Genomic DNA, 1,153,433 nt, shown 5'->3' on the forward strand with positions numbered 1-1,153,433 from the left:
GCGTACCCTGGGAGATTCTTACAAATATGTAATAAGGGTGTTTCAGCCCCCATCTCTGTGCCCTCCTAGTGCTGGTGTGTCTCAGTGTGTTTGCAACTACAATGTAAATGTAGTATCAATATTATTTTTCGTATTCTACTTCACATCCAATATTGGGCTCCTTTGGGCTCCCCCCCCCCCCTGACTGCACAATACAAAACTGGCTGTACACAGTGTTTACTCTGTTCTCTTTGGGGGGCACATACAAGAGCAACCCATCATTTATTTTGACAATATCAACCCGGAAACCAAAAGGTACCCACTCACTTTACTGTATCAACGTTGTCTTCAAAAAAAGTTTTATCCAGTCACACTTACCATGACCATTTAACTATTATACATTTATAACCGTTTTACACATTCACGACATCAAATTGTCTTCTGACACATACGAGGTGCACACACCTCTTGGTACCACTCAATTCACCACTCAAGCTGCCCTCCCTTTCCTCCCTAGCCGGCTGTCCCTGTCCGTCTTATTTGAATATATGGATGCGCATATATATATATATATATATTAGCCTGCTCTCCCCCCTTCTAGTAGGACTCTTTTTCTCTTACTTTCCCCCTAAGTTTGTGCTAATCTCACTTTTTATTCTCCCCCTACCCCTAAAGAAAAGAAAAGAAAGAAGTAATAGCGGTCACTAATATATTCTCAGTGCCCCCTTTTGCTGAACACTTTTATTTTATATTCCACTTCTTCATATATTCCCAGTACTAGTCAAGATAGCACTATGCGGCGCCGCCTTCCACCCCCTTTCGGAGCTAGGTTCCCGTCACTTTTATCTCTTATTCACCTCTTAATCCTAATGGCCATATGCAAAGAAAAAGCAAGGAAAATGTACGATGATCCTTAGTAGATCTGCGTACCCCCTCTTCGTTCCCTGTCCTACACCTCTTCCCCCACTCCCTTTACAATCGCTCGCACTCAGTACTCACGTGCCCGTCTTGAACCGATAGTCTCCGAAACTGGGTCCGTCCAGGCAGTGTTGCCGTCAGCTCAACAGTCAGCCCCGGCTCCGGCGAGCGGTACTCAAAGGGGATTTTTCAACCGGGATCCCGTACCCTCTCTCTATTGAGTGCGCACTTCTTAGTGTACCGGTCGCCGTTGGTGGGTAGCCTCCCGGAGCCGGCTCACCGTGCGTATCCCTTTTCGACCGGAGATTCTCGTGCCAAAAAGGGACGGTAATGTTAGGTCGGGAAAAAATAATAATAATAATGATCACGCTTTCGGGGTCACCACTGAAGGCAAGCGTCCCCAACCAGCACGATCCTCCCCTCAATGAGAGACAATAAAGGACTCTCCCAAATTGGGAATCAAGCCAAGACAGAGTGCGGGTGAGATTAAATGGGAGTTTATCAATCAGAATAGGGCATGCAAAGAACTCTGCAAAACTCCAAGAGCGCTCTGTCTGACAATAGCAAAGACAGGCGTATATATTTACAGAAAACGTCATGAGAACCTACACACTATAGGGGGCACAAGTTCAGTGGGATTGGATGGCGACGACTAACTATAGGTGCTGCTGCGATGTGCTTGGCTTTGGCTGGAAGACGTCACTGGTCAGCCTCGCGGGTTGGGCTGGGCCTGGCAGGTTGGCTGGGTTCATCCGGGCGGTGTTGTTGTGCCATCGTGGCCAGTTTCAGAGATGAATGTCCTTTCCTGACTTATTTGCCCTGGGCCATGCACACCGCAGTCATTCAGTCATTGCAATATTATCTCCTTTAGTAAATCTTCCAATACTTTATTCTACAGGTTAATGCAACACAGGAGGAATGTACCTTGTGAGGGGTCTGGAGGTAATACGTCAGGACATGGTTACCAGTGTCCTGTTGACCGGGCCTATAGGTCGAGGGGCTAAGCTTCAGGGCCTGGGACGGGCGGTACAAGTTTTTCTGCCTTGTTAGAAGTTGTTATGGATGTTCCGCTGTGTGTTGTCAAAGTGTTGGGTGTCCTGATTGCACAGGGCCATAAGTCTAAGATGATCCGGTGGGCTGTGGGGTTTACGAGGGGGCGCCGTTAGAAGTGTGTGTTCAGGCAGAGGTTTACTGCTGTGCTGTAAATAGTGCAGGTGGCGGGCCGTGGCCTTGGGTGCTGCAAAGGGGGCTACAAATCTTTGAAGCGGCTCAAGTCTGGTTGGGGGAGGCGGAGTAGCGCAGCGCGGGTCTCTGCTCTCATGTCTTGGCAGCCTTCGCAGGGTGGGAGGGGGAACGGCCTTGCATGCAGTTCACAAAGGTATCTCCCTCGTGTGTTGCCGATTTTAGGTAAAAACATCACAAACAGTTGAACACTCTATAATACTTAGTCAAATCATTTTGAAACATGCATTTAAACTTCGCTGGATGTGTTTCGATTATACCCAGTCCGAGCACCTTATTCATACACTATGTCTTAACAACTACAGTATTTAGTTATATGCATATACAGTTGCAGTGAGTGAGGTAGTTTTAGGGTTGGTGGAGTACATAGAAAGTAACCCGCCACTGTACGTGGCGGCGATGGCACATGAGGGGCCTAGACATACACGTGTGACGAGTGCATTCTCGCACACTCTTCACATGTGTCATGGGTATGGTTACATTCGTTTTCTTGTGTACTCTAGCAGCATCAGTTCAGTTGTGGTGTGGGACCGCGGGCCGTGGGGCTTTCAGTGGTACTTATGAAGAATAATCCCCCGGAAATGCTTTTAACATTTGTACACCCCTGCAGGGCTGTGGGTCCTTCACGGCTGGTGTCATGTACGATAATTACACTATTTCACAGATTTCTTTAGTAAGAGTGGTTGTATGGAGAGGATACATGTGTTAAAAGTGGCTTCTTACATTCATACTTGGGTACCTGTCCGCTTTCAGCAGATGACCATTCTACAGATTTTCCCATCGCCCAGGCCTTGCTGACCGGGTCATTGTGGAAGCAGTGATACACTGCGGAAGGTGAACTGTTACAATGTTAATGTATTACGCTAGATCATGCACGTCTTGTTCGTGGGAACGTGCTTGCAGCGGATCTACCATGGTGCTGCGGAGACAGGGAGGACTGGAACTCTCTGAAGGTGGGGGCCGCGCTGCAGCGCGCTGGGCTCACACCATCTTTAGCAGACAGAAAATGGTTTCTGAGGCCTAGCTAGATTTAATACGTGCGGGCAATGTCTTCAGCAGGTGAGCCATCCACCACTTGGGCCCTGGTGGTAGGAGGGAACGCCCGATGAGCCATGGCCCTCACCCGGGGTGGAGATGTAGGCAAGGGGGGGTCTTTTGGACCACTCCTCCCCTACATGGGTCTGCTTCCAAGGGAGTCGGGCAAGTCCTGATCTTTTGGAAGCAGAGATCATGACAGTAGGTTCACGCATGCCGACAAACAGAGAGTAAGCCTTAGTTTCTAACTTCTACTATAAGTAGTGCAGGTCAGGATGAACGTAACAATACTGCATCTAAAGAGAGGAATTATGTAGGCAGTCAGAGTGTTGTTATTGAATATACGAGATTCCAGCGACATTACGCATGATTACAATTAAGTTCTCAGCCCCTAAGCACCCGATTACTCTGCTGTTGTTAATGAGACAGAGTAAAAGGGTGTTTGCTTTCACATATATCACAGTTAGTATGAGCGGCTAATGTTACATTCATGGTAGGTCTTAACTACTCCTACTGCTATTTTAAGTGCTGAAACTGGTAATAATTTAGCATGTTGGATATAGTGTTGAGAAAATAAGGAAAACTCCTTTATGTTTGGATTGGAACTAGAACGACATGGTTGTTCCTGATTGGTGTTTTTATGTCTACAGATCATAAATCTACAGTGAAGACGAGTCTACTTATCTGTCGAAGGTGTTAGCAATAAACGCCATCACGGTGAGCCATCAGTAGGAGATTTCTTGCTCCCGATTTTTGAAACTTTACTTAATAGTGAACAGCGTCATTAATTGCTGTTATTTTATGTTGTCCCCCCTAAGGTTTATGAAGAACACCAAAGAGAAGAGTATTTTTAAGAGCATGAAGACCTGTTATTGATAAATTGCTTTTTTTTCCCCTGAAGAAGTTCTTATATTTTTGTAACTGTTGATAAAGAACAAAACATGTCGGGTATTTTAGGGTGTTGTACAGTTGCCAACATGTCTCGATGAAGTATCGAGTTAAATTGAACCACATGATTGTACACATGAGGATTAGTTTATTAAGGAGATTAGATGTTTTAAGAGAGTAACCTGCAGGATATGGACCGTCTTTTGTACTTGATAGAAGTGTTTATCACTATACGGGTCGTTGGTAGTCTTAGATAGTAAGTGGGTGAGTGTAATTGTTCATCAAAAGGTTCTTAGAATTTTATTTCTAACAGATAGTAATTTAGAATCTCATTTTATAGATTTAATTGCACATCGTGGGATAAAAAGAAAAAGAGGAAAAAAATCTCGTTTAATGGCAGAAAAGTATTCTGCACTTTGTTTTAAATTGTATGAATTTTGTATTTTTTTGATATAATAAAGTGTTACAATTAATTGTTATAGTGTATGGTAAAATTGTTTTTAAGTGTCACAATTGCCCAAAGGGTGGTGTTTTTCATTCCAAAAGGGGTAACAACATAGAGGCAACGAGGTTCTCTAGTTTAGAAGCTGTCACAAGCCTAGCGTTGGGGATGAATCTCTGGGCCATTTAAATTCCTCCCAGAGTCTTTCTTTTGTTATTTGGTGACACTGCACTAACACCTGAACAAGGGGAAGGAAGGACTGAGAAACTGCATGAACACCTAAAGAGGGACAAGGAAGTCTGAAACTGCACTAACACCTAACAAGGGGAAGAAAGGAGTGAAAAACTGCATGAACACTTAAAGAGGGATTTAACTGCACTTTCCACTGAACAAGGGGAAGGGAGGAGTGAGAAGCTACATGGACACCTAAACGGGAAGATGAAGTATGAAACTGAACTAACACCTGAACAAGGGGAAGGAAGGAGTGAGAAACTGCACAGACACCTAAAGAGCGAAGAAGAAGTCTGAAACTGCACTAACACTTGAACAAGGGGGAAGAAGGAATGAGAAACTGCACAAATACCTAAAGAGGGAAGAAGTCTGATACTGTACTAACACCTGAACAAGGAGAAGAAAGGAGTTTGAAACTGCACAAACACCTGAACAAGGAGAAGGAAGTGGTGAGAAACTGCACAAACACCTAAAAAAGAGGGATGAAACTGCACTTACCACTGAACACAGGGAAGGGAGGAGTGAGAAACTGCACACACACCTAAAAAGAGAGAAAAAGAAGTCTGAAACTGCACTAACACCTGAGCAACGGAAATGAAGGAGTGAGAAACTGCACGAACACCTTAAGGGGGAAGAAGAAGGCTGAAACTGCTCTAACACCTGAACAAGGGAAAGAAAGGAGTGAGAAACTGCACAAATGCCTAAAGAGGGAAGGAAAAGTCTGAAACTGCACTAACACTTGAACAAGGGAAAGGAAGGAGTGAAAAACTGCTGAACAACCTAAAGAGCGAAAGCGTCTGAAACTGCACTAGCAACTGAACAAGGGGAAGGAAAGAGTGGGAAACTGCACAAACACTTAAAGAGGGAAGAAGTGTGAACCTGCACTAACACCTGAACATGGGGAAGGAAGGAGTGAGAAACTTCACAAACACCTAAAGGAGGAAGAATAAGTCTGAAACTGCACTAACACCCGAACAAGGGGAAGGAAGAGGTGAGAAACTGCACGAACATTTAAAGAGGGATGTAACTGCACTTACCACTGAACAAGTGGAAGGGAGGAGTGAGAAACTGCACAAACACAAAAGAGGGAAGAATAAGTCTGAAACTGCACTAACATCTGAACAAGGGGAAGGAAGGAGTAAAAAACTGCACGAACACCTAAAGAGGGATGAAACTGCACTTGCCACTGAACAAGGGAAAGGGAGTAGTGAGAAACTGCACGAATACCTTAAGGGGGAGATAAAGTATGAAACTGCACTAACACCTGAACAAGAGGAAGGAGTGAGAAACTGCATGAACACCTAAAGAGTGAAAGAGCCTGAAACTGCACTAGCAACTGAACAAGGGAAAGGGAGAAGTGAGAAACTGCATGAACACATAAAGAGGGAAAAAGTCTGAAAGTGCACTAACACTTGAACAAGGGGGAGGAAGGAATGAGAAACTGCACAAATACCTAAAGAGGGAAGAAGTCTGATACTGTATTAACACCTGAACAAGGGGAAGGAAGGAGTGAGAAACTGCACAAACACCTGAAAAAATGGAGGGAAGGGGTGAGAAACTGCACGGACACCTAAAGAGGGATGAAACTGCACTTACCACTGAACAAGAGGAAGGGAGTAGTGGGAAACAGCACAAACACCTACAAAGAGGGAAGAAGAAGTCTGAAACTTCACTAACACCTGAACAAGGGAAAGGAAGGAGTGAGAACTGCACGAACACCTAAAGAGAGAAGAAGAAGTCTGAAACTGCACTAACACCTGAACAAGGGAAAGGAAGGAGTGAGAAACTGCACGAACACCTAAAGAGGGAAGGAAATGTCTGAAACTGCACTAACACCTGAACAAGGGAAAGGAAGGAGTGAGAAACTGCACAAACACCTAAAGAGGGAAGGAAAAGTCTGGCACTGCACTAACACATGAACAAGGGAAAGGAAGGGGCAAAAAACTGCACAACAACCTAAAGAGTGAAAGAGTCTGAAACTGCACAAGCAATTGAACAAGGGAAAGGAAGAAGGGAGAAACTCCATGAACACCTAAAGAGGGTAGAAGTCTGAAACTGCACTAACACCTGAACATGGTGAAGGAAGGGGTGAGAAACTGCACGAACACCTAAAGAGGGATGAAACTGCACTTACCAGTGAACAAGGGAAAGGGAGGAGTGAGAAACTGCACGAACATCTAAAGAGGGAAGAATAAGTCTGAAACTGCACTAACATCTGAACAAGGGGAAGTAAGGGTGAGAAACTGCAAGAAACCTAAAGAGGGATGAAACTACACTTACCACTGAACGAGGGGAAGGGAGGGGTGAGAAACTGCACGTACACCTAAAGGGGGAAGAAGGAGTATGAAACTGCACTAAAACATGAACAAGGGGAAGGAAGGAGTGAGAAAAATTTCACTAACACCTGAACAAGGGAAAGGAAGAAGTGAGAAACTGCACGAACACCTAAAGAGGGATGAAACTTCACTTACCATTGAAGAAGGGGAAGGGAGGAGTGAGAAACTGCAGGAACACCTAAAGAGGAAAGAAGTCTGACACTGCACTAACACCTGAACATGGGGAAGGAAGGAGTGAGAAACTACATGAACACCTAAAGAGGGACGAGGAAGTCTGAAACTGCACTAACACCTGAACAAGGGGAAGGAAGGAGTGAGAAACTGCACAAACACCTGAAAAGCGAAAGAGTATGAAACTGCACTAGCTACTGAACAAGGGGAAGGAAGGAGTGAGAAACTGCACCAACACCTAAAGAGGGAAGAAGAAGTCTGAAACTGGACTAAAAATTGCACAAACACCTAAAGAGGGATACAATTGCACTTACCACTGAAGAAGGGGAAGGGGGGAGTGAGACACTGCAAGAACACCTAAAGAGGAAAGCAGTCTGACACTGCACTAACACCTGAACAAGGGAAAGGAAGGAGTGAGAAACTGCACAAACACCTGAAAAGCGAAAGAGTATGAAACTGCACTAGCTACTGAACAAGGGGAAGGAAGGAGTGAGAAACTGCACCAACACCTAAAGAGGGAAGAAGAAGTCTGAAACTGGACTAACACCTGAACAAGGGGAAGGAAGGAGTGAAAAACTGCACGAACACCTAAAGAGGGATGAAACTGCACTTGCCACTGAACAAGGGGAAGGGAGTAGTGAGAAACTGCATGAACACCTAAAGGGGGAAGATGAAGTATGAAACTGCACTAACACCTGAACAAGGGGAAGGAGTGAGAAACTGCATGAACACCTAAAGAGGGACGAGGAAGTCCGAAACGGCCCTAACACCTGAACAAGGGGAAGGAAGGAGTGAAAAACTGCACAAACACCTAAAGAGGGATGAAACTGCGCTTGCCACTGAACAAGGAGAATGGAGGAGTGAGAAGCTGCACGAACACCTAAAGGGGGAAGATGAAGAATGACACTGCACTTACACCTGAACAAAGGGAAGGAAGGAGTGAGAAACTGCATGAACACCTAAAGAGGGAAGCAGAGTGAGATACTAGTGTGACGTGTCTGGAGCAGGAGGGTAGCTAGGGCAATAACGTGCTTTGCCTGTTTCCTCACTAGTGGGGCATGTCTGGAGCGGGAGGGTAGCTAGAGCAGTAACATGCTTTGCCTGTTTCCTCACTAGTGTGGCATGTCTGGAGCAGGAGGGTAGCTATGTCTGCACCCTAGCTTCCCACCCGGTATCCGGTTAAATTGTCGAAAATATATTTTCAAAATGCCATTTTGTCGAAAACAAAATGGCGGAAAAAAAAAAAATTAAAAATGTTTTTATAGGTTTTATTTTTGTTTCGTTAGTAAAAAAAAGTGTCAATAAAAAAAACGGGTGGTTGGGGGGAACCCCCCATTTAAAAAATGTAATTTAAAAAAAAAGCATTTGAAAAAAAAATTCATCAATTTTGTGTCGACAAAATGCCATTTAGAAAATATGGCATTTGAAAAAGTCACTATAAACCTTCCGACCCCATCTCATCTGCTAGCCCTGCACCCTAGCTTCCCATCCCAGCTCCTCTGCTAGCCCTGCACCCTAGCTTCCCATCCCAGCCCTGCACCCTAGCTTCCCATCCCAGCTCCTCTGCTAGCCCTGCACCCTAGCTTCTCATCCCAGCTCCTCTGCTAGCCCTGCACCCCCACACCAGCTCCTCTGCTAGCCCTACACCCTAGCTTCCCATCCCAGCTCCTCTGCTAGCCCTGCACCCTAGCTTCCCATCCCAGCTCCTCTGCTAGCCCTGCACCCTAGCTTCCCATCCCAGCTCCTCTGATAGCCCTGCACCCTAGCTTCCCATCCCAGCTCCTCTGCTAGCCCAGCACCCTAGCTTCCCATCCCAACTTCTCTGCTAGCCCTGTGCCCTAGCTTCCCATCCCAGCTCCTCTGCTAGCCCTGCGCCCTAGCTTCCCATCAAAGCTTCTCTGCTAGCCATGTGCCCTAGCTTCCCATCCCAGCTCCTCTACTAGCCCTGTTCCATAGCTACCCATCCCAGCTCTCTGCTAGCCTGCACCCTAGCTTCCCCTCCCAGCTCCTCTGCTAGTTCTGCACCCTAGCTTCCCATCCCAGCTGTTCTGCTAGCCCTGTGCCCTGGCTTCCCATCCCAGCTCCTCTGCTAGCCCTGGGCCCTGGCTTCCCCTCCCAGCTCCTCTGCTAGCCTTGCACCCTAGCTTCCCATCCCAGCACCTCTGCTAGCCCTGCACCCTAGCTTCCCCTCCAAGCACCTCTGCTAGTTCTGAACCCTACCTTCCCCTCCAAGCTCCCCTGCTAGTTCTGAACCCTAGCTTCCCATCCCAGCTCATCTGCTAGTCCTGCGCCCTAGGTTCCCCTCCCAGCTCCTCTGCTAGTTCTGCACTCTAGCTTCCCATCTCAGCTCCTCTGCTGGCCCTACACCCTAGCTTCCCATCCCAGCTCCTCTGCTAGCAATGCGCCCTAGCCTCCCATCCCAGCTACTCTGATAGCCTTGCACCCTAGCTTCCCATCCCAGCTCCTCTGCTAGCCCTGCAACCTAGCTTCCCATCCCAACTCCTATGCTAGCCCTGCGCCCTAGCTTCCCTTCCCAGCTTCTCTGCTATCCTTGCACTCTAGCTTCCCATCCCAGCCTCTCGCTAGCCCTGCACCCTAGCTTCCCATCCCAACTCCTCTGCTAGCCATGTGCCCTAGCTTCCCATCCCAGCTTCTCTGCTAGGCATGCACCCTAGCTTCCCATCCCAGCTCCTCTGCTAGCCCTGTGCCCTAGCTTCCCCTCCCAGCTCTTCTGCTATTTCTGCGCCCTAGCTTCCCATCCCAGCTCTTCTGCTAGGCCTGCGCCCTAGCTTCCCATCCCAGCTTCTCTGCTAGCTTTGCACCCTAGTTTCCCATCCCAGCTCTTCTGCTAGCCCTGCACCCTAGCTTCCCCTCCAAACTCCTCTGCTAGCCCTGTGCCCTAGCTTCCCCTCCAAGCTCCTCTGCTATTTCTGCGCCCTAGCTTCCCATCCCAGCTCTTCTGCTAGCCCTGCGCCCTAGCTTCCCTTCCCAGCTTCTCTGCTATCCTTCCACTCTAGCTTCCCATCCCAGCCTCTCGCTAGCCCTGCAACCTAGCTTCCCATCCCTACTCCTCTGCTAGCCATGTGCCGTAGCTTCCCATACCAGCTTCTCTGCTAGCCATGCACCCTAGCTTCCCATCCCAGCTCCTCTGCTAGCCCTGTGCCCTAGCTTCCCCTCCCAGCTCCTCTGCTATTTCTGCGCCCTAGCTTCCCATCCCAGATCTTCTGCTAGCCCTGCACCCTAGCTTCAGATCCCAGCTTCTCTGCTAGCTTTGCACCCTAGTTTCCCATCCCAGCTCCTCTGCTAGCCCTGCACCCTAGCTTCCCCTCCCAGCTCCTCTGCTAGTTCTGCACCTTAGCTTCCCATCTCAGCTCCTCTGCTATCCCTGCACCCTAGCTTCCCATCCCAGTTTCTCTGCTAGACTTGCAACCTAGCTTCCCATCCCATCTCCTCTGCTAGCAATGCGCCCTAGCCTCCCATCCCAGATACTCTGCTCGCTTTGCACCCTAGCTTCCCATCACAGCTCCTCTGCTAGCCCTGCACCCTAGCTTCCCATCCCAACTCCTATGCTAGCCCTGCACCCTAGCTTCCCTTCCCAGCTTCTCTGCTAGCCTTGCACTCTAGCTTCCCATCGCAGTCTCTCATTAGCCCTGCACCCTAGCTTCCCATCCCAGCTCCTCTGCTAGCCCTGCGCCCTAGCTTCCCATCCCAGCTTCTCTGCTAGCCATGCACCCTAGCTTCCCATCCCAGCTCCTCTGCTAGCCCTGCGCCCTAGCTTCCCCTCCCAGCTCCTCTGCTAGTTCTGCACCCTAGCTTCCCATCCCAGCTCCTCTGCTAGCCCTGCGCCCTAGCTTCCCTTCCCAGCTCCTCTGCTAGCCTTGCACTCTAGCTTCCCATCCCAGCTTCTCGCTAGCCCTGCACCCTAGCTTCCCATCCCAGCTCCTCTGCTAGCCCTGCGCCCTAGCTTCCCATCCCAGCTTCTCTGCTAGCCATGCACCCTAGCTTCCCATCCCAGCTCCTCTGCTAGCCCTGCGCCCTAGCTTCCCCTCCCAGCTCCTCTGCTATTTCTGCGCCCTAGCTTCCCATCCCAGCTCCTCTGCTAGCCCTGCGCCCTAGCTTCCCATTCCAGCTTCTCTGCTAGCCTTGCACCATAGCTTCCCATCCCAGCTCCTCTGCTAGCCCTGCGCCCTAGCTTCCCATCCCAGCTCCTCTGCTAGCTCTGCACCCTAGCTTCCCATCCCAGCTCCTCTGCTAGCCCTGCACCCTAGATTCCCCTCCCAGCTCTTCTGCTAGTTCTGCACCCTACCTTCCCAACCCAGTTCCTAGCTTCCCATCCCAGCTCCTCTGCTTGTTCTGCACCCTAGCTTCCCATCCCAGCACCCAAGCTTCCCATCTCAGCTCCTCTGCTAGCCCTGCACCCTAGCTTCCCACCCAGCTCCTCTGCTAGCCCTGTACCCTAGCTTCCCATGCCAGCTCCTCTGCTAGCCCTGTGCCCAGCTCCCCTGCTAGCCCTGCACCCTGGCTTCCCATCCCTGCTCCCCTGCTAGCCCTGCACCCTAGCTTCCCATCCCAGCTCCTCTGCTAGCCCTGCACCCAGCTCCTATGCTAGCCCTGCACCCTAGCTTCCCACCCCAGCACCTCTGCTAGCACTGCACCCATGTTTCCCATCCAAGCTCCTCTGCTAGCCCTACGCCCTCGCTTCCGACACAAGCTCCTTTGCTAGCCCTGTGCCCTATCTTACCACACCAGCTCCTCTGCTAGCCCTGCACCCTAGATTCCCATCCCAGCTCCTTTATTAGCCCTGCAGCCTAACTTCACATCCCAGCTCCTCTGCTAGCCCTGCACCCTAGCTTCCCATCCCAGCTCATCTGCTAGCCCGGCACCCAGTTCGACTGCTAGCTCTGCACCCTAGCTTCCCATCCCAGCTTCTCTGCTAGCCCTGCACCCAGCTTCCCATCCCAGCTCATCTGCTAGTTCTGCTATGCACCCTACCTTCCCATCCCAGCTCCTCTGCTAGCTCTGAACCCAGCTCCTCTGCAAGCCCTGCACCCTGGCTTCCCATCCCAGCTGCTCTGCTAGCCCTGAACCCAGCTCCTCTGCAAGCCCTGCCCCCTGGCTTCCCATCCCAGCTCCTCTGCTAGCCCTGCACCCTAGCTTCCCATCCCAGCTCCTCTGCTAGCCCTGCACCCAGCTCCTCTGTTAGCCCTGCAATTTAGCTTCCCATCCCAGCTCCTCTGCTAGCCCTGCACCCTAGCTTCCCATCCCAGCTCCTCTACTAGCCCTGCGCCCAGCTCCTCTGCTAGCCCTGCACGCTGGCTTCCCATCCCAGCTCCGGTGCTAGCCCTACACCCAGCTCCTCTGCTAGCCGTGCACCCTAGCTTCCCACTCCAGCTCCTCTGCTAGCCGTGCACCCTAGCGTCCTATCCCAGCTCCTCTGCTAGCCCTGCACCCCACTCCTGTGCTAGCCCTGCACCCTAGCTTCCCATCCCAGCTCCTCTGCTACCCCTGCACCTTAGCTTCCCATCCCAGCGCCTCTGCTAGCCCTGTACCCTAGCTTCCCATCCAAGCTCCTCTGCTAGCCCTGCACCCTAGCTTCCCATCCCAGCTCCTCTGCTAGCCCTGCACCCAGCTCCTCTGCTAGCCCTGCACCCTGGCTTCCCATCCCAGCTCCACTGCTAGCCCTGCACCCTAGCTTCCTATCTCATCTCCTCTGCTAGCCCTGCATCCAGCTATACTGCTAGCCCTGCACCCAGGCTTCCCATCCCAGCTTCTTTGCTAGCCATGAGCCCTAGCTTGCCCTCCCAGCTTCTCTGCTAGCTTTGCACCCTAGTTTCCCATCCCAGCTCTTCTGCTAGCCCTGCACCCTAGCTTCCCCTCCAAGCTCCTCTGCTAGCCCTGTGCCCTAGCTTCCCCTCCAAGCTCCTCTGCTATTTCTGCGCCCTAGCTTCCCATCCCAGCTCTTCTGCTAGCCCTGCGCCCTAGCTTCCCTTCCCAGCTTCTCTGCTATCCTTCCACTCTAGCTTCCCATCCCAGCCTCTCGCTAGCCCTGCAACCTAGCTTCCCATCCCTACTCCTCTGCTAGCCATGTGCCGTAGCTTCCCATACCAGCTTCTCTGCTAGCCATGCACCCTAGCTTCCCATCCCAGCTCCTCTGCTAGCCCTGTGCCCTAGCTTCCCCTCCCAGCTCCTCTGCTATTTCTGCGCCCTAGCTTCCCATCCCAGATCTTCTGCTAGCCCTGCACCCTAGCTTCAGATCCCAGCTTCTCTGCTAGCTTTGCACCCTAGTTTCCCATCCCAGCTCCTCTGCTAGCCCTGCACCCTAGCTTCCCCTCCCAGCTCCTCTGCTAGTTCTGCACCTTAGCTTCCCATCTCAGCTCCTCTGCTATCCCTGCACCCTAGCTTCCCATCCCAGTTTCTCTGCTAGACTTGCAACCTAGCTTCCCATCCCATCTCCTCTGCTAGCAATGCGCCCTAGCCTCCCATCCCAGATACTCTGCTAGCTTTGCACCCTAGCTTCCCATCACAGCTCCTCTGCTAGCCCTGCACCCTAGCTTCCCATCCCAACTCCTATGCTAGCCCTGCACCCTAGCTTCCCTTCCCAGCTTCTCTGCTAGCCTTGCACTCTAGCTTCCCATCGCAGTCTCTCATTAGCCCTGCACCCTAGCTTCCCATCCCAGCTCCTCTGCTAGCCCTGCGCCCTAGCTTCCCATCCCAGCTTCTCTGCTAGCCATGCACCCTAGCTTCCCATCCCAGCTCCTCTGCTAGCCCTGCGCCCTAGCTTCCCCTCCCAGCTCCTCTGCTAGTTCTGCACCCTAGCTTCCCATCCCAGCTCCTCTGCTAGCCCTGCGCCCTAGCTTCCCTTCCCAGCTCCTCTGCTAGCCTTGCACTCTAGCTTCCCATCCCAGCTTCTCGCTAGCCCTGCACCCTAGCTTCCCATCCCAGCTCCTCTGCTAGCCCTGCGCCCTAGCTTCCCATCCCAGCTTCTCTGCTAGCCATGCACCCTAGCTTCCCATCCCAGCTCCTCTGCTAGCCCTGCGCCCTAGCTTCCCCTCCCAGCTCCTCTGCTATTTCTGCGCCCTAGCTTCCCATCCCAGCTCCTCTGCTAGCCCTGCGCCCTAGCTTCCCATTCCAGCTTCTCTGCTAGCCTTGCACCATAGCTTCCCATCCCAGCTCCTCTGCTAGCCCTGCGCCCTAGCTTCCCATCCCAGCTCCTCTGCTAGCTCTGCACCCTAGCTTCCCATCCCAGCTCCTCTGCTAGCCCTGCACCCTAGATTCCCCTCCCAGCTCTTCTGCTAGTTCTGCACCCTACCTTCCCAACCCAGTTCCTAGCTTCCCATCCCAGCTCCTCTGCTTGTTCTGCACCCTAGCTTCCCATCCCAGCACCCAAGCTTCCCATCTCAGCTCCTCTGCTAGCCCTGCACCCTAGCTTCCCACCCAGCTCCTCTGCTAGCCCTGTACCCTAGCTTCCCATGCCAGCTCCTCTGCTAGCCCTGTGCCCAGCTCCCCTGCTAGCCCTGCACCCTGGCTTCCCATCCCTGCTCCCCTGCTAGCCCTGCACCCTAGCTTCCCATCCCAGCTCCTCTGCTAGCCCTGCACCCAGCTCCTATGCTAGCCCTGCACCCTAGCTTCCCACCCCAGCACCTCTGCTAGCACTGCACCCATGTTTCCCATCCAAGCTCCTCTGCTAGCCCTACGCCCTCGCTTCCGACACAAGCTCCTTTGCTAGCCCTGTGCCCTATCTTACCACACCAGCTCCTCTGCTAGCCCTGCACCCTAGATTCCCATCCCAGCTCCTTTATTAGCCCTGCAGCCTAACTTCACATCCCAGCTCCTCTGCTAGCCCTGCACCCTAGCTTCCCATCCCAGCTCATCTGCTAGCCCGGCACCCAGTTCGACTGCTAGCTCTGCACCCTAGCTTCCCATCCCAGCTTCTCTGCTAGCCCTGCACCCAGCTTCCCATCCCAGCTCATCTGCTAGTTCTGCTATGCACCCTACCTTCCCATCCCAGCTCCTCTGCTAGCTCTGAACCCAGCTCCTCTGCAAGCCCTGCACCCTGGCTTCCCATCCCAGCTGCTCTGCTAGCCCTGAACCCAGCTCCTCTGCAAGCCCTGCCCCCTGGCTTCCCATCCCAGCTCCTCTGCTAGCCCTGCACCCTAGCTTCCCATCCCAGCTCCTCTGCTAGCCCTGCACCCAGCTCCTCTGTTAGCCCTGCAATTTAGCTTCCCATCCCAGCTCCTCTGCTAGCCCTGCACCCTAGCTTCCCATCCCAGCTCCTCTACTAGCCCTGCGCCCAGCTCCTCTGCTAGCCCTGCACGCTGGCTTCCCATCCCAGCTCCGGTGCTAGCCCTACACCCAGCTCCTCTGCTAGCCGTGCACCCTAGCTTCCCACTCCAGCTCCTCTGCTAGCCGTGCACCCTAGCGTCCTATCCCAGCTCCTCTGCTAGCCCTGCACCCCACTCCTGTGCTAGCCCTGCACCCTAGCTTCCCATCCCAGCTCCTCTGCTACCCCTGCACCTTAGCTTCCCATCCCAGCGCCTCTGCTAGCCCTGTACCCTAGCTTCCCATCCAAGCTCCTCTGCTAGCCCTGCACCCTAGCTTCCCATCCCAGCTCCTCTGCTAGCCCTGCACCCAGCTCCTCTGCTAGCCCTGCACCCTGGCTTCCCATCCCAGCTCCACTGCTAGCCCTGCACCCTAGCTTCCTATCTCATCTCCTCTGCTAGCCCTGCATCCAGCTATACTGCTAGCCCTGCACCCAGGCTTCCCATCCCAGCTTCTTTGCTAGCCATGAGCCCTAGCTTGCCCTCCCAGCTCCTCTGCTAGCCCTGCACCCTAGATTCCCACACCAGCTCCTCTGCTAGCCCTGCACCCTAGCTTCACATCGCAGCTCCTCTGCTAGCCCTGCACCCTAGCTTCCCATCCCAGCTTCTCTGCTAACCCTGCACCCTAGCTTCCCATCCCAGCTCCTCTGCTAGCCATGCACCCAGTTCTATTGCTAGCCCTGCACCCTAGCTTCCCTTCTCAGCTACTCTGCTAGCTCTGTACCCTAGCTTCCCATCCCAGCACCTCTGCTAGCCCTGTGCCCTAGTTTCCCATCCCAGCTTCTCTGCTAGCTCTGCACCCTAGCTTCCATCCCAGCTCCTCTGCTAGCCCTGTGCCCTAGCTTCCCATCCCAGCTCCTCTGCTAGCCCTGCACCCAGTTCCACTGCTAGCCCTGCACCCTAGCTTCCCCTCTCAGCTACTCTGCTAGCTCTGCACCAAAAGCTTCCCATACCAGCACCTCTGCTAGCCCTGCACCCTACCTTCCGATCCCAGCTCCTCTGCTAGCCCTGGCTTCTCATCCCAGCTCCTCTACTAGCCCTGCACCCTAGCTTCCAATCCCAGCTACTCTGCTAGCCCTGCACCCTAGCTTCCCATCCCAGCTCCTCTGCTAGCCCTGCAACCTAGCTTCCCATCCCAGCTTCTCTGCTAGCCCCGCACCTTAGCTTCCTATCCAAGCACCTCTTCTAGCCCTGCGCCCTAGCTTCCCATCTCAGCTCCTCTCCTAGCTCTGCACCCTAGCTTCCCATTCCAGCTTCTCTGCTATTCCAGCACTCATAGCTTCCCCTCCCAGCTCCTCTGCTAGCCCTGCGCCCTAGCTTCCCATCCCAGCTCCTCTACTAGCTCTGCACCCTAGCTTCCACTCCCAGCTGCTCTGCTAGCCGTGCACCCTGGCTTCCCATTCCAGCTCCTCTGCTAGCCCTACACCCTAGCTTTCCTCCCTAGCTCCTCTGCTAGCCCTACACCCTAGATTCCCCTCTCAGCTCTGCTGCTAGCCCTGCACCCTAGCTTCCCCTAACAGCTCCTCTGCTAGCCCTGGCTTCCCACTCCAGCTCCTCTGCTAGCCCTACACCCTAGCTTCCCATCCCAGCTCCTCTGCTAGCCCTGCACCCTAGCTTCCCATCCCAGGTCCTCTGCTAGCCCTGCGCCCTAGCTTCCCATCCCAGGTCCTCTGCTAGCCCTGCGCCCTAGCTTCCCCTCCTACTCCTCTGCTACTTCTGCACCTTAGCTTCCCATCCCAGCTCCTCTGCTAGCCCTGCACCCTAACGTCCCATCCCAGCTCCTCTGCTAGCCCTGCACCTGTCATGATTCTTGCTCCTCATGTCCCCAGTCCTCCAAGATGTCAGTCTGGAGCCAGTCCACAATCACCTACATGGCCCTCAAGGGCCTCTCCATCCCTCCAAAGACCCACTTGGAGTCAGACTTGGCGCTTGTGGCACCAGACTCACTCACTCCCATAGGATAACTTTGGGGATTGGACTTGTAGTGCATTGATGGGGACAAGATGGATGCCCCCACATATTTCGGTTCCCAGAACTGCATATGCAGTCTAGTCTTTTGGGTGTGGTTCAGCCCAGAGACACCTGGGATACCCAGAGACTATTGAAGCCATGCCAAAGCTGAGAAACATGCTTTGCGTTTTCTGCACCTGCAGCGTGACACTCACCGTGTTCGGATCGGTCTCCAGTAGGCCTGCATCTTTCTTCTGCGCTCAGCTCCTGAAAGAACAAGAACACCATTAGGAACAGCCTTACCTTGCGGCGCTTCTGCTCATCATTCATCGCTCCTTCTGTTCTGTGGGCATCTTCGGCAGTGTCATTCCCATCCCCGCACGCCGCTTCCTAAGGAAAAGGGAAAAGAACAGAAAAAAGGCATTAGTAAGCATTCAGCAAATGTTTGCTTATTTTTAAAGACTGTTCGAGCTTCAAACGCTTACCTGAATCCCAGCCGCTCTGGGGGAGCTCTGTCTCCAGAACTTCTCATCCATCTGCAAGAGGGAAAAGACACTCCAGGTTAGCGTGGAAACATCTAGAGACGCCGCATACCGCGCTTACTCACAGCATTTCTTCTTCATAACTGGCATCCATGCTGAAAATGTCACGGCACCTAAAAGACAGAGAAAAAGAACTCAGTTCAATACAAATACGAAAGGGTCGCATCGCGCATCGTGCTCTCACTCACCTTCAGCACTACTCATCTCAGCAGCACGTCGCCATCCCCAGACGCCGGCCATCATCTAAGGAAGGAAAGGAATGAAGTTAGAGAACTGTTCAAAAGACTCATTATACTTACCTGTCGGACTCTTGGCAGTGAAGTAACTAGGCAGCAACAAGCCTGCATCAATCAACGTGCCCTTGCGCTGAAAGCAGGACGGAGAGCACACTTTCCAAGAAAACAAGGTGAGCTGTGGATCAAAGGGAAGGGTTGGACCCCGAGGAAGAAGGGGCTCAAGCACACAGAGACAATAGGGAGTTAAACTCTACCAATCCTGTGTTTCAGGCCCAGTCTCCAGTCGAGTAGACTCCAGGGAAGTGTTCGAGGTCGTAAGAGGTCAGAACAGGCTGAGTGACGTCCCCGTGGATACCAGGTAAGCGTTACAGCACCCTAGCTTACCATCCCAGCTCCTCTAGTAGACCTGCACCCTAGCTTCCCACACCAGCTCCTCTGCTAGACCTGCACCCTACCTTCCCATTCCAGCTCCTCTGCTAGTCCTGCACCCTAGCTTCCCATCCTAGCTCCTCTGCTAGCCCTGCAACCTAGCTTCCCACACCAGCTCCTCTGCTAGCCCTGCACCTGAGCATTCCCATCCCAGCTCCTCTGCTATCCCTGCACCCTAGCTTCCCATCCCAGCTCCTCTGCTAGCCCAGCACCAGGCTTCCCATGCCAGCTCCTCTGCTAGCCCTGCGCCATAGCTTACCTTCCAGCTCCTCTGCTAGCCCTGTGCCCTAGCTTCCCATCCCAGCTCCTATGCTAGCCCTGCGTCCTAGCTTCCCATCCCAGCTCCTCTGCTAGCCCTGTATCCTAGCTTCCCACCCCAGCTCCTCTGCTAGCCCTTCACCCTAGCTTCCCACCCCAGCTCCTCTGCTAGCCCTGCACCCTAGCTTCCCATCCCAGCTCCTCTGCTAGCCCTGCACCCTGCATCCCATTCTAGCTCCTCTGCTAGCCCTGCGCACTAGCTTCCCATCCCAGCTCCTCTGCTAGCCCTGCACCCTAGCTTCCCATCCCAGATCCTCTGCTAGCCCTGCGCTCTTGCTTCCCATCCCAGCTCCTCTGCTAGCCCTGCACCCTAGCTTCCCCTCCCAGCTCCTCTGCTAGTTATGCACCCTAGCTTCCCATCCCAGCTCCTCTGCTAGCCCTGGACCCTAGCTTCACATCCCAGCTTCTCTGCTAGCCCTATGCCCTAGCTTCCCATCCCAGCTCCTCTGCTAGCCCTGCACCCTAGCTTCCTTTCCCAGCTTCTCTGCTAGCCCTGTGCCCTAGCTTCCCATCCCAGCTCCTCCACTAGCCCTGCTATATAGCTTCCCATCCCAGCTCCTCTGCTAGCCCTGCGCCCTGGCTTCCCCTCCCAGCTCCTCTGCTAGTTCTGTGCCCTAGCTTCCCATCCCAGCTTCTCTGCTAGCCCTGTGCCCTAGCTTCCCATCCCAGCTCCTCCACTAGCCCTGCGCTACAGCTTCCTATCCCAGCTCCTCTGCTTGACCTGTGCCCTAGCTTCCCCTCCCAGCTCCTCTGCTAGTTCTGTGCCCTAGCTTCCCATCCCAGCTCATCTGCTAGCCCTGCGTCCTGGATTCCCATCCCAGCTCCTCTGCTAGCCCCGCGGCCTGGATGCCCCTCCCAGCTCCTCTGCTAGTTCTGCACCCTAGCTTCCCATCCCAGCTCCTCTCTTAGCCCTGCGCCCTAGCTTCCCATCACAGCTTTTCTGCTAGCCCTGTGCCCTAGCTTCCCATCCCAGCTCCTCCACTAGCCCTGCGCTATAGCTTCCCATCCCAGCTCCTCTGCTAGCCCTGTGCCCTAGCTTCCCCTCCTAGCTCCTCTGCTAGTCCTGTGCCCTAGCTTCCCATCCCAGCTCCTCTGCTAGCCCTGCGTCCTGGATTCCCATCCCAGCTCCTCTGATAGTTCTGCACCCTAGCTTCCCATCCAAGCTCCTCTCTTAGCCCTGTGCCCTAGCTTCCCATCACAGGTTCTCTGCTAGCCTTGCACCCTAGCTTCCTATCCCAGCTCCACTGTTAGCACTGCGCCCTAGTTTCCCCTCCCAGCTCCTCTGCTAGCCCTGTGCCCTAGCTTCCCCTCCCAGCTCCTCTGCTAGTTCTACACCCTAGCTTCCCATAACAGCTCCTGTGCTAGCCTGCGCCCTAGCTTTCCATCCCAGCTCCTCTGCTAGCCCTGGCTTCCATCCCAGCTCCTCTGCTAGCCCTGCACCCTAGCTTATGATCCCAGCTCCTCTGCTAGCCCTGCACCCTAGCTTCCCATCCCAGCTCCTCTGCTAGCCCTGCTCTCTAGCTTCCCATCCCAGCTCCTCTGCTAGCCCGGCACCTTAGCTTCCCATCCCAGAGACCCTGCTAGCCTTGCACCCTAGCTTCCCATCCCAGCTCCTCTGCTAGCCCGGCACCCTAGCTTCCCACACCAGCTTCTCTGCTAGCTCTGCACCCTAGCTTCTCCTCCCAGCTACTCTGATAGCTCTGCACCCTAGCTTTCTATCCCAGATCCTCTGCTAACTCTGCACCCAGGCTTCCCATCCCAGCTCCTCTGCTAGCCCTGCACCCTAGCTTCCCATCCCAGCTCCTCTCTTAGCCCTGTCCCCTAGCTTCCCATCCCAGCTTCGCTGCTAGCCTTGCACCCTAGCTTCCCACTCCAGCTCCTCTGCTAGCCCTGCACCCTGGCTTCCCATCCCAACTCCTCTGCTAGCCCTGCACCCTAGCTAGCCCTGCGCCCTGCTTCCCCTCCCAGCTCCTCTGCTAGCCCGGCACCCTAGGTTCCCATCACAGCACCTCAGCTAGCCCTGCGCCCTAGCTTCCCATCCCAGCTCCTCTCCTAGCTCTGAACCCTAGCTACCCATCACAGATCCTCTGCTAGCCATGCACCCTAGCTTCACCTCACAGCATCTCTGCTAGCCCTGCGCCCTAGCTTCCCATCTCAGCTCCTCTGCTAGCTCTGCACCGTAGCTTCCCATCCCATCTCCTCTGCTACCCCTGCACCTTGGCTTCCCACCCCAGCTCCTCTGCTAGCCCTGCGTCCTAGCTTCCTCTCTCAGCTCCTCTGCTAGCCCTGGGTTCCCACCCCAGCTCCTCTGCTAGCCCGGCACCCTAGCTTCCCATCCCAGCTCATCTGCTAGCCCTCCACCCTAGCTTCCCATCCCAGGTCCTCTGCTAGCCCTGCACCCTAGCTTCACCTCCCAACTCCTCTGCTAGCCCTGCACCCTAGCTTCCCATCCCAGCTCCTCTGCTAGCCCTGTACCCTAGCTTCCCATCTCAACTCCTCTGCTAGCCCTGCACCCTAGCTTCACATCCCAGCTCCTCTGCTAGCCCTGTACCCTAGCTTCCCCACCCAGCTCCTCTGCTAGCCCTACACCCTAGCTTCCCCTCCCAGCTCCTCTGCTAGCCCGGCACCCTAGCTTCCCCTCCCAGCTCCACTGCTAGATCTGCACCCTAGCTTCCCATCCCAGCTCCTATGCTAGCCCTGCACCCTAGTTTCCCATCTCAGCTCCTCTGCTAGCCCTGTACCCTAGCTTCCCATCCCAGCTCCTCTGCTAGCCCTGCACCCTAGCTTCCCATCCCAGCTCCTCTGCTAGCCCTGTACCCTAGCTTCCCATCCCAGCTCCTCTGCTAGCCCTGCACCCTAGCTTCCCATCCCAGCTCCTCTGCTAGCGCTGCACCCTAGCTTCCCATCTGAGCTCCTCTGCTAGCCCGGCACCCTAGCTTCCCTTCCCAGCTCATCTGCTAGCCCTGCACCCTAGCTTCCCATCCCAGCTCCTCTGCTAGCCCGGCACCCTATCTTCCCATCCCAGCTCCTCTGCTAGCTCTGCACCCTATCTTCCCATCCCAGCTCCTCTGCTAGCCCCGCACCCTAGCTTACCATCCCAGCTCCTCTAGTAGCCCTGCACCCTAGCTTCCCACACCAGCTCCTCTGCTAGCCCTGCGCCCTACCTTCCCATTCCAGCTCCTCTGCTAGCCCTGCATCCTAGCTTCCCATCCTAGCTCCTCTGCTAGCCCTGCACCCTAGCTTCCCACACCAGCTCCTCTGCTAGCCCTGCACCCTAGCTTCACATCCCAGCTCCTCTGCTAGCCCTACACCCTAGCTTCCCATCCCAGCTCCTCTGCTAGCGTGGCACCAGCCTTCCCATTCCAGCTCCTCTCCTAGCCCTGCACCATAGCTTGCCTTCCAGCTCCTCTGCTAGCCCTGTGCCCTAGCTTCCCATCCCAGCTCCTATGCTAGCCCTGCACCCTAGCTTCCCATCCCAGCTCCTCTGCTAGCCCTGCATCCTAGCTTCCCATCCTAGCTCCTCTGCTAGCCCTGCACCCTAGCTTCCCACAACAGCTCCTCTGCTAGCCCTGCACCTTAGCTTCCCATCCCAGCTCCTCTGCTAGCCCTGTACCCTAGCTTCCCATCCCAGCTCCTTTGCTAGCCCTGAACCCTAGCTTCCCATCCCAGCTCCTCTACTAGCCCTGCACCCTGGCTTCTCTTCCCAGCTCCTCTGCTAGCCCTGCAGCCTAGCTTTCCATCCCAGCTCCTCTGCTAGCCCTGCGCCCAGCTCCACTGCTAGCCCTGCACGCAGGCTTCCCATCCCAGCCCCCCTGTTAGCCCTGCACCCTACCTTGCCCTCCCAGCTCCTCTGCTAGCCCTGTGTCCTAGCTTCCCACACCAGCTTCTCTGCTAGCCCTGCACCCTAGCTTTCCATCCCAGCTCCTCTGCTAGCCCTGCGCCCTAGCGTCCCTTCTCAGCTACTCTGCTAACTCTGCACCCAAGCTTCCCATCCCAGCACGTCTGCTAGCCCTGCACCCTAGCTTCCCATCCCAGCTCATCTGCCAGCCCTGCAGCCTAGCTTCCCCTCTCAACTACTCTGCTAGCTCTGCACCCAAGCTTAGCTTCCCATCCCAGCACCTCTGGTAGCCCTGCACCCTAGCTTCCCATCCCAGCTCCTTTGCTAGCCCTGGCTTCCCATCCCAGCTCCTCTGCTAGCCCTGCAGCCTAGCTTCCTATCCCAGCTCCTCTCCTAGCCCTGCACCCTAGCTTCCCATCCCATCACCTCTGCTAGCCCTGCACCCTAGCTTCCCATCCCAGCTCCTCTGCTAGCCCTGCTCCCTAGCTTCCCATCCCAGCTCCTCTGCTAGCCTGGCACCTTAGCTTCCCATCCCAGAGACCCTGCTAGCCTTGCACCCTAGCTTCCCATCCCAGCTCCTCTGCTAGCCCGGCACCCTAGCTTCCCACCCCAGCTCCTCTGCTAGCTCTGCACCCTAGATTCTCCTCCCAGCTACTCTGATAGCTCTGCACCCTAGCTTTCCATCCCAGATCCTCTGCTAACTCTGCACCCAGGCTTCCCATCCCAGCTCCTCTGCTAGCCCTGCACCCTAGCTTCCCATCCCAGCTCCTCTCTTAGCCCTGTCCCCTAGCTTCCCATCCCAGCTTCGCTGCTAGCCTTGCACCCTAGCTTCCCACTCCAGCTCTTCTGCTAGCCCTGCACCCTGGCTTCCCATCCCAACTCCTCTGCTAGCCCTGCACCCTAGCTAGCCCTGCGCCCTGCTTCCCCTCCCAGCTCCTCTGCTATCCCGGCACCCTAGCTTCCCATCACAGCACCTCAGCTAGCCTTGCACCCTAGCTTCCTATCCCAGCTCCACTGTTAGCACTGCACCCTAGTTTCCCCTCCCAGCTCCTCTGCTAGCCCTGTGCCCTAGCTTCCCCTCCCAGCTCCTCTGCTAGTTCTACACCCTAGCTTCCCATAACAGTTCATGTGCTAGCCCTGCACCCTAGCTTTCCATCCCAGCTCCTCAGCTAGCCCTGGCTTCCCATCCCAGCTCCTCTGCTAGCCCTGCACCCTAGCTTATGATGCCAGCTCCTCTGCTAGCCCTGCACCCTAGCTTCCCATCCCAGCTCCTCTGCTAGCCCTGCTCTCTAGCTTCCCATCCCAGCTCCTCTGCTAGCCCGGCACCTTAGCTTCCCATCCCAGAGACCCTGCTAGCCTTGCACCCTAGCTTCCCATCCCAGCTCCTCTGCTAGCCCGGCACCCTAGCTTCCCACACCAGCTTCTCTGCTAGCTCTGCACCCTTGCTTCTCCTCCCAGCTACTCTGATAGCTCTGCACCCTAGCTTTCCATCCCAGATCCTCTGCTAACTCTGCGCCCAGGCTTCCCATCCCAGCTCCTCTGCTAGCCCTGCACCCTAGCTTTCCATCCCAGCTCCTCTCTTAGCCCTGTCCCCTAGCTTCCCATCCCAGCTTTGCTGCTAGCCTTGCACCCTATCTTCCCACTCCAGCTCCTCTGCTAGCCCTGCACCCTGGCTTCCCATCCCAACTCCTCTGCTAGCCCTGCACCCTAGCTAGCCCTGCGCCCTGCTTCCCCTCCCAGCTCCTCTGCTAGCCCGGCACCCTAGGTTCCCATCACAGCACCTCAGCTAGCCCTGCGCCCTAGCTTCCCATCCCAGCTCCTCCCCTAGCTCTGCACCCTAGCTACCCATCACAGATCCTCTGCTAGCCATGCACCCTAGCTTCCCCTCACAGCATCTCTGCTAGCCCTGCGCCCTAGCTTCCCATCTCAGCTCCTCTGCTAGCTCTGCACCGTAGCTTCCCATCCCATCTCCTCTGCTACCCCTGCACCTTGGCTTCCCACCCCAGCTCCTCTGCTAGCCCTGCGTCCTAGCTTCCTCTCTCAGCTTCTCTGCTAGCCCTGCACCCTAGCTTCCCATCCCAGCTCATCTGCTAGCCCTCCACCCTAGCTTCCCATCCCAGGTCCTCTGCTAGCCCTGCACCCTAGCTTCACCTCCCAACTCCTCTGCTAGCCCTGCACCCTAGCTTCCCATCCCAGCTCCTCTGCTAGCCCTGTACCCTAGCTTCCCATCTCAACTCCTCTGCTAGCCCTGCACCCTAGCTTCACATCCCAGCTCCTCTGATAGCCCTGTACCCTAGCTTCCCCACCCAGCTCCTCTGCTAGCCCTACACCCTAGCTTCCCCTCCCAGCTCCTCTGCTAGCCCGGCACCTTAGCTTCCCCTCCCAGCTCCACTGCTAGACCTGCACCCTAGCTTCCCATCCCAGCTCCTATGCTAGCCCTGCACCCTAGCTTCCCATCTCAGCTCCTCTGCTAGCCCTGTACCCTAGCTTCCCATCCCAGCTCCTCTGCTAGCCCTGCACCCTCGCTTCCCATCCCAGCTCCTCTGCTAGCCCTGTACCCTAGCTTCCCATCCCAGCTCCTATGCTAGCCCTGCACCCTAGCTTCCCATCCCAGCTCCTCTGCTAGCGCTGCACCCTAGCTTCCCATCTGAGCTCCTCTGCTAGCCCGGCACCCTAGCTTCCCTTCCCAGCTCCTCTGCTAGCCCTGCACCCTAGCTTCCCATCCCAGCTCCTCTGCTAGCCCGGCACCCTATCTTCCCATCCCAGCTCCTCTGCTAGCTCTGCACCCTATCTTCCCATCCCAGCTCCTCTGCTAGCCCCGCACCCTAGCTTACCATCCCAGCTCCTCTAGTAGCCCTGCACCCTAGCTTCCCACACCAGCTCCTCTGCTAGCCCTGCGCCCTACCTTCCCATTCCAGCTCCTCTGCTAGCCCTGCATCCTAGCTTCCCATCCTAGCTCCTCTGCTAGCCCTGCACCCTAGCTTCCCACACCAGCTCCTCTGCTAGCCCTGGACCCTAGCTTCACATCCCAGCTCCTCTGCTAGCCCTACACCCTAGCTTCCCATCCCAGCTCCTCTGCTAGCATGGCACCAGGCTTCCCATTCCAGCTCCTCTCCTAGCCCTGCACCATAGCTTGCCTTCCAGCTCCTCTGCTAGCCCTGTGCCCTAGCTTCCCATCCCAGCTCCTATGCTAGCCCTGCACCCTAGCTTCCCATCCCAGCTCCTCTGCTAGCCCTGCATCCTAGCTTCCCATCTTAGCTCCTCTGCTAGCCCTGCACCCTAGCTTCCCACAACAGCTCCTCTGCTAGCCCTGCACCTTAGCTTCCCATCCCAGCTCCTCTGCTAGCCCTGTACCCTAGCTTCCCATCCCAGCTACTTTGCTAGCCCTGAACCCTAGCTTCCCATCCCAGCTCCTCTACTAGCCCTCCACCCTGGCTTCTCTTCCCAGCTCCTCTGCTAGCCCTGCAGACTAGCTTCCCATCCCAGCTCCTCTGCTAGCCCTGCGCCCAGCTCCACTGCTAGCCCTGCACGCAGGCTTCCCATCCCAGCCCCCCTGTTAGCCCTGCACCCTACCTTGCCCTCCCAGCTCCTCTGCTAGCCCTGTGTCCTAGCTTCCCACACCAGCTTCTCTGCTAGCCCTGCACCCTAGCTTTCCATCCCAGCTCCTCTGCTAGCCCTGCGCTCTAGCGTCCCTTCTCAGCTACTCTGCTAACTCTGCACCCTAGCTTCCCATCCCAGCACGTCTGCTAGCCCTGCACCCTAGCTTCCCATCCCAGCTCATCTGCCAGCCCTGCAGCCTAGCTTCCCCTCTCAACTACTCTGCTAGCTCTGCACCCAAGCTTAGCTTCCCATCCCAGCACCTCTGGTAGCCCTGCACCCTAGCTTCCCATCCCAGCTCCTTTGCTAGCCCTGGCTTCCCATCCCAGCTCCTCTGCTAGCCCTGCATTCAAGCTTCCTATCCCAGCTCCTCTCCTAGCCCTGCACCCTAGCTTCCCATCCCATCACCTCTGCTAGCCCTGCACCCTAGCTTCCCATCCCAGCTCCTCTGCTAGCCCTGGCTTCCCATCCCAGCTCCTCTGCTAGCCCTGCACCCTAGCTTATGATCCCAGCTCCTCTGCTAGCCCTGCACCCTAGCTTCCCATCCCAGCTCCTCTGCTAGCCCTGCTCCCTAGCTTCCCATCCCAGCTCCTCTGCTAGCCTGGCACCTTAGCTTCCCATCCCAGAGACCCTGCTAGCCTTGCACCCTAGCTTCCCATCCCAGCTCCTCTGCTAGCCCGGCACCCTAGCTTCCCACCCCAGCTCCTCTGCTAGCTCTGCACCCTAGCTTCTCCTCCCAGCTACTCTGATAGCTCTGCACCCTAGCTTTCCATCCCAGATCCTCTGCTAACTCTGCACCCAGGCTTCCCATCCCAGCTCCTCTGCTAGCCCTGCACCCTAGCTTCCCATCCCAGCTCCTCTCTTAGCCCTGTCCCCTAGCTTCCCATCCCAGCTTCGCTGCTAGCCTTGCACCCTAGCTTCCCACTCCAGCTCTTCTGCTAGCCCTGCACCCTGGCTTCCCATCCCAACTCCTCTGCTAGCCCTGCACCCTAGCTAGCCCTGCGCCCTGCTTCCCCTCCCAGCTCCTCTGCTATCCCGGCACCCTAGCTTCCCATCACAGCACCTCAGCTAGCCCTGCGCCCTAGCTTCCCATCCCAGCTCCTATGCTAGCCCTGCACCCTAGCTTCCCATCCCAGCTCCTCTGCTAGCCCTGCATCCTAGCTCCCCATCCTAGCTCCTCTGCTAGCCCTGCACCCTAGCTTCCCACACCAGCTCCTCTGCTAGCCCTGCACCCTAGCTTCCCATCCCAGCTCCTCTGCTAGCCCTGTACCCTAGCTTCCCATCCCAGCTCCTCTGCTAGCCCTGAACCCTAGCTTCCCATCCCAGCTCCTCTGCTAGCCCTGCACCCTGGCTTCTCTTCCCAGCTCCTCTGCTAGCCCTGCAGCCTAGCTTCCCATCCCAGCCCCCCTGTTAGCCCTGCACCCTACCTTGCCCTCACAGCTCCTCTGCTAGCCCTGTGTCCTAGCTTCCCACACCAGCTTCTCTGCTAGCCCTGCACCCTAGCTTTCCATCCCAGCTCCTCTGCTAGCCCTGCGCCCTAGCGTCCCTTCTCAGCTACTCTGCTAGCTCTGCACCCTAGCTTCCCATCCCAGCACGTCTGCTAGCCCTGCACCCTAGCTTCCCATCCCAGCTCATCTGCCAGCACTGCAGCCTAGCTTCCCCTCTCAACTACTCTGCTAGCTCTGCACCCAAGCTTAGCTTTCCATCCCAGCACCTCTGGTAGCCCTGCACCCTAGCTTCCCATCCCAGCTCCTTTGCTAGCCCTGGCTTCCCATCCCAGCTCCTCTGCTAGCCCTGCAGCCTAGCTTCCCATCCCAGCTCCTCTCCTAGCCCTGCACCCTAGCTTCCCATCCCATCTCCTCTGCTAGCCCTGCACCCTAGCTTCCCATCCCAGCTCGTCTGCTAGCCCTGGCTTCCCATCCAAGCTCCTCTGCTAGCCCTGCACCCTAGCTTACGATCCCAGCTCCTCTACTAGCCCTGCACCCTAGCTTCCCATCCCAGCTCCTCTGCTAGCCCTGCTCCCTAGCTTCCCATCCCAGCTCCTCTGCTAGCCCGGCACCTTAGCTTCCCATCCCAGAGACCCTGCTAGCCTTGCACCCTAGCTTCCCATCCCAGCTCCTCTGCTAGCCCGGCACCCTAGCTTCCCACCCCAGCTCCTCTGCTAGCTCTGCACCCTAGCTTCTCCTCCCAGCTACTCTGATAGCTCTGCACCCTAGCTTTCCATCCCAGATCCTCTGCTAACTCTGCACCCAGGCTTCCCATCCCAGCTCCTCTGCTAGCCCTGCACCCTAGCTTCCCATCCCAGCTCCTCTCTTAGCCCTGTCCCCTAGCTTCCCATCCCAGCTTCGCTGCTAGCCTTGCACCTAGCTTCCCACTCCAGCTCCTCTGCTAGCCCTGCACCCTGGCTTCCCATCTCAACTCCTCTGCTAGCCCTGCACCCTAGCTAGCCCTGCGCCCTGCTTCCGCTCCCAGCTCCTCTGCTATCCCGGCACCATAGCTTCCCATCACAGCACCTCAGCTAGCTCTGCACCCTAGCTACCCATCACAGATCCTCTGCCAGCCACGCACCCTAGCTTCCCCTCACAGCATCTCTGCTAGCCCTGCGCCCTAGCTTCCCATCTCAGCTCCTCTGCTAGCTCTGCACCATAGCTTCCCATCCCATCTCCTCTGCTACCCCTGCACCCTAGCTTCCCATCCCAGCTCCTCTACTAGCCCTGCATCCTAGCTTCCCACCCCAGCTCCTCTGCTAGCCCTGCACCCTAGCTTCCCATCCCAGCTCATCTGATAGCCCTGCACCCTAGCTTCCCATCCCAGGTCCTCTGCTAGCCCTGCACCCTAGCTTCACCTCCCAACTCCTCTGCTAGCCCTGCACCCTAGCTTCCCATCCCAGCTCCTCTGGTAGCCCTGTACCCTAGCTTCCCATCTCAACTCCTATGCTAGCCCTGCACCCTAGCTTCCCATCCCAGCTCCTCTGCTAGCCCGGCACCCTAACTTCCCCTCCCAGCTCCACTGCTATGTCTGCACTCTAGCTTCCCATCCCAGCTCCTCTGTTAGCCCTGCACCCTAGCCTCCCATCCCAGCTCCTCTGCTAGCTCTGTACCCTAGCTTCCCATCCCAGCTCCTCTGCTAGCCCTGTGCTCTAGCTTCCCATCCCAGCTCCTCTGCTAGCTCTGCACCCTAGCTACCCATCCCAGCTCCTCTGCTAGCCCTGCACACTAGCTTCCCCTCCCAGCACCTCTGCTAGCCCTGCACCTAGCTTCCCCACCCAGCTCCTCTGCTAGCCCTGCACACTAGCTTCCCATCCCAGCTCCTCTGGTAGCCCTGTACCCTAGCTTCCCCACCCAGCTCCTCTGCTAGCCCTACACCCTAGCTTCCCCTCCCAGCTCCTCTGCTAGCTCTGCACCCTAGCTTCCCCTCCCAGCTCCACTGCTAGACCTGCACCCCAGCTTCCCATCCCAGCTCCTATGCTAGCCCTGCACCCTAGCTTCCCATCCCAGCTCCTCTGCTAGCCCTGCACCCTAGCTTCCCATCCCAGCTCCTCTGCTAGCCCTGCTCCCTAGCTTCCCATCCCAGCTCCTCTGCTAGCCCGGCACCTTAGCTTCCCATCCCAGAGACCCTGCTATCCTTGCACCCTAGCTTCCCATCCCAGCTCCTCTGCTATCCCGGCACCCTAGCTTCCCACCCCAGCTCCTCTGCTAGCTCGGCACCCTAGCTTCTCCTCCCAGCTACTCTGATAGCTCTGCACCCTAGCTTTCCATCCCAGATCCTCTGCTAACTCTGCACCCAGGCTTCCCATCCCAGCTCCTCTGCTAGCCCTGCACCCTAGCTTCCCATCCCAGCTCCTCTCTTAGCCCTGTCCCCTAGCTTCCCATCGCTGCTTCGCTGCTAGCCTTGCACCTAGCTTCCCACTCCAGCTCCTCTGCTAGCCCTGCACCCTGGCTTCCCATCCCAACTCCTCTGCTAGCCCTGCACCCTAGCTAGCCCTGCGCCCTGCTTCTGCTCCCAGCTCCTCTGCTATCCCGGCACCATAGCTTCCCATCACAGCACCTCAGCTAGCTCTGCACCCTAGCTACCCATCACAGATCCTCTGCCAGCCACGCACCCTAGCTTCCCCTCACAGCATCTCTGCTAGCCCTGCGCCCTAGCTTCCCATCTCAGCTCCTCTGCTAGCTCTGCACCGTAGCTTCCCATCCCATCTCCTCTGCTACCCCTGCACCCTAGCTTCCCATCCCAGCTCCTCTACTAGCCCTGCATCCTAGCTTCCCACCCCAGCTCCTCTGCTAGCCCTGCACCCTAGCTTCCCATCCCAGCTCATCTGATAGCCCTGCACCCTAGCTTCCCATCCCAGGTCCTCTGCTAGCCCTGCACCCTAGCTTCACCTCCCAACTCCTCTGCTAGCCCTGCACCCTAGCTTCCCATCCCAGCTCCTCTGCTAGCCCTGTACCCTAGCTTCCCATCTCAACTCCTCTGCTAGCCCTGCACCCTAGCTTCCCATCCCAGCTCCTCTGCTAGCCCGGCACCCTAACTTCCCCTCCCAGCTCCACTGCTATGTCTGCACTCTAGCTTCCCATCCCAGCTCCTCTGTTAGCCCTGCACCCTAGCCTCCCATCCCAGCTCCTCTGCTAGCTCTGTACCCTAGCTTCCCATCCCAGCTCCTCTGCTAGCCCTGTGCTCTAGCTTCCCATCCCAGCTCCTCTGCTAGCCCTGCACCCTAGCTTCCCATCCCAGCTCCTCTGCTAGCGCTGCACCCTAGCTTCCCATCTGAGCTCCTCTGCTAGCCCGGCACCCTAGCTTCCCTTCCCAGCTCCTCTGCTAGCCCTGCACCCTAGCTTCCCATCCCAGCTCCTCTGCTAGCCCGGCACCCTATCTTCCCATCCCAGCTCCTCTGCTAGCTCTGCACCCTATATTCCCATCCCAGCTCCTCTGCTAGCCCCGCACCCTAGCTTACCATCCCAGCTCCTCTAGTAGCCCTGCACCCTAGCTTCCCACATCAGCTCCTCTGCTAGCCCTGCACCCTACCTTCCCATTCCAGCTCCTCTGCTAGCCCTGCATCCTAGCTTCCCATCCTAGCTCCTCTGCTAGCCCTGCACCCTAGCTTCCCACACCAGCTCCTCTGCTAGCCCTGCACCCTAGCTTCACATCCCAGCTCCTCTGCTAGCCCTACACCCTAGCTTCCCATCCCAGCTCCTCTGCTAGTGTGGCACCAGGCTTCCCATTCCAGCTCCCCTCCTAGCCCTGCACCATAGCTTGCCTTCCAGCTCCTCTGCTAGCCCTGTGCCCTAGCTTCCCATCCCAGCTCCTATGCTAGCCCTGCACCCTAGCTTCCCATCCCAGCTCCTCTGCTAGCCCTGCATCCTAGCTTCCCATCCTAGCTCCTCTGCTAGCCCTGCACCCTAGCTTCCCACACCAGCTCCTCTGCTAGCCCTGCACCTTAGCTTCCCATCCCAGCTCCTCTGCTAGCCCTGTACCCTAGCTTCCCATCCCAGCTCCTTTGCTAGCCCTGAACCCTAGCTTCCCATCCCAGCTCCTCTACTAGCCCTGCACCCTGGCTTCTCTTCCCAGCTCCTCTGCTAGCCCTGCAGCCTAGCTTCCCATCCCAGCTCCTCTGCTAGCCCTGCGCCCAGCTCCACGGCTAGCCCTGCACGCAGGCTTCCCATCCCAGCCCCCCTGTTTGCCCTGCACCCTAGCTTGCCCTCCCAGCTCCTCTGCTAGCCCTGTGTCCTACCTTCCCACACCAGCTTCTCTGCTAGCCCTGCACGCTAGCTTTCCATCCCAGCTCCTCTGCTAGCCCTGCACCCTAGCGTCCCTTCTCAGCTACTCTGCTAACTCTGCACCCTAGCTTCCCATCCCAGCACGTCTGCTAGCCCTGCACCCTAGCTTCCCATCCCAGCTCATCTGCCAGCCCTGCAGCCTAGCTTCCCCTCTCAACTACTCTGCTAGCTCTGCACCCAAGCTTAGCTTCCCATCCCAGCACCTCTGGTAGCCCTGCACCCTAGCTTCCCATCCCAGCTCCTTTGCTAGCCCTGGCTTCCCATCCCAGCTCCTCTGCTAGCCCTGCAGCCTAGCTTCCTATCCCAGCTCCTCTCCTAGCCCTGCGCCCTAGCTTCCCATCCCAGTTCCTATGCTAGCCCTGCACCCTAGCTTCCCATCCCAGCTCCTCTGCTAGCCCTGCATCCTAGCTTCCCATCCTAGCTCCTCTGCTAGCCCTGCACCCTAGCTTCCCACACCAGCTCCTCTGCTAGCCCTGCACCCTAACTTCCCATCCCAGCTCCTCTGCTAGCCCTTTACCCTAGCTTCCCATCCCAGCTCCTCTGCTAGCCCTGAACCCTAGCTTCTCTTCCCAGCTCCTCTGCTAGCCCTGCAGCCTAGCTTCCCATCCCAGCCCCCCTGTTAGCCCTGCACCCTACCTTGCCCTCCCAGCTCCTCTGCTAGCCCTGTGTCCTAGCTTCCCACACCAGCTTCTCTGCTAGCCCTGCACCCTAGCTTTCCATCCCAGCTCCTCTGCTAGCCCTGCGCCCTAGCGTCCCTTCTCAGCTACTCTGCTAGCTCTGCACCCTAGCTTCCCATCCCAGCACGTCTGCTAGCCCTGCACCCTAGCTTCCAATCCCAGCTCATCTGCCAGCCCTGCAGCCTAGCTTCCCCTCTCAACTACTCTGCTAGCTCTGCACCCAAGCTTAGCTTTCCATCCCAGCACCTCTGGTAGCCCTGCACCCTAGCTTCCCATCCCAGCTCCTTTGCTAGCCCTGGCTTCCCATCCCAGCTCCTCTGCTAGCCCTGCAGCCTAGCTTCCCATCCCAGCTCCTCTCCTAGCCCTGCACCCTAGCTTCCCATCACATCACCTCTGCTAGCCCTGCACCCTAGCTTCCCATCCCAGCTCCTATGCTAGCCCTGGCTTCCCATCCCAGCTCCTCTGCTAGCCCTGCACCCTAGCTTACGATCCCAGCTCCTCTACTAGCCCTGCACCCTAGCTTCCCATCCCAGCTCCTCTGCTAGCCCTGCTCCCTAGCTTCCCATCCCAGCTCCTCTGCTAGCCCGGCACCTTAGCTTCCCATCCCAGAGACCCTGCTAGCCTTGCACCCTAGCTTCCCATCCCAGCTCCTCTGCTAGCCCGGCACCCTAGCTTCCCACCCCAGCTCCTCTGCTAGCTCTGCACCCTAGCTTCTCCTCCCAGCTACTCTGGTAGCTCTGCACCCTAGCTTTCCATCCCAGATCCTCTGCTAACTCTGCACCCAGGCTTCCCATCCCAGCTCCTCTGCTAGCCCTGCACCCTGGCTTCCCATCCCAACTCCTCTGCTAGCCCTGCACCCTAGCTAGCCCTGCGCCCTGCTTCCGCTCCCAGCTCCTCTGCTATCCCGTCACCATAGCTTCCCATCACAGCACCTCAGCTAGCTCTGCACCCTAGCTACCCATCACAGATCCTCTGCCAGCCACGCACCCTAGCTTCCCCTCACAGCATCTCTGCTAGCCCTGCGCCCTAGCTTCCCATCTCAGCTCCTCTGCTAGCTCTGCACTGTAGCTTCCCATCCCATCTCCTCTGCTACCCCTGCACCCTAGCTTCCCATCCCAGCTCATCTGATAGCCCTGCACCCTAGCTTCCCATCCCAGGTCCTCTGCTAGCCCTGCGCCCTAGCTTCCCATCTCAGCTCCTCTGCTAGCTCTGCACTGTAGCTTCCCATCCCATCTCCTCTGCTACCCCTGCACCCTAGCTTCCCATCCCAGCTCCTCTACTAGCCCTGCATCCTAGCTTCCCACCCCAGCTCCTCTGCTAGCCCTGCACCCTAGCTTCCCATCCCAGCTCATCTGATAGCCCTGCACCCTAGCTTCCCATCCCAGGTCCTCTGCTAGCCCTGCACCCTAGCTTCACCTCCCAACTCCTCTGCTAGCCCTGCACCCTAGCTTCCCATCCCAGCTCCTCTGCTAGCCCTGTACCCTAGCTTCCCATCTCAACTCCTCTGCTAGCCCTGCACCCTAGCTTCCCATCCCAGCTCCTCTGCTAGCCCGGCACCCTAACTTCCCCTCCCAGCTCCACTGCTATGTCTGCACTCTAGCTTCCCATCCCAGCTCCTCTGTTAGCCCTGCACCCTAGCCTCCCATCCCAGCTCCTCTGCTAGCTCTGTACCCTAGCTTCCCATCCCAGCCCCTCTGCTAGCCCTGTGCTCTAGCTTCCCATCCCATCTCCTCTGCTAGCTCTGCACCCTTGCTACCGATCCCAGCTCCTCTGCTAGCCCTGCACACTAGCTTCCCGTCCCAGCACCTCTGCTAGCCCTGCACCTAGCTTCCCCACCCAGCTCCTCTGCTAGCCCTGCACACTAGCTTCCCACCCCAGCTCCTCTGGTAGCCCTGTACCCTAGCTTCCCCACCCAGCTCCTCTGCTAGCCCTACACCCTAGCTTCCCCTCCCAGCTCCTCTGCTAGCCCGGCACCCTAGCTTCCCCTCCCAGCTCCACTGCTAGATCTGCACCCTAGCTTCCCATCCCAGCTCCTATGCTAGCCCTGCACCCTAGCTTCCCATCCCAGCTCCTCTGCTAGCCCTGTACCCTAGCTTCCCATCCCAGCTCCTCTGCTAGCCCTGCACCCTAGCTTTCCATCCCAGCTCCTCTGCTAGCCCTGTACCCTAGCTTCCCATCCCAGCTCCTCTGCTAGCCCTGCACCCTAGCTTCCCATCCCAGCTCCTCTACTAGCGCTGCACCCTAGCTTCCCATCTGAGCTCCTCTGCTAGCCCGGCACCCTAGCTTCCCTTCCCAGCTCCTCTTCTAGCCCTGCACCCTAGCTTCCCATCCCAGCTCCTCTGCTAGCCCGGCACCCTATCTTCCCATCCCAGCTCCTCTGCTAGCTCTGCACCCTATCTTCCCATCCCAGCTCCTCTGCTAGCCCCGCACCCTAGCTTACCATCCCAGCTCCTCTAGTAGCCCTGCACCCTAGCTTCCCACACCAGCTCCTCTGCTAGCCCTGCGCCCTACCTTCCCATTCCAGCTCCTCTGCTAGCCCTGCATCCTAGCTTCCCATCCTAGCCCCTCTGCTAGCACTGCACCCTAGCTTCCCACACCAGCTCCTCTGCTAGCCCTGCACCTAGCTTCACATCCCAGCTCCTCTGCTAGCCCTACACCCTAGCTTCCCATCCCAGCTCCTCTGCTAGCGTGGCACCAGGCTTCCCATTCCAGCTCCTCTCCTAGCCCTGCACCATAGCTTGCCTTCCTGCTCCTCTACTAGCCCTGTGCCCTAGCTTCCCATCCCAGCTCCTATGCTAGCCCTGCACCCTAGCTTCCCGTCCCAGCTCCTCTGCTAGCCCTGCACCCTAGCTTCCCATCCAAGCTCCTCTGCTAGCGCTGCACCCTAGCTTCCCATCTCAGCTCCTCTGCTAGCCCGGCACCCTAGCTTCCCATCCCAGCTCCTCTGCTAGCCCTGCACCCTAGCTTCCCATCCCAGCTCCTCTGCTAGCCTGGCACCCTATCTTCCCATCCCAGCTCCTCTGTAGCTCTGCACCCTATCTTCCCATCCCAGCTCCTCTGCTAGCCCCGCACCCTATCTTACTATCCCAGCTCCTCTAGTAGCCCTGCACCCTAGCTTCCCACACCAGCTCCTCTGCTAGCCCTGCACCCTAGCTTCCCATCCCAGCTCCTCTGCTAGCCCTACACCCTAGCTTCCCATCCCAGCTCCTCTGCTAGCGCGGCACCAGGCTTCCCATCCCAGCTCCTTTCCTAGCCCTGCACCATAGCTTGCCTTCCAGCTCCTCTGCTAGCCCTGTTCCCTAGCTTCCCATCCCAGCTCCTATGCTAGCCCTGCACCCTAGCTTCCCATCCCAGGTCCTCTGCTAGCCATGCATCGTCGCTTCCCACCCCAGCTCCTCTGCTAGGCCTGCACCCTAGCTTCCCACCCCAGCTCCTCTTCTAGCCCTGCACCCTAGCATCCCATCCCAGCTCCTCTGCTAGCCCGGCACCCTAGCTTCCCATCCCAGCTCCCCTTTTAGCCCAGCACCCTAGCTTCCCATCCCAGCTCCTCTGCTATCCCTGCACCCTAGCTTCCCCTACAAGCTCCTCTGCTAGCTCTGCACCCTAGCTTCCCGTCCCAGCTCCTCTGCTAGCCCCACACCCTAACTTACCATACCATCTCCTCTAGTAGCCCCGCACCCTAGCTTACCATACCATCTCCTCTAGTAGCCCTGCACACTAGCTTCCCACATCAGCTCCTCTGCTAGCCCTGCACCCTACCTTCCCATACCATCTCCTCTAGTAGCCCTGCACCCGAGCTTCCCACACCAGCTCCTCTGCTAGCCCTGCACCCTACCTTCCCATACCATCTCCTCTAGTAGCCCTGCACCCCAGCTTCCCACACCAGCTCCTCTGATAGCCCTGCACCCTACCTTCCCATCCCAGCTCCTCTGCTAGCCCTGCGCCCTAGCTTCCCATCCTAGCTCCTCTGCTTACACTGCACCCTAGCTTCTCACACCAGCTCCTCTGCTAGCCCTGCACTCTAGCTTCCCACACCAGCTCCTCTGCTAGCCCTGCACCCTACCTTCCCATTCCAGCTCCTCTGCTAGCCATGCACCCTAGCTTCCCATCCCAGCTCCTCTGCTAGACCTGCACCCTAGCTTCCCATCCTAGCTCCTCTGCTTGCCCTGCACCCTAGCTTCTCACACCAGCTCCTCTGCTAGCCCGGCACTCTAGCTTCCCATACCAGCTCCTCTGCTAGCCCTGCGCCCTAGCTTCCCATCCCAGCTCCTCTGCTAGCCCTGCACCCTAGCTTCTCATCCTAGCTCTTCTGCTTGCCCTGCACCCTAGCTTCTGACACCAGCTCCTCTGCTAGCCCTGCACCCTAGCTTCCCATCCCAGGTCCTCTGCTAGCCCTGCACCCTAGCTTCCCATCCCATCTCCTGTGCTACCCTGTGCCCTAGCTTCCCATCCCAGCTTCGCTGCTAGCCTTGCACCCTAGCTTCCCACTCCAGCTCCTCTGCTAGCCCTGCACCCTGGCTTCCCATCCCAACTCCTCTGATAGCCCTGCACCCTAGCTAGCCCTGCGCCCTGCTTCCCCTCCCAGCTCCTCTGCTAGCCCGGCACCCTAGCTTCCCATCACAGCACCTCAGCCAGCCCTGTGCCCTAGCTTCCCATCCCAGCTCCTCTGCTAGCTCTGCACCCTAGCTAACGATCACAGCTCCTCTGCTAGCCACGCGCCCTAGCTTCTCCTCACAGCATCTCTGCTAGCCCTGCGCCCTAGCTTCCCATCTCAGCTCCTCTGCTAGCTCTGCACCGTAGCTTCCCATCCCATCTCCTCTGCTACCCCTGCACCCTGGCTTCCCATCCCAGCTCCTCTACTAGCCCTGCATCCTAGCTTCCCACCCCAGCTCCTCTGCTAGCCCTGCGTCCTAGCTTCCCCTCTCAGCTCCTCTGCTAGCCCTGGCTTCCCACCCCAGCTCCTCTGCTAGCCCTGCACCCTAGCTTCCCATCCCAGCTCATCTGCTAGCCCTGCACCCTAGTTTCCCATCCCAGGTCCTCTGCTAGCCCTGCACCCTAGCTTCACCTCCCAACTCCTCTGCTAGCCCTGCACCCTAGCTTCCGATCCCAGCTCCTCTGCTAGCCCTCTACCCTAGCTTCCCATCTCAACTCCTCTGCTAGCCCTGCACCCTAGCTTCCCATCCCAGCTCCTCTGCTAGCCCGGCACCCTAACTTCCCCTCCCAGCTCCACTGCTAGGTCTGCACCCTATCTTCCCATCCCAGCTCCTCTGCTAGCCCCGCACCCTAGCTTACTATCCCAGCTCCTCTGCTAGCTATGTACCCTAGCTTCCCATCCCAGCTCCTCTGCTAGCCCTGCACCCTAGCTTCCCATCCCAGCTCCTCTGCTAGCTCTGCACCCTAGCTACCCATCCCAGCTCCTCTGCTAGCCCTGCACACTAGCTTCCCCTCCCAGCACCTCTGCTAGCCCTGCACCCTAGCTTCCCCACCCAGCTCCTCTGCTAGCCCTGCACACTAGCTTCCCATCCCAGCTCCTCTGCTAGCCCTGTACCCTAGCTTCCCCACCCAGCTCCTCTGCTAGCCCTACACCCTAGCTTCCCCGCCCAGCTCCTCTGCTAGCCCAGCACCCTAGCTTCCCCTCCCAGCTCCACTGCTAGATCTGCACCCTAGCTTCCCATCCCAGCTCCTATGCTAGCCCTGCACCCTAGCTTCCCATCCCAGCTCCTCTGCTAGCCTTGCACCCTAGCTTCCCATCCCAGCTCCTCTGCTAGCCCTGCACCCTAGCTTCCCATCCCAGCTCCTCTGCTAGCCCTGTACCCTAGCTTCCCATCCCAGCTCCTCTGCTAGCCCTGCACCCTAGATTCCCATCCCAGCTCCTCTTCTAGCGCTGCACCCTAGCTTCCCATCTGAGCTCCTCTACTAGCCCGGCACCCTAGCTTTCCTTCCCAGCTCCTCTGCTAGCCCTGCACCCTAGCTTCCCATCCCAGCTCCTCTGCTAGCCCGGAACCCTAACTTCCCATCCCAGCTCCTCTGCTAGCCCGGCACCTTAGCTTCCCATCCCAGAGACCCTGCTAGCCTTGCACCCTAGCTTCCCATCCCAGCTCCTCTGCTAGCCCGGCACCCTAGCTTCCCACCCCAGCTCCTCTGCTAGCTCTGCACCCTAGCTTCTCCTCCCAGCTACTCTGGTAGCTCTGCACCCTAGCTTTCCATCCCAGATCCTCTGCTAACTCTGCACCCAGGCTTCCCATCCCAGCTCCTCTGCTAGCCCTGCACCCTAGCTTCCCATCCCAGCTCCTCTCTTAGCCCTGTCCCCTAGCTTCCCATCCCAGCTTCGCTGCTAGCCTTGCACCTAGATTCCCACTCCAGCTCCTCTGCTAGCCCTGCACCCTGGCTTTCCATCCCAACTCCTCTGCTAGCCCTGCACCCTAGCTAGCCCTGCGCACTGCTTCCGCTCCCAGCTCCTCTGCTATCCCGGCACCATAGCTTCCCATCACAGCATCTCAGCTAGCTCTGCACCCTAGCTACCCATCACAGATCCTCTGCCAGCCACGCACCCTAGCTTCCCCTCACAGCATCTCTGCTAGCCCTGCGCCCTAGCTTCCCATCTCAGCTCCTCTGCTAGCTCTGCACCGTAGCTTCCCATCCCATCTCCTCTGCTACCCCTGCACCCTAGCTTCCCATCCCAGCTCCTCTACTAGCCCTGCATCCTAGCTTCCCACCCCAGCTCCTCTGCTAGCCCTGCACCCTAGCTTCCCATCCCAGCTCATCTGATAGCCCTGCACCCTAGCTTCCCATCCCAGGTCCTCTGCTAGCCCTGCACCCTAGCTTCCCATCCCAGCTCATCTGATAGCCCTGCACCCTAGCTTCCCATCCCAGGTCCTCTGCTAGCCCTGCACCCTAGCTTCACCTCCCAACTCCTCTGCTAGCCCTGCACCCTAGCTTCCCATCCCAGCTCCTCTGCTAGCCCTGTACCCTAGCTTCCCATCTCAACTCCTCTGCTAGCCCTGCACCCTAGCTTCCCATCCCAGCTCCTCTGCTAGCCCGGCACCCTAACTTCCCCTCCCAGCTCCACTGCTATGTCTGCACTCTAGCTTCCCATCCCAGCTCCTCTGTTAGCCCTGCACCCTAGCCTCCCATCCCAGCTCCTCTGCTAGCTCTGTACCCTAGCTTCCCATCCCAGCCCCTCTGCTAGCCCTGTGCTCTAGCTTCCCATCCCATCTCCTCTGCTAGCTCTGCACCCTTGCTACCGATCCCAGCTCCTCTGCTAGCCCTGCACACTAGCTTCCCGTCCCAGCACCTCTGCTAGCCCTGCACCTAGCTTCCCCACCCAGCTCCTCTGCTAGCCCTGCACACTAGCTTCCCACCCCAGCTCCTCTGGTAGCCCTGTACCCTAGCTTCCCCACCCAGCTCCTCTGCTAGCCCTACACCCTAGCTTCCCCTCCCAGCTCCTCTGCTAGCCCGGCACCCTAGCTTCCCCTCCCAGCTCCACTGCTAGATCTGCACCCTAGCTTCCCATCCCAGCTCCTATGCTAGCCCTGCACCCTAGCTTCCCATCCCAGCTCCTCTGCTAGCCCTGTACCCTAGCTTCCCATCCCAGCTCCTCTGCTAGCCCTGCACCCTAGCTTTCCATCCCAGCTCCTCTGCTAGCCCTGTACCCTAGCTTCCCATCCCAGCTCCTCTGCTAGCCCTGCACCCTAGCTTCCCATCCCAGCTCCTCTACTAGCGCTGCACCCTAGCTTCCCATCTGAGCTCCTCTGCTAGCCCGGCACCCTAGCTTCCCTTCCCAGCTCCTCTTCTAGCCCTGCACCCTAGCTTCCCATCCCAGCTCCTCTGCTAGCCCGGCACCCTATCTTCCCATCCCAGCTCCTCTGCTAGCTCTGCACCCTATCTTCCCATCCCAGCTCCTCTGCTAGCCCCGCACCCTAGCTTACCATCCCAGCTCCTCTAGTAGCCCTGCACCCTAGCTTCCCACACCAGCTCCTCTGCTAGCCCTGCGCCCTACCTTCCCATTCCAGCTCCTCTGCTAGCCCTGCATCCTAGCTTCCTATCCTAGCCCCTCTGCTAGCACTGCACCCTAGCTTCCCACACCAGCTCCTCTGCTAGCCCTGCACCTAGCTTCACATCCCAGCTCCTCTGCTAGCCCTACACCCTAGCTTCCCATCCCAGCTCCTCTGCTAGCGTGGCACCAGGCTTCCCATTCCAGCTCCTCTCCTAGCCCTGCACCATAGCTTGCCTTCCTGCTCCTCTACTAGCCCTGTGCCCTAGCTTCCCATCCCAGCTCCTATGCTAGCCCTGCACCCTAGCTTCCCGTCCCAGCTCCTCTGCTAGCCCTGCACCCTAGCTTCCCATCCAAGCTCCTCTGCTAGCGCTGCACCCTAGCTTCCCATCTCAGCTCCTCTGCTAGCCCGGCACCCTAGCTTCCCATCCCAGCTCCTCTGCTAGCCCTGCACCCTAGCTTCCCATCCCAGCTCCTCTGCTAGCCTGGCACCCTATCTTCCCATCCCAGCTCCTCTGTAGCTCTGCACCCTATCTTCCCATCCCAGCTCCTCTGCTAGCCCCGCACCCTATCTTACTATCCCAGCTCCTCTAGTAGCCCTGCACCCTAGCTTCCCACACCAGCTCCTCTGCTAGCCCTGCACCCTAGCTTCCCATCCCAGCTCCTCTGCTAGCCCTACACCCTAGCTTCCCATCCCAGCTCCTCTGCTAGCGCGGCACCAGGCTTCCCATCCCAGCTCCTTTCCTAGCCCTGCACCATAGCTTGCCTTCCAGCTCCTCTGCTAGCCCTGTTCCCTAGCTTCCCATCCCAGCTCCTATGCTAGCCCTGCACCCTAGCTTCCCATCCCAGGTCCTCTGCTAGCCATGCATCGTCGCTTCCCACCCCAGCTCCTCTGCTAGGCCTGCACCCTAGCTTCCCACCCCAGCTCCTCTTCTAGCCCTGCACCCTAGCATCCCATCCCAGCTCCTCTGCTAGCCCGGCACCCTAGCTTCCCATCCCAGCTCCCCTTTTAGCCCAGCACCCTAGCTTCCCATCCCAGCTCCTCTGCTATCCCTGCACCCTAGCTTCCCCTACAAGCTCCTCTGCTAGCTCTGCACCCTAGCTTCCCGTCCCAGCTCCTCTGCTAGCCCCACACCCTAACTTACCATACCATCTCCTCTAGTAGCCCCGCACCCTAGCTTACCATACCATCTCCTCTAGTAGCCCTGCACACTAGCTTCCCACATCAGCTCCTCTGCTAGCCCTGCACCCTACCTTCCCATACCATCTCCTCTAGTAGCCCTGCACCCGAGCTTCCCACACCAGCTCCTCTGCTAGCCCTGCACCCTACCTTCCCATACCATCTCCTCTAGTAGCCCTGCACCCCAGCTTCCCACACCAGCTCCTCTGATAGCCCTGCACCCTACCTTCCCATCCCAGCTCCTCTGCTAGCCCTGCGCCCTAGCTTCCCATCCTAGCTCCTCTGCTTACACTGCACCCTAGCTTCTCACACCAGCTCCTCTGCTAGCCCTGCACTCTAGCTTCCCACACCAGCTCCTCTGCTAGCCCTGCACCCTACCTTCCCATTCCAGCTCCTCTGCTAGCCATGCACCCTAGCTTCCCATCCCAGCTCCTCTGCTAGACCTGCACCCTAGCTTCCCATCCTAGCTCCTCTGCTTGCCCTGCACCCTAGCTTCTCACACCAGCTCCTCTGCTAGCCCGGCACTCTAGCTTCCCATACCAGCTCCTCTGCTAGCCCTGCGCCCTAGCTTCCCATCCCAGCTCCTCTGCTAGCCCTGCACCCTAGCTTCTCATCCTAGCTCTTCTGCTTGCCCTGCACCCTAGCTTCTGACACCAGCTCCTCTGCTAGCCCTGCACCCTAGCTTCCCATCCCAGGTCCTCTGCTAGCCCTGCACCCTAGCTTCCCATCCCATCTCCTGTGCTACCCTGTGCCCTAGCTTCCCATCCCAGCTTCGCTGCTAGCCTTGCACCCTAGCTTCCCACTCCAGCTCCTCTGCTAGCCCTGCACCCTGGCTTCCCATCCCAACTCCTCTGATAGCCCTGCACCCTAGCTAGCCCTGCGCCCTGCTTCCCCTCCCAGCTCCTCTGCTAGCCCGGCACCCTAGCTTCCCATCACAGCACCTCAGCCAGCCCTGTGCCCTAGCTTCCCATCCCAGCTCCTCTGCTAGCTCTGCACCCTAGCTAACCATCACAGCTCCTCTGCTAGCCACGCGCCCTAGCTTCTCCTCACAGCATCTCTGCTAGCCCTGCGCCCTAGCTTCCCATCTCAGCTCCTCTGCTAGCTCTGCACCGTAGCTTCCCATCCCATCTCCTCTGCTACCCCTGCACCCTGGCTTCCCATCCCAGCTCCTCTACTAGCCCTGCATCCTAGCTTCCCACCCCAGCTCCTCTGCTAGCCCTGCGTCCTAGCTTCCCCTCTCAGCTCCTCTGCTAGCCCTGGCTTCCCACCCCAGCTCCTCTGCTAGCCCTGCACCCTAGCTTCCCATCCCAGCTCATCTGCTAGCCCTGCACCCTAGTTTCCCATCCCAGGTCCTCTGCTAGCCCTGCACCCTAGCTTCACCTCCCAACTCCTCTGCTAGCCCTGCACCCTAGCTTCCGATCCCAGCTCCTCTGCTAGCCCTCTACCCTAGCTTCCCATCTCAACTCCTCTGCTAGCCCTGCACCCTAGCTTCCCATCCCAGCTCCTCTGCTAGCCCGGCACCCTAACTTCCCCTCCCAGCTCCACTGCTAGGTCTGCACCCTATCTTCCCATCCCAGCTCCTCTGCTAGCCCCGCACCCTAGCTTACTATCCCAGCTCCTCTGCTAGCTATGTACCCTAGCTTCCCATCCCAGCTCCTCTGCTAGCCCTGCACCCTAGCTTCCCATCCCAGCTCCTCTGCTAGCTCTGCACCCTAGCTACCCATCCCAGCTCCTCTGCTAGCCCTGCACACTAGCTTCCCCTCCCAGCACCTCTGCTAGCCCTGCACCCTAGCTTCCCCACCCAGCTCCTCTGCTAGCCCTGCACACTAGCTTCCCATCCCAGCTCCTCTGCTAGCCCTGTACCCTAGCTTCCCCACCCAGCTCCTCTGCTAGCCCTACACCCTAGCTTCCCCGCCCAGCTCCTCTGCTAGCCCAGCACCCTAGCTTCCCCTCCCAGCTCCACTGCTAGATCTGCACCCTAGCTTCCCATCCCAGCTCCTATGCTAGCCCTGCACCCTAGCTTCCCATCCCAGCTCCTCTGCTAGCCTTGCACCCTAGCTTCCCATCCCAGCTCCTCTGCTAGCCCTGCACCCTAGCTTCCCATCCCAGCTCCTCTGCTAGCCCTGTACCCTAGCTTCCCATCCCAGCTCCTCTGCTAGCCCTGCACCCTAGATTCCCATCCCAGCTCCTCTTCTAGCGCTGCACCCTAGCTTCCCATCTGAGCTCCTCTGCTAGCCCGGCACCCTAGCTTTCCTTCCCAGCTCCTCTGCTAGCCCTGCACCCTAGCTTCCCATCCCAGCTCCTCTGCTAGCCCGGAACCCTAACTTCCCATCCCAGCTCCTCTGCTAGCCCGGCACCTTAGCTTCCCATCCCAGAGACCCTGCTAGCCTTGCACCCTAGCTTCCCATCCCAGCTCCTCTGCTAGCCCGGCACCCTAGCTTCCCACCCCAGCTCCTCTGCTAGCTCTGCACCCTAGCTTCTCCTCCCAGCTACTCTGGTAGCTCTGCACCCTAGCTTTCCATCCCAGATCCTCTGCTAACTCTGCACCCAGGCTTCCCATCCCAGCTCCTCTGCTAGCCCTGCACCCTAGCTTCCCATCCCAGCTCCTCTCTTAGCCCTGTCCCCTAGCTTCCCATCCCAGCTTCGCTGCTAGCCTTGCACCTAGATTCCCACTCCAGCTCCTCTGCTAGCCCTGCACCCTGGCTTTCCATCCCAACTCCTCTGCTAGCCCTGCACCCTAGCTAGCCCTGCGCACTGCTTCCGCTCCCAGCTCCTCTGCTATCCCGGCACCATAGCTTCCCATCACAGCATCTCAGCTAGCTCTGCACCCTAGCTACCCATCACAGATCCTCTGCCAGCCACGCACCCTAGCTTCCCCTCACAGCATCTCTGCTAGCCCTGCGCCCTAGCTTCCCATCTCAGCTCCTCTGCTAGCTCTGCACCGTAGCTTCCCATCCCATCTCCTCTGCTACCCCTGCACCCTAGCTTCCCATCCCAGCTCCTCTACTAGCCCTGCATCCTAGCTTCCCACCCCAGCTCCTCTGCTAGCCCTGCACCCTAGCTTCCCATCCCAGCTCATCTGATAGCCCTGCACCCTAGCTTCCCATCCCAGGTCCTCTGCTAGCCCTGCACCCTAGCTTCACCTCCCAACTCCTCTGCTAGCCCTGCACCCTAGCTTCCCATCCCAGCTCCTCTGCTAGCCCTGTACCCTAGCTTCCCATCTCAACTCCTCTGCTAGCCCTAGCTTCCCATCCCAGCTCCTCTGCTAGCCCGGCACCCTAACTTCCCCTCCCAGCTCCACTGCTATGTCTGCACTCTAGCTTCCCATCCCAGCTCCTCTGTTAGCCCTGCACCCTAGCCTCCCATCCCAGCTCCTCTGCTAGCTCTGTACCCTAGCTTCCCATCCCAGCTCCTCTGCTAGCCCTGTGCTCTAGCTTCCCATCCCAGCTCCTCTGCTAGCTCTGCACCCTAGCTACCCATCCCATCTCCTCTGCTAGCCCTGCACACTATCTTCCCCTCCCAGCACCTCTGCTAGCCCTGCACCTAGCTTCCCCACCCAGCTCCTCTGCTAGCCCTGCACACTAGCTTCCCATCCCAGCTCCTCTGGTAGCCCTGTACCCTAGCTTCCCCAGCCAGCTCCTCTGCTAGCCCTACACCCTAGCTTCCCCTCCCAGCTCCTCTGCTAGCCCGGCACCCTAGCTTCCCCTCCCAGCTCCACTGCTAGATCTGCACCCTAGCTTCCCATCCCAGCTCCTATGCTAGCCCTGCACCCTAGCTTCCAATCCCAGCTCCTCTGCTAGCCCTGTACCCTAGCTTCCCATCCCAGCTCCTCTGCTAGCCCTGCACCCTAGCTTTCCATCCCAGCTCCTCTGCTAGCCCTGTACCCTAGCTTCCCATCCCAGCTCCTCTGCTAGCCCTGCACCCTAGCTTCCCATCCCAGCTCCTCTACTAGCGCTGCACCCTAGCTTCCCATCTGAGCTCCTCTGCTAGCCCGGCACCCTAGCTTCCCTTCCCAGCTCCTCTGCTAGCCCTGCACCCTAGCTTCCCATCCCAGCTCCTCTGCTAGCCCGGCACCCTATCTTCCCATCCCAGCTCCTCTGCTAGCTCTGCACCCTATCTTCCCATCCCAGCTCCTCTGCTAGCCCCGCACCCTAGCTTACCATCCCAGCTCCTCTAGTAGCCCTGCACCCTAGCTTCCCACACCAGCTCCTCTGCAAGCCCTGCGCCCTACCTTCCCATTCCAGCTCCTCTGCTAGCCCTGCATCCTAGCTTCCCATCCTAGCCCCTCTGCTAGCACTGCACCCTAGCTTCCCACACCAGCTCCTCTGCTAGCCCTGCACCCTAGCTTCACATCCCAGCTCCTCTGCTAGCCCTACACCCTAGCTTCCCATCCCAGCTCCTCTGCTAGCGTGGCACCAGGCTTCCCATTCCAGCTCCTCTCCTAGCCCTGCACCATAGCTTGCCTTCCTGCTCCTCTACTAGCCCTGTGCCCTCGCTTCCCATCCCAGCTCCTATGCTAGCCCTGCACCCTAGCTTCCCATCCCAGCTCCTCTGCTAGCCCTGCACCCTAGCTTCCCATCCGAGCTCCACTGCTAGCGCTGCACCCTAGCTTCCCATCTCAGCTCCTCTGCTAGCCCGGCACCCTAGCTTCCCATCCCAGCTCCTCTGCTAGCCCTGCACCCTAGCTTCCCATCCCAGCTCCTCTGCTAGCCTGGCACCCTATCTTCCCATCCCAGCTCCTCTGTAGCTCTGCACCCTATCTTCCCATCCCAGCTCCTCTGCTAGCCCCGCACCCTAGCTTACTATCCCAGCTCCTCTAGTAGCCCTGCACCCTAGCTTCCCACACCAGCTCCTCTGCTAGCCCTGCACCCTAGCTTCCCATCCCAGCTCCTCTGCTAGCCCTACACCCTAGCTTCCCATCCCAGCTCCTCTGCTAGCGCGGCACCAGGCTTCCTATCCCAGCTCCTTTCCTAGCCCTGCACCATATCTTGCCTTCCAGCTCCTCTGCTAGCCCTGTTCCCTAGCTTCCCATCCCAGCTCCTATGCTAGCCCTGCACCCTAGCTTCCCATCCCAGCTCCTCTGCTAGCCATGCATCGTCGCTTCCCACCCCAGCTCCTCTGCTAGGCCTGCACCCTAGCTTCCCACCCCAGCTCCTCTTCTAGCCCTGCACCCTAGCATCCCATCCCAGTTCCTCTGCTAGCCCGGCACCCTAGCTTCCCATCCCAGCTCCCCTTTTAGCCCGGCACCCTAGCTTCCCATCCCAGCTCCTCTGCTATCCCTGCACCCTAGCTTCCCCTACAAGCTCCTCTGCTAGCTCTGCACCCTAGCTTCCCGTCCCAGCTCCTCTGCTAGCCCCAAACCCTAACTTACCATACCATCTCCTCAAGTAGCCCCGCACCCTAGTTTACCACACCATCTCCTCTAGTAGCCCTGCACACTAGCTTCCCACATCAGCTCCTCTGCTAGCCCTGCACCCTACCTTCCCATACCATCTCCTCTAGTAGCCCTGCACCCGAGCTTCCCACACCAGCTCCTCTGCTAGCCCTGCACCCTACCTTCCCATACCATCTCCTCTAGTAGCCCTGCACCCCAGCTTCCCACACCAGCTCCTCTGATAGCCCTGCACCCTACCTTCCCATCCCAGCTCCTCTGCTAGCCCTGCGCCCTAGCTTCCCATCCTAGCTCCTCTGCTTACACTGCACCCTAGCTTCTCACACCAGCTCCTCTGCTAGCCCTGCACTCTAGCTTCCCACACCAGCTCCTCTGCTAGCCCTGCACCCTACCTTCCCATTCCAGCTCCTCTGCTAGCCATGCACCCTAGCTTCCCATCCCAGCTCCTCTGCTAGACCTGCACCCTAGCTTCCCATCCTAGCTCCTCTGCTTGCCCTGCACCCTAGCTTCTCACACCAGCTCCTCTGCTAGCCCTGCACTCTAGCTTCCCATACCAGCTCCTCTGCTAGCCATGCGCCCTAGCTTCCCATCCCAGCTCCTCTGCTAGCCCTGCACCCTAGCTTCCCATCCTAGCTCTTCTGCTTGCCCTGCACCCTAGCTTCTCACACCAGCTCCTCTGCTAGCCCTGCACCCTAGCTTCCCATCCCAGGTCCTCTGCTAGCCCTGCACCCTAGCTTCCCATCCCATCTCCTGTGCTACCCTGTGCCCTAGCTTCCCATCCCAGCTTCGCTGCTAGCCTTGCACCCTAGCTTCCCACTCCAGCTCCTCTGCTAGCCCTGCACCCTGGCTTCCCATCCCAACTCCTCTGCTAGCCCTGCACCCTAGCTAGCCCTGCGCCCTGCTCCCCTCCCAGCTCCTCTGCTAGCCCGGCACCCTAGCTTCCCATCACAGCACCTCAGCCAGCCCTGCGCCCTAGCTTCCCATCCCAGCTCCTCTGCTAGCTCTGCACCCTAGCTACCCATCACAGCTCCTCTGCTAGCCACGTGCCCTAGCTTCCCCTCACAGCATCTCTGCTAGCCCTGCGCCCTAGCTTCCCATCTCAGCTCCTCTGCTAGCTCTGCACCGTAGCTTCCCATCCCATCTCCTCTGCTACCCCTGCACCCTGGCTTCCCATCCCAGCTCCTCTACTAGCCCTGCATCCTAGCTTCCCACCCCAGCTCCTCTGCTAGCCCTGCGTCCTAGCTTCCCCTCTCAGCTCCTCTGCTAGCCCTGGCTTCCCACCCCAGCTCCTCTGCTAGCCCTGCACCCTAGCTTCCCATCCCAGCTCATCTGCTAGCCCTGCACCCTAGCTTCCCATCCCAGGTCCTCTGCTAGCCCTGCACCCTAGCTTCACCTCCCAACTCCTCTGCTAGCCCTGCACCCCAGCTTCCGATCCCAGCTCCTCTGCTAGCCCTCTACCCTAGCTTCCCATCTCAACTCCTCTGCTAGCCCTGCACCCTAGCTTCCCATCCCAGCTCCTCTGCTAGCCCGGCACCCTAACTTCCCCTCCCAGCTCCACTGCTAGGTCTGCACTCTAGCTTCCCACCCCAGCTCCTCTGTTAGCCCTGCACCCTAGCTTCCCATCCCAGCTCCTCTGCTAGCTATGTACCCTAGCTTCCCATCCCAGCTCCTCTGCTAGCCCTGCGCTCTAGCTTCCCATCCCAGCTCCTCTGCTAGCTCTGCACCCTAGCTACCCATCCCAGCTCCTCTGCTAGCCCTGCACACTAGCTTCCCCTCCCAGCACCTCTGCTAGCCCTGCACCCTAGCTTCCCCACCCAGCTCCTCTGCTAGCCCTGCACACTAGCTTCCCATCCCAGCTCCTCTGCTAGCCCTGTACCCTAGCTTCCCCACCCAGCTCCTCTGCTAGCCCTACACCCTAGCTTCCCCGCCCAGCTCCTCTGCTAGCCCGGCACCCTAGCTTCCCCTCCCAGCTCCACTGCTAGATCTGCACCCTAGCTTCCCATCCTAGCTCCTATGCTAGCCCTGCACCCTAGCTTCCCATCCCAGCTCCTCTGCTAGCCTTGCACCCTAGCTTCCCATCCCAGCTCCTCTGCTAGCCCTGCACCCTAGCTTCCCATCCCAGCTCCTCTGCTAGCGCTGCACCCTAGCTTCCCATCTGAGCTCCTCTGCTAGCCCGGCACCCTAGCTTCCCTTCCCAGCTCCTCTGCTAGCCCTGCACCCTAGCTTCCCATCCCAGCTCCTCTGCTAGCCCGGCACCCTATATTGCCATCCCAGCTCCTCTGCTAGCTCTGCACCCTATCTTCCCATCCCAGCTCCTCTAGTAGCCCTGCACCCTAGCTTCCCACACCAGCTCCTCTGCTAGCCCTGCGCCCTACCTTCCTATTCCAGCTCCTCTGCTAGCCCTGCATCCTAGCTTCCCATCCTAGCTCCTCTGCTAGCCCTGCACCCTAGCTTCTCACACCAGCTCCTCTGCTAGCCCAGCACCCTAGCTTCACATCCCAGCTCCTCTGCTAGCCCTACACCCTAGCTTCCCATCCCAACTCCTCTGCTAGCGTGGCACCAGGCTTCCCATTCCAGCTCCTCTCCTAGCCCTGCACCATAGCTTGCCTTCCAGCTCCTCTGCTAGCCCTGTGCCCTAGCTTCCCATCCCAGCTCCTATGCTAGCCCTGCACCCTAGCTTCCCATCCCAGCTCCTCTGCTAGCCCTGCATCCTAGCTTCCCATCCTAGCTCCTCTGCTAGCCCTGCACCCTAGCTTCCCACACCAGCTCCTCTGCTAGCCCTGCACCCTAGCTTCCCATCCCAGCTCCTCTCCTAGCCCTACACCCTAGCTTCCCATCCCAGCTCCTCTGCTAGCGCGGCACCAGGCTTCCCATCCCAGCTCCTCTCCTAGCCCTGCACCATAGCTTGCCTTCCAGCTCCTCTGCTAGCCCTGTGCCCTAGCTTCCCATCCCAGCTCCGATGCTAGCCCTGCACCCTAGCTTCCCATCCCAGCTCCTCTGCTAGCCATGCATCGTCGCTTCCCACCCCAGCTCCTCTGCTAGGCCTGCACCCTAGCTTCCCACCCCAGCTCCTCTGCTAGCCCTGCACCCTAGCATCCCATCCCAGCTCCGCTACTAGCCCGGCACCCTAGCTTCCCATCCCAGCTCCCCTGTTAGCCCGGCACCCTATCTTCCCATCCCAGCTCCTCTGCTATCCCTGCACCCTAGCTTCCCCTACGAGCTCCTCTGCTAGCTCTGCACCCTAGCTTCCCATCCCAACTCCTCTGCTAGCCCTGCACCCTACCTTCCCATACCATCTCCTCTAGTAGCCCTGCACCCCAGCTTCCCACACCATCTCCTCTGATAGCCCTGCACCCTACCTTCCCATCCCAGCTCCTCTACTAGCCCTGCACCCTAGCTTCCAATCCCAGCTCCTCTGCTAGCCCTGCGCCCTAGCTTCCCATCCTAGCTCCTCTGCTTGCCCTCCACCCTAGCATCCCACACCAGCTCCTCTGCTAGCCCTGCACCCTACCTTCCCATTCCAGCTCCTCTGCTAGCCATGCACCCTAGCTTCCCATCCCAGCTCCTCTGCTAGACCTGCACCCTAGCTTCCCATCCTAGCTCCTCTGCTTGCCCTGCACCCTAGCTTCTCACACCAGCTTCTCTGCTAGCCCTGCACTCTAGCTTCCCATCCCAGCTCCTCTGCTAGCCCTGCGCCCTAGCGTCCCATCCAAGCTCCTCTGCTAGCCCTGCACCCTAGCTTCCCATCCTAGCTCTTCTGCTAGCCCTGCACCCTATCTTCCCATCCCAGCTCCTCTGCTAGCCCTGCACCCTAGCTTCCCATCCCAGCTCCTCTGCTAGCCCTGCACCCTATCTTCCCATCCCAGCTCCTGTGCTAGCCCTGTGCCCTAGCTTCCCATCCCAGCTCCTCTGCTAGCCCTGCACCCTAGCTTCCCATCCCCGCTCCTCTGCTAGCCCTGCACCCTACCTTCCCATCCCAGCTCCTCTGCTAGCCCTGTACCCAGGCTTCCCATCCCAGCTCCTCTGCTAGCCCTGCACCCTAGCTTCCCATCCCAGCTCCTCTCTTAGCCCTGTCCCCTAGCTTCCCATCCCAGCTTCGCTGCTAGCCTTGCACCCTAGCTTCCCACTCCAGCTCCTCTGCTAGCCCTGCACCCTGGCTTCCCATCCCAACTCCTCTGCTAGCCCTGCACCCTAGCTAGCCCTGCGCCCTGCTTCCCCTCCCAGCTCCTCTGCTATCCCGGCACCCTAGCTTCCCATCACAGCACCTCAGCTAGCCCTGCGCCCTAGTTTCCCATCCCAGCTCCTCTGCTAGCTCTGCACCCTAGCTTCCCATCCCAGCTCCGATGCTTGCCCTGCACCCTAGCTTCCCACACCAGCTCCTCTGCTAGCCCTGCACCCTACCTTCCCATTCCAGCTCCTCTGCTAGCCATGCACCCTAGCTTCCCATCCCAGCTCCTCTGCTAGACCTGCACCCTAGCTTCCCATCCTAGCTCCTCTGCTTGACCTGCACCCTAGCTTCTCACACCAGCTTCTCTGCTAGCCCTGCGCCCTAGCGTCCCATCCAAGCTCCTCTGCTAGCCCTGCACCCTAGCTTCCCATCCTAGCTCTTCTGCTAGCCCTGCACCCTATCTTCCCATCCCAGCTCCTCTGCTAGCCCTGCACCCTAGCTTCCCATCCCAGCTCCTCTGCTAGCCCTGCACCCTATCTTCCCATCCCAGCTCCTGTGCTAGCCCTGTGCCCTAGCTTCCCATCCCAGCTCCTCTGCTAGCCCTGCACCCTAGCTTCCCATCCCCGCTCCTCTGCTAGCCCTGCACCCTACCTTCCCATCCCAGCTCCTCTGCTAGCCCTGCACCCAGGCTTTCCATCCCAGCTCCTCTGCTAGCCCTGCACCCTAGCTTCCCATCCCAGCTCCTCTCTTAGCCCTGTCCCCTAGCTTCCCATCCCAGCTTCGCTGCTAGCCTTGCACCCTAGCTACCCATCCCAGCTCCTCTGCTAGCCCTGCACACTAGCTTCCCCTCCCAGCACCTCTGCTAGCCCTGCACCCTAGCTTCCCCACCCAGCTCCTCTGCTAGCCCTGCACACTAGCTTCCCATCCCAGCTACTCTGCTAGCCCTGTACCCTAGCTTCCCCACCCAGCTCCTCTGCTAGCCCTACACCCTAGCTTCCCCGCCCAGCTCCTCTGCTAGCCCGGCACTCTAGCTTCCCCTCCCAGCTCCACTGCTAGATCTGCACCCTAGCTTCCCATCCCAGCTCCTATGCTAGCCCTGCACCCTAGCTTCCCATCCCAGCTCCTCTGCTAGCCTTGCACCCTAGCTTCCCATCCCAGCTCCTCTGCTAGCCCTGCACCCTAGCTTCCCATCCCAGCTCCTCTGCTAGCCCTGTACCCTAGCTTCCCATCCCAGCTCCTCTGCTAGCCCTGCACCCTAGATTCCCATCCCAGCTCCTCTGCTAGCCCGGCACCCTATATTGCCATCCCAGCTCCTCTGCTAGCTCTGCACCCTATCTTCCCATCCCAGCTCCTCTAGTAGCCCTGCACCCTAGCTTCCCACACCAGCTCCTCTGCTAGCCCTGCGCCCTACCTTCCTATTCCAGCTCCTCTGCTAGCCCTGCATCCTAGCTTCCCATCCTAGCTCCTCTGCTAGCCCTGCACCCTAGCTTCTCACACCAGCTCCTCTGCTAGCCCTGCACCCTAGCTTCACATCCCAGCTCCTCTGCTAGCCCTACACCCTAGCTTCCCATCCCAACTCCTCTGCTAGCGTGGCACCAGGCTTCCCATTCCAGCTCCTCTCCTAGCCCTGCACCATAGCTTGCCTTCCAGCTCCTCTGCTAGCCCTGTGCCCTAGCTTCCCATCCCAGCTCCTATGCTAGCCCTGCACCCTAGCTTCCCATCCCAGCTCCTCTGCTAGCCCTGCATCCTAGCTTCCCATCCTAGCTCCTCTGCTAGCCCTGCACCCTAGCTTCCCACACCAGCTCTGCTGCTAGCCCTGCACCCTAGCTTCCCATCCCAGCTCCTCTCCTAGCCCTACACCCTAGCTTCCCATCCCAGCTCCTCTGCTAGCGCGGCACCAGGCTTCCCATCCCAGCTCCTCTCCTAGCCCTGCACCATAGCTTGCCTTCCAGCTCCTCTGCTAGCCCTGTGCCCTAGCTTCCCATCCCAGCTCCGATGCTAGCCCTGCACCCTAGCTTCCCATCCCAGCTCCTCTGCTAGCCATGCATCGTCGCTTCCCACCCCAGCTCCTCTGCTAGGCCTGCACCCTAGCTTCCCACCCCAGCTCCTCTGCTAGCCCTGCACCCTAGCATCCCATCCCAGCTCCTCTACTAGCCCGGCACCCTAGCTTCCCATCCCAGCTCCCCTGTTAGCCCGGCACCCTAGCTTCCCATCCCAGCTCCTCTGCTATCCCTGCACCCTAGCTTCCCCTACGAGCTCCTCTGCTAGCTCTGCACCCTAGCTTCCCATCCCAGCTCCTCTGCTAGCCCTGCACCCTACCTTCCCATACCATCTCCTCTAGTAGCCCTGCACCCCAGCTTCCCACACCATCTCCTCTGATAGCCCTGCACCCTACCTTCCCATCCCAGCTCCTCTACTAGCCCTGCACCCTAGCTTCCAATCCCAGCTCCTCTGCTAGCCCTGCGCCCTAGCTTCCCATCCTAGCTCCTCTGCTTGCCCTGCACCCTAGCATCCCACACCAGCTCCTCTGCTAGCCCTGCACCCTACCTTCCCATTCCAGCTCCTCTGCTAGCCATGCACCCTAGCTTCCCATCCCAGCTCCTCTGCTAGACCTGCACCCTAGCTTCCCATCCTAGCTCCTCTGCTTGCCCTGCACCCTAGCTTCTCACACCAGCTTCTCTGCTAGCCCTGCACTCTAGCTTCCCATCCCAGCTCCTCTGCTAGCCCTGCGCCCTAGCGTCCCATCCAAGCTCCTCTGCTAGCCCTGCACCCTAGCTTCCCATCCTAGCTCTTCTGCTAGCCCTGCACCCTATCTTCCCATCCCAGCTCCTCTGCTAGCCCTGCACCCTAGCTTCCCATCCCAGCTCCTCTGCTAGCCCTGCACCCTATCTTCCCATCCCAGCTCCTGTGCTAGCCCTGTGCCCTAGCTTCCCATCCCAGCTCCTCTGCTAGCCCTGCACCCTAGCTTCCCATCCCCGCTCCTCTGCTAGCCCTGCACCCTACCTTCCCATCCCAGCTCCTCTGCTAGACCTGCACCCAGGCTTCCCATCCCAGCTCCTCTGCTAGCCCTGCACCCTAGCTTCCCATCCCAGCTCCTCTCTTAGCCCTGTCCCCTAGCTTCCCATCCCAGCTTCGCTGCTAGCCTTGCACCCTAGCTTCCCACTCCAGCTCCTCTGCTAGCCCTGCACCCTGGCTTCCCATCCCAACTCCTCTGCTAGCCCTGCACCCTAGCTAGCCCTGCGCCCTGCTTCCCCTCCCAGCTCCTCTGCTATCCCGGCACCCTAGCTTCCCATCACAGCACCTCAGCTAGCCCTGCGCCCTAGTTTCCCATCCCAGCTCCTCTGCTAGCTCTGCACCCTAGCTTCCCATCCCAGCTCCGATGCTTGCCCTGCACCCTAGCTTCCCACACCAGCTCCTCTGCTAGCCCTGCACCCAGGCTTCCCATCCCAGCTCCTCTGCTAGCCCTGCGCCCTAGTTTCCCATTCCAGCTCCTCTGCTAGCCATGCACCCTAGCTTCCCATCCCAGCTCCTCTGCTAGACCTGCACCCTAGCTTCCCATCCTAGCTCCTCTGCTTGCCCTGCACCCTAGCTTCTCACACCAGCTTCTCTGCTAGCCCTGCGCCCTAGCGTCCCATCCAAGCTCCTCTGCTAGCCCTGCACCCTAGCTTCCCATCCTAGCTCTTCTGCTAGCCCTGCACCCTATCTTCCCATCCCAGCTCCTCTGCTAGCCCTGCACCCTAGCTTCCCATCCCAGCTCCTCTGCTAGCCCTGCCCTAGCTTCCCATCCCAGCTCCTCTGCTAGCCCTGCACCCTAGCTTCCCATCCCCGCTCCTCTGCTAGCCCTGCACCCTACCTTCCCATCCCAGCTCCTCTGCTAGCCCTGCACCCAGGCTTTCCATCCCAGCTCCTCTGCTAGCCCTGCACCCTAGCTTCCCATCCCAGCTCCTCTCTTAGCCCTGTCCCCTAGCTTCCCATCCCAGCTTCGCTGCTAGCCTTGCACCCTAGCTTCCCACTCCAGCTCCTCTGCTAGCCCTGCACCCTGGCTTCCCATCCCAACTCCTCTGCTAGCCCTGCACCCTAGCTAGCCCTGCGCCCTGCTTCCCCTCCCAGCTCCTCTGCTATCCCGGCACCCTAGCTTCCCATCACAGCACCTCAGCTAGCCCTGTGCCCTAGTTTCCCATCCCAGCTCCTCTGCTAGCTCTGCACCCTAGCTGCCCATCACAGATCCTCTGCCAGCCACTCACCCTAGCTTCCCCTCACAGCATCTCTGCTAGCCCTGCGCCCTAGCTTCCCATCTCAGCTCCTCTGCTAGCTCTGCACCGTAGCTTCCCATCCCATCTCCTCTGCTACCCCTGTACCCTGGCTTCCCATCCCAGCTCCTCTACTAGCCCTGCATCCTAGCTTCCCACCCGAGCTTCTCTGCTAGCCCTGCACCGTAGCTTCCCGTCCCAGCTCATCTGATAGCCCTGCACCCTAGCTTCCCATCCCAGGTCCTCTGCTAGCCCTGCACCCTAGCTTCACCTCCCAACTCCTCTGCTAGCCCTGCACCCTAGCTTCCCATCCCAGCTCCTCTGCTAGCCCTGTACCCTAGCTTCCCATCTCAACTCCTCTGCTAGCCCTGCACCCTAGCTTCCCATCCCAGCTCCTCTGCTAGCCCGGCACCCTAACTTCCCCTCCCAGCTCCACTGCTATGCCTGCACTCTAGCTTCCCATCCCAGCTCCTCTGTTAGCCCTGCACCCTAGCCTCCCATCCCAGCTCCTCTGCTAGCTCTGTACCCTAGCTTCCCATCCCAGCTCCTCTGCTAGCCCTGTGCTCTAGCTTCCCATCCCAGCTCCTCTGCTAGCTCTGCACCCTAGCTACCCATCCCAGCTCCTCTGCTAGCCCTGCACACTAGCTTCCCCTCCCAGCACCTCTGCTAGCCCTGCACCTAGCTTCCCCACCCAGCTCCTCTGCTAGCCCTGCACACTAGCTTCCCATCCCAGCTCCTCTGCTAGCCCTGTACCCTAGCTTCCCCACCCAGCTCCTCTGCTAGCCCTACACCCTAGCCTCCCCTCCCAGCTCCTCTGCTAGCCCGGCACCCTAGCTTCCCCTCCCAGCTCCACTGCTAGATCTGCACCCTAGCTTCCCATCCCAGCTCCTATGCTAGCCCTGCACCCTAGCTTCCCATCCCAGCTCCTCTGCTAGCCCTGTACCCTAGCTTCCCATCCCAGCTCCTCTGCTAGCCCTGCACCCTAGCTTCCCATCCCAGCTCCTCTGCTAGCCCTGTACCCTAGCTTCCCATCCCAGCTCCTCTGCTAGCCCTGCACCCTAGCTTCCCATCCCAGCTCCTCTACTAGCGCTGCACCCTAGCTTCCCATCTGAGCTCCTCTGCTAGCCCGGCACCCTAGCTTCCCTTCCCAGCTCCTCTGCTAGCACTGCACCCTAGCTTCCCATCCCAGCTCCTCTGCTAGCCCTGTACCCTAGCTTCCCATCCCAGCTCCTCTGCTAGCCATGCACCCTAGCTTCCCATCCCAGCTCCTCTGCTAGCCCTGTACCCTAGCTTCCCATCCCAGCTCCTCTGCTAGCCCTGCACCCTAGCTTCCCATCCCAGCTCCTCTACTAGCGCTGCACCCTAGCTTCCCATCTGAGCTCCTCTGCTAGCCCTGCGCCCTACCTTCCCATTCCAGCTCCTCTGCTAGCCCTGCATCCTAGCTTCCCATCCTAGCCCCTCTGCTAGCACTGCACCCTAGCTTCCCACACCAGCTCCTCTGCTAGCCCTGCACCCTAGCTTCACGTCCCAGCTCCTCTGCTAGCCCTACACCCTAGCTTCACATCCCAGCTCCTCTGCTAGCATGGCACCAGGCTTCCCATTGCAGCTCCTCTCCTAGCCCTGCACCATAGCTTGCCTTCCTGCTCCTCTGCTAGCCCTGTGCCCTAGCTTCCCATCCCAGCTCCTATGCTAGCCCTGCACCCTAGCTTCCCATCCCAGCTCCTCTGCTAGCCCTGCACCCTAGCTTCCCATCCCAGCTTCTCTGCTAGCGCTGCACCCTAGCTTCCCATCTCAGCTCCTCTGCTAGCCCGGCACCCTAGCTTCCCATCCCAGCTCCTCTGCTAGCCCTGCACCTTAGCTTCCCATCCCAGCTCCTCTGCTAGCCTGGCACCCTATCTTCCCATCCCAGCTCCTCTGTAGCTCTGCACCCTATCTTCCCATCCCAGCTCCTCTACTAGACCCGCACCCTAGTTTACCATCCCAGCTCCTCTAGTAGCCCTGCACCCTAGCTTCCCACACCAGCTCCTCTGCTAGCCCTGCACCCTAGCTTCCCATCCCAGCTCCTCTGCTAGCCCTACACCCTAGCTTCCCATCGCAGCTCCTCTGCTAGCGCGGCACCAGGCTTCCCATCCCAGCTCCTTTCCTAGCCCTGCACCATAGCTTGCCTTCCAGCTCCTCTGCTAGCCCTGTGCCCTAGCTTCCCATCCCAGCTCCTCTGCTAGGCCTGCACCCTATCTTCCCACCCCAGCTCCTCTTCTAGCCCTGCACCCTAGCATCCCATCCCAGCTCCTCTGCTAGCCCGGCACCCTAGCTTCCCATCCCAGCTCCCCTTTTAGCCCGGCACCCTAGCTTCCCATCCCAGCTCCTCTGCTATCCCTGCACCCTAGCTTCCCCTCCCAGCTCCTCTGCTAGCTCTGCACCCTAGCTTCCCATCCCAGCTCCTCTGCTAGCCCCACACCCTAACTTACCAAACCATCTCCTCTAGTAGCCCCGCACCCTAGCTTACCATACCATCTCCTCTAGTAGCCCTGCACACTAGCTTCCCACATCAGCTCCTCTGCTAGCCCTGCACCCTACCTTCCCATACCATTTCCTCTAGTAGCCCTGCACCCGAGCTTCCCACACCAGCTCCTCTGCTAGCCCTGCACCCTACCTTCCCATACCATCTCCTCTAGTAGCCCTGCACCCCAGCTTCCCACACCAGCTCCTCTGATAGCCCTGCACCCTACCTTCCCATCCCAGCTCCTCTGCTAGCCCTGCGCCCTAGCTTCCCATCCTAGCTCCTCTGCTTACCCTGCACCCTAGCTTCTCACACCAGCTCCTCTGCTAGCCCTGCACTCTAGCTTCCCACACCAGCTCCTCTGCTAGCCCTGCACCCTACCTTCCCATTCCAGCTCCTCTGCTAGCCATGCACCCTAGCTTCCCATCCCAGCTCCTCTGCTAGACCTGCACCCTAGCTTCCCATCCTAGCTCCTCTGCTTGCCCTGCACTCTAGCTTCTCACACCAGCTCCTCTGCTAGCCCTGCACTCTAGCTTCCCATACCAGCTCCTCTGCTAGCCCTGCGCCCTAGCTTCCCATCCCAGCTCCTCTGCTAGCCCTGCACCCTAGCTTCGCATCCTAGCTCTTCTGCTTGCCCTGCACCCTAGCTTCTCACACCAGCTCCTCTGCTAGCCCTGCACCCTAGCTTCCCATCCCAGGTCCTCTGCTAGCCCTGCACCCTAGCTTCGATCCCATCTCCTGTGCTACCCTGTGCCCTAGCTTCCCATCCCAGCTTCGCTGCTAGCTTTGCACCCTAGCTTCCCACTCCAGCTCCTCTGCTAGCCCTGCACCCTGGCTTCCCATCCCAACTCCTCTGCTAGCCCTGCACCCTAGCTAGCCCTGCGCCCTGCTTCCCCTCCCAGCTCCTCTGCTAGCCCGGCACCCTAGCTTCCCATCACAGCACCTCAGCCAGCCCTGCACCCTAGCTTCCCATCCCAGCTCCTCTGCTAACTATGCACCCTAGCTACCCATCACAGCTCCTCTGCTAGCCACGCACCCTAGCTTCCCCTCACAGCATCTCTGCTAGCCCTGCGCCCTAGCTTCCCATCTCAGCTCCTCTGCTAGCTCTGCACCGTAGCTTCCCATCCCATCTCCTGTGCTACCCCTGCACCCTGGCTTCCCATCCCAGCTCCTCTACTAGCCCTGCATCCTAGCTTCAGACCCCAGCTCCTCTGCTAGCCCTGCGTCCTAGCTTCCACTCTCAGCTCCTCTGCTAGCCCTGGCTTCCCACCCCAGCTCCTCTGCTAGCCCTGCACCCTAGCTTCCCATCCCAGCTCATCTGCTAGCCCTGCACCCTAGCTTCCCATCCCAGGTCCTCTGCTAGCCCTGCACTCTAGCTTCACCTCCCAACTCCTCTGCTAGCCCTGCACCCTAGCTTCCGATCCCAGCTCCTCTGCTAGCCCTCTACCCTAGCTTCCCATCTCAACTCCTCTGCTAGCCCTGCACCCTAGATTCCCATCCCAGCTCCTCTGCTAGCCCGGCACCCTAACTTCCCCTCCCAGCTCCACTGCTAGGTCTGCACTCTAGCTTCCCATCCCAGATCCTCTGTTAGCCCTGCACCCTAGCTTCCCATCCCAGCTCCTCTGCTAGCTCTGTACCCTAGCTTCCCATCCCAGCTCCTCTGCTAGCCCTGCGCTCCAGCTTCCCATCCCAGCTCCTCTGCTAGCTCTGCACCCTAGCTACCCATCCCAGCTCCTCTGCTAGCCCTGCACACTAGCTTCCGCTCCCAGCACCTCTGCTAGCCCTGCACCCTAGCTTCCCCACCCAGCTCCTCTGCTAGCCCTGCACACTAGCTTCCCATCCCAGCTCCTCTGCTAGCCCTGTACCCTAGCTTCCCCACCCAGCTCCTCTGCTAGCCCTACACCCTAGCTTCCCCGCCCAGCTCCTCTGCTAGCCCGGCACCCTAGCTTCCCCTCCCAGCTCCACAGCTAGATCTGCATCCTAGCTTCCCATCCCAGCTCCTATGCTAGCCCTGCACCCTAGCTTCCCATCCCAGCTCCTCTGCTAGCCTTGCACCCTAGCTTCCCATCCCAGCTCCTCTGCTAGCCCTGCACCCTAGCTTCCCATCCCAGCTCCTCTGCTAGCCCTGTACCCTAGCTTCCCATCCCAGCTCCTCTGTTAGCCCTGCACCCTAGATTCCCATCCCAGCTCCTCTGCTAGTGCTGCACCCTAGCTTCCCATCTGAGCTCCTCTGCTACCCCGGCACCCTAGATTCCCTTCCCAGCTCCTCTGCTAGCCCTGCACCCTAGCTTCCCATCCCAGCTCCTCTGCTAGCCCGGCACCCTATCTTCCCATCCCAGCTCCTCTGCTAGCTCTGCACCCTATCTTCCCATCCCAGCTCCTCTAGTAGCCCTGCACGCTAGCTTCCCACACCAGCTCCTCTGCTAGCCCTGCGCCCTACCTTCCCATTCCAGCTCCTCGGCTAGCCCTGCATCCTAGCTTCCCATCCTAGCTCCTCTGCTAGCCCTGCATCCTAGCTTCTCACACCAGCTCCTCTGCTAGCCCTGCACCCTAGCTTCACATCCCAGCTCCTCTGCTAGCCCTACACCCTAGCTTCCCATCCCAGCTCCTCTGCTAGCGTGGCACCAGGCTTCCCATTCCAGCTCCTCTCCTAGCCCTGCACCATAGCTTGCCTTCCAGCTCCCCTGCTAGCCCTGTGCCCTAGCTTCCCATCCCAGCTCCTATGCTAGCCCTGCACCCTAGCTTCCCATCCCAGCTCCTCTGCTAGCCCTGCATCCTAGCTTCCCATCCTAGCTCCTCTGCTAGCCCTGCACCCTAGCTTCCCACACCAGCTCCTCTGCTAGCCCTGCACCCTAGCTTCCCATCCCAGCTCCTCTGCTAGCCCTACACCCTAGCTTCCCATCCCAGCTCCTCTGCTAGCGCGACACCAGGCTTCCCATCCCAGCTCCTCTCCTAGCCCTGCACCATAGCTTGCCTTCCAGCTCCTCTGCTAGCCCTGTGCCCTAGCTTCCCATCCCAGCTCCGATGCTAGCCCTGCACCCTAGCTTCCCATCCCAGCTCCTCTGCTAGCCATGCATCGTCGCTTCCCACCACAGCTCCTCTGCTAGGCCTGCACCCTAGCTTCCCACCCCAGCTCCTCTGCTAGCCCTGCACCCTAGCATCCCATCCCAGCTCCTCTGCTAGCCCGGCACCCTAGCTTCCCATCCCAGCTCCCCTGTTAGCCCGGCACCCTAGCTTCCCATCCCAGCTCCTCTGCTATCCCTGCACCCTAGCTTCCCCTACGAGCTCCTCTGCTAGCTCTGCACCCTAGCTTCCCATCCCAGCTCCTCTGCTAGCCCTGCACCCTACCTTCCCATACCATCTCCTCTAGTAGCCCTGCACCCCAGCTTCCCACACCAGCTCCTCTGATAGCCCTGCACCCTACCTTCCCATCCCAGCTCCTCTACTAGCCCTCCACCCTAGCTTCCAATCCCAGCTCCTCTGCTAGCCTTGCGCCCTAGCTTCCCATCCTAGCTCCTCTGCTTGCCCTGCACCCTAGCTTCCCACACCAGCTCCTCTGCTAGCCCTGCACCCTACCTTCCCATTCCAGCTCCTCTGCTAGCCATGCACCCTAGCTTCCCATCCCAGCTCCTCTGCTAGACCTGCACCCTAGCTTCCCATCCTAGCTCCTCTGCTTGCCCTGCACCCTAGCTTCTCACAACAGCTTCTCTGCTAGCCCTGCACTCTAGCTTCCCATCCCAGCTCCTCTGCTAGCCCTGCGCCCTAGCGTCCCATCCAAGCTCCTCTGCTAGCCCTGCACCCTAGCTTCCCATCCTAGCTCTTCTGCTTGCCCTGCACCCTAGCTTCTCACACCAGCTCCTCTGCTAGCCCTGCACCCTAGCTTCCCATCCCAGCTCCTCTGTTAGCCCTGCACCCTATCTTCCCATCCCAGCTCCTCTGCTAGCCCTGCACCCTAGCTTCCCATCCCAGCTCCTCTGCTAGCCCTGCACCCTATCTTCCCATCCCAGCTCCTGTGCTAGCCCTGTGCCCTAGCTTCCCATCCCAGCTCCTCTGCTAGCCCTGCGCTCTAGCTTCCCATCCCAGCTCCTCTGCTAGCCCTGCGCCCTAGCTTCCCATCCCAGCTCCTCTGCTAGCCCTGCACCCTAGCTTCCCATCCCCGCTCCTCTGCTAGCCCTGCACCCTACCTTCCCATCCCAGCTCCTCTGCTAGACCTGCACCCTAGCTTCCCATCCTAGCTCCTCTGCTTGCCCTGCACCCTAGCTTCTCACACCAGCTCCTCTGCTAGCCCTGCACTCTAGCTTCCCAGCACAGGTCCTCTGCTAGCCCTGCGCCCTAATTTCCCATCCCAGCTCCTCTGCTAGCCCTGCACCCTAGCTTCCCATCCTAGCTCTTCTGCTTGCTCTGCACCATAGCTTCTCACACCAGCTCCTCCGCTAGCCCTGCACCCTAGCTTCCCATCCCAGCTCCTCTGCTAGCCCTGCACCCTAGCTTCCCATCCCAGCTCCTGTGCTAGCCCTGCACCCTAGCTTCCCATCCCGCCTCCTCTACTAGCCCTGCACCCTAGCTTCCCATCCCAGCTCATCTGCTAGCCCTGCACCCTAGCTTCCCATCCCAGCTCCTCTGCTAGCCCTGCACCCTAGCTTCCCATCCCCGCTCCTCTGCTAGCCCTGCACCCTACCTTCCCATCCCAGCTCCTCTGCTAGCCCTGCACCCTAGCTTCCCATCCCAGCTCATCTGCTAGCCCTGTACCCTAGCTTCCCATCCAAGCTCATCTGCTAGCCCTGAACCCTAGCTTCCCATCCCAGCTCCTCTGCTAGCCCTGCACCCTGGCTTCTCTTCCCAGCTCCTCTGCTAGCCCTGCACCCTACCTTGCCCTCCCAGCTCCTCTGCTAGCCCTGTGTCCTAGCTTCCCACACCAGCTTCTCTGCTAGCCCTGCACCCTAGCTTTCCATCCCAGCTCCTCTGCTAGCCCTGCGCCCTAGCGTCCCTTCTCAGCTACTCTGCTAGCTCTGCACCCTAGCTTTCCATCCCAGCACCTCTGCTAGCCCTGCACCCTAGCTTCCCATCCAAGCTCATGTGCTAGCTCTGCACTCTAGCTTCCCATCCCAGCTTATCTGCTAGCCCTGCACCCTAGCTTCCCATCCCAGCTCATCTGCCAGCCCTGCACCCTAGCTTCCCCTCTCAGCTACTCTGCTAGCTCTGCACCCAAGCTTAGCTTCCCATCCCAGCACCTCTGCTAGCCCTGCACCCTAGCTTCCCACCCCAGCTCCTCTGCTAGCCCTGGCTTCCCATCCCAGCTCCTCTGCTAGCCCTGCAGCCTAGTTTCCCATCCCAGCTCCACTCCTAGCCCTGCACCCTAGCTTCCCATCCCATCAACTCTGCTAGCCCTGGACCCTAGCTTCCCATCCCAGCTCCTCTGCTAGCCCTGGCTTCCCATCCCAGCTCCTCTGCAAACCCTGCACCCTAGCTTATGATCCCAGCTCCTCTGCTAGCACTGCACCCTAGCTTCCCATCCCAGCTCCTCTGCTAGCCCTGCACCCTAGCTTCCCATCCCAGCTCCTCTGCTAACCCGGCACCTTAGCTTCCCATCCCAGAGACCCTGTTAGCCTTGCACCCTAGCTTCCCATCCCAGCTCCTCTGCTAGCCCGGCACCCTAGCTTCCCACCCCAGCTCCTCTGCTAGCTCTGCACCCTAGCTTCCCCTCCCAGCTACTCTGATAGCTCTGCACCCTAGCTTTCCATCCCAGATCCTCTGCTAGCTCTGCACCCAGGCTTCCCATCCCAGCTCCTCTGCTAGCCCTGCACCCTAGCTTCCCATCCCAGCTCCTCTCTTAGCCCTGTGCCCTAGCTTCCCATCCCAGCTTCGCTGCTAGCCTTGCACCCTAGCTTCCCACTCCAGATCCTCTGCTAGCCCTGCGCCCTAGCTTCCCATCCCAGCTCCTCTGCTAGCTCTGCACCCTAGCTTCCCCTCACAGCACCTCTGCTAGCCCTGCGCCCTAGCTTCCCATCTCAGCTCCTCTGCTACCCCTGCACCCTGGCTTCCCATCCCAGCTCCTCTGTTAGCCCTGCACCCTAGCTTCCCACCCCAGCTCCTCTGCTAGCCCTGCGCCCTAGCTTCCCCTCTCAGCTCCTCTGCTAGCCCCTGCTTCCCACCCCAGCTCCTCTGCTAGCCCTGCACCCTAGCTTCCCATCCCAGCTCATCTGCTAGTCCTGCCCCCTAGCTTCCCATCCCAGGTCCTCTGCTAGCCCTGCACCCTAGCTTCCCCTCCCAGCTCCTCTGCTAGACCTGCACCCTAGCTTCTCATCCCAGCTCCTCTGCTAGCCCTGTACCCTAGCTTCCCATCTCAACTCCTCTGCTAGCCTTGCACCCTAGCTTCCCATTACCAGCTCCTCTGCTAGCCCGGCACCGTAACTTCCCCTCCCAGCTCCACTGCTAGGTCTGCACTCTAGCTTCCCATCCCAGCTCCTCTGTTAGCCCTGCACCCTAGCTTCCAATCCCAGCTCCTCTGCTAGCTCTGTACCCTAGCTTCCCATCCTAGCTCCTCTGCTAGCCCTGCACCCTAGCTTCCTATCCCAGCTCCTCTGCTAGCCCTGTACCCTAGCTTCCCATCCCAGCTCCTCTGCTAGCCCTGCACCCTAGCTTCCCATCCCAGCTCCTCTGCTAGCTCTGCACCCTAGCTACCCATCCCAGCTCCTCTGCTAGCCCTGCACCCTAGCTTCCCATCCCAGGTCCTCTGCTAGCCCTGTACCCTAGCTTCCCCACCCAGCTCCTCTGCTAGCCCTACACCCTAGCTTCCCATCCTAGCTCCTCTGCTAGCCCTGTACCCTAGCTTCCCATCCCAGCTCCTCTGCTAGCCCTACACCCTAGCTACCCATCCCAGCTCCTCTGCTAGCCCGGCACCCTAGCTTCCCATACCAGCTCCTCTGCTAGCCCTGCGCCCTAGCGTCCCTTCTCAGCTACTCTGCTAGCTCTGCACCCTAGCTTCCCATCCCAGCACCTCTGCTAGCCCTGCACCCTAGCTTCCCATCCAAGCTCATGTGCTAGCTCTGCACTCTAGCTTCCCATCCCAGCTCCTCTGCTAGCCCTGCACCCTAGCTTCCCATCCCAGCTCATCTGCCAGCCCTGCACCCTAGCTTCCCCTCTCGGCTACTCTGCTAGCTCTGCACCCAAGCTTAGCTTCCCATCCCAGCACCTCTGGTAGCCCTGCACCCTAGCTTCCCATCCCAGCTCCTCTGCTAGCCCTGGCTTCCCATCCCAGCTCCTCTGCTAGCCCTGCAGCCTAGCTTCCCATCCTAGCTCCTCTCCTAGCCCTGCACCCTAGCTTCCCATCCCATCACCTCTGCTAGCCCTGGACCCTAGCTTCCCATCCCAGCTCCTCTGCTAGCCCTGGCTGCCCATCCCAGCTCCTCTGCAAGCCCTGCACCCTAGCTTATGATCCCAGCTCCTCTGCTAGCCCTGCACCCTAGCTTCCCATCTCAGCTCCTCTGCTAGCCCTGCACCCTAGCTTTCCATCCCAGATCCTCTACTAGCTCTGCACCCAGGCTTCCCACCCCAGCTCCTCTGCTAGCCCTGCACCCTAGCTTCCCATCCCAGTTCCTCTCTTAGCCCTGTGCCCTAGCTTCCCATCCCAGCTTCGCTGCGAGCCTTGCACCCTAGCTTCCCACTCCAGCTCCTCTGCTAGCCCTGCACCCTGGCTTCCCATCCCAACTCCTCTGCTAGCCCTGCACCCTAGCTAGCCCTGCGCCCTGCTTCCCCTCCCAGCTCCTCTGCTAGCCGGGCACCCTAGCTTCCCATCACAGCTCCACTGCTAGGTCTGCACTCTAACTTCCCATCCCAGCTCCTCTGTTAGCCCTGCACCCTCGCTTCCAATCCCAGCTCCTCTGCTAGCTCTGCACCCTAGCTTCCCATCCCAGCTCCTCTGTTAGCCCGGCACCCTAACTTCCCCTCCCAGCTCCATTGCTAGGTCTGCACTCTTCCCATCCCAGCTCCTCTGTTAGCCCTGCACCCTAGCTTCCCATCTCAACTCCTCTGCTAGCCCTGCACCCTAGCTTCCCATCCCAGCTCCTCTGCTAGCCCGGCACCCTAACTTCCCCTCCCAGCTCCACTGCTAGGTCTACACTCTAGCTTCCCATCCCAGCACCTCTGTTAGCCCTGCACCCTAGCTTCCAATCCCAGCTCCTCTGCTAGCTCTGTACCCTAGCTTCCCATCCTAGCTCCTCTGCTAGCCCTGCACCCTAGCTTCCCATCCCAGCTCCTCTGCTAGCCCTGTACCCTAGCTTCCCATCCCAGCTCCTCTGCTAGCCCTGCCCCCTAGCTTCCCATCCCAGCTCCTCTGCTAGCTCTGCACCCTAGCTACACATCCCAGCTCCTCTGCTAGCGCTGCACCCTAGCTTCCCCTCCCAGCACCTCTGCTAGCCCTGCACCCTAGCTTCCCATCCCAGCTCCTCTGCTAGCCCTGTACCCTAGCTTCCCCACCCAGCTCCTCTGCTAGCCCTACACCCTAGCTTCCCATACCAGCTCCTCTGCTAGCCCTGTACCCTAGCTTCCCATCCCAGCTCCTCTGCTAGCCCAACACCCTAGCTTCCCATCCCAGCTCCTCTGCTAGCCCGGCACCCTAACTTCCCATCCCAGCTCCACTGCTAGGTCTGCACCCTAGCTTCCCAGCCCAGCTCCTATGCTAGCCCTGCACCCTAGCTTCCCATCCCAGTTCCTCTGCTAGCCCTGTACCCTAGCTTCCATGCCTAGCTCCTCTGCTAGCCCTGCACCCTAGCTTCGCATCCCAGCTCCTCTGCTAGCGCTGCACCCTAGCTTCCCATCTCAGCTCCTCTGCTAGCCCGGCACCCTAGCTTCCCATCCCAGCTCCTCTGCTAGCCCTGCACCCTAGCTTCCCATCCCAGCTCCTCTGCTAGCCTGGCACCCTATCTTCCCATCCCAGCTCCTCTGCTAGCTCTGCACGCTATCTTCCCATCCCAGCTCCTCTGCTAGCTCCACACCCTAGCTTACCATCCCAGCTCCTCTAGTAGCCCTGCACCCTAGCTTCCCACACCACCTCCTCTGCTAGCCCTGCGCCCTACCTTCCCATTCCAGCTCCTCTGCTAGCCCTGCATCCTAGCTTCCCATCCTTGCTCCACTGCCACCCCTGCACCCTAGCTTCCCACACCAGCTCCTCTGCTAGCCCTGCACCCTAGCTTCCCATCCCAGCTCCTCTGCTAGCGCGGCACCAGGCTTCCCATCCCAGCTCCTCTCCTAGCCCTGCACCATAGCTTGCCTTCCAGCTCCTCTGCTAGCCCTGTGCCCTAGCTTCCCATTCCAGCTCCTTTGCTAGCCCTGCACCCTAGCTTCCCATCCCAGCTCCTCTGCTAGCCATGCATCGTAGCTTCCCACCCCAGCTCCTCTGCTAGCCCTGCACCCTAGCTTCCCACCCCAGCTCCTCTGCTAGCCCTGTACCCTAGCTTCCCATCCCAGCTCCTCTGCTAGCCCGGCACCCTAGCTTCCCATCCCAGCTCCCCTGTTAGCCCGGCACCCTAGCTTCCCATCCCAGCTCCTCTGCTATCCCTGCACCCTAGCTTCCCCTATGAGCTCCTCTGCTAGCTCTGCACCCTAGCTTCCCATCCCAGCTCCTCTGCTAGCCCCGCACCCTAGCTTACCATACCATCTCCTCTAGTAGCCCTGCACCCTAGCTTACCATACCATCTCCTCTAGTAGCCCTGCACCCTAGCTTCCCACATCAGCTCCTCTGCTAGCCCTGCACCCTACTTTCCCATACCATCTCCTCTAGTAGCCCTGCACCCTAGCTTCCCACTCCAGCTCCTCTGCTAGCCCTGCACCCTACCTTCCCATACCATCTCCTGTAGTAGCCCTGCACCCTAGCTTCCCACACCAGCTCCTCTGATAGCCCTGCACCCTACCTTCCCATCCCAGCTCCTCTGCTAGCCCTGCACCCTAGCTTCCCATCCCAGCTCCTCTGTTAGCCCTGCGCCCTAGCTTCCCATCCTAGCTCCTCTGCTTGCCCTGCACCCTAGCTTCCCACACCAGCTCCTCTGCTAGCCCTGCACCCTCCCTTCCCTTTCCAACTCCTCTGCTTGCCCTGCATTCTAGCTTCTCACACCAGCTCCTCTGCTAGCCCTGCACAGAAGCTTCCCATCCCAGCTCCTCTGCTAGCCCTGCACCCTAGCTTCCCATCCCAGCTCCTCTGCTAGCCCGGCACCCTAGCTTCCCATCCCAACTCCTCTGCTAGCCCGGCACCCTAGCTTCCCATCCCAGATCCTCTGCTAGCCCTGCACCCTCGCTTCCAATCCCAGCTCCTCTGCTAGCCCTGCACCTTAGCTTCCCATCCCAGCTCCTCTGCTAGCCCTGCACCCTAGCTTCCCATCCCAGCTCGTCTGCTAGCCCTGCACCCTAGCTTCCCACACCAGCTCCCCTGCTAGCCCTGCACCCTACCTTCCCATACCATCTCCTCTAGTAGCCCTGCACCCTAGCTTCCCACACCAGCTCCTCTGCTAGCCCTGCGCCCTACCTTCCCATCCCAGCTCCTCTGCTAGCCCTGCACCCTATCTTCCCATCCCAGCTCCTCTGCTAGCCCGGCACCCTAGCTTCCCATCCTAGCTCCTCTGCTTGCCCTGCACCCTAGCTTCCCACACCAGCTCCTCTGCTAGCCCTGCACCCTACCTTCCCATTCCAGCTCCTCTGCTAGCCATGCACCCTGGCTTCCCACCCCAGCTCCTCTGCTAGCCATGCACCCTAGCTTCCCATCCCAGCTTCTCTGCTAGCCCTGCACCCTAGCTTCCCATCCTAGCTCCTCTGCTTGCCCTGCATCCTATCTTCTCACACCAGCTCCTCTGCTAGCCCTGCACCCTAGCTTCCCATCCCAGCTCCTCTGCTTGCCCTGCATCCTAGCTTCTCACACCAGCTCCTCTTCTAGCCCTGCACCCTAGCTTCCCATCCCAGCTCCTCTGCTTGCCCTGAGCCCTAGCTTCCCATCCCAGCTCCTCTGCTAGGCCTGCACCCTAGCTTCCCATCCTAGCTCCTCTGCTTGCCCTGCACCCTAGCTTCCCATCCCAGCTCCTGTGCTAGCCCTGCACCCTAGCTTCCCATCCCCGCTCCTCTGCTAGCCCTGCGCCCTAGCTTCCCATCCCAGCTCCTCTGCTAGCCCTGCACCCTAGCTTCCCATCCCAGCTCCTCTGCTAGCCCTGCACCCTAGCTTCCCATCCCAGCTCCTCTGCTAGCCCTGCACCCTAGCTTCCCATCCCAGCTCATCCTCTAGCCTGCACCCTAGCTTCCCATCCCAGCTCCTCTGCTAGCCCTGCACCCTAGCTTCCCATCCTAGCTCCTCTGCTAGCCCGGCACCCTAGCTTCCCACCCCAGCTCCTCTGCTAGCCCTGCACCCTAGATTCCCATCCCAGCTCCTCTGCTAGCCCGGCACCCTAGCTTCCCATCCCAGCTCCTCTGCTAGCCTGGCACCCTAGCTTCCCATCCCAGCTCCTCTGCTAGCCCTGCACCCTAGCTTCCCATCCCAGCTCCTCTGCTAGCCCTGCACCCTAGCTTCCCATCCCAGCTCCTCTGCTAGCCTTGCACTCTAGCTTCCCATCCCAGCTCCTCTGCTAGCCCGGCACCCTAGCTTCCCATCCAAGCTCCTCTGCTAGCCCTGCACCCTAGCTTCCCATTCCAGCACCTCTGCTAGCCCTGCACCCTAGCTTTCCATCCCATCTCCTCTGCTAGCCCTGCACCCTAGCTTCCCATTCCAGCTCCTCTGCTAGCCCTGCACCCTAGCTTCCCATCCCAGCTCCTCTGCTAGCCCTGCACCCTAGCTTCCCATTCCAGCTCCTCTGCTAGCCCTGCACCCTAGCTTCCCATTCCAGCTCCTCTGCTAGCCCTGCACCCTAGCTTCCCATCCCAGCTCCTCTGCTAGCCCTGCACCCTAACTTCCCATTCCAGCGCCTCTGCTAGCCCTGCACCCTAGCTTCCCATCCCAGCTCCTCTGCTAGCCATGCACCCTACCTTCCCATTCCAGCTCCTCTGCTAGACCTGCACCCTAGCTTCCCATCCCAGCTCCTCTGCTAGCCATGCACCCTAGCTTCCCATCCCAGCTCCTCTGCTAGACCTGCACCCTAGCTTCCCATCCTAGCTCCTCTGCTTGCCCTGCAACCTATCTTCTCACACCAGCTCCTCTGCTAGCCCTGCACCCTAGCTTCCCATCCCAGCTCCTCTGCTAGCCCTGAGCCCTAGCTTCCCATCCCAGCTCCTCTGCTAGCCCTGCACCCTAGCTTCCCATCCCAGCTCCTCTGCTAGCCCTGCACCCTAGCTTCCCATCCCAGCTCCTCTGCTAGCCCGGCACCCTAGCTTCCCATCCCAGCTCCTCTGCTAGCCCTGCACCCTAGCTTCCCATCCCAGCTCCTCTGCTAGCCCTGCACCCTAGCTTCCCATCCCAGCTCCTCTGCTAGCCCTGCACCCTAGCTTCCCATCCCAGCTCCTCTGCTAGCCCGGCACCCTTCCTTCCCATCCCAGCTCCTCTGCTTGCCCTGCACCCTAGCTTCCCATCCCAGCTCCTCTGCTAGCCCTGAACCCTAGCTTCCCATTCCAGCACCTCTGCTAGCCCTGCACCCTAGCTTCCCATCCCAGCTCCTCTGCTAGCCCTGCACCCTAGCTTCCCATTCCAGCTCCTCTGCTAGCCCTGCACCCTAGCTTCCCATCCCAGCTCCTCTGCTAGCCCTGCACCCTAGCTTCCCATCCCAGCTCCTCTGCTAGCCCTGCACCCTACCTTCCCATCCCAGCTCTACTGCTAGCCCTGCACCCTAGCTTACCATCCTAGCTCCTCTGTTTGCCCTGCACCCTAGCTTCTCACACCAGCTCCTCTGCTAGCCCTGCACCCTAGCTTCCCATCCCAGCTCCTCTGCTAGCCCTGCACCCTAGCTTCCCATCCCAGCTCCTCTGCTAGCCCTGCACCCTAGCTTCCCATCCCAGCTCCTCTGCTAGCCCTGCTCCCTAGCTTCTCACACCAGCTCCTCTGCTAGCCCTATGCCCTAGCTTCTCACACTAGCTCCTCTGCTAGCCCTGCACCCTAGTTTTTCACACCAGCTCCTCTGCTAGCCCTGCACCCTAGCTTCCCATCCCAGCTCCTTTGCTAGCCCTGCACACTAGCTTCCCACTCCAGCTCCTCTGCTAGCCCTGCACCCTAGCTTCCGATCTCAGGTCCTCTGCTAGCCCTGCACCCAGCTCTACTGCTAGCCCTGCACCCAGGCTTTCCATCCCAGCTCCTCTGCTAGCTCTGCACCCTAGCTTCCCATCCCAGCTCCTCTGCTAGCCCGGCACCCTAGCTTCCCATCCCAGCTCCTCTGCTAGCCCTGCACCCTAGCTTCCAATCCCAGCTCCTCTGCTAGCCCTGCACCCTAGCTTCCCATTCCAGCTCCTCTTCTAGCCCTGCACCCTTGCTTCCCATCCCCGCTCCTCTGCTAGCCCGGCACCCTAGCTTCCCATCCCAGCTCCTCTGCTAGCCCTGCACCCTAGCTTCCCATTCCAGCTCCACTGCTAGCCCTGCACCCTAGCTTCCCTTCCCAGCTCCTCTGCTAGCCCTGCACCCTAGCTTCCCATTCCAGCTCCTCTGCTAGCCTTGCACATTAGCTTCCCATCCCAGCTCCTCTGCTAGCCCTGCACCCTAGCTTCCCATTCCAGCTCCTCTGCTCGCCCTGCACCCTAGCTTCCCATCCCAGCTCTACTGCTAGCCGTGCACCCTAGCTTCCCATCCTAGCTCCTCTGCTTGCCCTGCACCCTAGATTCTCACACCAGCTCCTCTGCTAGCCCTGCACCCTAACTTCCCATCCCAGCTCCTCTGCTTGCCCTGCACCCTAGCTTCCCATCCCAGCTACTCTGCTAGCCCTGCACCCTAGCTTCCCATTCCAGCGCCTCTGCTAGCCCTGCACCCTAGCTACCCATCCCAGCTCCTCTGCTAACCCTGCACCCTAGCTTCCCATCCCAGCTCCTCTGTTAGCCCTGCACCCTAACTTCCCATCCAGCTCCTCTGCTCGCCCTGCACCCTAACTTCCCATCCCAGCTCCTCTGCTAGCCCTGCACCCAGGCTTCCCATCCCAGCTCCTCTGCTAGCCCTGCACCCTAGCTTCCCATCCCAGCTCTACTGCTAGCCCTGCACCCTAGCTTCCCATCCTAGCTCCTCTGCTTGCCCTGCACCCTAGCTTCCCATCCCAGCTCCTCTGCTAGCCCTGCGCCCTAGCTTCCCATCCCAGCTCCTCTGCTAGCCCTATACCCTAGCTTCCCATCCCAGCTCCCCTTCTAGCCCTGCACCCTAGCTTCCTATCCCAGCTCCTCTACTAGCCTTGCGCCGTAGCTTCCCATCCCAGCTTCTAGCTAGCCATGCACCCTAGCTTCCCATCCCAGCTCCTCTTCTAGCCCTGCACTCTAGCTTCCCATTCCAGTTCCTCTGCTAGCCCTGCACCCTAGCTTCCCATCCCAGCTCCTCTGCTAGCCCTGCACCCAGGCTTCCCATCCCAGCTCCTCTTCTAGCCCTGCACCCTACCTTCCCATCCCAGCTTCTATGCTAGCCCTGCACCCAGGCTTCCCATCCCAGCTCCTCTGCTAGCTCTGCACCCAGCTCTACTGCTAGTCCTGCACCCTAGCTTCCCATCCCAGCTCCTCTGCTAGCCCTGCACCCTAGCTTCCCATCCCAGCTCCTCTGTTAGCCCTGCACCCAGCTCTACTGCTAGCCCTGCACCCAGGCTTCCCATCCCAGCTCCTCTGCTAGCCCTGCACCCAGCTCCAATGCTAGCCCTGCACCCAGGCTTCCCATCCCAGCTCCTCTGCTAGCTCTGCACCCAGCTCTACTGCTTGCCCTGCACCATAGGTTCCCATCCCAGCTCTACTGCTAGCCCTGCACCCAGGCTTCCCATCCCAGCTCCTCTGCTAGCCCTGCACCCAGCTCTACTGCTTGCCCTGCACCCTAGCTTCCCATCCCAGCTCCTCTGCTAGCCCTGCACCCTAGCTTCCCAAGCCAGCTCCTCTGCTAGCCCTGTTCCCTAGCTTCCCATCCCAGCTCCTCTGCTAGTCCTGCTCCCTAGCTTCCCATCCCAGCTCCTCTGCTAGCCCTGCACCCTAGCTTCCCATCCCAGCTCCTCTGCTAGCCCTGCACCCTACCTTCCCATCCCAGCTTCTATGCTAGCCCTGCACCCAGGCTTCCCATCCCAGCTCCTCTGCTAGCCCTGCACCCTAGCTTCCCAAGCCAGCTCCTCTGCTAGCCCTGCGCCCTAGCTGTCGCGCACTGGGTGCCCCCTCTTTGCACAGCCTTCTGGGCGGCTCGGTCATGTGCCTGCAGGAAGTGGCTCCTAGTGAAGTGACCTGTTGGGAGAGCTCCTCGGTGACTGAAAGGAGTAGTGAAAAGGTAGGACTTCATATGGCGTCAACGCAAAGTCCGAAGTGTGGCCGTCCTCGGACGAGCGGGCTAATAAGCCTGTCCCCGCGCCTGCGCTCCAGGACTCTGACACTGGGAACAGTTCTGCAACAGCGCAGTGCATTATTCAACTGCTTCAGACATGACTCTGTATAGCAATGGACAGATACACCTGCCAGGGCTGAAACGAAATGTATGCAGGGCTAGAAACGAAATGATTTACTGCTGGGTCCCACGAGTGGCGAGGGGGTGGGGGTGCTCAGGAGATTTTTCTCTGCCACTCTCCCCACCCCATAAATAAACACTTGACCCTTGCCTTCCAGCAGGCACATGTAGGAGATTAATCATTAACACCCAAATAACCCAAGAGATGATAATGGGAGCATTTCCTGTAATGTTGTAAGCGATGTATAAAAGGTGCACACCTTTTAAACATGAAAAGCTGTACTCCACTATTTTCTGTGGTTTACAATCCTAGCAAGCAATGTTACAGGCTCTGGACCAGACGTTCAAGCTTTTGGGGAGTTGACCTTGGCCCCCAGCAACGTGCAAAGCATATCAAAAACACTAGAAGCGCGCAGGAGGATTTCCTGGAGGTTGTTATGCCTGCCACCGTGATCACACGGTCCCGCCAGATCACTGTCGTGCTCACACACAATCATCAGACACAGAGCCGTGAGCACACGGCATTACCCAAAGTTTGAGATGGAGATGGGTTCTGCTGCTTCTGCAGCCATGCAGCCACCGCCGTACTACCGCACGCGCCAAGCCCCGTCAATCTCAAGAAAGCCCTCCCTGACTAGCCCCGGCAGGCGGTGTAGCCGATGCGCTGCACAGTTACACGGGCTGCCTGCGGGTGTCAGAACTCCCATGGTACTGACGTCTGCAGACAGCCAGTGTAACCATGGCCTCGGCTACACGTCTGCCACGGGACTCTAGACACCTAAACAGGAGGAGGGCTGGAGGACACAGTCTCTACTCTTGTCTCGAGTCATCGCGCAGCCTGAAGTCATTTAAACGAGGCTTCATGGTGCGTGATAACTCTTTACTCGGAAACAAAAGGAGAAACTGGGACCTCCAGCCATCCTCCTGTTTCAGAGTACAGAGTCATCACGCAACAGGCAGCCCTTTCATACAAGGAGCCCCTGGTTTACAGCCACGCTGCGCCTTGAGTGACAGGGCTGCCTGCTGCGTGTGGGAGCTGGGGCACACTGGTGGCCGGAGGGATCAAGGGTAATGATGCCAGGGCCCCAGCTACCCTGCTTTCACCAGTCCGCCGGAGTTAGGGGGCATGGCCTATGCGCACACATACGTAAGCCACGCCCCCTAATGAGAGTCACCCCCCAATTTCGCATCCCACTGACTTCATGACATGGTTGTTAGATCCTATTTCCCTGCCGATGCGTCAGCAGCTAACAGGAGATGAGGGCCTCGGGCTGCAAGGCCCCGCTGTGCAGCTCCAGCGGGAGCAGTGAAGACACCGACACGCCTGTGTTGCTGTCCCCTCCCCGGAACTGCCCACGTGGAGCGGGGGCGGGGCTTTTCTTAGTGACGCCTTACCGTCCACCCCTGGGTGCTATCCCCTGGCTCCCATTGGGTTGCTCAACTTCATAGTTCGGCTCACCCAACTCTGGTTCACTCGGCGGTTCTTCCACCATGCTGTCCATGGTCATTTCGTATTTCTTGTGACTTGTCTTTGTCCCCTCCTTGCTGTGATCATAGTCCCGTGTCTTTGTGTTATGGTCACGGTGTCGTACTGGGTGTCTAGTTTTTACTTGGATGGCTTCTTTCTCATCATTACCACCTGGTCACCGACTCTGTGACGGGGCCTCTTGGCGTTCCTCTTGCTGCTCATGTGTTCGTTTGCCACGGTCCTTCTTAGTTCAGTGCGTGCCCTGTCATACGTGTCCGTACTACTGCTCCGGTGATGTTGAATGGATGAGTTGTGAGTTGATGATGGTTCCGTACATTATGTCCGCCGGCGGTATCCCCATTGTTCTGTGGGCTGTTACTCTGTAATTCCTCAGGAATCTGTATAAGTCCACTCTCCAGGGGCTTGAGTTGATGCGCGACAGGTGCAAAACTTTGTTGATTGTTCGCATGAATCGTTCGACGTCGCCGTTGGCCTGCGGCCATCCAGGCATTATGTGATGTAGCGAATGTTGAGTTCGTTGAGGTACTTCTTGAATTCCTCTCCTTGGAATGGTGGACCATTGTCACTCCGAATCCGCCTTGGAAGGCCGTGAGTGGCAAACATTTTGTCCATCGCGGGTATGACCACCTCTGCTGCTGTGGAGGTTACGATTTCAACCTCAGGGTACCTGGAGTGGTCGTCGATCGCCACCAATAGATACGTGCCCTCCTGTATCTTGCAGAAGTCTACACTGATGGTGTCCCATCTAGAGGACCCTCACTCAGCTGATAGTATGGGCTCGGGATTGGGCGGTGGGAGGCATGTTGTGATGAGCTGCTCCACTTTTTCATCGATGTGTGGGAACCAGACACGGTGTCTGATCCAGGCCTTGGTTCTTACCATTCCCTGGTGACCTTCGTGCTCCAACGCCACGACTCTGTCCTGCATGCTTGCGGGGATGACGATTTGGGGTCCCTGTTAGGATGAGCACTTCCTCTGTGATTGATAGGTCTTGTCTTACTGTGAAGATGTCAGCGAGGAACTCTTTTGCTTCAGCCGTTCGATTGTGGATATTCCGTAGGAAAGTTTTCCATTCACCAGAGATGATTGTGTCTTTTACTAAATCACAGCATGGGTCAGCTTGCGTGGCCTCTACAATGTCTTCAATGCCGATGGCTCTTGGTTTCATTGTGTGGACCATCTGGCAAATGTGTTCCTCCGTTTCTTCCGCCACCGTGTGGCCGCTCTTGGGTGTCTGGACAGGAAATCTACTGGGTTTCCACTGCCTGGCTGGTACGCCTGCTCAAAGTCATATTGTTGTAGGTGTAGTAGCCACTTTCTGATCCTGGCTGGGGGGTGTGATGAAGAGCCAGTGAAGATGGGGAGTAGTGGTTTATGGTCCGTGTAGGCCTTGAACTTTTGGCCATACAGATATAGGTGAAAATGGCGGCAGCCCCACAGCACTGCGATCGCTTCCTTTTCAATATGGGAGTACCGTTGCTCCGTCGGTGTCAGAGCGCGGAAGGCATATGCGATAGGCATTGACTCTCCTGTGTTGGCCACTTGTATGAGGATGGCTCCTAGACCCACTGGGCTGGCGTCAACATACAGTTCGGTTGATAATGTGGGATTGTAATATGCCATGGTGGTGTCTACCGAGAGTGATGCCTTGATTTGATTGAACGCTTCTTGGCAGGTGGGGCCCCAAACCCATTTTGGGCTGGCCTACGTGAGTTCTCTTAGTGGTTCCAATAGTGTGGCCAGGTTGGGTATGAACCTTATGCAGTAGGTTGACATTCCTAGAAAACTGCATACCTCCGTTGGTGTGGTAGGGGGTGAGGCTGCCTGGATGTCCGCTATCTTTTGGGGATCTGCCGAGATGCCTGCGCTGTTGAAGATGTATCCAAAAAATGAAATCTCTTCCTTTAGGAACTCACACTTGTCCTTGTGGATTGTTAGACCTGCACTCTCTAGCCTGCTGAGTAGCATGTGGAGCTGTCGTACGTGCTCTTCCCTGCTTTCTACGGGGATGAGAATGTCATCACTGACGTTAAGTACCCCCAGGATGCCAAGTATCACCTCCTGGATAGTTTGCTGAAATACTTCGGCCGCAGAGGAGATTCCGAAGCTAAGCCGCTTGTATCTGCGTAGCTCTATGTGAGTGGAGAACGTTGTGATGTACCTGGAATCCCGGTGGAGTTTCAGCTGGTGATATCTGGCTTTGAGGTCGACTTTGGAGAAGATTTTGGATCCTGTAAGGTCTGCTACTATTTCATCAAGGGTTGGTGTGATGTTTCGCTCCCATTGTATCGCCACGTTGGGGAGGCGCATGTCAATGCATATTCTCACTTTTCCAGGTTGTTTGGATTTCTTGGTGATGACCATGGGTGACACCCACGGTGTTGGTCCGGTCACTTCTTCAATGATGCCTGCTTTTTCAAGTGCCCGGAGCTCTTTCTCTACCTGGTTTCGTATGTAGAACAGCGTTATTCGGTGTCGGACTGCTCGTGGTTGGACAAACTCATCGATATGAAGCTTGATGGACTTTCCTTTGAGGCATCCAATCCCCTTGAGGAGGTTTGGGTACTTCCCGAGAATGCTGTCGATGTCTTGTGACTCGATCACCTCACATATGAAGCTTATGAGTCCCAGATCCTCTGCCGCGTCTCCACTCAGTAGACATTCAATTCGTGCGTTCACAATGTAGATTTTGGACTGCAGTGATTTATCACCCTGGCTGAGTCTGGTCCGGAATCTTCCTACTATGGGCAGTGGAGTTTTGTACCCATACGCAAACAATAGTGTGTCTGTTGTTTTCAGGACTGGTTGGGGCTGTAGTCTTCTGAATGCGGTAAGCGGCATGACGTTAACGGACGCCCCAGTGTCTATGGCAGGGGTGCACAACTGATTTTGACAGAGGCCCAAAAGTACCTTACATGAGGGCTATAGTGGGCCGAAAAGTAAATGTGGGTGGGGCGGTAGGCGGGGCGTGGCAGGAGGCTTTTTAAACCCCCAATTTGTACTAAACACATGGATAAAGAATGTTTTTGAGGCGTAACGATTTTTATTTGCATTTCAAACTTACTTTTTGTACTACACATTTTCCATTGTTATAATTTATTTCTATTTAGTTATTGTATCTCACCTGTTTAATTAACTTATATATATTTTATTGACCCTAGATTGGACATGCCGTTATTTTGGACTGCTACAGTTTGCTATTTGGGTTGCCCAAGAGGAGTATGGCCTTCATTGAGTCAGGTTTCCTCAAAAAGCCAAAGATGAACATCTCCTAACTGTGCCTGTTTTAGCTTTATTATTGGGTTCACTCTTGGAGTGCAACACTATGCCCCATGGCCCCCTCACCCCCAACCAAACACTATGCCCCATGTCCCTCACCCCCAACCAAACACTATGCCCCATGGCCCCCTTACACCCAACCAAACACAATGCCCTATGGCCCCCTCACCCCCAACCAAACACTATGCCCCATGGTCCCCTCACCCCCAACCAAACACTATGCCCCATGTCCCTCACCCCCAACCAAACACAATGCCCCATGGCCCCCTCATCCCCAACCAAACACTGCCCCATGGCCCCCTCACCCCCAACCAAACACTATGCCCCATGTCCCTCACCCCAACCAAACACTATGCCCCATGGCCCCCTTACACCCAACCAAACATTATGCCCCATGGCACCCTCACCCCCAACCAAACACTATGCCCCATGGCCCCCTCACCCCCAACCAAACACTATGCCCCATGGCACCCTCACCCCAACCAAACACTATGTCCCAGGGCCCCCTTACCCCCAACCAAACCATATGCCCCATGGCCCCCTCACCCCCAACCAAACACTATGCCCCATGGCACCCTCACAAACACTATGTCCCAGGGCCCCCTTACCCCCAACCAAACCATATGCCCCATGGCCCCCTCACCCCCAACCAAACACTGTGCCCCATGGCTCCCTCACCCCCAGCCAAACATTATGCCCCATGGCCCCCTCACCCCCAACCAAACACTATGCCCCATGGCCCCCTCACACCCAACCAAACACTATGACCCATGGCCCCCTCACCCCCAACCAAACACAATGCCCTATGGCCACCTCACCCCCAACCAAACACTATGCCCTATGGCCCCCTCAACCCCAACCAAACACTATGCCCCATGTCCCTCACCCCCAACCAAACACAATGCCCCATGGCCCCCTCACCCCCAACCAAACACTATGCCCCATGGCCCCCTCACACCCAACCAAACACTATGCCCCATGGCACCCTCACCCCCAACCAAACACTATGCCCCATGGCCTCCTCACCCCCAACCAAACCCCCCCACCCCATGGCCCCCTCACCCCCAACCAAACCCCCCACCCCCCAAATCAGCACACACAAACCAGCACCAAAACAGCCCGAACCCCCACATTCCAACTCAGCACACACACAAACATGCACCCATAAAGATCCGAACCCCCCACGCCCCCCAACTCCAAACCCCCCATCCCCCAACTCAGCACACACACTCTCAAACATGCATCCATACAGACCCGAACCCCCCACCCCCCAACTCAGCACACACACAAACATGCACCCAAACAGACCGGAACCCCCCACACCCCCAAATCAGCACACTCTCAAACAAGCACCCATACAGACCCGAACCCCCACCCCCCAACTCCAAACCCCCATCCCCCAACTCAGCACACACACTCTCAAGCATGCACCCATACAGACCCGAACCCCCCACCCCCCACCTCAGCACACACACAAACATGCACCCATACAGACCCGAACCCCCCACCCCCCTAAATCAGCACGCACACACACAAACATGCACCCATAAAGACCCGAACTCCCCACCCCCCAACTCAGCACACACACTCTCAAGCATGCACCCATACAGACCCGAACCCCCCACCCCCCAACTCAGCACACAAAAAACATTCAAATCAAAACATTCATACACATCCGACAACCCCCCACCCCCGCATCTCAACATACACACAAAAAACATTAAAATCCAAACATTCATACACATCCGACACCCTCCCACCACATCTCAACATACACACAAAAAAACATTCAAATCCAAACATTCATACACATCCGACACCCCCCCGCATCATCTCAACATACACACAAAATACATTCAAATCCAAACATTCATACACATCCGACACACACCCCCACCCCCACCCCCGCATCTCAACATACGCACAAAATACATTCAAATCCAAACATTCATACACATCCGACACCCACCCCCGCATCTCAACATACATACAAAATACATTCAAATCCAAACATTCATACACATCCGACACAACCCCCCACCCCCGCATCCCCACAAAATACATTCAAATCCAAACATTCATACACATCCGACACACCCCCACATCTCAACATACACACAAAATACATTCAAATCCAAACATTCATACACATCTGACACACCCCCAACCCCCGCATTTCAACATACACACAAAATACATTCAAATCCAAACATTCATACACATCCGACACACCCCCCCACCCCCGCATCTCAACATACACACAAAATACATTCAAATCCAAACATTCATACACATCCGACACATCCCCCCACCCCCCCATCGCAACATACACACACAAACATAAAGCAAAACAAACCCGACACACAAACACAAACAGACCACTTACTGGAGACGTGCTGGAAGGCAGGTAAGGGCAGGTAAGCTGGAACGCTGGAATCGTACTACGGCTGGCGTGGTCCAAGGCTGAAATGCCTTCCGGCATCAAGCCTTATGGACCACGCCAGCCGTAGTGCTGGCCCTCCATTGGTGCAGCAACACGCATTATGTGGCTCGTAGGAGCGACGTGGTGCGTGTGTGTGCTGAGCCAATGAGGGCCAATGTTTTGTCCGGCCCGGAAGACAACAAAGACTTTTCTAATGGAGGGCGGCCGCGGGCCGCCCTCCATTAGGAAAGTCTTTGTGCCTCGCGGGCCGGACAAAAGAGCATGGCGGGCCGCAACTGGCCCGCGGGCCGTATGTTGTGCACCCATGGTCTATGGTCATTTGCGTATTTTGTCCTTGGATGGCTACTTGGCATTTCCGTCTTCTCAGTTTCCTTTTGGGTGTCGTGTCTTCGTAGTTTAGTGCTGAAACCAGGTACACTTTCTTTCCTTTTTTCCATTGGTCGTTTGCAGCTTCTTGCTGGGTGTGTGTCACATCATCCCCTTCCTCCTCGGTCGACGAATTGGCGGTCTTGACTCGGTGGGCACTGGCTTGTTTCTTCTTCTTTCCAGAGGTTTTGTCTTGGGGTGTTTGGGGTTGTTGCGGCAGCCCCGACGACCTGCATACCTTCGCGTAATGTTTTTTTTCTGCCACATGCACCTTGGGCCGGGCAGTTGCGTCTTCAGTGGTGAGGTCCTCCGCACCACCCACATTCCTTGGGTCCCGGGATTCTTTGTTGCCATCTGGGGTGTGTGCTGTTCCCGCTGGCTTCGTCGCTCGTGTATTGGCGGTTCGTGACTTGGGCCACGGTTGCCGGTTGGAGTTTCTGCAGGGTCGTGCCCATGTGCGCTGCTCTGGCATGTGCCAACTCCCTCTGGCGGCCAAGTTCCAGGATCCTGGTGAGAGATTTCGCTTAGTACCATTCTCCTTAGCTTCTCTGAGTGTATCCCATTGATAATCTGGTGTCGGATCTCCTTTTCAATGTCGGTGAATTCACATGAGATTGCGTGTTTCCGGAGCCTGGTGTGATAGGCATCCAGTGTCTCATCCTCCAGCTGGATGGTGGTACAGAAGATGAACGTTTCATAGTCTGGATTAAGCTGGGGCATGAAATGGGCTGTGAGGGTGTCCTTGGTTTGTTGGTAGACATCGAGGCCATCTGGTATTGCCAGTGAGTTGAATATGCGTAGCACCTCATCCCCGACATTCAGCAGGAGGTGCGACCTCATTTTCCTTGACGTGGTAATGTCTTTGCAATCCATGGCCATCTCACATTTTTGTATCCACAGCTGCCATCGTGGGCCAACCGAGGAGGGGTCGGTGTATGGGTCGAAAGGGCAGAGTGCAATGGTTGTCCCTCCTTGCGTGTGTTGCTGCGTGGCCTCTACAATGTCTTCAATGCGGATGGCTCTTGGTTTCATTGTGTGGAACATCTGGCAAATGTGTTCCTCCGTTTCTTCCACAACGTGTATCTCCCCCGGTGTGGCCGCTCTTGGGTGCCTGGACAGGAAATCTGCTGGGTTTTCACTGCCTGGCTGGTACTCCTACTCAAAGTCATATTGTTGTAGGTGTAGTAGCCACTTTCCGATCCTGGCTGGGGGGTGTGATGAAGAGCCAGTGAAGATGGGGAGTAGTGATTTATGGTCCGTGTAGGCCTTGAACTTTCGGCCATACAGATATAGGTGAAAATGGCAGCAGCCCCACAGCACTGCGATCACTTCCTTTTCAATATGCGAGTACCGTTGCTCCGTCGGTGTCAGGGCGCGGGAGGCATATGCGATCGGCATTTACTCTCCTGTGTTGGCCACTTGTATGAGGATGGCTCCTAGACCCACTGGGCTGGCGTCAACATACAGTTTGTTGATAATGTGGGATCGTAATATGCCATGGTGGTGTCTACCGAGAGTGATGCCTTGATTTGATCGAACGCTTCTGGGCAGGTGGGGCCCCAAATCCATTTCGAGCTGGCCTTCGTGAGTTCTTTTAGTGGTTCCAATAGTGTGGCCAGGTTCGGTATGAACCTTATGCAGTAGGTTGCCATTCCTAGAAAACTGCATATCTATGTTGGTGTGGTAGGGGGCGAGGCTGCCTGGATGTCCGCTACCTTTTGGGGATCTGCCGAGATGCCTGCGCTGTTGAAGATGTATCCAAAAAATGAAATCTCTTCCTTTAGGAACTCACACTTGTCCTTGTGGATTGTTAGACCTGCACTCTCTAGCCTGCTGAGTAGCATGTGGAGCCGTCGTACGTGCTCTTCCTTGCTTTCTGCGTGGATGAGAATGTCATCACTGACGTTAAGTACCCCCGGGATGCCAAGTATCACCCCTTGGATGGTTTGCTGAAATACTTCGGCCGCAGAGGAGATTCCAAAGCTAAGCCGCTTGTATCTGCGTAGGCCTATGTGAGTGGAGAACATTGTGATGTACCTGGAATCCCAGTGGAGTTTCAGCTGGTGATATCCGGCTTTGAGGTTGACTTTGGAGAAGATTTTGGATCCTGTAAGGTCTGCTACTATTTCATCAAGGGTTGGTGTGATGTTTCGCTCCCGTTTATCGCCACGTTGGGGAGGCACATGTCAATGCATATTCTCACTTTTCCAGGTTGTTTGGGTTTCCTGGTGATGACAATGGGTGACACCCACAGTGTTGGTCCGGTCACTTCTTCAATGATGCCCGCTTTTTCAAGTGTCCGGAACTCTTTCTCCTCCAGGTTTCGTATGTGGAACGGTGTTCTTCGGTGTCGCACTGCTCGTGGTTGGACAGACTCATTGATATGAAGCTTGATGGTCTTTCCTTTGAGGCATCCAATCCCCTTGAGGAGGTTTGGGTGCTTCCCGAGAATGCTGTTGATGTCTTGTGACTCGGTCACCTCACATATGAAGCTTATGAGTCCCAGATCCTCTGCCGCGTCTCCACTCAGTAGCCACTCAATTCCTGCGTTCACGACGTAGATTTTGGACTGCAGTGATTTATCACCCTTGCTGAGTGTGGTCCGGAATCTTCCTACTATGGGCAGTGGAGTTTTGCAACCATACGCAAACAATAGTGTGTCCGTTGTTTTCAGGACTGGTTGGGGCTGTAGTCTTCTGAATGCGGTAAGTGGCATGACGTTAACGGACGCCCCAGTGTCTATGGTCATTTGCGTATTTTGTCCTTGGATAGCTACTTGGCATTTCCGCCTTCTCAGTTTCCTTTTGGGTGTCGTGTCTCTGTAGTTTAGTGCTGAAACCAGGTACACTTTCTTTCCTTTTTTCCATTGGTCGTTTGCAGCTTTTTGCTGGGTGTGTGTCACATCGTCCCCTTCCTCCTTGGTCGACGAATTGGCGGTCTCGACTCGGCGAGCACTGGCTTGTTTCTTCTTCTTTCCAGAGGTTTTGTCGTGGGGTGTTTGGGGTTGTTGCGGCAGCCCCAACGACCTGCATACCTTTGCGTAATGGTTTTTTCTGCCACATGCACCGCATGTGGTACCTTGGGCCGGGCAGTTGCGTCTTCAGTGGCGAGGTCCTCCGCACCACCCACATTCCGTAGGTCCCGGGATTCTTTGTTGCCATCTGGGGTGTGTGCTGTTCCCGCTGGCTTCGTCCCTCGTGTATTGGGGGTCCGTGACTTGGGCCACGGTTGCCATCGTGCGTGCCGGCTGGAGTTTCTGCAGGGTTCTGCCCATGTGCGCTGCTCTGGCATGTGCCAACTCCCTCTGTTGGCCAAGTTCCAGGATCCAGGATATGCCTTTTTTGCTTGGTACCATTCTCCTTAGCTTCTCTTTTTTTTTTAAAACAACTTTATATATATTGCACACAGTTTATGCACGTACATTTTATACCATTCGATTAATCAAGCATAAATACATATACAGGTCAATTCTCTTCAGTGTTCAGGTTTTCGAGGTCTGCCAGTTCTGCCAGATATTGTTTATATAGGGACCATATGTTTCTCGGTATACAGGGGGCCATAACTGAGTCTATGTAGAGTTCTTCAGTATCATTAACCCACACCATATCTCTGTTCCAGTCTTCTAATGTGGGTGATTGCGCATTCTTCCATCTCATTAAAATGACCCTTTTCGCTATTAGCAGGCCTAGATTCAATAGTTTCCGCCACGTCGGGTTCATTTTCCCTTATGCCTCCAACATGCAGATCTGTGGTGTCCATTTCACTGGTTGGTCTGCCATCTAATCCAGTGCTCCACAAACCTCTGACCGGTATTGTCTCAATTTAGCACAGTCCCATAGCATGTGACATATGTTCGCATTCTCAGAGTTACATCTCGGACAGGTACCAGCCGAGATGGGATTTATTTGCTTGAGTCTGGACGGTGTGTAATGTGTCATATGGACTATTTTATAATGAATCAGCTTGAATCGTGCATTACAGGATATCCATTTGGTCATTGCACAGATCCAGGACCATTCCTGGTCTTCTATCGACTGCCCCAGGTCGTGTTCCCACTTGCCCTTAGCTGTGTGAGTCACCGCAGGGCGTGTTTGCAGTATGGTTTTGTAAAGAGCGGAGGCAGTTATTTTCTGGGTCCCTCCCGTGAATATATAACCTAATGCCATATTTATCTCAGGTTCCTTCGGGAATGTTGGGGACATATGTTGTGCGAAGGCTGCCACCCCATGGTATTGTTACTTACGTGTATTTGTGTTTCCTACTACATCTTTAATGTCCTCCCATTGGAGACAGCTATGATCTGGGAACAACTGTCCCCACTGGGTGATGCCTCTAGCACTCCAATGCATTACCATTTCACACTCGATAGCGAAGGGTGTGTGTGGATTCCCCCTTATTGGTATACTCGGATGGTATAGCTTACTGGTTCTGTATAAGTCAACAATTCTGGACCATACCGTGATAGTAACCCTGGATGGGTTTGTCGTGTTGTACTGTTTAGGGGTGGGCTTTGTTATCCCATGCAGAGCCAGTATCGCCTCGCGCTCTTTCAGTGTGGTGGGTGGGGGGGCGGGGTTGAGAAAGCATGTGGACCACCCAGCCGCATGGTGCGCCCACGCTGCTAGGTAATACAGTTCCATATCTGGTGCCATCAATCCACCTCTGGAGTGTGTGTCTGTTAATACCCTCCAACTCAGTCTGGGATGCCCTCCCCATACAAATGTTATGCAGTCGCTATTAATTCTAGCGAACAGGGCGCGGCCTGGCCATACTGGCACCGTGCTAAAAAGGTAAAAAAGTTTCGGCAATATTACCATTTTTATCAAGGCTATTCTCCCGGCCAGTGATATGGGTAACACATTCCAGCGGTTCATCTTGGCACACAGTGCATCAGCGAGTGTCGTGTATTTCAGTGCACAGGACAGTTGGGGAGTTCGGGCTATATGAGCTCCTAAATAAACAATATGTACCAGGTTCCATAAAAGACCATGTAGGTTTTGGGGTTGTGAGGTGTTGTCTGTGAGCGGGAATATCTCTGACTTATTGGGATTAAGGCGCAGCCCTGAGTATTCACCGAACTTTCCCACTTCCGCCAGCACCCTGCCAAGTGTGCGCTCCGGATTCTTAAGATATAGTAGAATGTCGTCCGCATATAGCGTTATAATTTGGAGCTTGCCCTCAAGCATTAGCCCAAACGTACTGTAACGTGACCTAAGTATGTCCGCTAGAGGTTCTATCACCAGCGTGAAGAGTAATGGGGAGAGTGGGCAACCCTGTCTGGTGCCACCCAACAATTCTAGTATGTCTGTGAGGGATCCATTGATTCTAATGCTAGCGTATGGTCTTGTTTATAGTATCTGGATCCATTTTATGAATTTTGGTCCGAACCCATAGTCCCGTAACACTCCAAAGAGAAAGGGCCAGGAGACTGTGTCAAAAGCCTTCCTCATGTCAAGGGAGACAGCTATTCCCTGAGTGGCAGGGGGTATCGTGGCTATTATTTGGTGACATCTTCTTATATTTGTTGCTGTGGATCTACCCAGTACAAAACCGGCATGGTCCTCATGAACCATATATGGCATCAATAGTGTGAGTCTGGTCGCTAGTATTTTTGCTAGGATTTTGGCGTCAGTATTTATTAAGGACAGTGGTCGGTACAACCCACATTCTACAGGGGGTTTCCCGGATTTAAGTAAAAGTGTGATTATTGCTTCTCTAGTAGATTCTGGGAGTTCCCCCTTATCTACTGCTTCCGTCCAGACAGCATGCAGCCTGGGAGCTTGTAGCTGACTGAATTCTTTGTAGAACTCAGTTCCCAGCCCATCAGAGCCCGGGGCTTTCCCGTTGGGGAGAGCTTTTATTGCTGTACCTAATTCAGCCACTGTTATAGGTTCCTCCAGCGATTCCCTAGTCGCATCCGCTATAAGCGCTGACGGTATCTGAGAGAGGTATTGTTCTATCTCAGCCTCTGTGACAGAACACTGGGGGGAGTATAATTCTTTATAAAACGTGTAGAATGTTTCTTTCAGTTTCTCCTGATCTGTGGACATCGTGCCATCTGTTAATTGAATACAAGGTATGTTCGTGGGGCCTCTCTCTCCGCGCACCATTCTGGCTAATAGTTTCCCCGGGCGTTCCCCTTCTCCATATCTACGCGCCGCCATGGGTCTGTCAAAGTATCTGATCTCTTGGTCTGCTGCTTCTCGAAACTCATCTAGCTTAGTCTTTATTTCTGTACCCAGATGAGGGGAAGAGGACAGAGCATATTGGGTCTGCAGTGATGTTAGTTGTGCTTCCAACCTAGCCAGTCTAGCCCGAATGTCTTTGAGAATTCCCCCCTCTATGGATATCGACTGATCTCTTAAGCATACCTTAAATGCCTGCCATAGTGTAGCCTGACTTGATACCGAGTGTTCATTGATCTTGAAATATTCCTGTATGTATTGCGCCATAGAGTCTTTATATACTAGATCCCTTAAGGCCGCCGGTTTGAATCTCCAAGGTGGTCGGTCCCTGATCTTGTCCGGGATTTGCAATGTCAATTGTATCGGAGAATGATCTGAGTAGGTCCTAGGGTGTATATGTGTATCTGTTACCCATGCCATGCTGTCTGTGCCTATCAGCCATAGGTCAATTCTGGAGTGTGTGTTGTGGACGGTGGAGTAGTACGTGTATGCTTTCCTGCTGAGGTTTAGTGTTCTTCGGACGTCCTTTAACTGTAGATCTGCCATGTGTGTAAGTATTGTCTGTGCTGCCCTGGTTAGTGTTCTATTTTGTGTTGATGAGCGATCTAATTGTACATCCAGAATTGTGTTGATGTCTCGCCCGCATAGCACCCGGGCCGTAGGGTATCTCGCTAGCTTTTCAAATACTGAGGAGTAGAAGTCTGGATGGTCAATATTTGGCCCATATATATTGAGAAATACTATTTCCCTGTCATAGAGTTTACCGTGCAGCAAAACGAACCTCCCATCTGGGTCACATTTGGCCTTGATACAGACGAACAGCAGTGCTTTATGTATTAGTATTGCAGCCGCTCTCGCTCTGCTAGAGTAAGTTGTGAAATATTGATGAGTCCCCCAATTTGGTATCAGCTGATCGCCCTGTCTGGGTCCTGTGTGGGTCTCCTGGAGGAAGATTATCTTAGCGGCCTGTCTATTAAAATAGGCCATGATCTTCCTTTTCTTGATCTTGGAGCCCAGCCCCTTTACATTCCAGCTCAGCATATTAATACCACCCTTGTCCGGTTTAGCCATTATCTATGGGGAGCTTGTATGTACCTTTACACCAATGTAGCTCTCCTTTATGCTTAAGTTTTTCCGTGCCTAGAACCTGTGTGCTTTTTGTGTTACCAACCTTCTTCTCATAACAAAAACCCAACTTCCCCATATCAGTCCCGCCCCCCACCCTCACAGTCTCCCAACCCCAAACTTCAACTGTGCCTTTGAGTCCCCCCCCACCCCTCCCAACAACATGAGCACCTGCTACAGGGGGGGCGGCAGCGTCTCCAGTGCCCAAAATATGCGTACCACCTCATCCCTGACATTCAGCAGGAGGTGCGACCTCATTTTCCTTGACGTGGTAATGTCTTTGCAATCCATGGCCATCTCAACACAGCTGCCATCGTGGGCCAACCGAGGAGGGGTCGGTGTATGGGTCGAAAGGTCAGAGTGCGATGGTTGTCCCTCCTTGTGGGCGTGCGTGCGGCGTGGATGGTGACAGGTTGGCGGCCATTCTAGAGGGCGTGCCGGGCCTGGGAGTGGATGTGCCTGTCGCCATAGTGCGTGGATCTGGTGTCTGTCAGAGCGCACTTGTGGCAATGTCCCCTCACCTTGGTATGCTGTGGGCGACTCTGCTTGGCTTCCACGCCGTGTGTGCAAGTGTTGGGCACAAAGCATCTGCTTATCTCCCTTTTCCACTGGCTGTTGGGCCCCAAGATGTCTGCCCGTTGGTGTTGGGCCTCCCAGTGCTGAATTTGTGGCAGTTGTGGGAATGTCTGTGGTAATCCAGCTTTTGGTTGCTGGGTTATTTTGAATAAATGAACAGAAGAAAAAAAGTTTTTTTTTTTTCAGGTTGGGGTTGGGCCCCCCCCAACGTGATTCCAAAAATGTCGCCCTTGCCGAGGGCTTTATTTGCTATGCGGCGGCGTCGCGTGTGCCGTTCTGATCGCTTCCCTTGTCGCCAGTGTTAGATCCCATTTCTCTGCCGATGCTTCTGCGGGAAACAGGAGATGAGGGCCTCGGGCTGCAAGGCCCCGCTGCGCAGCTCCAGTGGGAGCAGTGAAGACACGGACACACGTGTGTTGCTGTCCTGCCCCGGAACTGCCCCCGCAGAGCGGGGGCAAGGCTTTTATTAGTGACGCCTTAGGTCACCACGTAGCGGGACGTAAGGCGGATATAACAATGGTCATCACTCGCAGCCTTAAAGGGGACATCACCGCAGATGTGAGGAGCCGGGGACATACCACAGTGGATCACGTGTTCGGACCTTCTCGCAAGATCTCCGAAGGCCTAGATTTATTTTGGCTGCCTGCTGATTTTCCCGGGACTGTCCAAATATCTTTTGCTTGATCCAAAAATCAACCCCCCCTCAGAGCTTTAAATTGTCCGGTCCTACAACGCCCTTGGTACCTGCCCTTCTTATGTTTCTGCACTTGAGTACCTGCAGTTCTCACCACCTGAAAGAGAGTACAAGTACTCAACGATGTTTCAAAGTGAAAATGAAAGCTTTTCATTTCACTTCATCTGATCTCAACTTAAAGGACTGAGCTCCTGCAGCCTTTGCTGGGGAAAGCAGCGCCCTCTCCTTTCCCCTCCCCCTCCCCTCAAGCCCCTCGTCAGGCCCCACCCTCTAGAACACAAGGAGAGTCAGACATGCTAAGTGGGCGTCACATGTGACCATTGGTGTCCTTGGATGGAGCAGGGATGCCTTCGGGAAGTATTAGAAGACGTCGCCTTGTTATTAGCAGCGCCCATTCTAACGTGTACATGTTTAAGTAATTGGAGCTGTGATGAAAACTCTCAAACAGCTCCAGTTACCCACCCAAGTTCTGATTAGGCAATGCAAGCGAGCAATAATAAAACTCACTTTACAGCTGTGATATCTGCTAGTATGAAACACAAAAAAGAAAGTCTAATTTAATATAGTTAGTCAAACTTTCTTAACACAAAGTATAAACTGGAAGTGTGTGTGACCAGATCTCAGATACACTGCTTTACCAAAGTGTGTGCTCCTTGGCACATCATGTAATCTCACTGGGCATTAGGGTGTGCCTAAAAGGGACCAGTGCCCAAGGTGGGCGCCTAAAGCGCTGCGGTAGGGTGGGTTTGGTGAGTAAAGCACGGTCTCCCTCGGAACCGTAAAGCCGTGTATGGCGCCAACATGCAAGTACAGCACGAGCGTGTGCCCCGCCCTCCCCCCTACTCTCAAATGTGTAGCCTCCTGGGAAATTAGCCCATCCTGTTCAATTGATATTTCCAGTAATGACGTTATTATAGTGGTGTTCATTTCTGGGACCTTTATTTTTCGGTCATGTACTTTTCAGCCTGCATTTCGGAAAAGAACCTCTATTATTACAGCGCCTAGAAGCAAGATGAATCCTGCATGCGGCGCTATTTCAGAACGTGATGATGGTATCACATAGTATTTTTTTGGAATTCATCCAAACAACAATTGATAACGAAGAAACAGAGGGTGAAAGGGGGGTCCACCTACTGGTACCAGCAGGGCCCGAAGAAGCCGGGCTGCGAGGCCTCGCACTGGCATCCTTGGCACCTGTAAGCACAGGGAGGGTGTGGTAGCAGGGGGAGGGGCTTGGGATGGCAGTAATGAGCGTGTAATCTCATCTTCCCGGCAAGTCCCGGTCCAAAGGTTGGGAACGCCGGCTTCACTGGGTGTGTGCGGTGGGTAAAGTTCGGTGAAACCGAAAGAGCCCCCCAGCAGCGAGGGAAGGATTCGCGGACCCGTGCTGCTCCCCGCTCCCGACATGGAGGTTGGGGGCGCCCTCCTTTTTCTCCTCTTCAGCTCTGCCTGTGAGTAGGGGACCCCGCATCTGTCCTGCATGGGGTTTCTCAGTGTACCCTCTTTGGAGGCTGAGGGATCGAGGTGAAAAGGGGGGCGAGTGCTGGGGAGGGGGAGAACCAGCCAGAAAGCCTGGGCTGGGCATGGCGGGTGGTAGGAGCGGCCGATTTAAGAAAAAGTGCACCGGGTCGGGGAGCGCGGTGGTGGGTAGGGGTGGGCCTTTGCTTGGGAAAAGTGTGGGGAGTCTTGAGTGCGTTTTAGGGGTAACCGTTGCAATCGCTTTGTTGTTCTAAGGCTTTTAAGCGGAAACTATGGCATTGGGGCGCAGGTAGGGAGGAGGGACACAGAGTCTGTAGGTGTTGCTTGGTTGGTAATGTGCCCACCCACTGACTGCCCATGGCCATGCTAATCCCCAGGGCCATTCCTGCCTCTGCCCGCCCTAGGGGGGCCAACTTTACAGAATGGCTTCACGAGGCACTTTAGACGCGGTAGCCACCAGAAGCGTCTGCAGTGCACATCGTGTCATGCCCTCTCCACCCCCATCCACTTTGTGGGTACATTTGTGGTAGATGGCATTTTTTACACATAATGCGAGGACACTCAAGGCGCTGCAAGAAGCGTCTCCAGCCTTTGATACTTAGAAGGCGCCACGGGAAAGGACTTTAGAAGAAGGTGCCATGAGCAAGCCAAGTGGATTTGCATTTATTTGTATTTATTTATTTGTTAAGCGCTGCCAAGCCCTGAGGCATCTGGGCGCTAATCCTGCAAGTTGCACAGGCAAGTAAATACAGGAGTAGCATATAGTCACGATACATCATGATAAAGCATGAAATGCCAAAAGCATCGAAAACAAGCATCAAATGCATTTTTTTCAAAGGTAAAGGATTTATTTTAATTATAATGGGTCTTAAGGGGTAAAAAAAACAGGGGTTGGGGACCCCCCATTAAAAAAAGAGAAATAAATGCATTCCATGCTTTTTTTCGTTGCTTTTTTTAGATGCTAAGGCCTTCAATGCAATCACTATAAACCATAAAATCAAATATTTGCAAAATATTGCCGATCAACAGGAGTCACAAGGCAGAAGTAACAAATCTACAGCAGGAAATGATACTAACATAGCGACTGAGTCTAGTGAATGTCATTGTGACTGAGGTAACGGAGCGGGCGGGCTGGGCTCCTGCTCGGGGAGCCAATCTTTAGTCTTAGTGCGAAATAGGGAGAAGGATGGCTCCTCTCTTATCGATACAGGGAGTGCATTCCATTTCTTTGCAGCAAGGATTATGAAGCTGACCCCGTCTCCCCCCCCCAGCATGTTGTTGGTTAAAGTGTGGGATGGAGACCCAGTGCGACTGAGCAGATCTGGTGGGTCGTGCTGCGGAGTGACGTGAGAAGGTGTTGGGCAAGTAGATCGGCGCTTGGTTGTAGAGGCACCTGTGCGTGAGTGAGAGTGATTTCAGATCTCTTCTTTGCTTGATATCGAGGCATTTTATAGTTTGTCTAGTTGCAGTGATATGCTGTTTTCTAAGAATGTTGCATGCAGCTCTAATAGCGTTATTTTGCATTTTGTTGAGAGGTGCCCTGGCAAAGCGCATTGCAATAATCAAGCTTCGATAAGACTAATGCTCTTGCTACTGAAAGGCAATTACTTGTCGTCTAGAAAGGGCGGCCGGCCGTAATAAGCTTGCAGGTATGTGGACGAAGCCAAGGCCTTAGTTTGTCTCATTAGACTGAGAGCGGAGTCAATATAGATTCCTAAGGTTTTCACATCGTTGGCTACTTTAATAATATTGCCGTCGATGTTGAATGAGGTGAATCGGCTGCCTAATTTATTCATTCTGGCTGTTTACCCAAGGAGGAGCAGTTCGGTCTTATCGTCGTTCAGACATAGCCCATGCTTTGCCATCCAAGTGTGTATAGTGCTGTAGACGTTGTTAAGAGTCTTACTGTCTACAATGTGCACCAGTAATTGGGATGAGTATCTGGGTATCATCCGCATAGTTAGTATGCGTGACTCCCAGATAATCAAGTGTATCAAAGAGAGGCTTGGTGAACAAATTGTAGAGAGTCGGGGAAACACATGGGGCCTCATTACAAGCATGGTGGTCCGGGAACTACGGTACCGGTAAGCATGCCGGTACTGTAGTTCCTGGACCGCCATACTACGTGCTCTGCTTGCGGGTGCCGTTTTACCCGCCAGGTTTTTCCTGGTGGGTGTAACGGCACCCGTGAGCAGAGCACGTCGGATGCACCGGCACAACTCTGCATGTGCCGTTGCAGCCGACCTCCCCATCCCCATTCAGCCCTCTGGGGCAGAATAGGGATCGGGAGGCCCTTGATTCCGGCACCCGCAAATGGGCAATTACCGGGTCCGCCGAGCTCGACATGACCTGGTTCTTGCCCATTTGCGGGTACCGGAAAAAATGCAACTCCAGCGGCACTTGTGCCCTTAATAAGGGCACGGCCACCGCCAGAGTTGTAATGAGGCCCATAATCCTTCTGGAACCGCGCAAGTCACTGGCGTCGGTAGAGCTGAAGCTAAAAGAGCAAATACCCTCATGGATCTGTTACGAAGGAATGATTCTATCCAAGTGTTTGCTTGGTCATAGAAGTGTGAGGCACATGACAGGTGTTTGCATAAGATTTTATGGTTTACCATGTCAAATCCCGCTGATAGGTCGAGTAGTAGGAGTAAGGCTGATTTACCCTTGTCTTTTAGGATCTGAATTTGTGTCTTTAAGTCAATGAGCGCTGTCTCTGTCCCTGGTCTAAAACCTGATTGTCTCAATCCTAGCAAATTGTTAGATTCCAGGTAATGCTGTATCTGAAGATAGGCTGTAAAAATGGAACTGTTGTGATAGGTATGCAACCAGACGTCCTTAGTGGGACCCGCGAGCAGACATCGTAATGAGGCGATAGAGGGTTAACGGTGCCGGCAGCTCTACCGGCGCCGTTAACCCTCTACCGCCTTCCTCTTAATGAGGCCCAGTGCCATTGAATGATGTGCCGAGGATCACACACTTTAGTTAGGGGTAAAAACAGGATGTGGGCCATTTAAGCAGTTGAACGCATATCTTCCATGTTTAGTTCATATATTTATTAAGGGGTTGTTGAAAGAAATGACTTACATATATAAATTGCCAAGGAAGCATGTTGAAGAAAGAGTAGGACTTAAGCTTTATTTTCCCCCATCCTGCAGGAAAGGTCACATACCGCCCCTCGCCATCCTCCAGGAGAGTTCACAGACCCCCATTCTGCAGGAAAGGTCACAGACCCCCCATCCTGTAGGAAGGTCACAGACCCTCCCACTCCTGCAGGATAGGCCAAAGACCCCCGTCCTGCAGGAAAGATCACTGACTCACCATCCTGCTGGAAAGGTCACATACCCCCCATCCTGCAGGAAAGGTCACAGACCCCCATCCTGCAGAGAAGGTCACAGACCCACGTCCTGCAGGAAGGTCACAGACCCACGTCCTGCAGGTAGGTCACAGACCCCCCATCCTGCAGGAAAGGTCACAGTCCGGAGTACCAGTCTTATTTCACACAGCCTGCTGCATTATGCCCCCTGCCCATTTCTCATCACCCCCTTTCACATTTCTTAAGGGCCAGAGTCCCTGCTAATGGTCCCACCTCCCTCCAACCAGGGTCCAATTGTTCCCATCATGATACTCTATTGACACAGAGCAACGTTTCAGGATGCTTTGCAGCCACCCCCCCATCCCCCAAAGGTCATGGGAACCTAGTGACCACGTCCATGCCCCTCGGTTGGTGAAAAGATTCCATCGGAACTTCCCAGACAAACCAGGGCCCAGGGGAAGAACAACTTTAGGAGGGGCCTTGGGTGGGGAGTGCTGTCATGATGCCTACCCCCACGCATCCGGACCAAGCCCATCAGCCCCAGGAGCAGGCATCTAGACATTTAGTAAAACCTCAGTTGCCCCGGCTAGGGGCTATCTGGGTTCAGTCCTGGCACCTTAGGCGCCAGGCTCATAGTAGGAATCAGTCCTGGTGCCTAAGGCGCCAGGCTCATAGTCATTACTTACCTCAGGCAGACCATGCTGCAAATGACTCTAATCCAACATGAAGCCTGAAAGGGACTATTTTTCTACAGGGACTATTTTTTACTCGGGTGTGGTTCGAGGGACTTCGTACCTGGGAGTACTTTTGAGGCTATTTAAACCACGCCCGACCAGCAACACACGCTTTGCGTTATTCTGCATCCAGCAGCGTAACACTCACCATGCCTGCAGCCTGCATCCAGTCTTCTGCCACGCCCGCCTCGAATCCGGAGCTCCTAAAACAAAGAGGAAAGAAAGGGACAAGGTTAGAAAACTAACTTATTTCTATTCCACACCTGATTCTGGATCCATCTTGTCTCCAACCTGTAAAGAACATCATTTCTGCATGCGCCGCACCTCCAGCTGCAGCGCCGCGCCATACTCACCAGTCTTCACAGCATCCTTCGGGTCGGCGCTGCCTCCATCATTTCTTCGCTGAACTTCGGCACCTAGGAGACAAAAGAAAACTACAAGGTGAGCCCAGGGAACCAACAAATATAATACTTACCACCATAGACTTACCTGATTTACCACCGGAGGCATCCTTTTGTGACTCTCCATATTTTCACGTGCCACATCTGTAAAGAGAGACAAAACAACACGTTTTCCTCGTGCAACATTTACCGGACAGCGCCGGGTAATACAGACTCTTACCTGAGCGCCACCAGCTGCCCCAAGAGCATCTTTTCACGAGCCAGCTGCAAGACAAGAAAGGAAGGGGGGAACAAGAGTGAACATCGGACATATTGAACTCTATGAACTTAATACTTACTGGTCCTCACCAGGAACCTCAGAGTCAATACTCTCCGGAACTCTCCCGAGCCTTCAAACCAGTGAAGTAACTGGAATCGACGCGCCCCTGCAAATCCACGCAGGATGGAGAGCTCATCTTTCAAGAATATAAGGTGATATTGCTGTGAGGGCATTTCGGAGGTGATTAGTTGGGGAGGACTGTGGGGGTGCCATCACTTGAATCCACAAGTGGCTAAATCCATCTCTCCACTTGCAGGAGAATATTTCTACGGGTTAAGCAGCCAAGATTAGGAGGGCAGGTCCAGTCTGTCATCGCTGCACTACGCATCACGTGGGTGGAGACCGTCGCTGTCCGGGTCCGACCGACGCCCCTGTGGGAGCCAGGTGAGCGTAACACATGCTGAGCACCCACTTTCACACGCAAGTGTGAGGAGAGCTGGAAAGGCTTTCATCAGGCCAGGGCGTGAAACAAATTCTGGCCTTTTGGCATCCCGCAGGGGTGGGGGGTCTACGCAGCGCGGAACACTGTTTGGCTCCCTAGTTTAAAACATCTCCTTATGAGAACTCTGTGCTCGCTTTAATCAAGCCTTACCATCAGGCTTTGCATTCAAAGTGCCTGCCAGTGTTTGTTCAAAGCAGTCTTCTGAGAGTTAATGGCTCTCATTATAAGTCTGGTACCGCCAGACAGTAATACCGTTCCCGGCACTTGGTCTGCCGGTATTACCGGCAGATTACAAGTCGCGGGAAGGGAGGTTAATCCCCATTCCATGGAGTCCCATAAATGGGGACTGCTGGTATTACCGGCACTGGTAATGCTGGTTCCGGTATTACTGGCACTGGTAATACTGGTGCTGGTAATTCTGGCTGTTTTTTGCCAGTGGATGCCTGACTTACCTCCAGATCTGAGCTGGAGGTAAATCAAGCTCACCCACTGGCAAACACGGAGAATGCCGGTGCGGAAACGTGGCAGTAGACAAAATGACCGGCACATTAATTCCACACCAGCATACTTGTAATGAGGCCCATTAATGACTTAATTGGATTTGTAAACATGCTAATGCTGTAATAAAAATGTCTTAGCACGCCTGCCTACAGCCACTTGATGTATTGTCCTGTTAAAAACAAGCCGGTCAAGTGGCACAGCGAGTAGAGCGCTCGTTTTGACATCCGTGCAGAGCTTTCCAATGCAGGTTCGAATCCCGGCAGGGCCAAACTTAGCCTTTCATTCTTCTGAGGTCAATAAATGAGCACCACGCACCGTGGGCAATAATAGGCAGCACTCAGATACCTGGATATAAATGCAAAATTATTATTAAGCATTTGCAAAGCCACTGAAGTCCTGTTTAAAACAAGCATTGGCAAAGCCTGTGTTTTTGGCCTGTCCATTCATTTTAAGCTTTTGCCAGGCACTGTTTTGCACCAGCTACCAACAATGGGTAGTGACTACCACTACGGCTTTGCCTGGCAAGTGCCTTTGCCATGCCTATGCAAAACCCCAAACAGTTGCCCTTGCCAGTGCTTGTTTTAAATTATAGGTAGAATGAAATGACTGCCCCTTGGGTTTATAGAACTTTGGTGCCGATTGGTGGCCATCTTAACTCTTTGATGCTGGCCTTACGCTCTGTGGTACCGTCCTTCTCGCAGGACATTAACCGGACCATAGCACAGGAAAACCAACTGACCTCCCCTGACTTCTATGTACAATTGAAAAGTAAAGCACTAGATTGGACAAGATTCATAACCTGGACCCTCTATGTACTAAGGAACGCTGTGCACTTTGTACCACTCAAGGATTAATTACAGGGAAACCCTGTGAACATTTATTGAAACCGCAGAGAAACAAAAAGGGGGATAACAACAAGCTACCTTTCGATATCCTCACAAAACTGGATCTCACACCATGTCCATGTATTCACAAACCATCAATCTTTTAGCAAATATAAAGAGATGGAAGGCTCAATTTTAACAAAAATATCTCATATATTTCTTATATTCTGTAATAAAACAGACCATTTGGTCACATTTGCAAAGCTCATCAAACATACAAATAAAAGTAAAAGAGACAATTGATCGACAATTTAGATGTTTGCGTTCATTCACATAATACTTTGTAAGAAAAAAGTGATGTTAGTAGCACATGGGTGACTTTGAATTAGCCTATTCGTGTTATGCTAAACAGTCCCCATTTTTCTTGTGTCGCTCATTAACGTGCTCATTGTTTTTTTATAAATATTTACTGAAACCTTGTCATTATAATTTTAAACAATTTATTATATTGCTTCGTTTTAACATTTTCACCTGTAATGACTATGTTGGGGCCTGGTTGGCTATACCATATGATGATAGAAAGTGCCGCTTCTGTAACAGTGACATTGAAACAGCTGGGCACATGCTTACTGCATGCCCTTGCCTGTCATACTCTTATTATAGGGGTTGTAAGAGTCTGGTTAGTCAGAAAGCCATGGCTGTCTCCGATCAATTTTGGGCTGCTGCCGATTCTCTTGCTACTGTCGGTGCTGCATACTCTATTTGGAAAAGAGTTCTTAATGATGTGCTGTAATTGGGCGTTAATGTGAACATTTATTGTCGTGTCTGTCTGCTGATAATTTTGTAATCTGTTCTTTTATCGTGCTGTAAGGCTCTTAGCTTATTTATTGACAATTGGTCTATGAACTCTGCATTGTATAATTTTTTATATGTTTGTATCGTGCATACGGTTTTAATTAACCATGATCACGTAAATAAAGAAAATAAAAAAATAAGAATAATTTGTAAGTGCCTGAGATTACCCCCTCTACCGTGCAGTTACTTTTCCCATCTCGATTTAATCTTCAAATCCATCCTAGTTTGATTGGCAGGAACACCACCTTTTCCCTGCATGTTGTGCGGGTGTCAGTCAAGTGCATTGAACGTTTTTCTCCTCTGATTACACAACAACAAGGGCTAAGAGATGCAAGGAAGCGAACGATTACTGTGAGGAACCCAAGGGTGTTCTCACGTCTTTTCCCCCTGTATGCTCCTCTCGGGTGGCCAGGGAAAGGCCATCGCTCTTGGATCCTGAACCTGGGGGTGGATATGCGAGAGAGGATCACCTGGGTGGAGGAGACCTGGGGAGTGGGGAGAGGACGTCATTAGGTGAGACATGGTATTCCCCATTTAAATTTTCATAACAAACCCTCATTCCCCAGGACTTTATAAGCTATTCGTCAGCCCTTTCCCTATTCTTTCCTTAAAACATTCCCCAAGAAACACCAGTTCAGCACTGGGAAGAGGAAGAGACCAACTCGAGAGACACATCGGGCCTTGTTACACGGAAGGCGGTAACCATGCCGCTATTTGCTGCATTGCTACCCCCATTCCGGATACCGGGTCCGGGATCCCTGAATGGAGAAATACCGGGCCATTCCGACCTTGAAGGGCCCGGTATTTCCCCATTCAGGGAACCCGGACCCTGTGCATCCCCATTCCCATTCGTGCCCCCATAGGGCTCAATGGGAATGGGGAGCATGCTAACAACGGGCCCGTTAATGATGGGCCCGTTGTTAGCATGCTGGTCCGCTCGCGGGACCCGCTAAGGATGCATGGTTTTACCAGGCATCCTTAGCAGGTCCCGCGAGCGGACCTCGTAATGAGGCGGTAGGGGGTTAACGGCGCCGGCAGCTCTACCAGCGCCGTTAACCCCCTACCGCCAGGGTTGTAATGAACCCCATACTCATTTTATTAACACACACACACATACCGGCCTCAGCCGTGTACTCAGATGAGGAGAAGGACAGCAAGTGTAAGGCAGGACTACTGTTTCAACAGTGAGCAGTCTAGTCCTTTTTGGAACAATCATGGTGGCGGAAACTTTAAAAGCCGGAATCATTGTGGAAATGGAGTCAGCTGTGGAAGCAGGGCTACGGATTGCTTGGTGCAAGCAGACCTCACCAGAGCAGCGGTGTGGCAAGCGGAGCGTTCAATACCCTTTAAAAGATGCAGAATTTATGCAGCGGGATCCTAAACTGAAGGGCGACGCAGGCTGGTGACAGACTGCGAGAGGGAGACCGGCGTGACCAACCGAAGCAGTCGTGTGAGTCCCGAGCTGCAGGACGAGCATCACTGGGTGAGCGAAGCCACAGAGAGCCACTTGGAGAATACACAAGGTGCCGCACAGGAAGGAGAGAACTCGTGGCAGCAGAGGACCTCACAGTAAAGCTGAAACAAGTAATGAACATTGATTAAAACAGAAGCACGCACTTCTATGAATACCGATTTGAGTGAAAGCAAATATAAGTATTTTTGAATACCGATCAGAGTGAAAGCAAGTTTGGGGACTTTTAAGTATTGATCGGAGTGAAAGAAAGTTTCAAATCTGCCTGATACAAAGAACTGTATTATAAGAGAAACAAGCATTGGCAAAAGCCAAGAGAATTCAAAAAGCCAAGAGAATTCAAGGAACTGTATGTTATGAGAAAACACGCAATGGCAAGAGTCAGGAGAATACAAGAAAGTGCATGATATGAGAAAACAGGCAATGGCAAGAGCCAGGAGAATACAAGGATGTGCATGATATGAGAAGACACGCAATGGCAAGAGCCAGCAAAATACAAGAAGTGCATGATATGAGAAGACACGCAATGGCAAGAGCCAGGAGAATACAAGGAAGTGCATGATATGAGAAAACAGGCAATGGCAAGAGCCAGGAGAATACAAGAAAGTGCATGATATGAGAAAACAGGCAATGGCAAGAGCCAGGAGAATACAAGGAAGTGCATGATATGAGAAAACAGGCAATGGCAAGAGCCAGGAGAATACAAGAAAGTGCATGATATGAGAAAACAGGCAATGGCAAGAGCCAGGAGAATACAAGGATGTGCATGATATGAGAAGACACGCAATGGCAAGAGCCAGCAAAATACAAGAAGTGCATGATATGAGAAGACACGCAATGGCAAGAGCCAGGAGAATACAAGGAAGTGCATGATATGAGAAAACAGGCAATGGCAAGAGCCAGGAGAATACAAGAAAGTGCATGATATGAGAAAACAGGCAATGGCAAGAGCCAGGAGAATACAAGGAAGTGCATGATATGAGAAGACACGCAATGGGAAGAGCCAGGAGAATACAAGGAAGTGCATGATATGAGAAGACACGCAATGGCAAGATCCAGCAGAATACAAGGAAGTGCATGATATGAGAAGACACGCAATGGCAAGAGCCAGGAGAATACAAGGAAGTGCATGATATGAGAAGACACACAATGGCAAGAGCCAGCAAAATACAAGGAAGTGCATGATATGAAAAGACACGCAATGGCAAGAGCCAGCAGAATACAAGGAAGTGTAACCAGTGCATTGTGGCCAAGTAAGCCATGATGCAGTGTAAGCAGAGTGTGACACAGGTGAATAAATCAAGCACCACTGTCAAGTTAAAGCAGTGGCTTAGTGTTAATGGAAAAGCAGCAAAGAGGGGGTACGGATTGCGTGACCTGTAATGGGTGGACCGTGTGGTTCAATAACTGTGCCTAGACCGAGTACACCCCTATATGGAAAAACCACTGAAAGCACCCATAAAGAAGCAGGTGTTTAAACTACAGCAACTCTCATGTGATTTTGAAGACAAGAAACTGAACTACCTATGTGAAAAGTAACAATATCATAGGAGCTAGGAAATATCCCAAGAAATTGTGTTGTTTTGAAAATCTGGGTGATTTGAACTCTTGGGGAAGAGAACCCTGTGCCTTATGAACTATTTTGAACTTGGGGAAGGGAAATCTGATAAGAAGCCAAGAGCTAGAAGAAACTCTGAACTTTGTTTTGAACACTACTTATTTTGATGTTGACATCCCAACACATTGTATACATTTAGACGTGAGGGCAAGTATAGGTTTTGGACACAGACAGACATTTGCTTTGGACCTCTTGACACAGGGAAATCCCACCTTAGCATGGGGCAAGTTAGGCCTTCAACCATCCTGCATTTTAAGTTAATAAAAGTTTGTGTACCAAACTTGAGTCTGTTGTCTTTGTCTTTCTGAAGACTGTTCATAAGTTCCTTGTAAAGTTCAATTTATCTTCCTTCAAAACACCAAACTAGAAAAACAGTTCTGTGGCCCTTCCCAAAGTTCAACCCAGCTCCAGGACAACACAGTACCAAGACACCAAAACTTCAGGTTCCCTTCCCCAAGTTCAGTGTCACCTTGTAAATAAAGCACCTTAATTACAACTCCGGAAATACAGTTTAAAGTTATCTAAGCTTAGCGTTCCCTTGCCCAAGTTCAGTGTCACCTTGTAAATAAAGCACCTTAATTACAACTCCGGGAAATACAGTTTAAAGTTATCTAAGCTTAGGGTTCCCTTCCCCAAGTTCAGTGTCACCTTGTAAATAAAGCACCTTAATTACAAATCCAGGAAATACAGTTTAAAGTTACCTAAGCTTAGGGTTCCGTTCCCCAAAGTAAGTTCTTCAGACAGAAGAATATCTTGCAACTTTGATCTTTTCACTGAGCCTCTCACCAGTCTGGACTCCTTTTCTCAAGTCCGGTGGCATTTCAGTTGTCTGCTTCCACCACAATGAGTTTCCTGATTTGTATTACAAAGTTCTCTGACCCGGGCGCAGTTTCAGACCAGAGGTCCGCCCATTACAGGTCACACAGCCAGGAACTTAGCCTTTGTTTTTCCTTTGCTTCTTGATAACAGCTCCTTGGTCAAGGGGTAATTTCAGACCCGAGGCCCACCCATTACAGGTCACGCAACCAAGAGTTTACAGGCTTTCTTCAAAGTTCTCACTTAGGTCTTTTTGGTTTCTCAATGCAGATTTGAACAAGGATGACTTTTGTCTTTCTACTTTCTAAATGCAGAGTTTAATAAGGATAGCTTCTGTCTTTTCCACATATATAAGTCACCGGCTCTAAGAGTTCAATAAGGATGGATTCTTTCTTGTAAATCAATATTCAATGTTCCTTAGGCAACCTTATTTTATTGAGATAAAGGGCGCAATCAGTTCCAGTGAATTAGTTTAGTTTCGTTCAGTTTATTCCATTGGCAATAGCCTTTTCCCAAGGGTTTTTACATTTCAGGATATTGCTCCCATATAGAAGCATTTCACAATGAACTATAATGTACGCGTTCACCTGGAGACTAAGCATCACTCATTTTTAGACTGATAGAGGTTTATAGTTTTAACAAGCGTGTCTTTCTTCTTTATGCGTGTACTTGGATACTTTGTATTCGCTCATGGGAAAACACACACCGGGGTGCTGTTTGTTTTCACTCACCGGTTGTGTTTTCTTGGCTTCCCAATGATCGGCTGCTTCTTCTGAGGTCAGGGTGTCACCACTTGCCCCTCAGACAGCCATGGGCTGGCACTTCCAGTCAGGGTAACGAGCAGTCTTGAGCCATGTTAAAGGAACCAACTTGACATGGCCTTCTTCGGATTCTTTCACCGGCTCCCTGGAGACACTGGTCACTCGCCAAGAGATTACAGTTGGGTTCCTTCTGCAAACATCCAACCTTTTGGTGCTCCGCTCTCCCTGGGACACTCATGGATCAAACTGGCCTCTCTGCTGGTGCCTCCTCTCCTGCGTCTCTCCAAATACTCCATGGGCTTCACCGTTTATACACCTGGGCTCCCTTAAAGAGGTTTCAGAGGTGCTCCACTTGCCTGGTCTGCCTGACCCCACTTAAGCCAATTATTGGGACATGCCTGACCTTTAGGCCTCTTCTTCGTGAATGATCAGGAGACAACATTCTGGGCAGTCTCAGGCAACTGCCTCTCTACGTACCAGGGCGGGAGTCGCACAAATACAACAACTATGCACCACTACTTAGTAGTGCAGAGTCTTTGGCATACGCCCCATAACAAGTGGGCACTGCGGACCAGACCGCAGTAAGATAACTAGTCTGATAGATATAGGAGCATATATACAGTGCTCTGCCTTTTATTTGCTTTGAGTTTCAGTTCTATTTTTTATATTTCTTTTAGTTTTAGTATTTGTACTACTTTTGTTGTTAGCAATATCAGGATGAGTATCAGGGGCTGAATACCTTTTTAGTACTCTTTGTTTACTGTTTAACTGTCCTTACCACTTGTACCTTCTTTGTCAACTATCATGCATGACTATTTCAGCCGCCTGTTATGTCTTTTTATGATCTGTTATTATTATTATTATTATTATTATTATTATTACGGTATTTATTGAGCGCGGACCTAGTGTATAGAAGCAACAGAGCACTTTACAGAGGTGTACAACAGATATGCAGTGGAGGATGGATACAAAGAGGAGGGGTACAGCTGTACCGGGTGGCGGGGAGGAGAGAGGCGCGCGTCGTCGAGCGAGTCAAGTGGCACAGATGGCGACATGATGGCCTAGGTGTTTAGGAGGAGAGACTCCTTCGAGAGGTGGGTCCTGAGTTCTTTTCAGAATTGTAGGCGCGTGGGGGCGAGTCTGATGCTGACAGGGAGGAGGTGCCATAGTCTTGGCGCTTAGGCAGAAAAGGCTTGTTTTCTGGTCCTTTCCTTTTTGTTGCCTTGTGTTGCCTGAAATACAATGTTGAAATTACAAAAAAGTAATAGTAGTTAATATTACCTATGACCCATCTCAATTCACCTCCCAGCTTGTAAATAGGGTGTTACTTATTACCACAATGCACCTTTCCTGAGAACACTGGGTTTTAAGTGGCACAACTTCCTGGAAGGGGTCACAGCCACGAAACGCAGTCTGGCTCAACTCTGTCCGCACTGTCGATGCTGATCCATGAACATATACAAAATACTTTTATTTATTCAAAAACACATACACTGCTCATATTGTCCAGTGAGTACAGTCCCACTTAAATTTACATTACTATAAACAAGATTTGCCAGTGCTTGGTTTTGTGGATGCCATTTGGAGTTTGAGAGCCCAACACATGTATCCAGGGGATTCTTTTCTGAGTAAGTGCATTTCATGTTTGCGTTTCCTAGGACAAGGGGTGACAACCTCCCTTCCTAGTCATTGCATCGAATGCCAAACCATCGAATGCCATACCATCGAAAGAAATGCATCGAATTTTTTTTTGCCCGAATGCATTAAAAAAAAGGGTTTCCTCCAACCCCACTTTTTTAACCTTTAAAAGCCCTTATATTTAAACTAAACCCTTCACCATTTAAAAAAATGGCATTCAATGCTTTTTCGATAGATTTTTTTCTATGGTATGGCATTCAACAGTTTGGCATTGGATGCAATTACCAGATACCGACAACCTCCAGTACATGTACTCTCATTTGAGATACTGAGTGAACCTGTTCCAAAATGTGTTTTTGCTGCACTCGATTTAGAATTAAAAGTTCATATATCACTTTTGTACAGTTTTCCCAAGGTCATTTAAACAAATATATTTCCAACACTCCAAAGCTGGTAGAAAAATCATGTAGCTTATCAAATATTTGATAGGTTCTGTCTTTTAAAAGCCAACCTGAAATAACTTTATGACAGAGCTTGGCAGACTGGTTCGATGTCAAAAGATTACAATGCTTCCTTATGCATTTTTGAATCAATTGGCAGCTAGGTTCAAAAGTCAATATGCAATATCTTTTATTGGTTTCCCTTTGTACTTCATGTGCAGACGGCGCTTCAGTGGTGGTACTGTTTGCGCTTTGTTCATGGCCGTTCCAAGAACTGTAATTTAAAAAAATCGACTTGCAGTTGGTCGTGCTGATTTCAATTCCTCTTGTGTACTTATTATCTGTTTTATTCTCAACAGTGGAGAGTGTGGTGTAAGGAAGGCATGGTATCAAAGGCAGCATGCTCACTGTCATTTATGGCAGGGCTGTTTTCATTAACTCCAGCCGCCCATGCCACTCCTGATGCAAGTCCTAACACATCAGGCGCACTTCTGCTGACACGACTTTCTTCGCTGCATTACTACCCAGAAGGCCACCGCATCATATTTTCTGGAGGGGGCCACTGTTAGCAGCGCTATGTTAATTTCAGACACAGTTCCATTGGCAGTATGACTCCAGCATACGGCCCTTCTTTTCCATTCTGCATATTAATGGCTACTTATACAGGTTTCTCGCCTTGTATCTCCTGATGAAGACGTTGTCCATTACACATTCTACGTCGAAACCGGTTGAGCTTACTCCTTAGGGATGTGATCTACATAACATTCTTCTTCTCAGATCCACCCTTGTGATAGATTGTTTTTAATGAGTTCTATTGCTGTTTGTTAAATACATTTTAAACATTAAAATAATCAAATGGGATGTGATGAATGTTTGTCCCATCCCCAACTGGCAAGCAATGTTAATTAATTCAGTCATTTTTAGCCATTGTTGGTTGGTTGAATGTCACTATGTATGATGTATGGTTTGGATGCTGCACTGTGAATGTTTGTTGAGATGGATGTATTTTAGCCACGTATTTTGTTCACCTATGCTGTCGTGTTATGTGATTAATTGATGTTTAACAAAGTAATATGTCATTAATTGGACTTTTTCGAATTTTTTGTATCATGGTAAATAAAAACATTTTGATACTTTTGTAAGCAACACCGTTTTGCTCTCTGGACATTTCTTCAGTTTCTCGCTTCATGATAATACTCTGGTCCAGGGGATAGAGTTTTCCTGCGTCTTTCTGCTCTTGTATGGTATCAAAGTAAGGCACACACAAGTGACCACAGTTCAAGGGTGTTTATTGAACGCTTATCAGGGGTGTGAAAAATGCCTATCTAACCCTAAATCTACGATGGGCGCAAGCTACGACCATCAAATATTAAGAATACAGTCTAATCAAAATAAAAAGGGCCTATACTAAAAATAAACTATTGCCAATCCTTCCCACTATGCTACAAAATAATAGTGTAGGATAATGTTCACAATAAGAAAGAAGTGTTCATAAAATGATAAGTTAGGATGTGAAGGCTGTTGGCCTTCCTTCTCGTCGTTTATAGCACGAGACAAGGTGGGTTACTCGAGCACAGTACTCTCCTGGTCTTCTGCACAAGGTCACAGTTTCCTTCAATATCAGGGCCTTCTGCACTCATGTCTCTTTGTGCAAACTCTCTTGCCTCAGAGGACCTGATGTACCCTAAACAATAAACAAAAGTTCCCTTTCCAAATAGTCAAACCCGACAATTTACTCTTCGCCCTGGATCACCCTCAGCCGGGCTCAGATCCTTCTTTCAAAATTAGTCCCCTTCAGCCGGTCTCAGACCAATTTAAACAACAATAACTTCTTGGGTTAGTTTTACTGTTCATCCTGGGATCCTCCTCTACCAGGTTCAGACCTCATTTTTGCAATTAGTCCCCCTCTGCCGGGCTCAGACCAATTTCCACAGGTAGGCGATCAAAGACTTTCAAATGTGTATGGGATTCCACTCAACCCGTTGCAGGACCACTTCGATTCACCTTTTTGTATTCTTTTTACACGCTCTGGGGTACCAAGACAGAGAGCTTTGAGTGAGCACCTACGTGGCGGGGACCACTCTGTTTCTGATACCGTTCTTAGTTTCTTAAAGTTCAATCGTACACAAGTTCTTTGTTCATACAATGTTGCCACTTGCAACTTTGAGCATCACACAGCCTGGCTCGCTATCAGCTTCTCCCGACTCACCGGGTGTGCTGAGATTGTTGTCGTTGCTTTGTTGTCGAAGTCAAGGCGGAACCACTGGGGCATGATCTTCTCCCTACCTTGGCCATCAACGCGGGAGGAACCTGTGTATCTTTGAAAAATGCTGCATTGTTCGTCAGTTGGTATTCCTGGTCTTCTGTTTCTTTTCCTTGAGGCTTCCTGAAAGTCACAATCCTTTGTCCTTTCTGGTTTTGCTGTCTTTCTCCTCGATTTAAACTGCCGTCCTGGAATAGTTTCTTCCTCGTGCGTTTGTCCTCGCACCAAGTTTGCTTTCGTGCTCCGCCTTTTATCCATGTGGGGAAGTGTGATGGAAGTCAGGTGTGTGTAATTAGCAGTATTTGCATGACTCTGCCTGACCCTTGTGTTGGGACATGTCAGGTATACGGCTCTAATCTTAGTCCATTGTTGCTCATGATTAACTGCCCGTGAGAAAGTGTTTGTGTTGCAAAAGGGGAGAGGTGGGTTCAGTTTCTAGATATCCTACCTGGTAGGATGGGGAAAGGGTGTTATAAGGAAGGATATACTGCATCTCGCCCTTCTGTGTCCCACTGCCACTCCCTGAAGACCGCCCCTCCAGGTGATCCTCCCGCACTGGCCCACTCCCAGGAACTGGATCCAATAGTGATTGTTGTGTCCGGGCCACCTGGATGACAGATCCCCGGGGACTAGCGGGTGAGACGCCTTCAGGTTTCTCACATACCCTTCCTCCATGCGATGTAGCCGCATCTGCTTCACTGGGGAACCAGGAAAGGAGATCTACATTCCCTTGGTCTTTGCCCTTTCGGTGTTCCACAGTGAAGCAGTAGGGCTGGAGGTCTAAGAACCATTGCATGACACAAGAGCTGGAGGCTTTTCATTGGCTAATCCAAACTAGTGAAGAATGGTCCGTAACAAGTGTGAACTTTCTTCCTAAATGTTAGTATCTAAGGTGGACAATGGCCCACTTGATAGCAAGGGCCTCTAATACCAGCAAAGAGTCATTTCTTTCACGTGGGAATAGTTTGCGAATCGTAAACAAGATCGGATGTTCTAATCCATTGCAGACTTGTGATAGTACTGCTCTTAACCCTGTAAGGGAGGCTTCTGTTTGCAATATGAATTTTTTTGAGAAATCTGCTACCTGTAGGATTGGGTTCTGGCACAGGGTTTGTTTTAAGTTGTTATAACATATATCATCCTCGTCAGTCCAATAAAGTTTTTGGGGTTCAGCGTTCATATGTTTATCTGTCAGCCTAGCTGTTCTGTCCAAAAAGTTTGGGATTAACCTACGGTAATACCCGATTAACCCTAGAAAAGCTCTGAGATCTCTTTTAGTTTTAGGTGTAGGGGTATCCAAGACGGCTTTCACTTTCTCATGTTGAGGTTGTACATTACCATTCCCTACAAAGAAGCCGAGGTATTTCACGGCTGACTGGGCCAGTCTGCATTTGGATGGATTGGCAGTTAGACCAACCTCTCTTTGAGGACTCTCATAATAGTACAAAGATGGAAAAGATGGTCCTCCCACGTTTTACTATACATGACGATATTGTCAACATGAGCTCCACAGAAATCGGAGTATGGGTGTAATATTTTGTCCATGAGGCGTTGGAAAGGGGCTGAAGTGCTGTTTAGCACAAAAGGGAGGACTTTGAGTTGAAATAGTCCTATGGGCATTGATAAAGTTGTCTTTTCCTTCTCAGGCCCATATACTGAGGGAGGGAGAGCTGATACCAAGCTTTCTGAATTTTCTTAGCAATGTGTGTCTTGAAGGAGAGGTGTTTGTCAATGTGCAATCCGAGGGACTTGACACAGGAGGTGAGCTTGGGTATGAATCCCTCAGGGTTGATGATTGATAGCCAGGTCTGTATGTCTGGTTGTTCGGTGTTGTTGGTGGGGAGTAGGAATTCGGGCTTGGAGGGGTTGAGCTTCAAGTATGCACTGGACATCCAAGACTAGATCAGCGAGAGACAGGTTTTGACCCTGTGGATGTCCTTGATGGAGTCGTTCTTGAGGTATAGCTGTGTGCCTTCCCCCCATGATTGATTTCAGAAATCCATCTTAACACTTACCAAGAACACCTGGCACTTGGGGTGCAGGCTGATCATAGAAAGATCTATTTAAGTGGGCACTCGAGAGCCATGCCAAGATGGCAGCTGTGAACTGAGTTCCGGATAAGCCTGTGACTATCCGGCAAATATCCTGCAGACTGATATCCTCCTCACAGAGCAGACTGCGACCGCCCATAATGCCTAGTGAGCTGAAAGCCGGGGTCCTGTGGTCCTGAATGCCAGCGAGAGACAAATGAGACTGGTGTGACTGACACAAGGCCTGGTATCGTGGCGGCTGCAGGGCTGACCCAAGCTTCTGCATAACGGAGCAGTAAAGGGGGCGGGGTCATGGGCTCACGCTGTGAAGCCCCACTGCTATATTCCAGCAAGAAGGGGCAGTCGATCACTTGTGTTCACTGCCGAGATCAATTGGTGAGGTGGTGGGTTGCGGGACCGCCAATGTTTGCTGGAACCCTGTTGCTGGAAGAGGACATCTGCGCTCGGCCTGGCACCCAGTAATGAGAATCATTCAGTAGTGGATCCGGAGTCGGCCCTGAGGGGTTACTAGTGGCCCTGAGACCTGCTGCAGCAGCGCCGGGTGTATGTTACGTCCTGGGCCGGGAGCGCTTACTTGGAGGCGGGTGGCCCGGAGACCCTGGAGGACAATGGAGGACCTGATGTGAGGCTTTCGGTGGAGTGCCGAGAAAAGGGACCCGGTCTGCATTGCTTGTAGCGCTGCTGGGGCATGTGCAGAGGAGGCTCCCAATGAAAGCTGGTGTTGTGGAGGACTTGGGTAAGCAGCCTGGGCTCTGAATTGGAGCATTGGTGGATGGCTGCTCTCTCAGGCTGCCTGAGCATAGGTGAAGAGGAGGTGAGCCCTGGCGGCCGCTGACTGTTTTTGGTATCATGTAATTTTATCCCCACCAAAAATATCGCCGTTTATATGGTCGTCGGGAACGGCCATAGGCAATATTTTTAGTGGGGATAATATTAGGTTTTTTTGGGAATGGGGGTTGCGGGGATGTCTACCACTCCTTTTAAAATAATACGGGGGTTGCAAGGTTGTCCTCTGCAGGTTCCATGGCTTAATATCGCCGCCGAAATATGGCGATATTTTTGTATGGCAATATGTTTGCGGGGATATTAACACATGGAACCCTGTTTTTTTCTCCCTGCACCCTGGCCCAGCCAAAACAGTGAACAGTCCTGAAACTGCAGAAACTACTGCCTGGTAAGCAGGGGCTGGCTGGAGCAGGGCAGGGGAGAGATCCGGTGGAGTTGTGGTGCAGGATGCAGCGTGGGGGCTCTGGCCTCCAGGTGGTGTGAGATCTGTTGGGGTAACCCGGCTTCCTTTCAAAATGGCTGGGGAGCACTGCATACTGAGGGGCCTGGATAACATCACTGTAGGTGGAGCAACTGCACGACCAACCCCATGACCAACTCTGAATTTGGGCTTGCCTTTGCTTATAAAGAAGGCTGGGGTTGGAGCGGGGCCGCTGGGCCTCAGTTGCCCCCGGGGGCTAGGGCTCCTGCTCACTGCAAAACCAATTAAGGCAGGCCGGACCAGAACAGTCGGGATTGTGTTGTATTCAGTGTTCTCAGTGAATAATGGGCAGGGGGTGTGCCTGCGGCGGCAGGGAGGAGTCTTATCATTGGGTAATCCAGGGCAGAAACGTGCAGCTCTACTGCCCCACAAGCTTCGGCATCAACAAGTCGTAAAATGGGAGAGCACGACAAGACTCAAACCAGGCTCCCGTATGCGACCCCCTCCCAGTCGAAGCACAGAGCTAAGGAACATCAAGACGCGGATGAACACCCAGAGTTGGGAAACACTGCAAGACATAAAAGGAATGGTGGCACAACTGCAGACTGGTATTAACTCACCGGACAGTAATCTGTACACAATCACCTGCAAGGTTGACCATATGCAGGTCCGGCTGCACAAACACGGTGACCGACTGGATGAAGTGGAACTGCGCCTGTCCTCGGTGAAGGATGAGTCCGCAGTAACATCACTGCAGGTGGTCCAGCTAAAGAAAGTAGTCAAAGAGCTCCTAGATAAGCAGGATGACTTAGAATCCAGGTCCCGCCGTAATAACCTCAGGATAGTTGGGGTCCTGGAAGCAGCAGACAAAGGCACCATGGAGCAAATGGTGGAGGCAGTGTTACGAGAGGTGCTGGGCGACAATGGGATCTCACAGCGTTCATGGTGGAAAGAGCTCACTGCATCCCCGGTGGACGTTCCCATGTGCCGGGTGCGCCGTCCAGACCCATCAATGCTAGGCTTCTTAACTACTGACACAGTGGCCCTCATTACGACCCTGGCGGAATTCGGAAAACGATGGCGGAAATGCAATACCGCCATCGAATAGCGCTCGGTGCGACTATGACCCGTCACCGCAAAGTACGAAGCCATTAGCGACACCGTAGTGAACGCCAACGCTAACTGCACCAAGCACGCGCGCGCGCGCCATGCCAAACCGTAAACACCACCATGGCGCAAGGGTACGCTAATTCCGACCCTAGCGGACATGTACCTAACGCCATCAAGCATGGCGGAATGAACCATTCCGCCATGGTGAGAAGTACGGCATCGCGAATCAACCGTAAACGGCCCCACTGAGTGCCTGTACACCGCTCCCTGCCCACAAAGTACAACTCCCCGTAGGTGCAATGAAGTCACAATGCAACCATTGAAATGTACAAGTCACCCATGCATGCCAACGAACAAATGAAACACAAGAGGGGCCAATGGGAGCTGCAGGGCACAGATGGCACGAATACAGAAGCCATCCCAATGGACATGACCACAGTCCCCCACCAAGAAACGCACGCAAACACAGGCACCTGTGACCAGCAATATTCCGAAAATCACATCATTCCACCAGTCCACCTGGCTGACCGGCATCTGTTACACAAAACCCAATCCCCCGCCCCTGAGCATGACAACATTCAAACAGTCATATTGGCAGCCCCCATCCCTGACCTCACGGGCTTCGTAGGCAAACGCGTCGAGTACAGTACCACGCAACTAAACTCCGAAGCTGGAACCCAATGCAGATCTCCTCACAATACATCGCTCCCCAAATAGGAATATGCCACATCACTTGCAAAGAAGAACGCTACACGGGCCAAATCAGAATAGAAATTTAATGCACAACAAAATCACCAAGCCCATACAGCCATCAGGCCATGAACTCCAAAACACATTTCACCATTGTGGGCTGCATCCGCAAGAAATGACCAGCCACTACTTGTGTGACGCCCTGTTCCATCATGGTACACAGAGCCACATTCACGTACGAAAAGGCAACATGGAAGCGCACAGAACCACAGGGCCGTCCCAATGGGGAGGCACTAGTCCAGCTGAAAGGCCGAAATGTTGCTCCGAGCCACCAGTACTGCGTAAGGGCATGTGGCCCATTGGCGATCGTCCCATAAGATCGTAATGCTGCTCCACTGATTAACACGAAGCAGCAGGTGTCGGGAGTAAAACCCATCTGCAGGAGTGGCATACAGATGGCAGTGGCAAAAGGGGAGGAGATACCTGTCAACCAAAAGAAAAGAAAAAGAACAGAATGGCCATCAGAACTACATTCGAACAACTCACTTCAATGATCACACTAAATCCACAGCCATATGCATGCTAGCCCACTCCAAAGGTTCATCACCACCCAAAAACCACTTGCGACTCATAACTATCTATATCGAGGTGTAAACACCATCACAAACGAGTGTACCTGTGCATGCGTCTGTCAAAACAGAATCCATCAGATGGGATTGGTAACGTGCATGGACACAAGTGTCTGAGGGCGCGTCGAGACAGGGAGGGCTCAACAAGGCCAGATAGACGATGGTCCCACTATGGCAGCCCTGCATCACATAGCGTAGGGGAGGCGGATAGATTCCAAGAAGCCCTGTACATGGCAAACTCTGTATCAAATCACCTGCCCATGCATCCATTCATCATTCCCTCATCCCGGGATTAAAACGCCTGAATATTTACTCACATAACATTAGAAATATCCATTGAGTCTGTGCGTTATGCAGCCTGCAAAATCCACAGTGCCCCAGCCCGTAATGCCAGTGTTGTGAAGTAACATGTATTTGGGAACGTCCGGCCTCATCGCCCACGTCGCTATTGCGCATCCCAAACCATTCATATCAATCATTGCATCCTCGCCATGGCCCCTGTCCCAAGGACATTGAACAATAGTACGTTATATTTGCAGTCAGACCTGTGGGCATTTCCCCGCCGCTAGCTGAAAACCGAAAGCGCCGCCCTTCGAATTCCTCATTTGCAACATCACGTCGAAGAAGCATCTGTGGCCGTTTGAAATCACTAATTAATCCATCTAGTGCGGCTGTGTGTGAAAATGGCAACTGCCTTCACCCACAAATGGGACGCCCCGCCCGTCGTTGCAACTCGGTACAGTGATGCATGAGGGCCCACCGTTACTCGAGTACTACGTACCACTGACCCTTCACAAGTCTGTTCGCGACTGCACAGATAGTATGTGAAACAATGGGACCATAGCAGAATGAACATATCAACCAATGTTACACGGCCATCGGGTACAAATACATGATTGCAATAGCAAGATGCCATTCCCCGAATTGCAGCGTTGTGTGCGGGACGTGCTCGGCCAAAGGGGAGAGCAGTTTGCACAGGTGGAATGAATCACCACAGGTGGAGGCCATACAGCCTGAAAACACATAAATTGCACAGCCAGTCTCCTCCCACAACCACTCCGAAATGCTACCGGCAGGACTCGCGATGTTGGCCCTGGGGGACCTGATAGCACTGCAAGTACTCCAACTCCAGGAAGAAGACGAACACCAACTACAACCGGCCGCACGGAGGAGACGCAGGAGGAGGAGGAGGGCAAGGCAGGGCCAGCAAGGGCCGCCAGCACAGCCACTACCACCACGCAGGCAGCCCGCAATCCCACGCCTCCGAGCACATCCGTTCAACCTCACTGATGAGCAGATCCACACCCTCTACCGTCTGGACCGGGACACCATAGCCGCCATTGTGGACATGACACAGGCTGACCTTGTCAGCATGATAGACAGCCCAACCGCCATCCCACCCCTACTGAAGGTGGTGTCTGTACTCCACTTCCTGGCCACAGGCACCTACCAGCACACAGTCGGACAGTTGCATGGCATTTCTCAGCCACTGTTCTCACGGACACTATTGCAAGTGCTCGATGCCCTCCTGCAGCACGCAGACGACTACATCTCCCTACCACGCTCGGAGCAGGAAATTACCAACACAAAAGTGGGATTCCATGCACTTGCCGGCATACCGGGTTGCATTGGTGCCATCGACTGCACCCATGTGGAATTGGTCGTCCCACATGCCATGGAGGCCCAGTACCGCAACCGAAAACAATTTCATTCTCTGAATGTACAAATGGTGTGTGACTCCAACAGGATCATTACACATTGTTGTGCCCGATTCCCTGGATCAACCCATGATTCTATGGTCTTGAGGAACTCTACAATACCACGCTACATGGCGCGACACGCAGGGAACAGATCCTGGCTACTCGGTGAGTCTCATTACATGCATGATAATGTGGGGTATGTGATTCGGCAATGACCTGGCAGGAAGGGGGGGGGGGTGTGCGTACGTAGCAATGGCATTCCACATCATACGTTTCTCGTCCACATACAGGTGATGCTGGATATCCACTGAAGAGATGGCTCCTCACACCAGTCCGGAACCCACGGGACCAGCATGAGGAGGACTACAACCATGCCCACTCACGTACCCGTGTAGTCATAGAACAGGCATTCGGCCTACTGAAGGGTCGTTTCCGCTGCCTCAGCAGGTCTGGCGGGGCACTCCTGTACCGCCATGAGAAGGTTGCAAAGATGGTGATGGCATGTGTCATGCTCCACAACATGTGCGTACGTAGAAATGTGCCCATGCCCCCTGACGCAGAACTGCAAGCACCTGATGATGGTCATGATGAGGGCGGGGATGTGGCAGCACCTCAAGGAGTCTGCGAGGCACCGGAGGGCCGTGACATTCGTCAGCATCTCATTGATGTATGCTTCTAGCACTCACGCCTGGTGGCTGATACATGGACACGGGACTCGTGGCACTGTGTGTGTCTGGGACATGCACAATATGGACTGTACGCCTATGATGGCCTAGTACACAAAGATCAATGTCCACACATCTCATTGGTTGATCGTGCACTGTTTATGGCATATGTGATATCATGTTGAACACCCTATCGACCCGCCACCCAAGTGAGCCCAACACACCCCCTCCACCCTCCTACCTCCCCCCCGAACACCAGTGTCCAAAGATGCTCATTGTCAGTGGGCAGTCGCTATTGCAAGCCCCCTCTGCGGGTATCAGGGGCACCCCTGCCTGTGGAGCGCAGGTTCCTCCCAGATCTACGTTGGGGGCTGCCCTGGACGGAACTTGCAACGGATGATGTCTCTGCCTGCTCACGTCCATGCATGTCCCTAAGGGTTTGCGAGAGCTCAGTGAGCACACGGCGCACTGCGGCAAGTTCGGCACATACGTCCTTGGACGTCGCATGCAGTTCCCCCCTCAGGCTCTCGGTGCTTCTCTCCATTTGGACTCCCAGGCTCTCGGTGCTACTCTCCATTTGTGCCCTTAGTGTCTCTGTACCTCTCTCCATTTCTGCCCTAAGTGTCTCAGTTGATGTTTCTATGTCTGCCTTAGTGCCCCCACATTCATCGGCATGGTCCTTGAGGAGCGTGGCCAGTTGCTGCTGTTGCACGATTAACTGGTCGAGGGACTGTTGCCTCTGCTGGGCCATGGCCATTTGCGGGGGTGTCACAGAGGGGCTGTTGACCTCATGTTGCCTTGCCACAGGGCTTGTGGGGGATGGCCAGTCGTCGTCTTGTGGGTGCCCCTGCGTGGTATCCTCATGTTGTACGGGATGGGACAGACAGGGGGATTGGGACAGGTCATGGATGGATCTGACTTCGACATCCCCGTCTTCTGTGTCGGAGCATGCTGCCATCAATGGGGTGTCACCTATGGTGCTGCTGCCACCAGAGGCAGTGCCTTCTGTGGCATCCGTTGGGGGGACCTGTGGTGGTGGTGTTGTGGGCATGCTGGCTGCTGGGGTGCCTGTTGATGTTCCCTCCTCTGTGCTGCCACCTGATTTGTGCTGCTGCCGTGTCTTGATGCGTGCAGCTGAGGTGGAGGGTCTTTGGCCGTTGGTCTTGGCCCTCTTTGCAGGTGTGCTGGTAGGGGTGTCCTGAAGCTCGTCGTTTGGATCGGACCCTGTGGTGGAGTAAAGGAGGGCGAGGGTTATTGATGGGTCTGTGGGAATTGGAATGGCATTGTATCACATGCATTGGGGTGGTACCTGAGGGTGATTTGGGTCGGGGCCTTGGAGGTGCTTTCATTTGTGTGTGGAGTGAGGGTGCAGTTGTTTGGCAGCCTGCAGTTAGGGTGTGCCTGCTGCACGTGTAGTGGGTGTTTTAGGGGTTTTTAATTATTTATGTATTTATTGTGGGTTTTAACGTGCGCTATCAGGCCGATGTGTGTGGACGTTCTCCTGGACATGTGTTTCTGTTGCACTATGTGGACACATGGTACTTCACATGGTTGGACTTTGTGGATTTGGCATTGTTTTATCTGGCCCACCTACCTGAATCTTCGGATGTCTGCACTCCTTTCTCCATCCCTCCGACTCCCTCTATGCTCTCCATTCCGATGGTGGAGGCACAGATTTCTTCCCAGGGGGTCAACTTGATGGGTGATTCAGGACCTCCCCCGGTGGCTGTGGCAATGTTGCGGTTGGCAGAGAGTATGCTGCGGACGCGTATCCGCAGGTCGTCCCATCGCTTTCGGCATTGCTGTGGGGTGCGGGGTGCGGTCCCCACCGCACTTACCCGCTGTGCCACCAGAGCCCATATGGCCTTCTTGTTTGCAAGTGCCGTCCTGGTCATTTGTGTGCAGAAGACGACGGCAGCATTCTCCTGGAGGGTCTCTGTTAGCACGGTGAGTTCCTCACGGGAGAAGTGGACCTGCCGCTTGCGGTCGCACGCTTTCTTCGCTACTTTTCCCATTTTTCTTGGTTTCGCTAGGGTGGATGACGGGTTGGGGTGTGTCTCAGGGTAGTGTTTTTAGTGGTTGTGTGGTTTTAGTGGTTTTATAGGTGTACGCGGGATGTTTCCCGTTCCGGGCCCATGTTTTAACTTCCGTTTCCGTATATTTCCGGTCACCGTACTTTCCGGTAGGCGCACACTGCGGTGTCCGCTGTGATGGGTGGCGGTATTGCACCTAGGGCGCCGTACGGCGGCGGTGTGGGCCGTTTTGGGGTCTTTTCCGCCATCGCGAACTTTGCACTTCCGCCATGCCGTGGTGCTCGTGCCCGATGGGTCGGAATGGGCCGCACTTTGCTCCTTCGTACAATGGCGGAAACGCTATTTACGCTGTGGCGGTCCGGTCAGTCACTTTCCGCCAGGGTCGTAATGAGGACTTTGCACTACGGCGATCGCGGGTGCTGGGCGCCCTCTCATGTAATGGCGTTCAGATCCGGCTCTTCCCAGATATTTCTAATGATGTGCAGGCATCGAGGAAAATCTTCATAGAGGTGAAGAAGAGGCTCAAGTTGAAGAGACTAAATTACTCCATGCTGTTCCCTGCGCATCTGCGTGTAGAGCACAATGCCAAAGCCCTATTCTTTCAATACCTGAAGCGGCCAGTGACCTCTTAGGCAACGTGAACAACGGAGCAGGGGCACCAAAGAACAAGCCCGGTCAGGGGAAATATATTGACCTGACACCTGGGTTAGAGCTCCAGAGGAGCCACGTTACACTTTAATTTGTTGGTTCTGATCCATGTCGGAGGGGCATATAATTGATGCCAATGATGGTTTTAGTTGTGGGCAGGGGTGGCTAAGCCTCGAGAAGCTCCCATGCTTAGGCCTCTCGTTTACATGTTTTTGGAGGGGGAGTTAAACTGGCAGGTTTGTGTTGCCGGTGAGGAGTGGGAGGTAGGGATGGGACAGTCCGAGTTATGCATCAGGTCGATGTTAGGTTGTTCTTGACGGCATGCATGGCTCCGTCTCCAGTGTTTGTTGGGGGAGACTGAAATTGTGATGGGTGGGTTGGTAGAAGAGGACAATGGATGACATTCACTCAGAATCTGATTAAGGATCTGATTGGTACTGCAGGGGATATAGGTGGGGGGCCTATATGCTGGACACCAGCCAACATGAGGACCCCTTAAGGAATGGACCAGGCAACTTGATTAGGCCACGGAGGCTGGGTGTTGAGATAGCAGTGAGGTGGTTTTCGCTCCCGGAGAGGGTTGATTCACAGCATGCAATGGTGCACAAGGTATTCGTCTTTGCACACGTATGGCTAATGTGGGTTTTACTTGCATGACCTGCAATCTGTATGGCCTCTAAAGCCAGGAAGGCTCTATTATATTGCATAGACATCAGGTGGACATCGCTTTCCTGCTGGAAACGCACCTCACGCTCTCATGGGAGCCTGCGTTCGCCAAATCATGGGGATGCCACAGATATTTCTCCTCTTGCTCTAATCACTTGTGAGGTGTCTGCATTACAATAAGAGGTACACTGGGGTTTAGATGTCAGGAGGTGGCGCGGGATACCGATGGGAGGGCCCTGATCCTCACTGGGCTGATACAAGGGCAGCTATTTACATTTGTGAATTATTATGGCCCCAATATAGACTCTCTTGAGACATTGGAGTTTATTGAGGAGCAGTTCAGGAGACATCCTGCCAGTGTCGTGGGGTGGGTGGGAGATTTCAATGCGGTTATGAATGCCACATTGGACAGGTCAGGGGGATTTCTCCAGAGGGGCAGCGATGGCTTCATATAAAATAAAGCAGATCTGCAACAACGAGGGGCTTGTCGATGTGTGAAGGGACCGCCACAGGCAGGATAATGGGTCACATTCAGGTCATCTGTGCATGGCTCGGCATCTAGGCTGGATCACATTTTGGTATCCACGTGGGGGTCAGGCTTGTTCACAGATTGTAATATCCTTGCTCACACACTTTCCAACCATACCCCAGTGGTCACGATTTTCACCATTCCTGGGAAGTCGCAAGGGGGTAGGAGCTGTTTTTAAAAGAAATGAAAGCCTGTGGGACCTGGTATTCCATGGGGCGGTTCGGGAAGGTATTCACTTTTTTCAGGAAAATGAAGGCTCAGTGTTGTCTCACTTGGTCTTCCGGGAAGCCTTCAAGTGCGTGATCCGGGGGTTATGAATCAACAAGGAAGCAGGGATTCTTAAAGGTATACGAGCTGAGCTGGCAGACAGTGAAGCCCGTCTGATCGGCTTGGAGGAGGGTACGGGATTCCTCAGACTTTCGTGAGGAGCTGGGGAAGATTTGAGAAACCGCTGAGAGGTGAAATTCCTCAATCGACGTGCGGCAGTGAGCAGGTACGGTGAAGGGCAGCGTGCAGAGGGTTGGTGGCACGGATGATGAAATCCAAAACTACAAGATCATACATTACTGAACTTGAACCCTCAGCTAAGGAGCTTTTACAAACGGATGAAGAGATCATGAAAGCAAGGGTCCGTTATTATCAGGTGTTAGACTCCTGCAAGACCACTGTGAGCCAGTCCACATTGGAGGGATACCTTGATCAAGTAGGGCTGTATTGGGTAGCGCAGAAGGAAAGAGAGAGGCTGAATAGGCCACTGACTGATCAAAAGATTAATGAAGACATTAAAGCACTCCTTGTAGGGAAGGTGGCAGGCCCGGACGGGCCTTAGCTAACTTTTATAAAGCATACGTAGCAGTTTTGGTTCCCCACATGTTACGCATGCATCTATGAGTGAAGTGGTAGTTACCCTGTTATTGAAGTGCAGGAAGAGTGCTGAGAGCTGCTGGTCCTACAGACCGATCTCTCTGATAAATTTCTCCAATAAAATTTTAACAGCTCTGTTAATGTCCAAATGTGTCCTGGCGGACCAGGCAAGATTTGTCCCAGGGAGATCCACATTTTATGGGCTCTTCAGTGTATTTGGTCTTCTTTCAGTTTTCGGGCAACAGTTCCACCGATCTTGATGTCGAGAAGGCATTAGATTTGATTGAGTGGCCCTTTCTCTTTTCTGTCTTGAGACACATGAGGTTGGGGGAGGGATTTATACATTTGGTAACTCTACTATATGAAGGTCCGGTGGTGAGGTTAAGGGTGAATGGTTGGTAATTGGACCCCATGTAAATGGGTAGTGGCACAGGACAGAGGTGCCCGTTCTCCCCCCCCCTCCTGTTTGCGCTGGCGGTGGAGCCCCTGGCAGAGCTGGTTCGTTCCAAGCATATTCATAGAGGGGTGCAATTGTTCACACACAAATTGGTAATCTCACTTTACGCCAACAATCTGATTCTGTCCATAAGTGATACGGAAAAAAGAACTTGTCCCCGGTCATGACCAACATCTTGGATTTCGGTCGTTACTCAGGGCTTAATATCAATCCTTCCAAATCTATTTTGTTCGCATCAACTGACAGGGTCAGTAGGTTGCAGGATGGGTTCAGCTTCCAGTGGTAAACTGAATATACACGGGATCTCGGAGTGCACTTAGATCATCTCTGGTGACCGTGCTATCGTGAAAACTATGGGGTAAAAGCAGAGGAGGCATTTGGCAGAAGAATTAACCTGCCACTATCTCTATAATGTAGGATTGTGCTAACCAAAATGGTCATCCTGCCCAGATTCTTGTATACATTTCTCAATCTACCCATAGTGGTCCCCGCAGCTTTCTTTAAATCGCTGAAGGCCCTCATAACAAGGTTTGTTGGGCAATGGAAGCAGTCGTGGGTTCACTGGAGTAAATTGGTGGCCCATTGGATAAGGGGGGCCTTTCGCTGCCTGTTCATGAAACCTACTGGCTAGCAGCACAGGCCCCAATTTTGGTGTACTGGTTCCATCAGGCCCCCGACAGGGCGCATGCACAGATTGAGAGGGCGATAGTGGCCCCATTGCTGCTAAGGGCTGCATTTCTGACCTCGCCCCAGTGGGTGGCGAGGGCCTGCAATGTGGTTGAGCTGACTTGTGGGTCGTGGTGACGCATCGAGTGGAAGACACTACACAATGTTTTATACTCCCCAATCCTTCCTATTAAATTTGTCCCTGGGCTCCCGCTGACTGGAGAAAAGGCTTTCACACAATGTATGGACAATTTGGGACTCTCGTGTTGGCACAAACTGTTCCCTGTGGGGCAGTTCCTGACGCTCAAAGATCTCAAAGCGAGAGGCGAGGTGTCAGCACTCGATATATTTGTGTACTTTAGGTTGCACACTGGGCTGAAAGACAAATTTGCCGGCTTTCCTAGAGAGCCACCTGTTGGTCCGATCCTGCTTGGGGTGATAAGCTTGGGAGATAGTGCTAGACTGGTGTCCAGGCATTATGCCAACATCATGGATACATCGGTGGAGTGGGCAGGGGATTCCTGAAGGAAGTGGGAGGATACCCGTGGTGCCCCTATTCCGGTTGCTTTAAGCTGATGCAATTCATATTTCTTCACCAGTGGTACCTGACCCCAGTGGACATTCACAGGTTCTTCCCCGAAACCCCAGACACATGTATGAGATGTGGGGACTCGCCAGCTACCTTTCTGCACCTAGCATGGTCCTGTCCCCGCATACAGTCGTTCTGGTCGCTATCTGGGGATAGCCGGAGAGAGGTTGGTACCATCTCCCATGGTAGCTCTGTTGGGCTATGCGCATGATCTGCCTAAGTATGCCATGTGGCTGCTGGGACTGCTGCGGCTGCTGGTGAAGAGGAGGATAGCCATGGTATGGGGGAGGGGACACCCCCCTGATTATGAGCAATGAAAAGCTGACATGTTATACTTTCATGATATAGAGGCGGAATATGGAACTGCGGTGCACCCGGCGTCAAGACCGAAGAACATTTGGAAACCCCATAGAAACCAGAGCTCAATCTGTTGCATAAGTGTGCATGCTGATGTGTCCCTTACCGCTGCTGGTGATCAGTGTTATTGTATTGCGGGAATTGGGGAATGTGTTGCTGTCGGTGGGATTGGGGAATGTGTTGCTGTCTGTAGACGTGTTCAAGTTTGTGTTGTGCTTTCTTTTTAGTCCATTGAATGGGTGCTGTTTGCGAAATGACAATAAAAAGCGTTTATAAAAAAATATCCATTTAAAGCTGATGCCATGTGTGAAGGCTGAGGCTCTGCTCTTCAGAAGCAGCTTCACAGTGACTCTTGTAATGATACAATGATCATCTAGATGCACAAATGTAATGACCCATGGGATTATATCATGAGATCTTGTCCATCTGGGAAAGAGTGGGATCACGAGGACCAGCTTTTTCATTGTGTAACACAGGGTGATTGGGGACAATGCCACTGTGAGGCTTGGCTCTGCAGAAGATGGATGCTGATACCAATTCTTCTTCAGTTGTTCTCCCAAATATGTCCACGCATGGAAAGAGAACAACAATAATAATAGTAATGCTACATGCATAATTCTTTAAGTGTGTCTCTCCAAGGTGTCTGGGAATGTGCACGCGCAGGCATTCTTAAACTGTGAGCCAGACCCTCTCTTCTAAAACCCTACAAGGCTTCCAGGAAATGAGAAGCAGACCCACCATCAAACCCCAATAAAGTGACAGATGTCACTGTCCTTTTATCCTCACATTCAAATCTTTAGACTGTCTGAATGATTATATATTGTTCCTGGTTACAAAGACTTTAATGCTAGGGTGAGCATTGTGAAAGATTAAATGGGCACCATGCCCAGTGCACATTAAGTACTTAGTGATTCAAGCATATGATATGATATGATATGGCATTTGTAACGCGCCTATACACAAGTGTTTCAAGGCGCGACGAGGCGGGGGAGGTCACACGGGGAGACAGACAACGATCCTACTAGGCACATTCAGACCGCGCAAGTGCAAGGGTAGAGGGGACTGGGAAAGTGCAGGGGGAAGGGGAGAAGGGGAAAGTGCTGTACATGGTTAGTAGAATACAAGATAAATAATAGGGCCAGCTGGTGGCAAGTGCAAGGAAAGTGCAGTAAAGGTTAGTAGAATACAAGATAAATAATAGGGCCAGCTGGTGGCAAGTGCAAGGTAAGTGCCGGGAGAAGGGGCTGTGGGATACAGAGACAGTCCTGTGGTGCAGGTAGGCAGTGCAAGGGAAGAGTGGCTGGGCCAAGGACGGAGATCGGTGAGTGGTCCAGTAGCAGATTCGGTGCAGGTTCAGTGGTTTTAGCAGGGGAGAGAGGGAGAGAAAGCGGAGGCAAAGAGGAAGGTTTTGAGGTGCTTCCAGAACCGGAGATGGTTCTCCTCAACTTTCAGGGAGGCAGGAAGACTGTTCCAGAGGGAGGCCCCTGCTGCGGAGAGAGATCTACCCCCAGCTCGTTGCTTGGAGAAGCGGCTTATCCTGAGGTAGTTGGAGGCGGATGAGCGAAGAGCTCGAGAAGGAAGATATTTAGGAAGAGAGAGTTGAAGGTATTTTGGCCCAAGGCCCCAGAAGGCCTTGTGGACAATACAGAGGGTTTTGAACTTAATCCTCGCAGCCACTGGGAGCCAGTGCAGTGATTTCAGTCCTGGAGAGATACGGTCCTTGGGCTTGAGGCCAAGGACAAGTCTTGCAGTCCTGTTCTGGATGAGTTGCAAAGGGCGAAGAGTAGAGGCAGGAAGATTTAGATAGAGGCTGTTGCAGTAGTCCAGCCTAGAGAGAACCAGAGCTCTGGAGACCGTGAGCCTCTGGGGGAAGGAGAGGAAAGGAAGGATCCCTCTGAGGAGGTGTAGCTGGTAGTGTGACTTCTTAGAGACGTCAGATATGTGTGGAGAGAAAGAGAGTGTGGAGTCAAAGATGACCCCAAGGTTTTTTGCCTTGCAGGTAGGCACAGGAAGAGGGCCAAGGGAGGCCGGCCATAGAGCTGCAGGGAAGGAGGGAGTGGGTGTGCCGATAAGTAGAATCTCAGTCTTACTGGCATTAAGGCAAAGGTCGTTAGCGGCACACCATTCCTGGATAGCAGAGAGACAGTCAGAGATGAGGGAAGGGGAAGAGGAGGCCGAGGGTAGCCTGAAAATGAGCTGCGTATCATCCGCATAGCACTGAAAGTAGGGACAGAGAGCGGCTATGCGGTGAGCAAGAAGTGCCAGATATTGGTTGAACAGCCAGGGGGAGAGGTTAGAACCCTGGGGGACACCACAGGTAGAGAAAAAGATGTCAGAGAGGAAGGAACCCAGTTGGACCTGGGAGGGTCGATTGGAGAGGAAGGAGGTCAGCCACGCCAGTGCCTGACCAGTGATACCCAGGTTATCACAGAGACGGTTGAGCAGGATGGTGTGGTTGACAGTGTCAAAGGCAGAAGAGAGGTCGAGCAAAATGAGAACACAAGGGGTGTTAGAGTCAAGGTTAGAGAGCAGGTCCTCACGGATGTTCAGGAGAGCAGTTTCCGTGCTTCTGGCAGCTCTGAAACCAGACTGGTGGTCATGAAGACTACCAACAGATTTAGCATGGAGATTAAGTTGGGAGATGGCCAGTTTCTCAAGGAGCTTGCCCAGGAAGGGAGTGATAGAGATTGGGCGATAGTTAGCTGGGCAGGAGGGGTCGGAGGAGGGTTTCTTAAGAAGGGGGTGCACAAGGGAGTGCTTGAGGGGGGAAGGGAAGACTCCTGAGTTGAAGGAGTGATTTCAGAAGTCAGCCAGGGCAGGAGCCAGGGAGTCGATGTGGTCCTTGATAGTTTTGGAGGAACAGGGCTGGACCTGTTTTGACGAGACTTTCATAGATCGGACTTGTCTCGAAACCTCGTCAGCAGAAAAGAGGGGAAAGGCAGAGAAGGAGGGAGGAGGGGTGGCTGCAGAAGGGCCAGAGGAAGAGCAGGGAAGAGAGGGGGGGAGGTGATAGGAGGAGAGTGAGGACAGGATGTCCTGAGTTTTAGAGATGAAGTGGGAGGCCAGTGCAGTGCAGAGGGCCTGAGAGGGGACAGGAGAGGTGGAGACTGCAGCAGGGTTGGCCAGCTCTTTGCAGATTTTAAAAAGTTCAGCCGAATTGTTAGATGCCGCAGAGATGCGAGCTTGGATAAGGGCTCTCTTCTTAGTGAGAACGGAGAGCCGGTATTGCCTTTGGAGCAGGCGACAGGCCAGTTTGTCAGAGGATGAACACGAAGCACGCCATTTCCTCTCTGCCACCCTGCACTTGCGTTTAAGGGTGACGAGATCCGAGTCATACCAGGAGTTACATTTGGCTTTGGGCTTCAGGCGGATCCTCATGACAGGGGCAAGGATATCAAGGGTATCAGATATAGCAGAGTGGAGAGTGGAGAGGGCTGTGTCAGGGTGGGAGTCAGCCGAAGGGGGAGGAGGGGGCGAAAAGGTGGTAGCGAAAGCCTCAACTGACACGCGCTTCATGGGTCGGATGACCGCGAAGGTGGGTGGCAGTGATGAGGGTGGCTTTGCCTGTGGGGAAGGGAAGGTGAGGTGGGAGGATAGGAGAAAGTGATCACTCCAGGAGAGAGGAGTGGAGAGAGGGACAGACAGGGGAAGGTCAGAAGAGATCAGAGCATCGAGAGTGTGCCCTGCAGAATGGGTCGGCCCAGACGGGAGAATAGAGAGTGAGAGAGAGTCGCAGAGGTCGCGAAAGAGTCCAGAGGGAGGACAGGAGGCATCAAGATGGATATTGAAGTCTCCAAGAAAGAGGAGTTGAGTGGTTGAGGACAGGAGTGAGGAGGAGAGGTCAGCCCACTCAGAGAGGAAGGCGGAAATTTGAGCAGGTGGCCGATAGATAGTAGCCACGGTAAGGGAATGGCTAGGAGAGAGAGAGAGTCGGCAGACAAGGCATTCAAAGGAGGAGTAGGTCTGCGTAGGAGTGACAGTGGCAGGAATCCACTCAGGGAAGATAAGGGCCACCCCCCCCCCCCGAACAGTTGGGCCTGGGCAGGGAGAGGATCTTGTAGCCGTCAGGTAGGAGTGTGTCAAAGCTGGTGACAGAGCTGGCCGTGAACCATGTCTCAGTGAGACCGAGGATGTCAAGGTCCAGTTCCTCAAGAAGGTGACAGATATCAGAGGAATGTTTGAGCGAGAGTTGAGAGTGGCAATGTGGAGAAGGTTGCCATCTTTGAAGGACTTCCGGGGAGGGGTACAGATCAGAGGTACGCCCTGTGGAGGTGAAGAAGAAGGAGCCAGAGAGAGGGCAGGAGGCAAGGTAGCCGAGGACAGGGAAGAGGAGACAGCAGGAGAGGAGAGGAAGTTGATGAGGCGCGGGAAGCGTCTATCAAAGAGGTGGAGGTTGGCCTGAGGGCCTTGGACCAAGACGGTCCCATTAGCGTAGACATTAATGATGACCTTAGAGGAGCGGAAAGGGGCCAAGAGGACATCCCAACGGGTGCCACCATTAATGGGAGAAGAGGAGAAGGGAGAGAGCACAGAGACCATATGAAGGGTCCATTGGTCAGGGGAAGGCACGAAAAAGAGGATGGCAGTAAGAGTTTCCTTGGAGGAGGCACTGGTGCAGGTGTCAGCGATAGGGAGGCCTGGGTTGGAGACCAGGATATCCTTTTTAAACTTTTTCCTACCAGATTTAGTGAGGAGAGCAGGAAAGTCAATTGAAAAGCAGTTAGAGAAGATAGGAGAGATAGAGAGCACCATGGAATAAGGAGGGAGGGGGGGAGACAGACAAAGCAAGCAGACAGGAATGAAGAGGGAAGCCCTAGTTTACCACAATTACAGAGCCACAGTAACAGTAAGTACGAGTTAGGTACCCAGTGTAGGGGCCACCTAAGTTTGAGAGTCCTGTGAGGGGAGAAAAAGCTCTAGTTTACCACAATTACAGAGCAACAGTAACATCATACGACACTTTTCTGTGGGAATTATTGTGCCTGTAGAAAATGCTCTTTGGTTTATTCAGAGCAGCCAGGAATCCTCATTTATCCTAGCTCTACTTATTTATTCCATATATATGTGTGTGTGTATCTGTGTGTGATCATTAGAAATACGCACTGTAAAATGTTAGTCAGTTTACAATGTTTACACTTAATGCCCAATTGTATCTTTTGTCTATCAAGATAACCTTCTTTCTTGGAAAAGGTCACACTTGGGTTAAAGCTAATGACCGGTTTCTTCTGTGGGCACCATGAAAATGCATAATTGTGCAGGACTCTGATTGGTTGGTAGTGCTGCTGAAACTGCACATTTGTTACATTAGGAGCATATACTTAAAAGTAACAAAAAATAGAAAATAGCAAATGCAATTGTAGTTCCTACAGCCTGGTGCTGTGACCCCTTACAATGTCTGTAAGAACCTTAGCATCCTTTGCAGGGCCTAGCCATATCCCCCTTATACCAACCCAATACCCTAGCCATATCCCCCTTATACCAACCCAATACCTTAGTCATATCCCCCTTATACCAACCCAATACCCTAGTCATATCCCCCTCATACCAACCCAATTCAGAGCATGTACCCTCAGTGTGACGGACATGTTCCTCTGCGAGAAACACAATGACAATATATGTCCCCAGATGCCTAATTTGGGGGATGCTTTCAGAAATAATAATGTTTCATTTGAAGACCATTTTCTCAGTGAAAGAACACATGATGCAGACTCATGCAATTGTTATTATATACAAAATTCCACAAGACATGATATCATAACTATACATACTGAATAATTGCTTGGAAAATATTCAAAAACATAATAATGCATCATGTTCCATGGATGTATCCACAATTTCACAGAAAATAAAGTCATCAAATTTCCCCAAGGTACTAGGGTGAAAACACTGTCACATGTTTGCAAAAGCATAGAAAAGAGATGTACGCCTGTTGGCATACATGACTGATGTAGCTTGAATAGTATAATCCTGACATTAAACTCTCCATCAGTATAATGTTTAAGTGTATAGTCCGACTGTTGTTTACAGAAAATATCACATGGGCTAGGGCTATATAATAATTACAGATGCCAATCTAATGCAGAGGAGGCAGCACATACATTTGTCTCCGGTCACAAAAAAGGACACAGATATACAATATGCGAAACCGTTCCTACATAGACATTGGGCCTCATTATGACCCTGGTGGTAGCCGTGCCGGTAAACACCGGCACGGCGGCCGCCAGAGTTGTTTTTTTTCTGGCGCCCCACAATGGGGATTTACCGGGGCATTACAGCCCCGACGGTCCCTGTAAATTGTCCATTGCCAGGCACCGGCAAAAATTACTCCCCGTTCCCATTGAAGTCCCATAGGACTCAATGGGACTAGGGAGGACGGTAGCACCGGCACCATTCAGAATGGTGCCGTTCCACTCACCAGAAAAGACCTGGCGGGCGGAACGGCACCCGCACGCAGAACTCGGGAGTGTGCCAGTCCGGTAGCAACGGTGCCAGTAGCTTACCGGCACCGTTGTTACCAGACCGGCACACTCCTAATGAGGCCCATTGACAGTTATGGCGTTCGAGTGTATCCCAATTTTCTTGTGTTGTATTTGTTCAGCATATTGTTATATATGACACTGTGCAATATTGCGTAGCACTGTGTTATATTTAACACCACTCAGTCCTCTCAGGCAATGCGGTTATATATGAATTGTGACCAGGCATGCACGATATTGTTGATATAAGTCTAAAGTTCCCCCGTCTGAAATAGGTGTCCTCTCTCATAACACAAGATGGTAGTCGCTGCAGCCATCTTCTGCCCAGGGTGGGAAGCATAATGTTTAGGAGCAGTTAAGTCTGAAATGCGTGGACATTCTCTCTTAATTATAATATTATATTTTCCTCATTCAGGTGACGCGCTCCAGCTCTTCGTGAACTCTCCACAAGCGGCTACTCTGGGAGCGGACACACTCCTGCAATGCCACTTTGTGGTGGAGAACCCTCCAGTGGATATGAGTTATTTGTCGATCACTTGGAGCTTTAAAGGAAAGACTCTCCTGAAGGTTGGCGATATGGTGCAAGCCTTTGAGCCACGGGCTCGCATTGATGAGCCGGATATTCTGAATGGAAACGCGTCTCTAATACTGTCCAACCTGACTATAAATGATGGAGGAACATACAGCTGTTCAGTCCTTTACAGCCCATTTAGTAAAGAAGAGACTGTCACGCTAAAGATCCAAGGTAAAGACATGAAGATGTGTAATCGTCTCTCCCTGCCCTCTTTGTGCTCACCTTCTTTGGCTCCCTCTCTTCCCCAGTCTGTCTTCCTCAGTCTGTCTTCCTCTTCTATCATTCAGTAACACCCTATTCTGTAGATAGAGTTGCTGACTTGGAGAATAATTTTCTCCACAGAAAACAAAAACAAAACATAAAAGTGTTTAATGTAAGTGGAAGGTAGATAATTTAAGCCCTGTTATACATACAATCATTACATACAATCATGAAAGAGTCCTTCTTATTTGGTTTCATATGTTAATGACAATCTGCTTTCATGACAATGTTTTTGATAGGTTTTGTTTAGTTTCAGTTTAATACATTTTGTTTTCATTTTTATGATTTTTTTTGGAATTCTACTCATCAAACATACATCCTTTTCCACTTTTTTAAATCTTTTTTCTTGTTTTGTTTTTTAAGTTTGTGGGGAGTAATGTTCTGTGTTCTTCCCCTTCCATCAATGTTCCCCTGCCTACACCCCTCCTTTCCCGTGCCTTTCAAATCACCCCATGTTTTCTTCTATATTTTATGTATGTCCTTCCTTCCTTTTTAATTTTCTTAACTTCCCTTTTCCCCTTGAAATTCGTCTTCAAGACGTATTGTCATGATTTACATTTGTTTGATTTTTCTTGGCAAGGATAAAAAAGATATCTTGTATCAAAGACCCTGCAGCATTAATTGCTTGAAATTAACAATTGCAAAAAGGGACTATCACTGAACAGTATCCATAATTTGGGCAATGATATTGTCTATTTATTGAACCAGTATCATGTATAGGTCCATTTTGCACTCTACTTTATGATTTAGTCACTTTAGTGTAAAGAAATGAATTTAAACCCAATGTTCTTTGTGTTTCTTTGTTTTTATTTTGTGAATATAATTGTGTCAAAACACTTATGTACACTGTAATCTCTCTCTAAAAAAAACGTTGTCTTTTCAATGTACCATGTGGATGTACTTATATTTTGTTCTACCCTTGGTTGAGATTATAACCTTGTTGACTTCCGATTATGTGTTCCGGTTTTCTTTAAATATATGATTTTTATGTCCTTGGAAGTAGAAAGTGATTGTCTTGTATTCTTCCAATAATATATTAGTTACCCTTCATTTATTTTTCAAACACTGGAAGCATCACCGTAATATTGTCCCTTGAAACACAGAGCTATTTCACTATTCGGATGGATATATAAGAATAGCGGCTGTTCATACTTTAGGATTTCCACAATCCGGAAACCTTTCAAAAACAATAATTTATTATTTTTAAAGAAGAAAAAATATGAAAATAAATAGCAGCAAGGGTACATTCTTCTGTTTAGATGATTTTTCTTTTCATCATATCAAATTCTTCTTTACAATAAACTGTGTGAACCACAGTGACAGTAATAATGTAATAGTTTATACTGCATTATATACAGAATAGAGGAAAGGAAACTCATTTTGAAATAAAGTAAAGGGGATTATATTGACAACAGCTTATTGGAGGAAGTGACTTGGCAGTGTGTTTCGTTGAGGCATAATGACATTCTGATCTTATGATCAAAGACATATTATGAATTATTAGAATCCAAAGAAGACCATTATAGATATGCTTGAATGTAAGTGCATTGGCATATTTAGATAGATGGGTAGCCAATGTGAGCCTAATCTCAAAGGGGCATTTGAGTGTCCGTAAAGACAGCGGTTCGGGCGCTTGCTGCTTTTCTCTTGCACATGTGGCTTGGAAATTTAGAGAAGAAAGGAGCAGCTTTCTTGACTTGATAAGAGGGACCGCGACTGTTGTGTGAGATCTGGGTCTGGAAGAAACAGCAGTTGATATAATACAGGATTTGTGTACTGAAACCTAGGACAAAGTTAGAATGAGCAATGTGAGTTATTGCCAAGATGAGTCTGTGACACAACGGCCTATCCCAGGGATGTATACCGGCCCTATTCTCTTAAACTATTTTATTGTCAACCTAGCCAACTTTCAGTGAGAAAATCAGTACACTAGCCAGCCCACCAGGACACTGAAAGGAGAGCATCGAAGGAGCTGACCAGATCTGACCATTTAATGGAATAACAACAGGCAAGAACAGGAAACTGAGACACAGCATACTTGCACGAGCAGGTTTGCCACCAGTATACTAGCCTTGATAAAGACACGGAGGGGTTGAAACACGTGTCAGCTGACAAACAAAATCAATAATGATATGAAAACACAACTAACCAATATAAAAGGGAATATCAAGTGTCATCACTGCCCTCAAAGCACCTGGTATCCGGACCAAAACAAAGTCACACTATCCAAATACACTCTCCTTGTGAGCAAATGGATAAAGCTAAGTTAAACATAAAATGTATTATTATTTAAATAAACTTGGACTGAACTAACTGGCTCATATCAACTGAGCCTTGGAGATACATACCAGACTTATACCTAGTCGGAAATAAACAAATTAAATCTGAACTAAACAGTGAGGCTTTTCTCCAATTACAAAATGTGTATACTTAAAGAGACTAACACAAATAGACACATCTGTATAATTCATACATACGCCCATCGCCTATTAAAAATACAGCATAATCATAAAGGACAGACATACAAAAACATTATAGTACATATAAAGATATTCAATTCACGTAGTATGTTGATCACTCCTAGGTACATTGACTATTTCCTAAAGTTCACTTGTTCTAAACATATGTGAAAAACAGTCTCTCTGATGAAGACCAACTAGTTGGCATCCCTGAATCAATAATAGGTTAACTAGCTAACATGACTAACTAAATGACAGGCCCATCAACATCAGAAAGGACATACATTCAAGATTTCAACACCATGCATAAACATGGTACATATAATACATAGTTATACAGAAATATTCAATTCATGTAGTCCATTGATTAATCCTAAGTACATTGGCAGCTAATTTTTTAAAGTGCATTTGTGCTAAACATATGTGCAAAAACGTCTCTCTAATAAAGACCAACTAGTTGACATGCCTGAATAAATGAAAGGCCAACTAGTATACAGTCAATTCCACACATGCTTTCTATGAACGCCGAGCAGCTGCTAAATATTAAATAATGATGCAGCTAAATACTCTGACTTGATGGCATACTAGTTTCGACAAACAGCATGAAGCCTCACCTTCATCAGGACAAACAATACACTGGTCATTCTAATAAAAGGGGAACAACAAAGAAAAATGAAGTAATCCAACCTTCTACTGTACGTACTCCTTATTAGTTATGGTAAAATCGTACCTACACTTAATTACCTGATAACCCCATGGAACATTTCTTAGGAGTAATCAGTCTTCAGTTACTCAGTAACTTTTTATGCTGCAAAATACTGGGCAATATTAAGTTTTAGTTGAGAGAACCAGGGCATTCTCACCACATATGGCCTTGAGAAACACGCAAGGATATTGCATACAATGTTGTATGCAATTTAACCCTCACTGGGCTGCATCATAAACATGCACATTAAGCATCTGTGGGTTAGAGATATATTGGTCTCTGCACTGTTTGACATTTATGTTAATGGAAGTGACAAAAAAGTGTCCTTCTCGTAAGGAACATGAGTAGTTGTAGGGGGCCCCTTTTTTCCAATGTCAAATTTTGACAGGTGGAAATTCCCCCTGGTTATCCTTATTCATGCCCCATTTTGATATGGGTTTGATTTTTTTTTGATATCACATTTTATATCGATTTGGTATCCGTTTTTATATAAGCGGCTATATAAAGTGTGTTTGTGTACTTTGATACGCTTTGATATAAAGTTTATATCAAAATGATATAAAGTGCATATCAAAATGTTTTTAATATGGGAGAGCGCGTGTGCGCTGTTGCTTGGTCAAGGGTAAAATGAGTTATGAGGAGATAGACGGCGAGTGTTAGGGCTTGGTGACACGGCGATGACGCGGGAGTGGGTGGTCCTGAGTGTCTGAGAGTTTGATAGAGATGGAATATAAAGCTAAGCAGATTGAGTGACATCACGCAGTGCTAAGAGTTTTATAAAGATAAATCTAAGCGCGCTAAATGACGTCACGACTTTATAGGGTTTTTAGAGGGTTTGAATATAATTCTAGGGTAATCACCAACATGATTTTATATGGATTTGATATAATTTTACAACACTAATAGGCAATGTTTTTTTGATATCGGATATTTTTCGGATATCCTTTTTGATATCAAATTATTATCGGTCATTTTTATATCACGATACATTTTTTGATATAAAATTGTCTCGATCAAAATAATACCTTTTATATAAACTTTATATAATGTTAATATAACATTTGATTGAAAGGGCCGGCTTACGACGCAATGGTGACATGGGAATAGGCCGGACAACCTGCATATATACCGATCTTCAATGGCTGGAAACCACAGCACTTTTCCGGATGCAGCTATTATGAACAGCTATAGCTATGGCGAGGAGCGAACACCCACAGGAAGTTCCGTGGATATGCTGGTGTACGACGGGATGGAGGATGCTCAGGATCTAATGGCTGGCTACGAAACCGAAGAGTCTTGGAACAATGACAAGGCTGTTTTGGAGCAAATCTTTGCGGTCGATGAAAACCCTGAAGATGAGAACTGCAAAGCAACGTGGATGTCGGCAGATGCGGCGATGAGGACGGAGATCATACAAGTTTGCCGGTCCAGTAACAACGGTACTGGTAAGCACTCCGGTACTGTTGTTACCAGACCGGCAAAGTTCGAGGTCTGTAAGCGGGTGCCTTTCAGCCCGCCAGGTCTGACCTGGCAGGCGGAACGGCAACCGCTCGCAGACCTTGACGGATGCACTAGCACCATTCATTAATGTTGCCGGTGCATCCGTCCTCCCCATTCCCATTGAGTCCAATGGGAATGGGGAGTAATATTTACTGGTGCCCGGGAATGGGCAATTACCGCATCCACCGGGGCTGTAAGGCCCAGTAATTGCCCATTCCCGGGCACCAGTAAATTCATGACTCAGGCGGTAGCTGCGCCTGTATTTACCAGCACGGCTACCGCAAGGGTCATAATGAGGCCCTATTAATATTTATTGCGCTTGCTGTTCCAGCCGGTTTGAAACCCCAGGGTATTTTGAAAGTAGCCTGCGTAAGGCCTGTCTTTCACTGCTGGAGGCCGACAGCCTTAAAGACAATGCCACTATGCAATGCGTTTGTTTCTTCGTGCTGATATTAGTGCCACCCAGGGGATTACAGCCATCGTAACGGGGGCGTGTTTAAAACAACACTTTTACAGGTGGTGCTACGGACATAAAATTAATGATCCACAGCAGGATGCTCACAAGTGTTTGGAAAAACATACATGGGAATTCGCTACATAAAATATGTTTTGTGTTGAGCCCAAAACGCATTATAGACTTGTTGCGACTGACACAACCGCTGACACAGATAAGGATTGGAGCGGGAACTGAACGATGCGTATCTAAAACATTATGGGCTATAGAATCGACGAATAACCCGCTTTTTAAAATGAAGCAGTTTAGTTTAGTCGCATGTGTCCGATGGGCGCTAGAAACATCATTGAAAAAACAGTTCCCAACTGGGCGGGGATAAAATATATATAAATTGAGTGTAACATGAGTGCTTAATGAAGCGGGCGCATACAATGTGGTTGTGCGGTATTCGAACTGTGTTATTTTAATGTGAATGTTTTAATGTGAACACATTTTGAATAAAATTTCGTTTTTAAATGCGAATAAAAACCGTTGTTTATAAAAACATACTTTATGTTGATCTGTTACTGGAGACATGTCTCACCTGAAGCTGTCAAAATATATTATGATTATGGAGGTGTCAACAGTTATGGTGGGGTTGACAGCCTATATCGTAAACTGCGAGTCGATGGTGAGAAGGTGTCATGGGGGGCTGTTAAGATGTGGCTTTCAGGGGAAGAGGCCTATGCGTTGCATAAGCCGCCCCAGAAACATTTTAAATGACGAATGACAGTGGATTGTGATGTCAATCAACAACGGCAGGCAGATATTATGGATTTGAGCCAGTTCCGTGAAGACAACAATGGTTTCTGCTATATTCTAGCCGTCATCAACGTTCTATCAAAATACACCTATGTTGAGGCTTTGAAGAACAAGACGGCGCACAGCGTAGCAGCAACCTTTAAGCACATATTTAACAACTGCAAAGTCTCCGCTAAATTACAGATGGATGCCGGTAAAGAGTTTTTAAATAAACCGCTGCAAAACCTGCTGAAGCAGCATGGTGTACACCACTTTATAACACACTCTGTTGTATATACGCACCTTTAAAACACGGCTCTGGTGATTTTATACAGCTAAAAACACCCGCAGATATATGGAGGTGCTACCTGCATTCATAAATGTGTATAACAACACGCATCATAGATCTAATAAAACCATGCGGGCGGGTGTAACATCGTAGAATTTCCTGGCTGTCTGGAAAAAAACTGTATGGTGAAACACTTTAAGAAGACAAAAGATATACCCCTTAAAAAGTGCAGATCTCGTAACACAAGAGCATCTTCACAAAGGGGTATGAGCAGAACTACAGCACCAAGATCTTTATTATAGATGGCGTTGTTTAAAAGGAGGGTGTTAATATGTATAGATTAAATGATCATTCAGGGGAGGGTGTTCAAGGATGAGATCCAGAAAGTCAGTAAAAACCAGCAGTGCATTTATAGAATCGAAAAAACCATAAAAAGTAAAGGTCGTGGAGCCAAAAACAATATTTACTTAAATGGCTGGGATGGCCTGACAAATTTAACAGTTGGGTACCCGCTGGATCCCTAGATACCACGTGCATGTAGCTGCGGTCAAAATGGAGTCTGCATATTTTTGTATCATGCTTCCCAGCAACGCTTCAAACGAGACATTTTCAGGGAACAAAATATCCAACTTTACTGTGAAGCTGGCCAAACCCGTACATCTGGAGGGTCAATGGACATTTGCGCTCACTGAAGTTCAGTTTGTTTGATCGTGGGACACATTAGCCCCGGGGGAAGCTATGTTTATCATAAAACAAACAAACCCTCTGAGGATTTGGCCGAGCAGATTTCCCGAGAGACATTATCCAAATATACAGGAACTTGTCAGAGTCATCAACAAGGCCGCAGCAAGCATAGCCGAGTATGAGGACACAACGCTACATCTAGACCTGCACAAGCGGAACGCTTTTCTACAGGGCCCAGACCCATCTGTTAGGTTTTCAACAATTGGAAGACTGCGCAGCATATTGGGAACTGTACAGCACATTGGAAGTAAAGAACCGTGGGACAAAACCTGCACCTATGTTAACTGGGTTTTTTATAGTTTATTGCTTTATAGCAACATCATGGAGTATCAAAGGGTGGGTGACAGCTACACCCGCTGCTTAGGACCGTGGAGATTAAAGGAAACAACAACGATATTGTGAACATTCAAAACAGAAAACCTGAGTATGTCCCCATATGTAAAAACCACTTTAACACCATCAACATACAGATAAGAGACGATCAGGGGCAGTTTGTATCATTTAAATACAGAGAAATCTGACTGTGGGTGCACTTCAGACCGATCCGGCTAAAAGACTAATAAAAGCAGTGCTATAATGCCGGTGGTGAAGAACTATGGAGAACCAAGGGCTTACTGGAATATTACATGAACAAAGCCAGGTACGGCGATCAACTGTATTTTAGTGGAGCCCCCATCAATTATGGGGTGGGGCTCAGCGGTATCTTTAAGAGTCTTTTCAGACGCACATTACCCTTTCTACGGCACGGCTTTGAATGAGTTAAACCGCACGTGAAAACGGCAGCCGGCAATATTGCAAAAGACGTTGTGGGAAGCCTGACAATGGCGGTTGCTGAGCGGCTAGCCAGACAGAAAAAGGAGGCCCGCGGGACAAGGGCGCAGGGTGTTGGGTCCCGCTCCTGCAACACTTGCTGTTGTGTTTTGGCCCAGGAGGGCCTCCTTACCTGCCACAGACTTTGGCCACGCCCCTTTGGCCTTCTTCAGCTCCTGCTGCAGCCCGCAGGGTGAAGCCTGCGGGACAAAGGCGCGGGGTGTTGGCGTCCCACGGGGGTGTTCGTGGACTTGTGGGGGTGGTCCTGCACCTTGGAGTGTGACCCGGACATTGAGGTGAGGCTGAGGCAACTATTGTGGGGAGGGCAAAAAGCCTAAAGCGTTCAGCGTGGGGCTGGTCCTCAACCAATCTCCTCCATGTGCTCAAGGTACAGCGCAGCAGCCCAACAGCCCATCAGTTCCACCTTTGAGTGTTGAGACGTTTTTTCCCTACCTAGAACTGATCTGTAAGACGCTAAGCCTTCACTCTAGCCTCTCTCTTCTCAGGCTGCATCATGGTTGGCCCTCTCCGGGATGTTGCTATTGGAGCCACGGAAAGAAGAGCCATCTCCTCCCCCTTCTCCCCCCTCTACGTTTCCAAATCCTGCCTCCAGCCCCAGTGGTATACCGGAAGCCTATTATGGGCCGAAGGCTGAGGGGAGGCAGATCGACTTAAGCACTGGGAGCCACACAGGGGGACAGAGTTTGTACTGGGAGCTTTTGCGGGAATGGAGCACCTGTGCAATCATCCTTGGCCACTGCATGTGCTAAAGTGGGGGACCCAGGGGAGTTTTCACCCAAGCTACCCTGCTCCCCAAGCCCGCAGATGGGACCCCCACCATGGCCTTATGGGAGCTCCCGTGGTCCTGTTTCACTTCCTCTCCCCACGACCGGCTCTGCAAGCACCTTTCTGGAGGAACCTGGGACCCCTGTCAACCTGCTAACCCCTGTAGGGGGTCTTGACTGCGTCAATGGGCATTTCGAAACTGACGGGAGGGCATGTGTCGTTGGCCCCTTTTTTGGCTCCACCTCTGTCTCCGTTTTTGCCGCTGGACCCTATCCATCCATCTTCTGGTCTAAACCATGACGTCACAGCCCCACTGCCGCCACAGGCTCTCCCTGAAGTTGAAGTCCACTCCCCTGCTCCTCCGGTGCCCATGTCTTTGGTTTCTGAGGCTATGGGACTGGATGGCTTTCGTGGGGGAGAGAAGTCCAGCCCCTCGTCTAGAACCGGAAGTGAGCCCGCGTCTGATGTTCCTTCGGGGTCTAGTTCTTTCCTTCATCCTAGCCCTCTTTGGGTTTCTAAGCCACCCCCTAAAGGAGATCACTGTCTACCAGCCCCACCTCCCCCAGTTTTTTCCAATTCTGCTAAGCTGCCCCTGTCATCTTTTGTTATCAGAGATGGCCGAGATTAAAAACCTCTTACTAGTCTTGATTAAGGGGATGCGGGGCGACAGGGAGGAGGAAGACACGGGTAGGGAAAGAGAGAGTTTAGCAGGGGTTGGCATAGGGGGGACAAATCTTGCCTTTGACAAAGGGATTCATCCCCCGATCCCCTGCCTGTCCCCGGCTCCCATGGTCAAGACTCTCCCATCCTTGAGGAGTAGACCAGAGGTAGGTCTCCCATCATTGCTACCCTTACGGAGGGAGACCACCGACCAACTCTCAAGGGCTAAGCCCCCACCTTTGCAGAACTCCGTAGGGAGAGCCCATGGAAACATGCGCCCCGTGGGCTGGCGGGCTGGTGCCCTAACACGTGGTCAGGGGAGGCCTTGGTCGGGGCATCACACTTCTGAAGGCTGTAGTAGTTCTACGGTCCTTCTCCATGGTGTCCCAAAACTTTCGTCTGGTACAAGAGAACCAAGGGACGCCCTGCGGAATAAATGTCGACATTGGGTGTGGGCGGTGGGGGGCTGTGGGTTTGTGTCCAGGGGTTCTCTGTTGGAGTGCTCTAGACTGTCCAGTTTTTAAGCCAAATTGGATATTGTCAAACTGGTTTTTGCAGATGCCCATTTGGCAAGGGACGTTTTGGACAAATGCAACGGCCACCCGCGGGCAGGGAAAAGTGGCATCACAGTCGTGTGAAAGGATACGTGTGGCCCAGAGGCTGGGCGAGGGACTTCTTCTTAAATAAAAGAAGAACTGTTGATTCCTAATCTGCCCCTGTGTGCCCTGCAGGAGTCCCCTCTGGTTCTAGTCCCCTTTCAGGGGCAAATTTGACTGCCCCTGGCCCAAGGCGCTACTGGAGCTACCAGAGGGAAGCGGAGGATGGTTCCTGATCATTGGCCAAAAGATCTGTTCGGGCGCACTCAAGCAGGGCCCGGTTTCCTGCATAGTCTTGTTGCTTTTTTTGTATGTGTCTTTTTGTAATCATGTATTAGAACTGTTTTTTAGGATGCACTTTGATGGCCTTTCAGGCCGAATAAAGTTGTTTGATGAGAAAAAAGAGGGTCAGGACAGGTCGGGGCTCATTTATAAATCACGTAGAAGCGTTAAGAGGAACAGGTCGGTATCCGTGTTGCGCGGTCCACCCAGACCCAACTGGAAAAACAAACCAAAGCCCCGCTGTGCACCAACGCATGGGGAGAAGAAACGTGTTATTCCTAAAAGACACAAGGGCGGTGATATTTTCTAAAGAGCAATGGCCTTCCTACACGGAGCATTGGGAGAGTGTGTAAAATTGGAGCTCTCTTCATCGTGCCTCTGACCCAAATCAGCATCGAGAACAGTTTCTATATTGAGGTCTTGCCACTGATGGCTCTATCACCGCTAGCCCCCATAGAATATTTTTGTATCGGGTTCGATCAATTTCTATCTGGATTTGATCGATACGCCGCTACATCTAACCTGTAAAATAACAAAGGCTGATGGAACCGACACTGCTGCTACAGCGCGAGTGAGCATGATCGCTTACCCGATAGCCAGCATGTTCAATCAGGTGGACGTGACACTCGGCAATCGACTGATAACGCAGAATGATAATAAGCCTGGTAAATTATAACAGTGATGTCCTGGACAAACAGTTGCGGCCGGTTTCTTTGATCGTGATAACGCGGGGCATTTTGACAGCACCGCTTTGGACAGTGATAACAAGGGATTCGTGAAAAGAGCCTATCATGCCAGGACCACCAGAGTATTCGATTTACTACGCTGCCTATATGCCGACCTATTCTTTCAGGATAAACTATTGATTAACGGTGTTGATATTAAAGTGAAACTATCCCTAAACACGGATGCTTTCTGCATTATGAGCGGCGATGCCGAGCAATACAAATTAGTCATCTGGAATGAATTGAAGGAACAGGTGGGAGATCTGTCTCTGGGGAGCTCCGCTGTGGCCAAGCATCACAGCAAGAAGAGAACAATTGGCTGATGTCATAAAGGTGTTGGATGGGTTTGACTGACACTTATTTAGTCTAATAGAATGAGAGGAGGGAGATGCAGGTTTATTTCTCTAATATACCGGCTGTTTTTTTTTTAATAGGAGCTGCCGACTGAAGATGAAGTGCAAAGCTACGAGTGGGCTTATTAGTGAATAACGTTGTTATGTATGTTTCAAGAGTGGCGAGTTGCACCCGTTGTGCCTGAGTTGTGCTGGAGAAGTCAGCCCGTTGGCTGTGATACGTTTTCTGAGAATAAGCCCGATCTGTTACGGAGGAGGCAGTGATGTATGGAGCTGGGGAGTACCCGTCTGATAGAGAGTCAAGTGAGAAGCCGCTCCTCCTCCTGGCCCCCACTGTCGTGAGGGAGGAGTTCTCTGTCCGAGAGCCGAGCCAGAGGGGCCAGCGGGGAAGACCTGAAAATATGCGTCGTTACGCGCAAGCGATCAGCTGTGGTGGGCCGGCCACCGAGGAAACTGACAGGGGAGGCGGAGACCGAGTCGAGGGCTACAGGCGAGTCCTGTGACGAAGGAGGCGGAGTCAAGACTTCGGGTGACGCGTGCTGCAGCGAAAGGAGACACAGCTGATCTCTAACGAAAGCCAGACTGTGAGTGAACATCGGAGAGAGCGTGTGAAAGGATACGTGTGGCCCAGAGGCTGGGCGAGGGACTTCTTCTTAAATAAAAGAAGGACTGTTGATTCCTAAGTTTCAGTATACGACAGTCTGAATCGCATGTGTCTAACACATGAGGGGAATGATCGTAATCTCCCTTGATAAAAAAAATACAGAAGTTTGAGCCCGTCGAGGAGAGGGACGGAGCCTATGAGCCCAAGGAACCGGCCTACAATTGACTGTAATAACTTTAGCAGACAATAAGAACAGAGAAACTCTAATAGGAGAATAAGAGGGTCTAACCAATCGTGAGAGGTCCTTTATGTGAAAGAGGGGTACCATATTGGGCCCGCCCACACTACTGGAAGAGCGTCAGAGTATCCAGCTGAGGGGAATACCAACTTCCTTCTGTACTACGCACCTACATAATTTTATTCTCCGTGAAAACGTGAAAAGTTTTGTTAAAAGTAAAGAAATAAACCCTTTTGAACTCAATACTGTCTTTCTTGTGGTTTGTCCCACCCGCTAGGTGATAGCATCATCGTATCGGCCAGTTTATTTGTTAAGCGTGTAAGCGCCTCACAGACTGTTAGACTGGTGCATGCATCCAGATATCTAACGTGAAATACCCTGTGGAGAGAGTCGCTCTAAAAGTCTTCAGCATTCCTACCAGTAATGATAATGATAATGAAGTGTTATTTATATTGCACCTTAATCCTTTACAAAGCACATATTTACATACAATATCACCCAACCGCAATTGGTACTAATGTACCAGTCAACACAACCTGTTTCTAGGGCAGCTCCCTATAACAATCATCATGGGGATTGTTGAAACAACAGCCCTCAATGGGGCATACGATAAAAACCCATTCAAGTTCAAACAACGTAACATGAACTATGCAGCGCTGCACAAGGACGATGTTTTGATCCCTGCCAAAGCATATACCCCCAACTTTGGACTTCCGAACATAATCAGAGTATACCTGGGGGTGGTGGCTGTCATGGGGAAACACATGCGCGATGTGCCGGTTTCATTTACATGCAACGAATATGATCTTGGCTATACCCTACTGGCCTTTGATCTTAGACCCGATAATGCATCAGTGGGGCATTTCAACCTTGCGAGGACCGGAAACCTACGCGCTGAGATTAAATTTGAAAGAAACCTAACCACCACACATTTGCTGCTAGTGTGGAGTGTTTTCGATAGCGTTCTTGAGATCAATGCACAGAGAAACATACCTTTTGATATTTAATGGATGCTCTACAGATAAGAGGATTTCTGCGCAAGCATAGACACGCACAAAAAACATTTTATGGAGTGTGTGCCAGCGATACATGTCCCAGCCGTCTACTCAGAAATCGCCCTGTAAGCCTGGTGGTGAACACTAACTCGCAGGACCGGGGTGAAACACACTGGATAGCTCTGTGGCTGGAGGGGGGTGGCTTAAACTGTTTGACAGTTTGGTGCGCTTCCCGCACCATCCCATATACGCCAGAGTTTTAACAGACTATGTAAGAAGCATTGCAAAGTATTTATGCTATATTACTGTACCAGTTCAAGACTCTAAAGCCATGACCTGCGGTCAACACTGTATATTCTTCATCACTCAAATGTCAGAATGGAGAGCGCTGTCGGATGTCTTGAAAATGTATTCGAGCAACCCCATGCAATACGATCAAATAGTGACAGGATTTGTTAAGAAGACGCTACACAACGTGCATAGATCTCGAATTCTTTTTACAGTGTGTCAAAAATGTAAATGTGTATCATCTATACACTGATACATGTATCAATAAAAGAGCTTTTTTTTTAAAACATGCAGAGCGTGTAATTATACATACTAGATAATATAACATAATAAATAACCAGTCATGTTTATGACGGGAAAACATTTATTAATAAAAAGACATATTTAATACTGAAGGAAAAATGTTATAGCAGAATATCACAGAGAAGAATCATACACATTCAACAAGGGGAGCCCTGCATTACTCTGATAACCATATAGGCCTGTCACGGCTATGTCAGGATCTAGACCTTCCAGAGTCACGCATGCCGGAGGCGGCTAAAGAATCCATAAAAGCCAACTGGTAGTCCACCTCGTTTCGGGGCTGTGTGACCGAGGGCTGCTTATGAGTGTGCTTAATGGGGTGTGTTGTTGGCGAGGAGTTGCAGGAGCCCCGGCTTTTAGCCGCTCCAGAAGGCGGCGTTGGGCGACATTACCCACGACCAAAGTCAGTATATTTAAATCAGCCACCGCCTGCCATCATTCCATCCGATGGGGGCATTTATTGTAGAAGTGGGGTGTCGGTTTGTAGCACTTCGTACTAGATTGTGCAAGTTCGAACCCCTTAAAACCTTGCCTTTACAAACAAACTCTCCCCTATCGATCCACACGGCTACATCCTTTGCAAGTTTCATCTTATGTAGCAATAGTTCAGCATTAGGTTTAGAGTGTTGGCTAAGCATGTTTAACACATCAGCCACAACCGAATCCGTCTCCGTCCATTCACTCGCACCACTAGATTCTTCGGGTGGCATGTATAAAGTTAGTTTGTTTTTCTCTGCATCATTGTGTTAGTTATGGTTTAAGTATTTCTGCAGAATATTCGAATACACAATGCACCGATAAATCAGATCTGTTCAAAACATCCTTCATTTCCGACTTCAGATCATGCTAGCAACTTTTTGTATATCCCAATCTGGCAGAGCTGTGGGAGTCGTCAGGTTTTCTAACTGACGCTTGTCCACAAGATACATTTTATGCGTGTGTTTCATTATGGGCCCCCGAGCAAGCTGGTGCTTAACGGTAGGCCTATGCCCATGAGAGATCCTATGAACCCACTGGCCTGTGAGACCACTTTTCTTTTAGCCCTTATCGATATTTGCTTATTGCACAGTTTCTTGATGACCGTCTTTTTCTTTTTCAACACACTTATTTTACGGTGTGTCTCTTTAAAGTGTTCTAAGCAATCTCTGCAATAGCAGCCACCAAATCGTCGGAGGCAGCAGCTAGAATGGCTTTAAGTTTTTGAAGGGTGGCATATACAAGCATTTTCCAATGGCAAAGCCTAGGGTCACGTACCTCTTTGTATGCGTCTCGACATAGTGAAAGCGCGACAGGGTACTGACGCGATATTACGCTTAATATTTTTTAGATGTCTTTCTTGGGGTATAAACAGTGGGTAATCCTGGCAGAAATAGATGGATGCGCAATCTATAATCCTCTAAAGTGGTTGATTTTAAATCAACCAGGAGATATCTGTAGGGCTTACTGGTCACGTCTTGAAAAGCTTCAATGAAAAAATGCATTTTGGTTGTATACATCTAGCGGGCTATCACGGCTAGTTGCTGTTTATCCCGTGAGGTTTTAAATAACCCTATATAGCTAGCGTTTAGTGTTATCGATCTGTTACACTTCCCCTTGTTAAATAAGTTTTGCATGATATAGCATATGCTCAGATTGCAGTGATGGGAATATTGAGTAAAGGCTTTTTCTAGTTCGGCATTCTGACCTCCCACCCCCCCTCGGTCATCAAATAAATCCACAATAAATCATATTCACCACTCTCGAGCATACCTTCTACAAACTGAAGGTGTTTAAACTGCTGTTGCAAGGTGTTGTAAAGAGGTTGCCAGCAGCTGTAAAACTAAATAATATTTTCGGGGGCATGTGTTATCACGGTGTGGGCATTTTCTAATCGTCTTTTGACAAAATAACTCTTGCCGCAGCAAGTAGGGCCTGCCAGCACACACGCAAAGGGGTATTGAAGCCTGGTATCCATAATGACAAATACTTGCGCATTAGTGAAGCATGCGCAGATATCCAAGTATGAGCCTCTCAGTGAGTTTAAATCACATTGAATGGAGAGCCTTTCAAGCTTCTAAAAGTTGATAAAACACTTGCCGCCAGGGGGGGCACAGATGAGCTCCACTACCGTGTGAGCTCCCAGATCGACGGTCCCAACAGTGGTCTGAGCCCCCACTGGACGACCACCCCACCGCATAATTAGAAACAGTGAGTGAAGATAAAGGGGACCTCTCTCTCCTGGGAAAAGTGATCCCAAGCCAAACTAAGTTGTGGGCAGAACGGGATCCCGTTGAAGAGGACCCTGCCGAGAAAAGGACAGAAAGGGCAGACCTGGCCCCTGGGCGACCCCTATGCCTTGAGAACACCCCTCATGCAACTCGCAGAGAGTGCAGGCCCCCCCACCCATCCGCAGAAGGGACAGAACAGCAGAGGCAACGTTGCGCTAGCCCAACGAAGTACCAGAGGCTGCATCACGCCCGCACAGCCTCCTAGGAAAGAGTGAGGGTGAGACGGACAAGACCCTCTACCCCCAGGGGTACCGTACTCCAGCTGGCCCCCCAGCCCCTCTGGAGATCCCCCGAACCCCTGCAGGAGGAGGCACGAGGCGGGGGGTGCCCGCTAAGAACACAGCATATTCTGCCAGAATCAACCGCACACCAGGGTGTGAGGCAGTGCTCACGACCTGGGCCGTTGCGTACCGCAGAGCAGAACTGGACCCTGCTCCGGGGACGAAGCAGGCCACACAAGAAAAGATCACTTCACACAGCCTATAGAGGGCCGCTCCACTTGGCACCCTCCACGAATGTGTATAGCCTCGCCCTCTTATCTATTACGTTGCTGAAGGACGGACCCTCCAGGGAGACACGTAAAACCTGCTCCACTCCCTAAGGGCATGCTCCATATGCTGTGCCATACCTGCCCTTAAGGCAGTGTGACAGTACAGGTGAACAGGGAGCAGAGGGGCCGCCGACCTACTAGAAGAATAGACATTGCAGGAGACTGATCTCCTGGAATCATTCTGAAGGCCCCTGGATCCGGGGCCAATGGGCCCAATTTAGCATCCTTTGCATTATTGTGCCCAGTGAGATACCGCTATAGAGGCCCCCAGAGATACCCTCACAGTCTAGTGGGGATAACACTTACAACTAGTGTGATCTCGAGGTAACACACCCCCCCCCCGGCATTTTGGGAAGGCCACTGCACCCACCAAAATAAAGTCGGAGTGGGAAAAGGCTACAGGCTACAGGAGAGTAATTAAACCCACATACCCCACGCAACGACCCAGCACACTCAAGAAATATCACCCGTTGCTTAGACTCGCAACCTAAAGAACTACCAGATGGTTGGGCCCCCGACACTGGGGCGTGTGACCTCCTCTCTGTACCAGTGGCACACGCATCAGGAGGTGACGACCCTCCGCAGTCTCCCAACAAGTCTACAAATCTGTGCCCCAGAACTACATTTAATGAACCGCAAGTAAACCCTGACGAAAGCCAACCGGAGTATCCCCTCTCCTCCACAAGTCTTCTCTAATGCTGGTGCCAATATTAGGTGAAGCAGACTCTCATAGACAACTGAGAAGGTTGGGCCCCCTACTAAGGGGCGTGTGCCCTCCTCAACAGTCAACACAACCCAGAACGGCGGCCCCATCGCCGGACGGAGCAACTACAAAGAAACTGAACCAAACCAGGCCGCTCCGACCGAGGAGGTGACTTAGACCTAGCGGAACACAAGAGGTGACATACTCTGTACAAAACATTGCCCCCTACCAACAAGGGTCCTGCTTATAGATCTATGGACATTAAACAGAAACTTGCAACTTATCAATTCGACACAAAGAGCGATGTAGCGGCCTTGCTGACCGAAATCAAGAGTGTAATGGTCGACATTGGAAGTAAAGTGGACAGGAAAACCCAAAGGATCGACAAGATGGAAGAAAGACTGGACTAGGTTGAACATAACCAAACCTCCCTAAGCACATTCGAGTCCCAGATAAACATGAGGATCGCAGAGATAGAAGCTAGGGACGAAGAATTTCGATTAAAGATGGACGATTTAGAAAATCTAGAGAGAAGGAACAACCTATGCATCTTCGGGATCCCGGACAAAGAGGGCGAGACGGAACACGACTTGAAGATGACCCTACACACAATAATGAAAACACTGTTTGAGGATGAGTCCATTGATGAGCCTAAAATCGACCGCACACACAGGGCCGGAGGAACAGTAGGAGGTCCAAAGACAATTTTGGCAGAATCCACAATTATGCGGATAAAGCTAGGGTCCTTGGGAAAGCCGTCCGCACCCCACAATTTCAACTGGACACAGTGAGGGTATTGGTCTTCCAGGACCTGTCGCAATTGATCCTCGCAATGAGGAGGATGTGTATGCCACTCACCAAATGGCTAAAAGAGAAAGGGGTCCGCTACCATTGGGGCTACCCATTCTCGCTCACGTTTGAGTGGGAGGGAACCACGATAAGGCTCCGTACAAAGAAAGACATCCAAACCTGCATAACTGAGCTTCTGAGAGGTCGAGAGGACGACGCTACTGAAGGAGAGAGACGAAAAAAATGACAGGCAGTGGCGAATCCACGGCCCGAGGAGCGGGCGAATACGTGGATCCAGAAAAGTTAGGAGGATGAATGATTCACGAAAAGTGGATCATTGAAAGCACTGGGGGAGCTGACCGAACATCATGGCAATACCTAGATCACTCTTGCACTTGCTCAAGCCCTTTGCAGTAATCGGCAGAGACCTATGAGATGACAAACGGGGGTTGCACGAGCGGAGCAAAGAGGACAGGGAACGCCCAATCTATGGCTCGAAGACTAAAGGTACCTGTATAGGGTCCCAAGTGATCAAACTAATTTGCAGAAAATTGACAACTTGGGGGACCTGGAAGGAAAAGGGTGGGAGGATAGCAGAGGGGGGCTCAATGTTTAGTTGAAAGTTCTACGATGGGACCGGGACAGCTCCAGTTCCCACTGGTGGTCCGACTCCAGCTGGGAGAGGTTAACCAAGCGGGTTCGGATGCCACAAAGTAATAAGAGGTAGGTGAGGGGTAAAGGGAGGGGGGAGGGCAGTTGTAAAGTGTTACATAAACATGTAAAATGTGAAACATTGGGTCACAGGAAGAAACCAGATTTGTTAAGGTCCATCACGCACACACAACAGAACCCAGAGGGGTAATGGCAGTAATACCCAATGCATCAAAAGGTGCGCTCTCTAGAATCTGCACGCTTAATGTCAAGGGACTTAACTCCCCCACTAAGAGATCATTGGTCGGCAGGGAATTTCGCAGGTCCAGGATTGATGTTTTGTTTCTGCAGGAAACTAAGTATGCCTGAGGAGAGGAGCGAAGTATCATTTAGCCAAGGTTGGGGACGGATTACTGGGGATCGGGCCCTCTCAGAAAGGCGGGTGTGTGGATACTGGTTAGAAAGGGGTTGAATTTAAAGGTCTCAAAGGTATGGATGGATGTGGAGGGGAGGGATCAGATGGTGGTAGGTTCGATGAGTGGTTTAACAGTTACACTAGCAACAGTGTACGCACCTAACGCAGGGCAAGCTAGTTTCTTATACCGCACAATATCAAAATAATGCTGGAAGCCACAGGCCATGTGATATTGGGAGGGGACTTCAACCTATGGGCAGATGCCAAATCGGACAGACGCACGATTGCCCCGGACCTGCCTGAACCGTCGACGCTGGCCAGACGGCGGTAGCGGCAATGATGCAAACATACGGATTGCGAGGTATATGACGAGAACTACATCAAGACACAGTGGGTTACACCTTTTATTCCGCACCCCATGGCACATACACGAGAATAGACTATATGTACATTGCAAAGGAACTAGCGGAAGTGACGACACTCTCGGAAATAGAGCCTATCGCCTGGTCAGACCACAATATGGTTTCCGTGGAACTAGATCTAGGTGCACTTCCACGTAAGGGGAACAAGTGGCGCTGTAATGAGACCCTGTGGAAAGACCCCGTCTTTCACACAGAGATGGTAATAGAGATAGAAGAATATTTTAAGGCCAATAATACTGGTGAAGTACCAAAGAGAACGGTGTGGGATGCAGGGAAAGCGACCTGGAGAGGGATATTGATTAGAGAAGGTGCCAACAAGAAAAAAGAGAGGGCTCTGATGGAGAATAAACTCAGGAAAGAAATAACGCACTTAGACTCTGCAGCACAAACCGCCACTGAGGGCAGGGCAGAGAAGAGAGCTCTGGCCAGGCAGAAACGGGACAAACTTCGCCTCCTAGAGGAAGCACAGACAGTCCGAAAACTCCAATTCCTCAAACAGAAGCATTATCAGAAGGGTGACAAGGCAGATGCCCTATTGGCAGCCAGGTTGAGGGGCAAAAGAGAAGACAGGTGGGTGGCAACCATAGACGAAGGGGATGGGAAAACCCAATACTCACAGGGTAGAAACATCCCTGAAGCATTTGTGCGATTCTACAAACACTTATATGAATCTGATGCGAACCTAGATGGTGAAGAGATAAACAGATATTTAGAAGATGTAGACATGCTGGGCCTCACTAATGAGGAGACGGATGTAATCAACGCCCCGATCACGGCTGAGGAAGTAGAAAATGCAGTTAAGAGGTTACCACTGGGAAAGGACCCTGATAACGATCGCAATACGGCAGGGTTCTATAAAATCTTCTGCCCCCCCTTCTCCCCTTCCTGGTTGAACTCTTTAACGACATATTCGAGACAGGCGTAGCCCCGCAGTCCTTCTCGGAGGCATTGATCTCCGTGATACTGAAAGACGGGAGAGACCCCAAATACTGTGCATCATACCACCCAATCTCTCTGCTAAACATCGATGTGAAGATATACACAAGAATCCTAGCAGCGCGGTTAGATATACATATGCCCCGACTCATACATTCAGACCAGGTGGGATTTATCTTGGGGTGGCAGGGATCGGACACGATGCGCAAAACATTACACCTGATACACGAATCAAAGACCATGGGGGGGAACCTGCTCTCATGTCTGTCGATGCGGAGAAGGTGTTTGACAGAGTGGAATGGGGATTTCTTGAGGCAGTGTTAAGAAAGGTGCGGTTAGGGGAGAGGTTTAGGAGAGGGGTGAAAGCGGTCTACACATCCCCCCAGGCCTCTGTGGCGGTTAACTCTGAATATTCACGATGGTTCACCCTCGGAAGAGGTACTACACAGGGTTTCCCTTTATCGGCAATACTATTCGCTCTATCGCTCGAACCTCTCGCTCAAGAAATCAGAGCTGATAACTTGGGTGAAGGGATAAGGGTCCAAGAGAGAGAATATAAAATAGCGCTATATGCGGATGACCTACTATTACACGTCACAAACCCACTGACATCCATACCCAGGGCAGAACAATTGATTGAATGTTACGGTCACCTCTCTGGTTTCAAAATTAATAAGAGCAAATCCATCCTCTTCCCCCTCAACAAACCCACCCAACAAGACATGGAGAGGTACGTGACCCTAGGCTTTGCCATTGGAGCAACTACGTTACGGTACCTAGGGATAAACCTGGTGAGACACCTAGACACCCTGTATGAGGCCAACTCCTCCCCACCCCCACTAGACAAATTGAAAGCTGACCTAACTAAGTGACAGAAACTCACCATTTCATGGATGGGGAGGTTAAACGCAATCAAAATGGTGTGTCTCCTAAGGTTTCTAACCCTATTCCAGATGCTCCCGATTATAATGCCAAAATCATTCTTTAGCAAAGTGAAGAAGGCCATTCTGGGATTCCTATGGCAGGGTAAGAAACCAAGGATTGCATATGACGTGCTAACACTGCCCAAAGACAAAGGGGGGGGGTGGGCTTACCAGATCTCGAGAAGTATTACGTAATGACGCAACTGAGGACCCTAATACCACACTTAAGAAACCAATTACATCTGTAATGCGTAAACCTTGACAATTATAGCTTTGCCCCGGTCACCCTATCTGAATGGCTCTGGGTGCCAAGGGACAATTTGACCTGCAGAATCTGTGAACACTCCATCCTCGGAACTGTCTGGGAAATTTGGAGAGAGGGCGCAGATATGCAGGGTATCACAACGTGTCCATCCCCTTTGAGCCACATCTGGGTACCAGGAATTCGGGAAGAAATTCCGGACCATGGCAAGGTTCGAGGCGGGACTGGCGAGGGTTGGCCAGCTCTGATGGGAGGGCAACTTCATTACGATCACAGACCTTGATGGTGCACTGGGCATAGGAACACTATCAGTCTTCCATTTCCTTCAATTTAAGGGCACATTACCGAGGGAACCATGGAAGGAGAAAATACAAAGAGACCCCTTTGAGTCACTCCTCGATACCCTCAGTGAAAACAAGGGGCTGATCTCAGTGATGTACAAAACCTTAGTAGAAGCTGGGAAGGGTTCCATGTCTAAACTCAAGAACAAATGGGAGGCGGATATGAACCTAGAGATTGACTCAGAATTATGGTCAAAGATGTGTAGGGGAACCTCTGTGGTGTCAGTTGACGCCCAGTATAAGCTACATGCTACTAAACGTCTCCACAGATGGCAATATGACCCACAGAGGCTCTCTAGGATGTTTCAATCCGTGAGCCCTCTATGCTGGCGCCAATGTGAAAGCAGAGTGGACTATTGGTTCATGTGGTGGGGATGCCCTCGGATAAGAATGTACTGGGATGAAGTCCTAGGGTGAATTAGGGACATAGATAGGCTCCAACATGAGTGTACATCTCTTCTTGTATTATTTGGGTTGGAGAAAAATGAAGAGGAGTATGTGATAGCGAAAGGCTTTATTGGCCCCCTACTACTGGTGGCATGGGCATGTATACTGATTAAATGGAAAACAGTCGCAGCCCTAAGCAAAAATGAATGGGTAAACGTCTCTACCAGCATTTGCCTAATGGAGAGGATAACCGCAGCTCTACAGGGGAGATACGCCCAATATGAAACACTATGGTTTGACTTCATCAACAAATACGTAACTTGTCCACAACATAATATGTGAAACGGAACTCTGCCATGAGCACATTACAATACATACAAACCAGAAATGGGAAGTACAGCACGATACAACGAAGGGCATCCCTGGCATCGAAAAGAAAGCACCCGGGAGAGCATTTATGACTGTCAAGCATTAACTCTTGTGTGAATAAGTGACCCAAATCCGGTCAAGATAGATCATTTAATGATGAAGACCTAACGGTGGACTCAGCTTCAATGTAACACTGTTCCTGGGAGGGTGGTGGGAGGGAGAAGGGATAACTGACTGTAAGTAAAGGTATTACAGTATGCAGAAGGGAGGGGCATGATGGCCCTCCTCCCTAGGTAGTGAGAACATATAGTTGAAGTTGCCTATATGCTGTTTAACCGGTTATGTTTAAAATGTAATAAAACAAAATAAACATTTTTTTTTTGGGATAAAACAAATATTACTATGTCTGCGCGCTTCTACCCGGTGTTTAAGCGTTATGTTGAAACTTACACCGAATTGAAAATAAAAAGCTGTAAACATGATGCATTATACATCTTGAAAACTGTATAAAACACATACAATATATATCGCACACAACATAGCTTTAGAAGTTATAATGAATCTTTCAGCATTTAGCGCCCCTGTAAAAAACACTGGGCCTCATTACGAGTATGCGGCAGACAGATAACGGGGCCGGTAGAGATGCCAGCCCTATTATCCCTCTACCACCCCATTACGAGGTCTCCTCGTGGGACCCGCTAAGGACGCCTGGTTTCACCAGGCGTCCTTAGCGGGTCCCGCGAGCAGACCAGGATGCAAACAACGGGCCCGTCATTAACGGGCCCATTGTTTGCATCCTCCCCATTCCCATTGAGCCCTATGGGGGCTCGAATGAGAATGGGGATGTACCGGGTCCGGGTTCCCGGGAAGGGGAATTACCGGGCCCTGCAAGGTCAGAATGGCCCGGTACTTTCTCATTCTGGGAATCCGGACCCGGTACCCGGTATGGTGGTAGCCATGCCTCTAATTGCGGCATGGCTACCTCCATACTTGTAATGAGGCCCACTGTGTTAGCATTTTCCAGCCATTCCACAGCACCGGTTTTCAGAAATAAGAGAAGAATTCGGGGCGTTGGAGCCACAGGCTCCTTTGGATGAAACAAAAGAACTCCATGTTACGGGCCCCCACACACTCCTCGGGACCCAATGGGCAAACCAGAAACAACTTTGATCCTAGGGCCCCCCCAATCATTCCTTGCCCCCCACTCCTCGGGATTAAAGAAAAACAGTGCTTCACACTCTGTGGTGTCGGTTGTCAAAACTCTGTGATCGATGTCTTGGTAGCAGCAGCTTCTCTGGCATAAAATTCTTGGTGATGACGAAGCAATGGGGGCCATGCAGATCCAAGTGGGCCCGGTGTTGAATTTATAAAAGAACTCTGCAGTGCCTGCCCCACAGACACTCCATCGGGCGTAGCAAATATGCCAGACCCAAGCGTGCCTAGTGTTGAATTTACAAAAACCTCTGTGGCGTTGTGCTCCCCAAATCCCCCGTCCCTTGCTGTTGCTCTAACAAAAGAGGGTACCCCATTCTGGTGTCGTTGAAACATTCGAAATGTGTTGATCTGTGCAGGACAGACCACGTCCCAGCGCCCTCAAAAGCTCCAGTAGAAACAGGTTGCATCATTCCATTCAGCTTGGGACATCCATGATTTGTTGTACCGGCTGACAAAAACACCACCCCGGCTCCAGTCTGCCATCCATAATTTGCTGAACCAGTCGCTCTACAATTCACATCCAGAGATTGTGACGCCTATGCCATCCGGTTGTTGTAGGCCATAAATATAATTAAATATATTCTATAAAAACAGAGAAATATAGAATCAGCGGCTATAAGATCCTGAATCTCGGCGGATTAAATATTTCAACCGCTTGTGTGATTTCTGACACATTTACAAACCGGACATTCTTTTAGAAAAGGCGCTGATATATTTTTAAATCATTACACAGAGTTAAGAAAGCAAAACAATAGCGAGTATGTAACCATCAGACACATCAGACACAGTGCAGAAATACAGCGGCTGTCCCAAACGGCCGCCATGTCCCTAACGGTCCAAATGACCACACTGTCCCTAATGATCCAAATGGTCGCACTGTCACTGATGGTCAACTGTGGTCTCCAGCAAATTTGAAAGAGCTCCCGTGTTTAAAATAAATATTTAAGACACAATATTACGTATCTAATGCACATTTGTGTCTTAAAAATGGACACACACACGTGCACACATGCACGCACGTGCATGCACACACACACACATACACACTTTGCTGTAATATGTGATTGTAATAATACACATGAACACAACTTTCTGCAGTATGTGCTTAACACGCTGAGCTATCTTCTGAACGATCACTGCACCTGCATCAAAATAGAGGTAGATAAAATGTAGGTTGATTGAATAATAGAGATAGGGTAATTAAAATGTGCCCCCATCTTGCATCAAATTCAAGGACATTTTAAGCAGTTTAAGGGGAGGGTCTCAAAAGGACCGCTCATCAGCCTCAAAATAGAGGTAGATAAAATGTAGGTTGATGGAATAATAGAGATAGGGTAATTAAAATGTGCCATATCTCTAGGCATCATTACAAACGTTGTCTTATTTGGAGGCTTGTCTTCACTATAGACTTGAAATTGTAAATGGGTTTTATACATATTCTCTAGGAATACACAAAATATTATAATACTACACAGAATTTTTTCTGCCCAACAGGCAGGCTTTAAAGAATTGAACTACAGTTCCTTAGGAGTGCATCTGAGCTTACTGCTTAGTAATAAGCTGTTCTGGTTTTTGTGCATTTATTGTGTCTCAAGTGGTCTTGTGACGCCAGCCCATTTGCACCTGAAATAATTATAATACCTCTGGTTCGAGGCAGTTATTAATTGACGTTTCTGTTACTACATTTGAAACTACCTTCTTTTAAAAAAAGCTGTGCACTCTCGTCCCCAATTCTCTGCATTATCATGAATGCCCCGTCATTTTTTTAAATGTGTGATATTATCTCTTTAGATTGTGTGAGGCCGCGATACTCAGCCCTGTGTCTCCTGACAGTGTCATTTCATCACACCTAATCAAAATACTTGGTCAAACCCCCCAAGGCATAACAGGAGCCCCGATCCATGGGCTGTCCCCTGTCGTCTAAGCTCAAACTTTGGGGTGGGAGCAGTGCGCTGTCTTTCAGCTTTGCACAAATGCATTTAATTAAGCCTTTAACAAAACACTAGGAGCTTTGTTTTTTTAAATGAGGGAAATGCATTGTCCGCAGCTGCACATAGGCCTTTGATTTCAGCTGTGTTCAAGAAATGGGGAAATATTATATATTTGTATTTTCTTAATAGTTTTAAATCTCCTGAGAGGTGTGTGTATGTGTAACCCCTGCCAGATACACGACTTTATTGCTTGCGAGTGTAGCAAAAAATAATTCAGAGCAGGCTATTCTCATGTATTGAATTTGTTTAGACTGCTGCATGCTTTATAGAAGGATATCAATCACACACACACACACAGAGTCTTATTTCGAATATAAACCCATTTCGTTCTAAAAAACAAACATCCCATTTTTAAAACAGCACACAAGTTTTACAGGCCCATTTAACAATAGCAAGTGCTCAATAAGGTTGTAATAATCATTTTTTAAAATAACAAAAGCGCTCAATTGTGCCCGCACTGTCCACACATTCACATTTCCCATTGGCGCTGGAACATTACACTTGTTTTGACAGCTTCTATTTTCAATGGTTCCATGGTCCTTACAAGCATACATGTCTGGCATGTCTTCCCCCGCCACACCCCCAACAATGGTGTGCCTAAGAACCCTCCTTTTTATATTGAATCCATATAAAATCATATCGGCGATCCCCCTAGAATTATATTCAAACTCTCTAAAACCCCTATCAAGTCGTGACATCATTTAGCATGCCTAGATTTATGTTAATAAAACTCTTAGCACCACGTGGCATCACCCAATCAGCCTAGCTTTATATTCCATCTCCATCAAACTCACACACGCAGCACCACCCACTGTCGCGTCATGGCTGCCTCACCAAACCCTAACACTTGCCGTCTAACTCCTCACAACTCACTTTGCCCTCGACCAAGCAATAGCGCACACGCGCTCTCTCATATTTTTATTTAAAACATTTTGATATACACTTTATATCATTTTGAAATAAACTTTATATCAAACCGTATCAAAGTACACAAACACACTTTATATAGCCGTTTATATCAAACGGATATCAAATCGATATACAATTTGATATCGAAACATTTTGATAAAAAACATTAATTGATATCAAATTCCATATTAAAAGAAATCAAACCCATATCAAAATGGGGTGGGAATAAGGACGACCAGGGGCGGTCCGACTTGTCAAAAAGTTTACATTGGAATAAAGGAGCCCTCTGTAACTACTAATATACATGTTTAAAGTTAATGGTTTGATCATTGTGAACCTGTACATGGTTATGTACACTTGCAGCCAAAGCAACAGTGCGTCACCATCCTCAGTCATGCCTTGTGCACCCATGGCAATGATCCGCAAACCCTCAGGCACACTCCTAACACCCTTAGTGGTATTTCGCAACTTGGAGGCTGGAACTGTTTCTTGATTACCACTCAAGTCTGAAGTTGAAAAGCATACTTACCAAGTTTCGTTTAGGAATCCTGCCACTTGCCCAATGTACTGCCAAACGGGACAAGAACTCTTTATCTTCACCTTTCCCACCAAGATTGAGGGTGAAGTTCACTTCATTTTCCACTGCCCAACGTATTTATCGATGAGAGATCCAAATGCCTCAGACCAATGTGGATCCGGCTCAATGTAAGAGCCACCCGTGCTGCTCTGGACGCGATGAAACAATGCCCCTCTCACAAAGTCTTTGAGGCAGTTGTGACTTTTTTTAGACTTGCTCTTAAAAAAAGAGGACCTCTGTTGAATCTGTAATGTTATTTACATGCTGTCTCTTGGTGTGATGTATAGAACATGTGGCGCTATTGCGCATTTATTTTCTTTTGTAATTTCCTTCTGTGTTTTTATGACTTTTTTGCTGAAATAAAGTATATTTGTTGTTGTTGTATTTCGAATACTGCCAGTCATTGCTTTCTTACCTTCAACCACTCTGCACATCCTCAGCTTGACCCTACTCTCTCAAACACACGCACAGACAAACGCACACACACGCACACATGCACACAGTCACACTCTATAACCCCACAGCCACACAACCTTCTCTGCAAACTCTCCGCTGGATCCTGAATGGAGTCAGCGCTGACCACTTTTATGTCGGTGGGGTGGTGGGAGAGAAACTGTACACAAACCTCAAGTCTCCGGGAGGGGAGAAAGAGCTTGAGAGGGAGGAAAAGCATTCTGGGAAAAACTCTAGCCCCTACCGGTTTTGATCATTTTCGGAGGTCAGCTAGAATTCAGAGCTTTGTGTTTGCAATTGGTATTTTGCTTTTGCGCCAACTGTAATTAATAATTGCTCCAGAGTGAGTTGGATTGTTTCATAGGTTTCTTTAATTCCTTCAGAATTATATCCATTTTTTAAGTGGATATCACAACTTAATTGTACTTCACATTTTTCATCTCTCATATTACAGCATGAATATTCTTACACCTTTTTCATCTCTCTTGTGTTTGCACATTTTTCATCTCCAGTCTCAACACGTGTTTCACCACTATTCTATAGTGAGTCATCAGGAGAGAGTCTACAACAATAATGAAACAAGAATAATAATTCAAAAACACTAAATCTTCAGTGCACATATATGTTCTACTTGTCTTACTTATTGGTGCTTTCTTCACACAAAAAAGGAATTACACACTCAACCTCCAATTAGTATATGGTACCTCCAAGGTATTTCAAAATACTTTTCCTCGCATAAAGAATTGGCGTTTCATTTTACACCAGAGCGGTTTAACGCTCCCAGAAAATCCAAAGCACATGGCCAAGGCAGAGACAGATGCACAATGGCTGGTGTCTGGTGCAGAAGCTCTCCCCTGAGCTTAATCACTCAGTTCCCTCAGTTTTCAACTGCAGAATATAACAAGCATTGGCAAAGCCAGCTGTTTTGACTTTTCTCTAGGTATGCAATAGGAATGAGCTGGGCTCTGTGATAGTGGTATTAGCTGGGTTGGGTGACCAGACATCCCCGTTTTGCCTGGACAGTCCCAGAATTGGTCCATCCGTCCTAAGAGTTTCTTTAAATTTTAAATCCCATCTAAGCTTTGGGCAAAGGGTAGATATGATATGATATGATATTTTATTTCTATCACGCTCGTACACAAGTGTTTCAGAGCGCGACAAGGCAATGGGGGGGAACAGGGGAGAACAAAACAGCGATCTTACTAGGCCCAGTGACATTGAGAACGCGCAAGTGCATGGGAGAGGGGGAAGGGAAAAGTGCATGGAAGGGGGGAGAAGTGGAAAGTGCGAAACAGAGGAGAAACAGATAAATTACAATTAATAAATAATAAAGGCAACAAACAAATTTTCAGTGCAGCCAGCAATTTGCAAGTGCTAGGTTTAAGGCAGCAGACAGGGTAGGTCTGATAAGTGCAGGAAGAAAAAGGGGCTGTATGGGTACAGATACAGAACACAGAGCAAGGGGTGGCTCGGAGGCAGTGCGGAAGGGTGGCAGGGTGAGCAGGTACCTGGTCCCGGAGGACAGAGAGAACAGATCAGCAGGGAAGAAGGGGAGCGAAGGCAGAAGATAAGAGGAAGGTCTTGAGGTGCTTCCGGAACCAGAGATGGTTCTCTGCATGTTTTAGAGTGGCAGGGAGGCTGTTCCATAGGGAGGCCCCAGCCAAAGACAGAGATCTACCCCCAGCTCGTTTCTTTGAAAAATAACTGACCCTGAGGGAGTTGGAGATAGAGGAGTGAAGAGCTCGAGAGGGGAGGTATTTGCGGAGGGATAGCTGAAGGTATTTTGGACCGAGGCCCCAGAAAGCCTTGTGGACAATGCAGAGGGTTTTGAATTTAATCCTTGCATTCACTTGGAACCATTGGAGAGATTTCAGAGCTGGAGAGATACGATCCCAGGGCTTCAGGCCAAGGACAAGTCCCGCAGTCCTGTTCTGGATTAGTTGCAGAGGGCGGAGAGTAGAGGCAGGTAGGTTTAGAAAGAGGCTGTTACAATAGTCCAAGCTAGAGAGAACCAGAGCTTGGGCTACCATGAGCTTCTGGGGGAAGGAGAGGAAAGGCAGAGTACCTCTGAGGAGGTGCAGTCAGAAATTTGACTTTTTAGAGACCTCAGAGATGTGGGGGGAGAAGGAAAGGGTGGAGTCAAAGATGACCCTGAGGTTCTTAGCCTCGCAGGTGGGGAGGGGAGGAGGGCCGAGGGAGGCTGGCCCGAGAGTGAGGGGAAAGGATGGTGAAGGTGTGCCGATGAGGAGGACCTCTGTCTTGCTGGCATTCAGACAAAGATCATTGGCGGCACACCAATCTTGAATGGCAGTTAGGCAATCAGAGATGAGAGAGGGAGAGGAGGTAAAAGAGGCAGCCTGAAAATGAGTGAGTGTCGTCAGCGTAGCACTGGAAATTTGAGCAGAAAGTGGCAAGGCAGTGGGCGAGAGTTGCCAGGTATTGGTTGAAAAGCCAGGGCGAGAGGTTAGACCCCTGGGGAACACCACAGGTAGAGAGGAAGACAGATGAAAGGAAGGACCCAAGTTGGACCTGGGAGGGTCGATCTGAGAGGAAAGAGGTTAGCCAGGCCAGAGCCTGATCAGTGATACCCAGGTTTTCACAGAGACGGTTGAGCAGGATGGTATGGTTGACCATGTCGAAGGCAGAAGAGAGATTGAGGACGATGAGGACAGTGGGAATGTTAGAGTCAAGGTTGGAGAGCAGATCTTCACAGATGTTCAAGAGAGCAGTTTCTGTGCTTCTTGCAGCTCTGAAGCCAGACTGGTGGTCATGGAGACAGCCAACAGAATTAGAATGAAGGTTAAGCTGAGAGATGGCCAACTTTTCCAGGAGTTTGCCAAGAAAGGGAGTAATGGAAATTGGGAGATAGTTAGCTGGACAAGAAGGATCAGCTGTGGGTTTCTTGAGAAGAGGATGCACAAAGGAGTGCTTCATAGGGGAGGGGAAGGATCCTGAGGCAAAGGAGTGGTTGCAAAAATCAGCAAGGGCCGGAGCGAGGGTGTCAATGTGGTCCTTGATTGTTTTAGAGGAACAGGGATGAACCTGTTTTGATGAGGCTTTCATAGATCGGACTTGTCTAGAGACCTTGTCAGGGGAGAAAAGAGGAAAGGATGAGTAGGATGGTGGGGGGGTGGCTAAAGGAGGGTCAGCAAGCACAGATGGGGAGGAGAAAGGAGGCGTGTGGGTGAAGAGGGTGGACAGGATGTCCTGGGTTTTTGAAAGGTAGGTGACAACAATTATAAACTTAATCAATATCCCAACACTTTCAGAATTTTGACATCGTAGGATGGGCTCAAACTCCCAACCTTTTAGGTGTGGGCCACACTATTAACTGATTGTGCCACAGAGACTGACTTGGAAATGATGGAACAGAAAGCCCTGTAATATCAATCAGAGCAAAAGCTTGTTTTTAATTAACGTGCTACGATTCACAGCCAAAACTGCACAATTTATTTTATAGATTAATTATATAGGAGCAGTTCCAGAACTAGTGTTGGATGGTGGTTGTGGGACATGCTGGGGGCAAGAGGGTTGATGGGTGGGTTCTAATAGGGTAGTCCTTTTTGTTGTTGGCCGTCCCGGTTTTTCGTCTTGGAAATCTGGTCACCCTAACCTGGGCATAAGATTGCAACAACTTGAAAATGGAGAGATTATCTGGACATATGATGGCAGTACCTTGCACATGCCTATCTAATACCGAAGGCCAAAACTGTTGGCTGTGTCCATGCTTGTTTTTAACAGGACTTCAGTACATGGAAGAGATATAAATCAAGTGGCTAAAGACGCACTTGTTTAGGACATTGTTATTACACCAGCAGCCATTTACAGCTACAATTAAGCCATTAACTCTCAGCAGACTGCTTTGGAATAGCACCTTTAGGCTAAAATTTGATGTTACTTCATGATATAGCTAGTTCAAAGATATCCCAGGTAGGGGTAGGGGGTGGGGTTGGGGCAGGAATTGGGTGGGAATGGCCATAGGGATTAGCATGGTTATTGGCATTCAATCGGTGGGTAAATAACCAAACAACACTCACAATTTTGAGTGTCCCCCCTCACATGTGATCTCCCTCCCACCTGTACGCCAATGAAATAGTTATGGCTTATAGGTGGCCCTCAAGCGTGAAACAGTTTGATCACAGCTGCCCACATGATGAAGCACCAGGAGTTTGGGGTTAGGACCCTGAGTTTGTTGCCAACGTTTTTGAGTAATGGATTGGAGAGTGTTACTGGGATGGTGAGCGGCAAAGGGCGGAATTAAAAGTATTCTTCACTTGATCTGGTTTAGTAATTTCACTTGAGCTATGACTACCTTTGTGTGAAATGTAAGAAAGGCAAATGCGCATTGACGTGGCTTACCTTATTTGATATTGGTGACAGTGCCCCCTGTTCTTTATAATTCATTGAGGAATTGATCCACTTTTTCATGAGGACGGTGGGCATCCGTTGTGGGTCCATGAGGAGTCTTCTTGAGGTGTTCTTAGTAAGGGGGTCATAATCTATTAGGCAGTAGAGGTAAAACAGGCCGTATTTGTAAGACTGCATGTTTATGCCCACCGGCAGTTCAATGATGTAATGCTCTTGATTTACAGAGGAGGCAAAGATCCTGTTAACCAATTCCATGAATCATTCAGTAGCTTTTACCACTGCATCAGGGTGACTATGGAATGTTCTATGATGCTAATACACTTCCTGGATACCACTAATTCTGTTAGAAAGAACGGGCACCTGGAAAACAGCTCTATACAAGAAACCTACAGACAGGAACACATGACTACATGAGATCATTTCCATCCAAACCCCACCAGGTTATCTGCGGTCCACACCCAGTTCATTGTGGGCAAACCCCAGCATTTGCCTTCCTCTCCCATGCCAGCCACATCTCTGCCGTCCAGTGGTCGAAGTGTACGAAAAGAAGTAGAGTAACTATGCTCCCTACTGGCCGGCATCGCTCCCCACACACACCATCACCACGTCCCCTCCCAAGCACAATACAAACCCCAAAACACATGTGCCTGCTATTTAGGGGAACGTTCAGTGCAGTGCACTGAAAGTGCAAGTTTCAACTTCTTCCTAGATTTTTATTTTAAAATGAAACCATTCCGGAAGGGTTTCTTTTTCAAATAAAAGCATAGGAACAGTAAAACTTAATTAAAAGAAGTAAAGGAGCGCAGGTCAGAAAGCATAGGCAATTGTGGTTAAAGCATTATACGTCCATGTCAATACATAGAGTGGCTTTAGCATGTAACATATGCTTATCTTTGTCTTGGTGTTATATTTTGCACAGTAGTGCAAAGTGACCTTCTTGAGCCTCCCTGGGCATTGAACTATCTGCCAAAAATGTATGGGCTAAGCTGCCAGGAAGATGTAGACAAATGTTTCATCTTGAAATATAGACATTTCAATATCAGGAATTGACTTGTAGGCATAACTTTAAACCCGTTGTAATCCTATATGTATAATTAATGTCAAATAATACCTGCTGCTTCCAAATTGTGTGTTTTAAATCTAACATTTGGAGATGGCTCTACAGTTCTCATGCTTTTGCAAACCTTTTGGGTCCCACTTAGTGTGTTGCTGTTATACTATATCATCTAATATAACATGATCTTGTGTAGTGCATACTTGCCATTTTGGCGGCCTCTGGGAGCATGGTTGCAGAAGAAAGCGGTGAGGTTGGGAGGGTTTTGAAGGGGTAGAGGGAGATGCAGGTGTAAAACCCGAGCTGTTGAAGAGATGAGGCTGGAAGTGGCCAAGTCCTGTTCAATGGAATGATTCTAAGAGGTTTCTGGGGGTGGCCCTTGAGTGTACGCTTTATCTTTAGGGATAAACCACAAATCTCTCGGCAGCCAGTGCTGGAACACCAAGGAGAAGCTGCTTTGAGGGGGTTCTCGGTGGCTATGCAGTGGTTTCATGTGTTGCGGTGGTGCTGGTAGGCTACAAGAGCATCTGTGTGTGCACTGCAGGTGTGTACTGTAGAGGTGGAAATTGAAAGGTGAGTAGATTAGTTAGGGAGAGAGCATGAGTTAGGTGGACTTTTGAGGAGTCCTGTTTGGAGTTTACATTCTGAACAGACTTGGTGGGATATACCAGTCTGCCATCGGCTAAAGACAAAGGTGCTCTAGTGTTGGTAGTGTCATAATGAAGGGTTTTGCTGTTCCAAGTTCTATTTTGTGATGATCGTGGGTGATGGGAGTCCTGGAGGGTCATGAGTACTCCAGTCTCGGTGGTGGGTGGGCTTTTTGCTGTGTTGCTTTTATCCTATTGGTCACAGTTTTGGTCCTTGCGTAATCGGGTGGCAGTGTTGTTCTGTGTCTGATGGGGAAAGTTGGAGAGCCTACCTGACTGAGTCCGATCTCCAGTGCATTCTGACTGGTTTAAAGAGATTTTCTGTAGAGCAGGAAGCCTTCCTCAGTGCAGAATCACTTGGGAATAGAGTTTCTTAGATTGGTTGACAGGAATGAGAACAAGGCTCCTCCGTGATGAAGAGTGGGGATGTTACTAGGGCCCTGTTCCTGGATCAAAGTGTGCTGATACATGTAGTGGATGAGTTTCGTAGTGGATTCGGTGCCCCTGCTGTGAAGGGTGTAGTGAGCGATAGGGTGTTTTGAATTGGATTGAGTGGATTGTTTGAAAGGTGGGTTGATGTTTCTTATCTTTTCAATCTTTGGTGGAGTCTGCCTGCTGTGTTTTGAACTCTTTTTGGGTGGTTTCTTAAGTAGGGCTGGGTGAAATTGTTAAATTCTATTCCCCAGCCGCAGAGTATCGAAATCTGTCCGATTGAATTCTGTATCACCCCAAACCAATGTTCCACCAGCCCTGAGTATCGGAAAAAGGGCAGTACGAAGTTTCAGGTGAAGGTGCACGGTCCGAAAAGAGCAGTGCAAAATTTCTCATGCCATTGCGCAAACCCTGCACGAATCGAAAAGAGACGCCAATTGTTTTACGTGCCTATTTGCGAAACCTAGCATGAATCAAAAAGAGCGGTACGTTTTTTGATGCCGCTCCACAACCGTAGTGCGGATTAAAAAAAAACTGCACAAAGGTCCTTGTATCGCTGCGCAAATCAAGCACAGATAGAAAATCCTGTGTGAAGTTTGCCCACCCCTATTAGTAAGGAGGCCTTGTTAGAGGCTATTGGCGTAGGACAGTAGTAGGGTTTTCAAGGTTCAATGTGGGCATATCTTCTACATAAACAAATCTGCTTATGGGAGTGTGTTTTTTTACAGAATAATAATAGGTCCTAACACTATTTTTTACAAATGTATCTCATTTCTAGATAGATTTGTTTTCTTTACAAAAATGTTATTTCTTTTTTATAATACTAAAAACCTTCCAAGTGACAAAAAATTCCAGTAATTTCATAAACCTCACTGGATCAACAGATTATTCAACTGACCAGCCCCCCTTTAGGCTAATGTTACCTTTGTCAGGGTTTTTTGTACTGGGTATAGGGGCCACTTTTTATACACTCATACACTGGGTCACCACTTGTTCTGGTCTTTATGATATTTTAGAGGCACCCTTCCGGGGAATGCCTCGGCCATCTGTAGATGTATTTTTGTAAGTCATTTCTGATCGTAATTGGCATCCCTGTTCCTTAAATAAATACAAATACATCTGCAACATGTTTTGTTTGTTTTTTACAATCCTTATTGCAGTAATACCCTTTTTGTTTTACAGCAGCAATATCAGTGTTCACAGCATATACAAATATACAGCTCTTTTTAAAGCTCAGCAAGTTTCCTTTTCTGTTTTCTACTATTGATCAAAACCTCTGAATTCTTAATTGCAGGGGAATTGTTCTCAAAGGGCAAAGAGCGGGGACTCTGAAGGAATTGCAGCGCTTTCATTTTTTCCAACAATACTAGTGTACTGGGCCACCTTATCTGTGCAACCTTATTCAAACTTGATGAAATGGCGTTAACTAGACATTTTCACCGGACTCGTGATGTCTATTTAGAGATGAGACAGCCTTCTAACATATTAGTCTATATTATGGGTTTCAATCCCCCTCCACGGATGCTTATTGATAAGATATGATTTGGCATTTATAACGCGCCTTTACACACGTGTTTCTAGGCGCCACAGGACAAGTAGTAGAGAATGAGGGGTGACAAGACAAGCGATCCTACTAGGTCTTGTGACATTCAGATCATGCAAGTGCAACGAGAAAGTTCAGGAGAGGGAATGAGGGGAGAGTGCAGGGTAGGGGTATTGGGAAGTGCAGTAAGGGCAGCAGTGCTCTGAGTAAGTGCAAGGGCAACAAAGGACTAGACGGATCAGGGTGACTGGTGAAGGGGGGCGTGACACCCTGTGTGAATCTGAGGGCAACCACGCCACCAGTCAGGACGAGGAGAAAGGTAGATTAGCAGAGAAGGGAGAAGAGAAGAGGAAGGTCTTCAGCAGCTTCCGGAACGTCAGGTGATCCAGCTCAAATCTGAGAGGGGCAAGGAGGCATTCCAGAGGGAGGCACCTGCAGAGGAGAGAAATCGACCCCCACTCTCTGTTTGGAGAAGCATTTGACTCGCAAAGAGTTTGAGGTAGCTGAGCGGAGGGCTCTAGAAGGAAGGTATTTAGGAAGAGAGTGTTGGATATAGAGAGGACCAAGGCCCCAGGATGCCTTGTGGATGATGCAGAGGGTATTATATTTAATTACTGGAAATCATTGTAGTTTGAATCTCATGTGGAGAATGCTATCAACCACATGAATACAGATTTTCTCCTCTCTAAATTGCAATAAGAATTGTAAAAACCAAAAAAAACATTTTTGTTAACATCCAGCATGCAGATCTGATGTAACGTTACCATTGGTATAGTCTCCAGGCGCTCTCGTGGTTCTGTAAGTAAGTAAGTAAAACGATTGGGCAGGTTAGTGGAATGAGATGGAGTAGGATACAAATTATGCTTTTCTGTTGATGCTTGTGGAAGCAGGAGGAACTGGTGCCTAGTGCGGGATAGGTTTCTAGGTGTTTTTGGAATGTGTTCACTGGGGCAATTGTGTCTGTGTGGGTAGCGTCCAGTGATTGGGTGTTTGTTTGCGGCATGTTAATTTCATGGTGCATGCTTGTTGTGTGTTTCTGTGGAGACTAGGCTGATCCGGAGGACTGTGTGTTGTACGTTTGAGGTATACTGGAGAGGAATTGGAAGTGGGGGTTTAGTGGTTGGTGGTTTTTTTTACGGTCCCTGTTGGTGTCTTTTGGAATGTCAATTTTTGTGCTCTTGAACAGACACGTTTTCAGTCGATTTCTGAAGCTGAGCTGGCCTTCTATTGTCCTGATTTCCTTTGGCATGCATAGATTGGCAATTAGGCATGATAATGTAGTTCCTACAAATGTGCTTTCTTCGTATTGCTTCGTTTCGATTTGCAGGTCGTCACTGGATCCTAATTCTGTACCTGGTTAGTAGTGGTTGATTTTTGTCTGGAGTAATTCGGCTCCTTGTCCGTGTAATGATTTGTTGGCAATGCAGAGGGCTTTGAATTTGCATCATTGGGAGCCAGTGCAGGTTTCTTAGCACTGGTGTGATGTGGACTCTTGTGTTTAGTCTCAGGAGGATCCTTGTGGCAGTGTTTTGGATGCTCTGTAGTTTTTTGGAGAGCCTTTCTGGCATTCCAAGGGAAAAGCTGTTTGCATTGTTGATTCTTGATAAAACTAGGGAGATAATTGCGAGGATTCTGTGGGAAGGAGAGATAAGGCAGCATGCCTCTGATTAATCTCAGGAGGTAGAAGCATTTCTTTGTAATAGAGTTGACTTGTGGGAGCCGTTGTCCATTAGTATTTCCAGGTTCTTTACCACATTTGATGTCTACGGTTGGGTACCCATGCCAGGTGGCCAGCTCAGCCGTGAGTTGGTTGTGGTGCTCTCTGGCGGAGAGATCAATATTTCTGTTTTGGCCGGGTTTAATTTGAGATTGCTGGTTGTCATCCAGCTGTATATGTCTGTGAGGAATGTTTTGAGGCGGTCGCTTGCATCTTGAGCTGTGGCTATCTCTACGATCAGGTGTGTGCCGTCTGCGTAGTTGTAGGCGGTCAGTCTGTGTTTCTGAATGATTTTCATGAAGGGGGACATGTAAAGGTTGAAAAGGGGAGGGATTGTCTGGAACCTTGAGGCACTCCACAAGGGATTTTTTGGTGCTTGAATTAAAGGGTGGTAGGTAGGTTCGTTCAGTTCGGTTTGTGAGGATAGATTTTAGCCACTTTGAGGCGGTGTCCTTTACACAGTATTCCTCTAGTCTTTCAATTAGCTTTGTGTATCTAAGTGTGTCAAACGCTGCTGATATGTCTAGTAGTATAAGGGCAGATTGTGTATTGTTGACAGCATTTATTTCTAAGTCATCCTATATTCATACGAGTGCTCATTCTGTTCCTCTCCTGGGTTTGAATCCGACTTACGATTGGTTGAGTAATCATTTTGTTTCTACGTAGTTGAGTTGCTGGGGTCTTCTGCACTTTCCGTTTTGTTTTTAATCAGAGGTTTGATATATGCTGAGTTTAATGATTTCAGTTCCTTTCCTGTTTTCAGTAATAGGTTCATCATAAGTCAGACGTGTGATGCCGGGGTGTTGTGTTTGAGGATTTCTTTGTTGATGTTTGGGGGCAAGGGCCGCATGGAAATCCTGCAAAGTTGGTTTCTTCTATTAGTGCTGAGAAGACTTCTTTGTCTATTGGTTCGAATCGGGTGAGTCTTGCTGTGGTTGGTGGGTTGCTTGTTGGTAGTGGTTCTGTGGCTGTATTTATACTTGCATGGCTTGCTTCAATGGTTTGTTCAATTGTTTACATTTTTGTTCGAAGTAGTTGGTGATGTCACATAGTACTTGTAATGGGGTGACCCCTTTGTTGCAGGAGGTGCGGTTTTTAATTCCTTTCATGATTCTGAAGAGCTCCTTTTGTGGGATAGTTGCAGATAGGATCATTGTGGCATAGCATTTCTTTTCTGCTTTGAGGACTGCCAATTTGTATATTCTGAGTTGTCGTGGGTATTTTGTTTTGTCCGATGGTAATGGTTTCTCCATATTTTTTCCAGTTCGCGTTTGGTTTCTGGTATCCTCTCAGCTCTTCAGTGAGTCATCGTGCTGCCATCTTTTTTCTGTCGCTTTAAAGGGTTTTGCGGGTGCTAGATGGTCCAAGGTCTGATGATCAAGCTGCTGAGTATTTTTTCCGCTGAGTGCGTGGTCCGTCTGGTCAGTTTATCAGTGTTCAGTTGAGTCAATTCTAGCAGTTCTGTTAGGGATTCCAGATCAAGGTTTATCCAGTTTCTTTTCCTTGTGGTGTGTAGTATTGTCTTTGCAGGCAGTAAGCAGGTTTGAAGTTTGGCGGAGAAAGGTATAATTAGTTATCACACCTTACCATTGGTATTGGTGGGGCAGATGCACAGAGGAAAGTCCTTCTCTGCAGAAGATTGCATCTAAGGTGTGTCATTATGGGTAGACCCATTTACTATTTGCTTAAAGTGTACTGTTTCCAGGAGGGCACATAACGAATTGGTTGTGGTTTAACTCTCTCTTTCAAACCAGATGTTGAAATCTCCCAGGTTGATTAGGTTGTCATGGTAGGCGGAAAGGTTGGCAATGGAGTCGTGGGTTGCATTGCATAGTTTGGGTGGTAGGATGGCAATCTGTACATCAGGAGGAACACTGGGTTGGCTTGGTCATTGAGTTTTATCTTGACGAGGAGGGATTTGCAGTCTTCTATGTCAGTTGAGGGGAGTGGTGTGGCGCAGATGTGCTCTTGGTGCGCAATTGCGATTCTGCCTCCTGTTTTTTTTTTCTCTGCTGGCGTGTATTCATTTGAAGTGTCTGTTATGGCTATGTGTGCTATAGTCGTGTAGTTGTCTGCTAGCTATGTCTCTGCAAGGAATAGTGCATCCATGCCTCCCTCACTTAGGAGATCATATATATCTGTTTTGTATTTAACCACGGGTCTTAAATTGAGTAGGCTGCAGTGTAATTCGTTAATTTTTCCTAGTGATTTGTTGTCTGATTTTGCGTGTGTCCCAGCTGGTGTGGTATTTGTCACATTTCCATTACTAGGGATTCTCTCTTAGGTGGGGTTGTTTGGTGCAGTTGTTCTTCTGTGTTCTGTCTCTTCATCGAATAGTCCCGTTCGGTTGATAGCGGGGCTTGTTTATTTTTGGCTCATGCCGGTTGGTTGTGTGTGCTTGCTTAGTTCCAGTCTTTGGTGATGTAGGGTGTATTAATGGCTGTGCATTCAAGTTTGCCTCTGATTCTTATTCTTATTGGGGGGTTTTCCAAGTTGTTATCTGAGTTTCTGTGATTTGTCTTTTGGTGTATTTGGCGTGGTGTCCAGGCAGGATCTAGGTTTATTTGGGTTCTTGCTTGTCAGTTGCCAGTTGTCTGTTATCCACTGAGTTAGAATCATGGGTGGAGAGGTAAAGGCAGACGTATTCCATGCTTGTTCTTTTTTTTTGGCCTGTATCCTTATTTCTTTTAGTGGCGTACCCACCAAATTCCTCAGCCGTTTGGTAGATTTTGTATTGTACATGTCCCTGGGGTGGGTGTCCTCTTGGATTGGGCTTTCTTGGTTCCTAGCTGGGTTTCCGCGCTTTCCTTTTGAGTTTGTGATGTTATCCAGGAGTGTGTGTCCTCTTGGATAGTTAATTTCCTCATTTCCAGTGGTGTTTCTTTGGTTAGCTCATTTGCTTGGGCTGCAGACTTCCTAGTTTTCTGTCAGGTTTCCTTGTTTTTGTGGTTTTCTTTGAGTTTGTGGTGTGTGTTTGTTTATTTGTTTGTAGTTTTTCTAGGGACACGTGCCGCTTGGATAGTTTAGTTTCTTATCTCCTGGGGGTTTCTTAGGTTTCCCTGTTTCCTTGGGATGGATCTTCTTTTGTGTTGATCCGTTGCATTGTTGTAGTAGTTGGGTCGGGTTGACAGTTGCGAAAGCCTTTCTGTGGTGCCCTTAGGTTTTGTTTTCTATTGTGGGACCCTGTGTCGCCCTTCGGTTTGATCTTCACTTGTATGGACTTGTAGTTCTTTCTTTTTTTATATTTATTTTTAATAATTATAAAACAAGTCATAATGAACAATTCAAGCATTAGACATTAATCAGGAATGGTCACATTACAGGATACAGTGCATTATGTTATTGAAGCGATAAGGAATGGCGGAAGGGGGGCATGTGGGTGTCCAAAGGAATAGGCAGCAGGCCACAGGGGGCAGGGTAATGAAGGAGGGGGTGCCTATGGTTATGACTTAACTCTACTGGGCTCCATGTTACCCCGAACATGCATGCCCTCCGGTCTGTGTGGTTATATGTTCTCGGGCCATCTCCCCAGACTTTCAAATGTTTCCCAGGACAACCCTTGGCATTGTATATCCGCTTCTCCAGTGATGCACATTGGTCCATCTCATTAACCCATCGGTTTAGGCAAGTCTGATGAAGTGTATTACTCCTTAATACACCGACATTCTTAGGGAATAGGTCCATGGGGCATTATGGGTTAGATGGTAAAGGTCAACAGGTGGTAGCATGCTGGTTTGGTATGTTTGTAGGGAGTGGAGTTAGGTGGAGCTCGACGCCCTCATCTAACTTTGGAAGGTGCAATGCATGAAAGTGCAGCGAGTGGGCAAAGAGTCTATTGAACTTTGCACTAGCCATAGGACTGGTCACTATGCTGACATATGGAGAAACGCAGTCATGTGTTAGATTCTGATTGGGGTTTTCTCAATATACATGTTTAGCAGAATTCTTTCTGTGACTGGCTAGCTTTGAAGACAATGACAGGTGTGAACCATGATTTGCCCAAGGTTACACAGTTAAGTGGTGAAGCCTCGATTTCACCCCAGGCTACAAGTCGTGTACAGTAATGCATGATGTGGCTTTAAGACACTTCTCAACTCTACTAGGTAAAAAAACAAAAACCTAACGATCAACGGTGGCATGGAGCCTGACATTTTATAGGGTACCGAAAGGTAAAATAGTTGAAGTAGAGGGTAGCTGTTAATGGCAAATCTTGATACAAGCAATCTAAAATGGAGCATGTTTTGACAACAAAATGCTCAGCAGAACTATGCTGTGGTGCATTAAGTATGATCCCATTGATGCAGTATTCCGGGCTTGTAGGTGTGGCATTAATGACTCTGAAGAACACAGTGAACACGATTGGCTCGCAATATCATATGATGGAACTATGTTTGGCTTGCAGCAGGAACATCCTGAACGCCTCTGACTCGCAATTGTTGTGTGGGACTCCCAGGTATGCCAGAGTATGGATTGGGGGCCTGCCTGACTTTGAGGGCCCAACACCCTCCCCAGAATAAACGGAGGACTCAGCCAACAGCAAGTAACACTGCGGTTTATTGCAAATAAAACGAACAGGGACCAATACAAGAAAATTGGAATTCTCCAGTGCATCTCAGCTCTCCAAGGTGTGCGGCATAGTTTTACATGAGTATGTCGTCATCACCAGGGCCCTTCCCCAAAAAACCTATCATCACAAAGGATTGGGTATCGAGAGTACTATTACGTATAGGAGAACCCCATAGAGGTAATTCTACTGGTCCTTGTATGTCAGGTGGCTGGCCTATCCCGTCCCCAAGAAACTATCTATTACATTGTTGCAGAGTAATGGGCTTACCATTGATTCATACCCTTTGCCATCCACCCCTGGCTGTCTAAGCTGTGATTGGTTAGAGCTGATCTCCCCAGGCCTGGGACTCGAAGTTCTCAGCCCTCTGTGCACCTCTTCAAGGTGATGTGAATGATTGTATTGTAACTTGTGTGTACCACCTTTGCCTATGAGAAGGCGCTGCTCACGTTGAAACACTAGTTGCTGTCTCCATCCGACTTGCTGGGATCGGCTCGGTTTTCCTACCACGGGTGACTGTCTATTGTCTTGTTTGGCTGTACCACGTGCTTAGGGACCACAAATTTGAGCTCTGCACTCGCATTTATGAGGATTTATTCAGTTTCTCTGCATCTGGTCCCTTTGTCGTCTGGAGATTGGAATGTGTCTGTGTATCTCTGAGCTTGGCTGTGAGCCTGCTTTGTGCTCTGTGCCGCCTGAATCCACTCTGTCTCTGCTTCGTGGATTTTGGGCCTTCTGTAATTTTCTGTAGACATATAATATACATTCTACTTGTTCTTGTTATTCTAAGTACTCTATATGTTAGTCACACTTGGTCCTGTCAAGTTCCATATATATCCCTGTAGTCCCATAGGGTTGTTCGCGTTAAGCATCTGCAAGCTTGCTCAGGATCTCTTGTGCTTTGCGGTTCTGCGTTATTGCATTTGGCTAATGAAAAAATAATAAAAGCATTGACAGTAAGTATATGTATCTGTCCTCTAACTATAGAATTGTGTAAGCATGTCCTTCGAGTATGTAAATCTGTGTTTGTGTGATGCAGTGCAGGACTGCGAGTGAGCTTCATGTCTAACGCTGCTACATTGTGGTGTCACTAATGAAGTCATCACCGTGGCTTTTTGGTGCTTAGTCGAGACTGTCCATATAGGTGTCTCTGCCCACGATCTCTGGTTCTTCTACTATACCTGTGAAGACTTGCTTTGTATTCGGTCTGTATGGATGACTGAGAAGATATCTTTCGGTGTATTTGTCAATCATAGGTGCACTTGGGTTTCATCCGACATAAGATGGGTGGGTGCAAGCATTTCTGGCCCTTCGTCTCAACATGAATCTGGGGGTGATGAGGGGCATCTTCGGGACCCTCTCTTCAAAATGTCATATGATGGAACTATGTTTTGCTTTCAGCAGGGGCCCCCTAAAAGCTTCTGGCTCGCAATGTCATATGATGGGACTATGTTTGGCTTGCAGCATGGACACCCTGAACGCTTTTGTCTCACAATGTCATATGATGGCACTATGTTTGGCTTGCAGCATGGACACCCTGAACGCTTTTGTCTCACAATGTCATATGATGATACTATGTTTGGCTTGCAGCATGGACACCCTGAACGCTTTTGTCTCACAATGTCATATGATGGAACTATGTTTGGCTTGCAGCATGGACACCCTGAACGCTTTTGTCTCACAATGTCATATGATGGCACTATGTTTGGCTTGCAGCATGGACACCCTGAACGCTTTTGTCTCACAATGTCATATGATGATACTATGTTTGGCTTGCCGCAGGAACTAGGCAGGAAGGGCATGAAAAAGCAAATGATCCAGGCAAGAGTCTACTCAAAGTATGAACAAGAGGGGAAATGACCATGGTCTTTGGCTGTCATAGTAGTGATGGGTACCAGGTAAGATATTCACATTAGTGCATAGTATACCACTGCACACTTGTATTTGGTTTGGGGAAGTGCAAGAGAGTATAAAAGTGCAGATTTTATGCCACACCTAGTGGTAAATTGTTTAGGGAAAACTAAGCAGGAGGGGGTTAACCTACACAACGTAGAAGGGCTCTTTTAATACGCCACTGAAAAGCTGTAGTTGGCTAAGGTGTCAATGCAAGTAAAGGGATAAGGGTCTCAACCCTCTCTCCCGAACCATAGAAGCCGAATAGATTCGACCCTCCCACCTTGGTTAGCACGGGCGCTTGAACTAGTCACACAAGGAGCCACGTGGCAGCCAATGGGGGGAAGAAGGAGTTAGGGAAAGGGGGTGGAATGACAAAGGGAAAAAGGGGAAACACAACATACAACACTATAATAAATCCTGCACCTGACCTGTCCTGCAAACTGTATATTCATATTCATATTATCTTTCCAAGCAAGAACACATAACCTGACGTTTGAACACACGTAAGTGAGTTTAGAAACTCAAACGTAATGAACACAACATAAAGGAACATTTTGCGCAACACGGACTTAGCACATAAAGCATGTAACATACATTGGAATGAAGCACATTGTACTCATGGCCCCAATTAGCACAATGAAAGAACGAACAAATGGTGCACAGAAAACTACATTGCAACAAACAAACACAATGTCCTTATGTCATATGTTTGTACATAAATTCCTGAGTTTGAATGAAACACTTGAGCGATCTGAGATAAGTAATTCGGCCCGCTTTGTAGCAACGTGGTCGTGTGTTTCCTTACACGCACACATAACTAATGACTTCAAGAGTTTCGTAACCATTAAACAGAACACCATGGAAAATGCACTTAGCTGATGCCCCGGGCGCCTCACGAGGACACCCGAGCCCTGAAGATCGTTACTTCCAAAACACGTCCAAGCCGCTTGTAAATCACCACTGTGGCCCGGAATGCATGCTTATCTTGATCTGGAATTCGTGCTGACGCCCAACAGTCCTTCGGCGTCCGAGACAATAACCTGGTTCACCAACTCTCCAACCTGCCGCCCGTGCACATAATCATTAATTATCTGCACCGAGTCACGGGCGGTTGGAGATTTATTCCTTCCTTAATTACCAGCTGCTGCATCGCGCGAAAAACCCGGACTACTGAATTCCCTAGACATGCTGGGAAACGTAGTTTAATCCCAGAACAGCCTATTTTCTAGCTGTAACGCGCTGTTTCTTGCCCCAAACAAATGTTTTTCTGACAGTACCTCCTCTCTCAGGGCCCCTTCCAAGTCTTGCTTTCTCCGGATGACGCAGATGAAATTGACGCACCAAACGGGGTGCGTGAACCTCAGAAGCTGGTTCATATGAACAATCCTCAGGTCCATATCCCACCCATTGGACAAGATACCATAATTTCTTCTGTCTGCGTCTGGAGTCCAGTATCTTCTGCACCTCGTATTCCGATTGCCCATCCTTGATGATTGCTGGGGGTTTCTTTACTCGTGTTCCCGGAGCTGCGGGTTTAAGCAAAGACACATGGAATACGGGATGGATCTTCAATGATTGTGGCAATTGTAGTTGAACCGCCACCTTAGATATACATTTAATCACCTCCTATGGTCCAATAAACTTAGGTGCAAATTTTCGAGGTCCTCTTAACAGCAGATTGTGAGTAGACAACCATACTCTATCCCCCACCTTGTATTGAGGAGCCTCTCTCCTTTTCTTGTCTGCATGTTTTTTATACTGTTCCTTAGCCTGTTCTAAATTGGCTTTTGCTGTCTGTCTGATGTTCAGAAGTAACTGTTTTCTTTCCTGTAGCATGGGAATATTCTCAACATCAGGTAAATATTCAGGTATCATGTTTTGCACTTGGCCATACAAACATTCATTCGGCGCCATACCCAATGATGTGTGTTCGGTATTATTATACGTGAATTCCGCCAACCATAATGATTGTACCCAAGAATCACGACCATCATGTAAATAACAGCGCAGATATTGCTCCAGCGTCTGATTGACCCTCTCAGTTTGTCCATCCGTCTGTGGGTGATAGCTGGTGGACAAAGCACAATCAATTCCTAGCATCAGACAGAATGCACGCCAAAATTTAGAAGTAAATTGAGGACCTCGGTCCGATACGATCTTCTGAGGTAACCCATGTAATCGAACCACATGCTGCAAGAACAATTCAGCCAATCTTCCTGCTCCTGGGATACCTTTACAAGGCACAAAATGAGCTTGTTTTGATAAATAGTCCACCACCACCCATATGGTATCATACCCATCCTCTGGAGGTAAATCAGTGATAAAATCCATGGATATATGTGTCCACACTTTCTCAGGTGTTTGTAAAGGTTGGAGCAGCCCTGCTTTTTTTGTATGGTCTGCTTTACTACGTACACAGGTTTCACACCCTTGGATGTATTTCATAGTGTCCTGTCTCAAACCTGGCCACCAAAAGTACTTTTCCAGCATACTCTGTGTCTTTTTATTTCCTGAATGCCCTGCCAAAGGCGAATCATGACACCAATGCAACGCTTTCTTTTGTAAATTGAGTGTGGGTAAATACAATCTACCAGCATAATACGGAAGACCATGGCGAAAAGTTTCTAGAGGATTCTCCTTTCCCCATTGCACTTTTTCGGGTTTCCGCATTTCCTGTCTCACTTGTCTCAATAACTGTGTCATAACCGCTCCCACCACTCTTTCCACTGGAATAATGGTTTTAGTTTCACTTATAGTATTTTCTAGATTTTGCTGCCTAGACAAAGCATCCGCTTTCCCATTCTTTGTTCCTGGTCTAAAAGTTACCAAGAAGTCAAATTCATTAAAGTATTGTGACCACCGTAATTGCCTGGGACTCAGCGTATTGGCAGTCTTGAAATACTGTAGGTTCTTATGGTCAGTGACAACCACCACCTGATGTTTGGCCCCCATCAAGTAATGTCGCCACTCCAAAAAGGCTGCTCGAATGGCCAATAGTTCTTTATCGGTAATAGAATAGTTTTGTTCACAGTTAGTAAGCTTGCGAGAATAGAAAGCTACTGGATGCCACACCCCTGCTTCATCCCGTTGTGACAAAACTGCCCCAACTGCAAGATTAGATGCATCTGTCTCCACCTGAAAAGGATTCTCCGGATTCGGATGTCTTAGCACCGGAGCTGTTGTAAACGCCTTCTTCAGTTCTTGAAAGGCTATTTCTGCCTCAGAATTCCAACAAAACCTAGTGGCCTTCTTTAACAATTTCGTGATGGGTGTAACAATTTGTGAAAAATTAGAAATAAATCTTCTGTAAAAGTTAGCAAAACCCAAAAAAGACTGAATGTCTTTGATACATTGAGGTGCTGGCCATTCAGTCACTGCTTGAACTTTTTTCTTGTCCATCACTATACCAGAAAGGGTCAAAATGAACCCAAGGAATTCTACTTGAGTAGTATGAAAGGCACATTTCTCTAGTTTGACATACAACTGATAATCTTGTAACCGTTCCAGCACTGCTCTAACATGACCAATGTGTAACTCTTCAGTAGTTGAGTAAATTAGAATGTCATCTATATATACAATGACAAACACATCCAGGAACTCACTCAACACCTCCTGCATGAAGTACTGAAACGCTGCAGGGGCATTACACAGGCCGAAGGGCATGACAAGGTACTCAAACAAACCAAACTTAGTTCTGAAAGCCGTCTTCCACTCATCTCCCTCCTTTACCCGGATCAAATGGTAAGCTCCTCTCAAGTCTAGTTTAGTGTATACCACTGCTGTTTTTACCTGATCTAACAACACAGAAATCAAAGGTAAAGGGTATCTGTTCTTAACTGTTACCTTATTCAATGCTCGGTAATCAATACATGTCCTTAGAGTTCCTTCTTTCTTGGGGACAAAGAATAAAGGAGACGAAACAGGTGAAGTAGAGTGTCTAATAAACCCCTTCTTTAACATTTCATCCAAATATTCCCTTAAATATTGATTTTCTGTTTCCGTCAAAGCATAGACTCTGCTGCAAGGTAACTTGGCCCCTGGCTCCAATTCAATTACACAATCATATGATCTATGGGGTGGTAACCTGTCTGCTCCCCCTTTATCAAATACTTTAGACAAATCTAGGTACTGTGCTGGAATATTTTTTACCACCGCTCCCACCTTGTGTGGTTCAGCCACTTGTTCCGCCAGCAACAATGCGGGGCCCATCTTCTCCTCCATGTGACTCACACACCCTGAATCTTCAAAATTCACCTCGTGTTTAACCCAATCAATCCTAGGATTGTGTTTCATTAACCAAGGCATGCCCAAAATGAGTCCAAACTGAGGTGCCGCTATCAAATCAAACACAATTGTTTCAGAATGCCCCGACCCACACTTCATGATAATAGGTTGAGTCTGCTGACAAATAGGCCCAGAAATCAAGGGTGACCCATCCACCGATTGTACCCCCTCCGCCTGTGACTTTTCTCTTAAGGGTAAACGTAATCTCTTGGCCAGCCCAATATCAATGAAATTACCCGTGGCGCCTGAGTCAACCATGGCCGATACAATCTGTTTGTTACAGGCAAAAAATAAAGTCACTAGAATATACACATGAGACTTCCTGTTTCCTGTCGTGTTAGCTATCCAATTGGGGAACCTAGTCTCCTTCGGGCCTGTCACCTTAGTTCCCCCTAAGGTCGGCCCAATCCTTTTCCCGATTCCCCTTTATTTTGTTCACCACTTACTCCTTTCTTGGGAGTATTCGGGCATGTCCTAATATAGTGTCCTGGTTGCCCACAATACAAACACAAGTTGTTCACTTTGCGTTGTTCCTTTTCTGCAGTTGACAAGGGCCCTCTCACTCCACCAATCTGCATGGGTTCTTCTATACTCCTATTGCCTCTTCCCCGATCCAGTCGGGCGAAGGGTGTTACTTCGGGTTTTTTCTTGTCTCCTTTGCGCTCATTAATACGATGATCTAGTCTTAAAGCTAAATCAATCATGGCCGTACAAGTAGTCGGTTGAGGTTCCACTTGCGCAATAGCATCCTTCAATTCTTCCTTTAACCCTTGATAAAATAACACAGTCTGCTTATTCTCGGGCCAATCTGTTTCAATAACTAATCTGTTAAATTGGGTAACATATGACACTAAATCACGCGTTCCCTGTCTTAAAGCCAACAACTCTTTATCTTGTGCCAGGGAAACTTCTCGGGGGTCAAACAACCTTCCAAATTCTCCCAAGAAACCATCCCAATTGTATAATAACGGATCATCCTTCTGTACTAGAGGCATTGCCCACGCGGCCGCATCTCCCGTCAGATATGAGATGACGAATGCTGTTCTAGCCTGTATGGTCTCAAAGGCTGTGGTTTTACATAAAAAATGTAAGCGGCACTGGGTTAAAAAGGTCATATATTTCCTGGGGTCCCCTGTGAATCTTTCGGGTGCCGCTAAAGGCACACTACTGGGTGGTTGCACTATCACCGTGGTAGGAACTCTATTTGTAGGCGCACTTGTAGATGGTCCTGTCCCATCCAACGGGACATTTTGCGCGACCAAACCCTGTACTTGAACTTTTAATGTGTTGGATTCTTGTCTGGCTTGTACTAACTCCACTTGAATATCTTGTAGTGCTTTTAGCACATCGGCTAACGAAGGAGGGTTCGTCTCCATTTGGCCTGGGTGGTTCTATTATCCCGAATTCGGGGGCAGATAATTCTGTCAATGCAAGTAAAGGGATAAGGGTCTCAACCCTCTCTCCCGAACCACAGAAGCCGAATAGATTCGACCCTCCCACCTTGGTTAGCACGGGCGCTTGAACTAGTCACACAAGGAGCCACGTGGCAGCCAATGGGGGGAAGAAGGAGTTAGGGAAAGGGGGTGGATTGACAAAGGGAAAAAGGGGAAACACAACATACAACACTATAATAAATCCTGCACCTGACCTGTCCTGCAAACTGTATATTCATATTCATATTATCTTTCCAAGCAAGAACACCTAACCTGACGTTTGAACACACGTAAGTGAGTTTAGAAACTCAAACGTAATGAACACAACATAAAGGAACATTTTGCGCAACACGGACTTAGCACATAAAGCATGTAACATACATTGGAATGAAGCACATTGTACTCATGGCCCCAATTAGCACAATGAAAGAACGAACAAATGGTGCACAGAAAACTACATTGCAACAAACAAACACAATGTCCTTATGTCATATGTTTGTACATAAATTCCTGAGTTTGAATGAAACACTTGAGCGATCTGAGATAAGTAATTCGGCCCGCTTTGTATCAACGTGGTCGTGTGTTTCCTTACACGCACACATAACTAATGACTTCAAGAGTTTCGTAACCATTAAACAGAACACCATGGAAAATGCACTTAGCTGATGGCCCGGGCGCCTCACGAGGACACCCGAGCCCTGAAGATCGTTACTTCCAAAACACGTCCAAGCCGCTTGTAAATCACCACTGTGGCCCGGAATGCATGCTTATCTTGATCTGGAATTCGTGCTGACGCCCAACAGTCCTTCGGCGTCCGAGACAATAACCTGGTTCACCAACTCTCCAACCTGCCGCCCGTGCACATAATCATTAATTATCTGCACCGAGTCACGGGCGGTTGGAGATTTATTCCTTCCTTAATTACCAGCTGCTGCATCGCGCGAAAAACCCGGACTACTGAATTCCCTAGACATGCTGGGAAACGTAGTTTAATCCCAGAACAGCCTATTTTCTAGCTGTAACGCGCTGTTTCTTGCCCCAAACAAATGTTTTTCTGACAAAGGTGCAGACTCAGAACATGTACAGATGCATCATACACACAGATCTAGGATGCAGGGATCACTAGGGGTAAAAACACAAATAAGAGACAAATGGGCACAAGCGGAATCCTATGACAAGAGACCAATAGGGAGGGAAAGACTTCAATACGCCGTCACCCCTGGGTGAAAGGCTGGGTATATCAGGAAGGACAATAATGTTCACAATGACAACAACCCTACAGGCCGCGGTGATGTGGAAGTAAGGGCGATGAGAAGGAAGATGTGATTTGCAGGGAGATAGGGAAGTTGGATGTGGGGGTTAAGAAAATGTGATAACCTAATGGGTAAGTGTGCAGAGATGTTGGGCATTCTATTTTCAGTGAATAAATAAAAAATACTTTATTGTGGAGCTAGAACCTGCACTACTGGAGACACAGCCTTGGCTGCAATTCACGGACTCGGCTGGATCCCTTAATACACAATACGTTTGACCCTAAAGGAGATCGGTGCTCTGATCAGGGTAGCAAAAGGGGCTCCTAACCATCAAAAAACACACCAGGGAGGCTGGCAATGCTGTTTGGTCCGGGGCACAAACTAACGCATAAGGGGGAGGGCTCTGGACTGGGTTGGTGAAAAGGGGGAAATTATACACCAATGGCATTCCAAAGTGAAAGGCAGGCAAGTTCGAAGCCTAAGTAAGATAGAAATAAGAACAGACACATGACCACAGGAGATGAAAGAAAAGGTGCACAGACCCAATATGACCATATGAGTGGGATCTAAGTGGCAAGATATGTCTCACACAAATAAAGGCAAGAACAGAATTATATAGTTGTCAATATATAAAATTAACAATGAGGAGAACAAAGGAGGAAGTTGGGGAACTTGGCAGCAGCAATAGCCACCATGAGGTCTTGCCAGTTTCCTGGTCTGTCCAGGTGGAAATGTCATGGCCTAACAGTTCCGGCAGTCATGCGGGGGAGTGGGGTTATGTGTGCAGCACTCTGGGGTGCAAGGCATTGGGGAAGGCTGGGCTAGAGGAATCAAAGAGGAACAGCAAAGCGGGAACAGGAAAAGGAAAGACTTGCTGTTGAAAGCAAATGTGACTTACTTTTGCAAAAAATCATAAGAAAATTGAAGGGAAAATATTGCTGTTTAGTTTAGTTTCATTTATTGAGCTTTTGCTAGGCTCTTTATACAACAGAATTGTGTTTCAAAGAGCCACAAGGCTGAATGGGATGGGAATAGAGGCAATAAACAACAATGACACAAAGCAGTGAAATACAGACATGAGGTGCAAGTGCTGTGAAGAGAAGTACAGGAGATAGCGAAGAGCGAGGGAGGGGAGCAGAGGAGTGGGCAAGGGCTGGAGGAGGGCCATGGACGGAAGTGGGCAGTGCTAAGTGGAGCCAAGGAGGAGAACCTCAGGCTAAGTGCTAGTGCAGGCGGCTCCCAGGAAGGGGTGCAGAGCTGCCGAGCAGGGGCCTGCAAGGGCATTGCAGTGGGGGGAGGGTGCTAGTATCGACTGGGAAGAAGCGCCTGGAATCCTGTGAAATTCATGAGGATCAGGCCCCCAGTCACAGCGGGGTGATTTACAGGGAAAGGAAAGAGGTCGTTTTGAGCAGTTTCCGGCACGTAAGGAGGTCCGGCTCAAATCTGACTGGGTCAGGGAGTCTGTTCCAAAGGGAGGCACCAACCAATGAGAGACCTGCCCCCCACTCTTTGCTTGGAGAAGCATTTGACAGTCAAATATTTGGAGTTAGAGGAGCGTAGGGCTCTAGAAGGGGAGAATTTAGGGAGGGCAAGTTATAGATAGCGTGGTCCAAGTCCCCAGATGGCCTTGTGGAATAGCAAGAAGGGAAAAGCTGAAATGATTAAGAAACTGATATTTATTTGCTTCTTGGACACCATTCCCATTGGGCCACAGTCTGCCACCAGCTCAGTGTGCCTCTGGTGGCTGGCTAGTCAAAAGTGTAAGCTAGTAGCCCGTAAAGAGAAGACTCGTAAGCAGTCCCTCTCTTGTCACGCCCCGACCATCAGGAACTCAACCACACCAGAGGCTCAAAATGCCCTCAACCATCCTCCAGTTCTACAAAAAATTAAAAACGTGGCTCTTTCAACAATACCTGCCAGACAAATACAAATCACGGCCTCACTCTACCAACAGCCCTGTACTACTGCATAAAACCCATGCCCGAGGCTGGCACCCTCACGTTGTATAAATGCCTGATGCACCTGCATTACCTCTTGCCAATAAAGCAACTGCGGAACCCGTTGGCATACTAAAGGGGGTTGTATGTCAATAATTGTGTAGTTACTGGCGGTGGGCAGGGAAGGTTCTCTGAAGGTGGGGCAGACAGCAGGGACAGGGTACCTAAAATGTTCAGAGTGGCTGTGTGTGGGTTGTCACCACTATGTCAGTTTGTCGCTGCCTGGGAAGCTTCACAACTCGAGCTGCAGCTTCCACCCACTCGAGGCATATGCAGTTTTTTGTAAGTGTTTAATAATTAGCCCTCTGCTTTTATGTTATGTTTGATTTGTCGATTTATTAAAGCTTTGTAACCTCAGGGTAGCAGCATTTCCTTTTGGCCCGCTGTTAGCGTTTATGGCAGGGCCATGTCTACCGCCATTTTGCAGATTCCACCTTCCTGTTCTGCTTTGTGCAGTTCAAAATTCCTTGCATAGATATTACATTAATTGTATTTATTTATAAACTTATTTATTTTCTATCATGGTCATGCGACCACGTGTTTGGAATTAGTTTAGCATTTCCTTAAGGTGAAGTTTGTTTTGTTTTTTGGTGCACCACTTGTTGCTGTGTTGGGCTTTGCATACATGCATACATGCCCAGGCACGCCAACACTTCAGTTTTTATGATTGTGCCTGCTTCATGCATTTTAATATGTTGTTCCAGCCAGGCTGGAGACAACGCTAAAAGGTTTAAGTGTTTGCTTCGATGCCAGGAATGTCTAACAATGGGGCCTGAAGCTTATCTAGTTGGGCCCACCACAGTGACATTAACATCTGTAAATGTCCACACTGTGCTGTTGAGTGGTATTTACAGATTTTTGGTGGGCATTGCCCTCTCATGCCCACCCCTGTCTTCGCCTCTGTGTGTGTTTTACTTTATGTGCACAGATGGGGCTGTGCACGAGATATTTATTTATTTATTTGGATTTATAAAGACCCTCATAGCTCGGCCCTCCAAGAAGGAGGTGATCCAAGCTGTGGCTTCTGGGGAGAAGTGAGCTGTTTCGGTGAGGTGTTTACACAAGCTCTTATGGTTAATCAAGTCGAAGGCCACCGAGAGATCCAAGAGTAGGAGTAGTGAGGATTTGCCTTTGTCCATGGCTTCGAGTAATTGGTTCTTGAGGTCCAGTAGGGCTGATTTTGTACCGTGGCGCGGGCGGAAGCCCAATTGTCTTTTGCCTAGGATGTTGTGAGTTTCCAGTTATGCCTGAATCTGTAAGTAGGCAGCTTTGTCAAGAATTTTAGCAGGAATGGCACAGTGGTAATTGGACGGTAGTTGTTAGGGGAGTCAGGGTCAAGGGTAGGTTTCTTTAATAGTGGCCGTACTCAGGCTTCCTTGAGGGCGAGTGGGACGGTACTGTTAATGAAGGAGGCATTTATAAAGGTAGTGATAAATGGGGCTAGAGCCGGCGCACAGTCTTTGATTAGATTGGCTGGGCATATGTCCCCTTTATATAAAAAAGGTTTGATACGCTTCATGATATGTAGGACTTTGGGGATTGTAACTTCCCTTAAGGCAAATGGAGTAGGTTTGTTAGTGCCATGTGGAGTGTTTCCCCTTTTTGAGGTGGCAGAGGGCTTAGATGCTGGTGGTGTGTCTTTAGGCAGTTTGTCAAATTGAGTCTTAATTTTAGTTTATTTAACATGGCGTGTTGGATGTTATTACACCAGGTTTCGTCTTTCTCAGTAGGTTGTGTAGGAGTTGGGGGAATTGTAAGCTCATTGTAAATGGCGAATAACTTTTTGGCTTGGGAGTTCGCTTTCTCAATTCTGGAGTTGTAAGTGGCAGCTTTAGCTTTAGAGATGGCTTGCTTGTATTATTTGGCAACTTTAAGGTAGGTGTCTCTAGTGGTGGAGGGCTTTTCTTTTGCCAAGCGGTTAGTGCTGCTCTTTTGGTGGTCCTGGCATCCAGGAGTTCTTGTGTGAACCATGAGTGCGCATGAAGTATCTGCTTGCCTTTTTTTCTTTTATAGTGGGGCAATAGTGTCTAATACCTCTTTTAGAGTGGTGTTGTAGATCTTTACAAGTACTGTGGGATTGTTGGATGTGGGATGGGCAAGCGCTGAGGCTTCGAGAAGACGGAGGATTCTTTCTACAGTGAGTAACTTCTTTGATCTGGGTACAAAAAAGTAGGAAGTGTCCACGGTCTGTGGAACACTCGCGTCCCCTGCACACTCAAGTGATTGTACAATGACAAACAACAAGTAAATAGTGTTCCTATATAGAAGTAATTAATATTTTAAGGATTAAATATTTATGAACTCTAGTTTGAAAAAGATAGTAGTTACAGAAGAAAATCAATTATGTAAATCAATTATGTAATGACTTTTTTCACATGACAAAACCTTTTGTCAATAAATTCAGTTAAACATCGATATAGATTCAGAATATACTTTTAATGCAATTCAGCAAAAAGGAGCAAAAATAAAACTAAACTAAACAATCAAATTAATAATAAAAGGTTACAATATTGGGCTCATATTGATGTCCTGTATTTCGGGTTAATTGTTGCTAAAAACTCAACGCGTTTCGGAAATAAAATTCCTTCATCAGGAGTGTTTATCTGTAGATAAATTCATTAAATTCTCTGATCCAGAGTTCAGATATCTGTAGATTCAAGAAAAAGTAATAATCCTATTAAAATACATGTCTAAGTTTGATGCATTAGTTGATTACTAATTAGCTAAAATAGCTTCAAGTGACCATACCTGGCATGGGTGCCCCACTCTAGTTCTGTCTGAAGATCACAGTATACTAGCTTTATACTGATGGATCACCTATAGAAATCCCAGAAGTTTGTGGGTATACAGAATCAAGATTTAGTGGAACGAGAAACATCATCTGAGGGCAAACATCATACCTCTAAATCTGTTGTGATTTAATTCAAAGAAGATTCTCAGTCAGATTAGGATAATCCTAGTTAAGGACATCATTGGACTTGGTATCCTGGGGCAGGTATCCTAGTGCTCAGAATTTGAGCTGAAATAAAGAAGTCAAAAGATCGACTTAAGTGTCAACTTATTATAGCCTCCATCACTTAGTAAAATGACCTGGTAAAGACTTATTGCTTACCTCCCAAAATGGGGGGCGTACGTCCCAGAGTCTCATGTGTACTGTGTCTGGTAATTAGTGATACTCTTCTAAAGAACGTGTTATCGTCCCCACGGAGGGTTCTACTTCAGAAGCTGCTAGATGTCTGTCTGAAAAGTATATAAATTGAAGAATATGGTGATTCGATCTAATAATCTCAAAAAAATTGAAAATGGCAAAATGCCTATGTTGTTAGTAACAAGCCTTCACCAGAAAGTGAGTTTGTGTTCTATTTAACGTTCAAAGTAAGAAAAGGTTCCCTCGAACGTCCGTGCTCATTTCCATTTATTCTATTATATTTCAAAAGTAAATGCGGTTACCTTGTATTAGGTTTCAAAGAATGATAAGAGCACCATTGTCCGTGCAGCTAAGTTCAAAAACCCATACTATTCGTTAATATCTGCCGGACTAACTTATGAAGAATGCCGTTCAAAATATAGTGCCAAGTGTAGCATGCTCGAAGTCATTCGGGTGGTGAATGCGGAAAGATTCTTTACCTTATTATTCAAGAGAAAGTAAACGGTCTCAGTCCACAAAAGTATCTAACTTACACGCGTTAGCAGGTAGAACTCATCAGCTCGGGCATAGTACTGCATAGGCTCGGGCATAGTGCTGCGTACGTAAGAGTGAAAAAAACATTCTGTACGCATCACGTTATTTAACTATGTGACGTACGTGATAGCGGAAGCTTGATGACGCTGGATGTAAACATCTGGCGTCACTGCGTATCACGTCACTGCATTTGATCCATTTTGCTCGTAAATGGCTCATTATCCATTATTAGTAGAATGTTCGCCTACATATAAACCCAAAAGGTGAATGAACAATTTATTCACTAGAGCGATGTTTCTATGGACAGGTAAAACGGTAGCAGGTAAATAAAACGAAGTGCCAGAAATATCCAGTTACAGAAGTCACTGACTAGTGGGACACCCATGCTCACAATCTTGGAGTGGAGTATACCTATTCACATACTAATAATTCTATACTTGAATGATTTGTCTACAATAAATATACATGATGTAAAAGTAAGAGACATTCCTTTTAAAGATAATCCGCATATCACAATGACATCAGGAAACATCAAAGCAAACTTATTAAAGAATTGGCGGATGACACAACCTTAACATTGAAACCTGCTGATAAGGGAGGCGCTATCGTAATAATGGACACCACCTTCTATAATGAACAATCTATGTCGCTATTGGAGGACAGAAATACCTACATACCTATTGATGAGGACCCGACACAGAGAACTCTAACTTTGATTGATTCAGTACTCTTAGAAGCCACAGAAAATGGTTGGATCACAGAAAGAACAAGGAGATTCCTGTATAAGACCAATCCGATCATACCCGTTTTTTTACAGCTTGCCTAAGATCAACAAACAACTTCCTAGACCACCATTAAGACCAATTGTGGCTGGTACAGACAGCGTATTCCATCCTCTAGCCATTTATGTTGATCGTGTTTTACAGCCTATAGTCCAACACACCAGTACCTATCTACGGGACACGACTCATTTCATCAACATCATACAGAGTCTAAAGAATTTGGACAGCATTGATCTACTTGTCACACTAGATGTCCAAAGCTTGTATACTTTTATTCCGCATGACAAAGGCACGGAAGCCCTGGAATGGGCATTACTACAAGAACCAAACTGCATTGATGCTAAGACCTTCATTCTACAACTAACCAACATTATTTTGCATAACAATTATTTTAGATTCAACAACCAATTTTACTTACAAGCTTCCGGTACGTCAACTGGCTCAGCTTTGGCTCCTGCTTATGCTAATCTGTTTATGTACCATCTGGAGAGTGAACACATTATTACGAACATAAGTTGGAAAACAAAACTTGTTTGTTGGATAAGAGATACATTGACGATGTATTTATGATTTGGAGAGGCAACAAAGAATTACTACAAAATGTCCTAACCTTCATTAACTCATTTAATGAAAGGATAAAATTTACATGGAAATCGGAAATCGCAAAATTCACTTTCTGGATGTGGAATTAGAAATCCAAGGGGACACAATTGTCACCAACTTATTCTCAAAACCTACTGACGTAAATAACACTTTACATTACCTAAGTTACCATCCCAGGCACCTACGCAATAATCTACCATACAGCCAATTTCTTCGAGCTAAAAGAATCACATCCATCGAGTCTACATTAGCATTGGAGATGGATAAACTGTCTGAAAAATACATCGAACAGGGTTACCCAGAAGACATTGTGACCACCGCCAGAGACAGAGAAACACTGAAAACACAAACTGAATTGCTAAATAAATTACCAGAATCCAAGGAAATACCATTTGTATATACCCTTAAATAGTCAAGTCAAAGCCATCATATAACCAGACTAATACGGAAGAATTGGAGAATCATTCGAATGGACCCTCAACTGCTCAAACTTTTCCCAGAACCTCCTTTAATTGCATATAAGAGGGGACGCAGCTTTAGAGACCGACTTGTAAAAGCTGAACGTATTCAAGATCCTCGCCAGACTACTTTATCCACTAAGAAGATGGGAACTTTTGCTTGCCTTCACTGTTCTAACTGCAATAACATCACAAAGGGTGACTATGTGAGACACCCACGTACAGGAGCTAAGATCAAATTAAAGTTCTACACCACCTGCGACACAAAATCGGTCATTTATGCCCTCGGCTGCCCGTGTGGTATTTATTATGTGGGCCAAACACAAAGGAAAATGAAGGAAAGACTTAATGAACATAAAAGTAACATCAGAACTCACAATTTACGTTCCCCAGTAGCAAGACACTTTTAAGATAAGAAATATACAATTGCCCAACTTTGCCTCCAAATCTTGGAGGTAGTGAAACGAGCACCCAGGGGTGGTAACCACGCTAAAAGAATGGATCAATGAGAACTTTACTGGATCGATAGGTTGGAAAGCATGAAACCCCATGGAATGAATGAAGATTTTCATTTAGGGGCCTTTCGCTAGATTTATCTCACTATCACACCAGGAACTCATTGGCCCTCATGGAGAATAAGATGACACATAGTATTTATACCAACAGCGACAAGTACAACAATAGTTGTGACCTAGCCTACTAATATGAGGCAGGTCAGGACAACAGGAGTCACTTGACGAGGATACTCAAGGCTGATTCTATACACATTAGAAAACAAATCAATGAAATACTCCAAGAAGCGATTTTATACTTATACACAAAAACACAGGAGTTTAATACAACCAATAGGTGAGACCTGATATTCTTGATTCTTGATACTCTTGATGCCTGTATATAACTTCTCGAAATCTATTGATAAGTACTAATTAATTTATCAAGCTATTGAGATAAAAAGATTTTCTTTGAATGAATGTCTCTTGTTGTTGTATTAGATACATTTATTGCAGACAATTTTATTAACAACTTTATTTACTTTATTCAATTATCTGCCTGTAATGAGTTATTCTTCACCCTAAGACTGTGAGCATTGATATTCCACTAAGAGATCATTCTTTATAACTGAATAATTTTCAATGGGTCATTGTGATATGTGGATCATCTTTAAAAGGAATGTCTCTTACTTTTGCATCATGTATATTTACTGTAGACAAATCATTCAAGTATAGAATTATTGCTATGTGAATAGGTATACTCCACTCCAAAATTGTGAGCATGGGTGTCCCACTAGTCACTGACTTATGTAACTGGTTATTTCTGGCACTTCTTTTTATTTACCTGCTACCGTTTTACCTGTCCATAGAAACATCACTCTAGTGAATAAATTGTTAATTCACCTTTTGGGTTTATATGTAGGCGAACATTCTACTAATAATGGATAACGAGCCATTTACGAGCAAAACGGATCGAATGCAGTGACGCGATACGCAGTGATGCCAGATGTTTACATCCGACGTCATCACGCTTCTGCTATCACGTACATCACATAGTTAAATAACGTGACGCGTACAGAATGTTTTTTTCACTCTTATGTACGCAGCACTACGGCCGAGCTTATGCAGTAGTACGCCCGAGCTGATGAGTTCTACCTGCTAACGCGTGTAAGTTAGATACTTTTGTGCACTGAGACTGTTTACTTTCTCTTGAATAATAAGGTTTAGAATCTTTCTGCATTCACCACCCGAATGACTTTGTGCACGCTACACTTGGCACTATATTTTGAATGGCATTCTTCATAAGTTAGTCTGGCGGATATTAACGAATAATATGGGTTTTTGAACTTAGCTGCACAGACAATGGTGCTCTTATCATTCTTTGAAACCTAATACTGGGTTACCGCATTTACTTTTGCAATATAATAGATTAAATAGAAATGAGCACGAACGTTCGAGGGACCCTTTTCTTACTTTGAACGTTAAATAGAACACATATTCACTTTCTGGTGAAGGCTTGTTACTAACAACATAGGCACTTTGCCATTTTCCATTTTTATGAGATTATTAGATCGAATCACCATATTCTTCAATTTATCTACTTTTCAGACAGACATCTAGCAGCTTCTGAAGTAGAAACCTCCGTGGGGCCGATAACACGTTCTTTAGAAGAGTATCAGTAATTACCAGACACAGTACACATGAGACTCTGGGACGTACGCCCCTCATTTTGGGAGATAAGCAATAAGTCTTTACCAGGTCATTTTACTAAGTGATGGAGGCTATAATAAGTTGACACTTAAGTCGATCTTTTGACTTCTTTATTTCAGCTCAAATTCTGAGCACAAGGATACCTGCCCCAGGATACCAAGTCCAATGATGTCCTTAACTAGGATTATCCTAATCTGACTGAGAATCTTCTTTGAATTAAATCACTACAGATTTAGAGGTATGATGTTTGCCCTCAGATGATGTTTCTCGTTCCACTAAATCTTGATTCCATATACTTACAAACTTCTGGGATTTTTATAGGTGATCCATCAGTATAAAGCTAGTATACTGTGATCTTCAGACAGAAATAGAGTGGGGCACCCATGACAGGTATGGTCACTTGAAGCTATTTTAGCTAATTAGTAATCAACTAATGCATCAAACTTAGACATGTATTTTAATAGGTTTATTACTTTTTCTTGAATCTGCAGATATCTGAACTCTGGATCAGAGAATTTAATGAATTTATCTACAGATAAACACTCCTGATGAAGGAATTTTATTTCTGAAACGCCTTGAGTTTTTAGCAACAATTAACCCGAAATACAGGACATCAATATGAACCCAATATTGTAACCTTTTATTATTAATTTGATTGTTTAGTTTAGTTTTATTTTTGCTCCTTTTTGCTGAATTGCATTAAAAGTATATTCTGATTCTATATCGATGTTTAACTGAATTTATTGACAAAAGGTTTTGTCATGTGAAAAAAGTCATTACATAATTGATTTTCTTCTGTAACTACTATCTTTTTCAAACTAGAGTTCATAAATATTTAATCCTTAAAATATTAATTACTTCTATATAGGAACACTATTTACTTGTTGTTTCTCATTGCACAATCTCTTGAGTGTGCAGGGGATGCGAGTGTTCCACAGACCGTGGACACTTCCTTCTTTTTTGTACTTTGTTCACCACAGGACAGTGCCAGTGCAGTGTTACTCTCCCCTGCACCTCACTAATCTGGTTACTTACATTACCTTTATATACCCTGGTATGCACCTGCTACCCTTTGTTTTTGTTCTATAACTTCTTTGACCTGGCCACGGTGGCTGGCGCAAGGGGGGTGTGGGTTCTCTCCTGTTGTTAGGGGTATGAAGAAGTGCAGTAGATGGTGGTCAGTCCATGGGTGTGGTGTGTTGGAGCTAATGTCGGCCACACAGTTGTGATCTGCGATCCAGTCTAATACATGACCTTTGGAGTGGGTCGGGGCATTGACAAGTTGGGTGAAACCTAAGTCTTGGATCGCTTTTGCGAGCGCTTTGCCTTTTTTGTCTTTGGGGTCTTTGAAACCTAAGTTGAGGATGCCTAGGAGAATGGCTCTTGTGTTCGTTTTGAGGTTATCCCCTAAGATGTGGGGGAGGTTAGATTGGAAGTCGAGGGTTTGGGCTCGGATGCGTGCTCGGACAGTCACCCCGGCTAGTGGAAACTTGGGAGGCACGCGCAGAGTGCAATATCTGGGGAAATAATGATATAGTAGGAGAGTTTACCTTGGCAGAGTTGGTGGTTGCAGAAGAGGGTCCTGGCCAGGAAGCAGCCAAGTCAGGGGCTTGGTGGGCAGATGTTCTGGCTAACGGCGTGTACGGCTGTAGACAGGCTTGGGCCAGGAGGCAGCCTTGATTCCCTGGGCTTTGGAGACGTGTGCTGGCATACGCCTGCCGGCACGGGATAGGTGGAAAAAAGGAATACGGTAGCCAATCAGTGCCTAGCACCACAGCCTGGGCCTCGTTAGGCAGGGGGTGCTAAGGTAGTATGCTGGGCGGCCATCTTGGAAGGTGATGCCTTCCTCGTGATGCACAATGGAGGGTGGGAGTTACAGGTGACTGTAATATCTGACAAAAACACGGATTCCTGATTGCTGGTGGCAGGGATGCTATTTACCGTAGCGAACTTCAGGGAATGCAATCCAACGATTTTTCGTGCAGTAGACTGTAGATTTCATTATTCAGGTGCAATTAGCTGAGCACTTACCGCATCGTGCTGACAATGTAGCAGTCTTCTCCTGGGCTGGTCACTGCTCCTGCAGTGGTCGGATGGAGCTCCTGCTCCTCAGAGGGTGCTGGACAAATGATAGCAGAATATAGGTCACACCAAGTTGTTGTTGAAAAAACAAGGTCTTCAGTTTTTTCACAACTGGAGGAGACTTGGTGTAGTCTGAATTGCCTCCAGGGTGGAGTTCCAGGGGGGCGGAGCATAGCATGGGAAGGATTGTTTCCTAGTTTTCTCCTTGCAAGCCTGTCAGGTTTTCAGGCTGGTAATGGTCTTACTGAGAGATGCCATGCGCCACCCACAATCCTTAGTCTGGCCATCAGGTACGCCGGGTTATCGGTGGTGGGTGCCTTGTAGCCGAGGTACGCAGTGTGGTGAGCCAGAAGAACGACTCAGACTCGAGGACACATTTTCAAAGGCTTTATTCAACTTAAAAGAAATATACCTATCTAACCCTATCGCTAAGAGGGTTTCCCGCCTCCTATCAACCAAACTAAAGTTGTTAGTCTACAGTCAAAAACAAACGTAGTCCTCAGTCCAAAAACTATTAGCTAACTGGATCAACCACTTTAAGAAACCGCCCCCCAAAACAAGCCAGGGCAGTATTCCCTCTACTTGTAATCCAGTCTCACTCATGGTTCTCAGGGTTTCTTCCTGATTCTGTATCACACTCCCAAATGTATGTTGGCCGTTTATTGAAATAAATTACCTTAGGCTCCTCAAGAAGAAGTGAAGTCTTTAAAGAAATAAAAGGTCTCAATTTCCTTAAGTGGAGGGTTGCTTCCCTAATCCATCTCCACCAGTTGGATCGCTCTCTTTCTACTAATTTTATAGAATAAGATGTCTCCAGGTTGCCCTTGCCTCTGCTCTTGGTTTAATTGATCAGACCCTCCAAGTACCCTCTGGTTGATAGGTTGCAAAGTTTCCGCCATCCCAATAGGACTCTTCAGACCCCTCAGTCCTGTGCCTACTTTCGAAATGAGGGCTGTCACGTTTGCGTCTGCCAATTTATAATACTCAGGTTTCTGGAGCTCCCATGACCCGCCTGACCCGTGTGTGGCTTTAGACCATTTGCTTCTGTTTCCCATTTTGTGCTCTCCTCATTGGTTTGGTGGATTTGACCCTCCAGGTCGCCTATGATTGATAGGTTGCAAAGTTTCACTCACCTCGATAGGGTTCTCCAGACCCTCCTTGCCCTGTGGCTTTCCTAGTCCCAGGAGCTGTCTCTGGTGTTTGCCAATGTAAAATATTTGGGTTTTTAGGGCTCCCGTAACTTTCTTGATATTTTCTGTCCCAGATGAACTGATCCATATATGATTTTATGCCACTTGCTTCTCTTTCCCCTTTTGTTCTTTTATTGGTTCGCCTTCCTCCACTCTGGGCAACCCTGCTACCTCTGGTGCATTCAAGTTGCTCCAGTAGGCTAGTGTCTCGTAGGGAGTGTGGCCGTTCTTCATTCTCTTTAGCGTCTCTTTTCGCCAAACCTTCATCTTCATTATTCTGCCTGTTTTGGCACCATAATCTCTGCAGTTCTCGGTTTGAGAATGGAAGGCTCGCTCCTCCATTGCTCTTTGGTCCCGGCATTTGTTTGCCGGCCCTGGGCCCACCACGTCTGCAGCTTGGTCACACCACCAGATAAGATTGTCTTCCTGCCATCTTCGCCTCTATTGTGCTTCACTTCTTCATGCCAGTCTCTTCCACATCTCAGTCTCCCATGTCACCGTTAGATCCACTGTGTAGCACGGCTCCGCCCCTCCAGAATATTCTCACATCAGAGGCACGCTTCTGCGTATGATTTCTCATTCACCATTCATGGTTTGCTGTCTTTTTTATTCTCGCCACCGTACCTCCAAGGGGCGTGTTATTACCCATCAGCTGCTGGGTTCATGGGAATTCCAGCATTACCTTGAGCCAAAAATACAGAAGCAATGTCAGTATGTTTTGGATTCCGATCACCGGATATATCAATAGTCTCTTTTACTTCCATATAAGCAGACACAGTATTTGTTACAAGGAGTTCCTGATAGGAATGGAAGTCCTGCTCCCATTGAGGGTAGTCACGCCGAGTGAGGTACCTCTTTCCCAAGTCCCTAGGGAGGGATTTGCTGAGCAGGCTCACCTCCCTATGATATGATATGGCATTGATAACGCGCCTATATACAAGTTTTTCAAGGCCCGATGAGGGAAGGGAGGGCAAACAGAGGGAAGACAGACAACGATCCTACTAGGCCAGGTGAGGGAGATGGGACAGTGCAGTACATGGGATAAAAGAATAAATAACAATAAGTAAAAGTACGGCCAGCAGGTGGCAAGTGCAAGGGTAAGTGCAGACATCAGGTGTCAAGTGCTGGTAGAGGAACTGTAGGGATACAGAAAACAGTCCCCAAATGCGGGGGTTGCCAGGAAGGCAGTGCAGGTGTGTGTGACTGGCGGGGGAGGGTCCTGGACCCGAGATCAGAGGGTGGCCAGGTAACCAGTGCAATTTCAGTTTCAGCCAGGAGGTCAGCAGGGGAGAGGAAGAGAAAAAGCAGAAGTAAAGAGAAAGGTTTTGAGGTGCACTCGGAACCGGAGATGATTCTCCTCAAGTTTCAGGGAGGCAGGGAGGCTGTTCCAGAGGGAGGCCCCAGACTAAGAAAGAGATCTACCTCCAACTTGTTGCTTGGAGAAGCGACTGACCCTGAGGGAGTTGGAGGCGGATGAGCGAAGAGCTCGAGAAGGAAGATATTTAGGAAGAGAGAGTTGAAGGTATTGAGGCCCCGGCTCCAGCAGGCCTTGTGGACAATGCAAAGGGTTTTGAACTTAATCCTTTCAGCCACTGGGTGCCAGTGCAGAGATTTCAGTCCTGGAGAGATATGACCCCTGGGCTTGATGCCAAGGACAAGTCTTACAGTCCTGTTCTGGGTGAGTTGCAGAGGGCGAAGAGTAGAAGCAGGCAGATTTAGAAAGAGGCTGTTGCAATATTCCAGCCTAGAGAGAACCAGAGTTCTGGAGACAGTGAGCTTCTGGGGGAAGGAGAGGAAAGGATGAATACCTCTGAGGAGGTGCAGCTGGTAGTGTGACTTCTTAGAGACGTCAGAGATGTGAGGAGAGAAGGAGAGTGTGGAGTCAAAGATGACCCTGAGGTTATCCTCAAAGAGGGTGGCTCCCTCCAGGGAAGAAGGAACAAATTCACTAGATTCCGCACAACAGTTTTGAACCAGATCCTAGCAGGGATATCGAGCGAGTAGAATTTGTGCCAGGTGATGGTTATGCTGTCAAATTTCATAGAGACAGGCACTAAGGCGACCCAAGGCATGGTGGGCTGCTTTGATGATGGCGAGGCGAGCACAAGGAGCCCTGGGAGGAGGGTGCTATATCTTAGATATGCAAGATCACTAGGGCCTGCAGCAACATTTCAGAGTCCTGGGTTGAGAGGAAGGGGATGATCTTGAAGAGTGATGATCTGTAAAGAGAGTACAGATGGCAGGGTTTTGTAAGTGTTTGCAAGTGGGTTACATGCATGTGCTTGGCTGGGGAGAAGGACATCACTGATAAAGTGATTGATTTTTAGTGGTGATGTTAGCATACGCTTAAGAGATTTATTGTGGGAATGAGGACACGTATTGTGGGTGCACCTTTATAAAAGGCATATATTGTGGATGCAACATCATGAAAGTGATTTATATTTAAAATGCTATGATATGATATGTCATTTATAATGCGCCTGTACACAAGTGTTTCTAGTTACGACAAGACACGCGAGGGACGACAGAGGGAAGACGAGACAAATGATCTTACTAGGCCTTGTGTCATTCAGATTGTGCAAGTGCAATAACGCAACGTGCAGGGGGAAGGGAGAGGGGGAAGTGCAGCCAGGGCAGCGCGACTCTGGGTATGTGCAAGGAGGAAGGGGACTGGAGGGTTTCAGTTTTACCCCGTAAGTGCACGGTAGGCCTGGAGGCAGCACAGGGGAGCCTTGTCATGGAGAAGCCTTGTACCCAGGGAGACTTTGAGGGTAGGCAAGCATCGAGTCAGGGCAGCAGACAGGTAGTTCTGCAGGGAAGAGAGAGAGACAGAAAGCAGAGGAGAAAAGGAAGGCCTTGAGCTGCTTCCAGAACTTCAGGTGGTCCGGCTCAAGTTTGAGAGGGGCAGGGAGGCACCTGCAGGGGAGAGAGATATGCCCCCCATTCTCTGCCTGGAGAAGCATCTGACCATCAGAGAGTTTGAGGAAGCTGAGTGAAGGGCGCGAGACGGAAGGTCTTTAGGAAGAGAGAGTTGGATGTAGTGAGGGCCCTGGCCCCAGAAAGCCTTGTGGACGATGCAGAGGGTGTTGAACTTGATCCTTGCAGCCACCGGGGGCCAGTGGAGAGATTTCAGGGCTGGAGAGATATGGCCCCTGGGCTTGAGGCCAAGAACAAGTTTTGCAATTCTGTTCTGAATTAGTTGCAGAGATCAGAGAGTAAAATAAGGTAGATTGAGAAAGAGGCTGTTGCAGTAGTCCAGCCTGGAGAGACCCAGGGCCCTTGAAACAGTGAGCTTCTGGGGGAAAGTGAGAAAAGGAAGAGTACCTCTGAGGAGGAGGTGCATCTGGTAGTGGGCCTTCTTGGCAAGGTCCGTGATGTGAGGAAAGAAGGAAAGAGTGGAGACGAAAATGACACCAAGGTTATTTTGTCTCACAGGAAATCGAGGGAAGAGGGCCCACAGAGGGTGACCAGAGTGAGAGAGGGAAAGCGGGAGCAGGAGTCCCAATGAGAAGGATCTCTGTCTTACATGCATTAAGGCAGAGATCGTTGGAGGCGCACTAATCCTGAATCGCGGATAGACAGTCAGGAATGAACGAGAGAGAAGAGGACTCTGAGGGGAGCCTGATAGAGAGCTGAGTGTCATCCGCATAACACTGAAAGTTAGAGGAAAATATATTTAGAGATCAGGTGGGCCAAAGGTGCCAAGTAGTCATTGAAGAGCCAGGGTGAGAGGTTAGAGCCCTGAGGAACACCACATGTGGTGAGGAGAAAGGACCCATGTTGGACCTGGGAAGGTTGGTCCAGGAGGAAGGAGGTCAAACACTCCAGGGTCTCTTATGATGCCCAGGTTCTCACAGAGTCGATTCATCAGGATGGCATGATTGGCAGTGTCAAAGGCAGAGGAAAGATGAAAGAGGATGAGGACAGAATGAAGGCTGGAGTCAAGATTAGCGAGCAGATCTTCATGGGTGTTCAGGAGAGCATTTCTGTGCCTCTGGCTGCTCTACAGCCAGACTGAATGGTCATGGATACAACCAACAGAATCAGTGTTGAGAGTAAGCTGGGAGATGGCAAGCTTTTCCAGGAGTTTGCCTAGGAAAGCAGTGATGGAGATCCGGCGATAGGTTGCCAGACAGGTAGGATCGGCAGAAGGCTTTTTTTGGAGGGGGTGCACAAGGGAGTGGTTGAGGAGAGAGGGGAAAGATCCAGTGGTGAAAGAGTGATTGGAGAAATCGGCCAAAGCTGGAGCGAGGGTGGCAATGTGGTCTTTGATGTTTCTGGAGGAGCAGGAGAGCACCTGTTTCGACGAAACCTTCATAGATCGGATTAGTCTAGAAACAACATCATGTGTTTTAATGGTAATTAGTGGGCTGGTTCAAGATCTGTCACATGCTAATACCTTAGATGATGGATCATTATAGCTTAGCCTCCCGGCTCCCTCGGATTGTTTTACCAAAACCATCTATGATGCTGGCCTTAAAATATTACTTTTAAATACCAGGTCACTTTTAAAGCATGCGTTGGATGTTGCCACCTATATTACAGCTCAGATGTAGACATGGGGGGTCATTACAAGTTTGCCGGTCCGGGAACAACGGTACCGGTAAGCTTGCCAGTACCGTAGTTTCGGGACCAGCAAACCACGAGTTCTGTGGGTGGGCGCACTCCAGCCCGCCAGGTCTGACCTGGCGGGCGGACTGGCACCCGCCCACAGACATAGACGGTAGCACCGGCAACATTGTGAATGGTGCCGGTGCTACCATGCTCCCCATTCCCATTGAGCCCTATGCGCCTCAAATGTGAATGAGGAGCATTTAATTCCGGCGCTCGCGAAAGGGCAATTACTGGCTCTGGCAAGGCCGTAATGACCCGGTAATTGGGCATTCGCGGGTGGTGGAAAAAAATGCAAGTTTGGCGGCAGCCTGCCGATTTTAACGTCAAGACTACTGCTAAACTTGTAATGAGGCCCATGGTGTCATGCGGCTGCAGGTCCAATGCTATCTTTAGTTATTCTGCATAGTTTTAACATTTTGCTTCAGGACGGGCCGGAGGGTAGAGGGGGGTGTGTTACCTTTCTTTTTAAAGCGAAATTTGATGCCTGGGAAGTTACGGTACCCGCTATTGAGGGGAGTGAAATTCTGTAGTGCATCTTTAATCTGGTGTTGGCCTACAGATACCCCATTTCTATGCCTAACTGTCTGGCTTCTCTGCCCAATATTCTATTACCCAGCTTCAAATCTAATACTAAGACCATTGTTTTTTGTGATTTTAACTTTTGGCTGGGCAGTAGCTGCTCATATGGCAAGTAATCTGGAAGAGGCATTTGACAATATGGTCTTTGAGCAACTAATTAAGGTTCCCACTCACATTCTGGGTAATACCCTGGTTTGGGTAGTCACACATAACGTCCACACAACAGGCCTGGTAGTCGCGCCCTGTCCATGGTCTGACCACTTCTTTATTGATTTTACGATCATCTGTGATAAGGCTATCATGACCAAAGCTATTAAAAAGATCACTGTTACAGCCACAAACCTGAAAAACTCATGCTGATTGCCATGTAACCTTGGCTGGGGCCCATGCTCAAGAAGATTTATGGGTTGGAAATGGCTGATGATAATATCAACTAGTATACACAGTTTATACATGAAGCCATTAATAATCTTGCTCCACTTAATACTAAATGTGTTGTGGACAGAAAAGGGAATGAATGGTTCTCCTCAGACCATCAAAAACTTAAAGTAAAAAAAAACGAAATACTTTAATGTTTTGAGATGATAAGGTGCTTTACATGGAGGCTGCTCAAGAGTACAAGATGGCTATTATAGCAGCAAAAAAAAGAAATAGGTGTGATACAGGATGAAGAATGCTTGCACCGACTCAAAAGAGCTCTTTAAAATATGAAGGGAACTTGAAAATCCCTGTGCTGATAAAGCTGCTCTCCTGGTGAAAGATGCAGCCTGGTGTAATAGGATTCAGGAAGCTATGCGAGGGAAGCTTGACAAGATAAGAGACCATTGATAATGCCAAGAAAACCTTGGGACTGCCTGTGAATATCACAAATCAGAGGGACTGCATGCCGCAAGCTCAGCAGTTCGATTTTAAGCCTGTGCTGGAGTCAGAACTATCTGTAAATGTGATATATGCCCGGCAAGATCATTAGGCCTGTACTCCCCTGTTGATAGTGGCTCTCTGTACATTTATAAATGCCTCATTTATGGGAGATCACGTTCAAGATGTTCTGAAGAATGCCTGGACAACCCCCCTTTTGAAAAAGCCTGGCCTATCTTCTGACATATCTACAAATTATAGGCTGATCATCAATGCACCATTTATTTTTAAAATGTTAGATCGAATACGCATCTGATTGTAAATAAATGGCAATCAGGTTTTAGGCAGGGGCATGGCACAGAGTCTGTACTTCTTGATCTAAAGTTTAGACTGTTAAAGACAATGGATAAAGGTCAATCGGCGTTACTCATGCGGCTGGACTTATCCGCAGCCTTTGATCTGCTCGACCATTCCCTGCTGATCGCCAGACTACAAGAAGTAGCCCATTTCTCAGACAATGCTGCATTGTGGATTGGTTCCTTCCTAAGTAATCGACCATGTAGGGTGTGTAGTAAGGAGGCCAAAGCTCAACCCTCTTGACTCGAATTTGGTTTAGCTCAAGATGCTTGTTTGTCTCCTTAATTATTTAATATTTTCACTGTTCCATTTTTTGATCTTCTGGAAGCAAATCATGTTGCTTTTACCAACTACGCAGATGACACACAATGTGTTGTCACATTGTCTGCCAATCATACTGAAGATGAACATACGGTAAATAAAACCTATGAACTCATTCAAACTTGGATGGTGACCAATGGCATGGCACTTAAAGAAAAAACAGAATTGATGATTGTAGGCACTGAATATAAATGACGGAATTTGAGTGTGTAATACAAGTACTTCGATGTAGCAGGTTGTAGTATTAAAGCTTGTATATCTGGATCATAAATTGAATATGAAAGCCCAGGTCAGTAGCTTGGTCTCCACGGCGTACTATATTATATTTCTGGCGCAGATTCACCCTTATATATCGTGTGTAAACTGTGAGACTTTAGGTAGGGCTATTGTGGGCTCAAAACTGCAGTAGCCTCTTGGTGGGCAACGCAAATTCTGAGTGTGCAAGATTACAATCTATACAAAATAATGTAGTCAGGGTGATCACTGGCTTAAAAAGACGAGATCATGTCTCTGATGCAAGGCGCAGTCTGCACTGGCTTCTCATTAAAGCAGACTACACTTTCGCTTACTAGTCATGAGCCAGAAATGTTTGACTGGTGTGAGCCCTTTATACCTGAGGGAATTAATGATCCACAAATCATGTGCAAGATCTCTGATGTCCAATCATACTAATCAGCTGGTAATACCAGCTCACAAGTTCACAGAGGCCATGAAAGGAGCTTTTTATCTTGCTGCTCCTAAGGAATTGAATGCTCTACCCCAGATATTAGAATAGTGACATTGACTGAGCAACTGAGACAGAAACCGTAGACCCTACTGTTTAGATCATTTTTGGCTGATTTTGCTATGTGGAATTCCTCTGCCTCCTATTGGAATTCGACTTCCACTTTTCATGTCTTCTTCTGTACTATCTTGTCTGTTTTCTTGTTATTTGTCTGGGCCCTTAAGCCTCCGGGTCACGTGGTGTGCAATTAAAGTAAAGTTAAAAAAGTAAAGGGTTGCCGGAGAGAAAGAGGAGAAGGGAGGAGGAAAGGGAGAGGTTGTCACAGGGGGGCTGGGAGAGGTAGAGGAAGAGGAAGAGGAGAGAGAGGACAGGATGTCCTGAGGTTTAGTGGTGAAGTGAGAAGCCAGAGCCGTACAGAGGGCCTGGGAGGGAACAGGAGCGGTGGAGACTGCAGTAGGATTGGCCAGCTCCTTGAAGATTTGAAAGAGTTTGATCGTGTTGCTAGAGGCTGCAGAGACCCATGCTTGGAGGTGGGCTCTCTTCTTGGATAGGACAGAGAGCCTGTATTGCCTTTGGAACAGTTTCAAGGCAGCAAGATCAGAGTCATACCAAGAGTTGCACTTGAAGGTAGGCTTCAGATGGATTTTCATGACAGGGGCAAGGACGTCCAGAGTGTTGGAGATAAAAAGATGCATATTAGAAAGGGCTGTGTCAGAGTGTGAGTCAGCCACAGGCATAAGAGGAGCAGAGGAAGTAGCGGCAAAGGCCGCCACTGACACACGCTTCAGGCGCTGAATGACCGAGAAGGTAGGTGGTAGTGCTGGGGTAGGCTTAGCCTAAGGAATTGATTTTTTCCGGTGAGAGGAGAGCAGAAAGTGATCAGTCCAGGAGAGTGGAGTAGTGAGAGGGTTAGAGAGGGGGATGTTTGAGGAGATGAGAACATCCAAGGTGTGTCCGGCAGAGTGTGTCGGGCTAGGGGCTAGAATGGAAAGAGAGAGAGTGTTGCAGAGTCTGCAGAAGAGCCCAGAGGAGGGATTAGAAGCATCCAGGTGGATGTTGAGGTCTCTGAGGAGGAGAAGCTGAAAGGTAGAGGCAAGGAGAGAAGAGGAGAGTTCAGCCCACTCTGAGAGGAAGAGGGCGACCTGGCCAGGTGGCCTGTAGATGGTGGCCACAGTCAGAGAGAGGCCAGGAGAGATAGAGAGCCTGTAGACCAGGCATTGAAAGGAGGAGCAGGCCTGTGTAGGAATGACAGAGGAAGGGACCCACTCTGGAAAGATCAGAGCTACTCCACCTCCAGGTCGGTTGGTTCTGGATTCAGAAAGGATCTTGTAGCCATCAGGGAGGTCAGTGCCAAAACTTGGGACAGAGCTGGCCGTGAACCATGTCTCGGTGAGAGCTAGGACATCCAAGTTCTTCGAGTTGGTAGCAGATGTCAGAGGAGAGTTTGACAGCAGAGCAACAGTTGAGAGTGGCGACGTGGTGCAGGTTGCCACATTTGAAAGACTTCCAGGTGAGGTACAGGCAAGAGGTACGCCCAGCGGAGGTCGGAGAGGGGCCAGAGAATGGGCTGAGATGGCAGCAGGAGGTTGCATAGTAGCCAGGGCGGAGGAGGAAAGTGCCAGAGAGGGGGTGGAAGAAGGAGGTGGCAGAGGAGCCAGAGAGGTGCTAGAAGGGGTAGCAGAAGAAAAGAAATTGATAAGACGAGGGAGAAGCCTATCAAAAAGGAGGAGATTGTGCTGAGGGCCATGTACCAAGACAATGCCATTCAGATAAACATTAATGATGATCTTGGAAGAGTGGAAGAAGGACAGGAGGGCCTCCCATCGAGTGCTACCATTAATGGGAAAGGAGGAGAAAGGAGAGAAAGCCAAGACCAAATGAGGGGTCCATAGGTCTGGTGAGGTAACGGCAAAGAGGATGTCGGTGCAAGTCTGTCTAGAGGAAGCACAGATGTAGGTGTCAGTGATTGGGAGGCCTGGGTTGGAGACCAGGATGTCCCTCTTGAGGTTTTTCCTTCTGGACATAGTGAGAGGGATAGGGTAGGATATAGAGAAGCAGTTTAAGAAGATGGGGAAGACAGAAAGCACCATAGAGGGTGTGAGGAGGAAGTAGTAAGAGGAAGGAGCGGAGAGAGAGAGGATGGATGCAAGCCAATCACCGCTCATCGCAGGGTGTGAAGCAGTGAGGGGAGGGGGTCACACAGTAACAAGCACGCAGAAGAAGCAGACAGGTATACTCAGCAGTACAAGGTACTCCCACAGGGTAAGGACCTAGAGAGGGGTAGAGAGCCTAATGAGATACAGTTAACAGTACCACAGTTACCAAATGCAAAACCAGATTTTACTTTCACAAGTGTAGGGAAAAGGACTAGTTTTTAAACACAGCAGCAGTGCCAAACACCCAGATTCAACTTTCCCAGAAGAGGGGAAAAGGCCTAGTTTTTAAACATAGCAGCAATGCCGAACACCCAGATATAACTTTCCTAGAAGAGGGGAAAAGGGCCTCGTTTTTAAATATAGCACCAATGCAAAACACTCAGATTCAACTTTCCTAGAAGAGGGGAAAAAGGACTCGTTTTTAAACACAGCAGCAATGCAAAACACCCAGATTCAACTTTCCTAGAAGAGGGGGAAAAGGCCTAATTTTTAAACACAGGAGCAATGCCAAACACCCAGATTCAACTTTCCTAGAAGAGGGGAAACAGGCCTAGTTTTTTAACACGTCAGCAATGCAAGACACCCAGGTTCAACTTTCCTAGAAGAGGGAAAAAGCCCTAGTTTTAAATCACAGCAGCAATGCAAAACACCCAGATTCAACTTTCCTAGAAGAGGGAAAAAGCCCTAGTTTTAAATCACAGCAGCAATGCAAAACACCCAGATTCAACTTTCCTAGAAGAGGGGAAAAAGGCTGAGTTTTTAAACACAGCAGCAATGCCAAACACCCAGATTCAACTTTCCTAGAAGAGGGGAAACAGGCCTCGTTTTTAACACAGCAGCAATGCAAAACACCCAGATTCAACTTTCCCAGAAGAGGGGAAAAGTTCCTAGTTTTTAACACAGCAGCCATGCAAAACACCCAGATTCCACTTTCCTGACCAGTCGCAGCAGGTTGACGCTGCTGCTATAATTAACATTGTTAATTACACATGATATTTCACCATCCTCATGTATCTACTAGTACGCCTGCCTCTCCAAGGAGCCAAGCAGATTTGTCCCTACAAGTTGATGGATCTGGCCTTTATGTCCCCAGTCAATGTCTCCTCTTGCGTCCCATTATCCACCTGTATATGGCTGGCCTTTGCTCCTTACACTTCTGTCAGCTGGCTCTTCACCTCCAGCCTGTCCTCCCTGATACAGGGTGGGCATTTTATTAAGCGCCCTCTAGTGGGAAGCCTGCATATTTCAAAGGTCACTCGAGGACACACAGTGGCTCTATCTGTTTCCTTTTGGCAATTTTCTGGAACACTTCCATGACCAATTAGGTTCAAACACTCAGAACAGGGCTTAATTGCCTCTCTTCTGATCAGGACTTTGTCTGATCAGCCTACATGGCTAATCATGCACTCATACATGCACAATCAAGCCCCCCCCTTTCCCACATTCCCATTATATGTTACCATCTGTGTGGGGGGTTTTCCTCCTCTGTCTTTCCTCATCTCCCTGCTCCACAAATCGGGATCTGGTTAATCCCTGGAGGGGGCACGGTATACCACATCTGCAGACATGCTTTGGAACCCTAAGACCGCGGCGGCGCTGACGGGAGCAATATATACTCAGTAACATAACATGTATATGCCTATTTTTACCATTACCGTAATTATGGATGCATGGGTTATTTAGCTGAAGGTGTACTCCAGGAATGCCAGATGCGGTCATCACTACACGATTGAGTTTAAATTCTGCACTGGAATGCCACAAATGATCACCCCCCCCCCCACTCAGATAGAATGATGAACATTTGGTCCCCCCTCCACAACGGTAGAAACTTTTTGTCCTTTAAGTGAAGGGGTGCGCTAACATATCCCTTAAACCTAAGAGGAAAAAAGTTGCTGTGAAGCCCTAGGGAGTTATTACACGAGAATCAGAGAAGCTCACCCACATTACTGCAAGGCACCCAGAAGGGACAGTAAGGATCGCTCTGCGAATCTATCTTCATGGAACAGTAGTAGTGAGAGGGGCTCCTGTACCAAATGCCTCTTCAGCCAACAGTGATGTGAATGTATATTTGTAAAGTTTTCAAAGCATGACATGCAGTGCTTCAGAAAACTGCAAGCAGTATTTCTGAAATGCCCCATCTTTCTTACTGTAAACTCATAAATCTTCGGAAAGCCAGCACCCCATGCAGAAATCCAAGGCAGAACACGAGAAAACTCATACTGAGGTCCAAGTGTGTGTGTTAGCTATATGTTGGTTGGTGGGTTGTTGTTGGTTCATGGTGTCCAAGACTCTGATTAGGTAATTGACAGGTGAATCAAGAATGGGCAGAATTGGACTATGGAATTGACTGCACGCTTCCAGCGGGTAGGTCCAAGTAGAATAAACTGTAGGTAGAGCTCAGGAAGGATTTTTATTAATCATAATGTCTGGCAATGCTCTTGACAACCCTGCAGACAATTGTTTTTCAGCCTGCAATGCCATTACAGAATGGGCAAGGCCGTATGCAAATTTGGCTTGGTCCCATCTCAAAATGGACAGTCCAGCCCAAACCGCTATGGCACAATTCCCTTGTGCAGGAGATCACAAACAACCTGAGACATGTTTCAGCCTCATTGGGCTTTGTCAGGGAGGTGTGGCTTGGGGCTGTAGGCACAGCAGGTTCGAAACCCACATCTGGGCATACCTATCCATGCAGGGTGACATTAGCAGAACTGAGTAGAGTCCTTACAGAACGTCTAAGGTTTAGAAATATTGCAGAACGTCTGTGAACATCTTTTGGGAAATCCCCCTCCCCTTGTCAAGCATATTGTACTGATTAATAGGTCTTTACCTATCAATTACTTTATTACAATAATGTGTTATAGCACTTTAATAGTGCCAGGCATTTAGCACTTTATAAATAAAAATAATAAAAATAAATGTGTGAGGTTTATGGTCCTCACAGCATGCAGAGTAGGTGGATCACAGAGTGCCTGGCACATGCAGGACCGCCATGGCTTGATATTGTCCATTGTCAGATGTGTGTAGGGATCAACATACTAAGGTAGGAGAAAGTGGAAGGACCCAGAAGAAATCCTCTTTTTCGAGTCACGGCTGCAGGCAAGTAGTTTGATTGCACTTTTAAAAATGGTTTGACGTCCCGTTTCCATGTAATTATAGTTGCACAAGTGTTTCTAATTGTACAAATTGTATCCAACAACTTGGTGTCATTGGTTTATTGATGAATTGGAATTGGTTATTTATAACACGCTTAATACCCGGAGATCGAACCTGTGTTGCTACACGTCCTCTTGCTTCCAAGGCGAGCGCGTTGCCCCTGAGCTATCCTCCCGAGACTGAAGAAAGAATCTGCCTTTCCTGGTCATGGTGCTGAGGGAAATTGAACAAGACAAACCTGATTGCCTCTGCAAAGACACTTGAGGACCCTTGTTGTTCATTGACACTGAGCCCTTAGTCTTGGCCCTTATTGGATCCATCTTAATAGATTGGAGTATTGTAGACTTTTCGGGAGGAAGCTAACAGGTTTTTGATATTTTGGTTCACTGCTTTGGTGTTATTTCCTGGGCTAACGGACTGTTCTTTCTGAAGTTCTTGGCAGTCCTCAGGCTGGAGCCAACTTTACTTCAAAGCGGTGAAGAGCTGAAGGGTCACAGTAAGATCCTCTGTGAGTGGTGGTTTTGAGTGCCACTTGTAGTGTGTGGGTTTGGTTAGCCATTTGTTAGACTGTAGTACAGTCAGTGGTCTCTGCCTTATGATTAGATGGCTTTGCTGGTGGGGTCCTCATTACCTGCGTAGGGAGAAGATAGCCATCACCAACCTTTATAACTTGTAAGGTAGCATTTGCAACCTCCCGATTGTTTACAATGAAACCATATTCCCATCTGTGCCTGCCACTGCATTCCTAGCTGTTCCTGCACACCTTGCAATAGGGTTGCGTGTGCTGCTGTTCCCTACACAATCATACCTCATATCAGCCACCCTCTCTGCAGGTCTCTCAATCCTGCATCGTTATTGCATGCCATGTCTGATCCTGTGACCCAACATGTGCCTTCCTCGCATCTCTTATGCACAGACATGTACTTTTCTATGCAGGGTTCCCACACAATCCCCTGTGTACCCCCTCAATAAACTTGACCGTCTGCCGTCAAGGGGCTTGATTTACATATCTGACATGTAACCCTGTGTTTCTTCGATCTTGCAGCCAAACCCAAGGTTATCATCCCTGAGCAGGTGCCCTTCAGAGGGAAGGAGACCCTGCTAAAATGCTATGTATTCGGCTTCTATCCGATGGAAATCGCTGTCTCCTGGCTGAAGAATGGTCAAATCCTGCCAGGGTCCAGCACAAGCAAACCACTGAGGGATGAAGATGGCACCTTCAATGTTACCAGCACTGTGACCGTTCTCTCTGGAGACAGCGATGCCAGCCTCAACCTCTCCTGCCACGTCCAGCACCCATCTCTTCCAGGGCCCCTTCAGAAGGATGTGGAGCTGCTGCTTACAGGTAAAGGCAAGATTTGCAAGAGTGGCAAGCCTAGGAGTCTGTGACTACCCAGAACATTTGAATCCTAATCCTTTTCCCAAGTATCACTTATTTTCTTCCTCACCTTCCAGGAAACATATTGGAAACATAATTCAAAAATTACAAAAATGCTTGCAATCATGGTACTTATTTCTGCTCCTCTATTTGTGTCTTAGAGCTGCAGCCACCTGTATTCTGCCTAGTGGATGTCGTGGGCTGGCCTCCCTTTTCGAGATGGTTTCTAACCTGCCTTCCCATTATCATAATAAGCCTGGAGAGTAGGGGCTCAGCTCTGTTCCTTAAGTCTGTATTGATGCTCCCCCCTCACACTCTCACTCCCTGAGCAGGGAAACACCTTGAGCATTGCCACATTATCTGCCTTGCTCAATGCTTGTTAGTACAGATGCAGATACTGCCATGGGTCTACTCCTTCATGGGGCATGTCTAGTATCTCTCTGGGCACTTGCAGCTCTCTCCCAAAATACTGCCCAATGTCACGCCCTCTCTATGAGTCGGGGATTTATTTTGTTGGCAGGGTTGCTAACATTTTACCAGGACACTTGGGAAAGTCAATGTGACTGCTGTCACCAGAACACTGATGATACACATCGTCAGTGGATTTTCATGAATTGTGGGCTGTATTTCTGGTCCTGTCAGTTTCCCATTACTACTACCAGAAACAAGGTAATAATGAACTGCCTGTAACTATTCGGTGGCGGAGGGAATACTGGGAGGATTATGCAAAAGTGGAAATCTCCAAGTGTAGGCACAAGAGAGGGTGGAAGCAGACTAGAAAGGAAGACAGGCACCCATTCTGCAAAGCCTTCAACCCATCAGTAAAGGTGAGGGCCGAAGAGGTCCGGTTGAGGAGGGAGGGGGATGTCTTGAACAGCAGAAGATATAGCAATATCTGTATTTCTACCACTGTTAATCAGGACTCCAGAATAATTGTTTAAACTGATTAACTGTTTAAACTGATCTGGAAACCAGCTGAGTCAAGTGCCAAGGGCGAGGTATCTCGTTCTTGGGATTACCTCCCTGTTGCCAAGGACGAGACGCCCTCCGGATTCTTTACCATCAGAACTGTAGGTGCACATCTGGAGAATGATAGGGGTTGAATACTAAATGGCTACTTGAAGCATTACGTTTTTATTGATTGTTTATGATCCAGTCAGTGATAGACAATGGTTACATGTCTTTATAATGACTAATTTTATAACGAATGCACATATAACGAAAATGTTATAACGACAAAACACTGTGTACCATGTATTGGAAAATGCTGGCTAGGAAGGGTCCTGCCTGGGCCTTAGAGATGAGTTCAATCCACATAATTATAAAAAGTCATGTTCTATGCATTAGAGGGATCGTATGTATTGCAAGGAAGGGGAGGGGCAATAACACAGACTTATGAGGGTCTGCCATATATTGAATATACGCAGAGCATGAATGGCTTACACCCCTAGTAAAAGCGTGGTACTCTTAGATTAAAAGTCATGCGTCTAAATGCCGCCACCACTCTGGAGTGCGACCTACAGCTTATGGCTTCCCCTCCCAGTGTGTTTGCAATTAATGACCTGGTGTTCACTTCATCGCGGTTTGTACTAAAGCAGCATTTTATTGTTAAACACATTTTGTTCTTTCACAGCTGAAACCATGCTCCATTTGCAGTAGGATTGAGTCACAATGAGTAATGTTTACTTTTCAGAAACTACAAAACAAACTGACTAAGAACAACTGTCTGAATACACTGTATGTTATAGCGTTGCATAAGGCGACTGAGTGATCTCTTGTAGGCAGTTACAAGGGACCATATCCTTGAGATAATGTTTACATCAGTAGAAAGCAGAATGACTCCTTCTCCAGAGAATCGTTGTCCATTGTAAAGTATATCAGATGACACAAATCAACCTGTCACAGGGGTCACAGTAGATCTAAACTTTGAATATGGGAGAAGATCTAAACGTTGTACCATAAGTCATAACACAATACACTATGAACCATGATCCATGGCTCATGACACAAGACACTATGATCCATGGCTCATGACACAAGACACTATGAACCATGGCTCATGACACAAGACACAATGATCCATGACTCATGACACAAGACACTATGAACCATAGCTCATGACACAAGACACGATGATCCATGGCTCATGACACAAGACACTAAGAACCATCGCTCATGAGACAAGGCACTATGAACCATGGCTCATGACTCAAGGCACTATGAACCATGGCTCATGACTCAAGGCACTGTGAACCATGGCTCATGACACAAAACACTGTGAACCATGGCTCATAACACAAGACACTATGAACCATAGCTCATGACACAAGGCACGATGATCCATGGCTCATGACACAAGACACTAAGAACCATCGCTCATGAGACAAGGCACTATGAACCATGGCTCATGACTCAAGGCACTATGAACCATGGCTCATGACACAAGGCACTGTGAACCATGGCTCATGACACAAGGCACTATGAACCATGGCTCATGACACAAGCCACTGTGAACTGCATTATAACTGTGACAGTGCTAAAAAAGAAAGCCAGCATTGGTTGTCAGTTAGCATGTGGTTAACAAAAGGCCTGATTACATCCTATATAGATATATACAAAAGGGGATTGGTGATGCAAACTATGAACTCCTGGTGAGACAGGATCAACTGCATTGATGGCCAGGGCTGATGGGACTGGCCCATCAGCCTTCAACTCAGGCCCAGAAAAATAAGTAGTGTTTTTTAATGTTTTAGGACACCCCCGTTCATTTGAACCCCACTTTGTTTGTGAAAAATATTGAGGGTGTATTGTTTCAGAGAGCATCGTGTGATGCTTGCACCCTCCAAATGATTTTGTTGGCGATAAATGGAAAATCCTAAAAACATACTGGCCCAAAGGCTAATGTGATTCTGAGCAAAAAAACTAAGTCTGGTGAAAAAAACATTTTTCATGGAAAATAAGTTTGAAGTAAATTCATGCATTTGATGATTTTTACTAAAAAGTTCTTGTTTAAAAGCACTAGACCCATCTCAGTGGTGCCAGGATAGTCACCGGAAGGCCTTCTTAAAGGGCATTTCAACCCTCAAAAGTGGGAGAAGGCTTGGATCGCAGATCTGAAATTGTTTTCTGTCATGAAGGGCTTGATTTGTGGTAGGAGATAAAGTTGGTATCAAGCTGTTTGTGTCTTCCTTGCTATGTGCTATCTCAAGGAGAGGTGTCTGTTGATGTCAAACGCAAGGAACATAGCACAGGTGGCTAGCTGCGGCGACGCATTCGAGGTGCATAGCAGAGCGCCAGGTCTTGGTGTCAGGGTGTTCGGTGTTGTTGGTCAGGAGGAGGAATTCAGTCTTGAGCTTCAGATAATCACTGGAGATCCATGACTGAAAATGAGAGGCAGGCCCTAAGGGTGTGCATGTCTTCGATGGAGGATATCTTGAGGTAGGGCTGTATGTCAACTCTGTATTGGTGAAGGTGGGTTTTGCATGGAGCGAGGAGGGTTCCAAGTGGTTCCAAGTGGTTCCATGTAAAGATTTAAAAACATGGGAGAGAGGAGGGTTCCTTGCGGGACTCCTCATGTGGTGGGTAGAGTTTGTGATCTGGAGGAATCCAATTGTACAATCTGGTGGCGATTAGCAAGGCACAATTTGAACCAGTGAAGGACAATCTCACTGATCCCAACACAGCGATGTAGATTATCGTCGAGTGTCTGGTGGTCTACTGTGCCAAATGTTGTGAGAGGTCAAGGAGAACCAGGTAGAAAGGATGGCTATCATCGAGGATTTTAAGGGCATTGTCGAGCACCATGATGTTAGCTGTTTCTGTGCTGTATCAAGGTCTGAATCAAGGACTGAAAGAGGTTGTTGGCTTCTATGTGTTGGATGAGTTGCGTGGCTAATACTTTCTCAAGGATTTTAACTAAGAAGGGAAGATGGGTGATGTAGGGGCAGCTGGCAAGGTCGTCATGTGATTCATTGTTGGTTTTCTTGAAAAGTGGGAGGATGTGTCCAGTCTTGAGGGTCGAGGAGATGTTTGAGCAAGAGTGAAAACTGAGCAAAACAGCACAGTGTAAACCAAGCAGAAATGGCACTCTAACAATTTCTTCAGAGGGAGGAAAGGTCAAGTTATACAGGGTTAGACTCCTAAACACACCAGCAACGATTCCCAATTGAATTGTGAACAAGTTAGGCAAGGAAGTACTTTGGCATAAGCAATACTGAGGTGAAAACCGAGCAAAATGGCACTTCAACAATAAATAAAGGGGAAGAAAAAGGTGTTTATAAGCGTTTAGGTGCACCAACACATTTCTTGATGAAAAGCAATCTAGAGAAGGCAGTTGTAACAGATTTAGCCAGAGTCAATAGGCCTATGCGAGAGTCAGTGGTACAAGACCAAGTGCCTAGGTTCAAATGGTTCTAGTAGCTGCAGTCAAGTCTTTGTTTAACAATGGAAATGGAGGGTGCAGAAGGTAGAAAGACAATGTTAGACGATAGGGACGGCCAGCCCAGGAGGTACGTAAAGGATTTAAAACACCTTTAGCATACCCAGCGAAACGGGAGGCCTGGCGGAACAATGTACCTTGAAAGTGGAAGAGGCTCCTGCGGTGGCGGTAGTTCCTGGGAGTTCCTGCAGTTCGGGAGATCCAGCAGAGGAAGAGAGGCTGTCGTCGTGGAGGAAGGTTCGAGTTACTGCACTGCCCAGGGATGAAACCAGCCGCGGTGCTGCCAAAATGAAATAAAAGGTACGTTTCTTTAAATTGCAGTCGTGGTGGACGGGTGCCTGGCTATCCAGTCTCCTAGTGCTTGGCCCTGGCGATTTGACCAAAGTAGGTCCTGGAAGGCGATTAGTGAACTGGTTGGTCCCACCAGCTCAAGGGAAGAAGGCTCTTGCAGGTGAAGATCTTCTCTTGTCGTTGGAGAAAAGTGGTGAGGATTTGCAGCAGGGCTTCACTGGTGGTTCAGTCATTGCAGATGTCTTTGACTTCTCTCCCCTTCGGATTTCTTAGGTCCAGTGGCGACTTCTGTCTTCTAGTCTGCAGGTCCCTGCTTTTATGCTGAAAGACCCCCACTCATACAGCCTAGCTGTCACGTACACAGTGGGGTGGCTATCCTGGTGGGATAACCCCCCAGCCTATCAGGGCAGAGTGCCTGTTCCCCCTCCCACACATCCTGTCTATCCCAGACTCAGTGGCGCCGAAAGGAGGGCTTCTGTGCAGAAGCCAGCCAAAAGGACGAACAAAGGATCCCCATCCTGGGTTAGGATTTCAGAGAAAGACACGAGAAAGACATAGTATTAAAGATCTGGCAATAAAACCCCACCGGAGTAAAGTTAATATTAAAATAATCCGGCGGTACGTTAGAGGCTGTCAGTAAAAGTGGTAGCCTCGAACAATGGAAAAATCCCATAGGAAAATATTTGCGGTCGAATATTTATGGTAGTAACCACTGCCACCAGCCAGAAACTTTGGAGAGAGGGACTGGACAGTACCCTCTCGACAATGAACACCAGGGAAAAACTATTAACCCTTCCCAGTATCTCCATAGTAAGATGGGTTGTACTGGTTTTGTTCATAACCATTGACTAGCAAAGTCAATGGTAACCTTGCATGCCTTGGGAGACAGTAGTCTATGGAGTCTATGTTTGGAGGTCCCTATGACACCCCTGTGTTACTGCACTGAGGGTTCTGTGTAACACACATGTAAAAAGATGATTCCCATGGAGTGAGAAAAACTCCATAGCCCATAAGCACAAAAATAGCCTGAAACACACATCATACATATGCCTAAGAGTGGGAAAGAGTGTCTCACTCTTAGCAGGAGTAAAAAATAAACCCTTGAAATCAAGCAAAGCAGCTGCTGGGGGACTCTATAGGTAAGGGAAATTAGCTTTATTAAGAGAATTCTCCCTAACAGGCAGTGAGGTCTTCCATAGTGAGTTGAAAGTTGTCCAAGTTGTCCAAGTAGTTGTGGTTTTTGCGAGATGGGATGTGCAGTGTGCTATCAGTTGTAACATTGGTGTCTGTGTTACTAACATTGCTAATTTGCTGTGACAAAATGCCATTTGCAGTCCTTAGCTTTTTTCACTTTTGCTGGTTTTCTCTCAGAAATTGAGCCCGGCTAAACAGATCTCGCTTTCCAATGCTCCATGTTAAAATGTATAGCATATTCGTGTGTTTTGCTGGGCCATGTCAATCGACACACTAGCACCTGCAGTATGGTTTAGCAACCTGGCAGTAACATCGGCATTCCTTAAACAGCCTGATGGAATCAAATTAATTCCAACAGCCACTGGTGCCTTTAAGAGAGAGCACACATTTTTTAACCTTTACTTAAATGTACATCCTCGTAGCCTTCTAATATAGTTTTGATGTAGTGGCATTTGAGTAAAAACAATTAAAACTGTGAAAATCCAATCTGTCATTTTTAGGTTTTGGCTATTACCTGAAACTATTGCAATTAAGTACTGCTAGGGGGAAGATGGGATGTCAGGAGGGATGGGAAGCTTGTAGGTATTGTTTGGTTATTTACCCACACGTTGACTGCCCATGGCCATTCTCAGGCACTTCCTGGCTCTCTCTGTCCAAAACACATCCTTATCTCGTTGAGTTAGCATTATCAAGCAACAACATCAAATGTTGTCTGCAAAATGCCTGTGAGTGTTATTTCAAAGCAGTATTCTGAGAGTTAAGGTTATGCTATGTTATCTAATATTTATACCAACCCCGTCAGCATGGTAGTGGTCTTACGGTATCTGCTCTGGTCCGAGAGATGGAGTATTGGGACTTTGCCAGGGTATCGCCAGACCTTGGTCTGTGGGTAGAAAAGAAGAGGGTTGGGGACAATGGGAAAGTAAAATGGGGATTAGACAATGGACGCAACACTTGAGTGGGGGAAAATACTTAGGGTAAGGGTAAGGATAAGTGGTTGTGGTAGGATAGATGCATACTTTTAACTGGAAATGGATATCAGTCAGCATTAGAGAAAATGTCCATAATATACGGCTAAGTTAAAGCAGGTCTTCATTGTGACACTGCTAGGTGCTAGATGTAGCTAGTGTGTGATTTTGTGGTGGACTTAAGATGTGCTCACGTGGGCCCTAATATTGTGGAGAATTTCCCCTAGATTCGTTTGTTAGAACGATTTCCTGGATCAGGCCCAGAACTGGGTTTTATTGTATTGTGTTGTACTTGTCATTTATATAGCACCTTTTACCATTATTATAGTTTCAATGTGCTGTTAGTGGAAACGCCCTCGGTGGACCAAAGTTCAGAGTGTTGGAGGTCATGGGGTATGTTTAGGATGCATGTGCATTTTGCCAAGAAAGGCATAACAGGGCTGGCCAAGCTCTGGTGAGAAGCAACCCATGCGGGCAGGTATGTGGATGGGTGATAGGAGGAGTTGGGATGGCATCAGTGCTAGAGACTCGCTCTGTGTTCAGCGTGCCTGAAATTACATAGGTCTGTGCTGCATTCTGCTGTCAGAGGTGTTGAGGTGTAGTCTGGTGTAAGTAGGCAGAGAATTATGTGAACAGCACAACCTAATTTTGTCATAGTCCTTGCTGTATACTAATGTGTGTAGAACCATGCCTGCGGCCAATGATGTTTTATACGTACCTTGTTGAAACCAAAGGTGCTTTGTTATTTGGCTACACGCTCCAACCTGAAGACTTTGCACCTGCATTTGTTGCTGATCGGAGAAGTGTTCGAACCTGCAACCCCTAGGCATCTAGGACCGACAAAGTCAGCTGACAGAACGGTCAGCAGTTAAAAGTTGGGCATGTATAAATATGTACATGGGAAAGACATGGGAAAACATGAAGTAAGTGACAGAGGAAGGGAAGAGGAGACCTAATTTGCTTGACTCCAACTAACATATGTTCTGGAGACTATAAATTACTTAGTGAATGCGCTAGAGCGATTCCTACTCCTTTTCTGTTTTTTTCTGTTAGATTGTAATAGTTTCTAATTGTCGGATATGGCTTCATGAGCGATTACTTTGTAGTTGTCTGAGAGCCATGTTTCTGTGAAAAATAGTGCGTCCGTACCTCATTCCCTTCGGAGTTCGTACATTTCTGTTTTGTGCTTTGCCATAGATCGCACTTTGGGAATACTGCAGTGTAGTGAGTGTGGTTTGGCTTGTTCTTTGTTAGGAGTTATTTCAGGTGTTTCGTTGGGAGTGGTGTTCATCGGTACTTTGACTCTCTGTTGTGCTGGGGTCTTCTCTAGTGTTCCCTTGGCTCTTTGTTGTGGGCAGTTTGATTGCTGGTGTGGTTGGACGGTGGGTGGAGAGGTATCAGGAGATATATGATGTCTTCGTCCTGATCTTTAGTTCGCTTAGGGCACGTTTGTGGCGATTTAGAGGTGTTATGAATTCTGGTGGGTTGTTCCTGTTTTGGGTGGGGGTGGGGTTTCTTTTGTATTTTTTGTTCTGTTTTACATCCTTGTTCATTTGTCCTTGTATTGGTGTGAGTAATTCGACCATCCGCACAGGGAGGGAGCGCTTGCCTGGGCGTTTTTTTTTTTGTATGAAAATGATGGGATACCAACTTCAAGAATTTAGTGTGGCCATTCCGCACCCTTTTCCTCTGCTTCCTGCACTAAACACATAGTCACCTGTACTCTGGGAACCACAGCCTACAGGCGTCGTCTTCCACTGTCATTTTCACATGGAATGTGACAGCCATGGGTCCAATAAAGCATTCCAAGAAGGGGGAAGGCACAACTTCCTCCAGCCATGAGCAGCCTATTTAAAATAGCAAAGGCCCCATGGATCTGCATTCCTCTGTTCTCTGGCTGGTGGCAGTGCATACTAATGAGAGATAATTAAGGCAGGCCTGCTGAGTGGGCTTGGTTGCCGGAGAGACAACAGGTAGGCGGGACAAACACCCCTTTGGTGTGCAATGTGCCAGCTTGAAGCTAGTTCTCACCCCTCTGTATGAAAAGCAGTGAAATGCATGTCTGGGTCCACTATTTACCGTAGGCAAACCCCTGCAGAGCTGACCCCTTTCAGAGGGGAACATTATGTGGTTTGGGGGAGACAGGAAGTCTGCTCCCAGCACATACTTCAAGGGAAAACCAGTTCTTTAATCAAGAGTCACAGAGGGCTCAGTTAACCAGAGAGACACTTTGATCTACAACAGACAGGAAGATGCGTGGGACTTAGGTATATTTTGTCACCCCCTTGTCTGTCCTGTTGCAGAGCACTCTGGTCCTGACCTCATGCATAACAGAAGAGTGTTGGTGGGGACCCAGGATTGGTTCGTTAAGGTGGGCTTAGCCTACACCAATCGCTGGGGCCCATTTGGCTTTAAAAGTGGTCTGAACCCCTCAATTAGCAGATCACCTGAAGACTTTGCAAGGAGTAAGAAGAAGGACTAATTTGGACCCAGGCTGAAGATACAGTCTACCTTGCATCTTCTGCCAGTGAAGGAAGGCCAGGAGTTCCAAGAGGGAAGCAAGATCCCTCCCCTAAACATCTCCCAGGGAACAGAGGGAGATACCGGACTCAAAGGACCCGTCCAGCAGCTCCAGAACCGGTACCCAGCCAGCACACAGCATGCCCTGCTAAATTCTGACAGCAAGCTTCCTAGGTGGGAAGTGCTGGAGAGTCTCTGTACAAACAACAAGACCTCTGTCTGCTATCACCCTCCTGAGCTTTGGGTTGTCCGCCTTGAAAAGACAGTAACCCTGCAAAGAAGTTAAGAGGAGTGCCACACAAGCATCATCCAGCGTCTATCTTTTTAAGGACAATTTCGAGACAGTGGAGTCCGCGAACCGCATCCGGCTGGACCGCTGACTGTTGTCACGCCGCATTCACAAGAGCCAACCGAGACGCCTCGACCAGCATTCCAGATCCACTAACCAGCGCAGAGACAACGATTCTTGGCCGGAGCTGCCGCACCGGACAGCCTGCAGACGTCTGCCAAACCTTGCTTGCCGAACTGCCTGCCGCCTGGTACCCGCAGCTGTCTCCCGTCACTAACTCTGTCTCAAGGGCTGCAAAGCACCCTGGAACTGCCTCGATGCTGTAGAGCACCAAGAACTTCTTCAGCACCAGGTACATTGTGGTTCTGCCGCCTCTGGTCCTTCTTCGAAGGCCCCTAGAGACAGTTACGTTCCTTTGCCCCTTTGGTGTTGAAACCAAATAACCTTGATCAGTAAGACTGATTGCTTTACCAACTACCCTCCTGTCAGTACCCAGAGTGCATCCCTTTCCTTTGTGAAACTGTCTGTCCTCTATGTTCCTTTACAGTGTGGGTTGTAATTGTAGTGTGCTCGAACTGTCTGTTGTATTAATAGTAAAGTAGATATTATTATACAACCTTGACTGGACTTGGTAAGTTGCTGTGTTGCAACTAACCAATGATCCACCAACTTGCGGAGATAAGCCTGCAGTTCCGTCCTCGTTACCAAAATTGGACAAGGAGGTCTTATAATTCACTTGTATTCCAATGTGTTTGGATCCCATCTGCTCTACTTGAGGTGTGGGGTTGATTGATGGTTTGGAAACCGGTATTCATCCCTGGACCACAGGAGCACCGGAAGTTGATTCATCACAATCAGGGCATCTTTGTAACTGTGGATGTTTCGTCAGTGTTGTGGGCCGGTGGTCTATTGATGTTGTGGTTGTGCATCAAGCTGTTTCAGTGGTAGGTATCCTGGTTGTGGGGGTCTGCTGATGTTGATAGGTCCTATTAGTTCTAATTTGATTTTATTTTATTTGATTTGAGTATTTATAAGGCGCATATGTGAATAACTGATTCAATAGATACTGCACCAGACTAGCTCATAGGCCCATCAGAGCGATTGGGAACATTTACAGGAAGAGATAGGTTTTTAACTGTTTCCTAAAACAGTCAGTGAATTGATCCCTCGAAGATCCAATGGAAGAGAGTTCCAGGACCGAGGGCCAAAAGAGGAGAACCGCCTATCGCCCCAAGTAGTTGTTCTAACTAATGGGGCTTGCAAAAGGTGCTAGCCCTTTGAATGAAGATGTCATTGTGGACAGTACACCTGGATATTTGTAGTCAAATAAGGTGGTGCCAACCCATGAATGCATTTGAAACCAAACAGAATTATTTGCTGAACTGGGAGCCAGTGGAGAGTCCTCCGGTGTTGCGAAATAGCTGTCTTTCTAGGTAACACAAAGATTAACCTAATGGCAGAGTTCTGGGCAACCTGTAATCTTTTGATTTCACATTTCTATGCTCCCATAAGAAGGGCATTACAGCAGTCTAACCTGGCATTGGTAAGTATTACTTAAATATAATTACGCCGGTTATGCTGTGTTGTTGAGTATATACAAAATCGAGTCGACCACATTTGTTGGCTTAACATAGTGAGGGGTGCCTCACTGTGCTTATAGGGTGGGGGAGGCCCATGTTTGTCAGAGCCCCTTACGCTCCTTGGTAAGAGGGGTGAACGCCCTCTTGTGGTGAGTTGGTTCTTGGTATTTGGAGTTTTCTGAGATTCGGAGTCATGAGCTTTGGAAGCAGTTGGAGTTGTAGTGGGTAAGGTTGGGTTTCCAGGGGCAGAGGTCCAAGGCACACAGTCCAAGGTATTTAGGTTCAATGTGCCTAAATTCAGTGGTCGTAAAGACTCAAAAGGTGACTGAATTCAAGGTCATAGAGATTAGCATGGCTAAGTTTGAGGAGATATAATTCTGGGTGTCTAAGTTCAGAGGAGGGAGGGTTCAAAGTGGCTAAAGCCAGTGGTGGCGTTGTTAGGATTGGTAAGGTTCATGGGAATTAATGTAATAGGGCTTGGAAGAAGTAGATTCTGAGGATTGAAGCACAGGGATTTCTTTGCGAAAAGCAGGGAAATTCAGAGAGGTAAAGAGTCTGAATCTAGTTCACAAAGGTGAGGCCTGAAAGGCAGTGAGTTCAAATGACGGGATTTGAGTTGGTGAGGTTCAGATTGTCAAGGTTTAGGATGGCTTCATTCAAAAACCAAGGTGCAGAGGGGCAGAATTCTAGTCAGCAAGGTTTTTGGGCGGAAAGTCTAAGGAGTCAAAATGACCGATTGTTAAATTTCAAATCAGCAAAGAGACTCAGGATTCAGCATTAGCAAAATTCAGGAGCAGCAAAGGTTTAAATTGGTTACGTTCAGAAGGCGGCAGAGTTCAGGATGCCTAAATTCAAAGCAGAAGAAATTCAAACTGGTATAATTCCATGTGGCTAGGTTCAAATCAGTAGTAATCAAATCAGTATAGTTTAAAGAGGCGAGGTCCGAAGGCAGTGGAGTCCAAACCAGTACAGCTCCAAAGTGGCCAAATTCAGTAGAGGCCAAGATTACGCCAGTACAGCCCAAAAAGAGGTTACATTCAAAGTAGCAGAAATCAGACCAAAAACAACAACAAAAAAACAGCCAGTGAACAACAATTACACATTTCAAGTTTCATGTACAGTTTTCTGATATGTCCACCGCCTCCCCATTATCCCCCCCTCTCCCGAGCCTACCCTACATCACCGCCGTCCACCATTCTACATGAGGACATCTCTCCCTCCGCTCTTTCTAAGGGAGCAGACCCAGACATTGTAGCTACAAGGTGCCTCCAGGCCATCAATGTCTCTGCTTCATCCTCTCCCCCTCTATTAGTTGCTTCGCTCCACACCACCGTCCCTGCACCTGCCCATTTCTGTAGGTCATGCCACCAAACTTCTACTTTCGGTTATTACTTGCTTTCCAGCTCATGGCAATTCTACGCTTGGCAAGTATATAAGCCAGGTCTTTGGGTTTACTCACATGTTTCAGCTTACGCGGCCTGGGGAACCCCCGCCCCATATTCAACCTCCAGACTAATCTCCTTCTTGATCAACAGGTGTGCTAACTCCCTCCAGAACCTCCTTATTTCCGGGCACGCCTGTATTGCTCTCCTCTGAAAAGTGCACTGAACTACCATAAATCACCAGTGCAATTATAGAGCAAATACTTCAACCCAAAAACAGACACAATAATTCACAGCCACGCACACTTTAGAAGATAATCAGCTCTTTACGGCTATTTATTCAAAGCTTACAGGTACATAGAAATAACTCATACAACTAACATGGACATAGATCACAGAACACATAAGGAAGTCAAAGAAAGAATACATCACCGTGGGCGTAACTTAATGAAACTTCATCTCGCCAGAAGCGGCTGAAAGACCCCGATAACAGCCAGGCCGAGAGCACAACAACCCACAGGAGTGTCTGACCGAAGCGTCCCCCCTCCGACTGAGGCCTTTGTGCTTATCCCGTCTGACCGTTGAGGGCTTCCGCATATATGCCCTCCTCAACAAGGGGTGGCAACTTCCCGAACATTCTGGCAATGCGCTTGCGCATTGATGGGTGACCGTTGGTTGCCAGCTGGGTCAACCGACAGTAACCTCAAGGAGCAAAGCGCTTCCCTCTCCTAAACGCCCCGGGAAACAATTCCATAACTCATCTCAAAACCTTGGCGCAGGCATAGCAAACCAAAACAAACTTCGCTATCAGGTACCAGCCGGCACCTGCGGATCTTAGCTTTCCCAGTGCCGTGTCCTTGGCTGAGAAGGCCTGCATTCCAAGCCCATCAGCGAATAACGTTGAAAACATGTTGTTTCGCAAAGCAAGTGCAGCTTTCCACTGAGGCATGGATAAATATCCATTATGGCTCTGAGTTCCCCCAGAATCCACTGCGCACCAGCGCCATGTTTTAGCTCAACCATCACAATCCACCCTTGGATATTTACTTTCCATAGCCCAGTGGCAAAGGAGGCGGTCTTTGAAACCGACGAAATATTAGAACCAAGTTAGGAATACATTGAATACAACAGCAATAAGCTATTATGATAGCTAATATAATACAAATGCATGCAAAAGCATAACGCAGTGTACCTCCAATATCGGGAACCCATGAAAATCACCAATCCCACCAATTCCCAGTGTGCTCTTAGGACACTTGAGAAATGAGATCCCTCAAACCTCGAATATGACTTTCAATGGATCGTGAATGGTCACTTAGATTGAAACAACACATCCCTTCAACTGCGTTACAACCTAAATTATGCTTCAGCAATAGATAATCAACAGCAGCTCTGTTCTGCATTAAAACTCTTAACCACTAAACACGCTAATTTCATCAAAGATTTGTAACCCCACATCAGCTAAACCCCAAACACCTACTAATGAAAGGGTTAATGCTAAAACCTCAGCTTCTGATAGCAAATGTACATGTGAATCACAGTCAGGAGATAATCCTATAGATGCAAAGGTTGACCTTTTACCTCGAGTTGTCACTGAGTGTAAAGGAAACATCATTAGTCCTAATCGAGTCAAAGCACATGTTACCACATGGAAAGAGCCATCCTGTTTCAAATGTTACCATCTCTAATTAGAGCTCACACACTTGGCAGCATTACTACAAATCAAAGGCCTTAACATACGCACAGCTAACTGTGGTGTGCGCATTCTTTGTATCTCAAATATATTATGCTCCTGCTCGCCCAACCCTGCTGCCCCAACAATTCATGAATCATTTTCCTGGCTACATGCAATGTAGTAATTTTGGAAAAGGCAAAACATAAACATCTCTGGTTAAGGCAATTCAGTTGGAAGGGCAAAACATTTCGTTTTTTTTTTTCACAGATTAATCTCAAAATGCATTTAAGAATCAGGTTTCAACATGTTGGCATTCAAGTGCTGTTTCACACAGCTGTTTGCGGTGCATGATGTCACAGTCCACAACTCATTGTCCACAGTTCTTTAGGCAAGAAAGGCAAAACATAACAATAAGGTCATTACAACCGTCGACTGAATCATTTGAATGTGCAGCATCAAATATTTGCCAATATTCCAAGTCCGCACCGTGACAGTTCAGCAAAAGTTATTACTTTGTTGGACACTTCTCGCAGGTTGCAGAACAAATGTCCTCATACGTCACGCACGTTAGCAGCATTGAGTGCGGTGCAGGACAGGTTCAAAGTTCACATATCATCTCGCAGTGACTCGCTTTCTCTGAGAATGCGTCTGCTTGACTGATCAGTGTCACCCGGCAATTGCACACGTCTAACCCCCAATCATGGCACGCTACTCTTGTGGTTATTTGCCTAGGCAAAATACAAACAGAAAGGTTAAGATTTCATCAAAAGGTACACTATCAGTGTTATCCACATTACGATGTCATCAAAACTTCAATATTAGCGTTGTCCACCCCTTCCCTTAACACCACCCCCCTGCATGTTACTGGGGGCTTATTTGCACTCAACCATACAGGGTGTAACCGCCTAGTCACAAACTCATTTGTGCAATGCGATCATAGTTGGTCAATGGTACCTCAGACTGATCTGTGATTTTACAAAAGCCATATAATAAGTACCCAGGTCGCACTTCTCAATGGATCAATGCTTTTCTTTGTCACCAAAGCGATCACGAATGCCAGGCGTCGGCGCCAACTTGCTTCCAGTGTTTCATGATCTTGATTTAGATTGCCCTGCTGGCATCACTCCATTTTTTCATAGGTAAAGTTCTTTAGTCCAATACCGCCTGCAGTTGCACAAGCAGCCCTGTTTATCTTCTCTCCAGATCTCCATACAGGCAGTGTCTTTAAAGCTTCTGGTTTTTCACTTGTCATTTTCCCAAAGGGTGTCTGCTGATTTCTTGGGCCACCCTTTTGAGAGCGATAGTCTTAGTCAGTTCCTTTATTTGCTTCAACAAATCATTCATTCTTGCACTAAGCCGTGAGGCTTCTGGATCATGGCTAATGTGCAGTGTTCATGTTATACTCCAAAGCCCCGCTCTGCATGTTGTCTCTTGCAAAACGGCTACCTTTGTCCGTTTTTTTTTTCATCTATAACACCATAATGTCTTTGTCAGTTACTCCAGCCCTGGCAATGTAGCTTGCATTTTTGCCAGCTGTGTATTTTCACTTCTCAAAGCACCTAGAGGTTTCTTCTCCAGGGCACAGCGCTTTACTTCAGTTCACATCACATGTCGCATGGGGATGCAGCTTGCACGGCAATGTCTCTTGGAATAGGCAGCTGTCTTTTGTTAGCCCATTCACATATGCACAGTTTCCCCAAATGTTCAGATGCGATGCGCGAGTCTGCCATTTGATACTGGGCAAATTCCTTGCTTCTGATCAGCTCTGTTATTGCATGCCAGTGTCGGAAAGCATGAGTAAGGTAGATTGCGCTCTTTTTCATCTTCTCACTCACAGCAATTATTGCCTTCAGTTATGTTTCAGCATTCTGGCTTTGCACCCCCCTCCTCAGTTTTTGATCACACTGACGGTGTCTCTCACAGGGGATGGAATGCAGGAATGTCATTGTTTATCTTTCCTGGCAGCAAGCTTGCCTCTTTGCTCTTAGGCCTATAACTCTTAAACTGGGGCGGCTTCAATGGAAGGCACTCGTTTCAGACAGTTCATCCATATTAACTGTTTCCTGCACTGCTTCAGCAACTCAGAAAAGCTCCCATATCTGCCAGCTTCTGTAAACACCATTTCACCGAACAGGAGCGCAGCATTTTTCTTTTCTGCCTTCCTTCTAACAGTTTTTTTTTCCGCGCACCTGGCCCAAGACAGTGCAAGTTATCTTCAAGGCACAAGCTCTGCACAGCAAGACTCTTATTTTCAAAAGAGACACTTTTTCTTGTCATCAGATTCAACTCCATGTAATTTTGCAAAATGTCTTTTAGCCTGTTTAAACTGATGTCCCATTTAAAGGCATACATCTTTCTTTTTCCTCATAACCTTGTAGTTTGGCTCCACAAACTCACTCCAATGTAATGTGCGATCTTTAAAAAGCCCACTAAATCTTTGTGCCGTCTTATCACACACAGATTTTCCATTCTGTTGTACCATTGCCAGAATATAACCACTTATGTCAGTGCATTCAAAACATGTCATGTGCAGTGTAGCTCCCTGCACGTTGTCTGCAAAAGCAAGCCACACTCTATATTGCTTGTGGGCCGCTGACATTAACTGTTTCCTGCACTGCTTCAGCAACTCAGAAAAGCTCCCATATCTGCCATATCACTATACATCACAATCAACTTGTCCTTGTTTCGTATAAAACATACATCCCTTAATAACAACAGTACTTTTGCCTTTAGCAGCAATTCCATGGTATAGCGTGCGAACAGTCAAAATACTCTAGGGGCAATTTAGAAAATACAAATTGTCTTTTCCCCCCAAACAATTGCAAACTGGTTTGCAATTCCAAATCAACACACAAAAATCGAAAATTCAAATGCCATTCACTCACTTTTTTTTTAATCAAGTGAGTCTCTCACCCCTTGCAAGCATAGCACAGCTAAAATGCAATGCAGGCAATTTTAGTGTGTTCCTTAAACAGAATGCACCACCAGCACATGAAATTTAGTTGCCAAAAACAAACCCTTTAAGCTTTCAACACTGATGTTACTCTTTCTCCTAAACACGGCTCATTCCCACGTTATCTTCAGGAATGTGAACACTTCAAAAGCATACATTATAAGAAAGGGGCACCTTCGCCTCCTTATATTACAGCCCCCACTCGCTAGCACACTGGGGCTGAATCTCAAGGTTTAAACACTAGTCACAATTTGCCTGTCAAATACTTACAATTTTTTCTTTCTCTGCTCTCATGCCAAAATAGAGCAAGCTTTCACTTTGCAACTTTGTCAAGGGAAACCCCATAAAAAAAAAAACTTTCCTAATTGAACATAAATCTTTTTTCACCATCGGAGCACTGTGAACATAGACATTTTTCCGCTTTGCTCACTGCTTTTCGGCTCCTTGGTTTCATTTCCAAGCACTGATTTACTGAAGGGGAAAGATCTCAACCACACATGCTATCGGCTGCGGCAGGCCAACACAAAAGGTGCTGTCTATTGGCTGTCTCAGAGCTGCAGTGAGACGACCAAGGAAAGGCGACAGCCTGCTCTGCATTCTCTCACACAATTGTCATTTCACAGCAAGGGAAAAGTAAAAAAAACAACTTAACACAGTTCAACATTCACTGCCGAATGAAAACAACCTTTCGCTCGTTCAAACAGATTATTTGGAACACTTCATCACAAATAACTCTGCTTTCAGCGCCTATCTGCGTTCAAACAGATTCTTTAATATTTGGAGCAATTCATCACAAATATCCCATCCTCGTCGCCAAAAATGTATTGCTCTCCTCTGAAAAGTGCACGGAACTACCATAAATCACCAGTGCAATTATAGAGCAAATACTTCAACCCAAAAACAGACACAATAATTCACAGCCACGCACACTTTAGAAGATAATCAGCTCTTTACGGCTATTTATTCAAAGCTTACAGGTACATAGAAATAACTCATACAACTAACATAGACATAGATCACAGAACACATATGGAAGTCAAAGAAAGAATACATCACCGTGGGCGTAACTTAATGAAACTTCATCTCGCCAGAAGCGGCTGAAAGACCCCGATAACAGCCAGGCCGAGAGCACAACAACCCACAGGAGTGTCTGACCGAAGCGTCCCCCCTCCGACTGAGGTCTTTGTGCTTATCCCGTCTGACCGTTGAGGGTTTCCGCATATATGCCCTCCTCAACAAGGGGTGGCAACTTCTCGAACCTTCTGGCAATGCGCTTGCGCATTGATGGGTGACCGTTGGTTGCCAGCTGGGTCAACCGACAGTAACCTCAAGGAGCAAAGCGCTTCCCTCTCCTAAACGCCCCGGGAAACAATTCCATAACTCATCTCAAAACCTTGGCGCAGGCATAGCAAACCAAAACAAACTTTGCTATCAGGTACCAGCCGGCACCTGCGGATCTTAGCTTTCCCAGTGCCGTGTCCTTGGCTGAGAAGGCCTGCATTCCAAGCCCATCAGCAAATAACGTTGAAAACATGTTGTTTCGCAAAGCAAGTGCAGCTTTCCACTGAGGCATGGATAAATATCCATTATGGCTCTGAGTTCCCCCAGAATGCACTGCGCACCTGCGCCATGTTTTAGCTCAACCATCACAACGCCCAGAACATATGTACCATTCCTGCATTCTCTTCCCCACACTTAGGACATGTTTGTATACCTGGATTTTTAAACCTTGCTATCTTCTGAGGGGTCATATACGCTCTATGGATGATGTATAGCTGGATTTGTTGCAGTCTCGCGTTCCTGGACACTTTGTTGTGGTATCCCTGTACTCGCACCCACAACCCATCATTCATAGGTTCCCAGGCTTCTTCTCAGTCCTGTCTCAGCTGAATCACCTCTTTCCACACCTTCGATATCAGCAGTTCATAGATTCGGGAGACCTTGTGGCCTCCATCCGACACATCATAAAATGTTTCTATGACCGTCTTGGGCTGACTTTCCAGCACTATTTCCGACCACATGTCTTTAATCTTCCGCACTAGCCTGGTGTACGTAATGTACTGTCCCCGGTGTAATCCGGTATCTGCCATTAGTATGTCAAACTCCACCTCCTTGTTACTCCGTCACTTACCTGGGGCGGGGGGCGCGCCTGTCGGACCTGGCGCCCCACGTCCTGGCGCTTATATCCCCGATTCCGGCTAGGAGGACCGCAGCCTTTTGCGGCACTCACCGCTTCCGGGTCTACTGGGTAGCAGGATTTGCGCATGCGCGGAGGGCCGTGTTTCTCCCTCCGCGCATGCGCTGTCCACAGAGTGTTTGGGAAGCCGTAGCTTGCTTCCCAAGCCTCGGTCTGGGCACGGCGGCACCCAGGAACCGCACGGCTTGCGTTCCAAGCCTCCCGGGTGCTGTCGGCCCTATTTAAGGGCCAACTTCCTGGAATTTCAACGCGTCTCAACGCGGTTGTTTTGGATCGCACCTTCGCCCCTCGTTGCTCCTGCAGCCTCACCTAGCCTGCCTTCCTTCTCCTGGCCCTCTTTGGCCTTTTGTCCTGTTTCCAGTGGGAGGGGTTCTCCTTCTCCCTCCTTCCTTGTTAGTTCTCCCTGGGTTCCCCTCCCTTCCTACTGGGTTCCCTTTTTTGCAGCTTGGGTTTCCTTCTTGCCCAGTTCTCTCAGCCTGTGCTTCTGCCCCTGTGCTGCCTCTGCCTTCTGCCATTCCTGGAGTCTACCCTGCAACCTGCTCAGCACCTTCTACAAGGAATTTGCTCACTGCCTGCTGCCATTCCTGGAACTGTAACTACATTCTCCTCAAGACATCCAGCCCTTGTCTCAGCCTTTTGTCTGCTACTGTTTCCAAGAGTCATTGCAGTTCTTCATTGTGGACAACCTCCTCAAGCTTCTGCCTTCCTCCAGTTTCCGTTTCTGGAAGTCTTTGCAGTAATATCTAGTTGTGGACAGTCATCTTTGTATCCAGACCCACCTTCCCTGACAGTCCTTAAACTGTTCCTACGACACGAAAATCTGGGAAGCGCGCTCCCGTGGCGTTGGGAGCCGGACCACATCTGACCCTGTCTATTCCAGGGTGAGGTTTGTGCTGGTTCCTCGCGTCACACTCTCAGCATTCTTCATTCAGACAGCCTGGCGACCTCACCACGATCAACATCCGGAAGTTCAGGTATTCAGCGCCCTCGAGACGCTTCCCTTAACACTCCTTCCCATCCCGCCATATATCCCCCAACGTTGCTATACCAATCGGTTACCAATGTTTTTGGACTATTTTCCGCAATTGCTCATCGACTCCGTATAGTGCCACTAGCGGCATTTGTGGGGAACACGGGAGCGGGTTCTCCAAGGTCCTACAAGCCCGTTGCCATATCTTCCATCCCAGGTCTAACAATCTTGTCCCCCGTCTAGCTGTGATTTTGGTAACCATATCCATTCTTTCAGGAAAATCGGGACACATTCCGCTCCCAACAGTCTGGACTCTGATGTGGAGTCTTCCGATAACCACCTCACCACATATTGTAGTTGGCTGGCCAGATAATAAATCTCGAAGTTGGGCAATGTAATGCCCCTTTGGTCGTATGTGTTCTGCAGGTTCCATAATGCTATCCTTTTCCTAGTATTGTACCAAATCAACCCCCTACATATGCTCTGGATTTTGAAAAAAAAAAACCTTGGGTATCATATATGGTATATTCACGAAGTAGTGTAACAGCCTAGGCAGCACCACCATCTTTAACATCGCCACTCTCCCCATCATGGTCAAAGGTAGTTTGGCCCAGAACTTCATGCTGTTTTCAATGTTAGCCACAGCCTTCTTTGTGTTCTGTCTATGTTCGCCCTCTACACTGTGATGTACATCAATCCCCAGCTATCTAAAAGGTCCTGGTCTCCCATTGTATTTGTAATATCAGCAATTTCTCTCGTGATATTTCTATATATCTACCCTGGGGAAATATTCATGATTTCTTGGGGTTCACTGTGATGCCGGATAGCGCCGCATATCGCTTCATTACCTCCAGAATATATTGCAGGTTTTCTTCGGGATATCTCAAATACAACAGCATATCATCAGCCTACATTGATATCAGATGCTGCCCTCCCTTTGTGCTGATCCCCACCTCCCCATATTGTTGCGTCCAATATATCGCAGGGGGTTCCAGCGCTAAAATAAACAACATCAGAGACCACAGGCATCCCTGTCTAGTGCCCCTGTTTAGTTTACATCGATCTGAGATGGTCGCTCCTGTCCTAACTCGAGCCATTGGTTTACTGCACAGCAATTGGACCCATCTCAAGTACGTGGGCCCGATCCCGTATTCCTTCAAGGCCGCCATCAACCAAGGCCACTTAACAGAATTGAAGGCCTTCACTGCATCTAACGAAATTATTGCAACTTCCTGGGGGTCCCTTTCCGTTTGTTCTATAACATGATGGAGCCTTCTAAGATTGTCGGATATGCTTCTGCGTTGAACATATCTGGTCTGGTCAGGATGTATGAGTTTATTGATAACCGGTTGCAGCCTATTTGCTAGCACTGCTGTAAGTATCTTGCTATCCTGATTAAGCATGGATAGCGGTCTGTAAAACCCGCAGTCCATGCATGGTTTATTAGGCTTGTGAAGCGGGATGATTATTGCTTCAATCAGAGTTTCTGGCAGCATCCCTCTATCAAACGCCTCATTGAGCATTTCCAGTAGTGGAGGCAGCATCTCCGCCTTATACGTCTTGTAGAACTCGCTAGGGAGTCCATCTGCCCATGGAGCTTTACTAGTGGGTAGAAGCTTGATCACTGCTCTAACGTGATTGGGGTGTTACGCTCACCTAGTATCCACGGGGACGCCACCCAGCCCTGGTTGGATGATTTGCACTCTCGAACCATCTCCCGGTCCGTTGGTAAGGCCTCTGGTTAAAGATGGATCTGCAATATAGGAGAGCTGGATTCAATACCAGATTGTCTTTATGTTTTCTCACCTCCCTTGGCCTCAACTCAATCCTCCCCCTTGGGCCCTCTCCTCACCTTAATATTGTAGAAGGTGGATTCTCCATCCTGCTCCTCGTGGCAGGGGCGCGTAGATGTGGGGGGCGAGCAGCGACCAACTTACTTCACTGGTGCAAGCCCCCCCTGTGGGAATCCAGGCCTGCTGCGACTCTGTAGGTTTGCTGCCTTACAGACTTTATATGCAGTTCTTATGTTCCTCTTAATTCGAATAATAATGTCTTGCTTCTTTCCTTTTAGGTCTGGAAAGGTATTTTGGAGTTGTCATGCAGTTTGAAGATAAGCATGGGCCGGTATGCGAAAGCGCAGTGTGCACGATGATGTCCGGTGAGTAATGCGCGATGCGCAGCGCTGTTTCGCCTTTTATATTGCTAACCTGTGTCTTTTCTCTCCTTGCAGGTTGCGATGTTCCTCGCCGAGCGCCGTAATGTTCCAGCAATGATACTGACCAGGAGATGACTACCAAGGTAAGAATTGTGTGGCTTTCTTCATTCGGAAGGAAACGTGAGTAAACGCTTATAAATGCTGTCTTTCTTTCTCCTCTTTCCAGGTTATGGTATTCCAGGATGCATGCAGTGCCGGATGATGGAGTTCGTACCTTCAGGTGAGTGGAACTGAAGTCAGCGATAGATTGAAGACAGGATACTGTTCCAGGTAGGTTTCGTAGTATTCTTTCTCTCTCTGCAGGTCCTTGGTTTCAGGTAAGCTGGCATCAAAGAACTGGACACAGTGAGCATTACGCTGCCCACAGCAGAATAACGCAAAGCATGTTCTGCTGTTTGGGTGTGGTTTAAATAGTTTCAGGTAAAGTAGTCCAGGTAAAATAGTCCCAGGCCTGCCACACCCAAAGTAGTCCAGGTAAAGTAGTCCCAGGGCTGCCACACCCAAAAGACTAGACCGCATAGCTCAGTTCCTTGTAACTGAGCTATGTGTGTGCCTCCATGTTGCCTGAACCGCCCCAAGTTAAATAGTCCCAAGTAAATAGTCCCATTCTAATGTTGGTCTTCATGATGGTTATGAGCCTGGTGCCAAAGGTGCCACGACTGACTCCAAGAGAGTATTGGATGAGGTTTTAAGGCCTTTGACCTGGCCCTAACTGGAAGGCTGACTTGCCAGTGAGGGCCAGGGGCAAGGGTCATGACATGGGGCCTCTAGGCTCTCCCTCTCCGCCACATCCAGTTTAGGAAGGCTGATGTCCTTCAATGTTTCTATCACATCAATTTCCTCTCCCTCATCAACCTCCCTATATAGTCGCTGGTAGAACTCTAGGAAGCCTTTGTTCACTCCCTCTTGGGCATCTAGTATTTTTCCATTCATCCCCTGTATTGCTCTGATCGTTTGTCTGGGCGTCTCACTTTTATACAACCAGGCTAACAACCTGCCCGGCTTATCTCCCTCCGCATGTTGCCTTTCAACATACTTTTTGTAGTTCAGGTTTCATAACCTCTCCCAGTACTCCCTGCAATCCTGTTGTAATTGTTGTGTGGTTCCAACCTCCTCTGGGGAATGTCCGCTCTTGTGCATTATTATCTCTCATTTCTTTTCTGCTTCATGCAGCTCGTGCGTTATTCCACCTTGTAGGCCTTTGGATTTTGATATTGTCACCCCCCTCACCACCACCTTAAACGCCTCCCACAGTGTACCAGCCGATCCCACGCTCCCTGTGTTGTGATCAAAGTATTCTACTATTTCTTTCCTCAAGTCCTCCTTGAACACTGTGTCTTTAAAAGCTTTGGCCCTAAGTCTCCAGGTCGGGATCCGTGCTCTGGGTGGCAAGTACTGCCAAGTTATAACCAATGGCGAGTGATCTGAAAGGATTCTCGCTTTATATTCTGACTGCGCTAATTCCCCCGCCAACTCCGATGTAGCGAATATGTAGTCTAGCCGCGTGTGCAGGTTCTATGGGGCCGTATAGTGGGAATATTATCTATCCTGTGGGTGGTGCACCATCCATACATCCACCAGTCGAAAATCACTCAACAGGGTCTTCAGGGCTCTAGCTACTGGGGTAGGCTTTTCCACCTTCTCATCTGATCTATCAACCCTAGGATCTAGCGTGCAATTAAAGTCCCCTCCCCATATGACTGCCCCCCCAATATACGGACTGATCTTGTTGTACAGAGTTCTGAAATAACCGGTAGCATCTTGGTTCGGGGCATACGTGTTGGTAATGCTCAGCTCTCTGTTTTCAACTAGTCCCCTTATTAGCACCATCCTCCCATCTGGCTCTATGGTGGACTGTAACAGCTTAAAAGGGACATGCAGCGCTATGCACATAATCACCCCATTGGCATACACCGAGTACGTTGCTCCTATGGTGGTCCCTCCCCATGTCCTCCCCAGCACTTCCTGCTTTTCTTTTGTCAGGTGAGTTTCTTGTAAGAAAGCAATATCAATTCTCTGTCTCCTCAGATACATCATTACCTTATTCCTCTTCAGATAATTATTGAGCCCCTGGACATTCCAGGTCACTATCTTGAGGTCCCCCATCTCATCCATACCCTGTTCCGCCCCTGTCTTCCCTTGTCTTCCGATCCATGCGCAGTGATGTATTGGTATATGCTTGCCCCCTCACTTTTCTCAGCATCTCTTCGAACTCCCCAACACCCTTCCCACCATACCCATCCCCAACTGATGCCTTCCCCTCCCCCAAGCTGTTGCCCAGCTCCATCCCTGGTTCTCAGGCTACCCCGCATCTAGCCCCTTTCTCGGTATCAGTGATACTCAGGACTCAGCAGGGGGATACTGCTCTACCAGTATCCCAACTAAACTACTGTCGGGAGGGGGGGATGGTAGTGTGTCTCTTGGTGCCGCTAGTTGTGGCAGCACCCACGTCTCCTGCATTAAGCCAACAGCAATACAAGTGCCCGTGAGCCCCTGCGCAGCTCTTCCAGTACAATCTCCGTACATTTGTCATTATATTCTAGTCCCAAAGTCAATATTTACATGCTGTACTTATGTCTCACAGTATCTACTTGTCCAACAATACGGCCCTGGAAAAAACCAGAATGGGTCACTTCTATGTTCCGCCCTCCGTCTGGCTTCTCTTCCCGATGGACAGTTACTCGCATCCAGCCATGCAGTCACATCCTCTGGTGAATCGAAAAAGAGGGCCTTCTTTTTATGGAACACTTTCATCTTTGCCAGATAAACCAGCATGTATTTAAAGCCCGCCTCGCGTAATTTCCTCTTGACGCCACATAATTCAGGCGCTGTTTTTGCACCAAGAAGGTATAGTCTGGAAACACGGTGATGGACGCCGATGCCCTGCTTACCGTCCCTCCATTACGGAAATGCTCCAGAACCTTCTCCCTGTCCTTATAGTTCAATATCTTGGCGATGATTGGCCTTGAGGGGGCCCCCGGTGGTGGTTTCCTGATCAGGGCTCTATGCGCTCTCTCCACCGCAAATCTGTGACTGAGTGATCTGCCTGTTAACACTTGTAACAACATATTTTCGACGTAGTTCGTCGGGTCCGATCCTTCTTCGCCTTCCGGAAGCCCCACAATGCGTATGTTATTTCTGCGTGCACACCCTTCTGCTTCTTCAGCTCTGTTCTCTAAATTGCCCACCCATTGTAGCAGTGTGTGGATCTCCTTTGTATTAGCCACGCAAGAGCTTGTGTTAGCTCCCACCTCCTTTTCCAGGCTTCTGTGTGCTCGGCTAGCGCCCGGACGTCTTGTCTCAATAGATTTACAATATACGCTTACTGCGTCAATTTTGAATTCAAGCAAGGTCCTCAATTCTGAGATAGCCGTGTCAATTTTGTGCTCCCAGGATACTTTTAGTTTGGCTATGGCATCCAGTATCTGTTTGTCGTTACGACCTGTGGCTCCTGCATCCTGTATGCACTGTCCCTTCGTTTTGGCCCCTTCCATTGTTGGTAATGATTTAGCGAATTCCTCTATGGATGACTGTTTTCCTCTAATCTTGGGCAGCTTGGATGCCATTCTCATGTGCGTGGGCCAGTCTTGTCAGGCACCACTAAAAGGTGGGACCGCACACCTATGTTGGGGTCTAATCACTTCAATGCAGGGAGGTTCTGCGTTCCTTTTATCCAATGAGTTGTGGTGAACTCTTGAATTTTGTAGTAGCTCTCCCGAGCCCTTGAGCCGTGGGGGTCCCAGGTCGCAATCAGAGTGCACAAGGATGAGTTTTTCTCTATTTCCTTCTACTATTGTTTTGCAACGGGCACCATCTTGATTCTGCGTCTCGTGGTCCTCATATGATCAGTATATTAGCCGTGAGAACAACGTTTCATAGTGCTATGTCCTTACATGGATTTGGCCGGTGTGACGTTCTTTGGTATGTCCCCATTAGCTCTCAAGTTGCCTTTGGATCCTACAGACTGCATTGGCAACAAGTATTTCATGTGGGCCTCCAATATCTTTTTCGCATGCCTGAATCCTTATGTAGTGGTCATCCTGCACTTAATGTGCATTTGTTTACTCCGAGGTTATGTTGGAGTACCTTGTTTCACCATGAATGTCAGTTTCTCTGGCCCGTACTGCTGGGCACGCTCCCCAGCAGTCGAGCCTGGATACAATGTACCCAAACCTCTTGCCAGGTTCACCGCCTTCCCGAGCATCTGACGGACTTTGTTCCACAATCTCTTGTCAGCAGTGCTCCTCTTCTGTTTTAGTGAGACATGACCTCACCTTTTCGGTTAAACACGTTCATTAATGTGGGGTTGCTTCGTGTTCCGCGTATATCTTATCAGGCGGCCCCAAGACCCAGAACGCCCATCCAGCTTCATTCCGCGCAGGGGAGTTATTTTTCATCCGTTCGTCACTCCGGCACCCTGATCTGGTCTCTGTGACACTAGACCGCCGCCGCGTTGCATGGCCCCAGCCGACCTTCCCCGCAGTCGATGCTTTATTTCGTTTTCATCACCGTGTGTGCAGCCGCGGGCATTGTAGTTTCTCACCGAATCCGTCTTTCAGCCTCCTGACGGGTGGTCGCACTGCAGCAGTGCTTCGGCTGGTTACATTGTTGTGGCGCAGCCATCCACTGGCTATTACCTTTGTTCTAATGCCGCCATCTTGTGCGTCCGCCAGCCGCCACACACAAACTTCTCCTCCTCCTATTTTTTTTCCGTGTAACGAATTTCACCGGGCATATGAGCGGTGCATCTTCCGTCCATTCATGCTTCTGTAGGTTCGATTTTGATGCTGCACAGCAGGCTCACGATACCCTTTTTTCAAGGATCTACACGGATCAGCAGGAGCTCTCAGAGAACACAGCCTATCCTATGGCCATGTAGCCACGCCGCCCAACATCAGAAAGCAAGTTAGTGCTGTTTTAGAGTGGCTAAATCATGGTGCAGCAGGGGCTAAATCAATACAGCCCTAAAGTGGCCCTTTTCAAAAGCAGAAAAAACCAAATCAGTATTGAATTAATATGGCCAAATTCCAAAGCAGCACAGGGGACTTCAGCACAGCTATAGTGTGGTTAAAATCAAAATCAGCAGGGTTTAATCCAGAACCGTTTCAGTGTGGCCAAATTGAAAAGCAGTAGAGATGAACCAGTGCATGTTTTGGTTTGGCTAAATTTGAAGGCAGCACAAACCAAATCAGTACAGTTCTAGTATGGCTAAATGCAGAGGCAGTGGGAAACCAGATTAGTATAGTTCTACTGTGGCTAAATTCAAAAGCAATGTGAAACTAATCAGTACAGTTCTAGCGTGGCTAAATTCAAAAGCAGAAGGTGCCTGATCAGTACAGTTCTAGAGCGGCTAAGTTCAAAAACAGAAGGTGTCTGATCAGTACAGTTCTAGTATGGCTAACTTCAAAAGCAGCGCAATCCTAATCAGTACAGTTCTATCGTGGCTACGTTCAAAAGCAGAAGGTGCCTGATCAGTGCAGTTCTAGTGTGGCTAACTTCAAAAGCAGCGCGTTCCAAATCAGTACAGTTCTGGTGCAGCAAAATTCAAAAGCGCGTGAACCAAATCAGTACAGTTCTAGCGTGACTAAATTCAAAAGCAGGGGCAACCAAATCTGTGAGAATTGTATTGCGATGTCCCTTATTCTCCTTTCTGTAGTTCTCTGGATAGGGGAGGGAGGCTGCAGTACAGGACTCCAAGTGAACAGACCAACAGGAATTGGCCTCATCCATGCCCGGGCAAGGCTGCCCCGGCAAGGTCCAGTAGGAGTGCTGTTTGGGTCACGTGACCCCCAGCATCACCCAACAGGGTTTGAGGGAGGTCTGTGGGATCTAGCGTTAGGAACGGGGAAGTGGGAGGGGAGGTGGTCTTTTTTTAATTAAATTAATTAAAAATTAAGGGGAAGTTTCAGGGTAAAATTCATTAATACTAAGGGGAAGAGGTCGGGTTACAATTAATTAAGAATTAAGGAGAAGGGGTTGGGTTAATGTTAAATAATGGGGAAGGGGCTTTGGGAGATGGGACTTAGCTTTTTGTCGCTGGCCGAGGGTCTTCCGAACGAGGCGGCAGGAAGCAAATGGGCTTCTCTCCCAGTGTTTTATTTGTTTTGGTGCTGCTGTTTGGGTCACATGACCGCCAGCAGCACCAATCAAGGACTGGGGAGTGCTTTGAGGGAGGGTCTCAGGTTGGGAACGGGGAAGCAACTGTGTTTTTATTTCTTTAAACAAAACAAAATTACTTAAAATTAAGGGGAAGGGTTGGGTTAAAATCAATTTAAACTAAAGGGAGGGAGGTCAAGTTAAAATGTATTAAAATAGGGGGTAGAGGAGGACACTATGACGCAAAGAGTAAGCAAACCACCCTGGGCTGAATCCAAAGCAGATACCCTAAAAGGCGTAACCGAAAGCCTACATGAAACAGAAATATACCTTGCTCAAGATGGAAACTTTAACCCAAGATGTCTGAGCCCACTCCGGGTTACACACCGCAGACACACACTGTGGGCAGAAACCTGTAAGCAATTACATGAAGCAGAAGCAATCGGTCCCCATAGAACGACCAACAAATGCAGCCTGTATGATACCTGAAACCCAATCACCCTGATAAGTTATACCAGAAACAGCACAAGGAAAGTTGAAAGAGTTACAAGATCACGTTTGCCAATTGAAAGACGAACTATCAGAATTGAGCCACGCGTTGTGGAAGAAGCAGGAGTTAATCCTTTGTGCTCTTGTTACATACAATGACTTGGTGACTTAATGGAACTATACAAGAAAGCCAAAGCCTAGTGGGCTAAGATGAACATTCTTTTCTTTAAAATGTTGTGAAACATGTCAGGAACACACTATTTATGTTTCACCTGTATCCAAAGCCATGATTCTGAGAGAGACTTTGCAAGAGACACTTTGGGGAGGGGGAGGGGTCAGGCACCAACAAGCAGGAGCCAAGAAAGGGGAAAGGAAACCACTTATTTAGGCCAAGTTTTGTCTTTCTGTGATTTAGTGGTAGGGCCAGTGAGATAAGGATCGGTTTGGAGAAAGCATTTATTGTGATTGTCTGACATCCTGTTGTTTTGTAGACTAGGGAACCTCCACCATAGCGATAGGCTCAGGTGAAAATTTTCATTGAGTTTAATAAAATCTGGCATCGAACCAAAAATCTACAGATGTCCGCCTCCTATCTCTGACATACCACAGTATATATGGGTGAGTGTGTGTATCAATGTGTGAATGATAATGCAGTGTATGTGAATGTTCTGGGTGGGTGCACGTGTGGAAAATGTAGTGTGAATGTTCTGGATGCGCGTGTGAGTGAATGTTAGCAACGATGTATGCATGAGAGACTGGTGGGTGAATGGGTATAAATGTGATTATGTGTATGTGAGGCGCTGGGGGGCCAGGTTGCACTAAAGCATTGTTAACATGGCATGTTTTACTGCCATTTCTGGACAAAGCCAACTTGATGAGGGTTATTACGTGGATGTACTAGTATTTTGGAGCAGCCAGTCTAGCTGTTTCTTACTGTGTCATGAAATTTTGTACTGGGCATCTATGATATAGCAAGCAAGCGTGATAAGTGTTAATAAGTAACTAGACTGGCATGTTTGTGCATCCAGCTTAGCCATTTCTTACTGTGGCATGATATTTGTTTACTGCCCATCTACGATACAGTAAGCATGATACGTGTTATTGTGTGGCCAGACTGGCATTTTGGTACAGCCAGTCTAGCCATTTCTTACTATTGCATCACATTTTTTACTGGGCATTAATGATAAATCAGAAATTGTAAGTATTATCATATGACTAGACTGGCATTTTGGTGCATTCAGTCTAGCCATTGCTCACTGTGGCATGGTATATTTTACTGGGCATTTATGATAAAGCGAACATAAAGAGTATTACTATGCGCCTAAACTGCCCTGCATTGGAGCCAGTTTGGATCTGTTTTCTGATTGTGGCATAGAATTATTAATAGCAAAGCCAACAGGAGTATGTTCGTACATGGGGTACTAGCACCGCCCCTTCTTTCTCCACTAGGTGAAAGACTTATACTTACATCTTTCACATAGCGCAATGTATACATGCCCTTGCAGGAGCGTGATCACCAGGGGCATCTCCCATGTGTGGTGGTTAAGGGTGGCCCGGGGGGGGGGGGGTGCGCAACCCATGCTTTTCTTTGGAGTTCGGCAGGCCTCCTCAGTATGGCTCACAGTGTGGCCTCCAACTTTTGCGTTACACTACTGGTATCTTGCTGGTGTCCAGTGCACGGCACTCATCACTAGCTTGCTTATGAAATCTGCGATTAGAGTTTCATTAAAATGCTATTTACGGGCCTAAAGATAGTTTGGCTTAACACGGCTTAATTACTTAAAGATGCCGATAGATCCAATATGTGCATCTTCCCAAGATCACGCCTTTCTATACTCTGGCAAGAACCCAGCATGCAAGTGGAAATCTGTGCCGCAAGCTCTACTTTTCCCTCTGGAATCCATTCCCACCCAATCAGTGAAAGCAATTATGCAGCGTCTGGGAGAATTAAGCAGATGGAAGCAGATGGCAGAAGCTGCTTCATTAAAGTATCAGGCAAGATTTGGACAACCAAATGAGTAAGAGTTATCAGGTTTCTTTCAACCCTCAAAGCAAGTTTCTGCAGGAATTTCCAGCCCTATCTGCATACCTCGACCTTTAGGGAGCGCATTACCCCCAAATACCTCTTCGTCACCCCAGTCCTTACTCTATGAAGGCCATCAGTCTTCAGACACAATCCATATTGTTTTTGTTAACTTTAACCCCTATCCCCATAAAGGAGGCTGCTTACCTCAACCCTTCCTGTTGTCTTTTCTGCCCAAAAGGATGCTTACCAGAAGTCCTGCTGGGCTGGTCTTCTCAATAGAGGAAGGATCTCCTAAAATCTAGGATTGTGGCGGAAGTGGAGTTCATGGACCTGGCCCAGGTGAGTGGGTTTCCCCTTGGCCTACCGCACTGGGCTGGGAGGTCCCAAAGGTGAGAGCTCATTGTTTCCTTTTGTGCCTGTCCTCTATAGCGACACTGCAGCCTCTGGTCGGCTGGCAGTCATTCCTCGCAGAAGTGGCGACAGACCCTCTCTCCTATGGGGAAGCAGACTCCGGGAGGAACAGGTGAGGCAAGGTTAGGCTGAAGAGGGAGATGGCGGACCTGCAACGCTGTGCTTCAAAGCAGAATCATAATTTTGCAGACTGTACTGTGTCCTCACATGTGGGAGTAAAGGAAAGAATCAAACACTGCTCCCCCTCTGGGGGATTAGCAGAGCTACCTGGCCACCGTGACCATTCCAGTCCTTGGTTAGAGTGGAGGGGTGGATAGGAGCGTAAGGGAGTATACATGAGGTTTGGGCCCGCATGGTCCCTTCCAGCTCTGTGGATCCTGGGCTACATGGCCTATTTAAATAGACCCTGTAGTGTCTACACACTGCTTGTTGTCTTGACAAATGGCATTCCACGACATAGTAATCGGCAAGGCAGAGGAAAAGTCAAACATATTTGGCCTTCCTCAACCCCCTCAGAATCATCTGAGTCTCCTTGGGGAAGCAAAATACAGAGAGAGGGAAAAAGAGCAGTTCAGCTCAAAATCTTGACTAGGAAACCCTCAGCGGAACGGTCGGCCAGGAGACAGTCAAAAAGAAAGTAGAATGATCTCATTTCATCCTCGTCCTCCCCCTCGTCCTCCTCTTCATCACCGGAGTTAGATGAACCATCTAAACCCATGGGGAAGATGCTTGAACGCAATGTAGTGTCAAACATCCTGTCACATGTAGCAGCCTGCGGATCTGTGTTGTTTGGTCGTGGCAGAATTGTTAACGGTGGAATTGACCGTAGTCAATTTTGCTGCAAATACAATTGAACTGTGGCCAAACTCACCCAATCTTTGTCCACTCAGCCCCCGAATACATCCCCCAGGCCCCAACATACCTTTTCCACGTCTGCTGCCTCTCCAGACCCTCCAGCGTCAGTTCCGGCTCACATCTGGCCATGAGGCCTTGCACTTACGCCTCCTCATTCCCTCCTCTAGGATTTCCAGCATTCATACGATTCAATGGAGAGTGGGGAAGATTGCTCAAGGTTGGTTGAAGATACACTTGAGCCAGGATCTTTGTCGAATCCTACATTTGATGGGGCTCGGGTAGTAGCCGTCACTATGGGATCCTACATAATGGCCCAAAGGCAGCTCCACATACTTTATTGGAAGATGGACAGTGCTCAGAGGTCAGTGGCCTTGCATCTACCTTTCTGGGAGCCAAACCTTTCAGTGATGATCTTGAAGACAGAGCGGACAAATTCCACAAACAGGATAAACATGCAGATACACTATGATGTAAATCACGCTAACATCTCAGAAGTACCAGCCGGACCAGAGTAACAGGCCCCTCTACCATACCTCAGTTAGACGAGGCCACCCCATCTTGAAAGGGAGGCTCAGACCTCCGCCTCACCAAACCAAGACCATCTCAGCCCCTTCAAAACCTTAGCAATCCTGTCCGGAGCTGCTGCCCACAGGTTAGGGCAAGATTGACTCAGTTCCCCCACCAATGAGTAGCAGATATCTCAGAACCCTTGCTCTGTTGATTGTCCAAGACGACTGCTAGATAAGTATCAGAGATCATTCAGGAAACTGGTCCTCTGATCACCCTTATTCCCTGAAATGTGGTAAAATGTTCTGCGCTGCTGGGGGAACTGAAGGTCCTTTGCCTGAAGGGGGCCATTCAAGATGTTTTGGCACCATAAACTAAGGGGTGTTTCAGATTGGGGATCGACCTAAAGAGAGTCAATGACTTTGTGAAGCAGATCCCTTTGAAGACGAAGACTTTACAATGGATCAGCCCCCTGATATCCAAGGAGACTGGTTTATGTCCGCAGACATAATTGATGCCTGTCTGCACAGCCCAACACCTGCGGCTTAGCATTGCTTCCTACAGTTGTAGACCTGAAGCATCTCTAGATTGTGAGCCTTCACTTTGGCTTAAGATCAGCTTCACCAAGTGTTCACCAAGAACTTGGCCTTCTTAGTGTGTCTGTTACACAAGGCAGGGGTAAGTCTATATCCATACCTAGATGACCGGTTGATTCAGCGGTCCTTCCTGTTCCGAGTGGAAGCATCAATCACCCGTGGGCTCACCTTCATCGTCGTCCTCTGATGTCCCATCGGCACAGCACCTGGCAACCTTGCTCCCAGAATTTCAAGGCACAGATTCCAATGTCAGACAATCTCATGTCTCTGCTTCAGTGTTTGCTTACCCTTGAATCCCCCATCCCAACAGTTCTAACTAGAGATGCCAGTGTGACATGATGGGGGGGCTGGTAGAGTCCAGATTGTGCCAGGGCCACTAGTCTCTGACAGAGAAAAGGATGTGCTCCAGTTGCAGGGAAATGGAGGCCATCTTCAGGACTCTGTTTGTCTTCTAGCAGAATCACCAGGTTCCTGATCTGCATGGGCAGTTCCTTAGCAGTTGCTTATGTGAACACGATGGGAGCACCACCAGTTCCAGGCACTTGTAAGCTTTTGCTTGGAAGTTGGGCCAAGTTTCTATCCCTCAGGGCAACGCATCTGAGGGGAGTGGGCAATTGGCTGCCAGACAATCTGAGCTGATCTTTTTCATCATTAGTGAAAAGAAGACTGTCTACCCAGTCCTTCTCCATAGTGTTAAAGACCTGGGGTCTTCCAGGATAGACATATTCATGTCCAGGGAGAACTCCCTTGCCTCTATTTTGCCTCTATTCTGCTCCTGGACCAAGGAGGAATGGTCATGAGGGGTGGATGCACTGTCACTTCTTTGACCGGGGGATTTTCTTTCTGGCGTTACCCCCAGACCCTATGATTTCTGAGAGGATCCAGTTGATATGTTACAGCACTGCTTGGTGGCCACGACAAACCTAGTTCTACTATCTGAAAGTTAAGCCATTAGAACTTGCACTGATCTTTCCATTCGTTCCTTATACTTTCCTCTCACCTGAAGGCTCACTGCTGAATGGGAAAGACTTAGGCAACAAGGGTTTAGCAGGGAGGTTACCTTATTCTTGCATACATCCTGTAAGGGCATGCACTCCTACGAGCTGGAGGTACTTTGTTTCTTGGTGCAGGGCTCATGATGTTCTTCACCAGGACTGTGAGTGTCTAGAACTTTCTCAGTTCCTACAGGATGGGTAACATTAGGGCCTGGCCCCTCCTTCCCTTCTTGCTCTATGGGGATTAAGGAAGGCCTTCAGTGAGCCTTGGGGAAGGATTGAAGAGGCATATGCCATCATGGTCAGGCTTTTGAAAGGTTTTCCTGGTCCATCCAAGGGTTAGATACTTTCTGTGAGTTGCCAAAGGTGTTGAGGGCTCCACAGAACCTGCCTCCAGCCCCCCTTTCGTACCTTAGAGTACGTTGACTTAAAACATCTCTGCTTAAAGGCAGCCTTCTTAGTGTCCATCTCCTCGGTGAGATGACTAAATGCAGTTGGGGCTCTCCTATGCTCCCCTCCCCATTTGGTAATATCTTAGGAGGCTATTAAGCTCTGTTGTGACCCAACCTTTAGATCAAAGGTTCTCTCATCTTTTCAATTATCCTGGGAGATTGTCATCCCCTTTCTGCCAGGAGACCTTCCTGCTAATTAGGTTGTCACATTGGCTGATTTAGATGTAAGGGAAATGATGTTGGGTTGCCTGGATATAACTGCATCCTTTTGGAGATCCAAGAGTTTGTTTGTCACCTTTGGGATCTGGAGGAAGGGGAGAAAGGCTTCCTTGTTGAGCATCAGTCATTAGATAAGAGTCACTATCTCCCTGGCTTAATCCGTGAATGGTCTTTCACCTCCTTCAGAGGTACAGGACAGCTCTACAAGAGGGATAGTGACCTCCAAGACTGAGGCAAGGAGCGCCTCCAACTTAGAAGTCTGTCGGGTGGCAAATTGACTTTAACTTTCACTTATTGTTTACATTAAGCCTGCCAGAGGGAGAGTTTATCCATGCTGCTTTAAGGTCTGTGTCTGTTTAATGTTCCATGTTTGACATTAAAATTCACTGAGTGTGCAACAAGTTTGCTTCTTCTTGTATACTCCTTCTTGGTTATACTTCATAGAGTAAGGACTGGAATGAGGAAGAGGGACTTCGGGGGTTTACAAACCAGTAATCTTCATTACAGTCTACAGACCTTTACAATCCAGTAATCTTCATTACACCTAGTCCTACTCTTCCTTATCCCAGTACTTCGGCCCACCCAACATCACCAAGCTGGAGGCATTGCTTCAACATGTTGGTATGTCAGGTAGAGTTGAGGTAAGTGGTCTCGTTTATAGGAGGGAGGGTTTAAATCAAAACATTTAAATGGATTTTGGTGGGTAGGCAGGCGGCCTTCATAGGGTAAGTACTGCGACGAGGAAGAGTAGGACTATGTGTAATGAAGATTATTGGTAAGTAATCTCCAAGGCGAAAACATGCCATAAATGAAGACAAGGGTAGCAATTCACCTATCAACCCCATCAGGTAAAAAGGGGCACAAGGCACGAACAGCAAAACCAAGGTGATAGAGTTTGTTGCTCTCTTATTTCACCAAGTGAGGTGATGTGTAGCCTGGAATATGTGCTGGCAGGGAAAGAGAAAATGGATCCTCAGGCATCTTATATTTATTGGTCACACTGGCAACAGTAACAACGTGGTGAGACATCTGGGGAATGGTTATCACAGACTGTGCATGCATAGCTGCCAAGGTTCCCTGTTCCACACAGAATATTTGAGCCAGTCCTGTTTTGTTTCCGCATTGCATGCTGGGACTTTGAGGCCCCCCCTTGCAATGAGAAAAACAAAACTACAAGTTCCAGCATGCAATTGCTCACTCGAGGTGTCACACATGGAACTGGGAAACTTGGAGGGGAGGGACTCGGGGGGGTGCTCGTGCCCACATCGGCTGGTGGGCACCCATGGCTGAGGGAAAGGGTTGCCTCAGATGGGTGCCTCCGGGCTCTAGCTTTGAGGCATTAGAGCTTAGCCCTTGGTAGAAGTATGGGGCTACTCTGCTGCCCCTGGGAATCCTGCCAAACCCCAGCTCCTGCATGGGCTTGAACGCCGGCCTTGCCCTACGCTCAGGCCAATGGGCCTACACTAGGGCACCATGGCCACCTCGGAGTGGACGTCCTGATGAACACTTGGCTGCCACAAGACAGTTATCCCTGTGCTAACTTTTCTGACACCTCCTGTTTGAAATCCCAAAACTCAGAAGGATTGTGAGATTTTGCCCTTCTGCTTCACAGGAGGTTTTTGTCCTCCCTGAGCTCACCCTAGGACAACTGTGCTATCTTTTGACAGCTTTACTGCCCCAGTCAAACTCCACACCTGCCCCTTTCCCCGGAGCGGGTCTGAGTCAGAAGCGAAAGCCCCACAGGACTTGCCCTCCACCCCGCCTCACGGCGTAAGTGAAAAAATGATAAGAGTAGTGGTATTTCACTGGCATCCTGAGGGCCTCCTACTTACCCTACACCTCTTATGTCTTTTCACAGTGCCAAACTAGAGGCAGGCTCAACTCAGTCTTCATTCCCCGCTGATTCCACCAAGCATGTTCTCTTGGCTGTGGATTCGTTAGATAGTAGGTAGGAACAGTGGGAATCTCATTCATCCATTCATGCACATCACTAATTAGGTATGGCTATTTTTCTACCACCGGAGTGGCTCATTCTGTGTTAATGGCTGCCGTCAGCTGACATTTATTGTTTTTTTTTACAAGCTGAAGGCATAATCATATACAACACCAAAGCATATGATAGGCATACCTGGTGCAGTACATACAACAGATGAACATATATATATAACTATATAACAACAAATCCCTTGAGATACCTCTTGACAATAATATCTATCAATATATACACATTTATAACATTTACAAAGTCTATAATATTGGAGGGCAGGTGCCCATTGGAATCACGATCCAACACAACCATCGGGATGAAAGTTCAGAGTCTGATTCTGGTTCCCTCAACAGAATCAATTTAGGAGTTGGTTAAGAGAGAGTATGGTATACGGGTATTGTTATCCCTCCATGGCTATGACCTTCAATAACCATCTGGACTCTGGAGCTTGTCACCCCCCCGCCCCCAGGCATCCTGAAGTGCTCTTTCTGATTCATGAATGTTGGCAGTCTTTTGTCAATTCCTAGTCCATGGGCCTCATTACGAGAGGGGCGGTAAGGGGTTAACGGCGTCGGTATTGGAGCCGGAGCCGTTAACCCTGTACCGCCCCATTACGCGGTTCCCTCGCGGGATCCGCTCTGGACATCTGGTTTCACCAGACGTCCTTAGCGGGTCCTGCGAGGGGACCAGCATGCTAACAACGGGCCTGTCATTAACGGGCCCATTGTTAGCATGCTCCCCATTCCCATTGAGCCCCATGGGGGCTCGAATGGGAATGGGGATGTACCGGGTCCGGCGTCCCTGGATGGGGAAATACCGGGCCCTCCAAGGTTGGAATGGCCCGGTATTTCCCCATTCAGGGAACCCGGACCCGAGTTTGGAGGCAGCCATGCCCTTATTAAGGGCATGGCTGCCTCCAAACTCGTAATGAGGCCCCATGTATTGGTATTCCTCCATCATAAGGAACTCCATCGATCTCTTTGTGCCCTAATGCTGAGATCTTGACGCCTTGCAGATCACCAATTTGACTGGGTGGTTGAGCGTGTCTTGCAAGCGGTTTACAATACCCATCTGCGTCTATCTTCTCTCTAGGCTCAATCTTTAACTGTCAAAACCAGTGCGGGTTTGGTTTTGTGAAAGGAAGCAGCCCCAACTTCCTAACAAGGTTTTGTTGATCCAGGAAATACCTCATCTGAAATTGGTTGATTTTGATTCAACATTTCTCTTGGCACACCTAGCTACCAGGCCATGGTCAGCATAGGTGGGGATGTCATACCCTTTTTTGCCTATCCCCTAAAAATTTCCTCCTTTGGACCGATCACTTTATTGTTCCTCTTTTTATCTTTTCCCACTTCCCTTAGCATTGGCTGTTTTGCCTCGTACAACTAAACGTAATTAGCATTCCATTGATTCAACCAAGGTTGTGGATTCTATCACCACCTCTTGGGGAATTGTGATTTCGTTCAGCTCCCATTATCTTTTAACACCACAGCTGACCGATTAGTCCCTTTAAAGCCTGCTAAACTTCAGGCCCTTCCGTCACAGACCTGGTTTTCCTCTGGTCTTGCTGCTTTACGGCTGTGCCGTCGGCAAGTTGAGAGGAAATGGCGCCTGAACTACTGCTCCATGGCTAAAGCCCTTTTCCGTGATGCTACCCGTACTTACCATCGGGCCATCTTTGAGGCCAAGCGCTGCTACTTTACTAACCAGATTCAGGCTGCTTTAACCCAGCCGAAGGAACTTTTTCAAATTGCCCAGTCTCATTCTTCATGCACTACTATTTCCAACTCAGTCTTGGCCTCTCAGACGCAATGTGATTCGCTATCGGCTTTTTACGGTAACAAAATTGATCTTATCCGGCATAGTATTTCTACTTTGAATCGTCTGTTCCTTCTCACTTGTGGACTTCTTTCCCTTTGTTTAATCTTAATTACATAATTCAAGACACAAATACGTTAAAGTAAACTTCTCCTTTGGATCCTATTCCTCTGTCCATCATCAATTCTATTATGCCGGGAATTGCCTCTTTGGTTACTGATGCAGTGAATCACTTGTTTGCTGCAAGTTTTCTCCTGCTCTTAAACATGCCCTTGTTATTCTGTTATTAAAAAAATCTTCACTCCTGACCTTACTATCTGACAACTATCAACCCATCTACCATCTTCCTTTCTGTATGATATTGCTCGAAACTCTCGTCTCTCGTCTTTTATACTCGTACTTGGAGAACTCTGGATTTCTGGACCCCTTCCAATCCGGTTTTCGTCCTGGATGGAGTACAGAGTCGGTTTTAGTCTCAGTGGTTGACGACCTAGTCCGGCTTTCTGACCAGGATGGCATTTGTGCGCTGATCCTTCTTGATCCATCAGCTATGTTCGATACCATCGACCATGCATCCTGGTTGACAGATTAGCCAGGACTGGGATCTCAGGCTTGGTATTGGCCTGGTTCTGTTCATTCTTAGCCAACTGCTCTCAGTCCCTCTCGTTACCTCCTTTTCCATTCTTCCTCCCTTTGTGTCACTTAGAGAGTCCCTCAGGGCTCAGCTTTCTCGCCTATTCTGTTTGACACATATGTGCAACCATTAGACAGGCTCATCCAGTCCTACGACTTTCGGTGTTGAGGTCGCTTCCAGGCTTAAGACCTGTCTGATGGCTGTCAGAGACTGGATGAGTCAAAACTGGCTTAAAATGAACGGTGAGAAAACCGAGGTTTTAGTGATTGGCCCCACCATCGGCTGCCTCTTGTTGGACACCTGACTTCAGGCATCTTACCCTTTGACCCCTTCACCAGCCTGTCTCCGGTATTAACGAGCTAGGCGTTAAAATTTCTGCCTCTCTCTCTAAGCAAAAACAAATCAGTTTGTTCTGTCAAACAGGCCACTTTAAAATCAAAGTGCTGTGGAAGGCTCTCCCCTTCCTGCCAGCACATATTTGAGCCGGAGTGGTAGCGACCTCTGTATTTGGTATGCTAGTTTTCTGTAATGCTCTTTTCCTGGCCCAATTTGCTTACCTCCGTAATCGTCTGCAGGTGCTTCAAAATTCTGCCATGAGGGCGGTCTCTGGGCTCTCTTCATTTGGGCACATCTCGCCTGTTCTTCGCCAGGCCTTCATTGGTGGCCCGTTAACCAAGGAGTAAAGTTTAAATCTTTATTCATTGTGCACTGCGGCTTCTCTGGCCTTAGAGCAGAGTATTTACAGACTACTTTCTGTGGCTACATTCCTAACAGTCCTCTACGATCTATTTCCAGTTTCTCGATCTAGGGTCCTAGAGTTCATTGCTCCAGAACTGGCAGTCGTGCCTTTTCGGTGGCAGCTGCCTTACTCTAGAATAAACTACCCCTTAACCTCTGAGTAATTAAAGACCACTTGATTTTCCGCCTTCATCTGAAAACTTTACTGTTTGCACTCCTTGGTTCTTTGCCTGCTTTTCGGCGTTGCCTGGTCTGGTTTAGCACCATGATGCCTGCTGGCATACGCTGCACTGTACAAATTCAAATAACATGACATAACAAGAACGGCAATGCACCACCACCCTCAGAACTGAGAAAGGGCTATCAATCTGAACATCCTTTCCGTTGTCCGGGCTAGGGCAGGTTTCCTGTGTGGATTCAAATTAAGCCATAGGCTCCACTTCTGGTGGTGCCCTTCCATCATTTGCTTTAAGTTTCAGCTTTGCAATCAAACTCCCCCGGAACATAAAGACTTTGGTTCCCCAGAAGCTGCTCAGCGGGTCATGGGAATAATGCTGTAGGATTGCTAGTCAGCATCCTTTATGGCCAGAACTACAACAGTAGCTGATCACCTTGGAACCTCCTACTTTTGTTCTTGATGAATGAAAACATTCTCGGCAAATGGTTTCACTTTGGTTCGTCGTGATCCGGTTCAAGAATGTCACATATAACGGCACAATACGAATGCCCCCGGCCGTCCCTCTTAATCATGGCCCCAGTTCAGAAAACAAAAAATATATAACTTGGGTCCTATTCCATTATTCCTACCTGAAGTATTCAGGTGACCGACCTACTTTGAAAACTCAACTTTTTTTCAAAGTAAACGCTTCTGAACCCCAGGACACTCAGTCAATAGCATCAAGGGGGCGTCAAGAGGCAGGGGCTGGCACAAGCGGTGGCTCGCCTCGTGGAAGAACGCCAGCTTGATCCCAAGATCCAACTACAAGCTTTGTCACTGCAGCAACTTTAATATATGCTATTGAAGCTGGAATTACTGCAGTTGCTGGCAACAGACTTGTCTTTTAATGGATCCTCCTTAAAGGATTTAAAATGTACTAATTCCAATTACAAGGCCTCTGAAGAGTCCTGTATTGTTATTTTTTGTCACTACCTCCCTGAACCAGGAGTGGGTAATCTGGCAACTGCTGCATTCCTTGTACATGGTAGCCAGTTCTCAGACTCCCTCTCCAGAATTGAATACCTGATTCCCTTTTTCCCATGGTAACCATGGTAGGCACAGAAAGTACCATCGGAAGTGGATAGGACAGACATCCGAATGTATCATCGCTGTCACAGGGATGTGCAATCAGTCCGAGGTTATTTGGAGTCAGCAAAGCAGCTGAGCGAGCCTGGATTGGTCTTGGTCTGATAAATGAATCCATTCCCAGGAGGTCTGCGCTCATCGGTAAGTATTAGCTCTACAATTACCACAGTTATCCAAGTAACAGATGGAGTGATCAAAGGAACCAAAGCTGATTTAATGAGCCATTCACAGTTTCACTTCATGGGGGTGTGTCCTTACATGTTCATGGCTTAAGCTTTGATACAAGCATATGCTACTGGCAGGATCAACTAGGTAGCTGCACCTGCTGGAGTGTGGCAAAGGGGGAGCTGCAACCCTGTATCAGGCCAGCCTTCACACCCTTGGTTGTCTGTGTGACCCAAGTATTAGAGCGTGCCCCAATACTTGGGGGGTCGGTGGACAGGACATCCACATGGGCACCGGTGGCCCAGTTTGCTGCACCACATCGGTGGGCTGGAAGGGGAGAGGCTGGGCCCAGGCACAACTTAAAGTGGGAGGGGTTTTGACACACGCCACCACCAGTGTGGTGGCACGGGGGTCAGAACCCCACGGAACGGTTGTTACAAACTGCTGGAGAACTGTGCTCTGTGGAGAAAGGGCAAGAGTATGGCTTACAGGGCCCACACCACCATGTGGCGGCTGGTGCTGTCCCACCCGACCCCGTCCACTCTGATCTGACCACTAGGGAGATACCAGGCTCCTCTGCCTTTGCTCTGCTAAGAGAGAAAGCCACCCAAATAAGAGGGCCCTCTCAGAGGGCACCAAATCTTCGAGTTGCCACTGTCCCAAGGCGGGTGGAAGCTAATTGCTTGAAACTTCGATTTCAGAGTGTTTTTTGCTGTGGAACTGTCATGGCCACTTAGCAAGAACCACAGACTCCACGACATGGAGGGTCCAGTTGGACCCAGTCCTGGCACCTTTGGCCTTTGGCGCCAGGCTCATGAGTAAGTGTGCAATGCACACTTTTATTTTTGTGCAAGTGCTTGTTTTCCCAATGCAGGGCCTCCACATGCATCCAGGTCGGGCGTGGCCTTAGGAGGGAGCTGGGCTACACGTGCAGCATCCTCTAGGAGTGGCAGTGTGGGGCCATGAGTCAGAACTAATGGGCGTGGCTGGAGCCAGGCTATTTAAGGCTGCCCCGTCCGCATGCAAGCGCTTCGTGTTAATCTGCTTATGGCAGCGTAACGCTCGCTGCCGCCTGAAGCGCATCCTTACCTGATTCCAGCAGCAACCTCAGTCACAGCGCATCCTTACCCAATTGCAGCTACCAGCCACAACACTTACCTGGGAGTCCGCTTACGGCCCAGCATCATCGCAAATCCAGGCATCCTTCATTCGCCAGCAGACCTCCGGATAGCAGCACTCCAGTCCGACGTCGACAGGCAGAGCCTGCAAGAGAAAAAGACAAAACAAGTTTAGAAAATCGCTAAAGACATTACGCTAAGGTCGCGCTTAGACAAATCCTTGCGGTTGACCTTAAAACCAATACTTACCATCTAGTGGAACGTCATAGACTCCATTCCTTTCCATTGGGGCCCGCTTCTTGCACCACAACTACCGCTGGGCCACATATCACCTATTGGGAAAAAGCAAAGGAAAGACATTACAAAAGGATACAGACAATTATCAAGGAAAGACATTATTAAAAGGATATTTACCTTTGGAGTGGTTCAGCCACAGCCGGTCTGGGCTGCCATGCACATGGACCAGTGAAGGAACTCGGTCCATCAAAAATGCCCCTGCAGTGAGAAGCAGGATGGAGAGCTCTCCATCACCATTACACAGGTGAGACTATATGGGTCGGCGCATGCTCACCACATTCTGGGAAGAAGGGTTTGAGGGACACAGAAGTTATATCGCAGCATTCTCACAACCTCTCAGATCCTCGCAGGGCCAGTGCCAACAACCAGCGCAGTCCACAGCACACGAGCAGGGGAAGAAGCGTGACAAAGGGAAGCCATTTCCACGGAGGGCTGCAACCGTGCCCCAACATCCCCGCAGAGACCAGGGGTCTCATTACGACCCAGGCGCTAACGGGTTAACGGCACCGTAAAAGGCTGCGGCGCAGTTAACCTATTAGCGCCTAATTACGAGGTCCCTTTGCGGGACCCGAACTTAACGGCTGGTGTAGACCAGCCGTTAAAGTAGGGACACGCAAAGGGACCTTGGTGCTAATTACATTGCCGCAATTAGCGGGACTGCACTTAGCACCTTCCCCATTCCCATTGAGCCCTATGGGGCAAAAATGGGAATGTGGAAGGGCCATGGAGGAAGGGGGAATTACCGCCCCACCAACCTTGTAGTGGGGTGGTAATTCCCCCTTTCTACATGGCGGAGTCGGTAACTTACCGGCATGGACCATGGTGCTAAAAGCACCATGGTCTTCCGCCAGGGTCGTAATGAGGCCCCAGGTGAGTAACAGGAACAATTTATTATGCACAGCAACCTATTTTGTTGCTTCTCTGTCTTGTGTGTCGCGTTGGTGTGAAAGATTGTCGGAGGAACCAAGGATACCCCTACCTCAGTGGATACATAAAGTTTGTTTTCACACAAAGTAACTGCGCCACAACATTTTTTTTTCTAATATTTGTATTGGTCATTTTGAAACATATCTTTGTTGCCCTTTTCATATTTACACGTGTTTCGGCTTCACCAGAGCCTTTTTCAAAATAATAGGGCATTTGTTCTAATCACATATCTCAAAATACATAAACATAATTCACAACATATTTGTATAAGCATTCATTGTCAATGACATACATCAAGACCGAAAAATAGGGAAGGGGGAGGGTTGGATCAGATGGGAATGAAATAAATTAAGAGAAATAATAAATCAGAGAAAGAAAAAATCTCTGTGATAACCATGAACAGCTTAATAATTCAACATTATCACAGCTCAAGTCCTTAGTTGTTTAGATTCAAAAATATTCAAAGGCTATCCGAGTTTGATATCCCCTGGATAGTCAAATGTAATGTTTTTGTAAGCTTACCCAGTCTCCGAAATGCTATCATCTGGCTATAATCCAGCTCAGAATACTGCAAAGTGGAAATCCGCAAAATCTCGGGTTACAATCCCTCCTAAAATATATTGATTACGTATTACTGGCTTTATCACTATGCCGTCCTAGTTTTGTGAATAAGTAAATTCTTTACTATATACCGTCACTTTTTGCATGGAATCCCGTATGCATATAAATATATAAGGTTGCCCACAAGATGAAGTACCGGTTAAATCACTCCAGCACGTGGTGTTTAAAATCGTGATGTTTATGTCTCACTGTTTAGTGTTGACGTTGCTCGGGCAATGCGAGCATTTGGTTTAAATCAATTAGCATATTCTCCGTACAAAATATATATGAATAACAGCCCTCCTAGTTATTCAGTGGACAGGGTCTTAAAAGTGTCTCCCATGATATTCTGTCCACCTAGTGGTCTCAAAGTGTCCCCCGGTCAGTCCGCGAACGAGTTTGCCACTGAAGACATATCGTCGCTTTCACCCATAAAAGCCAAGTGGAACCTTCGAACCGTGGGGATTCAAACATTGCCTCTTCTCCCAAGCTTCAAGTCAAGCTTTTGACGCTTGTTAAATTGTGCTGCATTGCTGAATCCCATGGAACCTGCTGAACCAGGTCAAACTTTATTTGACACAGTGGAAACCGCTAATAAACCCGGGTCAACACTGTTGAGCGACTGAAAGAAGGCAATAGGATATCTAACAGTGGTTTGCTCCTGCTGGCCTTGAACTTTGGGTTTCAGTGACATTTAAGACCCCACATCTACCTTAAAGACATATCCTTGAACTTGTTTGACTTTTCTGCAAGACCTGCATAGCCCGGTTCTTCAATACCCAGCGTGCCTCTTCCTCCCCAAGTCTGTATTCACTGAGGGTTTGCTTACAGGGCTGTGTTGCCAGTCCTTTTAGTCTAATTAAAATCTTATTTGTATAGCCCCTTGATTGGAGATTTCCTTTATGTTGGTAGATACTATCGTTGTTTTGGGTGCGTTCATGCTGGCTCGCACACCCTTGAAGAGCGTAGCCTGCCCCGGACCATCCTATCTTAAGAGCCGAAGGAGAGATACCATTCATGTTGTACCTCTTTAACCTTTATGATTGAGGTCACCGCTGGCTTAGTAGCAGGCTGGGGTTGAGTAGAAGTTTAGAAACCGATACTAATCACTTTTCTGCAGAGCAGTGGTGATTTTGTCACAATGTTTGTTTTTAAGTTTTTAAGTTTTACAATGTTCATTTCCAAAGATCACTTCCAGTATATACCCATATGAGGAAGGGAAAAGGACATATAGCTCCAATGGGGGTTCCTGGCCCCTTTGCATGACATCAGAGAGCATTTTGAGACCATAAATTTGACGAACAAGGCTGTGATGAAAGGGTTGTATGTTTGAATCAATAAGTACACAATGTAACATGGGCATTGTGGTCATTTACATTTTTCACAACACTTGTCCTAACATTAAAGTGTGCAACCTGTAACCCTACATACTCATGTGGACAGCTTCAGGGTTTAGAAGTGAAGATACAATGGCTGTGACATATGCTACTCCTTTGGGGTGTGAGTGTATTCTCCCCGTCCGAGTTGCTAAGCAACTTTCCTCTGAACTGTCCCCGTTTATGACTAAATTAGTAAACTTGTCATTAACTCCGGGGGTAGTCCCGGACTCTTTGAAATTATCTGTTGTCTCCCCTCTACTTAAAAAGGCCAGCCTTGATTCAGAGGATTATAATAACTATCACCCAATTGCGGTTCTCACTTGGCCAGGAAAAGTCCTGGAGAATGTGATCACTAGACACTTGCAGAATTACATTGAATACAGTGGTTTTCTTCACCCCTTAGTCAGGGTTTTGCCCCAAGCATGGGACGGAGACGGCTCTGTTGGCGGTATGGGACCAGCTGCTTCAGGCACGGGATGCTGGAAAACTATCCCTGCTTGTGATGCTCGACTTGTCCGTCGCATTTGATACGGTGGATCATGGTATTCTTCTAGCGGTTTGAACATCTTGTGAAGGTAGATTCTTGTGCTCTTGATTGGTTTACCTCGTTCTTAACTGGGCCTAAACAGTGTGTGTAGATGGGTGGCTTCCTATCTGAAATTCTTCTTCAGTGTTGCGGAGTCCCTCAGGGATCAGCACTTTCCCCACTTCTATTCAATATATATCTTCACGCTCTAATGCATATCCTGGAGAAATACCATCTCCAATTCCATTCTCATGTTGATGATACTCAGCTATACATTAGACTCAATGATATGGAAGATGCCATTGTTGTGGTGAGAAAGTGCTTCGAAGAAATAGGAGTGTGGATGGAAAATAATTGTTTACAACTAAACCCCAAAAAAACGTAAGTGATTTTATTTGGCCCTAAACACTTGCTGGAGGGAAGAAGTTGGCCCCCGCCGCCTCATTTTTTGGGGACCAGCCTTAAGTATACTACCAAGGTAAAAAATCTTGGCTGCATTTGGCAGCATGATCTGGGTTGTAGTGGCCAGGTCTCAGCCAAAATACAGTCAATCTTTCATAATATCTGCCTCCTCAGCCAGGCATTACCTTATGTACCTGACACCGACCGTGCGATGGCCGTGGGAGCCCTGGTTAATTCTAAACTAGAATATGGTAACAGACTTTTGGCCAATGCCGCGGCCAAACAGATTCACCATCTGCAAAAAGCTCAAAATGCTTGCGTAAGACTGGTCTTAGGTGTTGCCAAGAATATGCCAGCTTCATGCCTACATCGATCCTTCCACTGGCTAGTGGTGGAAGACCGCATAAAATTCTAAATTGGATGCCTGGTGTATAAAATGTTTGAATGGGTTGGCACCAGTCTACCTAATAAACAAATTGAAACATTATCGCCTGACCAGGGCGCTAAGTTCGGAAGGTCAATGTTTACTTATGATCCCTAGGTCCAAGTGTGCTTCTGGATGAGACTGTAGTTTTTCAGTTGCCGGACCGAGACTTTGGAACAGTCTCCCACTTACTTAAAAAAGGGCAGATTCTCTGCAAATCTTCAGAACGGGATTAAAAAAGTACCTGTTTAAGTAGGTTTTGGTTATGCCACGGCTCTCCTTGCTCTTTTTTGGTAGCAATAGATAATCATACTGTTGTTTCTGCTTCTCAGTTTTGGATTTCAACTGCGCCAGGATACGATTTAGGTTGTTGTGTGCTCGTTATAAATATCTCAAAATCAAATCAAAATCAAAGCACTCCGTTATGCATCTGTTCTGTTGTTATCTCAGTAAAGCACTCTGTTATGCATCTCTTATGTTGTAAACCTCTGTAAAGCGCTCTGTTATGCATCTGTTCTGTTGTTACCTCTGTAAAGCGCTTCATTATGCATCTGTACTGTTGTACACCTCTTTAAAGCGCTCCGTTATGCATCTGTTCTGTTGTTACCTCTGTAAAGCGCTGCGTTATGCATCTGTACTGTTGTACACCTCTGTAAAGTGCTCCGTTATGCATCTCTTCTGTTGTACACCTCTGTAAAGCACTCCATTATGCATCTGTTCTGTTGTTACCTCTGTAAAGCACTCCATTATGCTTCTGTACTGTTGTACACCTCTTTAAAGCTCTCCGTTATGCATCTGTTCTGTTGTTACCTCTGTAAAGCACTCCGTTATGCATCTGTTCTGTTGTTACCTCGGTAAAGCGCTCCGTTATGCATCTCTTATGTTGTACACCTCTGTAAAGCGCTCTGTTATGCATCTGTTCTGTTGTTACCTCTGTAAAACACTCCGTTATGCATCTGTAATGTTGTACAACTCTGTAAAGTGCTCCGTTATGCATCTATTCTGTTGTACACCTCTGTAAAGTGCTCCGTTATGCATCTGTACTGTTGTACACCTCTTTAAAGCGCTCCTTTATGCATCTGTTCTGTTGTTACCTCTGTAAAGCACTCTGTTATGCATCTGTTCTGTTGTACACCTCTGTAAAGCGCTCCGTTATGTATCTGTACTCAGGGATGTAGACTGTTGCTATTCCGGGAACCGGTTGAGGCGTGGGGTGGGGGACGGCGGCAACAGCAAAAAAAGCCCCATTGTAAAATATATGGACATTCACGTAATTGGTCTTTCCCAACACTCGCGTACTCGGCAACCCCTGTCTGTATTGCTGTATAACTTTTTGTTAGTTTGATTTGTTTTTTATAACATGCTTAATACCTGAGTTCGGTTTCTAAGCGCCGCTCCAGGATTTGAACCTCTGTTGCTCTGCCTGGTTTTGCTTCCAAGACCAGCACGTTGTCCATGTATCCTCTGTTCAAAGCAAGTCAAAGCCAGGACTGCGCTCAATAAATACCATAATAATAATTATGGTTCAGGCACTGTATCCCTCTAATAGCCGTCCTGGTGACCTTTTGACCTAGGAAACGACTACTAGTCAATGTGGGTGAAAATTTGCAACTGTTGACTCACAACGTTTTTTTAAATGGCAGCAGAAACGTTGAGATATTGCGAAAGATAAGGCGGCCTGGGGAAGTGGCTGGAGTCCTTGCATGGATCGTATCTCTCCAGGACTGAAATCTCTGCATTGGCTCCCAGTGGCGGCGAGGATTAAGTTAAAAATCCTCTGCATTGTCCACAAGGCCGTCTGGGGACTGGAGCCTCAATACCTTCAACTCTCTCTTCCTAAATATCATCCTGCTCGAGCTCTTCGCTCATCCGCCTCCAAATCCCTCAGGGTCAGTCGCTTCTCCAAGCAACAAGTTAGTGGTAGATCCATTTGTCCTGCTGGGGCCTCCCTCTGGAACAGCCTCCCTGCCTCTCTGAAACTTGAGGAGACCCATCTCCAGTTCCGGAAGCACCTGAAGACCTCCCTCTTTGCTTCTGCTTTCTCTCCTCTGCTCCCATGCTGATTTCCTGGTTGAAACATAAACTGCACTGGTTTACCTGGCTACCCTCTGATCTCGGGCCCAGGTCCCCTCCCCGCCAGTTGCACACCTGCAGTGCCTCCCTGACAACCCTTGCACTTGGGGACTGTTTCTGTATCCCTAAAGCTCCCTTCCTGCACTTGACACCTGATGTCTGCCCTTACCCTTGCGCTTGCCACTAGCTGGCTGCACTTTTTATTTATTGTCTTTATTTATTTCATTAATTAATTTATCTTCCCCTGCACTTGCGCATTCTCAATGTCACCTGGCCTAGTAAGATCTCTGTATCTGTCTTCCCTCTGTTCCTCCTCCCTTGCCTCGTCGCGCCTTGATACACTTGTGTATAGGCGCGTTATAAATGCCATATCATCATATATCATGTAGCCCTTTCCATGTGTGTGGCCACAAGGATTCAAATGAAACTAATAAGACACTATTGGCCTCCACTACTAAATGTTCTAAAAAGTGTACATTGCGGAATCCGCCTGCTTTTTCCTGGTGCTAAAATCATGCAAATTCCATACGAATCCAATGACCAGTTGTGGTTAATACACATTGTTTGCCATATGGAGGCGTAAGGGGCAAGCAGAAATGGACATTATATTCCAGGCCCCTCCTCTACCTGCTCAAATATTGAAAATGCCCTAAAGTGTAAAATCATACAACATCCCTGGCAGAAACCTTTTACACCTGTTTTTGCACCTGTTTTGCGCTCCAGGGACTTGCAAAATGAGGCCCTACGTGTGAATCCTACAAACTGCGCTGATCAGTGGGTTTCATTATGACCCCTCCCCCCTATCACTCCACCCAAGGTTACCTGACCCAATATACCCTCAGGTGCCGCGAGGAACCGAAGGCCTATACACAGTATTGTTCCTCCATGGGTGGCACTTGCTGGGCAGTGAGGGCGGCTATCATGGATTAAACCTCTTCGCCCCCTGTCAGTAGCTGCCTTAGTGTCACAGTCACACACTAGATGCAATATGTTGCAGCCCTGGACTTGCTTTTGATTCACAGAGAAGTGTACACTCCAGTGAGAAGTGCTGGTGATATGCACCACCTACGGTTTGCTCAAGAACTCTTCTTTCTGCTTTTCTTTCCACAGAGGAGGAGAAAGGAGTCAGCGTTGCGGCGCTTGTCGTGTCCATGGTTGTGATCTTGGTCTTCACCGCAGTTGGATTGTTGCTGTTCAGAAAATACGCGAGTATGATTTTTTTTTCTAACGTGAAAAATGGAACAAAGAGCAACATCTCCCAGATTATTAAAAAAAAATGAATTCCGAAATCCAATACCGAGAGCGCGCCAAACAAACATGATGAATGCGGGAAAGGTTTAATGAGAAGAGGGGGTGAGTGTGGAGGTTGGCGAAGACATTGGGGGTCCCCTCCCATAAATCGAAAGAGGGGATTCTATGAGTTGGAAAAACTGATGTTTGTAACAAGCAGAATTAAAACAAATCGGTGTTCTAAAATGCAGTAAGAACCCCGCTACTAGCATATTATCTTCCGTGCAATCCTTATACAGACGCATAGCACTCTTTGGTAAGTTATTCCCAGGGGAGGGGCAGCCTACAGGCGCTCCAGGGGTGGGACTCCCATCTGCAGAGCGCCGGCCCCTCCCTCCCTCTTCTTCTCTCTTTCACTCCCCTGTGGTCTCTGCAGTTGGGAAGGGATGCCATCTGCGCTGGTGGCCAGCGCATGCTGCTCATGTCTTCTCCTTCCTCTTACTTTGCACTCATTGGGCGGTCAGACTCCCTCTACTCGCTCTGACTCTAGGGTGGCCAACTTTTTGATATCCTTTTGCGGGACACTTGCCCACAAGGCGGTGATGAAGTCACAGCGTCATTCACGTTTGGCCGACCCCATTTGTAATTTAAATTTGTTAATGGCTCTTAACACCTGGCTTATTTGCAATGCAATTGGTTTGTCCTTGGGAGGTGATGGTCACATTTTTTAACTGCAAACATGACCATCATGACCTTAGGAACAAAGCATTAGCATTGGACTGAAGACAGGTGTCAGAGCGTTAGCTGCTCGATCTGCAGGTTCAGAAGGAGCCGGGTCCGCGGAGCCACCTAGAGAAAGATAGCAGCAGGTGGCAGCGCCGTGGTTTGTAGACGGCCACCTCAGTTTGCAGAGTGGCCGTGCTGGACGCAGGTTGTCCCGACTTGCTGTCTCCTGAGAGTCACACTCCAGGGAACAAAGCAAGTCGGGACAACCTGCGTCCTGCACAGCCACTCTGCAAACTGTGGGACAGAGGCCCAATTACAGGACAATACCGCAAAATACGGGATAGTTGGCCACCCTATCTGACTCGCCCTTACATGGGTTGGGTGAAGTTAATCCTGTATAGCGACCCTTTATGGCAAGAAAGAGGCCAAGGAATTCATCGAATATAAACCGGAGATAAAACAGAGGGACCTCTGGGACCTTTCAGGTTATACTGGGGAGGATGTACAGGATACAGTCCTCTAGGGCTCCCGGCCCCATGGCCTTGCAAACATGCTCATCACTTCACTTTTACCTTCTTTATTAATTTCCATCAAAGAGTAAAACATAAAAAAAACTTTGTTGAGGGGACGTTATGGTTAAGTTGCCCTAACAAAAACCTGCATTCTTCACTAAAAAAAAAACTTTCCACCTCCCCTTTATGCTTCAAATTAAAACCGAAAAACCCCTGAAATTCGACAGTTATGGTAAACTAAGCCCACAACCCTGCCATCACCCCTGTGCACTGCTAACACTAACACCCAGACCATGAAAAATGTCATCTCAAATGTCAATGATGACAGCAATGACGACATCACTTGTTTAGCCCCTTTCTTTTCCTTCCCTGTGATACATATATATGTACATTCAGCAAAAAAATGTCACTAAAGCAATGTGATACTTCACAGTGCAACGAAACACCACTGCACATTCCCCCATTATAGTAAGCTAAGCAACCATAACTCGCACCATCTACGTGCATAGCTAACACTAACACCCAGGACATCAAAGATGACATCACAAATATCATTGATGACATCACTCATGACATCACATGTGTGGCTCAACTATTTTGGTGCATTCAAAAATGTAGGCTGGATGGTTTTATTATCTGACCAGCACAATATGAACATTGAAAAGTGCAGTGTAGCAAAACGTTACCCTTGTCGTGTCTTCGTAAAGTACTTTCCTTAGGGTCCGGTGTCAGCTCATGATGCACATGCATGGGGCAATAGCAGGCCTCAAACACACAATTAATTCGTATACAGGACGATAAACTGTGGGGTGCTGCTAGTTGTTTCTACCCTACTTCAGTGTCCCTGTATGTGCCGCTCAGTTATATGCATTGCATCGTCATATCTATTGTTTGTTGTAGCACAACTGTGTATTAAGTCTAGATTTGTGAGGTACGTATTACATGTGTAACATTACACAATCACCCCTGACATCTGCTTATCAACATACTAGATAGAACCCCTTGTAGGTAGGGCATTTTAGGAGTGTTATTTTCACATGTGATGCCATGAGTGATGTCATTAATGATATTTGTGATGTCATCTTTGATGTCCTGGGTGTTAGTGTTAGCTATGCACGTAGATGGCGCGAGTTATGGTTGCTTAGCTTACTATAATGGGGGAATGTACAGTGGTGTTTCGTTGCGCTGTGAAGTATCACATTGCTTTAGTTAGTGACATTTTTTTACTGAATGTACATATATATGTATGGCAGGGAAGGAAAAGAAAGGGGCTAAACAAGTGATGTCGTCATTGATGTCAGCATTTGCATTTGAGATGACATCTTTCCTGGTCTGGGTGTTAATGTTAGCAGTGCACAGGGGTGGTGGCAGGGTTGGGGGCTTAGTTTACCATAACTGTCGAATTTCAGGGGTCTTTCGGTTTTAATTTGAAGCATAAAGGCGAGGTGGAAAGTTTTTTTTTAGTGAAGAATACAGGTTTTTGTTAGGGCAACTTAACCATAACGTCCCCTCAACAACGTTTTTTTTGTAGTGAATTTCTTTGGTTTTTGAGATGGCAATTTAACCATAACGTCCCCTAAACAAAGATTTTTTTGTAGTGAATGTAACTGGTTTTTGGGAAGGCAACTTAACCATAACGTCCCCGTAACAAAGTTTTTTTTTTGGGAATTGCATAGGCTTTTGGAAGGTGGACTTTAAGCATGAAATTGTGTCAATGAAGGTGTTCAGCAGAATATACACTGTAATGATATGATTTTGAAAGGTATGTAGTATAATGTACGTACTTGACATACATTTAACATAGAACATACAGAACCCCCTCCTTATTGATTTTGGAAAGGGACGGACTGAGCGCCTGTTTGCTGACGGGGTTGGACAGCATCAACATTACCCAAAGAGGCGGGGGATAGCTGGAAATGTACTATTGTTTTACACGAAAAATGTGCAACGTAGAAGAAGGACATAAACATATTATGAGTAGTAATACGTAAATATGGAAACCTGAAGTTAGGAAAAGAAAACCACACAATTAATATCCATGTAGAATAAAGTGGATGGAACCATAAAAAAGAAAGGATGCCTCCAGCGTAATCACAGAATCTCGGCAGCCTGGAATGACAGTGGACGGACAGAGTAGGACGAAGGGACATTACAGCAAAAGAGTGAGCACAGGTCATGTTTTTGTATCAGTGATTTCTTTGTGGTATGTAGTGCATAAATAGTAATTTATTTCTATTGTTTTCACTCAGAAATGGCAAGTACTTTGGAGTGGCTAGAGGAGCATTTCCCACATGGGGAAATGTCTAAAGACAGCGACAATAATGGTATAGAGTGCTCTGCATATGCAAAACAGTGACCAGTATTTTAGAGGGATTCAACCTATACATTTTTTTTTTTAACAGACCAGGAAAGTAAAGAAGAAAGGGCAACAAACAAGACAGAAGAAGACAGGATAAAAAGGATAGAGCAGAAAATTGACACATTGAACCACAATTTTCAAAGTTTACGGGAGTTTGTGGAGGACTGTGTGAGAGGAAAAGTTTGTTATCATTGCCCCACTTGCACCTGCCCAGCAGACCATTCCCTAGTGAACCATCCCCAAACCTTGAACAGGAAAATAGACGTGACGAAATATCCATCCCTTCTTCCCCTCACAAATCTTCTCCTCATAACCAGCCCGTGTTGAATCCTAATTCCCCCATATTTGTTTCCGTGTCTGCTTCCCCCGCTATTTCTTTAGAGTGATGTGTGTGTGTGTGTGTGTTTGAAATGTTTTTGTGCAGTAGTTGTAGAGAAAAAGAGTGTGTGTAGAATTTTTTTTCAAAAGATGTGAAATGTTTGCGAACAGCGCGCCTGTTCGACCTATCAGCAAGCATTGGAATGTGGGTGCTGTCTAATATGAAGTAAGACGGATGTGATGTGTGACTGCACCATCTTTTGAAAATGTGCCTACATAAACAGAAAGGGGTGTCCAAAGGATGTACTACATCGGCGTACCTCTTGGAAAAGGAGATAATACATGGTCGTAGAACACACAAGATGTCCAGAATGGGTGTAAATGTCATGATGCCTACCCCCGGGGATCCGGACCAAGCCCATCAGCCCCGGGAGCAGGCATCCAGGTGCTTATTAAAAGCCCAGCAGCCCCGGCTAGGGGCTGTCTGGGTACAGTCCTGGCGCAATAGGCACCAGGCTCATAGAAGAAATCAGTCCTGGAGCCATAGGCGCCAGGCTCATATGCATTACTTACCTCATGCAGACCATGCTGCAATGAATCCAAGCCAACGTGAGGCCTGAATGGGACTACTTTACTTCAGGGACTATTTTTTTACTCGGGTGTGGTTCTGGGGGAACTTCTTACCTGGAACTACTTTGAAGGCTATTTAAACCACGCCCGAACAGCAGCACACTCTTCGCATTATTCTGCATCCAGCAGCGTAACGCTCACCGTGCCTGCAGTCAGCATCCAGTCTTCTGCCACGCCCGCCTCGAATCCAGAGCTCCTAGAAAAAGAGGAAAGAAGAAGGAAAAGTTAGAACACGAACATTACTTTAATTCCTCACCTGATTCCGGATCCATCACGTCTTCGAACTTGGAAAAGACATTATTCCTGTACGCGTCGCATCGCCAGCTGCAGCGCCGCTCCATACTCACCAGTCCTCACAGCATCTTTCGATTCAGCGCTGCCTCCATCATTTTCTTCGCCGAACTCCAGCATCTAGGGGACAAAAGAAATAACAAGGTGAGCCGAGAGAGCGAACAAATACAATCTCTTTTTACCATCATAGACTTACCTGATTTACCACCGGAGGCATTATTCTTTAACACGCCACATCTTCTTACGCCGCACCTCTAAGGAGAGAGAAAAGAACAAGTTAAATACACGCACCTTTTACCGGACAGTGTTGGGTAATACAAACTCTTTCCTGAACGCCATCAGCTGCCACAAGACAATCTTCTCTTGGACCCAGCTGCAACACAAGAAGGGAATGGGATAAGAGTGAACATCGGACATATTGAACTCTTTGAACTTTATACTTATGGGTCCTCGCCAGGAACTTCAGAGTCAATATTCATCCCGAACTCTTCCAACGCCTTCGAACCAGTGAAGTAAGAGGTATCTACGTGCCCCTGCATTCCAGGATGGAGAGCTCGTCATTCAAAAACATAAGGTGAGATTACTGAAAGGGAATATCGGAGGTGATTAGTGGGGAGAACAGTGGGGTGCCATCACTAGAATCCACGGGTGGCTAAATCCCTTTCTCCACTTGCAGGAGAATACTTCTACGGGTCAAGCAGATGAGATTAGGCGGGCCAGTCCAGTCTGACATCTCTGCACTACGCGTCACGTTGGAGGAGACCGCAGCTGTCCGGGTCCGATCAACGCCCCTTTGGGAGCCAGGTGAGCGTAACAGTAAATGACTAAAAAGGGAGTGTGTGAAGGACAGTATAGCGGTCCGTATTGGGCGCAGTCAAAATGATGCCGTCTGTAGGACAGGCACGGTGGCTGGCAAGTTCGTAGGCAAACAAAATGGAGTTGTCCTAAGGACACTAGAACTGTCCGTACAGTGAACATAGCATGCATGCACAATCGCAGTACAAACGTGAGTATTGCGAACATTGCGCCATTTCCTAACTGTCCGCCTCACTTGTGTCGCACTTTGAAGTAGTTTGAGAACCCGAACACTGTCCGTAGGACACTTGTGCGCATGCGCATGTTTGATTCTTTGCATTTGCTGTCCAGGGGACTTTCATTACGGGGCCGGATGTGTTGAGGACGTCATCTAGTGACCGCACCTATGCTGAGCGTGGGGATAGTTTCCGTGGTTTGTGTGCTTCCGCAACAATAAAAATGAACTTTTAGACACAAGGCAAAGTATTGTGGAGTATACAAATGTAATTTCTCACATCCCAAACAGTAGACCACCTCAGGAGTTGCCGTGTAAAATGTGTGTACCGCTTTGTAGGGATGAAGACTTTCATTACGGGGACGGATGTGTTGAGGACGTCATCTAGTGACCACACCTACGCTGAACGTGGGGATAGTTTCTGCAGTTTGTGTGCTTCCGCAACAATAAAAATGAACTTCTAGACACAAGGCAAAGTATTGTGGAGTATAAAATGTAAATGTAATTTCTCACACCCCAAACAGTAGACCACCTCAGGAGTTGCCGTGTAAAATGTGTGTACCGCTTTGTAGGGATGAAGACGGTCACGAGGCACACCCCTGCACCCCTACAAAAGGCCACACCCCCGAGCACATCTTCATTGTCCTTCTAGCTATAGCAGATTGTGGTGCGTTGCCTTTACTGCTGTAGTGAACAAAAGGAAAGTAATCGGTATGGCTTCCATGGCTGCTGTGGGGTTATTAGCCTCTGCATTAACCAAAAGGAAGACAAAAGGGCTACTAAATAATACTGTGAGATTTGTCCCCCTTAACTCAGCCTACGGTCGTTTCAAAACATAAAGAATCTCGCAGCTTCCATATAGGACCCCCTCGTAGGCATTGAAACTCACCGAAGGTCGGAAATTACAAACAGTATACCATAAATACCACTTAGTAATATAAATCAGTATAATATTTTATTAAATTGACATAGTAAACTGTTCAATTTCCTCACAAAAAATATATTTGTTAAAAAACAGTGGCTATCACTAGAAGCCTAAAATCACATTAAGAATTTCGTAAACATCATTACACATAATAAAGTGCACAGTGTACCAAAATCGCATGGGAAATTATTTTATAAAAAAAGGGGAAGGCTCTGAAACATACAACTGACTTCATTAACAAGTTGTAAGAACAGAGTAAAAAAGACCCGATCTCATGAAAAAATTGTGTTTTAATACTAAACTCAGGGGGAGTCCCTACTTTACCGGGTACCACCTCTCTATGTCAAATACCTGGTTCCGTGAATCCGCCTAATGTATGATTGGCGGTTCTAAACAGTTAAATATAACTTTGATGTATTAAGATGTTGACAAAAATACAACTTAATCATAAACCCTACATGTTTCATTCTCAAACAAAGATTTATACAAATGCGAGAAATTCATCAGGGGTAGAGCAAAAAAACAACAACAAACATAATAGGTCTTGGAACTATAAAACTTATGACAATTCGGTTCAATTTCCTTCTCGGTGAATTTCATTTACCTAGGGGGAACAACATGGAAAAAACAGCTATAAGTGAAAGCTGTGAATACTATGCAAAGCTCAAAAAACAGCAGGAATTGTGAATTACTCCACTGTAAGCTTACCGTCGACACTATCAAATAGACTTTGAAGGGACGGGTGGATAAAGGTATCTTCTTAATAGATACAGGTAGATCTAGAACGGACAATACAACAATGGTTAAGGAAAAACTGGTCACGGGATTCACACAATGAAACCATTTATAATTTTAAGTTAAATATTCAAAAGGCAGATTAACCGTAGAACGATTGAAGGGTCTCCTCCAGATGGAGCATGCTCGGAAGAATGACTAGAAGGACCGGCAACCAGAAATCCTAACAATCTGAGATTAGATGTCTAATACTTAGTTCGCCAATTCTGAGGTCAACAGGAATACATTCAGAAACGATGCAACGTGCAAAGACTGCTCAACAGATGCTTGAAGACCAACATTTTTAGCGTCTTAATAAGTGTCAACATTTACCTTGTATTCAAAGCGCATATCTGTTCATTTTCGCCAACTCCAATATGTGGGGACTGGTACTGGCCCGTTGCAAACTTGTCCCCGATGGCGAAAAGGACGAGATGGAAAAACCACTCAGTGTAGCAAGGCTATAAAAAAGCCTACTCCGTGTTACATGCGTTACGTGTGCTCTCTGTTGTATGCATTAGCAAACTCCTGCATGAAAAGAGAAAGACGCCGCGAGTGAGATCATTGAAGCCGGAATGTTGCTGCTTAAGGAATGTCTTATTAACTAGTATTTAAAGTGGCAAAAACCAATAACCGCCTAAACACAGGCCGTTATTAAGCCACCTTGGCCCATGAGGATAATTACGCTCGACCAACAATTACTTCAAATCAGTTTGACAAACGCGCGAACTTCTATTTCCGGGTCATGCACTCAGGCAACCGTCAGCCGTATTTACGGAAGTGACGGATTATAAAGGCTTAGCGTCGGAGGATGCACAACGAGATCACCTGTGTGCAAAGTGCAATAAGAAAACTTTCACTACATATCGATTCCGTACTAAACGGCATAGCTAGCGAAAACTGAAAAATACGGAACTAAGGTTTTAAATGTTATTCCAATCGATGGCTTCGTTTAGTCCGATCTCTGTTGTGTTACACAGAAAAATTAGCCAAGTTTCTTTAGTTAATAATCGCTTCGTGACAGAATCACCATCCGTGCCGGCAGCAATATGTAGTAACACGGTCCATCTAAGTTAATCTGCTTTGTGGTTCATGACCACAAAATGGCCTACCATAGGTGCTGTCATCACCTTATTCTTAATACAACTCCTATGCTCGGAGATCCTTACTTTCACTTTGCGTTTGGTCATTCCTATGTACATTTTACCACAGGGGCACCAAATTGCATAAACCACATTACTAGAATTGCAGTTAGTAAAGGTTTTTTGTAACCAAGGCTTTTTAAGGCCTATATCAACCTGCAATGTCCTGTTGGTGAGTATACAATTGGTACCGCACAGTGCGTGGCCCACCATTTTAGGTAGACCCCACATTTCAGTAACGCTCTTTTGCTGGTGCTGACCTCTGGAGATGTCATTCTTCGTGAGGAGTTCTTTGAAATTGGGACCTCTTTTAAATGCACACATAGGTGGATCCAACCGGCACTCACCTCCACGGAGGATGTGCCAATTTTTAGTAATGATTTTTACCACTTGATTGGCTAAAGGGCTAAAAGTACTGACAAACACTAAATTTTTGCTTTCTGTGGACCGGTCCCGATATTCTAGAAGTGCACTGCGGTCATTGTTCGAGGACCTCTTATAAGCGCGCTTAATAATCTTCTCGGGATAACGTTGTGCTTTCAATTTGGACCCCAAGACTTGTGCTTCTCGACGGAAAATATCACGTGTGGAACTATTTCTTTTCAGGCGTAGGAATTGGCCGAAAGGGAGATTTTCCCTCGTGTGTCGAGGGTGGCAACTACTAAAGTCTAATAGTGAGTTGCGATCGGTAGGTTTATGAAATGGTTTAACTTTCAAAATATTAGACCCACTGTCTACCCAAATGGTAACATCCAGAAAATTAAGTTCCTTGTTACTATGGGTAGAGGTGAACTTCAAATACCGGTTTTGTTTGTTAATCCATTCTACAAATTCTTCAAACATGGCTAAGGTGCCATTCCAGATGATTAATATATCATCAATATAGCGTCGCCACAAACCCAGATTGTTAAAAAAGGGGTTAGAGGGGTTGTAAATAACGCCTCTTTCAAAACTCTCTACGTATAGATTAGCTGCTGAGGGGGCAACTGATGACCCCATGGCTGTGCCATGAACCTGATGGTATAACTGGCCATTAAACCCGAAATAATTCTCGGTTAAGGCCATTTCGGCACACCACAGAATGAAACTATTGGGTACTTTGCCCGTTGTTCTTTTGGTTAGAAGGGTCTCTTCCAATACTTGTAGTGTATCCTGCTGAGGGATACAAGTGTAGAGAGACACTATATCAAGACTAACCATTAACTGCTGTTGAGAATCGAATTGCATGTCTTCGACCATATTAATCACTTCTGTGGTATCTTGTACAAAGGAATACATGGCTGCGACATACGGTTTGAGATATCTGTCGGCAAAACGCGAGAGTGGTTCTAAAATCGCGCCAGTGCCTGAGACAATCGGAAGTCCCGGAGGGTTCACCATTGCCTTATGAATTTTAGGAAGAATATAGAATTTCGGTATTGTGGGATCTTTAACTTGCAAATAATCACACTCCTGTTGACAAATCCAACCTCGTTCTAATGCCTTCTCGACTTTGTTGGTAATAAGTGTGGCTAACCGTTTAGTAGGATCTACAGTGATAGGCTGGTAGAAACTTTTGTCATTAAGCTGACGTAAACATTCATTAATGTAATCACTTCTGTTTAGCATGACTACCGCTCCTCCTTTGTCGGCTTTTCGCAAAATGATATCTGGGTGGCTAGCCAGGTTCTTAACTGCCAGACGTTCCGGATTGCTCATATTCTGAAAGGTATGTTGCGGTTGTAATTTTCTAGGCATTCGAGATCGTGCCACACTCTCTTAGCAAACACAATCGCTTCAGGTGTAAAACTAGCTGCCGGAGGGTTAAAAGAAGATTTATTGCGAAAACCGCTTTCATTGTTCTGATCATCATAACTGTTCTGGAAAAAATATTGTTGTAAGTGAATTTTGCGTAGCAATTGTTCAACTTCCACACGTGTGCGGAACTTGTCATAATGAACCGTTGGGACAAAACCCAACCCTTTGTTAATCACAGAAACCTCCTCTGTAGATGGACTATAAGTAGATAGATTTACTAATAGGGTCTGTTGCTGCGGAGCACTCGAGGTGCTTCGTCCCAGATGTCTGCATCCTGGTGTGAGTCTAAAAAACCTAACTGTTGCAATTGTTGTGGGGGGGCACCTGCAGGATTACCCTGATGAGGGGAATAAAAATTATTCCTATTGCTGTTACGGGAATTACGTGTGTTGCGTCCTGCTCTCCTTTGATTCCTCCCTCGGTTCCGAGAACCTTTATAGCCTCTCTGTTGGAAAAAATTACTATTATCAGAGCTGCCTGAACTGAAAGAAGTGTTACCAAAATTAACACATTTCTGTCCACCCTGCTTTTGTCCATTAGGGTGTCGACCGGCAAACGGATCGTAACCTTCTTTAGTATAGCGGAACGCATTTTCATGCGAAAATTGAAGAAGATCTTTCTTCATATGTGTAATGCGATCTTGTGTGCAAAATTCTTTAAAGGCAATAATCTCTTTCAGAATCTCTTCTAGGCGTTTTTTATAGGTATCAAGAGGAACTAGCTTCTTAATTTCCTCTTCCATTTTTTCAAGATCACCTGAGATCTTGATTGTCATGGCGCGGGCTGTATCTATTATAAGTATAGTCCAGTCCCTCCCGCATTTATTTGCTATGTAACTCCATTGCAAAATGAAGTCCCTATTATCCAAAAACAAGCGGGGTTCATTGCGAACCACAAGGCCTTGTTGTAAGGTACCTGACCGTAAGTATTCAATCATGATTGAACCATGAAGCTCTGTCCGTATTAGTCTTTTCTTAAGCTGCAACAATTCATCCCAATTGCTTAGGTTTGCTATAAGAGACCCTTCTCCTTCATCTGAAAACAGAGAAGATTGTGCCAACAGTTCAAGGATGTATTTATCATCATAACTCTTAGTCCGTTCAACTGCCATCATGGACTTGCTTCAAAAAAGCTGTTTAAGAAAAAATATTTTATTTAAATGCAAATCCCGCAATGTTCATCACTCAACCATTGAAAAGTGTCTATCTAGCTACATTTACCACTTATGACTAGGTCTTGCGGAGAGGACCGCTCTAATCAACATTAACCAAAAGGAAGACAAAAGGGCTACTAAATAATACTGTGAGATTCGTCCCCCTTAACTCAGCCTACGGTCGTTTCAAAACATAAAGAATCTCGCAGCTTCCATATAGGACCCCCTCGTATTAGCCTCTGCACCACCCCCAAATCCGCCACCATCACCACCTCACCAAGGGCCTGCAGAGTGATATATGGGTGAGGATGTAGAGATTAAGGAAGAAGAGGAGGAAGAGAATGAAGTGGAGGAAGTCCGCACTAGGAGCACTCGGCGGGAGTCGTGGGTGTGGCGGTTGTTTTCCGTTTATGGGAATGTACCAAAAGCACGTGCGAACCTGGTGAAGTGTAACCAGTGCGATGTGGTGTTGAGTTGCGGGAGATTTGGAGCGTATAGTTTTGGTACGACAACCATGAAGCGACACCTCTCTTCGTTCCACACTGCGGACATTCGCAAGGTGGTGCCATGTGAAGAGCGTAGTTGTTTGAGTTCCTCCACAGCATCCTCGGAATCCGATCCTCCTACCACAAGAGACACTCCTGTGGGCAAGCGCCTCCCTCCAGCTGCTTCACAAGCCATTCGCAATGGTGTGGACCCTGCACTTTCAAACGTGACAGTAGTGTGCACGTATTGTGATGCAGTAGGCAGACAGGGGGAGAGTTTTCAAAGTGCTTTTGAGGCTGCAGTCAGAAGATTTGCTCCTTACCTAAATAAAGATCACCCTTAATATTTGTCTGTTCAGTTGCCCTTTCTTATCCCCGTGGCTGGCAATCAGATGTTTCTTCACAATTTACAAAATGCATTGCGCACTCTTTTGCAATCACACTAACCTATCTGTTTTCCCCAATCCACTGTTTATGACCCACACAACACCCCATCAAAAGGCTCTTTTCAGAGCCGCCACTTACTCCCAACGTACACTTTATTGCGTTTGCTCCGCTTGCACCCTCCCTTTTCCCCGCTACGACTGTCTGCAAACTTTTGCTGCACTCCGCAGGGGTCTATGGCATTCACGTCATAGTTCTATTGTTGCACTGTGAAAGGCAGCTCTGAAAAGAGCCTTTTCTGTCATTTTTGTTGTTTTTACGTTCATTGATTAACAGCACTCGACACACTAGGAGTGCCGAGTGCTGTTAATCCCTACCCTCCTTTCGCCTCTTCTCCTATCGCCCTATCGCTTACAAACCTCTCTCCTATACATACTACACTTCGTAAAGAACAAGGCATTTGCAAACCCTTAAAAAATGTATTTATTTTGAAGGACTTTCAAGTACCATATTGAAAGTATGATGCAAAGACTGCACAGAGAGAAGTGAAATGTGCACGTGGACTGGGTTGAAATATGAAAGTTGAATCCTCTGACGAAAGAAGTACAAGTGAAGTCTGCAGTATCATGACCGCTGCAAACACAAAAAGTAATTGATATTGTTTTTTTAATTCACAGTGAAGACTACTCTCCTGAGAATCAACAGCATCTACACTGGAGACGACATATCCAAAGAAACCTGGTCATCTTGCACAAAAATGTCAGTACAGTACAACCTTCATATTATAACTACTTCTTAAAGAGGCTGGGTGGGTTATTTGTTTATTTTGGGCACCAAAGCAAGCAAATATGTGTACACCATTCTACCTACAAATATCCATTTATTGAACAAAGAATAGCAGGTGCAATGGCTGACAAATCCCTGTGTGTTTGGTACTGAAATAACATAGGAAATCCTTAGACGGTTACATTGTGAAAATAAGTTGCGGTAGCAAGTTTTTGGCATTTCAGTTATTAATATTGGTTCTCGCCACAAGTAGGGCACTTTGTACTCTCATCTAAAGCACATTGTACTAGTTTGCAAACAGTAAAGGAGCCTTCCCAAATGATAGTTAGAGGTCACTGTGCGTTGACACACCATGCCAAAGAGCTTCCCCATCACATTTATGTACACATGCACACAGCACACATACATTGGACAACAGACCAAAGTTTACTTTTTTTTCTCAACGGACACCAAAGAATGCCTACCAAAAAGCAGCTCCATAGAAAGGAATGCAGAATTAGAGCAAATAAAAATAAAGGTGCCCAATGTAAGCATCCACCTGTTGTAGAGTTAGTGGAGAATCTTGGTACAAACCACCTAATGCAGTCGGGTAACATAATAAAAGAAGTCTCAACTACCAAAACTGTACATCCTCCATCAAAAAGTGTCACAAAAGACAGAAATGTTGTCAAAAAAACGTCTGTCAGTACAGCTAACAATGTTCCTAGTAATCCTGATAGTGTAAGAAAAACCCATAGTAAAAAAAAGTATTTTATCAAAAATGTTTCGTCACAGAGTCCTTCAGAATCTACTAAGAACAGGACCAAAATCACTCTCACCCATTAAAACGTACAGTAGAAAGTTCATTCTACAAGCACTCGTGGACAGTGCAATCCTTCTCAAAAGGAAGTTGTTCATATTAGTGTTAAAAAGGATGAAAGCACTAACAAAATTAGGTACCAAACAAATGAAACTCAGCAATAAACGGAATGTGAATAAAAATAATTTTTTGCATGTTTGTGGTGCTGACTGGAGTCATACAACAACCACAGAGCCATATTTTAATGAAGAAGCATACAAACAAAATCAAACTAACACAATTGCCATCCATAGCAGTGGACGAGGGTATGAGAAAATCAATACTACCATCGTGGAACAAGAAACACTGCTTACAAAACTATCTTCTGAAAACTCAGAATTACCTCTCGATTCAGCAGAACCACACCGTCCAGTATACAAATGGCAGTGCACATCAATGTGTGCTATTCCAAACAAAGCTTTCAAATCTTTACGTCAGTTCCTCAATCAATATGTAAAAGGTAAAGACAAAAGTAAAATGAAAGTGCTGCAAAATATGGATATTTGTGCAGTGAGGAAACACACAGGACTAAAAGGACATTCATTAGCCTGTATTTCTGGGCCTATTTGCAAAAGTACCTTCCATGATATCAAAAGAATATCAGTACATAATTCCAAAGTAAGAAATTTAGTGTATAAAATATATTGTGCAAAAAGTCCAGCTTCAGAATTAGGCAATTTAAATACCACTCTTCTGCATGGTACACCAAATACTTACAAGAAGAAATGGACCGTATTCAGAAAAAGTATTTTGGAAGTGAGAGCTACATAGAAAATGCAACAGTTTTAGAGCATAGTAGTGAAAATTCTGCACATAGCAACCTTCTATTACACACATACAGAAAAGAAATACTAAAATTTAAAAGGTCATCGGCTGAAGTACCAAACCATGTGTGTGTATGTTGCCACAGAACGTTTTACAAAAGGAACACAAACAATGTGGACATAGCATACAAAATAGAAAACAATGAAGACTCTAAATGGTTTGAATTAGCTTTGTACCTTTTAGCTGAAAGCAAATATGAAATAACTGAACGCCTAATATGTTGCAGTTACTGTACTGCAAAATTAGACAACAACCACACTCCTTCACATGCAATTACAAATAATTTGGAATTGTTTCCATTACCAAAAATCCTGCAACAGCTCAATTTGTATGAGAGAATAATAATTCAAACAGTTCACCCATTTCAAGCAATTATACACCTTCATCCAAAAACAGCAAATTTACCTTCCTCTGAATTGGTGAAAGGCATTTGTGGAAAAGTAGTTTACTTGCCATTAGATCTAATGGAAAATGTGCACACTCTATTAGTGGAACGTTCAATAGAGCATTCTTTAATAGTCGTGGTAAATGGAGTACCAACAAAGGACAAAACAATTTGGCAACAATTAGTAGACTTACACAAAGTTACACAAGCATTGCAATATCTAAAAGACAACAATGAGTACCACAGAGAAATCAATATTGATGAAAGCTTAAGGCAAACAACTGAAATAATTCAAGAGCCATTAGAAACTGGACAATTCGAACTTCTGGATCCAGCTACAGTATCCACTCTTTTGGACCATTACACAATTCATCCATTGCATTCCAATGAAAGCATAGATGATGCACTAGAAACTTACCAAATGCAACAAACCAAAGGATCACCAATGAGTATTTGGGAAATAAGAATAGAAGCACATGCTTTTCCACTCCTATTTCCTACTGGCAAAGGTTGGAGATACGATGATAGACCCACTCAGATTGGGGCAGCAGAATACCGCTCATTACGAATGTATTCGCAAGATCCCAGATTTAGACAAAATGTGGAATACATATTCCACCTACTCTATGAAAGTGAATTAGCAACACTATGTTATGGAGTTGCAGACATTCTTATACCTGGAACGCACTTTCAAAATATGTCAGCTATGCAGTTAATACAAAAAGTACAAGAAAAAGGTGAGATTTTACAATCAAGTATAACAAATTTGTTTGCAAACATGTGTGGTACAAAGGAATACTGGTTTAGACGGCACAGAGACGTGCGTTGCATGATCAGAAACCTTGAACCATCAACTTGGTTAGTTACGCTAAGTTGTGCAGAATATGCATGGGAAGATTTACATGAGTTCCTACGCATAGCAAACAGCTACAAAAACAACATAGATATATTAACACCTGGAGAACTTTGCTCTCTATATCCAGTTAATGTCTCAAGATATTTCCATCATCGTTTCATTGCAATGCTACACTTTATTTGCAATAAAACTGTTCCTCCCCATGGAGAAGTGGACCACTTTTTTGGGAGAAAAGAATATCAAGCGAGGAGCACCACATATTCACATGCTGTTATGGATCAAAGGTGCACCGAAATTTGGGCACAACAGTGATAGCACTGTTTTGCAGTTTATCCAAAAATATGTCACATGTGAAATCCCTTCACAACAGACACATAGTGAGCTGCATGGGCAGATTTTACAATTTCAAAGACACAAATGTGGCAAATATTGTCGTAGTAAATACAAAAACAAAGGTAAATACTACACCAAATGCCGCTTTGGTTTCCCTAGACCAGTTACAGAAACAGGTAAAGTAAACTTCATGTCTTCAGTTCGACATAGTGTTAAAGGTAAATCACCTAAAAACACGTATTACATAAAAAGAATGGAAGAATCAAAATATATCAATGATTACAATGCAATCATTGCCCTATTATGGAATGCAAACATAGATGTGCAGTACATTGCAAACAATTCAACTGCTGTTGCACGATATGTTACAGCCTACTTAACAAAAGCAGAAAAAACAGAGCTTCAAGACCTCTGGGATTACCTAGCATCAGACAAAACTTTATCACAGAAATTGTACAGCCTAGGCATAAAAATGCTCTCTCATAGAGAATGTGGGGCCTATGGAGCAGCAGATCGTTTTAACCGGCACTGCTTTGTATGGAAAATAAGACAACATAGTATGGCTTAGTCTTGGTCCAGCAAAATCTAGAAAAAGAGCCAAGACATTCTAAAAAACAATTTACTGGACACATACTATCCGAACAGGAGTACCACTCTGGAAAGCATGTGTCTATACCACATAGCTCAAAACTTTGCATACAAACATAATGTAAAACCCGATGAAAGCAAACATAGATATAGAGTGACCGATTGTGAAGGGAGCTTAGTGAAACTTAACAAACAAAGCTTAATTAATCATGTGAAATTGTCATTAAAAACTCCTCAACAGAAAGAACAATATTACATGTCTCTGTTACAACTTTTCAAACCATGGAGAAAAGAGGAAGACATACTAGATCATTATGAGTTCTATGAATATGCTTTCAAAGCAAATGAAAGCACTATCACCGATGTTAACGTTACGCAGTACAAAAAATGTTACAGAATGAGCAGCAACAGGAAGAAGAAATTCAGGCCCAACTAGATAAAGACTCTTCCGACAGTAGTCAACCTTCTGTAACAGGAAGTCAAGAACCATTGGGACAACCACTAATAGCAAATGAGATTCAAGTTGCTATGGCAGAACTAGAAAACACTATGTATCAGTATCAAGAAGATACAGAGGAGTTAACTGTACAACAAGCAAAACTTAACAACGATCACCGCACCATTTTTGAAGAGGTAACAAAACAAATTGTGCATGGCGTACAACACAAATATAAAGAATGTACCTGTCAAAATTACAAACCTATACTGCTGTACGTCAGTGGTGGAGCTGGATCAGGGAAAACATTCTTCATCAAAATTATCAGCAAGTTCCTTCAACAATTGACAAACAATAAACTGTCAGCTGTTGTACCAGCCCCCACAGGTTTAGCTGCCTACAACATAGGTGGTGTGACTTTACACCGATTACTACTGCTTCCAGTAGAGCATCAAAATAAATTAGACTACTACAAACTTTCTGCAGAAGCTGCAATGGAATTACGTAGAGTATTGAAACAAATGAAAATGCTACTAATAGATGAAGTGAGCATGGTATCCAATCTACTGTTGGCTTTGATTCATCTCAGATTGCAAGAAGTACTTAAAAGTAATAACGAAGAACTCTTTGCAGGGAAACACATTATTGTTTTCTGAGATCTTCTACAATTGACACCAGTAAAAGGTGAACCGATTTTTAAAACCTTAGGCCACAAACTCTGCCGGAAAACTGTTGGTAGCATAGGTAATGTTAACCTTTGGCACATTTCCAATACAGAGAATTAACTGAGAACATGCAGCAATCTGCAGATCTCACTCATGCCAATATCTTAAAAAGTATTAGAGTTGGTGTATTATCGCAAGAAGCACAAGCTGTATTGAAAAAGCGGCATATACATGCACTTTATGGCGATAATGCATGTGCAACTGATGTTATCTAACAAATAGCGCACAAAAATGTCAATTGTATGGCCTTAATGCCAACTCTTGCAAGCTGTTTCAAATTCAATGAAACAATGTTAAAGAAAGAAATGCAAGCAATAGTAGAAATTAGCGCCACAGACAAACTAGACGTACATGGTTTGACAGTACCCAGGTGTGAGCAAGCCACAACAAGACTAAATAGTTTAGAAAATTCAATCTCCCACACAGCTGGGTTGGAAAAAGTATTGAAATTATCATTAAATTGTAGAGTAATGCTTAAACGTAACCTTGAGCAAGGGCTAGTTAATGAAGCACTGGGCACAGTTATTGGCTTTCAATCATACCCACGTGATAGCAGCATTCAGTTTGTAAATATTCGCTTTGATAACATTTCAGAAGTGAAAAGGATAGGGCACTCAATGGCTCGATTTCTTCTCTTCAAAGACATGTATGTACGTAGAGGGCAATTTTCTCTAACGCTTGCATATGCAGTTACCATTCATAAATCGCAAAGTTCTTACCCTAGAGAAAGCATTGATAGATGTAGGAAAGACAGTGTTTAAGGAAGGCATTATCACGCTTACGTATACTTCTATTGCTAATAAACTTTGATTCAAGTAAAGTCAAAGCTGATATTCCTTGCATTCTAGAATACAATAGATGACGTTCACTGTACACCCCTCATCTGAAACAATACCCTGTTCCAGATAAAGAGAAACGTGGTAAAAGAAAAGTAAATGAAACAGAAATGCAACAGAATGCAACAGGAAATTCTGCACAAAAAAAAAGAAGCTAAAGTTTCATCAATTGCCGCAAACATAGAAGAAGAACCTACTAGGGAATGTAAACTCCGATACACAACTTGCTGGGCCATTCAAATTTACAAATGAAAGTGGAGTAAATTGCTATGCAAATGTAGCAATGAATATTCTATTTCAATTGCCACCAATTGTGAACAATATTTACCTGCACAGCACAGACCAATTGTGTTTGCAAATGTTAGTGCTGCATAGAAATGCAACAAGCAATCCTGACAACACATACAGTGTTCATGAAGTAAGGCAACAATTGGACGACTGTGCTGGAATGGTGAGATTCACTATGAACTCACAAGAAGATCACAAGAATTTCTAATGTACATACTATTAGTATTGGAAAACAAAAGCATACCTGTAAATGAAATCTTCCAAATTTCGTACACGTGGAAACATACATGCACCCAGTAACAAAGTGATGCAGGAAGAAATCCCAAATGAGCGATTTGTGTATATTTCCATGCCAAATTGTGAGAGGATTCCATTTCAGCAACTTGCACAAAATGCAAACCATGGCAGATTATGTAGTATTTGCAATTCAGACAATCGCTGATTATTATGTAGGCACTATGTGATACAATCACATAGTGCCTACATAATAATTATGCTTCTAAGTTATAATGCAGATGGCACCAAAAACAACTGCAAACTAACTGGATTTACACACGGTCAAGTGTCACTTGGAAGGAAAACCTTTACAACAGTAGGAATAATCTACCATGCAGGAGCTACAACCAATGCAGGTCACTACACTGCATACATTAAAAGGAATTCTGGATGTTTTTAATGTAATGATAGCACCATTACTCTAAAGCAGAGGTTGCCAGCTAACCTAACAAATGCGTATTTAATGTTCTTGAAGCCAAATTTATGAAATAATGTGTAACTTCAAAATTGTCAACAAAGAATGTGAAAGACTACAAACAGTTAGAATACGCCCACAGGTATCTAACTACCCAACAGGATGGAAGAATGACACAAATAAATGATTATCACAGATCGTTGGAAACAAAAGCACAGGTAGAATATGCCCATAGGTATCTAAGAGTTGTTAAAAATTCGGCAGGAAGGCAACAAAGAAAACAGTAATGGGAAAGATGCATGAAACAGGATGTAACAACAAAACAAATGAATGAGTATCAAAAATCTGCAGGAACAAATGCACAGTTAGAATACGCCTACAGGTATCTAACTGTTGTTAAAAATGGGCAGCAAGGCAACAAACATAACATTGATCAGAAAAAAGAAGAAAACACTGAAAGGATAAAATGAAGTACTTAGGTGCATAAGAAATGAAGGATTTTTTAATCCGACAAGGATTTTTTTCCCCAGTTCCAAGGATTAGAAAAGCAAACACAGAAACTTAGTGCAATGCACAGTACACTGGTTTGTAAGCTAAATATGAGAGTCTGAAAAAAAAGTTAACTGTCTGTTATGCAATGTGGTAAATGCAGAAAAACTGCAAACATTAACACACCTTTTTCTTTCATCACAGAAATGGAAAAAGTGATACTTCCCCCAAGTACGATAACCTATTTTAAAAAAGTTTATGGATTCTGAACAAAGTAAGGAGTAAGTATATTGGCAGTCATTTTCTACACATGGGAATGTACTCGTCTAATCTATGGTAGTAATATGCTGCAGTACCTGTAGGCTGGCCTTTCTTCTGTGGTGAGTAACGTACCACCTACAACTTGCAACCAAGTTTCAAGGAGTACAGTTCCTATCCACAACCATCACTGCAAATGTAAAACATGCTCCTTGTAAATAAGCTGCTTATAAATGTACTTTTCGGACCATCGTCTGCAGCCATTAAGTGAAGAAACTAGGGCATCAACACAACGATCCCGAATCCACCACACCCATATTAACTTGTAACTCCACTGCTTCTGACTTCAGTCTTGCATGCATGGGCTTTAGCCATGCACCCAAGACTGCATGGTCTCCCCACATCCACCTCTTTGTCCTTAGGTGCATGACCTTCGGCCATGCACCCAACACTGCACGCACTCCCCACAACTTGCCAATAAAAATGCAACACAAGGGGTGTATGCATGGGTGCCACATGCGGCGGTGATCGTGGCCAGGACCTAGAGTCTTGGAAGTAGGGTGTTCGGCCTTCAGCCGACAGCCATGCATCCAAGACTGTAGACCCTGGCCACAACCAACCTAGCATGTGCCAACCATGGCAGCGTACTAATGAATATAATAATAGCCATTGGAAACAGTAAAGTACATGTCCTTACAAATCTAACAACTCCCCCGTGGACTGCACAGGCTGAAATACTGGCCTTATTGGACCCCTCATTTTCTGTGCGTACAAGGAGGCCACAGAACATACCTCATAAAGTAGTTACAAGTGTATTATTGGGTGCAGGATCTCCCACAACCACCTCTTTGTTCTTGGGTGCATGGCCTTTGGCCTTTGGCCATGCACCCAACACTGCATGCACTCCCCACAACGTGCCAATGAAAATGCAACACAAGGGGTGTATACATGGATGCCACTACATGGGTGCCACATGCGGCAGTGGTTGTGGCCAGGGCCTAGAGTCTTGGAAGTAAGGCCTTCGGCATTCGGCCGACAGCCATGCATCCAAGACTCTAGACCCTGGCCACAACCACCGTAGCATGTGCCAACCATGGCAGCGTACTAATGAATATAATAATAGCCATTGGAAACAGTAAAGTACATGTCCTTACAAATCTAACAACTCCCCCGTGGACTGCACAGGCTGAAATACTAGCCTTATTGGACCCGTCCTTTTCTGTGCGTGCAAGGAGGCCATACAACATAAGTCATTAAGTAGGTATAAGTGTACTGTGCGTACAAGATGTCCATACACATTACATCGTGACGACCGACCTCCAGAACAAGTGCATTAATCACCCATATGTTAAGACTGTAGCACTTGGCCACTACCACCGTAGCATGTGCCACCCATGGCGCCGTACTAATGAATATAATAATAGTCATTGGGAAAGATAATGCGTTGACGGCATGTTGTCAATTTCAATGTTGCAAACCTATACCCGTGTGCTTTCAAGAGTTACAAATTTCCTGTCCACTACATTGACTGCAGTGTTACAAATTTCCTTCCCACTACATGGACTGAGTGCTATCGTTATTACCCCCCACATTTACTGTACGTACAAGGTGTCCATAGAATTTACATCATGACGGCCAAAATACAAATGCATAGATCACCCATTTCTTACTGTGTCAACCTTTCCCAATGCTCTGTGACACAGCAAAATAGGGTAACGAAAAAAGCATGTGTACGCTGGTTGTTGCTCCGCTTTCCACGGATCCAAGATGTCGGGCGCATCCAAACCATCTGACGCAGAACACGTCTCGCAGCAGCCAATGGGCAGAGACGTTGCGTGTACGCGATCATGACGGCAGCCCCTTAGCCAATCGGTTTGTTGTTCGTTGCCCGAACAGGGAAGTGTGACCGCGGAGCGAACATAGATATCACTAATTATTTCAGATCTACTTTTTCATAATTATAAATAAACATACTGCACGTATGGTGACAAAATTTACAAAAGCACGCTTTCTGGACCAAGCCCCTGTACCTGCCGCAGATTTCGTGAAAATCCGTCCAGCGGTTTCACCTGTAGCTGTAACTTTGGTGAGGATTCGTCCAGGGGTAGCAGAGTTATAAGCCGCCCAAAAGTGCTCTTCCTATGGAAACAGCAACTTAACCATAACTACATGGCCACTACTGTGGCCATGTAATATACAATGAAATAGAATTAAAACATACAACATCAGTAATACATGTTTAAAATAAATAAAACAAGCATACGCTATTCGATTTGCAACGACTGGCTTCGCACTTGGAGGGCGCATTCAAAATAAGAATAAGTGCACTGTGCAGTAAACATGTCAGGAGTTGATGAAAGAAACTTAAAAGCTGTTGGACTTGTCTCACCCCCAAGGCCATCAGAATTGGGAAGAGAAATGTCTTCCCTAAGACAGCGAAGGCGGAACAAAGAAACATAAAATGCTCTGGGTCATCAGCGTTATGCCATGAGACTGAGCAAACACATTTACGGACAATGATTGGGTCACTGTTTGGGGAGGGCACAATGGGGGTCATTATCAGTTTGGTGGTGCAGTAAAAGTGCTGGAAAATCCGGTACCAGCACTTTTACTACACTGCCAACCTGCAGGATTGGCGGTGCTGTTCATACCTGTGTTGGGAGTCATATGAATACGTCATCCATAGCTTCTGCTCTGCCCCCAGTCCAATACCGCACAAGTGAGAAGCGTTACTCACTCAGACAACGGACCGCTCATATCCCAGACAGGCACAACAAGACATAGAGACATTCTACATTGAAAATGGCAAAAGCAGTCCAGCTGACGTTATAACATCAATAGGCACACGACTAGACACAAAGTAGATATGCACTCCACATGAAGGACACGCACACTAGTTCAAATGTACATGTATACATGAAAAATATTAACATAAGAACCACAAGACATGAAGAACACTAACATAACCAATGTGTAAGCTGAATGCAACACAAACAACACGCAAGTATAGCTCTTTAATATAGAAATAAGAGTGAAGTAGGGCAGCCATCTTCTTTAAAATGGACGCCACCACATGCTTTTAAATAGACAAAAGTCTTGAGGTATTCAGAGAACTCGAAAGGCTGAATCTGCAGAAATACAGAGCTGTGCAGAGCTGAGGCAGTAGTAGGCAGTTAGTGGCAAGGTCAGCAGGAGATAGGTTGGATGGGAATGGCAGATGAAAGGCACAAGATAGTGATTCCCATGGCATAGGCAGGATACTCCCCAATGAATTCTAGCTTATAAGAGCACAACAGACCGTTGTTAGCTGAAGGCAATGGCACAGCGAGTCAAAAGGACCCCATGGAGAACAACACAAGAGTGTCCCTAGAGGAAACAGAAAACACACATTAACAATAGCTAACTTCTCAATCAATAGGAGGTAATTCCTATTCATACACATTCCTCTAGCACTGGACTTGTAATTGGAAAACACTGACTAGTCATTAGTTGCCGGCAGAAGATATGACACCTGTGGTACTCCCTAAAAGCGCACACAGACCCAATGTCAAGGACATAGAGATTGCCAGAGTTCTTGGTCTAAGGAATGAGAGATGGTAATTTCTAAGACAGTTCATCGGCCTCTCTGCCCCTACTACTACCTGTCTGGCGCATATCTTGACAACCTGTCAAAATGTCCAAGGTTGGCTAGCAAGCCAACCAATCGAATCCCTTAGTGTCATGGCGCCCACCATGTAGTATGCCAGCCAAATTGTTTTATTAGCAGTGATGTATTTGCACTTTTATCAACATTGGGATGGTCTTAAGAGGAGCAATCAGATATCATTTACCCATTTAACTGTGTAACCCCTATATGACCCATATGTAGCCACATCCCTTAACTAATTTCCATTCCCCGTAGGTTTTGTAAAATTGTGATGATGTATGACACGAGAGATGACATGTCAGAGGTACTTAAAGTGTTGTTTTGTATGAATTCGGAGAGAGACTCAAGATTTCGATGCTTATATGCTGTGATGCTGGAAATGCATCGGAGGGACAGGGCCTCCGTATCCTTGTCCTTTACTGCTTCTTATCGTGTGTTCTGTCGTGTTTTCCGCACAGGAGTTCATGTGGGACTCCTGGCGGTGCAGCTCTCTTTCTTTTGGTTTGGTGAACGGACCCGTGGGATACCCTTATGGCACCCATGGGTGGGGGTACAACCCTGTGGCCCTAGTCTATGTTTTTGGGCACCTGTGGGTGGCCCGCAGAGCAGGGTATGGGCTGGTGGCAGCTCCATGCTGAAGTTGACAGGTGCGCGGAGTATCCTCCATTTTGGGATACCCCGGCCCTGCCATTGGCATCAGTTGATTCCAGATGGAAAACAAGATGGCCCCTGTGGCCTCTTGCTTTCTATTACCCATTACCTTGTTTACCAAAGTCCTGGGAAGCCCTGACTCTGTCCCTTCCCCCTGACTGACTGTTGGGTGGAAATGCCATATATGGTGTTGTTGTGAAGGCCCGGCCAGACTAGCTGGAGCCTTCCCGGTGATGTATGTTGTGGGTACCGCCTGTGGGTGGGACCTGGGTGAATAGAGTGTGTGACGAATATGCATTCTGTGTTGTGGGTGTCTAGTATCTGGTGGTTGACACAATGACTGAGACAACCGTGCCCGAAACCGGTACGAATCCAGCTCGGAGTGTTGAATGGCTCGGTACTTGTCCCAATACACATAACTTGTTGTGAGTGTCTGGAGAGAAGTGAATGGCCTGAATACCTCGTGTGCCTGATTGGCTGCCTGCCTGCATGAATGCCCGTAGTCGTGATTGGATGCTTGAGTGTGACCCAGCGGAATGAATGGGAGATCAACAGTATATTTGGGGACCTCTCACTGCTAGGAATCGTGTTCAGAAGCTGAAGTCCACTACGACGAGTAACTGGAGTAACTGACGCTTGACCTTGAAACCCTGCTGGACGAGAAGAAGTGCCGTGGCTCTCCTTCACAATCAGAAAGCTGCTGTGTTTTCAAGGACTGACCCAGAGAGGACCTGGTAAGGCGCCCTCTTCCCGAGCTACGAGGGACCATCGTGCACAGCTGATCTTTGCCAACGCTCCGTGGTAGACAGACCTTCGACAGGCTGCCGACCCGATACGGGGACTGCTGCGGAACTCCAAGGAGAAGCACTCGGACTGTTGTCTGCCACTGTCGACAACCGCCATCGCCGACCGGAGCCGCTGTGCTCCCGTTTGCCTAAGAACTTCCATTGATCATCGGATGCTCTCGTCTGCATCGTCACCCGCTTGTCTCCCGCTGGAGAAGGCCCGACCGTCAACGCACCGAGGAGCATCCACCGGTGGGTTTCCCGCCACCTTAGGACCACAGAGACGCCGACGACTCGACGCCCTTGCTGGGCCACAGTTCTTCATCATCTCTTTGCGGTCCAGAACTATCGTCACCGAGGTGCCCCACACGCCTCTTCTTTGCAGGACGCCCACGCTCTGTCGTCGACTAACACCACTAGGAACGAAGCTGCCACTTCCCAGCCGTAGTTCACCCTGTTCACCGTCAGACGTTCGATGACCCGTGACTCCTGCTTTAAAGGGAGGGCACTCAAGAAGGGCCGTCAATTCCCCGACACCGAACGCCAAGTTCCCCACACCTCTCGACGATCCGTGGCTCCTGCCTGAAAGGGAGGCACTCGAGAAGGATCGGTCGGCGCATCGTCGGAGAACTCTACTCCACCAGGTACATTGGGGGGGTAAAACCTTAATAGGAGGAAGTGAGACTATTGAACATATGGACTGGGCTTGTGCGATATATCCTTATTTTACAGGTTGCCCGGGGGGGGGTCTCCACACAGAACTGTGTCTACGGTACGGGGCCAGTATTCTGCCTACTGTTTCAACCATCTTGCATTCCTTCCTATCTCTATTGCTGGTTTCCTCGTTATTAATCTGTGTGACATTTTAACCGTACAGTTGATGCACTTTATTGAGATTTGATAACATTGGTGGTACCACTTTAGAATTGTATATATTTATCATTATTGACTTCCAAGTACAAAGTGCGTTATTGTGATCGTGTACATACCTTTGAATATTAATTATATAAAGACTGTGTTTTCAGTAATACAGTGTGTGGACATTCCTTTGTGGTGGTTCGGGGACTACACTGTACTTAAGAACCAGCCTGCATCACCCCCTGAGAAGCTAGGCCTTGATTGCTCGTCCATTGCTACCGTAATAGAGAATCTTGGCTGGGGTCTTCTGTGCCTCTCCTCTACCATATAGAGAGCGGAAGTACAGACACCCCCTACCAGTCTTTACACTGGTGGCAGCGGTGGGATGCTTATCGTTTTAAGAATCAGTGTATAACCGTGCCACTTACAAAATATCTGCACTTTATTAAAGGTTTGGGTGTGTACAAAATAACTGCATTACAAGCAATGGAGTCCATTGCAAATAGTAAATTAACTCGGATGAGCTTAGAGGCTCTCCAGAGTGTTTGTGAAGCTAGGGAGTTAGACTTTGTGGATAAGTCTAGGGCTGAGCTGATAGCTGCCCTGGTGGACTACCAGACCGATGGTGAAACTCTTGATGATGGGGGGAATGCAACCAATGAGGACTCTGCCCCTGGGGTTTCTACTGAATGTGTTTCTGGGAATGCCGCCATTCCTGCTGCCTCTGTTCCGAACCCCAGCAATTCCTTGGAACTTGAGTTATTAAGGATGAAATTGGCCTTTGAATATCGCAAGTTGGAAATAGACGCTGAGTTTAAGAAAGAGGAGCTGGCACAACAAGTTGAACTCAAGAATAGGGATCTTGAACTCAAAGACAAGGACACTGAATGTCAGAGAATCCAGCTAGAGAAAGCTCGAGTGGAGACTTCAGCGAAACCCAGTGAGAGTGTCAGGTCCCCAGCAACTAAATTTATGAAGGATTTGGTTGGTGTGTTTTCTGAGGGTTCTGATATCCTCCAATGGATTGAAGCATTTGAAATGGCTTGTGCAATTCATGATGCTGACAAAAGAGATTGGGCTAAGTGTTTGCTAAGCAGAGTGCCTCAAACTGGATATGACTGTATTCGGAAGCTGAGTGTGGAAGAAAGGGGTCAGTATGAGTGTATGAAATCTGCTTTGATTGCCAAGTTTGGCAAGTCGCCTACCCAATACCTTAAAAGGTTCAGGGATTTTAAGAAAAGAGAGAATGTGTCTTGGGTCGACTGGGTGAGTGCTGCGCACATGAATTTGATGGGGTGGATTGATGGTTACAAGGTGAAAACTTTTGTTGAATTGTCCCACCTGTTGTTTTTTGAGCATTTTTCTGAAGCCTGTTCACCAGAGCGCCGTCAGTATGTTGCTGACCAGAACATTTTGGATCCCTTTAAGCTGGCTAGGTTGGCTGACAAGTGGGTCTCCCACCGGGAAGGGCAAGGACAAAGAAAAGGGTGCCTCTCAGAAAGCTGAGGAGTCCCAAAAGCAGTCACAGTCGAATAAACCTACACCCTCCTCTCCTAAGACCCAAAAATCTAGTGGGTATAAGTCATCTGTGGGTGGGAATAAGAGTAGTGGTCCACCTGCTGCAAAGCAGGCTCATGGTGGTTCCAGTACTGTACCCCGCACCCCCGGCACTTATTGGGACTGTGGGGCTCTGGATCACAAAAGGGGTGACTCCAAGTGTAAAGGTAAGGCACTCGGAGTACAGGCTGTCAGCCTGACCTACCCTTACCCCATGTCTGAGGTGGAGGCCACTGTCCTCCCCTCCTCTACAGGAATCACTTTTGGTGCTCCCGTAGAGATTTCCTTAGTGTCCCTTGGGGCCTGGGACCAGTACGTGGAAGTACTGGCGACTATCCCACAGAACACCCGTAGATTTTTGAGAAGTGTCCTCCTGAATGGCCAGCCTTCTACTGGTTTGAGAGACACTGGGGCAAGCATGACAGTGGTGGACAGGACCCTGCTCAAGCCAGAGGACTATGTAGATGCTCCTCTGCGAACCACCAGGTTAGCTGGTGGGCCTCCCAAATTATCGCCTGTAGCCCGAGTCACACTCGTAATTGGAGACAAGACAGCAAAGCTTCCTGTCCTGGTTCAGGACAACGTCCCTGCTAACATTCTGTTAGGTAATGATCTAGTCGAGTTGTGATTGATCGCGCATGGTCTTCCCATGACTGCTGCTGCGGTCACTAGATCACAGGTGACACCGGGTCTGGCTGTGGGTCAGGTACCCGCGCCGAAGGCACGGCCTAAAGCAAGACCAGGGAAGAGCAAGAAGTCCACCTCTGTGCAGGGAGCGCCTTCTCTTCCTGCTGTTCCTACAGCACCCATTGGGATCCATGCTCCGGACGGGCTGGGTCCAGTGGTAAACCCCGTCTCAACTCCTGTGGGAGAAGAGCCAGAAGACTCTCCTGTGGGAGAGGTTCTCAACCCGGAGGATCATCCCGATCTTCAATGCTTGTTAGCTGAAGGGGGACCCTCCCGGGCAGACTTCTGCAAAGGACAGAGAGAGTGTCCCTCTCTCGAGGGTCTGAGGAAACAGGCCCTGTCCCAGGCACGAGGAGAAGTGCCTAAGACATTCCGGATTTATTGGGAGGGTGAGCTCCTTGTTAGTGAGCCCACTAAGCCTGAACCTGGTGCCCTCAAGAGGTTGGTGGTACCCCAGGTTTACAGGCCCTTCCTACTGCAGTTGGCACATGAGGTGCCCTTGGCTGGTCATCTTGGTACCAAGAAGACTAAGCAGAGGCTCTCTGCCCATTTCTACTGGCCTTGGATGGGAGTAGAAGTGGAGTCCCACTGCAGGACCTGCCCAACTTGTCAGTTGTCTGGCAAAACTGGAGGCAGTGTCATCGCCCCACTGCAGCCATTGCCAGTGGTTGGCACACCGTTTGAGAGGGTGGGCATCGACATCGTCGGTCCCCTTGACCCTCCCACATCAGGTGGACATCGGTTCATCCTGGTTTTGGTAGATCATGCCACCAGGTACCCTGAGGCTATACCCCTTCGGACTGTTACTGCCAAGGTGGTTGCCCGGGCCCTCCTGGGCATTTTCACCCGTGTTGGATTCCCCATGGAGGTTGTCTCTGACCGAGGATCCAACTTCATGTCTAGTTACATGAAAACCATGTGGAAAGAGTGCGGGGTAACCTACAAGTCCTCCACCTCTTACCACCTGCAGACCAACGGTCTGGTTGAGAGATTTAATAAAACTCTCAAGGGCATGCTAGGTGCTTTGGAAGAGCCCCTAAGGAGGAAATGGGATCTCCTCCTGCCGTGCCTGCTGTTTGCTTACAGAGAGGTACCTCAAGAAGGCGTTGGTTTCAGCCCCTTTGAGTTACTCTTTGGACATCCCGTGAGGGGGCCCCTCGCCTTGATCAGAGAAAGTTTGGAAGCCACCCATCCCGGTCCCGCCAAGCAAGTGGGGGACTATGTGTTAGGCCTCAGACGGAGGATGACACAGATGATGGGTCAAGCAACGGCGAATCTCAAGGCCAGCCAGGAATTGAACAAATACTGGCATGACCTTATAGCGTCGCAAGTGGATTGGACTCCGGGACACGAGGTCCTCGTGATGGAGCCTACCAAGCCTCGAGCATTGGCAGATAAATGGACTGGACCCTTCAGGATAATCTCCAAGATGGGCGAGGTCAATTATCTGGTTGACATGGGAATCCCAGGGGTGGCCCCTCAGGTATTCCATGTTAATAGGCTCAAACCTTTCCACAGACGGGCAGAAGTCTCATGTCTCTTGCTAGCTTCAGAGCAAGAAGAGGATGAGAGTGAGCCCCTTCCTGATTTGCTGCATTACAACCCTCATGATGGCTCAGTGGAGGGAGTGCAGCTCTCTCCAGATTTGACAACCGAGCAGCAGAAGACCTACAGGACTTTGCTCCAGCAGTATGCCTCTCTGTTTTCACTGATGCCAGGCCTTACACCGTGGTGTAAGCACGAGATTGACACTGGTGACAGCGTGCCTGTCAAGAGCAGGAGCTACCGAATGTCAGATACGGTTAAGAACTACATCCAGGCTGAGGTCGCCAAGATGTTGGATCTGGGTGTTATTGAACCCTCAACCAGTCCCTGGTCCAGTCCCGTGGTCCTTGTCCCCAAGGCAAGTTCCCAGGCAGGTACCAAGGATTGGAGGTTCTGTGTGGACTACCGAGGAGTCAATGCCGTCACCAAAACGTGACCCATTGCCCAGGGCTGATGAGCTCGTGGACACCGTAGGTGCTGCCAAATTTGTGAGCACCTTTGACCTCACCTCAGGCTATTGGCAAATAGCTCTGATGGACCATGCCAAGGAAAAGACGGCGTTCTCAACACCGGAGGGACTCTACCAGTTTAGGGTCATGCCTTTTGGATTGAAAAATGCCCCTGTCACCTTCCAGAGATTGGTCAATCATGCTCTCAGTGGGCTGGAAGCCTTTTGTGTGGCTTATTTAGAGGACATTGCTGTCTACAGTTCCACTTGGGAAGAGCACTTGACACATCTTGGTAGAGTGTTGCAGGCCTTAAAGAGGGCTAACCTCACTATCAAGGCCACCAAGTGCCAGATAGCTCAGGGGAAAGTCACGTATCTTGGTCATGAGTTAGGAGGGGGTCAAATCCAACCTCTCCCCAGTAAGGTACAGGATGTACAGGACTGGGAGACTCCCACTACTCAAACCCAGGTGAGAGCCTTTTTGGGCCTCACCGGGTATTATCGCAATTTCATGGCGGACTATGGAACCATAGCTGCACCACTGACAGCTCTGACTTCACCTAAATAGCTTAGGAAGGTTAATTGGACTGAAGACTGTCAGAGGGCCTTTGATGGCTTGAAAGAAAGTCTGTGTCGGGCACCCGTGTTGTGTGCGCCTGATTACAGCTGACCCTTTATCGTCCAGACGGATGCCTGCGACACCGGAATTGGAGCTGTCTTGTCCCAGTTAGATGACAAAGGGAGAGAACATCCTATCATATTCATCAGTAGACAACTCAAGGGTAGAGAACTTAGATGGGCTACTGTTGAAAAGGAGTGTTTTAGTATAGTTTGGAGCCTTAGGCGTTTTAGGCCCTACCTTACGGGGTCTACCTTCAAGGTCCAAACAGATCATAAGCCCCTGAAGTGGCTTATGCAGATGAAGGGTGAGAATCCGAAATTGCTCAGGTGGTCCATTAGCCTGCAAGGGCTAGACTTCACCATAGAGCACAGACCAGGGAAGAGTCACGATAATGCAGATGGCCTTTCCAGAAGGTATGTTGACCGTCTGGATGAGGGTGTCTATCCCGAGGGAGATTAGGCACCCTCCACCTCAGTCTGGGGGGGCGACTGTGATGCTGGAAATGCATCGGAGGGACAGGGCCTCCGTATCCTTGTCCTTTACTGCTTCTTATCGTGTGTTCTGTCGTGTTTTCCGCGCAGGAGTTCATGTGGGACTCCTGGCGGTGCAGCTCTCTTTCTTTTGGTTTGGTGAACAGACCCATGGGATACCCTTATGGCAACCATGGGTGGGGGTACAACCCTGTGCCCCTTGTGTAGGTTTTTGGGCACCTGTGGGTGGCCCGCAGAGCAGGGTATGGGTTGGTGGCAACTCCATGCTGAAGTTGACAGGTGCGTGGAGTATCCTCCATTTTGGGATACCCCGGCCCTGCCATTGGGATCAGTTGATTCCTGATGGAAAACAAAATGGCCCCTGTGGCCTCTTGCTTTCTATTACCCATTACCTTGTTTTCCCAAAGTCCTGGGAAGCCCTGACTCTGTCCCTTCCCCCTGACTGACTGTTGGGTGGAAATGCCATATATGGTGTTGTTGTGAAGGCCCGGCCAGACTAGCTGGAGCCTTCCCGGTGATATATGTTATGGGTACCTCCTGTGGGTGGGACCTGGGTGAATAGAGTGTGTGACGAATATGCATTCTGTGTTGTGGGTGTCTAATATCAGGTGGTTGACACAATGGGCCTCATTACGACCCTGGCGGAAATTTTCCGCCAGGGCCGTGACTTTACCACCATGGCATAAACAGCGTTTACGCCATGGTGGTTGGCGGACTTACCGCCCCATTCCGACCTTGGCGGGGCGGTAAGTCCCCAATCCCCATGTACCCTTCCCCATTCCCATTTTAGTCCCATAGGGCATAATGGGAGTGGGGAAGGCGTTAATTACGCCACCGTAAATTACGGTGGCGTAATTAACATCAAGGTCCCTTAGCGCCATGGATTTTAACGCCTGCAAAAAGCAGGCGTTAAAATCACCATGGCGCTGAGGGACCTCGTAATCACGCGGAAAGGGTCGGCGCTGTTAAAGCTGCCGTAAACCCCTTTCCGCCAGGGTCGTAATGAGGCCCAATGACTGAGACAACCCTGCCCGAAACCGGTACGAATGCAGCTCGGCATGTTGAATGGCTCGGTACTTGTCCCAATACACATAACTTGTTGTGAGTCTCTGGAGAGAAGTGAATGGCCTGAATACCTCGTGTGCCTGATTGGCTACCTGCCTGCATGAATGCCCGTAGTCGTGATTGGATGCTTGAGTGTGACCCAGCGGAATGAATGGGAGATCAACAGTATATCTGGGGACCTCTCACTACTAGGAATCGTGTTCAGAAGCTGAAGTCCACTACGACGAGTAACTGGAGTAACTGATGCTTGACCTTGAAACCCTGCTGGACGAGAAGAAGTGCCGTGGCTCTCCTTCACAATCGGAAAGCTGCTGTGTTTTCAAGGACTGACCCAGAGAGGACCTGGTAAGGCGCCCTCTTCCCGAGCTACGAGGGACCATCGTGCACAGCTGATCTTTGCCAACGCTCCCTGGTAGACAGACTTTCGACAAGCTGCCGACCCGATACGGGGACTGCTGCGGAACTCCAAGGACAAGCACTCAAACTGTTGTCCGCCACTGTCGACGACCGCCGTCGCCGACCGGAGCCGCCGTGCTCCCGTTTGCCTAAGAACTTCCATTGATCATCGGACGCTCTCGTCTGCATCGTCACCCGCTTGTCTCCCGCTGGAGAAGGTCCGACCGTCGACGCGCCGAGGAGCATCCAGTGGGGTTCCCGCCACCGAAGGACCACAGAGACGCCAACGACTCGACGCCCTTGCTGGGCCACAGTTCTTCATCATCTCTTTGCGGTCCAGAACTATCGTCACCGAGGTGCCCCGCACGCCTCTTCCTTGCAGGACGCCCACGCTCTGTCGTCGACGAGCACCGCTAGGAACGAAGCTGCCACTTCCCTGCCGTAGTTCTCCCTGTTCACCGTCGGACGTTCGACGACCCGTGACTCCTGCCTTAAAGGGAGGGCACTCAAGAAGGGCCGTCGATTCCCCGACTCCGAACGCCAAGTTCCCCGACACCTCTCGACGATCCGTGGCTCCCGCCTGAAAGGGAGGCACTCAAGAAGGATCGGTCGGCGCATCGTCGGAGAACTCTACTCCACCAGGTACATTGGGGGGGGTAAAACCTTAATAGGAGGAAGTGAGACTATTGAACATATGGACTGGGCTTGTGCGATATATCCTTATTTTACAGGTTGCCCAGGTGGGGGGATCTCCACACAGAACTGTGTCTAGAGTACGGGGCCAGTATTCTGCCTACTGTTTCTACCATTTTGCGTTCCTTCCTATCTCTATTGCTGGTTTCCTCGTTATTAATCTGTGTGACATTTTAACTGTACAGTTGATGCACTTTAATGAGATTTGATAACATTGGTGGTACCACTTTAGAATTGTATATATTTATCATTATTGACTTCCAAGTACAAAGTGCGTTATTGTGATCGTGTAGATACCTTTGAATATTAATTATATAAAGACTGTGTTTTCAGTAATACAGTGTGTGGACATTCCTTTGTGGGGGTTCTGGGACTACACTGTACTTAAGAACCAGCCTGCATCACCTCCTGAGAAGCTAGGCCTTGATTGCTCGTCCATTGCTACTGTAATAGAAAATCTCGGCTGGGGTCTTCTGTGCCTCTCCCCCTACCATATAGAGAGCGGAAGTACAGACACCCCCTACCAGTCTTTACATATGCCGTCTCTGCTTTATTTGGATGATAATAAAGCTGAACCTTGCCTTGCACTTTGTCTACTTCATCATTTAGTTTGGCTTGGAGTAATTCCAGTACCTCTGTCAAACCAGGAACCTCTGGGCCCACTCAACATCTGCAATCCCCCCCATAGAGATACTTGGATATCAGGCGGCGGAAACGGTAGGGAAGTTTGCTGGTATCCAGTCGGAATTACCAGCGGGATACTGTAAAATGTAAAATGAGGGCCTATCTTTTATAAATAATACATTTGTTCTAAAACAAAGAAGAATTGCCCCTTTGCTCGGATTTATGAACCATTGGAGAAAACCTGGCTTATTAACAATAGGATCATTCGTGTGATAACATTTTTCATTCTTTTTTCTTCCTGAAGTTTGCTTTATACAAAGCAATAGGCTTTTCTCCTTGTTACTAACAAATAGTTCCTTAAAGAAAAAGCGTTCAGGGCCAAGGATGCTAAGGAAGATCTTATATACTTTAACCAAGGAGATGTGCTGCAAATATTTGAGGACATGAAATCTTCTACCAGACGTCTAGTAAACTTAGCCAATAAACTAATGGTTGCAATGATATATGGTCCACAATATATGTCACATCACATTCTTCGTGTAAGAGCTATCCTGGGAAGCCGTGAAACACATCCATATTTTCCTTAAAAATAGATTTTCATTGACTTGAGCTGCCTCTGTGGAATGGTAACCCCCGATGGCTGCACCATCAGTCAACATTGGTACCAATTTGGCCTGGTAAATCCGGACAGTGTGATCTAGTGGCAACCCACCCAGTTTCATACCACAACTCACAATGGAACCATTAATCTGTGTAGCCTTTGCTATTTGTTGTCTAATGTGCAAGTCGCTCCTCATATCATATGAAATAGTTGCACCCAAGTATCAGAAGGTACTGACCTCGTCCATTTACCTACCTTCAATCTATACTGCGTTCCCCGAAGGTTTGCCACTACTGATGCACAATACATTTGATTTTCCTATGTTAATGTTTAAGTCTCTTTGTCCCATGCAATCATTAAACCCATTAACCAATATTTGGAGGGCATGCATTGTTCTTGCTATCACGACTGCATCATCTGCATACAGAAGCACAGATGTCTTCTGTCCTGCCATCTTGGGAACATCCCTCAGTTGAACAGTGCACTCGGTAGTGAATTTATATAGAGATTGAAGAGTAAAGGGGCTAATACGCATTGTTGCCTCACTCCTCGCAATATATGGAATACTTGGGTTGTTTTACCTTGGTTCCCCATCCTCACTCTTGCCAATATATTTGAGTGAATTGCAACCAGAAATCGCAAGATCGCCTCTGGCATACTCAATGTACGTATTTTGTTCCAGAGCGTATAGCGATTAATACAGTCAAATGCTGTTGAAGGTCCATAAACCCCAGATATATCATGCTTTTGTAGCTGCAAACCTATCTGTCCAGAACTAAGCTCCAAATCAGTATTTGATCAGTAGTGCCTATGCCCTCCCGAAAGCCATACTGATGCTCCGTTAGGATTCGATTTTCTACTACCCGCTCCATGAGCTTTTGCCGAGGTGTCATTTAAAAAGATTGGCCGGTAACAAGCCGGATCATGTCTGTTACATTTCTTAAAGATTGATATTGTAGTATCCTCCTTCCAGGATTCCGCCATGGTTTTCTGATGTAATATCACGTTGAATATTGAGGTGGCTATTAGCACCCCCGCTACCATTTTAACTTGAAAAACGTAATCTGGTCCTGCGGATATGCCATTAGCCATTCCTACTAGAGCTTTCTCTACTTCGCTCATAGACAACACTACAATAGAATCACTACTATGCCCTAAATCGTACTTAAAGGAGTATGCTTGAACAATGTCTGGATCGCATATCCAAGATATAACACTTAATTCATTATATAATGCAAAGAAGTGTTGAATCCATTTAACTTCACCTACCAGGTGTGTTTGGTCATTCATGGATTTGCCATTAATGCTTAGTCCGTCGGCAATCGTTCTCCAATATACTTTGAAGTCGCCTATGACCTCTGCCTTTTCTAGTTGCAACCAATCCTGCTCAGCAACTTCTAATTTCCTGATATTTAATGGGTTCCTATAGAAAGCCCTGGCTATAGCTATTTCCTACTGGTCTCTACTTTGTCCTCTCAGTGCAGTCAGGAGCATTTGCTTAGCCATCTTGCATTAAACCACAGTGCTCTCCTTGTTATACTTTCTGCCCTGGGAGGCATTTTCCTAACCACATGTCTACTTATTAGTATTATATTTTCCCAGGCCAGCCTTTTGCCTTCATCAGGGTGGCCAATATGCAGGCATGTCTCTATATCGTCCATAGTTACATGTATGACCCCGGCTACCTGTTATTCTGTGTCAGCATTTTTCCCAGCATATTGTTTTATACATTCCATGTTCATCCCTCCTGACAAAGGGATTCCTCCCCATCCCCTATTGTTAGGATAAGGGGGTCATGATCGCCTTTAATCCTGGCAACCACCTCAAAGTCTTAAACCCAGGACCAATTTTCTGCACCTCGTATAAAATAATCAGTCGTTGAACGGTGTCTAACGTTTACAAAGGTGTACTTTCCTAGTCTATCAGATGGAAATTGCCCATTTACTGCCTTAACCCCAAGTTCAATCAGAGTGTATGCAGATTTCCTGCCCCCACTGTCAGTGTTAAGCTAAAGCTGATGGATGAATACCAAAGGCTGTGTCCTCTTCTCCAGCGCCATCAGCATCACCACTGTGGTTTCCCATTCCTAGGTTAGAATCACCACCCACTAACAATCTGATATTTGTTGTGGGTCTACAGGGTCTCCTGCATCATGTATTACATTTACTAACCCTAGTAAGGGCCCAACACTGGCAATACCACACAGAGAGCCCTTTACTAGTTCAACATCTATAATCAATAGTACAAAAAAGGTAGCAGGCGCCCCTGTTTAGAAAGAACATGGCATGATAACCTGTTCTGTGTTTTTTTTTCCCACTTTGAGAGTCTGCAGCCATCAATAGCTATGGAGCAGTAGCGGTCTATGCCGGACAACATTGGGCAGCTGACTATACAGCAGTATATCTAAAGGTATTTACTTATGGGATAATCTGAGCTGATTGCAACATACTGCAAGAGAGCCTAAGCGCAGTTAGGTGTGGCAGTGAATACACAATGGAGCTTAGTGGACAGTAACAACGCACCCAACAATTGCTGCATTTGAGGTGGAACCCAAAAGCAAAGGAGGAGGGGCTCAATAAGGACTACTAGATCCGACAGTAGGTAAAGGGATGGCATGGTGATCCGTCAAAAAGGTGTGGCCACAGTGGTGGGGAGGGGGCTTTGGAGTTTTGAAGACTAAAATTCAGTGGAAAAGCAAAATATAGGATTAAGGAAGAAAAAGCCCTGCTAACTGGTCTTGACTGCAGTTGGGAAAAGAAAGTAAATCATAAGCCTCTTTCAAGATGTCAAGGTATAAGCTGCAAGAACCCAAGGAAGGGGCTCCTACCACTAAAGTGGCAAAAAACAGCAAGATGCGGAGCTGCAAAAGCTTTGGCGGAAGGAAGGAGAGATGGGGATGGCTGAAGAACGTACCTCCCAGGAGCAGGAGGGTTCTGTAGGGTCCCCAAGATTGACAACAGGACAAGCGATCACTAAGGAAGTATTTCAAAAATGATTTAAAGATTTTAGTGATCAAGTGACAGAGACCATATAATCACAGCTGAGTTTGATCAGATCAGAATTGGCTCAGTCCCTTCAGGAGGTGAAAGGGGAATTTAGTGAATTAGGGGAAATAATGGTTACCACCGAAAATGCCATTCAAGCAATGGCGGGGGACACACATAAGATAGATGCCTTATCTGATCAACTTGCAACTGCCATGCATAATTTAGAGATTCAGAGTAAAGATCTCGAAAATCGGTCGAGAAGATCTAACATTAGGTTGAAAGGGCTTCCTGAGGGAGTGGAGGATCGTGACTTGAAGGCTACGATGCAACAGGTGTTTGCTGATCTGCTCGAGCATAAGGCGGGAGGAGAGGTCTTCCTTGATCGTATACATTGAGTGGGTCCTAGAAGAGTGGAATCAGGTGCCAAACCCTGTGATGTAACGGAGCTCCGACGGTATGGACAAAAGGTAGCGATCTTGACTAGAAAGGCAAGTCATATCAAAGTGAATGGTGTTGAAATACAGCTATATCAAGATTTAGCGCAATTTACTTTAGTGAAGCAGAGATCGATGTGACCAGTGGTCAAAGCTCTGTCCCAGGCTCAAATAACATATAGATGGACATTTCCGTTTGGATTGTTGTTTTCATAGGACGGACGACAACATTGTTTCACCTCCTGTGAAGAAGGACTTAGGATTTTGAAATTCGAGGAAGATGGAGGTGAGCAACAAGATTTGCGGCCGCCAAGAGAGACAGCAAAGGCTAAACGTTGGGAAAGGAGAAAAGTATGAGGACTATCATCAAAAAAGAAGGTTCCGAGTGGACCTTGTGTACAAACAACAACTGAACCAAGTTTTGAAGATAAATAGGAATATGACATTCAGGGTTCTATGGGGAGAGGGAACATTCTGAAACATTCTAGGTAAAGGATGCATATTTATCTGTGGGGTAATCAACAGTGGTGTGGGGCTCTGTGGTTGGTGTGAAGTGATCCCAGCACTTGGAATAGGGGATGGTATGAAGAGTCGCACTTTTTGTCTCCGGGCGAGTAGTGAGACTCGACCCCCCTGGCTCATTGCATGGGAGAGGGAGGAGTTGGTGGAGTCCGACAGCGTGTGTTGGGGGGCGGAGCACTGTATAGGCTATTTATGGACTCTCCAACCACTCATCCGCACTGGGGTTATATGAAACTAATGAAAACATTCTTAAGTAGCCCTATATCAGACGAGCAGTGGCAGGAAGTGTGGCAGGGGATCCAAAACTTATGAGGGAAATTCAGATTCGAGAAATGTGGGTTGAAGTCATGGCACAATGGCACTTAACGCCCAAGAACTACATAGATTTTACCCTAAAGTGTCTTGGAAATGTTGGAGGGGTTGTGAAGACATTGGGATATGGGGGCACATATGGTGGGATTGTCCAATTTTAAAATCATTTTGGAAATGTATCAATACTGCAATGAGAGTTATATTGGGGCCTCAGATATGTACAGACTTTAGGGAGGCAATGTTGGGTTTGGAAGATTTGTTGGATATTTTAGCATCAGAGCCTCAGAGAAAGGCATACATGATTCTCAGTATGTCAGCATTATCCCTTATTGCCCAGAGATGGAAACAGACATCAAACCTACTGAACATGAACGGCTGCCAAGGATTTGCCACTATGCTTCACTAGAGTGGGTGACTTACGTGGTTCAAGGAGAACAAAGGATGTTTAAGGAAGATTGGGATTTGGTACTGGGTTTCCTCCACGAAGACTATCTCATGAATTGGTGTCCACAAAGAATACATTTACTAGACTTGTTTTAAGGATGGGACTTGGTACATTAAAGAGTGGTAAATGGATTAAATCAGAAGAAGGGCAGCTGTCCGGGGATGAGGGGGGTGTGGGGAGTGGGCTTGTTTATGTTATAATAAAACAAATGCGAATAGAAATTACTTTACATTTCATTTAAAAACAGGAGAAAAAGGAGAGCCAGCAGGTTGGACATGAAGATGAAAGAGAAGAGGTGAAATAGAATTGAGATGAGCCACGCCTCAAGGGAGGGGGCCGTACAAAGAAGTAAACGTGTGGGCGAGTCACTGCCTGTGAGCGCCCTAACAGGCAAAAAGAGAGCCAAGCCAGATCTTGCTCAGGAGGATGCCCTGATAAACCCTGTCAAACGCAGGGAAAAGATCAAGCATCACATGACCAATGACTGCGCCCGCATCAGTGACCAGTCTGATATCATCAAGAGAGGCCAACAGAGTGAGACCCAGTCCCATGTCTGGATCGGGTGACAATGGAGTAAGCCAGAGGGCTCTGTAAAGTTTTGAAGTTTTGATTTAGTGTTATTTTCATGACCTTATCAGGGGAAAGAGGAAGAGAAGTGGGCAAAAGTTAGAACAGACTTCAGGGACCAAGGGAGGGGTAAAAACCACCCTCTCGAAGAGGTCCAGTATAGAAGTAGCATTAGCACCCGCCACGTGGGGAACCAGCCAATCAGGTGGCTAGAAACACGGGCTGAAACCTACAATCTTAGCATTTGTTCGAAGCCGCCTGATGGCTGGTTCTCTGAGCCACCATCTTCCCCCAGCCCTCTGTCCTCTTTCTTTTTTGTTGCCTATTTCCAACCCCATGTACCTGTGTGTTGCAGCTGTGGTTACCGCAGCAGCTTCCAAGCTTCTCCGGCTGCTATGGAAAGGGAAGTGGGGCTCCATGCACAGCTCTGCCTTCCCATTCCATGGCAGCCATCTTAGCTCAGTATTTTCAGTTATTGAACGGGACGCGCAAGGCTTTGGTAATCCAGGGGGCTAATGGCCTTAAGCCCCCATTCCAAGCGCTGCAACGGGGTAATGGTCTGGAGCAGAAGCAGAAAGTCTCACAAGAGAAGGCTGGTCAGAGGAAAACATTTTTACTGGGCAAAGATCCAAAGACCTGGACAAGGGAGCCATATTTGATTTTAGAAAATGTACACAGAAGAGAGTCAGGGTCCCCGTGAGAAAACACTACAGTGGAGTGAGAAACGGCAGAAGGATAACACAAGGGTGAAGACACTAATTCAGAGGTGCCCGAGGAGCAGCCAATATACTGTGCAGATATCCGGAGAGCTGCCACCTTATCCTCATAAAAACAAGAGAGGTTGCCTTGCATAAGTCAAGAGATGGAATAGCAGGGGGTGAGGCTGCAGTCGGAAAGGAAAGCTCCTCCAGAATGGTGATTGCCTGCCAGCTCAACATGAAAGGAATAAAACATATGTTGGTCCTCGTGAATAGCTTTTTTGCCTGATGAGAGCAGGGAAAGGTAAGCAGTTCTAGCTAACAGAACATACGACCAGCGCCAGAGTCGTCATTGTGCATGTTCTGTGTTGGATTCAATGGCAGCAAAGTATTACATAAACCATTTAGGATGCTAAGGCTTACGCTTAGGAAGAACCATTTTAGGCAGCAGAAGAGACTCAAGAGTAGAGTAAATCCATTTGTGACACCCCACTGTACTAGCAGGGACACGAAGGGTGGTACAAAGGGGGCAAAAAAATTTTAGAGTTCGGGAGGATATCTCGCGCTCACACCAACAACTTTTTGTAAACCCTATTATCACTAGTGCTACAATTCTTCTGAATAGGTACAAAAAATTTCCTCAAGTTGCATAACAGTTGTCAAATATATTATTTAATTTTAACTTTCAAAGTGTAGAACAGCCGACACGTGTTTCGACCTTTGGTCGTTATCAAGGCCTCTCTATATCAATAGATTGTATCTTCTGTCTTTGTATAGTAGACCCTGAAAGTCTATGTTGCTAACGTGCCATATGTTCCAATGGTCTTAATATTCCATAAAAAAATTTTTTTTTCCAATATTGGCTTTCTCCTATACATGGGCTGGATCCCCGAACTTACTTTGTACAAACTTTGTGGGAAGTTTGAGGGAGTGATATCACTTGCTGCCGACCCCTTCGTATTTTTATTATATATATTTTGTTTGAAATTTGAGAGTGGAAAAGAGCGCACACAACTTGGTAGCGATCCCACAATTTTTTGTATTTCTGGTACAAAGGGGGGACTGCGAAATGAGAAGGCCTTCAAAGGGAAGAGGGTTGAGTTTGTTTACAAGTAGAAGTAAGAGCAGGCAGAGAAGTAGAAGAAGGATTTGCAGGGGGGACTATTGTAAAATGGGAATAAGAAATGATTGATACAGCCCAGAGAAAGGATTGAGGAGGTTTGAATCAGGTCAAGGATGTGACCGGCAGAATGCGTGCTGCCAGTCACCAACTGGGCAAACAGGTTCCATGTCATTTCATCGACAGTAATTACTTCCTGTTCATTTACTACAAAATAATTACTTTGAAATGTAACTTCTAATAAAAAAAAAAATGTTTGGGCCCCCCACGACATTCCCACCGCTTCCCCTTCATTACTACCCCTCCTGAAAACGCTGCCCACGCCCTTTTGACCCCTTACCCCTTAAATAACATATTTGTCAAACTAATTTCAAAGTAATTACTTTGTAATTACCAACAAGTAATTACTGTTGATGAACGAATGAACCGGATATCAAGTAAGATTGAAAAGGGCCATGGGGTCTGCTGTAGCTTCCACCATGGGCCTGTGGGGACAGTATGTCAGTTGGTAAAATCACAAGGGGGTTCTAGGTGAGATCAAGTGAGTGTTAAAGAAGAGTGCATCAGCAATAGTGCAGGGAAATACGGAATCTTGTTTTGGGTTGGGGTACAGAATAGACAAACACATCAAACACATGAAATAGAAGTGACATTTGCCACCTGAGGTGTAAGGGCCAGTGCTTCAATATTTGGAAGTATAGGTAAGGGACTGGCGACAAAAGGAAGGGAGGTACAAGGAAAAACAGCCACACCACCTCCCGTAGACTGGCCACAGTCTAGACTAAGAATAGCAGACTCGGAGGTTATGGCTGAAAGTCGAGTCTCTGAGCTATGTTTTGGCTATAAAAGTTTCATCAAGTATCCAATATTAAATCATAATTAGTTTAGAAAGTGTGCCTGCATTAATAAGTGTAACTAGACTAAGCGAGTCCTGAGATGTAGTCAGGACGGTGGTAGAAGAGTTACAAGAGGGTATAGTCTGGATCCGCAGTAGGACCGGACCCTGCGGGAAAGACAAAGGACCAGATGGAAGAAAGCCAGAGGAGAACACAATTGGGGCCTGGTGAAGGGCCAAGGGAGGTCTGCACGAGCATATAGTAGGGTTTAGTAGCAAAGAGTGGCCCTCACTAACCTCTGAAAGTACATTAGAGCTAGAAGTCGCAGCAGAGGGATAAAGACAGTCTGGTACCTGGGCACATAGATGTACCTTTTACGGTCCATGGACGACGTTCCCTGTAAATATGAGAACTTCTGCAGATTTGTTAACTTTTAGAAAATAATTGAAAACTTGTTTCTTTCTCAGTAAACTTTTTTATGGCAAAGATGCTATGGAGACCTTCATGACTTTTAAAGTTCAGGATTAGATTTCGCTATAGTTTTGGGATCACAGCAATGGTCTTAGTTGCTCTTTATAAATAAAACATAGTTAGAAATAGAAACACTTGCCTTTTGCATCCCTTTGGCATGCTCTTGGGGCGTTAGTGGCACGACACCCCACTGGCTGTGCCCATTTCAGGAACAAAGCAGCGCCTCACAATCTGGCAGCCATCTTAATGTGATAGCCAACTATTCAACACAATAGAAGCACATTCTACCTAAGAAGATTAAAATAGTAATAGCACAATCAAGCGTGTTCAAGGTATTTCAAGGTAAAAGTTAAGCCCGAACAGTAATCTGATGTTATGGTCTCGGCTCTCTCTCCTATCTCTAACTCGCCCATTAATGGTGGCACTCGGTGGGAGGTCCCCTTGGCCTCCTTCCACTGCTCCAAGACGATCATTAATGTCCCACTGCGTCTCCTAAAGACCCTGTTCCATCTGCTCTCATTTCTAAAATCTATCCTTCGCTCAATTCTTACATTACTAGTCTTCTTAGCATTTCCCTCACTTCTTCTACTTTTCCTCTTCTATTTAAGAATGCCATTATTCTTCCTGTTCTGAAAAAACCTTCTTTGGATCCTGCCATTCCTTAGAATTTCCGTCCTATTTCTCTCCTGCCCTATCTTTCTAAATTACTGGAACGTCTTATCTACTCTCAGGCTTCTTCCTTTGACACTCTTAATTCTATTCTACCTCGCTGTCAGTCTGGCTTCCGAGCTCTTCACTCTACTGAAACTGCTCTCTTATCTGTTTGTGACTCTCTCCTTTCTGCCCGCTAGGCAAAACACACTTCTATTCTTACCCTTTTGGACCTAGCCGCTGTTTATGACACAGTGGATCACTCATTAATCCTTCTTTCTCTTTCTTCCTTTGATTTTTCTGGCTCTGTAATTTCTATCTTTCTAATCGTACCTACTCAGTATCCTGGGCTGGTGTTCATTTCGGTTACTTTCCTCTCCTACATGGTGTTCCACAAGGGTCTGTCCTTGGTCCATTTCTCTTCTCTTTGTATACTTCTCCTTTAGCTAAGATTATCTCTTCTTTTGGGCTGTTTTATCACTTTTATGTTGATGACACCCAACTTTTTATATCCTTCTCTTCTTTCACGTCTAACATTCACTCAAATCTTTCAGCCTGTTGTTTCACGATCAGAACTTGGACGTTGGATCATTTTCCCGTTCTCAATCCATCAAAAACCGAAGTTCTCTTTTTCCCCGCCAATTCTATCCCTCCTCCTGTTTCCCCTCCATTTGTTCTTTTTTCCCTTCGCATCTGCCCTTTTCCCCGACAGCCTGCACCCTTGGTCTTCATCTCGATACTAATCCTTCCTTTGCTCATCATATCTCAATTACAGCTCGTTCCTGCCGCTTTCATTGTTTTAACATCTGGAAAGTTAGATTATCCTTACCTTAAGCGCCACGAAGCTTCTAATTTCTTCCTTAATTTTCTCTCGATTATTTTACTGCTCTGTTCTTCTTTTTGGTTTGTGATTCCATTTTCCCTTCCTTGACCTCTCTCCGTTGGCTACCTTTTCACTCTCAGCTTGGATTCAATTTTCTCTGTATCGTATTTAAATCTCTTTATGGGCTTGCTCCTATTTATTTTGCCTCTCTTGTCTCCTTCTATGTCCTCTTTCGCACTGTTCGTTCTCAAACCCACTTTCTTTTAACTGTTCCTCGTCCCCCTTGTACTTCCTCTCGTTTCTGTTCTTTTTCTCTTCTGGCTCCTCTTTACTGGAATGCTCTTCCTCTCTCCCTGGTCTGTTCAATCTTACCCCACCTTTGGGTCTGCCTTAAGGACCTTCTTACATCTGCCCTAATTGTATAGTTAGCTTCACTGTAAACGATATTGATTTATTGTAATCATTTGCTCATTTTGTATTGTACTGTAAAATTGGTTTTGTACAGTGCCTTGGCTTAAGGCGCTATATAAATAACAAATAAATACAAATACAAATACAGATGTCTAACTGAATGGCACAGTCTTGTCCCAGGGCCCTCAGCCCAATCTCCTCCTCCTCCGGTAGGCATCACCTGCTTCTTATCAACCTCTTACCTTCTCCCGCTACTCCTCCTCTCTGGCTACTATTGCACCGCCTGCTAACACCTCTGCCCACTCATGGGCCCCTCTACCACTTCCGATCTCCGGTGGTGTACCTCAAGCCTGTTCCTCACCCCTAAAGTCTTTCAAATGTGGTATCCTGGTCCACGGCACTACTCTAAACTCTTGCTCTACTGTAAAACACTCCTCTGACCTCTGCCACCTCCTCGGAGAATTTGACCTGGATGTCCTTGCTCTCACTGAGACATGGCTCACGGCCAGCTCTGTCACAAGTTTTTGAAACTCTCCTCCTTGATGGCTACAAGATCCTCTCCGAACACCCAGAACCAACTGACCCAGAGGTGGAGATGTTCTGATCTTTCCGGAGTGGGTCCCTGCATCTGTCATTCCTACACAGGCTTACTAACTCCTTTGAATGCCTGGTCTGCAGGCTCTCTATCTCTCATGGCCTCTCTCTGACTGGCCACCATCAACAAGCCACCTGTCCAGGCCACCCTCTTCCTCTCAGAATGGGCTGACCTCTCCTCTTCTCTCCTTGCCTCTACCTCTCAACTTCTCCTCCTCTGAGACCTCAACATCCACCTGGATGCTCCTAATCCCCCCTCTGCTCTCTTCCGCATCCTCTGAGACACTCTCTCTCTCTCCATACTACTGTCTGCTCCGACACATTTGGCCATTCACACCTTGGATGTTCTCATCTCCTCGGACATCCCCCTCTCTAACCCTGTCACCACTCCTCTCTCTTGGACTGAACACTTTCTGCTTTCCTCTCATGTGAAACTTACTGTCCCTAAATCAAAGCCTGCCCCGCACTGCCACCTACCTTCTCACTCATTCATGAAGCGTGTGTCAGTGGATGCCTTTGCCTCTACTTTCTCTGCTCCTCCTTTTCCTGCGGCTGACTCACACTCTGACACAGCCCTCTCTAACCTGCATCTCCAACACTCTGGACATTCTTGCCCCTGTCAGAAGCCTACCTCTGAGTGCAACTCTTGGTATGACTCTGACCTCAGTGCCCTGAAACGCAAGTGCAGGGAGGCTGAGAGCAAGTGGAAGGCCCTGCGCACATCCTCTGACAAACTGGCCTGCCGCCTGCTCCAAAGGCAATACAGACTCTGTGTCCTGTCCAAGAAGAGAGCCCACATCCAAGTCTGCGTCTCTGAGGCCATTAGCAACACGGCCAAGCTCTTTAAAATCTGCAAGGAACTGGCCAGTCCTATTGCAGTCTCCACCTCTCCTGTTTCCTCCCAGGCCCTCTGTAGGGCTCTGGCTTCTCACTTCACCACTACTACATCCTGTCCTCTCTCTCCTCTTCCTCTCCCTCTCTCAGACCCCCTGTGGTCTCCTGCCCCTCTCCTCTTGCTTTCTCCTCTTTCTCTCTGACAACACCTGACAGTGTTTCTAGACAAGTCCGATCTATGAAAGTGTCACCCAAACAGGTGCTCCCCTACTCCTCCAGAATCATCAAGGACCACATTGATAGCGTTGCTGCAGCCTTGCTGATTTCTGCAACCACTCCTACGCCACTGGATATCCCCCCCCGCCTCAAGCACTCCCTTGTGCCCCCCTGCAAACTCCTGGATAAACTGGCCTTCTCCCAGCTTACTCTCCACACTGACAGGCCGATTCATGGAAATAATGTGCGCGGAAAAACCGGCGCACGCGTGCGCAAACGTGCGATTCGCAGAGGCACAGAAAAAATCGCAGAAAATCGCACAGAAAACAGCGCACATCCATTCATGGAAGCATGGGCACGAGCAAAAAGTGGGATGTGCGCTGAAAAAGTGCGCGCCGCATGCCAGCGCACAGGTCATCTAACGCTGTGCGATAAAGCCACAGCGATTTCGCACATAGCGCGGCGCACATCCCAAAAGTAGGCGGAAAACGGGGCGTGAATCTCAGAATGGGGAACAACTCGTGAAAATATGGGCGTCACAGGGGAGGTCCAGGAGGCAAGTGCGCGGAACGCCCAGACGCAAGCCTACAACAGGCATTCATGGAATCGAATCGGGTAAAACAGCGCACGGCCAAAGACGCGCACAGGCCCATACCCGTACGCCACAGAAAGCAGGCGGTAGCGTCCCAATACATGTGCGCCAAAATGTGCGCTTAAAAAATACCGTATACACAGCCCAGCGATTGTGCCTGGGGGAGCGTGTGCGTGCATTTCAGGGGTGCGCGAGAAGTTTCACACGCGTTTTGGCTGGGTGCGTGTATTTCAGGGGTGCGCAAGAAGTTTCACATGCGTTTTGGCTGGGTGCGTGTATTTCAGGGGTGCGCGAGAAGATTCACACGCGTTTTGGCTGGGTACGTGTATTTCAGGGGTGCGCGAGAAGTTTCACACGCGTTTTGGCTGGGTGCGTGTATTTCAGGGGTGCGCGAGAAGTGTCACACGCGTCTTGGCTGGGTGCGTGTATTTCAGGAGCCTGCGGGTGGTTTCACACGTGATGGGGCCTGGGGGAGCGGGGTGCGTGTATTTCAGGGGCCTGCGGGTGGTTTCACACGCGATGGGGCCTGGGGGAGCGGGTGCGTGTATTACAGGGGTGCGCGAGAAGTTTTACACGCGTTTTGGCTGGGTGCGTGTATTTCAGGGGCCTGCGGGTGGTTTCACACGCAATGGGGCCTGGGGGAGCGGGGTGCGTGTATTTCAGGGGCCTGCGGGTGGTTTCACACGCGATGGGACCTGGGGGAGCGGGGTGCGTGTATTTCAGGGGCCTGCGGGTGGTTTCACACGCGATGGGGCCTGGGTGAGCGGGGTGCGTGTATTTCAGGGGCCTGCGGGTGGTTTCACACGCGATGGGGCCTGGGGGAGCGGGTGCGTGTATTACAGGGGTGCGCGAGAAGTTTTACACGCGTTTTGGCTGGGTGCGTGTATTTCAGGGGCCTGCGGGTGGTTTCACACGCGATGGGGCCTGGGTGAGCGGGGTGCGTGTATTTCAGGGGCCTGCGGGTGGTTTCACACGCGATGGGGCCTGGGTGAGCGGGGTGCATGTATTTCAGGGGCCTGCGGGTAGTTTCAGACGCGATGGGGCCTGGGTGAGCGGGGTGCGTGTATTTCAGGGGCCTGCGGGTGGTTTCACACGCGATGGGGCCTGGGTGAGCAGGGTGCGTGTATTTCAGGGGCCTGTGGGTGGTTTCACACGCGATGGGGCCTGGGGGAGCGGGCTGCGTGTATTCCAGGGGCCTGCGGGTGGTTCCACACGCGATGGGGCCTGGGGGAGCGGGGTGCGTGTATTTCAGGGGCCTGCGGGTGGTTTCACACGCGATGGGACCTGGGGGGGGAGCGGGGTACCACTCACCGTCTGCCTTGCATGTAGAAGAACGCGTAGCCAACACCCGCTGTGAAGTAATAGCGTGTGAACCCCAACGGATGGAAAACACACGCACCGCACGAAAAGCACGTACAGACAAGCCCTGCCAGGGCAACGCCCGTGCGCGAAACTCCACAGACGCGCTTACGCTGTAAGGGCCTTTGGTCCAATGAAATCGCGTACGCGTGCTGACGCGCTTACGCGCTAAGGGCCTTTCCTCGAATTACACGCAGACGTGCAGGATTTTCACGTGCCAAATCACTCCGTATCAAGCTGGCCACGCGAAAACACACGGAAGACCACGCTCCTTCCCAGAAGGCCATATTACTGCCCCCCAGAGCCCCGAGCACGCTCCCACCTGCCATCTGCTGCTGCCTGACTGACTGCCTGCTGCCCACGTGCCCTGCCATTTGCTGCCTGCACATCAGCCAGGGGTGCAGTAGCTGTGACCACCCCTGCTGGTACCAAAGACTCCCGACTGGAGTACCATCTTGCTCCACAGCCCAGCCCCAGGACCCACTTGCCCACCCACTCCTGCCTCTGGGGTTGCCATGTCGGGCCCACCACCATCTGGCAGCACTGGCAACCCCCAGCCAAAGAGGCAGAGGGGCACCAGCTTCAGTGCCACCAAAGTTGGTGTCCTGGTGGAGCATGTCGTGGGGCATTATGATGCCCTCTTCGGACCAAGACGCGCCAACAGGGAAGGACGGGATAGGATCTGGGCGGACATCGTGACTGCCATCAACGAGGAGGGGGTGGCAGTCCGAACATTCCATCATGTGAAGAAGCGCTGGGATGATTTGAGGTCCAGGACCCTCCTGAAGGCCCGGCGCCTCGTGGAGGGGGGCCGGGGCAGCATCAGTCCCATCCAGCTGAGGGTCCTGGAACGTATAGACCCAGCGCTCCACGCCCAGATCCTTCCGAGGCAGGCCCGTCTGGAGTTGAGCGGTAAGTGGTCAGGCATTGATGTGTGAGACAGGGCATGTTGCAGTGTGCTGGTTGTCTGATACTTGCCTGTATGTGTGACATAGGCCATGTACGTATGTGTGTATGCTGGGACATGATGGTCATGCATGTGAGACCAGTAATGTGTGAACCACATGGTTGGTGCATGTGTTCAACAGCAACATGGGGATCTGTATGCAAAATGGACACATGAAAGCATGCCAGTCTCTGTTCCTGGACATGGGTGGGGGTGAGGGATGGGTGCTGATGGCATGTACATGTATGGTGTCCATGTCTGTGTGTCTGACCTGCGTGTCTGTGACTTGTAAATGCCATGGATGCATGACACATGTCTGTGAGAATGTTCCGAATCACTGATGCAGCCTAGTTATCCTTGTATTCACTGTGTCTGGGGTGTACGAGTCCAGATGGATGGAACTACGGTGAGGTGTGTGCATGTGATAGGCATGAGCCATGATGCATGTGAGTCTCAAGACAACATTGTATGTTTCAAGAGTCCCTCGGACATGTATGCTAATGTCCATAGCATGCGTCATGCCTGTTCCTGCATGTGTTTTGCCTGCACTGACCCATGTGTTGTGGAGGGATGTATGACAGTGCCACTCATCTGCTATTGCTTCCGGTCTAGGGAACCATTGTACAGTACCCTGATGCTTGTGTTCTATGTCTCCCTCTACACAGCGCAAGGTGAAGAAGAGGGCGGAGACGGCGCTGTGGAGCCAAGCGGCGGGGATGCCCCCACGGCTGCAGCGGAAGGGGTGGGTGAGCTCCCACAGGGGCTTGCAACGGCGGAACACGGCGTGGAGACATCCAGGTTGGTGGTTTCCACGGAGGAGGAGGAGGCCGTCACTGAGCCGCACATGGGGCCTGGTGGGGGCATCCCTGCTGGTGCAAGTGGTGCAGTCCAGGGCCAGGGGCAGGAGGCAGCACAGGTCGCCGTGGAGATGCCTGTGCATGTCACTGTCCCTGACACTGTGACTGCACCACCATGCACCAGCAGGGATGCCCCATCCCAGGCGGACACTCTGGCGGCCCTCTCCTCCTCTGTGGAGACTATGCGCCAGTCGTGCTCCATGCCGTCTTCCGGCCCAGATGCCACCAGGGCCCCCTGTGGACCTGCCCCGACCAACGCAGCCAGCTCGGTGGGTATCCCATCCCTGCCACAGTTGGGAGTCGTAGGTCCAGCAGGGGTGGACACCCCAGCAACTGCACCCCAGCAGATGGAGGATGTGCAGGCAGCAGGAGGCAGGGCACAGGCACAGCAGCAGCAGCAGCAGGAAAGTGGGAGCCATGATGGCTCGGGGCCTTCGTCATCGGAGGGGCAGGCATTGGCCGGAGGGCAGGGGGACCCAGGACAGGATGTGTCTTCCGTGTGGCAGCGGTTGGGCCAGCGCATAGATGCGGAGCGGCAGCGGGCGGAAGAGGCGCGGCTCACCATGGTCAGGGCGGAGTTCGCCATGCGTCGGGCGTTGAGGCGGGCTGAGTGCCTCGAGGCATCTCGCAGGGAGTTGGAGGTGGCCATGGCGTCGTCCCTGCGAGACCTCGGGGCCAGGACAGAGTCCCGCCTCCAGGACGTCGACATGGAGTTCGAGGATGCCCTGGCCCACAACATCACGGAGTGAGCCGCAGGACTTGCCCGCTGCCAATGTATATAGTTCTTTAGTGTTAAGTTTCCTTTCCGTTTGTTTTTATTTTTTGGGGCGCATGGACATTGCCCCAACTTCTTGTATATAGTTCTTCTTTAGGTAGGGTTTATTTAGATAGGTTTCATTTCTTGGTTAGGGCACATGGACCCAGGATTTGTTTCTTGTATATAGTTGGACTATGGATTTTGATATATTTTTATTTTCCCACGGATCAATGTTTTTTTTTCATTTGGACACCTTGGATTCATTTATCACAGACTGCGTTTTGGGATAAATTTATTTTAGTTTGCTCTTGGTTCTCTTGTAATGTTTCTTTGGCTCTTCATTTATTCCATGCTGATTTTGGTTGTTCTATTGCATTCTTTTGTTGCTTGTTCTCATTCCATTGTTCTTCTGTTCAATACATTTTTGGTTGATATTTCTATGTGTCATTTTCTCAGTTTGAATTCATGCATTTCATGATGTGTGTTTTATCATTCAAATGCACCCATTGGGTGGGTGTTACCAGATTATGTTGATGTACTTACTTGACATTTGGGATGCATCATGTGCTGGGTATTGCTTTGGGGGGTGGGTGTAATACCTGATGGTGTGTTCGGACTGGGGTGGCGTGGGGGGTGAATTGTGTGGCCTTGTTGGCCATGATTATGGATGGTCATGAGGTGTGGGGGTGCAAGGGGACATGAGTGGGGGCCTGCTGGCAGGTGCCCCACAGTGCTGGGGGATGGGGGTGCTGGGGAACATGAGTTGGACATGGGTGGGGGCCTGCTGGCAGGTGCCCCACAGTGCTGGGGGCTGGGGGTGCTGGGGAACATGAGTTGGACATGGGTGGGGGCCTGCTGGCAGGTGCCCCACAGTGCTGGGGGTTGGGGGTGCTGGGGAACATGAGTTGGACATGGGTGGGGGCCTGCTGGCAGGTGCCCCACAGTGCTGAGGGGTGGGGGTGGTGGGAGACATGGGTGGGGGCCTGCTGCCAGGTGCCCCGCAATTCTGGGGGTGGGGGTGCAAGGGGACATGAGTTGGTGATCATTGGTGCAAGGAGACATGTGCCTTTGCTGGGGGGCATGCCCATGTTGGGTGGGCTGCCTGCGGGACATGACCAGGGATGCAGGGTAGTCCCCTGTGGTGTGGGCTGCCTGCAGGGGCCGTGGAGGGTGTACAGGGAACACCTGGGAGGACCCACACTGGCAAATCACATGTAGGACTCCCCGGCACCCCTGCAATATACGTACCCTGCTGAAATTGCATGTATGACTTTCTGCGCACCCCTGGTAAACACGCACACGCTCCCCCAGGTCAGATCGCGTGTGAAACTACCCGCGAGCCCCTGAAATACACGCACGCAGCCCAATCGCGTGTGGAACTTCTCGCGCACCCCTGAAATACACGCACCCAGCCCATTCGCGTGTAGAATTTCTCGCGCACCCCTGAAATACACGCACCCAGCCCTGACGCGTGTGAAACTTATCGCGCACCCCTGTAATACACGCACCCAGCCCTAACGCGTGTAAAACTTTGCGCGCACCCCTGAAATACACGCGCCCAGGCAAATCGCGTGTAATACTTCTCGCGCACCCCTGAAATACACGCACCCAGCGCTAACGCGTGTGAAACTTCTCGCGCTCCCCTGAAATACACGCACCCAGCCCATTCGCGTGTAGAATTTCTCGCGCACCCCTGAAATACACGCACCCAGCCCTAACACGTGTTAAACTTCTCACGCTCCCCTGTAATACACGCACCCAGCCCATTCGCGTGTAGAATTTCTCGCGCACCCCTGTAATACACGCACCCAGCCCTAATGCGTGTAGAACTTCTAGCGCTCCCCTGAAATACACGCACCCAGCCCATTCGCGTGTAGAATTTCTCGCGCACCCCTGAAATACACGCACCCAGCCCTAACGCGTGTGATACTTCTCGCGCTCCCCTGAAATACACGCACCCAGCCCATACGCGTGTAGAATTTCTCGCGCACCCCTGAAATACACGCACCCAGCCCTAACGCGTGTGAAACTTATCGCGCACCCCTGTAATACACGCACCCAGCCCTAACGCGTGTAAAACTTTGCGCGCACCCCTGAAATACACGCGCCCAGGCAAATCGCGTGTAATACTTCTCGCGCACCCCTGAAATACACGCGCCCAGGCAAATCACGTGTAATACTTCTCGCGCACCCCTGGAATACACGCACCCAGCCCTAACGCGTGTAAAAGTTCTCGCGCTCCCCTGAAATACACGCACCCAGCCCTAACGCGTGTAAGACTTCTCGCTCACCCCTGAAATACACGCACCCAGCCCTAACGCGTGTAATACTTCTCGCGCACCCCTGAGATACACGCACCCAGCCCTGACGCGTGTAAAACTTCTCGCGCACCCCTGTAATACACGCACCCAGCCCTAACGTGTGTAAAACTTCTCGCGCACCCCTGAAATACACGCGCCCAGGCAAATCGCGTGTAAAACTTCTTGCGCACCCCTGGAATACACGCACACAGCCCAAAAGCGTGTGATACTTCTCGCGCACCCCTGAAATCCACGCACCCAGGCCAATCGCGCGTAATACACTTTCCCCGCTTTGGCAGTCCGGTAAACTGGTCAAGGTTTGGCGCAGCCCTTTGCGATGTTTTAGTGATTTTGATGGCTTTTCCTTGTGCGAGGGCGTTCTTGGGGGCGTAACTGGCGCTGCTGCAGGGTCGCTGCGCCACTCTGCGCCACGGCTTGTTTTGGAGGATTAATCCATGAATACAATGTGCGCTGAAATGGATTTTATCGCACGCGGCTGGCGCAGACATTCGCACGGGAACACTCTGCGCCAGCCGCGTGCAATACTTTTGACTGTATTTCCATGAATCGGCCTGTGACTCTGTTGGTTGTCTCCATGACCATTAGTTTGGCTTCCGAGCAGCCGGAGGCATGGACACTGCTCTCCTATACACCCGTGAAGATCTGCTCTTTAATCTTGACTCCAGCCTTCCTGCTGTCCTCATCCCTCTTGACCTTTCCTCTGCTTTTGACATAGTCAATCACGCCATCCTGATCAATCAACTTTGTGAGAACCTGGGCATCACGAATAAGGCCCTGGAGTGGTGGACCTCCTTCCGCCTGGACCGACCTCCCAGGCCCAAGTTGGGTCTTTTCTCTCCACATGTGGTGTTCCCCAGGGCTCGATCCTCTCACCCTGGCTCTTCAATGTCTATTTGGCCCTATCGACCCACCTGATCTCTACCTTCTTGTCTAACTGTCAGTGTTATGCAGATGACACTCAGCTCTCTGGCCAGGAAGCTAGAACCTTCGGCTTTGACCCATTTAAATTTGAGCATTGTGATGCGGTGGGCGTAGGCTGCTCTGGTGGGGCTGGATGATGATGCTTTTGTGATTTCTTCAGAAAAGTATGGCGGGGCATCCTTGGGCAAAAATCTGTGAGTGGTGGAGTGTTTTGAAGAGAATTTGTACATGAATAGGGACCCAGCAGGATTTTTTACTTGCTGCTGTGATATGTTCAGCTTTGGGGATATTCAGTCCTGCTCTGAGTGCATTGTTCTGGATAACCTTCATTTTCTGAATATTGATATCAGTGGTGCCTGCAAAAAGGGCATTGCAATAGTCAAGCCTGGATCCTACGGTGGCTCAGGCTATGGGGGGGGGGGGGCAGCTGTCCGGGGAGAAGAAGGGTCTGGATGTGTTTATTAGCTTAGTCATGTATGCGGCAGAGGAGACAATGGCGCTAACATGCCGTGAGAGAGATAGTGTGCCGTCAAGATATACACCAAGGGTTTTCACAAAAGGATGTAATCAATCTGGATCTTTACGTCGAGTAGTGCTGACTCTGTCCCGTGGCCTGGGCGGAACCCCGACTGACGCATACCCAAGATATGATTGGCTTCAAGGAATCATTGGATTTGCAAGTAGGCTGCTCTATCCAGGATTTTTAGCAAGAAATCCTCGCTCGTGTGAGTTCAAAGGAGACAGATGGTTAGCCTCAATGCATGGTGCAGTGGGAGTAGAATCCCAACCTCGGGGACCTTCCAGGCTGCTTCCTTCCTTGTGTCATATTTCATATGGCCCTGAAAAATCTACCATCAAGCACTCCCGTGTTGCAGTGTCTTTCTAGGTGAGTTTTCCATTGTAGGGCCAACCAATGCCTGTGGCACTGACTTATGTAGTATGTAGGGTTGACCTGTGTTCCGTTTATTAATCATACATTAATAAACAGCAGATGCCATCTTGGGTGCAAGAAATGCCTGACTCAGCATATCTTAAATATTCTATACTTGATCTTTCACTTGAGCCTCTGTGATGTTTACTATGCTGAAGGATATCTATTGTGGGTGACAATTAATCGTTCGTTCGGTAAAGCTTATGCACATTTGTTGTTAGTAGGAGAGCAGGCTCCGACTGGAACATCTAGGTACATGGAGCGATCACAGGCACACTCCCAGAAAAAGGAACCCATGATATCCGATTCTATTAGATGCCTGGCCAAGGTGACAAAATGAAAAACACGTCTGTAAAACTCATTAGCACCCTGGCCAGGGGTGCCAGCCAATCAGGTGGCAAGGAATACAGGCTTGAACTGCTGGTGAAAGCCTGTGTTCAATTCCGCCTGTTGGCCAACTCCCCCTGCCATCATTTTTTTTCTTCATCCCCCCACACTCCTATTCACCTTATTTCGTCTCCAACGGGTGCCACCAACGCCTCCGCTCCTTCCCCTTGCCTCCCGCAGGCTGCCATAGAAAGGGAAGAGGGGCTCTGTATGCCATCTTTGTAAAGACTTTTCCTTCATACACTGGGATGCCACGCATGTCCTTTTTTTAGCAGTCCTTGGATACTGCATTGGAGCCTGGACTGCTAATGGCCTTAAGCCCCCATTGCAAGTGGGTAACTTGGGCTGCCGGGGCATTAACCACTGTTCCAGCCCTTGGAATAAGGGCTTAACGCCACAATAAAATGCTTGGATACTTTAATTGATGAGGCTTAAAAAGCTAGCAAATACGATCTGAATAAAAAATTTGAAAGGCAAATTGATATTTGTTTTGCTAAATTAGTAGTTGCTGGGAAATGGATGTCATGTAGGGAATACTGGCCTCACAGTCATACTATATAATAAAAGACCAGATGTATGTTTGTCCAAAGCCGTCTTGCGCAGTAGAGGCTGCCCAAATGCACAGAATGCTTTGCTAGAGGGAGCTGTTGCCTAAGGATATACAGTGGTCTAATTTGCATTGTTGTACACTAGTTTGGACTTATATGCTTATATACTTACTATTTTTGTCTTTCAGGGGAGCAGGAGAAACTAAAGATGTCCGAGATCAGAGGGCCCAGAGTCTGGACATTGGGAGAACCTGTGCAATTATTGTGTGTTGGGTATCACTGCCCCGAAGGCACTGAGATAAAGTGGACAAAATTGCACAAGGGCCACGAGACCATGATCAACCCCAATCCCATGACTGACTGCCAGGATACAGAGCCACTATTGGGTGAAGAAGGGCACAAAGCTGCGAACTTCAAAGTTAAAGAAAGAAGAGGCTACGTAACTATCAACAGTGCTGTCATCGTCACGCCAACGATGGGTGAGGACGAGGGAGTCGTGTTCAAATGCAGGTTTTTCACCAAAGACTCAAAAAAAATAAATGAAGAGAAAGAATTCAAGGACTTCAAGATTCAGGGTGAGCCTTAACCCTTATGTCGTTCATAGGTTTATGTGCCCACTATTAGTAGGATGCACTTGATTAGAGCAATTGTGCCCTATTTTTTTCTCGTTTCCCTTTGCAGCCAGTAAGAGTCTCCATATTTAAGAGGCTCTTTACAAATATCCCTCTTATGCACATGTTGGTCTCAAGGTGGAGGCATCCCTCCTTGTCCGTCACACCACCATGTGGTTATAGTCATCCCCTTGCCTCCATAGCAGACATTACTGAACCTGAGACAAGGAAATAGTGAACCTGAGTATAGTCATCCCTTCACCACTGTAGCAGACATTATTGACTCTCAGACTTCACCACCGTAGAAGACATTATTGACCCTCAGACAAGAAAATGATGAAGGTGATTATAGTCATCCCTTCACCACTGTAGCAGACATTATTGACCGTCAGATAAGGAAATGATGAAAGTGATTATAGTCATTCCTTCACCACCGTAGCAGACATTATTGACCACAGACAAGGAAATGATGAATGTGATTATAGTCATTTCTTCACCACAGTAACAGACATTACTGACCCTCAGACAAGGAAATGATGAAGGTGATTATAGTCATTGCTTCGCCACCGTAGCAGGCATTATATACCATCAGTTAAGGAAATGATGAAGGTGATTATAGTCATTCCTTCACCACCGTAGCAGACATTATTGACCCTCAGACAAGGAAATGATGAATGTGATTATAGTCATAACTTCACCACCGTAGCAGACATTATTGACCCTCAGACAAGGAAATGATGAATGTCATTATAGTCATTCCTTCACCACCATATCAGACATTATTGACCCTCAGACAAGGAAATGATGAATGTGATTATAGTCATTCCTTCACCACTGTAGCAGACATTTTTGACCTTCAGACAATGAAATTATGACGGTGATTATAGTCATTCCTTCACCACCGTAGCAGACATGATTGGCCCTCAGACAAGGAAATGATGAAGGTGATTATAGTAATTCCTTCACCACTGTAGAAGACATTATTGACCTTCAGACAAGGAAATTATGAAGGTGATTATAGTCATTCCTTCACCACCGTAGCAGACATGATTGGCCCTCAGACAAGGAAATGATGAAGGTGATTATAGTCATTCCTTCACCACCGTAGCAGGCATTATTGAGTCTCAGACAAGGACATGATGAATATGAGTATAGTCATTCCTTCACCACCATAGCAGACATTAATACTCTCAGACAAGGAAATAATGAAAGTGATTATAGTCATTCCTTCACCACCGTAGCAGGCATTATTGACTCGCAGACAAGTAAATGATGAAGGTGATTATGGTCATTTCTTCACCACCGTAGCAGACGTTATTGACCCTCAGAAAAGGAAATGATGAAGGTGATTATAGTGATTCCTTTACCACCATAGCAGTCATTATTGACCCTCAGACAAGGAAATGATTAATGTGATTATAGTCATTCCTTCGCCTCTGTAGCAGACATTATTGACCCTCAGACAAGGAAATGATGTAGGTGATTATAGTCATTCCTTCACCACCGTAGCAGACATTATTGGACCTCAGACAAGGAAATAATGAAAGTGATTACTGTCATTCCTTCACCACCGTAGCAGGCATTATTGACTCTCAGACAAGGACATGAGGAATATGATTATAGTCATTCCTTCACCACCATAGCAGACATTATTGACTCTCAGGGTGATTATAGTCATCCCTTCACCACTGTAGCAGACATTATTGACTCTCAGGCAAGTAATGATGAAGGTGATTATGGTCATTTCTTCACCAACATAGCAGACACTATTGACCCTCAGACAAACACATGATTGAGGTGATCATAGTAATTCCTTCACCACTGTAAGAGACATTATTGACCCTCAGACAAGGAAATGATGAAGGTGATTATAGTCATGCATTCACCACCATAGCAGACATTATTGACCCTCAGACAAGGAAATGATGAAGGTGATTATAGTCATTCCTTCACCACTGTAGCAGACATTATTGACTCTCAGACAAGGAAATGATGAAGGTGATTATAGTCATTCCTTCACCACCTTAGCAGACATTATTGACCCTCAGACAAGGACATGATGAAGGTGATTATAGTCATTCCTTCACCACCGTAGCAGACATTATTGACCCTCAGACAAGGAAATAGTGAAGGTGATTCTAGTCCTTCCTTCACCACCGTAGCAGGCATTATATACCCTGAGACAAGGAAATGATGAAGGTGATTATAGTCATTCCTTCACCACTGTAGAAGACATTATTGACCCTCAGAGAAGGAAATAATAAAGGTGATTATAGTCATTCCTTCACCACCGTAGCAGATATTATTGGCCCTCAGACATGGAAATGATGAATGTGATTATAGTCATTCCTTCACTACCGTAGCAGTCATTATTGACGCTCAGACAAGGAAATGATGAATGTGATTATAGTCATTCCTTCACCACCGTAGCAAGCATTATTGACTCTGAGACAAGGACATGATGAATGTGATGATAGTCATTCCTTCACCACCATATCAGACATTATTGACTCTCAAGGTGATTAAAGTCATCCCTTCACCACCGTAGCAGACATTATTGACCCTCAGACAAGGAAATGATGAAGGTGATTATAGTCATTCCTTCACCACCGTATCAGACATTATTGACTCGCAAGATGATTTTAGTCATCCCTTCACCACCACATCAGTCATTATTGACCCCCAGAAAAGGAAATGATGAAGGTGATTATAGACATTCCTTCACTACCGTAGCAGACATTATTGACCCTCAGACAAGGAAATGATGAATGTGATTATAGTCATTCCTTCACCACTGTAGCAGACATTATTGACCCTCAGACAAGGAAATTATGTAGATGATTATAGTCATTCCTTCACCACCGTAGCAGACATTATTGACCCTCAGACAAGGAAATGATGAAGGTTATTATAGTCATTCCATCACCACAGTAGCAGACATTATTGACCCTCAGAGAAGGAAATGATGAATGTGAGTATAGTCATTCCTTCACCACCGTAGCAAGTATTATTGACTCTCAGACAAGGACATGTTGAATGTGATTATAGTCATTCCTTCACGACCGTAGCAGGCATTATTGACCCTCAGACAGGGAAATGATGAAGGTGATTATAGTCATTCCTTCACCACCATAGCAGTCGTTATTGACCCTCAAACAAGGAAATGATGAAGGTGATTATCGACATTCCTTCACCATCGTAGCATACATTATTGACCCTCAGACAAGGAAATGATGAATGTGATTATAGTAATTCCTAGACCCCCATATCAGACATTATTGACTCTCAATGTGATTAAAGTCATCCCTTCACCACCGTAGCAGACATTATTGACCCTCAGACAAGGAAATGATGAAGGTGATTATAGTCATTCCTTCACCACCGTATCAGACATTATTGACTCTCAAGATGATTATAGTCATCCCTTCACCACCACATCAGTCATTATTGAACCCCAGAAAAGGAAATGATGAAGGTGATTATAGACATTCCTTCACCACAGTAGCAGACATTATTGACCCTCAGACAAGGAAATGATGAATGTGATTATAGTCATTCCTTCACCACTGTAGCAGACATTATTGACCCTCAGACAAGGAAATGATGTAGATGATTATAGTCATTCCTTCACCACCGTAGCAGACATTATTGACCCTCAGACAAGGAAATGATGAAGGTGATTATAGTCATTGCTTCACCACTGTAGCAGGCATTACATACCCTCAGACAAGGAAATGATGAAGGTGATTATAGTCATTCCTTCACCACCGTAGCAGACATTATTGACCCTCAGACAAGGAAATTATGTAGGTTATTATAGTCATTCCTTCACCACAGTAGCAGACATTATTGACCCTCAGACAAGGAAATGATGAATGTGAGTATAGTCATTCCTTCACCACCGTAGCAGACATTATTGACCCTCAGACAAGAAAATGATGACGGTGATTATAATCATTCCGTCACCACCGTAGCAGACATTATTGACCCTCAGACAAGGAAATGATGAAGGTGATTATAGTCATTGCGTCACCACCGTAGCAGGCATTACATACCCTCAGACAAGGAAATGATGAAGGTGATTATAGTCATTCCTTCACCACGGTAGCAGACATTATTGACCCTCAGACAAGGAAATGATGAAGGTTATTATAGTCATTCCTTCACCACAGTAGCAGACATTATTGACCCTCAGACAAGGAAATGATGAATGTGAGTATAGTCATTCCTTCACCACCGTAGCAGACATTATTGACCCTCAGACAAGAAAATGATGACGGTGTTTATAGTCATTCCGTCACCACCGTAGCAGACATTATTGACCCTCAGACAAGGAAATGATGAAGGTGATTATAGTCATCCATTCACCACCGTAGCAGATATTATTGACTCTCATACAAGTAAAAGATGAAGGTGATTATGGTAATTTCTTCACCAACATAGCATACACTATTGACCCTCAGACAAAGACATGATGAAGGTGATTATAGTCATTCGTTCACCACTGTAGCAGACATTATTGACACTCAGACAAGGAAATGATGAAGGTGATTATAGTCATTGCTTCACCACCATAGCAGGCATTATATACCCTCAGACAAAGAAACGATTAAGGTGATTATAGTCAATCCTTCACCAACGTAGCAGACATTATTGACCCACAGTTAAGGAAATAATGAATGTGATTATAGTCATTCCTTCACCACTGTAGCAGACATTGTTGACCCTCAGACAAGGAAATGATGAAGGTGATTATAGTCATTCCTTCACCACCGTAGCAGACATTCTTGACCCTCAGACAAGGAAATGATGAAGGTGATTATAGTCATTGCTTCACCACCATAGCAGGCATTATATACCCTCAGACAAAGAAACAATGAAGGTGATTATAGTCAATCCTTCACCAATGTAGCAGACATTATTGACCCACAGTTAAGGAAATGATGAATGTGATTATAGTCATTCCTTCACCACTGTAGCGGACATTGTTGACCCTCAGACAAGGAAATGATGAAGGTGATTATAGTCATTCCTTCACCACCATAGCAGACATTAATGAAACTCAGACAAGGAAATGATGAAGGTGATTATAGTCATTCATTTACCACCGTAGCAGTCATTATTGACTCTAAGACAAGGACATGATGAATGTGATTATAGTCATTCCTTCACCACCATAGGAGGCATTATTGACCCTCAGACAAGGAAAAAATGAAGGTGATTATAATCATTCCTTCACCACCATAGCAGACATTATTGACCCTCAGACAAGGAAATGATGAAGGTGATTATAGTCATAGCTTCACCACCGTAGCAGGCATTATATACCCTCAGACAAAGACATGATGAAGGTGATTATAGTCATTCCTTCACCAAGGTAGTAGACATTATTGACTCACAGATAAGGAAATGATGAATGTGATTACAGTCATTCCTTCACCACTGTATCAGACATTGTTGACCCTCAGACAAAGAAATGATGAAGGTGATTATAGTCATTCCTTCACCACCATAGCAGACATTATTGAAACTCAGACAATGAAATGATGAAGGTGATTATAGTCATTCCTTCACCACCGTAGCAGGCATTATTGACTCTCAGACAAGGACATGATGAATGTAATTATAGTCATTCCTTCACCACCGTAGGAGGCATTATTGACCCTCAGACAAGGAAATGATGAAGGTGATTATAGTCATTCCTTCACCACTGTAGCAGACATTATTGACCCTCAGACAAGGAAATAGTGAAGGTGATTCTAGTCCTTCCTTCACCACTGTAGCAGGCATTATATACCCTGAGACAAGGAAATGATGAATGTGATTATAGTCATTCCTTCACTACCGTAGCAGTCATTATTGACGCTCAGACAAGGAAATGATGAATGTGATTATCGTCATTCCTTCACCACCGTAACAAGCATTATTAACTCTCAGACAAGGACATGATGACTGTGATGATAGTCATTCCTTCACCACCGTAGCAGTCATTATTGATGCTCAGACAAGGAAATGATGAATGTGATTATCGTCATTCCTTCACTACCGTAGCAGTCATTATTGACGCTCAGACAAGGAAATGATGAATGCGATTATCGTCATTCCTTCACCACCGTAACAAGCATTATTGACTCTCACACAAGGACATGATGAATGTGATGATAGTCATTCCTTCACCACCGTATCAGACATTATTGACTCTCAAGGTGATTAAAGTCATCCCTTCACCACCGTAGCAGACATTATTGACCCTCAGACAAGGAAATGATGAAGGTGATTATAGTCATTCCTTCACCACTGTATCAGACATTATTGACTCACAAGATGATTATAGTCATCCCTTCACCACCACATCACTCGTTATTGACCCCCAGACAAGGAAATGATGAAGGTGTGTATAGTCATCCCTTCACCACCATAGCAGTCGTTATTGACCCTCAGACAAGGAAATGATGAAGGTGATTATAGACATTCCTTCACCAACGTAGCATACATTATTGACCCTCAGACAAGGAAATGATGAATGTGATTATAGTAATTCCTACACCACCATATCAGACATTATTGACACTCAGACAAGGAAATGATGAATGTGATTATAGTCATTCCTACACCACCGTATCAGACATTATTGGCTCTCAAGATGATTATAGTCATTCCTTCACCACCATAGCAGACATTCATGAAACTCAGACAAGGAAATGATGAAGGTGATTATAGTCATTCATTCACCACTGTCGAAGACATTATTGACCCTCAGAGAAGGAAATGATGACGGTGATTATAGTCATTCCTTCACCACCATAGCAGACATTATTGACACTCAGACAAGGAAATGATGAATGTGATTATAGTCATTCCTTCACTACCGTAGCAGTCATTATTGACGCTCAGACAAGGAAATGATGAATGTGATTATCGTCATTCCTTCACCACCGTAACAAGCATTATTGACTCTCAGACAAGGACATGATGAATGTGATGATAGTCATTCCTTCACCACCGTATCAGACATTATTGACTCTCAAGGTGTGCATAGTCATCCCTTCACCACCATAGCAGTTGTTATTGACCCTCAGACAAGGAAATGATGAAGGTGATTATAGATATTCCTTCACCACCGTAGCATACATTATTGACCCTCAGACAAGGAAATGATGAATGTGATTATAGTAATTCCTACACCACCATATCAGACATTATTGACTCTCAAGGTGATTAAAGTCATCCCTTCACCACCGTAGCAGACATTATTGACCCGCAGACAAGGAAATGATGAAGGTGATTATAGTCATTCCTTCACCACCGTTTCAGACATTATTGGCCCTCAAGATGATTATAGTCATCCCTTCACCACCACATCAGTCGTTATTGACCCCCAGACAAGGAAATAATGAAGGTGATTATAGTCATTCAATCGCCACTGTAGCAGACATTATTGACCCTCAGACAAGGAAATGATGAATGTGATTATAGTCATTCCTTCACCACTGTAGCAGACATTATTGACCCTCAGACAAGGAAATTATGTAGATGATTATAGTCATTCCTTCACCACCATAGCAGACATTATTGACCCTCAGACAAGGAAATGATGAAGGTGATTATAGTCATTCCTTTACCACTGTAGCAGACATTATTGACCCTCAGACAAGGAAATGATGAATGTGATTATAGTCATTCCTTCACCACTGTAGCAGACATTATTGACCCTCAGACAAGGCAATTATGTAGATGATTATAGTCATTCCTTCACCACCGTAGCAGGCATTATTGACTCTCAGACAGGGACATGATGAAGCTGATTATAGTCATTCCTTCACCACCATAGCAGACATTATTGAAACTCAGACAAGGAAATGATGAAGGTGATTCTAGTCCTTCCTTCACCACTGTAGCAGGCATTATATACCCTCAGACAAAGACATGACGAAGGTGATTATAGTCATTCCTTCACCAAGGTAGTAGACATTATTGACTCACAGATAAGGAAATGATGAATGTGATTATAGTCATTCCTTCACCACTGTAGCAGATATTGTTGACCCTCAGACAAGGAAATGATGAAGGTGATTATAGTCATTCCTTCACCACCATAGCAGACATTATTGAAACTCAGACAAGGAAATGATGAAGGTGATTATAGTCATTCCTTCACCACCGTAGCAGGCATTATTGACTCTCAGACAGGGACATGATGAAGGTGATTATAGTCATTCCTTCACTACCATAGCAGGCATTATTGACCCTCAGACAAGGAAATGATGAAGGTGATTATAGTCATTCCTTCACCACCATAGCAGACATTATTGAAACTCAGACAAGGAAATGATGAAGGTGATTATAGTCATTCCTTCACCACTGTCGAAGACATTATTGACCCTCAGAGAAGGAAATGATGAAGGTGATTATAGTCATTCCTTCACCACCGTAGCAGACATTATTGACACTCAGACAAGGAAATGATGAATGTGATTATAGTCATTCCTTCACTACCATAGCAGTCATTATTGACGCTCAGACAAGGAAATGATGAATGTGATTATAGTCATTCCTTCACCACCGTAGCAAGCATTATTGACTCTCAGACAAGGACATGATGAATGTGATGATAGTCATTCCTTCACCACCGTATCAGACATTATTGACTCTCAAGGTGTGTATAGTCATCCCTTCACCACCATAGCAGTCGTTATTGACCCTCAGACAAGGAAATGATGAAGCTGATTATAGACATTCCTTCACCACCGTTGCATACATATTGACCCTCAGACAAGGAAATGATGAATGTGATTATAGTAATTCCTACACCACCATATCAGACATTATTGACTCTCAAGGTGATCAAAGTCATCCCTTCACCACCGTAGCAGACATTATTGACCCTCAGACAAGGAAATGATGAAGGTCATTATAGTCATTCCTTCACCACCGTATCAGACATTATTGACTCTCTAGATGATTATAGTCATCCCTTCACCACCACATCAGTCTTTATTGACCCCCAGACAAGAAAATGATGAATGTGATTATAGTCATTCCTTCACCACTGTAGCAGACATTATTGACCGACATTATTAACCCTCAGACAAGGAAATGATGAATGTGATTATAGACATTCCTTCACCACCGTAGCATACATTATTGACCCTCAGACAAGGTAATGATGAATGTGATTATAGTAATTCCTACACTACCATATCAGACATTATTGACTCTCAAGGTGATTAAAGTCATCCCTTCACCACCGTAGCAGACATTATTGACCCTCAGACAAGGAAATGATGAAGGTGATTATAGTAATTCCTTCACCACCGTATCAGACATTATTGACTCTTAAGATGATTATAGTCATCCCTTCACCACCACATCAGTCGTTATTGACCCCCAGACAAGGAAATGATGAAGGTGATTATAGTCATTCCTTCACCACTGTAGCAGACATTATTGACCCTCAGACAAGGAAATTATGTAGATGATTGTAGTCATTCCTTCACCACCATATCAGACATTATTGACCCTCAGACAAGGAAATGATGAAGGTGATTATAGTCATTCCTTCACCACCATAGCAGACATTCATGAAACTCAGACAAGGAAATGATGAAGGTGATTATAGTCATTCCTTCACCACTGTCGAAGACATTATTGACCCTCAGAGAAGGAAATGATGAAGGTGATTATAGTCATTCCTTCACCACCATAGCAGACATTATTGACACTCAGACAAGGAAATGATGAATGTGATTATAGTCATTCCTTCACTACCGTAGCAGTCATTATTGACGCTCAGACAAGGAAATGATGAATGTGATTATCGTCATTCCTTCACCACCGTAACAAGCATTATTGACTCTCAGACAAGGACATGATGAATGTGATGATAGTCATTCCTTCACCACCGTATCAGACATTATTGACTCTCAAGGTGTGTATAGTCATCCCTTCACCACCATAGCAGTCGTTATTGACCCTCAGACAAGGAAATGATGAAGGTGATTATAGACATTCCTTCACCACCGTAGCATACATTATTGACCCTCAGACAAGGAAATGATGAATGTGATTATAGAAATTCCTACACCACCATATCAGACATTATTGACTCTCAAGGTGATTAAAGTCATCCCTTTACCACCGTAGCACACATTATTGACCCTCAGACAAGGAAATGATGAAGGTGATTATAGTCATTCCTTCACCACCGTTTCAGACATTATTGGCTCTCAAGATGATTATAGTCATCCCTTCACCACCACATCAGTCGTTATTGACCCCCAGACAAGGAAATGATGAAGGTGATTATAGTCATTCAATCGCCACTGTAGCAGACATTATTGACCCTCAGACAAGGAAATGATGAATGTGATTATAGTCATTCCTTCACCACTGTAGCAGACATTATTGACCCTCAGTCAAGGAAATTATGTAGATGATTATAGTCATTCCTTCACCACCATATCAGACATTATTGACCCTCAGACAAGGAAATGATGAAGGTGATTATAGTCATTCCTTCACCACCATAGCAGACATTCATGAAACTCAGACAAGGAAATGATGAAGGTGATTATAGTCATTCCTTCTCCACTGTCGAAGACATTATTGACCCTCAGAGAAGGAAATGATGAAGGTGATTATAGTCATTCTTTCACCACCATAGCAGACATTATTGACACTCAGACAAGGAAATGATGAATGTGATTATCGTCATTCCTTCACTACCGTAGCAGTCATTATTGACGCTCAGACAAGGAAATGATGAATGTGATTATCGTCATTCCTTCACCACTGTAGCAGACATTATTGACCCTCAGACAAGGAAATGATGAATGTGATTATAGTCATTCCTTCACCACTGTAGCAGACATTATTGACCCTCAGACAAGGAAATTATGTAGATGATTATAGCCATTCCTTCACCACCGTAGCAGACATTATTGACCCTCAGACAAGTAAATGATGAAGGTGATTATAGTCATTGCTTCACCACCGTTGCAGGCATTATATACCCTCAGACAAGGAAATGATGAAGGTGATTATAGTCATTCCTTCACCACCGTAGCAGACATTATTCACCCTCAGACAAGGAAATGATGAAGGTTATTTTAGTCATTCCTTCACCACAGTAGCAGACATTATTGACCCTCAGACAAGGAAATGATGAATGTGAGTATAGTCATTCCTTCACCACCGTAGCAGACATTATTGACCCTCAGACAAGAAAATGATGACGGTGATTATAGTCATTCCGTCACCACCGTAGCAGACATTATTGACACTCAGACAAGGAAATGATGAAGGTGATTATAGTCATTCCTTCACCACCGTAGCAGACATTATTGACCCTCAGACAAGGAAATGATGAAGGTGATTATAGTCATTCCTTCACCACTGTAGCAAGTATTATTGACTATCAGTCAATGACATGTTGAATGTGATTATAGTCATTCCTTCACGATCGTAGCAGGCATTATTTACCCTCAGACAAGGAAATTATGAAGGTGATTATAGTCATTCCTTCACCATCATATCAGACATTATTGATTCTCAAGGTGTTTATAGTCATCGCTTCACCACCGTAGCAGTCATTATTGACCCTCAGACAAGGAAAAGATGAAGGGGATTATAGACATTCCTTCACCACCATAGCAGACATTATTGACCCTCAGACAAGGAAATGATGAAGGTGATTATAGTCATTCCTTCACCACCGTAACAAGCATTATTGACTCTCACACAAGGACATGATGAATGTGATGATAGTCATTCCTTCACCACCGTATCAGACATTATTGACTCTCAAGGTGATTAAAGTCATCCCTTCACCACCGTAGCAGACATTATTGACCCTCAGACAAGGAAATGATGAAGGTGATTATAGTCATTCCTTCACCACTGTATCAGACATTATTGACTCACAAGATGATTATAGTCATCCCTTCACCACCACATCACTCGTTATTGACCCCCAGACAAGGAAATGATGAAGGTGTGTATAGTCATCCCTTCACCACCATAGCAGTCGTTATTGACCCTCAGACAAAGAAATGATGAAGGTGATTATAGACATTCCTTCACCACCGTAGCATACATTATTGACCCTCAGACAAGGAAATGATGAATGTGATTATAGTAATTCCTACACTACCATCTCAGACATTATTGACTCTCAAGGTGATTAAAGTCATCCCTTCACCACCGTAGCAGACATTATTGACCCTCAGACAAGTAAATGATGAAGGTGTTTATAGTCATTCCTTCACCACCGTATCAGACATTATTGACTCTTAAGATGATTATAATCATCCCTTCACCACCACATCAGTCGTTATTGACCCCCAGACAAGGAAATGATGAAGGTGATTATAGTCATTCCTTTACCACTGTAGCAGACATTATTGACCCTCAGACAAGGGAATTATGTAGATGATTATAGTCATTCCTTCACCACCATATCAGACATTATTGACCCTCAGACAAGGAAATGATGAAGGTGATTATAGTCATTCCTTCACCACCATAGCAGACATTCATGAAACTCAGACAAGGAAATGATGAAGGTGATTATATAGTCATTCCTTCACCACTGTCGAAAACATTATTGACCCTCAGAGAAGGAAATGATGAAGGTGATTATAGTCATTCCTTCACCACCATAGCAGACATTATTGACACTCAGACAAGGAAATGATGAATGTGATTATAGTCATTCCTTCACTACCGTAGCAGTCATTATTGACGCTCAGACAAGGAAATGATGAATGTGATTATCGTCATTCCTTCACCACCGTAACAAGCATTATTGACTCTCAGACAAGGACATGATGAATGTGATGATAGTCATTCCTTCACCACCGTATCAGACATTATTGACTCTCAAGGTGTGCATAGTCATCCCTTCACCACCATAGCAGTCGTTATTGACCCTCAGACAAGGAAATGATGAAGGTGATTATAGACATTCCTTCACCACCGTAGCATACATTATTGACCCTCAGACAAGGAAATGATGAATGTGATTATAGTAATTCCTACACCACCATATCAGACATTATTGACTCTCAAGGTGATTAAAGTCATCCCTTCACCACCGTAGCAGACATTATTGACCCTCAGACAAGGAAATGATGAAGGTGATTATAGTCATTCCTTCACCACCGTTTCAGACATTATTGGCTCTCAAGATGATTATAGTCATCCCTTCACCACCACATCAGTCGTTATTGACCCCCAGACAAGGAAATGAAGAAGGTGATTATAGTCATTCAATCGCCACTGTAGCAGACATTATTGACCCTCAGACAAGGAAATGATGAATGTGATTATAGTCATTCCTTCACCACTGTAGCAGACATTATTGACCCTCAGACAAGGAAATTATTTAGATGATTATAGTCATTCCTTCACCACCATAGCAGACATTATTGACCCTCAGACAAGGAAATGATGAAGGTGATTATAGTCATTCCTTCACCACCATAGCAGACATTAATGAAACTCAGACAAGGAAATGATGAAGGTGATTATAGTCATTCCTTTACCACTGTAGCAGACATTATTGACCCTCAGACAAGGAAATGATGAATGTGATTATAGTCATTCCTTCACCACTGTAGCAGACATTATTGACCCTCAGACAAGGAAATTATGTAGATGATTATAGTCATTCCTTCACCACCGTAGCAGGCATTATTGACTCTCAGACAGGGACATGATGAAGCTGATTATAGTCATTCCTTCACCACCATAGCAGACATTATTGAAACTCAGACAAGGAAATGATGGGGTGATTCTAGTCCTTCCTTCACCACTGTAGCAGGCATTATATACCCTCAGACAAAGACATGACGAAGGTGATTATAGTCATTCCTTCACCAAGGTAGTAGACATTATTGACTCACAGATAAGGAAATGATGAATGTGATTATAGTCATTCCTTCACCACTGTAGCAGATATTGTTGACCCTCAGACAAGGAAATGATGAAGGTGATTATAGTCATTCCTTCACCACCATAGCAGACATTATTAAAACTCAGACAAGGAAATGATAAAGGTGATTATAGTCATTCCTTCACCACCATAGCAGGCATTATTGACTCTCAGACAGGGACATGATGAAGGTGATTATAGTCATTCCTTCACCACCATAGCAGGCATAATTGACCCTCAGACAAGGAAATGATGAAGGTGATTATAGTCATTCCTTCACCACCATAGCAGACATTATTGAAACTCAGACAAGGAAATGATGAAGGTGATTATAGTCATTCCTTCACCACTGTCGAAGACATTATTGACCCTCAGAGAAGGAAATGATGAAGGTGATTATAGTCATTCCTTCACCACCGTAGCAGACATTATTGACACTCAGACAAGGAAATGATGAATGTGATTATAGTCATTCCTTCACTACCGTAGCAGTCATTATTGACGCTCAGACAAGGAAATGATGAATGTGATTATAGTCATTCCTTCACCACTGTAGCAAGCATTATTGACTCTCAGACAAGGACATGATGAACGTGATGATAGTCATTCCTTCACCACCGTATCAGACATTATTGACTCTCAAGGTGTGTATAGTCATCCCTTCACCACCATAGCAGTCGTTATTGACCCTCAGACAAGGAAATGATGAAGGTCATTATAGTCATTCCTTCACCACCGTATCAGACATTATTGACTCTCAAGATGATTAAAGTCATCCCTTCACCACCACATCAGTCTTTATTGACCCCCAGACAAGGAAATGATGAATGTGATTATAGTCATTCCTTCACCACTGTAGCAGACATTATTGACCGACATTATTGACCATCAGACAAGGAAATTATGTAGATGATTATAGTCATTACTTCACCACCATAGCAGACATTATTGACCCTCAGACAAGGAAATGATGAAAGTGAGTATAGTCATTCCTTCACCACCATAGCAGATATTGTGGACCCTCAGACAAGGAAATGATGAAAGTGATTATAGTCATTCCTTCACCACTGTAGCAGATATTGTGGACCCTCAGACAAGGAAATGATGAAGGTGATTATGGACATTTCTTCACCACCGTAGCAGACGTTATTGACCCTCAGACAAGGAAATGATTCATGTGATTATAGTCATTCCTTCACCACTGTAGCAGACATTACTGACCCTCAGACAAAGAAATGATGAAGGTGATTATAGTCATTCCTTCACCACCGTAGCAGACATTATTGACGCTCAGACATGGAAGTGATGAATGTGATTATAGTCATTCCTTCACCACCGTAGAAAGCATTATTGACTCTCAGACAAGGACATGATGAATGTGATGATATTCATTCCTTCACCACCGTATCAGACATTATTTACTCTCAAGGTGTGTATAGTCATCCCTTCACCACCATAGCAGTCGTTATTGACCCTCAGACAAGGAAATGATGAAGGTGATTATAGACATTCCTTCACCACCGTAGCATACATTATCGACCCTCAGACAAGGAAATGATGAATCTGATTATAGTAATTCCTACACCATCATATCAGACATTATTGACTCTCAAGGTGATTAAAGTCATCCCTTCACCACCGTAGCAGACATTATTGACCCTCAGACAAGGAAATGATGAAGGTGATTATAGTCATTCCTTCACCACCGTATCAGACATTATTGACTCTCAAGATGATTATAGTCATCCCTTCACCACCTCATCAGTCATTATTGACCCCCAGACAAGGAAATGATGAAGGTGATTATAGTAATTCCTTCACCACTGTAGCAGACATTATTGACCCTCAGACAAGGAAATGATGAATGTGATTATAGTCATTCCTTCACCACTGTAGCAGACATTATTGACCCTCAGACAAGGAAATTATGTAGATGATTATAGTCATTCATTCACCACCGTAGCAGACATTATTGACCCTCAGACAAGTAAATGATGAAGGTGATTATAGTCATTGCTTCACCACCGTTGCAGGCATTACATACCCTCAGACAAGGAAATGGTGAAGGTGATTATAGTCATTCCTTCACCACCGTAGCAGACATTATTCACCCTCAGACAAGGAAATGATGAAGGTTATTTTAGTCATTCCTTCACCACAGTAGCAGACATTATTGACCCTCAGACAAGGAAATGATGAATGTGAGTATAGTCATTCCTTCACCACCGTAGCAGACATTATTGACCCTCAGACAAGAAAATGATGACGGTGATTATAGTCATTCCGTCACCACCGTAGCAGACATTATTGACACTCAGACAAGGAAATGATGAAGGTGATTATAGTCATTCCTTCACCACCGTAGCAGACATTATTGACCCTCAGACAAGGAAATGATGAAGGTGATTATAGTCATTCCTTCACCACTGTAGCAAGTATTATTGACTATCAGTCAATGACATGTTGAATGTGATTATAGTCATTCCTTCACGATCGTAGCAGGCATTATTTACCCTCAGACAAGGAAATTATGAAGGTGATTATAGTCATTCCTTCACCATCATATCAGACATTATTGATTCTCAAGGTGTTTATAGTCATCGCTTCACCACCGTAGCAGTCATTATTGACCCTCAGACAAGGAAAAGATGAAGGGGATTATAGACATTCCTTCACCACCATAGCAGACATTATTGACCCTCAGACAAGGAAATGATGAAGGTGATTATAGTCATTCCTTCACCACCGTAACAAGCATTATTGACTCTCACACAAGGACATGATGAATGTGATGATAGTCATTCCTTCACCACCGTATCAGACATTATTGACTCTCAAGGTGATTAAAGTCATCCCTTCACCACCGTAGCAGACATTATTGACCCTCAGACAAGGAAATGATGAAGGTGATTATAGTCATTCCTTCACCACTGTATCAGACATTATTGACTCACAAGATGATTATAGTCATCCCTTCACCACCACATCACTCGTTATTGACCCCCAGACAAGGAAATGATGAAGGTGTGTATAGTCATCCCTTCACCACCATAGCAGTCGTTATTGACCCTCAGACAAAGAAATGATGAAGGTGATTATAGACATTCCTTCACCACCGTAGCATACATTATTGACCCTCAGACAAGGAAATGATGAATGTGATTATAGTAATTCCTACACTACCATCTCAGACATTATTGACTCTCAAGGTGATTAAAGTCATCCCTTCACCACCGTAGCAGACATTATTGACCCTCAGACAAGTAAATGATGAAGGTGTTTATAGTCATTCCTTCACCACCGTATCAGACATTATTGACTCTTAAGATGATTATAATCATCCCTTCACCACCACATCAGTCGTTATTGACCCCCAGACAAGGAAATGATGAAGGTGATTATAGTCATTCCTTTACCACTGTAGCAGACATTATTGACCCTCAGACAAGGGAATTATGTAGATGATTATAGTCATTCCTTCACCACCATATCAGACATTATTGACCCTCAGACAAGGAAATGATGAAGGTGATTATAGTCATTCCTTCACCACCATAGCAGACATTCATGAAACTCAGACAAGGAAATGATGAAGGTGATTATATAGTCATTCCTTCACCACTGTCGAAAACATTATTGACCCTCAGAGAAGGAAATGATGAAGGTGATTATAGTCATTCCTTCACCACCATAGCAGACATTATTGACACTCAGACAAGGAAATGATGAATGTGATTATAGTCATTCCTTCACTACCGTAGCAGTCATTATTGACGCTCAGACAAGGAAATGATGAATGTGATTATCGTCATTCCTTCACCACCGTAACAAGCATTATTGACTCTCAGACAAGGACATGATGAATGTGATGATAGTCATTCCTTCACCACCGTATCAGACATTATTGACTCTCAAGGTGTGCATAGTCATCCCTTCACCACCATAGCAGTCGTTATTGACCCTCAGACAAGGAAATGATGAAGGTGATTATAGACATTCCTTCACCACCGTAGCATACATTATTGACCCTCAGACAAGGAAATGATGAATGTGATTATAGTAATTCCTACACCACCATATCAGACATTATTGACTCTCAAGGTGATTAAAGTCATCCCTTCACCACCGTAGCAGACATTATTGACCCTCAGACAAGGAAATGATGAAGGTGATTATAGTCATTCCTTCACCACCGTTTCAGACATTATTGGCTCTCAAGATGATTATAGTCATCCCTTCACCACCACATCAGTCGTTATTGACCCCCAGACAAGGAAATGAAGAAGGTGATTATAGTCATTCAATCGCCACTGTAGCAGACATTATTGACCCTCAGACAAGGAAATGATGAATGTGATTATAGTCATTCCTTCACCACTGTAGCAGACATTATTGACCCTCAGACAAGGAAATTATTTAGATGATTATAGTCATTCCTTCACCACCATAGCAGACATTATTGACCCTCAGACAAGGAAATGATGAAGGTGATTATAGTCATTCCTTCACCACCATAGCAGACATTAATGAAACTCAGACAAGGAAATGATGAAGGTGATTATAGTCATTCCTTTACCACTGTAGCAGACATTATTGACCCTCAGACAAGGAAATGATGAATGTGATTATAGTCATTCCTTCACCACTGTAGCAGACATTATTGACCCTCAGACAAGGAAATTATGTAGATGATTATAGTCATTCCTTCACCACCGTAGCAGGCATTATTGACTCTCAGACAGGGACATGATGAAGCTGATTATAGTCATTCCTTCACCACCATAGCAGACATTATTGAAACTCAGACAAGGAAATGATGGGGTGATTCTAGTCCTTCCTTCACCACTGTAGCAGGCATTATATACCCTCAGACAAAGACATGACGAAGGTGATTATAGTCATTCCTTCACCAAGGTAGTAGACATTATTGACTCACAGATAAGGAAATGATGAATGTGATTATAGTCATTCCTTCACCACTGTAGCAGATATTGTTGACCCTCAGACAAGGAAATGATGAAGGTGATTATAGTCATTCCTTCACCACCATAGCAGACATTATTAAAACTCAGACAAGGAAATGATAAAGGTGATTATAGTCATTCCTTCACCACCATAGCAGGCATTATTGACTCTCAGACAGGGACATGATGAAGGTGATTATAGTCATTCCTTCACCACCATAGCAGGCATAATTGACCCTCAGACAAGGAAATGATGAAGGTGATTATAGTCATTCCTTCACCACCATAGCAGACATTATTGAAACTCAGACAAGGAAATGATGAAGGTGATTATAGTCATTCCTTCACCACTGTCGAAGACATTATTGACCCTCAGAGAAGGAAATGATGAAGGTGATTATAGTCATTCCTTCACCACCGTAGCAGACATTATTGACACTCAGACAAGGAAATGATGAATGTGATTATAGTCATTCCTTCACTACCGTAGCAGTCATTATTGACGCTCAGACAAGGAAATGATGAATGTGATTATAGTCATTCCTTCACCACTGTAGCAAGCATTATTGACTCTCAGACAAGGACATGATGAACGTGATGATAGTCATTCCTTCACCACCGTATCAGACATTATTGACTCTCAAGGTGTGTATAGTCATCCCTTCACCACCATAGCAGTCGTTATTGACCCTCAGACAAGGAAATGATGAAGGTCATTATAGTCATTCCTTCACCACCGTATCAGACATTATTGACTCTCAAGATGATTAAAGTCATCCCTTCACCACCACATCAGTCTTTATTGACCCCCAGACAAGGAAATGATGAATGTGATTATAGTCATTCCTTCACCACTGTAGCAGACATTATTGACCGACATTATTGACCATCAGACAAGGAAATTATGTAGATGATTATAGTCATTACTTCACCACCATAGCAGACATTATTGACCCTCAGACAAGGAAATGATGAAAGTGAGTATAGTCATTCCTTCACCACCATAGCAGATATTGTGGACCCTCAGACAAGGAAATGATGAAAGTGATTATAGTCATTCCTTCACCACTGTAGCAGATATTGTGGACCCTCAGACAAGGAAATGATGAAGGTGATTATGGACATTTCTTCACCACCGTAGCAGACGTTATTGACCCTCAGACAAGGAAATGATTCATGTGATTATAGTCATTCCTTCACCACTGTAGCAGACATTACTGACCCTCAGACAAAGAAATGATGAAGGTGATTATAGTCATTCCTTCACCACCGTAGCAGACATTATTGACGCTCAGACATGGAAGTGATGAATGTGATTATAGTCATTCCTTCACCACCGTAGAAAGCATTATTGACTCTCAGACAAGGACATGATGAATGTGATGATATTCATTCCTTCACCACCGTATCAGACATTATTTACTCTCAAGGTGTGTATAGTCATCCCTTCACCACCATAGCAGTCGTTATTGACCCTCAGACAAGGAAATGATGAAGGTGATTATAGACATTCCTTCACCACCGTAGCATACATTATCGACCCTCAGACAAGGAAATGATGAATCTGATTATAGTAATTCCTACACCATCATATCAGACATTATTGACTCTCAAGGTGATTAAAGTCATCCCTTCACCACCGTAGCAGACATTATTGACCCTCAGACAAGGAAATGATGAAGGTGATTATAGTCATTCCTTCACCACCGTATCAGACATTATTGACTCTCAAGATGATTATAGTCATCCCTTCACCACCTCATCAGTCATTATTGACCCCCAGACAAGGAAATGATGAAGGTGATTATAGTAATTCCTTCACCACTGTAGCAGACATTATTGACCCTCAGACAAGGAAATGATGAATGTGATTATAGTCATTCCTTCACCACTGTAGCAGACATTATTGACCCTCAGACAAGGAAATTATGTAGATGATTATAGTCATTCATTCACCACCGTAGCAGACATTATTGACCCTCAGACAAGTAAATGATGAAGGTGATTATAGTCATTGCTTCACCACCGTTGCAGGCATTACATACCCTCAGACAAGGAAATGGTGAAGGTGATTATAGTCATTCCTTCACCACCGTAGCAGACATTATTCACCCTCAGACAAGGAAATGATGAAGGTTATTTTAGTCATTCCTTCACCACAGTAGCAGACATTATTGACCCTCAGACAAGGAAATGATGAATGTGAGTATAGTCATTCCTTCACCACCGTAGCAGACATTATTGACCCTCAGACAAGAAAATGATGACGGTGATTATAGTCATTCCGTCACCACCGTAGCAGACATTATTGACACTCAGACAAGGAAATGATGAAGGTGATTATAGTCATTCCTTCACCACCGTAGCAGACATTATTGACCCTCAGACAAGGAAATGATGAAGGTGATTATAGTCATTCCTTCACCACTGTAGCAAGTATTATTGACTATCAGTCAATGACATGTTGAATGTGATTATAGTCATTCCTTCACGATCGTAGCAGGCATTATTTACCCTCAGACAAGGAAATTATGAAGGTGATTATAGTCATTCCTTCACCATCATATCAGACATTATTGATTCTCAAGGTGTTTATAGTCATCGCTTCACCACCGTAGCAGTCATTATTGACCCTCAGACAAGGAAAAGATGAAGGGGATTATAGACATTCCTTCACCACCATAGCAGACATTATTGACCCTCAGACAAGGAAATGATGAAGGTGATTATAGTCATTCCTTCACCACCGTAACAAGCATTATTGACTCTCACACAAGGACATGATGAATGTGATGATAGTCATTCCTTCACCACCGTATCAGACATTATTGACTCTCAAGGTGATTAAAGTCATCCCTTCACCACCGTAGCAGACATTATTGACCCTCAGACAAGGAAATGATGAAGGTGATTATAGTCATTCCTTCACCACTGTATCAGACATTATTGACTCACAAGATGATTATAGTCATCCCTTCACCACCACATCACTCGTTATTGACCCCCAGACAAGGAAATGATGAAGGTGTGTATAGTCATCCCTTCACCACCATAGCAGTCGTTATTGACCCTCAGACAAAGAAATGATGAAGGTGATTATAGACATTCCTTCACCACCGTAGCATACATTATTGACCCTCAGACAAGGAAATGATGAATGTGATTATAGTAATTCCTACACTACCATATCAGACATTATTGACTCTCAAGGTGATTAAAGTCATCCCTTCACCACCGTAGCAGACATTATTGACCCTCAGACAAGTAAATGATGAAGGTGTTTATAGTCATTCCTTCACCACCGTATCAGACATTATTGACTCTTAAGATGATTATAATCATCCCTTCACCACCACATCAGTCGTTATTGACCCCCAGACAAGGAAATGATGAAGGTGATTATAGTCATTCCTTTACCACTGTAGCAGACATTATTGACCCTCAGACAAGGGAATTATGTAGATGATTATAGTCATTCCTTCACCACCATATCAGACATTATTGACCCTCAGACAAGGAAATGATGAAGGTGATTATAGTCATTCCTTCACCACCATAGCAGACATTCATGAAACTCAGACAAGGAAATGATGAAGGTGATTATATAGTCATTCCTTCACCACTGTCGAAAACATTATTGACCCTCAGAGAAGGAAATGATGAAGGTGATTATAGTCATTCCTTCACCACCATAGCAGACATTATTGACACTCAGACAAGGAAATGATGAATGTGATTATAGTCATTCCTTCACTACCGTAGCAGTCATTATTGACGCTCAGACAAGGAAATGATGAATGTGATTATCGTCATTCCTTCACCACCGTAACAAGCATTATTGACTCTCAGACAAGGACATGATGAATGTGATGATAGTCATTCCTTCACCACCGTATCAGACATTATTGACTCTCAAGGTGTGCATAGTCATCCCTTCACCACCATAGCAGTCGTTATTGACCCTCAGACAAGGAAATGATGAAGGTGATTATAGACATTCCTTCACCACCGTAACATACATTATTGACCCTCAGACAAGGAAATGATGAATGTGATTATAGTAATTCCTACACCACCATATCAGACATTATTGACTCTCAAGGTGATTAAAGTCATCCCTTCACCACCGTAGCAGACATTATTGACCCTCAGACAAGGAAATGATGAAGGTGATTATAGTCATTCCTTCACCACCGTTTCAGACATTATTGGCTCTCAAGATGATTATAGTCATCCCTTCACCACCACATCAGTCGTTATTGACCCCCAGACAAGGAAATGATGAAGGTGATTATAGTCATTCAATCGCCACTGTAGCAGACATTATTGACCCTCAGACAAGGAAATGATGAATGTGATTATAGTCATTCCTTCACCACTGTAGCAGACATTATTGACCCTCAGACAAGGAAATTATTTAGATGATTATAGTCATTCCTTCACCACCATAGCAGACATTATTGACCCTCAGACAAGGAAATGATGAAGGTGATTATAGTCATTCCTTCACCACCATAGCAGACATTAATGAAACTCAGACAAGGAAATGATGAAGGTGATTATAGTCATTCCTTTACCACTGTAGCAGACATTATTGACCCTCAGACAAGGAAATGATGAATGTGATTATAGTCATTCCTTCACCACTGTAGCAGACATTATTGACCCTCAGACAAGGAAATTATGTAGATGATTATAGTCATTCCTTCACCACCGTAGCAGGCATTATTGACTCTCAGACAGGGACATGATGAAGCTGATTATAGTCATTCCTTCACCACCATAGCAGACATTATTGAAACTCAGACAAGGAAATGATGAGGTGATTCTAGTCCTTCCTTCACCACTGTAGCAGGCATTATATACCCTCAGACAAAGACATGACGAAGGTGATTATAGTCATTCCTTCACCAAGGTAGTAGACATTATTGACTCACAGATAAGGAAATGATGAATGTGATTATAGTCATTCCTTCACCACTGTAGCAGATATTGTTGACCCTCAGACAAGGAAATGATGAAGGTGATTATAGTCATTCCTTCACCACCATAGCAGACATTATTAAAACTCAGACAAGGAAATGATGAAGGTGATTATAGTCATTCCTTCACCACCATAGCAGGCATTATTGACTCTCAGACAGGGACATGATGAAGGTGATTATAGTCATTCCTTCACCACCATAGCAGGCATAATTGACCCTCAGACAAGGAAATGATGAAGGTGATTATAGTCATTCCTTCACCACCATAGCAGACATTATTGAAACTCAGACAAGGAAATGATGAAGGTGATTATAGTCATTCCTTCACCACTGTCGAAGACATTATTGACCCTCAGAGAAGGAAATGATGAAGGTGATTATAGTCATTCCTTCACCACCGTAGCAGACATTATTGACACTCAGACAAGGAAATGATGAATGTGATTATAGTCATTCCTTCACTACCGTAGCAGTCATTATTGACGCTCAGACAAGGAAATGATGAATGTGATTATAGTCATTCCTTCACCACTGTAGCAAGCATTATTGACTCTCAGACAAGGACATGATGAACGTGATGATAGTCATTCCTTCACCACCGTATCAGACATTATTGACTCTCAAGGTGTGTATAGTCATCCCTTCACCACCATAGCAGTCGTTATTGACCCTCAGACAAGGAAATGATGAAGGTCATTATAGTCATTCCTTCACCACCGTATCAGACATTATTGACTCTCAAGATGATTATAGTCATCCCTTCACCACCACATCAGTCTTTATTGACCCCCAGACAAGGAAATGATGAATGTGATTATAGTCATTCCTTCACCACTGTAGCAGACATTATTGACCGACATTATTGACCATCAGACAAGGAAATTATGTAGATGATTATAGTCATTACTTCACCACCATAGCAGACATTATTGACCCTCAGACAAGGAAATGATGAAAGTGAGTATAGTCATTCCTTCACCACCATAGCAGATATTGTGGACCCTCAGACAAGGAAATGATGAAAGTGATTATAGTCATTCCTTCACCACTGTAGCAGATATTGTGGACCCTCAGACAAGGAAATGATGAAGGTGATTATGGACATTTCTTCACCACCGTAGCAGACGTTATTGACCCTCAGACAAGGAAATGATTCATGTGATTATAGTCATTCCTTCACCACTGTAGCAGACATTACTGACCCTCAGACAAAGAAATGATGAAGGTGATTATAGTCATTCCTTCACCACCGTAGCAGACATTATTGACGCTCAGACATGGAAGTGATGAATGTGATTATAGTCATTCCTTCACCACCGTAGAAAGCATTATTGACTCTCAGACAAGGACATGATGAATGTGATGATATTCATTCCTTCACCACCGTATCAGACATTATTTACTCTCAAGGTGTGTATAGTCATCCCTTCACCACCATAGCAGTCGTTATTGACCCTCAGACAAGGAAATGATGAAGGTGATTATAGACATTCCTTCACCACCGTAGCATACATTATCGACCCTCAGACAAGGAAATGATGAATCTGATTATAGTAATTCCTACACCATCATATCAGACATTATTGACTCTCAAGGTGATTAAAGTCATCCCTTCACCACCGTAGCAGACATTATTGACCCTCAGACAAGGAAATGATGAAGGTGATTATAGTCATTCCTTCACCACCGTATCAGACATTATTGACTCTCAAGATGATTATAGTCATCCCTTCACCACCTCATCAGTCATTATTGACCCCCAGACAAGGAAATGATGAAGGTGATTATAGTAATTCCTTCACCACTGTAGCAGACATTATTGACCCTCAGACAAGGAAATGATGAATGTGATTATAGTCATTCCTTCACCACTGTAGCAGACATTATTGACCCTCAGACAAGGAAATTATGTAGATGATTATAGTCATTCATTCACCACCGTAGCAGACATTATTGACCCTCAGACAAGTAAATGATGAAGGTGATTATAGTCATTGCTTCACCACCGTTGCAGGCATTACATACCCTCAGACAAGGAAATGGTGAAGGTGATTATAGTCATTCCTTCACCACCGTAGCAGACATTATTCACCCTCAGACAAGGAAATGATGAAGGTTATTTTAGTCATTCCTTCACCACAGTAGCAGACATTATTGACCCTCAGACAAGGAAATGATGAATGTGAGTATAGTCATTCCTTCACCACCGTAGCAGACATTATTGACCCTCAGACAAGAAAATGATGACGGTGATTATAGTCATTCCGTCACCACCGTAGCAGACATTATTGACACTCAGACAAGGAAATGATGAAGGTGATTATAGTCATTCCTTCACCACCGTAGCAGACATTATTGACCCTCAGACAAGGAAATGATGAAGGTGATTATAGTCATTCCTTCACCACTGTAGCAAGTATTATTGACTATCAGTCAATGACATGTTGAATGTGATTATAGTCATTCCTTCACGATCGTAGCAGGCATTATTTACCCTCAGACAAGGAAATTATGAAGGTGATTATAGTCATTCCTTCACCATCATATCAGACATTATTGACTCTCAAGGTGTTTATAGTCATCGCTTCACCACCGTAGCAGTCATTATTGACCCTCAGACAAGGAAAAGATGAAGGGGATTATAGACATTCCTTCACCACCATAGCAGACATTATTGACCCTCAGACAAGGAAATGATGAAGGTGATTATAGTCATTCCTTCACCACCGTAACAAGCATTATTGACTCTCACACAAGGACATGATGAATGTGATGATAGTCATTCCTTCACCACCGTATCAGACATTATTGACTCTCAAGGTGATTAAAGTCATCCCTTCACCACCGTAGCAGACATTATTGACCCTCAGACAAGGAAATGATGAAGGTGATTATAGTCATTCCTTTACCACTGTAGCAGACATTATTGACCCTCAGACAAGGAAATGATGAAGGTGATTATAGTCATTCCTTTACCACTGTAGCAGACATTATTGACCCTCAGACAAGGAAATGATGAATGTGATTATAGTCATTCCTTCACCACTGTAGCAGACATTGACCCTCAGACAAGGAAATTATGTAGATGATTATAGTCATTCCTTCACCACCGTAGCAGGCATTATTGACTCTCAGACAGGGACATGATGAAGCTGATTATAGTCATTCCTTCACCACCATAGCAGACATTATTGAAACTCAGACAAGGAAATGATGAAGGTGATTCTAGTCCTTCCTTCACCACTGTAGCAGGCATTATATACCCTCAGACAAAGACATGACGAAGGTGATTATAGTCATTCCTTCACCAAGGTAGTAGACATTATTGACTCACAGATAAGGAAATGATGAATGTGATTATAGTCATTCCTTCACCACTGTAGCAGATATTGTTGACCCTCAGACAAGGAAATGATGAAGGTGATTATAGTCATTCCTTCACCACCATAGCAGACATTATTGAAACTCAGACAAGGAAATGATGAAGGTGATTATAGTCATTCCTTCACCACCGTAGCAGGCATTATTGACTCTCAGACAGGGACATGATGAAGGTGATTATAGTCATTCCTTCACCACCATAGCAGGCATTATTGACCCTCAGACAAGGAAATGATGAATGTGATTATAGTCATTCCTTCACTACCGTAGCAGTCATTATTGACGCTCAGACAAGGAAATGATGAATGTGATTATAGTCATTCCTTCACCACCGTAGCAAGCATTATTGACTCTCAGACAAGGACATGATGAATGTGATGATAGTCATTCCTTCACCACCGTATCAGACATTATTGACTCTCAAGGTGTGTATAGTCATCCCTTCACCACCATAGCAGTCGTTATTGACCCTCAGACAAGGAAATGATGAAGCTGATTATAGACATTCCTTCACAACCGTAGCATACATATTGACCCTCAAACAAGGAAATGATGAATGGGATTATAGTAATTCCTACACCACCATATCAGACATTATTGACTCTCAAGGTGATTAAAGTCATCCCTTCACCTCCGTAGCAGACATTATTGTCCCTCAGACAAGGAAATGATGAAGGGGATTATAGTCATTCCTTCCCCACCATAGCAGACATTAATGAAACTCAGACAAGGAAATGATGAAGGTGATTATAGTCATTCCTTTACCACTGTAGCAGACATTATTGACCCTCAGACAAGGAAATGATGAATGTGATTATAGTCATTCCTTCACCACTGTAGCAGACATTATTGACCCTCAGACAAGGAAATTATGTAGATGATTATAGTCATTCCTTCACCACCGTAGCAGGCATTATTGACTCTCAGACAGGGACATGATGAAGCTGATTATAGTCATTCCTTCACCACCATAGCAGACATTATTGAAACTCAGACAAGGAAATGATGAAGGTGATTCTAGTCCTTCCTTCACCACTGTAGCAGGCATTATATACCCTCAGACAATGACATGACGAAGGTGATTATAGTCATTCCTTCACCAAGGTAGTAGACATTATTGACTCACAGATAAGGAAATGATGAATGTGATTATAGTCATTCCTTCACCACTGTAGCAGATATTGTTGACCCTCAGACAAGGAAATGATGAAGGTGATTAGAGTCATTCCTTCACCACCATAGCAGACATTATTGAAACTCAGACAAGGAAATGATGAAGGTGATTATAGTCATTCCTTCACCACCGTAGCAGGCATTATTGACTCTCAGACAGGGACATGATGAAGGTGATTATAGTCATTCCTTCACCACCATAGCAGGCATTATTGACCCTCAGACAAGGAAATGATGAAGGTGATTATAGTCATTCCTTCACCACCATAGCAGACATTATTGAAACTCAGACAAGGAAATGATGAAGGTGATTATAGTCATTCCTTCACCACTGTTGAAGACATTATTGACCCTCAGAGAAGGAAATGATGAAGGTGATTATAGTCATTCCTTCACCACCGTAGCAGACATTATTGACACTCAGACAAGGAAATGATGAATGTGATCATAGTCATTCCTTCACTACCGTAGCAGTCATTATTGACGCTCAGACAAGGAAATGATGAATGTGATTATAGTCATTCCTTCACCACCGTAGCAAGCATTATTGACTCTCAGACAAGGACATGATGAATGTGATGATAGTCATTCCTTCACCACCGTATCAGACATTATTGACTCTCAAGGTGTGTATAGTCATCCCTTCACCACCATAGCAGTCGTTATTGACCCTCAGACAAGGAAATGATGAAGCTGATTATAGACATTCCTTCACCACCGTAGCACACATATTGACCCTCAGACAAGGAAATGATGAATATGATTATAGTAATTCCTACACCACCATATCAGACATTATTGACTCTCAAGGTGATTAAAGTCATCCCTTCACCACCGTAGCAGACATTATTGACCCTCAGACAAGGAAATGATGAAGGTCATTATAGTCATTCCTTCACCACCGTATCAGACATTATTGACTCTCAAGATGATTATAGTCATCCCTTCACCACCACATCAGTCTGTATTGACCCCCAGACAAGGAAATGATGAATGTGATTATAGTCATTCCTTCACCACTGTAGCAGACATTATTGACCGACATTATTGACCCTCAGACAAGGAAATTATGTAGATGATTATAGTCATTACTTCACCACCATAGCAGACATTATTGACCCTCAGACAAGGAAATGATGAAAGTGAGTATAGTCATTCCTTCACCACCATAGCAGATATTGTGGACCCTCAGACAAGGAAATGATGAAAGTGATTATAGTCATTCCTTCACCACTGTAGCAGATATTGTGGACCCTCAGACAAGGAAATGATGAAGGTGATTATGGACATTTCTTCACCACCGTAGCAGACGTTATTGACCCTCAGACAAGGAAATGATTCATGTGATTATAGTCATTCCTTCACCACTGTAGCAGACATTACTGACCCTCAGACAAAGAAATGATGAAGGTGATTATAGTCATTCCTTCACCACCTAGCAGACATTATTGACGCTCAGACATGGAAGTGATGAATGTGATTATAGTCATTCCTTCACCACCGTAGAAAGCATTATTGACTCTCAGACAAGGACATGATGAATGTGATGATATTCATTTCTTCACCACCGTATCAGACATTATTTACTCTCAAGGTGTGTATAGTCATCCCTTCACCACCATAGCAGTCGTTATTGACCCTCAGACAAGGAAATGATGAAGGTGATTATAGACATTCCTTCACCACCGTAGCATACATTATCGACCCTCAGACAAGGAAATGATGAATGTGATTATAGTAATTCCTACACCATCATATCAGACATTATTGACTCTCAAGGTGATTAAAGTCATCCCTTCACCACCGTAGCAGACATTATTGACCCTCAGACAAGGAAATGATAAAGGTGATTATAGTCATTCCTTCACCACCGTATCAGACATTATTGACTCTCAAGATGATTATAGTCATCCCTTCACCACCTCATCAGTCATTATTGACCCCCAGACAAGGAAATGATGAAGGTGATTATAGTAATTCCTTCACCACTGTAGCAGACATTATTGACCCTCAGACAAGGAAATGATGAATGTGATTATAGTCATTCCTTCACCACTGTAGCAGACATTATTGACCCTCAGACAAGGAAATTATGTAGATGATTATAGTCATTCCTTCACCACCGTAGCAGACATTATTGACCCTCAGACAAGTAAATGATGAAGGTGATTATAGTCATTGCTTCACCACCGTTGCAGGCATTACATACCCTCAGACAAGGAAATGATGAAGGTGATTATAGTCATTCCTTCACCACCGTAGCAGACATTATTCACCCTCAGACAAGGAAACGATGAAGGTTATTTTAGTCATTCCTTCACCACAGTAGCAGACATTATTGACCCTCAGACAAGGAAATGATGAATGTGAGTATAGTCATTCCTTCACCACCGTAGCAGACAATATTGACCCTCAGACAAGAAAATGATGACGGTGATTATAGTCATTCCGTCACCACCGTAGCAGACATTATTGACACTCAGACAAGGAAATGATGAAGGTGATTATAGTCATTCCTTCACCACCGTAGCAGACATTATTGACCCTCAGACAAGGAAATGATGAAGGTGATTATAGTCATTCCTTCACCACTGTAGCAAGTATTATTGACTATCAGTCAATGACATGTTGAATGTGATTATAGTCATTCCTTCACGATCGTAGCAGGCATTATTTACCCTCAGACAAGGAAATTATGAAGGTGATTATAGTCATTCCTTCACCATCATATAAGACATTATTGACTCTCAAGGTATTTATAGTCATCGCTTCACCACCGTAGCAGTCATTATTGACCCTCAGACAAGGAAAAGATGAAGGGGATTATAGAAATTCCTTCACCACCATAGCAGACATTATTGACCCTCAGACAAGGAAATGATGAAGGTGATTATAGTCATTCCTTCACCACCGTAACAAGCATTATTGACTCTCACACAAGGACATGATGAATGTGATGATAGTCATTCCTTCACCACCGTATCAGACATTATTGACTCTCAAGGTGATTAAAGTCATCCCTTCACCACCGTAGCAGACATTATTGACCCTCAGACAAGGAAATGATGAAGGTGATTATAGTCATTCCTTCACCACTGTATCAGACATTATTGACTCACAAGATGATTATAGTCATCCCTTCACCACCACATCACTCGTTATTGACCCCCAGACAAGGAAATGATGAAGGTGTGTATAGTCATCCCTTCACCACCATAGCAGTCGTTATTGACCCTCAGACAAGGAAATGATGAAGGTGATTATAGACATTCCTTCACCACCGTAGCATACATTATTGACCCTCAGACAAGGAAATGATGAATGTGATTATAGTAATTCCTACACTACCATATCAGACATTATTGACTCTCAAGGTGATTAAAGTCATCCCTTCACCACCGTAGCAGACATTATTGACCCTCAGACAAGGAAATGATGAAGGTGATTATAGTCATTCCTTCACCACCGTATCAGACATTATTGACTCTTAAGATGATTATAATCATCCCTTCACCACCACATCAGTCGTTATTGACCCCCAGACAAGGAAATGATGAAGGTGATTATAGTCATTCCTTTACCACTGTAGCAGACATTATTGACCCTCAGACAAGGAAATTATGTAGATGATTATAGTCATTCCTTCACCACCATATCAGACATTATTGACCCTCAGACAAGGAAATGATGAAGGTGATTATAGTCATTCCTTCACCACCATAGCAGACATTCATGAAACTCAGACAAGGAAATGATGAAGGTGATTATAGTCATTCCTTCACCACTGTCGAAGACATTATTGACCCTCAGAGAAGGAAATGATGAAGGTGATTATAGTCATTCCTTCACCACCATAGCAGACATTATTGACACTCAGACAAGGAAATGATGAATGTGATTATAGTCATTCCTTCACTACCGTAGCAGTCATTATTGACGCTCACACAAGGAAATGATGAATGTGATTATCGTCATTCCTTCACCACCGTAACAAGCATTATTGACTCTCAGACAAGGACATGATGAATGTGATGATAGTCATTCCTTCACCACCGTATCAGACATTATTGACTCTCAAGGTGTGCATAGTCATCCCTTCACCACCATAGCAGTCGTTATTGACCCTCAGACAAGGAAATGATGAAGGTGATTATAGACATTCCTTCACCACCGTAGCATACATTATTGACCCTCAGACAAGGAAATGATGATGAATGTGATTATAGTAATTCCTACACCACCATATCAGACATTATTGACTCTCAAGGTGATTAAAGTCATCCCTTCCCCACCGTAGCAGACATTATTGACCCTCAGACAAGGAAATGATAAAGGTGATTATAGTCATTCCTTCACCACCGTTTCAGACATTATTGGCTCTCAAGATGATTATAGTCATCCCTTCACCACCACATCAGTCGTTATTGACCCCCAGACAAGGAAATGATGAAGGTGATTATAGTCATTCAATCGCCACTGTAGCAGACATTATTGACCCTCAGACAAGGAAATGATGAATGTGATTATAGTCATTCCTTCACCACTGTAGCAGACATTATTGACCCTCAGACAAGGATATTATGTAGATGATTATAGTCATTCCTTCACCACCATAGCAGACATTATTGACCCTCAGACAAGGAAATGATGAAGGTGATTATAGTCATTCCTTCACCACCATAGCAGACATTAATGAAACTCAGACAAGGAAATGATGAAGGTGATTATAGTCATTCCTTTACCACTGTAGCAGACATTATTGACCCTCAGACAAGGAAATGATGAATGTGATTATAGTCATTCCTTCACCACTGTAGCAGACATTATTGACCCTCAGACAAGGAAATTATGTAGATGATTATAGTCATTCCTTCACCACCGTAGCAGGCATTATTGACTCTCAGACAGGGACATGATGAAGCTGATTATAGTCACTCCTTCACCACCATAGCAGACATTATTGAAACTCAGACAAGGAAATGATGAAGGTGATTCTAGTCCTTCCTTCACCACTGTAGCAGGCATTATATACCCTCAGACAAAGACATGACGAAGGTGATTATAGTCATTCCTTCACCAAGGTAGTAGACATTATTGACTCACAGATAAGGAAATGATGAATGTGATTATAGTCATTCCTTCACCACTGTAGCAGATATTGTTGACCCTCAGACAATGAAATGATGAAGGTGATTATAGTCATTCCTTCACCACCATAGCAGACATTATTAAACTCAGACAAGGAAATGATGAAGGTGATTATAGTCATTCCTTCACCACCGTAGCAGGCATTATTGACTCTCAGACAGGGACATGATGAAGGTGATTATAGTCATTCCTTCACCACCATAGCAGGCATTATTGACCCTCAGACAAGGAAATGATGAAGGTGATTATAGTCATTCCTTCACCACCATAGCAGACATTATTGAAACTCAGACAAGGAAATGATGAAGGTGATTATAGTCATTCCTTCACCACTGTCGAAGACATTATTGACCCTCAGAGAAGGAAATGATGAAGGTGATTATAGTCATTCCTTCACCACCGTAGCAGACATTATTGACACTCAGACAAGGAAATGATGAATGTGATTATAGTCATTCCTTCACTACCGTAGCAGTCACTATTGACGCTCAGACAAGGAAATGATGAATGTGATTATAGTCATTCCTTCACCACCGTAGCAAGCATTATTGACTCTCAGACAAGGACATGATGAATGTGATGATAGTCATTCCTTCACCACCGTATCAGACATTATTGACTCTCAAGGTGTGTATAGTCATCCCTTCACCACCATAGCAGTCGTTATTGACCCTCAGACAAGGAAATGATGAAGCTGATTATAGACATTCCTTCACCACCGTAGCATACATATTGACCCTCAGACAAGGAAATGATGAATGTGATTATAGTAATTCCTACACCACCATATCAGACATTATTGACTCTCAAGGTGATTAAAGTCATCCCTTCACCACCGTAGCAGACATTATTGACCCTCAGACAAGGAAATGATGAAGGTCATTATAGTCATTCCTTCACCACCGTATCAGACATTATTGACTCTCAAGATGATTATAGTCATCCCTTCACCACCACATCAGTCTTTATTGACCCCCAGACAAGGAAATGATGAATGTGATTATAGTCATTCCTTCACCACTGTAGCAGACATTATTGACCCTCAGACAAGGAAATGATGAATGTGATTATAGACATTCCTTCACCACCGTAGCATACATTATTGACCCTCAGACAAGGTAATGATGAATGTGATTATAGTAATTCCTACACTACCATATCAGACATTATTGACTCTCAAGGTGATTAAAGTCATCCCTTCACCACCGTAGCAGACATTATTGACCCTCAGACAAGGAAATGATGAAGGTGATTATAGTCATTCCTTCACCACCGTATCAGACATTATTGACTCTTAAGATGATTATAGTCATCCCTTCACCACCACATCAGTCGTTATTGACCCCCAGACAAGGAAATGATGAAGGTGATTATAGTCATTCCTTCACCACTGTAGCAGACATTATTGACCCTCAGACAAGGAAATTATGTAGATGATTATAGTCATTCCTTCACCACCATATCAGACATTATTGACCCTCAGACAAGGAAATGATGAAGGTGATTATAGTCATTCCTTCACCACCATAGCAGACATTCATGAAACTCAGACAAGGAAATGATGAAGGCGATTATAGTCATTCCTTCACCACTGTCGAAGACATTATTGACCCTCAGAGAAGGAAATGATGAAGGTGATTATAGTCATTCCTTCACCACCATAGCAGACATTATTGACACTCAGACAAGGAAATGATGAATGTGATTATAGTCATTCCTTCACTACCGTAGCAGTCATTATTGACGCTCAGACAAGAAAATGATGAATGTGATTATCGTCATTCCTTCACCACCGTAACAAGCATTATTGACTCTCAGACAAGGACATGATGAATGTGATGATAGTCATTCCTTCACCACCGTATCAGACATTATTGACTCTCAAGGTGTGTATAGTCATCCCTTCACCACCATAGCAGTCGTTATTGACCCTCAGACAAGGAAATGATGAAGGTGATTATAGACATTCCTTCACCACCGTAGCATACATTATTGACCCTCAGGCAAGGAAATGATGAATGTGATTATTGTAATTCCTACACCACCATATCAGACATTATTGACTCTCAAGGTGATTAAAGTCATCCCTTCACCACTGTAGCAGACATTATTGACCCTCAGACAAGGAAATGATGAAGGTGATTATAGTCATTCCTTCACCACCGTTTCAGACATTATTGGCTCTCAAGATGATTATAGTCATCCCTTCACCACCACATCAGTCGTTATTGACCCCCAGACAAGGAAATGATGAAGGTGATTATAGTCATTCAATCGCCACTGTAGCAGACATTATTGACCCTCAGACAAGGAAATGATGAATGTGATTATAGTCATTCCTTCACCACTGTAGCAGACATTATTGACCCTCAGACAACGAAATTATGTAGATGATTATAGTCATTCCTTCACCACCATAGCAGACATTATTGACCCTCAGACAAGGAAATGATGAAGGTGATTATAGTCATTCCTTCACCACCATAGCAGGCATTAATGAAACTCAGACAAGGAAATGATGAAGGTGATTATAGTCATTCCTTTACCACTGTAGCAGACATTATTGACCCTCAGACAAGGAAATGATGAATGTGATTATAGTCATTCCTTCACCACTGTAGCAGACATTATTGACCCTCAGACAAGGAAATTATGTAGATGATTATAGTCATTCCTTCACCACCGTAGCAGGCATTATTGACTCTCAGACAGGGACATGATGAAGCTGATTATAGTCATTCCTTCACCACCATAGCAGGCATTATTGACCCTCAGACAAGGAAATGATGAAGGTGATTATAGTCATTCCTTCACCACCATAGCAGACATTATTGAAACTCAGACAAGGAAATGATGAAGGTGATTATAGTCATTCCTTCACCACCGTAGCAGGCATTATTGACTCTCAGACAGGGACATGATGAAGGTGATTATAGTCATTCCTTCACCACCATAGCAGGCATTATTGACCCTCAGACAAGGAAATGATGAAGGTGATTATAGTCATTCCTTCACCACCATAGCAGACATTATTGAAACTCAGACAAGGAAATGATGAAGGTGATTATAGTCATTCCTTCACCACTGTCGAAGACATTATTGACCCTCAGAGAAGGAAATGATGAAGGTGATTATAGTCATTCCTTCACCACCGTAGCAGACATTATTGACACTCAGACAAGGAAATGATGAATGTGATTATAGTCATTTCTTCACTACCGTAGCAGTCATTATTGATGCTCAGACAAGGAAATGATGAATGTGATTATAGTCATTCCTTCACCACCGTAGCAAGCATTATTGACTCTCAGACAAGGACGTGATGAATGTGATGATAGTCATTCCTTCACCACCGTATCAGACATTATTGACTCTCAAGGTGTGTATAGTCATCCCTTCACCACCATAGCAGTCGTTATTGACCCTCAGACAAGGAAATGATGAAGCTGATTATAGACATTCCTTCACCACCGTAGCATACATATTGACCCTCAGACAAGGAAATGATGAATGTGATTATAGTAATTCCTACACCACCATATCAGACATTATTGACTCTCAAGGTGATTAAAATCATCCCTTCACCACCGTAGCAGACATTATTGACCCTCAGACAAGGAAATGATGAAGGTCATTATAGTCATTCCTTCACCACCGTATCAGACATTATTGACTCTCAAGATGATTATAGTCATCCCTTCACCACCACATCAGTCTTTATTGACCCCCAGACAAGGAAATGATGAATGTGATTATAGTCATTCCTTCACCACTGTAGCAGACATTATTGACCGACATTATTGACCCTCAGACAAGGAAATTATGTAGATGATTATAGACATTACTTCACCACCATAGCAGACATTATTGACCCTCAGACAAGGAAATGATGAAAGTGAGTATAGTCATTCCTTCACCACTATAGCAGATATTGTGGACCCTCAGACAAGGAAATGATGAAAGTGATTATAGTCATTCCTTCACCACTGTAGCAGATATTGTGGACCCTCAGACAAGGAAATGATGAAGGTGATTATGGACATTTCTTCACCACCGTAGCAGACGTTATTGACCCTCAGACAAGGAAATGATTCATGTGATTATAGTCATTCCTTCACCACTGTAGCAGACATTACTGACCCTCAGACAAAGAAATGATGAAGGTGATTATAGTCATTCCTTCACCACCGTAGCAGACATTATTGACGCTCAGACATGGAAGTGATGAATGTGATTATAGTCATTCCTTCACCACCGTAGAAAGCATTATTGACTCTCAGACAAGGACATGATGAATGTGATGATATTCATTCCTTCACCACCGTATCAGACATTATTTACTCTCAAGGTGTGTATAGTCATCCCTTCACCACCATAGCAGTCGTTATTGACCCTCAGACAAGGAAATGATGAAGGTGATTATAGACATTCCTTCACCACCGTAGCATACATTATCGACCCTCAGACAAGGAAATGATGAATGTGATTATAGTAATTCCTACACCATCATATCAGACATTATTGACTCTCAAGGTGATTAAAGTCATCCCTTCACCACCGTAGCAGACATTATTGACCCTCAGACAAGGAAATGATGAAGGTGATTATAGTCATTCCTTCACCACCGTATCAGACATTATTGACTCTCAAGATGATTATAGTCATCCCTTCACCACCTCATCAGTCATTATTGACCCCCAGACAAGGAAATGATGAAGGTGATTATAGTAATTCCTTCACCACTGTAGCAGACATTATTGACCCTCAGACAAGGAAATGATGAATGTGATTATAGTCATTCCTTCACCACTGTAGCAGACATTATTGACCCTCAGACAAAGAAATTATGTAGATGATTATAGTCATTCCTTCACCACCGTAGCAGACATTATTGACCCTCAGACAAGTAAATGATGAAGGTGATTATAGTCATTGCTTCACCACCGTTGCAGGCATTACATACCCTCAGACAAGGAAATGATGAAGGTGATTATAGTCATTCCTTCACCACCGTAGCAGACATTATTCACCCTCAGACAAGGAAATGATGAAGGTTATTTTAGTCATTCCTTCACCACAGTAGCAGACATTATTGACCCTCAGACAAGGAAATGATGAATGTGAGTATAGTCATTCCTTCACCACCGTAGCAGACATTATTGACCCTCAGACAAGAAAATGATGACGGTGATTATAGTCATTCCGTCACCACCGTAGCAGACATTATTGACACTCAGACAGGGAAATGATGAAGGTGATTATAGTCATTCCTTCACCACCGTAGCAGACATTATTGACCCTCAGACAAGGAAATGATGAAGGTGATTATAGTCATTCCTTCACCACCGTAGCAGACATTATTGACCCTCAGACAAGTAAATGATGAAGGTGATTATAGTCATTGCTTCACCACCGTTGCAGGCATTACATACCCTCAGACAAGGAAATGATGAAGGTGATTATAGTCATTCCTTCACCACCGTAGCAGACATTATTCACCCTCAGACAAGGAAATGATGAAGGTTATTTTAGTCATTCCTTCCCCACAGTAGCAGACATTATTGACCCTCAGACAAGGGAATGATGAATGTGAGTATAGTCATTCCTTCACCACCGTAGCAGACATTATTGACCCTCAGACAAGAAAATGATGACGGTGATTATAGTCATTCCGTCACCACCGTAGCAGACATTATTGACACTCAGACAGGGAAATGATGAAGGTGATTATAGTCATTCCTTCACCACCGTAGCAGACATTATTGACCCTCAGACAAGGAAATGATGAAGGTGATTATAGTCATTCCTTCACCACTGTAGCAAGTATTATTGACTATCAGTCAATGACATGTTGAATGTGATTATAGTCATTCCTTCACGATCGTAGCAGGCATTATTTACCCTCAGACAAGGAAATTGTGAAGGTGATTATAGTCATTCCTTCACCATCATATCAGACATTATTGACTCTCAAGGTGTTTATAGTCATCGCTTCACCACCGTAGCAGTCATTATTGACCCTCAGACAAGGAAAAGATGAAGGGGATTATAGAAATTCCTTCACCACCATAGCAGACATTATTGACCCTCAGACAAGGAAATGATGAAGGTGATTATAGTCATTCCTTCACCACCGTAACAAGCATTATTGACTCTCACACAAGGACATGATGAATGTGATGATAGTCATTCCTTCACCACCGTATCAGACATTATTGACTCTCAAGGTGATTAAAGTCATCCCTTCACCACCGTAGCAGACATTATTGACCCTCAGACAAGGAAATGATGAAGGTGATTATAGTCATTCCTTCACCACTGTATCAGACATTATTGACTCATAAGATGATTATAGTCATCCCTTCACCACCACATCACTCGTTATTGACCCCCAGACAAGGAAATGATGAAGGTGTGTATAGTCATCCCTTCACCACCATAGCAGTCGTTATTGACCCTCAGACAAGGAAATGATGAAGGTGATTATAGACATTCCTTCACCACCGTAGCATACATTATTGACCCTCAGACAAGGAAATGATGAATGTGATTATAGTAATTCCTACACTACCATATCAGACATTATTGACTCTCAAGGTGATTAAAGTCATCCCTTCACCACCGTAGCAGACATTATTGACCCTCAGACAAGGAAATGATGAAGGTGATTATAGTCATTCCTTCACCACCGTATCAGACATTATTGACTCTTAAGATGATTATAATCATCCCTTCACCACCACATCAGTCGTTATTGACCCCCAGACAAGGAAATGATGAAGGTGATTATAGTCATTCCTTTACCACTGTAGCAGACATTATTGACCCTCAGACAAGGAAATTATGTAGATGATTATAGTCATTCCTTCACCACCATATCAGACATTATTGACCCTCAGACAAGGAAATGATGAAGGTGATTATAGTCATTCCTTCACCACCATAGCAGACATTCATGAAACTCAGACAAGGAAATGATGAAGGTGATTATAGTCATTCCTTCACCACTGTCGAAGACATTATTGACCCTCAGAGAAGGAAATGATGAAGGTGATTATAGTCATTCCTTCACCACCATAGCAGACATTATTGACACTCAGACAAGGAAATGATGAATGTGATTATAGTCATTCCTTCACTACCGTAGCAGTCATTATTGACGCTCAGACAAGGAAATGATGAATGTGATTATCGTCATTCCTTCACCACCGTAACAAGCATTATTGACTCTCAGACAAGGACATGATGAATGTGATGATAGTCATTCCTTCACCACCGTATCAGACATTATTGACTCTCAAGGTGTGCATAGTCATCCCTTCACCACCATAGCAGTCGTTATTGACCCTCAGACAAGGAAATGATGAAGGTGATTATAGACATTCCTTCACCACCGTAGCATACATTATTGACCCTCAGACAAGGAAATGATGAATGTGATTATAGTAATTCCTACACCACCATATCAGACATTATTGACTCTCAAGGTGATTAAAGTCATCCCTTCACCACCGCAGCAGACATTATTGACCCTCAGACAAGGAAATGATGAAGGTGATTATAGTCATTCCTTCATCACCGTTTCAGACATTATTGGCTCTCAAGATGATTATAGTCATCCCTTCACCACCACATCAGTCGTTATTGACCCCCAGACAAGGAAATGATGAAGGTGATTATAGTCATTCAATCGCCACTGTAGCAGACATTATTGACCCTCAGACAAGGAAATGATGAACGTGATTATAGTCATTCCTTCACCACCGTAGCAGACATTATTGACGCTCAGACATGGAAGTGATGAATGTGATTATAGTCATTCCTTCACCACCGTAGAAAGCATTATTGACTCTCAGACAAGGACATGATGAATGTGATGATATTCATTCCTTCACCACCGTATCAGACATTATTTACTCTCAAGGTGTGTATAGTCATCCCTTCACCACCATAGCAGTCGTTATTGACCCTCAGACAAGGAAATGATGAAGGTGATTATAGACATTCCTTCACCACCGTAGCATACATTATCGACCCTCAGACAAGGAAATGATGAATGTGATTATAGTAATTCCTACACCATCATATCAGACATTATTGACTCTCAAGGTGATTAAAGTCATCCCTTCACCACCGTAGCAGACATTATTGACCCTCAGACAAGGAAATGATGAAGGTGATTATAGTCATTCCTTCACCACCGTATCAGACATTATTGACTCTCAAGATGATTATAGTCATCCCTTCACCACCTCATCAGTCATTATTGACCCCCAGACAAGGAAATGATGAAGGTGATTATAGTAATTCCTTCACCACTGTAGCAGACATTATTGACCCTCAGACAAGGAAATGATGAATGTGATTATAGTCATTCCTTCACCACTGTAGCAGACATTATTGACCCTCAGACAAAGAAATTATGTAGATGATTATAGTCATTCCTTCACCACCGTAGCAGACATTATTGACCCTCAGACAAGTAAATGATGAAGGTGATTATAGTCATTGCTTCACCACCGTTGCAGGCATTACATACCCTCAGACAAGGAAATGATGAAGGTGATTATAGTCATTCCTTCACCACCGTAGCAGACATTATTCACCCTCAGACAAGGAAATGATGAAGGTTATTTTAGTCATTCCTTCACCACAGTAGCAGACATTATTGACCCTCAGACAAGGAAATGATGAATGTGAGTATAGTCATTCCTTCACCACCGTAGCAGACATTATTGACCCTCAGACAAGAAAATGATGACGGTGATTATAGTCATTCCGTCACCACCGTAGCAGACATTATTGACACTCAGACAGGGAAATGATGAAGGTGATTATAGTCATTCCTTCACCACCGTAGCAGACATTATTGACCCTCAGACAAGGAAATGATGAAGGTGATTATAGTCATTCCTTCACCACCGTAGCAGACATTATTGACCCTCAGACAAGTAAATGATGAAGGTGATTATAGTCATTGCTTCACCACCGTTGCAGGCATTACATACCCTCAGACAAGGAAATGATGAAGGTGATTATAGTCATTCCTTCACCACCGTAGCAGACATTATTCACCCTCAGACAAGGAAATGATGAAGGTTATTTTAGTCATTCCTTCCCCACAGTAGCAGACATTATTGACCCTCAGACAAGGGAATGATGAATGTGAGTATAGTCATTCCTTCACCACCGTAGCAGACATTATTGACCCTCAGACAAGAAAATGATGACGGTGATTATAGTCATTCCGTCACCACCGTAGCAGACATTATTGACACTCAGACAGGGAAATGATGAAGGTGATTATAGTCATTCCTTCACCACCGTAGCAGACATTATTGACCCTCAGACAAGGAAATGATGAAGGTGATTATAGTCATTCCTTCACCACTGTAGCAAGTATTATTGACTATCAGTCAATGACATGTTGAATGTGATTATAGTCATTCCTTCACGATCGTAGCAGGCATTATTTACCCTCAGACAAGGAAATTGTGAAGGTGATTATAGTCATTCCTTCACCATCATATCAGACATTATTGACTCTCAAGGTGTTTATAGTCATCGCTTCACCACCGTAGCAGTCATTATTGACCCTCAGACAAGGAAAAGATGAAGGGGATTATAGAAATTCCTTCACCACCATAGCAGACATTATTGACCCTCAGACAAGGAAATGATGAAGGTGATTATAGTCATTCCTTCACCACCGTAACAAGCATTATTGACTCTCACACAAGGACATGATGAATGTGATGATAGTCATTCCTTCACCACCGTATCAGACATTATTGACTCTCAAGGTGATTAAAGTCATCCCTTCACCACCGTAGCAGACATTATTGACCCTCAGACAAGGAAATGATGAAGGTGATTATAGTCATTCCTTCACCACTGTATCAGACATTATTGACTCATAAGATGATTATAGTCATCCCTTCACCACCACATCACTCGTTATTGACCCCCAGACAAGGAAATGATGAAGGTGTGTATAGTCATCCCTTCACCACCATAGCAGTCGTTATTGACCCTCAGACAAGGAAATGATGAAGGTGATTATAGACATTCCTTCACCACCGTAGCATACATTATTGACCCTCAGACAAGGAAATGATGAATGTGATTATAGTAATTCCTACACTACCATATCAGACATTATTGACTCTCAAGGTGATTAAAGTCATCCCTTCACCACCGTAGCAGACATTATTGACCCTCAGACAAGGAAATGATGAAGGTGATTATAGTCATTCCTTCACCACCGTATCAGACATTATTGACTCTTAAGATGATTATAATCATCCCTTCACCACCACATCAGTCGTTATTGACCCCCAGACAAGGAAATGATGAAGGTGATTATAGTCATTCCTTTACCACTGTAGCAGACATTATTGACCCTCAGACAAGGAAATTATGTAGATGATTATAGTCATTCCTTCACCACCATATCAGACATTATTGACCCTCAGACAAGGAAATGATGAAGGTGATTATAATCATTCCTTCACCACCATAGCAGACATTCATGAAACTCAGACAAGGAAATGATGAAGGTGATTATAGTCATTCCTTCACCACTGTCGAAGACATTATTGACCCTCAGAGAAGGAAATGATGAAGGTGATTATAGTCATTCCTTCACCACCATAGCAGACATTATTGACACTCAGACAAGGAAATGATGAATGTGATTATAGTCATTCCTTCACTACCGTAGCAGTCATTATTGACGCTCAGACAAGGAAATGATGAATGTGATTATCGTCATTCCTTCACCACCGTAACAAGCATTATTGACTCTCAGACAAGGACATGATGAATGTGATGATAGTCATTCCTTCACCACCGTATCAGACATTATTGACTCTCAAGGTGTGCATAGTCATCCCTTCACCACCATAGCAGTCGTTATTGACCCTCAGACAAGGAAATGATGAAGGTGATTATAGACATTCCTTCACCACCGTAGCATACATTATTGACCCTCAGACAAGGAAATGATGAATGTGATTATAGTAATTCCTACACCACCATATCAGACATTATTGACTCTCAAGGTGATTAAAGTCATCCCTTCACCACCGCAGCAGACATTATTGACCCTCAGACAAGGAAATGATGAAGGTGATTATAGTCATTCCTTCATCACCGTTTCAGACATTATTGGCTCTCAAGATGATTATAGTCATCCCTTCACCACCACATCAGTCGTTATTGACCCCCAGACAAGGAAATGATGAAGGTGATTATAGTCATTCAATCGCCACTGTAGCAGACATTATTGACCCTCAGACAAGGAAATGATGAACGTGATTATAGTCATTCCTTCACCACTGTAGCAGACATTATTGACCCTCAGACAAGGATATTATGTAGATGATTATAGTCATTCCTTCACCACCATAGCAGACATTATTGACCCTCAGACAAGGAAATGATGAAGGTGATTATAGTCATTCCTTCACCACCATAGCAGACATTAATGAAACTCAGACAAGGAAATGATGAAGGTGATTATAGTCATTCCTTTACCACTGTAGCAGACATTATTGACCCTCAGACAAGGAAATGATGAATGTGATTATAGTCATTCCTTCACCACTGTAGCAGACATTATTGACCCTCAGACAAGGAAATTATGTAGATGATTATAGTCATTTCTTCACCACCGTAGCAGGCATTATTGACTGTCAGACAGGGACATGATGAAGCTGATTTTAGTCACTCCTTCCCCACCATAGCAGACATTATTGAAACTCAGACAAGGAAATGATGAAGGTGATTCTAGTCCTTCCTTCACCACTGTAGCAGGCATTATATACCCTCAGACAAAGACATGACGAAGGTGATTATAGTCATTCCTTCACCAAGGTAGTAGACATTATTGACTCACAGATAAGGAAATGATGAATGTGATTATAGTCATTCCTTCACCACTGTAGCAGATATTGTTGACCCTCAGACAAGGAAATGATGAAGGTGATTATAGTCATTCCTTCACCACCATAGCAGACATTATTGAAACTCAGACAAGGAAATGATGAAGGTGATTATAGTCATTCCTTCACCACCGTAGCAGGCATTATTGACTCTCAGACAGGGACATGATGAAGGTGATTATAGTCATTCCTTCACCACCATAGCAGGCATTATTGACCCTCAGACAAGGAAATGATGAAGGTGATTATAGTCATTCCTTCACCACCATAGCAGACATTATTGAAACTCAGACAAGGAAATGATGAAGGTGATTATAGTCATTCCTTCACCACTGTCGAAGACATTATTGACCCTCAGAGAAGGAAATGATGAAGGTGATTATAGTCATTCCTTCACCACCGTAGCAGACATTATTGACACTCAGACAAGGAAATGATGAATGTGATTATAGTCATTCCTTCACTACCGTAGCAGTCATTATTGACGCTCAGACAAGGAAATGATGAATGTGATTATAGTCATTCCTTCACCACCGTAGCAAGCATTATTGACTCTCAGACAAGGACATGATGAATGTGATGATAGTCATTCCTTCACCACCGTATCAGACATTATTGACTCTCAAGGTGTGTATAGTCATCCCTTCACCACCATAGCAGTCGTTATTGACCCTCAGACAAGGAAATGATGAAGCTGATTATAGACATTCCTTCACCACCGTAGCATACATATTGACCCTCAGACAAGGAAATGATGAATGTGATTATAGTAATTCCTACACCACCATATCAGACATTATTGACTCTCAAGGTGATTAAAGTCATCCCTTCACCACCGTAGCAGACATTATTGACCCTCAGACAAGGAAATGATGAAGGTCATTATAGTCATTCCTTCACCACCGTATCAGACATTATTGACTCTCAAGATGATTATAGTCATCCCTTCACCACCACATCAGTCTTTATTGACCCCCAGACAAGGAAATGATGAATGTGATTATAGTCATTCCTTCACCACTGTAGCAGACATTATTGACCGACATTATTGACCCTCAGACAAGGAAATGATGAATGTGATTATAGACATTCCTTCACCACCGTAGCATACATTATTGACCCTCAGACAAGGTAATGATGAATGTGATTATAGTAATTCCTACACTACCATATCAGACATTATTGACTCTCAAGGTGATTAAAGTCATCCCTTCACCACCGTTACAGACATTATTGACCCTCAGACAAGGAAATGATGAAGGTGATTATAGTCATTCCTTCACCACCGTATCAGACATTATTGACTCTTAAGATGATTATAGTCATCCCTTCACCACCACATCAGTCGTTATTGACCCCCAGACAAGGAAATGATGAAGGTGATTATAGTCATTCCTTCACCACTGTAGCAGACATTATTGACCCTCAGACAAGGAAATTATGTAGATGATTATAGTCATTCCTTCACCACCATATCAGACATTATTGACCCTCAGACAAGGAAATGATGAAGGTGATTATAGTCATTCCTTCACCACCATAGCAGACATTCATGAAACTCAGACAAGGAAATGATGAAGGTGATTATAGTCATTCCTTCACCACTGTCGAAGACATTATTGACCCTCAGAGAAGGAAATGATGAAGGTGATTATAGTCATTCCTTCACCACCATAGCAGACATTATTGACACTCAGACAAGGAAATGATGAATGTGATTATAGTCATTCCTTCACTACCGTAGCAGTCATTATTGACGCTCAGACAAGGAAATGATGAATGTGATTATCGTCATTCCTTCACCACCGTAACAAGCATTATTGACTCTCAGACAAGGACATGATGAATGTGATGATAGTCATTCCTTCACCACCGTATCAGACACTATTGACTCTCAAGGTGTGTATAGTCATCCCTTCACCACCATAGCAGTCGTTATTGACCCTCAGACAAGGAAATGATGAAGGTGATTATAGACATTCCTTCACCACCGTAGCATACATTATTGACCCTCAGGCAAGGAAATGATGAATGTGATTATAGTAATTCCTACACCACCATATCAGACATTATTGACTCTCAAGGTGATTAAAGTCATCCCTTCACCACCGTAGCAGACATTATTGACCCTCAGACAAGGAAATGATGAAGGTGATTATAGTCATTCCTTCACCACCGTTTCAGACATTATTGGCTCTCAAGATGATTATAGTCATCCCTTCACCACCACATCAGTCGTTATTGACCCCCAGACAAGGAAATGATGAAGGTGATTATAGTCATTCAATCGCCACTGTAGCAGACATTATTGACCCTCAGACAAGGAAATGATGAATGTGATTATAGTCATTCCTTCACCACTGTAGCAGACATTATTGACCCTCAGACAAGGAAATTATGTAGATGATTATAGTCATTCCTTCACCACCATAGCAGACATTATTGACCCTCAGACAAGGAAATGATGAAGGTGATTATAGTCATTCCTTCACCACCATAGCAGACATTAATGAAACTCAGACAAGGAAATGATGAAGGTGATTATAGTCATTCCTTTACCACTGTAGCAGACATTATTGACCCTCAGACAAGGAAATGATGAATGTGATTATAGTCATTCCTTCACCACTGTAGCAGACATTATTGACCCTCAGACAAGGAAATTATGTAGATGACTATAGTCATTCCTTCACCACCGTAGCAGGCATTATTGACTCTCAGACAGGGACATGATGAAGCTGATTATAGTCATTCCTTCACCACCATAGCAGACATTATTGAAACTCAGACAAGGAAATGATGAAGGTGATTCTAGTCCTTCCTTCACCACTGTAGCAGGCATTATATACCCTCAGACAAAGACATGACGAAGGTGATTATAGTCATTCCTTCACCAAGGTAGTAGACATTATTGACTCACAGATAAGGAAATGATGAATGTGATTATAGTCATTCCTTCACCACCATAGCAGACATTCATGAAACTCAGACAAGGAAATGATGAAGGTGATTATAGTCATTCCTTCACCACTGTCGAAGACATTATTGACCCTCAGAGAAGGAAATGATGAAGGTGATTATAGTCATTCCTTCACCACCATAGCAGACATTATTGACACTCAGACAAGGAAATGATGAATGTGATTATGGTCATTCCTTCACTACCGTAGCAGTCATTATTGACGCTCAGACAAGGAAATGATGAATGTGATTATCGTCATTCCTTCACCACCGTAACAAGTATTATTGACTCTCAGACAAGGACATGATGAATGTGATGATAGTCATTCCTTCACCACCGTATCAGACATTATTGACTCTCAAGGTGTGTATAGTCATCCCTTCACCACCATAGCAGTCGTTATTGACCCTCAGACAAGGAAATGATGAAGGTGATTATAGACATTCCTTCACCACCGTAGCATACATTATTGACCCTCAGGCAAGGAAATGATGAATGTGATTATAGTAATTCCTACACCACCATATCAGACATTATTGACTGTCAAGGTGATTAAAGTCATCCCTTCACCACCGTAGCAGACATTATTGACCCTCAGACAAGGAAATGATGAAGGTGATTATAGTCATTCCTTCACCACCGTTTCAGACATTATTGGCTCTCAAGATGATTATAGTCATCCCTTCACCACCACATCAGTCGTTATTGACCCCCAGACAAGGAAATGATGAAGGTGATTATAGTCATTCAATCGCCACTGTAGCAGACATTATTGACCCTCAGACAAGGAAATGATGAATGTGATTATAGTCATTCCTTCACCACTGTAGCAGACATTATTGACCCTCAGACAAGGAAATTATGTAGATGATTATTGTCATTCCTTCACCACCATAGCAGACATTATTGACCCTCAGACAAGGAAATGATGAAGGTGATTATAGTCATTCCTTCACCACCATAGCAGACATTAATGAAACTCAGACAAGGAAATGATGAAGGTGATTATAGTCATTCCTTTACCACTGTAGCAGACATTATTGACCCTCAGACAAGGAAATGATGAATGTGATTATAGTCATTCCTTCACCACTGTAGCAGACATTATTGACCCTCAGACAAGGAAATTATGTAGATGACTATAGTCATTCCTTCACCACCGTAGCAGGCATTATTGACTCTCAGACAGGGACATGATGAAGCTGATTATAGTCATTCCTTCACCACCATAGCAGACATTATTGAAACTCAGACAAGGAAATGATGAAGGTGATTCTAGTCCTTCCTTCACCACTGTAGCAGGCATTATATACCCTCAGACAAAGACATGACGAAGGTGATTATAGTCATTCCTTCACCAAGGTAGTAGACATTATTGACTCACAGATAAGGAAATGATGAATGTGATTATAGTCATTCCTTCACCACTGTAGCAGATATTGTTGACCCTCAGACAAGGAAATGATGAAGGTGATTATAGTCATTCCTTCACCACCATAGCAGACATTATTGAAACTCAGACAAGGAAATGATGAAGGTGATTATAGTCATTCCTTCACCACCGTAGCAGGCATTATTGACTCTCAGACAGGGACATGATGAAGGTGATTATAGTCATTCCTTCACCACCATAGCAGGCATTATTGACCCTCAGACAAGGAAATGATGAAGATGATTATAGTCATTCCTTCACCACCATAGCAGACATTATTGAAACTCAGACAAGGAAATGATGAAGGTGATTATAGTCATTCCTTCACCACTGTCGAAGACATTATTGACCCTCAGAGAAGGAAATGATGAAGGTGATTATAGTCATTCCTTCACCACCGTAGCAGACATTATTGACACTCAGACAAGGAAATAATGAATGTGATTATAGTCATTCCTTCACTACCGTAGCAGTCATTATTGACGCTCAGACAAGGAAATGATGAATGTGATTATAGTCATTCCTTCACCACCGTAGCAAGCATTATTGACTCTCAGACAAGGACCTGATGAATGTGATGATAGTCATTCCTTCACCACCGTATCAGACATTGACTCTCAAGGTGTGTATAGTCATCCCTTCACCACCATAGCAGTCGTTATTGACCCTCAGACAAGGAAATGATGAAGCTGATTATAGACATTCCTTCACCACCGTAGCATACATATTGACCCTCAGACAAGGAAATGATGAATGTGATTATAGTAATTCCTACACCACCATATCAGACATTATTGACTCTCAAGGTGATTAAAGTCATCCCTTCACCACCGTAGCAGACATTATTGACCCTCAGACAAGGAAATGATGAAGGTCATTATAGTCATTCCTTCACCACCGTATCAGACATTATTGACTCTCAAGATGATTATAGTCATCCCTTCACCACCACATCAGTCTTTATTGACCCCCAGACAAGGAAATGATGAATGTGATTATAGTCATTCCTTCACCACTGTAGCAGACATTATTGACCGACATTATTGACCCTCAGACAAGGAAATTATGTAGATGATTATAGTCATTACTTCACCACCATAGCAGACATTATTGACCCTCAGACAAGGAAATGATGAAAGTGAGTATAGTCATTCCTTCACCACCATAGCAGATATTGTGGACCCTCAGACAAGGAAATGATGAAAGTGATTATAGTCATTCCTTCACCACTGTAGCAGATATTGTGGACCCTCAGACAAGGAAATGATGAAGGTGATTATGGACATTTCTTCACCACCGTAGCAGACATTATTGACCCTCAGACAAGGAAATGATTCATGTGATTATAGTCATTCCTTCACCACTGTAGCAGACATTACTGACCCTCAGACAAAGAAATGATGAAGGTGATTATAGTCATTTCTTCACCACCGTAGCAGACATTATTGACGCTCAGACATGGAAGTGATGAATGTGATTATAGTCATTCCTTCACCACCGTAGAAAGCATTATTGACTCTCAGACAAGGATATGATGAATGTGATGATATTCATTCCTTCACCACCGTATCAGACATTATTTACTCTCAAGGTGTGTATAGTCATCCCTTCACCACCATAGCAGTCGTTATTGACCCTCAGACAAGGAAATGATGAAGGTGATTATAGACATTCCTTCACCACCGTAGCATACATTATCGACCCTCAGACAAGGAAATGATGAATGTGATTATAGTAATTCCTACACCATCATATCAGACATTATTGACTCTCAAGGTGATTAAAGTCATCCCTTCATCACCGTAGCAGACATTATTGACCCTCAGACAAGGAAATGATGAAGGTGATTATAGTCATTTCTTCACCACCGTATCAGACATTATTGACCCTCAGACAAGGAAATGATGAATGTGATTATAGTCATTCCTACACCATCATATCAGACATTATTGACTCTCAAGGTGATTATAGTCATCCCTTCACCACCACATCAGTCGTTATTGACCCCCAGACAAGGAAATGATGAAGGTGATTATAGTCATTCAATCGCCACAGTAGCAGACATTATTGACCCTCAGACAAGGAAATGATGAATGTGATTATAGTCATTCCTTCACCACTGTAGCAGACATTATTGACCCTCAGACAAGGAAATTATGTAGATGATTATAGTCATTCCTTCACCACCGTAGCAGACATTATTGACCCTCAGACAAGTAAATGATGAAGGTGATTATAGTCATTGCTTCACCACCGTTGCAGGCATTACATACCCTCAGACAAGGAATAGATGAAGGTGATTATAGTCATTCCTTCACCACCGTAGCAGACATTATTCACCCTCAGACAAGGAAATGATGAAGGTTATTTTAGTCATTCCTTCACCACAGTAGCAGACATTATTGACCCTCAGACAAGGAAATGATGAATGTGAGTATAGTCATTCCTTCACCACCGTAGCAGACATTATTGACCCTCAGACAAGAAAATGATGACGGTGATTATAGTCATTCCGTCACCACCGTAGCAGACATTATTGACACTCAGACAAGGAAATGATGAAGGTGATTATAGTCATTCCTTCACCACCGTAGAAGACATTATTGCCCTCAGACAAGGAAATGATGAAGGTGATTATAGTCATTCCTTCACCACTGTAGCAAGTATTATTGACTATCAGTCAATGACATGTTGAATGTGATTATAGTCATTCCTTCACGATCGTAGCAGGCATTATTTACCCTCAGACAAGGAAATTATGAAGGTGATTATAGTCATTCCTTCACCATCATATCAGACATTATTGACTCTCAAGGTGTTTATAGTCATCGCTTCACCACCATAGCAGTCATTATTGACCCTCAGACAAGGAAAAGATGAAGGGGATTATAGACATTCTTTCACCACCATAGCAGACATTATTGACCCTCAGACAAGGAAATGATGAAGGTGATTATAGTCATTCCTTCACCACCGTAGCAGACATTATTGACCCTCAGACAAGGAAATGATGAAGGTTATTATAGTCATTCCTTCACCAGAGTAGCAGACATTATTGACCCTCAGACAGGAAATGATGAATGTGAGTATAGTCATTCCTTCACCACCGTAGCAGACGTTATTGACCCTCAGACAAGAAAATGATGACTGTGATTATAGTCATTCCGTCACCACCGTAGCAGACATTATTGACCCTCAGACAAGGAAATGATGAAGGTGATTATAGTCATTCCTTCACCACCATAGCAGACATTATTGAAACTCAGACAAGGAAATGATGAAGGTGATTATAGTCATTCCTTCACCACTGTCGAAGACATTATTGACCCTCAGAGAAGGAAATGATGAAGGTGATTATAGTCATTCCTTCACCACCGTAGCAGACATTATTGACACTCAGACAAGGAAATGATGAATGTGATTATAGTCATTCCTTCACCACCGTAGCAGACATTATTGACACTCAGACAAGGAAATGATGAATGTGATTATAGTCATTCCTTCACTACCGTAGCAGTCATTATTGACGCTCAGACAAGGAAATGATGAATGTGATTATAGTCATTCCTTCACCACCGTAGCAAGCATTATTGACTCTCAGACAAGGACATGATGAATGTGATGATAGTCATTCCTTCACCACCGTATCAGACATTATTGACTCTCAAGGTGTGTATAGTCATTCCTTCACCACCGTAGCAGACATTATTGACACTCAGACAAGGAAATGATGAATGTGATTATAGTCATTCCTTCACTACCGTAGCAGTCATTATTGACCCTCAGACAAGGAAATGATGAAGCTGATTATAGACATTCCTTCACCACCGTAGCATACATATTGACCCTCAGACAAGGAAATGATGAATGTGATTATAGTAATTCCTACACCACCATATCAGACATTATTGACTCTCAAGGTGATTAAAGTCATCCCTTCACCACCGTAGCAGACATTATTGACCCTCAGACAAGGAAATGATGAAGGTCATTATAGTCATTCCTTCACCACCGTATCAGACATTATTGACTCTCAAGATGATTATAGTCATCCCTTCACCACCACATCAGTCTTTATTGACCCCCAGACAAGGAAATGATGAATGTGATTATAGTCATTCCTTCACCACTGTAGCAGACATTATTGACCGACATTATTGACCCTCAGACAAGGAAATGATGAATGTGATTATAGACATTCCTTCACCACCGTAGCATACATTATTGACCCTCAGACAAGGTAATGATGAATGTGATTATAGTAATTCCTACACTACCATATCAGACATTATTGACTCTCAAGGTGATTAAAGTCATCCCTTCACCACCGTTACAGACATTATTGACCCTCAGACAAGGAAATGATGAAGGTGATTATAGTCATTCCTTCACCACCGTATCAGACATTATTGACTCTTAAGATGATTATAGTCATCCCTTCACCACCACATCAGTCGTTATTGACCCCCAGACAAGGAAATGATGAAGGTGATTATAGTCATTCCTTCACCACTGTAGCAGACATTATTGACCCTCAGACAAGGAAATTATGTAGATGATTATAGTCATTCCTTCACCACCATATCAGACATTATTGACCCTCAGACAAGGAAATGATGAAGGTGATTATAGTCATTCCTTCACCACCATAGCAGACATTCATGAAACTCAGACAAGGAAATGATGAAGGTGATTATAGTCATTCCTTCACCACTGTCGAAGACATTATTGACCCTCAGAGAAGGAAATGATGAAGGTGATTATAGTCATTCCTTCACCACCATAGCAGACATTATTGACACTCAGACAAGGAAATGATGAATGTGATTATAGTCATTCCTTCACTACCGTAGCAGTCATTATTGACGCTCAGACAAGGAAATGATGAATGTGATTATCGTCATTCCTTCACCACCGTAACAAGCATTATTGACTCTCAGACAAGGACATGATGAATGTGATGATAGTCATTCCTTCACCACCGTATCAGACACTATTGACTCTCAAGGTGTGTATAGTCATCCCTTCACCACCATAGCAGTCGTTATTGACCCTCAGACAAGGAAATGATGAAGGTGATTATAGACATTCCTTCACCACCGTAGCATACATTATTGACCCTCAGGCAAGGAAATGATGAATGTGATTATAGTAATTCCTACACCACCATATCAGACATTATTGACTCTCAAGGTGATTAAAGTCATCCCTTCACCACCGTAGCAGACATTATTGACCCTCAGACAAGGAAATGATGAAGGTGATTATAGTCATTCCTTCACCACCATAGCAGACATTATTGACACTCAGACAAGGAAATGATGAATGTGATTATAGTCATTCCTTCACTACCGTAGCAGTCATTATTGACGCTCAGACAAGGAAATGATGAATGTGATTATCGTCATTCCTTCACCACCGTAACAAGCATTATTGACTCTCAGACAAGGACATGATGAATGTGATGATAGTCATTCCTTCACCACCGTATCAGACACTATTGACTCTCAAGGTGTGTATAGTCATCCCTTCACCACCATAGCAGTCGTTATTGACCCTCAGACAAGGAAATGATGAAGGTTATTATAGTCATTCCTTCACCAGAGTAGCAGACATTATTGACCCTCAGACAGGAAATGATGAATGTGAGTATAGTCATTCCTTCACCACCGTAGCAGACGTTATTGACCCTCAGACAAGAAAATGATGACTGTGATTATAGTCATTCCGTCACCACCGTAGCAGACATTATTGACCCTCAGACAAGGAAATGATGAAGGTGATTATAGTCATTCCTTCACCACCATAGCAGACATTATTGAAACTCAGACAAGGAAATGATGAAGGTGATTATAGTCATTCCTTCACCACTGTCGAAGACATTATTGACCCTCAGAGAAGGAAATGATGAAGGTGATTATAGTCATTCCTTCACCACCGTAGCAGACATTATTGACACTCAGACAAGGAAATGATGAATGTGATTATAGTCATTCCTTCACCACCGTAGCAGACATTATTGACACTCAGACAAGGAAATGATGAATGTGATTATAGTCATTCCTTCACTACCGTAGCAGTCATTATTGACGCTCAGACAAGGAAATGATGAATGTGATTATAGTCATTCCTTCACCACCGTAGCAAGCATTATTGACTCTCAGACAAGGACATGATGAATGTGATGATAGTCATTCCTTCACCACCGTATCAGACATTATTGACTCTCAAGGTGTGTATAGTCATTCCTTCACCACCGTAGCAGACATTATTGACACTCAGACAAGGAAATGATGAATGTGATTATAGTCATTCCTTCACTACCGTAGCAGTCATTATTGACCCTCAGACAAGGAAATGATGAAGCTGATTATAGACATTCCTTCACCACCGTAGCATACATATTGACCCTCAGACAAGGAAATGATGAATGTGATTATAGTAATTCCTACACCACCATATCAGACATTATTGACTCTCAAGGTGATTAAAGTCATCCCTTCACCACCGTAGCAGACATTATTGACCCTCAGACAAGGAAATGATGAAGGTCATTATAGTCATTCCTTCACCACCGTATCAGACATTATTGACTCTCAAGATGATTATAGTCATCCCTTCACCACCACATCAGTCTTTATTGACCCCCAGACAAGGAAATGATGAATGTGATTATAGTCATTCCTTCACCACTGTAGCAGACATTATTGACCGACATTATTGACCCTCAGACAAGGAAATGATGAATGTGATTATAGACATTCCTTCACCACCGTAGCATACATTATTGACCCTCAGACAAGGTAATGATGAATGTGATTATAGTAATTCCTACACTACCATATCAGACATTATTGACTCTCAAGGTGATTAAAGTCATCCCTTCACCACCGTTACAGACATTATTGACCCTCAGACAAGGAAATGATGAAGGTGATTATAGTCATTCCTTCACCACCGTATCAGACATTATTGACTCTTAAGATGATTATAGTCATCCCTTCACCACCACATCAGTCGTTATTGACCCCCAGACAAGGAAATGATGAAGGTGATTATAGTCATTCCTTCACCACTGTAGCAGACATTATTGACCCTCAGACAAGGAAATTATGTAGATGATTATAGTCATTCCTTCACCACCATATCAGACATTATTGACCCTCAGACAAGGAAATGATGAAGGTGATTATAGTCATTCCTTCACCACCATAGCAGACATTCATGAAACTCAGACAAGGAAATGATGAAGGTGATTATAGTCATTCCTTCACCACTGTCGAAGACATTATTGACCCTCAGAGAAGGAAATGATGAAGGTGATTATAGTCATTCCTTCACCACCATAGCAGACATTATTGACACTCAGACAAGGAAATGATGAATGTGATTATAGTCATTCCTTCACTACCGTAGCAGTCATTATTGACGCTCAGACAAGGAAATGATGAATGTGATTATCGTCATTCCTTCACCACCGTAACAAGCATTATTGACTCTCAGACAAGGACATGATGAATGTGATGATAGTCATTCCTTCACCACCGTATCAGACACTATTGACTCTCAAGGTGTGTATAGTCATCCCTTCACCACCATAGCAGTCGTTATTGACCCTCAGACAAGGAAATGATGAAGGTGATTATAGACATTCCTTCACCACCGTAGCATACATTATTGACCCTCAGGCAAGGAAATGATGAATGTGATTATAGTAATTCCTACACCACCATATCAGACATTATTGACTCTCAAGGTGATTAAAGTCATCCCTTCACCACCGTAGCAGACATTATTGACCCTCAGACAAGGAAATGATGAAGGTGATTATAGTCATTCCTTCACCACCGTTTCAGACATTATTGGCTCTCAAGATGATTATAGTCATCCCTTCACCACCACATCAGTCGTTATTGACCCCCAGACAAGGAAATGATGAAGGTGATTATAGTCATTCAATCGCCACTGTAGCAGACATTATTGACCCTCAGACAAGGAAATGATGAATGTGATTATAGTCATTCCTTCACCACTGTAGCAGACATTATTGACCCTCAGACAAGGAAATTATGTAGATGATTATAGTCATTCCTTCACCACCATAGCAGACATTATTGACCCTCAGACAAGGAAATGATGAAGGTGATTATAGTCATTCCTTCACCACCATAGCAGACATTAATGAAACTCAGACAAGGAAATGATGAAGGTGATTATAGTCATTCCTTTACCACTGTAGCAGACATTATTGACCCTCAGACAAGGAAATGATGAATGTGATTATAGTCATTCCTTCACCACTGTAGCAGACATTATTGACCCTCAGACAAGGAAATTATGTAGATGACTATAGTCATTCCTTCACCACCGTAGCAGGCATTATTGACTCTCAGACAGGGACATGATGAAGCTGATTATAGTCATTCCTTCACCACCATAGCAGACATTATTGAAACTCAGACAAGGAAATGATGAAGGTGATTCTAGTCCTTCCTTCACCACTGTAGCAGGCATTATATACCCTCAGACAAAGACATGACGAAGGTGATTATAGTCATTCCTTCACCAAGGTAGTAGACATTATTGACTCACAGATAAGGAAATGATGAATGTGATTATAGTCATTCCTTCACCACCATAGCAGACATTCATGAAACTCAGACAAGGAAATGATGAAGGTGATTATAGTCATTCCTTCACCACTGTCGAAGACATTATTGACCCTCAGAGAAGGAAATGATGAAGGTGATTATAGTCATTCCTTCACCACCATAGCAGACATTATTGACACTCAGACAAGGAAATGATGAATGTGATTATAGTCATTCCTTCACTACCGTAGCAGTCATTATTGACGCTCAGACAAGGAAATGATGAATGTGATTATCGTCATTCCTTCACCACCGTAACAAGTATTATTGACTCTCAGACAAGGACATGATGAATGTGATGATAGTCATTCCTTCACCACCGTATCAGACATTATTGACTCTCAAGGTGTGTATAGTCATCCCTTCACCACCATAGCAGTCGTTATTGACCCTCAGACAAGGAAATGATGAAGGTGATTATAGACATTCCTTCACCACCGTAGCATACATTATTGACCCTCAGGCAAGGAAATGATGAATGTGATTATAGTAATTCCTACACCACCATATCAGACATTATTGACTGTCAAGGTGATTAAAGTCATCCCTTCACCACCGTAGCAGACATTATTGACCCTCAGACAAGGAAATGATGAAGGTGATTATAGTCATTCCTTCACCACCGTTTCAGACATTATTGGCTCTCAAGATGATTATAGTCATCCCTTCACCACCACATCAGTCGTTATTGACCCCCAGACAAGGAAATGATGAAGGTGATTATAGTCATTCAATCGCCACTGTAGCAGACATTATTGACCCTCAGACAAGGAAATGATGAATGTGATTATAGTCATTCCTTCACCACTGTAGCAGACATTATTGACCCTCAGACAAGGAAATTATGTAGATGATTATTGTCATTCCTTCACCACCATAGCAGACATTATTGACCCTCAGACAAGGAAATGATGAAGGTGATTATAGTCATTCCTTCACCACCATAGCAGACATTAATGAAACTCAGACAAGGAAATGATGAAGGTGATTATAGTCATTCCTTTACCACTGTAGCAGACATTATTGACCCTCAGACAAGGAAATGATGAATGTGATTATAGTCATTCCTTCACCACTGTAGCAGACATTATTGACCCTCAGACAAGGAAATTATGTAGATGACTATAGTCATTCCTTCACCACCGTAGCAGGCATTATTGACTCTCAGACAGGGACATGATGAAGCTGATTATAGTCATTCCTTCACCACCATAGCAGACATTATTGAAACTCAGACAAGGAAATGATGAAGGTGATTCTAGTCCTTCCTTCACCACTGTAGCAGGCATTATATACCCTCAGAAAAAGATATGACGAAGGTGATTATAGTCATTCCTTCACCAAGGTAGTAGACATTATTGACTCACAGATAAGGAAATGATGAATGTGATTATAGTCATTCCTTCACCACTGTAGCAGATATTGTTGACCCTCAGACAAGGAAATGATGAAGGTGATTATAGTCATTCCTTCACCACCATAGCAGACATTATTGAAACTCAGACAAGGAAATGATGAAGGTGATTATAGTCATTCCCTCACCACCGTAGCAGGCATTATTGACTCTCAGACAGGGACATGATGAAGGTGATTATAGTCATTCCTTCACCACCATAGCAGGCATTATTGACCCTCAGACAAGGAAATGATGAAGATGATTATAGTCATTCCTTCACCACCATAGCAGACATTATTGAAACTCAGACAAGGAAATGATGAAGGTGATTATAGTCATTCCTTCACCACTGTCGAAGACATTATTGACCCTCAGAGAAGGAAATGATGAAGGTGATTATAGTCATTCCTTCACCACCGTAGCAGACATTATTGACACTCAGACAAGGAAATAATGAATGTGATTATAGTCATTCCTTCACTACCGTAGCAGTCATTATTGACGCTCAGACAAGGAAATGATGAATGTGATTATAGTCATTCCTTCACCACCGTAGCAAGCATTATTGACTCTCAGACAAGGACCTGATGAATGTGATGATAGTCATTCCTTCACCACCGTATCAGACATTGACTCTCAAGGTGTGTATAGTCATCCCTTCACCACCATAGCAGTCGTTATTGACCCTCAGACAAGGAAATGATGAAGCTGATTATAGACATTCCTTCACCACCGTAGCATACATATTGACCCTCAGACAAGGAAATGATGAATGTGATTATAGTAATTCCTACACCACCATATCAGACATTATTGACTCTCAAGGTGATTAAAGTCATCCCTTCACCACCGTAGCAGACATTATTGACCCTCAGACAAGGAAATGATGAAGGTCATTATAGTCATTCCTTCACCACCGTATCAGACATTATTGACTCTCAAGATGATTATAGTCATCCCTTCACCACCACATCAGTCTTTATTGACCCCCAGACAAGGAAATGATGAATGTGATTATAGTCATTCCTTCACCACTGTAGCAGACATTATTGACCGACATTATTGACCCTCAGACAAGGAAATTATGTAGATGATTATAGTCATTACTTCACCACCATAGCAGACATTATTGACCCTCAGACAAGGAAATGATGAAAGTGAGTATAGTCATTCCTTCACCACCATAGCAGATATTGTGGACCCTCAGACAAGGAAATGATGAAAGTGATTATAGTCATTCCTTCACCACTGTAGCAGATATTGTGGACCCTCAGACAAGGAAATGATGAAGGTGATTATGGACATTTCTTCACCACCGTAGCAGACATTATTGACCCTCAGACAAGGAAATGATTCATGTGATTATAGTCATTCCTTCACCACTGTAGCAGACATTACTGACCCTCAGACAAAGAAATGATGAAGGTGATTATAGTCATTTCTTCACCACCGTAGCAGACATTATTGACGCTCAGACATGGAAGTGATGAATGTGATTATAGTCATTCCTTCACCGCCGTAGAAAGCATTATTGACTCTCAGACAAGGATATGATGAATGTGATGATATTCATTCCTTCACCACCGTATCAGACATTATTTACTCTCAAGGTGTGTATAGTCATCCCTTCACCACCATAGCAGTCGTTATTGACCCTCAGACAAGGAAATGATGAAGGTGATTATAGACATTCCTTCACCACCGTAGCATACATTATCGACCCTCAGACAAGGAAATGATGAATGTGATTATAGTAATTCCTACACCATCATATCAGACATTATTGACTCTCAAGGTGATTAAAGTCATCCCTTCATCACCGTAGCAGACATTATTGACCCTCAGACAAGGAAATGATGAAGGTGATTATAGTCATTTCTTCACCACCGTATCAGACATTATTGACCCTCAGACAAGGAAATGATGAATGTGATTATAGTCATTCCTACACCATCATATCAGACATTATTGACTCTCAAGGTGATTATAGTCATCCCTTCACCACCACATCAGTCGTTATTGACCCCCAGACAAGGAAATGATGAAGGTGATTATAGTCATTCAATCGCCACAGTAGCAGACATTATTGACCCTCAGACAAGGAAATGATGAATGTGATTATAGTCATTCCTTCACCACTGTAGCAGACATTATTGACCCTCAGACAAGGAAATTATGTAGATGATTATAGTCATTCCTTCACCACCGTAGCAGACATTATTGACCCTCAGACAAGTAAATGATGAAGGTGATTATAGTCATTGCTTCACCACCGTTGCAGGCATTACATACCCTCAGACAAGGAATAGATGAAGGTGATTATAGTCATTCCTTCACCACCGTAGCAGACATTATTCACCCTCAGACAAGGAAATGATGAAGGTTATTTTAGTCATTCCTTCACCACAGTAGCAGACATTATTGACCCTCAGACAAGGAAATGATGAATGTGAGTATAGTCATTCCTTCACCACCGTAGCAGACATTATTGACCCTCAGACAAGAAAATGATGACGGTGATTATAGTCATTCCGTCACCACCGTAGCAGACATTATTGACACTCAGACAAGGAAATGATGAAGGTGATTATAGTCATTCCTTCACCACCGTAGCAGACATTATTGCCCTCAGACAAGGAAATGATGAAGGTGATTATAGTCATTCCTTCACCACTGTAGCAAGTATTATTGACTATCAGTCAATGACATGTTGAATGTGATTATAGTCATTCCTTCACGATCGTAGCAGGCATTATTTACCCTCAGACAAGGAAATTATGAAGGTGATTATAGTCATTCCTTCACCATCATATCAGACATTATTGACTCTCAAGGTGTTTATAGTCATCGCTTCACCACCATAGCAGTCATTATTGACCCTCAGACAAGGAAAAGATGAAGGGGATTATAGACATTCTTTCACCACCATAGCAGACATTATTGACCCTCAGACAAGGAAATGATGAAGGTGATTATAGTCATTCCTTCACCACCGTAGCAGACATTATTGACCCTCAGACAAGGAAATGATGAAGGTTATTATAGTCATTCCTTCACCAGAGTAGCAGACATTATTGACCCTCAGACAGGAAATGATGAATGTGAGTATAGTCATTCCTTCACCACCGTAGCAGACGTTATTGACCCTCAGACAAGAAAATGATGACTGTGATTATAGTCATTCCGTCACCACCGTAGCAGACATTATTGACCCTCAGACAAGGAAATGATGAAGGTGATTATAGTCATTCCTTCACCACCGTAGCAGACATTATTGACCCTCAGACAAGTAAAAGATGAAGGTGATTATAGTCATTCCTTCACCACTGTAGCAAGTATTATTGACTCTCAGACAAGGACATGTTGAATGTGATTATAGTCATTCCTTCACGACCGCAGCAGGCATTATTGACCCTCACACAAGGAAATGATGAAGGTGATTATGGTCATTGCTTCACCAACATAGCAGTCGTTATTGACCCTCAGACAAGGAAATGATGAAGTGGATTATAGACATTCCTTCACCATCATAGCATACATTATTGACCCTCAGACAAGGAAATGATGAATGTGATTATAGTAATTCCTGCACCACCATATCAGACATTATTGACTATCAAGGTGATTAAAGTCATCCCTTCACCACCGTAGCAGACATTATTGACCCTTAGACAAGGAAATGATGAAGGTGATTATAGTCATTCCTTCACCACCGTAGCAGACATTATTGACCCTCAGAAAAGGAAATGATGAAGGCGATTATAGTCATTCCTTCACCACTGTAGCAAGTATTATTGACTCTCAGACAAGGACATGTTGAATGTGATTATAGTCATTCCTTCACGACCGTAGCAGGCATTATTGCCCTCACACAAGGAAATGATGAAGGAGATTATAGTCATTCCTTCACAACCGTAGCAGACATTATTGACCCTCAGACAAGGAAATGATGAATGTGATTATAGTCATTCCTTCACTACCGTAGCAGTCATTATTGACACTCAAACAAGGAAATGATGAATGTGATTATAGTCATTCCTTCACCACCGTAGCAAGCATTATTGACTCTCAGATAAGGACATGATGAATGTGATGATAGTCATTCCTTCACCACCGTATCAGACATTATTGATTCTCAAGGTGTGTATAGTCATCCCTTCACCACCATAGCAGTCGTTATTGACCCTCAGACAAGGAAATGATGAAGGTGATTATAGACATTCCTTCACCACCGTAGCATACTTTATTGACCCTCAGACAAGGAAATGACGAATGTGATTATAGTAATTCCTACACCACCATATCAGACATCATTCACTCTCAAGGTGATTAAAGTCATCCCTTCACCACCTAATCAGTCATTATTGACCCCCAGACAAGGAAATGATGAAGACGATTATAGTCATTCCTTCACCACTGTAGCAGACATTATTGACCCTCAGACAAGGAAATGATGAATGTGATTATAGTCATTCCTTTACCACTGTAGCAGACATTATTGACCCTCAGACAAGGAAATTATGTAGATGATTATAGTCATTGCTTCACCACCGTAGCAGACATTATTGACCCTCAGACAATTAAATGATGAAGGTGATTATAGTCATTGCTTCACCACCATTGCAGGCATTACATACCCTCAGACAAGGAAATGATTAATGTGATTATAGTCATTCCTTCACCACCGTAGCAGCCATTATTGACCCTCAGACAAGTAAATGATGAAGGTGATTATAGTCATTGCTTCACCACCGTTGCACGCATTACATACCCTCAGACAAGGAAATTATGAAGGTGATTATAGTCATTACTTCACCACCGTAGCAGAAATTATTGACCCTCAGACAAGGAAATGATGAATGTTATTATAGTCATTCCTTCACCACAGTAGCAGACATTATTGACCTTCAGACAAGGAAATGATGAATGTGAGTATAGTCATTCCTTCACCACCGTAGCAGACATTATTGACCCCCAGGCAAGAAAAATGATGACGGTGATTATAGTCATTCCGTCACCACCGTAGCAGACATTATTGACCCTCAGACAAAGAAATGATGAAGGTGATTATAGTCATTCCTTCACCACCGTAGCAGACATTATTGACGCTCAGACATGGAAGTGATGAATGTGATTATAGTCATTCCTTCACCACCGTAGCAAGCATTATTGACTCTCAGACAAGGACATGATGAATCTGATGATATTCATTCCTTCACCACCGTATCAGACATTATTTACTCTCAAGGTGTGTATAGTCATCCCTTCACCACCATAGCAGTCGTTATTGACCCTCAGACAAGGAAATGATGAAGGTGATTATAGACATTCCTTCACCACCGTAGCATACATTATTGACCCTCAGACAAGGAAATGATGAATATGATTATAGTAATTCCTACACCATCATATCAGACTTTATTGACTCTCAAGGGGATTAAAGTCATCCCTTCACCACTGTAGCAGACATTATTGACCCTCAGACAAGGAAATGATGAAGGTGATTATAGTCATTCCTTCACCACCGTATCAGACATTATTGAATCTCAAGATGATTATAGTCATCCCTTCACCACCTCATCAGTCATTATTGACCCCCAGACAAGGAAATGATGCAGGTGATTATAGTAATTCCTTCACCACTGTAGCAGACATTATTGACCCTCAGATAAGGAAATGATGAATGTGATTATAGTCATTCCTTCACCACTGTAGCAGACATTATTGACCCTCAGACAAGGAAATTATGTAGATTATTATAGTCATTCCTTCACCACCGTAGCAGACATTATTGACCCTCAGACAAGTAAATGATGAAGGTGATTATAGTCATTGCTTCACCACCGTTGAAGGCATTACATACCCTCAGACAAGGAAATGATGAAGGTGATTATAGTCATTCCTTCACCACCGTAGCAGACATTATTCACCCTCAGACAAGGAAATGATGAAGGTTATTATAGTCATTCCTTCACCACCGTAGCACACATTATTGACCCTCAGACAAGAAAATGATGACGGTGATTATAGTCATTCCGTCACCACCGTAGCAGACATTATTGACCCTCAGACAAGGAAATGATGAAGGTGATTATAGTCATTCCTTCACCACCGTAGCAGACATTATTGACCCTCAGACAAGGAAATGATGAAGGTGATTATAGTCATTCCTTCACCACTGTAGCAAGTATTATTGACTATCAGTCAATGACATGTTGAATGTGATTATAGTCATTCCTTCACGACCGTAGCAGGCATTATTGACCCTCAGACAAGGAAATTATGAAGGTGATTATAGTCATTCCTTCACCACCATATCAGACATTATTGACTCTCAAGGTGTTTATAGTCATCGCTTCACCACCGTAGCAGTCATTATTGACCCTCAGACAAGGAAAAGATGAAGGGGATTATAGACATTCCTTCACCACCATAGCAGACATTATTGACCCTCAGACAAGGAAATGATGAAGGTGATTATAGTAATTTCTTCACCACCGTAGCAGACGTTATTGACCCTCAGACAAGGAAATGATGAAGGTTATTATAGTCATTCCTTCACAGAGTAGCAGACATTATTGACCCTCAGACAGGAAATGATGAATGTGAGTATAGTCATTCCTTCACCACCGTAGCAGACGTTATTGACCCTCAGACAAGAAAATGATGACTGTGATTATAGTCATTCCGTCACCACCGTAGCAGACATTATTGACCCTCAGACAAGGAAATGATGAAGGTGATTATACTCATTCCTTCACCATCGTAGCAGACATTATTGACCCTCAGACAAGGAAAAGATGAAGGTGATTATAGTCATTCCTTCACCACTGTAGCAAGTATTATTGACTCTCAGACAAGGACATGTTGAATGTGATTATAGTCATTCCTTCACGACCGTAGCAGGCATTATTGACCCTCACACAAGGAAATGATGAAGGTGATTATAGTCATTCCTTCACCAACATAGCAGTCGATATTGACCCTCAGACAAGGAAATGATGAAGTGGATTATAGACAGTCCTTCACCATCATAGCATACATTATTGACCCTCAGACAAGGAAATGATGAATGTGATTATAGTAATTCCTGCACCACCATATCAGACATTATTGTCTATCAAGGTGATTAAAGTCATCCCGTCACCACCGTAGCAGACATTATTGACCCTCAGACAAGGAAATGATGAAGGTGATTATAGTCATTCCTTCACCACCGTAGCAGACATTATTGACCCTCAGACAAGGAAATGATGAAGGCGATTATAGTCATTCCTTCACCACTGTAGCAAGTATTATTAACTCTCGGACAAGGACATGTTGAATGTGATTATAGTCATTCCTTCACGACCGTAGCAGGCATTATTGCCCTCACACAAGGAAATGATGAAGGAGATTATAGTCATTCCTTCACAACCGTAGCAGACATTATTGACCCTCAGACAAGGAAATGATGAACGTGATTATAGTCATTCCTTCACTACCGTAGCAGTCATTATTGACACTCAAACAAGGAAATGATGAATGTGATTATAGTCATTCCTTCACCACCGTAGCAAGCATTATTGACTCTCAGATAAGGACATGATGAATGTGATGATAGTCATTCCTTCACCACCGTATCAGACATTATTGACTCTCAAGGTGTGTATAGTCATCCCTTCACCACCATAGCAGTCGTTATTGACCCTCAGACAAGGAAATGATGAAGCTGATTATAGACATTCCTTCACCACCGTAGCATACTTTATTGACCCTCAGACAAGGAAATGATGAATGTGATTATAGTAATTCCTACACCACCATATCAGACATCATTCACTCTCAAGGTGATTAAAGTCATCCCTTCACCACCGTAGCAGACATTATTGACCCTCAGACAAGGAAATGATGAAGGTGATAATAGTCATTCCTTCACCACCGTATCAGACATTATTGACTCTCAAGATGATTATAGTCATCCCACCACATCAGTCATTATTGACCCCCAGACAAGGAAATGATGAAGGTGATTATAGTCATTCCTTCACCACTGTAGCAGACATTATTGACCCTCAGACAAGGAAGTGATGAATGTGATTATAGTCATTCCTTCACCACCGTAGCAGACATTATTCACCCTCAGACAAGGAAATGATGAAGGTTATTATAGTCATTCCTTCACCACCGTAGCACACATTATTGACCCTCAGACAAGAAAATGATGACGGTGATTATAGTCATTCCGTCACCACCGTAGCAGACATTATTGACCCTCAGACAAGGAAATGATGAAGGTGATTATAGTCATTCCTTCACCACCGTAGCAGACATTATTGACCCTCAGACAAGGAAATGATGAAGGTGATTATAGTCATTCCTTCACCACCGTAGCAGGCATTATTGACTCTCAGACAGGGACATGATGAAGGTGATTATAGTCATTCCTTCACCACCATAGCAGGCATTATTGACCCTCAGACAAGGAAATGATGAAGATGATTATAGTCATTCCTTCACCACCATAGCAGACATTATTGAAACTCAGACAAGGAAATGATGAAGGTGATTATAGTCATTCCTTCACCACCGTAGCAGACATTATTGACACTCAGACAAGGAAATAATGAATGTGATTATAGTCATTCCTTCACTACCGTAGCAGTCATTATTGACGCTCAGACAAGGAAATGATGAATGTGATTATAGTCATTCCTTCACCACCGTAGCAAGCATTATTGACTCTCAGACAAGGACCTGATGAATGTGATGATAGTCATTCCTTCACCACCGTATCAGACATTGTCTCTCAAGGTGTGTATAGTCATCCCTTCACCACCATAGCAGTCGTTATTGACCCTCAGACAAGGAAATGATGAAGCTGATTATAGACATTCCTTCACCACCGTAGCATACATATTGACCCTCAGACAAGGAAATGATGAATGTGATTATAGTAATTCCTACACCACCATATCAGACATTATTGACTCTCAAGGTGATTAAAGTCATCCCTTCACCAGCGTAGCAGACATTATTGACCCTCAGACAAGGAAATGATGAAGGTCATTATAGTCATTCCTTCACCACCGTATCAGACATTATTGACTCTCAAGATGATTATAGTCATCCCTTCACCACCACATCAGTCTTTATTGACCCCCAGACAAGGAAATGATGAATGTGATTATAGTCATTCCTTCACCACTGTAGCAGACATTATTGACCGACATTATTGACCCTCAGACAAGGAAATTATGTAGATGATTATAGTCATTACTTCACCACCATAGCAGACATTATTGACCCTCAGACAAGGAAATGATGAAAGTGAGTATAGTCATTCCTTCACCACCATAGCAGATATTGTGGACCCTCAGACAAGGAAATGATGAAAGTGATTATAGTCATTCCTTCACCACTGTAGCAGATATTGTGGACCCTCAGACAAGGAAATGATGAAGGTGATTATGGACATTTCTTCACCACCGTAGCAGACATTATTGACCCTCAGACAAGGAAATGATTCATGTGATTATAGTCATTCCTTCACCACTGTAGCAGACATTACTGACCCTCAGACAAAGAAATGATGAAGGTGATTATAGTCATTTCTTCACCACCGTAGCAGACATTATTGACGCTCAGACATGGAAGTGATGAATGTGATTATAGTCATTCCTTCACCACCGTAGAAAGCATTATTGACTCTCAGACAAGGATATGATGAATGTGATGATATTCATTCCTTCACCACCGTATCAGACATTATTTACTCTCAAGGTGTGTATAGTCATCCCTTCACCACCATAGCAGTCGTTATTGACCCTCAGACAAGGAAATGATGAAGGTGATTATAGACATTCCTTCACCACCGTAGCATACATTATCGACCCTCAGACAAGGAAATGATGAATGTGATTATAGTAATTCCTACACCATCATATCAGACATTATTGACTCTCAAGGTGATTAAAGTCATCCCTTCATCACCGTAGCAGACATTATTGACCCTCAGACAAGGAAATGATGAAGGTGATTATAGTCATTTCTTCACCACCGTATCAGACATTATTGACCCTCAGACAAGGAAATGATGAATGTGATTATAGTCATTCCTACACCATCATATCAGACATTATTGACTCTCAAGGTGATTATAGTCATCCCTTCACCACCACATCAGTCGTTATTGACCCCCAGACAAGGAAATGATGAAGGTGATTATAGGCATTCAATCGCCACTGTAGCAGACATTATTGACCCTCAGACAAGGAAATGATGAATGTGATTATAGTCATTCCTTCACCACTGTAGCAGACATTATTGACCCTCAGACAAGGAAATTATGTAGATGATTATAGTCATTCCTTCACCACCGTAGCAGACATTATTGACCCTCAGACAAGTAAATGATGAAGGTGATTATAGTCATTGCTTCACCACCGTTGCAGGCATTACATACCCTCAGACAAGGAATAGATGAAGGTGATTACAGTCATTCCTTCACCACCGTAGCAGACATTATTCACCCTCAGACAAGGAAATGATGAAGGTTATTTTAGTCATTCCTTCACCACAGTAGCAGACATTATTGACCCTCAGACAAGGAAATGATGAATGTGAGTATAGTCATTGCTTCACCACCGTAGCAGACATTATTGACCCTCAGACAAGAAAATGATGACGGTGATTATAGTCATTCCGTCACCACCGTAGCAGACATTATTGACACTCAGACAAGGAAATGATGAAGGTGATTATAGTCATTCCTTCACCACCGTAGCAGACATTATTGCCCTCAGACAAGGAAATGATGAAGGTGATTATAGTCATTCCTTCACCACTGTAGCAAGTATTATTGACTATCAGTCAATGACATGTTGAATGTGATTATAGTCATTCCTTCACGATCGTAGCAGGCATTATTTACCCTCAGACAAGGAAATTATGAAGGTGATTATAGACATTCCTTCACCATCATATCAGACATTATTGACTCTCAAGGTGTTTATAGTCATCGCTTCACCACCATAGCAGTCATTATTGACCCTCAGACAAGGAAAAGATGAAGGGGATTATAGACATTCTTTCACCACCATAGCAGACATTATTGACCCTCAGACAAGGAAATGATGAAGGTGATTATAGTCATTCCTTCACCACCGTAGCAGACATTATTGACCCTCAGACAAGGAAATGATGAAGGTTATTATAGTCATTCCTTCACCAGAGTAGCAGACATTATTGACCCTCAGACAGGAAATGATGAATGTGAGTATAGTCATTCCTTCACCACCGTAGCAGACGTTATTGACCCTCAGACAAGAAAATGATGACTGTGATTATAGTCATTCCGTCACCACCGTAGCAGACATTATTGACCCTCAGACAAGGAAATGATGAAGGTGATTATAGTCATTCCTTCACCACCGTAGCAGACATTATTGACCCTCAGACAAGTAAAAGATGAAGGTGATTATAGTCATTCCTTCACCACTGTAGCAAGTATTATTGACTCTCAGACAAGGACATGTTGAATGTGATTATAGTCATTCCTTCACGACCGCAGCAGGCATTATTGACCCTCACACAAGGAAATGATGAAGGTGATTATGGTCATTCCTTCACCAACATAGCAGTCGTTATTGACCCTCAGACAAGGAAATGATGAAGTGGATTATAGACATTCCTTCACCATCATAGCATACATTATTGACCCTCAGACAAGGAAATGATGAATGTGATTATAGTAATTCCTGCACCACCATATCAGACATTATTGACTATCAAGGTGATTAAAGTCATCCCTTCACCACCGTAGCAGACATTATTGACCCTTAGACAAGGAAATGATGAAGGTGATTATAGTCATTCCTTCACCACCGTAGCAGACATTATTGACCCTCAGAAAAGGAAATGATGAAGGCGATTATAGTCATTCCTTCACCACTGTAGCAAGTATTATTGACTCTCAGACAAGGACATGTTGAATGTGATTATAGTCATTCCTTCACGACCGTAGCAGGCATTATTGCCCTCACACAAGGAAATGATGAAGGAGATTATAGTCATTCCTTCACAACCGTAGCAGACATTATTGACCCTCAGACAAGGAAATGATGAATGTGATTATAGTCATTCCTTCACTACCGTAGCAGTCATTATTGACACTCAAACAAGGAAATGATGAATGTGATTATAGTCATTCCTTCACCACCGTAGCAAGCATTATTGACTCTCAGATAAGGACATGATGAATGTGATGATAGTCATTCCTTCACCACCGTATCAGACATTATTGATTCTCAAGGTGTGTATAGTCATCCCTTCACCACCATAGCAGTCGTTATTGACCCTCAGACAAGGAAATGATGAAGGTGATTATAGACATTCCTTCACCACCGTAGCATACTTTATTGACCCTCAGACAAGGAAATGACGAATGTGATTATAGTAATTCCTACACCACCATATCAGACATCATTCACTCTCAAGGTGATTAAAGTCATCCCTTCACCACCTAATCAGTCATTATTGACCCCCAGACAAGGAAATGATGAAGACGATTATAGTCATTCCTTCACCACTGTAGCAGACATTATTGACCCTCAGACAAGGAAATGATGAATGTGATTATAGTCATTCCTTTACCACTGTAGCAGACATTATTGACCCTCAGACAAGGAAATTATGTAGATGATTATAGTCATTGCTTCACCACCGTAGCAGACATTATTGACCCTCAGACAATTAAATGATGAAGGTGATTATAGTCATTGCTTCACCACCATTGCAGGCATTACATACCCTCAGACAAGGAAATGATTAATGTGATTATAGTCATTCCTTCACCACCGTAGCAGCCATTATTGACCCTCAGACAAGTAAATGATGAAGGTGATTATAGTCATTGCTTCACCACCGTTGCACGCATTACATACCCTCAGACAAGGAAATGATGAAGGTGATTATAGTCATTACTTCACCACCGTAGCAGAAATTATTGACCCTCAGACAAGGAAATGATGAATGTTATTATAGTCATTCCTTCACCACAGTAGCAGACATTATTGACCTTCAGACAAGGAAATGATGAATGTGAGTATAGTCATTCCTTCACCACCGTAGCAGACATTATTGACCCCCAGGCAAGATAATGATGACGGTGATTATAGTCATTCCGTCACCACCGTAGCAGACATTATTGACCCTCAGACAAAGAAATGATGAAGGTGATTATAGTCATTCCTTCACCACCGTAGCAGACATTATTGACGCTCAGACATGGAAGTGATGAATGTGATTATAGTCATTCCTTCACCACCGTAGCAAGCATTATTGACTCTCAGACAAGGACATGATGAATCTGATGATATTCATTCCTTCACCACCGTATCAGACATTATTTACTCTCAAGGTGTGTATAGTCATCCCTTCACCACCATAGCAGTCGTTATTGACCCTCAGACAAGGAAATGATGAAGGTGATTATAGACATTCCTTGACCACCGTAGCATACATTATTGACCCTCAGACAAGGAAATGATGAATATGATTATAGTAATTCCTACACCATCATATCAGACTTTATTGACTCTCAAGGTGATTAAAGTCATCCCTTCACCACTGTAGCAGACATTATTGACCCTCAGACAAGGAAATGATGAAGGTGATTATAGTCATTCCTTCACCACCGTATCAGACATTATTGACTCTCAAGATGATTATAGTCATCCCTTCACAACCTCATCAGTCATTATTGACCCCCAGACAAGGAAATGATGCAGGTGATTATAGTAATTCCTTCACCACTGTAGCAGACATTATTGACCCTCAGATAAGGAAATGATGAATGTGATTATAGTCATTCCTTCACCACTGTAGCAGACATTATTGACCCTCAGACAAGGAAATTATGTAGATTATTATAGTCATTCCTTCACCACCGTAGCAGACATTATTGACCCTCAGACAAGTAAATGATGAAGGTGATTATAGTCATTGCTTCACCACCGTTGAAGGCATTACATACCCTCAGACAAGGAAATGATGAAGGTGATTATAGTCATTCCTTCACCACCGTAGCAGACATTATTCACCCTCAGACAAGGAAATGATGAAGGTTATTATAGTCATTCCTTCACCACCGTAGCACACATTATTGACCCTCAGACAAGAAAATGATGACGGTGATTATAGTCATTCCGTCACCACCGTAGCAGACATTATTGACCCTCAGACAAGGAAATGATGAAGGTGATTATAGTCATTCCTTCACCACCGTAGCAGACATTATTGACCCTCAGACAAGGAAATGATGAAGGTGATTATAGTCATTCCTTCACCACTGTAGCAAGTATTATTGACTATCAGTCAATGACATGTTGAATGTGATTATAGTCATTCCTTCACGACCGTAGCAGGCATTATTGACCCTCAGACAAGGAAATTATGAAGGTGATTATAGTCATTCCTTCACCACCATATCAGACATTATTGACTCTCAAGGTGTTTATAGTCATCGCTTCACCACCGTAGCAGTCATTATTGACCCTCAGACAAGGAAAAGATGAAGGGGATTATAGACATTCCTTCACCACCATAGCAGACATTATTGACCCTCAGACAAGGAAATGATGAAGGTGATTATAGTAATTTCTTCACCACCGTAGCAGACGTTATTGACCCTCAGACAAGGAAATGATGAAGGTTATTATAGTCATTCCTTCACAGAGTAGCAGACATTATTGACCCTCAGACAGGAAATGATGAATGTGAGTATAGTCATTCCTTCACCACCGTAGCAGACGTTATTGACCCTCAGACAAGAAAATGATGACTGTGATTATAGTCATTCCGTCACCACAGTAGCAGACATTATTGACCCTCAGACAAGGAAATGATGAAGGTGATTATACTCATTCCTTCACCATCGTAGCAGACATTATTGACCCTCAGACAAGGAAAAGATGAAGGTGATTATAGTCATTCCTTCACCACTGTAGCAAGTATTATTGACTCTCAGACAAGGACATGTTGAATGTGATTATAGTCATTCCTTCACGACCGTAGCAGGCATTATTGACCCTCACACAAGGAAATGATGAAGGTGATTATAGTCATTCCTTCACCAACATAGCAGTCGATATTGACCCTCAGACAAGGAAATGATGAAGTGGATTATAGACATTCCTTCACCATCATAGCATACATTATTGACCCTCAGACAAGGAAATGATGAATGTGATTATAGTAATTCCTGCACCACCATATCAGACATTATTGTCTATCAAGGTGATTAAAGTCATCCCGTCACCACCGTAGCAGACATTATTGACCCTCAGACAAGGAAATGATGAAGGTGATTATAGTCATTCCTTCACCACCGTAGCAGACATTATTGACCCTCAGACAAGGAAATGATGAAGGCGATTATAGTCATTCCTTCACCACTGTAGCAAGTATTATTAACTCTCAGACAAGGACATGTTGAATGTGATTATAGTCATTCCTTCACGACCGTAGCAGGCATTATTGCCCTCACACAAGGAAATGATGAAGGAGATTATAGTCATTCCTTCACAACCGTAGCAGACATTATTGACCCTCAGACAAGGAAATGATGAACGTGATTATAGTCATTCCTTCACTACCGTAGCAGTCATTATTGACACTCAAACAAGGAAATGATGAATGTGATTATAGTCATTCCTTCACCACCGTAGCAAGCATTATTGACTCTCAGATAAGGACATGATGAATGTGATGATAGTCATTCCTTCACCACCGTATCAGACATTATTGACTCTCAAGGTGTGTATAGTCATCCCTTCACCACCATAGCAGTCGTTATTGACCCTCAGACAAGGAAATGATGAAGGTGATTATAGACATTCCTTCACCACCGTAGCATACTTTATTGACCCTCAGACAAGGAAATGATGAATGTGATTATAGTAATTCCTACACCACCATATCAGACATCATTCACTCTCAAGGTGATTAAAGTCATCCCTTCACCACCGTAGCAGACATTATTGACCCTCAGACAAGGAAATGATGAAGGTGATAATAGTCATTCCTTCACCACCGTATCAGACATTATTGACTCTCAAGATGATTATAGTCATCCCACCAACTCAGTCATTATTGACCCCCAGACAAGGAAATGATGAAGGTGATTATAGTCATTCCTTCACCACTGTAGCAGACATTATTGACCCTCAGACAAGGAAGTGATGAATGTGATTATAGTCATTCCTTCACCACCGTAGCAGACATTATTCACCCTCAGACAAGGAAATGATGAAGGTTATTATAGTCATTCCTTCACCACCGTAGCACACATTATTGACCCTCAGACAAGAAAATGATGACGGTGATTATAGTCATTCCGTCACCACCGTAGCAGACATTATTGACCCTCAGACAAGGAAATGATGAAGGTGATTATAGTCATTCCTTCACCACCGTAGCAGACATTATTGACCCTCAGACAAGGAAATGATGAAGGTGATTATAGTCATTCCTTCACCACTGTAGCAAGTATTATTGACTATCAGTCAATGACATGTTGAATGTGATTATAGTCATTCCTTCACGACCGTAGCAGGCATTATTGACCCTCAGACAAGGAAATTATGAAGGTGATTATAGTCATTCCTTCACCACCATATCAGACATTATTGACTCTCAAGGTGTTTATAGTCATCGCTTCACCACCGTAGCAGTCATTATTGACCCTCAGACAAGGAAAAGATGAAGGGGATTATAGACATTCCTTCACCACCATAGCAGACATTATTGACCCTCAGACAAGGAAATGATGAAGGTGATTATAGTAATTTCTTCACCACCGTAGCAGACGTTATTGACCCTCAGACAAGGAAATGATGAAGGTTATTATAGTCATTCCTTCACAGAGTAGCAGACATTATTGACCCTCAGACAGGAAATGATGAATGTGAGTATAGTCATTCCTTCACCACCGTAGCAGACGTTATTGACCCTCAGACAAGAAAATGATGACTGTGATTATAGTCATTCCGTCACCACCGTAGCAGACATTATTGACCCTCAGACAAGGAAATGATGAAGGTGATTATACTCATTCCTTCACCATCGTAGCAGACATTATTGACCCTCAGACAAGGAAAAGATGAAGGTGATTATAGTCATTCCTTCACCACTGTAGCAGACATTATTGACCCTCAGACAAGGAAGTGATGAATGTGATTATAGTCATTCCTTCACCACTGTAGCAGACATTATTGACAATCAGACAAGGAAATTATGTAGATGATTATAGTCATTCCTTCACCACCGTAGCAGACATTATTGACCCTCAGACAAGGAAATGATGAAGGTGATTATAGTCATTGCTTCACCACTGTAGCAGGCATTACATACCCTCAGACAAGGAAATGATGAAGGTGATTATAGTCATTCCTTCACCACCGTAGCAGACATTATTGACCCTCAGACAAGGAAATGATGAAGGTTATTATAGTCATTCCTTCACGACAGTAGCAGACATTATTGACCCTCAGACAAGGAAATGATGAATGTGAGTATAGTTATTCCTTCACCACCGTCGCATACATTATTGACCCTCAGACAAGAAAATTATGACAGTGATTATAGTCATTCCGTCACCACCGTAGCAGACATTATTGACCCTCAGACAAGGAAAAGATGAAGGTGATTATAGTCATTCCTTCACCACTGTAGCAAGTATTATTGACTCTCAGACAAGGACATGTTGAATGTGATTATAGTCATTCCTTCACGACCGTAGCAGGCATTATTGACCCTCAGACAAGGAAATGATGAATGTGATTATAGTAATTCCTACACCACCATATCAGACATCATTCACTCTCAATGTGATTAAAGTCATCCCTTCACCACCGTAGCAGACATTATTGACCCTCAGACAAGGAAATGATGAAGGTGATTATAGTCATTCCTTCACCACCGTATCAGACATTATTGACTCTCAAGAAGATTATAGTCATCCCTTCACCACCACATCAGTCATTATTGACCCCCAGACAAGGAAATGATGAATGTGATTATAGTCATTCCTTCACCACTGTAGCAGACATTATTGACCCTCAGACAAGGAAATGATGATTGTGATTATAGTCATTCCTTCACCACTGTAGCAGACATTATTGACCCTCAGACAAGGAAATTATGTAGATGATTATAGTCATTCCTTCACCACCGTAGCAGACATTATTGACCCTCAGACAAGGAAATGATGAAGGTCATTATAGTCATTGCTTCACCACTATAGCAGGCATTACATACCCTCAGACAAGGAAATGATGAAGGTGATTATAGTCATTCCTTCACCACCGTAGCAGACATTATTGACCCTCAGACAAGGAAATTATGAAGGTTATTATAGTCATTCCTTCACCACAGTAGCAGACATTATTGACCCTCAGACAAGGAAATGATGAATGTGAGTATAGTTATTCCTTCACCACCGTCGCAGACATTATTGACCCTCAGACAAGAAAATGATGACAGTGATTATAGTCATTCAGTCACCACCGTAGCAGACATTATTGACCCTCAGACAAGGAAATGATGAAGGTGATTATAGTCATTCCTTTACCACCGTAGCAGATATTATTGACCCTCAGACAAGGAAAAGATGAAGGTTATTATAGTCATTCCTTCACCACTGTAGCAAGTATTATTGACTCTCAGACAAGGACATGTTGAATGTGATTATAGTCATTCCTTCACGACCGTAGCAGTTGTTATTGACTCTCAGACAAGGAAATGATGAAGGGGATTATAGACATTCCTTCACCATCATAGCATACATTATTGAACCTCAGACAAGGAAATGTTGAATGTGATTATAGTCATTCCTTCACGACCGTAGCAGACATTATTGACCGTCATCCCTTCACCACCGTAGCAGGCATGTTGAATGTGATTATAGTCATTCCTTCACGACCGTAGCAGACATTATTGACCGTCATCCCTTCACCACCGTAGCAGGCATTATTGTCCCTCAGACAAGGAAATGATGAAGGTGATTATAGTCATTCCTTCACCACTGTAGCAGACATTATTGACCCTCAGACAAGGAAATGATGAAGGTGATTATAGTCATTCCTTCACCACTGTAGCAAGTATTATTGACTCTCAGACAAGGACATGTTGAATGTGATTATAGTCATTCCTTCACAACCGTAGCAGACATTATTGACCGTCAGATAAGGAAATTATGAAGGTGATTATAGTCATTCCTTCACCACCATATCAGACATTATTGACTCTCAAGGTGTTTATAGTCATCGCTTCACCACCGTAGCAGTCATTATTGACCCTCAGACAAGGAAATGATGAAGGGGATTATAGACATTCCTTCACCACCATAGCAGACATTATTGACCCTCAGACAAGGAAATGATGAAGGTGATTATAGTCATTCCTTCACCACCGTAGCAGACATTATTGACTCTCAGACAAGGAAATGATGAAGATTACTATAGTCATTCCTTCACCACAGTAGCAGACATTATTGACCCTCAGACAAGAAAATGATGAATGTGAGTATAGTTATTCCTTCACCACCGTAGCAGACATTATTGACCCTCAGACAAGAAAATGATGAAGGTGATTATAATCATTCCTTCACCACCGTAGCAGACATTATTGACCCTCAGACAAGGAAATGATGAAGGTGATTATAGTCATTCCTTCACCACTGTAGCAAGTATTATTGACTCTCAGACAAGGACATGTTGAATGTGATTATAGTCATTCCTTCACGACCGTAGCAGGCATTATTGACCCTCACACAAGGAAATGATGAAGGAGATTATAGTCATTCCTTCACCACCGTAGCAGACATTATTGACCCTCAGACAAGGAAATGATGAATGTGATTATAGTCATTCCTTCACTACCATAGCAGTCATTATTGACGCTCAGACAAGGAAATGATGAAGGTTATTATAGTCATTCCTTAACCACCGTAGCAAGCATTATTGACTCTCAAGGTGTGTATAGTCATCCCTTCACCACCATAGCAGTCGTTATTGACCCTCAGACAAGGAAATGATGAAGGTGATTATAGACATTCCTTCACCACCGTAGCATACTTTATTGACCCTCAGACAAGGAAATGATGAATGTGATTATAGTAATTCCTATACCACCATATCAGACATTATTCACTCTCAAGGTGATTAAAGTCATCCCTTTACCACCGTAGCAGACATCATTGACCCTCAGACAAGGAAATGATGAAGGTGATTATAGACATTCCTTCACCACCGTAGCATACTTTATTGACCCTCAGACAAGGAAATGATGAATGTGATTATAGTAATTCCTACACGACCATATCAGACATTATTCACTCTCAAGGTGATTAAAGTCATCCCTTCACCACTGTATCAGACATTATTGACTCTCAAGATGATTATAGTCATCCCTTCACCACCACATCAGTCATTATTGACCCCCAGACAAGGAAATGATGAATGTGATTATAGTCATTCCTTCACCACTGTAGCATACATTATTGACCCTCAGACAAGGAAATTATGTAGATGATTATAGTCATTCCTTCACCACCGTAGCAGACATTATTGACCCTCAGACAAGGAAATGATAAAGGTGATTATAGTCATTGCTTCACCACCGTAGCAGACATTATTGACCCTCAGACAAGGAAATGATGAATGTTATTATAGTCATTCCTTCACCACAGTAGCAGACATTATTGACCCTCAGACAAGGAAATGATGAATGTGAGTATAGTCATTCCTTCACCACCGTAGCAGACATTATTGACCCTCAGACAAGAAAATGATGATGGTGATTATAGTCATTCTGTCATCAACGTAGCAGACATTATTGACCCTCAGACAAGGAAATGATGAAGGTAATTATAGTCATTCCTTCACCACCGTAGCAGACATTATTGACCCTCAGACAAGGAAATGATGAAGATGATTATAGTCATTCATTCACCACCTTAGCAAGTATTATTGACTCTCAGACAAGTACATGTTGAATGTGATTATAGTCATTCCTTCACGACCGTAGCAGGCATTATTGACCGTCAGATAAGGAAATTATGAAGGTGATTATAGTAATTCATTCACCACCATATCAGACATTATTGACTCTCAAGGTGATTAAAGTCATCCCTTCACCACCGTAGCAGACATTATTGACCCTCAGACAGGGAAATGATGAAGGTGATTATAGTCATTCCTTCACCACCGTAGCAGAAATTATTGACCCTCAGACAAGGAAATGATGAAGGTGATTATAGTCATTCCTTCACCACTGTAGCAAGTATTATTGACTCTCAGACAAGGACATGTTGAATGTGATTATAGTCATTCCTTCACGACCGTAGCAGGCATTATTGACCCTCACACAAGGAAATAATGAAGGTGATTATAGTCATTCCTTCACCACCGTAGCAGTCGTTATTGACCCTCAGACAAGGAAATGATGAAGGGGATTATAGACATTCCTTCACCACCATAGCAGACATTATTGCCCCTCAGACAAGGAAATGATGAAGGTGATTATAATCATTCCTTCACCACCTTAGCACACATTATTGACCCACAGACAAGGAAATGATGAAGGTGATTATAGTCATTCCTTCACCACCGTAGCAGACATTATTGACCCTCAGACAAGGAAAAGATGAAGGTGATTATAGTCATTCCTTCACCACTGTAGCAAGTATTATTGACTCTCAGACAAGGACATGTCAAATGTGATTATAGTCATTCCTTCACGACCGTAGCAGGCATTATTGACCCTCACACAAGGAAATGATGAAGGTGATTATAGTCATTCCTTCACCACCGTAGCAGAAATTATTGACCCTCAGACAAGGAAATGATGAAGGTGATTATAGTCATTCCTTCACCACTGTAGCAAGTATTATTGACTCTCAGACAAGGACATGTTGAATGTGATTATAGTCATTCCTTCACGACCGTAGCAGGCATTATTGACCCTCACACAAGGAAATAATGAAGGTGATTATAGTCATTCCTTCACCAACGTAGCAGTCGTTATTGACCCTCAGACAAGGAAATGATGAAGGGGATTATAGACATTCCTTCACCACCATAGCAGACATTATTGCCCCTCAGACAAGGAAATGATGAAGGTGATTATAATCATTCCTTCACCACGTTAGCACACATTATTGACCCTCAGACAAGGAAGTGATGAAGGTTATTATAGTCATTCCTTCACCACCGTAGCAGACATTATTGACCCTCAGACAAGGAAAAGATGAAGGTGATTATTGTCATTCCTTCACCACTGTAGCAAGTATTATTGACTCTCAGACAAGGACATGTCGAATGTGATTATAGTCATTCCTTCACGACCGTAGCAGGCATTATTGACCCTCACACAAGGAAATGATGAAGGTGATTATAGTAATTCCTACACCACCATATCAGACATTATTGACTCTCAAGGTGATTAAAGTCATCCCTTCACCACCGTAGCAGACATTATTGACCCTCAGACAAGGAAATGATGAAGGTGATTATAGTCATTCCTTCACCACCGTAGCAGACATTATTGACCCTCAGACAAGGAAATGATGAAGGTGATTATAGTCATTCCTTCACCACTGTAGCAAGTATTATTGACTCTCAGACAAGGACATGTTGAATGTGATTATAGTCATTCCTTCACGACCGTTGCAGACATTATTGACCCTCAGTCAAGAAAATGATGAAGGTGATTATAGTCATTCCGTCAGCACCGTAGCAGACATTATTGACCCTCAGACAAGGAAATGATGAAGGTGATTATAGTCATTTCTTCACCACCGTAGCAGACATTATTGACCCTCAGACAAGGAAATGATGAAATGATTATAGTCATTCCTTCACCACCTTAGCAAGTATTATTGACTCTCAGACAAGGACATGTTGAATGTGATTATAGTCATTCCTTCACTACCGTAGCAGGCATTATTGACCGTCAGATAAGGAAATTATGAAGGTGATTATAGTCATTCCTTCACCACCATATCAGACATTGACTCTCAAGGTGTTTATAGTAATCTTTTCACCACCCTAGCAGTCATTATTGACCCTAAGACAAGGAAATGATGAAGGGGATTATAGACATTCCTTCACCACCATAGCAGACATTATTGACCCTCAGACAAGGAAATGATGAAGGTGATCATCGTCATTCCTTCACCACCATGGCTGACATTATTGACCCTCAGACAAGGAAAAGATGAAGGTTATTATAGTCATTCCTTCACCACTGTAGCAAGTATTATTGACTTTCAGTCAAGGACATGTTGAATGTGATTATAGTCATTCCTTCATGACCGTAGCAGGCATTATTGACCCTCACACAAGGAAATGATGAAGGTGATTATAGTCATTCCTTCACCACCATAGCAGTCGTTATTGACCCTCAGACAAGGAAATGATGAAGGGGATTATAGACATTCCTTCACCATCATAGCATACATTATTGACCCTCAGACAAGGAAATGATGAATGTGATTATAGTAATTCCTACACCACCGTATCAGACATTATTGACTCTCAAGATGATTATAGTCATCCCTTCAACACCACATCAGTCATTATTGACCCCCAGAAAAGGAAATGAGGAAGGTGATTATAGACATTCCTTCACCACTGTAGCAGACATTATTGACCCTCAGACAAGGAAATGATGAAGATGATTATAGTCATTGCTTCTCCACCGTAGCAGGCATTACATACCCTCAGACAAGGAAATGATGAAGGTGATTATAGTCATTCCTTCACCACTGTAGCAGACATTATTGACCCTCAGACAAGGAAATTATGTAGATGATTATAGTCATTCCTTCACCACTGTAGCAGACATTATTGACCCTCAGACAAGGAAATGATGAAGGTGATTATAGTCATTCCGTCACCACTGTAGCAGACATTATTGATCCTCAGACAAGGAAATGATGTAGGTGATTATAGTCATTGCTTCACCACTGTAGCAGACATTATTGACCCTCAGACAAGGAAATGATGAAGGTGATTATAGTCATTCCTTCACCACTGTAGAAAGTATTATTGACTCTCAGACAAGGACATGTTGAATATAATTATAGTCATTCCTTCACAACCGTAGCAGGCATTATTGACCCTCAGACAAGGAAATGATGAAATTGATTATAGTCATTCCTTCACCACCATAGCAGTCGTTATTGACCCTCAGACAAGGAAATGATGAAGGTGATTATAGACATTCCTTCACCACCATAGCATACATTATTGACCCTCAGACAAGGAAATGATGAATGTGATTATAGTAATTCCTACACCACCATATCAGACATTATTGACTCTCAAGGTGATTAAAGTCATCCCTTCACCACCGTAGCAGACATTATTGACCCTCAGACAAGGAAATGATGAAGGTGATTATAGTCATTTCTTCACCACCGTATCAGACATTATTGACTCTCAAGATGATTATAGTCATCTCTTCACCACCACATCAGTCATTATTGACCCCCAGAAAAGGAAATGATGAAGGTGATTATAGACATTCCTTCACCACTGTAGCAGACATTATTGACCCTCAGACAAGGAAATGATGAAGATGATTATAGTCATTGCTTCACCAGAGTAGCAGACATTATTGACCCTCAGACAAGGAAATGATGAAGGTGATTATCGTCATTCCTTCACCACTGTAGCGGACATTATTGCCCCTCAGACAAGGAAATGATGAAGGTGATTATAGTCATTCCTTCACCACTGTAGCAAGTATTATTGACTCCCAGACAAGGACATGTTGAATGTGATTATAGTCATTCCTTCACCACCGTAGCAGTCATTATTAACCCTCAGACAAGGAAATGATGAAGGGGATTATAGACATTCCTTCACCACCATAGCAGACATTATTGACACTCAGTCAAGGAAATGATGAATGTGATTATAGTCATTCCTTCACCACTGTAGCAAGTATTATTGACTCTCAGACAAGGACATGTTGAATGTGATTATAGTCATTCCTTCACGACCGTAGCAGACATTATTGACCGTCATCCCTTCACCACCGTAGCAGGCATGTTGAATGTGATTATAGTCATTCCTTCACGACCGTAGCAGACATTATTGACTCTCAGACAAGTAAATGATGAAGGTGATTATGGACATTTCTTCACCACGGTAGCAGACGTTATTGACCCTCAGACAAGGAAATGATTCATGTGATTATAGTCATTCCTTCACCAGTGTAGCAGACATTATTGACCCTCAGACAAGGAAATGATGAAGGTGATTATAGACATTCCTTCACCACCGTAGCAGTCATTATTGACCCTCAGACAAGGAAATGATGAAGGGGATTATAGACATTCCTTCACCACCATAGCAGACATTATTGACCCTCAGACAAGGAAATGATGAAGGTGATTATAGTCATTCCTTCACCACCGTAGCAGATATTATTGACCCTCAGACAAGGAAATGTTGAAGTTTATTATAGTCATTCCTTCACCACAGTAGCAGCCATTATTGACCCTCAGACAAGGAAATGATGAATGTGAGTATAGTCATACCTTCACCACTGTAACAAGTATCATTGACTCTCAGACAAGGACATGTTGAATGTGATTATAGTCATTCCTTCGCCACCGTAGGAGGCATTACTGACCCTCGGACAAGGAAATGATGAAGGTGATTATAGTCATTCCTTCACCACCGTAGCAGGCATTATTGACCCTCAGACAAGGAAATAGTGAAGGTGATTCTAGTCCTTCCTTCACCACTGTAGAAGACATTATTGGCCCTCAGACAAGGAAATGATGAATGTAATTATAGTCATTCCTTCACTACCGTAGCAGTCATTATTGACGCTCAGACAAGGAAATGATGAATGTGATTATAGTCATTTCTTCACCACCGTAGCAAGCATTATTGACTCTCAGACAAGGACATGATGAATGTGATGATAGTCATTCCTTCACCACCATATCAGACATTATTGACTCTCAAGGTGATTAAAGTCATCCCTTCACCACCATAGCAGACATTATTGACCCTCAGACAAGGAAATGATGAAGGTGATTATATTCATTCCTTCACCACCGTATCAGACATATTATTGATTCTCAAGATGATTTTAGTCATCCCTTCACCACCACATCAGTCATTATTGACCCCCAGTAAATGAAATGATGAAGGAGATTATAGACATTCCTTCACCACCGTAGCAGACATTATTGACCCTCAGACAAGGAAATGATGAAGGTTATTATAGTCATTCCATCACTACAGTAGCAGACATTGTTGACCCTCAGACAAGGAAATGATGAAAGAGAGTATAGTCATTCCTTCACCACAGTAGCAGACATTATTGACCCTCAGACAAGAAAATGATGACGGTGATTATAGTCATTCCATCACCACCGTAGCAGACATTATTGACCCTCAGACAAGGAAATGATGAAGGTGATTATAGTCATTCCTTCACCACCGTAGCAGACATTATTGATCCTCAGACAAGGAAATGATGAAGGGGATTATAGTCATTCCTTAACCACTATAGCAAGTATTATTGACTCTCAGACAAGGACATGTTAAATGTGATTATAGTCATTCCTTCACGACCGTAGCAGGCATTATTGACCCTCAGACAAGGAAATGATGAAGGTGATTATAGTCATTCCTTCACCACCATAGCAGTCGTTACTGACCCTCAGACAAGGAAATGATGAAGGTGATTATAGACATTCCGTCACCATCGTAGCATACATTATTGACCCTCAGACAAGGAAATGATGAATGTGATTATAGTAATTCCTACACCACCATATCAGACATTATTGACTCTCAAGGTGATTAAAGTCATCCCTTCACCATCGTAGCAGACATTATTGACCCTCAGACAAGGAAATGATGAAGGTGATTATAGTCATTCCTTCACCACCGTATCAGACATTATTCACTCTCAAGATGATTTTAGTCATCCCTTCACCACCACATCAGTCATTATTGACCCTCAGACAAGGAAATGATGAAGGTGATTATAGACATTCCTTCACCACCGTAGCAGACATTATTGACCCTCAGACAAGGAAATGATGAAGGTGATTATAGTCATTGCTTCACCACCGTAGCAGGCATGACATACCCTCAGACAAGGAAATGATGAAGGTGATTATAGTCATTCCTTCACCACCGTAGCAGACATTATTGACCCTCAGACAAGGAAATGATGAAGGTGATTATAGTCATTCCTTCACCACCGTAGCGGACATTATTGACCCTCAGACAAGGAAATGATGAAGGTGCTTATAGTCATTCCTTCACCACTGCAGCAAGTATTATTGACTCTCAGACAAGGAAATGATGAAGGTGATTATAGTAATTCCTTCACCACTATATCAGACATTATTGACTCTCAAGGTGTTTATAGTCATCGCTTCGCCACCGTAGCAGTCATTATTGACCCTCAGACAAGGAAATGATGAAGGGGATTATAGACATTCCTTCACCACCATAGCAGACATTATTGACCCTCAGACAAGGAAATTATGAAGGTGATTATAGTCATTCCTTCACCACCGTAGCAGAAATGATTGGCCCTCAGACAAGGAACTGATGAAGGTGATTATAGTCATTCCTTCACCACCGTAGCAGGCATTATTGACTCTCAGACAAGGACATGATGAATATGATTATAGTAATTCCCTCACCAACATAGCAGGCATTATTGACTCTCAGACAAATAAATGATGAAGGTGATTATGGACATTTCTTCACCACCGTAGCAGACGTTATTGACCCTCAGACAAGGATATGATTCATGTGATTATAGTCATTCCTTCACCACTGTAGCAGACATTATTGGCCCTCAGACAAGGAAATGATGAAGGTGATTATAGTCATCCATTCACAAACGTAGCAGGCATTATTGACTCTCAGACAAGTAAATGATGAAGGTGATTATGGTAATTTCTTCACCAACATAGCAGACACTATTGACCCTCAGACAAAGACATGATGAAGGTGATCATAGTCATTCCTTCACCACTGTAAGAGACATTATTGACCCTCAGGCAAGGAGATGATGAATGTGATTATAGTCATTCCTTCACCACTGTAGCAGACATTATTGACCCTCAGACAAATAAATGATGAAGGTGATTATGGACATTTCATCACCACCGTAGCAGACATTATTGGCACTCAGACAAGGAAATGATGTAGATGATTATAGTCATTCCTTCACCACCGTAGCAGACATTATTGACCCTCAGACAAGGAAATGATGAAGGTGATTATAGTCATTGCTTCACCACCGTAGCAGGCATTACATACCCTCAGACAAGGAAATGATGAAGGTGATTATAGTCATTCCTTCACCACCGTAGCAGACATTATTGACCCTCAGACAAGGAAATGATGAAGGTGATTATAGTCATTCCTTCACCACCGTAGCAGGCATTATTGACTCTCAGACAAGGACATGATGAATATGATTATAGTAATTCCCTCACCAACATAGCAGGCATTATTGACTCTCAGACAAATAAATGATGAAGGTGATTATGGACATTTCTTCACCACCGTAGCAGACGTTATTGACCCTCAGACAAGGATATGATTCATGTGATTATAGTCATTCCTTCACCACTGTAGCAGACATTATTGGCCCTCAGACAAGGAAATGATGAAGGTGATTATAGTCATCCATTCACAAACGTAGCAGGCATTATTGACTCTCAGACAAGTAAATGATGAAGGTGATTATGGTAATTTCTTCACCAACATAGCAGACACTATTGACCCTCAGACAAAGACATGATGAAGGTGATCATAGTCATTCCTTCACCACTGTAAGAGACGTTATTGACCCTCAGACAAGGAAATGATTCATGTGATTATAGTCATTCCTTTACCACTGTAGCAGACATTATTGACCCTCAGACAAGGAAATGATGTAGGTGATTATAGTCATTCCTTCACCACCGTAGCAGACATTATTGGCACTCAGACAAGGAAATGATGTAGATGATTATAGTCATTCCTTCACCACCGTAGCAGACATTATTGACCCTCAGACAAGGAAATGATGAAGGTGATTATAGTCATTGCTTCACCACCGTAGCAGGCATTACATACCCTCAGACAAGGAAATGATGAAGGTGATTATAGTCATTCCTTCACCACCGTAGCAGACATTATTGACCCTCAGACAAGGAAATGATGAAGGTGATTATAGTCATTCCTTCACCACCGTAGCAGACATTATTGACCCTCAGACAAGGAAATAATGAAGGTGATTACCGTCATTCCTTCACCACCGTAGCAGGCATTATTGACTCTTAGACAAGGACATGATGAATATGATTATAGTCATTCCTTCACCACCATAGCAGACATTATTGATTCTCAGAGTGATTATAGTCATCCCTTCACCAAAGTAGCAGACATTATTGGCCCTCAGACAAGGAAATGATGAAGGTGATTATAGTCATCCATTCACAAACGTAGCAGGCATTATTGACTCTCAGACAAGTAAATGATGAAGGTGATTATGGTAATTTCTTCACCAACATAGCAGACAGTATTGACCCTCAGACAAAGACATGATGAAGGTGATCATAGTCATTCCTTCACCACTGTAAGAGACATTATGGACCCTCAGACAAGGAAATGATGAAGGTGATTATAGTCATCCATTCACCACAATAGCAGACATTATTGACCCTCAGGCAAGGAAATGATGAATGTGATTATAGTCATTCCTTCACGACTGTAGCAGACATTATTGACCCTCGGACAAGGAAATGATGAAGGTGATTATAGTCATTCCTTCACCACCGTAGCAGACATTATTGACCCTCAGACAAGGAAATGATGAAGGTGATTATAGTCATTGCTTCACCACCATAGCAGGCATTATATACCCTCAGACAAAGAAACGATGAAGGTGATTATAGTCATTCCTTGACCAACGTAGCAGACATTATTGACCCACAGTTAAGGAAATGATGAATGTGATTATAGTCATTCCTTCACCACTGTAGCGGACATTGTTGACCCTCAGACAAGGAAATGATGAACTTGATTAGTCATTTCTTCACCACCATAGCAGACATTAATGAAACTCAGACAAGGAAATGATGAAGGTGATTATAGTCATTCCTCTACCACCGTAGCAGACATTATTGACTCTAAGACAAGGACATGATGAATGTGATTATAGTCATTCCTTCACCACCATAGGAGGCATTATTGACCCACAGTTAAGGAAATGATGAATGTGATTATAGTCATTCCTTCACCACTGTAGCGGACATTGTTGACCCTCAGACAAGGAAAAATGAAGGTGATTATAGTCATTCCTTCACCACTGTAGCAAGTACTATTGACTCTCAGACAACGACATGTTGAATGTGATTATAGTCATTCCTTCACCACCGTAGGAGGCATTATTGACCCTCAGACAAGGAAATGATGAAGGTGACTATAGTCATTCCTTCACCACCGTAGCAGACATTATTGACCCTCAGACAAGGAAATAGTGAAGGTGATTCTAGTCCTTCCTTCACCACCATAGCAGGCATTATATACCCTGAGACAAGGAAATGATGAATATGATTATAGTCATTCCTTCACTACCGTAGCAGACATTATTGACTCTCAAGATGATTTTAGTCATCCCTTCACCACCACATCAGTCAATATTGACCCCCAGAAAAGGAAATGATGAAGGTGATTATAGACATTCCTTCACCACCGTAGCAGACATTATTGACCCTCAGACAAGGAAATTATGCAGATGATTATAGTCATTCCTTCACCACCGTAGCAGACATTATTGACCCTCAGACAAGGAAATGATGAAGGTTATTATAGTCATTCCATCACCACAGTAGCAGACATTATTGACCCTCAGACAAGGAAATGATGAATGTGAGTATAGTCATTCCTTCACCACCGTAGTAGACATTATTGACCCTCAGACAAGAAAATGATGAGGGTGATTATAGTCATTCCATCACCACCGTAGCATACATTATTGACCCTCAGACAAGGAAATGATGAAGGTGATTATAGTCATTCCTTCACCACCGTAGCAGACATTATTGATCCTCAGACAAGGAAATGATGAAGGTAATTATAGTCATTCCTTAACCACTGTAGCAAGTATTATTGACTCTCAGACAAGGACATGTTGAATGTGATTATAGTCATTCCTTCACGACCGTAGCAGGCATTATTGACCCTCAGACAAGGAAATGATGAAGGTTATTATAGTCATTCCTTCACCACAGTAGCAGACATTATTGACCCTCAGACAAGGAAATGATGAATGTGATTATAGTCATCCCTTCACCACCGTAGCAGACATTATTGACCCTCAGACAAGGAAACAGTGAAGGTGATTCTAGTCCTTCCTTCACCACCGTAGCAGGCATTATATACCCTGAGACAAGGAAATGATGAAGGTGATTATAGTCATTCCTTCACCACTGTAGAAGACATTATTGACCCTCAGAGAAGGAAATGATGAAGGTGATTATAGTCATTCCTTCACCACCGTAGAAGACATTATTGGCCCTCAGACAAGGAAATGATGAATGTGATTATAGTCATTCCTTCACTACTGTAGCAGTCATTATTGACGCTCAGACCAAGAAATGATGAATGTGATTATAGTCATTCCTTCACCACCGTAGCAAGCATTATTGACTCTCAGGCAAGGACATGATGAATGTGATGATAGTCATTCCTTCACCACCATATCAGACATTATTGACACTCAAGGTGATTAAAGTCATCCCTTCACCACCGTAGCAGACATTATTGACCCTCAGACAAGGAAATGATGAAGGTGATTATAGTCATTCCTTCACCACCGTATCAGACATTATTGACTCTCAAGATGATTTTAGTCATCCCTTCACCACTACATCAGTCATTATTGACCCCCAGAAAAGGAAATGATGAAGGTGATTATAGACATTCCTTCACCACTGTAGCATACATTATTGACCCTCGGACAAGGAAATTATGTAGATGATTATAGTCATTCCTTCACCACCGTAGCAGACATTATTGACCCTCAGACAAGGAAATGATGAAGGTTATTATAGTCATTCCATCACCACAGTAGCAGACAGTATTGACCCTCAGACAAGGAAATGATGAATGTGAGTATAGTCATTCCTTCACCACCGTAGCAGACATTATTGACCCTCAGACAAGAAAATGATGACGGTGATTATAGTCATTCCGTCACCACCGTAGCAGACATTATTGACCCTCAGACAAGGAAATGATGAAGGTGATTATAGTCATTCCTTCACCACTGTAGCAGACATTATTGACTCTCAGACAAGGACATGTTGAATGTGATTATAGTCATTCCTTCACGACCGTAGCAGGCATTATTGACCCTCAGACAAGGAAATGATGAAGGTGATTATAGTCATTCCTTCACCACTGTAGAAGACATTATTGACCCTCAGACAAGGAAATGATGAAGGTGATTATCGTCATTCCTTCACCACCGTAGCAGACATTATTGACCCTCAGACAAGGAAATGATGAAGGTGATTATAGTCATTCCTTCACCACTGTAGCAAGTATTATTGACTCTCAGACAAGGACATGTTGAATGTGATTATAGTCATTCCTTCACCACCGTAGCAGTCATTATTGACCCTCAGACAAGGAAATGATGAAGGGGATTATAGACATACCTTCACCACCATAGCAGACATTATTGACCCTCAGACAAGGAAATGATGAATGTGATTATAGTAATTCCTTCACCACTGTAGCAGACATTATTGACCCTCAGACAAGGAAATTATGAAGGTGATTATAGTCATTCCTTCACCACCGTAGCAGACATGATTGGCCCTCAGACAAGGAAATGATGAAGGTGTTTATAGTCATTCCTTCACCACCGTAACAGGCATTATTGACTCTCAGACAAGGCCATGATGAATATGATTATAGTCATTCCTTCACCAACATAGAAGGCATTATTGACTCTCAGACAAGTAAATGATGTAGGTGATTATGGACATTTCTTCACCACTGTAGCAGACGTTATTGACCCTCAGACAAGGAAATGATTCATGTGATTATAGTCATTCCTTCACCACTGTAGCAGACATTATTGACCCTCAGACAAGGAAATGATGAAGGTGATTATAGACATTCCTTCACCACCGTAGCAGTCATTATTGACCCCCTCAGACAAGGAAATGATGAAGGGGATTATAGACATTCCTTCACCACCATAGCAGATATTATTGACCCTCAGACAAGGAAATGATGAAGGTGATTATAGTCATTCCTTCACCACCGTAGAAGACATTATTGACCCTCAGACAAGGAAATGATGAAGGTTATTATAGTCATTCCTTCACCACAGTAGCAGCCATTATTGACCCTCAGACAAGGAAATGATGAATGTGAGTATAGTCATTCCTTCACCACTGTAGCAAGTATTATTGACTCTCAGACAAGGACATGTTGAATGTGATTATAGTCATTCCTTCACCACCGTAGCAGACATTGTTGACCCTCAGACAAGGAAATAGTGAAGGTGATGCTAGTCCTTCCTTCACCACCGTAGCAGGCATTATATACCCTGAGACAAGGAAATGATGAAGGTGATTATAGTCATTCCTTCACCACTGTAGAAGACATTATTGACCCTCAGAGAAGGAAATGATGAAGGTGATTATAGTCATTCCTTCACCACCGTAGCAGACATTATTGGCCCTCAGACAAGGAAATGATGAATGTGATTATAGTCATTCCTTCACTACCGTAGCAGTCATTATTGACGCTCAGACAAGGAAATGATTAATGTGATTATAGTCATTCTTTCACCACCGTAGCAAGCATTATTGACTCTCAGACAAGGACATGATGAATGGGATGATAGTCATTCCTTCACCACCATATCAGACATTATTGACACTCAGACAAGGAAATGATGAATGTGATTATAGTAATTCCTACACCACCATATCAGACATTATTGATTCTCAAGGTGATTAAAGTCATCCCTTCACCACCGTAGCAGACATTATTGACCCTCAGACAAGGAAATGATGAAGGTGATTATAGTCATTCCTTCACCACCGTATCAGACATTATTGACTCTCAAGATGATTTTAGTCATCCCTTCACCACCACATCAGTCATTATTGACCCCCCAGAAAAGGAAATGATGAAGGTAATTATAGACATTCCTTCACCACCGTAGCAGACATATTGACCCTCAGACAAGGAAATTATGTAGATGATTATAGTCATTCCTTCACCACCGTAGCAGACATTATTGACCCTCAGACAAGGAAATGATGAAGGTTATTATAGTCATTCCATCACTACAGTAGCAGACATTATTGACCCTCAGACAAGGAAATGATGAATATGAGTATAGTCATTCCTTCACCACCGTAGCAGACATTATTGACCCTCAGACAAGAAAATGATGACGGTGATTATAGTCATTCCGTCACCACCGTAGCAGACATTATTGACCCTCAGACAAGGAAATGATGAAGGTGATTATAATCATTCCTTCACCACCGTAGCAGACATTATTGATCCTCAGACAAGGAAATTATTAAGGTGATTATAGTCATTCCTTAACCACTGTAGCAAGTATTATTGACTCTCAGACAAGCACATGTTAAATGTGATTATAGTCATTCCTTCACCACCATAGCAGTGGTTACTGACCCTCAGACAAGGAAATGATGAAGGTGATTATAGACATTCCGTCACCATCGTAGCATACATTATTGACCCTCAGACAAGGAAATGATGATTGTGATTATAGTAATTCCTACACCACCATATCAGACATTATTGACTCTCAAGGTGATTATAGTCATCCCTTCACCATCATATCAGTCATTATTGACCCCCAGAAAAGGAAATGATGAAGGTGATTATAGACATTCCTTCACCACCGTAGCAGACAATATTGACCCTCAGACAAGGAAATTATGAATGTGATTATAGTCATTCCTTCACCACTGTAGCAGACATTATTGACCCTCAGACAAGGAAATGATGTAGATGATTATAGTCATTCCTGCACCACCGTAGCAGACATTATTGACCCTCAGACAAGGAAATGATGAAGGTTATTATAGTCATTCCTTCACCACAGTAGCAGACATTATTGACCCTCAGACAAGAAAATGATGAATGTGATTATAGTCATTCCTTCACTACCGTAGCAGACATTATTGACTCTCAAGATGATTTTAGTCATCCCTTCACCACCACATCAGTCAATATTGACCCCCAGAAAAGGAAATGATGAAGGTGATTATAGACATTCCTTCACCACCGTAGCAGACATTATTGACCCTCAGACAAGGAAATTATGCAGATGATTATAGTCATTCCTTCACCACCGTAGCAGACATTATTGACCCTCAGACAAGGAAATGATGAAGGTTATTATAGTCATTCCTTCACCACCGTAGTAGACATTATTGACCCTCAGACAAGAAAATGATGAGGGTGATTATAGTCATTCCGTCACCACCGTAGCATACATTATTGACCCTCAGACAAGGAAATGATGAAGGTGATTATAGTCATTCCTTCACCACCGTAGCAGACATTATTGATCCTCAGACAAGGAAATGATGAAGGTAATTATAGTCATTCCTTAACCACTGTAGCAAGTATTATTGACTCTCAGACAAGGACATGTTGAATGTGATTATAGTCATTCCTTCACGACCGTAGCAGGCATTATTGACCCTCAGACAAGGAAATGATGAAGGTTATTATAGTCATTCCTTCACCACAGTAGCAGACATTATTGACCCTCAGACAAGGAAATGATGAATGTGCTTATAGTCATCCCTTCACCACCGTAGCAGACATTATTGACCCTCAGACAAGGAAATAGTGAAGGTGATTGTAGTCCTTCCTTCACCACCGTAGCAGGCATTATATACCCTGAGACAAGGAAATGATGAAGGTGATTATAGTCATTCCTTCACCACTGTAGAAGACATTATTGACCCTCAGAGAAGGAAATGATGAAGGTGATTATAGTCATTCCTTCACCACCGTAGAAGACATTATTGGCCCTCAGACAAGGAAATGATGAATGTGATTATAGTCATTCCTTCACTACTGTAGCAGTCATTATTGACGCTCAGACCAAGAAATGATGAATGTGATTATAGTCATTCCTTCACCACCGTAGCAAGCATTATTGACTCTCAGGCAAGGACATGATGAATGTGATGATAGTCATTCCTTCACCACCATATCAGACATTATTGACACTCAAGGTGATTAAAGTCATCCCTTCACCACCGTAGCAGACATTATTTACCCTCAGACAAGGAAATGATGAAGGTGATTATAGTCATTCCTTCACCACCGTATCAGACATTATTGACTCTCAAGATGATTTTAGTCATCCCTTCACCACTACATCAGTCATTATTGACCCCCAGAAAAGGAAATGATGAAGGTGATTATAGACATTCCTTCACCACTGTAGCATACATTATTGACCCTCGGACAAGGAAATTATGTAGATGATTATAGTCATTCCTTCACCACCGTAGCAGACATTATTGACCCTCAGACAAGGAAATGATGAAGGTTATTATAGTCATTCCATCACCACAGTAGCAGACAGTATTGACCCTCAGACAAGGAAATGATGAATGTGAGTATAGTCATTCCTTCACCACCGTAGCAGACATTATTGACCCTCAGACAAGAAAATGATGACGGTGATTATAGTCATTCCGTCACCACCGTAGCAGACATTATTGACCCTCAGACAAGGAAATGATGAAGGTGATTATAGTCATTCCTTCACCACTGTAGCAGACATTATTGACTCTCAGACAAGGACATGTTGAATGTGATTATAGTCATTCCTTCACCACCGTAGCAGTCATTATTGACCCTCAGACAAGGAAATGATGAAGGGGATTATAGACATACCTTCACCACCATAGCAGACATTATTGACCCTCAGACAAGGAAATGATGAATGTGATTATAGTAATTCCTTCACCACTGTAGCAGACATTATTGACCCTCAGACAAGGAAATTATGAAGGTGATTATAGTCATTCCTTCACCACCGTAGCAGACATGATTGGCCCTCAGACAAGGAAATGATGAAGGTGTTTATAGTCATTCCTTCACCACCGTAACAGGCATTATTGACTCTCAGACAAGGCCATGATGAATATGATTATAGTCATTCCTTCACCAACATAGAAGGCATTATTGACTCTCACACAAGTAAATGATGTAGGTGATTATGGACATTTCTTCACCACCGTAGCAGACATTATTGACCCTCAGACAAGGAAATGATTCATGTGATTATAGTCATTCCTTCACCACTGTAGCAGACATTATTGACCCTCAGACAAGGAAATGATGAAGGTGATTATAGACATTCCTTCAACACCGTAGCAGTCATTATTGACCCCCTCAGACAAGGAAATGATGAAGGGTATTATAGACATTCCTTCACCACCATAGCAGACATTATTGACCCTCAGACAAGGAAATGATGAAGGTGATTATAGTCATTCCTTCACCACCGTAGCAGACATTATTGACCCTCAGACAAGGAAATGATGAAGGTTATTATAGTCATTCCTTCACCACAGGAGCAGCCATTATTGACCCTCAGACAAGGAAATGATGAATGTGAGTATAGTCATTCCTTCACCACTGTAGCAAGTATTATTGACTCTCAGACAAGGACATGTTGAATGTGATTATAGTCATTCCTTCACCACCGTAGCAGACATTGTTGACCCTCAGACAAGGAAATAGTGAAGGTGATTCTAGTCCTTCCTTCACCACCGTAGCAGGCATTATATACCCTGAGACAAGGAAATGATGAAGGTGATTATAGTCATTCCTTCACCACTGTAGAAGACATTATTGACCCTCAGAGAAGGAAATGATGAAGGTGATTATAGTCATTCCTTCACCACCGTAGCAGACATTATTGGCCCTCAGACAAGGAAATGATGAATGTGATTATAGTCATTCCTTCACTACCGTAGCAGTCATTATTGACGCTCAGACAAGGAAATGATTAATGTGATTATAGTCATTCTTTCACCACCGTGGCAAGCATTATTGACTCTCAGACAAGGACATGATGAATGTGATGATAGTCATTCCTTCACCACCATATCAGACATTATTGACACTCAGACAAGGAAATGATGAATGTGATTATAGTAATTCCTACACCACCATATCAGACATTATTGACTCTCAAGGTGATTAAAGTCATCCCTTCACCACCGTAGCAGACATTATTGACCCTCAGACAAGGAAATGATGAAGGTGATTATAGTCATTCCTTCACCACCGTATCAGACATTATTGACTCTCAAGATGATTTTAGTCATCCCTTCACCACCACATCAGTCATTATTGACCCCCCAGAAAAGGAAATGATGAAGGTGATTATAGACATTCCTTCACCACCGTAGCAGACATTATTGACCCTCAGACAAGGAAATTATGTAGATGATTATAGTCATTCCTTCACCACCGTAGCAGACATTATTGACCCTCAGACAAGGAAATGATGAAGGTTATTATAGTCATTCCATCACTACAGTAGCAGACATTATTGACCCTCAGACAAGGAAATGATGAATATGAGTATAGTCATTCCTTCACCACCGTAGCAGACATTATGGACCCTCAGACAAGAAAATGATGACGGTGATTATAGTCATTCCGTCACCACCGTAGCAGACATTATTGACCCTCAGACAAGGAAATGATGAAGGTGATTATAGTCATTCCTTCACCACCGTAGTAGACATTATTGATCCTCAGACAAGGAAATTATTAAGGTGATTATAGTCATTCCTTAACCACTGTAGCAAGTATTATTGACTCTCAGACAAGCAAATGTTAAATGTGATTATAGTCATTCCTTCACCACCATAGCAGTGGTTACTGACCCTCAGACAAGGAAATGATGAAGGTGATTATAGACATTCCGTCACCATCGTAGCATACATTATTGACCCTCAGACAAGGAAATGATGATTGTGATTATAGTAATTCCTACACCACCATATCAGACATTATTGACTCTCAAGGTGATTAAAGTCATCCCTTCACCACCTTAGCAGACATTATTGACCCTCAGACAAGGAAATGATGAAGGTGATTATAGTCATTCCTTCACCACCGTATCAGACATTATTCACTCTCAAGATGATTATAGTCATCCCTTCACCACCACATCAGTCATTATTGACCCCCAGAAAAGGAAATGATGAAGGTGATTATAGACATTCCTTCACCACCGTAGCAGACATTATTGACCCTCAGACAAGGAAATTATGAATGTGATTATAGTCATTCCTTCACCACTGTAGCAGACATTATTGACCCTCAGACACGGAAATGATGTAGATGATTATAGTCATTCCTGCACCACCGTAGCAGACATTATTGACCCTCAGACAAGGAAATGATGAAGGTTATTATAGTCATTCCTTCACCACAGTAGCAGACATTATTGACCCTCAGACAAGAAAATGATGAAGGTGATTATAGTCATTCCTTCACCACCGTAGCAGACATTGTTGACCCTCAAACATGGAATTAGTGAAGGTGATTCTAGTCCTTCCTTCACCACCGTAGCAGGCATTATATACCCTGAGACAAGGAAATGATGAAGGTGATTATAGTCATTCCTTCACCACTGTAGAAGACATTATTGACCCTCAGAGAAGGAAATGATGAAGGTGATTATAGTCATTCCTTCACCAACGTAGCAGACATTATTGGCCCTCAGACAAGGAAATGATGAATGTGATTATAGTCATTCCTTCACTACCGTAGCAGTCATTATTGACGCTCAGACAAGGAAATGATTAATGTGATTATAGTCATTCCTTCACCACCGTAGCAAGCATTATTGACTCTCAGACAAGGACATGATTAATATGATTATAGTAATTCCCTCACCAACATAGCAGGCATTATTGACTCTCAGACAAATAAATGATGAAGGTGATTATGGACATTTCTTCACCACCGTAGCAGACGTTATTGACCCTCAGACAAGGAAATGATGTAGGTGATTATAGTCATTCCTTCACCACCATAGCAGACATTATTGACCCTCAGACAAGGAAATAATGAAGGTGATTTCCGTCATTCCTTCACCACCGTAGCAGGCATTATTGACTCTCAGACAAGGACATGATGAAGGTGATGATAGTCATTCCTTCACCACTGTAAGAGACATTATGGACCCTCAGACAAGGAAATGATGAAGGTGATTATAATCATTCATTCACCACAGTAGCAGACATTATTGACCCTCAGGCAAGGAAATGATGAATGTGATTATAGTCATTCCTTCACCACTGTAGCAGACATTATTGACCCTCAGACAAGGAAATGATGAAGGTGATTATAGTCATTCCTTCACCACCGTAGCAGACATTATTGACCCTCAGACAAGGAAATGATGAAGGTGATTAGTCATTTCTTCACCACCATAGCAGACATTAATGAAACTCAGACAAGGAAATGATGAAGGTGATTATAGTCATTCCTCTACCACCGTAGCAGACATTATTGACTCTAAGACAAGGACATGATGAATGTGATTATAGTCATTCCTTCACCACCATAGGAGGCATTATTGACCCTCAGACAAGGAAAAAATGAAGGTGATTATAGTCATTCCTTCACCACTGTAGCAAGTACTATTGACTCTCAGACAACGACATGTTGAATGTGATTATAGTCATTCCTTCACCACCGTAGGAGGCATTATTGACCCTCAGACAAGGAAATGATGAAGGTGATTATAGTCATTCCTTCACCACCGTAGCAGACATTATTGACCCTCAGACAAGGAAATAGTGAAGGTGATTCTAGTCCTTCCTTCACCACCATAGCAGGCATTATATACCCTGAGACAAGGAAATGATGCAGGTGATTATAGTCGTTCCTTCACCACTGTAGAAGACTTTATTGACCCTCAGAGAAGGAAATGATGAAGGTGATTATAGTCATTCCTTCACCACCGTAGGAGACATTATTGGCCCTCAGACAAGGAAATGATGAATGTGATTATAGTCATTCCTTCACTACCGTAGCAGTCATTATTGACGCTCAGACAAGGAAATGATGAATGTGATTATAGTCATTCCTTCACCACCGTAGCAAGCATTATTGACTCTCAGACAAGGACATGATGAATGTGATGATAGTCATTCCTTCTCCACTGTATCAGACATTATTGACTCTCAAGATGATTTTAGTCATCCCTTCACCACCACATCAGTCATTATTGACCCCAGAAAAGCAAATGATGAAGGTGATTATAGACATTCCTTCACCACCATAGCAGACATTATAGACCCTCAGACAAGGAAATTATGTAGATGATTATAGTCATTCCTTCACCACCGTAGCAGACATTATTGACCCTCAGACAAGGAAATGATGAAGGTTATTATAGTCATTCCATCAGCACAATAGCAGACATTATTGACCCTCAGACAAGGAAATGATGAATGTGAGTATAGTTATTCCTTCACCACCGTAGCAGACATTATTGACCCTCAGACAAGAAAATGATGACGGTGATTATAGTCATTCCGTCACCACCGTAGCAGACATTATTGACCCTCAGACAAGGAAATGATGAAGGTGATTATAGTCATTCCTTCACCATCGTAGCAGACATTATTGATCCTCAGACAAGGAAATGATGAAGGTGATTATAGTCATTCCTTAACCACTGTAGCAAGTATTATTGACTCTCAGACAAGGACATGTTGAATGTGATTATAGTCATTCCTTCACGACCGTAGCAGGCATTATTGACCCTCAGACAAGGAAATGATGAAGGTTATTATAGTCATTCCTTCACCACAGTAGCAGACATTATTGACCCTCAGACAAGGAAATGATGAATGTGATTATAGTCATTCCTTCACCACCGTAACAGACATTATTGACCCTCAGACAAGGAAATAGTGAAGGTGATTCTAGTCCTTCCTTCACCACCATAGCAGACATTAATGAAACTCAGACAAGGAAATGATGAAGGTGATTATAGTCATTCCTCTACCACCGTAGCAGACATTATTGACTCTAAGACAAGGACATGATGAACGTGATTATAGTCATTCCTTCACCACCATAGGAGGCATTATTGACCCTCAGACAAGGAAAAAATGAAGGTGATTATAGTCATTCCTTCACCACTGTAGCAAGTACTATTGACTCTCAGACAACGACATGTTGAATGTGATTATAGTCATTCCTTCACCACCGTAGGAGGCATTATTGACCCTCAGACAAGGAAATGATGAAGGTGATTATAGTCATTCCTTCACCACCGTAGCAGACATTATTGACCCTCAGACAAGGAAATAGTGAAGGTGATTCTAGTCCTTCCTTCACCACCATAGCAGGCATTATATACCCTGAGACAAGGAAATGATGCAGGTGATTATAGTCGTTCCTTCACCACTGTAGAAGACTTTATTGACCCTCAGAGAAGGAAATGATGAAGGTGATTATAGTCATTCCTTCACCACCGTAGGAGACATTATTGGCCCTCAGACAAGGAAATGATGAATGTGATTATAGTCATTCCTTCACTACCGTAGCAGTCATTATTGACGCTCAGACAAGGAAATGATGAATGTGATTATAGTCATTCCTTCACCACCGTAGCAAGCATTATTGACTCTCAGACAAGGACATGATGAATGTGATGATAGTCATTCCTTCTCCACTGTATCAGACATTATTGACTCTCAAGATGATTTTAGTCATCCCTTCACCACCACATCAGTCATTATTGACCCCAGAAAAGGAAATGATGAAGGTGATTATAGACATTCCTTCACCACCATAGCAGACATTATAGACCCTCAGACAAGGAAATTATGTAGATGATTATAGTCATTCCTTCACCACCGTAGCAGACATTATTGACCCTCAGACAAGGAAATGATGAAGGTTATTATAGTCATTCCATCAGCACAATAGCAGACATTATTGACCCTCAGACAAGGAAATGATGAATGTGAGTATAGTTATTCCTTCACCACCGTAGCAGACATTATTGACCCTCAGACAATAAAATGATGACGGTGATTATAGTCATTCCGTCACCACCGTAGCAGACATTATTGACCCTCAGACAAGGAAATGATGAAGGTGATTATAGTCATTCCTTCACCACCGTAGCAGACATTATTGATCCTCAGACAAGGAAATGATGAAGGTGATTATAGTCATTCCTTAACCACTGTAGCAAGTATTATTGACTCTCAGACAAGGACATGTTGAATGTGATTATAGTCATTCCTTCACGACCGTAGCAGGCATTGTTGACCCTCAGACAAGGAAATGATGAAGGTTATTATAGTCATTCCTTCACCACAGTAGCAGACATTATTGACCCTCAGACAAGGAAATGATGAATGTGATTATAGTCATTCCTTCACCACCGTAACAGACATTATTTACCCTCAGACAAGGAAATAGTGAAGGTGATTCTAGTCCTTCCTTCACCACCATAGCAGGCATTATATACCCTGAGACAAGGAAATGATGAAGGTGATTATAGTCATTCCTTCACCACTGTAGAAGACATTATTGACCCTCAGAGAAGGAAATGATGACGGTGATTATAGTCATTCCTTCACCACCGTAGCAGACATTATTGGCCCTCAGACAAGGAAATGATGAATGTGATTATAGTCATTCCTTCACTACTGTAGCAGTCATTATTGACGCTCAGACAAGGAAATGATGAATGTGATTATAGTCATTCCTTCACCACTGTAGCAAGCATTATTGACTCTCAGACAAGGACATGATGAATGTGATGATAGTCATTCCTTCACCACCATATCAGACATTATTGACACTCAAGGTGATTAAAGTCATCCCTTCACCACTGTAGCAGACATTATTGACCCTCAGACAAGGAAATGATGAAGGTGATTATAGTCATTCCTTCACCACCGTAGCAGACATTATTGACCCTCAGACAAGGAAATGATGAAGGTTATTATAGTCATTCCATCAGCACAGTAGCAGGCATTATTGACCCTCAGACAAGGAAATAATGAATGTGAGTATAGTCATTCCTTCACCACCGCAGCAGACATTATTGACCCTCAGACAAGAAAATGATGACAGTGATTATAGTCATTCCGTCACCACCGTAGCAGACATTATTGGCCCTCAGACAAGGAAATGATGAAGGTGATTATAGTCATTCCTTCACCACCGTAGCAGACATTATTGATCCTCAGACAAGGAAATGATGAAGGTGATTATAGTCATTCCTTAACCACTGTAGCAAGTATTATTGACTCTCAGACAAGGACCTGTTGAATGTGATTATAGTCATTCCTTCACGACCGTAGCAGGCATTATTGACCCTCAGACAAGGAAATGATGAAGGTGATTATAGTCATTCCTTCACCACCATAGCAGTCGTTACTGACCCTCAGACAAGGAAATGATGAAGGTGATTATAGACATTCTGTCAACCTCGTAGCATACATTATTGACCCTCAGACAAGGAAATGATAAATGTGATTATAGTAATTCCTACACCACCATATCAGATATTATTGACTCTCAAGGTGATTAAAGTCATCCCTTCACCACCGTAGCAGACATTATTGACCCTCAGACAAGAAAATGATGAGTGATTATAGTCATTCCTTCACCACTGTAGCAGACATTATTGACCCTCAGACAAGGAAATGATGTAGTTGATTATAGTCATTCCTTCACCACCGTAGCAGACATTATTGACCCTCATACAAGGAAATGATGAAGGTGATTATAGTCATTGCTTCACCACCGTAGCAGACATTATTGACCCTCAGACATGGAAATGATGAGGGTTATTATAGTCATTCCTTCACCACAGTAGCAGACATTATTGACCCTCAGACAAGGAAATGATGAATGTGAGTATAGTCATTCCTTCACCACCGTAGCAGACATTATTGACCCTCAGACAAGGAAATGATGAGGGTTATTATAGTCATTCCTTCACCACAGTAGCAGACATTATTGACCCTCAGACAAGGAAATGATGAATGTGAGTATAGTCATTCCTTCACCACCGTAGCAGACATTATTGACCCTCAGACAAGAAAAGGATGACGGTGATTATAGTCATTCCGTCACCACCGTAGCAGACATTATTGACCCTCAGACAAGGAAATGATGAAGGTGATTATAGTCATTCCTTCACCACCGTAGCGGACATTATTGACCCTCAGACAAGGAAATGATGAAGGTGCTTATAGTCATTCCTTCACCACTGTAGCAAGTATTATTGACTCTCAGACAAGGACATGTTGAATGTGATTATAGTCATTCCTTCACGACCGTAGCAGGCATTATTGACCCTCAGACAAAGAAATGATGAAGGTGATTATAGTCATTCCTTTACCACCATATCAGACATTATTGGCTCTCAAGGTGTTTATAGTCATCGCTTCGCCACCGTAGCATTCATTATTGACCCTCAGACAAGGAAATGATGAAGGGGATTATAGACATTCCTTCACCACCATAGCAGACATTATTGACCCTCAGACAAGGAAATTCTGAAGGTGATTATAGTCATTCCTTCACCACCGTGGCAGAAATGATTGGCCCTCAGACAAGGAACTGATGAAGGTGATTATAGTCATTCCTTCACCACCATAGCAGGCATTATTGACTCTCAGACAAGGACATGATGAATATGATTATAGTCATTCCTTCACCAACATAGCAGGCATTATTGACTCTCAGACAAATAAATGATGAAGGTGATTATGGACATTTCTTCACCACAGTAGCAGACATTATTGACCCTCAGACATGGAAATGATTCATGTGATTATAGTCATTCCTTCACCACTGTAACAGACATTATTGACCTTCAGACAAGGAAATGATGTAGGTGATTATAGTCATTCCTTAACCACCGTAGCAGACATTATTGGCACTCAGACAAGGAAATGATGAAGGTGATTATAGTCATTCCTTCACCACCGTAGCAGACATTATTGACCCTCAGACAAGGAAATAATGAAGGTGATTACCGTCATTCATTCACCACCGTAGCAGGCATTATTGATTCTCGGACAAGGACATGATGAATATGATTATAGTCATTCCTTCACCACCATAGCAGACATTATTGATTCTCAGGGTGATTATAGTCATCCCTTCAACACTGTAGCAGACATTATTGGCCCTCAGACAAGGAAATGATGAAGGTGATTATAGTCATCCATTCACAAACGTAGCAGGCATTATTGACTCTCAAACAAGTAAATGATGAAGGTGATTATGGTAATTTCTTCACCAACATAGCAGACACTATTGACCCTCAGACAAAGACATGATGAAGGTGATCATAGTCATTACTTCACCACTGTAAGAGACATTATTGACCCTCAGACAAGGAAATGATGAAGGTGATTATAGTCATCCATTCACCACAGTAGCAGACATTATTGACCCTCAGGCAAGGAAATGATGAATGTGATTATAGTCATTCCTTCACCACTGTAGCAGACATTATTGACCCTCAGACAAGGAAATGATGAAGGTGATTATAGTCATTCCTTCACCACCGTAGCAGACATTATTGACCCTCAGACAAGGAAATGATGAAGGTGATTATAGTCATTGCTTCACCACCATAGCAGGCATTATATACCCTCAGACAAAGAAACGATGAAGGTGATTATAGTCATTCCTTCACCAACGTAGCAGACATTATTGACCCACAGTTAAGGAAATGATGAATGTGATTATAGTCATTCCTTCACCACTGTTGCGGACATTGTTGACCCTCAGACAAGGAAATGATGAAGGTGATTATAGTCATTTCTTCACCACCATAGCAGACATTAATGAAACTCAGACAAGGAAAAAATGAAGGTGATTATAGTCATTCCTTCACCACCATAGCAGACATTATTGACTCTGAGACAAGGAAATGATGAAGGTGATTATAGTCATAGCTTCACCACCGTAGCAGGCATTATATACCCTCAGACAAAGACATGATGAAGGTGATTATAGTCATTCCTTCACCAAGGTAGTAGACATTATTGACTCACAGATAAGGAAATGATGAATGTGATTATAGTCATTCCCTCACCACCGTAGGAGGCATTATTGACCCTCAGACAAGGAAATGATGAAGGTGATTATAGTCATTCCTTCACCACTGTAGCAGACATTATTGACCCTCAGACAAGGAAATAGTGAAGGTGATTCTAGTCCTTCCTTCACCACCGTAGCAGGCATTATATACCCTGAGACAAGGAAATGATGCAGGTGATTATAGTCATTCCTTCACCACTGTAGAAGACATTATTGACCCTCAGACAAGGAAAAAATGAAGTTGATTATAGTCATTCCTTCACCACCATAGCAGACATTATTGAAACTCAGACAAGGAAATGATGAAGGTGATTATAGTCATTCCTTCACCACCATAGCAGGCATTATTGACTCTCAGACAAGGACATGATGAATGTGATTATAGTCATTCCTTCACCACCGTAGGAGGCATTATTGACCCTCAGACAAGGAAATGATGAAGGTGATTATAGTCATTCCTTCACCATTGTAGCAGACATTATTGACCCTCAGACAAGGAAATAGTGAAGGTGATTCTAGTGCTTCCTTCACCACCATAGCAGGCATTATATACCCTGAGACAAGGAAATGATGCAGGTGATTATAGTCATTCCTTCACCACTGTAGAAGACATTATTGACCCTCAGAGAAGGAAATGATGAAGGTGATTATAGTCATTCCTTCACCACCGTAGCAGACATTATTGGCCCTCAGACAAGGAAATGATGAATGTGATTATAGTCATTCCTTCACTCCCGTAGCAGTCATTATTGACGCTCAGACAAGGAAATGATGAATGTGATTATAGTCATTCCTTCACCACCGTAGCAAGCACTATTGACTCTCAGACAAGGACATGATGAATGTGATGATAGTCATTCCTTCACCACCGTAGTAGACATTATTGACCCTCAGACAAGGAAATGATGAAGGTGATTATAGTCATTCCTTCACCACCGTATCAGACATTATTGACTCTCAAGATGATTTTAGTCATCCCTTCACCACCACATCAGTCATTATTGATCCACAGAAAAGGAAATGATGAAGGTGATTATAGACATTCCTTCACCACCGTAGCAGACATTATTGACCCTCAGACAAGGAAATGATGAAGGTTATTATAGTCATTCCATCACCACAGTAGCAGACATTATTGACCCTCAGACAAGGAAATGATGAATGTGAGTATAGTCATTCCTTCACCACCGTAGCAGACATTATTGACCCTCAGAGAAGAAAATGATGACGGGGATTATAGTCATTCCGTCACCACCGTAGCAGACATTATTGACCCTCAGACAAGGAAATGATGAAGGTGATTATAGTCATTCCTTCACCACCGTAGCAGACATTATTGATCCTCAGACAAGGAAATGATGAAGGTGATTATAGTCATTCCTTAACCACTGTAGCAAGTATTATTGACTCTCAGACAAGGACATGTTGAATGTGATTATAGTCATTCCTTCACGACCGTAGCAGGCATTATTGACCCTCAGACAAGGAAATGATGAAGGTTATTATAGTCATTCCTTCACCACAGTAGCAGACATTATTGACCCTCAGACAAGGAAATGATGAATGTGATTATAGTCATTCCTTCACCACCGTAACAGACATTATTTACCCTCAGACAAGGAAATAGTGAAGGTGATTCTAGTCCTTCCTTCACCACCATAGCAGGCATTATATACCCTGAGACAAGGAAATGATGAAGGTGATTATAGTCATTCCTTCACCACTGTAGAAGACATTATTGACCCTCAGAGAAGGAAATGATGACGGTGATTATAGTCATTCCTTCACCACCGTAGCAGACATTATTGGCCCTCAGACAAGGAAATGATGAATGTGATTATAGTCATTCCTTCACTACTGTAGCAGTCATTATTGACGCTCAGACAAGGAAATGATGAATGTGATTATAGTCATTCCTTCACCACCGTAGCAAGCATTATTGACTCTCAGACAAGGACATGATGAATGTGATGATAGTCATTCCTTCACCACCATATCAGACATTATTGACACTCAAGGTGATTAAAGTCATCCCTTCACCACCGTAGCAGACATTATTGACCCTCAGACAAGGAAATGATGAAGGTGATTATAGTCATTCCTTCACCACCGTAGCAGACATTATTGACCCTCAGACAAGGAAATGATGAAGGTTATTATAGTCATTCCATCACCACAGTAGCAGGCATTATTGACCCTCAGACAAGGAAATGATGAATGTGAGTATAGTCATTCCTTCACCACCGTAGCAGACATTATTGACCCTCAGACAAGAAAATGATGACAGTGATTATAGTCATTCCGTCACCACCGTAGCAGACATTATTGGCCCTCAGACAAGGAAATGATGAAGGTGATTATAGTCATTCCTTCACTCCCGTAGCAGTCATTATTGACGCTCAGACAAGGAAATGATGAATGTGATTATAGTCATTCCTTCACCACCGTAGCAAGCACTATTGACTCTCAGACAAGGACATGATGAATGTGATGATAGTCATTCCTTCACCACCGTAGTAGACATTATTGACCCTCAGACAAGGAAATGATGAAGGTGATTATAGTCATTCCTTCACCACCGTATCAGACATTATTGACTCTCAAGATGATTTTAGTCATCCCTTCACCACCACATCAGTCATTATTGATCCACAGAAAAGGAAATGATGAAGGTGATTATAGACATTCCTTCACCACCGTAGCAGACATTATTGACCGTCAGACAAGGAAATTATGTAGATGATTATAGTCATTCCTTCACCACCGTAGCAGACAATATTGACCCTCAGACAAGGAAATGATGAAGGTTATTATAGTCATTCCATCACCACAGTAGCAGACATTATTGACCCTCAGACAAGGAAATGATGAATGTGAGTATAGTCATTCCTTCACCACCGTAGCAGACATTATTGACCCTCAGAGAAGAAAATGATGACGGGGATTATAGTCATTCCGTCACCACCGTAGCAGACATTATTGACCCTCAGACAAGGAAATGATGAAGGTGATTATAGTCATTCCTTCACCACCGTAGCAGACATTATTGATCCTCAGACAAGGAAATGATGAAGGTGATTATAGTCATTCCTTAACCACTGTAGCAAGTATTATTGACTCTCAGACAAGGACATGTTGAATGTGATTATAGTCATTCCTTCACGACCGTAGCAGGCATTATTGACCCTCAGACAAGGAAATGATGAAGGTTATTATAGTCATTCCTTCACCACAGTAGCAGACATTATTGACCCTCAGACAAGGAAATGATGAATGTGATTATAGTCATTCCTTCACCACCGTAACAGACATTATTTACCCTCAGACAAGGAAATAGTGAAGGTGATTCTAGTCCTTCCTTCACCACCATAGCAGGCATTATATACCCTGAGACAAGGAAATGATGAAGGTGATTATAGTCATTCCTTCACCACTGTAGAAGACATTATTGACCCTCAGAGAAGGAAATGATGACGGTGATTATAGTCATTCCTTCACCACCGTAGCAGACATTATTGGCCCTCAGACAAGGAAATGATGAATGTGATTATAGTCATTCCTTCACTACTGTAGCAGTCATTATTGACGCTCAGACAAGGAAATGATGAATGTGATTATAGTCATTCCTTCACCACCGTAGCAAGCATTATTGACTCTCAGACAAGGACATGATGAATGTGATGATAGTCATTCCTTCACCACCATATCAGACATTATTGACACTCAAGGTGATTAAAGTCATCCCTTCACCACCGTAGCAGACATTATTGACCCTCAGACAAGGAAATGATGAAGGTGATTATAGTCATTCCTTCACCACCGTAGCAGACATTATTGACCCTCAGACAAGGAAATGATGAAGGTTATTATAGTCATTCCATCACCACAGTAGCAGGCATTATTGACCCTCAGACAAGGAAATGATGAATGTGAGTATAGTCATTCCTTCACCACCGTAGCAGACATTATTGACCCTCAGACAAGAAAATGATGACAGTGATTATAGTCATTCCGTCACCACCGTAGCAGACATTATTGGCCCTCAGACAAGGAAATGATGAAGGTGATTATAGTCATTCCTTCACCACCGTAGCAGACATTATTGATCCTCAGACAAGGAAATGATGAAGGTGATTATAGTCATTCCTTAACCACTGTAGCAAGTATTATTGACTCTCAGACAAGGACCTGTTGAATGTGATTATAGTCATTCCTTCACGACCGTAGCAGGCATTATTGACCCTCAGACAAGGAAATGATGAAGGTGATTATAGTCATTCCTTCACCACCATAGCAGTCGTTACTGACCCTCAGACAAGGAAATGATGAAGGTGATTATAGACATTCTGTCAACCTCGTAACATACATTATTGACCCTCAGACAAGGAAATGATAAATGTGATTATAGTAATTCCTACACCACCATATCAGATATTATTGACTCTCAAGGTGATTAAAGTCATCCCTTCACCACCGTAGCAGACATTATTGACCCTCAGACAAGAAAATGATGAGTGATTATAGTCATTCCTTCACCACTGTAGCAGACATTATTGACCCTCAGACAAGGAAATGATGTAGTTGATTATAGTCATTCCTTCACCACCGTAGCAGACATTATTGACCCTCATACAAGGAAATGATGAAGGTGATTATAGTCATTGCTTCACCACCGTAGCAGACATTATTGACCCTCAGACATGGAAATGATGAGGGTTATTATAGTCATTCCTTCACCACAGTAGCAGACATTATTGACCCTCAGACAAGGAAATGATGAATGTGAGTATAGTCATTCCTTCACCACCGTAGCAGACATTATTGACCCTCAGACAAGGAAATGATGAGGGTTATTATAGTCATTCCTTCACCACAGTAGCAGACATTTTTGACCCTCAGACAAGGAAATGATGAATGTGAGTATAGTCATTCCTTCACCACCGTAGCAGACATTATTGACCCTCAGACAAGAAAAGGATGACGGTGATTATAGTCATTCCGTCACCACCGTAGCAGACATTATTGACCCTCAGACAAGGAAATGATGAAGGTGATTATAGTCATTCCTTCACCACCGTAGCGGACATTATTGACCCTCAGACAAGGAAATGATGAAGGTGCTTATAGTCATTCCTTCACCACTGTAGCAAGTATTATTGACTCTCAGACAAGGACATGTTGAATGTGATTATAGTCATTCCTTCACGACCGTAGCAGGCATTATTGACCCTCAGACAAAGAAATGATGAAGGTGATTATAGTCATTCCTTTACCACCATATCAGACATTATTGGCTCTCACGGTGTTTATAGTCATCGCTTCGCCACCGTAGCATTCATTATTGACCCTCAGACAAGGAAATGATGAAGGGGATTATAGACATTCCTTCACCACCATAGCAGACATTATTGACCCTCAGACAAGGAAATTCTGAAGGTGATTATAGTCATTCCTTCACCACCGTGGCAGAAATTATTGGCCCTCAGACAAGGAACTGATGAAGGTGATTATAGTCATTCCTTCACCACCATAGCAGGCATTATTGACTCTCAGACAAGGACATGATGAATATGATTATAGTCATTCCTTCACCAACATAGCAGGCATTATTGACTCTCAGACAAATAAATGATGAAGGTGATTATGGACATTTCTTCACCACAGTAGCAGACATTATTGACCCTCAGACATGGAAATGATTCATGTGATTATAGTCATTCCTTCACCACTGTAGCAGACATTATTGACCTTCAGACAAGGAAATGATGTAGGTGATTATAGTCATTCCTTAACCACCGTAGCAGACATTATTGGCACTCAGACAAGGAAATGATGAAGGTGATTATAGTCATTCCTTCACCACCGTAGCAGACATTATTGACCCTCAGACAAGGAAATAATGAAGGTGATTACCGTCATTCATTCACCACCGTAGCAGGCATTATTGATTCTCGGACAAGGACATGATGAATATGATTATAGTCATTCCTTCACCACCATAGCAGACATTATTGATTCTCAGGGTGATTATAGTCATCCCTTCAACACTGTAGCAGACATTATTGGCCCTCAGACAAGGAAATGATTAAGGTGATTATAGTCATCCATTCACAAACGTAGCAGGCATTATTGACTCTCAAACAAGTAAATGATGAAGGTGATTATGGTAATTTCTTCACCAACATAGCAGACACTATTGACCCTCAGACAAAGACATGATGAAGGTGATCATAGTCATTACTTCACCACTGTAAGAGACATTATTGACCCTCAGACAAGGAAATGATGAAGGTGATTATAGTCATCCATTCACCACAGTAGCAGACATTATTGACCCTCAGGCAAGGAAATGATGAATGTGATTATAGTCATTCCTTCACCACTGTAGCAGACATTATTGACCCTCAGACAAGGAAATGATGAAGGTGATTATAGTCATTCCTTCACCACCGTAGCAGACATTATTGACCCTCAGACAAGGAAATGATGAAGGTGATTATAGTCATTGCTTCACCACCATAGCAGGCATTATATACCCTCAGACAAAGAAACGATGAAGGTGATTAAAGTCATTCATTCACCAACGTAGCAGACATTATTGACCCACAGTTAAGGAAATGATGAATGTGATTATAGTCATTCCTTCACCACTGTTGCGGACATTGTTGACCCTCAGACAAGGAAATGATGACGGTGATTATAGTCATTTCTTCACCACCATAGCAGACATTAATGAAACTCAGACAAGGAAAAAATGAAGGTGATTATAGTCATTCCTTTACCACCATAGCAGACATTATTGACTCTGAGACAAGGAAATGATGAAGGTGATTATAGTCATAGCTTCACCACCGTAGCAGGCATTATATACCCTCAGACAAAGACATGATGAAGGTGATTATAGTCATTCCTTCACCAAGGTAGTAGACATTATTGACTCACAGATAAGGAAATGATGAATGTGATTATAGTCATTCCCTCACCACCGTAGGAGGCATTATTGACCCTCAGACAAGGAAATGATGAAGGTGATTATAGTCATTCCTTCACCACTGTAGCAGACATTATTGACCCTCAGACAAGGAAATAGTGAAGGTGATTCTAGTCCTTCCTTCACCACCGTAGCAGGCATTATATACCCTGAGACAAGGAAATGATGCAGGTGATTATAGTCATTCCTTCACCACTGTAGAAGATATTATTGACCCTCAGACAAGGAAAAATGAAGTTGATTATAGTCATTCCTTCACCACCATAGCAGACATTATTGAAACTCAGACAAGGAAATGATGAAGGTGATTATAGTCATTCCTTCACCACCATAGCAGGCATTATTGACTCTCAGACAAGGACATGATGAATGTGATTATAGTCATTCCTTCACCACCGTAGGAGGCATTATTGACCCTCAGACAAGGAAATGATGAAGGTGATTATAGTCATTCCTTCACCATTGTAGCAGACATTATTGACCCTCAGACAAGGAAATAGTGAAGGTGATTCTAGTGCTTCCTTCACCACCATAGCAGGCATTATATACCCTGAGACAAGGAAATGATGCAGGTGATTATAGTCATTCCTTCACCACTGTAGAAGACATTATTGACCCTCAGAGAAGGAAATGATGAAGGTGATTATAGTCATTCCTTCACCACCGTAGCAGACATTATTGGCCCTCAGACAAGGAAATGATGAATGTGATTATAGTCATTCCTTCACTCCCGTAGCAGTCATTATTGACGCTCAGACAAGGAAATGATGAATGTGATTATAGTCATTCCTTCACCACCGTAGCAAGCACTATTGACTCTCAGACAAGGACATGATGAATGTGATGATAGTCATTCCTTCACCACCGTAGCAGACATTATTGACCCTCAGACAAGGAAATGATGAAGGTGATTATAGTCATTCCTTCACCACCGTATCAGACATTATTGACTCTCAAGATGATTTTAGTCATCCCTTCACCACCACATCAGTCATTATTGATCCACAGAAAAGGAAATGATGAAGGTGATTATAGACATTCCTTCACCACCGTAGCAGACATTATTGACCGTCAGACAAGGAAATTATGTAGATGATTATAGTCATTCCTTCACCACCGTAGCAGACAATATTGACCCTCAGACAAGGAAATGATGAAGGTTATTATAGTCATTCCATCACCACAGTAGCAGACATTATTGACCCTCAGACAAGGAAATGATGAATGTGAGTATAGTCATTCCTTCACCACCGTAGCAGACATTATTGACCCTCAGACAAGAAAATGATGACGGGGATTATAGTCATTCCGTCACCACCGTAGCAGACATTATTGACCCTCAGACAAGGAAATGATGAAGGTGATTATAATCATTCCTTCACCACCGTAGCAGACATTATTGATCCTCAGACAAGGAAATGATGAAGGTGATTATAGTCATTCCTTAACCACTGTAGCAACTATTATTGACTCTCAGACAAGGACATGTTGAATGTGAATATAGTCATTCCTTCACGACCGTGGCAGGCATTATTGACCCACAGACAAGGAAATGATGAAGGTTATTATAGTCATTCCTTCACCACAGTAGCAGACATTATTGACTCTCAGACAAGGAAATGATGAATGTGATTATAGTTATTACTTCACCACCGTAGCAGACATTATTGACCCTCAGACAAGGAAATAGTGAAGGTGATTCTAGTCCTTCCTTCACCACCGTAGCAGGCATTATATACCCTGAGATAAGGAAATGATGAAGGTGATTATTGTCATTCCTTCACCACTGTAGAAGACATTATTGACCTTCAGAGAAGGAAATGATGAAGGTGATTATAGTCATTCCTTCACCACCGTAGCAGACATTATTGGCCCTCAGACAAGGAAATGATGAATGTGATTATAGTCATTCCTTCACTACTGTAGCAGTCATTATTGACGCTCAGACAAGGAAATGATGAATGTGATTATAGTCATTCCTTCACCACCGTAGCAAGCATTATTGACTCTCAGACAAGGACATGATGAATGTGATGATAGTCATTCCTTCACCACCATATCAGACATTATTGACACTCAAGTTGATTAAAGTCATCCCTTCACCACCGTAGCAGACATTATTGACCCTCAGACAAGGAAATGATGAAGGTGATTATAGTCATTCCTTCACCACCGTATCAGACATTATTGACTCTCAAGATGATTTTAGTCATCCCTTCACCACCACATCAGTCATTATTGACCCCCAGAAAAGGAAATGATGAAGGTGATTATAGACATTCCTTCACCACCGTAGCAGACATTATTGACCCTCAGACAAGGAAATTATGTAGATGATTATAGTCATTCCTTCACCACCGTAGCAGACATTATTGACCCTCAGACAAGGAAATGATGAAGGTTATTATAGTCATTCCATCACCAAAGTAGCAGACATTATTGACCCTCAGACAAGGAAATGATGAATGTGAGTATAATCATTCCTTCACCACCGTAGCAGACATTATTGACCCTCAGACAAGAAAATTATGAATGTGATTATAGTCATTCCTTCACCACCGTAGCAGAAATGATTGGCCCTCAGACAAGGAACTGATGAAGGTGATTATAGTCATTCCTTCACCACCGTAGCAGGCATTATTGACTCTCAGACAAGGACATGATTAATATGATTATAGTAATTCCCTCACCAACATAGCAGGCATTATTGACGCTCAGACAAATAAATGATGAAGGTGATTATGGACATTTCTTCACCACCGTAGCAGACGTTATTGACCCTCAGACAAGGAAATGATTCATGTGATTATAGTCATTCCTTCACCACTGTAGCAGACATTATTGACCCTCAGAAACGGAAATGATGTAGGTGATTATAGTCATTCCTTCACCACCGTAGCAGACATTATTGACCCTCAGACAAGGAAATAATGAAGGTGATTACCGTCATTCCTTCACCACCATAGCAGGCATTATTGACTCTCAGACAAGGACATGATGAATATGATTATAGTCATCCCCTCACCAACATAGCAGGCATTATTGACTCTCAGACAAGTAAATGATGAAGGTGATTATGGTAATTTCTTCACCAACATAGCAGACACTTTTGACCCTCAGACAAAGACATGATGAAGGTGATCATAGTCATTCCTTCACCACTGTAAGAGACACTATGGACCCTCAGACAAGGAAATGATGAAGGTGACTATAGTGATTCATTCACCACAGTAGCAGACATTATTGACCCTCAGGCAAGGAAATGATGAATGTGATTATAGTCATTCCTTCACCACTGTAGCAGACATTATTGACCCTCAGACAAGGAAATGATGAAGGTGATTATAGTCATTCCTTCACCACCATAGCAGACATTATTGACCCTCAGACAAGGAAATGATGAAGGTGATTATAGTCATTGCTTCACCACCCTAGCAGGCATTATATACGCTCAGACAAAGAAACGATGAAGGTGATTATAGTCATTCCTTCACCAACGTAGCAGACATTATTGACCCACAGTTAAAGAAATGATGAATGTGATTATAGTCATTCCTTCACCACTGTAGCGGACATTGTTGACCCTCAGACAAGGAAATGATGAAGGTGATTAGTCATTTCTTCACCACCATAGCAGACATTAATGAAACTCAGACAAGGAAATGATGAAGGTGATTATAGTCATTCCTCTACCACCGTAGCAGACATTATTGACTCTAAGACAAGGACATGATAAAGGTGATTATAGTCATTCCTTCACCACCGTAGCAGACATTATTGGCCCTCAGACAAGGAAATGATGAATGTGATTATAGTCATTCCTTCACTACTGTAGCAGTCATTATTGACGCTCAGACAAGGAAATGATGAATGTGATTATAGTCATTCCTTCACCACCGTAGCAAGCATTATTGACTCTCAGACAAGGACATGATGAATGTGATGATAGTCATTCCTTCACCACCATATCAGACATTATTGACACTCAAGTTGATTAAAGTCATCTCTTCACCACCGTAGCAGACATTATTGACCCTCAGACAAGGAAATGATGAAGGTGATTATAGTCATTCCTTCACCACCGTATCAGACATTATTGACTCTCAAGATGATTTTAGTCATCCCTTCACCACCACATCAGTCATTATTGACCCCCAGAAAAGGAAATGATGAAGGTGATTATAGACATTCCTTCACCACCGTAGCAGACATTATTGACCCTCAGACAAGGAAATTATGTAGATGATTATAGTCATTCCTTCACCACCGTAGCAGACATTATTGACCCTCAGACAAGGAAATGATGAAGGTTATTATAGTCATTCCATCACCAAAGTAGCAGACATTATTGACCCTCAGACAAGGAAATGATGAATGTGAGTATAGTCATTCCTTCACCACCGTAGCAGACATTATTGACCCTCAGAAAAGAAAATTATGAAGGTGATTATAGTCATTCCTTCACCACCGTAGCAGAAATGATTGGCCCTCAGACAAGGAACTGATGAAGGTGATTATAGTCATTCCTTCACCACCGTAGCAGGCATTATTGACTCTCATACAAGGACATGATTAATATGATTATAGTAATTCCCTCACCAACATAGCAGGCATTATTGACTCTCAGACAAATAAATGATGAAGGTGATTATGGATATTTCTTCACCACCGTAGCAGACGTTATTGACCCTCAGACAAGGAAATGATTCATGTGATTATAGTCATTCCTTCACCACTGTAGCAGACATTATTGACCCTCAGACAAGGAAATGATGTAGGTGATTATGGTCATTCCTTCACCACCGTAGCAGACATTATTGACCCTCAGACAAGGAAATAATGAAGGTGATTACCGTCATTCCTTCACCACCGTAGCAGGCATTATTGACTCTCAGACAAGGACATGATGAATATGATTATAGTCATCCCCTCACCAACATAGCAGGCATTATTGACTCTCAGACAAGTAAATGATGAAGGTGATTATGGTAATTTCTTCACCAACATAGCAGACACTATTGACCCTCAGACAAAGACATGATGAAGGTGATCATAGTCATTCCTTCACCACTGTAAGAGACATTATGGACCCTCAGACAAGGAAATGATGAAGGTGATTATAGTCATTCATTCACCACAGTAGCAGACATTATTGACCCTCAGGCAAGGAAATGATGAATGTGATTATAGTCATTCCTTCACCACTGTAGCAGACATTATTGACCCTCAGACAAGGAAATGATGAAGGTGATTATAGTCATTCCTTCACCACCGTAGTAGACATTATTGACCCTCAGACAAGGAAATGATGAAGGTGATTATAGTCATTGCTTCTCCACCCTAGCAGGCATTATATACGCTCAGACAAAGAAATGATGAATGTGATTATAGTCATTCCTTCACCACTGTAGCGGACATTGTTGACCCTCAGACAAGGAAATGATGAAGGTGCTTTAGTCATTTCTTCACCACCATAGCAGACATTAAGGAAACTCAGACAAGGAAATGATGAAGGTGATTATAGTCATTCCTCTACCACCGTAGCAGACATTATTGACTCTAAGACAAGGACATGATGAATGTGATTATAGTCATTCCTTCACCACCATAGGAGGCATTATTGACCCTCAGACAAGGAAAAAATGAAGGTGATTATAGTCATTCCTTCACCACTGTAGCAAGTACTATTGACTCTCAGACAACGACATGTTGAATGTGATTATAGTCATTCCTTCACCACCGTAGGAGGCATTATTGACCCTCAGACAAGGAAATTATGAAGGTGATTCTAGTCCTTCCTTCACCACCGTAGCAGACATTATTGACCCTCAGACAAGGAAATGATGCAGGTGATTATAGTCGTTCCTTCACCACTGTAGAAGACATTATTGACCCTCAGAGAAGGAAATGATGAAGGTGATTATAGTCATTCCTTCACCACCGTAGGAGACATTATTGGCCCTCAGACAAGGAAATGATGAATGTGATTATAGTCATTCCTTCACTACCGTAGCAGTCATTATTGACGCTCAGACAAGGAAATGATGAATGTGATTATAGTCATTCCTTCACCACCGTAGCAAGCACTATTGACTCTCAGACAAGGACATGATGAATGTGATGATAGTCATTCCTTCACCACCATATCAGACATTATTGACTCTCAAAGTGATTAAAGACATCCCTTCACCACCATAGCAGGCATTATTGACCCTCAGACAAGGAAATGATGAAGGTGATTATAGTCATTCCTTCACCACCTTATCAGACATTATTGACTCTCAAGATGATTTTAGTCATCCCTTCACCACCACATCAGTCATTATTGACCCCCAGAAAAGGAAATGATGAAGGTGATTATAGACATTCCTTCACCACCGTAGCAAAGATAATTGACCCTCAGACAAGGAAATTATGTAGATGATTATAGTCATTCCTTAACCACCGTAGCAGACATTATTGACCCTCAGACAAGGAAATGATGAAGGTTATTATAGTCATTCCATCACCACAGTAGCAGACATTATTGACCCTCAGACAAGGAACTGATGAATGTGAGTATAGTCATTCCTTCACCACCGTAGCAGACATTATTGACCCTCAGACAAGAAAATGATGACGGTGATTATAGTCATTCCGTCACCACCGTAGCAGACATTATTGACCCTCAGACAAGGAAATGATGAAGGTGGTTATAGTCATTCCTTCCCCACCGTAGCAGACATTATTGATCCTCAGACAAGGAAATGATGAAGGTGATTATAGTCATTCCTTAACCACTGTAGCAAGTATTATTGACTCTCAGACAAGGACATATTGAATGTGATTATAGTCATTCCTTCACGACCGTAGCAGGCATTATTGACCCTCAGACAAGGAAATAGTGAAGGTGATTCTAGTCCTTCCTTCACCACCGTAGCAGGCATTATATACCCTGAGACAAGGAAATGATAAGGGTGATTATAGTCATTCCTTCACCACTGTAGAAGACATTATTGACCCTCAGAGAAGGAAATGATGAAGGTGATTATAGTCATTCCTTCACCACAGTAGCAGACATTATTGACCCTCAGACAAGGAAATAGTGAAGGTGATTCTAGTCCTTCCTTCACCACCGTAGCAGGCATTATATACCCTGAGACAAGGAAATGATTAATGTGATTATAGTCATTCCTTCACCACCGTAGCAAGCATTATTGACTCTCAGACAAGGACATGATGAATGTGATGATAGTCATTCCTTCACCACCATATCAGACATTATTGACACTCAAGGTGATTAAAGTCATCCCTTCACCACCGTAGCAGACATTATTGACCCTCAGACAAGCAAATGATGAAGGTGATTATAGTCATTCCTTCTCCACCGTATCAGACATTATTGACTCTCAGACAAGGAAATGATGAATGTGAGTATAGTCATTCCTTCACCACCGTAGCAGACATTATTGACCCTCAGAAAAGAAAACAATGACGGTGATTACAGTCATTCCGTCACCACCGTAGCAGACATTATTTGCCCTCAGACAAGGAAATGATGAAGGTGATTATAGTTATTCCTTCACCACCGTAGCAGACATTATTGATCCTCAGACAAGGAAATGATGAAGGTGATTATAGTCATTCCTTAACCACTGTAGCAAGTATTATTGACTCTCAGACAAGGACATATTGAATGTGATTATAGTCATTCCTTCACGACCGTAGCAGGCATTATTGACCCTCAGACAAGGAAATAGTGAAGGTGATTCTAGTCCTTCCTTCACCACCGTAGCAGGCATTATATACCCTGAGACAAGGAAATGATAAGGGTGATTATAGTCATTCCTTCACCACTGTAGAAGACATTATTGACCCTCAGAGAAGGAAATGATGAAGGTGATTATAGTCATTCCTTCACCACAGTAGCAGACATTATTGACCCTCAGACAAGGAAATAGTGAAGGTGATTCTAGTCCTTCCTTCACCACCGTAGCAGGCATTATATACCCTGAGACAAGGAAATGATTAATGTGATTATAGTCATTCCTTCACCACCGTAGCAAGCATTATTGACTCTCAGACAAGGACATGATGAATGTGATGATAGTCATTCCTTCACCACCATATCAGACATTATTGACACTCAAGGTGATTAAAGTCATCCCTTCACCACCGTAGCAGACATTATTGACCCTCAGACAAGCAAATGATGAAGGTGATTATAGTCATTCCTTCTCCACCGTATCAGACATTATTGACTCTCAGACAAGGAAATGATGAATGTGAGTATAGTCATTCCTTCACCACCGTAGCAGACATTATTGACCCTCAGAAAAGAAAACAATGACGGTGATTACAGTCATTCCGTCACCACCGTAGCAGACATTATTTGCCCTCAGACAAGGAAATGATGAAGGTGATTATAGTTATTCCTTCACCACCGTAGCAGACATTATTGATCCTCAGACAAGGAAATGATGAAGGTGATTATAGTAATTCCTTAACCACTGTAGCAAGTATTATTGACTCTCAGACAAGGACCTGTTGAATGTGATTATAGTCATTCCTTCACGACCGTAGCAGGCATTATTGACCCTCAGACAAGGAAATGATGAAGGTGATTATAGTCATTCCTTCACCACCATAGCAGTCGTTACTGACCCTCAGACAAGGAAATGATGAAGGTGATTATAGACATTCTGTCAACCTCGTAGCATACATTATTGACCCTCAGACAAGGAAATGATGAATGTGATTATAGTAATTCCTACACCACCATATCAGACATTATTGACTTTCAAGGTGATTAAAGTCATCCCTTCACCACCGTAGCAGACATTATTGACCCTCAGACAAGAAAATGATGACAGTGATTATAGTCATTCCTTCACCACTGTAGCAGACATTATTGACCCTCAGACAAGGAAATTATGTAGTTGATTATAGTCATTCCTTCACCACCGTAGCAGACATTATTGACCCTCATACAAGGAAATGATGAAGGTGATTATAGTCATTGCTTCACCACCGTAACAGACATTATTGACCCTCAGACAAGGAAATGATGAGGGTTATTATAGTCATTCCTTCACCACAGTAGCAGACATTATTGACCCTCAGACAAGGAAATGATGAATGTGAGTATAGTCATTCCTTCACCACCGTAGCAGACATTATTGACCCTCAGACAAGGAAATGATGAGGGTTATTATAGTCATTCCTTCACCACAGTAGCAGACATTATTGACCCTCAGACAAGGAAATTATGAATGTGAGTATAGTCATTCCTTCACCACCGTAGCAGACATTATTGATCCTCAGACAAGAAAGGATGACGGTGATTATAGTCATTCCGTCACCACCGTAGCAGACATTATTGACCCTCAGACAAGGAAATGATGAAGGTGATTATAGTCATTCCTTCACCACCGTAGCGGACATTATTGACCCTCAGACAAGGAAATGATGAAGGTGCTTATAGTCATTCCTTCACCACTGTAGTAAGTATTATTGACTCTCAGACAAGGACATGTTGAATGTGATTATAGTCATTCCTTCACGACCGTAGCAGGCATTATTGACCCTCAGACAAGGAAATGATGAAGGTGATTATAGTAATTCCTTTACCACCATATCAGACATTATTGGCTCTCAAGGTGTTTATAGTCATCGCTTCGCCACCGTAGCAGTCATTATTGACCCTCAGACAAGGAAATGATGAAGGGGATTATAGACATTCCTTCACCACCATAGCAGACATTATTGACCCTCAGACAAGGAAATTATGAAGGTGATTATAGTCATTCCTTCACCACCGTGGCAGAAATGATTGGCCCTCAGACAAGGAACTGATGAAGGTGATTATAGTCATTCCTTCACCACCATAGCAGGCATTATTGACTCTCAGACAAGGACATGATGAATATGATTATAGTCATTCCTTCACCAACATAGCAGGCATTTTTGACTCTCAGACAAATAAATGATGAAGGTGATTATGGACATTTCTTCACCACAGTAGCAGACATTATTGACCCTCAGACAAGGAAATGATTCATGTGATTATAGTCATCCCTTCACCACTGTAGCAGACATTATTGACCTTCAGACAAGGAAATGATGTAGGTGATTATAGTCATTCCTTCACCACCGTAGCAGACATTATTGACCCTCAGACAAGGAAATAATGAAGGTGATTACCGTCATTCCTTCACCACCGTAGCAGGCATTATTGATTCTCGGACAAGGACATGATGAATATGATTATAGTCATTCCTTCACCACCATAGCAGACATTAATGATTCTCAGGGTGATTATAGTCATCCCTTCAACACTGTAGCAGACATTATTGGCCCTCAGACAAGGAAATGATGAAGGTGATTATAGTCATCCATTCACAAACGTAGCAGGCATTATTGACTCTCAGACAAGTAAATGATGAAGGTGATTATGGTAATTTCTTCACCAACATAGCAGACACTATTGACCCTCAGACAAAGACATGATGAAGGTGATCATAGTCATTACTTCACCACTGTAAGAGACATTATTGACCCTCAGACAAGGAAATGATGAAGGTGATTATAGTCATCCATTCACCACAGTAGCAGACATTATTGACCCTCAGGCAAGGAAATGATGAATGTGATTATTGTCATTCCTTCACCACTGTAGCATACATTATTGACCCTCAGACAAGGAAATGATGAAGGTGATTATAGTCATTCCTTCACCACCGTAGCAGACATTATTGGCCCTCAGACAAGGAAATGATGAAGGTGATTATAGTCATTGCTTCACCACCATAGCAGGCATTATATACCCTCAGACAAAGAAACGATGAAGGTGATTATAGTCATTCCTTCACCAACATAGCAGACATTATTGACCCACAGTTAAGGAAATGATGAATGTGATTATAGTCATTCCGTCACCACTGTTGCGGACATTGTTGACCCTCAGACAAGGAAATGATGAAGGTGATTATAGTCATTTCTTCACCACCATAGCAGACATTAATGAAACTCAGACAAGGAAATGATGAAGGTGATTATAGTCATTCCTTTACCACCGTAGCAGACATTATGGACTCTAAGACAAGGACATGATGAATGTGATTATAGTCATTCCTTCACCACCATAGGAGGCATTATTGACCCCCAGACAAGGAAAAAATAAAGGTGATTATAGTCATTCCTTCACCACCGTAGCAGACATTATTGACCCTCAGACAAGGAAATGATGAAGGTGATTATAATCATAGCTTCACCACCGTAGCAGGCATTATATACCCTCAGACAAGGAAATGATGAAGGTGATTATAGTCATTCCTTCACCACCATAGCAGACATTATTGAAACTCAGACAAGGAAATGATGAAGGTGATTATAGTCATTCCTTCACCACCGTAGCAGGCATTATTGACTCTCAGATAAGGACATGATGAATGTGATTATAGTCATTCCTTCACCACCGTAGGAGGCATTATTGACCCTCAGACAAGGAAATGATGAAGGTGACTATAGTCATTCCTTCACCACTGTAGCAGACATTATTGACCCTCAGACAAGGAAATAGTGAAGGTGATTCTAGTCCTTCCTTCACCACCGTAGGAGGCATTATATACCCTGAGACAAGGAAATGATGAAGGTGATTATAGTCATTCCTTCACCACTGTCGAAGACATTATTGACCCTCAGAGAAGGAAATGATGAAGGTGATTATAGTCATTCCTTCACCACTGTCGAAGACATTATTGACCCTCAGACAAGGAAAAAATGAAGGTGATTATAGTCATTCCTTCACCACCATAGCAGACATTATTGAAACTTAGACAAGGAAATGATGAAGGTGATTATAGTCATTCCTTCACCACCGTAGCAGGCATTATTGACTCTCAGACAAGGACATGATGAATGTGATTATAGTCATTCCTTCACCACCGTAGGAGGCATTATTGACCCTCAGACAAGGAAATGATGAAGGTGATTATAGTCATTCCTTCACCACTGTAGCAGACATTATTGACCCTAGGACAAGGAAATAGTGAAGGTGCTTCTAGTCCTTCCTTCACCACCATAGCAGGCATTATATACCCTGAGACAAGGAAATGATGCAGGTGATTATAGTCATTCCTTCACCACCGTAGAAGACATTATTGACCCTCAGAGAAGGAAATGATGAAGGTGATTATAGTCATTCCTTCACCACCGTAGCAGACATTATTGGCCCTCAGACAAGGAAATGATGAATGTGATTATAGTCATTCCTTCACTCCCGTAGCAGTCATTATTGACGCTCAGACAAGGAAATGATGAATGTGATTATAGTCATTCCTTCACCACCGTAGCAAGCACTATTGACTCTGAGACAAGGACATGATGAATGTGATGATAGTCATTCCTTCACCACCATATCAGACATTATTGACTCTCAAAGTGATTAAAGTCATCCCTTCACCACCGTAGCAGACATTATTGACCCTCAGACAAGGAAATGATGAAGGTGATTATAGTCATTCCTTCACCACCGTATCAGACATTATTGACTCTCAAGATGATTTTAGTCATCCCTTCACCACCACATCAGTCATTATTGACCCCCAGAAAAGGAAATGATGAAGGTGATTATAGACATTCCTTCACCACCGTAGCAGACATTATTGACCGTCAGACAAGGAAATTATGTAGATGATTATAGTCATTCCTTCACCACCGTAGCAGACATTATTGACCCTCAGACAAGGAAATGATGAAGCTTATTACAGTCATTCCATCACCACAGTAGCAGACATTATTGGCCCTCAGACAAGGAAATGATGACCCTCAGACAAGAAAATGATGACGGTGATTATAGTCATTTCGTCACCACCGTAGCAGACATTATTGACCCTCAGACAAGGAAATGATGAAGGTTATTATAGTCATTCCTTCACCACCGTAGCAGACATTATTGATCCTCAGACAAGGAAATGATGAAGGTGATTATAGTCATTCCTTAACCACTGTAGCAATTATTATTGACTCTCAGACAAGGACATGTTGAATGTGAATATAGTCATTTCTTCACGACCGTGGCAGGCATTATTGACCCTCAGACAAGGAAATGATGAAGGTTATTATAGTCATTCCTTCACCACAGTAGCAGACATTATTGACTCTCAGACAAGGAAATGATGAATGTGATTATAGTTATTCCTTCACCACCGTAGCAGACATTATTGACCCTCAGACAAGTAAATAGTGAAGGTGATTCTAGTCCTTCCTTCACCACCGTAGCAGGCATTATATACCCTGAGATAAGGAAATGATGAAGGTGATTATAGTCATTCCTTCACCACTGTAGAAGACATTATTGACCCTCAGAGAAGGAAATGATGAAGGTGATTATAGTCATTCCTTCACCACCGTAGCAGACATTATTGGCCCTCAGACAAGAAAATGATGAATGTGATTATAGTCATTCCTTCACTACTGTAGCAGTCATTATTGACGCTCAGACAAGGAAATGATGAATGTGATTATAGTCATTCCTTCACCACCGTAGCAAGCATTATTGACTCTCAGACAAGGACATGATGAATGTGATGATAGTCATTCCTTCACCACCATATCAGACATTATTGACACTCAAGTTGATTAAAGTCATCCCTTCACCACCGTAGCAGACATTATTGACCCCCAGAAAAGGAAATGATGAAGGTGATTATAGACATTCCTTCACCACCGTAGCAGACATTATTGACCCTCAGACAAGGAAATTATGTAGATGATTATAGTCATTCCTTCACCACCGTAGCAGACATTATTGACCCTCAGACAAGGAAATGATGAAGGTTATTATAGTCATTCCATCACCACCGTAGCAGACATTATTGACCCCCAGAAAAGGAAATGATGAAGGTGATTATAGACATTCCTTCACCACCGTAGCAGACATTATTGACCCTCAGACAAGAAAATTATGAAGGTGATTATAGTCATTCCTTCACCACCGTAGCAGGCATTATTGACTCTCAGACAAGGACATGATTAATATGATTATAGTAATTCCCTCACCAACATAGCAGGCATTATTGACTCTCAGACAAATAAATGATGAAGGTGATTATGGACATTTCTTCACCACCGTAGCAGACGTTATTGACCCTCAGACAAGGAAATGATTCATGTGATTATAGTCATTCCTTCACCACTGTAGCAGACATTATTGACCCTCAGACAAGGAAATGATGTAGGTGATTATAGTCATTCCTTCACCACCGTAGCAGACATTATTGACCCTCAGACAAGGAAATAATGAAGGTGTTACCGTCATTCCTTCACCACCGTAGCAGGCATTATTGACTCTCAGACAAGGACATGATGAATAAGATTATAGTCATTCCTTCACCACCATAGCAGACATTATTGATTCTCAGGGTGATTTTAGTCATTCCTTCACCACCGTAGCAGACATTATTGACCCTCAGACAAGGAAATTATGTAGATGATTATAGTCATTCCTTCACCACCGTAGCAGACATTATTGACCCTCAGACAAGGAAATGATGAAGGTTATTATAGTCATTCCATCACCAAAGTAGCAGACATTATTGACCCTCAGACAAGGAAATGATGAATGTGAGTATAGTCATTCCTTCACCACCGTAGCAGACATTATTGACCCTCAGATAAGAAAATTATGAAGGTGATTATAGTCATTCCTTCACCACCGTAGCAGAAATGATTGGCCCTCAGACAAGGAACTGATGAAGGTGATTATATTCATTCCTTCACCACCGTAGCAGGCATTATTGACTCTCAGACAAGGACATGATTAATATGATTATAGTAATTCCGTCACCAACATAGCAGGCATTATTGACTCTCAGACAAATAAATGATGAAGGTGATTATGGACATTTCTTCACCACCGTAGCAGACGTTATTGAAACTCAGACAAGGAAATGATTCATGTGATTATAGCCATTCCTTCACCACTGTAGCAGACATTATTGACCCTCAGACAAGGAAATGATGTAGGTGATTATAGTCATTCCTTCACCACCGTAGCAGACATTATTGACCCTCAGACAAGGAAATAATGAAGGTGATTACCGTCATTCCTTCACCACCGTAGCAGGCATTATTGACTCTCAGACAAGGACATGATGAATATGATTATAGTCATTCCTTCACCACCATAGCAGACATTATTGATTCTCAGGGTGATTATAGTCATCCCTTCACCACTGTAGCAGACATTATTGGCCCTCGGACAAGGAAATGATGAAGGTGATTATGGTAATTTCTTCACCAACATAGCAGACACTATTGACCCTCAGACAAAGACATGATGAAGGTGATCATAGTCTTTCCTTCACCACTGTAAGAGACATTATGGACCCTCAGACAAGGAAATGATGAAGGTGATTATAGTCATTCATTCACCACAGTAGCAGACATTATTGACCCTCAGGCAAGGAAATGATGAATGTGATTATAGTCATTCCTTCACCACTGTAGCAGACATTATTGACCCTCAGACAAGGAAATGATGAAGGTGATTATAGTCATTCCTTCACCACCGTAGCAGACATTATTGACCCTCAGACAAGGAAATGATGAAGGTGATTATAGTCATTGCTTCACAACCCTAGCAGGCATTATATACGCTCAGACAAAGAAACGATGAAGGTGATTATAGTCATTCCTTCACCAACGTAGCAGACATTATTGACCCACAGTTAAGGAAATGATGAATGTGATTATAGTCATTCCTTCACCACTGTAGCGGACATTGTTGACCCTCAGACAAGGAAATGATGAAGGTGATTAGTCATTTCTTCACCACCATAGCAGACATTAATGAAACTCAGACAAGGAAATGATGAAGGTGATTATAGTCATTCCTCTACCACCGTAGCAGACATTATTGACTCTAAGACAAGGACATGATGAATGTGATTATAGTCATTCCTTCACCACCATAGGAGGCATTATTGACCCTCAGACAAGGAAAAAATGAAGGTGATTATAGTCATTCCTTCACCACTGTAGCAAGTACTATTGACTCTCAGACAACGACATGTTGAATGTGATTATAGTCATTCCTTCAACACCGTAGGAGGCATTATTGACCCTCAGACAAGGAAATGATGAAGGTGATTCTAGTCCTTCCTTCACCACAGTAGCAGACATTATTGACCCTCAGACAAGGAAATGATGCAGGTGATTATAGTCATTCCTTCACCACTGTAGAAGACATTATTGACCCTCAGAGAAGGAAATGATGAAGGTGATTATAGTCCTTCCTTCACCACCGTAGGAGACATTATTGGCCCTCAGACAAGGAAATGATGAATGTGATTATAGTCATTCCTTCACTACCGTAGCAGTCATTATTGACACTCAGACAAGGAATTGATGAATGTGATTATAGTCATTCCTTCACCACCGTAGCAAGCACTATTGACTCTCAGACAAGGACATGATGAATGTGATGATAGTCATTCCTTCACCACCATATCAGACATTATTGACTCTCAAAGTGATTAAAGACATCCCTTCACCACCTTAGCAGGCATTATTGACCCTCAGACAAGGAAATGATGAAGGTGATTATAGTCATTCCTTCACCACCTTATCAGACATTATTGACTCTCAAGATGATTTTAGTCATCCCTTCACCACCACATCAGTCATTATTGACCCCCAGAAAAGGAAATGATGCAGGTGATTCTAGTCCTTCCTTCACCACAGTAGCAGACATTATTGACCCTCAGACAAGGAAATGATGCAGGTGATTATAGTCATTCCTTCACCACTGTAGAAGACATTATTGACCCTCAGAGAAGGAAATGATGAAGGTGATTATAGTCCTTCCTTCACCACCGTAGGAGACATTATTGGCCCTCAGACAAGGAAATGATGAATGTGATTATAGTCATTCCTTCACTACCGTAGCAGTCATTATTGACGCTCAGACAAGGAATTGATGAATGTGATTATAGTCATTCCTTCACCACCATATCAGACATTATTGACTCTCAAAGTGATTAAAGACATCCCTTCACCACCGTAGCAGGCATTATTGACCCTCAGACAAGGAAATGATGAAGGTGATTATAGTCATTCCTTCACCACCTTATCAGACATTATTGACTCTCAAGATGATTTTAGTCATCCCTTCACCACCACATCAGTCATTATTGACCCCCAGAAAAGGAAATGATGAAGGTGATTATAGACATTCCTTCACCACCGTAGCAGACATAATTGACCCTCAGACAAGGAAATTATGTAGATGATTATAGTCATTCCTTCACCACCGTAGCAGACATTATTGACCCTCAGACAAGGAAATGATGAAGGTTATTATAGTCATTCCATCACCACAGTAGCAGACATTATTGACCCTCAGACAAGGAAATGATGAATGTGAGTATAGTCATTCCTTCACCACCGTAGCAGACATTATTGACCCTCAGACAAGAAAATGATGACGGTGATTATAGTCATTCCGTCACCACCGTAGCAGACATTATTGACCCTCAGACAAGGAAATGATGAATGTGATTATAGTCATTCCTTCACCACCGTAGCAGACATTATTGATCCTCAGACAAGGAAATGATGAAGGTGATTATAGTCATTCCTTAACCACTGTAGCAAGTATTATTGACTGTCAGACAAGGACATGTTGAATGTGATTATAGTCATTCCTTCACCACCGTAGCAGGCATTATATACCCTGAGACAAGGAAATGATGAAGGTGGTTATAGTCATTCCTTCACCACTGTAGAAGACATTATTGACCCTCAGAGAAGGAAATTATGAATGTGATTATAGTCATTCCTTCACTACCGTAGCAGTCATTATTGACGCTCAGACAAGGAATTGATGAATGTGATTATAGTCATTCCTTCACCACCGTAGCAAGCACTACCGACTCTCAGACAAGGACATGATGAATGTGATGATAGTCATTCCTTCACCACCATATCAGACATTATTGACTCTCAAAGTGATTAAAGACATCCCTTCACCACCTTAGCAGGCATTATTGACCCTCAGACAAGGAAATGATGAAGGTGATTATAGTCATTCCTTCACCACCTTATCAGACATTATTGACTCTCAAGATGATTTTAGTCATCCCTTCACCACCACATCAGTCATTATTGACCCCCAGAAAAGGAAATGATGAAGGTGATTCTAGTCCTTCCTTCACCACCGTAGCAGACATTATTGACCCTCAGACAAGGAAATGATGCAGGTGATTATAGTCGTTCCTTCACCACTGTAGAAGACATTATTGACCCTCAGAGAAGGAAATGATGAAGGTGATTATAGTCCTTCCTTCACCACCGTAGGAGACATTATTGGCCCTCAGACAAGGAAATGATGAATGTGATTATAGTCATTCCTTCACTACCGTAGCAGTCATTATTGACGCTCAGACAAGGAATTGATGAATGTGATTATAGTCATTCCTTCACCACCGTAGCAAGCACTATTGACTCTCAGACAAGGACAGATGAATGTGATGATAGTCATTCCTTCACCACCATATCAGACATTATTGACTCTCAAAGTGATTAAAGACATCCCTTCACCACCGTAGCAGGCATTATTGACCCTCAGACAAGGAAATGATGAAGGTGATTATAGTCATTCCTTCACCACCTTATCAGACATTATTGACTCTCAAGATGATTTTAGTCATCCCTTCACCACTACATCAGTCATTATTGACCCCCAGAAAAGGAAATGATGAAGGTGATTATAGACATTCCTTCACCACCGTAGCAGACATAATTGACCCTCAGACAAGGAAATTATGTAGATGATTATAGTCATTCCTTCACCACCGTAGCAGACATTATTGACCCTCAGACAAGGAAATGATGAAGGTTATTATAGTCATTCCATCACCACAGTAGCAGACATTATTGACCCTCAGACAAGGAAATGATGAATGTGAGTATAGTCATTCCTTCACCACCGTAGCAGACATTATTGACCCTCAGACAAGAAAATGATGACGGTGATTATAGTCATTCCGTCACCACCGTAGCAGACATTATTGACCCTCAGACAAGGAAATGATGAATGTGATTATAGTCATTCCTTCACCACCGTAGCAGACATTATTGATCCTCAGACAAGGAAATGATGAAGGTGATTATAGTCATTCCTTAACCACTGTAGCAAGTATTATTGACTGTCAGACAAGGACATGTTGAATGTGATTATAGTCATTCCTTCACGACCGTAGCAGGCATTATTGACCCTCAGACAAGGAAATAGTGAAGGTGATTCTAGTCCTTCCTTCACCACCGTAGCAGGCATTATATACCCTGAGACAAGGAAATGATGAAGGTGATTATAGTCATTCCTTCACCACTGTAGAAGACATTATTGACCCTCAGAGAAGGAAATGATGAAGGTGATTATAGTCATTCCTTCACCACCATAGAAGACATTATTGACCCTCAGACAAGGAAATAGTGAAGGTGATTCTAGTCCTTCCTTCACCACCGTAGCAGGCATTATATGCCCTGAGACAAGGAAATGATGAATGTGATTATAGTCATTCCTTCACCACTGTAGAAGACATTATTGACCCTCAGAGAAGGAAATGATGAAGGTGGTTATAGTCCTTCCTTCACCACCGTAGCAGACATTATTGGCCCTCAGACAAGGAAATGATGAATGTGATTATAGTCATTCCTTCACTACTGTAGCAGTCATTATTGTCGCAAAGACAAGGAAATGATGAATGTGATTATAGTCATTCCTTCACCACCGTAGCAAGCATTATTGACTCTCAGACAAGGACATGATGAATGTGATGATAGTCATTCCTTCACCACCATATCAGACATTATTGACACTCAAGGTGATTAAAGTCATCCCTTCACCACCGTAGCAGACATTATTGACCCTCAGACAAGGAAATGATGAAGGTGATTATAGTCATTCCTTCTCCACCGTATCAGACATTATTGACTCTCAAGATGATTTTAGTCATCCCTTCACCACCACATCAGTCATTATTGACCCCAGAAAAGGAAATGATGAAGGTGATTATAGACATTCCTTCACCACCGTAGCAGACATTATTGACCCTCAGACAAGGAAATTATGTAGATGATTATAGTCATTCCTTCACCACCGTAGCAGACATTATTGACCCTCAGACAAGGAAATGATGAAGGTTATTATAGTCATTCCATCACCACAGTAGCAGACATTATTGACCCTCAGACAAGGAAATGATGAATGTGAGTATAGTTATTCCTTGACCACCGTAGCAGACATTATTAACCCTCAGACAAGGAAATAATGAAGGTGATTACCGTCATTCCTTCACCACCGTAGCAGGCATTATTGACCCTCAGACAAGGAAATGATGCAGGTGATTATAGTCATTCCTTCACCACCGTAGCAGGCATTATTGATCCTCAGACAAGGAAATGATGAAGGTGATTATAGTCATTCCTTAACCACTGTAGCAAGTATTATTGACTCTCAGACAAGGACATGTTGAATGTGATTATAGTCATTCCTTCACGACCGTAGCAGGCATTATTGACCCTCAGACAAGGAAATGATGAAGGTTATTATAGTCATTCTTTCACCACAGTAGCAGACATTATTGACCCTCAGACAAGGAAATGATGAATGTGATTATAGTCATTCCTTCACCACCGTAGCAGACATTATTGACCCTCAGACAAGGAAATAGTGAAGGTGATTGTAGTCCTTCCTTCACCACCGTAGCAGGCATTATATACCCTGAGACAAGTAAATGATGAAGGTGATTATAGTCATTCCTTCACCACTGTAGAAGATATTATTGACCCTCAGAGAAGGAAATGATGAAGGTGATTATAGTCATTCCTTCACCACCGTAGCAGACATTATTGGCCCTCAGACAAGGAAATGATGAATGTGATTATAGTCATTCCTTCACTACTGTAGCAGTCATTGTTGACGCTCAGACAAGGAAATGATGAATGTGATTATAGTCATTCCTTCACCACCGTAGCAAGCATTATTGACTCTCAGACAAGGACATGATGAATGTGATGATAGTCATTCCTTCACCACCATATCAGACATTATTGACACTCAAGGTGATTAAAGTCATCCCTTCACCACCGTAGCAGACATTATTGACCCTCAGACAAGGAAATGATGAAGGTGATTATAGTCATTCCTTCACCACCGTATCAGACATTATTGACCCTCAGACAAGAAAATGATGGCGGTGATTATAGTCATTCCGTCACCACCGTAGCAGACATTATTGGCCCTCAGACAAGGAAATGATGAAGGTGATTATAGTCATTCCTTCACCACCGTAGCAGACATTATTGATCTTCAGACAAGGAAATGATGAAGGTGATTATAGTCATTCCTTCACCACCGTAGCAGACATTATTGACCCTCAGACAAGAAAATGATGGCTTTGATTATAGTCATTCCGTCACCACCGTAGCAGACATTATTGGCCCTCAGACAAGGAAATGATGAAGGTGATTATAGTCATTCCTTCACCACCGTAGCAGACATTATTGATCTTCAGACAAGGAAATGATGAAGGTGATTATAGTCATTCCTTAACCACTGTAGCAAGTATTATTGACTCTCAGACAAGGACCTGTTGAATGTGATTATAGTCATTCCTTCACGACCGTAGCAGGCATTATTGACCCTCAGACAAGGAAATGATGAAGGTGATTATAGTCATTCCTTCACCACCATAGCAGTCGTTACTGACCCTCAGACAAGGAAATGATGAAGGTGATTATAGACATTCCGTCAACCTCGTACCATACATTATTGACCCTCAGACAAGGAAATGATGAATGTGATTATAGTAATTCCTACACCACCATATCAGACATTATTGACTCTCAATGTGATTAAAGTCATCCCTTCACCACTGTAGCAGACATTATTGACCCTCAGACAAGAAAATGATGACAGTGATTATAGTCATTCCTTCACCACAGTAGCAGACATTATTGACCCTCAGACAAGGAAATGATGTAGTTGATTATAGTCATTCCTTCACCACCATAGCAGACATTATTGACCCTCATACAAGGAAATGATGAAGGTGATTATAGTCATTGCTTCACCACCGTAGCAGACATTATTGACCCTCAGACAAGGAAATGATGAGGGTTATTATAGTCATTCCTTCACCACAGTAGCAGACATTATTGACCCTCAGACAAGGAAATGATGAATGTGAGTATAGTCATTCCTTCACCACCGTAGCAGACATTATTGACCCTCAGACAAGGAAATGATGAGGGTTATTATAGTCATTCCTTCACCACAGTAGCAGACATTATTGACCCTCAGACAAGGAAATGATGAATGTGAGTATAGTCATTCCTTCACCACCGTAGCAGACATTATTGACCCTCAGACAAGAAAAGGATGACGGTGATTATAGTCATTCTGTCACCACCGTAGCAGACATTATTGACCCTCAGACAAGGAAATGATGAAGGTGATTATAGTCATTCCTTCACCACCGTAGCGGACATTATTGACCCTCAGACAACGAAATGATGAAGGTGCTTATAGTCATTCCTTCACCACTGTAGCAAGTATTATTGACTCTCAGACAAGGACATGTTGAATGTGATTATAGTCATTCCTTCACGACCGTAGCAGGCATTATTGACCCTCAGACAAGGAAATGATGAAGGTGATTATAGTCATTCCTTTACCACCATATCAGACATTATTGGCTCTCAAGGTGTTTATAGTCATCACTTCACCACCGTAGCAGTCATTATTGACCCTCAGACAAGGAAATGATGAAGGGGATTATAGACATTCCTTCACCACCATAGCAGACATTATTGACCCTCAGACAAGGAAATTATGAAGGTGATTATAGTCATTCCTTCACCACCGTGGCAGAAATGATTGGCCCTCAGACAAGGAACTGATGAAGGTGATTATAGTCATTCCTTCACCAGCATAGCAGGCATTATTGACTCTCAGACAAGGACATGATGAATATGATTATAGTCATTCCTTCACCAACATAGCAGGCATTATTGACTCTCAGACAAATAAATGATGAAGGTGATTATGGACATTTCTTCACCACAGTAGCAGACATTATTGACCCTCAGACAAGGAAATGATTCATGTGATTATAGTCATTCCTTCACCACTGTAGCAGACATTATTGACCGTCAGACAAGGAAATGATGTAGGTGATTATAGTCATTCCTTCACCACCGTAGCAGACATTATTGGCACTCAGACAAGGAAATGATGAAGGTGATTATAGTCATTCCTTCACCACCGTAGCAGACATTATTGACCCTCAGACAAGGAAATAATGAAGGTGATTACCGTCATTCCTTCACCACCGTAGCAGGCATTATTGATTCTCGGACAAGGACATGATGAATATGATTATAGTCATTCCTTCACCACCATAGCAGACATTATTGATTCTCAGGGTGATTATAGTCATCCCTTCAACACTGTAGCAGACATTATTGGCCCTCAGACAAGGAAATGATGAAGGTGATTATAGTCATCCATTCACAAACGTAGCAGGCATTATTGACTCTCAGACAAGTAAATGATGAAGGTGATTATGGTAATTTCTTCACCAACATAGCAGACACTATTGACCCTCAGACAAAGACATGATGAAGGTGATCATAGTCATTACTTCACCACTGTAAGAGAGACATTATTGACCCTCAGACAAGGAAATGATGAAGGTGATTATAGTCATCCATTCACCACAGTAGCAGACATTATTGACCCTCAGGCAAGGAAATGATGAATGTGATTATAGTCATTCCTTCACCACTGTAGCAGACATTATTGACCCTCAGACAAGGAAATGATGAAGGTGATTATAGTCATTCCTTCACCACCGTAGCAGACATTATTGACCCTCAGACAAGGAAATGATGAAGGTGATTATAGTCATTGCTTCACCACCATAGCAGGCATTATATACCCTCAGACAAAGAAACGATGAAGGTGATTATAGTCATTCCTTCACCAACGTAGCAGACATTATTGACCCACAGTTAAGGAAATGATGAATGTGATTATAGTCATTCCTTCACCCCTGTTGCGGACATTATTGACCCTCAGACAAGGAAATGATGAAGGTGATTATAGTCATTTCTTCACCACCATAGCAGACATTAATGAAACTCAGACAAGGAAATGATGAAGGTGATTATAGTCATTCCTTTACCACCGTAGCAGACATTATTGACTCTAAGACAAGGACATGATGAATGTGATTATAGTCATTCCTTCACCACCATAGGAGGCATTATTGACCCCCAGACAAGGAAAAAATGAAGGTGATTATAGTCATTCCTTCACCACCGTAGCAGACATTATTGACCCTCAGACAAGGAAATGATGAAGGTGATTATAGTCATAGCTTCACCACCGTAGCAGGCATTATATACCCTCAGACAAAGACATGATGAAGGTGATTATAGTCATTGCTTCACCAAGGTAGTAGACATTATTGACTCACAGATAAGGAAATGATGAATGTGATTATAGTCATTCCTTCACCACTGTAGCAGACATTGTTGACCCTTAGAAAAGGAAATGATGAAGGTGATTATAGTCATTCCTTCACCACCATAGCAGACATTATTGAAACTCAGACAAGGAAATGATGAAGGTGATTATAGTCATTCCTTCACCACCGTAGCAGGCATTATTGACTCTCAGATAAGGACATGATGAATGTGATTATCGTCATTCCTTCACCACCGTAGGAGGCATTATTGACCCTCAGACAAGGAAATGATGAAGGTGATTATAGTCATTCCTTCACCACCGTAGCAGACATTATTGACCCTCAGACAAGGAAATAGTGAAGGTGATTCTAGTCCTTCCTTCACCACCGTAGCAGGCATTATATACCCTGAGACAAGGAAATGATGAAGGTGATTATAGTCATTCCTTCACCACTGTTGAAGACATTATTGACCCTCAGAGAAGGAAATGATGAAGGTGATTATAGTCATTCCTTCACCACTGTCGAAGACATTATTGACCCTCAGACAAGGAAAAAATGAAGGTGATTATAGTCATTCCTTCACCACCATAGCAGACATTATTGAAACACAGACAAGGAAATGATGAAGGTGATTATAGTCATTCCTTCACCACCGTAGCAGGCATTATTGACTCTCAGACAAGGACATGATGAATGTGATTATAGTCATTCCTTCACCACCGTAGGAGGCATTATTGACCCTCAGACAAGGAAATGATGAAGGTGATTATAGTCATTCCTTCACCACTGTAGCAGACATTATTGACCCTCAGAGAAGGAAATGATGAAGGTGATTATAGTCATTCCTTCACCACAGTAGCAGACATTATTGACCCTCAGACAAGGACATGATGAATGTGATGATAGTCATTCCTTCACCACCATATCAGACATTATTGACTCTCAAAGTGATTAAAGACATCCCTTCACCACCTTAGCAGGCATTATTGACCCTCAGACAAGGAAATGATGAAGGTGATTATAGTCATTCCTTCACCACCTTATCAGACATTATTGACTCTCAAGATGATTTTAGTCATCCCTTCACCACCACATCAGTCATTATTGACCCCCAGAAAAGGAAATGATGAAGGTGATTCTAGTCCTTCCTTCACCACCGTAGCAGACATTATTGACCCTCAGACAAGGAAATGATGCAGGTGATTATAGTCGTTCCTTCACCACTGTAGAAGCCATTATTGACCCTCAGAGAAGGAAATGATGAAGGTGGTTATAGTCCTTCCTTCACCACCGTAGCAGACATTATTGGCCCTCAGACAAGGAAATGATGAATGTGATTATAGTCATTCCTTCACTACTGTAGCAGTCATTATTGTCGCAAAGACAAGGAAATGATGAATGTGATTATAGTCATTCCTTCACCACCGTAGCAAGCATTATTGACTCTCAGACAAGGACATGATGAATGTGATGATAGTCATTCCTTCACCACCATATCAGACATTATTGACACTCAAGGTGATTAAAGTCATCCCTTCACCACCGTAGCAGACATTATTGACCCTCAGACAAGGAAATGATGAAGGTGATTATAGTCATTCCTTCTCCACCGTATCAGACATTATTGACTCTCAGACAAGGAAATGATGAAGGTTATTATAGTCATTCCATCACCACAGTAGCAGACATTATTGACCCTCAGACAAGGAAATGATGAAGGTTATTATAGTCATTCCATCACCACAGTAGCAGACATTATTGACCCTCAGACAAGGAAATGATGAATGTGAGTATAGTTATTCCTTCACCACCGTAGCAGACATTATTAACCCTCAGACAAGGAAATAATGAAGGTGATTACCGTCATTCCTTCACCACCGTAGCAGGCATTATTGACCCTCAGACAAGGAAATGATGCAGGTGATTATAGTCATTCCTTCACCACCGTAGCAGACATTATTGATCCTCAGACAAGGAAATGATGAAGGTGATTCTAGTCATTCCTTAACCACTGTAGCAAGTATTATTGACTCTCAGACAAGGACATGTTGAATGTGATTATAGTCATTCCTTCACGACCGTAGCAGGCATTATTGACCCTCAGACAAGGAAATGATGAAGGTTATTATAGTCATTCTTTCACCACAGTAGCAGACATTATTGACCCTCAGACAAGGAAATGATGAATGTGATTATAGTCATTCCTTCACCACCGTAGCAGACATTATTGACCCTCAGACAAGGAAATAGTGAAGGTGATTGTAGTCCTTCCTTCACCACCGTAGCAGGCATTATATACCCTGAGACAACGAAATGATGAAGGTGATTATAGTCATTCCTTCACTACTGTAGCAGTCATTGTTGACGCTCAGACAAGGAAATGATGAATGTGATTATAGTCATTCCTTCACCACCGTAGCAAGCATTATTGACTCTCAGACAAGGACATGATGAATGTGATGATAGTCATTCCTTCACCACCATATCAGACATTATTGACACTCAAGGTGATTAAAGTCATCCCTTCACCACCGTAGCAGACATTATTGACCCTCAGACAAGGAAATGATGAAGGTGATTATAGTCATTCCTTCACCACCGTATCAGACATTATTGACCCTCAGACAAGGAAATGATGAAGGTTATTATAGTCATTCCATCACCACAGTAGCAGACATTATTGACCCTCAGACAAGGAAATGATGAATGTGAGTATAGTCATTCCTTCACCACCGTAGCAGACATTATTGACCCTCAGACAAGAAAATGATGGCGGTGATTATAGTCATTCCGTCACCACCGTAGCAGACATTATTGGCCCTCAGACAAGGAAATGATGAAGGTGATTATAGTCATTCCTTCACCACCGTAGCAGACATTATTGATCTTCAGACAAGGAAATGATGAAGGTGATTATAGTCATTCCTTAACCACTGTAGCAAGTATTATTGACTCTCAGACAAGGACCTGTTGAATGTGATTATAGTCATTCCTTCACGACCGTAGCAGGCATTATTGACCCTCAGACAAGGAAATGATGAAGGTGATTATAGTCATTCCTTCACCACCATAGCAGTCGTTACTGACCCTCAGACAAGGAAATGATGAAGGTGATTATAGACATTCCGTCAACCTCGTACCATACATTATTGACCCTCAGACAAGGAAATGATGAATGTGATTATAGTAATTCCTACACCACCATATCAGACATTATTGACTCTCAAGGTGATTAAAGTCATCCCTTCACCACCGTAGCAGACATTATTGACCCTCAGACAAGAAAATGATGACAGTGATTATAGTCATTCCTTCACCACGGTAGCAGACATTATTGACCCTCAGACAAGGAAATGATGTAGTTGATTATAGTCATTCCTTCACCACCATAGCAGACATTATTGACCCTCATACAAGGAAATGATGAAGGTGATTATAGTCATTGCTTCACCACCGTAGCAGACATTATTGACCCTCAGACAAGGAAATGATGAGGGTTATTATAGTCATTCCTTCACCACAGTAGCAGACATTATTGACCCTCAGACAAGGAAATGATGAATGTGAGTATAGTCATTCCTTCACCACCGTAGCAAACATTATTGACCCTCAGACAAGGAAATGATGAGGGTTATTATAGTCATTCCTTCACCACAGTAGCAGACATTATTGACCCTCAGACAAGGAAATGATGAATGTGAGTATAGTCATTCCTTCACCACCGTAGCAGACATTATTGACCCTCAGACAAGAAAAGGATGACGGTGATTATAGTCATTCTGTCACCACCGTAGCAGACATTATTGACCCTCAGACAAGGAAATGATGAAGTTGATTATAGTCATTCCTTCACCACCGTAGCGGACATTATTGACCCTCAGACAACGAAATGATGAAGGTGCTTATAGTCATTCCTTCACCACTGTAGCAAGTATTATTGACTCTCAGACAAGGACATGTTGAATGTGATTATAGTCATTCCTTCACGACCGTAGCAGGCATTATTGACCCTCAGACAAGGAAATGATGAAGGTGATTATAGTCATTCCTTTACCACCATATCAGACATTATTGGCTCTCAAGGTGTTTATAGTCATCACTTCGCCATCGTAGCAGTCATTATTGACCCTCAGACAAGGAAATGATGAAGGGGATTATAGACATTCCTTCACCACCATAGCAGACATTATTGACCCTCAGACAAGGAAATTATGAAGGTGATTATAGTCATTCCTTCACCACCGTGGCAGAAATGATTGGCCTCAGACAAGGAACTGATGAAGGTGATTATAGTCATTCCTTCACCAGCATAGCAGGCATTATTGACTCTCAGACAAGGACATGATGAATATGATTATAGTCATTCCTTCACCAACATAGCAGGCATTATTGACTCTCAGACAAATAAATGATGAGGGTGATTATGGACATTTCTTCACCACAGTAGCAGACATTATTGACCCTCAGACAAGGAAATGATTCATGTGATTATAGTCATTCCTTCACCACTGTAGCAGACATTATTGACCTTCAGACAAGGAAATGATGTAGGTGATTATAGTCATTCCTTCACCACCGTAGCAGACATTATTGGCACTCAGACAAGGAAATGATGAAGGTGATTATAGTCATTCCTTCACCACCGTAGCAGACATTATTGACCCTCAGACAAGGAAATAATGAAGGTGATAACCGTCATTCCTTCACCACCGTAGCAGGCATTATTGATTCTCGGACAAGGACATGATGAATATGATTATAGTCATTCCTTCACCACCATAGCAGACATTATTGATTCTCAGGGTGATTATAGTCATCCCTTCAACACTGTAGCAGACATTATTGGCCCTCAGACAAGGAAATAATGAAGGTGATTATAGTCATTCCTTCACCAACGTAGCAGACATTATTGACCCACAGTTAAGGAAATGATGAATGTGATTATAGTCATTCCTTCACCCCTGTTGCGGACATTATTGACCCTCAGACAAGGAAATGATGAAGGTGATTATAGTCATTTCTTCACCACCATAGCAGACATTAATGAAACTCAGACAAGGAAATGATGAAGGTGATTATAGTCATTCCTTTACCACCGTAGCAGACATTATTGACTCTAAGACAAGGACATGATGAATGTGATTATAGTCATTCCTTCACCACCATAGGAGGCATTATTGACCCCCAGACAAGGAAAAAATGAAGGTGATTATAGTCATTCCTTCACCACCGTAGCAGACATTATTGACCCTCAGACAAGGAAATGATGAAGGTGATTATAGTCATAGCTTCACCACCGTAGCAGGCATTATATACCCTCAGACAAAGACATGATGAAGGTGATTATAGTCATTCCTTCACCAAGGTAGTAGACATTATTGACTCACAGATAAGGAAATGATGAATGTGATTATAGTCATTCCTTCACCACTGTAGCAGACATTGTTGACCCTTAGAAAAGGAAATGATGAAGGTGATTATAGTCATTCCTTCACCACCATAGCAGACATTATTGAAACTCAGACAAGGAAATGATGAAGGTGATTATAGTCATTCCTTCACCACCGTAGCAGGCATTATTGACTCTCAGATAAGGACATGATGAATGTGATTATCGTCATTCCTTCACCACCGTAGGAGGCATTATTGACCCTCAGACAAGGAAATGATGAAGGTGATTATAGTCATTCCTTCACTACTGTAGCAGACATTATTGACCCTCAGACAAGGAAATAGTGAAGGTGATTCTAGTCCTTCCTTCACCACCGTAGCAGGCATTATATACCCTGAGACAAGGAAATGATGAAGGTGATTATAGTCATTCCTTCACCACTGTTGAAGACATTATTGACCCTCAGAGAAGGAAATGATGAAGGTGATTATAGTCATTCCTTCACCACTGTCGAAGACATTATTGACCCTCAGACAAGGAAAAAATGAAGGTGATTATAGTCATTCCTTCACCACCATAGCAGACATTATTGAAACTCAGACAAGGAAATGATGAAGGTGATTATAGTCATTCCTTCACCACCGTAGCAGGCATTATTGACTCTCAGACAAGGACATGATGAATGTGATTATAGTCATTCCTTCACCACCGTAGGAGGCATTATTGACCCTCAGACAAGGAAATGATGAAGGTGATTATAGTCATTCCTTCACCACTGTAGCAGACATTATTGACCCTCAGAGAAGGAAATGATGAAGGTGATTATAGTCATTCCTTCACCACCGTAGCAGACATTATTGGCCCTCAGACAAGGAAATGATGAATGTGATTATAGTCATTCCTTCACTCCCGTAGCAGTCATTATTGACGCTCAGACAAGGAAATGATGAATGTGATTATAGTCATTCCTTCACCACTGTAGCAAGCACTATTGACTCTCAGACAAGGACATGATGAATGTGATGATAGTCATTCCTTCACCACCATATCAGACATTATTGACTCTCAAAGTGATTAAAGTCATCCCTTCACCACCGTAGCAGACATTATTGACTCTCAAGATGATTTTAGTCATCCCTTCACCACCACATCAGTCATTATTGACCCCCAGAAAAGGAAATGATGAAGGTGATTATAGACATTCCTTCACCACCGTAGCAGACATTATTGACCGTCAGACAAGGAAATTATGTAGATGATTATAGTCATTCCTTCACCACCGTAGCAGACATTATTGACCCTCAGACAAGGAAATTATGAAGGTTATTATAGTCATTCCATCACCACAGTAGCAGACATTATTGACCCTCAGACAAGGAAATGACGAATGTGAGTATAGTCATTCCGTCACCACCGTAGCAGACATTATTGACCCTCAGACAAGGAAATGATGAAGGTGATTATAGTCATTCCTTCACCACCGTAGCAGACATTATTGATCCTCAGACAAGGAAATGATGAAGGTGATTATAGTCATTCCTTAACCACTGTAGCAAGTATTATTGACTCTCAGACAAGGACATGTTGAATGTGAATATAGTCATTCCTTCACGACCGTGGCAGACATTATTGACCCTCAGACAAGGAAATGATGAAGGTTATTATAGTCATTCCTTCACCACAGTAGCAGACATTATTGACTCTCAGACAAGGAAATGATGAATGTGATTATAGTTATTCCTTCACCACCGTAGCAAACATTATTTACCCTCAGACAAGGAAATAGTGAAGGTGATTCTAGTCCTTCCTTCACCACCGTAGCAGGCATTATATACCCTGAGATAAGGAAATGATGAAGGTGATTATAGTCATTCCTTCACCACTGTAGATGACATTATTGACCCTCAGAGAAGGAAATGATGAAGGTGATTATAGTCATTCCTTCACCACCGTAACAGACATTATGGGCCCTCAGACAAGGAAATGATGAATGTGATTATAGTCATTCCTTCACTACTGTAGCAGTCATTATTGACGCTCAGACAAGGAAATGATGAATGTGATTATAGTCATTCCTTCACCACCGTAGCAAGCATTATTGACTCTCAGACAAGGACATGATGAATGTGATGATAGTCATTCCTTCACCACCATATCAGACATTATTGACACTCAAGTTGATTAAAGTCATCCCTTCACCACCGTAGCAGACATTATTGACCGTCAGACAAGGAAATGATGAAGGTGATTATAGTCATTCCTTCACCACCGTATCAGACATTATTGACTCTCAAGATGATTTTAGTCATCCCTTCACCACCACATCAGTCATTATTGACCCCCAGAAAAGGAAATGATGAACGTGATTATAGACATTCCTTCACCACCGTAGCAGACATTATTGACCCTGAGACAAGGAAATTATATAGATGATTATAGTCATTCCTTCACCACTGTAGCAGACATTTTTGACCCTCAGACAAGGAAATGATGAAGGTTATTATAGTCATTCCATCACCAAAGTAGCACACATTATTGACCCTCAGACAAGGAAATGATGAATGTGAGTATAGTCATTCCTTCACCACCGTAGCAGACATTATTGACCCTCAGACAAGAAAATGATGACGGTGATTATAGTCATTCCGTCACCACCGTAGCAGACATTATTGACCCTCAGACAAGGAAATGATGAAGGTGATTATAGTCATTCCTTCACCACCGTAGCAGACATTATTGATCCTCAGACAAGGAAATGATGAAGGTGATTATAGACATTCTGTCAACATCGTAGCATACATTATTCAACCTCAGACAAGGAAATGATGAATGTGATTATAGTAATTCCTCCACCACCATATCAGACATTATTGACTCTCAAGGTGATTAAAGTCATCCCCTCACCACCGTAGCAGACATTATTGACCCTCAGACAAGAAAATGATGACGGCGATTATAGTCATTCCTTCACCACTGTAGCAGACATTATTGACCCTCAGACAAGGAAATGATGTAGTTGATTATAGTCATTCCTTCACCACCGTAGCAGACATTATTGACCCTCAGACAAGGAAATGATGAAGGTGATTATAGTCATTGCTTCACCACCGTAGCAGACATTATTGACCCTCAGACAAGGAAATGATGAGGGTTATTATAGTCATTCTTCACCACAGTAGCAGACATTATTGACCCTCAGACAAGGAAATAATGAATGTGAGTATAGTCATTCCTTCACCACCGTAGCAGACATTATTGACCCTCAGACAAGGAAATGATGAGGGTTATTATAGTCATTCCTTCACCAGAGTAGCAAGTATTATTGACTCTCAGACAAGGACATGTTGAATGTGATTATAGTCATTCCTTCACGACCGTAGCAGGCATTATTGACCCTCAGACAAGGAAATGATGAAGGTGATTATAGTCATTCCTTCACCACTGTAGCAAGTATTATTGACTCTCAGACAAGGACATGTTGAATGTGATTATAGTCATTCCTTCACGACCGTAGCAGGCATTATTGACCCTCAGACAAGGAAATGATGAAGGTGATTATAGTCATTCCTTCACCACCATATAAGACATTATTGGCTCTCAAGGTGTTTATAGTCATCGCTTCGCCACCGTAGCAGTCATTATTGACCCTCAGACAAGGAAATGATGAAGGGGATTATAGACATTCCTTCACCACCATAGCAGACATTATTGACCCTCAGACAAGGAAATTATGAAGGTGATTATAGTCATTCCTTCACCACCGTCCAGAAATGATTGGCCATCAGACAAGGAAATGATTCATGTGATTATAGTAATTCCTTCACCACTGTAGCAGACATTATTGACCTTCAGACAAGGAAATGATGTAGTTGATTATAGTCATTCCTTCACCACCGTAGCAGACATTATTGGCACTCAGACAAGGAAATGATGAAGGTGATTATAGTCATTCCTTCACCACCGTAGCAGACATTATTGACCCTCAGACAAAGACATGATGAAGGTGATCATAGTCATTACTTCACCACTGTAAGAGACATTATTGACCCTCAGACAAGGAAATGATGAAGGTGATTATAGTCATTCCTTCACCACAGTAGCAGACATTATTGACCCTCAGACAAGGAAATGATGAATGTGGGTATAGTCATTCCTTCACCACCGTAGCAGACATTATTGACCCTCAGACAAGAAAAGGAGGACGGTGATTATAGTCATTCCGTCACCACCGTAGCAGACATTATTGACCCTCAGACAAGGAAATGATGAAGGTGATTATAGTCATTCCTTCACCACCGTAGCGGACATTATTGACCCTCAGACAAGGAAATGATGAAGGTGATTATAGTCATTCCTTCACGACCGTAGCAGGCATTATTGACCCTCAGACAAGGAAATGATGAAGGTGATTATAGTCATTCCTTCACCACCATATCAGACATTATTGGCTCTCAAGGTGTTTATAGTCATCGCTTCGCCACCGTAGCAGTCATTATTGACCCTCAGACAAGGAAATGATGAAGGGGATTATAGACATTCCTTCACCACCATAGCAGACATTATTGACCCTCAGACAAGGAAATTATGAAGGTGATTATAGTCATTCCTTCACCACCGTGGCAGAAATGATTGGCCCTCAGACAAGGAAATGATTCATCTGATTATAGTCATTCCTTCACCACTGTAGCAGACATTATTGACCTTCAGACAAGGAAATGATGTAGGTGATTATAGTCATTCCTTCACCACCGTAGCAGACATTATTGGCACTCAGACAAGGAAATGATGAAGGTGATTATAGTCATTCCTTCACCACCGTAGCAGACATTATTGACCCTCAGACATGGAAATAATGAAGGTGATTACCGTCATTCCTTCACCACCGTAGCAGGCATTATTGATTCTCGGACAAGGACATGATGAATATGATTATAGTTATTCCTTCACCACCATAGCAGACATTATTGATTCTCAGGGTGATTATAGTCATCCCTTCACCACTGTAGCAGACATTATTGGCCCTCAGACAAGGAAATGATGAAGGTGATTATAGTCATCCATTCACAAACGTAGCAGGCATTATTGACCCTCAGACAATTAAATGATGAAGGTGATTATGGTAATTTCTTCACCAACATAGCAGACACTATTGACCCTCAGAGAAAGACATGATGAAGGTGATCATAGTCATTACTTCACCACTGTAAGAGCCATTATTGACCCTCAGACAAGGAAATGATGAAGGTGATTATAGTCATCCATTCACCACAGTAGCAGACATTATTGACCCTCAGGCAAGGAAATGATGAAGGTGATTATAGTCATAACTTCCCCACCGTAGCAGACATTATTGACCCTCAGACAAGGAAATGATGAAGGTGATTATAGTCATTGATTCACCACCATAGCAGGCATTATATACCCTCAGACAAAGAAACGATGAAGGTGATTATAGTCATTCCTTCACCAACGTAGCAGACATTATTGACCCACAGTTAAGGAAATGATGAATGTGATTATAGTCATTCCTTCACCACTGTTGCGGACATTGTTGACCCTCAGACAAGGAAATGATGAAGGTGATTATAGTCATTTCTTCACCACCATAGCATACATTAATGAAATTCAGACAAGGAAATGATGAAGGTGATTATAGTCATTCCTTTACCACCGTAGCAGACATTATTGACTCTAAGACAAGGACATGATGAATGTGATTATAGTCATTCCTTCACCACCATAGGAGGCATTATTGACCCCCAGACAAGGAAAAAATGAAGGTGATTATAGTCATTCCTTCACCACCGTAGCAGACATTATTGACCCTCAGACAAGGAAATGATGAAGGTGATTATAGTCATAGCTTCACCACCGTAGCAGGCATTATATACCCGCAGACAAAGACATGATGAAGGTGATTATAGTCATTCCTTCACCAAGGTAGTAGACATTATTAACTCACAGATAAGGAAATGATGAATGTGATTATAGTCATTCCTTCACCACTGTAGCAGACATTGTTGACCCTTAGAAAAGGAAATGATGAAGGTGATTATAGTCATTCCTTCACCACCATAGCAGACATTATTGAAACTCAGACAAGGAAATGATGAAGGTGATTATAGTCATTCCTTCACCACCGTAGCAGGCATTATTGACTCTCAGACAAGGACATGATGAATGTGATTATAGTCATTCCTTCACCACCGTAGGAGGCATTATTGACCCTCAGACAAGGAAATGATGAAGGTGATTATAGTCATTCCTTCACCACTGTAGACATTATTGACCCTCAGACAAGGAAATAGTGAAGGTGATTCTAGTCCTTCCTTCACCACCATAGCAGGCATTATATACCCTGAGACAAGGAAATGATGAAGGTGATTATAGTCATTCCTTCACCACTGTCGAAGACATTATTGACCCTCAGACAAGGAAATGATGAAGGTGATTATAGTCATAGCTTCACCACCGTAGCAGGCATTATATACCCGCAGACAAAGACATGATGAAGGTGATTATAGTCATTCCTTCACCAAGGTAGTAGACATTATTAACTCACAGATAAGGAAATGATGAATGTGATTATAGTCATTCCTTCACCACTGTAGCAGACATTGTTGACCCTTAGAAAAGGAAATGATGAAGGTGATTATAGTCATTCCTTCACCACCATAGCAGACATTATTGAAACTCAGACAAGGAAATGATGAAGGTGATTATAGTCATTCCTTCACCACCGTAGCAGGCATTATTGACTCTCAGACAAGGACATGATGAATGTGATTATAGTCATTCCTTCACCACCGTAGGAGGCATTATTGACCCTCAGACAAGGAAATGATGAAGGTGATTATAGTCATTCCTTCACCACTGTAGACATTATTGACCCTCAGACAAGGAAATAGTGAAGGTGATTCTAGTCCTTCCTTCACCACCATAGCAGGCATTATATACCCTGAGACAAGGAAATGATGAAGGTGATTATAGTCATTCCTTCACCACTGTCGAAGACATTATTGACCCTCAGAGAAGGAAATGATGAAGGTGATTATAGTCATTCCTTCACCACTGTCGAAGACATTGTTGACCCTCAGACAAGGAAAAAATGAAGGTGATTATAGTCATTCCTTCACCACCATAGCAGACATTATTGAAACTCAGACAAGGAAATGATGAAGGTGATTATAGTCATTCCTTCACCACCGTAGCAGGCATTATTGACTCTCAGACAAGGACATGATGAATGTGATTATAGTCGTTCCTTCACCACCGTAGGAGGCATTATTGACCCTCAGACAAGGAAATGATGAAGGTGATTATAGTCATTCCTTCACCACTGTAGCAGACATTATTGACCCTCAGACAAGGAAATAGTGAAGGTGATTCTAGTCCTTCCTTCACCACCATAGCAGGCATTATATACCCTGAGACAAGGAAATGATGAATGTGATTATAGTCATTCCTTCACTCCCGTAGCATTCATTATTGACGCTCAGACAAGGAAATGATGAATGTGATTATAGTCATTCCTTCACCACCGTAGCAAGCACTATTGACTCTTAGACAAGGACATGATGAATGTGATGATAGTCATTCCTTCACCACCATATCAGACATTATATACTCTCAAAGTGATTAAAGTCATCCCTTCACCACCGTAGCAGACATTATTGACCCTCAGACAAGGAAATGATGAAGGTGATTATAGTCATTCCTTCACCACCGTAGCAGACATTATTGACCCCCAGAAAAGGAAATGATGAAGGTGATTATAGACATTCCTTCACCACCGTAGCAGACATTATTGACCGTCAGACAAGGAAATTATGTAGATGATTATAGTCATTCCTTCACCACCGTAGCAGACATTATTGACCCTCAGACAAGGAAATGATGAATGTGATTATAGTCATTCCGTCACCACCGTAGCAGACATTATTGACCCTCAGACAAGGAAATGATGAAGGTGATTATAGTCATTCCTTCACCACCGTAGCAGACATTATTGATCCTCAGACAAGAAAATGATGACAGTGATTATAGTCATTCCATCACCACCGTAGCAGACATTATTGACCCTCAGACAAGGAAATGATGAATGTGAGTATAGTCATTCCTTCACCACCGTAGCAGACATTATTGACCCTCAGACAAGAAAATGATGACGGTGATTATAGTCATTCCGTCACCACCGTAGCAGACATTATTGACCCTCAGACAAGGAAATGATGAAGGTGATTATAGTCATTCCTTCACCACCGTAGCAGACATTATTGATCCTCAGACAAGGAAATGATGAAGGTGATTATAGTCATTCCTTAACCACTGTAGCAAGTATTATTGACTCTCAGACAAGGACATGTTGAATGTGATTATAGTCATTCCTTCACGACCGTGGCAGGCATTATTGACCCTCAGACAAGGAAATGATGAAGGTTATTATAGTCATTCCTTCACCACAGTAGCAGACATTATTGACTCTCAGACAAGGAAATGATGAATGTGATTATAGTTATTCCTTCACCACCGTAGCAGACATTATTGACCCTCAGACAAGGAAATAGTGAAGGTGATTCTAGTCCTTCCTTCACCACCGTAGCAGGCATTATATACCCTGAGACAAGGAAATTATGAAGGTGATTATAGTCATTCCTTCACCACTGTAGAAGACATTATTGACCCTCAGAGAAGGAAATGATGAAGGTGATTATAGTCATTCCTTCACCACCGTAGCAGACATTATTGGCCCTCAGACAAGGAAATGATGAATGTGATTATAGTCATTCCTTCACTACTGTAGCAGTCATTATTGACGCTCAGACAAGGAAATGATGAATGTGATTATAGTCATTCCTTCACCACCGTAGCAAGCATTATTGACTCTCAGACAAGGACATGATGAATGTGATGAAAGTCATTCCTTCACCACCATATCAGACATTATTGACACTCAAGTTGATTAAAGTCATCCCTTCACCACCGTAGCAGACATTATTGACCCTCAGACAAGGAAATAATGAAGGTGATTATAGTCATTCCTTCACCACCGTATCAGACATTATTGACTCTCAAGATGATTTTAGTCATCCCTTCACCACCACATCAGTCATTATTGACCCCCAGAAAAGGAAATGATGAAGGTGATTATTGACATTCCTTCACCACCGTAGCAGACATTATTGACCCTCAGACAAGGAAATTATGTAGATGATTATAGTCATTCCTTCACCACCGTAGCAGACATTATTGACCCTCAGACAAGGAAATGATGAAGGTTATTATAGTCATTCCATCACCTCAGTAGCAGACATTATTGACCCTCAGACAAGGAAATGATGAATGTGAGTATAGTCATTCCTTCACCACCGTAGCAGACATTATTGACCCTCAGACAAGAAAATGATGACGGTGATTATAGTCATTCCGTCACCACCGTAGCAGACATTATTTACCCTCAGACAAGGAAATGATGAAGGTGATTATAGTCATTCCTTCACCACCGTAGCAGACATTATTGATCCTCAGACAAGGAAATGATGAAGGTGATTATAGTCATTCCTTCACCACCGTAGCAGACATTATTGATTTTCAGACAAGGAAATGATGAATGTGATTATAGTCATTCCTTCACGACCGTAGCAGGCATTATTTACCCTCAGACAAGGAAATGATGAAGGTGATTATAGTCATTCCTTCACCACCATAGCAGTCGTTACTGACCCTCAGACAAGGAAATGATGAAGGTGATTATAGACATTCCGTCAACATCGTAGCATACATTATTCAACCTCAGACAAGGAAATGATGAATGTGATTATAGTACTTCCTACACCACCATATCAGACATTATTGACTCTCAAGGTGATTAAAGTCATCCCCTCACCACCGTAGCAGACATTATTGACCCTCAGACAAGAAAATGATGACGGTGATTATAGTCATTCCTTTACCACTGTAGCAGACATTATTGACCCTCAGACAAGGAAATGATGTAGTTGATTATAGTCATTCCTTCACCACCGTAGCAGACATTATTGACCCTCAGACAAGGAAATGATGAATGTGAGTATAGTCATTCCTTCACCACCGTAGCAGACATTATTGACCCTCAGACAAGGAAATGATGAGGGTTATTATATTCATTCCTTCACCACCGTAGCAGACATTATTGACCCTCAGACAAGAAAATGATGACGGTGATTATAGTCATTCCTTCACCACTGTAGCAGACATTATTGACCCTCAGACAAGGAAATGATGAGGGTTATTATAGTCATTCCTTCACCACAGTAGCAGACATTATTGACCCTCAGACAAGGAAATGATGAATGTGAGTATAGTCATTCCTTCACCACCGTAGCAGACATTATTGACCCTCAGACAAGGAAATGATGAGGGTTATTATAGTCATTCCTTCACCACAGTAGCAGACATTATTGACCCTCAGACAAGGAAATGATGTATGTGGGTATAATCATTCCTTCACCACCGTAGCAGACATTATTGACCCTCAGACAAGAAAAGGAGGACAGTGATTATAGTCATTCCGTCACCACCGTAGCAGACATTATTGACCCTCAGACAAGGAAATGATGAAGGTGATTATAGTCATTCCTTCACCACCGTAGCGGACATTATTGACCCTCATACAAGGAAATGATGAAGGTGCTTATAGTCATTCCTTCACCACTGTAGCAAGTATTATTGACTCTCAGACAAGGACATGTTGAATGTGATTATAGTCATTCCTTCACGACCGTAGCAGGCATTATTGACCCTCAGACAAGGAAATGATGAAGGTGATTATAGTCATTCCTTCACCACCATATCAGACATTATTGGCTCTCAAGGTGTTTATAGCCATCGCTTCGCCACCGTAGCAGTCATTATTGACCCTCAGACAAGGAAATGATTAAGGGGATTATAGACATTCCTTCACCACCATAGCAGACATTATTGACCCTCAGAAAAGGAAATTATGAAGGTGATTATAGTCATTCCTTCATCACCGTAGCAGAAATGATTGGCCCTCAGACAAGGAACTGATGAAGGTGATTATAGTCATTCCTTCACCACCGTAGCAGGCATTATTGACTCTCAGACAAGGACATGATGAATATGATTATAGTCATTCCTTCACCAACATAGCAGGCATTATTGACTCTCAGACAAATAAATGATGACGGTGATTATGGACATTTCTTCACCACAGTAGCAGACGTTGTTGACCCTCAGACAAGGAAATGATTCATGTGATTATAGTCATTCCTTCACCACTGTAGCAGACATTATTGACCTTCAGACAAGGAAATGATGTAGGTGATTATAGTCATTCCTTCACCACCGTAGCAGACATTATTGGCACTCAGACAAGGAAATGATGAAGGTGATTATAGTCATTCCTTCACCACCCTAGCAGACATTATTGACCTTCAGACAAGGAAATAATGAAGGTGATTACCGTCATTCCTTCACCACCGTAGCAGGCATTATTGACTCTCAGACAAGGACATGATGAATATGATTATAGTCATTCCTTCACCACCATAGCAGACATTATTGATTCTCAGGGTGATTATAGTCATCCCTTCACCACTGTAGCAGACATTATTGGCCCTCAGACAAGGAAATGATGAAGGTGATTATAGTCATCCATTCACAAACGTAGCAGGCATTATTGACTCTCAGACAAGTAAATGATGAAGGTGATTATGGTAATTTCTTCACCAACATAGCAGGCATTTTATACCCTCAGACAAAGAAACGATGAAGGTGATTATAGTCATTCCTTCACCAACGTAGCAGACATTATTGACCCACAGTTAAGGAAATGATGAATGTGATTATAGTCATTCCTTCACCACTGTTGCGGACATTGTTGACCCTCAGACAAGGAAATGATGAATGTGATTATAGTCATTCCTTCACCACTGTAGCTGACATTATTGACCCTCAGACAAGGAAATGATGAAGGTGATTATAGTCATTCCTTCACCACCGTAGCAGACATTATTGACCCTCAGACAAGGAAATGATGAAGGTGATTATAGTCATTGCTTCACCACCATAGCAGGCATTTTATACCCTCAGACAAAGAAACGATGAAGGTGATTATAGTCATTCCTTCACCAACGTAGCAGACATTATTGACCCACAGTTAAGGAAATGATGAATGTGATTATAGTCATTCCTTCACCACTGTTGCGGACATTGTTGACCCTCAGACAAGGAAATGATGAAGGTGATTATAGTCATTTCTTCACCACCATAGCAGACATTAATGAAACTCAGACAAGGAAATGATGAAGGTGATTATAGTCATTCCTTTACCACCGTAGCAGACATTATTGACTCTAAGACAAGGACATGATGAATGTGATTATAGTCATTCCTTCACCACCATAGGAGGCATTATTGACCCCCAGACAAGGAAAAAATGAAGGTGATTATAGTCATTCCTTCACCACCGTAGCAGACATTATTGACCCTCAGACAAGGAAATGATGAGGGTTATTATAGTCATTCCTTCACCACAGTAGCAGACATTATTGACCCTCAGACAAGGAAATGATGAATGTGAGTATAGTCATTCCTTCACCACCGTAGCAGACATTATTGACCCTCAGACAAGGAAATGATGAGGGTTATTATAGTCATTCCTTCACCACAGTAGCAGACATTATTGACCCTCAGACAAGGAAATGATGTATGTGGGTATAATCATTCCTTCACCACCGTAGCAGACATTATTGACCCTCAGACAAGAAAAGGAGGACGGTGATTATAGTCATTCCGTCACCACCGTAGCAGACATTATTGACCCTCAGACAAGGAAATGATGAAGGTGATTATAGTCATTCCTTCACCACCGTAGCAGACATTATTGACCCTCATACAAGGAAATGATGAAGGTGCTTATAGTCATTCCTTCACCACTGTAGCAAGTATTATTGACTCTCAGACAAGGACATGTTGAATGTGATTATAGTCATTCCTTCACGACCGTAGCAGGCATTATTGACCCTCAGACAAGGAAATGATGAAGGTGATTATAGTCATTCATTCACCACCATATCAGACATTATTGGCTCTCAAGGTGTTTATAGCCATCGCTTCGCCACCGTAGCAGTCATTATTGACCCTCAGACAAGGAAATGATGAAGGGGATTATAGACATTCCTTCACCACCATAGCAGACATTATTGACCCTCAGAAAAGGAAATTATGAAGGTGATTATAGTCATTCCTTCACCACCGTAGCAGAAATGATTGGCCCTCAGACAAGGAACTGATGAAGGTGATTATAGTCATTCCTTCACCACCGTAGCAGGCATTATTGACTCTCAGACAAGGACATAATGAATATGATTATAGTCATTCCTTCACCAACATAGAAGGCATTATTGAATCTCAGACAAATAAATGATGAAGGTGATTATGGACATTTCTTCACCACAGTAGCAGACGTTATTGACCCTCAGACAAGGAAATGATTCATGTGATTATAGTCATTCCTTCACCACTGTAGCAGACATTATTGACCTTCAGACAAGGAAATGATGTAGGTGATTATAGTCATTCCTTCACCACCGTAGCAGACATTATTGGCACACAGACAAGGAAATGATGAAGGTGATTATAGTCATTCCTTCACCACCCTAGCAGACATTATTGACCCTCAGACAAGGAAATAATGAAGGTGATTACCGTCATTCCTTCACCACCGTAGCAGGCATTATTGACTCTCAGACAAGGACATGATGAATATGATTATAGTCATTCCTTCACCACCATAGCAGACATTATTGATTCTCAGGGTGATTATAGTCATCCCTTCACCACTGTAGCAGACATTATTGGCCCTCAGACAAGGAAATGATGAAGGTGATTATAGTCATCCATTCACAAACGTAGCAGGCATTATTGACTCTCAGGAAAGTAAATGATGAAGGTGATTATGGTAATTTCTTCACCAACATAGCAGGCATTTTATACCCTCAGACAAAGAAACGATGAAGGTGATTATAGTCATTCCTTCACCAACGTAGCAGACATTATTGACCCACAGTTAAGGAAATGATGAATGTGATTATAGTCATTCCTTCACCACTGTTGCGGACATTGTTGACCCTCAGACAAGGAAATGATGAATGTGATTATAGTCATTCCTTCACCACTGTAGCTGACATTATTGACCCTCAGACAAGGAAATGATGAAGGTGATTATAGTCATTCCTTCAACACCGTAGCAGACATTATTGACCCTCAGACAAGGAAATGATGAAGGTGATTATAGTCATTGCTTCACCACCATAGCAGGCATTTTATACCCTCAGACAAAGAAACGATGAAGGTGATTATAGTCATTCCTTCACCAACGTAGCAGACATTATTGACCCACAGTTAAGGAAATGATGAATGTGATTATAGTCATTCCTTCACCACTGTTGCGGACATTGTTGACCCTCAGACAAGGAAATGATGAAGGTGATTATAGTCATTTCTTCACCACCATAGCAGACATTAATGAAACTCAGACAAGGAAATGATGAAGGTGATTATAGTCATTCCTTTACCACCGTAGCAGACATTATTGACTCTAAGACAAGGACATGATGAATGTGATTATAGTCATTCCTTCACCACCATAGGAGGCATTATTGACCCCCAGACAAGGAAAGAATGAAGGTGATTATAGTCATTCCTTCACCACCGTAGCAGACATTATTGACCCTCAGACAAGGAAATGATGAGGGTTATTATAGTCATTCCTTCACCACAGTAGCAGACATTATTGACCCTCAGACAAGGAAATGATGAATGTGAGTATAGTCATTCCTTCACCACCGTAGCAGACATTATTGACCCTCAGACAAGGAAATGATGAGGGTTATTATAGTCATTCCTTCACCACAGTAGCAGACATTATTGACCCTCAGACAAGGAAATGATGTATGTGGGTATAATCATTCCTTCACCACCGTAGCAGACATTATTGACCCTCAGACAAGAAAAGGAGGACGGTGATTATAGTCATTCCGTCACCACCGTAGCAGACATTATTGACCCTCAGACAAGGAAATGATGAAGGTGATTATAGTCATTCCTTCACCACCGTAGCAGACATTATTGACCCTCATACAAGGAAATGATGAAGGTGATTATAGTCATTCCTTCACCACCATAGCAGACATTATTGAAACTCAGACAAGGAAATGATGAAGGTGATTATAGTCATTCCTTCACCACCGTAGCAGGCATTATTGACTCTCAGACAAGGACATGATGAATGTGATTATAGTCATTCCTTCACCACCGTAGGAGGCATTATTGACCCTCAGACAAGGAAATGATGAAGGTGATTATAGTCATTCCTTCACCACTGTAGACATTATTGACCCTCAGACAAGGAAATAGTGAAGGTGATTCTAGTCCTTCCTTCACCACCATAGCAGGCATTATATACCCTGAGACAAGGAAATGATGAAGGTGATTATAGTCATTCCTTCACCACTGTCGAAGACATTATTGACCCTCAGAGAAGGAAATGATGAAGGTGATTATAGTCATTCCTTCACCACTGTCGAAGACATTGTTGACCCTCAGACAAGGAAAAAATGAAGGTGATTATAGTCATTCCTTCACCACCATAGCAGACATTATTGAAACTCAGACAAGGAAATGATGAAGGTGATTATAGTCATTCCTTCACCACCGTAGCAGGCATTATTGACTCTCAGACAAGGACATGATGAATGTGATTATAGTCGTTCCTTCACCACCGTAGCAGACATTATTGACCCCCAGAAAAGGAAATGATGAAGGTGATTATAGACATTCCTTCACCACCGTAGCAGACATTATTGACCGTCAGACAAGGAAATTATGTAGATGATTATAGTCATTCCTTCACCACCGTAGCAGACATTATTGACCCTCAGACAAGGAAATGATGAATGTGATTATAGTCATTCCGTCACCACCGTAGCAGACATTATTGACCCTCAGACAAGGAAATGATGAAGGTGATTATAGTCATTCCTTCACCACCGTAGCAGACATTATTGATCCTCAGACAAGAAAATGATGACAGTGATTATAGTCATTCCATCACCACCGTAGCAGACATTATTGACCCTCAGACAAGGAAATGATGAATGTGAGTATAGTCATTCCTTCACCACCGTAGCAGACATTATTGACCCTCAGACAAGAAAATGATGACGGTGATTATAGTCATTCCGTCACCACCGTAGCAGACATTATTGACCCTCAGACAAGGAAATGATGAAGGTGATTATAGTCATTCCTTCACCACCGTAGCAGACATTATTGATCCTCAGACAAGGAAATGATGAAGGTGATTATAGTCATTCCTTAACCACTGTAGCAAGTATTATTGACTCTCAGACAAGGACATGTTGAATGTGATTATAGTCATTCCTTCACGACCGTGGCAGGCATTATTGACCCTCAGACAAGGAAATGATGAAGGTTATTATAGTCATTCCTTCACCACAGTAGCAGACATTATTGACTCTCAGACAAGGAAATGATGAATGTGATTATAGTTATTCCTTCACCACCGTAGCAGACATTATTGACCCTCAGACAAGGAAATAGTGAAGGTGATTCTAGTCCTTCCTTCACCACCGTAGCAGGCATTATATACCCTGAGACAAGGAAATTATGAAGGTGATTATAGTCATTCCTTCACCACTGTAGAAGACATTATTGACCCTCAGAGAAGGAAATGATGAAGGTGATTATAGTCATTCCTTCACCACCGTAGCAGACATTATTGGCCCTCAGACAAGGAAATGATGAATGTGATTATAGTCATTCCTTCACTACTGTAGCAGTCATTATTGACGCTCAGACAAGGAAATGATGAATGTGATTATAGTCATTCCTTCACCACCGTAGCAAGCATTATTGACTCTCAGACAAGGACATGATGAATGTGATGAAAGTCATTCCTTCACCACCATATCAGACATTATTGACACTCAAGTTGATTAAAGTCATCCCTTCACCACCGTAGCAGACATTATTGACCCTCAGACAAGGAAATAATGAAGGTGATTATAGTCATTCCTTCACCACCGTATCAGACATTATTGACTCTCAAGATGATTTTAGTCATCCCTTCACCACCACATCAGTCATTATTGACCCCCAGAAAAGGAAATGATGAAGGTGATTATTGACATTCCTTCACCACCGTAGCAGACATTATTGACCCTCAGACAAGGAAATTATGTAGATGATTATAGTCATTCCTTCACCACCGTAGCAGACATTATTGACCCTCAGACAAGGAAATGATGAAGGTTATTATAGTCATTCCATCACCTCAGTAGCAGACATTATTGACCCTCAGACAAGGAAATGATGAATGTGAGTATAGTCATTCCTTCACCACCGTAGCAGACATTATTGACCCTCAGACAAGAAAATGATGACGGTGATTATAGTCATTCCGTCACCACCGTAGCAGACATTATTTACCCTCAGACAAGGAAATGATGAAGGTGATTATAGTCATTCCTTCACCACCGTAGCAGACATTATTGATCCTCAGACAAGGAAATGATGAAGGTGATTATAGTCATTCCTTCACCACCGTAGCAGACATTATTGATTTTCAGACAAGGAAATGATGAATGTGATTATAGTCATTCCTTCACGACCGTAGCAGGCATTATTTACCCTCAGACAAGGAAATGATGAAGGTGATTATAGTCATTCCTTCACCACCATAGCAGTCGTTACTGACCCTCAGACAAGGAAATGATGAAGGTGATTATAGACATTCCGTCAACATCGTAGCATACATTATTCAACCTCAGACAAGGAAATGATGAATGTGATTATAGTAATTCCTACACCACCATATCAGACATTATTGACTCTCAAGGTGATTAAAGTCATCCCCTCACCACCGTAGCAGACATTATTGACCCTCAGACAAGAAAATGATGACGGTGATTATAGTCATTCCTTTACCACTGTAGCAGACATTATTGACCCTCAGACAAGGAAATGATGTAGTTGATTATAGTCATTCCTTCACCACCGTAGCAGACATTATTGACCCTCAGACAAGGAAATGATGAATGTGAGTATAGTCATTCCTTCACCACCGTAGCAGACATTATTGACCCTCAGACAAGGAAATGATGAGGGTTATTATATTCATTCCTTCACCACCGTAGCAGACATTATTGACCCTCAGACAAGAAAATGATGACGGTGATTATAGTCATTCCTTCACCACTGTAGCAGACATTATTGACCCTCAGACAAGGAAATGATGAGGGTTATTATAGTCATTCCTTCACCACAGTAGCAGACATTATTGACCCTCAGACAAGGAAATGATGAATGTGAGTATAGTCATTCCTTCACCACCGTAGCAGACATTATTGACCCTCAGACAAGGAAATGATGAGGGTTATTATAGTCATTCCTTCACCACAGTAGCAGACATTATTGACCCTCAGACAAGGAAATGATGTATGTGGGTATAATCATTCCTTCACCACCGTAGCAGACATTATTGACCCTCAGACAAGAAAAGGAGGACAGTGATTATAGTCATTCCGTCACCACCGTAGCAGACATTATTGACCCTCAGACAAGGAAATGATGAAGGTGATTATAGTCATTCCTTCACCACCGTAGCGGACATTATTGACCCTCATACAAGGAAATGATGAAGGTGCTTATAGTCATTCCTTCACCACTGTAGCAAGTATTATTGACTCTCAGACAAGGACATGTTGAATGTGATTATAGTCATTCCTTCACGACCGTAGCAGGCATTATTGACCCTCAGACAAGGAAATGATGAAGGTGATTATAGTCATTCCTTCACCACCATATCAGACATTATTGGCTCTCAAGGTGTTTATAGCCATCGCTTCGCCACCGTAGCAGTCATTATTGACCCTCAGACAAGGAAATGATTAAGGGGATTATAGACATTCCTTCACCACCATAGCAGACATTATTGACCCTCAGAAAAGGAAATTATGAAGGTGATTATAGTCATTCCTTCATCACCGTAGCAGAAATGATTGGCCCTCAGACAAGGAACTGATGAAGGTGATTATAGTCATTCCTTCACCACCGTAGCAGGCATTATTGACTCTCAGACAAGGACATGATGAATATGATTATAGTCATTCCTTCACCAACATAGCAGGCATTATTGACTCTCAGACAAATAAATGATGACGGTGATTATGGACATTTCTTCACCACAGTAGCAGACGTTGTTGACCCTCAGACAAGGAAATGATTCATGTGATTATAGTCATTCCTTCACCACTGTAGCAGACATTATTGACCTTCAGACAAGGAAATGATGTAGGTGATTATAGTCATTCCTTCACCACCGTAGCAGACATTATTGGCACTCAGACAAGGAAATGATGAAGGTGATTATAGTCATTCCTTCACCACCCTAGCAGACATTATTGACCTTCAGACAAGGAAATAATGAAGGTGATTACCGTCATTCCTTCACCACCGTAGCAGGCATTATTGACTCTCAGACAAGGACATGATGAATATGATTATAGTCATTCCTTCACCACCATAGCAGACATTATTGATTCTCAGGGTGATTATAGTCATCCCTTCACCACTGTAGCAGACATTATTGGCCCTCAGACAAGGAAATGATGAAGGTGATTATAGTCATCCATTCACAAACGTAGCAGGCATTATTGACTCTCAGACAAGTAAATGATGAAGGTGATTATGGTAATTTCTTCACCAACATAGCAGGCATTTTATACCCTCAGACAAAGAAACGATGAAGGTGATTATAGTCATTCCTTCACCAACGTAGCAGACATTATTGACCCACAGTTAAGGAAATGATGAATGTGATTATAGTCATTCCTTCACCACTGTTGCGGACATTGTTGACCCTCAGACAAGGAAATGATGAATGTGATTATAGTCATTCCTTCACCACTGTAGCTGACATTATTGACCCTCAGACAAGGAAATGATGAAGGTGATTATAGTCATTCCTTCACCACCGTAGCAGACATTATTGACCCTCAGACAAGGAAATGATGAAGGTGATTATAGTCATTGCTTCACCACCATAGCAGGCATTTTATACCCTCAGACAAAGAAACGATGAAGGTGATTATAGTCATTCCTTCACCAACGTAGCAGACATTATTGACCCACAGTTAAGGAAATGATGAATGTGATTATAGTCATTCCTTCACCACTGTTGCGGACATTGTTGACCCTCAGACAAGGAAATGATGAAGGTGATTATAGTCATTTCTTCACCACCATAGCAGACATTAATGAAACTCAGACAAGGAAATGATGAAGGTGATTATAGTCATTCCTTTACCACCGTAGCAGACATTATTGACTCTAAGACAAGGACATGATGAATGTGATTATAGTCATTCCTTCACCACCATAGGAGGCATTATTGACCCCCAGACAAGGAAAAAATGAAGGTGATTATAGTCATTCCTTCACCACCGTAGCAGACATTATTGACCCTCAGACAAGGAAATGATGAGGGTTATTATAGTCATTCCTTCACCACAGTAGCAGACATTATTGACCCTCAGACAAGGAAATGATGAATGTGAGTATAGTCATTCCTTCACCACCGTAGCAGACATTATTGACCCTCAGACAAGGAAATGATGAGGGTTATTATAGTCATTCCTTCACCACAGTAGCAGACATTATTGACCCTCAGACAAGGAAATGATGTATGTGGGTATAATCATTCCTTCACCACCGTAGCAGACATTATTGACCCTCAGACAAGAAAAGGAGGACGGTGATTATAGTCATTCCGTCACCACCGTAGCAGACATTATTGACCCTCAGACAAGGAAATGATGAAGGTGATTATAGTCATTCCTTCACCACCGTAGCAGACATTATTGACCCTCATACAAGGAAATGATGAAGGTGCTTATAGTCATTCCTTCACCACTGTAGCAAGTATTATTGACTCTCAGACAAGGACATGTTGAATGTGATTATAGTCATTCCTTCACGACCGTAGCAGGCATTATTGACCCTCAGACAAGGAAATGATGAAGGTGATTATAGTCATTCCTTCACCACCATATCAGACATTATTGGCTCTCAAGGTGTTTATAGCCATCGCTTCGCCACCGTAGCAGTCATTATTGACCCTCAGACAAGGAAATGATGAAGGGGATTATAGACATTCCTTCACCACCATAGCAGACATTATTGACCCTCAGAAAAGGAAATTATGAAGGTGATTATAGTCATTCCTTCACCACCGTAGCAGAAATGATTGGCCCTCAGACAAGGAACTGATGAAGGTGATTATAGTCATTCCTTCACCACCGTAGCAGGCATTATTGACTCTCAGACAAGGACATAATGAATATGATTATAGTCATTCCTTCACCAACATAGAAGGCATTATTGAATCTCAGACAAATAAATGATGAAGGTGATTATGGACATTTCTTCACCACAGTAGCAGACGTTATTGACCCTCAGACAAGGAAATGATTCATGTGATTATAGTCATTCCTTCACCACTGTAGCAGACATTATTGACCTTCAGACAAGGAAATGATGTAGGTGATTATAGTCATTCCTTCACCACCGTAGCAGACATTATTGGCACACAGACAAGGAAATGATGAAGGTGATTATAGTCATTCCTTCACCACCCTAGCAGACATTATTGACCCTCAGACAAGGAAATAATGAAGGTGATTACCGTCATTCCTTCACCACCGTAGCAGGCATTATTGACTCTCAGACAAGGACATGATGAATATGATTATAGTCATTCCTTCACCACCATAGCAGACATTATTGATTCTCAGGGTGATTATAGTCATCCCTTCACCACTGTAGCAGACATTATTGGCCCTCAGACAAGGAAATGATGAAGGTGATTATAGTCATCCATTCACAAACGTAGCAGGCATTATTGACTCTCAGGAAAGTAAATGATGAAGGTGATTATGGTAATTTCTTCACCAACATAGCAGGCATTTTATACCCTCAGACAAAGAAACGATGAAGGTGATTATAGTCATTCCTTCACCAACGTAGCAGACATTATTGACCCACAGTTAAGGAAATGATGAATGTGATTATAGTCATTCCTTCACCACTGTTGCGGACATTGTTGACCCTCAGACAAGGAAATGATGAATGTGATTATAGTCATTCCTTCACCACTGTAGCTGACATTATTGACCCTCAGACAAGGAAATGATGAAGGTGATTATAGTCATTCCTTCAACACCGTAGCAGACATTATTGACCCTCAGACAAGGAAATGATGAAGGTGATTATAGTCATTGCTTCACCACCATAGCAGGCATTTTATACCCTCAGACAAAGAAACGATGAAGGTGATTATAGTCATTCCTTCACCAACGTAGCAGACATTATTGACCCACAGTTAAGGAAATGATGAATGTGATTATAGTCATTCCTTCACCACTGTTGCGGACATTGTTGACCCTCAGACAAGGAAATGATGAAGGTGATTATAGTCATTTCTTCACCACCATAGCAGACATTAATGAAACTCAGACAAGGAAATGATGAAGGTGATTATAGTCATTCCTTTACCACCGTAGCAGACATTATTGACTCTAAGACAAGGACATGATGAATGTGATTATAGTCATTCCTTCACCACCATAGGAGGCATTATTGACCCCCAGACAAGGAAAGAATGAAGGTGATTATAGTCATTCCTTCACCACCGTAGCAGACATTATTGACCCTCAGACAAGGAAATGATGAGGGTTATTATAGTCATTCCTTCACCACAGTAGCAGACATTATTGACCCTCAGACAAGGAAATGATGAATGTGAGTATAGTCATTCCTTCACCACCGTAGCAGACATTATTGACCCTCAGACAAGGAAATGATGAGGGTTATTATAGTCATTCCTTCACCACAGTAGCAGACATCATTGACCCTCAGACAAGGAAATGATGTATGTGGGTATAATCATTCCTTCACCACCGTAGCAGACATTATTGACCCTCAGACAAGAAAAGGAGGACGGTGATTATAGTCATTCCGTCACCACCGTAGCAGACATTATTGACCCTCAGACAAGGAAATGATGAAGGTGATTATAGTCATTCCTTCACCACCGTAGCAGACATTATTGACCCTCATACAAGGAAATGATGAAGGTGATTATAGTCATTCCTTCACCACCATAGCAGACATTATTGAAACTCAGACAAGGAAATGATGAAGGTGATTATAGTCATTCCTTCACCACCGTAGCAGGCATTATTGACTCTCAGACAAGGACATGATGAATGTGATTATAGTCATTCCTTCACCACCGTAGGAGGCATTATTGACCCTCAGACAAGGAAATGATGAAGGTGATTATAGTCATTCCTTCACCACTGTAGACATTATTGACCCTCAGACAAGGAAATAGTGAAGGTGATTCTAGTCCTTCCTTCACCACCATAGCAGGCATTATATACCCTGAGACAAGGAAATGATGAAGGTGATTATAGTCATTCCTTCACCACTGTCGAAGACATTATTGACCCTCAGAGAAGGAAATGATGAAGGTGATTATAGTCATTCCTTCACCACTGTCGAAGACATTGTTGACCCTCAGACAAGGAAAAAATGAAGGTGATTATAGTCATTCCTTCACCACCATAGCAGACATTATTGAAACTCAGACAAGGAAATGATGAAGGTGATTATAGTCATTCCTTCACCACCGTAGCAGGCATTATTGACTCTCAGACAAGGACATGATGAATGTGATTATAGTCGTTCCTTCACCACCGTAGGAGGCATTATTGACCCTCAGACAAGGAAATGATGAAGGTGATTATAGTCATTCCTTCACCACTGTAGCAGACATTATTGACCCTCAGACAAGGAAATAGTGAAGGTGATTCTAGTCCTTCCTTCACCACCATAGCAGGCATTATATACCCTGAGACAAGGAAATGATGAATGTGATTATAGTCATTCCTTCACTCCCGTAGCATTCATTATTGACGCTCAGACAAGGAAATGATGAATGTGATTATAGTCATTCCTTCACCACCGTAGCAAGCACTATTGACTCTTAGACAAGGACATGATGAATGTGATGATAGTCATTCCTTCACCACCATATCAGACATTATATACTCTCAAAGTGATTAAAGTCATCCCTTCACCACCGTAGCAGACATTATTGACCCTCAGACAAGGAAATGATGAAGGTGATTATAGTCATTCCTTCACCACCGTATCAGACATTATTGACTCTCAAGATGATTTTAGTCATCCCTTCACCACCACATCAGTCATTATTGACCCCCAGAAAGGAAATGATGAAGGTGATTATAGACATTCCTTCACCACCGTAGCAGACATTATTGACCGTCAGACAAGGAAATTATGTAGATGATTATAGTCATTCCTTCACCACCGTAGCAGACATTATTGACCCTCAGACAAGGAAATGATGAATGTGATTATAGTCATTCCGTCACCACCGTAGCAGACATTATTGACCCTCAGACAAGGAAATGATGAAGGTGATTATAGTCATTCCTTCACCACCGTAGCAGACATTATTGATCCTCAAACAAGAAAATGATGACAGTGATTATAGTCATTCCGTCACCACCGTAGCAGACATTATTGACCCTCAGACAAGGAAATGATGAATGTGAGTATAGTCATTCCTTCACCACCGTAGCAGACATTATTGAACCTCAGACAAGAAAATGATGACGGTGATTATAGTCATTCCGTCACCACCGTAGCAGACATTATTGACCCTCAGACAAGGAAATGATGAAGGTGATTATAGTCATTCCTTCACCACCGTAGCAGACATTATTTATCCTCAGACAAGGAAATGATGAAGGTGATTATAGTCATTCCTTAACCACTGTAGCAAGTATTATTGACTCTCAGACAAGGACATGTTGAATGTGATTATAGTCATTCCTTCACGACCGTGGCAGGCATTATTGACCCTCAGACAAGGAAATGATGAAGGTTATTATAGTCATTCCTTCACCACAGTAGCAGACATTATTGACTCTCAGACAAGGAAATGATGAATGTGATTATAGTTATTCCTTCACCACCGTAGCAGACATTATTGACCCTCAGACAAGGAAATAGTGAAGGTGATTCTAGTCCTTCCTTCACCACCGTAGCAGGCATTATATACCCTGAGACAAGGAAATGATGAAGGTGATTATAGTCATTCCTTCACCACTGTAGAAGACATTATTGACCCTCAGAGAAGGAAATGATGAAGGTGATTATAGTCATTCCTTCACCACCGTAGCAGACATTATTGGCCCTCAGACAAGGAAATGATGAATGTGATTATAGTCATTCCTTCACTACTGTAGCAGTCATTATTGACGCTCAGACAAGGAAATGATGAATGTGATTATAGTCATTCCTTCACCACCGTAGCAAGCATTATTGACTCTCAGACAAGGACATGATGAATGTGATGAAAGTCATTCCTTCACCACCATATCAGACATTATTGACACTCAAGTTGATTAAAGTCATCCCTTCACCACCGTAGCAGACATTATTGACCCTCAGACAAGGAAATAATGAAGGTGATTATAGTCATTCCTTCACCACCGTATCAGACATTATTGACTCTCAAGATGATTTTAGTCATCCCTTCACCACCACATCAGTCATTATTGACCCCCAGAAAAGGAAATGATGAAGGTGATTATAGACATTCCTTCACCACCGTAGCAGACATTATTGACCCTCAGACAAGGAAATTATGTAGATGATTATAGTCATTCCTTCACCACCGTAGCAGACATTATTGACCCTCAGACAAGGAAATGATGAAGGTTATTATAGTCATTCCATCACCACAGTAGCAGACATTATTGACCCTCAGACAAGGAAATGATGAATGTGAGTATAGTCATTCCTTCACCACCGTAGCAGACATTATTGACCCTCAGACAAGAAAATGATGACGGTGATTATAGTCATTCCGTCACCACCGTAGCAGACATTATTTACCCTCAGACAAGGAAATGATGAAGGTGATTATAGTCATTCCTTCACCACCGTAGCAGACATTATTGATCCTCAGACAAGGAAATGATGAAGGTGATTATAGTCATTCCTTCACCACCGTAGCAGACATTATTGATTTTCAGACAAGGAAATGATGAATGTGATTATAGTCATTCCTTCACGACCGTAGCAGGCATTATTTACCCTCAGACAAGGAAATGATGAAGGTGATTATAGTCATTCCTTCACCACCATAGCAGTCGTTACTGACCCTCAGACAAGGAAATGATGAAGGTGATTATAGACATTCCGTCAACATCGTAGCATACATTATTCAACCTCAGACAAGGAAATGATGAATGTGATTATAGTAATTCCTACACCACCATATCAGACATTATTGACTCTCAAGGTGATTAAAGTCATCCCTTCACCACCTGTAGCAGACATTATTGACCCTCAGACAAGGAAATGATGTAGTTGATTATAGTCATTCCTTCACCACCGTAGCAGACATTATTGACCCTCAGACAAGGAAATGATGAATGTGAGTATAGTCATTCCTTCACCACCGTAGCAGACATTATTGACCCTCAGACAAGGAAATGATGAGGGTTATTATATTCATTCCTTCACCACCGTAGCAGACATTATTGACCCTCAGACAAGAAAATGATGACGGTGATTATAGTCATTCCTTCACCACTGTAGCAGACATTATTGACCCTCAGACAAGGAAATGATGAGGGTTATTATAGTCATTCCTTCACCACAGTAGCAGACATTATTGACCCTCAGACAAGGAAATGATGAATGTGAGTATAGTCATTCCTTCACCACCGTAGCAGACATTATTGACCCTCAGACAAGGAAATGATGAGGGTTATTATAGTCATTCCTTCACCACAGTAGCAGACATTATTGACCCTCAGACAAGGAAATGATGTATATGGGTATAATCATTCCTTCACCACCGTAGCAGACATTATTGACCCTCAGACAAGAAAAGGAGGACGGTGATTATAGTCATTCCGTCACCACCGTAGCAGACATTATTGACCCTCAGACAAGGAAATGATGAAGGTGATTATAGTCATTCCTTCACCACCGTAGCAGACATTATTGACCCTCATACAAGGAAATGATGAAGGTGCTTATAGTCATTCCTTCACCACTGTAGCAAGTATTATTGACTCTCAGACAAGGATATGTTGAATGTGATTATAGTCATTCCTTCACGACCGTAGCAGGCATTATTGACCCTCAGACAAGGAAATGATGAAGGTGATTATAGTCATTCCTTCACCACCATATCAGACATTATTGGCTCTCAAGGTGTTTATAGCCATCGCTTCGCCACCGTAGCAGTCATTATTGACCCTCAGACAAGGAAATGATGAAGGGGATTATAGACATTCCTTCACCACCATAGCAGACATTATTGACCCTCAGAAAAGGAAATTATGAAGGTGATTATAGTCATTCCTTCACCACCGTAGCAGAAATGATTGGCCCTCAGACAAGGAACTGATGAAGGTGATTATAGTCATTCCTTCACCACCGTAGCAGGCATTATTGACTCTCAGACAAGGACATAATGAATATGATTATAGTCATTCCTTCACCAACATAGAAGGCATTATTGACTCTCAGACAAATAAATGATGAAGGTGATTATGGACATTTCTTCACCACAGTAGCAGACGTTATTGACCCTCAGACAAGGAAATGATTCATGTGATTATAGTCATTCCTTCACCACTGTAGCAGACATTATTGACCTTCAGACAAGGAAATGATGTAGGTGATTATAGTCATTCCTTCACCACCGTAGCAGACATTATTGGCACTCAGACAAGGAAATGATGAAGGTGATTATAGTCATTCCTTCACCACCCTAGCAGACATTATTGACCCTCAGACAAGGAAATAATGAAGGTGATTACCGTCATTCCTTCACCACCGTAGCAGGCATTATTGACTCTCAGACAAGGACATGATGAATATGATTATAGTCATTCCTTCACCACCATAGCAGACATTATTGATTCTCAGGGTGATTATAGTCATCCCTTCACCACTGTAGCAGACATTATTGGCCCTCAGACAAGGAAATGATGAAGGTGATTATAGTCATCCATTCACAAACGTAGCAGGCATTATTGACTCTCAGGAAAGTAAATGATGAAGGTGATTATGGTAATTTCTTCACCAACATAGCAGGCATTTTATACCCTCAGACAAAGAAACGATGAAGGTGATTATAGTCATTCCTTCACCAACGTAGCAGACATTATTGACCCACAGTTAAGGAAATGATGAATGTGATTATAGTCATTCCTTCACCACTGTTGCGGACATTGTTGACCCTCAGACAAGGAAATGATGAATGTGATTATAGTCATTCCTTCACCACTGTAGCTGACATTATTGACCCTCAGACAAGGAAATGATGAAGGTGATTATAGTCATTCCTTCACCACCGTAGCAGACATTATTGACCCTCAGACAAGGAAATGATGAAGGTGATTATAGTCATTGCTTCACCACCATAGCAGGCATTTTATACCCTCAGACAAAGAAACGATGAAGGTGATTATAGTCATTCCTTCACCAACGTAGCAGACATTATTGACCCACAGTTAAGGAAATGATGAATGTGATTATAGTCATTCCTTCACCACTGTTGCGGACATTGTTGACCCTCAGACAAGGAAATGATGAAGGTGATTATAGTCATTTCTTCACCACCATAGCAGACATTAATGAAACTCAGACAAGGAAATGATGAAGGTGATTATAGTCATTCCTTTACCACCGTAGCAGACATTATTGACTCTAAGACAAGGACATGATGAATGTGATTATAGTCATTCCTTCACCACCATAGGAGGCATTATTGACCCCCAGACAAGGAAAAAATGAAGGTGATTATAGTCATTCCTTCACCACCGTAGCAGGCATTATATACCCTCAGACAAAGACATGATGAAGGTGATTATAGTCATTCCTTCACCAAGGTAGTAGACATTTTTGACTCACAGATAAGGAAATGATGAATATGATTATAGTCATTCCTTCACCACTGTAGCAGACATTGTTGACCCTTAGAAAAGGAAATGATGAAGGTGATTATAGTCATTCCTTCACCACCATAGCAGACATTATTGAAACTCAGACAAGGAAATGATGAAGGTGATTATAGTCATTCCTTCACCACCGTAGCAGGCATTATTGCCTCTCAGACAAGGACATGATGAATGTGATTATAGTCATTCCTTCACCACCGTAGGAGGCATTATTGACCCTCAGACAAGGAAATGATGAAGGTGATTATAGTCATTCCTTCACCACTGTAGCAGACATTATTGACCCTCAGACAAGGAAATAGTGAAGGTGATTCTAGTCCTTCCTTCACCACCGTAGCAGGCATTATATACCCTGACACAAGGAAATGATGAAGGTGATTATAGTCATTCCTTCACCACTGTCGAAGACATTATTGACCCTCAGAGAAGGAAATGATGAAGGTGATTATAGTCATTCGTTCACCACCGTGGCAGACATTATTGACACTCAGACAAGGAAATGATGAATGTGATTATAGTCATTCCTTCACTACGTAGCAGTCATTATTGACGCTCAGACAAGGAAATGATGAATGTGATTATAGTCATTCCTTCACCACCATAGCAGACATTATTGATTCTCAGGGTGATTATAGTCATCCCTTCACCACTGTAGCAGACATTATTGGCCCTCAGACAAGGAAATGATGAAGGTGATTATAGTCATCCATTCACAAACGTAGCAGGCATTATTGACTCTCAGACAAGTAAATGATGAAGATGATTATGGGAATTTCTTCACCAACATAGCAGACACTATTGACCCTCAGACAAAGACATGATGAAGGTGATCATAGTCATTACTTCACCACTGTAAGAGACATTATTGACCCTCAGACAAGGAAATTATGAAGGTGATTATAGTCATCCATTCACCACAGTAGCAGACATTATTGACCCTCAGGCAAGGAAATGATGAATGTGATTATAGTCATTCCTTCACCACTGTAGCTGACATTATTGACCCTCAGACAAGGAAATGATGAAGGTGATTATAGTCATTCCTTCACCACCGTAGCAGACATTATTGACCCTCAGACAAGGAAATGATGAAAGTGATTATAGTCATTGCTTCACCACCATAGCAGGCATTTTATACCCTCAGACAAAGAAACGATGAAGGTGATTATAGTCATTCCTTCACCAACGTAGCAGACATTATTGACCCACAGTTAAGGAAATGATGAATGTGATTATAGTCATTCCTTCACCACTGTTGCGGACATTGTTGACCCTCAGACAAGGAAATCATGAAGGTGATTATAGTCATTCCTTCACCACCATAGGAGGCATTATTGACCCCCAGACAAGGAAAAAATGAAGGTGATTATAGTCATTCCTTCACCACCGTAGCAGACATTATTGACCCTCAGACAAGGAAATGATGAAGGTGATTATAGTCATAGCTTTACCACCGTAGCAGGCATTATATACCCTCAGACAAAGACATGATGAAGGTGATTATAGTCATTCCTTCACCAAGGTAGTAGACATTATTGACTCACAGATAAGGAAATGATGAATGTGATTATAGTCATTCCTTCACCACTGTAGCAGACATTGTTGACCCTTAGAAAAGGAAATGATGAAGGTGATTATAGTCATTCCTTCACCACCGTAGGAGGCATTATTAACCCTCAGACAAGGAAATGATGAAGGTGATTATAGTCATTCCTTCACCACTGTAGCAGACATTATTGACCCTCAGACAAGGAAATAGTGAAGGTGATTCTAGTCCTTCCTTCACCACCGTAGCAGGCATTATATACCCTGACACAAGGAAATGATGAAGGTGATTATAGTCATTCCTTCACCACTGTCGAAGACATTATTGACCCTCAGAGAAGGAAATGATGAAGGTGATTATAGTCATTCGTTCACCACCGTGGCAGACATTATTGACACTCAGACAAGGAAATGATGAATGTGATTATAGTCATTCCTTCACTACCGTAGCAGTCATTATTGACGCTCAGACAAGGAAATGATGAATGTGATTATAGTCATTCCTTCACCACCGTAGCAAGCATTATTGACTCTCAGACAGGGACATGATGAATGTGATGATAGTCATTCTTTCACCACCGTATCAGACATTATTGACTCTCAAGGTGATTATAGTCATTCCTTCCCCACCGTATCAGACATTATTGACTCTCAAGATGATTATAGTCATCCCTTCACCACCTCATCAGTCATTATTGACCCCCAGACAAGGAAATGATGAATGTGATTATAGTCATTCCTTCACCACTGTATCAGACATTATTGACCCTCAGACAAGGAAATTATGTAGATGATTATAGTCATTCCTTCACCACCGTAGCAGACATTATCGACCCTCAGACAAGTAAATGATGAAGGTGATTATAGTCATTGCTTCACCACCATTGCAGGCATTACATACCCTCAGACAAGGAAATGATGAAGGTGATTATAGTCATTCCTTCACCACCGTAGCAGACATTATTGACCCTCAGACAAGGAAATGATGAAGGTTATTATAGTCATTCCTTCACCTCAGTAGCAGACATTATTGACCCTCAGACAAGGAAATGATGAATGTGAGTATAGTCATTCCTTCACCACCGTAGCAGACATTATTGACCCTCAGACAAGATAATGATGACGGTGATTATAGTCATTCCGTCACCACCATAGCAGACATTATTGACCCTCAGACAAGGAAATGATGAAGGTGATTATAGTCATTCCTTCACCACCGTAGCAAACATTATTGACGCTCAGACTTGGAAGTGATGAATGTGATTATAGTCATTCCTTCACCACCGTAGCAAGCATTATTGACTCTCAGACAAGGACATGATGAATGTGATGACAGTCAATCCTTCACCACCGTATCAGACATTATTTACTCTCAAGGTGTGTATAGTCATCCCTTCACCACCATAGCAGTCATAATTGACCCTCAGACAAGGAAATGATGAAGGTGATTATAGACATTCATTCACCACCGTAGCATTCATTATTGACCCTCAGACAAGGAAATGATGAATGCGATTATAGTAATTCCTACACCATCATATCAGACATTATTGACTCTCAAGGTGATTAAAGTCATCCCTTCACCACCGTAGCAGACATTATTGACCCTCAGACAAGGAAATGATGAAGGTGATTATAGTCATTCCTTCACCACCGTATCAGACATTATTGACTCTCAAGATGATTATAGTCATCCCTTTACCACCTCATCAGTCATTATTGACCCCCAGACAAGGAAATGATGAAGGTGATTATAGTCATTCCTTCACCACTGTAGCAGACATTATTGACCCTCAGACAAGGAAATGATGAATGTGATTATAGTCATTCCTTCACCACTGTAGCAGACATTATTGACCCTCAGACAAGGAAATTATGTAGATGATTATAGTCATTCCTTCACCACCGTAGCAGACATTATTGACCCTCAGACAAGTAAATGATGAAGGTGATTATAGTCATTGCTTCACCACCGTTGCAGGCATTGCATACCCTCAGACAAGGAAATGATGAAGGTGATTATAGTCATTCCTTCACCACCGTAGCAGACATTATTGACCCTCAGACAAGGAAATGATGAAGGTTATTATAGTCATTCCTTCACCACAGTAGCAGACATTATTGACCCTCAGACAAGGAAATGATGAATGTGAGTATAGTCATCCCTTCACCACCGTAGCGGACATTATTGACCCTCAGACAAGAAAATGATTACGGTGATTATAGTCATTCCGTCACCACCGTAGCAGACATAATTGACCCTCAGACAAGGAAATGATGAAGGTGATTATAGTCATTCCTTCACCACCGTAGCAGACATTATTGACCTTCAGACAAGGAAATGATGAAGGTGATTATAGTCATTCCTTCACCACTGTAGCAAATATTATTTACCCTCAGTCATGGACATGTTGAATGTGATTATAGTCATTCCTTCACGACCGTAGCAGGCATTATTGACCCTCAGACAAGGAAATGATGAAGGGGATTATTGACATTCCTTCACCACCATAGCAGACATTATTGACCCTCAGACAAGGAAATGATGAATGTGATTATAGTCATTCCTTCACCACTGTAGCAGACATTATTGACCCTCAGACAAGGAAATTATGTATATGATTATAGTCATTCCTTCACCACCGTAGCAGACATTATTGACCCTCAGACAAGGAAATGATGAAAGTGATTATAGTCATTGCTTCACCACCGTAGCAGACATTATTGACCCTCAGGCAAGGAAATGATGAAGGTGATTATAGTCATAGCTTCACCACCATAGCAGGCATTATATACCCTCAGACAAAGACATGATGAAGGTGATTATAGTCATTCCTTCACCAAGGTAGTAGACATTATTGACTCACAGATAAGGAAAGGATGAATGTGATTATAGTCATTCCTTCACCACTGTAGCAGACATTGTTGACCCTCAGAAAAGGAAATGATGAAGGTGATTATAGTCATTCCTTCACCACCTTAGCAGACATTATTGAAACTCAGACAAGGAAATGATGAAGGTGATTATAGTCATTCCTTCACCACCGTAGCAGGCATTATTGACTCTCAGACAAGGACATGATGAATGTGATTATAGTCATTCCTTCACCACCGGAGGAGGCATTATTGACCCTCAGACAAGGAAATGATGAAGGTGATTATAGTCATTCCTTCACCACTGTAGCAGACCATATTGACCCTCAGACAAGGGAATAGTGAAGGTGATTCTAGTCCTTCCTTCACCACCGTAGCAGGCATTATATACCCTGAGACAAGGAAATGATGAATGTGATTATAGTCATTTCTTCACCACTGTAGCAGACATTATTGACCCTCAGACAAGGAAATTATGTAGATGATTATAGTCATTCCTTCACCACCGTAGCAGACATTATTGACCCTCAGACAAGTAAATTATGAAGGTGATTATAGTCATTGCTTCACCACCGTTGCAGGCATTACATACCCTCAGACAAGGAAATGATGAAGGTGATTGTAGTCATTCCTTCACCACCGTAGCAGACATTATTGACCCTCAGACAAGGAAATGATGAAGGTTATTATAGTCATTCCTTCACCACAGTAGCAGACATTATAGACCCTCAGACAAGGAAATGATGAATGTGAGTATAGTCATTCCTTCACCACCGTAGCAGACATTATTGACCCTCAGACAAGAAAATGATTACGGTGATTATAGTCATTCCGTCACCACCGTAACAGACATTATTGACACTCAGACAAGGAAATGATGAAGGGGATTATTGACATTCCTTCACCACCATAGCAGACATTATTGACCCTCAGACAAGGAAATGATGAATGTGATTATAGTCATTCCTTCACCACTGTAGCAGACATTATTGACCCTCAGACAAGGAAATTATGTAGATGATTATAGTCATTCCTTCACCACTGTAGCAGACATTATTGACCCTCAGACAAGGAAATGATGAAGGTGATTATAGTCATTGCTTCACCACCGTAGCAGACATTATTGACCCTCAGACAAGGAAATGATGAAGGTGATTATAGTCATAGCTTCACCACCGTAGCAGGCATTATATACCCTCAGACAAAGACATGATGAAGGTGATTATAGTCATTCCTTCACCACCATATCAGACATTATTGACTCTCAAGGTGTTTATAGTCATCGCTTCACCACCGTAGCAGTCATTATTGACACTCAGACAAGGAAATGATGAAGGGGATTATTGACATTCCTTCACCACCATAGCAGACATTATTGACCCTCAGACAAGGAAATGATGAATGTGATTATAGTCATTCCTTCACCACTGTAGCAGACATTATTGACCCTCAGACAAGGAAATTATGTAGATGATTATAGTCATTCCTTCACCACAGTAGCAGACATTATTGACCCTCAGACAAGGAAATGATGAATGTGAGTATAGTCATTCCTTCACCACCGTAGCAGACATTATTGACCCTCAGACAAGAAAATGATTACGGTGATTATAGTCATTCCGTCACCACCGTAGCAGACATTATTGACCCTCAGACAAGGAAATGATGAAGGTGATTATAGTCATTCCTTCACCACCGTAGCAGACATTATTGACCCTCAGACAAGGAAATGATGAAGGTGATTATAGTCATTCCTTCACCACTGTAGCAAATATTATTGACCCTCAGTCAAGGACATGTTGAATGTGATTATAGTCATTCCTTCACGACCGTAGCAGGCATTATTGACCCTCAGACAAGGAAATTATGAAGGTGATTATAGTCATTCCTTCACCACCATATCAGACATTATTGACTCTCAAGGTGTTTATAGTCATCGCTTCACCACCGTAGCAGTCATTATTGACACTCAGACAAGGAAATGATGAAGGGGATTATTGACATTCCTTCACCACCATAGCAGACATTATTGACCCTCAGACAAGGAAATGATGAATGTGATTATAGTCATTCCTTCACCACTGTAGCAGACATTATTGACCCTCAGACAAGGAAATTATGTAGATGATTATAGTCATTCCTTCACCACTGTAGCAGACATTATTGACCCTCAGACAAGGAAATGATGAAGGTGATTATAGTCATTGCTTCACCACCGTAGCAGACATTATTGACCCTCAGACAAGGAAATGATGAAGGTGATTATAGTCATAGCTTCACCACCGTAGCAGGCATTATATACCCTCAGACAAAGACATGATGAAGGTGATTATAGTCATTCCTTCACCACCATATCAGACATTATTGACTCTCAAGGTGTTTATAGTCATCGCTTCACCACCGTAGCAGTCATTATTGACACTCAGACAAGGAAATGATGAAGGGGATTATTGACATTCCTTCACCACCATAGCAGACATTATTGACCCTCAGACAAGGAAATGATGAATGTGATTATAGTCATTCCTTCACCACTGTAGCAGACATTATTGACCCTCAGACAAGGAAATTATGTAGATGATTATAGTCATTCCTTCACCACAGTAGCAGACATTATTGACCCTCAGACAAGGAAATGATGAATGTGAGTATAGTCATTCCTTCACCACCGTAGCAGACATTATTGACCCTCAGACAAGAAAATGATTACGGTGATTATAGTCATTCCGTCACCACCGTAGCAGACATTATTGACCCTCAGACAAGGAAATGATGAAGGTGATTATAGTCATTCCTTCACCACCGTAGCAGACATTATTGACCCTCAGACAAGGAAATGATGAAGGTGATTATAGTCATTCCTTCACCACTGTAGCAAATATTATTGACCCTCAGTCAAGGACATGTTGAATGTGATTATAGTCATTCCTTCACGACCGTAGCAGGCATTATTGACCCTCAGACAAGGAAATTATGAAGGTGATTATAGTCATTCCTTCACCACCATATCAGACATTATTGACTCTCAAGGTGTTTATAGTCATCGCTTCACCACCGTAGCAGTCATTATTGACACTCAGACAAGGAAATGATGAAGGGGATTATTGACATTCCTTCACCACCATAGCAGACATTATTGACCGTCAGACAAGGAAATGATGAATGTGATTATAGTCATTCCTTCACCACTGTAGCAGACATTATTGACCCTCAGACAAGGAAATTATGTAGATGATTATAGTCATTCCTTCACCACTGTAGCAGACATTATTGACCCTCAGACAAGGAAATGATGAAGGTGATTATAGTCATTGCTTCACCACCGTAGCAGACATTATTGACCCTCAGACAAGGAAATGATGAAGGTGATTATAGTCATAGCTTCACCACCGTAGCAGGCATTATATACCCTCAGACAAAGACATGATGAAGGTGATTATAGTCATTCCTTCACCAAGGTAGTAGACATTATTGACTCACAGATAAGGAAATGATGAATGTGATTATAGTCATTCCTTCACCACTGTAGCAGACATTGTTGACCCTCAGAAAAGGAAATGATGAAGGTGATTATAGTCATTCCTTCACCACCTTATCAGACATTATTGAAACTCAGACAAGGAAATGATGAAGGTGATTATAGTCATTCCTTCACCACCGTAGCAGGCATTATTAACTCTCAGACAAGGACATGATGAATGTGATTATAGTCATTCCTTCACCACCGGAGGAGGCATTATTGACCCGCAGACAAGGAAATGATGAAGGTGATTATAGTCATTCCTTCACCACTGTAGCAGGCATTATATACCCTGAGACAAGGAAATGATGAAGGTGATTATAGTCATTCCTTCACCACTGTCGAAGACATTATTGACCCTCAGAGAAGGAAATGATGAAGGTGATTATAGTCATTCCTTCACCACCGTGGCAGACATTATTGACACTCAGACAAGGAAATGATGAAGGTTATTATAGTCATTCCTTCACCACAGTAGCAGACATTATTGACCCTCAGACAAGGAAATGATGAATGTGAGTATAGTCATTCCTTCACCACCGTAGCAGACATTATTGACCCTCAGACAAGAAAATGATTACGGTGATTATAGTCATTCCGTCACCACCGTAGCAGACATAATTGATCCTCAGACAAGGAAATGATGAAGGTGATTATAGTCATTCCTTCACCACCGTAGCAGACATTATTGACCCTCAGACAAGGAAATGATGAAGGTGATTATAGTCATTCCTTCACCACTGTAGCAAATATTATTTACCCTCAGTCATGGACATGTTAAATGTGATTATAGTCATTCCTTCACGACCGTAGAAGGCATTATTGACCCTCAGACAAGGAAATGATGAAGGGGATTGTTGACATTCCTTCACCACCATAGCAGACATTATTGACCCTCAGACAAGGAAATGATGAATGTGATTATAGTCATTCCTTCACCACTGTAGCAGACATTATTGACCCTCAGACAAGGAAATTATGTATATGATTATAGTCATTCCTTCACCACCGTAGCAGACATTATTGACCCTCAGACAAGGAAATGATGAAAGTGATTATAGTCATTGCTTCACCACCGTAGCAGACATTATTGACCCTCAGACAAGGAAATGATGAAGGTGATTATAGTCATAGCTTCACCACCATAGCAGGCATTATATACCCTCAGACAAAGACATGATGAAGGTGATTATAGTCATTCCTTCACCAAGGTAGTAGACATTATTGACTCACAGATAAGGAAAGGATGAATGTGATTATATTCATTCCTTCACCACTGTAGCAGACATTGTTGACCCTCAGAAAAGGAAATGATGAAGGTGATTATAGTCATTCCTTCACCACCTTAGCAGACATTATTGAAACTCAGACAAGGAAATGATGAAGGTGATTATAGTCATTCCTTCACCACCGTAGCAGGCATTATTGACTCTCAGACAAGGACATGATGAATGTGATTATAGTCATTCCTTCACCACCGGAGGAGGCATTATTGACCCTCAGACAAGGAAATGATGAAGGTGATTATAGTCATTCCTTCACCACTGTAGCAGACCATATTGACCCTCAGACAAGGGAATAGTGAAGGTGATTCTAGTCCTTCCTTCACCACCGTAGCAGGCATTATATACCCTGAGACAAGGAAATGATGAAGGTGATTATAGTAATTCCTTCACCACTGTCGAAGACATTATTGACCCTCAGAGAAGGAAATGATGAAGGTGATTATAGTCATTCCTTCACCACCGTGGCAGACATTATTGACCCTCAGACAAGGAAATGATGAATGTGATTATAGTCATTTCTTCACCACTGTAGCAGACATTATTGACCCTCAGACAAGGAAATTATGTAGATGATTATAGTCATTCCTTCACCACCGTAGCAGACATTATTGACCCTCAGACAAGTAAATTATGAAGGTGATTATAGTCATTGCTTCACCACCGTTGCAGGCATTACATACCCTCAGACAAGGAAATGATGAAGGTGATTATAGTCATTCCTTCACCACCGTAGCAGACATTATTGACCCTCAGACAAGGAAATGATGAAGGTTATTATAGTCATTCCTTCACCACAGTAGCAGACATTATTAACCCTCAGACAAGGAAATGATGAATGTGAGTATAGTCATTCCTTCACCACCGTAGCAGACATTATTGACCCTCAGACAAGAAAATGATTACGGTGATTATAGTCATTCCGTCACCACCGTAGCAGACATTATTGACCCTCAGACAAGGAAATGATGAAGGTGATTATAGTCATTCCTTCACCACCGTAGCAGACATTATTGACCCTCAGACAAGGAAATGATGAAGGTGATTATAGTCATTCCTTCACCACTGTAGCAAATATTATTGACCCTCAGTCAAGGACATGTTGAATGTGATAATAGTCATTCCTTCACGACCGTAGCAGGCATTATTGACCCTCAGACAAGGAAATTATGAAGGTGATTATAGTCATTCCTTCACCACCATATCAGACATTATTGACTCTCAAGGTGTTTATAGTCATCGCTTCACCACCGTAGCAGTCATTATTGACACTCAGACAAGGAAATGATGAAGGGGATTATTGACATTCCTTCACCACCATAGCAGACATTATTGACCCTCAGACAAGGAAATGATGAATGTGATTATAGTCATTCCTTCACCACTGTAGCAGACATTATTGACCCTCAGACATGGAAATTATGTAGATGATTATAGTCATTCCTTCACCACTGTAGCAGACATTATTGACCCTCAGACAAGGAAATGATGAAGGTGATTATAGTCATTGCTTCACCACCGCAGCAGACATTATTGACCCTCAGACAAGGAAATGATGAAGGTGATTATAGTCATAGCTTCACCACCGTAGCAGGCATTATATACCCTCAGACAAAGACATGATGAAGGTGATTATAGTCATTCCTTCACCAAGGTAGTAGACATTATTGACTCACAGATAAGGAAATGATGAATGTGATTATAGTCATTCCTTCACCACTGTAGCAGACATTGTTGACCCTCAGAAAAGGAAATGATGAAGGTGATTATAGTCATTCCTTCACCACCTTATCAGACATTATTGAAACTCAGACAAGGAAATGATGAAGGTGATTATAGTCATTCCTTCACCACTGTAGCAGACATTATTGACCCTCAGACAAGGAAATTATGTAGATGATTATAGTCATTCCTTCACCACCGTAGCAGACATTATTGACCCTCAGACAAGTAAATTATGAAGGTGATTATAGTCATTGCTTCACCACCGTTGCAGGCATTACATACCCTCAGACAAGGAAATGATGAAGGTGATTATAGTCATTCGTTCACCACCGTAGCAGACATTATTGACCCTCAGACAAGGAAATGATGAAGGTTATTATAGTCATTCCTTCACCACAGTAGCAGACATTATTAACCCTCAGACAAGGAAATGATGAATGTGAGTATAGTCATTCCTTCACCACCGTAGCAGACATTATTGACCCTCAGACAAGAAAATGATTACGGTGATTATAGTCATTCCGTCACCACCGTAGCAGACATTATTGACCCTCAGACAAGGAAATGATGAAGGTGATTATAGTCATTCCTTCACCACCGTAGCAGACATTATTGACCCTCAGACAAGGAAATGATGAAGGTGATTATAGTCATTCCTTCACCACTGTAGCAAATATTATTGACCCTCAGTCAAGGACATGTTGAATGTGATTATAGTCATTCCTTCACGACCGTAGCAGGCATTATTGACCCTCAGACAAGGAAATTATGAAGGTGATTATAGTCATTCCTTCACCACCATATCAGACATTATTGACTCTCAAGGTGTTTATAGTCATCGCTTCACCACCGTAGCAGTCATTATTGACACTCAGACAAGGAAATGATGAAGGGGATTATTGACATTCCTTCACCACCATAGCAGACATTATTGACCCTCAGACAAGGAAATGATGAATGTGATTATAGTCATTCCTTCAACACTGTAGCAGACATTATTGACCCTCAGACAAGGAAATTATGTAGATGATTATAGTCATTCCTTCACCACTGTAGCAGACATTATTGACCCTCAGACAAGGAAATGATGAAGGTGATTATAGTCATTGCTTCACCACCGCAGCAGACATTATTGACCCTCAGACAAGGAAATGATGAAGGTGATTATAGTCATAGCTTCACCACCGTAGCAGGCATTATATACCCTCAGACAAAGACATGATGAAGGTGATTATAGTCATTCCTTCACCAAGGTAGTAGACATTATTGACTCACAGATAAGGAAATGATGAATGTGATTATAGTCATTCCTTCACCACTGTAGCAGACATTGTTGACCCTCAGAAAAGGAAATGATGAAGGTGATTATAGTCATTCCTTCACCACCTTATCAGACATTATTGAAACTCAGACAAGGAAATGATGAAGGTGATTATAGTCATTCCTTCACCACCGTAGCAGGCATTATTGACTCTCAGACAAGGACATGATGAATGTGATTATAGTCATTCCTTCACCACCGGAGGAGGCATTATTGACCCTCAGACAAGGAAATGATGAAGGTGATTATAGTCATTCCTTCACCACTGTAGCAGGCATTATATACCCTGAGACAAGGAAATGATGAAGGTGATTATAGTCATTCCTTCACCACTGTCGAAGACATTATTGACCCTCAGAGAAGGAAATGATGAAGGTGATTATAGTCATTCCTTCACCACCGTGGCAGACATTATTGGCACTCAGACAAGGAAATGATGAATGTGATTATAGTCATTCCTTCAATACCGTAGCAGTCATTATTGACGCTCAGACAAGGAAATGATGAATGTGATTATAGTCATTCCTTCACCACCGTAGCAAGCATTATTGACTCTCAGACAAGGACATGATGAATGTGATGAAAGTCATTACTTCACCACCGTATCAGACATTATTGACTCTCAAGGTGTGTATAGTCATCCCTTCACCACCATAGCAGTCTTTATTGACCCTCAGACAAGGAAATGATTAAGCTGATTATAGACATTCCTTCACCACCGTTGCATACATTATTGACCCTCAGACAAGGAAATGATGAATGTGATTATAGTAATTCCTACACCATCATATCAGACATTATTGACTCTCAAGGTGATTAAAGTCATCCCTTCACCACTCTAGCAGACATTATTGACCCTCAGACAAGGAAATGATGAAGGTGATTATAGTCATTCCTTCATCACCGTATCAGACATTATTGACTCTCAAGATGATTATAGTCATCCCTTCACCACATCATCAGTCATTATTGACCCCCAGACAAGGAAATGATGGAGGTGATTATAGTCATTCCTTCACCACTGTAGCAGACATTATTGACCCTCAGACAAGGAAATGATGAATGTGATTATAGTCATTCCTTCACCACTGTAGCAGACATTATTGACCCTCAGACAAGGAAATTATGTAGATGATTATAGTCATTCCTTCACCACCGTAGCAGACATTATTGACCCTCAGACAAATAAATGATGAAGGTGATTATAGTCATTCCTTCACCACTGTAGCAGATATTATTGACACTCAGACAAGGAAATGATTAATGTGATTATAGTCATTCCTTCACCACTGTAGCAGACATTATTGACCCTCAGACAAGGAAATGATGAAGGTTATTATAATCATTCCTTCACCACAGTAGCAGACATTATTGACCCTCAGACAAGAAAATGATGAATGTGAGTATAGTCATTCCTTCACCACCATAGCAGACATTATTGACCCTCAGACAAGATAATGATGACGGTGATTATAGTCATTCCGTCACCACCGTAGCAGACATTATTGACCCTCAGACAAGGAAATGATGAAGGTGATTATAGTCATTCCTTCACCACCGTAGCAGACATTATTGATCCTCAGACAAGGAAATGATGAAGGTGATTATAGTCATTCCTTAACCACTGTAGCAAGTATTATTGACTCTCAGACAAGGACATGTTGAATGTGATTATAGTCATTCCTTCACGACTGTAGCAGGCATTATTGACCCTCAGACAAGGAAATGATGAAGGTGATTATAGTCATTCCTTCACCACCATAGCAGTCGTTACTGACCCTCAGACAAGGAAATGATGAAGGTGATTATAGACATTCCGTCAACATCGTAGCATACATTATTGACCCTCAGAAAAGGAAATAATGAATGTGATTATAGTAATTCCTACACCACCATATCAGATATTATTGACTCTCAAGGTGATTAAAGTCATCCCTTCACCACCGTAGCAGACATTATTGACCCTCAGACAAGAAAATGATGACGGTGATTATAGACATTCCTTCACCACCGTTGCATACATTATTGACCCTCAAACAAGGAAATGATGAATGTGATTATAGTAATTCCTACACCATCATATCAGACATTATTGACTCTCAAGGTGATTAAAGTCATCCCTTCACCACTCTAGCAGACATTATTGACCCTCAGACAAGGAAATGATGAAGGTGATTATAGTCATTCCTTCATCACCGTATCAGACATTATTGACTCTCAAGATGATTATAGTCATCCCTTCACCACATCATCAGTCATTATTGACCCCCAGACAAGGAAATGATGGAGGTGATTATAGTCATTCCTTCACCACTGTAGCAGACATTATTGACCCTCAGACAAGGAAATGATGAATGTGATTATAGTCATTCCTTCACCGCTGTAGCAGACATTATTGACCCTCAGACAAGGAAATTATGTAGATGATTATAGTCATTCCTTCACCACCGTAGCAGACATTATTGACCCTCAGACAAATAAATGATGAAGGTGATTATAGTCATTCCTTCACCACTGTAGCAGACATTATTGACACTCAGACAAGGAAATGATTAATGTGATTATAGTCATTCCTTCACCACTGTAGCAGACATTATTGACCCTCAGACAAGGAAATGATGAAGGTTATTATAATCATTCCTTCACCACAGTAGCAGACATTATTGACCCTCAGACAAGGAAATGATGAATGTGAGTATAGTCATTCCTTCACCACCATAGCAGACATTATTGACCCTCAGACAAGATAATGATGACGGTGATTATAGTCATTCCGTCACCACCGTAGCAGACATTATTGACCCTCAGACAAGGAAATGATGAAGGTGATTATAGTCATTCCTTCACCACCGTAGCAGACATTATTGATCCTCAGACAAGGAAATGATGAAGGTGATTATAGTCATTCCTTAACCACTGTAGCAAGTATTATTGACTCTCAGACAAGGACATGTTGAATGTGATTATAGTCATTCCTTCACGACTGTAGCAGGCATTATTGACCCTCAGACAAGGAAATGATGAAGGTGATTATAGTCATTCCTTCACCACCATAGAGGTCGTTACTGACCCTCAGACAAGGAAATGATGAAGGTGATTATAGACATTCCGTCAACATCGTAGCATACATTATTGACCCTCAGAAAAGGAAATGATGAATGTGATTATAGTAATTCCTACACCACCATATCAGATATTATTGACTCTCAAGGTGATTAAAGTCATCCCTTCACCACCGTAGCAGACATTATTGACCCTCAGACAAGAAAATGATGACGGTGATTATAGTCATTCCTTCACCACTGTAGCAGACATTATTGACCCTCAGACAAGGAAATGATGTAGTTGATTATAGTCATTCCTTCACCACCGTAGCAGACATTATTGACCCTCAAACAAGGAAATGATGAAGGTGATTATAGTCATTCCTTCACCACAGTAGCAGACATTATTGACCCTCAGACAAGGAAATGATGAATGTGAGTATAGTCATTCCTTCACCACAGTAGCAGACATTATTGACCCTCAGACAAGGAAATGATGAGGGTTATTATAGTCATTCCTTCACCACAGTAGCAGACATTATTGACCCTCAGACAAGGAAATGATGAGGGTTATTATAGTCATTCCTTCACCACAGTAGCAGACATTATTGACCCTCAGACAAGGAAATGATGAATGTGAGTATAGTCATTCCTTCACCACAGTAGCAGACATTATTGACCCTCAGACAAGGAAATGATGAGGGTTATTATAGTCATTCCTTCACCACAGTAGCAGACATTATTGACCCTCAGACAAGGAAATGATGAATGTGAGTATAGTCATTCCGTCACCACCGTAGCAGACATTATTGACCCTCATACAAGGAAATGATGAAGGTGATTATAGTCATTCCTTCACCACCGTAGCAGACATTATTGACCCTCAGACAAGGAAATGATGAAGGTGATTATAGTCATTCCTTCACCACCGTAGCAGACATTATTGACCCTCAGACAAGGAAATGATGAAGGTGCTTATAGTCATTCCTTCACCACTGTAGCAAGTATTATTGACTCTGAGACAAGGACATGTTGAATGTGATTATAGTCATTCCTTCACGACCGTAGCAGGCATTATTGACCCTCAGACAAGGAAATGATGAAGGTGATTATAGTCATTCCTTCACCACCATATCAGACATTATTGGCTCTCAAGGTGTTTATAGTCATCGCTTCGCCACCGTAGCAGTCATTATTGACCCTCAGACAAGGAAATGATGAAGGGGATTATAGACATTCCTTCACCACCATAGCAGACATTATTGACCCTCAGACAAGGAAATTATGAAGGTGATTATAGTCATTCCTTCACCACCGTAGCAGAAATGATTGGCCCTCAGACAAGGAACTGATGAAGGTGATTATAGTCATTCCTTCACCACCGTAGCAAGCATTATTGACTCTCAGACAAGGACATGATGAATGTGATGATAGTCATTCCTTCACCACCGTATCAGACATTATTGACTCTCAAGGTGTGTATAGTCATCCCTTCACCACCATAGCAGTCGTTATTGACCCTCAGACAAGGAAATGATTAAGCTGATTATAGACATTCCTTCACCACCGTTGCATACATTATTGACCCTCAGACAAGGAAATGATAAATGTGATTATAGTAATTCCTACACCATCATATCAGACATTATTGACTCTCAAGGTGATTAAAGTCATCCCTTCACCACTCTAGCAGACATTATTGACCCTCAGACAAGGAAATGATGAAGGTGATTATAGTCATTCCTTCATCACCGTATCAGACATTATTGACTCTCAAGATGATTATAGTCATCCCTTCACCACCTCATCAGTCATTATTGACCCCCAGACAAGGAAATGATGGAGGTGATTATAGTCATTCCTTCACCACTGTAGCAGACATTATTGACCCTCAGACAAGGAAATGATGAATGTGATTATAGTCATTCCTTCACCACTGTAGCAGACATTATTGACCCTCAGACAAGGAAATTATGTAGATGATTATAGTCATTCCTTCACCACCATAGCAGACATTATTGACCCTCAGACATATAAATGATGAAGGTGATTATAGTCATTCCTTCACCACTGTAGCAGACATTATTGACCCTCAGACAAGGAAATGATGAATGTGATTATAGTCATTCCTTCACCACTGTAGCAGACATTATTGACCCTCAGACAAGGAAATGATGAAGGTTATTATAATCATTCCTTCACCACAGTAGCAGACATTATTGACCCTCAGACAAGGAAATGATGAATGTGAGTATAGTCATTCCTTCACCAACATAGCAGACATTATTGACCCTCAGACAAGATAATGATGACAGTGATTATAGTCATTCCGTCACCACCGTAGCAGACATTATTGACCCTCAGACAAGGAAATGATGAAGGTGATTATAGTCATTCCTTCACCACCGTAGCAGACATTATTGATCCTCAGACAAGGAAATGATGAAGGTGATTATAGTCATTCCTTCACCACCATAGCAGTCGTTACTGACCCTCAGACAAGGAAATGATGAAGGTGATTATAGACATTCCATCAAAATCGTAGCATACATTATTGACCCTCAGACAAGGAAATGATGAATGTGATTATAGTAATTCCTACACCACCATATCAGACATTATTGAGTCTCAAGGTGATTAAAGTCATCCCTTCACCACCGTAGCAGACATTATTGACCCTCAGACAAGAAAATCATGATGGTGATTATAGTCATTCCTTCACCACTGTAGCAGACATTATTGACCCTCAGACAAGGAAATGATGTAGTTGTTTATAGTCATTCCTTCACCACCGTAGCAGACATTATTGACCCTCAGACTAGGAAATGATGACGGTTATTATAGTCATTCCTTCACCACAGTAGCAGACATTATTGACCCTCAGACAAGGAAATGATGAATGTGAGTATAGTCATTCTTTCACCACCGTAGCAGACATTATTGACCCTCAGACAAGGAAATGATGCGGGTTATTATAGTCATTCCTTCACCACAGTAGCAGACATTATTGACCCTCAGACAAGGAAATGATGAATGTGAGTATAGTCATTCCTTCACCACTGTAGCAGACATTATTGACCCTCAGACAAGAAAAGGATGACGGTGATTATAGTCATTCCGTCACCACCGTAGCAGACATTATTGACCCTCAGACAAGGAAATGATGAAGGTGATTATAGACATTCCTTCACCACCTTAGCGGACATTATTGTCCCTCAGACAAGGAAATGATGAAGGTGCTTATAGTCATTCCTTCACCACTGTAGCAAGTATTATTGACTCTGAGACAAGGACATGTTGAATGTGATTATAGTCATTCCTTCACGACCGTAGCAGGCATTATTGACCCTCAGACAAGGAAATGATGAAGGTGATTATAGTCATTCCTTCACCACCATATCAGACATTATTGCGTCTCAAGGTGTTTATAGTCATCGCTTCGCCACTGTAGCAGACATTATTGACCCTCAGACAAGGAAATGATGTAGTTGTTTATAGTCATTCCTTCACCACCGTAGCAGACATTATTGACCCTCAGACTAGGAAATGATGAGGGTTATTATAGTCATTCCTTCACCACAGTAGCAGACATTATTGACCCTCAGACAAGGAAATGATGAATGTGAGTATAGTCATTCTTTCACCACCGTAGCAGACATTATTGACCCTCAGACAAGGAAATGATGCGGGTTATTATAGTCATTCCTTCACCACAGTAGCAGACATTATTGACCCTCAGACAAGGAAATGATGAATGTGAGTATAGTCATTCCTTCACCACTGTAGCAGACATTATTGACCCTCAGACAAGAAAAGGATGACGGTGATTATAGTCATTCCGTCACCACCGTAGCAGACATTATTGACCCTCAGACAAGGAAATGATGAAGGTGATTATAGACATTCCTTCACCACCTTAGCGGACATTATTGTCCCTCAGACAAGGAAATGATGAAGGTGCTTATAGTCATTCCTTCACCACTGTAGCAAGTATTATTGACTCTGAGACAAGGACATGTTGAATGTGATTATAGTCATTCCTTCACGACCGTAGCAGGCATTATTGACCCTCAGACAAGGAAATGATGAAGGTGATTATAGTCATTCCTTCACCACCATATCAGACATTATTGCGTCTCAAGGTGTTTATAGTCATCGCTTCGCCACCGTAGCAGTCATTATTGACCCTCAGACAAGGAAATGATGAAGGGGATTATAGACATTCCTTCACCACCATAGCAGACATTATTGACCCTCAGACAAGGAAATTATGAAGGTGATTATAGTCATTCCTTCACCACTGTAGCAGAAATGATTGGCCCTCAGACAAGGAACTGATGAAGGTGATTATAGTCATTCCTTCACCACCGTAGCAGGCATTATTGACTCTCAGACAAGGACATGATGAATATGATTATAGTCATTCCTTCACCAACATAGCAGGCATTATTGACTCTCAGACAAATAAATGATGAAGGTGATTATGGACATTTCTTCACCACAGTAGCAGACGTTATTGACCCTCAGACAAGGAAATGATTCATGTGATTATAGTCATTCCTTCACCACTGTAGAAGACATTATTGACCTTTAGACAAGGAAATGATGTAGGTGATTATAGTCATTCCTTCACCACCGTAGCAGACATTATTGGCACTCAGACAAGGAAATGATGAAGGTGATTATAGTCATTCCTTCACCACTGTAGCAGACATTATTGACCCTCAGACAAGGAAATAATGAAGGTGATTACCGTCATTCCTTCACCACCGTAGCAGGCATTATTGACTCTCAGACAAGGACATGATGAATATGATTATAGTCATCCCTTCACCACCATAGCAGACATTATTGATTCTTAGGGTGATTATAGTCATCCCTTCACCACTGTAGCAGACATTATTGGCCCTCGAACAAGGAAATGATGAAGGTGATTATAGTCATCCATTCACAAACGTAGCAGACATTATTGACCCTCAGACAAGGAAATGATGAAGGTGATTATAGTCATTCCTTCACCACCGTAGCAGACATTATTGACCCTCAGACAAGGAAATAGTGAAGGTGATTCTAGTCCTTCCTTCACCACCGTAGCAGGCATTATATACCCTGAGACAAGGAAATGATGAAGGTGATTATAGTCATTCCTTCACCACTGTAGAAGACATTATTGACCCTCAGAGAAGGAAATGATGAAGGTGATTATAGTCATTCCTTCACCACCGTAGCAAACATTATTGGCCCTCAGACAAGGAAATGATGAATGTGATTATAGTCATTCCTTCACTACTGTAGCAGTCATTATTGACGCTCAGACAAGGAAATGATGAATGTGATTATAGTCATTCCTTCACCACCGTAGCAAGCATTATTGACTCTCAGACAAGGACATGATGAATGTGATGATAGTCATTCCTTCACCACCATATCAGACATTATTGACACTCAAGGTGATTAAAGTCATCCCTTCACCACCGTAGCAGGCATTATTGACCCTCAGACAAGGAAATGATGAAGGTGATTATAGTCATTCCTTCACCACCGTATCAGACATTATTGACTCTCAAGATGATTATAGTAATCCTTCACCACCTCATCAGTCATTATTGACCCCCAGACAAGGAAATGATGAAGGTGATTAAAGTCATTCCTTCACCACTGTAGCAGACATTATTGACCCTCAGACAAGGAAATGATGAATGTGATTATAGTCATTCCTTCACCACTGTAGCAGACATTATTGACCTTCAGACAAGGAAATTATGTAGATGATTATAGTCATTCCTTCACCACCGTAGCAGACATTATTGACCCTCAGACAAGTAAATGATGAAGGTGATTATAGTCATTGCTTCACCACCGTTGCAGGCATTGCATACCCTCAGACAAGGAAATGATGAAGGTGATTATAGTCATTCCTTCACCACCGTAGCAGACATTATTGACCCTCAGACAAGGAAATGATGAAGGTTATTATAGTCATTCCTTCACCACAGTAGCAGACATTATTGACCCTCAGACAAGGAAATGATGAATGTGAGTATAGTCATTCCTTCACCACCGTAGCGGACATTATTGACCCTCAGACAAGAAAATGATTACGGTGATTATAGTCATTCCGTCACCACCGTAGCAGACATAATTGATCCTCAGACAAGGAAATGATAAAGGTGATTATAGTCATTCCTTCACCACTGTAGCAAATATTATTTACCCTCAGTCAAGGACATGTTGAATGTGATTATAGTCATTCCTTCACGACCGTAGCAGGCATTATTGACCCTCAGACAAGGAAATGATGAAGGGGATTATTGACATTCCTTCACCACCATAGCAGACATTATTGACCCTCAGACAAGGAAATGATGAATGTGATTATAGTCATTCCTTCACCACTGTAGCAGACATTTGTGACCCTCAGACAAGGAAATTATGTAGATGATTATAGTCATTCCTTCACCACCGTAGCAGACATTATTGACCCTCAGACAAGGAAATGATGAAAGTGATTATAGTCATTGCTTCACCACCGTAGCAGACATTATTGACCCTCAGACAAGGAAATGATGAAGGTGATTATAGTCATAGCTTCACCACCATAGCAGGCATTATATACCCTCAGACAAAGACATGATGAAAGTGATTATAGTCATTCCTTCACCAAGGTAGTAGACATTATTGACTCACAGATAAGGAAAGGATGAATGTGATTATAGTCATTCCTTCACCACTGTAGCAGACATTGTTGACCCTCAGAAAAGGAAATGATGAAGGTGATTATAGTCATTCCTTCACCACCTTAGCAGACATTATTGAAACTCAGACAAGGAAATGATGAAGGTGATTATAGTCATTCCTTCACCACCGTAGCAGGCATTAATGACTCTCAGACAAGGACATGATGAATGTGATTATAGTCATTCCTTCACCACCGGAGGAGGCATTATTGACCCTCAGACAAGGAAATGATGAAGGTGATTATAGTCATTCCTTCACCACTGTAGCAGACCATATTGACCCTCAGGCAAGGGAATAGTGAAGGTGATTCTAGTCCTTCCTTTACCACTGTAGCAGGCATTATATACCCTGAGACAAGGAAATGATGAAGGTGATTATAGTCATTCCTTCACCACTGTCGAAGACATTATTGACCCTCAGAGAAGGAAATGATGAAGGTGATTATAGTCATTCCTTCACCACCGTGGCAGACATTATTGACCCTCAGACAAGGAAATGATGAATGTGATTATAGTCATTCCTTCACCACTGTAGCAGACATTATTGACCCTCAGACAAGGAAATTATGTAGATGATTATAGTCATTCCTTCACCACCGTAGCAGACATTATTGACCCTCAGACAAGTAAATTATGAAGGTGATTATAGTCATTGCTTCACCACCGTTGCAGGCATTACATACCCTCAGACAAGGAAATGATGAAGGTGATTATAGTCATTCCTTCACCACCGTAGCAGACATTATTGACCCTCAGACAAGGAAATGATGAAGGTTATTATAGTCATTCCTTCACCACAGTAGCAGACATTATTGACCCTCAGACAAGGAAATGATGAATGTGAGTATAGTCATTCCTTCACCACCGTAGCAGACATTATTGACCCTCAGACAATAAAATGATTACGGTGATTATAGTCATTCCGTCACCACCGTAGCAGACATTATTGACCCTCAGACAAGGAAATGATGAAGGTGATTATAGTCATTCCTTCACCACCGTAGCAGACATTATTGACCCTCAGACAAGGAAATGATGAAGGTGATTATAGTCATTCCTTCACCACTGTAGCAAATAGTATTGACCCTCAGTCAAGGACATGTTGAATGTGATTATAGTCATTCCTTCACGACCGTAGCAGGCATTATTGACCCTCAGACAAGGAAATTATGAAGGTGATTATAGTCATTCCTTCACCACCATATCAGACATTATTGACTCTCAAGGTGTTTATAGTCATCGCTTCACCACCGTAGCAGTCATTATTGACACTCAGACAAGGAAATGATGAAGGGGATTATTGACATTCCTTCACCACCATAGCAGACATTATTGACCCTCAGACAAGGAAATGATGAATGTGATTATAGTCATTCCTTCACCACTGTAGCAGACATTATTGACCCTCAGACAAGGAAATTATGTAGATGATTATAGTCATTCCTTCACCACCGTAGCAGACATTATTGACCCTCAGACAAGGAAATGATGAAGGTGATTATAGTCATTGCTTCACCACCGTAGCAGACATTATTGACCCTCAGACAAGGAAATGATGAAGGTGATTATAGTCATAGCTTCACCACCGTAGCAGGCATTATATACCCTCAGACAAAGACATGATGAAGGTGATTATAGTCATTCCTTCACCAAGGTAGTAGACATTATTGACTCACAGATAAGGAAATGATGAATGTGATTATAGTCATTCCTTCACCACTGTAGCAGACTTTGTTGACCCTCAGAAAAGGAAATGATGAAGGTGATTATAGTCATTCCTTCACCACTGTAGCAGACATTATTGACCCTCAGACAAGGAAATGATGTAGTTGATTATAGTCATTCCTTCACCACCGTAGCAGACATTATTGACCCTCAAACAAGGAAATGATGAAGGTGATTATAGTCATTGCTTCACCACCATAGCAGACATTATTGACCCTCAGACAAGGAAATGATGAGGGTTATTATAGTCATTCCTTCACCACAGTAGCAGACATTATTGACCCTCAGACAAGGAAATGATGAATGTGAGTATAGTCATTCCTTCACCACAGTAGCAGACATTATTGACCCTCAGACAAGGAAATGATGAGGGTTATTATAGTCATTCCTTCACCACAGTAGCAGACATTATTGACCCTCAGACAAGGAAATGATGAATGTGAGTATAGTCATTCCGTCACCACCGTAGCAGACATTATTGACCCTCATACAAGGAAATGATGAAGGTGATTATAGTCATTCCTTCACCACCGTAGCAGACATTATTGACCCTCAGACAAGGAAATGATGAAGGTAATTATAGTCATTCCTTCACCACCGTAGCAGACATTATTGACCCTCAGACAAGGAAATGATGAAGGTGCTTATAGTCATTCCTTCACCACCGTAGCAAGTATTATTGACTCTGAGACAAGGACATGTTGAATGTGATTATAGTCATTCCTTCACGACCGTAGCAGGCATTATTGACCCTCAGACAAGGAAATGATGAAGGTGATTATAGTCATTCCTTCACCACCATATCAGACATTATTGGCTCTCAAGGTGTTTATAGTCATCGCTTCGCCACCGTAGCAGTCATTATTGACCCTCAGACAAGGAAATGATGAAGGGGATTATAGACATTCCTTCACCACCATAGCAGACATTATTGACCCTCAGACAAGGAAATTATGAAGGTGATTATAGTCATTCCTTCACCACCGTAGCAGAAATGATTGGCCCTCAGACAAGGAACTGATGAAGGTGATTATAGTCATTCCTTCACCACCGTAGCAAGCATTATTGACTCTCAGACAAGGACATGATGAATGTGATGATAGTCATTCCTTCACCACCGTATCAGACATTATTGACTCTCAAGGTGTGTATAGTCATCCCTTCACCACCATAGCAGTCGTTATTGACCCTCAGACAAGGAAATGATTAAGCTGATTATAGACATTCCTTCACCACCGTTGCATACATTATTGACCCTCAGACAAGGAAATGATAAATGTGATTATAGTAATTCCTACACCATCATATCAGACATTATTGACTCTCAAGGTGATTAAAGTCATCCCTTCACCACTCTAGCAGACATTATTGACCCTCAGACAAGGAAATGATGAAGGTGATTATAGTCATTCCTTCATCATCGTATCAGACATTATTGACTCTCAAGATGATTATAGTCATCCCTTCACCACCTCATCAGTCATTATTGACCCCCAGACAAGGAAATGATGGAGGTGATTATAGTCATTCCTTCACCACTGTAGCAGACATTATTGACCCTCAGACAAGGAAATGATGAATGTGAGTATAGTCATTCCTTCACCACCGTAGCAGACATTATTGACCCTCAGACAATAAAATGATTACGGTGATTATAGTCATTCCGTCACCACCGTAGCAGACATTATTGACCCTCAGACAAGGAAATGATGAAGGTGATTATAGTCATTCCTTCACCACCGTAGCAGACATTATTGACCCTCAGACAAGGAAATGATGAAGGTGATTATAGTCATTCCTTCACCACTGTAGCAAATAGTATTGACCCTCAGTCAAGGACATGTTGAATGTGATTATAGTCATTCCTTCACGACCGTAGCAGGCATTATTGACCCTCAGACAAGGAAATTATGAAGGTGATTATAGTCATTCCTTCACCACCATATCAGACATTATTGACTCTCAAGGTGTTTATAGTCATCGCTTCACCACCGTAGCAGTCATTATTGACACTCAGACAAGGAAATGATGAAGGGGATTATTGACATTCCTTCACCACCATAGCAGACATTATTGACCCTCAGACAAGGAAATGATGAATGTGATTATAGTCATTCCTTCACCACTGTAGCAGACATTATTGACCCTCAGACAAGGAAATTATGTAGATGATTATAGTCATTCCTTCACCACCGTAGCAGACATTATTGACCCTCAGACAAGGAAATGATGAAGGTGATTATAGTCATTGCTTCACCACCGTAGCAGACATTATTGACCCTCAGACAAGGAAATGATGAAGGTGATTATAGTCATAGCTTCACCACCGTAGCAGGCATTATATACCCTCAGACAAAGACATGATGAAGGTGATTATAGTCATTCCTTCACCAAGGTAGTAGACATTATTGACTCACAGATAAGGAAATGATGAATGTGATTATAGTCATTCCTTCACCACTGTAGCAGACTTTGTTGACCCTCAGAAAAGGAAATGATGAAGGTGATTATAGTCATTCCTTCACCACTGTAGCAGACATTATTGACCCTCAGACAAGGAAATGATGTAGTTGATTATAGTCATTCCTTCACCACCGTAGCAGACATTATTGACCCTCAAACAAGGAAATGATGAAGGTGATTATAGTCATTGCTTCACCACCATAGCAGACATTATTGACCCTCAGACAAGGAAATGATGAGGGTTATTATAGTCATTCCTTCACCACAGTAGCAGACATTATTGACCCTCAGACAAGGAAATGATGAATGTGAGTATAGTCATTCCTTCACCACAGTAGCAGACATTATTGACCCTCAGACAAGGAAATGATGAGGGTTATTATAGTCATTCCTTCACCACAGTAGCAGACATTATTGACCCTCAGACAAGGAAATGATGAATGTGAGTATAGTCATTCCGTCACCACCGTAGCAGACATTATTGACCCTCATACAAGGAAATGATGAAGGTGATTATAGTCATTCCTTCACCACCGTAGCAGACATTATTGACCCTCAGACAAGGAAATGATGAAGGTAATTATAGTCATTCCTTCACCACCGTAGCAGACATTATTGACCCTCAGACAAGGAAATGATGAAGGTGCTTATAGTCATTCCTTCACCACCGTAGCAAGTATTATTGACTCTGAGACAAGGACATGTTGAATGTGATTATAGTCATTCCTTCACGACCGTAGCAGGCATTATTGACCCTCAGACAAGGAAATGATGAAGGTGATTATAGTCATTCCTTCACCACCATATCAGACATTATTGGCTCTCAAGGTGTTTATAGTCATCGCTTCGCCACCGTAGCAGTCATTATTGACCCTCAGACAAGGAAATGATGAAGGGGATTATAGACATTCCTTCACCACCATAGCAGACATTATTGACCCTCAGACAAGGAAATTATGAAGGTGATTATAGTCATTCCTTCACCACCGTAGCAGAAATGATTGGCCCTCAGACAAGGAACTGATGAAGGTGATTATAGTCATTCCTTCACCACCGTAGCAAGCATTATTGACTCTCAGACAAGGACATGATGAATGTGATGATAGTCATTCCTTCACCACCGTATCAGACATTATTGACTCTCAAGGTGTGTATAGTCATCCCTTCACCACCATAGCAGTCGTTATTGACCCTCAGACAAGGAAATGATTAAGCTGATTATAGACATTCCTTCACCACCGTTGCATACATTATTGACCCTCAGACAAGGAAATGATAAATGTGATTATAGTAATTCCTACACCATCATATCAGACATTATTGACTCTCAAGGTGATTAAAGTCATCCCTTCACCACTCTAGCAGACATTATTGACCCTCAGACAAGGAAATGATGAAGGTGATTATAGTCATTCCTTCATCATCGTATCAGACATTATTGACTCTCAAGATGATTATAGTCATCCCTTCACCACCTCATCAGTCATTATTGACCCCCAGACAAGGAAATGATGGAGGTGATTATAGTCATTCCTTCACCACTGTAGCAGACATTATTGACCCTCAGACAAGGAAATGATGAATGTGATTATAGTCATTCCTTCACCACTGTAGCAGACATTATTGACCCTCAGACAAGGAAATTATGTAGATGATTATAGTCATTCCTTCACCACCATAGCAGACATTATTGACCCTCAGACATATAAATGATGAAGGTGATTATAGTCATTCCTTCACCACTGTAGCAGACATTATTGACCCTCAGACAAGGAAATGATGAATGTGATTATAGTCATTCCTTCACCACTGTAGCAGACATTATTGACCCTCAGACAAGGAAATGATGAAGGTTATTATAATCATTCCTTCACCACAGTAGCAGACATTATTGACCCTCAGACAAGGAAATGATGAATGTGAGTATAGTCATTCCTTCACCAACATAGCAGACATTATTGACCCTCAGACAAGATAATGATGACGGTGATTATAGTCATTCCGTCACCACCGTAGCAGACATTATTGACCCTCAGACAAGGAAATGATGAAGGTGATTATAGTCATTCCTTCACCACCGTAGCAGACATTATTGATCCTCAGACAAGGAAATGATGAAGGTGATTATAGTCATTCCTTCACCACCATAGCAGTCGTTACTGACCCTCAGACAAGGAAATGATGAAGGTGATTATAGACATTCCGTCAAAATCGTAGCATACATTATTGACCCTCAGACAAGGAAATGATGAATGTGATTATAGTAATTCCTACACCACCATATCAGACATTATTGAGTCTCAAGGTGATTAAAGTCATCCCTTCACCACCGAAGCAGACATTATTGACCCTCAGACAAGAAAATCATGATGGTGATTATAGTCATTCCTTCACCACTGTAGCAGACATTATTGACCCTCAGACTAGGAAATGATGTAGTTGTTTATAGTCATTCCTTCACCACCGTAGCAGACATTATTGACCCTCAGACTAGGAAATGATGAGGGTTATTATAGTCATTCCTTCACCACAGTAGCAGACATTATTGACCCTCAGACAAGGAAATGATGAATGTGAGTATAGTCATTCTTTCACCACCGTAGCAGACATTATTGACCCTCAGACAAGGAAATGATGCGGGTTATTATAGTCATTCCTTCACCACAGTAGCAGACATTATTGACCCTCAGACAAGGAAATGATGAATGTGAGTATAGTCATTCCTTCACCACTGTAGCAGACATTATTGACCCTCAGACAAGGAAATGATGACGGTGATTATAGTCATTCCGTCACCACCGTAGCAGACATTATTGACCCTCAGACAAGGAAATGATGAAGGTGATTATAGACATTCCTTCACCACCTTAGCGGACATTATTGTCCCTCAGACAAGGAAATGATGAAGGTGCTTATAGTCATTCCTTCACCACTGTAGCAAGTATTATTGACTCTGAGACAAGGACATGTTGAATGTGATTATAGTCATTCCTTCACGACCGTAGCAGGCATTATTGACCCTCAGACAAGGAAATGATGAAGGTGATTATAGTCATTCCTTCACCACCATATCAGACATTATTGCGTCTCAAGGTGTTTATAGTCATCGCTTCGCCACCGTAGCAGTCATTATTGACCCTCAGACAAGGAAATGATGAAGGGGATTATAGACATTCCTTCACCACCATAGCAGACATTATTGACCCTCAGACAAGGAAATTATGAAGGTGATTATAGTCATTCCTTCACCACTGTAGCAGAAATGATTGGCCCTCAGACAAGGAACTGATGAAGGTGATTATAGTCATTCCTTCACCACCGTAGCAGGCATTATTGACTCTCAGACAAGGACATGATGAATATGATTATAGTCATTCCTTCACCAACATAGCAGGCATTATTGACTCTCAGACAAATAAATGATGAAGGTGATTATGGACATTTCTTCACCACAGTAGCAGACGTTATTGACCCTCAGACAAGGAAATGATTCATGTGATTATAGTCATTCCTTCACCACTGTAGAAGACATTATTGACCTTCAGACAAGGAAATGATGTAGGTGATTATAGTCATTCCTTCACCACCGTAGCAGACATTATTGGCACTCAGACAAGGAAATGATGAAGGTGATTATAGTCATTCCTTCACCACTGTAGCAGACATTATTGACCCTCAGACAAGGAAATAATGAAGGTGATTACCGTCATTCCTTCACCACCGTAGCAGGCATTATTGACTCTCAGACAAGGACATGATGAATATGATTATAGTCATCCCTTCACCACCATAGCAGACATTATTGATTCTCAGGGTGATTATAGTCATCCCTTCACCACTGTAGCAGACATTATTGGCCCTCGAACAAGGAAATGATGAAGGTGATTATAGTCATCCATTCACAAACGTAGCAGACATTATTGACCCTCAGACAAGGAAATGATGAAGGTGATTATAGTCATTCCTTCACCACCGTAGCAGACATTATTGACCCTCAGACAAGGAAATAGTGAAGGTGATTCTAGTCCTTCCTTCACCACCGTAGCAGGCATTATATACCCTGAGACAAGGAAATGATGAAGGTGATTATAGTCATTCCTTCACCACTGTAGAAGACATTATTGACCCTCAGAGAAGGAAATGATGAAGGTGATTATAGTCATTCCTTCACCACCGTAGCAAACATTATTGGCCCTCAGACAAGGAAATGATGAATGTGATTATAGTCATTCCTTCACTACTGTAGCAGTCATTATTGACGCTCAGACAAGGAAATGATGAATGTGATTATAGTCATTCCTTCACCACCGTAGCAAGCATTATTGACTCTCAGACAAGGACATGATGAATGTGATGATAGTCATTCCTTCACCACCAAGTCAGACATTATTGACACTCAAGGTGATTAAAGTCATCCCTTCACCACCGTAGCAGGCATTATTGACCCTCAGACAAGGAAATGATGAAGGTGATTATAGTCATTCCTTCACCACCGTATCAGACATTATTGACTCTCAAGATGATTATAGTAATCCTTCACCACCTCATCAGTCATTATTGACCCCCAGACAAGGAAATGATGAAGGTGATTAAAGTCATTCCTTCACCACTGTAGCAGACATTATTGACCCTCAGACAAGGAAATGATGAATGTGATTATAGTCATTCCTTCACCACTGTAGCAGACATTATTGACCTTCAGACAAGGAAATTATGTAGATGATTATAGTCATTCCTTCACCACCGTAGCAGACATTATTGACCCTCAGACAAGTAAATGATGAAGGTGATTATAGTCATTGCTTCACCACCGTTGCAGGCATTGCATACCCTCAGACAAGGAAATGATGAAGGTGATTATAGTCATTCCTTCACCACCGTAGCAGACATTATTGACCCTCAGACAAGGAAATGATGAAGGTTATTATAGTCATTCCTTCACCACAGTAGCAGACATTATTGACCCTCAGACAAGGAAATGATGAATGTGAGTATAGTCATTCCATCACCACCGTAGCGGACATTATTGACCCTCAGACAAGAAAATGATTACGGTGATTATAGTCATTCCGTCACCACCGTAGCAGACATAATTGACCCTCAGACAAGGAAATGATGAAGGTGATTATAGTCATTCCTTCACCACTTTAGCAAATATTATTTACCCTCAGTCAAGGACATGTTGAATGTGATTATAGTCATTCCTTCACGACCGTAGCAGGCATTATTGACCCTCAGACAAGGAAATGATGAAGGGGATTATTGACATTCCTTCACCACCATAGCAGACATTATTGACCCTCAGACAAGGAAATGATGAATGTGATTATAGTCATTCCTTCACCACTGTAGCAGACATTTGTGACCCTCAGACAAGGAAATTATGTAGATGATTATAGTCATTCCTTCACCACCGTAGCAGACATTATTGACCCTCAGACAAGGAAATGATGAAAGTGATTATAGTCATTGCTTCACCACCGTAGCAGACATTATTGACCCTCAGACAAGGAAATGATGAAGGTGATTATAGTCATAGCTTCACCACCATAGCAGGCATTATATACCCTCAGACAAAGACATGATGAAGGTGATTATAGTCATTCCTTCACCAAGGTAGTAGACATTATTGACTCACAGATAAGGAAAGGATGAATGTGATTATAGTCATTCCTTCACCACTGTAGCAGACATTGTTGACCCTCAGAAAAGGAAATGATGAAGGTGATTATAGTCATTCCTTCACCACCTTAGCAGACATTATTGAAACTCAGACAAGGAAATGATGAAGGTGATTATAGTCATTCCTTCACCACCGTAGCAGGCATTAATGACTCTCAGACAAGGACATGATGAATGTGATTATAGTCATTCCTTCACCACCGGAGGAGGCATTATTGACCCTCAGACAAGGAAATGATGAAGGTGATTATAGTCATTCCTTCACCACTGTAGCAGACCATATTGACCCTCAGACAAGGGAATAGTGAAGGTGATTCTAGTCCTTCCTTTACCACTGTAGCAGGCATTATATACCCTGAGACAAGGAAATGATGAAGGTGATTATAGTCATTCCTTCACCACTGTCGAAGACATTATTGACCCTCAGAGAAGGAAATGATGAAGGTGATTATAGTCATTCCTTCACCACCGTGGCAGACATTATTGACCCTCAGACAAGGAAATGATGAATGTGATTATAGTCATTCCTTCACCACTGTAGCAGACATTATTGACCCTCAGACAAGGAAATTATGTAGATGATTATAGTCATTCCTTCACCACCGTAGCAGACATTATTGACCCTCAGACAAGTAAATTATGAAGGTGATTATAGTCATTGCTTCACCACCGTTGCAGGCATTACATACCCTCAGACAAGGAAATGATGAAGGTGATTATAGTCATTCCTTCACCACCGTAGCAGACATTATTGACCCTCAGACAAGGAAATGATGAAGGTTATTATAGTCATTCCTTCACCACAGTAGCAGACATTATTGACCCTCAGACAAGGAAATGATGAATGTGAGTATAGTCATTCCTTCACCACCGTAGCAGACATTATTGACCCTCAGACAATAAAATGATTACGGTGATTATAGTCATTCCGTCACCACCGTAGCAGACATTATTGACCCTCAGACAAGGAAATGATGAAGGTGATTATAGTCATTCCTTCACCACCGTAGCAGACATTATTGACCCTCAGACAAGGAAATGATGAAGGTGATTATAGTCATTCCTTCACCACTGTAGCAAATAGTATTGACCCTCAGTCAAGGACATGTTGAATGTGATTATAGTCATTCCTTCACGACCGTAGCTGGCATTATTGACCCTCAGACAAGGAATTTATGAAGGTGATTATAGTCATTCCTTCACCACCATATCAGACATTATTGACTCTCAAGGTGTTTATAGTCATCGCTTCACCACCGTAGCAGTCATTATTGACCCTCAGACAAGGAAATGATGAATGTGAGTATAGTCATTCCTTCACCACCGTAGCAGACATTATTGACCCTCAGACAATAAAATGATTACGGTGATTATAGTCATTCCGTCACCACCGTAGCAGACATTATTGACCCTCAGACAAGGAAATGATGAAGGTGATTATAGTCATTCCTTCACCACCGTAGCAGACATTATTGACCCTCAGACAAGGAAATGATGAAGGTGATTATAGTCATTCCTTCACCACTGTAGCAAATAGTATTGACCCTCAGTCAAGGACATGTTGAATGTGATTATAGTCATTCCTTCACGACCGTAGCTGGCATTATTGACCCTCAGACAAGGAATTTATGAAGGTGATTATAGTCATTCCTTCACCACCATATCAGACATTATTGACTCTCAAGGTGTTTATAGTCATCGCTTCACCACCGTAGCAGTCATTATTGACACTCAGACAAGGAAATGATGAAGGGGATTATTGACATTCCTTCACCACCATAGCAGACATTATTGACCCTCAGACAAGGAAATGATGAATGTGATTATAGTCATTCCTTCACCACTGTAGCAGACATTATTGACCCTCAGACAAGGAAATTATGTAGATGATTATAGTCATTCCTTCACCACCGTAGCAGACATTATTGACCCTCAGACAAGGAAATGATGAAGGTGATTATAGTCATTGCTTCACCACCGTAGCAGACATTATTGACCCTCAGACAAGGAAATGATGAAGGTGATTATAGTCATAGCTTCACCACCGTAGCAGGCATTATATACCCTCAGACAAAGACATGATGAAGGTGATTATAGTCATTCCTTCACCAAGGTAGTAGACATTATTGACTCACAGATAAGGAAATGATGAATGTGATTATAGTCATTCCTTCACCACTGTAGCAGACATTGTTGACCCTCAGAAAAGGAAATGATGAAGGTGATTATAGTCATTCCTTCACCACCTTAGCAGACATTATTGAAACTCAGACAAGGAAATGATGAAGGTGATTATAGTCATTCCTTCACCACCGTAGCAGGCATTATTGACTCTCAGACAAGGACATGATGAATGTGATTATAGTCATTCCTTCACCACCGGAGGAGGCATTATTGACCCTCAGACAAGGAAATGATGAAGGTGATTATAGTCATTCCTTCACCACTGTAGCAGGCATTATATACCCTGAGACAAGGAAATGATGAAGGTGATTATAGTCATTCCTTCACCACTGTCGAAGACATTATATACCCTGAGACAAGGAAATGATGAAGGTGATTATAGTCATTCCTTCACCACTGTCGAAGACATTATTGACCCTCAGAGAAGGAAATGATGAAGGTGATTTTAGTCATTCCTTCACCACCGTGGCAGACATTATTGACACTCAGACAAGGAAATGATGAATGTGATTATAGTCATTCCTTCACCACCGTAGCAAGCATTATTGACTCTCAGACAAGGACATGATGAATGTGATGAAAGTCATTACTTCACCACCGTATCAGACATTATTGACTCTCAAGGTGTGTATAGTCATCCCTTCGCCACCATAGCAGTCATTATTGACCCTCAGACAAGGAAATGATGAATGTGATTATAGTCATTCCTTCACCACCGTAGCAAGCATTATTGACTCTCAGACAAGGACATGATGAATGTGATGAAAGTCATTACTTCACCACCGTATCAGACATTATTGACTCTCAAGGTGTGTATAGTCATCCCTTCACCACCATAGCAGTCATTATTGACCCTCAGACAAGGAAATGATTAAGCTGATTATAGACATTCCTATACCACCGTTGCATACATTATTGACCCTCAGACAAGGAAATAATGAATGTGATTATAGTAATTCCTACACCATCATATCAGACATTATTGACTCTCAAGGTGATTAAAGTCATCCCTTCACCACTCTAGCAGACATTATTGACCCTCAGACAAGGAAATGATGAAGGTGATTATAGTCATTCCTTCACCACTGTCGAAGACATTATTGACCCTCAGAGAAGGAAATGATGAAGGTGATTTTAGTCATTCCTTCACCACCGTGGCAGACATTATTGACACTCAGACAAGGAAATGATGAATGTGATTATAGTCATTCCTTCAATACCGTAGCAGTCATTATTGACGCTCAGACAAGGAAATGATGAATGTGATTATAGTCATTCCTTCACCACCGTAGCAAGCATTATTGACTCTCAGACAAGGACATGATGAATGTGATGAAAGTCATTACTTCACCACCGTATCAGACATTATTGACTCTCAAGGTGTGTATAGTCATCCCTTCGCCACCATAGCAGTCATTATTGACCCTCAGACAAGGAAATGATGAATGTGATTATAGTCATTCCTTCACCACCGTAGCAAGCATTATTGACTCTCAGACAAGGACATGATGAATGTGATGAAAGTCATTACTTCACCACCGTATCAGACATTATTGACTCTCAAGGTGTGTATAGTCATCCCTTCACCACCATAGCAGTCATTATTGACCCTCAGACAAGGAAATGATTAAGCTGATTATAGACATTCCTATACCACCGTTGCATACATTATTGACCCTCAGACAAGGAAATGATGAATGTGATTATAGTAATTCCTACACCATCATATCAGACATTATTGACTCTCAAGGTGATTAAAGTCATCCCTTCACCACTCTAGCAGACATTATTGACCCTCAGACAAGGAAATGATGAAGGTGATTATAGTCATTCCTTCATCACCGTATCAGACATTATTGACTCTCAAGATGATTATAGTCATCCCTTCACCACATCATCAGTCATTAATGACCCCCAGACAAGGAAATGATGGAGGTGATTATAGTCATTCCTTCACCACTGTAGCAGACATTATTGACCCTCAGACAAGGAAATGATGAATGTGATTATAGTCATTCCTTCACCACTGTAGCAGACATTATTGACCCTCAGACAAGGAAATTATGTAGATGATTATAGTCATTCCTTCACCACCGTAGCAGACATTATTGACCCTCAGACAAGTAAATTATGAAGGTGATTATAGTCATTGCTTCACCACCGTTGCAGGCATTACATACCCTCAGACAAGGAAATGATGAAGGTGATTATAGTCATTCCTTCACCACCGTAGCAGACATTATTGACCCTCAGACAAGGAAATGATGAAGGTTATTATAGTCATTCCTTCACCACAGTAGCAGACATTATTGACCCTCAGACAAGGAAATGATGAATGTGAGTATAGTCATTCCTTCACCACCGTAGCAGACATTATTGACCCTCAGACAATAAAATGATTACGGTGATTATAGTCATTCCGTCACCACCGTAGCAGACATTATTGACCCTCAGACAAGGAAATGATGAAGGTGATTATAGTCATTCCTTCACCACCGTAGCAGACATTATTGACCCTCAGACAAGGAAATGATGAAGGTGATTATAGTCATTCCTTCACCACTGTAGCAAATAGTATTGACCCTCAGTCAAGGACATGTTGAATGTGATTATAGTCATTCCTTCACGACCGTAGCTGGCATTATTGACCCTCAGACAAGGAATTTATGAAGGTGATTATAGTCATTCCTTCACCACCATATCAGACATTATTGACTCTCAAGGTGTTTATAGTCATCGCTTCACCACCGTAGCAGTCATTATTGACCCTCAGACAAGGAAATGATGAATGTGAGTATAGTCATTCCTTCACCACCGTAGCAGACATTATTGACCCTCAGACAATAAAATGATTACGGTGATTATAGTCATTCCGTCACCACCGTAGCAGACATTATTGACCCTCAGACAAGGAAATGATGAAGGTGATTATAGTCATTCCTTCACCACCGTAGCAGACATTATTGACCCTCAGACAAGGAAATGATGAAGGTGATTATAGTCATTCCTTCACCACTGTAGCAAATAGTATTGACCCTCAGTCAAGGACATGTTGAATGTGATTATAGTCATTCCTTCACGACCGTAGCTGGCATTATTGACCCTCAGACAAGGAATTTATGAAGGTGATTATAGTCATTCCTTCACCACCATATCAGACATTATTGACTCTCAAGGTGTTTATAGTCATCGCTTCACCACCGTAGCAGTCATTATTGACACTCAGACAAGGAAATGATGAAGGGGATTATTGACATTCCTTCACCACCATAGCAGACATTATTGACCCTCAGACAAGGAAATGATGAATGTGATTATAGTCATTCCTTCACCACTGTAGCAGACATTATTGACCCTCAGACAAGGAAATTATGTAGATGATTATAGTCATTCCTTCACCACCGTAGCAGACATTATTGACCCTCAGACAAGGAAATGATGAAGGTGATTATAGTCATTGCTTCACCACCGTAGCAGACATTATTGACCCTCAGACAAGGAAATGATGAAGGTGATTATAGTCATAGCTTCACCACCGTAGCAGGCATTATATACCCTCAGACAAAGACATGATGAAGGTGATTATAGTCATTCCTTCACCAAGGTAGTAGACATTATTGACTCACAGATAAGGAAATGATGAATGTGATTATAGTCATTCCTTCACCACTGTAGCAGACATTGTTGACCCTCAGAAAAGGAAATGATGAAGGTGATTATAGTCATTCCTTCACCACCTTAGCAGACATTATTGAAACTCAGACAAGGAAATGATGAAGGTGATTATAGTCATTCCTTCACCACCGTAGCAGGCATTATTGACTCTCAGACAAGGACATGATGAATGTGATTATAGTCATTCCTTCACCACCGGAGGAGGCATTATTGACCCTCAGACAAGGAAATGATGAAGGTGATTATAGTCATTCCTTCACCACTGTAGCAGGCATTATATACCCTGAGACAAGGAAATGATGAAGGTGATTATAGTCATTCCTTCACCACTGTCGAAGACATTATATACCCTGAGACAAGGAAATGATGAAGGTGATTATAGTCATTCCTTCACCACTGTCGAAGACATTATTGACCCTCAGAGAAGGAAATGATGAAGGTGATTTTAGTCATTCCTTCACCACCGTGGCAGACATTATTGACACTCAGACAAGGAAATGATGAATGTGATTATAGTCATTCCTTCACCACCGTAGCAAGCATTATTGACTCTCAGACAAGGACATGATGAATGTGATGAAAGTCATTACTTCACCACCGTATCAGACATTATTGACTCTCAAGGTGTGTATAGTCATCCCTTCGCCACCATAGCAGTCATTATTGACCCTCAGACAAGGAAATGATGAATGTGATTATAGTCATTCCTTCACCACCGTAGCAAGCATTATTGACTCTCAGACAAGGACATGATGAATGTGATGAAAGTCATTACTTCACCACCGTATCAGACATTATTGACTCTCAAGGTGTGTATAGTCATCCCTTCACCACCATAGCAGTCATTATTGACCCTCAGACAAGGAAATGATTAAGCTGATTATAGACATTCCTATACCACCGTTGCATACATTATTGACCCTCAGACAAGGAAATAATGAATGTGATTATAGTAATTCCTACACCATCATATCAGACATTATTGACTCTCAAGGTGATTAAAGTCATCCCTTCACCACTCTAGCAGACATTATTGACCCTCAGACAAGGAAATGATGAAGGTGATTATAGTCATTCCTTCACCACTGTCGAAGACATTATTGACCCTCAGAGAAGGAAATGATGAAGGTGATTTTAGTCATTCCTTCACCACCGTGGCAGACATTATTGACACTCAGACAAGGAAATGATGAATGTGATTATAGTCATTCCTTCAATACCGTAGCAGTCATTATTGACGCTCAGACAAGGAAATGATGAATGTGATTATAGTCATTCCTTCACCACCGTAGCAAGCATTATTGACTCTCAGACAAGGACATGATGAATGTGATGAAAGTCATTACTTCACCACCGTATCAGACATTATTGACTCTCAAGGTGTGTATAGTCATCCCTTCGCCACCATAGCAGTCATTATTGACCCTCAGACAAGGAAATGATGAATGTGATTATAGTCATTCCTTCACCACCGTAGCAAGCATTATTGACTCTCAGACAAGGACATGATGAATGTGATGAAAGTCATTACTTCACCACCGTATCAGACATTATTGACTCTCAAGGTGTGTATAGTCATCCCTTCACCACCATAGCAGTCATTATTGACCCTCAGACAAGGAAATGATTAAGCTGATTATAGACATTCCTATACCACCGTTGCATACATTATTGACCCTCAGACAAGGAAATGATGAATGTGATTATAGTAATTCCTACACCATCATATCAGACATTATTGACTCTCAAGGTGATTAAAGTCATCCCTTCACCACTCTAGCAGACATTATTGACCCTCAGACAAGGAAATGATGAAGGTGATTATAGTCATTCCTTCATCACCGTATCAGACATTATTGACTCTCAAGATGATTATAGTCATCCCTTCACCACATCATCAGTCATTAATGACCCCCAGACAAGGAAATGATGGAGGTGATTATAGTCATTCCTTCACCACTGTAGCAGACATTATTGACCCTCAGACAAGGAAATGATGAATGTGATTATAGTCATTCCTTCACCACTGTAGCAGACATTATTGACCCTCAGACAAGGAAATTATGTAGATGATTATAGTCATTCCTTCACCACCGTAGCAGACATTATTGACCCTCAGACAAATAAATGATGAAGGTGATTATAGTCATTCCTTCACCACTGTAGCAGACATTATTGACACTCAGACAAGGAAATGATTAATGTGATTATAGTCATTCCTTCACCACTGTAGCAGACATTATTGACCCTCAGACAAGGAAATGATGAAGGTTATTATAATCATTCCTTCACCACAGTAGCAGACATTATTGACCCTCAGACAAGGAAATGATGAATGTGAGTATAGTCATTCCTTCACCACCATAGCAGACATTATTGACCCTCAGACAAGATAATGATGACGGTGATTATAGTCATTCCGTCACCACCGTAGCAGACATTATTGACCCTCAGACAAGGAAATGATGAAGGTGATTATAGTCATTCCTTCACCACCGTAGCAGACATTATTGATCCTCAGACAAGGAAATGATGAAGGTGATTATAGTCATTCCTTAACCACTGTAGCAAGTATTATTGACTCTCAGACAAGGACATGTTGAATGTGATTATAGTCATTCCTTCACGGCTGTAGCAGGCATTATTGACCCTCAGACAAGGAAATGATGAAGGTGATTATAGTCATTCCTTCACCACCATAGGAGTCGTTACTGACCCTCAGAAAAGGAAATTATGAATGTGATTATAGTAATTCCTACACCACCATATCAGATATTATTGACTCTCAAGGTGATTAAAGTTATCCCTTCACCACCGTAGCAGACATTATTGACCCTCAGACAAGAAAATGATGACGGTGATTATAGTCATTCCTTCACCACTGTAGCAGACATTATTGACCCTCAGACAAGGAAATGATGTAGTTGATTATAGTCATTCCTTCACCACCGTAGCAGACATTATTGACCCTCAAACAAGGAAATGATGAAGGTGATTATAGTCATTGCTTCACCACCATAGCAGACATTATTGACCCTCAGACAAGGAAATGATGAGGGTTATTATAGTCATTCCTTCACCACAGTAGCAGACATTATTGACCCTCAGACAAGGAAATGATGAATGTGAGTATAGTCATTCCTTCACCACAGTAGCAGACATTATTGACCCTCAGACAAGGAAATGATGAGGGTTATTATAGTCATTCCTTCACCACAGTAGCAGACATTATTGACCCTCAGACAAGGAAATGATGAATGTGAGTATAGTCATTCCGTCACCACCATAGCAGACATTATTGACCCTCAGACAAGAAAATGATGACGGTGATTATAGTCATTCCTTCACCACTGTAGCAGACATTATTGACCCTCATACAAGGAAATGATGAAGGTGCTTATAGTCATTCCTTCACCACTGTAGCAAGTATTATTGACTCTGAGACAAGGACATGTTGAATGTGATTATAGTCATTCCTTCACGACCGTAGCAGGCATTATTGACCCTCAGACAAGGAAATGATGAAGGTGATTATAGTCATTCCTTCACCACCATATCAGACATTATTGGCTCTCAAGGTGTTTATAGTCATTGCTTCGCCACCGTAGCAGTCATTATTGACCCTCAGACAAGGAAATGATGAAGGGGATTATAGACATTCCTTCACCACCATAGCAGACATTATTGACCCTCAGACAAGGAAATTATGAAGGTGATTATAGTCATTCCTTCACCACTGTAGCAGAAATGATTGGCCCTCAGACAAGGAACTGATGAAGGTGATTATAGTCCTTCCTTCACCACCGTAGCAAGCATTATTGACTCTCAGACAAGGACATGATGAATGTGATGATAGTCATTCCTTCACCACCGTATCAGACATTATTGACTCTCAAGGTGTGTATAGTCATACCTTCACCACCATAGCTGTCGTTATTGACCCTCAGACAAGGAAATGATTAAGCTGATTATAGACATTCCCTCACCATGGTTGCATACATTATTGACCCTCAGACAAGGAAATGATGAATGTGATTATAGTAATTCCTACACCATCATATCAGACATTATTGACTCTCAAGGTGATTAAAGTCATCCCTTCACCACTCTAGCAGACATTATTGACCCTCAGACAAGGAAATGATGAAGGTGATTATAGTCATTCCTTCATCACCGTATCAGACATTATTGACTCTCAAGATGATTATAGTCATCCCTTCACCACCTCATCAGTCATTATTGACCCCCAGACAAGGAAATGATGGAGGTGATTATAGTCATTCCTTCACCACTGTAGCAGACATTATTGACGCTCAGACAAGGAAATGATGAATGTGATTATAGTCATTCCTTCACCACTGTAGCAGACATTATTGACCCTCAGACAAGGAAATTATGTAGATGATTATAGTCATTCCTTCACCACCATAGCAGACATTATTGACCCTCAGACAAATAAATGATGAAGGTGATTATAGTCATTCCTTCACCACTGTAGCAGACATTATTGACCCTCAGACAATGAAATGATGAATGTGATTATAGTCATTCCTTCACCACTGTAGCAGACATTATTGACCCTCAGACAAGGAACTGATGAAGGTTATTATAATCATTCCTTCACCACAGTAGTAGACATTATTGACCCTCAGACAAGGAAATGATGAATGTGAGTATAGTCATTCCTTCACCACCATAGCAGACATTATTGACCCTCAGGCAAGATAATGATGACGGTGATTATAGTCATTCCGTCACCACCGTAGCAGACATTATTGACCCTCAGACAAGGAAATGATGAAGGTGATTATAGTCATTCCTTCACCACCGTAGCAGACATTATTGATCCTCAGACAAGGAAATGATGAAGGTGATTATAGTCATTCCTTCACCACCATAGCAGTCGTTACTGACCCTCAGACAAGGAAATGATGAAGGTGATTATAGACATTCCGTCAACATCGTAGCATACATTATTGACCCTCAGACAAGGAAATGATGAATGTGATTATAGTAATTCCTACACCACCATATCAGACATTATTGAGTCTCAAGGTGATTAAAGTCATCCCTTCACCACCGTAGCAGACATTATTGACCCACAGACAAGAAAATCATGATGGTGATTATAGTCATTCCTTCACCACTGTAGCAGACATTATTGACCCTCAGACAAGGAAATTATGTAGATGATTATAGTCATTCCTTCACCACCATAGCAGACATTATTGACCCTCAGACAAGGAAATAATGAAGGTGATTACCGTCATTCCTTCACCACCCTAGCAGGCATTATTGACTCTCAGACAAGGACATGATGAATATGATTATAGTCATCCCTTCACCACCATAGCAGACATTATTGATTCTCAGGGTGATTACAGTCATCCCTTCACCACTGTAGCAGACATTATTGGCCCTCAAACAAGGAAATGATGAAGGTGATTATAGTCATTCCTTCACCACTGTAGAAGACATTATTGACCTTCAGACAAGGAAATGATGTAGGTGATTATAGTCATTCCTTCACCACCGTAGTAGACATTATTGGCACTCAGACAAGGAAATGATGAAGGTGATTATAGTCATTCCTTCACCACCGTAGCAGACATTATTGACCCTCAGACAAGGAAATAATGAAGGTGATTACCGTCATTCCTTCACCACCCTAGCAGGCATTATTGACTCTCAGACAAGGACATGATGAATATGATTATAGTCATCCCTTCACCACCATAGCAGACATTATTGATTCTCAGGGTGATTATAGTCATCCCTTCACCACTGTAGCAGACATTATTGGCCCTCAAACAAGGAAATGATGAAGGTGATTATAGTCATCCATTCACAAACGTAGCAGACATTATTGACCCTCAGACAAGGAAATGATGAAGGTGATTATAGTCATTCCTTCACCACCGTAGCAGACATTATTGACCCTCAGACAAGGAAATAGTGAAGGTGATTCTAGTCCTTCCTTCACCACCGTAGCAGGCATTATATACCCTGAGACAAGGAAATGATGAAGGTGATTATAGTCATCCCTTCACCACCTCATCAGTCATTATTGACCCCCAGACAAGGAAATGATGGAGGTGATTATAGTCATTCCTTCACCACTGTAGCAGACATTATTGACCCTCAGACAAGGAAATGATGAATGTGATTATAGTCATTCCTTCACCACTGTAGCAGACATTATTGACCCTCAGACAAGGAAATTATGTAGATGATTATAGTCATTCCTTCACCACCATAGCAGACATTATTGACCCTCAGACAAATAAATGATGAAGGTGATTATAGTCATTCCTTCACCACTGTAGCAGACATTATTGACCCTCAGACAAGGAAATGATGAATGTGATTATAGTCATTCCTTCACCACTGTAGCAGACATTATTGACCCTCAGACAAGGAAATGATGAAGGTTATTATAATCATTCCTTCACCACAGTAGCAGACATTATTGACCCTCAGACAAGGAAATGATGAATGTGAGTATAGTCATTCCTTCACCACCATAGCAGACATTATTGACCCTCAGACAAGATAATGATGACGGTGATTATAGTCATTCCGTCACCACCGTAGCAGACATTATTGACACTCAGACAAGGAAATGATGAAGGTGATTATAGTCATTCCTTCACCACCGTAGCAGACATTATTGATCCTCAGACAAGGAAATGATGAATGTGATTATAGTCATTCCTTCACCACCGTAGCAGACATTATTGACCCTCAGACAAGGAAATAGTGAAGGTGATTCTAGTCCTTCCTTCACCACCGTAGCAGGCATTATATACCCTGAGACAAGGAAATGATGAAGGTGATTATAGTCATTCCTTCACCACTGTAGAAGACATTATTGACCCTCAGAGAAGGAAATGATGAAGGTGATTATAGTCATTCCTTCACCACCGTAGCAAACATTATTGGCCCTCAGACAAGGAAATGATGAATGTGATTATAGTCATTCCTTCACTACTGTAGCAGTCATTATTGACGCTCAGACAAGGAAATGATGAATGTGATTATAGTCATTCCTTCACCACCGTAGCAAGCATTATTGACTCTCAGACAAGGACATGATGAATGTGATGATAGTCATTCCTTCACCACCATATCAGACATTATTGACACTCAAGGTGATTAAAGTCATCCCTTCACCACCGTAGCAGACATTATTGACCCTCAGACAAGGAAATGATGAAGGTGATTATAGTCATTCCTTCACCACCGTATCAGACATTATTGATTCTCAAGATGATTTTAGTCATCCGTTCACCACCACATCAGTCATTATTGACCCCCAGAAAAGGAAATGATGAAGGTGATTATAGACATTCCTTCACCACCGTAGCAGACATTATTGACCCTCAGACAAGGAAATTATGTAGATGATTATAGTCATTCCTTCACCACCATAGCAGACATTATTGACCCTCAGACAAGGAAATTATGAAGGTGATTATAGTCATTCCTTCACCACTGTAGCAGAAATGATTGGCCCTCAGACAAGGAACTGATGAAGGTGATTATAGTCATTCCTTCACCACCGTAGCAAGCATTATTGACTCTCAGACAAGGACATGATGAATGTGATGATAGTCATTCCTTCACCACCGTATCAGACATTATTGACTCTCAAGGTGTGTATAGTCATCCCTTCACCACCATAGCAGTCGTTATTGACCCTCAGACAAGGAAATGATTAAGCTGATTATAGACATTCCTTCACCACCGTTGCATACATTATTGACCCTCAGACAAGGAAATGATGAATGTGATTATAGTAATTCCTACACCATCATATCAGACATTATTGACTCTCAAGGTGATTAAAGTCATCCCTTCACCACTCTAGCAGACATTATTGACCCTCAGACAAGGAAATGATGAAGGTGATTATAGTCATTCCTTCATCACCGTATCAGACATTATTGACTCTCAAGATGATTATAGTCATCCCTTCACCACCTCATCAGTCATTATTGACCCCCAGACAAGGAAATGATGGAGGTGATTATAGTCATTCCTTCACCACTGTAGCAGACATTATTGACCCTCAGACAAGGAAATGATGAATGTGATTATAGTCATTCCTTCACCACTGTAGCAGACATTATTGACCCTCAGACAAGGAAATTATGTAGATGATTATAGTCATTCCTTCACCACCATAGCAGACATTATTGACCCTCAGACAAATAAATGATGAAGGTGATTATAGTCATTCCTTCACCACTGTAGCAGACATTATTGACCCTCAGACAAGGAAATGATGAATGTGATTATAGTCATTCCTTCACCACTGTAGCAGACATTATTGACCCTCAGACAAGGAAATGATGAAGGTTATTATAATCATTCCTTCACCACAGTAGCAGACATTATTGACCCTCAGACAAGGAAATGATGAATGTGAGTATAGTCATTCCTTCACCACCATAGCAGACATTATTGACCCTCAGACAAGATAATGATGACGGTGATTATAGTCATTCCGTCACCACCGTAGCAGACATTATTGACACTCAGACAAGGAAATGATGAAGGTGATTATAGTCATTCCTTCACCACCGTAGCAGACATTATTGATCCTCAGACAAGGAAATGATGAAGGTGATTATAGTCATTCCTTCACCACCATAGCAGTCGTTACTGACCCTCAGACAAGGAAATGATGAAGGTGATTATAGACATTCCGTCAACATCGTAGCATACATTATTGACCCTCAGACAAGGAAATGATGAATGTGATTATAGTAATTCCTACACCACCATATCAGACATTATTGAGTCTCAAGGTGATTAAAGTCATCCCTTCACCACCGTAGCAGACATTATTGACCCTCAGACAAGAAAATCATGATGGTGATTATAGTCATTCCTTCACCACTGTAGCAGACATTATTGACCCTCAGACAAGGAAATGATGTAGTTGATTATAGTCATTCCTTCACCACCGTAGCAGACATTATTGACCCTCACACTAGGAAATGATGAGGGTTATTATAGTCATTCCTTCACCACAGTAGCAGACATTATTGACCCTCAGACAAGGAAATGATGAATGTGAGTATAGTCTTTCTTTCACCACCGTAGCAGACATTATTGACCCTCAGACAAGGAAATGATGAGGGTTATTATAGTCATTCCTTCACCACAGTAGCAGACATTATTGACCCTCAGACAAGGAAATGATGAATGTGATTATAGTCATTCCTTCACCACCGTAGCAAGCATTATTGACTCTCAGACAAGGACATGATGAATGTGATGATAGTCATTCCTTCACCACCATATCAGACATTATTGACACTCAAGGTGATTAAAGTCATCCCTTCACCACCGTAGCAGACATTATTGACCCTCAGACAAGGAAATGATGAAGGTGATTATAGTCATTCCTTCACCACCGTATCAGACATTATTGACTCTCAAGATGATTTTAGTCATCCGTTCACCACCACATCAGTCATTATTGACCCCCAGAAAAGGAAATGATGAAGGTGATTATAGACATTCCTTCACCACCGTAGCAGACATTATTGACCCTCAGACAAGGAAATTATGTAGATGATTATAGTCATTCCTTCACCACCATAGCAGACATTATTGACCCTCAGACAAGGAAATTATGAAGGTGATTATAGTCATTCCTTCACCACCGTAGCAGAAATGATTGGCCCTCAGACAAGGAACTGATGAAGGTGATTATAGTCATTCCTTCACCACCGTAGCAAGCATTATTGACTCTCAGACAAGGACATGATGAATGTGATGATAGTCATTCCTTCACCACCGTATCAGACATTATTGACTCTCAAGGTGTGTATAGTCATCCCTTCACCACCATAGCAGTCGTTATTGACCCTCAGACAAGGAAATGATTAAGCTGATTATAGACATTCCTTCACCACCGTTGCATACATTATTGACCCTCAGACAAGGAAATGATGAATGTGATTATAGTAATTCCTACACCATCATATCAGACATTATTGACTCTCAAGGTGATTAAAGTCATCCCTTCACCACTCTAGCAGACATTATTGACCCTCAGACAAGGAAATGATGAAGGTGATTATAGTCATTCCTTCATCACCGTATCAGACATTATTGACTCTCAAGATGATTATAGTGATCCCTTCACCACCTCATCAGTCATTATTGACCCCCAGACAAGGAAATGATGGAGGTGATTATAGTCATTCCTTCACCACTGTAGCAGACATTATTGACCCTCAGACAAGGAAATGATGAATGTGATTATAGTCATTCCTTCACCACTGTAGCAGACATTATTGACCCTCAGACAAGGAAATTATGTAGATGATTATAGTCATTCCTTCACCACCATAGCAGACATTATTGACCCTCAGACAAATAAATGATGAAGGTGATTATAGTCATTCCTTCACCACTGTAGCAGACATTATTGACCCTCAGACAAGGAAATGATGAATGTGATTATAGTCATTCCTTCACCACTGTAGCAGACATTATTGACCCTCAGACAAGGAAATGATGAAGGTTATTATAATCATTCCTTCACCACAGTAGCAGACATTATTGACCCTCAGACAAGGAAATGATGAATGTGAGTATAGTCATTCCTTCACCACCATAGCAGACATTATTGACCCTCAGACAAGATAATGATGACGGTGATTATAGTCATTCCGTCACCACCGTAGCAGACATTATTGACACTCAGACAAGGAAATGATGAAGGTGATTATAGTCATTCCTTCACCACCGTAGCAGACATTATTGATCCTCAGACAAGGAAATGATGAAGGTGATTATAGTCATTCCTTCACCACCATAGCAGTCGTTACTGACCCTCAGACAAGGAAATGATGAAGGTGATTATAGACATTCCGTCAACATCGTAGCATACATTATTGACCCTCAGACAAGGAAATGATGAATGTGATTATAGTAATTCCTACACCACCATATCAGACATTATTGAGTCTCAAGGTGATTAAAGTCATCCCTTCACCACCGTAGCAGACATTATTGACCCTCAGACAAGAAAATCATGATGGTGATTATAGTCATTCCTTCACCACTGTAGCAGACATTATTGACCCTCAGACAAGGAAATGATGTAGTTGATTATAGTCATTCCTTCACCACCGTAGCAGACATTATTGACCCTCAGACTAGGAAATGATGAGGGTTATTATAGTCATTCCTTCACCACAGTAGCAGACATTATTGACCCTCAGACAAGGAAATGATGAATGTGAGTATAGTCTTTCTTTCACCACCGTAGCAGACATTATTGACCCTCAGACAAGGAAATGATGAGGGTTATTATAGTCATTCCTTCACCACAGTAGCAGACATTATTGACCCTCAGACAAGGAAATGATGAATGTGAGTATAGTCATTCCTTCACCACCGTAGCAGACATTATTGACCCTCAGACAAGAAAAGGATGACGGTGATTATAGTCATTCCGTCACCACCGTAGCAGACATTATTGACCATCAGACAAGGAAATGATGAAGGTGATTATAGACATTCCTTTACCACCTTAGCGGACATTATTGACCCTCAGACAAGGAAATGATGAAGGTGCTTATAGTCATTCCTTCACCACTGTAGCAAGTATTATTGACTCTGAGACAAGGACATGTTGAATGTGATTATAGTCATTCCTTCACGACCGTAGCAGGCATTATTGACCCTCAGACAAGGAAATGATGAAGGTGATTATAGTCATTCCTTCACCACCATATCAGACATTATTGGCTCTCAAGGTGTTTATAGTCATCGCTTCGCCACCGTAGCAGTCATTATTGACCCTCAGACAAGGAAATGATGAAGGGGATTATAGACATTCCTTCACCACCATAGCAGACATTATTGACCCTCAGACAAGGAAATTATGAAGGTGATTATAGTCATTCCTTCACCACCGTAGCAGAAATGATTGGCCCTCAGACAAGGAACTGATGAAGGTGATTATAGTCATTCCTTCACCACCGTAGCAGGCATTATTGACTCTCAGACAAGGACATGATGAATATGATTCTAGTCATTCCTTCACCAACATAGCAGGCATTATTGACTCTCAGACAAATAAATGATGAAGGTGATTATGGACATTTCTTCACCACAGTAGCAGACGTTATTGACCCTCAGACAAGGAAATGATTCATGTGATTATAGTCATTCCTTCACCACTGTAGAAGACATTATTGACCTTCAGACAAGGAAATGATGTACCACCATTCCTTCACCACCGTAGCAGACATTATTGGCACTCAGACAAGGAAATGTTGAAGGTGATTATAGTCATTCCTTCACCACCGTAGCAGACATTATTGACCCTCAGACAAGGAAATAATGAAGGTGATTACCGTCATTCCTTCACCACCGTAGCAGGCATTATTGACTCTCAGACAAGGACATGATGAATATGATTATAGTCATCCCTTCACCACCATAGCAGACATTATTGATTCTCAGGGTGATTATAGTCATCCCTTCACCACAGTAGCAGACATTATTGGCCCTCGAACAAGGAAATGATGAAGGTGATTATAGTCATCCATTCACAAACGTAGCAGACATTATTGACCCTCAGACAAGGAAATGATGAAGGTGATTATAGTCATTCCTTCACCACCGTAGCAGACATTATTGACCCTCAGACAAGGAAATAGTGAAGGTGATTCTAGTCCTTCCTTCACCACCGTAGCAGGCATTATATACCCTGAGACAAGGAAATGATGAAGGTGATTATAGTCATTCCTTCACCACTGTAGAAGACATTATTGACCCTCAGAGAAGGAAATGATGAATGTGATTATAGTCATTCCTTCACTACTGTAGCAGTCATTATTGACGCTCAGACAAGGAAATGATGAATGTGATTATAGTCATTCCTTCACCACCGTAGCAAGCATTATTGACTCTCAGACAAGGACATGATGAATGTGATGATAGTCATTCCTTCACCACCATATCAGACATTATTGACACTCAAGGTGATTAAAGTCATCCCTTCACCACCGTAGCAGACATTATTGACCCTCAGACAAGGAAATGATGAAGGTGATTATAGTCATTCCTTCACCACCGTATCAGACATTATTGACTCTCAAGATGATTTTAGTCATCCCTTCACCACCACATCAGTCATTATTGACCCCCAGAAAAGGAAATGATGAAGGTGATTATAGACATTCCTTCACCACAGTAGCAGACATTATTGACCCTCAGACAAGGAAATGATGTAGATGATTATAGTCATTCCTTCACCACCGTAGCAGACATTATTGACCCGCAGACAAGGAAATGATGAAGGTTATTATAGTCATTCCATCACCACAGTAGCAGACATTATTGACCCTCAGACAAGGAAATGATGAATGTGAGTATAGTCATTCCGTCACCACCGTAGCAGACATTATTGACCCTCAGTCAAGGAAATGATGAAGGTGATTATAGTCATTCCTTCACCACCGTAGCAGACATTATTGATCCTCAGACAAGTAAATGATGAAGGTGATTATAGTCATTCCTTAACCACTATAGCAAGTATTATTGACTCTCAGACAAGGACATGTTGAATGTGATTATAGTCATTACTTCACGACCGTAGCAGGCATTATTGACCCTCAGACAAGGAAATGATGAAGGTGATTATAGTCATTCCTTCACCACCGTATCAGACATTATTGACTCTCAAGATGATTATAGTCATCCCTTCACCACCTCATCAGTCATTATTGACCCCCAGACAAGGAAATGATGAAGGTGATTATAGTCATTCCTTCACCACTGTAGCAGACATTATTGACCCTCAGACAAGGAAATGATGAATGTGATTATAGTCATTCCTTCACCACTGTAGCAGACATTATTGACCCTCAGACAAGGAAATTATGTAGATGATTATAGTCATTCCTTCACCACCGTAGCAGACATTATTGACCCTCAGACAAGTAAATGATGAAGGTGATTATAGTCATTGCTTCACCACCGTTGCAGGCATTGCATACCCTCAGACAAGGAAATGATGAAGGTGATTATAGTCATTCCTTCACCACCGTAGCAGACATTATTGACCCTCAGACAAGGAAATGATGAAGGTTATTATAGTCATTCCTTCACCACAGTAGCAGACATTATTGACCCTCAGACAAGGAAATGATGAATGTGAGTATAGTCATTCCTTCACCACCGTAGCGGACATTATTGACCCTCAGACAAGAAAATGATTACGGTGATTATAGTCATTCCGTCACCACCGTAGCAGACATAATTGACCCTCAGACAAGGAAATGATGAAGGTGATTATAGTCATTCCTTCACCACCGTAGCAGACATTATTGACCCTCAGACAAGGAAATGATGAAGGTATTTATAGTCATTCCTTCACCACTGTAGCAAATATTATTTACCCTCAGTCAAGGACATGTTGAATGTGATTATAGTCATTCCTTCACGACCGTAGCAGGCATTATTGACCCTCAGACAAGGAAATGATGAAGGGGATTATTGACATTCCTTCACCACCATAGCAGACATTATTGACCCTCAGACAAGGAAATGATGAATGTGATTATAGTCATTCCTTCACCACTGTAGCAGACATTATTGACCCTCAGACAAGGAAATTATGTAGATGATTATAGTCATTCCTTCACCACCGTAGCAGACATTATTGACCCTCAGACAAGGAAATGATGAAAGTGATTATAGTCATTGCTTCACCACCGTAGCAGACATTATTGACCCTCAGACAAGGAAATGATGAAGGTGATTATAATCATAGCTTCACCACCATAGCAGGCATTATATACCCTCAGACAAAGACATGATGAAGGTGATTATAGTCATTCCTTCACCAAGGTAGTAGACATTATTGACTCACAGATAAGGAAAGGATGAATGTGATTATAGACATTCCTTCACCACTGTAGCAGACATTGTTGACCCTCAGAAAAGGAAATGATGAAGGTGATTATAGTCATTCCTTCACCACCTTAGCAGACATTATTGAAACTCAGACAAGGAAATGATGAAGGTGATTATAGTCATTCCTTCACCACCGTAGCAGGCATTATTGACTCTCAGACAAGGACATGATGAATGTGATTTTAGTCATTCCTTCACCACCGGAGGAGGCATTATTGACCCTCAGACAAGGAAATGAAGGTGATTATAGTCATTCCTTCACCACTGTAGCAGACCATATTGACCCTCAGAAAAGGGAATAGTGAAGGTGATTCTAGTCCTTCCTTCACCACCGTAGCAGGCATTATATACCCTGAGACAAGGAAATGATGAAGGTGATTATAGTCATTCCTTCACCACTGTCGAAGACATTATTGACCCTCAGAGAAGGAAATGATGAAGGTGATTATAGTCATTCCTTCACCACTGTCGAAGACATTATTGACCCTCAGAGAAGGAAATGATGAAGGTGATTATAGTCATTCCTTCACCACCGTGGCAGACATTATTGACCCTCAGACAAGGAAATGATGAATGTGATTATAGTCATTCCTTCACCACTGTAGCAGACATTATTGACCCTCAGACAAGTAAATTATGAAGGTGATTATAGTCATTGCTTCACCACCGTTGCAGGCATTACATACCCTCAGACAAGGAAATGATGAAGGTGATTATAGTCATTCCTTCACCACCGTAGCAGACATTATTGACCTTCAGACAAGGAAATGATGAAGGTTATTATAGTCATTCCTTCACCACAGTAGCAGACATTATTGACCCTCAGGCAAGGAAATGATGAATGTGAGTATAGTCATTCCTTCACCACCGTAGCAGACATTATTGACCCTCAGACAAGGAAATGATGAAGGTGATTATAGTCATTCCTTCACCACCGTAGCAGACATTATTGACCCTCAGACAAGGAAATGATGAAGGTGATTATAGTCATTCCTTCACCACTGTAGCAAATATTATTGACCCTCAGTCAAGGACATGTTGAATGTGATTATAGTCATTCCTTCACGACCGTAGCAGGCATTATTGACCCTCAGACAAGGAAATTATGAAGGTGATTATAGTCATTCCTTCACCACCATATCAGACATTATTGACTCTCAAGGTGTTTATAGTCATCGCTTCACCACCGTAGCAGTCATTATTGACACTCAGACAAGGAAATGATGAAGGGGATTATTGACATTCCTTCACCACCATAGCAGACATTATTGACCCTCAGACAAGGAAATGATGATTGTGATTATAGTCATTCCTTCACCACTGTAGCAAATATTATTGACCCTCAGTCAAGGACATGTTGAATGTGATTATAGTCATTCCTTCACGACCGTAGCAGGCATTATTGACCCTCAGACAAGGAAATTATGAAGGTGATTATAGTCATTCCTTCACCACCATATCAGACATTATTGACTCTCAAGGTGTTTATAGTCATCGCTTCACCACCGTAGCAGTCATTATTGACACTCAGACAAGGAAATGATGAAGGGGATTATTGACATTCCTTCACCACCATAGCAGACATTATTGACCCTCAGACAAGGAAATGATGAATGTGATTATAGTCATTCCTTCACCACTGTAGCAGACATTATTGACCCTCAGACAAGGAAATTATGTAGATGATTATAGTCATTCCTTCACCACCGTAGCAGACATTATTGACCCTCAGACAAGGAAATGATGAAGGTGATTATAGTCATTGCTTCACCACCGTAGCAGACATTATTGACCCTCAGACAAGGAAATGATGAAGGTGATTATAGTCATAGCTTCACCACCGTAGCAGGCATTATATACCCTCAGACAAAGACATGATGAAGGTGATTATAGTCATTCCTTCACCAAGGTAGTAGACATTATTGACTCACAGATAAGGAAATGATGAATGTGATTATAGTCATTCCTTCACCACTGTAGCAGACATTGTTGACCCTCAGAAAAGGAAATGATGAAGGTGATTATAGTCATTCCTTCACCACCTTAGCAGACATTATTGAAACTCAGACAAGGAAATGATGAAGGTGATTATAGTCATTCCTTCACCACCGTAGCAGGCATTATTGACTCTCAGACAAGGACATGATGAATGTGATTATAGTCATTCCTTCACCACCGGAGGAGGCATTATTGACCCTCAGACAAGGAAATGATGAAGGTGATTATAGTCATTCCTTCACCACTGTAGCAGGCATTATATACCCTGAGACAAGGAAATGATGAAGGTGATTATAGTCATTCCTTCACCACTGTCGAAGACATTATTGACCCTCAGAGAAGGAAATGATGAAGGTGATTATAGTCATTCCTTCACCACCGTGGCAGACATTATTGACACTCAGACAAGGAAATGATGAATGTGATTATAGTCATTCCTTCAATACCGTAGCAGTCATTATTGACGCTCAGACAAGGAAATGATGAATGTGATTATAGTCATTCCTTCACCACCGTAGCAAGCATTATTGACTCTCAGACAAGGACATGATGAATGTGATGAAAGTCATTACTTCACCACCGTATCAGACATTATTGACTCTCAAGGTGTGTATAGTCATCCCTTCACCACCATAGCAGTCATTATTGACCCTCAGACAAGGAAATGATTAAGCTGATTATAGACATTCCTTCACCACCGTTGCATACATTATTGACCCTCAGACAAGGAAATGATGAATGTGATTATAGTAATTCCTACACCATCATATCAGACATTATTGACTCTCAAGGTGATTAAAGTCATCCCTTCACCACTCTAGCAGACATTATTGACCCTCAGACAAGGAAATGATGAAGGTGATTATAGTCATTCCTTCATCACCGTATCAGACATTATTGACTCTCAAGATGATTATAGTCATCCCTTCACCACATCATCAGTCATTATTGACCCCCAGACAAGGAAATGATGGAGGTGATTATAGTCATTCCTTCACCACTGTAGCAGACATTATTGACCCTCAGACAAGGAAATGATGAATGTGATTATAGTCATTCCTTCACCACTGTAGCAGACATTATTGACCCTCAGACAAGGAAATTATGTAGATGATTATAGTCATTCCTTCACCACCGTAGCAGACATTATTGACCCTCAGACAAATAAATGATGAAGGTGATTATAGTCATTCCTTCACCACTGTAGCAGACATTATTGACACTCAGACAAGGAAATGATTAATGTGATTATAGTCATTCCTTCACCACTGTAGCAGACATTATTGACCCTCAGACAAGGAAATGATGAAGGTTATTATAATCATTCCTTCACCACAGTAGCAGACATTATTGACCCTCAGACAAGGAAATGATGAATGTGAGTATAGTCATTCCTTCACCACCATAGCAGACATTATTGACCCTCAGACAAGATAATGATGACGGTGATTATAGTCATTCCGTCACCACCGTAGCAGACATTATTGACCCTCAGACAAGGAAATGATGAAGGTGATTATAGTCATTCCTTCACCACCGTAGCAGACATTATTGATCCTCAGACAAGGAAATGATGAAGGTGATTATAGTCATTCCTTAACCACTGTAGCAAGTATTATTGACTCTCAGACAAGGACATGTTGAATGTGATTATAGTCATTCCTTCACGACTGTAGCAGGCATTATTGACCCTCAGACAAGGAAATGATGAAGGTGATTATAGTCATTCCTTCACCACCATAGCAGTCGTTACTGACCCTCAGACAAGGAAATGATGAAGGTGATTATAGACATTCCGTCAACATCGTAGCATACATTATTGACCCTCAGAAAAGGAAATGATGAATGTGATTATAGTAATTACTACACCACACGATCAGATATTATTGACTCTCAAGGTGATTAAAGTCATCCCTTCACCACCGTAGCAGACATTATTGACCCTCAGACAAGAAAATGATGACGGTGATTATAGTCATTCCTTCACCACTGTAGCAGACATTATTGACCCTCAGACAAGGAAATGATGTAGTTGATTATAGTCATTCCTTCACCACCGTAGCAGACATTATTGACCCTCAAACAAGGAAATGATGAAGGTGATTATAGTCATTGCTTCACCACCATAGCAGACATTATTGACCCTCAGACAAGGAAATGATGAGGGTTATTATAGTCATTCCTTCACCACAGTAGCAGACATTATTGACCCTCAGACAAGGAAATGATGAATGTGAGTATAGTCATTCCTTCACCACAGTAGCAGACATTATTGACCCTCAGACAAGGAAATGATGAGGGTTATTATAGTCATTCCTTCACCACAGTAGCAGACATTATTGACCCTCAGACAAGGAAATGATGAAGGTGCTTATAGTCATTCCTTCACCACTGTAGCAAGTATTATTGACTCTGAGACAAGGACATGTTGAATGTGATTATAGTCATTCCTTCACGACCGTAGCAGGCATTATTGACCCTCAGACAAGGAAATGATGAAGGGGATTATAGACATTCCTTCACCACCATAGCAGACATTATTGATTCTCAGGGTGATTATAGTCATCCCTTCAACACTGTAGCAGACATTATTGGCCCTCAGACAAGGAAATGATGAAGGTGATTATAGTCATCCATTCACAAACGTAGCAGGCATTATTGACTCTCAGACAAGTAAATGATGAAGGTGATTATGGTAATTTCTTCACCAACATAGCAGACACTATTGACCCTCAGACAAAGACATGATGAAGGTGATCATAGTCATTACTTCACCACTGTAAGAGACATTATTGACCCTCAGACAAGGAAATGATGAAGGTGATTATAGTCATCCATTCACCACAGTAGCAGACATTATTGACCCTCAGGCAAGGAAATGATGAATGTGATTATTGTCATTCCTTCACCACTGTAGCAGACATTATTGACCCTCAGACAAGGAAATGATGAAGGTTATTATAATCATTCCTTCACCACAGTAGCAGACATTATTGACCCTCAGACAAGGAAATGATGAATGTGAGTATAGTCATTCCTTCACCACCATAGCAGACATTATTGACCCTCAGACAAGATAATGATGACGGTGATTATAGTCATTCCGTCACCACCGTAGCAGACATTATTGACCCTCAGACAAGGAAATGATGAAGGTGATTATAGTCATTCCTTCACCACCGTAGCAGACATTATTGATCCTCAGACAAGGAAATGATGAAGGTGATTATAGTCATTCCTTAACCACTGTAGCAAGTATTATTGACTCTCAGACAAGGACATGTTGAATGTGATTATAGTCATTCCTTCACGACTGTAGCAGGCATTATTGACCCTCAGACAAGGAAATGATGAAGGTGATTATAGTCATTCCTTCACCACCATAGCAGTCGTTACTGACCCTCAGACAAGGAAATGATGAAGGTGATTATAGACATTCCGTCAACATCGTAGCATACATTATTGACCCTCAGAAAAGGAAATGACGAATGTGATTATAGTAATTCCTACACCACCATATCAGATATTATTGACTCTCAAGGTGATTAAAGTCATCCCTTCACCACCGTAGCAGACATTATTGACCCTCAGACAAGGAAATGATGTAGTTGATTATAGTCATTCCTTCACCACCGTAGCAGACATTATTGACCCTCAAACAAGGAAATGATGAAGGTGATTATAGTCATTGCTTCACCACCATAGCAGACATTATTGACCCTCAGACAAGGAAATGATGAGGGTTATTATAGTCATTCCTTCACCACAGTAGCAGACATTATTGACCCTCAGACAAGGAAATGATGAATGTGAGTATAGTCATTCCTTCACCACAGTAGCAGACATTATTGACCCTCAGACAAGGAAATGATGAGGGTTATTATAGTCATTCCTTCACCACAGTAGCAGACATTATTGACCCTCAGACAAGGAAATGATGAATGTGAGTATAGTCATTCCGTCACCACCGTAGCAGACATTATTGACCCTCAGACAAGAAAATGATGACGGTGATTATAGTCATTCCTTCACCACTGTAGCAGACATTATTGACCCTCATACAAGGAAATGATGAAGGTGATTATAGTCATTCCTTCACCACCGTAGCAGACATTATTGACCCTCAGACAAGGAAATGATGAAGGTGCTTATAGTCATTCCTTCACCACTGTAGCAAGTATTATTGACTCTGAGACAAGGACATGTTGAATGTGATTATAGTCATTCCTTCACGACCGTAGCAGGCATTATTGACCCTCAGACAAGGAAATGATGAAGGTGATTATAGTCATTCCTTCACCACCATATCAGACATTATTGGCTCTCAAGGTGTTTATAGTCATCACTTCGCCACCATAGCAGTCATTATTGACCCTCAGACAAGGAAATGATGAAGGGGATTATAGACATTCCTTCACCACCATAGCAGACATTATTGACCCTCAGACAAGGAAATTATGAAGGTGATTATAGTCATTCCTTCACCACCGTAGCAGAAATGATTGGCCCTCAGACAAGGAACTGATGAAGGTGATTATAGTCATTCCTTCACCACCGTAGCAAGCATTATTGACTCTCAGACAAGGACATGATGAATGTGATGATTGTCATTCCTTCACCACCGTATCAGACATTATTGACTCTCAAGGTGTGTATAGTCATCCCTTCACCACCATAGCAGTCGTTATTGACCCTCAGACAAGGAAATGATTAAGCTGATTATAGACATTCCTTCACCACTGTTGCATACATTATTGACCCTCAGACAAGGAAATGATGAATGTGATTATAGTAATTCCTACACCATCATATCAGACATTATTGACTCTCAAGGTGATTAAAGTCATCCCTTCACCACTCTAGCAGACATTATTGACCCTCAGACAAGGAAATGATGAAGGTGATTATAGTCATTCCTTCATCACCGTATCAGACATTATTGAATCTCAAGATGATTATAGTCATCCCTTCACCACCTCATCAGTCATTATTGACCCCCAGACAAGGAAATGATGGAGGTGATTATAGTCATTCCTTCACCACTGTATCAGACATTATTGACCCTCAGACAAGGAAATGATGAATGTGATTATAGTCATTCCTTCACCACTGTAGCAGACATTATTGACCCTCAGACAAGGAAATTATGTAGATGATTATAGTCATTCCTTCACCACCATAGCAGACATTATTGACCCTCAGACAAATAAATGATGAAGGTGATTATAGTCATTCCTTCACCACTGTAGCAGACATTATTGACCCTCAGACAAGGAAATGATGAATGTGATTATAGTCATTCCTTCACCACTGTAGCAGACATTATTGACCCTCAGACAAGGAAATGATGAAGGTTATTATAATCATTCCTTCACCACAGTAGCAGACATTATTGACCCTCAGACATGGAAATGATGAATGTGAGTATAGTCATTCCTTCACCACCATAGCAGACATTATTGACCCTCAGACAAGATAATGATGACGGTGATTATAGTCATTCCGTCACCACCGTAGCAGACATTATTGACCCTCAGACAAGGAAATGATGAAGGTGATTATAGTCATTCCTTCACCACCGTAGCAGACATTATTGATCCTCAGACAAGGAAATGATGAAGGTGATTATAGTCATTCCTTCACCACCATAGCAGTCGTTACTGACCCTCAGACAAGGAAATGATGAAGGTGATTATAGACATTCCGTCAACATCGTAGCATACATTATTGACCCTCAGACAAGGAAATGATGAATGTGATTATAGTAATTCCTACACCACCATATCAGACATTATTGAGTCTCAAGGTGATTAAAGTCATCCCTTCACCACCGTAGCAGACATTATTGACCCTCAGACAAGAAAATCATGATGGTGATTATAGTCATTCCTTCACCACTGTAGCAGACATTATTGACCCTCAGACAAGGAAATGATGTAGTTGATTATAGTCATTCCTTCACCACCGTAGCAGACATTATTGACCCTCAGACTAGGAAATGATGAGGGTTATTATAGTCATTCCTTCACCACAGTAGCAGACATTATTGACCCTCAGACAAGGAAATGATGAATGTGAGTATAGTCATTCTTTCACCACCGTAGCAGACATTATTGACCCTCAGACAAGGAAATGATGAGGGTTATTATAGTCATTCCTTCACCACAGTAGCAGACATTATTGACCCTCAGACAAGGAAATGATGAATGTGAGTATAGTCATTCCTTCACCACCGTAGCAGACATTATTGACCCTCAGACAAGAAAAGGATGACGGTGATTATAGTCATTCCGTCACCACCGTAGCAGACATTATTGACCCTCAGACAAGGAAATGATGAAGGTGATTATAGACATTCCTTCACCACCTTAGCGGACATTATTGACCCTCAGACAAGGAAATGATGAAGGTGCTTATAGTCATTCCTTCACCACTGTAGCAAGTATTATTGACTCTGAGACAAGGACATGTTGAATGTGATTATAGTCATTCCTTCACGACCGTAGCAGGCATTATTGACCCTCAGACAAGGAAATGATGAAGGTGATTATAGTCATTCCTTCACCACCATATCAGACATTATTGGCTCTCAAGGTGTTTATAGTCATCGCTTCGCCACCGTAGCAGTCATTATTGACCCTCAGACAAGGAAATGATGAAGGGGATTATAGACATTCCTTCACCACCATAGCAGACATTATTGACCCTCAGACAAGGAAATTATGAAGGTGATTATAGCCATTCCTTCACCACCGTAGCAGAAATGATTGGCCCTCAGACAAGGAACTGATGAAGGTGATTATAATCATTCCTTCACCACCGTAGCAGGCATTAGTGACTCTCAGACAAGGACATGATGAATATGATTATAGTCATTCCTTCACCAACATAGCAGGCATTATTGACTCTCAGACAAATAAATGATGAAGGTGATTATGGACATTTCTTCACCACAGTAGCAGACGTTATTGACCCTCAGACAAGGAAATGATTCATGTGATTATAGTCATTCCTTCACCACCGTAGCAGACATTATTGGCACTCAGACAAGGAAATGATGAAGGTGATTATAGTCATTCCTTCACCACCGTAGCAGACATTATTGAACCTCAGACAAGGAAATAATGAAGGTGATTACCGTCATTCCTTCACCACCGTAGCAGGCATTATTGACTCTCAGACAAGGACATGATGAATATGATTATAGTCATCCCTTCACCGCCATAGCAGACATTATTGATTCTCAGGGTGATTATAGTCATCCCTTCACCACTGTAGCAGACATTATTGGCCCTCGAACAAGGAAATGATGAAGGTGATTATAGTCATCCATTCACCACCGTAGCAGGCATTATATACCCTGAGACAAGGAAATGATGAAGGTGATTATAGTCATTCCTTCACCACTGTAGAAGACATTATTGACCCTCAGAGAAGGAAATGATGAAGGTGATTATAGTCATTCCTTCACCACCGTAGCAAACATTATTGGCCCTCAGACAAGGAAATGATGAATGTGATTATAGTCATTCCTTCACTACTGTAGCAGTCATTATTGACGCTCAGACAAGGAAATGATGAATGTGATTATAGTCATTCCTTCACCACCGTAGCAAGCATTATTGACTCTCAGACAAGGACATGATGAATGTGATGATAGTCATTCCTTCACCACCATATCAGACATTATTGACACTCAAGGTGATTAAAGTCATCCCTTCACCACCGTAGCAGACATTATTGACCCTCAGACAAGGAAATGATGAAGGTGATTATAGTCATTCCTTCACCACCGTATCAGACATTATTGACTCTCAAGATGATTTTAGTCATCCCTTCACCACCACATCAGTAATTATTGACCCCCAGAAAAGGAAATGATGAAGGTGATTATAGACATTCCTTCACCACCGTAGCAGACATTATTGACCCTCAGACAAGGAAATTATGTAGATGATTATAGTCATTCCTTCACCACCGTAGCAGACATTATTGACCCGCAGACAAGGAAATGATGAAAGTTATTATAGTCATTCCATCACCACAGTAGCAGACATTATTGACCCTCAGACAAGGAAATGATGAATGTGAGTATAGTCATTCCGTCACCACCGTAGCAGACATTATTGACCCTCAGACAAGGAAATGATGAAGGTGATTATAGTCATTCCTTCACCACCGTAGCAGACATTATTGATCCTCAGACAAGTAAATGATGAAGGTGATTATAGTCATTCCTTAACCACTATAGCAAGTATTATTGACTCTCAGACAAGGACATGTTGAATGTGATTATAGTCATTCCTTCACGACCGTAGCAGGCATTATTGACCCTCAGACAAGGAAATGATGAAGGTGATTATAGTCATTCCTTCACCACCATAGCAGTCATTACTGACCCTCAGACAAGGAAATGATGAAGGTGATTATAGACATTCCGTCAACATCGTAGCATACATTATTGACCCTCAGACAAGGAAATGATGAATGTGATTGTAGTAATTCCTACACCACTATATCAGACATTATTGACTCTCAAGGTGATTAAAGTCATCCCTTCACCACCGTAGCAGACATTATTGACCCTCAGACAAGAAAATGATGACGGTGATTATAGTCATTCCTTCACCACTGTAGCAGACATAATTGACCCTCAGACAAGGAAATGATTTAGTTGATTATAGTCATTCCTTCACCACCGTAGCAGACATTATTGACCCTCAGACAAGGAAATGATGAAGGTGATTATAGTCATTGCTTCACCACGGTAGCAGACATTATTGACCCTCAGACAAGGAAATGATGAGGGTTATTATAATCATACCTTCACCACAGTAGCAGACATTATTGACCCTCAGACAAGGAAATGATGAATGTGAGTATAGTCATTCCTTCACCACCGTAGCAGACATTATTGACCCTCAGACAAGGAAATGATGAGCGTTATCATAGTCATTCCTTCACCACAGTAGCAGACATTATTGACCCTCAGACAAGAAAAGGATGACGGTGATTATAGTCATTCCGTCACCACCGTAGCAGACATTATTGACCCTCAGACAAGGAAATGATGAAGGTGATTATAGTCATTCCTTCACCACCGTAGCGGACATTATTGACCCTCAGACAAGGAAATGATGAAGGTGCTTATAGTCATTCCTTCACCACTGTAGCAAGTATTATTGACTCTCAGACAAGGACATGTTGAATGTGATTATAGTCATTCCTTCACGACCTTAGCAGGCATTATTGACCCTCAGACAAGGAAATGATGAAGGTGATTATAGTCATTCCTTCACCACCATATCAGACATTATTGGCTCTCAAGGTGTTTATAGTCATCGCTTCGCCACGGTAGCAGTCATTATTGACCCTCAGACAAGGAAATGATGAAGGGGATTATAGACATTCCTTCACCACCATAGCAGACATTTTTGACCCTCAGACAAGGAAATTATGAAGGTGATTATAGTCATTCCTTCACCACCGTAGCAAAAATGATTGGCCCTCAGACAAGGAACTGATGAAGGTGTTTATAGTCATTCCTTCACCACCGTAGCAGGCATTATTGACTCTCAGACAAGGACATGATGAATATGATTATAGTCAATCCTTCACCAACATAGCAGGCATTATTGACTCTCAGACAAATAAATGATGAAGGTGATTATGGACATTTCTTCACCACAGTAGCAGACGTTATTGACTCTCAGACAAGGAAATGATTCATGTGATTATAGTCATTCCTTCACCACTGTAGCCGACATTATTGACCTTCAGACAAGGAAATGATGAAGGTGATTATAGACATTCCTTCACCACCGTAGCAGAAATGATTGGCCCTCAGACAAGTAACTGATGAAGGTGATTATAGTCATTCCTTCACCACCGTAGCAGGCATTATTGACGCTCAGACAAGGACATGATGAATATGATTATAGTCATTCCTTCACCAACATAGCAGGCATTATTGACTCTCAGACAAATAAATGATGAAGGTGATTATGGAAATTTCTTCACCACAGTAGCAGACATTATTGGCACTCAGACAAGGAAATGATGAAGGTGATTATAGTCATTCCTTCACCACCATAGCAGACATTATTGACCCTCAGACAAGGAAATAATGAAGGTGATTACCGTCATTCCTTCACCACCGTAGCAGGCATTATTGAATCTCAGACAAGGACATGATGAATATGATTATAGTCATTCCTTCACCACCATAGCAGACATTATTGATTCTCAGGGTGATCATAGTCATCCCTTCACCACTGTAGCAGACATTATTGGCCCTCAGACAAGGAAATGATGAAGGTGATTATAGTCATCCATTCACAAACGTAGCAGGCATTATTGACTCTCAGACAAGTAAATGATGAAGGTGATTATAGTCATTCCTTCACCACTGTAGCAGACATTATTGACCCTCAGACAAGGAAATGATGAAGGTGATTATAGTCATTGCTTCACCACCATAGCAGGCATTATAAACCCTCAGACAAAGAAACGATGAAGGTGATTATAGTCATTTCTTCACCACTATAGCAGACATTAATGAAACTCAGACAAGGAAATGATGAAGGTGATTATAGTCATTCCTTTACCACCGTAGCAGACATTATTGACTCTAAGACAAGGACATGATGAATGTGATTATAGTCATTCCTTCACCACCATAGGAGGCATTATTGACCCCCAGACAAGGAAAAAATGAAGGTGATTATAGTCATTCCTTCACCACCGTAGCAGACATTATTGACCCTCAGACAAGGAAATGATGAAGGTGATTATAGTCATAGCTTCACCACCGTAGCAGGCATTATATACCCTCAAACAAAGACATGATGAAGGTGATTATAGTCATTCCTTCACCAAGGTAGTAGACATTATTGACTCACAGATAAGGAAATGATTAATGTGATTATAGTCATTCCTTCACCACTGTAGCAGACATTGTTGACCCTTAGAAAAGGAAATGATGAAGGTGATTATAGTCATTCCTTCACTACCATAGCAGACATTATTGAAACTCAGACAAGGAAATGATGAAGGTGATTATAGTCATTCCTTCACCACCGTAGCAGGCATTATTGACTCTCAGACAAGGACATGATGAATGTGATTATAGTCATTCCTTCACCACCGTAGGAGGCATTATTGACCCTCAGACAAGGAAATGATGAAGGTGATTATAGTCATTCCTTCACCACTGTAGCAGACATTATTGACCCTCAGACAAGGAAATAGTGAAGGTGATTCTAGTCCTTCCTTCACCACCGTAGCAGGCATTATATACCCTGAGACAAGGAAATGATGAAGGTGATTATAGTCATTCCTTCACCACTGTCGAAGACATTATTGACCCTCAGAGAAGGAAATGATGAAGGTGATTATAGTCATTCGTTCACCACCGTGGCAGACATTATTGACACTCAGACAAGGAAATGGTGAATGTGATTATAGTCATTCCTTCACTACCGTAGCAGTCATTATTGACGCTCAGACAAGGAAATGATGAATGTGATTATAGTCATTCCTTCACCACCGTAGCAACCATTATTGACTCTCAGACAAGGACATGATGAATGTGATGATAGTCATTCCTTCACCACCGTATCAGACATTATTGACTCTCAAGGTGTGTATAGTCATCCCTTCACCACCATAGCAGTCGTTATTGACCCTCAGACAAGGAAATGATGAAGCTGATTATAGTCATTCCTTCACCACCATATCAGACATTATTGGCTCTCAAGGTGTTTATAGTCATCGCTTCGCCACCGTAGCAGTCATTATTGACCCTCAGACAAGGAAATGATGAAGGGGATTATAGACATTCCTTCACCACCATAGCAGACATTATTGACCCTCAGACAAGGAAATTATGAAGGTGATTATAGTCATTCCTTCACCACCGTATCAGAAATGTTTGGCCCTCAGACAAGGAACTGATGAAGGTGATTATAGTCATTCCTTCACCACCGTAGCAGGCATTATTGACTCTCAGACAAGGACATGATGAATATGATTATAGTCATTCCTTCACCAACATAGCAGGCATTATTGACTCTCAGACAAATAAATGATGAAGGTGATTATGGACATTTCTTCACCACAGTAGCAGACGTTATTGACCCTCAGACAAGGAAATGATTCATGTGATTATAGTCATTCCTTCACCACTGTAGCAGACATTATTGACCTTCAGACAAGGAAATGATGTAGGTGATTATAGTCATTCCTTCACCACCGTAGCAGACATTATTGGCACTCAGACAAGGAAATGATGAAGGTGATTATAGTCATTCCTTCACCACCATAGCAGACATTATTGACCATCAGACAAGGAAATAATGAAGGTGATTACCGTCATTCCTTCACCACCGTAGCAGGCATTATTGACTCTCAGACAAGGACATGATGAATATGATTATAGTCATTCCTTCACCACCATAGCAGACATTATTGATTCTCAGGGTGATTATAGTCATCCCTTCACCACTGTAGCAGACATTATTGGCCCTCAGACAAGGAAATGATGAAGGTGATTATAGTCATCCATTCACAAACGTAGCAGACATTATTGACCCTCAGACAAGGAAATGATGAAGGTGATTATAGTCATTCCTTCACCACCGTAGCAGACATTATTGACCCTCAGACAAGGAAATAGTGAAGGTGATTCTAGTCCTTCCTTCACCACCGTAGCAGGCATTATATACCCTGAGACAAGGAAATGATGAAGGTGATTATAGTCATTCCTTCACCACTGTAGAAGACATTATTGACCCTCAGAGAAGGAAATGATGAAGGTGATTATAGTCATTCCTTCACCACCGTAGCAGACATTATTGGCCCTCAGACAAAGAAATGATGAATGTGATTATAGTCATTCCTTCACTACTGTAGCAGTCATTATTGACGCTCAGACAAGGAAATGATGAATGTGATTATAGTCATTCCTTCACCACCGTAGCAAGCATTATTGACTCTCAGACAAGGACATGATGAATGTGATTATAGTCATTCCTTCACCACCGTATCAGACATTATTGACTCTCAAGATGATTTTAGTCATCCCTTAACCACAAAATCAGTCATTATTGACCCCCAGAAAAGGAAATGATGAAGTTGATTATAGACATTCCTTCACCACCGTAGCAGACATTATTGACCCTCAGACAAGGAAATTATGTAGATGATTATAGTCATTCCTTCACCACCGTAGCAGACATTATTGACCCGCAGACAAGGAAATGATGAAGGTTATTATAGTCATTCCATCCCCACAGTAGCAGACATTATTGACCCTCAGACAAGGAAATGATGAATGTGAGTATAGTCATTCCTTCACCACCGTAGCAGACATTATTGACCCTCAGACAAGAAAATCATGAAGGTGATTAGAGTCATTCCTTAACCACTATAGCAAGTATTATTGACTCTCAGACAAGGACATGTTGAATGTGATTATACTCATTCCTTCACGACCGTAGCAGGCATTATTGACCCTCAGACAAGGAAATGATGAAGGTGATTATAATCATTCCTTCACCACCATAGCAGTCGTTACTGACCCTCAGACAAGGAAACGATGAAGGTGATTATAGACATTCCGTCAACATCGTAGCATACATTATTGACCCTCAGACAAGGAAATGATGAATGTGATTATAGTAATACCTACACCACCATATCAGACATTATTGACTCTCAAGGTGATTAAAGTCATCCCTTCACCACCGTAGCAGACATTATTGACCCTCAGACAAGAAAATGATGACGGTGATTATAGTCATTCTTTCACCACTGTAGCAGACATAATTGACCCTCAGACAAGGAAATTATTTAGTTGATTATAGTCATTCCTTCACCACCGTAGCAGACATTATTGACCCTCAGACAAGGTAATGATGAAGGTGATTATAGTCATTGCTTCACCACCGTAGCAGACATTATTGACCCTCAGACAAGGAAATGATGAGGGTTATTATAGTCATTCCTTCACCACAGTAGCAGACATTATTGACCCTCAGACAAGGAAATGATGAAGGTGATTATAGTCATTCCTTCACCACCGTATCAGACATTATTGACTCTCAAGATGATTTTAGTCATCCCTTCACCACCACATCAGTCATTATTGACCCCCAGAAAAGGAAATGATGAAGGTGATTATAGACATTCCATAACCACCGTAGCAGACATTATTGACCCTCAGACAAGGAAATTATGTAGATGATTATAGTCATTCCTTCACCACCGTAGCAAACATTATTGACCATCAGACAAGGAAATGATGAAGGTTATTATAGTCATTCCATCACCACAGTAGCAGACATTATTGACCCTCAGACAAGGAAATGATGAATGTGAGTATAGTCATTCCTTCACCACCGTAGCAGACATTATTGACCCTCAGACAAGAAAATGATGACGGTGATTATAGTCATTCCGTCACCACCGTAGCAGACATTATTGACCCTCAGACAAGGAAATGATGAAGGTGATTATAGTCATTCCTTCACCACCGTAGCAGACATTATTGATCCTCAGACAAGGAAATGATGAAGGTGATTATAGTCATTCCTTCACCACCGTAGCAGGCATTATTGACTCTCAGACAAGGACATGATGAATATGATTATAGTCATTCCTTCACCAACATAGCAGGCATTATTGACTCTCAGACAAATAAATGATGAAGGTGATTATAGACATTTCTTCACCACAGTAGCAGACGTTATTGACCCTCAGACAAGGAAATGATTCATGTGATTATAGTCATTCCTTCACCACTGTAGCCGACATTATTGACCTTCAGACAAGGAAATGATGAAGGTGATTATAGTCATTCCTTCACCACCGTAGCAGGCATTATTGACGCTCAGACAAGGACATGATGAATATGATTATAGTCATTCCTTCACCAACATAGCAGGCATTATTGACTCTCAGACAAATAAATGATGAAGGTGATTATGGACATTTCTTCACCACAGTAGCAGACATTATTGGCACTCAGACAAGGAAATGATGAAGGTGATTATAGTCATTCCTTCACCACCGTAGCAGACATTATTGACCCTCAGACATGGAAATAATGAAGGTGATTACCGTCATTCCTTCACCACCGTAGCAGGCATTATTGAATCTCAGACAAGGACATGATGAATATGATTATAGTCATTCCTTCACCACCATAGCAGACATTATTGATTCTCAGGGTGATTATAGTCATCCATTCACCACTGTAGCAGACATTATTGGCCTTCAGACAAGGAAATGATGAAGGTGATTATAGTCATCCATTCACAAACGTAGCAGGCATTATTGACTCTCAGACAAGTAAATGATGAAGGTGATTATGGTAATTTCTTCACCAACATAGCAGACACTATTGACCCTCAGACAAAGACATGATGAAGGTGATCATAGTCATTACTTCACCACTGTAAGAGACATTATTGACCCTCAGACAAGGAAATGATGAAGGTGATTATAGTCATCCATTCACCACAGTAGCAGACATTATTGACCCTCAGGCAAGGAAATGATGAATGTGATTATAGTCATTCCTTCACCACTGTAGCAGACATTATTGACCCTCAGACAAGGAAATGATGAGGGTTATTATAGTCATTCCTTCACCACCGTAGCAGACATTATTGACCCTCAGACAAGGAAATGATGAAGGTGATTATAGTCATTGCTTCACTGTCAGGAAAGGAAGAAGGCGATGGATATGGCAGGGGAAATGTGCACAAAATACATAGTGAACAACCTTGAATATAACAAAGTGCATTCAATACCCAAGACTCGTGTATACCACTATATGAAAAGGAATGTAGGGTAAGCACTTAGAACCTCCTTATGACTGAAAGGAAAGTCGGCAAACTCCTTACCCACTATGCTATTACAGATACTGACAGCGCTAAGCCCACGTAGAGGGCAAGCAGGGACAGAATCTGTAAGCTGACACTCTAGACGGTACTGAATAAAGAATTTGGAAACAGTACTCACAAGGACCGGAATGACCACATGAATGCCAGTACTCACGAAGACCGGAAAGACCACTTGGATGTCTGTATTCACGAGGACCGGAAAGACCACTCAAAAGTCAGTACTAACCCACAACCCTGTAAATCAAACAAGAACCCAGAAGGCAGTAAAGGCAAAGAGTGAGGATGACTAAATACCTAAACCCAAGTCAAGAGGCAAGAAGGAATAGTACAGTGTGGAAAACAAAAGATAATCACACAGGAGCTAGTTACAACAGCTTCCCACACCTAATAATAAAATAGGAAATAAATGTAAAAGTGTAAAGGAAAACATGGCATGGATCCCAATAGAAGGCAAGGATCAGGAGCAGTGAAAACGATATCAAAAGGGAAACTTTCCCACCCATCCAAGGTGAAAAGGCAGGAAACTAAACCTGTAAAGGAAAGATTAATGCAACAAGTCTTTCAGTAGCAAAGGACAATTTCTAGGAAACAGTGAACACAGGCAATTGGGCTACAGCAAAAGGAAAGCTCAGAGAAAGGCTGCCTGCAGACAGAGAAAGGGAGAAAGGGATTTCCAAAAGGCAGAAATCAATTAGGCATACAAATACGAATTCCAGGACAAGGAACAAGAAACACTAACTAGAAACTGGGCACAAAAACTAGGAACCAGGAACAAGGGACCAGTCAAGACAGGAACGCTGCAACAATGACCAGCGCTGGACTGAAGCAAACTGAGGCATTTAAAGCTGCTTAACGAGCACACCCCTCAGGCGTGTTGCCTGCTGCACCTGCAGCCACAGGTGTTGCCTATCCTCCACCCAGCCTTGTCCTGCAAGGGAGGAGGTGAGGCAGTGAGCCAGGCATTCTGGGAGGCATAGTCATTTGATTAAAGTAGCAGTAGCATGCTGGCTGCCTAAAACCTGGAATGGATCCGGAAGGGAAGTAATTTGGGAAATAAGGTTTTAGCGCTCCCAATTCATCAGGACACTGTAGCATAAGGTTCGGAGGAAATGTCCAGTAGGGAAGAAACCCCAAAACATGCCCCCAAGTGGTGGGAACGGGAGCGAAGGGAGCGAGCCGTGACATTCACCACCATAGCAGGCATTATATACCCTCAGACAAAGAAACGATGAAGGTGATTATAGTCATTTCTTCACCACCATAGCAGACATTAATGAAACTCAGACAAGGAAATGATGAAGGTGATTATAGTCATTCCTTTACCACCGTAGCAGACATTATTGACTCTAAGACAAGGACATGATGAATGTGATTATAGTCATTCCTTCACCACCATAGGAGGCATTATTGACCCCCAGACAAGGAAAAAATGAAGGTGATTATAGTCATTCCTTCACCACCGTAGCAGACCTTATTGACCCTCAGACAAGGAAATGATGAAGGTGATTATAGTCATAGCTTTACCACCATAGCAGGCATTATATACCCTCAGACAAAGACATGATGAAGGTGATTATAGTCATTCCTTCACCAAGGTAGTAGACATTATTGACTCACAGATAAGGAAATGATGAATGTGATTATAGTCATTCCTTCACCACTGTAGCAGACATTGTTGACCCTTAGAAAAGGAAATGATGAAGGTGATTATAGTCATTCCTTCACTACCATAGCAGACATTATTGATTCTCAGGGTGATTATAGTCATCCCTTCACCACTGTAGCAGACATTATTGGCCCTCAGACAAGGAAATGATGAAGGTGATTATAGTCATCCATTCACAAACATAGCAGGCATTATTGACTCTCAGACAAGTAAATGATGAAGGTGATTATGGTAATTTCTTCACCAACATAGCAGACACTATTGACCCTCAGACAAAGACATGATGAAGGTGATCATAGTCATTACTTCACCACTGTAAGAGACATTATTGACCCTCAGACAAGGAAATGATAAAGGTGATTATAGTCATCCATTCACCACAGTAGCAGACATTATTGACCCTCAGGCAAGGAAATGATGAATGTGATTATAGTCATTCCTTCACCACTGTAGCAGACATTATTGACCCTCAGACAAGGAAATGATGAAGGTGATTATAGTCATTCCTTCACCACCGTCGCAGACATTATTGACCCTCAGACAAGGAAATCATGAAGGTGATTATAGTCATTGCTTCACCACCATAGCAGGCATTATATACCCTCAGACAAAGAAACGATGAAGGTGATTATAGTAATTTCTTCACCACCATAGCAGACATTAATGAAACTCAGACAAGGAAATGATGAAGGTGATTATAGTCATTCCTTTACCACCGTAGCAGACATTATTGACTCTAAGACAAGGACATGATGAATGTGATTATAGTCATTCCTTCACCACCATAGGAGGCATTAGTGACCCCCAGACAAGGAAAAAATGAAGGTGATTATAGTCATTCCTTCACCACCGTAGCAGACATTATTGACCCTCAGACAAGGAAATGATGAAGGTGATTATAGTCATAGCTTCACCAACATAGCAGGCATTATATACCCTCAGACAAAGACATGATGAAGGTGATTATAGTCATTCCTTCACCACTGTAGCAGACATCTTTGACCCTTAGAAAAGGAAATGATGAAGGTGATTATAGTCATTCCTTCACTACCATAGCAGACATTATTGAAACTCAGACAAGGAAATGATGAAGGTGATTATAGTCATTCCTTCACCACCGTAGCAGACATTATTGACCCTCAGACAAGGAAATAATGAAGGTGATTACCGTCATTCCTTCACCACCGTAGCAGGCATTATTGACTCTCAGACAAGGACATGATGAATATGATTATAGTCATCCCTTCACCACCATAGCAGACATGATTGATTCTCAGGGTGATTATAGTCATCCCTTTACCACTGTAGCAGACGTTATTGGCCCTCAGACAAGGAAATGATGAAGGTGATTATAGTCATCCATTCACAAACGTAGCAGACATTATTGACCCTCAGACAAGGAAATGATGAAGGTGATTATAGTCATTCCTTCACCACCGTAGCAGACATTATTGACCCTCAGACAAGGAAATAATGAAGGTGATTACCGTCATTCCTTCACCACCGTAGCAGGCATTATTGACTCTCAGACAAGGACATGATGAATATGATTATAGTCATCCCTTCACCACCATAGCAGACATGATTGATTCTCAGGGTAATTATAGTCATCCCTTTACCACTGTAGCAGACATTATTGGCCCTCAGACAAGGAAATGATGAAGGTGATTATAGTCATCCATTCACAAACGTAGCAGACATTATTGACCCTCAGACAAGGAAATGATGAAGGTGATTATAGTCATTCCTTCACCACTGTAGAAGACATTATTGACCCTCAGAGAAGGAAATGATGAAGGTGATTATAGTAATTCCTTCACCACCGTAGCAAACATTATTGGCCCTCAGACAAGGAAATGATGAATGTGATTATAGTCATTCCTTCACCGTAGCAAGCATTATTGACTCTCAGACAAGGACATGATGAATGTGATGATATTCATTCCTTCACCACCATATCAGACATTATTGACACTCAAGGTGATTAAAGTCATCCCTTCACCACCGTAGCAGACATTATTGACCTTCAGACAAGGAAATGATGAAGGTGATTATAGTCATTCCTTCACCACCGTATCAGACATTATTGACTCTCAAGATGATTTTAGTCATCCCTTCACCACCACATCAGTCATTATTGACCCCCAGAAAAGGAAATGATGAAGGTGATTATAGACATTCCTTCACCACCGTAGCAGACATTATTGACCCTCAGACAAGGAAATTATGTAGATGATTATAGTCATTCCTTCACCACTGTAGCAGACATTATTGACCCGCAGACAAGGAAATGATGAAGGTTATTATAGTCATTCCATCACCACAGTAGCAGACATCATTGACCCTCAGACAAGGAAATGATGAATGTGAGTATAGTCATTCCTTCACCACCGTAGCAGACATTATTGACCCTCAGACAAGAAAATGATGACGGTGATTATAGTCATTCTGTCACCACCGTAGCAGACATTATTGACCCTCAGACAAGGAAATGATGAAGGTGATTATAGTCATTCCTTCACCACCGTAGCAGACATTATTGATCCTCAGACAAGGAAATGATGAAGGTGATTATAGTCATTCCTTAACCACTATAGCAAGTATTATTGACTCTCAGACAAGGACATGTTGAATGTGATTATAGTCATTCCTTCACGACCGTAGCAGGCATTATTGACCCTCAGGCAAGGAAATGATGAAGGTGATTATAGTCATTACTTCACCACCATAGCAGTCGTTACTGACCCTCAGACAAGGAAATGATGAAGGTGATTATAGACATTCCGTCAACATTGTAGCATACATTATTGACCCTCAGACAAGGAAATGATGAATGTGATTATAGTAATTCCTACACCACCATATCAGACATTATTGACTCTCAAATTGATTAAAGTCATCCCTTCACCACCGTAGCAGACATTATTGACCCTCAGACAAGAAAATGATGACGGTGATTATAGTCATTCCTTCACCACTGTAGCAGACATAATTGACCCTCAGACAAGGAAATGATTCAGTTGATTATAGTCATTCCTTCACCACCGTAGCAGACATTATTGACCCTCAGACAAGGAAATGATGAAGGTGATTATAGTCATTGCTTCACCACGGTAGCAGACTTTATTGACCCTCAGACAAGGAAATGATGAGGGTTATTATAGTCATTCCTTCACCACAGTAGCAAACATTATTGACCCTCAGACAAGGAAATGATGAATGTGAGTATAGTCATTCCTTCACCACCGTAGCAGACATTATTGACCCTCAGACAAGGAAATGATGAGGGTTATCATAGTCATTCCTTCACCACAGTAGCAGACATTATTGACCCTCAGACAAGAAAAGGATGACGGTGATTATAGTCATTCCGTCACCACCGTAGCAGATAATATTGACCCTCAGACAAGGAAATGATGAAGGTGATTATAGTCATTCCTTCACCACCGTAGCGGACATTATTGACCCTCAGACAAGGAAATGATGAAGGTGCTTATAGTCATTCCTTCACCACTGTAGCAAGTATTATTGACTCTCAGACAAGGACATGTTGAATGTGATTATAGTCATCCCTTCACGACCGTAGCAGGCATTATTGACCCTCAGACAAGGAAATGATGAAGGTGATTATAGTCATTCCTTCACCACCATATCAGACATTATTGGCTCTCAAGGTGTTTATAGTCATCGCTTCGCCACCGTAGCAGTCATTATTGACCCTCAGACAAGGAAATGATGAAGGGGATTATAGACATTCCTTCACCACCATAGCAGACATTATTGACCCTCAGACAAGGAAATTATGAAGGTGATTATAGTCATTCCTTCACCACCGTAGCAGAAATGATTGGCCCTCAGACAAGGAACTGATGAAGGTGATTATAGTCATTCCTTCACCACCGTAGCAGGCATTATTGACTCTCAGACAAGGACATGATGAATATGATTATAGTCATTCCTTCACCAACATAGCAGGCATTATTGACTCTCAGACAAATAAATGATGAAGGTGATTATGGACATTTCTTCACCACAGTAGCAGACGTTATTGACCCTCAGACAAGGAAATGATTCATGTGATTATAGTCATTCCTTCACCACTGTAGCCGACATTATTGACCTTCAGACAAGGAAATGATGAAGGTGATTATAGACATTCCTTCACCACCGTAGCAGAAATGATTGGCCCTCAGACAAGTAACTGATGAAGGTGATTATAGTCATTCCTTCACCACCGTAGCAGGCATTATTGACGCTCAGACAAGGACATGATGAATATGATTATAGTCATTCCTTCACCAACATAGCAGGCATTATTGACTCTCAGACAAATAAATGATGAAGGTGATTATGGACATTTCTTCACCACAGTAGCAGACATTATTGGCACTCAGACAAGGAAATGATGAAGGTGATTATAGTCATTCCTTCACCACCGTAGCAGACATTATTGACCCTCAGACAAGGAAATAATGAAGGTGATTACCGTCATTCCTTCACCACCGTAGCAGGCATTATTGAATCTCAGACAAGGACATGATGAATATGATTATAGTCATTCCTTCACCACCATAGCAGACATTATTGATTCTCAGGGTGATTATAGTCATCCCTTCACCACTGTAGCAGACATTATTGGCCCTCAGACAAGGAAATGATGAAGGTGATTATGGTAATTTCTTCACCAACATAGCAGACACTATTGACCCTCAGACAAAGACATGATGAAGGTGATCATAGTCATTACTTCACCACTGTAAGAGACATTATTGACCCTCAGACAAGGAAATGATGAAGGTGATTATAGTCATCCATTCACCACAGTAGCAGACATTATTGACCCTCAGGCAAGGAAATGATGAATGTGATTATAGTCATTCCTTCACCACTGTAGCAGACATTATTGACCCTCAGCCAAGGAAATGATGAAGGTGATTATAGTCATTCCTTCACCACCGTCGCAGACCTTATTGACCCTCAGACAAGGAAACGATGAAGGTGATTATAGTCATTTCTTCACCACCATAGCAGACATTAATGAAACTCAGACAAGGAAATGATGAAGGTGATTATAGTCATTCCTTTACCACCGTAGCAGACATTATTGACTCTAAGACAAGGACATGATGAATGTGATTATAGTCATTCCTTCACCACCATAGGAGGCATTATTGACCCCCAGACAAGGAAAAAATGAAGGTGATTATAGTCATTCCTTCACCACCGTAGCAGACATTATTGACCCTCAGACAAGGAAATGATGAAGGTGATTATAGTCATAGCTTCACCACCATAGCAGGCATTATATACCCTCAGACAAAGACATGATGAAGGTGATTATAGTCATTCCTTCACCAAGGTAGTAGACATTATTGACTCACAGATAAGGAAATGATGAATGTGATTATAGTCATTCCTTCACCACTGTAGCAGACATTGTTGACCCTTAGAAAAGGAAATGATGAAGGTGATTATAGTCATTCCTTCACTACCATAGCAGACATTATTGAAACTCAGACAAGGAAATGATGAAGGTGATTATAGTCATTCCTTCACCACCGTAGCAGACATTATTGACCCTCAGACAAGGAAATAATGAAGGTGACTACCGTCATTCCTTCACCACTGTAGCAGGCATTATTGACTCTCAGACAAGGACATGATGAATATGATTATAGTCATCCCTTCACCACCATAGCAGACATTATTGATTCTCAGGGTGATTATAGTCATCCCTTCACCACTGTAGCAGACTTTATTGGCCCTCAGACAAGGAAATGATGAAGGTGATTATAGTCATCCATTCACAAACGTAGCAGACATTATTGACTCTCAGACAATGAAATGATGAAGGTGATTATAGTCATTCCTTCACCACCGTAGCAGACATTATTGACCCTCAGACAAGGAAATAGTGAAGGTGATTCTAGTCCTTCCTTCACCACCGTAGCAGGCATTATATACCCTGAGACAAGGAAATGATGAAGGTGATTATAGTCATTCCTTCACCACTGTAGAAGACATTATTGACCCTCAGAGAAGGAAATGATGAAGGTGATTATAGTCATTCCTTCACCACTGTAGCAAACATTATTGGCCCTCAGACAAGGAAATGATGAATGTGATTATAGTCATTCCTTCACTACTGTAGCAGTCAATATTGTCGCTCAGACAAGGAAATGATGAATGTGATTATAGTCATTCCTTCACCACCGTAGCAAGCATTATTGACTCTCAGACAAGGACATGATGAATGTGATGATAGTCATTCCTTCACCACCATATCAGACATTATTGACACTCAAGGTGATTAAAGTCATCCCTTCACCACCGTAGCAGACATTATTGACCCTCAGACAAGGAAATGATGAAGGTGATTATAGTCATTCCTTCACCACCGTATCAGACATTATTGACTCTCAAGATGATTTTAGTCATCCCTTCACCACCACATCAGTCATTATTGACCCCCCGAAAAGGAAATGATGAAGGTGATTATAGACATTCCTTCACCACCGTAGCAGACATTATTGACCCTCAGACAAGGAAATTATGTAGATGATTATAGTCATTCCTTCACCACCGTAGCAGACATTATTGACCCTCAGACAAGGAAATTATGAAGGTTATTATAGTCATTCCATCACCACAGTAGCAGACATTATTGACCCTCAGACAAGGAAATGATGAATGTGAGTATAGTCATTCCTTCACCACCGTAGCAGACATTATTGACCCTCAGACAAGAAAATGATGACGGTGATTATAGTCATTCCGTCACCACCGTAGCAGACATTATTGACCCTCAGACAAGGAAATGATGAAGGTGATTATAGTCATTCCTTCACCACCGTAGCAGACATTATTGATCCTCAGACAAGGAAATGATGAAGGTGATTATAGTCATTCCTTAACCACTATAGTAAGTATTATTGACTCTCAGACAAGGAAATGATGAAGGTGATTATAGTCATTCCTTCACCACCGTAGCAGACATTATTGACCCTCAGACAAGGAAATAATGAAGGTGATTACCGTCATTCCTTCACCACCGTAGCAGGCATTATTGAATCTCAGACAAGGACATGATGAATATGATTATAGTCATTCCTTCACCACCATAGCAGACATTATTGATTCTCAGGGTGATTATAGTCATCCATTCACCACTGTAGCAGACATTATTGGCCTTCAGACAAGGAAATGATGAAGGTGATTATAGTCATACATTCACAAACGTAGCAGGCATTATTGACTCTCAGACAAGTAAATGATGAAGGTGATTATGGTAATTTCTTCACCAACATAGCAGACACTATTGACCCTCAGACAAAGACATGATGAAGGTGATAATAGTCATTACTTCACCACTGTAAGAGACATTATTGACCCTCAGACAAGGAAATGATGAAGGTGATTATAGTCATCCATTCACCACAGTGGCAGACATTATTGACCCTCAGGCAAGGAAATGATGAATGTGATTATAGTCATTCCTTCACCACTGTAGCAGACATTATTGACCCTCAGACAAGGAAATGATGAGGGTTATTATAGTCATTCCTTCACCACCGTAGCAGACATTATTGACCCTCAGACAAGGAAATGATGAAGGTGATTATAGTCATTGCTTCACTGTCAGGAAAGGAAGAAGGCGATGGATATGGCAGGGGAAATGTGCGCAAAATACACAGTAAACAACCTTGAATATAACAAAGTGCATTCAATACCCAAGACTCGTGTATACCACTATATGAAAAGGAATGTAGGGTAAGCACTTAGAACCTCCTTATGACTGAAAGGAAAGTCGGCAAACTCCTTACCCACTATGCTATTACAGATACTGACAGCGCTAAGCCCACGTAGAGGGCAAGCAGGGACAGAATCTGTAAGCTGACACTCTAGACGGTACTGAATAAAGAATTTGGAAACAGTACTCACAAGGACCGGAATGACCACATGAATGCCAGTACTCACGAAGACCGGAAAGACCACTTGGATGTCTGTATTCACGAGGACCGGAAAGACCACTCAAAAGTCAGTACTAACCCACAACCCTGTAAATCAAACAAGAACCCAGAAGGCAGTAAAGGCAAAGAGTGAGGATGACTAAATACCTAAACCCAAGTCAAGAGGCAAGAAGGAATAGTACAGTGTGGAAAACAAAAGATAATCACACAGGAGCTAGTTACAACAGCTTCCCACACCTAATAATAAAATAGGAAATAAATGTAAAAGTGTAAAGGAAAACATGGCATGGATCCCAATAGAAGGCAAGGATCAGGAGCAGTGAAAACGATATCAAAAGGGAAACTTTCCCACCCATCCAAGGTGAAAAGGCAGGAAACTAAACCTGTAAAGGAAAGATTAATGCAACAAGTCTTTCAGTAGCAAAGGACAATTTCTAGGAAACAGTGAACACAGGCAATTGGGCTACAGCAAAAGGAAAGCTCAGAGAAAGGCTGCCTGCAGACAGAGAAAGGGAGAAAGGGATTTCCAAAAGGCAGAAATCAATTAGGCATACAAATACGAATTCCAGGACAAGGAACAAGAAACACTAACTAGAAACTGGGCACAAAAACTAGGAACCAGGAACAAGGGACCAGTCAAGACAGGAACGCTGCAACAATGACCAGCGCTGGACTGAAGCAAACTGAGGCTTTTAAAGCTGCTTAACGAGCACACCCCTCAGGCGTGTTGCCTGCTGCACCTGCAGCCACAGGTGTTGCCTATCCTCCACCCAGCCTTGTCCTGCAAGGGAGGAGGTGAGGCAGTGAGCCAGGCATTCTGGGAAGCATAGTCATTTGATTAAAGTAGCAGTAGCATGCTGGCTGCCAAAAACCTGGAATGGATCCGGAAGGGAAGTAATTTGGGAAATAAGGTTTTAGTGCTCCCAATTCATCAGGACACTGTAGCATAAGGTTCGGAGGAAATGTCCAGTAGGGAAGAAACCCCAAAACATGCCCCCAAGTGGCGGGAACGGGAGCGAAGGGAGCGAGCCATGACATTCACCACCATAGCAGGCATTATATACCCTCAGACAAAGAAACGATGAAGGTGATTATAGTCATTTCTTCACCACCATAGCAGACATTAATGAAACTCAGACAAGGAAATGATGAAGGTGATTATAGTCATTCCTTTACCACCGTAGCAGACATTATTGACTCTAAGACAAGGGCATGATGAATGTGATTATAGTCATTCCTTCACCACCATAGGAGGCATTATTGACCCCCAGACAAGGAAAAAATGAAGGTGATTATAGTCATTCCTTCACCACCGTAGCAGACCTTATTGACCCTCAGACAAGGAAATGATTAAGGTGATTATAGTCATAGCTTTACCACCATAGCAGGCATTATATACCCTCAGACAAAGACATGATGAAGGTGATTATAGTCATTCCTTCACCAAGGTAGTAGACATTATTGACTCACAGATAAGGAAATGATGAATGTGATTATAGTCATTCCTTCACCACTGTAGCAGACATTGTTGACCCTTAGAAAAGGAAATGATGAAGGTGATTATAGTCATTCCTTCACTACCATAGCAGACATTATTGATTCTCAGGGTGATTATAGTCATCCCTTCACCACTGTAGCAGACATTATTGGCCCTCAGACAAGGAAATGATGAAGGTGATTATAGTCATCCATTCACAAACATAGCAGGCATTATTGACTCTCAGACAAGTAAATGATGAAGGTGATTATGGTAATTTCTTCACCAACATAGCAGACACTATTGACCCTCAGACAAAGACATGATGAAGGTGATCATAGTCATTACTTCACCACTGTAAGAGACATTATTGACCCTCAGACAAGGAAATGATAAAGGTGATTATAGTCATCAATTCACCACAGTAGCAGACATTATTGACCCTCAGGCAAGGAAATGATGAATGTGATTATAGTCATTCCTTCACCACTGTAGCAGACATTATTGACCCTCAGACAAGGAAATGATGAAGGTGATTATAGTCATTCCTTCACCACCGTCGCAGACATTATTGACCCTCAGACAAGGAAATCATGAAGGTGATTATAGTCATTGCTTCACCACCATAGCAGGCATTATATACCCTCAGACAAAGAAACGATGAAGGTGATTATAGTCATTTCTTCACCACCATAGCAGACATTAATGAAACTCAGACAAGGAAATGATGAAGGTGATTATAGTCATTCCTTTACCACCGTAGCAGACATTATTGACTCTAAGACAAGGACATGATGAATGTGATTATAGTCATTCCTTCACCACCATAGGAGGCATTAGTGACCCCCAGACAAGGAAAAAATGAAGGTGATTATAGTCATTCCTTCACCACCGTAGCAGACATTATTGACCCTCAGACAAGGAAATGATGAAGGTGATTATAGTCATAGCTTCACCACCATAGCAGGCATTATATACCCTCAGACAAAGACATGATGAAGGTGATTATAGTCATTCCTTCACCACTGTAGCAGACATCTTTGACCCTTAGAAAAGGAAATGATGAAGGTGATTATAGTCATTCCTTCACTACCATAGCAGACATTATTGAAACTCAGACAAGGAAATGATGAAGGTGATTATAGTCATTCCTTCACCACCGTAGCAGACATTATTGACCCTCAGACAAGGAAATAATGAAGGTGATTACCGTCATTCCTTCACCACCGTAGCAGGCATTATTGACTCTCAGACAAGGACATGATGAAGGTGATTATAGTCATCCCTTCACCACCATAGCAGACATGATTGATTCTCAGGGTGATTATAGTAATCCCTTTACCACTGTAGCAGACGTTATTGGCCCTCAGACAAGGAAATGATGAAGGTGATTATAGTCATCCATTCACAAAAGTAGCAGACATTATTGACCCTCAGACAAGGAAATGATGAAGGTGATTATAGTCATTCCTTCACCACCGTAGCAGACATTATTGCCCCTCAGACAAGGAAATAATGAAGGTGATTACCGTCATTCCTTCACCACCGTAGCAGGCATTATTGACTCTCAGACAAGGACATGATGAATATGATTATAGTCATCCCTTCACCACCATAGCAGACATGATTGATTCTCAGGGTGATTATAGTCATCCCTTTACCACTGTAGCAGACATTATTGGCCCTCAGACAAGGAAATGATGAAGGTGATTATAGTCATCCATTCACAAACGTAGCAGACATTATTGACCCTCAGACAAGGAAATGATGAAGGTGATTATAGTCATTCCTTCACCACTGTAGAAGACATTATTGACCCTCAGAGAAGGAAATGATGAAGGTGATTATAGTAATTCCTTCACCACCGTAGCAAACATTATTGGCCCTCAGACAAGGAAATGATGAATGTGATTATAGTCATTCCTTCACTACTGTAGCAGTCATTATCGACGCTCAGACAAGGAAATGATGAATTTGATTATAGTCATTCCTTCACCGTAGCAAGCATTATTGACTCTCAGACAAGGACATGATGAATGTGATGATATTCATTCCTTCACCACCATATCAGACATTATTGACACTCAAGGTGATTAAAGTCATCCCTTCACCACCGTAGCAGACATTATTGACCTTCAGGCAAGGAAATGATGAAGGTGATTATAGTCATTCCTTCACCACCGTATCAGACATTATTGACTCTCAAGATGATTTTAGTCATCCCTTCACCACCACATCAGTCATTATTGACCCCCAGAAAAGGAAATGATGAAGGTGATTATAGACATTCCTTCACCACCGTAGCAGACATTATTGACCCTCAGACAAGGAAATTATGTAGATGATTATAGTCATTCCTTCACCACTGTAGCAGACATTATTGACCCGCAGACAAGGAAATGATGAAGGTTATTATAGTCATTCCATCACCACAGTAGCAGACATTATTGACCCTCAGACAAGGAAATGATGAATGTTAGTATAGTCATTCCTTCACCACCGTAGCAGACATTATTGACCCTCAGACAAGAAAATGATGACGGTGATTATAGTCATTCTGTCACCACCGTAGCAGACATTATTGACCCTCAGACAAGGAAATGATGAAGGTGATTATAGTCATTCCTTCACCACCGTAGCAGACATTATTGATCCTCAGACAAGGAAATGATGAAGGTGATTATAGTCATTCCTTAACCACTATAGCAAGTATTATTGACTCTCAGACAAGGACATGTTGAATGTGATTATAGTCATTCCTTCACGACCGTAGCAGGCATTATTGACCCTCAGGCAAGGAAATGATGAAGGTGATTATAGTCATTCCTTCATCACCATAGCAGTCGTTACTGACCCTCAGACAAGGAAATGATGAAGGTGATTATAGACATTCCGTCAACATCGTAGCATACATTATTGACCCTCAGACAAGGAAATGATGAATGTGATTATAGTAATTCCTACACCACATCAGACATTATTGACTCTCAAATTGATTAAAGTCATCCCTTCACCACCGTAGCAGACATTATTGACCCTCAGACAAGAAAATGATGACGGTGATTATAGTCATTCCTTCACCACTGTAGCAGACATAATTGACCCTCAGACAAGGAAATGATTCAGTTGATTATAGTCATTCCTTCACCACCGTAGCAGACATTATTGACCCTCAGACAAGGAAATGATGAAGGTGATTATAGTCATTGCTTCACCACGGTAGCAGACATTATTGACCCTCAGACAAGGAAATGATGAGGGTTATTATAGTCATTCCTTCACCACAGTAGCAAACATTATTGACCCTCAGACAAGGAAATGATGAATGTGAGTATAGTCATTCCTTCACCACCGTAGCAGACATTATTGACCCTCAGACAAGGAAATGATGAGGGTTATCATAGTCATTCCTTCACCACAGTAGCAGACATTATTGACCCTCAGACAAGAAAAGGATGACGGTGATTATAGTCATTCCGTCACCACCATAGCAGATAATATTGACCCTCAGACAAGGAAATGATGAAGGTGATTATAGTCATTCCTTCACCACCGTAGCGGACATTATTGACCCTCAGACAAGGAAATGATGAAGGTGCTTATAGTCATTCCTTCACCACTGTAGCAAGTATTATTGACTCTCAGACAAGGACATGTTGAATGTGATTATAGTCATCCCTTCACGACCGTCGCAGACATTATTGACCCTCAGACAAGGAAATCATGAAGGTGATTATAGTCATTGCTTCACCACCATAGCAGGCATTATATACCCTCAGACAAAGAAACGATGAAGGTGATTATAGTCATTTCTTCACCACCATAGCAGACATTAATGAAACTCAGACAAGGAAATGATGAAGGTGATTATAGTCATTCCTTTACCACCGTAGCAGACATTATTGACTCTAAGACAAGGACATGATGAATGTGATTATAGTCATTCCTTCACCACCATAGGAGGCATTAGTGACCCCCAGACAAGGAAAAAATGAAGGTGATTATAGTCATTCCTTCACCACCGTAGCAGACATTATTGACCCTCAGACAAGGAAATGATGAAGGTGATTATAGTCATAGCTTCACCACCATAGCAGGCATTATATACCCTCAGACAAAGACATGATGAAGGTGATTATAGTCATTCCTTCACCACTGTAGCAGACATCTTTGACCCTTAGAAAAGGAAATGATGAAAGTGATTATAGTCATTCCTTCACTACCATAGCAGACATTATTGAAACTCAGACAAGGAAATGATGAAGGTGATTATAGTCATTCCTTCACCACCGTAGCAGACATTATTGACCCTCAGACAAGGAAATAATGAAGGTGATTACCGTCATTCCTTCACCACCGTAGCAGGCATTATTGACTCTCAGACAAGGACATGATGAATATGATTATAGTCATCCCTTCACCACCATAGCAGACATGATTGATTCTCAGGGTGATTATAGTAATCCCTTTACCACTGTAGCAGACGTTATTGGCCCTCAGACAAGGAAATGATGAAGGTGATTATAGTCATCCATTCACAAAAGTAGCAGACATTATTGACCCTCAGACAAGGAAATGATGAAGGTGATTATAGTCATTCCTTCACCACCGTAGCAGACATTATTGCCCCTCAGACAAGGAAATAATGAAGGTGATTACCGTCATTCCTTCACCACCGTAGCAGGCATTATTGACTCTCAGACAAGGACATGATGAATATGATTATAGTCATCCCTTCACCACCATAGCAGACATGATTGATTCTCAGGGTGATTATAGTCATCCCTTTACCACTGTAGCAGACATTATTGGCCCTCAGACAAGGAAATGATGAAGGTGATTATAGTCATCCATTCACAAACGTAGCAGACATTATTGACCCTCAGACAAGGAAATGATGAAGGTGATTATAGTCATTCCTTCACCACTGTAGAAGACATTATTGACCCTCAGAGAAGGAAATGATGAAGGTGATTATAGTAATTCCTTCACCACCGTAGCAAACATTATTGGCCCTCAGACAAGGAAATGATGAATGTGATTATAGTCATTCCTTCACTACTGTAGCAGTCATTATTGACGCTCAGACAAGGAAATGATGAATGTGATTATAGTCATTCCTTCACCGTAGCAAGCATTATTGACTCTCAGACAAGGACATGATGAATGTGATGATATTCATTCCTTCACCACCATATCAGACATTATTGACACTCAAGGTGATTAAAGTCATCCCTTCACCACCGTAGCAGACATTATTGACCTTCAGGCAAGGAAATGATGAAGGTGATTATAGTCATTCCTTCACCACCGTATCAGACATTATTGACTCTCAAGATGATTTTAGTCATCCCTTCACCACCACATCAGTCATTATTGACCCCCAGAAAAGGAAATGATGAAGGTGATTATAGACATTCCTTCACCACCGTAGCAGACATTATTGACCCTCAGACAAGGAAATTATGTAGATGATTATAGTCATTCCTTCACCACTGTAGCAGACATTATTGACCCGCAGACAAGGAAATGATGAAGGTTATTATAGTCATTCCATCACCACAGTAGCAGACATTATTGACCCTCAGACAAGGAAATGATGAATGTGAGTATAGTCATTCCTTCACCACCGTAGCAGACATTATTGACCCTCAGACAAGAAAATGATGACGGTGATTATAGTCATTCTGTCACCACCGTAGCAGACATTATTGACCCTCAGACAAGGAAATGATGAAGGTGATTATAGTCATTCCTTCACCACCGTAGCAGACATTATTGATCCTCAGACAAGGAAATGATGAAGGTGATTATAGTCATTCCTTAACCACTATAGCAAGTATTATTGACTCTCAGACAAGGACATGTTGAATGTGATTATAGTCATTCCTTCATGACCGTAGCAGGCATTATTGACCCTCAGGCAAGGAAATGATGAAGGTGATTATAGTCATTCCTTCATCACCATAGCAGTCGTTACTGACCCTCAGACAAGGAAATGATGAAGGTGATTATAGACATTCCGTCAACATCGTAGCATACATTATTGACCCTCAGACAAGGAAATGATGAATGTGATTATAGTAATTCCTACACCACATCAGACATTATTGACTCTCAAATTGATCAAAGTCATCCCTTCACCACCGTAGCAGACATTATTGACCCTCAGACAAGAAAATGATGACGGTGATTATAGTCATTCCTTCACCACTGTAGCAGACATAATTGACCCTCAGACAAGGAAATGATTCAGTTGATTATAGTCATTCCTTCACCACCGTAGCAGACATTATTGACCCTCAGACAAGGAAATGATGAAGGTGATTATAGTCATTGCTTCACCACGGTAGCAGACATTATTGACCCTCAGACAAGGAAATGATGAGGGTTATTATAGTCATTCCTTCACCACAGTAGCAAACATTATTGACCCTCAGACAAGGAAATGATGAATGTGAGTATAGTCATTCCTTCACCACCGTAGCAGACATTATTGACCCTCAGACAAGGAAATGATGAGGGTTATCATAGTCATTCCTTCACCACAGTAACAGACATTATTGACCCTCAGACAAGAAAAGGATGACGGTGATTATAGTCATTCCGTCACCACCATAGCAGATAATATTGACCCTCAGACAAGGAAATGATGAAGGTGATTATAGTCATTCCTTCACCACCATAGCGGACATTATTGACCCTCAGACAAGGAAATGATGAAGGTGCTTATAGTCATTCCTTCACCACTGTAGCAAGTATTATTGACTCTCAGACAAGGACATGTTGAATGTGATTATAGTCATCCCTTCACGACCGTAGCAGGCATTATTGACCCTCAGACAAGGAAATGATGAAGGTGATTATAGTCATTCCTTCACCACCATATCAGACATTATTGGCTCTCAAGGTGTTTATAGTCATCGCTTCGCCACCGTAGCAGTCATTATTGACCCTCAGACAAGGAAATGATGAAGGGGATTATAGACATTCCTTCACCACCATAGCAGACATTATTGACCCTCAGACAAGGAAATTATGAAGGTGATTATAGTCATTCCTTCACCACCGTAGCAGAAATGATTGGCCCTCAGACAAGGAACTGATGAAGGTGATTATAGTCATTCCTTCACCACCGTAGCAGGCATTATTGACTCTCAGACAAGGACATGATGAATATGATTATAGTCATTCCTTCACCAACATAGCAGGCATTATTGACTCTCAGACAAATAAATGATGAAGGTGATTATGGACATTTCTTCACCACAGTAGCAGACGTTATTGACCCTCAGACAAGGAAATGATTCATGTGATTATAGTCATTCCTTCACCACTGTAGCCGACATTATTGACCTTCAGACAAGGAAATGATGAAGGTGATTATAGACATTCCTTCACCACCGTAGCAGAAATGATTGGCCCTCAGACAAGTAACTGATGAAGGTGATTATAGTCATTCCTTCACCACCGTAGCAGGCATTATTGACGCTCAGACAAGGACATGATGAATATGATTATAGTCATTCCTTCACCAACATAGCAGGCATTATTGACTCTCAGACAAATAAATGATGAAGGTGATTATGGACATTTCTTCACCACAGTAGCAGACATTATTGGCACTCAGACAAGGAAATGATGAAGGTGATTATAGTCATTCCTTCACCACCGTAGCAGACATTATTGACCCTCAGACAAGGAAATAATGAAGGTGATTACCGTCATTCCTTCACCACCGTAGCAGGCATTATTGAATCTCAGACAAGGACATGATAAATATGATTATAGTCATTCCTTCACCACCATAGCAGACATTATTGATTCTCAGGGTGATTATAGTCATCCCTTCACCACTGTAGCAGACATTATTGGCCCTCAGACAAGGAAATGATGAAGGTGATTATGGTAATTTCTTCACCAACATAGCAGACACTATTGACCCTCAGACAAAGACATGATGAAGGTGATCATAGTCATTACTTCACCACTGTAAGAGACATTATTGACCCTCAGACAAGGAAATGATGAAGGTGATTATAGTCATCCATTCACCACAGTAGCAGACATTATTGACCCTCAGGCAAGAAAATGATGAATGTGATTATAGTCATTCCTTCACCACTGTAGCAGACATTATTGACCCTCAGACAAGGAAATGATGAAGGTGATTATAGTCATTCCTTCACCACCGTCGCAGACCTTATTGACCCTCAGACAAGGAAATGATGAAGGTGATTATAGTCATTGCTTCACCACCATAGCAGGCATTATATACCCTCAGACAAAGAAACGATGAAGGTGATTATAGTCATTTCTTCACCACCATAGCAGACATTAATGAAACTCAGACAAGGAAATGATGAAGGTGGTTATAGTCATTCCTTTACCACCGTAGCAGACATTATTGACTCTAAGACAAGGACATGATGAATGTGATTATAGTCATTCCTTCACCACCATAGGAGGCATTATTGACCCCCAGACAAGGAAAAAATGAAGGTGATTATAGTCATTCCTTCACCACCGTAGCAGACATTATTGACCCTCAGACAAGGAAATGATGAAGGTGATTATAGTCATAGCTTCACCACCATAGCAGGCATTATATACCCTCAGACAAAGACATGATGAAGGTGATTATAGTCATTCCTTCACCAAGGTAGTAGACATTATTGACTCACAGATAAGGAAATGATGAATGTGATTATAGTGATTCCTTCACCACTGTAGCAGACATTGTTGACCCTTAGAAAAGGAAATGATGAAGGTGATTATAGTCATTCCTTCACTACCATAGCAGACATTATTGAAACTCAGACAAGGAAATGATGAAGGTGATTATAGTCATTCCTTCACCACCGTAGCAGACATTATTGACCCTCAGACAAGGAAATAATGAAGGTGATTACCGTCATTCCTTCACCACCGTAGCAGGCATTATTGACTCTCAGACAAGGACATGATGAATATGATTATAGTCATCCCTTCACCACCATAGCAGACATTATTGATTCTCAGGGTGATTATAGTCATCCCTTCACCACTGTAGCAGACTTTATTGGCCCTCAGACAAGGAAATGATGAAGGTGATTATAGTCATTCCTTCACTACCATAGCAGACATTATTGAAACTCAGACAAGGAAATGATGAAGGTGATTATAGTCATCCATTCACAAACGTAGCAGACATTATTGACTCACAGATAAGGAAATGATGAATGTGATTATAGTCATTCCTTCACCACTGTAGCAGACATTGTTGACCCTTAGAAAAGGAAATGATGAAGGTGATTATAGTCATTCCTTCACTACCATAGCAGACATTATTGAAACTCAGACAAGGAAATGATGAAGGTGATTATAGTCATCCATTCACAAACGTAGCAGACATTATTGACTCTCAGACAAGGAAATGATGAAGGTGATTATAGTCATTCCTTCACCACCGTAGCAGACATTATTGACCCTCAGACAAGGAAATAGTGAAGGTGATTCTAGTCCTTCCTTCACCACCGTAGCAGGCATTATATACCCTGAGACAAGGAAATGATGAAGGTGATTATAGTCATTCCTTCACCACTGTAGAAGACATTATTGACCCTCAGAGAAGGAAATGATGAAGGTGATTATAGTAATTCCTTCACCACCGTAGCAAACATTATTGGCCCTCAGACAAGGAAATGATGAATGTGATTATAGTCATTCCTTCACCACCGTAGCAAGCATTATTGACTCTCAGACAAGGACATGATGAATGTGATGATAGTCATTCCTTCACCACCATATCAGACATTATTGACACTCAAGGTGATTAAAGTCATCCCTTCACCACCGTAGCAGACATTATTGACCCTCAGACAAGGAAATGATGAAGGTGATTATAGTCATTCCTTCACCACCGTATCAGACATTATTGACTCTCAAGATGATTTTAGTCATCCCTTCACCACCACATCAGTCATTATTGACCCCCCGAAAAGGAAATGATGAAGGTGATTATAGACATTCCTTCACCACCGTAGCAGACATTATTGACCCTCAGACAAGGAAATTATGTAGATGATTATAGTCATTCCTTCACCACCGTAGCAGACATTATTGACCCTCAGACAAGGAAATGATGAAGGTTATTATAGTCATTCCATCACCACAGTAGCAGACATTATTGACCCTCAGACAAGGAAATGATGAATGTGAGTATAGTCATTCCTTCACCACCGTAGCAGACATTATTGACCCTCAGACAAGAAAATGATGACGGTGATTATAGTCATTCCATCACCACCGTAGCAGACATTATTGACCCTCAGACAAGGAAATGATGAAGGTGATTATAGTCATTCCGTCACCACTGTAGCAGAAATGATTGGCCCTCAGACAAGGAACTGATGAAGGTGATTATAGTCATTCCTTCACCACCGTAGCAGGCATTATTGACTCTCAGACAAGGACATGATGAATATGATTATAGTCATTCCTTCACCAACATAGCAGGCATTATTGACTCTCAGACAAATAAATGATGAAGGTGATTATGGACATTTCTTCACCACAGTAGCAGACGTTATTGACCCTCAGACAAGGAAATGATTCATGTGATTATAGTCATTCCTTCACCACTGTAGCTGACATTATTGACCTTCAGACAAGGAAATGATGAAGGTGATTATAGACATTCCTCACCACTGCAGCAGAAATGATTGGCCCTCAGACAAGTAACTGATGAAGGTGATTATAGTCATTCCTTCACCACCGAAGCAGGCATTGTTGACGCTCAGATAAAGGCATTATGAATATGATTATAGTCATTCCTTCACCAACATAACAGGCATTATTGACTCTCAGACAAATAAATGATGAAGGTGATTATGGACATTTCTTCACCACAGTAGCAGACATTATTGGCACTCAGACAAGGAAATGATGAAGGTGATTATAGTCATTCCTTCACCACCGTAGCAGACATTATTGACCCTCAGACAAGGAAATAATGAAGGTGATTACCGTCATTCCTTCACCACCGTAGCAGGCATTATTGACTCTCAGACAAGTAAATGATGAAGGTGATTATGGTAATTTCTTCACCAACATAGCAGACACTATTGACCCTCAGACAAAGACATGATGAAGGTGATCATAGTCATTACTTCACCACTGTAAGAGACATTATTGACCCTCAGACAAGGAAATGATGAAGGTGATTATAGTCATTCCTTCACCACTGTAGCAGCCATTATTGACCCTCAGACAAGGAAATGATGAAGGTGATTATAGTCATTCCTTCACCACTGTAGCAGACATTATTGACCCTCAGAAAAGGAAATGATGAAGGTGATTATAGTCATTCCTTCACCACCATAGCAGGCATTATATACCCTCAGACAAGGAAATGATGAAGGTGATTATAGTCTATCCTTTACCACCGTAGCAGACATTATTGACTCTAAGACAAGGACATGATGAATGTGATTATAGTCATTCCTTCACCACCATAGGAGGCATTATTGACCCCCAGACAAGGAAAAAATTAAAGTGATTATAGTCATTCCTTCACCACCGTAGCAGACATTATTGACCCTCAGACAAGGAAATGATGAAGGTGATTATAGTCATAGCTTCACCACCGTAGCAGACATTATATACCCTCAGACAAAGTCATGATGAAGGTGATTATAGTCATTCCTTCACCAAGGTAGACATTATTGACTCACAGATAAGGAAATGATGAATGTGATTATAGTCATTCCTTCACCACTGTAGCAGACATTGTTGACCCTTAGAAAATGAAATGATGAAGGTGATTATAGTCATTCCTTCACTACCATAGCAGACATTATTGAAACTCAGACAAGGAAATGATGAAGGTGATTATAGTCATTCCTTCACCACCGTAGCAGGGATTATTGACTCTCAGACAAGGACATGATGAATGTGATAATAGTCATTCCTTCACCACCGTACGAGGCATTATTGACCCTCAGACAAGGAAATGATGAAGGTGATTATAGTCATTCCTTCACCACTGTAGCAGAAATGAATGGCCCTCACACAAGGAACTGATGAAGGTGATTATAGTCATTCCTTCACCACCGTAGCAGGCATTATTGACTCTCAGACAAGGAAATGATGAATATGATTATAGTCATTCCTTCACCAACATAGCAGGCATTATTGACTCTCAGACAAATAAATGATGAAGGTGATTATGGACATTTCTTCACCACAGTAGCAGACGTTATTGACCCTCAGACAAGGAAATGATTCATGTGATTATAGTCATTCCTTCACCACTGTAGCCGACATTATTGACCTTCAGACAAGGAAATGATGAAGGTGATTATAGACATTCCTTCACCACCGCAGCAGAAATGATTGGCCCTCAGACAAGTAACTGATGAAGGTGATTATAGTCATTCCTTCACCACCGAAGCAGGCATTATTGACGCTCAGATAAAGGCATTATGAATATGATTATAGTCATTCCTTCACCAACATAACAGGCATTATTGACTCTCAGACAAATCAATGATGAAGGTGATTATGGACATTTCTTCACCACAGTAGCAGACATTATTGGCACTCAGACAAGGAAATGATGAAGGTGATTATAGTCATTCCTTCACCACCGTAGCAGACATTATTGACCCTCAGACAAGGAAATAATGAAGGTGATTACCGTCATTCCTTCACCACCGTAGCAGGCATTATTGACTCTCAGACAAGGACATGATGAATATGATTATAGTCATTCCTTCACCACCATAGCAGACATTATTGATTCTCAGGGTGATTATAGTCATCCCTTCACCACTGTAGCAGACATTATTGGCCCTCAGACAAGGAAATGATGAAGGTGATTATAGTCATCCATTCACAAACGTAGCAGACATTATTGACCCTCAGACAAGGAAATGATGAAGGTGATTATAGTCATTCCTTCACCACCGTAGCAGACATTATTGACCCTCAGACAAGGAAATAGTGAAGGTGATTCTAGTCCTTCCTTCACCACCGTAGCAGGCATTATATACCCTGAGACAAGGAAATGATGAAGGTGATTATAGTCATTCCTTCACCACTGTAGAAGACATTATTGACCCTCAGAGAAGGAAATGATGAAGGTGATTATAGTCATTCCTTCACCACCGTAGCAGACATTATTGGCCCTCAGACAAGGAAATGATGAATGTGATTATAGTCATTCCTTCACTACTGTAGCAGTCATTATTGACGCTCAGACAAGGAAATGATGAATGTGATTATAGTCATTCCTTCACCACCGTAGCAAGCATTATTGACTCTCAGACAAGGACATGATGAATATGATGATAGTCATTCCTTCACCACCGTATCAGACATTATTGACACTCAAGGTGATTAAAGTCATCCCTTCACCACCGTAGCAGACATTATTGACCCTCAGACAAGGAAATGATGAAGGTGATTATAGTCATTCCTTCACCACCGTAGCAGACATTATTGACCCTCAGAAAAGGAAATGATGAAGGTGATTATAGACATTCCTTCACCACCGTAGCAGACATTATTGACCCTCAGACAAGGAAATTATGTAGATGATTATAGTAATTCCATCACCACAGTAGCAGACATTATTGACCCTCAGACAAGGAAATGATGAATGTGAGTATAGACATTCCTTCACCACCGTAGCAGACATTATTGACCCGCAGACAAGGAAATGATGAAGGTTATTATAGTAATTCCATCACCACAGTAGCAGACATTATTGACCCTCAGACAAGGAAATGATGAATGTGAGTATAGTCATTCCTTCACCACCGTAGCAGACATTATTGACCCTCAGACAAGAAAATGATGATGGTGATTATAGTCATTCCGTCACCACCATAGCAGACATTATTGACCCTCAGACAAGGAAATGATGAAGGTGATTATAGTCATTCCTTCACCACTGTAGCAGACATTATTGATCCTCAGACAAGGAAATGATGAAGGTGATTATAGTCATTCCTTAACCACTATAGCAAGTATTATTGACTCTCAGACAAGGACATGTTGAATGTGATTATAGTCATTCCTTCACGACCGTAGCAGGCATTATTGACCCTCAGACAAGGAAATGATGAAGGTGATTATAGTCATTCCTTCACCACCATAGCAGTCGTTACTGACCCTCAGACAAGGAAACGATGAAGATTATTATAGACATTCCGTCAACATCGTAGCATACATTATTGACCCTCAGACAAGGAAATGATGAATGTGATTATAGTAATTCCTTCACCACCATATCAGACATTATTGACTCTCAAGGTGATTAAAGTCATCCCTTCACCACCGTAGCAGACATTATTGACCCTCAGACAAGAAAATGATGACAGTGATTATCGTCATTCCTTCACCACTGTAGCAGACATAATTGACCCTCAGACAAGGAAATTATTTAGTTGATTATAGTCATTCCTTCACCACCGTAGCAGATATTATTGACCCTCAGACAAGGAAATAATGAAGGTGATTATAGTCATTGCTTCACCACCGTAGCAGACATTATTGACCCTCAGACAAGGAAATGATGAGGGTTATTATAGTCATTCCTTCACCACAGTAGCAGACATTATTGACCCTCAGACAAGGAAATGATGAAGGTGATTATAGTCATTCCTTCACCACCGTATCAGACATTATTGACTCTCAAGATGATTTTAGTCATCCCTTCACCACCACATCAGTCATTATTGACCCCCAGAAAAGGAAATGATGAAGGTGATTATAGACATTCCATAACCACCGTAGCAGACATTATTGACCCTCAGACAAGGAAATTATGTAGATGATTATAGTCATTCCTTCACCACCGTAGCAGACATTATTGATCCTCAGACAAGGAAATGATGAAGGTTATTATAGTCATTCCATCACCACAGTAGCAGACATTATTGACCCTCAGACAAGGAAATGATGAATGTGAGTATAGTCATTCCTTCACCACCGTAGCAGACATTATTGACCCTCAGACAAGAAAATGATGACAGTGATTATAGTCATTCCGTCACCACCGTAGCAGACATTATTGACCCTCAGACAAGGAAATGATGAAGGTGATTATAGTCATTCCTTCACCACCGTAGCAGACATTATTGATCCTCAGACAAGGAAATGATGAAGGTGATTATAGTCATTCCTTAACCTCTGTAGCAGACATTATTGACCCTCAGACAAGGAAATGATGTAGTTGATTATAGTCATTCCTTCACCACCGTAGCAGACATTATTGACCCTCAGACAAGGAAATGATGAAGGTGATTATAGTCATTCCTTCACCACCATAGCAGTCGTTACTGACCCTCAGACAAGGAAATGATGAAGGTGATTATAGACACTCCGTCAACATCGTAGCATACATTATTGACCCTCAGACAAGGAAATGATGAATGTGATTATAGTAATTCCTACACCACCATATCAGACATTATTGACTCTCAGACAAGGTAATGATGAGGGTGATTAAAGTCAGCCCTTCACCACCGTAGCAGACATTATTGACCCTCAGACAAGAAAATGATGACGGTGATTATAGTCATTCCTTCACCACTGTAGCAGACATTATTGACCCTCAGACAAGGAAATGATGTAGTTGATTATAGTCATTCCTTCACCACCGTAGCAGACATTATTGACCCTCAGACAAGGAAATGATGAAGGTGATTATAGTCATTGCTTCACCACCATAGCAGACATTATTGACCCTCAGACAAGGAAATGATGAGGGTTATTATAGTCATTCCTTCACCACAGTAGCAGACATTATTGACCCTCAGACAACGAAATGATGAATGTGAGTATAGTCATTCCTTCACCACCGTAGCAGGCATTATTGACCCTCAGACAAGGAAATGATGAGGGTTATTATAGTCATTCCTTCACCACAGTAGCAGACATTATTGACCCTCAGACAAGGAAATGATGAATGTGAGTATAGTCATTCCTTCACCACCGTAGCAGACATTATTGACCCTCAGACAAGAAAAGGATGACGGTGATTATAGTCATTCCGTCACCACCGTAGCAGACATTATTGACCCTCAGACAAGGAAATGATGAAGGTGATTATAGTCATTCCTTCACCACCGTAGCGGACATTATTGACCCTCAGGCAAGGAAATGATGAAGGTGCTTATAGTCATTCCTTCACAACTGTAGCAAGTATTATTGACTCTGAGACAAGGACATGTTGAATGTGATTAAAGTCATTCCTTCACGACCGTAGCAGGCATTATTGACCCTCAGACAAGGAAATGATGAAGGTGATTATAGTCATTCCTTCACCACCATATCAGACATTCTTGGCTCTCAAGGTGTTTATAGTAATCGCTTCGCCACCGTAGCAGTCATTATTGACCCTCAGACAAGGAAATGATGAAGGGGATTATAGACATTCCTTCACGACCGTAGCAGGCATTATTGACCCTCAGACAAGGAAATGATGAAGGTGATTATAGTCATTCCTTCACCACCATAGCAGTCGTTACTGACCCTCAGACAAGGAAATGATGAAGGTGATTATAGACACTCTGTCAACATCGTAGCATACATTATTGACCCTCAGACAAGGAAATGATGAATGTGATTATAGTAATTCCTACACCACCATATCAGACATTATTGACTCTCAGACAAGGAAATGATGAGGGTGATTAAAGTCAGCCCTTCACCACCGTAGCAGACATTATTGACCCTCAGACAAGAAAATGATGACGGTGATTATAGTCATTCCTTCACCACTGTAGCAGACATTATTGACCCTCAGACAAGGAAATGATGTAGTTGATTATAGTCATTCCTTCACCACCGTAGCAGACATTATTGACCCTCAGACAAGGAAATGATGAAGGTGATTATAGTCATTGCTTCACCACCATAGCAGACATTATTGACCCTCAGACAAGGAAATGATGAGGGTTATTATAGTCATTCCTTCACCACAGTAGCAGACATTATTGACCCTCAGACAAGGAAATGATGAATGTGAGTATAGTCATTCCTTCACCACCGTAGCAGGCATTATTGACCCTCAGACAAGGAAATGATGGGGGTTATTATAGTCATTCCTTCACCACAGTAGCAGACATTATTGACCCTCAGACAAGGAAATGATGAATGTGAGTATAATCATTCCTTCACCACCGTAGCAGACATTATTGACCCTCAGACAAGAAAAGGATGACGGTGATTATAGTCATTCCGTCACCACCGTAGCAGACATTATTGACCCTCAGACAAGGAAATGATGAAGGTGATTATAGTCATTCCTTCACCACCGTAGCGGACATTATTGACCCTCAGGCAAGGAAATGATGAAGGTGCTTATAGTCATTCCTTCACAACTGTAGCAAGTATTATTGACTCTGAGACAAGGACATGTTGAATGTGATTAAAGTCATTCCTTCACGACCGTAGCAGGCATTATTGACCCTCAGACAAGGAAATGATGAAGGTGATTATAGTCATTCCTTCACCACCATATCAGACATTCTTGGCTCTCAAGGTGTTTATAGTAATCGCTTCGCCACCGTAGCAGTCATTATTGACCCTCAGACAAGGAAATGATGAAGGGGATTATAGACATTCCTTCACCACCGTAGCAGAAATGATTGGCGCTCAGACAAGGAACTGATGAAGGTGATTATAGTCATTCCTTCACCACCGTAGCAGGCATTATTGACTCTCAGACAAGGACATGATGAATATGATTATAGTCATTCCTTCACCAACATAGCAGGCATTATTGACTCTCAGACAAATAAATGATGAAGGTGATTATGGACATTTCTTCACCACAGTAGCAGACGTTATTGACCCTCAGACAAGGAAATGATTCATGTGATTATAGTCATTCCTTCACCACTGTAGCAGACATTATTGACCTTCAGACAAGGAAATGATGTAGGTGATTATAGTCATTCCTTCACCACCGTAGCAGACATTATTGACACTCAGACAAGGAAATGATGAAGGTGATTATAGTCATTCCTTCACCACCGTAGCAGACATTATTGACCCTCAGACAAGGAAATAATGAAGGTGATTACCGTCATTCCTTCACCACCGTAGCAGGCATTATTGACTCTCAGACAAGGACATGATGAATATGTTTATAGTCATTCCTTCACCACCATAGCAGACATTATTGATTCTCAGGGTGATTTTAGTCATCCCTTCACCGCTGTAGCAGACAATATTGGCCCTCAGACAAGGAATTGATGAAGGTGATTATAGTCATCCATTCACCACCGTAGCAGACATTATTGACCCTCAGACAAGGAAATAGTGAAGGTGATTCTAGTCCTTCCTTCACCACTGTAGCAGGCATTATATACCCTGAGACAAGGAAATGATGAAGGTGATTATAGTCATTCCTTCACCACTGTAGAAGCCATTATTGACCCTGAGAGAAGGAAATGATGAAGGTGATTATAGTCATTCCTTCACCACCGTAGCAGACATTATTGGCCCTCAGACAAGGAAATGATGAATGTGATTATAGTCATTCCTTCACTACTGTAGCAGTCATTATTGATGCTCAGAAAAGGAAATGATGAATGTGATTATAGTCATTCCTTCACCACCGTAGCAAGCATTATTGACTCTCAGACAAGGACATGATGAATGTGATGATAGTCATTCCTTCACCACCATATCATACATTATTGACACTCAAGGTGATTAAAGTCATCCCTTCACCACCGTAGCAGACATTATTGACCCTCAGACAAGGAAATGATGAAGGTGATTATAGTCATTCCTTCACCACCGTATCAGCCATTATTGACTCTCAAGATGATTTTAGTCATCCCTTCACCACCACATCAGTCATTATTGACCCCCAGAAAAGGAAACGATGAAGGTGATTATAGACATTCCTTCACCACCGTAGCAGACATTATTGACCCTCAGACAACGAAATTATGTAGATGATTATAGTAATTCCTTCACCACCGTAGAAGACATTATTGACCCGCAGACAAGGAAATGATGAAGGTTATTATAGTCATTCCATCACCACAGTAGCAGACATTATTGACCCTCAGACAAGGAAATGATGAATGTGAGTATAGTCATTCCTTCAACACCGTAGCAGACATTATTGACCCTCAGACAAGAAAATGATGACGGTGATTATAGTCATTCCGTCACCACCGTAGCAGACATTATTGACCCTCAGACAAGGAAATGATGAAGGTGATTATAGTCATTCCTTCACCACCGTAGCAGACATTATTGATCCTCAGACAAGGAAATGATGAAGGTGATTATAGTCATTCCTTAACCACTATAGCAAGTATTATTGACTCTCAGACAAGGACATGTTGAATGTGATTATAGTCATTCCTTCACGACCGTAGCAGGCATTATTGACCCTCAGACAAGGAAATGATGAAGGTGATTGTAGTCATTCCTTCACCACCATAGCAGTCGTTACTGATCCTCAGACAAGGAAATGATGAAGGTGATTATAGACATTCCGTCAACATCGTAGCATACATTATTGACCCTCAGACAAGGAAATGATGAATGTGATTATAGTAATTCCTACACCACCATATCAGACATTATTGACTCTCAAGGTGATTAAAGTCATCCCTTCACCACCGTAGCAGACATTATTGACCCTCAGACAAGAAAATGATGACAGTGATTATAGTCATTCCTTCACCACTGTAGCAGACATTATTGACCCTCAGACAAGGAAATGATGAAGGTGATTATAGTCATTCCTTCACCACTGTAGCAGACATTATTGACCCTCAGACAAGGAAATGATGAAGGTGATTATAGTCATTGCTTCACCACCATAGCAGGCATTATATACCCTCAGACAAAGAAACGATGAAGGTGATTATAGTCATTTCTTCACCACCATAGCAGACATTAATGAAACTCAGACAAGGAAATGATGAAGGTGATTATAGTCATTCCATTACCACCGTAGCAGACATTATTGATTCTAAGACAAGGACATGATGAATGTGATTATAGTCATTCCTTCACCACCATAGGAGGCATTATTGACCCCCAGACAATGAAAAAATTAAAGTGATTATAGTCATTCCTTCACCACCGTAGCAGACATTATTGACCCTCAGACAAGGAAATGATGAAGGTGATTATAGTCATAGCTTCACCACCGTAGCAGGCATTATATACCCTCAGACAAAGACATGATGAAGGTGATTATAGTCATTCCTTCACCAAGGTAGTAGACATTATTGACTCACAGATAAGGAAATGATGAATGTGATTATAGTCATTCCTTCACCACTGTAGCAGACATTGTTGACCCTTAGAAAATGAAATGATGAAGGTGATTATAGTCATTCCTTCACTACCATAGCAGACATTATTGAAACTCAGACAAGGAAATGATGAAGGTGATTATAGTCATTCCTTCACCACCGTAGCAGGCATTATTGACTCTCAGACAAGGACATGATGAATGTGATTATAGTCATTCCTTCACCACCGTAGGAGGCATTATTGACCCTCAGACAAGGAAATGATGAAGGTGATTATAGTCATTCCTTCACCACTGTAGCAGAAATGATTGGCCCTCAGACAAGGAACTGATGACGGTGATTATAGTCATTCATTCACCACCGTAGCAGGCATTATTGACTCTCAGACAAGGACATGATGAATATGATTATAGTCATTCCTTCACCAACATAGCAGGCATTATTGACTCTCAGACAAATAAATGATGAAGGTGATTATGGACATTTCTTCACCACAATAGCAGACTTTATTGACCCTCAGACAAGGAAATGATTCATGTGATTATAGTCATTCCTTCACCACTGTAGCCGACATTATTGACCTTCAGACAAGGAAATGATGAAGGTGATTATAGACATTCCTTCACCACCGCAGCAGACATGATTGGCCCTCAGACAAGTAACTGATGAAGGTGATTATAGTCATTCCTTCACCACCGAAGCAGGCATTATTGACTCTCAGACAAATAAATGATGAAGGTGATTATGGACATTTCTTCACCACAGTAGCAGACATTATTGGCACTCAGACAAGGAAATGATGAAGGTGATTATAGTCATTCCTTCACCACCGTAGCAGACATTATTGACCCTCAGACAAGGAAATAATGAAGGTGATTACCGTCATTCCTTCACCACCGTAGCAGGCATTATTGACTCTCAGACAAGGACATGATGAATATGATTATAGTCATTCCTTCACCACCATAGCAGACATTATTGATTCTCAGGGTGATTATAGTCATCCCTTCACCACTGTAGCAGACATTATTGGCCCTCAGACAAGGAAATGATGAAGGTGATTATAGTCATCCATTCACAAACGTAGCAGACATTATTGACCCTCAGACAAGGAAATGATGAAGGTGATTATAGTCATTCCTTCACCACCGTAGCAGACATTATTGACCCTCAGACAAGGAAATAGTGAAGGTGATTCTAGTCCTTCCTTCACCACCGTAGCAGGCATTATATACCCTCAGACAAGGAAATGATGAAGGTGATTATAGTCATTCCTTCACCACTGTAGAAGACATTATTGACCCTCAGAGAAGGAAATGATGAAGGTGATTATAGTCATTCCTTCACCACCGTAGCAGACATTATTGGCCCTCAGACAAGGAAATGATGAATGTGATTATAGTCATTCCTTCACTACTGTAGCAGTCATTATTGACGCTCAGACAAGGAAATGATGAATGTGATTATAGTCATTCCTTCACCACCGTAGCAAGCATTATTGACTCTCAGACAAGGACATGATGAATATGATGATAGTCATTCCTTCACCACCGTATCAGACATTATTGACACTCAAGGTGATTAAAGTCATCCCTTCATCACCGTAGCAGACATTATTGACCCTCAGAAAAGGAAATGATGAAGGTGATTATAGTCATTCCTTCACCACCGTATCAGACATTATTGACTCTCAAGATGATTTTAGTCATCCCTTCACAACCACATCAGTCATTATTGACCCCCAGAAAAGGAAATGATGAAGGTGATTATAGACATTCCTTCACCACCGTAGCAGACATTATTGACCCTCAGACAAGGAAATTATGTAGATGATTATAGTCATTCCTTCACCACCGTAGCAGACATTATTGACCCGCAGACAAGGAAATGATGAAGGTTATTATAGTAATTCCATCACCACAGTAGCAGACATTATTGACCCTCAGACAAGGAAATGATGAATGTGAGTATAGTCATTCCTTCACCACCGTAGCAGACATTATTGACCCTCAGACAAGAAAATGATGATGGTGATTATAGTCATTCCGTCACCACCGTAGCAGACATTATTGACCCTCAGACAAGGAAATGATGAAGGTGATTATAGTCATTCCTTCACCACCGTAGCAGACATTATTGATCCTCAGACAAGGAAATGATGAAGGTGATTATAGTCATTCCTTAACCACTATAGCAACTATTATTGACTCTCAGACAAGGACATGTTGAATGTGATTATAGTCATTCCTTCACGACCGTAGCAGGCATTATTGACCCTCAGACAAGGAAATGATGAAGGTGATTATAGTCATTCCTTCACCACCATAGCAGTCGTTACTGACCCTCAGACAAGGAAACGATGAAGATGATTATAGACATTCCGTCAACATCGTAGCATACATTATTGACCCTCAGACAAGGAAATGATTAATGTGATTATAGTAATTCCTACACCACCATATCAGACATTATTGACTCTCAGACAAGGAAATGATGAGGGTGATTAAAGTCAGCCCTTCACCACCGTAGCAGACATTATTGACCCTCAGACAAGAAAATGATGACGGTGATTATAGTCATTCCTTCACCACTGTAGCAGACATTATTGACCCTCAGACAAGGAAATGATGTAGTTGATTATAGTCATTCCTTCACCACCGTAGCAGACATTATTGACCCTCAGACAAGGAAATGATGAAGGTGATTATAGTCATTCCTTCACCACCGTAGCAGGCATTATATACCCTGAGACAAGGAAATGATGAAGGTGATTATAGTCATTCCTTCACCACTGTAGAAGACATTATTGACCCTCAGAGAAGGAAATGATGAAGGTGATTATAGTCATTCCTTCACCACCGTAGCAGACATTATTGGCCCTCAGACAAGGAAATGATGAATGTGATTATAGTCATTCCTTCACTACTGTAGCAGTCATTATTGACGCTCAGACAAGGAAATGATGAATGTGATTATAGTCATTCCTTCACCACGGTAGCAAGCATTATTGACTCTCAGACAAGGACATGATGAATATGATGATAGTCATTCCTTCACCATCGTATCAGACATTATTGACACTCAAGGTGATTAAAGTCATCCCTTCACCACCGTAGCAGACATTATTGACCCTCAGACAAGGAAATGATGAAGGTGATTATAGTCATTCCTTCACCACCGTATCAGACATTATTGACTCTCAAGATGATTTTAGTCATCCCTTCACCACCACATCAGTCATTATTGACCCCCAGAAAAGGAAATGATGAAGGTGATTATAGACATTCCTTCACCACCGTAGCAGACATTATTGACCCTCAGACAAGGAAATTATGTAGATGATTATAGTCATTCCTTCACCACCGTAGCAGACATTATTGACCCGCAGACAAGGAAATGATGAAGGTTATTATAGTAATTCCATCACCACAGTAGCAGACATTATTGACCCTCAGACAAGGAAATGATGAATGTGAGTATAGTCATTCCTTCACCACCGTAGCAGACATTATTGACCCTCAGACAAGAAAATGATGATGGTGATTATAGTCATTCCGTCACCACCGTAGCAGACATTATTGACCCTCAGACAAGGAAATGATGAAGGTGATTATAGTCATTCCTTCACCACCGTAGCAGACATTATTGATCCTCAGACAAGGAAATGATGAAGGTGATTATAGTCATTCCTTAACCACTATAGCAAGTATTATTGACTCTCAGACAAGGACATGTTGAATATGATTATAGTCATTCCTTCACGACCGTAGCAGGCATTATTGACCCTCAGACAAGGAAATGATGAAGGTGATTATAGTCATTCCTTCACCACCATAGCAGTCGTTACTGATCCTCAGACAAGGAAATGATGAAGGTGATTATAGACATTCCGTCAACATCGTAGCATACATTATTGACCCTCAGACAAGGAAATGATGAATGTGATTATAGTAATTCCTACACCACCATATCAGACATTATTGACTCTCAAGGTGATTAAAGTCATCCCTTCACCACCGTAGCAGACATTATTGACCCTCAGACAAGAAAATGATGACGGTGATTATAGTCATTCCTTCACCACTGTAGCAGACATTATTGACCCTCAGACAAGGAAATGATGAAGGTGATTATAGTCATTCCTTCACCTCTGTAGCAGACATTATTGACCCTCAGACAAGGAAATGATGAAGGTGATTATAGTCATTGCTTCACCACCATAGCAGGCATTATATACCCTCAGACAAAGAAACGATGAAGGTGATTATAGTCATTTCTTCACCACCATAGCAGACATTAATGAAACTCAGACAAGGAAATGATGAAGGTGATTATAGTCATTCCATTACCACCGTAGCAGACATTATTGATTCTAAGACAAGGACATGATGAATGTGATTATAGTCATTCCTTCACCACCATAGGAGGCATTATTGACCCCCAGACAAGGAAAAAATTAAAGTGATTATAGTCATTCCTTCACCACCGTAGCAGACATTATTGACCCTCAGACAAGGAAATGATGAAGGTGATTATAGTCATAGCTTCACCACCGTAGCAGGCATTATATACCCTCAGACAAAGACATGATGAAGGTGATTATAGTCATTCCTTCACCAAGGTAGTAGACATTATTGACTCACAGATAAGGAAATGATGAATGTGATTATAGTCATTCCTTCACCACTGTAGCAGACATTGTTGACCCTTAGAAAATGAAATGATGAAGGTGATTATAGTCATTCCTTCACTACCATAGCAGACATTATTGAAACTCAGACAAGGAAATGATGAAGGTGATTATAGTCATTCCTTCACCACCGTAGCAGGCATTATTGACTCTCAGACAAGGACATGATGAATGTGATTATAGTCATTCCTTCACCACCGTAGGAGGCATTATTGACCCTCAGACAAGGAAATGATGAAGGTGATTATAGTCATTCCTTCACCACTGTAGCAGAAATGATTGGCCCTCAGACAAGGAACTGATGAAGGTGATTATAGTCATTCCTTCACCACCGTAGCAGGCATTATTGACTCTCAGACAAGGACATGATGAATATGATTATAGTCATTCCTTCACCAACATAGCAGGCATTATTGACTCTCAGACAAATAAATGATGAAGGTGATTATGGACATTTCTTCACCACAATAGCAGACTTTATTGACCCTCAGACAAGGAAATGATTCATGTGATTATAGTCATTCCTTCACCACTGTAGCCGACATTATTGACCTTCAGACAAGGAAATGATGAAGGTGATTATAGACATTCCTTCACCACCGCAGCAGACATGATTGGCCCTCAGACAAGTAACTGATGAAGGTGATTATAGTCATTCCTTCACCACCGAAGCAGGCATTATTGACGCTCAGATAAAGGCATTATGAATATGATTATAGTCATTCCTTCACCAACATAACAGGCATTATTGACTCTCAGACAAATAAATGATGAAGGTGATTATGGACATTTCTTCACCACAGTAGCAGACATTATTGGCACTCAGACAAGGAAATGATGAAGGTGATTATAGTCATTCCTTCACCACCGTAGCAGACATTATTGACCCTCAGACAAGGAAATAATGAAGGTGATTACCGTCATTCCTTCACCACCGTAGCAGGCATTATTGACTCTCAGACAAGGACATGATGAATATGATTATAGTCATTCCTTCACCACCATAGCAGACATTATTGATTCTCAGGGTGATTATAGTCATCCCTTCACCACTGTAGCAGACATTATTGGCCCTCAGACAAGGAAATGATGAAGGTGATTATAGTCATCCATTCACAAACGTAGCAGACATTATTGACCCTCAGACAAGGAAATGATGAAGGTGATTATAGTCATTCCTTCACCACCGTAGCAGACATTATTGACCCTCAGACAAGGAAATAGTGAAGGTGATTCTAGTCCTTCCTTCACCACCGTAGCAGGCATTATATACCCTCAGACAAGGAAATGATGAAGGTGATTATAGTCATTCCTTCACCACTGTAGAAGACATTATTGACCCTCAGAGAAGGAAATGATGAAGGTGATTATAGTCATTCCTTCACCACCGTAGCAGACATTATTGGCCCTCAGACAAGGAAATGATGAATGTGATTATAGTCATTCCTTCACTACTGTAGCAGTCATTATTGACGCTCAGACAAGGAAATGATGAATGTGATTATAGTCATTCCTTCACCACCGTAGCAAGCATTATTGACTCTCAGACAAGGACATGATGAATATGATGATAGTCATTCCTTCACCACCGTATCAGACATTATTGACACTCAAGGTGATTAAAGTCATCCCTTCACCACCGTAGCAGACATTATTGACCCTCAGAAAAGGAAATGATGAAGGTGATTATAGTCATTCCTTCACCACCGTATCAGACATTATTGACTCTCAAGATGATTTTAGTCATCCCTTCACAACCACATCAGTCATTATTGACCCCCAGAAAAGGAAATGATGAAGGTGATTATAGACATTCCTTCACCACCGTAGCAGACATTATTGACCCTCAGACAAGGAAATTATGTAGATGATTATAGTCATTCCTTCACCACAGTAGCAGACATTATTGACCCGCAGACAAGGAAATGATAAAGGTTATTATAGTAATTCCATCACCACAGTAGCAGACATTATTGACCCTCAGACAAGGAAATGATGAATGTGAGTATAGTCATTCCTTCACCACCGTAGCAGACATTATTGACCCTCAGACAAGAAAATGATGATGGTGATTATAGTCATTCCGTCACCACCGTAGCAGACATTATTGACCCTCAGACAAGGAAATGATGAAGGTGATTATAGTCATTCCTTCACCACCGTAGCAGACATTATTGATCCTCAGACAAGGAAATGATGAAGGTGATTATAGTCATTCCTTAACCACTATAGCAACTATTATTGACTCTCAGACAAGGACATGTTGAATGTGATTATAGTCATTCCTTCACGACCGTAGCAGGCATTATTGACCCTCAGACAAGGAAATGATGAAGGTGATTATAGTCATTCCTTCACCACCATAGCAGTCGTTACTGACCCTCAGACAAGGAAACGATGAAGATGATTATAGACATTCCGTCAACATCGTAGCATACTTTATTGACCCTCAGACAAGGAAATGATTAATGTGATTATAGTAATTCCTACACCACCATATCAGACATTATTGACTCTCAGACAAGGAAATGATGAGGGTGATTAAAGTCAGCCCTTCACCACCGTAGCAGACATTATTGACCCTCAGACAAGAAAATGATGACGGTGATTATAGTCATTCCTTCACCACTGTAGCAGACATTATTGACCCTCAGACAAGGAAATTATGTAGTTGATTATAGTCATTCCTTCACCACCGTAGCAGACATTATTGACCCTCAGACAAGGAAATGATGAAGGTGATTATAGTCATTCCTTCACCACCGTAGCAGGCATTATATACCCTGAGACAAGGAAATGATGAAGGTGATTATAGTCATTCCTTCACCACTGTAGAAGACATTATTGACCCTCAGAGAAGGAAATGATGAAGGTGATTATAGTCATTCCTTCACCACCGTAGCAGACATTATTGGCCCTCAGACAAGGAAATGATGAATGTGATTATAGTCATTCCTTCACTACTGTAGCAGTCATTATTGACGCTCAGACAAGGAAATGATGAATGTGATTATAGTCATTCCTTCACCACGGTAGCAAGCATTATTGACTCTCAGACAAGGACATGATGAATATGATGATAGTCATTCCTTCACCACCGTATCAGACATTATTGACACTCAAGGTGATTAAAGTCATCCCTTCACCACCGTAGCAGACATTATTGACCCTCAGACAAGGAAATGATGAAGGTGATTATAGTCATTCCTTCACCACCGTATCAGACATTATTGACTCTCAAGATGATTTTAGTCATCCCTTCACCACCACATCAGTCATTATTGACCCCCAGAAAAGGAAATGATGAAGGTGATTACAGACATTCCTTCACCACCGTAGCAGACATTATTGACCCTCAGACAAGGAAATTATGTAGATGATTATAGTCATTCCTTCACCACCGTAGCAGACATTATTGACCCGCAGACAAGGAAATGATGAAGGTTATTATAGTAATTCCATCACCACAGTAGCAGACATTATTGACCCTCAGACAAGGAAATGATGAATGTGAGTATAGTCATTCCTTCACCACCGTAGCAGACATTATTGACCCTCAGACAAGAAAATGATGATGGTGATTATAGTCATTCCGTCACCACCGTAGCAGACATTATTGACCCTCAGACAAGGAAATGATGAAGGTGATTATAGTCATTCCTTCACCACCGTAGCAGACATTATTGATCCTCAGACAAGGAAATGATGAAGGTGATTATAGTCATTCCTTAACCACTATAGCAAGTATTATTGACTCTCAGACAAGGACATGTTGAATGTGATTATAGTCATTCCTTCACGACCGTAGCAGGCATTATTGACCCTCAGACAAGGAAATGATGAAGGTGATTATAGTCATTCCTTCACCACCATAGCAGTCGTTACTGACCCTCAGACAAGGAAACGATGAACATGATTATAGACATTCCGTCAACATCGTAGCATACATTATTGACCCTCAGACAAGGAAATGATGAATGTGATTATAGTAATTCCTACACCACTATATCAGACATTATTGACTCTCAAGGTGATTAAAGTCATCCCTTCACCACCGTAGCAGACATTATTGACCCTCAGACAAGAAAATGATGACAGTGATTATCGTCATTCCTTCACCACTGTAGCAGACATAATTGACCCTCAGACAAGGAAATTATTTAGTTGATTATAGTCATTCCTTCACCACCGTAGCAGATATTATTGACCCTCAGACAAGGAAATAATGAAGGTGATTATAGTCATTGCTTCACCACCGTAGCAGACATTATTGACCCTCAGACAAGGAAATGATGAGGGTTATTATAGTCATTCCTTCACCACAGTAGCAGACATTATTGACCCTCAGACAAGGAAATGATGAAGGTGATTATAGTCATTCCTTCACCACCATAGCAGTCGTTACTGACCCTCAGACAAGGAAATGATGAAGGTGATTATAGACATTCCGTCAACATCGTAGCATACATTATTGACCCTCAGACAAGGAAATGATGAATGTGATTATAGTAATTCCTACACCACCATATCAGACATTATTGACTCTCAGACAAGGAAATGATGAGGGTGATTAAAGTCAGCCCTTCACCACCATAGCAGACATTATTGACCCTCAGACAAGAAAATGATGACGGTGATTAGAGTCATTCCTTCACCACCGTAGCAGACATTATTGGCCCTCAGACAAGGAACTGATGAAGGTGATTATAGTCATTCCTTCACCACCGTAGCAGGCATTATTGACTCTCAGACAAGGACCTGATGAATATGATTATAGTCATTCCTTCACCAACATAGCAGGCATTATTGACTCTCAGACAAATAAATGATGAAGGTGATTATGGACATTTCTTCACCACAGTAGCAGACGTTATTGACCCTCAGACAAGGAAATGATTCATGTGATTATAGTCATTCCTTCACCACTGTAGCAGACATTATTGACCTTCAGACAAGGAAATGATGTAGGTGATTATAGTCATTCCTTCACCACCGTAGCAGACATTATTGGCACTCAGACAAGGAAATGATGAAGGTGATTATAGTCATTCCTTCACCACCGTAGCAGGCATTATTGACCCTCAGACAAGGAAATAATGAAGGTGATTACCGTCATTCCTTCACCACCGTAGCAGGCATTATTGAATCTCAGACAAGGACATGATGAATATGATTATAGTCATTCCTTCACCACCATAGCAGACATTATTGATTCTCAGGGTGATTATAGTCATCCCTTCACCACTGTAGCAGACATTATTGGCCCTCAGACAAGGAAATGATGAAGGTGATTATAGTCATCCATTCACAAACGTAGCAGGCATTATTGACTCTCAGACAAGTAAATGATGAAGGTGATTATGGTAATTTCTTCACCAACATAGCAGACACTATTGACCCTCAGACAAAGACATGATGAAGGTGATCATAGTCATTACTTCACCACTGTAAGAGACATTATTGACCCTCAGACAAGGAAATGATGAAGGTGATTATAGTCATCCATTCACCACAGTTGCAGACATTATTGACCCTCAGGCAAGGAAATGATGAATGTGATTATAGTCATTCCTTCACCACTGTAGCAGACATTATTGACTCTCAGACAAGGAAATGATGAAGGTGATTATAGTCATTCCTTCACCACCGTAGCAGACATTATTGACCCTCAGACAAGGAAATGATGAAGGTGATTATAGTCATTGCTTCACCACCATAGCAGGCATTATATACCCTCAGACAAAGAAACAATGAAGGTGATTATAGTCATTTCTTCACCACCGTAGCAGACATTAATGAAACTCAGACAAGGAAATGATGAAGGTGATTATAGTCATTCCTTTACCACCGTAGCAGACATTATTGACTCTAAGACAAGGACATGATGAATGTGATTATAGTCATTCCATCACCACCATAGAAGGCATTATTGACCCCCAGACAAGGAAAAAATTAAGGTGATTATAGTCATTCCTTCACCACCGTAGCAGACATTATTGACCCTCAGACAAGGAAATGATGAAGGTGATTATAGTTATCCATTCACCACAGTAGCAGTCATTATTGACCCTCAGGCAAGGAAATGATGAATGTGATTATAGTCATTCCTTCACCACTGTAGCAGACATTATTGACCCTCAGACAAGGAAATGATGAAGGTGATTATAGTCATTCCTTCACCACCGTCGCAGACATTATTGACCCTCAGACAAGGAAATTATGAAGGTGATTATAGTCATTGCTTCACCACCATAGCAGGCATTATATACCCTCAGACAAAGAAACGATGAAGGTGATTATAGTCATTTCTTCACCACCATAGCAGACATTAATGAAACTCAGACAAGGAAATGATGAAGGTGATTATAGTCATTCCTTTACCACCGTAGCAGACATTATTGACTCTAAGACAAGGACATGATGAATGTGATTATAGTCATTCCTTCACCACCATAGGAGGCATTATTGACCCCCAGACAAGGAAAAAATGAAGGTGATTATAGTCATTCCTTCACCACCGTAGCAGACATTATTGACCCTCAGACAAGGAAATGATGAAGGTGATTATAGTCATAGCTTCACCACCATTGCAGGCATTATATACCCTCAGACAAAGACATGATGAAGGTGATTATAGTCATTCCTTCACCACCGTAGCAGGCATTATTGACTCTCAGACAAGGACATGATGAATGTGATTATAGTCATTCCTTCACCACCGTAGGAGGCATTATTGACCCTCAGACAAGGAAATGATGAAGGTGATTATAGTCATTCCTTCACCACTGTAGCAGACATTATTGACTCTCAAGATGATTTTAGTCATCCCTTCACCACCACATCAGTCATTATTGACCCCCAGAAAAGGAAATGATGAAGGTGATTATAGACATTCCTTCACCACCGTAGCAGACATTATTGACCCTCAGACAAGGAAATTATGTAGATGATTATAGTCATTCCTTCACCACCGTAGAAGACATTATTGACCCGCAGACAAGGAAATGATGAAGGTTATTATAGTCATTCCATCACCACAGTAGCAGACATTATTGACCCTCAGACAAGGAAATGATGAATGTGAGTATAGTCATTCCTTCACCACCGTAGCAGACATTATTGACCCTCAGACAAGAAAATGATGACAGTGATTATAGTCATTCCATCACCACTGTAGAAGACATTATTGACCCTCAGAGAAGGAAATGATGAAGGTGATTATAGTCATTCCTTCACCACCGTAGCAGACATTATTGGCCCTCAGACAAGGAAATGATGAATGTGATTATAGTCATTCCTTCACTACTGTAGCAGTCATTATTGACGCTCAGACAAGGAAATGATGAATGTGATTATAGTCATTCCTTCACCACGGTAGCAAGCATTATTGACTCTCAGACAAGGACATGATGAATATGATGATAGTCATTCCTTCACCACCGTATCAGACATTATTGACACTCAAGGTGATTAAAGTCATCCCTTCACCACCGTAGCAGACATTATTGACCCTCAGACAAGGAAATGATGAAGGTGATTATAGTCATTCCTTAACCACCGTATCAGACATTATTGACTCTCAAGATGATTTTAGTCATCCCTTCACCACCACATCAGTCATTATTGACCCCCAGAAAAGGAAATGATGAAGGTGATTATAGACATTCCTTCACCACCGTAGCAGACATTATTGACCCTCAGACAAGGAAATTATGTAGATGATTATAGTCATTCCTTCACCACCGTAGCAGACATTATTGACCCGCAGACAAGGAAATGATGAAGGTTATTATAGTAATTCCATCACCACAGTAGCAGACATTATTGACCCTCAGACAAGGAAATGATGAATGTGAGTATAGTCATTCCTTCACCACCGTAGCAGACATTATTGACCCTCAGACAAGAAAATGATGATGGTGATTATAGTCATTCCGTCACCACCGTAGCAGACATTATTGACCCTCAGACAAGGAAATGATGAAGGTGATTATAGTCATTCCTTCACCACCGTAGCAGACATTATTGATCCTCAGACAAGGAAATGATGAAGGTGATTATAGTCATTCCTTAACCACTATAGCAAGTATTATTGACTCTCAGACAAGGACATGTTGAATGTGATTATAGTCATTCCTTCACGACCGTAGCAGGCATTATTGACCCTCAGACAAGGAAATGATGAAGGTGATTATAGTCATTCCTTCACCACCATAGCAGTCGTTACTGACCCTCAGACAAGGAAACGATGAAGATGATTATAGACATTCCGTCAACATCGTAGCATACATTATTGACCCTCAGACAAGGAAATGATGAATGTGATTATAGTAATTCCTACACCACTATATCAGACATTATTGACTCTCAAGGTGATTAAAGTCATCCCTTCACCACCGTAGCAGACATTATTGACCCTCAGACAAGAAAATGATGACAGTGATTATCGTCATTCCTTCACCACTGTAGCAGACATAATTGACCCTCAGACAAGGAAATTATTTAGTTGATTATAGTCATTCCTTCACCACCGTAGCAGATATTATTGACCCTCAGACAAGGAAATAATGAAGGTGATTATAGTCATTGCTTCACCACCGTAGCAGACATTATTGACCCTCAGACAAGGAAATGATGAGGGTTATTATAGTCATTCCTTCACCACAGTAGCAGACATTATTGACCCTCAGACAAGGAAATGATGAAGGTGATTATAGTCATTCCTTCACCACCATAGCAGTCGTTACTGACCCTCAGACAAGGAAATGATGAAGGTGATTATAGACATTCCGTCAACATCGTAGCATACATTATTGACCCTCAGACAAGGAAATGATGAATGTGATTATAGTAATTCCTACACCACCATATCAGACATTATTGACTCTCAGACAAGGAAATGATGAGGGTGATTAAAGTCAGCCCTTCACCACCGTAGCAGACATTATTGACCCTCAGACAAGAAAATGATGACGGTGATTATAGTCATTCCTTCACCACCGTAGCAGACATTATTGGCCCTCAGACAAGGAACTGATGAAGGTGATTATAGTCATTCCTTCACCACCGTAGCAGGCATTATTGACTCTCAGACAAGGACCTGATGAATATGATTATAGTCATTCCTTCACCAACATAGCAGGCATTATTGACTCTCAGACAAATAAATGATGAAGGTGATTATGGACATTTCTTCACCACAGTAGCAGACGTTATTGACCCTCAGACAAGGAAATGATTCATGTGATTATAGTCATTCCTTCACCACTGTAGCAGACATTATTGACCTTCAGACAAGGAAATGATGTAGGTGATTATAGTCATTCCTTCACCACCGTAGCAGACATTATTGGCACTCAGACAAGGAAATGATGAAGGTGATTATAGTCATTCCTTCACCACCGTAGCAGACATTATTGACCCTCAGACAAGGAAATAATGAAGGTGATTACCGTCATTCCTTCACCACCGTAGCAGGCATTATTGAATCTCAGACAAGGACATGATGAATATGATTATAGTCATTCCTTCACCACCATAGCAGACATTATTGATTCTCAGGGTGATTATAGTCATCCCTTCACCACTGTAGCAGACATTATTGGCCCTCAGACAAGGAAATGATGAAGGTGATTATAGTCATCCATTCACAAACGTAGCAGGCATTATTGACTCTCAGACAAGTAAATGATGAAGGTGATTATGGTAATTTCTTCACCAACATAGCAGACACTATTGACCCTCAGACAAAGACATGATGAAGGTGATCATAGTCATTACTTCACCACTGTAAGAGACATTATTGACCCTCAGACAAGGAAATGATGAAGGTGATTATAGTCATCCATTCACCACAGTAGCAGACATTATTGACCCTCAGGCAAGGAAATGATGAATGTGATTATAGTCATTCCTTCACCACTGTAGCAGACATTATTGACTCTCAGACAAGGAAATGATGAAGGTGATTATAGTCATTCCTTCACCACCGTAGCAGACATTATTGACCCTCAGACAAGGAAATGATGAAGGTGATTATAGTCATTGCTTCACCACCATAGCAGGCATTATATACCCTCAGACAAAGAAACAATGAAGGTGATTATAGTCATTTCTTCACCACCGTAGCAGACATTAATGAAACTCAGACAAGGAAATGATGAAGGTGATTATAGTCATTCCTTTACCACCGTAGCAGACATTATTGACTCTAAGACAAGGACATGATGAATGTGATTATAGTCATTCCTTCACCACCATAGGAGGCATTATTGACCCCCAGACAAGGAAAAAATTAAGGTGATTATAGTCATTCCTTCACCACCGTAGCAGACATTATTGACCCTCAGACAAGGAAATGATGAAGGTGATTATAGTTATCCATTCACCACAGTAGCAGACATTATTGACCCTCAGGCAAGGAAATGATGAATGTGATTATAGTCATTCCTTCACCACTGTAGCAGACATTATTGACCCTCAGACAAGGAAATGATGAAGGTGATTATAGTCATTCCTTCACCACCGTCGCAGACATTATTGACCCTCAGACAAGGAAATTATGAAGGTGATTATAGTCATTGCTTCACCACCATAGCAGGCATTATATACCCTCAGACAAAGAAATGATGAAGGTGATTATAGTCATTCCTTTACCACCGTAGCAGACATTATTGACTCTAAGACAAGGACATGATGAATGTGATTATAGTCATTCCTTCACCACCATAGGAGGCATTATTGACCCCCAGACAAGGAAAAAATGAAGGTGATTATAGTCATTCCTTCACCACCGTAGCAGACATTATTGACCCTCAGACAAGGAAATGATGAAGGTGATTATAGTCATAGCTTCACCACCATTGCAGGCATTATATACCCTCAGACAAAGACATGATGAAGGTGATTATAGTCATTCCTTCACCACCGTAGCAGGCATTATTGACTCTCAGACAAGGACATGATGAATGTGATTATAGTCATTCCTTCACCACCGTAGGAGGCATTATTGACCCTCAGACAAGGAAATGATGAAGGTGATTATAGTCATTCCTTCACCACTGTAGCAGACATTATTGACCCTCAGACAAGGAAATAGTGAAGGTGTGAAGGTGATTCTAGTCCTTCCTTCACCACCGTAGCAGGCATTATATACACTGAGACAAGGAAATGATGAAGTTGATTATAGTCATTCCTTCACCACTGTCGAAGACATTATTGACCCTCAGAGAAGGAAATGATGAAGGTGATTATAGTCATTCTTTCACCACCGTGGCAGACATTATTGACACTCAGACAAGGAAATGATGAATGTGATTATAGTCATTCCTTCACCACCGTAGCAGACATTATTGGCACTCAGACAAGGAAATCATAAAGGTGATTATAGTCATTCCTTCACCACCGTAGCAGACATTATTGACCCTCAGACAAGGAAATAATGAAGGTGATTACCGTCATTCCTTCACCACCGTAGCAGGCATTATTGACTCTCAGACAAGGACATGATGAATATGATTATAGTCATTCCTTCACCACCATAGCAGACATTATTGATTCTCAGGGTGATTATAGTCATCCCTTCACCACTGTAGCAGACATTATTGGCCCTCAGACAAGGAAATGATGAAGGTGATTATAGTCATCCATTCACCACCGTAGCAGACATTATTGGCCCTCAGACAAGGAAATGATGAATGTGATTATAATCATTCCTTCACTACTGTAGCAGTCATTATTGATTCTCAGGGTGATTATAGTCATCCATTCACCACCGTAGCAGACATTATTGACCCTGAGAGAAGGAAATGATGAAGGTGATTATAGTCATTCCTTCACCACTGTAGCAGACATTATTGGCCCTCAGACAAGGAAATGATGAATGTGATTATAGTCATTCCTTCACTACTGTAGCAGTCATTATTGACGCTCAGACAAGGAAATGATGAATGTGATTATAGTCATTCCTTCACCACCGTAGCAAGCATTATTGACTCTCAGACAAGCACATGATGAATGTGATGATAGTCATTCCTTCACCACCATATCAGACATTATTGACACTCAAGGTGATTAAAGTCATCCCTACACCACCGTAGCAGACATTATTGACCCTCAGACAAGGAAATGATGAAGGTGATTATAGTCATTCCTTCACCACCGTATCAGACATTATTGACTCTCAAGATGATTTTAGTCATCCCTTCACCACCACATCAGTCATTATTGACCCCCAGAAAAGGAAATGATGAAGGTGATTATAGACATTCCTTCACCACCGTAGCAGACATTATTGACCCTCAGACAAGGAAATTATGTAGATGATTATAGTCATTCCTTCACCACCGTAGAAGACATTATTGACCCGCAGACAAGGAAATGATGAAGGTTATTATAGTCATTCCATCACCACAGTAGCAGACATTATTGACCCTCAGACAAGGAAATGATGAATGTGAGTATAGTCATTCCTTCACCACCGTAGCAGACATTATTGACCCTCAGACAAGAAAATGATGACAGTGATTATAGTCATTCCATCACCACCGTAGCAGACATTATTGACCCTCAGACAAGGAAATGATGAAGGTGATTATAGTCATTCCTTCACCACCGTAGCAGACATTATTGATCCTCAGACAAGGAAATGATGAAGGTGATTATAGTCATTCCTTAACCACTATAGCAAGTATTATTGACTCTCAGACAAGGACATGTTGAATGTGATTATAGTCATTCCTTCACCAACATAGCAGGCATTACTGACTCTCAGACAAATAAATGATGAAGGTGATTATGGACATTTCTTCACCACAGTAGCAGACGTTATTGACCCTCAGACAAGGAAATGATTCATGTGATTATAGTCATTCCTTCACCACTGTAGCCGACATTATTGACCTTCAGAAAAGGAAATGATGAAGGTGATTATAGTCATTCCTTCACCACCGTAGCAGAAATGATTGGCCCTCAGACAAGTAACTGATGAAGGTGATTATAGTCATTCCTTCACCACCGTAGCAGGCATTATTGACGCTCAGACAAGGACATGAAGAATATGATTATAGTCATTCCTTCACCAACATAGCAGGCATTACTGACTCTCAGACAAATAAATGATGAAGGTGATTATGGACATTTCTTCACCACAGTAGCAGACGTTATTGACCCTCAGACAAGGAAATGATTCATGTGATTATAGTCATTCCTTCACCACTGTAGCCGACATTATTGACCTTCAGACAAGGAAATGATGAAGGTGATTATAGTCATTCCTTCACCACCGTAGCAGAAATGATTGGCCCTCAGACAAGTAACTGATGAAGGTGATTATAGTCATTCCTTCACCACCGTAGCAGGCATTATTGACGCTCAGACAAGGACATGGTGAATATGATTATAGTCATTCCTTCACCAACATAGCAGGCATTATTGACTCTCAGACAAATAAATGATGGAGGTGATTATGGACATTTCTTCGCCACAGTAGCAGACATTATTGGCACTCAGACAAGGAAATGATGAAGGTGATTATAGTCATTCCTTCACCACCGTAGCAGACATTATTGACCCTCAGACAAGGAAATAATGAAGGTTATTACCGTCATTCCTTCACCACCGTAGCAGGCATTATTGAATCTCAGACAAGGACATGATGAATATGATTATAGTCATTCCTTCACCACCATAGCAGACATTATTGATTCTCAGGGTGATTATAGTCATCCCTTCACCACTGTAGCAGACATTATTGGCCCTCAGACAAGGAAATGATGAAGGTGATTATAGTCATCCATTCACAAACGTAGCAGGCATTATTGACTCTCAGACAAGTAAATGATGAAGGTGATTATGGTAATTTCTTCACCAACATAGCAGACACTATTGACCCTCAGACAAAGACATGATGAAGGTGATCATAGTCATTACTTCACCACTGTAAGAGACATTATTGACCCTCAGACAAGGAAATGATGAAGGTGATTATAGTCATCCATTCACCACAGTAGCAGACATTATTGACCCTCAGGCAAGAAAATGATGAATGTGATTATAGTCTTTCCTTCACCACTGTAGCAGACATTATTGACCCTCAGACAAGGAAATGATGAAGGTGATTATAGTCATTCCTTCACCACCGTAGCAGACATTATTGACCCTCAGACAAGGAAATGATGAAGGTGATTATAGTCATTGCTTCACCACCATAGCAGGCATTATATACCCTCAGACAAAGAAACGATGAAGGTGATTATAGTCATTTCTTCACCACCATAGCAGACATTAATGAAACTCAGACAAGGAAATGATGAAGGTGATTATAGTCATTCCTTTACCACAGTAGCAGACATTATTGACTCTAAGACAAGGACATGATGAATGTGATTATAGTTTCCTTCACCACCATAGGAGGCATTATTGACGCCCAGACAAGGAAAAAATGAAGGTGATTATAGTCATTCCTTCATCACCGTAGCAGACATTATTGACCCGCAGACAAGGAAATGATGAAGGTGATTATGGTCATAGCTTCACCACCATAGCAGGCATTATATATCCTCAGACAACGACATGATGAAGGTGATTATAGTCAATCCTTCACCAAGGTAGTAGACATTATTGACTCACAGATAAGGAAATGATGAATGTGATTATAGTCATTCCTTCACCACTGTAGCAGACATTGTTGACCCTTAGAAAAGGAAATGATGAAGGTGATTATAGTCATTCCTTCACTACCATAGCAGACATTATTGAAACTCAGACAAGGAAATGATGAAGGTGATTATAGTCATTCCTTCACCACCGTAGCAGGCATTATTGACTCTCAGACAAGGACATGATGAATGTGATTATAGTCATTCCTTCACCACCGTAGGAGGCATTATTGACCCTCAGACAAGGAAATGATGAAGGTGATTATAGTCATTCCTTCACCACTGTAGCAGACATTATTGACCCTCAGACAAGGAAATAGTGAAGGTGATTCTAGTCCTTCCTTCACCACCGTAGCAGGCATTATATACCCTGAGACAAGGAAATGAGGAAGGTGTTTATAGTCATTCCTTCACCACTGTCAAAGACATTATTGACCCTCAGAGAAGGAAATGATGAAGGTGATTATAGTCATTCGTTCACCACCGTGGCAGACATTATTGACACTCAGACAAGGAAATGATGAATGTGATTATAATCATTCCTTCACTACCGTATCAGTCATTATTGACGCTCAGACAAGGAAATGATGAATGTGATTATAGTCATTCCTTCACCACCGTAGCAAGCATTATTGACTCTCAGACACGGACATGATGAATGTGATGATAGTCATTCCTTCACCACCGTATCAGACATTATTGACTCTCAAGGTGATTAAAGTCATCCCTTCACCACTGTAGCAGACATTATTGACCCTCAGACAAGGAAATGATGAAGCTGATTATAGACATTCCTTCACCACCGTAGCATACATTATTGACCCTCAGACAAAGAAATGATGAATGTGATTATAGTAATTCCTACACCATCATATCAGACATTATTGACTCTCAAGGTGATTAAAGTCATCCCTTCACCACTGTAGCAGACATTATTGACCCTCAGACAAGGAAATGATGATGGTGATTATAGTCATTCCTTCACCACCGTATCAGACATTATTGACTCTCAAGATGATTATAGTCATCCCTTCACCACTTCATCAGTCATTATTGACCCCCAGACAAGGAAATGATGAATGTGATTATAGTCATTCCTTCACCACTGTATCCGACATTATTGACCCTCAGACAAGGAAATTATGTAGATGATTATAGTCATTCCTTCACCGCTGTAGCAGACATTATTGACCCTCAGACAAGTAAATGATGAAGGTGATTATAGTCATTGCTTCACCACCATTGCAGGCATTACATACCCTCAGACAAGGAAATGATGAAGGTGATTATAGTCATTCCTTCACCACCATAGCAGACATTATTGACCCTCAGACAAGGAAATGATGAAGGTTATTATAGTCATTCCTTCACCTCAGTAGCAGACATTATTGACCCTCACACAAGGAAATGATGAATGTGAGTATAGTCATTCCTTCACCACCGTAGCAGACATTATTGACCCTCAGACAAGATAATGATGACGGTGATTATAGTCATTCCGTCACCACCGTAGCAGACATTATTGACCCTCAGACAAGTATATGATGAAGGTGATTATGGTAATTTCTTCACCAACATAGCAGACACTATTGACCCTCAGACAAAGACATGATGAAGGTGATCATAGTCATTACTTCACCACTGTAAGAGACATTATTGACCCTCAGACAAGGAAATGATGAAGGTGATTATAGTCATCCATTCACCACAGTAGCAGACATTATTGACCCTCAGGCAAGGAAATGATGAATGTGATTATAGTCATTCCTTCACCACTGTAGCAGACATTATTGACCCTCAGACAAGGAAATGATGAAGGTGATTATAGTCATTCCTTCACCACCGTAGCAGACATTATTGACCCTCAGACAAGGAAATGATGAAGGTTATTATAGTCATTCCATCACCACAGTAGCAGACATTATTGACCCTCAGACAAGGAAATGATGAATGTGAGTATAGTCATTCCTTCACCACCGTAGCAGACATTATTGACCCTCAGACAAGAAAATGATGACACTGATTATAGTCATTCCATCACCACCGTAGCAGACATTATTGACCCTCAGACAAGGAAATGATGAAAGAGATTATAGTCATTCCTTCACCACCGTAGCAGACATTATTGATCCTCAGACAAGGAAATGATGAAGGTGATTATAGTCATTCCTTAACCACTATAGCAAGTATTATTGACTCTCAGACAAGGACATGTTGAATGTGATTATAGTCATTCCTTCACGACCGTAGCAGGCATTATTGACCCTCAGACAAGGAAATGATGAAGGTGATTATAATCATTCCTTCACCACCATAGCAGTCATTACTGACCCTTAGACAAGGAAATGATGAAGGTGATTATAGACATTCCGTCAACATCGTAGCATACATTATTGACCCTCAGACAAGGAAATGATGAATGTGATTATAGTAATTCCTACACCACCATATCAGACATTATTGACTCTCAAGGTGATTAAAGTCATCCCTTCACCACCGTAGCAGACATTATTGACCCTCAGACAAGAAAATGATGACGGTGATTATAGTCATTTCTTCACCACTGTAGCAGACATAATTGACCCTCAGACAAGGAAATGATTTAGTTGATTATAGTCATTCCTTCACCACCGTAGCAGACATTATTGACCCTCAGACAAGGAAATGATGAAGGTGATTATAGTCATTGCTTCACCACCGTAGCAGACATTATTGACCCTCAGACAAGGAAATGATGAATGTGAGTATAGTCATTCCTTCACCACTGTAGCAGACATTACTGACCCATAGACAAGGAAATGATGAGGGTTATTATAGTCATTCCTTCACCACAGTAGCAGACATTATTGACCCTCAGACAAGAAAAGGATGACGGTGATTATAGTCATTCCGTCACCACCGTAGCAGACATTATTGACCCTCAGACAAGGAAATGATGAAGGTGATTATAGTCATTCCTTCACCACCGTAGCGGACATTATTGACCCTCAGACAAGGAAATGATGAAGGTGCTTATAGTCATTCCTTCACCACTGTAGCAAGTTTTATTGACTCTCAGACAAGGACATGTTGAATGTGATTATAGTCATTCCTTCATGACCGTAGCATGCATTATTGACCCTCAGACAAGGAAATGATGAAGGTGATTATAGTCATTCCTTCACCACCATATCAGACATTATTGGCTCTCAAGGTGTTTATAGTCATCGCTTCGCCACCGTAGCAGTCATTATTGACCCTCAGACAAGGAAATGATGAAGGGGATTATAGACATTCCTTCACCACCATAGTAGACATTATTGACCCTCAGACAAGGAAATTATGAAGGTGATTATAGTCATTCCTTCACCACCGTAGCAGAAATTATTGGCCCTCAGACAAGGAACTGATGAAGGTGATTATAGTCATTGCTTCACCACCGTAGCAGGCATTATTGACTCTCAGACAAGGACATGATGAATATGATTATAGTCATTCCTTCACCAACATAGCAGGCATTACTGACTCTCAGACAAATAAATGATGAAGGTGATTATGGACATTTCTTCACCACAGTAGCAGACGTTATTGACCCTCAGACAAGGAAATGATTCATGTGATTATAGTCATTCCTTCACCACTGTAGCCGACATTATTGACCTTCAGACAAGGAAATGATGAAGGTGATTATAGTCATTCCTTCACCACCGTAGCAGAAATGATTGGCCCTCAGACAAGTAACTGATGAAGGTGATTATAGTCATTCCTTCACCACCGTAGCAGGCATTATTGACGCTCAGACAAGGACATGATGAATATGATTATAGTCATTCCTTCACCAACATAGCAGGCATTATTGACTCTCAGACAAATAAATGATGAAGGTGATTATGGACATTTCTTCACCACAGTAGCAGACATTATTGGCACTCAGACAAGGAAATGATGAAGGTGATTATAGTCATTCCTTCACTACCGTAGCAGACATTATTGACCCTCAGACAAGGAAATAATGAAGGTGATTACCGTCATTCCTTCACCACCGTAGCAGGCATTATTGAATCTCAGACAAGGACATGATGAATATGATTATAGTCATTCCTTCACCACCATAGCAGACATTATTGATTCTCAGGGTGATTATAGTCATCCCTTCACCACTGTAGCAGACATTATTGGCCCTCAGACAAGGAAATGATGAAGGTGATTATAGCCATCCAGTCACAAACGTAGCAGGCATTATTGACTCTCAGACAAGTAAATGATGAAGGTGATTATGGTAATTTCTTCACCAACATAGCAGACACTATTGACCCTCAGACAAAGACATGATGAAGGTGATCATAGTCATTACTTCACCACTGTAAGAGACATTATTGACCCTCAGACAAGGAAATGATGAAGGTGATTATAGTCATCCATTCACCACAGTAGCAGACATTATTGACCCTCAGGCAAGGAAATGATGAATGTGATTATAGTCATTCCTTCACCACTGTAGCAGACATTATTGACCCTCAGACAAGGAAATGATGAAGGTGATTATAGTCATTCCTTCACCACCGTAGCAGACATTATTGACCCTCAGACAAGGAAATGATGAAGGTGATTATAGTCATTGCTTCACCACCATAGCAGGCATTATATACCCTCAGACAAAGAAACGATGAAGGTGATTATAGTCATTTCTTCACCACCATAGCAGACATTAATGAAACTCAGACAAGGAAATGATGAAGGTGATTATAGTCATTCCTTTACCACAGTAGCAGACATTATTGACTCTAAGACAAGGACATGATGAATGTGATTATAGTTTCCTTCACCACCATAGGAGGCATTATTGACGCCCAGACAAGGAAAAAATGAAGGTGATTATAGTCATTCCTTCACCACCGTAGCAGACATTATTGACCCTCAGACAAGGAAATGATGAAGGTGATTATAGTCATAGCTTCACCACCATAGCAGGCATTATATATCCTCAGACAAAGACATGATGAAGGTGATTATAGTCATTCCTTCACCAAGGTAGTAGACATTATTGACTCACAGATAAGGAAATGATGAATGTGATTATAGTCATTCCTTCACCACTGTAGCAGACATTGTTGACCCTTAGAAAAGGAAATGATGAAGGTGATTATAGTCATTCCTTCACTACCATAGCAGACATTATTGAAACTCAGACAAGGAAATGATGAAGGTGATTATAGTCATTCCTTCACCACCGTAGCAGGCATTATTGACTCTCAGACAAGGACATGATGAATGTGATTATAGTCATTCCTTCACCACCGTAGGAGGCATTATTGACCCTCAGACAAGGAAATGATGAATGTGAGTATAGTCATTCCTTCACCACCGTAGCAGACATTATTGACCCTGAGACAAGAAAATGATGACAGTGATTATAGTCATTCCATCACCACCGTAGCAGACATTATTGACCCTCAGACAAGGAAATGATGAAGGTGATTATAGTCATTCCTTCACCACCGTAGCAGACATTATTGATCCTCAGACAAGGAAATGATGAAGGTGATTATAGTCATTCCTTAACCACTATAGCAAGTATTATTGACTCTCAGACAAGGACATGTTGAATGTGATTATAGTCATTCCTTCACGACCGTAGCAGGCATTATTGACCCTCAGACAGGGAAATGATGAAGGTGATTATAGTCATTCCTTCACCACCATAGCAGTCATTACTGACCCTTAGACAAGGAAATGATGAAGGTGATTATAGACATTCCGTCAACATCGTAGCATACATTATTGACCCTCAGACAAGGAAATGATGAATGTGATTATAGTAATTCCTACACCACCATATCAGACATTATTGACTCTCAAGGTGATTAAAGTCATCCCTTCACCACCGTAGCAGACATTATTGACCCTCAGACAAGAAAATGATGACGGTGATTATAGTCATTTCTTCACCACTGTAGCAGACATAATTGACCCTCAGACAAGGAAATGATTTAGTTGATTATAGTCATTCCTTCACCACCGTAGCAGACATTATTGACCCTCAGACAAGGAAATGATGAAGGTGATTATAGTCATTGCTTCACCACCGTAGCAGACATTATTGACCCTCAGACAAGGAAATGATGAATGTGAGTATAGTCATTCCTTCACCACTGTAGCAGACATTATTGACCCTCAGACAAGGAAATGATGAAGGTGATTATAGTCATTCCTTCACCACCGTAGCAGACATTATTGACCCTCAGACAAGGAAATGATGAAGGTTATTATAGTCATTCCATCACCACAGTAGCAGACATTATTGACCCTCAGACAAAAAAATGATGAATGTGAGTATAGTCATTCCTTCACCACCGTAGCAGACATTATTGACCCTCAGACAAGAAAATGATGACACTGATTATAGTCATTCCATCACCACCGTAGCAGACATTATTGACCCTCAGACAAGGAAATGATGAAAGTGATTATAGTCATTCCTTCACCACCGTAGCAGACATTATTGATCCTCAGACAAGGAAATGATGAAGGTGATTATAGTCATTCCTTAACCACTATAGCAAGTATTATTGACTCTCAGACAAGGACATGTTGAATGTGATTATAGTCATTCCTTCACGACCGTAGCAGGCATTATTGACCCTCAGACAAGGAAATGATGAAGGTGATTATAGTCATTCCTTCACCACCATAGCAGTCATTACTGACCCTTAGACAAGGAAATGATGAAGGTGATTATAGACATTCCGTCAACATCGTAGCATACATTATTGACCCTCAGACAAGGAAATGATGAATGTGATTATAGTAATTCCTACACCACCATATCAGACATTATTGACTCTCAAGGTGATTAAAGTCATCCCTTCACCACCGTAGCAGACATTATTGACCCTCAGACAAGAAAATGATGACGGTGATTATAGTCATTTCTTCACCACTGTAGCAGACATAATTGACCCTCAGACAAGGAAATGATTTAGTTGATTATAGTCATTCCTTCACCACCGTAGCAGACATTATTGACCCTCAGACAAGGAAATGATGAAGGTGATTATAGTCATTGCTTCACCACCGTAGCAGACATTATTGACCCTCAGACAAGGAAATGATGAATGTGAGTATAGTCATTCCTTCACCACTGTAGCAGACATTATTGACCCTCAGACAAGGAAATGATGAGGGTTATTATAGTCATTCCTTCACCACAGTAGCAGACATTATTGACCCTCAGACAAGAAAAGGATGACGGTGATTATAGTCATTCCGTCACCACCGTAGCAGACATTATTGACCCTCAGACAAGGAAATGATGAAGGTGATTATAGTCATTCCTTCACCACCGTAGCGGACATTATTGACCCTCAGACAAGGAAATGATGAAGGTGCTTATAGTCATTCCTTCACCACTGTAGCAAGTTTTATTGACTCTCAGACAAGGACATGTTGAATGTGATTATAGTCATTCCTTCATGACCGTAGCATGCATTATTGACCCTCAGACAAGGAAATGATGAAGGTGATTATAGTCATTCCTTCACCACCATATCAGACATTATTGGCTCTCAAGGTGTTTATAGTCATCGCTTCGCCACCGTAGCAGTCATTATTGACCCTCAGACAAGGAAATGATGAAGGGGATTATAGACATTCCTTCACCACCATAGTAGACATTATTGACCCTCAGACAAGGAAATTATGAAGGTGATTATAGTCATTCCTTCACCACCGTAGCAGAAATTATTGGCCCTCAGACAAGGAACTGATGAAGGTGATTATAGTCATTGCTTCACCACCGTAGCAGGCATTATTGACTCTCAGACAAGGACATGATGAATATGATTATAGTCATTCCTTCACCAACATAGCAGGCATTACTGACTCTCAGACAAATAAATGATGAAGGTGATTATGGACATTTCTTCACCACAGTAGCAGACGTTATTGACCCTCAGACAAGGAAATGATTCATGTGATTATAGTCATTCCTTCACCACTGTAGCCGACATTATTGACCTTCAGACAAGGAAATGATGAAGGTGATTATAGTCATTCCTTCACCACCGTAGCAGAAATGATTGGCCCTCAGACAAGTAACTGATGAAGGTGATTATAGTCATTCCTTCACCACCGTAGCAGGCATTATTGACGCTCAGACAAGGACATGATGAATATGATTATAGTCATTCCTTCACCAACATAGCAGGCATTATTGACTCTCAGACAAATAAATGATGAAGGTGATTATGGACATTTCTTCACCACAGTAGCAGACATTATTGGCACTCAGACAAGGAAATGATGAAGGTGATTATAGTCATTCCTTCACCACCGTAGCAGACATTATTGACCCTCAGACAAGGAAATAATGAAGGTGATTACCGTCATTCCTTCACCACCGTAGCAGGCATTATTGAATCTCAGACAAGGACATGATGAATATGATTATAGTCATTCCTTCACCACCATAGCAGACATTATTGATTCTCAGGGTGATTATAGTCATCCCTTCACCACTGTAGCAGACATTATTGGCCCTCAGACAAGGAAATGATGAAGGTGATTATAGTCATCCAGTCACAAACGTAGCAGGCATTATTGACTCTCAGACAAGTAAATGATGATGGTGATTATGCTAATTTCTTCACCAACATAGCAGACACTATTGACCCTCAGACAAAGACATGATGAAGGTGATCATAGTCATTACTTCACCACTGTAAGAGACATTATTGACCCTCAGACAAGGAAATGATGAAGGTGATTATAGTCATCCATTCACCACAGTAGCAGACATTATTGACCCTCAGGCAAGGAAATGATGAATGTGATTATAGTCATTCCTTCACCACTGTAGCAGACATTATTGACCCTCAGACAAGGAAATGATGAAGGTGATTATAGTCATTCCTTCACCACCGTAGCAGACATTATTGACCCTCAGACAAGGAAATGATGAAGGTGATTATAGTCATTGCTTCACCACCATAGCAGGCATTATATACCCTCAGACAAAGAAACGATGAAGGTGATTATAGTCATTTCTTCACCACCATAGCAGACATTAATGAAACTCAGACAAGGAAATGATGAAGGTGATTATAGTCATTCCTTTACCACAGTAGCAGACATTATTGACTCTAAGACAAGGACATGATGAATGTGATTATAGTTTCCTTCACCACCATAGGAGGCATTATTGACGCCCAGACAAGGAAAAAATGAAGGTGATTATAGTCATTCCTTCACCACCGTAGCAGACATTATTGACCCTCAGACAAGGAAATGATGAAGGTGATTATAGTCATAGCTTCACCACCATAGCAGGCATTATATATCCTCAGACAAAGACATGATGAAGGTGATTATAGTCATTCCTTCACCAAGGTAGTAGACATTATTGACTCACAGATAAGGAAATGATGAATGTGATTATAGTCATTCCTTCACCACTGTAGCAGACATTGTTGACCCTTAGAAAAGGAAATGATGAAGATGATTATAGTCATTCCTTCACTACCATAGCAGACATTATTGAAACTCAGACAAGGAAATGATGAAGGTGATTATAGTCATTCCTTCACCACCGTAGCAGGCATTATTGACTCTCAGACAAGGACATGATGAATGTGATTATAGTCATTCCTTCACCACCGTAGGAGGCATTATTGACCCTCAGACAAGGAAATGATGAATGTGAGTATAGTCATTCCTTCACCACCGTAGCAGACATTATTGACCCTGAGACAAGAAAATGATGACAGTGATTATAGTCATTCCATCACCACCGTAGCAGACATTATTGACCCTCAGACAAGGAAATGATGAAGGTGATTATAGTCATTCCTTCACCACCGTAGCAGACATTATTGATCCTCAGACAAGGAAATGATGAAGGTGATTATAGTCATTCCTTAACCACTATAGCAAGTATTATTGACTCTCAGACAAGGACATGTTGAATGTGATTATAGTCATTCCTTCACGACCGTAGCAGGCATTATTGACCCTCAGACAGGGAAATGATGAAGGTGATTATAGTCATTCCTTCACCACCATAGCAGTCATTACTGACCCTTAGACAAGGAAATGATGAAGGTGATTATAGTCATTCCTTCACCACCGTAGCGGACATTATTGACCCTCAGACAAGGAAATGATGAAGGTGCATATAGTCATTCCTTCACCACTGTAGCAAGTTTTATTGCCTCTCAGACAAGGACATGTTGAATGTGATTATAGTAATTCCTACACCACCATATCAGACATTATTGACTCTCAAGGTGATTAAAGTCATCCCTTCACCACCGTAGCAGACATTATTGACCCTCAGACAAGAAAATGATGACGGTGATTATAGTCATTTCTTCACCACTGTAGCAGACATAATTGACCCTCAGACAAGGAAATGATTTAGTTGATTATAGTCGTTCCTTCACCACCGTAGCAGACATTATTGACCCTCAGACAAGGAAATGATGAAGGTGATTATAGTCATTGCTTCACCACCGTAGCAGACATTATTGACCCTCAGACAAGGAAATGATGAATGTGAGTATAGTCATTCCTTCACCACTGTAGCAGACATTATTGACCCTCAGACAAGGAAATGATGAGGGTTATTATAGTCATTCCTTCACCACAGTAGCAGACATTATTGACCTTCAGACAAGAAAAGGATGACAGTGATTATAGTCATTCCGTCACCACCGTAGCAGACATTATTGACCCTCAGACAAGGAAATGATGAAGGTGATTATAGTCATTCCTTCACCACCGTAGCGGACATTATTGACCCTCAGACAAGGAAATGATGAAGGTGCTTATAGTCATTCCTTCACCACTGTAGCAAGTTTTATTGCCTCTCAGACAAGGACATGTTGAATGTGATTATAGTCATTCCTTCATGACCGTAGCATGCATTATTGACCCTCAGACAAGGAAATGATGAAGGTGATTATAGTCATTCCTTCACCACCATATCAGACATTATTGGCTCTCAAGGTGTTTATAGTCATCGCTTCGCCACCGTAGCAGTCATTATTGACCCTCAGACAAGGAAATGATGAAGGGGATTATAGACATTCCTTCACCACCATAGTAGACATTATTGACCCTCAGACAAGGAAATTATGAAGGTGATTATAGTCATTCCTTCACCACCGTAGCAGAAATTATTGGCCCTCAGACAAGGTGAAGGTGATTATAGTCATTGCTTCACCACCGTAGCAGGCATTATTGACTCTCAGACAAGGACATGATGAATATGATTATAGTCATTCCTTCACCAACATAGCAGGCATTACTGACTCTCAGACAAATAAATGATGAAGGTGATTATGGACATTTCTTCACCACAGTAGCAGACGTTATTGACCCTCAGACAAGGAAATGATTCATGTGATTATAGTCATTCCTTCACCACTGTAGCCGACATTATTGACCTTCAGACAAGGAAATGATGAAGGTGATTATAGTCATTCCTTCACCACCGTAGCAGAAATGATTGGCCCTCAGACAAGTAACTGATGAAGGTGATTATAGTCATTCCTTCACCACCGTAGCAGGCATTATTGACGCTCAGACAAGGACATGATGAATATGATTATAGTCATTCCTTCACCAACATAGCAGGCATTACTGACTCTCAGACAAATAAATGATGAAGGTGATTATGGACATTTCTTCACCACAGTAGCAGACGTTATTGACCCTCAGACAAGGAAATGATTCATGTGATTATAGTCATTCCTTCACCACTGTAGCCGACATTATTGACCTTCAGACAAGGAAATGATGAAGGTGATTATAGTCATTCCTTCACCACCGTAGCAGAAATGATTGGCCCTCAGACAAGTAACTGATGAAGGTGATTATAGTCATTCCTTCACCACCGTAGCAGGCATTATTGACGCTCAGACAAGGACATGATGAATATGATTATAGTCATTCCTTCACCAACATAGCAGGCATTATTGACTCTCAGACAAATAAATGATGAAGGTGATTATGGACATTTCTTCGCCACAGTAGCAGACATTATTGGCACTCAGACAAGGAAATGATGAAGGTGATTATAGTCATTCCTTCACCACCGTAGCAGACATTATTGACCCTCAGACAAGGAAATAATGAAGGTGATTACCGTCATTCCTTCACCACCGTAGCAGGCATTATTGAATCTCAGACAAGGACATGATGAATATGATTATAGTCATTCCTTCACCACCATAGCAGACATTATTGATTCTCAGGGTGATTATAGTCATCCCTTCACCACTGTAGCAGACATTATTGGCCCTCAGACAAGGAAATGATGAAGGTGATTATAGTCATCCATTCACAAACGTAGAAGGCATTATTGACTCTCAGACAAGTAAATGATGAAGGTGATTATGGTAATTTCTTCACCAACATAGCAGACACTATTGACCCTCAGACAAAGACATGATGAAGGTGATCATAGTCATTACTTCACCACTGTAAGAGACATTATTGACCCTCAGACAAGGAAATGATGAAGGTGATTATAGTCATCCATTCACCACAGTAGCAGACATTATTGACCCTCAGGCAAGGAAATGATGAATGTGATTATAGTCATTCCTTCACCACTGTAGCAGACATTATTGACCCTCAGACAAGGAAATGATGAAGGTGATTATAGTCATTCCTTCACCACCGTAGCAGACATTATTGACCCTCAGACAAGGAAATGATGAAGGTGATTATAGTCATTGCTTCACCACCATAGCAGGCATTATATACCCTCAGACAAAGAAACGATGAAGGTGATTATAGTCATTTCTTCACCACCATAGCAGACATTAATGAAACTCAGACAAGGAAATGATGAAGGTGATTATAGTCATTCCTTTACCACAGTAGCAGACATTATTGACTCTACGACAAGGACATGATGAATGTGATTATAGTTTCCTTCACCACCATAGGAGGCATTATTGACGCCCAGACAAGGAAAAAATGAAGGTGATTATAGTCAATCCTTCACCACCGTAGCAGACATTATTGACCCTCAGACAAGGAAATGATGAAGGTGATTATAGTCATAGCTTCACCACCATAGCAGGTATTATATATCCTCAGACAAAGACATGATGAAGGTGATTATAGTCATTCCTTCACCAAGGTAGTAGACATTATTGACTCACAGATAAGGAAATGATGAATGTGATTATAGTCATTCCTTCACCACTGTAGCAGACATTGTTGACCCTTAGAAAAGGAAATGATGAAGGTGATTATAGTCATTCCTTCACTACCATAGCAGACATTATTGAAACTCAGACAAGGAAATGATGAAGGTGATTATAGTCATTCCTTCACCACCGTAGCAGGCATTATTGACTCTCAGACAAGGACATGATGAATGTGATTATAGTCATTCCTTCACCACAGTAGGAGGCATTATTGACCCTCAGACAAGGAAATGATGAAGGTGATTATAGTCATTCCTTCACCACTGTAGCAGACATTATTGACCCTCAGACAAGGAAATAGTGAAGGTGATTATAGTCATTCCTTCACCACTGTCAAAGACATTATTGACCCTCAGAGAAGGAAATGATGAAGGTGATTATAGTCATTCGTTCACCACCGTGGCAGACATTATTGACACTCAGACAAGGAAATGATGAATGTGATTATAGTCATTCCTTCACTACCGTAGCAGTCATTATTGACGCTCAGACAAGGAAATGATGAATGTGATTATAGTCATTCCTTCACCACCGTAGCAAGCATTATTGACTCTCAGACAAGGACATGATGAATGTGATGATAGTCATTCCTTCACCACCGTATCAGACATTATTGACTCTCAAGGTGATTAAAGTCATCCCTTCACCACTGTAGCAGACATTATTGACCCTCAGACAAGGAAATGATGAAGCTGATTATAGACATTCCTTCACCACCGTAGCATACATTATTGACCCTCAGACAAAGAAATGATGAATGTGATTATAGTAATTCCTACACCATCATATCAGACATTATTGACTCTCAAGGTGATTAAAGTCATCCCTTCACCACTGTAGCAGACATTATTGACCCTCAGACAAGGAAATGATGATGGTGATTATAGTCATTCCTTCACCACCGTATCAGACATTATTGACTCTCAAGATGATTATAGTCATCCCTTCACCACCTCATCAGTCATTATTGACCCCCAGACAAGGAAATGATGAATGTGATTATAGTCATTCCTTCACCACTGTATCAGACATTATTGACCCTCAGACAAGGAAATTATGTAGATGATTATAGTCATTCCTTCACCACCGTAGCAGACATTATTGACCCTCAGACAAGTAAATGATGAAGGTGATTATAGTCATTGCTTCACCACCATTGCAGGCATTACATACCCTCAGACAAGGAAATGATGAAGGTGATTATAGTCATTCCTTCACCACCATAGCAGACATTATTGACCCTCAGACAAGGAAATGATGAAGGTTATTATAGTCATTCCTTCACCTCAGTAGCAGACATTATTGACCCTCACACAAGGAAATGATGAATGTGAGTATAGTCATTCCTTCACCACCGTAGCAGACATTATTGACCCTCAGACAAGATAATGATGACGGTGATTATAGTCATTCCGTCACCACCGTAGCAGACATTATTGACCCTCAGACAAGTATATGATGAAGGTGATTATGGTAATTTCTTCACCAACATAGCAGACACTATTGACCCTCAGACAAAGACATGATGAAGGTGATCATAGTCATTACTTCACCACTGTAAGAGACATTATTGACCCTCAGACAAGGAAATGATGAAGGTGATTATAGTCATCCATTCACCACAGTAGCAGACATTATTGACCCTCAGACAAGGAAATGACGAAGGTTATTATAGTCATTCCATCACCACAGTAGCAGACATTATTGACCCTCAGACAAGGAAATGATGAATGTGAGTATAGTCATTCCTTCACCACCGTAGCAGACATTATTGACCCTCAGACAAGAAAATGATGACAGTGATTATAGTCATTCCATCACCACCGTAGCAGACATTATTGACCCTCAGACAAGGAAATGATGAAGGTGATTATAGTCATTCCTTCACCACCGTAGCAGACATTATTGATCCTCAGACAAGGAAATGATGAAGGTGATTATAGTCATTCCTTAACCACTATAGCAAGTATTTTTGACTCTCAGACAAGGACATGTTGAATGTGATTATAGTCATTCCTTCACGACCGTAGCAGGCATTATTGACCCTCAGACAAGGAAATGATGAAGGTGATTATAGTCATTCCTTCACCACCATAGCAGTCATTACTGACCCTTAGACAAGGAAATGATGAAGGTGATTATAGACATTCCGTCAACATCGTAGCATACATTATTGACCCTCAGACAAGGAAATGATGAATGTGATTATAGTAATTCCTACACCACCATATCAGACATTATTGACTCTCAAGGTGATTAAAGTCATCCCTTCACCACCGTAGCAGACATTATTGACCCTCAGACAAGAAAATGATGACGGTGATTATAGTCATTTCTTCACCACTGTAGCAGACATAATTGACCCTCAGACAAGGAAATGATTTAGTTGATTACAGTCATTCCTTCACCACCGTAGCAGACATTATTGACCCTCAGACAAGGAAATGATGAAGGTGATTATAGTCATTGCTTCACCACCGTAGCAGACATTATTGACCCTCAGACAAGGAAATGATGAATGTGAGTATAGTCATTCCTTCACCACTGTAGCAGACATTATTGACCCTCAGACAAGGAAATGATGAGGGTTATTATAGTCATTACTTCACCACAGTAGCAGACATTATTGACCCTCAGACAAGAAAAGGATGACGGTGATTATAGTCATTCCGTCACCACCGTAGCAGACATTATTGACCCTCAGACAAGGAAATGATGAAGGTGATTATAGTCATTCCTTCACCACCGTAGCGGACATTATTGACCCTCAGACAAGGAAATGATGAAGGTGCTTATAGTCATTCCTTCACCACTGTAGCAAGTTTTATTGACTCTCAGACAAGGACATGTTGAATGTGATTATAGTCATTCCTTCATGACCGTAGCATGCATTATTGACCCTCAGACAAGGAAATGATGAAGGTGATTATAGTCATTCCTTCACCACCATATCAGACATTATTGGCTCTGAAGGTGTTTATAGTCATCGCTTCGCCACCGTAGCAGTCATTATTGACCCTCAGACAAGGAAATGATGAAGGGGATTATAGACATTCCTTCACCACCATAGTAGACATTATTGACCCTCAGACAAGGAAATTATGAAGGTGATTATAGTCATTCCTTCACCACCGTAGCAGAAATTATTGGCCCTCAGACAAGGAACTGATGAAGGTGATTATAGTCATTGCTTCACCACCGTAGCAGGCATTATTGACTCTCAGACAAGGACATGATGAATATGATTATAGTCATTCCTTCACCAACATAGCATGCATTACTGACTCTCAGACAAATAAATGATGAAGGTGATTATGGACATTTCTTCACCACAGTAGCAGACGTTATTGACCCTCAGACAAGGAAATGATTCATGTGATTATAGTCATTCCTTCACCACTGTAGCCGACATTATTGACCTTCAGACAAGGAAATGATGAAGGTGATTATAGTCATTCCTTCACCACCGTAGCAGAAATGATTGGCCCTCAGACAAGTAACTGATGAAGGTGATTATAGTCATTCCTTCACCACCGTAGCAGGCATTATTGACGCTCAGACAAGGACATGATGAATATGATTATAGTCATTCCTTCACCAACATAGCAGGCATTATTGACTCTCAGACAAATAAATGATGAAGGTGATTATGGACATTTCTTCACCACAGTAGCAGACATTATTGGCACTCAGACAAGGAAATGATGAAGGTGATTATAGTCATTCCTTCACCACCGTAGCAGACATTATTGACCCTCAGACAAGGAAATAATGAAGGTGATTACCGTCATTCCTTCACCACCGTAGCAGGCATTATTGAATCTCAGACAAGGACATGATGAATATGATTATAGTCATTCCTTCACCACCATAGCAGACATTATTGATTCTCAGGGTGATTATAGTCATCCCTTCACCACTGTAGCAGACATTATTGGCCCTCAGACAAGGAAATGATGAAGGTGATTATAGTCATCCATTCACAAACGTAGCAGGCATTATTGACTCTCAGACAAGTAAATGATGAAGGTGATTATGGTAATTTCTTCACCAACATAGCAGACACTATTGACCCTCAGACAAAGACATGATGAAGGTGATCATAGTCATTACTTCACCACTGTAAGAGACATTATTGACCCTCAGACAAGGAAATGATGAAGGTGATTATAGTCATCCATTCACCACAGTAGCAGACATTATTGACCCTCAGGCAAGGAAATGATGAATGTGATTATAGTCATTCCTTCACCACTGTAGCAGACATTATTGACCCTCAGACAAGGAATGATGAAGGTGATTATAGTCATTCCTTCACCACCGTAGCAGACATTATTGACCCTCAGACAAGGAAATGATGAAGGTGATTATAGTCATTGCTTCACCACCATAGCAGGCATTATATACCCTCAGACAAAGAAACGATGAAGGTGATTATAGTCATTTCTTCACCACCATAGCAGACATTAATGAAACTCAGACAAGGAAATGATGAAGGTGATTATAGTCATTCCTTTACCACAGTAGCAGACATTATTGACTCTAAGACAAGGACATGATGAATGTGATTATAGTTTCCTTCACCACCATAGGAGGCATTATTGACGCCCAGACAAGGAAAAAATGAAGGTGATTATAGTCATTCCTTCACCACCGTAGCAGACATTATTGACCCTCAGACAAGGAAATGATGAAGGTGATTATAGTCATAGCTTCACCACCATAGCAGGCATTATATATCCTCAGACAAAGACATGATGAATGTGATTATAGTCATTCCTTCACCACTGTAGCAAACATTGTTGACCCTTAGAAAAGGAAATGATGAAGGTGATTATAGTCATTCCTTCACTACCATAGCAGACATTATTGAAACTTAGACAAGGAAATGATGAAGGTGATTATAGTCATTCCTTCACCACCGTAGCAGGCATTATTGACTCTCAGACAAGGACATGATGAATGTGATTATAGTCATTCCTTCACCACCGTAGGAGGCATTATTGACCCTCAGACAAGGAAATGATGAAGGTGATTATAGTCATTCCTTCACGACTGTAGCAGACATTATTGACCCTCAGACAAGGAAATAGTGAAGGTGATTCTAGTCCTTCCTTCACCACCGTAGCAGGCATTATATACCCTGAGACAAGGAAATGAGGAAGGTGATTATAGTCATTCCTTCACCACTGTCAAAGACATTATTGACCCTCAGAGAAGGAAATGATGAAGGTGATTATAGTCATTCCTTCACTACCGTAGCAGTCATTATTGACGCTCAGACAAGGAAATGATGAATGTGATTATAGTCATTCCTTCACCACCGTAGCAAGCATTATTGACTCTCAGACAAGGACATGATGAATGTGATGATAGTCATTCCTTCACCACCGTATCAGACATTATTGACTCTCAAGGTGATTAAAGTCATCCCTTCACCACTGTAGCAGACATTATTGACCCTCAGACAAGGAAATGATGAAGCTGATTATAGACATTCCTTCACCACCGTAGCATACATTATTGACCCTCAGACAAAGAAATGATGAATGTGATTATAGTAATTCCTACACCATCATATCAGACATTATTGACTCTCAAGGTGATTAAAGTCATCCCTTCACCACTGTAGCAGACATTATTGACCCTCAGACAAGGAAATGATGATGGTGATTATAGTCATTCCTTCACCACCGTATCAGACATTATTGACTCTCAAGATGATTATAGTCATCCCTTCACCACCTCATCAGTCATTATTGACCCCCAGACAAGGAAATGATGAATGTGATTATAGTCATTCCTTCACCACTGTATCAGACATTATTGACCCTCAGACAAGGAAATTATGTAGATGATTATAGTCATTCCTTCACCACCGTAGCAGACATTATTGACCCTCAGACAAGTAAATGATGAAGGTGATTATAGTCATTGCTTCACCACCATTGCAGGCATTACATACCCTCAGACAAGGAAATGATGAAGGTGATTATAGTCATTCCTTCACCACCATAGCAGACATTATTGACCCTCAGACAAGGAAATGATGAAGGTTATTATAGTCATTCCTTCACCTCAGTAGCAGACATTATTGACCCTCACACAAGGAAATGATGAATGTGAGTATAGTCATTCCTTCACCACCGTAGCAGACATTATTGACCCTCAGACAAGATAATGATGACGGTGATTATAGTCATTCCGTCACCACCGTAGCAGACATTATTGACCCTCAGACAAGTATATGATGAAGGTGATTATGGTAATTTCTTCACCAACATAGCAGACACTATTGACCCTCAGACAAAGACATGATGAAGGTGATCATAGTCATTACTTCACCACTGTAAGAGACATTATTGACCCTCAGACAAGGAAATGATGAAGGTGATTATAGTCATCCATTCACCACAGTAGCAGACATTATTGACCCTCAGGCAAGGAAATGATGAATGTGATTATAGTCATTCCTTCACCACTGTAGCAGACATTATTGACCCTCAGACAAGGAAATGATGAAGGTGATTATAGTCATTCCTTCACCACCGTAGCAGACATTATTGACCCTCAGACAAGGAAATGATGAAGGTGATTATAGTCATTGCTTCACCACCATAGCAGGCATTATATACCCTCAGACAAAGAAACGATGAAGGTGATTATAGTCATTTCTTCACCACCATAGCAGACATTAATGAAACTCAGACAAGGAAATGATGAAGGTGATTATAGTCATTCCTTTACCACCGTAGCAGACATTATTGACTCTAAGACAAGGACATGATGAATGTGATTATAGTCATTCCTTCACCACCCTAGGAGGCATTATTGACCCCCAGACAAGGAAAAAATGAAGGTGATTATAGTCATTCCTTCACCACCGTAGCAGACATTATTGACCCTCAGACAAGGAAATGATGAAGGGGATTATAGTCATAGCTTCACCACCATAGCAGGCATTATATACCCTCAGACAAAGACATGATGAAGGTGATTATAGTCATTCCTTCACCAAGGTAGTAGACATTATTGACTCACAGATAAGGAAATGATGAATGTGATTATAGTCATTCCTTCACCACTGTAGCAGACATTGTTGACCCTTAGAAAAGGAAATGATGAAGGTGATTATAGTCATTCCTTCACTACCATAGCAGACATTATTGATTCTCAGGGTGATTATAGTCATCCCTTCACCACTGTAGCAGACATTATTGGCCCTCAGACAAGGAAATGATGAAGGTGATTATAGTCATCCATTCACAAACGTAGCAGGCATTATTGACTCTCAGACAAGTAAATGATGAAGGTGATTATGGTAATTTCTTCACCAACATAGCAGACACTATTGACCCTCAGACAAAGACATGATGAAGGTGATTATAGTCATTCCTTCACCACCGTAGCAGACATTATTGACCCTCAGACAAGGAAATGATGAAGGTTATTATAGTCATTCCTTCACCTCAGTAGCAGACATTATTGACCCTCAGACAAGGAAATGATGAATGTGAGTATAGTCATTCCTTCACCACCGTAGCAGACATTATTGACCCTCAGACAAGATAATGATGACGGTGATTATAGTCATTCCGTCACCACCGTAGCAGACATTATTGACCCTCAGACAAGTAAATGATGAAGGTGATTATGGTAATTTCTTCACCAACATAGCAGACACTATTGACCCTCAGACAAAGACATGATGAAGGTGATCATAGTCATTACTTCACCACTGTAAGAGACATTATTGACCCTCAGACAAGGGAATGATGAAGGTGATTATAGTCATCCATTCACCACAGTAGCAGACATTATTGACCCTCAGGCAAGGAAATGATGAATGTGATTATAGTCATTCCTTCACCACTGTAGCAGACATTATTGACCCTCAGACAAGGAAATGATGAAGGTGATTATAGTCATTCCTTCACCACCGTATCAGACATTATTGACACTCAAGGTGATTAAAGTCATCCCTTCACCACCGTAGCGGACATTATTGACCCTCAGACAAGGAAATGATGAAGGTGATTATAGTCATTCCTTCAGCACCGTATCAGACATTATTGACTCTCAAGATGATTTTAGTCATCCCTTCACCACCACATCAGTCATTATTGACCCCCAGACAAGGAAATGATGAAGGTGATTATAGACATTCCTTCACCACCGTAGCAGACATTATTGACCCTCAGACAAGGAAATTATGTAGATGATTATAGTCATTCCTTCACCACCGTAGCAGACATTATTGACCCGCAGACAAGGAAATGATGAAGGTTATTATAGTAATTCCATCACCACCGTAGCAGACATTATTGACCCTCAGACAAGGAAATGATGAAGGTTATTATAGTCATTCCTTCACCTCAGTAGCAGACATTATTGACCCTCAGACAAGGAAATGATGAATGTGAGTATAGTCATTCCTTCACCACCGTAGCAGACATTATTGACCCTCAGACAAGATAATGATGACGGTGATTATAGTCATTCCGTCACCACCGTAGCAGACATTATTGACCCTCAGACAAGTAAATGATGAAGGTGATTATGGTAATTTCTTCACCAACATAGCAGACACTATTGACCCTCAGACAAAGACATGATGAAGGTGATCATAGTCATTACTTCACCACTGTAAGAGACATTATTGACCCTCAGACAAGGGAATGATGAAGGTGATTATAGTCATCCATTCACCACAGTAGCAGACATTATTGACCCTCAGGCAAGGAAATGATGAATGTGATTATAGTCATTCCTTCACCACTGTAGCAGACATTATTGACCCTCAGACAAGGAAATGATGAAGGTGATTATAGTCATTCCTTCACCACCGTATCAGACATTATTGACACTCAAGGTGATTAAAGTCATCCCTTCACCACCGTAGCGGACATTATTGACCCTCAGACAAGGAAATGATAAAGGTGATTATAGTCATTCCTTCACCACCGTATCAGACATTATTGACTCTCAAGATGATTTTAGTCATCCCTTCACCACCACATCAGTCATTATTGACCCCCAGACAAGGAAATGATGAAGGTGATTATAGACATTCCTTCAACACCGTAGCAGACATTATTGACCCTCAGACAAGGAAATTATGTAGATGATTATAGTCATTCCTTCACCACCGTAGCAGACATTATTGACCCGCAGACAAGGAAATGATGAAGGTTATTATAGTAATTCCATCACCACAGTAGCAGACATTATTGACCCTCAGACAAGGAAATGATGAATGTGAGTATAGTCATTCCTTCACCACCGTAGCAGACATTACTGACCCTCAGACAAGAAAATGATGATGGTGATTATAGTCATTCCGTCACCACCGTAGCAGACATTATTGACCCTCAGACAAGGAAATGATGAAGGTGATTATAGTCATTCCTTCACCACCGTAGCAGACATTATTGATCCTCAGACAAGGAAATGATGAAGGTGATTATAGTCATTCCTTAACCACTATAGCAAGTATTATTGACTCTCAGACAAGGACATGTTGAATGTGATTATAGTCATTCCTTCACGACCGTAGCAGGCATTATTGACGCTCAGACAAGGACATGATGAATATGATTATAGTCATTCCTTCACCAACATAGCAGGCATTACTGACTCTCAGACAAATAAATGATGAAGGTGATTATGGACATTTCTTCACCACAGTAGCAGACGTTATTGACCCTCAGACAAGGAAATGATTCATGTGATTATAGTCATTCCTTCACCACTGTAGCCGACATTATTGACCTTCAGACAAGGAAATGATGAAGGTGATTATAGTCATTCCTTCACCACCGTAGCAGAAATGATTGGCCCTCAGACAAGTAACTGATGAAGGTGATTATAGTCATTCCTTCACCACCGTAGCAGGCATTATTGACGCTCAGACAAGGACATGATGAATATGATTATAGTCATTCCTTCACCAACATAGCAGGCATTATTGACTCTCAGACAAATAAATGATGAAGGTGATTATGGACATTTCTTCGCCACAGTAGCAGACATTATTGGCACTCAGACAAGGAAATGATGAAGGTGATTATAGTCATTCCTTCACCACCGTAGCAGACATTATTGACCCTCAGACAAGGAAATAATGAAGGTGATTACCGTCATTCCTTCACCACCGTAGCAGGCATTATTGAATCTCAGACAAGGACATGATGAATATGATTATAGTCATTCCTTCACCACCATAGCAGACATTATTGATTCTCAGGGTGATTATAGTCATCCCTTCACCACTGTAGCAGACATTATTGGCCCTCAGACAAGGAAATGATGAAGGTGATTATAGTCATCCATTCACAAACGTAGAAGGCATTATTGACTCTCAGACAAGTAAATGATGAAGGTGATTATGGTAATTTCTTCACCAACATAGCAGACACTATTGACCCTCAGACAAAGACATGATGAAGGTGATCATAGTCATTACTTCACCACTGTAAGAGACATTATTGACCCTCAGACAAGGAAATGATGAAGGTGATTATAGTCATCCATTCACCACAGTAGCAGACATTATTGACCCTCAGGCAAGGAAATGATGAATGTGATTATAGTCATTCCTTCACCACTGTAGCAGACATTATTGACCCTCAGACAAGGAAATGATGAAGGTGATTATAGTCATTCCTTCACCACCGTAGCAGACATTATTGACCCTCAGACAAGGAAATGATGAAGGTGATTATAGTCATTGCTTCACCACCATAGCAGGCATTATATACCCTCAGACAAAGAAACGATGAAGGTGATTATAGTCATTTCTTCACCACCATAGCAGACATTAATGAAACTCAGACAAGGAAATGATGAAGGTGATTATAGTCATTCCTTTACCACAGTAGCAGACATTATTGACTCTACGACAAGGACATGATGAATGTGATTATAGTTTCCTTCACCACCATAGGAGGCATTATTGACGCCCAGACAAGGAAAAAATGAAGGTGATTATAGTCAATCCTTCACCACCGTAGCAGACATTATTGACCCTCAGACAAGGAAATGATGAAGGTGATTATAGTCATAGCTTCACCACCATAGCAGGTATTATATATCCTCAGACAAAGACATGATGAAGGTGATTATAGTCATTCCTTCACCAAGGTAGTAGACATTATTGACTCACAGATAAGGAAATGATGAATGTGATTATAGTCATTCCTTCACCACTGTAGCAGACATTGTTGACCCTTAGAAAAGGAAATGATGAAGGTGATTATAGTCATTCCTTCACTACCATAGCAGACATTATTGAAACTCAGACAAGGAAATGATGAAGGTGATTATAGTCATTCCTTCACCACCGTAGCAGGCATTATTGACTCTCAGACAAGGACATGATGAATGTGATTATAGTCATTCCTTCACCACAGTAGGAGGCATTATTGACCCTCAGACAAGGAAATGATGAAGGTGATTATAGTCATTCCTTCACCACTGTAGCAGACATTATTGACCCTCAGACAAGGAAATAGTGAAGGTGATTCTAGTCCTTCCTTCACCACCGTAGCAGGCATTATATACCCTGAGACAAGGAAATGAGGAAGGTGATTATAGTCATTCCTTCACCACTGTCAAAGACATTATTGACCCTCAGAGAAGGAAATGATGAAGGTGATTATAGTCATTCGTTCACCACCGTGGCAGACATTATTGACACTCAGACAAGGAAATGATGAATGTGATTATAGTCATTCCTTCACTACCGTAGCAGTCATTATTGACGCTCAGACAAGGAAATGATGAATGTGATTATAGTCATTCCTTCACCACCGTAGCAAGCATTATTGACTCTCAGACAAGGACATGATGAATGTGATGATAGTCATTCCTTCACCACCGTATCAGACATTATTGACTCTCAAGGTGATTAAAGTCATCCCTTCACCACTGTAGCAGACATTATTGACCCTCAGACAAGGAAATGATGAAGCTGATTATAGACATTCCTTCACCACCGTAGCATACATTATTGACCCTCAGACAAAGAAATGATGAATGTGATTATAGTAATTCCTACACCATCATATCAGACATTATTGACTCTCAAGGTGATTAAAGTCATCCCTTCACCACTGTAGCAGACATTATTGACCCTCAGACAAGGAAATGATGATGGTGATTATAGTCATTCCTTCACCACCGTATCAGACATTATTGACTCTCAAGATGATTATAGTCATCCCTTCACCACCTCATCAGTCATTATTGACCCCCAGACAAGGAAATGATGAATGTGATTATAGTCATTCCTTCACCACTGTATCAGACATTATTGACCCTCAGACAAGGAAATTATGTAGATGATTATAGTCATTCCTTCACCACCGTAGCAGACATTATTGACCCTCAGACAAGTAAATGATGAAGGTGATTATAGTCATTGCTTCACCACCATTGCAGGCATTACATACCCTCAGACAAGGAAATGATGAAGGTGATTATAGTCATTCCTTCACCACCATAGCAGACATTATTGACCCTCAGACAAGGAAATGATGAAGGTTATTATAGTCATTCCTTCACCTCAGTAGCAGACATTATTGACCCTCACACAAGGAAATGATGAATGTGAGTATAGTCATTCCTTCACCACCGTAGCAGACATTATTGACCCTCAGACAAGATAATGATGACGGTGATTATAGTCATTCCGTCACCACCGTAGCAGACATTATTGACCCTCAGACAAGTATATGATGAAGGTGATTATGGTAATTTCTTCACCAACATAGCAGACACTATTGACCCTCAGACAAAGACATGATGAAGGTGATCATAGTCATTACTTCACCACTGTAAGAGACATTATTCACCCTCAGACAAGGAAATGATGAAGGTGATTATAGTCATCCGTTCACCACAGTAGCAGACATTATTGACCCTCAGACAAGGAAATGACGAAGGTTATTATAGTCATTCCATCACCACAGTAGCAGACATTATTGACCCTCAGACAAGGAAATGATGAATGTGAGTATAGTCATTCCTTCACCACCGTAGCAGACATTATTGACCCTCAGACAAGAAAATGATGACAGTGATTATAGTCATTCCATCACCACCGTAGCAGACATTATTGACCCTCAGACAAGGAAATGATGAAGGTGATTATAGTCATTCCTTCACCACCGTAGCAGACATTATTGATCCTCAGACAAGGAAATGATGAAGGTGATTATAGTCATTCCTTAACCACTATAGCAAGTATTTTTGACTCTCAGACAAGGACATGTTGAATGTGATTATAGTCATTCCTTCACGACCGTAGCAGGCATTATTGACCCTCAGACAAGGAAATGATGAAGGTGATTATAGTCATTCCTTCACCACCATAGCAGTCATTACTGACCCTTAGACAAGGAAATGATGAAGGTGATTATAGACATTCCGTCAACATCGTAGCATACATTATTGACCCTCAGACAAGGAAATGATGAATGTGATTATAGTAATTCCTACACCACCATATCAGACATTATTGACTCTCAAGGTGATTAAAGTCATCCCTTCACCACCGTAGCAGACATTATTGACCCTCAGACAAGAAAATGATGACGGTGATTATAGTCATTTCTTCACCACTGTAGCAGACATAATTGACCCTCAGACAAGGAAATGATTTAGTTGATTACAGTCATTCCTTCACCACCGTAGCAGACATTATTGACCCTCAGACAAGGAAATGATGAAGGTGATTATAGTCATTGCTTCACCACCGTAGCAGACATTATTGACCCTCAGACAAGGAAATGATGAATGTGAGTATAGTCATTCCTTCACCACTGTAGCAGACATTATTGACCCTCAGACAAGGAAATGATGAGGGTTATTATAGTCATTACTTCACCACAGTAGCAGACATTATTGACCCTCAGACAAGAAAAGGATGACGGTGATTATAGTCATTCCGTCACCACCGTAGCAGACATTATTGACCCTCAGACAAGGAAATGATGAAGGTGATTATAGTCATTCCTTCACCACCGTAGCGGACATTATTGACCCTCAGACAAGGAAATGATGAAGGTGCTTATAGTCATTCCTTCACCACTGTAGCAAGTTTTATTGACTCTCAGACAAGGACATGTTGAATGTGATTATAGTCATTCCTTCATGACCGTAGCATGCATTATTGACCCTCAGACAAGGAAATGATGAAGGTGATTATAGTCATTCCTTCACCACCATATCAGACATTATTGGCTCTGAAGGTGTTTATAGTCATCGCTTCGCCACCGTAGCAGTCATTATTGACCCTCAGACAAGGAAATGATGAAGGGGATTATAGACATTCCTTCACCACCATAGTAGACATTATTGACCCTCAGACAAGGAAATTATGAAGGTGATTATAGTCATTCCTTCACCACCGTAGCAGAAATTATTGGCCCTCAGACAAGGAACTGATGAAGGTGATTATAGTCATTGCTTCACCACCGTAGCAGGCATTATTGACTCTCAGACAAGGACATGATGAATATGATTATAGTCATTCCTTCACCAACATAGCATGCATTACTGACTCTCAGACAAATAAATGATGAAGGTGATTATGGACATTTCTTCACCACAGTAGCAGACGTTATTGACCCTCAGACAAGGAAATGATTCATGTGATTATAGTCATTCCTTCACCACTGTAGCCGACATTATTGACCTTCAGACAAGGAAATGATGAAGGTGATTATAGTCATTCCTTCACCACCGTAGCAGAAATGATTGGCCCTCAGACAAGTAACTGATGAAGGTGATTATAGTCATTCCTTCACCACCGTAGCAGGCATTATTGACGCTCAGACAAGGACATGATGAATATGATTATAGTCATTCCTTCACCAACATAGCAGGCATTATTGACTCTCAGACAAATAAATGATGAAGGTGATTATGGACATTTCTTCACCACAGTAGCAGACATTATTGGCACTCAGACAAGGAAATGATGAAGGTGATTATAGTCATTCCTTCACCACCGTAGCAGACATTATTGACCCTCAGACAAGGAAATAATGAAGGTGATTACCGTCATTCCTTCACCACCGTAGCAGGCATTATTGAATCTCAGACAAGGACATGATGAATATGATTATAGTCATTCCTTCACCACCATAGCAGACATTATTGATTCTCAGGGTGATTATAGTCATCCCTTCACCACTGTAGCAGACATTATTGGCCCTCAGACAAGGAAATGATGAAGGTGATTATAGTCATCCATTCACAAACGTAGCAGGCATTATTGACTCTCAGACAAGTAAATGATGAAGGTGATTATGGTAATTTCTTCACCAACATAGCAGACACTATTGACCCTCAGACAAAGACATGATGAAGGTGATCATAGTCATTACTTCACCACTGTAAGAGACATTATTGACCCTCAGACAAGGAAATGATGAAGGTGATTATAGTCATCCATTCACCACAGTAGCAGACATTATTGACCCTCAGGCAAGGAAATGATGAATGTGATTATAGTCATTCCTTCACCACTGTAGCAGACATTATTGACCCTCAGACAAGGAATGATGAAGGTGATTATAGTCATTCCTTCACCACCGTAGCAGACATTATTGACCCTCAGACAAGGAAATGATGAAGGTGATTATAGTCATTGCTTCACCACCATAGCAGGCATTATATACCCTCAGACAAAGAAACGATGAAGGTGATTATAGTCATTTCTTCACCACCATAGCAGACATTAATGAAACTCAGACAAGGAAATGATGAAGGTGATTATAGTCATTCCTTTACCACAGTAGCAGACATTATTGACTCTAAGACAAGGACATGATGAATGTGATTATAGTTTCCTTCACCACCATAGGAGGCATTATTGACGCCCAGACAAGGAAAAAATGAAGGTGATTATAGTCATTCCTTCACCACCGTAGCAGACATTATTGACCCTCAGACAAGGAAATGATGAAGGTGATTATAGTCATAGCTTCACCACCATAGCAGGCATTATATATCCTCAGACAAAGACATGATGAAGGTGATTATAGTCATTCCTTCACCAAGGTAGTAGACATTATTGACTCACAGATAAGGAAATGATGAATGTGATTATAGTCATTCCTTCACCACTGTAGCAAACATTGTTGACCCTTAGAAAAGGAAATGATGAAGGTGATTATAGTCATTCCTTCACTACCATAGCAGACATTATTGAAACTTAGACAAGGAAATGATGAAGGTGATTATAGTCATTCCTTCACCACCGTAGCAGGCATTATTGACTCTCAGACAAGGACATGATGAATGTGATTATAGTCATTCCTTCACCACCGTAGGAGGCATTATTGACCCTCAGACAAGGAAATGATGAAGGTGATTATAGTCATTCCTTCACGACTGTAGCAGACATTATTGACCCTCAGACAAGGAAATAGTGAAGGTGATTCTAGTCCTTCCTTCACCACCGTAGCAGGCATTATATACCCTGAGACAAGGAAATGAGGAAGGTGATTATAGTCATTCCTTCACCACTGTCAAAGACATTATTGACCCTCAGAGAAGGAAATGATGAAGGTGATTATAGTCATTCCTTCACTACCGTAGCAGTCATTATTGACGCTCAGACAAGGAAATGATGAATGTGATTATAGTCATTCCTTCACCACCGTAGCAAGCATTATTGACTCTCAGACAAGGACATGATGAATGTGATGATAGTCATTCCTTCACCACCGTATCAGACATTATTGACTCTCAAGGTGATTAAAGTCATCCCTTCACCACTGTAGCAGACATTATTGACCCTCAGACAAGGAAATGATGAAGCTGATTATAGACATTCCTTCACCACCGTAGCATACATTATTGACCCTCAGACAAAGAAATGATGAATGTGATTATAGTAATTCCTACACCATCATATCAGACATTATTGACTCTCAAGGTGATTAAAGTCATCCCTTCACCACTGTAGCAGACATTATTGACCCTCAGACAAGGAAATGATGATGGTGATTATAGTCATTCCTTCACCACCGTATCAGACATTATTGACTCTCAAGATGATTATAGTCATCCCTTCACCACCTCATCAGTCATTATTGACCCCCAGACAAGGAAATGATGAATGTGATTATAGTCATTCCTTCACCACTGTATCAGACATTATTGACCCTCAGACAAGGAAATTATGTAGATGATTATAGTCATTCCTTCACCACCGTAGCAGACATTATTGACCCTCAGACAAGTAAATGATGAAGGTGATTATAGTCATTGCTTCACCACCATTGCAGGCATTACATACCCTCAGACAAGGAAATGATGAAGGTGATTATAGTCATTCCTTCACCACCATAGCAGACATTATTGACCCTCAGACAAGGAAATGATGAAGGTTATTATAGTCATTCCTTCACCTCAGTAGCAGACATTATTGACCCTCACACAAGGAAATGATGAATGTGAGTATAGTCATTCCTTCACCACCGTAGCAGACATTATTGACCCTCAGACAAGATAATGATGACGGTGATTATAGTCATTCCGTCACCACCGTAGCAGACATTATTGACCCTCAGACAAGTATATGATGAAGGTGATTATGGTAATTTCTTCACCAACATAGCAGACACTATTGACCCTCAGACAAAGACATGATGAAGGTGATCATAGTCATTACTTCACCACTGTAAGAGACATTATTGACCCTCAGACAAGGAAATGATGAAGGTGATTATAGTCATCCATTCACCACAGTAGCAGACATTATTGACCCTCAGGCAAGGAAATGATGAATGTGATTATAGTCATTCCTTCACCACTGTAGCAGACATTATTGACCCTCAGACAAGGAAATGATGAAGGTGATTATAGTCATTCCTTCACCACCGTAGCAGACATTATTGACCCTCAGACAAGGAAATGATGAAGGTGATTATAGTCATTGCTTCACCACCATAGCAGGCATTATATACCCTCAGACAAAGAAACGATGAAGGTGATTATAGTCATTTCTTCACCACCATAGCAGACATTAATGAAACTCAGACAAGGAAATGATGAAGGTGATTATAGTCATTCCTTTACCACCGTAGCAGACATTATTGACTCTAAGACAAGGACATGATGAATGTGATTATAGTCATTCCTTCACCACCCTAGGAGGCATTATTGACCCCCAGACAAGGAAAAAATGAAGGTGATTATAGTCATTCCTTCACCACCGTAGCAGACATTATTGACCCTCAGACAAGGAAATGATGAAGGGGATTATAGTCATAGCTTCACCACCATAGCAGGCATTATATACCCTCAGACAAAGACATGATGAAGGTGATTATAGTCATTCCTTCACCAAGGTAGTAGACATTATTGACTCACAGATAAGGAAATGATGAATGTGATTATAGTCATTCCTTCACCACTGTAGCAGACATTGTTGACCCTTAGAAAAGGAAATGATGAAGGTGATTATAGTCATTCCTTCACTACCATAGCAGACATTATTGATTCTCAGGGTGATTATAGTCATCCCTTCACCACTGTAGCAGACATTATTGGCCCTCAGACAAGGAAATGATGAAGGTGATTATAGTCATCCATTCACAAACGTAGCAGGCATTATTGACTCTCAGACAAGTAAATGATGAAGGTGATTATGGTAATTTCTTCACCAACATAGCAGACACTATTGACCCTCAGACAAAGACATGATGAAGGTGATTATAGTCATTCCTTCACCACCGTAGCAGACATTATTGACCCTCAGACAAGGAAATGATGAAGGTTATTATAGTCATTCCTTCACCTCAGTAGCAGACATTATTGACCCTCAGACAAGGAAATGATGAATGTGAGTATAGTCATTCCTTCACCACCGTAGCAGACATTATTGACCCTCAGACAAGATAATGATGACGGTGATTATAGTCATTCCGTCACCACCGTAGCAGACATTATTGACCCTCAGACAAGTAAATGATGAAGGTGATTATGGTAATTTCTTCACCAACATAGCAGACACTATTGACCCTCAGACAAAGACATGATGAAGGTGATCATAGTCATTACTTCACCACTGTAAGAGACATTATTGACCCTCAGACAAGGGAATGATGAAGGTGATTATAGTCATCCATTCACCACAGTAGCAGACATTATTGACCCTCAGGCAAGGAAATGATGAATGTGATTATAGTCATTCCTTCACCACTGTAGCAGACATTATTGACCCTCAGACAAGGAAATGATGAAGGTGATTATAGTCATTCCTTCACCACCGTATCAGACATTATTGACACTCAAGGTGATTAAAGTCATCCCTTCACCACCGTAGCGGACATTATTGACCCTCAGACAAGGAAATGATGAAGGTGATTATAGTCATTCCTTCAGCACCGTATCAGACATTATTGACTCTCAAGATGATTTTAGTCATCCCTTCACCACCACATCAGTCATTATTGACCCCCAGACAAGGAAATGATGAAGGTGATTATAGACATTCCTTCACCACCGTAGCAGACATTATTGACCCTCAGACAAGGAAATTATGTAGATGATTATAGTCATTCCTTCACCACCGTAGCAGACATTATTGACCCGCAGACAAGGAAATGATGAAGGTTATTATAGTAATTCCATCACCACCGTAGCAGACATTATTGACCCTCAGACAAGGAAATGATGAAGGTTATTATAGTCATTCCTTCACCTCAGTAGCAGACATTATTGACCCTCAGACAAGGAAATGATGAATGTGAGTATAGTCATTCCTTCACCACCGTAGCAGACATTATTGACCCTCAGACAAGATAATGATGACGGTGATTATAGTCATTCCGTCACCACCGTAGCAGACATTATTGACCCTCAGACAAGTAAATGATGAAGGTGATTATGGTAATTTCTTCACCAACATAGCAGACACTATTGACCCTCAGACAAAGACATGATGAAGGTGATCATAGTCATTACTTCACCACTGTAAGAGACATTATTGACCCTCAGACAAGGGAATGATGAAGGTGATTATAGTCATCCATTCACCACAGTAGCAGACATTATTGACCCTCAGGCAAGGAAATGATGAATGTGATTATAGTCATTCCTTCACCACTGTAGCAGACATTATTGACCCTCAGACAAGGAAATGATGAAGGTGATTATAGTCATTCCTTCACCACCGTATCAGACATTATTGACACTCAAGGTGATTAAAGTCATCCCTTCACCACCGTAGCGGACATTATTGACCCTCAGACAAGGAAATGATAAAGGTGATTATAGTCATTCCTTCACCACCGTATCAGACATTATTGACTCTCAAGATGATTTTAGTCATCCCTTCACCACCACATCAGTCATTATTGACCCCCAGACAAGGAAATGATGAAGGTGATTATAGACATTCCTTCAACACCGTAGCAGACATTATTGACCCTCAGACAAGGAAATTATGTAGATGATTATAGTCATTCCTTCACCACCGTAGCAGACATTATTGACCCGCAGACAAGGAAATGATGAAGGTTATTATAGTAATTCCATCACCACAGTAGCAGACATTATTGACCCTCAGACAAGGAAATGATGAATGTGAGTATAGTCATTCCTTCACCACCGTAGCAGACATTACTGACCCTCAGACAAGAAAATGATGATGGTGATTATAGTCATTCCGTCACCACCGTAGCAGACATTATTGACCCTCAGACAAGGAAATGATGAAGGTGATTATAGTCATTCCTTCACCACCGTAGCAGACATTATTGATCCTCAGACAAGGAAATGATGAAGGTGATTATAGTCATTCCTTAACCACTATAGCAAGTATTATTGACTCTCAGACAAGGACATGTTGAATGTGATTATAGTCATTCCTTCACGACCGTAGCAGGCATTATTGACCCTCAGACAAGGAAATGATGAAGGTGATTATAGTCATTCCTTCACCACCATAGCAGTCGTTACTGACCCTCAGACAAGGAAACGATGAAGATGATTATAGACATTCCGTCAACATCGTAGCATACATTATTGACCCTCAGACAAGGAAATGATGAATGTGATTATAGTAATTCCTACACCACCATATCAGACATTAATGACTCTCAAGGTGATTAAAGTCATCCCTTCACCACCGTAGCAGACATTATTGACCCTCAGACAAGAAAATGATGACAGTGATTATCGTCATTCCTTCACCACTGTAGCAGACATAATTGACCCTCAGACAAGGAAATTATTTAGTTGATTATAGTCATTCCTTCACCACCGTAGCAGATATTATTGACCCTCAGACAAGGAAATAATGAAGGTGATTATAGTCATTGCTTCACCACCGTAGCAGACATTATTGACCCTCAGACAAGGAAATGATGAGGGTTATTATAGTCATTCCTTCACCACAGTAGCAGACATTATTGACCCTCAGACAAGGAAATGATGAAGGTGATTATAGTCATTCCTTCACCACCGTATCAGACATTATTGACTCTCAAGATGATTTTAGTCATCCCTTCACCACCACATCAGTCATTATTGACCCCCAGAAAAGGAAATGATGAAGGTGATTATAGACATTCCATAACCACCGTAGCAGACATTATTGACCCTCAGACAAGGAAATTATGTAGATGATTATAGTCATTCCTTCGCCACCGTAGCAGACATTATTGACCCTCAGACAAGGAAATGATGAAGGTTATTATAGTCATTCCATCACCACAGTAGCAGACATTATTGACCCTCAGACAAGGAAATGATGAATGTGAGTATAGTCATTCCTTCACCACCGCAGCAGACATTATTGACCCTCAGACAAGAAAATGATGACGGTGATTATAGTCATTCCGTCACCACCGTAGCAGACATTATTGACCCTCAGACAAGGAAATGATGAAGGTGATTATAGTCATTCCTTCACCACCGTAGCAGACATTATTGATCCTCAGACAAGGAAATGATGAAGGTGATTATAGTCATTCCTTAACCACTGTAGCAAGTATTATTGACTCTCAGACAAGGACATGTTGAATGTGATTATAGTCATTCCTTCACGACCGTAGCAGGCATTATTGACCCTCAGACAAGGAAATGATGAAGGTGATTATAGTCATTCCTTCACCACCATAGCAGTCGTTACTGACCCTCAGACAAGGAATTGATGAAGGTGATTATAGACATTCCGTCAACATCGTAGCATACATTATTGACCCTCAGACAAGGAAATGATGAATGTGATTATAGTAATTCCTACACCACCATATCAGACATTATTGACTCTCAGACAAGGAAATGATGAGGGTGATTAAAGTCAGCCCTTCACCACCGTAGCAGACATTATTGACCCTCAGACAAGAAAATGATGACGGTGATTATAGTCATTCCTTCACCACTGTAGCAGACATTATTGACCCTCAGACAAGGAAATGATGTAGTTGATTATAGTCATTCCTTCACCACCGTAGCAGACATTATTGACCCTCAGACAAGGAAATGATGAAGGTGATTATAGTCATTGCTTCACCACCATAGCAGACATTATTGACCCTCAGACAAGGAAATGATGAGGGTTATTATAGTCATTCCTTCACCACAGTAGCAGACATTATTGACCCTCAGACAAGGAAATGATGAATGTGAGTATAGTCATTCCTTCACCACCGTAGCAGACATTATTGACCCTCAGACAAGGAAATGATGAGGGTTATTATAGTCATTCCTTCACCACAGTAGCAGACATTATTGACCCTCAGACAAGGAAATGATGAATGTGAGTATAGTCATTCCTTCACCACCGTAGCAGACATTATTGACCCTCAGACAAGAAAAGGATGACAGTGATTATAGTCATTCCGTCACCACCGTAGCAGACATTATTGACCCTCAGACAAGGAAATGATGAAGGTGATTATAGTCATTCCTTCACCACTGTAGCAAGTATTATTGACTCTGAGACAAGGACATGTTGAATGTGATTATAGTCATTCCTTCACGACCGTAGCAGGCATTATTGACCCTCAGACAAGGAAATGATGAAGGTGATTATAGTCATTCCTTCACCACCATATCAGACATTCTTGGCTCTCAAGGTGTTTATAGTCATCGCTTCGCCACCGTAGCAGTCATTATTGACCCTCAGACAAGGAAATTATGAAGGGGATTATAGACATTCCTTCACCACCGTAGCAGAAATGATTGGCCCTCAGACAAGGAACTGATGAAGGTGATTATAGTCATTCCTTCACCACCATAGCAGGCATTATTGACTCTCAGACAAGGACCTGATGAATATGATTATAGTCATTCCTTCACCAACATAGCAGGCATTATTGACTCTCAGACAAATAAATGATGAAGGTGATTATGGACATTTCTTCACCACAGTAGCAGACGTTATTGACCCTCAGACAAGGAAATGATTCATGTGATTATAGTCATTCCTTCACCACTGTAGCAGACATTATTGACCTTCAGACAAGGAAATGATGTAGGTGATTATAGTCATTCCTTCACCACCGTAGCAGACATTATTGGCACTCAGACAAGGAAATGATGAAGGTGATTATAGTCATTCCTTCACCACCGTAGCTGTCATATTCCATAGAAGGAGATGGTCATTGTGGCGCCGTTGGTCCCAATCACGGGTGGTGGCCATTTTTTCTCCCAAGATGGCGGCGCCGTCCGAGGGAGGTGTTCCAGTCTTGCAAGAGTTGCGGGCTGTGGAGGCTCCTCCTCCTCAGCAGAGATCCGGATATCTTACGGCAGGCACAACGCTCGAGTGCGTTGCTACTCTTCCCAGTCAGCGCTTCGTAAGTTCGTCCCTAGGCTTACCACTATTTGTATTCTCATTTACTTCTTACTAAACCTTCTTCTGTCTCTGTTTGTATAGAAGCCTTCTTGTTGCACTCCAAAGACAGAGATTCCGCTTCCTAAACTCTATTTACGAGTTCCAGTGCTGATCAAAACAGATCCCTCTCCTTTCTTCGGCAACCGCTTCCATTCACACCAGGTTGGACCGTTTACACACCTTGATTCGAGTCAGCTGTTTCACTCATTTCCCAGCCACATTGTTCATAAGGCTTTTTGCTTCGATTCAAATCTGCTGCCAGGTACCCTTCTCTCCTTCTCTTCTCATTATTTAGAACTACCTGCCCGCCCTTCCTCCCTTCTAGTCTCCTCACGTTTCCTTTTATATATATTAGGCTCCCGAAGTTACATCGCGTTATCCACGAGTCATCACTCTCAACGTTCCACAGATGAAATCCGAACGTATGCAATCTTGAGGCAATATAGATCTCTATCCTCTTTATACTGGTAACTATTAGGCTACTGACATCCGCTCCTACTCTGTGTTAAGCACATACTTACCTTCTCTAATCTGTGCCTTTCTTATTTTTCTTTACGGAACCTGCATCCAGACACCTGGAGATGTGTTAAAGACTTGCCCTCACCTGCTCCCAGAGAAGACTTCCAACAACTGAGGCGGACAGGGTTTTCTTCCCCAGAGGGTTTCCCTGGGGAGTTCACTCCTTCCTGGTGTAAACTATCACGGGATAGGAGGGGATTCCCCCGGGGGGGCTTCTCAAATTCCACCCGTCCAGGCTACAGGATCAGGTCATTGGGTGCATGTTTATAGGGAAACATAATTATAACTGGAAACGAAAGATACTGAACAGAATCTTTACAGTTAGCAACGCCCAAGAAAAATATATATATAGAGATTATCTTAGTCTCTTTTTTCTTTTTTACTTCCATTCGGTTTCCAGGCATAATTGTTCTTCCCCTTACGCTCACACTGAGATGGATCCGGCTCAACAACAGCAATTATTGGTGGCGGTCCAGTCACTAACGGCCGAAGTCCAGGCACTTAAACAAGAGAATGCGGTGTTACGGCAACACATGGGGAGGTCCCCTAGTTGTTCCGAGCTACCTCCTGGACCTTTACCAGGGGGACGCTTTGATGGAGACCCGCATAAGCTGAGAGAGTTTTTAGAATCTTGCACAGTGCAGTTTACGTTTAAGACGGCATTCTTTCACACTGATAGGGATAAGGTGGGACACATGATTGCTCACCTTACCGGTCCCGCTCTAGCCTGGGCTACCCCTTTAGTCACTTCAAACAATCCAATATTAGATTCATATCCCGCCTTTGTGAATAGTCTTAAGACCATGTTCGGGAGGCAGGAGGTCACAGTATCAGCTCAAGAACAGCTATTGGACTTCCGTCAGGGTTCTTTGGATCTCTTGGTGTATATTACCCGTTTCAAACAATTAGCGGCAGGCACGGCTTGGGCAGATGACGCCTTGATTACGCTTTTTAGACGGGGCTTGAATGAGGAACTAAAGGATGAGGTCTCTAGAGTTCCTCGCCCCCCTAATTTGGCCGAATTAATATCCATGGTTATGCAGATGGACTATAGAATTTTGGAAAGACGTCAGGAAAAGAGCCGGCAAAAGAATTTTAGGTCTCAGCCTGAAAGGTCAGTGAACTCCCCTCAGGGACACTTATCTGACGAACCAATGCAAATAGGAGCTGCTCGGGGTCCTTTGTCCACTGAGGAGCGGCTTCGACGTCGCACCTTAGGGCTATGTATGTACTGTGGTTCCAAGGAGCATTCTTTACAAAATTGTCCGATAATTCTCTCCCGGAAGCAGGGAAACGCTCGAACCCGACCGTCAGGGGAACCGCGGTTAGGGAATCAGTGAGCGGTTCCCCTTCTTCCTCCATTTCATCCAATGGTACTGACGTCCCTGACACCTCTATGTTGGTTCTAAAGGTTACTTTTTCTTGTGATTCTTTGGGTTTGTTTGAGGTTCCCGCATTGGTGGACTGCGGGGCAGCAGGCAACTTTATTGATGACGTTTGGGCGACCCAATTTAGAATTCCCCGTTCTTCCAAATCTATGGCTATTCCCGTTGAATCAGTTGATGGGAGTCCGTTGGTCTCAGGTCCCATTAAGGAGCAGACAGTTCCTTTACAGATGTCTATAGGTAATCATAGGGAAACCATCACGTTAGACATTATCCGGACTGCCCATTATCCGGTGATATTGGGTTTACCTTGGCTTAGAATGCACAACCCCTACATCAACTGGTCAGCGGGAACATTTTTTTTGGGTTCTGTTCACTGTCAAGCTCATTGTTTTATTCGTGGTACTGGTGAACTACTTTCTGCCTCGTCACGCGAAGGGGAAGGATTAGGAACCACTGTGCTAAATCAGATTCAGGGGATTCCTGAACCTTATCAATCTTTCCATAAAGTATTTTCTAATACTGAATATGCTGAACTGCCACCTCATCGCAGGGATGATTGTGCCATTGATCTACTTCCGGACCTCCCTATCCCATTTGGTCGCTTGTACGTGCTATCCGCAAGAGAAAAGGAGGTTCTTAAAGAGTATCTGCGCAAGAACATGCACAATGGTCTCATTGCCGAAGCCACCTCCCCTGCGGGGGCTTCCTTGTTTTTTATTCCCAAAAAAGACTCTGCTGAACTCCGACCTTGCATAGACTTTCGCGGATTGAACAGGATTACGGTTCCTGATCGTTATCCAATGCCCCTAATAGCTGACATCCTTGAAGCCATAAAAGGAGCCAGGATTTTTACCAAGCTAGATCTGCGAGGAGCCTACCATCTCATCCGCATCAAATCAGGTGATGAATGGAAGACGGCTTTCCGGACGCAATTTGGTCATTATGAGTATCGCGTGATGCCTTTTGGATTATCCAATGCTCCGGCAGTTTTTCAGCGCTTTATGGACCATTTATTCTCTGACATTCTCCTGCATTCAGTTATTGTATATCTCGATGATATTTTGGTTTTTTCTAATACTCCCACTGAACACATTGGTCATGTTACGGATGTTCTACAGCGCCTTCTAGACAATCATTTGTTCTGTAAGCTGGACAAGTGTGAGTTTCATCAAGACAGTGTGGCATATTTGGGCTTCATTCTATCCGCTCAGGGGGTTTCTATGGATCCCCGGAAAGTTTCTGCTATCCGAGACTGGGCTTCTCCAAATTTGCGTGAAGGATATCCAACGTTTCCTGGGGTTTGCCAACTTCTATCGGCGATTTATTCCCAGATTCTCTGAGATCATCTTACCGTTAACGGCTCTCCTCAAGAAAGGGGTTCCATTCCATTGGTCCAAACAAGCAGAAGAAGCTTTCACCTCCCTGAAAGACTGTTTCATGACCGGGCCTATTCTACTCTCTCCTGATCAGGGAAAACGATTTATTGTAGAATCGGATGCCTCCCACTTTGCCCTTGGAGCTATCCTTCTTCAAGAAGATGATCAGGGGGTGGAGTGTCCCGTGGCGTATATGTCCAAGACCCTTTCTCCTTCAGAACTGAACTATACGGTCCTTGAGAAGGAGTTACTTGCCATCAAACGGGCTTTTGAGGAATGGCGACATTTACTGCTAGGAGCCCAATTTCCGGTTGAGGTTCGGACTGACCACCACAATCTTCGAGCCCTTCAGAATGTACAAACTCGCAATAGCAGACAAGCCCGTTGGGCTCATTTTTTCTCTCCATATGAGATCGTGTTTACTTTCATTCCTGGCAAAAGTAATCTAAAGGCTGATTCCTTATCTAGGAAGGAATCTACTGAGTGGGCTCATTTCCGGCCCGAACCTTTATTTCCCAATGCTCGTTTTGTGCATGTGATATCCAGTTTTCTTCAGTCCGTAGCAAGAGCTACATCCGTTTTCCAACAGGCTAACCCTGACCTGTTTCAGGCCCTGGGACTCACGGTATTTCAAGACTGTGCTTACCGACATCAGAAACTGTTTTTACCCTCAGCGGAACTCCAAAAATCTGTTCTTACAATGTGTCATGACTCACTCATAGCTGGTCATCGAGGAGTCAACAATACTGTGGAACTGGTCCGTCGCAACTTTTGGTGGTCTAGTCTTGTGGAAGATGTTAAACAATATGTGGCTGCCTGTACCGTCTGTTTACAATCAAAGGCACCTCGAGGTTCCCCCTTAGGGCTACTCACGAGAATGCCCGTGCCGATTCGTCCATGGCAGATCATTTCCACGGACTTTGTAGTGGACCTTCCTAATTCAGCAGGATGTACGACCATTATGGTCACTATTGACTATTTCACTAAGATGGCCCACTTCGTGGCCTTGCCCCGAGTACCTACCTCAGCACAGATGGCAAGGATCTTTATTACGCATATCTTTTCTGTTCACGGCTTCCCGGATACTATCGTTTCGGACAGAGGTCCCCAGTACACGTCTAGATATTGGCAGCAACTGTGCAAAATGCTTGGTGTTACCCGCGCCTTGAGCTCGGGTTTCCATCCGCAAACCAATGGACAAACGGAACGACTGAATCAGACCCTTGAGGGCTACCTTAGATGCTATGTTTCAGCATCTCAAGACAATTGGACGGAGTTATTGTCGTTGGCCGAATTTGCTTATAATAATGCGCATCACACATCCTTGGGATCCAGTCCTTTTCACTGTTCCTATGGATTCCATCCTACCTGCTTCCCTGTGGAGGTGTCGTCTGCGTCTTCTTTCCCGGATGTAGTCTGTCTGCTGCAGGATATCCAGCAGGGTCACCAGAAGGCTCTATCTTCTCTTCAGAACGCTCAGGAACGAATCAAACGTTTTGCTGATCGCAGACGCTCTCCAGCTCCGGTTTTTGCACCCGGGGACAGGGTGTGGTTGGCCTCTCGTTTTCTTCCTCGACACCTGGTGCCTTCTAAACTTTCTCCTAAGTATTTTGGTCCGTTTCCTGTGCTTCAACGTCTGGGGGAGGCAGCCTATCGTCTACGTCTTCCTCCTTCTTGGTCCAGGATTCACCCGGTATTTCATGTTTCTCAGCTTAAACAGGACGTGGCGGATCGCTTTTCCCGTCATCGGTTGGCTCGTCCTCCTCCTGTTTCGACTCCTTCGGGGCCGGAGTTTGAAATGCCAGCATTTGCGATTCCCGTTACCACCGGGGCCGTCTTCAGTACTTGGTGGATTGGCGGGGGTATTCGCCGGCTGAACGGTCCTGGGAACCGGCTTCTGCCGTTCATGCTCCACAACTGGTTCGCCGCTTTCATCGTTCTCATCCAGGCAAACCGGGTACGTCAGCCCTTTGGAGGGGGCATACTGTCATATTCCATAGAAGGAGATGGTCATTGTGGCGCCGTTGGTCCCAATCACGGGTGGCGGCCATTTTTTCTCCCAAGATGGCGGCGCCGTCCGAGGGAGGTGTTCCAGTCTTGCAAGAGTTGCAGGCTGTGGAGGCTCCTCCTCCTCAGCAGAGATCCGGATATCTTACGGCAGGCACAACGCTCGAGTGCGTTGCTACTCTTCCCAGTCAGCGCTTCGTAAGTTCGTCCCTAGGCTTACCACTATTTGTATTCTCATTTACTTCTTACTAAACCTTCTTCTGTCTCTGTTTGTATAGAAGCCTTCTTGTTGCACTCCAAAGACAGAGATTCCGCTTCCTAAACTCTATTTACGAGTTCCAGTGCTGATCAAAACAGATCCCTCTCCTTTCTTCGGCAACCGCTTCCATTCACACCAGGTTGGACCGTTTACACACCTTGATTCGAGTCAGCTGTTTCACTCATTTCCCAGCCACATTGTTCATAAGGCTTTTTGCTTCGATTCAAATCTGCTGCCAGGTACCCTTCTCTCCTTCTCTTCTCGTTATTTAGAACTACCTGCCCGCCCTTCCTCCCTTCTAGTCTCCTCACGTTTCCTTTTATATATATTAGGCTCCCGAAGTTACATCGCGTTATCCACGAGTCATCACTCTCAACGTTCCACAGATGAAATCCGAACGGATGCAATCTTGAGGCAATATAGATCTCTATCCTCTTTATACTGGTAACTATTAGGCTACTGACATCCGCTCCTACTCTGTGTTAAGCACATACTTACCTTCTCTAATCTGTGCCTTTCTTATTTTTCTTTACGGAACCTGCATCCAGACACCTGGAGATGTTTTAAAGACTTGCCCTCACCTGCTCCCAGAGAAGACTTCCAACAACTGAGGCGGACAGGGTTTTCTTCCCCAGAGGGTTTCCCATGGGAGTTCACTCCTTCCTGGTGTAAACTATCACGGGATAGGAGGGGATTCCCCCGGGGGGGCTTCTCAAATTCCACCCGTCCAGGCTACAGGATCAGGTCAGTGGGTGCATGTTTATAGGGAAACATAATTATAACTGGAAACGAAAGATACTGAACAGAATCTTTACAGTAGCAGACATTATTGACCCTCAGACAAGGAAATAATGAAGGTGATTACCGTCATTCCTTCACCACTGTAGCAGGCATTATTGACTCTCAGACAAGGACATGATGAATATGATTATAGTCATTCCTTCACCACCATAGCAGACATTATTGATTCTCAGGGTGATTATAGTCATCCCTTCACCACTGTAGCAGACATTATTGGCCCTTAGACAAGGAAATGATGAAGGTGATTATAGTCATCCATTCACCACCGTAGCAGACATTATTGACCCTCAGACAAGGAAATAGTGAAGGTGATTCTAGTCCTTCCTTCACCACTGTAGCAGGCATTATATACCCTGAGACAAGGAAATGATGAAGGTGATTATAGTCATTCCTTCACCACTGTAGAAGCCATTATTGACCCTGAGAGAAGGAAATGATGAAGGTGATTATAGTCATTCCTTCACCACCGTAGCAGACATTATTGGCCCTCAGACAAGGAAATGATGAATGTGATTATAGTCATTCCTTCACTACTGTAGCAGTCATTATTGATGCTCAGAAAAGGAAATGATGAATGTGATTATAGTCATTCCTTCACCACCGTAGCAAGCATTATTGACTCTCAGACAAGGACATGATGAATGTGATGATAGTCATTCCTTCACCACCATATCAGACATTATTGACACTCAAGGTGATTAAAGTCATCCCTTCACCACCGTAGCAGACATTATTGACCCTCAGACAAGGAAATGATGAAGGTGATTATAGTCATTCCTTCACCACCGTATCAGAAATTATTGACTCTCAAGATGATTTTAGTCATCCCTTCACCACCACATCAGTCATTATTGACCCCCAGAAAAGGAAATGATGAAGGTGATTATAGACATTCCTTCACCACCGTAGCAGACATTATTGACCCTCAGATAAGGAAATTATGTAGATGATTATAGTAATTCCTTCACCACCGTAGAAGACATTATTGACCCGCAGACAAGGAAATGATGAAGGTTATTATAGTCATTCCATCACCACAGTAGCAGACATTATTGACCCTCAGACAAGGAAATGATGAATGTGAGTATAGTCATTCCTTCACCACCGTAGCAGACATTATTGACCCTCAGACAAGAAAATGATGACGGTGATTATAGTCATTCCGTCACCACCGTAGCAGACATTATTGACCCTCAGACAAGGAAATGATGAAGGTGATTATAGTCATTCCTTCACCACCGTAGCAGACATTATTGATCCTCAGACAAGGAAATGATGAAGGTGATTATAGTCATTCCTTAACCACTATAGCAAGTATTATTGACTCTCAGACAAGGACATGTTAAATGTGATTATAGTCATTCCTTCACGACCGTAGCAGGCATTATTGACCCTCAGACAAGGAAATGATGAAGGTAATTATAGTCATTCCTTCACCACCATAGCAGTCGTTACTGATCCTCAGACAAGGAAATGATGAAGGTGATTATAGACATTCCGTCAACATCGTAGCATACATTATTGACCCTCAGACAAGGAAATGATGAATGTGATTATAGTAATTCCTACACCACCATATCAGACATTATTGACTCTCAAGGTGATTAAAGTCATCCCTTCACCACCGTAGTAGACATTATTGACCCTCAGACAAGAAAATGATGACGGTGATTATAGTCATTCCTTCACCACTGTAGCAGACATAATTGACCCTCAGACAAGGAAATTATTTAGTTGATTATAGTCATTGCTTCACCACCGTAGCAGACATTATTGACCCTCAGACAAGGAAATGATGAGGGTTATTATAGTCATTCCTTCACCACAGTAGCAGACATTATTGACCCTCAGACAAGGAAATGATGAATGTGAGTATAGTCATTCCTTCACCACTGTAGCAGACATTATTGACCCTCAGACAAGGAAATGATGAGGGTTATTATAGTCATTCCTTCACCACAGTAGCAGACATTATTGACCCTCAGACAAGAAAAGGATGACGGTGATTATAGTCATTCCGTCACCACCGCAGCAGACATTATTGACCCTCAGACAAGGAAATGATGAAGGTGATTATAGTCATTCCTTCACCACCGTAGCGGACATTATTTACCCTCAGACAAGGAAATGATGAAGGTGGTTATAGTCATTCCTTCACCACTGTAGCAAGTATTATTGACTCTCAGACAAGGACATGTTGAATGTGATTATAGTCATTCCTTCACGACCGTAGCAGGCATTATTGACCCTCAGACAAGGAAATGATGAAGGTGATTATAGTCATTCCTTCACCACCATATCAGACATTATTGGCTCTCAAGGTGTTTATAGTCATCGCTTCGCCACCGTAGCAGTCATTATTGACCCTCAGACAAGGAAATGATGAAGGGGATTATAGACATTCCTTCACCACCATAGCAGACATTATTGACCCTCAGACAAGGAAATTATGAAGGTGATTATAGTCATTCCTTCACCACCGTAGCAGAAATTATTGGCCCTCAGACAAGGAACTGATGAAGGTGATTATAGTCATTCCTTCACCACCGTAGCAGGCATTATTGACTCTCAGACAAGGACATGATGAATATGATTATAGTCATTCCTTCACCAACATAGCAGGCATTATTGACTCTCAGACAAATAAATGATGAAGGTGATTATGGACATTTCTTCACCACAGTAGCAGACGTTATTGACCCTCAGACAAGGAAATGATTCATGTGATTATAGTCATTCCTTCACCACTGTAGCCGACATTATTGACCTTCAGACAAGGAAATGATGAAGGTGATTATAGTCATTCCTTCACCACCGTAGCAGAAATGATTGGCCCTCAGACAAGTAACTGATGAAGGTGATTATAGTCATTCCTTCACCACCGTAGCAGGCATTATTGACGCTCAGACAAGGACATGATGAATATGATTATAGTCATTCCTTCACCACCATAGCAGACATTATTGATTCTCAGGGTGATTATAGTCATCCCTTCACCACTGTAGCAGGCATTATTGACTCTCAGACAAGTAAATGATGAAGGTGATTATGGTAATTTCTTCACCAACATAGCAGACACTATTGACCCTCAGACAAAGACATGATGAAGGTGATCATAGTCATTACTTCACCACTGTAAGAGACATTATTGACCCTCAGACAAGGAAATGATGAAGGTGATTATAGTCATCCATTCACCACAGTAGCAGACATTATTGACCCTCAGGCAAGGAAATGATGAATGTGATTATAGTCATTCCTTCACCACTGTAGCAGACATTATTGACCCTCAGACAAGGAAATGATGAAGGTGATTATAGTCATTCCTTCACCACCGTAGCAGACATTATTGACCCTCAGACAAGGAAATGATGAAGGTGATTATAGTCATTGCTTCACCACCATAGCAGGCATTATATACCCTCAGACAAAGAAACGATGAAGGTGATTATAGTCATTTCTTCACCACCATAGCAGACATTAATGAAACTCAGACAAGGAAATGATGAAGGTGATTATAGTCATTCCTTTACCACCGTAGCAGACATTATTGACTCTAAGACAAGGACATGATGAATGTGATTATAGTTTCCTTCACCACCATAGGAGGCATTATTGACGCCCAGACAAGGAAAAAATGAAGGTGATTATAGTCATTCCTTCACCACCGTAGCAGACATTATTGACCCTCAGACAAGGAAATGATGAAGGTGATTATAGTCATAGCTTCACCACCATAGCAGGCATTATATATCCTCAGACAAAGACATGATGAAGGTGATTATAGTCATTCCTTCACCACTGTAGCAGACATTATTGACCCTCAGACAAGGAAATGATGAAGGTGATTATAGTCATTCCTTCACCACCGTCGCAGACATTATTGACCCTCAGACAAGGAAATTATGAAGGTGATTATAGTCATTGCTTCACCACCATAGCAGGCATTATATACCCTCAGACAAAGAAATGATGAAGGTGATTATAGTCATTTCTTCACCACCATAGCAGACATTAATGAAACTCAGACAAGGAAATGATGAAGGTGATTATAGTCATAGCTTCACCACCATAGCAGGCATTATATACCCTCAGACAAAGACATGATGAAGGTGATTATAGTCATTCCTTCACCACCGTAGCAGGCATTATTGACTCTCAGACAAGGACATGATGAATGTGATTATAGTCATTCCTTCACCACCGTAGGAGGCATTATTGACCCTCAGACAAGGAAATGATGAAGGTGATTATAGTCATTCCTTCACCACTGTAGCAGACATTATTGACCCTCAGACAAGGAAATAGTGAAGGTGATTCTAGTCATTCCTTCACCACCGTAGCAGGCATTATATACACTGAGACAAGGAAATGATGAAGTTGATTATAGTCATTCCTTCACCACTGTCGAAGACATTATTGACCCTCAGAGAAGGAAATGATGAAGGTGATTATAGTCATTCTTTCACCACCGTGGCAGACATTATTGACACTCAGACAAGGAAATGATGAATGTGATTATAGTCATTCCTTCACCACCGTAGCAGACATTATTGGCACTGAGACAAGGAAATGATGAAGGTGATTATAGTCATTCCTTCACCACCGTAGCAGACATTATTGACCCTCAGACAAGGAAATAAGGAAGGTGATTACCGTCATTCCTTCACCACCGTAGCAGGCATTATTGACTCTCAGACAAGGACATGATGAATATGATTATAGTCATTCCTTCACCACCATAGCAGACATTATTGATTCTCAGGGTGATTATAGTCATCCCTTCACCACTGTAGCAGACATTATTGGCCCTCAAACAAGGAAATGATGAAGGTGATTATAGTCATCCATTCACCACCGTAGCAGACATTATTGGCCCTCAGACAAGGAAATGATGAATGTGATTATAGTCATTCCTTCACTACTGTAGCAGTCATTATTGATTCTCAGGGTGATTATAGTCATCCCTTCACCACTGTAGAAGACATTATTGACCCTGAGAGAAGGAAATGATGAAGGTGATTATAGTCATTCCTTCACCACCGTAGCAGACATTATTGGCCCTCAGACAAGGAAATGATGAATGTGATTATAGTCATTCCTTCACTACTGTAGCAGTCATTATTGACGCTCAGACAAGGAAATGATGAATGTGATTATAGTCATTCCTTCACCACCGTAGCAAGCATTATTGACTCTCAGACAAGCACATGATGAATGTGATGATAGTCATTCCTTCACCACCATATCAGACATTATTGACACTCAAGGTGATTAAAGTCATCCCTACACCACCGTAGCAGACATTATTGACCCTCAGACAAGTAAATGATGAAGGTGATTATAGTCATTCCTTCACCACCGCATCAGACATTATTGACTCTCAAGATGATTTTAGTCATCCCTTCACCACCACATCAGTCATTATTGACCCCCAGAAAAGGAAATGATGAAGGTGATTATAGACATTCCTTCACCACCGTAGCAGACATTATTGACCCTCAGACAAGGAAATTATGTAGATGATTATAGTCATTCCTTCACCACCGTAGAAGACATTATTGACCCGCAGACAAGGAAATGATGAAGGTTATTATAGTCATTCCATCACCACAGTAGCAGACATTATTGACCCTCAGACAAGGAAATGATGAATGTGAGTATAGTCATTCCTTCACCACCGTAGCAGACATTATTGACCCTCAGACAAGAAAATGATGACAGTGATTATAGTCATTCCATCACCACCGTAGCAGACATTATTGACCCTCAGACAAGGAAATGATGAAGGTGATTATAGTCATTCCTTCACCACCGTAGCAGACATTATTGATCCTCAGACAAGGAAATGATGAAGGTGATTATAGTCATTCCTTAACCACTATAGCAAGTATTATTGACTCTCAGACAAGGACATGTTGAATGTGATTATAGTCATTCCTTCACGACCGTAGCAGGCATTATTGACCCTCAGACAAGGAAATGATGAAGGTGATTATAGCCATTCCTTCACCACCATAGCAGTCATTACTGACCCTTAGACAAGGAAATGATGAAGGTGATTATAGACATTATGTCAACATCGTAGCATACATTATTGACCCTCAGACAAGGAAATGATGAATGTGATTATAGTAATTCCTACACCACCATATAAGACATTATTGACTCTCAAGGTGATTAAAGTCATCCCTTCACCACCGTAGCAGACATTATTGACCCTCAGACAAGAAAATGATGACGGTGATTATAGTCATTTCTTCACCACTGTAGCAGACATAATTGACCCTCAGACAAGGAAATTATTTAGTTGATTATAGTCATTCCTTCACCACCGTAGCAGACATTATTGACCCTCAGACTGTCATATTCCATAGAAGGAGATGGTCATTGTGGCGCCGTTGGTCCCAATCACGGGTGGCGGCCATTTTTTCTCCCAAGATGGCGGCGCCGTCCGAGGGAGGTGTTCCAGTCTTGCAAGAGTTGCGGGCTGTGGAGGCTCCTCCTCCTCAGCAGAGATCCGGATATCTTACGGCAGGCACAACGCTCGAGTGCGTTGCTACTCTTCCCAGTCAGCGCTTCGTAAGTTCGTCCCTAGGCTTACCACTATTTGTATTCTCATTTACTTCTTACTAAACCTTCTTCTGTCTCTGTTTGTATAGAAGCCTTCTTGTTGCACTCCAAAGACAGAGATTCCGCTTCCTAAACTCTATTTACGAGTTCCAGTGCTGATCAAAACAGATCCCTCTCCTTTCTTCGGCAACCGCTTCCATTCACACCAGGTTGGACCGTTTACACACCTTGATTCGAGTCAGCTGTTTCACTCATTTCCCAGCCACATTGTTCATAAGGCTTTTTGCTTCGATTCAAATCTGCTGCCAGGTACCCTTCTCTCCTTCTCTTCTCGTTATTTAGAACTACCTGCCCGCCCTTCCTCCCTTCTAGTCTCCTCACGTTTCCTTTTATATATATTAGGCTCCCGGAGTTACATCGCGTTATCCACGAGTCATCACTCTCAACGTTCCACAGATGAAATCCGAACGGATGCAATCTTGAGGCAATATAGATCTCTATCCTCTTTATACTGGTAACTATTAGGCTACTGACATCCGCTCCTACTCTGTGTTAAGCACATACTTACCTTCTCTAATCTGTGCCTTTCTTATTTTTCTTTACGGAACCTGCATCCAGACACCTGGAGATGTGTTAAAGACTTGCCCTCACCTGCTCCCAGAGAAGACTTCCAACAACTGAGGCGGACAGGGTTTTCTTCCCCAGAGGGTTTCCCTGGGGAGTTCACTCCTTCCTGGTGTAAACTATCACGGGATAGGAGGGGATTCCCCCGGGGGGGCTTCTCAAATTCCACCCGTCCAGGCTACAGGATCAGGTCAGTGGGTGCATGTTTATAGGGAAACATAATTATAACTGGAAACGAAAGATACTGAACAGAATCTTTACAGTTAGCAACGCCCAAGAAAAATATATATATAGAGATTATCTTAGTCTCTTTTTTCTTTTTTACTTCCATTCGGTTTCCAGGCATAATTGTTCTTCCCCTTACGCTCACACTGAGATGGATCCGGCTCAACAACAGCAATTATTGGCGGCGGTCCAGTCACTAACGGCCGAAGTCCAGGCACTTAAACAAGAGAATGCGGTGTTACGGCAACACATGGGGAGGTCCCCTAGTTGTTCCGAGCTACCTCCTGGACCTTTACCAGGGGGACGCTTTGATGGAGACCCGCATAAGCTGAGAGAGTTTTTAGAATCTTGCACAGTGCAGTTTACGTTTAAGACGGCATTCTTTCACACTGATAGGGATAAGGTGGGACACATGATTGCTCACCTTACCGGTCCCGCTCTAGCCTGGGCTACCCCTTTAGTCACTTCAAACAATCCAATATTAGATTCATATCCCGCCTTTGTGAATAGTCTTAAGACCATGTTCGGGAGGCAGGAGGTCACAGTATCAGCTCAAGAACAGCTATTGGACTTCCGTCAGGGTTCTTTGGATCTCTTGGTGTATATTACCCGTTTCAAACAATTAGCGGCAGGCACGGCTTGGGCAGATGACGCCTTGATTACGCTTTTTAGACGGGGCTTGAATGAGGAACTAAAGGATGAGGTCTCTAGAGTTCCTCGCCCCCCTAATTTGGCCGAATTAATATCCATGGTTATGCAGATGGACTATAGAATTTTGGAAAGACGTCAGGAAAAGAGACGGAAAAAGAATTTTAGGTCTCAGCCTGAAAGGTCAGTGAACTCCCCTCAGGGACACTTATCTGACGAACCAATGCAAATAGGAGCTGCTCGGGGTCCTTTGTCCACTGAGGAGCGGCTTCGACGTCGCACCTTAGGGCTATGTATGTACTGTGGTTCCAAGGAGCATTCTTTACAAAATTGTCCGATAATTCTCTCCCAGAAGCAGGGAAACGCTCGAACCCGACCGTCAGGGGAACCGCGGTTAGGGAATCAGTGAGCGGTTCCCCTTCTTCCTCCATTTCATCCAATGGTACTGACGTCCCTGACACCTCTATGTTGGTTCTAAAGGTTACTTTTTCTTGTGATTCTTTGGGTTTGGTTGAGGTTCCCGCATTGGTGGACTGCGGGGCAGCAGGCAACTTTATTGATGACGTTTGGGCGACCCAATTTAGAATTCCCCGTTCTTCCAAATCTATGGCTATTCCCGTTGAATCAGTTGATGGGAGTCCGTTGGTCTCAGGTCCCATTAAGGAGCAGACAGTTCCTTTACAGATGTCTATAGGTAATCATAGGGAAACCATCACGTTAGACATTATCCGGACTGCCCATTATCCGGTGATATTGGGTTTACCTTGGCTTAGAATGCACATACCCCTACATCAACTGGTCAGCGGGAACATTTTTTTTGGGTTCTGTTCACTGTCAAGCTCATTGTTTTATTCGTGGTACTGGTGAACTACTTTCTGCCTCGTCACGCGAAGGGGAAGGATTAGGAACCACTGTGCTAAATCAGATTCAGGGATTCCTGAACCTTATCAATCTTTCCATAAAGTATTTTCTAATACTGAATATGCTGAACTGCCACCTCATCGCAGGGATGATTGTGCCATTGATCTACTTCCGGACCTCCCTATCCCATTTGGTCGCTTGTACGTGCTATCCGCAAGAGAAAAGGAGGTTCTTAAAGAGTATCTGCGCAAGAACATGCACAATGGTCTCATTGCCGAATCCACCTCCCCTGCGGGGGCTTCCTTGTTTTTTATTCCCAAAAAAGACTCTGCTGAACTCCGACCTTGCATAGACTTTCGCGGATTGAACAGGATTACGGTTCCTGATCGTTATCCAATGCCCCTAATAGCTGACATCCTTGAAGCCATAAAAGGAGCCAGGATTTTTACCAAGCTAGATCTGCGAGGAGCCTACCATCTCATCCGCATCAAATCAGGTGATGAATGGAAGACGGCTTTCCGGACGCCATTTGGTCATTATGAGTATCGCGTGATGCCTTTTGGATTATCCAATGCTCCGGCAGTTTTTCAGCGCTTTATGGACCATTTATTCTCTGACATTCTCCTGCATTCAGTTATTGTATATCTCGATGATATTTTGGTTTTTTCTAATACTCCCACTGAACACATTGGTCATGTTACGGATGTTCTACAGCGCCTTCTAGACAATCATTTGTTCTGTAAGCTGGACAAGTGTGAGTTTCATCAAGACAGTGTGGCATATTTGGGCTTCATTCTATCCGCTCAGGGGGTTTCTATGGATCCCCGGAAAGTTTCTGCTATCCGAGACTGGGCTTCTCCAAATTGCGTGAAGGATATCCAACGTTTCCTGGGGTTTGCCAACTTCTATCGGCGATTTATTCCCAGATTCTCTGAGATCATTTTACCGTTAACGGCTCTCCTCAAGAAAGGGGTTCCATTCCATTGGTCCAAACAAGCAGAAGAAGCTTTCACCTCCCTGAAAGACTGTTTCATGACCGGGCCTATTCTACTCTCTCCTGATCAGGGAAAACGATTTATTGTAGAATCGGATGCCTCCCACTTTGCCCTTGGAGCTATCCTTCTTCAAGAAGATGATCAGGGGGTGGAGTGTCCCGTGGCGTATATGTCCAAGACCCTTTCTCCTTCAGAACTGAACTATACGGTCCTTGAGAAGGAGTTACTTGCCATCAAACGGGCTTTTGAGGAATGGCGACATTTACTGCTAGGAGCCCAATTTCCGGTTGAGGTTCGGACTGACCACCACAATCTTCGAGCCCTTCAGAATGTACAAACTCGCAATAGCAGACAAGCCCGTTGGGCTCATTTTTTCTCTCCATATGAGATCGTGTTTACTTTCATTCCTGGCAAAAGTAATCTAAAGGCTGATGCCTTATCTAGGAAGGAATCTACTGAGTGGGCTCATTTCCGGCCCGAACCTTTATTTCCCAATGCTCGTTTTGTGCATGTGATATCCAGTTTTCTTCAGTCCGTAGCAAGAGCTACATCCGTTTTCCAACAGGCTAACCCTGACCTGTTTCGGGCCCTGGGACTCACGGTATTTCAAGACTGTGCTTACCGACATCAGAAACTGTTTTTACCCTCAGCGGAACTCCAAAAATCTATTCTTACAATGTGTCATGACTCACTCATAGCTGGTCATCGAGGAGTCAACAATACTGTGGAACTGGTCCGTCGCAACTTTTGGTGGCCTAGTCTTGTGGAAGATGTTAAACAATATGTGGCTGCCTGTACCGTCTGTTTACAATCAAAGGCACCTCGAGGTTGCCCCTTAGGGCTACTCACGAGAATGCCCGTGCCGATTCGTCCATGGCAGATCATTTCCACGGACTTTGTAGTGGACCTTCCTAATTCAGCAGGATGTACGACCATTATGGTCACTATTGACTATTTCACTAAGATGGCCCACTTCGTGGCCTTGCCCCGAGTACCTACCTCAGCACAGATGGCAAGGATCTTTATTACGCATATCTTTTCTGTTCACGGCTTCCTGGATACTATCGTTTCGGACAGAGGTCCCCAGTACACGTCTAGATATTGGCAGCAACTGTGCAAAATGCTTGGTGTTACCCGCGCCTTGAGCTCGGGTTTCCATCCGCAAACCAATGGACAAACGGAACGACTGAATCAGACCCTTGAGGGCTACCTTAGATGCTATGTTTCAGCATCTCAAGACAATTGGACGGAGTTATTGTCGTTGGCCGAATTTGCTTATAATAATGCGCATCACACATCCTTGGGATCCAGTCCTTTTCACTGTTCCTATGGATTCCATCCTACCTGCTTCCCTGTGGAGGTGTCGTCTGCGTCTTCTTTCCCGGATGTAGTCTGTCTGCTGCAGGATATCCAGCAGGGTCACCAGAATGCTCTATCTTCTCTTCAGAACGCTCAGGAACGAATCAAATGTTTTGCTGATCGCAGACGCTCTCCAGCTCCGGTTTTTGCACCCGGGGACAGGGTGTGGTTGGCCTCTCGTTTTCTTCCTCGACACCTGGTGCCTTCTAAACTTTCTCCTAAGTATTTTGGTCCGTTTCCTGTGCTTCAACGTCTGGGGGAGGCAGCCTATCGTCTACGTCTTCCTCCTTCTTGGTCCAGGATTCACCCGGTATTTCATGTTTCTCAGCTTAAACAGGACGTGGCGGATCGCTTTTCCCGTCATCGGTTGGCTCGTCCTCCTCCTGTTTCGACTCCTTCGGGGCCGGAGTTTGAAGTTGCCGGCATTTGCGATTCCCGTTACCACCGGGGCCGTCTTCAGTACTTGGTGGATTGGCGGGGGTATTCGCCGGCTGAACGGTCCTGGGAACCGGCTTCTGCCGTTCATGCTCCACAACTGGTTCGCCGCTTTCATCGTTCTCATCCAGGCAAACCGGGTATGTCAGCCCTTTGGAGGGGGTATACTGTCATATTCCATAGAAGGAGATGTCATTGTGGCGCCGTTGGTCCCAATCACGGGTGGCGGCCATTTTTTCTCCCAAGATGGCGGCGCCGTCCGAGGGAGGTGTTCCAGTCTTGCAAGAGTTGCGGGCTGTGGAGGCTCCTCCTCCTCAGCAGAGATCCGGATATCTTACGGCAGGCACAACGCTCGAGTGCGTTGCTACTCTTCCCAGTCAGCGCTTCGTAAGTTCGTCCCTAGGCTTACCACTATTTGTATTCTCATTTACTTCTTACTAAACCTTCTTCTGTCTCTGTTTGTATAGAAGCCTTCTTGTTGCACTCCAAAGACAGAGATTCCGCTTCCTAAACTCTATTTACGAGTTCCAGTGCTGATCAAAACAGATCCCTCTCCTTTCTTCGGCAACCGCTTCCATTCACACCAGGTTGGACCGTTTACACACCTTGATTCGAGTCAGCTGTTTCACTCATTTCCCAGCCACATTGTTCATAAGGCTTTTTGCTTCGATTCAAATCTGCTGCCAGGTACCCTTCTCTCCTTCTCTTCTCGTTATTTAGAACTACCTGCCCGCCCTTCCTCCCTTCTAGTCTCCTCACGTTTCCTTTTATATATATTAGGCTCCCGAAGTTACATCGCGTTATCCACGAGTCATCACTCTCAACGTTCCACAGATGAAATCCGAACGGATGCAATCTTGAGGCAATATAGATCTCTATCCTCTTTATACTGGTAACTATTAGGCTACTGACATCCGCTCCTACTCTGTGTTAAGCACATACTTACCTTCTCTAATCTGTGCCTTTCTTATTTTTCTTTACGGAACCTGCATCCAGACACCTGGAGATGTGTTAAAGACTTGCCCTCACCTGCTCCCAGAGAAGACTTCCAACAACTGAGGCGGACAGGGTTTTCTTCCCCAGAGGGTTTCCCTGGGGAGTTCACTCCTTCCTGGTGTAAACTATCACGGGATAGGAGGGGATTCCCCCGGGGGGGCTTCTCAAATTCCACCCGTCCAGGCTACAGGATCAGGTCAGTGGGTGCATGTTTATAGGGAAACATAATTATAACTGGAAACGAAAGATACTGAACAGAATCTTTACACAGACAAGGAAATGAGGAATGTGAGTATAGTCATTCCTTCACCACTGTAGCAGACATTATTGACCCTCAGACAAGGAAATGATGAGGGTTATTATAGTCATTCCTTCACCACAGTAGCAGACATTATTGACCCTCAGACAAGAAAAGTATGACGGTGATTATAGTCATTCCGTCACCACCGTAGCAGACATTATTGACCCTCAGACAAGGAAATGATGAAGGTGATTATAGTCATTCCTTCACCACCGTAGCGGACATTATTGACCCTCAGACAAGGAAATGATGAAGGTGCTTATAGTCATTCCTTCACCACTGTAGCAAGTTTTATTGACTCTCAGACAAGGACATGTTGAATGTGATTATAGTCATTCCTTCATGACCGTAGCATGCATTATTGACCCTCAGACAAGGAAATGATGAAGGTGATTATAGTCATTCCTTCACCACCATATCAGACATTATTGACCCTCAGACAAGGAAATTATGAAGATGATTATAGTCATTCCTTCACCACCGTAGCAGAAATTATTGGCCCTCAGACAAGGAACTGATGAAGGTGATTATAGTCATTGCTTCACCACCGTAGCAGGCATTATTGACTCTCAGACAAGGACATGATGAATATGATTATAGTCATTCCTTCACCAACATAGCAGGCATTACTGACTCTCAGACAAATAAATGATGAAGGTGATTATGGACATTTCTTCACCACAGTAGCAGACGTTATTGACCCTCAGACAAGGAAATGATTCATGTGATTATAGTCATTCCTTCACCACTGTAGCCGACATTATTGACCTTCAGACAAGGAAATGATGAAGGTGATTATAGTCATTCCTTCACCACCGTAGCAGAAATGATTGGCCCTCAGACAAGTAACTGATGAAGGTGATTATAGTCATTCCTTCACCACCGTAGCAGGCATTATTGACGCTCAGACAAGGACATGATGAATATAATTATAGTCATTCCTTCACCACCGTAGCAGGCATTATTGACTCTCAGACAAGGACATGATGAATATGATTATAGTCATTCCTTCACCACCATAGCAGACATTATTGATTCTCAGGGTGATTATAGTCATCCCTTCACCACTGTAGCAGACATTATTGGCCCTCAGACAAGGAAATGATGAAGGTGATTATAGTCATCCATTCACCACCGTAGCAGACATTATTGGCCCTCAGACAAGGAAATGATGAATGTGATTATAGTCATTCCTTCACTACTGTAGCAGTCATTATTGATTCTCAGGGTGATTATAGTCATCCCTTCACCACTGTAGAAGACATTATTGACCCTGAGAGAAGGAAATGATGAAGGTGATTATAGTCATTCCTTCACCACCGTAGCAGACATTATTGGCCCTCAGACAAGGAAATGATGAATGTGATTATAGTCATTCCTTCACTACTGTAGCAGTCATTATTGACGCTCAGACAAGGAAATGATGAATGTGATTATAGTCATTCCTTCACCACCGTAGCAAGCATTATTGACTCTCAGACAAGCACATGATGAATGTGATGATAGTCATTCCTTCACCACCATATCAGACATTATTGACACTCAAGGTGATTAAAGTCATCCCTACACCACCGTAGCAGACATTATTGAACCTCAGACAAGGAAATGATGAAGGTGATTATAGTCATTCCTTCACCACCGTATCAGACATTATTGACTCTCAAGATGATTTTAGTCATCCCTTCACCACCACATCAGTCATTATTGACCCCCAGAAAAGGAAATGATGAAGGTGATTATAGACATTCCTTCACCACCGTAGCAGACATTATTGACCCTCAGACAAGGAAATTATGTAGATGATTATAGTCATTCCTTCACCACCGTAGAAGACATTATTGACCCGCAGACAAGGAAATGATGATGGTTATTATAGTCATTCCATCACCACAGTAGCAGACATTATTGACCCTCAGACAAGGAAATGATGAATGTGAGTATAGTCATTCCTTCACCACCGTAGCAGACATTATTGACCCTCAGACAAGAAAATGATGACAGTGATTATAGTCATTCCATCACCACCGTAGCAGACATTATTGACCCTCAGACAAGGAAATGATGAAGGTGATTATAGTCATTCCTTCACCACCGTAGCAGACATTATTGATCCTCAGACAAGGAAATGATGAAGGTGATTATAGTCATTCCTTAACCACTATAGCAAGTATTATTGACTCTCAGACAAGGACATGTTGAATGTGATTATAGTCATTCCTTCACGACCGTAGCAGGCATTATTGACCCTCAGACAAGGAAATGATGAAGGTGATTATAGTCATTCCTTCACCACCATAGCAGTCATTACTGACCCTTAGACAAGGAAATGATGAAGGTGATTATAGACATTCCGTCAACATCGTAGCATACATTATTGACCCTCAGACAAGGAAATGATGAATGTGATTATAGTAATTCCTACACCACCATATCAGACATTATTGACTCTCAAGGTGATTAAAGTCATCCCTTCACCACCGTAGCAGACATTATTGACCCTCAGACAAGAAAATGATGACAGTGATTATAGTCATTTCTTCACCACTGTAGCAGACATAATTGACCCTCAGACAAGGAAATGATTTAGTTGATTATAGTCATTCCTTCACCACCGTAGCAGACATTATTGACCCTCAGACAAGGAAATGATGAAGGTGATTATAGTCATTGCTTCACCACCGTAGCAGACATTATTGACCCTCAGACAAGGAAATGATGAATGTGAGTATAGTCATTCCTTCACCACTGTAGCAGACATTATTGACCCTCAGACAATGAAATGATGAGGGTTATTATAGTCATTCCTTCACCACAGTAGCAGACATTATTGACCCTCAGACAAGAAAAGGATGACGGTGATTATATTCATTCCGTCACCACCGTAGCAGACATTATTGACCCTCAGACAAGGAAATGATGAAGGTGATTATAGTCATTCCTTCACCACCGTAGCGGACATTATTGACCCTCAGACAAGGAAATGATGAAGGTGCTTATAGTCATTCATTCACCACTGTAGCAAGTTTTATTGACTCTCAGACAAGGACATGTTGAATGTGATTATAGTCATTCCTTCATGACCGTAGCATGCATTATTGACCCTCAGACAAGGAAATGATGAAGGTGATTATAGTCATTCCTTCACCACCATATCAGACATTATTGGCTCTCAAGGTGTTTATAGTCATCGCTTCGCCACCGTAGCAGTCATTATTGACCCTCAGACAAGGAAATGATGAAGGGGATTATAGACATTCCTTCACCACCATAGTAGACATTATTGACCCTCAGACAAGGAAATTATGAAGGTGATTATAGTCATTCCTTCACCACCGTAGCAGAAATTATTGGCCCTCAGACAAGGAACTGATGAAGGTGATTATAGTCATTGCTTCACCACCGTAGCAGGCATTATTGACTCTCAGACAAGGACATGATGAATATGATTATAGTCATTCCTTCACCAACATAGCAGACATTACTGACTCTCAGACAAATAAATGATGAAGGTGATTATGGACATTTCTTCACCACAGTAGCAGACGTTATTGACCCTCAGACAAGGAAATGATTCATGTGATTATAGTCATTCCTTCACCACTGTAGCCGACATTATTGACCTTCAGACAAGGAAATGATGAAGGTGATTATAGTCATTCCTTCACCACCGTAGCAGAAATGATTGGCCCTCAGACAAGTAACTGATGAAGGTGATTATAGTCATTCCTTCACCACCGTAGCAGGCATTATTGACGCTCAGACAAGGACATGATGAATATGATTATAGTCATTCCTTCACCAACATAGCAGGCATTATTGACTCTCAGACAAATAAATGATGAAGGTGATTATGGACATTTCTTCACCACAGTAGCAGACATTATTGGCACTCAGACAAGGAAATGATGAAGGTGATTATAGTCATTCCTTCACCACCATAGCAGACATTATTGACCCTCAGACAAGGAAATAATGAAGGTGATTACCGTCATTCCTTCACCACCGTAGCAGGCATTATTGAATCTCAGACATGGACATGATGAATATGATTATAGTCATTCCTTCACCACCATAGCAGACATTATTGATTCTCAGGGTGATTATAATCATCCCTTCACCACTGTAGCAGACATTATTGGCCCTCAGACAAGGAAATGATGAAGGTGATTATAGTCATCCATTCACAAACGTAGCAGGCATTATTGACTCTCAGACAAGTAAATGATGAAGGTGATTATGGTAATTTCTTCACCAACATAGCAGACACTATTGACCCTCAGACAAAGACATGATGAAGGTGATCATAGTCATTACTTCACCACTGTAAGAGACATTATTGACCCTCAGACAAGGAAATGATGAAGGTGATTATAGTCATCCATTCACCACAGTAGCAGACATTATTGACCCTCAGGCAAGGAAATGATGAATGTGATTATAGTCATTCCTTCACCACTGTAGCAGACATTATTGACCCTCAGACAAGGAAATGATGAAGGTGATTATAGTCATTCCTTGACCACCGTAGCAGATATTATTGACCCTTAGACAAGGAAATGATGAAGGTGATTATAGACATTCCGTCAACATCGTAGCATACATTATTGACCCTCAGACAAGGAAATGATGAATGTGATTATAGTAATTCCTACACCACCATATCAGACATTATTGACTCTCAAGGTGATTAAAGTCATCCCTTCACCACCGTAGCAGACATTATTGACCCTCAGACAAGAAAATGATGACGGTGATTATAGTCATTTCTTCACCACTGTAGCAGACATAATTGACCCTCAGACAAGGAAATGATTTAGTTGATTATAGTCATTCCTTCACCACCGTAGCAGACATTATTGACCCTCAGACAAGGAAATGATGAAGGTGATTATAGTCATTGCTTCACCACCGTAGCAGACATTATTGACCCTCAGACAAGGAAATGATGAATGTGAGTATAGTCATTCCTTCACCACTGTAGCAGACATTATTGACCCTCAGACAATGAAATGATGAGGGTTATTATAGTCATTCCTTCACCACAGTAGCAGACATTATTGACCCTCAGACAAGAAAAGGATGACGGTGATTATATTCATTCCGTCACCACCGTAGCAGACATTATTGACCCTCAGACAAGGAAATGATGAAGGTGATTATAGTCATTCCTTCACCACCGTAGCGGACATTATTGACCCTCAGACAAGGAAATGATGAAGGTGCTTATAGTCATTCATTCACCACTGTAGCAAGTTTTATTGACTCTCAGACAAGGACATGTTGAATGTGATTATAGTCATTCCTTCATGACCGTAGCATGCATTATTGACCCTCAGACAAGGAAATGATGAAGGTGATTATAGTCATTCCTTCACCACCATATCAGACATTATTGGCTCTCAAGGTGTTTATAGTCATCGCTTCGCCACCGTAGCAGTCATTATTGACCCTCAGACAAGGAAATGATGAAGGGGATTATAGACATTCCTTCACCACCATAGTAGACATTATTGACCCTCAGACAAGGAAATTATGAAGGTGATTATAGTCATTCCTTCACCACCGTAGCAGAAATTATTGGCCCTCAGACAAGGAACTGATGAAGGTGATTATAGTCATTGCTTCACCACCGTAGCAGGCATTATTGACTCTCAGACAAGGACATGATGAATATGATTATAGTCATTCCTTCACCAACATAGCAGACATTACTGACTCTCAGACAAATAAATGATGAAGGTGATTATGGACATTTCTTCACCACAGTAGCAGACGTTATTGACCCTCAGACAAGGAAATGATTCATGTGATTATAGTCATTCCTTCACCACTGTAGCCGACATTATTGACCTTCAGACAAGGAAATGATGAAGGTGATTATAGTCATTCCTTCACCACCGTAGCAGAAATGATTGGCCCTCAGACAAGTAACTGATGAAGGTGATTATAGTCATTCCTTCACCACCGTAGCAGGCATTATTGACGCTCAGACAAGGACATGATGAATATGATTATAGTCATTCCTTCACCAACATAGCAGGCATTATTGACTCTCAGACAAATAAATGATGAAGGTGATTATGGACATTTCTTCACCACAGTAGCAGACATTATTGGCACTCAGACAAGGAAATGATGAAGGTGATTATAGTCATTCCTTCACCACCATAGCAGACATTATTGACCCTCAGACAAGGAAATAATGAAGGTGATTACCGTCATTCCTTCACCACCGTAGCAGGCATTATTGAATCTCAGACATGGACATGATGAATATGATTATAGTCATTCCTTCACCACCATAGCAGACATTATTGATTCTCAGGGTGATTATAATCATCCCTTCACCACTGTAGCAGACATTATTGGCCCTCAGACAAGGAAATGATGAAGGTGATTATAGTCATCCATTCACAAACGTAGCAGGCATTATTGACTCTCAGACAAGTTAATGATGAAGGTGATTATGGTAATTTCTTCACCAACATAGCAGACACTATTGACCCTCAGACAAAGACATGATGAAGGTGATCATAGTCATTACTTCACCACTGTAAGAGACATTATTGACCCTCAGACAAGGAAATGATGAAGGTGATTATAGTCATCCATTCACCACAGTAGCAGACATTATTGACCCTCAGGCAAGGAAATGATGAATGTGATTATAGTCATTCCTTCACCACTGTAGCAGACATTATTGACCCTCAGACAAGGAAATGATGAAGGTGATTATAGTCATTCCTTGACCACCGTAGCAGACATTATTGACCCTCAGACAAGGAAATGATGAAGGTGATTATAGTCATTCCTTCACCACCATATCAGACATTATTGGCTCTCAAGGTGTTTATAGTCATCGCTTCGCCACCGTAGCAGTCATTATTGACCCTCAGACAAGGAAATGATGAAGGGGATTATAGACATTCCTTCACCACCATAGTAGACATTATTGACCCTCAGACAAGGAAATTATGAAGGTGATTATAGTCATTCCTTCACCACCGTAGCAGAAATTATTGGCCCTTAGACAAGGAACTGATGAAGGTGATTATAGTCATTGCTTCACCACCGTAGCAGGCATTATTGACTCTCAGACAAGGACATGATGAATATGATTATAGTCATTCCTTCACCAACATAGCAGGCATTACTGACTCTCAGACAAATAAATGATGAAGGTGATTATGGACATTTCTTCACCACAGTAGCAGACGTTATTGACCCTCAGACAAGGAAATGATTCATGTGATTATAGTCATTCCTTCACCACTGTAGCCGACATTATTGACCTTCAGACAAGGAAATGATGAAGGTGATTATAGTCATTCCTTCACCACCGTAGCAGAAATGATTGGCCCTCAGACAAGTAACTGATGAAGGTGATTATAGTCATTCCTTCACCACCGTAGCAGGCATTATTGACGCTCAGACAAGGACATGATGAATATGATTATAGTCATTCCTTCACCAACATAGCAGGCATTATTGACTCTCAGACAAATAAATGATGAAGGTGATTATGGACATTTCTTCACCACAGTAGCAGACATTATTGGCACTCAGACAAGGAAATGATGAAGGTGATTATAGTCATTCCTTCACCACCGTAGCAGACATTATTGACCCTCAGACAAGGAAATAATGAAGGTGATTACCGTCATTCCTTCACCACCGTAGCAGGCATTATTGAATCTCAGACATGGACATGATGAATATGATTATAGTCATTCCTTCACCACCATAGCAGACATTATTGATTCTCAGGGTGATTATAGTCATCCCTTCACCACTGTAGCAGACATTATTGGCCCTCAGACAAGGAAATGATGAAGGTGATTATAGTCATCCATTCACAAACGTAGCAGGCATTATTGACTCTCAGACAAGTAAATGATGAAGGTGATTATGGTAATTTCTTCACCAAAATAGCAGACACTATTGACCCTCAGACAAAGACATGATGAAGGTGATCATAGTCATTACTTCACAACTGTAAGAGACATTATTGACCCTCAGACAAGGAAATGATGAAGGTGATTATAGTCATCCATTCACCACAGTAGCAGACATTATTGACCATCAGGCAAGGAAATGATGAATGTGATTATAGTCATTCCTTCACCACTGTAGCAGACATTATTGACCCTCAGACAAGGAAATGATGAAGGTGATTATAGTCATTCCTTCACCACCGTAGCAGACATTATTGACCCTCAGACAAGGAAATGATGAAGGTGATTATAGTCATTCCTTCACCACCATATCAGACATTATTGGCTCTCAAGGTGTTTATAGTCATCGCTTCGCCACCGTAGCAGTCATTATTGATCCTCAGACAAGGAAATGATGAAGGGGATTATAGACATTCCTTCACCACCATAGTAGACATTATTGACCCTCAGACAAGGAAATTATGAAGGTGATTATAGTCATTCCTTCACCACCGTAGCAGAAATTATTGGCCCTCAGACAAGGAACTGATGAAGGTGATTATAGTCATTGCTTCACCACCGTAGCAGGCATTATTGACTCTCAGACAAGGACATGATGAATATGATTATAGTCATTCCTTCACCAACATAGCAGGCATTACTGACTCTCAGACAAATAAATGATGAAGGTTATTATGGACATTTCTTCACCACAGTAGCAGACGTTATTGACCCTCAGACAAGGAAATGATTCATGTGATTATAGTCATTCCTTCACCACTGTAGCCGACATTATTGACCTTCAGACAAGGAAATGATGAAGGTGATTATAGTCATTCCTTCACCACCGTAGCAGAAATGATTGGCCCTCAGACAAGTAACTGATGAAGGTGATTATAGTCATTGCTTCACCACCGTAGCAGGCATTATTGACGCTCAGACAAGGACATGATGAATATGATTATAGTCATTCCTTCACCAACATAGCAGGCATTATTGACTCTCAGACAAATAAATGATGAAGGTGATTATGGACATTTCTTCACCACAGTAGCAGACATTATTGGCACTCAGACAAGGAAATGATGAAGGTGATTATAGTCATTCCTTCACCACCGTAGCAGACATTATTGACCCTCAGACAAGGAAATAATGAAGGTGATTACCGTCATTCCTTCACCACCGTAGCAGGCATTATTGAATCTCAGACAAGGACATGATGAATATGATTATAGTCATACCTTCACCACCATAGCAGACATTATTGATTCTCAGGGTGATTATAGTCATCCCTTCACCACTGTAAGAGACATTATTGACCCTCAGACAAGGAAATGATGAAGGTGATTATAGTCATCCATTCACCACAGTAGCAGACATTATTGACCCTCAGGCAAGGAAATGATGAATGTGATTATAGTCATTCCTTCACCACTGTAGCAGACATTATTGACCCTCAGACAAGGAAATGATGAAGGTGATTATAGTCATTCCTTCACCAGCGTAGCAGACATTATTGACCCTCAGACAAGGAAATGATGAAGGTGATTATAGTCATTGCTTCACCACCATAGCCGGCATTATATACCCTCAGACAAAGAAACGATGAAGGTGATTATAGTCATTTCTTCACCACCATAGCAGACATTAATGAAACTCAGACAAGGAAATGATGAAGGTGATTATAGTCATTCCTTTACCACAGTAGCAGACATTATTGACTCTAAGACAAGGACATGATGAATGTGATTATAGTTTCCTTCACCACCATAGGAGGCATTATTGACGCCCAGACAAGGAAAAAATGAAGGTGATTATAGTCATTCCTTCACCACCGTAGCAGACATTATTGACCCTCAGACAAGGAAATGATGAAGGTGATTATAGTCATAGCTTCACCACCATAGCAGGCATTATATATCCTCAGACAAAGACATGATGAAGGTGATTATAGTCATTCCTTCACCAAGGTAGTAGACATTATTGACTCACAGATAAGGAAATGATGAATGTGATTATAGTCATTCCTTCACCACTGTAGCAGACATTGTTGACCCTTAGAAAAGGAAATGATGAAGGTGATTATAGTCATTCCTTCACTACCATAGCAGACATTATTGAAACTCAGACAAGGAAATGATGAAGGTGATTATAGTCATTCCTTCACCACCGTAGCAGGCATTATAGACTCTCAGACAAGGACATGATGAATGTGATTATAGTCATTCCTTCACCAGAGTAGGAGGCATTATTGACCCTCAGACAAGGAAATGATGAAGGTGATTATAGTCATTCCTTCACCACTGTAGCAGACATTATTGACCCTCAGACAAGGAAATAGTGAAGGTGATTCTAGTCCTTCCTTCACCACCGTAGCAGGCATTATATACCCTGAGACAAGGAAATGAGGAAGGTGATTATAGTCATTCCTTCACCACTGTCAAAGACATTATTGACCCTCAGAGAAGGAAATGATGAAGGTGATTATAGTCATTCGTTCACCACCGTGGCAGACATTATTGACACTCAGACAAGGAAATGATGAATGTGATTATAGTCATTCCTTCACTACCGTAGCAGTCATTATTGACGCTCAGATAAGGAAATGATGAATGTGATTATAGTCATTCCTTCACCACCGTAGCAAGCATTATTGACTCTCAGACAAGGACATGATGAATGTGATGATAGTCATTCCTTCACCACCGTATCAGACATTATTGACTCTCAAGGTGATTAAAGTCATCCCTTCACCACTGTAGCAGACATTATTGACCCTCAGACAAGGAAATGATGAAGCTGATTATAGACATTCCTTCACCACCGTAGCATACATTATTGACCCTCAGACAAGGAAATGATGAATGTGATTATAGTAATTCCTACACCATCATATCAGACATTATTGACTCTCAAGGTGATTAAAGTCATCCCTTCACCACTGTAGCAGACATTATTGACCCTCAGACAAGGAAATGATGATGGTGATTATAGTCATTCCTTCACCACCGTATCAGACATTATTGACTCTCAAGATGATTATAGTCATCCCTTCACCACCTCATCAGTCATTATTGACCCCCAGACAAGGAAATGATGAATGTGATTATAGTCATTCCTTCACCACTGTATCAGACATTATTGACCCTCAGACAAGGAAATTATGTAGATGATTATAGTCATTCCTTCACCACCCTAGCAGACATTATTGACCCTCAGACAAGTAAATGATGAAGGTGATTATAGTCATTGCTTCACCAACATTGCAGGCATTACATACCCTCAGACAAGGAAATGATGAAGGTGATTATAGTCATTCCTTCACCACCATAGCAGACATTATTGACCCTCAGACAAGGAAATGATGAAGGTTATTATATTCATTCCTTCACCTCAGTAGCAGACATTATTGACCCTCAGACAAGGAAATGATGAATGTGAGTATAGTCATTCCTTCACCACCGTAGCAGACATTATTGACCCTCAGACAAGATAATGATGACGGTGATTATAGTCATTCCGTCACCATCGTAGCAGACATTATTGACCCTCAGACAAGTAAATGATGAAGGTGATTATGGTAATTTCTTCACCAACATAGCAGACACTATTGACCCTCAGACAAAGACATGATGAAGGTGATCATAGTCATTACTTCACCACTGTAAGAGACATTATTGACCCTCAGACAAGGAAATGATGAAGGTGATTATAGTCATCCATTCACCACAGTAGCAGACATTATTGACCCTCAGGCAAGGAAATGATGAATGTGATTATAGTCATTCCTTCACCACTGTAGCAGACATTATTGACCCTCAGACAAGGAAATGATGAAGGTGATTATAGTCATTCCTTCACCACCGTAGCAGACATTATTGACCCTCAGACAAGGAAATGATGAAGGTGATTATAGTCATTGCTTCACCACCATAGCAGGCATTATATACCCTCAGACAAAGAAACGATGAAGGTGATTATAGTCATTTCTTCACCACCATAGCAGACATTAATGAAACTCAGACAAGGAAATGATGAAGGTGATTATAGTCATTCCTTTACCACCGTAGCAGACATTATTGACTCTAAGACAAGGACATGATGAATGTGATTATAGTCATTCCTTCACCACCATAGGAGGCATTATTGACCCGCAGACAAGGAAAAAATGAAGGTGATTATAGTCATTCCTTCACCACCGTAGCAGACAGTATTGACCCTCAGACAAGGAAATGATGAAGGTGATTATAGTCATAGCTTCACCACCATAGCAGGCATTATATACCCTCAGACAAAGACATGATGAAGGTGATTATAGTCATTCCTTCACCAAGGTAGTAGACATTATTGACTCACAGATAAGGAAATTATGAATGTGATTATAGTCATTCCTTCACCACTGTAGCAGACATTGTTGATCCTTAGAAAAGGAAATGATGAAGGTGATTATAGTCATTCCTTCACTACCATAGCAGACATTATTGATTCTCAGGGTGATTATAGTCATCCCTTCACCACTGTAGCAGACATTATTGTCCCTCAGACAAGGAAATGATGAAGGTGATTATAGTCATCCATTCACAAACGTAGCAGGCATTATTGACTCTCAGACAAGTAAATGATGAAGGTGATTATGGTAATTTCTTCACCAACATAGCAGACACTATTGACCCTCAGACAAAGACATGATGAAGGTGATTATAGTCATTCCTTCACCACCGTAGCAGATATTATTGACCCTCAGACAAGGAAATGATGAAGGTTATTATAGTCATTCCTTCACCTCAGTAGCAGACATTATTGACCCTCAGACAAGGAAATGATGAATGTGAGTATAGTCATTCCTTCACCACCGTAGCAGACATTATTGACCCTCAGACAAGATAATGATGACGGTGATTATAGTCATTCCGTCACCACCGTAGCAGACATTATTGACCCTCAGACAAGTAAATGATGAAGGTGATTATGGTAATTTCTTCACCAACATAGCAGACACTATTGACCCTCAGACAAAGACATGATGAAGGTGATCATAGTCATTACTTCACCACTGTAAGAGACATTATTGACCCTCAGACAAGGGAATGATGAAGGTGATTATAGTCATCCATTCACCACAGTAGCAGACATTATTGACCCTCAGGCAAGGAAATGATGAATGTGATTATAGTCATTCCTTTACCACTGTAGCAGACATTATTGACCCTCAGACAAGGAAATGATGAAGGTGATTATAGTCATTCCTTCACCACCGTAGCAGACATTATTGACCCTCAGACAAGGAAATGATGAAGGTGATTATAGTCATTGCTTCACCACCATAGCAGGCATTATATACCCTCAGACAAAGAAACGATGAAGGTGATTATAGTCATTTCTTCACCACCATAGCAGACATTAATGAAACTCAGACAAGGAAATGATGAAGGTGATTATAGTCATTCCTTTACCACCGTAGCAGACATTATTGACTCTAAGACAAGGACATGATGAATGTGATTATAGTCATTCCTTCACCACCATAGGAGGCATTATTGACCCCCAGACAAGGAAAAAATGAAGGTGATTATAGTCATTCCTTCACCACCGTAGCAGACAGTATTGACCCTCAGACAAGGAAATGATGAAGGTGATTATAGTCATAGCTTCACCACCATAGCAGGCATTATATACCCTCAGACAAAGACATGATGAAGGTGATTATAGTCATTCCTTCACCAAGGTAGTAGACATTATTGACTCACAGATAAGGAAATTATGAATGTGATTATAGTCATTCCTTCACCACTGTAGCAGACATTGTTGATCCTTAGAAAAGGAAATGATGAAGGTGATTATAGTCATTCCTTCACTACCATAGCAGACATTATTGATTCTCAGGGTGATTATAGTCATCCCTTCACCACTGTAGCAGACATTATTGTCCCTCAGACAAGGAAATGATGAAGGTGATTATAGTCATCCATTCACAAACGTAGCAGGCATTATTGACTCTCAGACAAGTAAATGATGAAGGTGATTATGGTAATTTCTTCACCAACATAGCAGACACTATTGACCCTCAGACAAAGACATGATGAAGGTGATTATAGTCATTCCTTCACCACCGTAGCAGATATTATTGACCCTCAGACAAGGAAATGATGAAGGTTATTATAGTCATTCCTTCACCTCAGTAGCAGACATTATTGACCCTCAGACAAGGAAATGATGAATGTGAGTATAGTCATTCCTTCACCACCGTAGCAGACATTATTGACCCTCAGACAAGATAATGATGACGGTGATTATAGTCATTCCGTCACCACCGTAGCAGACATTATTGACCCTCAGACAAGTAAATGATGAAGGTGATTATGGTAATTTCTTCACCAACATAGCAGACACTATTGACCCTCAGACAAAGACATGATGAAGGTGATCATAGTCATTACTTCACCACTGTAAGAGACATTATTGACCCTCAGACAAGGGAATGATGAAGGTGATTATAGTCATCCATTCACCACAGTAGCAGACATTATTGACCCTCAGACAAGGAAATGATGAATGTGAGTATAGTCATTCCTTCACCACCGTAGCAGACATTATTGACCCTCAGACAAAATAATGATGACGGTGATTATAGTCATTCCGTCACCACCGTAGCAGACATTATTGACCCTCAGACAAGTAAATGATGAAGGTGATTATGGTAATTTCTTCACCAACATAGCAGACACTATTGACCCTCAGACAAAGACATGATGAAGGTGATCATAGTCATTACTTCACCACTGTAAGAGACATTATTGACCCTCAGACAAGGGAATGATGAAGGTGATTATAGTCATCCATTCACCACAGTAGCAGACATTATTGACCCTCAGGCAAGGAAATGATGAATGTGATTATAGTCATTCCTTTACCACTGTAGCAGACATTATTGACCCTCAGACAAGGAAATGATGAAGGTGATTATAGTCATTCCTTCACCACCGTAGCAGACATTATTGACCCTCAGACAAGGAAATGATGAAGGTGATTATAGTCATTGCTTCACCACCATAGCAGGCATTATATACCCTCAGACAAAGAAACGATGAAGGTGATTATAGTCATTTCTTCACCACCATAGCAGACATTAATGAAACTCAGACAAGGAAATGATGAAGGTGATTATAGTCATTCCTTTACCACCGTAGCAGACATTATTGACTCTAAGACAAGGACATGATGAATGTGATTATAGTCATTCCTTCACCACCATAGGAGGCATTATTGACCCCCAGACAAGGAAAAAATGAAGGTGATTATAGTCATTCCTTCACCACCGTAGCAGACAGTATTGACCCTCAGATAAGGAAATGATGAAGGTGATTATAGTCATAGCTTCACCACCATAGCAGGCATTATATACCCTCAGACAAAGACATGATGAAGGTGATTATAGTCATTCCTTCACCAAGGTAGTAGACATTATTGACTCACAGATAAGGAAATGATGAATGTGATTATAGTCATTCCTTCACCACTGTAGCAGACATTGTTGACCCTTAGAAAAGGAAATGATGAAGGTGATTATAGTCATTCCTTCACTACCATAGCAGACATTATTAATTCTCAGGGTGATTATAGTCATCCCTTCACCACTGTAGCAGACATTATTGGCCCTCAGACAAGGAAATGATGAAGGTGATTATAGTCATCCATTCACAAACGTAGCAGGCATTATTGACTCTCAGACAAGTAAATGATGAAGGTGATTATGGTAATTTCTTCACCAACATAGCAGACACTATTGACCCTCAGACAAAGACATGATGAAGGTGATCATAGTCATTACTTCACCACTGTAAGAGACATTATTGACCCTCAGACAAGGAAATGATGAAGGTGATTATAGTCATCCATTCACCACAGTAGCAGACATTATTGACCCTCAGGCAAGGAAATGATGAAGGTGATTATAGTCATTCCTTCACCACCGTCGCAGACATTATTGACCCTCAGACAAGGAAATTATGAAGGTGATTATAGTCATTGCTTCACCACCATAGCAGGCATCATATACCCTCAGACAAAGAAACGATGAAGGTGATTATAGTCATTTCTTCACCACCATAGCAGACATTAATGAAACTCAGACAAGGAAATGATGAAGGTGATTATAGTCATTCCTTTACCACCGTAGCAGACATTATTGACTCTAAGACAAGGACATGATGAATGTGATTATAGTCATTCCTTCACCACCATAGGAGGCATTATTGACACCCAGACAAGGAAAAAATGAAGGTGATTATAGTCATTCCTTCACCACCGTAGCAGACATTATTGACCCTCAGACAAGGAAATGATGAAGGTGATTATAGTCATAGCTTCACCACCATAGCAGGCATTATATACCCTCAGACAAAGACATGATGAAGGTGATTATAGTCATTCCTTCACCAAGGTAGTAGACATTATTGACCCTCAGACAAGGAAATGATGAAGGTGATTATAGTCATTGCTTCACCACCATAGCAGGCATTATATACCCTCAGACAAAGAAACGATGAAGGTGATTATAGTCATTTCTTCACCACCATAGCAGACATTAATGAAACTCAGACAAGGAAATGATGAAGGTGATTATAGTCATTCCTTTACCACCGTAGCAGACATTATTGACTCTAAGACAAGGACATGATGAATGTGATTATAGTCATTCCATCACCACCATAGGAGGCATTATTGACCCCCAGACAAGGAAAAAATGAAGGTGATTATAGTCATTCCTTCACCACCGTAGCAGACAGTATTGACCCTCAGACAAGGAAATGATGAAGGTGATTATAGTCATAGCTTCACCACCATAGCAGGCATTATATACCCTCAGACAAAGACATGATGAAGGTGATTATAGTCATTCCTTCACCAAGGTAGTAGACATTATTGACTCACAGATAAGGAAATGATGAATGTGATTATAGTCATTCCTTCACCACTGTAGCAGACATTGTTGACCCTTAGAAAAGGAAATGATGAAGGTGATTATAGTCATTCCTTCACTACCATAGCAGACATTATTGATTCTCAGGGTGATTATAGTCATCCCTTCACCACTGTAGCAGACATTATTGGCCCTCAGACAAGGAAATGACGAAGGTGATTATAGTCATCCATTCACAAACGTAGCAGGCATTATTGACTCTCACACAAGTAAATGATGAAGGTGATTATGGTAATTTCTTCACCAACATAGCAGACACTATTGACCCTCAGACAAAGACATGATGAAGGTGATTATAGTCATTCCTTCACCACCGTAGCAGACATTATTGACCCTCAGACAAGGAAATGATGAAGGTATTATAGTCATTCCTTCACCTCAGTAGCAGACATTATTGACCCTCAGACAAGGAAATGATGAATGTGAGTATAGTCATTCCTTCACCACCGTAGCAGACATTAGTGACCCTCAGACAAGATAATGATGACGGTGATTATAGTCATTCCGTCACCACCGTAGCAGACATTATTGACCCTCAGACAAGTAAATGATGAAGGTGATTATGGTAATTTCTTCACCAACATAGCAGACACTATTGACCCTCAGACAAAGACATGATGAAGGTCATCATAGTCATTACTTCACCACTGTAAGAGACATTATTGACCCTCAGACAAGGGAATGATGAAGGTGATTATAGTCATCCATTCACCACAGTAGCAGACATTATTGACCCTCAGGCAAGGAAATGATGAATGTGATTATAGTCATTCCTTCACCACTGTAGCAGACATTATTGACCCTCAGACAAGGAAATGATGAAGGTGATTATAGTCATTCCTTCACCACCGTAGCAGACATTATTGACCCTCAGACAAGGAAATGATGAAGGTGATTATAGTCATTGCTTCACCACCATAGCAGGCATTATATACACTCAGACAAAGAAACGATGAAGGTGATTATAGTCATTTCTTCACCACCATAGCAGACATTAATGAAACTCAGACAAGGAAATGATGAAGGTGATTATAGTCATTCCTTTACCACCGTAGCAGACATTATTGACTCTAAGACAAGGACATGATGAATGTGATTATAGTCATTCCTTCACCACCATAGGAGGCATTATTGACCCCCAGACAAGGAAAAAATTAAGGTGATTATAGTCATTCCTTCACCACCGTAGCAGACAGTATTGACCCTCAGACAAGGAAATGATGAAGGTGATTATAGTCATAGCTTCACCACCATAGCAGGCATTATATACCCTCAGACAAAGACATGATGAAGGTGATTATAGTCATTCCTTCACCAAGGTAGTAGACATTATTGACTCACAGATAAGGAAATGATGAATGTGATTATAGTCATTCCTTCACCACTGTAGCAGACATTGTTGACCCTTAGAAAAGGAAATGATGAAGGTGATTATAGTCATTCCTTCACTACCATAGCAGACATTATTGATTCTCAGGGTGATTATAGTCATCCCTTCACCACTGTAGCAGACATTATTGGCCCTCAGACAAGGAAATGATGAAGGTGATTATAGTCATCCATTCACAAACGTAGCAGGCATTATTGACTCTCAGACAAGTAAATGATGAAGGTGATTATGGTAATTTCTTCACCAACATAGCAGACACTATTGACCCTCAGACAAAGACATGATGAAGGTGATCATAGTCATTACTTCACCACTGTAAGAGACATTATTGACCCTCAGACAAGGAAATGATGAAGGTGATTATAGTCATCCATTCACCACAGTAGCAGACATTATTGACCCTCAGGCAAGGAAATGATGAATGTGATTATAGTCATTCCTTCACCACTGTAGCAGACATTATTGACCCTCAGACAAGTAAATGATGAAGGTGATTATAGTCATTCCTTCACCACCTTCGCAGACATTATTGACCCTCAGACAAGGAAATTATGAAGGTGATTATAGTCATTGCTTCACCACCATAGCAGGCATTATATACCCTCAGACAAAGAAACGATGAAGGTGATTATAGTCATTTCTTCACCACCATAGCAGACATTAATGAAACTCAGACAAGGAAATGATGAAGGTGATTATAGTCATTCCTTTACCACCGTAGCAGACATTATTGACTCTAAGACAAGGACATGATGAATGTGATTATAGTCATTCCTTCACCACTGTAGCAGACATTGTTGACCCTTAGAAAAGGAAATGATGAAGGTGATTATAGTCATTCCTTCACTACCATAGCAGACATTATTGAAACTCAGACAAGGAAATGATGAAGGTGATTATAGTCATTCCTTCACCACCGTAGCAGGCATTATAGACTCTCAGACAAGGACATGATGAATGTGATTATAGTCATTCCTTCACCACCGTAGGAGGCATTATTGACCCTCAGACAAGGAAATGATGAAGGTGATTATAGTCATTCCTTCACCACCGTAGCAGACATTATTGACCCTCAGACAAGGAAATAGTGAAGGTGATTCTAGTCCTTCCTTCACCACCGTAGCAGGCATTATATACCCTGAGACAAGGAAATGAGGAAGGTGATTATAGTCATTCCTTCACCACTGTCAAAGACATTATTGACCCTCAGAGAAGGAAATGATGAAGGTGATTATAGTCATTCGTTCCCCACCGTGGCAGACATTATTGACACTCAGACAAGGAAATGATGAATGTGATTATAGTCATTCCTTCACTACCGTAGCAGTCATTATTGACGCTCAGACAAGGAAATGATGAATGTGATTATAGTCATTCCTTCACCACCGTAGCAAGCATTATTGACTCTCAGACAAGGACATGATGAATGTGATGATAGTCATTCCTTCACCACCGTATCAGACATTATTGACTCTCAAGGTGATTAAAGTCATCCCTTCACCACTGTAGCAGACATTATTGACCCTCAGACAAGGAAATTATGAAGCTGATTATAGACATTCCTTCACCACCGTAGCATACATTATTGACCCTCAGACAAGGAAATGATGAATGTGATTATAGTAATTCCTACACCATCATATCAGACATTATTGACTCTCAAGGTGATTAAAGTCATCCCTTCACCACTGTAGCAGACATTATTGACCCTCAGACAAGGAAATGATGATGGTGATTATAGTCATTCCTTCACCACCGTATCAGACATTATTGACTCTCAAGATGATTATAGTCATCCCTTCACCACCTCATCAGTCATTATTGACCCCCAGACAAGGAAATGATGAATGTGATTATAGTCATTCCTTCACCACTGTATCAGACATTATTGACCCTCAGACAAGGAAATTATGTAGATGATTATAGTCATTCCTTCACCACCGTAGCAGACATTATTGACCCTCAGACAAGTAAATGATGAAGGTGATTATAGTCATTGCTTCACCACCATTGCAGGCATTACATACCCTGAGACAAGGAAATGATGAAGGTGATTATAGTCATTCCTTCACCACCATAGCAGACATTATTGACCCTCAGACAAGGAAATGATGAAGGTTATTATAGTCATTCCTTCACCTCAGTAGCAGACATTATTGACCCTCAGACAAGGAAATGATGAATGTGAGTATAGTCATTCCTTCACCACCGTAGCAGACATTATTGACCCTCAGACAAGATAATGATGACGGTGATTATAGTCATTCCGTCACCACCGTAGCAGACATTATTGACCCTCAGACAAGTAAATGATGAAGGTGATTATGGTAATTTCTTCACCAACATAGCAGACACTATTGACCCTCAGACAAAGACATGATGAAGGTGATCATAGTCATTACTTCACCACTGTAAGAGACATTATTGACCCTCAGACAAGGAAATGATGAAGGTGATTATAGTCATCCATTCACCACAGTAGCAGACATTATTGACCCTCAGACAAGGAAATGATGAATGTGATTATAGTCATTCCTTCACCACTGTAGCAGACATTATTGACCCTCAGACAAGGAAATGATGAAGGTGATTATAGTCATTCCTTCACCACCGTAGCAGACATTATTGACCCTCAGACAAGGAAATGATGAAGGTGATTATAGTCATTGCTTCACCACCATAGCAGGCATTATATACCCTCAGACAAAGAAACGATGAAGGTGATTATAGTCATTTCTTCACCACCATAGCAGACATTAATGAAACTCAGACAAGGAAATGATGAAGGTGATTATAGTCATTCCTTTACCACCGTAGCAGACATTATTGACTCTAAGACAAGGACATGATGAATGTGATTGTAGTCATTCCTTCACCACCATAGGAGGCATTATTGACCCCCAGACAAGGAAAAAATGAAGGTGATTATAGTCATTCCTTCACCACCGTAGCAGACAGTGTTGACCCTCAGACAAGGAAATGATGAAGGTGATTATAGTCATAGCTTCACCACCATAGCAGGCATTATATACCCTCAGACAAGGACATGATGAAGGTGATTATAGTCATTCCTTCACCAAGGTAGTAGACATTATTGACACACAGATAAGGAAATGATGAATGTGATTATAGTCATTCCTTCACCACTGTAGCAGACATTGTTGACCCTTAGAAAAGGAAATGATGAAGGTGATTATAGTCATTCCTTCACTACCATAGCAGACATTATTGATTCTCAGGGTGATTATAGTCATCCCTTCACCACTGTAGCAGACATTATTGGCCCTCAGACAAGGAAATGATGAAGGTGATTATAGTCATCCATTCACAAACGTAGCAGGCATTATTGACTCTCAGACAAGTAAATGATGAAGGTGATTATGGTAATTTCTTCACCAACATAGCAGACACTATTGACCCTCAGACAAAGACATGATGAAGGTGATTATAGTCATTCCTTCACCACCGTAGCAGACATTATTGACCCTCAGACAAGGAAATGATGAAGGTTATTATAGTCATTCCGTCACCTCAGTAGCAGACATTATTGACCCTCAGACAAGGAAATGATGAATGTGAGTATAGTCATTCCTTCACCACCGTAGCAGACATTATTGACCCTCAGACAAGATAATGATGACGGTGATTATAGTCATTCCGTCACCACCGTAGCAGACATTATTGACCCTCAGACAAGTAAATGATGAAGGTGATTATGGTAATTTCTTCACCAACATAGCAGACACTATTGACCCTCAGACAAAGACATGATGAAGGTGATCATAGTCATTACTTCACCACTGTAAGAGACATTATTGACCCTCAGACAAGGGAATGATGAAGGTGATTATAGTCATCCATTCACCACAGTAGCAGACATTATTGACCCTCAGGCAAGGAAATGATGAATGTGATTATAGTCATTCCTTCACCACTGTAGCAGACATTATTGACCCTCAGACAAGGAAATGATGAAGGTGATTATAGTCATTCCTTCACCACCGTAGCAGACATTATTGACCCTCAGACAAGGAAATGATGAAGGTGATTATAGTCATTGCTTCACCACCATAGCAGGCATTATATACCCTCAGACAAAGAAACGATGAAGGTGATTATAGTCATTTCTTCACCACCATAGCAGACATTAATGAAACTCAGACAAGGAAATGATGAAGGTGATTATAGTCATTCCTTTACCACCGTAGCAGACATTATTGACTCTAAGACAAGGACATGATGAATGTGATTATAGTCATTCCTTCACCACCATAGGAGGCATTATTGACCCCCAGACAAGGAAAAAATTAAGGTGATTATAGTCATTCCTTCACCACCGTAGCAGACAGTATTGACCCTCAGATAAGGAAATGATGAAGGTGATTATAGTCATAGCTTCACCACCATAGCAGGCATTATATACCCTCAGACAAAGACATGATGAAGGTGATTATAGTCATTCCTTCACCAAGGTAGTAGACATTATTGACTCACAGATAAGGAAATGATGAATGTGATTATAGTCATTCCTTCACCACTGTAGCAGACATTGTTGACCCTTAGAAAAGGAAATGATGAAGGTGATTATAGTCATTCCTTCACTACCATAGCAGACATTATTGATTCTCAGGGTGATTATAGTCATCCCTTCACCACTGTAGCAGACATTATTGGCCCTCAGACAAGGAAATGATGAAGGTGATTATAGTCATCCATTCACAAACGTAGCAGGCATTATTGACTCTCAGACAAGTAAATGATGAAGGTGATTATGGTAATTTCTTCACCAACATAGCAGACACTATTGACCCTCAGACAAAGACATGATGAAGGTGATCATAGTCATTACTTCACCACTGTAAGAGACATTATTGACCCTCAGACAAGGAAATGATGAAGGTGATTATAGTCATCCATTCACCACAGTAGCAGACATTATTGACCCTCATGCAAGGAAATGATGAAGGTGATTATAGTCATTCCTTCACCACCGTCGCAGACATTATTGACCCTCAGACAAGGAAATTATGAAGGTGATTATAGTCATTGCTTCACCACCATACCAGGCATTATATACCCTCAGACAAAGAAACGATGAAGGTGATTATAGTCATTTCTTCACCACCATAGCAGACATTAATGAAACTCAGACAAGGAAATGATGAAGGTGATTATAGTCATTCCTTTACCACCGTAGCAGACATTATTGACTCTAAGACAAGGACATGATGAATGTGATTATAGTCATTCCTTCACCACCATAGGAGGCATTATTGACACCCAGACAAGGAAAAAATGAAGGTGATTATAGTCATTCCTTCACCACCGTAGCAGACATTATTGACCCTCAGACAAGGAAATGATGAAGGTGATTATAGTCATAGCTTCACCACCATAGCAGGCATTATATACCCTCAGACAAAGACATGATGAAGGTGATTATAGTCATTCCTTCACCAAGGTAGTAGACATTATTGGCTCACAGATAAGGAAATTATGAATGTGATTATAGTCATTCCTTCACCACTGTAGCAGACATTGTTGACCCTTGGAAAAGGAAATGATGAAGGTGATTATAGTCATTCCTTCACTACCATAGCAGACATTATTGAAACTCAGACAAGGAAATGATGAAGGTGATTATAGTCATTCCTTCACCACCATAGCAGGCATTATATACCCTCAGACAAAGAAACGATGAAGGTGATTATAGTCATTTCTTCACCACCATAGCAGACATTAATGAAACTCAGATAAGGAAATGATGAAGGTGATTATAGTCATTCCTTTACCACCGTAGCAGACATTATTGACTCTAAGACAAGGACATGATGAATGTGATTATAGTCATTCCTTCACCACCATAGGAGGCATTATTGACCCCCAGACAAGGAAAAAATGAAGGTGATTATAGTCATTCCTTCACCACCGTAGCAGACAGTATTGACCCTCAGACAAGGAAATGATGAAGGTGATTATAGTCATAGCTTCACCACCATAGCAGGCATTATATACCCTCAGACAAAGACATGATGAAGGTGATTATAGTCATTCCTTCACCAAGGTAGTAGACATTATTGACTCACAGATAAGGAAATGATGAATGTGATTATAGTCATTCCTTCACCACTGTAGCAGACATTGGTGACCCTTAGAAAAGGAAATGATGAAGGTGATTATAGTCATTCCTTCACTACCATAGCAGACATTATTGAAACTCAGACAAGGAAATGATGAAGGTGATTATAGTCATTCCTTCACCACCGTAGCAGGCATTATTGACTCTCAGACAAGGACATGATGAATGTGATTATAGTCATTCCTTCACCACCGTAGGAGGCATTATTGACCCTCAGACAAGGAAATGATGAAGGTGATTATAGTCATTCCTTCACCACTGTAGCAGACATTATTGACCCTCAGATAGTGAAGGTGATTCTAGTCCTTCCTTCACCACCGTAGCAGGCATTATATACCCTGAGACAAGGAAATGATGAAGGTGATTATAGTCATTCCTTCACCACTGTCGAAGACATTATTGACCCTCAGAGAAGGAAATGATGAAGGTGATTATAGTCATTCGTTCACCACCGTGGCAGACATTATTGACACTCAGACAAGGAAATGATGAATGTGATTATAGTCATTCCTTCACCACCGTAGCAGACATTATTGACCCTCAGACAAGGAAATAATTAAGGTGATTACCGTCATTCCTTCACCACCGTAGCAGGCATTATTGACTCTCAGACAAGGACATGATGAATATGATTATAGTCATTCCTTCACCACCATAGCAGACATTATTGATTCTCAGGGTGATAATAGTCATCCCTTCACCACTGTAGCAGACATTATTGGCCCTCAGACAAGGAAATGATGAAGGTGATTATAGTCATCCATTCACCACCGTAGCAGACATTATTGACCCTCAGACAAGGAAATAGTGAAGGTGATTCTAGTCCTTCCTTCACCACCGTAGCAGGCATTATATACCCTGAGACAAGGAAATGATGAAGGTGATTATAGTCATTCCTTCACCACCGTAGCAGACACTATTGGCCCTCAGACAAGGAAATGATGAATGTGATTATAGTCATTCCTTCACTACTGTAGCAGTCATTATTGACGCTCAGACAAGGAAATGATGAATGTGATTATAGTCATTCCTTCACCACCGTAGCAAGCATTATTGACTCTCAGACAAGGACATGATGAATGTGATGATAGTCATTCCTTCACCACCATATCAGACATTATTGACACTCAAGGTGATTAAAGTCATCCCTTCACCACCGTAGCAGACATTATTGACCCTCAGACAAGGAAATGATGAAGGTGATTATAGTCATTCCTTCACCACCGTATCAGACATTATTGACTCTCAAGATGATTTTAGTCATCCCTTCACCACCACATCAGTCATTATTGACCCCCAGAAAAGGAAATGATGAGGGTGATTATAGACATTCCTTCACCACCGTAGCAGACATTATTGACCCTCAGACAAGGAAATTATGTAGATGATTATAGTCATTCCTTCACCACCGTAGAAGACATTATTGACCCGCAGACAAGGAAATTATGAAGGTTATTATAGTCATTCCATCACCACAGTAGCAGACATTATTGACCCTCAGACAAGGAAATGATGAATGTGAGTATAGTCATTCCTTCACCACCGTAGCAGACATTATTGACCCTCAGACAAGAAAATGATGACGGTGATTATAGTCATTCCGTCACCACCGTAGCAGACATTATTGACCCTCAGACAAGGAAATGATGAAGGTGATTATAGTCATTCCTTCACCACCGTAGCAGACATTATTGATCCTCAGACAAGGAAATGATGACGGTGATTATAGTCATTCCTTAACCACTATAGCAAGTATTATTGACTCTCAGACAAGGACATGTTGAATGTGATTATAGTCATTCCTTCACGACCGTAGCAGGCATTATTGACCCTCAGACAAGGAAATGATGAGGGTGATTATAGTCATTCCTTCACCACCATAGCAGTCGTTACTGACCCTCAGACAAGGAAATGATGAAGGTGATTATAGACATTCCGTCAACATCGTAGCATACATTATTGACCCTCAGACAAGGAAATGATGAATGTGATTATAGTAATTCCTACACCACCATATCAGACATTATTGACTCTCAAGGTGATTAAAGTCATCCCTTCACCACCGTAGCAGACATTATTGACCCTCAGACAAGAAAATGATGACGGTGATTATAGTCATTCCTTCACCACTGTAGCAGACATAATTGACCCTCAGACAAGGAAATGATTTAGTTGATTATAGTCATTCCTTCACCACCGTAGCAGACATTATTCACCCTCAGACAAGGAAATGATGAAGGTGATTATAGTCATTGCTTCACCACCGTAGCAGACATTATTGACTCTCAGACAAGGAAATGATGAGGGTTATTATAGTCATTCCTTCACCACAGTAGCAGACATTATTGACCCTCAGACAAGGAAATGATGAAGGTGATTATAGTCATTCCTTCACCACCATAGCAGTCGTTACTGACCCTCAGACAAGGAAATGATTAAGGTGATTATAGACATTCCGTCAACATCGTAGCATACATTATTGACCCTCAGACAAGGAAATGATGAATGTGATTATAGTAATTCCTACACCACCATATCAGACATTATTGACTCTCAAGGTGATTAAAGTCATCCCTTCACCACCGTAGCAGACATTATTGACCCTCAGACAAGAAAATGATGACGGTGATTATAGTCATTCCTTCACCACTGTAGCAGACATAATTGACCCTCAGACAAGGAAATGATTTAGTTGATTATAGTCATTCCTTGACCACCGTAGCAGACATTATTGACCCTCAGACAAGGAAATGATGAAGGTGATTATAGTCATTCCTTCACCACCATAGCAGTCGTTACTGACCCTCAGACAAGGAAATGATGAAGGTTATTATAGACATTCCGTCAACATCGTAGCATACATTATTGACCCTCAGACAAGGAAATGATGAATGTGATTATAGTAATTCCTACACCACCATATCAGACATTATTGACTCTCAAGGTGATTAAAGTCATCCCTTCACCACCGTAGCAGACATTATTGACCCTCAGACAAGAAAATGATGACGGTGATTATAGTCATTCCTTCACCACTGTAGCAGACATAATTGACCCTCAGACAAGGAAATGATTTAGTTGATTATAGTCATTCCTTCACCACCGTAGCAGACATTATTGACCCTCAGACAAGGAAATGATGAAGGTGATTATAGTCATTGCTTCACCACCCTAGCAGACATTATTGACCCTCAGACAAGGAAATGATGAGGGTTATTATAGTCATTCCTTCACCACAGTAGCAGACATTATTGACCCTCAGACAAGGAAATGATGAATGTGAGTATAGTCATTCCTTCACCACTGTAGCAGACATTATTGACCCTCAGACAAGGAAATGATGAGGGTTATTATTGTCATTCCTTCACCACCGTAGCAGACATTATTGACCCTCAGACAAGATAATGATGACGGTGATTATAGTCATTCCGTCACCACTGTAGCAGACATTATTGACCCTCAGACAAGTAAATGATGAAGGTGATTATGGTAATTTCTTCACCAACATAGCAGACACTATTGACCCTCAGACAAAGACATGATGAAGGTGATCATAGTCATTACTTCACCACTGTAAGAGACATTATTGACCCTCAGACAAGGAAATGATGAAGGTGATTATAGTCATCCATTCACCACAGTAGCAGACATTATTGACCCTCAGGCAAGGAAATGATGAATGTGATTATAGTCATTCCTTCACCACTGTAGCAGACATTATTGACCCTCAAACAAGGAAATGATGAAGGTGATTATAGTCATTCCTTCACCACCGTAGCAGACATTATTGACCCTCAGACAAGGAAATGATGAAGGTGATTATAGTCATTGCTTCACCACCATAGCAGGCATTATATACCCTCAGACAAAGAAACGATGAAGGTGATTATAGTCATTTCTTCACCACCATAGCAGACATTAATGAAACTCAGACAAGGAAATGATGAAGGTGATTATAGTCATTCCTTTACCACCGTAGCAGACATTATTGACTCTAAGACAAGGACATGATGAATGTGATTATGGTCATTCCTTCACCACCATAGGAGGCATTATTGACCCCCAGACAAGGAAAAAATTAAGGTGATTATAGTCATTCCTTCACCACCGTAGCAGACAGTATTGACCCTCAGACAAGGAAATGATGAAGGTGATTATAGTCATAGCTTCACCACCATAGCAGGCATTATATACCCTCAGACAAAGACATGATGAAGGTGATTATAGTCATTCCTTCACCAAGGTAGTAGACATTATTGACTCACAGATAAGGAAATGATGAATGTGATTATAGTCATTCCTTCACCACTGTAGCAGACATTGTTGACCCTTAGAAAAGGAAATGATGAAGGTGATTATAGTCATTCCTTCACTACCATAGCAGACATTATTGATTCTCAGGGTGATTATAGTCATCCCTTCACCACTGTAGCAGACATTATTGGCCCTCAGACAAGGAAATGACGAAGGTGATTATAGTCATCCATTCACAAACGTAGCAGGCATTATTGACTCTCACACAAGTAAATGATGAAGGTGATTATGGTAATTTCTTCACCAACATAGCAGACACTATTGACCCTCAGACAAAGACATGATGAAGGTGATTATAGTCATTCCTTCACCACCGTAGCAGACATTATTGACCCTCAGACAAGGAAATGATGAATGTGAGTATAGTCATTCCTTCACCACCGTAGCAGACATTATTGACCCTCAGACAAGATAATGATGACGGTGATTATAGTCATTCCGTCACCACCGTAGCAGACATTATTGACCCTCAGACAAGTAAATGATGAAGGTGATTATGGTAATTTCTTCACCAACATAGCAGACACTATTGACCCTCAGACAAAGACATGATGAAGGTGATCATAGTCATTACTTCACCACTGTAAGAGACATTATTGACCCTCAGACAAGGGAATGATGAAGGTGATTATAGTCATCCATTCACCACAGTAGCAGACATTATTGACCCTCAGGCAAGGAAATGATGAATGTGATTATAGTCATTTCTTCACCACTGTAGCAGACATTATTGACCCTCAGACAAGGAAATGATGAAGGTGATTATAGTCATTCCTTCACCACCGTAGCAGACATTATTGACCCTCAGACAAGGAAATGATGAAGGTGATTATAGTCATTGCTTCACCACCATAGCAGGCATTATATACCCTCAGACAAAGAAACGATGAAGGTGATTATAGTCATTTCTTCACCACCATAGCAGACATTAATGAAACTCAGACAAGGAAATGATGAAGGTGATTATAGTCATTCCTTTACCACCGTAGCAGACATTATTGACTCTAAGACAAGGACATGATGAATGTGATTATAGTCATTCCTTCACCACCATAGGAGGCATTATTGACCCCCAGACAAGGAAAAAATGAAGGTGATTATAGTCATTCCTTCACCACCGTAGCAGACAGTATTGACCCTCAGACAAGGAAATGATGAAGGTGATTATAGTCATAGCTTCACCACCATAGCAGGCATTATATACCCTCAGACAAAGACATGATGAAGGTGATTATAGTCATTCCTTCACCAAGGTAGTAGACATTATTGACTCACAGATAAGGAAATGATGAATGTGATTATAGTCATTCCTTCACCACTGTAGCAGACATTGTTGACCCTTAGAAAAGGAAATGATGAAGGTGATTATAGTCATTCCTTCACTACCATAGCAGACATTATTGATTCTCAGGGTGATTATAGTCATCCCTTCACCACTGTAGCAGACATTATTGGCCCTCAGACAAGGAAATGACGAAGGTGATTATAGTCATCCATTCACAAACGTAGCAGGCATTATTGACTCTCACACAAGTAAATGATGAAGGTGATTATGGTAATTTCTTCACCAACATAGCAGACACTATTGACCCTCAGACAAAGACATGATGAAGGTGATTATAGTCATTCCTTCACCACCGTAGCAGACATTATTGACCCTCAGACAAGGAAATGATGAATGTGAGTATAGTCATTCCTTCACCACCGTAGCAGACATTATTGACCCTCAGACAAGATAATGATGACGGTGATTATAGTCATTCCGTCACCACCGTAGCAGACATTATTGACCCTCAGACAAGTAAATGATGAAGGTGATTATGGTAATTTCTTCACCAACATAGCAGACACTATTGACCCTCAGACAAAGACATGATGAAGGTGATCATAGTCATTACTTCACCACTGTAAGAGACATTATTGACCCTCAGACAAGGAAATGATGAAGGTGATTATAGTCATCCATTCACCACAGTAGCAAACATTATTGACCCTCAGGCAAGGAAATGATGAATGTGATTATAGTCATTCCTTCACCACTGTAGCAGACATTATTGACCCTCAGACAAGTAAATGATGAAGGTGATTATAGTCATTCCTTCACCACCGTCGCAGACATTATTGACCCTCAGACAAGGAAATTATGAAGGTGATTATAGTCATTGCTTCACCACCATAGCAGGCATTATATACCCTCAGACAAAGAAACGATGAAGGTGATTATAGTCATTTCTTCACCACCATAGCAGACATTAATGAAACTCAGACAAGGAAATGATGAAGGTGATTATAGTCATTCCTTTACCACCGTAGCAGACATTATTGACTCTAAGACAAGGACATGATGAATTTGATTATAGTCATTCCTTCACCACCATAGGAGGCATTATTGACCCCCAGACAAGGAAAAAATGAAGGTGATTATAGTCATTCCTTCACCACCGTAGCAGACATTATTGACCCTCAGACAAGGAAATGATGACGGTGATTATAGTCATAGCTTCACCACCATAGCAGGCATTATATACCCTCAGACAAAGACATGATGAAGGTGATTATAGTCATTCCTTCACCAAGGTAGTAGACATTATTGACTCACAGATAAGGAAATGATGAATGTGATTATAGTCATTCCTTCACCACTGTAGCAGACATTGTTGACCCTTAGAAAAGGAAATGATGAAGGTGATTATAGTCATTCCTTCACTACCATAGCAGACATTATTGAAACTCAGACAAGGAAATGATGAAGGTGATTATAGTCATTCCTTCACCACCATTGCAGGCATTATATACCCTCAGGCAAAGAAACGATGAAGGTGATTATAGTCATTTCTTCACCACCATAGCAGACATTAATGAAACTCAGACAAGGAAATGATGAAGGTGATTATAGTCATTCCTTTACCACCGTAGCAGACATTATTGACTCTAAGACAAGGACATGATGAATGTGATTATAGTCATTCCTTCACCACCATAGGAGGCATTATTGACCCCCAGACAAGGAAAAAATGAAGGTGATTATAGTCATTCCTTCACCACCGTAGCAGACAGTATTGACCCTCAGACAAGGAAATGATGAAGGTGATTATAGTCATAGCTTCACCACCATAGCAGGCATTATATACCCTCAGACAAAGACATGATGATGAAGGTGATTATAGTCATTCCTTCACCAAGGTTGTAGACATTATTGACTCACAGATAAGGAAATGATGAATGTGATTATAGTCATTCCTTCACCACTGTAGCAGACATTGTTGACTCTTAGAAAAGGAAATGATGAAGGTGATTATAGTCATTCCTTCACTACCATAGCAGACATTATTGATTCTCAGGGTGATTATAGTCATCCCTTCACCACTGTAGCAGACATTATTGGCCCTCAGACAAGGAAATGATGAAGGTGATTATAGTCATCCATTCACAAACGTAGCAGGCATTATTGACTCTCAGACAAGTAAATGATGAAGGTGATTATGGTAATTTCTTCACCAACATAGCAGACACTATTGACCCTCAGACAAAGACATGATGAAGGTGATCATAGTCATTATTTCACCACTGTAAGAGACATTATTGACCCTCAGACAAGGAAATGATGAAGGTGATTATAGTCATCCATTCACCACAGTAGCAGACATTATTGACCCTCAGGCAAGGAAATGATGAATGTGATTATAGTCATTCCTTCACCACTGTAGCAGACATTATTGACCCTCAGACAAGGAAATGATGAAGGTGATTATAGTCATTCCTTCACCACCGTCGCAGACATTATTGACCCTCAGACAAGGAAATTATGAAGGTGATTATAGTCATTGCTTCACCACCATAGCAGGCATTATATACCCTCAGACAAAGAAATGATGAAGGTGATTATAGTCATTTCTTCACCACCATAGCAGACATTAATGAAACTCAGACAAGGAAATGATGAAGGTGATTATAGTCATTCCTTTACCACCGTAGCAGACATTATTGACTCTAAGACAAGGACATGATGAATGTGATTATAGTCATTCCTTCACCACCATAGGAGGCATTATTGACCCCCAGACAAGGAAATAATGAAGGTGATTATAGTCATTCCTTCACCTCCGTAGCAGACATTATTGACCCTCAGACAAGGAAATGATGATGGTGATTATAGTCATAGCTTCACCACCATAGCAGGCATTATATACCCTCAGACAAAGACATGATGAAGGTGATTATAGTCATTCCTTCACCAAGGTAGTAGACATTATTGACTCACAGATAAGGAAATGATGAATGTGATTATAGTCATTCCTTCACCACTGTAGCAGACATTGTTGACCCTTAGAAAAGGAAATGATGAAGGGGATTATAGTCATTCCTTCACTACCATAGCAGACATTATTGAAACTCAGACAAGGAAATGATGAAGGTGATTATAGTTATTCCTTCACCACCGTAGCAGGCATTATTGACTCTCAGACAAGGACATGATGAATGTGATTATAGTCATTCCTTCACCACCGTAGGAGGCATTATTGACCCTTAGACAAGGAAATGATGAAGGTGATTATAGTCATTCCTTCACCACTGTAGCAGACATTATTGACCCTCAGATAGTGAAGGTGATTCTAGTCCTTCCTTCACCACCGTAGCAGGCATTATATACCCTGAGACAAGGAAATGATGAAGGTGATTATAGTCATTCGTTCACCACTGTCGAAGACATTATTGACCCTCAGAGAAGGAAATGATGAAGGTGATTATAGTCATTCGTTCACCACCGTGGCAGACATTATTGACACTCAGACAAGGAAATGATGAATGTGATTATAGTCATTCCTTCACCACCGTAGCAGACATTATTGGCACTCAGACAAGGAAATGATGAAGGTGATTATAGTCATTCCTTCACCACCGTAGCAGACATTATTGACCCTCAGACAAGGAAATAATGAAGGTGATTACCGTCATTCCTTCACCACCGTAGCAGGCATTATTGACTCTCAGACAAGGACATGATGAATATGATTATAGTCATTCCTTCACCACCATAGCAGACTTTATTGATTCTCAGGGTGATTATAGTCATCCCTTCACCACTGTAGCAGACATTATTGGCCCTCAGACAAGGAAATGATGAAGGTGATTATAGTCATCCATTCACCACCGTAGCAGACATTATTGACCCTCAGACAAGGAAATAGTGAAGGTGATTCTAGTCCTTCCTTCACCACCGTAGCAGGCATTATATACCCTGAGACAAGGAAATGATGAAGGTGATTATAGTCATTCCTTCACCACTGTAGAAGACATTATTGACCCTGAGAGAAGGAAATGATGAAGGTGATTATAGTCATTCCTTCACCACCGTAGCAGACATTATTGGCCCTCAGACAAGGAAATGATGAATGTGATTATAGTCATTCCTTCACTACTGTAGCAGTCATTATTGATGCTCAGACAAGGAAATGATGAATGTGATTATAGTCATTCCTTCACCACCGTAGCAAGCATTATTGACTCTCAGACAAGGACATGATGAATGTGATGATAGTCATTCCTTCACCACCATATCAGACATTATTGACACTCAAGGTGATTAAAGTCATCCCTTCACCACCGTAGCAGACATTATTGACCCTCAGACAAGGAAATGATGAAGGTGATTAAAGTCATTCCTTCACCACCGTATCAGACATTATTGACTCTCAAGATGATTTTAGTCATCCCTTCACCACCACATCAGTCATTATTGACCCCCAGAAAAGGAAATGATGAGGGTGATTATAGACATTCCTTCACCACCGTAGCAGACATTATTGACCCTCAGACAAGGAAATTATGTAGATGATTATAGTCATTCCTTCACCACCGTAGAAGACATTATTGACCCGCAGACAAGGAAATGATGAAGGTTATTATAGTCATTCCATCACCACAGTAGCAGACATTATTGACCCTCAGACAAGGAAATGATGAATGTGAGTATAGTCATTCCTTCACCACCGTAGCAGACATTATTGACCCTCAGACAAGAAAATGATGACAGTGATTATAGTCATTCCGTCACCACCGTAGCAGACATTATTGACCCTCAGACAAGGAAATGATGAAGGTGATTATAGTCATTCCTTCACCACCGTAGCAGACATTATTGATCCTCAGACAAGGAAATGGTGAAGGTGATTATAGTCATTCCTTAACCACTATAGCAAGTATTATTGACTCTCAGACAAGGACATGTTGAATGTGATTATAGTCATTCCTTCACGACCGTAGCAGGCATTATTGACCCTCAGACAAGGAAATGATGAAGGTGATTATAGTCATTCCTTCACCACCATAGCAGTCGTTACTGACCCTCAGACAAGGAAATGATGAAGGTGATTATAGACATTCCGTCAACATCGTAGCATACATTATTGACCCTCAGACAAGGAAATGATGAATGTGATTATAGTAATTCCTACACCACCATATCAGACATTATTGACTCTCAAGGTTATTAAAGTCATCCCTTCACCACCGTAGCAGACATTATTGACCCTCAGACAAGAAAATGATGACGGTGATTATAGTCATTCCTTCACCACTGTAGCAGACATAATTGACCCTCAGACAAGGAAATGATTTAGTTGATTATAGTCATTCCTTCACCACCGTAGCAGACATTATTGACCCTCAGACAAGGAAATGATGAAGGTGATTATAGTCATTGCTTCACCACAGTAGCAGACATTATTGACCCTCAGACAAGGAAATGATGAGGGTTATTATAGTCATTCCTTCACCACAGTAGCAGACATTATTGACCCTCAGACAAGGAAATGATGAATGTGAGTATAGTCATTCCTTCACCACTGTAGCAGACATTATTGACCCTCAGACAAGGAAATGATGAGGGTTATTATTGTCATTCCTTCACCACAGTAGCAGACATTATTGACCCTCAGACAAGAAAAGGATGACAGTGATTATAGTCATTCCGTCACCACCGTAGCAGACATTATTGACCCTCAGACAAGGAAATGATGAAGGTGATTATAGTCATTCCTTCACCACCGTAGCGGACATTATTGACCCTCAGACAAGGAAATGATGAAGATGCTTATAGTCATTCCTTCACCACTGTAGCAAGTTTTATTGACTCTCAGACAAGGACATGTTGAATGTGATTATAGTCATTCCTTCACGACCGTAGCAGGCATTATTGACCCTCAGACAAGAAAATGATGAAGGTGATTATAGTCATTCCTTCACCACCATATCAGACATTATTGGCTCTCAAGGTGTTTATAGTCATCGCTTCGCCACCGTAGCAGTCATTATTGACCCTCAGACAAGGAAATGATGAAGGGGATTATAGACATTCCTTCACCACCATAGCAGACATATTGACCCTCAGACAAGGAAATTATGAAGGTGATTATAGTCATTCCTTCACCACCGTAGCAGAAATTATTGGCCCTCAGACAAGGAACTGATGAAGGTGATTATAGTCATTCCTTCACCACCGTAGCAGGCATTATTGACTCTCAGACAAGGACATGATGAATATGATTATAGTCATTCCTTCACCAACATAGCAGGCATTACTGACTCTCAGACAAATAAATGATGAAGGTGATTATGGACATTTCTTCACCACAGTAGCAGGCGTTATTGACCCTCAGACAAGGAAATGATTCATGTGATTATAGTCATTCCTTCACCACTGTAGCCAACATTATTGACCTTCAGACAAGGAAATGATGAAGGTGATTATAGTCATTCCTTCACCACCGTAGCAGAAATGATTGGCCCTCAGACAAGTAACTGATGAAGGTGATTATAGTCATTCCTTCACCACCGTAGCAGGCATTATTGACGCTCAGACAAGGACATGATGAATATGATTATAGTCATTCCTTCACCAACATAGCAGGCATTATTGACTCTCAGACAAATAAATGATGAAGGTGATTATGGACATTACTTCACCACAGTAGCAGACATTATTGGCACTCAGACAAGGAAATGATGAAGGTGATTATAGTCATTCCTTCACCACCGTAGCAGACATTATTGACCCTCAGACAAGGAAATAATGAAGGTGATTACCGTCATTCCTTCACCACCGTAGCAGGCATTATTGAATCTCAGACAAGGACATGATGAATATGATTATAGTCATTCCTTCACCACCATAGCAGACATTATTGATTCTCAGGGTGATTATAGTCATCCCTTCACCACTGTAGCAGACATTATTGGCCCTCAGACAAGGAAATGATGAAGGTAATTATAGTCATCCATTCACAAACGTAGCAGGCATTATTGACTCTCAGACAAGTAAATGATGAAGGTGATTATGGTAATTTCTTCACCAACATAGCAGACACTATTGACCCTCAGACAAAGACATGATGAAGGTGATCATAGTCATTACTTCACCACTGTAAGAGACATTATTGACCCTCAGACAAGGAAATGATGAAGGTGATTATAGTCATCCATTCACCACAGTAGCAGACATTATTGACCCTCAGGCAAGGAAATGATGAATGTGATTAGAGTCATTCCTTCACCACTCTAGCAGACATTATTGACCCTCAGACAAGGAAATGATGAAGGTGATTATAGTCTTTCCTTCACCACCGTAGCAGACATTATTGACCCTCAGACAAGGAAATGATGAAGGTGATTATAGTCATTGCTTCACCACCATAGCAGGCATTATATACCCTCAGACAAAGAAACGATGAAGGTGATTATAGTCATTTCTTCACCACCATAGCAGACATTAATGAAACTCAGACAAGGAAATGATGAAGGTGATTATAGTCATTCCTTTACCACAGTAGCAGACACTATTGACTCTAAGACAAGGACATGATGAATGTGATTATAGTCATTCCTTCACCACCATAGGAGGCATTATTGACGCCCAGACAAGGAAAAAATGAAGGTGATTATAGTCATTCCTTCACCACCGTAGCAGACATTATTGACCCTCAGACAAGGAAATGATGAAGGTGATTATAGTCATAGCTTCACCACCATAGCAGGCATTATATACCCTCAGACAAAGACATGATGAAGGTGATTATAGTCATTCCTTCACCAAGGTAGTAGATATTATTGACTCACAGATAAGGAAATGATGAATGTGATTATAGTCATTCCTTCACCACTGTAGCAGACATTGTTGACCCTTAGAAAAGGAAATGATGAAGGTGATTATAGTCATTCCTTCACTCCCATAGCAGACATTATTGAAACTCAGACAAGGAAATGATGAAGGTGATTATAGTCATTCCTTCACCACCGTAGCAGAAATGATTGGCCCTCAGACAAGTAACTGATGAAGGTGATTATAGTCATTCCTTCACCACCGTAGCAGGCATTATTGACGCTCAGACAAGGACATGATGAATATGATTATAGTCATTCCTTCACCAACATAGCAGGCATTATTGACTCTCAGACAAATAAATGATGAAGGTGATTATGGACATTACTTCACCACAGTAGCAGACATTATTGGCACTCAGACAAGGAAATGATGAAGGTGATTATGGTCATTCCTTCACCAAAGTAGCAGACATTATTGACCCTCAGACAAGGAAATAATGAAGGTGATTACCGTCATTCCTTCCCCACCGTAGCAGGCATTATTGAATCTCAGACAAGGACATGATGAATATGATTATAGTCATTCCTTCACCACCATAGCAGACATTATTGATTCTCAGGGTGATTATAGTCATCCCTTCACCACTGTAGCAGACATTATTGGCCCTCAGACAAGGAAATGATGAAGGTGATTATAGTCATCCATTCACAAACGTAGCAGGCATTATTGACTCTCAGACAAGTAAATGATGAAGGTGATTATGGTAATTTCTTCACCAACATAGCAGACACTATTGACCCTCAGACAAAGACATGATGAAGGTGATCATAGTCATTACTTCACCACTGTAAGAGACATTATTGACCCTCAGACAAGGAAATGATGAAGGTGATTATAGTCATCCATTCACCACAGTAGCAGACATTATTGACCCTCAGGCAAGGAAATGATGAATGTGATTATAGTCATTCCTTCACCACTGTAGCAGACATTATTGACCCTCAGACAAGGAAATGATGAAGGTGATTATAGTCATTCCTTCACCACCGTAGCAGACATTATTGACCCTCAGACAAGGAAAGATGAAGGTGATTATAGTCATTGCTTCACCACCATAGCAGGCATTATATACCCTCAGACAAAGAAACGATGAAGGTGATTATAGTCATTTCTTCACCACCATAGCAGACATTAATGAAACTCAGACAAGGAAATGATGAAGGTGATTATAGTCATTCCTTTACCACAGTAGCAGACATTATTGACTCTAAGACAAGGACATGATGAATGTGATTATAGTCATTCCTTCACCACCATAGGAGGCATTATTGACGCCCAGACAAGGAAAAAATGAAGGTGATTATAGTCATTCCTTCACCACCGTAGCAGACATTATTGACCCTCAGACAAGGAAATGATGAAGGTGATTATAGTCATAGCTTCACCACCATAGCAGGCATTATATACCCTCAGACAAAGACATGATGAAGGTGATTATAGTCATTCCTTCACCAAGGTAGTAGATATTATTGACTCACAGATAAGGAAATGATGAATGTGATTATAGTCATTCCTTCACCACTGTAGCAGACATTGTTGACCCTTAGAAAAGGAAATGATGAAGGTGATTATAGTCATTCCTTCACTACCATAGCAGACATTATTGAAACTCAGACAAGGAAATGATGAAGGTGATTATAGTCATTCCTTCACCACCGTAGCAGGCATTATTGACTCTCAGACAAGGACATGATGAATGTGATTATAGTCATTCCTTCACCACCGTAGGAGGCATTATTGACCCTCAGACAAGGAAATGATGAAGGTGATTATAGCCATTCCTTCACCACTGTAGCAGACATTATTGACCCTCAGACAAGGAAATAGTGAAGGTGATTCTAGTCCTTCGTTCACCACCGTAGCAGGCATTATATACCCTGAGACAAGGAAATGATGAAGGTGATTATAGTCATTCCTTCACCACTGTCGAAGACATTATTGACCCTCAGAGAAGGAAATGATGAAGGTGATTATAGTCATTCGTTCACCACCGTGGCAGACATTATTGACACCCAGACTGTGGAAACAGAGAAATTGATATGAGGCCGGGAAGCCCAAAAGGAAACACACCAACACAGGTTACAAAGGACATACAAAGCGCTTTATTTCAAATTTACAAAGTTACCAAAGTCAATTGACATACGGATAGCTATTCGGCCCTCTGACTAACACGCGAACCTTCAACGTAAGGTTCGCACTGAAAGTGGGAGAGACCGATCATCGGGATGCTTGGGTTTTTATACATTTTGTCCTGCATTGGCCAGCCCTCTCGCAAGTTAACCATTCTTGGAACCGTGGCTAGGGTTCGTAGCCAGGTCGAACACACAATTTACATAATTTGATCAGTTCCGCTGATACAGTTACATATTTACACACAGGTTAAAGAGAGGACAAGGTCTTAGTTCGTGACCCTAACAAGTGGCCTGCGGACATATTATTTATTCACGTGTGCGGAGGTCACCATGGCCGAAGTCTTACTCAAAATGTCATTCGGCCTCCATTTTGTGATTCAGGGTGACTTCCACACTGCAAGAGTACCTAAAATGGCGGCTAAATCCAAGATGGCGGCTTACACAATACATTTAAGGTCAAGACCTTGCCGCGGAACCTATGTACATGGTATTCTTTAGACAGCTTGGCGTAGGCCAACATACATTTAAACAATGCGATTGGGGTCACAATATTATATCGATTTCCACAGACCCTCCTTTTGGCCTATGCCAAGTGCTAATACATCATTTCCTAATACTTTCGAAAATAACTGAAGGCATTATCATCCATAGGTTCCGCAGCATTGTCTGAAACATCAATAGCCATAAAATTGTTCATAAGAACTTCTTGCAACATGAACTCTTTAGATGCTGTCTTCGGGGTGTATATCTTATGCCCTATTGCGCTCACTACCTGAGCACAACATCCCCCCATCATTCCACATATACTCGGGAGGCATTGAAAACAACAGCAAAGAAATAACAGAATCCCTAAAATACCTAAAATGACAGAAAGCACCTTCCACCCCCACGATCGTAAAGAATCCCAAAACCAAGTACTAAGGTTCCAGTCTCCTACAGGGATATGGACTTCAGAACTGAGAGTGTGTAAATTCTGAATTGCTTTAAAAATTGTTGGCGAAGAATCTGGTACGAAAACACAACAAGCGGACCCCACTAATTTACATACTCCACCTCGTTCTGCCAGAATGACATCTAATGCCATTCGATTTTGAAGCGCTACCAATCTTATCGCCTTTTGCTCTAAGGTCATATTGTAAAGTATGTCCGTGGTCCGGTTGATCGTTTTCTCCAACACCCTCGCTAATCCCCTAATGTTTTCTGAATTTGCTATTTGTCCCCAAAAGGGCACTACTGATTTGGCTATATCCCCGAACACTTGTCCAGGGGTATCTCCATCACTATCCCGTCGCGGGCGAGCCTTAGATACCTCTAAGGTACTGGCTATAAATACTCCTGGTAACAATATCCCTAAATAACAAGTCCCCTGCCAATCCTTGGGCAACCAGGGAAAAGCTAAACTACCACAAACAAAATAAACGGGTCCCCCTACATACAAAGGCCTATTTTCCCCAGTCAAGTTTACAGTATTTACATAAGGCTTGAAGTCTCCCATTGGCCTAGTGCCATTTCTTTGTACACAGAAAGGAACAGAATCAGGACTATGATTCACAGAATAGGAAGGAGGCATGGCATCCTTATTGCCTATCGGAGCCATCTTAAAAGAAACTAGATTTTGAAAAGGTAAAGATAATTTATCAGACGGCCTAATAGAAGCGACGTTAGGTTTACTTCTATTTGCGAAAAGCGAGCATCCCAGGGGAGTCAATTCACGTTTTTCAAATTCATTCAAATTAGTCCCATCGAAGTTCCCTGAGATGCTATCATTCCATCGGCCAAAGAAGAGTGCTCTAAGAGAGGGATAGCAAGAAGTCGTTAGAGGTAAGGGATGTATATACCATCCCAGTCCCTTGTTCCCATGTTGCGGTAAGTGAGTGCAAATCCAACAGTTACTCTTATTAAAAATAGCATGCGTAGCATTCATCACTATCATCAAGGTGTTATTATGATATTTCTGTCTATGCCGAGAGTCCCTAGGGGACAGAGTGTGAAGGTGTACAGAGGGAGTCAAAACAGTTGGTACGATTTTGGTCGGTAACAGATGCTTCAAAGGATAAATTTCTTCGAAATACCAAAGTCCCACGGCAGCAGTTGCAAAAATAACAATAATCAAAACGAGAACACAACAGTACGTTTTCGGGGCCCAGGCACATTGTTCATTGTTCGATTTGGTCACCTCCTTATCTAATAGTTCAATACAGGGAGCAGCGGTGAAGGCGGCAGGCATCATGGTCATCCTGATCGACGGCCCCAATGTTCGTTGCTGGCGACACTTCGGCTGCGCGATTTCTTAGTCCTTCCCAACCCTAGCCAACAGAACCCTCCTTTTCTTTGTTCGATAAAGAGAAAAAACAGTACTTCAATCGCTCTTTTCCTTCCGGATGCACGACACTCGTGCGGTAATTCTATTTCCGTGGTCGAAGGTTGTACCCGATGGTACCCAAGTTTGTTGAATCCAAAAGTAAAGTATTGTCGCTCCCTGAGGGGAGCGTCGTGTCGGTGGCGACGGAAGTCACAGAGCTCGAAACAAGATTTTCCGGAAGTGATTGATCAAGAGAGTGCGGAGACAAAATGGACGGCTCCCCAAGCTCCTCGGGCTCAGAGAACTTCTCCGGCGCACTCACAACGCTGCCTGCTACTCCGAGATCAGAGATTGTAGCACCAGCGAGGGGTTCTGTTTCTTCTGTAGCGTGTGGCATCGGGTGAGGGATCTTCTTAACATGCGTTGCATGGATCCAGTTCTTCTTTCCTGCCACCCGCACTGCCGTCCTGGTGACCAATAATACCTGGTAGGGTCCGCGCCAGCGAGGCGCAAGACAGGAAGACCTCTCGTAGGCCTTCACCAGGATCCAGCTACCGGGCAGTATATCGTGTCCTGGGCCCGTAAACCGTACAGGTAAGGCAGCATTCACCTGGTGGTAAATGAAATACAGATTTTTAGTCAATTGATTACAGTAATCTATGAGCAATACATTATCCACATCCCTCAGGGCTTTAGGTTTAGGGAGACCCCAGATATTAGTAGGCCTTCCCATTACCACCTCGAACGGAGAGAGCCCAGTTCTAGTCTGGGGTGTGGTGCGCATAGCTAACAACACAATAGGTAAAGCGTCGGGCCATTTTAGTTTAGTGTCAGCACATGTTTTTGCAAGTTTGTTTTTCAAAATACCGTTGTGTCTCTCTACCAACCCAGCACTTTGAGGGTGCCTAGCTGAATGAAAACGTTTCTCAATCCCTAAGGCAACACATATTTGCAACATTACGGCTGCGATGAAATGGGGGCCGTTATCCGACCACATTATCCTCGGGAGCCCAAATCGAGGGAAGTATTCTTTCACCAGGATCTTTGCGGTGGTCATGGCGGTAGCATCTTTGACAGGGAAAGCCTTGACCCATTTGCTAAAAGCACAAATGATGACAAGAACATATTTCAAGTTATTACATCGCTCCATTTCAATAAAATCAAGGTGAATGGTTTCAAAGGGGACAGAGAGGGGCCCGAAACTTCCCCTTGGAGTCACTGTCCCTTTACCCACATTGTGCTGCAGGCAAATCATGCAATTCTGAACATGTCTCTTTGCAGTTTCCAAAATTTTATCATTCACCCAAACCTGCTGTAATATCTTCGCAATTTGCTGGGCACACACATGCGTTGGACCGTGTGCCATTGTAACCATTGCTAACACATAAGAATCAGGAAGCAACCATTTCCCGTCGGATGCGTCCACCCAACACCCTTCATCGTCCAATTTTCCCATACCTTCAGCCCACTTCCTAGATTCTTCAACAGAGGCATCAGTCTGAATATCTCGCACAGACCCAATGCCTTCATCTATTATACAAACATCTCTCACTTCCCTCGAGGTATACATGTCTGTGCTAAGGTCTGTGGCTGTTTGTCTAGCTATCAAATCTGCAAAAGCATTTCCTCTGCCCACATTGTCTATGACCTTGCGATGTGCTGCACATTTCATGATCGCTAATTGTTCAGGGAGTGAGAGCGCTGAAAGTAGTTGTACTATTAAGGGACCATGCTGAATCTTGGTCCCATGTGAGGTCAGAAACCCTCTTTCTGACCACAGTTTTCCGAAGTTGTGAGCCACCCCAAAGGCGTACTGGCTATCCGTATAAATATTGACTCTATGCCCTTGGGAGAGCTCACAAGCGCGGGTCAACGCTATAATCTCCGCGGCCTGCGCGGAGTTATGCGGAATCCTTTTAGTTTCAACAATCTTATTCAAAGTAGTAACTGCATAAGCAGCTGTAAATGTGCCATTCGGAAGTTTGAAGCAGGAGCCATCACAAAACAGCTCCCCTTCCGCATTCTCCAAAGGAGTATCTGAGAGGTCTATCCTGCCCTTTGTTTCTTGCTCGGTGGCATACAGGCAGTCATGTGATCCTTCATCACCGCAAACAGTATTTTGCGGGAGAGGTAGGAGTTCAGCCGGATTGAGAACACAACGCCTTTTAATTTGGATATGAGGAGCAAATAGGACTAATTCGTACCTTGTCAACCGGGCAGAGGTAAGGTGTTGCGTTTGAGTTTTATTCAATAGAATATCAACAGAGTGAGGTACCATCAAAATTAAATCGTGGCCTAGGACCATCCCCTCACTCTGTTTTACAGACGCAGCGGCAGCAGCAACAGCGCGCAGACATCGCGGCAAAGCGCATGCAACAGGATCGAGGGCGGAGGAATAATAGCCGCACGGCCTATTCTTCCCTCCATGTTCCTGTGTTAACACAGACAAAGCACAACCATCACATTCATGCACAAACAACACAAAGGCCTTATCGTAATTTGGTGTACCCAGAACCGGTGCTGAACATAGCGCGGTTTTGAGAAGCTCAAATGATCGTTGATGTTCCGATTCCCATGGCAGTGGCAGAGAAATGCCCTTCTTCGTCAAAGCCAACATCGGTTTTACCACTAGTGCAAAGTTCGGGATCCACAGTCTACAGTAGGACGCCATCCCTATCAAGGCTCTGACTTCCTTCTGCGTTTTTGGGACAGACATGCCAGAAATGTGTTGTATTCGTTCAGGTGTCAACCTTCTCCCCTCCTTTGACAGGAGGTAGCCCAAATAGGCAACCTCCTGGCAACAATATTGAAAAAATTTTTAAGCGAAGCTTTGTGACCATTTTTAGCTAGATGAACAAGCAATAATATAGTGCCTTCTTTACAAGCTTTCTCAGAGTCTGCAGCCAGGAGCAAATCGTCTACATATTGAAGCAGCGTGCAAGTAGGTGGCAATTCAAGGGTGTCGAGCTGCTCCTTTAAGGCTCTACTATAGATACTAGGACTTTCAGTATACCCTTGAGGTGCCCTTGTGAATGTAAACGAGCGTCCCCCCAAGGTGAACGCAAACAAATACCTGCTCTCTTCATGTATCGGAATACTAAAGAAGGCGTTTTTCAAATCTACGACACTAAAGTGCGTAGCCGTAGCAGGGATCATTGTTAAGATCGTCGTTACATCAGGCACGATTGGAAATTGTGGGGCTACCACTCAGTTAATAGCACGAAGATCTATTATAAACCGGTAAGGAATTGCATTGTCGCCTTTCTTATATACTGGCAAGATCGGGCTATTACATAAGCTACCTGTAATCTCTTCGATCACTCCACGATGTACAAAATCGGAGACAATGCATTTCAGAGCACGTTCACCTTCAGTTGAGATTTTATATTGCGGAATGCGCGGTAGTTTAACCCCATGTTTCAAGACTATCTTAACAGGCTCGATGTGCAATATTCCGACATCATTGTCGTCTATTGCCCACAAACATTCCGGGACAATGTCAAACTCGGGAGGTAGAGGTCGAGTCAAGTACTGGGAGTTAAAGGGTTGCTGTGGTGAAACTGTTAATCTTATGCCGTCAGGGGAACAATGAATCACTGCGTTCAGTTTCTTTAACAAATTCAACCCTAGCAAATTTTCGCCACAGTTTGAAGTAAGAAGAAAAGGGCACTGGTCTGTAAAAGGACCCAAAGAAACAGATACCGGCGCAGAAACCGGACAAACAGTTGGTATACCAGAGAACCCTATAGAAACGTTTGTTTGCCCTGACATTGGGATGTTTGGAACCCTAGAATGGTCAATGGAGCACTTTTGTGCGCCAGTGTCGATCAAGAACTGATGTTTCCTATTCCCCACCAATAATTCAACGTAGGGGCCCTTCTGAATAACGGGAATAGGTAAAGGTTCCAAACACTGCTTCGGGCAATCCTAATAAGCCAGAACTTCGTCAAAAGGAAGTTCTTCTGAGAGATAGGCAGCAGAAGGGTGATCAAATATATTTCTCGAGTCCATACTCGGAGTCTGATTTTCCCGTGAAAAAGGTTGCTGGGGATCTTGTAGAAGCTGACCCCTATCAGGGCCCCCTGCTCCGGGGCGGCCCCTTGGTCGCCTACCCATACCTCCAAATGTGCCTCCTGACCTCTGACGAAGGGCAGGGCACTGTGCTCGCCAGTGACCTTCCTGGCGGCAATAAGCACACTGATTTATACTTATAGAATTTAGAGGAGTATTTCCTCTTGGAATGTACTGACCTCTAGTCTGTGTCGTACCTCCTCTGGGGTTTCTAACGATTTGCTGTAACAATACCTTAGTCTTTAAGTCACCCCTTCTCTTTTCGATTTTCTCTTTTTCATTGTTAACCCGATTCTCATAATACTGAGCCATATGCAAAACCTCTGACTGAGATTTTGCCTGCCAAGCGCTCTCTGAGGACATAATTTGTGACTGGATGTCAGGCAACAATCCACGTACAAATTTGTCCACAAACAACCTCTTCCCCGACTCTGTGCCTAAATCCTGTCCACTGAAGTCAGAAAACACCTGTTCGAATCTATTAAAGAATTCAGTAGTACCTTCAGTTTTCCCTTGGACGCAGGCCGTAAGCTTGTCCCAAATAATCCTTTTTTCTAGGATTATAGTTTTTAGTTTAGCAACTGTTCTATCGGGTAAGGTAAGTATTACCTGGGGTGGTTTCTCACCAGCTGGTCGTTCCCCCTCTATTCTAATCAGATTTACCCATGTATCCCCTAGCCCCGGCACATCATCTACTGTCCGTACCTGTTTCCATACATCAACCGGCAAAAGCACCGGAAACAATAAGTCCATGTCACTTAAGGTGAACACAGAAGACTGTAAGACGGATTCTATTTCTTTATAGAACCCTGTCGGGTTTTTCCTAATATCAGGGACTGATTGTCTAATCGTGTTCACTTCCTGTCGAGAGAACGGGACGTGAGCAAACTGCGATACGTAATGTGCAGGGATATCCACCGCGGGAGCACCAGTCGCCGCGTCGGCGGGGATTTCTATTTTCGGGACAAGGGTCGGAGGGACCTCTCTCATAGGCAACTGAGATATAGGGACCTCCGACCGCTTACTGAGCAATAAGGCCAAATCGAGCGCTAAAGCAGCTGTAGAAGTGTCGGGTGAAAAAGCTCTTTTACAAATACCTAATAATTCTATGGGGCAACCAACCTTCTTCCTTATACACTCCTCCTGCAAGTGCTGTACCATCACTTGGATTACCTTTCTTTGCATCTCTACCGTGTATTGACTATATGTGTCATACACCTCATCTGGCGGTATCGATGAATCCGAGATCCATCGAATCGCGTCTTTGGTACAAATTCGTACTTCCTCAGGTGCTGATCTTCGGCACGAAAGGAACCGTTTCTGTACATATATCCTATGGTCCTCATCATCCTCGTTTTGTAACCTTTCAAAATCTCTTCTGAACTCAAACAACCTATCAACATGTCCATATACTTCCTGCTCTGTATCCCTCGAAAGTGCCAAAGCATTCAGATCCCTCACCCCTTGTGGGAGATCCGAAGTTTGCAATCTACCCCACATCACACATAAGTGAATCCCCAGTCCTTCAATAAAAACATTTTTCTCTGGAAAATCGTGCAAATTAGATAATGTTGAAAATACATCAGTTTGATCACCTTTTTCCATGCAATGTTTAGCCCAGGCAAATAGTTCCTGTTTCCTGCCCGCAGGAACAGTACTACGAGTCACAATTTTCGACCCTGCACCGGGATCTGTTTTAGTGAATACGGGACTCCCCGGAATCGAAAGTGTAGGCGGGCTTAACAAAGGTGCAGGGGAAAGAGGTAATGTAATAGACGGAATAGACGGAGGAGCGACAACCAAAGAACTAGGAGCAGTAGGCTGCACAGGGGGAGTAGGAATAGCAACGGGAGCAATAGCGGGAACGGGCAAAGTGCCCACAACAGGAGCATACGGAGGTGGCGCTGAAGAATCAGGCCTCCGTTCATTCAATATTTTCTCGATAAACTCCTCGGAAACATGGAAATCTTTAGAGGGGTAAATTTTCTGGACCCCGAGCGAGAAAGCTCTATCCATTTTCTGGGCTTCTTCTAATCGTTTTTCCTTGTCATACAACAATGCCTTTTCGGCATTTGTTTTATGACGACGTGCATGTTTATCCCTACTTTTAAGCTGCTGCAACTCTTCCTTTTTCCAATTTTGTAACACATCAAAGGCTGCTGGCCTAGCCTTTTTCTTAAGCAAGATCGATTCTAAGTATTCAATACGGGGGATCTCAAAACTACCATTGATTGGCCACTGAAATTCGGAGGCATTTCTGGTCTGTCTGTGCCAAATGTCATTAAATACAATACTACCAATGCCATACTTACAGTACATAGTACACGCCGGCGACCCCTCCTGTGGTGCCGGACGGCTAAATTCCAAAGATTGTCGATCGCTGCGGAACAGAGCCCTAAAACAGCTAGACAATTTCCCAGGCATTTCTCAAAGAATTGGTGTTACCTGGTCCAATAATTGTGTCTGCAGATACAATACGCCAAATTCAAATTGTCAGGGTTAAATTAAGAGCCGGGTCACGACTGCACCTGACCAAACCTAAGGAGGACCGTACGGTTTACAAAGGACTTCAACTAACGAATTTTACCTGCGTTCGGTGGTTTCGGCAAATCTGCCCGCCTCGGAATTGGACCCTCGTCAAGATGCCGTGTCAGACCGCACGACTATCGGCCAAGGATCGGATCGTGCAGCGCTGCCGAGGTATCGCGTCTCGATCGGTCGGGCCCGCAGAATCACACCGTCCGATCCCGATTCGATAGTCTGCGTCAACCTTCAATGATCCGGCATCAATCTTGAGGGTCCCTATTCGGGCGCCAACTGTGGAAACAGAGAAATTGATATGAGGCCGGGAAGCCCAAAAGGAAACACACCAACACAGGTTACAAAGGACATACAAAGCGCTTTATTTCAAAGTTACAAAGTTACCAAAGTCAATTGACATACGGATAGCTATTCGGCCCTCTGACTAACACGCGAACCTTCAACGTAAGGTTCGCACTGAAAGTGGGAGAGACCGATCATCGGGATGCTTGGGTTTTTATACATTTTGCCTTGCATTGGCCAGCCCTCTCGCAAGTTAACCATTCTTGGAACCGTGGCTAGGGTTCGTAGCCAGGTCGAACACACAATTTACATAATTTGATCAGTTCCGCTGATACAGTTACATATTTACACACAGGTTAAAGAGAGGACAAGGTCTTAGTTCGTGACCCTAACAAGTGGCCTGCGGACATATTATTTATTCACGTGTGCGGAGGTCACCATGGCCGAAGTCTTACTCAAAATGTCATTCGGCCTCCATTTTGTGATTCAGGGTGACTTCCACACTGCAAGAGTACCTAAAATGGCGGCTAAATCCAAGATGGCGGCTTACACAATACATTTAAGGTCAAGACCTTGCCGCGGAACCTATGTACATGGTATTCTTTAGACAGCTTGGCATAGGCCAACATACATTTAAACAATGAGATTGGGGTCACAATATTATATCGATTTCCACAAGACAAGGAAATGATGAATGTGATTATAGTCATTCTTTCACTACCGTAGCAGTCATTATTGACGCTCAGACAAGGAAATGATGAATGTGATTATAGTCATTCCTTCACCACCGTAGCAAGCATTATTGACTCTCAGACAAGGACATGATGAATGTGATGATAGCCATTCCTTCACCACCGTATCAGACATTATTGACTCTCAAGGTGTGTATAGTCATCCCTTCACCACCATAGCAGTCGTTATTGACCCTCAGACAAGGAAATGCTGAAGCTGATTATAGACATTCCTTCACCACCGTAGCATAAATTATTGACCCTCAGACAAGGAAATGATGAATGTGATTATAGTAATTCCTACACCATCATATCAGACATTATTGACTCTCAAGGTGATTAAAGTCACCCCTTCACCACCGTAGCAGACATTATTGACCCTCAGACAAGGAAATGATGATGGTGATTATACTCCTTCCTTCAACACCGTATCAGACATTATTGACTCTCAAGATGATTATAGTCATCCCTTCACCACCTCATCAGTCATTATTGACCCCCAGAAAAGGAAATGATGAGGGTGATTATAGACATTCCTTCACCACCGTAGCAGACATTATTGACCCTCAGACAAGGAAATTATGTAGATGATTATAGTCATTCCTTCACCACCGTAGAAGACATTATTGACCCGCAGACAAGGAAATGATGAAGGTTATTATAGTCATTCCATCACCACAGTAGCAGACATTATTGACCCTCAGACAAGGAAATGATGAATGTGAGTATAGTCATTCCTTCACCACCGTAGCAGACATTATTGACCCTCAGACAAGAAAATGATGACGGTGATTATAGTAATTCCGTCACCACCGTAGCAGACATTATTGACCCTCAGACAAGGAAATGATGAAGGTGATTATAGTCATTCCTTCACCACCGTAGCAGACATTATTGATCCTCAGACAAGGAAATGGTGAAGGTGATTATAGTCATTCCTTAACCACTATAGCAATTATTATTGACTCTCAGACAAGGACACGTTGAATGTGATTATAGTCATTCCTTCACGACCGTAGCAGGCATTATTGACCCTCAGACAAGGAAATGATGAAGGTGATTATAGTCATTCCTTCACCACCATAGCAGTCGTTACTGACCCTCAGACAAGGAAATGATGAAGGTGATTATAGACATTCCGTCAACATCGTAGCATACATTATTGACCCTCAGACAAGGAAATGATGAATGTGATTATAGTAATTCCTACAGCACCATATCAGACATTATTGACTCTCAAGGTGATTAAAGTCATCCCTTCACCACCGTAGCAGACATTATTGACCCTCAGACAAGAAAATGATGACGGTGATTATAGTCATTCCTTCACCACTGTAGCAGACATAATTGACCCTCAGACAAGGAAATGATTTAGTTGATTATAGTCATTCCTTCACCACCGTAGCAGACATTATTGACCCTCAGACAAGGAAATGATGAAGGTGATTATAGTCATTGCTTCACCACCGTAGCAGACATTATTGACCCTCAGACAAGGAAATGATGAGGGTTATTATAGTCATTCCTTCACCACAGTAGCAGACATTATTGACCCTCAGACAAGGAAATGATGAATGTGAGTATAGTCATTCCTTCACCACTGTAGCAGACATTATTGACCCTCAGACAAGGAAATGATGAGGGTTATTATTGTCATTCCTTCACCACAGTAGCAGACATTATTGACCCTCAGACAAGAAAAGGAGGACGGTGATTATAGTCATTCCGTCACCACCGTAGCAGACATTATTGACCCTCAGACAAGGAAATGATGAAGGTGATTATAGTCATTCCTTCACCACCGTAGCGGACATTATTGACCCTCAGACAAGGAAATGATGAAGGTGCTTATAGTCATTCCTTCACCACTGTAGCAAGTTTTATTGACTCTCAGACAATGACATGTTGAATGTGATTATAGTCATTCCTTCACGACCGTTGCAGGCATTATTGACCCTCAGACAAGAAAATGATGAAGGTGATTATAGTCATTCCTTCACCACCATATCAGACATTATTGGCTCTCAAGGTGTTTATAGTCATCGCTTCGCCACCGTAGCAGTCATTATTGACCCTCAGACAAGGAAATGATGAAGGGGATTATAGACATTCCTTCACCACCATAGCAGACATATTGACCCTCAGACAAGGAAATTATGAAGGTGATTATAGTCATTCCTTCACCACCGTAGCAGAAATTATTGGCCCTCAGACAAGGAACTGATGAAGGTGATTATAGTCATTCCTTCACCACCGTAGCAGGCATTATTGACTCTCAGACAAATAAATGATGAAGGTGATTATGGACATTTCTTCACCACAGTAGCAGACGTTATTGACCCTCAGACAAGGAAATGATTCATGTGATTATAGTCATTCCTTCACCACTGTAGCCGGCATTATTGACCTTCAGACAAGGAAATGATGAAGGTGATTATAGTCATTCCTTCACCACCGTAGCAGAAATGATTGGCCCTCAGACAAGTAACTGATGAAGGTGATTATAGTCATTCCTTCACCACCGTAGCAAGCATTATTGACGCTCAGACAAGGACATGATGAATATGATTATAGTCATTCATTCACCAACATAGCAGGCATTATTGACTCTCAGACAAATAAATGATGAAGGTGATTATGGACATTACTTCACCACAGTAGCAGACATTATTGGCACTCAGACAAGGAAATGATGAAGGTGATTATAGTCATTCCTTCACCACCGTAGCAGACATTATTGACCCTCAGACAAGGAAATAATGAAGGTGATTACCGTCATTCCTTCACCACCGTAGCAGGCATTATTGAATCTCAGACAAGGACATGATGAATATGATTATAGTCATTCCTTCACCACCATAGCAGACATTATTGATTCTCAGGGTGATTATAGTCATCCCTTCACCACTGTAGCAGACATTATTGGCCCTCAGACAAGGAAATGATGAAGGTGATTATAGTCATCCATTCACAAACGTAGCAGGCATTATTGACTCTCAGACAAGTAAATGATGAAGGTGATTATGGTAATTTCTTCACCAACATAGCAGACACTATTGACCCTCAGACAAAGACATGATGAAGGTGATCATAGTCATTACTTCACCACTGTAAGAGACATTATTGACCCTCAGACAAGGAAATGATGAAGGTGATTATAGTCATCCATTCACCACAGTAGCAGACATTATTGACCCTCAGGCAAGGAAATGATGAATGTGATTATAGTCATTCCTTCACCACTGTAGCAGACATTATTGACCCTCAGACAAGGAAATGATGAAGGTGATTATAGTCATTCCTTCACCACCGTAGCAGACATTATTGACCCTCAGACAAGGAAATGATGAAGGTGATTATAGTCATTGCTTCACCACCATAGCAGGCATTATATACCCTCAGACAAAGAAACGATGAAGGTGATTATAGTCATTTCTTCACCACCATAGCAGACATTAATGAAACTCAGACAAGGAAATGATGAAGGTGATTATAGTCATTCCTTTACCACAGTAGCAGACATTATTGACTCTAAGACAAGGACATGATGAATGTGATTATAGTCATTCCTTCACCACCATAGGAGGCATTATTGACGCCCAGACAAGGAAAAAATGAAGGTGATTATAGTCATTCCTTCACCACCGTAGCAGACATTATTGACCCTCAGACAAGGAAATGATGAAGGTGATTATAGTCATAGCTTCACCACCATAGCAGGCATTATATACCCTCAGACAAAGACATGATGAAGGTGATTATAGTCATTCCTTCACCAAGGTAGTAGATATTATTGACTCACAGATAAGGAAATGATGAATGTGATTATAGTCATTCCTTCACCACTGTAGCAGACATTGTTGACCCTTAGAAAAGGAAATGATGAAGGTGATTATAGTCATTCCTTCACTACCATAGCAGACATTATTGAAACTCAGACAAGGAAATGATGAAGGTGATTATAGTCATTCCTTCACCACCGTAGCAGGCATTATTGACTCTCAGACAAGGACATGATGAATGTGATTATAGTCATTCCTTCACCACCGTAGGAGGCATTATTGACCCTCAGACAAGGAAATGATGAAGGTGATTATAGTCATTCCTTCACCACTGTAGCAGACATTATTGACCCTCAGACAAGGAAATAGTGAAGGTGATTCTAGTCCTTCCTTCACCACCGTAGCAGACATTATTGACCCTCAGACAAGGAAATGATGAAGGTGATTATAGTCATAGCTTCACCACCATAGCAGGCATTATATACCCTCAGACAAAGACATGATGAAGGTGATTATAGTCATTCCTTCACCAAGGTAGTAGATATTATTGACTCACAGATAAGGAAATGATGAATGTGATTATAGTCATTCCTTCACCACTGTAGCAGACATTGTTGACCCTTAGAAAAGGAAATGATGAAGGTGATTATAGTCATTCCTTCACTACCATAGCAGACATTATTGAAACTCAGACAAGGAAATGATGAAGGTGATTATAGTCATTCCTTCACCACCGTAGCAGGCATTATTGACTCTCAGACAAGGACATGATGAATGTGATTATAGTCATTCCTTCACCACCGTAGGAGGCATTATTGACCCTCAGACAAGGAAATGATGAAGGTGATTATAGTCATTCCTTCACCACTGTAGCAGACATTATTGACCCTCAGACAAGGAAGTAGTGAAGGTGATTCTAGTCCTTCCTTCACCACCGTAGCAGGCATTATATACCCTGAGACAAGGAAATGATGAAGGTGATTATAGTCATTCCTTCACCACTGTCGAAGACATTATTGACCCTCAGAGAAGGAAATGATGAAGGTGATTATAGTCATTCGTTCACCACCGTGGCAGACATTATTGACACCCAGACTGTGGAAACAGAGAAATTGATATGAGGCCGGGAAGCCCAAAAGGAAACACACCAACACAGGTTACAAAGGACATACAAAGCGCTTTATTTCAAAGTTACAAAGTTACCAAAGTCAATTGACATACGGATAGCTATTCGGCCCTCTGACTAACACGCGAACCTTCAACGTAAGGTTCGCACTGAAAGTGGGAGAGACCGATCATCGGGATGCTTGGGTTTTTATACATTTTGTCCTGCATTGGCCAGCCCTCTCGCAAGTTAACCATTCTTGGAACCGTGGCTAGGGTTCGTAGCCAGGTCGAACACACAATTTACATAATTTGATCAGTTTCGCTGATACAGTTACATATTTACACACAGGTTAAAGAGAGGACAAGGTCTTAGTTCGTGACCCTAACAAGTGGCCTGCGGACATATTATTTATTCACGTGTGCGGAGGTCACCATGGCCGAAGTCTTACTCAAAATGTCATTCGGCCTCCATTTTGTGATTCAGGGTGACTTCCACACTGCAAGCGTACCTAAAATGGCGGCTAAATCCAAGATGGCGGCTTACACAATACATTTAAGGTCAAGACCTTGCCGCGGAACCTATGTACATGGTATTCTTTAGACAGCTTGGCGTAGGCCAACATACATTTAAACAATGCGATTGGGGTCACAATATTATATCGATTTCCACAGACCCTCCTTTTGGCCTATGCCAAGTGCTAATACATCATTTCCTAATACTTTCGAAAATAACTGAAGGCATTATCATCCATAGGTTCCGCATCATTGTCTGAAACATCAATAGCCATAAAATTGTTCATAAGAACTTCTTGCAACATGAACTCTTTAGATGCTGTCTTCGGGGTGTATATCTTATGCCCTATTGCGCTCACTACCTGAGCACAACATCCCCCCATCATTCCACATATACTCGGGAGGCATTGAAAACAACAGCAAAGAAATAACAGAATCCCTAAAATACCTAAAATGACAGAAAGCACCTTCCACCCCCACGATCGTAAAGAATCCCAAAACCAAGTACTAAGGTTCCAGTCTCCTACAGGGATATGGACTTCAGAACTGAGAGTGTGTAAATTCTGAATTGCTTTAAAAATTGTTGGCGAAGAATCTGGTACGAAAACACAACAAGCGGACCCCACTAATTTACATACTCCACCTCGTTCTGCCAGAATGACATCTAATGCCATTCGATTTTGAAGCGCTACCAATCTTATCGCCTTTTGCTCTAAGGTCATATTGTAAAGTATGTCCGTGGTCCGGTTGATCGTTTTCTCCAACACCCTCGCTAATCCCCTAATGTTTTCTGAATTTGCTATTTGTCCCCAAAAGGGCACTACTGATTTGGCTATATCCCCGAACACTTGTCCAGGGGTATCTCCATCACTATCCCGTCGCGGGCCAGCCTTAGATACCTCTAAGGTACTGGCTATAAATACTCCTGGTAACAATATCCCTAAATAACAAGTCCCCTGCCAATCCTTGGGCAACCAGGGAAAAGCTAAACTACCACAAACAAAATAAACGGGTCCCCCTACATACAAAGGCCTATTTTCCCCAGTCAAGTTTACAGTATTTACACAAGGCTCGAAGTCTCCCATTGGCCTAGTGCCATTTCTTTGTACACAGAAAGGAACAGAATCAGGACTATGATTCACAGAATAGGAAGGAGGCATGGCATCCTTATTGCCTATCGGAGCCATCTTAAAAGAAACTAGATTTTGAAAAGGTAAAGATAATTTATCAGACGGCCTAATAGAAGCGACGTTAGGTTTACTTCTATTTGCGAAAAGCGAGCATCCCAGGGGAGTCAATTCACGTTTTTCAAATTCATTCAAATTAGTCCCATCGAAGTTCCCTGAGATGCTATCATTCCATCGGCCAAAGAAGAGTGCTCTAAGAGAGGCATAGCAAGAAGTCGTTAGAGGTAAGGGATGTATATACCATCCCAGTCCCTTGTTCCCATGTTGCGGTAAGTGAGTGCAAATCCAACAGTTACTCTTATTAAAAATAGCATGCGTAGCATTCATCACTATCATCAAGGTGTTATTATGATATTTCTGTCTATGCCGAGAGTCCCTAGGGGACAGAGTGTTAAGGTGTACAGAGGGAGTCAAAACAGTTGGTACGATTTTGGTCGGTAACAGATGCTTCAAAGGATAAATTTCTTCGAAATACCAAAGTCCCACGGCAGCAGTTGCAAAAATAACAATAATAAAAACGAGAACACAACAGTACGTTTTCGGGGCCCAGGCACATTGTTCATTGTTCGATTTGGTCACCTCCTTATCTAATAGTTCAATACAGGGAGCAGCGGTGAAGGCGGCAGGCATCATGGTCATCCCGATCGACGGCCCCAATGTTCGTTGCTGGCGACACTTCGGCCGCGCGATTTCTTAGTCCTTCCCAACCCTAGCCAACAGAACCCTCCTTTTCTTTGTTCGATAAAGAGAAAAAACAGTACTTCAATCGCTCTTTTCCTTCCGGATGCACGACACTCGTGCGGTAATTCTATTTCCGTGGTCGAAGGTTGTACCCGATGGTACCCAAGTTTGTTGAATCCAAAAGTAAAGTATCGTCGCTCCCTGAGGGGAGCGTCGTGTCGGTGGCGACGGAAGTCGCAGAGCTCGAAACAAGATTTTCCGGAAGTGATTGATCAAGAGAGTGCGGAGACAAAATGGACGGCTCCCCAAGCTCCTCGGGCTCAGAGAACTTCTCCGACGCACTCACAACGCTGCCTGCTACTCCGAGATCAGAGATTGTAGCACCAGCGAGGGGTTCTGTTTCTTCTGTAGCGTGTGGCGTCGGGTGAGGGATCTTCTTAACATGCGTTGCATGTATCCAGTTCTTCTTTCCTGCCACCCGCACTGCCGTCCTGGTGACCAATAATACCTGGTAGGGTCCGCGCCAGCGAGGCGCAAGACAGGAAGACCTCTCGTAGGCCTTCACCAGGATCCAGCTACCGGCAGTATATCGTGTCCTGGGCCCGTAAACCGTACAGGTAAGGCAGCATTCACCTGGTGGTAAATGAAATACAGATTTTTAGTCAATTGATTACAGTAATCTATGAGCAATACATTATCCACATCCCTCAGGGCTTTAGGTTTAGGGAGACCCCAGATATTAGCAGGCCTTCCCATTACCACCTCGAACGGAGAGAGCCCAGTTCTAGTCTGGGGTGTGGTGCGCATAGCTAACAACACAATAGGTAAAGCGTTGGGCCATTTTAGTTTAGTGTCAGCACATGTTTTTGCAAGTTTGTTTTTCAAAATACCGTTGTGTCTCTCTACCAACCCAGCACTTTGAGGGTGCCTAGCTGAATGAAAACGTTTCTCAATCCCTAAGGCAACACATATTTGCAACATTACGGCTGCGATGAAATGGGGGCCGTTATCCGACCACATTATCCTCAGGAGCCCAAATCGAGGGAAGTATTCTTTCACCAGGATCTTTGCGGTGGTCATGGCGGTAGCATCTTTGACAGGGAAAGCCTCGACCCATTTGCTAAAAGCACAAATGATGACAAGAACATATTTCAAGTTATTACATCGCTCCATTTCAATAAATTCAAGGTGAATGGTTTCAAAGGGGACAGAGGGGGGCCCGAAACTTCCCCTTGGAGTCACTGTCCCTTTACCCACATTGTGCTGCAGGTAAATCATGCAATTCTGAACATGTCTCTTTGCAGTTTCCAAAATTTTATCATTCACCCAAACCTGCTGTAATATCTTCGCAATTTGCTGGGCACACACATGCGTTGGACCGTGTGCCATTGTAACCATTGCTAACACATAAGAATCAGGAAGCAACCATTTCCCGTCGGATGCGTCCACCCAACACCCTTCATCGTCCAATTTTCCCATACCTTCAGCCCACTTCCTAGATTCTTCAACAGAGGCATCAGTCTGAATATCTCGCACAGACCCAATGCCTTCATCTATTATACAAACATCTCTCACTTCCCTCGAGGTATACATGTCTGTGCTAAGGTCTGTGGCTGTTTGTCTAGCTATCAAATCTGCAAAAGCATTTCCTCTGCCCACATTGTCTATGACCTTGCGATGTGCTGCACATTTCATGACCGCTAATTGTTCAGGGAGTGAGAGCGCTGAAAGTAGTTGTACTATTAAGGGACCATGCTGAATCTTGGTCCCATGTGAGGTCAGAAACCCTCTTTCCGACCACAGTTTTCCGAAGTTGTGAGCCACCCCAAAGGCGTACTGGCTATCCGTATAAATATTGACTCTATGCCCTTGGGAGAGCTCATAAGCGCGGGTCAACGCTATAATCTCCGCGGCCTGCGCGGAGTTATGCGGAATCCTTTTAGTTTCAACAATCTTATTCAAAGTAGTAACTGCATAAGCAGCTGTAAATGTGCCATTCGGAAGTTTGAAGCAGGAGCCATCACAAAACAGCTCCCCTTCCGCATTCTCCAAAGGAGTATCTGAGAGATCTATCCTGCCCTTTGTTTCTTGCTCGGTGGCATACAGGCAGTCATGTGATCCTTCATCACCGCAAACAGTATTTTGCGGGAGAGGTAGGAGTTCAGCCGGATTGAGAACACAACGCCTTTTAATTTGGATATGAGGAGCAAATAGGACTAATTCGTACCTTGTCAACCGGGCAGAGGTAAGGTGTTGCGTTTGAGTTTTATTCAATAGAATATCAACAGAGTGAGGTACCATCAAAATTAAATCGTGGCCTAGGACCATCCCCTCACTCTGTTTTACAGACGCAGCGGCAGCAGCAACAGCGCGCAGACATCGCGGCAAAGCGCATGCAACAGGATCGAGGGCGGAGGAATAATAGCCGCACGGCCTATTCTTCCCTCCATGTTCCTGTGTTAACACAGACAAAGCACAACCATCACATTCATGCACAAACAACACAAAGGCCTTATCGTAATTTGGTGTACCCAGAACCGGTGCTGAACATAGCGCGGTTTTGAGAAGCTCAAATGATCGTTGCTGTTCCGATTCCCATTGCAGTGGCAGAGATATGCCCTTCTTCGTCAAAGCCAACATCGGTTTTACCACTATTGCAAAGTTCGGGATCCACAGTCTACAGTAGGACGCCATCGCTATCAAGGCTCTGACTTCCTTCTGCGTTTTTGGGACAGACATGCCAGAAATGTGTTGTATTCGTTCAGGTGTCAACCTTCTCCCCTCCTTTGACAGGAGGTAGCCCAAATAGGCAACCTCCTGGCAACAATATTGAAAAAATTTTTAAGCGAAGCTTTGTGACCATTTTTAGCTAGATGAACAAGCAATAATATAGTGCCTTCTTTACAAGCTTTCTCAGAGTCTGCAGCCAGGAGCAAATCATCTACATATTGAAGCAGCGTGCAAGTAGGTGGCAATTCAAGGGTGTCGAGCTGCTCCTTTAAGGCTCTACTATAGATACTAGGACTTTCAGTATACCCTTGAGGTGCCCTTGTGAATGTTAACGAGCGTCCCCCCAAGGTGAACGCAAACAAATACCTGCTCTCCATGTATCGGAATACTAAAGAAGGCGTTTTTCAAATCTACGACACTAAAGTGCGTAGCCGTAGCAGGGATCATTGTTAAGATCGTCGTTACATCAGGCACGATTGGAAATTGTGGGGCTACCACTCGGTTAATAGCACGAAGATCTATTATAAACCGGTAAGGAATTGCATTGTCGCCTTTCTTATATACTGGCAAGATCGGGCTATTACATAAGCTACCTGTAATCTCTTCGATCACTCCACGATGTACAAAATCGGAGACAATGCATTTCAGAGCACGTTCACCTTCAGTTGAAATTTTATATTGCGGAATGCGCGGTAGTTTAACCCCATGTTTCAAGACTATCTTAACAGGCTCGATGTGCAATATTCCGACATCATTGTCGTCTATTGCCCACAAACATTCCGGGACAATGTCAAACTCGGGAGGTAGAGGTCGAGTCAAGTACTGGGAGTTAAAGGGTTGCTGTGGTGAAACTGTTAATCTTATGCCGTCAGGGGAACAATGAATCACTGCGTTCAGCTTCTTTAACAAATTCAACCCTAGCAAATTTTCGCCACAGTTTGAAGTAAGAAGAAAAGGGCACTGGTCTGTAAAAGGACCCAAAGAAACAGATACCGGCGCAGAAACCGGACAAACAGTTGGTATACCAGAGAACCCTATAGAAACGTTTGTTTGCCCTGACAGTGGGATGTTTGGAACCCTAGAATGGTCAATGGAGCACTTTTGTGCGCCAGTGTCGATCAAGAACTGATGTTTCCTATTCCCCACCAATAATTCAACGTAGGGGCCCTTCTGAATAACGGGAATAGGTAAAGGTTCCAAACACTGCTTCGGGCAATCCTAATAAGCCAGAACTTCGTCAAAAGGAAGTTCTTCGGAGAGATAGGCAGCAGAAGGGTGATCAAATATATTTCTCGAGTCCATACTCGGAGTCTGATTTTCCCGTGAAAAAGGTTGCTGGGGATCTTGTAGAAGCTGACCCCTATCAGGGCCCCCTGCTCCGGGGCGGCCCCTGGTCGCCTACCCATACCTCCAAATGTGCCTCCTGACCTCTGACGAAGGGCAGGGCACTGTGCTCGCCAGTGACCTTCCTGGCGGCAATAAGCACACTGATTTATACTTATAGAATTTAGAGGAGTATTTCCTCTTGGAATGTACTGACCTCTAGTCTGTGTCGTACCTCCTCTGGGGTTTCTAACGATTTGCTGTAACAATACCTTAGTCTTTAAGTCACCCCTTCTCTTTTCGATTTTCTCTTTTTCATTGTTAACCCGATTCTCATAATACTGAGCCATATGCAAAACCTCTGACTGAGATTTTGCCTGCCAAGCACTCTCTGAGGACATAATTTGTGACTGGATGTCAGGCAACAATCCACGTACAAATTTGTCCACAAACAACCTCTTCCCCGACTCTGTGCCTAAATCCTGTCCACTGAAGTCAGAAAACACCTGTTCGAATCTATTAAAGAATTCAGTAGTACCTTCAGTTTTCCCTTGGACGCAGGCCGTAAGCTTGTCCCAAATAATCCTTTTTTCTGGGATTATAGTTTTTAGTTTAGCAACTATTCTATCGGGTAAGGTAAGTATTACCTGGGGTGGTTTCTCACCAGCTGGTCGTTCCCCGTCTATTCTAATCAGATTTACCCATGTATCCCCTAACCCCGGCACATCATCTACTGTCCGTACCTGTTTCCATACATCAACCGGCAAAAGCACCGGAAACAATAAGTCCATGTCACTTAAGGTGAACACAGAAGACTGTAAGACGGATTCTATTTCTTTATAGAACCCTGTCGGGTTTTTCCTAATATCAGGGACTGATTGTCTAATCGTGTTCACTTCCTGTCGAGAGAACGGGACGTGAGCAAACTGCGATACGTAATGTGCAGGGATATCCACCGCGGGAGCACCAGTCGCCGCGTCGGCGGGGATTTCTATTTTCGGGACAAGGGTCGGAGGGACCTCTCTCATAGGCAACTGAGATATAGGGACCTCCGACCGCTTACTGAGCAATAAGGCCAATTCGAGCGCTAAAGCAGCTGTAGAAGTGTCGGGCGAAAAAGCTCTTTTACAAATACCTAATAATTCTATGGGGCAACCAACCTTCTTCCTTATACACTCCTCCTGCAAGTGCTGTACCATCACTTGGATTACCTTTCTTTGCATCTCTACCGTGTATTGACTATATGTGTCATACACCTCATCTGGTGGTATCGATGAATCCGAGATCCATCGAATCGCATCTTTGGTACAAATTCGTACTTCCTCAGGTGCTGATCTTCGGCACGAAAGGAACCGTTTCTGTACATATATCCTATCGTCCTCATCATCCTCGTTTTGTAACCTTTCAAAATCTCTTCTGAACTCAAACAACCTATCAACATGTCCATATACTTCCTGCTCTGTATCCCTCGAAAGTGCCAAAGCATTCAGATCCCTCACCCCTTGTGGGAGATCCGAAGTTTGCAATCTACCCCACATCACACATAAGTGAATCCCCAGTCCTTCAATAAAAACATTTTTCTCTGGAAAATCGTGCAAATTAGATAATGTTGAAAATACATCAGTTTGATCACCTTTTTCCATGCAATGTTTAGCCCAGGCAAATAGTTCCTGTTTCCTGCCCGCAGGAACAGTACTACGAGTCCCAATTTTCGACCCTGCACCGGGATCTGTTTTAGTGAATACGGGACTCCCCGGAATCGAAAGTGTAGGCGGGCTTAACAAAGGTGCAGGGGAAAGAGGTAATGTAATAGACGGAATAGACGGAGGAGCGACAACCAAAGAACTAGGAGCAGTAGGCTGTACAGGGGGAGTAGGAATAGCAACGGGAGCAATAGCGGGAACGGGCAAAGTGCCCACAACAGGAGCATACGGAGGTGGCGCTGAAGAATCAGGCCTCCGTTCATTCAATATTTTCTCGATAAACTCCTCGGAAACATGGAAATCTTTAGAGGGGTAAATTTTCTGGACCCCGAGCGAGAAAGCTCTATCCATTTTCTGGGCTTCTTCTAATCGTTTTTCCTTGTCATACAACAATGCCTTTTCGGCATTTGTTTTATGACGACGTGCATGTTTATCCCTACTTTTAAGCTGCTGCAACGCTTCCTTTTTCCAATTTTGTAACACATCAAAGGCTGCTGGCCTAGCCTTTTTCTTAAGCAAGATCGATTCTAAGTATTCAATACGGGGGATCTCAAAACTACCATTGATTGGCCACTGAAATTCGGAGGCATTTCTGGTCTGTCTGTGCCAAATGTCATTAAATACAATACTACCAATGCCATACTTACAGTACATAGTACACGCCGGCGACCCCTCCTGTGGTGCCGGACGGCTAAATTCCAAAGATTGTCGATCGCTGCGGAACAGAGCCCTAAAACAGCTAGACAATTTCCCAGGCATTTCTCAAAGAATTGGTGTTACCTGGTCCAATAATTGTGTCTGCAGATACAATACGCCAAATTCAAATTGTCAGGGTTAAATTAAGAGCCGGGTCACGACTGCACCTGACCAAACCTAAGGAGGACCGTACGGTTTACAAAGGACTTCAACTAACAAATTTTACCTGCGTTCGGTGGTTTCGGCAAATCTGCCCGCCTCGGAATTGGACCCTCGTCAAGATGCCGTGTCAGACCGCACGACTATCGGCCAAGGATCGGATCGTGCAGCGCTGCCGAGGTATCGCGTCTCGATCGGTCGGGCCCGCAGAATCACACCGTCCGATCCCGATTCGATAGTCTGCGTCAACCTTCAATGATCTGGCATCAATCTTGAGGGTCCCTATTCGGGCGCCAACTGTGGAAACAGAGAAATTGATATGAGGCCGGGAAGCCCAAAAGGAAACACACCAACACAGGTTACAAAGGACATACAAAGCGCTTTATTTCAAAGTTACAAAGTTACCAAAGTCAATTGACATACGGATAGCTATTCGGCCCTCTGACTAACACGCGAACCTTCAACGTAAGGTTCGCACTGAAAGTGGGAGAGACCGATCATCGGGATGCTTGGGTTTTTATACATTTTGTCCTGCATTGGCCAGCCCTCTCGCAAGTTAACCATTCTTGGAACCGTGGCTAGGGTTCGTAGCCAGGTCGAACACACAATTTACATAATTTGATCAGTTCCGCTGATACAGTTACATATTTACACACAGGTTAAAGAGAGGACAAGGTCTTAGTTCGTGACCCTAACAAGTGGCCTGCGGACATATTATTTATTCACGTGTGCGGAGGTCACCATGGCCGAAGTCTTACTCAAAATGTCATTCGGCCTCCATTTTGTGATTCAGGGTGACTTCCACACTGCAAGAGTACCTAAAATGGCGGCTAAATCCAAGATGGCGGCTTACACAATACATTTAAGGTCAAGACCTTGCTGCTGAACCTATGTACATGGTATTCTTTAGACAGCTTGGCGTAGGCCAACATACATTTAAACAATGCGATTGGGGTCACAATATTATATCGATTTCCACAAGACAAGGAAATGATGAATGTGATTATAGTCATTCCTTCACTACCGTAGCAGTCATTATTGACGCTCAGACAAGGAAATGATGAATGTGATTATAGTCATTCCTACACCACCGTAGCAAGCATTATTGACTCTCAGACAAGGACATGATGAATGTGATGATAGTCATTCCTTCACCACCGTATCAGACATTATTGACTCTCAAGGTGTGTATAGTCATCCCTTCACCACCATAGCAGTCGTTATTGACCCTCAGACAAGGAAATGATGAAGCTGATTATAGACATTCCTTCACCACCGTAGCATAAATTATTGACCCTCAGACAAGGAAATGATGAATGTGATTATAGTAATTCCTACACCATCATATCAGACATTATTGACTCTCAAGGTGATTAAAGTCATCCCTTCACCACCATAGCAGACATTATTGACCCTCAGACAAGGAAATGATGATGGTGATTATAGTCATTCCTTCACCACCGTATCAGACATTATTGACTCTCAAGATGATTATAGTCATCCCTTCACCACCTCATCAGTCATTATTGACCCCCAGACAAGGAAATGATGAATGTGATTATAGTCATTCCTTCACAACTGTATCAGACATTATTGACCCTCAGACAAGGAAATTATGTAGATGATTATAGTCATTCCTTCACCACCGTAGCAGACATTATTGACCCTCAGACAAGTAAATGATGAAGGTGATTATAGTCATTGCTTCACCACCATTGCAGGCATTACATACCCTCAGACAAGGAAATGATGAAGGTGATTATAGTCATTCCTTCACCACCGTAGCAGACATTATTGACCCTCAGACAAGGAAATGATGAAGGTTATTATAGTCATTCCTTCACCTCAGTAGCAGACATTATTGACCCTCAGACAAGGAAATGATGAATGTGAGTATAGTCATTACTTCACCACCGTAGCAGACATTATTGACCCTCAGACAAGATAATGATGACGGTGATTATAGTCATTCCTTCACCACCGTAGCAGACATTATTGACCCTCAGACAAGAAAATGATGAAGGTGATTATAGTCATTCCTTCACCACCGTAGCAAACATTATTGACGCTCAGACATGGAAGTGATGAATGTGATTATAGTAATTCCATCACCACCGTATCAAGCATTATTGACTCTCAGACAAGGACATGATGAATGTGATGATAGTCATTCCTTCACCACTGTATCAGACATTATTTACTCTCAAGGTGTGTATAGTCATCCCTTCACCATGATAGCAGTCATTATTGACCCTCAGACAAGGAAATGATGAAGGTGATTATAGACATTCCTTCACCACCGTAGCATACATTATTGACCCTCAGACAAGGAAATGATGAATGTGATTATAGTAATTCCTACACCATCATATCAGACATTATTGACTCTCAAGGTGATTAAAGTCATCCCTTCACCACCATAGCAGACATTATTGACTCTCAAGATGATTATAGTCATCCCTTCACCACCTCATCAGTCATTATTGACCCCCAGACAAGGAAATGATGAAGGTGATTATAGTCATTCCTTCACCACTATAGCAGACATTATTGACCCTCAGACAAGGAAATGATGAATGTGATTATAGTCATTCCTTCACCACTGTAGCAGACATTATTGACCCTCAGACAAGGAAATTATGTAGATGATTATAGTCATTCCTTCACCACCGTAGCAGACATTATTGACCCTCAGACAAGTAAATGATGAAGGTGATTATAGTCATTGCTTCACCACCGTTGCAGGCATTACATACCCTCAGACAAGGAAATGATGAAGGTGATTATAGTCATTCCTTCACCACCGTAGCAGACATTATTGACCCTCAGACAAGGAAATGATGAAGGTTATTATAGTCATTCCTTCACCACAGTAGCAGACATTATTGATCCTCAGACAAGGAAATGATGAATGTGAGTATATTCATTTCTTCACCACCGTAGCAGACATTATTGACCCTCAGACAAGAAAATGATTACGGTGATTATAGTCATTCCGTCACCACCGTAGCAGACATTATTGACCCTCAGACAAGGAAATGATGAAGGTGATTATAGTCATTCCTTCACCACCGTAGCAGACATTATTGACCCTCAGACAAGGAAATGATGAAGGTGATTACAGTAATTCCTTCACCACTGTAGCAAATATTATTGACCCTCAGTCAAGGACATGTTGAATGTGATTATAGTCATTCCTTCACGACCGTAGCAGGCATTATTGACCCTCAGACAAGGAAAATATGAAGGTGATTATAGTCATTCCTTCACCACCATATCAGACATTATTGACTCTCAAGGTGTTTATAATCATCGCTTCACCACCGTAGCAGTCATTATTGACCCTCAGACAAGGAAATGATGAAGGGGATTATTGACATTCCTTCACCACCGTAGCAGACATTATTGACCCTCAGACAAGAAAATGATGAAGGTGATTATAGTCATTCCTTCACCACCGTAGCAAACATTATTGACGCTCAGACATGGAAGTGATGAATGTGATTATAGTCATTCCTTCACCACCGTAGCAAGCATTATTGACTCTCAGACAAGGACATGATGAATGTGATGATATTCATTCCTTCACCACTGTATCAGACATTATTTACTCTCAAGGTGTGTATAGTCATCCCTTCACCACCATAGCAGTCATTATTGACCCTCAGACAAGGAAATGATGAAGGTGATTATAGACATTCCTTCACCACCGTAGCATACATTATTGACCCTCAGACAAGGAAATGATGAATGTGATTATAGTAATTCCTACACCATCATATCAGACATTATTGACTCTCAAGGTGATTAAAGTCATCCCTTCACCACCGTAGCAGACATTATTGACTCTCAAGATGATTATAGTCATCCCTTCACCACCTCATCAGTCATTATTGACCCCCAGACAAGGAAATGATGAAGGTGATTATAGTCATTCCTTCACCACTATAGCAGACATTATTGACCCTCAGACAAGGAAATGATGAATGTGATTATAGTCATTCCTTCACCACCTCATCAGTCATTATTGACCCCCAGACAAGGAAATGATGAATGTGATTATAGTCATTCCTTCACAACTGTATCAGACATTATTGACCCTCAGACAAGGAAATTATGTAGATGATTATAGTCATTCCTTCACCACCGTAGCAGACATTATTGACCCTCAGACAAGTAAATGATGAAGGTGATTATAGTCATTGCTTCACCACCATTGCAGGCATTACATACCCTCAGACAAGGAAATGATGAAGGTGATTATAGTCATTCCTTCACCACCGTAGCAGACATTATTGACCCTCAGACAAGGAAATGATGAAGGTTATTATAGTCATTCCTTCACCTCAGTAGCAGACATTATTGACCCTCAGACAAGGAAATGATGAATGTGAGTATAGTCATTACTTCACCACCGTAGCAGACATTATTGACCCTCAGACAAGATAATGATGACGGTGATTATAGTCATTCCTTCACCACCGTAGCAGACATTATTGACCCTCAGACAAGAAAATGATGAAGGTGATTATAGTCATTCCTTCACCACCGTAGCAAACATTATTGACGCTCAGACATGGAAGTGATGAATGTGATTATAGTAATTCCATCACCACCGTAGCAAGCATTATTGACTCTCAGACAAGGACATGATGAATGTGATGATAGTCATTCCTTCACCACTGTATCAGACATTATTTACTCTCAAGGTGTGTATAGTCATCCCTTCACCATGATAGCAGTCATTATTGACCCTCAGACAAGGAAATGATGAAGGTGATTATAGACATTCCTTCACCACCGTAGCATACATTATTGACCCTCAGACAAGGAAATGATGAATGTGATTATAGTAATTCCTACACCATCATATCAGACATTATTGACTCTCAAGGTGATTAAAGTCATCCCTTCACCACCATAGCAGACATTATTGACTCTCAAGATGATTATAGTCATCCCTTCACCACCTCATCAGTCATTATTGACCCCCAGACAAGGAAATGATGAAGGTGATTATAGTCATTCCTTCACCACTATAGCAGACATTATTGACCCTCAGACAAGGAAATGATGAATGTGATTATAGTCATTCCTTCACCACTGTAGCAGACATTATTGACCCTCAGACAAGGAAATTATGTAGATGATTATAGTCATTCCTTCACCACCGTAGCAGACATTATTGACCCTCAGACAAGTAAATGATGAAGGTGATTATAGTCATTGCTTCACCACCGTTGCAGGCATTACATACCCTCAGACAAGGAAATGATGAAGGTGATTATAGTCATTCCTTCACCACCGTAGCAGACATTATTGACCCTCAGACAAGGAAATGATGAAGGTTATTATAGTCATTCCTTCACCACAGTAGCAGACATTATTGATCCTCAGACAAGGAAATGATGAATGTGAGTATATTCATTTCTTCACCACCGTAGCAGACATTATTGACCCTCAGACAAGAAAATGATTACGGTGATTATAGTCATTCCGTCACCACCGTAGCAGACATTATTGACCCTCAGACAAGGAAATGATGAAGGTGATTATAGTCATTCCTTCACCACCGTAGCAGACATTATTGACCCTCAGACAAGGAAATGATGAAGGTGATTACAGTAATTCCTTCACCACTGTAGCAAATATTATTGACCCTCAGTCAAGGACATGTTGAATGTGATTATAGTCATTCCTTCACGACCGTAGCAGGCATTATTGACCCTCAGACAAGGAAAATATGAAGGTGATTATAGTCATTCCTTCACCACCATATCAGACATTATTGACTCTCAAGGTGTTTATAATCATCGCTTCACCACCGTAGCAGTCATTATTGACCCTCAGACAAGGAAATGATGAAGGGGATTATTGACATTCCTTCACCACCGTAGCAGACATTATTGACCCTCAGACAAGAAAATGATGAAGGTGATTATAGTCATTCCTTCACCACCGTAGCAAACATTATTGACGCTCAGACATGGAAGTGATGAATGTGATTATAGTCATTCCTTCACCACCGTAGCAAGCATTATTGACTCTCAGACAAGGACATGATGAATGTGATGATATTCATTCCTTCACCACTGTATCAGACATTATTTACTCTCAAGGTGTGTATAGTCATCCCTTCACCACCATAGCAGTCATTATTGACCCTCAGACAAGGAAATGATGAAGGTGATTATAGACATTCCTTCACCACCGTAGCATACATTATTGACCCTCAGACAAGGAAATGATGAATGTGATTATAGTAATTCCTACACCATCATATCAGACATTATTGACTCTCAAGGTGATTAAAGTCATCCCTTCACCACCGTAGCAGACATTATTGACTCTCAAGATGATTATAGTCATCCCTTCACCACCTCATCAGTCATTATTGACCCCCAGACAAGGAAATGATGAAGGTGATTATAGTCATTCCTTCACCACTATAGCAGACATTATTGACCCTCAGACAAGGAAATGATGAATGTGATTATAGTCATTCCTTCACCACCTCATCAGTCATTATTGACCCCCAGACAAGGAAATGATGAATGTGATTATAGTCATTCCTTCACAACTGTATCAGACATTATTGACCCTCAGACAAGGAAATTATGTAGATGATTATAGTCATTCCTTCACCACCGTAGCAGACATTATTGACCCTCAGACAAGTAAATGATGAAGGTGATTATAGTCATTGCTTCACCACCATTGCAGGCATTACATACCCTCAGACAAGGAAATGATGAAGGTGATTATAGTCATTCCTTCACCACCGTAGCAGACATTATTGACCCTCAGACAAGGAAATGATGAAGGTTATTATAGTCATTCCTTCACCTCAGTAGCAGACATTATTGACCCTCAGACAAGGAAATGATGAATGTGAGTATAGTCATTACTTCACCACCGTAGCAGACATTATTGACCCTCAGACAAGATAATGATGACGGTGATTATAGTCATTCCTTCACCACCGTAGCAGACATTATTGACCCTCAGACAAGAAAATGATGAAGGTGATTATAGTCATTCCTTCACCACCGTAGCAAACATTATTGACGCTCAGACATGGAAGTGATGAATGTGATTATAGTAATTCCATCACCACCGTAGCAAGCATTATTGACTCTCAGACAAGGACATGATGAATGTGATGATAGTCATTCCTTCACCACTGTATCAGACATTATTTACTCTCAAGGTGTGTATAGTCATCCCTTCACCATGATAGCAGTCATTATTGACCCTCAGACAAGGAAATGATGAAGGTGATTATAGACATTCCTTCACCACCGTAACATACATTATTGACCCTCAGACAAGGAAATGATGAATGTGATTATAGTAATTCCTACACCATCATATCAGACATTATTGACTCTCAAGGTGATTAAAGTCATCCCTTCACCACCATAGCAGACATTATTGACTCTCAAGATGATTATAGTCATCCCTTCACCACCTCATCAGTCATTATTGACCCCCAGACAAGGAAATGATGAAGGTGATTATAGTCATTCCTTCACCACTATAGCAGACATTATTGACCCTCAGACAAGGAAATGATGAATGTGATTATAGTCATTCCTTCACCACTGTAGCAGACATTATTGACCCTCAGACAAGGAAATTATGTAGATGATTATAGTCATTCCTTCACCACCGTAGCAGACATTATTGACCCTCAGACAAGTAAATGATGAAGGTGATTATAGTCATTGCTTCACCACCGTTGCAGGCATTACATACCCTCAGACAAGGAAATGATGAAGGTGATTATAGTCATTCCTTCACCACCGTAGCAGACATTATTGACCCTCAGACAAGGAAATGATGAAGGTTATTATAGTCATTCCTTCACCACAGTAGCAGACATTATTGATCCTCAGACAAGGAAATGATGAATGTGAGTATATTCATTTCTTCACCACCGTAGCAGACATTATTGACCCTCAGACAAGAAAATGATTACGGTGATTATAGTCATTCCGTCACCACCGTAGCAGACATTATTGACCCTCAGACAAGGAAATGATGAAGGTGATTATAGTCATTCCTTCACCACCGTAGCAGACATTATTGACCCTCAGACAAGGAAATGATGAAGGTGATTACAGTAATTCCTTCACCACTGTAGCAAATATTATTGACCCTCAGTCAAGGACATGTTGAATGTGATTATAGTCATTCCTTCACGACCGTAGCAGGCATTATTGACCCTCAGACAAGGAAAATATGAAGGTGATTATAGTCATTCCTTCACCACCATATCAGACATTATTGACTCTCAAGGTGTTTATAATCATCGCTTCACCACCGTAGCAGTCATTATTGACCCTCAGACAAGGAAATGATGAAGGGGATTATTGACATTCCTTCACCACCGTAGCAGACATTATTGACCCTCAGACAAGAAAATGATGAAGGTGATTATAGTCATTCCTTCACCACCGTAGCAAACATTATTGACGCTCAGACATGGAAGTGATGAATGTGATTATAGTCATTCCTTCACCACCGTAGCAAGCATTATTGACTCTCAGACAAGGACATGATGAATGTGATGATATTCATTCCTTCACCACTGTATCAGACATTATTTACTCTCAAGGTGTGTATAGTCATCCCTTCACCACCATAGCAGTCATTATTGACCCTCAGACAAGGAAATGATGAAGGTGATTATAGACATTCCTTCACCACCGTAGCATACATTATTGACCCTCAGACAAGGAAATGATGAATGTGATTATAGTAATTCCTACACCATCATATCAGACATTATTGACTCTCAAGGTGATTAAAGTCATCCCTTCACCACCGTAGCAGACATTATTGACTCTCAAGATGATTATAGTCATCCCTTCACCACCTCATCAGTCATTATTGACCCCCAGACAAGGAAATGATGAAGGTGATTATAGTCATTCCTTCACCACTATAGCAGACATTATTGACCCTCAGACAAGGAAATGATGAATGTGATTATAGTCATTCCTTCACCACTGTAGCAGACATTATTGACCCTCAGACAAGGAAATTATGTAGATGATTATAGTCATTCCTTCACCACCGTAGCAGACATTATTGACCCTCAGACAAGTAAATGATGAAGGTGATTATAGTCATTGCTTCACCACCGTTGCAGGCATTACATACCCTCAGACAAGGAAATGATGAAGGTGATTATAGTCATTCCTTCACCACCGTAGCAGACATTATTGACCCTCAGACAAGGAAATGATGAAGGTTATTATAGTCATTCCTTCACCACAGTAGCAGACATTATTGACCCTCAGACAAGGAAATGATGAATGTGAGTATAGTCATTTCTTCACCACCGTAGCAGACATTATTGACCCTCAGACAAGAAAATGATTACAGTGATTATAGTCATTCCGTCACCACCGTAGCAGACATTATTGACCCTCAGACAAGGAAATGATGAAGGTGATTATAGTCATTCCTTCCCCACCGTAGCAAATATTATTGACCCTCAGTCAAGGACATGTTGAATGTGATTATAGTCATTTCTTCATGACCGTAGCAGGCATTATTGACCCTCAGACAAGGAAATTATGAAGGTGATTATAGTCATTCCTTCACCACCATATCAGACATTATTGACTCTCAAGGTGTTTATAGTCATCGCTTCACCACCGTAGCAGTCATTATTGACCCTCAGACAAGGAAATGATGAAGGGGATTATTGACTTTCCTTCACCACCATAGCAGACATTATTGACCCTCAGACAAGGAAATGATGAATGTGATTATAGTCATTCCTTCACCACTGTAGCAGACATTATTGACCCTCAGACAAGGAAATTGTGTTGATGATTATAGTCATTCCTTCACCACCGTAGCAGACATTATTGACCCTCAGACAAGGAAATGATGAAGGTGATTATAGTCATTGCTTCACCACCGTAGCAGACATTATTGACCCCCAGACAAGGAAATGATGAAGGTGATTATAGTCATAGCTTCACCACCGTAGCAGGCATTATATACCCTCAGACAAAGTCATGATGAATGTGATTATAGTCATTCCTTCACCAAGGTAGTAGACATTATTGACTCACAGATAAGGAAATGATGAATGTGATTACAGTCCTTCCTTCCCCACTGTAGCAGACATTGTTGACCCTCAGAAAAGGAAATGATGAAGGTGATTATAGTCATTCCTTCACCACCTTAGCAGACATTATTGAAACTCAGACAAGGAAATGATGAAGGTGATTATAGTCATTCCTTCACCACCGTAGAAGACATTATTGACACTCAGACAAGGAAATGATGAATGTGATTATAGTCATTCCTTCACTACCGTAGCAGTCATTATTGACGCTTAGACAAGGAAATGATGAATGTGATTATAGTCATTCCTTCACCACCGTAGCAAGCATTATTGACTCTCAGACAAGGACATGATGAATGTGAGGATAGTCATTCCTTCACCACCGTATCAGACATTATTGACTCTCAAGGTGTGTATAGTCACCCCTTCACCACCATAGCAGTCGTTATTGACCCTCAGACAAGGAAATGATTAAGCTGATTATAGACATTCCTTCACCATCGTTGCATACATTATTGACCCTCAGACAAGGAAATGATGAATGTGATTATAGTAATTCCTACGCCATCATATCAGACATTATTGACTCTCAAGGTGATTAAAGTCATCCCTTCACCACTGTAGCAGACATTATTGACCCTCAGACAAGGAAATGATGAAGGTGATTATAGTCATTCCTTCACCACCGTATCAGACATTATTGACTCTCAAGATGATTATAGTCATCCCTTCACCACCTCATCAGTCATTATTGACCCCCAGACAAGGAAATGATGAAGGTGATTATAGTCATTCCTTCACCACTGTAGCAGACATTATTGACCCTCAGACAAGGAAATGATGAATGTGATTATAGTCATTCCTTCACCACTGTAGCAGACATTATTGACCCTCAGACAAGGAAATTATGTAGATGATTATAGTCATTCCTTCACCACCGTAGCAGACATTATTGACCCTCAGACAAATAAATGATGAAGGTGATTAAAGTCATTGCTTCACCACCGTTGCAGGCATTACATACCCTCAGACAAGGAAATGATGAAGGTGATTATAGACATTCCTTCACCACCGTAGCATACATTATTGACCCTCAGACAAGGAAATGATGAATGTGATTATAGTAATTCCTACACCATCATATCAGACATTATTGACTCTCAAGGTGATTAAAGTCATCCCTTCACCACCGTAGCAGACATTATTGACTCTCAAGATGATTATATTCATCCCTTCACCACCTCATCAGTCATTATTGACCCCCAGACAAGGAAATGATGAAGGTGATTATAGTCATTCCTTCACCACTATAGCAGACATTATTGACCCTCAGACAAGGAAATGATGAATGTGATTATAGTCATTCCTTCACCCCTGTAGCAGACATTATTGACCCTCAGACAAGGAAATTATGTAGATGATTATAGTCATTCCTTCACCACCGTAGCAGACATTATTGACCCTCAGACAAGTAAATGATGAAGGTGATTATAGTCATTGCTTCACCACCGTTGCAGGCATTACATACCCTCAGACAAGGAAATGATGAAGGTGATTATAGTCATTCCTTCACCACCGTAGCAGACATTATTGACCCTCAGACAAGGAAATGATGAAGGTTATTATAGTCATTCCTTCACCACAGTAGCAGACATTATTGACCCTCAGACAAGGAAATGATGAATGTGAGTATAGTCATTTCTTCACCACCGTAGCAGACATTATTGACCCTCAGACAAGAAAATGATTACGGTGATTATAGTCATTCCGTCACCACCGTAGCAGACATTATTGACCCTCAGACAAGGAAATGATGAAGGTGATTATAGTCATTCCTTCACCACCGTAGCAGACATTATTGACCCTCAGACAAGGAAATGATGAAGGTGATTATAGTAATTCCTTCACCACTGTAGCAAATATTATTGACCCTCAGTCAAGGACATGTTGAATGTGATCATAGTCATTCCTTCACGACCGTAGCAGGCATTATTGACCCTCAGACAAGGAAATTATGAAGGTGATTATAGTCATTCCTTCACCACCATATCAGACATTATTGACTCTCAAGGTGTTTATAGTCATCGCTTCACCACCGTAGCAGTCATTATTGACCCTCAGACAAGGAAATGATGAAGGGGATTATTGACATTCCTTCACCACCATAGCAGACATTATTGACCCTCAGACAAGGAAATGATGAATGTGATTATAGTCATTCCTTCACCACTGTAGCAGACATTATTGACCCTCAGACAAGGAAATTGTGTAGATGATTATAGTCATTCCTTCACCACCGTAGCAGACATTATTGACCCTCAGACAAGGAAATGATGAAGGTGATTATAGTCATTGCTTCACCACCGTAGCAGACATTATTGACCCCCAGACAAGGAAATGATGAAGGTGATTATAGTCATAGCTTCACCACCGTAGCAGGCATTATATACCCTCAGACAAAGTCATGATGAATGTGATTATAGTCATTCCTTCACCAAGGTAGTAGACATTATTGACTCACAGATAAGGAAATGATGAATGTGATTACAGTCATTCCTTCACCACTGTAGCAGACATTGTTGACCCTCAGAAAAGGAAATGATGAAGGTGATTATAGTCATTCCTTCACCACCTTAGCAGACATTATTGAAACTCAGACAAGGAAATGATGAAGGTGATTATAGTCATTCCTTCACCACCGTAGCAGGCATTAATGACTCTCAGACAAGGACATGATGAATGTGATTATAGTCATTCCTTCACCACCGGAGGAGGCATTATTGACCCTCAGACAAGGAAATGATGAAGGTGATTATAGTCATTCCTTCACCACTGTAGCAGACATTATTGACCCTCAGACAAGGAAATAGTGAAGGTGATTCTAGTCCTTCCTTTACCACCGTAGAAGGCATTATATACCCTGAGACAAGGAAATGATGAAGGTGATTATAGTCATTCCTTCACCACTGTCGAAGACATTATTGACCCTCAGAGAAGGAAATGATGAAGGTGATTATAGTCATTCCTTCACCACCGTGCAAACATTATTGACACTCAGACAAGGAAATGATTAATGTGATTATAGTCATTCCTTCACTACCGTAGCAGTCATTATTGACGCTTAGACAAGGAAATGATGAATGTGATTATAGTCATTCCTTCACCACCGTAGCAAGCATTATTGACTCTCAGACAAGGATATGATGAATGTGAGGATAGTCATTCCTTCACCACCGTATCAGACATTATTGACTCTCAAGGTGTGTATAGTCATCCCTTCACCACCATAGCAGTCGTTATTGACCATCAGACAAGGAAATGATTAAGCTGATTATAGACATTCCTTCACCACCGTTGCATACATTATTGACCCTCAGACAAGGAAATGATGAATGTGATTATAGTAATTCCTACACCATCATATCAGACATTATTGACTCTCAAGGTGATTATACATTATTGACTCTCAAGGTGATTAAAGTCATCCCTTCACCACTGTAGCAGACATTATTGACCCTCAGACAAGCAAATGGTGAAGGTGATTATAGTCATTCCTTCACCACCGTATCAGACATTATTGACTCTCAAGATGATTATAGTCATCCCTTCACCACCTCATCAGTCATTATTGACCCCCAGACAAGGAAATGATGAAGGTGATTATAGTCATTCCTTCACCACTGTAGCAGACATTATTGACCCTCAGACAAGGAAATGATGAATGTGATTATAGTCATTCCTTCACCACTGTAGCAGACATTATTGACCCTCAGACAAGGAAATTATGTAGATGATTATAGTCATTCCTTCACCACCGTAGCAGACATTATTGACCCTCAGACAAATAAATGATGAAGGTGATTATAGTCATTGCTTCACCACCGTTGCAGGCATTACATACCCTCAGACAAGGAAATGATGAAGGTGATTATAGTCATTCCTTAACCACCGTAGCAGACATTATTGACCCTCAGACAAGGAAATGATGAAGGTTATTATAATCATTCCTTCACCACAGTAGCAGACATTATTGACCCTCAGACAAGGAAATGATGAATGTGAGTATAGTCATTCCTTCACCACCGTAGTAGACATTATTGACCCTCAGACAAGATAATGATGACGGTGATTATAGTCATTCCGTCATCACCGTAGCAGACATTATTGACCCTCAGACAAGGAAATGATGAAGGTGATTATAGTCATTCCTTCACCACCGTAGCAAACATTATTGACGCTCAGACATGGAAGTGATGAATGTGATTATAGTCATTCCTTCACCACCTTAGCAAGCATTATTGACTCTCAGACAAGGACATGATTAATGTGATGATAGTCATTCCTTCACCACCGTATCAGACATTATTTACTCTCAAGGTGTGTATAGTCATCCCTTCACAACCATAGCAGTCGTTATTGACCCTCAGACAAGGAAATGATGTAGGTGATTATAGACATTCCTTCACCACCGTAGCATACATTATTGAGCCTCAAACAAGGAAATGATGAATGTGATTATAGTAATTCCTACACCATCATATCAGACATTATTGACTCTCAAGGTGATTAAAGTCACCCCTTCAACACCGTAGCAGACATTATTGACCCTCAGACAAGGAAATTATGTAGATGATTATAGTCATTCCTTCACCACCGTAGAAGACATTATTGACCCGCAGACAAGGAAATGATGAAGGTTATTATAGTCATTCCATCACCACAGTAGCAGACATTATTGACCCTCAGACAAGGAAATGATGAATGTGAGTATAGTCATTCCTTCACCACCGTATCAGACATTATTGACTCTCAAGATGATTATAGTCATCCCTTCACCACCTCATCAGTCATTATTGACCCCAGACAAGGAAATTATGAAGGTGATTATAGTCATTCCTTCACCACTGTAGCAGACATTATTGACCCTCAGACAAGGAAATGATGAAGGTGATTATAGTCATTCCTTCACCACCGTATCAGACATTATTGACTCTCAAGATGATTATAGTCATCCCTTCACCACCTCATCAGTCATTATTGACCCCCAGACAAGGAAATTATGAAGGTGATTATAGTCATTCCTTCACCACTGTAGCAGACATTATTGACCCTCAGACAAGGAAATGATGAAGGGGATTATTGACATTCCTTCACCACCGTAGCAGACATTATTGACCCTCAGACAAGAAAATGATGAAGGTGATTATAGTCATTCCTTCACCACCGTAGCAAACATTATTGACGCTCAGACATGGAAGTGATGAATGTGATTATAGTCATTCCTTCACCACCGTAGCAAGCATTATTGACTCTCAGACAAGGACATGATGAATGTGATGATATTCATTCCTTCACCACTGTATCAGACATTATTTACTCTCAAGGTGTGTATAGTCATCCCTTCACCACCATAGCAGTCATTATTGACCCTCAGACAAGGAAATGATGAAGGTGATTATAGACATTCCTTCACCACCGTAGCATACATTATTGACCCTCAGACAAGGAAATGATGAATGTGATTATAGTAATTCCTACACCATCATATCAGACATTATTGACTCTCAAGGTGATTAAAGTCATCCCTTCACCACCGTAGCAGACATTATTGACTCTCAAGATGATTATAGTCATCCCTTCACCACCTCATCAGTCATTATTGACCCCCAGACAAGGAAATGATGAAGGTGATTATAGTCATTCCTTCACCACTATAGCAGACATTATTGACCCTCAGACAAGGAAATGATGAATGTGATTATAGTCATTCCTTCACCACCTCATCAGTCATTATTGACCCCCAGACAAGGAAATGATGAATGTGATTATAGTCATTCCTTCACAACTGTATCAGACATTATTGACCCTCAGACAAGGAAATTATGTAGATGATTATAGTCATTCCTTCACCACCGTAGCAGACATTATTGACCCTCAGACAAGTAAATGATGAAGGTGATTATAGTCATTGCTTCACCACCATTGCAGGCATTACATACCCTCAGACAAGGAAATGATGAAGGTGATTATAGTCATTCCTTCACCACCGTAGCAGACATTATTGACCCTCAGACAAGGAAATGATGAAGGTTATTATAGTCATTCCTTCACCTCAGTAGCAGACATTATTGACCCTCAGACAAGGAAATGATGAATGTGAGTATAGTCATTACTTCACCACCGTAGCAGACATTATTGACCCTCAGACAAGATAATGATGACGGTGATTATAGTCATTCCTTCACCACCGTAGCAGACATTATTGACCCTCAGACAAGAAAATGATGAAGGTGATTATAGTCATTCCTTCACCACCGTAGCAAACATTATTGACGCTCAGACATGGAAGTGATGAATGTGATTATAGTAATTCCATCACCACCGTAGCAAGCATTATTGACTCTCAGACAAGGACATGATGAATGTGATGATAGTCATTCCTTCACCACTGTATCAGACATTATTTACTCTCAAGGTGTGTATAGTCATCCCTTCACCATGATAGCAGTCATTATTGACCCTCAGACAAGGAAATGATGAAGGTGATTATAGACATTCCTTCACCACCGTAGCATACATTATTGACCCTCAGACAAGGAAATGATGAATGTGATTATAGTAATTCCTACACCATCATATCAGACATTATTGACTCTCAAGGTGATTAAAGTCATCCCTTCACCACCATAGCAGACATTATTGACTCTCAAGATGATTATAGTCATCCCTTCACCACCTCATCAGTCATTATTGACCCCCAGACAAGGAAATGATGAAGGTGATTATAGTCATTCCTTCACCACTATAGCAGACATTATTGACCCTCAGACAAGGAAATGATGAATGTGATTATAGTCATTCCTTCACCACTGTAGCAGACATTATTGACCCTCAGACAAGGAAATTATGTAGATGATTATAGTCATTCCTTCACCACCGTAGCAGACATTATTGACCCTCAGACAAGTAAATGATGAAGGTGATTATAGTCATTGCTTCACCACCGTTGCAGGCATTACATACCCTCAGACAAGGAAATGATGAAGGTGATTATAGTCATTCCTTCACCACCGTAGCAGACATTATTGACCCTCAGACAAGGAAATGATGAAGGTTATTATAGTCATTCCTTCACCACAGTAGCAGACATTATTGATCCTCAGACAAGGAAATGATGAATGTGAGTATATTCATTTCTTCACCACCGTAGCAGACATTATTGACCCTCAGACAAGAAAATGATTACGGTGATTATAGTCATTCCGTCACCACCGTAGCAGACATTATTGACCCTCAGACAAGGAAATGATGAAGGTGATTATAGTCATTCCTTCACCACCGTAGCAGACATTATTGACCCTCAGACAAGGAAATGATGAAGGTGATTACAGTAATTCCTTCACCACTGTAGCAAATATTATTGACCCTCAGTCAAGGACATGTTGAATGTGATTATAGTCATTCCTTCACGACCGTAGCAGGCATTATTGACCCTCAGACAAGGAAAATATGAAGGTGATTATAGTCATTCCTTCACCACCATATCAGACATTATTGACTCTCAAGGTGTTTATAATCATCGCTTCACCACCGTAGCAGTCATTATTGACCCTCAGACAAGGAAATGATGAAGGGGATTATTGACATTCCTTCACCACCGTAGCAGACATTATTGACCCTCAGACAAGAAAATGATGAAGGTGATTATAGTCATTCCTTCACCACCGTAGCAAACATTATTGACGCTCAGACATGGAAGTGATGAATGTGATTATAGTCATTCCTTCACCACCGTAGCAAGCATTATTGACTCTCAGACAAGGACATGATGAATGTGATGATATTCATTCCTTCACCACTGTATCAGACATTATTTACTCTCAAGGTGTGTATAGTCATCCCTTCACCACCATAGCAGTCATTATTGACCCTCAGACAAGGAAATGATGAAGGTGATTATAGACATTCCTTCACCACCGTAGCATACATTATTGACCCTCAGACAAGGAAATGATGAATGTGATTATAGTAATTCCTACACCATCATATCAGACATTATTGACTCTCAAGGTGATTAAAGTCATCCCTTCACCACCGTAGCAGACATTATTGACTCTCAAGATGATTATAGTCATCCCTTCACCACCTCATCAGTCATTATTGACCCCCAGACAAGGAAATGATGAAGGTGATTATAGTCATTCCTTCACCACTATAGCAGACATTATTGACCCTCAGACAAGGAAATGATGAATGTGATTATAGTCATTCCTTCACCACCTCATCAGTCATTATTGACCCCCAGACAAGGAAATGATGAATGTGATTATAGTCATTCCTTCACAACTGTATCAGACATTATTGACCCTCAGACAAGGAAATTATGTAGATGATTATAGTCATTCCTTCACCACCGTAGCAGACATTATTGACCCTCAGACAAGTAAATGATGAAGGTGATTATAGTCATTGCTTCACCACCATTGCAGGCATTACATACCCTCAGACAAGGAAATGATGAAGGTGATTATAGTCATTCCTTCACCACCGTAGCAGACATTATTGACCCTCAGACAAGGAAATGATGAAGGTTATTATAGTCATTCCTTCACCTCAGTAGCAGACATTATTGACCCTCAGACAAGGAAATGATGAATGTGAGTATAGTCATTACTTCACCACCGTAGCAGACATTATTGACCCTCAGACAAGATAATGATGACGGTGATTATAGTCATTCCTTCACCACCGTAGCAGACATTATTGACCCTCAGACAAGAAAATGATGAAGGTGATTATAGTCATTCCTTCACCACCGTAGCAAACATTATTGACGCTCAGACATGGAAGTGATGAATGTGATTATAGTAATTCCATCACCACCGTAGCAAGCATTATTGACTCTCAGACAAGGACATGATGAATGTGATGATAGTCATTCCTTCACCACTGTATCAGACATTATTTACTCTCAAGGTGTGTATAGTCATCCCTTCACCATGATAGCAGTCATTATTGACCCTCAGACAAGGAAATGATGAAGGTGATTATAGACATTCCTTCACCACCGTAACATACATTATTGACCCTCAGACAAGGAAATGATGAATGTGATTATAGTAATTCCTACACCATCATATCAGACATTATTGACTCTCAAGGTGATTAAAGTCATCCCTTCACCACCATAGCAGACATTATTGACTCTCAAGATGATTATAGTCATCCCTTCACCACCTCATCAGTCATTATTGACCCCCAGACAAGGAAATGATGAAGGTGATTATAGTCATTCCTTCACCACTATAGCAGACATTATTGACCCTCAGACAAGGAAATGATGAATGTGATTATAGTCATTCCTTCACCACTGTAGCAGACATTATTGACCCTCAGACAAGGAAATTATGTAGATGATTATAGTCATTCCTTCACCACCGTAGCAGACATTATTGACCCTCAGACAAGTAAATGATGAAGGTGATTATAGTCATTGCTTCACCACCGTTGCAGGCATTACATACCCTCAGACAAGGAAATGATGAAGGTGATTATAGTCATTCCTTCACCACCGTAGCAGACATTATTGACCCTCAGACAAGGAAATGATGAAGGTTATTATAGTCATTCCTTCACCACAGTAGCAGACATTATTGATCCTCAGACAAGGAAATGATGAATGTGAGTATATTCATTTCTTCACCACCGTAGCAGACATTATTGACCCTCAGACAAGAAAATGATTACGGTGATTATAGTCATTCCGTCACCACCGTAGCAGACATTATTGACCCTCAGACAAGGAAATGATGAAGGTGATTATAGTCATTCCTTCACCACCGTAGCAGACATTATTGACCCTCAGACAAGGAAATGATGAAGGTGATTACAGTAATTCCTTCACCACTGTAGCAAATATTATTGACCCTCAGTCAAGGACATGTTGAATGTGATTATAGTCATTCCTTCACGACCGTAGCAGGCATTATTGACCCTCAGACAAGGAAAATATGAAGGTGATTATAGTCATTCCTTCACCACCATATCAGACATTATTGACTCTCAAGGTGTTTATAATCATCGCTTCACCACCGTAGCAGTCATTATTGACCCTCAGACAAGGAAATGATGAAGGGGATTATTGACATTCCTTCACCACCGTAGCAGACATTATTGACCCTCAGACAAGAAAATGATGAAGGTGATTATAGTCATTCCTTCACCACCGTAGCAAACATTATTGACGCTCAGACATGGAAGTGATGAATGTGATTATAGTCATTCCTTCACCACCGTAGCAAGCATTATTGACTCTCAGACAAGGACATGATGAATGTGATGATATTCATTCCTTCACCACTGTATCAGACATTATTTACTCTCAAGGTGTGTATAGTCATCCCTTCACCACCATAGCAGTCATTATTGACCCTCAGACAAGGAAATGATGAAGGTGATTATAGACATTCCTTCACCACCGTAGCATACATTATTGACCCTCAGACAAGGAAATGATGAATGTGATTATAGTAATTCCTACACCATCATATCAGACATTATTGACTCTCAAGGTGATTAAAGTCATCCCTTCACCACCGTAGCAGACATTATTGACTCTCAAGATGATTATAGTCATCCCTTCACCACCTCATCAGTCATTATTGACCCCCAGACAAGGAAATGATGAAGGTGATTATAGTCATTCCTTCACCACTATAGCAGACATTATTGACCCTCAGACAAGGAAATGATGAATGTGATTATAGTCATTCCTTCACCACTGTAGCAGACATTATTGACCCTCAGACAAGGAAATTATGTAGATGATTATAGTCATTCCTTCACCACCGTAGCAGACATTATTGACCCTCAGACAAGTAAATGATGAAGGTGATTATAGTCATTGCTTCACCACCGTTGCAGGCATTACATACCCTCAGACAAGGAAATGATGAAGGTGATTATAGTCATTCCTTCACCACCGTAGCAGACATTATTGACCCTCAGACAAGGAAATGATGAAGGTTATTATAGTCATTCCTTCACCACAGTAGCAGACATTATTGACCCTCAGACAAGGAAATGATGAATGTGAGTATAGTCATTTCTTCACCACCGTAGCAGACATTATTGACCCTCAGACAAGAAAATGATTACAGTGATTATAGTCATTCCGTCACCACCGTAGCAGACATTATTGACCCTCAGACAAGGAAATGATGAAGGTGATTATAGTCATTCCTTCCCCACCGTAGCAAATATTATTGACCCTCAGTCAAGGACATGTTGAATGTGATTATAGTCATTTCTTCATGACCGTAGCAGGCATTATTGACCCTCAGACAAGGAAATTATGAAGGTGATTATAGTCATTCCTTCACCACCATATCAGACATTATTGACTCTCAAGGTGTTTATAGTCATCGCTTCACCACCGTAGCAGTCATTATTGACCCTCAGACAAGGAAATGATGAAGGGGATTATTGACTTTCCTTCACCACCATAGCAGACATTATTGACCCTCAGACAAGGAAATGATGAATGTGATTATAGTCATTCCTTCACCACTGTAGCAGACATTATTGACCCTCAGACAAGGAAATTGTGTTGATGATTATAGTCATTCCTTCACCACCGTAGCAGACATTATTGACCCTCAGACAAGGAAATGATGAAGGTGATTATAGTCATTGCTTCACCACCGTAGCAGACATTATTGACCCCCAGACAAGGAAATGATGAAGGTGATTATAGTCATAGCTTCACCACCGTAGCAGGCATTATATACCCTCAGACAAAGTCATGATGAATGTGATTATAGTCATTCCTTCACCAAGGTAGTAGACATTATTGACTCACAGATAAGGAAATGATGAATGTGATTACAGTCCTTCCTTCCCCACTGTAGCAGACATTGTTGACCCTCAGAAAAGGAAATGATGAAGGTGATTATAGTCATTCCTTCACCACCTTAGCAGACATTATTGAAACTCAGACAAGGAAATGATGAAGGTGATTATAGTCATTCCTTCACCACCGTAGAAGACATTATTGACACTCAGACAAGGAAATGATGAATGTGATTATAGTCATTCCTTCACTACCGTAGCAGTCATTATTGACGCTTAGACAAGGAAATGATGAATGTGATTATAGTCATTCCTTCACCACCGTAGCAAGCATTATTGACTCTCAGACAAGGACATGATGAATGTGAGGATAGTCATTCCTTCACCACCGTATCAGACATTATTGACTCTCAAGGTGTGTATAGTCACCCCTTCACCACCATAGCAGTCGTTATTGACCCTCAGACAAGGAAATGATTAAGCTGATTATAGACATTCCTTCACCATCGTTGCATACATTATTGACCCTCAGACAAGGAAATGATGAATGTGATTATAGTAATTCCTACGCCATCATATCAGACATTATTGACTCTCAAGGTGATTAAAGTCATCCCTTCACCACTGTAGCAGACATTATTGACCCTCAGACAAGGAAATGATGAAGGTGATTATAGTCATTCCTTCACCACCGTATCAGACATTATTGACTCTCAAGATGATTATAGTCATCCCTTCACCACCTCATCAGTCATTATTGACCCCCAGACAAGGAAATGATGAAGGTGATTATAGTCATTCCTTCACCACTGTAGCAGACATTATTGACCCTCAGACAAGGAAATGATGAATGTGATTATAGTCATTCCTTCACCACTGTAGCAGACATTATTGACCCTCAGACAAGGAAATTATGTAGATGATTATAGTCATTCCTTCACCACCGTAGCAGACATTATTGACCCTCAGACAAATAAATGATGAAGGTGATTAAAGTCATTGCTTCACCACCGTTGCAGGCATTACATACCCTCAGACAAGGAAATGATGAAGGTGATTATAGACATTCCTTCACCACCGTAGCATACATTATTGACCCTCAGACAAGGAAATGATGAATGTGATTATAGTAATTCCTACACCATCATATCAGACATTATTGACTCTCAAGGTGATTAAAGTCATCCCTTCACCACCGTAGCAGACATTATTGACTCTCAAGATGATTATATTCATCCCTTCACCACCTCATCAGTCATTATTGACCCCCAGACAAGGAAATGATGAAGGTGATTATAGTCATTCCTTCACCACTATAGCAGACATTATTGACCCTCAGACAAGGAAATGATGAATGTGATTATAGTCATTCCTTCACCCCTGTAGCAGACATTATTGACCCTCAGACAAGGAAATTATGTAGATGATTATAGTCATTCCTTCACCACCGTAGCAGACATTATTGACCCTCAGACAAGTAAATGATGAAGGTGATTATAGTCATTGCTTCACCACCGTTGCAGGCATTACATACCCTCAGACAAGGAAATGATGAAGGTGATTATAGTCATTCCTTCACCACCGTAGCAGACATTATTGACCCTCAGACAAGGAAATGATGAAGGTTATTATAGTCATTCCTTCACCACAGTAGCAGACATTATTGACCCTCAGACAAGGAAATGATGAATGTGAGTATAGTCATTTCTTCACCACCGTAGCAGACATTATTGACCCTCAGACAAGAAAATGATTACGGTGATTATAGTCATTCCGTCACCACCGTAGCAGACATTATTGACCCTCAGACAAGGAAATGATGAAGGTGATTATAGTCATTCCTTCACCACCGTAGCAGACATTATTGACCCTCAGACAAGGAAATGATGAAGGTGATTATAGTAATTCCTTCACCACTGTAGCAAATATTATTGACCCTCAGTCAAGGACATGTTGAATGTGATCATAGTCATTCCTTCACGACCGTAGCAGGCATTATTGACCCTCAGACAAGGAAATTATGAAGGTGATTATAGTCATTCCTTCACCACCATATCAGACATTATTGACTCTCAAGGTGTTTATAGTCATCGCTTCACCACCGTAGCAGTCATTATTGACCCTCAGACAAGGAAATGATGAAGGGGATTATTGACATTCCTTCACCACCATAGCAGACATTATTGACCCTCAGACAAGGAAATGATGAATGTGATTATAGTCATTCCTTCACCACTGTAGCAGACATTATTGACCCTCAGACAAGGAAATTGTGTAGATGATTATAGTCATTCCTTCACCACCGTAGCAGACATTATTGACCCTCAGACAAGGAAATGATGAAGGTGATTATAGTCATTGCTTCACCACCGTAGCAGACATTATTGACCCCCAGACAAGGAAATGATGAAGGTGATTATAGTCATAGCTTCACCACCGTAGCAGGCATTATATACCCTCAGACAAAGTCATGATGAATGTGATTATAGTCATTCCTTCACCAAGGTAGTAGACATTATTGACTCACAGATAAGGAAATGATGAATGTGATTACAGTCATTCCTTCACCACTGTAGCAGACATTGTTGACCCTCAGAAAAGGAAATGATGAAGGTGATTATAGTCATTCCTTCACCACCTTAGCAGACATTATTGAAACTCAGACAAGGAAATGATGAAGGTGATTATAGTCATTCCTTCACCACCGTAGCAGGCATTAATGACTCTCAGACAAGGACATGATGAATGTGATTATAGTCATTCCTTCACCACCGGAGGAGGCATTATTGACCCTCAGACAAGGAAATGATGAAGGTGATTATAGTCATTCCTTCACCACTGTAGCAGACATTATTGACCCTCAGACAAGGAAATAGTGAAGGTGATTCTAGTCCTTCCTTTACCACCGTAGAAGGCATTATATACCCTGAGACAAGGAAATGATGAAGGTGATTATAGTCATTCCTTCACCACTGTCGAAGACATTATTGACCCTCAGAGAAGGAAATGATGAAGGTGATTATAGTCATTCCTTCACCACCGTGCAAACATTATTGACACTCAGACAAGGAAATGATTAATGTGATTATAGTCATTCCTTCACTACCGTAGCAGTCATTATTGACGCTTAGACAAGGAAATGATGAATGTGATTATAGTCATTCCTTCACCACCGTAGCAAGCATTATTGACTCTCAGACAAGGATATGATGAATGTGAGGATAGTCATTCCTTCACCACCGTATCAGACATTATTGACTCTCAAGGTGTGTATAGTCATCCCTTCACCACCATAGCAGTCGTTATTGACCATCAGACAAGGAAATGATTAAGCTGATTATAGACATTCCTTCACCACCGTTGCATACATTATTGACCCTCAGACAAGGAAATGATGAATGTGATTATAGTAATTCCTACACCATCATATCAGACATTATTGACTCTCAAGGTGATTATACATTATTGACTCTCAAGGTGATTAAAGTCATCCCTTCACCACTGTAGCAGACATTATTGACCCTCAGACAAGCAAATGGTGAAGGTGATTATAGTCATTCCTTCACCACCGTATCAGACATTATTGACTCTCAAGATGATTATAGTCATCCCTTCACCACCTCATCAGTCATTATTGACCCCCAGACAAGGAAATGATGAAGGTGATTATAGTCATTCCTTCACCACTGTAGCAGACATTATTGACCCTCAGACAAGGAAATGATGAATGTGATTATAGTCATTCCTTCACCACTGTAGCAGACATTATTGACCCTCAGACAAGGAAATTATGTAGATGATTATAGTCATTCCTTCACCACCGTAGCAGACATTATTGACCCTCAGACAAATAAATGATGAAGGTGATTATAGTCATTGCTTCACCACCGTTGCAGGCATTACATACCCTCAGACAAGGAAATGATGAAGGTGATTATAGTCATTCCTTAACCACCGTAGCAGACATTATTGACCCTCAGACAAGGAAATGATGAAGGTTATTATAATCATTCCTTCACCACAGTAGCAGACATTATTGACCCTCAGACAAGGAAATGATGAATGTGAGTATAGTCATTCCTTCACCACCGTAGTAGACATTATTGACCCTCAGACAAGATAATGATGACGGTGATTATAGTCATTCCGTCATCACCGTAGCAGACATTATTGACCCTCAGACAAGGAAATGATGAAGGTGATTATAGTCATTCCTTCACCACCGTAGCAAACATTATTGACGCTCAGACATGGAAGTGATGAATGTGATTATAGTCATTCCTTCACCACCTTAGCAAGCATTATTGACTCTCAGACAAGGACATGATTAATGTGATGATAGTCATTCCTTCACCACCGTATCAGACATTATTTACTCTCAAGGTGTGTATAGTCATCCCTTCACAACCATAGCAGTCGTTATTGACCCTCAGACAAGGAAATGATGTAGGTGATTATAGACATTCCTTCACCACCGTAGCATACATTATTGAGCCTCAAACAAGGAAATGATGAATGTGATTATAGTAATTCCTACACCATCATATCAGACATTATTGACTCTCAAGGTGATTAAAGTCACCCCTTCAACACCGTAGCAGACATTATTGACCCTCAGACAAGGAAATTATGTAGATGATTATAGTCATTCCTTCACCACCGTAGAAGACATTATTGACCCGCAGACAAGGAAATGATGAAGGTTATTATAGTCATTCCATCACCACAGTAGCAGACATTATTGACCCTCAGACAAGGAAATGATGAATGTGAGTATAGTCATTCCTTCACCACCGTATCAGACATTATTGACTCTCAAGATGATTATAGTCATCCCTTCACCACCTCATCAGTCATTATTGACCCCAGACAAGGAAATTATGAAGGTGATTATAGTCATTCCTTCACCACTGTAGCAGACATTATTGACCCTCAGACAAGGAAATGATGAAGGTGATTATAGTCATTCCTTCACCACCGTATCAGACATTATTGACTCTCAAGATGATTATAGTCATCCCTTCACCACCTCATCAGTCATTATTGACCCCCAGACAAGGAAATTATGAAGGTGATTATAGTCATTCCTTCACCACTGTAGCAGACATTATTGACCCTCAGACAAGGAAATGATGAATGTGATTATAGTCATTCCTTCACCACTGTAGCAGACATTGTTGACCCTCAGACAAGGAAATGATGAAGGTGATTATAGTCATTCCTTCACCACCGTAGCAGACATTATTGACCCTCAGACAAGTAAATGATGAAGGTGATTATAGTCATTGCTTCACCACCGTTGCAGGCATTACATACCCTCAGACAAGGAAATGATGAAGGTGATTATAGTCATTCCTTCACCACCGTAGCAGACATTATTGACCCTCAGACAAGGAAATGATGAAGGTTATTATAGTCATTCCTTCACCACAGTAGCAGACATTATTGACCCTCAGACAAGGAAATGATGAATGTGATTATAGTAATTCCTACACCATCATATCAGACATTATTGACTCTCAAGGTGATTAAAGTCATCCCTTCACCACTGTAGCAGACATTATTGACCCTCAGACAAGGAAATGATGAAGGTGATTATAGTCATTCCTTCACCACCGTATCAGACATTATTGACTCTCAAGATGATTATAGTCATCCCTTCACCACCTCATCAGTCATTATTGACCCCCAGACAAGGAAATGATGAAGGTGATTATAGTCATTCCTTCACCACTGTAGCAGACATTATTGACCCTCAGACAAGGAAATGATGAATGTGATTATAGTCATTCCTTCACCACTGTAGCAAACATTATTGACCCTCAGACAAGGAAATTATGTAGATGATTATAGTCATTCCTTCACCACCGTAGCAGACATTATTGACCCTCAGACAAATAAATGATGAAGGTGATTATAGTCATTGCTTCACCACCGTTGCAGGCATTACATACCCTCAGACAAGGAAATGATGAAGGTGATTATAGACATTCCTTCACCACCGTAGCATACATTATTGACCCTCAGACAAGGAAATGATGAATGTGATTATAGTAATTCCTACAAGATCATATCAGACATTATTGACTCTCAAGGTGATTAAAGTCATCCCTTCACCACCGTAGCAGACCTTATTGACTCTCAAGATGATTATAGTCATCCCTTCACCACCTCATCAGTCATTATTGACCCCCAGACAAGGAAATGATGAAGGTGATTATAGTCATTCCTTCACCACTATAGCAGACATTATTGACCCTCAGACAAGGAAATGATGAATGTGATTATAGTCATTCCTTCACCACTGTAGCAGACATTATTGACCCTCAGACAAGGAAATTATGTAGATGACTATAGTCATTCCTTCACCACCGTAGCAGACATTATTGACCCTCAGACAAGTAAATGATGAAGGTGATTATAGTCATTGCTTCACCACCGTTGCAGGCATTACATACACTCAGACAAGGAAATGATGAAGGTGATTATAGTCATTCCTTCACCACCGAAGCAGACATTATTGACCCTCAGACAAGGACATGATGAAGGTTATTATAGTCATTCCTTCACCACAGTAGCAGACATTATTGACCCTCAGACAAGGAAATGATGAATGTGAGTATAGTCATTTCTTCACCACCGTAGCAGACATTATTGACCCTCAGACAAGAAAATGATTACAGTGATTATAGTCATTCCGTCACCACCGTAGCAGACATTATTGACCCTCAGACAAGGAAATGATGAAGGTGATTATAGTCATTCCTTCACCACCGTAGCAGACATTATTGACCCTCAGACAAGGAAATGATGAAGGTGATTATAGTTATTCCTTCACCACTGTAGCAAATATTATTGACCCTCAGTCAAGGACATGTTGAATGTGATTATAGTCATTCCTTCACGACCGTAGCAGGCATTATTGACCCTCAGACAAGGAAATTATGAAGGTGATTATAGTCATTCCTTCACCACCATATCAGACATTATTGACTCTCAAGGTGTTTATAGTCATCGCTTCACCACCGTAGCAGTCATTATTGACCCTCAGACAAGGAAATGATGAAGGGGATTATTGACATTCCTCACCACCATAGCAGACATTATTGACCCTCAGACAAGGAAATGATGAATGTGATTATAGTCATTCCTTCACCACTGTAGCAGACATTATTGACCCCCAGACAAGGAAATTGTGTAGATGATTATAGTCATTCCTTCACCACCGTAGCAGACATTATTGACCCTCAGACAAGGAAATGATGAAGGTGATTATAGTCATTGCTTCACCACCGTAGCAGACATTATTGACCCCCAGACAAGGAAATGATGAAGGTGATTATAGTCATAGCTTCACCACCGTAGCAGGCATTATATACCCTCAGACAAAGTCATGATGAATGCGATTATAGTCATTCCTTCACCAAGGTAGTAGACATTATTGACTCACAGATAAGGAAATGATGAATGTGATTACAGTCATTCCTTCACCACTGTAGCAGACATTGTTGACCCTCAGAAAAGGAAATGATGAAGGTGATTATAGTCATTCCTTCACCACCTTAGCAGACATTATTGAAACTCAGACAAGGAAATGATGAAGGTGATTATAGTCATTCCTTCACCACTGTAGCAGGCATTAATGACTCTCAGACAAGGACATGATGAATGTGATTATAGTCATTCCTTCACCACCGGAGGAGGCATTATTGACCCTCAGACAAGGAAATGATGAAGGTGATTATAGTCATTCCTTCACCACTATAGCAGACATTATTGACCCTCAGACAAGGAAATAGTGAAGGTGATTCTAGTCCTTCCTTTACCACCGTAGCAGGCATTATATACCCTGATACAAGGAAATGATGAAGGTGATTATAGTCATTCCTTCACCACTGTCGAAGACATTATTGACCCTCAGAGAAGGAAATGATGAAGGCGATTATAGTCATTCCTTCACCACCGTGGCAGACATTATTGACACTCAGACAAGGAAATGATGAATGTGATTATAGTCATTCCTTCACCACCGTAGCAAGCATTATTGACTCTCAGACAAGGACATGATGAATGTGAGGATAGTCATTCCTTCACCACCGTATCAGACATTATTGACTCTCAGGGTGTGTATAGTCATCCCTTCACCACCATAGCAGTCGTTATTGACCCTCAGACAAGGAAATGATTAAGCTGATTATAGACATTCCTTCACCACCGTTGCATACATTATTGACCCTCAGACAAGGAAATGATGAATGTGATTATAGTAATTCCTACACCATCATATCAGACATTATTGACTCTCAAGGTGATTAAAGTCATCCCTTCACCACCGTAGCAAGCATTATTGACTCTCAGACAAGGACATGATGAATGTGAGGATAGTCATTCCTTCACCACCGTATCAGACATTATTGACTCTCAAGGTGTGTATAGTCATCCCTTCACCACCATAGCAGTCGTTATTGACCCTCAGACAAGGAAATGATTAAGCTGATTATAGACATTCCTTCACCACCGTTGCATACATTATTGACCCTCAGACAAGGAAATGATGAATGTGATTATAGTAATTCCTACACCATCATATCAGACATTATTGACTCTCAAGGGATTAAAGTCATCCCTTCACCACTGTAGCAGACATTATTGACCCTCAGACAAGGAAATGATGAAGGTGATTATAGTCATTCCTTCACCACCGTATCAGACATTATTGACTCTCAAGATGATTATAGTCATCCCTTCACCACCTCATCAGTCATTATTGACCCCCAGACAAGGAAATGATAAAGGTGATTATAGTCATTCCTTCACCACTGTAGCAGACATTATTGACCCTCAGACAAGGAAATGATGAATGTGATTATAGTCATTCCTTCACCACTGTAGCAGACATTATTGACCCTCAGACAAGGAAATTATGTAGATGATTATAGTCATTCCTTCACCACCGTAGCAGACATTATTGACCCTCAGACAAATAAATGATGAAGGTGATTATAGTCATTGCTTCACCACCGTTGCAGGCATTACATACCCTCAGACAAGGAAATGATGAAGGTGATTATAGTCATTCCTTCACCACCGTAGCAGACATTATTGACCCTCAGACAAGGAAATGATGAAGGTTATTATAATCATTCCTTCACCACAGTAGCAGACATTATTGACCCTCAGACAAGGAAATGATGAATGTGAGTATAGTCATTCCTTCACCACTGTAGTAGACCTTATTGACCCTCAGACAAGATAATGATGACGGTGATTATAGTCATTCCGTCACCACCATAGCAGACATTATTGACCCTCAGACAAGGAAATGATGAAGGTGATTATAGTCATTCCTTCAACACCGTAGCAGACATTATTGACGCTCAGACATGGAAGTGATGAATGTGATTATAGTCATTCCTTCACCACCGTAGCAAGCATTATTGACTCTCACACAAGGAAATGATGAAGGTGATTATAGTCATTCCTTCACCACCGTATCAGACATTATTTACTCTCAAGGTGTGTATAGTCATCCCTTCACCACCATAGCAGTCGTTATTGACCCTCAGACAAGGAAATGATGTAGGTGATTATAGACATTCCTTCACCACCGTAGCATACATTATTGACCCTCAAACAAGGAAATGATGAATGTGATTATAGTAATTCCTACACCATCATATCAGACATTATTGACTCTCAAGGTGATTAAAGTCACCCCTTCAACACCGTAGCAGACATTATTGACCCTCAGACAAGGAAATGATGAAGGTGATTATAGTCATTCCTTCACCACCGTATCAGACATTATTGACTCTCAAGATGATTATAGTCATCCCTTCACCACCTCATCAGTCATTATTGACCCCCAGACAAGGAAATTATGAAGGTGATTATAGTCATTCCTTCACCACTGTAGCAGACATTATTGACCCTCAGACAAGGAAATGATGAAGGTGATTATAGTCATTCCTTCACCACCGTATCAGACATTATTGACTCTCAAGATGATTATAGTCATCCCTTCACCACCTCATCAGTCATTATTGACCCCCAGACAAGGAAATTATGAAGGTGATTATAGTCATTCCTTCACCACTGTAGCAGACATTATTGACCCTCAGACAAGGAAATTATGAAGGTGATTATAGTCATTCCTTCACCACCGTAGCAGACATTATTGACCCTCAGACAAGTAAATGATGAAGGTGATTATAGTCATTGCTTCACCACCGTTGCAGGCATTACATACCCTCAGACAAGGAAATGATGAAGGTGATTATAGTCATTCCTTCACCACCGTTGCAGGCATTACATACCCTCAGACAAGGAAATGATGAAGGTGATTATAGTCATTCCTTCACCACCGTAGCAGACATTATTGACCCTCAGACAAGGAAATGATGAAGGTTATTATAGTCATTCCTTCACCACAGTAGCAGACATTATTGACCCTCAGACAAGGAAATGATGAATGTGAGTATATTCATTCCTTCACCACCGTAGCAGACATTATTGATCCTCAGACAAGAAAATGATTATGGTGATTATAGTCATTCTGTCACCACCGTAGCAGACATTATTGACCCTTAGACAAGGAAATGATGAAGGTGATTATAGTCATTCCTTCACCACCATAGCAGACATTATTGACCCTCAGACAAGGAAATGATGAAGGTGATTATAGTCATTCCTTCACCACTGTAGCAAGTATTATTGACTCTCACTCAAGGACATGTTGAATGCGATTATAGTCATTCCTTCACGACCGTAGCAGACATTATTGACCCTCAGACAAGGAAATTATGAGGGTGATTATAGTCATTCCTTCACCACCATATCAGACATTATTGACTCTCAAGGTGTTTATAGTCATCGCTTCACCACCGTAGCAGTCATTATTGACCCCCAGACAAGGAAATTATGAAGGTAATTATAGTCATTCCTTCACCACTGTAGCAGACATTATTGACCCTCAGACAAGGAAAAGATGAATGTGATTATAGTCATTCCTTCATCACTGTAGCAGACATTATTGACCCTCAGACAAGGAAATTATGTAGATGATTATAGTCATTCCTTCACCACCGTAGCAGACATTATTGACCCTCAGATAAGTAAATGATGAAGGTGATTATAGTCATTGCTTCACCGCCATTGCAGGCATTACATACCCTCAGACAAGGAAATGATGAATGTGATTATAGTCATTCCTTCACCACTGTAGCAGACATTATTGACCCTCAGACAAGAAAATGATGAAGGTGATTATAGTCATTCCTTCACCACCGTAGCAAACATTATTGACCCTCAGACAAGTAAATGATGAAGGTTATTATAGTCATTGCTTCACCACCGTTGCAGGCATTACATACCCTCAGACAAGGAAATGATGAAGGTGATTATAGTCATTCCTTCACCAACGTAGCAGACATTATTGACCCTCAGACAAGGAAATGATGAAGGTTATTATAGTCATTCCTTCACCACAGTAGCAGACATTATTGACCCTCAGACAAGGAAATGATGAATGTGAGTATATTGATTCCTTCACCACCGTAGCAGTCATTATTGATCCTCAGACAAGAAAATTATTACGGTGATTATAGTCATTCCGTCACCACCGTAGCAGACATTATTGACCCTCAGACAAGGAAATGATGAAGGTGATTATAGTCATTCCTTCACCACCATAGCAGACATTATTGACCCTCAGACAAGGAAATGATGATGGTGATTATAGTCATTCCTTCACCACTGTAGCAAGTATTATTGACTCTCAGTCAAGGACATGTTGAATGCGATTATAGTCATTCCTTCACGACCGTAGCAGGCATTATTGACCCTCAGACAAGGAAATTATGAAGGTGATTATAGTCATTCCTTCACCACCATATCAGACATTATTGACTCTCAAGGTGTTTATAGTCATCGCTTGACCACCGTAGCAGTCATTATTGACCCTCAGACAAGGAAATGATAAAGGGGATTATTGACATTCCTTCACCACCATAGCAGACATTATTGACCCTCAGACAAGGAAATGATGAAGGTGATTATAGTCATTCCTTCACCACCTTAGCAGACATTATTGACCCTCAGACAAGGAAATGATGAAGGTTATTATAGTCATTCCTTCACCACAGTAGCAGACATAATTGACCCTCAGACAAGGAAATGATGAATGTGAGTATAGTCATTCCTTCACCACCGTAGCAGACATTATTGACCCTCAGACAAGAAAATGATGACGGTGATTATAGTCATTCCGTCACCACCGTAGCAGACATTATTGACCCTCAGACAAGGAAATGATGAAGGTGATTATAGTCATTCCTTCACCACCATAGCAGACATTATTGACCCTCAGACAAGGAAATGATGATGGTGATTATAGTCATTCCTTCACCACTGTAGCAAGTATTATTGACTCTCAGTCAAGGACATGTTGAATGCGATTATAGTCATTCCTTCACGACTGTAGCAGGCATTATTGACCCTCAGACAAGGAAATTATGAAGGTGATTATAGTCATTCCTTCACCACCATATCAGACATTATTGACTCTCAAGGTGTTTATAGTCATCGCTTGACCACCGTAGCAGTCATTATTGACCCTCAGACAAGGAAATGATAAAGGGGATTATTGACATTCCTTCACCACCATAGCAGACATTATTGACCCTCAGACAAGGAAATGATGAAGGTGATTATAGTCATTCCTTCACCACCTTAGCAGACATTATTGACCCTCAGACAAGGAAATGATGAAGGTTATTATAGTCATTCCTTCACCACAGTAGCAGACATAATTGACCCTCAGACAAGGAAATGATGAATGTGAGTATAGTCATTCCTTCACCACCGTAGCAGACATTATTGACCCTCAGACAAGAAAATGATGACGGTGATTATAGTCATTCCGTCACCACCGTAGCAGACATTATTGACCCTCAGACAAGGAAATAATGAAGGTGATTATAGTCATTCCTTCACCACCTCATCAGTCATTATTGACCCCCAGACAAGGAAATTATGAAGGTGATTATAGTCATTCCTTCACCACCATATCAGACATTATTGACTCTCAAGGTGTTTATAGTCATCGCTTGACCACCGTAGCAGTCATTATTGACCCTCAGACAAGGAAATGATAAAGGGGATTATTGACATTCCTTCACCACCATAGCAGACATTATTGACCCTCAGACAAGGAAATGATGAAGGTGATTATAGTCATTCCTTCACCACCTTAGCAGACATTATTGACCCTCAGACAAGGAAATGATGAAGGTTATTATAGTCATTCCTTCACCACAGTAGCAGACATAATTGACCCTCAGACAAGGAAATGATGAATGTGAGTATAGTCATTCCTTCACCACCGTAGCAGACATTATTGACCCTCAGACAAGAAAATGATGACGGTGATTATAGTCATTCCGTCACCACCGTAGCAGACATTATTGACCCTCAGACAAGGAAATAATGAAGGTGATTATAGTCATTCCTTCACCACCTCATCAGTCATTATTGACCCCCAGACAAGGAAATTATGAAGGTGATTATAGTCATTCCTTCACCACTGTAGCAGACATTATTGACCCTCAGACAAGGAAATGATGAAGGTGATTATAGTCATTCCTTCACCAACGTAGCAGACATTATTGACCCTCAGACAAGGAAATGATGAAGGTTATTATAGTCATTCCTTCACCACAGTAGCAGACATTATTGACCCTCAGACAAGGAAATGATGAATGTGAGTATATTGATTCCTTCACCACCGTAGCAGTCATTATTGATCCTCAGACAAGAAAATTATTACGGTGATTATAGTCATTCCGTCACCACCGTAGCAGACATTATTGACCCTCAGACAAGGAAATGATGAAGGTGATTATAGTCATTCCTTCACCACCATAGCAGACATTATTGACCCTCAGACAAGGAAATGATGATGGTGATTATAGTCATTCCTTCACCACTGTAGCAAGTATTATTGACTCTCAGTCAAGGACATGTTGAATGCGATTATAGTCATTCCTTCACGACCGTAGCAGGCATTATTGACCCTCAGACAAGGAAATTATGAAGGTGATTATAGTCATTCCTTCACCACCATATCAGACATTATTGACTCTCAAGGTGTTTATAGTCATCGCTTGACCACCGTAGCAGTCATTATTGACCCTCAGACAAGGAAATGATAAAGGGGATTATTGACATTCCTTCACCACCATAGCAGACATTATTGACCCTCAGACAAGGAAATGATGAAGGTGATTATAGTCATTCCTTCACCACCTTAGCAGACATTATTGACCCTCAGACAAGGAAATGATGAAGGTTATTATAGTCATTCCTTCACCACAGTAGCAGACATAATTGACCCTCAGACAAGGAAATGATGAATGTGAGTATAGTCATTCCTTCACCACCGTAGCAGACATTATTGACCCTCAGACAAGAAAATGATGACGGTGATTATAGTCATTCCGTCACCACCGTAGCAGACATTATTGACCCTCAGACAAGGAAATGATGAAGGTGATTATAGTCATTCCTTCACCACCATAGCAGACATTATTGACCCTCAGACAAGGAAATGATGATGGTGATTATAGTCATTCCTTCACCACTGTAGCAAGTATTATTGACTCTCAGTCAAGGACATGTTGAATGCGATTATAGTCATTCCTTCACGACCGTAGCAGGCATTATTGACCCTCAGACAAGGAAATTATGAAGGTGATTATAGTCATTCCTTCACCACCATATCAGACATTATTGACTCTCAAGGTGTTTATAGTCATCGCTTGACCACCGTAGCAGTCATTATTGACCCTCAGACAAGGAAATGATAAAGGGGATTATTGACATTCCTTCACCACCATAGCAGACATTATTGACCCTCAGACAAGGAAATGATGAAGGTGATTATAGTCATTCCTTCACCACCTTAGCAGACATTATTGACCCTCAGACAAGGAAATGATGAAGGTTATTATAGTCATTCCTTCACCACAGTAGCAGACATAATTGACCCTCAGACAAGGAAATGATGAATGTGAGTATAGTCATTCCTTCACCACCGTAGCAGACATTATTGACCCTCAGACAAGAAAATGATGACGGTGATTATAGTCATTCCGTCACCACCGTAGCAGACATTATTGACCCTCAGACAAGGAAATAATGAAGGTGATTATAGTCATTCCTTCACCACCTCATCAGTCATTATTGACCCCCAGACAAGGAAATTATGAAGGTGATTATAGTCATTCCTTCACCACCATATCAGACATTATTGACTCTCAAGGTGTTTATAGTCATCGCTTGACCACCGTAGCAGTCATTATTGACCCTCAGACAAGGAAATGATAAAGGGGATTATTGACATTCCTTCACCACCATAGCAGACATTATTGACCCTCAGACAAGGAAATGATGAAGGTGATTATAGTCATTCCTTCACCATCTTAGCAGACATTATTGACCCTCAGACAAGGAAATGATGAAGGTTATTATAGTCATTCCTTCACCACAGTAGCAGACATAATTGACCCTCAGACAAGGAAATGATGAATGTGAGTATAGTCATTCCTTCACCACCGTAGCAGACATTATTGACCCTCAGACAAGAAAATGATGACGGTGATTATAGTCATTCCGTCACCACCGTAGCAGACATTATTGACCCTCAGACAAGGAAATAATGAAGGTGATTATAGTCATTCCTTCACCACCTCATCAGTCATTATTGACCCCCAGCCAAGGAAATTATGAAGGTGATTATAGTCATTCCTTCACCACTGTAGCAGACATTATTGACCCTCAGACAAGGAAATGATGAATGTGATTATAGTCATTCCTTCACCATTGTAGCAGACATTATTGACCCTCAGACAAGGAAACTATGTAGATGATTATAGACATTCCTTCACCACCGTAGCGGACATTATTGACCCTCAGACAAGTAAATGATGAAGGTGATTATAGTCATTGCTTCACCACCGTTGCAGGCATTACATACCCTCAGACAAGGAAATGATGAAGATGATTATAGTCATTCCTTCACCACAGTAGCAGACATTATTGACCCTCAGACAAGGAAATGATGAAGGTGATTATAGTCATTCCTTCACCACCATAGCAGACATTATTGACCCTCAGACAAGGAAATGATGAAGGTGATTATAGTCATTCCTTCACCACTGTAGCAAGTATTATTGACTCTCAGTCAAGGACATGTTGAATGTGATTATAGTCATTCCTTCACGACGGTAGCAGGCATTATTGACCCTCAGACAAGGAAATGATGAAGGGGATTATTGACATTCCTTCACCACCATAGCAGACATTATTGACCCTCAGACAAGGAAATGATGAAGGTGATTATAATCATTCCTTCACCACTGTAGCAGACATTATTGACCCTCAGACAAGGAAATGATGAAGGTTATTATAGTCATTCCTTCACCACAGTAGCAGACATAATTGACCCTCAGACAAGGAAATGATGAAGGTTATTATAGTCATTCCTTCACCACAGTAGCAGACATTATTGACCCTCAGACAAGGAAATGATGAAGGTTATTATAGTCATTCCTTCACCACAGTAGCAGACATTATTGACCCTCAGACAAGGAAATGATGAAGGTTATTATAGTCATTCCTTCACCACAGTAGCAGACATTATTGACCCTCAGACAAGGAAATGATGAATGTGAATATAGTCATTCCTTCACCACCGTAGCAGACATTATTGACACTCAGACAAGAAAATGATTACAGCGATTATAGTCATTCCGTCACCACTGTAGCAAGTATTATTGACTCTCAGTCAAGGACATGTTGAATGTGATTAGAGTCATTCCTTCACGACCGTAGCAGGCATTATTGACCCTCAGACAAGGAAATTATGAAGGTGATTATAGTCATTCCTTCACCACCATATCAGACATTATTGACTCTCAAGGTGTTTATAGTCATCGATTCACCACCGTAGCAGTCATTATTGACCCTCAGACAAGGAAATGATGAAGGTGATTATAGTCATTCCTTCACCACCATAGCAGACATTATTGACCCTCAGACAAGGAAATGATGAAGGTGATTATAGTCATTCCTTCACCACTGTAGCAAGTATTATTGACTCTCAGTCAAGGACATGTTGAATGTGATTATAGTCATTCCTTCACGACCATAGCAGGCATTGTTGACCCTCAGACAAGGAAATGATGAAGGTGATTATAGTCACTCCTTCACCACCGTAGCAGACATTATTGACCCTCAGACAAGGAAATGATGAAGGTTTTTATAGTCATTCCTTCACCACAGTAGCAGACATAATTGACCCTCAGACAAGGAAATGATGAATGTGAGTATAGTCATTCCTTCACCACCGTAGCAGACATTATTGACCCTCAGACAAGAAAATGATGACGGTGATTATAGTCATTCCGTCACCACCGTAGCAGACATTATTGACCCTCAGACAAGGAAATGATGAAGGTGATTATAGTCATTCCTTCACCACCTCATCAGTCATTATTGACCCCCAGACAAGGAAATTATGAAGGTGATTATAGTCATTCCTTCACCACTGTAGCAGACATTATTGACCCTCAGACAAGGAAAAGATGAATGTGATTATAGTCATTCCTTCATCACTGTAGCAGACATTATTGACCCTCAGACAAGGAAATGATGAAGGTTATTATAGTCATTCCTTCACCACAGTAGCAGACATTATTGACCCTCAGACAAGGAAATGATGAAGGTTATTTTAGTCATTCCTTCACCACAGTAGCAGACATTATTGACCCTCAGACAAGGAAATGATGAAGGTTATTATAGTCATTCCTTCACCACAGTAGCAGACATTATTGACCCTCAGACAAGGAAATGATGAATGTGAGTATAGTCATTCCTTCACCACCGTAGCAGACATTATTGACACTCAGACAAGAAAATGATTACAGCGATTATAGTCATTCCGTCACCACTGTAGCAAGTATTATTGACTCTCAGTCAAGGACATGTTGAATGTGATTATAGTCATTCCTTCACGACCGTAGCAGGCATTATTGACCCGCAGACAAGGAAATTATGAAGGTGATTATAGTAATTCCTTCACCACCATATCAGACATTATTGACTCTCAAGGTGTTTATAGTCATCGCTTCACCACCGTAGCAGTCATTATTGACCCTCAGACAAGGAAATGATGAAGGTGATTATAGTCATTCCTTCACCACCATAGCAGACATTATTGACCCTCAGACAAGGAAATGATGAAGGTGATTATAGTCATTCCTTCACCACTGTAGCAAGTATTATTGACTCTCATTCAAGGACATGTTGAATGTGATTATAGTCATTCCTTCACGACCGTAGCAGGCATTGTTGACCCTCAAACAAGGAAATGATGAAGGGGATTATTGACATTCCTTCACCACCATAGCAGACATTATTGACCCTCAGACAAGGAAATGATGAAGGTGAGTATAATCATTCCTTCACCACTGTAGCAGACATTATTGACCCTCAGACAAGGAAATGATGAAGGTTATTATAGTCATTCCTTCACCACAGTAGCAGACATAATTGACCCTCAGACAAGGAAATTATGAAGGTTATTATAGTCATTCCTTCACCACAGTAGCAGACATTATTGACCCTCAGACAAGGAAATGATGAAGTTTATTATAGTCATTCCTTCACCACAGTAGCAGACATTATTGACCCTCAGACAAGGAAATGATGAAGGTTATTATAGTCATTCCTTCACCACAGTAGCAGACATTATTGACCCTCAGACAAGGAAATGATGAAGGTGATTATAGTCATTCCTTCACCACCGTAGCAGACATTATTGACCCTCAGACAAGGAAATGATGAAGGTGATTATAGTCATTCCTTCACCACTGTAGCAAGTATTATTGACTCTCAGTCAAGGACATGTTGAATGTGATTATAGTCATTCCTTCAGGACCGTAGCAGGCATTATTGACCCTCAGACAAGGAAATTATGAAGGTGATTATAGTCATTCCTTCACCACTGTAGCAGACATTATTGACCCTCAGACAAGGAAATGATGAAGGTGATTATAGTCATTCCTTCACCACCGTAGCAGACATTATTGACCCTCAGACAAGTAAATGATGAAGGTGATTATAGTCATTGCTTCACCACCGTTGCAGGCATTACATACCCTCAGACAAGGAAATGATGAAGGTGATTATAGTCATTCCTTCACCACCGTAGCAGACATTATTGACCCTCAGACAAGGAAATGATGAAGGTTATCATAGTCATTCCTTCACCACAGTAGCAGACATTATTGACCCTCAGACAAGGAAATGATGAATGTGAGTATATTCATTCCTTCACCACAGTAGCAGACATTATTGATCCTCAGACAAGAAAATGATTACGGTGATTATAGTCATTCCGTCACCACCGTAGCAGACATTATTGACCCTCAGACAAGGAAATGATGAAGGTGATTATAGTCATTCCTTCACCACCATAGCAGACATTATTGACCCTCAGACAAGGAAATGATGAAGGTGATTATAGTCATTCCTTCACCACTGTAGCAACTATTATTGACTCTCACTCAAGGACATGTTGAATGCGATTATAGTCATTCCTTCACGACCGTAGCAGACATTTTTGACCCTCAGACAAGGAAATTATGAGGGTGATTATAGTCATTCCTTCACCACCATATCAGACATTATTGACTCTCAAGGTGTCTATAGTCATCGCTTCACCACCGTAGCAGTCATTATTGACCCTCAGAAAAGGAAATGATGAAGGTGATTATAGTCATTTCTTCACCACCGTAGCAGACATTATTGACCCTCAGACAAGGAAATGATGAAGGTTTTTATAGTCATTCCTTCACCACAGTAGCAGACATAATTGACCCTCAGACAAGGAAATGATGAATGTGAGTATAGTCATTCCTTCACCGCTGTAGCAGACATTATTGACCCTCAGACAAGGAAAAGATGAATGTGATTATAGTCATTCCTTCATCACTGTAGCAGACATTATTGACCCTCAGACAAGGAAATTATGTAGATGATTATAGTCATTCCTTCACCACCGTAGCAGACATTATTGACCCTCAGACAAGTAAATGATGAAGGTGATTATAGTCATTGCTTCACCGCTGTTGCAGGCATTACATACCCTCAGACACGGAAATGATGAATGTGATTATAGTCATTCCTTCACCACTGTAGCAGACATTATTGACCCTCAGACAAGGAAATGATGAAGGTGATTATAGTCATTCCTTCACCACCGTAGCAGACATTATTGACCCTCAGACAAGTAAATGATGAAGGTTATTATAGTCATTGCTTCACCACCGTTGCAGGCATTACATACCCTCAGACAAGGAAATGATGAAGGTGATTATAGTCATTCCTTCACCACCGTAGCAGACATTATTGACCCTCAGACAAGGAAATGATGAAGGTTATTATAGTCATTCCTTCACCACAGTAGCAGACATTATTGACCCTCAGACAAGGAAATGATGAATGTGAGTATATTGATTCCTTCACCACCGTAGCAGACATTATTGATCCTCAGACAAGAAAATGATTACGGTGATTATAGTCATTCCGTCACCACCGTAGCAGACATTATTGACCCTCAGACAAGGAAATGATGAAGGTGATTATAGTCATTCCTTCACCACCATAGCAGACATTATTGACCCTCAGACAAGGAAATGATGATGGTGATTATAGTCATTCCTTCACCACTGTAGCAAGTATTATTGACTCTCAGTCAAGGACATGTTGAATGCGATTATAGTCATTCCTTCACGACCGTAGCAGGCATTATTGACCCTCAGACAAGGAAATTATGAAGGTGATTATAGTCATTCCTTCACCACCATATCAGACATTATTGACTCTCAAGGTGTTTATAGTCATCGCTTCACCACCGTAGCAGTCATTATTGACCCTCAGACAAGGAAATGATGAAGGGGATTATTGACATTCCTTCACCACCATAGCAGACATTATTGACGCTCAGACAAGGAAATGATGAAGGTGATTATAGTCATTCCTTCACCACCGTAGCAGACATTATTGACCCTCAGACAAGGAAATGATGAAGGTTATTATAGTCATTCCTTCACCACAGTAGCAGACATAATTGACCCTCAGACAAGGAAATGATGAATGTGAGTATAGTCATTCCTTCACCACCGTAGCAGACATTATTGACCCTCAGACAAGAAAATGATGACGGTGATTATAGTCATTCCGTCACCACCGTAGCAGACATTATTGACCCTCAGACAAGGAAATAATGATGGTGATTACCGTCATTCCTTCACCACCATAGCAGACATTATTGACTCTCAGGGTGATTATAGTCATCCCTTCACCACTGTAGCAGACATTATTGGCCCACAGACAAGGAAATGATGATGGTGATTATAGTCATCCATTCACCAATGTAGCAGGCATTATTGACTCTCAGACAAGTAAATGATGAAGGTGATTATGGTAATTTCTTCACCAACATAGCAGACACTATTGACCCTCAGACAAAGACATGATGAAGGTGATAATAGTCATTCCTTCACCACTGTAAGAGACATTATTGACCCTCAGACAAAGAAATGATGAAGGTGATTATAGTCATTCCTTCACCACTGTAGCAGACATTATTGACCCTCAGACAAGGAAATGATGAAGGTGATTATAGTCATTCCTTCACCACTGTAGCAGACATTATTGACCCTCAGACAAGGAAATGATGAAGGTGAATATAGTCATTTCTTCACCACCATAGCAGACATCAATGAAACTCAGACAAGGAAATGATGAAGGTGTTTATAGTCATTCCTTCACCACCAAAGCAGACAATATTGACTCTAAGACAAGGACATGATGAATGTGATTATAGTCATTCCTTCACCACCCTAGGAGGCATTATTGACCCTCAGACAAGGAAATAGTGAAGGTGATTGTAGTCCTTCCTTCACCACCGTAGCAGGCATTATATACCCTGAGACAAGGAAATGATGAAGGTGAATATAGTCATTCCTTCACCACTGTAGAAGACATTATTGACCCTCAGAGAAGGAAATGATGAAGGTGATTATAGTCATTCCTTCACCACCGTAGCAGACATTATTGACCCTCAGACAAGGAAATGATGAATGTGATTATAGTAATTCCTACACTACCGTAGCAGTCATTATTGACGCTCAGACAAGGAAATGATGAATGTGATTATAGTCATTCCTTCACCACCGTAGCAAGCATTATTGACCCTCAGACAAGGACATCATGAATGTGATTATAGTCATTCCTTCACCACTGTAGCAGACATTATTGATTCTAAGACAAGGACATGATGAATGTGATTATAGTCATTCCTTCACCACTGTAGGAGGTATTATTGACCCTCAGACAAGGAAATGATGAAGGTCATTATAGTCATCCCTTCACCACCGTTGCAGACATTATTGACCCTCAGACAAGGAAATAGTGAAGGTGATTGTAGTCCTTCCTTCACCACCGTAGCAGGCATTATATACCCTGAGACAAGGAAATGATGAAGGTGAATATAGTCATTCCTTCACCACTGTATAAGACATTATTGACCCTCAGAGAAGGAAATGATGAAGGTGATTATAGTCATTCCTTCACCACCGTAGCAGACATTATTGACCCTCAGACAAGGAAATGATGAATGTGATTATCGTCATTCCTACACTACCGTAGCAGTCATTATTGACGCTCAGACAAGGAAATGATGAATGTGATTATAGTCATTCCTTCACCACCGTAGCAAGCATTATTGACTCTCAGACAAGGACATCATGAATGTGATTATAGTAATTCCTTCACCACTGTAGCAGACATTATTGATTCTAAGACAAGGACATGATGAATGTGATTATAGTCATTCCTTCACCACTGTAGGTGGTATTATTGGCCCTCAGACAAGGAAATGATGAAGGTCATTATAGTCATCCCTTCACCACCGTAGCAGGCATTATATACCCTGAGACAAGGAAATGATGCAGGTGATTATAGTCATTCCGTCACCACCGTAGCAGACATTATTGACCCTCAGACAAGGAAATGATGAATGTGATTATAGTCATTCATTCACTACCGTAGCAGTCATTATTGATGCTCAGGCAAGGAAATGATGAATGTGATTATAGTCATTCCTTCACCACCGTAGCAAGCATTATTGACTCTCAAACAAGGACATGATGAATGTGATTATAGTCATTCCTTAACCACCGTATCAGACATTATTGACTCTCAAGGTGATTATAATCATCCCTTCACCACCATAGCAGACATTATTGACCCTCAGACAAGGAAATAATGAAGGTGATTATAGTCATTCCTTCACCACCGTATCAGACATTGACTCTCATGGTGATTATAGTCATCCCTTCACCACCACAGCAGTCATTATTGACCCTCAGACAAGGAAATGATGAAGGTGATTATCGACATTCCTTCACCACCGTAGCAGACATTATTGACCCTCAGACAAGGAAATAATGAAGGTGATTACAGTCATTCCTTCACCACCGTAGCAGGCATTATTGACTCTCAGACAAGGACATGATGAAAATGATTATAGTCCTTTCCTTCATCACCATAGCAGACATTATTGACTCTCAAGGGGATTATAGTCATCCCTTCACCACCATAGCAGACATTATTGATTCTCAGTGTGATTATAGTCATCCCTTCACCACTGTAGCAGACATTATTTTCCCTCAGACAAGGAAATGATGAAGGTGATTATAGTCATCCATTTACAAACGTAGCAGGCATTATTGACTCTCAGACAAGTAAATGATGAAGGTGATTATGGAAATTTCTTCACCAACATAGCAGACACTATTGACCCTCAGAAAAAGACATGATGAAGGTGATTATAGTCATTCCTTCACCACTGTAAGAGACATTATTGACCCTCAGACAAGGAAATGATGAATGTGATTATAGTCATTAGTTCACCAACGTAGCAGACATTATTGACCCACAGTTAAGGAAATGAAGAATGTGATTATAGTCATTCCTTCACCACTGTAGCGGACATTGTTGACCCTCAGACAAGGAAATGATGAAGGTGATTATAGTCATTCCTTCACCACCATAGCAGACATTAATGAAACTCAGACAAGGAAATGATGAAAGTGATTATAGTCATTCCTTTACCACCGTAGCAGACATTATTGACCCTCAGACAAGGAAATGATGAAGATGATTATAGTCATTCCTTTACCACCGTAGCAGACATTATTGACCCTCAGACAAGGAAATGATGAAGATGATTATAGTCATAGCTTTACCACCGTAGGAGGCATTATTGACCCTCAGACAAGGAAAAAATGAAGGTGATTATAGTCATTCCTTCACCACCGTAGCAGACATTATTGACCCTCAGACAAGGAAATGAGGAAGATGATTATACTCATAGCTTTACCACCGTAGCAGGCATTATATACCCTCAGACAAGGAAATGATGAAGGTGATTATAGTCATTCCTTCACCACCGTAGCAGACATTATTGACCCTCAGACAAGGAAACGATGAAGGTTATTATAGTCATTCCTTCACCACAGTAGCAGACATTATTGACCCTCAGACAAGGAAATGATTAATGTGATTATAGTCATTCCTTCAGCACCGTAGCAGACATTATTGACCCTCAGACAAGAAAATGATGACAGTGATTATAGTCATTCCTTCACCACTGTAGCAAGTATTATTGACTCCCAGACAAGGACATGTTGAATGCGATTATAGTCATTCCTTCACGACCGTAGCAGGCATTATTGACAATCAGACATGGAAATGGTGAAGGTGATTATAGTCATTCCTACACCACCATATCAGACATTATTGACTCTCAAGGTGGTTATAGTCATCGCTTCACCACCGTAGCAGTCATTATTGACCCTCAGACAAGGAAATGATGAAGGGGATTATAGACATTCCTTCACCACCACAGCAGACATTATTGACCCTCAGACAAGGAAATAATGAATGTGATTATAGTCATTCCTTCACCACCGTAGCAGACATTATTGACCCTCAGACAAGGAAATGATGAAGGTGATTATAGTCATTCCTTTACCACCGTAGCAGGCATTATTGACTCTCAGACAAGGACATGATGAATATGATTATAGTCATTCCTTCACCAACGTAGCAGGCATTATTGACTCTCAGACAAGTAAATGATGAAGGTGATTATGGTCATTTCTTCACCACCGTAGCAGACGTTATTGACCCTCAGAAAAGGAAATGATGAAGGTGATTATAGTCATTCCTTAACCAACATAGCAGTCATTATTGACCCTCAGACAAGGAAATGATGAAGGTGATTATAGACATTCCTTCACCACCGTAGCAGACATTATTGTCCCTCAGACAAGGAAATGATTCATGTGATTATAGTCATTCCTTCACCACTGTAGCAGACATTATTGACCCTCAGACAAGGAAATGATGTAGGTGATGATAGTCATTCCTTCACCACCGTAGCAGACATTATTGGCACTCAGACAAGGAAATGATGAAGGTGATTATAGTCATTCCTTCACCACCGTAGCAGACATTATTGACCCACAGACAAGGAAATAATGAATGTGATCACTGTCATTCCTTCACCACCAGAGCAGACATTATTGACTCTCAGGGTGATAATAGTCATCCCTTCACCACTGTAGCAGACATTATTGGCCCTCAGACAAGGAAATTATGATGGTGATTATAGTCATCCATTCACCAACGTAGCAGGCATTATTGACTCTGAGACTAGTAAATGAAGAAGGTGATTATGGTAATTTCTTCACAAACATAGCAGACACTATTGACCCTCAGACAAAGACATGATGAAGGTGATCATAGTCATTCCTTCACCACTGTAAGAGACATTATTGGCCCTCAGACAAGGAAATGATGAAGGTGATTATAGTCATTCCTTCTCCACCGTAGCAGACATTATTGACCCTCCGACAAGGAAATGATGAAGGAGATTATAGTCATTGCTTCACCACCGTAGCAGGCATTATATACCCTCAGACAAAGAAATGATGAAGGTGATTATAGTCATTCCTTCACCACCGTAGGAGGCATTATTTACCCTGAGACAAGGAAATGATGAAGGCGAATATAGTCATTCCTTCACCACTGTAGAAGACATTATTGACCCTCAGAGAAGTAAATGATGAAGGTGATTATAGTCATTCCTTCACCAGCGTAGCAGACATTATTGACCCTCAGACAAGGAAATGATTAATGTGATTATAGTCATTCCTTCACCACATTAGCAAGCATTATTGACTCTCAGACAAGGACATGATGAATGTGATTATAGTCATTCCTTCACCACCGTATCAGACATTATTGACCCCCAACAAGGAAATAGTGAAGGTGATTGTAGTCCCTCCTTCACCACCGTAGCAGGCATTATATACCCTGAGACAAGGAAATGATGAAGGCGAATATAGTCGTTCTTTCACCACTGTAGAAGACATTATTGACCCTCAGACAAGGAAATGATGAAGGTGATTATAGTCATTCCTTCACCACCATAGCGGACATTAATGAAACTCAGACAAGGAAATGATGAAGGTGATTATAGTCATTCCTTCACCACCGTAGCAGACATGATTGGCCCTCAGACAAGGAAATGATGAAGGTGATTATAGTCATTCCTTCACCAGCGTAGCAGGCATTATTGACTCTCAGACAAGGACATGATGAATATGATTATAGTCATTCCTTCACCAACGTAGCAGGCATTATTGACTCTCAGACAAGTAAATGATGAAGGTGATTATGGTCATTTCTTCACCACCGTAGAAGACGTTATTAACCCTCAGAAAAGGAAATGATGAAGGTGATTATAGTCATTCCTTAACCACCATAGCAGTCATTACTGACCCTCAGACAAGGAAATGATGAAGGTGATTATAGACATTCCTTCACCACCGTAGCAGACATTATTGACCCTCAGACAAGGAAATAATTCATGTGATTATAGTCATTCCTTCACCACTGTAGCAGACATTATTGACCCTCAGAGAGGAAATTATATAGGTGATTATAGTCATTCCTTCACCACCGTAGCAGACATTATTGGCACTCAGACAAGGAAATGATGAAGGTGATTATAGTCATTCCTTCACCACCGTAGCAGACATTTTTGACCCTCAGACAAGGAAATAATGACGCTGATTACCGTCATTCCTTCACCACCGTAGCAGACATTATTGACCCTCAGACAAGGAAATAATGATGGTGATTACCATCATTCCTTCACCACCATAGCAGACATTATTGACTCTCAGGGTGATTATAGTCATCCCTTCACCACTGTAGCAGACATTATTGGCCCACAGACAAGGAAATGATGATGGTGATTATAGTCATCCATTCACCAATGTAGCAGGCATTATTGACTCTCAGACAAGTAAATGATGAAGGTGATTATGGTAACTTCTTCACCAACATAGCAGACACTATTGACCCTCAGACAAAGACATGATTAAGGTGATAATAGTCATTCCTTCACCACTGTAAGAGACATTATTGACCCTCAGACAAAGAAATGATGAAGGTGATTATAGTCATTCATTCACCACTGTAGCAGACATTATTGACCCTCAGACAAGGAAATGATGAAGGTGATTATAGTCATTTCTTCACCACCATAGCAGACATTAATGAAACTCAGACAAGGAAATGATGAAGGTGATTATAGTCATTCCTTCACCACCAAAGCAGACATTATTGACTCTAAGACAAGGACATGATGAATGTGATTATAGTCATTCCTTCACCACCCTAGGAGGCATTATTGACCCTCAGACAAGGAAATGATGAAGGTGATTATAGTCATCCCTTCACCACCGTTGCAGACATTATTGACCCTCAGACAAGGAAATAGTGAAGGTGATTGTAGTCCTTCCTTCACCACAGTAGCAGACATTATTGACCCTCAGACAAGGAAATGATGGCGGTGATTATAGTCATTCCGTCACCACCGTAGCAGGCATTATATACCCTGAGACAAGGAAATGATGAAGGTGATTATAGTCATTCCTTCACCACCGTAGCAGACATTATTGACCCTCAGACAAGGAAATGATGAATGTGATTATAGTAATTCCTACACTACCGTAGCAGTCATTATTGACGCTCAGACAAGGAAATGATGAATGTGATTATAGTCATTCCTTCACCACCGTAGCAAGCATTATTGACCCTCAGACAAGGACATCATGAATGTGATTATAGTAATTCCTTCACCACTGTAGCAGACATTATTGATTCTAAGACAAGGACATGATGAATGTGATTATAGTCATTCCTTCACCACTGTAGGAGGTATTATTGACCCTCAGACAAGGAAATGATGAAAGTCATTATAGTCATCCCTTCACCACCATTGCAGACATTATTGACCCTCAGACAAGGAAATAGTGAAGGTGATTGTAGTCCTTCCTTCACCACCATAGCAGGCATTATATACCCTGAGACAAGGAAATAATGAAGGTGAATATAGTCATTCCTTCACCACTGTAGAAGACATTATTGACCCTCAGAGAAGGAAATGATGAAGGTGATTATAGTCATTCCTTCACCACCGTAGCAGACATTATTGACCCTCAGACAAGGAAATGATGAATGTGATTATAGTCATTCCTACACTACCGTAGCAGTCATTATTGACGCTCAGACAAGGAAATGATGAATGTGATTATAGTCATTCCTTCACCACCGTAGCAAGCATTATTGACTCTCAGACAAGGACATCATGAATGTGATTATAGTAATTCCTTCACCACTGTAGCAGACATTATTGATTCTAAGACAAGGACATGATGAATGTGATTATAGTCATTTCTTCACCACTGTAGGAGGTATTATTGGCCCTCAGACAAGGAAATGATGAAGGCCATTATAGTCATCCCTTCACCACCGTAGCAGGCATTATATACCCTGAGACAAGGAAATGATGCAGGTGATTATAGTCATTCCTTCACCACCGTAGCAGACATTATTGACCCTCAGACAATGAAATGATGAATGTGATTATAGTCATTCCTTCACTACCGTAGCAGTCATTATTGATGCTCAGGCAAGGAAATGATGAATGTGATTATAGTCATTCCTTCACCACCGTAGCAAGCATTATTGACTCTCAGACAAGGACATGATGAATGTGATTATAGTCATTCCTTAACCACCGTATCAGACATTAGTGACTCTCAAGGTGATTATAATCATCCCTTCACCACCATAGCAGACATTATTGACCCTCAGACAAGGAAATAATGAAGGTGATTATAGTCATTCCTTCACCACCATATCAGACATTGACTCTCAAGGTGATTATAGTCATCCCTTCACCACCACAGCAGTCATTATTGACCCTCAGACAAGGAAATGATGAAGGTGATTATCGACATTCCTTCACCACCATAGCAGACATTATTGACCCTCAGACAAGGAAATAATGAAGGTGATTACAGTCATTCCTTCACCACCGTAGCAGGCATTATTGACTCTCAGACAAGGACATGATGAAAATGATTATAGTCCTTTCCTTCACCACCATAGCAGACATTATTGACTCTCAAGGGGATTATAGTCATCCCTTCACCACTGTAGGAGACATTATTGACCCTTAGAGAAGGAAATTATGAGATTATAGTCATTCCTTCACCACCGTAGTAGACATTATTGACGCTCTGACAAGGAAATTATGAGATTATAGTCATTCCTTTACCACCCTAGCAGACATTATTGACCCTCAGAAAAGGAAATGATGAAGGTGATTATAGTCATTCTTTCACCACCGTAGCAAGCATTATTGACTCTCAGACAAGGACATGATGAATGTGACTATAGTCATTCCTTCACCATCGTAGGAGGCATTATTGAACTTCAGACAAGGAAATGATGAAGGTGATCATAGTCATCCCTTCACCACCATAGCAGGCATCATTGACCCTGAGACAAGGGAATGATGATGGTGATTATAGTCATCCCTTCACCACTGTAGCAGACATTATTGACCCTCAACAAGGAAAAGGCTAATTGCACCTGGGTATTCAAGGATCTAAACAAAATCTGCTAGCTTATGCACATGTGTGAACCAGTTGTGTGAACATTCAATACCATAGAGAACCTGAATACCCTGAGGTAGACATCACAGATATAGGGAGACTATTATTTCAGCAACACAAAATATGTATGTCTCTCAAATCAATCTTGCAGGCAAGAGCCAGTGAATGGTCTTTTCTCTTGCCAAAGACCAAGCAGGATGTTTTCTCCTGTGGGCTCAATTGAGTGTTGTAATACATTCCCAATAATCTTTATTTATAACCTTTGAATTATTTGTAAGATCAATCCCATGCTCTTTACTGGCTACACTGTCCAGCTTCAGCTGATCAGAGTTTAGTCTTGTTTCGGACACTGAAAAGACGAAGATGCTCCCAAACATCCATGATACTTAGCTCATTCCTTCACAGTTTGGTAAAATCTTGTTTTCCTGTAATGGTTGGAAACTGGTGTTCCCTGAACTTTGCGTATCTCTTGGGGGTGCTTTTCATTGGAGCCTGATGAGCGACAATATTATTGCACTATTCTGATATCGGATGGTGTGCCTTCCTTCACACGTGTACCCACCTAAAGGCTGTTCTTCAAACATTTTCCAGAGTGATGAGAGGTGCCAGGACACATAAACGTGACTGCATACCATTCTCCCCAGTTAAACCTGCTCTACAGGTTCCCTCTTGAGAAGTGTATTAAGTTTAAACATTTTTGCCTGACTCACAATCAGTGCCAGATGTAACGCATGGCAGAGAAGCTGCCCATTTCTAGGGGTGATCTGGGACTTCAAAGTCATGGCGAGTTTCGTTTTGACGTTCTTAGGTAAATTAAATATTTTGTGGGAAATGGAGTTCTTGTCTTCTGCGTGGTCAAACTTTGAGAAGCCCTTCCAAATTACCTTCGAGGGAATCAACTTAAATGTCCATTGTGTCCACTGTCCGTTGTGGGTCTCGCTTGGTCCTATCTACGCAACCAACCCATCCTTCACTTACTGACTCTAACCCATAACCTACTTGTCCCCATGCATTCCTCCCTCCTCGTCACCACGCAACCAATTCTCAATCAATAGCATCCACTCACAGCCTTGCTCTCTAGTCTCCTCTCTCTCGTCGTACCAGCACGTCTACCCATCATTAATCCCTCCCACCCACCCCGCTCTCTCCCACGTTTTATGCTCTCACCCACCCCGTACATACCTCCCTATTCTCACTAAGCTGTCAAGGATCTCCCGCACCCCCACTCCCCTTTGTCTATCACCACCTCTCACATCTCACTCCCACTTCTTTTATTCTTTCTGTTAGTCTCCATTCTAGTCCCCTCTGCTGTCCTTCTCTGCTCCTCTCCCAATCATGCCATTCTTGACCCCCACCCTGTCCCAGCCTGCACAGTGTTTAGCCTCTTGGGTTTTCCTCTTACTTATGTGTCTGTCATCAGAGAATGTCAGTGGTTCAGTCTTACACCCATTGCTGTCTTTCTCACTCTCATTACTAGCCTAGGTGAGAAGGGTTTCTACAAACTGAGAACAATCATTGGACCCTCCAGGATCACCCCTTTGCGGGTACGGGTACCCGAGTGGTGCCGGCCTGTTTCATAGTTGTGTAAGCCTAGGCAGAACCTAGACGGGGGAGTGGCAATGTTGCAATACTCTCAATTATGCATTTGGTCTTCCAGGAGTCTAATGCCTTCCATGCCTTTTAATGCATTTTATTTCTGCTCATGCCTTTTATTGCCTTCCATGTCTTTTAACGCCTTTTATTTCTGCAAATGCTTTTTATTGCCTTTATTTTTTTAATGCCTTTTATTTCTGTTCATGCTATGTATAGATATTAGGTACCTTTAATACCATAGACAGAGCGCAATCAGTCAGAAAGATCATGAGTACAAAAATATACTTTATTCACATAGGTGATCATTAAAAAAACTGCATAAAAGTGACTTGTGCACCCCTTTTGTAGTGATCGGTGCAATAACAAACACGTGTGCACAGATACAGATCACGACTAATTAAGAAAGCGTACCCCGATGCTTGATGCTGACCAATTACAGAAAATGGTTCTGACACTTTGGGTATATGTGTCATACTACCGTAGAACAGATCTTTACATAACAATGCCTCTAATATGTGACCCACATTACCACCCAGAGGTTAAGAAGCACAGTTGCTCAACAATGCAGCTGGTTTCGCCGGACATGTTTCGTCCCACTTCACGTCATGAAACGACAATGGGGACTTCTTCAGGGATAGTATCATTGGGTTAGCTTTGGCAAACACATTCTGGTTTGCAATTGAACATACTTGGCTTCAGGATTTATTTACAGAGACAACATGTCTTTGGTCACTCTGTATTCTTCATCACCTACAACGCAATGCAAGAAACAGCCTTAATTAGCGCTGTTTCTACAATTTGGTTTATGCAATTCTCGAAAAGGATAAATAGAAATAAGAGAATTCTCACCACCCCTCTGAGTGTGGTTGATTCAAAGGAGCCAAGCGGCCACTGAATAGGTGTTCGCTTGTGGACAAGGCACAAGTATTTCCTTACTCCAGTTTTGCTGACTTGTAATTAGACCATTATGAACTTATTCATTGTATCAGACAATACACATGTAATTAACCTGTTTTGTCATAGGCACTTACCTGCGCAGTAGTGTGTTGGCTGTGGATTCCAATGGGTGTAACTTTTAGAGCAGCAGAACTTCAGGTTGTATTTGAGAGGTGCTATTTACAAACGGGAGGCAAAAGAGGGCAGAACACAGACACTGGCTAGTCCTTGTTCTTAAATTCAATATGTGCCTGTTTGCCAGAAGCTGTATGGTGAGCACATCAGAGGTGAGCCCACGGTTGCCCAACCCACTTTTTCTATTTGTATATGGGGCAGTTTCAAGTCTATAAAAACCCCACCCGTCTGTTGGATCCGACCTCTGCGGCTCTGCAGGGAGGCCGGAGGACTAGTGGTACCAGGCCGCACGGCCTCTGTGTCGCAGCTCCAGCTGGAGCGAAGAAACCACACAGCACACCATGCGTAGGTTGGCCCGGAACTGCCTCCCATGCTCGGGGGCGGGGCTTTTATTAGAACGCCCTGTGTCACTGCGTAACGGGACGCAGGGCGGATGCAACATTCCTCCTTTATTTCAAACAAGATTAACGATAAACACAAATACTATGAACTTCAATTCAAAACAAATGTTCAACTGTTCATATCCAAGGACCCTTCTTGCTCACAGTCCACAGGGGGCCGACTACCATACATAGTCTTTGAGCCTGGCGGGCGGTCTCATGGCAGTTCTCAAACTATATCGCCCTCCTCGGGGGCTGACCCCCGCAGTCCCATTGGGTGGCTCACTTTCTCTGTCCGGCTCCCCCAGGTCCGGCTTGCTCCACTGCTCCCACGTCCTGTAACCCGCTGCTGCCTCATCCTGGCGGGGCGCGGGTTCTTCTTCATTGGACTGAGATTCTTCATCTTCCTGGTGGCCCTCGCCATCAGTCCACAGATTGCGCGGCACCGCCTTGAACCACAACGCATTTCTTGTCACCTGGCGGCGTCCTCTCGTTACTTTCACCATGGTCCCTTGCCTGCCACTGCCGGTCCATGGGAGCTAGTCGCATCTGGTGTCCAGTTTTGACTTTGTTGGGTTTCGCAGCATGACCACTTGGTCGCCCACTCAGTGGTCGGACGGTCTCGCCCTCCTCTTGACACTCATGTATACGTTGGAGCTCGTTCTCCTCCTTTCCGTGCGCTCCTCATGAACTTGTCCGGGGTCCTGCTGGGGTGATGTGGAATCGAGGATTTTATAACTGTGCCAAACATGAGGTCAGCTGGCGGGATGACCGTCGTGCTGTGAGGGGTGACCTGGTAGTTCCGAAGAAAACGGTATAGGTCAATCTTCCAGGGGCTGGCGTTCGCCTTTGCCAATCTTAGTACTTTGTTTAGGGTCCTCATGAAACGTTCTACATTGCCGTTCGCCTGGGGCCACCTCGGCATAATGTGATGGTACTTTACGTTCAGTTCGTGAAAATACTGTTTGAATTCCTCCCCTGTGAAGGGGGGACCATTGTCGCTCTTGATGGTGGTGAGTAAGCCATGTCTTGCAAACATTTTCTCCATGGCAGGGATGACCACCTCCGCTGCTGTGGATTCCACTATTTCGACCTCGGGGTACCGGGAGTGGTCGTCAATGGCCACCAGGAGGTAGAGGCCTTCCCGTAGTGTGCAGAAATCGATGCTGATAGCCTCCCACCGGCCACGACCACGTTCAGCTGACTGTATGAGTTCGGCCCCGGTTATTTGGCAGGGTAGGCATGTACTTATCAGCTTTTCAACCTTCTCGTCAATCTGTGGGAACCACACCCGGTGCTTGATCCGAGCTTTTGTCCGTGCCATCCCTTGATGTCCTTCGTGGGCCAGTGCCACTATTCTATCTTGTATGCTCGGTGGGATGACAATCCGATTACCCCTAAGCAGCAGTCCACTCTCTGTGATCGACAGGTCTTGTCTGACGGTGAACATCCCGGAGAGAAAAACCTTCGCTTCCACTGTCCTGTTGTGGGTGTTTTTCATGAATGTCTTCCAGTCACCTGAGATGATGGCGTCCTTCACTAGGTCGCAGCATGGGTCTTTGTGGCTCTCAGACTCGATGTCCTCGATGCTGACAGCCTTTGGCCTCATGGCTCGCACCACCTGGCATATGTGCTCCTCGGTCTCTTAGGCCACTTCGATTTCTTGTGAGGTTGCTGCTCGAGGGTGCCTTGAGAGGAAGTCCGCCGGGTTTCCACTTCCCGGCTGGTAGGCCAGCTCAAAATTGTACTGCTGGAGGTGCAGCAACCATTTAGTGATCCTTGCCGGTGGGTGTGACGACGTACCCATGAAGATGGGTAATAGGTGTTTGTGGTCTGTGATCGCTGTGAATCTCCGTCCATAGAGGTATAGATGAAAATGACGACACCCCCATAGCATGGCAATGGCCTCCTTCTCGATATGAGAGTACCGCTGTTCTGTCATTGTGAGAGCTCTTGATGCGTATGCGTTGGGCCTCTTCTCCCCCTCCTTGGTGACCTGCATAAGGATGGCCCTTAGCCCTACAGGGCTCGCATCCACAAATAGTTCAGTCGGGAGCTTGGTGTCATAGTACGCCATTTTGGTGTCGACGGACAGGGACTTCTTAATACTTTCGAAGGCCTCCTGGCACTCCTGCCCCCATTCCCATTTGGCATTTAGTTTGGTCAGTTTGCGTAGGGGCTCCGAGAGAGTTGCCAGATTTTGGATGAACCTACCGCAGTAGGTGGCCCTGCCCAGGAAGCTGCGCTCTTCAGTGGGTGTCATTGGCGGGCTTGCCGCTTGAATGTCTGCAACCTTCTGGGGTCAGGGGAGATGCCTGTACTGCTGAATTTGTACCCAAAAAATGTGATTTCAGATTTGAGAAACTCGCACTTTTCCTTATGTATGGTTAATCCAGCGTCTTCTAGCCTGCCCAGTAGGGTCTGGAGCCTCTTGAGATGTTCTTCCCTGTCAGGGGCGTGAATCAGGATATCATCGCTCACGTTGAGGATACCCGGTATGTCCCAGATGACTTCTTGGATGGTTTGTTGGAAAACTTCAGCCGCTGACGATATCCCAAAACTCAGGCGTTTGTACCTCCGCAGCCCCAGATGTGTTGAGAAGGTCGTGATGTAGCAAGAGTCTCTGTGAAGTTTTAACTGGTGGTACCCCGCCTTCAGATCAACTTTGGAGGACACTCGCGACGCTGTAAGGTCGGCCATGATTTCATCGAGCGTGGGTGTGATGTGGCGCTCCCTCTTGATGGCAGTGTTCGGGAGACGCATGTCTATGCAAATCCAGACTTTGCCGGGCTGTTTGGGCTTTCTTGTTACTACCATCGGGGAGACCCATGGTGTAGGCCCAGTCACCTCCTCTACTCAAAAGGCATTCGATTCCCGCCTTCACGACGTAGATTTTTGACCATAGCCTGTTTTCGCCGTGGACTACAGTCGTGTGGAATCTGCCGACGACTGGTAGGGGCTTCCTGCTGCCGTACGCAAACAGCAGTGTGTCTGTGTCCTTCAGATCCGGTTGTGGTCGTAACGTCTGGAACATGCTTGTGGGCTCCCGTGTCGATGGTCATCCATACTTGCTGATTTTGAATGGTGACCAAACATTTGCGCCTTCGGAGGTTCTTCCTCTGTGGTGTCTGCCCTTGATCCAACGCCGACACTAGGTAGACCTTCCTCCCTTTTCTCCCTTGTTGCTTACCGGCATCATGTTGTGTGCCTGAGACATCATCGCCCTCTTCCTCGGTCGAAGAGTTGGCCGCTTCAACTCACCTTGCGCTGACCTGCTTCTTCTTTTTGGTCCCGCTCTTTTCTTGAGGGTTCTGTGAGGGCTGTGCCATGGTGCCCACTGACCGGCATACCTTTGCATAGTGGTCCTTCCTACCACATGCCCCGCATGTTGTTCCTTGCGCGGGGCAGTTTCGCCGTCCATGTCGCGGTCCACCACACCATCCACACTCTGTGGGACCCGGGACTCGTGGTTGCCACCTGTTTTGAGCGTAGCTGCCACCAGTCTCGTCTCTCGTGAATTGTCTGTTGGTGACATGGGACACCACGGCTGTGGTGAGGGCGGGTTGCAGTTTGTGTAGCGCTGCCCCCATGTTGGCAGCCCTGGTGTGTGCCAGTTCTCTTTGTCGACCCAATTCAAGAATCCGTTGGAGGGAGATGCCTTTCTCACCAAGTAACATCCGTCTCAGTTTTTCCGATTGGATGCCATTGATGAGTTGCCTCCGGATTTCTTTTTCAACGTTTGTGAATTCACAGGACATGGCTAACTTCCTCAGCCGTGTGTGGTATGCGTCCAGTGTTTCTTCTTCTGCCTGAATGGTGGTGCAGAATATGAAGGTCTCATAGTCCGGGTTTAATTGGGGGAGGAAGTGCGCCGTCAGGGCATCTTTTGCGCTTTGGTATGCGTCCTGGCCATCATCAACGTTTAGAGAGTTGAAAATGCGTAGTACCTCATCCCCCACGTTTAGCAGCAGGTGCGACCTCATCTTTCTGGCCATTGTTATGTCCTTGCATTCCATCGCCATTTCGAATTTCTGGATCCATAGCTGCCACCTGGGGCTGACGGATGACGGGTCTGTGAAGGGGTCGAACGGCTGGATCAATCCCGAGGAACTTCCTTGCGGGCGAGGCTGTGGTGATGACATCAACAGGTTTGCCGCCAATCTCGATGGTGTGCCGGGTCTGGGGGTGGATGTCCCGGTCGCCATGCTGTGGTTCGCTTGCCTTCCCCTCGGTGCAGGTCCCTGGGCGATCCCTTCGATCGCTCACATGGGCAGCAGTAGCGAGATCCAGCACTCACCACGTGTACTCGTGCCGACCTAGGCAATGTGGATCAGCCTTGGGCCTCCTCCGACGTTCCTGGAGCTTCTGACCCCTGGGAGGCAGATGGAGAGTCCTGGCGCCTCCACGTCTTGGTGAGCCGCCCTTGTGAGTTGTGCCAGGTTGATGCAGGTGGGGGACGTGTCCCCCCCACCGGGTGTCCAAAAATTGAATTGCAATGGCCGTGAGCCATCTGGAGGCTGTCGAGCGCTGAGCGCGTGTGTCTGACGTAGTTCTCCACGTCGCCATTGTTGGATCCGGCCTCCGCGGCTCTGCGCGCGGGGAGGCCAGATGACTAGTGGTACCAGGCCACGCGGCCTCTGTGTCGCAGCTCCAGCTGGAGCGAAGAAACCACGCAGCACACCATGTGTAGGTTGGCCCGGAACTGCCTCCCGTGCTCGGGGGCGGGGCTTTTATTAGAATGCAGCATAGCGGGATGCAGGGCGGATGCAACACTGTCGTTAAAGATTACAAGTGTCTCTCCACAACGAACCCAGCGAGCGCTTCCGAAGCAACAGAAGATTAACCCCTTGTTATGACCCTGTCTGGGTAATAGTGGTATAAGAAAGATGCTGTGGCATGGTATACTTCATAGATGCTTTATTCCAGTTCTTCAGTTACAGTTACAAATCAGGTTTCATCAAGTCCATCAAGAGATAGGAGGAAACATGAAGGAAACCCACTGGCTCCCACCACCCAGGCTATCAATCTTCAACTTCCTGGATTGGAACTCAATCATACTCAAACTCCAAGCTTACCTCATACATTCCACAAATGACATCACCACATACATACCGCATTCAGAGTAGAAACCAGAGGAAGGAAAGCTAATCCTAAAGGAAGGCTACTCCTAACACCCCTTAAGTGCCAAGGCGAGTATGCTCGTCCTTTTTGCATAGACTTGCATGATAGCCTGGCACTTAAACACAGCGCAACGTAGAGAGAGGCAAGAATCTCACATGCAGCAGCCTTATCTGACCACACACCTTTAAGCTGATGATAAACCTGTATGGTGAGCAGATACCTACACACAAGGGCCCCGACTCTCTGTATTACTGCTTTTGCCTACTGTCATTCAGCTTCTGGCAAACAGACAAGTATTGAATCTCTGAACACATACTAACCAACCTCTGTGTCCGCCCCTCTTTTGCCTCCCGTTTGCAAATAGCACCTCTCAAATACAACCTGAAGTTCTGCTGTTCTAAAAGTTACACCCATTGGGAATGCACAACCATCACACTACTGCACAGGTAAGTGCCTTTGATAAAACAGGTTAATTACATGTGTAGTGTCTGATACAATGAATAAGTTAAAAGAAGTCAGCAAAACTGGAGTAAGGAAACAATGATGCCTTGTCTACAGGTGATCACCTATTCAGTAGCCGCTTGGCTCCTGTGAATCAACCACATTCAGAGGGGTGGTGAGAATTCCCTTATTTCTATGTATCCTTTTCGAGAATTGCATAAACCAAATTGTAGAAATGGTGCTAATTAAGGCTGTTTCTTGCATTCCGTTGTAGGTGACGAAAAATACAGAGTGACCAAAGACATGTTGTCTCTGTAAATAAATCCGGAAGCCAAGTATGTTCTATTGCAAACTGCCAAAGCTAACCCAATGATACTATCCCTGAAGAAGTCCCCATTGTCGTTTCATGACGTGAAGTGGGGCGAAACATGTCCGGCTGAAACCAGTTGCATTTTTGAGCAACTGTGCTACTCAACCTCTGGGTGGTAATGCGGGCCACATATTAGAGGAATTGTTATGTAAAGATCTGTTCTACGGTAGTTTGACACATATACCCAAAGTGTCAGACCCATTTCTGTAATTGGTCAGCATCACGCGTCGGAGTACGCTTTCTAAATTAGTCTTGATTTGTATCTGTGCACACGTGTTTGTTATTGCATCCATTACTACAAAAAGGATGCAAGAGTCACTTTTATGCAGTTTGTAATGATTACCTCTGTGAATAAAGTATATTTCTGTACTTATCATCGTTCTGGTACATTACGCTCTGTCTATGGTGTTAAAAGTACCCGATATCTATAGGGCATACATAGATGTAGAGATTCGGGTTAATGATTGTCTCAATCAGGGACAAATGCCCAGATTTCTGAGGTCAACCTACACGTGGCTCTGTTCTTAGGGTATGTTTTGTGTTATTGTGTTTGTGTTTCTGGGACGTACCTCTTAACGGATACAACCCTGTAGTCTCTCCTTTGTCGACAGCACTTCACTCCCTAGCTATCCCACTAACACTGATGTACACTACACCATGCTAAGCTCACCTCACATTTCCACTCCATCCATGCCTCCCTGTCAGTGCTCGATCTGTTAGTGCTCTGTGTGAGTGTGATAATGTCTCCATCTCTCTGTTAGTGCTCTGTGTGAGTGTGATAATGTCTCCATCTCTCTGTCAGTGCTCAGTGGGAGTGTGATAATGTCTCCATCTCTCTGTCAGTGCTCAGTGGGAGTGTGATAATGTCTCCATCTCTCTGTCAGTGCTCTGTGTGAGTGTGATAATGTCTCCATCTCTCTGTCAGTGCTCTGTGTGAGTGTGATAATGTCTCCATCTCTCTGTCAGTGCCCCTTGTGAGTGTGATAATTTCTCCATCTCTCTATCAGTTCTCTGTGTGAGTGTGATAATGTCTCCATCTCTCTGTCAGTGCTCAGTGGGAGTGTGATAATGTCTCCATCTCTCTGTCAGTGCTCTGTGGGAGTGTGATAATGTCTCCATCTCTCTGTCAGTGCTCAGTGGGAGTGTGATAATGTCTCCATCTCTCTGTCAGTGCTCTCTGTGAGTGTGATAATGTCTCCATCTCTCTGTCAGTGCTCTGTGTGAGTGTGATTATGTCTCCATCTCTGTCAGTGCTCAGTGTGAGTGTGATAATGTCTCCATCTCTCTGTCAGTGCTCTGTGTGAGTGTGATAAAGTCTCCATCTCTCTGTCAGTGTTCTGTGTGAGTGTGATAATGTCTCCATCTCTCTGTCAGTGCTCAGTGTGAGTGTGATAATGTCTCCACCTCTCTGTTAGTGCTCTGTGTGAGTGTGATAATGTCTCCATCTCTCTGTCAGTGCTCTGTGTGAGTGTGATAAAGTCTCCATCTCTCTGTCAGTGTTCTGTGTGAGTGTGATAATGTCTCCATCTCTCTGTCAGTGCTCAGTGTGAGTGTGATAATGTCTCCACCTCTCTGTTAGTGCTCTGTGTGAGTGTGATAATGTCTCCATCTCTCTGTCAGTGCTCTGTGTGGGTGTGATAATGTCTCCTCCATCTCTCTGTCAGTGCTCACTGTGAGGATTTCTTATCTCCCTGTCAGTGCTCTGTGGGGCTGTGATAATGTCTCCTTCTCGCTGTCATTGTTTTCTGTGAGTATCTCTCCATCTCCCTTCCAGTGTCGAGTGTATGTGTGATCATGTCTCCACAGTTTCTCTGTCTGTACTCTGTGTGATAGGGTCCTCCATGTCAAAGTCATCACTCTGTGTGAAGATTTCTCCTTCTCCCTCATGAGGTGCTTTGTGAGTGTGATAATGTATCCTTCATCTCCCTGTCAATGCTCTCCATCTCCCTGTCAGTGCTCTGTGTGTGTTTGAGTGATTATATCTTCCCAGTTTATCTGTCAGTGCTCTGTGGGTGTTGTAATGTCCCAATCTATGTGTCCGTGCTGTGTGTGGGTATGTGGTAATGTTTATAACTCACTATCAGTGCTCTGTGTGAGCACGGTCATCTCTCTGTCTCTCTGTCAGTGCTCTCTTTGAGTGTTTTTAATGTCTCCATCCCTGTGTCAAAGACCTGTTGAGTGTTATTTTGTCTTCCCTTTGTGATAATGTCTCAATCTCTCTGTTAGTGCTCTGTGTGGGGATTCCTTTATCTCTCTGTCAGTGTGCACTGTTAATCTGATAATGACTCCATCTCTCTGTCAGTGCTCTATGTGAGGATCTCTTATCTCCCTTTCAGTGCTCTGCGCGGGTGTGATAATGTCTTATCTAGCTGTCATTGTTTTCTGTGAGAATCTCTTCATCTTCCTTCCAGTGTCATGTGAGTGTAATAATGTCTCAACAGTTTCTAGGTGGTCCTATAGCACAGCGAATAGAGGCTAGCTTTGACATTTGTGCACTGCCTGCTGACGCAGGTTCGAATCCCGGTAGGGCCAAACTCAGGCTTTCATCCTTGCAGATCGATAAATGAGCACCACACACTGTGGGTAATAATAAGCTGCGCTCAGATACCTGAGGGTTCGTAGCGCTATATAAATGCTAAATTATTATTTATTTTTCTCTGTCAGTACTCTGTGTGATAGGGTCCACCATCTCACAGTCATCGCTATGTGTGAAGATTTCTCGTCTCTCTCATGGGGCGCTGTGTGAGTGTGATATTTGCTCCTACATCTCTGTCAACGCTCTCCATCTCCCTGTCAGTGCTGTGTGTGGGTGTGTTTATGCCTCACTCTCTCAATGCTTTCTGTAAGGATTTTTCCATCTCCCGGTCAGTGGGTGTGCATGTGTTTTTTGTTTTGTTTTTTTAAAACTTTCTTTATTAATGTTTCTTCACCTTACAACCTTAAAACCTCCATTGATACTAACTCCCCCCACCCCCCCGTGCATGTGTGATAATGTCTCCCCAGTCTCTCTGGCAGTGCTTTGTGAGTGTGATAATGCCTCCATCTCTGTGTCAGTGCTCTGTTGAGTGTTATTTTGTCTCCATCTCTCTCCAGTGCTCTGTGTGGGTGTGATCATCTCTGCTCGATCTCTCTGTCAGTGCTCACTCTGTGGATTTCTTCAGCTCCCTGCCAGTGCTCGTGCATGTGTGATAAAGTCCTGCCAATCTGTATGACAGTGTTCTGTGTGAGGATGTGTCCACCTTCATGCCAGGTGACATATGTACCACTTTGGACAGCTTCTGAACAGGATCTGAGGCTTTGGCTGATTCTGCATTCAGTCTCCCGTGCCGAGTCTTCTGAAGCGAGAGTTGGTCGTGGGGGAGAGCTCAGCTGAGAGCAGATCTGGGAGTTTTCTTTACTATCCCTGGGCCTCTGGATGGAGCAGTGCTCCGTCAAGCCAAACTCTGCCCCTGGTTCCCGCCCATTTCCTACCATGATTATGTAGAAATTGGAATCCGTGCTGGTGTACGGCAGTGTTAGTTTTGGGTTCTTGGACCATTCTCAGCTAACTCGCTTGCATGCTTTTACTTAGGTTGGCCCTGGGGTCTTTAAGTGTCATCAGGGGTTCTCACAGCAGAAGTGGGACATGTGCACAATCTGGCGCATGCTGGTGGCCTGCAGGCTGAGTGCACTGAGATAAGAGTGCTGCTCTGTATCAGCCAAGAGATCCGTCGCCATGCATGCATCCATACTGTTCAATATTCTAGAAAACTTAGGAGCAGTGCTGGAAATGGGGAAACTCTAATGGGGGAACCCACTTCTCCTTGGAGGGGAGGGGTCAAGGAGAGTGGCCCGAGAGCAGGTCCCAGGCCAGGTAACGCAACATAGTATCTCTTCATGTAACCCAATCCTGGCAAGGAGCATTATGGGAACATAAGAACCATTACAATTTTAAATTTGATGCAAATCTTATAGTGATTCAGTAAGGAACCCTTTTGAGTGAATAATGGAAGTTGAACTCTGCTGTTTTCGTTGGTCATGATAGCTTATGGCGCGGCCCCGAAGGCGCCGAAGCATAACATGGCGGAGGGGCCGAGCCCACCCCGCCTTCTACTTTAGCAAGAAGGATCTGGAAGTTGGGGGTCACCAGCATGGTGACCCCCAGGAATGGAGAAATGGGGCCAGAATCTTGGCCTCTACATGTATGGTCTGTGCAGGAGGAGTGGTCTCTTTACACGCTCGCTCCCACTGCAGCAGGATCAACTTTGTCAAACTTTGATAAACACTTGATTCCCCAAAAGCCAGTGTCAGTCAGCATCAGCATCCTCGCAGTAACTGAACATCGGAGCAGTGTGCAGTGTGAGAAACCTAAAGGTACTCTCGCATCTACTCCCCATGGATCTTCTGTTCAGGTGGCCAGGAAAGGACTATCGCTTTTGAATCCCAACCCTTGGGGATGGCACATCGATTTTGGTTGAGGTCTTGGTACGGGTAATAGACCCACATTTCTGAGGTGAAACACCACAGTCCAACCCGCATTGGGAAGGGTATGTGAGAAACATGGAGGTACTCTCACATCTACTGCCCAGGAATCTTCTGCTCAGGTGGCCAGGGAAGGCCCATCGCTTTTGGATCCTGACCCTGGGGGTGGACTAGCGAGGGAGGATCACCTGGGCAGACGGTCCTTGGGGATTGGGGAGAGCGTACCAGACAGCTAGACATGGCATCTCCCATTTCCCAACAGTGACTTATCTTACCCTCCCTCAGCCTTTGCAGGATATTGCTGCCCATATCCTACTTTTCCCCCTGAAGTCAGACCAAGTACTGAGAAGAAGCTAACCCCAAGAGTAATGAAGATTACCTAAAGAAATCACCACTATAGTACTGAGACATAGAAGAGGGAGCCTGAATGCTATCATACTGAAGGTCAGGCATGTCCTGTTAATTGGACTAATTATGGTCAGGCAGTTGAATTTGGGACCCCACACCTGCAGCCTGTTAGAGACTACCATGTGTATAAGAGGTGGAGTCCACAGAGCAGGCAGAGTGAGGAGGGAGCGAGTAACCAGTGAAACGAGAGTGGAGCAGGAAGGCCAGAACAGCCCACAAGAAACCCGGAGAAGAACGGGATGCTGAGATGTGGGAGAAAGTTTCAGTGCAGCAGAGTGTCTCTGTGTGGCGAGGGAGGCATCTCTCCAAGGAGCCGGAGAGCGTGAGAGAGGGGAGCCACGGAAGCAGGTGGCCCTTATACTGGGGCAAAGAGGTGCTTGTTTCCTGACTGGAAGCCAAAGTCTAGGGATGTCTGAGGGGCAGACAGAGAGGTGCTTGTTCCATGGCTGGAAGTACTAGTCTAAGTGTATCTGTGCGGCAGGCAGTATCGTCTGATCCAAGAAGCTGGGAAATGATCGTTATGCAACCAGTGAGTGTCAATGTATGAAAGAAAGCTGTTGTGCGTTGGAGAGAGAGTGGAAGCTACATTGTATCGGAGTCGTCGCGTGCAGGCAGTACGTTCTCAAAAGCTTTCCGATGAGAACCGAATGATGAGAAAGCGGTTTGTGCATCCGAGTGGAGCAGCGAAGTGAGAGCAAAATACCAAAGTGACCGTTTAAAGCTGCATTTGAACCTTCCAAGTGTGAATAACAATTCTAAAGCAATGGGAGCTAGTGAAATTATGAGAAAGAGTTTGTCTGCTAGTGAGCAGCCAAGGGGAGCAGCAATGTATGAGCAAAATACAGAACTGAAAGTTTAACCTTCATTTGAACCTTCTAAGTGTTAATAACCCAACAATCCCAAGTCAAGGGATGGCGTGCTTGGGTAGGGTGAGTACTAGGAAGATTCACTGCAGTAACACGGTGAATAAACTGGGGCACAGCAATGAGGCAACAAAAGTTGCAATAACTTAATAGGAACATGCAAAGTCCTATAATGCTACTTAAATCTGTCCAATAATTCGGATAACAAAATGTGGATTTACAATTTCTCCATTTATATGTCAACAAACCATCAGTATAAATTGTATTAACATTCACAACTTATATTCATTGCAGTGATTGTGTCAGATAAACGAAGATACAAACACTTCTAACACATTATTTGATTTACATGTGTGTTGAACTTCAACGTTCCTGAAGCAAAACAATTTCATAATAAACATTGGAGTTGACATAAATTAGTCAGTGTTGATATGACTTTTGTCCCCTCTTCTCAACTACGCGTTTCGGGCATATAAGGCCCTTCTTCAGGTTGTAAATATTGGGTACCGTACTTCCTATCTGCAATTAATATTAGAAAAAGAATTCGATCAATATAGTAGTTGTTAAATGTTCAAATAATATTATTTAGATGACTAGGGAGTCAAATGGGCACTAACCTTAGTGATGAACCAGGAGTGGGGTCCAAATGTCTACATGCTGATTAATTACGTAATCCCTGTAAAATATAAATATATCAATGTCAAATCACAGTGATATATGGGGTGTGGCTCAGGGGGAGCAAGCGTCACAACATAGCGCTGGGTCCCCCTGTGGCCACACATGTTGAAACAATGTATAATAATCAAGGGCCGGACTGGTGCTTACCTAAAAATATGTGTCAATAATCAATCTGTTCGCAGCTGTGGTAGATGCACAATGAGTTCACAGTTGGTACAATCGTATTCTAGATGGCGGACCTGTAATGTATATGGTATATGTTATGTGGGGTAACTCACGTGATTCAATGCAAGAAGAAAAGAAAATATTTTAGTTTCTGGAGAGGCAGCCTACCTGACTACTCGTCAGCGTGCCCCCAACTTTCCAGTTCCTAATACGAAACTGCTGGCTCGAATGGCTGAACTCGTAGATGTGTTTATCGAGAGATCACTGTGAATAATGGCCAAACAGAGTATCATATTAAAACAACTCTGTTTTTACCTTCAAGTTATCAATTCAATAATATATAGCATGAAAAAGCGTCTCTGTACCTCAGAATTATACTTCGGAGCATGGGTTCCCTCCCGAACGTCTTCACTGTTGGCTGTCTGCTGCCGTCTCGGTGAACGCGAAGAGATTACAACCAGAATAAGCATCCCTCGTGTATCCTTCTGTTATTTCTATCATTATTCTAATATGGGCTCCATCTTAGAGTAGTCTAACTTCGTGTTGGACAAATAATATGTCCTTCTGTTGTTTCTATAGTTATTCGAATATGGGCGCCATATTAGAATGGTCTAACACAATGTTAGATAAATAAGGTCCGAGATTACGCGTAATGTTTTTAGTACTCAAGAAAGTATTTGAATAGAGGAATTTAGAAGGGGATCACCTATCTAAATAATTCAAAATCAGAATTACCAATTGTGGTTGTGTATTACCCCACTATTCAATATAGAAATATGTAAAGTATTGCTTATTTACATCTCAAATCAAACACTCCTGACCACGTTCTCCATAGCTTGGGCAAAATACAAATGTGTATGAGCAGCTAACCAGATGATTCTATATTCATACATACACCACAATGGTATCCATTAAATACCTCACCATATTGCGCATTATCAGAGTTTCAACAACATTCTATTGTGTTATAACAGGATTGTATTGTCACATAAATAAGTACCTAGGGAAGACTTCACAAAAAACAATTCAGGTCCCAATCAATGTTCATACCACGAGGATACATAGTGTCCAATTTTTCTATCCAAAAAATCTCCCTCTGTTGTAACAGTTTCATAAGATTCCCCTCTCTTCTGGGGAGCTTCACTGATTCAAGAATAACAAATTTCATTTGAGCAATGGTGTGCCTTTCTGCACAAAAATGTTGTGCTACTGGGGACTTGGTGGAACAGTTCCTTATGTTCGACTTATGTTCTCCCCATCTCACTTTGGCTTTCCTACTGGTAAGTCCCACATAATACATGCCACAGGGGCACTTAATTCCATAAATTACATTTCTCGTATCACACGTTGATGTGTGCAATAGTGCGATTTTATTACCATTATAAGGGTGATAGATGAAATCGCCTTTCAGTACATTATTGCAACAATTGCAATTATTGCATGTCAATGTGCCCTTGTATGTCTTTTTTGCTTTAGTTTTATGTGTAAATTCTGACTTAATCAGATGGTCCTTTAGGGATCTGCTCCTGCTGTACGTGAAAAGTGGAGGGTTTGGGAATAATTTCTCTAGGGTTGGATCCAACATCCACACCTCCCAATTTTTCTTGATAATGTTTTTAATTTTACTGCTTTGTTGCGAGTAGGTGGTAACATACACTATCTCATCATCTTTCAATTTAGTTTTAGGCTTAAGTGCCTCTGATCTGGGGGTCTCCTTCACCGTTGTATACTGCTCAGTCAGGGCCTGCTCACTATAACCTCTGTTTATGAATTTATCCTTCAATTCAATCGACTTGGTCTCAAAGTCTTCTTCCTCAGATATAATCCGCCGATAGCGTAGAAACTGACTCAAGGGTATACTGGTGATGGTTTTCCTTGGATGGAAACTTGTAGCCAACAATAGGCTATTCCTGTCAGTGTCTTTTGAATAAATTGTTGTTGCCAATTTGTCAGTTTTCCAATATATCTTAACATCAAGGAAGTCAATATCCGACTTACTGATCTTATGTGTGAACTTGATTCTTGGTGCTAATCCATTCACATATTCAAAAAAATTGTGTATTTCATCTTCAGTTCCTTGCCATACTCCAAACAAATCATCGATGAACCTAGTTAAACATTTCAATTTGTTATTCCATCTTGGATTGTTCAGGACCCTTGTTTCTTCTAGATATGCCATATATATATTGGCGTAACTTGGTGCCATCGCAGCACCCATTGAAGTTCCCGAAATTTGAATGAAGTATCTTTCTTCGAAGCAAAAAAAGTTGTTCACCAGTACTATATTCAATAGTTTCAAAATAAACAACGGATCACTCTTCACCAAATCTTTGCTTTTCAATAAAAGCCATTCCATTGCTTCCAGTCCTCCTTGATGTGTAATGTTAGTATATAGACTAGTCACGTCCATCGTGAATAGTAGATCTGTTTCTGGATTGAAGGCAATTGATTCCAATCTTCTTAGGAAATCATTAGTATCCTGTATATAAGTCTTACAGGTACGGGTCAATGGCTGAATAACCTTGTCAATATATTGTGCAATCGGTTCTAGCAAGCTGCTGCTTGCTGCAATAATAGGTCGTCCCGGAGGGTTTGTAAGATTCTTGTGAATCTTTGGTAAAATGTAAATCACTGGCATGATGGGATATAGATTGTTCAAGAATCTTTTCGTTTTGGCTGTAATGATGTCTGATTCCAGAGTTTCATCCAAAGTGCTGTTTATAATCATTCTCACTCTTTCAGTTGGATCTTCAAAAATCTCCAAATATGTATCATGATCATCCAATTGCCTTAGTACTTCTGTCTTATATTTGCTGGTGTCCATAATCACTAGGGCACCCCCTTTGTCAGCAGGTTTCAGAATAATGTCTGGATTCTGCCAAAGTTGTTCCAATACCTGTTTTTCTCTGTGAGTCAAGTTACTTTTTCTTCTGCTTTGGTATTTTATTTTTTTTAAATCTTTCAATACTAATTTTTGAAATGATTCAAGAGTTGAATTTTGTATGGGAGGAGTAAATGTACTTTTCGGCTTCATTTCCAAATATTTAGATGGTTGGGTATTCTCGGACATATCCACAGTGTCAAAAAACAATTTCAACTTCATTTTTCTCATTAATTTGACATTCTAAGGTAGACAACCTGTATTTTGAAATGTTGACCACTAGGGTCTCTTTGGAGGATAATTGACTTTCCTGCTTGGATTTTTTCTTTTTCCGTCTTCGTGTCTTATTCTGTCTAAAAGAGAATACGTGGCGGTTTCAGCCAGAGGTTTTGAGGTACTCGGAACTTGACTAGTCCCTCTCGTCTCCCTTTGCTCTTCTCTAGTTTCTTGAGGTTCAGCTACCGTTGGAGCTTCGATATTGTCTGTTTCACCACTGGAGGCGTCCGAGGATGTCGGTGCGGACCCTGGATCTGATGGTTTTTTATTCTTCTGCCAAAATGGTTTCGAACTTCTTTGATTGTCTCTTTCTTGATAATAGGCTTTCCACGTATAAACTATATCCAATTTATAATCCAACGTGTCCCTTCTAAATTTCCTGATTTATTTCGATTCAATCAGGTCCGCCATCTAGGATTCTGGTATCTGTAGTGAGAAACATTTTTCAATTCAGCTGACCAGGAACCGACACCCCTCCTGGACACTTTGGGATTTAACCCAGTAACTTTTTTTCAGGTAATATATTGGCCAGGAACTGGAGTGCGCACCTCGCCACTTCTTGTTTTACCATGTACTTTGTGGAGATCCGTACTCCAGAGGCTGCAGCACCGGGGTCATTATGCCCTACATTGGAGAGCCATAATTATGGTTTTCCCCCTCCCCCTGTTAAGGGTAAGATGTGTGTTTTTGGAGGGGAGTCTTTTCCTGGTCACCTGAATTGTTAAAATGGTTTGACTACAGCTACCACAATTCCTAGAGACTGCAACAGCAATTATATTGGATTCACCTGAACAGAAAGGCAACTCAGCCTCCCTGATGAGTGTTGGCGACACAAAAGCGCTAGGAGGAGAACAGCAGTGCAAGAAGGGAATCAACCCTGTGAACAATTGGGCAGAAATCGGGATTTATATATATTGGCCAGGAACTGGAGTGCGCACCGCGCCCCTTCTTGTTTTACCACATTCTGAGTAATGCCAGTTTACCCAGAGAGCTTCACGTTGCTGGGGCTCCAGTTTCAAGATAAGCTCTACTTCGACAAATACATGCCTATGAGCTGCGCTATCTCGTGCCACTACTTCGAGCTGTTCAGCACCTTCATTGAGTGGGCAGCGAGGAAGAGATATGCTGGGGCAAGGTTGGCACACTACCTGGATGATTTTCTGTTTGAAGTAAGGAAGGTGAAGACGGATGCCAGGAAGTGTTAAGTGCATTCGAGCAACTGGCAGAGATAAAATGGTGAGGCCAACTACAAACATCACATTCCTCAGTATCGAAATCAACACCATTGAGGGTCTCAGCAGGCACCCCATGGAGAAGGTAGAGCAGTTTAAGAAGGCCGTTCAGGTCATAAGGAAGAAGGAGAAAGCAACCTTAGCGGAACTGCAGAAACTGATGGGGCAACTTAACTTTGCAGAGAGGGTCATCCCGGCTGGCAGGGTATTTGCAAGAAGGCTTGCTCGAAAAGCTGGGGGGTTGGCGCAGTCACATCACCATGTACGCCTGAGGGGCAGGAGTGAAGAGAGACCTCAGGTCTGGGAAAGTTTCATGGAATCCTTTAATAGGATGTCGGTATGGAGGGAGCAATGGCAGCCTAGCGAAGAGTTAGAGCTCTTCACATATGCGGCAGGAGGTGTGGGATTTGGAGCTTTTCTGACTGGAAGCTGGTGCGTGAGCACATGGAAGGAGTAGAAGCTAACAGGAAACATAGCGTTCCTGGAGCTGCTTCCCATTGCAGTTAGCGTCTACATCTGGCACGAGAGGTTGGCCAATAAGATCACTCTGGTCCGATAACCAAGCAGTAGTGCAGGTGGTGAATAGCGGCGCAGCAAATTGCCTGATGGTGCGTTTCCTTACACTTACCTGGCTGAGACTGAACACAGTGGTTAGGACGAGGCATATTCCAGGTGTGTGCAACAGCATAGCTGACGCGTTGTCTTGTTTGCCGTGGAAGAGATTCCGGCAGCTCGCACTGGGGGCAGAAGAGGAGATGTCAGTAACGCCGGAGTGGCTCAGGAGGGATAGAGAGGATGCTCTAATGACACTAGTAGAGAAAGTGTTGACCCAGGACGTGGAACAATTAATAAAGTAGTCCTGCAAGGCAAAAAAGAGCAGGGCATGGGCAGCAACAACCTTAGCAGCAGTGGCATTCTTCAGCGGGACCAGAAGAGTAAATGACCCCACAAAAAGCAAGGTTATAAGGGCAGCCATGAAAGGCTGGTGGAGGCTGGAAAGCAGGGAGCCAGATCAGAGGCGCCCCATTACTTTCCAGGATCTGGCAGGTATGATGAGCAAGACCACACTTGCATGCGAAGGTGAATACGAGACCAAACTCTTCAGGGCAGCGTTCAGCTTAGCATATTTTGGCCCTTTATGGTTAGAGAGCTTGCAGCAGAAAAAAAGGCAGGTGATGTCCAAGGGGGCGTCAGGGAGCCTGATGTAGAGGTGCAGGAGGTGGCCATATTACTGAGAAGGTCAAAGACAGATCAGGCAGGTAAAGGGCAATGGGTCCGGCTGTACTGCATAAGAGATAGCAGCTGCTGCCTGGTATATCTGCTAAGCAGTTTTCGGGCCGTTAGACCCATCGGTGCAATGAACCTGTTGGTCCACATGAACGGGCTGCCCCCAACATTCTTTCATTTCTGGGCAGTAATGGGCATGCTGTTGAGAGGAGTGGGTAGGGACCCTAAGCAGTACAGCACCCACTCTTTCAGAATAGGAGCAGCCACCACGGCAGCAGGAGCAGGGGTAAGTGTCCAAGGGGTTAAGGAGATTGGAAATCACGGGCCTGTAGAAAGTACATTAGGACCGATGAGATGTAGAGCATGCCAATGGCGGATGGATATATTCTTCTCTCCCTATGCTAGAGGATGCCACGTGTAGCAGAAAGGTAGCATGGGTGGTTGGCCGCTCATTCGTAGTGAGAGCAGCGGAATGGGCAAACATCAGGAGGATTGGAAGAAAGAGGGCCTTGGGTAAGACCGACATTCTTTGGTTTGGTAAGAAAGGAATGAAATGAGATGAACCGGAGAGAACGATGGGGAGATTGATCAACTGGGCAGACGGCAACTGCTGAACAAAATGCGCTGCACATTGTGGGCATTGAGCAAGGACCTGGGGGCTTGCGAGTTGATTTGATCCGAGATGATTCCTAAATTCACTATTCAAAATCAGCAGTGGAGAAGTCGAGAAAAAAGTTGAACATGGCAAAATTTTGCAGGCTGGCTGGTTTCTCAACGAACAGGCACAGGCTAATAAACCCAGGAGTGCCCAGGTATTTTGAGAAGGATGGGGTCCACTTGCCAGACATTGGTTGGGATCTCTTTTATTAATGAACCTGGAAAATGCCCTAATAGGACGAGGCTTTGAATAATAAGCAGTTTTTGCACTTTTGGGGGCGGCAAAAGGGAAGAAAACCCCTTTTTGCTGTGGCAGGAACTCAGGCGAGCAAGTAGTGCCACAACTAACCTCCTGATGAGGGTAAAGAGGACCAAGAGTAGATTGCCCCCCTGTCAGCTTAGCACAGTGGGGGGCAGTAAGGTCAAAAAGGAGGTGCACCCCGTCATCGTCAGCTTCCAGCCTGGGCTGGTGGAAATGAAAGCATGACGGCGCTCTCTGCAGCCCATCAGCTGCAGGTGACAATCTGTTTCACCCACAGCGGGAGGCTCAGGGAGGTTCAGGGAGTGAGACCCAAGTATGCTAGAAAAAGAATGAATAAAGAGAGAAAGAGAGCTGACTGTAAATAAATAAAGACAGAAGGAAACGTGGGGTGCCGATGAGAAAGAAGGATACCCAGAAAGGTGCTGCCGATCGTCTGGCGTTATTTAAACTATGGTTTGAATTTATGGTGTGAAATGTGTAAGTATAAACTGCGCCTTTGATGTGCCACATTAAGAAGAGCCGGTCTGGCCTCAGTTATTTAGCCAAGGTGGGCTACAGTGGGATGGTATTTACCTTGGCGGGGCGGGGCGTACAGTACCCGACTGCCTATGTTACTCACCCTAACAGTACAGTATGTGAGGCTTTGCCTGTTTCTGTATGCAGTCTCCTGTTGGGAGTCTTCTGAAAGTGGTCTACTCATTGAAACGTGGGCTGCTCGTGCTTGCGAGAACTGGTCTGATAGATCTGGGAGTTTCCTGCTGCACCCCCTGAGCCTGTGGACGAAGAAAGCGGAGCCCCGCTCAGTCTTGTTTCAGCCATTTCCCACCCTGCTTATGAGGGAGCTCCTTCACCAGAAAGGGGGAGGTTTGTTTTTTCTCATTGACCTGCAATGGAGGCAAGTCCGTTTTAGGCGGGTAAGAGTTGTAAAATGTCAATACTTTGGGCTGAAAAATCAACAACAACAAAAATCAGTTGATCAGTGTGTTTGTATCCATTCTGGGCTTAAGAGAGCACCCCATCTCTGTGTTCTGTCTTAGTTTCTACTTCCTCAAATTATTGATCGTTTTCGTGCTATTTTCTTTGTAAAAGTGCATAATGGTGTTTTAAACCTCCTAAGAATGTAACTTGGAAGGTGAGCTTTAATGTAGCTTTGACTGAATGTCCTTGTTTTATTTCCAGGGAAGCCACAGGCCACGGATATTAAGTGTGTCCCCCTTGATGGAAACAGCGTGCAGTGCTCTTTGGAACTGCTTCGATTTTACCCAAAGGGACTCCAGCTTAAATGGAGCTCTGGCACTGGGAGTTTAAAAGATGTCCCCTTTGAGGAACATGAAATTGGGGCAGCATCAGGCTTCAGCATCAGAAGCACCTGTGTGATTAATGAAGACGCCTTCACAGACCCTAACTTCAAGATTCGCGTGACCTGGGAGCACAGCTCACTCGACGACCTGGAATACAAAGAGATCTCAGTGACAGACCCGGGTAAGAGAAGCAACGGGATATAGCGGGCCATCTGTGACAGACCCGGGCGAGAGAAGCAACGGGATATGGTGGGACATCTGTGACAGACCCGGGCGAGAGAAGCAACGGGATATGGTGGGATATCTTTGACTGACCTGGGTAAGAGAAGCAACGGGATATAGTGCAATGTCTGTGACCGACCCGGGTAAGAGAAGCAACGGGATATAGTGGGATGTCCGTGATCGAGCTGGGTAAAAGCAACGGGATATAGTGGGGAATCTGCCACAGACCCAGGTAAGAGAAGCAACGGGATATAGCGGGCCATCTGTGACAGACCCGGGCGAGAGAAGGAACGGGATATGGTGGGACATCTTTGACAGACCCGGGTAAGAGAAGCAACGGGATATAGTGCAATGTCTGTGACCGACCTGGGTAAGAGATGCAACGGGATATAGTGGGACGTCTGTGACAGACCTGGGTAAGAGATGCAACGGGATATAGTGGAACGTCTGTGACAGACCTGGTAAGAGAAGCAGCAGAATATAGTGTGACGTCTGTGCCAGGGCTGAGCTGGCCTATATGGATCTTTGGAGATTTCCCGGTAGGCCTCGGCACTCTGAGCCTCTTTTGTGTTGCATTTCCAAATTTTCCCATAGAAAAAGGGTTGGGCTTGGTTAAAATGTGTAATATGGGGGCGCTTTGAAAATTATTTCCAGGGCCTCTTTTGTTTCCCAGTCCACCCCTGTCTGTGAAGCAAAGCAGCAGAATATAGTGGGATGTCTGTGACCGACCCAGGTAAGAGAAGCAACAGGATATAATGGGACATCTGTGACAGACCCGGCTAACAGAAACTACAGGATATAGTGGGATGTTTGCGACAGGCCCGGGTAACATGTACCTCTCTTAGCTGTGACTGTTGCAGACATCCCACTATATCCCGCTGCTTCTCTTACCCGGGTCAAAGGGCAAAGGGACAAAACAAGCCACCAAAAATATAAGAAACAGGTGACATACTAAAGTAACAATAACCTAATGGGGCAGATGCTTCAAACTAAAGAGTACTGCACAAATATACAAAATTACTTTATTTCGTAGCATTTGAATAAGTGGTGGGATGTATATGGCGCGTGGAGAGTGTAGGGAGGATGGAATGGGGAGCGCCCTCTTTGACAGGTAAGTGAAGTTCAAGCTGATTTTTAAAGAGATCCACTGTCTGGCTGCCTTTAATTGTGATGGCAGCAGGTTCAAATGGAGTAGGGCAAGGAGTTGCTGAGTAGGTAGATACAATCAGAGAGGTATAATAAGACCATTGATAGCTGTGTAGGCTAGGAAAATGAACTTGACAAGGAACAGGTTATGCATGGAGAGACAACCGGCATGGTGTCTGAAGGTAGAAGTGGGCGGGGTCTGGGTTGGCGGCAGAGAGTGAGGGTAGCAAAGTTGAGGACTTTGTGGAGAGGGAGGAAGGCCAATGAGTAGGGTGGAGATTCATGTTTTCGTAGAGTGGTGAGTAAGAAATGGATAAATGTTCCAAATGTTCATTAGGTTAATACAGGCAGCAGAAGTGGTGGTAGCAATGAATTGTTGCAGTCAGAGGTCGCTATCAAAGAGGACACCAAGGCTACAAGCCTTGGGCAAGAGAGCAAGAGGTTCAGGCCAGAAAAAGATAGAAGAGGGGAGAATAGTGATGGAATTGGAAGACAGAAGAAAGATGGCTCCTGTTTTTGAAGAGTTAAGCATGAGGCTGCGGAGAGCCATCCTGCGCCTTGCAGTGAGACAGTTGGTAATCCTTTCAAAGATGCCTGAGGTGAAGACATGGATGTCATTTAGGGGCTGCCAGGGGTCACACCTGCGACCCCTGTGGTCTCCCTGGCTACTCCTGTGGTCTCCCTTGTTTCCCCTAAAAAAAAGAAAATATCTTCTTTTTTTATTTAAGGCTTCTGGGCTGTGGCCAGCAGCATGTGCCTCTTTGTTTTTGGAGTGGCTGGTTTTGTGATAGCTATAGCCAGTAAGATAGCTCAGTGGGTTGAGCACTCACTGCTGAAATGTGTGCGTGATCTGCAGGATGCAGGTTCGACTCCTGACAAGGTCAACTCAGCCTTTCATCCTGCTGAGGTTGATAAATGAGTACCAACACATGTTGGGTGATATTGAATGTATATTTGTTTTATATGAAGTGCTTAAGCATAAGTGCTATATAATAACACCTCATTATTGTTTGACCTTGGACATCTGCTTGCGTTCACAGTAATTTGGTAATATGGGCCTATATGCGCTGTTATTAACGATACATATGGTGATCAATTCTTGTGTGAAATGCATATCACTTTACAGTGATATCGTAACCATATTTTTCCTAGTGTACTTAGAAACAATGCTATGTGATGCCACTTCCTGTTTTGTCAACGGGTGAAAGGTTGTGTTCCATTGCTTCCTGTGATGTCACTTTGTGGTGAGGTCAAATTACATCACTTGCTGTGATGTCTTCAGAGGTCAAGAATTGGGTGATGTCATTTTCCCTACCCCTGGCATTTTGGTGAAATGACGTCCCTGGGTGAAAGGGAGAAAGGAGAACAAATGTGAGTGTCACGAGCAAAGAGGTGATAGTGAAAACCAAAGGATGAGATAAAGAAAAAGGCTTGTTTTTAGAGGTTTGTGAGTTCCAGGTAATATTAAAGGATCAACCTTCCAGGTAGGAGGCATTTCAGACAATAGCAGATTTGCGAAGCCCAAGGTCTTGGAGAGTGAGGAGGAGACAGTGGTCAGCAGTGTCAAAAGTGGCTGAGAGCTCCAAATGATGAGTATAGATGAGAGTTTGGAGTGTTGAGCAACAGAGACAAACTTTGAGAAATGCACGAGTGCAGTCTCTGTGGAGTGGTTACTACCAAAGCAAGATTAAAGGTGATCTCCAAGTCCATTATCCTGAACTTACTTGGAGACCCAGTTGAATACCACCTGCAAAAGGACCTTTGAATAAAAGGGGAGGGAAAATGGACACTAGTTCACTGGGGTGTTTGGGCCAGAAGAGGGTTTCTTGAAAGGTGTTTTTAAGGAGGCAGGGAAGAGTCCAGCAGAGTCAGAGAGAGGTTATTGTGCTGTTGGTGTGCGCTACATTCACCCACCTAGGCAATAGGTCTAGTAGTACCATTTAGTACATGCTGCCACTTCCACTGCGATCAGGCCCTAATTTGTCTAGTCCTACTCATTCCCATTGGAGGTTGGGAATCGACATGTTGGCCAAAGTTGGGATATGTGACTAGATCTGGGATTTGCATTGTAACCACCAGTAATTGGCTCTAATGCTTTGCTTAGTTTACATAATGCCTCACTGTCCCTGTGGTCCAGGGCTATGACTTTGGGCTCTATCCTTGTAGGCAGAATCATCCTGATTCCTCTCTTTGCCAACCCTGCTTCACCATCCTGTTTTGCCTATAATGCTTCACACCCCAGTGCTTTTAGCCGCATGTAGTTGCACTTGTTCTCTTCCCGCCCCTCCTGACCCTGGGCAGTATGCTCGCTTCCTCCATGGCTCCGTCCCAATACAATTTGGTAATTGCCTCTTGCTCCACCAACATCATCTGATCCTCTTCTACCTCTCTTTCTTTGAATTTCTTTTAGTGGAGTTGTGAAAGACAATGTGCGGCTGTGTTTCTTATTCCGAGAACATGTGTTTTTTTGCATGCTGGTGCCTTACTATGCCTGTCCATGCTCTTGGTGATAAGGACTTCTGATAAAGGTTTATAGTCTTTGTGGACCTACCTTTTAACTGCCATGGGGTTTCCCCCCAGTGCCAAGGCCTTTTTGGTGATTTTAGTATTTCGCCATTCAATGCCTTCTAACGTTTTCTGTTTCATTAACCCCCTAGGTGCCAAGGACGAGGTATCTCGTCCTTGGCAACAGGGAGGTAATCCCAATGACAAGGTACCTCGTCCTTGGCACTTAAGGGGTTAAATCCCACACCCCATATGAAGGACCTCAATTTTTCATTCATCATCAGCATTTCCTTTTCTATGGTAGAACATATCATTGCAACACCCTTCCGGACTCTGGATGCAAATGTGATTACATCTTCTTGAGTTCCTTTCACTTGAATGGGGACTGCTTTCAGTCCTGTATTGCTTGCATCTGTGGATATGATAGTCCTCCTGACAAACTTGTAATTCCTCAGTGGAGAAGTTTGTTCTAGGGATTACTTGCTTTTGGAAAATGAATTCCTGCACTTACCAATCTACTCAAAAACGGTCCGCTTCTGTGCCACTTGTCGTAGATGTACGGTACTGATCGCAAAGTTGGGGACAGAGGAAGACAAAGGGACAAGACAAAGGAGAGCGCATGTCATGGTGATTAGTGTCTGACTCAGCGGCGGCCCTTGTGGTGTGGCTTGAGTCCCGGGGGAGTGTGAGACAGAGCGAGTACAACGTGTGACGTGGTGATGTTGCTGTTCTCCCGTGCAGCCGTCAGTCGACCATTGGAGCCGGAGCTGGCCGACTATCTACAGAGGGAAGAGGGAGCCTGTAGTTCGGAGTTCAGTATGCTTTGACCAGCAGGAGTATGATGTGACCTCCAGCACCGTCGGTGCCCAGCCCCTGAGACCGGGTCAGGTGACATAAGGGCCAAGGAGCTGAGACAGGGGCAGAGGTAGCGGTAGAGGGAAGGCTTTTATTATGTGTTTTCACTACTCGCTTATGTAAGATTTAATCCTTGATTTCTTTAAAATCTTATCAGCTCTTTTCGCCCATGGTGTTAACAGAACGCTAACCCCACTTTAACTCGCCTGCGGCTACTCCTATCCCAGAGTGCAGCTATATGAGCTGGCAGACCCGACATAAGAAGGAGTGGGACACCTGAACTGGATCATCAATGCTTTCTCATCCAGTTTGTCATTGCACTGCATTTCCATAATGTTGGTGTAGGGTTTTGTCCTGGAGTACTGACCACAGAGCAGGGTTGGTAATCTACCCCACCTTTACAGAATAGATCACAGGCGTGGGAGTGGGCGTGAGTGCAGTTGTCTGCAAGAAATGTCCTGTATAGCTACAGTGTTGGTTCACAGACCTCCCTGGATGTTGTGATGAATCCAATGGAGTCATCACAGATTCCCCAGTCGGAGCCTTCTCCCATCAGGCCCGGGGAAAGCAGCCACTGCCTGGTCAGAACCCTGGGGGCGGTTAGGTGAGGGAGGATGACATGGGAGCTGATAACCACCTGGGAGATGTCATGAATTCATTGGATGATGCACAGTATTTCCCCCCCTTCTCATGAGGAAAACCCTATGACCCCCAAGACCTCAATGGCCTATTGTTGTCTAAAGATTCCCCAATGTAGAGGAAATCAGTACATCTTTTCTTTACACTCTTCTCGTCAGGCCCACACTTTTGAGTCAGACACTCACTCCTCATACACAACCCTTTTGTTTCTAATATGTCTTCAGGTGAAACCTCTGAGAAAAACCATCTAAGAGCTAAAAGGCCCATGATATCCATGGACTCCCAACTCCCATAACCACTCAGGTACTGAGATAACGAGGAGGATGAGGGTGTTTGTGCAAAATGACAGGAGCTTGATGTACCACATGCAGACTAGTTGGTTTCTGTATTCCTCCGTGCGTGGGACATTTAAAAATGGCAACTGCACTGTCGGAAGGAAGAGTGCAGTAGAGGACTTCAAGCCTCATGCTGAGGCTCACGGTTGTGGAACGCTGGAAAGCCACTGGATCAAGAAGAGAGAAGCTGCGTGTGAACAAGGAGAGCCATGAAGGCGCAGGGAGCCAAGTAGGACCTCATGGTAGGTAAGCCATATGCAGAAGCAGCGTTCTCCAGTCCAGACAGAGGGTGATAGCGGGCGTGTGACTGCAGAGCCGCGTAAGAGGCTGGGGCTGAACGTGTACACTCCGAATTGGAAAAGCAGCTTCAGGCGCCACACTGCTAAGGCGTGAACAGAGTAGGAGATTCTGGACACCACCGGTGAGTCTGCCCAAAGCAGCTGGGGGCCCTGGGGAGTTCCGACAAGCGCGCCACCAAGTACTTAAACAATATGAAATTACTGGTGTAGAAAATACCCGAAACCTATTTAAATGCAATCACAGGAAAGTACAAAATAAATAAATATATAGATGCATGAGATGCCAGTGTGGGGGAAGAGTTATCCAATACGAAGAATATTTGAATGCAGACAAGGCAAGGTATAAAGGCAAATCCCAATGATGAGAAGAATATTTGAATGCAGACAAGGTAAAGCATAAAGATGAACTTCAATCAAAGACAGATAAATAAAATGCCAATGTGGGGAAGAGGTTTGAACTGAGAAAATGATAAGGCCTCACAATATGTGCTATTGTGGTATAGCCAAAGAACTGTGGAGTTGAAAACAGATACCTGGCAGGATAGTATACCAGGTGACCCAGAAAATCATAAAAGGAGTCCTGGCAGGCAAGTACACCAGGCAGCTGAAGTTGATAAAGATACCTGGCAGGGCAGTATAACAGGTGATTCAGAAAGCTACAAAGAGAAGTGCTGGCAGGCGAGTACACCAGGCAGCTAAAATTCTATGAAGAGTCCTGGCAGGGGAGTCCACCAGGTGATCTATTAAGTTATGAGAAACACTACAGAACGTATTGTTTAAACAAGAACTTTGTGAGCCCAACAAAGGAACTGTTATTTACAAGAGACACCTTTTGCCATCCTATCAAGAATCCAGGGGAAAGGGACAAACCTCTGGGTCCAAGGATCTCGACTTTTGAATCCTTTTTGATACTTTCGGTTCTGAACACTTTTTGCTAATATCAAATCAGAGACATTTGCATTTTGTTTATAGTGTGAGGGTCAGTTTAGGACATTTTGGACACAAGGACAGTTTTAGTTACCGACTTCCTGTCACAGGCAGGTCCTTAGTTTTTAGTTCATAGGCAGGGAAACCCTCCTTAGCATTGGGCGGGAGAGGTATCCACAAATCAAACTCAGTAATGCCAGTCAGAGCGATTGTGGCATGCAACTCCCGCGTGAAGGGTTACTAGACGCTAACATACAGTAATATGAAAAGAAAAATTACTGACTGTTTTAAAAACAGAAGTGCTAGTGAGAGTAAAATTAATCCAGGACTAATCAACTGGGATAAGGTTTTGACACATGGTTTTCAATACTACAATCACTTTAAGATAACGTATGGGGTGATTTTCACCAGCATTTTTTTGGTGACAATTTAACAATGTATATGGACATGGGATTGCTCACTGGCCTTTTTTACACAATATTGACCAATGCCTACACACATCATTTGTTTGAAGGCACACCTCACCCAACGGGTATATCAAGAGGATATCATCATTAATATGGCTTTACAATGTTATACATGACTTTTTTTATGTATTATTTTTCATTTTTATCCTTGTTTATGGACATGCGGATATTCCTCCTTCCAATGACAACACCCTGTGTGGTATGTTTTGATTCAATTTTGATTTATTTGTTTTATTTGCCTGTTTTATTTTATTCTGAAATTCAATATTGTTGTGGGCTTGTTTGCCTGGATTATAACAATACATTTATTCTTTTGTTATGTTGCTTCAAACTGGTTACGATTGATTTTACACAGCCTTGAGAACGACCAAGAAGGTTGAAACACGTGTCGGCTGTTCGGAATAAACAAGATTCTGATACATACAAACATATGTTACCGTCTCTATTTCAACTTGACTCTGATACTCACATTTTCTATTGATTCGCCCAGACACCTCGACTTATTTTGGAACCAAGCCCGATTATAGTCTTGTGACATTCTTTGTGACACTTGCTAGTGAGGGTGACTTGCCCTCAACAATTCTGCTTGCTCCATTGCAGGTAGAGTCTGACTCCAAGTTGATGAACCCTCATGCGACTAATCCTAACCGCCTTGTTGAGAGTAATCTGGGTCAGGCAGAGGTGAGTCTGACTGCAAAAGGTCAAACCATCAACAGCTTTTATCGGACACCCAGGCACCTTTCATCACACAAATGGCTGACCAACACAATGTATTCCTTGATTTTTCCCTGTCTTCGTGTTCCTCCCAGTAAATGCCTCAATCACACCCACTCTTTGCAAGGTCTAAAAGCTCTTAATTTTGTACTTCATTCTTTGGTTAAAGTGTACAAACTTCTAAAGTGCAAAGTTAAGTCGCACACAATTATTTTGAATGATAGCCAAAAACAATTTAAGACCCTGGTGGAGGGGTTTAGTTGGCACCGGGAAGGCTCTGGGCCTGCTACCAAGGTAACAACTGGGGCTGGGGGAGAGGTGCTGTCTTGCCTGAAACTCAACCAATGCCCCAGCCTAACCCCAGAGTCACCTCCTTCAATAGTTCACTAGACTAAATCACCTGCCCTGTGAAGTATCTCCTATCTTGTTGCCTGTGCTTTCTGTAATATGTTTGCCTACATAAACAGGCGCACACAAGAATAACAAAGTCTTGTTTTATACTAATAATTACAAAAACAAGAAAACAAAAAATCAAAAGTCCAAAAAAATAAACAAAAGTTAATCTATGAAATTCTTTAGAGCTCTATTTTATAAAAATCATACTAAGACAGTGTTATTGAGTGGTCTTGGACATACAGCAGGAGGGGAGGTTGGAGAGGCAACTAGCAATAGTGAGTGAATGTCAGAAGATCTCTATTTTAAAGGAACTGAGGAAGCAAAAGAAAAGGAAGAAGGGGTCCATTTGCCAGACAGTACCGATGCCCCCCATCACAGAAACTACAATTGTGCAAACTGAGTAGGTGGACTTGACTGACATGTGAAAGGGAAGTGAGGGGCTTAGAGGGTCTACAAACTGAGTAGGTGGACTTGACTGACATGTGAAAGGGAAGTGAGGGGCTTAGAGGGTCTACAATTTATATCTCCAACATCTACCCTGGGAACTTCACGACTTTTGGAGACCAGTGAGCAAGAATGCTCTAGATGTCTGGAGATAGCACCACCCCATATCCATGGACGTTGGCATGGGCGTAATTTTAGGGGAGACAGGGATGTTTGTCCCCCCAACTTTCATGGCATACCATTGTGTTCCCATTCATTTGGCTGGGGAACCTTTTCTTCAGATGTCATGTCCCCCCCCAACATTTTCAGCAACAATGACTCCACTGGGCGTTGGACTTCATCGGAGAAGATCTTGATTGAACATTTCCCTTGTTGAGATATTTCATTTGGGCTCTCAACAGTATTGCTTTCTTTTCCATATCGTTCAGTAAGATTTTACGATGTGGGTAAGACTTGATGGTAAATCCCATATATTTTAGTTCCTTTATAAACTCTTAATTGTTGGTTATTCAACCATCAATGACAGCTTACCCTAGTAATTTGATTCCACAAAAATTGAATAATTTTAGTAGTACTGATGTTCATTAAGAGGCCATTATTCAACGTTTACTGGTGAAAGGCTGTTAATAGTCTCTGTAGACCAACTTGGATAGGGTCCAGCAGTATGACACTGTCAGCATACGATATGCACACCTATTTGCTATATTTTATTTTAGAGGAAATGAACACAGCTCTTGAAAGCTCTCGCCCCATGTTTGCCTTGTACAGGTTATATACATAGGGGCTGGAAAGGACCCCGTCACAAGACTCTATACATGGGGATTTTGTTGGATGTATGCCCCAGCAGGTTTAACCTTGCTTGTAAATTAGTATCAGTGTGTATATAAACCATAATACTAAGAGGGTTGAGTAATCCCCATTGGTTTAGTTTAGCCCATAACCTGTTAGGGTTTACCTTGTCAAAGGCAAGGGAAAGATCAATACTAGCCATGTATACAGGGGCAGAGGTGTGCTTCCATGTGGATCTATGAATTTCATGAATTGCATAGCCATTAAGAGCCATGCCTACACCACTGCACAACCCTGCGTGAAATTGACAGTCTGGCAACTGTCGAAGGGCATGCTTATGCATTATAACAATCCCTCTGGAATCATGATTGCAGTGATCCGTCCATGCCCTGGATGTGGGCATAGTTGGTGATATGCAACCATTAAATTCACTGTAGAGTTGTCCTTTTGTATCCTATCGTGGTTTGTATCTCTCCGATGTTGAGAAGTTGGTCAGACTGGTATGATATCATTATTTAATGACCTTATATCCATAACCTGAGTTTGCTTGTTGGCTTGCAAATGACTGCTCCTTTGCCTCAATTCTTTCTATTGTACCTTGCAGGTCCATTGCTGACAGTTCTCCCCTTTGTGTTTCTCCCCGGGATGTTCTGTACTTTATGTGCAACTGGTGGTGCACCACATTGTCAGCCTAATGTGATGTGTGAACCCCTTGAGGCATCCTAGGCCTCCCCTAAAGGCATCCCTGTCTTCAATTATCACAGCCCTGCATGCTGTTACTACTTCCTCTGCATAGGGGTCTAGCTTCATGTGTAACCTCTTTTAATGCACCCACCTTAGGAGAGGGGTGCTTCCTTTGCAGGAAACATAAACATTGCCATCTGCAATTCTCTCCTTAAAGCCTAACTCAGCATGAAACCACCCTATCAACCCTGTGTTTTCCCCCACAGGCGTTCGAGTAAACTTTTATTCTTTTTAGAATATTGCTGGTGCCAACATTTCATTACATACATTCTTGTGCAGTAGAGTGTGTTTTCCCCCCTAATCCACCATCTTTTCGAGCATTGGTCCATACACGGAGGTCAGCTTTGGTTCCATCACTACCTTCAATGACAAACAAGGCTTCTTATAATTCTTTGCAAAATTCCACCACTGCATTGGTTGAGCTCAAAGTTGTACAACACTCTGCTTTGTGATCTCTCTTCTTACGTTTTCTAGAGACCATTCCTATTGTAAGACATGCTTTGCTGCAGCCTAGGCGATGCACCCCATCATACCTGAAGCATTTCTTTCTGTCTTCACAGTCCTTCCTCTCCCAGCAGTTTGTGTTGGGTTCTTCCTCACTATGAGTTTGCTTCTCTTGCTACGGTACAAGTATTTCATTAGCATTGGTTCTTGTCATCGCTTGTTATCAGGTCTTCTTTTCTGAATTGTCTTTTCTAGGACTTTTAAAATATGGCTGTTTTCTACTTCTTTAGCCACTTGTAGTACTTCATCCAAACTGGGGCCTCCTTTTGACCATACGGCTTCTCCAACTTTACTGTCTTTTTTCTTCAAACATGAACTACAATGTCCTGTGTTTGGTGTGCGACTTGTTCATGGGAGGCGTCTCTGGTGGCACAAGCCTTGCTCCTGCCACCGAACATCCTTTCTCCTGAAGCAACAGCCACATTCTGCTCAGCGTTTAATCTGTCCCACCCCCTCTGGCGTCACCAGCCTGAGTGCCCACCTAAAAGAAGCGATCACATAATACTTCACCTGACCAGGTGGGAAGTATTCTTGACCTTGAATATCCTGTGTCATTGTTGAGACTGGTTCAGGGTGAGGCGTCGCTAGTGGCAGAAGTTTCGCTCCCACCCAAACCAAATTTCTTATCGGAGCAAGAGCAGCATTCTATTCAATGTTTCACCCACCCCGCCCCCTCTGATAGCCCCAGAGAAAGGACTTGACTCAAGGTGGTGGTCATGTGATAAATCACATGACCGGAAGGGAGGTATTCTTGACCTGTTAACTGGGAGAATCTCAGAGAATCCTGTGTCTGATGTGAGATTAGTTCTGGGGACGTGTTGCTGGTGGCAGAGGCCGTGCTCCCCTAAAGAACCTCCTATTTAGTGACTCCTTCTATGGCGTGCTTTCTCCAAAGGCACTTAGAACTAGAAAAAGAGCAACGTAGAAGTTGGTTGCACCAGTTTTAGCTTGTTTGATCCGGTGAGCGTTGATCCATTATCTGTTTGTTGTTCTGGACATGACCTGTACCAGGACATTGGACCTATAAACACTGGCCGCCACAATACCAATAACATAACATTACAAAGAGATAGCTCTATTCCTGAGGGTGCCATGAAGTGCTTTTATGCCAGTGCTAAAGTCTAGGGACTATTAGATCTGCAGTGAGAATGCTTCTGAACCACGTGACTTGTTAGCTGAGGAAGCATTAGACGTATTTATTAACTGTCATTGAGACCTGGTTTCCTCAGGGCTGTCCCACTAGTTTAAATAAAGAGACAGCAGGTGTGGATTTCTCTGTGTTATTAGCATTGGATTTTAATCTTCAACGGAATTTATTGGATATTTTAGGGTTCATATGAATCTCCTCTGACCCACCCACTCGGCTAGACATATTTTAGATTTTGTTTTAGATTTTAATATTTGTCTAGCTTTTAATATTTGTCAGGCTCAAAATATGTTTTAAAAAAATACAACTTTGCACATACAAAAAAAAAGTTTCATTTTATAGAGATTAAAACCGACAGTATTCCTAGTGCATAAAAACAGTCATAAAATAATAAAAAAATAATTGAAGAAAACCAGGGTTTCCCTTTTGTGAACAAGACTTGCTAAAAACCTATGACATCACTATCATAGAACAATTGTCGAACAGCACAGCCAATCGTAGTTTCAAAATTAGATCCATCTGTCCTTAACCTGGTTACATATGTGGAAAGCAGCCACCGTAATCACAAGTAATTCAGCACCATACGTGGCGCTCCAAGACTGGTCCGAACAAAATTCTGAAATTCCCTGTAACCTTTTTCATAGAGATTAACCAGTATGCAACAGTTGGTGAGAACATGTCTCACTGTTGCAATTTCCCTTTTGCATATTCTGCAAATACAATCCTCTCTTGAGATCCCGACGCAAGCCCCCATATTGCTAAATACGGGGAGGAGTTTGAGTCTCAAATATACAATAAAACATATAAGGGGGGTGAATGGTGCTTGATTAGATAGTTACATGGGCTATCTGTGAATCCACCCTGGTGTGTATATCGCTCGTATTTATATTTCCCGACAGCTTTGAAAAAGACTGTATTTGGTCGTATTACAGTTTTTTTTAACCAGGCCAGAGAGGTGGAACTCAATAAGACTAGTTGGGAGTTGCAATACCCCAATGGCGAAAAAGTGATTACCAACCATGCGGTCAAAGTCTGTGAACCAGGTACTTTGTGAGCGCCTTGTCTGATGTGACATGGCAGCCCTCAACAACTGATTGCTTGTTTCCTCTGAGAACGATATACTGGCCCAAAGTCTACATGCTGCCATTTTCCAATAGGCAATTAGGGATGGTAGCCCAAGTTCTGATCTGATCAACTCGACCGGCGTGGCACAAGGTAGACCAAGTAGCAAGCGTAGTATTTTAGCTTCAAGAGACTTCAGCCATTAAATGGTGTCTTTGGGATACACCTCTAAAGCATATAGGATGGTTAGGGCAATTGCAATCTTGTAGACTCGGACCATTACTTCAATTGAACCTCCACCAATCCTGCTGATGATCTTTCTCAGGACCATCACCTTCTTCCAGGCTTTAGATTTGATACTGCTAGATAGGGGTTTGCAAGACTGATCATTAGAAAGCTGAATTCCTAGATATTTGTACATGCCAGCCCTCTCAATTCACCAGTCGCGCACCCACCAGACAAAGGTGTTGTTCTTTTGGGCCTGCTTTCCAAATATGAGGATCTTGGTTTTTGATGGGTTGATTACCAGGTCATTTTTATTGGCATATTGATGTAGTCTGGTTAATGAGCGTTGTAGGCCGATCGGGGATCTGAAGAATATTGACATGTCGTCAGCATAGGTGAGACAATGCAGGGGGTTTGGACCATAGATAGGCTGATGATTATTTCCATCTAATCTCAAATACTCTGGAAAATCGGAAACATGAAGATTGTATAACAAAGGTGCTAATGGACAACTCTGTTTCAGGCCTTTGTAAGTATAGAAAGTTTTTCCGATAATTCCCCCTTCTGTGATAGGCAGATTCTTATCTCCATATCAGAGTATTACATCTTGAGGAAGTATAACAGTGACAGGTCTATGGCCCAGCAGCTTAACTTCCTCCAGAGTCTACTACGGATGACAGAGTCAAAAGCACATGAATAGTCCAGAAAACAGACATACAGGGGAGACTCCTCTTAGTGCCAAGAGTCAGATATCAGAGTCTGAATGACCCATATCTGGTGAGAGGTGCTATAGTTCCTCCTAAAGCCTATTTGGTAGTAACGGAGCAACCCACTCCCTTTCACCCAAGTGGTCAACATTCCCAGCAGTATACTTGAAATAATTTTGGATGAGCTATCCAACATAGCTAACATACGAAAGCTGGAGGGAATATCCTGAGGGTCCGATTTGTGAACCGGTACCAAGACTGATTACCTCCAAGACCCTGGTATTGTGCCGGCCTCACAAATGTGGGCAAAAAGTAGGTATAGTAAGTCTCCCTAGAGAGAGAGAGATTGTATTTGAGGACCAGGTTACTTATCCCAGCGGGCCCTATGGCCGCAGAAGCGTTCATGGTGTTTATAGTTGCTTCTAGATCCGTTTCATTGAGATAGTGCCACACCCACGTGTCTTTCATAGAGTGAGTTTGAATGGTATCCGGGGCCTACCTGTCATCCCAATAATCTTTATGTGGGACGCCCATGCTTCCTCAGAGATGCCAATGATCTAATTTGTGGGAGAGCCAGCCACAGAGAAACAGACTATGTTCTAAAACCTCTTTGTATCATTGGTTAGGATCAATCTGTTTATATAATTCCAACTTCCACTGGCAGAGCTACGTTGGGGGCTGGCCAACCATGATTTAGAGCCCTTTGTAATAAGGCGACTTTTCACATTCCTCTCTGCCCATTCCAGGCCTGCTTGCTTTTGGATCAGTCTCAAATCCCTATTTCACTCCCTTTTCCTTTTCACAATATCAATATCATAATGCGCCCTCCCCCCCGGGAATCATTAGGTCTAAATTTTAGGACATGTCTAGGAGTGTCATGGCCAAACAATCTTACCAGGTCATCCAACTGCCAGTCAATAATGGCCAGCGTCTCTGTTCGGGGTTTGTCTGAATTTGCGACCTTATGGTTGTATTTCCTAATATTGGAGGTCGTCCAGCGGAGACGATTGCCCTGCACGTTAACCACTGGGTTTAACATCAGTATATCCTTTTTTCCTATGGCCGGCAGAGAACGTCATAGAGAGAACAGCATGGTCACTTAAGTGGGTGTCATCACCCTTGCCCCTGGCCCTCACTGGCAAGTCAGCCTTCCAGTAAGGGCCAGGTCCAAGGCCTTAAAACCTCATCCAAGACTCTTGGGGTCAGGCTCATAACCATCACGAAGACCAACATTATAATGGGACTATTTACTTGGGACTATTTAACTTGGGGGGGATTCAGCCAACATGGAGGCACACACATAGCTCAAGGAACTGAATTATGCGGTCTAGTCTTTTGGGTTTGGCAGGCCTGGGACTACTTTACCTGAACTACTTTGGGTGTGATATGATATGATTGTTTATTTATATAGCGCCTATACACAATGTGTTTCAAAGCACTTTAAGGCAAGGGAGGGAACAAGTGAAAATACAATGACATTCTTACAGGCCATGGACAGTAAGGATGTGAAATTAACTATCGTACTCGGCCTGACAACATTCAGATAGTGCAAGAGCTAAGACATAGATAAGGAAGGGAGGGGGAGAGTGGGAAGGAAATGGAAACAGACAGGCGACTACCGTACTAGGCCTGACGACATTTCTGGTAGAGCCGGAGAAAAACAAATGGTGAGGGAGAGGGGTGCAGAAAGGGAGGGGAGGAACAAAACAAGCGACTATCATACTAGGCATCGTGCCATTTCAGATAGTGCTGGAGGGGGGGTGGGGAAAAAAAAACATTAATAGGAGGGTGGAGGAAACAGACGAGGTTGCTATCATATTAGGTCCAGGGACAGGTCTGATAGAGTAAGTGCATAGAAGAAAGTAAGGTGAGGAGATAGGAAAAGGGTGTGCCGGGCTTGCTAAGTGGTGAAAAAGAGCGGCAGGCAGGAAGGCACCAGGTGGGCAGGGCTTAGGCCAGGTGACCTAGATCCACTTGCACCTGCTCCCCATCTGCAAAGGAAAAGAGACTGGAGGACTCCTTAAGTAGGAAAAAGAGCGGCAAGCAGGAAGGCACCAGGTGGGCGGGGCTTGCTAAGTGGTGAAAAAGAGCGACAAGCAGGAAGGCACCAGGTGGGCGGGGCTTGCTAAGTGCTGAAAAAGAGCGTCAGGCAGGAGGGCACCAGGTGGGCGGGCCTTAGGCCAGGTGACATAGATCCACTTGCACCTGCTCCCCATCTGCAAAGGAAAAGAGGCTGGAGGGCTCCTTAAGTAGGAAAAAGAGCTACAAGCAGGAAGGCACCAGGTGGGCGGGGCTTGCTAAGTGGTGAAAAAGAGTGGCAGGCAGGAAGGCACCAGGTGGCCGGGGCTTACGCCAGGTGACCTAGATCCACTTGCACCTGCTCCCCATCTGCAAAGGAAAAGAGGCTGGACGGCTCCTTAAGTAGGAAAAAGAGCGGCAAGCAGGAAGGCACCAGGTGGGCGTGGCTTGCTAAGTGGTGAAAAAGAGCGACAAGCAGGAAGGCACCAGGTGGGCGGGGCTTGCTAAGTAGTGAAAAAGAGCGGCAGGCAGGAAGTCACCAGGTGGGCGGGGCTTAGGCCAGGTGACCTAGATCCACTTGCACCTGCTCCCCATCTGCAAAGGAAAAGAGTCTGGAGGGCTCCTTAAGTAGGAAAAAGAGCAGCAAGCAGGAAGGCACCAGGTGGGCGGGGCTTGCTAAGTGGTGAAAAAGAGTGGCAGGCAGGAAGGCACCAGGTGGGCGGTGCTTAGGCCAGGTGACCTAGATCCACTTGTACCTGCTCCCCATCTTCAAAGGAAAAGAGGCTGGAGGGCTCCTTAAGTAGGAAAAAGAGCGGCAAGCAGGAAGGCACCAGGTGGGCGGGGCTTGCTAAGTGGTGAAAAAGAGCGGCAAGCAGGCAGGCACCAGGTGGGCGGGGCTTGCTAAGTGGTGAAAAAGAGCGGCAGGCAGGAAGGCACCAGGTGGGCGGGCTTAGGTCAGGTGACCTAGATCCACTTGCACCTGCTCCCCATCTGCAAAGGAAAAGAGGCTGGAGGGCTCCTTAAGTAGGAAAAAGAGCAGCAAGCAGGAAGGCACCAGGTGGGCGGGGCATGCTAAGTGTTGAAAAAGAGCAGCAAGCAGGAAGGCACCAGGTGGGCGGGGCTTGCTAAGTGGTGAAAAAGAGTGGCAGGCAGGAAGGCACCAGGTGGGCGGTGCTTAGGCCAGGTGACCTAGATCCACTTGTACTTTCTCCCCATCTTCAAAGGAAAAGAGGCTGGAGGGATCCTTAAGTAGGAAAAAGAGCGGCAAGCAGGAAGGCACCAGGTGGGCAGGGCTTGCTAAGTGGTGAAAAAGAGCGGCAAGCAGGCAGGCACCAGGTGGGCGGGGCTTGCTAAGTGTTGAAAAAGAGCGGCAGGCTGGAAGGCACCAGGTCGGTGGGATTAAGTCAGGTGACCTAGATCCACTTGCACCTGCTCCCCATCTGCAAAGGAAAAGAGGCTGGAGGGCTCCTTAAGTAGTAAAAAGAGCAGCAAGCAGAAAGGCACCAGGTGGGCGGGGCTTGCTAAGTGGTGAAAAAGAGTGGCAGGCAGGAAGGCACCAGGTGGGCGGGGCTTAGGCCAGGTGACCTAGATCCACTTGCACCTGCTCCCCATCTGCAAAGGAAAAGAGGCTGGAGGGCTCCTTAAGTAGGAAAAAGAGCGGCAAGCAGGAAGGCACCAGGTGGGCAGGGCTTGCTAAGTGATGAAAAAGAGCGACAGGCAGGAAGGCATCAGGTGGGCGGGGCTTAGGCCAGGTGACTTAGATCCACTTGCACCTGCTCCCCATCTGCCCAGGTGTGGTAGGCCTAGGACTATTTTAACTGGACTACTTTACCTGAGACTATTTAAACCACACCCAAACAGCAGAACATGCTTTGCGTTATTCTGCTGTGGGCAGCGTAACGCTCACCGTGTCCAGTTCTTTGATTCCAGCTAACCTGAAACCGAGGACCTGCAGAGAGAGAAAGATCACTATGAAACTTACCTGGAATAGTATCCTGTCTTCAATCCATCGCCGACTTCAGTTCCACTCACCCGAAGGTACGAACTCCATCATCCGGCACCGCATGCATCCTGGAATACCATAACCTGGAAAGAGAAGAAAGAAAGACAGCATTAGTAAGCGTTTTACTCACATTTCCTCCCGAATGAAAAAAGCCACACAATTCTTACCTGGGTAGTCATCTCCTGGTCAGTATCATTGCTGGAACATTACGGCGCTCGGTGAGGAACATCGCAACCTGCAAGGAGAGAAAAGACACAGGTTAGCAATATAAAAGGCGAAACAGCGCCGCGCATCACGCATTACTCACCGTACAGCATCGCGCACACCGCGCTTTAGCCTACCGGCCCATGCTCATCTTCAAACTGTATGACAACACCAAAATACCTTTCCATACCTAAAAGGAAAGAAGCAAGACATTATTATTCAATCTCAGAGGAACCTAAGAACTGCATATAAAGACTGTAAAGCAGCAAACCTACGGAGTCGCAGCAGGCCTGGATTCTCACAGAGGGGCTTGCACCAGTGAAGTAACTTGGTCACTGCTCGCCCCCTACATCTACGCGCCCCTGCCACGAGGAGCAGGACGGAGAATCCACTTTTTACAATATTAAGGTGAGGAGAAGACCCAAGGGGGAGGAAGGAGTTGATGCCCAGGGAGGTGGGAAAACATAAAGACAATCTGGTATTGAATCCAGCTCTCCTATATTGCAGACCCATCTTTAACCAGAGGCCTTACCAAGGGACCGGGAGAGGGTTCAAGAGTGCAAATCATCCAACCAGGGCTGGGTGGCGTCCCCGTGGATACCAGGTGAGCGTAACAGAACGCAAAGCCTCAATAATATTATCCACCTGGGCGTCATGGAGACTTCAGAGACTGACCAGTTAGTCAGTTGTTGGAACAATTACGCGCTGAAGTACATTCAGCCAGGCAAGAAACCAACGCTCTTAGGAGGAATTTGATTGTTACTAAGGATTGTACCGACAAGATAAGTAGACAATTGCTCCAATCACAGGCAGGACAGACCCCATTGCCTGGTAACATTCCGCCAGCACCTGTACCAACTTCTTCCACCAATCCAGTACAAATAACCCTTCCTGGGGCAGTTCCTTTAGCTCCACCTGAACGATTTACAGGGGACACCAAGAAGTACGGAACGTTCATGAACCAGTGTCATTTTGATTTCCTTTGCAGACCTGGGGCTTTTCCTAACGACCAAGCGTGGGTTGCTTTTGTCTTGTCATATCTGAGTGGCAGTGCTGCGGATTGGTCGGTACCATTGGTAAGTCAGAATAAGCCGTTGTTACAAAACCTTGGGGGTTTCCAGATGGAAATGGAAAATCTCTTTGCTCGTCATACCCAAGGGCAAGCATTAGACAACAAACTTTTGTCACTCCGTCAAGGAAGTCAAGACTTGCTTACATATACAGCAACATTTAACAGACTAGTCGTTGAAGCTGAGTGGCCTGAGGAAAAAAGGACCACACTATTTCATCAGGTCTACGAGGGGAACTTAAGGATGTCCTTGCTCAAGTGGTTAACCCACCTAAAGACTGTGGAGAATTCATCAACCTTGTGGTGCAATTAGATCACAGATTACAAGACCAAAAAGCGGGCCGGATAAGGTTAGACACTCGAGCTGTGTATGTCCGGTCAAAGGATAATGTTCCACGTACATTGGAAAAAATGGTAGAACCCATGCAAATCGGAGGTGTACGCCCCCCTTTAACTAAAACTAAAAGAGACAAGAGAAGGCAACAGCAATTATGCATATTTTGTGGAAAATAAGGCCACTTCCTCAAAGAATGTCCAGTGGAACCACCAAGGAGAACTGTTGGAGCCACAGAGAAGAAAGATAATAACAAGGAGTTGGAAAACTACCAAGCCTGGCAAGCGTAGAGGTCTTCTTGTCGAGCGAGAAGGATGAGCCACAGACCTCACACTTTGCATTACCAGTAATTTTGATCAATCACCAACAACCGTCTTGGATGCATGCTGTCGAAGCATACAGACAGCGGAGAAGTTCGGAATCATGCAGACCAAGATCTGGCAGCAGAGATGGGGCTTCCCTTATGCTCTAAGTCGACTACTGAAAAAGTTACTACTGTTGATGGGACAGAAATAGCTTCCGTACCAGTTACCCAATACACAGCAGCACTAACCCTACTGTGCCAGGATGGACACCGAGAATCTATTTCATTCAATCTCATCAAAGCTTCTCAGTTTCGACTAATCTTAGGGATGCCATGGTTGGTAGCTCACAACTCTCTTATAGATTGGCATGCCAAGAGGTTGGCCTTTTCCGATGACTGTGCTCACACCTGTTATTACCGAGGAAAGGGGAAAACAGACTTATGTACATCTGCTACTCCCAGTACGGCGGTGATTGTACTAGGTGTGACTAGTACTCTACCAAAAGAATACCAAGATTTTCAAGACGTGTTCCAGAAAGAACAAGCCAATACTCTACCACCACACAGGCCCTATGATTGTCAGATCGACCTCATACCTGGTGCGCAAATTCCTTGTGATCGAATCTACGCACTTACTGAACCAGAAAACCTCCATTTGAAATCTTATCTTGATCAGTACCTGGCAAATGGATTTATCCGCCCATCTAAATCACCGGCAGCCAGTTCCTTATTCTTCGTACGAAAGAAGGAAGGAGATTTGAGGACTTGCATCGACTATCGCGCATTAAACCAGATCACAGTAAAAAACCGTTATCCACTGCCCCTTATTCCCAAATTATTGGATCAAGTCAAAGGCGCCCAAATCTATACCAAACGCGTCCTTAGGGGGACGTACCATCTCGTTCGAGTGAAGAAAGGAGACAAATGGAAAACCGCCTTTCGTACCAAATACAGCTTGTATGAATACCAGGTAATGCTTTTTGGACTTTGCAACGCTCCTGCTGCATTCCAGTACTTTATGAATTATGTTTGCGGGAGTTAATCGACGTTTGCGCCCTGGTTCATATTGATGACATCTTAGTGAATTCTGCTACAAAAGAAGACCATGTCAGGCATGTCCGCTCCGTCCTTACTAAACTCCGCCAACATAAACTGTATGCTAAACTCGAAAAATGCTCTTTTCATGTCACCGAAGTGGAGTTCCTCGGTTTTATCCTCACACCAAAAGGTATCAGAATGGATAGGAACAAGGTAGATGCCATTCTTAACTGGCTGTCACCAACTTAATTTAAAGGAATCCAGAGTATGTTGGGCTTTGCAAACTTGTACCGCCGATTCATCCCAGATTTTTCCCAAATAGTGCATCCAATTACATCACTATTGAGAAAAAACAATAAAAAGTTCGATTGGACTGAAGAAGCATAGAAGGCATTTCGAGAACTTAAGAAAAAATTCACTTCTGCTCTAGTTCTACGACATCCTCGCCCAAACCTCCCTTATATCATTGAAACAGATTCCTCTAGCATGGCTATGGGAGCTGTTCTCTCACAAAGGGACCCAGGAACTGGCGAGTTACACCCTGTGGCCTTCTGGTCACGAAAATTCTCACCTCCCAAACTCAACTATGCTATCACAGACAAAGAACTCTTGGCTATAAAATCAGCTTTCAAGGCATGGCAACACTATCTCCTTGGTGCTAGACATACTGTCATGGTCATAACTGATCATCGAAACCTGCAATACCTAAAAACAGTAAAGACTCAATCATCCCGTCAACTGCGGTGGGCTTTTTTCTTCGCTGAATATGACTATGTGATCACCTACCGGCCAGGAGTCCGAAACGGAAAGGCTGGTGCCTTGTCCCGCATGTGTGTTGATGAAAAGGTATACATAACTCCAGATCCAGTAGCCATCATTCCAGAAGACAAACTCCTGGGTCTTACGACAACATTGACACAGGGTGAACTCCAAAACAAGATCCAACTCTTAATGAATCCCACTTTCTCACAAGAGTGGTGTACTCAAGGAGAACATTACACCAGTTACAATATTTTAGGAACCGTCTATACTTGCCAAGTAAAGATTTACAAGAGCAGGTTATTTCGGGTTATCACGACTCCCTGATTGAAGGTCATCCTGGAATTGCCAAAACTCTAGCTAAAGTAAAACGAAACTAGTGGTGGCCCACATGGCGCAAAGACATCATACAATGTATCCACTCTTGCGGTGTGTGTGCACAAAACAAGTCCCAAAAGCAGAAACCAGCTGGTCTTCTCCAAATATTGGAAATTCCTCCTGCACCATGGCATTAACTGTCCCTTGATTTCATAACAGATCTACCTCCCAGTCAAGGATTCAACACCATCTTAGTAGTTGCAGACTTGTTCTCTGAAATGGCGCACTTTATTCCTTTTAAGGGTCTTCAAAATGCATCCAATTTAGCAAAAGTATTCCTGGAGGAAATTGTACGGCTACATGGCTTTCCATCGGTCTTGCTCTCAGATCGAGGTAGTCAGTTTGTATCAAACTTCTCGAGGAAATGCTGTTCAATGACCCAAATTGACATTCGACTATCCACAAGTCACCATCCACAAACAGATGGCCAAACAGAAAGAAGAAAACCAAACCCTCGAGCAATACTTACGTTGCATGTTACATCAAGTGGAAAGAAATTGGAATGACTTGTTATGGATAGCTGAATATGCCTATAATAATTCATTAAACACCAGCACTGGACAAACCCCTTTCTACACTATATATGGTAGACATCCATGTACTTCAGAATTGGATCTCCCAACCTCTTTGGAAATGCCAGCAGTTAAATCCCTACATACGACTATTTCCCAGGCCTTCAAAGAAGCAGCAGACCATTTACTCCAAGCCAAGAACAGACAAAAGAAATTCACTGACCAACATCATAGTAAAGCCCCCGATTATCAAATTGGAAACAAGGTCTGGTTAGCATCAAAATATGTGCCCATAAAAGTGACCCTGACCTTTCATCCCCGATATCTGAGACCTTATTCTATTGAATCCATAATAAATCCAGTGGCAGTTAAAATACTCTACCACTCACTATGCAGATTCATCCTGTGTTTCACGTATCACTCTTGAAATCGGTACAACCCGGTACTCGGGTTACAACACCACCAAAACCAGTGTTAGTTGACGGAGAACCAGAGTTTGAAGTAAAGGATATCCTAGACTCAAAATACACCAGATCCAAACTATACTACTTAGTTGATTGGATGGGATACAGCCCTCAAGACAGATCAAGGGAACTTAGTGAATACATCCATGCACCTTGCTTAATTAAAAAGTTCCATCAGAATTACCCAGCCAAACCAGGACCAGGCAGAAGTGCCACCGTGGGAGGAGGATTGGGGGGGAGTAATGTCATGACCCTTGCCCCTGGCCCTCACAGACAAGTCAGCCTTCCAGTTAGGGCCAGGTCAAAGGCCTTAAAACCTCATCCAAGACTCTCTTGGAGTCAGTCCTGGCGCCTTTGGCTCCAGGCTCATAACCATCATGAAGACCAACATTAGAATGGGACTATTTACTTGGGACTATTTAACTTGGGGGGGGGGGGGTAGATCAGCCAACATGGAGGAACACACATAGCTCAGTTACAAGGAACTAAGCTATGCGGTCTAGTCTTTTGGGTGTGGCATGCCTGGGACTACTTTACCTGGACTACTTTGGGTTGGCAGGCCTGGGACTATTTTACCTGGACTATTTTACCTGAGACTATTTAAACCACACCCAAACAGCAGAACATGCTTTGCGTTATTCTGCTGTGGGCAGCGTAACGCTCACCATGTCCAGTTCTTTGACTCCAGCTTACCTGAAACCAAGGACCTGCAGAGAGAGAAAGAACACTACGAAACTTACCTGGAATAGTATCCTGTCTTCAATCCATCGCCGACTTCAGTTCCACTCACCTGAAGGTACGAACTCCATCATCCGGCACCGCATGCATCCTGGAATATCATAACCTGGAAAGAGGAGAAAAAAAGACAGCATTAGTAAGCGTTTACTCACGTTTCCTCCCGAATGAAGAAAGCCACACAATTCTTACCTGGGTAGTCATCTCCTGGTCAGTATGATTGCTGGAACATTACGGCGCTCGGCAAGGAACATCGCAACCTGCAAGGAGAGAAAAGACACAGGTTATCAATATAAAAGGAGAAACAGTGCAGCGCATCGCGCATTACTCACCGGACAGCACCGCGCTTTCGCCTTCCGGCCCATGCTCATCTTTAAACTACATGACAACACCAAAATACCTTTCCATACCTAAAAGGAAAGAAGCAAGACATTATTATTCGAACTAAGAGGAACATAAGAACTGCATATAAAGACTGTAAAGCAGCAAACCTATGGAGTTGCAGCAGGCCTGGATTCCCACAGGGGGGCTTGCACCAGTGAAGTAACTTGGTCGCCCCCTACATCTACGCGCCCCTGCCACGAGGAGCAGGGCAGAGAATCCACCTTTTACAATATTAAGGTGAGGAGAAGGCCCAAGGTGGAGGAAAGAGTTGAGACCAAGGGAGGTGGGAAAACATAAAGACAATCTGGTACTGAATCCAGCTCTCCTATATTGCAGACCCATCTTTAACCAGGGGCCTTACCCAGGGACCGGGAGAGGGTGCGAGAGTGCAAATCATCCAACCAGGGCTGGGTGGCGTACCCATAGATACCAGGTGAGCGTAATAGTGGGTTGGAGATACTTCTCCCACCGGATTACATTGCAACAGAGCATCATTTATAAAGATGAAATCAATCCTACTTGAATACACACCATTAGACCACGTGGGTCTGTACCCTCCCTCCTGCAGTAACAATGCATGCACTTCAAATTCCAGAAACATTTCGCACCAATCACTTTTCCCCTTGGGTAAGGGCTCTCGCCGCCCTTTCCTTGGCCAGACAATATGTGTTAAAATCGCCGTCTGCAATGATTTTGCTCTTGGGGTTTTGGGAAATCCATTCTCTAGAGGTGCAACTACCATCTGGGGATCATACAATGTATTTAAAAGTGATGGGCGTGTTTCAAACGGAGGGTGCGACATAACTCCACACAGGAGATTTGGGTGGGACCATCCACCCAGAAGAGGTTTTAATCCATACTCAGCATTCACCCCCATACAAAGTCCACCCTAAGGACGACCCACAATTCGATCATGGAAAGGCTGAAAGGCTGAAAAGCAGGATGTAACCGTCCAGTATAAACATTCTAGTCAGCCAAGTCTCCTGCAACATAAATATATTAGCATTCTTTAGCCTAGCAAAGCCCTCCGGGTTGGCCAAGAGGAGCTATGGTCACGTGTATTCAAGGAAATCATGCTTGGCTCACCAGATAAGGGAGGCTTAAGTCGTTGTGGGGTATAGGGTATATTTAATCAGGTGCCCAACACGCAGCCCTCTTGCCTAGGCTGATCCTTTTCAGGGTTGTGGGGCTGGGAACCACTCTGATGGCCCTTCGGCCTCAGGTCATATGCACTAGCTAACTCTTTTTATGGTTTGAATATCGCCACATCAAAGCCCAGCGCAGCAAGATCATTAGCATGTTTGCAGATCAATTCCGCGGTCTCTAGCCAGGACGTGGTTATCAGCACCCAATTGGTAGCAATGCCAATCCACAGTAGTTCCAAAGAGGAAATGTCAGAGAGTGTCAGCGTGGATAGCGAAGGAATGAGCCCAAAAAGCTGGAGGAGCCATGACCGATTCAAAAAAGGGCTTGAGTCTGAGGAATCTTTCTCCACTATCTTCACGAACCTCAAACCCAGAGAGTGGCTACCAGGTGATTTGTCTTGCCCCGATGATTCCTTACGTTGTATTTGTTCCACAAACTGAAGCCAAGAAGGTTGGCTGTTGAGTGGGCCATTGAAGAAGCCTGCACATGATGGTTTTGGGGGGGGGTCAGGACTGCCGCTCAGTAACTGGCTCAGGGAGTCTTTTTGGATGATGGTCTCCACTTGATGGATGACTTTGCCTATCCTGGTTTGCCCATATTCGACACACTCCTTTATCCATATCCAGACCTCTGCCACCACTATCTGGTTTATTAGATGTGGCTGGCATCATAGAGGGAATGGTGGTGTGCTGAGCAGCCCTCCCTCCCCTTCCCGTTAGATACCTTGGCCCATCCATTTAAGGGGCACGTTACCGTACGTTACCGTACCTACCTTGCCGAACCTGCACACATTTCCTTGGTTATGGTGTAGTATCCAGAGACTGAAGGGGGGGTGCAGCTTGTTTGTAAGGTCAGGGTGTTGAGTGCTGACCTGCTGAGTGCCCGCACATGAGCAGCTAATAGAAGTGTGGCTGTTATGATCATTGATATGGGTTATATCCGGCAGGCTGTTTAACATTGACATCTCAGCATAAAGTGCCTCAAGGGCATGAGCCTCCGAGTGAGCCACAATATTCACTGTGTCCTTTTCTCTTTCTGTCTCTTGTGATAACCTGCTGGGTTTCGCCCCAGAAGGCCCCTCCAGGGGGCAACTGACTTTAACCATCTTGCTCCCATGTGCTTTGGGTGCCACCGTCGGTTGCCTGCCCACCTTAGCTGAAACAGAACTCTTTTTGTTGCAAATGTTCACCAGCAACTATCCTCTGCATAAATATTTCTGATAGGGAACTGGTATTTGATTGATTTTCTGCCAGTTTGGTAACTAATAGACAAGGGGCTTCCAATTTCGATTCGATGGATTGGATGCCTGCAGGGCACCACCTTCGCCCTCTCCAGAATCAAGATCATCACTGTAGGTTCTGTCCATTTCCGATTCACTGTCTTCATCAACACCATTGAACGTAGAAGCAAATGTATCTAAATCTGGAGTACAGGACAACTTGGTAGCTTGAGTTTGAGTTTGTGCCGGAACGTCTAAGCCCAATGATTTCCTTCTAATCTTTCCACAGAGCTTGAGGAGAGATCCATTGTTGTCTATCGTGAAAGTATTGGCCAAGGGAGGGGCTGTGTCATGTCATCTGAGGGTTCCCACTGGGTGCAACCGGTATAGGCGGGGGAATCAGAGTTTCTTTGCACAGTGAAGGGAGAACCAATGCGTTGTTAAAGTAGCCCTTGATTTTTGTTTGTTTGCCCAGTCCTGTTGCATCCTTTTTTGCCTTTCTTGGCTCGGGGCAGGCCAAATGTTCCCCGTGCCTGAGGGGGCAGGCTATGCCCCTGTTTCCCTCTTAAAGTCGAGGTGATTCGAAGTCCACATCTGGTTTTCTTGAAACCCATTGGGTTAATGGAGAAGGGGCAAGTTTAGGGTAAAGGAAATACAGATAAAACGCACCCCTCTGTGCAAAATAATATCTTTCCGGTGACTCCATGGGAACACAACCCTGCAATCACTGCCTCGAGCCCAAGAGTAGAGAGATAAGGGCGAGGAAGCTGGTGGGGCAAGGAGGAAAAAGTCCAATCAGTCAATCGGCCTTCCCACTGCAGCACTTACTTATTGGGGGGAGTGTCTTGCCCCAACTCCCACGGCTCCCGCGGATCACCTCAGACCACCTTTCTCTACCACTTTCTGCTCCACGTTCTGCAGACCAAATGGCTACAAGAAGGCTTCTGCAGTATGCGTCCTTCTGGTGGCCCGCCTCCAGTAGTAGCCGGCAAAAAAAGACTCCAACCACTGCAGGCCACTTTTCTCTACCACTTTCTCACCTTCATTTTGGTTGGACCATGGATTGATTAACAACACTTTCTTGTGTTACTGTAAGGAAGGCTGAAGTGGCATCAAATACACAATCTGTTTTGTTAAAAAAGGTCACACTATTACACCTTTAGCTTTGCATGTGCTTTATGCGTCTGATCCTGATGCGGTTTAGCTCAATGACCGGACTATGTACTTACTGTTTTTAATAATTTAATCTTAAAGCGTCTTTATCAATTGGCGCCATTGATTCGTCAAACGACTAAATCTTAAGCACATCCAAATTAGCATTGGACTATCTCAGAATTGGGAAAATTGAAAAGAGTGGAGCGACAGATAAACAAGTGTAAACAAGACTCATCACTGTATAAAAAAGCCACTCAAAAGGCCAAGAAATGTATGTTTCTGGGAGAATTCCAGCGGCTCAATCCAACCGTGCGGAACCTTGCATGATGCCTTTGGAGCTGCTCCTTTGTGAAGATCTGGCTACTTTCCTAATGCGGCTCAGCCCCTTCTCGAACCCTGAGATCTAGTGTCTGGTGGGAAAAGCTATCGACGCTTGGTGAGGCGGCAGAACACCAGATGTTAAGGGTCGCCGCCTTTGGAACACACTTCCTGTGTTATCAGGAATTGCTCTACGCTACAGTCTTTCAAGTAAAGATTAAAACAGTTTGGGCCTGATTTGCAAAGCGTTTTTGAATGGTGTCTTACCATTGAAAAACGCATTGTAAACCAAGCTCCATGTCTTTCGTTTATGGGTGCCTCAAGGTACGGTTGGAGGTTAATTGAGTGTTGTTTGTTTATTTTTTGTGTGTGATCTTTTAAGTTGTGTTTGTATAGTGCCTTGAAACTGGTTTATCGCTGGTGATAAGTGTTGCACTTACATGTTTACACTACTAGGAGAAGCGGATTACAGCTCTTTCCGCCGCTTGAGTTCTGAAATGAAAGATTGCTGCTCGGCTTGTGAATAGCATGATGGATTTGCTCTACGTGTCGCATTCTTCTATTGGTCCCTTGTGGTGCAACTTTCTGGCGTGGTGCTTACCTTCATCTCATAGTCTTCCTCTAGTTGCCTTCAATGCTTCGCATGTGTATTGAGTTGTCTCGCTTCTAAGGCGCTGAGCGGTGACTGGCTCTTCATTTATCTCGTCCTCCTGATCCCAGGCAGTGAGCAAGGAGTGACGTCTTCCCAGTGTGCAAGGAGTGGCGTCTTCCCAGTGTGCAAGGAGTGGCGTCTTCCCAGTGAGCAAGGAGTGACGTCTTCCCAGTGAGCAAGGAGTGACGTCTTCCCAGTGTGCAAGGAGTGACGTCTTCCCAGTGAGCAAGGAGTGACGTCTTCCCAGTGTGCAAGGAGTGGCGTCTTCCCAGTGTGCAAGGAGTGGTGTCTTCCCAGTGTGCAAGGAGTGGCGTCTTCCCAGTGAGCAAGGAGTGACGTCTTCCCAGTGTGCAAGGAGTGACGTCTTCCTAGTGTGCAAGGAGTGGATGTCTTCCCAGTGAGCAAGGAGTGGATGTCTTCCCAGTGTGCAAGGAGTGGATGTCTTCCCAGTGAGCAAGGAGTGGTGTCTTCCCAGTGTGCAAGGAGTGGCGTCTTCCCAGTGAGCAAGGAGTGACGTCTTCCCAGTGTGCAAGGAGTGACGTCTTCCTAGTGTGCAAGGAGTGGATGTCTTCCCAGTGTGCAAGGAGTGGTGTCTTCCCAGTGAGCAAGGAGTGGCGTCTTCCCAGTGAGCAAGGAGTGGCGTCTTCCCAGTGTGCAAGGAGTGGTGTCTTCCCAGTGTGCAAGGAGTGACGTCTTCCTAGTGAGCAAGGAGTGGCGTCTTCCCAGTGAGCAAGGAGTGGCGTCTTCCCAGTGAGCAAGGAGTGGCGTTTTCCCAGTGTGCAAGGAGTGACGTCTTCCCAGTGTGCAAGGAGTGGCGTCTTCCCAGTGTGCAAGGAGTGGCGTCTTCCCAGTGTGCAAGGAGTGACGTATTCCTTGCTCTTCCATGCTTGCTGCCCTGTGATGCTTTCTCATAATGCTAGGAACACATTAGGGAATGGGAGACACCTGTCCTGGAAGTTATGTTGATTCTTTTTTTGTAATGTTTCTGCTTACGTTCCCTAGTTCATGGCAGAGCCATGGTTCTCTCCGTCAGGATCAGTGCCATCTTAAGAACTTTTGGGGCCCTGGGCACCGACATCTTTGGGGCCCCCCTCCACCAAACCGGAATTTAGGGATCAAGAATAAGGGTTGCGCGCCCCACCCGTCGCGCTCACAACCTATAGGTTCGTATGCTGTCTCGCAGCATAATAAACACGTTTACTCCCTTTAAGTCTGTTTGCCCTCTTCATTCTTGCTCTGATCAGAATGATAAACAAGTAGCATTTGAAGACCAACATTAGCAGTCTACAAAGGGGTTACTGTTCTAGTACATACAGGATACTTTTTATCAATAACATCCAGGAAGGTAGATGTAGTATTAATGCAGGACCGTATGTAAAGGTACATGTAATCCATAATAGACAGAGAACTCACATTCACTGCCTCACAGAATGCAAAAGTGCTCATGCATGGATAGAGCCCACCAATTGGAAGTAAGGAGAACACTATAAATACAGTAGCATGGATAGTGGAGGCAGATTAGAAGCTACCAGGAAGGTGTCTTTATCCAGACAGACTGAGATTAGAAATGGGATATGGTTTTCAAATAGTGTTGCCATTAGATGTAAAAGGAACAAATGCCTGTAGTGTGCTTTATAAATATGCTCACTATTAACACAGTGGGCCTCATTACACGGTAGGCGGAGGACCTTGGTCCATGCCGGTAAAATACCGGCACCGCCTTGGTGGAAAGGGGAATTACCGCCCTATTCCAAGGTTGGCGGGGCGGTAATTCCCCCTTCCCCCATTGCCCTTCCCCATTCCCATTTTTGCCCCATAGGGCATAATGGGAATGGGGAAGGTGCTAATTACGGTACCGCAAATTGCGGCACCGTAATTCGCACCCTGGTCCCTTTGCGGGTTGGTTTTTAACGCCTCCTAAACAGCAGGCGTTAAAGTACCTACCCGCAAAGGGACCTCGTAGTAAGGCGGTAAGGGTTAACGGTCACCGGTACCATTACCGTTGGCCATTAACCCTTACCGCCTTCCGTGTAATGAGGCCCAGTGAAACCATAAATAAGGCTTTTATGAAGATCATACCATGAGAAGGAAATCACCCAGAAGGGCTGACAATTTTGAAAGATTTAGGGACTGGCAATATTGAGAGGTTCGGCAATACAAGATTAAATGAGATGCCCACGATCACACATTGGTTAAGGGGTGAAGGGGTGAAGCTGGGATTTGTGCCAACTCTGCAATTTCTGCATTTGAACACTTTCTTTTCCAGTTCTTACCGTGAACTAAAACAACTTAATTTTTTTTTTTTAAAAAGGACATGGAAAGTACACAAATCACATTACCAAGCATGACCATTTTAACAAAAATATTATAGAAGGGTGTTATGCAAAATGGGAATGATTTTAGCTTAATTCTCTTCATCATCAAGGGAAGTATATAAGAACCAGCATACCAATCGATGAGATTGAACACATTTAATCTGGGTTTGTCTTTTGTATTTTAAAGCTTTAAATACTTCCGAAACATTGGCTTGTGGCATTTTCATTTATAAACGTGCATAAAAACCTTTGACTTTTACCAAAAAGTAAACCGTTTTTTGTGTCAAACAAGCAGACCTTAAAATATGCTTGCCTGAGGGCTGCAACATATGGCGCTCCCTTTTCTGTCTACATGGACTACATAAGAAGAAAGATCAAGCAATGGGCTAAACGATACCAGCAGCAATCAAGAAGGCAAACGTCACAGAAGACAGCACAGTAATGTAAGATATATTAGATGATTTGACCAAGATCACTGCATAGTCTGCTGGCAAATCTGGGATACAAACATGAACGCTGTCGTTCCATAGTCTTGAATTTGGATACTTATTCACCACTTGGACTAACAGTTAATGCCACAGCTGGAGGCAGTTGCCTAGGTTTTACAACACCCCATCTGAACAAACCAATTTCTAGACCTTCACCATACGGATGATATGTTCGTTTTTATAGCAACCCCTGTCTGGTACAGGTACATTGCTGATAATAGCAGATGTTTTTCTACAAAACCAAGTACAAACGCAGGCAGGTTTATAAACCTCAGACACAGGAAAGGCTCAGCCAGCCTTGCTGGAATGTGCTATTCTAATTTTGCATATGAACACATATCTCTGCAATGGGTGCTTCACACGCTGAGCTAACTTCTGAAGCATGGTGGCACTCTATTTGTCAACATGCATGTCACCATTGCCTATTGCACATGATCAACATAATTCCCACAGGAAGGAGAAAATGCTACAGAGTTGTGCCATAAGGGACACACAAGCAAGGTATACCACAATGAACACAGAAAGCAATACATGATGAATTGCTCAAGGCAGAATGCACTTGCCAAAACAGAAAGGAATGGGTTTAGAGCCTCAGCAGCACCCCATAAAATATCCTGACGTGCTATTTAAGACTGGTGAACAATGGCATCTTACTTCTGAAGATCAGCTAGCCTTCTGGGGTCACCTCCAAGGTGGGGGCTATGGGCAAGTGCCCCGTTTGCCTTCCAATAAAAACGTCTCTGGTCAGGATGTGTGTACAGTGAGATGCTCCAAATGCCGGTAGATAGCCCTGTACACGCAGGTCTACGGAATTTGGGATTCACAGGGACTTGCAGGGTACACACAGGTATCGCAGAACGACATTTCCTTGATATCCGTGAATACCACTGGGGACTTCAGCCCCGGGAAACCAAAGGTCCATTAGCAAAGGGGGTGGGACTCGGAGCGTGGGCCAGTGGCGTCGCCAGGAATCAAATTTAGGAGGAGCACAGAGAGGGCCAAAGACAAAAGTAGGGGAGAACCTGGTCACTGCTCGTCTTAGGTAGGGGGGCGTGGGCTCAAGCTTAGATGAACAGAACTAGGGCTTGCTATGGAATGAAAGGAGACATATATCATGAGCTATGCATGCTTGCATACCTACCTACCTGCACGTTATTTGGCGCGATTATGCATGGCTGTCTTACCAGGCTCTTATGTTATGTTATTGCTTGCAAAGAAAATTAATAAAAAGTATAATTAGAAAAGAAACACATTAGGTGGCGTTGCATCCGGATCTGTTATACCTTCTGCTGCTGTAGGGGTCGCTGTTGCTCTATGCAAGGCACTGCTGTCTTGCGATTCTCCGGGATTAGCTTCCTGGTTCCGGTGAGTGGGGCAGTCTGCCGGGTATTTGTTGTTTTGTCGTCTTATGCTTATTTGAACCTTGTTCGGTGCTGGTGTGATTTGTTGATTAATTGCTCTTTGTGGAAGTGATTTTATCCCCTGCGCTATTTTCCAACCATGAGGTTTTCAGTTCAACTGGTCTGCTCCATGTTATTCTTGTTTAGTATTTCTTTGGTGTGTAAGTTATGGTGCTTTTTGAAAAACAATTCAGCATCTTATGCTGCATATTCAGCATGCATTAGGTTATTTGAAAAAAATCCAATGCAACAAAAACTCTATGAAAGTAGGTTTCACTAAAAATGCACTCATTGAGTTGCCTCCACCAGTCATGGCAAAAAGAACAAAACATTTTAGTTAAGAGAAATGCATGTTTTGCGGTAAGAGTTGTTTTTTACGCTGCGCCTGTCACCGCCATGATGGCCTCAAGGAGTCAAAGCTTGTCCAGCGGGGCATGTATTATGCCGCCACCAGGGGTATCCAGACCTTGCTCTGCAAGAGGATAGAAAGGGCAGAAGACGAGGAGGGAGGGTAAAGGAAGAAAGGTTAAACACACAGGAAATATTCCTACAGCTGAGAAAGGAAATGAGGGGTAGGGATGGAGTTTGTGGGTAACAGCCGTTTTGGCCGCAGCACAATTAATTCAAGTAGATTTCATCAAATACTTTACAACGTATTTTGCCAAAAATATGTGTGGGGGCTGGCTTTAGGATAATAATTAATGTAAGGGGGTCAAGGGGTGGGCTTTGCGGGGGTCCCCGACATATATTTTCTGCAAAATCAACCATTAAATAAAAAACGAAATCTATTCCATGAAATGACACAGAACCAGTTTGTGATGGTGGTCATGCCAGCAGAGTCAGTGTGGAATAGTCAAAGTATTGCGTAGATCAGAAGAGGGCACATTGTTACTATGCTCCTGCCAGTGGGCGTGTACCCGAGTGGGCCGAGCCGTCACTTACCAGGACATACTGAAATTAATAAGTGGTTCGTGGGCATTGATAGTTAAAAAATTACTATTTATGTAAAAGAGCATACAAAAGGGGGGGGGAAAGAAAAAGGATTAGAAAGCGGCATCCAAAAAGGGGCACAAAATGTGTCCAAATAAAACACTAATAAAAGGAAAAACAGAGCCCACTGTAAAAAAAACGAAGGTGTATTGAGTTGAAATGTACATAAATAAAACCACATTCCATTGTAAAAAGTGAAATAAATGCATGGAGTTTCATTGCAATGAGTTGTCTTTAAGTGGAATGACATAGATTTGGTTATTTGTAGTAATGGGCTATTGTTTATCCTTTTCTCACAGCTTTCCCAGGGTGCCCCGACCTGCAGGAGGTTCTGGTGCCAAAGCTAATCCATGGGAAGGAAGTCTCTCTCCAGTGTCAGGTGTCAGGTTATTTCCCCAAGGAATTAAAGGTGGAGTGGCTGAGGATGGAGAGAGGAAGTGATGCCCGGCTCACTACCCAGGGCGATGCTGAGAGCACTGTCTGGAAACAGGACATCACAGACTGTCGCCATGAGCCTGACAAAGGCCATTCCTGCACTGCACGGCTGACATTCACCCCTGACCTGCACAGAGACCGGGGGTCAGATATCATCTGCAGAGTGTCCCACCCCAGCCTGCAGAGGGAACTGGAGAAAACCACAGGGAGGCTGACTGTCCTGGGTAAGTGTAGATGGTCTCTGAGTAAATGTCCACCTACAGGTGCTGGAGATAGAGTGGAGCAGCATGTGGAGCAGAACGGAGGCAGCCACTGTCCCTGTATCTTTCTCCCTCTGTTACACTGCTTTCCAGGGGCTGGAGACAGAGCACAGCATGTGGAACAGCATGGAGGCAGTCACTACCCCTGTATGTCTTTAGCTCTTTCTCCCTCTGTTACACTGCTGTCCACCTTCAGGGGCTTGAGACAGAGCACAGCATGTGGATTAGGATGGAGGCAGTCACTGTCCCTGTATGTCTTTAGCTCTTTCTCCCTCTGTTACACTGCTGTCCACCTTCAGGTGCTGGAGATAGAACACAGCATGTGGCGTAGGATGGAGGCAGTCACTGTCTCTGGATGTATTTAGCTATTTCTCTCTCTGTTACACTTCTGCCCACCTTCAGGTGCTGGAGATAGAGCCAGCATGTGGAGTAGCATGGAGGCAGTCACGGTCCCTGTATGTCTTCAGCTCTTTCTCCCTCTATTGCACTGCTGTCCGCCTTCAGGGACTGGAGACAGAACACAGCGTGTGGTGTAGCATGGAGGCAGTCACTGTCCCTGTATCTCTTTAGCTCTTTCTTCCTCTGTTACACTGCTGTCCGCCTTCAGGTGCTGGAGATAGAACACAGCATGTGGTGTAGCATGGAGGCAGTCACTACCCCTGTATCTTTCTCCCTCTGTTACACTGCTTTCCAGGGGCTGGAGACAGAGCACAGCATGTGGAGTAGCATGGAGGCAGTCACTACCCCTGTATGTCTTTAGCTCTTTCTCCCTCTGTTACACTTCTGCCCACCTTCAGGGGCTGCAGACAGAACACAGCATGTGGCGTAGGATGGAGGCAGTCACTGTCTCTGGATGTATTTAGCTATTTCTCTCTCTGTTACACTTCTGCCCACCTTCAGGTGCTGGAGATAGAGCCAGCATGTGGAGTAGCATGGAGGCAGTCACTGCCCCTGTATGTCTTCAGCTCTTTCTCCCTCTCTTACACTGCTGTCCGCCTTCAGGGACTGGAGACAGAACACACATGTGGAGTAGGATGGAGGCAGTCACTGTATGTCTTTAGCTCTTTCTCCCTCTGCTACACTCCTGTCCACCTTCAGGTGCTGTAGATAGAACACAGCATGTGGAGTAGCATGGAGGCAGTCACTGTCCCTGTATCTCTTTAGCTCTTTCTCCCTCTGTTGCACTGCTGTCCACCTTCAGGGCCTGGAGACAGAGCACAGCATGTGGAGTAGCATGGAGGCAGTCACTGTCCCTGTATCTCTTTAGCTCTTTCTCCCTCTGTTGCACTGCTGTCCACCTTCAGGGACTGGAGACAGAACACACATGTGGAGTAGCATGGAGGCAGTCACTGTCCCTGTATCTCTTTAGCTCTTTCTCCCTCTGTTACACTCCTGTCCACCTTCAGGTGCTGTAGATAGAACACAGCATGTGGAGTAGCATGGAGGCAGTCACTGTCCCTGTATCTCTTTAGCTCTTTCTCCCTCTGTTGCACTGCTGTCCACCTTCAGGGCCTGGAGACAGAGCACAGCATGTGGAGTAGCATGGAGGCAGTCACTGTCCCTGTATCTCTTTAGCTCTTTCTCCCTCTGTTACACGGCTGTCCACCTTCAGGGGCTGGAGACAGAGCACAACATGTGGAATAGGATGGAGGCAGCACAAAATCTGGGAGACAGGTTACCCCTCCCTTTATACGCCTTTGTTCATTTCAAGTACAACCTCAAGTGCCAGAAGGTAATTAAATCATTTGCACATATAGCAGAAGTCTATTAAAAGCCATTTAATGATTCACTCATTTTTTTAAAAAGGTTCATATAGAAAAACATATGAGAGTTTGTGCAGGTTACGCACATCAAAAAGCAAACAAAATACTATAATGTTCACACCGAGGGGTTAGTGCACTAACAAAGTGTCAAAAAACGTATTGAATACCACACATCACAATTACATTAAATCATAACAAAGAACCACACGTTCCAGTTACCATGTACTGAGAGTACACACGGATTCTGTGTGTCCTGTTTCAGTACTCATTCTAATGATTAGTAATTCATTATACAATATAGAAATCTGGTGCATTGTGGAAGGAAATATTTATCCTTATTGGAACAGACTAGTTCACATACAATATCTAGTCAGACTACTGGTCGACACAGTGTGTTTCCACCCCATATTTAAGATACGTCTATTCTTGGACGTTCTTGTAGAATTTCAGGGGGGGCCTTCATCAGGACAATATGTTTCTTTAGGTGTTGTTACGCTCACCTGGTATCCACAGGGACGCCACCCAGCTGGGTTACTCGCTGGTATGCTTCTCAGTTTTGCCCTGATGTGGTCTGCGGGGAAGGTTCTGCCTGAAAATACAGGAGGACTGTGTTCAAGACTGACTGACTGGGGTAAGTATCCTCCCTCCACCCCCGTATGCTTTCAGTCCCTCTGGCGCCCTCTCCTCACCTTGTGGTAGAATTAGACGTGCTCTCCATCCTGCCTTCTTTGCAGGGGCACGTTGTCTTTCATGGGCGAGTGCGGTCCAGTTACTTCACTGACGCCGGCCCGTTTGATATTGTTCAGGTAGGTTTTATTGCTGTTCTTTAGTTTTGTTGCTATCCTGCATGCCTTTCTTTGTTTAAAATGGCTCTTTTTTCTCCCTTAGGTATGCGGAGCTTCAGCGCGGCGGACTGGCTTGGTTGAGCCCCGCTGGTAAATGATGGCACATTAAGAGCGCTATGATGCGGTAAGTAAGCGCTATGCGCAGCCTTTGCTAACCTGTGTTTTCCTTCCTTTTTTCCTTCCTTGTAGGTCGCAGTGTTCTTCAGCGTGAGTGGAATGTCCGGAGTGGTGCCAGCCGAGAGGCGACCAGCCAGGTAAGCCTTTTAAGCAGTTCGTAATTTGTAAATGTCTCTACAGCTTTCTTTAATGTTGCCTCTATCTTCCTCTTTCAGGTCGTTCTGTCCGGGAGGCGTGCAGATTCGAGGAAGCTGGCCTCAGTAGCTGCAAGTCTTTAAAGATGAAGACTGCAGGTAAGATGCTGCTGCTAATGATGATCCTTTTGTCTCCTAGCAGGTTCTGCTTCTCCGAGGTTCGAGGGAATAGCTGGACACGGTGAGCGTCACATTGCAAGCTGCAAAGTAACATGAAGCATGTTCTGCAGTCAGGGTGTGGTTTATATAGCCCAGGTAAAGTAGTACAGGCAAAGTAGTTCCAGGCCTGCCACACCCAAAACACTAGACCACATAGCTTGGTTCTTAGGAACCAAGCTATGTGGATGCCTCCATGTTGGCTTACAATACAATAAAGTAGTTCCCAAGCACATTGTTTTTCATGGTGTATGAGCCTGGTGCCATAGGCGCTAGGACTGGCCCCATGAGGGCTTTTGAAGAGGATGCCAGACTCTAGAGGCCCGAGTCCTGACTCCACCTGGCCAATGGGTTTACCAGAGGGGGTTTTGGGCGAGGGTCGTGACAGGTGTGTGTCTAGATATAACAACCCTGTTTTCCTTAGGTAGAGAACTGAAAAACAAACAAGAAATATAAATATATTTAAGACTAATATCTGGGCTACTTGAGTTTACAGCAAGTATTTATTAAATGGAGGTTGTAACCTATAACCAACCTTATGTCAGCTTTAGGATTACTCCTCAGCTGATTCTTCGTTCGTGGTTTGAGATGATTGGTCTTCTGGTGGAGGGGATGAAATCTTTTTTCCTGGTGATATGATATGATGTGGCATTGATAAGGATCTTCTGTCCTTGTAGAGAAATGGCCTATTCTGGAGGGAAGCCACTATGCCGGCAGGTGGTACAGCAAAGGCAAGATACCCCCACTCCAGATAGGCCTGAAAGGGAAGGGAAAAAGCCAAAAGGCAGAAAAAACCTTTCAGTCCTTGGTGGCTGAGCCTTACGAATTGTAGACAAAACAATGGTAAAATGCAGCAAAGACCAGCAAGCCAGATGGTAATGGGACTGGAATCCTCTCCCAGTGGATAATCAAAGGTTGGTAAGTGGAATTTGGCTTCACAGGTTATGGCTGAGGTGAGAAATAAGGAGAAGTTGCCAGAGAGCAGTGAGGACAAAGGCAGACAAAACTTGACGGAAGGAGAGGTAGGAGCTACTAGGAGGAGTAGAGCAAGTGGGACATGCCACTCCGAAAGCCAAGAAGGAAGGAGCCAGAGAAAAGCACAGCAGCAGAGAGTGCTGCAGAAAAGGTGGCATGTCAGGGGCCAGGCCCAGAAGACGAGGGTGACCGGTAAAGGCAGATCCCAACAGAAAAAAACAGGAGCGCTGAAGGCGCTGGGGTGAAAGCACTAGCATCTTACCCAAGCAGAATAGCGGGTTGCAATGTGACGTGCTGCTGAAAGGAGACGGTAGAAAAAGAACAGGAGGTGCCATCTTGGAAAAAGACAAGAGCGGCGATGGCGTCTGGGCAAAGCATGACAGAACATCAATGGTGTAGCCTCCAAAACTTCAAAGGCTCCAAGAGGGGCGAGCAATGACAGTATACCCCCTCTTATGCCTGGACATTCCGGGTTTACCTGGATGCAGATGGTGAAAATGTCGGATCAACAAAAGCACGTTGATGTATGACTCGGGCTCCCAAGAACTCTCAGAAGCGGGATGCCCCTTCCATTGTACCAGAATCTGAAAGCTCCCCTTTTGGTAGCATGAATCACAGATGCAGGAAACCTTGTACTCCTCATGTTCCTTTGAATATAAGATCGTGTGCTTCTGCCTCTGTCTACCAAAGGAATCTGGAACATAGGGACGTAACAAAGAGGAATGAAGAACAGGTTGGAGCCTGCTTAAGGGAGGTGGTAACTTAAGCCGAAAAGTCACCAAATTGATTGTGGTGAGTATTTCAAATGGTCTGATGAATCTTGGCGAAAGCTTGGAGGGTCAGACCCATCTGTGTAGATATTTAGTAGACCGCAATACCTTGGATCCGACTTGCCAGCCGTGTACGGGTCTTCTGTGTAAATCAGCTTGTTTCTTGTACTCGTTCTTGCTGTCTCTGAGACTCTCGTATGACTCTTTATGGGCTTGTGCTATGTCCATCAACAGAGAATCGATAGAAGTAACAATAGAAGATGGATAGGCTGTATTGGGTAAGGATCGCGGATGTAGACCGTAAGTATAAAAGAAAGGGCTCATGCCTGTAGCGGTGTGTACTGTGTTGTTATATGTGTATTCCACAGTTGGGAGGAGATCCACCCAACTGTCGAGTGTTGATGAAACAGCAAAGATATTGTTCCATGGTGTAATTGAGTCCCTCCGTCTGCCCATTACTTTGGGGGCAGGCCCCTGATGAGAGAGCTTGTTCGATTCTGTTAAGTTTGCATAACGTTCTCCAGAACATTGAGGCATACTGAGAGCCCCGGTTGGAATTGATAGATTCTGGGAGTCTGTGTAGTCGAAAGATGTCCTGAAAAAAAAACTGAGCCATCTCTGAAGCAGTAGGTAGGCCTGGAAGGGGTACAACATGTACCATCTTGCTAATAGTGTCTATGGTCACCATGACAGCTGTGCACCCATGGAAAGGTTGCAAGTCCACAACAAATTCTGTAGATATGGCTCCAAGGTCTAGTAGGAGCAGGCTGCTGTTCTAATTGCCCGATAGGTCTTCTGGTGCTATATTTGTGTTGGGCGCATACTGGGCACAAAAGAACATAAGCTTTAACATCCTTACAAACAGCTGGCCACCAAAAAGTCTGTCTGATGAGTTCTAAGCTGGAATCATAGCCCTTGTGCCCGGCTGCCCTCCCATCATGACACCAAGACATGATCTTTGAAGGGTACTTTTAGGGACAATCAACCTATGTTCATAGAAGAGTAACCCGTTCTTCCTGGTTAGGGTGTGACCAAACTGAAATGGAGCCAAACCCGAGGAGACTTCCTGGACTTCCTGCAGAAAAGAGGAAACGTTACACAAGAACTTGTTCCTCAGAAAGAGCGGCTCTGTGGGGGAGGCCAAAGAGGACCTAGTAGAATAATACTGTGACAAGCTGTCGGTTAGGACATTCTCACTTCCAGGAATGCAAGTGATGGAGAAGTCAAACTGTGCAAAAAAATATGCCCACCTAACCTGCCTGCACTGACACACTCTATCTGTTGCAAGCCCTTATGTTCCTGTGATCAGTCCGCTTCTCAAATGGATGTGGGGCCCCTTGGAATAAATGACGCCATTCGGCACAGGCATGCTTCATAGCCAGACACTCCTTCTCATTGACTGAATAGTTCAGTTCACTAGAGGTAAAGGTCTTGGAGGGATAAGCAATGGGGTATTCCTGACCCTTGATTGGTTCTTTAAGAGCTGCTCTCAGTGCCCCAGCAGAGGCATCAGTTTCTACAATGAACGGTAGATTCTAATCTGGCTGTTTCAGTATGGGAGCTGGACAGAACAAGGCCTCGAGTTGTTGAAACGCGCCTGCAGCTTCCTGATTTCAATAGAAAGGCACATCCTTTTTCAGTAATGAAGTTAAGGGTAAGGAGGGTTTTTGAGAACTCCGGAATAAACTTCCAATAAAGGTTTGCCAGTCCCAGAAACCGCTAGACTTCATTTACGGAAGTTGGTGAGGCCGCAGAAGTACAGCTGAAACATTGTGCTGTTGCAACTCAATGCCTTGGTCAGAAAGAGAAAACCCTAAATAAGGAACAGAAGAAACTGGTGACACTCCCTGAACTGTGAAAACACCAAGATATCATCCAGATAAATGATAACCGAGTGCCACAGTAAATCGGAGAGCAGCCAGTCCATAAATCACTGAAAGACAGTGGGAGCTTTAAAGAACCTGAATGGCATAACCTGATACTCATAGTGACCATACAGGGTCCTGTAAACTGTTTTCCATTCGTCCCCATCCCGTATCCATAGAAGGTGGTATGCCCCTCAGAGATCGAGCTTGGAACAAATGGCTGCACCCTGTACTGCCTCCAAGATGTCCTTAATCAAGGGCATGGGGTATCTATACCAAATAGTTACTCTGTTTAGGCCTTGATAGCCGATTGACAATACACACAATAATGGGGAAGAGATGTCAACACTCTCCCCCGAACCACAGAAGCCGAATGAAGTCGACCCTCCCATCGTGGTTGGCACAGGTACCTGATATAGAATAGTCAGGACACCACGTGGCAGCCAGTGGGGGGAAGAGGGTTAGGGAGAGGTTGTGGACAGGGTAGGGGAAGTTAGGAACACCGGATAGAGGGTAAGGGAGAACCTAGTTTGGATAGGAATGGGGAAGCAACAGGGAAAATCCCTTCACTGACTATACCTAATAACACCTGGGAACACTCACCAATGTGTGTGTGTTCTCTATAACATAGTCACCTTGATACACACATAACCTGCACACTTAGCATTCTCATGATTTGCATAACATGATTAGTTAGTACATCTTGATACATGTACCCCCTCTCATTTGCTCCTAGGAAGAAACATATACTTAGCGAGCATGGCAAGCAAAATGGAACGTACACTGGGGATTGCTCCCACTACGAAAGACAAAACTTATGGCCCCCTGGGCTGGTGTAAGCATTGCTGACAAACAATGAACATAAACTGAGAATAGACAGTGAAACACATATATGGGCGTCACACATATGGGCGTCTTGCAATAGTTCATCCCAACCTGCCCCTCCCCGTTCTCAGCACGTGGAGAGCCTAAACGTTGAAAATCTTTTGCAACCATAGGAAATGCGTCTTCATTCCCACAACCCTAACTGAATCAGTTCTTAGCTCAACAATCGGGCATCCTTGCACATAAAACAGTGTTCATTTCGATCTAAGAACCATGCACGTAAGGAACTGTGATGATTCCTGCCCCTCATGTCCCCAGCCCTCCAAGATGCCAGGCTGGTGCCAGGCCACGATCACCTACATGGCCCTCAAGGGCCTCTCCATCCCTCCAAAGACCCACTTGGAGTCAGACTTGGCAGTTGTGGCACCAGACTCACTCACTCCCATAGGATAATATTGGGGATTGGACTTGTAGTGCATTGATGGGGACAAGAGGGATGCCCCCACATATTTCGGTTCCCAGAACTGCATGTGCGGTCTAGTCTTTTGGGTGTGGTTCAGCCCAGAGGCACCTGGGATACCCAGAGACTATTTAAGCCACACCCAGGCTGATAAACATGCTTTGCATTTTCTGCACCTGCAGCGTGACACTCACTGTGTTCGGATCAGTCTCCAGTAGGCATGCATCTTCTGCGCTCAGCTCCTGCAAGAACAAGAACACCGTTAGGAACAGCCTTACCTTGCGGCGCTTCTGCCCATCAGTCATCGCTCCTTCTGTTCTGCGGGCATCTTCGGTGGTGTCATTCAGGGTCGGACTGGGACTAGAAATAGGCCCGGACATAAAAAAAAAGTGGCCCACCCCTCGCCTCCAAAAAGTGGCCCACCCGGCGCCTCAAAAAAGTGGCCCTCAAACCATCATCCGTGATTCGTGAATCCCGTCAATTCATGACTTTCCAGAAAATTCTGCTTATGGAGGTTTCATGTGTCTGTTACATTACAACACAACTCATGAAATAACATAACTTTGCATACAGGTCTGTGACAGGGTCCACAGCTCTGAGGTGCAGGGGTGGAATTAACACAACCTTTCACCCCTTGACAAAACAGGAAGTGGCATCAAATAGCATTGTTCCTAAGTACACTACGAAAAATATGGTTATGATTTCACTAATGTGATATACATTTCATACAAGAATGGATCGCCATATGTATCATTAATATCTGTGTGTATAGATCCATATTGTCAAATTACTGTGAATGCAAGCAGACGTCCAAGGCCAAATTATAATATATTATTGTATAGCACTTACGCTTAAGCTCTTTTTTATAGAACAAATATGCATACAATATCACCAAACCTGTGTTGGTACTTTTTAAAATCGACCTCAGAAGGATGAAAGGCGGAGATGGTTCGAACCTGCAACCTGCAGATCACACACTCATCGCAGCAGTGAGCGCTCAACTCACTGAGCTATCATATCAACTATGGTAAAATCAGCAATTATTCTGTAGTGTGGTGTTGATACCATTAATCTTGTAACTGAGATTTAAGGGCAGACCAGTAAAGTTCATCTGCACGTCTGGTGCAAATTGGGCCGCATGCGCCTGTGTGCATCTACTTTTCAGGGTGCATGCAACAGAGCGCTGGTCCAACCCACATCTCCAGAGGGACAGTATGTCTCACCTGCGCGTAAGTACACACACACCATACCCCCATCCCCTACCTTGTGTGTGTGACTCGACAGAGGAGGCGCCCTCCCCTATTGGACTGTACAGACGAGCATGTGCAGCCCATAACGTGTGTGCGGTGTGCACGCTTCAGTCCAGCCACCCTCCCCACTCTTCAAGAGAATCCTGTGACTCCTGCAGAACACTCCCAAACCAAGACAGCTCATAGAAGCTGTAAAATAATGAATGGTGTTAAAGTAGCAATGTGTACTGAGAGGCACGTTCCCTTAATTTCAGAATTTCCCACCCCAGTATGAAAGTAGGTGTTAATGTGCTCTCTCTCTGCAATGATGTTTGTGGAGAACCCCACAATTCCGCTTTAGAGGCAACTTGTACTGCCAACACCCGGGGCATCTCCTAGCCCAACAAAAGAGAGCAGGCTGTCAGAAAGTAAGCACGTCGTGGCTTCTCCTCACAAAGTTCCAGTACATTCCGGAAAAGGAGGAGTAAACAGGGGCAGGAAACCCATAGCTGATCATTAAAATATGAATGCAGAGTTCGTGGATCAGAAATCTGAGACCTTTTGGGTGGGAAAATGCCAGTGTCCCGGTCCCCATTGTCATGTTTTTTACTGAATTGTTGTGCACATCATCAGTTCGTCAAATCTACACCTCAAAATGCGGACTCTACAGAGAGGAAGCTACAAGACCCATGTGAAATCATTTCAAGCAGGAAAGAAATAGTGGCACATTTTCTATCATCTTTTGTGGTAATGATCGATCACCACTTGACAGAGATTTTGGGATCCCAATTTGGGGGAATTACATTATTTTTTTTAATTAATCCACCAGTCGAGGTCAGGAAGGCGTGGGCTATTTGCCACGCAGGCCTTTTGGACCACGTCAAACATATATTCTATCACCTAAATAAAACATGCACGAGAAACATATAGGCATAACAAATACATCAATACTTCATCAAGGGGTTTAACAAGCCTGAAAGAGCCATGCATCATAAGGTTACCTGAAATCTTGCAGCAGGGAATGGGGTGCTTGCTTACCGTATAGGTTTGGATCTTCCATGGCCGGTGTGCGCACCCCTGGCTGTGAGGTTGTAAATTGTGCCTCCTCAATCCCCTTTCAGTTCGGGTCTTCCTGTTTTACTTGCCACAGGTCTGCTCTGAAACTGTTTACATTTCAGTTAAACGAAGGGCAGGAAGTGCTGGCGCCTTATCCGCCTGAGATTTCCAGAAGCTCTTTCATCAGAGCCCGGGCCGCGAGGGAGGGCGCATGAAGAAAGTTATTGCCATGGCTGGGCAGCTGCCACTGTGTTAAACTGATGAGCCCAATAAATTGTTATGCAGGCTTTTTATTTTCTTATGGAAAAGAGGTTTTTCAGCAAAGCCATGGTGGTTGCACTACTTGAAATAAATGCCTGCGCTTTCTCCAAATGCTGCATTCATAAGTGCATGCTCGTGCTGTAATTTCTTCGAACCTCACAGCCGTGGTAAAATGGGACCCTTTCTTTAAAGTTCTATGGTGGTTGTGTATAATCATTTCACACGGCAAGATGACTCAGTATAACTGTGCGCTGCTGTTAGTCTTAATTAACAACAGAAAAATAAATGGGCTGTGGTTCACTTTTGCTCAATAACTTGAGCCTGACTCCTTTAACCGCCCCCTTCTTTCCCTCGGTGTCTGAGGAATGCTGTCAGTTTTAAAAAAAATCCATTATTTTCTACTATGGTACCGTATGGGCTGCACAATTCGTGCTTCAAGCTCCAATGCGAGTCAGAAAGAGCATCATTTAAATGATTTAGTAATCCCAAAACTGGTGCACAGCAGCACACGCACTGGCAAAGGAGAACAACAAGGTTTATGCGTGCCCGCCAACAAACTAACCTCTGCAGCTCATCGGATTTATGTTCTTTCCCCTGTGCGCACGCCTTCCCCACAGCCTCTGCAGGGAGCACTTTGATCCTCTCGGCAGGCAGGCAGTCAGCACTCGAAGTCTCGCTTCCTTTTGAATGCAAAATTCGAAAGGAAGCGAAACGAAACCGAATGCTAAATGGCCTGCTCTGCTCTCTCGCCTGTGGGCACATGGGCGCGCTCCATCGGACGGAGAATGTTACTTTTTGGAAATGTTACAAAATAACACCACGCCTGCCCAGGCAGTCCTGCGGGCTGACCCCCCCTCCCCCCGCCCCCCCACCCAGAACCATCAGGCTGAGAGCAGAGGCAGCTGAGAGTAGAAATGCTAATGGCCACGATTGATTTATTATGTGTGCGTGTGTGCATGACTGATAAATCGGCCCCTAAGTGCTAAATAAAACCGGCCCACATTCCAGTCAGCTCCAATTCTTATCGGCCACGGGCCGATTGGCCGACTGCTCAATCCAACGCTGGTGTCATTCCCATCCCGGCACGCCGCTTCCTAAAGAAAAGGGAAAAGAACAGAAAAAATGCATTAGTAAGCATTCTGCAAATCTTCGCTTATTTTTAAATACTGTACCAGCTTCGAACGCTTACCTGAATCCCAGCCGCTCTGGGGGAACTCTGTCTCCGGAACTTCTCATCCATCTGCAAGAGGGAAAAGACACTCCAGGTTAGAGTGGAAACATCTAGAGGCGCCGCATACCGCGCTTACCCACCGCATTTGATTCTTCATAACTGACATCCACGCTGAAAACCTTGTGGCACCTAAAAGACACAGAAAAAGAACTCAGTTCAATGCAAATACGAAAAGGGTGCATCGCGCTACTCATCACAGCAGCACGCAGCCATCCCCGGACGCCGGCCATCATCTAAGGAAGGAAAGGAACGAAGTTAGAGAACTGTTCAAAAGACTCATTATACTTACCTGTCGGACTCTTGCAAGTGAAGTAACTAGGCAGCAACGAGCCTGCATCAATCAATGCGCCCCTGCGCTGAAGGCAGGACGGAGAGCACACTATCCAAGAAAACAAGGCCCAGTCTCCAGTCGAATAGCCTCCAGGGAAGGGTTCGAGGTCGTAAGAGGTCAGAACAGGCTGAGTGACGTCCCCGTGGATACCAGGTGAGCGTTACAGGAGCGTGTTTTGTGCCATTTCATAAACACTCCCTCCGAGCCCCTGCCCGCACTTATCTTTGGTCCGGGAGGCTCCTGAGCCTTCCCGGACGTAGAAGATGTCACTCATAGCAGCCTTGCCGCAGAAAACCTACTTCACTGCTGCTGCAGAATCACGCCCGCAGCCTCCGAGTCCTTGCAGCGTCCATCAGCGGGCGCCGGCTCCTTTCTCCCTCGTACACAGCAACCTCTGGAAACAAAATAAGCCACACCTGCCGTGCGCTGTGGGTCTCTTCATAAACTGTTGCCAATCTAGATCAGCTGGCCACACGCGCGCACAGCAATTGACTACACAAATTCCCAAGTACTGCTGGGAATTGTAGTTTGTACTGTGTTTTACCTAATTACAGCCTTTTTCTCAGTCCATGCCATCCGCGCCTGCCTTTATTCCTGACATTACTTCCTCTCCCAGGGCCCTTCCCAGGACCGGGCTTACCCGGGTGTCGTAGATGAAATTGTCTGACCAACCTCGGGGCATGTACAGCTTCCGCCGCTTCCCAAGAACAGTCCTCGGGGCCATAGCCTTTCCACTGATTCAAGTACCATAGTTGTTGATTCCTTTTCCTGGTGTCTTGAATGCTTTTAACTTCGTACTCCATTTGACCTTCCTTCAGGATCGCTGGAGGCCTCTTAGCAGTCATTCCCGGAGCTGCGGATTTAAGTAAAGATACATGGAATACCGGGTGTATAGGTAATGTTTTGGGTAGATGCAATTTCATGGCAGTGGTAGACACACATTTACTAATCATATAAGGACCAATGAAGCGAGGCAAACATTTCCATGGACCTATCAAGGATACATTTTGTGTTGATAACCACACTCTGTACCCACTTCATATTTAAGACTTTCCTGTCGATGCTTATCTGCTTGGACTTTATACTGTCTTTTGGCTCTTTCCAAATTTGCCCGTGCCCTTTGCCTGACCTCAAGAAGCAACTGTTTGCGCTCCTGTAACACTGGCATGTTTTCAACTTCGGATTAATGTTCCGGGATCATGTTCTGCTCTTGGCCATATAAACATTCATTTGATGCCATTCCCAGAGAAGTGTGGTATGTGTTATTGTAGGTAAACACCACCAACCATAAGGCCTGCGCCCAAGATTCTCTACCATCCCCCAAATACCCTCATAAATATTGCTCAAGGGTTTGGTTCACTCGCTCCGTCTGTCCGTCTGTTTGAGGATAATTAGTGGAGAGTGCACAGTTGATTCCTAGCATCTGGCAAAAAGTACACCAAAATCGGGATGTGAATTGCGAGCCTCTATCTGAGACAATACTTTTTGGCAACCCATGCAACCTTACCACATGTTGTAAAAACAACTCTGCCAGCTTCCCTGCCCCAGGTATTCCAACACAAGGAACAAAGTGAGCTTGTTTTGATAAGAACTCCACCACTACCCAAATTGTATCAAATTGCTTATCGGGGGGCAAATCCGTGATAAAATCCATAGAAATATGGGTCCATGGTTTAACAGGGGTGTGTAATGGTTGTAACAACCCTCTCTTCTTCACATGTTCAGCTTTGTTACGGGCACAATTTTCACATATCCCCAAATAAATCTCTATATCTTGTCTTAAGGTAGGCCACCAAAAATATTTGTCCAACATTTTTTGCATTTTTCTCAAACCTGCATGTCCTGCTAATGGAGACTTGTGGCACCAGTACAGTGCTCTGTCCTGTAATTCTTTAGTTAGTAAATACAATCTCCCTTGATGATAAGGAATTCCTTCCCGGACTGTTCGTGCAGGATGACCTTTCAGCCACTCCTTTAATTGTCGGGAAGGTAAAGCCTTCTTGACTAGCTCAATAACCTGCTTAGTGATAGCAGTAATATTCTGATGGAATGATGGCCTTTACTTCACCTACAGCATTCTCCATATTTTGTTGCCTGGATAGAGCATCCGCCTTTCCATTCTTACTACCTGGTCTGAATGTCACCACAAAATCAAATTCATTGAAGTACTGAGACCATCTTAGTTGTCTAGGACTGAGGGATTGGGCCGTTTTGAAATATTGCATATTTTTGTGGTCAGTTATCACCACTACCTGATGCCTTGCTCCTAATAGATAATGGGCCTCATTACACGTTGTGCGCTAAAAACTGCAAATTAGCGGCATGGCGCTATTAACGTGTCCGCCCTCGCAAGAGGGCGCTAATGGCGTACCATTACGAGTACGCGGACACGAGCATAAGCCATGCCGTTAATGACCCTACCGCCATGCCGCTAAAGTCCCCAAAAAGTCATTTACTGCCTTCCGCGAAAGTGCAGATAGCACCTCCGCCCTCGCGCCATTAGCGGTCACCGCTATTAGCGATCACCGCTATTAGCGGTGACTGTTAAATTGCGGAACCGGAAATAGCGTCATCGCACAGGAACGGGAAAGAGCACGGCGGCCATCTTTAAAAACACAATCCATTGCCATCCTCTGCACCCTGGACCTGTTTTGAGTTGGGAGCAGTGCAAATTCATCTGGGACACCTGCATCATGCCCAAGGCTCTGAAGAAAACCAGTGACAGGCAGCGCAAGGAAAAATATACCAATGAGGAATTGGTCATGTTAACACAGACCCTTGCAGAGCATGCAGAGGTAGTCTTTGCAAATGACATGCGCCGGCCAACCTTGCTGAAGAAAAAAGCCATCTGGGAGGAGGTAGCTCTCAAAGTCAGTGCTGTGGGCACAAGCACGCGCACCGTGTGCGAATGCAAGAAGAGGTGGGACGACCTCAGGCTGCGGGTGAGGGGCATCCTGGCTGAGAACCACCGCATTGCCAGTGCCAGTGGAGATGGCTCACCAATCCGGATGAAGGAATGGGAGGAGACATGCGCAAACATGATTGCTGTTGAATCCATTGAGGGAGTGGGCAGCATGGAGATCGGCGTGGCTACCACTTCAGATGGAGGTGAGTGTACACATGACAGGATGCGGTGTGAATGTACTGTTACCCCCATATGTGAGCACAGACTCCTCTCATGCATGGACACACATCCACACATGCATCCATCCCTCACCATGTCAGTGTCAGACCCAAACACACACACATGCACACATCACCAGAGACAAGTCCCAAACACACCCATGCATGGATGAGGCACTGAACTGGCACATCACCTGCATCCACAACCACTGAGTCCCAATGGCCACAACTGCATCATTCATGTAATCTTCATTAAGCAAATTGAATCGCAACCAATGATATCCCCCTTCTCGTCCCTCACAGGCTCACATACAGATGGGGAGGATGCCGCTGATGCATCAAAGGCACCAGCTACATGCAAGAGGGCAAGGGCACAGGAGCCGGAGGATACCCCAACAACATCCAGGGGCAAGGGGGGAAGAGCACACCTGACGGGTAGGAAACATCGTCATGGTGCCACTGCCAGGGCAGTAGTAGCTGCACCACCAACTGCGGCCCCACCACCGGAGGTGAACCCACTGGCACCAATGCCAGCCACCGAGGGACCACCATCAGCTGCGGCTAGCTCCGCTGGTGAGGCAGCCGCCACTGCCCCCCTATCCGATCCGGAGGACACCCTAGGCCAGCACATGGAGATGCACACCCCAAGCCCCCCTGGAACCCCAGCGCCTGTGCCATTCCAGACCCCTGGGTCTGATGGGACTGTTGAGGACACCAACCCTGCAATCATGTCCCCCATGTTACCATCACCTGCTGCAGTGGATGCATCGGAGGGCACAGCATCCAGTGCACGGTCACCCAGCACTGCCCCCCAACTCACCACCATCCTGCAGCGCCAAAACGAGCTGACTGTGCTGGTCGGCCAGCATGTTGAGGAGGCTGCCAATCTCAGAGAGAACATTGTCGAGGCGGCGAGGCACTGCACTGAGCGGATGGACGCCAACACCGACAGGCTATGCGATGAGATAGCGAGGCTCAGGGAGATCCTTGTCCGCATGGCTGACACTATGGACCGCCACTTTTCCCAACAAGGCCAGTCTGCCCCGTCCTCATCTTCCGGGTCGAGACAAACAAGCCCCCTCCGGCGCTCATCGCGCACCACCAGGCGCACGTCTGGCAACCCTCAAGATCCTTTCAAGGACAATGGAAAATAGGGGGTTGATGGAGATTCCTCTGTATGCATTGTCCAGGGAATACATGGCAGACACATGAGGGACTGTAGTGCGGGGTGGTGGGAAGGGTGTTATGGGTCTGTTGTGGGGGGTGGTGGGAAGGGTGTTATGGGTCTGTTGTGGGGGGTGGTGGGAAGGGTGTTATGGGTCTGTTGTGGGGGGGGAAGGGTGGTGGGATGTTTTTGGGCTTGCACTACTACACCTTTATGTCACTCAATACACTGGTTTCTGATCAAAACACAGGCTTGGACATCTTCATTGTGTGTGTGTACTTTATTGGCGACAGGGTCCATTGCGTGCTTCAAAACATACACCAGTGCATTACCCCCATATCCATGTGACAGTACGGAAACATGTTCCCCAGAATATTTGGTTGATCAGATGCTGTCTCACAGCACGTCCCTCCTGGCCATCCCCTCTTGCAACACCTGCATCCCCTCCACCTCCGTCCTCATCACCATCCTCATCCTCATCAGGTGCTTCTATTTCAACGTCAGGGGGCAGTGGCACATTCCATCTGATACACATATTGTGCAGCATGACACATGCCATGGTGATCTTGCCCACCTTCTCATGTCCATACAGGAGAGCACCGCCAAACCTGCTAATGCACCTAAAACGTGACTTCAAAAGTCCAAAAGTCTGCTCGATCACGATGCGGGTACGGGTATGTGCACGATTGTATTCCTCCTCGTGCCTGTTCTGTGGGTTCCGTACAGGTGTGAGGAGCCAGGTCTTCAGGGGATAGCCCGCATCACCTGTATGGGGGAATGAACAGGGTCCTGTTACTGTTCACCTCAAGATCGGCCTGTTCACATCACACAAATTGACATTGCATTGTGATTCAAGTACTGAATTGACAGCATACATGCAGATGGTCTGTGTGACAGCAACGTGCAAGGGGGAGGTCGACCCTGCAAGTAGAAATGCCACATTCATGCCTCCAACAGTAATTGACATGTCCTGGGTGAGGCCAGGTCTTAGGTGTCCCTGGGCCATCCAAATTAGGTACCACACTGCTAGTGTACTGACATCCTGACACTGATGTTGCCATGCTGTGAAGCATCACTTCAGTGGTGCCATAGGTGTGTGGTTCAGTGCTATGTCTAGGGGTGATCCCTTTGCATACATACAAGAGCGCGTTGCTGGAGTGATGTTGTGCTACACTGATTCTGTATTACTGTCTTGACGCCATGTTGCTGATTTGTGTAATATGTGGCGTGGCATGATGTGCAATGTGGATGGATGTGTGATATTTTGCAACCTGCATTGTTCTCAATGTTGTGCACCATCGAATTGCATGTGGGTTCTTCTCAAGTACATTGTGGCCTTCCCTGAAGGACATTGGCGTACATCTGTATGTCCATTTTCCCTACGGACGCCAGTCAACACCCAGTTGGAGTATGTATCTCTCCCCCCCCCATTCACACCCAGTTGGAGTATGTATCTCTCCCCCCCATTCACACCCAGTTGGAGTATGTATCTCTCCCCCCCATTCACACCCAGTTGGAGTATGTATCTCTCCCCCCAAATCACGCTGCCATGTGCTTGCCCTGCTCCTCACCAAGTAGCCACGAACGTTGTCCGGTGTGTCGCTCCATGTAGCGTGGGATAGTTGAGTTCCACAGAACCATGGAATCATGTGTTGATCCTGGGAATCTGGCACAGCAATGTGTGATTATCTTGTTGGTGTCACATACCATTTGGACATTGATAGAGTGGAATTGCTTCCTGTTTCGGTACACTACTTCATTGTGATGTGGGACCACCAATTCCACATGGGTACAGTCGATGGCCCCGATGCAACTTGGAATGCCTGCCAGTGAATAGAAGCCAACTTTTGTGTTTGCAATCTCCTGGGCAGTCTGTGGCATGGATATGTGTTCAGGTGCATGCTTCAGGAGTGCATCGAGTACCTGGTTCAGCGTGCGTGAGAATACTGGTTGTGAGATGCCATGCATCTGTCCCACTGTATGCTGATAGGTGCCTGTGGCCAGGAAGTGGAGCACACTCACCACCTTCAGTAGCGGGGGGAGGGCAGTTCTGATGTCTATGAGGCTCACAATGTCATCGTGGATCATTTCTACAATGCTGGTGATGGTAGCCCTGTCCAGACGGTACAGGGTGTGTATCTGCTCAGGGGTCAGGTTGAATGGACTGGCTCTGATCCTGGGTATTGGTGGGTGCCTCTGTGGTATGATTAGGTGCCGTTGTGGTGCTTGCTGTGCCTGTCTTGCCCTCCTCCTACGTCTCCTTTGTGCTGCCTGTTGTTGTAGCAGCTGCGCTGCAATGAGGTCCTCCAGGCCATGTAATGCTGCCAGTATTGGAACCATCTTGATGTGGGGAAGGGTGTGGGAAGGGTGTGGTGTGCTCCTTTTGAGCTGCCACAGTCTCCATTGCCTTCACTTGTGCTGATTTGGTCCACCTGTGGCAGGTGGGAACACTGCTCATTTCCCATAACGGGTGGTCCGCGATGCCGGTATTTGCACCATGGCGGTAAGGGGTTTGGGGGGATTTACCATGCCGCTATTAGCATGTGCACTGGCCTTGTGATGCTGTGCTAATAGCGGCATGGCGTAATTAACGGGATGGAAGGTTGCGCGCACGCGGCCTGCCCGCTATTAGTGGCACCGTAATTAGCAGTGCCGCTAATAGCGGTGTGCCGGGTCGTGATCCACATGGGGATTTAACTTTACCGGTAATACATTACCGGTAACGTTAAATCCCTACCGCCATCTGTGTAATGAGGCCCAATGTCTCCACTCCAGAAATGCTGTCCTAATGGCCAACAATTCCTTGTCAGTGATCAAATAATTCTGTTCACAACTAGACAATTTTCTGGCGTAAAATGCCACTGGGTGCCAAATTCCTTTCTCATCTTTCTGCGATGAAATCGCTCCTACTGCAACATTACTGGCATCCGTCTCAACTTGAAACGCTTTGTCTGTATTAGGATGTTTTAGCACAGGGGCATTAGTGAAGGCAATCTTTAACTCCTGAAAGGCTTTCTCGGCCTCAACACTCCAAGTAAATCGCACCGCTTTTTTTAGAAGTTGTGTAATAGGAGTGACAATTTTGGAGAAATTACTGATAAATCGCCTATAGAAATTGGCAAACCCCAAAAAAGATTGTATGTCTTTTATGCACTGCGGAGACGGCCAATCCATCACTGCCTGAACCTTTTTTGGATCCATCACAATCCCTGTGTTAGTCAGTATGAATCCCAAAAATTCCACTTGTGTCACATGGAACGCACACCTTTCCAATTTAACACATAATTGATACTCCTGTAACCTCTTCAACACCGCCCTCACATGTCTTACATGTTGTTCTAGGGAATCTGAATAAATCAAAATATCATCGATGTAAACGATAACAAAAACATCAGTAAACTCATGCAATACCTCTTGCATAAAAAACTGAAAAACTGCGGGAGCATTACATAAACCAAAAGGCATCACCAGATACTCAAACAATCCAAACTTGGTTCTAGATGCAGTCTTCCACTCATCTCCCTCTTTTACTCGTATTAGATGGTATGCACCCCCTAAATCCAACTTAGTATAAATCTTGGTAGCCCTTACTTGATCTAATAGGACCGAAATCAAAGGTAATGGGAATCTGTTCTTAATCGTGACTTTGTTTAATGCACGATAATCAATGCATGTGCATAAGGTTCCTTCCTTCTTAGAAACAAAAAATAATGGTGAAGAAACTGGAGAAGTAGAGTGTCTAATAAATCCCTTACACAACATCTCGTCTGGATACTCTCGTAGGTTCACATTTTCCTTTTCCGTGAGGGCATAAATTATACTGCATCGTAATTTTGCCCCTTCTTCTAAATCAATCACACAGTCATAGGTTTGATGCGGGGGTAGTTGCTCAGCCACTTTTTTGTCAAACACTCTAGCAAATTCCAGGTAGTGCGCAGGAATTCCTTCTCCCACTGCTCCCACCACCTGATCCACTGCACCCTTCTCAATTAACAGTGCAGCTGGACCTACCTCCGGTAATATTTGCTCTTGACACCTTTGCTCATCGAACCATACTGCCTGCTTTTCCCAATCAATCCGAGGATTATGTCTCTTTAACCATGGCATCCCCAGAATCAAGCCAAACTGAGGGGCTGCAATTAAATCAAAAGTAATTTCCTCGCGATGACCACCTACACAAATCATTTCCAATCTTTGAGTCTGCTTCCTTATGGGGCCTGATACCAATGGTGAACCATCTACTGACTGTACTCCTTCCACCTTTTGCTTATCCACTAATGGTAATCCTAACTGGGCAGCCAGTGTAATGTTCACAAAATTGCCTGTAGCCCCTGAATCCACCATCGCCATCACTTCCCGTTTTGTCAATGCAAAACATAATGTTACCAGATTGTATTAATGAGAAGTCTTACCCCCTACAGTATTTGAAATCCATCTGGGGAACCCTACTTCACTCGGGCCTGTCACGTGTGTTCCCCCTAAGGCCGGCCCAATTCTTTTCCCGCTTCCTTCGTACTCTTCTCTCCTCCTCCACTTTTCTGAGGAGTATTGGGGCACGTTCGAATAAAGGGTCCTGCTTGCCCACAATACAAACACAACTTATTCATCTTGCGTTGCTCTCTCTCTGCCACTGACAATGGTCTCCTTACACTCCCAATCTGCATGGGTTCCACTTCACTTGTCCATCCTCCTCTACTCCTATCTAGCCGCACAAATGGCACTGCTTCTGGTCTTTTCTTATCGCCCTTCCTCTCATTCATTCGATGATCCAACCGCAAAGCCAGATCTATCATGGCAGTGCAAGTTCTTGGCTGCGGTTCTACTTGAGCAATCGCATCTTTCAGTTCCTCCCGTAAGCCTTGATAAAATAACACTGTTTGCTTGGCCACCGGCCACTCCGTCTCAATTACCAATCTGTTAAGCTGTGTTACATACGTTACCAAATCCCGGGCTCCTTGCTTTAATCCTAATAACTCCTTATCCTGTGCTAGGGACACCTCCCATCGATCAAATAGCCTACCAAATTCTGCTAAAAACCCGTCCCAATTATACAATAGAGGGTCATCTTTTTGCACCAATGGCATTGCCCATGCTGTTGCATCTCCTGTCAAATAAGAAATCACAAAAGCCGTCCTAGCCTGAATAGTCTCAAACGCTGTAGGCTTGCATTGGGTAAGGAACATCATGTACTTCCTCGGATCCCGTGAGAAGCATTCTGGAGCTGCTAGCGGTACACTACTGGGACGTTGTACAATTACTGTAGAATTCTGACTTGCCGAAGCTCCCATAGCACTGGTCCCTTCCAACGGAGTCTTTTGTGCAATCAAACTTTGTACTTGTGTTTTTAAATTATCAGATTCTTGTCTAGCATGCGCTAATTCTACCTGAATGTCTTGGAGTGCCTTAAGCACATCGGCCAAAGGCAGAGGTGTCGCTTCCATTTGGCTTGGGTGGTTGAAAGTATCCCAATATGGGGGTGGCTTATTATGTCAATACACACAATAATGGGGAAGAGATGTCGACACTCTCCCCCGAACCACAGAAGCCGAATGAAGTCGACCCTCCCACCGTGGTTGGCACAGTTACCTGATATAGAATAGACAGGACACCACGTGGCAGCCAGTGGGGGGAAGAGGGTTAGGGAGAGGTTGTGGACAGTGTAGGGGAAGTTAGGAACACCGGATAGAGGGTGAGGGAGAACCTAGTTTGGATCGGAATGGGGAATGGAGTAGCAACAGGGAAAATCCCTACACTGACTATACCTAATAACACCTGGGAACACTCACCAATGTGTGTGTGTTCTCTATAACATAGTCACCTTGATACACACATAACCTGCACCCTTAGCATTCTGATGATTTGCATGACATGATTAGTTAGTACATCTTGATACATGTACCCCCTCTCATTTGCTCCTAGGAAGAAACATATACTTAGCGAGCATGGCAAGCAAAATGGAATGTACACTGGGGATTGCTCCCACTATGAAAGACAAGACTCATGGCCCCCTGGGCTGGCGTAAGCGTTGCTGACAAACAATGAACATAAACTGAAAATAGACAGTGAAACACATATATGGGCGTCACACATATGGGAGTCTTGCAATAGTTCATCCCAACCTGTCCCTCCACCGTTCTCTGCACGTGGAGAGCCTAAACGTTGAAAATCTTTCGCAACCATAGGAAATGCGTCTTCATTCCCACAACCCTAACAGAATCAGTTCTTAGCTCAACAATCGGGCATCCTTGCACATAAAACAGTGTTCATTTCTATCTAAGAACCATGCCCGTAAGGAACGTGTTTTGTGCCATTTCATAAACACTCCCTCCGAGCCCATGCCCCACTTATCTGTGGTCCGGGAGGCTCCTGAGCCTTCCCGGATGTAGAAGATGTCACACGTAGCAGCCTCGCCGCAGAAAACCTCCTTCACTGCTGTTGCAGAATCACACCCGCAGCCTCCGAGTCCTTGCAGCGTCCATCAGCGGGCGGCAGCTCCTTTCTCCCTCGTACACAGCAATCTCCGGAAACAAAATAAGCCACACTTGCCGTGCGCCGTGGGCCTCTTCATAAACCGTTGGCAATCAAGATCAGCTGGCCACACGCGCGCACAGCAATTGACTACACAAATTCCCAAGTACTGCTGGGAATTGTAGTTTTTACTGTGTTTTACCTAATTACAGCCCTTTTCTCGGTCCATGCCATCCGCGCCTGCCCTTATTCCTGACATCGATACAAGAGTGAATTTCATGCAAGTCTTTTTTGGGGATGAAAAACAAGGACACCCCTGCAGGTGACTTGGATGGTCTAATAAGTTAGTTTTGAAGATTTTCCTCGAGGTATTCCTTTAAGGCCTTCTTTTCAGGGAGCGCCAAGGAATACATACACCCACAGGGTACCATAGCGTCCTGCACCAAATCGATGGAACAATCCTCAGGGCGATGAGGAGGAAGCTCCTTGGGGATCTTATCCAGAAACACATCAACAAATCCCTGATATCTCCTAGGAACACTATGCACCACTCCTATCGGAGACCAAGAGACTGAACATTTGGACAACATTGATCCTTCTTCAGACATTTTAAGGCCAGGGAATGGCCAAAACTATGGGGAAGTGAATGGCTCGAATGATGTCAAAGCTAATGGACTCGCAGTGAAGAGGAGGTGCCAAGTACGATTCGCACTCCTACCTCCCATTTTGAAGTACCAGGAACATACACGCCGAAATATGTGATGTATGATGAGCAAATAAACCAGCAGAGAGCCGCAGTGGGGCTCTGTCCAGTACCTATCAGAATAACAGCAACTATTGAAATACCGACACCTAAGAAAACCTGGACAGTAAGGTACCCATTGAGAAAACCATATCGACAAGTGAGACAGAATGACAATTGTCAGAATGTAATACCCGAAGAAGCTAAAAAGATACTAAAGGAAGACGAATGATGACATCATAAGAACCTGGACTGACTCACATATAGAAGATATAACGACCTGAGAATGATGAAAAGAGACAAAACACCATGGATAAGTGACATCCTGATCCCAAAGTGAAGAAATTGATGTCAAAATATCAAATAATTACGCCAGAAGCACAATGAAGATATTCAGTTAGTTTAACCGTGAACATATGCACAGTAACCGCAAGAAGCGCAGAAATCGTGAGGCTTGCTTATGCTTAGTAGTAAGATAGATTGCGGCAAGTGCCACCTACACCTATCTACCTCAAAAGGAGCACTTTATATAAGTATACTTCCACTATGCACAAGAGCAGAATCAACCAAAGGTTATTAAAGGTCTCGAGAAGAGAGTTTTGCAGCAAAAAAATTGAGAATTAAAGACGGAGAGAAACTCAGACGAAGATAACCATGCCAAGAAGCCAAGGTCGTATCGTCGGAAATAGGCCAACAGTGGATACAATTAATGAGAAAAAGAACAGAGTATCCTGTTCAGAAAGGTCAACATAAGCCACAGATTGCAGACGACTGGCAGAATTAAATCAAATAAACGGAATTGCATGAAGAATAAGACGATTTCACGGTGTCAGAATCATGTGACCAGACCAGCAGGAAGGGATGAAACTTTCACACCTACGCATGGACCTTTGCCATGCCCAGCCACCTTAACTTTCCCAGACCAAGAAGCAGACTCGAGGCCAACCACAAAGAAATAATTGACACAGGACCACTGAAGTGATGATTGATTGTAGCAATAATTGTTTGTTTGTTTGTTTGTTTATTCACTTATATTGCGTGCCGGACCCGAGGGTAAGAGGGCGCAGGAGCGGACAAGGATATTCTCAGCTTAGTTACAATGCTGTACAGTATTTACAGTGAGTACATAGGTAAAAACAGTTACAATAGAGGCAGTGATATACAGTTTAAGAATATACATATTTACATGGTTTACAGTGACATGGTGAGGTTGGGCAGTCAGTTAGCAGTCATTGAGTTTTAACCTCTGGATGTAGTTATGTCTGAATTGGGTATAGGATTGAGGAATCCTTAAGGAAGGTGGTAGGGAGTTCCAATGTTGGGCTGCTTTCACCTGAAAGCTGTTGCCACCCATTTTAGTTTGTTTGAATCTGGGAACTGTGAGCAGATTTGCATTTGAGGATCTAGTGTGTCTGTTAGGTGTGTATCTATGAATTCTGTCGATTAGTTAGTGGGGGGCAGCATTGTTGAGGCATTTATAGGTGAAGGAGGCTACTTTTAGCAGGATTTTGTCTGTGGTGTTGAGCCAGTTATGAGTTCTCCTGATATTGGAAATATGTTCTCTCTTAGAGATACTAAGTGCTGATCTGAGAGCATTGTTTTGCAACGTCTGGATTTTGTTGGTGACCTGTTTGTTGGCTCCTACGTATAGGGTGTTACAGTAGTCCAATTTTTATAGTACAAGGGCTCTGGCTAGAGTGATGCAGCTCTGTGAGCATAGGAATGGTTTAGCTGCTCTTATTAATTTACAGGTGTATGCCGTGAAAGATGCCATGGAGCTGACCTGTTTGTGGAAGGAGAGGGAGGAGTCAATATATATTCCTAAAGTTTTCACTTCTTTGGCTACCGTGATTAGGTTCCCGTCAATGATGAAGCTAGTGTATTTGTGGTCCAGTTTGGTGATGTTGGGAGTAGAGCCGAGGATGATGAGTTCAGTCTTGTCATCATTCAGGCATAGACTATGAGAGGCCATCCATGCCTGGATGATGAGGTACACCCTGTTCACCAAGGCCAAATCATGGTTGTAATCTCCCGTCAACGGGATGAGGATCATCGGATGATATCATCGGCATAGTTAGTATAGGTGATACCCAGGCCATCGAGATCATCAAACAGGGGCTTCGTGAACATGTTGTACGTTGTGGGGGAGACACAGGATCCCTGAGGGACGCCACAGGTGATAGGGATGGGGTCTGTGGCGGCAGAGGTGGAGAAGACACGCATAGATCTATTACTTAGGAATGACTCGATCCAGCCGATAGCTTCGTGGGAGAAGTGGGCCGCTGAGTCCAGATGGTTGCAAAGAGTTTTATGATCTACGAGATCAAATGCTGCTGAGAGATCTAGAAGGAGCAGCAAGGCAGCTTTCCCATTGTATCTCAAAGTGTCAATTTGGGCCTTCAGATCGATAAGGGCCGTTTCTGTCCCGTGTTGGGGTCTAAAGCCTGATTTCCGGATGCCCAGGAGATGGTTTTGTTCAAGGCATTTTTGTATTTGTAGGTATGCTGTCTTGTCTAGAATTTTGAGCAAGAAAGGCACAGTGGTAATAGGCCTGTAGTTGGTGGGTATAGAAGGGTCAAGAGAGGGTTTTTTGAGAAGGGGGAGGACCCAGGACTCTTTAAGGTTGCTGGGGATGGGACCTGAAGAGAAGGCGGCGTTAATAAGTTTGATAATGAAAGGAGAGAGGTCTCTAGCCGCATCTTTAATAATTTGTGAAGGGCAGGGGTCACCCTTGCAGTTTGATGGTTTAAGGCTGAGAATTATTTTTTCCACTTCTAAGGTGGAGACTTTGGAGAAGCTGAAGCGGATAAGAGGGTTGTTGGACCTAGAGTGTTGGGATGTGGGCCTAGAGGCAGTTTTAGAAGAATTCGTCAATTTGGATAGTGACTCTTTCTTTTTGTTGATTTTAATTTGGAGGCCTGCTACTTTATTAGGTAGGGCGTTTTGGACACTGGTGCACCATTGTTTGTCTTTAACGCTTAATTCTTTGGTGCTGGAGTTAGCTTGTGTTATTCTCTGGTTGTAGGGTTCTTTTTTGGCGGCTATGATTTCATTTTTGTAGGTGGATGTTATTTTATTGATAATCAACTTGTTGTTGTCTGTGGGAGATTGTCTCTAGACTTGTTCCTTTTTGCGTTTCTCGGATCTAAGAGCTTTAATGTGAGGGGAGAACCAGGAGTTCAGGTGTTTTTTCGGCTTACATTTTCTAATCTTTAACGGTGCAATGGAGTCAAGGGCTAAGGTCATGATTTTGTTGTAGCCTTCTACAAGGTCGTGAGGGGTAGAGATGGCAGGGAGTTGGTTCAGAGTCGGTAGGATGAGTGGGATTGGTTTTTCCACTGTGATATTTTTCTTACTTCTCGTGGGGATAGCTGAGGCTAGCACATTATTGATGATGGGACTTTGGGCTTCAAGGGCAAAGGAGAGGAGATGGTGGTCAGACCATGGTTGTGGGGAGTTAGCTGAAATAGATACTACACAGTTATAGTCAGCTACTCAGTCAAGGGTTTTCCCTTTAATGTGGGTAGGGGTGAGTACTCTTTGGGTAAAGCCTAGTTCTGATATTGTGTTATTGATGAGGGAGGCCTGATGGTCTTTGGAGTCGTTTAGGCCTAAATTGAAGTCCCCTAGAGAGAGTAGAATGAGGCACTGGGAGGAGTTTTTTAGGTTGTTGGAAAGGATAGTCGAGAGGTCTTCCTCGAAAGAACCTATGGGTCCAGGAGGTCTGTAGAATAGATGAATGGATATAGTTTGGGAATTGGCAGTAGGCAATTTAGCTGTGAGTGATTCACAGTATGGGAGCTGGTTGGAGGAGTCAAGTCCAATGTTGAGGTGCGTTTTGGCAATTATGGCCAGACCACCGCCTCTAGATTGTGTTCTATCCGCTCGGAGGATGGTGTAGTCATTAGGGATGGCTAGCGAGAGGGCAGGGCCTGCGGCTGCATGGAGCCAGTACTCGGTAATGGCTATGAAATCTAAGTCTTCTGCTAGAATGAGATCTGCTAGGTCTGTGGCATGGGCTACTATAGAGCGTGCATTGATTAGGGCACCTCTTATGGGCGAGACAGTACTTTTAGTATGAGTGGGATTAGAATCTGTGTTGTGCACCTTGTGCTTGGACCTGGAGTTAGTTTGATTATGCTTAGGTCTTTCAGGTGGAGGCTTAGTGAGGGTGGTCGTGTACATAGTTGGGGAGCGGCTAGTAAGTATAGACTGGGTGGTGTCTCTGGCTTGAGGCTCGTATAATTTAGGTAGTCTGGCGCGTAGTCTTATATGTCTGGCCGGGAGGCTGCATGGGTTAGACAGGTGGGGCAGAGAAGTTGTGAGGTGAGACATACTGGAAGGTATAGAAGTACTGCCTCGGGGGGCTACTCGCAGAGTAAAACTTAAATCAGTGAAGGAGTTGATAAGGGAGAGAATGACTCTCAACAGTACTGAGTAGATGCCTGGTAGGTACATTTTGTTAATTGTAGGTAGTGTATGCAGGTCAGGTGGGGGGCTGAGCTAGGATAAGTCTGCAGCAGTCAGAGGCTAGATACCACATATGTAGCTGAGTATGACAAGCACATTGCAGTATCAAGATACCGTATAGTGGCAGGCTAAAAGCAGCTATCAAGGCAGGCTAAATGCAGCTTTCAAGGTACAGTGGAGTGGCAGGCTAAATGCAGTTATAAAGGCAGGCTAAATGCAGCTTACAACGGTACAGTGGAGTGGCAGGCTAAATGCCGTTATCAAGGCAGGCTAAATGCAACTTTCAAAAGTACAGTGGAGTGGCAAGCTAAATGCCGCTATCAAGGCAGGCTAAATGCAACTTTCAAAAGTACAGTGGAGTGGCAGGCTAAATGCCGCTATCAATTTTAAAAATGCAAAATAAAGGCAGGCTAAATGCAACTTTCAAAAGTACAGTGGAGTGGCAGGCTAAATGCCGCTATCAAGGCAGGCTAGATGCAGTTATAAAGGCAGGCTAAATGCCGCTATCAAGGCAGGCTAAATGCAACTTTCAAAGTACAGTGGAGTGGCAGGCTAAATGCAGTTATAAAGGCAGGCTAAATGCAGCTTTCAAAGTACAGTGGAGTGGCAGGCTAAATGCGGTTATAAAGGCAGGCTAAATGTAGTTATAAAGGCAGGCTAAATGCAACTTTCAAAAGTACAGTGGAGTGGCAGGCTAAATGCCGCTATCAAGGCAGGCTAAATACAACTTTCAAAAGTACAGTGGAGTCGCAGGCTAAATGCCGCTATCAAGGCAGGCTAGATGCAGTTATAAAGGCAGGCTAAATGCCGCTATCAAGGCAGGCTAAATGCAACTTTCAAAGCACAGTGGAGTGGCAGGCTAAATGCAGTTATAAAGGCAGGCTAAATGCAGTTATAAAGGCAGGCTAAATGCAGCTTTCAAAGTACAGTGGAGTGGCAGGCTAAAGGCAGCTATCAGCGATGCAGAGTATATTTGAATGGCTAAATACATCAATCAGACAAGAATAGAGTAGTAACAACTGATTGCATATGCATACATGGTACATGTACAGCTGTGGGCCTTTTAGAAAGTATCTCTGGCAGAAGGTGATGTAGCAGGAGCTGGTGTCACAGTTAGGAGTAACAGGTAAACAATGTCCACATATAGGTTACCTCTGTATGATGGAATTTTGCACCGGGTCATCAATGAAGTAGGGTATTTGCAGTTAGCAGGTCCAGTGGGCAGACTAGGTAGGTTCAGGAGCCAAAAAGGAGAAGGTAGGCAGGAATGGTGAGCAGGGCTGGAAGTGGTAGGGTATAATGTCCTGGTGCAGCCTGCAGCTCGGTCAGCACCTGAGCCTTTACACGATGCCTTTACACGATGCCTTTACACGGAGGCCAGCTCACACCTTCCCGTTTCCCTGATTGGCTATTTAGCAGTAAAAGGAGCCAATCAGGGCTGGGAGGTACGAGCTCAAGTGAATGGAAGAGGTGCAGGCATTCAAGGCAGCCCTATTAGAAGGGCAAAGAGCCTCGTGTGTTAAGCAAAGGCCAAATGGCTTTTGGTGCTTGAAAAATAAAGGCAGCAGCCTTTTGTAGATTAAAAGTTGCTGGATCCATGTCGTGGATGCTCGAGATGGAATATTTCAAATTATTTGCCGGTTTCTCAGCACGCTCGCGCCCACGCTGGGTGCGGGTGGGGGAGAAGGTCCTGGCTTTTCTGTATGTGTCGTCCGGTGGGGGTGCAAGGGGTAATCCAGGAGTATGGCCCAGAGCTCCTGCTCTGGGGAGGGCGCGCTGGAACTGGGGCTCAGTCAGCACCTGAGCCTTTACACAATTCCTTCACACGGAGGCTGGCTCACGCCTTCCCGGTTCCCTGATTGGCTATTTAGCAGTAGGAGGAGCCAATCAGGGCTCGGAGGTACGAGCTCAAGTGAATGGAAGAGGTGCAGGCATTCGAGGCGGCCATCTTGGAAAGGCAAAGAGCCTTGTGTGTTAAGCAAAGGCCAAATGGCTTTTGGTGCTTGAAAAATAAAGGCAGCAGCCTTTTGTAGATTAAAAGTTGCTGGATTCACGTTGCGGATGCTCCAGATGGAATATTTCAAATTATTTGCCGGTTTCTCAGCACGCTCGCGCTCACGCTGGGAGTGGTGGGGGAGAAGGTCCTGGCATTTCTGTATGTGTCAGCCGATGGGGGTGATCCAGGAGTATGGCCCAGAGCTCCTGCTCTGGGGAGGGCGCGCTGGAACTGGGGCTCACTCAGCACCTGAGCCTTTACACGATGCCTTCACACGGAGGCCGGCTCACGCCTTCCCAGTTCCCTGATTGGCTATTTAGCAGTAGAAGGAGCCAATCAGGGCTGGGAGGTACGAGCTCAAGTGAATGGAAGAGGTGCAGGCATTCGAGGCGGCCATCTTGGAATGGCAAAGAGCCTCGTGTGTTAAGCAAAGGCCAAATGGCTTTTGGTGCTTGTAAAATAAAGGCAGAAGCCTTTTGTAGATTAAAAGTTGCTGGATTCACGTTGCGGATGGTCGAGATGGAATATTTCAAATTATTTGCTGGTTTCTCAGCACACTCGCGCCCACGCTGGGTGCGGGTGGGGGAGAAGGTCCTGGCTTTTCTGTATGTGTCGGCCGATGGGGGTGCAAGGGGTGATCCAGGAGTATGGCCCAGAGCTCCTGCTCTGGGGAGGGCGTGCTGGAACTGGGGCTCAGTCAGCACCTGATCCTTTACACAATGCCTTCACACGGAGGCCGGCTCACTCCTTCCCGGTTCCCTGATTGGCTATTTAGCAGTAGAAGGAGCCAATCAGGGCTGGGAGGTACGAGCTCAAGTGAATGGAAGCGGAGCAGGCATTCGAGGCGGCCATCTTGGAATGGCAAAGAGCCTTGTGTGTTAAGCAAAGGCCGAATGGCTTTTGGTGCTTGAAAAATAAAGGCAGCAGGCTTTTGTAGATTAAAAGTTGCTGGATTCATGTCGCGGATGCTCAAGATGGAATATTTCAAATTATTTGCTGGTTTCTCAGCACGCTTGCGCTCACGCTGGGTGCAGGTGGGGGAGAAGGTCCTGGCTTTTCTGTATGTTTCGGCCGATGGGGGTGAAGGGGGTGATACAGGAGTATGGCCCAGAGCAGCTGCTCTGGGGAGGGCGCGCTTGAACTGGGAATTGGAGGGAAGCCGGGGGTGCAGACGAACTCCCTGCACCTGGCCGGCTATTCTGCACGCTGCTAAGCAAGTTGAAAAGTATGAGTGGGGTTGATGCCAACCCAATCATACTGGACCGTGTAATCTAGGGTCCTATAGTTAGCAGAACCAATGAGACGTCGTACTTTTAGTGATGTCTACAGTAGCCATTTTGAAGGAAGGGCTTAGATGCCCCAACTGACATTGTTTATCCAGTCCCTTTTCCCCGTTACCATATACAGATATAATACCTATATTAAAGTTACCTTCCTAGAACCAATCAAGTTGCATGCAAAGTTTTAAGAGTTACACGTCAGTGATGACTAGTTTTTGGTATAAATATTGTGTTTTTTATTAAATTAATTGGAGTTGAAGCGACAAAGAAGATCGAGCGATTGCTGATATTCATGAACGCCCCCTTTTTTGTATTTGCCATTAAACGGACACCCTTTTCCAAACTATCGAGTTGTCATTATTGATTTGAAGCAAGAGTATTAATCTGCATCCCCATCCATCTCAAGGGTGCTGCTACTCATCTTAAAGTGCTGTTTGGAAACCCCCAGTCCTATGGGCCGGCTGCGGTCCCTACTGCACAGCAGTGTTCAAAAATGATAAGAACCACGGGAACGGACGTCTGTGTAATGAGACCCGAACCAAGAGGCTTTCTTCTCAATCCCTTCCACTTCCTGGTTCTCCTTGTGCTCTTCGCTGGGAATGCACTCCCTTTCTGCCCAGATGATATCCATGAAGTTGCCCACAGCTCCGCTATCAATAAGTGCCAGGGCTTTGATAGTCCTCCCGGGTAAGTGTAGGACTAAGCAGACTAACAAAAGATGTGAACCATTTTGTTCAGAGCTGGTATGGGTAGCAATCAAGGGACCTTTCTTCTTTCCCCAGAACGAGGTCCCCCCGTAGAACCACAGTCTTTTGTTTCCTGACGTCCTTTGTGGTACATCGGGACAATCACGTAGAAGATGAGAGCCTGAACCACAATACATAGACAAGCCGAGATCTCTCCTCCGTCTTTTGGAGGTGGACCACGGTCCTTTAGTAAAACCGATCTGCATCAGTTCGTCCTTGGATGTTTTCCGCAGCAGTGGGGGTGTGGGAATTGGAGAGGAACAGGAGAAAGTCTTGCTCTGTAGCTTCTTTTGCTTGGCCTTTCTTTCAGTAAGGCGATAGTCGATCTGTAAGGTGAACGAAATCAAATCAGAAAGGGTAGCTGGACGAGGAAAGCAAGCTAGTTCATCCTTCAGATCTTCATGAAGTCCACGTCTGTGTCCACTCGTAATGCAGCATTCACCGCTCTGCCGAATCTCAAGCCTGGCGTGTTTACCCCCAGCTCACAGCTGGGGGTAAACACACCGGGAAATTGCCAATTTTCGGTGCAATTACCGCCAGAGGTATTCCTGCATGGTAATTGCGTCGAAAATTCCCCATTTTGTCAAATGGACCTAATGGGGAATCGGGAGTAACATTTAGTGCCCAACCCGTGATCCGCCGGTAATACCACTGGACGGGAGGGCACTAACACAAAAATAGGTGTGATGAGGCCCTGAGTACTGAGCTGCTTCCGACCATCCAGCCTCAGTGGTGGTACATTTGAAGTTGTTAATGTGCAAAATCAAATCAGAGGAGCCCTGGCGGATGTCCAATAACATTTTGCAGGTGGAATAGATTACTTCAGATCTCACGAATGTCTGTCTCCGAACAGCCACAAAAGCCTGGCAGTCGTGTAGCAGAGGATTGGCAGAGGTGACCAAAGGTGTGGCCCAATCCCTGGCATTACCCACCATATTGAGTAACATAAAACCCACTCAGGATTGATCCGTAGCATAGGTGGTAGCCCAAAAAGTAAAGTTGACCATGCAAGCATCAAGGAATTCCTACAACCTCTTCGGAGATCCATCGTATTTGCCTGATGCTAATCCCATGGAAGGAAGGTCAGCTGGGCATTCGTCCATGGTAGCTATCAATTTCCTGAGCAAAGCCTTTTCTGCCTTTTATCTTTGAACCTCCAAAGAGAGACCTTGAACTGCAGCAATCCGTTCCTGCACCTGTTCTGCTGAAGCCATGTTCACGGTAGGCTGTAGGTGCTGCAAACTGTCAGCTTTAGACTGTCCGCCTCACCTGATTCTTCATCTGAGGTTTGGGATGATTGGTCTTCTGGAGGAGTGGACAACACCTTTTTTCCTGGTGGATTTTCTGTCCTTGTAGAGAAATTGCCTATTCCGGGGGAAGCCACTATGCCCACAGATGGTGTAGCAGATGGTATAGCAAAGGCAAAAGACTACTTCGGATAGGCCCAAAAGGAAGGAAAAAAGTCAAAAGGCAGAAAAAATCTGTCAGTCCTTGGTGGCTGATCCTTGCGAACTGTAGACAAATTGATGGTAAAATTTAGCAAAAACCAGCAAGCCAGATAGTAATGCGACTGGAATCCTCTCCCATTGAAAATCAAAAGGTTGGTATGTGGAATTTGGCTTCACAGGATATGGCTGAGGTGAGAAATAAGGAGAAGTTGCTAGAGAGCAGTGAGGACAAAGGCAGACAAAACTTGAAGGAAGGAGAAGTAGGAGCTGCTAGGAGGAGGAGAGCGAACGGGACACGCCACTCCGGAAGCCAAGAATGAAGGACGCAGAGAAAAGCATGGCAGCAGAGAGTGCTGCAGAAAAGGGAGGCATGTCAAGGTCCGGGCCCAGACGATTGGGGCGATCAGGAAAGGCAGATCCCAACAGAAAAAGCATGAGCTCAGAAGGACCTGATGGTGAAGCACTAGCTTCTTACCCAAAGCAGAAAAACGGGTTGCAATGTTGTGATACTGTGATACAAATCAGACTAACCTGCCTTTAGCCTAGCCCCTAGTGGGCGACCATGTATCAGTCTTAGACAACCTCCTAGGGGGATGTGGATCATTATGCCCCCCCTGCTTTCTATCTCAGAGCCTTTGTGCACTGTTACTCCTATCTTACTCCTATTTTACTCCAATGGACACATTAACATAAGGCACAAAGAAAACATATGAATCGTTTCAACAATAGAAAAACGTTTACTCATACATAGCAATGCATGATGCAAACAGCAAACACTACTATAAACCAAATCTCGAATTTGCACCTTTTATGCTTTTGGTGCAAATCTACCATGCAATGAGTGCAATTACTATAAGCCTTATACTATAAGCTATAAGCCACACCGTTTCTCTACATTTCACACCATACTTCACACTCACTCTCTAAGACAAACCCTGTCTGATTACCCCATCTATAGTTCTGTGTGAGTGTCTGTTCTAATTACCCATGCACGTCTCTTTTTCAGCAACACTCCGCTTCTTTCTCTGTGTTTTGCTCTATCTCTCCTCTCCCGCTAACTCTGAAACCAGTCAGTCAGTGTCAGGGCCAGGTCTCTCTGTCAATTTCTGGTCACTCGAACTGCCTCAATGCCTTGCCAAGCTCTTGAACTCTGCTCAATCTCTCGGAGTGCAGCTCCCTCCAAAAATTCCATCTCCAACAACTAGAAACAACTAGCCAGAACAAGAAACTCCCAAAGCCTCACCTCTCATTATACTGTTCAATGACATATTCAAATCCCTACGGTTACATTCTCTTTCTGTCTGTCAGCAATTCTAAATATGAGCAGTGCCTAAATGTCTATGTTGCATGTACTTGTACTTTGCAATCACTGCGTGTTCTTTGTCAATGTGACATTTCGGCCTATCTATATCATGGCCTTATTATGTCTGCCTGCGGTACACCATCATTTCATATTTCTCCATACAAAATCCCTCTATCCTTCTGCTGCATAGCTCTCCCTCTCTCTATGGTGCTGCCCCCACCTTTTCTCTCTTCTCTGCGAACACAAGGCCTCCAAGATGCTGATAAGCCAGGCTGTCTCATTCGTTTCTACTGGGCAAAGTTACAATCTTCCTGCCAAGAAACTGCTGACATTTCATGTAACTCAAAACAATCTCTCTGCGGAACGAACAGCTTCTTTGTGTCTCATTCAGTGGGATATCTTCATGCTTTCTAGTCTCGAATGTAGTGCCTAACACATTAATTCATACCAAGCGCTATACTCAAAGCTCAATGCATATTCTAAGTGCACACTCAATGCGTGTCTCTCTACAAATATAACATGTCTCTACATGGCACTTCAAATATAACAGGCCTCATTCTATATCTCATATTGCAAATGCATACAAAGTGGCAGAATAATGTGGATAGTCTAATGTTACTATTTCATGTCACTACTAATCAGTACTAATCAGAATGTATGGTAGATAACTAGATCCCTAAATGGGTAATGATTCCCTAATGATAACAAACCAGGCTTCTCCATACTATCAGGTTCTACAATCTCTCCTTGTATCATTATATAATCATTAATAACGATTTGTCACAACATGTCTCAATGTGGAATGCTAAAATCAAGCCAAATTGCAAAGGGAAAAAACATTATATTTCATAATGCAAAAAACCCTTAAAATGCAAGCCTTTCACTCTATCAGTGGCAAGCTAAAATTCAAATGCATAGCTGCAAAGTTGTCAGAAATTCAAGTCAAGTCAAAAGCCAAAAGTCAAAAGCCAAAAGTGTGAAAGTGTGTCTACAAGCAGATTATTCAAAACGAAAATGCAATGCATAGAATCAATGCATGTGTACTGTGGATTCAGGTGTATTCAAATTTCAATGTGTCAAGTACAAAAAGCATTAATTTCATATCAGTGCATTGGTCATACAGGCCAATTCAGTTATATTTCTAGTCCAAGTTAGTTCCAGGTTCACTCATGTCAGTCTTCCAAGTCAGTACAAATCCAGTTCTAATGCAACTATCTAAGCCAAGGATTGTTAACAAAGCATGTCAACAAAGCGAGTGTTCACAAGTGGGTCACAAATGTGTTCAGCGAAATATATATATATGTGTTCAGCAAACATGTGTATGGGCATCAAAAGCTTGCCCAAAGCAAAAAGTAGTGTTCCAGCTGCAAACAAACTCAAGAGTGTGTCCTGCAAACGGACAATTTCAGCGACAAATTCCAGAGCCTAAATGCTGCAAGCTCTTCTCACAATAGGTGACAGATCTTTTCTTCAGAGCAATCCCTGCTAACTGCTGCAAGTTGCCATCGTTGATGCCAATCAGTTCAGATTCTCAAGAATTTTCCTCTCTTTCCCTAATCTATCCTCTTTTGATACCGATGTATCATTCACGTGGCACTCATTCAGAGTGTTTGCAAAACAATGCAGATGGCAACTCTCCTTTGGCAATTCCATGCAATTTCACATAGGCCAAACTCCAGATGCAAATTCTCTCCTTCCTTGCCAGGTCATGCTGTTGCCATGCCAGTTGTTGTCATGCCATGCCATGCTAGTACTGAAACAGCTCTCTTGGACCTCAAAATCCAGATGGATGCCATCAGAGATTCAGGGAAACTTTGCATTCTCCTGCTGTTGGACCTCTCAGCCGCGTTCGACCTGGTGGACCACGACAAACTCTGCAACTCACTTGCCCGCGGGTTTAACTTCTCCAGGGCAGCCACTGCTTGGGTGAAATCCTTCTTAACCGACCGCACCTCCAGAGTGTCCATAGGCAAAGAAGCAGCCAACCCCATCCCCGTCCCCATAGGAGTACCCCAAGGCTCTTTCCTTTCTCCCACGCTGTACAATGCATATACCAAGCTCCTGTTCTCAGCACTTGACGAAATGGGTGTCATATACACACATTTTGCGGATGACACCCAGATCCTTATACCACTTACAGGCAACTATGAACAGGACACACTAACAATCAATAAAATGTACGTCATCATACAAAACTGGATGGCATTAAACAGCCTATGTCTTAACGATGAAAAGACAGAAGTCCTCATCGTAGGATCTCCAGCCAAAATAGCAACCCTTCAGCTAGAATATTCAATCATCAATATCGACGGTACCAATATTCCAGTGTCAAAGCAAGTAAAAACACTTGCCGTGTACATCGATGCCAGCCTGACCATGACTAAACAGATCAATGTACTTTCCTCCTCCACGGCCTACACCTCTAAATTAATTGTGCTCAGCCGACAATTTCTGACCCCAGCAAATTGCCTCACCCTAGCCAGAGCACTGGTCCTATCGAAATTGGATTACTGTAATGTATTACTCCTGGGCACCTCTAACACCAACCTAGCCAAAATGCAACTTTTGCAAAATAAAGTCCTGAGGGCAGCTCTAGGCATAAAAAAATCAGACCATATATCCAAGATTAGAAAAAATGCCCACTGGCTCCCCATCAAAGCCCAAATTATCTTCAAAACATTATGCATCAGCCACAAATGCCTTACCAAAAAAGGACCTATCTACCTCAATAACACTCTGCATCCCAAATCTGACATGAGGCTACTTAGATCCAATGACAAACTCCTCATGGACCCCCCCCGATTCAAAAACACAAGAGCAGGGGGCAGCAGCTTCACCACTTTAGCCCCTAAACATTGGAACACCCTACCCATCCACATCAAAAAAGCATCTTCCTTCACAATCTTTAAGAAACAGTTAAAAACCTGGTTATTCAACCAATATTCGCACCCAAAGATAGGACCCTGTCCATCTTATACTGCTGTGAATATTTAGGCTATTGTATGATGTTGTGAATATTCTGTAATTTATATCATGTAATGGAACAAATGTAATGTTTGAATTTTACTAATTGCTAAGCTGTCTTATAACCACGCCGTGACACCTGAGGGTCTGGACGTGTAACAAATAAAAAAATAAATAAATAGTATTCCAGTTCATGCCATGCTAGTCCCTGCTCTTCTCATGAGGGACCAGCCAACGTTGGATGCAAGTGCAGTTTTCAAAGCACAATGGTGTCAAATCAATGCTCTCTCTCTTTCACTGAAGAGACAAAGCTTCACTGCTTTTCAACGTGGTTAGCACCAGGAATTCAAATGCTTTCAGAGCGCGTCTTCCTGCTCATTCACATTTCTCTCTTCTCCTCAGGCCCAAACTTATGTCTGGTTCTGGTTCACAAGGTAAGGCATTCCAAATGGATTCTCTTCTCGCTGCAGAACAGCCCACAAAACGAATTTCTCCTTTTGCTGAACATCTTTCACTCTATTTCTCTCTTGCTCTTGGCACAGAATACTGCAAGGTGTATTCTCTCTCTACAGTCAGTCACGATCTTCATTTTCCATGGCCAGTTGTCATGCCAGGAAATCAGACAGCAAGCACGTCTTCTGGGTACATTCTCAGAGCACAGCCATGGACAAAGCCACACCCTAAGGCCTCAAATTGGTTGGTCGGCATTCCCCATAAGTGCTGCTGCAAAATGTATGTCTCAGTACCAATGTTTCACCACTGCTGCTGCAAGCAGCCATGATGCAAAGTCACATGGTTTCATAAAGGTCTGGTCAATCTGGTCTGGTCAGTTCATGCTGCTGCCAATCATGGTCTGGTCAATTCATGCGATGCAATCTGGTCAGTCCTCTTTGCGATCTTGGTTTGCATATCTTGGTCTGGTCAAGGTGTCTCTCCAGATGTCATGCAAAGAAAACAAAAGTGCAAGTATCAGTATCGATATCAGTTTCAGATGTATTCAAAGCCAAAAACAAAACAGCATTCTCTCTGTATGCTCATTGCACATAGCTAGTTCTAAACTCACCATGTCTCTCAAAAGACATCAATGCTAGTTTCTCATTGTGTGCCCAAAGTCAGTTCTAGTGTGTCAGTCTATCCAGTGTCTCATGATGCCCAAACTCCTGCCTCCATTTCGATCCTTCTCAGAACAAAACAGAACAGCCCATTTCACGTAGCCCAAAAATTGCAACTTCAAATGCTGCACAACTGCATTACTCTCATTCAATTGCACTCCATCTCCTGCAAAAACATTGCTTCCTGTGTCATTTCCATGTCTTCTAGCCATACACTCCCCTTTCAACATGATATATTCACAATGCTGAATCACTTCATGTTGACATAACAAATCGATTTCATGTGCAATACAATTCAGATTCAAACAACATTCCTTCTCTGCACTGCTTACTCCTACTTCAAATAAACAGTCTGCTAATCCTGTGCAATGTTTCTGCATAACGTAAACAACCCTTGTTTCCCTGCACTCATTCAAACTCAAAAAATTCAAACAATCACTTATCTCAAAACATCCAACTTTCGCACGATTCACTCTATTCACGTTCTCCTTCAATGCTATCCAAGTTTCTATGTCAATAGACAAAATAATATTTTCACTCAATAACGTAGGCAAAGTACGGTTGTTATCAATCCTGCCAGAAATGCCATCACAAATGCCATTTCTATTAAAATCAAAGATTTTCACATAACTGCCTCCATGCACATAACTGCTTCCATGCAAAGGTGTCTCCAATAATACAGTTTCATAATGCAAATCTTCATAGGCAAACCCTCTATGCATTCTGCACATATCTGTCAAAAATGCACTCTCCATTTTCACACTATTTCTGTCATTATTCTGAGGTAACTCTTTCTCCCCATGAACAATATTCAAATTTCTTCCATGCACCTCTTCGTGCTGCACCCCTATCAGATTTTCTCTAGGAACTCTGTTCCCACCCATCACTGCTGTTGACAAAGGTTTCAATGGAAATTTAAAAGCTGCTGGAACATCTTGCCAGTTTCCAATTACATGTCTGAGACGATATATTATTGCTCTCAAGTCACTATGGTGTCATTTCTGTCATTGCTGCTTCTTCACTATTCATTTTCAACTCTCCAATCATTATGATTGGTGCCGGCGAAACTTCCCAGGCATCAATTCTAAGCCGATTTCTTATTGATTTCAAGTCACTAATAAATTAGCTCATTTTGCAGTTTTAATTATTTCACCCTCGGGATTTTTCTCAACCAAATCTCACGACACTTAAGTGAGTTTCGAAAAACAAGTTCCAAGTCTTCTCTAAACATCCAGATACAGTCGTCGACTTGCCAAAAATGTGAAAATGTGCACAAATTCCAACCAATAGGAATCTAAAACAAAGGTCAGATTTCCCCGCAAAGTGTCAGTCTCCCTCCGCGGAGTTCCTAACAAACCACAAGTGTCTTCAAGAAAAAACTGTTTCTCTAGCTGGGCCAAATGGATGTACATTCATTCCACAAAAAATTGGCAGTCATGAAAAACTGCTCTGGATCAATTCCAATTCATATTGCAGATTCAAAGTCAGTCAGACAGTTGCGTTCCCCTTCCTACGGTGAACAAAATTGTGGACGAACCATGCTCTAATTCATAACATCTCCAAGACAGACAAAACACAAACATCAAATATTTATTTCCACCAACTAACAGAAAACACAGCTGCACACGATGTTCGAACCTTGCCTTCAGCCAAGTCGAACAGTGGATCAGAAGTCAGCTGCCAAAAATCTGCAGACTACACATCTGTTCCATCCCTCATCGATATCAGCTATGGCAGGAAGGGCCCCGCGGCCGGGCGCCATTTGTGAGACCGTGATACAAATCAGACTAACCTGCCTTTGGCCTAGCCTCTAGTAGGCGACCATGTGTTAGTCTTAGACAACCTCCTAAAGGGGTGTGGATCACTATGCCCCCCCTGCTTTCTATCTCAGGGCTTTTGTGCACTGTGTTACTCCTGTGTTACTACTATCTTACTCCTATCTTACTGCAATGGACACATTAACATAAGACACAAAGAAAACACATGAATCTATTCAACAATAGAAACACTTTTATTCATACATAGCAATGCATGATGCAAACAGCAAACACTACTATTATGCAAATCTCAAATGTGCACCTTTTATGCTTTTGGTGCAAATCTACCATGCAGTGAGTGCAATTACTATAAGCCTTACACTATAAGCTATTGTCATGGGTACCAGGCAGGTAGTTGGGGTAAGTTGGGTGGAGGCTTGGCAGGCCTGGCATAGGCACACAAAAGGCCCATAGCAGATACCTTCTTTCATTCCTTCCTGGTGTTTGTAATAGCTTCCTGGTTACCACTTCCTGTTAGCAAACAGGAAGTGCATGACAATTCATGAGCTTTCTAGTGTTTGGGTGTGGCTGTCTATATAAGCCGCACCCAAGATTCGTCCAGTGAATCGTGTTGCTTACTATGAGCTGCATCAGCAACATACTCGCCGTGCTCCAGATCAACCTGCTTCTGCTTACCTGCTCCGGATCATCCAGCTTCTGTTTACCCACTCCGGATCATCTTACTTCTGCTTACCTGCTCCGGATCATACTGCTTATGTTTACCTGCTCCGGATCATCTTGCTTCTGCTTACCTGCTCTGGATCATCCTCCGTGCTTTCTCCACGCCATAGCCTTCTCCGGTCAAGAGGAGAATCCTACACCGGCACCTGCAAGCACAAAGAAGAACTTTGTTAGCGCACACTTCCATAACGCTGCGCATAATCACTGAATCTTCCCGCTACGCTAGAATCCAGGTCAGTGGTCTGAGCGCTCAAAGCCCTGCAAAAGAAAGAAGACACATTATTCATTGCGCTCTCACCAATAACAGAGACATTATTTACTGCGCACTCTCCAATAACGCGGTGCATACTTACCACAGTTTCTACTTACCAGACCACCAAGTTCCAGAAGCGCTGAACGCAGTCTCGAGGTGCTAGCACTCAATAATCCATTCCTGCAAGGGAAAGAAGAGACATTACCAGGTGCGCTCGAACCTATGACTCTGCGCATACCTACCAGCGGCTGACTTCTACACACAGCGCTACTCACCCAAAACATACCTTGGCAAATAAGGACAATACGGACAATTCGGATACTCAACATCCACCGCGCAACATTCACTTTGCAGAAAGAACTATCTAGCTAGTGAAGAAACTGGCACATTGGACGCTCTACCTCGCTGTGAAGGCACATAACAGCATGTGGCATCAGAACTCAGCCAACAGATATTGGCACCATCCCTATGAGTGAATCGCGCCCCTGCGAGTGCAGGATGGAGTGCACACCCTGCTAAAAATCAAGGTAAGCCCTTAGGGGACTTCACAGCACAAAGAAAGAGAAGGGAAGGGCCTAGGGGAATCAGGTCAATTCTGGTGTACATCTTGTATTTGACAGGTGTTCCACTGGGCGAAACAGGGGAAGTGAGTACTCGGGGTCAAAGGAGGCTCATCCATCGCTCCTGCAGAGACACACAGGTGAGTGTGACAGAACACAAAGCCATCCTCAATACCTCTGCCCGAGAGATGGAAACCTCTGGGGTAGACCAGCTTTCCCTATTGTTAGGCAAACTACGGGCCAAGGTGCATGCAGCCTGCTCTGAGACGAACGCCTTAAGGCGCGAACTGGTAGTCAACAGGGACAAAACAGATGACTTGGCAAGACAGCACTTACAGACCCAAGCTGGTCTAGCACCCCTACCAGGTGGAGCCCCTCAGGGGCAGCCTACCGTGGCACCTGTAGTCACACCTGTCCAGGTGTTACTTCCAGGCAACATCCCTTTAGCACCCTTGGAACGCTTCTCTGGGGATCCTAAGAAATTTGGGGCGTTCATGAATCAATGCCGCCTACACTTCATAGGAAAACCAGACTCCTTTCAGAACGACCAGGCTAAAGTAGCCTTCGTCCTCTCCTATTTAGGAAGCCACACAGCGGACTGGTCTGTCCCGTTAGTGCTTAGTGCTTAGGGACGACCCTTTACTGAGGAATTACCCAGGATTTCAGCGTGAACTGGAAAAACTATTTGCCCATCAGACTCAAGGTCAGGCCTTGGATGATGAGCTACTCTCTCTGCGACAGGGTGGTTAGGATCTTATTTCATATATCGCCACATTCAATCGTCTAATAGCCGAATCAGGTTGGCCAGAAGAGATAAGAATAACGTTATTTTATCGAGGACTGAGAGGGGAATTAAAAGATGTCCTGGCACAAGTAGTTAATCCTCCTGAAGACTGTAGTGAATACATTGATTTAACTATGCAACTTGACCACCGGGTACAAGATCGCAAGGCTGATCGAACCAGATCAGAACATAGACCAGTATATGTCCGACCAAAAGAAGCGTCCAATCGCCAGGCCTCTGAAACACACTCAGAGCCCATGCAATTGGGTGTCCTCAAGGGACCACTCACCAAAGCAGAGAGAGAACGGAGGCGTCAGGAAACACTTTGCTTATATTGCGGCCAATCGGGTCACTTCCTCTGGAACTGCACGGTTAAACCTCCACGGAAGACAATTGGGGTACTAGATAACACAAGGAAAGACACTGAAGCAGAAAACTCCAATGCCCGCCAGATGTAGAGATCGGTCTGTCGAGCCAGGAACGGAGCACTCAGATTTCACATTTCAGTATTCCTGTGGTTCTGGTAGATCCTTCTCAGCCCACCCGAATGCATGCCCTCAAGGCTTTCATAGACAGTGGGGCTATTGGAAACTACTTGGACATAAACACCGCAAAAACCTTGGGATTGGCATTCCACCGTAAGGACACCGTAGAAAGTGTGACAGCTGTGGATGGCACGCAACTCCTTTCGGGACCAGTAAGATAGTGTACTTCCACTCTCACCTTAATCTGCCAAGATGGCCATAGGGAAAGTATTAGATTCGACCTTATCGCTGCACCCCAATTTCAGCTGATTCTTGGGATACTGTGGCTAGAGACACACAACCCAAAGATAGATTGGCGAACTTGAACCTTACTCTTTTCCACGGAACGCGCCTCTTGCTACGACAACAGAGGGATCCAAAGAAGCCCATTGTTAGCTTCACAGGAAAGGATGAATGGTTTAGGCTTGGTGGGCACCTTACCAGTGGAATACCAGGAGTTCCAGGATGTGTTCGCGAAGGAGCAAACTAATACGCTACCACCACATCGAGTTTATGACTGCCAGATCGATCTGCTACCAGGGGCACAAGTACCGTGCAGCCGTATTTATGCATTAACAGAGGAAGAAAACACTCATCTACGGACCTACTTGGACCAATACCTGGCCAACAGTTTCATTAGGCCATCTAAGTTACCAGCCGCCTCCCCACTTTTCTTTGTACCGAAGAAGGAGGGGGATTTAAGAACGTGTATTGATTACCGGGCCCTAAATCAAGTCACCATAAAACATAAGTACCCACTACCTCTTATACCAGTACTCATAGACCAGGTGAGACAAGCGAAGATATTCACAAAGTTAGACTTACGTGGTGCATATCACCTGGTATGCATGAAGAAAGGGGATGAGTGGAAGACTGCGTTCCGTACCCGCTATGGCTTGTACGAATACCAGGTCATGCCCTTTGGGCTTTGCAATGCCCCAGCTGCGTTCCAGAATTTTATGAATGATGTGTTACGGGAACTCCTCGATGCCTGCGCAGTCATCTACATCAATGACATTCTGATTCACTCCACCACTCCCCAAGAACACGTAACCCATGTGCGAGCAGTACTCCGCAAGCTGCGTGAAAACCAATTGTACGCAAAGCTTGAAAAATGTTCCTTCCACGTCACTGAGGTGCAGTTTCTGGGATATATACTGACCCCGCAGGGAATCAAGATGGACAATAGGAAAGTGGAGGCAATCCTCACCTGGTCCTCACCCACGTCTGTAAAAGGAGTACAGAGTTTCCTAGGTTTTGCGAATTTCTATCAACGCTTCCTACCAGGATTCTCACATATTGTACACCCAATTACGTCCTTGCTGCGCAAACATCGAAAGTTCGAATGGACACAAGCGGCGGAAGAAGCCTTCTGAGCCCTCAAGGAAAGATTTACCTCAGCCCCAATACTACAACACCCACAGCCTGATTTACCGTACATCGTGGAAATGGACGCTTCAAGCATTGCCATGGGGGCCGTACTGTCTCAACAAAATCCCGAAACCAGATGCCTTCATCCCATTGCCTTTTGGTCAAGAAAATTCTCCCCAACAGAATTAAACTATGCGATTTCTGAGAAAGAACTCCTAGCAATCAAGAGCGCACTGTGCGAATGGCGACATTACTTATTAGCAAAACACACCATCACAATAATAACAGATCATCAGAACTTGCAATACTTACGCTAAGCAAAAGCTCAGTCTTCAAGACAGCTCCGTTGGGCCCTATCCTTAATGGAATACGACTTTGTGATTACCTACCACCCTGGAGTTAAGAACGGGAAAGCGGATGTGTTATCTCGCATTGGCACAGGAGAGGAAGCCTACAATGCCCCTAACCCGGTGGAGATTATACCCAGCCATAAAATTCTCGGCTTCTGCATGGGCCCATCCCAATTAAACACACTGCAGGAAAAAATAAAAGAAAATATGTCTGAAAAAGACCTACTGACTTGGGACACGAAGGGAGATCAGTTCACCATTCAAGACAAACTACCATATTACCAAAAACGTCTCTAGGTTCCATTTAAAGATCTGCAACAAGCAATTATATCGGACTACCACAACTCGTTATTAGAAGCCCATCCAGGTATAGCAAAAACCATGAAGAAATCTTATTGGTGGCCAACTTGGCGAGAGGATATTGCTACCTAAATAGGCACTTGTGAGGTTTGTGCACAACACAAGACATCCAGGCAAAAATCAGCTGGCCTCCTTCAGCCAATCACCATTCCACCAGCGCCCTGGCACACAGTCTCAATGGACTTTGTCACTGACTTACCTCTGAGCTCAGGCTATAATACCATCCTCGTAGTAGTTGACCTTTTCTCCAAAATGGCCCATTTCATAGCTCTGAAAGGTATTCCCTCTGCTATGACTCTGGCGCAGGTTTTTCTAGACCGAATCGTCAAGTTACACGGATTCCCCACCGTAATCGTTTCTGACAGAGGCAGCCAATTTGTATCTCGTTTTTTGGAAGAAATGTTGTGCCCTGGCAAGAGTAGAAATCCATCTGTCTTCTAGTCACCATCCTCAAACGGACGGCCAAACCGAGCGCACAAATCAGACCATGGAACAGTATTTGCCCTGTCTATTACAACAAACAAGCCAAAGCTGGACAGAAATACTATGGATGGCAGAGTAATCCTACAACAATTCAACGCACCCATCAACCCAAGCAACATCCTTTTTCACTATATGTGGTTGAAACCCCAGAACATCTGTATACGATCCGCCAGAAAACAAAGAGATGCCCGCAGTAAAGAATCTGCATGCCAGCATCATGAAAGCAGCCAGAGAAGCCAGCAAGAACCTAAAGCAAGCCAAAGAAACACAGAAAAGAAACGCAGACCGCCATCGACGAAAGGCCCCAGATTATCAAGTGGGAGATTCGGTCTGACTGGCAACTAGACACATTGCTTTAAAAGGTCCCAAAAGATTTCAGCCTAGATACATTGGCCCATATACTATTGAGGCAGTGATTAATCCAGCAGCCATGAGACTGGTGTTACCTCAACATATGCGTATACATCCCGTATTTCATGAGTCACTATTAAAACCAGCTATATAAACCAAATCTCGAATTTGCACCTTTTATGCTTTTGGTGCAAATCTACCATGCAATGAGTGCAATTACTATAAGCCTTATACTATAAGCTATAAGCTATAAGCCACACCATTCCTCTCCATTCCACACCATACTTCACATTCACTCTCTAAGACAAACCCTGTCTGATTAACCCATCTATAGCTCTGTGTGAGTGTCTGTTCTAATTTCCCATGCACGTCTCTTTTTCAGCAATACTCTCCTTCTTCATCTGTGTTTTGCTCTGTCTCTCCTCTCCCACTAACTCTGCAACCAGTCAGTCAGTGTCGGGGCCAGGTCTCTCTCTCAAGTTCTGGTCACTTGAACTGCCTCAATGCCTCGCCAAGCTCTCGAACTCTGCTCAATCTCTCGGAGCGCAGCTCACTCCAAAAACTCCATCTCCAACAACTAGAAACAATTAGCCAGAACTAGAAACTCCCAAAGCCTCACCTCTCATTATACTGTTCAATGACTTATTCAAATCCCTATGGTTACACTCTCTTTCTGCCTGTCAGCAATTCTAAATATGAGCAGTGCCTAAATGTCTATGTTGCATGTACTTGTACTTTGCAATCACTGCGTGTTCTTTGTCAATGTGACATTTCGGCCTATCTATATCATGGCCTTCTTCTGTCTGCCTGCGGTACACCACCATTTCATATTCCTCCATACAAAATCCCTCTATCCTTCTGCTGCATAGCTCTCCCTCTCTCTATGGCGCTGCCCCCACCTTTTCTCTCTTCTCTGCGAACACAAGGCCTCCAAGATGCTGATAAGCCAGGTCGTCTCATTAATTTCTACTGGGCAAAGTTACGATCTTCCTGCCAAGAAACTGTTGACATTCCATGTAACTCAAAACAATCTCTTTGCGGAACGAACAGCTTCTGTGTGTCTCATTCAGTGGAATGGCTTCATGCTTTCTATTCTCGAATGTAGTGCCTTACACATTCATTCATACCAAGTGCTATACACAAAGCTCAATGCATATTCTAAGTGTACACTCAATGCGTGTCTCTCTACAAATATAACATGTCTCTACATGGCACTTCAAATATAACAGGCCTCGTTCTATATCTCAAATTGCAAATGCATACAAGACCCGTGGAGTCATTTGCGTCCTGGTTGCTCTGCTTGATCTGTCCCTGGTGCCTGATGGGGTTAACTGCTATCAGGAAGTGCATGTAAGGAAGAGGAGGAGGTGGTTAGGACTCAAAATGTCTCCGCTGCGCGGAGCGCGCACAGTCCCGTGGAGTCCTTTGCGTCCTGGTTGCTCTGCTTGATCTGCTCCTGGTGCCTGAAGGGGTTAACTGCTATCAGGAAGTGCGTGTAAGGAAGAGGAGGAGGTGGTTAGGACTCAAAATGTCTCCGCTACGCGGAGCACGCGGAGTCCCGTGGAGTCTTTTGCATCCTTCACGCTCCGGTGCGCGGGGTGCACAGTGGCTGCAGTTATCAAGGTACATACATCTGGTACAGCAAATGATCCATCTGCCGAGGTCTGGAGGTGAGGAGGTTTGGTCTGTGGCGCTGACCTAAACCAGGTACTGTTATCAGTTCAGCGTACGATGCATGTGGCCTATTGAACATTGGAACATTTGTTAAACACGTCGTTGAACTTTGGACCCTGATTCCGGACATGAAGTAGTGGCCGCCCAGTTAATTTGTTGTCTAATTAAGGGCGGAGGGGGGGAGAGTCGGACTCTGGCAGCTCCTTAAACTGTTGGGCGTTCCCCGCCCTGTTCCACTCTTGTACTATGACTTGCATTTGCTCGTCTTGATTGTGATTGTGTATATTGTTTACACTGCCTGCTGTGGCAGCTGGAAGCTTGAAGGGGCTAACTCTCAGGAGCCAAACTTTTTTTTCTTGATACCTTGCGTGCTTACCCCCGCCCCCTGGCTTCCATGAACACCCCTTAATATCGGGTGTATGCGCATTTGGGCGTGCATTTGAGGTGTGCCCAAGTGTGCTGTTGGGTTGTTTGGTGGCATGGAGGGGTGGTATGGCATATAGGAGTTAACTTTCTGTATTTTTGTAGGTGGTTTCAGAGAACTTTTTTTTTTCTTTTTTTTCTATAGTGAGCCTGAAGTCTGTCTGATGGCCTGACGTTTGCGTTCACTATGAATATATGACAAGCTGATTACGCTTTTCTACTTTTGTTTTTTTTGCTTGAGATAAACGCTGCTGGGGTGCAGAAAGTTCAATAAAGGCCACTGTAAATTGGATTATGGTCGGTGTTCTACGTAGTGGTAAACTGACTTGCTCACCGGTGATTGGAAAAACAATCTATTCACTATCCAAGTCCCCACTGCGCACTAAGCGCGTATCCCCTCTAATGATGTCCATTGACAAGGACATGACACGGTTACATAAAAGTCTTGATCCTACATCGATCTCTCCGCTGCACGAGGTGTCTGGGGACTTAACCATAAAATCAGATGGTACTACAACTTCCCCGCAAAAAAAGCTTTCTAAGTATTCATGATAATCAGTGCAATTTTCTGGTTGAGAATATGGAAGAGGCACCCAAACCTAAATTAGGGGTTGACACTTCCTTATTGGCCCCAGTAGTTTTGGCAGAGCTTTACGGGAGGGTCCGTCTGTCAAAGGGCCCATCCACCCCGGCAAGGGCGAGAGGGGGCGGTTATGATAATGTTAATTTGTTTGAAGCTCCTGTTCAGAACAGCCCAATGCCCCCTCTGGAATAAAATCGTACAGGGTTCCCCTCGGGTGAATCTTCTGGGGTTAGGGAGATAGGGGTGGAGAATATGGCCGGGGTGGGGCAGAGTAGTTCTGCACTTACCTCTCAGAAAGGTTCCGGCCTGATTTCCCCGCTTCATTCATCTCCACATGAACAGGAAGCACTGTAGATGGGTACGTCATTTGAGGGTCTCAATACAGGGGATGTTGCCACTGCATATGCTACATTCCCTGTATTAACTAGAATACTAAATTTACTGGACAGGGGCCATGAGAGAACACATATGGACATTAAAGAACTTAGGTTTCTTGTCGTGGACAGTTCTGAGAAAATTAGCAAATTGGAGGGTTTTGCCTTCACTGTGGAAAGATGTAGCATGCCCACAGGACCCAGTACTGGCCCACATAGAGTAATTACTCATGATCAAAGTTCGCAAACAGAGTTTAAGACTCAGCTTGGTGCACAGTCCTATGCCGAAGCCCTTGTTTACGATAAAAAGGACACAATTCCCGCTCTGTTTGCTAGTATGGATGAACTAAAGATAATGGTTTCTTAGAATTTTGATCACATCAAATTTTTGGAGTCTATAATGGCTCCGGCGCAGTTATCTACCAACTTGGGAACTGGTAATCTGGCGGTTAGTGAGTCCCATTCAGCCAATATATGCAATTCATCTATTTCAGACAGTCCATCTGCTCTTCTGAGGGGCATGGATGATGAGGGAGGCTATGGGGACAAGGACTCGTCTTTAGAATCTGCTGTAATCATTGTTCCACATATCTCCCGGAGAGAGAAAACAATGAGGGCTAGAGCCCTTAAACGCAGGGCGGTGAGTAGTTGTGTACAAAGTAATAATCCCAGCAAGAAAAGTAAGAAACCTACCTTCTCTTAAGGTTCTCAACACCAACATAAGAGGCATCTTTAGCCTATCTGCCGAAGGTGGCATTGATTTCTCCCAGTTAGATGAAGAAAGTCAAAAGGCTCTTGAGCTAAAAGAAGTGGGCTCAGCTCTAAAAAACAAAGAAGGAAACAACAGCTCAGGTGTCCTGCCTCAGGCGTTACCTGCTCGTTAAGTGGAAAACGAGTTTGGTGAAGCCACTAACACATTGACGCAGGCCATGAGGCATAAGGGTACCAAGGAAGAGAAACAAAATAAAAAATAAAAAAAATAAAAATAAGGCATTACAAAGGAAGATCCCCTTGGGACAGCAATGAGTCACCAGGGCATACTTAAATGCGCTGACACACAGAAGATCCAAAAAAATCTCTCCCCTAAAAAAAAAAAAAAAAGGTGGGTCTACAAAACAGAAAATACAAAAATTGAATGTACTTTTGACAGCCATAATATTAAGCAATGTTTTACACCTAAACCCAAGGTCTTGTCAAATAACATCTTGCCAGAAGAGATAAGGTCAGACTCATCTAAAACCCCCTTAACTTCCCCCATTTACATACCCTCAAATTGCCCCATTAATACAACTCTGAGGGGAATACCTAACGACATGGGGGGGAGGAGTCCGGAGAACCCACCAATGCAACTCTAATACCAAGTGAGGACATTAAACTATTAGTCCAACGGTGGCCACCAGGGGGCGCAGGCAGGATGGACACATGAGCTTCGAGCTCCGCACCCAGCCCCGGGTAAACTGCGGTCCATCAGCGGAACGAGGGTCCCATGAATCACGCGACCCCCACCAAGAGGAGTGGGAACCTGTAGCCCCCACCTGGACCCAACTCCGGTCCCGATCCGACGCTCCTGAGCGGAGCTCTACGGACCGAGGCGATACCAGCAACCCCTCCCCCACGGCCTGGTGCGAAGCAACGTAGGAGGCAACGAGGGAGGGTGCGGCGGCCGAGCACACACAGGCTGTGCCACACACGAGTGAGCCTGGGGCTGCGGGCCCGCGATGCCCCCCCCCCTGGACACTTAACGCGGCCTACCGCAGCTCATCTTACGACCCCGGGGCCCGACCCGAAGAGGGTCATCCGCCCGCCCAAGGAGCAACGACATCGCAGGGGGGCCGACGCGGGAGCGTCCCCCCCCCATCGCAGCGCACACCAAAGCAGCCCGCGGCGCCCTAAGGCTCCACGCCTGGCGCTCCTGACACTGTCATAGGGGGGCCCGGACCTCCCTGCCCATCCCGGGGCCCGGCCCGGAGAGGGCCATCCGCCCGCCCAAGGAGCAACGACATTGCAGGGGGGCTGACGCGGGAGCGCGCCCCCCCTCCCATCGCAGCGCACACCAAAGCAGCCCGCGGCGCCCTAAGGCTCCACGCCTGGCGCTCCTGACACTCGAGGCGGGGCAGCCGGGACACCGCCGACGCGGCCTGTCATAGGGGGGCCCGGACCCCCCTGCCCATCCCACGGCCCCGGGGCCCGGCCCGGAGAGGGCCATCCTCCCGCCCTTGGAGCAACGACATTGCAGGGGGGCTGATGTGGGAGCGCGCCCCCCTCCCAATACAGCACACACCAACACAGCCCACGGCGCTCTGAGGCTCCACACCTGGCGCTCCAGACACTCGAGGCGGGACAGCCGAGGCGCCGCCGGCACGCTCTGTCATAGGGAGGCCCGGGCCCACCTGCCCATTCCACGGCCCCGGGGCCCGATCCGAAGAGGGCCATCCACCTGCCCACGGAGCAACGACATCGCCTGGGGGCCGACGCGGGAGCGCGCCCCCCCAACACACTCCCCCTCCTCCCGCTCTTACCTGAGGAAAGTGCCAAGGGACACCTGCAGCCTCGCGACGAGGACTCTCCCCACTGCGGCGAGGTTTGGGGAACAAAGAGAGGCAAGCATAGAAGGTAAGGACCCCCGCTCAGCACTCCTACGACCCCCCTCCACTGGAAGGGCACTTGGAGTAAACGGGGTACCAAAGGGAACGTTATCCACACTTGACCCTCGGATACCCTCACCTACCGTGACTCTGGAACCTCCCGTGCTACAGTAAAGCCTGGGGACCACAGGGAGCCAGGCGCAACAGGTGAGGACCCCTACCCGGAGCCCTCATATCCCCTCCCTCAAGAGAGACCTACCGGAAAACCACCGGGCCTGCGCGAGACACCAGAGGAAACATTGCTTGAGTTTGGTCCTCAGATACCCCTACCTACAACAACGTGGGAACCCCCCCAGCTGAGAAACCTGGAGATCACCACCACAGGGCTAACTAGCGGAGCCAAACAGGGTAGACAGGCACCGAGCTGCCGACACCCACGGGAGACGCACCCCCTCTCCACCCTGCACCCCAACTGACCCAGACACGGCTGACGACCAGGCGGTGCCCGCTAACAAGTAACCGACACGATCCCTCCATGAGCTGGAAAGAAAACCTGCTGAAATACCAATTTGTTGCCAACGAGAGTGTCATGGCGACTGGGGGCCCCGCCACCCCACCCCCAGACCTGGGGGCCATCCAGAACAATATCCAGATGATTCTGGAGGAGATACGCGGGATGAGGACTGACATGGGTGCCAAATTGGCTGACCTCACGACCAAAGTCACCACCCTAGAGGACCGAATGGAGGGAGTCGAAAACAATCAACTCTCTGCAACACTCCTTGAAACCCAAATGGAAACTAGATTCCAAGACATGGAAAGACGAGAGGAAGAACTCCGGCTTAAGGTCGACGACATGGAGAACAGGGAGAGAAGGAACAACCTGCGCATTTTTGGCCTGGTGGAGTCCGAGGGCGAATCCACACAAGGACTCGAGGGCAAAGTGCACGACATTGTAAGGATCGCCCTGGGAACAGAGGCTGCGGGCACGATCAACTTTGACAGGGTGCACCGGGCGGGGGGGGCAGAGGCCCGCGCTCGGTCTTGGCCCGGCTACATTATTATAAAGACAAGGCCAAAATTCTAGAGAAAGCGAGAAACCTCGGCAACATACAATACGGTGACTCAAGGGTGTCCATCTTTCAAGATCTGTCAGCCCTCACCCTGTCAATGAGGAGGAAATGTGGCAGCCTCACAAGATGGCTTCAGGGAAAAGGGGTTCGAAACCGCTGGGGACATCCCTTCTACTTGGAATTTGAATGGCTAGGGGAGAAACACCACCTGGTGTCGGAGGAGGATATTCGGAGGGCCACAGACGACCTAGTTGGCGACCAGGCAGGCCACTCAGGTGCCCAGGATGGAAGAGCTCGAGACCCCCCCAGGGGTCCTGACAGATCGGAGAACCACAGCGGCAAACCCAAAGTCAAGGGGGCCCGGAAGTTCCGGAAAACTAGACACCCGTCGACAAACTCTGAAGACCACTCAAAGTCATGATAACACCGTTCGATCGGAGGTGGAGGAAATCACAAGGTGATCATTGACTCGGGGTCCAGGCACTGGAGGACCTGGGACCATGAGGTGCCATAACTGGACGCCGCGTTGGCGCTACGGCTGGCCCGCCGGACTACAGGGCGGGCGAAAGTTTGCTAAAAAGTTAACTGTTTGGTTGAGTTAGCCCACACACAAGGCCCGAGTTAATGGTTTGTGGGCTGGAGTGGGGGCTCATTGTTCCAGAATTTTATCTCGGACACTTGTACCGAGGTTCTGATGGGGCCGACCTATATTGATTCTGAGAATTGGGATTCCCCAACACACGAAAATCCCGGGGCTGGGGTTAGAGTCCTTGATGGTTCGTTGACCAACCCAACGTATGTTGGGGAACGTGGACGAACGCCTTATATTTCAAGGGAAGGGTGGGAGGGGGGAGGAAACAGGGAGGGGGGCTTGGAATAGGGGGGAGGGGGGAAGAATGATCAACGGGGCAGACAGAGGGGTAAAGGGGGAAAGTCAGTTCAAGTCACAGAAACTTGCTTGGCAGCGGGCTCTGAAATTCAGATACTATGAGGGGTTCAAAGTGCACAACCGAAAAGATGATAATGATTGAAGGGAAGATAGGCACGTTGAATGTCAAGGGCCTTAACTCTCAAAATAAGAGGTCCCTTACGAGCAATATGTTCCGCAAACAACATCTAACAGTCCTATTCCTACAGGAAACACATTATAAACGAGGGAGAGAGTCCAGAATCAAAGGGAAGGATATTGGCTGCAACTACTGGGCATCACATGCGACCTCAAAGAAGGAGGGGGTGGGCATTCTCCTGGGAAGGGCACTCCAACTCACAGGGGTAGAAACCAAGAGAGGATTTGGAGGTTGATTTTTAGGTGTCAAAGGGTTTTGCGAGGGACAGCGCATCACTCTCGCCACCGTATACGCACCCAACTCGGGTCAGGTAAAGTTCCTCACGCGGATCTTCAGTGTCATGGACGAGTGGGCAGAGGGGGCCGTGATACTTGGCGGGGACTTCAACCTCATAGCTGACCCCCAACTGGACTGGTGGTCCGCCAGGGGAGGGACACCCAAGGGGATTACTAAGGACAACCTGGCCTTGCACACCCTCCTGAGGGATCACTACTGGGTAGACATCTGGCGCAAAGCATACCCGGGCCAAGGCGGTTGCACCTTCTTCTCTCCCCCACACTGCACCTATACTAGAATCGACCTCCTGTTGATCTCAGAGGAGGGGGACGGGGTGGTAACCCAACCAAGGGTCGAGGCCATAACGTGGTCGGACCACGAATTACTCGTGGCTAACTGGTCACTGCCCATTGCCCCGAGATCATCCAGATGGCGGTGCAATGACACGCTCCTTAGGGACCCCGTATTCCACGACTTTATGAAACAAGAAATGCTGGCCTACTTTGAGACAAACGACACCGGGGAGACAGACATGTCCATGGTATGGGAAGCGGGGAAAGCCACTTTTAGGGGTCTCTTCATAGCAGAGGGCTCGAGGCGTAAAAGGGAGAGGGGCCTGATCGAGAGCAAACTCTGTGCGGAGTTGAAGGTCTTGCTGGCCAGATTGGGCGCCCCGGGGGTTGACCGGGATGCACTCCTGGAGGAGATGCAGGGCAAAAGACAGGAGCTCCATACGGTTCTCATAGGGGAGGTTGTCAAAAAAATGCGATACACCAAACAGAGATACTATGAACGGGGCAACAGGGTAGGCACTCTATTGGCACAGAGGTCACGGGGGTGCAGAGTGGAAAGAGGGATTGCCCAGCTTGGTGATGAGGGAGGCAGAATTCATGGGGACCGGCAGAAAATAACGGAATGTTTTGCTGACTACTAAAGCAAACTTTATTCCAGGCAAGTGGGCGAATCACAGGAGGATATTTCCTCCTACCTGGCAGAACATCCCCTCCCCAAGCTGACTGACGAAGACTTAGAGGCCCACGAGGGGGAAATCTCAGAAGAAGAGGTGGAGGGAGCCATCAAAAGATTGAAGGCCGGAAAGGCACCTGGCCGAGACGGCTATACAGCAGATTTTTACAAACAGACCCAATCGATCTTAGTGAAACCCCTAGCTAAACTGTTTAACCAGATTAGGAGTCGGGACACAATCCCACCGACATTCCTGCAGGCCCTCATCACCGTCATACCTAAACCCGGCAAGGACCAGACGGACTGTGGGTCTTACAGACCCATCTCACTTCTTAATTTGGGCGCCAAGATTTTCGCTAGAATCTTGGCCTCCAGACTGGAAAACTCCCTCCCACGCCTGATACACCCAGACCAGGCGGGATTCATCCTTAACAGACAGGGTTCCGATAATTTAAGGAAAACACTTCACATACTTGCCACAACTGAGGCCAGAAACGAGGGCACACTCTTATTGGCTCTTGACGCGGAGAAGGCCTTTGACAGGGTCAGTTGGGCCTTCATGAGGGAGGTTCTCACATCTATGGGGATGGGCCCAAGGTGGTTGGGATGGATATCTGCGCTTTACTCCTCCCCTTCGGCCAGAGTGGTGGCAAACGGAACGGAATCAAGAGAATTCCCCCTTGAACGTGGCACGAGGCAGGGATGCCCCCTATCCCCGTTAATTTATGCATTAGTAATGGAACCATGGGCAATCTCGGTCCGCAACGATATGGCCATCAGGGGAATACAGATGGGGGACATGCATTGCAAAATTTGCCTCTTCGCAGATGACGCCCTGCTTTATGTCACCAGACCGTCCCAAACAATCCCCCGGTTGCTACAGGGCCTCACACGATATGGAGAGCTATTGGGGTACAAAGTCAACCTGGACAAATCGGTGGCATTCATAGGTGGGAATCTATCGGACCCGGAGATGGCCTTTGTGGAGGGACTCCCCTTTAAACGGAGTGAGGAGGGGTTCCGGTATTTAGGAGTCCATATCACGCGCGACCTTGAAGACCTGTACACGGCCAACTCCCCCCCCCTCTGGTCAGCAATCAGGAGAGATATAGAAAGGTGGGCGGGAGCGGGTCTCTCGTGGATGGCACGCCTCAATCTCATAAAAATGGTGCTTCTCCCAAAATTCCTGTTTCTCTTCCAGATGCTCTCGGTGCTGGTCCCTAGGGCCTTCTTTGAAGAAACAAAACGAGTCCTTCTTAATTTCCTCTGGTTGGGTAAAAAACACAGAATCTCGTACGAGGTATTGACTAGGGCTAAGGAGGACGGGGGGGGGGGGTGGGTTACCCCGACCTGGGGACATACTACAGGGCATCCCAGTTGAGGATTCTGGTTGATCACTTCTCACCGGAAACGAAAAAACAGTGGGTAGCCATGGATAATAGGCCCCTTGCACCTGTCACAATAGAGGAATGGCTCTGGGTCCCAAGGAATAAGATCCCCAGAACCGTCTTGAACCATCCGATTCTGAAAGTACTGTGGTCCCTATGGAGAGAGGGAGGCTACTACAGATGGCTCACAACATGGCCCTCCCCCTTAAGCTGCATTTGGGCCCCTCCTTTCCTGGCCAAAATAGCAGAACCAGCAGCATACCAGACATGGTTCGAGGCAGGCCTTAGCAGGACTGGCCATATGTGGGTGGGGGGCTCTTTCCTACCCCTGAGTGACCTTGAGGAGGCCCTGGGAATAGGCACGCTTTCCCCTTTCCGTTATCTTCCGCACAAAGGTGTCCTCACTGAGCCATCTTGGGGCGATACCCTCAGGAGGGATCTCACAGACTTTGAAAAGCTTCTCCTAACCGCGAGGGGCTCCAAGGGGATAATATCCCGCCTCTATAAGCTCTTTCTGTTCTCTGTCCCCAGAAACCCGCCGCCAGCACGCACACAATGGGGTAGGGACCTAGGTGAGGAAATCGATGACGAAAGATGGACGGAGATGTGTAGACGGGCTAATCGATCCACGGCCTCCCTCCAGTATCGCCATCAGGCCCTCAAGATACTACACCGATGGCACTATCCCCCGCAGAGGTTAGCTAGGATGAGGCCAGGATATGACCCACACTGCTGGAAATGCAGGACAGAAAGAGGAGACTACATTCACATGTGGTGGGGATGCCCAGTGGTCCAAAAATATTGGGACAAGGTACGGGCCTGGATCAAGGGGGTGGATGGGGTTGAGCGATCTTCCTGCCCTTGGCTCCTCCTCTTCGGAATTGACATTGGGGAAGGCCAAGAGGGCACTCAAGACCATGTGCTTCAGGTAATGCTGGTAGCAGCCAGATGTTGCCTGGCACAGAAATGGAAACATCCGGAAATGCCAGGGGAAAAAACCTGGGTAACCAAGGTACGGGCCATCTACGACATGGAGTTCCTCACACACCTGCTTGATGAGTCCAAATCCAGCATCGAGGAAATCTGGCTCCCCTTTTTTGACAAATACGGCCGAGCGGTCTAATGCTTAGTAGTGGTGCCGGGGGACCCCCCCCCCAAGGACACGGGGCCATGGCCCGCGGACCCGATTGTGAACTTTACCCAGTTGGTCCACATGACTTCGACGTGCCAAGCGCACAGTGCATTGACACTTCTGTTTTTTAAAGAGCCCGTTAAGCAAGCAATTAAGCAACTTATGAACATTTGAACTGAAGGGGGGTGGAGAGAGGGAAATGGAGGGAGGGAGAAGGGGTGTGTGGCGATTGGTTTTTTCTTGTAAACTCACATCAGCAAATGCAATGTAATTTCGTAATGCACAAATGAAACTTAATAAAATTGATTTTCAAAAAAAAAAACTATTAGTCCAACAGGCCCTCACAAATCTCTTGACTGATTCAAGAAAGCATGCTTCACGAATTCCGCTTCACCCAAACTGTGCTTTTGAAAAGATCATGCCCTCTGGTGGTATTGATGTGACAGAAAAAGGCCCTATTGCTCCAACGTCCATGAGTGAGACAGAACCCAAGGTGATCCCTTTGGTTCCCAGGTTCATCATCCCATTAAAACAAGGTGGAGCGAGCAATTATCGGCCTGACCATAACTCAGAAACTATGCTATTCCCGACGGGACCAAATGTAATGTCATTTCAGTTAAGCACATCACTGCATAAACATGGTGGTGAATCACGCTCTACTAGTGTGCAGTATCAAGATGTGAGAGGCTCTCCTGTTAGGGGTAAAAATTATGCCCAATATAAGGAGTGGGAGGAGGGTCCACATGACATCGAAAATAAAAATACTCCTCCTTTGGGAGGCATTGCTCGTTCAGAAGAATTTAGTAACAGAATGGAATGGAGGCCAATTCACTTTCCTGAATTTCCCAGCGTCATGATGAGTTACATGTTCTCCCAAGGTGGCCGGGAGGCATTAAATCGTGAGAAAATGTTGTCCCTCTTTAGAGAGGTGCCGAGACTATCTCTGATTTCCTCGGGAGACATTAAATTGGTCGACTACATTCATCCCGTTAGGTTCGATTACATAAGGTTGGTTTTCTATTCACAGACTATTCTAGAACTCGTTATGTCGGAAATTGATGCTTTGCATTGTTATGGTTTTGATTTAGAGCTTTGTAATGACTGCCTTTTAAGGTTTGGGGCCGTGGTTCAGGGGCTGAATTCAAATGACCATAATGCGACCCCACAGCAAAATAAGAGTAAAGGGAAGGAGCCCACTCAGACCTCAACCTCAGAATCTGATCTGAGGTGGCTCGCTCAGTCACTTAGAGAATCCTTGGTAAAAATTCAAGCACTTCATGAAAAACCATAGATTGCTTTGCCCTATTGCTTAATATCATGGAACTCTGGAGGCAATCGTGCACTCCAGCTATCCTGCCCTAGTGCGGCGCTCTTATGTGATGCTAGTATATTTTGTCTCCAAGAAACATGGGCCTTGTCCCCGCTGGTGTTGGATGGCTTTTTCGTACATCAAGTACTTGCTGGTAAAAAAGCTAAAGGTAGACCGTTTGGTGGCCTGCTTATTGCTGTAAGAACTTCCCTCTCATTTAAATGCATTAAACTTTTTACAATTCACAGGGGGTGTATTGAAATTTCAACACCCAGATCATCTGGGCGAGTACTGATTATTAATCTGTATTGGTGTCCGGATCTTGTATTGAATGTATTCATTGAAATGATAGAGGTCATCATAGGAGAGTGTCAAGAGTTATGCAAAACACTTAGGGCCTCATCACGAGTCGGGCGGTAATGGCGGGGGTAATAGCCCTACCGCCAAACCACCGGGCGCTATTAGCGCCGGATCAGGGGTTTGGCGGATCGGTTAGTGCCCATTCCCCATTGGGCCCATTCGGGAATTCCTCATTCCCCATTGGGCCCAATGGGGAAAATTTGCGCTATTACCACCGGCGGATTTCCCGCCGCCGGTAATAGCGCCGAAAATCGGCAAATTTGCCGCGGTTTTCCCCCAGCTCATAGCGGGGGGGAAATCCACCAAGGCCATGATCTGGCGGACCCTTAAATGTGGTGGTTATAGCACTACCGCTGCATTTAAGGGTTACCGCCAGACTCGTGATGAGGCCCTTAGTATTATTGTCACAGGGGATTTCAATGCCACAGTGGGTCCAGGGAAACTTGGGCCATATGAGGCCCCAGATACTGACCCTGCAATGTGCAGTTCTTCTCGTTAAAAACTGCAGGGCATTACGTGGTTTCATGCCCTCTCTGATTGGGGTTTGTATTGTGTAAACGACCTTTTGGGGATCGATAAGGATTGTAAAACATGGACAAATGGGACTGATTGTTCTACCATTGATTATGTCTTTGCCAGCTCGACTCTCTATAAGATCATTTTAACATTTGGAATAATACCTACCGGCGATGTGATCATAGCCTGCTTGAAGTCACTATACAAGCCCCGCAAGCACACACTATGGAGACTTTCAGGCAACTATTGGAGCAAAACAAAGCCGGCAATAGAATTAACTGGCACAGAGACAACATTGAAAAGGTCAATAAGGTTTTTTTTCCAAGACTTTGAAAATAGTGGTTATAATAACAAACTGCTGATACTCATGATGAGTTTGAGAGTTATGTTAAGGCTGTTATTAGGGGACCCGCATCTATCAAGAAACCCAAGGTAGCATGTCTTACTCACTCGCATGTATTTAACCCAGCCATGCACCAACTTAAGAAAGACAGGAATGAATAGGGAGATCCGCCTTTTACTGAAAATGCCTGGTATCCACTTACTTAATGGTATGCTAAGTAGGGCAAAAAATAAATGGAAAACTAGAGCTAGAATCTTAAGAGCGTCACTCTATCAGAGGTATGCAGAAAACATGTTGCAGGCTCTCTCTCATCTGAACACCTAGGAACTTCTGGACTCTCATAAACAAGAGACGAAGTCCAGGTCAGAGGACAAACAGTGTGCATTCCCTTTGAAGTGTGGGCAGGTCATTTCTGTACTCTATACTGCCCCCCAGATTGGGTCGAGTCAATGGAATATTCCATTCACTCTTATGGACACACAGAGATTGATTGCATGATGCTCGGCATCTAGGGCTCCTGGCCCAAATTTGCTCGCAAACGCACTTTTTAAAGGAAACCCAGATTTATGGGCAAGAATTTTGTTCTTCTTGTTTAAAGATATATATATATATATTTTAAACCTTTAATGCTGGCATGGCTTTAGTCAAGGAACATAACTGTTATTTCAGACATTCAGGATATACATGTTCATATCCATTTACAACTTATATAATATACAGTTTAACATGTCGCACACAATATAACATTGCTTTTCTCCGCTTAGTTCTCTTCTTCATCGGAGCTGACCATCTGGGTTTGGAGGTATGTACGTAGTGGGGCCCATATGTCCTTGGGTCTAGATCGGGCTTGAATCCCCTGTACAAATGTCTCTTCGATTTCCTGTGTGAGCGCCAGACTCTTGAGTCATGCTTGGACCGTGGGAGGCGATCTAGATTTCCATTTCAGGAGTATAAGTTTCTTGGCTACTGCCCCTGCAACGGCGAATAATCTGCGAACCTTTACTGAGGCCTTTCCAATATCCCCTAGTAAGTATCTTAGCAGGGTCACTGGGATTTGGGTATTCAGTATATCGTTCATCTTCCCTGCCACCTCTTCCCAGAACTGACGGATCGGTGGGCAGTACCAGTACATATGTATCTAGTCAGCTTCCAATGTTCCGCATTTAGGACAGGATGATTGCTTGGACGAGTCAAATTTGGTGATCTTTTTTGGAGTAATTTGTTTAAAGATATTCTGTTTACCAGGGGTTTTCCGAAGAGCTGGCATATGTTGTATGTAGTCCCTATTCACAAAAAGGGTGCTAGAACTGCACCTTCCAGCTACAGACCCATCGCATTGCTGGATGCCGATTCCAAGATTTCTGCCTCTCTAATTTTGGAGCATATACAGAGCTGGATGGTGGCCTATGGGATTCTTTCCCCCTTTCAATTCGGCTTTAGAAAGTTTGTGGGTACAAACGCTGGCGGGCTTTTGATAAATATCATGCAGCAACAGGCACAGATTGTGGGCAGTACTCCCATCTACCTGGCTTCAATAGATCTTACATCAGCGTTCGATCTAGTGAACAGGACCACGCTTTGCGGTAAACTGTGTGCTCTGGGTATGCCCTCTCCACTGCTCTAATTCTTTACCATCTCCATGCAGATTCAAAAATAAGTGTGCAACTGAACATCGATGGATCCCTCTCTGAGGAAATCAAGGCCGGTAATGGCTTGAGAAAGGGTTGCTTCTTTGCTCCCACTGTTTTTAATCTCTATATCTCGGATGTTGGTCCTTACCTGGAAGGAGCATCGTTTGCTGCTACAAAAGTAGAAGGAGCAAAGGTCGTATGGTCAGCCTACGCAGGTGACATAATTTTGTATGACTGTACCCCTGTTGGCTTGCAGCGCCTGTTGGTTTCTCTTAAAAACTATACAAAGGATAATTCATTAATAATTAATCAAGGCAAAACCTTCATACCACGTTTAAGTCATAGAAAAAGTCACATTATGTATTCATGGTTTTTAGATCATGTGAAATTAACAGTGTGTCACTCCTTTAGATACCTTGGTTATCCTATTTTTGATTAAACAAAAAAGATCAATTTTCGTAACTACCTGGATAAGAAAGTCGGTCCTCTGATTGCTCAATTATGTAAAATAGACAAAAAAATATGGGAAATTCTGCCTCTTACCGTGCATTCATATGTATAAACATAAAACGGTTGCTCAGTTTTGTCATGGCCTTGAATTTACACCGCTCTGATGCAGGAAGGAAATCGCTAAATATGAGGCCCGATTTGTGAGATATATGGTTTGGTGCCTGCCCAAATGTGTTGCAGTTTCCGCCATTCGTTCTGAACTGGGGTTCTTCTCCTTATCATGTATAATCGAGTGGCGACGTATCTCACTATACAGGAAACTGTTGGCGGGCTCGGACACCAATTTGTATGGAATCATTAGTAGAGGGCTTGTAAAGGGTAAAGCAGCATCTATTGTTCTTCAGGAACTTGAAAAGGAGGCTTTGGATTCTCTTGGTAAAGTGGGGGTTTTGCGGGAACTCCTGATTCTGAATCCAACAAAGGTTAAGAGCTTTCTGCAGCACTGCGACTGGAACACTACGGTCGCTGATGTTTTGGATAAAAAAACTTTATTACCAACTAGTATCCAACAAAAAATTGGGTGTTATGGAACAATATCTATGCAAGTTTCCAAGTAAAGTGTGGAGGCAAGCATTTATGAGGTTTAGGTTTAATGTCTTAGAAATAGGAATGATATTGAATATCAGGTCAGAGGATCAAGATACCTCATATTGTTGCAGATTCTGCAGAAGTGAGGATCAGGAAGAGACTTTGGAACACATTCTAACTGAATGCAATAGCCTAAGATTAAATGCTTCTCGGAGTTTGTTCCAAACACTGAATGTGTTGATCTTAAAGCATTATGGCAGGAGATGCTACATGGAAAGAGAGTTAAATTACAAATAGTAGTTCTCTGCTTCCTTAAATTAAAATGTGGACTGTTATGGGATCATTGTTTAGATTCTCTCTGGGAAATGAATGAATGGTCCATAATGTGGGGACCAAAAGATCGAGTATTAGTATTTTTTTCTGGCAAATTTTAAGTATGGTTTTATGTTTTTTTTACCATTTTAAGTTGTGTATATTTGTTTTTTGTAGTATTGTATATTTAACTGCTTATGAATCTATGTGACTCATGTATTTGCTCTCTGGTTGTAAATATAATTTCTTTCCTTTTGTAAAGGTTACTGTGTAACCAAAACAAATAAAGAAATAAAAAATGCATACAAAGTGGCAGAATAATGTGGATAGTCTAATGTTACTATTTCATGTCACTACTAATCGGTACTAATCAGAATGTATGATGGATAACTGGATCCCTAAATGGGTAATGATTCTCTAATGATAACAAACAAGGCTTCTCCATACTATCAGGTTCTGCAATGTGACATGCTGCTGAAAGGAGCCAGTAGAAAAAGAACAGGCAGGTGCCATCTTGGAAAAAGACTAGAGCAGCGATGGCATCTGGGCAAAGCGTGGCAGAACATTAATGTCGTATCCTCCAACGTCTCCAAAGACTCCAGGAGGAGGGAGCAATGACACCTTAGTCTTGTTAAGAAACGTGTACACGTGTAGGGCTAGTTCTTTCTTTAATCTTCTCTTTTGTTAAATGAATCAAGAAGACTGTGGTCTTCCACCCCTTAAAAAAAGGAAAAGGGATAACAAAGTATCAGTGGATTGCCAGATTAATCATGACAGTATGCCTATTTATACACTCTTATTACTGGCCTTTTTGTGGGCATATTAGAGAAATCACAGGTGTCCAGGCTGCTGCATGGTTCTTAATGTTTGGCTACTTCTTTTTGTGCCAGGTAGTGGGCTGAAAGCATAAATGAAATAGTAGCAAAGCCATTCTATTCACAATGGTTACGTATTCATTTTAAACATAGCTATTGTGTGCATATGTTTTTGGGACACCTGGCATGGTGAGATGAGAAGGCTAGATGTTAATTCTCCTTTCAAGTGTTTGATATATTTACAAACGTTACAGTGGGACTTAAACCTTCATCAAAGAAGACTGGCGCGTTGTGTAAAGCAATAATTTTACTGCACTTCATTAGTGATGGCTAGACTTCTGTGGAACTCCTTGTCATTATACGGCGCTGCTTCCAATTTTTGCTAAATGACCCTCACAGGGCTTATTCGGCCGGGCCAGTGTTGCTTTCACTCTTCTTTGTACGGCAATGTACCCAAATGGATGTGCCTCACAGTGCCATTTCAGCTTGTGCAGTGAAATTCTGGGATTCGAAAACAGGATTCAATTGCTTTTGTTTTTATTTAAACCGACTGCATGGGACTTCAAAATGGACTCTCAAGACATCGCCCGAATATTTAAAAAACGAAAGCCTGATGCTGGCCATTGCAACACGCTCCTGCATATGCTTCCGCTTGCTTACCTTTTCTTTTTGTTCTGGCGTTTCTTCTGCCTCTCTACAAACAGTTAGGGTAGCAGCGTTATTACTGAGTACCAGACTATTTCTATAGAAAACCACATAAGTTGACACATAACTCGGGTGGCCATGTTTTGTTGGAATTTAGAATGTTCATCTTGGACGGGAGTTTTAGTCCATTGAATTGCATTGGCTAGGTGATTGCCTAACATGTTTTTAAGGATTTGCAATGTTATTTATTAGTCAACTTTTTTACGATGATGGTCGACCTGTTTAATATGGTCATGTCACAACAATGAGCAATGGAAATCTTAATGTTGCAGCTCACAACCCATCCCATGTTAAAAAGCAAAGAGTTAGGGTGAGTATCAATTATTAGATTTTTTTATTTTTAAGTTTTTTTGCAGGCTGGCTAAGTCATGTGCGATTGATTCCACATGGGTAAACCAAACACCCACAGTCACAGACTGAGCTGGAAGGATTTCACCATGAAAAGAACTATATAAAGGGCAGTTCATTAATGCATGACCAAGCATGACCAAACCCCATTCAATGGCTGTATTTAGACCATTGTTGACTGATTCTAATCTATAGATCCATTTTTGTTCTGCCTTCCAGAGTGTCAAGTTGCAGACTCCTCCTCTAGCTCATTCCTTTATTGTTTGAATAATGAACCAGAACATATCTGAGGGTTTGTGCTTTTTTCAGAAAAATATTTTTTGTAGGTTTCTCTGCCACTTTGATACAGATCTCGTGGATGGTCTTCCCTATGTAAATCAATCCACATGGACATTTTATCCCGTAAAATGTGTCTTTCAGTTTGTAAAAGTTTGCAGTTTTCAATTCAAGCGATAAAAATCAATGTGCTTGAAATCTTTCACAGACTGAACATCGGCCACATCTAAAATGGCCGATGACCTGTGTAAGGGCTGATAAGGTGGTTCGGGCAGGACGTTGCTGCTTTAGTTGTTCATATGTGTGGACTAGTGTGTTCTTGAGGTTGGTTTGTCTTTTGAACACACATCTAGGCTTTTCTGGATTGAAATCAGGTGTTTTTACAGTATTCCAATTGTGAAGGATAATTCTCCTAAGCTCCTTAAGGGAGTTGCTGATAGAACCAATGTGGTGACACACGTAATTTTCTCAGGTGTTGTTCTTTCCTGTTTCATGAGGCATGTCTCTCTGTTGGCGTTACACACTCTTTTCCTGACATTGCAGATTATTTCACGTGGATACCCACGTTGTTTCAGTCTGGTAGTAAGATCTCTACTATGGAGATCGAAGTCTGTCATGGTCACACAATTCCTACTGATCCTTAGGAACTGCCCGAGAACTGCCCGAAGGGTAGATTCTCTTTCAGACTTAATGGATGAAAACTTTCATGTAGTTTAGGATGTCATTTTTGATAGTTGGCCTTCTAAATAATGTAGTTTCCAAAGTGCCTTTGGTGGATTTTAGAATGTGCAAATCAAAAAAAGCCATAAATGTGTGATCAAATGACATGGGAAATGTTATGTGCTGATCCTGAGTGTTCAACCATATGATCAAGGAAAATAATAAAGTTTCTGATTCTTTCCAAATCATGAACACGTCATCAATATATCGGTGCCAACACCCAATGTTGTTGGTAAATGGGTTTTGTCCGCCATCTATTGAGAGATGCCTCGAAGGGGTCCATGTAAAGGTTTGCAATATCTGGTGCAAATGTGGCACCTATGCGTGTACCATGTTTTTGATTATAAAAAGCACCTTCAAACAGGAATTTGTTCTCTGTTAGTGCGATTCTAATGCACTCGAGTATAAAGTCTGATGGAACTAGGTTTACTGTACTTGTCCATTCATTGAGATATAATCTCATGACCTCTATGGTTGCTATCTGTGGCATACTTGTGCAGAGAGATTCTACATCAAGGGTGACTAAAAGGTCATCTGGATGGATGCTGACGTCTGACAAGATGTGTGTCATGGCAGTGGTATCTTGTACAAACAGTGGCATAACACAACATGTGGGGGCCCCCCTGCAAGCCCTGCTGAAGGGGCACCCCACTGCACGTTGTGCCACTCCTCTGGGCATGGCCAGCATGGGGCTCCCCACACAATGCGGGGACTGCAGGAGCCCCCATTACCCAAGTGTGTACAAACCATCTCATAGTTTGCACAAAAGGCCTCAAGAACAAGTCACCATAGAAAGACAGGGGCTCTAGTATGGACCCAAATGCAGAATGCAATGGGTCTGCCTGGTGGTACTTTAATGTTCTTATGCACCTTACGTAAGATGTAAAAAGCTGATATGGTTGGATGGAATCTGGCGAGAAAAATACTTTCATCTAAAACTATCCCGCCTTGAAGGAATACGAGGACGGTTAGGCTCTCAATTTCTTCATTTAAACTTTGTGTGGGATTGATGTCAAATATGGTATAGAAAGAGGAGTTGTTTAGATGTTTCAATACTTCTGTGTTATATGCTACCCGGGACCATAAATCAATCCCACCACCATTATCGGCAGATTTTATGTTACAGTCCGGGTGGGAATATAGATTCTTAAAAGCAGCTCTTTCTGTTTTGGTAAGGTTGTCACGATAATGATTTTTAGAGAGCATACATTGTTCCGTTTCACAGAGGATTGTATTCTCAAACGTGATGATTCCTGGACTTATCACAGCTGTAGATGGGAAAAAAGTGGAGGGCGGTTTTAGACCTGTTAAAGTCTCTTCTCTAGGTTTTTCTTGTGAAGGATCCCTAAAGAAGTATTTTAGTGTGAGAAGTTGGAAGAATGTTCTCAACTCTACCTCAGTCTGGAATTGATTGGCAGGTGTGCTCAGAACAAAATGTAACCCTTTGCTGAGAACGCTAGTTTCGGCATCAGTCAAAATGTGGTTGGTAAAATTGAAAATTGGTGCTACCATTCTGGTTGCTGCCTCGTATTCCACTGCCTGCGTTATCATCCTGGATGGAGGCAGTATTGGCCCCTGAGTGTCTTTACCTCTTTCTCCCTCTCTTACACAGTTGTCCATCTTCAGGGGCTGGAGATAGAATGCAGCATGTGGAGGAGGATGGAGGCAGTCACTGTCCCTAGATGTCTTTATCTCGTTGTTCCTCACGCTCACACTGCTGTCCACCTTCAGGGGCTGGAGACAGAACACAGCATGTGGAGGTGGATGGAGACAGCCACTGTCCCTGGATGTCTTTACCACTTTTTCACAGTGCTGTCTGCCGTCAGGGGCTGGAGATAGAATGCAGCATATGGAGGAGGATGGAGTCAGTCCCTGTCCCTGGATGTCTTTGCCTCTTTCTCACACTGCTGTCTGCCTTCAGGGGCTGTAAATAGAAGTGGCATGTGGAGGAGGACTGAGGCAGGATCTGTCCATGTTTGTCTTCACCTCTTTTTCACACTGCTGTCCACCTCCAGGGGCTAGAGACAGATTGCAGCATGTGGAGGAGGATGTATGCAGTTACTGTCCCTGGATGTCTTTGCCTTTTTCTCACACTGCTGTCTGCCTTCAGGGGCTGTAAATAGAAGCAGCATGTGGACAAGGATGGCGGCAGTCACTGTCCTTGTTTGTGTTTACCTTGGAGCCTCAAAAATGTATTACATGTTTCCTGAATTTAAATTGGATGGCAGCAATGACATGGTATTAGTGAGCTCACAAATGAATTTTCAGCACTCTAAGGGTATCCTTCACTGAGAAAAAGACACTTTTCTCTCTGCGTCACCAGTGACGTAGTGTGTGAAAATGTCCAAAATGTTTCTGAGAAATGCATTAAATGCAGAAAAAAAGCCTGTAGTCAGGGACTTTAGAACAAGCTGTATTGATGCATATCTACAATTGTTAAGAAAGTGCCCAGGAAAACAAAAAATAAACGTTTTGTGGGCTTGTCGGGTAACATTTTGAGTTTGTCCCCTTGGAGCCTCAAAATGGATTATTTTTAATTTTTTTAAAATTTTATTGTTTAATCAACACAAGATTTTTTCAATAGCGGATAGCCAAAAACTGTGAACTGGGTTGTGATTGACATCAGTATTTTCATCGTTTTTTTCACTTGTTTATGCGAGTGTCGCCTTCTGTGTGGGTGGTTTCTGCTGAAGGACTTTATTCACAATATGCTCCAGAATTTTTGATGTTGCAATTTGCCACTTGGTTCTGTCACCGTCGATTAGCCTGTGCCACCATGATGAACCATAATTTGGTTAAGTATCGTAGTCTATTAGGCGAGTCCCTGAACATACAAGCAGAAGGTTCCGAATGGTTTCTTTATAGTGGGGCTGTGTCTCTAGGAAAAAGCGGCAGATGGATGTTTGGGAGCGACCTCTAATGTGTAGAATTTCAGTAGTTTCTAACAAGTTTAATCTCGCTCTTAAAATTAAGTCTCGAGCCACCTTGTTGGGGAATTTCCTTATGTAGTTTTGCAGTTTGTTTAGCTGTTTTGTATTGCACGGTAGGTGTGCCGTCAATTTGTTTTTGGCCGCTGTTTCTATCGTCTTTGCCCAATCCAGGTCTTTCATTTTTCGTGTCACCCTACACGGGTTTCGGATGAGCTCTTCTTCTTCAGTAGCGATTGCGTCCAATAGGAGTACATTTTCTTTTTGCCCGTTTGTTAACAGTTTGCATCTGTCACCTTGCATTTCTTTGTTGATAATTTTGTAAATTGGGTTGCTGTCTGTAATTCTGCACTTTCTGTACAACATTATGGAGCTGCAGCTGACAATGCACTGAGGTGACAGGAGGCTCAGTTTGCGTCTAATCGAAACTCCAGATGTTGAATTTGGCAACCTTAGGACAGATCTCCACAAGGCGGCTTCTAGTTTGGGCCAGAGGTCCCTCGGAATTGCTGGCATAGCCTCAGTTCCATACGTCACAGCCGGCACCACCTTCATTTTATAATAGTTTATTGTGGGGATTAGTGAGTATCGCCCAAATTTCCTTTCAATGACTTTTGCCTGGGCCGCTAACTTTTTGATCTTTCCATGGAGAGTGACTTGCAATGCATTTTCACGTTTGGAGCTGTCCAGCGTGACTCCTAGATATTTGAATGTCTGGACTGTCTCTACTTGAGTGTCTCCCAAGAACCATTTATTATTGTATGATTTCCTAGTAGATTTTTGCAGGATCATTACTTTTGTTTTTTCTTTGTTGATCTCTAGGTGGTTCTCTTTTGTGTACAGGAGTAGATTATTCAGTTGCTGCTGTAGGCCGATAGGCGTTTGGTCGAATAATGTGAGGTCATCGGCGTACAGGAGCCGTGAAATTGTAGCATTTCCAATTTTTGAGGGAATGCGCATATCGATGCCTCTGTATTATGGAAGTCACCTATGTAGGCCAAAAATAAAGCTGATGCTAGGGGACATCCCTGTTTTACCCCACATGTGGTTGGAATTTCGGCCGTCAGGTCACCTTGTCGGCTAAGACGGACTCTCATGGTAGTTTTGGAATGTAAGGCGTGTATTGCTGCCAAGATTTCTTTAGGGCATTTCCAGTCTAGGAGTTTCTGCCAGAGTCGATGTCTTTCGACACGATCAAACGCCTGTGTAAAGTCGATAAATACGACAAAGAGGCGATGTCCGTTTCAAGATAATGAGCAGGAGAATGTTGCCTGCAGTCCTGCATTATTTTTTTATCCGGCTTGCAGATGGTCGTTGCAGTTTGCAGAAGCTGCCCAAGTTTGGAATTTTTTCAACAGTAAAGATCCGAACACTTTCAAAAATGGATTACATTTTTCCTGAATTTAATTTGGATGGCTGCAATGGCATGGCACTGGTGAGCTCCCAGATGAATGTTCAGCACTCTAAGTGCTTCCTTCACTGAGAAAAACACACTTTTCTCTCTGTGTCAACAGTGATGCAAAGTGTGAAAAAGATTACATTTTTTGGGGGAAATTAACTAAATGCAAAAAAGACTATTCCGTCGCTGTAGAAGAAGCTGCATTAAAAGGTATATCTCCAGATGTAAAAAAGTGCACAGGAAAAGAAATGTGTTTTTGCTTCATGTGTGTATCAGCTAATTTCGGGAAAGCATCAGAGGTGTAACAGAGATGTCACGAGTGTAACCCAAACGACACCCCTGAACACAAGGTCAACCTAATAGCCTGACCTTCAACTCAAGCCCAGAATAATAAGTAGTGTTTTTTTTTATTTTTTTAGGACACCCCCGTTCATTTGAACCCCACTTTGTAAAAAAATATTGAGGGTGCATTTTTTCAGAGAGCATCATATGTTGTGCCGGTCTTGTCCCTCTTCTTGCCCATCCCTTCTTCCCCACTGCTTCTGTGCTCTCTCTGCCACCCTATTTCTTCATCATACTGTACCATATGTTCCCATTTTCTTGCATACCCGTCATGCACCTTGATGCCATCTTTCTATGTGAACTGACTTCCGCTTTTAATTTTCAGGTGTCCCCACAGTGAACCCTTGGCAGATTAGGACAATGACATCAACATCCAAGGATAAGAGCCTGAGCCTGGAAGTAGATTATTTTTCTCCTGGCGGAAAGGACATCTGGTGGTTTTGTGTCCCTACAGGGGTGCTGCCTTCCAAACTCCACATGACACCCAATCAAGATGGAACCCAGACCGCAAGGAGCACCTGTGAGCCAGACAAAATCATGAGAAAGAAGATGAAAGAGCACGGCATAATAATGGTGATCATCCACCACGAGGCCCTGGACAAAGCTCTAAAAGTGGCCGCTCATTATAAGGGAAAGGGCAAAGGTTGGGAACTGCTGAAGGAGGCCGATAAGGCACTGGCCGAAGATCTAGAAGCGTTGGCTTAATATAAAAGAAAGGGCAAAGGTTGGGAAATGCTGAAGGAGGCTGATGAGCAAGAAAGGAAGAAGGAATGAGGTCTAGCGCCTGGCAATATTCACGCTGCCTTCAATGAGATATGATTAAAACTGGTCAAGAGGAAGAAAGGGCAACTCAGGGACAGTTAATAGGGGGACGCATAGCACAGAGAGTGCGGCACGTGCAGGGATTACGCCACGTGCAGGGATTACCAAGATCAACAAGCATTGGCAAAGCAATAGGTTTGCCCTTTGTAAACTGAAAAAGTGTTCTGCATTGCCAAGTGCGGCCATTATATGCTCAAGCATTCGGCCTACCTAGCAAGACATGCCGCATGTCTCCAGACACACACACCCTCTGCCAGCTGTTGCCCTCAGATGCCCAGGCACTCGCATCATAGGCCGGATTCTGCCATGGAATGCCCAGGTATTGCTATTGCCATGCACTGGGTGCAATGTTTATTCATCGCCAGTTTTAATTTTTTGGCAGTTATTTGCTGAAAATTTTGGGGGGGTTGGTATGGGTCTATAAGAAGTAGGCGTGGTTGGAGGATAGATAATAAATTAAGGGGAGCGGGGTGTCTGGAGGGGTAACCCCCTAAAAAAAACAAAAGAAATTCTATTCGTTTTTTCGGCACAAGAAGTTCGGCAAAAACGCTACGAAATAAAATCCGGGGATGAATGAACATAGAACCTTGCCAGTTATTGATCTTATACCCCCAGAAGCTCACACCAATCATTTGCCAGCTACTGCCATCAGAAGCCCAGGTACTCACACTATTTGCCAGGTTTTGGCACTCTATAGCGAGGAAGCCACATCATTTGCTTGGTATTGTAATATGCCATGGTACATGCCAGGCATTGCCATCATATGCTCCTGTACCCACATGGTTTGCCAGCGAATGGCATGAGTGCTATTTTTTTAAATTAAATTAAATTAAAAATCGCCGGTATGGTGGACGAGTGTTGTGGCAATGCAATAACAGATAGGCTAAGCCGCGCGCTTGGATTGGCGCTTGCGATCTGACCACAACGTGGCAATGTGGGAAGGGAACGTAGCAAGTCTTGGCTTCAGGCCCTATGAGAAGAGATGGAACGAGTGCAGGGCCCATTGGCTCCTGGTATTCACATGAGAGCGCCTGGAGACTGCCCCTGGGTGGTAACAGTGGACGGTATAAATCAACATAACATAAAATGATATCGAGGTCTGAGTAGGGCATGGCTGGCCCTGGTTTTGCATAGGAGTAACTGTGGGACACCGATTGAACACTAGGGGCATTACTGAACCTTGCGCCCCAGAGTGACCTGCATAGGCTGCCTGTGTTCCTTAGTGCAGCATAAAAGGCTACGGAAACAAAACACAGGCTTTCCTGATTCCACTACGTGCCCACTGTTTTAATATTTTCCAAAGGGCAGGGTTCCAGGTTGATAACTGTTTTGGGTTGACTGCCTGCATGCTACCTGACATGTGGGTGGTGTGTACCCTAGCTCCCCAAGGCTTGGATCTCAGCAGGGTGGAAGTGGTATGATTGTGCAACCACAGCAGACTCAAGAGCCTGGCGTTCTCCTCCCATTGCATCTAGAACATATTTTAAAATGCTCTATCTGTGTCTTGGATAGTGTTCCTGGCTCTTAGCTGTTTAATATTGGATTGTTTCTAGTCATATTGTTTGAAGTGTTTTACAGTTAACTGGTGTAAAAGTTTAATTGTAAACTGCAAAACACCAATAAAAATAAAAATAAATCATATTTAATGTGATATAAATGGGGATGAATTAGGATGTATTTTTTAGATGTATTTGTATTGTATTGTGTTATGTGATGATGTTTGGTCATTGTACCCGAAATCAGAGGCGTAGACAGGGTAGGGCCTGAGTGGGCAAGGCCCACTGAAAATCTGTAAATGTCCACTCGGCAGCGGTGTGGGACATTTACAGATGTCTATGTTCCTGCATTGGGCACAACTACCTTAGCTTCAGGCCCCACTTGTTAGACAATCATAGATTTGCCTCTGCATGAAATAAATGAAATGAGCATAGAGAATGTGCTAGATTCATTTGCGAGAGAATAAGGGAGAGAGTCCCAAACTAAAGACCCTCACGTCCCTTGCACACCACTATACTGCAATACAGTCAACATTTGATAAAGTATATAGATATTCAGTTTGTATAAAAAAACAAGACAACACTTCAATTTGTTCAAACACGTCAAACAGAGCTCTACGTGTTTCGGGATTCCCCCTTCGTCAGTGTAGTAAAGATGCTCACACAGGTCCATAGTATGAGTGGTCTTATTCATTGGCATAAGATCAGTCACAAAAAAACCAGCACATCCCCAACATCACAGGACTCCCAACTGACACTAACTGGAAATAAACATTCTACCTTGACATGGCTAGGATTCAGGTTCCACCTTGATTTTCTACATTCCGCCATAAGTCACTTCACAACACATCTCCTTCCCTTGGTCATCATATAACAACAACTATGTACACAAAACGCAACAAGGAAACTATTTACATGCTTGAACACCACATCAATAAGATTGCATTTTCAAAATGTTGGTTGAAATGTATGTGTTACATCAGTGGTTCACACATTGTGGAAACCTTGGGACTCTTTACTTTGGATTCACCTTGACCACTCTTCTCAAGTTCCACACCTGACCCCCGCTGCACTTTCACAGCTCCCCTTAACACCTGCGTCTCTTGAACAGTCTTAGGATAAAACAACTCCCCTTTTCTTCCCACCCCCCCTCTTTATTCACACCCAATCTCCCGCTTCAACCTTCACACTTTGCCTGCCGCACCTCTCATTTTCCTCCCTCACCCACTCCCTCTTCCTGTCCCCCAATTTTGCCCTCACATCCTCCACCATTCAATCAGACTCACAAGCCCTTCCTAACCAGGGATTCACCACTCTGGTATTTGGTTTCCTCGGCATACAACCTATCTCTAACAGCAGTTTTTCTATCCTTCCCACACGCCTTTGCCATCCCCACAGCCTCCATTAAGCATCGATTCACTCTCTCTACCATTCCATTTGTTTGGGGGTGGTACAACGAAATGTTCTTATGCTTCAAGCCACACAATCTAAGATACTCCTGGAAATTCCCACCATTAACCGTTTTCCATTATCCGTTAATACTGAATCTGGCTGTTAGGACAGTTTTTCTGAAATCCAACTAAGGGCTTAGCAAAACCATTCTACTGAGGCAGTACAAGACTCCACTCTTAGTATAAGGCTGTACCACCTGAGTTCGGGGTAGCGTAGACAGAGCAGTCAGGCTTATCTTAGGAGGGAGAGAGGGCAGTAGATACAGTACAGGTGAAAATTGTAATACAAATGATCCAAAGAAACACTGAAACACTATGTATTGTAACAATAAAGGATTTATTTAAATACAGGTAGGCCCAGATAAATCTAGGGGTTAAGTAAGTACTAACACATTATATGAAATCACAATATAAAACACAACACTAGACTTGAAAGTACACAGACCCAAGTATAGACCTTATTTGGAACACCTAACAGTAGTTCTAGGGAAGTCAAAACCTTGTTATACACATTTAGTATAGGTCAAGCCTATTCTTTGGGAATAAAAGACCAATGGTTACTTTTAGATTACTTTTGGTAATACAAGGACAGTAGGCCCTTCCAGTTGTACAGTGACTCTTGGAACAAATCACATAAACAGTCAACTGGACAATATACCTTTGGTGAATAGTGAAACACTTATTCTAGGTGCAGTAAAAACCTATTACTACTTTTGTCATAACACACAGTTATACCAGCTGAGTAAAACCTAAGGATGTTATGTACAATTACAGATGCTTTGGAAATCAGGGAACCCCAGATTGAGGTAAGCCGTAACTCTGGTAACTTGTTTTGGATGGCACAGAGCTAACACAAGGTAAGTAAAACCCACTTACTTTAACTTCACAATGAAGGGGAAAGTAAAACCCAATGTCACACTTTACTGAATAGTTATTCCAGGTATGCAACAACCTAATGTAGACTTATTAAGGACAGGCTAGCAGCAAGTCAGGGGAAGCAAGACCCAGTTGGGGGACACTCATACAGTTATCCTAGCAGGACTAACCTGGTGATACCAACAGTTGGAGGACACTCATAGAATTACCCTACAGGAATAATCTGGTGAAACCAACATATTACTTTTGTAAAGCGGCACAACCCAATCACAGGAGAGTAAAGTACCTTCACATCTACTTTTCTTTAGACTGGTAAAACAGTGGCTAAGGAAGAAAAGATGTTAACCATACTTTTAAGAATAGTGCATCACACCTTCAAGATCAGTAAGAACCTTTGTAACTGTTCACTCTTAGAATTACAGTTACCAACCAACCAACTCTTTACAAGTAAGTAAAACACTTGATTTCTTTTCTAGGCAGACGTCCCAATCCCTTCAAAGTCTTTCCCTTAGAGCATGAGTGTTCTCAGTAGCAGAAGGGGGGTCACTGGGACTAGTGACCAACAAGCAGTGTTAGAATAAGTTCGTTAGTAGCAAAAGTCAGAGTTTCCTTAGGAAAACTGGCAAACAAGTGAGTACATTACTTCTAGGGTTAGAAGAGGGTCCAGGGGCTTCACAGAAGACACCCCAGCAGGATTCTAGCAGTGGGACTGGGTGTACTGGACGAGGGACCTCCCAATCACAGAAAACACCCCAGGACTACACAGAAATCTCAACAGGCTTAAGGTAAGTATATACCCAAGCCAACACAGTACCTCGGCAATGAAGAAGAGATTGCAGCAGGAGAACTTCAGGGACTGCAGCCAAATACCCGGTCAGTGGATTCCTTGTCCTGGAGACTGAACACAAGACCTCAGAAGGGACTTTGCAGCAGGGATCGATGAAGAAGGCTCTAGGCAAGATTTCTCTCACGGCTGAATGCGGTTCTGCGGGTTTGGCGCCTTTTCAAGGAGCACAGAAGAAGACAGAAACTCGCGGTTGAATTCTCGTCGTTTGAAAGGTCCAGCACTCTTGTGAGGGGACTTTTTGGACTCGATTCGTGTCTCTGGAGATAGACCAGGATGCCTACGAAGTTTCAGCGGGATTCGGAATTCAGAAGACTGTGTACCGCACAGTGGCTGGAGGTCCCAGTGTATTGGGGTATTGCAAGAACACAAGGTTGCAGCAACCCGTGGGATGGCTGAAAATGCAGGTCTTCTTGAGTCTAGTTGGTCGCACCAAGCTCTGGGTTCGGGTCGTCGTTTTCGGAGACCCCAGGTCGATCGGAAGGAAGGGCTGCAGCAGGCTCCGGTTACACAGCAGGCTCTCCGGTCGCTGGAAATCATTCCCGCCGCTTTTCCTTTGTCATCCTCTTCAGTTTTCTGTTCCAGTGGTCGACATGACTTCAGCTTCCAGGTTTCCAGTATTTATCAGGAACTGCAACACAACCTCTGCATTCTCTCCCCGCATTTTACAAGAAAGGGGCGTCTGGCTGTCCAATCAGGGCAGCCAAACCCCCACTGGGATTTGGCCCAGTTGAAGGAAGACCTAAGACAAAGGAGGGGGGCGTTTTGGACTCCTCCCCCACTTCCTGTGCTTACAGACTGACTGGAGCCTGGGCGGGGTGTCCAGGAGACTCCCGCCAAAGACAAAACTCAAACAAAGGAATTTCCCATCCTGGATGTCAGGGGAAGGAACAAGAAACGACAAGAAACACTAAAATGGCAGAAAAAGAAGACAGGGGCCATTTTGGTAAAATGAGCACCCTTAGGTGCCATTACTGCAGCTGTGATTACAGCATGCGGAAAAGGTGCACCAAATTAGTAAAAGGTATCACTGCCACCAGCCATTAAAGGTAAGCTTGTCACTGTAACAGAATTGTTACAGTTTAAATGTGAAAGGGGATACATTGTATCTCCCCAGCACTCCACATAAGGTGGGGGGTGCTGGTTTCACAGAATAAAATGTAAAAGAGATCCAAAGATCCTTTCTACCCTTGGGAACTGTAGTTCACTGAAGGTTAGCACAAGAAAGTTAAAAGGGGAGCCCCTAGGGCAACCCAGCAACAACAGGCACTTATTTCCAATAAGTTGTTAGACATGATAACTTTAAAAAGACACTATGGAGAGTCTTAAAAATGACACCCATAAAAAGAGTTAAAGACAGGCGAGTGTGGAAAAAGGTTCCCACTCACTGAGGTATTAATGAAAAATATCCCACTAGAAAAGCAAAAAGTTCTGGTGTTGAACCAGGAAAGGACGATTTACCAGCTCTGTGGAAATCTTACCTAACACTCGTCCCCCCCAGACTAAGGAACAGGAGAATCTAATCCTCACCTGGATGGATCTCTTGTTTCAAGTCGGTTAAACTGTTTGCTGAATCAACTAGCTATCTTTTTGAAACCCTTGTTGTGATACTTTTTCTTATATTAGTTATCATTTGCAAACTAAATGACCTAGAAGTAGTGTTGGGCACTTTACTCTTGTCTAAGGTATAGGGGATCTGATTAAACAGTCCCTCAGAAGTTGTGACAACCTCTGAACCTAAAATAGGTTTTTTAAAAGGGTTCTTATAAAGAAATCCCTTAGACCTAGAGGGGTCTCCATGATTCCTCCCCACCTCTCTCACATGAGCAGGTTGGGTCTCAGGTATCCTAGTTGGAGGGGCTGTGGCAAAGCATTGTACATCCTTCCACTTCCTCTTAGATCTGTTTTGACCTTGGGTAGGGTTTTCCCTTCTAACACTAGGATTTACAAGGGGGTCTTCAGCAGAAGAGCCCACAATGTCAAGGGGTTTAGCCTTAGACATATCTTTTCTGGATTTCCACCAGCTTTGATGTTTACCAGTCCTCAAAGGCCTAGTTAGGTTTCCAAGTTGTATATCCATCCCTTCCTCAGAAGCAGTGTGGGTCAAAGACATTAGAATTGGAACTGAAATGGTAGAGCATGGTTTGGGCTCCCATTTCCCTAATATTCTAGATTTTGATTTGCCTTTGTTAGAGGTTGCCCTGCTAACATTAGGACTTACAGTGGGATTCCCTACAGAGGATCCCACAGGTTTAGAGTGGTCTCTTGCAACAGAGACCCTAGCCTTGTCAGAACACCTATCCATCTCTCCTGTAGGAGTAGTTGGAGTCACAGGCTTTTTATTAGAAGGCCTAGTAAGAAAGCTATTCTTAGGTTTCTTATAACTCTTTTTGGTGTTCAGTTTTTCAGGCCTAGAAGTTACATTCTGGGCACTCTGAACTAAAGGAGAAAACTTAATTCCTACCTCGGGGTCAAGGAAACTCCTTGCCCTCTTAGGGTTGTTAAAAACACCTAAGCTTTGTACATCCATCTGGATCACCTCCACTGTAAGTGGGTTTGCAGGTGTATCCAGGTTTAGAGTTTTAGGAACCACTTCCACTGTAAGTGGGTTTTCAAATGGTTCAGCCACTACAGGTTTAACTGAAGGGGCCTTTATTCTAAAGGACATACACCACACAGGGTGTGTAACATGAACACTAAGGTTCTTGTCAGATTCAACAATGTTTTTACACAGTGTTAGAGATTGGACAGGAATATATAAGTTTCTATCCATAGGGTGAACCACTTCCACTCTAGGTGGGTTTTCAAGAGGTTCTTTCAACTCAGTGTTAACTGAAGTTGGAGTCACAACAGTGATCTGGTTAATGGTATTACACCATATTGGTACTAGGACAGAAGTTTTTAAGTTTCTGGGAACTAGTTGAACCACTTCCATTTCATGTGGTTTTTCAAGAGGCTCTATCACCTTAGCAGCAGCTAAAGGTGGGGTCACAGGAGTGACCTCTAGCTTTGTGGGCCTAGGGGCTTGGTCCCTATTTGAAGTTATGGGTGCTACACCCAAGTGGCCTTCAGAGTGGCAGTTAATGCCTTTTATCTCTAAGGAGGGGTCTCCTAAGGGGACCTCTCTTACTTCACAGTTAAGAGCCTCAGCCTTTTTACAAGGGGGCTCAGCTGAGTCTAAGACCACAGCTTTTCTGCTATACTCAGTATGGACAGATTTCTTAAGGGATGAGGAGACAGCACTTTTTGATCTACATCTATGCTCAGAGTCCCTTAAGGAGTGTAGATATGTAGAAGCTTTTTTCTTATATCTATCCAGGAGAGCTGTTTTTACCCTATCCCAGTTAGCTCTTTCTACTTCAGGTAAATCCAAGAGCACTTGGTAGTCTCTCTTGGGAAGTCTAAAAAGAACCTAGGGTATTCTATCACTCTCACACAGACCAAACCTTTTACAAGTGAGGTCAAAAGTTTTCAGCCATTCAACAATGTCATACTTCAGATCATACGGACTCACCAATTCTGGGAACCTGGAAGCTGTAGACAGAGAAGACCTGGAAAAAGAAGAGGGGTGCAGAAAATGGTCTTCTACAGACCTGTTATACTTTTTCTCATAATCCCACATATTCATATTGTTTTCCCACAGGAATTTTCTTATATTCGGTTCCTTAGATATCTCAGAACACATGGTAGGCAGTAAGGTAGAGGCAAGAGAAGGGGAGGGGGGTGAACTAACATCCTCCTCATCAGAACCCTCATATTCCTCCTCTGAGGAGTTTGGACAGCTGTCTGAACCCTCATCATCCTCACTCCCAGCAATATTGTTAGAAGTGGACACAGGTTCACTGAAACCATGCATATGATCCCATAACCTTTGTAATAATTCAAGCTCACTTCCTTCACAATTGAGGCCCTTCTCTATACACATTGTGACCACATTTTCCATTGCAGCATAAGAGTAGTCCTCAGGCCTAAAGCAGGCCATGGTGTTGGTTCTCGTGTTAACTACATTAAGAACACTTTACCTTGGCTAAACCAAACCTACCGGATGGTTTCCTTTGGACACAAAGTATATCAATAATCAATGCAATGCAATCCACCTTTATCCCAGCGCATGCCAACAGTGTTAGAACAGTTTTTCTGAAGTCCAACTAAGGGTTTAGCAAAACCATTCTACTGAGTCAGTACAAGACTCCACTCTTAGTATAAGGCTGTACCACCTGAGTTTGGGTAGCGTCGACAGCGCAGCCAGGCTTATCTTAGGAGGGAGAGAGGGCAGTAGATACAGTACAGGTGAAAATTGTAATACAAATGATCCAAAGAAACACTGAAACACTTTGTATTGTAACAATAAAGGATTTATTTAAATACAGATAGGCCCAGATAAATCTAGGGGTTAAGTAAGTACTAACACATTATATGAAATCACAATATAAAACACACTAGACTTGAAAGTACACAGACCCAAGTATAGACCTTATTTGGAACACCTAACAGTAGTTCTAAGGAAGTCAAAACCTTGTTATACACATTTAGTATAGGTCAAGCCTATTCTTTGGGAATAAAAGACCAATGGTTACTTTTAGATTACCTTTGGTAATACAAGGACAGTAGGCCCTTCCAGTTGTACAGTGACTCTTGGAACAAATCACATAAACAGTCAACTGGACAATATACTTTTGGTGAATAGTGAAACACTTATTCTAGGTGCAGTAAAAACATATAACTACTTTTGTCATAACACATAGTTATACCAGGTGAGTAAAATCTAAGGATGTAATGTACACTTACAGATGCTTTGGAAATCAGGGAACCCCAGATTGAGGTAAGCAATAACTCTGGTAACTTGTTTTGGATGGCACACAGCTAACACAAGGTAAGTAAAACCCACTTACTTTAACTTCACAATGAAGGGGAAAGTAAAACCCAATGTCACACTTTACTGAATAGTTATTCTAGGTATGCAACAACCTAATGTAGACTTATTAAGGACAAGCTAGCAGCAAGTCAGGGGAAGCAAGACCCAGTTGGGGGACACTCATACAGTTATCCTAGCAGGACTAACCTGGTGATACCAACAGTTGGAGGACACTAATGCAATTACCCTACAGGAATAATCTGGTGAAACCAACACATTACTTTTGTAAAGAGGCATAACCTAATCACAGGAGAGTAAAATACCTTCACATCTACTTTCTTTTAGACTAGTAAAACAGTGTCTAAGGAAGAAAAGATGTTAATCATACTTTTAAGAATAGTGCATCACACCTTCAAGATCAGTAAGAACTTTAGTAACTGTTCACTCTTAGAATTACAGTTACCAACCAACCAACTCTTTACAAGTAAGCAAAACACTTGAATTCTTTTCTAGGCAGAAGTCCCAATCCTTTCAAAGTCTTTCTCTTAGAGCATGAGTGTTCTCAGTAGCAGAAGGGGGGTCACTAGGACTAGTGACCAACAGGCAGTGTTAGAATAAGTTCTTTAGTAGCAAAAGTCAGAGTTTTCTTAGGAAAACTGGCAAACAAGTGAGTACTTTAGTTCTAGGGTTAGAAGAGGGTCCAGGGGCTTTACAGAAGACACCCCAGCAGGATTCTAGCAGTGGAACTGGGTGTACTGGACGAGGGACCTCCCAATCACAGAAAACACCCCAGGACTACAGAGAAATCCCAACAGGCTTCAGGTAAGTATATACCCAAGCCAACACAGTACCTCAGCAATAAAGAAGAGATTGCAGCAGGAGAACTTCAGGGACTGCAGCCAAATACGCGGTCACTGGATTCCTTGTCCTGGAAACTGAACACAAGACCTCAGAAGGGACTTTGCACTAGGGATCGATGAAGAAGGCTCTAGGCAAGATTTCTCTCGCAGCTGAATGCGGTTCTGCGGGTTTGGCGCCTTTTCAAGGAGCACATAAGAAGACAGAAAATCGCAGTTGAATTCTGGTCGTTTAAAAGGTCCAGCACTCTTGTGAGGGGACTTTTTTGGACTCGACTCGTGTCTCTGGAGATCGACCAGGATGCCCACAAAGTTTCAGTGAGATTCGGAATTCGGAAGACCATGTACCGCACAGTGGCTGGAGGTCCCAGGGTATTAGGGTATTGCAAGAACGCAAGGTTGCAGCAACCTGTGGGATGGCTCAAAATGCAGGTCTTCTTGAGTCTAGTGGGTTTCACCAGGCTCTGTGTTCGGGTCGTCGTTTTCGGAGACCCCAGGTCGATGGAAGGAAGGGCTGCAGCTGGCTCCGGTTACACAGCAGGCTCTCCGGTCGCTGGAAATCATTCCCGCCGCTTTTCCTTCGTCATCCTCTTCGGTTTTCTGTTCCAGTGGTCGACATGACTTTAGCTTCCAGGTTTCCAGTATTCATCAGGAACTGCAACACAACCTCTGCATTCTTTCCCTGCATTTTACAAGAAAGGGGCGTCTGGCTGTCCAATTAGGACAGCCAACCCCCTACTGGGATTTGGCCCAGTTGAAGGAAGACCTAAGACAAAGGAGGGGGACGTTTTGGACTCCTCCCCTACTTCCTGTGCTTACAGACTGACTGGAGCCTGGGCGGGGTATCCAGGAGACTTCCGCCAAAGACAAAACTCAAACAAAGGAATTTCCCACCCTGGATGTCAGGGGAAGGAACAAGAAACGACAAGAAACACTAAAATGGCAGAAAAAGAAGACAGGGGCCATTTTGGTCAAATGAGCACCCTTAGGTGCCTTTACTGCAGCTGTGATTACAGCACGCGGTAAAGGTGCACCAAATTAGCAAAAGGTATCACTGCCACCAGCCATTAAAGGTAAGCTTGTCACTGTAACAGAATTGTTACAGTTTAAATGTGAAAGAGGATACATTGTATCTCCCCAGCACTCCACATAAGGTGAGGTGTGCTGGTTTCACAGAATAAAATGTAAAAGGGATCCAAAGACCCTTTCTACCCTTGTGAACTGTAGTTCACTCAAGGTTAGCACAATAAAGTTAAATGGGGAGCCCCTATGGCAACCCAGCAACAGGCACTTATTGCCAATAAGTTGTTAGACATGATAACTTTAAAAAGACACTATGGAGAGTGTTAAAAATTACACCCATAAAAAGAGTTAAAGACAGGTGAGTGTGGAAAAAGGTTCCCACTCACTGAGGTATTAATGGAAAATATCTCACTAGAAAAGCAAAAAGTTCTGGAGTTGAACCAGGAAAGGAAGATTTACCAGCTCTGTGGAAATCTTACCTCGTCCCCCCCAGACTAAGGAACAGGAGAATCTAATCCTCACCTGGATGGATCTCTTGTTTCAAGTCGGTTAAACTGTTTGCTGAATCAACTAGCTATCTTTTTGAAACCCTTGCTGTGATACTTTTTCTTATATTAGTTATCATTTGCAAACTATATGACCTACAAGTAGCTCTGTGGAAATCTTAACTAACACCGGCAAACCTTCTCTTTCAAATGCATTTTGCAAGAAACTAATCACACATTGGGACAATATATCACTTTCTATCCAAACCTCTGTCCATCTCGAAAACAAATCTGCAAGTACTAACATAAAACTCCCACATCCTCTTCCCAAGTTCACGGGACCTAAAATGTCCTACACTAGTTCACTCCACATCTTATTGGGAGGATCCCCCATCACCCTGGGTTCTTCCATCGCCATAACATTTTTACACGCCACATCACATTCAACGCAACCTCCAATTGTACTCTTCACATCTCTGTCAAAACCTGGCCACCAGTATTTGTTTCTCAGGACTCCTTAAGCTTTCAAAACCCCTTGTGACCCTCATGAGCAATCTCTACCAATTTACTCCTCAACGCACGAGACACCACTGCTCTATCATATCTGCATAGAATATTTCCTTCTACACGCAGTTCCTGCCTCACCTCCCACAAAGCCCTCTCCTCGCCATTTAACAATCTCTGTTCAGGCCATCCTCCTTGTACAAATTGCATTACTGTGACAAAAGTCTCCTCCTCCCTCAAAACTCTGAACCGCTCTTCTCGGTTAATAACTCCTTCATGGTTGACAAACACAGTATCAGTGATGACATCTCCCATCCGTTCCTCATACCCTTCCTGTTCACAAGTAAACAATCTTGATACATGATCCACTAAAACATTTTCTTTACCAGATACCACCTCCGTTGTGAATGTATGGCCTTGCATCCTTGCAACCCAACACGCTACCCTCCTCGATACTTTTTCTAAACCTTTTCTTTCAAATATTGCCTTGAGTGGCTTATGATCAGTCCTGATCACAAATTCAGCTCCCCAAACAAAATTTAGAAACTTTGCCAACGCCCAATGGCAGGTCAAGGCTTCTTTCTCCAATACCGAGTAGTTTTTCCTGGCATCTCTAAGAATTCTTGAGGCATGAGTAACTATCAATTTGCAACCATCTGTCATGATCTCTGCTTCCAAAAGGTCAGGGTTTTCCCAACTCCCTTGGAAGCAGATCCATAACCCAGGTTCCGAGTGCCAACCAGTCCCAATTGGGACCTTTTGGACCCAGTCCTGGCGCCAGTGGCACCAGGCTCATAAATATGCCCAGTCCCAGCGCTGGAAGCGCCGGGCTCATAATGCTTGGGTGGACTTACCTGCAGCAGACCATGCTGCTTACTTGCCTGCCAGTTGAGCCTCTGATCCTCTTCTGTTTGGAACTACTTTTCCTGTTGGGTGGGGCAGGAGCCACTCCCTAGATTCAGAACACTGGAACTCTTCTGGAAAGCAGGAACTCTTTTCTTACCTAGGCGTGGCTGTGGAAGGAGACACCTAAGCACTACAGGAGGCTATTTAAACCACACCCGATGGATGAATCTTGCTTTGCGTTATTCTGCATCCTCTGCAGCAGAACGCTCATCGTGTCTTCTGCATCTGATCCTGGGCCTAAGGAAAAAGGCTTACCATCCTGAATCCAGTCTTCAGCAACACCTATAAAGACAAGAAAGAACAGGTTAGCATTACGGTCTTCAGTGACAGCTCTTCACTTACCTGGTCCATCGGCTGTCACCAACGCCTCGCGCTGCATTCCGGCATCTGAAAGACAAAGGCTTACCTACTCTTCGTGCGCTCCGGAGGTCTTCACACTGCATTCCGGCATCTGAAAGACAAAAGCTTACCAACTCTTCGCACGCTCCGGAGGCCTTCGGCGCTGCATCCCGCATCTGAAAGACAAAACAAGGTGCGTTTAAAGACATTGGGGAACTTTAATACTCACGTGCCATTACTCCTTTCCACATCTAACCCAGTGGGTATTCCGGCACCCTGCAGCCGCTCCGAACTTGTACCTGCAAAATAAAAAGACAGTTAGAGCGCATCGTGAAGCAGGCAACAAGCGCTTACTTACGTGCTTCCAGGCGCTTCTATTCATCACACGGGCTCCATCTTCAACTCACTTCAGCCCGTCATCCGCCATCGCCGGAACCCTGCAAAACAAGAAACATCATTACTAAAGACTTTAAAGACATTAGAATTACTCGAAACTTACCGTTCGTGCAGTAAACGACGGACAGCAGTCCTCTGAAGTCAAGAGGCCTGCTCCCCTTATCCAGTGAAGAAACTGGTTACAGCACCCTGCCCCGAGGCAGATGGAGAGCACGGCGTTCACTTACCTAAGGTGAGAGCATTAACCTTTGGGGTTCTACAGGAGAAGAGAAAGGGAAGAAGAGAGAAACATTCAATAACCCAGTTCCTTAATCCCATATTTTCTATCTGCAGACATCTTACCCTTCGAGTCAGACATACAGTGCACAGAGGTCCAGCCCAAAGAGCCAGCCGTGTGTTACACATCACCTTTGAAGATACGGTATACGCCCAGTCAAGACCGGTGCCTCTAAGGGAATCAGGTGAGCGTTACAGAACGCAAAGCCTACCACAAAACTCCCGTCCAGGCGCTATGGAAACCTCGGATACCGACCAGCTAGCCCAGTTACTTGGGGAACTAAGGGCAGAAGTGCATGCAGCCCGTCAGGAAACAAACGCTCTAAGAAGGGAACTGATTATTTCCAAGGAGCGAACAGATGATCTCGCTAGACAATTGCTACAGTCACAAGCCGGACAGACCCCGTTACCCGCATCTGGGGGAAATCTTCCTTCTACATCCTCTATGAATCCAGTGCAGATCAACCTACCTGGGAATGTACCTCTGGCTCCGCCCGAATGATTTTCTGGTGACCCAAAGAGGTTTGCAGTATTTATCAATCAGTGCCGGTTGCATTTCTTATGCCGGCCAGCAGCCTTTCCAACTGATCAAGCTAAAGTAGCTTTCGTGCTTTCGTACCTTAGTGGCAATGCGGCAGACTGGTCGATCCCTCTAGTAAATCAAGATGATCCGGTCCTCCATGAATTTCAAGCTTTTCAGCTCAGTATGGAAAAACTGTTCGCAAGACATTCACAGGGGCAGGCCTTGGACAATGAGCTTCTTTCGTTGCGACAAGGTAATCAAGACCTTTTGGCTTATATTGCGTCTTTCAACAGACTGATAGTGGAAACTCAATGGCCTGAGGACAAAAGGATTACGCTGTTTTATAGAGGTCTACGTGGAGAGCTCAAAGATGTGTTAGCCCAAGTAGTGAATCCCCCACAAGATTGTTCGGACTATATAGACTTAGTCGTTCAAATAGATCACAGACTGCAGAACAGGAAGGCCGATCGTTCCAAGTTTGATGCTCGAGTATTTTCCAAACCGCCAAATCCTTCCAAAGGAGTAGAGTCCGGGGAACCCATGCAAATAGGGGGTCTGAAAGGTCCTCTAACACAAAAGGAGCGGGAAAGGAGAAAACAGTTGCAATTATGCCTCTATTGCGGAAACTCAGGGCACTTTCTTCGAGACTGTCCGGTGAAACCTGCCAAGAAGGCAGTAGGAGCTGCAGTTACCAAAGTTACAAACTCTGAGCAGGGAAACGACCTCGCCCGACAAGAATAGAGGTCCTCTTGCCGAGCGTGAAAACCAGTTCCGTGACCTCGCATTTCGTGATACCTATGGTCCTCATTAGCCCTGATAATCCGGATCGATTACATGCAATTGAAGCTTACGTCGACAGAGGTGCCATCGGCAATTATGTGGATCATGAAATGGTTTTGAGGATGAATCTAACTCTTTGTCCCAAGGCTGTAAAGGACGTCATTACTACGGTGGATGGTACGGAGATAGCCTCCGGGCCAGTAACGCATACCACTCAAGAGGTGACGCTAGTAAGTCAAGATGGACACCATGAGAAGATTGTGTTCGATGTGATCAAGGCCCCTCAGTTTCAGATTATTCTAGGAATACCTTGGTTAGAGAAACACAATCCTCTGATCGATTGGCGAGCAAGAACGGTCCAGTTTCCAGAATGTGTCTCTACTTGTCACCCTCCACCTGGTGTTGCACTGGCAGCAATTTCTTCAGAGACTCCCCAGTTACCTCCCGAATACCTAGAATACCAAGATGTTTTCCGGAAGGATCAGGCTAACTCTCTACCTCCTCATAGGTCTTATGACTGCCAGATAGACCTGATACCTGGATCTACTCCTCCTTGTAGTAGAATTTATGCCCTCACCGAGCCTGAGAACCTTCACCTTCGACAATACCTGGATCAATACCTGGCAAATGGGTTTATTCGTCCTTCCAAGTCCCCTGCTTCTTCAGCTTTGTTCTTCGTTCCAAAAAAGGAAGGAGACCTTAGAACTTGTATAGATTATCGCTCCCTGAACCAGATCACCGTTAAGAATAGATATCCGTTACCTTTGATCCCTGAACTCCTGGACCAAGTCAGAAAAGCATGCATATATACAAAGCTGGATCTTAGAGGAGCTTACCACTTGGTACGAGTAAAAGAGGGCGATGAATGGAAGACGGCCTTCCGCACCAAGTATGGGCTATTTGAATATCAGGTCATGCCCTTCGGACTTTGCAATGCCCCGGCCGCCTTTCAATATTTTATGAACGATGTCCTCAGAGAGCTCATAGATGTGTGTGTTGTTGTTTACATTGACGACATCCTCGTTTATTCTTCATCGGAATCTGAACATCGGAAACACGTGAAAATGGTCCTCGAAAGATTGCGTCAATACAAACTTTTCGCTAAGTTGGAAAAATGTGTTTTCAACGTGACTGAAGTTGAATTCTTGGGATTCATATTATCACCTGGCGGAGTGCGTATGGATTCAAAGAAGGTCGATGCAGTTCTCAAATGGCCATCACCATCCTCCGTAAAAGGTGTGCAAAGCATGTTAGGCTTCGCTAACTTTTACCGCAGGTTTATCCCCGAATTCTCTCGAATAGTCCAGCCCATCACTGCCTTGTTAAAGAAAAACAAACGTTTTGAATGGTCTACCGAGGCGGAACAAGCTTTCCAGGATTTGAAGACTAAATTTATCTCTGCGCCAATCTTAAAACACCCTCGCCCCGAACTCCCCTACATCATGGAAACTGATGCTTCAAGCCTTGCCATGGGGGCAGTTCTATCACAAAAGGACCCGGTAACCAATCAGTTGCATCCCGTGGCATTTTGGTCCCGCAAATTCTCGCCTCCTGAAATCAATTACACGATTACTGACAAGGAACTTCTGGCTATCAAGTCTGCCTTTAAGGCTTGGCGGCATTATCTGCTGGGGGCCCGACACACCGTTACTGTGATTACGGATCACCGAAACCTGCAATATTTGAAAACCGCAAAAGCCCAATCCTCTAGACAACTCCGTTGGGCATTATTCTTTGCCGAGTTTGACTTCATAATTACCTATCGACCTGGTACAAAGAACGGTAAAGCTGATGCCCTTTCTCGGATGGGAGTGGAAGAACACTTGATCAACCCTAAACCTGTACCAATCATTCCCGAACAAAGAATTCTGGGTGTAATCGCCACAGAATCCATAGAGTAAGTTAAGGATAAAGCCAGGCAACTTGTAACTCCAGCAGACATACAGAATTGGCATCTGCAGGGAAAGGACTTTGCAGTAAAGGACAACTTATTGTATTTCCAAGAACGATTATACCTACCCAGCACAGATTTACAGAAAAAAGTAATCTCTTGTTATCACGATTCTTTAATGGAAGGACATCCCGGTATGGCCAAGACCTCAGAAAAGATCAAGCGCTACTTCTGGTGGCCGTCTTGGAAAAAAGATATCAGAGACTTTATAATGTCCTGTGGAGTATGCGCCCAAAACAAGAGTCAAAAGGAAAGACCAGCAGGCCTCTTACGCCCTATTGACATCCCACCTCGTCCTTGGCATACGCTTTCTATGGACTTCATCACCGATCTACCTCCATGCTCCGGATACAATACGATTCTAGTAATCGTGGACTTATTCTCCAAGATGGCGCATTTCATTCCGCTCAAAAGCTTGCCAACAGCAGCAACTCTGGCCCGATAATTTCTCGAAAACATAGTCCGACTGCACGGTTTTCCTTCGGTTCTAATTTCGGATCGAGGTAGTCAATTTATTTCTCATTTTTGGCAAAGTTGCTGTCGGTCGGCTCAAATTGATGTGAGACTATCGACCAGTCACCACCCTCAGACCGACGGACAAACCGAGAGGACCAATCAAACTCTGGAACAGTATTTACGCTGCATGCTGCAACAAACTGAAAAAACTTGGAAAGACATCCTTTGGATAGCCGAATATGCCTACAATAACTCTGTCCATTCGGGAACTGGGAAAACCCCGTTTTTTCTTTTGTACGGCAGTCACCCTCGAACCTCGGAGTTGGATCCCCTCCAAGATCTTGAAACACCAGCAGTAGACTACCTGCATTCTACAATCACCCAAGCCTGTAAGGAAGCTGTTTCTCACCTTCAAAGGGCTAAAGAACAATACAAGAAAGGAGCAGATCAACATCAGAAGGAAGCCCCTCAATATCAAGTAGGGGATCAAGTCTGGTTATCCACCAAATATCTACCTCTAAAAGGGCCACGCACATTCAACCCAAGATACCTTGGTCCCTATTCCATCACTACCATAGTAAACCCAGTAGCGGTCAAGTTGGACTTGCCCCCGCACATGAAGATACATCCGGTCTTCCACGTCTCTCTATTAAAACCCGTGCAACCTCAAACCCGACTAACTAAATCTCCAAAACCTATCCTAGTTGATGGAGAACTCGAGTTTGAAGTCAAAAGCATTCTGGACTCCAAGATCTCCAAATCTAAACTATTTTACCTAATTGACTGGAAAGGCTACGGCCCCCAAGAGAGATCCTGGGAACCTGCTGAATATGTCCACGCTCCTCGCCTAATCAAAAGATTTCACCGAACATTTCCTGACAAGCCAAAACCACCGGAGAAGCCCGGTTTGGGAGGGGCTTTGAGGGGGGGTACTGTCATGATCTCTGCTTCCAAAAGGTCAGGGTTTTCCCAACTCCCTTGGAAGTAGATCCATAACCCAGGTTCCGAGTGCCAACCAGTCCCAATTGGGACCTTTTGGACCCAGTCCTGGCACCAGTGGCACCAGGCTCATAAATATGCCCAGTCCCAGCGCTGGAAGCGCCGGGCTCATAATGCTTGGGTGGACTTACCTGCAGCAGACCATGCTGCTTACTTGCCTGCCAGTTGAGCCTCTGATCCTCTTCTGTTTGGAACTACTTTTCCTGTTGGGTGGGGCAGGAGCCACTCCCTAGATTAAGAACACTGGAACTCTTCTGGAAAGCAGGAACTCTTTTCTTACCTAGGCGTGGCTGTGGAAGGAGACACCTAAGCACTACAGGAGGCTATTTAAACCACACCCGATGGATGAATCTTGCTTTGCGTTATTCTGCATCCTCTGCAGCAGAACGCTCATTGTGTCTTCTGCATCTGATCCTGGGCCTAAGGAAAAAGGCTTACCATCCTGAATCCAGTCTTCAGCAACACCTATAAAGACAAGAAAGAACAGGTTAGCATTACGGTCTTCAGTGACAGCTCTTCACTTACCTGGTCCATCGGCTGTCACCAACGCCTCGCGCTGCATTCCGGCATCTGAAAGACAAAGGCTTACCTACTCTTCGTGCGCTCCGGAGGTCTTCACACTGCATTCCGGCATCTGAAAGACAAAAGCTTACCAACTCTTCGCACGCTCCGGAGGCCTTCGGCGCTGCATCCCGCATCTGAAAGACAAAACAAGGTGCGTTTAAAGATATTGGGGAACTTTAATACTCACGTGCCATTACTCCTTTCCACATCTAACCCAGTGGGTATTCCGGCACCCTGCAGCCGCTCCGAACTTGTACCTGCAAAATAAAAAGACAGTTAGAGCGCATTATGAAGCAGGCAACAAGCGCTTACTTACGTGCTTCCAGGCGCTTCTATTCATCACACGGGCTCCATCTTCAACTCACTTCAGCCCGTCATCCGCCATCGCCGGAACCCTGCAAAACAAGAAACATCATTACTAAAGACTTTAAAGACATTAGAATTACTCGAAACTTACCGTTCGTGCAGTAAACGACGGACAGCAGTCCTCTGAAGTCAAGAGGCCTGCTCCCCTTATCCAGTGAAGAAACTGGTTACAGCACCCTGCCCCGAGGCAGATGGAGAGCACGGCGTTCACTTACCTAAGGTGAGAGCGTTAACCTTTGGGGTTCTACAGGAGAAGAGAAAGGGAAGAAGAGAGAGACATTCAATAACCCAGTTCCTTAATCCCATATTTTCTATCTGCAGACATCTTACCCTTCGAGTCAGACATACAGTGCACAGAGGTCCAGCCCAAAGAGCCAGCCGTGTGTTACACATCACCTTTGAAGATACGGTATACGCCTAGTCAAGACCGGCGCCTCTACGGGAATCAGGTGAGCGTTACACCATCCTCCCCTACCTGAGACAATACAGCCCCAATCCCTGAATCACTCACATCCACTTAAATGACACTCTTCCTTTTTGTGTCAAACATTGCTAGCGCCTTTGTCATGTCAATCTCTTTATTTATCAACTGGAATTCACTTTCACACTCCACATTTCAAATAAACTCAACCCTTTTTTTTGAGTAAATTATCTCATTTTAACAACTTTATCCGCAAATCCACGGACACATTTCTGATAGAACTCTATCATACCAAGGGAGGACCTCAGTTCTCCCTTCCTTTCAGGTAATCTAACTTTTTATGCCATCTACCATATCTTTCCTAGGCATCAGCCCCTTCATCAATATCTCGTGACCTAGATACTCCACAACCTCCTTCCCAAACATACACTTTTCCGCTCTTAGCGTCACCCCTTTCTCTCCCATTCTGTTGACAACTCTCTTAAGGTTCATCTCATGGTTCTCTCAACTGTCGCGACACACCAGGATGTCATCCTGAAAGCAATACACTCTAGGCATCCCTTTCAATAACCTGCCCATCACCTTTTGAAAGACTGAAGAGGCTGAAACCAACCCAAAGGGCATCCTACAAAACTGGAAAACACCCTCATGGGTGATAAGTGCTGTTGATTTCTTGGATGGTTCATCTAGTCTTATTTGATGATAAACTGTTGCCATATCCAACTTAGAAAATTGCCTCGCTTTACCCATCTTTGACAACATTTCAGACATATTGGGAATCGGATGCCTCTGCGCCACAACACACCGGTTTAATTCACACAAATCAACACACAACCTCAATTCCGCATTGGATTTTTTTACTATCACAAGGGACAACACCCACTCGACACTTCTCTCCGGCTCAACTATTCCAGCATCCATTAACTTCTTGAGTTCAGCTTTCACACCATCTCTTAACAACAAGGGGAACCAAGTGCAATTTTGCCACTACCGGTTTGCTCCCTTCTTTCAAAACAATTTTGTGTACCCTGCCTCCCATGCACCAAATCTTCCTAGAAAACACCTTTGATTGTCCTTGAACTACCTGTACATCTTCACTCACAAGTAAAACCTGCTTATCTGCATTAGTATCCAATATTATACACAAACCTTTCTGCTCTCTCCATCCAAGTAGGGTTTCCCCACTCTTATTAACGTACACCTTACCTTGGGTTTCCCTCCCTTTGAACTTCAATACAACCACAAAATATCCTATAACATCTATTCTACCTAAGTTATAACCACCGGGTCTTTTATCTGAAGGCATCAAATCATTGAGGCTACCACCAACAACATTTTCATATACATCACGCAACATTAAGGATAACTTTGCCCCAGAATCTGCCATCATACATACTCTATTCCCATTGACCCATATCTCTGCAAATGGGCCGTCACACGTATCTCCCTCTCCACACCACATCATATTCACTGTCACTATTTCAACTTGTTCCTCTGGCTTATCACCCGACGACTGATGGGACTGTTCCGAAACATACAATACTCTCCTTTCCCTAGGCATGGAATAATTCTTGCAACAGTTGGCATAGTGCCCCCACCTCTTACACTTGTTACAGGTTACCTTCTTCCCCGGACAAGCTGGAGAACCCGCAAAATGTCTGGCACTAGTGCACCTAAAACATAATCTCTCTTCACTCTTATATGCTTTTGTACTATTAGTCTTCCCCTCCATGTTATCATGACTAACTTGGCTATGTATTTTTCCAACCTTCTTCTTTACTCTTTTACAGTCCTTGTTGGTATCACCCACTCTCAATATCTCGGTACATACAATTTGACTATCCTTCCTACCAAGTTTTGCAACATAAGCCATGGTATGCTCAACCCTTTTCGCTATTCACACAACTTCATCCAAATTCGGATCGTCTTTCACCCATATCTCCTCCCTTTTCTGTCATTGCAGCAATGTATCATAAATTGATCTCTTATGTGCCCATCTAATTTCTCCCCAAACTTGCAGTTTATGGCTAGTTGGTGCAATGCTGTTATATATTCTTCCACAGATTCACTTTCTTGTTGCTCTCTTATCCCAAAATTGTACCTCTCCATTACAGTACTGGTTTTAATATTGAAATGCCGATTCAATTTGAGGTGTGCCACTTCAAATACAATTGTTCCGCTTTCTAAATCCAACTCAGCAATATCCGGTAGCGTCTCGTAAATCGCGTCCCCTGCACTCCTGCGAAACAGGAGAGTTTTCCATGTAAATCCGTGTCCCTGGTGAGGCACAACCAGGTTCTCCTTACGTGAGTGACTGGATGGTTGGGGTTACTTCTCGTTAATCCCATCCTCGTCACCAGTGTAGTAAAGATGCTCACACAGGTCCATCGTATGAGTTGGTCTTATTTATTGGCATAAGATCAGTCAATAAATCCCCCAACATCTAAGCTAGCATTGAGAATTCCCTGAGTGATGCAGGTTAACATTCACAGTGATTCCTTAGTGATGGGCGTGTGCTACCCTGGGCTACTTATCTCATTGTTCGTGGTCTCCATTGAGGACGGATCTGGTGGGCGGGGGGGGCGGTGAGAGTGTTGCGGGTGTGCCACAGCGAAAGCTGCTGTCTTACATGTAGTGCTTGTCGGGTGGGAGTGTTGTTGTGGGTGGGTTAATATTGTTTCAGGTGTGCCACAACGAAGGCTGCTGGTTTACCTGGGGTACTTGTCGGGTGGGAGTGTTGTTGTGCAATTGGTGGTGGTGTGTCCGGTGAAACCGATCCGAGAGCTGCCGGCCCCTGTGTTGTGATTGGTGCAGGGGAGGTTTTTTTTTTTTAGTGGTGTATTCTCGGAGTGCAATGGATTAGGAGAGTATTGGGAAGAGGCAGGTTTTAAAGGCATTCCTGAATTTCAGGTGGTTTTCAGTGTTTTGCGAATGTGTAGCGGTAGGGTATTCCAGATGATTGGTGCTTGGACGGAGAAAGAGGAACCGCCAAGCCTTGTGGAGCTGTGGGATGGGTTCACTAGGCAAAATGCTTTGCAAGATCTGAGGTTCCTGGAAGGTTGGTAGGGGACAATTTTGTTTCGGACGAATTCTGTGCTGGTGTTGTGGTCTGCGTGTTGGGTGATACACATGGCTTTAAAGGTGGTTCGTCGATCAATAGGGAGCCAGTGGAGGACTCTCAAGGTAGGGCTGAGGTGTTGTCTGGCGGGCAGGTTAATGAGCAGGCGTTTTGGATTCTTTGGAGTTTCCTTAGTTGGGATGCTGGGGCTCCTAGGTAGAGGCAGTTTGCGTAGTCTAGGCGTGACAGGATGATGGAATTGATGGCAGAGAAACGGTGGGGATAGACGAGGTAGGGGAAAATCCGCCTGAGAATCTGTAGGTGATAGAAGCAGGTTTTGGAAACACTGGTGCTGTGTTGGGTGAGGGATAAATCGGAGTCCAACTCGCATCCCAGGTTTGTCCTAGTAGTTTGAGCCACAGGATTGGTTGGGGGAGGATCACTGTTTTCCCGCAGACTAGGAATTTGGTTTTCCCTGGGTTGAGGATGAGGTGGTTGGTCGTCATCCAGTGGTCAATGTCAGAGAGGCACGATGACAGGTCGAAATTTGGGATTTTGAGGATGATATGGGTAGTTGTAGCAGGTAAGGTTGTATGAGCGGATGATTGCGGGAATGGGTTGTATGTAGAAGTTGAAGATTAGGGGTGATGTGGATGCTCCTTGGGGGACACCTTTACATATTGGTCGTGATATGGATGAGAACTGATCGAGGTGCATGATTTGTGACTGATTAGAGATAAAGGATGAGATCCAAGAAAGGGCTGTGTTTTTTATTCCTAGTGTTTGTAGTCTGACTAGTAGAATCGAGTGATCTAAGATATCGAAGGCTGCAGAGAGGTCTAGCGTTGGCTGTTCTTTTTAGTTCATCCCAGATAGAGGCTTGGAAATGGCCCTGTTTTATTTACATCGAGGTGTATGACGTCATCAGGTCACGGCGTGATGATATCACAATGTAAACAGCAATGGCCGGCCATTAAACTAAGACGCTAGCAGCATGCATGCTATCTTAGAATGTCATTCTAAGTGCAGGGAGTTAACATATTAGGAGAGACTAAATGGGGAACTACATCCCTTATATAAGACGCCTCATCACGAGTTGGGCTGTAGCCTTTAAATTGGCTGCTTTACCTCCAGCTTTTGGGCCTCATCGCGAGTTTGGCGGTAACCCTTAAATGCGGTGGTAGCACTATTACCGCCGCATTTAAGGGTCCGCCAGATCATGATTTTTGGCACGTTTACCGCTGGCGGGAAATCCGCCTAGCGGTATTAGCATGAATTTTCCCCATTGGGCCTAATGGGGAATAAGGAATTCCCGAATGGGCCCAATAGGGAATGGGCAACAACTGTTCCGCCAAACCCGTGATCTGGAGCTAATAGCGCCGGGGGTTTGGCGGTAGAGCTATTAGTGCCCAACTTGTGATGAGGCTTTCTGAAGGTGAAAATCCCTGTTTTCGGCGGTATCACAGCTGGCTGTATTAGCCCGCAGTATTAGCACTGAAAATTCCCCATTGGATCCAATGCGGAATGTGGATTTACCGTTAAGGCCCAACCCGTGATCCAGTGGTAATACAACCGGATCGGTCGGTGCTAGGGCTATTACAGTCGGCGGTATTACAGCCGGGAATACAGCCCTACTCGTGATGAGGCCCTAACAATTGTTCAGTCGCCAGTGAATATCTATAGTGAGGAGGTTGTGTCAAAGACGCCCATAAATAGGAAATGACTGGCTGCTACTCCTAATGTTTAGAGTATGTGCACCAACACAGAATGCAGGCGGCAAGTAGGGCGCGAGTAAACAGAAGCTGTCTGCAGCTCAATGGGACGGTAGCAATAAACCCAATTTCAATCAGTAGATGGCTATCCAGTTGTATGAATGCTCATTGATCATGTTCACATTCTCATCATTCTGCGGGAATGTCGTACCTGTTGTGCATAGCACACTCAAAATTAGTCCATCCTGGACATGTCTCATAATCTGTGATCTATGATGTCATGGTATATATTATGAAAACATATATATATATATCTGATCTCCTAATATGCATAAAGGAGGTAGGCACATTACCAATGGAACGTATACTAGTTTCCTTTCATGTACAGAGGCTGTGCATCTCTATCCTCCATGAGGAAGGATTGGAAGCAATCAAATGGGCTGCCAAAAATGGTGTGTTGGAATTAACCAAGATTATCTTACACAATACTTTTTCTGCTTCAAATAACAGTACTACTTACAGGTTTGGGTACATGCTAGTGTGTGATCACCCCATATAGAAACTTCTGGAACACCCATTGATTGGCACAGAACACAATGGTACCATTGTACTGATCAAAACAGGAGAAACGACTGTCAGGTGAAATGTACCATGGTTTAAAAGATTCAGAGGATGGGTGCCATCTAGGTTGCAGGGCAAAGCCTCTCTCAGAGAAGAGGGTTCTGAAAATAAGGGTGATGAGGATGTAAGCATAAAAACAATGTAGGGCTCCACAGATTCCGCATCTTTTGTTGATTGGTCCAAACCATTTTTCATAGCCACTCCTCCTCTATCTATATACACACTGCATTTATACAGAACCGCATGAGTCCTGTGACTTCAGTTTCTCTTTTTTCCCTGGCCAGTCACAGACACTAAACAAGCAGTGGAAAAAGCCAACAGTTTTGGCTTTCCTTTGGGGAACGGCTAGGCACAGCCCAAGCTCCATACTAACAATGCCGCAACTAACCCATATGAAGCCTCAGGAAACCCCTCCCCATCACACCCCATCAAGGAAGGTAAGTGATTGTTAAGTTAAGTTGTCCAATCCTTGGAGGGGGAGAGGTATTTAGGAAAGGGTGTGAATGCTTGCGTGTGGGTTAGTTGGGTGAGGACACGAGGTAGAGGAGGACCTCTGAGAGCACAAGGAGTATGGAGGCTATTGGACAGAGGGGGGCTGTGGATTGTTTGTGTGTTAGAGTGGAGAGCGAGAGGAGTAGAGAGAGAGTGGGAGACTCAGAGATATTGATAGTAGTGGCAGAGGTAGTAGTATTAGTTGGGAATACAGAGAGTAGGTAGCAAGTGAGAGGAATAGGTAGTAGAGCAGTAGTTGGTAGAGGAGGGTGATTGTGAACCCTAGTGTGTAGAGGCATTAGTAGACTGACAGTAGTAGTAGCAGCGGAGGTAAAGGTAGTAAAGAGGCAGGGAGTGGGAGAATACTAGCAGTGGTAGAAACAGAGAAGGATTATAACAGAAGAACTGAAAGAGGCGAGGAAGTAGATTGTGAGGGAGGAGGAAGGGATAAGAAGGGAGGGATCAGGAGGTAGCGACAGTAAGAAGTGAAGGAGAAGTCAGATCAAAGGGTTGAGGTGGAAAGGCAGAGTGAGAGATTGGGAGGACAATAGTATGGTGGCAAGAGAAAATTTTAAGGCCAGTGTAGCCAGGGTCATGTAAGATTGTGTGTGCAAGAAGAACAGCTGACACTGTGTGGAAGAAGGCACCGCCCCTAAGGACATTAAGCGAGCTAGATCGGGGAATTGCGAAGGCCGATAGGGAGTCCGTTGGCCATCATTTTAGGAAAATCACAAGTAGTACAAGGAAGAGAGACAGATTGGTGTTCCCTTTCGGTAGTACCAACATCACGTTAAGGAACACCTGGGCTAGTGAGGGAGTAAACCCGCGGGAAGTAGAGAGTGGCTGACAGCCCTAGTGCCAAACATCCTAAAGAACCTGGTAGGCCCTAAGATCAGTAACAGGAACTCTATACCCAATCGATCTGTCAAATCATCAATAAAGACCCGTGGACTTTCTATCTGAGTCATAATGGTTATTTGTGGTGGGCCACCCCATCATAAGTGGTGTCAGAGGTGGAATAGGTGGGAACCAGATACAGAGGTTGCCCACACTGACCAGAAGATGAAGAACCACACTGAAGATAGGTATCCCCAGGGGCAGCTATTTAGACATTTATTACCAGGAAACAGGATCGCAGTGTTTATTTTCCATCCCCTCTGCAGCCAGGCATAAATGCCTTCTAGAATGCTTTTGACGTTTGGAGTGCCTATGACTACTGGATTCCAATTAGGAGAAAGCCCTAACTGAGACAGATCTCTAGGTAGATCTTCTCCAGGATTGCATTGGGAATTTTGCTCGAGTTCACCAGAAATCCCAACATGAATTACTTGCTGTTACCAACTAAGCGCAGTGTCCCACCAACGTCCGGGCTCTCCTGATTAATCTAGCCCCTGAACCTGTGCAGCTTTCAAAAGGGGAGGTCTTTGGTCTTTTCTACTTAGACACAATCTGGGAAACCGAACTCTGCCCAAGAGAAGAGGACCTAGTGACACAGGGTGGGGGGGTCCTATTCCGAAATGAAGACCAAGATTCAACGCAAGGAGGAAAGTAGACAGGAGTCTTTGGAGGTAATACCATTAGCAGAGTCTTGCACTGAGAGAACCAAGTGGCCGGTGGAAAGTAGAAGTCCTCCTGCCAACCCTTTCAGTCTAGGGTCGAGACTGTGAGACAAGATCGGGCAGACAAAGACAGTCCTCGAAGTACAACTTGAGGAATCACTCCTAGCAGGGATTAGATCTAGCATTACCTAATCTGATATCCACTGACTCAGAGAATATTAGAGTAGAGGCCAGTGTGAAAGGGAGGAATATTGCCCCAATAACAAGTTGTATTAGTAATACTGCCAACTTGGATCATTTGATTGATATAGATGATACCATACAAGTTGGATGTAAGTCCTGCCCTACTAGTACTGTGTCGGTGGCTGTCAAAAAGATGCTTTGACGTTTATTTTACACCCGCTCCCTGGATGCGCATGGACTAGAGATAACACATGCTATTATGGAACACGACATCCACGTGCTAGCTACTACAGAGACTTGGCTTAGTGAGGCAACTACCAATGCTGCCTCTACAGCCACTCCAGAGGGATATAGTTTACTGCGCACTGACAGACTTCTGTCGAGAGTTGGCGGAGTGACTATAATCTTTCACAATGCTCTAAAGTTTCACACTTCAAAAATTATAAGTTACTCAACGTAGTGACTAACGTACTCTTAGTCCTTAATCCCCTTTCCTCCATACTGCATGGGCGTCCCTTCCAAGGGACGGGAGACAGAAGCTTTTTACCAGAAAAAAACATCTTCCCTTTTAAATTTAGAGGCGCGCAGGAGTGCGTCCCTGGGAGCATGTGCTGCCCTGACTCTGCCCTCCGGCGCCACACCTCAGTCCCCATTGACGCGTCAACAATAGATTTACCATTGCCTAATGACACCAGTATTATTAGGGGGAGGATGGTGGAACGTATGCAAGAAAGGGGACTAAGGACTAAGAGTATGTTAATCACTACAGTGAGTAACTTATAATTACTCTTACGTCCCGTCCCCTTTCCTCCATACTGCATGGGCAATTACAACTGAATGTAGCCCCAGGATGGACAGGAGACCCTCCTTAAGCCGCATCAGATCTAGAGACGGCATCCAAACAGTAATGCTTGCAGAAAGCCGAGGGAGTGGCCCAAGTGGCCGCCCTGCTTGTGACTTGCCAAGGGACATGGCGCTGGAATGCGATGGCCGTTGCCTTGGCCCTGACTGCATGGGCGTGCATGTTGTCCAAAAGCGGCTTGTGCTGGACCTCATACGCTTCTTTGATGGTGAGACTTTCCAGCGGGATATGGAGGCCTTGGAGGCCTGATAGCCTGGCCTTGAGCCTCTGAAAGTGACAAACAAGGCGTCCGATTTGCGGAAGACCTTGGTTCTGTCAAGGTGGAATTTCAGGGCATGCCTGACATCCAGGCAGTGCAGCACTCTCTGTGCTTCGTCCTTAGGATCGGCAAAGAACGGAGGAAGGACTATTTCCTCGTTCAAGTGGAAAGCAGATGGCACATTGGGCAGAAATGCTGAGTGTGTCTGCAGGACTACTTTGTCCCTGTGAAAGGTAGTATATGGTGCTGAGCAGTGGTCGAAGTGTACGAAAAGAAGTAGTGGAACTATGTTTCCTACTGCCTGCACCGCTCTCCACAAACCCCATTGCTGCACCCCCTCCCATGCACAACACAAACCACAAAATACAAGCACCTGCTGTTTAAGGGAACGTCCAGAGCAGTGCACTGAAGGTGCAAGTTTCAACTTCTTCCTACACTTTTATTTTAAAACGAAACCCAGAACGGTTTCCTTTTAAAATCAAAGTATAGGAACTGTAAAACCCAATTAAAAGAAGTAGAGGAGCACTGCTCCCGACCGCTCCCACCCACTTCGACCACTGGTTCCGAGGCAAGCAGTGCCTGGATTTTGCTGACTCTACGAGCCGAGGTGAGGCTGACTAGTAAGGCCGTCTTGATGGTGACCAGCCTGATGTCCGCCGATGCCATTGGCTCAAACGGTTTGTGCGCCAGGGCGCCCAAGACTATGTTAAGGTCCAACACAGGGTGGGGCCTCTTGATGGGCGGGTAGAGCCTTGTAAGCCCCGTAAAATGTTTCTTGACAATAGGATTGGAGGAGGAGAAGATCCCCTCCTCCGAGTTCCTGTAAGCCCCAATGACTGCGAGGGACGTGTGGCAGGTGTCCACCTGCACGCCAGAGTGGGCGAGGTGTGCCGAGAATGAGAGCACGTCGTCCAAAGTACATGCCAGGGGGTCGATTTCCTTGGAGTCTGCCCAGTGGCAGAACCTGGTCCATTTACTTTTATATTGGGCCCTGGTAGCCTTGCTCCTTGTGCCCTGTATGATTTCCAGATTAGCCTGGGAGAGACTGAGGTGCCGTAGCATTACCTGCTCAGGCACCACGCTGTGAGGGCTAGTTTCTGTGGCGGGGGGTGGATGACCCTGCTTCCTGCTGCACCAGAAGATGTGCTGGGCCCATCGGGAGGTGAATCAGAAGCACCTGTTGAAGATCTCCTGAATAACAAGGTTGTTTAGCTGCCACTTGTAATTGTCCGTTCCCAACCTGCTGAGCCTGTCCGCCTCCAGATTGGATTCCCCTGGGAGGTGGACTACCATGAGGTAGATGTCGTTTTCCAGGGCCCACTCCCGCATGCTGATTGCCAGTCTGCACAGAGGAGGGGATCTGGTGCCTCCCTGATTGTTGACCTGCTGTTCGAGTTGTCTGTCTGGATGAGGACAACCTTGCCCCTGAGAAGTGGGAGGAATGCTCTGAGAGCTAGCCAGATGGCGTTCAGCTATAACCAATTGATGTGGTATTCCTGCTCCTGTCGAGTCCAGGTGCCGCGGACTGAGAGCTCATCCAGGGTGGCTCCCAAGCCCTCAAGCGAGGAGTCTGTGGTGATGGTGGCCTGCGGTGTGGGAGGCCGAAAGGCTTGCCAGACTGTAGGTTGCAGTCCCTGGACCGCCATGTTAGGTCTGGGTGGAGGGATGGAGGAACGTTGATCATCTCGGATTGAGAGCCCCGCTCCTGGTTCCATGAGGCCGCAAAGTGCAGCTGAATCCTCCTCATCCTCAGTCTTGTGTGTGGGATGGCTAATAGGACCGGCCCCAAGAGACCCAGGAGATGTTGGTACCACCATGCTGAGGTCACCTCTTTGCTGAGGAGGTGGGTGGTGGCCCTCTTGATGGCTGAGATCTTGTCCTCCGACGGAAATACCTTCTCTGAGAACGTGTCCCAGATGAGGCCCAAGAATGTCAGAGTCTGCGTGGGCTGCAGCTGCGACTTCTTGAGATTGAGTGAAAAGCCCAGATTGTGCAGTGTGTTCATAAGGGCATGGGAAAGGTGGTGAACCGCTTCCGGAGATGTAGCCCTGATGAGCCAGTCGTCGAGGTATGGGTAGATGTGGAGGCCCTGCTCTCTGAGGAGGGCAGCCACTGTATTCATGAGTCTGGTAAAGACCCTGGGGGCGGGTTGAGGCCAAAAGGAAGGACCTTGTATTGAAAATGGTAGCCCATGATCCTGAACCGTAGGAAAGAACGATGGGGCTGCAAAATCGGGACGTGTAGGTACGCATCCTTCAGATCCAGGGAGCACATCCAGTCTCCCTTGCACAATGTCTCCACTATAAAAGCTGGCGTAACCATCTTGAATTTTTGTAGAGGTAAGGAGAGGTTGAGGGTGGAAAGGTCCAGCACAGCTCTCAGGCCTGCCTGGTTCTTCTTCTGAATGGTGAAAGTCCTGGAGTAAAAGGCCAAGCCTCTCTGGGAGGCTGGGACTTCCTCCGCTGCCTGGCTCTCTACGATCGACCAGATCTCCGACAGAAGAGTTGCTGTCCCAACTTGAGGGAGTGGAGGGGAGGAGGGAGGAGAGGCTGAGATGGGTATGCGGTACCCCGTGGATACTACGGAGAGGATCCAGGGGTCCGCAAAATTCTGGCACCAGAAATGTGCATGGAGAGCAAGCCTGCCCCCCACTGGAGACACGTGGACCTGAAGGGGCGTGTCATGCCTTCTTTCCCTCGGAGGCTGTCGTGGAGGAGGGGGACTGGACTCACTTACCCCCTGACCCCCTTTTGTGGCTTGCGCCGATTTGGAGTTGGCGAGCGGTCAGGCTGCCTGGATCTCTGTTCCTGGAAGCCACGGAACCCTCCGTACGTATGCCCCTTGTCAGAGCGCTGCTGTGATTGGGAGTACGATTTGGGCATGGTCTTTGTCAAGATGGGTAAAGACTTGGGCGTTTGTGAACTGTTTTTCTTTTTGTCCAGCTCTTCATCCGTGGTGGAGTGGAAGCGTCCCCCCCCCCCCTCGAACGGCAGGTCTTATATGCGTCCCTGAATGTCTGGGTTGAATTTCGTTGCATGGAGCCAGGCAGTCCTTCTCATTTCCGTGGCGATACAGATGGCTCGGCCAGAGGTGTCAATATGGGCCACAGTGGATTCCATGAGGTCCTCCGCCACCAGCTTGGCCTCAGCCAGTCCCGTCTTGAAACGTGATTGGCTCTGTGTAGGGAATTCCGGGAGGAAGTCCACAATTTCCCGCCATAGCCTTTGGTTAGCGGCAGCCAGCATTGCATCGGCGTTGGCCTGACGAAGATGCAAGGACACGCTGGATTACAGCTTCTTCCCGTATGCCTCCAAGATCTTCTCCTCCTTGCCTAGCAGCGTCACCTAGGAGGAGGCTGAGGACAAATGAGGCTTGGATTATCGTGATGCTGCAGCAATCACAGAGGAGTGTGGCTGAGAATGGGCCGATAGCAAGACTGTATCCCCCTCCATCTGCCTGTACTTGGTGTCCAGGCATCAATTGACCAGCTGGTCAGAGAGGGGCTTGAGCCAACCCTTCTTGGCCAGGGAGACTACATCAGTCTGCAGTGGAATTCCTATTTTGGCTGAGGAGCGTCACATGAGGCCTTCAGTAAGCACCCCCCCCTCCGCCGTTTGTTTGACCTTGGGTTGAGGTAGGCCCAGATACTCCTCCAGCCCCGCAAGACGTTCATGGAAGGCCCTGGCTGAGGATGGCGTGTCAGGATCCACCTCCTCATCCGAATCCTGTGTGTCAGGAGGATCCTGCGTAGGTGGAGGAGTAGCGGGAGCCGCAGGCTGGGGTACGGGGACCGGAGCTGGAGGTACGGAACCACCTGAGGAATCTGCTGAGGAGCGGAGGTAGTGGCTGCGCCGGGGCCAGTGGCTGCCACAGTAGAATTGGAGGAAGCACGTCCATGATGGGATCCCTGAGGATAACTCCCATCTGCGTGGACTTCATGAGCCCGAGGAACCTCTCAATGAACCTGTCTTCACAGGCCGGAGGAGTGGTAGGGGATACAGACGGGGTAGAGGGAGGCTCCTGGAGACGCTACATACACTGCCTGTACGGACACAGTGGGAACCTGCCCTGCACAAATGAAGGATAGGCTTTAGGCCAAGTACCTGGTTAAGACCAGTCCCACCTTGACACTCGTTCTTCGCCGAACTCCTGGAATGGCGTGGACGGGTGCCGATGTCTGGCGCGGTGGCCATTTTGTAGAAGCTGCCTGCCATGTGCTTGTGTCGTGTTGCTCGGCTCGCTGGGCCCAGCCTCATCCAAGACTCTTGAGAGTGGATCGCGAGGCCTACCCTGCTCCTCGGGTCTAGACCCGGTGGGTGTGACGCCCTCAGCCCGTAGGCCAGTAGAGCTGCATTTAGGCGCCGCCTCTGCCATATTGCCGGTACTAGGGTGTGGCCCCTCAGACAAAATGCCGGTAAAAGGGTGGAGCCCCTTGGGTGGAGACCCGATCAAAGAACCTTCCGGTCCCTCAACACTGTCACCGGGAGGATCCGCAGATCTCTCAGCCTGTAGGCCGGTAGCTGGATCAGCCTCAGTGGACGTGCTGGTTCAAGGACCTGAGCGGTCCCTCCCGCGCTGGTGAGTCCTTGGAAGGAGTTTCCCTTGCAGGGTGCTATGGAAAATATAGGCCCTACCTTGGGCCTGGCTCGATGTTTCACAAAGTTCTTGAGGTCCTCTGGAGGTGACTTCTGGAAGAGCTACCTGCACCTGGCTAGTCTGTTCTTCAGCGACCTCGATGACAAGGCGTTGCACGCTGTACAAGCTTGCCTACCGTGTTCTGGGCCAAGGCAACGTATGGAGAGGGCGTGGGGGTCTGAGGTTGGGCAGAGCCCTTCGCAGGATGGACACCTGCTGGGCCCTGTGAAACTTGACATGCGCCGGGGAGGAGCGTCCCGCCTGAGGGCCAAGTACCTGAATGATAGATTAGACAAAAAAGACAAAGAGAAGAAGTATCCACGCGTTGAATTACATAGCCGAAGCCAAACCCAGGAGCGCTGGTGAATTCAGCCCATTCCCGTCGACATGGAAAAGGGGACTGAGGTGTGGCGCCGGAGGGCAGAGTCAGGGCAGCGCATGCTCCCAGGGCCGCACCCCTGCACCCTTCTAAATTTAAAGGGGAAGAAGGTTTTTTCTGGTGAAAAAGGTTTAGTTTATTATTTATATGGCGCGCCATACCCTGGGGCACCAGGGCGCAAACAGACAAGGATATGCTCAACTTAGTTACAAGTACATGATAAGTAGGAAAAAATACAGACATCAACAATGTTACAGTAGGCAGGTATGTACAAGGAGAGGTCAAGGAACAAAGGGGAACAGGGTACATGTTTCCTGCATAGTCATAGGATAGTAATATACAGTTATGTACAGTGTTAAATATCAGGTCACCAGTGTCAGAGTGATGTGCTGCGCACGGAGCTTCAATCGCATGGTAGGTAGGCTCCAGGAGCAGGGAGTGGGAGTCAAAGGAGGAGCATTTAAAGGGTCATGCAGGTTAAAGTAGTTAGGTGTCATTGGCTCTCAGCCACCTAGTTAGGTTCTGTCTAAAATTGGCGAAGGGCTGAGGTTCTCTGATGTCATGGGGCATCCCTTACAAGGTTCCGTCTCCCGTCCCTTGGAAGGGATGCCCATGCAGTATGGAGGAAAGTGGACGGGACGTAAGAGTAACACTAGTTATTGACCTTTGCAAGGTTTTATTGGTCAAACTGAGTGTGAATCCTACAACTACTATTAGCATCTATGCACTATACAGACCCTCCATCATTACCCTCGAATTTGAGGAACAATTTACAGCTGATCTGAAAATATGAAAACCCATTCTTATGTTTTGGTATTAGGGAATTTCAATCATTGGCTTAACAACAAATCTGATCCCACAGGAGATTCAATAGCGGCTGCATAAGCAGCTAGGGGTCTCCAACAACGCATCCAAGCTGCCATACATAAGGGTGATCATTGTTTGGATTGGGGATTATCACTCAGTCTTGATATTGTTAATCCATCAATCACCCCCTGTGCATGGTCTGGCCATCAACCTACTTTCCTTCGAGGTAACCATTCCAGGAACTCCTACCTGTGCTGAATCTGATTCCCGAACGTTGAGGGATGTGAGGAATCTGAAAAAGATAAAGCCAGTGCTTATGGCTCCTCTAGTGGCCCCTAGCGCTTTCAGAATTCACCATCTGTTCAGATGTCAGCGCTACTACGGTTCAACATTTTCAACAGGCATTGGATGTTGCGATAAACACACTTGCTCCCATCAAATTAAAAAGCATTAAAGTACAAACCTGTAAACAAGTACAGTTTAATGATGGTATAATTAAATGAAGACACATCAATAGACGGGCAGAAAAAGCATGGCGGCAAAATCCAGGCGAAGAGTTGTTGCTAATCTATACATCTTCTGTGATGGATTGTAAGCAAGCAATCCTCACTGAAAAAAAGCATTCATACCATCAAAGAATACGCAATGCCAAGTCATGTTCTAATGAGCTCTTTGCTATTCTCAAAGAGTTCAAAGGCTAGAATGCCTGGAACATAAGGTCTCCTATTACAGACACTTGCTGTCAGGAAATACAGAATTAATTTATAGACAAAGTGAGTATGCAAAAACGGCAATAGATCTATGTGGAACTTTGCTAATTGAGTCAGGCATGGAAGCTCTTGAACCTGTTAGTAGTGTTAGGACAGCAATAAACCTCATGCATTATGATAAATGCCCAGTGAAAAAACTTTAAAGGTGCAAAGGCCTCCTGTTACCATCCATCATGCAGATGGTCAATGCATCCTTCAAGGAGTCATGTGTGCCGGGGTCACTCAAGGAAGCTTGGATTACTCCTTTGCTAAAAAAGGAACATCTAGACCCAGGCTTGCCGGGCAATTACAGGCCCATCACAAATGTGTCATTTCTTTTGAAGATTTTAGATATAGTACTTACATACAACTGCAGGAATACCTTGAGACATAACATTCTTGGACACTGACAATCAATGGCACTGAGTCATTTCACTTGACCTCAAAGCTAACATCACTAAGATCATTGATGATGGACATGCAGCACTCATTCTCCTCTTCGACCCACCAGCGGCATTCAAACTGGTCGACCACTCTCTTTTAACCAAGAGATTAATGGAGGCAGCTAATTGTTCGGAAGACTCGGCTTCCTGGTTTAAATCTTTCTTGGGTCCCAGGTCAGTAAAAGTAGCAGTGGCAGACTCACAGGCTTATCCTGTTGTGCTGGAGTGTGTGGTATCCCTCAAGGATACTGCCTTGCACCTACACTCTTCAGAATACATATATATATATATATATATATATATATATATATATATATATATATATATATATATATATATATATATATATATATTGTTTGACCATCTTGATAGCATATGCGTGGTACACACCAAGTACGCTAATGGCTCCCAGATTCTTCTTAAACTGTCTGGGAAATATGAGGATGATTGTAAAGCCATAAATAGGATCTATTCAAGTGTGCAGCACTGGATGGCCAACTATCGGTTGCCTTGAATGATGGAAAAAACAGAGCTTCTCATTGTCTGCTTTGGCACTAGGCTAAAAAGACTCTCACTGAGGTACTCTAATTTTTCTATCTCAGGTTGCAATATCCAGGTAGCTATGTACATCAAGAAACTTGGGGTTTACTTGGATGCTCAGCTGACCTTCACCAAACAGGTAGACTCCATCAGGTCATCCTGTACATAAATAAGCAAACTGGTATGCCAGATTAGCCCACATTTGTCTTTAGAAAACAAAGCTGTGCTGGCCACAGCTCTGATTAATTCACGCCTGGACTACTGCAATAGTCTACTTGTCGCAACATTTAAATGCAATAAAAAGAACTGACAGATCACCCAAAATGGCACAATAAGAGCCATTCATGGCCTAAAGCGCAAAGAACATGTCACCTCCTTGCAGCGGTCACTGCAATGGTTACCGGTGCAACACCGTTTATGCCAAAGTTCGATCTTTCACGCACAAATGCATTACCGGATTTCCCCCGCAATACCTAAAAGATCAGATTCTCACCAAAACCTCTTCGAGAACTGTACAATCTAACAAAGGTATTATCCTCTTTCAACCATGCCCGTAAAATATAGCGCAACAGGCTTTGATGCTTGGGCACCAAAGGCCTTCAATGAGCTTCTGCATGTTCTGCGCAATCTCTCTGGCCTTCTGAAATGGGAAAAGGAACTCAAGACCTTCTTAGGCCCATGGGTGAGCAGCACTTAATAAGAATTATAAATAAGGACACAATCTAACCAAGAGTAGAAGAAGTTGTTGGGGTTAATCAGAAGGCGACAGAAACCCCAACTAAACACACCCGAGAAGACTGTTACTGAAGAACCGAACCCAGGGCACGCGATAGGCAAACATCATGCAGCCCATAGCCCTTTTCCAATGAGGAGAAAGAGGACTCCTCTGAAAAGGATATTGCTAGAGGGATAGCCACGTTTTACTGCCAATTGTCAGAAGAAGGCAAGACAGATGACGATCCGATCGATGAGATCTTGTTCCAGGAAGGAGGGTCTACAGAAATTGAAATAGAGGTAGTCTCTGAACCTATGCTCCGAGACCAGAAGGTGAGAAAAACACAGAGGAAACAAGGATATACCCCTCCAGGAAAACCCATACATCAGCAGTTATACACCCAAGGGTACTTCCTGACCACAAATTTTGGTTATCTTTTTTTTTTATTTTATTTGCTTTGTTACAGTTGGTAAACCAACTTTTCAAATATTTCCTATTACATTTCCATAAAATATATTCAATGTTGAGTTTTCATAAAATACATTCAAATTCAATGCAATTTTAAAAACATAAACATAATACAACCCATATTTGACAATTCAACAATTAACACAGGAGAACGAATATAAATGATACATTATCAGTTTTCATATCATGATCTCTGTTCACACTCATCAATTTGAAGTATCAGGAAATATTATGTTTAAAAATTGCACAATTGCAATCTGTACGGTTATTCTCGGGTTGGAGAAAAGCATATTCCATATTTGATCATTATCTAGGTAACTCTGAACAATCAATTTTCTCCCAAAACTTTTTATCCTTGTGTCATTCAACGCTGTACACTCAACTACAAGGTGTTGTAAAGTTTCTCTTTGGTCCCTAGTTAAACAAAATTGACAATAATTCTGTTCCTTTGAAATTAGTTTCCTTCTAAAAAAAGATATAATTTGTTTCATACTGATACCGTCTAAATCTTAGAAATTTCTGTTGACATATATGTGATGGGAATTTCAGCAGATAATCCGATATAACTCCATACCTTTTGGTGCCGAATGCAACAGGGTTAAAGTCTTTGAGTTTTGAACATAATGCCATGTTTCCAACCCAATCATATTGATAGATTTTACTTTTCGCACAATCAGGGTTAGCTAGAAGAAGCTCAATTGAAACAGAGGCATCGGATTTGGCATTTAAGGTGTGATTTCGCCACTTTCTCGACATGACATTTTTCGGTCTAAACAAATTTTGAGCTAGTACATTCAGGAAGGTTGGTTTCTCTAATCCTTCCAGCAATTTTCGCAGTAGTGCACACTGTTTCCATAACAATTGAGAATGCAAAGATATCAGGCCCAATTCAAATCGCAAAATCCCAGCGGTGTTCCAGGCAAAAGTGATAGGACTGCTTTCCAATATCTTGCTTATACACTGTCCCAAAACCTTCGATCCTGTGGCACCAATGCCTCTACTCCATACAGAAGAATTGGTATTACCTTTGACTTATAAAAGGACACAATGTGTTTCAATGAGAATTTTCCAAATTTTCTCAACAGAATCTTTGATTGTGATATCAAAGCACTGAGCTTTGATTTAATTTCGCAAGTCATTGTGATTAAAATTTTCTTGTGTTCAATGTACACTCCAAGATACTTATATTTCAAGACCACGGAAAGTTCACATTTTTGAAGAAGCCATCTTGGATAGTATTTTTTAGATACGTTATTATTGCAAACTAATATTTGCGGTTTTAGAGGTGTTAATAATCAAGTTATTTGCCAATGCATAGGTTCCTAGTCGTTCCAACATATTTTGTAAGCCAATAGGTGTACATGACAGCAGAACCAAATCGTCTGCATATAATAAGTAAGCAACCTTTTGGCAGCCAATGCGAGGTGCGTCCGCAATGTTGTTCATTAAAGCAGGGCCCAGATCTAGAATAAAAAAATTAAACAAGAATGATGCAAGTGCGCAGCCCTGCTTTACCCCTCTGCATGTAAGAATTGGTGGTAACAATTTACCTTCCAAATTCAATTTCACTCGCATCGATGTATTTGAATGCAATAGCATCACCAAATTTACTAGTGACGAGGGGCACTGATGTTGCCTAATTCTAGCTAGGAGCATAGATCTATCTATAGAGTCAAAGGCAGATTTAAAATCAATAAAACCTAAGAATAACGGGAGTCCACCATCAACTTGTTCAGACTGAATCATTGACAGGGCCAAGATGTTTGGGATCATACCCAAGCCCTTCACGAATCCAGACTGTAGTGGGTCTTTTAACCGGCTTTCATCCACCCACTTATTGAGCTCCTTAAGTAGGATTTTACAGAATATTTTACCAGGAGCATCCAATAATGAAATTGGACTGTAGCTCATTGGTAGTTGACGATCGCCCTTTTTATAAATAGGAACTGTAATTGCTTCAGTCCAAGATTTAGGCAATTTCTTCTGATGATTTATAGCAGAAAATATTTTAAACAGGATGGAACTGCAAATTTCGAGATGTTTTTTCATTACAGAATTTGAGATTGCATCAGGGCCCACATCCCGCGAATTACTTGAGGTCATAATTAATTGCCTTATGTCACTCTGATCAAAGTGTAACCAAAAGCACAACTTGCCTTGAGGGGGGGGCCATAGTCATGGAGTTTATAGGTAGTGCTTAGAGTTGTTCAAAGTGTGCCACCCACTGTTGTACATCAACTACCAGTATTTGTGAGTCTATTTGATGGTTGTTATTTGCTTGATTTAATAAAGCCCACATTTTTTAAATGTTTTTCTCAGCCAATATTGATAACATATTGGCTCCATCTCTTTGATAGAGTGAAGCTCAATGCCCTTTTAACCAGTTGTTGTATCCCAATCGCACTCTTTTAATAAGAACCGTTTTGACAGAGAGGGGAAGCCTTGATAATCTTCTTACTTCAGCACGATATGCTCTTTTCCTAATATATATGGACCTGTCAAAGGTATGAAGATGGTTCATTCTTTGCAAACTAGAGGTGTTCGATTGACTGAAAGTTTGCATAACATTGCTATATATCAAGCCCATGTTAGAAATTTGGTTGAAGTGCATCAAGGCATTCTCTGTCCATCATAAACGGTTCCTCCCACCATTTACCACCAAACATCCACCCTTCGGGGCCTTTGACTTGTTATCATTGACTACTGCCAATACTTGCCAACTGGCACACAACAGATCATGATCACTTGCCATAGAGGGGGACACACAAAAAGATTGCATCGCTGACCATAGCTTAGAATTTACATAGATGAAATCAATTGTTGAAGAAGAATTACCTCTGTGCCAGGTTGGAGCAGGAGGAATGTTTGTATTGAATGCCCCGTTCAAGATTTGCAAGTTTCTAAGTGAGACAGCAGATTTCCATTGCAATAGTCTTTCACTGTCTCGAGCACCATTTCTTGCAAGGCAATTCAAGTTCAAATCTCCCACTAGAATAAAGTAAGCAATGCTTTCATCAGCAGACACCATGTCAAATAGAGCATTGAGGTCCCTGAAGAAGCAATCAATGGAAATAGCTACCGGATTCCAATAGATATTCAAAATTGCATAAACACCACCATGAATAACTGCTCTAACAAGCAACATAAGCGCATTCGGCACTGCCCAAAGTTTTGATGAAGTTCCCAGGCCATCTTTCAAGGCCACAACAAGGCCCGCTGATGGTCTACCTACTATGGATTTCTGGGCAGGATTCAGGTGTACCTGTTAACCCGCCAAACTAAAGGTGTTATCAACCATGTCTCTTGAAGTAGGATTACATCAAACTTTCTTAATCCACTTTCATCATTATTCAAGAGATGTTTAAATCCCTGTGAGTTCCAGCTGACTAGGGAAAGAGAGAGGTAATCTGGTTGGTTATTGATAAAGATCAACGGCAAGCCGTTATGGGTGCTCAATTTTGGAAGTACTTACACAGTGTTCAACCAGAGTTATTAAAAACGAACAGTTGGGGAAAAGGAAGATGGAACCCAGCGTGTTGCATCTATGGGGATTGGGTATTATATCCTTCAACAAGGAGGCTGCCGTGAACCCAAATCTCCCCAAGGATCTATTCATTGGGAAGAGATTCCTGGCATTCGGCCAATAGGTGAAGTACCTATGCTGCCAAGCACAAACCAGGGAAAACCAAACCCTTTGTAAGTAAAGCCACCAAGTGTTATGCCTGTCGAGTCTACGGGTAAACATAATTTCAGTGCACAGGAAAATCCAGAGTACTCGTAGCACCCATTCAACCTGGAGCCATGATTATATCCAGCGAAGAGGTTGGCAATTCTCAATGAGAGATGGACCTTCCAGAGTAAAGAGAACATATATGGAAGATTTATTGGAGATCCTACAAGAGGCCCAAAAGGTCACAGAACTTCAACCTCAACAAACCATATCTTTGATAAATGACACAATGCTCAATGTCCCAAAACCCAGTAAGAGAGATGAAAAACAGGGACAGGAGCCCTGAGAGGTGAACTCCAAAGAAAGAGTGGAGGGATGTGACAAGGCCCGTCGGCAGGCCTTGCCAAGCGGTCAGGGGGAGCCCACCTCCTTTAACTCTTTTCGAGTGCCAGTGTGGAGGCAGGCCCCCTACCACTCCTACTTACCTGGAGGATGTCGGCAATTGGGCCATGGAGGACACAGTCACAACCAGAACACCACCGCAGGAAGCTGGAGGATGCTGTCGGAGCCCTAGAAGAGGGGCACGTTGCACTTTGCTGCGGGATATGGCGAGCGCAACGACACTGGCCACTGCCAAAGTACTGCGGCTCTAGCTGACTTTGTCAGCTTGAGCACACATGAGTAAGGATCCCCGCTAGGCTACCAGGGAGTTTTTTTGTTTGCTTTTGAAAATAATAAAGGCCTCCAGACAGGTCTTACAAACCCTACTTGTCCACCAGGCATTACCATTATTTTAAAAGACCTCCGAGGTCTGGCGAAAGAAAAGGAACCGTCCATTAGGGCATGCCCAGGCTCCATACCAAAACTGCATCAGGAAGGGTATGGACTGCCCAGGCTCCATACAAAAAATGCAGCAGGAAGGGGGGGGGGCTAGCCCCTATGAAGCCTCATGAAACCACTCCCATCACACCCCCTCAAGGAAGGTAAGTGATGGGTAAAGTAATTTGGTCAATTCTAGAAGGGGAGGGGTATTTAAGAAAGGGTGTGTGAATGCTTGAGTGTGGTTTAGCTGGGTGAGGACAGGAGGTGGAGGAGGACGTTTGAGGGACAAGAGGAGGCGAGAGTGAGAGGAGTGCAGAGGCAAGTGGAGAGAGGGGGTCTGTGGAGTGTGTGTGAGGAGTAGAGATAGAGTAGGAGTAGCTGGGTGGTAGTGCCAGTAGTGGCCGAGGAAGTAGTAGTAGTTGGGAATAGAAATATCAGGTAGCAGGAGTAGTGAGTGAGAGGAATAGGCAGGAGAGCAGTGGCTGGTAGTGGAGGGTTATAGTGAAGACTAGCGAGTAGAAGCATTAATAGACTGGCAGTAGGAGGAAGTATAGGTAGTAACGGGATAGTGTTAATAACTGAGTACGAACAGCAGTAGAAGGAGAGTAGGAACAGTGACAGGGAGTGGGAGAATAGGAGTAGTGGCAGGAACGGAGAAGGATTATCACAGAAGAACGGCGAGAGGCAAGAAAGTAGATTGGGAGGAATGAGGAAAGGATAACAACAGAGGCAACAGGAGGAGGCGACAGTAAGATGTGAAGGAGTTGAGAAGAGGAGAAGTCAGAACAAAGGGCGAAGTGAGAGACTGGAGGGACAATAGTATGGTGGGAAGAGAAAATCAGAAGGCCAACGTAGTGAAGGGTCAGGTAAAATTGTGTGTGAAAGAAGGCACCGCCCCGAACGACTCCCTTAGGGCACTAAGCTGGCTAGGTCAAGGAAAGAGAGACGGCCCCTATGGAGTCAGATAGCCATCAGTTTAGGAAACCACAAGTAAAAGGGAGAGAGAGACAGCGAGGTGTTCTCTTTCAGTAGTACTAACATCCCGTTAAGGACGCCTGGGCTAGGGAGGGGTTAAACCGGCGGGAAGTAGAGAGTGAGTGATGGCCCTAGCACCAAACATCCTAAAGAAGCCGGCAGGCCCTACGATCTCTCACAGGAACTCAATAGCAAATCCATCAGCGAATTCATCGATACAGGCTCTTCGACTTGCTATCCGAGCCAGTGTGCTTATTTGTGGCAGGCCATCTACCCACATGTAATATATTGCTTCCAGGCCGTTTCAGTTGTGTACCCAGTTTTGGATTTCCCACTTTAAAAGCAATACTATTAACCATATTCCAGAATTGTTCACTTCCCTTTTTCTCTATAAAACCCAATTTAATGATATACAACATCTGGTGCCAACCATCGCCCACTTTATGCGTTCTATAAACCAGCGCCCACTGCATGCGTCTTGTAACACCATCGCCCACTGCAGGCATCCTATAACACCATCGCACACTGTGTGCATCCTATAACACCATCGCACACTGCGTGCATCCTATAACACCATCGCACACTGCATGCATCCCATAACACCAGCGCCCACTGCATGCGTCCTGTAACACCTTCACCCCCTGTGTGCATCCTATAACACAGTTTTTAAATATTTGTATTATTACTTTCTTACATTTTGAACATGTCTCCCAGATTATTATCTCTTTTCCTTAAAGCCCTTCATTTGCTGCACATCAGTCCTTTGCAATATCCAATCATCTTATCCAAGAAGTAAGATCTCCCTGCAATGCTGGTAAAACTGTTGTACTTTCCAGTGTAATATTAATGCTGAGAAGTAGGCGGGGTGCATGAGTGTGTCCCACTGTATTCCATTTGACAGCCCCCTCGTCATGATGTCCTTTAGAGTGCTGAGTAACAATCTAGTTGTTTAAACACATTTCCTAAAAAGAAAATGACCTTTGTGTTTTTTTTTAAATGTTGGTATCAGGTAATACTAGCTCTACCTTTCACCATATTATTAAGCAAAATGTCAGTATCATTTCAGCCCCCAGGCGACCTCCACCATCACTTTAGCTAATTACAGCATCCAGAACATTTAAACCACTCACAGTCATGTTGAAGAGGTCTGGGCAGTGGTCGTTAGAAGTTCCACACACTATAGTATTCTTATTAGAGCAGGTGACTGGCCATTTAATGAAGAGAGTCCTTCATTCTCTAAATGTGATCGAGGCCCTTTTGCCTATTGGGTGGATTGTAAACCTTATCAAACAATGCCTACCTCTCTACTCCATTATCAGAACCAATCTTAACTCCTCTCCCCATAGCCCACACCTCATTTCACAGCTGATGAAAGCCCACCTTTTGAGCGTCCCTGAAGACCTTTACAAGCAGCAGATAGGAAACATCTGTACCCCTCTAATCTCAGTGCCTCTAGCAACCATGCACCCTGGCACAACATGGCATCTATATTCCTTAATAATGAGCTCTCAACCAACTCTTGCATACCTCTACTACAGCCCTGTGTGTTCCAGGAGATCAGGTGCAAGCTAAAAGACTCTTTATTAGGGCCATTAAATGAGGTTAGGCTGAAGCACTGTCGACAGCCATGCCCAATGTTCAGTCATATTAGCTTAGGAGCACAAGTTGCTCTTTAATTAAAACATCCCTCCTTCCATTTTTAAGGTCGATGATCAATTTCCCCATTTCACTTCCCTCCAAATTAACTATTGTCTTAGCCTCTCCCATCAATGTAATTTCCTTTGATGACTTGGCATCCTGCATCTGACTTTTATTCGCAATTGCCCGGATCTCATAACACAAAATGTGTAACTCGTCTGCTGAATCTATGAGACATTTGCATATTGACAATAATTTTAAATGAATACATTCTAATGATGATATTTTTTCCGAAACAAATTCCACCCGTAAAACTTCTTGTGATGTTAAAACTCTCAAATGAGGCAATTCTTAAAACAGCACAAGAATGTTGCCTGTGGTTCCGCCGCAACAGTCATTTGCAGAAAGTGCCTCTACCTGAGTAGTCTTCTTTCTTCCCTAGAGGTATATACTTCCTGTTTTGCACTAATGACTGTTCAAACTTTGAGGGAAAAGGCCATTTATTTTCAAGATCCAACTGCAGATGCCATGGTCTCATGATGGTTGCTCCTTTTGTGCACATTTCCTTATCTGGCAGATCATCAACCTCCCCTTGGATATAAGAGGACAAGTCCAGGCCATCATATTGGACACTACAAGAATCATAATCGAAATTACCCGCATGTGATTTGCAATTGCTCTCCAGTCGGCCCAGATAAGGTCATGTTTCCCCTGCAAAAGGCTTGGCAATAATTAGCAGTTGACTGTCCTCACTATGATTAAAGTTCCTATTTATTCTGGCAGTCCACCTTCTGATATCCTGACCTGCATGTTAGGCATTAACCAGTTTGTACGTCAGCCAATATATAAGAACATTCTGTGACTCAATTAAGTCTTTTTTGTTGGTACCATGAAGGTTCCTGCTGCATCTTCACACTGATGTTGGGTATTTCAGAAATACAACATCTTCCACTGGTCAAGCCTGACCCAATTGGTATAAGACCCTCACTTTTTATGTGTCTTTACTATTTTGCTAAGGGAATTTCAATCCCACCACTCCTCCTTTCACCGCAACTCTAGGTTGGGCGCCTTGTGGCCCACTTGCTGTTTCAGGGTTGTTGGCTTGGCTTTACTTTGCTTTATCTTTTACCCAGAGTTTTCTGCACAATGGTCTGGGATTTCATTCATCTTTCCTTTGCGGGACCACATCTCTCTAATTTCTCCTTTGAGAACACATCTGGGCACTTGCAGATGGCCCCTCTCTCAGATATAGACCATGAAACCTTACATCTCAATGTATGATATGTTTCCTTGATGGGCCTTTTGGATGTCAGGCGAGGACAGACCATGAGAAGCCATAGTACAGAGGAAGGAGGAAGACATAAAGCTAGCCACACGGTGTACACGCAGCCACTATGGGCGAGTCGAGAAAGAGAACAGGAGCAGAAGACATGTGGGCTAGAGTGGAAACACCCTACTCATAAGCCTAGAGAAAATGCTCACTGGAGCTACAGAGCAGAGACCAGCCTGTGAGGCATAACCCGGGGAGGAGACATGAACCCCACATCCAGACTCAATGACTCCAGAAACACGAAGGCACCGAACTCAGGGACACAGAGCAGAAGAGAAGGTTCTGGAAGCACTGCGAAACATTTGCTAATTGAGTCGCCTCGCTTGTAAAAGAGAAGGTGTGGTGAGATTTGTGTGATGTGGGGAAAAAAAGGACCATCCTCAAATGTCGACTGACTCTCCAGATGCCCTGTCACTCTGCTAGCTAGGATGAGAGCTTGCTAACTGCTATGTTTAACAGTGCCCTATTATGGAGAAGACGTGAGCGTGCACAACCTCTACGCTATGTAATTTTGAAATTGCTTATGCTTAGTTCATTCAATCTGCATGGGGTGCAAACCCACTGTAAATGTGCCTCTGTGAAATGGCACAGCAAAATAATGGAAACGAAGACCTTGGCTATGTAGCCAGCAGTGTGGGCTGCACACCCAAATACCACATGGTTGTGGTAAAATGATGTTTTCTTGTAAAAATAAATCACACGGTTGCAATGTTCTGATTCAAAAAGTACAATCCTGATTTAATTTCATTCAATCAGTATTCAACAAAATAAATTCCATAAAGCTGCAGATACATCGATATCATGGGCTATACATTTCGGACATGGAATGTCCTTCTTCAGGGCCCGTATGTGATGCCGTTTCTCCACTATCTATCCCTTCAGTTAAGTGTTCGGTGTATGTACATATTCACCAACAGCATGTCAGACACACGATTTAACGATAATGGGCCAGTAGTATGCCTCATCTGGATCGAAATTGGAAAAGACACGGCGCGGTGCAGCCCACAACGCTACTTACATAGCCAAGGTCTTTGTTTCCAACAGTGGCTTATTGCCATTACCGTGCTTTGCTCTATGTTATAGTCTGCATGTCTTAATCACTGAGGCTTCCCTTTTACAGCATAACAATGCTCGCTTCCACAGTTCTTGCTTCTGATGTACTGCCCTTTTGGCATAGCTAAGCGTGTTTTAGAGAGACGCCTTGCTATGCAAAGCAGCTTTAGCAGACGGATGTCGCCCAACTAAGCGAGCCAACGCATCCTGAACCGTGGAAGTAGCGTGCACAGCAGGAATTGTAATGTATCTTAAAATGTCTTCCGTTAACATCCTGCTTATGCCTTCCCAGGCGTGTGAACGCAGCCTCTGCCTATTAACGTGTATCAGGGGCGTTGCTAGAGGGGGGCTAAAGGGGCTATAGCCCCTGATCTTTTGGTTGTAGCCCCGGATAGAATCTCAGGAGCTACAGCTAAAAGACTAGCTAGCCCCCAGTCCCAACAGTTCCGACATCAGCTTAGCCGCGGGTCTTTTCCAGACCTAGCAACTCCCCTGACGTGTATGTTGAGAAAGTAAGTACAGCTCCTGAAACATTGTTGCTTGTCAAATTCGTGCCCTGCCTGAACCCCCCCTTCCATTGAAATGCATGTGTTTCCCACTGTATAAAAACACTGTGCACAGAGGGAGGGGGAGGAGGGTTGCTGTGCCGAGTTTCCTTCTGCCGTTGGGTTGCTGTGTGTCCTGTGTCTGCTGGCTTTGCCGACTGCTATTAAAGATATTCACCAATCCACCTGGAGAGTCTGTGGTTGTTTACCACGGCAGTGAGGAAAGAAACAATGACTTGCACTTGAGATACAGTTGCAATGTTGAAATGTTACATGAATGCAGCCCCCCGTGAAATGCAAGTGGTAGGAACAGAACGTCTGCAATATAGAGACAGTGGTTTGTGGGAACCAAGCCCCTGACAGACTAGACATACCGCAGTGTGCCTGTTCAGACAACCTGAAACCGCAGACAGGCAGGGCTTGCTAAAAGAGCAGGAAACATGTATGTGGGCAGTAACAACTATGTTCCCTCAAATGGAGAATGAGTACAAATTGTGTGCTATAAATGTACACTGCGCTCTATGGACAGTGGGCTGCAATGTGTTTCAATGGACAATGACCCCGCAAAGCTGCAACTTTGCCCAGCTCCAGCCTCTGGAGCTCCTGAGAGCCATCCAGTCTCCGGAAGCCCCCTGCTGACAGTGTGCTATCCTGTATTTGCTTGCTTATCGCCTCAAATGGAACCTTCATGTTGCAAACCATTCCTCCTGCCAGCATTTGCTCTCGTATCATTAAGTCTGAGCTGTTTTTAGACTTCCTGGCTCCTGCAATAGGAGGAGGATATCACCTCCCCTGATCTTATACAGCCATGTGTTTGCTTGTACATTCAGCTCAAATGTAACCCTCATGTTGCAGATCTGTCTTCCTGCCTCCCGCCGTGCCCCGAAGCTTTACCTTGAGTGGTTGCCCAGACTTTCTGGCACCTGGAGGAGGGGGAGAAGGTCCCTCCTTTCACCTGATGCTGCTGTTGAGGTGCACCTGGCATGTGAGGATGATTTAATGAATTCACGTTGTATTATCATAAAACAATGTTTGACTCTCTTACTCATGCTCAAACTTTCATCATTTCAATTCCAGTCTCAGAGCTTTTGCACCAGGTTTTAAAAATGTATAGGTATTTCACTCCCGCCAACCCCGCAGGTTGGAGACTTGGCACATCATTCATGAAAGCACATGGCACCTGTCCTTCATAAGTAGCCAACCCCTTTAAAAGCTGTACCATGCCCCGGTTTTGCACTCCTATTTTGCCCCTTCTATAGGAGTCTGTTGCTGTGTCACCCTACACTTTGCAGACCCTCTCCCAGACTGTGTGTTCTTACATCCAGTTGTGCTCTAAACTGCACCTTTCCCTGAAGCCATATTGCTGGATGTTTTGCCCTAAGTACGGTTCTTTCCACACTTTGACTGCTGTTGTAGGAACTCAGCTGAGGTAGCTGTGTCCCCTTCTTTCTTAGCCGCAGTCCCCCTGTGAGAGAACTAGCTTAGCTCCAATGGTCATGAAATGAAAAAGGGGAGAGACAGAAGATCTGCAGGAGTGTCCTGTGGACTGGAGACTTCCCGGTTACTGTGAGGAGAAGGAAGGGCGGACCCGCAACGGCTGCCTTTTGCCCACCCCGCTTGCTGCAGTGTACGATGACCAGAGGAGAAAGAAATGGTCTCCCAATTGCCTGGGTCCAGATGAGCTCTTTCCCCACTCTGATCTCTGATGGAAGGGCCTGTGGCACAGCTCTGCTCACACCTACTATACACCCTGTAGGTTAATCCCTGAATGCACTTGCCCCGAGTACCTCAGCCCTTGACCCAGACCCTACTGTTTGGATAATCCTTTTATGTCTCTAAAAGATCACGTAAATAAGTAAAGTTATTGCAAATAAGCACCAAGGGTTCAAGCTGTGTTGTCCTTGTGTGAAATATATGAGACAGCTTATAGTAAATGTTGTGTATGGCCTACTAATGTCATCTCATCTCACCCATGTCAGAGGAAGCTGCTGCTCTTCTGCCTCGTTGTATGTCATTTCAATTCACCTGGCATATTATTCTGCCTTGCTGTGTATCAGTCCATGTACCTGGCATGTGGGTCTGCCATGCTGTATATTATACATGCGCTGTATTCTGACAATTCATTTTTACTAACACTAAGTTCTGACTGGCATCCCTAGTGCCAGTAATCATTGCATTGGGACTGTAGTCATTCTTGGTTGCACATTAACTCTCTCATTACCTCGCTTCAATACGAATGTGTTGCATTTGCTGCAGTTATTTTGCATTGGTTCTTCGTGGCCTATTGCATTACCGGCTGTGCACTGAGGTCCCCGAGCACCCAGTCCACTTCTTCCCCTCCTCCAGGGGTCCCTATTGGTGGGATTCGCACAGTGACAATCCCATCCCCACTGTTGATTTGAGCTCAGGAACACTTATCAGGTGGCCCCTTTTCCATTCAATAATAATGTCATAGATACACTCGCTAGTTTTAACCCTGGTTGTCCAGGCCCCTCACTGAAGGCACATTGAGCAATCTGTACCCTTTACAAAGAGAAGGAAGGAAGGAAGGAAGGAAGGAAGGAAGGAGGGAGGGAGGGAGGGAGGGAGGGGGGGAAGGAGGGAGAAAGAAAGAAAGAAAGAAAGAAAGAAAGAAAGAAAGAAAGAAAGAAAGAAAGAAAGAAAGAAAGAAAGAAAGAAAGAGAGAGAGAAAGAAAGAAAGAAAGAAAGAAAGAAAGAAAGAAAGAAAGAAAGAAAGAAAGAAAGAAAGAAAGAAAGAAAGATCACGCTCACTGGGAAATACCAGGCTAATAAAGAAGAGGGTGTGATCAGCTGTTTGGGACAGCAAGTCACTGTGAAACTGACATAAGGCTTGCGGGTTCTCACAAGTAGTGAACTGTGAAACGGACTCCAGAGCAGTCAGAAACTGGGAGCGAACCTAAGGAGCCAATGGTTGTTGAAATTGTACTAAGGCGTGTAGTGAATCAAAGGAACCCGCGGACTGTGAACATACATGCTAGTAAGGCTTGCTGGTTCTTCTAGTGAACCAAAGGAACCAGTGGACTGTGAACATACATGCTAGTAAGGCTTGCTGGTTCTTCTAGTGAACCAAAGGAACCAGTGGACTGTGAACATACATGCTAGTAAGGCTTGCTGGTTCTTCTAGTGAACCAGGGAATTGTGTGAAGCTGACTCCAGGGCATGCTGGAGCTGGTAGTAACACAACTTGCCAGTGAATTGTGAAACTGATAGTGAGGCTTGCTGGTTCTTGTAGTGAACCAAATGTACCAATGAATTGTGAAACTGATTCCAGGTCATACTGGAGCTGGTAGTGAACCTAGCGAGATAGTGAATTGTGAAACGGTAATGAGGCAGGCTCTGTCTTTTAGTGAATCGAACAAACCAGTGAATTATGAAACTGACAGTGAGGCATGCTGGTTCTTGTAGTGAACCAAATTACCCAATGAATTGTGAAACTGATTCCCGGGCACCCTGGAACTGGCACATCTAAATCTGTGAATGATGAAACTGAAACTGATAGCAGGTTCTTGGAGTGTACCACTGAATGGTGAAACTGATTCCAGGCTATGCTTGAATAGTAGTGATTTATGAAACATTACTAAGGCATGCTGGATCCTGTAGTGAACCTAATGAGCCAGTGAATTGTGAAACAATACTAACACATAGGGTACTGTATGAACCCAACAGGCTAGTGAATAGTCAAACTGATAGGCATGCTCGTTGCCAGACGGTGTTGGCTTAACACCAGAAATAATTTCATAAAATGTAATGAATACGCCAAGATAATTGACACTTAGGGAGTGAGACATTGTGTGCTGTCTGTATTTATAGAATTGAGGTGGCAAATGACTTTTTATGGTTGGTTAGTAGGGTGCATCTTGAGGTTTTTACTCCTACCCCAAACAACGGAGACGGGAACAGGCCCTCCAGAAATGTCTCCTCTGACCAAGCCCTCAGAAGGAAATCTTTGAGGTAAGGGAAGACATTGATCCAACTTTCCTCAGGTGGACCCACCACATCCAGCACCTTTGTAAACACCCTCAGCCGATGTCAGATCAAATAGGTAGAGCAGTGACTGGTAGTGATGATGACCTACCAAAAGCCACAGGAAATACTTAGGTTTCTAATCAGTAAGAATATAGAAATAGGCCTCCTGCAGGTATTGGGACACACACCAATCAGCCTTCATGTTCCCGAACCTTGAGGAGCTGGGATGGGGAGGCCATTTTGAATGTGTCCTTCCCACATAACCTGTTGGGCAACCTCAAGTATATGATCATCTTGAAGGAAAAATTAGTAGTAGTAAGAACATTTATTGAGCTCAACATTTCCCAGGATCCAGTTTCAAGGTGCTATAAAATAAATAAAACAATTGTGCTCTAACAGACAATTTAAATACAACGCAAATATAAACAACAAGAATCCATATATACATTGATTGATAATCCAGACTGTTGCATACAATCAAGGTACTTGTAATAAATAAAAATGTTGCTTTAAACATGGCCATAGAAGAAGAGGCTCCAATGGATAAGGGCAAGATATTCCATAATTGACACCCAAGCACTCTCAATGACCTTCCACCCAAGCGTGACCTCTGAGTTTTACCCGCAGGAAGGGAATTCAGAGAGGTAGACCTCGGTGTCCGCGTTAGAACAAAATAATCAATTAAAGTTGACAAATATTTACCCATTGAGGATTTTCTGAATTTGAAGCATATCTCTAGTGTGAATTTGGTCCGTGATCGAAATCCGATCCAGCCTCGAGCTAGAGAAACATGATCATGTTTCCTTAACAGCATGATCTCTCTGAGTGCTCTATTTAGAACAGTTTGAAGCTTATTTAAAGATTTCTTGGCAATTTCAAGATAGAGCAACATACAGTCTTGGATTCTTTCAAAAAAGCATTACCTGCACTAAACTTTTATAAATCTTCTCATCTAACATGTGACTACGTTTACTTAGATGAGATAGCCTCCACCCGAGGAGAGAATGATAGACGGCTGTCAAACAGGACACCCAAGTTCCTAACTCAATCCACTTCTTTCAACAGAGAGCCGAGAGATGTTTGTCATTGGAATGGAAGGGACGAGTCAGGAGAGCATATGGGTGACATAACTTCAGTCTTTTCTCCATTAAGCCGCAAGCAATTATCTTGCACCAACCTTGCACTGACCCAAGGCAATCTTCCACACTAGATATATCTTCTGAATCCCTTTGGAGATTGACCACGGCGTGTGTGTCATTGGCATGAACCTGTCACTCAAGGTAGAAATGTCCACCTCCGGGGCTAATGGATCCATGTAAATATTAAAAAGGAGAGGGGATAGTGATGAACCCTGTGGGAAATAAGCATCACCCTCTGACTTCTATCCTTCAAGAAGGAGGCAATCCAAGCCAAGTTCTCCGTGTACGGTGTGAGAGCGGCAGCGGTCCCCCGACTGCGGCGGGCCGGGACTGCCTCCAGATACCACCCTGCACTACAGGACACCAGACGACGGTCGACAAAACACTGGTGGAAGACGAGGACAACTCCCCGACCCAAGCTCCAGAAACACTGCCGCTCCAGGTTTTAGCGGGCCTCTAGGGCTAGACCGAGCGTGTTAATATGCTCAGGTCTCACCTCTCCCCAGAGGGGATAAGAACATTACGTCACTGGAGGCGGACATTGGCTCGGTGCGGCCACTAAGGTACGCGGGTGGGGGAGGGCAACACCGCGGTCCCCCAACGCACACGGACCGCGGTCCCCCAACTCCCACAGCCCATCCATTAGCAAAAACAACTTTCTCCTCCACACGGCCCATTGACACAGAGCGAGGAGGTAGCCACCAAGTCAGATTGGCACTCTATGTGCCCCATTTCTGCTGCATCTACCCACAGCGCCAACTGTGGGACGAAGGAATTTCTCACACGTGGCACCAACAATAATGATTTGGAACTGCCTTCACGCCAAGCTATAAATCCTCCAAAACTGTAAGATTGAAAACTGGTAAATAGGGCCAAGACAAATCCTTCCCTCCATCATTCAGCTATACACACTTTCATACCAAGGTGCTAACACAAAGTCTGTTCTTCTTGCACCAGATACGGACGCTGTCCAAAGAAATCAGATTCCCAACTTGTTTCCAAGCTCAACTATAAACCCACAGGCCGAGTGACTAAGCTAAAATAACCCACATCCATTACATGAACATGGCATGAGGCATTTGCAAACTCCCCCCATCAGGAACACAACGCTGAATCGACCGAATCATCGGAAACTCCGGACCATGTCCCCTCAGCACAAAGCATGATGCCTTACATGGCAGCATTGGAAAAAGGATTTGCAGGCAGTAATACCAAACTAGATGACATTGGCGACAATATCACCTCTATCCGCACAGATATAAAAAAAAACTAAACACTAGGGTCTCTGAAGCAGAGGATAGGGTTTCTACCCTGGAAGATACAACGAGTACCCAATGTAAAACCATGGACAGGATCCAAAAAGAAGTTAAGACCCTCCAAAACAAATGCGAAGATTTAGAATCTAGATCTAGGCGGAACAACATAAGGGTGGTCGGGGTGGCAGAGCGCAAGTCCAATATCCCCATGGAGCAATTCCTGGAGGACCTACTCAACTCAGCTATAGAGACCGCAACCTCACTCTACGACTGGCAAGAGAACACGGCCCACTAACATTTGAGTCCAACCGTGTCCATGTTTACCCAGACTTTTCAATGGGAGTACAAACCGTCTGAAGATCCTTTTACCCTGTGAAAAGAACACTTAGGGAACGGAAAGTAATCGACGCAATGTTATTCCCCGCCAAGCTACGCATCCAGCACGCAGGCAAAACACAATTCTTTGAGTCACCGGAAGACGCTATGTCATTCATCGAGCGCCACATTCTGGAAGCACCCAACGAGACCTGACAAATAGGCCTCCAACTAAGGCCACAAGAAGGACAACAATTCCTATAAAGCACATAAAGCCACAAAACAGCAATGCGTCAATCCACAAGCCAAATGAAGCCGTGGTACCGTAACAGGATAGGCCCGCATGGCCCTCCTCCTGTATTGTAGTTAAGTTCCTACTTGCAAAGTTGCATATGGTTTTTGGGGATACACCGCCCGTTTGGGGGGAAGGTGAGGGCGGGGGGATGAGAACCACACTGGCCAGTTGCCAGTACAGGGCGAAGTTTTGTTGTCAAAATGTTCACAAAGTTAATACCTGTTTGTACAAAAATGATAAAACCCTGGCATGGGTACAAAGAAGAAAAGATCACTACAAAATGGAAGAAACAACATGTGCATTGCAAACAATTTTTGAATGGCGCAACAGCAAATAACCAGAGGCGCTAGATTGCTGACGTGGAAAATTAGAGGCCTTTTGAACCCAATTAAGGTCAGGAAAATGATTGCATATGCCAACAGGTACAGAATCGACATTCTCCTGCTCCAGGAAACACACATCACGGAACAGATGAGCAACCCATTTGGCCGCGCTTGGAGCCCAGAGGTATTCTCAACTATCTACTCAACACATCACAGGTAGTCCTAACACTAACTCACTAAGGACTGTGCTTCCTGGTGCAAAAAACTAAACTAGATTAGAACGGAAGATTCGTAATAATATGGGGCTCACTACATGGCCAAGAACTGATCATTGTGAATACGTACGGGCCCAACGTAGATACACCCAAATTTTATCAACAGATAGTGTCCCTGATATCTCCAATGGAAGAAACAACTATAATATGGGGAGCCGACTTCAATACGATACTAGACCCCCTGCTAGACAGGACATCCACTACGCCATGGCCAAACTCGAAATCAGCACTCACCATAAAACAAGCAATGTCCTCTTTACCACTAGCAGACGCCTGGAGAGAAATGCACCCCATCTCCAGAGACTATACATTTCATTCATACATCCATGGATCGAGCTCCAGAATCGACTACTGGCTCTGCTCCACAAGCCACATCTCGGGACTGAAAGAATGCACTATACTCCCTAGAACACTCTCTGACCACTCACCAGTGGCACTTGAAATCCAGACTGGTCCTCCCTTACCAGAACACCAACTATGGAGGATGCCTCCAGGCCTCTTACGCGATGTCTCACTCCATGAAGCGCTCCGTACAGAGGTGCAGGACTACTTCGACCGGGACCAAAACTCAGTGAAATCTCACCACACAGTCTGGGAATCCGTTAAGGCATGGCTGAGAGGACATTTGGGGGACGATTCATGGAACAAACGTGCACCGAAAATTCCAGCACAAGCAGGCGCAAGGAGGCGCAAGGAGGCGCAAGTGTTAGAAAGCAAGCGCACGCACACGCGTGCGATTCAAGGAAGGCGCTGCGCTACTTTCCCACTGGTTGTGCGCCAAATCCGTGCATGGCGCACGCTGGCACACACATCTCCAAACAGCGGCCCTCATTACGACCCTGGCGGAAATCGCGGTGCTAAATGCACCGCGGAGCACGGCGGAAAGCTGCCGATAGCGCCATGGGGGTTGGCGGATTTTCCGCCCCATGCCGACCTTGGCGGGGCGGTAAATCCCCATCCCCCATTTTACCCTTCCCCATTCCCATTTTTGCCCCATAGGGTATAATGGGAGTGGGGAAGGCGTTAATTACGCCACCGTAAAATACGGTGGCGTAATTAACAACAAGGTCCCGTAGCGCCATGGATTTCTCCGCCCGGAAAAACCAGGCGGAGAAAGGCTCCATGGCGCTACGGGAACTCGTAGTAGGGCGGACGGGTCCGCCGCGAATAACGCTGGCGTAAACCCACTCCGCCAGGGTCGTAATGAGGGCCAGCGTGCGCTAAGCGCACAGTGAAAGTGCACATAGCGCAGTGCACACAACAAAAGTAGGCGGAACAGGGGGCGGAACACGCGGAATGGGGAATAACGCGTGAAAAAGAAGGCATAACTGGGGAAGTACTGCTGGGAAGTACACGGAACGGCCACACGCACGCGAACCACACGTATTCATGGAATCAAATAGGGCAAACCCGGGCACGGGCAAAGACACGCACAGGCCTAAACACGTCCGCCACATGAAGGCAGGGGGTAGCGTCCCTGCACATTACAAAAGTGTGCACAAATAAAAAGCACGCATATACTGAGTGATTGGGCCTGTGCGAGTGGGGTACGTGTATTACTGGGGTTCGCGGGAAGTTTTACACGCGATTGTGCCTGTACGAGTGGATTACGTGTATTACTGGGGTGCGCGGGAAGTTTTACACGCGAAAGGGCCCTGTGCGAGTGGGGTACGTGTATTACTGGGGTGCGTGGGAAGTTTTACACGCGAAAGGGCCCTGTGCGAGTGGGGTACGTGTATTACTGGGGTGCGCGGGAAGTTTCACACGTGATTGGCCCTGTGCGAGTGGGGTACGTGTATTACAGGGGTACGCGGGAGGTTTTACACGCGAAAGGGCCCTGTGCGAGTGCGGTACGTGTATTTCTGTGGTTCGCGGGTAGTTTCACACGCGATTGGGCCTGTGCGAGTGGGGTACGTGTATTCCTGGGGTGCGCGGGAAGTTTCACACGCGATTGGCCCTGTGCGAGTGGGGTACCACTCACCATCTGCCTTGTGTGTAGAAGAACACGTAGCCAACACCCACCCGCTGTGAAGTAATAGCGTGTGAACCCCAACGGCTGGAAAACACACGGCCACACCGCACGAAAAGCACGTACAGAGCAATGGAAAGCCATGTGGGATCTTCAACCCGTGCCAGGGCAACGCCCATGCGTGATACGTCACAGACACGCTTACGCTCTAAGGGCCTTTGGTCCAATGAAATCGCGTATGTGTGCTGACGCGCTTATGCGCTAAGGCCCTTTCCTCGAATTACATGCTGACGTGCAATTTTTTCACGTGCCAAATCACTCTGTATCAAGCTGGCCACGTGAAAACACACGGGAGACCACGCTCCTGCCCTAAAGGCCATTTTCCTGCCCCACAGAACCCCGAGCACGCTCCCACCTTCCATCTGCTGCTGCCTGACTGTCTGCTGCCCACGTGCCCTGCTATTTGGTGCCTGCACATCAGCCATCTGCAGGGGTCCAGTTGCTGTGTCCACCCCTGCTGGAACAGAAGACTCCCGACTGGGATACCATCGCTCCACAGCCCAGCCCCAGGACCCAGTTGCCCACCCACTCCTGCCTCTGGGATTGCCATGTCGGGCACATCTCCATCTGGCACCACTGGCAACCCCCAGGCAGAGGGCCACCAGCTTCACTGCCACCGAAGTTGGTGTCCTGGTGGAGCATGTCCTGGGGCATTATGATGCCCTCTTTGGAACATCACGCACCAACAAGGAAGGACGGGAGAGGATCTGGGACGGCGTAGTGGTTGCCATCAACGCGGAGGGGGTGGCAACCCGCGACATCAAGAAGTGCTGGGAGGACTTGAGGTCCAGGACCCTCATAAAGGCCCGGCACCTCACGGAGGGGGGCCGGGCACGCATGAGTAACATCCAGATGAGGTACCTGGAACGCGTAGGCCCAACGCTCCATGCCCAGATCCTTCGGAGGCAGACCTAAGTGGCGGTAAGGGGCCAAGCATTGCTGTGTGAGACAGGGCATGTTGCAGTGTGCTGGTAGTCTGATGCTTGCCTGTATGAGTGACATAGGCCATGTATGGATGTGTGTGTGCAGGGACATCATGGTCATGCATGTGAGACCAGTTATGTGTGAACCACATGGTTGGTGCATGTGTTTTAATGCAACATGGGGAGCTCTATGCGGAATGCACACATGAAAGCATGGCTGTCTCTGTTCCTGGACATGGAGGGGGGGGGGGGGTGAGGAATGGGTGCTGATGTCATGTACATGTATGGTGCACATGTGTGTGTGTGTGCCTGAGAAGTGTGTGTGTGACTTTGAAACGCCATGGATGCATGTGACTTTGAAGGCAACATCTTGGTTTACAGGGGCCCTTCTACATGGATGTTGATGTTGATTGCAGGCGCCGGGACTGTTTCTGCATGTGTGTTGTGTGCATTCACCCATGTGTTGTGGAGGGACAGGATGGAGGTGACATTTGACAGTGCCACTTATGTGTTATTGCTTCCTGTCTAGGGTATTTTGTACTGTACCCTGATGCTTGTGTTCTATGTCTCCCTCTACGCAGCATCAAGTTAAGAAGAGGGCGGAGACGGCGCTGTGGAGCCAATCGGCGGGGATGCCTCCACTGGGCGGCGACGCAAGGCCCAGCCACCCTCTCAGGAATTACCATCATCTGGGAGCGAGGGGGCTGGTGCTGCGTCTGCCACAACGGCTGTGGTGGAAGGGTCGGGTGAGCGCCCACTGGGGCTTCCAATGGCGGAAGATGGTACGGAGACATCCAGGTTGGTGGTCTCCACAGAGGAGGAGGAGCCCGCTACTGAGCCGCACATGGGGCCTGGTGGGGGTAGTACCACTGGTGCAAGTGATGCAGGCCAGGGCCAGGGTCAGGAGACAGCACAGGTCACTGCGGAGGGGCCTGTGCATGTCCCTGTCCTTGACCCTGTGACTGCACCACCATGCACCAGCAGGGAGGCCCCATCCCAGGCCTGTCCGCAGGTAGGCGAGAGTGCCATGGCATCTGCCTCTCCACTACCTGCGGACGAGGGGTCCCATGAACGTATGGGCTCCGTCCTCATTGGTGTCGCATTGTGCACGCGTGACATTCGTGATGACGTGCGTTCTTCCTGGGCAGAGAACGCATGCCATCACGAAGAGCAGCGTCGCGATGTGGCACTGTTGGGAGGGGCCCTGGTTGGTTGGTTCCTACATGTGACGCGCACTCTAGCGGACCTCTCCTCCTCTGTGGAGACTATGCGCCAGTCGTTCTCCCTGCTGTCTTCCGGCCGAGATTCCACCAGGGCCCCCTGTGGACCTGGCCTGACCAACACAGCCAGCTTGGTGGAGATCCCATCCCTGCCACAGTTGGTAGTCGGCTGTCCAGCAGGGGTGGACACCACAACTGGAGACCAGCTGATGGAGGATGTGCAGGCATCATCAGACAGGGCACATGGACAGCAGCAGGAGCAGGCTCTAGGTGGGACCAATGATGGCTCGGGGCCATCGACATCAGGGGGGCAGGCATCGGCCAGAGGGCAGGAGGACCCTAGAATGGATGTGTCTTCGTGTGGCTGCGGTTGGGCCAGCGCATAGATGCGGAGCGGCGGCGGGCGGAAGAGGCGCGGCTCACCATGGTCAGGGCGGAGTTCTCCATGCGTCGGGCATTGAGGCGGGCAGAGTGCCTCGAGGCGACTCGCAGCGAGTTGAAACAGGCCATGAGTGCCTCCCTGCGAGACCTCGGGTCCAGGGCAGAGGCCCGCTTCCGGGACATCGACATGGAGTTCGATGATGCCCTGGCCCGGGACACCACAGAGTGAGCCGCAGGACTTGCCCGCCGCCATTGTATATAGTTAGATAGTGTTAGGTTTCCTTTCCTTTTCTTTTTTATTTTGGTTGCGCTTGGACAATGCACCATGTTTTTGTATATAGTTTTTTATTAGGTAGTATTTTTGGTAGGTTTCATTTCATCAGTTGGGCTCATGGACCCTGGATTGTTCATTTGTACCATTGGATTATTCACATTTTTTTTATTTTCACCATGGACCAATGGATTTCACTTTCTTTTTTCCCTTGGATTTGCTTTGTTGGACTGTGACTTTGGACACCATTTCTTTTGGATTACTTTGGATTATGATTTCTTGTTTTTTATTCTTTTATGGACATGCAGCATTTCTTTAATTAATCCCATTGTTGTGTGTTTTCTTTTAATTACATTCATGTTGTGTTTAATACATTTTTTTATTCATACTTCGATGTGTGGTATTATCTCATTGGTTTCATGCATGTCATGATATGGGTTTTCACATTCACTTGCACCCATTGTGTGTGTGTGACGGACATGTGCCCATTTACATACTTGCCTTTGGGGTTGTATCATGTAATTGCCTTTTCTATGTGGGTGGATGCAATACTTGGTTGGGTCTTTGGGCTGGGGAGGCTGGCCATAAGGGCCATGATTGAGGATCGTCATGACATGGGGGCAGGGGGGCATGAGTGGGACACGAGTGGGGGCCTGCTGGCAGGTGCCCTGCACTGCTGGGGGGGTGAGGGTGCAGGGGGACATGAGTGGGGGCCTGCTGGCAGGTGCCCTGCACTGCTGGGGTGTGGGGGTTCAGGGGGACATGAGTGGGACCTGCTGGCAGGTGCCCTGCACTGCTGGGGGTTGGGGGTGCAGGGGGACATGAGTGGGGCCCTGCTGGCAGGTGCCCTGCACTGCTGGGGGGTGGAGGCGCAGGGGGACATGAGTGGGGGCCTGCTGACAGGTGCCCCGCACTGCTGGGGGGTGGGGGTGCAGGGGGACATGAGTGGGACATGAGTGGGGGCATGCTGGCAGGTGCCCCGCACTGCTGGGGGGTGGGGGTACAGGGGGACATGAGTTGGTGATCAGTAGTGCAAGCTGACATGTGGCTTGGCTGGGGGGCATGCCCATAGTGGATGGGCTGCCTGCGGGACATGACCAGGGGCGCAGGGTAGTCCCCTGTGGTGTGGGCTGCCTGCAGGGGCTGTGGAGGGTGTAGAGGGAACACCTGGGAGGACCCACACTACCAATTCATGTGTAGGACTCCCCGCACACCCCCGAAATACACATACCCTGCTCATATCGCGTGTGAGACTTCACGCGAACCCCAGTTATACACGTACCCCGCTCGCACAGGGCCAAACGCGTGTGAAACTTCCCGCGAACCCCAGTAATACACGTACCCCACTCGCACGGGCCCTTTCGCGTGTGAGACTTCCCGCGAACCCCAGTAATACATGTACCCCACTCGCACAGGGCCAATCGCATGCGAAACTTCCCGCGAACCCCAGTAATGCACGTACCCCACTCGCACAGGCCCTTTCGCGTGTGAAACTTCCAGCAAACCCAGTAATACACGTACCCCACTCGGACAGGCCCTTTCGCGTGTGAAACTTTCCGCAAACCCCAGTAATACACGTACCCCACTCGCACAGGCCCTTTCGCGTGTGAAACTTCCCACGAACCCCAGTAATACACGTACCCCACTCGCACAGGCCCTTTCGCGTGTGAAACTTCCTGCGAACCCCAGTAATACACGTACCCCACTCGCACAGGGCCAATCGCGTGTGAAACTTCCCGCGAACCCCAGTAATACACGTACCCCACTCGCACAGGGCCAATCGCGTGTGAAACTTCCCGCAAACCCCACTAATACACGTACCCCACTCGCACAGGGCAAATTGCGTGTGAAACTTCCTGCGAACCCCAGTAATACACGTACCCCACTCGCACAGGTCCTTTCGCGTGTGAAACTTCCCGCGAACCCCAGTAATACACGTACCCCACTCGCACAGGGCCAATCGCGTGTGAAACTTCCCACAAACCCCAGTAATACACGTACCCCACGCGCACAGGTCCTTTCGCGTGTGAAACTTCCCGCGAACCACAGTAATACACATACCCCACTCACACAGGGCCAATCGCGTGTGAGACTTCCCGCGAACCCCAGTAATACACGTACCCCACTCGCACAAGCCCTTTCACGTGTGAAACTTCCCGCGAACTCCAGTAACACAAGTACCCCACTCGCACAGGGCCAATCACGTGTGAAACTTCCCGCGAACCCCAGTAATACACGTTCCTGCTTGCCGTGCTAGTACAGGGTTAGCGCAGCCCTTTGCGCTGGATTGGGGATTTTGATGGCTTTTCCCTGTGCGAGGGGCGTTCTTGGGGGCGTAACTGGCGCTGCTGCAGGGTTGCTGCGCCACTGTGCGCCACGGCTGGTTTTGGTAGCTAAAATCCATGAATACGCTGTGCGCGGAAATGGATTTTAGCGCACGCGGCTGGCGCAGAGATTCACACGCACACACTGTGCACCAGCCGCGTGAGCCACTTGTGTGCTAAATTCTATGAATTACCCCCTAGAACTCCAAGGTCCACGGCACGCTAAGAGACATACGCATCCAGGTATCCCTAACAGAAGACAACATCAAAGAGGTGGAGACAGAATATTCTATAACACCAGAACCTGCAACACTAGCCAGACTACACGGAGCCCTAGCCAAATTCACAACACTTGCTGAACAAGAAGTGTGGTACACTGTGCAACCGATCAAAGCCAGGAAGTATGGAGAGGGCAATAAATCTGGCAAGCTACTAGCTAACCTAATCAAGACAGAACAGGACTACAGACAAATCACTAGCATCACAGACAATCAAGGAGGGACCCAGGTAGACCAACATAAAGTGAAAGAGGTGTTCCGAGATTTTTATTGCAAACTCTACACAAACGCGGACCGAGTAATGGCAGAAGAACTGCAAGATTACCTTGAATCCTACCCGCTCCCCAAACTCACTAATGAAGAGAGCGCCACTCTTGACCTGCCACTAACCCTAGAGGACCTACAGCAGGCAATTAAAGACCTTAAGGCGGGCAGAGCACCAGGGTCAGACAGCCTACCGGCAGACCTTTATAAAATCCTCAGAGACAAACTGGCCCCACGGCTCCTAGAAGTATGGGAAGAATCTCTTGAATCCGGAACTCTTCCACCTACAATGAGAGAAGCCATAATCACTGTACTGTTAAAACCAAATAAACCAGCGCATTCCCCCTCCTCATACAGGCCGCTATTACTGCTGATACAAAAATTTTCGCTAAAGCCCTAACCAACAAACTTAATCCATACATTACCAAACTGGTACATACTGACCCATCTGGGTTTATTGCTGGGCGCTCCACGGCCCTGAACCTCAGGCGCTTCTTCGCCATCACCTCCCAATTGGATCATTGGGCACAGACGGTAGCAGTCACACTGGATGCAGAAAAAGTGTTCGACTCCATCTCGTGGAAGTTCATGTTTGGAATCCTAAGCAAAATGGGGTTTGGCGCAGGCTTTCTCCGCTTCATAAACGTACTATACCATAACCCTACGGCTAGAGTACGAACCAACAAAATGCTATTGTCCACCTTCACACTAGAAAGGGTTACCAGACAAGGCTGCCCACTCTCCCCGCTGATATTTGCACTGACAATAGAGGGAATGGCGGCGCATCTGCGGCATAATCATGCCTGGAGAGGAATACATATACTGGGAACCCCGCAATTCATCTCTCTCTATGCAGATGACCCGATGCTATACATCAGGAACCCCGATACCCATCTCGATACCCATCTCGCACCAGTATTACGAGACATAGCCAAATTTACCAGGCATTCCGGATATAAAATTAACCAAGCCAAGTCTGAAATAATCCTGCTGACCGAATCCACTATCCAAACCGTATCCATGGAAGGCCTATGCTGGTCCCCTACCACTGCAAGATACCTGGGCATCATAATGGTGCCAGACAGAAGAACCCTGTTTGCCAACAACTATGCCCCATACCTGCTGCAACTGGAAAGTAAACTCAATGCATAGGTCAGGCTGTCCCTCTACTGCCGCAAATCTCTACTTAAAATGTTGGTAGTCCCAAAACTTCTATATCTATGTAACGGAATCCCGATCTGGCCGGGCAGGAAATTCTTCAATATGCTACAAAAGCTTGCCACACGATTCGTCTGGGGCGACAGAGTCCTAGAATAAGCTGGTCCAAACTATGCAAAAATTATGACACAGGCGGTCTCGCAGCCCCGGATTTTCAACTATACTATTACTCGGCACAAGCACACATCGCAAAATACTGGGCCAACCCAGTGGAACAATTCGCACACATACATGCAGAAAAATTTGCTGCATCCCCCCTAGAACTCAAAAGCATGATGTTTGCCAAAGTACCCAGAGAAAAATCACTAGCTGACCCAATGGAATCAACAGTGCGAGCATGGGTGCAGATCTTTAAGAGAGTAGGTTGTGAAACTGCATATTGGCCACACTCACCCCTATGGCACTACCCAGGTCTAGAACCCACTACGGACCGCTCCATACAAGCATCTTGGGATCCTGGAAAACATGCCAAAGTTGTAGACCTATTCCCAGAGAGCCGGTTTCTCAAGCTGACAGAAGTTCAAAACAGGGCAGGAAAAGGACTATCCACGACTCTACATTACAAAAGACTAAAGGCTGCCTGCAAGAAAAAATGTCCGACCTTCCCGGATGCCCCTCCAACCCACAAATTCCTAACGGAAATCCTTACTGAAGAAGGCTTCGTAGGCAATGTTTCCATGCTATGCAGGATAACACAATCCAACACACCATCCAAGAATGACATAAAAACCAAATGGGAAAAAGACTTGAACATCCAGATAGAAGGGCAGCAATGGATACATTATTGCAGATACACAAACAGTATCTCCCTCTATGCAAACTTCAGGCTTATCCAATTCAAAATTCTAAACCATCTTCATATTACCCTCAAGCAAATCTCCAGGTTTGAGCCCCCCAGACCACAGACAAACCCTAAATGTGGTACACTGAATGCTACAGCCATGCATATGTACTGGGAATGTCCACCAATCAAACAATTTTGGAACGAAGTGGCAAAAACTATGAACTCGATCCTGAACTCAAATATTACGGCCACTCCGCTGAAATACCTATTGGGAGACATAGGTAAAGCATCGGTCAAGACCCGCAGAGTGTTTGCCGTGGGGAGTGCAGTGGCCAAAAGAAACATCCTCAGGAAATGGAAATCTAAAGACCCCCCAACACACCAGGCCTGGATGCGAGACTTGATCAGCACACAGGAATGTGAAGAATCCTACGTCCAAGGGGCCCAGCCCACTTCGAGGCCTAAAGACATATGGGCCCCCCTCAGATCATATTTAATGGCAGAAGAAGACAAGACGAGGACCATGAGAACTGGACCCCTCCCTCTTGACCCACTAAATTCTGTCGTCTCCCCCTACCTCCTCTCTCCCCCTACTCCCCTTCACTCACCCCTAAAGCTGTATAAACTAATGTATTTTACACCAATGAAATGCAATGATAATGTACTGTTTTGAGTAAAGCATGATCTTCCTATAATTGTCACATGCCAGTATTAAATAAAGTTTTTTTTAAAAAAACAATGCATGTGTGTGCCTCCTTCCCATCAACAATCTGTGTTCTCTAGGGGATGCTGCATACAGCATATGATTATAACATGCCAAAGTGCATGTGGCATGAACAGAGTGCAGCACCAGGCTACCAGAAGCAAATATCTTGCAGCCAACACTGTCCCATTGTATGGATTCCCAGCAGGAGAAAGAGAGGAAAGGGTATTGATGGAGCCACTGATGATAATGCATGTAAAGCTGAACTCTCTGGAGCCAAAAGGCAGCAGGGTCCCCTGAAGCTTGGTGATGTTTCTTCACCTCTGACTTGGGCAATATATTGGAACCTACCCCACTACGCTGACAAGACCCTACATTTCCTTGGTCCTCAGTAGACCTGGTTACTTCTTCAGCCTGACTACTCTTATTTACTCTGTTTCTCCCCTTCACAAAATGCTCAACTTTGCCACTCACACCCTAGAGCCTGGCTAGTTCATACTGTGACCAGCCAGGTAGCTACTGGTGCAGAATCAATCCCTCTTCAAATGTATACTCCTGGTCTTTAAATCTAGCCCTGTCTTAGCCTTCTCTCTTACCAGGCGGATTGCACCCCTTCTCCTCCTACTCGGACTCACCGCTCCACACCTCACAGCACCCTTGCTGAGTCCTATCTTCTCTGCACTGCCTCCTGTTCCTTTTCACCACTGGAATGCTCTACTCCACCGTACATCAAAGCAGTTCATGGTTTATCTAACACCATTTGAGATAAACTGGTTGAACATTTCTTAAGATATTATGTAATTTTCTTGAGTTACTATTGCCAAGAACATATGGTGGTAAGAATCTATGTTACCCATGTAAGAGCATATAAGAACATTACTGTTTTTTGCAACTTTGTCTTGAAATCATCTCTGATGCACATCCACTGATATATTTAGAAACATGGCGACACCCTTGAGCACAAGGGCTTTAGTTAATCTAAGTATGGCATCTATGAATTTCTTTGTGTACATTGTGTCCATTCTTATAATTAAGAACTAAGAATAAGTATGCAGGCTCACATTCCCACTAATATTTACATCTAATTAGAGTCTGTCAGTGTTTCTATGGTCACGGGTGCGTGATGATGTCAATGTGTTACGTGATGATGTCATTGCGCTATGCAATGATTTCACAGTGTGCTTTTAAGGCGGTGTAGTGCGTGTGCAAAATGAGCCAGAAAACATGGCGCTAATGCGCTGCCATCTTGGATATTCACTTCCATTTACCGCAATGCAATAGTAATGAAATCCTATGTTTTTTTCTGTGCTCAGCCAGTAAGCATGTATTTCTGCTGCAAAGACAAGGTCACATATTTATGTCAGATGACCAAGCCAGGGAGAATAGTTATTGTATTGTCCGCTGAAGGACGAGCTAGAAAGGGAGTCAGAGCATTCTGCAGGTGCAGTGATAAGGGGTAGCGGGAATGACGGCAAGGAGGGAAGATGGGGTTTCTCCACTTCTAGCTGGAATATTCCACTCTGTTTGCACCTCACGCTTATTGTCTGCTCTTTGGCCGAGGGCAGCATGGTAACCCATGAGGGACGGGGATCGAAAGCAGCCACATAAGAGACAGGGTTTTTTCTTCTTGGAATAGAGATTTAGAATTTGGACCCCGGGTGATGCAGTCTCACTGAGAGGGAGGATGTTCCGCTCCATATCCCGTTAGAACAATCAATCTCTTTGCCTATCTGCTGTGGAACTAAGCAGTGTCGGATTAACCGAGATGAAGGTATCTTGTGTGGCGATCATAACAGTGATGCATTTATTCTTTGTTTATATATAACTAATTATGTGTTTGTTCTTTATTTTTATTCAGTATGTTATAGTTGAATAAAGGGCCTGTAACATGCCATTTTATAACTATAACCAATGTGTTATGTGTAATTCTTTGCCTATATGAGTCCAATAACTAATTTTGCAAGGGTCAGGAGAACGTGATTATGTGATCGCTGCAGGTGGCCAAGATAAAGCAAAACAATTGGCGCTGTGAACAGGGTCCTTGGGCTGATATTCATGCCAAGGTTCCCTGCCAATATTTTATGAGATATATGATATTGGACTCAATGAGGGAAACACTTTGGGAAGTGAGTAGTGTGTGGTGAGGCATTATCGATAGGGGATGTGTAATATCCATTTGGTAACATGCGCTCCCTATTTAGGAAAAATGTAACCTCCGCAGGCGGAGGCTGTCCCAAGGTGACTATTCCGGGGTCGGACTAAGAATCTGTATGACAAAGTTGCCCAGACTTGGGCATGTGCTGCATGTTTGAGCGAGGAATGTGACACCAGCATAGGAGAGACTAGTGTGGACGACTTAGTGAGTTGTCTGCAAAAGATACTGGTGTAAAAAGGGAAGGAGTGTTCGGTCCTAGGTAGGAGGGGCTGGATATTGTTACATGCTTTCCGAAAACTGCATCAGCAAAATGTGAAATTACAGGCAAATGTCCTGAAATTAGAAGAAGAGCTGGTTGCTGAGAAACAACTTGCATTAATGCAACAGCTTCAGATTAAATGATATCATGATAAAGCAGATAAATATCAGGTGGTAGCTGAGCGGGCTGCTGTGAGAGTGGCCTATTATAAATACAAGAAGAGAAGGGGGAGAGTGAATTCTCGCAAGGTAGCAATGTGATTGCCACCGCTCAGGTGGACTGGGACCCTGATCATTGGGATGGAGACATATTCAATAGTACTAGTACTGAGAGTGGTTCAGAACCAGAGACAATACCCAAGTCGGAACCTGAGCGTAAAGATGTGGTGGTTAATCCAGTGATACGACGTAGAATGGGTCGTAATCCCAACAATCCCGGAGGAGAGGTAGTGGATATGACCGCACTGGAGGATTATTCACAGCAAGAAATCAGGGAAATAGTTAGCTGGTTAAAGCAAAGGACAGGAGAACCCTTGCTGACCTGGATGGTCAGGTTACTTGATGGAGGGGCAGCGGGTCTTCACATAGATGTGACGGACTCTGCTCGGTTTTTACCGTTGATGCAGAAGTGCAGATACAGGAGGTTCTACGTGTGGGCCCTCCTCGAGAGGCAGACAGGCAGAGTCTCAAATGTCCTTCCTGCGGTTGGTGGCCCAAGGATGTAATCGCAAGTATCCTATTGCCTCAGATTGGCCGACCGAGGAAAAGAAATGATACACGCTGAAAGAAGCTATTCAAAGAGTGAGGGAACATATACTGAAAGAGGCGTTTCATTTAGATGATCCCGAACATATGGGGTTGATAGCATTGTCTGTCTCAGCCAGAAATACTATTATCCGCACCGCCGCCCCAGCATATAAGAATGTCATAATGACTCTATTGGTGGGAATGACAGGTAAAATAATGGCTGAGGTGGTAGATGCTATTAGACAATTTACAGATTTAGGAGAATGGGAAAAGACCAAGGAAAGACCCAGAGAACGGGAGAGGGAGGGGCAAAGTGAAAGGCGCACTCCTGGGAAGAGGGTTGACAGTCGTGATTCGTGCGTGTCTAGGAATGATATGTTCCTAGCGTTGCTGAAAGATGGAGTACCGCGAGTGGGTATCAATGGAATTGAGACACAGGAAATGTATCAATTGTAAAAAAAATGGGTTTTGGATGGGAAGGAGCGTTAAAAACAGGTGAAATGCCAAGAAGTGCATAAACAAGAGAAAGGGGAGGATTCTTTTACATCGCCCCCTGAGAAGGGAGATGATGTGATACGTCCAAGCAATCTCAGCCGGCATATGCTGATTTGAGGAAAATGGTGAGTGCGATGGTGGAGATGGAATCCAGAGACCAACACTCAAACTATGAATAGTATGACTATCGAACTCCGGTAACAAATGCCCAAATCAAGATAGACAGACAACCTGATGTGAAAGTAAAATTATATTGGCAATCAGGAAACGTATAGGAGGTCTATGCTTTAATTGATACCAGGGTAGAGGCCTCATTGATACATGGAAATCCTTTGAGATTTAAAGGGCAACATTTTACGATAACAGGATTTGGGGGTAAAGAGACCCCTGCCATACAAACAAATATAGTATGAAAATTGGGAGTTTGAAAAGGGATAGCTATCAAGTATTGGTGGTCCCGATTCCTGAATACATTATTGGATTTGATATTCTAGAAGGATTGACCCTAGAATGAGGTAAACTTTATCAGTTTGGGGTCAGTGTGTTCACTTTTACCCCTGTGATTGTGGGACAATTGAAGATGTCCCCGGTGCAGGTTCCGATAGTCACTAAAGTAGTGTCCATGAAACAATATCGGATTCCCGGGGGACAAAAGGAGATTTCAGAAACCATTAAAGGGTACGTAGAGGTCGGGGTGTTGCGATCAGTAACATGGAACAACCCGGTCTGGCCTGTTAAAAAAACAGATGGAAGCTACAGGATGACAGTTGATTATCGCGAGTTGAATAAACATACACCTTCGCTGATACCGGCAGTTCCGGAAGCGGTAACGCTAATTGAAAATGTACAAAGATTAGAGGGAACATGGTACGCAGTGTAGAGAAGGAGCCAAGTACCCCCACCTCAATCACCTCGCCCATATTGCCTATATGTTGGAAGCCAGAATATGAGACACGTACAAAGCCATTTGAACTACAGATACCAAGGATAATCCTGGAAGCAAGGTTCCCATTGAGGCAACAATACCCGCATATGAGACAATATAATGTCTGTTCAAATAAGATTCCAGAAGAAAACAGGACGGTTGAATGATGAAAAACATTGATGATGTCATACAGAGCAAAGCTGATGTATAGAGAAGAGATGCAGAGACCAGAGAATGCAGGCCATTCTATAAGGCATCAAGAAAATATCAAGATAAATGGCATATTGGGATCAAGATGAAGAAACGTATGCTACAGAACTAATGAAGATATCAAGCTGTTCCACACATGTAAATTTGCAAAGAAACGCAAGCAGATGAAGTATTCTTAAGGCTAGCTTTATAGTACATAGAGTGCAGCATGCGCCAACATGTACATATATATTCGAGTCAGTAAAGGATGGATGTTCCTACTACGTATGCTAGCAGTGCTGAGCAAAAGAAGGAAGGCCGCTTTTTTAATTTCGTCACCGTTAGAAAACAAATGAATTACAGGCGAATCTCAGGAAGGCGAGGTTGGATGAGCCAAGAAACCAAGGCCATATCAGACTGGGGTGAGCTGACATTGGATGCAAATCGTATGAAAGAACGAAGCTCCTGTTCAGAAGGCATGGCCAAAAACAGGATGACGTCTGAGGTCTATTAGAAAATAGCATTATACAAATAAGCTGAAAGCTCGATTTCGTGGTTTTCAGTCACGTGAGGAGAAGAAGTTGGACGAGCATGATGGTCACACCTACGCACAAAGGCAGAGCGTGCCTTCACTCCCCTGAATTCCCCAGAGCAAGGAGCATTTCCAAGGACGAATTCAAAGCCCTAATAGACAGCAGACCACTGAGGAGATGATGAATGGATATGTTAATTGCTGGGAAGAATGGTTAAGATGAACTCCCCAGCACCAGGACGCTCAGCCTGCGTGCTGCTATACGTAGGTAGGAAGGTACTGACAGAGGTTAGAAGCCAACCAATCATATGGGACCGCATGATCAAGGGTCCTATAGTAGTGTAGTCAATAAAGCATTGTATATTTAGTGACATTCCTATTGACATGTTTTAGGGGACGGGCTTAGTTGCCCCACCTGATGTTAAGAAGCAAATCACATTATTCCACTGCCCTAGATGAGTATGGATCGTATACCTAGATGATCCTCTTAGAACCTATCACACTCACCATTAGGTTTTTGAAGTTTGCCACGGAGGATGACATTAGTGATACGCAGGTTAACGTCATCAATGACGAATATTTACTATAAAAATGTAATTTTTTATGAAATGCTTTGAGAAGTCTCAATAGAGTCATTATGCTGAGATGTCTATCGATGTCCGTTGTACTCCCTGTTTTAGATAATTGATATTAAAACAGCTATCCTTTTGCCAATATACCTGAGTTGTTTCGATTGTTGATTTTCTGCATCCCCATCCATCTCAAGGGTATTGCTACCTCATCTTAAAGGGCTGGCAGCTCCAGTTCACATGGTAGCAGAGATTTGATGGTTAGATAACCCATTGAGATAAGTAAGCTTTTGACGTCCCGTAAATATCACACGACCTCTGCCTTTCAGCTGAAAGGACGTGAGGCTCCCTGTAGATTGCGGTTTAGAGTAACGCAAAGTCTTGCAAGCCAGGTTAACCCGGTCCCTTGTTTTCATGCTGAAACCCCTCCTGGCATCTACAGGAAGCGGAACGAACGGAAAGTGGAGAGGCCACTGAGGAGGTGTGCGATCCCGAGAGTCGGAAGTGGGGTGAAGAAAGTGATAAAGGGAACACGAGTAACGGAGGGAGGTGGTGTTAAATATTGAGTCAAATTGACTTGAGGGGAGGCCAAGCAATTAAGAAATATCACAAGGAGAAGCCATGATAAAAGAGTACGCCTAGGTGCCTGCGTTTTAAAGAACATAACAGAAGGAACAGCACTTAAAATCCCACAGCGGATGACGTAGGAGACGGGTTTGATTAAAGACGAATCTAAAGAGGGCAGTAAAAACTCTGTAGCAGTATTTTTATGGGCAGGATTAGTCTAAAGATACATGTGGCCGGCCGAGTGCATTTGTCCGTCTGTCTGTTTTATGTGATTGCATAATAATGATGAAATGGTCAAACAAAATTGACAAACGAAAAAAGGAAAAAGGAGAGAGTTGGTAAGGTCTAAGCCTATATTTAATTAACTTGAATTGATGATATGTTTAGCAGATTAAAGTAAAAAACAAAATAATAAAAGGGTTACGAGCCTGCAATGATTGGTTTTGTTTTTATTAAAAAGTATCAATATCATTTGAAAATAGTAATCGATGAGTATTGGCGGTCAAAGAGTGACATGTCAAAATAGAGGATAGTACTCAGCTTATATACCTTTGCAAACAATTGCCGAAACACGCACCCAAGCTTAGACAGTATAGTGCGGAATGGGCTAAAGGAACCGCAGAAAAGATGTTCATGCCCTGGCCACGAGGGGGATCAATATCAAAGGCAGTCCTGCAGCATACAACGACACATTTGCATGCTGCATGTACAGGGAAAAAGTTAGACAAATGACTAGGGAGTGTAGAGCTCTGGAAAATGTACCAGGAGGATTGGATACTTAATATATGCACAGAGGGGGGTGAAGAGCCTCCTGCTCCACCCGCCACGCCTGAAGCAGACGGCGATAGTAAGAATGATGATGGGATGTACCCACTGAGGGAGTTCAAGGCAGCAAGCGGGTATAGCAACCCAGCACAGTCGCCTGTGTAAAGCAGTGACAAAGGCTCAGAGAAAAATACTGAGAAGGGTGTCATCTCTAAGGTCCCGAGGGACAAGGAGAGACGCGATAAGGAGAAAAGTGATCGAACAAGTACATCTCTAGATACAGGACGAGAAATAAAGAGATGGAAAGGAGAAAAGGATAAGACTGATGAGTTAGCGCTTATACAGAACAAATGGATGGGTGGTCAGATTTTGCTCAAACTCGATGGTAAGATCATTGAGGACGTAAGGCAAAAGGAAGATCAAGCTGATCAGGACAAAAAGAGTAAAGAAAGAGAGGAAAGATTGAAAGACGATAGACCAATAAGAAAGGAAGGACAGAGATGGGAAGAGTTGTATCAAGATGAACAACAGAGAAAACAGGAAAGAGCAGAGGATCAGAAAAAGTATGGCAACAGGCAGATGGCGATCGAAGAGCAAGAAAGACTAGAAAGGAAAAGGAGGGAAGAAGAGGAACAGAAATTAAGGGATAAAAGAATGCAAAGACGCAGAGATGAAGAAATACAAAGGGCAAATGAGAAAAGGGACATGAAAAGAAAAGAAGAAGTCAGGGTAAGGGAAAAAGCAAGGAAGCAAAGAGAGTTTGACGATGAAATGGAATGAAAGAGAAGACAGCAAACATGCTATCTTAATCACATGGAAAAGGAGGTAATGGATCCAAATCCAGTAGTTGCATGGGAAGATTTAGAATTATTTTTCCCGTCACATGGGCCGATAGCAGGGCCGTCCAGAGCAAATCTGGAGGATGAGTTTGACTTTAGAAGCATTGGAGACGCAATTGATAAAGTTTACCATGATATGAAAACCAAGAAAGTACTGCAGGGGAAAGTTAACAATGATCGACTTAAGAGTACGCAGCTGTATGAAAATGAAGGAACCTCATGTAGTTTTGAACAAAGGAGCTGTCTTTAGACTGACTCTGAAGAGAGATGATGAAGAGAGAGGGCACACAAGCTGGGGACAAGATATGTCTGACGAAGATAGAGAACCTGCTTATAGGGAAGAAGGTAATGCATGCAGACCTAAACGGTGTTTGTCAGTAGATAAGGAAGTAAGATGGTTGGATTTAGACCTGCCTATATCTCGGGCGTCAGATTCCGTGACGCAGCTAAATCGGCCTAAAGAGAGATCCCATGGTCAGAGGGGGGACTCACCACCATATGCGAACAGGCTAAGGTCACTACCAGGTAGAAGGCGGTGTGGAACCATTGTCCCTGCTATGGAAAGGCAAACGATGGGTGATGAATGGAAGTTTGGGATTTCACAGTTTCCTTTGTTGGAGAAGGGAGGAGCAAGGCCACAATATATACCTTGGCAGTAAATGGATAATGGTAATTTACGGTGCAAACTCCTGAGTTCAACTTCTGGTGCTGGTAAGTGGATACATGAGCTAGAGAAAATGAGAGGAGGAAACACGTTAGCTATAGGGGACATTAAGGGTCTCCTGATTGCCATTCTTGGGGAAAGACCTGATGATGTCACGTCGAGAGCAGGATATTCCAGTGTTACCACGGTCAACACTGCTCATGATGGAGCACTGTTCAATAATTGCAGAGTGGCTGTTTGGAAAGCGCTTAGAGTGCTATATCCAGATACATCAGATATGGGAGCTATAATGAAAAAAAAGATGCAAGAAGGGGATGATCTGCTTGTTTATATTCAGAATTTTCAAGAGCAGTGAGTTGTGGAGGCAAGCGAGGCTTGGGGGAAATCTATGCCTGTTTTTTATCATATACTATGTCAAGGGCTGCCAGACCCGTTACAGAAACAGCTCAAGAAATTAGTGGGCACTGAAGCAAAGCCATGGTCAGAGATTCAGCTGACCATTGCGCTTTACTGCAGGCTTTTGCAAGAAAAGAATCGAAAGAAAGATGATATTAGAAAAGGCGAAGAAGCAAAGTTAGTGCAGAAAAAACTCTCCAAATACGCGATTAAAGGGGATATTATGACTAGTGGAGACAGTGTCAGTTCACAACAATCAGCAAACATGCCGCAGGGGAATAATCAAAGACAGTTTGACCAAGGTAATAATGGGTTTATACCACGGGGAAGGGGAGGTTTTCGAGGAAGAGGCTTCCAGAATGATCAGGAAAACTTCCATAACAATCAGAGTGGGTTCCAGAACATGCAGAATGTTAACCAAGGCATGCAGGGAGGGCAGATTAGGAGACCTCCTGTATGTTGGACATGTGGAATGACAGGGCAAGTTGCACGTATGTGTGGAAGTGAAGGATTTGTACAGAACAATCAATTTTCGAGAGGAGGGATGTCAAACCCGCCTGCATATTCGCAGCAGAATGGAGATGGGCTGGCTCAGAATCAGAGAGTGCAGCTAGACTTTCAAACACAGCAGCCACCAATGAATCTGCCACAAGGGCAGTTGCAGCAGTCATCTTTGCAGATACAGCAAAGCATGAGCACAGGACAGTTAATGATTCCTAGAACAGGAGGTGGAGGGAATCCTTTCACATGTACGGGAATGAGACTGTACCCGCAATAGGACAGCTCACTGGGAGACTTGATGTGTTCTATACTATCAATAACGCCAAATCCTCAAAAGGAACCAAGGGTTGATGTTAATATAGGAGGCACATCTTTCTCGTTTTTAGTAGACACGGGTGCAACGTGCTCATGTATAAGAGAAATGCCATGAATACACAAGGTTTCACAAGAGCTACAAGTGGAGTTCTTGTTACTGATGCACTACCAGTCTCTATAGGAGAGTGTGACATGTCTGTACTATTATTATATTCAAGACAGACACCTGTCAATATATTTGGTCGCGACTTAATGACCAAGTTGAACATGATGATTTTGTTCACTGATAAAGGCTTAGTATGCTCAACACCAGGCATGCATTATTTAAACTTGAGTGAATTTACTATGGCATTTGCAGGACAGATAGCCATACGAGGAGTGCCATTAGAACCAGAGGTTTTTCACTATGGGGTACGGATTCTGTTGACATGGCTACCAGGCTTAGTGGATAGAACTATGAGAATACAAGATGAATTTCTATTTAGACCAAAGATACCTATGGATGAAGAGGAAGGGCGAATCTTTCCTTTAGAATTACAAGCAGCCATAATATGAGGCGGTTTGGTACTCTGTGGGAATATTTTAACCCACCTCAGAGCTGGCTTCTTTAACTAGCCCCAGCTTTACAGCTAGCCTAGAACTATTAGATTAGCCTGTATTATTATGATATTCTCTTCCTGAAGACAAGGTGCATGAACGCATCCCCTTCTTTGGAGCAATACAAGGGAACATATGTAAAGAAATACTGTATAAACTGCGGCTTTACTATGTGTGAACACTGGTACTTTGTCTTTTGGTTGTTGTTTTTCTATAAAAACGTAAATATGATGTAATATTTGCCTCACAAACAGTACTAACATACCCTTGATTTATACGCTGTGATGTGGCTAAGTACTGTATTAAACATCACACTATCTATATTATCTTCATTTATTGGAATGTGAATGTGATGGATGTAAAATCAGCCAGAGGACTGGATCTGCTAAATAAAAGCAGTTTTTTCTGAGCACGAAAATCTCAAGATATGTGTATGGAATTTAAATGCAGAGTAAAATAACCCTACTATTGGATACTCAGCTTAGTCTTGAGGCACTAATAGACAATGAAAACTGATACAGCACAGTAAACACTCCAATTAAGGTTAGAGTGTACAACATTTGTCATGTGGTTGGAGCCCTCCCTTTTGTTCTTTACTTTGCTCTAGCTCTACTTCCTTCCACATGATTAGGGCTATCCCTTTCGTTACCCACCATAATACGAGGAGACATGATTTTGCTTGATGGGAAGGACCATGAAGGCAGACGATCGAGCATAGTGATTGTCATTGGGGAGGGTTATAGATTGACTGACATCACTGATGAGGAGATTTTTGGAGATTATCTATCTGATGATCTAGTGATTTTCGAGATGAGCATTACTTATTGGGTGAGAGCCATTAAACGAGAGGTTCCTCAGAGCATGATGTTAGCACTGAAACGTCCAGAGTATTACGGTGTAGACATGGCGAAGATACCAGTTTCTTTATGGACAAAAAGCCCCTATGATGTAGGCCTATTAAAGGGAGCTGGGGAAGTAAAGATAAAATTGAAACCAGGAGCAATTTCACCTGGAGCACGGCAGTACCCCATGTCTCGAGAGGCAGATGAAGGTATTTTTAAGACAATATCTGCTTTGACGGAACAGGGTATTTTAGTGACATCAGAATCACTGTGCAATACCTCAATCTATCCGATCAAGAAAGGGAAAGGGGGTTTGTGGCGTTTAATCCACAATTTGAGACCAATTAACCAGATTGTAGAGGCCGAGTTACCTCTAGTTCCGAATCCGGTGACAATTTTATGTAACATACCTGGTAGGGCACACTATTTTACTGTGATTGATTTGAAAAATGTGTTTTTCTCTATCCCATTGCACAAAGACTTGCAAGATCTGACGTCATTTACGTTCAGTCAAACCTGCCTGAAAAGTACTCGTTTACCACAGGGGTACTGAGAGTCCCCATTGATTTTCAATAGGGTCCTACTAATGGACTTAAGCAATATTGATTTAGAAAATATTGTGTTTAGAAAATAAACGTGGATAACATATTGGTTTGTAGCACCACAGAGGAAGAGTGCAGTCGTGATTCAGTTCAGCTGATGATTATTCTTGCAGACAAAGGATATAAGGTAGACAAGGAGAAGTTACAGTACTGTCAGGAGGAAGTGCTCTACACGGGCCAGTTAATCTCGCATGAAGGAAAGAAGGTTACTCCTGAGAGGGCTGAGGCTATATTAAAGGCAGTAAAGCCAGTCACGATAAAGCACATGCAGAGAGTTTTAAGATTGTGTAATTATGTGAGAGCCTGGGTCTTTGACTACAGTTCATAGATAAGGCTGGGCCTTGTGGCAAGCTCTGAAAAAAGCACAGGTAAATTAGAAAAAAACTGTTTGGAATGTGGCAATGGAAGAAGGGTTTGATGAATTGAAAAAGAGCATTTGTACAGCTCCAGTTCTAGGGATTCCTAATTATGCAGAAGAATTGTTCCTGTTTTCACACAAAAGAGTTCTATAACGAGCTCCCACAGGTAAAGGAAAATACATTGGCGGCTGGGGCGATTCACTTTTTTGATGGTTCATCTAGAATCAATCAAAATGATGGACAAAGATGTACAGGTGCTGCTATGGGAAAGCACACGGCCAATGGAGAGTTTGAAGTACTAATAAGAGCATGACTACCATCGTCTCACTTTTTCAGCACCTGTTGCAGAATTAGTGGTGCTGATTGTCACGCTTGAGAATCATGTGGACCAGGAAGTAACAGTGTACAGCGACTCTGCCTATGTGACGTCAACGTTGCACGCAGGGCTGCATGTTGGAAAAGGAGGGTCTACCTCTGAGCGGATGGCACTCCTTATTGGACAGAGTCATTTGAGCACCACAATTCCCAGTAGTAAAGGCAGTCGTAAAAAGCGCAGCTCACGCTAAGAGAGCAGATTTTATTTCACTTGGGAATCATATCATTTGATGACCTGGTGTGAATGAAAACATGGTGGTGATGATGAATGTGCCAAACTGTTATATAACAATCTGTCTAGAACACAATTAGGACAAATCCATGGGGAAGCACCCCAAGACGAAAAAGACTTGTAGACATGGAGAGGGTGTTCTTTAACCCAATCTGAGGCATTGAGGTGACAAGACAGCACTAGTAAACCGGTGATGCCTGTAGTCTTGTTAAGGGTGGCGTTGGAACAGCTACACCACCCAGTGCACGATACTAGAGAGAGCCTTGCTGCAACAATAGCAGAGGATTGGTTTGTTCCAAATATAGTAGAACATGTTGCATTTTATATAGTAAATGGTATCGTATGTCAAAGGTTTACTGATGGACACACATTGTGCACAATTAGAGGAGTTATCCCGAGACCTAATGGTCCCTTTCAGCATTTACACATCGACTATGTCAACATGCTGCAAGTCTGTAATGGATATAGATACATGATTGTAGAAGTATGTCCTTTTTCAAGGTGGGTCGAAGCTGGACCATGTATACACCCAGTTACCACATGTGGAGCCAAATCTTTTAGTACGAGAAGTGTTTCCTAGTTGGGGAATATGTGAAGTATTGAGAACAGATACTGGCCCTCATTTTGTCAAAGAAGTCTTTGAACAAAGAAGCTTGTTGCTTGGCATAAAGCACAAGTTTTCATCAGTGTATCCCCCGCAAGCAAATGATGTCTGTGAGAGACTCAACGGCCTGCTTAAAGAGAGAATAGCTAAATTGAAATTGACCCTGATGGTTGCATTGTCTACCACTGGAATTGTATGCGTTAAGGAATCAGCCAGGTTCAGATCACCATCTTACCCCTCACGAGATAGTGACATGGAGGTGGATGAGAATACCCCTCACACCTCCATCTAGACCTAGAAGGGATGCCCAGCCAACAGCAGAATTGATAGGAACGGAGCTACGTGACTACCTTACATGTATGACCTCAGGTATATCTCTCAGTTCAGCTCAGCACAAACAAAAGGGGTGTAGGGCAACGCAGAACACAGAAGGAGATGCTACAGCAACAGGAGCTGATCAGCTGTGTCTTCCTAAACTTTTTTCTGGAGATGCAGTTCTAATCCGCAATTTCACTCCAAGGTGGCTCGAACCCTGCTTTAACTGCCCCTTCATAGTGGAAGACGGGACACCGTCTGCAGTCAAAGTGCAAGGCAGACATGCTTGGATATTCCTCGGTGACGTAAGGATCTACACTGGAGAGCCCGCATCACCCTTACCCCCACCCGAAGAGAGCATCGGAGAAGAACCACAGCAGGTACAGACTATGTCTATGATGAGGAAGAAGGGCGCAGAAGCTGTTGCCGAATAAAAAAAGAGTTAATTGGACTGTGGCTTATTTTAGGACACTCCTTTAAGTCACTAAAAAGAGGTTAAGGGAAAATAATTGCTCTTGTGCCACAGAAACTTGTTGACATTGGGCTGAGGCACATTTAAGCCTTTATTGAAAAGAAGAACATGCCAGATTTTGGGTTCTTTTTCCAACATCGGAAAGAGGGAAATGTTCCCCTATTCCTGTCTTATTGAAAATGTCTTTCTAGGGTGCCTATGGTGGTGCCCAACGACAACGCTTTCCGGATCATTCTTGCAATCTTTGTGTTCATTGTACGCGCTTACCCTGCACTGATGGGGAAAACTACTAATGTTCACTTGTTCTTGCAAGATTCAGAAAATGGCCCAATTGTCAGAAGTTTGCATATAGCCATCATCGAGCAGATCTTTGAGCTTCCTGAGTTCAGTGTGAAGAACACAAATGCCCCTGTCACCGGATAATGTTCATAGGCTGGCCAGTACAGTATTTCTCTATCTGATCGAGGAATGCCCACATCTTGTTGGAAGACAAACCGACGTCCAAACTTTCCTGAGGAATCCGAGAAACAATGCAGCGCTCAATGAAATATTAAAAGACATCATAAACCAAGTGAATGGGTACTCTTTGAGGACCTTAAGGACTGAGTGAGATTTTCAAGGAAGAAGATCAAAAAAGGTTTACCAAGTGAGGAACTTTTGTTTCATGCTGAAAGAAAATCTTCATGTCATCTGGTCAGAGTCCAATTCGGGCATTCATTGGGAATTTGAGTATGGTATTGTATACTCAGCCTGCTAAAGCGGATTGAGGAACCTTTTGAGCCGATTCTGCAGATTCCAGAAAAGTGCATGATGTTGCCCCATTAAAATTACTTTTTCTTTCCTTAAACGTAACATTGGCAGCATCAGTAGCAACTTTGTCATGGCAGATAATGAGAGACGTCCACGATGTATTAAAAGTTATTGCTTTAAGTGGTCGTGTTTGTGCACCATTTACACCTATATTCTGTTCATAGTAACACTGCTCTCACTCACAGTACGAACGTCTTATTATGTAGATAAAAGTAAAGTGAAAATTCCTGTGCATTCTCCTGTGCAAGAAAAGAAGAATACAGACGTGGCAACTACTAGGAACCCGAGACCTTAAGTGATTGTTTCTACTCTAGAGATACACACAATAGCACCGAGTCCTGTGATAAATGGACCTGGGGTCATTTCTAAAAAGAAGTCACACATGGAGATTTTGCAAGACATTTTTATGCCTAAAGCTTATGCTGATAAGATGAAACTTCTAGAACTTTCTCCCACTCAGGTAGCACATGCAAAGGCACTCAGTCGACTGACGAATGGTTCTATGATTGGTCCAGTATGGAGAAACTATGCTGACATACTTCTTGAGGAAAGAACGAGATCCAAGAGAAATGCTAGGGAGGATGATCATGAGCTAAATAATTACCTGGACAGTACAGCACACTTGGGGAACAACATTTGGTATCAGCATATGAAAGAAGTAGGAAGGAGAACCTCGTAGGAGGAATGCTTTGTATTTGCCCTCCTGCCTTGTAGCATGAGGAAGTCTAAAATCTTCATAGCTATTGAAATAGATGTCCAGACAGCGCATTGTCTATCACACATAGCACTCTGCCGAACAAGAGGACAATTTATGGGTTGAGATGGCTATCTCAAATGGGCAACTGAAAAGACAGATCCAGATGAAGATCTCTATGCACAATATACAAGAAATCGAGCTCCCACCAAGAATCTCTTGATCAGATTTGAAAAGTCTGGTGTGAAAGGAGCTGGAATCAGATGGGAAGTAAACAAAAGACTTGAGAGTCCAGGAAAAACTGAAGAAAACATCTGACACTGGAAGTACAGAGGCCAAATACAGATTTGGGGATCAGTGTTATCACCAGATTGATGGGAAGAAGGAGTGGTGTTCTGGATGATATATGATTGTGATATATGATCGTCCTGAATCAACTGTTTGGAATGCCCAGTTGGGGTGCACACCGTTGTGGCCGAAACTTGCTAAGCTATTGACCTGAGTCGAAGACAGAGGAGGACCCTTGAAGATAATACCATTAGAAAGTTCAAAGTTGTACTTCAGAAATAATGGCACAAGAAAAGTTGCAGAGAATCAGAACTGCAGTCAGATCTTTGATGCACCAAAGATGAATCTTGGGACAGCAGTGATCATGGATCACTATTGGGCCTGTGGAGCCAAAGCTTATATAAAATTACCTACAGAATGGGGAGGAATATGCACCTTGGTGAATGTTCATGTTCCTGCATTGGTGATTCCTAAAAGTGATTTGAATATTGACAGTTTCCCGAAAGCAGATGCTCATCTGAGGAAGAAGAAGTCTGTGGAGCAGATTCATCGAATAAAGAGGGAAAGCTACATATTTGCCAAGTCCATAGAGGCTTTTAACTCCATCCTGTATGAACACAGACTGTTTAGCCAGACTTTGTCCGTATTCACGTTAATCTTCATGCCCAGAATCCAGGTTGGAGCAAATACTAAATGGTTACAGATAACCAATTGGGAATTGCTGCAGACGATCAACATGACCATAAATGGATTCAGGGCTATCAAAGCGGAGCTGAGAGCCATAGGACTGATGACTCTTCAGAATAGATACGTCCTGGACATGATCACAGCGATGGATGGAGGTGTTTGTGCAAAAATCAGAGAAGCATGTTGCACATTCATACCTTCTCACGATGAAGAGAATGGCACCATGACAGAGGCCATAGAGATGCTAACAAAACTACACATCAAGATGATAGACGAAGAAGAAGACATTGTTGATGATAGCTGGTTTGAATCACTCTTTTCTTGGGTTCCACAATGGATGGCAGACATGTTCATGTTCTTTGGAGCCCTGATCATGCTAGTATTTGCTGGGATTCTGTGTCATCAAGATAATAATCACACAATGCAAGAAGACAGCAAAGAAAGCCATCGGGGTGAAAATGATGATCGATGTTGAATCAGGGTGGAAGGCCAGAGATTTAACAGATTAAGAAATTAGAGACTTTGTGAAGGCCAGTATCCATGCACCTGAGGGAACAAAGTTCCTATATCCGAAGAGCCATAAAGAGTATGTGGGAAGATGGATTTATTGCAGTCCCAGTGGACGGTGCATGCTCATGACTTGGAATAAGGATGAGCATGTGAAATCAGGTGGATGTCTGAAGGGAGTCATAAAGATATGGATCCCAAAGAAACATTTCTTCAGTCAAGGATGTATCGATATGAAGACTGATGGGAAAGTGGTCGATGAATCGCCCAGAGGGGGGAGTGTAGAGAAGGATCCAAGTACCCCAACCTCAATCACCTCGCCCATATTGCCTATATATTGGAAGCCAGAATATGAGACACGTACAAAGCTATTTGAACTACAGATACCAAGGAGAATCCTGGAAGCAAGGTTCCCATTGAGGCAACCACACCCGCATATGAGACAGTATGATGGCTGTTGAAATAAGATTCCAGAAGAAAACAGGACCGTTGAATGACGAAGAAAAATGATGGCGTCATACAGAGCAAAGCTGACGTATAGAGAAGAGATGCAGAGACCAGAGAAGGCAGGCAATTCTATAAGGCATCAAGAAAGTATTGAGATAAATGACATATTGGGATCAAGATGAAGAAACGTATGCTACAGAACTAATGAAGATATCAAGCTGTTCCACACGTGTAAATATGCAAAGAAACACAAGCAGACGAAGTATCCTTAAGGCTAGCTTTATAGTAAATAGAGTGCTGCATGCACCAACATTTATGTCAATAAAGGATGGATGTTCCTACTATGTACGATAGCAGTGCTGAGCAAAAGAAGGAAGGCCGCTTTTTTTCATTTCGTCGCAGTTAGAAAACAAGTGAATTACAGGCGAATCTCTGAATGGTGAGGTTGGATGAGCCAAGAAACCAAGGCCATATCAGACTGGGGTGAGCTGACATTGGATACAAATCGTGTGAAAGAACAAAGATCCTATTCAGAAGGCATGGACAAAAACAGGAAGACGTCAGAGGTCTAGAGGTCTATTAGAAAATAGCATTTTACATACACTGAAAACTTGATTTCGTGGTCTTCAGTCACGTGGGGAGAAGAAGTTGGACGAGCATGATGGTCACACCTACGCATGAAGGCAGAGCATGCCTTCACTCCCCTGAATTTCCCAGAGCAAGGTACATTTCCAAGGATGAGTTCAAAGCCCTAATTGACAGCAGACCATTGAGGTGATGTGTGTTTGGATATGTTAATTGATGGGAAGCATGGTTAAGATGAACTCCCCAGCACCTTGACGCTCAGCCTGCGTGCTGCTATATGTAGGTATAGCGTGCTGCTATATGTAGGTAGGAAGGTACTGACGGAGGTTAGAAGCCGACAATGATATGGGATCGCATGATCAAGGGACCTATAGTTGTGTAGCCAATAAAACATTGTCTATTTAGTGACATTCATAGTGAGATGTTTTAGGGGAAGGGCTTAGTTACCCCCACCTGATGTTAAGAAGCAAATCACATTATTCCACTGCCCTAGATGAGTATGAATCGTATGCCTAGATGATACTCTTAGAACCTATCAGACTCACCATTAGGTTTTTGAAGTTTGCCATGGAGGATGACGTTAGTGATATGCAGGTTAATGTTATGAATGACGAAACTTTACTATAAAAATGTAATTATTTATGAAATGCTTTGAGAAGTCTCAAGAGAGTCATTACCATGAGACGTCTGTCGATGTCGTTGTACTCCCTGTTTTAGATAATTGATATTAAAACAGCTATCTTTTTGCCAACTACCTGAGTTGTTTCGATTAATGATGTTTGAATAATTTCTGTATCCCCATCCATCTCAAGGGTATTGCTACCTCACTTTATAGGGTTGGAGCTCCATTTCAGCAGTGTTAGATTTGGCTAATGCCTTCTTCACCATTTCAATCGCTGAGGAATGTCAGGAGCAGTTTGCATTTTCCTGGAATGGAGGCAGTATACGCTCAAACGTCTTCTAATGGGATTTATGCATAGTCCAATCATCTGTCACCGGTTGGTGGCAGAACATTTAGACAAAATCCTGTGTAAGCCGGATGTGTAGATTGTACACTATATTGATGATATACTAATCCAAGGGAATGATGAGCATAGTGTGCGAGTAAACTTAGATCTCATTATAGATAGTTTAAGGAAGGAAGGGTGGGAAATAAATGAGACTAAAACCCAAGGTCCGGCAGAGACCATGATCTTTCTGGGAATTCAGTGACACAATGGACATCGCAAAATGGTTCCTAAAGCCAAACAAAAGATTCTTGAGTTTTCCACTCCGAAAACAAAGAAACAAGCTCAGCAGGTTCATTGGGCTGTTCAGATTTTGGAGACAAAACCTACCCCATTTAGGGCAAATCTTGGTGCCCCTCTACAAAGTAACACGAAAGTAATTCAATTTTGAATGGGGAGAGGAACAAGACAAAGCGTTCCAATTAGCGAAAGACATCATTCAAAAATTGCTGGATTTATGGCCATTGAGCGAAGGCGGGGTTGAACTAAATGTCTCTGTCTGAGATGCGTATGCCAACAGGAGTTTGTGGCAAAAACAGGACAGAAAACAAGTGCTTTGAGGATTTTGGAGTTGCAAGTTACCTGAAGCTGGTGACAGATATACTCCATTTGAAAAGCAACTGTTGGCTTGTTATTGGGCACTAGTCGACAAAGAACATGATGTATTGATCCGACCGGAGAAACCAATTATGCAATGGGTGATGAGTTCCCCGAAAACCCATCGGATCGGACACGCACATGAGGCGAGCATTATTAAATGGAAGTGGTACATACAAGATTATGCCGAAACAGGGAAAGGTGGTGTGGCCAAACTACACAAACAAGTGGCGTGCATTCCATTAGCTGACTTGGAATGAGGAAAGGATAATTGGTGAATCTCCAGTTAAATGGGGAATCCCGTATGGAGAGCTGTCAAATGAGAAAATTGAACATGCCTGGTTTACGGATGGCTCAGCAAAGTATCTGGGAGTCGAATGACATTGGAAAGCAGTCACTTATAATCCCAAACTGAGAAAGGTGTTTACCACCTCGGGGAAAGGGAAGAGTAGCCAATTGCCAAATTATATGCAGTGTATCAGGCTTTGAAACAAGAGTTGCCCGAGAGTTGTTACATTTATACTGACTCATGGTACGTTGCAAATGGCTTGGTGATGTGGCTGCCTTCGTGGCAAAAGAATGGTTGGAAGATCCATGCTAAAGAAGTATGGGGGAAAGAAGCATGGCAAGACATTGTTGATATGCTAATGCATACTACAGTAACTGTTAATCATGTAGATGAGCATTGTGCAATGGATTCATTAGAACGGTGGTTCAATTGTGTTGCGAAAATTGCAATCATGGACGTGAGGGCTGAAGAAGAGGATCTGGAATGGGATTGCTAAATGGGCCCACTAAAAGAGTGGGCATCTCGGAGAGAAAGCTACTATGAGGTGGGCAAAAGATAGGGAATTAGCATCCTATTAGAGGTCGTGAAAACGATAATTCTGCAGTGTCCTATGTGTCAACATCAAAAGCAAAGATCTATCCCTCACATTGTTCATGGCACAATGAAAAGAGGTAAATTGCCCGGGCAAATTTGGCAAATTGACTACATCGGTCTGATGCCCATTAGCAGTGGATGTCAATATGCATGTACCTTTGTGGACACATATTCTGGTTACTTGATGGTATTACGATGTTAAAAGTGCCACTCAATTGAATACGATTAAATTATTAAATCAAGTGGCAGTGTATTATGGTGTTCCCTTGCAAATACATAGTGACAATGGGTCCCATTTAAAGGAAAATTGGTTTCAGACTATTGTCAGGAAAAAGGAATTGAATGGATCTTTCATGTCCCTTATCACCCGGAGGCTTCCGGGTTAATTAAGAGAATTAATGGTTTGTTGAAAGCACAGTTACGCAAAAATGAAGAGGATACCTTGAAAGGATGGTGTGGACGCGTGGTGGAGGCTGTGCAAATACTCAACAACCGTCCTATTGCAAACTATGAGACTCCATTAATGTGCATGTTAACACCAGCCTTACAATTCAGAACCCATAGAGCTGTGGAAACTTTGTTGTACTGTGAATTGTCTCCTGGTGCATTAGCTTCTTATCGTGCCACTCCTGAATCAGCTGGGGTGGATTTAGATGCTAGAGAAGAAATCTGACTTGAGCCTAGAGGCATTGTGGTGATTGATATGGGTATTGGGGTACAGATTCCATCTGAACATATGGGATTGATTGCCCCTAGATCCAGACTGGCCCTAAAAGGCATTCAGGTGTTAGGAGGTATTGTAGATGCAGATTATCAAGGTGAAAACAAAGGTTATTCTCATAAATAGTGGTGATAACATTTTACCCATTCATAAAGCAGACCGAGTAGCCCAATTGATATTAGTGCCTGTGAAGATATCCATGGTGAGGGAAGGAGAGCTGCCCATGGAATTAACAATCTGTGGGGACTAGGGTTTTGGCTTGTCAGATACTATGGTGCCGGGTGCAAAGGTGTGGGTTGAAAAACCTTGTGGTCCACCCGTCCCATGATTGCAGCAGGGGAGGATCAAGTTGTTCTGGTAATGGAACCGGGAAAATGGAAATGGATTGATATTCCCACTGACAAATGTTGGTGATGTACTCCACTGATATCTTGTTCTTGAATTTTGATTTATAGATCCTGTGTATGCTGAGTGCCTGTGTGAGGCACGGTAGAGTATTTTCGGGAGGGTTCGGGGACATGCTGGAGGAAGTGGCAAATGTCTCGATCCTGCCGGTGGAGTCAGGGATCTGGATCAAGAGTGATACACCTGCTACTGCTATTGAGCCTGAAGATGCATCCATTGCAGCATACCGCAGCGCTTTGTGGAAGCAACGTGGATGAAAGCGTGATGTTTTACATCTTTCCACTCTTTCTATATCCTCGTGCAAAACAATTATCCTACAATGGTCGGGCAGAACGACAATATCTGGGTTCACCTGGCCCGGCGGGTGCTGAACGTTTTACATTTTTGCATGTCAGATGTACATGATTACGCTACTTTGGTTTCCAGGTGCCTTGGGGCAATACCAACGCCTGTCCCAGTGTTACGGACCTTCTTTGGAGTTTTGCATAAGGATCCTTTGGTTGAGAACTCTGATGTGCGAGGTTCCTTTTCTGTGTATGAATATTGTAAATTCTGCGCAGACACAGAGCGCAAATGGAGAAATATGACCAGTATTATTACTCACAATATTGCCCCTGCTGATGTCTGTTATCAAATGGCTTATGATCTGAACTTTGTTGGCAAATGCCAACAGTTGGACTTGAACCATGATGAAGAGAGGACGGATTTCGAGCGCCGCCTATGCACTCGGCCAACTTCTGTTTGCATTGAGGTTTCCAATAACATTTGGTATAATTTTACTATTTCAACAGCCAGCCACCTGAGCCACGTGAAACCTCCTGCTGGTTGGTTATTTTCCTGTCGGAATCGGACATATTCATAAATTCCTGCTAATATTTCTGGTTGTCTGTGTACCTGAACTCGCCTTGGCCTAATGCTTTTTCCTCTACGCCCTGCTATTCAGCGGTCCACGCAATCTGCCTCCTATAATGCCCGTTTCGCCTGATTGCAATTCTTTTTTTGAAAATGTGGTTTTAATAGAATTTTACAGTTATGACATAATTCAAAAAATAATGCAAACATCCATATAAATCAAGGTGAGGTCACAACTTTCCCCTCCCCCCCACCTGCCACACCCGCCCCCCGCCCCCTATCCCACGCCATGGTTTAATGGTAGATAACAACAACAGGGTCCAGCACATCATCTGAGGATACAATGCGAGTATAGGGTTGCTTCCGAGAGAGAAACGGTGCTAAAAAATAAGGTCCAACATATAAGAGTCAAATGTCCTGTAACAATCGATCTCCTCCCACTCCAAAGGGGTTGCCCCGATAGTGTTGTTCCCATCAAGAGAACCGTCTGAGATGGTTACTGGTGCCTCAGGCTGGTTTCCCGTATTTGTCAAAAAATGCCAGCCATAGGGCCTCAATGTTAGATTTGGATTCATCGATCAGGTGGGTCAAATACTCCATATCGTAGATTGCTCGTGTTTTCACATTCCCCCTCCCCCGGAGGTCGGGGTGATTTCCATTTCTGGGCACAGCAGCATCTAGCCGCGACTAGCATGACCTGCAACATGTGGTCGTCTTTCACCTTGGGGCCCCCCTCAACCTCAATACCAAACAACACCAGCCAGGGAGACAGAGTTCTCACCAATTCGTCCACTCCCCTTATCTATGACAGGACCTCACTTCAATAGGTTTGTGCCACCTGGCACTTCCACCACATATGGACATAGTCTCCCTTTTCAACATGGCATTTCCAGCAGTGGGGGTCGTAACCTTTTCTCATTCTGGCTATCCTTTGTGGGGGGGTAGTGCCATCTGTGTATCAACTTCATGGCCTGGTGGCGGTATTGGGGTGCAGTTGTGGAGCGGTGTGCCTGCCTACAGATCTTGGTCCATCTCTTTTCCATTATAGGGGTGCCTAGGTCCTTCCCCCATTGTACTTGGGAAGATGGGGGGTCCCGTGGGGTAGAGAACAGCAAGAAGCTATAAAGCCGCGATATCACCCCCTTGGTACCTTTGTGCGTTATGAGGAATTTCTCAAAATCGGTTAGGTCCCGTCTAAGTGTGTCTCCCGATCTGCTCTCGGTAAGGGCACCCTTGAGCTATATATATCGAAAGGGGGAGAGGTCAGGGAGGCTCAAGGTGTCCTTCAAGTCACCTAGAGAAATAAACACCCCATCCACCCAAAGCTGTCCGGCCCTACAAAGACCCACCTCATACCATTGCTGGAAGGCTAGTGGTTTGTTGATCCCTTCCCAAAGTGATGGAGCCCAGATGCAGCTCAAAGGTGAGGACCACGTTGTGAGCCATCTCAGGTGACTCCCTTCCTTCCAAATGGACCACAGTACTCCCAGCACTGGGTGTTTCAGAACCCTTCTTGGAATAGATGTCTTGGGGACCCATAGCCATTCGTCCAATGTGACCGGCGAGAAGAGTGTGCTATCTAACGTTACCCATTGTTTCTTTGGGCCAGTCAACAAGTGGTCGACAAGGACACGCAATTTTGACGCCTTATAATAGGTGTCAAGATCGGGGAAACACACCCACCCTCATCTTTGGGTCTTGTGAGAGTGTCGTAAGCAATTCTATGGGATTTACCGGCCTATAGATAACGGAGAAGGGCCCGCTTCATCTCCAGGAGAAATGGGTTTGGTATCTGGGTTGGCAGCATGTGAAACAGGTACAAGAATTTGGGGAGGATTACCATTTTGATGGAGTTGAGGCGAGCCATCCATGAGAGGCCGGATTATGACCTGCGTCCCAGGTCCTGTTTGATCGACCTCCATAGGGACGGGTAGTTTACTTTGAAGAGATCCCCTAGGTCTGGTGGAATTTGGATCCCCAGGTGGGAGAGTCCCTCTGTACGTTTACACAATGGAAGGTTATCGGTGTATTGTCTCTCGGCCTCGTTGAGCTGGCCTGCCGGGAACGCCACTGATTTATATACATTGACCCTGTAGCCTGCCAGGGAACCATATCGCTCCAGACTATTCAACACCTCTGGGACAGATTGGGATGGTTTAGAGAGGTACAGGAGGACATCGTCTGCAAAAAGGGTTATTCTGTAGTCAGTTCCCCCCATTTTATGGGAGAATGTGCAGGTCATATATGAACACATAACTAGTTAGGTGGTTTCTATGTTTCAAGATAGCAAGATGAGGATAGGCTGTTACCTCTGGAACCAGGAGGGCAGCTAATGGCAACACAAATGGTTGCAGGTGGTTTTTTTAACCATATTCAGCATACCCACTCAGGTATATCAAGGTTGAGTATACTTGTACACACTTGGGAAAGGGTTAATTTGGAGGTCTAGTAATAATACCCTGGGCCTCATTATGAGTGTGGCGGTCCGGAATTAAGGGTGCAGGTAGCAATGTACCAGCACCCATTCTGGACCGCCACACTACAAGTCTGCGGGCAGGGGCCGTTGCACCCCGAAGGTCTGAACTGCTGGGCGCAACGGCACCCGCCTGCAGAGTTTTCACGAAGCACAGGCACCATTAGCAACGCTGCCGGTGCTTCTGTCTCCCCACTCCCATGGAGTCCTATGGGGCTCCATGGGAATGGAGATATACATTTGTTGGCGCCTGACCTCCCGATCCGCCGAGAGTTGTAATGTCCCAGTGGCACCGGGAAGTCAGGCGCTGGTAAAGTGTTGTGAGTCCGGCAGCAAACCGCCAGAAGCATCGGCAGAGTTACCGCTGGACTCGTAATGAGGCCCCATGTGTAGTTTACTAAAGAAATGTGTGTCTTTGTCCCACTAAGGATCCTCATCAAAGACCAGGGAGAGAGAGGTTCATAACCAGCCACCAACCGCCATATGATATGCACAATGAAATTCACAATGCCCCTGATGAATGTCTTTCAGATTTGAGCCATCAGGACAGAAACTTGTACAAGTTGGACTACTAAAATAGCATGCCAATAGTGTTTAGAAAACATGCGCTTTTTTATACCAAATTGAAGTGACGTTTGTTTTATGTATTTTTGTGTATTTGTGAATGCATGATTGAATTGCTGCTTAGGTTTTATGTATGCATTTTAGTATTGTATGCTAGCATTACTGTACATGAATTATAGCAATATGTTTTGTAATAAAAACTGATAATCATTGTTGATGAACAGGTGGTGTGGGGGAGGTCTGTCATTTGTTCAAGACTGTCCTAAGTCTATTGATGAGGAATTACCATATGACACTCATTATCATACCTTCCTTTGGTTGTTTAGTATATAGTTTTCCCCACTAAGTAGGAAGGTTGTTCAACCCCTTGTGGGTTCAGCCGATGTGAGATAGATATGTACTTTTACTTCCATGCAAATCTCAAGCTTCCTTTGGCCTTGTGGTTATGTGCTAGACCATGAAGACTGGGGATCAGGGTTCTGATACCCTAATACTTATTATTATTTTATTTTTAGAATAGCTATCAAATATATATATTTGTCTTGCTCTACCTGTGAAAATATATATGTAATTGTATTTTGAATATACAAGTTGTGCTTCCCCTGCAGAGATACTCATATAACTTGTATACTTATCCTGCAATGTTATATATATCTGGCAGCTATTGAGAAAATAGATAAACAATTGCAGATTGGTTTTTAAATGTATGTATAGATATTATATAATGTACGGTGTCCCAAGACCTCAGTCCATGGTGCTTCTCATTTTTCTCATGATCCATCGTTTGTCTGTCCTTTATTAAACCAAGGCCAAATACAGAAAGCCAAAAATAGAAGTGTGAGTAATTATCAGCCTGCTATATAATGAACTTACTAAACTCAAGTAAGTGGGATGATGTTTCGGCAGAAGCTGCACTTGACCCGCAAAATGAATGTGTCGGTCAAACGTAGAATGAATAAGTAGCTGATCTAGAGCAGGGTTATGCAACTGGCTTACAACACGTTACTTCATGAATTGAGAATGCAGTGAATCTATAGCATGGACATTTGCAAATTTACTATTTAGTTAATATGGTGTCATATGGGCTTGTGGTTAAGGGCGCACCCCTGAAACCCATGGGGCCCGAGTTCAAATCCACATTCGCTATCAGTTTTTTTCCCTCTATTTTTTTGTAAACTAATATAACTATTGATAGATAAGTGGTTATATAATGAATAATAATAAAAACATTTTAGATAAGTGCACTTGTATTCTTTTTAATTAATACAGTGTGATGTGATTAAGGCCATCTCACAAGCCCATAGGCCATGTGTCTCCATTCCTGCTCACCATACATTTCTGTATTTGGCTGTGAAATACATTAACCTTACAACAAACAATCAAAAAGTAAGGTAAGCGGCCTACAATGATGCATTTTCTTGGGTGGCACCTGGAGGCAAAAGGTCTGAGAAGGTGAGAGAGGCTATTCATTTGCTGGACTCTGCTGGGCTAATGAGGCACTAACGAGGCCTGTTCCCACCATTGACATGGCAGTATTGAGGGAGGCTTGGTGCACTGATAGGTTGTTCTTGTGTGTGCTGCACTGACAGAGCTGTGACACACAGTGTCTGAAGGCCTGAGCAAAAACCTCCCTCAACTTCTGTATTTAGGAGTGTGACTGTGCACTCTCCAAGCATGGCAAGCAGACATTTCTCCATGAGAGCTACCAGTACATCTTCGATAGGCACAATGCCGACCGTTCAAAGATATTCTAGCGCTGCGAGGAAACATGAGAATGAAAAGCGCGTCCCTATACGGCCACGGTGGATTACCAGGTGCTGAGTCGGAGGCATGAGCATAGCCATGGGAGTGATGCCGCAAAAGTGGAAGTATGCCTCATACTATGGGGGATCAAGGAGCGGGCGCAGGGGACAGTGGAGTCCCCAGCTTCGATCATCAATGGAGCTCTACAAGGACATCAGCAATTGTGCAGCGGAAGATGCCAAGGAAGGACGCAATCCGCAAGGTGATCCAGAGATGTCGCAATGCAGCCCACGCAGTTCCTCCCCAGCCACAACACAGAGCAGCAATCATTATACCAGAAGCCTACAGGATCTACCATGCCACACCAAATCAGCCAGAGCGCTTTCTCCTTTCGGATTCAGGCGAGAATGATGTGACCATTCTCATATTTGACCGTGAATCGCAGAGGGAATGGGCTGGCGAAATGGAGAAGCTGTACTTAGATTGTACATTCAGCCTGGCTCCAGCACTCTTTGCACAGAGATATGTGGTGATGGCAGAGCGGGGAGGATATGTGCTGCCGGTCCTCTATGCCTTGTGCCCAACATGGAAAAGAGCACTTACTAGAGGATGTTTGAGGTGATCAAGGACATGTGGCCTAATATCGATCCGGCCCCCATTTCTATGGATTTTGAACAGGCTGTCACTGGGGCGGCAGAGCAACATTTCCGGGCTCTCAATTGCATGGCTGCCTCTTTCATTTAGCCACGAATGTCTGCAAGAAGCTTGCTGCAGCAGGTCTCCTCGCAGCGTACAATAGTGATTCCGAATTTGCACTGGCAGCACGTATGATCATTGCGCTTGCATTTGTGCCTATTCATGACATAGAGAGAGCGGTGGTCAAAATGAACAAATGCGTTTGTGCCGGTCCTTTGCTGGTTCGAGGATAATTACATAGGCCACCAGAACCCTGACTGCAGCCGCTCTGCTGTGGTGTGTTCCCACCAGAGATGTGGTCAATATATGAAAGAACTTGCCAGAACCAGGCACAGACTAATAACTTTGCTGAAGCTGACCACTGCAGGATGCAGGCGGAGTTTGGTATGACCAATGCTACAATATGGAAAAGTACAGATGGAACACGTCTCCTACAAAAGGGTATAGTCCAAGTATATGAGGAATACATCCCTGACGAAAGCCCACCAGCAAAGCGGAAGAGGTACCTGAACCAGAACAGGAGGGTGCAGAACATTGTGGATAGTTATGGGGAGCTTGGGGTTCTGGAGTACCTCTGCGTACTTGGCCACAATTTTATAACGAGTTAGTTACACATCTATTTGCCGCAATATTAAGGTATTTGTACACAGTTGGCCTAATAAACATAGCACCCCTGAAGTATCGTGTGTTGGTATTGTCTTTTTAGCTGGTTTATGTCTGCTTACCGTGGATTTTGTTTTTTTGTGGGAACATGAACTTATTTTACATCATACAATGCAGAAAGCTGAAGGTTTGTGCCACAAATAACTATAGGCAGGTAATGTTATCACAGTGTATCATTATTAGATAAGTACTAAATCCAGTGGTGTAACAGGATTCGTCAGGATCCTATTACTTTGCATTCTGGTAAACATAGTTTTCCATTTGACTCTGGATATTGCGCTATTATTACTAACATAGTTATCGATAAGTAATAATTTTAGGGAGAAAATAATGGTATTGATGATCCCATGTCTCGTGAGCTTGAGGAATGGCCTAACACTAAAAACTGAAATAAAAGTTAATGGTGCACAGGAATGTGAATTCAGGTCCCATGGCTTTGAAGGATGGCCCCTTAACCACAAGACCACATAATACTGTATGAACTAAATAGAAAAGTTGTATACTTATCTATCGTTAGTAAGGTTAGTTTAAAGTAAATGGTGTGCCGGTTCGAGGCCATGACAGTGCTATGCAAATACATTGAACGTTCACCAAATTATGGTGAAAACTTGCTGCGGGAGCAGAATCATAGAAGTAGTCTAAGAACTGGTGAAAACATTGCTGGAGGCCCGGGAAATACATGCTCAAGAATGAACCAAGTGTTCCGGCGATAAATTATTATAAATTATGCATTATTATTATTATTGTATTTATTGGGGTGTACAACATTACATATGTATAATAGAGCGCTTTTCAGTGGTAACAACAGAACAGATATACAGGGGGGTAAGACACAGAGGAGCACAGAGGAGGTGTGCAGGTGTATCGAGTGGTGGGGAAGAGGGTGGGCGGCGTCTAGCGAGTCAGGTGGTGTGAGGGGCGATGTGAAGGCCTAGGTGGTGAGGAGGAGAGACTCCTTGAAGAGGTGGGTCTTGAGTTATTTTCTGAATAGTAGTAACTAATACTATTACATGTAACCAATTTTGTGGATGAATTCAACTGTATTTGATATCATGGTTTACAAGACACCTGTAATCAATATTGTAATTTGTCAGTTAGTCCGAGCATTAAATAACTGAAGAAGTTACTATTTATTGTGCAGTTAGAAAGTTGCACAAAATATTGTTTTGTATATAGTGTCAGAATGTATTTAAACAGAATTTTGGAGAGTGCACACATTTCCTAAGGAGTTTTTCTAATTTCTGGATTTGGCATAAGGTTTGACTATGACAATCAGGTGCATCTGCGAGACTGGGCATATCGGTAAATAATATTTGTTGGGTTCAAAAGCACATTACACACTGGCATTCAAAGCAACATTGTTCACATTTCTAATAGCACTTGGACCTGTTTCTTCCATCTTTATAACATTTGCAAAGCCCGTCCTTCCATTCTTTCTTTTCATGCTACTAAGCTCCTCATCTTCTCTCTCATGTTCTCCTGTCTTGACTAATGTTTAGCTCTGAGTCAGACTCTCTCCTTCTAACCTTTCTGCCTATGTCTTTAATTCAGTTGTTTGTCCCTTCCCTTTCCTCTGTTACTGCTCTATTTTTTGCTACTTCCCTTAGACTCCCTCCTACTATTCCACTTGCTCCATGTAGCATACAAATGCTTCCACGGTCTTGCGCCACTTTACGTTTCCTCTCTGGTTTCCACATACCTACCATTGTGCCCTCTACAGTGGCACCCCCAGGCATTGGCCACCCCTTGGTGGCACCTCTGGCCCTCTACACACTCATTCGCTAAAACCTACATTTCGAACTCAAACATCCCTGCTCTAAATCCTGTTTCCACTCTTACTCTCCTCAAGCCCTTGAGCACTGGAATTCACTGCCTCTATCTCTGGAATTAATTGCCTCCATCTCTGGAATTCACTTCATCTATCTGGGGAATTCACTGCCTCCATCTCTGGAATTTAGTGCCTCTATCTTGGGAATTCCCTGCCTCCATCTCTGGAATTCACTGCCTCCATCTTTGGAATTCACTGCCTCTATCTCTGCAATTCACAGCTTCCATCTCTGGAATTCACCACCTCTATCTCTGGAATTCACTGCCTCCATCTCTGGAATTCACTGCCTCCATCTCTAGAATTCACTGTCTCTATCTCTGGAATTCACTGCCCCTATCTCTGGAATTCACTGCCTCCATCTATGGAATTCACTGCCTCTATCTCTGGAATTCACTGCCTCAATGTCTGGAATTCACTGCTTCCATCTTGTGAATTCACTGACTCCATCTCTGGAATTCACTGCCTCCATCTCTGGAATTCACTGTCTCTATCTTTGGAATTCACTGCCTCCATCTTTGGAATTCACTGCCTCTGTCTCTGGAATTCACTGCCTCTGTCTCTGGAATCCACTGCCTCCATCTCTGAAATTCACTGCCTACATCTGTGGAATTCACTGCTTCATCTCTGGAATTCACTATTTTCATTTCTGGAATTCACTGCCTCCATCTCTGGAATTCACTGCTGCCATCTCTGGAATTCACTGCCTCTATCTATGGAATTCACTGCCTCCATCTCTGGAATTTACTGCCTGCATCTTTGGAATGCACCGACTCTATCTCTGGAATTCACTGCCTCCATCTTTGGAATTCACTGTCTCCATCTCTGGAATTCACTGCCTCATCTATGAAATTCACTGCCTTTATCTCTGGAATTCACTGCCTCCATCTCTGGAATTCACTGCCTTCATCTCTGGAATTCACTGCTTCCATCCCTGGAATTCACTGTTTTCATTTCTGGAATTCACTGCCTCCATCTCTGGAATTCACTGCCGCCATCTCTGGAATTCACTGCCTCTATCTCTGGAATTCACTGCCTCCATCTCTGGAATTTACTGCCTGCATCTTTGGAATGCACCGACTCTATCTCTGGAATTCACTGCCTCCATCTTTGGAATTCACTGCCTCCATCTCTGGAATTCACTGACTCATCTATGAAATTCACTGACTCTATCTCTAGAATTCACTGCCTCCATCTCTGGAATTCACTGCCTCCATCTCTGGAATTCACTGCCTCAGTCTCTAGAATTCACTGGCTTTATCTCTGGAATTCACTACCTCTTTCTCTGGAATTCACTGACTCTAGCTCTGGAATTCACTGCCTCAATGTCTGGAATTCACTGCCTCCATCTTTGGAATTCACTGCCTCCTTGTTTGGAATTTACTGCCTCTATCTCTGGAATTCACTGCCTCCATCTCTGGAATTTACTGCCTCTATCTCTGAAATTCACTGCCTCTATCTCTGGAATTCACTGTGTTAAGGATAACTCCTAGGCAAGTAAGGCGGGTTGCTAGGAGTTCATGGACATCGAAATCATGGAACTCCTTCCCAATCCCAAAAGGAACGCAAGTCCAGACAAGTGGCAAGTTCAACTGGGTTTATTACAACCAACAAACCACAGGGATCAAGTGCGCTGAGGCGATTCCAGGCACAGCTCAACGAACTCTGGCTCGCAGGCCAGTTTTCATAGCAAGTGAAGTCAAAAAAGCATCATTCTTGGGCCCTTCTTCAAAACCTATCTTCATTACGGATCAGATGCTGAGTGATAGTTCCCATATAGCAGACCCTATAGAGATTGGTTAATTGGCCCGAACCATGTAAGGTGTCAGGCTGGACCTTCCCGGAAAATTGCTATTCACTAAATGTTACAGTATGTTCACACCCTGATTGGTCGGTGACTCCAGCTACCCACCCCTAGGGCCATAAACTGTGATTGGCTGAGCCGTGAGCCCCCAGACCAGGGATGAAATCAATTCCCAGCTCGGACTGCACCTGTTCACAGTGGCATGTGCAACTATGTGTCTGTGAAGTATCTGAGTATACACCATTGTTACCACATGAGTGCTCCTTTCCCAACACATAACTGTAGCTTGCATGTAACAACCTTGTTGCAACTATAGCCTGGTCCACGAGATGGCTGCATTTCTCAGCCACCAATACTTAGCTCGCTTGAAGCTCGGCTGAATCGCATGCTCCGGGACCATGTTCATGAGCCCTGGAGTTCTGAATTATTCTGTATTTTAAGGGAAAGGGTGCTTTTCCACTGCAGGTGTCACTTCAGTTCAGAGCAAGGAATGTTCTTCTGCAACAGTGCGACCTTGGCGGTGGCCTCAGTCTCCACCGCAGTAGGTCTGCTTACAGGGCAAGCTTCAGGGTTTCTGAGATGATTATGGACTACTATGATTTCCTAAGCCATTGCCTGGTTTTCCCTGTGTGTGTCCTCCATATAGCATCCATAGGTTAGTTTATCATGGTTCTGCCAGGTCCTGTGAGTGCTCCTGCCATTCCATGGGGTTAGTTGCATGTAAGCATCTGCAAGCCTGTAACGTGATCTTCTTGCTTCTGGTGTTTCTGCATTGCTGCAATAAGCTTGTTTCAAAATAATAAACGTGCAGACTGTATGTAAATGTCACCACCCTCTACCTTATAGAACTGTATTCATGTGTTCTTCATGTATTTGTGTGTGTGTGTGTGTCCCGGATGTGCCAGATGGCACGTGTGCTTCATGTCTGACACCACTAGGTCGTTTAGTCTCTAACGGCTCAGCATGGCTTCTCTGCACTTTAGTCGACTCTGTCCATGTAGCTGTCTCCAGTTCCATCTCGTGACTCTTCATCCACTCTGGGCAAAGTTTGTGCGGCTCCAGGGTTATAAGGTTGGCTGAGAAGGTACTTCTCATGATATTTGTCCATTGTAGGTGCAGTGGGGGTTGGTGCGAGCTTGTGCGATCGGCAGCCATGTTGTCCTTGGTCCTTCTTTTGATTGGGGTATCTGTCAGAATGGGGGGCGTAATTTGACCTCCTTTCTTCAGCCCCCCTTTGGTCGACTTGTCGACCACACCTCCATTATCTCCTCTATCATCCACCAAACGCCACACCTTTGATATTTCTGCGAGGTGTCAATAGTAGTTGACATGATGTTCAAAGGACCAGTACATGTAAACACAACCACCTTCGGGTTTGCACCACACCCATTTAGGGTTGCGTGGGTTATCTACCTTTACTCCAGGCCGAAACAGGTCAGATTCTGCTATCTTCTGCCTTAGTCGTTCTCTTTCCTTTACAATGTCGTCCATTGCTTCTCCTGTCTCCATTTCCATCAGCACGTGCATCCCTATTGCTTCTTCTGCTGTCTTCTTGCAACTGCCAATACATATCTGTACTCCGCACAGAGATGCTGTTCCTAATACTAGTGCTCCTGCAATCACCTTCAGCCCGTCCGCTAGCCAGGATGGCATCCATGACCAGAAACATGCAAACCAGCTCTTGTCTTTCCCCGTTCCCTTTGCCTCTTCTTCCATCCTTGCGTGCATCTGGGCCAACTGGGCAACTACGTCTGAAAGTGTTCCTGTTACCCTCACCTGGACCCCACAGGGGTGTCGATCGTGCCCGGACAGCTGCGGCCTCCTTCAACGTGATGCGTAGTGCAGAGATGACTGTCTGGACTGGCCCGCCTAGTCTTGTCTGTTGGACACGGAGAAGTATTTTCCTGCAAGTGGAGACAGGGATTAACCACCTGTGAGTTTTAGTGATGGCCTCCCAACTTTTCTCGCTCTCCCCCACTAATCACCTCCGATATCCCCTTAGTAACCTCACCTTATGTTCGTAAAAGATGAGCTCTCCATCCTGCGTGTCTTGCAGGGGCGCGTAGATACCAGTTACTTCACTGGTTTGAAGGCGTTGGGAGAGTTCCGGTAAGTATTGACACTGAAGTCCCTGGCGGGATTGGTAAGTATCAAGTTCAAAGAGTTCAATGTGCTCGATGTTCACTCTTGTCCCCTTCCTTCCTTAAGTTGCTACTGAGTTTGTGAGAAGAAGGTCTCGTAGCTGCTGCTGCGGTTCAGGTAAGAGTCTGTGTTACCCAACGCTGTCCGGTAACTATTGCATGCGTTAACGTGTTGTTTTTCTCCCTCTTTATAGATATGGTATATGAACATTTGGAGAGTTATGGAATAATACTGCCGGTGGTAAGCCTATGGTGGTAAGAGGTTGTATTTGTTGATTCCCTTGGCTCACCTTGTTTTTTCTTGTGTCCCATAGGTGCCGGATTACGGCGAAGAAATGATGGAGACAGTGCCGGATTGAAAGATGCTGTGATGCTGTGTATGGCGCCGTGCTGGAGCTGGCGAAGCGACGCGTGCAGGACTGATGTACTTTCCAGGTCCGGAGATGAAATGGTTCCAGAATTAGGTGAGGAATTTGAAATAAGTTTGTTTTCTAACCTTGTCCTTTTCTTCTTCTTTATTCTAGGAGCTCCGGATTCGAGACGGGCGTGGCAGAAGACTGGATGCTGGTTGCAGGCACGCGGGCGTGGCAGAAGACTGGATGCTGGCTGCAGGCACGGTGAGCGTCACGCTGCTGGATGCAGAATAACGCGAATCATGTGCTGCTGTTCGGGTGTGGTTTAAATAGCCTCCAAAGTAGTTCCAGGTAAGAAGTTCCCTAAGCCACGCCCGAGTAAAAAATAGTCCCTGTAACAAAATAGTCCCATCCAGGCCTCATGTAGGCTTGGACTCTTTTGCAGCATGGTCTGCATCAGGTAAGTAAAGTCTATGAGCCTGGCGCCTAAGGCGCCAGGACTGAACCCAGACAGCCCCTAGCCGGGGCTGCTGAGGTTTAAACAAATGTCTGGATGCCTGCTCCCGGAGCTGAGGGCCTTGGTACTGATGCCCAGCGGTAGGCATCATGACAGCTCCATTATCTTTGTCGTTGGCAGGTTTAAAGGTGCAACAGGAACTTCCTATTTTTGCACAAACTCCTCCTTCCATAGCTGTGAGGAGATCCAGAACATATCTATTCTGGAGCGCCACCAACCTTATTGCTCTGAGCTCTTCCTTGATTGCGTTGAACCCATTCACCGTCGAGTTTATGGTTACCATCAACTCCCTGCGTGTGATCTGCATTTGCATATGATTGTACTCCGGTTATTAGTGATGCAAAGAACATTTGTGTTCTGCTGAATAGTCTGTGAGATGCAAGTACTTCGTCTAGTGCCACTTCCGATCTTCCCCATAAGTAATTCCACTCTCTCCTCACTCTGTTGGGTCTTTTCTGCTGGGGGTCATTGCTTGTTTGGAACAGCAGCACATCTTGTTGCGCTCGTTTCTTACTCCTGTTGTTTTCCATTTTCGGGAACATCTTTCTTAGGAACCACTAGAGTGCAGTGGCAATTTGTCATACGCTTTGGACCCGCATGCCCAGTAGTGGTCCATCAGTACTGCTGTTCCTGCACCCATTTCCGGTACTTTCTCCACTTTCTGGCATCCTACGTTTTCTCCCACTTCTTCATCTCTGTTGTGTTGATAGCAGAGAGCTGGTGTTTTCAGGGGAACTATAGGCAGTGGGCCTACTTCATTGTCTACCCATGTCACTAGGTTTGCGCTTCTGTCCAACTCCTTGAGACACTTGTCATTCTCTTCTTGCACCTTATTTACTGCAGCTTTCGTCAAGGTTAGCGCTTTGCTTCCTACTACTCTGTCTTCCCATCCGTCGTTCGTGTATACTCTTCCATAGTTCAGTATCTGTGGTCTTTCCCAGCACCCAGGTTCTCCTCCTACTTTCTTTACTCTTGACCATGGGTATTAAAGAGCAGACATAGCAGCTTTCCCCAGTCATATCCTTACCAATTTTGAACATTTGCTTGTACTATATTTTATTTGTTATGTGTGCTGTGTCTGTGAGATACATGTTAACTCCCTTCATGTCTGTGGCAACGCTGCGCTTACCTCTTTGTGGTATCCTAGTATGATTGTTGTGACTGCCTGATTGAATGGAGTACCTTTTAGAATGTTAAAGTGGAGCTGAGAGTGTTGGAGGCATGGGGGTTCCACAGAGTGTTGGTTGGGAATTGGAGTAAGACTAGGAACCAGGGCAGAGGCTTGTCACTTACTCTCCTACCTTTCATGAGCTATTCTATGTAACTAATCAAGAAGAAAGCATCTTCTGTTTGATACTTACATGAGTCAGCCTGGTTCCTGCTCCATGTCAGCCCTGGCTCAGATACATCACTCTCCTTACCTGATAATGAGTGTCTTCTTGTCCACCTGACTTGGTTGTCCTTGCTGCTTGGGTTGGAGGAATGTTAGTAAGGGAAACAGCGGTTGCATACATAGCAGAATAACGCTGTACAAAAACATTGCACAATAATCCAATGGGTATTAGATATCCCACAACAATTATGGCAATCTTTATTTCATTCATTTTGAGTACTTGCGTTGGCTTGGGGCAGCTGAAGAGATGATAAAGTTGCCCGTCTAAAATTCGCGATAAAAAGTGTTATTTTGTTAGTACTTTTGAGTATTAGTCAAGCTCCATGAACTAAATAATCATTAAGTGCCCCGATACCGACCTCCTCCCAAATGTTCTGTATGGATAGGTGACGTAGCATGGACAGGGCGGGATATGCTCTTCGTTCAAGTTGAGGGTATGCTTGGTCCAAATATTCTATAAATGCCAGGCAGTATGTGTCAGGGGATCGAGCTCTAAAATGTCTGGGTCTTCTTATAGCATGGACAAATTGATGGGAAAATGCTTTGGGTTGATCAATGGGAGGCAACATCAAGCTACTTTTCTAGCACTTATATCAACAATTGCAACACCATGCATGTGCGAGAAAAGAAAAATGGTTAAGTCGTGTTACAGCTGTCAAATGTGCATAACCTGCATGCATGGAAAAGAGAAAATTAAACCGTGTTATTGTTATTGAATGTGCACTCGTAATCAGGTTATAGCGTTGGCGTTGGGCATAAATTTGGATAGGGAGTGGCCAGTGTTTCTTAGGGGTCAAGTTCTATCAATATTGCTGCGGGTATTTCAGCAGTTTGGGAACGCCTGACCATAGGATGGACAGTAGTCACTAGTTCAGGTGTAATTTGGGCATTTGAGCTTACTTGAAGATCGCTGGTAGCTGTAGCATTGGCCCTGTCGGTAGCTGCAGTGGTGCCCTCGGGCAAGGCCGACGCTTTGTAGGGCTTGATGTCGGTTTGATGGTGCCACGTGGTTTTCCCCTGTAGTCATACGGCTTTGTTGGTGACTGCCTCGACAACGTGGGGGCTGGTGAACGGCGGCGCGTTCCAGCGGCACGAAAAATTACGCAGGAGGACATGGTTGCCGATTTGCACCAATGTGTCTGTAGAAGGCTGTTGCTCCAAGTTGTCAATGTTCTCCTGTACATTGTCTTCTGGCCTGCCCTGGGTTCGTTGTATCTGGTGAGAGATGAAAGAAGCACTAGAGAGCAGTGAAGTTGCGTAATCGTACATCTCCTGTCCTAATAATTCGCCTGCACTCTCGCAGTCTCTCAGGGCCCTAGTGGGAGAAGCCAGGGGGAGGTGCATGCGCCGTCCCATCACCACCCCAACACCACCTCGTGGGGCATTAAATGGTGGTCGGATCCTGACTTGTTGCGCAAATCGAATAGTTCCAGAGGCAGACAATGGAGCCATGATTTCTTGGTGCTTTGCTGAGTTTTGGCAATACACTCCTTCAGGAGACCATTGAAGCGTTCACATAGCCATTTGCTTGCGGGTGGTACACACAGGCGAATTTGTGTTTTATTCCCAGTAAGGACGTGATATGTTGGAACATCTCATTGGCAAAGTGAGGGCTGTTGTCAGACTTTAGGACCTCTAAACACCCCACCTTGGGAATACTTCTGGACCAAAAACGTAGCTGCTCGGAGAGCATTAGCATGGGAACAGGGTCCCGCTTCTCTCGATCTTGAAAATGGACAGATAACTACAATCATGTACTGGTACCCTTGACATACTTGGAACATGTCCATGTCTACATGGAGGTGTAGGAATGGCCCTTTGGGCTTAGGTATGGCTCCTCTCACAACTCTCAGGGTGTGTCCAGCTGTGAATTACTGATAAAGTTCACCACATGTTCATGCAAGTTAGGGCAGAACCAATTTTCTCCAATGCGTGCTGCAATTACCACCTTCCCTGTGTGTGTTGGATGGTGCAATTGTGTCAATGCTGTATTCAGTAATGCGAGTGGCATGACCACTTTCCAGGTGTTGTTTTGTCGCCATAAGGCGTCTGTAGGGGACATCGAGCATCCCCTCTTTATCCAGAGTTCCTTTATTTCCTAAGTGCAGCTCCTTGTAACTCCATGATTTGTGTCTCTGGTAGGTGGTTGTACCCTTCCTTCAACACCATTTGCTTTACTGCTCCTGTTCCTTGTGCTCTGTCCTTCAACTACCACAATTCTCCAAAATAAGATGCACACTTTGCCTGATAGTCTGCTACCTCGTTCCCTCTTGATATTGCATCCTCCCCTGTGGTGTGTGCTGGGCACTTCACCAATGCTAGCTCCTGTGGGTATGCAATCACTTCAACCAGCTCTCCCAATGGTAGTGCATGCTGTACTGGGGTACCATCTACCCTCCTGTACCCTCTCCTGAGCCCCCATGCCAACACAGAATGGACTGTTGACGTGACGTAGGCAGTGTCCGAGTATACTGTCACTCTTTTTTATTACACTATTTTGCAAGGCTGATATGAGGGCTACTAGTTCCGCTGCTTGGGCTGAGTAATGGGATGGATTAGCACTCACCACTCTCTCACTTGTTCCATCTTCTCTTAGTGTTATCACTGCAGCCCCTGTTTTCCTGACCCCATCACTTTGATTGATTGTTAATGAACCATTGATATAGAGGACATCTCCCCCAGCGTGTGTCGCTGAACAATTCTATATTTTTAGTGCAATCATGTGCCCAATCTCCTGGTTGGCAGACAGCTGCTATGAATGATGCTGGGTTCACAGTTTTGCATCTCACTATATTCTGCTTTTGACTGTATGATCTCGTACCCTGATGCTCTTTGAGTTGTTAATGTGCTCTTTGGCTTGTGCAGTATTGCAAATAGCGCAGGCTCCATGTGAAGGGTGACAGAGCACCCCATTGTTAGTGTTGATGCTCGCTCTACCGCAAAAGCTGCGGCAGCCAATGATTGCTCGATAGTGTCCTCTCATTACTGGGTCAAGCTGTCCACTGTAGTAAGCAATCGGCTTATGGCCCATGCTCATTTTCTGCGTCAGTACTGCTTTCATAACCACACCATTGGTGTTAGAAAACAGGAAGAATTCTTGTTTTGTAGTCAGTGGTCCCTAACAGTGGAGCGGTGCATATTGCTTCCTTCAGCTCATTGAATGCTTCTGTAATTTTCTGCGTCTAGGTCAGTGGGTTTGCTCCTCTTTGAGCCTCCTTTAATGCAGTTAGCAGCGGCCTGGTGTAAGTGTTGTAATCAAAAACCCATGTTCTGCAGTAGTTGCACAACCCGACAAACTGTTGCATTTCCCTTACTATTGCCTGAATGGCCTGGCAAAGGGTTATCATTGTTTATAGTCCTGAAGTGCTCTGTGATTTAACGGTCTGTTCATATGCTGTGTAGTGATCTGTCAACTGTTAGCTTCCCTCGGCAAAGAGCAGCAGAGGGACAGGTACCACGTGACACTGTGTTTCGCCACACGTTGGGCTCTAATCACTGGCAGGATGTATTGTCCTATTTGATGAAGTGCAGCATTGTTTTATTTGGTGAAAGGAGAAGGCAGGATTTTATTCAAAATAAGAATGTTTGCATTGGGGTTTCACAACTCTTCAGTGAGATGTGCATGACAATGGGAGTACCAGGAGGTCAGGTTTATAGTTCAATTAAGAACTGAATCACAAAGTCTATTCATTAACTCAACTGTTCAGAGTGCAGGTGTATTTATATAAGTCATGTATGGGAGAGGTGTGAGCTGTGAGCTGTGCTGTTTCAGCAATGAAGGGAACACCTGAGGCGTGTTCCTGACGCAATGACCATGTGGCGAGCTATAGGTGATAGTGTTAGGGCCAGCATGCAGTTAGAAAGTAGCACACGTGCGATTATTTATGTGACATGAGCAGAAGCAATTAAACAATAGTGGTTTATGATACTGGCAACAGTGTAGTGTTCAGAACCATGAGATGCAGGGGCACAAAGGAGGGCATGATAGTGCATGCACATGGCAAATGGATGTGAGGGGGTCACCTGCTGACAAGGCAAAAGCAAATGAGGTTACCACGTTGAAGGTAAGTGACGTCACCTGGTGGTACAGCTATAGTTGAAGGGATGTTACTTGCAAAAAAGGCAAAGATATATTGTGGCTGATATTTCAATGGTTAGAGAAGCTACCAGTTAACAAGCAAAAATGTATACAATGCCACCAGACATAGAAGAAGAAATAAGTGAGGTTGTCTGGCCCCAATGTGCAGTAATGTTATACAACCGCCGGCTCTTAGGGTGTTGAAGCTCTGATTCCCATGCTGTCGCACCATATGCAGGCTAGGTCTGATGGGAGTTGTGGTCCAAAACATTTTCGGAGCCAAAAGGTTCCAGACCCTGAAATGCATTAATAATAACAGTGCGGCATCCACTTGACAACACCGCCTGGAGAGAAATGACCAACAACAATGCAGTGATATCACCGGGTGACAAAAGTAAGAGATAAAACTAGGTCGCAACATAAACGTCAGTTGGACGGAAAGAAATCAAACTGTGTCATCAGGAAAGCACCTGAAAGCAATTATGTTAATAGGCAAGAAGGCACACTGAAGCAATGGTGTCAGGCGGTAAGGCAAAGGTAAGTTACACAGCGTGGAATTAAGATGAAGTAAGTGGGGTTGGGGACAAACTCCCAGGTAGGTTCGAGGGCTCCTAGGAGTTAGCAGACTCTTGGAAGGCCCAAAGCCTTCCCACAAAAGGAACATAGACCCAGCCAGACAGCAAGTTCAAACTGCGGTTTATTACAGCCAAAACCAACAGGGATCAGTACAAGGACCGAAAAAATCCAAAGACATCTCAACGTCTCCTGGCTCGCAGGGCAGTTTTGTCTCGAAACTACATCAGAATGACGTCACAACCTGGGCCCTTCTCCAGAAAACCTATGGGCCTACTGGATTTGTCATTAGGAGCCTAATAACCTATATGATCCCCCATAAGAGTTACTCTACTGGCCCTTGCATGTCGGGGGCTGGCCTGGTCCATCCCTAACTTACTATCGCTAAGCAATGTTGCAGTGTGGGGGTTTTACCATTGGTTCTTGCCAATTGCTATCCACTCCTAGGACACTGAACTGTGGTTGTCTAGAGCTGACGTCCCCAGGCCTGGGATGGATAGATATGATATCATATGGCATCTATAACACGCCTATACACAAGTACAAGGGAGGGGAAACAGAGGGAAGACAGAGACAACGATACTACTAGGCCAGGTGCCATTGTGATTGCACAAGTGCAGTTGAGGGGGGAAGGGGAAAAGTGCAGGGGGAAAGGGGAGGGGGCAGTGCAGTACATAGGAAAACAGTAAATAAATAAAGACAATAAATAAAAGTACGGCCAGCTGGTGGTAAGTGCAAGGGTAAGTGCTGACATCAGGTGTCAAGTGCTGGAAGGGACTCTAGGGATACAGAAACAGTCCCTGAGTGCAAGGGTTGCCAAGGGAGCAGTGCAGGTGTGCAATTGGCGAAGAGGAGACCTGGGCCTGAGATCAGAGCGTAGCCAGGTAAGCCAGTGCAATTTCAGATTCTGCAATGGTTCTCAGCTCTTGGTGTACCTTCCCAAGGTAATAAGAACGACTTATGTGTCTGCATTGTAACTTGTGTTCACCACCTTGGACTATGAGAGTGCCCGTTCATCTCGTGTAACACTTGTCTCACATTGTCAAATATTTCTTGCAAGCCTCTGTCTGGCGGCGTGAGATCGACTCTCTTTCCCTGCCCTGGTTTCTATTGATCATCTGAGTCGGCCAGGTCACGTTTTTCAGAGACCATGATTTGGAGCTTCTACAGCTCTGAATTATGAGGAATTATTCACATGTATTGCAGCTGGTGTTACTGTAATTCAGGGAATGGAAAGTCATTGGTATCTGATGGCTTTGGCAGCAGGCCCTGTCTTACACGTTTGCTCTCTGTTCAGCCTGAATTCAGCTCAGCTCAGCTCTTGCTGAGAGGCTTGTGGCCTGCTGTCATTTTCCTAAGCCATAACATGGCTTCTACATGTTCGTGCTATTCTATATTCTCCATATGTTAGTCACACTTGGCTCTGTCAGGTCCCATATGTACTCTTGCACTTCCATAAGGTTAATTGCACATAAGCATCTGCAAGCTGTACTCAGGATCTCTTGCTTCTTGAGGTTTCTGCGTTGCCATGCCAAGCTAATGACAAAATAATAAAATCATTGACAGTATGTATATGTATCTGTCCTCTAACTTACAGAACTGTACTTTCAAGTTCCTCATGTAGTCGAGTGTGTGCTTGTGTCCCAATGTGCAGATGGCACGTGTGCTTCCTGTCTAATGCTGGTATGTTGTGGTGTCTCTAATGATGTCAGTAACGTGGCTTCTGGTCACTTTAATCGATACTGTCAATTGAGGTCTCTTTAGTTGCATCCAGCGGCTCCTCAACCACTCTGGGAAATATTTGTACCGCACCTGGTCTGTAGGGCTGGCTGAGTGGGTACCTATCGACATACTTATCAATCATTGGAGCACTAGGAATTGGTCCGAAATAGTATGGGCATTCACGATATCTCCTGGTTTTCTTCCGCATCATGTACCTTATAGGAGGCGGAGGAGGGAGTGAATTTGCCCATCGCTCTTGACGACCACATCCTTATATGACCGTCCTTTTGCTCTGCGCTGCCATATCTTTGTTATTCTTCGGAGGTGTCCATAATAGTTTGTGTGGTCATCAAATGACCAGTACATGTAACAGTATACTCCTTAGGGGGTTGCACCAAACCCACTTCCCGTCATAGAATTTAGGATCATGCAAATTGTCCAGCTTTATAGTCCCTGCTGGAAATAGTTCACATTGTGCAATGTTTGCTCTCAACTTGTCTCGTCTGCGACAATCTCATCTTTTGTTCCTCCTACGTTTACATCCATCAGGATTTCCATTCCAATAGCCTCTTCTGCTGTTTTCTTTCACCTTGCCATACATATCTTGATCCCACATACTGATGCTTCTCCCAGCACGAGGGCTCCAGCTATCACCATCAGTCTGTCTGACAGCCATGATGGCATCCATGGCCAAATATATGCTAGCCAGCTTTGGTCCTTCCCTGCCCCTCGTGCTACATCCTCCATCTTCGTTTGCATCTGTGCCAACTGTGCAACTGCATCTGAGAAAGTACTGTTATCTTTGTTAGCTGGTATGAATGTGCAACATGAACTCCTTATTTTTGCGCAAACTCCTCCTTCCATTGCCATGAGGAGATCCAGAACATATCTATTCTGGAGTGCCACCAACCTTATTGCTCTTAGCTCTACTTTTATGGCATTGAACCCGTTCACTGTAGAGTTAATCGCTACCATCAGCTCCCAACGAGTGATCTGTAACCATTTGGCATTTGTGTACATTTGTATTCCTGGTGTTATCGATGCAAAGAAAATGTGTGTTCTGCTAAACAGCCTGTGTTCTGCTGGGATCTCGTCCATTGCCGTTTCTGATGACTCGGAGAAGTAATTCTCCAATCTTTTCACTCAATCAGTCCTGTCTGAGCTGTTGGTGCTATCTTGATCGATATCTTCCTTCGTCTGTAGTTATCCATCTTCGGCAACTCATCGAGCTTCACATCCTTTTTGGGTACCACGAATGAAGGCATGTTGATGTGTACCAAGGAGCATACTCCTCCCCAATCAGGTGGCATCTTCTCATATGGCTTTGACCCACATGCCGTGTAGTGATCCATCAGCACTGCCGTTCCTGCTACCATTTCTGCAAGTTGTTCAATTGCATCCTATGTTCTCACCAACCTCGACATCACCATTGTTCTGATAGCACAGGGCTGACGTCTTCAGAGGAATTATTGCCATTGGTCCAGCTTCGTTCTCCACCGACGTTAGCAACTTTGCGCTCGCATACCATTCCTTCATTCATTCACTTGTCATTTTCAAACTACACACATGAACCCAAGGTCAACCTAAAAGCCTGACCTTCAACTCAAGGCCAGAAAAATAAGTGTGTTTTCAAATGTTTTAGGACACCCCTGTTCAGTTGAACCCCACTTTGTTTGTAAAAGAAATTGAGCGTGTATTTTCTCAGAAAAGCATCATATGTGATGCTTGCACCCTTCAAAGGATTTTGTTGATGATAGATGGAAAATCATAAAAACTTACTGGCCCAAAGCCTAAAATGATTCTGAGCAACAACTTAGTCTGGTGAAAAAAACATGTAAAATCACTTGTTTACACAAAACTCACCTTTTTTCACTTTTTCCAGTGAAAATAAAAGTTTGCAGTAAATGTATACATTTGATGATTTTTTCAAAAAAGCTCTTGTTTAAAAGCACTAGACCTGAGGCCAGAGAACAACAATGCCCTCTGAACAAATCCACCCCTCGATATTTTTAAACCAAGTGAGGTTCAAATGAACAGGGGTGTCCTAAAACAAAACCCTACTTTCCTTCTGGACTTGAGTCGAAGGTCAGAACTTCTGGGAACCACCTTTTGTTTCTGAGTGATGTCTGTGCATCACATGTGCTGCTTTCCTATAATGGGCAGTCTCACATACGATTAGGCCCCGCTGATGATGTACAGGGGCGTTATAAGAAATGCACAAACAAATCTGCATTCAGGGGATTTAGAACAAGCTGCATTGAATGTTCACGGGAAAAATAAATCAACTTTTTGTGTCGAAGGGCTTTTTTGGTCTGATGCCATGGAACTCTGTGTCAGGTAAACTTTTGAGTTTGTCCCCCTTGGAGCCTCAAACGTTTATTACATGTTTGCTGAATTTAAATTAGATGGCTGCAATGGCATTGTACTAGTGAGCTCACAGATGGAATTTCAGCACTCTTAAGTGTTTCCCTCACAGAAGAAAAACAAATGTTTCTCTCATTGATTGTGTCATCAGTGATGCAAATTGCAAACATTTTCCAAATTCTTGTGAGAAATGCACTAAATGAAAACACAAGCTGTATTCAGTGGCTTTAGAACAAGCTGCATTTAATGTATATCTCCAAATGGTAAAAAAAAATGCACAGGAAAACATTTTTTCTCTTTGAAAAACATTTGTATCAGCCCTTTTCAGGAAAGCGTCACATGTGTAACAGAGATGTCACGAGTGCAACCCAAACTACACATATCAACACAAGGTCAACCTAATAGCCTAAAATACCAATACATTCTGTTTTAATAACTACTCTTATTAGAAGCCATAGCAAGGGGTGGGGACTCTGGGATGAAGTACTATTTAAAACCTGTTATTATTGTCATTACTATGGCAGTTTATGCCAGAACGTTGTTTTTTCTGAAGCAGCCACAGATTTACCAACTGAATCAAGGTTGCAATAAAGGTACATTGTAATGCATGCGTCTAAGCCTGGGACAGGTAAAGCTCATTGGCCATGTTGACAAGCAGCTGGGCTTGCCTGTTCAAACTTTGGAGCTCGAGCAGACGCCCCCTCATATTCTAATTACAACCAGTGGCTCAATGTTTAGATACATGTATAGGCATGTCTATGAACATGGATCATGAAGAGGCTAGATTTGTCTAACAAGAGGGCCAAGTCATTACCTTTGTTATGTTGCAACAGTCTCTGGTGAGAGGCTCATAAAAAAAAATAAAAGTGAAACTTTCTGGGTAACCTAAACTGCAGGGTCGAACTGCAACAGGAAATAGCCCCAGGCCCCAAATATGGTGGCCAACACTCACAAATTGCATTTCATGATTTATTATAACAAACTTTTTCAGTAGTACTTGGAGTAGCATTTTTATGACAAGCAGTATGACAATGGTCCTTTCTTAAACGCATTTGGCCAGTAACAGTCGTTAAATCTACCAGCTACACAATCATCCAAGTGGCCCACGCTGGCCCAAAAAGTGGCAGAAACTGAGAAAGCTTGTGAAATCAAATCTTAGCCTAGATACATACAAACAAGAAAGGTAAAAATTGTCCTCTGAGTTTAAGTAATAGTCAATAGCAGAAGGGACCTGCGTCTTCAAAAAGACGGAGAACTAATGCTGAAGGAACTATGCAACGATAACTCTAGAAACTCTTCTGGTCGATCATTAACCAGGCAGAGAAAAACACTAATAGCATTCAGTGTAATCTGGTATCTGAAGAGAAGTGGATAGAGTACCTCACTAAAAACTTTGAAAACATCAATCAAACACATGAAGACAATGAAAAGGGGACAAGGGGGTCAGATGGTATCTGCCCTTTGACGAACAGGACATAGCGGATTTAATCGCTGGTTCTTCTTCGTCGAAGGCGGCAGGCCCGAATGGCTTGACTTACCAAGTCCTTAAGTACAATACAGAAGTATGGGCAAGATTGCTTTGTTGGCTCTCCAAGGAGATTTTAATGACACGAAAATGTCCCCCTTCATGGAAAACAGTGACAATTATTCCATTTTTTAAGGTGGGTGACCGTCTACAACCAATCACCCAATTGCCCTTCTGGTCATCGAAAGTAAACTGTTTATGAAAGTCCTACTGAGAGAACTGGAAAAGTGGGCGGAGGGGTCACAAGTTCTCTCGAAATTCCAAACGGGATTCAGGAGAGGTCTGTCAACGTCCCTTGACGGGCTAGCCCTCAACCTGCTTAGTGAGAACACCAAGGCCAAGGGAGAACTCCAGTTGTATGGGGCCTGGGTTGACTACACAAGAGTGTTCGACCACATCATCAGGGAAAACCTCTGATTTACACTCAGGAAACTGGGATCTCCAGAAGGCTTGGTATTGATGCTAGTTGAGTTGCATAGGAACACCACATTCACCAGATTAAGGGTTAATTTGGACGAGGAGGGACATCTATCAGACTCCATAAGGGTGGAGAAGGGAGTCAGACAGGGATGCTTGGGAGCACCTTTCTTTTTCAACCTATATTTGGCAGACTTGGGTCCCCACTTGCAACCAGCGGCATTGGCCAGCCCAAAGATCAATGCGGAAAAGATCCATTGGCTGGACTATGCCGATTATATTGTTCTGGTGGACAACAGAGCAGTGGGGCTACAACGTCTCTTAAACAAGCTGAGCGAATACGCCAAGGAGAACGGGCTCACTATAAACCCAAAGAAATCCAAGGTAGTGGTATTTAGACACCCACGCAAAGAGGTTAACTTTCCCCAATGGGTTTTGGACGACCAGATCACCCCCAGAGTTGATGAAGTGTTGTATTTAGGCTTCACAATCTACACCTCTCCCACAATAATCAAGGTAGAACAGGATGTTCAGAATAAAATTAATCAGCTGGTTCCACAAATTAAAAAGATTTACCACAAATTCTGCAAATTCCCAATCCTACCATTAACACAATTTTACATAGCAAAAGTCATACCAGTGATCCTTTACTGGCTGGAAGCAAAACCCCAGCTGTGGGACACCAACTGGAAAAAACTAGAGGGCTCGGTATGGAAGAGAATCTTTGGTTTCCCAATGAGTCTTTCAATGCCCAGTTTAAGATTTGACCTGGGCTGGAAATCATTGGAAACCATGGCAGAATGGAAATTGGTTTCCCTTTACAGACAAATCATCATAGCTAAGACAGATACGCTCTATGAAGACATCAAGGTCCACTTGGAGAACTGCAACTCTAAATCACTGACCCACTTAGCTCAAAAACAAATGAAATGCTCACAAAACCTGACATCGACCTGGAAACTTTGATTTCCAATCCAATGAAAGCAAAGAAAGCCCTCGAAACAATGAACTGGATAGTTACAATTGAGAACATGCGCCCTGTTTCCCCTCTGAATAGGTGTTTGGGAGTAGACATAAAATTGGGCACTCTGCCAAGGTCTCTAGGTAAGTTTCCAGATTGGAAAATCAGGCAGCAATTCTTGAGAGTTCGCCTCAATCTGATTCACACAGGGGAAATTCTTGCTATAATGGGCCTGGGGGATGTTGCAATTAAAGTGTGCAGTACATGTACCATCCTGGGAAATCAAAGCTTGAAACATCTTCTGATGGACTGAGAGGGAACTTGGCAGCTCAGACTGTCACTTTTTGGCAGATTTACATAAAGAGAGGATGGCATATTGACAGAGATGTTCTGGGATAGAGTGATCTTGATGCATGACACAGCCCTTACTATTGCTGTGGTCCAGGTACTGGAAAGGAGCAACCTAATAAGGCAATAACACCATCAGTACACATTAATTGTTGCATAGGGGAAACACAATTGCCTCACCTTGTTTCCTCCCCATTTCCCTCATGACCCTCAAAAGGATCCAAAAAACTTTCCTGGGTTGCTCATTTGGTTGTTTTTTAGGACACTTGAATGGAACATTTTAAATATGAATTGTTTTTGTTGACAACATTTTACTTTATGAATAATCAAGAAAGGGCAGAGTGAAAACAGTTTGAAAAGTTCTATCTGGTTGCAGGAATACTATAACTTTTTTATTTTTTTCATTGCAAATTTGCTCTTCTTTTTTCTTTCACATTTCTTTTAAGCTGCTTAGCTTATTAACATGAATCGTCTCTATAACATTATTTTGTATAAGGTTTTGCATATCCAAACACAAATAAAAATAAATAAATAAATCTTTAAAAAGTGGCACACATTTCAGTCCAACCAGCACTTCCGGAAATGCGCTCTTGCCCTATGGGCTGGTCCCAGCCTGTGAATCTGCTCTTTAGATTACTGATGTCAGTGCAACCAGCACTTCCGGTAATGCGCTCTTGCCCTATGGGCTGGTCCCAGCCTGTTAATCTGTTCCTTAGATTACTGGAAGTATAGCTCTGTTGCTTCATATTGTTATTAGTCTCCTGTTTCGTAATGACTCATTGCTTGTCTAATGTGTTGACAGGTTTGTTGCTTGAGTGCCGATCATGGCCACTGGGCCATTAGGCTTACTAAAATGCTGGGCATCACAGAGGCAGACCACCCTATCCAGTGATTGGGCATATACCCCTGATTACTGATGGATTACAATGACCCAGAACATCTGAAACAGACACACACAGGGAGTAATCAGCATGGTGGGAATTAGCTGTGTAATAAACTATGCGAAAAGCCGTCATTTTGACAGAGGAATATTGTATTGCAGGTCCAACTTGGGTCCTTCCTCTCTGCTATCATTTTCTCTACCTGTGGCGTCCCTCAGGGGTCTAACCTCTCTTCCTGGTTGTTCAACCAATATCTGGCACTCCTTGCCCACTGCATCGCGGCTCTCTACCCCAACATTCAGGGATATGCAGCTGACACCCAGCTCATTTTCAAGCTACCCTCAGCCTCCTCCTCTCCTTCCCTCATCTCTGAATGTCTGTCTGCTATCCAGGAGTGGTGTGCCACCAGTGACCTCTGCCTTAATGCCAGTAAGACTTAGATTCTCCTCATCAGCACACCCACTCCCTCCTTCCCTGCAGCTCTCTGGCCAGCCTTTCTTGGCCCTCTTCCTGCTCCCACCTGCAAGGCTAAAATCCTTAGGGTCATCTTCCACTCCACACTCTCCTTTTCTCCTCACATCTCTGACATCTCTAAGAAGTCACACTACCAGCTGCACCTCCTCAGAGGTATTCTTCCTTTCCTCTCCTTCCCCCAGAAGCTCACTGTCTCCAGAGCTCTGGTTCTCTCTAGGATGGACTATTGCAACAGCCTCTTTCTAAATCTGCCTGCTTCTACTCTTCGTCCTCTTATCTAGAACAGGACTGCAGGACTTGTCCTTGGCCTCAAGCCCAGGGATCGCATCTCTCTAGGACTGAAATCTGCATTGGCTCCCAGTGGATGCGAGGATTAAGTTCAAAACCCTCTGCATCGCCCACAAGGCCTTCTGGGGCCTGGGGTCTCAATACCTTCGACTCTCTCTCTTCCTAAATATCTTCCGTTCTCGAGCTCTTCGCTCATCCGCCGCCAAGTCCCTCAGGGTCAGTCGCTTCTCCAAGCAACGAATTGGTGGTAGATCTCTTTCCTCGGCTGGTGCCTCCCTCTGGAACAGCCTCCCTGCCTTCCTTAAACTTAAGGAGAACCATCTCTGGTTCCAGAAGCACCTCAAAACCTTTCTCTTTGCTTCTGCTTTTCTCCTCCTCTCCTCTGCTGCCTCCTAGCTATAACTGAAATTGCACTGGCTACCTGGACACCCTCTGATCTCGGGACCAGGTCCTTCCCCCGCCAGCGTCTCACACCTGCACTGCCCACCTGCTAACACCCGCACTTGGGGATTGTTTCTGTATACCTACAGTCCCCCTTCCAGCCCTTGACACCTGATTTCTGCACTTACCCATGCACTTGCCACATACTGGCCGCTACTTACTTAGTGTTATCATCTTTTGCCATGTACTGCACTGTCCCTGCACCCTGCCCACGCACTTGCGCGATCTGAATGATACCTGGCCTAGTAGGATCGTTGTCCGTCCTCCATTTGTTCTCCTCCCTTGTCTCGTCGCGACTTGAAACACTTGTGTATAGGCGCGTTATAAATGCCATATCATATCAAAGGCTGCTGCCGCAAGAGATTGGTCACACAGAGACTGACCCTGTATAACTGAGTCTAACAACCTACTGTAATAGGCCAAGGATATGGGTCATGACATCACTCCCCCCTAAGGCCCCTCTCACAGTATTGCTTCCGTCTGGCCCCGGTTTCAATGGATGGTTCCGATGGAAGCGTTCAACCAGGCGTGGTACATGGATGTGCTCGCTAGGCTCCCATGTCCTGTCCTGAGGGCCTTACCCTTTCCAGTCCACTAAATAATACAACTTGGACCTGGTGATGTTTGAGTCTAGGATTTCTTTAACTTCAAATCCGGGTTCTCCGTTAACCAGTACCAGATTTGGTGGTGCCTTGACCCTGGTTCCAGGCTGAACAGGCTTTAGGAGTGAGACGTGGAACACAGGATGGATCTGCATGTTTGGTGGTAAAGCTAGTTTTACTTCCACAGGGTTTATGATAGCCTTGATGGTATAAGGTCCTAGGTACCTGGGACGAAACGTTTGAGTTCCTCTTATGGGCACGTGCCAAGATGCCAACCAGACTTCATCTCCAACTTGGTAGGCTAGGGCTCTTCATCGGTGTTTGGTCAGAGAACCTTTTCTGTCTTTCTTTGGCTTGAATCAAGTGTTCTGCCGTCCTTTTGAAGGTCTGAGTGATAGTTGTATGTAAAGTCTTTACTGCAGGCATTTCCAAGGTCGTGGGGGAGTCCAATTCAGAAGTACGTGGATGCCTTCCATACCTGGTATTGAATGGACTCTGCCCAGTGCTGGTGTGTAATGAATTGTTGTAGGCATATTCGACTATCCACAGCACATCCTTCAAAACTTCTTCCACTTGATGCAACATGCACCTTAGGTATTGCTCTAGTGTCTGATTCGTCCGCTCTGTTTGACCATCAGTTTGGGGGTGGTAACTAGTGGATAGACGGATATCAATTTGGGCAATTGCACAACTCTTCCTCCAGAAGTTAGACACAAACTGACTGCCTCGGTCTGAAATCAGGATGGAGGGAAATCCGTGTAGTCTCACGATTTGTTCTAAAAACACCTTCTCCAGACTGAATGCGTTTGGTAGACCCTTAAGTGGAATGAAATGGGACATTTTTGAAAAGAGGTCAACTACCACCAAAATAGTGTTGAATCCTTGGCAGGGAGGTAGGTCAGTGATGAAATCGAGGGAGAGAGTGTACCAAGGTGCAGGTGGAATTTCCAGGGGCTGAAGAAGGCCCGCAGGTCTTTGTTTCTGGGATTTATTCTGTGCACAGATGCCACATGATAGAATAAACTGTGTAATGTCCTTTTGCCAGGTAGGCCACCAATAGTGTCTTTTCACTTTGGCTAGGGTTTTGGCAATCCCTGGATGTCCTTCCATTAAGGAGTCATGATAACCTGAGATGAGTTGTTCTTGTAATGCCTTATTCGGTAGATATAAACGTCCCCTGAAATATGGGAGTTGGTCCTTCGTTGTGTGATGTTCACTTTGAGCGGCCCAGTCCTGTAATGCCTCTGTGTTTATTAGGAGCTGAATTTCCTTTTGGAGTTCGTCCAAAGATAACCTGGATGTGAGTCCTAGTAATGTATCACCCGGAATGATGGCTACGGGGTCTGGGGTTGAGTATGCATTCTCATCAACTCCCATGCGGGATAGGGCGTCTGCCTTTCCGTTCTGAACTCCAGGTCAATAGGAGATTACGTAATCATATTCTATGAAAAATAAGGCCCACCGGAGTTGACGAGATGATTGAGCCTTTGCCGTCTTGAGGTATTGTAGGTTCTGATGATCAGTGATTACAGTGATGGTATGTCTGGTGCCCAAGAGGTAATGTCGCAAAGCCTTAAAGGCTGCCTTAATCGCTAGGAGTTCCTTGTCTGTTATTGCATAATTAAGTTCAGGTGTGAAAAATGTACGCAACCAAAAGGCCATAGGATATAATTGGCCGGTTCCTGGAACCCTTTGGGAAAGAACAACCCCCATCGCCATGCTGGAGGCATCTGTTTCCACTACATACAGGAGATCCGGGCAGGGGTGTCGCACAACTGGGGCTGAGGTAAACCTTCTCCTGAGTTCCTGAAAGGCCTTTTCTGCCTCTTCTGTCCATTGGAAATGCTTGTTATTCTTTCGCAATAAAGAAGTGATCGGGTGTACAACCTGCGAGAAACCTGGGATGAATTGGCGGTAAAAATTCGCAAAGCCGAGCATACTCTGGACACCTTTGACTGAAGACGATGACGGCCAATTAAGGATGGCATCTACCTTGTGCATATCCATCCAGACGCCTCTGGGAGTGAGGACGAAACCAAGGAACTCGATTTCGGCGACATGGAAGGAGCATTTCTCAAGTTTGGCTATAGCTGGTGCTGTCAGAGTTTAGCAAGGATGGAGCGAACGTGCCTAACGTGTTCCTGTTTGGAAGAGGAGTACACCAAGATGTCGTCAATGTAGACTGGGGCACATATGTCGATCAATTCCCGCAGTATGTTGTTCATGAAGTACTGGAACGCGGCGGGGGCGTTGCAAAGCACAAAGGGCATCACCTGATATTCGTACAGCCCATACTTGGTACGAAAGGCGGTCTTCCATTCGTCTCCTTTCTTTATATGCACGAGATGGTATGCCCCCCTGAGGTCATTTGGTGTAAATTTGGGCATCTTTGACTTGGTCCAGCAGTTCCGGGATAAGGGGTAGAGGATAGCGGTTTTTCCCTGTTACTTGATTTAGTGCACGGTAATCGATGCACGTTCTCAAGTCCCCCTCCTTCTTGGGTACAAAGAATAGGGGTGAGGCTGCCGGGGATTTAGACGGGCAGATGAACCTGTTTGCCAGGTATTGGTCCAGGTATGATTTCAGATGGAGATTTTCTGGTTCAGTGAGTGCATAAATGCGACTATATGGGATTTGCGCACCGGGTACAAGGTCGATCTGACAGTCATATGTCCTGTGAGGGGGTAGGGTATTAGCCTGTTCGTTCTGGGAAACATCTTGGAAGTCTAGTGTACTCGTTACACCTAGAACCACCACCTCTTTACCTTGAACTGGTGTTGACAGATCAGACATTGGGCCTCATTCCGAGGTTGGCGGTAAGTATTGGTTTTTACCGGCATGGCGGAAAGAGCGAGTCCGATCTGGTACCACGCCGCTATTTACAGGCTATTCCGACCTCGCGGGCATGAGCTTTCCGCTATGCCAGTAAATCCCCTAGCGGCATACCACTAAAGGGCCCGTTAAACCCCTTAGCGGCATGAAGCGAGACGTTCTTTACAACACCGCCATTGAAGCTTCGCCGTCCGTAATTAGCGGTGACCGTAATAAATTACGGTCACCGCTAATTAACGGATACGGAAATTACGTCATTGCACAGGAACGGGAAGGAGCGCGGCGGCCATCTTTAAAAACACAATCCATTGCCATCCTCTTCATACAGGACCCAGAAGCATATTTGGATCGGAAAAATAGCCATTAGAGACCAGCATCATGCCGAAAGCACTGAAAAACGGTGCCGCCCGCATAAGGAAGGAGCGCTTTACACAGGACGAGCTCCAGGTACTGGTGGACACTCTGCACGAACATGCAGAGATAGTATTCAGCAGTGACATGCGTAGGCCCTCCGTCGTCAGGAAGAAGGCGATCTGGGACTTGGTTGCACAGAGGGTGAGCGCTGTAGGAAACACCCCCGCACCACGAAGGACTGCAGGAAACGGTGGGATGACCTCCGTCTCAGGGTGCGGGCCATCCTATCGGCCAACCGAAGTCAGGCCCTGGAGACAGGAGGAGGCCCAGCTTCTCCCATCAAAATGATGCCCTCGGAGCAAACGTGTGCGGACAAGATGGGCACAGAAGCCATAGAAGGGGTTGGCGAAATGGAGTGCGGTGCTCCATCATCCGCTGATGGAGGTGAGTGTCATGAGTCAAGACAGTAAATGCATTCCTAATGTAAGGCACCGCCAAGGGCTGGGCAAGCTGTCACATCATGTATGGCAAACTCCCCCCCCCCCAATGAAATCATGCCGTAACAAGTGGGACCCAGGCTGATGTCAGGTGCAAGGCTGCAACCCATATTGGCCATACCACACAAAGAGGCTGTCAATGTGAGTCACCACAGTACTCCGCCAACATGAGTGACCCAGACATCTGCATGCATTTTCCATCCAAGCCCAGATCACTGTCCCACTCACCACCCAAATGTCAACAAAACGCTGCAATCCCATTGTGATACCATAGGCTTGAAGAAATGCTGACCCCCAAATCATTGCTCATGCCGTCTCTCTCTTCCCCCCCACAGGCAGCGGGCATGAAAGTGAGGACCAGGAAGCCACCCAGGCCAGTACCTCCAGGGGCAGAGCCAGGGGACACCGTATACCTGCAAGCAGGAAGAAAACACATGCAACACCACCTGCTCCAGCAACCCCCATGGAGGGTGCACAACCCCCACCCGCACCCCTACCCATGCCTGCAGTGCCGCCGGACACATGCCTCACGGTGCACTCTGAGGAGTCCAGTGTGGCAGGGGAGAATGCTGCCATGTGCCTCCTCGATGTGCCAGATAGCCCAACATCAATTTCCGTGGCCAACGTGGAGGACCCCAATGACATTGGACATAGCCCAGACACTCCATCATACAGCCAGGTGGCACACAGCGACTCCGGGGAGAGTGACACCCCAGGGCTCACAGGCCAAGGAGTACCACCTGCCTGTCCTGGATCCACTTCCCCTGCAGAAAGTCCCGAAAGGGCTGCAGGCTCAATACCAAGCCTGCCAAGCACATCGGCCACACCGGCCATGGATGCAGTGTGCTCCCAGCACTTCACCGGCCTGATTGAGGAGTTCATCCGGGACAACCGCGAATCAAGGTTGGAGTGGCACAATGACCTTCAGGCTCTGGGCGAGGTGATCACTGCAAGCACAAACCGGCTCTGTGAGATGCTGGGCCAGATCGCAGATGCCCTGGAGCCAGCACCCTCCAGACCACAGCCCCAGTGGGAGTACCCACCCTCCCAAAGCTCCTCCACGCAGACCAGCCCTGTCCGTCGGTCACTACGTACATTGCGCCGCCACGACATGGATCCCCCTGGCTCTGGGAGTGTACATTGACCATACTACCACACACATGTGGCCTATGTTGCACTGATGGGACTATTGTGGGGTTGTTGTGGGGGGAGGTGAAGGGGGGCGAGGGTGTGTGTGGGAGTTGGGGGGAGTGGGAGGGGGGTGAGGGTGTGTGTGGGAGTTGGGGGGAGGGGGGTGAGGGTGTGTGTGGGAGTTGGGGGGAGAGGGAGTGTGTGATGTTCACTTTGAGCGGCCCAGTCCTGTAATGCCTCTGTGTTTATTAGGAGCTGAATTTCCTTTTGGAGTTCGTCCAAAGATAACCTGGATGTGAGTCCTAGTAATGTATCACCCGGAATGATGGCTACGGGGTCTGGGGTTGAGTATGCATTCTCATCAACTCCCATGCGGGATAGGGCGTCTGCCTTTCCGTTCTGAACTCCAGGTCAATAGGAGATTACGTAATCATATTCTATGAAAAATAAGGCCCACCGGAGTTGACGAGATGATTGAGCCTTTGCCGTCTTGCGGTATTGTAGGTTCTGATGATCAGTGATTACAGTGATGGTATGTCTGGTGCCCAAGAGGTAATGTCGCAAAGCCTTAAAGGCTGCCTTGATCGCTAGGAGTTCCTTGTCTGTTATTGCATAATTAAGTTCAGGTGTGGAAAACGTACGCAACCAAAAGGCCATAGGATATAATTGGCCGGTTCCTGGAACCCTTTGGGAAAGAACAACCCCCATCGCCATGCTGGAGGCATCTGTTTCCACTACATACAGGAGATCCGGGCAGGGGTGTCGCACAACTGGGGCTGAGGTAAACCTTCTCCTGAGTTCCTGAAAGGCCTTTTCTGCCTCTTCTGTCCATTGGAAATACTTGTTATTCTTTCACAATAAAGAAGTGATCGGGTGTACAACCTGCGAGAAACCTGGGATGAATTGGCGGTAAAAATTCGCAAAGCCGAGCATACTCTGGACACCTTTGACTGAAGACGATGACGGCCAATTAAGGATGGCATCTACCTTGTGCATATCCATCCAGACGCCTCTGGGAGTGAGGACGAAACCAAGGAACTCGATTTCGGCGACATGGAAGGAGCATTCCCCAAGTTTGGCTATAGCTGGTGCTGTCAGAGTTTTGCAAGGATGGAGCGAACGTGCCTAACGTGTTCCTGTTTGGAAGAGGAGTACACCAAGATGTCGTCAATGTAGACTGGGGCACATATGTCGATCAATTCCCACAGTATGTTGTTCATGAAGTACTGGAACGCGGCGGGGGCGTTGCAAAGCACAAAGGGCATCACCTAATATTCGTACAGCCCATACTTGGTACGAAAGGCGGTCTTCCATTCGTCTCCTTTCTTTATATGCAAGAGATGGTATGCCCCCCTGAGGTCATTTGGTGTACATTTGGGCATCTTTGACTTGGTCCAGCAGTTCCGGGATAAGGGGTAGAGGATAGCGGTTTTTCCCTGTTACTTGATTTAGTGCACGGTAATCGATGCACGTTCTCAAGTCCCCCCTCCTTCTTGGGTACAAAGAATAGGGGTGAGGCTGCCGGGGATTTAGACGGGCAGATGAACCTGTTTGCCAGGTATTGGTCCAAGTATGATTTCAGATGGAGATTTTCTGGTTCAGTGAGTGCATAAATGCGACTATATGGGATTTGCGCACCGGGTACAAGGTCGATCTGACAGTCATATGTCCTGTGAGGGGGTAGGGTATTAGCCTGTTCGTTCTGGGAAACATCTTGGAAGTCTAGTGTACTCGTTACACCTAGAACCACCACCTCTTTACCTTGAACTGGTGTTGACAGATCAGACATTGGGCCTCATTCCGAGGTTGGCGGTAAGTATTGGTTTTTACCGGCATGGCGGAAAGAGCGAGTCCGATCTGGTACCACGCCGCTATTTACAGGCTATTCCGACCTCGCGGGCATGAGCTTTCCGCTATGCCAGTAAATCCCCTAGCGGCATACCACTAAAGGGCCCGTTAAACCCCTTAGCGGCATGAAGCGAGACGTTCTTTACAACACCGCCATTGAAGCTTCGCCGTCCGTAATTAGCGGTGACCGTAATAAGTTACGGTCACCGCTAATTAACGGATACGGAAATTACGTCATTGCACAGGAACGGGAAGGAGCGCGGCGGCCATCTTTAAAAACACAATCCATTGCCATCCTCTTCATACAGGACCCGGAGGCATATTTGGATCGGAAAAATAGCCATTAGAGACCAGCATCATGCCGAAAGCACTGAAAAACGGTGCCGCCCGCATAAGGAAGGAGCGCTTTACACAGGACGAGCTCCAGGTACTGGTGGACACTCTGCACGAACATGCAGAGATAGTATTCAGCAGTGACATGCGTAGGCCCTCCGTCGTCAGGAAGAAGGCGATCTGGGACTTGGTTGCACAGAGGGTGAGCGCTGTAGGAAACACCCCCCGCACCACGAAGGACTGCAGGAAACGGTGGGATGACCTCCGTCTCAGGGTGCGGGCCATCCTATCGGCCAACCGAAGTCAGGCCCTGGAGACAGGAGGAGGCCCAGCTTCTCCCATCAAAATGATGCCCTCGGAGCAAACGTGTGCGGACAAGATGGGCACAGAAGCCATAGAAGGGGTTGGCGAAATGGAGTGCGGTGCTCCATCATCCGCTGATGGAGGTGAGTGTCATGAGTCAAGACAGTAAATGCATTCCTAATGTAAGGCACCGCCAAGGGCTGGGCAAGCTGTCACATCATGTATGGCAAACTCCCCCCCCCCCAATGAAATCATGCCGTAACAAGTGGGACCCAGGCTGATGTCAGGTGCAAGGCTGCAACCCATATTGGCCATACCACACAAAGAGGCTGTCAATGTGAGTCACCACAGTACTCCGCCAACATGAGTGACCCAGACATCTGCATGCATTTTCCATCCAAGCCCAGATCACTGTCCCACTCACCACCCAAATGTCAACAAAACGCTGCAATCCCATTGTGATACCATAGGCTTGAAGAAATGCTGACCCCCAAATCATTGCTCATGCCGTCTCTCTCTTCCCCCCCACAGGCAGCGGGCATGAAAGTGAGGACCAGGAAGCCACCCAGGCCAGTACCTCCAGGGGCAGAGCCAGGGGACACCGTATACCTGCAAGCAGGAAGAAAACACATGCAACACCACCTGCTCCAGCAACCCCCATGGAGGGTGCACAACCCCCACCCGCACCCCTACCCATGCCTGCAGTGCCGCCGGACACATGCCTCACGGTGCACTCTGAGGAGTCCAGTGTGGCAGGGGAGAATGCTGCCATGTGCCTCCTCGATGTGCCAGATAGCCCAACATCAATTTCCGTGGCCAACGTGGAGGACCCCAATGACATTGGACATAGCCCAGACACTCCATCATACAGCCAGGTGGCACACAGCGACTCCGGGGAGAGTGACACCCCAGGGCTCACAGGCCAAGGAGTACCACCTGCCTGTCCTGGATCCACTTCCCCTGCAGAAAGTCCCGAAAGGGCTGCAGGCTCAATACCAAGCCTGCCAAGCACATCGGCCACACCGGCCATGGATGCAGTGTGCTCCCAGCACCTCACGGGCCTGATTGAGGAGTTCATCCGGGACAACCGCGAATCAAGGTTGGAGTGGCACAATGACCTTCAGGCTCTGGGCGAGGTGATCACTGCGAGCACAAACCGGCTCTGTGAGATGCTGGGCCAGATCGCAGATGCCCTGGAGCCAGAACCCTTCAGACCACAGCCCCAGTGGGAGTACCCACCCTCCCAAAGCTCCTCCACGCAGACCAGCCCTGTCCGTCGGTCACTGCGTACATTGCGCCGCCACGACATGGATCCCCCTGGCTCTGGGAGTGTACATTGACCATACTGCCACACACATGTGGCCTATGTTGCACTGATGGGACTATTGTGGGGTTGTTGTGGGGGGAGGTGAAGGGGGGCGAGGGTGTGTGTGGGAGTTGGGGGGAGGGGGAGGGGGGTGAGGGTGTGTGTGGGAGTTGGGGGGGCGGGGGGTGAGGGTGTGTGTGGGAGTTGGGGGGAGAGGAAGGGGGGTGAGGGTGGAGGTTTTGTTGTACACGTTTCTACATTATTATTCAATACACTGGTTGATCATCCCTAAAAAACAGAGTGGACATTGATCATTGTGCATGTGTCTTTTAATGTCGCACAGTGCATGGTGTACATGTATCCCCACACCCAGTGCCCAATGTCCTGTCATCCTCACACCCTCAGCTGACTTGTAAGTCAGAAATATTGTCCGATGAATGATTGCCGCACGGAACGTCCCTCCTGTGCATCGGCACCGTGATGCTGTCCTGCCATTCCTTCCTCCTCCCCCTCATCATCATCTGGTGGTAGCAGTTCCACGTCAGGGGGCAGTGGCACGTTCTGACGGATGCACATGTTGTGCAGCATTACACATGCCATGGTGATCTTGGACACCTTCTCGTGGCTGTAGATGAATGCCCCACCCGACCGGCTGAGGCAACGAAATCGTGCCTTCAACAGGCCGAAGGTCTGCTCTATCACCACTCGTGTACGGGTGTGGGATCTATTGTAATCCTCCTCGTGCCTGTTCTGTGGGTTGCGGACCGGGGTCATGAGACACGGCTTCAAAGGGTAGCCAGCATCACCTGCATGAGAGTGGAATGAAGGTAAATGTTTGTGCATTCATGATGGAGAATTGTACTAGTCTTACATGGCCGCAGGTGATTACTGGCCATACACACATGTCCCAGGATACAGTCACCCCATTACTGGCCCGTTCATGTGTCATGTGCAATGGAATGATGGAAGGGGTAGCTTCTCCCTGATGGGTCACGGTGTGCACTCACGTCTTGTTGCATGTGCATCGTATATGCATGCAGCAGTGTTGGACTGCATTCATTGATGTCTTGCGCGCGACTTGGTGAAAGGGGGTGTTGGCTGTAGTTGGTAGCATACTCGTCATTCTGCACAGATCCCTACCATGGTGACTTGCAGCAATCCTATGGGGGTGCAGGACCAGTGACACGCTGTAGGATCCCTGTTAGACTCACTTCTATGCACTCCCAGGGATGACTGTCCTGTGTGTTGAGATGCAGGAGTCAGCGACATGGTGCTATTGCACTGCATGGTGCAGGATGCCGCTACGGTGTGTAAGGGCCGCCGATGAGTGGTGCATGTGTTGTGGTATCTGGCCAGGTTTCCTGTTAGTCATGTAGTGTTAGGTGTCGGCTCGAATTCATCACTGTGTGGTTATGTGGTCATGTGCCGTGTCACTTGCCTTGGGGCACAGTGTGCTGTGAGGTGAACATCGTGCACTGGCGTGAACATTCCCACCCAGGTGGAGTATGCATCCCCCCCCTTTCCCACCCAGGTGGAGTATGCATCCCCCCCTTTCCCACCCAGGTGGAGTATGCATCCCCCCCTTTCCCACCCAGGTGGAGTATGCATCTCCCCCCCTTTCCCACCCAGGTGGAGTATGCAGACAACCCACTCACAGCCCCAATGCACTGCCATGGCCCATTCAGGTTACTCACCAAGCAGCCAGGCACGTCGTCCAGCATGTCGCTCCATGTAGCGTGGTAGTGTTGAGTTCCGCAGGACCAAGGAGTCATGAGTTGATCCGGGGTATCGGGCATTGCAATGTGTGATGGCTTTACTGGTATTACACACCATCTGGACGTTGATGGAGTGGTATTGCTTGCGGTTGCGATACGGCACCTCCATGGCATTCGGGACCACCAATTCAACGTGGGTGCAGTCGAGGGCACCTATGCAATTTGGCATGCCTGCCAGTGCATGGAAGGCAACTTTGGTGTCATATATCTCCTGGGGAGTCTGGGGTAGGGATATGTAGTCCCTTGTGTGGTTGAGGAGGGCATCCAGCACTTGGTTGCGTATCCGGGAAAATATGGGCTGTGAAATGCCATGCATGTGCCCCACTGTATGCTGGTAGGTGCCTGTGGCAAGGAAGTGGAGCACAGACACTACCTTCAGTAGAGGGGTGATGGCAGTGCTGATTTCTATGCGGCTCACTATATCGTCATGTAACAGGTCCACTATGGTGGTAATGGTGTCCCGGTCAAGCCGGTACAGGGTGTGGATCTGCTCTGGTGTGAGGTTGAAGGGGTGGCTCTGATGCGGGGGATTGGAGGCTGCCGGCGTGGTAATGGTGGCTGCACCGGTAGGGCATGCTGGGCCTGTCTCACCCTCCTTCTCCTCCTGTGTATCCTCTGTGGTGGGGGCTGTGGATGTTGTTGTTGCTGTTGTTGTAGTTGCTGCCTTGCAAGCAGGGCCTCCAGCTCCAGGAATGCTGCTACAATTGGTATCATCTTGGTTGGTGTGGGAGGCGGTGTGGTGTGTGGGTGTGCTCCTTTTGTGCTGTGCCAGACTCCATTGCTTCCATCTGTGCTGATTGAGTGCACCTGTTCCTCTTGGAAACACTGCTCAGGGTTCTTTACACCTTCTCGACGATGCCAGTATTTACTCCATGGTGGTAAGGTACTTTGCGGTCTTGTGGAGGCTGTTTTTTCCATGTCCGCTTTACTTGGGATCAGCTCCGTTTTACGCCATGCCGCTAATTTCGGCATGGCGTGTCGGGCGCGCGCCACTAAACCACTATTTACAGCCTCGTACTTTACGGCGCCGTAAATAACGGTCTGGTGGGTCCGAATGGGCCGTAACGGGAAACGATGCCGGTAGTCCTTTACCGGCATCGATTTTCCCTTATCACCCAACTCGGAATGACCCCCATTGGCACTTCCACTTGGTAGCCGGCGCGAGCACACTCATTAGAGAAAGCCAATTTCTTTGCATGCCAGTCGATGCTAGGATTGTGAGCCACCAACCACGGCATCCCCAAAATCACCCGGAACTGAGGGGCCTTGATAAGGTCGAAGGCAATGGCCTCCCGATGTCCGTCTTGGCACAGAAGGATCAATTCTGCTGTGCGTTGAGTTACAGGACCAGAAGCTTTCTCTGTGCCGTCAACAGTGGTGACCTTCCCAGTTGTCGTTTTCTGACAAAGGGGAAGCCCGATCCTTGTTGCCAGGCCTTGGTCTATGTAGTTACCAACGGCTCCGCTGTCTATATAAGTCTCCACGGCATGCATCTGAGACGGTTGTTGGTGACTGATCAAAATTACAGGCAGGGCAAGGTGCGAGGTCTGTGGCTCTTCCTTTCTGCTCGACAAACGGACCTCTACGCTTGCCGGGCCTGGTAGTTTTCCGACTCATGTTCTCCACCTTCTTTTTCTGTAGCACCGACTATTCTCCGAGGAGCCTTCACTGGGCACTCCCTGACGAAATGACCGGACTTCCTGCAGTACAGGCATAAGTGCTGTTGCCTTCTTTTGTCTCTTTTGGCCTTGGTCAATGGACTACGTACGCCCCCAATTTGCATGGGTTCTGAAGTGTTTTCTGATACGCGCAGAATATTCTCCTTAGGGCGTACATACACGGTACGATTATCTGTTCTTTCAATCTTGCAGCCTGTGGTCGACCTGCAGAACTAGGTTGATGAATTCAGCACAGTCTCTTGGCGGGTCTACCACCTGGGTTAGGGCGTCTTTCAATTCCCCTTGTGAACCTCGATAGAATAACGTGGTTCTTTTCTATTCAGGCCACCCGGTTTCAACGAAAAGTCTGATAAAGGTGGCGATATATGTCAACAAGTCTTGGCTGCCTAAGTGGAGAGACAGAAGTTCGTTATCCAGAGCTTGGCCCTGGGTGTGTCGGGCGAACCGCTTCTCCATCTCCTGTTGGAACCCTCCAAAATCTCGCAAGAGTGGATTGTCCTGTCTCACTAACGGTACGGACCAATCTGTGGCACTGCCACTCAGATATGACAGAACGAAGGCAACCCGCGACTGATCATTCAGAAAGGCTCCGGGCCTGCAGAGAAAATGGGGGTGGCACTGGTTCATGAACACTGCATATCTTTTTTGGCCCCCGGTGAAACATTCTGGTGGGGCTAGAGGAACCACCCCAGGGAGGACAACCTGTACTGGATTGACGATGTGGCTGAAACTGACGGAATAGTTCCTGGCAACAGAGCTTGACAAGCCTGCTTTTGGAGTAATTGCCTGGCTAATTCATTGGTACGATCCTTGGCGACTATCAACTCTCTTCTAAGGGCGTTGGTTTCTTGCCGGGCAGAGTGCACTTCAGCCCATAATTCCCTCAGTAGCTGGGCTAGTTGGTCAGTCTCTGATGTTTCCATGATGCCCAGGTCGATGTTTAATTGAGGCTTCGCGTTCTGTTACGCTCACCTGGTATCCACATGGGCGCCACACGATACTGGATGGAAGGCCGTGCACTGCCCTGGTCCCCTCTCTGCTTGTTTGTTTGTCAGTCATTGGGTGGAGCCTTAATTATTTGTGCGTTGAGCTCTCCGTCCTGCATCTCTGTGCAGGGACGCATGTTAGCTGTGGGCGTTCTGAGCCTAGTTGCTTCACTGGTCCGTGTGCCCTTGGGTCGGGTCCAGACTGGCTGTGACACTGACTCTGCTTATTGTGTTCATGTGAGTCTTTCAGTCTCTGTTCTCTCTCTTTTCTTCTCTTCGTCTTCTGTGCATTTTCTGTGTTAATTTTCCCTATTATGCTATTTAATGTCTATTTCTGTCTCCACAGGGATTGTAACGGTTACGGTGCTGCAGCGCCGGATGGAGAAGACTGAGGTAAGTAGTTGAGCACAGAGCGCGGCGCTGTGCAGTTAGAGTCAGTTTCTAACCTGTATTCCTTTCTCTTCTTCATGCAGGTTGCAGCGCGCTGATGATACGGAGTGATGTTCGATCGACGAGCTGCTGTTCAGGTGAGTGTTTATTGATGTTATGCTTGTTTCTTCTTTGCCTTTGCAGGTTACAATGCAATCCAGAATGGGAAGAGGTAACGAAGCGCAGCGCAATGTCAACACCCGCTGCTTGCCAGGTACGGGTTATTGCTAATGCTGTCCTTTTCTTTATCTCTACATGTCGCGGTGCAATCCGGAGATGGGCGAGACCACTGAGGGAGGATGGATGTAGGAGCTGCTATTCACAGGTAAATGTTCCTTGTTAACGCTGTTCTTGTTCTTTCAGGTAGCTGGTGGAATCCAGGTCGATGGCTTCAAGCCACCGGGAGAGGCAGATGAGCTGGAGCTGGACTCGGTGAGCGTTACGCTGCAGGAGTGCAGAATATCGCGAAGCGTGAATCTCAGTTTGGGCGTGGCTTATATAGCCAGCCACACCTGAAGATCCAGCCACACCCAAAACACTAGTCTGCACAGCTCGGTTCATGGAACTGAGCTGTGTAATGGACTTCCATGTTGAATTAAGTCCCAAAGTGGGTACTTGCCTTATTCTTGATAATGAGCCTGGCGCCAAAGGCCAAAGGACAAAGGCTCCAGGACTGACTCCATGTCTTCTGCTGATGGACTTTTAAGACCCTTGGAGCCACTGTGTAGGGCTGTAGCGCCACTTCTGTCAGGGGGCTGTTGCATCTGAGGGGGTCAGGGATATGGGCCATGACAGCCATCGCGCCAGTCCTGTTTGTACTGTTGAGGTCTCATATGCTGAGTCAGAATAAATTGTTACATACTTCTCTACACTGTTTTGTAGTGCTAATATGAGAGCCACTAGTTCTGCTGCCTGTGCTGAATAATGGGATGATAGATGTGCATTCACAACCACCTTGTTTGTCCCGTCCTGTTTCAGTCTTACTACTGCAGTCCCAGTAAGTGTGATCCCATCAGTTTGATCAATTGTTGACAAACCGTCAATGTAGAGCACATCTCCCCATTCAAGTGCATCCTCCTCCACTTCGCGTGTCTCACTGAACATCTCTATGTCCTTTGTACAGTCATGTGAATAGTCTCCTGTTTTGAGATTGTTGGCGAAGAATAGTGCTTGGTTTACAGTCTTGCATCTTACTATCTTCAGTCCTACATTTGATAGTATTACTTCAAACCCTGATGCTCTTTGTGTAGTCAGTGTGCTCTTTGTCATAGGCTGTAAAGCAAAGAGTGGCAGTACACCACATGGCCACTGCTGATGATCTTTCCACTGCGAAGGCTGCAGCTGCCAATGATTTGTAAAACAAATAATATCCTCTCTTTAGTGGGTCAAGTTGTCCACTGTAATAAGTGAGCGTAAGACCCTTTGGGTAGCGTTTATGCAGTGGATGGGATGCAGAGCAACTCTCACACCAAATAATGGAACCAACTCAGGAAGATAGCAAAGTTTGCTGTTTTATTAACAATTATCTAAAACAGGAAGTTACAACAGAAATCAACGGACTTCGCTCGAGATCTCAGCGCATCTTACAAAGAAATGATGCTTATATACTAATAATTCATCATAGGTGACATCATACTACGTGGCAAATAAGAAAAGCCTATGAGGGGTTGTTATAGGCTCAAGGGGAACATCTAAATATACTTTATAAGGGGTTGGATTGTGATTTGTTCTCTACTGTCAGGTGGTCAACTTATGCCCACCTCTAGTGCAAGTCATCTTGTCATGGCCACAGGCCCCAGAACACAATAACTACACCATCTAGTGATGGGGGCAATGGGTCACTTGACTCACTTATGTCCCTTTGGGACCCATAAACACAGGGGCCCTGGCTGGACTAAGTCCTGGGCCTTTGGCGCCATGCTCATATAAAGATGTGAGCAGGAACACTTTATTTCAATGCAGGAGTGCTTTTACTTTATTTCAGTGCAGGACTGTTTTTATTTTACAAGAACTTTCCAGGAGCTGGAAGCCTTTATTCCAGAGAACATCCTCATGTGCTGACTCATCGGATGTGGCTCCCTAGGCCTGGTCTTCATGTGCTGACTCATCAGGTGTGGCAGGATGTGGCAGGCAGGCTGAACCTGGTGGGCGTGGCTTCAGAAGCTCAGCTATATAAGCTGCTCCATCCTTAAGGTCGGTGCTTCGCGTTACTGTGCACTTGCGTGCAACGTGACGCTCACCGCCGCTTGGACCAGTTTACTTACCTTTGAAACCAGGCGTTCTCCTGCATACTCACCTCCAGGAAACCAGTGCTTCATTGCTTCATCTGCAGACTCATCTCCTGACATCCAGTGATCTTGATTCCTACACCGCAGCACTGCACTCCGCATCCATGAACTCGGACCCTGTGAAGAAGAAGAAAGACAAGGTTAGAACATATATCCCAGGACTGCACCGCACTTGAACCCTGCGAGCCCCCTAGTTAACAACTTACCAGCTACTGTATGGCTGCAGCTTCGTTCCTCATTCCCTCTGGCTGCCGCTCGAGCTCTGCAGCTTCTGCCGGGCTGGCAACATCACCTGCAAGGGAAGAAAGCAAAAGAGCAAACATCAAAAGTGGAACGGACAGCAAAACAAGACAACAAACTTTACAATACAACAAAAACAGACGAGGAAAGACAAAGGCAAACAGGAACAATTACCTAAAGTATAGTGGCTTAGTCGCAGCAGGACTGGACTACCATGTGCAAGGCAGCAGTGAAGGAACTCGGTCCAGATCATACAAGCGCCCCTGCCAGAAGCAGCAGGACGGAGTGCTTGCCAAAACTAATCAACAGGTGAGCTTTCCAGGGACAGCGCATACCACGGTTACCATGGTTTGGGAGAAGGGGTCTGGGAGGGGTCAGGCACACAAGCTGGCATACTCATGCCCCCTTTCTCACCGCAGGAGCAGTCCCGAGCAGCATCACCTATTACCACCAGTCACCACATAAGCACAGAAGACGAAGTCAGACCCGAGCGACCTCACCCCCGGGAGGGCTGCAACCGTGCCCCAATACCTCCGCAGAGACCAGGTGAGCGTAACAGAACTCAAAGCCTCTTCGAATCTCTCCCTGGGTGTTATGGAAACTTCTGAAACAGACCTGTTGACCCGATTACTGGGAGAGTTACGGGCTGAAGTTCATGCCTCAAGACAGGAAACCAATAACCTAAGGATGGATCTAATTGTGAACGGGAGCAGACAGATGAACTAGCAAGGCAAATGCTTCAGGCACAGGCAGGCCAGGTCCCACTGCCGGGGTATGCCCCTCCTGCTGCGCCTCCACAGCCACACCAGTACAGGTGGTTCTTTCAGGGGGGGTTCCACTTGCCCCACCAGAACGCTTCACAGGTGATCCGAATAGGTACGCCATCTTTATGAATTAATGTCGCCTACATTTCTTGTGCAGACCTGGGTCATTCCCCAACGATCAAGCGAGGGTGGCATTTGTACTCTCATATTTAGGAGGTAGTGCAGCGGACTGGTCAATACCTTGGTAAACCAGGATGATCCTTTTTTTCGAGACTTCAGAGGTTCCTAGCATGAAATGGAGAAACTATTTTCACAACATACTCAAGGGCGGGCTCTGGACAATGCACTGTTATCACTACGGCAGGGTAATCAAGACTTACTAACATATATCACTTCCTTCAATCGTCTGATAGCACAAACTAACTGGCCAGAGGAGAAAAGAACTGCGCTCTTTTACCAAGGCTTTCAAGGGGAACTTAAGGACGTATTAGCCCAATTAGTAAATCCCCCGGAAAGATGTGCTGAATACATCGACCTGACAGTGCAGATCGATCATAGATTGCAGGATCGGAAGATGGGTCGGACCAAGGCCGAGGGGCGGTCGGTCTACGTGCGACCCCGTGAGAATCAAACCAAATCACACGATCAGTCCGAGCCAATGCAAATCGGAGGCTTGCGGAGCCCACTCACCAAGGCAGATGGGAGAAAAGGAGACAGCAGCAGCTTTGTTTGTACTGTGGTAAGGCAGGTCACTATCTCTGAGAATGCCCGGTGAAGCCACCCAGGAAAGCAGTTGGAGCAACTGACAAGGGTGAAGAAGAACAGGACTCGGGAAACTCCAGTGCCCGGCAAGCATTTGGGTCCACTTATCGAGCGGTGAAAAGGAACCTATACAGACCTCACATCTAGTCATCCCTATACTCCTGGTAAACCACAAGCAACTGTCAAAAATACATGCCTTGGAGGCATACATTGACAGTGGGGCTATGGAAAATTACATGGACCAAAATCTGGCTACCCGGATAGGCCTTCCTCTCCGACAGAAGCAGGTTTCTGAAAACATCACAGCAGTTGATGGATCTCTATCATCCGGCCCAGTGACGCATTACACCGAGAAAGTCACGCTTCTGTGTCAGGACGGTCACCAAGAGGACATCACCTTCGATCTCATCGGCACTCCTCAGTTCCAGATGACATTGGGAATGCCCTGGCTGGAGACCCACAATCCCAGGATTGACTGGCGTAAACGAGTTCTGACCTTTCCCCAAGACTGTGCCGATACCTGTTATAGCAAGGGATTCTCATTAAAAGGTCTTACCAACCCAGGTTCGCAGAAGAAAGAAACCATACTGGGCCTCACCGGTTCACTACCACCTGAATACCTGGATTACCAAGATGTCTTTAAAAAACAGCAAGCAAACACCCTATCTCCGCACAGATTGTATGACTGCCAAATTGATCTGGTACCTGGAGCTCACGTTCCATGCAGCCGTATTTACGCCCTAACAGAACAGGAAAACCAGCATCTAAAAAGCTACCTCAATCAGTATCTGGCAAAGGGCTTCATTTGTCTGTCCAAATACCCTGCATCCTTGCCCCTCTTTTTTGTGCCTAAAAAGAAGGGAGACCTGAGAACTTGCATTGACCACAGAGCACTTAACCACATCACGGTAAAAAACCGGCACCCGTTACCTCTTATCCCCGAGATCTCGGAACAAGTCAAAAATGCCCAGATATACACAAAACTAGACTTACAAGGGGCCTACCATCTAGTAAGAGTATAAAAAGGAGACAAGTTGATGACGGCTTTCGCACAAAATATGGCCTTTATGAATATCAGGTTATGCCCTTTGGACTATGTAATGCCCCGGCGGCATTCCAATTTTTCATGCATGACATGCTCTTCGAAATTGTCTATATTGATGACATTCTTATCTATTCGACCACCAAGGAGGACCACATCAACCATGTGCGGGCAGTTTTGGAGAAACTGCGGCAACACCAGCTATATGCCTTATTGGAGAAATGCTTCTTTCATGTGACAGTTTTCCTCTGCTTTATTCTCACACCAATGGGTGAATGCATGGACACGCGCAAGGTAGATGCTATCCTTAACTGGCCCTCACCGACATCCATAAGGGGACTACAGAGTGTACTCGGGTTCGCCAACTTTTATTGCCGGTTCATTCCCGGGTTCTCTTAGATCATCCACCCAATCACCTCTTTACTATGGAAAAATAAACAATTTAATTGGTCCGCAGAGGCAGAGAAAGCCTTCCAGGAGCTAAAACAAGCATTTACCACAGCATCAATTCTAGGGCATCCTCGACCAGAAGTATCATACGTGGTTGAAACTGATGCTTCCAACATAGCAATGGGAGCAGTCCTGTCACAACGAGACCCTGAAACAGGTCAGTTGCATCCTGTGGCATTCTGGTCTTGCAGGTTTTCAGCCCCTGAATGGAATTATGCAATCACTGATAAAGAACTGCTAGCAATTAAGACAGCGTTCAAAGCCTGGAGACATTATCTTCTTGGAGCTAGACATACAGTCACCGTTGTCACGGATCATCGCAATCTACAATATCTGAAGACCGCTAAAGTGCAATCATCATGCCAACTCCGCTGGGCTCTCTTCTTTGCGGAATACGACTTCGTCATCACCTATAAACCCGGAGTATGCAATGGAAAAGCGGATGCCCTGTCTAGCATGAGTGAGGGAGAAGAGGCATTCACTACACCAGACCTGTGACCATCATCCCTGAAGGACGAATCCAAGGCATGATTGCCACAACCACCACTCTAGACAACTTAAAATCTGACCTGCAACACTTGGTGAGTCCACCAGCGCAATAGGAATGGCTAGGGAAGGGAGACCGGTATACGATTGTGGACAACCTACTATACTACCAAGGACGATTGTACATCCCGGATAAGAAATTACAGAATCAAATCATCGCAAACTATCACGATTCATTAATAGAAAGGCATCCAGGAATAGCCAAAACCCAAGCTAAAATAAAAAACAATTACTAGTGGCCAACTTGGCGAAAGGACATTATCCAGTTCATCGCAACCTGTGGCACCTGTGCACAACACAAGTCCCAAACACAAAGTCCTGCAGGTCTGCTACGTCCTTTGGAAGTACCCCAGCACCTTTGCTTACGCTATCAATGGACTTTATTGCAGACCTTCCCTGTAACGGATACAATACCAACTTAGTCGTCGTAGATCTGTTTTCCAAAATGGCCACCTGTATTCCGCTGAAAGGTCTCCCAACTGCTTCTACTCTGGCTACTGTGTTGTTGGAACAGATAGTCCGGCTACACGGGTTCCCATCAATATTGATATCAGACCGAGGAACTCAGTTTGTTTCTGCATTCTGGAAAAAGTGTTGTAAAATTGCCAAAATCGGCCTCCGGTTATCTACAAGCCATCAACCCCAAACCGCCTGCCAGACCGAATGGACTAACCAGACCCTCTAGCAATACATAAGGTGTATGCTGCAACAAACCGAGGATACCTGGAAGGACAAACTTTGGTTAGCAGAATACGCATATAACAACTACATTCACACCAGTATGGGACAAAGCCCATTCTACATAGTGTACAGTCAACATACACAGACATCCGTTTTCGACCCACTTGAATCATTAGAAATGCCCGCAGTAATGACCTTACACAAAACCATCACCCAGGTTTTTAAGGAAGCAGCATAGCCTCTTGCCAGAGCCAAAGAGAAACACAAGCAGTCTGCGGATCGACACCGAAGGGAAGCTCCCAACTACCAAGTCGGAGACAAGGTTTGGTTAGCATCCAAAAACATCCCCCTGAAAGGACCATGGGTGTTCTGTCCCAGATATCTGGGACCCTACACTATCAAGGCTTTGATCAACCCTGCGGCCATGAAATTAGAATTACCGGCCCACATGCGGATCCACCCGGTGTTTCATGTCCCCCTCCTAAAACCATTGAGACCAGGTACGCGGATCGATACTCCACCGGATCCAGAAATAGTTGAAGGAGAACCAGAATACGAAGTTAAAATGATCCTAGACTCTAAGATTTTCCGGTCCAAGTTATACTACCTTATAGAATGGAAAGGTTATGGACCAGAAGATCGGACCTGGGAACCCAGTGAGCATGTCCACGCTCCACGATTAATCAAGCAGTTCCACCGCAATAACCCCACTAAAGCATTGTCAGGGAGGGAACCACCCATGAGAGGGACCTTGAGGGGGAGTGCTGTCATGGCCACAGGCCCCAGAACACAAACACCACACCATCTAGTGATGGGGCAATGGGTTGCTTGACTCACTTATGTCCCTTTGGGACCCATAAACACAGGGGCCCTGGCTATACTCAGTCCTGGTGCCTTTGGTGCCAGGCTCATCTAGAGATGTGAGCAGGAACACTTTATTTCAGTGCAGGAGTGCTTTTACTTTATTTCAGTGCAGGAGTGCTTTTATTTTACAAGAACTTTCCAGGAGCTAAAAGCCTTTATTCCAGAGAACATCCTCATGTGCTGACTCATCAGGTTTGGCTCCCTAGGCCTGGTCTTCATGTGCTGACTAATCGAGTGTGGCAGGGTGTGGCAGGCAGGCTAAACCTGGTGGGCGTGGCTTCAGAAGCTCAGCTATATAAGCTGCTCCATCCTTAAGGTCGGTGTTCGCGTTACTGTGCACTCGCGTGCAACCTGACGCTCACCGCCGCTTGGACCAGTTTACTTACCTTTGAAACCAGGCGTTCTCCTGCATACTCATCTGCAGGAAACCGGTGCTTCATCGCTTCATCTGCAGACTCATCTCCTGACATCCAGTGATCTTGATCCCGGCACCGCAGCACTGCACTCTGCATCCACGAACTCGGACCCTGTGAAGAAGAAGAAAGACAAGGTTAGAACATCCATCCTAGGGCCGCGCTGCATTTGAACCCTGCGCGCCCCCTAGTTAACAACTTACCAGCTACTGTAACGCTGCAGCTTTGTTCCTCATTCCCTCGAGCTCCGCAACTTCTGCCGGGCCGGCATCATCACCTGCAAGGGAAGAAAGCAAAAGAGCAAACATCAAAAGTGGAACGGACAGCAATACAAGACAACAAACTTTACAATACAACAAAAACAGACGAGGAAAGACAAAGGCAAACAGGAACACTTACCTGAAATATAGTGGCTTAGTCGCAGCAGGACTGGACTACCACGTGAAGGGAAGAAGTGAATGAACTCGGTCCAGATCATACAAGCGCCCTTTCCAGAAGCAGCAGGATGGGGTGCTCGCCAAAACTAATCAACAGGTGAGCTTTCCAGGGACAACGCATCCCACGGTTACCAAGGTTTGCGAGAAGGGGTCTGGAAGGGGATCAGGCGAACAAGCTGGCATACTCACACCCCCTATTCTCCACGCAGGAGCAGTCCCGAGCAGCATCACCTATTACTACCAGTCACCACATAAGCGCAGAAGATGACGTCAGACCTGAGCGAACTCACCCCCGGGAGGGCTGCAACCATGCCCAAATGCCTCTGCAGAGACCAGGTGAGCGTAACACATCTTCGTCACTGTTAAGCATACAGTACATCATTGGTTCTCAAACTATAGGGCTCTTCATTATACAGTCCTCTATAATTGGTTGGCACGCTATTGCCATTCTGGAACATTCGGCTCATTTAGCAGGACGTAAGCTCAAACCCAGGTGTCAGGAGGTGGACTTGACTGTACCTCCCCACCCACTTAGCCCATCACCTCTCATCACCCATGCCTTCTGCCATGAGATTGTCTTTGAACTTGGCCTTGCAAAGCTTCCTTGTCTCTGGGAATTTAAGGGAGTGCGAGCACGCACTATCGTCGTTCTAGAACTCCTTGCCCAACTCTATTTCCATCCTTGGCTCACGTGGCAGGAGACCACGATTTGGTCAATTTTGCAGCATTTAATTGTCTTAAATGAATAAAACTTGCCACTCATGGTTTTCTTTCGTTGCTCCTTAACAAGGGATGATTCAGCATCTCACGTTCACCGCCTTCAAGAATAGATAACCAGTCTTGGCTGCTTAAGCCTTGCCACCGGGGCAGACTGCCCTTCCAGACTCTTCCACGATCTCAGCAAATTCTTTGCTGCGACGCAGCTCTCGGCATTTCTCTCCATGGGTCCAAGCTTACTAAATTCATGACATGTTAGGAGGTGCTTAGTACCGACTTGAGATCTCATCTCTCTGTGCAATATTGTTGTCACTCATGGAATTGGGTATCTTAGTTACAAGGGAACCCTGGCTGTGTTGACTCAGTAAGGGTTCCAGATTCCAGAGGAGGTTGAGAGCTGAAGGAGAGAAGTAATTCACTGCTGGGGGTCGTTCTCATGGATGTATCTTTTCTGAATAAAACCTCTCAACTCATGTGAAGTCTCTGAAGTGTATTACAGAACATTTTAACATTTGGCGACGAGGATTGGGCCTAGTGAGACACGGCCCCTGGTAACAACAGGAATCCTGCACCAGTTTGGGATTTTACCGGGTGCAAGGAAGCACAGGAAGGGTATCCTGGTCGGTTTGACCGTCTGGACCTGGTCTGTGTCTCGGAGCGGACATAGTGCAGCCTGAAGCGAAGTGTGTGTCCCGGAAGCATCGTTTATTTTTGAATTTGGAAGATGAGCGGAGCATCATTTACTTATTGGAATCAGGGAGTACGGTGGATTACTGAAGCAACGCTGAGTGAGGGAGGCCTAGCGTTAGCTTCACACAGACTTGCATCATTCAAATGCTTCAGTGAGCGCAAGGTGCTGGAATATTGTCATTGTGCGATCCCGCCGTTGGGTGCAACCACCACCACTATTTACATTTAAGTTTATCTTAACTTTGCAGATTTAAAGAGTTTGGATTACTTGCTACTTTTGGGGAACAGTGCTTCTGAGGAAGAGGTATGCTTGTACTGGGGGTGACAGTATCCAGGTTGAGACATGGCAAACATACCGGCTCCAGTTTTCTTCCTTCCAACGCCAGGTGAACCTAGAGTGCATTGGTTAGACTGGAAGGGGGGCTTTTACAAATATGTGCTGGCTGCATTTGGCCCCAACTTTTCCAATGAGCGCAAAGAGGCGCTCCTCTTTCATTGCTTAGGTGCTGCTGGGCAAGAAGTGTTAAAAAAGCTTCCGGAACCTCCAGATATTCCGGAAGGGGGGCCATTTGAAAAAACTTTCGCAAAGTTGGACAAACATTATTGTGTTGAGGAGAACATAATACTAGAAAGGTACAGGTTTGCCACAAGAGACCAGAAGAGTGGGGAGAATATTGAAGAATTTATAACTATCCTTAGAGGTTTGGCTATTAAGTGTAGCTTTGGTCATTGTCATGACAAACACATAAGGGATCAATTGATGATCAAATGTTCAAATGACAAAATCAGAAGGGAATTATGGAAGGAAAAGAATCCCTCTCTTGACAGGGCGATTGAGATAGCGAAAATGGTAGAACATACAGATAAATGTATAAAGGTTCTTCAACAAGACAATCCATCGCATGATAGGCCCAAGACAGATGACAATGAGGCTGCGATAGAAAAGGTTTCAAAAGTGGTACAGAGAAGTGTTGCAGGGCCTCCCCGCCGTCCTTTGCAGATGGGCAGGAGGACAGAGAATCGTCAAAGTCTTGCCACCAGGGCACTGGGCCAACAGTGGTTGTCCATGAGGGCAGTCAAAGGATCACCCAGTGAGACTAATGCATTTAAGGGTGGTAGAGATTCTAGTTACTCGAGAGGTGCTCCAATAAGGAGGTGCTTCAGTTGTGGAAGTCTGTCACATTTAGCATCTGACAAAGAGTGTTATGCGATCCACATACATGTAATGACTGTGGAGTGAGAGGACACATGGCCAGGTGTAGGAATTTCAATGCAAGCTCAGGTCAGGTACATGAGGTCAAAGTAGAGCATGAGTATGACCCAAATGATGATGATGGTAGGGATGTGGTGTTTTCAGTCAATGCCATTGATGGGAAAGTGAAGAAAAAGAAACCATACACCACAGTGATGGTTGGGGGTATACCTGTGTCGATGCTCATGGATAGTGGAGTGGATTATACCTTGATAAGAATGCATGTGTGGAGAGAAGAGTTTGGATTCTGTACCTTATGGGAGAATATAGTAAGAGCGAATGCCTATGGAGATGTACCGATCGAAATTATAGGATGTTTTGAAGCGGTGTTGAAATTCAAGGATAGGAAGTCAACAGGAACAGTCCATGTGGCCACTAGAGGTGGGGAACTCCTGTCCTGGAGTGACCAAGCTGAACTGAAAATACGGCTTGAAGCAAGTCACCCAGATCAAGTATTGGCTGTAGGGAGTGAAGCCACCACCGCCAGTACCGTGGTAAATGATGGGAGAGCACAATCCAATACCACAATTGATAAATTAGGATGTTTGAAAGGGTTTGTGCATAAGATTCGATTGAAGAGAGATACCACGCCACAAATTGCTTAATTATGTACCATCCCATTAGCCCTCAGAGAAGATGCAGAAAGGGAATTGAAAAGAATGGAGAGTGAAGGAGTAATAGAGAAAATTGATTCCTCAGAGTGGGTTAGCCCTATAGTGATTGTTTGAAAGGGTAATTGATCTTTACGAATATGCATAGATCTCAGAAATCTTAATAAGATGGTGGTAGCTGACAAATGTCCACTACCCAGGATAGATGATTTAATTGCAGGTGTATCTGGATACAAAATATTTTCCATTATTGACCTAAAATCGGCCTATCATCAGGAGGAGTAACATCCTGACTCCAGAGACCTTACAGCTTTCATTACTCCAATTGGTCTTTTCAGATGCGTGCATATGCCGTTTGGATTGGTTTCGGCGGCGAGTGTGTTCCAGAGCATAATGTACAAGTTACTAGGAGGTGAAAGAGGTGTCATGTGTTACCAGGATGATGTGCTAGTGTGTGAAAAGGATGAAATGGAACATGATAAGAGACTAGAGAGAGTGTTAAAAATATTTAAAGAAGCGGGTCTTACAGTGTCCCTAGAGAAATGTATATTTAAAGCTAACAAAGTAGAGTATCTTGGTCATGAAATCACGGGGGAAGGAGTCAAACCCAAGGAGAAGGCCATAGAAGCCATTTGTAAGATGGAAGTGCCAAGGTCAAAGGCAGATGTATTGTCTTTCCTTGGCCTATGGAAAATTTGTCAGAGGGCTGTCTGACATGTCAAGAAACTTGAGAATGCTGACTCGGAAAGGTGTTACCTTTAGGTGGAATGATTTATGTAGGGAGGGGTTTGACAAGATTAAGGATGCCATTGCCAATGCTCCCATTTTGAGTATGTTTAAAGAAAGTAGACACTAATTACTGTTTGTAGATGCCAGTGATTATGGTGTTGGAGCAGTCTTAATGCAGATCAGGAAGATCTGCACACAATAGCGTTTGCATCTAGGTCGCTCAAAGGACCTGAGAATAGATACTCTGTAGTGGAAAAGGAGGCACTAGCTTGTGTCTGGGGAGTGGAAAAATTCAAAAGGTTCCTGTGGGGCAGGGAATTCACTTTGTGCACAGATCATAAGCCTTTGATTGATATATTCACCAAGGGTGGTCTGGAGGGAGTTTCCAGACGCATTATGAAATCGGTGACCTATTTACAAGGATTACAATATAATATGCTACATGTCAAAGGTGAAACCAATGTAATTGCTGATGCCTTGTCCAGATCAGTGCTGAGAGAAACTTTGACTAAAGAGGAATTTTCAAGTCATGGGAGCGATGTTGAAATATTTCAGGTTCACAAGTCGATAAAGAAGGACAATTGGGACATTGCTTGTTCCGAGGATGATTTGTACCAGAGAGTGTTGGGTTTGGTGATGGAAGGTAAGACCAAGAGTTGCCTGGGTGACCTAGGTGGTTTTGCCAAGGTTAGAGATGAACTCTGGATTGATAAAGGGTATTTACATAGGGGTCATAAGATGGTGGTACCCCTCAAGATGAGGAAATTGGTAATTGATCAAGCTCATGTTGGGCACTTGGGACTAGCCAGGACCAAAGGTTTGGTTAGGTCAGAGTTCTAGCGGCCTGGTGTGGACAGAGACACAGAAAAAGTAGTCAACAGTTGTAGTAATTGTATTGAAGGGAATAAGGGACTCAGAGTACAGAAAGTTCCCATGACCGTGAGGAGATCACCTACAGTTCCGTGGGATGAAGTTGCCTTGGACTTGTTAGGCCCTTTTAATATAAGAGGTGGGAGAGATACCTATGTATTGGTTGTCATGGATTTATTGTCTAAATGGCCTGAAGTAGTTATACTGAAGGATATTTTCAGTGGTGGAATCATAAAACATTGTCATGCTTGCGCCATGGGCGCATACATTGGCGATCAATATGGACAAATTGTTTTTCATTTATCTACAGAAAACTCTTGGATCAACCGCTATTCACTATTTGGACTTTATTTCCCATTTGCAAGACTTTGGTGCTTTTTTTATTTTTCCCAGAAAACTACACTTACCATAATGCACTTGGCTATAACCATCTATTCCTGGCTATTCCTATTTATCTTTATCAGAACTACAATCCCCAGAAGCCCTAGGGATTTGCTCTGCTTCCACCAGCTCAGGAACAGAGAGGGAGGTGGCCGATTATCTGCAGGTGTGCTGAGCCAGGTGCAACCAATTAGCCTGCCTCTGTGCTGGGCTGGACAGTATAAAGGCTGCTGCCTGCGAGAGCTCAGTCTCTTGCATTGAGAGTCCTTCCGGCACCTTATTTGCTTCGAGCTACAAACTTTGTATGCTGTTTCCTGATTTCACCTGCTCTTTGTTCCAGTGCCCTGGTGGGCTCCTGCCTTGCAGTCTGCTACACCCTGCTGCCTACAGCCCTAGCCTTTTGGGCTCCCTGCCTCAGCCCTGCTGTTCTGGGCGTCCTGCCTTGCAGCCTGCTACACCCTGCTGCCTACAGCCCTAACCTTTTGGGCTCCCTGCCTCAGCCCTACTCTTCCAGGCTCCTGCCTTTCAGCTGTTCACGCTCTACTGCCTTCCAGCCTCCGCCCTTGCCCTGCCAGGCTCTCCACATTGCAGCCGATCACGCTCTGCTGCCTTCCAGCCTCCGCTCTTGCCCTGCCGGGCTCTCTACATTGCAGCTGATCACGCTCTGCTGCTTTCCAGCCTCAGCCCTTGTCCTCTGGGCTCCCTGCTCTGCAGCCTATCTCACTCCAGCTGCCTTCAGCCCTTGTCCTCTGGGCTCCCTGCTCTGCAGCCTGCCTCACTCCGGCTGCCTACAGCCCTTGTCCTCTGGGCTTCCTACTTTGCAGCTTATCATGCTCCGCTGCCTACTACCTACCTTTTTCCGCTGGGTTCTCGGCCTAGCAGCCCTCTACAGTCCTCTGCAACCTTTTACGGTCAGCGGCCCTGCCCCTCAGGGCCCACTCCTTGCTGCCTGGCCCTTCTGGGTTCCTTGCCGTGCAGCCTGCTTTACTCTGCTGCCCTAAGCCCTTTTCCTCTGGGCTCTCTACCTTACAGCCCTGCTCCTGTGGGCTTGCTCATTGCTTTCCTGCTCCTCTGAGCTCTCAACCTTGTTCCTTACTGTCCTCTGCTATCCTATCCTGTTACACGACTTTCCCTTCATTTTCCTTCTGCTAGTTTGCTATCAACCTCCTTTTCCTGGATTTGTCTGTAAGTATCTTCTCTTGTACTGTTTGTAGACCCTTTTGTACAGAGCTTGTCTGTTGGTTCCCATCAGTCAACCTCTGCCCCTTCCCTCGTCTCGTTTCTACATTACAGACACCCATAGCTGCTGTTCCAAGCCATGAGCAAACAGCGTGGGCCTCTGTTATAGCAAACTGTGCAGAAGGCTAGAGTTTTTTCCTAAGGTTTGTGGAATACTCTTTTCCAAAATCTGCATACACCCCAAGAGGGAATTCATTCTGTACCTTTTCCCTTGCTACTCTTGCCTACTCTTCGTTCTCTTTCCTTTCAGCTGTGTGTGTACTTATCTGTCCACTTTATTTTGGCGCAACCACCCAGACCCTTTCTGGGTGTCCTGTGCCTTCTGTACCTTTTCCCTTGCTAGTCTTGCCTACTCTTCGTTCTCTTTCCTTTCAGTTGTGTGTGTACTTATCTGTCCACTTTATTTTGGCGCAACCACCCAGACCCTTTCTGGGTGTCCTGTGCCACTCTTAATAGAGTGTAATCCCTGACAGAATGCAAGAGCCAAAAATTCCTTGTTCATTAGGCAGGAAAGGCACACACAGTCCAAGGATGCTTTCCTTTCGGGTTAGGAAACCTTTACAAAAATCTAATGTTTTCCTTAAGACATCAAACAAACACATTAGTCTAAAGAACAGTCTTGCCTTAGTAAACAAAGATTTACAAGCACAGTACTACACTCACTGGCTTGCTGACCCTTCTTCCATGTATAACTATTATGACATTTGCGACTATGATCCGCAGTCCTTATCGGTTGAAGAGCTACAGCAAGATAATGAATTCTTACAGATCTTGTTAGCCCAAACAGAGAAAGACACTCCTGCGTCTGATAATTTTTCTAACACTGTTACAGCCAAGGATATTGCACTCATTGTGGGGGTCTCTAAGCCAGAGTACGCTGTTGCTAGAGTGATATGTTCAAGATCTGCTTGGCAAGCTCCCCAGTCTACTGGAAACCCTCATTTGACAGGACACGGCATTAGGTATCCTGAGGTTAGTTCACCTAGTCCTGGGTACAAAAGACCAATACTGACCATCGGTGGTCTTAATACTTCCCCAGTATCTACCAACCACAATAACCTTAAGGTCAGTCTTCCCATTGCTACAACCGAATTTTCTGCCACACCAGATTCTGAAGCTTTAGATCAGGCTAATGATACATACCTGCTACAAGAAAAACTCCTACGCCTTAAAAGAAAGACCGAAGATCTCTATGATGACTTTGTTTATTTACAAAGTAAACATTCTATGAAGGGACACAATATTCCAGACCTTTTGACACAATGTCCTACACCCGAAATACTGTCTTTAGAGATCGACATGGTAAGGCCTGGAATTGCCACGCAGAAAAGGATACAGATTTATACCAAGCAGATGGAAGACCTAAATTTAGCATATGCATCCCTTCTAAAGTCTGACACAGCTCTTTCACTTTCCAACCACAGTAACTCAGGTTCTGGTCCTCTAGACCATGATTCCAATCCTGAACAATACCCTGTACCTGCCTGGAATCCAGCCTTTCCATCAGTCTATACCCCAGACCCACCAAGTAATATGAGCACACCAGACTTTGAAGATCAGCCTTCAGAACGCCTACCCAATCATGACCCCACATCTGTCTTATTACCTGTTACTGCATCTGCTAGCCCAATCTCTGCTGCTCCTCCTGCTAATACTTCTAAATCTGCTACTGTTGCAGCATTTCACATCACTCTTTGAGATGCTGCAACAGTAGGGTGTTTCACACATCAGCAGAAGCACCCCCTTCCTCTCTGCCTGCAAGGACAGAACCTGTTGCCAAGTCAGATAACAACTTTTCTTTTGGGACTACAGCTCCGGTTGTTCTTGCTGGCGCCTCTGCAGCACTAAGACTACCAGACTCTACTCTATCAGTCTCAGGTGCGTCACTGTCCGCTGGTTCTTCTATGGCACCCACTCTCCCAGTTGCTACAGCTTCGGAACTATCCACAGCCATTCATGATCTCTCTGCTGCGGTGGCTTCTGAAACTCCTACAAATCATGGAGAACCCGCCACTGTGACCCCTGACGTGTCTGCGGCTAATCTTGACTCTGCCATTGCTGTGTCTGATGCCTTGGAAAACCTTCCTAAAGCAACCAACTCTGCTGTGCCTCTGGCTCCACCTTTCACCACCTTACTGTTGCCTTTCAAAGCAAGCTTTGCCATGGAACCTGCAACAGACATTCACAGTTCCTCTATTCATGAACACTCTGTTGGGTTTTGTGCTCCAAAGACTTTGTCTTTTCTGATTTCTACCGCAAAGGTTCAGCACATTGATACCGTCTCCACCTTTCAAGACTCCCACCTTACTACCATAAACAGTTTTTGGTGCTTCATGATGTGCCTTTTCGGAATAAGACTCTTTCACGGTGTGACAGACTTTCTTCCTGTTGGTCAGTCTTCAGGGAGCCTGGAGAGGGGCCTGGAGAGGGGCATACTGTCATGCTTGCGCCATGGGCGCATACATTGGCGATCAATATGGACAAATTGTTAATCATTTATCTACAGAAAACTCTTGGATCAACCGCTATTCACTATTTGGACTTTATTTCCCATTTGCAAGACTTTGGTGCTTTTTTATTTTTCCCAGAAAACTACACTTACCATAATGCACTTGGCTATAACCATCTATTCCTGGCTATTCCTATTTTTCTTTATCAGAACTACAATCCCCAGAAGCTCTGGGGATTTGCTCTGCTTCCACCAGCTCAGGAACAGAGAGGGAGGTGGCCGATTGTCTGCAGGTGTGCTGAGCCAGGTGCAACCAATTAGCCTGCCTATACGCTGGGCAGTATAAAGGCTGCTGCCTGCGAGAGCTCAGTCTCTTGCATTGAGAGTCCTTCCGGCACCTTATTTGCTTCGAGCTACAAACTTTGTATGCTGTTTCCTGATTTCACCTGCTCTTTGTTCCAGTGCCCTGGTGGGCTCCTGCCTTGCAGTCTGCTACACCCTGCTGCCTACAGCCCTAGCCTTTTGGGCTCCCTGCCTCAGCCCTGCTCCTCTGGGCGTCCTGCCTTGCAGCCTGCTACACCCTGCTGCCTACAGCCCTAGCCTTTTGGGCTCCCTGCCTCAGCCCTACTCTTCCAGGCTCCTGCCTTTCAGCTGTTCACGCTCTGCTGCCTTCCAGCTTCCGCCCTTGCCCTGCCGGGCTCTCCACATTGCAGCCGATCACGCTCTGCTGCCTTCCAGCCTCCGCCCTTGCCCTGCCGGGCTCTCCACATTGCAGCTGATCACGCTCTGCTGCTTTCCAGCCTCAGCCCTTGTCCTCTGGGCTCCCTGCTCTGCAGCCTGCCTCACTCCGGCTGCCTTCAGCCCTTGTCCTCTGGGCTCCCTGCTCTGCAGCCTGCCTCACTCCGGCTGCCTACAGCCCTTGTCCTCTGGGCTCCCTGCTCTGCAGCCTGCCTCACTCCGGCTGCCTACAGCCCTTGTCCTCTGGGCTTCCTACTTTGCAGCTTATCACGCTCTGCTGCCTACTACCTACCTTTTTCCGCTGGGTTCTCGGCCTAGCAGCCCTCTACAGTCCTCTGCAACCTTTTACGGTCAGCGGCCCTGCCCCTCAGGGCCCACTCCTTGCTGCCCGGCCCTTCTGGGTTCCTTGCCGTGCAGCCTGCTTTACTCTGCTGCCCTAAGCCCTTTTCCTCTGGGCTCTCTACCTTACAGCCCTGCTCCTGTGGGCTTGCTAATTGCTTTCCTGCTCCTCTGAGCTCTCAACCTTGTTCCTTACTGTCCTCTGCTATCCTATCCTGTTACACGACTTACCCTTCATTTTCCTTCTGCTAGTTTGCTATCAACCTCCTTTTCCTGGATTTGTCTGTAAGTATCTTCTCTTGTACTGTTTGTAGACCCTTTTGTACAGAGCTTGTCTGTTGGTTCCCATCAGTCAACCTCTGCCCCTTCCCTTGTCTCGTTTCTACATTACAGACACCCATAGCTGCTGTTCCAAGCCATGAGCAATTAGTGTGGGCCTCTGTTATAGCAAACTGTGCAAAAGGCTAGAGTTTTTTCCTAAGGTTCGTGGAATACTCTTTTCCAAAATCTGCATACACCCCAAGAGGGAATTCATTCTGTACCTTTTCCCTTGCTACTCTTGACTACTCTTCGTTCTCTTTCCTTTCAGCTGTGTGTGTACTTATCTGTCCACTTTATTTTGGCACAACCACCCAGACCCTTTCTGGGTGTCCTGTGCCACTCTTAATAGAGTGCCATCCCTGACAAACATATGGAGCAATTATTTTGGAGAGAAGGATTTCCCAGGAAATGTTTGTCAGATAATGGTTCTCAATTAGTGTCCAGGGAGTTTAGAGAGTTTCTGAGCAGTCATGGCATAGAACAGGTAAACACCTCTTTGTATCATCCTAAAACCAATGGGTGCGTAGAAAGTTTCAACCACACCCACATGGATGCCATTAGAATTGCTGTAGCCACTGGAGGTGATTGGATAAGAACTGTAATGGAGAGGACATTTCAGTACAGAATAGCTCTGCATAGTGTTACAGGTATGTCTCCTTTTGAGGTGCTGAGGGGAAGGAAGCCTAATTCACATATGTGTCCTGGTTGGATGGGAAAATCAAAAGTAGTGGGAGTGAATGTGGAAAGTGTGAGAAAGAGAATATTTGAGTCAGGGGTCAAATCCAAAGAGTGGTATGACCAAAGGAATGCCTGTAGAGAGTTCAAACTTGAGGAAGGTGACTGGATTAAAATTAAACTGCCTACCAAAGTCCACAAAGGTGCATCTCTATTTTCCCAGCCAAAACAGGTTGTGAAAGATTTAGGATCTTCTGTCCTTGTCAAAGGAGGTGGTATTTGGAACAAGGAGAGGATAGCACTTTGCAAGAAGATTAAAGGGACAAATGTAATTTAATATCATTGTTCCAGTAACCTATCCACTTTAACAACTGTTATTTCACCAATGTTTTTTTTATTGCTTGTATACTTTTATACTTTGTTATTGTTCTGTTCTTTGATTTGGTGTGAAAGGAAGGGAGGTGTTAGGAGGTGCTTAGTACCAACTTGAGATTTCATCTCCCTGTGCAATATTGTTGTCACTCATGGCATTGGGCATCTTAGTTACAAGGGAACCCTGGCTGTGTTGACTCAGTAAGGGTTCCAGATTCCAGGGGAGGTTGAGAGCTAAAGGAGAGAACTGGTTCACTGTTGGGGGCCATTCTCATGTATGTATCTTTTCTGAATAAAACCTCTCAACTCATGTGAAGTCTCTGAAGTGTATTACAGAACCTTTTAACATGACACTGATGTCCAGCTTCTATACAATGGCGGCTTTGCCTGCAGTGTACTCACTACTTATAGCCAGCATCTAAGATTACTTGATCTACTTACGTTACAGCATCTGTACAGTTATTGAATGGATTAACTTTTCTGCAGTGCTATTCACAAGTTTAATCGTCTCTTTGCATATGAAAGTTTACTTGGTTCTTAACTTCTTCATCAGATTCTATAGGTCTATATATTTTCTTCTTCAGCCAGTCTTCTCAGTGCGTCACGCTCGTCTTTCGTGACGTCACTAGCTCCTCTTTCACTCATTTTCATATTCCTTCGGGGAGCTCCTCCCTCAGATTGTCTTCTCTTCAGGGATACATTAGATATGGTTTTCTCAGAGGTTACCTTTTCTCGAATATTCACAGTGGAATGTTCACAACTGCTGGGGTATCAAGCATGGCACAATCTCAGGCATCCAACAAACAGGTGATATGGTCAGGACTTCCGGCAGAGGCATGTAACTGCTCCCCTACATTCCCCCCTCTGGTCAAGTCATCAACCACACCTTCACCAGTACCACATTGTGATATTTCCTCTTGAAGAAGTGCTTCTTCGGAGTCCAGATCTTCATCAGCCCCTTCAGGGTGCCGGCTGATTTTACATGTTCATCCACACTCCATGACATGTAGCTGCACTGTCCATTCGGATTCCAATAGACCCATCACCCTACGTACTATTTGTGATTCTTTGGATACAGGAACTTTGTTCCTTCAGGTGCTATAATGCTGGCCTCTATGTATTTTCCTTGGGTCCAAACCCTGATTCGACATCCATCATGATCTTCATTCCTACTGCCTTCTTTGCGGTCTACTTACATTGTGTAATTATTATCCTGCTAACACAGAATCCAAACATCACCATCACTAATACTGCTCCAAGAAACTTGAAGATGTTCGCCATCCACTGTGGAATCCATGAGAATATGGACTCAAACCAACTGTCATCTGTAATGTCCTCTGTCTCGACTTCCATCTGATTATGCAAGTTTGACAACAGCGTTATGGCCTCTGTCAAGGTCCCATTCTTGTCATAGTGTGAAGGTATGAATGTGCAACATGAAGGATTTTTTTGGCCCAAACTCCTCCTTCCATCGCAGTGATCATGTCAAGGACATATCCGTTCTGCATGGTCATCAATCATATAGCCCTCAATTCTTCTTTGATAGTATTGAATCCCTTTATGGTGATGTTGATTTCTGCAAAAGCTCTCGTAATTTGCAACCGTTTGGCATTGGCCATCGTCTGGATGCCAGGCATGAACATAGTCATGAATATTGAAGCAGTCTTGCTGAACAACCTGTGCTCATACGGAATGGCCTCATATGCATCTATGGATTTGGCTGAAAAGTAGTTCCCCCTCCTGGTTCGATTGAGAAATTCAAGTGATCTTCTCCTTCTCAAATGAGGATATATATTTGGAAATTCTCCAATGTTGAGGTCACTCTGAGAAATCACCAACACTGGAACATTAATGAGCATCAAGGAACACGTCCCTCCCCAATCCTTGGGCAACTTCATGTATGCCCTAGGCCCACAAGCAAGGCTGTCCCTGCGCCCATTCTGGAGACGTCAACTGTAGTTTTGCAGCCTTTGTTATTTCCCACATGATTCTTTCCTTCTCTTCGAAAGCACAATGTCGCATTCGCCAATGGAATCACAACCATTGGACCCGATTCATCTTCTACCCATGTCAGCAGTTTGGCATGTTTGGCCCATGACTTCAAACATGACTTCAAACATCCATCGTTCACTCTCTGCACCTCTTTCACATATTCTGACTTTAGTAAATGAGCTGTGCAGGACATCAGTCCTTCGTCCCATCCCTTCTTGGATTTTACTCTCCATAGACTAAGACTTGAGTTTTTTTCCCAACATCCAGGCCATCCAGATGCTTCTGTCTTATCAGGGCAGTTCAGTCTCTTCATCTCTGCAATGACTACCTCTTCCTATCCTGTTGCAGGATATATAGGCATCTTGCTCTTCCATCCAGGTTCCTTTTCCATCTGTGTAGTCTTGATATAATCATCCTGGAACGGAAATGACCATTTTGCTCTCCATCGCAGAGAAGCCCAACTTCCCTGAAATTGTCCTCAAGTCATGCACGCTGCAAGATGAACGAGGCATCTGGCATCATGATCTGGGACTTCTCTCGTAATGAAAGTTCCCAATGTATTCATTGCATAGGGTATGAGAGTACAGACGTAGCAACTTTCCTTAGATGTCCTCTCTTCCACATATTTTTAATGTGCTGATATCACATGTTACTACCTAAGTGTGCTGCATTGTCTAGATAGGTATGCATCCCCTCATTATCTGCCTCTGCATTACTCTTATACCTCACCACTAAATCAGTGTTTGTATAATACTCATGATGAAAATCAAAAAGAGTCTTCAGCAGTCCCTGTTTTCCTGCCTGGTAGTCTGTCTACCCTGTCTACTGGACCTGCCTCAGAGGTTAAAATCCCCTGAAACTACGCGGAGCGGCACGCGGAGTTGGCTCGCTGAGGTGCGAGCAGTCTTCAGCAGTCCCTGTTTTCCTGCCTGGTAGTCTGTCTACCCTGTCTACTGGACCTGCCTCAGAGGTTAAAATCCCCTGAAACTACGCGGAGCGGCACGCGGAGTTGGCTCGCTGAGGTGCGAGCAGTCTTCAGCAGTCTACAGAGGCTTGGAGGTGAGAGGAGATGTCGATGCAAGATGTTTCTAGAACTCTGTTGCCGCTCCCCAAAACGACCCAACCACACCGTGACAATCCACTCATCTTGGATAAATTGACTCCCCAGGCTCTACAAAAAAGCCCCTCCGATAGAGTACTGAGGAGCAAGTACGCCCCCCTGCAAAACCGGAAAGAAATTAGTAAAATTTCGAAACCATGCCCATTGAGTGCGGGGTCTGATGGCGCTACCAAAGTCACTGTGAGCACACCCATACGAAAAACAGTATCCATCGTGTCGGCACAAATGTGCTCAGTCCCTTCCGAGAAAACTCCTTGCCTCCCAGAAGATGAGACGAAAAACTTTCAGGATTCGCAAGACGAGGAGGAGGGAGAGGAGAACTATGAGGACGCGAGTGGAGACGATTTACCTCCCTCTAAAACATCTTTTCGGCCACTCGATTCACCATCTCCCCAAGTAATTTCTACTACTCTGCTGGGAAAATCGACGCAAGTTTTGCCCCTACCTGCTATACTTGATGCGATGTGCCATTCCGCAGAGTCTTCGCCGTCTGCAGCACCCAAACTGCTGCCGCCTTCCTCGGTGGAGGAGCCTGTGGCGGCCCGACCCCTCCCGCTGTTGTTTACCTACGGTCCGAGAGCCTCCGCCGTGGCGAGTGAGGTAGAGCCAAGCGGTGTCGGAGGACGCAGCGAGGCAAACCTCAGCCCGCGGGCCGGGGAATCCTCAGTGGGGAGGGGGTCGGGTGGTGCCATGTGCGACCTCTCACAGAGGGTGGCAGCGGGTCATGTGTGCGCAACCCAGAAGTCGGACCTGGGCACGGGTGAAGCGGCGGTGGGAGAGTCTTCGCGCACCGCCCCCCTGACGGTGCCTCTGCCCAGTCAGACGGGAGAGCCGCCTGGCGATTGCAGCGTGGGAAAGGAGGCGCCCTCTGCTGTCTTGGCGGGCGTACTGCGCCCTACTCTTTTAAACAAAGAGAGAAAAAGCATTTTAAACACCCCCCAAAATTCTGAGGGGAAGGAATATATGGATTCAGATTTTGATCGAGAACCAATACTCACCCCATTGAATGTGACTACAAATGATCTAATTAAACAGAAAAGAGACACAGCTTTAGCGCTGCTAAAAAAAAGAGCGCTAACAAAAAAGATTCTTAAGGAACAAAGAGAACTCTTAAACCAAGATCGCCAACATCAAAGAAAAGGTTTTAGAGGAATAACCCAAAAGGGAGAACTAGGAAAGCTACTCCCACAAAACCCTTCGACGAATCACTCCTTAAAAGATTTCTTCTTTAAACAAACCAAAAGGAAATCAGAATCTGAGGTTGAACTTTCAGATGCCGAATTATTAGATGCAGTCGCTGAAGCTCCCCCAGCATTTCTAGTTGTGAACCAGGGAAAGACTATACCTGCATCATTCTCTCCACTTCAGGAAGCCCCTATGGGGGAGCAGGACACCGTCCCTGATTCAGAAACCTACGTTGAGATGAAGGAGAGAGAAAACGTCCAAAATTTTCCGTCCATAGACACATCCCTGCCTCAACTGAATTTGCTCGATGATGAGGTTCCACCCCATGGCACGGAGAGGTCAGGACCTGGAAATGAGCTCCTAATTCCGTCAACCAACACTTCTGCAATTGAGGGACGGGAGCAAAGAAGTTCACGCTCTCTTTTGCAGAACCACCCAGTCCCGTCCCAATCGGGCCAAAGAACGATTAACATAGACTCCCCAGTCCGGAGATCTTCAATTCAAAGTGGTCCTCAATATAACATCTCAACTCCTCTAAGAAGCAAAAGACTTAGTAGTAATTCTGGAACCTTACACAAAGAGACTCTATCAAAAAAAACGGATCTTCTCACCATTATGTCAGCAATTACGGTGGGTTTAGCCCCTTTTGTTAAGCTGTACGAGTCAATAAATGACTCAATGAAAGACTCTATAACTCTGTCAGCTTCAATAAACACCAAAGTAACATTCTTAGAGGGCTTTATTACAGCGTTAATTCAACAAAACACAGAGAAAGAAAAACAGCAAGATGCCAAATTTGCTCAGCTGCAAAACCTAATTGAAGCTAAAACTATGACAACTTCTCTTCAAAAAGTACACGCGACGACCCAAAAGGAGAAAAATTCAACGTCGATTTCGAAGGATCTAAAAACTGACGAGATAAATACTATTCCTATTAAGAAGATTCAATGCCCTGGTTCAAAAGGCCGAAAGGAAAAAAAAAGTGGCACCCAAACTAAAATAGCGACAATTTTCAATACCGCAAAGGCAACTTTGCCAATTTCCAGCAACCCTGCACTACCATCAAAAATTACCATTATGTCTAAAGGTCCGGTCTGTCAAAACTCAATAAAGGAACAAGAGATAATTGAATTGGACATTTCCTGCGCATCTTCAGACGATTCACTGGGAAATATATCACTTTCAGATCTAACAGTTCACCTGGATTATGAAGGAACCCATGATTCACAAGATGACCCTGACCAAAATCGAGATTTGCAAACGAACACACCAGAAAACATTGCCACTCAGGAAAAGCTGAGAGAACCACTTATAACCACAATCATATCTGAAAGTCAGAGACCGACAGACATCTCGGGTAAAGAAGCAAAGAGAGCTACATTGGCCCCTCCAAAGAAAATTAATCAAAATAAGAATTCTATTGCAGCGAAAACTGAAATCCCTAAACAAAGGCAGAACGCCGGTAAGGAACAAAATATGGTGAAATCTCGGATTGGCCTATCTATGAGTGCAAGGCTTCCCCAAGCACGAACCTTCAAGATGGAGCAATTGACGGTCGGAAAAAACTATGTAGTACTAAACAGGAAAACAATCCTTAAAATCTTAGCAAAAATACCGAAATTGGAAACCTTGGAGACGACGGATCTCGTGTTGATCGAACCCTATCATAGACACAAGAGGGCCAAAGCGTATCTTCACGTAACAAAGACAGCAAGCAACCGTCTTAAACCAGACGTGATTACATCTTTGAAAGAAATGGGCTTTGCCCTGGAAGAAATTACAAAACCACCACCGTCGCCATTCGAAAAACGGTTGCATTCCCCGTGTGGACGGACAGAAACCCAACACGACCATCGTTCGGGCATAGAACTCCAGATGACAAAGAAAAGAATTCCCACGTATAGGAGGGACGAGGAGAGCCGACGAGGTAGATTTCAGTCCAGACGTTACGAAACAAAGGAGAACGAAGGCCACGAGAGATCAAACTACATAGAAAATACGAGTAAGAACGAAAGAGGGGAGAATAAACGAGGACATGGGTCATCGACGGAGCAAAGGGCGGAATGGTCCCACAACAAAAAACGTGAACCCTCGGGACCATGGAGATGGCTAAAGAAGGTGCTAAATCCTAACGCTCAAACATAACAACGAAACACCTCACAAACGCCAACTGACAACATAACGCTTGAATCTCGCCAACCTCTTATATCAAAAGAAGCATCGTTGTGTTCGTGGAATACGAGAGGCCATGAACATTTAACCAAGCTAGATGCTTTTGATCTAGCACAGTTCGACATCATTTGCCTCCAAGAGACTTGGTTGAGGGTCCTTCCAACGATCGATGGCTATGAAACCTGTATTTCTCCAGCATGTAAGGGCCTGTTTGGCAGACCATCGTCAGGCCTTCTGACGGCAGTTAAACTCGGATCAGGTATCTCCATCAAAAAGAAAGTGGCAGAATCCTACGGTATTTTGGCTTTACAAACAGAATGGATCCACCACAAAAATCCATCTCGAAAGAAAATCAAATCCAGTTTAGCCATCATAAACGTTTATTGGAATCCACAAAGAACAACAAATTCGGAGTTCTGCAACATGGTCATAGACATCTTAGATAAATTCACCATCGAATTGGCCACTGACTATATTCTTATCTGCGGAGACCTAAACGCTAGGTGTGAACAATCTGAGACAAGCCTCCATTCATTATCATCCTCGGAACGAGGTGTACTGTGGTTGGACCTCATGGACTCAAGAAATTTTCACAATGTGGCAACGTTGCGTGGCCTCCTCCCATTGATTCCAACTTGGGAACGACTCGACACCTTCGCAACTCTGGACTACATTTTTGCGTCCCATTCTCTTCTGTCATTTATTGACTCCTACGAAGTCTACCGTACAAAAGCTAGCGATTACAATCTGCTATCTATGACACTGAAGTCAGTATGGACTCCAAAAGATTTCTATCCATTCGATTTGGAGGTTTCAAGCAACTTTTTGCGAATACAACTCTCAGCAGCAAATATCATAGATATTGCTCGGAAATTTGACGAGGTAGATGACAACAATACTTCCTCGCAAACCAGACAAAACTACCTGCCGTTACTTGTGAAGTACAGGAAAAAGCAAAGATTCCAAAACTCATCTAATGATAACAGATCCCATGAATATGATTTTCAATTAGTACTAAGAAGAAGAGAACTCCGTAAATTGAAGCGTATGGCCAGAGTCTCAGACAATAACAAGCAAAAAGAAATTGCCATAGCCGCCGCAAAATCATACAAAGCATGGCTGAAACATCATAAAGGAGTAATGTATCAGAATGATGCCGAAAAAATGCTTAAAACCTTAATGACCAAAAAATCGAAAGATTTCTGGGCACTGATTAAAAACAAAAGCAATGAGAAAGCTAACCAACTATCTAATGTTATACCAGAATTGACCTGGACGTCCTTCTTTTCTGCTCAATTTGCATCTCTGCCTGAATCATCAGAACCTTCTGCTCTTCCGATAATGACCACATGGGCAGATCTTGCAGATCGAGACGAAATTTTAAACACAATTCTCAAGCTGAAAACATCTAGGGCACCGGGCCCCGATGGCTTAACAAATATGGACTTAAAGCAACATCCCAAAGAATGGTCCCTTTTAATATCTAAAATCTTCAACGAATGCCAGGTAAAGAAACAGATCCCCAGAACATGGACAGAAGCACTTATAGTGCCCATCTTTAAAAAGGGAAGTTGAGACAATCCAGCGAATTATAGACCAATAGCCCTGCTAGACATCATGGGCAAGATTTTCGCAACTCTTCTTCTCTCGCGCTTTCACGGGTGGGCAAGAACCGCACCATGCCTCGACGAACTTCAAACAGGCTTTGTGAAAAACGCGAGTACAAGTATAAACATTATGATATTAAACATCATAAAAGAAAATGTGAAGAACGGTGCACCGAAAGTATTCATAGCATTCGTTGACCTGACGCAGGCTTTTGACAGAATTGGGCGACGGAAGCTCTGGTCAAAATTATCGAACTGGAATTGCCCGGAAGAAATCTTAGGACCGATGATCGCTCTTCATACGAACACAAAGCTGAGAGTCCGTCTCAATAAACAAGGCCTGCTATCAGCGCAATTTCCATCGGAACGAGGCGTGAAGCAGGGATGCCCGCTTGCTCCAGCCCTCTTTATAGCATTTCTGGGTGACTTCCAACACACCCAAACGTCGCTAAGAGTCTTTCCACCAAAAGTAGGAAACATTGCAATACCTAGACTACTCTACACGGATGACCTAATCCTTATGGATCCGACACAAATTGGGCTCCAGCGTCAAATTAACAACCTGGCCAAATACGTTGAGGAGAATGATTTGGAAATAAACATCGCCAAATCTAAGATTCTGATCATGGGGAAAACTGGTTCATCTACACGTAGCAATGACCGCTGGTTCCTGAACAACAAGAAGATTGAAACAGTTCCTAGTATAAAATACTTAGGAATAATGTTCGACGCAACGCGGTCAGAAAAAGCCACACGTTTAGCCTTGTGGCTGAAAATAAAATCATTAACTGCTCAGACCAAACTTGTTGACCGGAAATACGGAAAATTTTCTCTCCTACTGGCGATACAATTTTATAAACAAAAGGTGGTCCCATCAATGATCTACGCAATGGACTCAGCATTAAACATCCAAGACTCGTTATGGGCGAAATTGGAGGGCTTTTTATGGAAGGCAGTACTGGGCCTTCCAAAATCAACATCTATCTCAGCTATCAGGCGTGAACTGGGCCTCCTATCGATGAAAGCGTCAGTCAAGCAAAGCCAAATGAGACTCCTGTGTAAAATAACTTCTCCTGATGCTTTACCTCTATTCAAAGCTATTCAGAAGGAACTTATCCAAGGCCACTGCATCGCCCTGAAGAAATGGGAGCAAGAACTACAGGAAATTCTGGCTAATTTGGCTTGTACATCAGAAGATCTAATCCACAATCCTGTAAAGCTAAAGAGAAAAATAGCCCAGGAGGACTGGATACAAACATGCGAAGCAGCAACAGCAAATAAATTACTTGCCCACTTGCCGCCAACTACTAACAAGCTGAATAGACCTCTGAATTACTGTATAAAATTCCCTGATAAAAGCCTACGAAAGAATTTCATGAAACTGAGGCTAAATCTCATGCTAACCCAGGAAATTAAAGCCATCCGATTAAAATCTAGCATAAAAACATGCAGACTATGCCCAGAGTCTCAAGAGGAGGAAACTGTAAAGCATTTACTTTTAGACTGTGCAGAAACAGCATATTTGCGTGAAGCTTTTTTGTCACCATTAATGCATGATGGGTCACTCCGAGAAGAAGATACATGGTGGTGCAGACTGGTTGCAGGCGAAAAAACTAAATGGGCAACCGCGGCTGTAAACATTTTGGAGGCAGCTCTTAAGCGAGCATCAGAGCGTGGGTCCGCACGTGGTCCCATTTAACAAAACCTCCACGATGTAGTTCAACATTTCATCTTTTCTCTCCTTATGTTGCACTGTTTTCTCTTTCTTCTTCTTCTCTTTTATTTTCCAATGGTTTTTATCTGTTCTGCAATTCAACAGTTTTGACATTCACATCTGAGATTTTGACATTAACATTAACATTTACATCTGAGATATGGGACGTGACTTCTTGTAAAAATCAACATTTTTCTTTTGATTGTAGACAAGTATAATAAAAAAAAAAAAAAAAGAGTTCTCACAGTGGGGAGAACCATGGGAGCCTCTTCCTCAGTGGAAGTAAGCAAATCAAAAGCAGTTCCCATAGTGTGGGGAACCATAGTGGCCTTAGTAGGAGTACCAACATGATAGAGACTGTGAACGAAGAGGAACAGAAAGATAAAAAGAGTAATCGTGCAGGCATATATCATGCACCAAAACATTGACATCCACCTTTTGTGGCATCCTGTTACTGGCTGTGTTTGTTCATTCCCTAGAATCGTGCCAGCTTCTATATGTCTAATTTTTTCTATGATTATTAAAAAACTCTTTTACTCTTGCAATTGCAATATTTATTCTATTATTGTGATGAGAAGCCTTCTAATCACAGGGCCATTTTTAGGATCCTATAAAAAAGCGTGAATATCAACGTCTTTTCTGACAAGAGCAGGATAAGCTTGAAGGGTAAATACTAAAAGAGCAAGCACAAGCTGATGCCCATCACTGTTAGTGAGGACCATGTGGTTAATCAAACAGGTATGCACCAAGAAATGAATCTCGATGCTGAGCTTGTTTCCAATTTCTGCTCTAGAACTGACATTTAGGCATAACTTTGAGGCTTCAATGTATTTCTAGAGGTCATTTTTGGCCTACTAAAACCCACTGTAAGTCTTTGTACTCCTACTAAAATATCTATGAGGAGTTTTGTCTGAGTTCTAGTCCACACTAAAGCTGCATCATTCACTGGTCGTTGTTTATCGTCCTTCTTCTTCGTCATCGATCGAGTCTGCACACGCTGAAATTCTTCTTTTTGTCTTGCTTCTGTATCGTCAATGGTAGGAGGGTGGGTCTCACCTTTATAGACTTTCACATCTCCTAAGTGAAGCCAAGCTAACCTGCCTTGGATTTTTACAGCTGAAGGGGTTACATTTACAAAGCAAAAGGGGCCTTCAAAACGTGGCTCATGCCACTTCATGGTATAGGTTTTTATTAATATTAAATCACCAACATACAACTTGGGTGCTGATACAAGTACAGGTGTTCCGGGTGTTGAATTGTCTTCGTCTGTGTTCTGAGACTGACCCCCTGGCACTTGCTTTGATCGGAAATGAGAGAGATGCTAGATGTCATACATGTCAAATTGTAATTCAATTAATTACCTAACATTTTAGCTACACTCTGTGCATCACTTCTATTCCTAGACAGAGGTGTGAGAGTCATTTTCATTCACCGCCCTCTCACTCGCTCGTGACTGGTGAGATGATGGTATGAACCAGGCTGATGCCGAAGGACATATACAGCTAAGGGTAGGAAATATAGCAATCCTTTCTTCAATTTCAATCTTTAAGGAGGCCATTGAGTCTCTCACATACACCGTTCGCTTGGGGGTGATAAGCAGAAGAAAATATGTGTTTAATGTTCAATAGAAGCCCTATTTGTTCATACGCCTTATTCACAAAATGTGGTCCATCATCGGATCTCAGCACTTCACACACACCCATCTCAGGAAAACCTTGCATATTAGAAACTTTGCTGCACAAGTGGCCTCAGGGTGTGTACACAGACCTGCCTCGATCCACCTGGAGAAGGGACACAGTACCACTAACAGATATCTATATCCATTACACACCTGTAGCATATCGACATAGTCAAGATGTAAATGCTAAAACTGACCTTTCAATTGAGCTATTACCCCTCTAAATGTCCTCAGTGTATGCCCAGCAGTAAACATTTGACACACGATGCAGTTCACTATAAATAGTGCAACGTGTTCCAACAAATTTGGAATGAACCAGTCTTCTGCACTGGTGCAGCAAGACGTTCCCTAGTTACATGCGCGGGCTAGTGCAGCTGTTCAATCGCCACCTCAATAACGCTACTGACATCACTGGCTTTCCAGTACTATCTTGTCACCATAATGCTTCTGTGGGGGATAAAGAACACCTCCTTTGCTTCCATAATTCATGCTCTTCCTGCGGTGCACTCCCTCAATCTCCATCAATTGGGTTATTGACAATGTATTAAACCCTTCTTGCATCACTACATTTATGACTACTTTTTCTTTAATACTCAGAGTGTCAAAACTCAAAATATCCGGAGAATATGCAACCCTTTTGGCTTCTACGTCTGCAGCTTTGTTCCCATAAGAGATCAAATCTGTTTTCTTAGTGTGAGCTGCACATTTAACGACCGCTATGGCTACTGGGAGTAGTAGTGCCTTGATGAGCCTGTCCAATAAGGATGCATGCTGCACTGGAGGGCCGTCCGCTCGGAGGTAGCCCCTCCTTTTCCAACGTGCTAGCCCTGCATTTACAGTTGACGTCACATAGGTGGAGTCACTGTACACCATCACTGCCTGCCCTTCGTGTTTCTCGAGCGTGACAATAAACCCTACCAATTCTGCTGCTTGTGCTGAAAAAGAGACGGTAGCCTTGCACTTTCTACAACTTCAAATTCTCCATTTAATCTATGTCTCACTACCTCCGCACCTGAATGCCTTTCCCCACTAGTCTGATAAATTTTCGAAGAACCATCAATAAAGAGAATTTCCCCTCCTGACAAAGCATTTTCTTTCATACCAGGTATATCATTTTAAAATTCTACATAAGTAGCACAGTCATGCACCTGATCTCCTTCTGCTATTGGCTCAGCTATAATCGTGGCAGGGTTCACTATTTTACATCTGTCAATTTTAATCCCTAGATTCGAAATCATTACCTCATAGGCTGAAGCTCTTTGAGATGTCAACATGCCATTGGGTTTCTCTAAAATGGTAAACAGAGCATGCTCCACGAAAAGTCATAGAGCAGCCCATAACAATACTTGTAGACTTCTCAATTGTGAACGTGGCAGCTGCCAATGACTGTTCGCAAGGAAAGTGTCCTCTCATAACTGGGTCTAAAATCCCACTGTAATATGCTACAGGCTTGTACCCCAATGTAGTCCTCTGTGTAAGCACTGCTGTCATGACTGTCCCTTTTGTGTGCAAAAACAAATAAAATTCCTCCACATAATTAGGAATTCCCAAAACAGGAGCTGTACAAATAGCTTTTTTCAACTCTTCAAACCCTTCCTCCATTTCCTGAGTCTATTCTATTTTTACTTTGTCCAGTGGTGCTTTCTTTAAAGCTTGCAAAAGACGTCTCATATATGCACTGTAATCGAACACCCAGGCTCTAACATAGTTGCATAGCCCCAAAAACTGTTGCCCCTGTATCACTATATTTGGCTTCGAGGTTTTCATAATCGCCTCAGCTCTTTCAGGTGTGACCTTCTTTCCTTTATGTGAAATCAACTACCCTATGTATAACACCTCTTCCTGACAATATTGCAATTTCTCTTTGTCTACCTTATATCCCTTGTCTGCTACTATAGTCATAAACTGAATAGAATCTTGCCTGCACTCATCTTCTGTGGTGCTACAAATTAAAATATCATCTATGTATTGTATCACTGCACTCTTAAAATCAATATTGCCTAATTCCACCTGTAGGATGGAGGCTCACAGTACCCCTGGGGCAAACGTGTATGTTTCAGTAGAGTTTGGCAAAACATAAAGGAAGTCAGGTCTTGTGAGCCTTTGTGCAACGGGATCGAGAAAAAAGCATTTTTAAAATCGATCACCATGAAATATCGATCTTCCACTGGGATAATGCATAGTATCGTCGCCGGATTAGGAACTAGAGCAAAGTCGGCATCTACAATCTGGTTAATCGGTCTCATATCTTGTATAAATCTCCACGACCCTCCTTGTTTGTTTGTTTTGTTTGTTTGTTTTTATTATTTAAATTGCGCACCAGACCCAGAGGTATACGGGCGCAAAGGCAGAAAGAGAGTTGTTCATCCTAGGTTACAAGTTACAGATTAAACATAGGGTACAGCTACAGTTACAATACTGTAGGCATATTTACAAGTATGCAGAATACAGAGTACAGAAGTGACATATAAGTAAAACAGAGCAAATATACAGGATATACATGAGATCACAGGTGTCAGTGGGGTGAGGTTAGACATCATGTTCCTTTAGCCATTGAATCAGATTGGATTGGAATTGCTGGTAAGGGAGATCTTCCCTTAGGGCAGGGGTAAGGGAGTTCCAATATTGTGCTGCTTTGACAGTGAAGCTACTGCCGCCAGATTTAATGGGTTTGAATCTGGGTGCTAACAAGAGGTTGGAGTTAGCTTTTATTAGGGGGTGAGAGGCAGTTTGCCTGGTGAATTTGTCTATAAGGTATTGCGGGGCTGCCTGGTTAAGGCATTTATGTGTGATGGATACTGTTTTGAGCAGGATGTTGTCTTTAGTGGAGAGCCAGCGAGTGGATCTCCTGAGGTCTGATATATGGGTGTTTTTTGGGAAGTTTAGGGCGGCTCTCAGGGCATTATTTTGAAGTGTCTGTATTTTGGCTGTGATGTATTTGTTGCTGCCTATGTAGAGGGCATTGCAGTAATCTAGTTTCGACAGGATTAGTGCCCTTGCTAGAATGATGCAATTATTGGGAGAGAGGAAGGGCTTGGCTGCTCTAAATAACTTGTAGGTATAGGATGTGGCTGAGGCCATGGCATTCACTTGTTTGCTAAAGGTAAGAGTAGAGTCTATGTAGAAGCCGAGGGTTTTGACTACTTTGACCACGGTAATGATCTTATTGTCAATTGTGAAGGAGTCATAGTTGGGACCTAGTTTTTTGATGTTGGTAGAAGTGCCTAGTATGAGGAGTTCAGTTTTGTCATCATTCAGGCATAGACCGTTGGAAGCCATCCATGCCTGGATGATGAGGTAGACTCTATTCACAAAGGCCAAATCCTTGTCATAATCTCCCGTCAATGGGATGAGGATCTGTGTATCATCTGCATAACTAGTGTAGGTGATACCAAGACCGTCTAGATCATCGAAAAGGGGCTTTGTGAAGATGTTGTAAAGGGTCGGAGAAACACATGATCCTTGGGGAACGCCTTGAGATGGAAGTGGGGTCAGCAACTGCTAGAGGAGAGAAAACTCACATTGTCCTGTTGTCTAAGAAGGACTGGATCCATGCGACTGCTTCATGGGAGAAGCAGGCCGCTGTGATCAGATGATTGCAAAGTATTGCATGGTCTACCAGGTCGAATGTGGCAGAGAGGTCGAGGAGTAGTAGGAGTGAAGTTGTGTCTTTATCTCTTAGTGAGTCTATTTGTGCCATAAGGTCTAGGAGTGCGGTCTCCGTGCCATGCTGTGGTCTGAAGCCGGACTGTCGGGCTCCTAGGAGATTGTTTAGTTCCAAGTGGTACAGAATTTGTAGGTAAGCTACTTTGCCTAGGATTTTCAATAGGAACGGTACAGTGGTTATGGGACGGTAGTTGGTAGGCATGGAAGGGTCCAAGGTTTGCTTCTTGAGGAGGGGGAGGACCCAGGAGTGTTTCAGGTTGCTAGGTATGGTGCCTGAAGTGAAAGAAGCATTTATGAGTTTAGTGATGAATGGTGAGAGTTCCCGGCCAGCATCTTTTATGATTTGAGCTGGACATGGGTCGCCCTGTGTAACGCTCACCTGATTCCCGTAGAGGCGCCGGTCTTGACTGGGCGTATACCGTATCTTCAAAGGTGATGTGTAACACACGGCTGGCTCTTTGGGCTGGACTTCTGTGCACTGTATGTCTGACTCGAAGGGTAAGATGTCTGCAGATAGAAAATATGGGATTAATGAACTGGGTTATTGAATGTCTCTCTCTTCTTCCCTTTCTCTTCTCCTGTAGAACCCAAAGGTTAACGCTCTCACCTTAGGTAAGTGAATGCCGTGCTCTCCATCTGCCTCGGGGCAGGGTGCTGTAACCAGTTTCTTCACTGGATAAGGGGAGCAGGCCTCTTGACTTCAGAGGACTGCTGTCCGTCGTTTACTGCACGCACGGTAAGTTTCGAGTAATTCTAATGTCTTTAAAAGTCTTTAGGAATGATGTCTCTTGTTTTGCAGGGTTCCGGCGATGGCGGATGACTGGCTGAAGTGAGTTGAAGATGGAGCCCGTGTGATGAATAGAAGCGCCTGGAAGTACGTAAGTAAGCGCTTGTTGCCTGCTTCACGATGCGCTCTAACTGTCTTTTTATTTTGCAAGTACAAGTTCGGAGCGGCTGCAGGGTGCCGGAATACCCACTGGGTTAGATGTGGAAAGGAGTAATGGCACGTGAGTATTAAAGTTCCCCAATGTCTTTAAACGCACCTTGTTTTGTCTTTCATATGCGGGATGCAGCGCCGAAGGCCTCCGGAGCGTGCGAAGAGTTGGTAAGCTTTTGTCTTTCAGATGCCGGAATGCAGTGCGAAGACCTCCGGAGCGCACGAAGAGTAGGTAAGCCTTTGTCTTTCAGATGCCGGAATGCAGTGCGAGGCGTTGGTGACAGCCGATGGACCAGGTAAGTGAAGCGCTGTCACTGAAGACCGTAATGCTAACCTGTTCTTTCTTGTCTTTATAGGTGTTGCTGAAGACTGGATTCAGGATGGTAAGCTTTTTTCCTAAGGCCCAGGATCAGATGCAGAAAACACGATGAGCGTTCTACTGCAGAGGATGCAGAATGAGGCAAAGCAAGATTCATCCATCGGGTGTGGTTTAAATAGCCTCCTGTAGTGCTTAGGTGTCTCCTTCCACAGCCACGCCTAGGTAAGAAAAGAGTTCCTGCTTTCCAGAAGAGTTCCAGTGTTCTGAACCTAGGGAGTGGCTCCTGCCCCACCCAACAGGAAAAGTAGTTCCAAACAGAAGAGGATCAGAGGCTCAACTGGCAGGCAAGTAAGCAGCATTGTCTGCTGCAGGTAAGTCCACCCAAGCATTATGAGCCCGGCGCTTCCAGCGCTGGGACTGGGCATATTTATGAGCCTGGTGCCACTGGCGCCAGGACTGGGTCCAAAAGGTCCCAATTGGGACTGGTTGGCACTCGGAACCTGGGTTATGGATCTGCTTCCAAGGGAGTTGGGAAAATCCTGACCTTTTGGAAGCAGAGATCATGACAGTACCCCCCCTCAAGGCCCCTCACAAGCCGGGCTTCTCCGGGGGTTTTGGCTTGTCAGGAAATGTTCGGTGAAATCTTTTGATTAGGCGAGGAGCGTGGACATATTCAGCAGGTTCCCAGGATCTCTCTTGGGGGCCGTAGCCTTTCCAGTCAATTAGGTAAAATAGTTTAGATTTGGAGATCTTGGAGTCCAGAATGCTTTTGACTTCAAACTCGAGTTCTCCATCAACTAGGATAGGTTTTGGAGATTTAGTTAGTCGGGTTTGAGGTTGCACGGGTTTTAATAGAGAGACGTGGAAGACCGGATGTATCTTCATGTGCGGGGGCAAGTCCAACTTGACCGCTACTGGGTTTACTATGGTAGTGATGGAATAGGGACCAAGGTATCTTGGGTTGAATGTGCGTGGCCCTTTTAGAGGTAGATATTTGGTGGATAACCAGACTTGATCCCCTACTTGATATTGAGGGGCTTCCTTCCGATGTTGATCTGCTCCTTTCTTGTATTGTTCTTTAGCCCTTTGAAGGTGAGAAACAGCTTCCTTAAAGGCTTGGGTGATTGTAGAATGCAGGTAGTCTACTGCTGGTGTTTCAAGATCTTGGAGGGGATCCAACTCCGAGGTTCGAGGGTGACTGCCGTATAAAAGAAAAAACGGGGTTTTCCCAGTTCCCGAATGGACAGAATTATTGTAGGCATATTCGGCTATCCAAAGGATGTCTTTCCAAGTTTTTTCAGTTTGTTGCAGCATGCAGCGTAAATACTGTTCCAGAGTTTGATTGGTCCTCTCGGTTTGTCCGTCGGTCTGAGGGTGGTGACTGGTCGATAGTCTCACATCAATTTGAGCCGACCGACAGCAACTTCGCCAAAAATGAGAAATAAATTGACTACCTCGATCCGAAATTAGAATCGAAGGAAAACCGTGCAGTCGGACGATGTTTTCGAGAAATTCTCGGGCCAGAGTTGCTGCTGTTGGCAAGCCTTTGAGCGGAATGAAATGCGCCATCTTGGAGAATAAGTCCACGATTACTAGAATCGTATTGTATCCGGAGCACGGAGGTAGATCAGTGATAAAGTCCATAGAAAGCGTATGCCAAGGGCGAGGTGGGATGTCAATAGGGCGTAAGAGGCCTGCTGGTCTTTCCTTTTGACTCTTGTTTTGGGCGCATACTCCACAGGACATTATAAAGTCTCTGATATCTTTTTTCCAAGACGGCCACCAGAAATAGCGCTTGATCTTTTCTGAGGTCTTGGCCATACCGGGATGTCCTTCCATTAAAGAATCGTGATAACAAGAGATTACTTTTTTCTGTAAATCTGTGCTGGGCAGGTATAATCGTTCTTGGAAATACAATAAGTTGTCCTTTACTGCAAAGTCCTTTCCCTGCAGATGCCAATTCTGTATGTCTGCTGGAGTTACAAGTTGCCTGGCTTTATCCTTAACTTCCTCTATGGATTGTGTGGCGATGACACCCAGAATTCTTTGTTCGGGAATGATTGGTACAGGTTTAGGGTTCATCAAGTGTTCTTCCACTCCCATCCGTTAAAGGGCATCAGCTTTACCGTTTTTTGTACCAGGTCGATAGGTAATTATGAAGTCAAACTCGGCAAAGAATAATGCCCAACGGAGTTGTCTAGAGGATTGGGCTTTTGCGGTTTTCAAATATTGCAGGTTTCGGTGATCCGTAATCACAGTAACGGTGTGTCGGGCCCCCAGCAGATAATGCCGCCAAGCCTTAAAGGCAGACTTGATAGCCAAAAGTTCCTTGTCAGTAATCGTGTAATTGATTTCCGGAGGCGAGAATTTGCGGGACCAAAATGCCACGGGATGCAACTGATTGGTTACCGGGTCCTTTTGTGATAGAACTGCCCCCATGGCAAGGCTTGAAGCATCAGTTTCCACGATGTAGGGGAGTTCGGGGCGAGGGTGTTTTAAGATTGGTGCAGAGATAAATTTAGTCTTCAAATACTGGAAAGCTTGTTCCGCCTCGGTAGACCATTCAAAACGTTTGTTTTTCTTTAAAAAGTCAGTGATGGGCTGGACTATTCGAGAAAATTCGGGGATAAACCTGCGGTAAAAGTTAGCGAAGCCTAACATGCTTTGCACACCTTTTACGGAGGATGGTGATGGCCATTTGAGAACTGCATCGACCTTCTTTGAATCCATACGCACTCCGCTAGGCGATAATATGAATCCCAAGAATTCAACTTCAGTCACGTTGAAAACACATTTTTCCAACTTAGCGAAAAGTTTGTGTTGACGCAATCTTTCGAGGACCATTTTCACGTGTTTCCGATGTTCAGATTCCGATGAAGAATAAACGAGGATGTCGTCAATGTAAACAACAACACACACATCTATGAGCTCTCTGAGGACATCGTTCATAAAATATTGAAAGGCGGCCGGGGCATTGCAAAGTCCGAAGGGCATGACCTGATATTCAAATAGCCCATATTTGGTGCGGAAGGCCGTCTTCCATTCATCGCCCTCTTTTACTCGTACCAAATGGTAGGCTCCTCTAAGATCCAGCTTTGTATATATGCATGCTTTTCTGACTTGGTCCAGGAGTTCAGGGATCAAAGGTAACGGGTATCTATTCTTGACGGTGATCTGGTTCAGGGAGCGATAATCTATACAAGTTCTAAGGTCTCCTTCCTTTTTTGGAACGAAGAACAAAGCTGAAGAAACAGGGGACTTGGAAGGACGAATAAACCCATTTGCCAGGTATTGATCCAGGTATTGTCGAAGGTGAAGGTTCTCAGGCTCGGTGAGGGCATAAATTGTACTACAAGGAGGAGTAGATCCAGGTATCAGGTCTATCTGGCAGTCATAAAACCTATGAGGAGGTAGAGAGTTGGCCTGATCCTTCCGGAAAACATCTTGGAATTCTAGGTATTCGGGAGGTAACTGGGGAGTCTCTGAAGAAATTGCTGCCAGTGCAACACCAGGTGGAGGGTGACAAGTAGAGACACATTCTGGAAACTGGACCGTTCTTGCTCGCCAATCGATCAGAGGATTGTGTTTCTCTAACCAAGGTATTCCTAGAATAATCTGAAACTGAGGGGCCTTGATCACATCGAACACGATCTTCTCATGGTGTCCATCTTGACTTACTAGCGTCACTTCTTGAGTGGTATGCGTTACTGGTCCGGAGGCTATCTCCGTACCATCCACCGTAGTAATGACGTCCTTTACAGCCTTGGGACAAAGAGTTAGATTCATCCTCAAAACCATTTCATGATCCACATAATTGCCGATGGCACCGCTGTCGACGTAAGCTTCAATTGCATGTAATCGATCCGGATTATCAGGGCTAATGAGGACCATAGGTATCACGAAATGCGAGGTCACGGAACTGGTTTTCACGCTCGGCAAGAGGACCTCTATTCTTGTCGGGCGAGGTCGTTCCCCTGCTCAGAGTTTGTAACTTTGGTCACTGCAGCTCCTACTGCCTTCTTGGCAGGTTTCACCGGACAGTCTCGAAGAAAGTGCCCTGAGTTTCCGCAATAGAGGCATAATTGCAACTGTTTTCTCCTTTCCCGCTCCTTTTGTGTTAGAGGACCTTTCAGGCCCCCTATTTGCATGGGTTCCCCGGAGTCTACTCCTTTGGAAGGAGTTGGCGGTTTGGAAAATACTCGAGCATCAAACTTGGAACGATCGGCCTTCCTGTTCTGCAGTCTGTGATCTATTTGAACGACTAAGTCTATATAGTCCGAACAATCTTGTGGGGGATTCACTACTTGGGCTAACACATCTTTGAGCTCTCCACGTAGACCTCTATAAAACAGCGTAATCCTTTTGTCCTCAGGCCATTGAGTTTCCACTATCAGTCTGTTGAAAGACGCAATATAAGCCAAAAGGTCTTGATTACCTTGTCGCAACGAAAGAAGCTCATTGTCCAAGGCCTGCCCCTGTGAATGTCTTGCGAACAGTTTTTCCATACTGAGCTGAAAAGCTTGAAAATCATGGAGGACCGGATCATCTTGATTTACTAGAGGGATCGACCAGTCTGCCGCATTGCCACTAAGGTGCAAAAGCACGAAAGCTACTTTAGCTTGATCAGTTGGAAAGGCTGCTGGCCGGCATAAGAAATGCAACCGGCACTGATTGATAAATACTGCAAACCTCTTTGGGTCACCAGAAAATCGTTCGGGCGGAGCCAGAGGTACATTTCCAGGTAGGTTGATCTGCACTGGATTCATAGAGGATGTAGAAGGAAGATTTCCCCCAGATGCGGGTAACGGGGTCTGTCCGGCTTGTGACTGTAGCAATTGTCTAGCGAGATCATCTGTTCGCTCCTTGGAAATAATCAGTTCCCTTCTTAGAGCGTTCGTTTCCTGACGGGCTGCATGCACTTCTGCCCTTAGTTCCCCAAGTAACTGGGCTAGCTGGTCGGTATCCAAGGTTTCCATAGCGCCTGGACAGGAGTTTTGTGGTAGGCTTTGCGTTCTGTAACGCTCACCTGATTCCCGTAGAGGCGCCGGTCTTGACTGGGCGTATACCGTATCTTCAAAGGTGATGTGTAACACACGGCTGGCTCTTTGGGCTGGACCTCTGTGCACTGTATGTCTGACTCGAAGGGTAAGATGTCTGCAGATAGAAAATATGGGATTAATGAACTGGGTTATTGAATGTCTCTCTCTTCTTCCCTTTCTCTTCTCCTGTAGAACCCAAAGCTTAACGCTCTCACCTTAGGTAAGTGAATGCCGTGCTCTCCATCTGCCTCGGGGCAGGGTGCTGTAACCGGTTTCTTCACTGGATAAGGGGAGCAGGCCTCTTGACTTCAGAGGACTGCTGTCCGTCGTTTACTGCACGCACGGTAAGTTTCGAGTAATTCTAATGTCTTTAAAAGTCTTTAGGAATGATGTCTCTTGTTTTGCAGGGTTCCGGCGATGGTGGATGACTGGCTGAAGTGAGTTGAAGATGGAGCCGTGAATAGAAGCGCCTGGAAGTACGTAAGTAAGCGCTTGTTGCCTGCTTCACGATGCGCTCTAACTGTCTTTTTATTTTGCAGGTACAAGTTCGGAGCGGCTGCAGGGTGCCGGAATACCCACTGGGTTAGATGTGGAAAGGAGTAATGGCACGTGAGTATTAAAGTTCCCCAATGTCTTTAAACGCACCTTGTTTTGTCTTTCAGATGCGGGATGCAGCGCCGAAGGCCTCCGGAGCGTGCAAAGAGTTGGTAAGCTTTTGTCTTTCAGATGCCGGAATGCAGTGCGAAGACCTCCGGAGCGCACGAAGAGTAGGTAAGCCTTTGTCTTTCAGATGCCGGAATGCAGTGCGAGGCGTTGGTGACAGCCGATGGACCAGGTAAGTGAAGCGCTGTCACTGAAGACCGTAATGCTAACCTGTTCTTTCTTGTCTATATAGGTGTTGCTGAAGACTGGATTCAGGATGGTAAGCCTTTTTCCTTAGGCCCAGGATCAGATGCAGAAAACACGATGAGCGTTCTGCTGCAGAGGATGCAGAATAACGCAAAGCAAGATTCATCCATCGGGTGTGGTTTAAAGAGCCTCCTGTAGTGCTTAGGTGTCTCCTTCCACAGCCACGCCTAGGTAAGAAAAGAGTTCCTGCTTTCCAGAAGAGTTCCAGTGTTCTGAACCTAGGGAGTGGCTCCTGCCCCACCCAACAGGAAAAGTAGTTCCAAACAGAAGAGGATCAGAGGCTCAACTGGCAGGCAAGTAAGCAGCATGGTCTGCTGCAGGTAAGTCCACCCAAGCATTATGAGCCCGGCGCTTCCAGCGCTGGGACTGGGCATATTTATGAGCCTGGTGCCACTGGCGCCAGGACTGGGTCCAAAAGGTCCCAATTGGGACTGGTTGGCACTCGGAACCTGGGTTATGGATCTGCTTCCAAGGGAGTTGGGAAAACCCTGACCTTTTGGAAGCAGAGATCATGACACCCTGGCAATTGGAAGGTTTGAGAGTGAGGATGACTTTCTCGACTTCTCTAGTGGAGACTTTGCGGAAGTAGAAGGGGGGTGTCCAGTGTGGGTTGAGGCGGAGTGGAATTTGTGATGGCTTTGGGGGGGAGCCAATGTTGGCAGTATTAGGGACAGTTATGGAAGCTCTTTTATTGTTGATCTTTGCCTGAAGCATTGTTATCTTGTTGGCAAGGGCATTTTGTATGCCTGTGCACCAGTTCTTGTCCTTGAGGCAAGAGTCGGGAGCTTGGATAGGAGATTCTACTTCCTTTAGTATGGCGAACAATTCTTTGGTGTTAGATTTGGCTTGGATGATACGGGTTTTGTAAGTTGTTTGTTTCGCGAGGATGATTTCTTTTTAGTAGATGGCAGCTAATTTCTTCAGGTTATTTTTATTGGTGTCTGAGGAGTCTGATCTCCAAGTTTTTTCACTTAGGCGTTTCTTTTGTCTGATGTCTTTCAGTTGGGGTGTGAACCAGGTATTTAGGTGTTGGCGGGGTTTGCTCTTCCTAATTTTCAGTGGTGCGATAGTGTCTAGAGAGGCAAGCATCACTTCATTGTACTTTTCTACCATGGAGGCTGGGTCAGATTGATCTGAGATGGAATTTAAGGTGGGGAAAATGAGGGGGATCAGATTTTCAGGGGTAATATTTATTTTGTTTCTAGTCGGTGGGGTGGGAGCTAGGATATTATTGTTCATGGGTGTGGTGGTTTCTAGGGTGAAGGATACCATGTGTTGTCTCCTTTTGATTTTTTTATAGGATACACTGAGGCGTTACACGCCGATTCTGATGGCACCAGAATCCCTTGTTTCATCAGTGCCAAAATAGTCTGAAATATGCCATCATCAACCTCTCGAGACATGGGATACTGTTTTGCTCGAGGTAAAATGGCTCCTGACCTCAGTTTTATTTTGACCTCCCCTATTCCCTTTAATAAAGCTTTGTCATAAGGCCCTGTAGAGTCTATACATTTCAAAAACAGACCACCAGGAAACCCAAAGGATTCACCCCCCCGGCAAAAAGGCTAACCCGCAAACAGCTAAAAATACCCAATCATCACAATCATCGGATACAGAACACAGTAGTGAAGGAGAACAGGACCTCCCCAATGCATCTAGTGAATCAGAAACATCAGACATAACACCTTATTCTTTTTTAGAAGAATATCAAAAGCACAAACAGTGGAAAACATATTACCCTTCAAGCAAAACAAACACTTTCACAAATGGAGGCCCATCAAACAAGGTGGTAGAGGCAGAGGCAGTATCAGAAGAAGAAGAACCATCAAACAGGGTCAAAACAAGATCAAAAGAACAAAGGCAAAAGAAGAATTGATTCTCAATTTATCCAATAAAAATGTTCAACATCATTGCGCTCTGCCCTGAAGAAAGGCTTATCCTTTTGTCTGACACACAAAATGGACTATTTTCAAACCAGAGTGGACATATTCAAGTTCAGCAGAAACTTAAAACTCAAGAAATACTTTTTTTACCAGCTTCAAACCGCCAAAAAGTAGAACAGAAGTGGAACCAGTCCCTTCAGACCTGTCCATTGCACAGTCAATACAAACAGTAAATTTGTTAAACCTTCCGGAAGAAAACAACATACACACTCTAGAAATGTTCACGGATGATCTGGGCATCACCATGGATCTTAGTGAAACTACCAACTTGAAACCAAAACCTACATTTTATCCACATCTCTGTAGTGAAAATGTTGTAGACCTTTTTGAAAAGGCAGTATCAGAGGATCTAAGATCATTGCACCTCAAATCATCGAAACCTACTAATATACACTACAATTTAACAACTAAGGAAAGAGAATCCCTTATTGATATACAGAAGGATGAATCAGTGGTTATAAAACAAGCTGACAAAGGAGGGAAAATTGTATTCCTAAACACAACCGACTATATTAAGATGGCTGCCAAACATTTGAGTGACAAACAAACTTATGAGAATCTCACCAATAATCCTCTCTCCAGCCTTATCATGGAATGGCAGCGACTTAATAAACACTATTTGGAAGAACAACTCGTAACGGAAGAAGAATATAATTACATGAACAACCAACATCTGATGCTAGCAAGCATCTACTTCTTACCTAAAATTCATAAAGAATACCATCAACTTCCACCAAGTAGACCAATAATAAACAGCATTGGCTCTCTAACGGAACCGATCTCAGCATACATTGACAAGCACTTACAACCTCTGGCACCCAACCTCGCCTCCTTTATCAAAGACACAACAGAAGTCATCAACCAATTGGAATTAATAGAATGGGAACAAAACTTCAGATTAGTAACTTTTGACGTAACCAGTTTGTACACCAGCATTCTCCACCAAAAAGGATGGAAACAACTAAAAGGTTTCTAGACACAAGATCTATATCATATAAAAACCAAAATGAAATGATTCTAGAAATGTTAAACTTTACGCTGACCAGCAATATTTTTCTATTCAATGGAGATATCTACAAGCAAAAAAGGGGAACAGCAATGGGGGCCAAATTTGCACCAGGCTATGCAAACTTATGTATGGGTGCATTTGAACTACATCATGCATGGCAGCATCAATCTTTCTGTGAATTAAATCAGATAGTCTATTGGAGTAGATTCATAAACAACATTTTAGTTATATGGAAAGGTGACAAACAATCATTGAGTGAATGCCACCATTTCCTAAACAACAACCAGTACAACTTACAATTAACGATGGAAGAAAGTGTCACCAAAATTATTTTTTGGGATTTAGAACTATATATCTGCAACAACAAGATCAACACCACCCTATATATGAAACGAACTGCAGGAAATAGAATCCTACATGCAGCAAGCCATCATCCACCGCATGTCAATAACAACATCCCTTATGGGGAGTACTTAAGAATAAAATGAAATTGTACAGAAAATCGTGAAATGCTAAGACATCTGAAAGCAGCCCAAAACAAATTTCTGGAAAGAGGCTACAAAAAGGATCTTTTAAAAACAGCGACAAATAAAAGTCAAGTATGCAACAGAATGGATCTTTTGAATTACAAATCTCGAAAACAAAACATGCAATATAAGCAGACAAACCTTAAGAATCACAACCTATAACACGGAGGCAACTTCTCTGAGGAAAATTCTAAACAAACATTGGAACATACTGACTACCGATCAAGATTTGAAACCATATCTACCCACATCTCCATGCCTCAACTATAGAAAGGCACCTAATCTGAAAAATATGTTATGTCTATCCCATTTTGTTGAGCACCAGAAAACCAAAGGGCAACACCAACTATGGTCAACAGAAAGCCTACAAGGCTTCTACAAATGCGGAACATGTAACATGTGCAACTATGCCACAAATAGACTCAAGGAATGTTTAAAAGCAGATGGCTCAAGCTACAAAATAAAAGACTTCCTCAACTGCAACTCCAAATTTATAGTGTACGCCATTAAGTGCACATGTGCCAAAACTTCCATCGGAAGCACCATTAGACCTCTCAAGATTAGGATATATGAACATATTCGGACAATTAAATTACGGGACATAAGGTATCCTTTGAGCAAACATTTCCTTGAGAAACACAGACCTGAAGACATCTCCATGATTAGATTCTTTGGTATCAAACAAGTAACCCTCTCAAACAGAGGGTGCAACAGGGAAAAACAATTACGCAAAAGGGAAGCACATTGGATTTTTTGTATGGACAGTACCAACACTGGTCTGAACGCAGACCATGAACTCTGTCATTTTTTATAACTATTCATTTTGTGTAACCAATTCTCTCTTTCAGATATCCATACACACAATTAAGCATATTCTACCTGTACAGTGAATGTTTAACGTTAAGTTATGACACTGTATAATGTGTTCTATAATTTCTTACAGTATGTTCTAATCAATGAAGTATACCATTCTTTTAACAATCATCAACAGATAGTATTTACCCTGTGTATGATCCCCATAATGGTAGGTTAATCTCAAAAAGACTGAATTTACCGTTAACATCTTAAAAGGATGTTCGCCCAAGTTTTGTGCACCATCATTAGTCTCTACATCAAACGCACCAGTTTTTTTTACATGACCTAACTTTATTTAAGAATGACACTCTTTTCCATATCCTTTACAGTACCTAACTCTATTTAAAGTATGACACTTTTTCTCATTTTGGATAAAGTGACCTTCACATGACTAAATGAATCACACTTAAGCAGACATTACAGTGATACAGCATACCACTTTAAGAAATAGCCAGCAGATGGAATTATCCAGCTCATCGTTTTTGCAAAAAGAAATAACCATACCTGTCCCATTTTTTGGTGTACTTATGTCATTATAATTTGACAGTTTACATATGTAGCTATCATCCACTAGAAACTGCGCATGTCAAGTCAATCACGGCTTTATAAACCACTCCAATATGGAGTACTAAACGTGATCGCGTACAATACACGATCACATGGTATCTGGTATTTGAGGACTTCATCCAAAAGGAGGCCAATTACGGCTCCGTAAACCAATTCTTCACACACTTGCGAATGTTAAGTTAACTACGGCTTGCAAAACCACTCCAATATGGAGTGCCACACGAGCTCGCATATTACACGCAATCACGTGACATTTGTTATGTGAAGACTTCAACTAAAAGGAGGATATTCACGGCTCAATAAAATACATTTTTCATGGAGTATCTAACACGTGAACGGGATATTTGAAAATATCACCAAATATAAATTAGGAATTGCAAATTGAATCACGGCTCGAAAAACCATTCCAATATGGAGTGGTATACGAGACCACGTCCATCACGCGATCACGTGGTTTTATGAATGACGTCACGACGTCTTTCACTGCATTTAAATAGCAGCCATTTTGATCACCAAAAACGAGCAGTTCCAGCGTCTGAATAGAATCCAGTGCAATTGAAATCAAGGAGAAATCCAGGTAGGACATTGAAGACACGTTTTGCTGTTAAAAACCTTAGCTCTCTGACAATAGGATTATTTTTGTTAAATTAATAGTGGGTATCCCCAATCATTCTAAATCAGTCTTTTTCCTCCCAAACCCTAAAGGGACTGCCCATGACCATAATTTCAAGGAACATTCCTGCTTATGTTAAGATACACTTATCAAGCAACAGAGGAAATGTATCATCCCTTCTACAACTAAGAAGCACTTAAATCATTGCTGATAAAGTAAGAACTCTTCCTTTTAAAATATCACTGTATAAATACTTAGAGTCTGCATTACTTATTGATTGTTGAGCAACATGGACATATTTTTAAGGAACAAACATACAATTTTTGACCAATATGTCACATGGAATTTATTTCAAATACCCAATGGGTTATGTTACTTATGCAAGCAGAATCTTAAAGTACTTTCTTAACTGTAAAAACATCATCTGACAAGATGTATAACCTTTTCTTATTGAACTCTCGCTCTCTCTTTTTCTTTTCTTTTTTCTTGTTCACAACAGCTAAAAATATATACTTACCTCCTGATGAACCACTGAACACAAGTGGGGAAACACGTGTAGAGGACAACAACTATTGTTTTTTCTTCTTTCTCTTTGAATAACACAAGAGAAAATTTGATTTTCAAATAATAGAACAAATAAAAGAAACATTGTGGAGCGCCTATCAAACAGTGTTTGGAATTTTTCTTTGTAGTATATTTCAAGCTCTCGACAGCCTTGGGGGCTACCAAACACATGAGCAGGCAGCACCAACAGGATAAAGACTCCTATCAATTTCAAATATTTCCTATTACTCGCCTGGTCCTCTCCATATCAAGGCTGGTTTCGCTATTTTTACGGCATAAGGCCCTGTAGTCCAAAGAACACTTGGCACCTTATCCAAGTCTTCCTGCAAAAATGCCAGGCGCTTCTGCATTATTGCCGTTCGATGTGGGCCCGCCCTCTTCTCTATTCTTATCCAGTATGTGATGCTCATAAAGAACACCACTTTATATTCTGTTCTGTCTTCCTTAAACATGTCATCATCAGTTATGTCAGGCAATCTATACCCTTCTTCAAGAGCTATTACTGTCCTTCATGGTCTATCCCCATCGTCTATTCCTTCGAGCATTGCCATTTTCCTTTGTACTATGGCTGCTTCTAATTATATAGCGATAACCTGTTCCTCCTCTTCGTCTATAGGTATTTGCGGTCTTAACAAAAACTCATCAGATATCCTCACATCTTTCCCACTAAGCCAGGTAGCCATGTCAGTAGAATGCTCACCCCATACAGGAAAACCTCTGGCTCTACTGGAATACCTTGCAGAGCCACTTGCCCTGTGAACGCCAGTATGAATTTGCCCACGTTTAACTAGTGTATTCCTGGAGTCGAACACACTATCCCTTGATCAGTGAATAAAATTGCCATATTAAGTTTTGTCATCAGATCTCTTCCCAAAATGTTAACCAGTGTCTGCTGTGAATACAACAAAGTAACAGACACATCAGGCTCTCCTACAGAGACTGGTAATTCATCAGTAAAGGAACTCGACTAGTAGCTTCAGAGAACCCTTGAGCATTCATGGCATTGGATATTTTCCCTCTCGTATACATGAACGAGTAGCCCCAGTGTCTACTAGAAAAGAGAAAGATTTGCCTTCTATCATCACATCGACCCTTGGTTCCTCTTTGGAGGTCTGGTGTTACAGATAGTACTGAACACATCAAGTCACCCTGTGAGCTGTCCTATTGTGGGTACAGGCTCTTCCCCGTCCCTGTGAAAGGATTTCCTCCTACCACAGTGACAATTCTGTGTGTCAGCACTGGTCCCGTGTTTGCATCCTGCTGTGTCTGCATGGGGGCTTGTTGCAACTACCCTTTCGGTGGATTCATCTGGTTGCTGTACCTGCTGTACTCACGGCGCTTGTGTCTGATACAATGTCTGATCTTTGACGAACCCTTCTCTTGTCTGTGTACTATATGGTGGAGGATAAGCTGTCCCCCTTCTTGGAAATTGGCATTCTGTACATTCCCTTGGCTCCCACATATGTGTGCAATGTGCCCTGTCATTGCCAACACATTGGGGAGCCCGCCTGACAAGTCCCCTTTAGTTATACCCTATACTCTGATTCCCATTCTGTGCATTCTGAAACCCACCTTGATTATTTTGAAATCCACCTCTTCCTCTATAACCCATACCTCTGTCTCGTGGCACAAACCTAAAACCACCGTGGTCTATCGGGCACTGATTATTCGCCTGCGATGCACCCACTGCTTCCTGCATTCCCAGTCCTTCTTTGCTTGTCAATACCGCCCCGTCTATGGCAAACTTTGACAATTTCCTCTGAACTAACTTGGCTACCTCTATTTTCCTAGTCTCATCTTTCTTCTTATTCTTCTCTTGTAACAACCAACAGTGATGCACTATCGTCAGCTTTATCTCAGCCCATGGTTTTGCTGCCATCCCCATTTGTTTCTTCATCTGCCTCTGTACTGGTTCAGGCAACCCCTGAATGTGGTAAAATAATGCCACTGTTTTTTCCCATGGCTCGCACGTTTGAAGCTGCCATTTCTCTTGAATATCCTGAATTTTAGCAATAGGGTGTTCATCTTCCTTCATTTTACGTGTCATAATTGCACCCATATCTGATGTATTGGGATACTGTACACTGAGTGCCCTCCAAACATATTAAACGGCGCTCCATCATGCGCTGTGTTTTGTGCTGTCACACTTGAATACCCTGCTCTCCTACATATGTCATCAGCCCTTTCTCCAAGAATAACTACCAGGAGACCTTTTATGTCCCCTATGGCCAGCTTATTTCCTCCTATCATTTTTTCTAACTCATATATCAGTTTCCCAGCGGCCGAAGTCAAGTTCGGGAGCTTACACCTTAAATTGTCCTTGTCCATCTGCAGCCATGGAATATACTGTGGTCTTGCTCCCCCTTTTTCCAATAAGGGAAACTGCGTAAACCCCAACCCACAGTCGGCGCCCATCGTTAGTCTATCCATGGCAGGGACGATCATCCCTGTCTGTCTCCTTGCCGGTAGCAACCTTAATCTGCTTACATATGGCAGTGATTCTTCCTTCTCACTGTTGTGGGGCATTATCCAGGCCCCGCAATCCCTTTGAGCCCCCCTCCCTCCACAGACATGCACACAGACACGTCTGTATGGTTCAGGCTCCCCGGTCGCACTACTGCGGCCAGGAACACCCCGTTTATTTATACACACGTCACTCCGCCGCATGCTCAACCCTTAAAGGGCCATCACCACACTCCTCCATTTCGATAAGGACAACCACAAACATGGTAATAACATCTATGCTAACCCGCAAACTTCACAGCACACAAAACCCCTTTTAATCACAGCCACCCGGATCCCCGTGACACTTCCGCCTCCCAGCCGTACAGTCAGGACTCACGACTCTAGCACATAGTCACTGAGGTGGACAGGTTTCCCTCGCCCTGTCCTCAGGGGGTACCTCCTGCCCACCTCCCGGATAGGGGAGCCATCATCGACCATCTCTCTCCCTGGAGAGCAGGGAGAAGGGGCCACACCCCCGCCCTCATCTGGAATCTCTGTTATGTCCATGTCCGGGGGTTACCTCAGCCCGAGGCTCTCCCAGTCTTTTAAAGAAGCTCACGTTCCGGGGCACAGATGCCTTGCCGTCCGAGGCCGTCACCATGGACCCCTTGACAGCCTCCACATCCAATGGCTCTGGTTTATATGTCAATGACATTTTCCCATGGGGGTGCCTGTTTTTGATGAGCACCTCATTCCTGGGACTCAGTTGCTGAGGCCTGAGGCCTCTCCTATGGTTCTCTTGTTCAGTCCTGAGTCTTCGGTCCCATTCTACTTGATGGCCATCAATGATGGCAGGCTCTTTCTCTCACACATCAGGAATCAACCCTCTTGGGCCACCCCCGTGATGTGTGTGGGGTAGTCCGGTAGCCACGCAGGAACTGGTATAGCGTCCTCTGTAGGCACACGCCCTGCCCCTGCGCGATGCGGAATACCTTACTGAGAGTCCTCATCATCCTCTCTGCCTCCCCATTTGCCTTGGGCCACAGTGGAGTCCTGTGATGGATTCCATAGCTCTCCATCAGCGCTGCAAAGATCTCACCCTGGAATGGTGCACCATTGTTGGAACACAACACTTTGGGGAGTCCATGAGCTGCAAAGATTTTCTCCATGCCACCACCATGTTCTCAAAAGCGACTGATTCCATGAACTCGACCTCAGAGTACCTGGACCACTCGTCCACCACCACTAGGAAGTGGGTCCTCCGGGTCGTGGACCCAAAATCTGCATGAACTACCTCCCACGGCTGGGTGCTCCGCGGCATAGTTTCCATGGTAGGCTCCCTTTGGGCCAGAGACGCCGCCTGACACCAGACGCAGCTCGCAACAAACTGTTCCACTCGTCGCTCCAGCTCAGGGAACCACACTTTCAGACACCGCCTTGCCTTTGTTTTGGCCGCTCCTTGATGCCCCTAGTGAGCCAGCCCGATGACCTCCTGAATTTTCACCTGAGGGACTACGATCCGATCACCCCTGAGCAGGAGGCCGGATCCCGAGAACGCGAGTTCATCCCTCACTTTCCATAACTGTTCAAGAGCAATCTTCGCCTCCTGCGTCCTCTTCACCAGATGGTCCAGCACCGACTTCCAGGACCCTTGCTGCATCGCTGACTTCAGGATGAGAAAACACTCATCCTGGGCAGCCACCTTCTCCAGCGGAACTGAGTTGGGAGTCACTGCCTCCACCACCATACGAATGTAGGCATCAGCCTCTTCCGCACAGTCATCCCCCCGACCTTCTGGGGTACCTCGTGGGTGGCGAGATAGATAGTCCGCTGCGTTGTTGTGTCCAGGCTGGTAAACCAGCGAGACCCCATATTCAAGCAGTGCCAGCATCCACCGGTCAATTCTGGCAGGCGGTTTGGAGGATGAGCCTGCCAGGATGGGCAGCAGGGGTTTGTGGTCCGTCACCACAGCGAGGGTGAGGGCTGTGCTGGTGTAAGCCACTGGTCGAATGTTTCAGGCGGCATCCACCTGAGCCGGAACTGGGCCCAGGCCAAACGGACTGGCGTCTACCACTATCTCTGACTGCAGAGCACGATCGAAAAACGCCATGGTGACTTCCGCCGTGATGGCGCCCTTAATGTCATCGAGCGCAGCCTGTTACAGCGGCCCCCATTGCTACGTGACGTCCTTCTTGGTCAGGGTCCGCAGAGGTTCAGATCGATACGCCAAATTCATGATGAAGCGACCACAGTATGTCACCATGCCCAGGAAACTCTGCACCTCTGACATATTCTCTGGTGGTCGGGCCTCCACAATGTCCTTGACCTTGCGGGGATCTGGTGACCCCGCCCTCTTTAAACACGAATCCGAAGAACTCAATTGTTGACTTCAAAAAGTCACATTTGTCACAGTACTGTGCTAGGCCCAAGGAGCGGAGCCATTGAAATGTCTTGGCCAGTCTGTTCAAATGTTCAGTTTCTGACTAAGCAAAGACCAGGATGTCTGTCATGGTCATGAAGTCAGGGGCACAGGCATGCAGGGGTCGCATGCACAGGGGACCTGGGTGGGCACTGTCCTGGCAACTTTGGCGCCAGGCTCATGAACAAAAGTAAACAAGAACATCCATTTAAAACCAAAAATCTTTTATTATGGACATAGCACTCCAGATGTATTAACCTTGAACATTCCATCCATTGAGCAGGATGCATTAACCTTGAACATTCCATCCATTAAGCAGCCCCAAGTGTATTCTTGGGTATGGCTGCTAATGGATTGCCTTCGCACGTTCTCACTCTCTAGGAGTGGCAGGGTGTGGCTGGTAAAACGGCCCTAATGGGCATGCCCACGATCTCAGCTATATAAGCTGCCCCGATCCTCAAGACAGACGCTTTGCGTTATTCTGCACTTGCAAGCAGCGTAAAGCTCACCGTCGCCTGAGGTCAGACTTACCTTTGAAGATCCTGCTTCCTGGACATCCTGCTTCCTACCAGCATACTTACCAACTGGGGGAAGCTGTTCTTACCTGCACATCTCTTCAGCGAACCAAGTATTCATCTTTACACTTTCCGGAACGCCGAAATCTTCATCTTGACACCGCAGCACGACACGCTCCATCGTCGACAGCAGCGCCTACAAGGAAAAACAGAAGACAAGGTTAGACATCGAAAAAAACCATCAGTTTAAGGTTGCGCTTCACCATATTTCACGCTTTTCCTTAAACTATCACTTACCTGCTGTCGAACATTGCGGTAGCATCCATCTTCCATCCGGCCACATCTCGCGTCTCACAGCTGCATTGAGGCCGCATTTCCATCCAAGGGAAGAAAACAGAAGAGAGACATTATTGCAGGCATAAATAGGAGCAACATATAAAGACATTAAACAGAACGAACAGCATCACAAGAGCTCAAGAAAGACTTACCAATCATAAGGAGAAGCATAGTCGCATCTGGACTGGACTAATCCTTATCAGGAATCAGTGAAGGAACTAGATCCCATTCGACGTGCCCCTGCCAGAAGTAGCAGGACGGAGAGCTTATCTTCCAAAATTCACAGCTGAGCTTTATGGGCTGACGTATGCTCACAGAAACCGTACTTTGGGGTGAAGGATTTGAGAGGTACAACAATCACAGATTGGCGCACTCACACACTCTTATCTCCACGCAGGAGCAGAATCATCACGTACCACCGCTCACAGCTTTTCTACTGAGGGAGAGGCCTGAAGGGGGTGATTCAAGTTCAGGGAGGGCTGCAACCGTGCCCCAACGCCTCCGCAGAGACCAGGTGAGCGTAACAATGTCGTCACTGATGTTGAGGACTCCATCCAGGTCTGCCAGAGCACCTCGTATAATGTTCTGGAATACCTCTACTGCGGAGGACACCCCGAAGCTTAATCTTTTGTACCGGTACAAACCCCTGTGGGTGGTGAATATCGTGATGTACCGGGACTCTGGGTGCAGCACCACCTGGTGGTATCCGGCTCTCAGGTCCAACTTGGAGAACAACCTGGCACCCTGTAGCTCGGTAATGATGTCGTCAATCGTAGGTGTCAAATGTCTCTCCCTCTTTATGGCTTTGTTGGGGAGACGCATGTCTGGCTGCTTTAGTTTTCTTGCCAACCCAATGGGGGACACCCAGGGGGTTGGGCCTTCAACCTTCTCTATGATGTCTCTATGGTGTCCAGAGAGACCAGGTTGTCCAGTTCCCGATCCACTAGCTCCCTCAGTTGAAAAGGCGTTGATGTTTGAGAGCGATGGGCTGTACGGAGTGGTCAATGTGCAGCCTCATCGGGTCACCTTCCATCCGCCCAATGTCATCAAACAGTCTGGCGTACTTGTCGAGTAGCATTTGAATGTCCTCAACATAGACAGAGTATGCAAACCTCACAAGTTCTATGGCTTCAGCCGCGCGCACATCTTAATAAGGTGTTGCTGCTCACAGATGTCACATAGAAGCAAGCCCTTATTCTAGAAACTCTATGTCCCACATCCACCACAAAGGCACCGTCGAGGGGAATTGGTTGTGACCCTCCAAAAGTGAATATTCGTGCCTTAGGAGGAGCCAGTGATGGGGGGGCCTCCATGGCCTTGGGGTGTTCCCTTGCCATCACATTGAGCGAGGCCCCAGTGTCCACCAGCACCGGGACAGATGACTTGTTGACTCTGACAATGCTTCATGGTTGCTGTCTGTTCTTTGATTGTAAGGCCCCAACACTGGATACAAAGAAGATGTTCTCCTCTTCCTCCTCTTCCTCCTGTCAGGCTCCTTCTTCACCCTGATCTACCTGGGCCACACTGTGTGGGCGTGATTGGCAAAATAGCCAGACCGGACCGGCCCTCTTGACACCACCACAGGCATAGATGCCCTGCACATGCGAGCATAATGATCAGCCAGACCACAGTGACCGCACGCTTTCCCCACAGCTGGGCACTCCGCAGGGTGGGGCAGGCATACCTGCACTTCAGGCAGGGCTTTCTGACCTGTCACAGAAATTGCCTGCTGGCCTCCTGGCACCTCTGCCACCTGCACCACACCTCACACCTCTTCCGCCTTACTTGGGCGCACCCCTGCCTCCATCCTGAACGCTCTTACTTTAGACAGCTCCTGGCACCGACCCAACTCAAGGATGCGGGGGTAAGGTGATTCCTGGCTCCCGCAGCACCTGTCTGCGTAGCTTGCCCAAAGAGCATCCCTGAATCAGCTGATTCCTGACCATCACATCAGGATTGTCCCAGGCACATGCCACTGACGGCCGCCGCAGACGCCCATAGAACATGTCAAGAGTCTCATCGTCCTTCTGACGGGCGGCATTCATCACAAAGCGCTCATAGTCAACATTTGCTAATGGGAGGAAGTAGTCATGAAGGGCCACCTTGGCTGCGTCATAGGATGTGTCTGCCGGCTGAAGGAACTCGAAAATGTCTTGTACTGCAGGCCCCGCAGAGTACAGGAGGGTCACCAGCTTGCTGTCTCCATTTGTCTCCATGGTCGCCCGGAAATACATGTCTAGGCGATCGACCCAACTTTTCCACCGAGGTCCCAGGCTGGATGGGGGATCAGCGATGTCAAACCCAAGGATTGGCTGTAGCGCCCCTAGTGGTCTCATCTGGGCCATTGCTGGAGGCGCAACTTGAGGAGCAGACTAAACTGCGGCTTGGGTCGCTGCTTGACCAGCTTGGTCAGTCATGGGTCAAGCGCACAGGCACCCCACCTTAGTGCAAGATGGGGCCGCAACTCACCCCCCCAACTGACAGTCCAAACACAGCCTTGAGACGTCGTCACTGGAGCAGGAAGCTGCAAACAGCCATAGTGTGGGAGATGAAACCCCAGGAGAAAGAAAAACCACAGTCCCCTTGTGATGATGCACACACCCAGTATGTTCCAGATAATTCCACAGGATAAGGAAAACTACTGTCCCAAAGTGTCCAAAAATTCAGCCAGGGAGGCCTAGGGGAGCAGTCAGGAAAACATCTGGCCACCCCCAAGCACCTCACCTCAGCTCGATGAAACTGCACTTCAAAATCAAAAAATTGGGTTTCTGATGTGCTGTACATGTAGAAGCAGCTCACTTTTGTTGATGTGTCCAAAAATTCGGTCAGGATGGCGCACAGGCATCCTTCTAGAGGGCCGCGACCATCCTAGGCCTCATCCACAAAATGGCCACCAAACCGCTTGGGCCACTGCCTCTCCGCAGCATAGAACGAGGTGAATTTCACCTCATTCGGGAAAAAAATGGTCTTCTTTTATTTTCTTTTTCACCGCTGTGCCGGGGTGTGGCTCCGATCTCGTCACCATTGTTGTGGGGCAGTATCCAGGCCCGTGATCCCTGTGAGCCCCCCTCCCTCCACAGACATGCACATGGACACGTCTGTATGGTTCAGTCTCCCCGGTCGCACTACTGTGGCCGGGAACGCCCTGTTTATTTATATGCACGCGGCAGAGTGCAACGTCACTCCGCCGCGTGCTTAACCCTTAAAGGGCCAGCAGCACACTGACTGTATGATCATCCTCGGGGATGCTCTGGATATGCTATGGGATCTGGCGTCCTGTCCTTGGGTTGTTCTAGATCAGACAATCTTACTTCTCTGTCTATCTGCAGGCTTCCTTCGGGATGCACATGCTCCCTCTTTCCTCCCCCAAGGAAGGATTCTCTTTCCTCATCTCATATGTCTTGTCCCCAACTAGTGTGACTGTCATCCACTTCACCCTTGTCTAGGTTCATTCTGCTTAAGGACAATGCTCTATGCTCGAGAATGAACGGATTTTCTTCTTTGCATTGTGATTGAAATGCTAGGGATGGATCCCCCTTCCCTCGACTTCCATACTTGCTACCTTCCTTTAATTCTTATAGATCCTGTCTCCATGCTTACCGCATCAAAGTTTTCTTCCTCCAATACTATTCTAGATGCCCCTGATGTTGCTTCCTTTAACAGAAGGAACTCTTCGGTTCTGTCCCATAGTATTGCTGGGCTTGGCCATACTGGATCCTTACAAATGAGACTGGCATCAAAACCATGCGGTCTCCTCCTTCGTTCGATTTCTTCATCTAGTTCTCTTTGCTTTCTCGCCTCCCTTCGAATGATGTCTTCCTCTTGCCTTCGTTCTTCCCTTCTCACTCCTTCCCTTCTTTCCTCCTTTTCCCTTCGTCTCTGTATCCTTTTGTCTGTGAGTTTTTGTGCTTCCTCCTGTTCTCTCTTCCTTTCTCTTTTATCCTTGTCTTCTATCACTCTCTGCCTATTGTCATGCTTTCGTTGCTCTTCTGTCCGTTCCTCTTTTTTCTCTTGCTCCTCCTGATACATCTGTTCTCGTTGTTTCCTACTGTTTCTTTTATGCTTGCCTTCCTTCAATCTCTTTTCTTGTTCCCTGTCTTTTCTATCACATTCATCCTTTTCTTCTCTTTGCCTAACTTCCTCGATGTTTTTGCCATCTAACTTGAGTAGTATCTGTCCTCCCATCCATTCGTTCTGCACAAGCGCTACCTTATCAGCTTTTTCCTTCTCTCCTTTCCATCTCTCAATCTCTCTTTCCATTTCTGTCGACACATTTGACCGCTCACTCTGATCTTTCTTGTCTTGTATGATCTTAAAGATCTCCTCTTTTCTCTTATTCTCCTCTGGACTATCATCACTGCTATAAGCGGGAGGTTCGTATATCAGGTTACTATATCCAGTCGCCACTTTCAATTCGTTCAAAGGATACAACCCTACTTCTTCCGCATTAGCGCCTTCCACTTCAGGCGAGGTAAGGGGAGCAGAGGGCTCAACACCTTCTTCGATACACTGGCTAAGCATCCACACCTCATGTGGCGGCTCTTCCCTCTCTTCCTGATACATTTTCCAGAGCTCTAGGATGGCTAATCTTTTCTCTAATTTCTTCCCAGTGTACGCAGCATGCAAGTATATGGTCATGTGTTGCAATACTGCTTTTGACAGTGATCCCACTTGTGGCCATGACATGAACATTTTATCTGCCGTGCCTTTTACCCATTCTGCACTTTACTGTTTAAGCTTTGGCATGTGCTTCGGCAATGTCTTACATAAGTGCATCAGAGGAGTATCTCCCATAATGACAAGTCTCAATTGACTGTCATTACTTACCAGACGTAGACAATAACCTTTATATTTTGCTAAAATCACCACTTTTGCAACTCCTTTAAAACAAAAAATATGATTCGGGGGTGACTTGACTGTACCTCCCAACCCAATTAGCCCATCATCTATCATCACCCATGCCTTCTGCCATGAAGATTGTCTTTGAACTTGGTCTTGCAAAGCATCCTTGTCTCTGGGAATATAAGGGAATGCGAGCACGCAATATCGTTGTTCTAGAACTCCTTGCCCAACTCTATTTCCATCCCTGGTCAAATGACAGGAGACCATAATTTGGTCCATTTTGCAGCGTTTAATTGTCTTAAATGAATAAAACGTGCACTCATGGGGGGTCATTACGACCCTGGCGTTAAGGGTTTAATGGTGCTGTAAAAGGTGTCAGCGCCTTTAAACCCTTACGCCTGATTACGGGACCCGACCTTAATGGCTGATTTTACCAGCCGTTAAAGTAGGGTGCCACAAAGGGACCTTGGTGCTAATTACGGTACCGCAATTTGCGGTACCGTACTTAGCGCCTTCCCCAGTCCCATTGAGCCCTATGGAGCGAAAATGGGAATGGGGAAGGGCCATGGTGAATTGGGGAAATACCGCCCCGCCAACCTTGGAATGGGGCGGTATTTCCCCATTCCACCATGGCGGACTCGTTACAACACTGGCATCAACCATGGTGCTAATAGCACCATGGTTTAGCGCCGGGGTTGTAATGAGGGCCATGGTGTTCTTTCTTTGCACCTTAACAAGGGACGCATCTCACGTTCACCGCCTTCAAGAATAGATAATCATTCTTGGCTGCTTCAGCCTTTAAACCAGGCTAGACAGCCCTTCCGACTCTTCCACAATCTCAGCAAATTCATTGCTGTGACACAGCTCTCAGCTTTTATTCTTTCCATGGATCCAAGCTTACTAGATTCATGACACCGATGTCCAGCTTCTATCCAGTGGCGGCGTTGCCTGCAGTCTACTCACTACTTATAGCCAGCGTCTAAGATTACTTGATCTACTTGCGTTACAGCATCTGTACAGTTATTGAAGTCTTGTATTTTCAACAGTGCTCTTCACACGTGCAATGTTCTTTTCGCATACAAATGTTTACTCGATTCTTCACTTCGTCATCAGATTCTATAGGTCTATACATTTTCTTCTTCAGCCAGTCTTCTCAGTGCGTCACACTTGTCTTTCGTGACGTCACCAGCTCCTCTTTCACTCATTTTCATATCCCTTCGGGGAGCTCCTCCCTCAGATTGTCATCTCTTCGGGGATAGATTAGATAGGGATTTCTCAGAGGGTACCTTTTCTCAAATATTCGCCGTAGAATGGTCACAACAGTTTGTGTCAAGCATGGCACAATCTCAGGCTTCCAACATACAGGTGGTAGGGGGGCAGGACTTCCTGCAGAGGCATGTAACTGCTCCTCTACATAAGCAATTGGCTTATGTCCCATGCTTGTCTTCTATGTCGGTACCACTTTTATCACTACACTATCAGTGTTTGAAAATAAGAAAAACTCCTTTTTGTAGTCTGGGATCCCTAACACTGGAGCTGTACTTATGGCATCCTTCAGTTACTCAAAGGCCTCATTCATATCTGTGGTCCATGTCAGTGTTTTTGTTCCCCTTTGTGCATCTTTTAGAGTACTCAGTAGTGGCCTTGTGTATGTACTGTAGTCCAAGACCCATGCTCTTCAGTATTTGCACAACCACAAGAACTATTGCATTTCCCTTACTTTCATGGGCTCGGGTATGTTGCGTATTTTCTCTGCACTCTTTGTGGCAATGTGTCGGCCGTCCTTAGATATCATCTGTCCAATGTATAGCACATCCTTCTGACAGTACTGTAATTTGGCCTTGTCCACTTTTTACCCCTTGTCAGGTAACACAGTCAGCATGTGCATTGGGTCCTCTCTTCTGTCTTGCTTCAAATCAAAATGTTGTCTACATACTGTAAAACTGTGATTTCTGTCTCTATGTTGCTTAGATCCATCTGTATCACTCTGTTAAAGATGGATAGTGACTCGCAGTACTCCTGTGGCAAATGATTATGATTCCACGTCTGGCTGTGGTACATAAAGTTGGTTAGATCCTGTTAGTCTGAGTGTAGTGGCACTGAAAATAAGGCATTCTTTAAATCAATGACCGTGAAACAGGGGGCTTCCGCTGGAATGCCACATATGGTTGTCACCAGGTTTGCTGCTAGTGGATACTCTGCTTTTACAAAGTGCTTAAGAGGTCTTAAATACTGAATAAATCACCATGACCCCCCGTTGGCCTTGTGCACGGGGTACACTGCTGTGTCACATGTAGATTCTGACGGTAACAGAATGCCTCTCTCTATGAGGGTGTTAATTGTCTCATTAATGCCCTCATCTGTCACCTTGGTAAGGGGATACTATTTTACTCTTGGCAAAATTGCTCCTGGTTTCAGTTTAATCTTCACTACTCCTATTCTCTTTCTGCACCCCACGTCAAAAGGACCTGTGGTCCATAAACTGTTCGGTACCGTGGCCTTGTCCTCCAGCACCATCGCCATTTTCTGTGGCACCTCTCTGTTATGGATCTGTATCCAAAATGTTACACTCATTTCGAACACCATCTCTAATTCCAGTACCTCCACTCCAAATAGTTCATCATCTGTCACTGTTGTCAGCCTGCACCCTTCTGCAACTGCAATTATTACTGTCCATGCCCTCCCAGTGTTATCCACTGCGTGCACTGCAATCCAATTCTCCCTTGCCAACACTGCCTCTAGTTCTATGGACACTATCATTCCCTCTGGCTCGTCCAATGGTGTCTCTGGCCTGAACAGATATTCGTTTGGTACTCTGCACACTTTCCCTGCAATGCCTGGCATCCATGATGGCAATGCCTGTCCCATAATGAAACAACTCTGGCTCCACTGGTGCACCACTCTGTACCATCCGTCCACAATAGGCCTGGATGATTTGTTTTACATTCAACATGTGTATGCCTGGTGCCTGTTGTTGAGCACACTATGCCTTTGTCTGTGAATGAAATAGTCATGTTTAATCTGCTCATGACTTCACGTCCCAATATGTTTACAGGTGTCTGTTGAGAGTAAAGTAAAGGTAGTGATAATTTGTGATCTCCAATAGATAGTGAGATGTTATCAGTAAAAGGAACCACTTCTTGAGTCCCAGAGAATCCTTGAGTGTTCATGGCATTGCCTGACAATACAAATATGCCTTCCCTAATGCATGACCTAGTCGCCCCAGTGTCAACAAGAAAGGAAATAGTTTTGACACCTATCGCCACCGCTATGCGAGGTTCCTCCACAGGGTTGGGTGTGATCGACAGGATGGGACACATCAAATTCATCTATGAGCTGTCCTATTGAGGGTACATAGATAACCTGTTTCCTGTAAAGGAGTTGTTCCCCACCATGGTAACTCCTCCCAGTCGTTGAACTGGTACTGTCGCCACTGTGTCTATGTGCTCTGGTGTGTCATCATCCTGTATTTGTGCTATCTGTAGTGTGTTTCCCTGATCTGTGGTGTTCGTAAATACTATGGTAGTGGCGCTGCCATTTGTGCTATCTGTGTCTGTACCTGTGACTGGGCTGGTGCGTGTGGTTGTGCTTGTGGCATCTGCTGATATGTGCCTTGCATCTGTCCTTGTGGCTGGTGGTCCTGTGCATAATAATCTTCTTGTCTCCCTTGATAATGCTGCTGGCCCTACCCATCCCAATTGTGTTGTGTCCCTCTATATCGACATGCCCATGAAATATGTCCTAGCTGTTCACAAGTCCAGCACTGTGGTGGCTCCCTCCCTTGTCCTGGGAAACAGGGGTGCTGCTAGGTCTGGAAAAGACCCGGGGCTATGCTAATGTCGAATCTGTCGGGACTGGGGGCCAGCTAGCCTTTTGGTTGTGAGATTCTATCCGGGGCTACAACCAAAAGACCAGGTGCTATAGCCCCCTAAACCCCCCCTAGCAACGCCTCTGCTGGGAAACCCCCCAAAAAGTCCCCTGTAATTTGCTGCATCTGTTGTCCATATCCCCGAAATCCTCCAGGAAATCCCCTTTGGTTGTGATGTGTCTGTGGCCCGAAGCCCGTTCCCTCTGGAATCTTCCCCTCCCTCTAAATCCCTGCTGTGGGCTGCCCCGTCCCATGTACCCTTCTCCCATGGGTGGTGCAAACTGTTGTGGTTGTTGATATTGCTGCGATGCCTGTGGGTTGGGGCTGGTTATAACCGCCCCTTCCATTGACTACTTTGATAGCTTCGGCTGTACCGATTTGTCCTCATCTGCCTTCCTATCTTCCGCCTTTTGCTTAACCTTCTCTTGCCACAATCTACAATGGTGCACTATTGTAAGCTGTATTTCTGGCTTTCCCTTTACTTCCATCCCCACCAATTTCTTCAAACTCTTCTGTACTGGCTCTGGTAGTCCCTGCACTACAATATGATAGAATATTGCTATTGTTTTGTCACAAGGCTCTCGAATTTCGAGGCACCAAAGCTCTTGAATCTCCAGAATGTACCGCACAGGATCTTCATCTTCCCTCATTTTGCGTGACGTAATCGTCCCAATGTCTGTCGTTTCTGGGTATTGTGTTCATAAGACTTGCCATACTGCTGCCCTGTAGATTGCAAATGGTGTCCCATCATGCGCCGTGTTCTGTGTCGTCACCTCGCCCTCTTCCTTTCTTGCTCTTGTGAACCGACCCCTCCTTCTCCTTGTCTGTCGGTCCTGAATTCCCATGATGCCCACTTGTCTGTCCCTGTGGACTGTGACCGGTGCTGCTCTCCGCTCTCTCCGCTCTCATCCCCACTGTGTTTGTCATCATTGTTGGATCCTGTGTCCATGTTACAACAGAAGTCATCAACAAAACTAAGTCTTCTCGATGTCAGGTCTGTGTTAGGTTTCATGGCAAGATCGATGTCTACTAAATAATACTTGCTGCCCCCTGCCCAGGCCCCTAGGCCTGTTCCGCATCTTCCTACCGTGCTCCTGCCTTGTTAATTTGTGCTATCTGGCTCTGCTCGTCTGTCCTCCTCATGCCTGTTCTTTTCCCTATCCAACGCTACTTGTGTCTTCACCGCCCTAATTGCTCGATCATCTTCCTCCCTGCGCACTCGTTCTCTTGCCAGTCTGTCCAACTGCAACATCTTCTGTCCCCTCTCTTTTAACTTGCCTTTTACTTGCTCTACTATGTCTCTCCGCCTCTCTGCCTTCTCCAGGTCTCTCTCCCTTTTCTCCCTCATCTCCTGTTCTGCTCTCTTCTTTTCCTTCATATCCCTCTCTATCCTTTCTTCTCGTTTCCTTTACAAATGCTCCCTTTCTTCTTCCCTTCTTCATTCCATGTCTTCTTGCTCCAGTTTCTCTTCTCTCCTTCTTTCTCTGTCCTTACGATCTATCCTCACTTCCCTGTCCTTCTGTCCTCCTCTTCCATTAATTCTGCCCAGTCTGTCATGCCACTGTCCCTCTTCAGGCTTTCTTATGCCCCTGTTGCCCCTTATGCCTCCCCATTTGGCTTCCCTTGAAGATTTAGGAGTACCTGCACTGCTATCCATTAATTTGTGCTTATGCTCTCAAACTCCTCCATTGCGCGCTGCTGTGCCTCACTGCTCGCCCCTGCATCAATAGCTGCCTGTCCTGCGCCTTTCGGGCTATCCTCTTTAGTGTATGGTGGTGGCTTATATGTCAGATTTTAATACCCCTCTGCTGCCCTTAGTTCTCTCATTGAATACATTCCCTGTTCATCGTCTGTATCATCAGATACTACACTTGGAGGAGCAGGGGGAGGTGCGGAGGGATGGGTCTCCTGGTCCTTCATCTCTTGCTGGCTTAGCATCCACTGACGCCTCATGGTGTCTCCCTCTCCCGCCTGAAACTTGCGCCACAACTTGGATATGGCCATGCGTTTGGTCAATTTCTTCCCCCAATAAGCACCATGTATGTGTATCGATGGCGATTGCTGTAAGTCTTTGGAGAAACTTCAACAAGGTAGCCATGGTTTTGTTAATTTACCTTCTGTACTTTTGGACCATTCTTTGCTATATTTACAGATGTTCTCCTTATAAGGTGTAAGTGTCTTACACAAATGCTGGAGGGGAGTAACCCCCCACCGTTACCTTGATACATTTTAATACCCCTTACCTGACCTCAAGTCCAGGTTTTCGATAATCCGCTGTTCAAGATAAAAGTCACAATGCAATGATAATATGTTCCAGTTTCTACAAACCTCTCTGGCCCTGCACCTGATCAGGTGTGCTCCGCGCAATTCCCCTCCTTCACAATCACTGCCTCCTCAGGAACACAACCACAATCCTGCGAAGGAACCTTCCGCGCACTGCCACTGGTTCACCTTGTCTGCCAATCCCAAATTCTCATTACTAGCTCCTCATCGTCTCAAGCTCTCTGTGTCCTATGTGCAAACCTAAGGGTGAGGTCACCAAGCTATCAGCCTGTTACTCCCAAATCCACACATAACCCCCACAGTATACCAATATTCTCCTGTGATCGAACTGCACCCGTTGTGTTGCCTAACGTGTGAAATGCCACTCTCCAGGAGACTTAACCAGTCAATTCACCTTCCGCAATCTAGGCTATCTCCCTTGCTAACCCTTACGGGGATACCATCATCTATGACCCAAGCTAAAATGCTCAACCCACAGGAACACCTTATTTACAAACTATTTGTCATCCAAGCATTTAAGTCAATAGTCTAGGTTATTCAACAAAACCTTTTACCTCGAAGACCGAATGTGCCCTAAACATAGAAAAAGAACTTCTACCTCCGCTCCTGTCCCAACTCACTACAACAGTACTAAACGATGCTATGACACTACTACACAATACTTCAAAAATACTCAGCAATATTAAACGTTACTCCACAATACTCAGTACCCTCCATCACACCCACAATTGCTGTTGGTCTGGACAAATACTTACATTTGGTACTGTGCTAGCGCTTCTCGGCTGCCGGCTCACCGTCAAGGCGATCGCCTCGCCGTTCTGGTCTGCCTGGACGACTCACTGATCTCAGGCAGGATCATTTCCAACCGGCTGCTGACGACCTTTAAACAGGCATGCGTTTTTCCATCTTTCTCGAAAAAAGGAAGGGTCCCGGAGCACCTCACGTTTGGCAGTGAAGGAATCAACTTGGTGCCGGGCTGGCGCAGCCAACCATCCTCTGCTACCAACTTGTTGGGGACAAACTCCCAGGTAGGTCTGAGGGCTACTAGTAGTTCGCGGACTCACAGAAGGCCCAACACCTTCCCCCAAATGGAACGTAGGCCCAGTCAGATAGTTTTACGCTCACCTGGTATCCACAGGGACGCCACCCAGCTGGGTTACTCGCTGGTGTGCTCCTCAGCTTTGCCCTGATGTGGTCTGCGGGGAAGGTTCTGCCTGAAAATACAGGACGGCTGTGTTCAAGATTGACCGACTGGGGTAAGTATCCTCCCTTCACCCCCGTATGCTTTCAGTCCCTCTGGTGCCCTCTCCTCACCTGGTGGTAGAATTAGGCGTGCTCTCCGTCCTGCCTTCTTTGCAGGGGTGCGTTGTCTTTCATGGGCGAGTGCGGTCCGGTTACTTCACTGACACCGGCCCGTTTGATATTGTTCAGGAAGGTCTTATTTCTGTTCTTTAGTTTTGTTGCTATCCTGCATGCCTTTCTTTGTTTAAAATGTCTCTTTTTCCTCCCTTAGATATGCAGATCTTCAGCGCGGCGAACTGGCTTGGGTGAGCCCCGCTGGTAAATGATGGCGCATTAAGAGCGTTATGATGGTAAGTAAGCACTATGCACAGCGCTGCGAAGTCTTGCCTTTGCTAACCTGTGTTTTCCTTCCTTGTAGGTTGCAGTGTTCTTCAGCGCAAGTGGAATGTCCGGAGTGGTGCCAGCCGAGAGGCGACCAGCCAGGTAAGCCTTTTGAGCAGTTCGTAATTTGTAAATGTCTCTTGCCTCTATCTTCCTCTTTCAGGTCGTTCTGTCCGGGAGGCGTGCAGATTCGAGGAAGCTGTTCTCAGTAGCTGCGAGTGTTCAAAAGATGAAGATTGCAGGTAAGATGCTGCTGCTAATGATGTTCTGTTAGGAGGTGGTTACATTTACTTCATTGAGTTTACAATCACATCAATTCAGCTGCTGCCATGTAACCTAGTTACCAAGGAACCTTGTTGTTATGATTAAGCAAAGGTTCCACATTCTAGCAGCACAGAGAGAGAGGATTGAGAGCAGGAGGACAGCCACAGCTGGGGGCCTTTCTCTTGGATGAACTAAAGAAATAAAGCCTCTCTATAAAGACAAGCATCAGCGTGAAGCGTGGTCATTTACTTATTAACATTGGCGACGAGGATTGGGCCAAGGAGAAAAGGCCCCCAGCAGCAGCAACACTGCAGCAATATTGATTACAGTTTGGATGCAAATGGACGGAGTGTTACACTAGATGTGTTGTGTAATAGCAGGCAAGAAACACGGCCATCCTCCTGGAGCGGAGTAAACCAGCAAAGCGCATTTTGGAGCGGAGCACCAAGAAAGAAGTCAGTGCCTGGCAGTGGAGAGAACCATAAAAGCATACTGGAGCTGAGCACGAATATTGAGGAGGTTGGATGACCTGTGGATCACAAATTGGATCACCTGTGGATTACGGAGGAGGCTGACCTGTGGATCACAAATTGCAACTACCACAGACAGCGCTGACAATATCAGCACAGGTTCCACCTGAAATCACACCTTATAAAATTTAAGTACAAGTAAGTGACAGTGTGGCTGTGTAAGGTTTCCTACCTGGGGGTGACATTAATTAATTCACAGCATGGCAAACGTCCCAGCCCCAATTTTCTTCCTGCCTACACCAGGTGAGCCCAGAGTGCGTTGGATAGACTGGAAAGAGGGTTTTCAAAAATATGCACTGGCAGCATTTGGACCCAATTTCTCCAATGAGCGCAAAGAGGCGCTCCTATTTCACTGTTTAGGTGCCGCAGGACAGGAAGTGGTCAAAAAACTACCAGAACCTCCAGACATTCCTGATGGGGGTCCATATGAGAAAACATTAGCAAAATTAGACAAACACTACTGTCTTGAAGAAAATATAATTCTTGAAAGGTACAAATTTGCCACGAGAACTCAAAAAACTGGAGAGAGTATTGAGGAATTTGTAACTGCTCTTAGAGGTTTAGCCATCAAATGTAGATTTGACCATTGTCGAGATGAGCATGTCAGGGACCAACTCATGATTAAGTGTTCTAATGATAACATCAGGAAGGAGTTATGGAAGGAAAGAAATCCTTCTCTTGATAGAGCAATTGAGATAGCGAAAATGATAGAACACACAGACAAATGTATACAAATGCTTCAAGTGGATAATACATCTCAAGATAAGCCCAAAACTGATGACAATGAAGCTGCCATACATAAGGTTTCGAGAGTGATGCAGAGAGGTGCGGCAACTGCGCGTCGCACTTGGCAAATGGGTAGGAGACCTGAGGGTCGCCAAGGTCCCTTTACCAGAGCATGGGGACAAGGATCATCTACCAGAGGGTCGCCCAGTGAGAATGTTACATTCAGGGGTGTCAGGGACTCTGGTTATCCTAGAGGTGCATCAATTAGGAGGTGTTTCAGATGTGGGAGTCTATATCACAAAGCATCTGACAAAGAATGTTATGCATCAAACATTATATGTAATGAATGTGGGGTCAGAGGACACATGGCTAGATGCTGTAGGAATTTTTATACCACCCCAAGTCAAATACATGAAGTCAATGCAGATCAAGAATTTATATCAATTGATGATGCTGGTAGAGAAGTTATATTTTCAGTCAATGCCATTGATGGGAAGGTCAAGAAAAAGAAACCATATGCAACTGTGTTAGTTGGAGGGGTGCCAGTATCAATGCTCATGGACAGTGGAGCAGATTATACTTTGATAAGTGTGCAAGTGTGGAAGGAGAAATTTGGATGTTGTACATTGTGGGAGAATGTAGTCAGAGCAAATGCTTATGGAGATGTGCCCATAGAAATTTTAGGGTGCTTTGAAGCTGAGCTCCAATTCAAAGACAGGAAGGCGTTAGGGACTATCCATGTAGCCAACAGAGGTGGAGAGCTGTTGTCCTGGAGCGATCAGGCAGAGCTCAAGATAAGACTTGAAGCAAGCCACCCAGAACAGGTTTTGACTGTTGAAGGTGGAAAATCCGGTGGAAAATCGGTCTCGAGCATTGTTATGGAAGGGGCCAGAGGGCATATGAGTGGCACTAAGTTAGGGTGCTTGAAGGGATTTGTGCACAAAATTCGTTTGAAAAGGGATGCCATTCCCAAAGTTGCCAAATTACGGACCATTCCCTTGGCCCTGAGAAAAGATGTAGAGAGTGAATTGAATAAAATGGAAAGTGAAGGGGTGATAGAGAGAATTGATTCCTCAGAGTGGGTTAGTCCTATTGTAATAGTGAGAAAGAGCAGTGGATCTCTGCGGATATGCATAGACCTTAGACACCTGAATAAAAATGTAGTGGCTGACAAATTTCCTTTACCCAGAATAGATGATTTATTGGCAGGGGTGTCTGATTCCAAAGTATTTTCTCTTATTGACCTCAAATCTGCATATTACCAAGTAGAATTACACCCTGATTCGAGAGATCTCACAGCTTTCATTACCACTATTGGCCTTTTCAGATGTATAAGAATGCCATTTGGATTGATTTCAGCAGCTAGTGTATTTCAGAACGTCATGTACAGATTACTGGGAGGAGAGAGAGGTGTCATGTGTTACCAGGATGATGTGCTAGTATGTGGGAAAAATGAAGCAGAACATGATAAAAGGTTAGAGAGAGTGTTGAACATATTCAAAGAGGCTGGCCTTACAGTATTGTTAGAGAAATGCATATTCAAAACTGACAAAGTTGAATATCTAGGTCATGAAATTACAGGTGAAGGGATCAAACCCAAAGAAAAGGCCATAGAAGCTATTCGCAAGATGGAAGCACCAAAATCCAAAGCAGATATACTATCTTTTCTAGGTCTGGTTGAATTTTATGGCAAGTTTGTTAGAGGGTTGGCAAATGTGTCAAGGAACATGAGGATGTTGACTCGTAAAGGTGTTACGTTCAAGTGGAATGAATCTTGTGAGGAAGAGTTTGGTAAGATTAAAGATGCTATAGTCAATGCACCCATCTTGAAAACGTTTGAAGAAAGTAGACATTCATTACTATTTGTGGATGCAAGTGACTATGGTATTGGGGCAGTCCTAATGCAGGAAGATCAGGAGGGCTTACACACCATAGCATTTGCCTCTAGATCTCTCAAAGGACCTGAGAACAGATATTCAGTGGTAGAAAAGGAAGCATTGGCTTGTGTCTGGGGAGTGGAAAAGTTCAAAAGATATTTGTGGGGCAGAGAATTCACAGTATGTACAGACCATAAACCCCTAATAGGAATATTTACCAAAGGTGGTCTGGAGGGAGTCTCCAGACGCATCATGAAGTGGGTGACATCCCTACAAGGCCTGCAATATGATATGCTTCACATTAGTGGTGAAACCAACGTAGTTGCTGATGCCTTATCCAGATCAGTAGTGAGAGAAACAGTGTCTGAGGAGTCTCCTCTGACTCGTGAGAAAGGTGTTGAAATATTTCAGGTTCATGAGTCAGTAAAGAAAGAGGAGTGGGACAATGCATGTTCAGAGGATGAATTGTACCAGAGAGTTTTAACATTGGTGACGCAGAACAGAATAAGAAACTATATTGGTGATTTAGGCGGGTTTGCCAAAGTTAAGGAAGAACTCTGGATTGATAAAGGATACTTACATAGAGGACATCAGATGGTTGTACCTATTAAAATGAGAAAATTAATAATTGAGCTAGCTCATGTTGGGCATTTGGGACTGCCTAGAACCAAAGGCTTGGTTAGAGCAGAATTTTGGTGGCCTAATCTTGACAAAGACACTGAAGAAGTGGTCAACAATTGTTGTGATTGCATTGAAGGTAATAAGGGTCTCAGGATTCAAAAAGTACCCATGACTGTTAGAAAGCCATCCACAGTTCCATGGGATGAGGTTGCTTTAGACTTACTAGGGCCTTTCAATATCAAGGGTGGGAGAGACACCTATGTACTGGTTGTCATAGATTTATTATCCAAGTGGCCCGAAATATTTACACTAAGAGACATATCCAGCAGTAGCATCATTAAATGTTTGGAGCAATTATTTTGGAGAGAGGGATATCCCAGAAAGTGTTTATCAGATAATGGGACCCAATTGGTTTCCAAGGAATTTAGAGAGTTCTTGAGTAACCATGGAATAGAACAAGTAACCACTTCATTATATCATCCCCAGACCAATGGGTGTGTAGAACGCTTCAACCGCACTCTCATGGATGCAATTAGAATTGCGGTAGCAACAGGAGGTGACTGGATCAGGACCATAATGGAGAGAACATTCCAATATAGACTAGCACCACACAGTGTTACGGGTGTATCCCCATTTGAACTATTAAGAGGGAGGAAACCTAACTCACACATGTGTCCAGGCTGGATGGGAAGATCAAAATTCGTAGGAATAGATCTGGAGGGAGTGAGAGAGAAGATATTTGAATCTGGGGTCAGATCCAAGGAGCAATATGACAGGAAGAATGCTTGTAGAGAATTCAGTCTTGAGGAAGGTGATTGGATCAAGATCAAACTTCCCACCAAGGTGCGCAAAGGTGCATCCATATTTTCACAGCCCAAACAAGTTGTTAAAGATTTGGGATCTTCGGTGCTTGTTAAAGGGGGTGGGGTCTGGAACAAGGAGAGGATAGCAATTTGCAAAAAGGTAAACAACAACTTGTAACTGCACTGCAAGGTATTTAAAGCAATTTAATTATTTCTTCATATAGCGGTGTATCAGATACTATGTAAATAATGAACTACTTATGTTCAATGAAATCCATTATCTAGTTTAGGCAAATACTTATATTTTGGTAAAAGGAAGGGAGGTGTTAGGAGGTGGTTACATTTACTTCATTGAGTTTACAATCACATCAATTCAGCTGCTGCCATGTAACCTAGTTACCAAGGAACCTTGTTGTTATGATTAAGCAAAGGTTCCACATTCTAGCAGCACAGAGAGAGAGGATTGAGAGCAGGAGGACAGCCACAGCTGGGGGCCTTTCTCTTGGATGAACTAAAGAAATAAAGCCTCTCTATAAAGACAAGCATCAGCGTGAAGCGTGGTCATTTACTTATTAACATGTTCCTTTTGTCTCCTTGCAGGTTCTGCTTCTCCGAGGTTCGAGGGAATAGCTGGAAACGGTGAGTGTCACGTTGCAAGCTGCAAAGTAACACGAAGCATGTTCTGCAGTCAGGGTGTGGTTTATATAGCCCAGGTAAAGTAGTACCAGGGAAAGTCGTTCCAGGCCTGCCACACCCAAAACACTAGACCGCATAGCTTGGTTCTTAGGGACCAAGCTAAGTGGATACCTCCATGTTGGCTGACAATGCAATAAAGTAGTTCCCAAGCACATTGTTGTTCATGGTGTATGAGCCTGGCGCCATAGGCGCCAGGACTGGCCCCATGAGGGCTTTTGAAGAGGATGCCAGGTTCTAGAGGCCAGAGTCCTGACTCCACCCGGCCAATGGGTTTGCCAGAGGGGGTTTTGGGCGAGGGTCGTGACAGCACGCCCCCCTATGGCCCCTCCCATGGTGTTCCTTCTGTCTGGCCAGGTTTGGTTGGGAAGTTCCGATGGAGTCCAAGATATCTTTGACTTCCAATTCTAGTTCTCCGTCAACAAGTATGGGCTTAGGTGGTGTCCCAATCCATGTGCCGGTTTGCATTGGTTTCAGGAGGGACACATGGAATACCGGGTGGATGTGTAGATTAGGTGGTAAATCCAGTTTCACGGCTGCTGGGTTGATAATTGCCTTAATGGTATAGGTTCCTAAGAATCTGGAATGAAAGGTCCGGGTTCCCTTGATGGGTACCAACTTAGCGGCTAACCAAACTTTGTCTCCTACTTGATAATCAGGGGCCTTTTTCCAGTGTTGGTCGGTGAATCTCTTTTGTTTTTCTTTGGCATGAATAAGGTGTTACTTTGCCCTTTTGAAAGCCTGAGTAATGGTTGTGTGAAGAGTCTTTACCGCTGGCATTTCCAAGCTTTCTGGAAGGTCTAGTTCAGATGTACGTGAATGTCTGCCATGAAGGGTATAGAAGGGTGTTTGTCCTGTGCTTGAATGTAAAGAATTGTTATATGCATATTCGGCTATCCATAGTAGGTCTTTCCAATTCCTTTGTTCGTGGTGCAGCATGCACCGTAAATATTGCCCGAGTGTCTGATTGGTTCTCTCGGTTTGGCCGTCCGTTTGGGGATGGTGACTGGTAGATAGCCGAACGTCGATCTGCGCCATTGCACAGCATTTTTTCCAGACGTTTGAAACAAACTGACTGCCTCGATCAGAGACCAGAACCGAAGGGAAGCCATGTAGCTTAACCACGCCCTCCAAGAACACTTTTGCTAAAGCGGCTACATCTGGGAGGCCTTTGAGAGGAATAAAATGGTCCATCTTCGAGAATAAATCCACAACTACAAGGGTGGTGTTGAACCCTTGGCTTGGAGGTAGATCAGTGATGAAGTCAAGGGAAAGAGTGTGCCATGGAACTGGAGGAATGTCCAATGGTTGTAGGAGACCAGATGGTTTTTGTTTCTGTGATTTATTTTGTGCGCAGACACAGCAGGACTGAATATACTGAATGATGTCCTTACGCCAGGTAGGCCACCAAAAGTTCTCTTTCACCTTAGCTAGGGTTTTGGCGATCCCAGGATGCCCTTCAATCAGTGAATCGTGATAGTTTGAAATAATATACTGTTGTAATTCCTTCTTGGGTACATATAGGCGATCCCTAAAAAAGGGTAGGTGGTCCTTGATGGTATATTGTTCTCCTTGAGTTTGCCATGCGAGGTAGGCATCAGGATTCATTGTCCGTTGGATTTCTTTTCGTAGTTCTGCTTGTGTTAAGGCTGTTGGTATACCCAAGAGTTTGTCTTCAGGTATAATAGGTACTGGGTCTGGAGTTGTATATACTATTTCATCTATGCCCATGCGAGATAAGGCATCTGCCTTTCCGTTTCTGACTCCTGGTCAAAATGTGATTACATAATCATATTCGGCGAAGAAAAGTGCCCACAGTAATTGGCGCGAGGACTGGGCTTTGGCTGTTTTGAGATATTGCAGGTTTCGGTGGTCTGTGATGACTGTAATGGTGTGTCTGGCCCCCAGAAGGTAGTGCCTCCAGGCTTTAAAGGCGGATTTGATAGCCAGGAGTTCCTTGTCCGTGATGGCACAATTAATCTCTGGAGGTGAGAACTTTTTCGACCAGAAGGCCACAGGATGTAGCTGGCCAGTTTCTGGGTCTCTCTGTGAAAGGACAGCCCCCATTGCGAGACTGGACGCATCAGTTTCAACGACATAAGGGAGGTCTCGACGAGGATGTCGCAGGATTGGAGCGGAGGTAAACCTTCATTTCAGTTCCTGGAAGGCTTCTTCTGCTTCTTCGGTCCAAGCAAACTTTTTATTGTTTTTTCGTAATAGTACTGTGATTGGGTGCACAACCTGAGAGAAGTCTGGGATAAACCGGCGGTAGAAGTTCGCAAAGCCCAGCATGCTTTGTACCCCTTTCAGAGATGTTGATGAAGCCCATTTCAGAATGGAATCTACCTTGTGCACGGCCATTCTGATGTCTCCTGGAGTAAGGATAAAACCAAGAAATTCTACTTCGGTGACGTGAAAAAAGCATTTTTCAAGCTTTGCAAACAAGCGATGTTGACGGAGCTTGGTGAGGACTGAACGAACGTGCCTGACATGATCTTGTTTTTCCGAGGCTGAGTATACTAAGATGTCATCTATGTACACTAAGGTACACACATCAATTAACTCACTTAAGACGTCATTCATGAAATATTGGCATGCCGCAGGAGCGTTGCATAACCCGAGGGGCATGACTTGATATTCAAACAAGCCGTACTTAGCACGGAAGGCGGTTTTCCATTCATCTCCTTTTCTGACTCGGACCAGGTGGTACGCTCCTTGAAGGTCCAATTTGGTATAAATCTGGGCATCTTTAACTTGGTCTAGCATCTCAGGGAAAGGTGGCAAGGGGTAGCGGTTCTTCATGGTGATCTGGTTCAATGCGCGTTAATCAATACAGGTTCTCAAGTCTCCTTCCTTTTTCGGTACGAAGAACAAAGGACTGGCTGCGGGGGACTTCGAAGGACGGATAAATCCGTTTGCAAGGTACTGGTCTAAATAGGATTTCAAATGAAGGTTTTCTGGTTCTGTGAGAGCGTAGATCCTGCCGCAAGGGATTTGTGCACCAGGAACAAGATCGATCTGACAGTCATAGGGCCTGTGTGGCAGCAATGTATTGGCTTAGTCCTTTCAGAAAACATCCTGGAAATCATAGTATTCACTTGGCAAGGTATTAGTTGCTGCCTGGGTTGATGCTGTCGCTCCAGGAGTCATGGGGATACAGACATCGGGTTTCTCCTCTTGGTACTAGCAGGCAGGGGAGCAGTCACCGGGGAAGGTTAATTATTGTGCCCGCCAGTCTATCAAAGGGTTGTGAGCAATCAACCATGGCATCCCTAGTATTAGCCTGAACTGAGGTGCCTTGATGAGATTGAATGAAATAGACTCCCGATGTCCGTCCTGACACAGCAAGGTTACCCTAGCTGTGCACTGGGTTACTGGCCCGGAAGCGATTTCTGTCCCATCCACGGTGGTTACCTTGTCCATAGTTGGCTTAGAACAAAAAGGAAGCCCCATCTCTGCTGCCAGTTCTTGATCAACATAATTTCCAACTTCTCTGCTATCAATGTATGCTTCAATGGCATGCATTCGTGATGACTGTTGGCGGTTAATTAAGATCACTGGTATTGCAAAGTGCGAGGTCAGCAACTCTTTCTTCTCACTCGACAAACTGACCTCTACGTTTGTCCAGCTTGGTAGTTTCCGATTCCTTAGCTTCATCCTTCTCTGTGGCCCGACTGTTCTTCTTGGGGGTTTTCCTGGACAGTCCTTCAGGAAATGTCCTGGTTTCCCACAATACAAACAAAGCTGTTGTTGTCTTCTGTTGTCCCGCTCTTGTTTTGTTAATGGAGGCCGTATCCCTCCAATCTGCATTGGTTCTACAGCATTTTCAGGTACACGGGGTATGTTTTCCCTTGGTCGAACATACACGGTGCAAGGGTCCGTCTTAGACCGGTCTGCCTTTCTGTCCTGCAACCGGTGGTCTTTCTGCATGACCAGATTTATGAATTCTGCACAGTCTCTTGGTGGATCAACGACCTGGGCTAAGACGTCCTTTAATTCGCCTCTTAAACCTCGATGGAATAACGTGGTTCTTTTGTTTTCTGGCTACCTAGCTTCGGCAACCTGTCCGTTGAAGATTGCAATGTACGTTAGCAAGTCCTCATTCCCCTGTCAGAGGGACAAGAGTTCATTGTCCACTGCTTGTTCCTGGGTATGGCGAGCAAAATGTTTTTCCATTTCTCTCTGGAACCCCCCAAAGTCATGTAATAGAGGATCGTCATGGGTTACCAATGGCACCGACCAATCTGCTGCACTACCATTCAGGTATTAGGAGACAAAAGCTACCCGAGCTTGGTCGTTTGGAAATGCTCCAGGCCTACAAAGAAAATGAAGGCGGCGCTGATTGAAGAATGCTGCATACTTCCGTGAGTCGCCTGAGAACCTTTCTGGTGGTGCCAGGGGCACTGATCCAGGTAACGTGATCTGTACCGGAGTGGGTGGTATGGCAGGGTTTTGCATTGTTGGATTGCTTCCAGGTAGAGGTGTCTGTCCTGCCTGTGATTGCAAGTATTGCCTGCTAATCTCTTCAGTGCGTTCTTTGGTCACTATTAGGTCTCTCTCTGGAAGGCATTAGTCTCTTGTCGGGCAGAATGAACCTCAGCACGAAGCTCTCCTAGTAATTGGTCCATTTCTGATGTCTCCATGGCGCCCAGGTGGATTTGTTATGGTAGGCTTCGTGTTCTGTTACGCTCACCTGGTATCCACAGGGACGCCACCCAGCTGGGTTACTCGCTGGTATGCTTCTCAGCTTTGCCCTGATGTGGTCTGCGGGAAAGGTTCTGCCTGAAAATACAGGAGGGCTGTGTTGAAGACTGACCGACTGGGGTAAGTATCCTCCCTCCACCCCCGTATGCTTTCAGTCACTCTGGCGCCCTCTCCTCACCTTGTGGTAGAATTAGGCGTGCTCTCCGTCCTGCCTTCTTTGCAGGGGTGCGTTGTCTTTCATGGCGAGTGCGGTCCAGTTGCTTCACTGACACCGGCCCGTTTGATATTGTTCAGGAAGGTCTTATTGCTGTTCTTTAGTTTTGTTGCTATCCTGCATGGCTTTCTTTGTTTAAAATGTCTCTTTTTCCTCCCTTAGATATGCAGAACTTCAGCGCGGCGAACTGGCTTGGTTGAGTCCCGCTGGTAAATGATGCACATTAAGAGCGCTATGATGCGGTATGTAAGCGCTATGCGCAGCGCTGCAAAGTCTTGCCTTTGCTAATCTGTGTTTCACCTACTTGTAGGTTGTGGTTTTCTTCAGCGCGAGTGGAATGTCCGGAGTGGTGCCAGCCGAGAGGCGACCAGCTAGGTAAGCCTTTTGAGCAGTTCTTAATTTGTAAATGTCTCTTGCCTCTATCTTCCTCTTTCAGGTCGTTCTGTCCGGGAGGCGTGCAGATTCGAGGAAGCTGTTCTCAGTAGCTGCGAGTGTTTAAAGATGAAGATTGCAGGTAAGATGCTGCTGCTAATGATGTTCCTTTTGTCTCCTTGCAGGTTCTGCTTCTCTGAGGTTCGAGGGAATAGCTGGACACGGTGAGCGTCACATTGCAAGCTGCAAAGTAACACGAAGCATGTTCTGCAGTCAGGGTGTGGTTTATAGAACCCAGGTAAAGAAGTACCAGGGAAAGTAGTTCCAGGCCTGCCACACCCAAAACACTAGACCGCATAGCTTGGTTCTTAGGAACCAAGCTATGTGGATGCCTCCATGTTGGCTGACAATGCAATAAAGTAGTTCCCAAGCACATTGTTGTTCATGGTGTATGAGCCTGGAGCCATAGGCGCCAGGACTGGCCCCATGAGGGCTTTTGAAGAGGATGCCCCAGTCCTGACTCCACCTGGCCAATGGGTTTGCCAGAAAGGGTTTTGGGCGAGGGTCGTGACAGATAGACAGCAAGTTCAAACTGCGGTTTATTACTGCCAAAACAGGGATCAGTACAAGGATGGAAGAAATCCACAGACATCTCAACGTCTCCTGGCTCGCAGGCCAGTTTTGTATCCTGATTGCATAATAGTGTTGTCATAACTTGGGCCCCTCTCCAGAAAACCTATCAGCCTACTGGATTGGTCGTCAGGAGACTAACAACCTATATAATCCCCTATATGAGCTACTCTACTGGCCCTCGCATGTCAGGTGGCTGGCCTGGTCCATCCCCAAATTACTATCTCTAAACAATGTTGCAGTGTGAGGGCCTTACCATTGGTTCTTGCCCGTTGCTACCCACCCCTAGGATACGGAACTGTGGTTGGCTAAAGCTGACGTCCCCAGGCCTGAGATACGCAATGGTTCTCAGTTCTTGATGTACCTTTCCAAGGTAATAACAACGACTATGTGTCTGCACTGTAACTTGTATGCATCACCATAGTCTATGAACATGCCTGTTCACTTCGTGCAACACTTGTCTCATGTTGTAACATCTTTGTTGCAAGCCTACGTCTGCCAGCGTGGGATCGATCCTCTTTCCCAGCTCAGGTTTCTATTTATCATCTGAGTCGGTCGGGTATCGTGTTCGGAGACCATGATTTGGAGCTTCAGCAACTCTGAATTACTCTGAATTATAAAGAATTATTTGCATTTATTGGAGCTGGTGTTACTGTCATTCAGGGAATGGAATGTCACTTGTATCTGGTGGCCTTGGCAGCAGGTCCTGTCTCACACATTTGCTCTCTGTGCAGCCTGAATTCAGCTCAGCTCTTGCTCAGGGGCTTTTTCTAGCTGCAGCCATTCAAGGTATCACCACAAATTGAAAAAACAAAGACCCGCCAACCCATCGTGTCTGGTGGACTCCATCTGTCTAGCTCACCACTTAGGAAAAACAATATGTAAAGACACCTTTGAAAATATAAAATTCTTAGAAATGTGGAACCCCTTGGAGAAGTACCTTTGTAAGTCCCCACCCGCCCCCCCCATCACCACACCCAATTGCACATCCCCAGAAGTCTGCAAACCTCCATTAATTGGATCCATCAGAACTCTTTCGGAGCCCTCCTGACAGCTCCATATAGCACAATTATTTCTCAAATTCATTCTAGATCGTCACCATTCCTGGCTGGGCTCCCCTCACCCCCTTATAATCACTCCTAAAGCTACTCCCCATGGCACATCAGCCACACCTCAGAAGAAACCTTTCAAAGTCAATAGTGAACCACTCTGTAGTACCCTTCTCTTTCCTTCCTTTCTACTCTTTCGATTCCACTCACTTTCACTCTTTCTTCACATCCATTCCCTTTACTCTGCTTCTTCTCAGTAGCAACATTACACTCCAATGCATGCTCCACACAGGTGCGCACCCGCACAGATAAACAATTTATCGAATGCTTCTGTAAGACAAAATTCAGTTCTCTTCATTAAAGAGTCTTATCACATTATGGGCCCGATTTATGGAATAAAATTGCGCGGAAAAACGTGCAATTGCGTGCATAATGCACGCAAGCGCCCTTTCGTTGATTCATGGAACACATTGTGCGTGGCTTACCCGAGATTTGTGCTGAACCCGCGCAGTTCCAACACGTCACTGCAACACCACGAATGCCATGTGCGAGACGCTCAGCAAAGGCGCATACCATCTAGCGCAGTCACCTAAAAAGGGGGCAGAACACGTGGAATGGGGAACAACAAGCGTAAATGTGGGTGTTACGTGGGAAGTACCACAGGAAAATACTTGCAACGCCCACACGTGCGCTAACAACACGTATTCATGGAATCGAACAGGGCTCTCCGGCACGCGGAAAAAGGCACGCTAATCCGGAAACACCTCCGCCACGCAAAAGCTGCCATAAGCGTCACTGCGCACTAAAAACAATGCATAAAAAGGGCCCGCAAAAGCCAACGCATGCATACAGCTACGATGAATGTACCATTTTTCCCAGCTGTGATCGTGGGACACCGCAGGAGGAGGATAGCCAGGGCATGCATTTCTTTACCCAGGACCCTCCTTTTTGTGATGCCTGATGACCAGGTCTATGCCAGGTATAGGTTTCCACCTCATATCATATTAGACCTGGTCACGGAGTGGGAAGATGACCTCACATCACCTACCCTGTGCTCCCAAGAACTGAGCCCCTTGGAGAAGGTGCTCAATGTGCTGCATAATTTTTTGGACACTGGTTCATTTCAGCAGACAACTGCCATTGTCGGGGGCATCTCACAGGCCACGCAGTCACGCCTCCTACACCAGGTGTTGACTATCATGACTGCACGCCCCTCGCAGGCACATATACATGTCCAGAAGACCCGCAGAAAGGCAGGCCGTGGTCCAAGACTTTTATGGGGTGGCTCACTTCCCCAAAGTGCTTGGTGCCATTGATTGCACCCATGTGGCCCTACGTTCACCTAGGGCCACAGAGCACATCCATCCCAATCGCAAGCACTGACATTCCATCAACGTGAAGGTTGTATGTGATGCCAAGGGAATCATTACCTCTGTATATGCAAACTATCCAGGGTCCACCCATGACAGTTTCATATTCAGAATGTCACCCCTACCGCGGGCCCTGGAAGCCGGGAGGCATAGCAACACATGGGTCATTGGTGAGTACAAATGGCCCTGCAAATGCATGCATGACTCACACAGACAAAACCACACCACTGACAACACATCGCTCCTCCTCAGGGGACAGTGCCTACCCTCTGAGCACCTACAAGATGACGCCAATACGGAACTCCACAACACCACCCCAGGCAAAACACAACGCAGCCCATACTGCAACTAGGGCCATAGTGTAGCGCACATTCAGAGTGCTAAAGTCACGCTTCTGCTCCCTTGACCACTCTGGTGGTGAGCTACTATATGCACCACCATTAGTGTGCAGGATCATCGTGGCAGCATGTGTCCTGCACAACATTGTAACACAGTGTGGCGTACCCGGTGACATGGTGGTGCCCCCACACCCCCAACCACATGCACGGCGGCTGCACATGGGAGCGGAAAGAGCATGTGGCGAGGCTGCCCGTACCCAACTTGTGGCACAATTTTTCACCTAAAATCCATACCCTGCGGAGTGCACACAGCCCTGGCACATTCCATGTGACAATCGATGATAACAAAGGGACAATCATCTGTCCCAACCTTACCACCCTGGGAACCTGTCCTTTGAAATGATGCATTGTGTTCATCTCTTAGAACTTAAACCAACTCAATCTGGTGTGCACTAAAGTAGCACATGGAAGATGTAGCATGTCACTGACAACATGGCAAAGTACTCCTCTAAATGCCGGTATGTCATCTAAACCATCCCACAATCCATGTCACCTGGTTGCCACACCTTGCCATGGCATGCAATGTCAAAAGTGTAAATCAAAGGCAATCACTCAACTCCACTGTCACAAAGTGATCAACAATCAACGGAACCAGTTCATAAACAAGTCACTCTCACACATCAAACTATCAATGTACACAGGGACACCAATTGGGCAGTGCAACATACCAGATACACAGGCCAGAATAGTGAATATGTCTGACAGTGACCAATCATAATTGCAAAAGTTCCTCAACATGTCGTAACTTGAACATGCCACCCTTCCATCCTTTTGGGTGGCCCTGATAACTAAAGTGGGCAGGGAAGCACACACAGACCGAAGGCCAACAATAATACACAAAGGCAAGCCAATACATGAAGATGGAACATGATCAAAGGATGGATCCCAATGTACAAACAAAAAGGCATTTCAACCATGCACTGAACATACAATCATGATTCCCTCTAGGGGTGTATACACAGGCCGGACTTGAGACTGATCACAGATAGAAAGGAAGCCCAATGCTCCTGTGTAAGTTACTTTCACACGCTGCCCTCCTTGCAAGCCCATGGAAAGGGGAAGCAGGAGTGGCATATGTGTCTGGACCCAAGGCACACCAACACGAGACAAGCCTCTGTGGGTCCAGCTGGAACCTACAGAGCATGCCCTTGGATGCCACACAAAGCAACACACTGTCACATAAATACACAGTAGACAATAAACAACCAAAAAAAGCCCATGGTGGACGGGGGGCCACAAAGGAGGGTGGAGGGGCAGGGTGCACGTCAACACCCATATGAGCGGGTGTTGAGAAGAAAAAAGAAAACCCACCATGGGTTCATGGTCCGCACCGCTATCATGGATTGGGAGAGCTGTCACTTTTGTCACCACCCTCTGGTGTAGCATTAGAAGGTTGAAGTGTTAAGGGAGGATCACCACGCATAGCCCTGGCCTGGTCCTCCATGGCATCGACCATGCGGGACTGATATGCTCGCATCTGCCACATGATGGCTCGGAGGTCCCCATGCAACACCTCACGGGATGCACAGAGTTCCTCTGTGATGGTATGAGTCAACTGTTGCATCTGCTGTTCAGACCATCTACTGCAGGCTTCCTCAAGTGCAGACAGTGAGATTCTGAGGAATCTATACTCTTCCCTCAGAGCGTTCCTGTGTGCATGACCCTCTGCAACCAGGGATGCACGCAGAGCCCTGAGTTCCGGCGTAGGCTCCTTTTGCTGGCCTCTGTGTGCGGCCTGTGTGAACGGCATGTGGACAGCATAGCCTGCAGCTAGAGCTCCACCTGTCTTTCTGGGGGCATCATGGAATGGGCCACCCTTTTCATGCCATGAGCCAACATCTCCTAGGAAGCCCCCTGTTGCCGTGTAACACCATACATGGACTGCTCCCACACAGTATTGCCAGCTGACACACGGCCACCGCATTGGCAGACCCCATGCCTGGCACTCGATGTGTTCTGCCTCTCTGTGGCTGCAGGACTGCATCCCTCCCTTGATCAGCTGTGCCAGGAGCCAATACTGTGGAGCATGACCCTGCATTTCTAACCACCACAGACTGACGTACCAACACTGACTGGCCCTGTGAGGGGTCTTCACCCCCTGCAGACCTTTGGGACACAACAGCACCCACAGTTGATCCACTCACCTGCAACAGTGTTGAGGAAGCCATATCTGGTCCACCACCATATCCAAAGGAATCCTCAGAGGCGGAGTCCGACTAAGTCAGATCCAGGATGGACTGTAGCACCAGTGGATCTTCATGGGCTACCATACCACGTCCTCCACTGGTGGTTGGTAGTGGCTCAGTATCCTGTACCACCTTACCCTCATCCTCTGCATCAAGTGCCTCATCACCTGCACATAGACAGAAAAAGAAATGAAGACCCACACACACAGCTACCACAAAGTTCACATGCAACACATTTACCTGCCATGTCACTCATGGCACAAAGAACACGCACGTACGCAGTGTAAATGCAAGGGAAGGGAATTATGAATGCAGCCATGGAAGTCTTATCAAGGGCTCAACAATACATGTAGTGCATGGTGCATAGCACCTGCTTCACACACAAGCACCTGACGTGCAATACACAGATGCTGCATAGCCATGCAAGAACTGCCAAACGGCATGAGATGTAATATGATGACTACAGTGCCAGAACCATGTACAATAGTTGTGAGCTTATTACATTGTACTCACAAAACTAAAATATACAAGTGTCACAATGCGCAACGATGCTAGGGTGTCGGAATCGAGTGAAGACAAGCACACTGATACCATGATGCGAGGTCACATTGACGTCACGCCAGTGAGTAGGCATGTTGAAGGGGATCCCTGGGTTTTGAAGTGAGAGGGGGCATAGCAGAACATGTGAATGGCCTCAATTTCAAACATAAATACATCACCAGTAATTCAAATGTTGTAGCCTGTTGGCAGTAGAAGTGCAAATTCACACATCAGGTGCGAAGTGGTGGTAGTGGGTTGTAGGGATACAGTAAACACACATCAAGTGTGGGGGATGCCCGGGATGCAGTGCATGCATGAAAATGTTGGCTCAGGGGACCGTGTCAGAGATCAGATTGTTGCCAGGTCGCTAGTGCATCATCTCAGTCATCCTGGACTCCAGCAGAGGAGAGGAGGAGAGTAAGTCCAACACATGAGGAAGCATCAGATGTGCTTAGATACCTGGAGAAGGATCCCCTCCAGTTCCATTGAGGCAGGGAGGCTGTACCAGTAAGAGGGCCCAGCCAAAGACAGACATTAACCACCAACTCATTGCAATGAGGAGCTACTGACCAAGAGTGAATGGGAAATGGATGAGTGAAGACTATGACAGGTAAGCAAATCTTGAAGATGGAGTTGAAGTAATATCGGCCCCAGGGCCCCTAAGGACTTGTGGACAATGCACAGGGTTCAGAAAAGACCAGTCGTAGCCACTGGGAGACAGCTGCCTCATCACATTCCGAGGGAGACACAATCCCTGGACCCAACACAAAAGGACACTTCCTACAGCCCTGGTCTGGATGAGTAGCAGAGCCAAGAGAGTTCAACCACTTAAATCTAGTAAGAGTCCGCTGCAGTAGCCCACCATAAGTAAGACCAGTCCTCTGTGGACAGTGAGCTGCAGGGGTAATGAGAGGACAGAAAGAATACCTCTTAGGAGGTGCATCTGGCAGAGTGACCTCTTTGAGACGTCACAGCTGTAAGTAGAGAAGGAGAGTGTGGAGTGGAAGATTAACACAAGCTATCCGCCATCACAGGTTGGAGCAGGAAGAGGGCCACGAGAGGCTGCACAGAGAGTGACATGGAAGGAATGATAATGTGTGGTGAGGACGAGTGTCACGGTGTTCACCACATCTTATGCATGCAGTCTACAGGACAACAAACGTGTCAGTCCACCATGACATGCCCACCCATGGCAGTCATGACAATACAGGCAGAACTGCCGGATAATCACAACAATCCATCCAAGCAACATACACATGTCATGGATGCACACGCATCACCACTCACTGGACATGTCCTCATAATTTCTGAGGTCTCCCACGCCTTGGATTTGCTCCACACATATCACAGACTTGTTCTTCATGTTGAGTGAGCTCATCGTACTCTTCTTCTGGTCCATCCCAAGTCACCAGAGTAGAGGCTTAGGCGCTACCTAGCTTCTCTTTGGCGGAGGTCATTCCAACGCTTCTATTCCTCAGAAGTTGTGCGCCTCTCATTGCCCAAGGCATTGATTAGATCAGTGACGTGATGCCAGTGGGCCAAATTCTGAGCATGCATATGTGTGCTCCCTGTCCGCACCAGCATGTCACGTTCGTGTTCCTGCACGTAGTCCATGAGGATCTTGAGCTCCTCATTGCAGAAGCTCCTCTTCCTCGGCGTTTGGGTCTCCTGTGCCGTGCCTTGGGTTTGAACCTGTCCTGCTACTGCACGCTTTGCCTTCTTGCGAGACGGTGTAGACCCTGAGTGGCTGGGACCACATGGGTCAGTAGGGGCTGGAGCACTGGTGGACTGGGCCATGGCATCACCCACCGATGTCTGGACAGGAAGTTCCCTTGCAGTTATCCGTATCTGTGTGCTGGTGGCATCCACTTTCCCAACACGTCCCTTCCCCTTGGAGACAGGGACTACTGCACCTGGGTCCCTGTGGACCTGTGCCTGGACCACAACAGGGCTGGCTGAGTGACCCTGAGCCTGGGCAGTGGGTGCTGCAGCTGCCCCTGCTGCTTCCTGACCCTGGCTGGAAGGGACAGCCTGGGTGCTGGTGACGTCAGCATCAGCTGCATCTCCCTGACCCTGTTGGGTGGGGGGCATAGCTCTCCCTGTATGTCCCTGGCTATATCGACCACGTCGGCAACGTCCACCTTGGCCACCCTTCCCACTTGTTGCCCTCCCACTCATGGCACTGATGGAATTGTGCACTGGGAGCCGCAGATATCAATTGTCCTGGGCAATTTCAGTGAGGGGGCAGAGTACGTGATATTAAAGGTACCAGTGTGCTCCTGCAAGGCTCAATGGAACCCCTGGGGAAAAATAAACGGGCTGCTTAATGCACTGGCACCCCAAAAACAAAAATTACGTGTACGCGACCCCTCATTAACCCACGTGTAAAGTAAAAACCTAACACAGTACGCTGTGGCACCCACCAACACAAAAAAATTGCGTACGCAAATGACACGTAGGGTAGTATGACCTTGAAAATGGGAGTGCACTAGACACAGAGAAACCCAAAGTATGCAAAATGCATACGCGACTCACCGTCAGCCTCAAAAACAAAAATTAAAATGCACGCACGTGTGCGTTGAGGCAAATCCCCCACCAAAAGACAAAGCTTGCAATCTAGCTGTAGGGTAGCGATTGCATGGAAACGCTAGAATGTCTCGCACCCTCGCTGTAAGGTACAGCTCGTGTGGAAATGCTAGAATCTCAGAAGTCCACACGTTCGTCCGCTATTACTAGCACAAGCGTGTGATGGTCTCTTACGCACTGATTTATCCCGATACTGCACGCTAACGCCCAACATCCAGAGCATGTCACGTAACTTACACATGTAGGCCCTTTCCTCTAAATCCATGCAAAAGCACTGTTTCTGCACGTGCGGCGTCACTCTGTTCCCAGCTGGCCACGTGAGTAACATGGAAGACCCTCGCTCCTGCCTACCAGCCAATTTACATGCCTCCAAGTACCCCGAGCTGCCTCCTACTAGCCTACTGCTGCTGCCTGCCCACTGTGTGTACCTGCTCCCCATGTGCCCTGCAATTTTGGTGCCTGCTATACAGCCATTGCCAGAGCTCCTGTCGTTGGACCTGTGAGCACATCTGCTGATCCAGAAGACTCCCGATGTGCCCGACCACCGCAACACAGACCAGAACCAGGACCACCTTCCCACCCACACCAGCGTCAGGGGTTGTCATGTCTGAAGCAACATCATCTGAGGCAAGTGGCAACCCCCCGGCAGCCACGCAGAGGCCTGTCAGCTTCTCAGTCAGGGAAGTTAACATCCTGGTGGAGCAAGTCCTGGTGCATTATGATGCCCTCTTCAACAGACTATCGCAATTCGGCGAGGAAGGACGGAGGAAGATTTGGGCGGACATCGTGGGTGCCATCAATGCAGAGGGGGTAGCACCCCGCGACTACATCCATGTCCACAAGCTCTGGGAGGACTTCAAACCCAGGACCCGCAACAAAGGCCGGTTGACCACCGACAACAAGCAGGTCCTGGAGAGGTTCTACCCAGCGCTGTATGCCCAGGTCAGGGATTTGGAACTCCGTCTGGAGTCGACTGCTAAGTGTCCTTGTGTACTTGTCCACCATAGTGCATGTGCATGTTGATGTATGTGTAGAGGAGGTGCCAAGCTCGATTCACACTCCAACCACCCATTTTGAAGTACCAGGAACATTCACGCCGAAATATGTGACGTATGATGAGCAAATAAACCAGCAGAGAGTCGCAGTTGGGCTCTGTCCAGTACCTATCAGAAGAACAGCACCTGTTGAAGTACCGACACCTAAGAAAACCTGGACAGTAAGGTACCCATTGAGAAAACCATATCGACAAGTGAGACAGAATGACGATTGTCAGAATGTAATACCAGAAGAAGCTAAGAAGATGCTGAAGGAAGACGAATGATGACATCATAAGAACCCAATCTGACTCACATATAGAAGATATGACGACCTGTGAACGATGAAAAGAGACGAAACACCACAGATAAGTGATATCCTGAGCCTAAAGTGAAATAATTCATATCAAGATGTCAGAAATTATGCCATATGCACGATGAAGATATTCAGTTAGTTTAAACGTGTGCATTTGCACAGTAACCGCAAGAAGCACAGAAATCGTGAGGCTTCCTTATGCTTAGTAGTAAGATAGATTGCAGCAAGCGCCACCTATACATATCTACCTCAAAATGAGCACTTTATATAAGTATACTTCCACTATGCACAAGAGCAGAATCAGCCAAAGGTTATTAACGGTCTCAAGAGGAGAGTTTCGAAGCAAACAAATTGAGAATTAAAGACGGAGAGAAACTCAGGCGAAGGTAATCAAGGTCATATCAGCTGAAATAGACCAACAGTGGATACAATTAATGAGAAGAAGAACAGAGTTTGCTGTTTAGAAAGGTCAAGATAAGCCACAGATGACTGGCAGAATTAAAGCAAATATACGAAATTGCATGAAGAATAAGACGATTTCACAGTGTCGGAATCACGTGACCAGACGAGCAGGAAGGGATGAAACTTTCACACCTATGCATGGACCTTTGCCATGCCCAGACGCCTTAACTTTCCCAGACCAAGAAGCAGACTCAAGGCCAACCACAAAGAAATAGTTGAGACATGACCGCTAAAGTGATGATTGATTGTAGCAATAATTGGGGGGAAGCTGGGGTTGCAGATGAACTCCCTGCACCTGGCCGGCTATTCTGTACGCTGCTAAGCAAGTGGAAAAGTATGAGTTGGGTTGATGCCAACCCAATCACAGTGGACCGTGTAATCTAAGGTCCTATAGTTAGTAGAACCAATGAGACGTTGTACTTTTAGTGACGTCTACAGTAGCCATTTCGAAGGAAGGGCTTACATGCCCCACCTGACATTGTTTATCCAATCCCCTTTCCGCGTTACCATATACAGATATAATACCTATATTAAAGTTTCCTTCCTAGAACCAATCAAGTTCCATGCTAAGTTTTAAGAGTTACACTTCAGTGATGACGAGTTTTTGATATAAATATTCAGTTTTTTCTGAAATTAATTGGAGTTGAAGCGAGAAGGAAGATCGAGCGATTGCTGATATTCATGAACTCCCCGTTTTTAGTACTTGTCATTAAATGGACTCCCTTTGCCAAACTATTGGGTTGTTATTATTGATTTGATGCGAGAGTATTAATCTGCATCCCCATCCATCTCAAGGGTGCTGCTACTCATGTTAAAGTGCTGTTTGGAAACCCCCAGTCCTATGGGCCGGCTGGGGTCCCCACTGCACATATGGTTGGAGTGTGCACCCTGGCCTTATGTCTGGTATGTCTCTTGTACAGACGTCTGTGTGCATGTCCGAGACAGTGCTGCATGTGAGTCCATTTAAGCATGTGTGACAACAACAGTGTTTGTGTAGCAATGTGTGATGCGCGACAGCATGTAACGACGTACACATGGTTGATTTCATGTGTCTGGACTTGGCCGTGTGAGAGGTGTCACACGTGTGTGCTTTTGACAACATCATGGACATACATGGTGCATATGTGCATGTGTCTGAAGAGTGAGTGTGTGACTGGCCAACACGCCGGGATGGATGTCACTTGAGCATTCGATTGTGTGATTGACTCATGCTGCCAAATTGACCTCTTGTGCACTCTGACATGCTAGCTCCATGGCCTGCTTCATGACTGACAGCTGATGTGAGTGAGTGAGATGTGTATGTGCCATGAGACATGTGAGGTGAATGCACAATGTTTAGGTGCAGACAGTGGCTTGTGCAAGGATGTGATAGGCTGCTGTGAATGACAGACATGATTGTGCATGTGTGTTAATTGCACTGACCTGTGTGTCGTGGAGGGTGATGACGGTTGTGACCTTTAACGGTGCCACTCATGTACATTTGCTTTGTGACAAAAAGACATATGTTCAGGACCCTGATGCTTGTGTTCAATGTCTCCCTATCCTCAGCGACGATGGAAGAAGAGGGCGGAGAAGACGCTGTGGAGCAAGGCAGCAGGGATGTCTCCACCAGGCACAGACGCAAGGCCCAGTCACTCTCCCAGGTACTGTCATCTTCAGGGAACGAGGAGACTGGTGCCGCGTCCAAGCCAACGGCCGCAGCTGTGAGGGTACGTCCAAGAGGGCGAAGGTGGTTGTGGACTCCTCGGCAGTGGGAGGGACAGGGGAGCCCGCACAGGGGCAAGACACTGCAGAAGACGGTGGGGGAGGCATCCGGGTTGGCGGGGGAGGAGGAGAAGACTGCATCAGCCCAGCCCATGGGGCCCGGCGGGAGTGATGACGTGGGCGTGACTGGTGCAGTCCAGGCTCAGGAGGCAGTGCAGGTCGCCGTGGAGGAGCCCGTGCCTATTCCTGCCCCTGGGACTGCGACTGCATCAGTATGCACCTGCGGGCATGCCTCAGGCTGGACCCATCCGCAGGTGGCATATGTTTCCACGCAAACGTAAACACCATTACCTGCGGATGTCGCCATTCGGGACAGGGTGGAACCTGTGCTAGCCGGTGTCATGAGGCGGAGAGGCACCATCCGTGATGCTGTGCAGGCTTCCAATCGGGGGCTTGCACGTCATCACAATTAGGTCTGCCGTCTCTTGAATTAGCTAGCACATTTCCTGGTCTCGCAATGGGTGTGTAGGCTGGACACTTATGTGACCCGCTCCTCGTCTTCCTCCTCTGTGCGCCAGTCGTCCTTCCTGCCGTCTTCCGGCCCATATACCAGCAGGGCCCCCTCTGTACCTGTCCCAACCCCAGTGACCAGTCTGGTGGAGATCCCATTCCTGCCAGAGTCGGGAGACAATGTTGGATCCGCCGAGGTGGTCACCACGCACATCCAGCCGGCGACAGGAGCTGTGGCAATGGAGGAAGAGCAGGCACCAAGGAGTAGGGCACGCGCACGACGGCCCCGGGAGTTGACATCATCCCGGAGGCTGTCCTTGAGGCCCAGGCACCGGGCTATTGGGCAGCAGCAGGCTCGGAGCAGGAGGCTACAGGCCTCGGGGCTTTCAATGGCAGAGAGCCGGGTATCAGCCATCAGGCAGGAGGCAAACGTGGACCTTAAAACAAGGATGTCTTCCGTGTTGGAGCGTTTGGGCCAGCAGATCGGGCAGAGCGGCAGCTGTCACGGGAGGCTAGACTCACCATCGCCAGGGCAGAGATTTCACTGCGTCGGGCAGAGAGGCGGTCTGAGGTCCTCGAGGAGACTTACAGGCAGTTTGAGAGGAGCATGTTGGAGTCCCTGCAAGCCCTTGAGGTGGAAGCGGAGGCCAGCCTATGGGAAGTGGATGAAGTGTTTGATGCCTTGGCAGAGACTATGAGGGAGCATGGTGAGAAGGACTAGCCCACTGCCATTGTATATAGTTATTTAGGTGTAAGTTTCATTTGTTTTTCCCTTTTCTTTTTAGTTTTTGGACTGTGGTCCACTTTTTGTATATAGTTATTTTGTGTGATGACGTTTTGTGGAGTGTTTTGAAAAAGTATTTTTTTATGCATTTGGGACAATGGACCTATACAACTTTTACATAGTGGGATTTTTTTTTCTCCATTTGTGTCACCGATGATGTAATGGATTTCTTTTTATTTTTGATTTTCATTTGGATATTCATTTAGGACATGGACCTCATTTTGGATTTTGCACTTTTTTTGGGCGGACACTGGTTTTTTCATTTGGAGAAGATTACTTTTTGTTTATTTTCATGTTTTATTTATTTATTTCATGTAGATCAGTATGATTTCAATACTGGTTTTTAATATATTTTCAGAACTTTCACCAAAGTGGTGTTTGGTTGCCCATTTTCTGAAACATTTGACGCCCTGTTCTGTGTCCATTATGATGACCTATGATGTTCGTGTGTGTGCACACATGCCGGCATAAATCATGTTTGACATTCATTTACATGGGGCATGGTCTGGTGTTCATTGAAGTGTATGGGTGTTTGGGTGTAGTTTGAGTGTGCACCGGGTGTTGCCATTTGATTTCACATGTGCAGCATGAATGTGTATTGGGCCTCTGTGTGTTTGTGAGGGTGGTGTGTTGGGTGAGTGATGTGAGTGTGATGTGTTTACTATTTTGGCAGCGAATTCGATTGATGCAGTGAGCCTTTGAGCTTCACCAGCATGTGAAATCACTTGTGTTTTTAGGGGGTTATTGGTTCAGGTGATGTGTGCTCATTGATGCTCATGCCATGACACGCCATTGCAATGTATGTTTCTGTGACACATATCTAGAGTGCTTTGTGTTCTGTCACAGTGTGAGTATTTGTACATGTGGATTCTTGACATTACTTTGTCACATTGCATGGTGGGCCTCACTTTGACATACACTTTTGTGATGTGTATGTTAGGGTATGGTGGTAGTATGCTGTTAGGCAGAATCCTGTGCAGTGCCCTTAGGGACCACTACACACAATTAAGACTACAGGTGGTAATACAAGTTCATCTTTGGTACAAGCCTGTACTACTTTGTTAGAGTGGTAGCAGTAGTGGAGCAGCCAGGCTTATCTCAAGAGTATATGAGCAGTAGCAGAGATTACACAAAGGACCACAATTACTGTGACTCAAGCAAACACTGACTCAAGGTTTTCAGGTAAAAAATATAAGTACATTTATTTTTTATTTTTTTACTTTCTTTATTAGTGGTTACAAAAAGATCTGTGGCACCATAGCACATCTTATCTCGCATGTATAACAAAAATACATCATTAGTATAATTCTATTTCCAATGTTACAAAGACATGTCATCATCCGCAATCATGTTACATAAATAAACTCTGAAGGGGCCCCAAGTGTCCTTGGGCCTGCATGATGCAGGTTGGGCCGAAACAAACTGTTATTCTGCCTCATTAATATGTGGTAGTTCTTGTAGAAATTGATTCATATTGGGCGGAGCAGCGCTTTTCCATTTCTGTAGGATGCATTTTTTGGCTACGGCACAAGTAATGTTGAATAGTCTTCTAATTTTTTCAGAACATTTGCCGATGTCGCCAAATAAGTATTTCTGGAGGGTCAATTCAGGGAGAACCTGTGTTATCTCTTCCAACAATTCTGCCACCTCTTTCCAAAAGGCCGCCACCACCAGACATTTCCAGTACATATGAAAAGCATCAGCCTGAGGCAAGTTACATTTGGGGTAGGTGTCTGGGGTATCTGGTGCAAATTTTGCCACCCTGGCCGGCGTATAATGAAGCCTATTTAGGATTTTAAATTGAATCAACCTCAGCCCAGAATTCAGTGAAACATTCATGGTAAGCATGCAATACCTAGCCCATTTCTCCTCTCCGATGGGTATCCGCAAATCTGCTTCCCATTTCTCCTTAATATGATTCAACGTGGGGGTATGGAGCTGAACCGCAGAATAAAGCCTGGAGATTCCCAGACCAATTTTAGCCGTTATTAACTGTATACACGGATGAGACGTAGGTTCGTCCGGAAAAAGCAGCCATTTTTTCTGGAATGCGGATCTCACACGATAGTATTGGAGTGTTTTAAGTGGCCCATCTCCCAGTGCCCTTAAAGGAATGGTTCGCCCAAAAAGTTTTATTTCAAAAATAGATAGGCAATATAAAAAAGAAAACAATTGTCATTTTTTTTTCCAAGTCCCTATGTAAAATTTTGAGCAATTCAAGCTCAAAAATGTGCAAAAGTAAGCACATCGGCGCATCTATTTTGTGAAATGGATGCCCGCCTGTGCTGGCTTTTGCTTTTGTGGAACTAATGAAGGAAAAGCCAGCCAGCTGTAGTAAACAAAAGCTACCACTGGGTGGCTTTTCCTTCATTGGTGCCAGGACTCGGAGGACGCGGACCGGAGACTACAGGCAGAAAAGCTGCAGCTGCATCTCGGTAAGTGCTATTTATTTATTTTTTTAAATAAGCACTAGCTGCGTTTTTTTTTCTAAGTTTTCCAGGCTGGAGGAGCCCGGAAAACCTAGAAATAAAACTGCAGCTTTAAAAACGTTTTTTGAAGCGACCACAAACATAAATACAACGTTATTGTGTTTGAAAACGCTGCAGTTTTTCTTTCTAAGTTTCTCAGGCTCCTCCGAGCCTGAGAAACTTAGAAAGAAAAACTGCAGCGTTTTCAAACACAACTGCGTTGTGTTTCTGCCTAAATCTGCTTTGCCATTTGGGGCTTTAGGGCTCCCCACAGGGAGCCCTAGAGACCCAAATGGGAAAGCAGATTTAGGCAGAAACACTGCTGCATTTAGCATTGCGGAAAACAACCGCCTGGTGTTTCTGCCTAAATCTGCTTTCCCATTTGGGGCTTTAGGGCTCCCCACGGGGAGCCCTAGAGCCCCAAATGGGAAAGCAGATTTAGGCAGAAACACTGCGGCAAGTAAACACAACCGTGTTGTGTTTCTGCCTGCCTTTGCTTTCACTTTGGGTCTCCGGTGCTCTCCTGGCAGAAACACAACGCGGTTGTGTTTGAAAACGCTGCAGTTTTTCTTTCTGAGTTTCTCAGGCTCCTCCGAGCCGGAGGAGCCTGAGAAACCTAGAAAGAAAAAACGCAGCGTTTTCAAACACAATAACGTTGTATTTATGTTTGTGGTCGCTTCAAAAGCTACCGCAAACATGAATACAACGTTTTTAAAGCTGCGGTTTTATTTCTAAGTTTTCTGGGCTCCTCCAGCCCGGAAAACGTAGAAAAAAAATGCAGCTAGTGTTTATTTTTATTAAAAAAATAGCACTTACCGAGATGCAGCTGCAGCTTTTCTGCCTGTAGTCTCCGGTCCCCGTCCTCCGCGTACAGCACCAATGAAGGAAAAGCCACCCAGTGGTAGCTTTTGTTTACAACAGCTGGCTGGCTTTTCCTTCATTAGTGCCGCAAAAGCCAAAGCAAGCACAGCTGCGGGCATCCATTTCACAAAATGGATGCCCCCATGTGCTATCTTTGAGCTTGAATTGCTCAAAACTTTACATAGGGACTTCGAAAAAAAAAAAAGCCAATCGTTTTTTTTTATATCGCCAATCTATTTTTGAAATAACTTTTTTTGGGCGAACCATTCCTTTAAGAATAACCTCAAGACCACAAATTTCCCATCGACAAACATATCCCCCAATTTCATTTCGTCATTGGGGTCCCAGGATTCCTGTATGCTTGCGTCATGCGTGGGGGGCAAGCCCGGGAAGTTCCACAGAGGTATCTCCGTGTTTTAGGATGTCTCAAGCTTCAGCCTTTTGAATATCGATTCCCATGCCCTAACTGTGCAACTCACAGGGTTGTATTCACAAGTGTAAAATGTAGGTAAAGTGTTCCTGTACTGTGAATCAAAAAGAACAGACTGTATGTTTGTGGGATGTGTGGTGTATTCCTCTAGCCATGCGTGGGGTGTACTATCCGAGGCCTCATACCAGTACTTTGCAAACTGTGCCTGGGAGACATAATAATAAAGCTCGAAGTCCGGGGCCTCTATGCCTCCTGTGGAATAAGGTGCCGTCATTTTTTCCCAGCTTATTCTCGCCGTCTTCCCGCTCCAGAGGAATGTTACAACTATGGATCGGAGTTTGGCGAAAAAGGTTCTGCCCGGCCATATGGGGATGTTGACGAAGAAATATAATAACTTGGGCAGGATCACCATCTTGATGACAGCGACTCTACCGACTAAGGAGATTGGGAGGCGTCCCCACATCTGGAGTTTCGTGTTTAAAGTATGTAATGCACTTTCGTAGTTATCTGAGTACAACGTGAGTTTGTCTCTGGATACCAGAACACCTAAGTATCTGATGTGGTGCTCTGACCACTTGAGCCCTCCTGTGATGACAGGACATTTGGTGGCCGGGGTGAGTGGGAACATTTCAGATTTGGTTCTGTTTATAGTATACCCAGAATATTCTGCAAATTCCTGTATCTCTTCCATTATGGGTGTTATGTTTATCTCGGGCTTCATCTGCGTAGAGTGAGATCAACTGGGTGGACCCCTTCATCTTAATCCCTCTATTTGCATGTCTTAATCTAACCGCGGCCGTCATTGGTTCAATGGTCAATGCGAACAGTAGGGGTGAAAATGGACATCCCTGTCTAGTCCCCCTGACCCTCTAGACTGAGATGAGTAGTCTGTGTAAAACCTTAGGGAACCCCACTTGGGCAATATATGCATGTTGCTCGTCCCCACCATGTGAGTTTCTTGTAACATAAGTACCTGAGGGCTATGTCTGGCGATGTAGTTCCCAATTTTCTTGACTTTCATCTGATTATTTAGCCCCTGCACATTCCATGTTAACAGTTTAATATTCAATCCATCACCTGTGCATTATAAGTAAATATTTGACATTGTCTCGTATAGCAAATATAAAGTGTTTGTGCAGCTTAATCAGTGCCAGTCCAAATGCAACCACATTTTTACTTTTCAAACCCCAATCACCAACTTTGTACCACAATGAGTCCGTTTTAGAACTGAACCGTCTAATCCCAACTCCTCTACCTCCCCCCCACCCTCATCGTCTCCCCCAACTTGACGATGTACCAAACCAAACTCGTGGAATATTCCAAGGGTAGCCATGTTGCTTCACATGGCCATCGACTGAGTCCCAACCTCCACTTAAGCACATTGCCTGGGCCGATTAATATCTCACGTCTTCTCAACTACGGCCTTCAATGCACTGTAGAATTTTACATATATATGCCTTGTGAGTATTTACTTAGTCCGCCGGTCTGGGCCTGTTGTTTTGTGCTGCTCTGCCCCCTCTGGGAGGTAGGGGTATGGAAGTTTCAATGTATTGTGTAGCTTCAGCTGGGGATTCCAAAAAATGTGCTCTGCATGCGTGTTGGATCCTCATTTTGGCTGGGAAAATAAGGGCGTATGGGGTTTGACGTTCCCGTAGGTGCTTCTTAACTGGCTCATAGGATCTTCTACTCGCTTGAACCCCCGCAGAGAAGTCAGGATAGATATGTATGCGATTTTCTTCAAATTGGAGTGTTCCCGCCTCTCTTGCCTTTCGCAGGATTGTGTCCCTGTCCCTGTAGTTCAGGAGTCTTGCAATTATAGTGCGTGGTGGAGCGCCTGGCTTAGGAGTCGGGGCCAGTGTACGATGCGCTCTTTCGATCATAAATTACTCAGAGAATGTTTCTTGTCCAAACAAGGTTTTGAGTAGTTCCTCCAGTTGTCTTTCCATCTGACCTTTCCCGAAGAACTCTGATACTCCTACCACACGGATGTTGTTCCTTCTTTATCTCGATTCGAGAGCCTCGCATTTATTTTGTAGTTTGGCCATATTTTCTTTGATCTAGGTAATGTCATGGTTATGGTGTGCAATGGTGTCTTCGTTGGTGCTTATTCTATTTTCAGCCTCTGTGACACGTGTACTCTCCTTTTCCACTCTAGCCTTAAGGGAACCTATGTGGACACAATGTCATCCAGCTTTGTATTGATAGAGAGAAACCCTCTTTGCACTATTGCTGTTAGCTTGTCTACTTGATCGCCAGGTTCCAGGTTAGAGGCCTCAGCGGCGTCAGTGTGAATATCCGCCACAGTGGTTTGGTTCTGGCTGCCCGTATAGGCGTCCATCGGGCCTTTCTTTTTGTTCCCTGGAGTTTTGGAGCCTTTGCCTGCTTTGGATGGTTCCCCCATAATATTGCCCTCTGTAGTTTCTGTAGTAATGCAGTATTCCGCTTGCCACACCCCTATGTAGCGTTTGCTCTAATCTCTTGTATTATATCACCGCCTTGGGGTATTATGTTGCGGGAATGTCAATTTGTGGCAAGTTATTTGGAAGTCCCAGGCCACCTAGGTCTATAGTCGGCTTATATATGCCTCACCACCACCGGCCCCCAAGCGGGGTGTAATTTAGGGTGTTTGGTTTACTCCAGGGGGTCACAGTGCGCCCTTGGTTCATGTCTGCCGATTGCGCCGGGCCCCTCTGAGCGGGAGCCCACTACAGCCCGCCAAGTTTTTATCTCACAAGGAGGGAGGTTTATGGGGAGACCCGGTAAGGATTTGTAGTAGCATTAGGGCAGCTCCCCGGGCAGTGGACGTGCCCCAATCTCCTAGGGCCCACACGTGTTTCGTCAGGTCCGCCTCAACCTTTGGCGAATGGTATTTTCCAGTCCCCGGGGAACCGCCGCCAGGAAAGAATCCCCCGCCGTTTTCAGTGAGCGTTGTGTTCCTTTTCCCCCCCTGGCCGTAGCTCCGGCCCCACTTACTTGGCGGTGCGGCGTTATCTGAGTGTTCCGATGGAGCCACGTATCACTGCGCTGCGGTCTGCTCACTCGACTCGTGTCTCTGTATGAAGATGGCTTGGGGGGCCTTTCCGGAGCCCAGGAGTACAGGATCGCTCCGGGCTAGGCTCACCCCCGGTGATGCGTCGGATTATTCGGCTCACCCTACCAGGCCGGCCAGGGAAACCAGTCGCGCAGCCCAGGTCTGGAGAATGGGCGCGGGTCGAAGATTCAGGCTCCTCCCATCCAGGGCCCTCTGCCAAGTCGTGGCCACGGCACTTGTGTGGGCTGTCCTGGTACTCAATTCCAGGTCTCGTCCACCGCATGGGCCGGTCGATGTTTGGGACGGCGCAACTTCGGCTCCTTCGGCCGCCAGAGTTCAGGAGTTTTCAGGGTCGGCCATGGGTAGTTGAGCTATCGGTGCCTATGTTTGAGGCTCACCAGGTAGTTCTGGGAAGGATGTTAATGTCCAGGATTTTTCAGTGGAGTGGGAGCTCTACAATCAGGCGGCCATTGCTGTCATGCGCAACAGCGCCCCCTAAGTACATTTATTTTTAAACCATCAGTAAAACACAGCACGTCTAGGAATTCTAAATCACATGTAAAATACACTACAACCAACTTCTTCTCTTGGCATAGAAGAGCTCAAGGTAAGTACCTTGTGATTAGGCAGACCGGTATTGTAAAACCGGTCTGCATTTCAGTCGTATTAAAGAAACGCGTATCCGTGGCAAGAAATGTTACCGGGGCAAAAGCACACTTAGCATCTGGGCTAACCAGAGAGAGTTGGGGGCAAACATCACACACAATACTTTTGTCAAGGCAGACAGAATCTGAGAACATTCGCTGACAGCAATACAAAAAGTCAATAGGCTGGAGCCAGTGTCAATTGGAACTTGGTCCCTGTTGCCGAGGATCACATTGTCAGACAGTTCACGATTTGCGCAGCCAGGGTTACTTAGATATTGTTCGAAAGAGGAGGCAAAGTTATAAGAAGGAGGGAAGACAAGGGCAAGCCTTGAAGGTGAAGAAAAGGGTTTCACCCTACTTCTTCAAGCAGAACACAGTACCTTATTCAAGGGAAGAGCTGGTGGCACAGCAGTTGTTCCTGGTAGTTTCCTGAAGACCCACGGTTCCTGGAGCTTCGACACGAAGGAGGACGTCTGAAGGGGTCAGTACCACACAGGGATGAAGCCAGCAGCAGCGATGAATAAAAGGTGTGCTCCTTAAAAACAGCAGAGGCTCTTCAGGTGGCTCTCCGGACCACTACAGCAGTGTGCAGCGATTTCGACCAAGGAGAGGATCCTCTGGCTGTGGAAGATGAGCCAGTTATCCCCACCAGGCTCAAGGGAAGAAGACTCCGGACTGGATCTTCTCTGGTCATTGAAGGGTAAATAGCTCAGGACTGCAGCAGGGCTTCACCGGGACGGGGTGGTTGCGGCAGTCGTGGTTCTCTCCACTTCTCTTCGGTTCCTTGTAACTCCAGAGGTGACTCTGACTTCTAGCCCAAGAGACCTGCCTTTTATGCGCAAAACCCCCATTCACACAGCCTGGCTGTCAATCACACAGCAGGGGGGATGTCCGGCTCGGACAACCACCTCAGCCAATCATTGCAAAGTGCAACTTGGGTTTCCTAAGATACCCTGTGCAGGGGGTGACTACACCCTTCCCTCACATTCAGTCCACCTAGACACCCAGGTGCCAAGAGGCGGGCTTCTCTGCAGAAGCCTGCCAAAAGACAGTGAACAAAGAAGGCAAACCTGGTTTGCCGCGCAAAGTAAAACACAAGAAGGACTTTAACAAAAAGAAATGGCGAATAAACCCGACCGGAGCCAAAAGAAAGACAATTTGGTCAAGCGGGTTTATGCTTGAGGCTGCTGAAGTAGCCAAAAGCAATACCATGTTTATATAATATAATCGCGGTAGAAAAGTTAGGGTAGATAGCACTGCCACCAGCCAAGTCTAAATGTTAAAAGAGTGAAACAATGCTCTAGGAGGTACAGATAACAAGGGCTAAGGATTAACCCTTTCCAGTACTCCATGTAAGATGGGGTGTACTGGATCTGTGGTTCAAGTGACTGTGTAAAGTAAATGGCAACTTTACTTTTCTCTGGGGGACAGTAGTCAGCCCCAGGGAAATGGAGTCAGGGGGAAGTCTTGAAGACAACCCTGTGTTACTGCACTGAAAGTGTGGTGTAACACACAACAAAGAAGGGGGTCCTGGAGTGGTGTGCTCCAGAGCCCAAGATCACACAAATAGTAGAAACACACATGGCAAAACACATAGAAGAGTGGACAAAAGGTGTACACTCTTACCAGGTGAAAATAATAAACTCCAGAAATCCAGCAAAGCTGCTGGGGGACTCACTAGGTGAGGGAAATTAGCCCTAGAAGGAGAATTCTCCCTAACACTCGCCCTCCCCCCCGAACTAAGGGACAGGAGGATTTAATCCACTCCTGGATGGTTCTCATACCTCTAGTCGGTTAAAAACATCCTAGAGAGACCATCAGCATTTTGGTGGTGACTTCCTGCTCTGTGTTCAATGTTGACCAGTCCCTCAGATGTTGGTACCACTCCTGAACCTGTGATAGGCTTTTTCAAGGGGTCCTTATAAAGGATTCCCTTAGATATAGAGGGGCCTCCAGGGTTCCTCACCACCTCTCTTTTTGGAGCAGGTTGGGTCTCAGGCATCTTGGTTGGAGGGGCTGGGGATAAGCAAGGTACATGCTTCCCCTTCCTCTTAGATCTAACCTTACCTACTTTAGGAGTCTTGCACCTAACATTGAGATTTGAGTTGGAGTCTTCTGTAGAAGGTCCAACAGTCTGAAGGTTTTTGGCCTTAGGCTTGTCTTTTCTGGTTTTCCACCAGCACTGAGAATTACCAGTTCTCTTAGGCCTAGAGAGGGGTCCAGTTGGTCTATCCACCTCTTCCTCAGAAGCAGGGGGAGTCAGAGACTTTAAAACTGGGGGTACAATGATGGAGCTTGATTTGGGCTCCCATTTCCCTAACATACTAGCTTAAACTAAATTTGCCTGGGTTAGAGGTCAATTTACTAACACCAGGGCTTGTGGTGGGGTTCTCTGTAGAGGTTCCCACATTCTTAAGGTGGCCTCTTTAGCCAATTTGGTTTGGTTCTGCTTCTCCATACTGTGAGTCCTGGGGGTACTGGATACTACTCCTAGAGTTTTTAGATCATTCCCCAACATGACCCTCCCTGGCACCTCACTCTGAATACTGACAGGGATCCTCACTGTCATGTGGTTATACTGAATGAGAGCTGGTAGAATAGGAACCATTTGGACAGGGCCTCTAGCAAGTTTGGTGGGGCCTTTGGGTGCCTTAGCAACATCCTCAGGCCTGAAAAATCTTTCGTCCACAACTGTTCTGCTGGCCCCAGTGTCTCTCACGGCAGGGGTGTCCTGACCATTGACAAGAACACTGTACACATAATACTCTCTAGAGTTTTCAGGAATGGAGTCATTCACATCACTATGTGGTTCCTTACCCAGACCCTTGGACTTTAAGGATACAGTGGCTTGAAGAGCCAAAGGTTCTACAGCAAACAGGTGAAAGAGGGCACTAGCCATCTGTACTTCTCCCTCTTGGGAGAAGGCTAAGGAGGTAGTGCTGATCCCTGCAGGGTTACCCTTGCATCTGGGATCTCCTTGTATATGGTCAGTTGACCCACAACTAAAACATTTATCAAATGCTCTCTGGAATGGGGGTCTGTCCTGACCTACCTCTGGTTTGGCACCAGGAGGTACACTAGCCCTATTTGGTTTCCCTTGTGGCTTACCCTGGTTATGTTTGGTGACCTCTTCTGGATGGGAGGTATTGGAATTCTCTTGGTGGTCTTTCTTCAGCTGTTTTCCCTCATCCTTCTTCTGAGTTGCCTAAGAATCCTTGTGAGTAGCCCTGTTGGCAACCCACAAGTAAGCAGCCTTAGCTAACTTCTTAGGATCTATCTCCTTTGAATCAGCCAAGTGCTGTCTGAGATCAGGAGAGCAGACATCAAAAATAGACTCCAACCTTACAAGATTCCTCAAACCTTCATAGGTGTTCACTTTGTAACCCTTAACCCAACCATCTAAGTTTTTCAAACATTCACACACCCAGGTAGCCCAAGGGGTACCATCATGCTTTTTGAGGGTTCTATACCTCTTAAGATACTGGGAAGGGGTCTTCCCAAATCTAGCTATTAATGCTAGCTTCACACACACACATAATCCTGTTTATCCTCCTCCCACAATTCCATTACAGCATCACTTGCAACAGGGGGAAGCCTAGAGAAAAGCCAAGAAATCAGCTGATTCCCTGAGATACCTTGAATCCCATGATTGTACTCAAACATTGCTAACCAATCCAAAGTATCAAGTTTAGTCTCATACATACCAATCATTTCCTTTGGCGTACGGGGTCTCTTAGGGCTGGAAGACCTAGAAGACTCTGGGAGAGAAGCATTTTCTAAAGACAATTTCTTCATTTCTAGTTCATGATTCATCTCCATTTCTCTGAGTCTTAACTCTTGATGGTGCATGGCAGTTTTTGCATCAATACGTTTCACTTCCAATTCAAGTCTCATTTTCTCAAGTGCATCAAACTCAGGAGTAAGTGTAGGACATGTGGGGGTCCCTGTGGACAGAGGTTGAGCTTTCTGAGCAGGCAAAGGAGTTGTAGGGTTTTCTAACAAGGATCGTCTACTTCTTCTAAAGTAACACTCTCAGAATCAGAAACATCAAAATCCACATTTGCTGGAGTGGTAGGCCCTTCTGACCCACTCTCCAGACTTTTTCCCATTAACTTTGCAACCAGTTCAGATTTCTTTCCTTTACCAGAGATATTCCTATCCCTACACATGGTTCTCAGAACCTCAGCAGTATAGAGTAAAAGACCCTCTTCAGTGTAGCTTTCCATATTTGACATGATTTAGTAGTTAAGTAGAATTAGTGGTGTTTAGCTTTGTGGTTAGTTGAACCCAAGCAATAGCAGCACTCTAAGTGTAATCACTCTACTTTCAAATCCTCACCGGTGTACACCAGTGTTAGGCAGAATCCTGTGCAGTGCCCTTAGGGACCACTACACACAATTAAGACTACAAGTGGTAATACAAGTTCACCTTTGGTACAAGCCTGTACTAGTTTGTTAGAGTGGTAGCAGTAGCGGGGCAGCCAGGCTTATCTCAAGAGTATATGAGCAGTAGCAGAGATTACACAAAGGACCATAATTACTGTGACTCAAGCAAACACTGGCCCTCATTACGACCCAGGCGGTAAGTATTCAACATTACCGGCATGGCGTAATTAACATTTACGCCCTGGTCCGATGTCGTAAAGTCCGGCACATTCCGACCCATCGCGCACAAGCATTACGCCATGCCGGTAATGTAAACTACGCCATGCCGTAAAAGACCCCAAAACGGCCCCTACCGGCATCGTACGCCGCGCAAGGTGCACTACCGCCATCCATCACAGCGGCGACCGTAATTAGGGGTCACCGTAATTAGCGGTCACCGTAAATAAGCGGAACCGGAAGTAGCGTCATCGCACAGGAATGGGAAAGAGCATGACGGCCATCTTTAAAAACACAATCCATTGCCATCCTCCCCAACCAGTCTACATCTGACCCTGAGACCTGTCAAAACCCATTACCCACCCATTTTCCCACTACAAAATGCGAAAGGTTGTCAAAAAAGCCTGCGATCGGCAGCGGCAGGACCGCTTCACTCGGGAGGAACTCACTATGCTGGCGGAGACCCTCCAGGAGAATGCGGCGGTGGTCTTCTCCACACAAATGACCAGACCGGTAATTGCCAAGAAGAAGGCCATATGGGCCCTGGTGGCACAGCGGGTCAGTGCGTTGGGAACCGTACCCCGCAACGCACAGCAGTGTCGAAAGCGGTGGGACGACCTGAGGCTCCGCGTCAGGAGCATCCTCTCCGCAAACCGCAACCTGGGCCTGGCAACCGGGGGAGGATCGGATTCCCCAATTAAACTCCAGCCGTGGGAGGAAATCTGTGCCTCCACAATCGGCATGGAGAGCATAGAAGGGGTAGGAGGGATGGAGAGAGGAGCACCGACATCAGGCGATGCAGGTAGGTGCCTCAAATCAAGCCACGCAATAGTCACTGAAGTCCATTCATGTATAGCACAATGTTGCCCTACAGTGTCAATGCAACACATCAGCAGGAGACTGCCCACAGCCACATCCGACCTCCACCCTGTACACATGTAGTATGTACACCCTAACTGCAGGAACCCACATACCTCCATGCTAAAGCGACACAAAAAGGAGACAACCTGCATGCCCCTGCCACAAAAAGGACACCCCTGCCACAACACCAGCCAAGAGGGCCAAGACCACTGTGCCAACACCCTCCACCTCAGCTGTAGTGACCAAGACACCGCAGCAGCTGAAATCCGTTGCCAGTACACAGGACGGGCCACTGACAGGCACCCCAGCAGGCAGCATGGCAGCAGCAGCAGCACCACACATCCCCACAATGTTCGCCACAGAAGACACAGGTTCTGCAGGAAGCAGTACCATAGGCAAAACTGCTGCCATTGCAGCATGCTCTGAAAGTGACACAGAGGAGCCCGATGTCGGACCCCCCACTGACCACCATCATTCCCCCTGTCTGTCCCAGAGCAGCCCCCATGAGGATCCCACACAGGGGCATTCAGAAGATGAGGACTGGCCATCCACCCCATGCCCTGTCGAAAATCAGCAGGAGGGGAGCAGCCCCTTCGTAACACCATCTGCAATAGGCATGGGCCAGCAGAGCCAACATTCCCTGGAGGAGATAATCACGCGCCAGCAACAACTCTCCTCGCTTATGAATGAGCATGCTGCAGAATGTGGGGGGGCAAGGGCAGCTATGGAACAATGTAGAGAGACCCTGAGGGCTGAAATGGAGCGGATGACTGAGACCCTGAGGGCTGAAATGGAGCGGAGCACTGAGACCCTGAGGGCTGAAATGGAGTGGAGCACAGAGACCCTGAGGGCTGAAATGCAGTCCTCCTCAAAGGACATGTGTGTGGAACTTGCCGCCGTGCAGCGCATGCTCTCAGAGCTAGCCAACTCCATTCGGGACATGTGTGCACATGAGCAGGCAGGGACCTCCTCCGCTGCCAGTTCCACCCAAAGCAGCCCCATCCGCCGATCGGGGAGGAACCTGCGCAGCACAGGCAGCGGTGCCCCGGGGCCGGGAGAGGGGGCTTGCAATAGCGTCTGCCCACCGTTATCATGCAACATTAGCCATTTAGTCACAGGGTGTGTTTGGGGAGTCCAGGGTGGAAGGGGGATGGGGGAGTGGGTGTGTTGGGGTGTTCAGGGGGGAGGGGATGGGGGAGTGGGTGTGTTGGGGTGTTCAGGGGGGAGGGGGGAAGGGGGAGTGGGTGTGTTGGGGTGTTCAGGGGGGAGGGAGGAGTGGGTGTGTCACAACAATTCACATTTAAAATACACATTTTCCTTTTGCACAAATCAAATGTGTGGACATTGTTCATTGCGTATGTGTGCTTTATTGGTGTACGGTCCACAGTGTGCATGTCCCCGACACACACAGTGCCCCAAGTGCCATCTCTATGTCATACACACCAGACGTGTGTGCTAGAAGCATTGGTTGATGATATCTTGACGCATTTCACGCCCCTCCTGTGCATCACCTCCTCCATGAGGTGCGGCCCCATCTGCATCCTCCTCATCCTCATCGTCAGGTGGTTGCAGTTCTGCGTCAGGGGGCAGGGGCAGATTTCGTCTGACGCACATATTGTGTAGCATGACACATGCGATGACGATCTTTGCCACCTTCTCATGGCGGTACAGGAGTGCCCCACCAGACCTGCTGAGGCAGCGAAACCGTGCCTTCAATAGGCCGAATGCCTGCTCAATGACCACACGGGTGCATGTATGTGCACGGTTGAAGTCCTCCTCGTGCTGGTTCTGTGGGTTCCGGACTGGTGTAAGGAGCCACCTCTTCAGGGGATAGCCTGCATCACCTGTATGTGGGCGAGAACGTATGTGTCAGTCATGACGTCTAATTCGAAACATGATGTGCCACCATGGCTTGCATCCAACTGTTACTTTGGACCACTTCTAAATGCACTAATTGATTCACACTATGCGACCGGTATGTGCTCCTGGCTCTCATGGCCTGTTTTGCATGCCATCAACCAATGTATGTAGGGGGGTCAAGTGCCTTGTGAGTGCCCATCCACTGTGTTCGTTCATGCCGTTTGTTTTGGTGGCCTGGCACGTGTTCTGTGATGTCAATGCTCACATCATTGCAACATTGCTGTCGGCCTCATCATGACCCCAGTGAGCAATACTGATGTTTATAGGGACATTTTGGGGGCCCTGCTGTCTGTGTGATGGTGTGTTTATGTTTCTGTCCGTCATGTGCCTCCTTCGTGCGCAGTTATGGGGGACAGGCCTTTCGGTTGATGGTGTTTGGTGACGTGCATGTAGGTGCATTTTGTTGTAGTCAATGTGGTCTGAATTGGTACAATGCACTTGCAGATGGTTGTGTCATGGTTGGGACACAAACTCATTCACATGGTAGGGCTGCATACATCAAGAATTGGGTTTACTGGTGTTGGGTGAAGTTTGTTTTGCTTTAGGGTATGATCTGGCTCCGTTGTCTCTGCTACTCATAGCCAGGTGGAGTATGGATCACCCCCGCCCTTTCAGCCAGGTGGAGTATGCCTCATCCCCTCCCCTTTCAGCCAGGTGGAGTATGCATCATTCCCCCCCTTTCAGCCAGGTGAGTATGCATCATTCCCCCCCCCTTTCAGCCAGGTGGAGTATGCATCATCCCCCTCCCCTTTCAGCCAGGTGGAGTATGCATTGGTACATCGTTCACCTACCCACTTCACATTTCCATGGTCATGACATTAGACTCACCGAGTAGCCAGGATCTTGGGCCTGCATGTCCCTCCATGTAGCGTGGTATTGTGGAGTTCCTCAGGACCATTGAATCATGGGTAGCTCTGGGGAATCGGGCACAACAATGTGTGATGATCCTGTTGGAGTCACAGACCATTTGCGCGGTGATTAAGTGAAATAGTTTACGGTTGTGGTACGGTACCTCCATGGCATGTGGAACCACCAATTCCACATGGGTGCAGTTGATGGCACCAATGCAACCAGGTATGCCGGCTAGTGCATGGAAACCCACTTTGGTGTTTGCAATCTCCTGGGCAGTCCGTGGTAATGAGATGTGGTCGTCTGTGTGCTTGAGGAGGGCATCGAGCACTTGGATCAGTGTAGGTGAAAATAATGGTTGTAAAATGCCATGCAAGTGCCCCACTGTGTGCTGGTAGGTGCCTGTGGCCAGGAAGTGGAGTACAGACACTACCTTCAGTAGGGGTGGGATGGCGGTTGGTGTTTCTATCATGCTGACGATGTCGTTGTGTGTCATGTCTACGATGGCGGTGATGGTGTCCCGGTCCAAACGGTACAGGGTGTGGATCTGCTCAGCAGTGAGGTTGAATGGACTGGCTCTGATGCGTAGGATTGGGGGCTGCCTGCGTGGTGGCACTGGCTGTGCTGGTGGGGCTTGCTGGCCCTGCCTTGCCCTCCTTCTCCTCCTGCGTCTCCTCTGTGCTGCCTGTTGTTGTTGTTGTTGTTGTTGTTGTAGCACTTGCATTGCTATCAGGTCCTCCAGCCCCAACATTGCTAGTCCTATTGGTATCATTGTGGAGTGTGACTGGGTGTGGGAAGGGGTGGGGTGTGCTCTTTTTGTACTTTCTGAGTCTGTATTGCCTCCACCTGTGCTGATTCTGTGCACCTGTGGCAGCTGGGTTCACTTTACATGGCCATTTACGGTTGGTTCGCGATGGCGTAATTAGCACCATGGCGGTAAGGTACTTAACGGGCTTTGTGATGGCATTAGGTGCATGTCCACTTGGGTCATGATCCGCTTAGCTTTGCGCCATGCCGGTATTTACGGCGTGGCAGGTCGCGTGCGCGCGACGTTGGTGCAGTTAGCGGGAGCGTTAACTACGATGCCGCTAATGGCATCGTAGTTAACGGTCACGGGTCATGATCGGACCTAGCGGAAAACGATGCCGGTAATCATTTACGGGCATCATTTTTCGCTTACCGCCAGGGTCGTAATGAGGCCCACTGACTCAAGGTTTTCAGGTAAAAAATATAAGTACATTTATTTTTAAACCATCAGTAAAACACAGCACGTCTAGGAATTCTAAATCACACGTAAAATACACTACAACCAACTTCTTCTCTTGGCATAGTATAGCTCAAGGTAAGTACCTTGTGATTAGGCAGACTGGTATTGTAAAACAAAAGCGTTACCGTGAATACATTTGCGATCAATTTTTGATAGTTCGGTCGTATTAAAGAAACGCATATCCGCGGCAAGAAATGTTACCGGGGCAAAAGCACACTTAGCATCTGGGCTAACCAGAGAGAGTTGGGGGAAAAAATCACACACAATACTTTTGTCAAGGCAGACAGAATCTGAGAACACTCGCTGACAGCAATACAAAAAGTCAATAGGCCGGAGCCAGTGTCAATTGGAACCGGGTCCCTGTTGCCGAAGATCACACGGTCAGACAGTTCAAGATTCGCGCAGCCAGGATTACTTAGATATTGTTCGAAAGAGGAGGCAAAGTTATAAGAAGGAGGGAAGACAAGGGCAAGCCTTGAAGGTGAAGAAAAGGGTTTCACCCTACTTCTTCAAGCAGAGCACAGTACCTTATTCAAGGGAAGAGCTGGTGGCACAGCAGTTGTTCCTGGTAGTTTCCTGAAGACCCACGGCTCCTGGAGCTTCGACACGAAGGAGGACGTCTGAAGGGGTCTGCACCACACAGGGATGAAGCCGGCAGCAGCGATGAATAAAAGGTGTGCTCCTTAAAAACAGGAGAGGCTCTTC

General features: G+C 45.0%; 1 protein-coding gene across 1 annotated transcript; it reads left to right on the forward strand.

Annotated features, from left to right (window-relative positions):
* The first annotated feature begins 91,449 nt into the window (after nt 1-91,449).
* On the forward strand, nt 91,450-807,482 carry LOC138498394 (CD276 antigen-like). The gene is made up of 6 exons (XM_069622166.1): nt 91,450-91,568; nt 129,748-130,077; nt 207,896-208,195; nt 259,048-259,146; nt 316,425-316,811; nt 807,157-807,482. Exons 1-6 carry the CDS (start codon nt 91,523-91,525, stop codon nt 807,480-807,482), a joined length of 1,488 nt encoding a protein of 495 aa, XP_069478267.1. The 5' UTR covers nt 91,450-91,522.
* Nucleotides 807,483-1,153,433: the final 345,951 nt, after the last annotated feature.

Source organism: Ambystoma mexicanum, chromosome 5q (genome assembly GCF_040938575.1).
Source record: "Ambystoma mexicanum isolate Mex_15411 chromosome 5q, UKY_AmexF1_1, whole genome shotgun sequence".
Lineage (NCBI taxonomy): Eukaryota > Metazoa > Chordata > Amphibia > Caudata > Ambystomatidae > Ambystoma > Ambystoma mexicanum.

Bases quoted from the DNA above. Each gene is read 5' to 3' on its own strand.
- LOC138498394 (XM_069622166.1), top strand. From the start codon at position 91,523: ATGGAGGTTGGGGGCGCCCTCCTTTTTCTCCTCTTCAGCTCTGCCT. The intron at 91,569-129,747 runs GTGAGTAGGGGA...TTCCTCATTCAG, and splicing joins TCTCCTCTTCAGCTCTGCCT to GTGACGCGCTCCAGCTCTTC. The intron at 316,812-807,156 runs GTGAGCCTTAAC...TTTTATTTCCAG, and splicing joins CAAGGACTTCAAGATTCAGG to GGAAGCCACAGGCCACGGAT.